The sequence below is a fragment of the Ambystoma mexicanum genome, chromosome 3p, assembly GCF_040938575.1.
Source record: "Ambystoma mexicanum isolate Mex_15411 chromosome 3p, UKY_AmexF1_1, whole genome shotgun sequence".
NCBI lineage: Eukaryota > Metazoa > Chordata > Amphibia > Caudata > Ambystomatidae > Ambystoma > Ambystoma mexicanum.
The window spans coordinates 795,623,451-796,776,883 of record NC_090925.1 but is presented as its reverse complement, the minus strand read 5'-3'; the positions used below and the strand labels follow the sequence as shown (position 1 = coordinate 796,776,883).

At 48.7% G+C, this 1,153,433-nt stretch overlaps 1 protein-coding gene and 1 pseudogene across 1 annotated transcript; both read left to right on the top strand.

Moving 5' to 3' along the window:
* Positions 1-10,873: 10,873 nt before the first annotated feature.
* LOC138579608 (poly(rC)-binding protein 2-like) lies at positions 10,874-12,383 on the top strand (annotated as a pseudogene).
* A 314,612-nt stretch (positions 12,384-326,995) lies between these two features.
* Positions 326,996-967,281, top strand: LOC138580896 (interferon-induced very large GTPase 1-like). The gene is made up of 6 exons (XM_069651803.1): positions 326,996-327,187; positions 327,743-327,814; positions 531,518-531,819; positions 722,896-722,958; positions 828,172-828,234; positions 960,051-967,281. Exons 3-6 carry the CDS (start codon positions 531,525-531,527, stop codon positions 964,787-964,789), a joined length of 5,160 nt encoding a protein of 1,719 aa, XP_069507904.1. The 5' UTR covers positions 326,996-327,187; positions 327,743-327,814; positions 531,518-531,524; the 3' UTR covers positions 964,790-967,281.
* The last annotated feature ends 186,152 nt before the right edge of the window (positions 967,282-1,153,433 follow it).

The following is a 1,153,433-nucleotide window of genomic DNA, read 5'->3' as shown; positions in this document are numbered from 1 at the left end:
GGAGGATGTCCGCAGATGGGGGATGGCAGAGTTAGAAATCTTACAGAAAATCGGGAACTACAAGCAGGAGGAAGGGGTTACGGTAGACTAGAGCCAGATGTTGAATGCATTTGCTCCTCAACAGATTTGAAGCCCCAATGAAGGGAGAGAACAGGGAGTGGGGGTAAATGGCACAGAGGCGGGGGGGGGAGGGTGGAAGTTTTGGGGTTGGGGGAAAAGACTGTGAGACCTTTGGAGCGGGGGAATGGATGGCAAAGAGTTGCCATGCTTTGTACTTGTTCCAATGCTATAATCACTTGTCACTTGTTATACATTCTGTTTTGGGGTCTGTACACCAGTGGGAACTCGAATGAGTGAATGTCTCACAAGAAAAACAAGGGGGAGGGGAGGAAAGAAAGGGGGGCAGCAGCGGGTGGGGGTTTGTTATTGTTTGGTACTCACACAAAATACCAATAGATATACTTAAAAAAAAGGAAAAGTCAGTACTGAAAGACCTATAACAACTGACCATTTAGAGACGTGACTTGTAGGAATATTTAAGCAGCATGAGCTAAGAGGGAGGCTAAGTATTTAATTAGTATGAAAGGCCAAGGTGTGTTCTTAACGTTAATGTTGTGTTCCATGTGGGGGGGGCGTGGCCTAAGAGCCATGGGATAGGACGTGTTCCGAAGAGTCTCTGCGGATCCTAAAACATCCTGAAACATGAAACTATCAACATTGAGGCATCCACGCCGGAGAATAAGGCTATTGACGTCTGAGCATGCGGGGAACAACATGAGCGCACTCTCGTAAAGATCAGAGCACCAGAAATGCCAATGCGCCCATCCGTGACTACGGAGTGCCCCGACTCGGACTGACATAAAATGGCGGATGCCCCGAGACAAAGGACCCTGCCGTGAGGCAGACGAAAAGGGGAAACGAAACAGAGCAGCGACCTGAGCCTGCTGTAAGCACCCCCCCGCCCCAAGAACGGAACAGACTGCAGGAAACACTATTTAGGGACAAAGGACCAGCACGCTGTGGATAATGCCAAGCCCCTGGCTCGGAGGGCAGAAAAGCAAAACGCAGGGACGGTGGCCCCAAGCCTCTGCAATGCGAAGCTGAACAGATCCCCATGAACAACTGAAGCATTGCAACCAAAGGAATAGATGGCCAAGAAGCACCCCAGCGTTGGAACCAGTATGCGGAGACGCTGAAGCTTGATGTTGGTAACAACAGAGTCCATCGCAGAGCAAGAGGAGAAAGTGATAAGGATGCGATATTGAACCCAGCGGGCAGGAAGCAGGAGAGCCGACAAGATTGACTGAGCTCCGCGAATTAAAGAAGATACAGTATCCGACACAGGAGAGCCGGCTGCAAGAGGGAAGAGCTCCAAGCTGATACGGCCACTTCACACACGAGGATGGTAAAGATACAAAGTATCCGTTGGCTAGAAGTGCGGAATGCACTACAGCGGGTGCACAGACAAGGAAGGCTAAACACCCCTGGGCGAAAGCCCAGACTAAGGAACGCAAAAAAGCGATGCAAAGGAGTGTGACACTGCTAAGGTCCCGCACTGTTCGGAAAGCCTCCACAAAAAGGGCAAGCACAACGAACATCAGGGAAGCTCCCCACCTACCATTGGTAATCCACGGCCAGATGGATCTAATGAGGATACTTACCCACGAATGAACATTACTGGAAAACTTGCATTAAAGAGAAGGAGGCCTCATGGCGTGCACGGCAAGCAATACCAATAGCATCACTGCAAAATCCAGGAATAAGGGCGCAGACAGGAGACAAGCACCAATAAAACACCAATAAAACACTGGGAAGAACAGGCGCAGGGATATACATAGGAAGTCTGCGTTATCACGAAACCCGCGGATGAGAAACTAACACTACCAGGAGTGGCCCATGAACAGGGGCGGCAGACGGACAGACAGCCCCAAAGACCGGATAAGGCCTTAATAGAAACAGCGCAATAGTAATTGGCGGGAATAGCACCACGGCAACTGATAGCAGTGGTAACACACAGGAGGAGCACCGGTGCAGAGGGTGGAGTAACACACAAACCTCGACCACACCAACTGTGGGCAGGAACGGGGCACTACAGCAGGGAAGCGAAGGCATGCTGTGACAAAAACAACAGCATTCGAAGTGTGGCGGTGCCGGAGGCACATGCACCCATAAAGCAGGTACCCGGACAACATCCAGGTGGAACAGACCGAGGACCACAGCACCAGCAACTGGTTAGAAACACACGTGCCCAGTGATGACATCCAAGGCGAGCAAACCAAAGGGGAAGCAACAGACGATGGAGGATTTTGCCAAGCCAACTCAAGCTGAGGAGGTGGTGTGACCTAAGAAGCAAGAGGGCCAAGGGCGGGAACCCCCGGGATGGAACGATCAACCCCTCTTGGATGCCATGGCAGAGCTAAAGTCCTCCTGGGAAAGCAAACTAGAGAGAGCTATGACGGAACTGAAAGCCTCACTGGAACTGAAAATTGACAAGGTGTGTGTGGACGTCAACCTACTGCATCAGGATATACGGAAGCTGGCAGAGCGAGCGGGGGAACTAGAAAAAGAAGCAAAATCGAACAAAGAGACGGCGAATGTCAAAGAACTCTCTGTACTGCAACAGAAGGTCCATAACTTGGAAAATAGGGCAGAGGAGGCAGAGGGGCGGGCACGCAGAAACAACATCTGCATAATCGGACTCCCGGAGGGCACAGAAGGATCGGATCCCACTAACTACGTAGAGAATATGCTACTACAAAACATAGAGAGCGGTGCATTGTCACAGGGATTTGCAGTGGAAAGAGCACACAGGGCCTTGACCAGAAGACCGCCGCCGGGGGCCTCACCACGCCCACTCATTGCCAAGGTACTAAATTACAAAGATAGGGAGAAAATACTCGAGCACTTCCGCAAGGGAGGGACCATCAGTAGAGGATCTGCTACAGTCACAGCAAACCAGGATTACACCTTCTTGGTACAGATGCAGCAGCTGAACTATGGGACCATCAAGAGGAGGATGCGAGAGGCGGGGCACAAATATATGCTGTTATACCCTGCAAAACTGAAAGTGATACACAACAACAAGGTGCATTTTTTTGAAACCTCGGAAGAAGCGACAGTATGGTTGGATGCGCGCAACTGCCCAGCAGGAACGGACGATCAGATGGAAGACAGGCAGGGCAAGTGAACTTGGCTCCTCAGAGAAGTACCCAGGGCAGCACGGGGGGAGGTGGGCCAGCACGGCAGGGACATTAACATTGGACTGGAATATAGCTAAATTGGGGCGGATATATGCATAACTTACACTGAATATAAGTGCAGTTACTGGAATAGGAATTCAGAAACACAGATGGAACTCACTATCATCCCCCATAGTTAGTTCGTAGACGGGATACCAATAGGGTGATCCCCCCTGCTGGGATCTGAGTACCAGTATAGCCGAGAAAGGACTAGATGCGGGGTTGCCTGAGATCCAGGGATGGAGCTGGGCAAAAGTTGGGGAAAGAGAGGTAGGGGAGTGGGGAGGGAGTTGGGGAGTTTGCGGGGTGCAACGGTTGGGGATAGGGAGGGGAGGGGAGGGAGGGGGCGGCGGGAGTTCAGGCGGGCAATTGTTAGTGAGCGAGCCTACACCCAAGTACCATGGTACATTAAGCGGAGGACAAGAGAAGATAGAGGAGGGACTGGATATGGATGAAAATGGGAGACCTCCGGATAGCAACCTGGAACATCAGGGGACTCAATAGCTATTTGAAGAGGAATAAGGTCATGACATACCTGAGGAGGCAAACAATAGATATAGGCTTGTTACAGGAAACTCACCTCACAAAAGCAAAACAAGAGGCAATAGGCAGAAGATAGAAGGGGACCACTATCGGAGCTACGTATTCGGCATATGCCAGGGGGGTGATCACCTGGGTGGCGCCACATGTACCCTTTCAATTATTGCAATCCAAAGTGGAGTCAGATGGGAGGACGGTAATGATACGGGGAATGCTGGAAAATACAGAATTATGCATCCTCAACACATACTCCCCAAATCACGACACAGTAGCCTACATCAAGACCCTGTACGGCAAAGTCAGCTCACACTTAGAAGGTGCTGTCATTTGGGGAGGGGATTTTAACTGCATACTGAACCCCAAACTGGATAGATCAGATACGAAATTAGATAAGCCCACCCCCTCAGCCAGAACCCTGAGGACACTGTTAGATGACTTCCCGCTGGAAGACATATGGAGGCAGCAACTCCCACAGGATAAACACTACTCCCATTACTCGGCTCCACAAAACCTGTACACACGGTTAGACTATATGTTCGTCAATCTGGAACTCACCAGGGAGATAGTACCCTCGCTTTATATTCTGAGCTTACCATCAGACCACTCACCCTTAGTCCTAACATGGCAACATCAGCCCCCCAGAGCTAAGATTCCTAAGGGAGGAAATCATAGAAAATTTTGAGAACAACAACGGCAGTGTAACATCAGAAGGTACTCTGTGGGAGGCATTTAAGGTGGTGGTGAGGTGCACTGCAATATCCAAATCCAAGGGATTCCAAGGGGGCATAATCCGAGAGCTGCAAGAAGCTGAAAAGAAACTAGAAGCTATCATGAGGAAAGGGGATACTTCACAGGAGGACGCTGAATCCATGCGCCAACTGCAACAAGACTGTGGCAGGTACTGGGAGAGAGTATGCAACTTAAATTATAAGAAATATATAGAGAGACAGCATGCAGGAGGAGATAAGCCGGGGAGGCTGCTGGCATGGCTATATAAAAACGAAATGCCCAGATCAGCGATAAGGGAGATAAGGGGAGAAGATAACCAAATATGGAACACCCAAGAGAGCGTGAACGGGGGATTTCTTAAATTTTATCAACGCCTATATAGAGACACCGGGGGGATAGAAATGCTGGAGATAAGGGAGACTGTAGAGGACATAGGGTTACCCAAACTGAGCACAGAAGAAAGAGAGAACTTAGACACCCCAATTACACTAGAGGAGCTAGAAGTAGTAGTCAAACATTTACCCTCTAACAAAGCCCCAGGCGTGACGGGCTCCCTAGCGAGTTTTACAAAGCTATAGGTTTGAGGTACTCCCCCGCTTTTGGCTATGCTAAATGAAGCCTTCGAAACAGGGAGATTACCAGAATCCCTAAGGGAAACGATAATCATCCCGCTCCTAAAATCGAATAAACCAAGCACAGATTGTGGGTCGTACAGACCGCTGTCCATGCTGAACCAGGATAGCAAAATACTCACGGCGGTGCTGGCAAATAGACTCAAATTAGTTATAGGCAAACTCATACACCCTGACCAGACCGGATATGTACCGAGCAGAAGTATATTCAACAACCATAGGAGGCTCCACCGCATCATAGAACAAGCAGAGGGTGACGCAGGTGAGATAGCTATTGTTTCATTAGACGCAGTGAAAGCCTTTGATTCTGTAAAATGGCCCTGGTTAATGGCGGCTCTGAAGGAATATGGGGTGGGGCCAGGGTACTTAAGATGGGTTAAACTATTGTATAGCTCACCACTGGTCAGAGTCAAAACGGGGGCGATCATTTTGGACAAATGGCAACTCAGCAGGGGAACCAGATAAGGCTGCTAGGTGAAGGGAATTGAAGGTTGGGGTAGAATGGGTTGATTCTCCTCCTGTTCATCCTCAATGATATAGTGAACATTAAACGAGGTGACTCCCTGTGCTTTGCCCTGGAACATGATCTGTGCAGCCAGGTCCCCATTTCCCTTCTGTACAGTCCCTCATAATAGACGTGCCTAGATTCTGGCTGCCCAATTCATTAAAAGAGTGGAGTCCCGGGGCCCTTTGTAGGCACTCAAAAGTCTTTATTCTACATTTTTAGAACTCTCCTGCTTGCTTTCTGCTGCCTCCTGCACTTCCAGCATCTCTACTCCATCATCAAACTTGTTGGGAGGTTCTCACTTTTGCTCCTTTTCCCAGTCAATGGTGTTATCCAGTGGCTTAGTGTGCAATACCTTCTTCAAGACGAAGCCCAGCATTTGTAGGGGTGCTGAGGTGTAGGCACTTAAAGACAGAAGACAAGAGAAGAGCGTCAAGTCAATGGTATTTTCCTGGTGATTGCGGGGTCCCATTTGTTAGTAAATGAGGATAAACATCTCTTTGGTGGCAGATAAAGGTTGGCTGGGAGGATGATAGTGTTACGAATCTAGGGAATTCATCCCCTGTTCCCAAAGAGGAGGGACACACTCCCTTTGGGACTCGGGAGGTGAGCCTGTGCAAAGATGAACACCCCCTAGAGGAAAGGGCGAGCGGGCTCCCGCTGGGGCTGCCTTCCCCCTCCCTCCTTTGAGGACAGGAGATTCCCCAGAAGGTATATCAGTAATCCTCCCTCTTCTCAAGATCCCAATATCTTTGTTGGCTATATGGGACTGCAAATGTGGGATGACTTAAAACATCCCATAACAATGACTGGTATGGTTTCTAACCCTCTGTTTGCACAGTATTTGCCTGGATTGAGGAAGTGGAGGCTTTTCTCGTTCTGGATACAGACTGTAACGTCTCAGTTGAGCTCACAGTGGACCTGGAGTTTACTAAACCGTGTATCACTATGGAGACGATAGAGGAGCTTGTCCCATTCCAACATGGCAGGCATTCGCGTTCCCAGAGCACTGACGTCATCACATTCACATTCACATCAGTACCGGATGAATACAGTTATGAGAATAAAGGCACTGCAAGACAGGTAGGCAGCGCGTTGCAACTGCCTTCCGTGTTGCGAAACGCTAGTTTGTGTGTTGTTCCTTGCACAGCGCTGCTGCGCCCTTCGTTCTATACTGCCTTTCTGTGTGTCTTGTTTCTCCTGCTGCGGCGCCGCTGGATATCCGTGGCTCCTGCCTTCTCCTTCGCTCCTGGGTTTCTCCGCTCCTCGTTTTCTTACACTCTGTGCTCCTGGGATTCCGGCGACTGGCATCTGCCGTGGTTTCCCCCTTTCTGTGTTTCCGGATTACTCTCCCATCTCACCTTATTCTGCCTCCTTGCCGCTTACAAGCTGCTACCCTTCAGCTCCTCTCGCATTGACCAGCTCTGCCTCGTACTGGAGGATTTCTTCAGCTGCAACAGCGACCTGGGAATCATACCGTATCCAGTCAGAATATTTGTTCTGGAGTTTTTTATCCTTGAAACCCAGCTCTCCGGGTGGCCTCTGTGCCCCCCAGATTATCATACTTGTGTAGCACAGTGGCGGCATGGAGTGAAAGGCCTTACCTCTCCACACCAAAGAACAGCAAGACAAAGAAGGTGAGGCCTGACACTGACACAGACCTTTAAAGTTCAGTTTGTGGTGTGAATACACAATGAGTGACTCTTTAAGCACAGTTCCAAGTACCAAAGGGGTGGGGGGGGTTTCTTCCCCTTGTTTCTTCCTCCATCTCAAAACTGACGTGCCATGTATGGTGCACTATCCTGCCAGACTTGACCAGAAAACTTCAAATTCTAGAAAATGTCTCTTCCTTTGGGCAATGGTTCCTCAAGCCCTTGTTTCAACTTCTTGCATCTTTCTTTCATTTTCACATGGGTCCCAGATCCCTCTGGGTTGTCTCGGGTTCTCCCCGACTTGCTTTGCAACTCTTTTCTCTTTTGTGTGGGTCCCAGACCCCGACTTGCTCTGGGCCTTAGCCTCTTGACTAGGGTTTTCTTCACTCTTGTATGGGTCCTTGACCCATGTGTTTTGCTTCTGTGGGCCTTGCCCCACTTCATATGGATCCCAGATCATGGTGTGTTGCTTCCGTGGGTTCCCTACCCCTGCTTCAGTCAATGTCCAAATGAACATACCTGGTATACTCTCCTGCCAGGTACTGTTCCACATAGGATATTTTATAAAGTTTGTTTCAACTTTTACAGTTTGTTATGCCTTTCTGCTTCTTCACATGTGTCTCAGACCCTGGTGTGTTGATTTTACAGACTCCCTATCTCTGCTTTATTCAATGCCCATCTGCACAGACTCTGCGTACTCTCCAATAGAATGTTTTATCAAGTTCGTTTCAGCTTTTGCAGTTCGCTCGTTAACCCTTTTTGCCTCTCAGGATATTGGTGTGTGTCTGTTTAACTTGTTTTGTGCCATCTGCTTCCCACCAGCCAGTTCAACCCTTTCCCTATCTCCGGTAAATGCTGTTGTGGTCTCCAGTCTGTCCTGGAAGTTACGCAGGGCTTCTGGATTGCTTCTTTGCTTGGAGTTCAATCACCAGTGATTTATCCTTCCTTTGGCTTCACCGGTCGGGTCCCTACTCACCCTGTCATCGGACAGGCTTTCATTCCATTGGGCCTCTAGAGGCACTTGTCCTTCCTTGACAGCATCTCGTTTCCTTCTCCTCGGGTCCCTTGTCACAGAACCGGCGTCTGCTTCCTTGCTCAACCAGGGTTGTTTTACCCTGTCTCTGCTCCTGGGTTAGCTCGACAAAGCACATAGTCCTTCCTCGTTTTTTTATCACCAGAGCTATCTTCAGCAGATGACACCATGTGTGTTTAGCGCCACAGTGGGCTTTTGCCTCCTTGCCTGATCTTCGTGTCATTAATCTTATTCACTCCAGCTAAGTAAGACTCTCTCGTCCTCGTCCCAGTATCCCTTTTCTACAGAAATACATTGAGGTGTGAGGGACCACAGGGCACTGAGTGGGATGAAAAGGAGGGGACAGAAATGAAGGAAGGGAATACCGCATTCTCCCAAGGTGATTGTTACTGGTCCCATGGAGTGCTTCACTCCCAGTGAGATCCACCTGCTGAGTACCCGCCCCAGGGGGACTAGCAGGTAGCGGGCTCACCTCCCTGGCCTTATGGGAAGGGGCTACCCCCATGGAAGCAGTGACAATACCCTAGGATTCGTCCCAGGAGGGTACCAGACTAGTCTTTATAGGGAGGATATATTCATCCTCTGGGTCAGACACTGCAGCCAGTTTAGTTCGGTCGGTCAGCAAATTCATTGCCATAGCTGATCTCGTCATCCATGGGCTGGTGTGCAGCACATTTGATAATGGCTATTTATTATGGCAACATAATGGCATTGAAAAGAACTTTCACATATTTGGCTGTTTTTGAGGGGGGATCCTGTCGATGTCACGAATTCTCTCTGCTTCCAGAGCTGACCAAAGTTGTGGGCTATCCCAAATGCATATCGAGAATCGGTATAGATATTGACCGATTGCTGAACAGAACAAACTGCACATTCTTGTCAATGCTACCACTTGATAATCAGAGGTCACCTGAGGCAGCCTACCACTCTCTGCCACTTTCCCTGGTTCATACACTGCATACCCGACAACTAATTTCCCATTATGGTCTCGGTAACAAGACCCATCCATGAAATACACCAGATCTGCCACAGGCAGGGGTTCTTCAATCAGGTCTGTGCAATGTGTCAGTAAACAGTCATTGATTGCTACAACGTCATGTGGTTCTGCATTGTGCAGGTCCCCATCCTTGCGTGTGGGGAGCAAAGGTGCTGGATTAATTACTGAGCATCTAGTCAGAGTAACATTGGAGGAGTTCAAGAGAAGGATTTCATATTTACTGGCACGGGATACAGACATATGCTGCGTCTTAGTTTTCAATATTAGCCAGAGAATTGAGTGAGGTACTGTGTACATCCATAGGTAAACCTAGTACAATGTTTTCACACTGCTCTACTACTAGTGCCACAGTCACAACTGATCTTAGGCAAGGTGGATTTCCAGCAGCAACATGATCTAGCTCTACTGTTATAAGCTATTGATTTATGATCTGTGTCATGCTTCTGTGTCAGGAAGGCTAGGGCAAAGCCGTTGCTCGCATGGCAATATAGAGTATATCCTTTCTTGTGAGTGGGAAGTCCTAATGCAGGTGCATTGGGCAAACTGTTATTGATCTTAACAGAGGCTTCCCTAGCCTCCGGAATCTAATGAAGGCTGTTCTTTTGTGTTCAATCAGGTGTAGAATCCACTCTCGGCAGTACCCAAACATACCCAAGAATACTCTCATCTGTGTAATATTCTGGGCTTGCGGAATCTTATGTACTGCCACTTTCTTGGATGGGGCTATCAGCTGGAGACCTTGTTAGGTCATATTCCAAATAGTGCACTAAATGTTATGAGGGGTCAGCAATGCAAGACACAAGACTTTGTTTAGCATTCTCAAGGTACAACATTTATTTTAAAGAAAAACACACACAAAAAACATACTAAACCTACTCTACCAGGGATTCCCTACCTAGTCTACGATATATGGGAAACCTACTAGGATTTGCAATACTAACCTTCACACTAAACAACATAATTAAATAAACATGAAAACAACATAAATGAAAAGTTACCAAATAACCAATCTCTTGGATAACTTCTACTTGTTCTGGCCAGATCTAGCTCCCCCTGAAATTTCCTAAAGTCAATTCTTCCAAGGAAAATAAAAGTCTTGAAAAGTTTCAAAGAAACAAAAGTTCACACAAATAAAAATACACTGGTAGCAGTTCTTCTTCGCTGGATGAAAAGATTCCTTTTTCCAAGTTCCAAAAGAATACAACAGTACCAATGGTGTTGAGACCAGTAGAGGCAGCAGCAGAAGCTGCAGAGCCCCTTGAGCCCCTCAGGCTGTCGCCATTCCTCCCTTTCCCGCTCGGTTCCCTCTCCCTTCCCTCCCCAGCTCGTCGTCTCCCTCTCCCCCCAGCCACATCCTACCCCCGAGGCCTAACGGCTCCGGCCCCTGTCGGTCTCTCCATTTCCCCAGGATCCCTCGTTCCCGTCCCCGGTCTCCTCTCTCCCCCCCAACTCCTTCCACCGCCATCTCCTCACGGCGGCTCCCTTCCGCCTCCTCCTCGCCACGCTCTCAGTCTTGTTCCAACGCCTTACTCTACAGAATCAATTGCACCATGGATACCAGCATGATTGAAGGTGGTTTGAATGTCACACTCACCATACAGCTACTCATTCATGGCAAGGAAGTTGGAAGCATAATTGGGAATAAGGGGTAGTCTGTGAAGAAAATGCGAGAGGAGAGTGGAGCTCATATAAATATCTCAGGAGAAACTGCCCAGAACGGATAATCACCCTGGCTGGACCCACCAATGCCATCTTTAAAGCTTTTACCATGATCATTGATAAACTGGAAGAGGACATCAGTAGCGCAATGACCAACAGCACTGCTTCCAGCAAACCCCCTGTTGCCCTGAGGCTTGTGGTCCCTGCCAGCCAGTGCGGTTCCTTAATTGGGAAAGGAAGCTACAAGATCGAAGAGATCAGAGAGACAACTGGTGCTCAGGTCCAAGTAGCAGGGGACATGCTGCCTAATGCAACTGAGAGGGCCATCACAATTGTTGGGATTCCTGCATCCATCATCGAATGTGTCAAGCAGATATGCATGGTTATGCTGGAGGCTCCACCAAAAGGTGTCACCATCCCATACTGACCCAAGCCATCCAGCGCTCCTGTTATCTTTGTTGTGGGCAGGTGTCACGGCAAGCCGGAGGACATGCATGTAAGACCGACCTGCAGGAGGGACGGAGGTCCCACACAGGCAGTGTCTCCCTAGATGCTGTGGATCTCCATGGGGCCTACACCATTCAAGGACAGTATGCCATTCCACAACCAGATCTCAAAAAACTACATCAGTTGGCCATGCAGCAGTCTCACTTTCCAATGTCTCATGGTGGGGGAAACACCGGATTTAGTGGTGGCATTGACACATCTGCTTCAACCATGTCTCATGAACTCACTATTCCAAATTATTTAATTGGCTGCATCATTGGTTTTCAAAGCTCCAAGATAAATGAGATTTGCCAGATGTCTGGGGCACAAATCAAGATTGCCAACCCATTGGAAGGTTCTACTGAGCGCCAGGTCAGCATCACTGGATCTGCTGCCAGCATCAGCCTGGCACAGTACCTAATCTGCTCCAACCACGTCTCATGAACTCACTATTCCAAATGATTTAATTGGCTGCATCATTGGTTGTCAAAGCTCCAAGATAATTGAGATTCGCCAGATGTCTGGGGCACAAATCAAGATTGCCAACCCAGCGTAAGGTTCTACTGAGCACCAGGTCAGCATCACCGTATCTGCTGCCGGCATCAGCCTGGCGCAGTACCTAATCTGCTCCAACCACGTCTCATGAACTCACTATTCCAAATGATTCAATTGGCTGCACCATTGGTTGTCAAAGCTCCAAAATAAATGAGATTCGCCAGATGTCTGGGGCACAAATCAAGATTGCCAACCCAGCGTAAGGTTCTACTGAGTGCCTGGTGCAGTACCTAATCAATGTCAGCCTTTCATCAGAGACTGGTGGAATGGGAAGCAGTTAGAACATCTAGGCCTTTCACAGAGCTGTGCTCCCTTCCTGCTGTTCATTTGCCCATGATCCATCTGTGTAGTTTCCATGCAGTCAAAAAACAGGATCAACAGGGCATACCAGGTCTATCTATGCACTATGATCTAACCTGGAATGAACCAATATATCTAATTAAACAAAAAATATCATAGCACATGTGTTTCTGTCGGTAAGCTCAGAACAAGGGAACACGTTGATACAGCCATTACCTCAGATATACATACCATGAGGTGTCATGAAGCCCCATGACATGGAGCTGTGATGTGAAACAATTCAATTCACTTCACTGCAAATATAGAAATATATAAACATTTTTATTGAATCATACAAAGATACATCATAATCTTATGACAAACTCATTCTAATAAGTTATCAAGAGTGCCCAACCGAATGCACTCCTAAAAAGGTTAGAAAAGACAGTTAACCTGTCTAATCACATACACAACTCTCATACTCTCCCTGAAAACTGAATCCAGACATACCTCATTCACACTCATACAATCAAGCAATCTAACATAGCTCATATCTCGTCCACTAATAACATCAACATCTAAAACTTGAGACAGTACTCTAAAATACAATCCATTGTCCCAACAATGTGGAACAGTAGATCTTCACAGAGAAGTAATATACAACTTTTAAATTGAATCAGATCAATGTAATTCACTGTGATACATAGTACAACCTACAACAACAATCAAATTCCCCAACCCGACATGTTTCGTTCTGTGCTATTTTCATTTGGCGGAAATTCTTCAGGGGTAGGTAGGTCCACTGTTTTCAAGGGAATACATGAGGAGGTACAGACGTGTGAACAACATCAGAGACTCACCTATATGTACAAAAACAGAAACAGAAACACACTCAATCGAACTGCGTAACAAATTGTGACGATTGAGACATAGCACCACCGCTAAATCAATAAGCAGAGTGAAGGAGGGGGCAACGAAGGCCCTCGGGCATTCTAATCCAATGAGGATGTTATGTGTGCGTACCGTGCACAGTGACACGGAGACCATCTCAATTGGTTCAATCCGTTGAGACACCACCACCATCAACCACCGTGTCAAGCACCTGGACATTCACAAATCAAAACATACACCCATGCTCACATCGTATCACATGGTCAATCAAAATGCTGCTGTGGCAACTTCCCAAGTATCACATGCAGTGTGGATGGAATTATCGGAAAGCATATCCCGCATATGTGAACAAGCAAAAACATCTGACCACCAGCGGCTGTGTGACACAGCAACAACGGTTCCCAAAACATCAGTGACCTCAAGACCCATTCGTGATCACCACTGGTGCCAAATTAGTAAAGTAACCAGCATTTTACTCACATCCCTCTGGTTCAATCGGTTCCTCTCGACACGTAGGATACCAGTGGGGGATCAGCGACATTAGATCATATCTTGAGACCTATAATGGTCAGAAGATGACACCTAAACAGTAACCAGCCCACTTTATCAGGCTGTGAAAAAAGGAAACAAGGGGAACACAAGAAACCGGAGACATTTACCAACCTCCTTATTAGCACAAATAACCAATGTATACCTTAATGGCAAACACCGGGTACATGTAATCTATATAAAGGGTGCCGCTATATCTAGGAACCAAATGCTGCTCACCTTCTATTCCTGGCCCTTTACACTGAACGCGACTCCATATAGCTTGTCCTTGCTCTCATGGGCGGCCAAACAGGGGTATCGGCTGCTGATATCCCGATACCATCCGCCGTAGTGTATCTGTGTTGTGAACAAAAAAACACAATGCACAACACTGTCCGATACCGCCCGGTTGCGCAAAGCGTAAAATGAGCGCGAGCCGTACTTATGATGGGTTACTGAAAATGTATCACCTAGCCATACTCAATCTAATACCGCTACCAAACGTGATGCAATATGCACATTCTCTGAAACCCTCGTATGAAATCAACCCGTACATGTGGCGGGCGCCCTTACCGCTGTAGTTTCGACTGTAGTTCAACGCCGTCAGAAGTCCTAGAGTAGCCGGCAAATGTGAGTTTGTTCTGTAGAAATACTCATCACATAATGATTACGTTGCATCACGTGATGCTCGCATAACATTTGATGAAGCACCAATCACATGATGCTCACAGCGTCATGCTATCACACGGAAGCCCACCGCTCCCCGTGTCTTGGGGCGCCACGAGTTACATGACTGGTTGCCGACTCTACACCACCAACACACCGTCGCCATCCGCGGCACACGCGCCACCCCAAGTGGGACACCGTGCACTCGGATCCACATGAATGCGCCCGTCATTGCCAACAATCACCAATGGCGATGCAACTATGACGTCCATAGGTAAACAAACTAAGTCCCGTGCCTAAGTACCCACACCTTTCAAAAAAATGCATATTAGGTATGTATCTGGATAATCTCATGGTAACGGCCATTCGTAGGTCTATTAATCAGGGAGGTCCGGAATTTATATATTCCAGACCATCTGTTCGTTCAGGCCCAGGAGATGGCTTTTACTTAGATATGTACGTCTCATCTCTTCTTGTGACAAGGTTTGTTTATCAGCTGGAATATTGTTAGTTGTAGGTATTTTTTTAAGAACAGTCCCCCTCAGGTCATTACAACTTTGATCCTGCATGATAAAGTGTCCCACCATAGGGGCTGTTAGAGTTCTATTCCTAATACAGCTCCTATGTTCATTTATACGGATCTTGATTTTACGTTCCGTCTTGCCGATGTACAATTTAGGGCACGGGCACCATATAGCGTACACCACATTCATCGAGTTACAATTCGAGAACATTTTCTGTTCCCATGGTCTAGGTAATCTGATGTCAACCTCGGTGGTCCTGCTCGTGAACTGACAACAAACACATGTCCCACAGGGTGCATATCCTCTCAGTTTGGCCAAACCCCATTGCTCAGTGTTGGTGATCTGAGCAGCCCGCTTGTCACTCACATCATTCCTACTCACCAGTTCTTTAATATTGTGTCTGCACTTAAAGGCACACCGGGGAGTATCAATTGGTATTTAAGCCTTAGCTAAAATATGCTATGGCTTCTTCACGATCCTGACTACCTGATTAGACAGGTGGTTGAAGGTACTGACAAAAACTAATGTGTCTGACCTTGCAAGTAAGGGTTTGGGCCTGTATTCTAGCAAAGCTTCCCGGTGGTTGTTGGATGCTCTTTTCAGTGACCGCTTCACAATTTGTTTGGGGTAACCGCGCTGGATAAGATTGTTACTCAATGCGGCTGCCTCACAAAAAAGACATCCCTACTGCTACTGTAATGCTTAAGCCTCAAAAATTGGCCAAACGGTAAACTGTCTCTCAGGGACTTAGGACGGAAAATGGCATACCTGAGAAGAGAATTACGATCAGTAGCCTTATGAAAAGGTTTGAGCTCGAGTTTCTAGTCGAGCAATTGGAGATGATAGTCAAATCTAAAAAATCCATCCGTTCTCTATGGTAATTCAACGTGAATTTAAGAAAAGGATTCATCCCGTTCAACCATTGAAAAAAGGCCAGTAAGGTAGTTTCATCTCTGTGCCACACCAGTAGCACATCATCGATGTATCTCTTCCACACAGTGATATGTTGCTTGAAACTGTTGTTATCACTGTAGATGCTCATGTGTTCGAAGAAATCGACATACAAATTGGCCAAAGAAGGGGCCACGGCCGACCCCATCGCCGTCCCGTGGACCTGTTGGTAAAACTGTCCATTGAACTGGAAGTAATTTTCAGAAAGGTTAAGCATGGTACACCACAAAATGAAAGAATTAGTGTCATACCTGAAACACGTTTAGTAAGTAGTAGTTCCTCTACAACATCCAAGGTAGCAGTTTGTGGGATCTTCGTCTAAAGAGAGACGATGTCTATGGTCACTAAAATGTCTTGACACTGATCAAAATGAAAGTTCTCAATCAAATTGATAACTGCCATAGAATCTTGTAAGTATGAGGGCATCTTACTCACAAAACCTTTAAAAAAAGAGTCGCCAAATTTATCTAGTGGTTCAAACAGAGAGTTTGTATCCGACACTATCGGTCTCCCGGGCGGGTTTGTTAGTGTTTTATGGACTTTGGGTAATATGTAGAACTGGGGAGTGCTCGGATCCTGTTTCACTAGATAATCGGCTTCCTTACGAGTTATCCAGCGTCTATCTTTAGCCTTCTCATCTTTGTTCGATATTAGCGCCCTCAACCATGCAGTGGGATCTTGTTCCACGGGTTTATAAAAAGTGGTGTCCGAAAGTTGTCTTAAACATTCATTAATGTAATCGGAGCGGTTCAAAAGAACAATCGCACTGCCTTTATCCGCACTACGGATCACTATAGATTTGTTGTTTCTAAGTGATTCAAAAGCCTTTTTCTGTGTGGCAGAGCAATTCAGGAATGCATTAGACGCATGATTTCTTTCTAGTTGTTCCAAATTGGACAACACCCTCCTTTCAAACACAATGGGTTTGGGGCTGTGGCTAATGGCTGGAGAACAGAAAGTAGATCGATTATGCAGACCGCTGTTAGTTTCTTCAGTCTCGAGCGGGTTATCTTTGAAAAACTGTTTAAGATGGATTTTCCTGAACAACCCTTCTATTTCTAACCTAGAGTTAAACCGGTCATAAGAAATGGTAGGGACGAATCCGAACCCTTTTTCCAGCACTGAAATTTCAATATCAGAAGGCCTGTAAGCAGATAGATTGATCAATAGGCTCTGTTGCTCCTGGTCATCCGAGGTTTATAGTCCCAATTCTGCAGGTCCTGATGTAAAAAACCAGCAGAGGGGCCTCTGCCTCGTTGAAATGGATGAGAATTTTGTGAACTGCCCCTATTCGGATTGCCACGACCACGGCCAAAGCCCTGTCTCTGTTGTCTAGCATTGGGATCGTTAGTTAGTTCCATGCAGTCAACGGTTCCAGGTTTTAACTAATTTGTAAATTTCAGTTTCTATGTATCCCATCCACTCCGGGATTTTTTTTTGTACATTTTAATTCCCTTTTCCAGCTGTTAAAATCGCTCATACATGTTTTAGGTTTACAAGGCTTTTCCCTTTGTTATGTTTTTGTTTATTAAGATATTTCTGTTATGAAATGTAAGTAAAGGGTGGAATTAATGCTTTTCATTTGGTTTAGTTCTTTAACATCAGGAATTTAAAAAAAAGAAAGAAATAAAAAGATGGACTGGCAAAGTCAAATGGTGTTCCTGGATAGCCTCTCTCCAGGAAAAGATGAACAAAGATGAAGACAAAAATACCACTTCTGCTTAACAACTCTTTGGTTTACAACTCCTGCAGTGTCAACTGCATACAGTTTTGTCAGGGTGCTTCTGCTTGGAAATTGCTCTCTCTCCAGCAAATCCCTTTTGATGCAACTGTGAGAGCAGGCTCCCTTACCCACAGTTGACTTTTGACTTCAGCTACGTTCAATTATTACAGTACTGGCAATTGTATTTGCAACCACAGTTCCGCTGCTCTGCTACTTCTGCAATTTCTAAGGTTAGGCAACTTCCACAATACTTCGGCAACCAAAACAGATTGGCAAGGCACTCTTCTTTCTTATGTGGTAAGAGAGGGCAGCCTCTTTGCCTTTCCTTCCATCTTGTAGCCACTAACCACAATTATAATGCTACTGCTACAACTTTAAACTATTCAGGCAACTTCAACAAGACTTCTTTGACCTCAACAGGTTGGCAAGACACTCTTCTCTCTTGCATCTGAAGAAAGGGCAGCCTCTTTGCCTTTCCTTCCCTCTTGTAGTTACCATCTTCAATTAGGTTGAACAAGTACCCAGCTCCCTTCCCCAGCTTCAATGGCACTTACACTGTGTCTTAAGGGGATATCTCAAGGCTATAGTGTCACTCTTCCCAGTCTTGGATAACCTGTGTTAGCCCTAGTATTAGAAGTCTCTGAGGTAACGCAGCTTCAACAACTCTTAAACAGTATTGTTTTGTTTTTAGATGAGCTGGATATGCTGCAATAGGGTTTGGGCTACTGGCTTTGGCTTTACTTGTTCTCTGCTCAGCTTCTACTGGTTTTAGAACTTCTACTTTACTGTTCGTTATGGTACAAGTTATCAGTTTTCCAACAAAAAGAAAATTAGGCACATGCGATTTCCTTTTACCTCTGAACTGCAACTTCAAAGTTATGCGTTCCCACCTTTCGGTCAGCTTCTTAGCCTCCAAGGTTTTCGGGTCACAATGTTTCACGTGCAACTTCTTAATATGTGAAAAACTAGTTTGTAACGCTTCGGGAGAGTCAATGAATTTACTGGCAGCGTTCTCAGTATTAACAAGAGACACACGACCACTTACATCGGGTTGCGCTTAACAATGGGAAAAGAAAAAAAGGCTTTTACAACACGCAGGTGCTTCAGCTTTGATGTTTCATTGTGTGCTACATTTCTCGTGTTACTAGGACTTCCCACTTTTACAAACAAGTTTATCTCACTTCAATCTGCACGCAAGTGTTAAGAAATCTGGCCTCTGTTACCAGCAAGGTATTTAAGTTGATTTTGGGTACGCCGATTCCCTTTCCGACTCTACAATCACTGTGACTGCAGGCTGCGTCTGCTTCCCGACTTGTTATCTTCAACTCCTGCAGGCACTCTTGAGACCCACACCCCTCTGCTGCACGGGTGTCTCCGATCCAGCCTCATCAAAGTAGAGACTTATTTCCTGTTTCCCTCAGCTCTTTCTCTTTAGCCCTCTTCTTCACAGTACCTGAGGGATTCTGGGACATGCAGTCCATTGTAAAAAGTTTAAGTTTACCTGCATCTTCAAAGGAATTAAGCAAAGGTTTCTCTCCCTTAATGTTGTTATCATGGGAGTAAATATGTTTAACCTTTTCGGAGATAGATAGGGCAGAAAAAGTCATGGGTCCGCCGCTCCTGTTGGCATACCTTTGACATTGTGAGGATATGGATTTTTAGGGGTATAAAAGATAGGTTCTTTAGGCTCAACACTCGGAGAAAGTACAAGATTTTACCTTTAAACCTTTAGTAGGAGGCAGAGATGTATTGAAATGGCAATAAATCAATTCCTCCTCCAAGTGTGGAATAAACTAATTCTTCCCCCATGAAAAAAACAGTGTCTCATCCTGTGGAATCCCCCATCTCCCTGGACCTTGTCTCCACGCAGGTGGATCCTCCAGTAGTACACCACCCCCAGGATTGGGATCAGGAAGCGTCTCCCCTCTCCTGGCCACCTGGGCAGGAGACAATTTAGTCTTGGATGCCTTATGTCCTTTCTCAGTGACCGCGGTCAGCAGGACTTGAGTGTCCTGCTTACAAGCCTCATTCGATGGGTAGGCAATCATGAAATTGTCCACATATTGGCTGATCCACCGGGGCATTTTATATTGTCTACATCTTTCTTTAGTTGTTGGGAGAAAAGGGTAGGGGACTTGCTATACCCCTGGGGCAAATGGGTCCCAAGTGTATTGCATTCCTCTGCGTGAAAATGCATACAAGCATAGGCTATCTTTGTGTATGGGAACTGAGAAAAATTCTGAGCATAAATCTACCACTGTGATGTGAGTAGAATCTGGCAGAATGCATGACAATATTGTTGCCGGATTTTGCACTACAGGAAATGTAGGGACGAAAGCTTTGTGGGCAGCTCTCAAAAATGGACAAAACAATAAGTAGCCTTTCTTGTCTTCTTAACTGGCAATATCATATAAATGAGTTACAGCGGATAATAGTAGGAATGATTATACCCTGGTTTAGGGGAGCTTCAAAGACAAGAGGCATTTCACTGTTATGCCTCTGTCTTTAGGGAGTACCTAGGAATTTGGGTGAGATTTCTTAAGGGATTGAGTTCAATTCTGACTGTTGTACTGTGTGGATGTATCCTACTTCGTTATCATGGTTCGACCACAAAGGGTCGGGTATCAAATCCTTTAAATCCTTTAAATCTTCTGATCATTCCCGCCAGGAATGGTAACCTGCCTCAGAATCTATCTGGACTGTTGCTATGATTGCCTCAGTGTTAGAATGAGAAATACCCTATATGGGGTAGAGTAGATGATGTACCTGAGCTTACATAGTAAATCACTGCCCAACAGATTAATTGGCACTGTTAGACTTAATAGAAAAACATGAGTATCAGTGATAGGACTCAGTGTGATGATGTGAGGTTCTTCTACTAGGTGTATAACTGGTATATTGAGGATGCATACTGATTTTACAGTTTCAGTCGATATTGGTCATTTGGGAAATTATCCATGCACAGGGCTGATTTGCTCTCCCCTGGACACTGATATTCCTCTACACTGTATTGTATATATGAGCCGTCTGGGTCAATAGTGAGTAACGGATCAATTGGGACTTCACCATCCTGATGTCAGTGTACATGAGTGTCCTTTTCCATCCCATCAAGCTTCTGGCACCTCTGGATTCTGACTCTGAGACAGGATCAAAGGAAGAAAGGACACCCAGGGGAAGGTTCACAGTCACCTTTAATACAGGTTCATAGACACACTGGAAGCACACACAGAGAATATTCTGCCTTCCCTCTTATATAGTTTTTTCAGAATGATGCAATACTTCATACAATTTCAGAATACATATCTGATTGGTTCCTTTAGCCAGAAAAAGGTCCTCCTTATTTTTGATTGGGTGGCTTATCTGTCACTCTTAAAGCCCACATGAGCTAATTCTTGGCAGGCACCCGCTGACTGACACATAAACTGATAAGCTTATTTTAAACCCAGCCGGACACAAATACACATCCTTCAACTCCTGCCAAAAACCAATTCTTATCTGCTTCTCGAGGTCCTGCCAAATTTAGTTGGCAGCTTATACTGTGGAAAACCCCATGAGCTCATTTATTTGCTGCCAAGTAATGCAGCTGATGTGTACTAATTGGTAATTTTCCTTGCCGTTATCTGATTTATATCAATCATGTCTACTTTCCCAGCCAAAAGTCTATATATATCCTTCCAGGCGCACTTATCTTTTAATGAGATGCTGCCAAAGAATATTCTCAATCAAAATGAGTCAAGACTTTCCACACCTGCTCCCAAGAAGCCATTTTGTAAACATTGCATCCATTTTATAATAAATCTCAGTTTGTTTGGCCTCACTACCAAACAGTGAGTCGTTATTTACTTTTGCACATATCTCATTTTCTAGTTTCCAGAATATATTTTTACATATTCATGATATGTGAGTAAAACTGGAGACACTCTCCACTTCCTGAGTCATTTTAATGCAAAAAATGTGCCCCCCCTACAGGCACTTTTTTAAATGTTAAATGTTAAAGGTATTTGTACCGCGCACCGTCACCAACGGAATTGGTCCCCAGGCGCTCTGGCAGATCTGTAAATGATAAGGTGTGATGGGTTAGTAACGTGAAGAGGGTGTAGGACATTGAGAGGAGTGGTGTTCTGTTGGCAGCTTCAGCTTGGTATACACCAGATACTGAGCTTTGGTGCGGTTATTGGATCGGTGTCAGTCCGCGTGTGCTGTTGCTCCGGCTTATGTGTTGTTGCAGTGTTGTGAAGTGCGTGCGGCTTGTTGTGCGAGAGATGGTTGTGTGAGTGTTTTGAGTGAAATAAGTATGGAGAGTTTGAGCATATATTGGTTAGTGGGTTACCTGACCTTTAGCATGCTAACATTCACAGTTCTATCCAATTCTGGACATGCTAGTAATCACGATTCTATCTAAGTGTGGACATGCTAATATTCACAATTCTATCTAAGTCTGGACATGCTAATATTCACAATTCCATCCAAGTCTGGACATGCTAGTATTCACAGATTCTATCCAAGTCTGGACATGCTAATATTCACAATTCTGTCTAAGTGTGGACATGCCAATATTCAAAGTCCTATCCAGATGCGACGCAGGCCAACATTCGCAATTCTATCCAAGTCTAGGCATGCTAGTATTCACAATTCTATCCAAGTCTAGGCATGCTAATATTCACAATTCTATCTAAGTGTGGACATGCTAATATTCACAATTCTATCAAAGTCTAGGCATGCTAGTATTCACAATTCTATCCAAGTCTGGACATGCTAATATTCACAGTTCTATCCAAGTCTGGACATGCTAGTATTCACAATTCTATCTAAGTCTGGACATGCCAGTGTTCACAATTCTATCTAAGTCTGGACATGCTAATATTCAAAGTCCTATCTAGATGTGACGCAGGCTAATATTCACAACTCTATCCAAGTGTGGACTTAGATGCTAATATTCACAGATTATATCCAAGTCTGGACATGCTAATATTCACAATTCTATCTAGTTGTCGACATGCTAACCTAAAAATAGAAGCGCATTAATTCTGAATTTTGCAATACTGAGACCATTGATCTGCCTATCATGTTATTTATACTCTGTTTGAGGGCGGATGGGTCTGGTACCCTTATACATCAGTATGGATCTTGGTCATTCTGGAGGATGAGAGGTTGCCTGTGGACAAATGCTGTTATGTTCAGATTCAGGAAAGAAGTTGGAGTCAAGCCCATTCGGCAGGTGAAGGGGGCAAGATTATCAGCAGGTACATTTGGAGCACTACATTGTCTCTGATGGCACTGAAAGCATGGTCTCTGGGGTCTGTAGGGACACTCATTCTTCCAATCCCCTGTTTGCATTAATAACAGACCAATGGATTGGTTTATGGTCCTCGGGCCCAAAGTTCCTTGTTGGCCCCATTTATTCCATGGTCCCTTTGATCCCTTCTGACCCTATTGTCCCGGACGTCCCTCCTGGCTGCACTCTGTTGGTTTTGCTGCCCTTTGAAGCCCCCACAGGTCCTCCTGGACACACTTGTCCAGAGAGTGAACCTCCTCCTCGCCGGTTTACCCGTCAAGCCCCCTTTAATCAGTGTTCTGTCCATTTTGCATCTGTGCCTGCACCTGTCCATGTAAACTTTGCATATGGAGGGTCAACAATTTACCCTTAAACATCTCCTTCTTTTGGTCTTGGTATATGTAATGGTGTTGAAGAAGGATGCTGACACAAGGGTGGCATTTTGGTAGGTAAAAACATGTATTTAAAATAAAAGATGAAACCCGCACTATCCCTATTTTCTAAGATGGGTATCCCTGCCTCAAACTAATACTAAATGATCTATCAGAATGTCAGTTGAAATCAAACTCCACTGTCCTGTGTCACAACCTACTTCTTTCCCTTACACTACAACTAAAGAATAAGCCAACAGAAAGTTCCTTCTTCAGGAGAATGACTCCCTCCTCCTAGTATTTGGGTGGTATTCCGAGAAATGTTCTTTGGCAAAAGGATGCTGGGAGGAATGATTCCCTTGCCCTGGCTTGTGGTTCCAAAAAACCTTTGCACCAGTCAACTTTTGGAACGAGGAAAATTACTGCTGGTATTGGTTCACATACTCCAATATAGTTCACACCAAAGCCAGACAGAATGACTCCCTTTTCCTGTGTCAGAACCACCTTGGATTATCAAACGGGTAGCTCTGCTCCGGCAGTTGAACTCGTTGTGTAGCCGAAGAGTTCTTTCTGCCAATGTACCTCTCAGTAGTACACAAGGACTTCATGAGAAGTCCATTGACCCAAAGATGGATTAACGGCACAGGATACCGCTGGCCTGCAAAGGAAACATACAGTTTAACCCACAAGGAGGAAATAAACAGTGCATAAAATGGCAACAATAATACAGTATGAATACCTTCACCAGCAGGTAATTCCATGTAGAAAACAAGGTTTCTGTTTCAGACCAGGGTGGACGTTATCCTGAGAGTAATGACAACACAACAGGTCAGGATAACGTGATAGTTTCCAAATCAACTATAACAAGGGTCTCCACAATACACAGTGTGGAAATAATAGAGAATCTTACCAAAGGTGTGGATGCATGATGAGTAACGTGAAAATGTTCAACTGCGAAGATGGAAACACGAGGACGCCTAAAGGAGATCCAAGGCAGTCTCTAGTCCAAGCGTGAGAGTTCGAGATAAGTCACCTGAGACCCGCCAGCACGAGGACGCCCAAGTGCTCCACACCGCAGTCTCTAGTCCAGAGCACAATTGCAATGCAAAATCCCCAAGCGTAGAAACAAGAAGACACAAGGTCCGTTGGGAGGTCCGATGCAGTAACGTACCAGCAAATGACAAAAATGGGTTCACAAAGCAAAAGCAGGTCGGGAGAGTTCCAGGTAAGTCCAGCAACATGCGGGCAAAAAACAAGACAGAATCACGAGGCAATGCAGTTCAGGAGAGTTCCAAATAATCCAGCAACGTGCGGGCAAAACCAAGACAGAGTCGCGAGGCAGTAGGCAGGTCGGCAGCGTTCCAAAGTCAGCAATGGGAAACTTCTTCTCAGTAAAACAAGGGCTAGACAAGAGGCAAAACGTGGAGCATAGCAAGGGTCAAGAAAACCCAGGAGACAAAAAAATCACAAGTAGCAATGCTGCAGAATTACAAATTCAGAAGCAGCGAAGTGACCACCAGCAGTGCTAGTGTAGCGAATGAAGACCCATGTAACCTACTAAACACGGTCCCAACGTGATCGCACATGTGATCTGCGAAACGTGGGAAGGCCAGCATTTCCATGGCAACCCCCAGCGCTCCCGGAAAGATCTGCAGCGCGTAGGAGAGGTGCTGTTTGTTTTGTAAACAAGCCGTTTCCATGTGCGTGGCACAGATGGAAAAGATGGCATTCTCTAGGTGTGCGGGAAAACACCTGCATTCCTTAAACGCTGTGGTTTCCTGACACCCTGGTATCTCTTGATCAATAGGCATTCACTTCAGCAACTTCCAGGACCAGTAGAATTAATGACTTCTCCTGGTATTGGTCTCTAACTTAATGTTTCGTTTGCCCCCTTCTCATGGAATTAGCAAAGTACCAAATCCTTCTCAGGTCCTCAGTGGACTTTTCCCTGCCAGTGTGATGAGGATGCTTTCCTTTGATATTTAGTACACTTTTATTGGGGGGTCCCATATCCTTCCCTGGTGGTCAGTGGGCCTATTACTGCCACTTCGATGAGGACGGTCCCCTCTGATACTTAGTTCACTTGTGTATGGGTCCCAGACCCTTCTCCAGTGGTCAGTGGGTTTATTGCTGCCGCTGCGATGAGGAAGTTCTCCTCGGATGCTCGGTAAACCCTTCCCAATAATTTGACTGTTACTACTGGGCCAGCGGAAAGCCGCACGATCCTGCCTCTCTTCCACCCCAGTGTCCCTTCTGGGTCTCTTGTACCTCCCGTTACCTGCTTTGGGACTTCGGTACACCACTGGGGCTTCCTGGGACTGGGGTGCGTCTCTCCGACTCTCCTGGCCTCTCTCCTCTGCTTCCACAGTATCGTAGCGGCTCAGCGCTCTACTGGACTGATGAGCTCTCTCTTCCTGCTTCTTGTTTGGGCCTGCTCCAGCTGGACCTACGGAGAACTACCTCAGCGATTTGCCAGCGTCCTCCCCTCTTCTGCATCCCCGGTCAGCCGACAGGATTTGAAACTCCCACTGTGGATGGATTTCACACCTGCTGACTCTCACGACTTGGCTTGACCAAATCTGCAGTCCTTCTTATCTTCTTATACATTGTTGCCAGTCCTGCCATGGCAGATTGTCAAAGTCCTTTGTTGTTCTTAATAGGTTGATCTTCATGCATCCTCGGGGCCACCTCGTACCAGTACTAGCACAGTCAGTAGTCTTCTGTGCTCTTCTTCATTCTGGTACTTTCTATTTTGGCTGTTTCTCCTACACAACAGAAATATATAGATCTACTCTCAAGGAAGTATTTTGGAATGGAGGGTGCTAGGGAAGGTTGGGGTGTGATGTTGGCCAATGTGCTGTACCCTAGGTGATCGTCCTTATCCCCAGAGAGGAGAGCCTCCCCATGAGGTCCTCCTGCATTAAACCCCCACTAGGGGAATATTGGGTAGCCACCCCACTTCCCTAGCCTCATGGGAAAGGGCTTCCCCTTGGGGAGTAGTGACGATACCTGGCGAATCGTCACATACCATTACCCTAACGCTGCTGGCTTCCCCATCTAAGAATGTTCAGCGGACATGATTCTGCTGATCCTGCTTAGGACCATCTCTCTTTTTTTATGGACCACGCCAGACACGGTCATCAGATTTAAATCCTTCTTCCTCCCAGGTATCAAAATGAGAATGTTTAACCAGTACCTTATTGATTTCCTCTATTATCTTACCAAACTGAGGAAAGTCGGTACCAATAATGGTCTCTTCAGGGAGTCTGGTTACTACGGCTGAGTTCATAATGGTTTCTTGACCTCTGATGTTAATATAGACATGGGTCCTAGTGTAGATTTATTAATCTCCATGGCACTTGTTACCCTGACTGGCTTTGCCATTAGTATTTCATCAGGATATACCAGGTCTGATCTTACTGCCGTTTGTCGGCTGCCGGAATCAACTGGCACTGGCACTGGCACTCCAGTGACTATGACCGTCTAATGGATTTTAAATGGGGTGGCAACATAGAGACAGTTGCTAAAGGTCTCAATGTCGGTTTTTCCTTGTGGTTCTAGATCTCCCCACTCCTCTCCAACCATCCAACCTATTTCCATGGGTTCAATCCGATTTCTAGGACATTGTCTGGCCAGATGTCCCTTCTCCCCATATGTGAAACATGCTATCATAGCCCCAGTAGGGGGGGTTTTCTTCCTCTGGTTTGAGCACTCCCCTCTCTTAAAACGGGACATTGTTTCTTTCATGCCGGATCTGTGGCTCAGTGGACTAATGTAAGCACTACAGGGGGCTGTATTTGACCTAATGGTCACAGGTTCGAATCCTGGCAGGTCCACTCAGCCCTTCATCTTCCGAGGTCGTTTAAATGAGTACCATTAAGTTGGGTAACAATAAACATCTGTTATTAGCGCCAATATGCCCATTTGGGGGTGAACGTGTTCTTTACAAATACGCTATTATGTTATGTTTTCATCCCTTTTTTCTATTTCCTTACTCCCTAATTTGATGATTTTATTAGATTTTTCAGGAGCTATTTCTTTGGAGTTTATTTTAAGTTCTGTAGGTGGTACATTTCTGTGGTTTATCTTTATGTCTTTTCGTCCTTCGTCCCCTTTATTTAACACCCTGAGTTGTTTTGCTGCCTCTCCATGGGCTTCGGCAGTTTCATTAGCGCTATTCAAGGTAGGTCTACTAAGCTGTAAGATCGCTCATTGCAAGGATGGGGGAAGACTATTAATCAGCTGTTCTAATGCCAATGCCTCCATTACTTCTGGTAGGGTCTTGTTGCCCAACCACTGCAATAGGTTATTCTGTATCCTGCCCCCTAATTACAGTGAAGTCTCAGTAGGGTTTTGTCTGATCTCCCGGAATGTATGACGGTACAAGCTTTCAGTTTGTCCTACTCTGTGTAGGAGTACTTGTTTGATTTCATCAAATGACATGGTTCCCGGAGGAGTAAGGGTCTGATAAGATGCCTGGAGTTCACCCCTTACTAGGGGAGCAAGGTAGCAGGTCTTAATCGAGTCACTCCAGTAAAAATGTTGCACCAGTCTCTCAAAATTTAAAAACAATTCCCCTGGTCTTCACTCTCTACATAAGGCTGAAGAATCCCATGTGGCAGGACTGGTCTTGGCTGGCTGACTGCTATTTTGTCCAGCCCCTCCTGGAATATTATGTCAGCCTGGATCTGGTGGGTGACCAGGTGGTCGAGTAATGCCTCGATCAGATTCATCATGGAAAGATTGAGAATTTGGATCGGGGAGTCTGGTAGTTTCTTTTTTCTGTGGCTAGTCTTTCTCTGCTTGTCTTTCAACCCCTTTTTCTTGCCTTTGAGTTTAGGGAGTTGTCTGAGGTCATCATGGCCTCCCAATCCCCTGAACTCTCTTTGTCTTCCTTTTCCCTTTCAAAGTCATCTGATGACTCAGAGAGATGATAAGGAAGGGACATCAGGAACTCATTCCCAGTTTTTCTGACTACTGGAAGGAGAGCTCGGGACCTCTACCTAGAGTGACTCTTCCTTGTTTTGCTCTGATTCTTTTGAGGATTCTGTCCTGTGGGAAGAGAGGGATTTCGAAGACTCACTAGGGGTTTCTGAACAATCAGAAGGAGGATCAGGGATTTCTACAGACAGTGGTCCCCCTTTTAATATCTTTGAGATCTCTTGGGTCGATTTCTCAGGGTCCCCTCTGCTATCTGAACTACCTGGTAGGGAGGAAGTAAAGGGAGTCTTTAAGGATGCAGTAGTGGTTGGTCGTTTTAAACTGGGTTTTATTCATAGGGTTCCCATGGGTGGTAAATCTCTTCCTGCTCTGGCCATATTCTTATCAGGGTTCCTCAATTTATATCAATTGAGTCAAAATTGCACTCCAGGCACCATATGTAAGGGTGTTGAAGAAGGCTGCTGACACAAGGGTGGTAATTTGGTTGCTAAAAACTTTTATTAATCAAAAAAGAAGAAATCCTCACTATCCCTATCTTCTAAGAGAGGTTTCCCTGCTAAAACTAACACTAAAGGATCTCGCAGAATGTCCGTCGAAATCAAACTCCCCCGTCCTGTGTCACAACCTACTTCTATACCTTGCACTACAACTAAAGAATAAGCCAACAGAAAGTTCCATCTCCAGGAGAATGACTCCCTCCTCCTGGTTTTTGGGTGGCATTCCCAGAAATGTTCTTTGGCAAAAGGATGCCAAGGGGAATGACTCCTTTCTCTGACTTGTGGTTCCAACAAATCTTTGCACCAGTCAACCTTCAGAAACCAGGAAAATGACACCCTTCTCCTGGTATTGGTTCACACACTCCAATATAGTTCACATCAAAGCCAGGGGCAATGATTCCCTTAACCTGGCATCTCTTGATCAATGGGCTTTCAGTTTCTTTTACTTCTAGGACCAGGAGAAAGACTCCCTTTTCCTACTATTGGTCTACACACTACAATATAGTTCACAAGAAAGCCAGGGGGAATGACTCCCTTCCTCTAGGGTCTCTTGAGTGTATCAAAAGGGCTTTCAGTTTCTCCACCAGAACAATGATACCCTTCTCTGGGTGTTTGAGAGTTCTTCTCTGTTTCTCTCAATGTGATGTTTCTTTCTCCCCCTTCTCATGGAATTAGCAAAGTCCCAAATCATTCTTGGGGCCTCAGTGGACTTTTCCCAGTCACTGCGATGATGATGCTTTACTTTGGCACTTAGTACCCTTTTGCCAGGGTCCCAGACCCTTCTCTGATGGTCAGTGGGCATATTGCTGCCACTGCGACCAGAGAGTTCTCCTTTTATGCTTAGTTCACTTGTGTTACTGTCCCAGGCCTTCCTCTGGTGGCCAGGGGGCATGTTGCTGCCAATGCGATGAGGAAGTTCTCCTCAAATGTTCCTGTGTTGGGTTGCCAGACCCTTCTCTGGTGGTCAGTGGGCATATTGCTGCCACTGCGACCAGAGAGTTCTCCTTTTATGCTTAGTTCACTTGTGTTACGGTCCCAGGCCTTCCTCTGGTGGCCAGGGGGCATGTTGCTGCCAATGCGATGAGGAAGTTCTCCTCAAATGTTCCTGTGTTGGGTTGCCAGACCCTTCTCTGGTGGTCAGTGGGCTTACTGCTGCCAATGTGATGAGGAAGCTCTCCTCAGATGTTCCTGTGTTGGGGTGCCAGACCCTTCTCTGGTGGTCAGTGAGCTTTTTTCTGCCACTGCGACAGGGAACTCCTCATCAGATGCTCGATGTGCTTGTGTTGGGGTCCCAGACCCTTCTCTGGCGGTCAGTGGGTTTACTGCTTCCAATGCGATGAGGAAGCTCCCCTCAGATGCTTGCTGCATCCTTCCCAATAGTTTGATTGTTACTATTGGGCCAGTGGAAAGCCGCTCAAGCCTGCCTCTCTTCCACCCCTATGCCCCCTGTATTATTGGGAACATGGGGCAATGAGAGGATTCCCAAGTACGCTAAGACATGCCTGGCAGTCGCCCTGGGATTAATAAAGAAAGTTATTGCTTCAATGTGGGGGTCCTCGGACCATCTGCAGATGGCTCAATGGGAGGCCAAAATGGACATATGTATGACGCTGGAAAGACGTGTATAATGCAAGGGGGTGCCCTGCAAAGTTCCTGAAGCTATGGGGTAAATGGGAGGAGGCGGTGGGGGTTAGGGGTCAGCTATGGGACCAACAATCATGCAGTGCGCGACGTTGTCGCCATGCTAACGTGAATGCCTAAGATTGTGTCTTTATGTCAAGAGTGTTGTGTTGCTATGTCAAGCAATGTGGGTTATGTTTATGGTGTTATTTTTATGTTATGTTTGGAGTAAAACAATAAAAATTGTCGCATTAAAAAAAGGAAGTGGTTTGGAATGGAGGGGGTGGGGTTAGGGAAGATTGTGGTGTGACGTTGGACAATGGGCTGTAACCTAGATGAACGCCCTTATCCCCATAGGGGGAGTCCCACCCCAGGAGGTCCTCATGCATTAAACCACCCCTAGGGGGACTATTGGGTAGCATCTGTACCTCCCTAGCCTCATGGGAAAGGGCTCCCCCATGGCAAATCATGTTGAACGCCTGGTCACTGGGCCGTGACTTGCTGGCCGTTTGGTAGCTGTAGCGCGCTGTCCGGTTACTCTTCTTGGAGGCACCGGGCCGCAGGACTTCCAGGGTGTCGTCCTGTGTAAATGTGGATAGGGAAAGCTGTCCCCTTCCGTCCCAGGGAGATGGACACTTGAGGGACTGGCTCCCCCACACCACAGGCTCCCCCGGGAGGTTTTTGTTTGATAATAGAATTGCTGTAAGTAGTAGAATAGCTTGCAGGAAGCCAAACCTAAACCAGACAGAAGGAACAAGCCCGGGTGGCAGGCAGGCAGACCAGGGAGGAAGACAGGTATGCAGAGAGAGCAAGGTGAGAGAGAAAAGATGCCAAGGGGTAGCAGCAACAGCAGCCAGGAAAACAGAACCCAAAGAGGGTTGGTTGTACAGCCACCTGCACCACCGCAGATCTAGCCATCAGGAACCTGTGGGCAAGCGACGGTGATGAGCGGAACTCTCGGGAACTGCAGGTGAGTGTCAGGGGAAAATGACACTTTGCCCCCCTTCCGGGGGCTGAGACACGGCAGGCTTCCAAGGGCTTCCAAGGGTACCAGTGATGGAGCAGACGGACCAGCGAGGCAGGTTCCCAGGTGCGATCAGAGGGAGCATAGTCATCCAAGTCGATCAAATAATACAAACATCCCTTGCGGACCCGTGAATTACAGATGGAGTGGACGACATACTCCAGGTGACCAGCGACATACATGGAAGCAGGACGAGAGGCAAAACATCCATAGGGATCAGGCATAAAGGGCTTTAATAGAGAGATGTGGAAAACAGGATGTATACACCTTGTGATGGGTAACTGCAGCTTATAGGCCACAGGGAATATCTGCCGGAGTACAAAAAAGGGGCCCAAAAACTTCAGAGAAGGCTTGGTCGGTAGGTTACGTAGAGGTAAGTTTTTAGATGACAACCACATCTGGGCACCGACCTGGTAGATGGGTTCCTGACGATGATGTCTGTCGGCTTGCTGTTTCATCATCTTCTTCCCCTCTTGCAACAATTCTTCTGTGAGTCGATGTACTTGTTGGACTTGTTGCACCATAGCGTCCGCATAGGGAACGGCACTGCTGGGAAGGGCTTCAATGGGCAATACCTTGGGATGTTGGCCGTAAGTAACAAAAAACTGTGACTGCTGAATGGAAAAATGCCAGGAATTATTGTCCAACTCAGAAGACCAGTTGTCCTGTGTGGCGTTGGCAAAGCACTGCAGGTATTGCTCCAGGGTCTGGTTGGTCCGTTTGGTCTGGTTGTTGGGCTGGGGGTGATATCCAGATCTGAGCCCACCCTTTATACTCAAATGTTTGCATAACTGGATCCAAAAACACCGCGATCGGATATCATCTTTACTGGTAGGCCAAGTAGCCGATAAATGTCATGAAGAAAGACTTTGACCACCTGCACCACTGTGGGGAGATCAGGCATTGATATGAAGTGGGCTAGTTTAGAAAAACAATCCACCGCTACAATGATGCAGGTGGTGCTATCGAATCTCGGTAGCTCCACAATCAAATCCACAGGGATCGTATTCAATGGTTTGGGTGGTGTTTCGATGGGTTGTAACAGTCCTACTGCTTTTCTTGATGTTTTGGTCTGAGCGCAGACAGGACAAGAATTAGCATAAGAGGCCACTTGTTTATGTACTCTGGGCCACCAAATGTCTCGGGCAATAAGGTCCAGTGTGGGTTTTATACCTCGATGTCCGGCTTGCGGGGAGTCGTGAAGACCAGACAAAATCAGGTTCCGTAACTGGAGGGAAGGTATATACAACCGATCCAAATAAAACAATGATCCAGATTTCACGTAGGCCTCTCGTTGAGGAAGCACATGCGCCGCTGTGGGATCAGAAGCAGTGGCAGCACAAACCTGATCTAGAAAGGACAGCACTACTCCGATTAAATGTTTCTCTTGAAGCAAGGTAGCAGGATAGAGGTCAAGTGTGGAATCCATTGTCAGGGAACGGGACAGGGCATCAGCATGTGTATTAGATGTACCTGGGATGTGGGTTATGTGGAAATCATATTGGGCAAATAAAAAGGCCCAACGGGCCTTTCGACTATTGTGACATGGCAATGATTGCAGATGTTGCAGATTGCGATGGTCGGTACGAACTACGACCATATGTCTGGCTCCCTGTATATGGTGTCTCCACAGTTCAAAGGCACCTTTGATTGCCAGAAGTTCCTTCTCGATGACTGCATAGTTCACCTCAGTGGGTGTGAGTTTCCGCAAAAAGTAAGCAACCGGATGTTCCATGGAAGTCAGGGGGTCGGACTGCAACAGAACCGCCCTGATGGCTCTGTCGGATCCATCAGCTTCGTTAAAAAAACAGTGCAGTATCATCTGGATGATGGAATCAATTCTTCTTTGATGGAAGACGCATTCCGTGGGCTTGGCATACAGATGGTTGGCGGCAAGACGATGCAGGGCTTGCTTGACATGTAGATGCTGTTCCTCAAGAGTAGTGGAGAAAATCAAGTCATCATTGAGATATACCCACATGATCAATCCAACGAGGTTCGCGAATATGGCATCCTGTCACGGCTCGCTCCCTTCGCTCCCGTTCCCGCCACTTGGGGGCATGTTTTGGGGTTTCTTCCCTACTCGACATTTCCTCCGAACCTTATGCTACAGTGTCCTGATGAATTGGGAGCGCTAAAACCTTATTTCCCAAATTACTTCCCTTCCGGATCCATTCCAGGTTTTTGGCAGCCAGCATGCTACTGCTACTTTAATCAAATGACTATGCTTCCCAGAATGCCTGGCTCACTGCCTCACCTCCTCCCTTGCAGGACAAGGCTGGGTGGAGGATAGGCAACACCTGTGGCTGCAGGTGCAGCAGGCGACACGCCTGAGGGGTGTGCTCGTTAAGCAGCTTTAAAAGCCTCAGTTTGCTTCAGTCCAGCGCTGGTCATTGTTGCAGCGTTCCTGTCGTGACTGGTCCCTTGTTCCTGATTCCTAGTTTTTGTGCCCAGTTTCTAGTTAGTGTTTCTTGTTCCTTGTCCTGGAATTCGTATTTGTATGCCTAATTGATTTCTGCCTTTTGGAAATCCCTTTCTCCCTTTCTCTGTCTGCAGGCAGCCTTTCTCTGAGCTTTCCTTTTGCTGTAGCCCAATTGCCTGTGTTCACTGTTTCCTAGAAATTGTCCTTTGCTACTGAAAGACTTGTTGCATTAATCTTTCCTTTACAGGTTTAGTTTCCTGCCTTCTCACCTTGGATGGGTGGGAAAGTTTCCCTTTTGATATTGTTTTCACTGCTCCTGATCCTTGCCTTCTATTGGGATCCATGCCATGTTTTCCTTTACACTTTTACATTTATTTCCTATTTTATTGTTAGGTGTGGGAAGCTGTTGTAACTAGCTCCTGTGTGATTATCTTTTGTTTTCCACACTGTACTATTCCTTCTTGCCTCTTGACTTGGGTTTAGGTATTTAGTCATCCTCACTCTTTGCCTTTACTGCCTTCTGGGTTCTTGTTTGATTTACAGGGTTGTGGGTTAGTACTGACTTTTGAGTGGTCTTTCCGGTCCTTGTGAATACGGACATCCAAGTGGTCTTTCCGGTCTTTGTGAGTACTGGCATTCATGTGGTCATTCCGGTCCTTGTGAGTACTGTTTCCAAATTCTTTATTCAGTACCGTCTAGAGTGTCAGCTTACAGATTCTGTCCCTGCTTGCCCTCTACGTGGGCTTAGCGCTGTCAGTATCTGTAATAGCATAGTGGGTAAGGAGTTGCCGACTTTCCTTTCAGTCATAAGGAGGTTCTAAGTGCTTACCCTACATTCCTTTTCATATAGTGGTATACACGAGTCTTGGGTATTGAATGCACGTTGTTATATTCAAGGTTGTTTACTGTGTATTTTGTGCACATTTCCCCTGCCATATCCATCGCCTTCTTCCTTTCCTAACAGAATGACCAGCCGTTGTTCCCGTTTGAACATGGCCAGATTACGAAGGAAAGGCAGCAAGGCCTCTAACAAGCTTATACAGAAAGCTTCCCTTACAATTACCCGTGAAAATCGAATCTCTGCTCCTGACTTAAATGAACTCCTTGACACGAATGGGTATTTACGTGCAAAGTATTTTACCCACTGGGTGGCCCATCCTACATTGCCTGATCCTAGCTCTGTCTTTAATTTTGATCCAGAGTCTATGTCCGCACAAGCCTTAGCAGTGTAAAACAACATACTGCTAGAATTTATACACACAAGTACCTCTGTTATTGAACCCCATGACTCCGGTTGTGCTTTACCTCAGATTGAACAGTTTCATGATTCAAGCATGAAGAATGGAGGGGTTCCTTGCATATCTTCTGTTTTCTGCCCTCAGTCTACAGCTTACTCCTCTGCACAGGTTCTTACTGTGGTCTCTAATGCCAAGGGGTCTGATGCCAATAGTCTGCTTAAAAGAAACACAGACCACGTCGGTAAGAGAGAGTATAGATCACAAGACCTGCAAGCAGTAGATGACAATATACAATCAGTGCACTTCCAGATGGCTAGGGCAGGATCCAGCCCTGATGCCACCATGCCTTCCCCTGTGCCTACTGATAGGGATGTACAGTTAATGCGGGACATGCTAAAAGCAGAATTTGAGGAGTTAAAACAAGAATACATTTCCTTAAAAGAGGAGAATAAGATGTTACAGTCTTTTCTGAATACACCTCCAACTTTATCCGTTGATGAAGTGAATACTGTTCAGTCCCTGAGTGCGGAGACTTTTGTAAATCATGATACTTGTCAATATGTAAGATCTATTGGGAGTGAAAGTCTTTTTTCAAGCACAGCGCTTATTCAGGGCACAGGTTCTGACAACTGTCCTACCGTTTGTCAGGAATTGCTGTTAGCTGAAGATTCACAAGCCACTCCTTTACCTGAGGCTTCCTGTGTAGCAGTTTGTCATAACTCTGAGCTTGAACACATACATGCTTCTGATTTCCAAACACAATCCACAATGGTGGCATACACAGAATCAGTCACAACTGTAGGCTTAGGTTCTGCCCTTGATCTAGCTGCTGAGACTGAAGTAGACATTCAAGCTGATGTGGAAAACGATGCTACCTCTGTGTTCGCTCTTCCCTCTGCCAATTTCGGTCACTACGAGCAGTCAAAGACAGTGCAGAATTCATGTTTTGATGGACTCATTCCACAGATTACTGAACCAAAAACCCGGCAGGCGATCCCTGAACTGTTGATTGTTAATCAGCCACTTTCAGAAGCTAAGACAGAGGAATGGTCAATTGATGAAATCCTGATTAACAGAGACTTTACTATGGTGATTCCTCTGGTTGATTTTGACTTCTACAAAGGAAGAGACTCTGTGTCATCCACTAAGGAGAGGGACGGCAGGGGTACAGCTCAGACTTTGGTTACTGGTGCCAAGGGGTCAACTGCCTTAAAGGGGCTTTCCATTCCTGAACCACAAGTGTGTCTGTCGACTTCTGGGACTTCAGACTGTCCTCCTACTACCATTGACTCTTCAATAATCCTGTCCACAGCTCTGCAGTCATCGTTGGCACACGTATCTTCGATCAATAAAAAAGTGCTATGTCTGCCAGTCACCCGAGAGCCTTCACCATGTACGCAGTCAGAGCCAAAGACCTTGACAAGTTTGTCTTCAGCTAACAAGACGGCTCCAGCTTGCATGCCCTCAGCCTCAGAATTTCCTCTGGCATGTCTGTCTTCGGCTACAGTGACTCATCCAGCAGATTATCCTTCAGCCATGGAGTCTCCGGTAGTACATTCTAAGTGCATGTCTTCGGTCCCAGAGCCTACTGCTAGTTTGGCTTCAGTTCATGAGAGACCTGTATCCTGCTCAGCCTCGCTGCCAATATCGGAGGTGTACCTGTCTACACTGTCAGATCCTGCTGCATATTCTTCTGCTCCAGAGATTCCTCCTGAATCCCAACCATTTACTGATGAACGTCCATCTTGCCCTTCTTATGCTTCAGGGGGATCACCAGAATGTCTGCCTTGTACACAAAACAATTCTCCCAACTACTTGACTGTAGCATCAGCGCCTCCCGAATATGCAACATTTGAGCCTGAGACTTCTGCCAGCTCTCTCTTCAAAAACATCAAGCCGGCTCACAACTCGGGAGGGCCTTACATGCGAGGCCGCTGGACTTGCCTGGAGTATTACGAGAGAGAAACGGATGCCATCCGCCACGGCCCAGTCACCGAACGAGTAGCCGACCAGGATAGCGGGCTGGACGGTCCGCGTTTGGAGTCCGGTTTGGATCAACCGCTTGACAACCCTTTTGTTGCCGGATCCCACATGAGCCTGCGGGAAGGGACGGGCACGGCCTTCCAGCTGCAGCGCCAGTTGGGTGCTAGTAGCCAAAGGAGGGGAATGTCTGCTGCAGTTCAAGATGTGCCTGTTTTTGCTCCCGCTGCTAGTATGCCTGATGTTCCGAGTACTGTGTCTAACACTCCTATCAGTATGCCAAACGTTCCTGCGGTTGTATCCCACGTGCAACAAGGTGGCTACTTGACTGGCTACATGACTGTCAACGGGAGTGCCAGCCTCGTACAACCCATTGGATCTCCAGACCTCCAAGGCATGGAACTTATGCAGGCGAATCTTTGTCACTTTCAACCACAAACCTTTACCCAGATGGATGACAGAGTATCCGAACCTCTACCTCAGCCGCCACCTTCCTCTTCCGAACATAAACATTTCCTGAAACCTGCTGTTTCCTCACCTCCTGTGTGTCCACTCTCGGCAGTGAGGCTAACAGAACTTCTACCGTTGTCTAAGGCATGTAGCACCAGCCTGCCTCTCTCCTCAAAGATGTATGCATATCCTCTTCCAGTGACTAAGCTTCCTGGACCTTCCAACTCTGCTTCGGGTCCTGCAAGTCCTTCATGCCTTTCTTCGACCCATGAGTCTCTTCCTCACCGAAAACCCGCCTATGGCTCTTATAGACTGCGGCCTGATTCTATTCATTCCAGTCCTTCTGCTTCTGCCCGTGGGTCATCGTTTCCGTCAGTGCCACTTCTGAAGTCAAAGCGCTCCTGTCATGGAAAGAAGATGTTTTGTGCGAGTAACGGCCGCCTGGAGTCGGCCGCGGGAGGGGGTATAGTGTCACGGCTCGCTCCCTTCGCTCCCGTTCCCGCCACTTGGGGGCATGTTTTGGGGTTTCTTCCCTACTCGACATTTCCTCCGAACCTTATGCTACAGTGTCCTGATGAATTGGGAGCGCTAAAACCTTATTTCCCAAATTACTTCCCTTCCGGATCCATTCCAGGTTTTTGGCAGCCAGCATGCTACTGCTACTTTAATCAAATGACTATGCTTCCCAGAATGCCTGGCTCACTGCCTCACCTCCTCCCTTGCAGGACAAGGCTGGGTGGAGGATAGGCAACACCTGTGGCTGCAGGTGCAGCAGGCGACACGCCTGAGGGGTGTGCTCGTTAAGCAGCTTTAAAAGCCTCAGTTTGCTTCAGTCCAGCGCTGGTCATTGTTGCAGCGTTCCTGTCGTGACTGGTCCCTTGTTCCTGATTCCTAGTTTTTGTGCCCAGTTTCTAGTTAGTGTTTCTTGTTCCTTGTCCTGGAATTCGTATTTGTATGCCTAATTGATTTCTGCCTTTCTTTTGGAAATCCCTTTCTCCCTTTCTCTGTCTGCAGGCAGCCTTTCTCTGAGCTTTCCTTTTGCTGTAGCCCAATTGCCTGTGTTCACTGTTTCCTAGAAATTGTCCTTTGCTACTGAAAGACTTGTTGCATTAATCTTTCCTTTACAGGTTTAGTTTCCTGCCTTCTCACCTTGGATGGGTGGGAAAGTTTCCCTTTTGATATCGTTTTCACTGCTCCTGATCCTTGCCTTCTATTGGGATCCATGCCATGTTTTCCTTTACACTTTTACATTTATTTCCTATTTTATTATTAGGTGTGGGAAGCTGTTGTAACTAGCTCCTGTGTGATTATCTTTTGTTTTCCACACTGTACTATTCCTTCTTACCTCTTGACTTGGGTTTAGGTATTTAGTCATCCTCACTCTTTGCCTTTACTGCCTTCTGGGTTCTTGTTTGATTTACAGGGTTGTGGGTTAGTACTGACTTTTGAGTGGTCTTTCCGGTCCTTGTGAATACGGACATCCAAGTGGTCTTTCCGGTCTTCGTGCGTACTGGCATTCATGTGGTCATTCCGGTCCTTGTGAGTACTGTTTCCAAATTCTTTATTGAGTACCGTCTAGAGTGTCAGCTTACAGATTCTGTCCCTGCTTGCCCTCTACGTGGGCTTAGCGCTGTCAGTATCTATAATAGCATAGTGGGTAAGGAGTTGCCGACTTTCCTTTCAGTCATAAGGAGGTTCTAAGTGCTTACCCTACATTCCTTTTCATATAGTGGTATACACGAGTCTTGGGTATTGAATGCACGTTGTTATATTCAAGGTTGTTTACTGTGTATTTTGTGCACATTTCCCCTGCCATATCCATCGCCTTCTTCCTTTCCTAACACATCCATGAACCGTTGTAAGATCGCGGGAGCATTACACAACCTGAGGGGCATAACCCTATACTCGAAGTGTCCCGGGGAGGTCTTAAAGGCTGTCTTCCACTCGTCGCCCTCTTTGATGCGAACCAGGTGGTACGCCCCGCGTAAGTCCAACTTGGTAAAAATATGGGCCCCCTTTAGAGATTCCACTATATCCTCCTCTTCCTCCTTCTTTCACACCCCTCGCGCTACTGGCCGTGGCGGAGGCGTTGGCCTCCTCTACCACCCTAAGTACATCTCCTCCTCCTCCTCACCATCTCTGCCTTCTTTCCCTTCGTTTGAATTCCTTTACAAATCTTTCTCCTCTCCCCACCCTATTTCCTTCCTGATCATCTATCGTCCCCCTGGTCCTCTCTCTTCCTTCTATGAAGACCTTGATCATCTCCTCTCGCTTATCTCTCCCTCCCCCTCTCCTCTATCAGTGCTTGGCGACTTTAATCTTCATCTTCCTTCTCCCCCTCAATCCTCTTCCCTCTTCTCCATCCTTGACTCCTACCTCCTTTCCCCCTTCCGTCCTCCCCCACTCACTCCTCTGACTCCACCTTTGACCTCATCTTCAATTCTTCCTACCCCTCTTCTCCAGTCTCTTCTCTTCCTGTCTATCTCTCCGATCACGCCTACTCTCTTTCTCCCTTTCTCCTCTGCTGCTAATCCCTCCCCTCCAATCTACTCACGGCGTGACTTTTGTAACTTCGACCCTACCCTCTTCATTGACACTTGCTCTTCTTCTCTTCCAACTCTCCAAGACTTCTCTTAATTATCTGCGAATGATGCTCTATCCTCCGTTTCATCCTCTATCTCCTCCGCCCTTGATCAACTTTACCCCCTTTCTCTTGTCATGATTCCTGCCCCTCATGCCCCCTGCCCTCCAAGATGTCAGGCTGGAGCCAGGCCACGATCACCTACATGGCCCTCAAGGGCCTCTCCATCCCTCCAAAGACCCACTTGGAGTCAGACTTGGTGCTTGTGGCACCAGACTCACTCACTCCCATGGGATAACATTGGGGATTGGACTTGTAGTGCATTGATGGGGACAAGATGGATGCCCCCACATATTTCGGTTCCCAGAACTGCATGTGCGGTCTAGTCTTTTGGGTGTGGTTCAGCCCAGAGACACCTGGGATATCCAGAGACTAAGCCACACCCAGGCTGAGAAACATGCTTTGCATTTTCTGCACCTGCAGCGTGACACTCACCGTGTTCGGATCGGTCTCCAGTAGGCCTGCATCTTTCTTCTGCGCTCAGCTCCTGCAAGAACAAGAACACTGTTAGGAACAGCCTTACCTTGCAGCGCTTCTGCCCATCATTCATCGCTCCTTCTGTTCTTGCGGGCATCCTCGGCGGTGTCATTCCCATCCCGGCACGCCGCTTCCTAAGGAAAAGGGAAAAGAACAGAAAAAAGGCATTAGTAAGCATTCTGCAAATCTTCGCTTATTTTTACATACTGTACGTGTGACAATAGAACTAAGGGAGGAGGATAATCCCCTCTCCCGAACGACAGAAGCCGAATGGATCGACCCTCCCACCGTGGTTGGCACGGGCGCCTGGATTTTTGAAGTACAGGTAGCCACGTGGCAGCCAATGGAGGCAAGAAGGAGTTAGGGAAAAGGGATGGACTAATAAAGGTAAGGAAGGGAAGACAACTAGACATAAACAGCAAAATCACATACAATTCCTGACTTGATACTGTAATACCCTGGAAACCTAACCTGACTCTCCCTTCATAAACTAGTAGGACATAACATAAGTTTCACAAAACACATGGAGCAGTATACATGACCTTTCGAATGTTAGTGACCATGACTTACAAAGTATGACTTAAAGCTACATCAAACATATAGTAAGCAATGACACTGAGACAACAACATGCCCCAGTTATGGGTTGACACAAACCCTTGTACATAGAACGATGCTTTCCCCTTGTGGAGAAAACAATGTGACTGAGGAATGCAGACTTAGCAGACTTTTGGTCGTTTCTGGTTAGCAATCATGTCCATGCCATAGTTCAGACCGTAGCATCCAAACATATGGTTCATAGTAGCAAGTAGCACAAAATATACTATTAAGAGGGCACACTTCAAGAAAGCACACTTAACTAATGGTCCGGACGTTTCCTCATAACGTCCGGACAACAACGAGTTGAAGCGTTGCTCAATACATGTCACCGCCGCGGCCCAGAAGGACACCGAACACACATAAACACTTAACTGAGTGTCCGGGCGCCTCCTGCGGAAGAGAGCGGATCACACATTAGCCAGCGTTCACTGCCGCGGCTCGGGAGATGCGAATGCCGCCACCCATGGTTAGCGATAGTCCTTCAGCTGCCTCGAATTGCCCGCCTCCGCCTCTCACTTCGCTGCTCCGCTGCTGCTGCTGCTGCCGCCGCCCGTGCTCTCCAACATCAATCATCAGCACCTGAGCATGGGCGGGCAGCCGTTAAGAGCACATTCTCCTAATACAAAGTGCCTGCAGCTGGTTACGGGCGCGCTTCAGAAAACTACACCCATTCCCCATGCCTACTGGGAATTGTAGTGTTTTCCCCTATCTAGGCAATACACGTCTTCTCCTGCACCACAACCCCTGATTCCTGACAGTACCTCCCCTTCCAGGGCTCTTCCCAGGACATGCTTTAATGCTTTTTCTGGATATTTTGCATGAAACATCCTTACCAGGCGAGGAGCATGAACTGCACTAGCAGGTTCCCAGGAACAATCTTCCAGTCCGTATCCAGCCCACTGGATCAGATATCATAAAACTTGCCTTCTCCTTTTCGAGTCCAAAATCTTCTTCACCTCATATTCCATCTGACCCTCTTTGTGGATGGCTGGAGGTCTCTGCACACATGTTCCAGGCACTGCGGGTTTAAGCAGACACACATGGAATACCGGGTGGATTTTTAAAGTTTTAGGCAAACGTAATTTTACAGCAACTTCTGACACATTTTTGACAGTTTCATAGGGTCCAATAAATTTTGGAGCAAATTTTTGAGATCCTATTAGAGGCAAATTACGTGTGGATAGCCACACCTTATCCCCAACCTTGTACTGAGGAGCCTCCCGTCTCTGTTTATCTGCATACATCTTATATTGAGTCTTTGCGTGTTCAAGATTGTCTCGAGCCTTCTGTCTGATGGTCAGAAGCAATTGTTTTCTGTCTTGGAGTATTGGAAGGATTTCTACATCTGGTAGCTGCTCCGGTAACATTTCCTGTACCTGCCCATACAGGCACTCATTGGGAGCCATTCCCAGAGAAGCATGTTCAGTATTATTATAGGTGAATTCAGCTAACCATAATGCTTGAACCCACGACTCCATTCCGTCATGTAAATAACAGCGCAAGTATTGTTCAAGCGTCTGATTCACTCTTTCCGTTTGTCCATCTGTCTGAGGATGATAACTAGTGAACAGGGCACAATTGATTCCTAGCATCTGACAGAAGGCGTGCCAGAACTTTGATGTAAACTGTGGCCCCCTATCTGAAACAATAGTACGTGGTAATCCATGAAGTCGAACCGCACGCTGCAGAAATTATTCTGCCAACTTCCCTGCTCCTGGAATGCCTCTACAAGGCACAAAGTGAGCCTGTTTAGATAAGTAATCCACTACCACCCATATTGTATCACACTGATCATCCGGTGGTAAGTCTGTGATAAAGTCCATTGATATGTGTGTCCATATTTTAGTTGGAATAGGCAATGGTTTAAGTAGACCTGACTTCTTGGTATGATCTGCTTTACTTCGTACACATGTTTCACATTCCTGCACGTACCTAGTTACCTCTCGTCTCATATTTGGCCACCAAAAGTATCTTTCTGCTAGAGTCTGTGTCTTTTTACTTCTCGAATGTCCGGCCAAGGGTGAGTTATGACACCAATGCATAGCCTTTCTTTGTAGTTCCAAATTAGGCAATTATAACTGCTCATCATAGTAAGGGAGGTTATTTTTAACTGTTTCCAAGGGAATATTCACTCCCCAACTCTGATTCTTTTGATTCCACATTGCCTGTTTCACCTGCTTCATGAACTTGGAGACAACTGCACCTACCACCTTCTCTGCCGGGATTATAGATTTTGTCTTCGGTACCACATTGTTCATATTTTGTTGATGAGATAATCCATCTGCCTTTCCATTTCTTTTCACCGGCCTGAAGGTCACCACAAAATCAAACTCGTTGAAAAATTGGGACCACCGTAATTGCCTAGAGCTCAATGTGTGAGCTGTCTTGAAATACTGTAGATTTTTATGATCCGTCACTACCATCACCTGCTGCTTGGCTCCCAGTAAATAATGCCTCCATTCCAAAAAGACTGCCCTAATAGCTAATAGTTCTTTATCTGTGATGGAATAGTTTTGTTCACATGGAGTGAGTTTTCGTGAATAGTAGGTCACTGGATGCCAAATCCCTTCTGGATCCTTCTGAGATAACACGGCACCTATTGCCACATTGGACGCATCAGTTTCCACTTGAAACATCCTATCAGGATCTGGATGTCGTAATATTGGGCTGAGTTGAATGCCATCTTTAGTTCCTGAAAAGCCTTTTCAGCCCCCACATCCCAACAAAAACTTGTTGCCTTTCTTAACAATCTTGTTATAGGTGCCACAGTCTGAAAAATTAGTAATAAATCATCTATAGACGTTAGCGAAACCCAAAAAAGATTGACTATCTTTAATACACTGGGGTGTGGGCCAATCCAGAACTGCTTGCACCTTGCTTTTGTCCATAATTATCCCTTCCGGGGTCAATATGAAACCCAAGAACTCCTCTCTTTTCACGTGGAAAGCACATTTTTCTAATTTCACCTATAACTGATGTTCTTGTAATTTTTTTTAACACTGCCCTTACATGGCTCATGCTGCTCTTGTGAATTGGAATAAATTAAAATGTCATCAATATAAACAATAACAAAAATGTCCAAAAACTCACATAATACCTCCTGCATAAAAAATGCTGCAGGAGCATTACATAAACCAAAAGGCATAACCAAATATTCAAATAATCCAAACTTAGTTCTAAATGCAGTCTTCCACTCATCCCCTTCCTTGACCCGAATGAAATGATATGCTCCACGTAAATCAAGTTTTGTGTACACCACTGCTGTCTTTACTTGATCCAGCAGTCCAGAAATTAAAGGTAGTGGATATCTGTTCTTTACTGTCACCTTGTTTAATGCACGATAATCAATACATGTCCTCAACGTACCCTCTTTTTTCGGAACAAAAAACAATGGGGATGAGACTGGTGATGTAGAATGTCGAATAAATCCTTTCTGTAACATATCATCCAAATACTCTTGCAGATGTTGATTTTCTGTTTCCGTTAATGCGTATATTCTGCTACATGGCAATTTATCCCCTGGTTCTAACTCTATGACACAGTCATATGGTCTATTGGGGGGCAATCTTTCTGCTCCTCCTTTGTCAAAAACATTCACAAACTCTTGATATTGAGCCAGAACCTGTAACCCCACAGCCCCCACCACTTGAACTACCGGTGGGTGATCTGCCAAAAACAATGCCAGACTCACCTCCTCCTCAATGTGACCTATACCTTCTGGATTCTCAAAAAGAACCTCCCTAGCCGCCCAGTCAATTCTTGGGTTATGCTGAGTCAACCAAGGAATTCCTAAAATAAGACCAAACTGGGGAGCTGCGATTAAATCCAGTACAATTTCCTCCACATGTCCTGACTGACACCTCATTTCTATGGGTTGAGTTTGCTGACAAATGGGTCCTGATATTAAAGGAGACCCATCCACCGACTGCACCCCTTCCACCTGAGTCTTTTCTCTTAATGGCAACCCCAACCTTTTGGCCAAGTCAATGTCAATAAAGTTTCCAGTTGCTCCCGAATCTACCATGGCTGACACCATTTGTTTGTACAGGCAAAAAATAAAGTTACTAGAGTATACAAATGGGAGTTACCCTTTTTCGTGTAGTATTTGCTACCCAAGTGGGGAACCTTTCTACCACTGAGCCTGAAACCTGAGTTCCCCCTAAGGCCGGCCCAAGCCTTTTCCCGACTCGCCTTTGCTCTTCTCTCCGCCACCTACCTTCTTGGGAGTGTTTGGACAAGTACGAATATAATGTCCAGGTTGACCACAGTATAAACACAAATTATTCGCTTTTCTCTGCTCCTTTTCCATAGCCGATAATGGCCCCCTCACCCCTCCAATCTGCATAGGTTCACCCTCACCATTCCTGTTCACCCTTCCTCTATCCAACCGTACAAAGGGTACCACCTCTGGTTTTTTCCTGTCTCTCTTTCGTTCATTCGTCCGACGATCCAACCTTAATGCCAAGTCAATCATAGCTGTACACGTGTTGGGCTGAGGCTCTACCTGTGCCATAGCGTCTTTTAATTCTTCTTTCAATCCTTGAAAAAACAAAACTGTCTGTTTATTTTCTGGCCAATCTGTTTCAATTACCAGTCTATTAAAGTGTGTCACATAAGAGACCAAATCTCTGGTACCCTGTTTTAGTGCCAAGAACTCCTTATCTTATGCCAATGACACTTCCCTTCGATCAAACAAATTCTGCCAAAAAATTATCCCAATGATGAAGTAACGGGTCATCTTTTTGTACCAATGGCATCGCCCAAGCTGCCGCATCTCCTGTTAAGTATGAAATTACAAAGGCAGTCCTCGCTTGAATAATCTCAAATGCAGAGGGTTTACAAAGAAAATGTAACCTACACTGGGTCAAAAACATCATGAATTATTTAGGGTCTCTGGAAAATCTTTTGGGCGCTGCCAAGGGCACACTACTAGGAGCTTGAACCACTACAGTGGACGCTCTAGCTACTGTTCTGCTGGTAGAGGACCCTGCTTCCTCCAACGGAGTCCCTTGTGCTATCAATCCTTGCACTTGAGCCTTCAAAGTACTAGATTCCTGTCTTATATGTACCAATTCCACCTGAATATCTGTCATGCCTGCTGGACATATCTCTGGACCAGGAACGATCTCTCCATACAAGATGAGTTACGCCCATAGAACCACTAGACCATTCTACTCAAAATGGAGGTTGTTCGATACATTGCCCGGAAAACGACATCTGCATTTTTCACGTCGCTAAATTTCACGTGACTTAGTTCCGTCACGTGTATCACGGCAGTGCGTACATAAGCAGCGTGTAAACTCAGATCGCTGCTTCTGATTAAGTCTATTTTGGCGTTTTGTAGCTGAACTCCGGACCTGCGTTCTCGCATTCCTTTCAGCAACTTCTTTGGCCTAATTTGAGGTTGTTTTCCTCCACACGCTAATTCCAGAGCTGCGTGAATCCTGTTCGCGTACCAAATCTCCACGCGGACACTGTCTGCAAGCGCGGCTGTCCTGAGCTGCGTGTATCCTGTTCGCGTACAAAATCTCCACGCGGACGCTGTCTGCAAGCGCGGCTGTCCTGAGCTGCGTGTATCCTGTTCGCGTACCAAATCTCCACGCGAACGCTGCCTGCAAGCGCGGCTGTCCTGAGCTGCGAGAATCCTGTTCGCGTGCCAAATCTCCACGCGGCGCTGTCTGCAAGCGCAGCTGTCCTGAGCTGCATGAATCCTGTTCGCGTACCAAATCTCCACGCGGACGCTGTCTGCAAGCGCGGCTGTCCTGAGCTGCGTGTATCCTGTTCGCGTACCAAATCTCCACACGGACGCTGTCTGCAAGCGCGGCTGTCCTGAGCTGCGTGAATCCTGTTCGCGTGCCAAATCTCCATGCGGACGCTGTCTGCAAGCGCGGCTGTCCTGAGCTGCGTGAATCCTGTTCGCGTGCCAATTCTCCACACGGACGCTGTCTGCAAGCGCGGCTGTCCTGAGCTGCGTGTTTCCAGTTCAAGTGCTAAATCTTCATGCGGAAACGCTGTCTCCAAGCGCGGCTGGCCTGGCTGCGTGTATGCTATCGCGTGTAATCCTGCACGTGGTTTTCTGAACTATTTTGAACCTTTGGTACCTGTGACAGTTAACAGGTGAAATTCTAATTTTTGTTCTTCATGGGAAAGGAAGTATTTCATGAACTATTGGAAGGTGATTGTGCACAGTACATTGGACGCTATCCTGTGGTGCACCAACCCGGTATCTAGCGAGAGCCTCGTGCCGTTCGGGATAAGTCTCCCTTACTAATCTTTCCTTCCCTTGTCGTTTGTTCTACTCCTGGTTTTCTTCAAGAAACTTTCATTGGATTACTTCAGTTTTGCCTTAAGGTCAGTGTCTAAATTAATACTAATTCTGTGTTATCTTAGTATTCGGTTGGGACAGTTTCTTATGATACTTTATCTATCCTAGGCATACTTCCTATACAATTCCCACGCCCTTTCCAGTGACCCATCTCTCTGCCTGTTTCATCCAGTCAGAGAGTTTTTTTTAAAAAAATATATTATTATTTTATTTTTTAAGGTCAAACAAACACACTACAACTGTTTCAAAACATAGAAAGCATCATATTCCAACACATTTTCAAACACCCCAACTCCCCCCTCCCCCTTGAAACTAGAGCCGGTTCCCACATATTGTTTGCGGGAACATCATTGGGTGGCACACTACCTAGACAGCCATCAATCGGGTCCTCTGTGTCGTTGTCACCCTGGTAAGGGTTTGCTAACGAGGCCACCAATTGCCGCCAGGCCAGCAAGGGCCCTGCTTCTTCTTCGCCCCCCTGGTGACCGCTTCAAACCAGACTACAGATTCAGCTTCCGCCCACCTCAAGAGGTCTGTCCACCATACCTCCACCCTAGGTCTGTGGGCCGCCTTCCAGCCCATGGCGATCCTACGTTTGGCCAAGACATAGGCCAGGTCCTTCATCTTGCTTATGTGTTTCAAATGCCGGGGTCTAGGGAATAGTCCAAGCATGCATGCCCAGGCCGATTCCACATCCAGCACCACCACCCCCCCCCGCCAGCCAGTCTCGTCTTGACCTCGTTCCAAAATCTATGCACCTCCGGACAAGCCCAAAACATGTGTAACAGTCCCGCGTTCACCTCCCCACACCTGGGGCATTGCTGCATAGCTGATCCCCCAAACTTTGCAATCTTCCCAGGGGTTAAATAAGCCCTGTGGGTAACATACAATTGAAGCTGTTGGAATCTCGCGTTACGGGACACCTTTTTATGGTACCTCTGGGCCCCTTCCCACTGCCCATCCGTCATGGGTCCTCCCACCTCCTCCTCCCAATCTTGTCTCAATTGGAGCAACTCCTTCCCTGCCCTTGCTCGCAGGAGCTCATATATCCTCGATATTTCGTGCCCTCCCTCCGATACATCATACATGGTTTCCAGGGAGGCTACTGGATCCTCCGCGAGCACTGTCTACGGCCATCTTTCTCTAGTCTTTTTCACCAGCCTAGTGTAGGTTATATATTGGCCACCATGTACTCCCGTCTCTTCCTGCAGCCGCTGAAAGTCCACTGCCTCCCCTTCCTGCCATATGTCCCCGAGGGTGGCTAGGCCTACCTGTTCCCAGTATCTGCGGACCGATTCAAGTAGTTGAGAGTCGCTCCCACACAGAGCCGCCAAAGGGGCCTGCTGGGAGTATGGTTCCGAGTCCCCCCCAATCTTCCATGTCCTGTGCCAGATCTCGCAGCCCAATCTCAGTAGCCGCCCCTTGCCTACCAGTTTATCTCTGCCCAACCACACCACTTCCATCAGAAAGTATGGGGCTGTATCTTCGCGCAGGAGCCTGGCTTCCGCCGAATCTTCAGTTGAGAGCCACCTGGCCACGTACTGCAGCTGCCCCACCAGGTAATAGAGTTCGAAGTTAGGCAGGACTATCCCCCACCCTGTCACACGGGTTCTGGAGTTTCCACAGAGCCACCCTATTCCTAGAGCTGCCCCACACAAAACCCCTACATACGCTGTGAAGTTTCGCGAATAGGCTCCTGGGTATTAGAAACGGGGCGTTTATAAAGAAGTGCAAGAGTCTAGGCAGGACCACCATCTTGAGCAAGGCCGCCCTCCCCATCATGGTCAGGGGCAATCTGGACCAGAATACCATACTGTTCTTAATCCCCTCTATCGCTTTTTCCGTGTTGTGCTTGTGTTCTATCTCGATCTTGTGATAAATGCTTATTCCCAAATACCTAAATGTTACGGGCTGCCATGGTATTGGCAGAACAGGCAGCCTCTGCACCGGGACATTCCTATATCTACCCAAAGGGAACAGGCTGGACTTTCCAGGGTTCACCGATATACCGGAGAGGATGGCGTACCGTTCTATCACCTCTAGGACGTACTGCAGGTTTTCTTCTGGGTAGCGCAAATAAAGGAGCATATCATCCGCATATAATGATATCAGATGCTCTCCACTGCCCGTGTTTATGCCCACCTCCCCATATTGTTGACGCAGGCATATTGCCAGCGGCTCCAATGCCAGTATATATAGCATAGGTGACCAGGGACATCCCTGTCTGGTCACCCTGCCCAGTTGCCAAGAATCTGAGACCGTAGACCCTGTCTTGACCCTCGCCATCGGGGTGCTGTAAAACAACTGTACCCATCTGAGGTATCCGGGTCCCACTCCGTACCCCTTCAGAACCGCTTTCAGCCAGGGCCATCGTACCGAACCGAAGGCCTTGACCGCGTCTAACGACACTATAGCCAGCTCGCCCGTGTCCTCCTCAGTTTGGTCTATGACATGGTGTAGCCTCCGGTGGTTATCGGTGATGTTCCTGCCCGGAACATATCCCGTCTGATCTGGGTGTATCAGTTTCTTAATCACCCTCTTCAGTCTATTAGCCAGCACCGCCGTGAGTATTTTGCTGTCCTGGTTGAGCATGGACAACGGTCTGTAAGACCCGCGCTCCACGGCCGGCTTGCCTGGTTTCAGGAGTGGGATGATTACAGCCTCACAGAGAGACAATGGGAGTTCTCCCTTCTCATAGGCCTCGTTGAAAGTGGCAAGCAGTGGCTGGAGCAACTCTTGCTGGTACGTTTTGTAGAACTCGCTGGGCAGCCCATCCGAACCCAGCGCCCTACAAGTGGGCAAGTTCCGAATCACTACCTCCAGCTCATCCGAGGTGACGGGTGCGTCCAACTCAGAACGTTCTACATCATGTAAGGTGGGCAGCTCAATGTCCCCCAATGTGTCTAGTATGTCTTGGCCCATATCCTCCCCCGTGTCCTCATACAAGTGTCTATAAAACTTAAGGAATTCCTCATTTACCTCTTTCTGGGTGTTGCATATGCTACCTCCTTCGCCCTGCATCTCACTAATCACCGAGCGGGGGGGGTCTCACTCTTGTACAGCCAAGCCAGCAATCAGCCCCCTGCGTGTTTCCTCTCCGTATATTTCCTGTAGCTGAGTCTACACAGTCTATCCCAGAGTGCACTGCAGGACGACTGTAGCTCCTCTACTTTGGTTCTGTTTTCATGAGCGGTGCTCACGCAACGCGTGAGCTCCTCTAGCTCCCCTTCTGCCTCCCGGAGCTCCCTTTCGACCCCCCCCTGTAGCCCCTTAACTTGGGAGATAGCTACCCCACGCACCACCACCTTAAACGCTTCCCACAATGTGCCCACAGAGCTTACACTTCCCGTGTTTGTATCAAAATATTCTTCAATGGCGTCCCTCAGGCCCTCCCGAAACCCCTCATCCTGCAGAGCCTCGGTCCTAAGTCTCCATGTAGGGATCTGCGGTCGTGGGGGCTGGTGTCTCCAGTCTACCACCAAGGGCGAGTGGTCCGACAGCACTCGGGCTTTGTATTCTGCTCCTTCTATTTCTCTCACTATCCCGGCTGTTACAAACATGTAGTCTAACCTTGTGTACAAATCATGTGGCGCTGTGTAGTGTGAGTACTGTCTATCCGTGGGATGCAGCCTTCTCCACGCATCCTCTAGGCCTAGGTCTTTCAGTAGGGTACTCAGCGCTTTAGCCGCCGGTGCCGGTTTTCCTGCCCTGTCCTTGGACCTATCCATACTGGGGTCTACGGTACAGTTAAAGCCCCCCCCGTACTACCGTAGCCCCCGCCAGGGGGCCAAGTTTACCGTAGAGAGTCCTAAAGTAGGCCGCTGTATCGTTATTGGGGGCGTACAAATTTATGATGTGTACTTCTCTGTTTTCCAAGAGACCCGTTACCACCACCATTCTACCCTCCGGGTCCACCGTAGAATCAAGCACTCGAAACGTGACGTGGGGCGCCACCCAAGTGACAACCCCTCTGGCATACGCTGAGTACGCCGCCCCCACAACGGTGCCCTTCCATTTCCTCCCGACCACCTCCAGCCTTTCCCTAGTGAGGTGGGTCTCTTGCAGCAGGGCTATGTCTACGCGCATCCTCTTTAAATACATCATCACTTTGTTACGTTTAAGATAGCTGTTGAGGCCCCGTACATTCCAGGTCACAATTCTGAGATTACCCGGTGCCATCTAGTCGGTCTATCTCCATCCCATCCCTCCCCATTATGGTCCCCATGTAGGGTCGCTTCCTGGCTCTTTCCCTTCTGTTAACGAACCGTGCCCCCCTCCGCCCTTCCCCAACCTCACACCACTGCACACAACTCTCCCCCCCCCTCCTCACCAACCCCCAAAAATAGCCCAGCTCCATCCCTGGATCTCAGGCCTACCCACGTCTGGACCCGTCTCGTGACCAAGAACAAGGACCCCGCGGGGTGTCACCAATCTAACAGTGACCTAACTAAGTGTACTACTATCGGGTGCAGAGGTTGCTCCCCAGGAGCTCCCAATCATCTGTTTAGGAGAAGTGAATTCAACGGGACCTGCCGGCAAATGCCGTGACTTCTCCCACACAAGCACAAAATCAAACTATATTCTAGTCCCAATGTCATAGCTATGGCCTCACGGGTGCCTCTGCAGCGTGCTACTTATCTCCATCCGCTTCTGTCTGGGCATCCGATTCCTGTGGTCGACCTCGCATATCCAGCCATTCCATTGCGTCGCTCGGCGTCTCAAAGAAGAGGGATCTGTTCTTATGAATCACCTTTAGCCTAGCGGGGTAAAGCAACATGTAGCGGTGGCCTGCCTCTCTGAGCCTCCTCTTCACCGTTCCAAAGTTCATTCGACTCCGTTGTACAAGCAGCGTGTAATCCGGATACGCTGTTATATTCGCTGACCCCCTTTCTATCGTGCCCTCTTTCCGGAAAAATTCGAGAATCTTCTCGCGGTCACGATAGTTCAAGATCTTTGCAATCAACGGCCGCGGGGGGCTCCTGGGGCCGGTCTCCTGGTCAGGGCCCTGTGCGCCCTTTCGACCGCGAACCCCTGTGTCAGCTCTCCACCTGTAATCTCCTGTAAAAGCATGGTTTCAACGAAATCCGTGGGGTTCGATCCTTCCATTGCCTCCGGTACCCCCACTATACGAATGTTATTGCGCCTGGCGCGCCCCTCCGCCTGCTCGGCTCTGTCCTCCAAATTGCCCACTCGTTGCACGAGGGCATGAAGTTCCTTGGCGTGTGTATTGCACGCCTCCACGGTCGGGGCCAACTCCTTCTCCAGCTCCCCAGTGCGCTCCGCGATCGTTCGCACATCCTTGCGCAACAGGTTCACTTCTTCTCGGACTGCTCCTATCTTGAGGTTTAGGCCCTCTTGCAACTCTTTCATGGCCAGGCCCAGCTTCGTCTCCCAGGCCACCTTCAAGTCGGCAATTGCTGCCAGCACCTCCTGGATAGTACCCGGTGGGTCCGTCGCTGCCGCAGGGGTTTCTTTACTCTTGCCCCCTTCCGCGCCCGAGGGCGACCTAGCATAGGTCTCCATCGTAGGCTGTTTGATCCGGGGTCGCGCCACCTTGGAAGATATCTTGTTGCGTCGATTGGGCCCACGCGCCCCACTGTATCCTCGCGGGGTTCGCTCGCCGGCCCCTTCACTGCGAACCCGGATTCACTCTGCTAGCTCGCCACGACCCATGGCCTCTGCAGTGGGGGCTCGCCCTTATGTTCTTGCCTTCAGCCCGAGGCGCATGCGACCCGTCTATCTGGTTGGGCTCGCCCACGTTCCGACCAACCTTGTCTTCCTCAGTTCATCAGACCTTTTATGGCCCTTTGTCCACAGGCTGCCATCTTGGGTGCTCCCCTTCCTTTGCACAATCGCCACCTTCTTCGGGGTCTGGTTCCGTGAATATGCAGTCTCGCCGTTGGGGAGGGCACGCACCGTGTGCCCCCCACTTTCATACTCCTTTAGATGCACCGTGGGCTCGAAAGTCCGCCGACAACCATCACTTTTTTCCCAGGATCAGGATCGGATCATCAGGAGCTCCTCCAAGTAACGTCCTCTCACGTAGCCATCAAGCCACGCCCCCCATCCAGTCAGAGAGTTGTATCATTTGGAAGGTCTATCTTGACCTGCCTACAATCAAGTCGTGTAAAAAAAGGATCCGGAAGATCCCTAACAAATTGTATCCTTTCTTGGTTACCGTATCCTTTTCAGTTGATACATTGGTGATTTATGACAGAATCAGAAGCCATGGAGGGTACGGATCCTTTAACTGTTTTGACTCAGTTAATCACTGACTTGAGAAATGAAATGATTAAGGCACAGGACATGCTACGGCATCGAATGGATGTTATGCAAGATGCCATGCATGCCACTCCTCAGGGAGCACGGGTTCCAGTAGCCACTGCATCTGGATCTGGGACTACGACACCATCATTATCACAGGAAACTCTTAAAGTGGTTATGCCCACACAGTTTCCCTTGGCTCCTCCGGAAAGGTTCACAGGTGATCCTAAAACCTATAGAACCTTTGTTAATCAGTGCCGACTTCATTTCCTTTGCCGGCCTAATTCATTTCCCGATCTAACACTAAAGCAGCATTCGTGCTTTCCCATTTGGGGGGTACAGCTGCTGCTTGGGCAAATCCTTTATTGGAATCAAATAGCCCCTTGTTGTACGATTGCGATGATCTTCTAGCTGCTATGAACAAAGTCTTTGATATGCGCTACGCTACTCAAGCCACAGATCTGGAGTTGCTGAATCTACAACAAGGCACTCAACCTCTGTTGGCTTACATTGCACGATTCAACCAATTAACAGCCGAAACTCAATGGCCGGAAGACAAGAAGACGGCTGTTTTCTACAAGGGTCTTTCAGAAGAACTCAAAGATGCCTTATCCACGGTCCCAGCGGTTCCTACAGGCTTTTCAGAATTTCTTGATTTAATTTTACAAATTGATGCCCGAAGAAATGCCCGCAAAGGAGAGAGAAAACCTTTCCTTCATGCACCAGTTCGTTCGGATACATCGGCAGCTTCTTCGAATGATCCAGAACCAATGCAAATTGGTGTGGTGAGAGGCCGGTTGTCTAGAGCAGAAAGAGAGAATCGAAGAAAAAATAACTTATGTATGTATTGCGGTTCATCTGAGCATTTACTGGCGGCATGTCCTAAAAAACCAAATAAGCCTTCGGGAAACGCCAAAACTCAACAGTAGCAGGAGTCCCTGTGTCGAGTGTTACATCGGACTCCATTACATTTCCAGCGCATGCACCGATAGCTGTTGAGATGACCTTACGTTTCGATGATCAAAGTTTGGTTTCCAAGGCTATGGTTGATTCTGGAGCCACTAATAATTACATCGATATCACATGCCAAGAAATGTTCTATACCCCTTATAGACAAGAACAAACCTGAAACTGTTAATACTGTGGATGGATCAGTCTTGATTTCCGGTATGGTAACTCAGGAGACTGTACCTATTCAGATGACTTTATGAAATGGTCATTCGGAGGAAATAGTCTTTGATGTCATTGTGACTCCTCAATACAAAATATTACTTGGACTTAATTGGTTGACTCTTCATAATCCCGCCATTGACTGGGTTACGGGATTGATCCAATATCCTTCCGTTTTTTGCAACGAACATTGCTTTACCAGTTAGGTGGTGTCAAATAAATCACATATTTTGGCCTCTATGGAGGGAATTTCCACTATTAGTGTGGTACATCAGAGTGGTACACATATACCAAGTGAATATGCAAATTTTGCTGATGTGTTTGACAAAGGTCAGGCAGAACAGCTGCCTCCACATAGGCAGTATGATTGTCCAATTGAACTAATTCCTGGAGCTAAAATTCCTACTGGTCGAGTTTATTCTTTAACTCCCAAAGAAGATGTTGTCTTGAAAGAATACATCGATAAAGCTCTTGATATGGGATTTATACGGCCATCTCAATCGCCGGCTGCCTCTCCTTTATTCTTTGTTCCAAAGAAGGAAGGAGATCTAAGGCCTTGCATTGATTACAGGGCCATTAACGACATCACCATAAAGAATCAGTACCCTTTACCACTGATTAATGTTCTGTTAGATCAATTAGGAACTTCCAAGTATTTCTCTAAATTGGACTTGCGCGGTGCTTATAATCTGGTTCGCATTCGCGAAGGAGACGAATGGAAGACCGCTTTTAAGACGCGGTACGGCCTTTATGAATATTTAGTGATGCCTTTTGGTCTTTGTAACGCTCCCGCCACATTTCAGTTCTTCATGAACGATATTTTCAGAGATATGATGGACCAATTCGTGGTGATTTACTTGGATGACATTTTGATTTATTCATCGTCTTTTCCAGAACATGTTAAACACGTGTTAGCTGTCTTACAAAGACTGAGAGAGAACAAACTTTTTGTTAAAGCCGAGAAATGTGTCTTTCATACACAAGAAGTTGAATTTCTGGGTTACGACATTACCAATCAAGGTGTTCGAATGAGTCATTCCAAAGTGAAGGCCATATTGAATTGGCCTGTTCCACACAATGTCAAGTCATTATAGTCATTCCTAGGTTTTGCGAATTTTTATCGCAGATTTATTCGTTCTTTTTCCAAAACAGTGGCCCCATTGACAGCTTTAACTAGTTCCAAAGTTCCATTCTGTTGGAACCAGAATGCCCAAGCTTCTTTTGAGATGTTAAAGGAAGCATTTACTACTGCACCTGTACTTCAACATCCTGATCCAGATTGTCAATTTATCGTTGAAGCAGACGCTTCCAGTGTCGCTACAGGAGCTGTACTCTCACAAGTTTGTGCAGAAACTAAGGAGGAGCATCCAGTTGCTTTCATCTCACGCAAACTTACCCCATATGAACAAAACTATACTGTCACTGAGCGTGAATTACTTGCAATCAAGGATGCTTTCCAAGAATGGCGACATCATCTTCTTGGGGCCAAACATCAGGTGCTGGTGTATTCGGATCATAGAAATCTTCAGGCATTCAAAACTATGAAATGTCTTACGGCTAGACAGGCCAGATGGCATGTCTTCTTTGCTCAATACGATTTTCGAATTACTTATCGCCCTGCCAGACAACATGTCAAGTCGGATGCTTTGTCTCGCATCGGTGAAGAGGTGAAAGAAGAACCATCGGTGCAAAACAAGTTGTTGGCAGACCACGTGATATGTAGTTGTTCTGCACAACCTTCCCTAAAAAACGAGTTACAGGAGTGGGTGAAACTAAATCCACAATTGATTCAGGAATTGAATATTGATATATACAATGGTTTGCCTTTTAAACAAGGAGTACTCTATCTACCAACTGGTACCACTCAGAACAAGGCCCTCAGTTGGGGTCATGATTCCTTGATTGCCACCCATCCTGGACAGAAGAAGACTCTAGAGTTGCTGAAAAGATGGTGCTGGTGGCCGTCTATAACACAAGATGTTATAAATTATGTTTCAACATGTTCTGTATGCAGTCAATGCAAGAACACTCCTGGCAAACCAGTGAGTTTACTCCAGTCCCTACCTGTTCCTAAAAAACCATGGGACATGATATCAATGGATTTTGTGGTAGAACTTCCAAGAAATAAAGGCTATGATACCATATGGCTGGTGGTGGACTACTTTACAAAATTGGCGCTTTTTATCCCCTGTATTGGTGTACCAACAGCTGCTGGTCTGGCTGATCTATTCATCCGGCATATATTCCGGTTTTTTGGTCTACCTTCAGTGATAATCACTGACAGGGGCTCACAATTTGCGTCACGTTTTTGGAGAGCACTAAATTCGGCATTACTAATTGATGACAGATTGTCTAGTGCTTATCACCCTCAAACGGATGGACAGACTGAGAGAGTCAATAGCACTATGGAACAATATTTGCGATGTTTGTGCCTGCAGTTTCAGTCAGATTTGCTCAATGTTCTGCCGGCAGCGGAGTTCGCCTATAACAATTCCTACCATAGTGCCATAGGTACTGCACAAAATAAAAAAAAATAAAAAAAAGGTACTTCACCTTTCTATGCTTTGTATGGGCAACACCCACGATCCATTCCTTTGGATTCCAGTTTGTCTCTGGATACTCCTGCAGCAGGACGTAATATTAGAGATCTTAAGAGTCTACAGAAGAAAGTTAAGCAGCAATTGGAGCAAGCTAAAAAACGAGATAAGACCTATGCCGATGCTCATAGAATCCCTGCATCTGTCTACAAAGCAGGTATGAAGGTTTGGCTGTCCACAAAAAACTTGAGGATACCCGGTAAAAAGAAATTGTTGCCTAAATACATCGGGCCATATGAAGTGCTCCACGTTATAAATCCGGCTGCTGTCCGTCTGGCATTGCCAAAACGGTGGCAAGTGCATCCTGTATTCCACGTGTCACTCATCAAACCGTGCTCGGATGCTACTAGATTGCCTATACGGCCTGTTGCTATTTCTGTGAAAGGGTCAGACGAATATGAAGTACAAGACATACTGGACATGAGGCTACGGTCTGGGAAACCGTATTATCTGGTGGATTGGAAAGGTTATGGCCCCGAAGATAGATCCTGGGAACCTCTGTCTAACATTCATGCTCCAGCTTTATTAAGGCGATTTCACTCAAAAAGGGGAGAGGCTGCTCCTTTCGGGGGTGGCACTGTCATGCCTGCTGGACATATCTCTGGACCAGGAACGATCTCTCCATACAAGATGAGTTACGCCCATAGAACCACTAGACCATTCTACTCAAAATGGAGGTTGTTTGATGCATTGCCCGGAAAACGGCGTCTGCATTTTTCACGTCGCTAAATTTCACGTGACTTAGTTCCGGCACGTGTATCACGGCATTGCGTACATAAGCAGCGTGGAAACTCAGATCGCTGCTTCTGATTAAGTCTATTTTGGCGGTTTGTAGCTGAACTCCGGACCTGCGTTCTCGCATTCCTTTCAGCAACTTACTTGGCCTAATTTGAGCATGTTTTCCTCCACACGCTAATTCCTGAGCTGCGTGAATCCTGTTCGCGTGCCAAATCTCCACGCGGACGCTGTCTGCAAGCGCGGCTGTCCTGAGCTGCGTGTATCCTGTTCGCGTGCCAAATCTCCACGCGGATGTGTGTCTGCAAGCGCGGCTGTCCTGAGCTGCGTGAATCCTGTTCGCGTGCCAAATCTCCACGGGGACGCTGTCTGCAAGCGCGGCTGTCCTGAGCTGCGTGAATCCTGTTCACGTGCCAAATCTCCACGCGGACGCTGTCTGCAAGCGCGGCTGTCCTGAGCTGCATGAATCCTGTTCGCGTGCCAAATCTCCACGCGGACGCTGTCTGCAAGCGCGGCTGTCCTGAGCTGCGTGAATCCTGTTTGCGTGCCAATTCTCCACGCGGACGCTGTCTGCAAGCGCGGCTGTCCTGAGCTGCGTGTTTCCAGTTCGCGTGCTAAATCTTCATGCAGAAACGCTGTCTCCAAGCGCGGCTGGCCTGGCTGCGTGTATGCTATCGCGTGTAATCCTGCACGTTGTTTTCTGAACTATTTTGAACCTTTGGTACCTGTGACAGTTAACAGGTGAAATTCTAATTTTTGTTCTTCATGGGAAAGGAAGTATTTCATGAACTATTGGAAGGTGATTGTGCACAGTACATTGGACGCTATCCTGTGGTGCACCAACCCGGTATCTAGCGAGTGCCTCGTGCCGTTCGGGATAAGTCTCCCTTACTAACCTTTCCTTCCCTTGTCGTTTGTTCTACTCCTGGTTTTCTTCAAGAAACTTTCATTGGATTACTTCAGTTTTGCCTTAAGGTCAGTGTCTAAATTAATACTAATTTTGTGTTATGTTAGTATTCGGTTGGGACAGTTTCTTATGATACTTTATCTATCCTAGGCATACTTCCTATACAATTCCCACGCCCTTTCCAGTGATCTATCTCTCTGCCTGTTTCATCCAGTCAGAGAGTTGTATCATTTGGAAGGTCTAACTTGACCTGCTTACAATCAAGTCGTGTGAAAAAAGGATCCGGAAGAGCCCTAACAAATTGTATCCTTTCTTGGTTACCGTATCCTTTTCAGTTGATACATTGGTGATTTATGACAATATCCTGTAGTGCCTTCAGCACTTCTGCTAAAGCGGGAGGGTTCTCCATTTGGCCTGGGTGGTTCAGTAATCCCGAAATCGGGGCTGATGATTCTGTCACAATAGAACTAAGGGAGGAGGATATCAATCCCCTCTCCCGAACCACAGAAGCCGAATGGATCGACCCTCCCACCGTGGTTGGCACGGGCACCTGGATTTTTGAAGTACATGTAGTGTCAAGCGGGGTCTCCTCCTCCGCAGACTCCTCCTCACCTGCTTGGTCAGGTTCTTCCTCCACCCTGACTGAGCTTCTCTTCTTTTTGTCATAAATAGGGCCGCGCTCCCTCGGCCGCCTCCGTGGTCTGAATGTAATGCAGAACCGGAGGTTACCAGAGGAGCACCCCCTAAACGGGGAAAAAGCCGTATAGGCAAAAAACCCTGATGGAATCAAGACCGTAGTGATGAGAAGATCCGAGGTCTTGCCGAAGACTTGCTGAATCGGGAACGTTGGTCTGCCAATATCAGCTATGGAACACTCCGGTATGGAATAAGGAGCAGGTTGCTGGACTCAGCGTGCGGGGATACCGCAGGTCTCTTCGGCTTCAATGGCCTCCGTGAATAAACCGGCATAGAGTGTAACAAGCCGAATATACGGAGCGGTTGAGGGAAGGAATAGAGGAAACACAGATAGGAAATAGATCAGAAAAAGGCACAGAATTACCCCAACCGAGATAGCGTTTGTACCCGGCGGGGCAGGACGAAACGCAAGAAAACACTGATAAGGAATACGCGTGTAATGAAGTAAACGCGTAGTGAAAGCTAAGACAGCTTGGATAGATTCCGATCACCTTACCTGAAGACCTGAAAACACCACAAGTGGAAAGGCACAGAAAAAAGGCTAGGAACTAAGCTGAATAGAGAAAGCGAGTCACTGAAAGGGATTGGCAGCGCTGGTAGCAATTCGATACAACGCGCCGAGCGCTAGTCTGATCCGCAGGTTATAGAAGTGGGCGGCCATGTTGGAATAGACTAGACCGTAAGGCTTGCTTCTGGCATCCATGTTAGTAATATCTCCAGCGATGGACAAGGTTCCAGGGCTGGTGCATGACAGGTAGCCACCTGGCAGTCAATGGGGGAAGAAGGAGTTAGGGAAAAGGGATGGACTAATAAAGGTAAGGAAGGGAAGACAACTAGACATAAACAGCCAAATCACATACAATTCCTGACTTGATACTGTAATACCCTGGAAACCTAACCTGACTCTCCCTTCATAAACTAGTAGGACATAACATAAGTTTCACAAAACACATGGAGCAGTATACATGACCTTTCGAATGTTAGTGACCATGACTTACAAAGTATGACTTAAATCTACATCAAACATATAGCAAGCAATGACATTGAGACAACAACATGCCCCAGTTATGGGTTGACACAAACCCCTGTACATAGAACGATGCTTTCCCCTTGTGGAGAAAACAATGTGACTGAGGAATGCAGACTTAGCAGACTTTTGGTAGTTTCTGGTTAGCAATCATGTCCATGCCGTAGTTCAGACCGTAGCATCCAAACATATGGTTCATAGTAGCAAGTAGCACAAAATATACTATTAAGAGGGCACACTTCAAGAAAGCACACTTAACTAATGGTCCGGACGTTTCCTCATAACGTCCGGACAACGAGTTGAAGCGTTGCTCAATACATGTCACCGCCGCGGCCCAGGAGGACATAGAACACACATAAACACTTAACTGAGTGTCCGGGCGCCTCCTGCGGCTGACCCGGACCTGACGGAAGAGAGTGGATCACACATTAGCCAGCGTTCACTGCTGCGGCTCGGGAGATACAATGCCGCTACCCATGGTCAGCGATAGTCCTTCAGCTGCCTCGAATTGCCCGCCTCCACCTCTCACTTCGCTGCTCCGCTGCTGCTGCTGCCGCCGCCCGTGCTCTCCAACATCAATCATCAGCACCTGAGCATGGGCGGGCGGCCGTTAAGAGCACATTCTCCTAATGCAAAGTGCCTGCAGCTGGTTACCTGCGCGCTTCAGAAAACTACACTCATTCCCCATGCCTGCTTGGAATTGTAGTGTTTTCCCCTATCTAGGCAATACACGTTTTCTCCTGCACCACAACCCCTGATTCCTGACAGTACGAGCTTCAAACGCTTACCTGAATCCCAGCCGCTCTGGCGGAACTCTGACTCCAGAACTTCTCATCCACCTGCAAGAGGGAAAAGACACTCCAGGTTAGCGTGGAAACATCTAGAGGTGCCGCATACCGCGCTTACCCACCGCATTTGTTCTTCATAACCGGCATCCACACTGAAAACGTCGCGGCACCTAAAAGACACAGAAAAATAACTCAGTTCAATGCAAATACAAAAGGGGTGCATCGCGCATCGCGCTCCCACTCACCTTCAGCACTACTCATCTCAGCAGCACGCTGCCATCCCCGGACGCCCGCCATCCTCTAAGGAAGGAAAGGAAAGAAGTTAGAGAACTGTTCAAAAGACTCATTATACTTACCTGTCGGACTCTTGCCAGTGAAGTAACTAGGCAGCAATGAGCCCGCATCAATTAACGCGCCCCTGTGCTGAAAGCAGGATGGAGAGCACACTATCCAAGTAAACAAGGTGAGCTGTGGATCAAAGGGAAGGGTTGGACCCCGGGGAAGAAGGGGTTCAAGCACACAGAGACAATAGGGAGTTAAACTCTACCAATCCTGTGTTTCAGGCCCAGTCTCCAGTCGAGTAGCCTCCAGGGAAGGGTTCGAGGTCGTAAGAGGTCAGAACAGGCTGAGTGACGTCCCCGTGGATACCAGGTAAGCGTTACATCTCTCTTCCGTCCATCCCGGGAAAACCCTCTCAACCTTGGCTTACTCCTTATCTCCTCTCTATGCGGGGCCTTCTCCGACGTCTGGAGAGACTGGGGCTCAAAACTCCCTCACTTTCTAACCACACCTCTTACTTCTCTTACCACACACTCTACAACTCTTGTCTTGCCTCGGCTAAATCCTCCTACTACTCTAACCTACTCCAATCTCAAGCCACCCACCCTCACCGTATGTTCCAAACTCTCTCTCGACTTCTCTCTCCTCCCACTCCTGATCCCTCCTCCAATTCCACACTCTCCTTCTGACTTCGCTAACTTCTTCTCCTCCAAAATTCTCACCCTTTGGCAAAAAATCAACACCCCCTCTGATTTCCCCTCTTCCCCTCCCCCCTCCTCTCTCTCATGTCCATCTTCTCACCCGTCTCCCCTTTCCGAAGTGTCCGCCCTTCTATCCAAAGCCCACCCCACGTCCGCCCCAACTGACCCTCTCCCTTCCCTTCTTATCCCTAAGATTTACCCTCTTCTTATCCCCTACCTTACCTCCTTCTTCAACATCTGCCTCTCCTCAGCAACCTTTCCCTCTGCTTTCAAGCATGCTACGATTAGTCCTATTCTGAAGAAATCTTCTGCTGATCCTCTTCTCACCTCTAACTTCAGACCTATCTCTCTTCTCCCATTCCTCTCTAAGCTTCTCGAGCGCCTTGCCTACTCTCCGCTATCCTCCTTTGTCACTACTTTCTCTCTCCTACCGCCCTTCCAATCTGGCTTCCATTCCAAACATTCCACTGAAACTGCGCTCACCTCTATCCTTAACTCCCTCCTCTCTTTTCGCCATGCCAAGCAATCCTCTACCCTTATTCTCCTCGATCTCTCCGCAGCCTTTGACACTGTCGATCATCCCCTCCTTCTCCACAATCTTTCCTCATTTGGGTTCAAAGGCTCTGTTCTCAACTGGTTATCCTCTTACCTCTCTTCCCGCTTCTTTACTGTATCCTGGGGCGGCCGGATCTCTCCTACCTATCCTCTTGATTACGGAGTACCCCAAGGTTCAGTGCTTGGTCCTTTCCTCTTCTCTCTTTACACCTCCCTTATTGCCCCTGTTATCTCTTCGTTTGGCATCTCCCACCATTTCTATGCCGACGACACTCAACTCTTTCTCTCTTTCTCGTTCTTCTTAACTGACCTTCACCAAAAACTCTCTTCCTGCCTTATGCCATTAAGAACTGGATGTCCTCCCGCTTTCTCTCTCTTAACACTGACAAGAGCTATTCTTTCCCTCCAACTCTCTTCCCCATCCCTCTCCTCTCCCATTCATTCACTTTCCTCCCTCTAATCTCCCTGTCTCTCTCCAAGCTCGTAATTTAGGCGTTCTCTTTGACTCCTCTCTCTCCTTCTCCCAACATATTTCCCTCACTTCTCGCACCTGTTGATACCACCTCTTCAATATTCGCAAAATCCATCCCTCCCTCACTTTCCACGCTACCAAACTCTTAATCTCCTCCCTCATCTTCTCCCGCCTCTTCTATTGCTCTTCCCTACTCTTTGGACTACCTACATCTCATCTGCCTTGTCTTCAAATCCCTCCATGGTCTCGCTCCCCCTTATCTCTCCTCCCTTCTCTCTTTCTACTCCCCCTCCCGTTCCCTTCGATCCGGTGACCATTTCCTTCTCACTGTACCTCCATCCCCCTGTGCCTCCTCCCATTTCCGCTCCTTCCAACTCCTAGCGCCTCTGCACTGGAACTCCCTTCCTCTCGCAATCTGCTCCACCCCGACCTTCTCCTCATTCCGCACTTCCCTTAAATCTCTCCTCCTCCTTGAAACCCCCTCCCCGATCTGCATCCCCTCCCTCCTTATTCTTTCCCCTTGACTATCTCTCTCCCCTCTCCCACCTCCCCTCTCTCTCCCTTCCCTTTCCCTCTTCCAACTCATCACCACCTCTCCCCTCCACCCAGTCCCACTCCCCTATTCCCCCTTTCCTCTTCAGTTAATTGCTGCTCTTTTCACTGTTTTATTGAATGATTCATATTGTAATTTTGCTTCCACTGTTATATTGTTTATGTTTTTATGTATTAAGTTGTTCCACTGTACAGCGCCTTGGTGTAAGGCGCTTTATAAATCAATAAATACAAATACAAATATCCCGGATAAGGGACAGGGGGCATCGATCCTTACAGGTTATACTTTTCAGATCGCGGTAATCCACACAAGGCCTTAACGTGCCCTCTTTCTTGGGCAAGAAGAACAATGGAGTTCCCGCCGGGGATTTGGATGGCAGAATTAACCTTTCTGTACACAATCCTTTAGATATGACTGTAGTTCCTCTTGTTCCCGTGGTGATAAGGAATAGATCTTACCATGCGGTATATCCTCGTCAGGCAAAAGCGGGATTGCGCAATCAAATGGTCGGTGCAGCGGAAGAGGTATTTCCTCGGGTTCTGAAAAGACCTTCCAATATTCCCGGTACTCTGCGGCCACCCTCTGAATGGCACAAAGTCAGGAAGGAACGTGACTGGGTTTGGCAAGCATCTAAAGGGTGCTGGATTCTCCCATTTTTTCTTTGCAACAGGTCGAGGTGCATATATTGGAGCTGGGTATCAGGATTGGAGTACCCCAATTGATATATGGGTTTTGGTGGATGAGCCAAGGGAGTCCTAACACCACCGGATAGGAGGGGGTCTGCAACCCATCAAAAGCGAGTTGCTCAGTGTGTTGATTAATGCGCAGGCCAACTGGTATAGAGTGATGGGTAACCGGACCAGATGATATGGATGTTCTGTCGATTACAGCCACTGCAGTGGGAACATCCTTTTGGACCAGGGACATAGCTTGTGTAAGGTCAAACTCTTGATCAATGTAGTTCACTGAGGCACCACAATCTAACAGAGCAATAGTGGAAATGATCTGTTGTGTTGCAGGATTGAAAAGATGAACATCCAAGACTAAAAGACGAGACGTAGGCATTAAGTGGTGACAGGACTTGGGAAGGACAAGTGAGCAGGGAGGACTTGATGTCTTCTTCCCTTCAGACAACAAGACCATTAGTTTTCTGACGACCTTGGTGGGCGAACCGGACAGGAACCTAGGAAATGCCCAGAAACTCTGCAATACAGGCATAATCGATTTGTTCTTCTCCGTTTCTTTGCTTCTTCTGTAAGCAGACCATGTATTGCCCCCAACTGCATAGGTTCCCCTTGTACATCTGTGACCTCGGCCAGACATATTGGGACTTGTCTGGGGGCTACGACATTCTGAACTGTCATTCTATTTCTCCCTTTCTTTCCATTAAGCGATGATCAATTCTGAGTACCAAGTCAATCAGGGCGTGGAGGTCTTGCGGTTCTCTGTGGTGTACTAACTCATCCTTTATTTCTTCTCTCAAGCCACGTCTGAACAGGGTCCATTGGGTAACTTCGGGCCACTGAGCATCGGTGGCCAATTGACAGAACCGGCTGATGTACAAAATCAGATCCTGTGACCCCGTTGGCGGATATCCACAAGTTGGTTTTGGGCACGAGATGTTAAATTATGGGATTAAAAAGCCCCTAAAAAGGATTTCTCAAATTCCTAAAAATCGTCTAGGATGGTACTGTTTGTGAAAACATAGGGTGCATCCCAGGCCAGGGCGTATCCCAGCAGGTTACTCAGTATGTACCCAATCTTGGCTTTGTCATGGGAAAAGTGGGTTGGACGAAAAAGAAACTCAATCTTGCAGTGATTCACAAACTCAATTAATCTCCTGGGATCCCGTCGTATTTCGTAGTAGTGGAGTGGGTAACATCGTGTGACAAGGCTGCTCTCAAGGTCACATTTTCCTGTTTGAGGCACGTGACCTTAAGATGTAGTGCCTGGAGTTCTTCACAACATTCCTGTAACACCTCCATGTCCGGTTTGGACTCTTGACATCATAATCTGTTAAGCGCCCGGTCACTGGGCTGTGATTTACTGGCTGTTTGGTAGCTGTAGCGTGCTGTCCAGTTACTCTTCTTGGAGCCACTGGCCCGGGGGACTTCCAAGGTGTCGTCCTGTGTAAATGTGGATAGGGAAAGTTGTCCCCTTCTGTCCCAGGGAGATGGACACTCGGGCATGGTTAGGGACCGGCTCCCCCACCCCTCAGGCTCCTCTCCTGGTATTGACAGATGTGGAGGCAGTGGAATCCACTGTACCGGGAGGTCTTTGTTTGGTAATAGAATGGCCGTAAGTGGTAGAATAGCTTGTAGGAAGCCAACCCTAGAGCAGACAGAAGGAACAAGGCCAGGTGGCAGGCAAGCAGACGAGGGAGGAAGACAGGCAGAGAGAGAAAGGTGAGAGAGAAAAGAGGCCAAGGGGCAGCAGCAACAGGATCCAGGAAAACGGAACCCAAAGACCAAGGCTACTGGAGACGCAAGGAACCAAAGTCCCGTCGCCTTTTATCTGCAAAATGATGGTGGTTCTGGCATCGGTTGTTGCCCAGGAAACCAGACGCCTTTGTGGCCAATCACAGGAGCCCCTGCTGCAGGGCAGCACCATGACGTGGGTTTGTCTTCTAGGTGAACCCAGATGTACCCCTAGCGAGCGCTGTACCCCGGCATCCCGCCTGTATGCCGTAGCGGGGGCTGGTTGTACGCCCACCTACACCACCGTGTGTGTCAAGGAGTTCCCCCCTTCTCACCTGGGTCCGGTGTTTGCCGGTGTCTTCCATCGCTGCCTTCTTGCGAACGCTCCTGGTCTTGGACAGCGCTGCTCGAGTCTCGTCTGGTTCCAGGTTGTGTTTAGTTCCGGGATCGCGGAGTCCAGGAATCCGGGAGACTGGAAAAGGCTAGAAATGCCCGGAACCAGGAAGGGGGAAAGGGACAGGAGTGGGTAATAGCACTGGGACAAAGGAAACAATACCACGAGCTACGAACACACGTCTGGGCTACTCTGCAATAGCATTGAGATGTGCGGAGCCGCGGAAGGCGTGGTCTATAAATAGATCACGCCGCGCTCAGCGAATGGAGCGTGCAAGGGCTACAGCTCTGAACGGCCATGTTGGAAGTAGTACGGAATGTAAGCCCTCTTGAGACAAGGACCAGGAGGTCCAAAAGGGGCGTGATCTGAAGTTCATGACAGCATGCCTCCTCCGAAGGCCTTTCCCTCCAGGTTTGCCCGGGTGTATTAGGTGAAATCTTCTGAGCAACAGAGGAGCCTTGATATTTGAAATAGGTTCCCAGGTCCTTTCGCTAGGAGGATATCCTTTCCACTCCACTAGGTATTGAAGATGGCCCCGCTTATACCTGGAGTCACAAATCCGGGACACCTCATATTCGATTTGGTTGTCAACCAGTAGAGGAGGTGGTCTACTGGATTTTTGAGAGGATTCGATGTGGGGTTTCAATAGGGATGTGTGAAAAACTGGATGAATTCTTTTCCAGGAGTCAGGTAGCTTGATTCGATATGAGACAGGATTGATAATCTCCTTGATGGGAAATGGACCATAGTAGCGGGGAGCCAGCTTGTTTGGTCGTAAGTGTCTAGGAAGTAGTTTTGATGACAACCACACTCGGTGACCGACCGCATAGGAAGGACCTGGTCTTCTCTTGGAATCCGCATACCTCTTGGTCGGTGATCTGGCTTTCTCTAAGTGTTCTTTAGCCTCCCGGGGAATGTTGATAAGAGTTTCGATCCAGGAGTCAACAGTAGGTACTGGTGTAGGGTAAGGAAGAACTGAGGGTAAGACCGATGGATGGAACCCCTGGCTACAATAAAAGGGGCTGGTCTGTAGCGCTGAGTGTTCGGAGTTGTTGTAAGCGAATTCTGCAACGGGTATCAGGATAGACCAGTCATCCTGGACCTTGGTGGGGAAACATCGGAGATATTGTTCCAGGGTCTGATTTGCATGTTCTGTTGCTCCGTTGGTTTGGGGGTGATATCCTGAAGAGAGGGCACGTTGGATTCCTAGTACCCGACAGAGGTGTTTCCAGAATTGTGTAATGTATTGGGGACCCCGGTCAGATATGATCTTGGAAGGAAGCCCATGTAGTCGGAATATGTGTTCCAGAAATATTCCAGCTAGCTCTGAAGAGGAGGGCAGTTTCATCAGTGGCGTAAAATGGGTCATGTGGGTAAACAAATCTATGGTGACCATGATGGAAGTATATCCTCGGGAAGGTGGTAACTCCACTATGAAGTCTTTAGCGATGATTTCCCATGGTTTAGAGGGTAGAGTGGGCTGCAGAAGAAGACTCGCCGGTCTTTTGTTATCATGTTTATTTTGGGCACAGGTTATACAAGCCTGGATGTATTGCTGTACGTCAGACTTCATTTTAGGCCACCAGTACTGTCTCTGTATAAGACAGAGGGTGTTGGTGATACCTAGGTGCCCGGAATGGAGTGTGTCATGACAAAGGTTTATTATTCTTTGCTGTACCTTCCGTGTAGGAATGAGTAGTGCATTGTCCTTGAATAAGTAGCCTTCCTTGGCTCTTCATTTCCAGAGATTTCGTTTTGAAATGTCCTTCCATAATTCCGAGGATTGAGTTTGCGATCAGACTTCTTCCAGGAGATCAACTGCTTGGGCTACGAAGATCGTGGGAGAGAACATTTTAGGAAATGCCTTATCTTCAGTGGTCACGTAGTCAGAACGGCGAGACAAGGCATCAGCGGTCAGGTTCTGTGATCCAGGGACATGGGTAATGTGGAACTGATACTGGGCAAAAAAGTAGGCCCAACGTGCCTGACGACGGTTCCTGCACTCCAGTGACTGTAGAATCTGAAGGTTTCGATGATCAGTACGGACTTGGACAGGATGTCTGGCTCCCAGAAGTAGGTGTCGCCATTCAGTGAAGGCTTGGCGAATGGCTAAGAGTTCCTTTTCTAGGACGGAGTAGTGCGTTTCACTAGGAGTTAAGATTCTTGACAGATAAGCAACGGGGTATTCCAAATCGTCCTCCATCTTCTGCTTCAACACTGCTCCTATACCGTAATTAGAGGCATCCGTTTCCACTAAAAAGGGTCGACTTGTATCGGGTTGAGCCAAAATGGGAGCTTGTGTGAACTCAGTCTTTAAACGCTGAAATGCAGTTTCTTGTAAGGTTGACCAGACAAATAGGGTGTCCTTCTTTAGCAGAGCCACAATGGGTTGTACAATCTCGGAAAAGGTGGCTATGAACTTCCGGTAGAAATTGGCTAGTCCTAGGAAGGATTGGATTTGTTTCACGGACTTGGGAGTAGGCCAGGCGAGAATGGCCTTTACTTTTGAAGGGTCCATGCCAATCCCCTCTGGACTAAGGATAAATCCCAGATAGTGCACAGAGGTAACGTGAAACAAACATTTTTCAGGCTTGGCTAAGAGGTGATGTTCCCGGAGTCTTTGTAGAACTGCCTTAACATGTCCTTCATGCTTCAGAGGGTCTTTGGAAAAAATCAATATGTCGTCCAGATAGACAATGACGAAGAGAAACAACATATCAGAGAACACCCTATCCATAAAACGTTGGAATACTGCTGGGGCATTGGCTAGTCCAAAGGGCATGACCAGGTACTTGTAGTGACCAAAGGGTGTTCTAAAGGCGGTCTTCCACTCGTCTCCTTCCCGGATACGGATAAAATGGTAGGCACCCCTGAGATCCAATTTGGTGAATATTACAGCTCCTCTCACAGCTTCCAGGATATCCGAGATCAGGGGCAGTGGGTACCGATCCTTGAGGGTGCATTGATTTAGGCCTCTATAGTCGAGGCAAGGTCTGAGTTCCTTGGTATCCTTCTTGGGAACGAAGAACAATGAAGCACCCGCTGGAGATTTCGAGGGTCTTATGGTGCCGTTTTCAAGATTAGTGTCTAGGTATTCCCGAAGGGCCTTTTCCTCGGGTTCGGAAAGAATGAACATTCTGCTGAAAGGAATTACAGCTGAGGGATCTGTATCTATGGCACAGTCTTCAGGCCTGTGAGGGGGTAAGGCCTGGACTATGGCAGTAGAAAATACATCAGCATATCCCTGATAGGCCTCTGGAACTTGTATGACATTGGAAACCATGAGTAGTGTTTCTTGGTCTCTTGGTAGTTCTTTAGGAGTTACCGAGGAGGGATCCAGGGATAGACAGTGGGACATACAGAACTCTGAGCCCAGGAATAATGATCCTGCTGTCCAATTGATATACGGATTGTGCTTTTGTAACAAGGGCATACCCAAAACCATGGGGTAATGGGCTGACTTAATGATGTCGAATGTAATCCGCTCTTGATGATATTTTATGGAAAGTTGGATCTCTTTAGTCTGCAGGCTTATGGGTCCTGAAGAGAGGTGTCTTCCGTCAATTGCTTCCACCGGCTGCATGGTGTTTCGTGTCTCGTACGGAATATGATGACTAACAACCCAGTCTTTATCAATGAAAATTCCCATAGCTCCGCAGTCCACCAAGGCCAGAATGCGATAGGTCTTGTCTTTGGAGGGCGACAGGAAGGCCTGTAGTATCACCAAACTGTTTTGTCCAGGAGAGTTCAAGGATGGAATTGATGTGGAGCAAACATCTCTCTCCCGAATCTCTGCTCCATTTAAGATCGGGAGCTGGCGTTTCCCGAACGCCGAGGAGGTGCCAGAGGACATTCCCTGACCAAATGTTTGTCTGAAGCACAATACATACACAAACCTGTATGGATCCTTCTCAATCTTTCTTGAGGTGATATGGGTCCACGAAAGGCTCCAATTTGCATGGGTTCAGGTTCTGGGACTGGACTTGGGTTTGCGTCGGTTCTGGCTGTGCTCTCAAAGGACGTCTTGGGTGGGTTTCCCTTGGATTTCTTCCTTTCAGCCTTCCTTTCCTGGATGCGAAAGTCTATTTGCAAGGCCAGGTCCATTAGTGCTTGGAATGAATTTGGTCTGGCCACCCTGGCCAGCTCATCCTTGATCTCATCGTTTAGGCCTCTCCTGAACAGGGTAAAACTAGCCTCAGAGGACCAGTCTGCTTCCTTAGCCAATTTTTTAAATCTGGTCACATAAGTGAGAATATCTTGGGAGCCCTGGTGAAAATCCAGCAAGCGTTCTTGGGAAGTATAGACCTGCTCTGGACGGTCAAACATGCCTTTAAGGGCCTGTATGAACCCATCGTAGTCGTCTAGGAGGGCATCACCGGAGTTAAGAAGGGGTGTTGCCCAAGTTAAGGCGTTGCCGGAAAGGTGGGATGTGATGAAACCCACCTTAGCCCAAGGAGTCGAGAAATAATAGGGCTTAAAGGTAAAGTGGACCGGGCATGAATCCAGGAATCCGCGAAGTGTTTTTGACGAACCATCATACTTGTCAACAATACCGCCCAACAGGGCACCCTCCTTTGTAGCAGAATCCCGGGACAAGACCAATTGTTTGAGCGCGGCGTTTTCCGCCTTAAGATTTTGAACCTTGGTTGATAATTCTTGCATGCGTCGCATTAAGTCCTGCACGGCGGCTTCCATCTCGTTTTTGGCGTCTCAAAATGTCAAAGAGTTCCCCCCTTATCACCTGGGTTTGGTGTTTGCCGGTGTCTTCGATCGCTGCCTTCCTGCGAACGCTCCTGGTCTTGAACAGCGCTGCTTGAGTCTCGTCTGGTTCCAGGTTGCATTTAGTTCCAGGATCGCGGAGTCCAGGAATCCGGGAGACTGGGAAAGGGTAGAAATGCCTGGAACCAGGAAGGGGAAAGGGACAGGAGTGGGTAATAGCACTGGGACAAAGGAAACAATACCTTTAGCTACCAGCACACGTCTGGGCTACTCTGCAATAGCATTGAGATGGCCAGAGCCGCGGAAGGCGTGGTCTATAAATAGATCACGCCGCGCTCAGCGCATGGAGCGAGCAAGGGCTACAGCTCTGAACGGCCAAGTTGGAAGTAGTACGGAATGTAAGCCCCGTTGAGACAAGGACCAGGAGGTCCAAAAGGGGCGTGATCTGAAGTTCATGACAGTGTGTACAGCGACCAGGAACCTTTTGGCAAGTGACGGTGATGAGCAGAACTCTTGGAAACTGCAGGTGAGTGTTGGCGGAACGTGACAAATCGTCACATGCGCCACGAAGTGATCCACAACCACCACCAGCTCCTCTGCAGATTTAGTCTGCCATCCTATGCACACGTTCTTTAGCTGTGCTTGTACTTTGGGTAATAGGTATGCTACAAAGGAGTTCTCTATAGCTTCTTGTGTGGTTTTGTTAGGCTTAGTAATACCAGAGTATTGAACAAACACCGCCTTCAGACGATCCAAATAGTACATTGGGGATTCGCCTTTATTTTGTTTGCAATTCCCTATTTTAGCCGAGTCAGTTTTGGGGGTGCAGATCTGAGGGATGGCAGTGGTTATTCTCTCTCTAGCCTGCACTAGAGCATCTCCATTACCAGGATCGGAATCAGGCCAGGTGGGCGTTCACTCTCTCAACTTGGGTGTTATTACTATCCTAATTAGCTGGTTCATATCAGCCCAAGAGGGATTGTAGCACTGTATAAAAGTGATTCGTTTTTCTATCAATCGTTGTGGTTCTTCCCTAATATTTGGGAACGCCTTAGCCAGGTTAAGCAGGTCCCCTGGAGTCGGAGGGACATATACAGTGACAAGATGAGGCCTATTCCACCCTCCTTTATCCACTTAATTTCCTACCAGCATTTCTCTAAAGGGTGCTTGGAGAACCTGCAAGTCTCTCCCATACACCATGCCTCCTCTATTTACAGACACAGTTAAAGAAGGAGGTGCAGCAGGCAATGGGGCTCTCGTTTGGGCTCCCATGTTGCTCAGTCCAAGCAGTATAGGTACGAAGGGTCCGGCGAGCTGAGCTGTATCGCCACAAGGGCTGGCCCGCTCCTGCTGCTTGTGCCTCCTCTCCCGCCTGTTGCTGGCTGCTCACACATTAGTGAAACAGCCAATTGCATCTTCAGCCGTTTCCCCATCCTGATCATCCTGTTCAGAGCATGTCCTTCCCTCAACTATCTGGGGGCAAAGGTACATGGATTTCTCAGACACTCCACTGTCCTCGCAGTCTGTCACTGACCTCCATTAGTCCTTTTACTTTGCCCTCATTGCGTCTAGCTGTCACCTCCTCTAACCAAGTTGCAAACGCGCCCACTGCTTCAGGCTTATTTTCACCTTCTGTTCCTCTCCGGCTCATCTGAACACACTGAATGTGTCCAAATTAAAAATTCCATCTATAGGGAACTTGGTATACTTAAGCCGTATCAGGAAGTGTCAAGAGATTAAGAAATCGCAAGTCGTACTATTAAAGTTTGTGAGCATATGATGCGCAGGGGTACCATTAGGAGGTGCTTCCGCCTGTTTAGAATGGACTTTGCCCATTATCTATCCCTAGTTATGTTCTCAATTGCCTCGTTTTTATTTTCTCCTGTACCATTCACTATTTGACTCCACTTCTTTGTGGTCCTGAGAGGGAAAGGGAATTTTACCAGAGACTCCACTGAGCAGTCCTGAAAAGTGCTAAAGGGAAAATCAACCTGCAAACATCTGTCTTTCCCTATTTACAGGTTTGGCTTTACTGTCCCACCATCCAAATCCGGTTTTTACCTATCCTGTTCTACTTCCCTACCTAAACCCTATAATACAAACAGAGATGCCTCTTAGGGCCATTTAGGGGTTGCAAGGGGTCGCAACTGCGGCCCCTGAGGTCTCCCTTGCTAACCCTAAGAACATTTTTCTTTTAAAATGTTTTTTTTTAATGCAAGGTCCTGGGCTGTGGCCAGTGCCATGTGGCTCTTTGCTTCTGGAGTGGCTGGCTTTCTTGTTCAAGTCTCTTTAAAAAAACAAAAAAAAGTACAGGGGTTCCACAAGTCTAACACTTTCAGCAGTGACCCCAAATAAGAAAGAATAGGAATACCAAATATTTTGTCTTTCTGGAATTCATTACAATAATTGCTAGACTCATTAAAGGTTTGTTTCAGGCACACTTCAGCGGGTGAGTCACTTATTTAGTCTGTTATTAAACACCTCAACTCAGCCTTTCATCCTTCTGAGGTCGATAAATGAGTACCAACACAGGTTGGTTGATAGTGTATGTATATTAATCACTGAAGCGTAAGTGCTATATAATAACACATCATTATCATTTGCCCATGGATGTCTGCTTGTAGTCACAGTAATTTGGTAATATGGGCCTATACACGCTGATCTTAACGATAAATATTGATTGATTGATTTATTTACTTATATAGCGCTATATACCAAGGCGCTGTACAGTGGAACAACAAAATACAATATAACAACAACATTTAACAATGAGAGCAAAATTTACATCATGAATCATTCAACAAAACAGTGCAAAGAACAATTAATGGAAGGGGAAAAGAGAGGAGTAGGAGAGGGGAGAGAGGAATCAGATGAGGGTAAGAAGAAGGGGTTTAGGGGGAAGTGAAGAGGGCAGAGAAGGAGTTTTCAAGGAGGAGAATGGAGGAGGATGGATTTAAGGGAAGAGCGAAATGAGGTGAAGGTTGTGGTACAGCGGATTGTAAGAGGGAGTGAGTTCCAATGTAGGGGTGCAAGGAGTTGGAATGAGCGGAAACGGGAGGAAGCACAAGGGGAAGGAGGAACAGTGAGAAGGAAATGGTCAGTGGAGCGAAGGGAGCGGGAGTGTGTCATCATGTATTTCTTGCGTGGTGCCAAAAATTAAAATTTCATTGCTGTAATTCAAGCAATTTGGGATATGCTTGATGACCTGATGAATTTCATTTTGGAATATTTCGGCCGCTGATGACACTCCAAAGCTGAGCCTTTTGTACCTGAAAAGTCCAAGGTGTGTGGAGAAAGTAGTGATATATCTCGAGGACGGATGCAGTTCGAGCTGGTGATAGCCCTGATTTAAATCCAATTTTGAAAATACTCTTGCACCATGGAGTAGGTGCATCATATCCGTCATTCTGGGTGCAAGATGACGTTCCCTTTCTATTGCCACATTGGGGGCCCTCATGTCTACGCAGATTCTGATGCTGGCATAGTTCTCCTTTTTGGGCACAGGCACAATGGGGGTTCAATTATATCTTGTTCTAACAGGGACCATATTTCATCTTCTACATGTGTCTGGATATTAGGGGAATGCCCCTGTAGGGTTGAGCGATATGTTATATTTGCGTATTAATGTGTAGTTTGATCTATTTGTCTTTGAGTTTACCCAGACCTTTAAAAAGCGTCGGGAACATCTTCTGTATCATGTCCTTCGGATTGGCAGTGTATGCAGACATGATCTGATACATTATATGTATGAGACCCATCTGAATGGCGGACCAGAAGCTTAGTATGCTTCCCCCTGGTACCTTAGTATGTATATTTTAACTTTCAAGCTTTTGTCCTTGTATTGACATATGACTATGAACATGCCTTGGCAGTTGAGGGGTTTGTTCGAGCCATATGCGTAGATTTGAGTGTCTCCTTTGCTTAATTCTTTCTTTCTGGCTAGAGATGTGTATGTGTCCTCGTTGATCACGTTTACAGTGACTCTGGTGTCGATTAGAAATTCACGACTCTGTCCGTTTATCTGCAGCAATAATGTCGGGCTGTATTCTGCAGCAATGCTGTTCCCAATGGCATGGACATATCCTCTCTTCCGGTCTATGCTGGATGAGGAGGAGCGCGAATCACGTCGACGTCATAGGGATTCTTCCAGGTATCTGATCTTCTGTCGCATGGGCCATCTTTGCGAGTCCTGCCTGCTCCTGTAGCGACTAGAGTGCTCACTTTTCTTCTTCACGCCATCTGTCTCTGCGTGATGACTCTTGTGAATCACTGTGGGAGCTGCACCTACTAGTGGTGGGGGATCGCCACGTGTTGGGTCTCGGCTTTCCCGGCTTGCTGTTACATATCGGCCCCGTCCTGCAGTACCTCCCATTTCTTGTGGCCACATACGGGGGCAAGTGCATTCCAAAACTTTGTTGTGGCTTCGGTATCGGTTGCCATGGCGTCTGGCCGTACAGCAGAGAACGTTGCATCAGCTGAGACGTCCTGTGCGTAGAGAACGCGTAAGGAGGCTCCGCCCCTCTGCAACATAAAAGCCGAAGGGACTCAGCGGCTTGTTGCTGCTAATTGTGGCGTTACGCTCCTATGGTTTCATCCCGTTCCAGTGCCTTAGTTCCTTTCCTCTTGTTATTTGACTTCCTGGTTATTCGACCCACCTTTGTCTACTTGGATTGTCCTTGACTGTTCCTTCAACCTGATTTTTTAACTCTGTTGCTGACTTCGGATTGTCCTTGGATTGCATTTGTTTTTTCCTCCATTTTGATCAGTGAACCAGTTGCCGAATTCGGACTGTCTTTGGATTTCCACTGTGCTTTTGCCTGTCTGGTGAGATTACTTTTCTTGCCGCTCTACGCAATTTAAACTATCTTCCCACGCGGACTACCACACTGCACATTACAAGACTGCCTCATCAACTTGGTCTGTGTTTGTGTAATTAAGGTAACCCATTCAATTCACCTGTATTGTCCATTACCTGAAATCACCAGTTTTTCTCATACGTGTGGATTCCTGGAACTACATACTCCTTTTCTACTTCAACCAAGTGCATAGTAGTGACGCTTTCCAGTGTATGCACCATCCCGTCACTAGTGCGATCCTTGTGCCGCCTGGGTATATTATTCCTTACTAACCTTCCCATTTGTTGTTTTGTACCTGCCTTTGTTTTTCCTTTCGACTGGTACCCAACTTACCTAGGAATCCCACTTATCAGGTCTGTTGGGGGTTGTATCAGTCATAGTTAGTTTGTGGTTATCATTTGTGCACACTCATAGTTTTGGGTTTTCTTGTAGGTTCATCTATTAAGGTCCAACACCACTTCAACCATTGTCTAGGTACTTAGAGAAAAATCTGATTGTCTAAACAACTCCATATTGCCTGATTGCTTCTAATCATACTGTGTTTTCTTTGCAGCATTGGTTATTGGCGGTGTGTGTTCTCCCGCTCTTTTAGGGGATATACTTCTCTGCTGGTTTTTACTCAAACGGCAGAGAGGTACATCGTAGAAAAGAGCCTCTCTTAGAGGAAGCCTGAATCACAGAATTCAGGGGAGCTTGAATCCTGGAGGCTGAACCCGAACCTGTTAAATCCTACCTCCCTCCGCAAGGTCGTCTTACCCAGTCTCCAATCAGCATACGGAGCGGTGAGTAACACTTGAGCGCCGGCCATCTTGTCTCCTGGAATCTCTACTGGTCTCCGCTAGTTGAAAGAATTGAATGTTCTTGCAGATGGATTGGAAGTGGCTCTCACCTCCGCATTTGTCACAATGATTACCTATAGCTGGGCACGGACCAACGTGTGGCAACTTGTATCCGCATCTGTAGCACTTTTTCTGCTCTGCGGTGTCACACGGCTTGTGAATGGGGCACACTGTTGCTGATGATGCAGATTGGGTTATCTTAATATTGCTGAGTGACTCTGTTTGCAAGGATAGGGCAGAACCTACTCTCGCTAGTTTTAAAATTTCATCTAGTGTTCTGCTTTTCTGGAGCAATTTCTTTCAAAACTCAGAAGACCCACAGCCTGCTATTGCCTGTGACTTCAGTGCTTCTTCTGTCGAGTGTCGGTCAAAATCACAGTATTTTGCGCGTTTTCTCAATATCAACAAAGTTATCCATGTTTTAGTCATTCTCTTGGGTGGTAGTGTGGAAAATATGTCTCCCATAGTCTACGTTTTGTAGCGGTGCAAAATAATTGTTGAGGGAGTCAATTACGCCTTGAAATGTGGCTGTATTGGTTTATGGCATCTCAAATACAATGGGCCTCATTACAAGTCCGGCGGTAGCCGCATGGGTAAAACCGGCAGGCTGCCACCGGTCTCATGATGATTTACTGCTGCCAGACTTGCCGGAATAACCAGGGCAATACAGCCCCGGCGGTCCCGTTAGTCAGGCAGCGGCATTCGTAACTCCCCATTCCCATTGAGTCCCATAGGACTCACTGGGAATGGGAAGGACGGAAGCACCAGCAATGTGCGCAACAGTGCCGGTGCTTCCGTCAAAGTCTGAGGGCGGGTGCCGTCCCGCCCACCAGATCTGACCTGGCGGGCAGGGCGGCACCCACCTGCAGAACTTGGAGTGTGCCGGTCTGGTAACAACGGTGCCGGTAGGCTTACCGGCACCGTTGTTACTGCACCGGCTCACTTGTAATGAGGCCCAATGTCTCTATCTACTGGGCCCAGTGAATGCATTACAATCCCTCTCAGAGGGCGTTCTTCCCAGACACCCGTCGTGTCAATGTAGATCTGTAGCTCTTTGAGCCATCTGGCCCATCTGGGTCCCAGGCTACTGGTGTCTGAGATGTCAAAATGTGGCAAAGCTTGTAACTGCAATGAATCATGACCTCCCTCTTCCCTAAGTGCAGGAGTGCGGGCGTGGAGCTGGATTGAGGGCTTTGCACCCTGCTGTCTGCCTCATTTCCTGACATGATGGCTGGGGCCTCTGTAGTTAGTGGAATCTCACCTTGGGCTTTGTAGTTGAAATGACTCCAAGGATTTTCTTGTGCAGGTTCCTGAATAATGCAATGCGACTGACTTGTGGCAGTGTGAGCAGTTTGTCTGTGCTCTTGCTGCTTGATAATCTGGGGTTAATGTCTTGCAGTGTGGGTGCTGGCCATCTGGGGTACCATGGAACATTGGGCTATTGTGTGCCCTGCTTGCCAGCGCTCGCGGGCCTCAGCACGTGTCATAGGGGCTGGGCACTTCAGTTCTGTTGTGCACTGGAATGTTGTAATGTAGCCAGCGCTTGCGGGCCTCAGCACGTATCATACGCACCCGGGCGCTTCTGTTCTGTTGCGTACTGGAATGTTGTAAATTTTCTTACCTGGCGGTGCAAATCACTTTTATTCATTTGGCAGCCTCACCTATTTGATGTGGGGCTGAAAGGCACAAGCGGTGTGGGCCGGATCAGCGTGCTCGGTTCCGCACGCCGCGGTTCAGGACAGCTGGAGGATTAGTCTGTGGCTGGTGGCTGCGGTCGAGCGACTCCACTCATTCGAACAGTTTACCTCATCGCCATTGTTAGAGCTGGAGTTGCACATTTAAGTATGTCAAAAACATGGATTGAAATAAGGCAGCATTCAATAAGTCACAGAGACAATGGCCCTCATTACGACCCTGGCGGAAATCGAAAAACGATGGCGGAAATGCAATACCGCCATCGAATAGCGCTCGGTGCGACTATGACCCGTCACCGCAAAGTACGAAGCCATTAGCGACACCGTAGTGAACGCCAACGCTAACTGCGCACCAAGCACGCGCGCACGCGCCATGCCAAACCGTAAACACCACCATGGCGCAAGGGTACGCCAATTCCGACCCTAGCGGACATGTACCTAACGCCATCAAGCATGGCGGAATGTACCATTCCGCCATGGTGAGAAGTACGGCATCGCGAATCAACCGTAAACGGCCCCACTGAGTGCCTGTACACCGCTCCCTGCCCACAAAGTACAACTCCCCGTAGGTGCAATGAAGTCACAATGCAACCAGTGAAATGTACAAGTCACCCATGCATGCCAACGAACAAATGAAACACAAGAGGGGCCAATGGGAGCTGCAGGGCACAGATGGCACGAATACAGAAGCCATCCCAATGGACATGACCACAGTCCCCCACTAAGAAACGCACGCAAACACAGGCACCTGTGACCAGCAATATTCCGAAAATCACATCATTCCACCAGTCCACCTGGCTGACCGGCATCTGTTACACAAAACCCAATCCCCCGCCCCTGAGCATGACAACATTGGCAGCCCCCATCCCTGACCTCACGGGCTTCGTAGGCAAACGCGCCCAGTACAGTACCACGCAACTAAACTCCGAAGCTGGAACCCAATGCAGATCTCCTCACAATACATCGCTCCCCAAATAGGAATACGCCACATCACTTGCAAAGAAGAACGCTACACGGGCCAAATCAGAATAGAAATTTAATGCACAACAAAATCACCAAGCCCATACAGCCATCAGGCCATGAACTCCAAAACACATTTCACCATTGTGGGCTGCATCCGCAAGAAATGACCAGCCACTACTTGTGTGACGCCCTGTTCCATCATGGTACACAGAGCCACATTCACGTACGAAAAGGCAACATGGAAGCGCACAGAACCGCAGGGCCGTCCCAATGGGGAGGCACTAGTCCAGCTGAAAGGCCGAAATGTTGCTCCGAGCCACCAGTACTGCGTAAGGGCATGTGGCCCATTGGCGATCGTCCCATAAGATCGTAATGCTGCTCCACTGATTAACACGAAGCAGCAGGTGTCGGGAGTAAAACCCATCTGCAGGAGTGGCATACAGTTGGCAGTGGCAAAAGGGGAGGAGATACCTGTCAACCAAAAGAAAAGAAAAAGAACAGAATGGCCATCAGAACTACATTCCAACAACTCACTTCAATGATCACACTAAATCCACAGCCATATGCATGCTAGCCCACTCCAAAGGTTCATCACCACCCAAAAACCACTTGCGACTCATAACTATCTATATCGAGGTGTAAACACCATCACAAACGAGTGTACCTGTGCATGCGTCTGTCAAAACAGAATCCATCAGATGGGATTGGTAACGTGCATGGACACAAGTGTCTGAGGGCGCGTCGAGACAGGGAGGGCTCAACAAGGCCAGATAGACGATGGTCCCACTATGGCAGCCCTGCATCACATAGCGTAGGGGAGGCGGATAGATCCCAAGAAGCCCTGTACATGGCAAACTCTGTATCAAATCACCTGCCCATGCATCCATTCATCATTCCCTCATCCCGGGATTAAAACGCCTGAATATTTACTCACATAACATTAGAAATATCCATTGAGTCTGTGCGTTATGCAGCCTGCAAAATCCACAGTGCCCCAGCCCGTAATTCCAGTGTTGTGAAGTAACATGTATTTGGGAACGTCCGGCCTCATCGCCCACGTCGCTATTGCGCATCCCAAACTATTCATATCAATCATTGCTTCCTCGCCATGGCCCCTGTCTCAAGGACATTGAACAATAGAACGTTATATTTGCAGTCAGACCTGTGGGCATTTCCTCGCCGCTAGCTGAAAACCGAAAGCGCCGCCCTTCGAATTCCTCATTTGCAACATCACGTCGAAGAGGCATCTGTGGCCGTTTGGAATCACTAATTAATCCATCGAGTGCAGCTGTGTGTGAAAATGGCAACTGCCTTCACCCACAAATGGGACGCCCCGCCCGTCGTTGCAACTCGGTACAGTGATGCATGAGGGCCCACCGTTACTCGAGTACTACGTTCCACTGACCCTTCACAAGTCTGTTCGCGACTGCACAGATAGTATGTGAAACAATGGGACCATAGCCGAATGTACATATCAACAAATGTTACACGGCCATCGGGTACAAATACATGATTGCAATAGCAAGATGCCATTCCTCGAATTGCAGCGTTGTGTGCGGGACGTGCTCGGCCAAAGGGGAGAGCAGTTTGCCCAGGTGGAATGAATCACCACAGGTGGAGGCCATACAGCCTGAAAACACATAAATTGCACACCCAGTCTCCTCCCACAACCACACCGAAATGCTACCGGCAGGACTCGCGATGTTGGCCCTGGGGGACCTGATAGCACTGCAAGTACTCCAACTCCAAGAAGAAGACGAACACCAACTACAACCGGCCGCACGGAGGAGACGCAGGAGGAGGAGGAGGGCAAGGCAGGGCCAGCAAGGGCCGCCAGCACAGCCACTACCACCACGCAGGCAGCCCGCAATCCCACGCCTCCGAGCACATCCGTTCAACCTCACTGATGAGCAGATCCACACCCTCTACCGTCTGGACCGGGACACCATAGCCGCCATTGTGGACATGACACAGGCTGACCTTGTCAGCATGATAGATAGCCCAACCGCCATCCCACCCCTACTGAAGGTGGTGTCTGTACTCCACTTCCTGGCCACAGGCACCTACCAGCACACAGTCGGACAGTTGCATGGCATTTCTCAGCCACTGTTCTCACGGACACTATTGCAAGTGCTCGATGCCCTCCTGCAGCACGCAGACGACTACATCTCCCTACCACGCTCGGAGCAGGAAATTACCAACACAAAAGTGGGATTCCATGCACTTGCCGGCATACCGGGTTGCATTGGTGCCATCGACTGCACCCATGTGGAATTGGTCGTCCCACATGCCATGGAGGCCCAGTACCGCAACCGAAAACAATTTCATTCTCTGAATGTACAAATGGTGTGTGACTCCAACAGGATCATTACACATTGTTGTGCCAGATTCCCTGGATCAACCCATGATTCTATGGTCTTGAGGAACTCTACAATACCACGCTACATGGAGCGACACGCAGGGAACAGATCCTGGCTACTCGGTGAGTCACATTACATGCATGATAATGTGGGGTATGTGATTCGGCAATGACCTGGCAGGAAGGGGGGGGGGGTGTGCGTACGTAGCAATGGCATTCCACATCATACGTTTATCGTCCACATACAGGTGATGCTGGATATCCACTGAAGAGATGGCTCCTCACACCAGTCCGGAACCCACGGGACCAGCATGAGGAGGACTACAACCATGCCCACTCACGTACCCGTGTAGTCATCGAACAGGCATTCGGCCTACTGAAGGGTCGTTTCCGCTGCCTCAGCAGGTCTGGCGGGGCACTCCTGTACCGCCATGAGAAGGTTGCAAAGATGGTGATGGCATGTGTCATGCTCCACAACATGTGCGTACGTAGAAATGTGCCCATGCCCCCTGACGCAGAACTGCAAGCACCTGATGATGGTCATGATGAGGGTGGGGATGTGGCAGCACCTCAAGGAGTCTGCGAGGCACCGGAGGGCCGTGACATTCGTCAGCATCTCATTGATGTATGCTTCTAGCACTCACGCCTGGTGGCTGATACATGGACACGGGACTCGTGGCACTGTGTGTGTCTGGGACATGCACAATATGGACTGTACGCCTATGATGGCCTAGTACACAAAGATCAATGTCCACACATCTCATTGGTTGATCGTGCACTGTTTATGGCATATGTGATATCATATTGAACACCCTATCGACCCGCAACCCAAGTGAGCCCAACACACCCCCTCCACCCTCCTACCTCCCCCCCGTACACCAGTGTCCAAAGATGCTCATTGTCAGTGGGCAGTCGCTATTGCAAGCCCCCTCTGCGGGTATCAGGGGCACCCCTGCCTGTGGAGCGCAGGTTCCTCCCAGATCTACGTTGGGGGCTGCCCTGGACGGAACTTGCAACGGATGATGTCTCTGCCTGCTCACGTCCATGCATGTCCCTAAGGGTTTGCGAGAGCTCAGTGAGCACACGGCGCACTGCGGCAAGTTCGGCACATACGTCTTTGGACGTCACATGCAGTTCCCCCCTCAGGCTCTCGGTGCTTCTCTCCATTTGTACTCTCAGGCTCTCGGTGCTACTCTCCATTTGTGCCCTTAGTGTCTCTGTACTTCTCTCCATTTCTGCCCTAAGTGTCTCAGTTGATGTTTCTATGTCTGCCTTAGTGCCCCCACATTCATCGGCATGGTCCTTGAGGAGCGTGGCCAGTTGCTGCTGTTGCACGATTAACTGGTCGAGGGACTGTTGCCTCTGCTGGGCCATGGCCATTTGCGGGGGTGTCACAGAGGGGCTGTTGTCCTCATGTTGCCTTGCCACAGGGCTTGTGGGGGATGGCCAGTCGTCGTCTTGTGGGTGCCCCTGCGTGGTATCCTCATGTTGTACGGGATGGGACAGACAGGGGGATTGGGACAGGTCATGGATGGATCTGACTTCGACATCCCCGTCTTCTGTGTCGGAGCATGCTGCCATCAATGGGGTGTCACCTATGGTGCTGCTGCCACCAGAGGCAGTGCCTTCTGTGGCATCCGTTGGGGGGACCTGTGGTGGTGGTGGTGTGGGCATGCTGGCTGCTGGGGTGCCTGTTGATGTTCCCTCCTCTGTGCTGCCACCTGATTTGTGCTGCTGCCGTGTCTTGATGCGTGCAGCTGAGGTGGAGGGTCTTTGGCCGTTGGTCTTGGCCCTCTTTGCAGGTGTGCTGGTAGGGGTGTCCTGATGCTCGTCGTTTGGATCGGACCCTGTGGTGGAGTAAAGGAGGGCGAGGGTTATTAATGGGTCTGTGGGTATTGGAATGGCATTGTATCACATGCATTGGGGTGGTACCTGAGGGTGATTTGAGTCGGGGCCTTGGAGGTGCTTTCATTTGTGTGTGGAGTGAGGGTGCAGTTGTTTGGCAGCCTGCAGTTAGGGTGTGCCTGCTGCACGTGTAGTGCGTTTTTTAGGGGGTTTTAATTATTTATGTATTTATTGTGGGTTTTAACGTGCGCTATCAGGCCGATGTGTGTGGACGTTCTCCTGGACATGTGTTTCTGTTGCACTATGTGGACACATGGTACTTCACATGGATGGACTTTGTGGATTTGGCATTGTTTTATTTGGCCCACCTACCTGAATCTTCGGATGTCTGCACTCCTTTCTCCATCCCTCCGACTCCCTCTATGCTCTCCATTCCGATGGTGGAGGCACAGATTTCTTCCCAGGGGGTCAACTTGATGGGTGAATCAGGGCCTCCCCCGGTGGCTGTGGCAATGTTGCGGTTGGCAGAGAGTATGCTGCGGACGCGTATCCGCAGGTCGTCCCATCGCTTTCGGCATTGCTGTGGGGTGCGGGGTGCGGTCCCCACAGCACTTACCCGCTGTGCCACCAGAGCCCATATGGCCTTCTTGTTTGCAAGTGCCGTCCTGGTCATTTGCGTGGAGAAGACGACGGCAGCATTCTCCTGGAGGGTCTCTGTTAGCACGGTGAGTTCCTCACGGGAGAAGTGGACCTGCCGCTTGCGGTCGCACGCTTTCTTCGCTACTTTTCCCATTTTTCTTGGTTTCGCTAGGGTGGATGACGGGTTGGGGTGTGTCTCTGGGTAGTGTTTTTAGTGGTTGTGTGGTTTTAGTGGTTTTATAGGTGTACGGCGGGATGTTTCCCGTTCCGGGCCCATGTTTTAACTTCCGTTTCCGTATATTTCCGGTCACCGTACTTTCCGGTAGGCGCACACTGCGGTGTCCGCTGTGATGGGTGGCGGTATTGCACCTAGGGCGCCGTACGGCGGCGGTGTGGGCCGTTTTGGGGTCATTTCCGCCATCGCGGACTTTGCACTTCCGCCATGCCGTGGTGCTCGTGCCCGATGGGTCGGAATGGCCCGCACTTTGCTCCATCGTGCAATGGCGGAAACGCTATTTACGCTGTGGCGGTCCGGTCAGTCACTTTCCGCCAGGGTCGTAATGAGGGCCAATCAAGTAACGGTCTACCTTCCATAATATCAAGCGCGAAACCGGCGCTCGGGCGGATGCCCGCCCATACCAAATACATGGGTTGCAGCCCACAAACATAACAGCAGAAAGGAGACATAACTCCTTTCAATGATAATAGAAATGGGACATTACAGTCTGCAAGACATATGGATAGCATCCTTGCATTAACCTGTCACAAACCCACCCTGCTATCCAGATGCAGTCGGTGTGGAATAGATCAGCGCAAACACTGGAACAAGAAAATATTGAATCACATTGGCAACAACAAAAGTCTGTGGTCAAAAAGAATGCAACCCCAGTAGTTGAAAGGCAGAAACGTTATGGGTTATGACTTGTGCTGATTGTGCAGCAAAAAAGAGAATGGGGGTCATTACGACCCAGGCGGTAAGTACGCCAACTTTACCACCATGGTGTAGTTTACACCATGGTGGGTGGCGGATTTACCGCCCCATTCCAAGGTGAGTGGGGCGGTAAATCCCCATTTCCCATTTTACCCTTCCCCATTCCCATTTTTACCCCATAGGCATAGGGCATAATGGGAGTGAGGAAGGCGCTAATTACGCCACTGTAAATTACGGTGGCGTAATTAGCACCAAGGTGGTTTAGCGCCACGGATTTTAACGGCTGCTAAAAGCAGCCGTTAAAATCGGAATCAGGCGTTAAGGGTTAACGACGGCGTTAACCCTTAACGCCTGAGTTGTAATGAGGCCCAATGTCTCTTCTTCTTCTTGGGATGGCTCCTTAAGGGCCGGAGCCGTCGATTTCCATTTGAAGAGATGATTTTTGCCGTAAGGCTCCTCCAACTTCCCAGTCTCCCTAACATTAATTTGGGATGGTTTTATGCTGTGGGGTCGTTGGTGAATGGAGGCCCTACATTCATGAACCTGGCAGACATCTTGAGTTGGGAAGTTACTGAAAGGTAGCAAGTGACTTTTATGGCTGGCTAGTAGCTTAGCTTGCAACTTGAATTCCCCCCCCCACCCTCACCCCCATCCCTGCACTACAATTTTCCTTGCTGCTGGTTCAAAGTACAGAAGGTTGTTATATATAACAAAAAGCTTTGGTCTTGGACTTGGAATCCTCTTTTTTTTACTAATCAGCAGCTTGCGTCACTTACTTCAATCACTATATAAGCCATGTTATTGTGTAAGTTTTATTTTGTTCAATCATTTTCTCTCACAAATCGGCTGCTTTACTGATACGCTTTTGTCTACCCCACGGATCCAGCCGGAGACGGAGCTCCCCAGCGTTCCACAGTGCCCGCTCTTAAACTTTCTGTAGAGGTGGCTGATCCAGTTTATAATAAAGCAGAGCCAGGGGGTCTGCCTGGCTTAACTTTAAGAGTTAAATTCGAGCCATCCAAAGAATGGGCATTTACATTTTGAATGAAAGTGTTTGGAAATTGCTGGAACTTCAGATTAAATACCCTGATCTGATCATTGTGGGTGATTTCAATCTTCCGGTAAATCCTACCACTACTGGGCAGGTGGCCAATTTTTTGGCCTTGATGCTGGACTTGGGGCTTCCGCAGTGGGTCGTGGAACGGACCCACCAACGGGGAAATATTCTGGACTTGGTTTTTGCCTGAGGGGCAGCTATTACCATTGCATCTTCCAGTCCCATAATATGGTACGATCTTTTTTTGTACCTTTTTCCATCCTCAAAAAGGTCCCTATTTCTCCTGTAACTAAACCGGCCATTCTTAAGCAGAGTTGGCACAGGGTATCTAGCTCTGAGCTAAGGTAAGGCTGCTGACTGCATCCTGGCTGCATTGGAGGCCTCATTCACAGATACTGCTCATTTGCTGCCCCATTTAGATTATGCAAGCAGAGAAGCAGGTCACCGGAGCCCTGGTTTTCGAATGAACTTAGAGCGGGCAAACTGCGCTGTAGACAGGCAGAGAGAAAGTGGCGGGCTAGCTACTGCTCTGAAGCCAAATCTAACTTTCGCTGCACTCTCACGGCCTATCACAAAGCAGTTATTAATGCGAAATAAGATGGTCTTGGTCATAAGATAGAAGGTGCCCTTAACCAACCGCAGGCCCTTTTTCGGACTTATTCAGTCTTTATCTACTCCTGATAAAGTGCGCGCCTAGGCACCACCATCAAAGGACCTGTGTGATTCTCTCTCCTCTTTCTTTCTGACTAAAATCTCAACCATCCGTCAAAATATCAATGGTGAGGTGCATCAACAGGTTGCTGAAATGGCCCCTGCTGAGCCTCTGCCTGAAAATGGGTTGTGGTCCATATTTCCTACTTTCTCGGAATCCGATGTGTTGGAGATCATTCAGCATCTGAAATCAGCTTCCCCTATGGATGCCATACCTCTGGCTATCCGGGAAAAAGCTTCGGGTGACCTGATTTCTCATATCACTGCAGCAGTTTGAGTGGGGTGATTCCGCCTGCAATTAAGCACGCCCTGGTGATTGATCCCTCTATTGAAGAAGCCCTTGTTAGATCCAGAGGTGCTGGCTAATTACCAACCCATTTTGCTTCTGCCCTTCCTAATGAAGATGCTAGAAGGGCTGGTCTCTTCTTTGTTGTCCACGTTCTTGGAATCTTCCGGATACTTTGATTCGTTTCAGTCTGGGTTTCAGCCGGGGAGAGGTACAGAGTCAGTCCTGAATTTGGTGCTGGACGACCTGGTTCGCTTGGTGGATCAGTCCTTTCAACTGCTTTCGACATGGTTGACCATTCCACCCTGGTCTCACATCTCTCTGCGGCCGGACGGCCCGGCTGAGTGCTCAACTGGTTCAGGGCCTTGCTGGCCGATCGTTCCCAATCGGTTTCTCGTCCCCTTTTTCGGTGCAGCCCTGTCTCACTCTCATGTGGTGTCCGGCAGGGATCGGCGCTATCTCCTATTTTGTTTAATGTTTATATCAGGCCCCTTCTGCTCCTCATCTTGTCCCATTATTCATACACGGTTATACACAAATTTTGGTCTGTTTGGAACTCACCCAGTCCGACACAGCACTCCGGCTCAGGAAGTGCCTCGAGGATCTGGGGGCGTGGATGAGGACAAATCGGTTAAAGCTTAATGGCCGTAAGACTGAGGTTTTAGTAATTGGTACTACTTCTCCCCTTCTGTTCTGGACAGCAGAGTTTTGGGCCACTTCTCTTGGCCCTCTCCCCCTGCCTGTTTTGTCTGTTAGGAATTTGGGGGTTAAAATGTCTGCCTCTCTGGCTATGGACGAGCAGGTAGCGGCGGTCTGTATGTCTGGCCATTTTAAGCATCGCATTCTCCAGAAGGTCATCCCTTTTATCCCCGTGAAGTGTCAAGCACCGGTTGTAGCGGCATTGGTTTTGGGCGTGTTGGATTATTGCAACTCACTTTATTTGGCTCAGCCCCGCTATCTGATCAATCGGCTCCAACTACTACAGAACGCTACCGCTAGATCCATCCTAGATCCATCCTTCACCCTCCGTTTGGAGCTCATATCTCCCCGTTGTTGAGACAGCTCTACTGGCTTCCCATCGAAAACCGTGTTCTTTTCAAATCGATGTGTATTGTACACTGTGCCTTCTATGGCTTGGGGGCAGAGTATTTGCAGGCTAAATTCCTGCACTATGTTCCTACTCGCTGTCTCCGTTCCCAGTCTGCTCTTCTTGTGGTGGTAACCCAGGTCTGGCTGCTGCGGACGGGGGGACGTGCCTTTTCAGTGGTCGCCACTAAAGCTTGGAACAATCTCCCACTTGCCATATGTGGGACTGTTGACCGCTTTACCTTTCGCCAGTTACTTAAAACTTTTTTTTTTTAAAGTCTGATCAAAACTACTACTTAAAACATCTACTCATGCTTAGTGCCATGATGCCTTTGGGCGTCAGTGCGCTTAATAAATCCTGTTAACATAACATAACAAATGAATGAAAAAAATGATTTAAGTTGTGAGAGGCTGATGGACAGGGTGAAGCCTGCCACCAAATCTTTGGGGGGCCTAGAAGACATTTTGAAAGGGCGTTTCAAATGAACACTCATTGTGTACTCTCATTTACTTTTGTCCTAACATGTTAGATACTCAAGGGCCAGAACCGGAATTCGAAAAGTGCTGCCTGGGAAAAAGCACTCAAGCACTCTAATTTGCCTATGAATTGACATGATCAGAAATGACATCACAGCAAATGAATTACAGGGAGTTTCATCAGTGTTTGATACACAAGGGCATCATGGAGAGTGACATGAAAAGACGTTGCCTTGAGTAAGACGAGACAAAAAAAGGTGGTGTGAAATATGTCAATGGCCACTATTATTATATATGCGCTCTGATGCCTGCGGGCTGCAGCGCTATACAAACAAATAAAAGAAAGAAAGAAAAAGAAATATGAAGCAATATTACAGTAAACTATGAGTTCGGTTTTTTTTATGGCATAAACTGGGAAGTGAACCACTTCTAGAGGCTCCCCATTTTGGTTCACAAGACAGAATAGGATTAAATCATTTGCCCAGGATCACACACCATGGTTAGGTGTCGAAACTGGGATTCAAGCCCATTATGCAATATAGTCACTTCAGCACATAACTTTCCGCCTTTAGTTCTTACAAATATTTGTTAAGGTTTGGCTTTCAACATCTACACTAATAGTTTTGTAGAAGTGCCTTGAAACACCAACCTGACAATATATAAATAGTTGCAGAAACATGTCAGTCAAAGACAGCTTGAATGCAGCTTTATTTTCCAGTTCCTGAGAGAAACATTACAGTAGAAGCATACAAAGTAATGTCATCGTAAAAAAATGTCCTTTGTGTTTTAAAACAATTGTGTTCAAGGCTCGAACAAACTGAAGAAAATACATGATAATGTCACCTGTTTGGGGTAATTACTTCGCACAGGCCTCTAGAGGATTGGAGTGTTCCCTGCAGAACTTGGGGTCAAGAGTGCTGGCAATTATTCACTCTAGAGTCAATTCTTCCTCTTTGGAGGAGAAATGGGATCCAAAAGGAGGGAGCCCTCTTCCACATCCGTTGCTAAGGTGGTCCAGCAAGCTACAGACTCTACATTATTAGACCTCAATAACACGTTGGCATAGCCTTTGATAGGCTTATTCATAGAATTGCTGACTTTCCAGGTTATATTACTGATGTCTCTATCCCTAATTCTCAACCCCAGTGAATACAGCCACCCCACCCTGCCCCCACTCACCGTACCGTTTGGTTCTGACCACATACTTTCGATTTTGCATTCCTGTCAGCCAACATCAAATGATTCGTATTCCCCTCCGAAGTAAAAGAAGGTCGGGCCCAGAGAATCTTCGGTTCCTTCTGTCTGGATCCTTTTCGGCCATTTAGGGTGGCCCCATTTTGACCCATTGATATACAGCACCCGAGATTAGCAGAGTAGCATCTCTCTGAGATGGTAGTGGCTAAGACACTAGAACAGGAAACCTTTGAAGAAGGAAGAATGGAACAAGCTACGTTCCATGTGCCCCAGGCGGTACTCCAAAATAAGGTAGCTCAAGCTCGAGGGCTGGACCAGTCCATGGTGCTGTTTCTGTCCAAGAAAGGCAAATACTCCAATAAGGAGCTGGATATGGCATTCATATCTTGCAGAGACCAGCTTTTGGATATGCTGGGTCCACTTACACAAATATTCAAATTGGTGGAGGATAGTGCAGTCCAGTACTCCGTTAGACTTCCATACGATGAGGGGGTTAGATGCAGAGTTGTGCTTGGCTGCTCGGCAATGCAAAGGTAGCCATCTCATTGAAGCAGAGGAAAGCTCTCCTTATGAGCTTATACTCAAAGTTGGTGGAGATGGCTTTGAATGAGGTACGGCCTCAAGCCTAAGGATGCCTGTTTTGGGGCTGGTTCATAAAGGCTCTTTCCACATATGTGCACATGTTCACAGCACGTGACAAGGCCCAATCCAACATGAAGTCTTTGCTCATGGTGTTTTTGGCAAGCCTGGATGAGGAAGCGAGCTCTTATGGCCAATGGTCCAAGGGTCCATCCTGCACATGCTCAATGTGCCCTCAGATGGGTCCATTCAAGTGCCTTTTCAGCAACAGACAGAAACCTAGCATTCTTATCAAAGAGGGGGATTTAATGGAGAGGAATATTTAACAGAGGATTGTGGCGCTCCCGACCCTCCTCGGGTGAGCAGATATGGTCTAAATGGTCTTCCTCTGGATGGTTTGGGTGGCAGAGTTGCTCACTTGTCCCGGAACTGGGAAATGATTGCTTAAGATCTGTGTGTCCTTCAGACAGTGGGCCTCATTACACGGATGGCGGTAGGGATTTAACGTTACCGGTAATGTATTGCCGGTAACGTTAAATCCTCATGTGGATCACAACCCGGCACACCGCTATTAGCGCCACCGCTAATTACGGTGCCACTAATAGCGGGCAGACCGCCTGTGCGCGACACTCCATCCCGTTAATTACGCCATGCCGCTATTAGCACAGCATCACAAGGCCAGTGCACATGCTAATAGCGGCATGATAAATCCCCCCAAACCCTTTACCGCCATAGTGCTAATACCAGCATCGCGGACCACCCGTTAAGGGAAATGAGCAGTGTTCCCACCTGCCACAGGTGGACCAAATCAGCACAGGTGGAGGCAATGGAGACTGTGGCAGCTAAAAAGGAGCACACCACACCCCTTCCCACACCCCTTCCCACACCAAGATGGTTCCAATACTGGCAGCATTACATGGCCTGGAGGACCTCATTGCAGCACAGCTGCTACAACAACAGGCAGCACAAAGGAGACGCAGGAGGAGGAGGAGGAGGAGGAGGAGGGCAAGACAGGCACAGCAAGCACCACAACGGCACCTAATCATACCACAGAGGCACCCACCAATACCCAGGATCAGAGCCAGTCCATTCAACCTGACCCCTGAGCAGATACACACCCTGTACCGTCTGGACAGGGCTACCATCACCAGCATCGTGGACATGATCCACGACGACATTGTGAGCCTCATAGACATCAGAACTGCCACCCCCCCACTACTGAAGGTGGTGAGTGTGCTCCACTTCCTGGCCACAGGCACCTATCAGCATACAGTGGGACAGATGCATGGCATCTCACAACCAGTATTCTCACGCACGTTGAACCAGGTACTCGATGCACTCCTGAAGCATGTACCTGAACACATATCCATGCCACAGACTGCCCAGGAGATTGCAAACACAAAAGTTGGCTTATATTCACTGGCAGGCATTCCAAGTTGCATCGGGGCCATCGACTGTACCCATGTGGAATTGGTGGTCCCACATCACAATGAAGTAGTGTACCGAAACAGGAAGCAATTCCACTCTATCAATGTCCAAATGGTATGTGACGCCAACAAGATAATCACACATTGCTGTACCAGATTCCCAGGATCAACACATGATTCCATGGTTCTGCGGAACTCAACTATCCCATGCTACATGGAGCGACACACCGGACGACGTTCGTGGCTACTTGGTGAGTAGCAGGGCAAGCACATGGCAGCGTGATTTGGGGGGGGGGATACATACTCCAACTGGGTGTGAATGGGGGGGGAGAGATACATACTCCAACTGGGTGTGAATGGGGGGGAGATACATACTCCAACTGGGTGTGAATGGGGGGGAGAGATACATACTCCAACTGGGTGTGAATGGGGGGGGAGAGATACATACTCCAACTGGGTGTGAATGGGGGGGGAAGATACATACTCCAACTGGGTGTGAATGGGGGGGGAGATACATACTCCAACTGGGTGTGAAGGGGGGGAGATACATACTCCAACTGGGTGTGAATGGGGGGGGAGATACATACTCCAACTGGGTGTGAATGGGGGGGATACATACTCCAACTGGGTGTGAATGGGGGGGGATACATACTCCAACTGGGTGTGAATGGGGGGGGGAGAGATACATACTCCAACTGGGTGTGAATGGGGGGGAGAGATACATACTCCAACTGGGTGTGAATGGGGGGTGGATACATACTCCAACTGGGTGTGAATGGGGGGGAGAGATACATACTCCAACTGGGTGTGAATGGGGGGGGAGATACATACTCCAACTGGGTGTTGACTGGCATCCGTAGGGAAAATGGACATACAGATGTACGCCAATGTCCTTCAGGGAAGGCCACGATGTACTTGAGAAGAACCCACATGCAATTCGAAGGTGCACAACATTGAGAACAATGCAGGTTGCAAAATATTACACATCCATCCACATTGCACATCATGCCACGGCACGTATTACACAAATCAGCAACATGGCGTCAACACAGTAATACAGAATCAGTGCAGCACAACATCAATCCAGCAACGCGCCCTTGAATGTATGCAAAGGGATCACCCCTAGACATAGCACTGAACCACACACCTATGGCACCACTGAAGTGATGCTTCACAGCATGGCAACATCGGTGTCAGGATGTCAGTACACTAGCAGTGTGGTACCAAATTTGGATGGGCCAGGGACACCTAAGACCTGGCCTCACCCAGGACATGTCAATTACTGTTGGAGGCATTAATGTGGCATTTCTACTTGCAGGGTCGACCTCCCCCTTGCACGTTGCTGTCACACAGACCATCTGCATGTATGCTGTCAATTCAGTACTTGAATCACAATGCAATGTCAATTTGTGTGATGTGAACAGGCCGATCTTGAGGTGAACAGTAACAGGACCCCGTTCATTCCCCTATACAGATGATGCGGGCTATCCCCTGAAGACCTGGCTCCTCACACCTGTACGGAACCCACAGAACAGGCACGAGGAGGAATACAATCGTGCACATACCCGTACCCCCATCGTGATCGAGCAGGCTTTTGGACTTTTGAAGTCACGTTTTAGGTGCATTAGCAGGTCTGGTGGTGCTCTCCTGTATGGACATGAGAAGGTGGGCAAGATCACCATGGCATGTGTCATGCTGCACAATATGTGTATCAGACGGAATGTGCCACTGCCCCCTGACGTTGAAATAGAAGCACCTGATGAGGATGATGATGGTGATGAGGACGGAGGTGAAGGGGATGCAGGTGTTGCAAGACGGGATGGCCAGGAGGGACGTGCTGTGAGACAGCATCTGATCAACCAAATATTCTGAGGAACATGTTTCCGTACTGTCACATGGATATGGGGGGTAATGCACTGGTGTATGTTTTGAAGCACGCAATCGACCCTGTCGCCAATAAAGTACACACAAACAATGAAGATGTCCAAGCCTGTGTTTTGATCAGAAACCAGTGTATTGCGTGACATAAAGGTGTAGAAGTGCAAGCCCCAAAACATCCCACCACCCTTCCCCCCCCCCACAACAGACCCATAACACCCTTCCCACCACCCCCCACAACAGACCCATAACACCCTTCCCACCCACCCCCACAACAGTCCCTTATGTGTCTGCCATTCCCTGGACAATGCATACAGAGGAATCTCCATCAACCCCCTATTTTCCATTGTCCTTGAAAGGATCTTGAGGGTTGCCAGACGTGCGCCTGGTGGTGCGCGATGAGCGCCGGAGGGGGCTTGTTTGTCTCGACCCGGAAGATGAGGACGGGGCAGACTGGCCTTGTTGGGAAAAGTGGCGGTCCATAGTGTCAGCCATGTGGACAAGGACCTCCCTGAGCCTCGCTATCTCATTGCATAGCCTGTCGGTGTTGGCGTCCATCCGCTCAGTGCAGTGCCTTGCCGCCTCAACAATGTTCTCTCTGAGATTGGCAGCCTCCTCAACATGCTGGCCGACCAGCACAGTCAGCTCGTTTTGGCGCTGCAGGATGGTGGTGAGTTGGGGGGCAGTGCTGGGTGACCGTGCACTGGATACTGTGCCCTCCGATGCATCCACTGCAGCAGGTGATGGTAACATGGGGGACATGATTGCAGGGTTGGTGTCCTCAACAGTCCCATCAGACCCAGGGGTCTGGAATGGCACAGGCGCTGGTGTTCCAGGGGGGCTTGGGGTGTGCATCTCCATGTGCTGACCTAGGGTGTCCTCCGGATCAGATAGGGGGGCAGTGGCGGCTGCCTCACCAGCGGAGCTAGCCGCAGCTGATGGTGGGCCCTCGGTGGCTGGCATTGGTGCCAGTGGGTTCACCTCCGGTGGTGGGGCCACAGTTGGTGGTGCAGCTACTACTGCCCTGGCAGTGGCACTAAGACGATTCTTCCTACACGTCAGGTGTGCCCTTCCCCCCTTGCCCCTGGATGTTGTTGGGGTATCCTCCGGCTCCTTTGCCCTTGGCCTCTTGCATGTAGCTGGTGCCTTTGATGCATCAGCGGCATCTTCCCCATCTGTATGTGAGCCTGTCAGGGACGAGAAGGGGGATATCATTCGTTGCGATTCAATTTACTTAATGAAGATTACATGAATGATGCAGTTGTGGCCATTGGGACTCAGTGGTTGTGGATGCAGGTGATGTGCCAGTTCAGTGCCTCATCCATGCATGGTTGTGTTTGGGACTTGTCTCTGGTGATGTGTGCATGTGTGTGTGTTTGGGTCTGACACTGACATGGTGAGGGATGGATGCATGTGTGGATGTGTGTCCATGCATGAGAGGAGTCTGTGCTCACATATGGGAGTAACAGTACATTCACACTGCATCCTGTCATGTGTACACTCACCTCCATCTGAAGTGGTAGCCACGCCGATCTCCATGCTGCCCACTCCCTCAATGGATTCAACGGCAATCATGTTTGCGCATGTCTCCTCCCATTCCTTCATCCGGATTGGTGAGCCATCTCCACCGGCACTGGCAATGCGATGGTTCTCAGCCAGGATGCCCCTCACCCGCAGCCTGAGGTCGTCCCACCTCTTCTTGCATTCGCACACGGTGCGCGTGCTGGTGTCCACAGCACTGACTTTGAGAGCTACCTCCTCCCAGATGGCTTTTTTATTCAGCAAGGTTGGCCGGCGCATGTCATTTGCAAAGACTACCTCCGCATGCTCTGCAAGGGTCTGTGTTAACATGACCAATTCCTCATTGGTATATTTTTCCTTGCGCTGCCTGTCACTGGTTTTCTTCAAAGCCTTGGGCATGATGCAGGTGTCCCAGATGAATTTGCACAGCTCCCAACTCAAAACAGGTCCAGGGTGCAGAGGATGGCAATGGATTGTGTTTTTAAAGATGGCCGCTGTGCTCTTTCCCGTTCCTGTGCGATGACGCTATTTCCGGTTCCGCAATTTAACAGTCACCACTAATAGCGGTGACCGCTAATGGCGCGAGGGCGGAGGTGCTATCTGCACTTTCGCGGAAGGCGGTAAATGACTTTTTGGGGACTTTAGCGGCATGGCGGTAGGGTCATTAACGGCATGGCGCTATGCTCGTGTCCGCGTACTCGTAATGGTACGCCATTAACGCCCTCTTGCGAGGGCGGACACGTTAATAGCGCCATGCCGCTAATTTGCGGTTTTTAGCGCACAACGTGTAATGAGGCCCAGTTTATTTGAATTTGAATGTTTGTTTGTTCATTGCTGTCCGGGGAAGGGGGGCTTTAGGGGTACTGCATTGAATTCTACTCCCTTTGCCCTTTTCAGCTGTTTCCGCCTCCTCGTTTGAGGTGCACCAAGTGCAAGGAAACATGTGCTGATGCAGAGGTAGGGGAACTGATTGCTAAAGGGGCTGTGGTACCAATGATGAACTTAGCATCCCGATTTTTCAGCACAGTTTTCTTAGTTACAAAAGTGGATGAGGGATTCCGCCCAGCGAACAACCTAAAGGCTCTCAATGGTTTTGTAGTGTAACATCACTTCCAATTGGAGGCTGATTCATCTTTTATGGGACACTCTTCTCCAGGGGGTTTGGATGGTCAAGAAGGACTTGAAGGAAGCATATTTAATGGCTGCAATCTACCCTCCTCATCAGGAGTTTGTACAGTTCATGTGAAGGGATCTCCAATGACAGTTCTCCTCCTTTCTCTTTGGGCTATCATCGCCCCTGGGGGCCAGTTTATGTTGGTCAAAGTGGGCCAGTGTGATGAGTTACTTCACTGTGCGGCTAGTAGTTTTGACCAGTGTTGCTGAATACATATTCTTTAAAATGCACAATTTGCATCACATTTTATCAATGAACTCCCCCTTGGGTACTATTCAGACAGTGTCATAAAAGGAATGAATAGCCATTTACAACTGTGGGCCACTTTTTCATTGGTGCCCAAGACAATTGTATAGCCCAGTCCGACCCTGGGAGCCTCCTCACCCCTGTGAGGCTAGGGAGGTGAGCATTCTCTGCAATACCCTCCCTAGGGGTTGAGGCACCTCATCAGAAGAGACTCCCCCTTGGGGTACAAGGACTCCTGTTCCTGTGACCAACTCCCCAAGCCAATTCAATTGATGTCATACATTAATTTAACATGTGTATGGGTGCAGAAGAGATCGGCACAAAGGTGGTATGGTGATTGCTACACACTTGTATTGCATCCAAAAGAAAAGGGAAACCCCTACCTATCCCTAATGCTGAGGGGGTTTCCCTGCCTCAAATGATATACTAAGGAACCTGTCAGAATGTCCAAAATATTAAGGGCCTCATCACGACTTTGGCAGTAACCCTTAAATCCGGCGGTCACGCTATTAACGCTGGATTTAAGGGTCTGCCAAATCAGGACTTCGGTGGATTTCACCCCAGCTCTTGGCTGGGGGGAAATCTGCCGAAAATTTGCGCTATTACCCCTGGCGGGAAATCTGCCGGCGGTAAGGGCGCACATTTTCCCCATTGAGCCCAATGGGGAATGGGGCATTCCCGAATGGGCTCAATGGGGAATGGGGAATTACCGCCGAACTCGTGATCCGGCGCTATCAGCGCCAGGGAGTTCGGCGGTAGGGCTAATACCACATAAACACAATTAAAGGTGAAAGTCTCTGCTGGGTCCAGAGGAATGATCTTCTGGGCAAAAAGGGTTTTAAAGTTCTTTTGAAACTGTCCAGGTGGAGTATTTCCCTTCCCCTGATTTCCTGGTTTCTCTCGCCCCAATAATACAGTATTCTACGATACCAGTGGGGATGAGTCCCTTCCCGTGGTTTCTTCTACTTCCTTAGTTGTGGATCCTCAACCCTGGTTGGTTGACCTGGCACTCTTCCTTGCCAGGTACTGTGGTGAAGAAGAGGTATTATGCTTCTCTTACTTCTCAGCTCTCTGTATGCAGTCCACCGGGTTTACTTCCCTACCAGGCACTATATCTATGACGAGCCACAAGAATATACTGGGTTGCTTTTATGGGTGCGGGTTCCAGACTCACACTTTCTATCTTCTTTACACAGTCCACTTGGTGTACTCTCCTGCCAGGTACTAAGACTATGAGGGGTGATGAGGATACTCATTCACTCTGAAAAAGGTATTTGGTTTCTATTAGGATCCCAGACCCCTACTCCTGGGCTACATTCTTACTTCCCGCCTCTACGCCACTGGCTTGAGGCCCCAATGCCTCCCATTCCGCCCGCGTACACTTTCTCACGTCCGTGGTCGTCCTGGGGTTTTTGGAACACCTGCGATCTGCCTTGGGGCTTCCCCGCTTCTCTGAGTCTTCCACTAATCTGCTGCAGCTCCGCTGTGGAAAGCCTTGTCTGGCTGACATGACTCCTGCTTCTCACGCTTGCCGATCTTCAGGGACATCTGGAGCTTCTTCTTCTCGGCCCTCCAGAGTGGTCTGTCCACACTGGAGCTGCTTTGTACAGGCTTGCTGCCATCTCAGCGTCCCAGTCTGCCTTCGTCGTCCTTCTCCTGTGTTCGGCTTTGCGGTTCCTCAGGGAGGACTTGATAGACTCGTAAGTCCTTCTTCGGTTTTTAAACATACGCAATGTCCACAATGACTAGTGTCTGATCGTCTTGATTCCGAGGGGTGCTCTTCAGCACACCGCGCCTATTCTTCATCTCAGTATCATCATGGTTACTCTCTACTGGGTTACAGATGTTCTTCCTTGTCCCATTTCTGCAGGAGACCTCACATGGGTGGTTCCTACTCTTCCTCGTCTCAGCAAAAGGTAGCGCGATGGAATGGTCTAATCTATATCGACATATTGAGGTGTGTGGGACTTTGCTACCCTTAACAGGATCACAGGGTGAGGGAGGTGGTAAAGGGCCAGATTGGTACTGCATTCTCCCTAAGATGTCCTCTCTTGTCTCATAAGGGGTTCCTCCTCCCATGTGATCCTCCCACGATGCACCACCCCAAGAGGAACTATTCTAGTGTGGCCTCACCGACCTGTTCCCATGGGAAGGGCCCCCCTACGGGAGAAGGGATGACATCTAGGGATTCGTCCCACACGTCAAATACTTCTGAGAACAAAGACTTAATTGAAGAAAGAGTTAAAATATACTGTCACCAGGAACAAAAAGAAGTTGTCCCTTTAAATGGAAATCTGCAATACACTGCGATGAGGATAAAAGAGGAGTATGCGTTACAAGAAGGAGGAAGGAGAAAGTAATACATACTGAGGTAGGGGAGGTCCTCTAGTAGCGTTACAGAAGGGGGCAGAGCCCACTAAATCCAAACTTGCTTGGTTCCAGCAAAGCAAATGCTGGAAATACGGCATGCGGAAGAAGCAGAAACCAGAGGTGACTGAAGTCAGAGATCCGGTGGTGGCATGACAACAAAATCGGCATGGTGGGCAGGCTGCATATTCAACTATGTCGGCACCACTTGGGGGAAGCCACAGCAAACAGCCCGGCTCACTGTCACGGTACTGAGAAGCCAGGAGAAGGAGCAAGAGACATCTGACAAGGATGGCAGCGAAAGTAAGCCGAACGCAAGATGAAGAACCAAAGCCAGGCCCCGGCACAGACGATTTCCGCCGAAGTTCCCTGCCAATACAGAAGGTAACGGGGAACCCGGGAGGAACAGGAAACCAAAAGGGAATCATTATATGCTCCTAAAAACTTGTCCCAGTGAAAGGGAGAAAAGGTGGGAAACAAAGTTAAGACATTTAAACTGCTTTAAGAATAGAAAGAGGATAATAAAAGTCCCTGAGAGGGAGATCGATATAATTGAAATACTGGGAGAAACTTGTCTCAGTAGAAATGAGAAAGGCTTGGAAGTAAAGTTAGGAAACTTGAACTGCCTTAAGGAAAGGAAGAGAATAATTGATATCCCTGAGTGGGAGATAAATAAGACAAGGACACAAGTATCCTGGGAAGAGGGGAAAGCTAACCCCAGATAAGAGTTAAAAGTGGAATACAAGAGAGAAAGAAAATGGTAAACATAAAGACTGAGCAACCTCTATGATAAGTAAACCACAAGACAAATCAGACCAAGAAGGGCTGAACTATAAGTCTCCAGGAAAACAGCATTATCCTGGAAATTATACTTAACCAGCTTATGCAAAACCCCTTACGATTGAACTAACAATTCGACAAGAATCGAGGAAAGCCATTTCCAAAGAGGAAAGTACTACTCAGAGACTAATGAGCGAGCTACACAGCCTTATAAAAAAGTCAATAAAGACCATTTGAAAATTATATATTGACCAGGAAACTGAAGATTAAGAAGACGGATGCATGAAGCACTTATCAGGAGAAGGGAGTGATTCTCTTGACATTAGTTGTTAAGTTAGTGGTAGGGTGAGATAGCATTAGTTTTTTAGACAACGGACATATTCTTTTTGGACATTCACAGACGACTGATGAGGACCTTAGTTATTAATATAGGTAGGAAACTCCTCATAGCAACAGGGATAGTTAGGCGTTCATACTATTATTTAATAAATACACCTTGCAAATGTCCTCTGAGAGTCTGCGTACTTCTTCTGATCCGCCACAAGAGCCTGATGGACACAGCGTGTGGTCGTGATCTCTAATCCTAACATTGTTACTGATGTCATGATTTTTCCTGTTCTTTAAACATTTGTAAAACATTGCTTCTTTGCTGCTGGCGTTATAATAAAGAAAAATAATGCATAACATGAGCTCTTTGTGGTGGCAATAGAGTGAGAAAACCTTTAATATTTTGATTCAGGGTGATACAGTGGCTAAACATGATTAAATTATTTACCACTTTCCTCATTATTCTTAGACCTGCTCTTCCTCGTCACTGTACTTACTTATGAATTATCAACCCTTTTTCTGTTTCTTTTCTTTAATGACCCTGACAAATCCTGGGTATTCGTCCCTTCTCCCCTAGGGGAGCCACCCTTTTTGAGACTTGGCAGGGGAACCCACTCAGCCAAACCCTCCCTAAGGATTTGGGCAAGTGGGACCTCACTGGGAGTGACTCCCTTCTCGGGGACAAGACCTCCTATTTTGATAATCAACTCCCTGTACAGAGCACGCTATCTACTTACATTGGACGCAAAAAGATGGTTGTTACTTCTGTTTTGAATACTCATATTTTGAAACCACCAAACAGTGACACTTCTGCCATCTCTTTGCTTTTAGATAATGCTGAACACAGCCTGAATGCCCTGGTCAATGAAGAGGGACACTGTTCTATTAATCCCTGTGATGTCTATAAAAAAACAACGGATTGTAAAGTAAAGAGAGACTCCTACAGAGGGAGGAGAGCTGCTACGCAGAGGCGAGCCTCTGCATCATTGACGTCCTGGAGGGGCAGAGCCACGCTGGGCTGCACAGCCAGTGGCAGCAAGGAGGGCGAGCAAGCAGTGAATTGAAAGCCTTCGAGTTGGTGCTCGACCTGACCGAGAAGCCTAGGTTGGAATAGGAACAAGGATAACGAGACACCCATCCGGTCTGGTGGCGCAACCATGAAGGAGCGGTGGTGGCCTAGAAGGCCAGCAATGGATGCTGAGACCAGACCATCTGAAGGAGCCCAGATCCTAGCTCTCTGCATGTCGGACCGTGTCTGTAGAGAAGACAAGCCCCAGGGAAAGCTGAGAAGGCTAAGGGTGCCTAAAGAACCTGATGGAAAATAGACTGATACAAGGTACGAACATTGTGTATAACGACTATGAAAGCTATCTTGGTTACGGGAGCCTGAGAAACCCAAGAGCACAAATACTCTCTGGAGACCGAAGAGGGAAGGGGTGCTTTGTGACTCGAGTAAATAATGAAAGAAAGTGAAACTGAGATTGCTAAAACGCCTTAAGCATTACAACCAAGGAAATGGTTGGTAAAGTGCACAGCAGAGTAAACCCACTCTAGCAGAAAATGTTATTCTTCCTCGTCCCAATCCTTTGGGTGAACACAGATAACACTTGGCAGGCGAGTAAAGCAAGGGTAGCTCCCTGATAAAGGAAACACAGACCTTCTGGGGCCTGGCTTGCCACAATGCGGATGAAGAGGGACTGACTGGAGCTCCTGAGTCGGATCCTGTTTGTGATCCTTGGCACCCATGTCTGGGGGCCGATTTCCAGTGAGAATGTGCCGGGAAGTCTGTGACACATTTCAGCTACGTCTTGTGCAGATTGGGGACCCTGATCTCCAGATATATGCGGTATCCCGCGAGTGAGGCAGGCGACCTCCAAGATGACGGCACACATGGACCTCCAGATTGCCTGAGACGGCAAGGCAGGGAGAGCGCAGGAGACCGCGCACTGGTGAATTTGTGGACCTGTACCCTGCTGGGACCACCACGCAAGGACTGATTCAGTTTGGGGCAGTGCCGGAGGATGGCCCAGACACTTAGTGCGCCTAGTGAACAGGGTTGCGCACCATGGAGCTGGCGTTGCTGGAGGAGCGGGGAGGTCACACTGACATACTGGCTGTCTGGGGTTGCTTTACCAGCAGCGAGTATCTGCCTGCAGTGAGCTGCTCGCCACGCTGCTGGTGTGGTGCAGCAGACCCGGAGGAGGAGAGTGACACATAGGAGCAGAGCAACTTCCCATGCAAAACGCTAGATGCATGTGGGGGAGCGCGCAGTGGGAACATCCTGATTTATGGATAGAGGAGCAGATGCGTCCCGGAGTTGATCAGAGAGCCATGGCTGAGAGGGAAAGACTTAGATGGTGCCCGCTCCTGCACACAGTAGAGCAGTGAGGTGGGAGATCTGTGTCTGCTGCTGGCGACCTGTGAGGCACAGAGAAGTGCAGAAGGTGGGAAGTCTATAGTGGGCTGTGGATGCTGCAGCGCAGCAGCTGCCCCAACTGCCCTGACTGGGCACATTCGTTTTGCCTGCAAGCCTCTCTGTTTTGGAGGAGAATTGGGGATATCTGCAGGTAGAATAGGCACAGTCCCTGTGGGAGAGGGTCTGCCAATTGACGTAACCTACTGATTGGGGTGAGATAGACCTGACAGGACCCTATACTGCTGGTGATCTGTAACAATTGGCTGACTTACAACATGCCGGAGAATAAGGCAAAGACACATCAGAAGAAAACCATCATGGACTCTTTTACGGCCTGATTGTCCCAGAAAGACCCCTTTCACAGCCTGAGGGAGGGCTGCATGTAGCTGGGGGCTTTTGCATACAGCATCAAGAAGATAAGGTGCTGGCGGTGATTGCGGCATTGCGCACTTCTGATGAGTATAAAATAGAAAAGATAGAATGGATGTGAATTTGCTACGGCAGGACGTGCGCTTGCTATCGGCCCATGTGGTGGACATTGAAGATCAGCTCGCAATCACTACGGCCAACACTGAAATGCTGAAAGTGGCAGTGGAAGACCTGGTACAAAATATTAAGATCCTTGAGCAATGGGCAGAAGACACTGAGAGCATATCCTGCCGCAATAATGTACGAAAAATAGGGCTCAGAGAAGGTGAGGAGGGCGCTGACCCTATGGTATGTATTGAGAACTTGCTGCTACAGGAAATTGGGCCGGGGAAGCTATCACAAGGATTTACTGTTGAAAGGGTGCACAGATCACTAGCTCGCCGCCCGCCTGCCCCTAGGTGACCGGGACTGGGAGACAATATCAGGTTTTCCAGAGATGGGGGTACAATCAAACGTGCATCATCAGTATTATCTGTGTACCTGGATTATACACCCCTGGTACAAAAGAGGAGCAACACGTTTGTCCCAACAAAAGAATGGCTCTGCAAGCTGGGGCTCAAATACATGCTGGTATACCCTGCCAGGCTGAAGGTGCTCTATAAGGGCAAATCTTTATTCTTTAATCACCCTGGTCAAGTGAATGCATGGATGGACGAGTGCGGACTGGCATCTGGACTGGAGAAGATGACAGAGGGCCCGGGGAATGGCTGAAAAGGGTGACTCCACATCGAGCGGGTGGGAATGCGACCCATCCTGATTGGAAACTTTGGACTGATTGCTGACCTTGTGGTGCGATACTATTGAAAAGGAGATTTGTTTGACAAGAGCCTGGAGTTGGACGTAAGACCTCCTGATTAAAACTCAGTGAACTGACATGATAGCGCCAAAGAGGGATAGCGGCGCAATGGGTCAGCTTGGACCCGTGGACCTATGGAGCCTATTTGCACTTAGGGGGCGGGAGGGCTTTAACAATGTTTCACTGTTGAGCCACTTGTTTATGTTGGTGGTAATAGTAATTCCTCTTCCTGTTTTACCTTTGTTAAAGTTGGGTTCAGCTATGGCGGGTATCGAAGATTTTGGGGGTATGAGATGCTTGTGTTCATTGGGCAGCTGGTGGGCGGGTGCAAGGTGGGTTGTGAACGGGGTGTACTGAGGGTGCTGGTTGGCGGTAAGGGGAACCCCCTCTGGTGTGGCATGGATGGGTGGTGGACAGGGACAGGGTCTTTGTTTCCTGTAGTATGACACCACTTAAGATCATGTCTGGAACGTCAGGAGCATGTCCTCAAATATGAGGAGACTTAAGATTGTTTTCTTTTTATGTAGGAAAAAGATTTCTATAGCCTTACTCTAAAAATCAACTGTTGGGGGAGGCGACCAAGCAGATAGTTGCAAAGTGGGGTGCTCTTGGGCATGGATCAACATATTTAGAGTATGCTAGGGGAATCCTGGTGTGGATAGCCAGGTTGGTACCGTTCCAGCTGACCAAAGTCGAAACAGACAAATAGGGTAAGCTAGTGATTGTCTACCGATTCATTGAAAATAGGGAGGTCTGCATACGCCCTGAACCATAATGCATCTGCCTTCTTTTGCTCTTTATAAATGAGGCTGACACACTTCCGTGGGCTTCTCTAGATTTGGGGAGGCGATTTTAATTGCTTATTGAATCCTGAGTTAGATAGGTCTGACCACAGATTTGTACAGCCCTCCCCAGGCAGCTAACACCTTGAGTGGCATGCTGCAGGATCTTTGCCTGGTGAACATTTGGCAGGCTCTCAATGGGGGTGGTAGATGATACTCTTATTACACTGCGCCACATGGTGTCCACACTAGAATTGAGTATCAATATACTGGGCAGGAGTATATGATATAGTTTGTGGAGGCTGTTTATGTGGGTTGATCCATTTCGGACCACTCCCTGTGGATTGTCACCTGTGTTATGAACAGCGCAACGCACCAATCCCGGCGTGGTGTATGCCTGTCAATGCCTTGTCTGATGACGTTTTCCATTGCCATCTGGAGGAGGTGATAAGAGTACTCAGAGTTTAATATTGGCAGTGAGGACAGTTAGAGTACCATTTTGGAGGCCCTGAAGGTGGTGGTACATGGCGAGAAGATTGCCAAGGCAGGAGGCATTAGACGTACCCTAGTGTCCGAGTTGGCTGACTTCGCATACAGGAACTGGAGGGGGTGGACTGTGGGGAGGGTCCCGATGAAGGGTCCTTGCTGTCCCTGCTCATAGCGTGCACTGAGACCTGGGAACGTCTTGGAAAATGTTATCATGGCACATATGTCTCCCGGATGCATGGGGAGATAGATAAATCTGGCCAGTTGCTGGCATGGTTATGCAAACAAATTAAAGGCCCAGGCATACCATAACAGATTTCAACGACGAACATGGTGCATCCTGGAAGTCTCAATCGATTATCAACAATGTCTTTAGTAGATACTGTAAGGAAGGCAATGTTATCAGAAGTACGACAGACACAAGGAGTACAATCCAAGGGTGTTTATTGAACAATTGAACAGTATTTGGGTGAGAAAAATGTCTCATCTAAACATAAATATAAGATGGGAGCAAGCTACGGCCATCAAAGTAAAGAAAACACTGTCCTGGTGGTGTCGTGTCAAAACAAAATGGCCTATACTAAAAAACCTATTGCCAAATCCTTGCTCTATATAACAAAAGGATGTGGGACAATGAAATGTATAACAAAAGAGTGTAATGCAAACTAAAATGTCCAAAGGGTTTCAGTAGTTCAGGACTGCTGAACTAATACACACCCTTCCCCACGTTGCATCACGGGACAAGGCGGAACAGTGGCCTGACTGTGAGCACCCCTTGAGTCTATAGGCATCAGAAAGCAGTTTCTTCAGAAAAGGCATGATCCCTCGAATCAATGTCTTTTGCTTGGCATCAAAAGACTTCTCCCAAGCTCTCACCGTGCAGGATTGCCCTCTTCCATGGCTTTCACGTGCTACCCCTTTGTTGGGCTCACCTTTTGTCTTTACACCACTGTTCAGTCAAAATGCAGAATTGACTTTCCCTTGCTTTCACTTGGCATCACTCCGTCAGGTTCACTGTAGCCTTCAAAAAACAGTTCAGTTAACTTTACCAGTTCTACTAGCTTATAGCATTCAGGAACTCTTAATGTCTTTTTTTAAACAAATATTTGGTTCACTTCCACTGGTTCACTCAGGTTCCCTCCCCCCGGGCTCAGACCTTCCTCTATAGGTAATTCTGGCTTCCCTCGATCAGATGCGAGTCTTCAAACCGCCAGCATCACACTTGTTACTTTGCAATCTTTCATGCTTTCACTTTTAAGTACTTGCCAGTTCGATACATAGACTTCCGATAGGCGAGCGCGTCTCGTTGGGCCACTCTGTTATATTGTAGCAAGTGCATTTACTTTTCACAATCAAGCTTCTCTTTCTCACGGCTGCCGTCCTACGCGCAACCCAGAATACTGGATACAGTTCAAAGGTTTATACCGGCCTCCTCTGCCGAGGCCTTCTGGTATCTGCAGTTCCTTTCACTTCTTGTCAAAAACTTTCGACTGTACGAGGGGGCTTCTACCTTTGACTTCATCCTCATATGAAAACTTTGTCTATGTCACGGATGGCACTCTGTCAAGAGTGGCACAGGGCACCCAGGTAGGTTTTGGGTGGTTGTGCTGATGTAAGGTGGACAGCTAAGTACACACACAGCGGGAAGTTAAAACAGAACAAAGAGTAGGCAAGTGTAGCAGGAAAATAAAAGGTAGAAACAAACTGGATTCCCTCTTAGGGTGTATGCAGAAATGGGGAAGAGTGCTCCACGGACCTTAGGAAAAACTCCAGCCTTCTGCACAGATTGCTATAACAGAGGCCCACGCTGTATGCTCATGGCTGGGAACAACAGCTGTGGGTGTCTGTAACACTGAAACGAGACAAGGGAAGGGGCAGAGGTTGACTGTCGGAAACCAACAGTCAAGCTCTGTACAAAGGGATCTACATACGATACAAGAGAAGACAAGAACAGAAAAATTCAGGGAAAAGGAAGTCGGTAAGCAAACTAGCAGAAGGAAATGAAGGAAAAAGCAGTATTACTGAAATGGACAGAGATCAAGAACAGAGGGTTGAAAACAAGGAAGAAAGCAAGGGAGCAGCAGCCAGGAAACAGGGAGGCTGCAATAACCGATGGTACAAAGCGCAGGTAAACTGTTGTGGACTGCAGAGGACTGTAAGCTGCAAGGTAGAGAGCTCGGAGGAGCAGGACAGCAAGGAGCGAGCCCAAAGGAGCAGAGCTGTAAGGAAGGGAGCCCAGAGGATAAGGGCTTTAGGCAGCAGAGTGAAGCAGGCTACAAGACAGAGAGTTCAGAGGACAAGGGCTGTTGGCAGCGGAGTGAAGCAGGCTGCAAGGCAAGGAGCCCAGAAGGGCCAGGGCTGTTGGCAGCAGAGAGAAGCAGGCTGCAAGGCAAGGAGCCCAGAAGGGCTGGGCAGCAAAGAGTGAGCCCAGAGGAGCAGGCCTCTGACTGTAGAAGGCTGCAGAGGACTGTTGTAGGCTGCAAGGCTGGAAGTCCAGGGGACAAGGGCTGTAGGTAGAAGGCAGCAGAGCGTGATCAGCTGTAAGGCAGGAGCCCAGAAGACAAGGGCGGTAGGCAGAAGGCAGCAGAGCGCTATCGGCTGCAAGGCAGGAAGCCCGCAAGGGCGATGGAGCAAAAGCAGGAGCTCGAAGCAAAAAGGGTGCTGGAAGGACTCTTAATGCAAGAGACTGAGCTCCTGCGGGCAGCAGCTTTTATACCGCCCTGCCCTGTACTGAGGCAGGCTAATTGACTGCACCTGGATCAGCACACCTGAATACAATATGCCTCCACCCTCTCTGGTCCTGAGATGGTGAAAGCAGCGCTGATCCCTAGGACTTCTGGGGATTGTGGTTCCGATGATGACGAATTGGAATGGCCAGGAATAGAGAGTTGTAGCAAAGTGCGTTGTGGTACGTGTAGTTAGTTGAGTAAAATAAAAAAGCACCAAAATCACACAAATGGGAAACAAGGTCCAAAATGTGAATAGGGGTTGTTCCAAGAGTATTCTGTAGGTAAATGAATAACAATTAATCCATGATGGATGCCAATGTGTGCGCCCATGGCGCAGGCATGACAGACTATTCGCCTCCTTTCTCAGTTATTTTCTTTCGCCGCTTCTCTCACAGGCACACTCTCAGCATTCTTCATTCTTGCTACAGTGTGCTTTAGCTCGCGGTTCTTCGACTACCCAACACACACTTCAAAGGTTAATGTCCTTTTCATTTATCAACACAAAAACGTCTCCCTTTTCACCAGAAGCTCTCGGCAGCTCACAAAGGAGAACCTTACTAAAAATCTCCTCGTACCTGCACTATCTCCGCCCTTCTCTAATGATCCATCAGTACTTGCTAAAGACTTCAAAAGGATCATCACCAAGGCCGTGCACACTGTAGCCCCTCTTACCCTCAAAAAAGCAAAAAAGGTCAAACATACCAATGCCTGGTTCACCCAGGAGCTCTCACAGCTACGTCAAAAAAAAAGAGCTGCACTCTCTGCCTGGAAGAATAACCCCAAAAACACCACTAAAGCAGCTTTTAAGGCCCTATCCACTGAATACAAAATCTCCATAATCAAGGCTAAGGCGTCTTCCTTCAACGCCAGGATTTCAGAAGCCAAATCAGGGACCAAAGAAATCTTCTCCATCTTTAGAGAGCTTGAGACCCCTGCGTCCCCCCCCTTCTACTCTCCTAAAAGATGAAGCCTGGTGCAACAAAATTCAATCCGCCATGCTGGATAAATTGGACACTCTACACGCCAAGATCCTTGCACACCAAAAAACCCTCAACAACCTTCTAGCCAAACACATTGGCTCCCCTTCCCCACTAGCTGACACCAGCCAAGCCCCTCTGTTTGAGTTCAAAGACATGACTGAAACCGAAGTCGCTGCCCTCCTTAGATCCATCAAGCCCTCCAATTGTAAAGGGGACGTCTGCCCAGCCCAGGTGATCAAGGACTGTGCCCCTGCCCTTGTCCCCCTCATCACTGCCTTCATTAATGCTTCATTCAAGTCTGGCCATGTTCCAGCTGAGCTCAAGGAAGCATGGGTTCGTCCGCTTATCAAAAAACCCTCCTTAGACCCTTCGGTCCCAGGGAATTATAGACCCATTACCACTGTCCCATTTTTACTAAAAATCTTAGACAAAGCAGCTTACCTGCAAGTTCAAAGATTCCTCGAAGAAAACCATCTTCTTGGTCTTCGGCAGTCAGGCTTCAGGCCAAGACATGGCACCGAAACGGCACTTCTTGACCTCAAAAACCAGATGGACGACCTCAGAGATGCAGGTAAACCTGCTCTACTCCTCCTTTTGGACCTATCAGCTGCATTCGATCTGGTGGATCACAAGACCCTATGCCACCATCTTGCCACCGCAGCCAACTTCTCCCCGACTGCCTGCAACTAGATAACCTCCTTCCTGCAGGACAGAGCAATGAAGGTCTTCTCCGACTCTTCCTGCGCTGACCCGAGCATCATCCAATGTGGCGTCCCACAGGGATCATGCATCGCCCCTACCCTCTACAACCTCTTCACGAGGCCGCTGTTCAAGATCCTTGACGCCCTGGGCATCTCTTACACGAACTATGCTGATGACACTCAGGTGCTTATCCCCCTCTCCGGGGACTACCTGTCTGACCTGAACACGCTCAACTCCATTTACACCACGATCCAATCCTGGGTGGCAGAAAACTGGTTATGCCTCAACAGCGAGAAAACCGAGCTTCTGCTGATTGGCTCCCCATCCACCCTGGGCAAGCTGGACAAGCAATACAACTCCTTCACCATAGATAACATTCCTATCCCTGTCTCCCAAACAGTCAAGACCTTGGGTGTCTACCTGGACCCGAACTTGAACATGAACAGGCAGGTCAATGCCATTGCATCCTCCTCAGCCTACTACTCCAAACTGCTCAACGCAATCAGACCGTACCTCTCCCAACAGAATTGCCTAACTATCGCCAGGGCAATCATTGGCTCAAGAGTGGACTATTGCAACGCCCTTCTAATAGGGACGTCAGGAAAACACCTAGCTAAACTCCAACTAGTCCAAAACAATGCCCTAAGGGCCGCCACTGGACTATCACGCAGGGACCACATCTCTGACCTCAGGCGTCAGGTCCATTGGCTCCCAGTCAAGGAAAGAATCCTGTTCAAAACCCTTGCCCTCACGCACAAATGTCTTCACGATCAGGCCCCTATATATCTCGTCCAGAGATTTTCTAAACCCTGTGCTTCCAGGCCCTCCAGAGCGGCCTATTCCAATTTACTAACTGTGCCAAAAACCCGCAGAGTGTGTGCTGGTGGCACAAGCTTTCCCACCATGGCATCCACCCTCTGGAACTCCCTTCCACCGCACATCAGACGACTCGACTCTCACACTGCCTTTCGCAAGGCCATCAAGACTAGTCTCTTCAAATAATGTGCCTGTTTTTTGTTTCGCTACCCTGGACCTATGTATCTGTAACTCTGTATGTATATTCTAAGAACTCCTCTGGGGTGGCTTTTTTGTAACCCTTAATCAAGCCTTCTTATGTACCACTTATCAGCGCCTCTATGCCTTAGGGCTGCAGTGCGCTTTACAAATGAAAAAAAATAAAATAAATAAAACTAACCGGCAGCGCCTGATATCGTTTATCAAGACTTTCCGTTCAGTCAAGGCTTTTGGCCCCGCGCGGCCAGCCTCCTTTTAAGTCCTCATGCCGCACATAAAGGAGGTGCCGCCATGACCTTCTGCAGTGACAGGGAGTTTCCCCTTTGGGATTCTGCAACGACTTTCAACTCACAGCTGGTAGGACCACGGGCTTTCATTCTCCTCCTGGTCCCGTCTGCTCTGCTTCCATAGTCCTGTCGCCTTCCCAGGATTTCCTGCCCTTCCGTTCTGCTGCTCTTGCTCACTTCAGTTGCCCTTCTCGCGTTGCTCTCTGGGTGCTCTCATGCTCTGCCTTTTATTCCAGTGGGGAAAGGTAACAGGATTCAGGTGCGAGTCATTAAGGCTAAGTGCCTGACTCTGTCTGACCCTGATGTTGGGACATGTCAAACTGACTGGTTGTGTGTGAGTCTGTCTTTCCCTGAAGCGCTTTGTCCATGCAGCAGAGTGTATGTAGGAAAGGGGGAGGGGAAAAAGTTCCTAGAAAGTACATAGAATGAGGGTGTTCTACAGGAAAATGGGCACAGGGATACTGCGTCTCTCTTCGTGTGCCCAACTCCCACTCTGCAGGGACCCCCCATCCAGGTGATCATCCTGCACTGGTCCACCCCCGGGGTCTGGATCCAATAGCGATGGTCATGCCCCGGCCACCTGGATGACAGATCACAAGGGACTAGTTGGTGAGACACCCTTCGGTTTCTCACAATACTATCAGCTTCTATATGGCACTAGTGACCCGGTGTGTATGGCTGAGGTCACCCACACACTAGCAGATATTGCGTTGCCCAAGGTCACGGCAGAACAGGCTTCTGCTGTAAGAATTCTCCCTCCTCCTGGTCTCTCTGGCAGTGCTGGCGGAGAAGACTTCCCTATGGCTCTCACACCTTCCCAAGATGGCAACGACTGGGTCCTCAGATACTGATCAAAAACAATCTCTCTAGTTGCTCCACAAGAGGGCAGGAGGAGCAGGCTGCTCAGTCACCAGTTTTTTCACTAGGCATATAAGCCGGTGTTGAAGAGAGACTGGTGCGTTGCTTCATTTTTACTTTTACAAAGCTATACGCTAGTCATCCTTGCTGGGTAAGCAATCTCTTCTCCAATTACTTCACCCTTGCCTTCTTGGCTCATTTACAGGGTTATTTCTGTTTACTGGGGTCTCCGGTCTGAAGACCTCCTCCTTCCTTACTGCCTCCCCCTTTCCTACCTGTCCTCGGCTCAACAGCACTCGAGCTCATTTTGGTTGCCGCGCATACCCCGTGACTGGGCTACACATTCCTCCCTCACTCCACTGCTTGCCACGTTCTAAACCGCGGCTGGGTTGCTCCTGTATCCCTCAATCCTCTGCTTGCCACGTTTCTACACTGCGGCCGGTCTGCATATTCCTCTCTCATTCCCCTGCTTGTCGTGTCCCATTCCGCAACTCGGCTGCAGTTACTGTCACTTTCTGTGCCTGCCGGAGTCCTTTCCACTGCTTGGCAGCTCTTCTTTGGCACACCTGCCTACTGCTGTCAAATCCGCGGCGCAGCTTGAGTCCAAATAGCAGCCAGTGATTGCCACGTACAGGTTCCTTACTTCTGCCATACTGGATACCACCTCTCCCTTTTCGGGTTTATTATACCAGAGAATACTGCACTTGGGGGCACCGCCTTTTCTTCTTGTTTACTCTCCCTGCTTTAACATCCGGATTCCATCTGAAGATTGTCGTGTCATTGGATTCTCCTAGTGTTTCTCTGGAACTACTAAGGCATTTTCTCAAGCTCAACTGCTCGGAGACACAAAAACCTTAACTGGGTTTTTCCTTTTTTGGGGTTTGTTCCCCAGGAGACTTGGGCTTGGCCCCAGGAGCTCAGGGAAGGCCTTAGCTCTATTCCCGTTAACGGAGCTCAGGGAAGGCTCTCTGGGCCTTGTTCCACATACACCATTGCACCAGATCTGGACTCCCAAGAAGAACAGCAAGTTCTCTTGTACTAGATTGCTGCATAAACTACATAGTTGCAACAACAAGGTCGAAGAGGTCTAACAACTGCCCTAGATGTGTCCATACCAGCAGAGGAGCTGTGGAGTGGCGTAGCGTTGCTCAAATCTGGCAACACCACAGGGGACGGGGGGACAGGCTGCAATTGGAGTTCTACAAAACGTATAGTGACTGGCGCCTGTGCTCCTCAAGGTGTTTGACGAGGACTATGAGACTGGTTGTCTCCCAGTCAGTATGCGCAAATCCACACCATAGTCCTAGTCCTCAAACCAGGGAAATCACAGTTCCTGTGCGACTCAGTAGAGGGGCTCCCACAATCCTTTTAACTTTTCTAAAACTTGGGGTTTCACCCTAAGCAACCAAGGGTAATCCAGATGTGGACGCCTTGCTCACTGAGCCTTAGAGAGGCTCAGGGTCACCTCACTGAGGAGGCCCAACAAGGCCAAAACAAGTTTCTGTGGTTGCTGAGGTTACTCTTGTACAGAGGAGAATTACCTAGCATTTCGGTGCTAGACTGCCCTTGTGGGTGGGACAAAGACTGAATTGCAAACGGATATTTCTCCGCTGTGATGGGTGCAGTGAGCTAAAATGTGGTTGTAGACCTTCCTAAGTGGAAGAAATTCCATAGAACAGGGTATTTGACCCATGTTTGTTCTCAGTAGATGGGCTCCAACACTCCTTTTGAATACTGACGGCAATGTTAGCGAGGCGACTGAAGTGAGTTATTAGCTCCTTGATTCATGGCGACCAGACCGGTTTTGTCCCAAATAAAAATACATCACTGAATTCATGCAGACTCCAGTATATCATAAATAGGCCCCGAACACTCGCTACCCCTTATGCGGTGGTGTTGCTGGATGCCATTAAAGCGTTTGACTCTGTGTACTGGAAATGGTTTTGTGCTGCCCTGAGCAGTTTTGGAATTGGGGAGGGGTTCTCTAGCTGGATTCAAATGATTAAATCTGAGCCTGTGGCTAGGGTGCATACAGGTAGATATAGCTCCACCTCTTGGAAGATACGCAGGGGCACCAGACAGGGCTGCCCCCTGTCACCAAAGTTATTCATATTGGTGTTGGAGTGGCTGGCAATGTGTTACATCCAGGTCAAAGACGAAGTCCGGCGTTTCCTATCCCGACGCTTCCCTCCTAGGGAGAACGCATTTACAAGCTCCGTTGTGGAGCTGATACAGGTTGCCATGGCGCCTGTGCACGCGTCGGAAGAAAGCATGTCAGCTGACCTGTTCCGTGCGCAAGGAACGCGTATTGAGATCATGTCCTCCTGCAGTTTAAAAGTGCCGTTCTCCCGCCGGCTCACTGCTGCTAATTGCGGTGCTACGCTCATACGCTACGTCCCGTACTCTTTTCCATTCCCTGTTTCTATTCGTTATTGAACTCCTGGTTACCGACCCTGGATTGCTTTCCTGGACTACTTTTGCCTCTACCTTTGGCGTGTTGTTTGTGTCCGTTACGGTGCCGACCTGGATTGCCCCTGGATTGCCTGCATTTACTGCGCGTGCACTTCCTACTTCTCCGGCTGTCACAGGACGCCTTTTGGAATTCTCCTGCACGCACCTGCTGCCTCCTTGCAGCTCCTCGCCTTACCTCATTCCCGACATTCAGCTACTAAGTCCGATACAAGAAAACAAGGTAACTCAATTCCTCCATTAGTTGGGAACTTCCTGTCTACACGCCCACCGTTTACTCCCTTGGGTAATGTTCTGTACTGCTGAACGCTGCTGGTTCATTGCTCTCCTTCCTGTGTGAATCTCCTGGTGTGTTACTTTGGGACTACTTCATACTTCCGGAAACATCATTAAGTGCAATATTGACGCTTACCTGTTTGCACCAACCCGTCACTAGTGTGACCCTCGTGCCTCCCGGGTAATTTTCCTGTACTAACATTCCCCTTTTGTTATTTTCTCCTCTCGTTGTGACCTCTCAAACTGGACCTCTTTGATCCTCAGGAGATTCTTCCTTCAGGTCTGCATTTCGAGTTACTATTCTTCTGTGAATGTCCATTAGGTTATATTATCCTTTATAGTAAAAGGGTTTTGTCTTTTCTTGTAGCTTCTTCACCATATTGAACCAAGCCATCCATTGCCTAGCTATACCTTTAGTAATTGTAACCTATTGAATTTCCGTCCTCAACTTTGCAGATCTAATCCTATTTGTATTCCTTTACAGCTTTGGTTTTGCAGTGTGTGTTCTCCCCGCTCTTTTAGGCGATTAGCACCTCTGAATGTTCGGGCTGAAACGGCAGAGAGGCACATCGTAGAAAAGAGCCCCTCTTTTGAGGAAGCCTGAATCATTGAATTCAGGGGAGCTGGAATTGAGGCCAAAACACGAGTCCTTACTTGACATCCGTCTCCAGGGTCCTTATCCAGATACAGTGACCTGTCCACGGAGCGGTGAGTAACACAATGTTTTTGAGGTCCGAATTTGCAGACGCTGGGATACTGGTGGACGTAACGCATCACTTGGTCTCATTATATGCAGATGACTTCCTTTTGAACATACACAACCCTGCACACAACCTTCCCCATGTGTTGGATGTGTTTGACAAATTCGCGAACCTCACTGTATCACTTTTAGTAGAGAGAAATCTTGTAATTTCATGCTAGCTGGACTCTGTAATTGTAGCTTGGACGATCTTCTGCAGTTGGGAGATGGGAAATGCAGACATTTTGATACCTAGGGGTCAATTTATGGCATCAATCGGAACACATGCACATGAATAACACTGTTGGTGCTCTGAAGGGTCAGTAGAATTTTGGAGTCGGCTGCTGCTTCCATTGATGGGAAGAATTGCATTGGTCAAAATGGTGATGTTAACTCGGTTACTATATATTTTCACCAATTTTCTGTTCCTTATCCCATGCACGTTCTTTAGATCATGGGACTTGATTATAAAAGAGTTTCCATGGGGCGGGAAGAGGCATAGAAATGCGCTCAATGCGTTGCGGTTGCAGTACGAGGAAGTAGGGGTCCAGTTGGCCTGGTTCGAGCTATACTATTTGGCAGCCCAGTTACAGCACTTAGCTAAATGGCTGGTGGACAAAGTGACACTGGACACCTTCTTGATGCTTGGTGCCATACGACCGATTACTCTTAAGGAGGCCCTGTGGGTTGCTGACAGCTGCCTGCCTGAGAAACCATACATTTTAGATCATGGGAGGAGAATATGGAGCAGAGCAAGAAGGGTCCTTGGCCTGGGGTATTTGTACCCTCCAAACATGCCCGTGTATGCGACCAGGCGCTGGGATAGATGTGACCTGTCATTATTACAGAGATGGGAAAAGGGCCTTGCCACTTGGGTGACATGGAGTGTCAAGGGATTTCTCATAGGTAACGGATGAATACGGTGCTAATGCAGGACAATTCCTGAGCTACATGAGGCTCCCCAAATTTGCTAAAGAAAAGGGGCCTGTATGTCTGGAAAAAACTAAAAGTGCTGTTTACTAAAAAGCCCTTGAACTATGCACGGTTTCGCCTTTTGCAACTGAATGTAACGCATCAAACGTATATGACCCCACATAGACTTGCACGCTTTAACAAGCATGCGTCCCCAGGCTGCCCGTGGTGTAAGGACGAGCCGGCAGATTTTTTCCATATGTTCTGGCTGTTCCCTAAGAAAGGGGGAGTAAGAAAGAAAGAAGGAAACTTTGAATGAAGGGTGAACAAGTAACAGAAAGTACAGAACTTAAATAAAATAGGGTGAACAGTCGCCCTAACTGAATACAAGAAAATAACATATATGAGGATAAGGGAACAGTAGAGAGAAACAAACACCTCGAAGGAGGAAGTGTTTTGTTGTTTCCCGAAGGAATGGAAATGTTATAACAAGAGATCGTTTTCTTTGATACTATAAGAAAGTGAATCCCCTAACTTTATACAAAGACTGAGAAGAGTATCCAAATTTGATTAAAAGTAACTTTTGAAACCAAATATAAATTGGGCCAAGCAGACACCCCGCTGAGGCTATTGAACAAAGCCTCCCATTTCCCTTTTTTAGTTAGCTGCTTTGCCTAAAGTGGTAGGGCCGGTTAGTCGGATAGGATTCGGACTAGAGAATGTTGCCTCTTAGAGGCCTTACGAAGGAGGACGCGCACACACGGAGATTGCACCTTGCTTCCTTTATTCTCCAAATACAAACTCTAACTGGCGCTCGAGGCGCCTTCTCCCATAATCCCCGTTTCCCTTTCCTCCTCCCGCCGTGTCAATAACTCCGCCCCCACAACGGTGGGGGCAGCACTCCTTAACCCATGAGTGCTTGGCAACAGAGAACTTTAATTTGAACTTTAAAGCCCACTTTAGCTTTTGTTTTGTTAGGTAAGGAACTTCCTTCATAGCAATAGCGCTAGTCTTCTGGTATGCCACATGACCCTCCCCTTTTCCTGGGAGTATAAGACTCTCAATCCCCCAGCATGCACTAGTTTCTTTATATCACCAACTAAAATGCAGAGACCCATTTCACCCTATCAGAGGTGGGGCATAGGTACTGTGCAGAGGAAGAACAGGACTAATCAAGCAAGTAATCAGGTCAGTAATTCTACTTACCTCTTCCCGATACTTACTTACGAAGCATAGCAAAGCCCCTGTGCAATCGGTTGAGAAATTAGACTCTGACCAAAAAGCATGCTGTGCCCAGACCCCAATAAGATTTTATACAAATCCCAGCCAAAGTCTGCACTTAACAAAATTCCTGCATGCAGAACTCTTCTGCCAAAGGAACTCGCCCTTCTGTGTATAAATTCAGGACATAATTTCTTGCACGTGTGTTAGGGTCTGCCAAAGTAGTAGACCTACAGATGGCCTGCATAGCCTGGGGCCTCCACCCATGACACAGATATTCTTCTTGGGGATTTCCTCTGGACTACCTATGGTAGAGAAACCCCTGAGGCCTCATATGCTAGCCTGATCACTTCATGTATCTATCGACTGAGGGTAGGGACTATAGCCTTCCTTCCAGGTTTAATTCCTCCAAAAGTCAGAAACATACTATCCTGCTTCTTGATAGGAGGTGTCTTACCAAGTACATGAGGTCACAAATGGCCTTTAATTCACGGAAACTGGGAGACAGATCAATGGTTTTTAATTTCCTTAAGCAAAACCAAAAGGTGATGGCTGCAAGGTTGTGAATGAATCATAACCACTGGCACAGCTCTGGGCAACTCTCCAGACCATATTTTATTTCAGCCTAAAAAGCCATTACAAAAGGGGAAAGAACATATAAAAATCAGGCTTGATCCCACCCCAAAAGGGGCAGTCCCGCCCGAACGAATAGGTCACATCCCTTCTGCATTAGACCACAAGCATCCCCAGACATGTTTCAGACTTGTTGGGCATCATCAGTGAGGAATAGCTTGGGTCTCTAGGCCCAGAAGGGTCGGGCCCCACGTTGGGCATACCCGTTCCACTCGGGGTGACATTAGCAAAACCAGAAGGTGATGACTGGAAGGTTTTGAGTCAGTCATAACCACTGGCACAGCTCTGGGCACCCTTCCAGACCATCATTTGTCAGCCTGCCAAGCCATTTCGAAAGTGGAAAGACCATATGCAAATCAGGCTTAGTCCCACCACAAAAGGGGCATTCCATGTCTGGTGTTTCCGTACAGTGTGGACCTGGCCTAGCAGTTCAGGCTGGGCTGCTCCCATTGGTGGCTGTAACTGACTGATTTGCATATGGCTGGACCGATTTTTTTGCAATGGTGTAGATCGGCTAGAAACTCGTGGTATTGAAGGTTACCCAGAGCAGTGCCAGTGGTTCAGATTTATTCAAAACTTTCCACCCATCACGTTTTTGGTTATAGTTTTAATTTCCTTAAACCAAGATATGGAGATGTTTAGTCTGAATATGAGCAGATTGTTCAACTTATGGATTGTGTGAGACGGGCATGGTATCAAGAGAGACACAGACTCCAAAGTGTTTGTTTTAAACCCTTTATTAATAGGTTTCCTGGGGTGGTGGAATGCCTGACTGGCCCTAGCTTTAAAAGGATGGTTTCTAATGGCCGTCGTCGTTTAATAGTCCAAAATAAAAAAAGTCAGTCTGTGTCTAAATCTATGCTAGCACTCTTGCTGTACAAAAAATGTGATAGGGAGTCTTTTGGAAAGAAATAAAATATGGTTAAACAAAAATAGCGAAACCAAAGTTGGTCTCAAGGGGTCTTCTAACGAGGTGCATTTTGGTTAATGTCTCAAAGATGGGTTCACTCACTAGAGCTGTTTGTATGACCTTCTCCACAGGGCCCTTACAGTGAACTCAAATACAGAAAATGTCCCTGAGATCCTCTTAGCTCTGAAGTCCCTTAACGGGTCCCTTCCATAACGCCTGGTAAAACCAGGCGTTAAGGAAGGGACCCGGTAAGGGACCTCGTAGTAGGGCGGTAAGGGATTACCGGTACCGATGCCCTTACCAGTGCCGGTAATCCCTTACCGCCTACCGTGTAATGAAGCCCAATGTCTTCATTAGGCCCATCAGGGTTCCCTCCCTCAAGTTCAGGCCTCTTCCAGCTTTCCAATACACAAAACACAAAGTCGGTTTCTTCAAAAGGCCTCTCAGGGTTCCCTTCCCCAAGCTCAGGTTTCTGCCAACGTCCAAAACACAAAACACAAAGCACAGTCAGTTTCCTCAAAAGGCCTCTGAGGGTTCCCTTCCCCAAGCTCAGGCCTCTGCCAACTTTCTAAAACACCAAGTCAGTTTCCTCAAAAGGCCTCTCAGGGTTCCCTTCCACAAACTCATCCTTCTTCCAAATTTCAAAACACACAATTAGCTGATCAGGATGTGCCTTTTCTCATGTACAATCTTTCCTACATAACATGGGGTAGAATCAGAGGCTTTCGAAAACGCTAGGCTCTTTACTTTTCCACAGCGCGACCACTCTGACCTTCTGTCCCTTTCTTGCTTCTGTGAAAAACGGGAATCCTGTACTCAGGTGGCCAGGGAAAGGCCATTGCTTTTTGATCCCGACCCTGGGGTTCGACAAGCGAGGGAGGAACACCTGAGTTGGGGGTCCTCGGGGAGTGGTGGAGAAGCAAACGGTGAGACATGGTATCCCCCTTTTTCGCCAACCCATCTAACACCTAGCACTGTTTATTTTATGGGAAACAACAACTCCCATAATTCCTCCCCATCTTGTCATGACAAAAATATTGCACCAAGGAAGATGAGGAATGAGGACAGAAGGATTACCTCCCTTGACTTGCATTGGCTCTGTCCCTGTAATAAGGCTAGGCAGAGTTGGGCACATAGCTCTAATAATGTACACCTGCCACTTATCTAGTCTACCTGTGAAAATAAAAGGTGGCACGCACAGAGACACTTTGATGGAGGCTGGGTACGAGAAGGAACAGCTCTTCTGAGGCTGAAGCGAACTTGCCAATGGGCTGATTAGCAACAGAGAGGGTCGAGAGAAAGCCAGGCAAGATTTCCAAGGTTCCGGGAAGTCATGAGTGTTGAAAAGGCAGAGCTGAGCGAGCAGAGGTAAGAAACCTTCAAGGTGTCAGGAAACGGCTTGCGACCCTCCCGGGTGAACGGCGGAATTGGGGAGGAGCAGAAAAGGCGTTGGTACTGGCCTTGAGCTGCAAAATAAAGATGAAAGACATTCATTTAACACAACTAGTGAGTTTTCGAGCACAACAAAAGTCTGGTTGATGTTAAAGGGACAGTGACTGTGATTTTAAAGGTGATGGTTGCACGTGTGCCAATGAAAACGTGAATGAAGATAGCAAATGTTAAGAGTAGAAGATACAGAATAGCACAGTGGTCCTGCGAGAAGAACTCACAAATTCAAAAGTCTTTGTGAAATGTTAGGAACTTTTGGAAGATATTACACGCAGAGATGAAAGGAAAGAAAGTTAAATAAGAGGAAAAGGAAATATGTGAAACGTGAAACACACCAAGAGGACGAAAGTAAAGTGTAAATAACTTTGGAAAAGGCCAAGAAGGCAAGTGAAAGAGAATAATAACCACAAGTACCAAGAGGCATTGATGCTGCATGAGAAGATGTGAATTGTGAAATATGCCAAAAGGGCAAAGAGTACAAATATAAGAACTACAAGTACCAAGAATCATTGGGGGAAAAGGAATACCAAGAGGTATTGGTGTTACACATGAACATTTGAAGAGGCCATGAGGGCAAACTAAAGAGAGCAAGAATTATGAGTACCAAGAAGTATTGGTGTCACAAGATGAGTATGGATTGTGAATTGAAGGGAAATTGAAAGAGAGGTCAAAGTGATAATTGTCAGGAATCCACTTAAGTTAGCTCCCAGGGCATCCCACACACAATCTACTAAGGTACCGCCCATATCCACATCTAGGGTCTCCTGTGCTTGAGGGATAACACACACCCATGTTATGAGTCATCCGAAACTTACTGGTGTACATTACAGTGCACGGAATTGACATTCACATTACAATCAGAGAGCACCTTTCCGTGCAGGTTGGGGGTTGCCCTGGAAACAATGGAAACCTTACCATACCATACGTCACAAGCTCCGATTGGGAAACCCCGGCTCTCCCAGTCACATGACGCAAAAGTCTTAAGGACCGCCTTTGCTTCTGTCCGGTGCTTCTGATCGCAGTAGTTTTCTGGGAACCTTCCTGTGTTTTTGTCTATCCTGTTTTTCGTTTATGACCAGTGCCTTGCTTTTTGACCTTGCCCCTGCTTGCTCCCTTGTCGGCTGATTGACGGTACTCGACTCTGCTATTCTACTAAGACTGCCTTACTTGACGTTTTGTCTAGCGCCGCCCGTGCAAAGCTGACCTCGGATTCGCCTTACGCATTGCTTGTTTGCTCCCTTGTACTTGGATTTGCTTGTCTGTTATCAGACCCTGTTTTGTCTCCTTGACTCCGACGCTGCTTCACGGCCAACTTCCCTGGAACACCTCGCCGCTCCAAAGGCTTTGTGCATGGACTAGAGACGATTCCGGACTGCGCTCCTACTGTATAACTCATGCGTCCTCGTGTCGTCGGGGTAGGTTTGAACAGGAGCCCCATATGGACTTCGGGGCAGAAAACAATAGAGAACATACATGAAAAATGACTATAGAACAAGGAAAGGGAGGCCCTGTCCCTACAATGCATTTCCAGCATCACAGTCGCCCCCCCCGACTGAGGTTACGACACGTCTAATATAGTACGAGATTGACGCTCTCATCCAGACAGTCAACATACCTTCTGGAAAGGCCATCTGCATTATCATGACTCTTCCCTAGTCTATGCTCAATGTTGAAGTCTAACCCTTGCAGGCTAATGGACCACCTGAGCAGTTTTGGGTTTTCACCCTTCATCTGCATAAGCCACTTCGGGAGCTTACGGTCTGTTTGGACCTGGAAGGTAGACCCCGTAAGGTAGGGCCTAAAACGCCTAAGGCTGCAAACTATACTGAAACATTCCTTTTCAACAGGAGCACACCTAAGTTCTCGACCCTTGTGTTGGCTACTGGTCAATATGATCGGATGTTCCCTCCCTTTGTCATCTAACTGGGACAGGACAGCTCCAATTCCGGTGTCGCGGCCACCCGTCTGGACGATAAAGGGTTTGCTGTTGTCAGGAGCACACAACACAGGTGCCCTACACAAACCTTTTTTCAAGCCAACAAAGGCCCTCTGACAGTCTTCTGTCAAATTAACCTTCCTTGGTTGTTTGTGGGCGAAGTCAGGGCTGTCAGAGGTGCAGCTATGGTTCCATAGTCTGCCATGAAATTGTGATAATACCCAGTGAGGCCCAAAAAGGCTCTCACCTGGGTTTGAGTAGTGGGAGTCTCCCAGTCATGTACATCCTGTACTTTACTGGGGAGTGGTTGGATTTGACCCTCTCCTACCTCATGACCAAGATACGTGACTTTCCCCTGAGCTATCTGGCACTTGGTGGCCTTGATAGTGAGGTTAGCCATTTTCAAGGCCTGCAACACTTTATCCAAGTAAGTCAAATGCTCCTCCCAAGTAGGCCACACAAAAGGCCTCCAGCCCGCTGAGTGCATGATTGACTAAACGTTAGAAAGTGGCAGGTGCATTTTTCAACCCAAAAGCCATGACTCTAAACTGGTACAGTCCTTCAGGTGTTGAGAATGCTAGCCTGAGATAAGGTCAAAGGTGCTCACAAATTTGGCAGCACCTATGGTGTCTACGAGCTCATCAGCCCTGGGCAATGGGTGCGTGTCAGTTTTGGTGACAGCATTGACCCCTCTGTAGTCCGCACAGAACCGCCAATCCTTGGTACCTGCATGGGAACTTGGCTTGGGGATAAAGACCACTGGACTGGACCAGGGACTGGTTGAGGGTTCAATAACACCCAGATCCAACATCTTGGCGACCTTGGCCAGCATGTGGTTCTTAACTGTATCTGACATACGGTAGCACCTGCTTTTGACAGGCACATTGTTACCAGTGTCAATTGCGTGCCTGCACCACGGTGTAAGGCCTGGTGTCAGTAAGAACAGAGAGGATTACTGCAGGAGCAAAGCCTTGCAGGTCCTCTGCTGCTGTCGTCAGATCTGGAGAGAGATGCATTCCCTCCACTGAGCCACCCTAAGGGTTGCTATGCAGCAAATCAGGAAGCGGCTTCCTCTCATCCTCTTCTTGCTCTGAAACCAGCAAGAGGCATGAGACTTTGGCTCGCCTATGGAAAGGCTTGCGCCTGTTAACATGGATTACCTGAGAGGCTACCCCAGGGATTCCCATGACAACCAGTTAGTTGACATTGCCCATCTTGGAGATTATCCTGAAGCGTCCAGTCTACTTATCTGCCAAAGCTCGAGGCTTGGTAGGCTCCATCACAACCATCTCCTGTCCTGGCGTCCAATCCACTTGCAAGGCTTTAAGGTAATGCCAATACTTGTTCAATTCCTGGCTTTCCTTAAGGTTTGCTGTAGCTTGACCCATAATTTGTGTCGTCCTCCATCTGAAGCCTAACACATAGTACCCCACTTGCTTGGCGGGACCTGGATGGGTGGCTTCCAAACCTTCTCTGATCAAGGCAAGGGGCCCCTCCCTGGATGGCCAAAGAGCAACTCAAAGGGTCTGAAACCTACAGCCTCTTGAGGTATCTCTCTGTAAGCGAACAGCAGGCATGGCAGGAGGAGATCCCATTTCCTCCTTAGGAGCTCTTCCAAAGCACCTGGCATGCCCTTGAGAGTTGTGTTAAATCTCTCAACCAGACCATTGGTCTGGGGATTGTAAGAGGTGGAGAACTTGTAGGTTAACCCTCACTCTTTCCACATGGATTTCATGTAACTCAACATGAAGTTGGATCCTCTGTCAGAGACAACCTCCTTAGTGAATCCAACATGGATGAAAATGCCCAGGAGAGCCCTGGCAACCACATTGGCAGTAATAGTCCAAAGGGGTATAGCCTCAGGGTACCTGGTGGCATGATCAACCAAGACCAGGATGAACCGATGTCCACCTTAAGTGGGAGGGTCAAGGGGACCAACTATGTCGATGCCCACCCTCTCAAATGGCGTGCCCACCACTGGCAACGGCTGCAGCGGGGCAATGACACTGCCTCCAGTCTTGCCAGACAACTGACAAGTTGGGCAGGTCCTGCAGTGGGACTCCACTTCTACTCCCATCCGGGACCAGTAGAAATGGGCAGAGAGCCTTTGCTTTGTCTTCTTGGTCCCAAGATGACCAGCTAAGGGCACCTCATGCGCCAACTGCAGCAGGAAGGGCCTGTAAACCTGTGGTACCACCAACCTCTGGAGGGCACCAGGTTCAGGCTTAGTGGGCTCACTAACAAGGAGCCCACCCTCCCAATATATCCAGCATGACCTAGGCACTTCTCCCTGTGCCTGGTACAGGGCATGTTTCCTCAGACCCTCGAATGAATGGCACTCTCTCTGACCCTTACAGAAGTCTGCCCGGGAGGGTCCCCTTTCAGCCAACAGTCATTTAAGGTCGGGGTGGTCCTCCGGGTTGAGCCCCTCTCCCACAGGAGGGTCTTCTGCCTCTTCTCCCTCAGGAGTTGAGTTTGGGTTTTCCACTTGACCCAGTTCGTCCAGAGCATGAATCCCAATGGGTGCGGCAGGAGCAGCAGGAGAAGAAGGAGCCCCCTTCACAGAGGTGGCCTTCTTTTTTTTTTTTTTTTTTTAATTTTTTTATTTTCATTTAGTTTATACAAACTTTTGAAAATCTTTTTATATCAAAACGTATACATTATAGAATATACAATGTCCATTTGCCTCCTCAGCTCTGTCCGAGGCTCAAATTTTTCCCTTAAAGTTCCTCTATCTATAATACCTCGTCCTCATTTCTCAATGTCTCGTTTATCAAACATTTGATCTACGCCGCAATCTCTTGGAGAATCCCTACTCGGGGTTCTTTCGTATGAGAATTATGTCTGTGTTTGTTCCTCCATTTTTCCCCACATGATTTCTATTTGCTTCAAGAACAATGTGAGTGCCACCGCCAGTTTTTTGTTGTTACTGCAGTGTAGCCTTCCCCACCATTCTTCCTCACTATATGTGGAGACTAATTTTCTTTCCGTTGCCAGGTATTTTGTTCTTAATTCCATAAGTTCGCTGCAATAAAGTATCAAATGTTTTAGTGATTCTGACTCTATTCGGCAGAGACGGCATGTTGTATCTTCGTTTTGCCATTTCCTGTTATAGATTTGGGCTTCTTTAGTTTCATATAGATTCAATCTAAATCGCAGATATGCCCTCCTTAAGACTTTACATGGAAACAATTCAAGGTATTGGGTTAGCTGCATTCTCCCTTTTGCTTCTCCAGGATGGTTCTTCATACATTTGTGTGAATTTCTTTTTTCTATTGTTTTAATCCAGTCCAGATCCATTAGTTTTTTTTTCACTCCATTTGGGTTGTTGACCAGCTGTTTCTCTTCTACTTCTATCTCTTTCAAAATCCTTTTACAGTTTGCTCTCCATTGCTGGAGGATCGAGTGGGGCTGTATACTGTTCCGTTCTACCAAGATTTCGAATTGGGGGACACAATTTTCAATTGTTTTCCTATACAGGTTTAGCATGTTCCATGTGATCTTCGCATCTAACGTTGCTACACCAACTTCGTAGATTACACAAGCGGTCGGGTAACTTTGGCGAATTTGCAGAATCTTTTTCCAAAAGTGCCCCTCACATCTTGCCCAGATCTCGCTGGAACATCCGAACAAACATTCCGCTCCGAATATTAATGCTGGGATTACCTTGCTTTTATAGAAATTGATCACTGGCTTGTATGAGAATTTTCCATATTTGTTATGGATTACCCGGGCTTGTGCTGTCAGCTGTTTACATTTACTCAGGATCTTAACTACCATTGGTTCATCTCGCAGGCTTGAGTTTATATACACCCCTAAGTATCTGCTGCATTTTACTTTTTTGAGTTTTCCATTTCCGAGTGACCATTGGAATTGACGTTTTCTTAACGTGGTACCCTTTAGATTTTCTAGGGTCAGGATCTCTGATTTCTCTGCATTGACCTCCAAACCCATTTTTATTGTATATTCTTTAAGTGCTGTTAATTTGCGTTGAAGGCCTATTGGTGTAAGATCTAAAATTACCATATCATCTGCATACAGGAGCCAACTAACTTTGTTTCCGTTTATCGTGGGAGGTGTGCTTCGCACTTCCTCAAACGCCCTACCCACTTCCGATATGTAGAAGTTAAATAGGGTAGCGCCCAGTGGACAGCCCTGTTTTATCCCTCTGGCCGTTGGTATTGATTTTGAGTGATTTCCCTGGTCGTCCAATCGAATTTTTACCGATGTTTGCGAATATAATTCTTTTATAGCCAGGATAAGGCTCAATGGGCAGCCACGATCTTTCAAATTTTGCCATAACGTTTCTCTGTCTACCCCATCGAACGCATGAGCCAGATCAATCAGAGCTAAATACACTTTCTGGCCCGATCTAATTGCTTCCATTTTTACTAGGTTCAATATTAGCAGATTTAGGTTACATCCCACGCCTTTTACAAAGCCAGCTTGTCGGACGTCAATTGACTTACTTTCTTTTAGCCATGTATTCAGATTCTGTAAGAGCATAGTTGCAAATATCTTCCCAAGTACGTCTAGCAGGGCAATTGGCCTGTAGTTTGTTGGTTTCAGGCGACATCCTTTCTTAAATATCGGCACTATGATGCCTTCTTTCCATGATGCAGGGATTCTACCCTCTTGTATGATGTTTTGAAATAGTCTTTCACAGAACGTGGACCATTCATCGATGTTTTGTTTCAGCATCAAATTTGATAGACCATCTGGCCCTGCTGCTCTTGAATCACTACATTTTTTAATACAGGTTGATATATCTATGCGTTTGAAGGTTAGTTCCCATGGTTGTATTTTCGGGAAGACCGGTGTTTCTGTTTTAAGTTGTTTCTCGAACAGGGATGTGTAGTGCTTCTCCCATTCACTTTCTGTCACCATGTTCTTCATTATTGCTTTCTGGGGATTTTCTACTTCATTTAGCAAAGACCAGAATCCTCTGGAATTTCGCTGCTTCAACGACTTCAGCATGGCTTCCGCGTCATTTTGTTCTAATTTGGCCCTATGCAACCTCACCTCTGACCTGTAGTTGTTTTTTAATAGACTTATCTTTTGCTTGTATTTCGTGTCATTTGTTTGCTTTAGCTTTCTACAGTTTTTCCTTAGGGTTCTTTTTTTTCAGCTATTTCTTTGTCATGTACATGCTTTTTATACTGTAGTTTCCCCTGACCTTTAACTTTCACCCTATAGATTTCCATAAATTCACTGTACTCTGTTGTTGGTGTCTTCAGATGGCATGAATCAGGGTTTATGGCCTCTACCAGTGATTCTATATCAGTAGCCGTCATTCTCAGCCTTGTTCTTCCGGGTTCCACTTCATATTGTTGATGCTTCTGTAGAATTTTCTTATGTGTGGGTTGGCTCCACATCAGTGAGACAAGGTTGTGGTCACTTTGTGTCGATTTTATCACTTTCATGGAGGACATTTCTGCAGCGATGTTTTCTGTCACGAAAAAATAATCTATTATTGATCTCTGGGTACCTCTCTCCCATGTCTCTACTGCCGGTACATCACCCAATGTATTCCCATTCATCATTATCATAGCACGATCTTCCATCTCTTCGAGCCACATTTTTTCTTTCCTCCTATCTTTTACTGATCGTTCTTTTTCCGATTTGGGTTTGTTAACAATTTCTATTAATTTCAAATTCAGGTCTCCACATATCACCATCTTGGCATCCCTCTCTATTGATTTCAGGTGATCAATGGCATCCAACAGGTCGTCCATTAAGTCCCCTTGTTTTGCCTCTTGATTGTTCCAATAGATGTTGAAAATATGTATTCTTATGTTTTTTTGTGGATCCTCTAACTCTTTGGCCTCGATCTTTGTATATTGTATGTAGTTTGACAAATTCATGGACTCCTTTATCACAAACCCGCTCTTGTGACTCACCAAGATTAATTGACCCGACATGGGTCTTCCCTTTTTTTTTGTTATGGCCGGATTCATTGCTACCTCAAAACCTTCTATACACGGGCAACTGGCTAGCCATGTCTCTTGGAGACATACGATATCGCAATTCCTCAGCATTTCATTGGAACTGTTGGCAAGATGTGCGAATCCTCTGGTATTCCAAGTTGCCCATGTTATGGTGTTTTTGTCCCTTTGGCATTAACTTCGTGATTGGTTATTTATGGCTTTAGCTATCCATGCCCATTCCTTTGCTTCTTTTTCCGGTTTCGGGCTATTTCCATTCGGAGCTTGCTGGTTTAGATCATCCGTGGCAGGTATGTTCTGCACTGTTATTTCAATTTTTAGGCCTTTTGGGTCGTCTATCTTCTCCCTCGTTTCTCTGCACTCTTCATCAGCTTCGTTGCCTTTATCCACACTCCCCTTTCCTTCGTGCTGATCGGCCTGCTGCTGTTGATTTTCCTTCAGTGAGCACTGATTTGGTGCTAATAGATTATCTACCTCATAGATTTGGTATCCTGCATCCATTATTTGCCTTTCACACATCATAATCAGTGCAGTGATCTTCCTTGAGTCGATGTGTACCAAGGTACTTGCGCGACCATATTCTTTTATCATTTCGACTCTGCTTAATTCGATGCTTCGGATAGCTCGCAATACCGGTATCGATTGGAACAGTTGTAGTATTGTATTCCTATTCGGCGACTTATCATTCTTATTTTGTTCAATCTTTTCAATCAGGACCCTGAATTTCGGTTGGCCCTCCTTTGGCTTATACTTCTCCTGATTATTTTGGATTCTCGAATCCTCTTTGAATCTCTCACTTGTTTCACTCTTTTCTTTCACTATTTTAGCGAGATTTGGCATTCTATCTGTTGATGGTTCCACTTCTGGTTGATTTGAGCCAGCTTTAACTTCTAAGTTACTCTGCTTCCTGTGGTTCTCCTGGGCTAATTTGTTTTTCAGTAAACTGATTTTTAATTTTTCTTCCATGGTATAAAATGGCTTTTTTGCCAAGGTATCATCCACACTTGTTTCAACCAGCGCGCCCTCCATCTTTTCCGATGGACAGATCAGTCGTATCACTCTCCTGTTCTTCGGTTCATCGTTTGTCCTCTCTGGCACCCTATCTCGCGTTGGATCCTTATGTCTGCCCCCATCCTTCTTTTTGTGGGACACCTCTATCACACTTCTCGACTCATCTTCTGTGTCATCATGGGTGCTATATACTGACACGTTCATCAGGTCTTCATCGTCCTCGACTTGACCAAGTTCTGTTAAGTCGGTACCGTTTTGCCGAGGCGTTTCTTGCTGCTTATTTTGATTTTGTCCAGTATTTGGATCACTAACCACTTGTTTTTTCGCATCCTCTTTAATCAACTCTGTTTTGTTTATTGTCACGTTTAGGGCCTTAATATTTCTAAAAAAGTTTGCTGTGTTTTTAGCGTTTTTGTTCTTAGGGGCTGACAGGTTTTTTGTTTTCCTTTTACATTTCCCTTGTTTATTATTGTCATTTATTATCCCATTCCCGCTATTCTTTGGATTAGGTGCTGGTTGTTTTTCAAATATCTCATACCAATCTTTATCTGAGCTCTTATTTTCAGGTGTTGTCTGTGTTGGTCGCATGTCTTTCATCCTATTGTCTTCGTGCTCATTATTGATGTTTTCAGTAGATAGTGGAGCCTCCTGGGCCACTACCTTCCTTATTCGTGTATCCTCAGTTTTGTCGGCCATTCTATCGCTCATATTACTGGTATTTTCGGAAGTTGAAGAGGCAACTATTTCCTCCAGCTCGCTTAATCGTGTCTCCTCACTTTTTTTATCTTTACCAGAGACTACATCAGATGACCCTCTGTTCTCCTCCTCTTTGGTTCCGGGTCGTGTGGTCTTCGGCTCTTGCACTCTGTCTTTTTGCTGGGGATCTTGTTCTTTCCCTTCTTGCTCTATGTTAATCACGTCGTGATTCCTTGGGATTGATTTTTTTTTTGCTCCAGCCTCGTTTCTGTCCTCCACTCTCAATGGCTTTATTGGGAGGGGCTCTTTCGGTGCGGCTAGCTGGAGTTGGGGCTCTTGTTCTACCAGTATCGTTTCATATTGATCCGGGCACTGATCGGATCTTTTTAATTTTGCGTGCATTTTCACCTGCTCTTTGTTCAAGGTTAGTATCGCATGTTTGGCTACCTCTGCAAATAACCGCTTATCCTCGGCGTTATTTTTCAGGGCATCTTTCAGTGTGTTTGTTGCGTATTCGTATCCACGAGATGACATTTTGTTTTGTAGGGTCATTTCCAAAATGTCCCCTTCTATTTTAATTATTTTCGTATTTAACAGCGCGATCAGTGTGTTCTGATCTTTGCACGTTTCGTTTAATTGCTCATAGAGCTTTATTAGCGGCGTTGTTGCTATTGTCGTTGCCGACATCATAGTTGGTCGTAATTCATTCACCACTTTTTCGATCATGGCTTTCGATGTTAGAGTCTTAGCCCTTGTTTTCCTTTGCGATAGTTTGGTCTTGTTATATTCAATCTGTTCAACTTCCTCTTTTTCTGTTTCGTTCTCAGTGTTTCTTGTAGATGTAATAGACGACCCCGACCCGGACCTTCTGATATTTCTTAATGTATATGCTAAGGCATTGACGTTGTAATTTTCTCTATCTCTTTCTCCCTTTTTATGTTTTTGCGATTGATGGAGATCGGGGTCCGAGCTATGTATATGGGAATAATGCCTTAGATGTACTTCAGGCCCTCGTTTCTCTGTCTGTCCTAGACGCCAATTTGAGTCCTCCATTCTTCCGGTATCCTTACCGCACTCTTCAAGAGCTGTTCGGTTAGAGGTGTTTCTTTGCTGTTGGATATTTTGTTGGCGGCTCACACTTGGGACCGCCATTTTAGCATTTAATCGGGTTAAATCTCTGATCAACTGGTCTGCTATGGCTATGGAGCTTCGTCGGGGCTGTTGTCTAGGGTCTTTCTCTTGATTGATCATGGCGGAGACTTCCACTGCTGGCTTCCAGATTTCTTCTTCGTGTGGGTTTCTCTCTTTGATTGAATCGCTCGGTCTCCGACTTATCATGCCTTCCTCGTCCTCCGACATTACGTCACTCATTTCGTCTGGTAACCATTGCTCTTGTTCATGTTGACTGGTCATCATTACGGCTTGCCACAGTTTGTCTCTCGTCTCCGGATTAGTGACCAATTTACTTTTAGCAGGTGGTGGTTCCTTTATGGGACTTTCTTTAGCAGTTTCCCATCGCTTTTGGAGCCTCATTGATGCCAGATTAGGAGGGCCTGACCAATTTAACACTGAGGTGCTTTTTACTTTCTCCATATCTTTTTTAATTATCTCCTCGACATTCTTCCATGCTAGTATTTTCAACGAGCAGATTTCTCTGCGCGGATTCGCTCGGTCAAGATTTGGGTTTGGCATGCTTTTCTCTTTAAATAGGGGGCCATTAGAGTGTGTGACCACTCTATTTAAGTTGTTAGCCCTCTCTGTCAGTGGTGAATTTCCCTTTTTCTCCATGTCACGGGCACTCACATTGTCTCGGTCGAGGTCACAGAGGCTATCGCTTGTGCTGCTTTGCACCTCCAGGACCTCGCTTGGGGTCTGATACTCAGACTGCTCCTCTCTTTCTATAATTGGGCGTATCTCCCACTCCCCCCCTATGGCCGCTTCTCTTTCTCGGAACTGCATGTCCTGTTGCACGTCCAGTTGCTCCAATATATCGCAGGGGCTAGGGCATGGAAGGCGCGGGGTTGTCTTTAGGCAGTCAATCACATACTCAGCTGTTTTTGGTGCTGGGTCTAAAGATCCTAATATGGTCGTAGTGTTTGTGATATTGACGCCATTAACTCTCTGCTCAATAGGTTTGGATGGTGACAAACTCAGACCCTTAAGTTCATGGCAAGGCTTTGCTGCGCTGTCAGCCAACACACTTACCGCTCTCCCGTGGGCTTGCGGCGGCTTTCTTCCGACCATCGTGATTTCATCTCGCTCGGCTTTCCTTAGTTGCGCTCGGGTCTGCGGAATTCCGGGTCTTCCTGGCATCATCTTCCGCCCTCTCTTAAGGCCCCCGGGGAACACGGGCGACACTCTCCTACCACCCTCCACAGAATCAGCCCTGAGTCCCAGCACACCAAACAGCCACAAAACAGTATGCGCCCTTTGCACCTGTCGGGTTTAGCGCCACAAGGGTGGTGGGTTCGCTGTTTTCTGCACTCGGCTGAGTCACGTGCAAGGTCACGTGACACTCCCGGCTCTGCCTCCTCCAGGAAGCGTGGGTGTGCCGAAACGAGCCCTCCACTAGCTCTTGCTGTCCAAGTTCGCCTGCTGCAGGACGCGCTGTCTCTGCAAGTCAATTTCTTGTTCCTCCTTCTTGCCTTAGGCCTCGACTTTGGCTCGGGTACGTGACTCACAGCCAGACCCTGTGTCTCCTGAGACCTAGTGACTGCAGCAGCAGTCATGGGGAGACCATCAGAGATCAACCCCAACTCTACTAGATCATTGCCTAACAAAATGTTAGCAGGAACATTGTCCTGAACCAGGACAGGAAGCTTTGCTGCCTTGTCTCCACTCATGAGTGTGGCTAAGGCTAAAGGAGATCATTTGGGAGGCCCACAAGCTAACCTTGTGGTTCTCCGAGGAGCACCTACATAGTCCTCTGGCTTGAGCAGGGTCCTGTCCACCACTGTCATGCTTCCCCCAGTGTCTCTCAACCCAGTAGAAGCAAGCCATTCAAGAGGACACTTCTCAAAAACCTACGTGTTCTGTGGGATTGTCGCCAGTACTTCTGCATACTGGTCACAGGCCCCAAAGGACACTAGGGAAATCTCAACAGGAGCACCGGATGTGATTCCTGTAGAGGAGGGGAGGACAGTGGCCTCCACCTCAGGCATGCAGTAAGGATAGGTCAGGCTGACGGCCTGGACTCCAAGTGCCTTACCTTTACACTTGGGGTCACCCTTCTTGTGATCCAGAGCCCCACAGTCCCAACAAGTGCCAGGAAGGCGAGGTACAGTACTGGAACCACTGGGACCCTGCTTTGCAGCAGGTGGACGACTATTCTTACTCCCACCCACATAGGACTTATCCCCACTAGATTTTTGGGTCTTGGGAGAGGAAGGTTTTGGTTTATTCGACTGTGATTGCTTCTGGGTCTCCTCAGCTTTCTGAAAGGTCCCCTTTTCTTTGTCCTTGTCCTTCCCACTGGAGTCCTTATTGGACCTCCGGTGGGAGATCCACTTTTCAGCCAGCCGGGCCAGCTTAAAGGGATCCAAAATGTTCTGGTCAGCAACATACTGACGCAGCTCTGGTGAACAGGCTTCCGAAAAAATGCTCAAAAAACAAAAAAATGTGTGACAATTCAACAAAAGTTTTCACCTTGTAACCATCAATCCATCCCATCATGTTCATATGTGCAGCACTCACCCAGTCAATCCAAGACACATTGGACCTCATTACGATTGTGGCGGTAAGGCAATACGATACCACCACATTACGAGTTCTGCTTACGGTGCTGCTCTACACGCCTGGTCAGACCGTAGCCGGTACCCTATGGGGGCTCAAATGGGAATGGGGATGTACCAACTACGGCTCCCGTGCAAGGGGAATTACCGGGCCTGCCGAGGTCGGAATGGCCCGGTAATTCCTCTTTCATGGAACCCGGAGCCGGACCTGAGTTTGGGGGTAGCCATGCCGGTAAAAACGGCATGGCTACCTCCAACCTCGTAATGAGGCCCATTGTCTCTTTTTTAAATTCCCTGAACCTTTTAAGGTATTGGGTAGATGTCTTGCCAAACTTGGCAATCAAAGCAGACTTCATGCACTCACACTGACCCCTTTCTTCCACATTCAGTTTCAGAATACAGTCATATCCAGTCTGAGGCACTCTGCTTAACAAACACTTAGTCCAATCTCTTTTATCTGCATCATGAATTGCACAAGCCATTTCAAACGCTTCAATCCATTGGAGGATATCAGAACTCTCCACATACACACCAACAAAATCTTTCATAAACTTGGTGGCTGTAGACCTGACACACTCTGCTGGTTTCGCTGAAGTCTCCACTCTAGCTTTCTCTAGCTGGATTTTCTGACATTCAGTGTGCTTGTTTTTAAGTTCAAGATCCTTATCTTTGAGTATCACTTGCTGTGCCAACTCCTCTTTCTTAACTTCAGCTTCAGTTTCCAACTTTCTATATTCACGGGCCAATTTCATCCTTAGTAATTCAAGTTCCAAGGAATTCCCTAAAGAAACACTGATGGAGGTCAGAACAGAGGCAGTATGAGTGCTGGCGTTCCCAGAATCAGATTCAATAACAACCCCAGGGGCAGAGTCCTCATTGGTTGCATTCCTCCCTTCAAGAGCTTCACAATCAGTCTGGCAGTCCACCAGGGCAGCAATCAGCTCAGCGCTAGACTTATCCTCAAAGTCTAACTCCCTGGCTTAACAAGCACTCTGGAGAGCCTCTAAGCTCATCTTAGTCAATTTACCATTTGCAATAGACTCCATTGCTTGTAATGTAGTTATTTTGTACACAACTGAACCTCAATTTAACAAAACCACAGGCTTTATATAATTAAGGTTCAAAGTTATATACACAATCACAATAACTCACTTTGTGCTCAGTTAATGTACAATGGCAAATACATACACAGTTCTACGTGGTATGACAATTACTATCAGAATTCATTAAAGTGCATCAACTGTACTTTGGTCAAATGTCACGCAAATCCAGTAATAAAGAAACCAACAATAGACATAGGAGGAAAAGCAGTTGGTTAGAACAATAGGCAGAATACTGACCCCTACTATACACACAGCTGTCTGTGGAGATCCCCCCCATCTGGGCAACCTGTAAATAACGATATAAAACAAGCCCACTCCATATATTGTTCACAAGAGTCTTATTTCCCTCTAAATAGTTCTACCACTCCAATGTACCTGGAATAGTAGATTTCGTAGTCGGGTCGTCGATGGATCCTTCTTGAGCATCTCCCTTTAAGGCAGGAGCCACAGATTGTCGAGATCCCTCAAAGAAATGATGAACAACGATGTCGAGGCTGCAGCTTCAGGCCTGGCGGTGCTTGTCGACGATCGGTCATGGACGTCCTCGAAAGACAAGGCGCGGGGGGCACCTCCATGATGATAGTTTGTTACCGCAAAGAGTCTATAAAAAACTTTGGCCCAGCAAGGGTGTTGAGTCGTCCGGCGTCTCTGCAGTCTTCGGGTGGCGGGAAACCCGCCACCGGATACTCCTCGGCGCGTCGGCGGCCTTGACGCTTTCTGGTGGGACAAAGCGGTCGGCGATGCAGCCAGGGCATCCTTGGATTCAAATGTCTTAATCAATGGAGCGTTGCGGCTCCGGTCATCAGCGGCTCGTCGTCAAGCGGTTCCTGCTTCTGGGCAACACAGCTTCGACAGGCCTCCAGCGGTTATAGCAATCCTGCAAACCCTGGTCGACAACGGTGGACGGAATGTCTGGTGCTTCTCTTCGTTCTCCTCGGCGGTCCCCGTCTCCGGTCGGCCACCTGTCAAGGGTCTGACTTCCAGGAAGCTTCGGCAAAGGTTAGCAGTGCACGATGGTCCCTGGTAGCTCAGGAAGAGGTCTCCTAGCCAGGTTCTCACTCGGATCAGTCTCGGCACCACGACAGCTCTCAGATTGTGGTGAAGGTAACAGCGGTTAACCTACTTCTTCAGGCTTGGTGGTCGAGAGCAAGCATCAGTTTGGACTTCAGCTTTTGAATGATTTCTAGCAGTGAGAGGCCCCCAGATATATTGTTCTGTCTCTGATTCATTCTGCTGGGTCATACTCAGGCAACCAATCACTCAGAAGGGCATTCAGGCAGTCAGGCAGCCAATCAGGCACACAGTGTATTCAGGCCATTCTCCTCCCTCTCAGACACTCACAACAAGGAATGTGTATTGGAACAAATATCCAGCCATTCAGCACTACACACTGCATTCATACCAGTTTCAGGCAGGGCTGTCTCAGTCATTGTGTCACATACCAGAAACTAGACACCCATGACAAGAAGTGCATATTGGTCATCCACTCCATTCACCCAGTTCCCACCCCAAGGGTGTACCCACAACATACAGTCACTGGGAAGGCTCCAGTCAGTCTGGCCTGGACTTACCCACAATACCATATATGGAACTTCTACCCAACAGTCAGTAGGGGGAAGGGACCGAGGCAGGGCTTCCCACGACTTTGGGAAAACAAGGTAACAGGCAATAGAAAGCAAGAGGCCACAGGGGCCATCTTGTTTCCTATCAGGAATCAACTGATTCCAATAGCAGGGCCTGGGTATCCCAAAATGGAGGATACTCAGAGCACCTGTCAAATTCAGCAAGGAGCTGCCACCAGCCCATACCCTGCTCTGTGGGCCACACAGAGGTGCCCAAAAACATACACTAGGGCACAGGGTTGTAGGCCCACCAATGGGTGCCATAAGGGTATCCCAGGGGTCTATACACCAAACCAAAAAGAGGAAGAGCTGCACTGCCTGGAGTCCCACATGGACTCCTGGGCAGAAAACGATACAGAACATACATGAAAAGGGACTACAGAATGAGGACAGGGAGGCCCTGTCCCTCCAATGCATTTCCAGCATCACAGTCTGCCCACTTTCCGTTGGCCCCCTCTGAAAGGTTCAACAGAGAACCAAAACACTTCAGAACCTTCACAAACCAATGCAGGCTCCATTTATTGTGCCGCACAACTTCCTTCCCCGATTCCACAACTAAGGCTGCATTTGTGTTGTCTTATTTGCATGGAACAGCTGCTGCATGGGCCAATCCACTGCTAGAAGAGGCAGTTACATGAAGTATGATTGCAATGCTCTGATCACCGCCATGGGTCGTGTCTATGACACATGGTATAAAATGCAGGCCATGATTTAGAACTGCTAGGATTGCAACGGGGGGAAACATCCCTATTGACTTACCGGGCGAAGTACAACCAACTAGTGGTGGAAACAGGAGGGTCCGACGAGAAGAAAGCTGCCATTTTTTACAAGGGCCTTTCCAACTTCTTGAAGGACACTCTGGCCACCGTACCCGTGGTTCCTATAGCCTTTCCCGAGTCACTAGACCTTGTTCTTCAAATTGATGCCAGAAAGGCCGAAAGAAAAGGCGAGAAGAGTAACCTTCCGCCTGTCCACACATGCATAGACACAGTATCGACCGAGAACGGCGAGCCCATGCAAATTGATGTGGTGCGTGGCCCATTGTCTCCTACAGAAAGAGAAAACTGGAGCAAAAACAACCTTTGTTTCTATTGCAGTTCTTCTGAACACTTTCTACGGTCATGTCCCAGGAGACCAGCTAAGAAACAGGGAAACGCCAGAGCTCGACAATAGACAGAGTCCCATTGTTGAGCTACCAACCTCAGGACGCCACCATGCTAACCCCTTTCACTATCACAGTTGAGTTAACGTCCCCCTCGGGCAAAACCAGGGATTCGTTGGCAGTCATTGATTCAGGAGCTACAGGCAATTATGTCAATGTACATTATTCTCAAGAGATGGGTATTCCTATCATCCCGAAGTCATGCACCGAAATCGTTCATGCGGTGGACGGGACTTCCTTGCTCTCTGACCTAGTGACTGAACAAACGATTGATATGGAGATGACAACCAGATGCGGTCACTCTGAATCTATCTTGTTTGACTTGATTGCAGCACCACAATTCAAACTCATCTTGGGTCTCTCTTGGTTTACCCGGCATAACCCGGTTTTTGACTAGCAGTCCTATGAGATCGAGTTCCTTTCAGTCTATTGTGAGTCACACTGAGCTCAGACACTAGACGGCTAGGTCCTTGTTGTCCGCTCTTGGATGCCGCTTCAGTCGTTGTGCCTGTTGCTGCAATGCCATTGCCCAAAAATATGAGGGGTTCAAAGACGTCTTCGACAAGTGCAATGCTGAACAATTACCTCCTCATAGACCTTATGACTGCCCTATCGATTTGGTTCCTGGAGCCAAGATACCTTCTGGACGTGTGTATTCCCTCACCCAGAAGGAGGATGTCATTCTGAAAGAATACATCGACAAGGCTTTGAGCACAGGGTTTATACAGCCTTCACGTCCCCCGCCGCCTCTCTGTTGTTCTTTGTAACAAAGAACGAAGGGAATCTATGGACCTGCATACACTACAGGGCCTTCAACTCTGTCACTATTCGAAACCTGTACCACTTGCCATTGATTTCAGTCCTATTGGATCAACTCGGATCCTCGGTCTTGTTCACAAAGTTGGATCTGCACCGGGGTGTACAATCTCATCAGGATCCATAAGGGAGATGAATGGAAGACTGTGTTTAAGACCTGCTATGGTCTGTTTGGATATTGCTTCATACCCTTTGGGCTCTGTAATGTCCCAGCAACGGTCCAGTTCTTTATGAACAATGTGTTCTGGGACATGCTCGATCAATATGTCTTAATCTATCTAGACGATATATTGGTGTAATCACCTTCTTAAGAATCGCATGTTAAACACGTCTCTTCTGTCTTGCAGCGCCTTCGGGAGAACCACTTGTACGCCGAGGCTGAAAAAAGCATTTTTCATGCCACAGAGGTGGAGTTTCTTGGCTTTGACCTAACCAGCAAAGGAGTAAAGATGTATCGGGCCAAAGTAAAGGTGCTTCTAGAATGGCCCATCCCTGCAAATCTGAAGGCATTACAGTCATTCCTCAGCTTTGCCAACTTTTACAGATGATTAATTCATTCATTCTCCGCTGTGGTTGCCCCTCTGACCGCACTCACCTGTAACAAAAGAAAGTTCATATGGACAGCCGAAGCTCAGCAGGCTTTTGAGGCACTCAAAGTTGCTTTTACAACTGCACCGGTATTGCAGCATCCTGATCCTGCCTTATTTCGTCGAGGCAGACACTTCCAGTGTAGCTGTAGGTGCCGTCCTGTCCCGACAATGTACTGACACTGGCATGCTTCATCCTGTTGTCTTTTATTCCCGAAGGTTAATGCAATATGAACAAAATTATACCATCACTGAACGCGAACTGCCAGCAGTGCACAATGCCTTCCTGGTATGGAGGCATCACCTCTTAGGGATGGCTCATCCTGTACAGGTGTACACTGATCATCGTAACCTACTGGCCTTACAGTCCGTCAAGTGGTCTACTGCTCGATACGCCCAATGGCATGAGTTCTTTTCCATGTTTTACTTTATCATCTCATATTGCCCTCGGCCTTTACACTCAAAGACGGATGCTCCTCCCATATGCATGGCGCCTCATCACAATGTGTAATGAATGGATCTCTTCTTCCCCCCAACCAGGTGGTTTGTGGTTGCATGCTCCAGCCTTCCCTTACGTCCTCAATTCAAGATTGAGTTTCGGGAAATCCTTCTGAAATCACAGAGTACAATATAGACGTGGTTCATTCATTGCCTTATGTACTAGGTCGGGTGTATGTCCTGATGCTGCCACATGTCATACAGCTTTGTAGTGGTGCCATGATTCGATGCTGGCAGCCAACCCTGGCAGGAGGAAAACCATCGACCTCCTTTGCCGATGATGTTGGTGGCCATCTATGCATACGAACGTTGCAGAATACATATTGTCCTGTGCTGTTTGTGGCCAATCAAAAGCACTGCATCCAAACCCATGGGTCTTCTGCAACCCCCACGTCCATGGTCCATGTTATCTATGGATTTTATAGTGGAACTACCATCTGTGTGGGGATATGACAGGATATGGGTAGTTGTTGACTACTTCAGAAAAATTGCTATTTTCGTCCCCTGTTGTGGATTACCAACTGCTCTGGTGCTCGCTGATTTATTTCTCAGAAACATTTTTCGGTTCTTTGGGCCCCTGCTATCATCATCTTGGATCGTGGATCACAGTTTACCTCTCATTTCTGGAGGGCTATCACTTCATCTTTTGACGAAAGGTACTCCAGTGGGTATCATCCCCAGACAGAGAGCCAAACCACCCTTGAGCAGTATCTACGCTGTCTCACTCTTCAACATCAAGAGTCCTGGCTATCTGTTCTGGTTGTGGCTGAATTTGCCTACAACAACTCCGTACATACCTCCACCAGTTCTTCACCTTTCTTTGCACTCTATGGCCACCATCCACGCACTTTCCCTTTGGACCCCGTCTTCCCCTTGAACAATCCTGCTGCTCTTGACTGCGTTAGGGGTCTAATGGACCTGCACCGTGGTATTAGGCAACACCTGGTGGATGCCCAGGAACGTTCCAAGGCCTTTGCAAACACACATCGAGCTCCTGCTCCTGTCTATCAAACCGGTATGAGGGTTTGGTTATCCACAAAGAACCTTCGAATACCAGGTCGCAAGGCACTGTTGTCTCCTTTTGCAGGCCGTTACAGGATCAGCGAAATCATCAACCTTTTGGCCATACAACGCCCATTACCGGTGTCCTGGAAAATACATTCAGTTTTTCATGTTTCCCTGGTCAAACCTTTCCATCCTGCCACTAGGCTCTCATCTCGACTTCCTCCTGTTTCTGTACAAGGTTCAGATGAGAACGAAGTACAGGTGATTCTTGACACTAAAGTCCGTAAAGGGGTACGCCTTTACCTTATTGACTGGAAGGGGTATGGTCCCGAACTCAGACAGGGGAACCCGAGGAAAACATTCATACTCCCCTCCTACTCTCTCAGTTCAGTTCCTCACGAAGGGTGGTGGCCTCTTTGGGGGAGGATGCTGTCATAAATCCACTTATGATAGCTCCCAGGGCATCCCACACACAAGCTACTAAGGTATTGCCCATATCCACGTCTAGGGTCTCCCGTGCTCGGGGGAAAATCTACACCCATGCTATGAGTCATCCGAAACTCACTGGTGTTCATTCAGTGCACGGAAAAGACATTCACACTATAGTCAGAGAGCACCGTTTTGTCAGCGTTGGGGGTTTCCCTGGAACCAATGGAAACCCTACCATACCACATGTCACACGCTCAGATTGGGAAACCATGGCTCTCCCAGTCACGTGACACGGAAGTCTTAAGGACTGCCTTCGCTTCTGTCTGGTGCTTCTGATTGCAGTAGTATTCTGGGAACCTTCCTGTGTTTTTGTCTATCCTGTTTCTCGTTTACGACCAGTGCCTTACTTTTTGACCTTGCCCCTGCTTGCTCCCTTGTCGGCTGATCCACGGTACTCAGCCCTGCTATTCTACTCGGACTGCCTTACCTCACGTATTGTCTACCGCCGCCTGTAAAAAGCTGACCTCAGATTCGCCTTACGGATTGCTTGTTTGCTCCCTTGTGTTACATCCCGGCGGATTCAACCACAGATACCCCGCCATCAGTTTCCTTGTGTACGGCATTCTGTTTGGCAACAATGGAAGTTGCCATGGAAACTATCTGTAAGAACGATCTTTCCACGTTCACATGATCGAGTCGCCTGTGTCATACGCAGCTGATTGCGTGTGACGTGTAAACCCTGCGACTCTAATGTTTAAATCCGGCGCAGGGCATTTACACAGCGCTTCCAATTGTGGCATCTACCTCATCACTGGTTGCTTGCTATTCATTTTCTAGCCTGACCCAGCGAATTAAGTCTGGATTTACTTCCTTTATGATCCCTGTGTTACGACGCTTTGATATCCTGACCACAGCGGTTCCACCCGCTGTTATCTGAAGTCATTTCCCGGAGCGCTTCCGGCCGTTGCTACCTCGATCTACCTGTTTCCTGGATTGGACCTTTTCTTCCTGCTACACTTCCAGCTGATTCTGCCTTTGCAAACCTCGTGGTCGTCGCAGACTTCTTTCCTGGTGGCTGGTTACCGCAAGGAGTTAGTTGTCACCACGGACTCCTTCCTGACGGTTGTGAACGCTCTGAGTAAGACATTTTTTTTTTTACTTCTTATCGGAACACAATTCATGTAACATCCTAATATCGCTTCTGATGTTGAGTCAACTGGACACTAGTAGTATTTCCTTCTCCCTTTAATATCGCACCTTTGGGAACTGCCCAACGTATCTGCCTCCAGGAACCTACTTTATATGGAAATCAATTAACTTCCTCAACACGTGCACATATAAACTTATGAACGCTATGCTGCCTAGTGCACCAACCCGTCACTGGCGCTTCCCTTGTGCCGCCCGGGTTAGTACACCCTAACTAACATTCATGTTTGTTATTTTTTCTTTATGTTGTTGTTTCTGGCTGAATTGGATTCCTCCTCATTTTCCCTTATTCCTTCCTCATCTAAATACCATAGGTAAGGCTGTCCTACCATTACAGAAATAGATCAGATTAGACTACAACCCAGGGTTCACTATTGGTATCTTTCTTTATAGGTTCCTTCTACTTCCTCTTAACACAGCAATTTCTACAGGTATTACTGTAGTAAGGTTAAGGAGAATATTGCCCATTTTTGTTTATATTGGTATTCATTTCTTTGTGGTTTCTTGTAGCATTGGTGTGGTGGGGCGCGTGTTCCCAGCTCTTTTATGCGATCAACTCCTCTGTCTGTTTTTGATGGAATAGTAGAGGGGTATATTGTGGAGAAGAGTTCCCTCAGGTTGAGGTGGTCAGAATTCTTGAATTTCTTGAATTCAGGCTGAATGGTGTTCTGAGAGGCATCTACTCCTTAGTCTACGCTTGGTTCTGCTTGGCTGAATTGGAAGAGGTTTAACCACCACCACAAGCCGTTGAGGACTGGTGAGTAACAGAATTAGAAGCCTAAGAACAGGTCAATGGAGCCCTTGGACCCTTTGGCACAAATAGTACAAATGGTTACCGACTTGCAGACAGACATGACCAATGCACAAGAGGCATTGCGTCAGTGCATGGATGGCATTCAGTCATTAGTAACCACACCTGCTCAACATGGTGTAGAAGCAGGGGCTACTGCCTCTGGTTCCGGCTTTCCTGTTCCTAGACAGGATCCCGCTCCGGTAGTATTGTCCACTCAATTTCCATTGGCTCCATCAGAGCGGTTTTTGGGTGATCCCAAACATTACCGGACATTTGTAAATCAATGCAAATTGCATTTCTTATATCGCCCTGCCTCTTTTCCCACATCCACCACTAAGGTAGCTTTTTGTGTTGTCCAATTTATGTGGTATCGCTGCGGCTTGGGTAAATCCATTATTTGAATCTAACAGTCATGCTCTATATGACTGTGACACCCTCCTCACCATGATGAGTAAGGTGTTTGACACGTGATGCACCACTCAGGCCAGTGATTTAGAACTTTGCAAACACAGACAAGGCAACTCCACACTCCTTGTTTATTTAGCCCATTTCAATCAGTTGGCTGCAGAGACCGATTGACCCGAGGAGAAGAAAGCCCCAGTTTTCTATCAAGGTCTCTCTGAAGAATTAAAGGACACTCTAGCTAATGTCCCTAGTGTCCCAACTGCTTTTGGTGAACTACTAAATTTGGTCCTACAGATCGATGAACGTAGAACCGATAGACGGGGAGAAAAAAGAGAAACATTTCCACCCGTTACCCCACTGACTACCGCTCCTCAACTCCCTGCACCCGAGCCTATGCATATTGGTGCGATTAGGGGTCCATTGACTCCGGCTCAGAGAGAGTATCGCAGATCCAACAAGCTGTGCATTTACTGTGGTGCCTCAGACCACCTGTTGCCTGAGTGTCCCAAAAAACCCAAAAGAAAGGCGGGAAACACCAATCCTGGCAGTAGATAGAATCCCTACGTCGGGAGGTCCTTTAACAGACTCACCTATGGATATTCAAACTCCTCTTTTCCATCTTCCTGTTACTTTCACTACATCTACAGGAGAGTTTTTTAAAGCATTACCCATCCTAGATTCAGGGGCTACGGGTAATTACATAGACAACCAGTTTGCCTCCTCATCCAAAGTACCGTTGGTACCTAAGAAACAACCCGAGATGGTTAATTCAGTGGACGGTTCCATCCTAGTCTCTGGTCTAGTTACACATAAAACCACATCTTTGGTTATGTGTACTAATGAAGGACATTCTGAGGAAATCACCTTAGATATCATCAAAGCTCTGGCTTATAAAGTCATTTTTGGAATTCCTTGGCTTCAATACCATAATCCAGCCATAGATTGGGCATTACGGATGATTCAATTCCTGTCTTCTTTGTGCAACACACAATGCATGTCTGTCCATGGCATTACAGGAGGAAATCCTAGAAGTACTTTAGTCACATCATCCTCTCACATTGGACTTGTATCTAAGACTCCTCATGTTCCTTCCGAATAGCAGGAGTTTCTGGATGTGTTCGACAAGGGGAGAGCGGAAACACTTCCTCCCCACCGGATATATGATTGTCCAATCGACCTGATTCCTGGTGCTAAAGTCCCTGCAGGTAGGGTGTATTCCCTTACCCTAAAGGAAGACGCTGTATTAAAGGAATATATAGACAAAGCATAAGCAATGGGTTTCATCCATTCCTCCGAATCACTGGTGGCCTCACCACTTTTTTTTGTTGCTAAAAAAGAAGGTGACCTTAGGCCATGTATCGACTATAGAGCCTTGAGTGCAGTAACGGTGAAGAACTGTTCTGACTTGAGTGTCGTGTAGACCGATGAGACCTCTGTCCCCAAGTGACGCACAGGGGAACTAAAATAGAAACCCGCTGTGCGACCTTTGAGGTCACAGGTGGGAGATGTCTTCCCAGATCCACGGAGCCTCTGGAACACCGATGCTGCTGTCAAGAGGGAACGAGGTTAAGTACCAGGCAATCACAATACAGTCAGGTAAACAAAAGGATCTAAAGTGTCTTACCTATCTGGTGTAAGGGTGACCCAGGTAACCTAGTAGAGAGGTTCGAGACTCAGATGATGCGGCGGTCCCTGGAATGGTAGAACCGCAGGTTAGCGTGGAAGAAGGGTTAGCCACCTGTAGGAGAGAGGGCTTGACTTGAATCCCAAGAAGGGAACGGGCGTAGAAGTTCAGCAAGGTACCAAGGGATGATCCAAAGACAAGTCGAGGTGAAGTCCAAAAATCCGGCAACAGGTCAACAGTTCCAAGCAAAGGTACAAAGGGGTGTCCGAGGGAGTCCGAGGTAGAGTTCCGTGATCAAGATAACAAGGAGCAAGTAGTAACGCCAAACAGGGTCTGAAGCCAGCTGAGAAGCAATGAGCGTTCTGTCTCTCCAACCTTTATACTGAGTGTCCCTGGGTCATGTGACTTCTCTGGGTCATGTGACGTCCACCAAGATCACGTGAGGAACGCCACAGTGTATCACATGACCGACGTGAAGACGAAACGCCGCCCCTTCTGCTATATGTTCTCCAAGGCAATTGCCAATTCAGAAAGGGTTGTAATCGAGCCCGTACACTAAAGCTGGTACGGAGTTTTCGGTTCTGTGGGTTCACCGATTCACTTGAGCCTCGAAGCTTGGGAGAAGATGCTGGGGGAATGTGAGCAGTGTTCTGATGTGTAGTGGCCTGGTGTGCAGAGGATCGCCTAACATAGCCCCCCCCAACGGCCCACGACCCCGTGGGCAGGACGGATGATCCTTATGGAAACGGGCTACTAACCGAGGGGCGTTCAGATCAGGGGCGGAAACCCACGAACGCTCCTCCGGGCCATAACCCTTCCAATCCACCAGATATTGGAGCCTACCCCTAAACCATCTAGAACCCAAAATGGCCGACACCTCAAAAACATCGGGAGAGGTCAAGGACACCGGCGCAACAGGGGTACGAAGACGGACAGAGTCAGGACAAGGTTTGAGGAGGGAGACATGAAACACAGGATGGATACGCCAAGAACTGGGCAGCACTAGACGAAAAGCCACCGGATTCACAACCTGAGAGATCACTTACGGGCCGACAAAGCGAGGTAATAACTTCCGGCAACCCACTAGGCGAAGATGGCGTGACGACAACCAGACCCTAGAACCCACCACCAGAGGGGGAGCAGCACTACGTTTGCCATCCACACGGGCCTTCATAGAAGCCTTTGCTTCGGTGAGATGAACCACGGTACTAGCATGTACAGCAGATAGATCCCTAAGACATGTCGTGGCCGCAGGGTTCGGAGAACCGGAAGCATCAGGGACCGGCAAGACCTTGGGATGTCGGCCGTAGAGGGCGTAAAAAGGAGAATAACCAGTAGCTGAATGAGCCGCATTATTGTACGTGAACTCCGCAAGCCGTAAAACGGCCAACCAAGAGGTCTGATGTTGCAATATAAGGCAGCGAAGGTACTGTTCCATCGATTGATTCGTCCTTTCGGTTTGCCCATCGGTCTCAGGATGATAGGCCGACGAATACCTGGTATCAATGCCCAATAATTTCGTCAACGATCTCCAGAACCGAGAGGTGAACTGTGAACCTCGATCGGATATAATGACCGAAGGGAGGCCGAATAGCATGAACACATGTTCAAAAAACAAATCCGCCAAGACAGGGGCTGAAGGAATGCCTTTACAAGGAACAAAACGAGCCATTTTTGTGAACGTGTCCACCACTACCCAGATGGCATCAAAGCCTTTCGACTTGGGGAGATCAGTAACGAAATCCATAGTCAACGTATGCCAGGGCCTAGGAGGTACCGGAAGCGGAAGTAACAACCCAACCGGTCGACTTCTTCGATGTTTAGCCTGAGCACATACTGCGCACGAATTGACATAACACTCTACATCGCGCTTCATAGAAGGCCACCAACACCAACGCTTGAGAAGATCTAAAGTGCGCTCTTGTCCGGGATGGGCATTAAAGGGAGCATCATGAGACCACTCAAGGGCCAGATTACGAGTGTCAGGTGTGGGAAGGAACAGGCGTTCATGTACGAAAGGTAATCCATCAGAATACACCGGATCCCATTCTCGCAACTGATCAGAATGATTGCTAGTCCAGGATCGGACCGAGTCTAAAAGTGACAATGAGGGTGTACAGAGACAAATCACATGGCTCTTCCCGAGAACGGTGTCAGGGAAAGCAGGCAACTGGACCCCCCCCCCGGGGAACGTGACAAGGCATCTGCTTTCCCATGTGAAGTGCCAGGACGATGCATAATATGAAAATCAAAAGCGGAAAAGAAAAGGTGCCATCGGACCTGTCTGCTATTAATGCACTTCAGAGAAGCCAGATCCTGTAAATTCCGATGATCTGAGTATACTGTGATGGAGTGTTTAGCCCCCAGAAGATGATGACGCCAAACACGGAAGGCATCCATGACCGCCAAGAGTTCTTTCTCCGTAACGGTGTAATGAGACTCAGTACTGGAAAACTTACGGGAATGGTATGCCACTGGATGTAATTTGCCTGTAGTAGGACACGTTTGAGACAGTACCGCACCGAGAGCAAAGGAAGAGGCATCCGCCTCAACTATGAATGGAAGATCAGGATTGGGGTGTTGGAGTACCGGTGCAGTAGTGAAGGCGGTTTTCAAAGCCTCAAAAGCCTCCTGATGTTCCCTGTGCCAATGATAGGGTACCTGAGGACTAGTCAGAGCCGTGAGCGGCGCAACAATTGTGGAAAAAGAAGAAATGAAACGTCTATAAAAGTTGGCGAATCCCAAAAAGGCCTGCAAGGACTTGAGTGTTTGAGGTACTGGCCAATCTAATACTGCTTTGACCTTGGATTCGTTCATGGATAACGCCCCAGGGGTGATGTGGAAACCAAGAAACTCAACAGAAGTTTTATGGAACTGACATTTCTCAGGTTTGGCAAATAAGGAATGTTCTCTCAAACGGGATAGTACTTCTCGAACATGCTTTACATGGTCATCAAGATCACGAGAAAAGATTAAGATGTCGTCCAAGTACACAACCATGTAAACATCCAGAATATCCCTGAAAATGTCATTCATGAATCGTTGGAATGTGGCCGGGGCATTACATAGGCCAAAAGGCATGACTAAATATTCGTACAAGCCGTAACGAGTACAGAAAGCCGTTTTCCACTCGTCTCCCTCGCGAACGCGTACTAAATTGTATGCGCCACGTAGGTCAAGCTTGGTGAAAATGGAAGCATGTGTTAAATGGTCTAGAAGTGGGGTGATTAACGGGATTGGATATCTATCCTTTTTTGTGATAGCGTTAAGACGCCGATAATCCACACAAGGACGTAAATCCCCCTCCTTCTTGGGTACAAAGAATATGGGACTTGCCGCTGGTGAAGTGGAGGGGCGGATGTGTCCTAAACGTAAGGCGTTCTGTACATACTCTTTCAATGCTTGTTTCTCCGAAGGGGACAAAGAATAGATCCTGCCCGAAGGGATAGTGGAATCAGGAAGTAATTCGATTGGGCAGTCATATGGTCTATGCGGAGGAAGTACCTCGGAAGAGCCCCGATCGAAAACTGATTCGAATACTTTGTACTCAGGCGGAATACCAGACACCAACCCCCCAACAGTATGTGAATGCACAATCTCTGGATCGTCAACAGTGAGTTGAGCTAAGGCTCCCAAGGCCCGAGAAGGTGTGTCAGGGGCTTGATGGACCGGGAGACAATAATTCTGACAGACTTCGGACTCGAAGAGTACAGTGCCTGACTGCCAATTGATCAGTGGATTATGTTCACGTAACCATGGAATTCCTAGTATAATACCGAATTGGGGTGTGGTAATCAAATCAAAACTTAAGGTTTCTGTGTGTGTTTCTTGTATGTTCAACAAGAGGGGTGCAGTTTGGTGTCTAACAGGACCAGAAACTAATGCAGAGCCGTCTACGGCTTGGACATGTTCCGGTCGTGTTTTTACCACTAAAGGTAGGTTGAGGGAATGGGCCAAATCAATATCTATGTAATTACCAGTGGCACCTGAATCAATGATGATATTGACTGCATGAAGAAGGCCTGTAGAGGGACATAGAGTAGCCTTTACAGAGATGGGTTGGACACGAGCAAAGGCAAGAGAGGTACCCGGAGAAGATGACGGGACACTCGACCTGTTCTCCGGATCTAAGGTCGAGCCATCCGAAAAACCTGGCTCTTCTTGGGACGTCGAGGACACTCTTTCACAAAATGTCCAGTGGTGCCACAATAAAAGCATGCATTATCCACCCTTCTACGTTCCCTCTCTGATGTTGTAATAGGACTACGTAAACCTCCCACTTGCATAGGTTCTTCTGTACTGGAAGCAGGAGAACTAGCAAGAGTAGGATGGGAAGAGACCCCCAATTCAGCTCTACGCTCCGATCGTCGTGCATTGACCTGCAAGACGAGATCAACCAATTCCTGGTACTGAGTAGGCATAGAAGGGATCACTGATAAAGCATCTTTCATGGTGTTACTCAACCCCCTATAAAAGACCACCGCCCGCTTGTTTTCTGGCCATGATGTTTCCGCAACTAGTTGATTGAACCGGGTGATGTATTCTATCAAAGTCCTTCTACCCTGAGTCAATTCTAACAACTCAAAATCCCTAGACTGTGCCTTGTGTCGGGTATCGAATACTCGAGACATTTCCAGAACCAACAAATCAAAGTCATAAAGGACTGGGCTATTATTCTCTAGCAGGGGATTAGCCCAAGCGGCAGCTGTTCCGGCTAAATGGGAGAGGGCGAAGGCGGCTTTAGTAGTGGAAGTTGGAAAAGCCAAAGGTCTGCATAAGAAATGTAACTTGCACTGATTAACAAAGGTTCTGAATTTCTTGGGGTCACCTTGATAGCGTTCAGGAGCAGCCAGGGGGGAAGGAGTTGGGAGGATCATTGGAGTTGGGACTGTAGAAGTGGCCAAGGGAGGGGGTGTAGTGGAGGAGCTGGCATCTCCAAACTCAGGGTCTGCAGGAAGGGAATGCTGAACACTCTGTATGGAATCCAACCTTTGGTGGATCACTGTGTTCGCGGCTGCCATATCTGCCCTTAATACTGTAATTGCCTGGACTAAAGCAGCTATGGGTTCTTCCGTGGATCCCTGCATTGTCAAACACGACTAAACGGCTTCTCAGTCTGTTCTGACTTGAGTGTCGTGTAGACCGATGAGACCTCTGTCCCCAAGTGACGCACAGGGGAATGGATACATCAACTCTTGGGTGCTCGACATTCGGTTACGGTATACACTGATCATCAGAGTTTATTAGCCTTTCAGTCAATGAAGTGTCTTACAGCTAGACAAACGCTTTGGCACCTGTTTTTCTGGCAGTACCATTTCTCTATAAATTATCGACCCGCAAAGTCTCAGGTCTCTGCCGATGCTCTTTCCTGTCTCCATGCGGAGGAGTTTCCAAAACAAACCCAACCCCTCATGTTACTCCCTAACAGAGTGGTGTATGGGTGTTCAGTGCAACCACCCATGTGGGTCATCATTGAGCAATGGGTATCATCAAGTCCTAAAGAGGTGACAGATCTAAATCTTGACATAGTACACGGCTTACCTTTCATTCAAGGTCATGTATTTATACCTCCCGACAAGCCCACACGATGGATCTACAGTGGACCCATGACTCAGTAGTGGCAGCTCATCCTGGTCATCAAAAAACCCTTGAATCTCTGCGTTGATGGTCGTGGTGGTCTACTATGGCTAGGGATGTTATGGAATACATTAACACCTGTGCTTTATGTGCGCAATGCAAAACTTCCAGAAATAAACCCATGGGTTTGTTGCATCCTTTACCCGTTCCGTATAAACCATGGCAAATGGTGTCCATGGATTTCATCGTGGAACTACCTGAGATCCATGGTTTCAACACAATCTGGATGTTTGTTGACTATTTCACAAAATATGCTGTTTTTTGACCCATATTCAGGTTTACTGTCTGCTCCCAAACTGGCTAAATTGTTCTTGGCTAATGTGTTCAGGTACTTTGGGCTACCGTCCATTATTGTATCAGATCGCGGTACTCCTATCCTATCACCCACAGACAGATGGGCAAAATGAAAGGGCTAACGCTACCCTGGGCAGTAGCTTCGATGCTTATGTCTTCAGTTCCAGCAGTCTTGGTATTCGGCTCTGTTCCAGGCTGAATTTGCATATAACAACTCTCTACATGCATCTACAGGGATGTCACTGTTTTTTGCACTTTACGGTTTTCATCTGCATACGTTACCTTTGAACCCTATACTACCTGTAGATAAACCAGCAGCTCTGGCTTGTGTACGAGATATGGACCAGTTGCATCGGGATGTTCGATCTCATTTGCTCCGCGCCCAGGAACGTGCCAAGACGTATGCCGATGCACACCGTACACCGGCTCCTGTTTATCAAGTCGGCATGTAGTTGTCGTCGCGTCACCTCAAAATTGCTGGGCAAAAGACTCCACTTCCAAAGTATGTGGGTCCATATGTCATTGCTTCCATAATGAATCCTGTGGCAGTCAGATTAACGCTACCTGTTACCTGGCGTGTCCACCCGGTGTTCCATGTGTGTCTCATCAAGCCCTGCCTCCCTTCTACCTGTTTGTCTACCCAGCCTGGTCCTGTGTTGGTGGATGGGGAGGATGAATACAAGGTTTCTCGTATTCTGGACTATAGGGCGTGTAGAGGCATTGGGCCTCATTACGAGTCCGGCAGTAACCGGGCCTGAAATTCTGGCAGGTTACCGCCGGACTTGTATTACCATTACGCCTCCGTGATTCCTGAAATTACCGGGGCATTACGACCCCAGTGACCCAGGAATTCCGGAGGCAGAATTCGGTAAATCCCCATTCCCATTATAGGACTCAATGGGAATGGGGAAGTGGAAAACACTGGAAAATGTTGTGATGGTGCCGGTGTTTCCACGTCTGCCTGCAGGCGGGTGGTGTTAAACCTGCCAGGTCAGACCTGGCGAGAATGACACCTCCGCCTGCAGGACTCGAGATCGCCTGGTATGGGAACAACGGTGGCGGCGGGTTTACCGCCACCGTTATTTCCATACCGGGTGACTCGCAATGAGGCCCATTGTCTTTTATTTGGTGGACTGGAAGGGGTATACCCCTGAGGACAGGACCTGGGAAACCCTGGTTAAACTGCACTGTACGGAGCCTCTAGGGGCCTTGCACACCTCCAAGGGGTTGCTAGAGTTTTTGGGGGCAGATGCTGTTACATCCCAGAGGATTCAACCACAGATACCCTGTCATCAGTTTTCTTGTGTACAGCATTCATTTTGGCAACAATGGAAGTTGCCATGGAAAGTATCTGTAAGAATGATCTTTCCACATTCACACGATCGAAGCGCCCGTGTCGTACGCAGCTGATTGCGCGTGACATGTAAGCCCTGCCTCTCTAATGTTTAAATCCGACGCAGGGCACTAACAGAGCGCTTCTAATTTTGGCGTTTACCTTACCACTGGTTGCTTGCTATGCATTTCCTAACCTGACCCAGCAAATTAATTCTGGATTTCCTTCATTTCTGATCCCTGTTTTATGACGCTTTGATATCCTGACCACAGCGGTTCCGTCTGCTCCGCTGTTACCTCAAGTCATTTCCCACAGCGCTTCTGCCCGCTGCTATCTCGATCTCCCTGTTTCCTGGATCGGACCTTTTCTTCCTGCTACGCTTCCAGCTGATTCTTCCTTTGGAAGCCTCATGGTCATCACAGACTTTTTTCCTGACGGCTGGTTACCGCAAGGAGTTAGTTGTCAACGCAGACTCCTTCCTGACGGTTGTGAACGATCTGAGTAAGATTTATTTTTGTTTACTTCTTACCGGAACGCAATTCATGTCACATCCTGAATATTGCTTCTGATGTTGACTCAACTGGACACTAGTAGTATTTCCTTCTCCCTTTAATATTGCACTTTTGGGAACTGTCCAACGTAGCTGCCCCCAGGAACCTACTTTATATGGAAATCAATTGACTTCCTCAACACGTGCACATATAAACTTATGAACGCTATGCTGCCTAGTGCACCAACCCGTCACTAGCGCGTCCCTCGTGCATCCGGGGTTAGTATACCCTTACTAACATTCCTGTTTGTTATTTTTCTCTACGTTGTTGTTTCTGACTGAATTGGATTCCTCCTCATTTTCCCTTATTCCTTCCTCATCTACATACCATAGGCAAGGCTGTCCTACCATTAGAGAAATATATCAGATTAGACTACAACCCAGGGTTCACTATTGGTATCTTTCTTTATAGGTTCCTTCTACTTCCTCTAACAAGGCAATTTCCACAGGTATTACTGTAGTAAGGTTAAGGGGAATATTGCACATTTTTGTTTATATTGGTACTACTTTCTTTGTGGTTTCTTGCAGCATTGGTCTGGAGGCGCGCGTGTTCCCCCTTCTTTTATGCGATAAACTCCTCTGTCTGTTTTTGCTGGAACAGTAGAGGGGTATATCATAGAGAAGAGTTCCCTCAGGTTGAGGTGGTCAGGATTCTTGAATTTCTTGAATTCAGGCTGAATGGTGTTCTGAGAGGCAATTACTCCTTAGTCTACACTTGGTTCCGCTTGGCTGAATTGGAGGACATTTAACCAACGCCCCCAGCCATTGAGGACTGGTTAGTGACACTTGTACTTGGATTTGCTCGCCCGTTATCAGACCCTGATTTGTCTCCTGGATTCCTATGCCGCTTCACAGCCAACTTCCCTGGAACACTTCACTGCTCCAATGGGTTTGAGCATGGACTAGAGACTATTCCAGACTGTGTTCCTACTAGATAACGCAGCCGTCCTTGTGTCGTCGGAATAGGTTTGCACAGTGCATGGACTAGAGACGTTTCCTGCCACTGCACTGACACATTGCTACAAGCGTCCTCGTGTCGCCGGGTTTGCATCAACTCTCCTTTTTTGATTTCAGTTTTGGTTCTATATTGCCTGCTATTTAAAACGTGGCATTACTGCTGATGGGACCTCATTAATTGACCCTTCAAGGTCTCTACTCTACAGTAATACCCACGAGCAGAGCACTGGAAGGACTGGACCTCCATTGAATATACAGCACCATTGCCTGACACGAGGGATCTCCCCACATACAGGTATTGAACTATGATAGGTAAATAATTAATATACCCTAGTTATTTTCTTATCTGTTACCTAATCAGGTCCAGAATATGACAGATTAGGATATTCTCTTACAGGCTGTGCATGCAGGAAGTGACCAAGTCAAAAGGTGTACCCGACAAGAGAATCAGATCGACTAGGAAGTGAATTTAGAGGTACCACCTACTTCCCTGTATGCCAGTTCCCATTTTTGTTACAGAAACTTTCCCATTTTTAGAAATCCCCTTTGTCCATTTTTGTAACCCCGCAGGGATGGGGACTCAAGCAGAAACACCTGTGGGTAACCCAAAGAATCTCTCTAACCCCCCAAGATGTGGACACACTTGAAGAAATCATGTTGCTACTAAGAATGCTAGATTCTCCGTCCTGAAGAAGGCGGCTAGTTATAAGTACCGCTGAAACCGGTTGACAACTAATACAGTTGAAGGGCTAATGACCACAACTCCGAGACCCTACATACGCTTGAGGAGAGGGCTCAATTAGATTTACACATCATTGTATCTTAACCTTATCTCACAGTACAAGTTGAACATACTGATTGATAAAAATCCTTTTAAAATGATTTTCTTACCATTTGGCCAGAAACATTTCTTAACTATAAAACACATATACTGGGGTCAGTTTTATTAAAAAAGAAATCCGACCTCCATGGAATGTGCACTTAATCTTTCTAGATTGAGTAAAGCAGTGAGAGAGTTGAGGGCAAGAATCTGTACACCTCTTGTAGGCGGCCCACCATCGCTAACTAGGGTTGGTTGTGCCACACTACTGGTGCATGTGATATTCACACATAGGGCCAGCGAGCTACCAATAGGGATTTAGATCCAGGCATACATTTTTCTTATTAAATAACTACTGTCTACTTTGTGTTATAATTGTTTGGGCAGAGATAGGTAGTAGAAGCCCATTGACTCCTACCGTCATTACCAACCAAGACCAGAGGCAAGCATTATGCTTTACTTTCTTTATTCCTGCAACTCCCATCACTTCAAAACTTTAACTTTATGCATTCACCATTCTTTTTTTTTAACAAAAGTAAATGGAAATAACAATCCAAAGACTACCAATTCCCAAGAGTCTCCAGCTTCTTGTAGTCGGAGGCTTTCCACCTCCACCTATCAGCAGTCAGAACCTCTTAACACCTCTGATCCTGTCATGTTCCCTTCCTCTTTCTTTTTGCTGCTCTCACACAGATAAGTAGGGAGGGAAACCTCTGTGTAATATTCATGTACTTGTATCTTGTTTTCACTTATTTTCATATGGCAAGTGTATGTAAATGTGCAACGAATTTGCCTTCATCAGCGCTGTCTCTTAATGCTGCTTAGCGCGCGCGTTTAATATTGAGGGACGCGCGATTCATTGCCTTCAGGTGGTCATTAAATGCGGAGCGGGACCAGAGCGATGAGCGAACGCGTCCACGCTTGGCCGCCGGTCCTGCTCTCGCGACAATGGCTATTCACCGATTCTTAATCATCTCATCGAAACTGAAGCATCGAAATGCCACACCATCAAAATCAAAGCAACGTTTACCAATGCATCGACAGGCTTTCTATTAAATGTAAAAGTGCTTTTCCATCTAAACCAGTCCATTGAAAATATAAATGGACTGGTTTCAATGGAAATGCACTTTTACATGTAAAAGATAGCATTTCAATGCATTTTTTGTAACGTTAAAACGTCACATGGAGCTGTCAAGTGCTGAAATGTAGGCACTGGCCAGCTCCTTCTAATGTTTTAATGTTTTTTGGTATATTGGGTGGTGGGGGTTCCGACCTCCTGCCCCCCAACCCCACTCCCACCCCCTCAACCCTAACCCTAATGTAACTCTTAATCTAACCCTGGCCCCAACCCTAACCCTAATGTAACCCTTAATCTAACCCTAGCGCTAACCCTAACTCTAGCCCCAACCCTAACCCTAATCCTAATGTAACCCTTAATCTAACCCTAGCCCCAACCCTAACCCTAGCCCCAACCCTAACCCTAATCTTAACCCTAATGTTACCCTTAAGCTAACCCTTAACCCAACCCTAACACTAATGTAACCCTTAATCTAACCCTAGCCCCAACCCTAACCCCAGTTTCGATTATACCATTGAATTATAGTCAATGGAAAGGCTTTTCGATGCTTATAATTCGATGGTATAGCATTCGATGGAATGGGTTTAGATTAATTGACTAGATACCCTATTCACCCACAGTCGGCCGGCGGGCATTAGGACCCTGAGGCCGCTGCAGCGTGTTAGACACGTGGCATGTCATTTCCACTTTTCCCGCTTTGCCTTTCAAAATAAAGCAGATCGTAAAGTACGGATGCGCTGCCTCTCTTCTGATATAAGACAGCAGGGTTTTCACTCGCAACGGAGAAGGTCAAAATGCCAGACATGGGTTGAAGAACCTACAGTGTGCCAACAAAAAAAAAAAGAAAAGAACAGAGCTGATGACCAGATAGCAGCTTGCTGAGTTCAAGCACAGAGAGTGGCACTGCACATAACAGTCCAGCACACTATACCTGACCTTCCTTATTGTTACAGTCACCCTCATGGCATCTAACAGAACCTCCCCTGAATGGAGTGAGGAGGAATGGGCCGAAGACATGCCAATGGAGGACAAAGACCTCTCCCTTAGTTTCAGGAAGTTCCTAGGGGACTCCATAGCGGTAGCAGTATCTCAGGGAGTCAAGCCCTTTACGCCGCGCCTAGAGGAACTGGAGGTCATGCTAGCCGATAAGGGTGCAAAGGAGGGAGCTAACAGGAAAAGAAGGGCAGATAGCCCACGAGAAGGTACATCACACAGACACCCCTACACCGGGTTGAACATGTGGGGAGTAAAAAGGCTCAAAAGAGGCCATCCTCTTTTACCCTTGCAAGCCAAATGCAAGGGGATAAAACTGTGCCCCATGAGGTGACCGACCCCTTCAATAAATTGAAGAATGCATTTATGCAGAAGTCTACCCTCGGCCTCAGTGGTGACTATCATAGGGGAAAATGAAGGCGAATATTCACCTGAGGAGGAAGAAGAAGGTGAAGACGAAGAGGTACTCTTTAAAGGCCCTGATAAGATCCCAGATAAGAGTCACTCAGTGCTTGAGGATGACAATACGGGTGACATGTTAGTCCCAGACCTATCAGATACCCCAAATCCACAGAATGGATGCCGTCACCCAGAGTAGCGCTGTACATGGCACAGCATATCACAAAACCTCTAGACGGAGACGTGCGCTTTGGCATGAGAGCGGAGTGCCCCAGACCAGAATTACCCAGCAAAGTCCAGGACACCCCAGATCTAGATCCCAAGATAGTGACTTTTGTCATTAAAACTTCCACAGACGTTTGGAAAGGGGTAGATAGGGTATGGAAAGGCTGCCAAGATAAAGTGTTGGATCTGGCAGTCTGGCTAAAATCATGGACCTAGCTGAAAGAGCTAAAGATACAGGAGAGTCCGTGGATGTGCAGGCTCTGGGAAGTTGGGCTCGATGCACGGTTTGCCTCCTGGGAAACGCCAACTGTGCCCTTTTCGCAAAAAGGCAAAGAGGCAATCCCCCTTGAATGTGTGATCTATTTTTGTCATACTATGTAATCTCAGCATCTAACAAATAAATGTGGCTCTGTTCCGATGTTGTTTATCAATGCAAATGCAAGGTCTGAACATGTTGTCCTCTGGAATCAATGAATGTAACCCTCTATGCGCCCCTCTATGTGTTGTCAAGCACAATAAAATATAGGTTTTAAAAAAAAAAGGCGAATAGGACTTTTGCTAAAAATAGATAGCAAACTCAGCGATCTAGCCACTTACGAGCTGGGGAAGGTGCAAACGGCATGATGTTTGGAGAAGTCTTCACTAAATAGATGTCCCAGTTCGTCGGAACGTATACCACACTGGAAAAGGCGCGGAGCTCCATAAGGATATTTCCAGGGTGAGTTTTTGCAGGGATCGATCAACACCGAGGCCGATCGCCCAGTCGCTTCAATATGCAGGGGCCGCGAGCCCAATACTGGGAAACAGACAACAAGACGCTTTCTTCCCTAAAAGGACCAGGCACCCCAGAGGGCGCAGAGAAAGAGGCACCTACAGGCAGCAGAGTGCCGCAGGTGGTAACTGCGAAGTGCGCAGATATCCAGATGATGGGAGCAGGACAGTATTGTTTTTGAACAAATGGCAAGAACTGTCAAGCGATGCCTGGGTCTTGCAAGCAGTAGCGGGGCTACACCTGGAGTTTACAGGCACGCCTGTCCCACAGTCGGAACCCCAGGAAATATTCAAGGTGAAAGAGGAGTTTGAGGTGTTACAAGTAGAATCGTGTCGTCTAGCTGACAAAGGAGTGTAGGGAACTTATGGTGGCAACAGTAAAGACAGACACAAGTGATCACAGTTCAAGGGTGTACATTAAACTGTATAGGTAGGTTGGAAAAACGCCTAATAAAAACCTAAATCTAAGATGGGAGCAAGCTTCAACCATCAAACAATAATAAGCCAGTCCTAGTGGTATCTTTGTCAAATAAAAGGGAATATACTTAAAAACCTATTGCCAATCCTTACGCTAAATACAAAAAAGAAGTGTGGGATAATGTTCATAAGAAAGAAGGAAGTGTTCACAAATAATAAGTCAGGATGCAGTAATTGGGGTCTCCCTTCCCCACGTTTTCAGCACGGGACAAGCTAGGATTTTGGAGCACAGGACACGCTTGAGCTTTCCCAGCACGAGCCAACAGTTCTGCTCTCAACAATTAGGGCCTTCGGTGGTTAAGTCTCTTTTCTAAAAAAAAGTATCTTGTCGCCATCTGCCTGATGTATTCAAAATAATAAGCACACGTTATTTTCTGCTTGCACGTTGGGTGATGCCTTTCTCCCTTGGATCCCGCTCTTACGGGCGCAGATCCCTAGAAAGTTCCTCAATGATACCAGGACCTCTGATAGCTTCCCTCAGCGCTGTTCACTACGGCTTCTCAAAACAATCTCTTTTGTGATATTCACGAATCTTGTTCTTTTTTTGTACAGTTCTCTGTGGACATCCCTCGGCCGGGTTATCTCTTGTCAACACACAGTATTTCGGGACTTTAGATTTCACCCCCTCTTTATCGGCATCCCTCTTTTGGGTTCACTCTTGCCAATCTTGGCCATCGTGCCTTTCTCATTCAACTGTTACGATGCAGGATTCACTTCCCTTAGCTTCACAATCCTCTGTCGGTCAATGTCTTTCGACAGTACAGATGATTTTATAAGACCCCTTGATGACCACTTTGACCCTCTTCTCTCCTTTCCCAAGGCCTTCTCGTAATGGTAGTTTCAACAATCGAATAATCGCCCAGAGTTTCTTGAGTGGGCACCCACATGGTGCCGGACTCCTCTGTTGCTGGTTCCCCCCTTTTTGATATCAACAGTACTTTGTAGCTTTCACAGTTCAATTAGCCATTTGCTACTTTTCATTCAACACAGTTCGTTTTTTTATCGACTCTCCCCTCGACTCACCAGCTGTGATGAACCGCTTGGCTTTCTATCTCTTTGGAGTCAAGGTTGGCACCACGGAGACAAGTGTCTCTCCCCAGCTTGGTTATCAGCGCAGGAGGGTCTCATGTACCGTTGACATCTGCTGCAACACACGCTGGCTATTGTTCATGGTCTTACAATTCCATCTGCAGAGGTTTCACGGGCCTTTGTCGGAAAGGGCAAGGCCGCTTCTCTCCTCGTCACCCTGTCGGGTTTCGTCATCTTTTTCCTTCTCTTGAACTGCTGTGCTGAGTTAGCTCTCTTGCGTGGTCTGCTTTGCTTGTATTGCGCTCTTGTGCTCCACCTTTTATCCCTGTGAGGAAGGGGAAGCGCCGTCAGGTGTGTGCGGTTCTGGTCAATTGCCTGACTTTGCCTGACCGTGGTGTTGGGACATGCCAGGTAAACGGCCTGAGTGTTAGTCCGTCATCCTTCGTGATATGTGAAAGTGTTCACGTCTGAAAAGGCGTGGGGGGTAGAGTGTTTGAGCATCGTGACTGGTAGATTGGGGAAAAGGTGTTATAAGAAGGGGGATACCACATCTCACCCATCGGTTTCCCACTTACACTCCCCAAAGACCCCCATCCAGGTGATCCTCCCTCACTGGTCCACCCCCAGGAGCTGGATCGCTGGAGCGATAGCCATGTCCTGGACACCTGGATGACAGCCCCCCAAGGACTAGTCAGGGAGACACCTTCAGGTTTCTCACAGGAGCGATACAGTGCAGTGCGCAGAGAGATTCAAGCTTCTTCAGCAATATTTTCCTTGTTCACAGGCAGACGAAAGTGAGACCGGTGATCAATCTGAAAAGACTGAAAGAATGGCTGACACAGACATTTCAAGATGGAGGGGATTCATCTCCTCCGAGATCTACTCTGGGGAAAAGACTGGCTAGCAAGGCTAAATCTCAAAGATGCCTATCACACCATTCCCATTGCGCCGGAGCACCAGAGATTTCTCTGCTTCCGGTGGGACACAGAGGTATGGCAATTCAGATGTCTCCCATTCGGATTAGCGTTGGCCCCCTGGGCCTTTACCAAGATTATGAGGCCAATGGCGGCAGCCATCAGAGAACGAGGTATCAGGATCGTCTAGCTGGACGATATCCTCATCCAAGCCCAGGACACTGCTGCACTGCAGGAACAAGTGTGCTGTGTCTGTGCACTGGTTACCTCCCTCAGGTGCCTAATAAACATAGAGAAGTCAGAACTGCACCCCAAGCAGAGAATGGAGTTCTTGGGGTTCGTAATAGACACCAAAAAGGCCACACTCGAGCTGCCCACACACAAGCGCAAGGACATCAAGAAAGAACCACAGTCCGTGATCACGGAGAAGAATATTTCACTTCACAGTCTAGCCAGAGTAGTAGGGCTTCTAGCAGCATCGATTCAGGTGATATTACCCGGGCCGCTACATTACAGAGCCCTGCAGAGGCTCAAGAACAGACACCTACGAGGAGGTGTGGGGTACCACCAAATAGTTACCCTAGACAAAGAGGTGCTAACTGAGCTAGAATGGTGGTTACAGAATATGGAAGCATGGAATGTTTGAGCTATTTTCGGCAACGTTACAACGCTAGTTACAGAGTCGGACACAAGAAGAGCAGGCTGGGGAGCAAGATGCGGAAGTCTAGAAATAGGCAGAAAGTGGTCCGAAGGAGAGTTGCAGTTACAATTGTCTGGAGTTGTTAGTGGGCTCATTCACAGTCCAGACGTTTGGCAAAGACAAAGCCAATTGTTGTATCATACTGAAGATAGACAACATATTGACAGTCAAGTACATAAGCACAATGGGCGGTGCGAAGTTCAAGATACTAGCCAAGCTGGTGAAAGACTTTTGGCACCTCTGCCTGCAGCGCAACATAGTGGTGACGGCAGAATATCTGCCAGGAGAGCAGAACGTGGCAGCGGATTGAAATTTGCGCTACCTCACGGACTCCAGCGACTGAAAAATTCATCCAGCGGTATTCGCACGGCTGCAGGAGGTCTGGGGTCCTTTCAACACCAATCTATTCACATCCAGGTTGAATGCAGACCCCCAAGTACTTCAGTTGGAGGATGGATCCAGAAGCAAGGGGAACGGATGCCTTATGCTGACGAGAGAGTTGGCGAAGGTCCGGAGAGACAATGCAGAAATGGTTCTAGTAGCCCTACTGTGGAAATCCCAGGTCTGGTTTCCAGTAGCGATGGAACTTTCCACGGATTTTGCAAGGATGATTCTGTGCAGGCAGGACCTGCTGCTCAGCCCGACAGATCAGACACACCCGCTCGTCAACAAGGTGAGCCTGCAGCTGATAGCTTTCAGTATTTCAGGAAAGGATGGGAGCTGCCAGGAATTTCACAGCTTGCTACTGACTTCATCAGGTATTCATGGGTTATATACACTCTTCGGAGCTATGGCGCCGCATGGAACATGTGCTAGACCTGGTGTAGAGAACAGGATGTTCATCCCATTTCAGCACCTGTAGGCCAGGTACTGAATTTACGGGCCGATCACTCTTGAGACGGGTGTGCATTTAGAACTCTATGAGTTTATAGGTCAGAAATATCTACCAGACACGACAGGGTAGGCAGTAAGGCAATTGGGGATCACCCCACAGTGGTACAATTGCTGAAAGGGGCAAGATTATGCAGGCCTCCCACCCCTAAATACTCAGTACAATGGGACATATAAAACGTTTTTCGCTTGTTTCTTAGCTGGCCTGACAATAGCCTACTCAGTATAGCTCGCTTATCCGGAAAGTGGACAATGTTACATTGCCTAGTAGTGTGTAGGAGGGTTTCCTATCTTAAGGCGCTAGAAATTGACAGGAAAATATTCACCCCGGAGGGTGTAGCATTTTGTATTGCCAAGCTTACCAAGTGTGATTCCAGAGTGATTTCTTCCCATATTTCCCTGAGAACCCTAAGCTATATGTAGCACAGTGTATCAAGGATTACGAATTGGCTACAGCAGAAATTAGGCCACGCGGAGTGTCCCAGCTGCTCATAGCGCGTAGGAAACCCAATCATGCAGTAGCAATGGTCAAAATAGCCAGATGGGTCAGGGAAGTAATGCATTGGGCTTGAATAGATTTAAGCAGGTTTGGAGCGCATTCAGCTAGAGGCGCTATGGCTTCCGAAGCGTTCACAGCAGGAGTGTCTTTTCAAGACCTTATGAGGTCAGCAGACTGGTCTTCAGAGTCCACCTTTAAGACATTTTACTTTAAGCCAGTGTCTGATATTGCCGCGACTATAGTACATAGTTTTGAACAAGCATAATGCGTGCCTCCGGTCTTCACATAGAATGAAGATTGCCCAGGCTTACAACACCAGGTAGGCTTGATTCTATTTAAGGGACAGAGGCGAGCATTATTCCCACCCAGAATACACACGAGGAATGTCGTGCTTGCTGTGATAACATGTTTTTGCCTATTACTTGTTAGGTGAGTGTATTCCCGCCTTCATTGTGCCACTTTCTTTTGCTTCATAGGAGATGAGCAGAAAGAGTCATGAAGCGGTCGACCAAGACTATTCGTGAGATCATACCATTGTGTCTGAGTTCAACTAGAGGCACAGTGGAGGTTGTCTTCAGGGCCGTGGCCCGAACAGACTTGGACTTTACTATAATTCTAAATGTTTGGATTACATTGTCAAGTTCAGGTGGATGTTCGCTGCCAAAGAAAGAGGAAGGGACCCTGACAGGATGTGAGGTGTTAAGGGGTTCTGACTGCTGATAGATGGAGGTGGAAAGCCTCAGGACTACAAGAAGCAGGAGACTCTTGGGACTTGGTTGTGATTGGATTGTTTTTTCCATTTACTTTTGTTTAAAAAAAAAAAAGAAATTGAATACATAAAGTTAACATTTTGAAGTGCTGCAAGTTGCCGGGATAAAGAAAGTAAAGCATAATGCCTGCCTCTGTGTCTTTAATAGAATCAAGACTACCCAGTGCTGTAAGCCTGTGCAATCTTCATTGCAAGTCTAAGATTGAACTGTTGAACTGTACCAGTAAGCGTGATAGAGCTGTGCCATCCACCTATCTTTTGTTTATTAAGAGACTCTCTAGACTGGGTAAGGGAGTTGGTGCGGAAGTCATTCTGACATGTCTTTTTGACACACTAGTTTCCTTTTTGTATTCCCTTAACACATTTGGTATTTTGAGAAGGAGGGCAAGGTGAGGTTTTCTTAGTATAGGCCTTTTTGATTTGACCAGACTGACTTGGACGTATTTGTTATTATTTAATGGTCGAGACGACTCCCATTTTAGAGTTAGGGCCAGTTATGAATCCGACCAACCCAACTGAAACTTTGAATAAGGGTTTTCAAAACTTGTATCCATTGTGTGTGTGTATACTACTTGATACCACCCTGTCAGGAGTGGATCTCACCTGTATCTCGGTGTCTGATTCACTGGAGGATAATTCCGATCCAGATAGTTCTGTTGTCTCTTCGGAAATTCCTTTTTTAGAGAAGAGATAGGGTCTGTTTCGGGAATGCGCCACAATGGTTGCTATTAGGAAACAGACTGCAATAATTTATGGCACTTCCCTCTACAGCCCAATATGGGGGAAAAAGCCAGTGGCATAAAAAACCCCAGTAGTATTCAACTCCGAGACCGAAGGAAGAGGAATGTCCGAAGTCTTGGTCTTGAGATTCCGCAAACAGTACTTAAACAAAGGTTGGGCCGGAGATTTCCAAGAATGTCCTTAAGCAGAGGCTCGGCAGGTGTCTCCCAAGTCTGCAGACTGTATTACCAGGGGCTGATGGCACTCGGAATCCAGATGGAAGTCAAGCCGGTGACACAGGAAGCTTAGGAGGGGGGCTTCAGGTAAGCAAACAGGCGAAACGAGTATAACAGAAGAAATTGCGTAAGCAGAAGAGAAAAGAAAGGAATAAGGAAAGAAAACGGACTAAGAGAAAGGATACCCCCAATCTCCAAGGAAAAAACTCACCGAGCCGTGATGAAACCGGAGCCTTTAGAGATAAGAGTGAAAACCGAATGTCGTGAAATACTTAAGCACAGGAGAGAGAGCAGGGGGAAGAATAGGAGGTGGTAAAGATGGCAGAAAGATGCCGGTAGAAAAGAAAAGCTATAGGGATAGACCAAACGCAAGCCTGGAAAAAAAAAACGGAAGGTAACACGGAAAAATACAGATGAACGAATGGAACTGAAAGTCTGGTAGGCAAAGTGGGAAAGAATCAGATGGGAAAGGAGACACAGGAGGGAAGGAGAATCCGAGGCTGGAAACGCTAGGAGCACTGAAGTAAACGGCTTCAGTGGAGCGAGGAAACGAAGATTGTTGCAACACACTGAGGGGGCGTGGCTAACCTCCTTATGAATGCCACAAAACGTAACTACTAGAACGGCGCAGGAGGCGCCGTAATGTGTATGTTAATGGTGCTTCCATCGGGAGCAAAGCTTCCAGCCTCCAGCCCTCATGACAACACCTTCCTCACAGTTTGTTACTTTCACTTCCTTTTGCACTTCTTATATTCAGGTGCTTCCTGCACCATTTCCTATGTTCCTTTGCTTTTTCCGTGCCCACTTGCACTGACCTTTATTCCTTATTTTGATTGTGCCTCTTGCACGCTTCTTTCATGCTTTTGTGCACACTTGTACTTGCTTCTTTCTTTACGGGTCACTCACACCCTTTTTATACTGTCCTTTCCATTTGTGCCTCTTCCACTTTTTGAATGCCTGACCCAGACTGACTCTATTAGTGGGACAACTGGAGTTCTTTCTATGGCACATTTGCCTTCGTTTCCGCATGTTATTCCTACGGGAATCTTTATTGATCCTAGCTGCCTCCTTCTCGTCTCAGTATTTGTTGTAAATGGGGAGAGGGAGATGAAATGTGGCTGTGGGTTGGATATGTTTATTGAAACAATGACAGGTGACTTACAGGGGATAGAGGAAAGAACTGGAGAAGGTAAAACTTTGAGAAATTTTGTTGAAGGAATTGTATTATGTCTGTGGAGAACTTTCATATACTTGAGGTAGGGGAGCTGAACGAAAGCTGTGAGCTGGAAGAAGCTCCAAACTTTACATTGAACACTGTTTCTTTTGACTTTTATTATCCCTACACATTTATTGGTTATAGTTGTGAGGGCAAGGATAGGTTTTGGACACCTACTGACTATTAAGTTGAACTCTTTGACACAGACTTTCCTTAGTTTTGCTCAGGTTGGGAAATCCCACCATAACCTTGGGCAAGTAAGGCTTTCAACCATACTGATATTTGAGTTAATAAACATCTTTTGTTTGAAATTTAAGTCTGTTGTCTGTGTCCTTCTTCATGATGGCTTCACACTGCCAACTGAGCCCCCAAGGTAGAAATTGCCAATCCCAACTCAAACTCCTCATTAAAAATGTGCATAATCACCAAAGTTGGATATTGTAGAGCCTATTACCTCTTCTTGCACCATTTAGTTAAATTTCCCCAGTACCGGTCATACACATCTCGACAATCACTTTTGTAATCAATGGGAGTAGAGGGAATGCATATAACAGCCCCTTTGGCCATTGCATTCTCATGGCACCTATACACCATACTCCCTGGCATGGAAATCTGAAACAAAATATTTGCACTTTTTCGCATTGGGGGGAGGGGAATGCAAACATGCCCAGAACCAGAGTGCAAAAGTGATGGCATATTAATTGGAACATTTCCTGTTGTAGTTCTGATGTGACTGATGAAAAAACAATGGTTGATCAGTCAGCTATCGTGTTCTCCTCCCCGTTGGTAGGCACTGCGTTCACTATCATGAGGTTTTCCTCTGCCCATGCCCCTAAGGAATTTGCTAATGTCTCCAGTTCCCTGGACCAAGTGACCCCATATCTGTCGATATATTTCATGGCAGAGGTATTGTCTGTCCTGATCACGAAGCGCCTTCTTCCAGACATGCAGAGCCCTGCCCGCTGTTGACTCTGCTCTCCAACTGAGGGAACATGCTGCCTCCTAAACCTCCCATCTCTCTTGATGAGTGCGATCTTCCACTGTTGACCGAATGCCAGCTTGCTGGCATCAGTGGTAACTATGATTGGTCAAGGTGGACTCAAAGGAAACCCGTTTATTAAAGTATCCATTTGCAATCACCATTGTAGCTTCTCATTTAACTCATCTGGGACCTGGAGTACTTTCTCAAAGTCCTGCCACTCCACTACCCAATAAATAGTAGAGGCCTCTGTAACCTGTCTGTCATCTTTTCTGGCAATAATACCATATCCTTGGCTGTCCAGAACCTGGCACCTATTTATGTTAAGTCCTGTGACAGCTACAAATGTTGACTCCTCCATGCTCAATCCTGCAGGTGATCTCTACATGCTACTTAAAATTCTCTTATGATGCATCCCTGAGGAGCAGAAGCGTGCAGACATGGAAATTCCTGGATTCCGTTTGTATGCAGGGATGCCACTGCTGGCCACAAGATTTTCGCGAATACTTTCAGAGCTGTCTTGAGACTAAATGGTAGTGCTTGGATAATTATTTTGTATTAATAAAGTTTGGTACAGTTTTTTTTAAACTTGATTTTTGGTCTTTGCAAACATTACAATTGTCTTACAAAAGGAAAAACGTACAAAAATAACAAAACTGCGCCTTGTGCGAGTGTCTTTTCCCATCTCAGTTTTGGGGCCGTTGGTTGGTGTGCGGTGGACAGTAGGTCTTTGCAGATTCTTGATACTAGCTTACCCTCCCCCTGTGCCTGTATCACCCAATGTAAAAGCTGCCATGCGGGTGGCTGAGTGGGGAATGAGGAGAACAGAGACCTGAGAGTGTGTCAAAGTCTGAAATAGACCTAGATGTCTAAGGGAGAATTGGTACCCCGTTCCCGCGCCTATTGAATTGTCAGGAAGTATCCCTCCACAAACCAGTCATTCAGTGTGGCTATCTTTAGTTTGTCCGCCCACTGGAGATATATTTTCTCAGTCGTAAGTGGTATCCCCAGTATAAATCTCGCTGGGAGAAGGGGGTAACATCACTTTTATGTGCGGTCTTCTTTCTCCATATCTCGATGTGGTCTGTACCACATTTAGGATTTTTGGTGATACCTGGAGTTCCCCTATGATGGCTGCACGTAGGAGCTTGGGGGTTATTAGAGCTGTTTCTATTTGGACATGTGGGTGGATGGATTGGGTGGCGTACCAGTAGCTCAGAAATTGTGCCTGAGCTGCCCAGTAGTAGCATTCAAAATCGGGGAGTGCCAGGCCGCTTTTTGCAATTGGTTGAACGAGAATTGCGTGGGCTACTCTTGCTGGTTTGCCCACCCAGATCAGTTCAAGAATTAGGCCGTGCAAGCGCTGGAAGAAACTCTGTGTCAGTAGCAGTGGTAAGTTTACAAACAAATATAGGAGTTTGGGCAATATGACCATTTTGACGATTGATACTCGCCCCCATATTTTAAGAGGGAGGCGTTTCCACATTGATATTTTATCGTTGAGTGTCCCCATCACTCTTCCATAGTTGTCACAGAATAGGTCATCGTAATTTCTGGACATCATTATTGCCAGGTATCTGACGCCCGGGGCCTCCCATTTGAACTCAAAGTTATCTCTAAATTCTATTGTATGGAGAGTTAATAGGAACACAACTGATTTATTGTGGTTGATTTTTAGTCCGGAAAAAGCTCTGAACTTGAGCACCTCTCTCATTACTGGGTTTAGGTTTGTCGCCGGGTCGCTGACCAAGAGGGCAACGTTGTCGGCGTAGAGGGACAGGATCAATTTGTGGGGCCCAATGGCAAGCCCTTTGTCCATGCGTTTGGCTCTAAGGCTTGCAGCCAGGGGTTCCATAGCTAGCACAAACAGTATGGTCGACAGGGGGGCAGCCCTGCCTGGTTCCCCTTTTCAATTCTGTGGGCTCCGATTTTGTTCTCCCTGTTTTGATGTTGGTTAAGGGGTGTTTGTAGAGGATTGAGATTAATCTTAGAAAGTACTTCCCCAGGCCGAGCCTTTGTAGCACTGCAAAGAGGTATGGCCATTCGACAGAGTCGAATGCTTTCTCTGCGTCGAGTGGGATCGCCACTGCTTGCATCGAGGGGTCTAGTGCTTTGATAATGAAGTTTGGTACAGTTATAATATTAACTTTTCACACTATTCACAGTCATATGATTAAAACACCAAATCCATTTTGCATGCAAAGGCCAATATTAAATATACAAAAGATCATAATTACAACTACAAATATCTCTGTTACTCAGGCATTCTAATAAATTCCAACCATTAGCCATAGATTTATCAAAGCTAAAGAGAATGAAAATTGCTTTCTCACCGGACATCATATCCAAAATTGCCTAGTTTAAAGTGTTTCCACATTATGTACAAATCTACCAAAATAGTATATCTGTGCAACTTCAATTTTTTTAACATTCTGCTAATGATATGATATGATATGATATGGCATTTGTAACGCGCCTATACACAGGTGTTTCAAGGCGCGACGAGGCGGGGAGGGGGGAACAAGGGGAAGACAGACAACGATCCTACTAGGCCAGGTGTCATTCAGATCGCGCAAGTGCAGGGGTAGGGGTAAGGGAAAAGTGCAAGGGGAAGGGGAGGGGGGAAGTGCAGAACAGGGTAATTAAAATAAAAAATACATAAATAGGGCCAGCTGGTGGCAAGTGCAAGGTAAGTGCAGATAAGTGCAGGGAGGGGAGGCTGTAGGGATACAGAGACAGTCCCGCAGTGCAGGGGTTGCCAGGGAGGCAGTGCAAGTGGAGAGTGGCTGGGCCAAGGACCGAGGTCGGTGAGAGTGACCCAGGTGCAGGTTCAGTGCAGTTTCAGTGAAGAATTTATCAGGGGAGAGAGAAAGCAGAAGCAAAGAGGAAGGTTTGAGGTGCTTCCGGAACCGGAGATGGTTCTCCTCAAGTTTCAGGGAGGCAGGAAGGCTGTTCCAGAGGGAGGCCCCTGCCGCAGAGAGAGATCGACCCCCAGCTTGTTGCTTCGAGAAGCGGCTGACCCTGAGGGAGTTGGAGACAGATGAGCGAAGGGCTCGGGAAGGAAGATATTTAGGAAGAGAGAGTTGAAGGTATTTAGGCCCCAGGCCCCAGAAGGCCTTGTGAACAATGCAGAGGGTTTTGAACTTAATCCTCGCAGCCACCGGGAGCCAGTGTAGAGATTTCAGTCCTGGAGAGATGCGGTCCCTGGGTTTGAGGCCAAGGACAAGTCTTGCAGTCCTGTTCTGGATGAGTTGCAGAGGGCGTGATCAAATATGTGATCAACATTCTCTATTATGTACGGAGATTGACAATTTCTCTCATAAATAGCAATATCCAACCCTGGTCCATATACAGCCCAAACCGTTAGCACATTAATTCTTAATAGCACAAAATATTTTCTAAACTTCAGAGGGAAACTGGCACTCGCTAGTCCCCAGGATTTAATATCCTTAGAACAAATAGCACCAACTCACAAGGAGGCAGAGTCACCCTAATAGCCAGAACATCATTGCAAATCAGAGAATGCCCATTAGAACAAATACAGGGCTATGAGCTACTTCTAGTAAAATACACACCCAACCCCAAAACCACTACCAACTTTTTGATAGTGTACATCACCAAACAAAAGCACTCACCCCGGAATGTGGACATCTCACTTCTTTTAACTCCCTTTATTAAGCCCATCACTAAATGCATTGTGCTCGGAGACATCAATCTAGGCTTTAGTGATCTCCTAGATCTCAACGCCTCAGCTTTCCACACAGCCATGCAAGACATGAATTTTGAACAGTTGATAAAGGAACCTACTCACTCCAAAGGAAGAACACTGGATTGGCTCCTCACTCTGAACTCTCAAGTCACCATAGACTCATTCCTCCCTGTAGACTGGTCCGATCACCTCATTATCAACTTCACATTATACAACAACAGCACAATCCACCCCACCGCCACCAAACCTGACACCTTTGAAACCAGAAATATCAAGAAGCTCACAGCAGACAATCTCACCCCCACCCTTAAGGCAGCACTAGCCAACACCCTTCCAGATACCAAGAATCCGAACTACCTAGCAGAACGCTACCAACAAAGCCTCACCCATACCATCGATATACTTGCTCCCATTACCACTAAAACTCATAAGCCAGAAAAACAATCATGCTTCTGGTTCAACGAAGAACTAGTCACACTGAGACGTTTATAAAGATCCCTCGAACACCTCCACAGGAAAAACAACACCACAGAATCAGCTAAATCCTTTGATCAAGCCAATAGAAAATAAAAATCAGTGATAATTGTCCAAAAAGCTAATGCCTTCAACCTTCGCATCACTAATGCCTCCTCAGATAGCAAAGAACTGTTCTCTATACTTAGAGAGCTAGAAAATCCTTGCCAAGTCACAGCACCCACAAACACCAGCAAAGCCTGGTGCACTACTATACAAGATGCAGTAGCAGCCAAAATACTACTACTGCAAAAGAAAATTGACAGCAAAAAATCCAGAGTCTTCATAGGCAAAGAATCAGCCGACCCCATACCAGTCACCATAGGTGTCCTGCAAGGCTCATGCCTATTCCCCACTCTTTACAATGCATATACCAAGCTACTCTTCGCTGCACTGGATTCTATGGGTGTCATCTACACCAACTTTGTAGATGACACCCAGATCCTCATCCCATTAACAGGCAACCATGAGCAAGACTCACTACTCATCAACCAAATCTACTCACTTATCCAAAACTGGATGGCTAACGATAGCCTTTGCCTCAATGATGACAAAACAGAGCTACTCATTCTAGGCTCAACTTCCAAAATTGACACTCTCCAGCCTGACTATAACTCATTCATCATTAATGGTACCACCATCCCAGTACTTAAACAAGTTAAGACGCTTGATGTCTACCTAGACGCCACCTTAACCATGTCTAAACAAGTAAGTACTTTAGCTTCTTCCATATCATACACATCCAAACTCATCTCCCTCAGTCGCAAAGTCCTCTCACCTGAAAACTGTGTAACATTAGCAAGAGCACTTATACTCTCTAAACTCAACTATTGTAACATTCTCTTCCCAGGTACCTCCAAAACTAACATAGCTAAACTTCAACTCATGCAGAACAAAGCTCTCCAAGCGGCCCTAGGCATAAAAAAATCAGAACACATCTCAAACATCAGGAGAGTTAACCACTGGCTCTCCATCCAAGCCAGGATACTATACAAAACCCTAAGTATTACGCATAAATGTATTGCTTACAAAGCTCCCAAATACCTCATCAATACAGTCTTGAAGAAACCCCAAACCAGACCCCTCAGATCTAACAATATCTCCAACCTTGAAGTACCACGTTACAAAAGAGAGAAAGCGGGGGGTAGTAGCTTCAAAGTCCTCGCCCCAGACACTGGAACTTCCTACCCACCAACATCAAAGAAGAAACCTCCTTTCCACAATTTAAAAAAACTCCTGAAAACCTGGCTATTCAACCAATACTAAACAGAGTGAAGACTACAGACGGCGCTAACCTCAACCTTCACTCGCTTAAACACTGCATGTAACATTTTCTCTATCTTTTGTACTTTTGTATTGTTAAAATATCATGTCATCTTAAAAATGTTGTATTTACCAATTGCCTGTAACTAAGCCAAACTGTACCTATGCTGTGATACCTCTGGGTCTGGGCGTATAACAAATGTAATAAATAAATAAAATAAAATAAATACAGGGTTGCGCGGACTACGCTTTGAGGATTGTGAGAAATCGCTGAATTCAGTCACTTTTCCCCATGGCCAGCCCTTCCCTGTGAGTCTATGGAGGCGAGACTGCTAAGTGATACCCTCCCTATGGGTAGAAGCAAGCTGGACCTGGAGAGACCCCCCACGCCTGGGGACATGGACTCCCGTTCCTGCCGGGAACTACCTACCCAATCCCCCTTTTAACCTGAAATAAAAACATCTGTTGAATGAGACTGTGGAGCATCAGTGAATTCAGTGAATATATGGTATTGTAATCTGGAAACGTTCAGAAAGCCTGAAGAAAATTACTCAGTTGGTACTGCGACAAAGAAAACCACTGGAGTAATAACGAACAGAAGACAGACAGGGAAGAAGGACTTCTACACTACGCCAGGGAAGTCCCAGCGCAGCATCATAAGTGTGGGAGGAGAGAGCGCAAGTCAGAGAGAGCCCTTCGAGTTTCAAATCAGATGCTGGCGTAATGCTGACCGACATGGGGGAACGCTACTTCCCAAGCTGGGAGGAAGCTGCAGTGGACAGATGCACGAGCCACCCCGTCCAAGAAACAGGCTAGAGAGAGCCTACAAACTGGAGTACAGTCCCAGGAGGGACTCGAGAGGAAGAAGTGGTGGCTGAACCGGGCTGAAGGAGAAGTCCCTTACCGATCACTTGTGTAGAGGCACGCTGGAACGTGCAGAGATAGAAAGGCAACCGCATAGAAGAGCCTCCCTGACAAGAAGGAACGAAAAGACAGAGGATAATGCCAACCTGGTGATGCAGCCCCATTATAACAAAGGCAAAGGGGAGAGCGGGAGACCCAGGGTGAGAGTTAATTATAACTATTGGTGTACTAATAATCGTCCAAGTGAGAGAGACGCATATAACGATTAGCGCAGTAATTATCTTCCCAGTGAGAAAATGAATATAACGATTGGCACACTCATACTCATGGCAGTGAGATAGACGAATTAACAATTGGTGTTCACCCTGCCGATTTCAGACCCATATCACTACTCCATGCTTACACTTTTGGCACACTTGGTAGCTTGGGCAAAGGAATCATCCGTAATTAGCCACTTCCAAGCAGGCTTCCAACCTGGTCCGAGCACAGTGGACCAGGCTTTCATGTTCTTTTTGATACATCAAAAATATGTAGCCCTGAGTACATTAACAGGCCGATTCATGGAATAAATGTGCGCCGAAAATTCCGGCGCAGAGGGGCCTATACGTGCGCTGCGCCGAAAAATAGCGAAAAGCGCAGGGAAACCAGCGCACGTCGATTCATGGAAGTCCGTGCGTAAGAAAAGCATAGGACGTGCGCTGAAAAAGTGCGCGGCGCACGCCGGCGCACAGGTCAACCAACGGCGTGCGCCACGGCCACTGCGCTATCACTCCGAGCGCAGCGCACAGCTCTAAAGTAGGCGGAACACAGGGCGGGACACTCGGAATGGGGAATAAAATGGGGCACAACACTCGGAATGGGGAAGAATGTGGGCGGCACGGGGAAGTACAGGAGGCAAGTGCGCGGAACGCCCACACGCTCTCCGGCAACACGTATTCATGGATTCGAACAGGGCAAAACAGCGCTCGATCAAACCAGCGCACAGGCCCAAAAACGTACGCCACAAGTAAGCAGGCGGTAGCGTCCCGACGCACTTAACGAAAGTGCGCCAAAACCTGCGCCAACAAATACCACCCACATACAGCAATGGGCCATACCGTGACCCCAAAGGACAAATGAGGTGCAAAGGTGTACGCCATTAACACGGACACCCACTGTTCAACAATTCGCGCGTGTGTGTACAACGGGTTGCGCGAGAAGTCACTCGCGCGATTGCCCTGGGTACGTGTATCCCGGGGTGCGGGGAAGTCCCACACGCGATTGCCCTGGCCACGTCGATATCAGGGGTGCGTGTGAAGTTCCACACGCGAAAAGCCAGGGTACGTCAATTACAGGGATGCGCGGGAAGTTTCACACGCGAAAAGCTAGGCTACGGGAATTCCAGGGGTGCGTGTGAAATCCTACACGCGAAAAACTAGGGTACGTCATTTACAGGGGTGCGCGGGAAGTTTCACACGCGAATAGGCTGGGCGCGTGTATTACAGGGGTGCGCGGGAAGTCCCACACGCGATTACAGCAGGGTACGTGTATTTCAGGGGTGCGCGGGAATTTCCACACGCGAATAGGCTGGGCGCGTGTATTTCAGGGGTGCGCGGGAAGTCCCACACGCGAAAAGCCAGGGTACGTCCATTACAGGGGTGCGCGGGAAGTTTCACACGCGAAAAGCTAGGCTACGGGAATTGCAGGGGTGTGCGGGAAGTCCCACACGCGAAAAGCCAGGGTAGGTCCATTACAGGGGTGCGCGGGAAGTTTCACACGCGAAAAGCTAGGCTACGGGAATTGCAGGGGTGCGCGGGAAGTCCCACACGCGAAAAGCCAGGGTACGTCCATTACAGGGGTGTGCGTGAAGTTTCACACGCGAAAAGCTTGGCTACGGGAATTGCAGGGGTGCGCTGGAATTTCCACACGCGAATAGCCTGGGCGCGTGTATTTCAGGGGTGCGCGGGAATTATCACACGCGATTTGGCTTGGTACGTGTATTACAGGGGTGCGTGCGAAGTTACACACGCGATTAGGCTGGGTGGGTCCTGTCACCCTCGACGGCCCCTGCAGGCAGCCCACAAAACAGGGGACTACCCTGCACACCTGCTCATGTCTCCCACCACCCCCACCCCCCCAGTCACCAGGGGTACCCTCCACCAGGCCCCCACTCATGTCTCCCACCACCCCCACCCCCCCAGTCACCAGGGGCACCCTCCACCAGGCCCCCAACCATGTCTCCCACCACCCCCACCCCCCAGCAGTGCAGGGGCAGCCTCCACCAGGCCCCCACCCATGTCCCCTATCACCCCCACCCCCCAGCAGTGCAGGGGCACCCTCCACCAGGCCCCACTCATGTCTCCCACCACCCCCACCCCCCTGCCACCAGGGGCACCCTCCACCAGGCCCCCACTCATGTCTCCCACCACCCCCACCCCCCCGCCACCAGGGGCAGCCTCCACCAGGCCCCCACCCATGTCCCCTATCACCCCCACCCCCCAGCAGTGCAGGGGCAGCCTCCACCAGGCCCCCACTCATGTCCCCTATCACCCCCACCCCCCCGCCACCAGGGGCACCCTCCACCAGGCCCCCACTCATGTCTCCCACCACCCCCACCCCCCCGCCACCAGGGGCAGCCTCCACCAGGCCCCCACCCATGTCTCCCACCACCCCCACCCCCCAGCAGTGCAGGGGCACCCTCCACCAGGCCCCCACTCATGTCTCCCACCACCCCCACCCCCCAGCAGTGCAGGGGCAGCCTCCACCAGGCCCCCACCCATGTCCCCTATCACCCCCACCCCCCAGCAGTGCAGGGGCACCCTCCACCAGGCCCCCACTCATGTCTCCCACCACCCCCACCCCCCAGCAGTGCAGGGGCAGCCTCCACCAGGCCCCCACCCATGTCCCCTATCACCCCCACCCCCCAGCAGTGCAGGGGCACCCTCCACCAGGCCCCCACTCATGTCTCCCACCACCCCCCCGCCACCAGGGGCACCCTCCACCAGGCCCCCACTCATGTCTCCCACCACCCCCACCCCCCCGCCACCAGGGGCAGCCTCCACCAGGCCCCCACCCATGTCCCCTATCACCCCCACCCCCCAGCAGTGCAGGGGCAGCCTCCACCAGGCCCCCACTCATGTCCCCTATCACCCCCACCCCCCCGCCACCAGGGGCACCCTCCACCAGGCCCCCACTCATGTCTCCCACCACCCCCACCCCCCCGCCACCAGGGGCAGCCTCCACCAGGCCCCCACCCATGTCTCCCACCACCCCCACCCCCCAGCAGTGCAGGGGCACCCTCCACCAGGCCCCCACTCATGTCTCCCACCACCCCCACCCCCCAGCAGTGCAGGGGCAGCCTCCACCAGGCCCCCACCCATGTCCCCTATCACCCCCACCCCCCAGCAGTGCAGGGGCACCCTCCACCAGGCCCCCACTCATGTCTCCCACCACCCCCACCCCCCAGCAGTGCAGGGGCAGCCTCCACCAGGCCCCCACCCATGTCCCCTATCACCCCCACCCCCCAGCAGTGCAGGGGCACCCTCCACCAGGCCCCCACTCATGTCTCCCACCACCCCCACCCCCCAGCAGTGCAGGGTCAACCTCCACCAGGCCCCCACTCATGTCCCCCTGCACCCCCACCCCCCAGCAGTGCAGGGGCACCCTCCACCAGGCCCCCACTCATGTCACCCACCACCCCCACCCCCCCAGTCACCATGTGCACCCTCCACCAGGCCCCCACTCATGTCTCCCACCACCCCCACCCCCCCGCCACCAGGGGCACCCTCCACCAGGCCCCCACTCATGTCACCCACCACCCCCACCCCCCCGCCACCAGGGGCACCCTCCACCAGGCCCCCACTCATGTCCCCCTGCACCCCCACCCCCCAGCAGTGCAGGGGCACCCTCCACCAGGCCCCCACTCATGTCTCCCACCACCCCCACCCACCTGCACCAGGGTCAGAACCCTCAATGGGGATGTCAGTGTTGGCAGCTAGGCCTTTGGTGGTTACGGATGCAGGGTCACACTCCGCGACATCTGATCCTGTTCCTGGGCCAGCAGATCAGAGGGGGAATGCAGTCCTGCAGCCTCAGGCAGTGCCGGCACAGCAAGGCGCAGTCCGCCTTGCCCCAGACAGGTGTGGTGCCCGCCGACATGGTGGCCGTACGCCACCTGGCAATACCGTATGGGAGCAATCCATTTACGGTATGGCTACCCAACAGGCAGCATCATCCGAGATGATGGCTCAGGCCATGGATAGGGTGGCCACTTCCATTGTCCCCCCTGAAAGGCTGATGGAGCGACTAGAGCAGGCAACCGACTCCATCTGCCAGTCACACAGGGAGGACATGTTGGCGTCCAACAGGGACAGGCGGGCGGCACTGGCGACTCTGCAGGAGGCCTTCTCCATAGAGTCCCAGGGCCACAGGGAAGCCCTGAGGCAGGAGCTACATCAACTCAGGACGACTCTTGTTGAGCTAGAGGCTTCAACACACCAAAGGACAGAACAGCAGCTGGAGCGTCTCACCCGTACGCTCTCAGCTGAGATGCAAGCAACGAGGGCGGAGGTCCGGGCATCCCGTGAGTTGTTGCATGGGGACCTCCGCACCCTCATCCTCCAGAACGAGACCTACCACACCCGCATGCTTGCAGCCATGGAGGAACAGAGTAGGGCCTTGCGTGGGCTGCCTCCCATAGTGCAACCACCTCCGGATGCAGCTGCACAGGGTGATAATAGCGACAGCAGTGATACTCCCACAATAGGGTAGCCGTGTGGGCCATGAGCCCATGGAGGTGTTTTTTTTTCCCAGGATCCACACAGGTGGTTTCTGGTGTGCACCCTGACCTCGGACCTCCTGGGTGGCCTCCCCAACCCCCCCGGGCCCTTTAATGGCCATTTTTGATTATCTTTTTATTTTTATATTTTTTAAATTTTCATTTTCATTTTTATTTTAATATTTTTCCCAATTTTTTGGGGACACATTGTTGGCTTCCGTGGTTCCTGTGGGCATACGCTGCATTGTGGCTGGGCACATGCAGGCTTGTCATGTATTAGGTTCAGATGCCTGGGTTTGAGTCACACACACCCCTCCAGCTTCCCGTTTCCATGGGCTTGCAAAGGGTGTGCCCAAGTGACATTGAAGTACATGGTGACATTGGACTCCCACTACATGTGTGGGTAGTCTAGTCAATACTGTGTATACATTCCTAGTGCATATTGCTGTTGTGTTGTACACTGCATGTTGCATTGATGTGTAACTCATCATCTGTGTCTGCCTCCCAATTTGCAGGTCCCTTCCTCATGTCTACACAAGGCCCTCTAGTCTGGAGATGGGGTCCTTGTTGGCAGCAGTGCACCTACAACTCTACATGGCACCAACACTGTTCAGTTGGAAGTGGTGGGAGTGCAGGCATATCCAGGTGGTGAGACAACTGATTGATTACATTACTGAAGTCATGTTTATGGTAGTACGTGCTCAAGTATGTTGTTTGTCCTGCATTACAGTGAGCATTTCAGGTGTAGGAAGTTTCAATTGGGGACACTGTACATCGCAACACATGTCACGTTGTGGGGATAACTTTGTTTACCTGCACATAGCATGACATGGCACGGTGTGTTGTGTGGCGGTGCTGGGGATGGGTTGGGTGACATGGCACTGTCCTCTTGTTGCATTTAGCAAGTGGGTATTAATTTTGGCTGCTTGAATGTGTTCCTTCACAAAACTGCATTGGTGTTGTGTGTGGGTAGGGATGCACACATTGTAACACTTCCAGGTGAACAATCTCAGGCTGATATGCTTTTCACGGTTGAATCTCCAGACATTCAGGATCAGTGTCAGGTTGAGTCATCATTGATTGTCAGATGGAATGTGCCAGGCCAGTGTGCACTCCACAGGGGAGTGAATACTATGTGAAGTAATTAGCCACTAGCTGTGTACGGGCTGCCTCCCCTCGTGCCCTTTCCCCTCCCATGCGCAGCGGCTGTGCATGTGGTTGGGGATGTGGGGCCACCACCATGTCCACGGGCAGGCCCCGGTGTGTTGCAACGTTGTGCAGGACACATGCTGCCACTATGATCCTGCACACTACTGGGGGAGCGTATAACAGCTGCCCGCCAGAACGGTCAAGGGAGCGAAAGCGTGACTTTAGCACTCCGAATGTGCGCTCCACTATGCCCCGGGTTGTAATGTGGGCTGTGTTATATCTTACCTCGGGTGGCGTGGTGGGGTTCCGAATTGGCGTCATCATGTGGGGGCTGAGAGGGTAGGCACTGTCCCCTGTGGAGGTGGTGATTGGTATCATTGGTGGGGTTGTGACCTTGCTCAGTATCCAACATGCATGCATGTGCAGTGGCATACATACTCACCGAGAAGCCATGTATCGCCATGCCGCCCAGCATCTATGTCCCGGCATAGGGTGGACATTCGGTAAATGAAGCTGTCGTGGGTGGACCCGGGATAGTTGGCATATACTGAGGTGATGATTCCCTTGGCATTACATACTACCTGCACGTTGATGGAATGCCAGTGCTTGCGGTTCCTATAGATGTGCTCTGATGCCCTGGGGGGACGTAGAGCCACATGGGTGCAGTCGATGGCACCTAGCACTTTGGGGAATTGTGCCACTCCGTAAAAATCCAGGGCGGCAGCATGCCTTTCAGCAGGTGTTCTGGGCAGGTATATGTGCCTGCGGACTGATGGGCGTGCAGTGATGATGTCCAAGACCTGGTGTAGGCAGCGTGACTGGGTGGCCTGTGACACCCCACCCACTATGGCACTTGTCCGCTGAAATGATCCAGTGGCTAAGAAGTGCAGTACATTGAGGACCTTCTCCAGGGGGCTGAGTGCTTGAGAGCACAGGGTGGGTGATGTGAGGTCATCCTCCCACTCACTCACCAGGTCCAGTATTATGTGTGGTGGAAACCTGTACCTTCCATACACCTGGTCATCAGGCATCCCGAAAAGGCTGGTTCTGGGTGTGAATATTCTGGCCCTGACTCTCCTCCTCCTCCTCCTTTGGTAGCCCACTGCCACTGCTGCTAGGAACGGTATGTTCATCCTGGCATCTGGCTTGTTATTTGAAAAGTGCGCAAATTAATGCTTTGCGCGTGTTCTAGGCGAGCGTGTGACCCGCGCACCCCTGGAATCTAGTTCCCACTCCAATAGCGTGTGGAAATTCCCACGCAGCAGCCATACAGGTGCGCTGACGTACTTGCGTGTGTAAGTGCCCGCGCACCCCTGAAATACACGTACATAGGCCAATCGCGTGTACGCGCACTTTTGTCCAATTACACGCAATGAAATACACGTACATAGGCCAATCACGCGATGACACTCTGACGTGCAGTATTTCCACGTGTGTTCCGTCATCACGTGCTGAGTGGGGAACGCCCGTGCGGGTCACGTCAGACGTGCTTACGCGCTGAGGGACTCTGGTCCAATAGAATCGCGTATGCGTGCTGACGCGCTTACGCGCTAAGGGCCTTTCCTCGGATTTCACGCTGACGTGCAGGATTTTCACGTGCCAAATCACTCCGTATCAAGCTGGCCACCCGAAAACACACGGAACACCACGCTCCTGCCCAGAAGGCCGAGTTACTGCCCCCCAGTGCCCCGAGCAGCCTCCCACGTGCTATCTGCTGCTGCCTGCCTGCCTGCCTGCTGCCACCGTGCCCTGCCATTTGGTGCCTGCACATCAGCCATCTGCAGGGGTCCAGTTGCTGTGTCCACCCCTGCTGGAACTGAAGACTCCCAACTGGGATTACATCGCTCCACAGCCCAGCCCCAGGACCCAGTTGCCCACCCACACCTGCCTCTGGGGTTGCCATGTCGGGCACTTCCACATCTGGCACCAGTGGCAACCCCAGGCCAGAGGGGCAGAGGGGCACCAGCTTCACTGCCACCGAAGTTGGTGTCCTGGTGGAGCATGTCCTGGGGCAGTATGATGCCCTCTTTGGATCGTCCCGCACCAGCAAGGAAGGACGGGAGAGGATCTGGGCCGACTGTGTGGTTCCCATCAACGCGGAGGGGGTGGCAACCCGCAACGTCCAGAAGATCAAGAAGCGCTGGGAGGACTTGAGGTCCAGGACCCTTGTGAAGGCCCGGCGCCTCGTGGAGGGGGGCCGGGGCCGCATGAGTTCCATCCAGAAGAGGGTCCTGGAACGCGTACGCCCAGCGCTCCACGCCCAGGTCCTTGAGAGGGAGGCCCGTCTGGAGTTGAGCGGTATGTGTCCAAGCATTACTGTGTGAGACAGGGCATGTTGCGGTGTGCTGGTTCTATGATACTTGCCTGTATGTGTGCCATGGGCCATGTATGCATGTATGTGTGCAGGGACATCATGGTAATGCATGTGCGACCAGTGATGTGTGACCCACATGGTTGTTGCATGTGTTGAAATGCGGCCTGGGGAGCCCTATGCAGATTTTGGACATGAGAGCATGCCAGTCTCTGTACCTGGACATGGATGGGGGTGAAGGATGGGTGCTGATGCCAGGTACATATATGGTAGCCATGTCTGTGTGCCTGACCTGCGTGTCTGTGACTTGTGCATGCCATGGATGCATGACACATGTGTGTGACAATGCACAGATTCAGTGACGCACCCAACTTACCCTTGTTTCGCCTGTGTTCGGTGTGTTTGGGGCCAGATGGATGTGACTGAGGTGAAGTGTGTGCATGTGATAGGCATGAGCCATGATGCATGTGAGTTACATATCATTGAATGTTTCTAGAGTCCATTGGACATGCATGGAAATGTCCATGGCATGCACCATGCCTGTTACTGTGTGTGTTTTGCCTGGACTGACCCATGTGTTGTGGAGGGACATGATGGAAGTGTACTTTGACAGTGGTGCTCATCTGCTATTGCTTCCTGTCTAGGGGACCATTGTACAGTAGCCTGATGCTTGTGTCCTTTGTCTCCCTCTACGCAGCGGCTAGTGAAGAAGAGGGCGGAGACGGCGCTGTGGAGCAAGGCGGCGGGGATGCCCCCACGGCTGCAGCGGAAGGGGTGGGTGAGCCCCCACAGGGGCCTGCTACGGCGGGCGACGGTGAGGAACCATCCAGGTTAGTGGTTTGCACAGAGGAGGAGGAGGCCGACACTGGTGCACACATGGGGCCTGGTGGGAGCATCCCTGCTGGTGCAAGTGGTGCAGTCCAGGGCCAGGGGCAGGAGGCAGCACAGGTCACCGTGGAGGGGCCTGTGCATGTCACTGTCCCTGACCCTGTGAGTGCACCACCATGCACCAGCAGGGATGCCCCGTCCCAGGCCCGTCCGCAGGTAGAGGGGATGTCCATGTCACCTGACTCCCCTCCACCTGCGGACGTGGTAACCCCTGGCCGCGTGGAGAAGGTCCTGATTGGGGTCGCGATGCGCACGCCTGTGATTCGTGATGACGTGCGTGCTTCCCGGGAGGAGCACGCACGTCATCACGAAGTGCACCGTGCCGACGTGGCCCAATTGGGATCGGCCATGTTCGGGGGTTTCCTGCATGTGTTGGACAATCTGACGGCCCTCTCCTCCTCTGTGCAGGCTATCCACCGGTCGTTCTCCTTGCCGTCTTCCGGCCCAGATGCCACCAGGGCCCCCTGTGGACCTGCCCCGACCAATGCAGCCAGCTCGGTGGGGATCCCATCCCTGCCACAGTTGGGAGTCGGAGGTCCAGCAGGGGTGGACAACACAGCAAGTGGACCCCAGCAGATGGAAGATGTGACGGCATCATCGGGCAGGGCACGTGCACGACGGCGTCGGTGGTTTCCATCAGCCTGGATGCCGTCGTGCTGGCAGAGGCAGTGGCGTCGGAGGCAGCAGCGGGCTCGACGTGGGAGGCATCATGGCTCGGGGCCATCAAGATCAGAGGGGCAGGCATCGGCCGGAGGGCAGGGCAACCCTGGGATGGTGGTGTGTTCCGTGTGGGAGGAGTTTGGCCAGCGGATAGGTGCGGAGCGGCAGCGGGCGGAAGAGGAGCGGCTCGCCATGGTCAGGGCGGAGTTCTCCATGCGTCGGGCATTGAGGCGGGCTGAGTGCCTCGAGGAAGCTCGCAGGGAGTTTGAGGTGGACATGGGGTTGTCCCTGCGAGACCTCGGGGCCAGGACAGAGTCCCGCCTCCAGGACATCGACATGGAGTTCGATGATGCACTGGCCAGCAACATCACCAAGTGAGCCGCAGGACTTGCCCGCTGCCTTTGTATATAGTTATTTAGTTAGTTAGTGCTAGGTTTCCTTTATTTATTTTTATTATTTTGGACCGCTCGGACAATGGGCACTTTTTTGTACATATATTTTTCATTAGTTAGTGGTAGGTTTCATTTTTGGTGTTGGGCTCATGGACCCTGGAACATTCCTGTATATAGTTTGTTTTTTTGGGAGATACATTTTTTTAATTTCTTATTGTTTTCACCATGACGTAATGGTTTTTCATTAATTTCCTATGACATGATATTGCTTTGGACAAAATCATTTTAATTTTTTATTCCTTTGTTTTTTTGTTTATCACTTTTGTTCTCGGACATGGGCCATTTATTTACTTAGCCACATCGTTGTATGTTTGAAAAGTTCACTTATTTTTGGTATTTAATACATTTTTTATATTTTCTTACACTTGTGTTATTTTCTCATTGGTTTGTTACATGTCATGATATGGGTTTTGACATTCACTTGCACCCATTGTGTATGTGTGTGTGACAGACATGTGTTCTTTTGCATACTTGGCATTGGGGTTGTGTCATGTGATTGCATTCACTATGTGGGTGGATGCAATCCTTGCCTGGGTGTTTGTGCTGGGTATGCTGGCCATTACTGCCATGATTGTGTATCGTCAGGACCTGGGGCCAGGGGGACATGTGTGGGGGCCTGCTGGCAGGTTCCCCACAGTGCTGGGGGGTGGGGGTGGTGGGAGACATGAGTGGGGGCCTGGTGGAGGGTGCCCCTGGTGACTGGGGGGGTGGGGGTGGTGGGTGACATGAGTGGGGGCCTGGTGGAGGCTGCCCCTGCACTGCTGGGGGGTGGGGGTGATAGGGGACATGGGTGGGGGCCTGGTGGAGGGTGCCCCTGGATGGTGGGGGGTGGGGGTGGTGGGAGACATGGTTGGGGGCCTGGTGGAGGGTGCCCCTGGTGACTGGGGGGGTGGGGGTGGTGGGTGACATGAGTGGGGGCCTGGTGGAGGGTGCCCCTGGTGACTGGGGGGGTGGGGGTGGTGGGTGACATGAGTGGGGGCCTGGTGGAGGCTGCCCCTGGATGGTGGGGGGTGGGGGTGGTGGGAGACATGAGTGGGGGCCTGGTGGAGGGTGCCCCTGGTGACTGGGGGGGTGGGGGTGGTGGGTGACATGAGTGGGGGCCTGGTGGAGGGTGCCCCTGGTGACTGGGGGGGTGGGGGTGGTGGGTGACATGAGTGGGGGCCTGGTGGAGGGTGCCCCTGGTGACTGGGGGGGTGGGGGTGGTGGGTGACATGAGTGGGGGCCTGGTGGAGGCTGCCCCTGCACTGCTGGGGGGTGGGGGTGGTGGGAGACATGGGTGGGGGCCTGGTGGAGGCTGCCCCTGGAAGGTGGGGGGTGGGGGTGGTGGGAGACATGAGTGGGGGCCTGGTGGAGGGTGCCCCTGGTGACTGGGGGGGTGGGGGTGGTGGGTGACATGAGTGGGGGCCTGGTGGAGGGTGCCCCTGGTGACTGGGGGGGTGGGGGTGGTGGGAGACATGGTTGGGGGCCTGGTGGAGGGTGCCCCTGGATGATGGGGGGTGGGGGTGGTGGGAGACATGGTTGGGGGCCTGGTGGAGGGTGCCCCTGGTGACTGGGGGGGTGGGGGTGGTGGGAGACATGAGTGGGGGCCTGGTGGAGGGTACCCCTGGTGACTGGGGGGGTGGGGGTGGTGGGAGACATGAGCAGGTGTGCAGGGTAGTCCCCTGTTTTGTGGGCTGCCTGCAGGGGCCGTCGAGGGTGACAGGACCCACCCAGCCTAATCGCGTGTGGAAATTCCCGCGCACCCCTGAAATACACGTACCCTGCTGTAATCGCGTGTGGGACTTCCCGCGCACCCCTGTAATACACGCGCCCAGCCTATTCGCGTGTGGAAATTCCCGCGCACCCCTGAAATACACGCGCCCAGGCTATTCGCGTGTGATAATTCCCGCGCACCCCTGAAATACACGCGCCCAGGCTATTCGCGTGTGGAAATTCCCGCGCACCCCTGAAATACACGCGCCCAGGCTATTCGCGTGTGGAAATTCCCGCGCACCCCTGAAATACACGTACCCTGCTGTAATCGCGTGTGGGACTTCCCGCGCACCCCTGTAATACACGCGCCCAGCCTATTCGCGTGTGGAAATTCCCGCGCACCCCTGAAATACACGCGCCCAGGCTATTCGCGTGTGATAATTCCCGCGCACCCCTGAAATACACGCGCCCAGGCTATTCACGTGTGGAAATTCCCGCGCACCCCTGAAATACACGCGCCCAGGCTATTCGCGTGTGGAAATTCCCGCGCACCCCTGAAATACACGTACCCTGCTGTAATCGCGTGTGGGACTTCCCGCGCACCCCTGTAATACACGCGCCCAGCCTATTCGCGTGTGGAAATTCCCGCGCACCCCTGAAATACACGCGCCCAGCCTATTCGCGTGTGATAATTCCCGCGCACCCCTGAAATACACGCGCCCAGGCTATTCGCGTGTGGAAATTCCCGCGCACCCCTGAAATACACGCGCCCAGGCTATTCGCGTGTGGAAATTCCCGCGCACCCCTGAAATACACGTACCCTGCTGTAATCGCGTGTGGGACTTCCCGCGCACCCCTGTAATACACGCGCCCAGCCTATTCGCGTGTGGAAATTCCCGCGCACCCCTGAAATACACGCGCCCAGGCTATTCGCGTGTGGAAATTCCCGCGCACCCCTGAAATACACGCGGCCAGGCTATTCACGTGTGGAACTTCCCGCGCACCCCTGAAATACACGTACCCTGCTGTAATCGCGTGTGGGACTTCCTGCGCACCCCTGAAATACACGCGGCCAGGCTATTCGCGTGTGGAACTTCCCGCGCACCCCTGAAATACACGTACCCTGCTGTAATCGCGTGTGGGACTTCCCGCGCACCCCTGAAATACACGCGGCCAGGCTATTCGCGTGTGGAAATTCCCGCGCACCCCTGAAATACACGTACCCTGGCTTTTCGCGTGTGGGACTTCCCGCGCACCCCTGGTATTCCCGTAGCCTAGCTTTTCGCGTGTGAAACTTCCCGCGCACCCCTGAAATGGACGTAGCCTGGGATTTGACGTGTGAAACTTCCCGCGCACCCTTGAAAATCGCATGGGCCGCTTGCCGTGATGGTCCAGGGTTAGCGCAGCCCCTTGCGCTGGTTTGTGATTTTTATGAGATTTCCCAGCGCAAGGGGCGTTCCTGGGGGCGTAACTGGCGCTGCAGCGAGTCGCTGCGCCACTGTGCGCCACGGCTGCCTGGGGAAGCTAAAATCCATGAATACGCTGTGCGCCGGATTCGGTTTTGGCGCACGCGGCTGGCGCAGACTATCGCACGCGCACGCTGTGCGCCAGCCGCGTGCGCTACTTGTGCGCTGAATTCTATGAATTACCCTGCAAATCTTTATACCATCTTCATTGACCTCAAGGCTGCATTTGATGGAGTTCCACGTCACAAACTTTGGAGGGTCCTAGCAGACAATGGTATTCTGGCAGGCCTTTTGCATTCCATTATAAGTCTGTATACGGGTAACACCAGGAAGGTAAGGTGGAATCTGGTGGGGAATCGCCCTATTGGCAACAACCTTAGTGTACGCCAGGGCTCTGTACTAGCGCCCACACTATTTTCCATCTACATTAATACATTGATTTTTGGTCTATCCCAGGTAGCAATGGGTGCACCGAGAATGGGATCTGACCTCTTACCCCTCTTGCTCTTCGCCGACAATGCCATTTTGATTTCCAAAACTCTGGCAGGTCTATAAAGGCATGTTTATACATTCCATGCAGGCTGCATCGACAGTGGCCTTACCATTAACATCTCAAAGACCAAAGCAATGGTATTCTGTGCTGCTAATAGCAAGAAGTGCCCCCAAGTTGAGGGTGACGATAGGGGGGGTTACCCATTGAGCAGGTAGACACTTTCGACTACCTGGGTATTAGATTTGCCAACAAAGGTTCATTGTCTGCACAGGTAGACAAGGCAGTGACCACACTGGACAGAACAAGCAACTCCCTGTTAAAACTATCCGGTTCGTTTGGCGGTGGTGGTCTCTCCCTTGAACTATTTAAGACACAGGCAAGGGCAGCTGCTCTTTATGCAGCCGATATTTGGGCTTACGCTAACTGCGCGCAACCGCAGACAACTGAAAAAGCCTTCTTAAAGAAATTATGTGCGCCAAAGAACACCTTGAATATATCTCTCCACATTGAACGAACACAGCCTTTGGTGGCCGACGTTTTGGCCAGCCTACCGACCTTATACTGGATACGACTCTGGGCCACCCCTGAATTATCTAAATAGCGAGAGGCTATCCGTGATGTACTCCTGCAACCAGGTGGTAGCCACATTGATTGGCGCACCCATGTGAGGAAAGAACTGAGCTCATTGGGCGTGCTACAATTTTGATGTAACCCATAATCAATAAACTTGCAGACAAAGGCCCAGGTCAAACTAAAATACTGGCTGAAGGCGCAAAGTAACATCGACAGTTACCTCACATCGACGGCCCATGGCAAGGGCTTACACAAGATGCAAATTAACTCTAGGCAAGGAAGAGTACCTGGACAGTTTCAATACTCCTATGATGAAATCATTGTATGCTAAGCACAGGCTGGGAATGCTAGCATTGAACATGCTACACTTTAGGTGGCGGGTAATTAATTCCGATATTTGCAAAGCATTTCTACTTGGCAGGGAAGAGAGTGTGCACTTTTTGTCATTATGCCCTTATTATTTGTGTCTCAGAGACCACCTATTGAAGCCTGTTTATCTGAAACATAATGCCAGGCATTAAAAGGAGACACTGCTAGTGTCCAGGTGAACAGCCGATAAACTGGTGATGTTTGCGACTTAGACATACCGTGCCTGGTTACTTAGAAACACGTTTCTCAAAACCATCCAGACGGAATAAGCATGGGCACACAAAGGATTGGACTATCAGTGTCTTTGAAGGACTGAAATCAGTCCCCCTAGGTCCGGCAAATTTTGTAATGCCACACTGACCCAAACAGGACAATGATTTTATGGAATTTCTTTTTATTGTTGGTTATCCAGTATGTATTTATGTATTCCTGTATTTATTCTGATTGTTGTTATGTTACACTTTTTGTGGCGATGCTGATGACAATTGGCGTATTTGTACTGGTCCCAGTGGGAGGAGAGTTGAGAAACAGAATGAGATAGATCAATGGAGAACTTATTCTCATCCCACTGAGAAAAAAGCTGAGAATAAGAGGTCAGATTAGTCATACTTGTACCAGTATAACACAGAGAGATACAAAAGGCCTCATCACGAATTGGGCAGCATCCCAGCGGTATCCTGGTGGTAACGCTATTAGCCCGGGAAGCCCGGGCTGATAGCGTTACCGCCAACAGGTCCGGGACTATTAGCGCCGTATTGAGGGTTTGGCAGAAATGGGTATTCCCCATTGGGTCCATTGGACCGAATGGGGCATTTTCGGAACAATTAGCGCGCACTAATAGCGTAGTGCTAAGTGTGCCCGAAAATGGGCATTTGTCCGGCTCATTTACCCCCAGCTTGGAGCTGGGGGTAAATGCTGCCAGACTCATGTTTGGGCGGAGCCTTAAATGTGGTGGTTATAGCGTTACTGTCGCATTTAATGGCTACCGCCCAACTCGTGATGAGGCCCAAAGAATAAGAACTATCGCTGGGGAACTCATATTCGTACCAGTGAGAGAGAAGCTGAGAAGGAGAACGAGATACACTACTGAATAAATCAAACTGGTCCCAGAATAATAAAGAGAGATATGAAGGACAATAACTATCGCTGGGGAAACGGATACTCGTTGCAGAGACAGAAAAACTGAGAAAAAGAGTGAAATACACTTCTGGGTAAATTATACTTGTCGCAGTACAATGAGGATTGTCACGAAGAGTGACCACTATCACTGGCGAACTCATACTCATCCCAGTGAGACACAAAGTAGTAAAAAAGAGTACAAATCCTTACTGGGGAGTCCTTACTCGTCCCAGTAATCAACAAGAGAGGAAGAAGAGTAAAAGCTATAAGCAAGTGCTGACAATAAACCGCAGCCACTCTCCACAGACTGCAACCCTCTCCTCTCCAGCACCGGTCCATCCTCAGAACATTGCGGACTCAGCCAGCTACCTACGGCCCTCCCACGGAACACTGCGGACTCAGCCCATGCTTCTTGACTGTCCTTGTTCGTCACCTTGTGTCCACATTTCCTTGGTTAATTTACTTTATTGTCTCAATTCCTCTACTGTCACCTTCCCGCCGCATCTGTAACCACCTGCCCCTGCCTCCCACGATTCTATGATCCCCTCCTCTCAGCAGAGAGAGCAACTGTGCAAGATTACCATTCCTGCCCATTTTCCTTAATTACCCCCATCCTTCCTCTGCGACCTCTACACTGCCCCCGATACCTCTGCCCAACACTCTGTTTACTGTCCCATCTTGTTACTTCTTCACTGTCTCTGCCCTCTCCATAACAAGTCTTGACAGCCACGCCCCCTCCTAACTCGTCCTACTTCTTAGCCCAGTTATGCAACCCTCCAAACCTCCTTTTCTCTGCCCTTTCTCCCCTCCCCCCTTTTTCCATTCCCACCTTCTCCTTTCCCTTCTTCTCTCCTTTTCCCTCCTAATGCCCAGTCCTCTTCCTTATCCCCCCCACCACTCCTCTTGCTGCATTCCTTCCCTCTCTCACCGCCCTAATCTTCTTTACCCCTCTACTGCCCATCACTCCAGTCACATGAACATGGCACTCTGGAACACCAGATCCATCTGCAACAAAACCGCAGCAGTTCTTGACCTATTCTTTCGCCTCAACCTCCACTTTCTATGCTTAACTGAAACCTGGATTCCCCCCACAACACTTCTGTCCCCGCCTCCTTAACCACCTCCTCCTCCTCCTTTTCTCATACCCCCCGCACTACTGGCCGTGGTGGAGGAGTTGGCCTCCTCTACCACCCGAAGTTCATCTCCTCTTCCTCCTCTCCATCTCTCCCTTCTTTCCCTTCCTTTGAATTCCTCTACAAATCTTTCTCCTCTCCTTACCCTATCTCTCTCCTGATTATCTACCGACCCCCTGGCCCTCTTTCCTCCTTCTACGAAGACCTGGATCACCTCCTCTCGCTCATCTCTCCTTCGCCCTCTCCTATGTCTGTGCTTGACGATTTCAATCTTCATCTTCCTTCTCCCCCTCAATCCTCTCCCCTCTTCTCTATCCTTGATTCCTACCTCCTTTCCCCTCTCCCCTCCTCCCCTACACACTCCTCTGGCTCCACCCTTGACCTCATCTTCAACTCTTCCTACTCCCCTTCCCCTGTCTCTACCCTTCCTGTCTATCTCTCTGATCATGCATTACTCTCCTTTTCCCTTTCTCCTCTCCTGCACTCCTCCCCTCCTAACCCCTCCCCTCCAATCTACTCATGGTGAGACTTCCGCAACTATGACCCCCTCGTCTTCACTGACACTTGCTCTTCTCTTCTCCCATCTCTCCATGACTTTTCCTCTTTATCGCCGAATGATGCTCTTTCCTCCCTTTCCTCTGCTATTTCATCCTCCCTTGATCAACTCTATCCCCTTACTTTCTTCCGCCCCAACCCGGAAACCCTCTCAACCTTGGCTCACTCCTCAACTCCTCTCTATGAGGCGCCTACTCAGACATCTCGAGAGACTATGGCTCAAAACTCCCTCGCTTTCTAACAAAACCTCCTACTTCTCTTACCACACCATCTACGACTCTTGTCTCACCTCAGCAAAATCCTCCTACTACTCTAATCTACTCCAATCTCAAGCCACTCATCCACGCCGTATCTTCCAAACTCTCTCTCTACTCCTCTCTTCCCCTACTCTTAATCCCTCCTCCAATTCCTCTCTCTCTCCCTCTGACTTCGCTAACTTCTTCTCTTCTAAGATTGTTTCCCTTTGAAAAAAAATACACACCCCTCCCTCTGATTTCCCTTCATCTCCTCTCCCCCTCCCCCTTCCTGCTTGACCATATTCTCTCCCGTCTCCCCATCTGAAGTTTCCACCCTCTTATCGAAAGCCCACCCCACGTCTGCTCCTACTGACCCTCTTCCTTCCCTTCTCATCCCTAGGATCTACCCTCTTCTTTCCCCTACCTCACCTCCTTCTTCAACATCTGTCTCTCTTCAGCTACCTTTCCCACTGCCTTTAAACATGCCACTATCATCCCCATTCTAAAGAAACCTTCTGCTGACCCACGTCTCACCTCCAATTTCAGACCTATCTCTCTTCTCCCATTCCTCTCCAAGCTTCTCGAACGCCTTGCCTACTCTCAACTTTCATCCTTTGTCACTAATTCCTCTCTTTTACCTCCCTTCCAATCAGGCTTTCTTCCTAAACACTCAACTGAAACCGCTCTCACCTCTATTCTTAACTCCCTTCTTACTGCTCGCCATGCCAAACAATCCTCTATCCTTATTCTCCTTGATCTCTCTGCAACCTTTGACACTGTCGATCACCCCCTTCTCCTTCATACTCTCTCATCCTTTGGCTTCAAAGGCTCCGTACTCAACTGGTTATCCTCCTACCTCTCTTCTCGCTCCTTCACAGTCTCCTGGGGTGGCCGGTCCTCTCCCAACTATCCTCTTGATTATAGCGTACCCCAAGGCTCAGTACTAGGCCCTTTCCTCTTCTCCCTCTACACCTCCCTCATTGCTCCTGTTATCTCCTCGTTTGGCATCTCCCACCACTTCTACGCTGACGACACTCAACTCTTCCTCTCTTTCTCCTCCTTATCTACTGATCTCCACCTACAACTATCTTCCTGCCTTACTGCCATTAAGAACTGGATGTTTTCCCGCTTTCTCTCTGTCAATACAGACAAGACAGAAGTGCTATTCTTTGTAACGCTCACCTGATTCTCGCAGAGGCGCCGGTCTTGACTGGGCGACTACCGTATCTTCAAAGGTGATGTGCAGCACCCGGTTGGCTCTTTGGGCTGGACCTCTGTGCCCTGTATGCCTGACGTGCAGAGTAAGATGTCTGCAGATAGAAAATACGGGGTTAATGAACTGGGGTTATTGGGGTGTCCCTATCTCTTTCCTCTTCTCCTCTCCTGTAGACCCCCACAGGTTAACGCTCTCACCTTAGGTAAGTGAATGCCGAGCTCTCCATCTGCCTCGGGGCAGGGTGCTGTAACCAGTTTCTTCACTGGATAGGTAGCGCAGGCCTCTTGACTTCAGAGGACTGCTGTCCGTCGTTTACTGCACGAACGGTAAGTTTCGAGTAACTCAAATGTCTTTAAAGTCTTTAATAATGATGTCTCTTGTTTTGCAGGGTTCCGGCGATGGCGGATGACGGGCTGAAGTGAGTTGAAGATGGAGCCCGTGTGATGAATAGAAGCGCCTGGAAGCACGTAAGTAAGCGCTTGTTGCCAGCTTCACGAAGCGCTCTAACTGTCTTTTTATTTTGCAGGTACAAGTTCGGAGCGGCTGCAGGGTGCCGGGATACCCACTGGGTTAGATGTGGAAAGGAGTAATGGCACGTGAGTATTAAAGTTCCCCAATGTCTTTAAACGCACCTTGTTTTGTCTTTCAGATGCGAGATGCAGCGCCGACGGCCTCCGGAGCATGCGAAGAGTTGGTAAGCTTTTGTCTTTCAGATGCCGGAATGCAGTGTGAAGACCTCCGGAGCGCACGAAGAGTAGGTAAGCCTTTGCCTTTCAGATGCCGGAATGCTAACCTGTTCTTTCTTGTCTTTATAGGTGTTGCTGAAGACTGGATTCAGGATGGTAAGCCTTTTTCCTTAGGCCCAGGACCGGATGCAGAAGACACGATGAGCGTTCTGCTGCAGAGGGTGCAGAATAACGCAAAGCAAGATTCATCCACCGGGTGTGGTTTAAATAGCCTCCTGTAGTGCTTAGGTGTCTCCTTCCACTGCCACGCCTAAGTAAGAAAAGAGTTCCTGGTAAAAAAAGAGTTCCTGCCTTCCAGAAGAGTTCCAGTGTTCTGAATCTAGGGAGTGGCTCCAGCCCCACCCAACAGGAAAAGTAGTTCCAAACAGAAGAGGATCAGAGGCTCAACTGGCAGGCAAGTAAGCAGCATGGTCTGCTGCAGGTAAGACCACCCAAACATTATGAGCCCGGCGCTTCCAGCGCTGGGACTGGGCATATTTATGAGCCTGGTGCCACTGGCGCCAGGACTGGGTCCAAAAGGTCCCAATTGGGACTGGTTGGCACTCGGAACCTGGGTTATGGATCTGCTTCCAAGGGAGTTGGGAAAACCCTGACCTTTTGGAAGCAGGGATCATGACAGTACCCCCCCTCAAGGCCCCTCCCAAACCGGGCTTCTCCGGGGGTTTTGGCTTGTCAGGAAATGTTCGGTGAAATCTTTTGATTAGGCGAGGAGTGTGGACATATTCAGCAGGTTCCCAGGATCTCTCTTGGGGGCCATAGCCTTTCCAGTCAATTAGGTAGAATAGTTTAGATTTGGAGATCTTGGAGTCCAGAATGCTTTTGACTTCAAACTCGAGTTCTCCATCAACTAGGATAGGTTTTGGAGATTTGGTTAGTCGGGTTTGAGGTTGCATGGGTTTTAATAGAGAGATGTGGAAGACCGGATGTATCTTCATGTGCGGGGGCAAGTCCAACTTGACCGCTACTGGGTTTACTATGGTAGTGATGGAATAGGGACCAAGGTATCTTGGGTTGAATGTGCGTGGCCCTTTTAGAGATAGATATTTGGTGGATAACCAGACTTGATCCCCTACTTGATAGTGAGGGGCTTCCTTCCGATGTTGATCTGCTCCTTTCTTGTATTGTTCTTTAGCCCTTTGAAGGTGAGAAACAGCTTCCTTAAAGGCTTGGGTGATTGTAGAATGCAGGTAGTCTACTGCTGGTGTTTCAAGATCTTGGAGGGGATCCAACTCCGAGGTTCGAGGGTGACTGCCGTACAAAAGAAAAAACGGGGTTTTCCCAGTTCCCGAATGGACAGAGTTATTGTAGGCATACTCGGCTATCCAAAGGATATCTTTCCAAGTTTTTTCAGTTTGTTGCAGCATGCAGCGTAAATACTGTTCCAGAGTTTGATTGGTCCTCTCGGTTTGTCCGTCGGTCTGAGGGTGGTGACTGGTCGATAGTCTCACATCAATTTGCGCCGACCGACAGCAACTTCGCCAAAAATGAGAAATAAATTGACTACCTCGATCCGAAATTAGAACCGAAGGAAAACCGTGCAGTCGGACGATGTTTTCGAGAAATTCTCGGGCCAGAGTTGCTGCTGTTGGCAAGCCTTTGAGCGGAATGAAATGCGCCATCTTGGAGAATAAGTCCACGATTACTAGAATCGTATTGTATCCGGAGCATGGAGGTAGATCGGTGATGAAGTCCATAGAAAGCGTATGCCAAGGGCGAGGTGGGATGTCAATAGGGCGTAAGAGGCCTGCTGGTCTTTCCTTTTGACTCTTGTTTTGGGCGCATACTCCACAGGACATTATAAAGTCTCTGATATCTTTTTTCCAAGACGGCCACCAGAAGTAGCGCTTGATCTTTTCTGAGGTCTTGGCTATACCGGGATGACCTTCCATTAAAGAGTCGTGATAACAAGAGATTACTTTTTTCTGTAAATCTGTGCTGGGTAGGTATAATCGTTCTTGGAAATACAATAAGTTGTCCTTTACTGCAAAGTCCTTTCCCTGCAGATGCCAATTCTGTATGTCTGCTGGAGTTACAAGTTGCCTGGCTTTATCCTTAACTTCCTCTATGGATTCTGTGGTGATTACACCCAGAATTCTTTGTTCGGGAATGATTGGTACAGGTTTAGGGTTGATCAAGTGTTCTTCCACTCCCATCCGAGAAAGGGCATCGGCTTTACCGTTCTTGGTACCAGGTGGATAGGTAATTATGAAGTCAAACTCGGCAAAGAATAATGCCCAACGGAGTTGTCTAGAGGATTGGGCTTTTGCGGTTTTCAAATATTGCAGGTTTCGGTGATCCGTAATCACAGTAACGGTGTGTCGGGCCCCCAGCAGATAATGCCGCCAAGCCTTAAAGGCAGACTTGATAGCCAGAAGTTCCTTGTCAGTAATCGTGTAATTGACTTCAGGAGGCGAGAATTTGCGGGACCAAAATGCCACGGGATGCAACTGATTGGTTACCGGGTCCTTTTGTGATAGAACTGCCCCCATGGCAAGGCTTGAAGCATCAGTTTCCACGATATAGGGGAGTTCGGGGCGAGGGTGTTTTAAGATTGGTGCAGAGATAAATTTAGTCTTCAAATCCTGGAAAGCTTGTTCCGCCTCGGTAGACCATTCAAAACGTTTGTTTTTCTTTAACAAGGCAGTGATGGGCTGGACTATTCGAGAGAACTCGGGGATAAACCTGCGGTAAAAGTTAGCGAAGCCTAACATGCTTTGCACACCTTTTACGGAGGATGGTGATGGCCATTTGAGAACTGCATCAACCTTCTTTGAATCCATACGCACTCCGCCAGGTGATAATATGAATCCCAAGAATTCAACTTCAGTCACGTTGAAAACACATTTTTCCAACTTAGCGAAAAGTTTGTGTTGACGCAATCTTTCGAGGACCATTTTCACGTGTTTCCGATGTTCAGATTCCGATGAAGAATAAACGAGAATGTCGTCGATGTAAACAACAACACACACATCTATGAGCTCTCTGAGGACATCGTTCATAAAATATTGAAAGGCGGCTGGGGCATTGCAAAGTCCGAAGGGCATGACCTGATATTCAAATAGCCCATACTTGGTGCGGAAGGCCGTCTTCCATTCATCGCCCTCTTTTACTCGTACCAAGTGGTAAGCTCCTCTAAGATCCAGCTTTGTATATATGCATGCTTTTCTGACTTGGTCCAGGAGTTCAGGGATCAAAGGTAACGGATATCTATTCTTAACGGTGATCTGGTTCAGGGAGCGATAATCGATACAAGTTCTAAGGTCTCCTTCCTTTTTTGGAACGAAGAACAAAGCTGAAGAGGCAGGGGACTTGGAGGGACGAATAAACCCATTTGCCAGGTATTGATCCAGGTATTGTCGAAGGTGAAGGTTCTCAGGCTCGGTGAGGGCATAAATTCTACTACAAGGAGGAGTAGATCCAGGTATCAGGTCTATCTGGCAGTCATAAGACCTATGAGGAGGTAGAGAGTTAGCCTGCTCCTTCCGGAAAACATCTTGGTATTCTAGGTATTCGGGAGGTAACTGGGGAGTCTCTGAAGAAATTGCTGCCAGTGCAACACCAGGTGGAGGGTGACACGTAGAGACACATTCTGGAAACTGGACCGTTCTTGCTCGCCAATCGATCAGAGGATTGTGTTTCTCTAACCAAGGTATTCCTAGAATAATCTGGAACTGAGGGGCCTTGATCACATCGAACACGATCTTCTCATGGTGTCCATCTTGACTTACTAGCGTCACCTCTTGAGTGGTATGCGTTACTGGCCCGGAGGCTATCTCCGTACCATCCACCGTAGTAATGACGTCCTTTACAGCCTTGGGACAAAGAGTTAGATTCATCCTCAAAACCATTTCATGATCCACATAATTGCCGATGGCACCGCTGTCGACGTAAGCTTCAATTGCATGTAATCGACCCGGATTATCAGGGCTAATGAGGACCATAGGTATCACGAAATGCGAGGTCACAGAACTGGTTTTCACGCTCGGCAAGAGGACCTCTATTCTTGTGGGGCGAGGTCGTTTCCCTGCTCAGAGTTTGTAACTGTGGTAACTGCAACTCCTACTGCCTTCTTGGCAGGTTTCACCGGACAGTCTCGAAGAAAGTGCCCTGAGTTTCCGCAATATAGGCATAATTGCAACTGTTTTCTCCTTTCCCGCTCCCTTTGTGTTAGAGGACCTTTCAGACCCCCTATTTGCATGGGTTCCCCGGAGTCTACTCCTTTGGAAGGAGTTGGCGGTTTGGAAAATACTCGAGCATCAAACTTGGAACGATCGGCCTTCCTGTTCTGCAGTCTGTGATCTATTTGAACGACCAAGTCTATATAATCCGAACAGTCTTGTGGGGGATTCACTACTTGGGCTAAAACGTCTTTGAGCTCTCCACGTAGACCTCTATAAAACAGCGTAATCCTTTTGTCCTCAGGCCATTGAGTTTCCACTATTAGTCTATTGAAAGATGCAATATAAGCCAAAAGGTCTTGATTACCCTGTCGCAACGAAAGAAGCTCATTGTCCAAGGCCTGCCCCTGTGCATGTCTTGCGAACAGTTTTTCCATACTAAGCTGAAAGGCTTGAAAATCATGGAGAACCGGATCATCTTGATTAACTAGAGGGATCGACCAGTCTGCCGCATTGCCACTAAGGTACGAAAGTACAAAAGCTACTTTAGCTTGATCAGTTGGAAAGGCTGCTGGCCGGCATAAGAAGTGCAACCGGCACTGATTGATAAATACCGCAAACCTCTTTGGGTCACCAGAAAATCGTTCGGGCGGAGCCAGAGGTACATTCCCAGGTAGGTTGATCTGCACTGGATTCATAGAGGATGTTGAAGGAAGATTTGCCCCTGATGCGGGTAGCGGGGTCTGTCCGGCTTGTGACTGTAGCAATTGTCTAGCAAGATCATCTGTTCTCTCCTTGGAAATAATTAGTTCCCTCCTTAGAGCGTTCGTTTCCTGACGAGCTGCCTGCACTTCTGCCCTTAGTTCCCCAAGTAACCGGGCTAGGTGGTCAGTATCCGAGGTTTCCATAGCGCCTGGGCGAGAGTTTTGCGGTAGGCTTTGCGTTCTGTAACGCTCACCTGATTCTCGCAGAGGCGCCGGTCTTGACTGGGCGACTACCGTATCTTCAAAGGTGATGTGCAGCACCCGGTTGGCTCTTTGGGCTGGACCTCTGTGCCCTGTATGCCTGACGTGCAGAGTAAGATGTCTGCAGATAGAAAATACGGGGTTAATGAACTGGGGTTATTGGGGTGTCCCTATCTCTTTCCTCTTCTCCTCTCCTGTAGACCCCCACAGGTTAACGCTCTCACCTTAGGTAAGTGAATGCCGAGCTCTCCATCTGCCTCGGGGCAGGGTGCTGTAACCAGTTTCTTCACTGGATAGGTAGCGCAGGCCTCTTGACTTCAGAGGACTGCTGTCCGTCGTTTACTGCACGAACGGTAAGTTTCGAGTAACTCAAATGTCTTTAAAGTCTTTAATAATGATGTCTCTTGTTTTGCAGGGTTCCGGCGATGGCGGATGACGGGCTGAAGTGAGTTGAAGATGGAGCCCGTGTGATGAATAGAAGCGCCTGGAAGCACGTAAGTAAGCGCTTGTTGCCAGCTTCACGAAGCGCTCTAACTGTCTTTTTATTTTGCAGGTACAAGTTCGGAGCGGCTGCAGGGTGCCGGGATACCCACTGGGTTAGATGTGGAAAGGAGTAATGGCACGTGAGTATTAAAGTTCCCCAATGTCTTTAAACGCACCTTGTTTTGTCTTTCAGATGCGAGATGCAGCGCCGACGGCCTCCGGAGCGTGCGAAGAGTTGGTAAGCTTTTGTCTTTCAGATGCCGGAATGCAGTGTGAAGACCTCCGGAGCGCACGAAGAGTAGGTAAGCCTTTGCCTTTCAGATGCCGGAATGCTAACCTGTTCTTTCTTGTCTTTATAGGTGTTGCTGAAGACTGGATTCAGGATGGTAAGCCTTTTTCCTTAGGCCCAGGACCGGATGCAGAAGACACGATGAGCGTTCTGCTGCAGAGGGTGCAGAATAACGCAAAGCAAGATTCATCCACCGGGTGTGGTTTAAATAGCCTCCTGTAGTGCTTAGGTGTCTCCTTCCACAGCCACGCCTAAGTAAGAAAAGAGTTCCTGGTAAAAAAAGAGTTCCTGCCTTCCAGAAGAGTTCCAGTGTTCTGAATCTAGGGAGTGGCTCCAGCCCCACCCAACAGGAAAAGTAGTTCCAAACAGAAGAGGATCAGAGGCTCAACTGGCAGGCAAGTAAGCAGCATGGTCTGCTGCAGGTAAGACCACCCAAACATTATGAGCCCGGCGCTTCCAGCGCTGGGACTGGGCATATTTATGAGCCTGGTGCCACTGGCACCAGGACTGGGTCCAAAAGGTCCCAATTGGGACTGGTTGGCACTCGGAACCTGGGTTAGGGATCTGCTTCCAAGGGAGTTGGGAAAACCCTGACCTTTTGGAAGCAGGGATCATGACATTCTTTCCCTCTAACTCTCTTCCCCCTCTTTCTCCTCCCCCTTTCATTCACTTCCCTCCCTCCAACCTTCCTATCTCCCTTCAAGCTCGTAACTTAGGCGTCCTCTTCGACTCCTCTCTCTCCTTCTCCCAGCACATCTCCCTCACTTCTCGCACCTGTTGCATCCACCTCTTCAACATTCGCAAAATCCATCCCTCTCTCACTTTCCACGCCACTAAACTCCTAATCTCCTCCCTCATCTTCTCCCGCCTCTTCTACTGCTCTTCCTTACTCTTCGGACTTCCTACCTCTCACCTTGCCCCTCTTAAATCCATCTACCACTCTGCTGTTTGCACCCTCTGTTTCCTCACCTCCCGTGACTCCATCTCTACCTCTCTCTCCTACCTTGGCTGGCTTCCCTTTCAATCCCAACTTAAATTCCAATTTCTCTGCCTTGTCTTCAAATCTCTCCATGGTCTTGCCCCCCCTTATCTCTCCTCCCTTCTCTCCTTCTACTCCCCCTCCCGTTCCCTTCATTCTGCTGACCATTTCCTCCTAACTTCACCCCCACACCCTTGTGCCTCCTCCCATTTTTGCTCCTTCCAACTTTTAGCAATTCTACACTGGAACTCCCTTCCTCTTGATATCCATTCTTCCTCCACCTTCACTTCATTCCGCACTTCCCTTAAATCTCTCCTTCTCCATTCTCCACCTTGAAACCCCTCCCCCCTTTTACTTTCACCCCTTCCTCACTCTTTTCCCCAACTTTCTCCCCTCCCTTCTTCTACCTTTCCTCCTCCACCCTCCCCATTCCTCCTCCTTCCCTCTTCCTCCACTCCCACCCCATCCTGTCCCTCTCCCTGTCCTCCCTATCCCTCTCAGTAATTGCTCTTCTCACTGTTTTATTGCTTGATCAATTCACACTGTAATTGCTTCACTGTTAAATCGTTCATGTTTTATGTATTGTTGTTCCATGTACAGCGCTTTGGCGTAAGGCGCTTTATAAATAAACAAATACAAATACAAAGTCTAAAGAGAATAAGAATTCTAATAAGAAGAATGTAATTGATAGTAATCAAGGAAAAACCTTGTACATTTGTACATCGAAAGACTAAATACTTTATTTATAATTCGGTAAGAAACCAAGAGCACAGAATCCACAAGTAATAAGAGGAGATCAAACCTATAACATATCAGGAGGACAACACACCCAAGAGAAGGAAAAGGGGAAAGTCCCATTGAAAAAACAGTAGCACTTGACCAGAGACATTACCAGGAATTTCTTAAGAATACAGTATTGAGGACAGTTGCTGAAAAAGAGCCCACAGGAGTCATTCTTCTGTGCCTTAGTTGGTTTTGTTCAGTAGTAGGACCAGATTAGCTTCGTTTTCAACGCAACTGCACTTCAACTTCTAGGCTCTCTGGGTCCTGGGTCCAGGGCCTCCAACCAGTAGATTGCAAGCTACTTATAGCTCGCCTGATGCTTCTGTGGTGGGTCAGAAGAAGGAAACAGATTAGTTGTTTCCATTTTTAAGGATTTTATTCAATGAAATTAAATTGTGTAACTCTTATCTATCCCTGATCTATGGGTTTTCCCTACCTAACATAACCTAACTGGGGTGCTAGTCAGTCATCTTTGAGTCTCCAAGGAATAACTGTCCTCTGTTCAAATCTAGTCTACTCTGCCCCTCTCACTATTCAAAATCACTACGGCACAGAACGAGCTCCTTCTCCTGTGTTCTGCTTCCTAGCAAAGTCAGTTCTTAGCAACTACTTTGATAAGTTCACACAGTTCAGAAATAGGATTCTTCAGCTTTTCTAATGTGTTCTTAACACCTTGCTTTTCCCTTCTGACGTTCCTTCTCTCTCTCTCTCTCTCTTGACTTAATATCCTTCTTGCTCTTTCTTGATACAATGGGGGTCATTCCGAGGTTGGAGGTAAGGTAAAAACAATGCCGGTAAAGGATTACCGGCATTGCTTACCGCTATGGGCTATTCTGACCAACCAGACCGCTATTTACGGCACCGTAAAGTATGATGCCGTAAATAGCAGTCAGGGCGGGCGCACACGACACACAATGCCGGCATTAGCGGCATGCCGTAAACCGGAGAAGATCAAAAGTGATGAGTACATGCAAATAACGGCCTCCTGAAGGCCGAAAAAGTGCATACCGTCATGGTGTAAATACAGGCATCGCCGACCAGGCATTAAGAACCCTGAGTAGTGTTTCCAAGAGCCAAAGATGCACACAATCGGCACAGGTGGAGGCAATGGAGTCAGGGCCAGTACAAAAGGAGCACACCCACACACCACACCAAGATGATACCAATAGTAGTAGCATTACTGGAGCTGGAGGCCCTGCTTGCAATGCCTCAACAACAACAACAACAGCCGCCACCACAGAGGGGACGCAGGAGGAGAAGGAGGGTGAGACAGGCCCAGCTTGCCCCACCAGTGCAGCCACCGTTACCACGCCGGCAGCCCCCAATCCCTCGCATCATTATTATTATTATTATTTATTAATGTGATACAGTTTTAAACAAATGTAAAAAACTTTACACATAATTTAACATCAAATATCTAAAAATACAAAGTACAACGCAGTAAGATACAATATGATTCCAAATCTTGATAAAATCCTTAATACAATTTCTGGGAAGTTAATTCATATGGATTTGGATCGAGATCTAAAAGAGATGAGAAAACATCCTATTCTGATTCATACTAAAAATATTTCATACTTGCACAACGAAACAAAATATCATTTACCTAACGGGGAGAGACCCCCTTAAGTTTAATTTCATGAGAGCAGCTGCCACTCTCCAAACCTGATAAGTGCTAAATGCAATTTAGGGTTATATGTGTTAACACATTGCTTCCAAAAGTCTGCTTGGCCCATATAGTCTGCATTGTGGACAAAATCGCCCAAATACTTATTGTATTCTATTCTCATCCTGCTGCAGCACGTCAACACGTGTTGAGCCGTCTCAGGTTCGGTAGGAAGATCACAGATCCTGCAGTATCTTTCTGCTAGGTTCAGCCCCAGTGCAGGGCCCTGAGTAGATAGAATCGGTAAGTAATTAAGGCACATTAATAAGATAAACCGCCTCAAATGTTCCGATGGGCACTGATTTAGATAAAGTTGCGCCTTTCCATAAGTGTATAGTCTAAATAAAATAAAACTATAGCTTTTCAGGCTATTAAGATGTTTAAAATTGTTCTGCCAATCCCACAGATTAAGGCGATTGCGCATGCTGGTAATCAGGACTTCATTATCCCGGCCCCATTCAGGTGCCCAGCTAATTTCTTCAGTCAGGGATCGAGTCTGATTTTCAAATTTGGCCTGTCTACCAGCCGCACAATCTTCCCTGATCGTCAGTAATAGTTTATTTGTAGGTTTATTATTGAGCTTAATATGGAATTCCATCCTCTTTCTTAATACCATGGATCTAAGGGAGAATATTCCCATCTCAAGCCTAATAATTGCCATGGGAATACACTGCGGAAGGCCGAGGATTTTCCTCCAAAACTTACCCTCTATCAGTTGTAACCATCCTAAGTTCATATTTATCAGTGGGTCTAAGCCATACGTCACCATAGGAGCCAGACATTGAATATATAGCTGACGTGCTGCCCAAATTGAAAATCCACATTGCTCTCGTGTGAATTTATAGACTAAAGCTGTAAGTTGAGCAGCTTTTGTTTTGCGCTCCTGGATGCAAGTGAAATAGTTTCCTTTGTTATCGAATTCTACCCCCAGATATCTATACATGTGCGTGTATTCAATTTCATTCACACCCATCATCATTCTTGGTCTAGCCACTCTACCGACAGTGTATAACAACAGCTTGGTCTTACTATTGTTAATGACTAATTCATTAATTTCTGCATAATGCCAAAGCTGTTTGGTTGATCTCAGGATACCACTAAAAGTGTGATCCAAGATCACCAAATCGTCTGCATAAGCTAGAAGCGGGCAGTGGTAGGATCCTATCTTAGGGGGACAATTATTAATCCCTTGGAGACATTTAGGTATATCTGAGATAAACAAGTTATACAATGTTGGAGCAGTAACGCATCCTTGCTTTACTCCTCGCTTCTGAGGAATGGGTTTGGTCACCGAACCCAAGTTATCCAGCCTAACTTGAACAGTATTATTTGAATGTAATAGCTCCAGATAATACAATAGAGGCTCTGGACAGCCTAGATTCCTCAATTTATTCCATAGAAGGGAGCGATTGACCGAGTCAAAGGCCGCCTTAAAATCTATATATAGTGCATATAGAGGGGGGTTAGAACGAGATAGCGCCTTATTTCTCAAAGAATCCATAATAAATATGTTGTTAGAGGTAGAAAAGCCTGCTCTAAAGCCACTTTGGAATTGATCAAAGATCCCAGCCTTCTCTACCCATACTAGTAATTCTTTCAGAATAAGTGCTGCAAACAGTTTCCCAGAGCAGTCCAGCATAGATAAGAGCCGATAGTTCGTAGGGTCGGCCCTGCTACCTTTCTTAAAGACAGGTATGATGATGGCTCCCTGCCAAGATGTCGGTATACTACCTTCATGTAATATTTTATCAAACAATATTTTCAGGAGGTTTGCCCAAAAGAGGGGGTTACTCCTCAGCACCATATTAGAGAGGCCATTCGGTCCCGGAGCACGTGAGGTGTTTAAAGCCTTAATTCTTATCTGTAAGTCCTCTATAGAAATAGAGAATGGGGGAGTCGGGGGTTTGCTAGCCCTGGGGGTATAGGTCTCAGAGGTGCTTCCCATATTTCTCGTTTCCAGAAAGGAGATCCATTTATCATCTCCTATAGGATTAACCATGCTGGGTAAAGTTTTCCCCTTCACCTTCCCCAATATGGACCAAATTTTGCGAGTGTTCTTACCACATAATGTTCTAACTGTATGTTGCCACCTTTCTAACTTCCTTGTATTTTTGTGCAGTTTTAACCATATTCGGTAAGTGGTCTTCAGCTTTCTTATTTTAAGAGCAATCACCTTCTTGGGGTCAGGGCCATTTCTTATATACCTCATATCTCCTCTAAGCTTGCGTTTCCTATCTCTGATCGCACGGTCAAATTCGTTAGAGGCCTTGCCCACCATCAGGCCCATTTTACGAGAACCGTGTAGCGCAGAGAAATTACTTATCCACCTTTCGATTTCCTCCGGTGACTTTTGCGTAAACATATTTAATTGTTTAATACCCCACTCTTCGGACGCCCTTGTGGCCTTTAGGATATTATTCGTTGACCAGGAAATGCGATTTAGGGAGTGGTTGATTACAAGATCTCCCAGATTTGCCAATGCAGCATCCGGGTGGCTGAGTCCCAGTGATAGTATCAGCGGGTCGTGATCACTCCATTTGTATTCGCTCACTATCATATCTTTGACAATTAATGCGATTTCTACACTAGTATAGATATAGTCCAAGGTGCTCATACTACTCCCATTCTTCCATGTAAATTTACCCGGGCTATCATTTCTGGTACGACCATTAATTATTTCAAGGTCCCAGCAGTCAAAGAAACCCCTCCAGCACATCCCTTCAATATCCGTAAAAGCCTGGTTCCATATACTGTTACTTGTTAGAAGCTGATTGTTACTTGTACCACCGCCGCTATTGATTCTACAGTTTAGGTCCCCAGCCAGAATAATAAAATCTCTACCATTGGTTACATTCCATTCACTTAAGAGATTATGCAGGGTGTCCTGTATACTTTCTCTGTGTTTTGCACCCGGGGGATTATATATATTAATTAATAATATTTCTTCCCATCTTGCTTTAATCCTAAGGGTCAGAGCAGCAGCACACAGATAGTCACTATACACTGGGATCATTCTACTTTTCAGCTTATTGGAAATCCCTATCGCTAGACCCCCATATGGTCGTCCCCGTATGCCTTTCTTCGCAAGGGTGTGATAAATAGAATACCCATCCAAGGCTGTCTGCTGGAGCAGCCAAGTTTCTTGTAATAGAAAGATGGGGAAATTACTTATCATTGATAGAGAGCCCTTGTTAGTAAGAAAATGCTGATGGCCATGTGTGTTCCAGCTTAGCAGGGTTTGATCTCATGATTGTTGTAGGACTAAAGGCAGCGAATCTGCCAGCCATTTCAAAGTGTTTTGGATGTCTGCCATCTGCACATTCTTTCCCATTTTTTGGGTGGGTATACCACTCTTATTTGGGGCTGCCGATGGCTCAACACTTGGGAGTAAAGGATCTTCCTTCTCTTTACAAGCATCTACTTCCACCCCCACCTGTAATAGACATTGTTTATGAGAGCGAATCAATTGAGCAGATGCCAAGACACAACAGTGGAGGGCTGTCACATTGGGATTGCATACAGTGAGCGGTTCTACAAAAGAGAAGTCCTCCGAGCGGATTACCCGCAATTGTGGGATCAGATGCAGTTTATTTAAAACCTCCGTTCTTGTCAGCCACTTATCCCTCTGCTTTTGATTTAAGTTTTTGATGATGCATATTTTACTTGTATTAGGGATATTGATTTCTATTGTTTCCAGTGGTTTAGGAGGTCCCTTGTTATCCACTTTATGCTGTTCGTCTTGGTGCGGGTATATAGTGTCCACATCAGCTGAGTTAGTAGAAAGGTCAGGGTTGGGGTCTTCTATAATCGTGCTGGTAATTTCTTGTGTTATATCTGGGATAATCCAACTTGTTAGGGTCCCCATCCCTTTCTTAGCATTTTTCTTGGATTTTCGCTTCTTACGTTTAGATTTTTTTGTACGTATTGTTGGAACGTTAGTGGCAGGTAAAGGGGAGGCTATTTCCGCCACCAAATTTCTCGAAGCTAGGCGTCTTTGTTGGCGTCGCTGTTTTTTTGTCAGAGGTATTTCCAAAGCATTCACTATAGATTTATCTAAATTGTCGGGTATCATCTGTGAATCCTGTTCCTCATCTCCCTTAGGGGGGTGCTGGTTGGGTATATCTTGCCCCATAGGAATGAGAGGATTGGGTAGCCCCAGCTGTATTAGTGAGTTTGCATGGATCCTCCCGCATAATTTTAGCAGGATTTTCATAGCAAATTGAAGAGAGGCCACTGAGGCTTGCAGATCTATAATGGCTGGATTGCTACTGACTTCAGAGTTTCCACTGTCTCCTTTGTCCATATGTTCCGGATCATCAGAGCTTATATAGAGATTTGGGGAAGTAGATAGCCGTTCCTCGGACAGAACCACTGAGGAGATAGAGGAGGGGCGCATGGGGAAAGAGCCCGATAAATTTGATGTTGAATTACCTGGTTGTCTTGGACTAATAGGTCTCCCAGGCTTTTGCTGCCCCCCCTGAGCTGTATTTAGAACCTGTACCTCAATCACAAGTGGGCAATCATTGGGCACTGTAGGAAGATTGTTTGATGGGGCCATTGATTTTTGTATTGATAGGCATAGATCTAAGAGAGAATTGTTATCAATGTCATTAAAGTTAGTATTGTCCAAAGAGCTACTATTGTTATGTAGGGCTGGTGGTTGAGAATTACTGGCTTCCATTCCTGATTTATCCCCAGCGATAGTTGGCTTGGTTTGAATTTTCCCGAACATAGCTGGAATAGTTCCTTTGATCGGTCTGCCCTCCACCTCTGTAGGATTACTATTCTTATTAGCTTTCTGAGAAGGAAGGTCCTTAGGTCCCTCTTGGCCCTTACGCAGGTTGTAGCGAGTTTTGTTCTGCCTGGATTTGGCCATGGGTTTTGATGGTTTTGGTCACCCTTCTCCTGATAAGAGGTATTGGCGGGGAAAATAGGTACAATCGTATAAATACTGTCACACTTCAGTTGTGTCAGGTTCCTCAATATGTATGAGCAAGAGTACACTGAGACACTGTTTTATGGGTTTAACAATAAGGATGGCTCACCTTCGCAAGTTCCAATCTGTAAGTAGCGCCACAGCGCCGAACAGTCGCAAAACAGTCAGCGCCCTTCACCCCTGTCGGGCTTAACGCCGCAAGGGTGGTAGCCTGGGTCTTTTGGCTGCTCCCGAAGTCACGTGATGGGTCACGTGCCGTGCGTGGCTCCGCCTCCTCCAGGAAGCGTATGGCACGGCAGACAGCGGCAAGAGTCGAGGAGCGACTCGCAGTGCCGGTCGATTAGACTGAGCTCCAGTTAGGTAGGTTCCAGGGTCTCCAGGTAAAGGCACAAATCACAGAGCGGGAGGCAGCCTGGGTCTTTTGGCTGCTCCCGAAGTCACGTGATGGGTCACGTGCCGTGCGTGGCTCCGCCTCCTCCAGGAAGCGTATGGCACGGCAGACAGCGGCAAGAGTCGAGGAGCGACTCGCAGTGCCGGTCGATTAGACTGAGCTCCAGTTAGGTAGGTTCCAGGGTCTCCAGGTAAAGGCACAATCCCTCGCATCAGAGCCACCCCCTTCAACCTAACACCTGAGCAGATCCAAACCCTGTACCGGCTTGACCGTGACACCATCACCACCATAGTGGACCTGATACACAACAACATAGTGAGCCTCATAGAAATACGCACCGCCATCCCCCCCTCTATTGAAGGTAGTGTCTATGCTCCACTTCCTTGCCACAGGCACCTACCAGCACACATTGGGGCACATGCATGGCATATCACAACCCTTATTTTCCTGGATACTGAACCAAGTTCTGGATGCCCTCCTCAAGCACACAAGGGACTGCACATCCCTACCACGGATTCCCCAGGAGATATTCGATACAAAAGTTGCCTTCCATGCACTGGTAGGCATGGCAAATTGTGTAGGTGCCCTCGACTGCACCCACGTGGAGTTGGTGGTCCCGCATGCCATGGAGGTGGTGTATCGCAACCGCAAGCAATACCACTCCATCAATGTGCAGATGGTATGCAATGCCAGCAAGATCATCACACATTGCTGTGCCCGATATCCAGGATCAACTCATGACTCTTTGGTACTGCGGAACTCCACACTACCACGCTACATGGAGCGACATGCTGGACGACGTGCCTGGCTGCTTGGTGAGTTGCCTGACTGGGCCATGGCAGTGCATCATGGTTGTGAGGTGGGTGGCTGCATACTCCAACCGTGTGTGAATGGGGGGGGTGCATACTCCACCTGGGTGGGAATGGGGGGGATGTATACTCCACCTGGGTGGGAATGTTGACATCAGTGCACGATGTGCACATCACCGAACACTGTGCCCCAAAGCAACTGTACATGACAACCAAATCCCATAGTGATGAAGGAAGGCCGACACCTATCACTACATGACTAGCAGGTAACCAGCCCACATCCCGCAACACAAGCACCACTCATCAGCGGCCCTCACACGCCGTAAGGTCATCCTGCACTATGCACTGCATATGCACTATGTTGCTGTCTCCAGCATATCACACCACAGGACAGTCATCCCTTGCCGTGCATTGAACTGGGCCGGTACGGGTGGAGGGCTTCGCCCCCACTCACGCGAAGTAACCCAACATCCCAGTTCCGCATTCCCTTAGCGGTGACCAATCAGACTCTGCCACGCGGCACGCTGCGATTGGCCAGCCCGCTCACACACCCTTCAGAATGCTGATCGCCGAGGCCTCAGCCAACCCGGCTCCGCCACGTAACATGCGCTTATTGGCTCACCAACCCACACACCCTCCACAGTGAGACGTGTCCTGGTTACAGCTGACGCTGACCATCAGACACTCACTTCAGAGCAGCGAACGCTCGCTACACGGACAGATTCTTCCACTCTGGAAGCACCACACAGACAGTGCCTCCTGAATCAAGTCACAGGTAACACGTTTTTTAGTACCCCCAGCGTTTCATAATGCACTCGCTCACTGTTTTGGAGCTGAGACCACTGGGAATTCACTTGCTCGTCTTTACAAACGTTTGCTCATTTCTCACATTAGGATGCACGTGATTCCTGCACTTTACTGCTAGAACCAGGCTCCGGCCATCCCGACCACGTGGCTCCAGTCCGGCACACCCAACGACCGGTACCCTTCACCCAGGAGCCCTCCACCCTCCGGCCCAGGTACCTTTAGGGATCCATTGTTACTAGAGATATATATATATATATATATATATATATATATATATTGCTTTCTCTATTCCGCGGCACAGTAGTAGGCCGTTGATATGTCACAAAGCTGCAGTCCCCACCCGAACCAGAAAACGAAACCCCCCCCTCCCGGGGGGGCCCAAACATTTTACGGTTGCCAGTCTAGGTCATTTTTAACTCAACTCTGGTGCTCTATACACACAGTGTCAGCTTACCCAGTCTTGACTGCCATTTGTTTGCCTCCATTTTTCAGAACATTCTTTGCCTCTGGCGACTCAAATCCAAAGACTGGCTCGAGCCCTCTCACAACATGCGACACAGCAGTGCTGCTTACCTGGTCCCACCTGTCCTGGGAGCCCGCCCCACAAGCGAGATTCATAACAAGGTTCCAGTGGTGAGTTAGCCAAACACAATTTCTTTTACCCGACCACCACCCAAAAAAACTTTATCAGTACGTGTTGTTTTTCCTTGTTACTGCATATTATGTGCCCCCTTATTTTAAGGTTTCAAATGGAACCAGACACACGGTTGTCTTTGATGAAATTTAGTCTTGGGTACTACCACTTCCAGTTATGTCCAGAAAGAACTGAGGTATTAATACACAAGAATATTCTATTTACTACTGTTTTCTTGTGTTCTGCTTTTTTATAACAGGGGCCTCCTATTTGCCCTGATGAAGGCGGCTCATTAAGAGTAACATTGATCCAGCTGACGTATTTGGAGTTCGACATTTCCTCCGCCGAACGTGCACCATATGCAAGGGGGTGATTTGCATTGCCAAAGATGTCTTGGGGTCTATGGACTATTTATTGACAGACCCACATTCAATACCAAGTAATCTGACCACGGTCCCCCAGCCACGTTGGCACCTGAAATATCATTTGAAAAACTAGATGCTTTACTAAACATCGCACCTACAATACCATCTGCAAAATTCGGATGTTTGCACTGCACTTTAGCATAGCCTTTATGATCTCACCAGTGATATATGCCATGTTACACGATCAAGGACTTTGTACTGATTGATGTACTGAAGCAAAACTGTGATTTCTATGTTTCCGTTTTTATTTATGTCTAAGAGTATTTGAATTCCCACACACAAAATATTTGTAAATGTTTTCTTGTTTATGTTTGAATGATCTTTGTCTCAATACAAACCACGTTTTATTCATTACCATGGCTGTATGTGATTCTCTCTATTTAAACCTTACCTTCTTTCTGGACATCCCTATGGAGTAGAATTTTAGAGTTTTTTTCCCAGTAGTACCACCAATGTCAGGATTCCCGTCCACTAGGATACAATTGTTTCATTCATTGATAACATATGGGAACATACCTGGTCAGTAGCAGTACTAATTTTTCTTGGTTTGTGCATTGAACTGAGTCAACCAGGGATACCACAGTGTATCACTGGTTCGGCACACCCACAGGAGTGCTGCATGTCACCATGGAACTGATCAGTGCAGAATGCCCAATATAGAACTGACTACAGCCAACGCTCCCTACTACCAAATTCCACAGAACACTACTCATCACTGATTTTACACCAACACTGCTGTATACATATACGATGCATGTGCAACAAGATGTCAGTGCACACCATGACCCATCTTGAAGATGCAACCCACACCATTAGTCCATTGCACAGGACACATAGCGGGCCAGAAATGGGGTCAATGCATCCAGGGACATGTGCGTGTGGGTACAAATTACCTGCTTCCATGTGAGACTAGTACAGTTGTCCTACATGAATGTGTGAACACTTACCTTCATTCCACTCTCATGCAGGTGATGGTGGCTATCCCTTGAAGCCGTGGCTCATGACCCCTGTCCGAAACCCACAGAACAGGCATGAGGAGGACTACAATCGTTCCCATACCCGTACACGTGTGGTGATAGCGCAGACCTTTGGCCTGTTGAAGGCACGATTTCGCGGCCTCAGCCGGTCGGGTGGGGCCCTCCTCTACAGCCATGAGAAGGTGGCCAAGATACCATGGCATGTGTAATGCTGCACAATATGTGCATCCTTCGGAACGTGCCCCTGCCCCCTGACATGGAACTGCTACCACCTGATGATGATGAAGGGGAGGAGGAAGATGTGGCAGGACATCATCACAGTGCCGATGCACAGGAGGGACGTGCCATGCCGCAGTCATTGCACAATATTTCTGACACACAAGTCACCAGAGGGTGACATAAGGTTAGGACATAGGGCACTGGGTGTGGGGATACATGTGCACTATCCACTGTGCAAGATTAAATGACACATGCGCAATGATGAATGTCCAATCTGGTTATTTTTTTGTAACACAACCGATGTATTAAAAGTGAAAATATCAACGTGAAAAACAAACCCTCCACCACCTTCCCTCCCTCCCCTCCCCCCACAACTCCCCCACACACCCTCACCCCCCTCTAACCCCCCACACATCCTCACCCCCCTCCCCCCACAACTCCCCCACAACTCCCCCACACACACTCACCCCCCTCCCCCTCCCACCACAACAACCCCACACTAGTCCCATAGGGTCCACGTAGCCCACATGTGGCTGCCAGTATAGTCACTCTGCGCTCCCAAGCCAGGGGGAGGCATGTCCCGTCGGCGCTGCACACGGAGCGACCGACGGAGCGGGCTGGTCTGGATGGAGTTGCTTGTGGACGGTGTGTCCTCATGCTGAGGCTGTTGGCCAGGATGAGCAGCCTCCAAAGCATCGGCTATGCGGCCGAGCACCTCGCAGAGGCGGTTAGTATTTTCCGTTATGGACTGTCCCAGTGCCTCCAAATCAGCACGCCACTCCTCCCTGGCCTGGCGATTGTCCTGCACGAATTCCGTTATCAGGGCAGAGAGCTAGTCAGCCCGCTGTGCACTGGCGGATGAAGTAGTGGCCCTGCTGGGGATCGGGCTGACATGTCCTGCCGGCGCTTCCTCAACGGGACTGTACACGGGACTGCCATGTCCCTATGTCTGTCCTTGGCCAGACTGCTCCAGTGTGTCGTTCTCACCAGAGTCACTGAAGGATACCTGGGGGTTTGAGAAATCTTCAGGGGCGTCCTCAGTTGTTCCCCAGATGTCATTGGGGCTGTCCTCAACTTCGAGGGGGGCCATGGCTGCCACCTCCCCAGCCACACTGGACTCCTCAGACCGTGGTCTTGGCCAGGTGTCTGCAGGCAGTGCAGGGAGGGGGTATGAGGGTGGGGGTGGTGCACCCCCCACGGACCTTGCTGGTGCTGGTGGTGTACGTTCCAGTGTTGTCTTTGTCGCTGGGACACAGCGGCCCCTGCCTTGGCCCCTGGATGTGCTGGGACGGTTGCTGTCCTGCTCCTCACTGTCATGCTCACTGCCTGTGGGGGTGGAAGAGAGGGACGGCATGAGTGATGTTTGGATAGCCAGCATTCATACATGGCTACGATAGCACATTCAGACAATTGTGGGTAATTGGCATTTGTGTAGGGAATGGCACGTCATTCCATACATGGGTGGTAAATGCATGCATATGTCGGTGTCACTCAGGGGAGTTGCTAGGTCTGGAAAAGACCCAGGGCTATGCTGATGTCAGAACTTTTGGGACTGGGGGCTAGCTAGTCTTTTGGCTGTAGCTCCTGAGATTCTATCCGGGGCTACAACCAAAAGATCAGGGGCTATAGCCCCCTTAGCCCCCCCCCTAGCAACGCCCCTGGTGTCACTCATGTTTGCCAGGTACTGTGCTGTCTAACATGCACACTGTTTACATCAACTACCCTGTGTGCCTCATGGAATTAGCAACTTTGTGTGGTATGTGTCATGTACGTTACGGCCTTGCACCTGGCACTGGTTTGGGTCTCACTTGCTTCAGCATGATTTACAGGGGGGGTGTGTGTGGCCGACCATGGCGTGACTCTTTGGCCAGATGTTAGCAGTGTCTTTCATCACATTTGCCTTAGCAGTATTTACTTTGGACACTCACCTCCATCAGCGGATGATGTGGAGCCACACTCCATTTCTCCGACCCCTTCAATGGATTCGGCCCCCATCATGCCTGCACATGTCTCCTCCCACGGCATGAGTTTTATTGGCAAACTTGGTCCTCCTCCAGTCTCCAAGGGCTGGTTTCTGTTCGCAGAAAGGATGCTCCACACCCTCAGCCACAGGTCATCCCACCTTTTGCAGCAATCCTTTACGGTGCGGGGGGTGTTGCCCACTGCGCTCACCTTCTGGCATACTAGTGTGCAGATTTCCTTTTTTTTCTGCACCGCCTCCCTCCACATGTTGCTGCTAAAAACAGTCCCAGCATGCTTGTGTCGGGTATCTACGAGCATTTGCAGCTCATGTGGGCTGAACCGCTCCTTTCGGAGACGGGCAGCTCCCTTCTTTGGTGCGTTGGGCATTCCTGGGTAGTTGTAGGAACTTTTCGGTCGGTCACCAGTGTGCCAGGAGTCCTGTGTGGTGAGGATGGCAATGGAGTGTGTTTTTAAAGATGGCCGCCGTGCTCCTTCCCGTTCCTGTGCGATGATGCTATTTCCAGTTCCGCAATTTAACGGTTACCCTAAATAACGGTGACCACTATTTACGGTCACCGCTAATGCCGTGTTGGTCTATGGCGGTAGTGTTGTCTATGGTGCGATTCATGCCGGTAGGGGGTTTTTCAGGCCCTTTTGTGGCATGGCACTAGGTCCCTTACTGGCATGGCGCAAAGCTTGTGCCCGCAAACTCGTAATAGTGCGCTTTTAGCAAGCTACTGCCAGCTCGGACATGCTATTTACGCCACGCCGGTAAGGGACTGTACTTACCTCCAAACTCGGAATGAGGGCCAGTGTCTACTCCCTTTCTTGGCTGGGCCAGTTAACAACACTTTCAAAAGGTTTCTCGCTTTCTTTACGCTCTTTTGTTTTACTGGGACGAGTATGGGGGTTCCTGTAATGACCCTCACTTGGTTCCCACTCTGTATTTGTACTGGGACGAAGGTGATCCTTCCAGTAATGATTATGGGCCTCATTACACGGAAGGCGGTGAGCCATGGCGCTATTAGCGCCATGGCTCATGCCGGTAAAATACCGGAACCGCCTTGGCGGAAAGGGGATTTACCGCCCCATTCCAAGGTTGGTGGGGCGGTAAATCCCCCTTCCGCCATTGCCCTTCCCCATTCCCATTTCTGCCCCATACGGCTCTATGGGAATGGGGAAGGCGCTAATTACGGCACCGCAAAATTAGCTCCGAGGTCCCTTAGCGGGTTGGTTTTTAACGCCTGCAAAAATCAGGCGTTAAAGCACCAACCCGCTAAGGGACCTCGTAGTAAGGCGGTAATGGTTGACGGTCACCGTTACCATTAACAGTGGCCGTTAACCATTACCACCTTCCGTGTAATGAGGCCCCATGACTCGATTGTCACTCGTCAATGTTACTGGGACGGGTCTGATGGTGCCAGTAACAATTCTCACTTGACTTCCACTCTTCACTGTCACTGGGATCAGTATGATTGTGCCAGTAACGATTCTCTAATAACTTCCACTTTTCATTATTACTTGGATGGGTAGGACTGTACCAGTAATAGTTCACACTTGAATTCTTCTCTTCACAATTACTGGGACGAGTATGAGTCATATACTCATTATGTTCGTTACCCCTCTCGGGTCTGCCGCTGTCCCAGTTACCTCCTTTTCCTTAGGGTTAGCGTTGCCGGGCCTGTCTGTAGGGTGGGAAACTCCTTTCTCTTTGTCAGGTGGGCTTCGGTCTTCTCTCCGGTTTGCTTTCTCCCTTTGTATCCGTTCTGCGATGTGGCGGTCTCTGCATTGTTGCTGGACTGGACAGTCCACCCTATCTCGGTCACACCACCGCTCATGGTTTGGTTTCTTCTTCGGGGTTCCCTTTGCCGAGTTTCTCCGGTCTCCAGGTTTTTTTTGCGTCTGCTTCATATGCCAGCTTCATATGCCAGCTCTCTGTCAGTTCCCTTTGCAATGCTAACTTGAAACTCCCAGGCTTCTTTTGAAGGATAGAGCTCTTCCTTCTCTTTTTATGATGTGCAGCTGGGCCTTCTCCAGCAGAGCTGTATAGTCCTTCGTCACTTTCCATTCAGTGTTCTGTATCGCTTGATCACTCTTCTTCTCAGTATTAGCAGTCTATGATGCTTTCGTGTTCTATATCACATGAGCACTCTTCCTCTTCTCAGTACTATCAGTCTCTGAGGTTAGAGTGTTCTGTATCACTCGAGTACCCTTCTTCCCAGTATTAAACCATATGTATCCTCACATTGAAACATTGATTTTGTGGCACAGCAGCAAAGTAGCATGTTCTTCTTGGTATTTTTGATTCTTAGTTGTTACTGGTGGGTTGTAAGTGAGAAACTCAGAGTTCCTTTGCGGAACAAGAGTCCTTGTCCCATAAGGGGGAGGTCTCTCCAGGTGAGGCCGTGCTTTTTCGGTACCCCTAATGAGGGCACTGTATAGTGACCTTAACTACCTTGCCTCACAGGGAAAGGCTCCCTCTTGGGGAGAAGTGACTGAATCCCGAGATTCATCACACATCCCAGTAGCCCCTCGCATCAGAAACCAAAATGAGTGTGTTTATTTTGGTTTCTGAAATCCGTAGGCCTCTTCCCCTGCCCTCTCCCTCTCTCCTTCCTACAAAGCAAACGGTCAAAGGCTATCTGCACAGTGAGAGAAAGGGCTGCATCTGGGCTTGAAGGGCTCAGAGCAGTGTCCCAATAAGGGGGTCAACTATAAATAACAAAAGCAAATGGGAAATGTGTGTGTAAAATGGCTTAGTGGGCTAAGCACTCGTTGCTGTGCTCTGCGTTTGATCTGCAGGTTCAAATCCTGACAATGTCAACTCAGCCCTTCATCCTTCCCGAAGCGTTAAAGTGAGTACCAATTTTGATTGTGTAATAATAAAAATAAGAATGTATGTCCTATGTAAAGCGCTTTGGATAAAAGTGCTATATAAATAATGATTTATTATTATTATGTGGGGCCATTGTCAACAAGAGGTGCAAATTAAGGCTGATTAAAAGGGGAAGGGCTTATAAATCTGCATGCCATGTGATACAAGGTACATCTAGTGTTACGTGTTGCTGTTTTTATATTTCAAGATACTTAGTTCTCTTTTTTAAAGGCATTACTATTAGGGATTAAAGGTTGACATAGAATTTGTCATGATATAGAGGAGCCTACCTCCATGCATGTCCCAATATAGGAATTCAAGCGCTAATGAAATTTTACATTTAAGTAAATGTGGATAAATACTAGCTGCACTGCATTATGGTGCTTGTACACTTACATTTCTAAAACTCAATATCCTTGCTCTTACCGAGACATTGTTCAATGCCAGTTCAGTCACTGCTTTTGACTCCCTTCTCCCTGATGGCTACAAAACCATTTCCAAGCCTCACCCTAACCGTGCAGGTGGTGGGGTTGCTCTCATCTTCCCTGAGTGGGTCCCTTCTTCCCTCATACCCACCCAGGCTTACTCTACCTTCGAGAGCCTGGTTTGTAAGTTGGTCATCTATCCCATCTCCTCTCTGACCATTGCTACCATCTACAGGCCACCTAGCTCTACCACCCTGTTCCTCTCTGAATGGGCTGATTTCTCCTCCTCTCTCCTCACAATCACCATTAAACTCCTTCTCATGGGCGATTTTAACATCCACCTTGACTCCTCAATCACGGCATCCACTCTCTTTCATGACCTCTCCACCACACTCTCATTCTCCATTCTCCCTTCTGGTCCTACCCACTTAGCTGGACACACTCTTGATGCCTTCATCCACACATATCTTTCACTCTCCTCCTCTCCTGGTTAGACCACTCTCTCCTCTCCTCTCACCTGGGTACTCTCAGTCGTCTGACTGCCCCCTCCATGCCAACCTCGTCCACGCACATCCGTCTGATGAAACCAGTGTCACTTGCTGTCTTTGGATCTACCTTCATCCCCCCTTCTCTCCCCACTCCAGACTCTATCTCTGACTCTGCTCTCAGCAGCCTTCATCTTGCCCTTACTAATACCCTTCACATTCTTGCCCCAGCCATGAGGATCCACCTGAAACATGCCTCTAAGCGCAACACCTGGTACGACTCCGAACTTGCAGCCCTCAAACGCAAGTGCAGAGCTGCGGAATAGAAGTGGCAGACCTCAAGCTCACCCTCTGACAGACTGGCCTGCCGACTGACCCAAAGGCAATACAGACTCTCCATCCCCACCAAGAAAAGGGCTCACATCCAGGTTCGCGCCTCTGGTGCATCCAGCAACACGGCTGAACTCTTTAAAATCTGCAGGGAACTAGCCAACCCCTCTGCAGTCTCCTCCTCACCTCTTCCCACCCAGGCCCTTTGCAATGCACTTGCCACACACTTCACTGCAAAACCTCAGGACATCCTAAGCACCTTTGCATCCCTCTCCCCTCTCCTTGCCCCACTTACTTGCATCCTATGGCCTCCCATCCTTCCTCTGTCTCTTTCCTCCTTCTCTCCTATCACACCTGATGAAGTCACCAGAGTTGTCAGCTCCATGAAGGTCTCCTCCAAACAGGTTCCCCCCTGCTCCTCCAGAACCATTAAGGACAACATTGTCTCTCTCGCCCCTGTACTCACTGATTTCCGCAACCACTCTTTTGCTACTGCATCTTTCCCCTCCTCCCTCAAAAGCACTCCTTTGTGCACCACTCCTGAAAAAAACCTTCTGCAGACCTGTTTTGTCCAGCCAACTACCGCCACATATCTATCACCCCCTTCCTTGGGAAACTCCTGGAGAAGCTGGTCTTCCCCCAACTGAGCCAGCACACTGAACTTGCTGTTTGACTGCATGACCATCAATCTGGATTCTGAGCATCCAGAGGCACAGAAACTTCTCTTCAAAACACCCGGGAAGAATTGCTCACATCTCTTGACTCCAACTCTCCAGCTTTTCTCATTCTACTTGATCCCTCCTCTGCATTTGATATGGTTAAACGTTCCATCCTCATTAAACGGCTCCACGATAGCCGTGGTATCTCGGAGCAGGCACTGGACTGGCTGACCTCCTTCCTCACTGACTGTCCGTCCCAGGTTACTCTGGGCTCTTTCTCCTCCCCCACCTCTATCTCCATCTACAGCAACCCTCAGGGCATCAACCTTTCTCCCTGGCTCTTTAACAACTACTTTACTCTGCTTGCACACCTCATTTCCGCCTTCTCCCCAAACTTCCAGTGTTATGCAGATGACACAAAACTCTTCTTCAAACTTCCTTCTGATTCTCTTCTTACTGCCTCCTTCATTCCAGACTGCCTATCTGCCATCCAGTCCTGGTGTACTTTCAATGATCTCTTGCTCAACGCCAGCAAGACTGAGGTCCTTCCGTTTGGGACTCCTGCTCCCTCTTTCTGTCCCTCACTCTGGCCATCTTCTATGGGCTCTCCCCCTTCTCTTTTTTCTGAAGCCAGAAACTTTGGAGTCATCTTCGACTCCTCTCTTTACTTCATCCCTCACATTCAGGACCTTGTCAAGAAGTCCCACTTTCTCCACCACCTCCTCAAAGGAATTCTCCCTTTCCTCACTTTCCCCCAGAAGGTCAAAGTGTCTAGAGCTCTGATACCCTCTAGGCTAAACTACCGCAATATCCTCTTCCTTAATCTACCCTCTTCTTTGCTACAACCCCTCCAGCTAATTCCAGAATAGGGCTGCAAGACTTATCCTTGTCCTCAAGCCCAGGTACCGCATCTCTTCAGCCCTAAAAACTCTCCATTGGCTCCCAGTTGCTGCAAGGATCAAATTCAAATTCCTCTGTATCATCTACAAGGCTGTCTGGGGCCAGGGACCACACTATCTACAACTTGCTCTCACTAAATACTCTCCCTCCAGATCTTTCCATTCCAATGGCCCCAATTTACTGTGTGTTAAGTGCTTCGCTAAACAGTGAGCTGGTGGCCGATCTCTTTCCTCAGCAGGCTCCCTCCTATGGAACAGCATCCCTCTTCATCTTGAGCCGGATCTCCTCAAATTCCGTAAACTCCTGAAGACTCTCCTTTTCACCTCCTCCTTCCCTTCTTCTGCTAAATCGTACAGTTGCTGAGATTGGTGACCAGGCCCTTATGTGTCCTCCCGGGTCCTTGGCCTCCCTCACCCAATCACCTACAGCCTCCACCCGTCCCAGCACTTTGCCTTGGCACCCACTGGCCTATGTCACCACAGGCCTGCACTTATTTATTGAAGGCTGACCACTCCACCTATGCACTTACAGGTGCTCACTCCCTAGCACTTCCCTCTTGATACATCTAGCACTTACCCCCCCCCTCCGTCTTCCCTCCTCCTCTCTGCACTTGCACGTTCCGAATGCTCACAAGGCCTGGTAGATCCACCTCTATCTTTTATTGTTATATTTCTTTCATTCCCATGTCCCCTCCCCGTTGCCCTGTGGGCACTTTGAAACACAATTTACTTGATGTATAAGCACCTTGCAAATGCACAATAAAATAAAATAAAAATAAAAACTGAACAGGAATGTAAAATGGCATGTGCTATCAATGCCAGGATTTAAAAAACATGATTTGAGAGTTCTGTTTCAGCCAGTGCTGTACGAAACAAGAGTATAAATGGAGTAATTCGGTGAGAAAAGTGAGCAGTGATTTGTATCTATATCTTTTGATATTTATAGGATAAATATAGCTTAAATTTAGTGTAAGGGTGCAGAAGGAGGAGACTGACACACAGCATGATGATTGCTAGACTTTTATTGGTTTAAGAAAATAAAGAGAAAATCAAACTTTCCCTATCTCTGAGAGGGGTTTCCCTGCCTCAACTAAAACACTAAGGGCCTGATCACGAGTTGTGCGGTAGTCCTTAAATGCGACGGTAAAGCTAATACCGCTGCATTTAAGGGCTGGCCTGATCGTGAGTTGGGCACTACATGGGCTGTGTTACCTCCAGCTTTTTGCTGGAGGTGAAAATCCCATTTAGCTCCCCGTTTTCGGCGCAATTACTGCCGGCGGTATTGGCGTGCAGTAATCGCACCGAAAATGCCCCATTGGGTGCAATGGACCCAATGGGGGAATGGGGATTTCCCATTATCGCCCAACCTGTGATCTGGTGCTAATAACGCCAGACCAGGTGGCGCCAGCGCAATTAATGTTGGGCAGTATCCCAGCGGTGTTACCGCTGGGATACCGCACAACTCGTGATCAGACCCTAAGGGTTCTGTCAGAATGTCTGTGTAAATCAACAGTCCACGTCCTGTGTCAAAAACCCTACTTCTGTCCTTTACACTTAAAACTAAACTAAAGAATGACTCTTTTCTTCTGGACTGGGGATAAAAGTTCACTTCTGATTTTCGGCTTCTTCTTAAGGGAATAGCTCTCTCCTCTGGGTCAAAATTGTCTTCCAAGATAAAAGGCAAAGTTCAAGCACTTTTTCTTGGCGGACATACTGCCTAGTATTTAAAACTTTGGATCTCAGAGTCTTTATAACTTTGGTTACCAGGAGAATGACTCCCTTCTCCTGGTATCCTGGCTTCAAAGTATGATCCAACCAGGAGAATTGACATGCGATTTGACCAAGTCTAACCCAAAAGAGGGATAATGGGTGCATGAGGTGCCATTCCTGGATTCCTTCCCCTCTTTTTGCGCCTAACCAGGCTTGAATGTTTCTAGTAAAAAACAATGGTGTCTAAATCCTTGACATAAATATTTGATTTATACACACCAAATGCCTAGTGATATAAATACCATAGTGCCTTGCATAGACAGGTAAACCCTGAAAGCGCTGTATATGGAATATTGGCTAGTTCTGGCATTAATGAGAGTGATGAAGAGAGATCAACTGTTGCAGAGAACCATCAGCAAGAAAATAAACCATCCCTGCAAAGTCGCGACGCAGCAAATACAAAAGAGGATTTAGATGTGTATTAGTCCCTGATTTAGCTGATGCATCCGTTATTGGTGATATGAATACGCCATCTTTTCTAGACATTGAAGAAGAACGCGATGATATCAGTCTGAATTTGATCTTTTAAGGAACAAGGGGAGAGAATTTCTTAGAATTAGGTAATGATGTAATTTCATTCGCCCTATGAGATGAGACAGAACAGGAAGTACATGCTCCTGATCAGTAACATAATGCACTGTCTGTACACCACAATGTGTAATGAATGTGAATTGGTGTATGCACACACAACACATTATGCAGTGGCTACATACAATTACTTTTTATTTTTTGGTATAGCTAAATACCTGAATTGATACAATTAGGTGTTGGTATAACTACACTCCCTAGGACATTATGATCAATGTGCTGACCTTTGGACCATACAAGTGGAGAAGAAACCTGATGAAGCAATGTTTTTCAATAAATATGGGTAGGTACACATGCTTCTGGTCACTCCCCCAGTAATGCCCACTCAAGGGGAGATGACATGTAATTTGACCCAGTCTAACCCAAAACAGGGGTAATGAGTGCATGAGGTGCCATTCCTGGATTTTTCCCCTTTATTTGCACCTAGCCAGGCTTGAATGTTTCTAATGAAAAACAATGGTGTCTACATCCTTGTCATAAATATGTCATTTATACACACCAAGTGCCTAGTGATATAAAGGTTCTACGTGATTTCATCGCCGCATTTTTCATCGCGGGGTTTTTTGCCGCGATTTTTTTTCTCCCAAAAAAGTTTAATTTATTTTTCTTTTTTTGGGGGGGGTAACCCGCCCAAACCCCCCGTTCTTTTTTTTCTTTTTTTATACATCCCGAACACCCAAACCCATTTTTTAAAAAATGTACCCCCCCCAAAAAAATCGATATTTTTTTAACGAAAAAAAAATCGCGGCAAAAAACCCTGCAATGAAAAGTGCGTCGATGAAATGACGGTATACCGATATAAATACCATAGCACTTTACAGAGACAGGTAAACCCTGAAGGCGCTATACTCTGAAAGAGTTCTTCTCACAATGTGAAATAACCTGGGCCTTTTGTGAAATGCTCTTCATTCTAAATGTCCATTTTGCACTGCAATATTAAATATTAAAACGTGCAATATGCAGCCCAGTTGTCAGCAATTAGAAAACATTCTTTTTTTCCTTGTAAAATGTAATTTCTACGGTAGCTCACAGGGGGGAACAATGTGACCTAACCTTGGGCCACAGTACAAGAAATAAGAGTGAGGAGGTGATGAGATGTACCATCCAAACTCACCCATAGACATCTCTTCAGGGACATGATACAGCACATTCCTTGGTGGCGTCTCTAGCTGAAAATGCAGACAGAGCTTGCGTCAGCTCATGTGACATCAGTAAGAGATTCATAAAACAAAACTATAAATTGAGTGGGCAATTATTGGGATTGGGGTGTGACAGCTTGGACAAGGCAGGGTGTAGAGCCTCTGCCACATAGGTTTGCATTAGGCTATGTGATGAATCCTGCGGAGTCCTCACAAAGACCCTATCTAAGGTCTCCTCCCAGGTGGCAAGGGAAAGGCAGACACATCCTGATCCTGATCGTGGGGGTGGTATTCTTCGGGAGGATCACTTGGGAGGAGAAGGGCCCCAGGTGTACAGGAGGATTCCGTTGGATGAGACGCTGTATTTGTCTTCCTCAGAGGAAGAAATATAAGGGATACCAGAATATGTAATGGCTTGTTGCCGGAGGGAGACTGTTTCCCAAAGCTAATTATCATGATGGTGGTAAAAACTGGCATGACCAGTCATTTATTTGGGGTAAGACCCACTCCCTAAAGTCACCCACAGGTATGGTGAAGAAGGCTCCTTTGAACCAGAGGAGAATGTTAAAGTTGAAGCTCATCCCATTAACATCTTAGATTCTGAAAACCATAACTCGTTTGTAAATCAGAACCATTCATTAAATCCTTATAAAACTTCTTTAGAGGTTTTGAAGAATAGAAATTAAAGTACGCCATTTAGAAACAACATTCAAAATAGAAAGGGTGATTTGATCATTAAGAACTTCAAGTCCCACAATGCTCAAAGTACTCGGACGAAGAAGAGGGATGCAGAGGCACTGGACTGCAAGTTGCAGTATAATTGTACTAATGACTGAGGGAGACTGGAAGTATAAAAGACACCCTCAGGAGTAGGCCATAGAGAGAAATAGTGGAGGGAGAAGTAGTGAGACAGTCTCTACCTTCAAAGACCCCGAATGCAGAGTTTGCACGACGGGAAGCGTTAAATGTAAAAGCTTTCCCCAATGGGAAGCAGGCTTTGGTGGCAGGCGAGCAATGGAGTGCCTCAGGAGCGAGGAACACTCCATTACCGTGCCCCAAGAGAGAGGAACGCTCCATTCCTGACCGTTGTGGTTCACGGGATGTAGAAAGAAGTAGTTTGCTGGGCGGAGTGCAGCAGAGAAGGCAGAGGACCCAGAGGCAGCGGAGCAAACGGATGCGTATGCGATACCCAGTGAGTTCACTAGTGGCGAATGGTCCCGGAACACACTGTGATCACTAGCTGGCCAAATATAGTGCTTTTGAGTACCTTACTGGTGTAAAAAACCTGAAGTGGTAGAATACTAATGCTGTAAAGAATCTGAAGTGGAAGATGTGAGGAATGTTCTTTCCCCCAACGTATCTTACTCCCAGGCGGACAGGGAGAGACTGTCGCTGTCTTTTGTAATGTGAACTGTTTGAACCATGGGGATGGGAACCCCCATTTTCCACCCAAGAGCTGGAAGAAGCTCTAAATTTTTATTTTTATTGTAGTTAAAGACCTTGAAGAAGAAGCAGTGGCAAGGCCACTAAAAGATGTTGTAAACTGTTGTGGAATCAGCCTGACAAATCATTACTTCTAATGAAACCATATTGGAAACTGTTGGGGAATTATCCTGAAAAAAAGCCTTCTTGTTTATACAGACGAACTGTGGAAATATACTTGTCTAAAAAGTTGTGTGTAACTTTTTGTCACCATTAGAGAGATACAGACTGATAGAATACTTTTAAACGTTTGGTTAAACTCTAAATGAGAGACTTTCTTGCAGCAAGAAGAACCTTATCATTTGAACTTTGTTACCAGGTGGAATTATCCTATTTTGAACTGTTAAATTTGAATCTGGGGAAGGGGATTTCACCCAGGTTACCGGGAGAAACAGTTAGCAGGTGTACATTGAACATAACTTATTTTTTTGTTATATTTGAACTGACATGCATTATCTGGTGTGAGAAACTGGAGGGTATTCTACCTCATACTCCCCCTGGATCCTCTTCTCAGGTGGCTGTTATATATAGTCTTGTACATTGTCACTGGCCTGGAGTGATTGCCAATAGAATGTGATGTATGATGCAGCCAGGAGAATGTTGAGTGCATCAGTGTATGAATGTTCTGAGTGAGCCAGTTGGGGGCCTGAGCTGGAGTGAGTGGATGGCCGGTGGGTCTTCTCCTTCATGTGTACTGTACTACCTATCCCTGTCCTTGTCCTGTCATCCAGACTACTGTAAATACCTGAGAGTAACTGGAACTGTACATATTGTACCAATAAAGCATACCTGGAACAACATCAGTCTCCACAGCTGGTCTGTGTGTCCCTTGTGACTAATTAGAGACTTTATTACATTGGCGACGAGAGTTAAAGAACCCAGGAATATGAACAAATACAACTTAAAAGGACAGAGTGCAACTGAGGAGCTGCAGCTACAAAAATGTACAGTAAGGAGAGCTGTGGGGGGGAAGCAGCCTAAGAGTGACCCACCGTTCCCCCATAGACTCAAAAATAAACATCCTGCCAGCTCCAGGGTTGAAAATGTATAATGTGCCACTGGACTCTGGGAGGGAGGTCCCCAGCAACCAAAAACATTTCCCCAGACGCCCTACTCCAAAAGTGCTTCAGACAGCAGGAGCTGTCCATCTATCAGGTCAGAGGAGGGGGGAGGACGAAGTGAAACTTACACTTTCCTTTCATTTGGCATTTTATGTGTAAAACGGACAAAATGAAACGTACGCTTTTCTTTTATTGGCATTTTTTTTTTGTGTAAAACCCTCACTGCTGCCCTGAGCAGAACCCTTCATCATTTTCAAAAGCTGCTAGCTGTTGCCCAGCAACACACACACAGCATTAGAAGTCTTCATTCTCTCAATGGCTACTCTGACTTTCCGGGACTAATCACTCACTATCTTGGTCCATTGTGACATCACAACTGAACATTCCATCAGGTCTTCCCTGAACTTTTTGAGCCCGTTCAAATTAATAAGTAAAAAGATAACTCTCAGCGTAGGAGCTGGGGGCAGTGTGTGTGTCAATGAAATGCAATAACTTCATGGGAGCATTTTACAGTTTCATTGACCACCCTGTACATTCTGCAAACCACCGGGTGGCGCCAGAGCTCCATGCACTCAGAATATTAACTGTGAAAATGAATACATAAAGGCAGTGTGCAACCCGTAATGAAAGACATTTTTGTTGTGCCAAGTTTTTTTTTGTGTATTAAACATTGTCTCCCATGTGGAATGAACATGGATAAAGTTTGGAGTTTGATTTTATCTAAGATCCTGCCTTAATTTCAAAAAATGCTCCGTGTAATACAGTTACATCAGAGGCCCAGCGAGGTCTGTTCTCCTCCAGCCCTTCATGTGTAAACATTCAGTGGGTGATGGTGATCCATGGAATGCGGAGCAGACAATGGAAGCATGTGATGCGTGGCAATTTCGTTCCTTCAACTTAATATGGGCTAATGGAGAAAAAAGATGCTGAGTTCGCCATCGTGACGTGCAAACATGTCCGGGAAATGAATAATTTCAATGATGCCTTAAACAAACTGGTGGTATTGGGTGCAGGAAGGAACACTTGCAAGACAAAATGTTATTTTATCAACAGAACTGAAATTACAACTTGGGGGAGATAAGTAAAAGAAGCTACAAGAAAATATATTTTCTGTTGGCTCCAAAATAGTGGAGTTAATGGTTTTTGGCAAATATGCAAACACTTGCTGCCGTGTGCGTACCTTAAGAAAGCTTTAGTTTGGGGCGCTGAAAGGAACATTTTGCACGACATTTTCTTTATCATTATATACATCAATGGAACTAAAGGCACAACGTGAGCAAGCAGCATACTTGTGAAATAAGCTACGAGAAACCCCTTCCCTTGGCATCATTATTTTGGATTGAATTATGTTTGGCAATAATGCAAACGTGACAATTTACATTTTTTTTCTTTATTTTGATTTTTTTTTCTTAATGAATGAGGAAAAGCCACCATGGACTTTTGCAACACTTACCAATATAAATGAAAAACAAATTTTTTTTTTTTTTAAGAACAAAGTAATAATAATTTTTTTTTTATTTTCTCAAATTTCCACCATCATCAAGAAATGTTTATATACTGAATAATGTATGTTATGGTTATGGTGTTAAGGGTCTGATTTACCCTTTGGAGAGTTGTTGAACAAAACATTAGTTACATTGGATACCCTGCAATTGACTTTGGGCCATTGTCTTGCTCAGTTTGTGTGATGTTGTGGCCCACTGTTATGTGTTTCATCCCGGCCATGACACACGTGTTGTAGTTCATGGTCGCGGTGCAGGGTAGTGCTGTTAATGTGTACTAATTAATGGGTATTCCTGTTAAGGTGTACTAATCAAATAGTGTTGGAGATATTTGAAGGCAGGTGAGAATTTTAAATTTCCACCAGAGCCACAAAGAAAAATGTGGCGGTATGTATACTCTTTTTTGAGGTATATGATATATGCGTACGTTCTAATCTGAGATGCTTAAGTGGCCAACCGACTGCATAAGGGTTGCGTCATGATAGAGTTTGGGCAACTGACTGAATAAGGGTTGCACCATAAAGAGTTTGGGCAGCTGACTGAATAAGGGTTGCACCATAAAGAGTTTGGCCAACTGACTGAACAAGGGTTGTGCCTAAAAAAAAAAAAAAGAAATTTTTTTTTATTGCCAGCAAATGTACATTCTGTATATATATAGTGCGCACTTTTGCATTAGTTACTGTTAAGGATTCACCATTGTTCCTTTAGTAATAGTTTTAAGCTTAAGAGCTCCGGTGCTGCCAGGAGCACCTCATCTGTTACATGTAGTTCATCTGTGTGAGATTGTGGTTGTGTTTAGATTTATGAGTGGGCGAGTGATGTGCATTTGGCTGACCTCCCTCCACCCCGAATGAAAGGATGATGTTTGTGTGTATGAACCTGATATGAAAGGGAGATGTCACGCGTGGGTACATCCGGTATGAAAGGGAGATGTTATGTTGTGGTTGAATCTGGTAAGAAAGGGAGATGTTATATATAGTCTTGTACATTGTCACTGGCCTGGAGTGATTGCCAATAGAATGTGATGTATGATGCAGCCAGGAGAATGTTGAGTGCATCAGTGTATGAATGTTCTGAGTGAGCCAGTTGGGGGCCTGAGCTGGAGTGAGTGGATGGCCGGTGGGTCTTCTCCTTCATGTTTACTGTACTACCTATCCCTGTCCTTGTCCTGTCATCCAGACTACTGTAAATACCTGAGAGTAACTGGAACCGTACATATTGTACCAATAAAGCATACCTGGAACAACATCAGTGTCCACAGCTGGTCTGTGTGTCCCTTGTGACTAATAAGAGACTTTATTACAGTGGCCAGGAAAAGGCCCTTGCTCCTGGATTCTGACCTGGGGGTGGAGAAGCGAGGGAGGATCACCTGGGTGGTCGGTTCTTGGGGATTGGGAGTGTGGTGCCCACAGGTGAGACATGGTATCCCCCTTTTCCTATTGAAGACCAACCTAACCCTCCTCAGACTTTCATAGGCTATTGTAAGACCTCTTCCCGCTTTTCCCTATCTTTTACCTTTGACCGTACTGGGATAAGGAAGAGACGACTAGGAGTGATGAACATTAACCCCTCATTTCTCCACTCTAGTACTGGGCTGAAGAAGGTGCCTGTGGAGTGTTTCATAGGTAAGACATGTCCTTTTAATTATGGTCAGGCAAGCCCAATTACAAACCTACACCTGCAACCTGTCAAAGGGTTAATCGTGTATAAAGGGAGACCAACATTGCAGCAGAGACAGCAACAGGGAGGCCTGTGTGGCAGAGGCCAGAAGGGGACCCATGTCGCAAGGAGGCAGCCGTGGTGGGACCTGAGAGACAGCCAGGATGCCGGCCGAGATCCAAGATGACCTGTGGAGCCCAAGACCAGCTGGGCTGGGAAGCTACCGCAGGCATGGGAGACTCTGTATGGGACAGAAAGCAGCTGGAGCTGTGAATGAGACAGGAGGAAGAAAGGACTCCATCTGCGTCCAAGCCGAAGCAGCAGGGCCGCTGGCGTGTGGAGGACGGCATCTGGAATGTGAGCAGGGCTCGCAGAAGCCGGTCCAGCGCTCTACAAGATGGAGGAGGAGAAGCAAAGCCATTGTAAAAGGAACGTCAGGACCGGTGAGTGTCAGGGAAGTCTCCCAGAACCGTGGCACTCCTAGCGGGCTGCACTTAAGCAGTTACGGGCCACACATGATTTTTGAATACCAAACTGAATGCAACTTTAAAAACAAAGCTGAAATACATTTATTGAACACTGTATTGAATGAAACTTTAAACACAGCTGATTCACACATATCGAATACTGAAATTAATGAGAACCTTGAAACTGACCTAAAGTTAGCGTATTACACACAGAACTGTATAACACTTTATGGGCAAAGTTAACAACGGATGACAACCAAAAGGGAAAATTCCCATTTCCAAGTAACCTAGTGAAAAGAGCACAGGTGTGAAAGAATAATACAGCTAAGGTGGGGCAGGAAAAAGACCACCAAAAAGTGAACGTTATAAATGGATACAATACGGCAAAGCCAGAAGCTGGCAAGAAGTGTATAACACTTTGTGACGAAGCCAAGAGGCTAACCAGGAGGAATCAGAAAAGCTTAAAACGGTATAGAGCCAAAAATGGTTCCTGGTTGTGCGACCTGTGATGGGTGGACTGTGTGGTCTGATAACTGCACCTAGACCAGTTAGCCCTAAGTGATGAAAGTTAAAAGACATAGTGAAATAAACAAGGAGCACTATGAGTGAACTGATGGAGCGAACCAGAAGGAGGGCCAAGGGGACCTATTTTGTGGTGAACATTGAAAGGTTGAAACCAGTGCAGATGTAGCCTCAAGACCCCCTTTCTTGCGTGAACTGTTACATTGGACGTGGGCAAGGGAAACCTGAGAAATGTGTAGAAATGTATTGTCTTCAACTGGGGAAAGGTAATCTTGAGACTTTTGTTGAACTTTCTTGAACTTGGGGAAGGGGAGCCGAAAGAGAAGCTAAGAGCTGGAAGAAGCTCAGAACGTTATGTTGATCACCATTCCTTTCATTGTTGACATACCTACACATTGTTTAGCTTTAGTCATGAGGGCAAGGATAGGTGTTGGACACAGACAGACTTCTGAGTGTAACTCTTTGACTCAGATGTTCCTTAGTTTCGTTCAGGTAGGGAAATCCCACCTTAGCATGGGGCAAGTTAGGTTTCAACCATCCTGATATTTAAGATAATAAAGTTATTTTGTTTGAACTTTGAATCTGTTTTCTATCTCTAGCTTCATGATGCCTTCACACTTGTTAAGTTGTTATGTATACAAGTGTGAGGGACAGATTCCTTTTGTTAGAGTGTTTCCTTTAGTTATTTTGATAGGCAGGGAAATCCTTGTTAGAATAGGGATAGTGAGGGGTTTGTCAAACCCACTCAAGTTAATAAAATGGCAACTCATGAAAAACTTCTACGAAGTTGTCCACCTCACTTTTCTGACCCCTCACAGATACCAGGAGCAGACAGATGTCGATCACAAGTCCGTCAAAAATACGGTTTGGGGGGACTTCTTTGAAGAAGGTATAAAGTTGGCCAGTAGTTCCATTCTGGAGGCTGACAGGCAAGCAGATTGGAGGAGGACTGTCCTGATCGGGAAAAGCAGTTCTAAGGGCTCTGTCAACAGGCAGAGTCCAAGGGGGGTGTTCTTGCTATAAGAGCAGGGAACACACATTAAGTGCTGCGTACAGAAGCTCTTGAATTGATCAGTGGCTCATACCATGTGTGAGAAACCTGAAGGCATTTTCATAACTACTCCCTGGGGATCTTGTGTTCAGGTGGCTAGGGAAGGGCCATTGCTTTTGGATCCCGACCCTCGGGGTGGACTAGCGAGGGAGGATCACCTGAGTGGAGGGTCCTTGGGGATTGGGGAGAGGGTACCAGAGAGTGAAGCACAGTATCCCCCTTTTACTTACATTGAATTACCTAACCCTCCCTCAGCCTTTGTAGGATATTGTTGTTCATATCCTAATTACCCCCTGAAATTACACAAAGTACTGAGAAGAGGAAGATGGTGCAAAGAGTAGTGCAGACTACCTATAGAAAACACCACTATAGTACTGGGATGAAGAAGAGGGATCCTGGAGTCTATAGCGCTGAAGGCCAGGTATGTCCCACCAATTGGTTTAACTATAGCAAGGCAAGTCCAATCCAAAACCCACACCTGAAACCCTTTGAGAGGGTTCAGGTGCCTAAGAGGTGGAGCACAAGACAGGAGGAGGGATCTGCCTTGGTAGAGAGGGTGAGAGCAGCAGGCAAGCCAAAGTGGACCATTGTGAGCTGGAGGAGAGGGAAATACGAGAACGCTGGAAATTTGCGTGGCAAGGGAGCCGTGTATCCAGGGAGCCGGTGAGGACAGAGGAAGGAAGTCATGTGGCGTGTCGGCCCTTCCCGTTTGGTTCTATAGATGCTCGTTCCCCTGGGCAGAGGGGCCAGCCCAGGAGTGCCTGAAGGGCAGGTGGCGAGACCCTGACCACATTCGATCAGTGATTTTCTGTGTGTGAATAATCCCGGTATGCGAAGGCAGGAAGAGAGGCTACATTGTGACAAGAGCAGGCGCGTGCCGCCAGTATGCTTATGAATGTCTTTGAGAGCAAGAATAATTGAATGCTCCGTTACCAATAAAATACATTGAAAGTTACTAAAACACTGTATCAGAGTGGTTGCGTGCAATCGGCACGTTCTCTAAAGTCTCCGATCAAAGTAGAAGTGCGAAATGAACCGAATGCAGGATTAAAAGCGGATTGTGTGGAAACAACATATCAGAGTGCTTACGTCTGAGGAAGCTGAATGTGTTCAAAAGTCTCTGATCAATTAAAGATACTGAGAAAGTAATACAAACAGTCAATACTATTGAAAGGAGAATGAAAGCTGTGAATTAGCACCCGAGAGGAGCCAGTGAAGGAACTAGCGAAATAAATTGAAATGAAGGTTATACATCTAAACCATCAAAGTGAAAGTTGGAAAAAAGAGCCAAAGAAGTACCAAGAAAGATAAATCAATAACCTATGAACTTTTAAGTCTTCAGAGTTGGTTGTGAACCACCAAAGCAATTTAAGTGAAGGTGAATAAGTGCTTGAAGCTGTCAAGGAGTTCCCCCCTTCTCACCTGGGTTCGATCTTTGCTGGATTTCTTGATCGATGCCTTCTTGCGTACTGCTCAAGTCTTGAATAAGGCTGCACGAGTCTCTTCTGACTCCAGCGTGCGTTCAAGTACCGGGATGCAGGCATCCAGGAATCCAGGAAATAACAGGGTGCGCAACTAGCACACGAGTCCAGGAATCAAGAAAGGAAGGAAAGGGACTAGAATTGGGTTAGAGTGGATGAAGCAAGGGAAACAATACCGCGAGCTACGGAGCGCACGTCTGGTCGCTACTTCGCAATAGCATTGAGACGCGTGGGGCCGCAGGGGCGTGTCATATTTATGGAACGTACTACGTCCGCATGAAGGCTGGTGCGAGGCGTGTCACGTGATACGCCCATGTTGGGAAAAACAATTAATGCAAGCCCCGCCGTGACAAGGACCAGGAAGTCCAGAAGGGGCGCGTTCTGTGGGTCATGACAGCATGCCTCCTCCGAAAACCTGTTCCACCAGGTTTGCCCGGGTTTATAAGGTGAAATCTTCTGAGTAGTCGAGGGGGTCTTGAGATTAGAAAGTGGTTCCCAGTTTCTTTCACTAGGAGAATATCCTTTCCATTCAACCAGGTATTGAAGCTGACCCCGTTTATACCTGGAGTCACATATTCGAGATACTTCATATTCCAATGGGTTGTCGACCAGTAGAGGAGGAGGTCGGTAGGATTTCCGGGAGGATTGGTGGTAGGGTTTTAACAAGGATGTGTGGAATACTGGGTGAATTTTCTTCCAAGAGTCTGGTACACTAATCCGGTATGAAACTGGGTTGATAATTTCCTTGATGGAAAATGGACCATAGTACCGAGGGGCCAACTTGTTTGGCCGTAGATGCCGGGGTAGTAATTTCGAGGACAACCAGACTTGATCACCGATTGCATAAGAAGGACCTGGTCTCCTTTTTAAATCTGCATACCTCTTAGTCTCTGTGTTCTGGCCTTCTCTAAATTTTCTTTGGCCTCTTGGTGTATGTTGATGAGGGTTTCAATCCAGGAGTCGACAGTAGGTACTGGTGTAGGATAAGGGAGAACAGAGGGTAGAACTGATGGATGGAAACCTTGGCTACAATAAAAGGGGCTGGTCTTAATTGCTGAATGGTCAGAATTGTTGTAGGCGAATTCAGCCACAGGTATTGTTATTGTTATTGTTATTTTGCATTTATATAGCGCCTTATATACCATTGGTATGGTCTGAAGGCGCTGGTAGGTTGAACGCCCTTGGGAACCGAAGTTCGGGTCAGTAGAGAGGGTGAAGGGAGTCAAAAGGTGCGTGTGCGCACAAGGTATGTGTGCAGCTGGTGCGGAGTTAATGTGGTAGCTGCTTCTTAGCGGTAGGTGTGGTGGTTGAGAGGTCAGGAGAATGTGTTTGCTCTGGCAGAATTTATCCAGCTCGAGTGTGGCTGCGTTAGGCCTGAGGAGAAACGCCTGGCTGGGGGTGTAAAACCAGCGGTGGTTACTTAGAGTGATGGGGAGTGAGCGGGAGATGTTGATATGAGAACAGTTATACCAAATGGTGTCATAGTATCCCTGTGTTCTATTTGAGTGGTGGTGTAAAGAGGAGAGTAGGCGTGGGGTGTGGTATGATATATGTTCTTTCAAATGTTCCCGCATACCAATGCATATTATGTACGTCACGCAATTTATGCGATCAGGTACACACTCGCGCATTCATAGTTCGTCTTGCGTGCTCTAGTCTATCCCTCATTTTCAGTGTGCTTCATGCATGCTCTCATGTGTTCCATATGCATGCACTCCCGTCCTCCCCGCGCATGCACTCCAGTCTGCCTATGCGCTCATCCGGTCTGCACGCTCATCCGGTCTGCTCTACAAAGGCATCGGCTCCACGCAGGCATCCGCTCTACACAGGCATCCGCTCTACACAGGCATCCGCACCACACAGCTATCCGCTCCACACCGGCATCCGCACCACATGTTCTCGTCCGCTCTACATACATTCGTCCGCTACATACAGTCGTCCGCTCCATACATTCGTTCGCATCCACACCCGTCCACACCCTCGTTCAATCCGCATGCTCATCGGATCCACACACTCATCTGGTCTATCCACTTATCGGCACAACATACTACTCGTCTGCTTGATATATTACTCGACCGCTCTACGTATTTGTCGGTTTCTTACATTCGTCCGCTCCCCTCATTCATCCGTTCTATGAATTCATCCGCTCTACGTACTGATCCGCTCCATGTATTCGTCCGCTCCACTTACTCGTCCGTTCCTCCCATTCGTCCGTTCCACCCATTTGTCCGTTTCACCCATTCGTCCGTTCCACACACAGACACATACACATCTGTTCTGCAAATTTATCCGTTCTACGTATTGACCCGCTCCACACACTTGTCGGCACCATATTCACTCACTCCAGATATTTATCGGCACCACAGACTCATCCATTCCATACACTCATTTGCTCCACCTTCTCATCTGTTCCACACATTTGTCCGCTCTACATACTCGTCCGTTCTATGTACACCGCTCTCCTCATCGTGCTCGTCCGATCCATTCATTCATCCGTTCTTCGTATTCGTCGGCTCTGTTCTACGTGTTCGTCTGTTCCACACACTTTTCTGCTCTACGTACTCGTACGCTCTGCTCCCCACACTCAGCCATTCCCCACACTCAGCCATTCCCCACACTCAGCCATTCCCCACACTCAGCCATTCCCCACACTCAGCCATTCCCACACTCAGCCATTCCCCACACTCAGCCATTCCCCACACTCAGCCATTCCCCACACTCAGCCATTTCCCACACTCAGCTATTCTCTTCTCCGCCCTCTCATCCTCCACATACTTCCGCCCTCTTCATTCATCAGCTCTCGACACTCATCCACTCTCGACACTCATCTGATCCACGTGCTCATGCGCTCTACAATCATTTGCTCTCCAGACTCATCCGCTCTCCAGACACATCCGCTCTCCAGAATCATCCGCTCTCCAGACTCATCCGCTCTCCAGACTCATCCGCTCTCCAGACTCATCCGCTCTCCAGACTCATCCACTCTCCATACCCATCCGCTCTCCAGACTCATCCGCTCTCTAGACTTGTCCGCTCTCCACAATCGTCCGCTCCCCACAATCGTCCGCTCTCCACACTCGTCCGCTCTCCACACTCGTCCGCTCCTCACACTCATACGCACCCCACACTCATATGCTACCCACACTCATACGCTCCCCACACTCATATGTTCCCTACACTCATACGCTTCCCACATTCAGTCGCTCCCCCCACTTGGTCGCTCCCCACATTTCTCCGCTCTATATGTGCCTCCGTTCTCAGCGCTCTTCCGCTCTGCACGATCTTGCACTCTGCACGTCCTTCTGCTCTCTACACATAACCGCTCTCCGTACTCAGCCGCTCTCTACACTCAGCTGCTCTCTACAATCATTCGATTCCACATCTATTTGCTCTTATTATTCATCCGCTCACCACACTCAACCATCCTCCAGGCTCATCTGCCAACAGCATTTATCCTCCACACTCATCCATACTCATCTATACTGATCCATACTCATTCGCTCTTTTCACTCATCCACTCGTGCCCTCCACGCTCATCCGCTCTCCTTGTTCATCCGCTCTCCACGCTCTCTACTTTCCTTTTATTCAGTGATTCTTTTTCTATTTAATCATTTCCCTGTTTAGATCTACCTTATTCGTTTTAGTTCTGTTTGTCACTGTAGGTTACAATCTGGTTAGTATAGCCGTTTTTTTAAAAAAAATTTTTGGTGGTTTGTTAGGTCCGTGTTATTGTGATGATGCTGGTTTGGGGCCGGTTGGTTTTAGGGAAAGAGCCAGGTTTTCAGTAGTTTGCGGAAGGCCGTTAAGTCCTGAGTTAGGCGGATGTGGGGTGGGAGCGAGTTCCACAGGGTTGGGGCCAGGGCTGAGAATGATGCTCCGCCTAACCTGACTGAGTTTGTTTTAGGAATTACTAGGAGGCCGGCTGAGCGGGTAGGGTGATAAGGTATTAGCTTTTTTTGAAGATAATGGGGTCCAGTTTTATGTAGAGCTCGATGGGTGAGGCATAGGGTTTTGAAAGCCACCCTACGGGCTACCGGAAGCCAGTGCAGTGTCTTGAGGGCTGGGGATACGTGGTCCCTTGGACCGAGCGCAAGAAGCACTTTGGCTGCTGCGTTTTGTGCTCTTTGTAGTTTATTCAGTTGGTAGGCATGAATTCCGAGGTAAAGGGGGTTACCATAGTCCAGTCGTGATATGACGATTGATTGGACCGCGGAGACTCTGTTGGGGAATGAGAGATATGGAAAGATGCGCCTAAGGTTTTTGAGGTGGTAGTGGCAGGACTTTGAGACATTGTTGACTTGGCGCGAGAGTGTTAGGTCGGAGTCTAGGGTGCACCCAAGATTTTTTACTGTGTTAGAGGGGGTCGGTGAGTTGCCCATGGCGGGTGGCCAGGGTAGTGGGTGCGGAAGAAAATCTGAGTTGCCGCAGACCATGATTTCTGTTTTGGAGGGGTTTAACAGGAGGTGGCTTTGGGTCATCCAGCGTTCGATGTTAAGGAGGCAAGAGGTCAGGTCAGGTTGGGAGTTGGGTTTCGCGTTCAGGAATTTTAGAATTAGTTGAGTGTCATCTGCGTAATTGTAACACAGGATGTTGTGAGCACGAATTATTGGTGGAAGGGTGATCAGGTAGAGATTGAACAGGAGGGCGGATAGACATGCTCCTTGTGGGACTCCTGTGTCAACTGGTCGGGCTTGTGATGTAAAGTTGGAGAGTGTCGTTATTTGGTGCCTGTCTTTGAGGAATGAGGCTATCCATTTAAGGGCGGTTTCACGGATTCCTAGGGAGTGGAGGCGGTCAAGGAGTATTGAGTGATTGATCGTGTCAAAGGCGGCTGATAGGTCGAGAAGGATTAGTGCGGCGCATCCTGCAGAGTCAGCAGTCATTTTAAGGTCATCCCAGATCGAGGTTAGGGTGGTTTCAGTTCCGTGGCAAGATCTGAATCCTGATTGGGCGGGGTCTAGGAGATTGTTGGCTTCAACAAAGGCATTTAGTTGGGAGTAGGCTGTTCGGTCAATGAGTTTGGCAAGGAACCTGGTGTTAGAGATGGGGCGGTAGTTTTTTGGCTCGAGATGGTCGAGTGAGGGTTTTTTAATCAGAGGTTTGACGTGCACCAATTTGAATGCATCTGGAAAGATACCGGAAGAAAGGTAGGCGTTTATGATAGATCTTGCGTGTTCTCCTGCGCAGGTGGAGGCAAAGATTTCTTTAAGGGTTGTGGCTGGGCAAAGGTCCAGTGGTGATCCAGATGGTTTGCGGTCGGATAGGAGTTTGAGAAATTGTTCTGGTGATATTGGACTGAAGGATTCGAACGTTGGTTGCGTAGGGGTCGCAGTTGGTGGGCTGGCCGGTACGGGCTGAGGATTGCCTGGTGGTTGTAAGAGAGCCAGTTTGGTGGTCAGAGTTTTTGTCCTTTCGATGGCCGTGGAGTAGAAGTGGAGGGAAAGTGAGTTACATAGTGATTGTGACGCGGTCGGGATGGTTGTGTTACATGCCGGTTTGGTGAATTCGGAGATAATTTTGTGAAGTTCTTTGCATGGGTTTTTGCAGTTTAGGATTCGTGAGTTGTAGTGGGCTTTTTTTGCTTTCCGGATTTCGGCTTTGTACCGATAGAGGTGTCGGGCCAAGGTGGTCCTGTTGTCATGGGTTTTCTCTTTATGCCATTTGCGTTCTAGGTATTTGTATTGTCGTTTAGTGTTCTTTAACTCAGGAGTGAACCATCTGGGGAAAAGGCCAAGTCGGGTTGATGGTTTGCACGAGGGGGTCAGGCGCATCAGGAATGAGTTGAGCCATGAATCAGTCATCCTGAACCTTGGTGGTGAAACATCGAAAATACTGTTCCAGGGTCTGATTAGCACATTCTGTGGCCCCGTTGGTCTGGGGATGATAACCAGATGAGAGGGCGCGTTGGATTCCCAAAATGTGACAGAGATGTTTCCAGAATTGAGAGACGTACTGAGGTCCTCGATCAGATATAATCTTGGAAGGGAGTCCATGTAAATGAAATATGTGTTCCAGGAAGTTTCCAGCAAGTTCGGACGAGGATGGTAACTTACACAGGGGTGTAAAATGAGCCATATAAGTGAACAAATCTATGGTAACCATGATGGTCGTGTACCCTCGGGAAGGTGGTAATTCCACAATGAAGTCTGTAGCAATGAATTCCCATGGCCTTGTTGGCAGCGATGATTGCATTAGAAGACCTGCCAGTCTCTTGTTATCATGTTTGTTTTGACTGCAGACAGCACAAGCATTGATGTACTGCTGTACGTCGGTCTTCATTCCAGGCCACCAAAACTGACTTTGTATAAGACGGAGGGTGTTGGTTATGCCACGATGTCCGGAGTGAAGGGTATCATGACAGAGGTTTATCATTCTTTGTTGTAATTTCTATGTAGGAATGACCACTGCATTGTCCTTGAATAAGTATCCTTCCTTAAGTCTTAGGTTCCATGGATTCTTCCTTGAAATATCCTTCCAGAGGTCAGAGGATTGGGTTTGCACTCAAATTTCTTCCAGGAGGTTGACTGCTTGAGCTACAAAGATCGTGTGGGGAAACATCTTAGGATAGGGTAGGCCTTGTCTTCAGTAGTTACATAGTCAGGACGTCGAGATAAGGCGCCAGCAATCATGTTTTGTGATCTGGGAACATGAGTGATTTGGAATTGGTATTGGGCAAAGAAGTAGGCCCAACGCGCCTGACGACTGTTCCTGCACTCCAATGATTGTAGAATTTGAAGATTCCGATGGTCCATGCGGACCTGAACTGGATATCTAGCACCCAGAAGTAGATGTCGCCATTCATTGAAGGCCTGGCGGATGGCTAACAGTTCCTTTTCCAGGACGGAATAGTGTGTCTCACTGGGAGTCAGGGTTCGTGAGAGGTAAGCAATGGGGTGTTCCAGTTTATCCTGAAGTTCCTGTTTCAAGACCGCTCCTATGGCGTAGTTAGAGGCATCCGTTTCCACTAGGAATGGGCGATTTATGTCTGCTTGGGCCAGGATGGGGGCTTGCGTGAACTCTCTCTTCAATCGTTGGAATGCTTTGTCTTGCGGTGTAGACCAGATAAAGGGAGTGTCTTTCTTCAAGAGAGCAACAATCAGCTGGACGATCTCGGAAAAGGTAGAAATGAACTTCCGGTAGAAGTTGGCAAGCCCCAGGAAGGATTGAACTTGTTTCACAGAGGTGGGAGCAGGCCATGCCAGTATGGCCTTTACCTTTGAAGGGTCCATACCAATTCCTTCTGGGCTAAGGATGAATCCCAGGTAGTGAACAGAAGTAACGTGAAACAAGCATTTTTCGGGTTTGGCTAAAAGCTTGTGTTCACGGAGTCGTTGCAGTACTGCCTTTAAATGCCCTACATGCTTTGGGGGATCCTTGGAAAAGATCAATATGTCATCCAAATAGACAATGACAAAAAGGAATAACATGTCAGAAAACACCCTGTCCATAAAACGTTGAAAAACCGCGGGAACATTAGCTAGTCCAAAGGGCCTGACTAGATATTCATAGTGACCAAAGGGTGTTCTAAAGGCTGTTTTCCATTCGTCTCCTTCGCGGACACGGATCAAATGATAGGCACCCCGGAGATCCAACTTCGTGAATACTACGGCACTTCTCACAGCTTCCAGGATATCCAAGATCAGGGGTAGTGGGTACCTATCTTTGAGGGTGCATTGATTTAAGTCACGATAGTCGAGGCAAGGTCTGAGTTCCTTGGTGTCCTTCTTGGGAACAAAGAACAATGAAGCACCCGCTGGAGATTTGAGGGTCTTATGGTGCCGTTTTCAAGGTTGGTATCCAGGTATTCTCTGAGGGCCTTTTTCTCAGGTTCGGAAAGAATGAACATTCTGCCAAAAGGAATCACAGCTGATGGATCTGTATCTATGGCACAGTCTTCAGGTCCGTGAGGGGGTAAGGCCTGGACTATGGCAGTTGAAAATACATCAGCATATCCCTGATAGGCCTCTGGGACTTGTATGATATTAGAAACCATGAGTGGTGTTTTCAGGTCTCTTGGTGGTTCTTTAAGGGGTGTCGAGAAGGGATCCAGGATTAGACAGTGGGACATACAAAACTCTGAGCCTAGGAATAGTGATCCTGCTGTCCAATTGATATACGGATTGTGCTTCTGTAACCAGGGCATACCCAATACCATGGGGTAATGGGCTGACTTAATGATGTTGAATGTAATCTGCTCTTGGTGATGGTTTATGGAGCATGGTGCTTCGTGTCTCGTACGGAATATGATGACTAACAACCCTGTCTCGATCAATGAAAATTCCCATAGCTCCACAGTCCACCAAGGCCTGAATAGGATAGGTCTTATTCTTGGCGGGCGACAGGAAGGCTTGTAGTATCACCAAATTGTTTTGTCCAGGAGAGTTCAAGGATGGAATTGATGTGGAGCAAACATCTCTCTCCCGAAGCTCTGCTCCATCTAGGATGGGGAGCTGGCGTTTCCCGAACACCGAGGAGGGGCCAGAGGACACTCCCTAACCAGGTGTTTGTCTGAGGCACAATACATGCACAACCCCGTATGAATCCTTCTCATTCTTTCTTGTGGGGATATAGGTCCACAGAAGGCTCCTATCTGCATGGGTTCTGGTTCAGAGATTGAGCCTGGGTTTGTGTCTGCCTTGGTGATACTCTCAAAGGACGGCTTCGGAGGATTAGTTTTGGATTTCTTCTTCTCTGCCTTTCTTTCCTGGATACGAAAATCTATTTGCATGGCAAGGTCCATTAGTGCCTGGAATGAGTTTGGGCGAGCCACTCTGGCCAACTCATCCTTAATCTCCTCATTCAGTCCTCTCCTGAAAAGGGTAAAACTCACCTCTGGGGACCAATCAGCTTCCTTGACTAACTGCTTGAATCGGGTAACATAGGTGAGCATATCCTGGGATCCTTGCTGAAAGTCTAACAGGCATTCCTGGGCACTATAGACCTGTTCTGGACGGTCAAACATGGTCTTAAGGGCTTGTATGAAGCCATCATAGTCATCTAGAAGAACGTTGCCGGAATTAACGAGGGGCGTGGCCCAGGTTAAGGCGTTTCCTGAAAGGTGGGCAATTATGAAGCCCACTTAAGCCCTGGGAGTTGAAAAGTAGTAGGGCTTAAAAGTAAAGTGAACCAAACATGAATCCAGGAATCCTCGAAGGGTTTTTGGTGAGCCATCATATTTGTCCACTATACCGCCCAGCAATACACTTTCTTTTGGGGCAGAATCGCGGGATAGAACTAGTTGTTTGAGAGCAGCTTTTTCCGCCTTTAGATTCTGCACCTCGGTTGATAGCTCTTACATGCCACGCATCAGGTCCTGGACGGCCGCTTCCATGTCCATATCGAGTTCAATCGGTTGGCGTCTCAAACTGTCAAGGAGTTCCTCCCTTCTCACCTGGGTTCGATCGTTGCTGGATTTCTTGATCGATGCCTTCTTGCGTACTGCTCGAGTCTTGAATAAGGCGACACAAGTCTCTTCCGACTCCAGCGTGCGTTCAAGTACCGGGATGCAGGGATCCAGGAATCCAGGAAATAACAGGGTGCGCAACTAGCACACGAGTCCAGGAATCAAGGAAAGGGACTAGAATTGGGTTAGAGTGGAAGAAGCAAGGGAAACAATACCGCGAGCTACGGAGCACACGTCTGGTCGCTACTTCGCAATAGCATTGAGACGCGTGGGGCCGCAGGGGCATGGCATATTTATGCAACGTATTACGTCCGCCGTGAAGGTTGGTGCGAGGTGTATCACGTGATATGGCCATGTTGGGAGAAACAATGAATGCAAGCCCCGCCGTGAGAAGGACCAGGAAGTCCAGAAGGGGCGCGTTCTGGGGGTCATGACAGAAGCTTGGGGAAGGGAACCCTGAGCTACTTTGGAACGTTGTTTTGTGAATCAGTGCTTGAAGCTTGGGGAAAGAGAAACCCAAGTCTTGAAGGAACATTTGAAGTCTATATTCGTTGGAACTGTATCCTGAACTTGGGAAAGGGAGCTAGAGATTGCTCCAGACTTTATTTTGAACACTAATGGAGTTAGAATAACCCTACACTACGTGTTTGTATTAGACGTGACGGCAAGCAGAGGTTTTGACACAGACATATACTTTACCTAGTTTCTTTAGTTAGGGAAATACCTACCATAGCTATAGGACACGTTAGGCATTACACCCATCCTGATATTTAATAAAGATTCTACTGTTGAATTCATGATCTGTTGTCTGTCATCTCTTGATACCATGCCGGTCTCACACATGTCTAATATTTGTATATTTCCTGGAAATACATTCTAGCATTTAAAGGTTGAACTAGATGCAATGATTTCCATTTGCATTATCTTGCATTAGATTTGTTTGGTTCCATGTAATAATGTCGCCACAAAAATATCGCCATACAAAAATATCGCCGAAAAATTGTCGTTTTTTGTGGCGACATTATTGCATGGAACATGCGGGGGACACCCCCGCAATCCCCACATTTTTTTTGTTGTTTTTTAAAAAACATTTTTTTTTTGCCCCTATCGGCACATATATGGTCACCCAAATAATATCGCCACAACATTTTCCCGCCGATATTATTTACGGCAACCATATATGTGGCGATATTAATACCTGATACCATTTGTTTTGCATTGTGAACCTACATTTCTGAATAGCACTTGTTTGAAATAGAGAGTGGTGCTTCTGGCTTCCATTTCTGAGGCTTTGGTTTTGTTTTAGTGAATGCATTTGCCTTACATAATGAATGCTTTTGCATTAACCTGCATTGTTTATTTGCTGAACACTTTTGAAATAGAAAGTGATGCAAAGTCCTGTTTTACATTGTTGATGCTTTGGGCTTTCATTAGGTTCACCAGTAAATGCAACTACCTTATGAGAGATGCTATTTGAAGATCACTTTCCTTGGCATTGTGTTTAACATTGTGAAAGAAACATGTCGTTTAGGATCACTCACCACATAGGATCGACTAGCGTCTTTCAAAACCATCCTGGTGTTTTGAATCTGATTTGATCTGTGGGTGATGTAAGGAAGACATGGTATCCAACAGTGAAGACAGAAACAAGTGATCACAGTTCAAGGGTGTTTATTGAACTTCAATGGGTTGGTTGAATGCCTATCTAATCTAAGGATGGGAGCAAGGTACGACCAAATAATAATAACGTAGTCCTAGTCGAGTCTCTGTCAAAATAAAAGGGCCTATACTAATAAACCTATTGCAAATCCTTACTTATAAATATAAAAGGGTGTGGGAGAATTGTGTATGCAAAAAGAAAAGTGTTCAAGAAATAATATGTCAGGACGGTTGAGCAGCTGGCTTCGCTTCCCCACGTTTTCAGCACAGTACAAGGCAGCATGTTCGAGCTTCGCACACACTCTGACTTCTCTGCCACGAGGATACAGTTCAAAGCGTAGGTATCAGGGCCTTCTGCCAAAGCCTATTTTCCAATAACAGTTTCTTACTGCAGAGGGCCTGTCATAATAAACAAATATCAAAGTTCCACTCTTATCAGCATCTTAACATGCACAGGTTCTCGCTTCCAGTGTTCATCATGGGTCTCCCTCCTTCAGGCTTGGACCCCCTTTTTACCACAATGTTTATACTTGTTCTCCCTCGTTTGGGCTTGCACCATGGATCTTCCCTCGTTTGGGCTGAGATCATGGATCTCCCTCGTTCGGGCTCGGATCTCTTTAGCACAACATTGACATTTGGTCTGCCTTGTTCGGGCTCGAACCATGAAACTCACTTTCTACGGTTTCCTGTTGATATCAGAATAAAAGACCTTCAAATGTGCGATAAGTTTTGCTTAAACTGTCACAGGACCATTTCGATTCACTTCACACAAAGTTCAAACTTCTACTTTCTTTTCTGCCACTTCTTGGCGGGATACAATACAGAGATCTTCAATTTAGCACATTCACAGAGCCGGACCACTCCGTCAACGGTATTGTATCTTTCCTTCCCAAATAAAAACATTCATTAGCAGTTGAGCTTTACTCGCTTCTTTCATCACATGTGTTTAACAATGTTTGTTCTAGCGCTTGTTATCCAATGTTGCTACTTGCAACCTTGACTTCAACACAGACCGGTCTTGAATCGGTCTCCCCAACTCACCGGCTGTGTTGATCTCTCTGGCGCTTCTTTGTTCTTGGAGGCAAAGACGATACCACGATAGCTGCTGCTCCTCCCCGCCTTGGTCGGTTATGCAAGAGGGCCTCTGGTGTCTCTGACACACAATGCAGGATTTTTCAACCTGGTTTCCTGTCCTGACACTTTTTTTTAACTTTTATTTAACATAGCACAGAGTTACAACATTTCATTCCATACTATTCGCTTGTGTGTTACATTGATGTACTGTGACATTTACATTCAAGCAATCCCAATTCAGACATCATGACATTTTGTCATGACTAGTTTCTTCTTCGCTTTTATCAAGCAGATATTGTCTAAATCCCCCCCATATGTCTTTCGGACGATTCGTTAAGGCTAGGGAGCTAGAGTAAACTTCTTCATTGTCGTTTGCCCAGGACACATCGTTCACCCATTCTTCCACCATGGGAGGTGTCTTACTTTTCCATCTCATCACTATGGCACGCTTAGCCAACAGCAGACCTAGATTGAGGAGCCTACGTTGGACAGGGTTCATTTTACAAACAAAGCCCAGTAGACATGACCCTTGGTCCCATGCTACCGGTTGGTCCATCATGCTTTCTAGCGCAGCACACACATTCGACCAATATTCAGTGAGTGCCCCATAGGACAATAGCATGTGAAGTATACCGGCCTCATCATTCCTGCATCTCAGGCATTTCCCCTCAACCGTAACATACAATCTCATCAGGCGTGCAGGTGTGAGGTGCACTCTGTTCAATATTTTGAACTGGATCAATATGTACCTGGAGTTGTAGGAGATTTGCTTTGTTAACATGCACAGTTGCATCCAGTGCGTTTCTGTAAAAGTGATCCCCAGATCTCTTTCCCATTCCCCTTTAATGTCTGGTGCTTGTGTCTTCCTGACTGATAGTGTCCGTTTATATAATGCTGAGGCCGTCTTCTTAACCATGCCGTGGTCAAGTACATATCTTAGACTCGCGTGTGAGAGTGGTTAGTTTGGAAATTCATCCGTGTATCACCAGTGCAGAGCGGAGCCTGAGATACTGTAATTTCTGTAGTGGAGTGTCCCCAATGATTGCCTTGATGTCTTCCCAGGTTACAAATGGACCATCATGGAACAGATCTTTAAAATGCAATATGCCTCTGTCTCGCCAGTGTGTGGCAAGGTCTATGTCCTGCGACGGTGGCAGGTATGGTGCACCCCATATAGGCTTGTCTGGGTTATACATTATGGAGCCCTTGAGGTGGCATACCAATCTAGCCCATGCTCCTTGTGTGACCAGGACAGGGTCTATCTGATTGTATTTCCTTACTTTCCCCTCGACTAGCCCATGCAGCAGGGAGGATGGGTCTCCCACCTGTGTTTACTATATCACATGCAATGTGCCGGGCCCTCCCACCGTCCAGTATATTGCGTAGTAGGCCTGTGCCGCTAGGAAATATAGTTCGAAATTGGGAGCCATCAGCCCTCCCTGCTCATAGGGCATTGTGAGGCACTTCCAGCTCGTATGCACCTGCCCCTTCCATACAAACGTCGAGCACATACCTTGTATTTTCGAGAGGAAGGACCTTCCTGGCCACAGTGGTACTGTGCTGAAGAGATAAAAGTGTTTGGGGAGTATGATCATTTTCAACAATGCTAGCCTGCCCATATGTGATATAGGGAGACAACCCCAGCTGTCAATCTTGGCACAAAGTGCATCAGCCAAGTCTTCGTAATTAAGGGAGCCTATCAGACGAGCCTTGCGTGCTATCTCGACTCCCAAATATTTCACCCGCTGGGGTGCCCATTTTAAACCATAGCGTTCGCTATGTTCACTGGTCTTATCTGTCAAAGGGAATATCTCTGATTTATTAGTATTCAGTCTGAGACCTGAATATTCTCAAAATTTCTGGACTGCTGCTTATACCTACTGCAGAGATCTCCCGGGTTCCCTTACATAGAGCATAATATAATCTGCATAAAGAGTTATCAATTAATCCTCCCTGCTATGGTGATCCCGGCACGTATATACAGTGCTCTCAGAAGGACAGCTAGTGATTCAATCTCCAATGCGAACAGTGGTGGGGAGAGGGGGTATCCCTGTCTGGTGCCTCCTGCTAATGTTAAAATGGAGGAGAGTGCCCCGTTCACGCACACCCGTGCATATGGTTGCGTATATATTATGCGCACCCATCGTATGAAGTTCGGGCCAAAGCCATAGTAGTGCAGCACTGTGTCAAATGCTTTTTGCATGTCTAATGCAATTGCAGCTCCTGTGGCATCTTGTGGTATATTGCTAGTATATTGAAAAACCTCCTTATGTTCGAGGCCGAAGATCTGCCCTGCACAAATCCCGCTTGATCCTTGTGCACCATATATGGCATCAGTGGGTTTAAGCGGGAGGCCAGTATCTTTGCGAATATTTTCACGTCAGTGTTAATAAGAGACAGCAGGCGGTATGACCCACAATCCACGGGTGGCTTCCAGGGCTTTAGCAACAGGGTGATGACCGCTTCTCACGTTGTGTCTGGAAGAGCGCCGGACTCCAGCGCCTCGGCCCACAATGCCAAGAGATGAGGAGCTAGCTCTTCTTCAAATTCCCTATAAAATTCAGCGCTCTGCCCGTCTGGAGCCTGGCGCTTTGCCACTCGGGAGACTCTTTATAGCCTGCTTTATCTCGCTTAGTGTTAGTGTTATCTGCGCCTCCAAAGCGTCACAGGCTTCTCCAGACAGCAGCGTGGTGGGTATGCCCGCCAAGTAGTCATCTATTTCTCGATCCGTGGCTACGCTCTGGGGAGAGTATAAGTTGGCGTATAGATCATAAAATACCCCACTCATTTCCTCAAGTTTAGTGACCACTACATCATCAGGTCTGGCGATGCACGGGATATTCGTGTTGCCCCTCTCACTGCGCACCATTTGCGCCAAGAGTTTACCTGGCCTATCTTGCTCTCTGTATCTGCGTGCAGCTGCTGGTCAATCGATATAGCGCAGTTCCCTGTCAGATGTTGCCCGATATTCATCCACTTGTGTTTTAATATCTATGGCAATCTGCGGCGTCGGGTCCTTAGCGTACTCTGCTTGCAGTGCGGCCATTGCCTCTTTCCTCTTGAGTTCTCTTCTTATGTCTCGAAGTACCCCAAGTTCTGTGAACATAGCTATTTCCCGAATGTAAACCTTGAACGCCTGCCATAAGACCGCTTGGTGGGTCACTGGCCGTTCATTGTTCTCAAAGAACTCAGTGACATGTTGTGATAGACTGGTTCTGAAGACAGGGTCGAGCAGGGCCGCCGCTTTGAACCGCCATGGCGCTCTCTGTGGGGACCCCTCAGGGATGTCCAGTAGAAGAGACACAGAGGAGTGGTCTGATAGGGTTCTAGGCAATATCTTGACCTCAGACACCTAGCCCAGTACCCTCTGAGAGGCTAACCACGGGTCTATCCTGGAGTGCATGCCGTGAACCGATGAATAAAAGGTGAAGGCCCTCTGGGTACCGTGCAACGTGCGCCAAGCATCCCTCAGACCTAGATCTTTAATGTGCGTGTGTATCGTATGCGCTGCATTTGTCAGTGATCTAGGAGAGGTTGATGTTCTATCTAAGTCTACGTTTAATATGGTACTAAAATTGCCTCCGCATATGACCTGTGCGGGAGGGTATTTGGCACATATACGGAAAACCTCTGCATAATACTCGGGTCATCCACATTGGGGGCGATACACATTGATCATGAGCGTTTCAACGCTACCTAATTTCCTGTGCACCACTACATATCTACCACAAGGGTCACTTTCTGTTGCATAATGAGTAAACAGGAGTGATCTGTGTACCAGTATCATGATTCCTCGGGCCTGCGTAGAGTAGGAGGTATGAAATCGGTGTTGCCCCCATCTGGGAGCGAACTTGTGGGCCTGATGCTCCAGTAAATGGGTTTCTTGCAGGAATAATATCTGAGCGCCTTGTCTGTTTACATACGCCATAACTTTCTTCATTTTCACTGGTGCACCCAGGCCCCTTACATTCCAGCTAAGCAGTTGTACCCCTTTTACTCCCTTGTCAGCCAACATCTCTCACAAATTCCTGTATAGCCGTCACAGTTCTATGTAGCCGTCTAGCATGGTAGTATATGTTGTGCTTGATCTGTGCATTTTTCTAACTTTTCCAACCCAACTTCCCCCGCAAACCCCCTCCCCCGCCCTCATAGTACCCCGAACTTTGACTATGCATTGCCCTCCAACCCTACCCCCCCTCCCATCCCTTCCTCAACTAAACTGTGCACTTGCATTGGGGGCGGCCGCTGCCTTGGCGGCCAGTGTCAGGTGCATTATATCAAGCCTTGTTTGTCCAAATCCCTGCTAAACTGCTAACTAACGTTACCAACACTCATTATGAATTGCTTAGTCCAAAGGGTACATATAGCTCCGTCAGGCACCCTCGTTTGCGTGCTGCTCCGCTCTCCGAGTGCCATATAAGTCTACAGGCCAGTCTCCATTTACTTGGGTGTCTGGTATGGTCACTGCTCATTAACCTCCATGTCCTGCTCACCCCTTTTGCCTGATGTGTCCCATGGGTCAATTTGGACCATTGTGAAGATCCTTGCAGCCCACATGCCTTGTGTCTACCCCTGTGCGCAGCCCAGCCCCCTGCCCTCATCACTTGTATGTACACATATTCAGAGTGCGACTTAGCTGTCGGGGATCAGTTTAGCGATTGCACCTGTTGTCGGGGTGTTGCAGTGGTGTGGGCAGCAGGTTCACTATCTTCTTAGATGATATGGGTTGTCTTTCTTTCAGTGTTCTTCCCATTCTGGTGATTGTCTGTCAGGTAGAGGGATGTTAGCTTCTACAAAAGTGTCTGGTTCCTTGGGAAACGTGAAGAAGTATGTTTTATTCTTAAATCACATGCGTAGCCTGGCCGGATACAGCATTGCATAAGGTATCTTGCGTTCCCTTAGTAATTCCTTCACTCTGGTGAATGTGTGTCTTTCCTGCTGGACTGCCAGTGTGTAGTACGGGAAGATTCGGATCACATTGAACCCCATTTTCAGGTCTTGCTTTTCCCTTGCGGCCCTTAAGACCAAGTCTCTGTCCCTGTAATTCATGAGTCTGGCTATTATTGGCCGGGGGAAGGCACCCGGTTTGGGTCTGGCTGCCAGGGATCTGTGTGCCCACTCAGCCACAAACATCAAAGACCAGCCAGTTCTCTTAGCAATTCCTCAATTGCTGATTCCATGGGTCCTTTCAGGGCGTCCTCAGGCACCCCTATGTGTATATTATTGTGGCGTGATCTCGCCTCCACGTCTTCGCATTTCAACTTGACAGTTCCGAGATCTTTTCCATACTTGTCACTGTATTCTGTAGCGCCTCTATTGCGTCTGCTGCCACTCTAGCCCGCGTCTCCGTTTCTGTGATTCGCTGCATGGCTTTTTCCAGCTGGGCTCTCATTCTTGTGATGTTGAGATTGATGCCATCCAGCTTATCATTTCTGGACGCAAATCCTTGCTGCATCGATGTGAAGATACTCTATAGATCTATGGGAGCTGAGGGAGGCGCTGATGTTGTCGGTTCTGCATTAGCTGTGCCCTCACTGCCAGTGGTGCTCGATTTAGCGGCTGGTTAAGTGAATTTGTCCATCATTCGCTTTTCTTAGAGGTCACTCCTTTAGGCATTATCCAGTGACGTTAAGTTGCAGTACTATTTGTGGCTTTCCTTGTCTCGTGATGTGGGTCAGTGCAAAGTGTGTTCCGTTGGTTCTGGCTCAGGGTGTGTTCTCTCTGATTATGGTCAGAAGATTGGCTCAGAGTCCGACTCACACCTATTGCCCTCTCCGTCCGGTTATTGCCGCAAAGGTCATGATCCTTCCTTGTGTGCGGGTCTTTGGATTCTCATGCCCGTGGACCTCTCTCAGTCTGTCTCCTCCTCTGCGCTGCTAGAGTGAGCGCAACCACCGTTCCTGGTCTTCTCCAGGTGATCTGCTCTCAAAATGTATCTAATGCGCTCCAGCGCAACAGCCTCAATGTGTTAGGCCTGCATTTGTTTGTCCGGGGTTAGGCATGTCGATTATACTACTTGCTGCAAGTCCTGCCTTATTTTGTGCAGATGGGAGGACCTCGCGTTGTTGAGAACTGTTGTGCTATGCGGTCTATCAGGGGGAGGGATGATAGTTCGCACACGCGGGACAAGTCCTAGAGAATTGCGTGTCCTGGAGGGGCTCATGAGAGTCAATGGTATGGTGGCCACCCCGTGGGTTGCTCCACTATAGCTAGGACCGCGTGGATCATGCAATGCTTCTCCGCAAAGTCTGTTACTCCCCCTTGCTGGTATAGAATGTGCACTCTCTGCTCAGGGGTCCCTCATTGTAGTCTGCACACAGAGTATAACCAATGCACTCCTGCTAGTTAGTTGCTGTGTACTAGGCCGTGGTCATATGATGAGCTTTAGTTGTGCCTGGTAGCTTTTCTGATGTGGGTTCCGTGTCATTACGATTAGGCACTGGCAACTCGTGTCACTGTTGACTGATGTAGTATGTAGTCTATCCAGAGGGGAGGGTTAGCGATCCACACTCTCAGGATGGGTCCCGGAGAGCTGCGTATGCCAGAGGGGGGGTTTATGGGGTCCAGTGACGGATGCCTGTCTGTTAAGGCGTTCGCCTATATTTCAAGCTGTGTGAGTTTTGCAATGCACCCTCGCGCTGCTTTGGCTTCGCCTCAAGTGTGTTCCCCGGCAGGCCAGTTGCTGGGTCTTCGTGGGGCCGTTAACTTCGGGGCGTGCCGGTCCGCGCTTGCAGAGTTAGCACTGTGGCGCCGTTATAACTTGAGGATACAGCTGGTTGCGTACTGGTGGACACCCTATATTGGGGGGGTTACTCTCTCTCCCCTCCTTCTTACCGTGCCAGGCGATAGTGTAACTGGGATGGAGATGTGTTGAGTGCTCCAGTATTGCTCAACTGCAGCTTCTCCTGCTAGGTTGCTGCCGCTGGCCACAGGGCTCCCGTGGTTCCCTCTGTGATTTTGACGTGTGCGTCATTGTGGAGGCTCCTTAGGGCCCTGAGTGGTCATCGCAGGGCGCGGGTCTTTTTGGCCAGTGCAATGGTCTCAGCACCCTTACGCATTGAGTGGGGTGGAGGGGGAGCATCCACAGCCCTGCCTCACGCCCCCGTTGCTGCAGCCAGCAGTGGCCTCACCAGGGATAAGATAGTGGGGACCCTTCGTAGTCTCCGCCTCAGGCCTCAGCCACCAGAGTTGTGGGTGCCTCTTGGAGCCCACGCTCCTCCGCTGCAGAGGGCGTTCTCGTCGGCTGTTCTATGTCTTCGCATCCAGCGCAAGCCCAGACACAAACCGGGTTATATCTGTGGATCCGTTGGGGCAATTCGTCCGGTTTTCGGGAGGATGTAGACAGTCACTGCGTACCTCTGTCCATTCAATTATGGCAAGAACGGCTACTATTGCCTCCGGAACCCTGGATCAGTGTCAAGTTAGTCCGATTCGTGATCAGGAGGCCTGGTAGAAAATTCAGTTGTTGTCCCTTTGGAGCCGGCGTGATTGAATCCGAGGTGTTGAATAAGGATTTTGTTGGAAGACCGGTGCGAACAGTAGAGGCAGAGCAGGTCAGATCACATTCCGGGATTCGGCAGTGTGCGGACAGAAATGCAGAACGGCAGGCAAGGCAGGTCAATAGCGTTCCGAGGTTTGGCAGCGTGCGGAAAGTAATGCAGAACAGAACGGCAGGCAAGGCAAGTCAATAGCGTTCCAGAGCCCGGCAACGTGAAAGCAATTCAGGAGGTAACAAACAGTAGACAAAGGCAGGTCGATTAGCGTTCCGGGGTTTGGCAACGTGTAAACAATCCAAGTGCAGGTAAACAAGGTAGCAAAAGAGTTCAAGAAACACAGACTGCGGTCAAAGGCCAGGAAAAGAACAGGTGCAGTCAAGGGTTCAAGACATGGGAACGAGAGCTTGCTGTGATTCAGACGAAAATCAGAAGCATCGAGTACAGGCTACCCGGAAGCATTATAACGGGTAGCCGCAACCTCTGGCTCCTCCTCCTCCGTACATCGCGGTAGTTTTGTTTGTGGGGAGGACGCCATAGTCGCCATGGCAACATGGCAGCACGGGTTTGGAAAGGGCATTTTGGCTCTTTAACAAAGGAACAGAGTTTCCTTAAAACGGGCAAGACCCGCTGTCGAACACTTTGGGCTGGATGTCTTGTGGCAATCTTGACAGTTCCCCGCCCCAAAGAAGGCCTCCCTTTCCCGGACCAGACATCCGCAACCAACCGGGGAGCATGTATATTCACAGCAGGCTCCCAGGTCCTGTCCTCCGGACCAAAACCCGTCCAATCCACTAAGTAAAGACAAACCCCTCTACGAACTTTGGTATCCAGGATGCGGCTTACTTCGTATTCATCACATCCTTGAATGTTGATCGGAGAGGGGCGCAAAGGCAACCTAGTGGAAGGAAGACAAGGTTTCAACAAGGAAACATGAAACACGGGATGGGTATGCCAACTATCCGGCAGATCCAGAAGTACTGCAACAGGATTAATGATAGCAGTAACCAGAAAATGACAACCTGGAATACGAAGATTCCTAGTTGCCAACCAGACCTTGGAACCCACCCTATATTTGGGCGCTGGGAGTCTGTGAGCGTCGGCTCGAGCCTTCTGTTGTAACTTAGCCTTCTGCAAATGTGAAGAAACCTCATCTCGAATTCTAGCCAAGTCCTTTACGCAGGCCCCGGCCGCAGGGCTAGAGGAGGACCGGTTTGGCTGCATGGGCAGGGTACGAGGATGACGTCCATACATAGCAAAAAAGGGTGATGTTGCAGTAGACGAGTGCACTGAATTATTGTATGTAAACTCTGCCATTTCCAACAAGGGCAACCAAGATTCCTGGTGTTGCAAGGTAAGACACCGAAGGTATTGTTCTAGAGTGGCATTCAACCTTTCGGTTTGCCCATCCGTCTGGGGATGGTATGCGGTAGAGAAACGATCTTCGATCCCCAAGGAGGCGGTTAGAGCTCACCAGAAACGAGACGTGAATTGTGATCCACGATCCGTTACAATCACACAAGGAAGACCAAACAACCTGAAAGCATGGTGCAAAAACAGTTTAGCCAAAGCAGGTGCCGTAGGAAGCCCTTTGCAGGGCACAAAAAGGGCCAACTTTGTGAAGTAGTCAATAATGACCCAAATAGTATCGTGGCCTCGATCACATGGCAATTCGACAATGAAGTCCATCGAGATCATGACCCATGGTTCTCCAGGAGTCGGCAATGATTGTAACAGGCCAATGGGTTTGGTTGGAATGCTCTTGCATTGAGCACAAACGGCACAAGTGGCTACATATTCCAGAATGTCCTTAGACATTGTTGACCACCAAGACCAGTGTCGTAGTAACTCCAATGTTTTACGACTGCCAGGATGAGCTGAGAACTTGGTCTCATGACACCAGTGCATAGCAGTGGTACGTGTTTCTGAGTCAGGGAGATACACCATTCCATCACGGTAAGGAATGCCATGAACCACAGTCAAATTCAATTCTTGGATGACTTGCGGATTAGAGTTAGCCCATCGCATCAGGGCTAATCGTAAAGGTTTTTGTATTTGTTCTGACTTGAGTGTCGTGTAGACCGTTGAGACCTCCGTCCCCAAGTGACGCACAGGGGAACCAAAAGAAACCCGCTGTGCGACCTTTGGGGCCACAGGTGGGAGATGTTACTTCCCGGATCCACGGAACCTCTGGAACACCGATGCTGCTGCAAAATGAACAATGTTAAGTACCAGGCAAATACAATATATATCACAAGAACCAAAGGATCTGAATAGTCTTACCTATCCGGTGTTTGGAAAACCCGGGAAACCTAGAAGGGAGGTTCGAGACTCAGATGAGAGGCGGTCCCCAGAACAAGAGGGAACGCAGACAAGCGTGGATACAGGATGAGCCACCTGTAGAGCTGAAGGCGTAACTTGAATTCCAGAAAGGGCAATGGCGTAGAAGTTCCAGCAAAGTACCAAGGGATGATCCGAAGGCAGGTGAGGGTCGTGTCGAGATTCAGCAATAGGTAAGCAGTTCCAAGCAAAGGTACAAAAGGATAATCTGAGGGAGTCCAAGTGAGAGTTCCAAGATCAAGGTAAACCAGTAGTGTTATCAAACGTAGCGCCAAACAGGGTCTGAAGACAGCTGAGAAGCGATGAGTGCTCCGTGCATCAGGCTTTATATACTGTGCGCTTTGGGGTCATGTGACGTCCACCAAGGTCACGTGGGAAACGCCGCTCTGAATCACGTGAGCAAATGAACGATCTACGCGGAGGTGTTCCGCCGCCCCTTCTGCTGTATGTTCTCCATGGCCACTGCCAATGCAGGAAGGGCTGCAACCGAGCCCGTAAATTGTACCTGGTACGGAACTTTCGGTCCTTTGGGTAAACCAAATCACATGAGTCTCGAACCCTGGAGGGGATTGTGTGGGAACCCGAGGAAGGTGTTGTGGGGATGTTAGCAGTGTTCTGGTGTGCAGAGGATCGTCTAACATAGCCCCCCCCCAACGGCCCACGACCTCGTGGGCAGGACGGGTGATCCCTATGGAACCTGGCTACCAACCGAGGAGCGTTAAGATCCAAGGCGGAAACCCAAGAACGCTCCTCCGGTCCATAACCCTTCCAATCCACCAAATACTGGAGCCTACCCCTAAACCAACGGGAACCCAAAATAGCTGACACTTCAAAAACATCAGGGGAGGCCAGGGACACAGGGGCTGCCGGGGCCTGAAGGCGGGAAGAATGAGGACATGGCTTGAGGAGAGAGACATGAAAAACAGGATGGATTTGCCAAGAACTCGGGAGAACCAGACGAAAAGCCACTGGATTCACAACCTGAGAGATCACATACAGGCCAACAAAGCGAGGCAGAAGTTTCCGACAACCCACCAGGCGAAGGTGACGGGAGGACAACCACACCCTGGAACCCACCGCAAGGGGAGGAGCAGCCAAGCGTTTGCTGTCAACACGGGACTTCATAGAGGCCTTTGCTTCAGTAAGATGGACCAAAGTACTAGCATGAACAGCAGACAGATCCCTAAGACAGGCCGTGGCCGCAGGATTCAAAGAGACAGAGGCGTCAGGGACAGGCAAGACCTTGGGGTGTTGGCCATAGAGAGCGTAGAAAGGAGAAAAACCTGTAGCAGAGTGAGCCGCGTTATTATATGCGAACTCGGCAAGCCGTAAAGCACTCAACCAGGAGGACTGCTGCTGCAGGATAAGACACATAAGATACTGCTCCATGGATTGATTTGTCCTTTCAGTCTGCCCATCAGTCTCAGGGTGATAGGCCGAAGAATACCTGGTATCGATGCCAAGTAGTTTAGTCAGGGATCTCCAAAAACGAGAGGTGAACTGCGACCCACGATCGGAAACAATGACAGAAGGAAGCCCAAACAACATGAACACAGATTCAAAAAACAACTCAGCCAGGACCGGTGCCGAAGGGATCCCCTTACAAGGAACAAAGCGAGCCATTTTTGTGAATGTGTCCACCACCACCCAGATGGTGTCAAAACCCCGTACCTTGGGGAGATCGGTCACAAAATCCATCGTCAGTGTATGCCAAGGTCTTGGGGGTACCGGAAGCGGAAGCAGCAGGCCAATTGGACGACCTCTTCGATGTTTGGCCTGAGCGCAAACAGAGCAAGAGTTGACATAGCATTCCACGTCGCGCTTCATAGAGGGCCACCAGCACCAGCGCTTTAGGAGATCCATAGTACGCTCCTGGCCGGGATGGGCATTAAAGGGGGCATCATGAGACCATTCAAGGGCCAGGTTATGGGTGTCAGGCATGGGAAGGAACAGGCGATCGTGCACGAAAGGCAAACCATCACAATATACGGGATCCCAATCCCACAGTTGGTCAGAATGATTGCTCCTCCATGCTCGCACAGAATCCAACAGTGACAGAGAGGGAGTGCAGAGACAAATCACATGACTCTTACCAAGAACAGTATCGGGGAAGGTTGGCAACTCAATTCCACCCGGAGAGCGTGACAAGGCGTCCGCTTTTCCATGAGTGATTCCAGGACGATGAGTAATGTGAAAATCAGAGGCGGAAAAGAAGAGATGCCACCGGACCTGTCTGCTATTGATGCACTTTAAGGAGGCCAGATCCTGTAGATTCCGATGATCGGAGTAGACAGTGATTGGATGCTTAGCCCCCAGGAGGTGATGGCGCCAGACACGAAAGGCGCCCATGACAGCCAGAAGTTCCTTCTCTGTTACAGTATAATGGGCCTCAGTATTGGAAAACTTGCGGGAGTGGTATGCCACCGGGTGCAACTTGCCTGTCATAGGACATGTCTGAGACAACACCGCACCGAGGGCAAAAGAAGAGGCATCCGCCTCGACTATGAATGGAAGATCAGGATTGGGGTGCTGGAGAATCGGTGCGGTGGTGAAAGCGGTTTTCAAAGCCTCAAAAGATTCCTGATGTTCCTTTTGCCACCGATAGGGTACTTGAGGGCTGGTCAGAGCCGTAAGTGGGGCCACAATTGTGGAAAAGGACGAGATAAAGCGCCTATAAAAATTGGTGAAGCCCAAAAAGGCCTGCAAGGCCTTGAGTGTCTGAGGAAATGGCCAATCTAGGACTGCCTTAACCTTGGATTCGTTCATGGATAGAGCCCCAGGGGTAATGTGAAAGCCCAGAAACTCAACAGACGTTTTATGGAATTGACATTTCTCGGGTTTTGCAAATAGGGAATGTTCCCTCAGAAGGGATAAGACCTCCCGAACATGCTTTACATGGTCATCAAGATTCCGTGAAAAGATCAAGATGTCGTCCAAATAAACAACCATGTATACGTCCAGAATGTCCCTGAATATGTCATTCATAAAACGCTGGAATGTTGCCGGGGCGTTGCATAGACCGAAGGGCATGACTAGATATTCATACAAGCCGTAACGGGTGCAAAAGGCAGTTTTCCACTCATCGCCCTCGCGAACGCGCACTAGATTGTATGCGCCGCGAAGATCTAGCTTGGTGAAAACGGAAGCATGGGATAAGTGGTCCAGAAGAGGGGTGATCAAAGGTATTGGATACCTATCCTTTTTCGTGATGGCGTTAAGACGCCGGTAATCCACACAGGGGCGTTAGTCCCCCTCTTTCTTAGGTACAAAGAATATGGGACTTGCAGCTGGTGAGGTAGAGGGGTGGATCAGTCCTAGTCGTAGGGCATTCTGTACATACTGTTTCAAAGCTTGTTCTTCCAAGGGAGACAGAGAATAAATCCTGCTCAAAGGAATGGTAGAATCCGGGATTAGTTCAATCGGGCAGTCATATGGTCTGTGTGGAGGAAGCACCTCGGAAGAACCGTGATCGAAAACTGACTCGAATGCTTTGTACTCAGAAGGAATCCCGGTAACTACCCCTCCGACGGTGTGGGAATTCACAACCTCTGATCCATCATCATTCAATGTGAGTTGAGCAAGAGCTCCCAAGGCCCGTGAAGGAGTATCTGTTTCTTGATGGGTTCGGAGACAATAGTTCTGACAGATATCCTACTCAAAGAGCACCGTGCCTGTTTGCCAATTAATCAGAGGATTGTGTTCACGCAACCATGGTATTCCTAATATGATAGCGAATTGAGGTGTGGTGATTAAGTCAAAACTTAACGTCTCCGTGTGAATGTCTTGTATGGTCAATAATAGAGGAGCAGTTTGGTGTCTAACGGGACCAGAGACTAGTGCGGTGCCATCTACGGCCTGAACCGGTTCAGGTCGGGTTTTTACCACTAAAGGTAGATTGAGAGAATGGGCTAAAGCAATGTCTATGAAGTTCCCGGTGGCACCAGAGTCAATGATGATCGTGACTGCGTGAGAGATACCCGTAAAGGGACAAAGAGTGGCCTGTACAAAGATGGGCAGGACACGAGCAAAAGCAAGAGTGGTACCTGGAGATGAGGACTGGAAACTCGACCTGGTCTCCGGATCTAAGGTCGAGCTGTCCGAAAAACCTGGGACTTCTTGGGACGTCGAGGGCATTCCTTAACATAATGTCCTGTGGTGCCACAATAAAAGCATGCATTATCCACCCTCCTACGTTCTCTCTCGGATGTCGTGATAGGGCTACGTAAACCTCCCACTTGCATAGGTTCCTCAATGCTGGCAGCAGGGGTACTGACCACTGTAGGATGAGAAAGACCCAACTCAGCTCTGCGCTCTGATCGACGTGCATCTACCTGCAGGGCAAGATCCACTAGTTCCTGGTACTGAGTGGGCACGGAAGGAATCACTGCTAAGGCATCTTTCATTGAGTTATTCAACCCCCTATAGAATATGACTGCCAGCTTGCTTTCTGGCCATGATGTCTCGGCGACCAATTGGTTGAAACGGGTGATGTAATCTATCAAGGTCCCTCTACCCTGGGTTAGCTCTAACAACTCCAGATCCCTAGACTGTGCCTTGTGTCGGGTGTCGAAGACTCGAGACATCTCTAAAACTAGCAAATCAAAATCATAGAGAACCGGGCTATTGTTCTCCAGTAAAGGATTAGCCCAAGCGGCAGCTGTTCCGGGCAGGTGGGAAAGGGCAAAGGCCGCTTTAGCAGTGGAATTAGGAAATGCCAGAGGTCTACACAGGAAGTGTAACTTGCACTGATTGATGAAGGTCCTGAACTTCTTGGGGTCGCCTTGATAACGTTCAGGAGCGGCCAAAGGAGAAGGTATTGGGAGGACCACTGGAGTTGGAGCTGGGGTACTAGCCAACGGAGGAGGTGTGGTTGAAGTGGCAGCATCCCTGAATTCAGAGTCTGCAGGAAGGGAATGCTGGACGCTCTGTATGGAATCTAGCCTTTGGTGAATCACTGTGTTAGCGGCGGCCATATCTGCCCTTAATACTTTAATTGCCTAAACTAAAGCAGCTATGGGTTCTTCTGTGGACCCCTGCATTATCTAACACGACTATATGGCTTCTCAGTCTGTTCTGACTTGAGTGTCGTGTAGACCGTTGAGACCTCCGTCCCCAAGTGACGCACAGGGGAACCAAAAGAAACCCGCTGTGTGACCATTGGGGCCACAGGTGGGAGATGTTACTTCCCGGATCCACAGAACCTCTGGAACACTGATGCTGCTGCAAAAAGAACGAGGTTAAGTACCAGGCAAATACAATATATATCACAAGAACCAAAGGATCTGAATAGTCTTACCTATCCGGTGTTTGGAAAACCCGGGAAACCTAGAAGGGAGGTTCGAGCCTCAGATGAGAGGCGGTCCCCAGAACAAGAGGGAACGCAGACAAGCGTGGATACAGGATGAGCCACCTGTAGAGCTGAAGGCATAACTTGAATTCCAGAAAGGGCAATGGCGTAGAAGTTCCAGCAAAGTACCAAGGGATGATCCGAAGGCAGGTGAGGGTCGTGTCGAGATTCAGCAATAGGTAAGCAGTTCCAAGCAAAGGTACAAAAGGATAATCCGAGGGAGTCAAAGTGAGAGTTCCAAGATCAAGGTAAACCAGTAGTGTTATCAAACGTAGCGCCAAACAGGGTCTGAAGACAGCTGAGAAGCGATGAGTGCTCCGTGCATCAGGCTTTATATACTGTGCGCTTCGGGGTCATGTGACATCCACCAAGGTCACGTGGGAAACGCTGCTCTGAATCACGTGAGCAAATGAACGATCTACGCGGAGGTGTTCCGCCGCCCCTTCTGCTGTATGTTCTCCATGGCAACTGCCAATGCAGGAAGGGCTGCAACCGAGCCCGTAAATTGTACCTGGTACGGAACTTTCGGTCCTTTGGGTAAACCAAATCACATGAGTCTCGAACCCTGGAGGGGATCGTGTGGGAACCCGAGGAAGGTGTTGTGGAGATGTTAGCAGTGTTCTGGTGTGCAGAGGATCGTCTAACAGTATTCCACAAGCACATGCTACCTGAGCAGGTCGAAGAACAGTTTGTTCGTCCCCTGACGAGTGTGAAACACCATGTAACCTGGAAAGAGCATCTGCTTTAGAGTGTCGGGAGCCGGGTCTGTAGGTGATATGGAAATTATACATGGAGAAAAACTCATGCCAACGGGCATGTCTAGCGGTAGTGCATTTTACCGACTGCAGAGCCAAGCCGTTGCGGTGATCTGTGTAACCTGAACTGGTAGAGCAGTCCCCAAGAGATGGTGATGCCATACGAGGAATGCATCCCTAATGGCCAATAGTTTTGTAATAGTATAGTTTGCCTCGTAAGAGGTGAGTTTCCTGGAATGAAAAGCTACTGGATGTAGCTGACCACTGTCTTTGCATTCCGGTGAAAGGATGGCCCCGACCGCAATGTCCGAGGCGTCAGCCTCTACCACGAATGGTAGGTCTGGATTAGGATGCATTAAAACAGGGGCGGAGGTGAACGAGGGCTTTAGATGGTCAAAAGCCGTCTGAGCTGCTGGGCTCCAATGGAAGGTTTATTTAGAACTGGTCAAGGAAGTAAGGGGAGCAGCGATACTAGAAAAGGATTTTATGAAACGCCGGTAGAAGTTTGAAAACCCTAAGAAGGATTGTAATTGCTTAAGGGTAGAAGGAACCGGCCATTCCAAAACCGCCTTGACCTTGGTGTCGTTCATTTGTACGCCCTTGTCAGTGATGTTATAACCTAAAAATTCAATTGAGGTAGCATGAAACACACATTTCTCTAACTTTGCATACAATTGGTTTTCTCTTAATCATTGGAGGACTGCAGACACATGTTCAATGTGGGTCTGGTACGATGGAGAATAAATGAGGATGTCGTCGAGGTATACCACCACATAAGTGTCCAACATGTCCCGAAGACATCATTGATGAAATGCTGAAAGGTAGCTGGGGCATTGCATAGCCCAAAGGGCATAACACAATACTCATAGAGACCGTATTTAGTCTTAAATGCAGTCTTCCATTCATCCCCTGAACGCATTCTCACAAGATTGTATGCACCTCTTAGATCCAATTTCGTGAATATCTTGGAACTGCCTAATTGGTCTAAGAGTACCGAAATCAATGGTATTGGGTATTGATTTCAGACCGTGACTGCATTTAATTCCCGGTAATCAATACAGGGGCAAAGATCCCCTTCTTTCTTTGGTACAAAGAACATAGGTGAGGCCGCAGGAGACCGAGACGGACGGATAAAGCCAGTACTGAGGGCCTTATCGATATATTCCTTTAGGATAACATCCTCTTTGGTGGTTAGGGAATATACCCTTCCATTAGGTATTTTAGTGCCAGGTATTAAATCAATTGGGCAGTCATAGGGCGGGTGGGGTGGTAGAACTTCGGCTCCTTTGGCATCGAAAACATCCTGATAAGCCGAATATTTGTGAGGTAAGGACGTCACAACAAGAGCACCCACCGCGGATGCAACGTCCATGAGAGCTCGAAAAGGACCTTCTTTAGTAATTTGGTGTTTTTTACAATGGCCCTCATTACGACCCTGGCGGAAAGTAACTGACCTGACCGCCATAGCGTAAATAGCGTTTCCGCCATTGCACGACGGAGTAAAGTGCGGCTAATTCTGACCCATCGGGCACGAGCACTACGCCATGGCGGAAGTGCAAAGTCCGCGATGGCGGAAATGTCCCCAAAACGCCCCTCACCGCCGTCGTACGGCGCCCTAGGTGCAATTCCGCCACCCATCATAGCGGTCACCGTAATGAGCGGTAATCGCAAAGTACGGTGACCGTAAATATACGGAAACGGAAGTAAAAACATGGTCCCGGAACGGGAAACAGCACGCCGTACACCTATAAAATCAGAATCCCAACACAAGCATCAAAAATCCTACCCTGAGACACATCCCAACCCGTTAGCCACCCTAGTGAAAACAATAAAAATGGGAAAAGTTGCGAAAAAAGCGTGCGACCGCAAGCGGCAGGTCCACTTCTCCCATGAGGAACTCACCGTGCTCACAGAGACCCTCCAGGAGAATGCTGCCGTCGTCTTCTCGACGCAAATGACCAGGACGGCACTTGCGAACAAGAAGGCCATATGGGCCCTGGTGGCGCAGCGGGTAAGTGAGGTGGGGACCGCACCCCGCAACCCACAGCAATGCAGAAAGCGATGCGACGACTTGCGAATACGCGTACGGAGCATACTATCAGCCAACCGTAACATTGCCACAGCTACCGGGGGAGGATCGGAATCACCCATCAAGTTGACCCCCTGGGAAGAAATCTGTGCCTCCACCATTGGAATGGAGAGTATAGAGGGAGTCGGAGGGATGGAGAAAGGAGTGCAGACATCCGAAGAATCAGGTAGGTGGGCCAAATAAAACAATGCTAAATCCACAATGTCCAATCATGTGAAGGACCATGTGTCCACATAGTGCAACAGAAACACATGTCCAGGAGAACGTCCACATACATTGGCCTGATAGCGCACTTTAAAACTCACATTAAATACATAAATAATTAAAAATCCTAAAAACACCCTCTACACGTGCAGCATGCACACCCTAACTGCAGGCTGCAAAACAACTGCATCCTCAATCCACACAAAAATGAAACCACCTCCAAGGCCCTGACCCAAATCACCCTCAGGTACCACCCCGATGCATGTGATACATTGCCATTCCAATTTCCACAGACCCATAAATAACGCTCGCCCTCCTTTACTCCACCACAGGGTCCGATTCAAACGACGAGCTTCAGGACACCCCTACCAGCACACCTGCAAAGAGGGCCAAGACCAACGGCCAAAGACCCTCCACCTCAGCTGCACGGATCAAGACACGGCAGCAGCACAAATCAAGTGGCAGCACACAGGAGGGGACTCCAACAGGCACCCCTGCAGCCAGCATGCCCACAACAGCAGCACAACAGGTCCCCCCAATGGATGCCACAGAAGGCACTGCTTCTGGTGGCAGCAGCACCATAGGTGACACTGCATTAATGGCAGCATGCTCCGACACAGAAAACGGTGCTGTCGATGTAGGATCCATCCATGACCTGTTTCAATCCCCCTGTTTGTTTCATCCCGTACACCATGAGGATACCACGCAGGGGCACCCACAAGACGACGACTGGCCATCCCCCACAAGCCCTGTGGCAAGGCAACATGAGGTGATCAGACCCTCTGTGACACCACCGCAAATGGCCATGGCCCAGCAGAGGCAACAGTCCCTCGACCAGGTGATCGTGCAACAGCAGCAACTGGCCACGCTCCTCAAGGAGCATGCTGATGAATGTGGGGGTACTAAGGCAGCCATAGAAACATCTACTGAGACACTTAGGGCAGAAATGGAGAGAAGCACAGAGACACTAAGGGCACAAATGGAGAGAAGCACAGAGACACTAAGGGCACAAATGGAGAGAAGCACCGAGAGCCTGAGGGTAGAAATGGAGAGAAGCACCGAGAGAGCCTGAGGGGGGAACTGCATGCGACGTCCAAAGACGTATGTGGTGAACTTGCCGCTGTGCGCCGTGTGCTCACTGAGCTCTCACAAACCCTTAGGGACATGCATGGACGTGAGCAGGCAGAGACATCATCCGTTGCAAGTTCCGTCCAGGGCAGCCCCCAACGTAGATCTGGGAGGAACCTGCGCTCCACAGGCAGGGGTGCCCCTGATACCCGGAGAGGGGGCTTGCAATAGCGTCTGCCCACTGACAATGAGCATCTTTGGACACTGGTGTTCGGGGGGGAGGTAGGAGGGTGGAGGGGGTGTGTTGGGCTTTCTTGGGTGGCGGGTCGATGGGGTGTGTAACATAATTTCACATATGCTATAAACATTTCACAATCATCCAATGAGATGTGTGGACATTGATCTTTGTGTACGAGGCCTTTATAGGCGTACAGTCCATATTGTGCATGTTCCAGACACACAGTGCCACAAGTCCCGTGTCCATGTATCAGCCACCAGGCGTGAGTGCTAGAAGCATGAATCTATGAGAATCTGACGAATTTCACGGCCCTCCTGTGCCTCGCGGACTCCTTGAGGTGCTGCCACATCCCCACCCTCATCATGACCATCTTCAGGTGCTTGCAGTCCTGCGTCAGGGGGCATGGGCACATTTCTACGTACGCACATGTTGTGTAGCATGACACATGCCATGACCATCTTTGCAACCTTCTCATGGCGGTACAGGAGTGCCCCGCCAGACCTGCTGAGGCAGCGGAAACGAGTCTTCAGTAGGCCGAATGCCTGTTCTATGACTACACGGGTACGTGAGTGGGCATGGTTGTAGTCCTCCTCATGCTGGTTCTGTGGGTTCCGGAGTGGTGTAAGGAGCCATCTCTTCAGTGGATACCCGGCATCACCTGTATGTGGACAATAAAGGATGTTTGTGGAATGACATAGCTACGTACGCATCCCCCCCCCTTCCTGCCAGGTCATTGGCGCATCACATACCCCACATTATCATGCATGAAATGACACTCACCGAGTAGCCAGGATCTGTTCCCTGCGTGTCGCTCCATGTAGCGTGGTATTGTAGAGTTCCTCAAGACCATAGAATCATGGGTTGATCCAGGAAATCGGCACAACAATGTGTAATGATCCTGTTGGAGTCACACACCATTTGTACATTAAGAGAATGATATTGTTTTCGGTTGCGGTACTGGGCCTCCATGGCATGTGGGACAACCAATTCCACATGGGTGCAGTCGATGGCACCAATGCAACCCGGTATGCCGGCAAGTGCATGGAATCCCACTTTTGTGTTCGTAATTTCCTGCTCCGAGCGTGGTAGAGAGATGTAGTCGTCTGCGTGCTTCAGGAGGGCATCGAGCACTTGCGATAGTGTCCGTGACAACAGTGGCTGTGAAATGCCATGCAACTGTCCGACTGTGTGCTGGTAGGTGCCTGTGGCCAGGAAGTGTAGTACAGACACCACCTTCAGTAGGGGTGGGATGGCGGTTGGGCTATCTATCATGCTGGCAAGGTCAGCGTGTGTCATGCCCACAATGGCGGTTATGGTGTCCCGGTCCAAACGGTAGAGGGTGTGGATCTGCTCATCAGTGAGGTTGAACGGATGAGCTCGGAGGCGTGGGATTGCGGGCTGCCTGCGTGGTGGTAGTGGCTGTGCTGGTGGGCCTTGCTGGGCCTGCCTTGCCCTCCTCCTCCTCCTCCGTCTCCTCTGTGCGGCCGGTTGTTGTAGTAGTTGGTGTTCGTCTTCTTCTTGAAGTTGGAGTACTTGCAGTGCTATCAGGTCCCCCAGGGCCAACATCGCTAGTCCTGCCGGTAGCATTTTGGAGTGGGTGTGGTTGTGGGAGGGGGTTGGGTGTGCAATTTATGTGTTTTCAGGCTGTATAGCCTCCACCTGTGGTGATTCATTCCACCTGTGCAAGCTGCAATCCCCTTTGGGCGAGCACATCCCGCACACAACGCTGCAATTCGACGCATGGCATCTTGCTATTACAATCATGTATTTAATCCCGATGGCAGTGGAATATTGGTTCATATGTTCATTCTGCTATGGTCCCATTGTTTCACATACTATCTTTGCAGTCGCGAACAAACTTGTGAAGGGTCAGTGGAATGTAGTACTCGATTAACGCTGGACCCTCATGCAGCACTGTACCGAGGTTCACCGACGGGCGGGGCGTCCCATTTGTGAGTGAAGCCAGTTGCCATTTTCACACACTGCCGCACTACATGGATGAATTTGTGATTTCAAGCGGTCAAAGATGCCTTTTCGACGTGATGTTGCAAATGTGGAATTCGAAGGACAGCGCTTTCGGTTTTCAGCTAGCGGCGAGGAGACGCCCACAGGTCTGACTGCAGATATTAAGTTCTATTGTTTAATGTCCTTGGGACAGGGGCCATGGCGAGAATGCAATGATTGATATGAATAGTATGGGATGCGCAATAGCGTAGTGGACGATAAGGCAGGACGTTCCCAAATACATGTTACTTCACAACACTAGAATTCCGGGCTGGAGCACAGTGGATTTTGCAGACTGCATTACGCACAGACTCAATGGAAATTTCACATGTTATGTGAGTAAATAATCAGGCGTTTTCATACCGGGATGAGGGTATGATGTATGGATGCATGGACAGATGATTTAATTGAGAGTTTACCATGTACATGGCTTTTTGGAATCTATCCACTTCCCCTGCGCTATGTGATGCAGAGCTGCCATAGTGGGACCATCGTCTATCTGCCCTTGTTGAACCCTCCCTGTCTCGACGCGCCTTCAAACACTTGTGTCTATGCACGTTACTAATCCCATCTAATGGATTCTGTTTTAACAGACGCATGCACACAAACACTCGTTTGTAATAGTGTATTCACCTCGATTTATATAGTTATGATTCGCAAGTGATTTTTGGGTGGGAATAATCCTTTTGAGTGGGCTAACATGCATATGGCTGTAGATTTAGTGTGATCATTGAAGTGAGTAATTCAAATTAAGTTCTGATGCCCATACCATTCTTTTTCATTTCATTTGGGTGACAGGTATCTCCTCCCCTTTTGCCGCTGCCATCTGTATGCCACTCCTGCAGATGGCTTTTACTCCCGACACCTGCTGCTTCGTGTTAATCAGTGGAGCACCATTACGATCTTATGGGACGATCGCCAATGGGCCACATGCCCTTACGCAGTACTAGTGGCTAGGAGCAACATATCGACCTTTCAGCTGGACTAGTGCCTACCTAATGGGACGGCCCTGCGGTTCTAGGCGCTTCCATGTTGCCTTTTTGAACGTGTATGTAGCCCCTGTGTACCATGAAGGAACAGGGCGTCACACAAGCAGAAGCTGGTCATTTATTGCGGATGCAGCCCACAATACTGAAATGTATTTTGGAGTTCATGACCTAATGGCTGTATGGGCTTGGTGATTTTGTAGTGCATTAAATTTCTATTATGATATTAACCGTGTAGCGTTATTCTTTGCAAGTAATGTAGCATATTCCTATTTGTGGAGCGATGTATTGTGAGTAGATGTGCATTGGGTTCCGGCTTCTGGTTATAGTTGCGTGGTACTGTACTGGGCGCGTTTGCCTACGAAGCCCAGTGAGGTCAGGGATAGGGGCTGCCATTATGACTGTTTTAATGATGTCATGCTCAGGGGCGGGGGATTAGCTTTTGTGTAACAGATGCCGGTCAGCCAGGTGGATTGGTGGAATGATGTGATTATCAGAAAATGGCTGGTCACAGGTGCCTGTGTTTGCGTGCGTTTCTTGGAGGGAGACTGAGGTCATGTCCATTGGAATAGCTTCTGTATTCGTGCCATCTGTGCCCTGCAGCTCCCATTGGCCCCTCTTGAGATGGGCCTGGCTGCTCAGTCACTCTGCCAACTTGTGTGGTACATGCTTATGCTGATGGTTGGTTTGTTTACTGGCAAGAGTACAGGGCTGGTGCAGTCTCCCTCAGGTTACTGCTTTGAATGTTGCCATACACTGGTGTCAAGCGATGGGGGCCTGTTGTTGTTTTGTCTCATATTTCAGTTCATATTGCTGTACTTGACCCTTCACGTGCCTGTGCTGCATCAGTACGGCAATGGTGACAGGGCAAATATGGATGGCCACTCACAAGGCACTTGGAGCCCCTACATTCATTTGTTCGTTGGCATGCATGGGTGACTTGTACATTTCACTGGTTGCATTGTGTGACTTCATTGCACCTACGAGGAGTTGTGCAATGTGGCCAGGGAGTGGTGTACAGGCACTCAGTAGGGCCATTTACGGTTGGTTCGCGTTGCCGTTCTTCTCACCATGGCGGAATGGTACTTTCCGCCATGCTTGATGGCGTTAGGTAAATGTCCGCTAGGGTCAGAATTCGCGTACCGTTGCGCCATGGTGGTAATTACGGTTTCGCATGGCGCGCGTGCGCGTACTTGGTGCAGTTAGCGTTGGCGTTCACTACGGTGTCGCTAATGGCATCGTACTTTACGGTGACGGGTCATAATCGCACCGAGCGCTATTCGATGGCGGTATTGCATTTCCGCCATCGTTTTTCGATTTCCGCCAGGGTCGTAATGAGGGCCAATGACTTTCACAGTACTTAGAGTCAAAGGAAACCGTCCCTTCGATCCAGTCAACAGTAGGGTTGTGTGTTCTGAGCCAAGGTACACCAAGGAAGATTCTGAACTGTTGTGCTGTGATAACATCAAAGGTGATAGTTTCAACATGACCTGTGAGTGTGGTCATAACCAAGGGCAATGTTTGTTCAGTGACTAAACCGGATAATAATGAGGTACCATCAACGGCATTCACAATCTCTGGGTGGGTTTTGGCCACAAAGGTCACGCTTTTCTCACGAGGGTAAGAGAGATCAATATAGTTTCCAGTGGCCCCCGAGTCCAGGATCGGATCACCAAACCAAGAAGAACCCGACATGGGTTGAAAACAGGCATTGAGCATGACTGGAGAGTACATCATGGAGTCATGGGACGCTGGACTCAGTAGGGCGACCCCATCCACTACCGAGTCAGTGCGTTTCCCGACTTCTTAGGTTTCTTTGGACAAGCCTTCAAAAGATGATTGGGAGACCCGCAATAGAAACAAAGATTGTTCAAACGTCTCCTTTCTCTTTCCATGGACGTTAAAGGACCCCACACAACACCAATTTGCATAGGCTCAGGTGCGTTAGGGGACGCAAGAGAAGGGGTGACCAACACAGGCATTGTGCCCCTTTTTTCGCCCTTCCTTTCTTCTCTCCGAGCATCTATCTGGAGGACGATGTCTAACAACTCATGGAAGGTCGTAGGCACCACTGAAACCGTAGCAAGGATGTCCTTGATATTATCCGATAAGCCCTTATAGAACAATGAGGCCTTCTTGTCCTCAGGCCAACCTGTTTCGGCTACCAGTTGGTTGAACTTAGCTATATATGATAACAAAGGCGAGTCCCCCTGTTGAATAGCCAGGAGTTCTAGTTCGGTGGCTTGGGTTCTGCAGCGAGTATCAAATTCCCGACCCATAGCCTCCAGCAAGGCATCACAATCAAAGAGCAGCGGGCTGCCGGCCTCCAATAGGGGGGTTAGCCCATGTGGCTGCGGTACCGGCTAAATGTGACAAGACAAAGGCTGCCTTTGTAGCCGAGTCAGGAAAGGCCGTGGGGCGACACAAGAAATGCAGGCGACATTGGTTTAAAAAGGTCCGGTAAACTTTAGGGTCGCCATGAAATCGCTCAGGAGGAGCTAATGGGAAATGTGTGGCCATGACCACCGAAGGTTGGCTGAGGATTCGGAGAGGCAGAACTGGAGGCCACTGCCGGTGAGGGCACTGGCGCCATAGAAGGGGCACGTGCTTGTAGTTTGTCAATCCTTGCTTGAGTGGCATTATGAGCGGACGTCATATCGGTCCTCAATTCAGCCATCAGTTGCATACGATTGACCAAAGTATCATTAACATCCATCTTTCTATTTATATGGCTTCTGATTATGTCAAGTTAGTCCGACTCGTGATCAGGAGGCCTGGTAGAAAATTCAGTTGTTGTCCCTTTGGAGCCGGCGTGATTGAATCCGAGGTGTTGAAGAAGGATTTTGTTGGAAGACCGGTGCGAACAGTAGAGGCAGAGCAGGTCAGATCACGTTCCGGGATTCAGCAGTGTGCGGACAGAAATGCAGAACAGAACGGCAGGCAAGGCAGGTCAATAGCGTTCCGAGGTTTGGCAGCGTGCGGACAGTAATGCAGAACAGAACGGCAGGCAAGGTAGGTCAATAGCGTTCTAGAGTCCAGCAACGTGAAAGCAATTCAGGAGGTAACAAACAGTAGACAAAGGCAGGTTGATTAGCGTTCCAGGGTTTGGCAACGTGTAAACAATCCAAGTGCAGATAAACAAGGAAGCAAAAGAGTTCAGGAAACACAGACTGCGGTCAAAGGCCAGGAAAAGAACAGGCACAGTCAAGGGGTCAAGACATGGGAACGAGAGCTTGCTGTGATTCAGACGAAAATCAGAAGCAGTGTGTACGGCTACCCGGAAGCGTTATAACGAGTAGCCGCGACCTCTGGCTCCTCCTCCTCCGTACAGCGCAGTAGTTTTGTTTGTGGAGAGGATGCCATAGTCGCCATGGCAACATGGCAGCACGGGTTCGGAAAGGGCATTTTGGCTCTTTAACAAAGGAACAGAGTTTCCTTAAAACGGGCAAGACCCGTTATCGAACACTTTGGGCTGGATGTCTTGTGGCAATCTTGACAATCAGCACCGGAGCTCACACGGGTGCGTGCATCCAGCTATGAGCACAACAGCGACCCCGGCCTTACACTTTCTGACTCAAAGGTTTCTTGAAAGTAACATTTTCTCACCGAAAAGGTCAAGGGTATTTCCCTCCTTGCAAACCCTTCTTGGTTTGCCGTCTTTCTTCTCTCATTCAGCTGCCAACTAGAAACTGCTGTTCCTTCGTGTGCTTTGCCTCGCTCAGAGTGTGCTCTCATGCCCCGCCTTTTATCTGCTTGGGGATGTTAAATGGAAGTCAAGTGTGAGTGATTGTCAGTAACTGTCTGACTTCGCCTGATCATAGTAGCGGGACATGTGTGGTACACAGCTCGGGTATGAGTCTGTTTTCTCACAGAGCGGGCTGTCTGTGTGGAAGTGTTTGTAAAGGGAAGGGGGGGGCTAAAGTTCCCATGTATCCTACCTTGTAGGATGGGGTATAGATGTTACAGGAAGGGGGATACTGCGCCTCGCCATTCGGTGTCCCACTCCCATTCCCCGAAGACCCCTAACCCAGGTGATCCTCCTACACTGGTCCACCCCCAGGAACTGGATCCAAAAGTGATGGCCATGTCCTAGCCACCTGGATGACAGAACCCCGGGGACTAGCGGGTGAGACACCTTCTGGTTTCTCACAGATAACAGCTATCATGTGCTAACAAAAGAGTATTACTTTAATATTTAGCACCTGCTCTAATGCTCTAAAATGATGAGAAAGCTATATGCTTAATAATTGTGTTTAGTACGCTGTGAACTGTTTTACTTGAATTAGATACATTCCTTTGACTTTGACTAGTGGTTTTTATTTTCTGAGAAGTGGCTTTTGTTTTATATAATAAAAATATAGTAAAATACAATTAAAACAGTCAGAGCATTTTATGGAGTTCACATGTATTTGCTGTTATGCTGCAATGACAAATTGAAATGCCATTTTATCCTGTTGATGTTGTTCTCATTTAATGCACTGCACTGTAACTGAAGTACCACATTGAGAAAGGCCTGTCATAACCTGACCGTGCCCATTCAGGGTTGAATGAAAGTGTTTATGGTGGGCTAGATATCCTGATGCTTGTGAGTAATATGGGATAAAATGCTGACTGGCCTCATGAACCCATAAAATCAATATACAATATACAAATTGTTATTGTAAGTATGAAAGTGATTATGGTCACAGACTAGCAGAGAGGTCCGGCTAGATCTGTGTTCTATAATCTATGCTGCCTGTCATTAGAGAGGTTGTCAGAATCCTTCTGTAACTGAGTTACAGGTGGGGGTATCCACCTGGGGTTTGGCATAATTCAGCTGTCTGCATTTCACTATGGAAAAACACAACAGAATGACTCCCTTTGCTTGGTCTGTATCCACTTGGTTGTACAGTTCAACACCACTGTGGTAAAGACTCCCTTTCCCTGGTGAACAAAGAGTTGGCCAAGAGAATTCCTCCCTTCCCCTGGTCGGGTATGTCACTTAGCCTGTGGGAATGACTCCCTTCCCCAGGCTTCTTGGCCCTGGTTCCAGGTTAGGGCCACCAGGAGGAATAACTCCCTTCCCGTGGTCTGCATATCACATAGCTTTAAACCCACCGTTCTCAAATGTTAGAAGGGTCTACGACACCGACTTCTACTCTTCTTTGATTGGACTCCTTTGGTATCCGTCTCTATCAAGTACTGCGATGAGGAAGATGACTCATGTTACTTTCTGATTTCGGGCCCCAGACCCTGCTGTCTCTCTCTCTTCGATTTGGCCCATTTGGTTCCCTCTCCTGTCAAGTATGACCATGAACATACCTTGCTTCTTGATTTGGGTGCCAGACCCTGGTTTCTCTCACTATTCAGTTCAACCCACTTGGTTTACTCTCTGGCCAAGTACTTATATGAGGAAGATGCGTCGGTTCTTGGTTTGGGTCCCAGAGTCCTCTCGGATATTCAATGGTTTTCCTTCTCCACTGACTCTCTCAGTCTTTACATTCAGGTCCCAGACGATTCTCTGGTGGTCAGTAGTTTCCGTTAGGCCACTGGGCTGAGGAAAGCATTCCTCGGATAAAAGACCCTCTCGTTGTCTGCCTCACATTCCTACCGGGCCACTTGAACTTCCCTGTACCTTTCACTGGGATCGGGTAGCACTGCAGTTCTTCCTGGGGTCGTGTGTCTTGATTGCAGCAACGGTGTTCCTCCTCCCTCGGTCTGTCAGCTGCTTGGGTCTGCGCACAGCTTCTCTGCTTCACAGTCTCGATGCTGTTACCAGACCATCCGGTCCACCTGGTCACGGTGACGCCACCGTACTGTTTGTCAGGACTGGCAGGGAGGTCACTTCTAGCTCGACCTCCTGTGGACTGTCACGGCTGCTCCCCTGCATCCGCCCCTCCGCCTGGTTCTACTGTGGACACAATTCAAACTACCGGGTTCATCACAGGCTGAAGACAAGTAGTTCTTCTTTTTCCCTTTTATGCCACCGCCTCCACCCTGGCTCAACGTCAACACCTGTAGTTGTAGTTGTCATGCCAGTCCTTATTCCTTCTACAGGCCACCTCGTCCCAGTACTTGGATCAGGCAAACCCTCAGGGTTTTTTTAAAATATTTTTTGCCTTTTGTAAACAACAAACAACTAATATCAACAAACTTCGTCATAGTATACAGCATTTCCATGTCATATGTGTTCATCAACTTCACCTAATTCTATATAACCCCCCAATTTAGCCTATATAGCCTATCCAGTCATACAATTGTTATCACTATGCACCAATCTCCATTAATGTCGAATCACCACCTCCTCCCCTCCTTTATTTGCAAACAGTGTTACTGTTAACGCTATCCATCTTTGTATATCCATTCCTACCTCTGTATTTTGTTCTCTGAGTGCTTTCTCCCATACCCCTGACTCCGCCACACACCATTTTTCCAGTTCCTTCCACCATCTGGTTATACTCGGTTCATTCATGTCTTTCCACCCCATGGCTATGCTGCGTTTAGTCATTATATACATCAAATCTTTGAGTTTGTTCAGCGGTTTATCTTTGGCATTCTTCTTATATCGGCCAAGCATGCAAGCCTCCGTTGTCTGGACATCCAATTCTATGCCTCCCTGGGCTACTTTATCTGACACCTTCTTCCCGAATCCCTGTACCATCGGGCACTCCCAAAACATATGTATAAGCCCAGCATTCTCCTTCTTGCATCTGGGACATTCTTGTCTAATGGCCCCTTTAAATGTTGAGATAACAGCAGGCGTGAGGTATGCTCTCTGTGTGACATACAGTTGTATTAACTGTAGTGTGGCGTTCCGGGAGACTTTCTTGTGATACAATATTACTTTTTTCCATTCTCTATCCTCAAGCGTCTTCCCCAATTCCAGTTCCCATTTCCCTTTGCATTTCAGCTCTGATCACGAGGTTTGGCTTGTCAAGATCTCATAGATTTTAGAAATGGCGTGTCCACCCTCCGCTACAGTGAGCAACATCTCAATGTCCTCATTCCCAATGTCCCCCTCCATGTTGTTTGGCCATCTTTCTTGCAATACACTCAAGACTGTGTTATACAGCAAAACCTGTCCTGCATGTATTACCGTAGCTTCCTGCAATTCCGCAAATGTCTTCCACCCACCCTCAGGTCCCCCACCGTAGCCACTCCACACATCTCCCACCTCGTTCCTATCACAGCCCTACTGCCCGGTTTTCCTTCCAGGACCGCTGCTATCGGTATCTGCGGCGAGAGTGGGTCCACTATCCCCATAACCCTGCATGCCCTATGCCAGACTCAGATACCCAGTTTCACTAAGTAGGGGTTCCCGTTTTGCTCCTTAGTGGAGATCCACAGGAGATCCCTCAAGTATCTCTGTCTAATAACTGGTTGTAGCAACGCTGTTTCCGCCGTGGGATCATCTGCCGTCCATTGCATCACGTATTGTAGCTGGCACGCTAGGAGGTACAGCTCAAAGTTTGTTATCTTTAACCCGCCCTGATAGTACGGCCTCTGCAGTGTACTTAGAGCCACTCTGTTCCTCCCCTCCTGCCACAGGAGCCCCCTACACATCCTTTCTAAGTCTCGAAAGTACCGCTTCGGTATATCGTATGAGACATTCCCGAAGCAATGCATAAGTCTTGGCAATGCCACCATTTTTAACAACACTGCTCTCCCCATCACTGACAAAGGTAATTTGCTTCAAAACCCCATGGATGCTACCAACCCAGCTTTTGCTCGCACTGTGTTGGTTTTGTGCTCTTACTTGGGGTCATGATAGATATTAATGCCCAAATATCTAAAGGAGTTCTTACTCCAGGACAGGGGAAGGTCTGGTAAATCCTCTTCTGCTCTCTTTGCAGTGGCTGCCAGTGGGAACAGGCATGACTTATTCTTTTTTATATTGATTCCTGTTAATGTACTAGACTTGTCCAGTACCTCTAGAATATATGGCAGATTTGTCTCGGGATCCCACACATATAGCAACATGTCATGCGCGTACATGGATACCACATGCCTTACCCCGCCTATGTCTATGCCCACATCTCCATACTTCTGCCTCAAATATGCCGCCATAGGTTCTGCCGCTATGATGTATAACATCGGGGACAATGGGCACCACTACCTCGTGCCTCTATACAGTTGCCACACCTCTGAATACATACTTCCCATCCTGACCCTGGCCATTGGTTTAGTATATATTAACCGTACCCATTTCACGAAATGCGGGCCAATCCCCATCTTCGTCATGGTGGCATACAACCAGTCCCAATGTACTGAGTCAAATGCCTTTGTCGCATCTAAGGAGGCCACTGCACATTCTGAGGCGCAATCAGCCGTATTATAAATCACGTGGTGGAGTCTCCTAAGGTTCTCCGAGATGTTTCTCCCTGGTACATACCCAGTCTGATCTGGATGAATCAGCATGTGTATTACCCTTCGGAGTCTATTAGCCAAGATAGCCGTGAGGATCTTACTATCTTGATTTAGCAGCGACAGTGGTCTGTAGGATGCACAGTCTGTGCTTATTTTATCTGGCTTGAGTAGCAGAAATATCCCCTCATACTCCCAGGTAGGCTATTGTCTACATACACCTCATTATACACTTTGGTCAACAATGGCGCCAGCGTATCAGCATAGGCTTTATAAAATTTGCTCGGGAGCGCATCCGTTCCTGGCGCTTTCCCTGTCAGCAGAGTTCTAATGGTGGCAACGACCTCCTCCGGGATTATGGGTGCCTCCAGTGGCTCAGCCTGGAGAACATCAAGCCTGGGCAGGGTTATCTATTAGAGAACTTCCTGTATATCCTCCTTCATGCCTCCCTGGCGGTCCGCATATAATGCCTTATAGTACTCAGAGAACACCTCATTTATGCCCGCTTGTGTATGCACCACCTCCGTATCTGTGTTCCGATTGGAGCATATCGGAGACCTGGTGTCATTACGCCTTCACAACCATTCCAACGTTCCCCCAGGCTTGTCCCCCTGTGCATGGCTTCTCTCCAGGTATTTTGCTAAATTAAACTTCTCCAACCTGTCCAACTGCACCAGGCCTCCCTGTTTCAATGCGATTATTTCATCAAGGTGCTCCTTGTTTACCAGGGCCTCCCCCTCCCGCATCTTGAATTTCTCTTCTATCTTCTCCAGTTACCTTACTATAACTTTTTGCACCCCTCCCGACTATGCTATTATTTCCCCTCTGATGATCACTTTGTACGCCTCCCAGACTGCACCCACCTTCTGCACACTCCCCTCATTCCCTGTAATGTATTTGATAGTGCTTTTCCTGACAAGCTCAGCAAATGCTGTATCCTGCAGCGATTCACTCCTCAACTTCCGTATGGGAATGGGCGGCCTCGGGGCGGACACTCTCACCTTGCTACGAGCGGTGAGTGATGTGACCGTACTCTAGCTAAGTATTCCAGCTCCGAAAATTAAGATTCGTGCTCCACCCCAGTGAACATGTAGTCTATTCTGGTATATACCTTTTGTGGTGCTGAGTAATGAGAGTATCCCCTGTCTTCACCGCACTTGGCCCTCTAAAAGTCCCGCAGTTGAAAGTGCTCTAATAACAAGTTCAATACCTTGGAGATGGCCGTCTGTGTTTGGCATCTGACCTATCTTTGGTGGGGTCTACCGTACAGTTGAAATCTCCTCCCCAAATCAAAGTCCCACTTCTATAGGGTCCTAGTCTCACATATAGTGACCTAAAAAACAAAGTAGCATCATGGTTTGGGACATAGGTATTGACAATACAAATCTCCCAATTTTCCAACAACCAGTGTAACATGGCCATCCTTCTTCCTTCATTATCAGTTTTCACTGTCAGCACTTTGAATGGTATATTGGGGGCTACCCAGATGAGGACTCCCCTTGCATATGTCGAGTATGTGGAGCCCACCATCACCCCTCCCCACGCCCTCTCCAGATTCTTTTGTTTTCGTGCATCTAAGTGCATTTCCTGCAACAGCGCTATCCCCTCTTTATTCCTCTGGATATAGATGCTCATTCTTCTGCGTTTCACGTAATTGTTAAGCCCCCTGACATTGCAGGTCATAATTCGAATAGTCCATAGAACTAGAGAAGGACTGGGTTTTTATTTTGGAGAGGTCTAGGACAGTGCCCAAAAAATACTCGTGTTGTCTAAAACAGGGTCCTTGCTCCTCTCATCACAACTCCCTTAGGGATCCAAATTCAACTATTTGAAAACCTTACTGCTTACCCTCCTTAGTTGCAACCAATTACACTTACAACTATAATTGGAAAAATATATATATATTGTTATGCTTTATTACAAAATGTTATATTATAAAACTCCATTTGATTTTCTTTCCTTAAAAACAGCATACTAACCACAATAATCCTGGTATATTTGAGCAGAAACAAACAATGACTGAATGCAGAGCTAGTAAAGAATAAGTGAAGACAAGAGAAGTCCTGAGATAGGACTCTATAGTTCCGTGTGAACGTGAAGAAACCACCGCCACCAAAAAAAAGGGGGGGACAACAAAAAAGCAGAAAAACAATTATTATTACGAATACTGCTCTTTGTGGTGGTTATTACACAACTAAAACGAAAACATCCACTTGCATGCTAAACAACACTTATAACATAAAAAATATATTAAAAAAACATTAGCATCCTAACTAGCCCACATTACGGATGTCTAATTTGGATCTCTTTAGTGAATGATAATTTCCTATTATTGGTTCTGGATCCAAAGCAGCTCTAAATGCCTTATTGTAACTGTGACATCTTTCTCACAGAAAAAAAACCCTACATAATTCGAATAGTACCAGACATTATAGACCTTGTCTAGGGTATCAGTGAGGCCACCAACGTATAGCCAGTCTCGTTAGATGCAGTCTGCAATTATATTTAGTAAGATACCCTTTTCTGTCCCTCCACCGGCCCCCTAACCCCACACATAGCAAACTTCAAACATAACTCGTCCCGCTATGGCATGCATGTTAGGACTACCCCGTTTCCGCTCCATTCAACCTCGTCGCTAGACTAGTCTCCTGGTGCCCTATGGGCAGGCCCTGTACAGTAGCCCTTAATCTACTGAGGGGGGTAGCGGGTCTGCGTTAGCGTTCCCTCTACCGGGTGTCCGTGATTCTCCCACTATTCCTATCCCATCATGCAGGGTCGGACTGGGACAAGAAATAGGCCCGGACAACAAAAAAAAGTGGCCCACCCCTCGCCTCGAAAAAGTGGCCCACCCCTCGCCTCAAAAAAGTGGCCCACACCTAGCCTCAAAAAAAGTGGTCCTCAACATCATCCGTGATTCGCGTCAATTCCTGACTTTTACAGAAAATGCTACATATTGAGGTCCACAGCTCTGAGGCGCAGGAGTGGCATGAACCAACCACCCCCACTGCGGTTTTGGGACCAGCTGAAAGTCAATGTGTATACAGGGCTCCGCAACCCCAGTAGGGAAAGAGGGTGGGGGTGACGATGGTTGGATAGGAGGGGAGGGGGGTAGGGAAACCGGAATGAGGTTTAGGGAGAGGTCAGAAAATGCTACGTATGGAGGGTTCATGTGTCTGTTACATTACAACACAACTCATAAAATAACATTACTTTGCATACAGTTCTGTGGGCTTGTATGAATTTGTTGGCCTGGTGTAATGGTTGTGCCACTGGTATTTGCCCTTGGCACCCTATTTTAATTGCGTGCCCCAACACTTCACATCCAATCACACTCTTCGAAGAACAACTACTGCATCTCACAGAGTAACATCAGACCCCTCCCTCCAGACAGCGCCTCTACAGCCAACTTACACATCACCGCCTGTCCCTGGCTCCTTTCGGGATACCAATGCCCCTATGCCCTCGACAAAGACACTGTGGGGTGCTTCCGAACTGCACACAGTCAGCAACAAAGGCTAGCTATGATCCGGGGTCAGACTGTGCCTTGCAATTGTCTCAGGCACCAAAGAAAAAGTGGCCCGCAGTTGCAAATGGCTTTTCATTCCTTTTGTGATACTGTTTGAATAGTACCCAGGCGGAGCTTTTTGATAAAGTGACATGCAAATTGTATATTTTAAAGAATATTTATTCAGCAACACTGGTCAAAACTACTAGTCGCAGTGTGAATTAACTCATCAAACTGGCCCACATGGGCCAATAAGGGTCCCATTTTGGCCAAAAAAACGGTCCCACACCAGCATTTTGTGTTTTTGGTTGGCCCTGGGCCTATTGTCCTACAGGCCAGTCCGAGGCTGCTCCCAGCTCAAGTAACTTTTCAGTACTGACACTTTCCCTCATCTTTTCCCCCAGTTGCAACCCCTCCCCACAGAAAAAAAGTCATGTTTTACCATGGGCAGGGCCACAATCCATCTCTATCAAGGAAGCCTAAATGCTTTGAGAGCAATGTAGCAGCATGCAATACTCTTCACCTAACTATTCATGCCAATGAACAGGTACAGCCAGCTTCCAAAACGGATACGGTTACATTTCGCTCATGCCCACATTGCCCAGTAACAAATACAACCAGCTCTGATGCCCAAGGGGCCTTACAGCATAACTGGTACAGCCTGCTCCCAGCTATGGTAAAGCCAGCTCAAACACAATCGGCTCCTGATCATTCTCTGTGAACGTTGCTGCACCCATTTAGTAACAGGTAGAGGAGCGAATTCCCACATATGTCAGGCAATAGATAGCGCAAGGTAACACCATTTCCAGTAACAGGGACAGCGAGCTACTGCTCACGTCCAGTAGCTTTTACAACCCAAACTCCTCGCACTCATCACCGGAACTGGTCCAGCTATAGCCTTCAACATGCCCAGCCCCACCTCACCCCCCTTAGCTCACAATGTCCATACTATAGGCTCCGTTTCGAAAGGCATGTAACACTGGAAACTGAATGCGGAAAGGTAGGGGGGACTAAGCATGAAAGCATGGCAGTAGGGCAATACATTGGCCCATGTCTGTGCCACCTAATTCTGACTGCTGCCCTCACCAAGAACAGCTGAGCTCAGTCTTGCAATAGACCAGTGAAAATATTATGACATACTTGTCGGATGGTGGAAAAATAAAGGTTGTAACTGGATCAGCCCCAGACAGGTCCTCAGAGGCATAGGCCCCTCTGGAGTGTTCCCAAGTTCCTTATGGGCCAGTCTGCCACTGTCGGCCTCACTATAAGTATGGTGGTAACAGGTGGCATTCCAGAGTAGTGCCTATCTTGCCGAAACACACGATAATGGCCTTTGCAGCCCATGCATATGCTGCCAGCTTGTTGCCTCATCTTCAATGGAAGTCTTGCCCCATGCAGTATTACCACATGTCCCCAATGCAGTTCAATTGGCTTCAAAAGCGGGCAATAACTTGTACTTGGCACCAACCCTAAATCAGTTGTAGTATTATCGTAGCCGCATGCCGTAAGAGGAATTCAGTTGAGCGGTATTACCATAGTTGATACCGCCAAACTTACAATGTGGCGCAGAATTACAGAAACAGCTTGTCACATGATGGAAACAGAGTGTGAACATAGCGGAGTCCATACTGGACACACACAAACATACATACTTGAGGAGGTCGGGAACTCCCAGCCGAGGACACGCTATCATAAGGCAACAAAATACACTCCTCCGGCGTAATCTTAGAGTGTCTGCCAAATTCTAGGGGCTTGAGGAGCAGCCGTTAGCCTTCAATTTCTCTCCCTCCAAGCAGCCCCCCATACCAGACACTGATTGGATCGATCCTCCACAGGAGTCATGGGCTTGCCAGGCTGGGGAAGCAAAACACCCCAGCCTTGCATAGCCCATTGGACCTGCAGGTGTACAAACAACGAGCCAGCCCAGGGGTGCTCCCTCAGCGGCTTGTTGAGGAATGCCCTCTAAACAAGCAAAATGTGGCAGCCCAATCTCACAAAACAGTGTAACATATGACACAGTAGCACAGCACCATACCAAAACAGTTCACTATATCATAAGGCTACCATTTCATAAAAGAGCGCTATAACTGCGCGAAATAACAATACCTCTCATCAGTGCACATTACAATTAGACCACAGTGCAATTTAACTTCACGCCAAAATACAGCACAGCAAAAGAATATAACAACACTTCTACGACAGCACAAACATTAATATAACACCATACTGCTACACACCATCATCTCATGCTAAAAGACTTCCTCTTAAAACAGCCACACAGCCACAAAGCCTTCTCTTAATAGGCGTGCAAAGGTACGGGTGAAGGCCAGTGACTCACCGGAAGCCTTTGGGGTGGCCCCTTGGCTGCCCTGGGGCCTCTCGCGGCAGGGGTAGTCCTCCTCCAGGGAGAGGACTGTGCTCAGGACCTCGTCCATCTGGGGGTCGGAAGCCATGAGGGAGGGGGCAAGTGAGCGCGGCTGTCCTGGTCTGGAGAGCAGGCAGCCAGGCTCGGGCCTTTATGGCCCCTGAGGCCGGACGGTGCAGTCTCCTCAGGTGTGGATTGGGGCCCTTTCATGGCCTCGTGGGTCGTTCTGCGCGACTGCGCCTCGCGCTTGATGAGGGCGAGCCTGGCGCAGAGGGCTTTCAAGTGCCACTGGCCTCTGGTAAAGAAAGAGGGGCTCTGACGATCACTGCACCTGTGATCCGCCGCGGGGCCCTCCTGGAAGACATGCGCCCGCCCGGGAGAGGGCGCAACTGAAGCACTCTTGGGAGAGCCATATTACCGCAATCCGGTAATGTGTATTTACCGACCGTAATTACGCCACTTGTTTATTCTCTGTTATTTGAACTCTGCTGGCTGGTGGTGGGAGGACGGCGCAATTCCATCATTTAACATTTAAGTCAGGAAACCAGTGGAAGGGGAGTATCGTGCCATAAAGATTCAGTGCTATACTGCTATTTAGTTTCTGTCAGGCGACCTTCAACCTTGTTACACGTGCGAGTGCGTGCCACTGCCCATGCATCTATCTGCCTCCTATCTCCACCGCCTATCCCCTTTGTCTCCTAGCTCAGTCAGCACGCATTGGTTCCATCCAGCCGTGTCTCCAGACCTAGCTCTCCATGGCCCAGTCTTTCTATGCCTCTGTCACACCGTCTTACCCCATGCTATGTACCTCCTATCTCGTCCTACTTGCCTGTGTTTTGTATACCCCTGATTTCACTCCTGCGGTATAACCCCGTGTAACACCAGCCCGCCTCCTCACTAGATGACAGACGTGTGTACTTCCCCTCACTATTGCTACTGCATCGCAAATACCTGCAAAATTGCCAGGGCTCTGTGCATGTACAAAACTCATCTGATGTGCTCACATTAATACAGACTTCACTTTGAGCCTGGGGAAGAGATGAGGCTACAACACATATTTGCGAGCGTGTGTGTATATAAAAACAAAAGTCCCATGCAGCCTGTAAATCGGCGGTTTTCAAATATGCTTAACCCCCCCCCCCCATCCCTCAGTGCCACATCTGCTTATATTTTCTATTGGACATCCTGCGGACTCCCCCTCTTCCCAGTTTGAATACCACTTCATAGACATAGAAGACTCAGGGATGTCCATTGCAGGCTAATTTTTTTTACATTTTAACAGATCACCAGCATCGCCATAAAACCCACTTTTACTCTAAAATCAGGCCAATGCTCACAATAACAAAAAAAGATTTAATCACCTAAAGAATACCCTAATTGGGATTGAGAATGAACTCCCCAGAAATAAATGTACGTTCATCTTCAAAAAATAGGGCGCAAAATACTCTCAAGTCATAATCCTATCTAGATCCCTGATCACAAATGGAAGGCGAAATTAAAGGCTTCGCTTACTGGTCACCTCCCTCTCCCAGACGTATTTATATTAAACAAGCCTCACAGACCGGGCACTCACTTTTTTCGGATTAAACACGGATTGGCCCAACTCCTTCAGGCCTCCCACGTGTGGGCTCCTGCATCTAAATAAGTAAGCAAATTCTTTTATTGAGATCCATTTCAAACCAAATACAGCGATAGGTGATATAATTACAGAAAATAACTACATATCTCAGAGATCTGATTGATAAACACTGCTTCACAAAAAATGCTGTCAGAAACATATGATTAGAATCCCATACGGAGGTGTCAAAGAGGGAGGGGGGATCAGAGCGTCTCTTGTCAGAAAAAAAGTATGTGCCATGTACTGCCTTCAATACAACAAGCTCTGCCAGGACCCCCGCCCGCCTGTACTCACTGGACTATATCCTCGCTGACTTCCAACCCGAAGCTTCTTCAGCTGGGACGGTCTCGAGGTCCACTGCTGCAGACGGTGTGTGCTTGTACTGGGTGGGGGCTCATATAGCAGCAGCCAGCAGCATATGGCGATTTGGCGGCAAATTGGGTGGGCAGGCCAGGCACTGGAGCCTGCCCAGCCGCATTTTGATTGGATCCAGTTATTCATTCGTCCATGGCGCCGGCAGCGGGCGGCCCCGGGGCCCAGCCTAGCCCCCAGGCACAAGTTGAAGACAGTTGCTTTCAACTTTGCAAAGAAGTGTTACTTACTTCCTGCAGCAAAGTTGAAAGCAAGTGTGAAATGTGTCACTGTTCTTACAGTGCCTGGCCCCAGCTCAGTGGAGCCCTCAGTCAGCCCTGCAGGCACCCCCAGGGTCAGGAGAGGACTCGGAGGGGAGGGAGGCAGGTGTTACAATTGCTTTGGTGTGCGTGTGTGTTTGCAATTGCTTCAGCCTGCCTCCCTCCAGATTAAACAAGTTGTTCTCTCTGGCCGCCGCAGCCGCAGGCCAGAGGCTCGTGAGGAGCACACACACGGCAGGCACACTGGCCCCCTGCAGTGGCACTGGCGGGCGGCGGCACGGCCGCTGCCCTGGTGGTGGCCCAGGCCCACCGACGCGACGCCGTGAATGAATTATGCACATGCATCTGCATCTGCATGCATCTTATCTTATGATGCATGCATGATGCAGATGCAATCATCAAAGCAAGGTAACATCTAGTGACTAGTGTTACCTTGCTATGATGATTGTGCAGACTCTAGTCTCTCACTCAGATAGTGCTGCCGCCGGTGCGCAGCGCCTGAGCGCCTCCCCCTCCTGGCTCCCGCCTCCATGCACTGCCTCACTGACTGGCTGGCTCGTCCAGCCCAGGCGGCTCACTCTCACCCCCCCTCATCCCCATCTGACTTGGCCACGCCGCGGCCCGCGAATACTCACGACGCGGCTCGGCGCACTGCAGCGCACGCACACACACTAGGTGAGCCCGGGGCTGCCGGCCCGGCCTGCCAATAAAAAAAAATACATTTTTTTTTTAAAAACGGCCCAGAGGTGGCTGCTAGAAAACCGGCCCAGGGGACCCCAAAGTCGTTCGGCCACGGGCCGAAAGACCGAAAGGGCCAGTCCGACCCTGCCATCATGTCGTCGCCATGTTATTAAATTGTTCTCATGTGTGACTTGGGCATATCTCACTCTATTTCCTAGCTATTCAGTTTCTATGTTATGGTATCAGCTCACGCAGAGTCGGCTAACATTGTCAATCTCTCTGTTTCTGCTCCGTTGCATCCGGTATCTGTGCACTGTCCATCCATTCCTGCATTTCCTCAGTTAATTCGAAGAATAGGGCTTTACCGTTATAGATCACCTTCAGTTTTGCTGGGTATATTAGCATATACTTTAGTCCGGCCTTCCGTAGTCTGGCTTTCGTGGTGATGAAGTGCGCTCTCTGCTTTTGGACCTGAGATGTATAGTCATGGTACACTGCAATCTTTGCAGATTCCCTTTGTATCATCCCCCTGACCGAGAGAAGGCCAGGATTTTTTCGCGGTCTTTATAATTTAGCACCTTGGCTATCATTGGTCTGGGTGGAGCGCCTGGGGGCAGCCTCCTGATGAGGGAACGATATGCCCTTTCTACTGTAAACCCTTGAGTGAGTTCACTCGCTCCGATTTCCTGTATCAATAGATTTTCCATGTAGGTCGTGGGGTCCGATCCTTCAATACCCTCAGGTAGGCCCACAATACGCATATTATTTCTGCGAGCTTGGCCTTCCGCTTCTTCCGCTCTGTCTTCCAATAATTTCACTATTTGCATGAAGACATCTATGTCTTTCGTCGCCTACACTCTGACAACTGTATTTTCCTTAACTTGTTCTTCCAGCTCGCTTGGGCGTTCCGCAATGGCTCGGACATCTTGACCTAGCAGTGCCACATCGATAGCCACAGCGTCTATCTTGCCCTCTAGCGTAGTCTGCAGTGTTGCGATAGCCTCCAGGATCTGTTGGTTCCCTGTCTCTGCCATGTTTCCAGGGGGTGATGGTTGTTGTTCTTTGTAGCATTTTTTTTTTATTTATTTGCCTTGCCGCCCTTGGTCGTCATCTTGTTTGATGGGGCTGTGGAACTCACAATGCCTAATTGTTCAAGAGGAGATTTTCTGCGCCAAGGATCTTCGGAATTTGGTTCTCTGGTGCCCTGCAGGGTGGGAATTACTGCTTTAGCGTGGTCCTCTACCTCATGTCAGTCTCCTCAGTGCTGTATCTTCTTCGGCGGGGTTCTTTCCTTGTATATGCTCAGCAGAGGACTGGCCTCTTGCGTGTTAAGGTGTATAATTTCGAGGGATCCTGCACCTCTGACAGCACGTCCTCTGCTCACACGTGGCTTCGAATAACGCTGTAGGTAGTGGAATCATGGGTCGTTTTTACTGTAATGGCTCGCGTAATCATGAGCGCGGCTCAATGTCCGGACCTCCTGGATTGGGTACCAGAGACCAATGTCAAGTCTGTTGGGAGGGACCTGGGCCCGTTAGCCGGACAGTCCGGCGGTATCATGTCAACCGCTTCTTCTGCCTGGCCCCCTAATGCGTCACCTTCTTGGGCAGCCACGTATTGCTCATGAGCCCTGACACCACCGCCAAGGTGGGTATATTCTGGCTTCTTCTTTCCACCCTGTAGCCACAGCGTTGCGTTGTCACGGTAGCCTCTCCCACGTTATCGCGTTAACCAATCTCTAGTTACCGCTGCGTCAGCTCTGTTTTGGCCGCGGCTTCCCAGGATCCTCAGCCGCTCGATCTGCACACTTTTCCAATGGCTCTCCACTTCTAAGGCTGCACTCCCCAAGTGCTGGTGGCACACCACACACCGCAGCTAGCACTAGTAGGGGAAAGCAAGAGTGCAGCGCTCTGGCTAGTACTGCCTCTTCAGAGGCTATGCCTTCAGTGTCCACACCGCACCAAGGTGTCACCAGCAGCCTGAGACGTTGATCCTGCACAATACGGGCTATTACCCCTCTTCCACCAGTCCATGTAATGTTCTTGGCCAAGGCCCACTTTTATGCAGGGGAGGGGGGATCAGTTCCCCTTTCAAACGGTGTTCTCCTCCCTGCTGCGCATCGTGTCTCCAGCGCATCCCATGCCCGGATTCTAAGAGTGGTGGGGGGGAGCCCACTTCCTGGCCAGGCAACTCAGTATAGTCTATTCAGGGCCACGCACCCCTCCCACCTCCTTAGCGTTAGCCTTGCCACAGCAAGGGGTGCCGCCAGCCTCCGTGCTTCAGTTCCGTCTGCTTTCTTGTTATGGCTTCCCAGCCACAGCGCCCAGGCACCCAATGAGAGCAGCTGCTCGCTCCTTCTCGTTTGCTGGTGGTGGATATCCCCAAGGCGCGATCCCTCGGCTGCTTGCCTACCCGGATCTGTGCCCTTTTGCTTGGTGCCGTGCCTCAGCTCTTATGGCCGCGGTACTGCGATGCCACAGGGACTCCACTCATCTGGTAGTTGATCTCCTTTGTCTTCTAGGTGGCATAACGTACCGGCTACCCTAGCCTCCAACAGCAACTACGCCGACACCTCCTCCGTCACAGCATTCGTTTTGCAGCAACTGCAGAGCCCGTGCACAGCAATGTCTTTTTTGCCCATATGCGGCTACCTCTGCTCGTAAGCGCTGTATATCTCCTTCAGTGCCACCGCAGTTCCGAATTTGCCGCTGCCATTTTTGGATCTTCACTGTGTCTCTACTCTCCACGGTATTTCACCGTAAATTCGGCCCTCGCAGACTTTGCCTCGCTGTACAGAGCTTCCCTGGTGTTCGGAGCTTCTGTTCCTTTATTACCTAGTCGTTCAATCAACTTTGAGCATACGTTTGTGGCATATCAATTTTCGGATCCTGTGAGCTCACAGAGCCCATGTCCTCGTCACATGGCCACTAGCCACGCCCCCTAAGCAAACCCTCAGGGTTCTCAAAGATCTTCCTTGTCCCAGTGTATTTAGTTATGTCAACCTTAAATATGTTACAGAAGTACATGGGCCTACTCTCAATATAAGAGTGTGTGATGGAATTGGGGCTTAAGGAATCAAGGGGTGTATAGGGCATGGGTGGAGGCTGGGTATACTGTGTTATCTCGAGATGTTCTCCTTTGTCACCAGAGGGGAGGTCTCTTCCCATGATATCCTCCCGCTGAGTACCACTCCCAGTCAGCCTCAACACCCTGACCTTATGGGAAGGTGCTCCCCCTGGGAAGAAGTGACGACATCTCAGGATTCGTCACACTAGTTACTAAGTAGGAGAGTACTGTACAAAGCAGGGTGAGAACATTGAGAGCCCTGGGATGGCTATGTACACAAACCGGGAGATCTGCAGAGATCTGTGGTGAGCCTGCATGCATATGTTCACATTCTGGTAGGGATTTTTCAGCCTTTCAATACTGGGTTGAAATGGTGCAATTTATGAGTCCTGTTTTTGCTAAAATAATTGGGCAAAACACCATACAATTTACAAGTAATTCTCGAACATATGGAAAATTACAATATATGCCTTGTCACCAACAGTACGAGGGATATGCCGGCACTGCCACTGTAAACCACATGTTGATGCCATTGCAAACAATGTGTCAATTGTCATTTTAAACCATTTTTGTGATGCTGGGGCTCTCACTATATATGTCAGAAAGCAAGGTATGGCCCATTGTGATTATCAGCTTGTGCCCTCTAGGATAGTACTGCGATTATTAGCTTGTGCCCTCTAGGATACTACTATGATTATTAGCTTGTGCCCTCTAGGATACTACAGTGATTATTAGCGTGTGCCCTCTAGGATAGTACTGTGATTATTAGCTTACACCCTCTAGGCTAGTACTGTGATTATCAGCTTGCGGCCTCTAGTATACTACTGTGATTATTGCTTCTTCCTTAAGATACTACTGTGATTATTGGCTTGTTACTTACGATTATACTGTGATTGTTAGACTGTGCCCTATCCCGAGAGATTAGCACATATTGACCTAATTCACATCTAGAAAGCACCACTACAGAATAGCACTGTGATTGTTAGCTTGCACCTACTAGGATAGAACTGTGATTATTAGCTTGCACCATCTAGGATAGTATTGTGATTATTAGCTTGTGCCGTCTAGGATAATACTGTGATTCTTTGCTTGCACCCTCTAGGATAATACAGTGATTATTGACTTATTCCTTAGGATAATACTGTGATTGTTAGGCTCTGGCCTACCCTTAGAGATTAGCACACATTGACCTGATTCACATCTAGAAAGCACCACTACAGGATAGCACTGTCATTATAGCTTGTGCCCTCTAGGATACTACTGTGACTACTAACTTTTGCCTCCTAGGATAATACTGTAATTACTAACCTGTGCCCTCCAGACTAGTACTGTGACTATTAGGTTGTGCCCTCTAGGACTGTACTGCGATTATTAGCTTCAGACCTCTAGACTAGTACTGTGACTATTAGCTTGTGCCCTCTAGGACTGTACTGTGATTATTAGCTTCAGACCTCTAGACTAGTACTGTGATTATTAGCTTGTGCCCTCTAGGACTGTACTGTGATTATTAGCTTCAAACCTCTAAAATAGTACTGTGATTATTAGGTTGCGCCTCCTAGGATAGTACCATGATTATTGGCTTGTTCCTTAGGATAATACTGTGATAGATTGTTAGACTGTGCCGTACCCTAGAGATTAGCACACATTGACCTGATTCACATCAAGAAAGCACCACTACAGAATAGCACTGTGATTATTAGCTTGTGCCCTCTAGGATAGTACTGTGATTATTGGCTTGCACCTTCTAGGACAATACTGTGAATATTAACTTGCCCCTCCTAGGATGGAACTGTGATTATTAGCCTGTGCCCTTTAGACTAGTATTGTGATTATTAGCTTGTGCCCTCGAGGACAGTACCGTGATTATTAGCTTCAGACCTCTAAAATAGTACTGTGATTATTAGCTTGTGCCTCCTAGGATAGTACCGTGATTTTTGGCGTGTTCCTTAGGATAATACTGCGACTGATTGTTAGAATGTGCCCTACCCTTAGAGATTAGCACACATTGACCTGATTCTCATCTAGAAGTTGTGTCCTTAGGATAACACTGTGATTGTCAGACTGCACTCTACCCTTAGAGAATAGCACTCACTGACCTGATTCACATCTAGAAAGCATCAGTATAGAATACCACTGTGATTATTAGCGCGTGCCCTCTAGGATAGTACTGTGATTATTGCCTTATTCCTCAGGATAATACTGTGATTGATTGTCAGACTTAGCACTACCCTTGGAGATAAGCACACATTGACCTAATTCACATCTAGAAAGCACCACTATAGCATAGTACTGTGATTAATAGCTCGTGCCCTCTAGGATAGCACCATGATTACCAGTTTGCGCCCTCTAGGATAATACTGTAGTTAAAAGCAGTACCCTGCTTCACACCACTGAAATTTCTTTACTGCAGTAAGTCACTTCCAGGGAGAACCACATTAAGGACAGCCACTGGACTACCCCAGCAATATCACCTGACTAGACCCCCCCAACAGACAGAGCCCAAGCTTGTAGCAGAGAAAGCCCTGACACCCAGTCCAACACCACAAGACAGCCGGACCAAAATCAAAAAGACCAACTCTGCAACTACAAATAGAAGGAAAAAACAACGAAAAACACTCAAGCCCAAAATGCAGTGCAAAGGAACTGGACCAAAGGAAAGGCAACCCATCTGAACACCCCCATAGACTCACAACTGCAGAACACACTCCCACAGACAGGAACAACAACAGAACCAGCTCCGAGAGAAGAGAGAAATCCCTTTACCTAACTGCATACCTCGCAAATAACCACTCACCAGAACGAACCAACCCAACAGACAAATCAAGAACGACCAACAACCAAACACAACCATGCAGAAGAAGAACGGACAAAGATAGAAATAACAAGAACATAATCGACGCCCTAAACCCTTACATTACAAAAACAAGAGGACCTTCCGCTCGACAGCCACAAAATTTAGAAGAGGAGCCTGATGAAAACAAAAACCCAAGACTGAACCTAGAAGAGCTCTACATTGACACAGACACAACTGTATCAACACCTCAACAAGAGATCGACCTAGAAGGAAACATTAACACCAGTCAGAAGAAAAAGCCGACAACAAAGCACAAATCAAACGACACCTTTAAACTCCACTGCAACCTAATAAACGCAAGATCTATGTCAAAACACTCAACAGAGATCTTTGACCTTCTCTGCGACAACGGCATTGACATCCTATTCATCATAGAAACATGGCTGGATGACAACTACAAAATCACACTCCAAAGCTGCCTCCCCACCAACTTCAAATGCCTTCAGGTAAACAGAAAAAATAAAAAAGGAGGAGGCCTCGCAATAGCGTTCAAAGAACACCTGAAAGTAAAAACAGACAAACCTCTTAACATAATCAGCTGAGAAAGCATGGTCATACACATATTGGCGAATCCAAAAACAAACATCAAATTCATACTGGTTTACAGACCAAGGACATACGATGCAACCTTCGTCAACAACTTCATAGAAGCCATCACCAACATAAACATCGAGCACAAACATCGAATAATCCTGGGGGACTTCAACATTTGGTTCGAAGAAAAACACGCCAATTCTCAAAACTCACTAATCGGGCAGCTAACAACCATGACATTACAATTGGTCAAAGGGGAAACACACTCGGCAGGACACACCCTTGACGCAATCTTTGCCAAGAAAACACGTATCACCACTGCACCACCGATACAAATACTTTGGAGCGATCATCTCATCATCCCATTCGTGATCACACTACCAACTCAAGTCAGCATCCGGCCCCTCAAGCTCACAACCACCACAAAATGAAACTGGAAAACCATCAAAGCAAGCAACCTAATGGAACTGGAGATGACCAAACCTTCAGCAGCAGATCTGGAGAAGGCAGACATAGACAGGAAAGTGGAGCTACTATACAAATGGATTGCTGATGCAATCGAAAACCTCTCCCTGGAAAAACCATTTACCCCCTCAAAAAAAGAGCAATGGCAAAATGGTTCACCCCACTATTAAGCACCATGAAAAAGAACAACAAGAAGCTGGAATTGGAAAGGAGGAAAGAATACACACAAGATAAGAAAATCCAGTTCCAGAAAAAAATCCGATCATAAAAGAAGGAAATTCAAAAGGCAAAGAGAAGGCATTATGATGACAGAATCACCAATGCCACCACTGAACAAAAAGAAATATTCAACATCATAAAAGAAATGTGAAACCCACCTTGTTGCGATAACACTCCAACCCCCTCAGAGAAAGCATGCAACGACTTGGCAGACCATTTCAAGAACAAAATCAACGACATATGACAAATTATACAAAACAGACCAACCAACCCTAACACTCAACTAACCAGACCTGACAAGGAGCCACAGCACAAACTCCAAAACTTCCCCGAAATATTAGCAGAGACATTCATCAAGCTGGTAAAACACAGCAATAAAGCGGAATCACCAATGGACCCCTAACCCCCTAACATTTACAAATCAATCCTCTCACAAAAAACACAATCAGAATACTACAGAAACCTCTTAAATATGTCACTCACAACAGGAACTGTACCACGACCCTTCAAATCAGCATATATTAAGCCGCTTTTGAAAAACACAAGTAGCGACGTGGAAGACCTCTCCAACTATACACCGATTTCAAATATCCCCTACCCGGCAAAACTCCCAGAAACTTACGTATACAAAAGAACCCAAGAACATGTAGAATAAAAAACACTTGCTAGACTAAGCACAAGTCGGTTTCAGACCCGCAAGAGGAACAGAATCGACATTACTATCCATCTGGGATTACCTAAAAACAAACGCAGACTCCAACACAACCTAGGTTCTGATTCTGCTCAACCTCTCTGCAGCCTTCGACACAGTAAGCCATGACACGCTAACCAAAAGATTAGAAGATATAGTTATAACGGACATGGCACTACTCTGGGTTAAATCATTCCTAGAAGACAGAACAGAAACTGTATGGATAAAACCCTTCAAATCTACTCCACGAGTTAACCAATGTGGAGTACCACAAGGATCCTCACTATCACCACCATACTTCAACATATACCAGACTCCAGTAATCAGGATCTTCAAAAAATACAAAATTACATACATGCTACAACTACGCAGACGACACTCAAATAATCTACAAAATTGAAGCTACTCAAGCCAATCACTCAACCCTAATAGAATGTCTAAAAGAAGTATTTGACTGGATGAATGCCAACAACCTGAAAATCAACCCAGGAAAGACAGAAGTCATGATTATATCCAAAAACCAAGAGAACAACGCCTACATTCCCTGGCCACGGAAATGGGAACTGCGCCCACACCATCTAGGGTAGTAAAAAATCTCGGAGTCCTAATGGACAACGCCCTAACCTTAGAACCTCAAGTAAACACAATCATCAAGAAATGCTTCTTCCTCTTTTATACAACAGGAAGAATCCGACCTTTCGTCTCCTTTACCCACAAAACATTGACAATCCTCGCCCTCATCATGTCAAGAATCGACTACGCAAACAGCCTCTACCTTGGGATGCCAGAATACCTCCTGAAGAAACTGCAACACATCCAAAATGCAGCAGCCAGACTCCTCCTCAAACTATCCAGAAGAGTCCACATCACTCCAGCACTAAAAATACTACATTGGCTCTCAATCACACATTGTATCACGTTCAAAACAATGTGCATAACATACAGGTCAATCAGCGGACAGGGAGCTGAATTCCTACAAAAGAACATAACAATCTACAAGCCAACAAGACTCCTCAGATCAAGTAATGAAATCCGCCTAGAACCTAAACCATACGTCAAGAAAACACTAGGGCGCTCCTCTTTCTCCCACCCGGCCGCAAAAACCTGGAACAACATCCCAAAAGAAATAAGAAACACCAAAGACCACCTAAAATTTAGAAAACTTCTAAAAACCTGGCTGTTCGACACCTTGGAACCAAACTGAAACTAAACAATCAAACAGGAAACAAAAAAACAAATTGACAGAATATATGATGGCACAGACAACACCCAAAACCGACTAAGGGAAACCCCTACAACAACAACAAGAGAGACGACGCTAGGTGGATTAGAACACAAGCGACAACCCAATGAGGACAGAAATTAACATATATGCCCAACTCTATCCAACAACCTTACCCACTCCATGAACATTAGCAAGTGCCATACTTAGATAGAATTGTGAATATTAGCAAGTACCACATTTAGATAGGATTGTGAACGTTAGCATGCGCCGGACCCAGACAGAATTGTGAATGATAGCAAGTACCACATTTAGTTAGAATCATGAACATTAGCCTGCACCGGACACAGACAAAATTGTGAATGATAGCAAGTACCACATTTAGTTAGAATTGAGAACATTAGCCTGCGTCTGTGGAATATTTTGACCCACTCAGATGTGCCTCACTGCATCACTTTACTGCAATGGTGAAAGAAACAGCCCAAAATGACCGAGCTGACTCCTGTGCGTGCCAAAATCTTTAAAACTGTGTTTGTGTCACAACCAAAAAAAGGCTGCACACCCTGCCACACACAGTTCAGGTGGGGTGAAAACAGAGTCCGCACTTCAGGAGCATGCCAGTGGGCTCTGCCACATTTTACATGGAGCAAAGTGAATGAAACAGCATAATTGTTCTGAAAACCCGAAAATGCCTTTTAAACGGACACTTTCCTAATCTTAGAAAGTGCTGCTTGGCGCTAAATGCAGCATATTCTCATAAACCACTGTGATCAAAAAGGCCTTGAAATGCTCAAGATCATCCATTGTAGCTCAGAGGAACAGGTCCTCATTCAATGATAGCTCCTGGCAACAGTATCATTTCAAAAGCAAACCAGGGACTGTGTTTTCACTTTCCACAGGAAACACGGCTAAAACTTTGCAACAAGTATCAGGAATCAGCTGTGCAGAGACAGACTCTAAACAAAGACATGATACATGTATCCAGGCTGCAAACAACTACAGCACTCAAGGAAAGGACTAGAGCTGCCCAAAGTGTGTATTTGCTGCAGAGGAAAACTGAATTTAAAAGAAATAAGTTAAATGTGCTTTTTCCTGAATGAAGAGCAAAATCACCTATTTTAAAAGTATATTATTGTGTAAAGGCTTGATTATTCAAGAATGTAAAAGTATCCACTACTGTTAGAAACACACATATAAACTGTTTAATTCTATATGTTTAAAAGTTAAGATTTAAAAGTATACATCAAAGCAAAAACCCAGGCTGAATGCCAAATTCTGTCAAAGAAAAAAAAACTGCCACCCCAGAGTGCTAACCCTGAGAAAGGGTGACACCTCATAAACCTCTGGGGCAGGAAATGCTAATTGCTAGCATGGGGGCTTTGAATCCCAGGACAATGGGGTGCTTCCCAGTGCATCAGACATTCGTCTTTGCCTAAGGCTGAGACAATAGCAGGCTATGACTCTCACCTGTCAAGTGTGAAAGACAGGAAACTTCAATCTAAGGAAAGAGGCCCCTCATCCTGTTTCAAGGGAATTTGACAGCTGCTGCCAGTTGAAAGAAAAGAAAAAAAAACTGCTAAGGACATTTGGTGTTTAAATGCCTATTTGTAACTGAACTTTAAATACATTTAACTTTGCCCAAAGAATGAGGAAAAATCTGAAAGTTGGTAGGTTTAAATCTAATTTTATGTTCTTTCTTTGGAGATGTGATTTAACCTAGAACTGCATAAGGAACAGAAATTGTGAAGAATAACCATTTGTGGGGAAAGTATTGAATTTGCGCACATGACATTTTGTACACATATCCCAAGGGTAAATGCACATCTATGTACAGAATTGGGAAATCTTTCATGGTTAAAATTGCCAAAAAGTCGCAGAAAGCCTAAACCAGGTCCCACAGACTGGGGATTTGGATTGAAATGTGACCCACGAAATATGTAACCTGTGCATCTGATTTTCTCAGAGGTCATAAATGTATAAATATGTATTTGTGGGAAAATTAGATTTTGGTTCTAGGAGCTAGGTGAGGTTCCTAGATATTGTAAAAGTAACACCATAAAACATGACAGCCTTTTCTGTTATCCAACCAGCAAAGAGCAAGGCGGAAACTATGCTCTTGCCAATCATAGCATTATGGGTGTGGATTGGAAGCCTGCCTCTGCCATATAATTTATTGATGTCATTTGGCATGATAAATAAGGGGAGCCTGACAACACACAAACACACTGATTCCTGACTTCTTCCTGATTTCTGTGTGGCGTCTTGTTCCTGATTTCTTCATCTTTATTCCTGATTCCTGATGTTCATTGCCAAGCCAAGGTCTAAGCATTGCTGAACTCCTTTTCAGCTAGGACTCAAAATTCTGAAACAAATCCCAAAACCCCCGGGAAGCATCTTGATCCAGTTTGGCTTGCTACTACTAAATGCAGGCCTACCGCAAACTCGCCATCCCACTGATCCCCAGTCTCCAGTGCAGTAACCAGAAGGGCCAATCCAGTCCAGTCCAGTGCAGACTTCAGAACTTTGATGGGAATGAAATTCCTGTCGAGGGGACTGCGGATTTGGAAATTAAAATTGGGCGACACAAGGTGAAACATGACATCCTGCGAAGGTTGTCTCCCCTAATAGACTGCGTGAACAAAGTCCTCCGGACTCAGACTAACCGGCCAATAAAATTAAAACATTGTGTCAACCATGTTAGTTTAAATGGCACAAGCCACATGCTTGAACAAAAACAGGATCATATTGAATTCCATTTTCAAAACAACCAAATCCCTGACGTGACAGTAATTTCTGTAGGACAACAAACTGGTGATGGGAATTCCTCCCTATTTCTGAAAATCAACCTTCCAGTTTCAAGTGGCATTCCACACTGGAAGGAAATACTCTGAAATTCTATACTAATTCACAATCAGAAAATCCCACTTCCATAGTCCAAAATGATGAGAAACCAGCTCAAAGTTTAGCTAACATTCAGAAAATTAGAGAACAGTTATTTATCCCTATTCAGTTAAATGAGGGGAAGGGCTCTGTTCTCGCCCGAGTGTGCGTGAACAACAGTAAGGGCTTCATCAGCGAAGCCATGTTCCGAAAACTCCCAAAAGATCCAGCCATTACCACATTTAAGTTGATAGAAAATAGACCTGGAAACTCCCAGTTCCAAACATCTCCTGCCTAGCAGGTCTATGCTCAAAATTTCTATAGGCAACAAAAGCATAGTACATAACTCTTGGGTCGTGTGAGGTGTCCCTGCTGCATTCCATTTAGGCCGTGACATTCTCAATCGCTTTGCCATTAATTTGGACCTGATAAACTACCAAGCCTGGTCCCGATTAGGGGGTAATCCCATGGACTTTGATGATTCAGAAAAAGCATTTCAGTCAGCCCAATTGCTGCTGTATGCAGTTGAAGTTCAAATTGGAGAGGAAGTCACCATCCCAGGACGGACACAACTATTCCCACTTAAAGTAAAAATTAAAAAAGGACAGAAACTGCAAAATCCTGACGCATATGTTCACCTCAACGCCCATCTCCAACAGCAAGGGTTGGGGTTAAACCCAACACCATTAGTCATTATTGAACACAACACTATTCCAATATTGGTGGATAACAGCGACCTTAGGAGTATCACTCTGGGCGCAGGCACCATTATTGGAATGGCGGTTGATGACCAACATTTTTCCATAGATTTAGGTAATGAACTGATAGGACCAATCTCTGATGACTGTTTTGACAGTGATAGCGACAATGACACAACACTAGACAGGATCTTCACCCGGCATGGGGGGAATTTCCTGGTGTACTCTTCCTGCCCTTATGGTAAGGAAGAGGTGACCTGTGACTTCAGGAGGGATGAGTTGATCTTCCAAGTCCACAAGGACTGCCTTCCCTGCCTGAAACCCTCTGTCCAAAAAACCGAACGGCCAGTGGAGACTCTGTGCTGACCTAATGGAGCTAAACAAACGGGTCCATATGTCCCGATGGCCCCTCCCCTCCCCTACATTGACCAGGGGCTGGCCCAGATCCAGGGGTCAAAGGTATACATTGCCATTGACCTGACCAATGGGTACTGGACCGTGCCTGTCAGTAGGGAGGACCAATACAAGGTGGCCTTTACCTTCGGGGCAGCAGTACACATGGACCCAGACTCCCTTCGGATACATCAACTCCGGCACACATTAATATCTTCTTAAACAAGGCCATGCCCGACTTGGGTGAAAGGGGTATCCTGGCCTATGTAGATGATGTTCTGATCAAAAGCTCAACTGTGGAGGAACACATAGCGGAAATCCGTTATGTTCTGACACAGTTGAGGGTTGCCGGAGCAAGACTATCTTTCCAAAAGGCACAGTGGTTTCTTGGGGCATGAGATAACTCCTGAGGGTCTCTGTCACCAGGAAAGGAAAGTGGAATCACTCCTGAAACTAAAAGACCACACAACTCTGCGTGAACTAAGGAGCCTCCTTGGACTGACTAAATATAGTAGGAAGTTCATTGAGGATTACACAGAGATCACAACACTCCTGATCCATCTGTTGAAAGGGGGGGTCAAGTGGGAGTGGGGTCCAGAACAAGCCGAGGCAGTAAAGCAACTCAAAAGAAGCCTCTCACAAGCGCCTTGTCTAGCTTACCCTGTCAAAAACAAGGAGTTCTTCTTGGAGACAGGGTTCTCAAATACAGGCTTGACTGCGGTATTATACCAAAAGTATGACAAGGTCAATAAAGTCATCTCCTATGCAAGTAAGACTTTATCCTCGGTGGAGGAAAAATTCAACGATTGTGAGAAGGTCATGAACCATAGAACTTGCCCTTTCTGGACTTCCTGGTCCTTATCCCGACGGGGCTTGTATTCTTTGTTACTCCCAACATGGCCGCGCCAAGCGACTTGCCTCGCACCAGCCTTCACGTCGCACACGGCACGTTCTATAAATTGGCCACGCCCCCGCGGCCCCGTGCGTCTCAACGCTATCATTAGGTAGTGACTTGATGTGTGTGTGCTGTTCAGCGAATCCACTATTCCTTGTTCCTGGTTCCTTCTTCCTTCCTTTCACCCCTTCCCTCTAATTTGCTCCCGGAAACCTGATTCCGAGCGACCGCTACCTTTTTCCTGGACATCCTGGAACAGCGGCCTTCCCGGAACTCTGAACGCGCTCTGCAGCCGGACGAGACTCGAGCGAGCCTATACAAGACCTGATCCGTCCACAAGAGGAATCCTCCCGCGGAACAGAGCAAGAAGCGATCTCAGGTGAGACAGGGGGAGATTTACGACAGTTTGAGACGCCAAACGACCGACACTGATACTGCTATGGAGAAAGCAGTCCAGGACCTTATGCGTGGCATGCATGAGCTCTCAACTGAAGTACAGAACTTAAAGGCTGAGAATGCTGTGTTAAGGCAGCTTGTTTTGTCTCGCAACCCCGCTAACAAGGACAGTGTGTTACTGGGTGGAGTGGTAGACAAATATGATGGCTCGGCAAAATCCTTACGTGGATTCCTGGATTCCTGCTTGGTGCATTTTACTTTTAAGCCCTATTATTTTTCAACTTCTAGGGCGAAGGTGGGCTTCATAATCTTGCACCTCACAGGGAACACGCTGACCTGGGCCACTCCCTTAGTGAACTCAGGGGACGCCCTCCTGGATGATTATGACGGATTAATTCAGGCACTCAAGACCATGTTCGACTTCCCAGAACAGGTTTTTAGTGCTCAGGAACGCTTCCTTGATTTCCGACAGGGTACTCAGGATATGCTAACGTACGTTACTAGATTTAAACAACTGGCCAAGGAAGCGGATTGGTCCTCAGAAGCAAGTTTCACTCTATTTTGCAGGGGTCTAAACAAGGACATTAAGGATGAATTAGCCAGGGTGGCTCGTCCTAGTTCATTTCAGGCTCTTATGGATCTAGCCATGCAAATAGACTTCCAAATCCAGGAAAGAAAGGCTGAAAGAAGAAAGAGCAAGACACTCTTTCAAAAGAATCCCCTTGAGACCTCTGTTAAATCCGATTCTGCCCCAACCCCTGACATAGTGTCACGCTCACCTGATTCCCATGGAGCCGCAGGTCTGGCTTCGAGTGCTGATGCTTCTTCTATGGTGAAGCGCAGGACTCTGAAGATGAACTCACTGGCTCGCAGGAATATTCCCCTGTGCGTGAAAAGGGAGTATTACCTACTGACGGAATAATGCTCAAGCCTCCCACTCCCTTCCAGCCCTCCTCGATACCCTTCCTCGATTCCCCGTGAAGTCTCACCTTAGGGTCTGGAAGGATGAGTTCTCCATCCTGCTTCTGATGCAGGGGCGCGCTGAAACCCAGTTACTTCACTGGATTGAGGTTTGATGGGAGTTCAAATAAGCTTGACTATTCAGGTAAGGCGCTGTAAGAGTTCTGAAGCAAGTTCAAAAGTTCAAGCTTAATAATAATGTTCATTGTCTTATTGCAGCAAGCGCTAACGCTTATGTCTTTTTCCCCTTAGGGGCCTGGGTTCGGAATGCCGGAGATATGGCGCCGACCCGAAGTGAAACGTGCAGTTCCAGTAAATGACAGGTAAGTTCTGGATGAGCGTTCGGGTAATTTCTTTGCATTCGCTCATTCAATGTCTTTGTCTTTTTTCCCCATAGGGGCTGGGGTCCGGAATGCCAGGAAGCGGCAGGACCCGAAATGAAATGGGAATGACCCAACAGGTAAGTCTTAGAAGGAAACTGAGCTTTTCCTATTCCCTTCCTTCTCTCACCTTGTGTTCTTGCCTTTTTCTCTCTAGGCTCTGGGAAGTGGCTGCGGATCCGGATGATCGCTGCTGAAGATGGAGGTGCCCAGGAAAGGTGAGTGAAATGCAGCGCTGCAGCGATCGAAGCGAAATGCTTTTAAAATGATGTCTTCCCTTTCAGGATCGTCGGTGTGAAGTCTCCGTGATGCAGCTTTAGCAGGTAAGGTCTTCTTTCTCTCCAATTCTCTCTTAGCAGGTGACCCAGTATGCTGACAGGCGTGACTGAAGTCCAGATGCAGGAGCTGACACGGTGAGCGTCCAGCTGCGAGGAGCAGAACAACGCGAAGCGTGAGTTGCTGATCGGGCGTGGTTTAAATAGCTTTGGAAGAAGTTTCAGGTATGTATCCTTCCACCGATCAGGTATGTATCCTTTCCCGACCACACCCAGGGGAAAGTAGGTCCACAGGTAAAATAGTTCCATTCAGGCCTCAAGAGGGCCTGGATGTAGCAGCATGGTCTGCATCAGGTAAGTGCCCCTTAAAACACTTGAACACATGCCTAGCTTTATGAGCCTGGCGCCTAAGGCGCCAGGACAGGGGTCCAACATGAGCCTGGCGCCTAAGGCGCCAGGACTGTGTCCAAAGGGCCCCAGCTTGGGCCCGCTGGCACTTCCCTGGGGGAAATGATGCCCGCCTCTGGGGTTGCTGGGTCGGACCTGGCTCCTTGGAGGTAGGCATCATGACACATAGATCCGGAACCCATGCAAATAGGGGCCTTTCGTGGGCCTATTTCCCCTCAAGAAAGGATGAGAAGGATCCCCACAGGCCTCTGCATGTATTGTGCCTCGGATAAACACCTTGTCAGAAAATGCCCTCTAGCCCCTCCACGGCATTCGGGAAACGCCAGCTCCCGATCCTAGATGGAGCAAGGTGTCGGGAGAGAGATGTTTGCTCCACATCAATTCCATCCTTGAACTCTCCTGGACAAAACAATTTGGTGATACTACAGGCCTTCCTGTCGCCCTCCAAAGACAAGACCTATCCCATTGTGGCCTTGGTGGACTGCGGAGCTATGGGAATTTTCATTGATCAAGACTGGGTTGTTAGTCATCATATTCCGTACAAGACACGAAACACCATGCAGCCGGTGGAAGCAATTGACGGAAGACCCCTCTCTTCAGGACCCATAAGCCTGCAGACTAAAGAGATCCAACTTTCCATAAACCATCATCAAGAGCGGATTACATTCGACATCATTAAGTCAGCCCATTACCCCATGGTTTTGGGTATGCCCTGGTTACAAAAACACAATCCGTATATCAATTGGACAGCAGGATCATTGTCCTGGGCTCAGAGTTCTGTATGTCCCACTGTCTATCCCTGGATCCTTCCTCGATAACTCCTAAAGAACCACCAAGAGACCAAGAAACACCACTCATGGTTTCCAATATCATACAAGTTCCAGAGGCCTATCAGGGATATGCTGATGTATTTTCTACTGCCATAGTCCAAGCCCTACCCCCTCACAGGCCCAAAGACTGTGCCATAGATACAGATCCCTCAGCTGTAATACCCTTCGGCAGAATGTTCATTCTTTCCGAACCTGAGAAAAAGGCCCTTCGGGAATACCTAGACACCAATCTTGAAAACGGCACCAGAAAACCCTTGAAATCTCCACCGGGTGCTTCGTTGTTTTTCATTCCCAAGAAGGATACCAAGGAACTCAGACCTTGCCTCGACTATCGAGGCTTAAATCAATGCACCCTCAAAGATCGGTACCCACTGCCCCTGATCTCAGATATCCTGGAAGCTGTGAGAGGTGCCGTAATATTCACAAAGTTGGATCTCCGGGGTGCCTACCACTAAATCTGTGTCCGGGAAGGAGACGAATGGAAAACAGCTTTTAGAACACCCTTTGGTCACTATGAATACCTAGTAATGCCCTTTGGACTAGCCGATGCTCCCGCAGTCTTTCAGCATTTTATGGATAGGGTGTCCTCTGCTATGTTGTTCCTCTTCGTCATTATCTATCTGGATGACATATTAATTTTTTCCAAGGATCCTCTACAACATGAAGAACATGTAAAGGCAGTACTACAACGACTTTGTGAACACAAACTGTTAGCCAAACCCGAAAAATGCTTGTTTCACGTTACTTCTGTTCGCTACCTAGGATTCATCCTTAGCCCAGAAGGAATTGGTATGGACCCTTCAAAAGTTAAAGGCCATACTGGCTTGGCCCGCTCCCACATCTGTGGAACAAGTTCAATCCTTCCTGGGGCTCGCCAACTTCTACCGGAAGTTTATTTCTACCTTTTCTGAGATCGTTCAGCTGATTGTTGCTCTATTGAAGAAAGACACCCCCCTTTATCTGGTCTATGCCGCAAGATAAAGCATTCCAACGATTGAAGACAGGGTTCACGCAAGCCCCCATCCTTACCCAGCCCGACATAAATCGCCCATTCCTAGTGGAAACGGATGCCTCTAACTACACCATATGGGCGGTCTTGAAACAGGAACTTGAGGATGGACTGGAGCACCCCATTGCTTACCTTTCACGAACCCTGACTCCCAGCGAGACACACTATTCCGTCCTGGAAAAGGAACTGTTGGCCATCTGCCAAGCCTTCACTGAATGGCGACACCTACTTCTGGGTGCTAGATATCTAGTTCAGGTCCGCACAGACCATCGGAATCTCCAAATTCTACAGTCGTTGGAGTGCATGAACAGTCGTCAGGTGCATTGGGCCTACTTCTTTGCCCAGTACAAAATTCCAAATCACTCATGTTCTCGGATCACAAAACATGATTGCTGACACCTTATCTCGACGTCCTGACTACGTAGCCACTGAGGACAAGGCGTATCCTAAGATGTTTCCCCACACTATCTTTGTAGCTCAAGCAATCAACCTCCTGGAAGAAATCCGAGTGCAAACCCAGTCCTCTGACCTCTGGAAGGATATTTCAAGGAAGAATCCATGGAATCTAAGAGTTAAGGAAGAATATCTATTCAAGGACGATGCACTGGTCATTCCTACGCAGAAATTACAACACAGGATAATAAACCTCTGCCATGATACCCTTCACTCCGGTCATCGTGGTATAACTAACACCCTCCGTCTTATACAAAGACAGTTTTGGTGGCCTCGAATGAAGACCGACGTACAACAGTACGTCAAGGTTTGTGCTATCTGCAGTCAAAACAAACATGATAACAAGAGACCGGCGGGTCTTCTACTGCAACCATAGCTGCCAACATGACCATGGGAGTTTATTGCTACAGACTTCATTGTGGAATTACCACCTTCCCGAGGATACACGACCATCATGGTAACCATAGACTTGTTCATTTTACACCTTTGTATAAACTACCATCCTCCTCAGAACTTGCTGGAATCTTCCTGGAACATATCTTCCGTCTTCATGGACTTCCTTCCAAGATCATATCGGACCGAGGACCTCAATACGTATCACAATTCTGGAAACATCTGTGTCGTATTCTAAGGATCCAACGCGCTCTCTCATCAGGTTATCACCCACAAACCAATGGAGCCACGGAACGTGTAAATCAAACTCTGGAGCAATATCTTCGTTGTTTTGCCACCGAGGTTCAGGATGACTGGTCTCTTCTCATACCCCTGGCCGAGTTTGCCTACAACAATTCCGATCACTCAGCACTCAAGGTCAGCCCTTTCTATTGCAGTCAAGGTTTTCACCCGTCCGTTTTACCTTCTGTTCTTCCACATCCCACTCCAGTGCCTACTCTCGACTCATGGATACAGACTCTCATCAACATACACAAGGAAGCCAGAGAAGAATTGAAAGAGGCTCAAACACGCACAAAGCTTTATGCGGATTCCAAAAGAAGGCTAGCGCCTTCTTATTCTGTTGGTGATCAAGTCTGGTTGTCCTTGAAACTATTACCGCAACATCTACGGCCAAACAAATTGTCCCCTTGGTACTGTGGACCATTTTCCACAAAGGAAATCATCAATCCTGTCTCATTCCGACTCAACTTACCTGATTCCTGGAAGAAAATACACCCAGTCTTCCACACTTCCCTATTGAAACCTTACATCCAATCCACCCGAAAATCCTGCAGATCCAGTCCTGTTGTTGCGGACGATCAGCTGGAATATGAAGTGCCCAGAATATGTGATTCCAGATATAAACGGGGTCGACTTCAATACCTGGTTGAATGGAAGGGATATCCTCCTAGCGAGAGAACCTGGGAATCAGTTTCTAACTTAAATACCCCTCGATTGCTTAGAAGATTCCATCTCATACACCCCGGCAACCTGGTTGAACTGGTCTTCAGAGGAGGCATGCTGTCATGAACCATAGAACTTGCCCTTTCTGGACTTCCTGGTCCTTATCCCGACGGGGCTTGTATTCTTTGTTACTCCCAACATGGCCGCGCCAAGCGACTTGCCTCGCACCAGCCTTCACGTCGCACACGGCATGTTCTATAAATTGGCCACGCCGGCGCAGCCCTGCGCGTCTCAACGCTATCATCAGGTAGTGACTTGACGTGTGTGTGCTGTTCGGCGAATCCACTATTCCTTGTTCCTGGTTCCTTCTTCCTTCCTTTCACCCCTTCCCTCTAATTTGCTCCCGGAATCCTGATTCCTAGCGAGCGCTACCTTTTTCCTGGACATCCTGGAACAGCGGCCTTCCCGGAACTCTGAACGCGCTCTGCAGCCGGACGAGACTCGAGCAAGCCTATACAAGACCCGATCCGTCCACAAGAGGAATCCTCCCGCGGAACAGAGCAAGAAGCGATCTCAGGTGAGACGGGGGGAGATTTACAACAGAGAAGGCACTCCTGGCAACGGTGTGGGCATTGAAGAATTACGGCCCGTTCATCCAAGGGGAACACATCATAGTGGAGACTCCACAGCAGCCTCTGCAATATCTTCAAAGTGACAGAATCTGGGCTGGAAATGTGAGTAATTCCAGAATTACTTCCTGGATTCTGTCAATGCAAGGCTTTCCTGTGGAGGTCAGATATGGCCAAAACAAGAAGAGTCCCCTTGTGTAAGGTCTGGCTGACTTGCATGATTGTGCCAGAGAAAACTGTCTCGAGGACGAAAGTCTTAAAACCCAGGACAACATGGAGGAGTACCTAAATTCCCCGTACAATGTCTATGAAGAAGACAAGTGCGAGGGGATGCCCACTGTCTATGTGGATGGGTGCTCCTACCATGTTGATAACAACGGGGAAAAGGAACTGGTGGCCGGCGTTGGGAATGCCTGGATGAATGATACCTCAGAACCCTCCGCTGGGTACAAAATCGGTACCCATAGTAGTCAGGTGGCAGAGCTGATGGCAGTTCATCAAGCCATCCTCACTACTGTCCAACACCAACTCCACGAACTGGTCATAATCACTGATTCAGATTATGACCGGAACGGGTTCCTGGGGCACCTGGTTAATTGTAAAACCAGAGGCATGCTATGTGCTAACAACAAACCACTCAAACATGGCAAGCTAATACAAAATATTGATGATCTGGTCTCCTCTAGTGGGATGACCATCTACTGGAAAAATATGAAGGATCATTCCAGAATAGAGGGACCAGACAAAACTGGAAATTATCTTGCTGATCAGCTGGCCAAAACTGGAGCCATCCAAGGGGATCTCCTTGAGATTGAGTCCCTGTTGGGGGGAAAACCAGGTCACTGCTATCACTAGGTCCCAGACAAATGCTCACAATGAACTCTCAACTGCCCAGTTGAGTAAGGAGACCCCAGATGCTGATTTAAACACAGCTCAAAAAGGGGATACAGTCATTGGTAAGTTTTATCAACACATTGAGGACCTGAGAACTTTCCCCTGATGGATACCGATTGCATTGGGAAAGAGGACCTTAGAGTGTTGATGAAATGTCTAAAAATGTTCCGAATCCAACACTGTTTGTTGGTGAGGAGATCCATGTCTGGCTGTGACCAGCGGGTGGTCCCTACCTCATTCCGAAGCCTGATGCTAAGTCACGCCCATGATGCGGCCAGAGCCGGTCATCAGGGGTTTCATACTACATTAGAAATCTTGCAAGAGGTTTCATACTGGCCACACATGGAGCAGGACCTCGACCAATACTTGAAGGGGTGTCTTGTGTGTGCACAATTTCAGCCTACATCACTCACACACCAAGCTCCCATCCAAAAGAGGGGGATGACACTACCTTGGTCAGATTTAAAAGTAGATTTCATCGGGCCCATGATTTGCTCCTCCAGGGGAATAAGTACATGTTAACCGTAACATGCTTGTTTACTAAATGGGTGGAATGTCTCCCGGCCCCAAATTGCAAGGCAGAAACAGCAGCTGCCCTGATGATCAATCACATCTTCTCGCGTTTTGGACTACCCCAAAGGATTGAGTCAGACCGAAGTAGTCACTTAACCAGCAAAGTGATGACAAAGATGTGGGAGATAATTGGGGTAAAAAGGAAACTACACATTTCATACCGCCGGTCCTCTAGTGGTGGAGTTGGAAGGTACAATAAAACCATTGTGAGCATACTAAAAAAAATTGTGGCAGATTCTGGGCCAAGTTGGAATATTCGATTACCCCTTGTCCTGATGGCCATCAGATGTACCCCTTCTTCTGCAACTAAAATGTCTCCATTTGAGCTGATGACTGGACGAAGGATGGTGCTACCCAAGCGTCTGCTCTATAGAACCCAAGACCAGACACTGATAAATGTCTCCACAACTCATGAGTATGTTCAGAATCTGAGAAAACACCTTCAACATGCTTTTGCGTATGCCCAGCGGAATATAGAAAGATCTGCAGACAGCATGAAGACCCACTATGATCTTAAGACAACCAAAAAGGAATATCAAATAGGAGACAGGGTCTACTTGTACAATTTCTAAAGTAACCAAGCCAAAGAGCGCAGGTTTATGCCTAGCTGGCGGGGACCTTTTGAAATTGTGGACAAAATCTCACCAGTCGCCTACAGAATCCACATCCCCAAGCGCGACTTGACAGAAGAAGAAAACTGGGTCCATATCAAGTCCATAGAAAACGCAGTGGGGGATACCTCTGAAGCATAAAATATGTCAATGTTTACTGAATGCATGTATATCCCACTGCTGAAATCCCAATTGGAGGACAGTAGGGGGAAAATTGTCATAACCAGGTTTGGTTCTATTTTATAGATTTGGACTAAGTGCACCGTCATTGCCAAAGAGGACCTCCTCAGAGACCCGGAAGGAGAAACCCAGGGAAATCTGGAGTGTCGCTCCACACCCGAAAAGAAAACCTGAGAGAAGACGGGGGTATCATTCTTTTTCCAAACAGAGGCGGCGTGGAGAGCGTGTTGCATCATTCGCTGATGGAAGAAGGATTTACATCTGATTAAACCTGCTTTTTCACGGAACATAAGAAGGATCCCACTTGCCTGACTTCCCCACGACTGGAAGTCAAGCTGAAGTCAAGGGGTGGGGGGAGTTCTGTGCGATATTTTGACCTACTCAGATGTGCCTCACTACATCACTTTACTGCAATGGTGAAAGAAACAGCCCAAAATGACCTTGCTGACTCCTGTGCGTGCCAAAACCTTTAAAACTGCGTTTGTGTCACAACCAGAAAAATGGTGCACACCCTGCCACACACAGTTCAGGTGGGGGTGAAAACAGAGTCCTCACTGCAGGAGCATGCCAGTGGGCTCTGCCACATTTTACATGGAGCAAAGTGAATGAAACAGCATCATTGTGCTGAAAACCCGAAAATGCCTTTTAAACGGACACTTTCCTAATCTTAAAAAGTGCTGCTTGGCGCTAAATGCAGCATATTCTCATAAACCATTATGATCAAAAAGGCCCTGAAATGCTCAAGTTCATCCATTGTGGCTCAGAGGAACCGGGCCTCGTTGAATGACAGCTCCTGGCAACAGTATCCTTTGAAAGCAAACCAGGGACTGTGTTACTGTGTTTTCTTTTTCCACGGAAAACGTGGCTAAAACTTTGCAACAAGTATCAGGAATCAGCTGTGCAAAGAGAGACTTTAAACAAAGGCATGATACATTTAACCAGGCTGCAAACAACTACAGCACTAGAGCTGCCCAAAGTGTGTATTTGCTGCAGAGGAAACCCGAATTGAAAAGAAATAAGTTAAATGTGCTTTTTCCTGAATGAAGAGCAAAATCACCTTTTTTTAAAGTATATTATTGTGTAAAGGCTTGATTATTCAAGAATGTAAAAGGATCCGCTACTGTTAGACACACACATATAAACTGTTTAATTCTATATGTTTAAAAGTTAAGATTTAAAAATATACATCAAATCAAAAACCCAGGCGGAATGGCAAACTCTGTGAAAGAAAAAAAACCTGCCATCCCAGAGTGCTAGCCCTGAGAAAGGGTGACACCTCATAAACCTCTGGTGCAGGAAATGCTCATTGCTAGCATGGGGGCTTTGAATCCCAGGACAATGGGGTGCTTCCCAGTGCATCAGACATTCGTCTTTGCCTAAGGCTAACACAATAGCATGCTAAGACTCTCACCTGTCAAGTGTGAAAGACAGGAAACTTCAATCAAAGGAAAGAGGCCCCTCACCCTGTTTCAAAGGAATTTGACAGCTGCTGCCAGTTGGAAGAAAAGAAAACAAACTTCTAAGGACATTTGGTGTTTAAATGGCTATTTGTAACTGAACTTTAAAGACATTTAACTTTGCCACAAGAATGAAGACAAATCTGAAAGTTGGTAGTTTTAAATCTAATTTTATGCTCTTTCTTTAGAGATGTGATTGAACCCAGTACTGCATAAGGAACAGAAGTTGTGAAGAATAACCGTTTGTGGGGAAAGTATTGAATTTGCGCACATGACATTTTGTACACATATCCCAGGGGTAAATGCACATCTATGTACAGAATTGGGAAATTTTAGGCCAAAGCTTTCATGGTTAAAATTGCCAAAATGTCACAGAAAGCCTAAACCAGGTCCCACAGACTAGGGATTTGGATTGAAATGTGACCCACGAAATATGTAACCTGTGCATCTGATTTTCTCCGAGGTCATAAATGTATAAATATGTGTTTGTGGGAAAATTAGATTTTGGTTCTAGGAGCTAGGGAAGGTTCCTAGACATTGCAAAAGTAACACCATAAAACATGACAGCCTTTTCTGTTATCCAACCAGCAAAGAGCAAGGCGGAAACTATGCTCTTGCCCAATCATAGCATCATGGGTGTGGGTTGGAAGCCTGCCCCTGCCATATAATTTAGTGATGTCATTTGGCATGATAAATAAGGGGAACCTGACAACACACAAACACATCGATTCCCGACTTCTTCCTGACTTCTGCGTGGCATCTTGTTCCTGATTTCTTCATCTTTGTTCCTGATTCCTGATGATTTTCATTGCCAAGCCAAGGTCTAAGCATTGCTGAACTCCTTTTCAGCTAGGCCTCAAAATTCTGAAACAAATCCCAAAACCCTAGGGAAGCATCTTGATCCAGTTTGGCTTGCTACTACTAAATGCATGCCTACCGCAAACTCGCCATCCCACTGATCCACTGCAGTAACCAGAAGGGCCAATCCTGTCCAGTCCCGTGCAGTCCAGGTGACCAGAACCACCCAGCTGACTCTATCCCGCCAGATGTGCCCTGCTGTCCTTGGTTAGACTGATCAGAAGGTCAGGTAGACGTGACCAGTTAATTATAGAAAAAATATACCCACAACGAGAATTGAACATAGCAGATGAAGTAATGGAAAACATATTGATCCATACAAAACAAGGCCCAAGATCAGAAGCGAGGCCAAACATGTCAGTAACTATTGCTCAAACCCCCGTAGCTCAAGCCCCTCCCACAGCTCAAGCCCTCCCACAGCCACAGACCGCGCACGTAACAATTTCAATTAGCCAACCAGGCCCACAGCAGACACTCCCCGGTCCCATTGTCCCATCTGCACCTCCCGCCTTAGATACAGACTCGGTACCGTCCGTCCCTCCAGGGGTTGAAGTTGAAACCGCGGGGGTGAGAGGCGGGACAGAACAAAGTGGATGCACGAGGGTAACGATGGGACGGCAGCATTGGCTTCGATGTATGACATCCGAAGAAGCAACGAAAGACAGGTAGTGTTGGAATGCATGGGTGAATATTTGGTGGAGAGATGGAAACAGTTAATTGGGAAATTACCACCACAGCGATTGTTAGACTTAAATGCATTAGCATGCTGTAGTCAAAGAGATGAAGAAGTGAGGGAACATGTGTATGGACTTTTTGAGCTTAAAAATGAATTGGATAATGAATATGCTGAAATGTTTACTGCACCTGGGTACAGGGGTAAGAATATTGGGAGAGATAGGAAGGAAGTGCTAGGGCCACACAATCGACGGCAACAGTTACCATCGCCGGGGCGAAAGACGATGATGGACGAATTATTGTTATTAAAACAGGTGGGGGAAGACTTTAAAGAATGCATTTTGAAAACAAGGGTGTTACTGCAGCAAGTAGCAGGACATAATAGAGGAAGAGGGAACGCACAAGGGAGGAGTAATTTGAATATGCATGGGGGGCCATTGGGACCAAATCAGTGTGCATACTGTAAGGAGGAAGGACACTGGCGAGCGCAATGTCCACATTTACAGAATAGAATGGATCCGGTCAGAGAAGACAGCACAGAGGGCACCAAGGAACGATTGGACCAAATAGGAATAGTATGCAGCAGCACCACAATAATGAAGGTAATCAAAACCAAGGCCAAAACCAAAGTGCTCCTAACCAGAGTCAGGGTCAGCAAAACCAACAGTATGGGAATTAGAGTGGGGGAAATAGAGGAAAGAGTGGGAACATTTTCAATACGCAGCCAAATACGTATTACAGTAATAGTAGTGACTACACATCGGACAATGTGTTATTTCCCCAATAGGACAGCCCAGGGCAGAGGTCGGAACCAGTGTCTATTCCCGGTAATCAGAGTGGACCCTACGTAGAAATGGGAGTCGGGAATAAAGAGCACTGCTTCCTTATAGATACAGGAGCGCAAAAGTGTTCAATAGACCATCACTTGGTTTCGGATATACCATTGTCAGGGCAAAAGAATGTTTCCGTAGGGTTCGCAGGTACACCAGTCATAAACCCAGTGTCCCAACCAGTCCCAGTTAGTATAGGACCATTCACTGAACATTGTCCTTTCCTTTTAACAAACAATTGTGGGGAGAACTTGTTGGGATTGAACTTATTGAAAAAGCTAGGTGCGATTATACATTGTACGTCAGACGGGGTGTTTCTAACGATTTGGCCACAAGATGCCCCTGTGTCGGAATTCATGTCAGAAACCTTGCCAGGAGAGTTAAGAGAAGTGCCAACCTGTATATGGGCGATGCATGACAACGATGTAGGATGCTTGAAGATAGAGCCAGTGAGGATCATTTTGAAAGAAGGAGATACACTGCCAAGAATTCCCCAGTATAAAATTTCGGCTAACGGAGAGAAAGGATTGAAAAGTATTGTTTCAGATTTGGTGAAATTAGGGGTAATTGAAGAAATTACAGGCAGTACATGTAACAGCCCGATTCTTCCAGTGTTTAAGAAAGGAGGCAATGAAGTACCATATCGTTTCATAATTGATTTGCGCGCGCTAAACAAAGTAGTAGATCCACAATTTCCTTTGGTCCCAGACGTCACTATAATATTGACAATGATACCTGCCTCAGCAGAATACTTTAGCGTAATTGATCTAAAAAATGCTTTCTTTAGCATTCCGGTGGACAAGGACAGTAGATATTTGTTCGCGTTCACATTAGGGGGACGATCATTTACATTCACATGCATTCCACAAGGATATACGGAAAGTCCGAGTATTTACAGTATAGCGTTAAAAGAGCAGCTAGACATGCTAGAATTACCAGTGGGGTGTGTACTATTGCAATATTTAGATGATCTGTTGATCGCTGCTGATACAGAAGAGATTTGTAAAAAGAGCACCGTATTACTACTGTCACACCTAGCGGCACATGACCATAGAGCTAGTTTGAAGAAGTTTCAATATAATCGAAAGGAGGTAGCTTATTTGGGCTACCTACTTTCGAAAGAGGGGAGAAGGCTAACACCAGAACGCATAGAAAGTATTTCTTGTATGCCTATTCCAAAGACACAGAAAGGAGTCAGAGCCATAATAGGCATGGCTTCTTATTGCCGGCAGTGGATCAGTAATTTTGCGTTAATTGTGAAGCCAATGGTGCTATTAACTAAGAAGGATGCGGTGATGCCTTTGCAATGGAATGAAGAATGTCAGAGAGCATTTGATCAATTGAAAACTGCATTATGTACTGCTACAGTTTTGGGCACGCCAAATTATGAAAAAGTTTTTCGATTATTTGTATGCGAGAATGAAGGATGTGCATTAGCTGTTTTGACACAGGAACAAGGTGGAAGAAATAGGCCGTGCGGCTATTTTTCTTCTGCGCTGGACCCTCTAGCGCGCTCACTACCACGATGTTTGCGATCTGTCGCGGCGGCTGCTGCATCGGTGAGACAAACGGAAGGGATGGTATTGGGGCATACTTTAATTCTGATGGTGCCACATGCCATAGATGTCCTATTAAATAGGACACAGACGCAACACCTCACCTCTGCTAGACTGACAAGGTACGAAATTGTCTTATTCGCGCCCCATATCCAAATTATGAGGTGTAGCGCTTTGAATCCTGCAGAATTAATGCCACTGCCCATGAAAGAAATTGGTGACAACGAATCACCGCCCCATGATTGCTTAATGGTCACTGAGGAAGAAACGAAGGGGAGAGTTGATTTAAGTGACATCCCACAAAAGGAGCCAGATCTAGAGTTATTTTGTGATGGCGCTTGTTTCAAACTACCTGATGGCACGACAACTGCCGCTTACACTATCACTACCCTAGAGAGCATTGTAGAAAGCAAAAGAATTCCCTACAACTCAGCGCAAGCCGCAGAAATAATAGCATTGACCAGAGCCTGTGAGATTTCTGAAAATTTGAACGTGAATATCTATACTGATAATCAGTATTCTTTTTGGGTGGTTCATAACTTTGTTCGACTCTGGGCTGAGAGAGGTTTCTTGACATCACATGGTGCCAGAATTCAACATGGCCCTTTGATTGTACGATTGCTGTCTGCACTCACGTTTCCAAGCGCCTAGCAATAGTGAAATGCGAGGCACATAAAAAGGTAACATGCGAAGTGGGAGAGGGAAACGCATTTGCAGACAGAATTGCGAAACAAACTCCCACTGATTTGAATAATAAAATGATGACAGTTCAGACTGAGGAAGTACCCTGTATGATAGAAGATGGAATTGCCACTGTGAAAGAGATGCAGGCTGAAGCCACGGCCGATGAGATACAAGGGTGGGCAGAGGGCTCTGCTGAGTTAGATTTAGAGGGTTGTTGGGTGGACAAGGAAACTAAAAACTGGATGCTGCCAAATTCTTATGTGACTGCAATGGTCACAATGGCTCACAGCCCTACTCACATATGTGCGAAAAAAATAATACAGCACCTATCTACAGTATGGCAGAATGTAAACATAAAGAAGAATGCAGAGAGGTTGGTGCAGAACTGTATCACGTGTTTACAACACAATGTAGGAAAGGAAACAGTGACTCCAATAGGCAGTTTTAGCCCGCCCTCTATGCCTTTTGAGGTAATCCATTTTGATTTCATAGAGATGGAGAGGTGCCAAAACTTGAAATATGTCTTAGTGGTGATCTGTGCATTCAGCAAGTGGGTGGAGGCATATCCCTTAAAAGACTGCACAGCAATGAGTACAGCAAAAGTAATGCTTAAAGAATACTTTTCCCGTTTTGGTTTTCCCCGTGTCATATGGTCAGATAATGGTCCACATTTTGTGGGTGCAGTGGTGTTACATTTGGTGGGTGCAGTGGTGTTACAGATATTTGCAGGTCTTCAGATTGATAAGAGATTTCATAGTTCGAGGCATACGAGTTCGGCCGGTCTTGTTGAGAGGCACAACGGAATCCTCAAGTCACAAATTAGCAAGATATGTGCAGGGAGCAAGGTGAGTTGGGTGGATGCATTACCGATAGCACTATTGTGCATGCGTATGTCTGTACAGGCTAGAACTGGGCTCTCCCCGTATGAGGTTGTGATGGGGAGGCCGGCGAATGTTTGGTGCGCACCTCAGCCAAAGCGACTGAGTGAAGTGGAACATCCTGTACTTAGCACTTATTGTGGCCTTTTAATGCAGAAATTGCGTTTGATTCATCAGCAGGTGCAGGAGGCTCTACCTGTAAGATATACTGGTCCAGGGCACGCGCTGGAGTCAGGCGACTGGGTGCTGCTAAAGAACTTTGAGAGAAAATCATCGTTAGCACCCAGGTGGCACGGCCCCTATCAAGTGCTTCTGGCAAAGCAGATGGCAATACGGGTGGATGGAAGGAAGTCGTGGATCCATGCCACCCATGCCAAAAAGATCCCATCTTCACTGAAAGATTTGCCCAATCCGGACGACCAGAAAGAGACAGCGGTCCCAGAAACGAAAGAAACTGCTGCCAGTCCACTGCCGCTAAATCTGTCTGAGCGGAAAGTGAAACTCGAAACAAAGCCTGAAAAGATTGCCAAAAAGGGGGAAGGGCAAAGAGTGCCCCAACGTTGCCCAGCAGAACCTACATCACTGCTGGCCGACACAAAATCTGCATTGCAAATAACGTCAGATACAAAACGTGTACCCTTCTGGTGCCCACCAGCACTTGCCATTGTGCCAGAGCGAAAGACCGAATCTGCATCACTGTCGCAGTGCACACCAGCATCTGTCATTGCGCCGCAGGCTGACGCTGAGCCTGGATTTGGAAGTGCATCGGCACTGTTCACGGATCACACAATACCAGGAGTGAGGCGATATGATTTGCGGCCTCGAAAGACAGAGTGATCCACAGTTCTTTGGTGTTTATGCTAACCTCTCGTTCCGCTCATGGACGAGAAGGAACTAGAGGTGTAGAGGAGAGAAGCGTGAGAATTGTGCAAATCGGACAATTCAAGACTTGCGGCTCCTCGGTGCGATCATAAAAAGTACATGTGTACTGAACCAGAGTGGATAAGCTGGGCGCACATGGTACTAAGGAAATAGAGAACTGTTCAGAAGTCCTCTGAACAGTATAAGAGAGAATAAGTGATCTTGCCTAGAATGAATAAGCAAACCAGGCTGCAAAGGGCTGGCAGACTAAACTGTTGACAATTCCTTTGAACTTATTGACATCCGGACAAGTGCGACGAAGAGAGATATCCATGACGAACGTTGTCACGAAGAAGAAGGACGGTGAGAAAAATGTCGGGACCGGTTTCAGCCTCCTCCTGCACCACGGCTGAGAATGAGTTAGTTATAAAGACTGTAAACTTAGGGAAAACGCATGGTAAAAAAATTGTATGCTGGCTTTGACGATAATAATGTGCTTCATGAGTGTGGTAGCACCAATGACGACAGCGTTGGTGTTATGGTATGTGGAATAAATACACCCATTGGGAATGTTTTTACCAATAATTAATATATCCACTACTGAAAGCCCGGTTCATGTGATTATTTATACCTTGTCCCCAATGGAAGAGAAACACAGAGAAGGGTATGGGAACAATACGCTATTACTCATCATGAATATGACGCATGCAATTCTAAAGAAAAATAATTGTTGGGTATGCACCCATTTACCGCAGCATGCGGGGAAAGGAATAGGGTGGTATGTACAACCATTGCCATTGAGTTCTGCATGCAGTGCATCTTTAAGTGCAATGTTTTATGGGAAGTGGAACAAGAGTATTACGGGTCAATTAGACAGAACAAACATGAATGAGTTTGAGGAAATAATTATGAGGCCTGTGGGTTGTTCCATATTCCACAAAGCACAAGTGATGATCCCAGAACCTACGAAGAAAAGTACGCGAAAAATAACACGACAAAATAGACAAGATAGATTGTCCCCACCAGTTAAATCATCTGTGATGACGTTTTGTGTAAGAACCGACGGGAATAAAGATGCAATTCCCCCTTCTTACACGGTAAACTACAACCCGAAAACTGTCCCTTCTTGTCTAAAAAAGAAAGGCTCCTATTTAGTAGGAACATTTACCGGATGCATGAATACAGCAGTGGGAAATATAACCAGTATATGTGGGAGATCCAGTCTATTTATATGTGGAGAGAAGGCATATCCTTGGTTGCCCAGAAACTTGCAAGGTACATGTTACCTAGGTCTACTTTTTTTTTTTTTTTATTAAAATGTTTTGTTTGAATTAACAAACTTTTCATTTGTCTGCATGTAATCAATAAAACAGAAAGGAACCTTCAACTTAATCAACTATATTTCCATTAGTAATGTCTGACCAAAATTTGATGACTGTAAATATCAATCGTTGATTGCTTCCTTCGAGGAGTTCCGCCCATCTTTCCTCTGTAGTTGCTTGTTTGCCAGAAATTTTGAAAAAGTCTTTATATAAGTCTCTTTTCTCCCTCAAGGCCGGACATACCATAATCACATGGAACAGGGTTTCTGGTCTGATTAACTTGCAAAAGCGACAGGCGTCCGATTTGTTGTTTGTTTTGCCTATCAGCGCTTGATATTCACAGGTCGGCAGAATATTCAATCGAAAATGCAAAAACAAGTCACGAATACTGCCACTGGGGAATTGTACTAAGTATTTAGGTAATTGGTTAAGTGCCCTCACCTCTGTTTCTGAGTGTAGGTGCCGTTTGAAAGTTTTCTGTGCTTCTATTGTTCTTAGCCAATCATTCATTTGTAATTTGCGTTTTGCGTATTGTGGTCTATTAAGTAACAATTCGTCTGTGATATCTTCCGCTGTCATTTTCACTTTTATTTCATTCGACCATTTCGATAGAGCTGCTATTTGGACAGCTTCCTTTTTTTCTTTTAGAATCTCTAAAGCTGGTATTTCTTCTTCAGACATGATTTTTCTTAGCAAGTCCATTTGCTTCCACAATACTATCGATTGAACTGATTGTAGTGCTAATTCAAATCTTAGTCTGGTCATTGGAAATGATTGCGGCAGGGCAAGGGTTTTCCTCCAAAACAGCGCTTCATAGTACGACCATCTCATTATGTTTTGATTGACAATTGTCTCACTTGCATATGTAAGGATCGGGATTACTTTCTGTCTATACAGCAAGATTGTGGCCTTCATAGAAAATGTCCCGTATTTTGCATGAAAGAAACGTCCTTGTTTCGCCAGCGCTCTCGCTTTTCCTTCAATGTGCTGTTGCCATTCTGCTTCATTTGATGATGGATTGATTATTGCACCTAGATATTCGATTGTTTTAGTTGTCAGGGGCACTTGATTTCCTATCTGAATCTTCATTTTAGGTTGTTTCTTTGTTTTTGGAGTAATCAGTGTCATTATTCTTGTCTTGTCAATATTAATTTGTAACTTATTAACCATCATGTAATCTTCTGCTTTGTTTACTGTATGTTGTAATCCTTTTAATGTTTTATCCAGAATAATAATGTCATCTGCGTAGATTAACGTTTGGATTGATTTATTATTAATTTTTGGTGTATTCGCAAAGTTATTTTGGATTTTTTCTTCAAAGTCATACGTGAAGAGATTATAAAGACATGCAGCCAATGGGCAGCCTTGCTTCAATCCATTTTCTGATGGGATAAATTCTGTTACTCTTCCGCCTTTCGTCAATCGAACACAAATCGACGTATTAGAGTATAATTCTATTACAGGATTCAGAATGTTTGGCGGACAACCCCATTGTCTTAGCTTAGCCCATAACAATTGTCTATTTACTGAATCAAAGGCAGTTTTTAAATCTACGAAGATGGCATATAGTTGTTGTGAATTAACGATTGCTTCATATTTCAACATGTTCAGCAATAGGAGATTGACATTGGTGCCTATTTGTTTTACAAATCCTGTTTGTCTTATAGCTTTTTTGTTGTTATGTCTTGCCCATTGAGTCAGCTTTGTTTGAAGGAAAGCAGCAAATAGTTTTCCCAAAGGGTCCAGTAAAGCTATCGGTCTGTAATTAGCAGGATCTTTTCTATCTCCAGTTTTGAAGATTGGTATCAAGACCGCTGTCGTCCAGGTGTGAGGTATCTTTTTCGTTTTAGCAATTAATCTTAATAAGTGGCTCATGAACTTGGCCCACTGGACTGGGGATTTTTTTAGATCGCTATTTGCTAATCCATCAGGTCCTGGAGTTCTAGAGGATTTGAGACAATTGATGGTATTAATAATGTCTTCATCCTCCCATTTAAGGTCCCAAGGCTCGTCATCAGATGTTAAACACTTCATACTTGTCTGTTCCGTACTATGATATAATGTTGAGTAGTGCTTCACCCATCTACTTGAATCAACTTCTTGGATCATTTTTTGATTAGCGGATGACATGTTTAACATTGACCATAAGTTTCACGTATTTTTTTCTTTAAGAGCTCTCAAGATTGCTTCTGCATCATTCTGTTTTAATGAAGCTTTGATCGCTTTTATTTCGTTAGGCTACTTGTTCTTTGTTTTTTTTATTTCGATTTCAAAATTAGGTCCCCTGCTTTTCTGCAGTTTTCGTAGGACTTTGTAGTGTTGTTTCTTTTTTGTTTGAATTTCAATATTGAAGTAGTGGGAGTGTATTTGTTTTTGGATCTTCTTTTCACCCTTCTGTTGATATTTTTCTAGTATCCAACCGTATTCCATTTTTATGTTATCTTGTATTGGTGCATCTTCAAAGGTTGCGATTATTTCCCCCATATGGGTCGGTTGTATTCTGAGTCTATTCATCCCATTTGTTAGCTCCAGGTCTGGGAGTATTAGGCATTGGTCAGTTCTTATTTGAGTGGTCCATTCTATCTGTATTAAATGGTGATTGCTATCCTGCTGAGACAAGTTGGTTGTTGAAAAAATTAATCTATTGATTCTTTCCGAAGTAAATATGAAATCAATGATTGAGTTGGAAGTTTCACTTACCCAAGTTGGTAAAGGTGTACCTTCAATATCTGTTGGTTGGGTACTTAAGAAGAGGTTCCTCTGGTTCGCTTCTCTCATCCATTTTGCTGCTCTAGTTGAGAGTACGGTGGACTCTAGCTTTCCTCCTTTTTTATCGAATAAATGAAAGTTAAGGTCTCCTGCTATAACGAAGTCCATTTCACTGTTAGTAATGGCCACATTGTCAATTTCATCAAATATCGAATCAATGAATCTCGTCTCCGACATTGCCTTTGGGTTCCAGTATATATTAAATATGGATATCGCATAGTTGTCCCTGACAGCAGGTGAAACGTCCTTGTTGTCTGACGAAATTTCAATAGTTACATATTGGGCCCACGGATTAATATTTTTGCTTGTTAAGATTGTCCATGTGGGAACTATTTTTGTTAGAATCAACATACCTGATGCTGGTCTACCCAAATGGGCTACAATCGCCGGATTGATTAAGGTACTAAATCCATCGCAAATTACCTCATCCTTTATCCATGTTTCTTGCAAACATATGATATCTAAATTCAGCAGGACTTTTGAGTGTTTTTCTAGGAGGTGTTTATTTCCTCTTGTATTCCACGATCCCAGTGCTATTGATTGCTTTTGGGCTACATTCCTATTTGATTGTTATAAATAGGTTTTGTTACCAGTTTGTTGGGACGTTGAATTTGGTTTCATGTGTGGGGACTCTTGATAGTCACGCCATATGGGGTGCTGCAACAAATCATCCTCCACGTGCCTCCTTGGTCTTGCATTATTATAATTTTGAGAAGCCTTTGTCCCTGTGGTCCGTTCCTCCTTGTCGGTTGTTTTATAGTATTTAAAGGGAGCCATGTTTTTTGCCTTTTTTTCTGCTGCCGCCCTTGTGACAAAGATTTCCTCTACGCCGAAACCAAGTTTCTCAAACTGATAGTGCGTAGCTAGAACTTTTTGGAATATATCCTGCTTGAAAAAATCAATTTGGACCTTTTCCATGTCTTGCTTATTTGGAAAAAGTACTAGGTCCAAATCATCCGATTTTATTTTCTCCAGTTGTGGAATAGCTTTAAACAGGCGTAAAATGTTTGCTCTATTCATTATTACCGGATCTTCTGTATTCTCTGTCATTGGATATAAAGCTATTCTATAGGCAGCCGTTGTGTTGTTTGGATTTTTTTAAGGATACTAGCTTCAGGAAGCATCTCACTTTCTAACCACGTTTCATCATTTGAAATTATTGAGTATTCCAAATCGAGGTCCACTGCCTCTTCTTCGTGAGATTCCATTAACATTTGTTCGGTTGCCGTGTCATGATATTCATCAACCAATATCAAGGTGTTATCTTGAGAGTTGATTGATATGAAATTATAATCGCTCATATCGTCAGCTGTTGATAGATCAATTATAGGAGAGAGATTTTCCATTTGGACAGGAGTATCTTTATTAATTATCTCCAGAAGTCCAATGGGTCGATTATTACATTGTCATCAACATTGGTATTCTCTGTGTGTGTTATCATCTTTTTAGCTTCTTTAGTTTTTTGTTGAATATCTTTTTGATTAAGCGTCGGCTGCTTGTTATTTTTCTTAGCGTCCTCTGGTAATACTTTGTGTATTAAATTTATTTTCCTCAGAAATGCACGGGATCCATTTTGATTTCTTTTAGTTGCGTTTTTGCCTTTAGCTCTAATTGTCGGCTCTTGTCCTACAATTCCACGTTTTGTAAGATCAAATATATCAAACGGGGTACACGACTCCCGCGAGGAGTCAAGGGCGCGCTGTTGTCGGCTGTTCGGCTGGAGGCTCAATCTGGTGACCTGCTGGTGCTTTTGTTACCTGTGAAATTGGTGCATCTGTGAAATCATCTCTAGATCCTTCGACCCGTTCCATTTGCGTAAGTCTAGCAGCATAACACCTGGAGCTGCTAGCAGTTTGACGCGAGCGGGCCCTGTGACTGCCTGACCACGTGACATCGGTCACGTGACTTTTGAGACACACCCCCAGGAAGTGACACACAAATACAGTGCAGCGCGACCCTTGCGGCGTGAAGCCCGCGAGGAGTCAAGGGCGCGCTGTTGTCGGCTGTTTGCGGCTGGTAGCGGTGGTAAGTACTCTCTGAAGAGTAAGAACTCTTCCACTTGATTCGATTCACATTGGGGCCTGATACCAACAATGGATAGCCAAAAACCAAGAACCAGGCTACAAGGGAAGTTAGAAGAATCCCCTGCATATATATCCAAAATCATTGTCCCTCAGACGGCATCTGAGGCACTTACTCTTAATGAGTGTAAGGACCAAAAAGAGTCTCACTTGCACCAGGTGGAAATGAACCATTCGATGCCACCAAACTATGACTCTGAGATTCTAGATCTTGATGTCCCGATAACAAATGGTAGCCAAAGAGTCTTACGAGTGGTGCAGAGCAATGTGAGAGCTCAACCAGATCAACCAGGAGATATAAAGAGGACGAAACAAGGTGAACAAGAACCCTTTGTTACACCGTTGCGGCAAGAACGAGCTAAAGCAGCGAAATTACATTGGCAATCTACTTACTCATCAGTACAAAACCATAAGAGTGATCAAACCAAGACAGCATCACGCAGAACTGCTCGACTTTCACTCGATTTCACTGAAATTGAGGCCATAATGGAGTCTCAAGAAAAACGAAAATGAACCTTTTGCTGGGGTAAATACCCGGAAGCATCTAAAAAACATCAAGACTTGAACACCAATTATGCGCCCAAGAACGAGCTCACTTGGTGACAAAAAGACATTTCACTTGACTAAAGTGATAGATAAGCCCAGGATGGAAGAACCGTATGCCTCCCCAGAAAAGGTTCAACCGGAACAGCAAGAACATGTATCCGAAACCCAACAAAGAATCCCAACAACAATGCTAGATTTGCAAAATACGTTGGTTGCAGTCCTGTCAACTGCAATGATACCGTTTTTGAAGATTCAATTATATATGGTTGACGCTACTAAGTCTACTGTTCCCGGGAGTGTTCCTCTTAGAAACAGCAGATATGGCCAGACAATCCAGATCTAGAACCAAAAGGAGTAGCAAAGGTGTTTTGATAGCGACGGACGTAGCAAAATCATTCGTTCCATTTTTGTCCCAGATAGTGAACTCCTACAACATAAGGCAGCTGTCCAGAATACTAAAGGATACCATAAACACAACGACAGATATACTATTTAACATGACGTTGGAAGAAAAAGGAATTAGGTTAATGACACTGCAAAATAGAATGGCTCTCGATGTAATCCTGGTTGATCGTGGGGGAATTTGCAAGATTGTGGGATCAGCGTGCTGTGTATTCGTAGATGACTATTCCCCTACGATTTTTGAAGCAATAAAGAAAATGCACGTCCTAAGCTCCGAACTCCCTACTGGAGAAGGGGGCTGGGGAATAGAGTCTTGGTTTTGGGGGATACTGCGTTCTTGGGGATGGAAGTTGATCTCGATATTAGTAGTGGTGTTTGGAATATTCATAACGTGCTGTTGTTGCATACACTGCCTACCGATAGTTTGCACTGAGGTAACTGAGGGATGTACTAAGGGATGTATGCAAATGATGACAAAAAGAAAACAAACTTATGGTCGGGATGACAGAGACACAAATGAAATGAAAACAGTGAAATAATTAATGGCTATAGATATTAATGAAGATGATGATGCTTATAGTAGCATGCAAAACTCAGACATAAGTGCTTCAGACTTCTCGTCATCAGAGGAGGATACAATAAATGAATGAGACGTTTGGCATACGGCCAAAGGAGGGTTTGTCAGTCTAGAAAAATGGATACCTCTCATGATTGACGGCAAACGTATTTTGGTGGCCGAAGGCCAACCGTCTCATGTAGAAAACGATAGAAATACAGGTTTCCGAGTTTACCAATGAACGGCCATTTTGATGTAACAAGGATCGCCATTTTGTTTTCTTTCAATTGCTCATTGCTTTCTGTTCACATTGCTTCGCAGAACATTTTCTGCTTACACTGCTCGACTGTTAACATTGTTGTCTGAACGTGAAAGGACAAGGCCGCAGGGCCGCGAGGCTAATAAGAGTTTGTTGAAACAAAACGTAGGCAGCTCTGGGGAGGAATGCCCGGCTCCCTCCCGAATGTAGCCTTGAAGCAGAGCTGCAGGGCATTTAATCATTTCACAGCTGCCAGCCAGTCTCATTATATGGTAGAATATTTTAGAATAAAGCAGCTAAAGGCTTGAATTATGCTCTTCTTACGGCCCCCCTTTTCCGAGCCCTGTAGAGTGTGTCGGCTCCCAGGACACGAATAGCACCTCATAGATAGCAAGGTCTGGAATGTGACTCTTCCCCCGTATGTAGCTTGCTTCCAAGAACAGAAGCACTGTGTTCTGTTCAACAAAGAAAAGATGTCTCTGCACTTGCAAAGTTACATATTATTACTAGAATAGACATTTGAAGGTGTCATATTCGTCGAAAGTGTCCATCATCAAACCGAGTTCAAAGAAAGAAACCCAATAAAGGGGGGTGTTAAACATGTCACAGCTGATTGTATGATATGCATTTTGTATATATGTAACTTATGTACGTAATTCGTTCTCTTGCGTCCCTCGAGGTCTAGAGATACACGTCGCGGGGCGTGAGACCGAGTTGGCCAACTGAGACTATTTGCTTTGCAATAAACCCTAGCTTTGGGAATACAACCTTGTGTCTGGCGTATCTATCGTGTGTGGTGACCTGCCTTGTTCCCATAGACGTGAGGGACCCCTAGGGGCCCCTTTCAATTCTGGCTCAGGCACAAACTTCTCTCCTCTCAGAGGGCACACCTTTGACATAAATCTTGGAATGCACGCCTTCTCTGGATCCCGACATTCCCTCAGTACCTTATCCTTTACCTCCTTTAAAAGAGGGAGGCCAGGATTTAGCGTATGTTTAAACTGTAGAGCAGAGGCCTCCCCTCCACTGCTGCATGCTCTAACTCCTGAAACCCCATATACTCTGAAACTTGCAACAGCACCATTGCCATTGCTTCTTTATCCAAATATTTCTCTTTGGGAACCTCCTCTCCCGGTTCTGTGTCCTCAGAGGAGGATGATGAGGAAATGTCTCTTTTAGCTCTTTTTCTTCCCACTTTTAGGGCCTCAGGGTGTTTTCTATTTCTTTTACAGTTGGCACTCATTCCTATTCTGATGATAGCAACTCCAGGAATGCATACATTTTCCACAATCCTGGTGTGTTTTAATAGTCTCTTACGTGGTGATGTCACTGGAAGAAGATCTAATTCTCCATGCCAAGGTGGCTTTCTGCTAGGGTTCCTAGGGAACTCTATCAGGGTAATTAAGGCCATTTCCAAACCCTCCTTACCCAGACCTGGCCTGATGAACTCTCCAGGCCACTGTGGTCAAGGGCAGCAGCCTGCCATATTCCTTTACCTTGTGCTCTGTGGCCAGCAGGCACCTTGGTGCCTTCTGGCAGCTGCCTACCATCCACTCAACCATATCTCTCAACTCACACGATTTTAGCGGGTGTCACCCACCTTGCAATCAGCTGACTCACCCGCCAAGCCTCCGTTACACCCATTCACTTCAATGGACTCTCACCCGCCAAAAAGCAAATCGGGGTATTCACCATCCTTGGTGACACAAAAGGTTGGACTGTTAGGCAAGATTGTATGCAGTACCCTTTGGGTGCACTACAACAACCTTGACCTCCTGGCAATAGGATCCAACCTTTGGTATAAGTCTGAACTACACAGGTAGGTAGTGTGGCTAAACAGCCAGGCTTATCTCAAGAGGGGTCAATGTGAGCAGTAGGGGAGTTACACAGAGATTCACAGTGACAAGTATACAAATAAACACTTATACTCAAGGTTTCTTAATAAAACAATTATTAATGTATTTAACAGTCAGTTTGAATAAGCCTTCTTCAGAGGGGTCAATATAACAGCAACACTCAAATACACTCCAAAATACACACTCTTAGTTTCTCTAAATCAGCAAGTACCCATTTGGGATGGCACACAGACACTTCCTACACCCTCAGGTGACTTAAATAGCTAGGACACTGTGGACATTAACATATTACTGTGGTATTAAGAGCAATACTGAAAAGCATGTCAAAGAAAAGGGTTATTGAATAAAACAAGAGATCACACAATTATTCTGAAGCTGGTAAGTACTTTTGAACCCCCAATGCAAAGTAAGTTAACCCCTTCCTGGAAGGAAAGGTAAAACACAATGTCAGAGGAAAGAAGAGTTATTCAGGGAGCCAGGTCAGCCAATGTCAATTGGGCAAATGTCTAGGTGAGCTGAAGCACTTCTTGTAGGTGAATAAAAGTCTTGCACAATGTTTTAGAAGTCTTGGTAGAAAAAGTAGAATCAATGTAGGGCCACACGCTGGCAGGCCTGTGAGAAGTAGAAGATGCAATCAACTCTACAGAAGTAAGCAAGACAAGTCTCAACTGAGATCAAGTACGGCTACACAAGGGGTAAATTCTCTTAGACTGTACAGTACCTTTGGTTAGAAGAAATTGTTCCAGCTGGCTTCTGTTCCTGCGTGGCTCTGCAGATCCGCGGACTCTCGGATACCACTCTCGACTTTCCTTGCATCTGGGGTCCAGGACTCTGTTGAGGTGGCTCAGGATTGGTAATTCATGCTTACTGGGAGCCCGGAGTATCTTCCACAACCTCCGGTCTGACTTAAAAGTGATGCACTCCAATCTGGTGTTGCTCTCCCTGGCCCTTCCGTTCCTGCAGCAGCAAGGAAGTACAGCCAGCTCCGAGAGGATGTCCAGATGAATTCACTTTGGAATTGATTGGTCCCACCAACTCAAGGGGAGAAGTCGTCCTTGCAGGGCTTCTCTAGTCGAAACGAATTTGGAGTTTCAGCACAGCAGCAGGGCTTCACCGGGAAAAATAATGGTCCAGGGGTTGCAGCAGGCGTCTCTTCCAAGTTCTTCTTCTGATTCTTTCGTCCAGTGGTCGACTCTGCCTTCCAAGCCAAAAAGCCTTGCCTTTTATGCAGTTTTCTTCCATTAATTCCAGCCTAGCTGTCAATCACACAGCAGGGCGGCTGTCCTTGCCGGACAGTCAGCCAGCCAATCACCTTTAGGTGCATTCCTGTAACCAAGGGGATTTTTGGACACCTTGCTTACTTCCTGCCCCTGCCAGACATACTCGAGCCAGAGGCGGGCTTCGCTCGTGACTCCGGCCAAAGACAAAACGAACAAAGGGACCAAACCTGGTTTGGCGCGCAGAGTAAATCTCAAGAAGGACCTTTCCAACAAGAAATGGCAAAAAAGAAGACCGGGCCATTTTGATAAAATGGGCACCCATGGGTGCTTTACCAAGGCTGCAATTCCAGCCCGCGGTAAAAACACACAATGGTAGTAAAAAGTAAACTGCCACCAGCCATTAATTGCAGAAAGGGTAACATAAAATTGGTACATGAGAAACTACACAAAGGGGATACTAAGTAACCCCTCCAGCACCCTATGCTAAAATAGTGTGGCATAGCTCTCAACCATTTGGGTCGTGAAGGCGGGTGAAAACACCCGATTTTAGTTTTGGCGGGTGAGACGCCCATTGAAATGAATGGGCGTGCTGGAGGCTTGGCGGGTGAGTCAGCTGTTTACAAGGTGGGTGACACCCGCCAAAAGCGTGAGAGTTGAGAGCTATGGTGTGGGCTGGGTCTAGAAAGTTACAAAATGTAAGTAAAGTCAATTTCACTTCACTACTCTTGGAAACAGTAGTTTATCCAACAGAAGGTATTTAAACCTTTGGGAAATCTAAGGGACTTCCCTGTGCCACTGCACTGAAGGTCCTTTGCGTCTCAATGTAAAGATGATGCTTATGGAGTTTGTCAGACTCCACAACCAAAAAAGAAACACAGAGTCCAAATCACATTAAAACACATGAGAGTGGGAAAAAGCATCTCACTCTCTCCAGGTTCAAAATTAAAAAGTCCTTGAGTCCAGCAAAAGTGTTGGGGGTCCCTAAGGTAGAGAGGATTTAGTACATGTCTGAGAATTCTCCCTAACAATGACTCAACTGCGATTCCTCCCCATACAGGGCTCTGGGAGGTGCCACTCTGAGCAGAGCAGTAACATGTTTGCATGGTAAACAGCACAGCTACCAACCACAGTGCTGACATCATGTGGTAGGATTTTTTTTAAAAACGAGTGTATCTCTAGTTTATCTTGCTGACTGTTTTGATTTGTCAATGGGGTTGGCTACCGATGGGGAGTCTTATACTCCCAGGAAAAGTAATGATGCATTTAAGAAAAGAAATAGAAAATGGAACTCTGCCAAGGGAGGTCTAATAAGTAAGAACTGGGACGAGTCGGAGGGACATGGGTGATGCCTCGAGAAACCAAGAGTTCCTAGATGTGATGAATGATTAGTTCTGGCTTGGTGGGGCGAGGTGAGGTGAAGTTTGTACGTCTCGAAGTCGTGAGCCTCCTTGTAGTGGGAGTGGCATAATTGGGCTTCGCTCTGCTCCTGCGCGGGCCTTCAATCCCTGTGAACGTTCCAGTTTATTCCACATTCTCATAGTCCCGAAGAAACACATTGTACTTTTTGTCAGAGTTGATCCTTGACGGATAGATTACGTGCATCGCTTTCCTTCCGAGGTCAGTTTTTACTCTGTAATCTTTATGAAGGGGTTGATTAGTGTATGGAACAACAAGGCCCAATTTACCGTGAACAGGAGGTAAATCGGCCTGCACGTGCGTTTGATCTCCGGTTTCTCTGCAGATTCCTTCCCCGAACCTCCACAAGTTCTCCGTACATAGACATTTTTGTTTATTTATTGGTTTTTGTAGGGAGCCTATGGGATCGGGTGATAAATACGTGATTTTGTTGGCTTTTTTAACTAATTAAACTATGCTTATAAGAAGGTTCTCTTGTTCATATCTGTTGAAGTTGCATTTCGCCATAGATCCACGCCGCAGTCCAATGGTCGCTACTGTATTGCGTTCTTTTTTTAAATCTAGAAATTTGGCTCTAGGATCCAACAATATGCAATCTTTTCGCACGTGCTGAAAATAAATTCCTACATCATTGTAGTGGGAGGTCCGATGTGGAGGCAGATTTGGTTTCGTCTGTATAGCACAACTGGACTCGATCAATATCACTCTCTCCTCGCCGAGTTATTTATGATTTATGTTGGTGTTGTTTTTGTGCAGGTTTGACTTCCGGAAGTCCTTACGTTGTGCAAATCTCGCAGTCGCACTGACCACAGACGACCGAAAAGGCAGGTACGCACCATTGCCGTCTATCGATTTTAAGTAATTTACGTTTTAGTTTTGTGGGAAACAATACCGAAGATTCGATAACTGTTTTTTAAAAAGGTGCTTAAATGTCCACCATGATTTATGATGGCACCAACAACACGTTAATTGCTTTTGTGACAGTTGTACAGTCTGTTGCAGGGTGGACCGAGGAGGCAATTGCCAGAGGGGTTTGTCGAGCCAGAACGTTCTGCGAAGTGTGGGCTCGTTTATTGGCGCGATCGCAGGCATTTCTGTGCAACTGAACCTCATAGCTCTCAACCATTTATGTCGCAAAGGCGGGTGAAAACACCCGATTTTATTTTTGGCGGGTGAGAGGCCCATTGAAACGAATGGGCGTGAAGTTGGCTTGGCGGGTGAGTCAGCTGTTTACAAGGCGGGTGACACCCGCCAAAAGCGTGTGAGTTGAGAGCTATGGAACCTATGAAGCTAGACGAGACAGCTAGCTGAGCGTTGGGAGCCACGTAACTTCGATGTTTGGGATCGTTTTTATTTGTTTCCGATATATGTTGCCCTGTGTGTTGCTATCCTACTGCAATGGAAACACGAAGAAGCAAACGTTCTTAATATTTACTATTCGCATGCTTCGAGGCACTGTTCTAGGAATCGCATAACTGAGATTACTTCTCAGTATTACGGACATGCTCCTTTCCTTTTCGTTTGATCGTAGACCAGGCCTGATTTCTTTCTTGCATTGTGGGACTTGTAGTCCTGATTTCCACCCAAAATTTCTTAGCTACAAGTCCCACAATGCACAGAAAACCCGACCTGGACTTCTACTCTTCCTCGTAAAGCTCACGCGAACAATCTTGACATTCTTCATTGAGAAGAAATAAACCTATTCCAAATTGATTTAGGAGGTGCACAGAGGGGGCCAAATACAAACGTTGGGGGGGAGGTTGCCTACGAAATGCAATGTGCGACGTCACAAGCCCTCCCGTAGAGCGGCTTTTGTACACGCCACTGCAACTCCCCTCCCATCAAAATTCAGGCACAAAACCATTCAGTAACGAATGGCCCATCATTAGCAGTTTCGTGGGCTATATTGGGCGGGGCTGCAAGCTGCTCCACACTGTGGAGGTCACTGTGCAGAAGCCGGGCAGGAACACCTGATAAGTGGCTGGTGTTCATACCAATGCCAGAATGCATCCCAAGATCACTGCTCGCTTGGAGACAAAAGGAGAGTATTTCCCCTGTGATAAGCAGACATTTGCTTTAGTGTCACAAATAACACCACGAAAGAAGAACACGGTCATTGCTCGCCTTTGGTGGGGGTGGCACAAGCAGGGGCACCCGGATTTCAGAGGGGGTGCACTGCCTCCCCAGAACCTTCCCTAGCGATGCTACTGGGTTTAACATTGATTGCCACAGAAGGCACTGCACAAGTATATGGTGGGAGCATGGGTTGGGCGGAGCCAGGCATTGGGAGGGCAGAAGCCCTCCCACTTTGATACAGCAGTCTTCAATATGCTGTGAGACCCACCCAGTGTTAGGCGGCAAAAAGCTGTCACAATTTTCCCCCGTCAGAGCAGTGTATAAACGTGCTTTGAAAGTAAGTAAATATACTGCTCTCCAAGGTGAGAAAATAGTCTTTTACTGTGACTGCGTCCTCTGCAAACATGCTCTGCGCAAAAGCCTGCCCAGGGGTTGATTTCAATAGACCCCCTGTGTGGACGCTAAAGGCTTAAAGGAATGGTTTGGTCAAACATTTTTATTGTTAGCATGTCCACACCTAGATAGAATAGTGAACATTAGCTTGCTTCGCATCTGGATGGGATTCTGAATGTTAGCATGTCCATGCTTAGATAGAATTGTGAATATTAGCATGTCCACACCTAGATAGAATAGTGAACAATGGCTTGCGTCGCATCTGGATGGGATTTTGAATGTTAGCATGTATGCTAGTCAGACCCAGATCAGGACAGAGCCGCAACAGGGGAGACTACGCAAGCCGAGCGCTTCAATTCAGGATAGAGATGCAAACTAACCAACCCTACTAACAATTTCCCTTTCTGCATACACCTCTCAAACTCCAAACCAAAACCTACAGCACAACAAACCGCACAAACTTCACTACATTGCAATAACAAAACAAAAACACACATAGCCTTGCACAACAGTACACGACGACTACCGGCCGCAAACACCCCAGGCCCAGCCAACGGACCCACCCGGCTGAGGCCGCCAACAGCACTTCACTGCTCTCTTGCACTTTTCCTGCTTGCTCCCACTAACTCGCCTCCCCTCCTCTTTTTCAGAGCCGCCAGAGTGCCAAGGGACCACTACGGTGGTGATATTGCGCAGTACAAATGTCCTTTAACATTAACATTGTCCCTACGGGTCGGCCATGTGTTTTTAAGCCTAAGTCGCTCGATTTTTAGACCTTACCCGAGTTTTTGTCCATTAAACGCACGTGAAAACAGGCACCAGGGCGCTGCCATTTTGTGATAATCCTATCACTTGCCCCATCGCCCAGGCTGACCTGCTTTTGCGGCACTAAATCATATCCCCCGCCTCTGAGCCTGACATTATCAAAACATTCATATTCCCCGCCTCTCTCCGTGACGTTACTGTGCTGCGTAGGCAAACGCGCCCAGTCGTCTTCTACGCGACTTCACACAGAACCCGGAAACCAACACAGATCAACTCGCAACACAGCGCGCCACCATTTGGAATATGAAACTCTACTTTAAAATCAAACGGCAATACATACATTTGGTAAAGTACATTTATTTGACATTAAATGTTTAGAGAATATTCAGCAATTAGCATATTAAATCGGAATGGAATTTTTTTTCTTTTGTCTCGATCCGCAAATCTGGAAAAGTTTATCGTGAGTCACGCGCTGTTCCTTTATGGTGCACAGGGTGTTGGTTTTCGTTAAAAGAAGCACTTTGGACGCACTGTGATCCGCAAGGCTGTTCCATCAACTAGGCACTAGGCCACCGTAAAGGTCGATATGTTGCTTCTAGCCGCTAGTACCACGTAAGGGCATGTGACCCCTTGGCGATCGTCCCATAAAATGGTCAACGTTGTGTAGTTGTTTACAAGAAGCTGCAGCTGGCGGGGGTCTGGAATAAGTGGCAGTGGCAGTACGGTAGGATGTACCTGTTTAGAAAACATAAAAATTGAAATTAGTCTCACCAGCCGATCTTTATTACTATTACTCATTTTATTTATTACGGGCGAGCTGAAACGATTTGCTTGCGAGGATAGTGCAATGGAGTATGTTCGGCTCTAAAAGCAAAGCAATGCGAAAACGAACAAAATAAATCGAGGGAAACACACAAACTAATGATTTTTTTTAACGTTGAACCACTGAGAAACGACTGTTTGTCTACATGCGTGTCGAATGGGCACATGCATGCCCATGTGCCCAGTAGAAAGACGATCCCACAAATGTTGTATTTGCTCTTCATTCATTCATTCATTCCGGTATAAAAGCGTCTATAGAGTTACTTACATTATATTTGCCATTGCCATTGTATCTCTGCGTAATGCAGTCCGTAAATCTCACTGTGTTAGTGCCAACGATTTTTCATATACTGAACTAACATGAAACTCGGTCTAGTTTCAGAATTTTCAGCCTTATCGTCTCTTACGTTATTGCCCCACCCTCCTTCAAATTAAGTCCTTTCGGCATGGTCCCTGTCTCTCAAGGTCAAAAAACAATAGAACCTTATACTGCCAGTGTGATTCGCGGGCCTCTTCAGCCCGCAAGCAAAAAATCAAAGCCGCTGACCTTCACTCTGCATGAGCGTACATTCTTACTTTGCAACACCCCATGTAAAGCCATCTGTGAGAACTTGAATTTTCGACTCCATCTTTGTACTAGGCCTCAATGCGCAAATGCGAACTGGCTTCTCTCCCATCTGCAACGCCTCGCTTGGTGTATTCTAAGGCCCCCAATTTTGTCCCTGTTGTCCGCGAGATTTGCAGCCCTAGAGAACCATAACTATGGAGACATTGACTTTTTGGGGAAGTCAGGGAAAGTATAAAGTACCCGAGGAGTTGATTTGAAAGTGAGATTTATAGTTTATTTGTAATACGCAAGCCTCCCCTCGGTTAACAGTGCGCAGCATTTACATGACATTGCGAAAATTAGTTACAGCAACAAAAATATATACATACACATATTCACAAGGTCAGCAATATGAGGTGAATAGAGAGAGAAGTCAAAGATGACACCCATGTTGTTCGCCACCCAGGACGGTGAATGGAGGGTTTAGGGTTAGCATACTTAGTATGCACACTGTAAAATAATATTTTCAAAAAGACAATCAGATTACAATGATTTATTTAAACCGGGATTTGAACTTCTCAACAAGCTCTGCTTTGGGTGGACATGGCACAGTGGCAATGTTTGGTGGCAATGCATCAGTGCTCTGCACAGAAACGCTCAAAATTCCATATATGTGCTTCTCTAGTACACTAACAATAAGGCCTTTAACAAAGTCGAACTCCATTTCCTCATATACTGGTTTCACCACCCATTTCTTACCAAAGGTCGTTGCGTAGCGAGGCATCCCTACATTTCCCGTAGTCCTAGACTGTTCACGGCCCACATTCTCGTTATGGGCAAAGTCCGCTAGTAGTCCTATGTTTCATGCCCTGTATGCCGAAATGCAATCGCTTTGGCCTGTACTTTAGGCACATATTGTGGAACACCTCCAATTCTCCTGTGTGACAGAATTCTGTCAGTCCCCTCAAATCTCTTGATAGTTTTATCGAAAACAATCTTCTCAATGGCTTTGTGTGTAGGTGAAGATGCAATCACCACTTCTTCTTCCGTGCCTCCTCTGGACAAAGGGCCATGTTCACATTGGTGGAAATGTTGTTTTTCTGTCCAGCGGTGAACGTTGGTACAGTGGTGCATCAGTGACTGCCATTTTTCAAGTAGGATTTCCACTGACCCTTCGCAAGTTTTGGAGCTCCACCAAAGATGGTTGCTGATAGACTGGGACCACTGTGAAATACTTTCAAAACCTTTTTTTTTCCCTGCAGCCGAGATTTTCTTATTGATTGATTTAGCAAGATGCCATACGTCAAATTGATGTTTAATATGTGGGAACTGCTCTCTCATTGTCTTGGCAATTGAAACGTGTCTGTCTGTGGCTATGAGGTCGATGTGCATTCCCCTTGATTGTAGACATTGCTATGATTTTATAAATCCTAGTTTCTCCATGGCCACTGAGGATTTACATTGGGACACCTGCACGACCACCAAACTCACAATTCTCTTACTATCCATGTCCTGAAAGTGGTAGGTGCAGTACTTGGCAGAAAATCCAGGGCTGTCGCACTGTCCATCTGCGGCTAGCCTGAATCGTTTCCCTTCGAATGTACTTGCTAGAGACAATTGTTCAATTTTCCAAGCATCACTTATGGCCAGAAACAGATAATCATGTTGGTATTTGTAATACTGCGTTTTAGAAATGAAATGGAGTCCCACGAACTGAAAGAAAGACTCTAACTTTCTAAAACTGGACCCACTAAAAAGTGAGGCAGCTGCACACAGTAGATTGCCTGCTGGCAGCTTCCCCAGCATCGGTTGTGCAGACCATGAGAACGCATGATTTAATCTACAGGCGGCATGTATTTTGACGTTACTACCTTGTTTTTGACGAGTCACATGAATCAATGGCTCCCCACATACTTCCCCTCCAACTGAATGCCCACATTTCAGCATACTTATAATATCCATCAAACAACTGTCGAATACTATGTATTTGCCCTCTTCCATTAGACTGTCATCCGGCGTGAAAGTTGTTTCGGACTGTGCCGTTGAGGACATAGCAACAAATTTGAAAGAAATATCGCTGATATCAAGTTCTGATGCGTCGTTGGGTGCTGCTGCTAGTTCATTCTCTGTCATTTCAACATCTGTTACTTCAGCATTGATGGGAGAACACAACAATGTGGACAGCTTTTTGGGTGGCATTTTTTTTGGCGGGTGTAGATTGTGTGAATTGATCTGCGACTACTTCAGAGCTATCTTCAATACATTCAGTATCATCTTCTTTTGGTGGTGCGGTCGAACTGTAGCAATGGTCCAATAAAACTTTACTGGATTCTCCGGACACATTCAATTCATGTTCTGGCCATTGGACATGAGCATCTCGAGTCTCAACACGCTGCGTCTGAATTAATAGTTCCTCCATAGTGTAAATGGTCTGGCAAGCAACATCTCTCATTTGCTTCACTGTCTATGTATGTATAGTTCGTACACCCACTGTAACTAGAGGATAGATTGGAAAAGGGATGTTCATTTTAAACACAATATAAAGTATAGTACAATTGACAGGAAAAAACATAATATAGTCCCCAACACAAAACAATTCCTAAAATTATGAACTGTTTGTAACTAACCTTATTTTTGTTTCTTTTCTTTGCAACTTTCTTGACTCAAACTTCAACATCTGCACGCTGTTGCTCCGATTTGTTTCCGCATGTCTTCCCTTCCTCTTGCGCTGCAACGACTATATTTTCTGGATCCGCATAGACGGCACGGAATGACGCTAATCGACTCCCTGAAACATAGTACTTTCATTACTATGTATCACAATATTGAAAACATAAAACACAGGTGAGGACGAACACACAGGTACATCCCAATAGCTAAACACGAATTAAACATTCTGTAGAACAATCAAATGACAAGTATTTGAGCTCTGATGATCTAGTTCGATGGAACTGTCAGTATCCATACCTCTGCCTCCGCATGGACTGCCATGAATGGTTGTATTGGAGAGGAGGCATCAGCAACTCCCTGAAACACAGTACTTGCATTAGTATGGTTTTCAATATTGGAAACATAACGCACACTTGGGGTCGACGGCACAGGTACATATAAAGAGATAACCACAAATGATGCATTGTCTAAAAGAATCAAGGAATATCTAAATATGATCAGATTTCGACTTATTTCTCCGATTTCTTTACATCTGCATCACCTACAAGGGATGTTGTAATTGTAGAGGAAGCTCCGTCGTCTCCCTGAAACACAGTACTTGCGTTAATAGGGAAGAAAGTATAGCAAATGGAATCACGTTATATGATGACGCTCGATGGAGCTGTCAGTATCCATACCTCGTGATGCCGAAGAACATCTAGGGATGTTGTCAATGTGGTGGACGCTTCAGCATCTCCCTGAAAGACAGTACTTGCATATGGATAACACTAATTAAAACTGAAAACAAACACCAGTGGACGATAACTAAGGTGTATATCAATTGGAAAGCACTAACCAAACATTTGGTAAAATAATTACACGATAAAATAAAAATATTACTTGACATGCATAAAACAAGTCAGTAGCAGAATAGCCAAGTAAGATTACCTGATACGCGCTAGAAGTGGTTGATAACTGCGAGCATGTCACGGATGTAGAATGTTCTTGCTTCAGATTCAAGGGATAGTCAAGCAGTTGTAAAGGTAAATTATTGATTGATAATGAAATGCCAATATAAAAAATTGCCATGTAAGGAGACAGAATACTTGAGAGTAATGCTATTGAAAATGCGCAATATAGCACAGTTCCCTGTGCCCATATATAGATTTCGTTTGTGGGTTATGAAATCGAAAAAGAATATATTGATAGATGTCATTATTCAAAAAGCTATACACTCATATCAATGTTGAAAGTATTACAAGGGACACAACACCTAAAATATCAATGAATCCATTTGGCTACCTACACACTACCGCAAGGCCTAAAGCCAAATCTGGACACTTGACTCACCAGTGGCGGAATGTGGACGAATAGAGTGGGAAAAGCGTTTGCGAGCAATTTTCGTGTCGTTCACCGTTTATTCTTCTTTGTTACCCAAGATGTTGTGTACATGTTCGAGGAAAAGTGCCGGCTGCAGATGCGGTATCGATCGCCCCTCTTGTCCTCTAAAGACTGGTTGGACTCTACTTTCCAGCTCATCCAGTGGATATCCGCAATGTCTGACCCATTCTCTTATTCGATCAACAGTTTTCGGGAATACATGCATTGTAGTGCCTTCAGATTTAATATGGGTCTTCGAAGGGCAACCGCTAATCGAACAGGCAGGCATTGTTGAAAATTCTGAAGAGTGAATATCGACATTATTATACAATCTTGATGAATAAAAAATGTGATACAAAAGTAAGTGAACCATACAATGTTCAATACAAGGTTTGTTTTGGTCACAGGAACTATACCAGTTCATCATGAGCGGCTTAGTAGTTGCATAAATTGCAGAAATTTATAAATGATGTGACTAAACTCTGAACATGTGACTCGTCCCTTGGATGTTCTTTCTTACATTATAGACTGGACCCCAATGGACCCCAATGGATGCAATTTGATGACAATTGACGCAGATGAAAATAGAATAACAATGGAAACTCAATATCAATGAGACCAATGAACATAGCACTATTGAGTACTCTACTCGCAAATAGATAGAAATTTGCATGGCCTTACCTTGACCAACAAACAGTTGGATTCAGCAAGCCGAGCAGTATGTTGCAGGAGAACAGGTAGATGGCCACAGGTAGCACACTGACGAGTTTGCTCGAAGCAGTCACAGAAGTTCACGGATAGCACGATGACGAGCAGATTAGCATAGATCTCAGTGGTTCTCAGGTAGCATGTACGGGAGTTGACTTGCAAAGCACAAAGATGTTCTCATGAGACATATCAAGTGGTTTATAAAGTATTACAAACGGGTGTGTTTGTGAATGAATGACGTGTGTATGCCGTGGTATTATGTGGTTTGCCGGGGTCCGGCCAGCGTGAGGGGGGGGATCCTGGCCGGACACACGGGGTCTGAGGAGGCCATGTGAGCGATGGCCCCTTGGCGTGGGATACCTTTTGAAGTGTACATGCTGTTTGGCACCTTGGCCGTTCGCGCCTCTGACAGCCCCCCCATGGCAGCGCGCATCCACTGGACTTGTTGTTATGGACTTTTGTTTTTGTTAAACTAACTACTTTTTATACTTTATATAGTTAAACTTCGCCTTTGATAGGGGAGGGGGTGGATGGATGGATGGGCCGGTGGGCGTGCAGACAAGGCACAGGAAAACTGCTGAATGGAGACACACTTGATTCATTTAAAAAATCGAAACAACCGTTGTTAAAATATGTGGTTTTATTTTGTTTCTTTTTTTGATGGTACAAAATACAAAACTTTACACATTGTACAGGTCAGGTTGCAGCACAGCGAGGAAAAATCCCCTGTACTGACCGCTATCACTCGTGAAAGTTTCTCTTATGGCACGAACGGCACAGGCGGGTATTACTCTTCGAACGCAGTGTCCAAGCCTCCCGTGAAGCCACCATGTAAAGGAACGATAGGCCACCAGTCGGTACAACCTGTGAAAAATAATGATACAAACTGTTTTTAAATGACCAAGGTAAGTTGATGAAACGTTTGTTGTCAATGACAATTCTTGTAACTAATGGCATTCTGCTCGGACAAATGCTATCTAGATACTGCACACTATTGAACGACTTTCATGCATTACAATGATATGTAGATGTAATTTTGGATATGGAGACGACCATGAAATAGTAGTGGCATCACAAGCAGATTATACTTACTCGTTACTCGGATTACGAGGACGAACAGATGCGCGAAGTTCGTGCATAAGCACCATCCTTATCCTCAACACGGACCGTGTGAGGCAGGCTGCCCTGAAGTCTGGCAGCTCGGTGATGCATTGTGGTCGTGGCTCACCTTCCGAAGTGTAGGCCACACATCCCGAGTTTTCACAGCAGCAGCAGTTCTCCTCGGTTGGCATTAGCTTGCACCGATTGCATGTGCACCAGGTGGAAACGCTGTCCATGCGACTAAGTCCAGTGTCTTCATCCGTTGATTCGTCCTGCCAACTGCCGTCCGCAGCCCCATCGTTTTCGCATGATTCCCTTTCCAGTAGTTCCTCCTGGGTATACTCAGACTCGTACATGTAGGGCATTATTGTAGCCATTGTGTGGTAAACAAACTAAAATAATTTAAAACGATGGTACAGGTGTTCACATGGGCTACAAGCGGCAAAGGTAGCAGATCAGAGCACAGAAACGAGTCACAGAATACTCAAAGTAACACAGAGAGAGGAATGGAATCGAAAAATCTGCTGCTGTGTGTTGTGAAACGGTCTGTTTATACTTATTGAGGAAAGGGGCGTCTTGCCATTTCCATGGCGACACGTCATTAGCTGAAGCGCAGCGATTGTTGACACGAGACGTGCTTTGGCGTTGTGAAATGGGCGGTACGCGTCTGCTGATGACAGGCTCAGAGGCGGGGGATATGATTTAGTGCCGCAAAAGCAGGTCAGCCAGGGCGATGGGGCAAGTGATGGGATTATCACAAAATGGCAGCGCCCTGGTGCCAGTTTTCGCGTCCGTTTTAATGGACGAAAACTCAGGTAAGGTCCATAGGAAATGTTTCTAAAATCAAGCGACTTAAAGAAATGGCCGACCCATAGGGACAATAAAAATTTTTGACCGAACCATTGCTTTAACAATTTTTAGTTGCCCAATGCCCCCAATGATTGGCGTTCCTTTATTTAAGTAGTCTGTGAGATGCAGATGTGAAGACAAGGAAGGTCCTGAGAGGGTCCAGAGAGAATCGAGTAAGAGAAACACATTTTAGTTTGTGTGGATTGTACGCATGTATGTGAAGGTTCGTGTATGTTTGTCAGGGGTATGTCCAAGTGCATGAGTATGAATAAATGCAGTGTGACGCTAGTATGCATGTGAATGAGAATGCAGTGTGAATGACAGAAGAGGTGTGTGTGTCAGGCTCGGACTGGGGTATAAAATTTGTCTCGGGCACCAATGAACAAGTGATCCACAGTTGCAAATGGCAATTCATTCCTTTTGTGACAGACTGTTTGAAAAGTACTCGCATGTTTTTTTTTGGGATAAAATGTGATGCATATTTATCCGCAACACTGGTCAAAACTACTAGCCGCATAGTGAAGTAACTCATCAAACTGGCCCACATTGGCCAAAAAGTGTCCCACGTACCTAAAAACTGGGCCACAGTACTAGCATTTTGTGTATTTTTTTTTTTTTCTTTTTTTTCGGGCAAAGCCTTCTAGGCCAGTCCGAGCCTGGCAAGGGAATTGGAGCGTGAACATTTTTTGCCAGGAGCATGGCATGTTTTACTGGCATTTCTGGGCAAAGCAAAGGCAACTTAGTATCATTATGTGAAGGGGTGGTTGCAGTAGGCGAAGGGTAATGCAATGGGGCTTGCTGGGTCCTACTTTGGCATAGAGTTTTGAACTTAAATTTAACGGGAAGTGCGTTCAAATGTTATTGTCCCGACCATTCAGGCCTGTATTTTAAGCACTGCAATCGATCCTAATTTTGTTTCGTATACATCTTACCTTAGTTTTCCTCACTCTTACACATGCGAAAACAATGGGTTGGGCCCGGCCAACTTGTGCTAATCTTATCAGTTGAGGCATCACTCTAAGCTCAAAGGCGCTCGTGGCAAAAATGTAGATGGAGATAGCCTGCCCCTGAAGCTGACATCACTAGTCCATCCGATGAACGCCACTTATTTCCGTGACGTTCACGGCCAGCGTAGCCAAACGTGCCCAGTCATCACCTACGCCATAACATTACTTAACGCAGAACCAGAAGATAAACGCACACATCTCTCACAGCGCGTAACTTTTCTTTCTTGTCCCCGATCTGATAGGAAAACATTATATTTCAAGAAAACATCAGTCTGCAATGTAACGAGTGCTTTTATTTATCAAAGAATGAACAATATTTTATTGCCATAGAAGTTATAGCTTGCTAACATTGCTTGATTCAAATGTTTTTTTTATAACTTCCTCATGATACGACGATTGCGATAAGGTTAATCCCAGTATTCCAATTCTTTTGTGTCCTTATGTTAAACCTGCCAAACCTTCTAATGACGCTCCTGGTGTGCACTTTTAAAGTCCATGTTTTCGCTTCAGCTCGATTCCACAGCGTGAACGCTGACGGGTTGCTCCTTGTTGCAGGTACCGCCAAAGGACAGATTGGTCCCAGTCGGTCATCCCACATGACCGTGATGCTATATGCACCTCTTATGATTATCCGCCAATGTTGATTGAAAAGTCCATCCAACGGTAGCGGGAAACTATGGCATGCGCAGAACAGTACAATATATCTGTAAATAACAATAAAAATATATTTCAGTTTCTGTTCTAGAATTGAAATATAACAAGTTAATGTACAGTTCAGAACGGAATAAAACCTAACAATAAACACAAACCGCACATAATGAACGCACACTTTACAAAATGGGTATTTCAGACCACGAAATGCATGAAATCTTAGCGCTTTGAAGTCGGTATAGCTCCCAATGTGATGGAGAACCAGAAGGTTAAAATAAGGGCATAGACAGTAATGTATGTTGAACCACAGACAGATGGCATTATAACAGAACTGGTAAGTGATCGGGAAGGGAACCAAGTGCCCATGTTAAATGTCCATCCCTTGCACATCAACCCAAACCATAAGCAAGCCGCCAGTTACGCAATCTGTTTTTTATAGTGCACATTATAAATAGAAATCAACATAACACAAAGTACTGTGTCCATTATTTTGGTGATATCGCAAATTCGCACGTCGATGGATTAGTTATGAATAGAGGACATTTGCCGTTTGTAATCGCAAAAATATTATGTAAAGTTGGACTTGCATAATTTCAGGATATTCCAATTTCTACTTGACACGCAGAGTAACCACTCTGAACAACAGATCGATGGAATAGAAACAAACTTTTCGCATTTCCACTTCAATGTTATCTCTTTTGTGGGTATTGGACACCTTGTGTCCTTCGCGCAGTTAGTAACTTTTGCTCAAGGCCAAATTACAATAGCGGCCTGTTTTCAGAGATCGAAGACAGAGACTGGTAGGTTTCGATTTTGCAAAAGAATGGCAAAGAAAAAAAAAGTTGAAGACGATTGGAGTGTGCAAGGGGGTTCAGAAAAAGGACAGTTACTAACAGCTGTGTAAAATGTTTTGCAACAGGAATGTAGGAACAATTATTATTGGTATGTGTTGCTGCTACCTCTGTGGATATATCATCTCTGGAAGAAAATTCAATAGAAACCAAACCTCTCCCTCGTCCTGCACTCTTTCTTGGCACAAAGTGCAGAATGTGTTGGTCAGTGTGACTATTTCTTCCACCCTTCACCCAGGCAACTTCTGACGAGCATTCCTGGTGCATTCCGTAGTGATGTTGTAATAGGCTTAGCGTATTATCGTACTTTTCAAAATGTAACTTGAGAGACCTGGACTTAACTTCATGGAGAGATGAGCCCAGCTGACCCACGTGGGAATCTACAGACTACCGAGAAACAAACCAATTGTGGCCTGGCATCCCCTATGGAGCAGTATCATGTATACTGTCTAACCAATCGATAGTGCAGGTTCAGACCCTATATTCACACCCTCAGGGTTTGTTGAAAAAAGGAAACTTTCTGGACAAGCCAGACCAATCGATGTTGCTTGGCATGCGGTCAAGGCTAAGTCAAAGGAGGGGTGATCGTGATCTGGATGCCACAACGAGCACACACATTACTCTTAAACAAGTGTATATGAAAGATAACTAAACATTGATTGCTGAGAGGACCAATAGATGAAAGTAAAGATTAGTTATGTGAAAACAGTTACCACAAACACAATACTCCACTGTACTTCGTATACAATACGTGGGAAGGCTGTGGCAAGTCGGGAATGGGGCCTGAGTCGATGAATTTGTTCCCACTATTCGAGTAGGATGTGACCTTGGCGGAGGATCAATTTTCAAAAGGTGAGAAGAGCTGGGGAGTGCAGACTAACCTACCCAACATTGAATTGAATACCTTTATGGGATATTCGTGCGTGACGGGTATCAGTTGTTCCTGGTTGGAAACCGTCTAGTGATGCAAGGGCTTGATCCATGTAGCCAATTGGAGCAATGGGATAGATTTTATGTCCACAATGAACACTTTTACCCCCGTTCAATTGCCATTTCTTCAAACTTCTTCTCGACGAGATGCACCTCCACTTCATACATATATATAAAATGTATGCCTTATTCTAACAACTTATTGGGTTTGCTACGGGGAGACTGTTCAGACAGTTTTTCCAAAGTATGAGCTTAGTGAAAGCATTCAACTAAAGCAGTCCAGTACTCCAATCTTAGTATAATGCAGTACCACTTGAGTTCAGGATTGCGTAGATAGATCAACCAGGTTTGTCTTATGTTTGGAGATGGGGGCTGTGGAATTAGTTCAAGTGACATTGTAATACAAACGTTCCAGAGAAACAAACACTATGTACTGAAAAAACAAATTGTTTATTTAAATACGAGTAGGTCCGGGCTCTCTCTCTCTCTAGGTTCCAACTCATTAGGCACCCCAGAGCAGTGCGCGGTGGCATTGCTGTTAATACCTCTCGCTCACCGTTACACTGCTGGTCACCGGGACCAGAACTGGTGGGTACTTCAGTCTCACATGGCCTGGATCACTGGCCACCCAGTCAGCGAGGTTCTGGGAAGAGGGCCTTCTCTGTATATGTTTCCACCTCATCAAGCACCCTAGACTGGTGCATGGCCCGGTGTTGCGGTTATTACCTCTGTCACTTCACACCGTTGGTCGCCTGCGCCACAACCGGTGTTTACCAGTTTCACATGGCTTGGATTACTGGCCGTCCAGGGAGTGGGGTTCTGGAAAGATTCGTGGTGCCCCCTATCACTTAGGCCATGATGACCATCTGAAGCATGGGTTCCCTGAGCAGCCTGTGCCGCTACCAGGGTCTCGAATCCAGGGAGAGAGGTCCTCCACTGGCCCAAACCAATGGTCGGGTGATTTTTCAGGGCAGCAGGGTTAGCCTCCCTGTCCCATTGACTCCAGTTATGGAGTCTGTCAGCTGATGGCGCCCAGTTTTAGCCCTTTTCTTACAGACATTTTGAGGGGGCTCTGTTCCTGGGAGAGGAGGCGTTCTCTGCCGTGCGCCCCCTTCATGCAAGTGCCTTGCCTGTGAATTCTTGGTAGGTTAAGAGAAGGGGCCAGCCCTCAAGAAGCCACAGCTCTCCAGCTGAACTTAGCCAAAAAGGCCAGGACCAAATAAGAATCCTCACAGGGGTCAAACCACATCGGTTGGCAGGATGTTCAGGCTGCTTAAATGCAGTGAGTGTAGGCTGCAACAGCGAGGATCGAAGCTAATTGCCCCAGGCAAAATTGATCAGGAAACACTGGGAATGGCAGGAACAAGGTTTGTCTTAGGATGGAGAGGGGGCTGTGGAATTAGATCAAGTGACATTGTAATGCAAACTTTCCAAAGAAATACTATGTATTGAAAAAATGGTTTATTCAAATAAGAGTAGGCCTAGCTAAATCTCAAGGGGCAAATAAGAACTATCACATTCTATGTAACCACTTTTATAAAAACAACACTAAGCTTGAAGGTGCACGTACCAAAGCAAATAACCTTATTGGAACACCTAACGGAGCTCTTTGTAAATCAAAACCAATAGTTACATTTACATTACTTTCAGTAATACCAGTGCAGTAGACCCTCTCAGCAAGAAATCACATACTCGAATCAACTGGACAATATATTTCTCTGATCTAGTGAAACTCAGATACTAGGCACATTATAAACCAATAACTGGGATTCAGGATAACACTGTTTTTCTCGTGGAGTGGGACCTTGGCAATGTTTATTTACAAAGCACCTACATACCGGCAAGTGTTTAAATTCGCTCAAGGAGGCTAGGGTAAAACAGCTGTCGCTCATAGCCCTTGAAATTCGGAGACGATAATAGTCAGCGCAGGCAGAATAAGTAACATATAAATATATTTATGATTTGAGACACAGCAAATGGGCCTAAACAGCGACTGCAGTTTTACCAAGTGCTTTTTGGGGTGAAGACAAGGGGGAACAGACAGACGATCTACAGGCGCAGTGTATTCGGATCTTGCAAGTGCACGGATGGTCACTGTGAGCGGGAAGCCCAAATGCACCCACTCGTTGCATACTGTGGTAACTGCCGAGAGCCAATACTGAGTGTCTTGAACTTGATCCTTGCAGCCACGAGCATCCAGTGAAGGGATCTCAGTGCAATAGAGATGCAGTACATGGGCTTGAGGCCAAGCATAAGTCTTGCGGTTCTGTTCTGGCTGAGTTGCAGAGGGTGCAGGGTAGAAGCTTGGAGGTTGAGGAAGAGGCTGTTGGAGTAGCCCAACCCAGAGAGAACCAGGGCTCTAGAGACAGTGAGCCGTTTGGGGGCAGGGGGCAATGTGGAAAGGTAGAGTACCTCTAAGACGGTGTAGCTGATAGATGTCCGAAATGTGAGAAAAAGAGAGTGGAGTCGAAGATGACCCCAAGGTTTTAAGACTCGTAGGTGGATGCAGGTGCAGGGGCAAGGGAGGCCAGCCAGAGTGAGTGGGAAAGCGGGAGCAGGTGTCCCAATGTCAATGATCAGAACCATGGGGTGTAATATTCAATTAGTTTATTTTCATTTCAAATGTCAGTGTGAGCAGTTTTTGAAGACTGCTACAAATCATTTAAATCTGGAGTCAACCTTTCAACAAGTTCAGATTTTGAAGGACAAGGCTTGTTTGCAATGTTTTGTGGTATGTATGTGTCCTGGGAACAAAATCGGGATCCATTCCATGAGTATGCATGGCCAACACAGTCAATGTCAGATCTTTTACAAATTCAAAATCCATTTCCTGGTACATTGGCTTGGTCGCCTATTGTTTGCCTCATTTTGTAAAGGCCATGAGGTAATGAAGCATCCCGAAATGTTCTGCAGTTTACGCGTGTTCCCTTCCGACGTTATCGTTATGCGCAAGTACAGCTAGTCTTGATCTGGTCTCCATACTATCTATGCCGAAATGCAAACTTTTGGGACTCTACTTCAGGCATATATTATGGAACACCTCCAAATCTACGGTATGACAGAATTCTGTGAGTCCTTTATGATCTTCTCAAGTGATTTGTGTGGAGGGGAACATGGCACCAACCACGTTCCTGCTCCTTCGATAAAGGTCTGTGTGCACATTCGTGGAAATGTTGGTTTCTGTCCATGAATGTACGTTGGAACAATGGTGCATCAATGAACGCGATTTTTCAAGTAGAATTTGGAAAGATCCTTTACAAGTTTTGGAGCTCCACCAAAGATGCTTGCTGATAGACGGTCACAACTTCAAAATATTTTCCGAACCCTTTGTTTAGTTTCCAGCAGCTGTAATTTTTTTGATTGATTTGGCAATGTGCCATACATCAAATTGATGCCTAATGTGTGGAAACTGCTCTCGCATGGCCTTGGCTATTGAAACGTGCTGGTCAGTGGCTATCTGGTCTATTTGCATTCCCCTGGATTCCAGATGTTAGTTGCATTTAATGAAACCGTGTTTCTCCATGGCCACAGACAATGTATATTCAGACAACTGCACTATCACCGACCTTTTTACTTTCCATGTCTAGAAAGTGGTATGTGCAGTACTTAGCGGAAAATCCTGAACTATCACACTGTCCGTCGCCAGCTAGCCTGAAATGTTGGCCAGCGAATGTACTTTCCATTCAATTTTCTAGGCATGACTAATATCAAAAGGGAATTTGTATTCCCTGCTATTTGTAGCAAGGAAGTCCAGTCCCACGAATTAACAATGTATATCTTACTGATCCACTGAAGAGTAAAGCTGCTGAGCAAAGTAGACTTCCAGCAGGCACTTTGCTGAGTATTGGTTGAGCAGACCATGTAAATAATTTTATGGAGGTGGACACAGCCAGCCTAGAATTTCAGGTTGATGCCTTGCAATACACTGTACACATTCTCCAATGGCTCCCTGCATATCTTCCCTCTTAATGTGTGATCACATTTCAGCATTTGTACATTCTAGCAGGCAGCTGTCGAATACATTGCTCCTTTATAGCCAATCGTCCGGCAGTACTGTGTTTTGTGAGTCGACGGTGGTGTACAATTCCCCAAACTAGGGAAACTAAAGTCGAAAATCTTGAGCAAATTCATCAATTGCGTTGAAGCTTCAGCCTCTGTTAGTTCAGGCTGTGATGATTCAGCATGAATTGGAGGAACAGGTAACATTGAATGTTTGGAATAGTTTTAGAGGGTGTCGATGGTGTCAAAGGGTCTGCAAGCAATTGCAATTATTAGTCATTGTCTTCAGTGTCATCTGGTCGAGGTCGCACAAAGTAGCAATGGTCCATAGTAACTTTATACAGTTTGCTGATGAGATTCCATTAATTTTCCGTCCCCTGGATATATGCATCACAAGTCTGAATATTGGCTGGACCACTTTGCGCCTCAAATAGTATTTGCTCCGTTGTGAAATCCGTTTGGCAAGCGACATCTTTGGTTTCAGTTATTGTCTGAGTCTTTGTACTCCTTCCTCTTCCTTCTGGGCCTCTACAGAAGATACGATTTTCCTACAAAAAACATAATGTGACTGAAACCTCTTCTTAAAAACTTCCCCAGAACAAACTGGTTCGTTCTTTACCCTTGTTTTCTTAATTTGCTTCGTAACTGTGGCCTTCTCTTTCCCGCCTGCGACATCAAGCTGAAAACGACAGCGTTTTTAGATGGTTAAAATGAAGCAAATTGCATTTCCACGCAAACGAGCATTTGCACATAGTTCCAACCAGAACCAACTTGACGGACTGGAAAACATTACAATATTATAAAAATGTATTCCTAATGTGATGACCGATTGTATTTCATATTAGGTTATATATACCTCTGGTCCATGTGCCGCTTCCAATTCCACATCCTGAATACGTTCCTCGAGTATAATAATCATTAAACAAGAAATCATACCGAAAATTACATTCTTTCATCGTACAGAGAACTTCCACACATACATTTAAATTGATTGTGAAGAATATACTATTACGTTTGTTATTGCAACACAAATATAGCATTCGTATGAACATGCTCTCACAAATATAGCATTGGTATGAACATGCCCTCAAACAGTGTCCGTGATTTGGTCATAATATACATTTCAGATTTCACCTGATAACTTCTGAGATGACACATGGACTTGATCTGAGATCACCCTGTAAAACATGGTGATTATAATGTTGCCTTCAAAAGTAGTTTGTATTAAAATGTTTCCTTTGTAATCGGTTCTGCATTATGGACGAATTGTAACGTGAGAACAAAAATCAGTAAAGTTTGGAACCGTGGAAGGTTCATGCATTTCAGTCTCAAGTATATTCTTAGTAGGATTTAATTTCATTCTAGCAAGTGAACTGTAAGTACGCATGCATCATACTCTGGACCTGTTGCAAAGGAGGAGGTGATTGTAGTCGAAGTTCCAGCATCCCCCCCATAACAGAGTACTTGTTTTAAGAGGGATGAAAAAGCAAAATGAAACCGAAAAATTGATATATGGACGATGCTACATACAGAGAGACACCATAACATGCCCCTTTATTTGTAATTAACAAATCCTATACATATTAATTTTCAACATGTTGAAATTCCAAGCATAACACATGCACGTATTTCAATCGCATATAAAGGACTAGTAGAATATAATTACTTGATAGGTGAGTGAGGTTGATGTTGACTCCGGAAAAGTAATTGATGCAGAATCTTGCTCCTTCATTTCAAGCACATTGTCAGAAAATAATACAGTGGAAAATGTAAATTGGTGTTGGAAATGTGGCCACATCCAACGCTCTAAAATATTAATTTGTGCAAGTCGTTAGTGCTCACCATTGGGATACTAGATGTGTCGGAGGTTCCGTCAGTGGTGAGGGTCTGTGCTCCCATCAATGTGCTCTATCTAAAGAAGGATATGTCGACCCATACATTTCCAGTACATTATGCGACTGTTGTAGATCAGTATGAAAGTTTTAACTCAGGGTCACATTTCACTGATTTATTTGAGGCTACTGAAAGCGGGGATAGATGTAGTCTAAAGTGAAACATTTTACAATTTTCTTGAATCTGGTGACTATGGAAACTTGAGTAATACAACTTTGATGTAAATAAACACTGAAAGCTCTAAACAGTCCTGAAGTTATCTTTTCAATACACTACTTTAAATAAATTGACAGATCATGGAGAATACTTATTTATGCAGACCGTCGTCCTGCATACCAACAAACATAACAAATTCATCGTCCACTAGTAACCTGTGCCAACGTGTGCTGAAATTGTGTTGGAATTGCATTTGGAAGCAATTTACGAAGAATTCTGGGTCAATGCTTTTTTGTGTACTTTGATTGTTTATACATATCGTCTGTAGTGCAGGCTGCAGAGGTGGAATTGTTTGAACCTCACATCGTCATTTACAGCCTGGGCTCTACTTTCAATCTCATCCACTGGGAAACCGCAATTTGTAATCCATCTTCTTATTCAATGTCCTTCAGGAATGTATGCAGGCCTGTGCTCTGAGTTTTGGCATGGCTCACAGAAAGGCAACCGATAACGATAAATGAAGGTATTCTTGAACAGTCTGTAAGAACTGTATACAAAAATATAATTAATTAAAACAAATACTGTATGAATGTGAAATAATGAATTCTAACATAGCTGTGTCTGAAAAAAATCTAGAAAGAAAACCTGTGTAACCTAGTCGAATGAACCTCTGTGATAACTTTCTTAATTGATATTCCACAAATCGTAACATGTTACTCGTCCCTTGAACTAACTTTCAAGCGTCAAAGGAAAACATGCTTGCGAACATGGACCACGAAACATTCCTTTCTATTACAATTCACAGTGACATTGTGCTATTTACCGAGATGATAAGAATACATCGTACATTCGATAATGGTGAAGTCTTTGAGATACTGGGTATGGGTATATTAGGTGGAATTTGATAGAAACTTTCAGAGCAGCGATCGATGAACATGGAGAAGTGAATAGGTGACCTACCCTTACTTGGACGAACAAATGAGCCGATTCAGCAAGCAGGAGAAGTTGTGGCTGTGAAACAGGTATCCGTGGAACAGGCAGCTTGATGACGATCTACCTTGTAGACCTCTGAAATGTTCTCCTGGCAAATGTAAAGGTGTTAAAAGTCTTAGAAAAATGGGTGTGTATGTAAATGTGTGACGTGTTCATTGACGCCCACTCAGCCTCGATGCAAATGTTTCACATTGACCATACCAACCCAGCCCCTTGGAAGCCCACGTCCATAGGTGTGAACTGCCATTGATACTGGAGGGGGGTGGAGGGCATGAGGCAAGTGCAAAAAGGCCCGGAACACTGCAGAAGGGACACAAACTTATGTTGATTGCTGGGGCGGGGTCTTGGAGAGGGCAGTCTGCAGACACCGGGTTTGGGGGAGGTTATGTGAACAATGGTCCCTGTGAGATCCCTTTGAAGTGTACCTGGTGTTGTGCCATTTCAGAGTTGCCACCCACCGAGTACTAGAGGGGGGATACGGGAGAGGGGATGGATGGAGACAAGGTGAACTCAAAAGGGCACCAACCATTCCATCATGACCCTCACAGACAATTGAGCGTGTTTTTGACTCGCTGATAAATTCAAACTACTATTCATATGTGCTCATTTCCATTTTATTTTAATTTGGTGAGGTTGATGGCACAAACAAACTACACATTGGGCCTCATTATAAGTTTGCCGGTCCGGGAACTACGGTACCAATAAGCTTGCCGGTACCGTAGTTCCGAACCGGCAAACTACGAGTTGTGCTTGCAGGTGCCTTTCTGCCCGTAGAGCCGTACCCACGAGCACAGCATGTTGGATGAACTGGCACTGTTATAAACGTTGCCGGTGCATCCGACCTCCCCATTCAGCCCTATGAGGCTGAATGGGAATGGGGAGCATCTTTTTTCCGGCGCCCGCAAATGGGCAATTACCGGGTCTGGCAGGGCCGTAATGACCCGGTAATTGCCCATTCGCGGGCGCCGGGAAAAAAAATGACACCGGCAGCAGCGGTGCCTGTAATACAGGCACGGCTACTGCCGATGTCATAATGACGCCCATTGTATACTGAGGTTGCAGCACATTTTCTGAAAATCCCCTGTACTGTCCGCTGTCGCTGGGGAATTTTACACGAATAGCTCCCTGACGACACAGGCGGGTATTATTCTTTGAACGTGGAATACAAGCCTCCCATTAAGCCACCATGTGAACTAACGGTAGGCCACCTGCCTTTACCGTCTGTGATGGCCATGCCTCCAGAGTTTTCTCAGCAGCAGCAGTTCTCCACCTCGGTTGGCATGACCTCGCAACGATTGCAGGTACTCCATGCAACTAGGCTCAGGCTCTTGCTCCGGTGATTGATCTTCCCAACTATCTGATTCGCCATTGTTTCTGCATCTCTCCCTGCGTTGCTCCTCAGAATACTCGGGCTTGTACTGGTAGGGCTGCATTGTTGCCATTATACAACAAATATTTAAATAAAACTAGTGTAGTCCATTCTGCTAGTGTGTACCGGTTTGCAGGGGCTTCATACTAGGAAGAAAGCTGAACAGAGCAGAAATGAGTCACGGGTGATCTAAATGAAATACAGTGAAATGATTGACAAAGCAACTCCAATGTTGTCTGATCAGAAAGGGTCTGTTTATACTTGTTGAGGAAAGAGGCGTCCTGGCATTTCCATGGAGACACGTCAATAGCTTGCGCACAGAGAACATTGATGCAAGACATGCATTTGCGTGAAAAGGGCTGTATGCGTCTAGTGATGTCTGCTTCAGGGGTGGGCGATCTGTATTCTTGCCGCAAGTTCCCTTGAACTTCGAGCGATGCCCCAACGGATAAGATTAGCACAAGAGGGCCGCGCCGAACCTGTTGTTTTCACATGTGTAAAAGTGAGGAAAACTAAGGTATGGTGCAGATCGATTACAGTATGCTTAAAAATGACCGAATGATCGGGACAATAACATTTTTGAGCGCATTTTCCCCTTAAGTGTAAAGCCAGCTAGGGGAGTGCTCTTACAAGGGGGAGTCTTTTTGGCATCTAATGGTCTTTTTTCATGTCTTACTCTACAAAACCGACTGTAAATTGAGAGACTTTTTACCTACTGTATCAAAAAGTCACAATTTAGACCCTTAATTTAAACATTTTTGTTTGGGAGAGAATTCCTCTGAATCCACCCGGGTTGGCTTGCTTTTGCTCCTACACATTCGGTCAGGGGCAGAACAAGCCCAGTCCCCTCTTCTGGCTCTTCTTGGGTGAGCCCCACTATGTTAGTTCAAGGCCCCACTTGTTACACAATCCTTGATACATCTCTGGTGAGTTGGGAGTGAAAGATGTATCTAATAGGCCAAAGGCAGATGGGGAGCAGGTGCAAGTGGATCTAGGTCACTTGGCCTAAGCCCCGCCCACCTGGTGCCTTCCTGACTGCCGCTCTTTTTCACCACTTAGCAAGCCCCGCCCAACTGGTGCCTTCCTGCTTCTCGCTCTTTCACCACTTGGCAAGCCACGCCCACCTGGTGCCTTCCTGCTTGCCACTGTTTCCCTACTTAAGTAGCCCTCCAGCTTCTTTTTCTATGCAGATGGGGAGCAGGTTCAAGTGGATCTAGGTAACCTGGCCTAAGCCCCGCCCACCTGGTACCTTCCTGCCTGCTGCTCTTTTTCACCACTTAGCAAGCCCCGCCTACCTGGTGCCTTCCATCACTGTCTTGTGGCCAATGCTGGATTTGACTTTTATGGACTTCATTCATTGACAGTGTGTCACTCTTTCTCAACTCTCATGCTGGACTTCCTTTGCATCGTGTACTCATGGTGGCCCTGAATCATGCTGTTCCCATCTTCATCTTGTATCCTGGCTTGCAACATTGTGTTACTACGGACTTCTGCAATTGTATTCGCTCTCCACTCTTGCTTCTCCACTCTTTTTGACTGCTTACTCTTTTCTCTCCTCCTGTCCCTTCTCCCTTTTCCTATCTCCTCCTCTTACTTTCTTGTATGCACTTACTCTATCAGAATTGTCCCTGGACCTAATATGATAGCAACCTCGTCTGTTTCCTCCACCCTCCCATTACTGCTTTTTTCCTCCCCACCACCCCTCCAGCACTATCGGAAATGTCGTCGGGCCTAGTATGATAGTCGCTTGTTTTGTTCCTCCCCTCCCTTTCTGCACCCTTCTCCCTCACCTTTTGTTTTTGTTTTTCTCCGGCTCTACCAGAAATGTTGTCCGGCCTAGTACGGTAGTCGCCTGTCTGTTTCCATTTCCTTCCCACTCTCCCCCTCCCTTCCTTATCTATGTTTTAGCTCTTGCACTATCTGAAATGTCGTCAGGCCGAGTACGATAGTTAATTTCACATCCTTATTGTTCATGACCTGTAAGAATGTGGTTGTATTATCCCTTGTTCCCTCCCTTGCCTTGAAGAGCTTTGGAACACATTGTGTATAGGCGCTATATAAATAAACGATCATATCAAAGGAAGGCGTAATATCTACTCAGCCCACTGGGCTCTAGGTGGGGGATCAACAGCGAAATAGGTTTAATGGACTCGCCCACTATCGGCTTTTAAAACTGCCATCCAGCCCCCCCCTCCCAATACCCCTCAAATGTTATGGCTGGCTCTGCCCCTGGGTGGGAGAAACAATTGTTAACCTGGCAGAAAATGAGAACTAGGTGGTTGGATTAGAAATTGGAGCAAAACAAGGGAGGGCTATCTCGACACAGAGTTAGGAAAATGGACAGGTGACGACAGGAGCACATTGCAAGGTTATGCAAAATTGCTGTAGAGACTTGTCTCAGAACTGGACTTTGCAGACTCTTGGACACAGAACTTGTGGCTCAAGAAAAATGACCTGTGCAATTAGGAGAATGATGAACATGGACCTAAAGGTTCCAAAACAATTAGTACATTTTTAAACAGGCTAAGAAAACTCCTTAGCTTACTTTTAAAGAATAAGGAACTCTGGCACATTGGTTTGAATTGATCAGTTATTGGAAGTCTGAACATGCTGTCAGATATGTTTCTGAATTGCAAATTGGGGTGTAAAGTGCTATTTTAAAATTTAGAAATATGTTAAATCATTTCAAACGTCTTCGGCCAAGTATGTGAAATGTCCTTCTGCTTGCAGTCCACGTGTAGTGAGAAGTCCTCTCCTCAGACACGCGTTAATGGCTACAATTTCCTTACTTTTGAAGAAAAACAAGATCCTGAATTCACTTGTTTTTTCTTTTCCGCAAACGTAATCAGATTTTCCGTTCTATAGTTAGGACAGTCATAATTTTATTAAAGACACAGAGGCAAAGTATTATTATGCTTTACTCTTCACCACTCGACCAGCAAAGTAAGTCTCAATCAACTGAAAATACCAAAGAACTACGATTTCCTTAGAAAAAGTCTCTTTGCTGATGAAACATGACTGCTCCTGACAAGTCTCCCACATGACTGTCGACCAATCAGGACACGGTTCACCACATAAATCTTGAAATCCTCCATATTCCTCCTCTTTCTTTTGCTGCTCTCGTAGAGCTGCTATAGTGACTGAATGCCCATCATGGCACAACAGGAAACTATATGAATAGGAGCGATCCAGTAGGTCGGGTAACCAAACTTGACTCTTCCAAGCTGGCAATACTAGAACCAGCTTCACTCTCTACCGCCTCACCAAGTACTGGCAATAATAGCGAAGGGCGAGAAGGCATGTATCTATGCCGGGCCCCCACTTCTCAAGGAATGCATCCGTGGCCGCAGCCTCCGGGTCCGGCCTCCAGCTGAAGAAACACAGTAACTGGTGATTTCAGTCTGGAAGCGAAAATCTGTCACACATGGTCCCTTCAGACACATCAGACTGAAAAATCACTCTGTTCAGCTGCCAGTTGCTCGAGTCCCTGAGGTAAAGCAAATTCCAATCCCCCACTTGACTGGCTAATCTGGGCAGATACTCTGCTGTGACACAGCCTTGGCTACCTTCCAGTAATTTGGACTTCGTTCCGCCCAGCCGATTTATATAGCGTATGGCTGAAACATTGTCCATCTTTAGATGGATGCAGCACAGACTCCTGATCACAAAGGCACCTGCCAGAATCTCCAGGCAGTTGATTTGCAACGGGCTTATCGATGCAGACTGCAACGACCCCTGGATGAGCTCATGCCGCAGTTTGCTCCCTAGCCCCTGCGACTGGCGTCTGACTCGATTACCCGGTCCAGGGGAGAGCCGAATATGGCTTTACCGTTCCAGGCTTCCATGTGTTTGGTGCAGCTCTGTCTTTGCTTCTTGCGACAGAGGTACTCTCTGTTCGTAAAATAGCAGCCCCTCCCTGAGGCGTTGTATTTTCAGTCGCTTTAGAGCTCGCTAGTGGAGGGGTCCCGGGAAGATCGCCTGAAGCAAGCCTCCCTACTATCCTCACTAGCTCCCTCTGGGACCTGGTCTTTCCCAGGATTTACCTGATCTCCTTTTTGATGTCGTCTTCTTGCAACGGTAGACTCAATGTCCCCTGTAATTCTATCATGAAACCTAGAAACTCCATGCTCTGGGTAGGATGGATCTCGAATTTCTCCCATTTCACTAAGAATACCAGATCCTCCAATAGCCCTGTCGTTTCCACCACTTGCACCCGCAGGAGGTGGGCGTCTTGTGCCATGAGACCTATGGTGTTCAAGTAAACTATAAGCCTTATGCCTCACTGGTGTGACTCTGTGACCAGTGGCTTTAGCACCTTGGTACCAAGGAGCTGACGGCAGCCCAAATGGTAGGCAGGTGAATTGCCACCTTTGTCCCCTGCCTACAAGAACTGGAGGAAGCGTTGGTGGGGTTTGTAAATGGGAATCGCTAGGTGGGTGTCTGGTTTATGCACACTAGTATCTCTTCAAAGGTGGATGCCCTCCATCTTGAAATGCAGATAAAAAAGAAATGCATTGAGGGCTCTGAGGTTGAGGACTGGCCTGACCAGGAAAAGGTTGCTCATGAACCCGCCTGATTCGCCTGTGACCTGACTGATCACCCCTTTGCAACCTCTTCTTCCATGAGGGACGGAAAAGGACTGCTGATCTGGGAGGCTTGATCTGGCTGGGTTCCTCTTAGAACTCTAGCTGAAACCCTGCACTGCTGTTAAGACCCAGGCGTCCCCTGTGATCTCTTGCCACTTCTAAGCACGTGGCTGAATTGCCGCCTATTGCAGGTATTGCATTGGTGTTCGGAGTGCTGTTGGCGCCTCTCCATCCTCGCCCTCTGCCCGCGTGGGGAAGAAGAGGTTGGGTTTCCTGGTGTTCGTGATTCTGCCAGGAGCCTCTGTAGGAAGGGCTTTTGACTGCCTGCTCAGCCGGCCGAGCGCCCACGGTCTTTGCCAGCCTGCCCAAAAATTCTCGGCCTGAAGACTTTCCTGAGGGATGCCTGTGCCTTTTCCAGGGCATCAAACGTTTGGACACATTTTGACCTGTCTTTGATGAACGTCTCCGAAGAGGTAATCCTTCGCTGTGGCAGCGGCTTACGAAGATGCCAACTCTCACAATTTAGGATCAATTTTCACAAGAATAGATCTCTGCTGTTCCACAGAGATGGCACAGTTGGCTTTCCTGATGAGACAAGCTGCCTATTTGGCCCAACATGTGAGCATGTTCGGATTAGTCTCTTTGACCTCTACTGCCATTTCCATAATTCTTCCTAGAGGCCAGGAGCTTATCTTTGCAGGCGGTCCAAGGTATATGGATATCCTTAGAATACTTTGTGAGCATTGTAGAATCGATGACTGGCCTATCAGCCACTTTGTCTGGTAGAAGGGGTCTGGGACACTTGGCCCTTGACTTGTTGCGTGCTTTCTTGCTCGGCAGCTTCTTCAATCCTTTAGATAGGCTACCGCTTTGGGGGCTCCTATTCCGAAGATTTATGGTGCACCAATAAATCTGTGTTGAACTCCCCTCCTGACTGTTCTGCAGGACTCTTGTCTCTCTTGCGCTTCCTACTGGCCTTTTCCTGCTTCTGCAAGCTAGCCGAGGAGCTGTCCGTCATCACTGATTTTTCATCGCCTGTGTAGCCGGGTGTGCCAATGGTTTCGGTGCCCTGTTGGACCTCATCTGGGCTAGTAGCTACATCCTCATGCAATGCACAGTCGCCCTTTTTCCGAGCATGAGCGTCTGCTTTGGTGTTGGGAAGGCTCTCCTCACCTTGCGGGTCTTGCGCTTGTTAGTGCTGTATTTCCCCCTCCCTCGAACTCCCACACCCTCCTTGTGAATGGCTCCTTTCTTTCTTGTAGGAAGGCGGGAACACCCTTGCGCCTTGCGAAAAAGGAGCCATTCCTTGTTGGCATCGGCCTTGGTAGAGATCGGCCCCAGCCCTGCCCAAACCGCCTTTTGCAGTAATTGCTATTCCTCGGAGTGTCAGCAGGAACTGAATGGGCCCGCTTGCTGGTAATTCGGAGTCTGATGACGACTCGCCCACAAAAGCCATCTTGGTGGTAGCTCCTTCAAATGAATATTACTGTGAGTAATAAAACATTCCCAATGGGGGGGATCAACCGCTGGTAGCTTGGCAGCCTGCTACCGGTAATAATAGCACCAGATAATAGTGTGCTACTGTTGCTTGGGCCTTGGGCCCGTCCTGTCGTCTAGAACACTGGTGGCTAGCAGGTGGCGTGTCCCGTGCCGCCATTCGACGCACTGATGCAGTGCGTGGATGACCCCGCTGGAGGAATCGCGTAGAAACCAAACCCAAAGCTAAAATCCTGTAGTTACCATATGCTGGCTGCGAGGGAACTGAGGCACGGAGTGGCCGGAACTTCGTGATACGGTTCGTGATACCGTTGCGGCACACTGCGGCCTCACTTGTGTCGGCCGGCTACGGAAGCAGCTATGTGCTGCCAAATGATAATACAGCAAGTCTTTTCAGTGCCGGGAACCCTGCCGCGTCGCGCTGCTGGCATATGCACACGCATGGAAGTCACTAACGTGTATAAGCCAAAAATAACAAATGCAATAGACAATCGAGGTACTTTGCTGCTGCTCAAGCAGCAAAGAAAGAGGAGGAATATGGAGGATTTTCAAGGTTTATGTGGTGAACCGCGTCCTGATTGCTCCTGACGTTTCTCCCACATGTCCACCAGTCAGTTTCATCAACAAAGGGACTTGATTTCGAAGGAAACATTCAACATTTATTGTCAATTCAACAAAGAATTAGGATTCAGTAGGAAAAAACGTGAATTTGAAAATATCATAACTCAACTATGTAGGAAATAAAAGGACAATACCTCAGTTCTAGAAATGTGGACCCATGTTTGCAAAATGGGTTCAGTCTGTTAAAAAAGCCATCATCTCAGAAACTAACACAACCCATGAGTGCTACCACCACCATACAAAAAGTGTCCAAAATAAAATCAAAGGTGAACCTTCCAGGAGAAAAAAGCAATTCGTCCTGAAACCCTGTGTGGGTCATACACGTAGAACTGCCTTTGTATGTCAGCCCTGCCTCACCTCAACCTCCTGGATGCTAAACCAATGTCTAATGGGGTAGATACTGCAGCAAAATCTTCCCCCATCCCCAGATGACACATTAGTTTTATTTTGCAGTCGCCTACTCCTTTTTCAGCTTGACAAGGGCCAAACAGTTCAAGGGCCAAGCGTTCTTCAGGGCGTATTGTGACCATTCACAAGGTGTCGTCGCTTCTCTTCAAGGGGGGGGGGCACTTTTCCATGAGGCTAGGGCGGCGCGGCTGCTACTCAATAGTCCCCTTGCAGGAGGATCTCATGGGGATGGACTCCACCTCTGGGGAAAAGGATGATCACCTGGGGTACAGCCAATTGAATGTTGGCACTCAACATTCCCTAGCCCTCCCTAATGTTCAGAACCACTACCCACTATATTGTTGTAACATAGGAGATGAAGTAAAAAGTACTACGACGAGGAAGAGAGGGCAGGAGACATGAAGGGCTAACACTGGTTCCAGGTGGCACCGAGGAGGCTTGCAGATTAAATTAAGAGACAAAGGACTCTGCATGGGAAGAACTGGATACAATTTATTAAAAGAAACAAAGGACTATCGAAGTCACGTCTGGCTGCGGAGTTCAGCTCAGCTGTGAGAGGAAGCAGGTCTAGCATATCATAGATGCAAATCCTGTTAGCGGACCAGCGGGAGGGAGATGCAGAGAAAAGCTGTGGAAGTTCTCCGCTGGACACGACTGAGAGAAGGAAGTAAGCTGAGCTGTGCGGGCCGATAACCGCGCTGCAGATCCCGACAAGAGAGCAAGCCGTAAGAGCTAACTGGGCCAGTCCCAGAAAACCCTGGTGACGTACCGAAGGTATGGGGAAGTACGGAAGACCCAGAGGAGACGCGCAAACAGCTTTCTCTCCCCTCAATTGAAGTGAACCAACTATTTGACCTAGACAGTATGTCGTGTCCTCCAGAATCGTCTTCCCTATATGAATAACTAAGTTCCTTGTCAGTCGTCTAAATGTCCAAAAAGAGTATGTTTGCCGTACAAAGAATGAATGCTAACTGACCCTACCACTAATTTAACTAAGGTCAAGAGAATCAATCCCTTCTCCTGATGGGTGCTTCACGTGCTCGTCGTCTTAATCTTCAGTTTCCTGGTCAATATGTAATTTTCAAATGTTCTTTTTGACTTTTCTAATAAGGCTGTGTAGCATGAGACTCTGAATAGTACTTTCCTACTTGATGGCTTTCCTTGATTGGGATCCAATATTATATTGAAATCTCATTCGCAAATCATTGTAGTACCTACATGTTGAGTAATCAAAGCTGCTACTCAGAGAGCCACCAGCTCTATAATTTGGGGCAAAAGGACAACCCATGTACCATTAGAAATCTGCTTGTGTCATCACTCTTAGGGCACAACCCCTAAAATGGGACTGCAGGGCAATGTTAAGTCTGCACACGCTGAACAGAAGAGGAGTAATGAGCTACATACAATTGCCCTCTCCAGCTCTCCTGTAGCTTAGTATGTTCCACTGTGATTAAATGGGTCTCTTGCAAAAGAGCAATCCTTATCTTCCTTCTTTGCAGTAAGGAACAAACCCTATGTCTTTTTGTGGCGCTTCCAACCCGCTCCCCTCCCTCCCCCAATGTTCAGGTAATTGCATTAATTTCATCACCAGAGTCACAGAAGCCCATGACTCCACACCTCTAATCCCCCCCCCCCAGACTGTGAGTCCTATATCGCCCTGTCCCCTCATTGCTGCACCATTTGCTGCCAAGTTCACACCCATAGCATCTTAAGAATCCCCCTCCTCCCTGCCCCCCCATACCTTCCCCCCGCCCCCACCCTGCAAGCCCTGCTCAACATGAGCGTTACGATACGATATTACTCATCAATACTCTCTACCAAAGCGCTCCTAGATTGAAGTAGCCACCGCTGAGATTATAACTCATGGAGCAGGCTGCAAACTAGCAATGGCGTGCTAAACTAGTGAACTAACCTGTTGACAAAAACGTACATTGAGGGAGTGTCCCTCCCACCCAACGCACATTATCACAGCAAACCCCTATATCTAAATTTAGATGCTGTCAGTTCAGCAAACTTCCTGTTCCGGACCCCCACACTGTTGTACTCAATAACCAACCAATGTAAAATATCCACATGCAAATCCATTTTTATTCACATTGTAAGCCAAAACATCATTTGGCATACCATACAATTGTTCTCCCAGTCTTCTCCTGCACTCTCAATCCTAGATATTCCCTTTGTCCTGTTAGCCATCTGTTCTCCCCGGCATCTTCCTCTAGCCCCCTCATTCACTCAATATAGTCTGATGACTCCAGCAGAAATGGAGTCTGAAATGTAAGGCTAAACGCCCCTCATTCCCAAGCTCTCCAACCATGTTGCGAACATCCAGCCTCTGGTAATTTCCAACTCCTCCTCTGTTGGACCTAGTCCAAGCCCAAGTTCCTCATTCCTTCCAGTGGTGGCTTTGGATCATGCTTGAACCTGTGTGGGCTCTGACCTTGTGGGTGACTCCGTTGGGCCCTTAAAGCTCTCACTCCGTTGGTCCCTTAAAGCTCTATCAAACAATCATATGCTTTCTCTGGGATTTCAAAGAAAAATGTTTTGCCATTGGCCATGATCTAACTTCGAGGAGAGGATGAGCAGGCATTTTACTCATGCAGTCCTCAATTTCTTTTTCACCACCTCAAAGGAAATTTGGCCTCTTGATCTGCCAGCCTGTAGTCTGAGAAAATATGAATTATATTGATTTGGTAGCATATTTTTAGTTCTGGCTTCTCACAGAATTAAATTGCGGCCCTAACAATTGAGCACTTTTGCCATAATAGCGCACTGAAAGCACGATTCGTCAGAGCCCTATGTGCCCTTTTGTCCACAGAATCCAGTGACAATTGTTCAGGACCCACCAGGCTCCATAACTAGTTCTCAAACATCTTTGTGTGCGGCTCTCCTAACTCTCTGGATAGCTGATCAGTTTTAGGTTGTTCCACGACAATGGCCCTCTGCATTCTTTGACCCTCAGACACTTTGTGCAGGTCCTGCCTCATCAACTGTGTGCCTCTGCTACCACTGATTCTATTCTGGACTCTGAAGGTTCCCCATAATCCTGTATTGCTCACACAAAAGGATTGTAGTGGCCTCTCCCTCCCCCTCCCCGCTCCCACTATGTCCTTTGCGATTGAAGCGGGCCTCCTACACTACTGCATGTTACTACTTGTCAAGCTTAGATTGTTGCAATCTTTCCTTCCCCGTGACTGCAGGGAACTCTTGGCAGGGTTGCACTGCCTCCACTAGAGAAAGGAATTTCAACCACCCCTTGCAAGAAGAAAGGATATTGAACCACCTCTTAACGTCATATAGGTGCCACTGCTCCTCTAGCATCCTATAACTCCTCAATGGCTCTTCCAGTGCTTTCAGACAGGCACTGCACGCGAAGAAAACTGTCCAGCCCCTCCATTCACCACGGTTGGGGACTCCAGGCAACACCCTTTATCCGCAGCATGTAATTCACTTACTGCTTCTTCTTTTGAGTCTGTCGAGTTGTGCCAGATCAGGCGCACACATCCCCCGAGGGAGCCCGCCAGAACGGTTCCACAGCACCTACTGCTGAGCAGTCTGCTGGGTGCATAACCGAAGTCACTTGCCTGATTTGCCCCAATAATCTAACAAGCTATGCTTTGAATCTTTGTCATATATTTATGCCCACGGCGGCAGCTCCCCTAGGGGCATGGGTCCCCAACAAACCACTGCACCATGGGAGGAGGGGGTGGCGGGTGCCAACCGCACTCTACCGGCTGATATTTGCATTGACTTCTCCCCCTGTGGCCCTCAATACCCCCTCACCTTATCATTTTGACGTCTGCCTTTGCCCACTTGCACCTTGGGTGAAGTTCACCAGATGAGTGCAGAGGATGTCTTCTCCAATTGACCATACCGGTCTGACTTCGACCATGTGTACCCCAGCACTCTATTGTGCTTATTCCACATGCTTCACGCCCGGAGCTCCGCCCTCACCCACCCCATAATGTACCATCGCCGGTCACTCCTCCCTTCTACTCCAAATCCCAGCTCAAGCTTGCCCCACAGAGCCACAGCGGCGGCCATTTTAGGGTCATAAATCAGTGCCTGGACTACCCTACATTTTCTGGGGAGAGCCCGTATATCACAGAACTTCACCAGGTTGCTGCCAAGATTAATTTACATTTGCACTATAAGGTTTCCTTCATTCAGAGCTTGCATTCAGACATCCCAGGGTTTTGGATAAGCAGCAGAATACAACGTGAGCTCTGCACCCACACATCTTCCCATTGAGCAGCTTGCCTTGCCCCTGGCCTTAAAACTTTTTAAGTTGGGAATTTGAATCTACTGAAAAGGCTAGGATAATCGTCCAAATATCCTGCTACTATGTCTATGCTTGGTTTACCTTTTGTGGTAGGTCAGACGGAGGAGGCAGACCCTGAGGCATAATTCAACACTGCTTTTATTAAGTAAAGAACAACCTGTTCTAATCCCTACTTCTACGATGCAATACCTATGCTGTGAAATAACACAAAGATGCTCCCCAGGAAGTCTTACAAACTAAATCAGTTCTTCGTCCCAAACCTATGCTAACCTAACACTATTCTATTGAAAAGAAGATAGAAAGAAGGATCCAAAGGTATGGCTTAGTTAAGGATTAGTCCACCCCGGGAAGTAGTGGTGACGGGTTTCTGACCTTCACCCCAGAGTTGGGAGAGATTCTAGAATGTTAGGAGAAAAATGTCTTTTAAAAGTTCCTGTTTTGTACAAAACTGTATCCTCATCCGACCATAGGATTTTATCCGGGGCTTCCTGGGCTCTCATGCCTGACGTCCTCAGGTAGACACTTTGCTTCCGTGATCTGGTGCACTTTTTCTTTAACCTCCAGCAGTGTGATGCATTTCTTAACACTGGGCGCTCTGGCCCAGTTGGTGGTTCTTTAGTTTATTCATTTCTAGGGTGTACTTGTGGCTGGCCCCTCACAGGCTACGGGATTCTCTGGCCCCTTAGTTTGTTTTTGTTCACCCTGTCCTGGGGTGTGCTTCCGGTTGGCCCCTTGTGGGTGACTTCTTGGGCCAGTTTGGTGGCACCGCTCCACGTGATCTTGTACTGCTTGGTGTGTTGGTGTCTGTGCTCTAGGATGCCAGTAACTGTTTCCTTAGGTGGTTGTGGTGCTTTCCACCTTAGCAGCCCCCATATGGCTCAAAGTTTTGTTTTTGTCAAAGGTACAGCATTCTCCACGCTGTCTCTGGATTCCATCCACCATGGCATCTGCTTTGTGCTTGACTCTTCCTCTGTGCGGCTCCTCGAGTCTGCCTTTTTAACTCTACGGTGGATGCTCTTTCCTTTACTGTTTGCTTGATGGTCTGAAGTTCCTCCCTGGAACGGAAGAAAAAACCTCATTGTGCGAAATGTCTGAGAATTGTCTTTATTTCCAGCCAATTTCAGAGACATTTCCCTCGGTCAACTCGCTGAAACACGTCACCAACAACAGATGTCATACCTTCCCGCGTTACAGGTGTCCCGACGAAAACAGTACCTCACATGTGTGGGTGCACCTACCGGGGGAGGGGGGCAAAAGGAAAAGGGTAACACACTGGTAATGCCAAATCCTTCGGCACAGCACATTTTGTTCGTGTGGGCAACCTACAGATTTGGGCCTAGGGTGTCGAAGGAAGCCAGCAAGGAAAAACGGGGAACCCCATGTATTTCTGAAAAGACGACACCCGTGGGAATCACTTACGCAAATCGGCACAGAATTTACTACCCAGAACCCCCGGCAAAGACCCACATGGGAGAAGGGTGCCCAAGGCCAGGGATATTACCGCCGACTTTGCTGGAGCTCTGGCTGCCCTGCTTTACAGCTTCTCCCCACCAGGGAGTCCCGGCAGTGTGCCAATACTTCCCCGAAGGGAAAAGCTGTAATGCAGCCCAGCCGCAACTCCAGGATGGTTGGAGGTGATGTCCCTGGTCTCGGACACCAATGTACCATGTGGGTGTACCGTCCCCTAAGCACAGCGGCAGCTCCAAGGAGCCCCGGCAGGATCCCCATTCCTCCCCGGAGGTGACCTCTGTAACGTAGCACAGCCAGAGGTTGAGACTGGGCTTCCAGACGGACAACCCACATAGAAGGGATCCGCTCCCAGGGAAACGCCAAAGTTCTGCTGGCATGGGGGGCAATTTGTGGCCTGCCCCTGCAATTGTGTCCCAGCCCACCAAAATATCTGCCCAGACGGCCCATTCCCACCCACACCACCAACAATCCAGCCCCAGTCTCACCCACCCCACTGACAGTGGGCCCCAACCATAGAATAATAAAAAAACAGTACTCACATAACTTTGCAGCTGCTTGCGTAGAAAAAGTTGTAAACAAAAAACATGTTGCCTACGGTCACACCAGCAAAAACAAATCAATACTTTTAAAGCAGGCATCCCTGGTGGTCTACTGAACCTCACCCCCCGCAGTGAAAACCCATTTGCCCCTTCCTACAGGCAGATATCTTCCCCCAGGGAGGGCTGCATGAGGTGCCCCCCCAAACTCTATTTGGGGTGGGGGGTGAAGCCCACCCCAAATGTCGGACAGGCCCCCAATGGATGGGGAAGTAGGGTTTGGGCACCCTGGGGGCAGATTGGCACACCAATGTGCCCATCTGCGCCAAGGGAAGTTTGGTAAACAAAGAAAAAAATGTGAAAATGGCAGGCTGCACTTTAGGGGGGCAGAGGGGCACCCTACACTGCCGCAGAATTTTTTAATGTGAGGGGGGGTGCACCTCTCCACCCCCACCCCAATTGGAGGGGCAACGTATCATGTATCCCTCCCTGGGGGCAGATATGGGGGGGGGGCTGTCCTGCACTCCTCCCTGGGGTCAGGTGTCCCTTCCTAGGAGCAGATATCTGCTCCCAGGGGTGGCTACATGACATGGCCCCCACTCCATTGTGGGTGGGGGGACGGGGGCCACCACCCTGTCCCATTAGAAAGTTCCACGTTGGTTTGGGGTACCCCACAGCCCACCCTAAAATGCGGTCCACCATTTTCACTTTTTTCCTTTGGTAACCCAACTCCCCTTGGCGCAGGGGGGCACATTGGTGTGCCAATTTGGCCCCAGGGTGCCCAAACCTTACTGCCCCATCCATTGGGGGGGCCTGTCATGCAATTCCTGTTGGCCCTCTCCCCCCTCACCCCAAATGGGTAGCGGGGGCCCCTCATGCAGGAATCCCTGGGCCTCCTACAAACAGCTGCGTGAGGTACACCCCCCCCCCCTCCCTTTGGGGTGCGGGGGAGAGGGCCACCAAAAATGTGTGGGACAGGTCCCCCAGTGGGTGGGTCAGTAAGGTTTGGGCACCCTGGGGCCAGATTGGCATACCAATGTGCCCCTCTGCGCCAAGGCAAGTTTGGTAAACAAAGAAAAAAATGGAAAATGGTATACTACACTTTAGGGCGGGCTGAGGAGCACCCTAAACCGCTAATGTAATGGGGGGTGACCAAATGCAGGGGTGGTATCTCATGCAGCGCCCCCTGGGGTCAGATGCCCCTTCCTCGGAGCAGATATCTGCCCCCAGGAGGGCTACAAGGGGTGCCCTCATTTCCACCTTGGGTGAGGGGGAGAGGCCACCTCCCTTTTCTGTAAAATAAATCCCTGGTGGCTAGTGGCCACCCCTACTCCCACCCAAAACTCCCTTTTTGTTTTTTCATTTTTTTTCATTTTGCCCCCTTCCCTGGGGGCAGATGATCAGCCATCTGCGCCCAGGGTTCTTCACATATGTGCCCCCATGCTTTGGGGGTCGGGGGGTGAGGAGGGCTGCTTACTGTAAGCAGCCCACACCCCGCCCCCATTCAAAGACATCCCTGGTGTCTAGTGGTCATTGCTGGGCGCGGATTGAGCACTCTGCGCCCTATCCGCGCTCAGCAATGCTTTTACAAAAGGTGTTGTTGGAAAGGGGAGAATTCCCCCCCTTTCCAGCGACACCTCCCTCGATCTCCGGCTTGAAATACAGCCGGAGATCGAGGGGGAGAATCGTGGAGACTCGCCTCATTTTCACTGAAGCAGCCCGAAATGGCTGCTGCAGTGAAAACTACTTTCACTTTCACGTTGGCGTGATTTACGCACGCTGACATGAAACTGAAGGTAATCCAGCCCCCTGGCAGTGAGGGGGGACCTCCCCCTCACATAGCCCGGGGGTTGGGTTACTGTTTTGAGCGATCCCTGCTTTGCCGGAAATCGCTCAAAACAGTGCCAAAAAGGACGAGATGCCTCGTCCTTGGCACTTAAGGGGTTAAAGGGAAGTGGGTTGGGAAAAGGCCTTTCTGACACTGTTTTTTTTCTTCTACTTTCTTTATTGGTTTCATATAGAAGTTAACGCATCCAGCGGAACAGTAACACCCCCACCCTCTTTACGACTTATTACAGCGCAGTATGTTTGACCATTACAAGTACAACTATTAAGCATGAGTTTTAATAGCAATCAGCTCGTCCCCCCATATATTCTTCTAATAGTTTGGCATATCACTCGTGAATCCTTAGCACACCAGGCCCGGCTGTTGTCTGTGTTTAGCTTCCCACTATACATAGTTCTGTGCATTCTCATGGAGAGTGGGCTCTCCCATCACCAGGGCTCCCTTCCGGAGTGGGAGAGTTCTGAATCCTGTCGGTCATGTAATATTTAAAAAGGGCCACAGTAGTCCATTGGTCTGCTGGCACTTGGCAGCATTGCAGCATATTATGATTCCTTTTTCTCACACATACATCGAGTTCAGCCATCTATGAAAACATGATGCTTTGCGCTTTCCCCAAGTCCTAACAATTAAAGATCTAGCAGTTACTGATGCCATCCCCAACAGTTTCATTTCTGCTCGAGATCCGCCCTTAATCGTTGCCAGCAACCACAACTCTGGGGAGTAGTGCCTTTGAGTCGTTAACATTTGAGTCATGGCATCCTTGACTTTTTCCCAGAATTGTCTTAATATGTGGACAGGTCCATGCCACGTGATGGGAATCGGCCACATCTGAACCACATCTTTTACAAAGAGGTGCTCTGTATAGAAAAAACTGCCACAGACTGGCACGTGAGTAATACACCTGGTATAGGAATTTAAAGTGGATTCATTGAATACAGTTATTCAGAGACAGATTCCGGGTCTGCATGCATATGACCTTCCATTGTTTCTGGGCTATCCATTTCCCCAGTGCCAGTTCCCACTAACTCTTTAGTTCTGTACCTTAATTTCCTCCTCTGCTCTGATCATCTTGTAGATAGTGGAGACCAGTTTCTTAGATAACATGAAGTATTGTGGAGGGCATAGGGGCTTTTGGAATATCTGGCCCTTTGGATTTGAGTACCTCCCTTGAACGGAAATACAACAGCATGGTCACCACCTTCCATGCTCCCCTAGCTTTCAAGGCGTCCCATGTAATGAACTCCCTGTTTAGCACAAGATCCCCCAGAGTTGGGACCCCCCAGTCTTATCAAAATGAGTCTGGAATATTTTTTATTTTTTCATGGGTAATAGACACCACAGACTTTAAATATGGGCAGATTCAGGGAAATAACAGCACCACCCGGCCCACCTGGCTCCAGGCTTTACAAGTGATTTCCACTGGTTGTATCTCTGATCATCCTGTTTTTTCCAGGTTTCCCCATAACAGTCCCTTCAAATAGTTTAGGTGGGGAACTCTCCTCCTTCTGTCTCCAGGCTGTCCTAGGGTTCTTTTTGATAGTCTTGCCTTCTGCTTGAAGAGATAGGGACGAGCTCCACCGGAGGCCACTTTGCCTATACAGCTAGTTGCCCGGCAGCAGGGACTCTGGCGAGCCCACCCAAACCAGGGAAAAGCTGTACTGAAAAACCCTGGTAGGTCTTGTTGAGGTAGGTTGTGGGTTGTAGAGATCGGTAGAGTAATCCAATTGTCTTGACTTTCGATACCAGTGAGCCATTGATACTGTAGTAGTAGAAATGAATAAGCCAAGTCTGTTGTATAGGCTTCAAGTACCAGCATGAACTGGTAAGTAGCTATAACAATGATCAATCCAGGTCCGTGGTACTAGACTTCAAGTACTAGCATGCACTGGTAAGTAGCTGTAGCAACTAGGAAGTACGGACCCGCGCTACGGCGTGAGCAAATTCTGACAATAGATCTGATGAAAAGAGCAGGAAGACGCTGCTGTCCAGGAGGTGTGTTGACACGACACGCGGTGAGGAAATCGCCCAACAGCAAGAGGAGGGTCCGTGAATGAAGCACACACGGCAGCAGCGAGGAGCGGCGAGATCTGTAAACAGCAAGCAGCTGTAACAAGCCGCCTGTCGCGGAAAGAAAGCACAGAGGAGACCGCTCGGGAGCGGCAAAAAGAATGGAACTGGAAAGAAAACAAGGGATAGAGTGAGGAAAACACAGGGCCAAGGAACACTGGAAGGAGCGTTTAAGCAGTACTCACTACGAAACACACAGCAAGAAAGTTGCAACGCACAGGTGCTTTCCATTAACTGGTATTTAAAGCTGCTTTAGATGAAACACTAGAACGCACCTCGCGTTGATCTTGAAGTATTAGTCCTTCTTCCATATCGCCCACTTTCTCAATAGCTTCCATGGGCGATATGACAATGGAGGGTGTTGCGTAGCAGACTCTCCTCCCTAGTCCCAAAGCTGGTGGCTCCCCCCTTGGGGAGAAGGAATTAATTCTTTGGATTTGCCACACCTTGGTCAACATATACATTTGGAAATTTCAAATTTGAAAAATGTATGAACCTGAAGTGTTTTACAAAAAGCATAGAACCCCTTTGTCACCATATAAAATGGGGATATGTGTACCTCACAATGTGGTTGCCACTCTACGAAATCATATGGAATATGGCTACAACGAAACATTACTTTGTATACTGGTGTGACTTCTCAATACGTGTGTGAGTGTAACCTTCTTTTGGTTTTTGGTATTAAAGACATTCGGCATGCTACAGGGTTTAATAAGTACTGTGAAGTGTGAGAAACCCAAGAGTATTTTCACTTCCACTACCTTGGGATCTTCTGCACAGGTGGCCTAGGGAAAGGCTGGATCCCGACCCTGGGGATGGACAAGTGATGGAGGATCACCTGGAGGTGGTGTGCATTTAGGCGAGACACCGTATTCACCACTTCCCTTCCAGGGAGAGACCTTTATTCCAGGGGCATTTATTATATCCGTGTCCCATTAACTGGAAACAGAATAGGAGATACTCTCAGTCCAGGTGTGCCAGGAAGAAAGCAAATCGGGTTAAATATAAGAGGGGTGGAGGGTCTTTGGGGACCAACCCAACCCTTCCCCCACCTTCATGGGTTCAGAGTTGACTCCCCTGACTTCCTCATAAATAACCAGTAACAGTACTTGGATGAAGAAAAGGCACCTGGGAGTAATGAAGATTAGGTGATTTTACCACTCTGGTACTGGGACAAGGAAGAGGCCTGCTGAGAGCTGTAGAGGTCAGGCATGTCCTCTTAATGATGGCCAGGCAGGACTAATTTCACATGCGCACCTGCAGCCTGTTACAGGGCTGCAGGTGTATAAAAAGCCCAATCAAATGATGCCAAAGGGAGAAGCAGTGGCGGTAATGGTAGAGCAGCAGAGAGGTCTAGACAAGCGGCTGGGAGCTGTACGTGTGCTGCACACTGCCGGTTCAAAATGTGCAGCTCGTGCTCAGCGGAACCGAAAGAACGCTGAGAGTGGAGCCGGGCTGGGGGGCTGCCCCTTTTTCTGGTGTTAGTGCTCTTTATCCTGGGGTCAGAAGCTGACCCAGAGTGCCCGAGGGGAAGGAGGTGGAGCCCTGAGGCAGAGAACAGACGACCGAGAGATCTGCGCTGCAGGAATGCAGAAATAAGCAACCAGTGAGTTTCTATGAGAGAGGAAACCCGGTATGCGGTTGTTTGAATTTATGCCGAGAACTACATTGTATCGGAGTGGTTGCGTGCGTGATAAAACACGTTTTCGAAGGTCTCCGATCGTAATCCTTATTAACCTTTGAACAATGGAGAGTACTTTGTAGCGGAGTGGTTGTGTGTACATGAATGCACGTTTTTGAGTGCGAGTGCTGGGCGCGTTAAACAATCTCCAAAGACAACGAAATGAACTGAATGACACCTTTTTAAATTACTGCGAAGTCTCAGAGGTATTCTATAAAGATATATAACAACAAGGGGATTTGCATGAAGGCCTTTAAATTCCAAACCGACTGAAAAGCATTTTCAGAGGCAACAACCTCCTGCAGAGATCTCCTGGGTTTCTCTACCCTTTTCTCTCGTCCCTCTCAGTAGGTTTGCCTTCGATCCGGAAGTTCTGCTCCTTCTCATATTCCACCTTGCTCAGACTGTCTCTATGTTCCACCGTTTATCTGTGTGGAGAGCTAATTAGTATCAGATGTATGTATTTAAAGTCAAGTGTCTGACCCGATTAGCGGGAAATGTACGATTAAATATGTAAGGGTTGGTCTCTTTACTCTTGTCGCCCTCAACGTCCCAGTGTTTGTGTGGAGGGGGGGGGGGAAGTTGGGACATTTGTAATTGGTTTTATATAACTTGTTTAATACCCATAGGTTTGTGTACGCGGACCTGGGATCGAACCTGTGTTGCTTTGCGTCGTCTTGCTTCCAGGGCGACCACGTTGCCCCTCGGCTATCCTCCTGAGACTGTTGGAGGATCCTATAAAATAGGATGGGTCATGGGTATCGGAAAGGGGGAAATAACACATCTCACCATCAGTTGCCTCACCCCCCCACTCTCCGAAGACCCCCTCACCCAGGTGATCCACCCGCACTGGTCCATCCCATGGAACTGGATTCAAAAGCAATGGCCGTGTCCTGGCCACCTGGATGTCCCTGAGGACTAGCGAGTGAGACACCCTTTAGTTTCTCACAGTAATCACTGGAGACTTGTTTGTCAGACACCTGGATTGTTCCCTTGGTTACAGGTTGGCTGGCACAACACATTTAATTTTATTGCAATCACCTTCAAGGGGTTGTGGAGAGTTGGATAAACTCCCCATACTTTCATATGAAGGGGATGAGCTAGAGGTGACTGTGGGTTGGTCCTTCCGCTACCCGATGTACCTCCCATCGGGAGGAAGGAGTGGATTTCCTGTGCTTACCCACCCCTAATAAACCTAATTTCTCCAGCATTGGATCTTTCATGGATTCACATGCTTAGAATATTTCCCGTTGTCAGACTGGGACCCCTCTGTACACATATATAGCCTTTTCCTATAGGAAAACTTCTGACACTTTTGTGTCCTATCTACGTCCTTTTAGGACCCGCCTACGCATGCTCTGTAGGCCTTCACGGTATAAGAGGCCCGCCCCCGCGGCTCCCCTTCAGATTTCAACCGTCTCCAAAGTAGTGGGATCTCCTCGCGTCGTCTTACTATTTTGTACAAGGTTGTGTACTTGGAGTTGGAGTTAGGTGAATTTTTCCCCCATGTCAGGAAAGGCGCTGTTCCGCCTGATTGTGACGTGCGGCCTGAAAAAAGTTTACGAGGGGGACGGACATATGGATTGTATATACTGTCTCCACCCTCATCATTCGGCTGATAACTGTGACATATGCAAAGGGTTTTCTCAAAAGACCCTCAAAGACCGAAATCGACGGTTGGTGGCATGGTTGAATGAGGGAGCGGCGGCATACCCTCCTTCGGAGGTAGGCTCCACACAATCTGCGAAAACATCACACCGCGCTGTGTCATCGGAACCACGGGCGAAGAAACCTCGACCGACGGAAAAAGAGTCATCTCGGAGTCATTCAGCTAGAGAATCCTCGTCGAGAAAATCGTCATCTTCGTCAAAAAAGCATGACAAGGAAAGGCCGAAATCCTCCTCGGGCGATCACCATAGATCGACCACGAGTCGAGTAAAAGCAGGCCAAGTGTGGAAAAGGAGGGACCGCCTAAACCACCTGCTAAGCCATCGTCGTCAACGGCGGTCCAGTCATCGGCCTCCACTCTACCACTGACGCATGTGGTATCCATCGTTCCACTGACGACTGCGACGGTGGCCTCGTCAACGGAGGTTCTACAGGAAGCCTGGAGGCCTGAAGTTTTTGATCCGATCCCTCCGGATACTTTACTGCAGGAACAAGCAGTGTCGCTGTCCTCGGGGGGGGGGGGGGGGGGGGAGGACGAGAGCGGGAGAATAGCTGGCCCGGCGGGCGTCGACGAGGGGATCTGGAATTCCGGTGTCTGCCCCTCTTCTCAATCCTCAATCTGTTTTGTCGTTGGAGATTCTGTCCATGCTTCAGTCTTTAGTACAGTCGTTGGACCAGAGACTACCTCAGGTAAACCTGCCACAGTCACCCGTCGGACGAGCCGGGCCCGTCCAGTCCACCGACTCACTTACGCACGCCAGTCTCAGCACCACAGGCACCCCAAGAGGAAGGTGAGCTGCCAGATTCGGAGTCTGACAGAGGAGCCATGTCGGATATCTCATCATCCCCCTCCAGGGATCCAACCTGGGAGTCAGAGGTGGAGTTAGAAATCCCAAGAAGCCCGGCTCACCCGTCCCCCCGGACGATATTGCATCATTCCATTCTATGATGGAGAAGGCGTGTAAGGAATTTGGTTTGTCCCAGGAAGAACAGAAAAAGGACTGTTTTTTGTTCGACCACATGGGTAAGAGAAGGTCAGTTTTCTCAATACCCATACTAGATCATGTGTGGAAGGAGGGTTTGCAGACAATGCGTCACTCCTTTTCGGAGCTGGCTGTAAAAGGACGCATTGAGAAAAAATGTAAGGCTCCAGAGTCTACCCCCAAGTGCTTATCCTCCCAACCAACGCCTGAATCGGTGGTGTCGGCGGCGGCGGCGAGGAAAGCGAAGGCCCAGCACAAGTGCACGACGACTCCTGAAAACTAGGCAAGACGTCAGGATGCCTTCGGCAAAAAAGTGCTATCTGTGGGAGCAACTACAGTAAAGGCCGCAAACTCTCTGGCTATTGTAGCCAGGTACGACAGAGAAATGTGGCACAGGCTGGCTCTGTTGCTGGATCATCTTCCGGAAGAGCATAGGAAGGCAGCGATGTTACTTGTCAGAGGGTGAGGAAGCCTCCAATCAGGCAATAAACATCGCGGTTGACCTTGCTGAATCGGGCTTCAAGCAGGTCAATAATGGGGTCATGTTATGACGACAGTCATGGTTTAAGTGTACCTACTTCATGCCAGAGGTACAATACAAAGTATTAGATATGCCCTTTGAGGGAGACCTTCTATTCGGAGAGAAAGTACATGAGGCCCTAAAGGGAATGAAAGAGGACTCGGACACGGCACGTTCATTGGGTGCCCCCCAGAGTGGCCGAAGCTACAAGTCTTTTCGTCCCTTTAGAGGGGCTTCAGGTAATTCCAGATTCTCTGCGTCAGGAGACAGATCCTTTGGTAGGTCGACTTACCCCTCCCAGGGATACAGGCGTGCTTCCCAAACTGCAAACCGACGCTGGAACTTCCAGACTTCCAGGAAGAGACCATCCTATCCGTCGTCGTCGAGAGAAAAGCAAAATAAAGATCAGCAATGACGAGCAACACGCCGTTCTGGGGGGAAGAGTATCGGCCTATGTCGACGAATGGGAACGAATAACGACAGATCAATGGGTGCTGGACCCAATAAGGAACGGGCATTCTCTACAATTCAAGCACAGCCCTCCGCACATTCCACCTGCGTTCACCGCTCATTCCCATCTGAGGGTACTGCAACAAGAGGTAACACTCATGTTAGCAAAGGGCGTGATAGAATTAGTTCCATCATCACAGAAAGGTCAAGGAGTTTACTCAAGATACTTCGTCGTAAAAAAGCCGAACGGAAAATGGCATCCCATTCTAGACTTACGCGATCTCAACAAGTCCTTGAAGAGCCTAAAATTCAAAATGCTCACGCTGCAAGAAGTGATCCGAGCCGTTCAAGAAGGGGATTTTCTAGCATCCCTGGATTTGCAGGACGCGTACTTCCATATTCCAATGTGTCAGAAACACAGGAAGTTCCTGAGGTTTGTGATGGGGCGGACTCACTACCAGTTCACGGTTCTTCCCTTTGGGCTCAAAACCTCCCCCAGAACATTCACAAAATGCCTGGCCCCAGTAGCGGCCTGGCTAAGGAGGCAAGGCCACCATGTATACCCATACCTCGACGACTGGCTGGTAAGGGGATCCTCCCCAGCGTCGACCAACACAAGTTTGCAAGCCACCATGCAACTTCTACAACAGCTGGGATTTGCCATAAACTTAGAAAAATCCTCTCTGCGGCCATCGAGAACGTTGGTGTTCCTGGGGGCACAGTTCGAGACCCAGTCGGGGCTAGTGAAGCCTTCCCTCGACAGAACCTCAAAACTCAATCAACTGGCGAGCCGACTACGGCGAAACACCAAGCTCTCAGTGAGGAAATACGTTTCGGTCCTAGGGGCCATGGCATCCAACTGTCGCCTATTCATGAGGCCAGTTCAGGAGTTCCTCGCGGACCAGTGGACACAGGCCCAAGGATCGTGGTCAGACAAGATAATCATCGACAACGACAAACTGCTTCGGACCCTTCAATGGTGGCAGAGTTTCCACAATCTGAACAACGGTGTACTCCTACAGGAACCGGAGTTCCAGCGAACCATAGTCACGGATGCGTCCCTAACTGGATGGGGAGCTCACATGGGCACTCTTCAGACGCAAGGTTGTTGGTCTCAAATGGAGTCACTCCTACACATCAACGTGTTAGAGCTCAGAGCAGTGCGATGGGCCTTGAAGGCGTTCCTACCACACATCAAGGGATCGAGAATACGAGTGCTGACGGACAATACGACGGCCATGTTTTATTTGAGAAAACAAGGAGGGACGCGATCCAGGACTCTTTCCATGGAGGCCCAGAAAGTATAGCATTGGGCATTAAAGCACGAGATTTCCATTGTGGCTCACCATCTCCCGGGAGTGAGGAATTCGCAAGCAGATTCCCTCAGCAGAAGGATGGCCGAATGGGAAATGGACATAGTTCAGCTGACGAAAGTTTTCGAGAAATGGGATCACCCCCCACTGGACGTTTTCGCAACAAAGGAAAACAAGAAATGCAAACAATTCGCAAGCAGATGGCCTCAGGAGGGTTCCATGGGGGAGGCGTTCTCCTTTCCATGGACGGACAAGTTCCTTTATGTTTTTCCTCTGTTTCCCCTCATACGGAGGACAGTGCAGTGGATACGCAGGTACAGTTGCCGGGTAATTCTAGTGGCACGGTACTGGCCGCGGCAACAGTGGTTTTCCGACCTGCTTCACCTGTCGCTGGAACATCCAATAGTGTTTCCGAGAGTCCCGAACCTACTGTCCCGGGACAAAGGTACGGTGTGGCATCACGACCCGGACAGTCTCAACCTCACAGCCTGGCTCGGTACCTTAGACGTTTCGGAGGATTGTCAGAAAATTCTGCAAGCGGCTCGGGCCCCTTCTACCAACAAATCTTACACCTATAAGTGACGAAGGTTCTGTGAATGGTGTCGAGGACAACAAGGTCTACATCCGTTGACGGTGACTCCGGAGCAAGTTCTACCTTACCTGCTTCACTTGGCAGAGGGGGGTTTATCTTTCACATCGATAAAGGTGCACCTGGCGGCCATCTCTAGGTTCACGAGGAAGAGACAGTCGTCTCCTCTATTCAGCGACAGACTTGTGAAACACTTCATGAGGGGCTTATTTCGAACTTTTCCCCCAGTAAAACGTTTCCCACCAACATGGAGTCTCAACATAGTGTTGGCAGGCTTAATGAAACCACCCTTTGAGCCTATGGCAACGTCGGACATGAAATTCATATCGTGGAAGTTGGCATTCTTAATTGCTATCACGTCAGCTAGGAGAATCTCGGAACTGCAAGCGTTGGTCGTAGACCCTCCATACCTAAGATTCTTTAAAGACAAGTTGGTTCTGGCAACTAATCCTGCGTTCGTCCCGAAAGTTCCTACAGTGTATCACAAACACTCGTCCATTGCTCTCCCTACTTTCTTCGCGACCCCATCATCGGCAGCAGAAAAAGCTCTTCATACCTTGGACGTTAAGAGGGCCCTAAAATTTTACCTATATCGTACACAAGAACTCAGGTCTACTCGACAACTGTTCATCGCGTACGGTCCCTCGACGAGAGGAAAGGCAATTTCTAAGCAAGGATTGGCTCGATGGGTCTCGTCGACGATTGCGTTTTGCCACTCCAAGGCCGGAAGGCCGCTGCAAAGGCATCCTAGAGCCCATTCTACAAGATCAACGTCGTCCTCAGCAGCATTATGGGCAGGAATTCCGCTAACGGACATATGCCAGGCTGCGGCATGGTCAGTGCCCCACACGTTTACCCGCCACTACTGCCTTGCCAGGCAGCATGCGGACGAGGTGCAGATGGGAAGAGCAGTCCTGCGCCATCTGTTTCAATAAGGTAAGCTCCACACTGTGGAGAGTTTTTCTACCTGTTGGTGACCGTATGCTTTATGGAGGTACAGTTATATGGGTAAACTTATTTCTGGTGTACCTATGTATTGTGTTTTGTGGTGAGGGTATATTACATTACATTCTCACCGCCGTCTTCAGGTTTACTGCTATACAATCTATTCTAAGCATGTGAATCCATGAAAGATCCAATGCTGGAGAAGGGAATAGTTTCTTACCTGTGACTCCATTTCTCCAGCATTGGTATCTTTCATGGATTCACATGCGCCCGCCAGCCTCCCCGGAATGCAATGTATATGCTTGATAGGTTTGACCCTTCCTACTTTGGAGGGGCCGAAATCTTAAGGGGAGCCGCGGGGGCGGGCCTCTTATACCGTGACGGCCTACGGAGCATGCGTAGGCGGGTCCTAAAAGGACGTAGATAGGACACAAGTGTCGGAAGTTTTCCTATAGGAAAAGGCTATATATGTGTACCGAGGGGTCCCAGTCTGACGACAGGGAATATTCTAAGCATGTGAATCCATGAAAGATACCAATGCTGGAGAAATGGAGTTACAGGTAAGAAACTATTCCCTTCCCTTTTGCAAAAGGTTTCATATATAGGATGTTCTGGGTCTACAGCGCCCAGCATGTCTTAGTTTAGTCTATATATAACAGTAGAAAAACTCCACCGTTCTTTGTAAAACATGATATAAAGTCAGCCTTAAAACCCCAGAATAGAGGGGGTGCTGCTGAGCAGCACTTAAGATGGCAGCTTGAGTCAGAGCTCCGGTCACACTAAAATCCTGAAACGCAATAGATCCTGTTGTACGCCGCCAATTCGAATGCCACAGATCTCGGCGCGTAGCTGTTGCACCAGATGTGGCCCGAAATATATACTGATTTGCTGTGTGGGGGCCGAGCTGGAAGCGGTCGAGCAACGCGGCAGAGCAGGGAGGAGCCGCGGCCGGCTGAAGCTGTCAAACAATATAATGTATTTATAAAGCTTTCTGTACCCTAATGTATTAATGTACAATGTGTAAATGCATTTCTCAACTGTACCTACCCTGCAACGAAGCTCCCCACAAGTAACAGCGCCTCGATGCCCAAGGGCTGCTTTGTGCACTATACAAATGTAATAAATAAAATAATACGGTCCGCTGGTCCGTGCGGGCCGCATACATGGGACACTTGACCGGCGCTATCCGGAACACCGCACAGTGAGCCGGGCAGGGGGCTGGGACACACATTTAATATTGGCACGCCATCATCATCGCACATGGCTGTGCGCATAAGAAAAAAACTTGTGTAACACCGGCGGCATACAACCACCCTCCCGAGGATTTGAGCCACGAACTGTACAAAGTCTACTACGTGCGGTGAAACGCATGTGAAAAACCACCCAACACTTGGTGCCCAATACAAGCCCATGTGCTCCAAACGTTCCGCAAGCACTTTCATCCCTGCGGGCACACTTTCTGAACCTGGCGAGCCCAACGGAAACAAGATCCAGGGCCTCGCTTCGAGAAGCGGCACTGAACGGGGCGCTACGTCCCAGTGCCATCAGTGGACGTGGGCTGGCCTGCTTTGTTTCCCCTGACACCCAGTGTGCCCTAGGTGTCCACTACAAGCGCTCTGGGGGAATTCCAGAACAGACGATAAACTCTACGAATCTCTAGCCGTTTTGACAACTCATGGCCTGACCAACAGGCTGGCTCATATGATACTTGCGATCCATTGAAGATACTTTCCTCGCGGTCACCCATCTCAGTGCAATATATCTGTTGCCCGGACTGTACGCTATTTGATCTGATTGGATGCTGGTGCTGCAATTTATGTAACGGGTTCACACTGGAAACTCCCTGACAATAAATGCATGTTTTGAACTTCCTTCAGAAGCCAGTAATTTTGCGTATAGCCACAGCAGTGCAGTAGACTCTGGTTGAAGCAGCACCTTGTCATGACTGGCCCTTTTGAATCCAACCGGTGTGGCACTGACCCTCAGCATTCCTCCTCGTGACTGCAGCCTGGGGCGGGTACGTGACCCCAGGGATGGGTCTCATCCGGCCCAGTCATTATATTTTTTCAAAACTTATTTTTATTAATTTATTATTTTGACAAAAGAACCAACAAGTAGTACAAAACAAAAGGGACATGTAGCTTTTCAAAAGGACACAGATATGAGATGATATTGAAGCTCCATATCAACAAAGTTGCCAAAACAATAGAACTGAGATCCGAAAAAGGAACCGTGGGAGGGGAGGGGAGAGAGGAGACACAGGGAGCGTATATTTACGCAAAGAGCTGCATTGGGAGACTATTTTGCTGCACAGTCTTGGGGCGGAAGGAGGGCCACCCCCTAGGTCCGGGTAGGCCCTGCTGCCCGGGAGGTAGGGGGATTGTCAGTGTTGGGCTCTGGCCCGGCCCGGGGAGTGGGTCTCCACTTCGCCTCCGATGGTTATTCTTAGTCGAGCTTCTCCATCCATTGCAGGGTCGGGGGCTGCCATGCCACGCCCGGGAATTGCTGCGTGTAATCTAGGAACGGGGCCCATGTTTGGAGAAATGTCCTTCTGTTATCGAAGCGCGCAGCAGTGATTTTCTCTGCTGCGACTATATCCCAGCATTTGGCCCACCACATTGGGATAGAGGGGCCCTCGGGGTGTTTCCAGAGCCTGGCGATCAATATTTTTGCTGTTTTTAGGAGGTGAGAACAGAGATCCACCAGGTGGCCTGTTAGCGGGAATTGTCCATCGCCTGTCGAGCCCAGCAGGACTATTCCGGGGTCCCACGGAATGGTGAGGCCTGTGATTGACTTGATTTGGTCGAGGACATTATTCCAGAATTGGGTCGCTTTCGGGCAGGCCCATAGTAGGTGGAATAGCGTGCCTGTTTCTGAGCATCCTCTCCAGCAGTGTGGAGGGATGAAGGGGGGTTACATTTGTTGAGAATTTCCGGGGTTCGATACCATCTGTAACACACCTTCTTTGTTGGTGACGCATTTGGAGCTTTTGTGCACCCGGGACCAGATGTGGTCCCATCCTGCTGGGTCGATCTCTCTGCCTATGCCCTTTCCCCATTTTAACATGTAGGGCTCCTTCTTATTGTGGTCTGATTTATCTAGTAGTTTGTACAGGGTGGCCACCTTCCCTTGGGGGGGCGGGGGGGGAGGGAGTGGAAGTGAGGGTTTTCTCTAGGGCAGATAATTCTCTGCTTCCGCCTTGCTTGATTCCTTCACTTGATAGCCAGTGCCTGAGCTGTGAGTATCTGAATCTTTCCGTCTCCGGGACTTGGAATTTGGCTTTGCAGGCTTCAAAGTTGAGGGGTTTGCCGTTATCGAAGAAGTCTGCCATGACGCGAAGGCCGCCCGCTTTCCACCTGCCGAAGCTGTTCGGGTTGACGCTTGGGGAGAAGTCTGGGTTATTCCAGATGGGAGTGAGGGGGCCTATCGTAGTTCTGCAGTTCCATTAGTGGGCAGCTTTCTTCCAGCTGGACACCGTGTTTTTTATCGCCGTCTGTGGCTCCGCACTGGTGGGGTGGTTCGGGCTACTCATGTGTGGTAGGTCTTCTATCGACAGCCGGCACCAATTGTCCTCCAGTGTTAACCAGCGTGGTCGGGGGTCCTGCAGTTTCCATGCAAAGGCGTGGGAGAGCTGTGCCGCAAGGCAATACCTGCCGACGCCTTGTACCCCAAGGCCGCCAGTTGCGGTGCTCCGGAGCATGATGCGTCGTGCTATTCGCGGTTTTTTCCCCTCCCAGATGTATTTCAGGAGGTCTGCCTGCAGCTTTTGAATGGCTTTCTTTTGGATTGTTACGGGGAGGGCCAGGCAGTGATATAGTAGTCTTGGAATTAAGTTCATTTTTATGGCGGTGATCCTTCCGAGCCACGAGATTTCCTGTTTTTGCCATCTGGTGAGATCCTTTCGGAGGTCAGCAAAAAGCGGGCGGAAGTTTGTTTTGTAAATTCTTTCCGTTTTGTTTGGCATTTGGACGCCCAGATAAGTAAAACATTGCTTTGTCCAGGGGATTGGGTGTTTGGCTGTCAGGGAGGCCATGCGTCTCTTCTGGACATTGACGCCTAGCATTGCCGACTTCTTAAGATTTACTTGAAACCCAGCTGCTTTTTTGAACCTATCTAATTCCTGCCAGATTGCTTGCTGTTAAGAGTATGTCATCTGCGTAGAGGGCTACTTTGTAGGTCTCTGCCGATCGTGAAGCCATGGATCGCCGGGTTCGCTCGTATTCTGTCTGTGAAGGGCTCCATAGAGAGCGCGAATATGAGGGGGGGGACCGAGGGCAGCCTTGCCTGGTGCCTCTCGTGATGGTGATTCTCTCCGACTTGCATCCGTTTACTTTGAGGTGCGTGGAGGCGTGTTGATAGTTGGATAGGATCCATTTGGTGAAGTTTGGGCCGAATTTGTAATGACTAAGCGTGTCCTTGATGTAGCCCCAGTCCAGCATATCAAAGGCTTTGTGCGCGTCGAGAGACATGATTACTAATTCCAACCCCGTTCTGTTGGCTGATTCAATTGTGTTGATTGTTCGCCTAATGTTGTTGTGTGTGTTGCGGCCCGGGATGAATCCGGTTTGGTCCGGGTGGATAATGTGCGGGAGGGCCGGCGCTAGTCTGTTCGCGCCAGGATCTTGGAAAACAGCTTGGCATTGTTGTTTAGCAAGGCGATCGGCCTGTAAGAGGTGCATTGGGTCTGGTTTTCCCCGGCTTTAGAATGAGGACCGTCACAGATTCTTCCATTGACTGGGTTGTGGAGCCCGTTTCAAGGAAAGAGTTAAATAGGGTTGCCAGCTGGGGGGGCTAAGATGTTGGTGTATTTTTTGTAAAACTGGGCTGTCTGGGGCCGTTCTTTTCAGGGTGCAGATAGTGGAGGTTTGGTCGCACTCCTTGGGTGGGCGCCAGGAAACTCAGCTGGGCCAGTTTGGATGTGGGAGGCCCTGACATGGTCTCTCTATGGTGGTGTGCCATGAGTTCGAGGATTTCCGGTTTTGTATAGCATAGGTTGCCTTCCGGGTCTGCCAGGCACCGAATATTCCGTGAGTGTACTTTTTTCAGCTTGTACACCAAGAGGCGGTTCGCTTTGTTGCTGTTTAGATAATAGAATTGTTTTGTGTAGGACAGAGCCTTGACTGAGCGTCGCCAGGTGCATTTCTAATTCGGATTTCGCTCTCTTGAGATCCTGGCCGGTGGCTTTAGTTTGGTGTTTTTTGAAGGCATCCTCAACCTCCTTGACCCTTTTCTCCAGTCTATCTTGCTGCAGTTGGTTGAGTCTCGACGTGCAGTCAATTGCCATCCCACGATCACTGATGTCATGGCGTCCCATGTGATTGCCTTTGAGGTGTCGTCGGTTGGGTTCTCCGCAAAGTAGTTAGTGCTTCCGCTATTTCTAGTCTGCAGGTGGCATCTGCTAGAGTTTGGTCTTGTAGCTTCCAGGTCCAGCTGCGCGCTTCTGGCATTCCCTGGGTCCTCAGGCGCATGATAACTGGGGCATGGTCGGAGATGGCTCTCAGGCTCATCTGGATGTGTTCGATGCAGGGGAAAAGTTCGCTGGAGGTTAGTAGCAGGTCGATTCGTGAGTGACCCCTGTGGTCGTGCGAGAAGGAGTAGTCTCTTTCCCACTTGTTGAGCAGTATCCAGGCGTCTATGGTTCCGGATCCCTTCGGAATTCCACCATGGCCAGGGCTTTGGTGTAGTCGTCCCTGGTTGGAGGGAGGGTTTTGTCCAGGTCAGGATCTGGTGGTAGGTTAAAGTCCCCGCCAATTAGGAGTTGGCCCCTGGAGAATGCCGCCATTGTCGGTAGGAGATTGTGGAGGAAGCGGTCCTGGGCACTGTTCGGGCAATAGATTGCAGCGAGGGTGATGGGGAGGTCTACGAGGAGACCTTTCAGCAGCAGGTAACGGCCTTCTGGGTCTCTTTTGATTGTGATCTGAGTCAGCGGCAGGTCCCGGCTGAGGAGGACGGCCACTCTTTTTTTTGGCCAGAGGAGGTGAAGAAGCGCCTAGGGTACCTGAGGAAGGATATCGATTGTTCATCGGCCGGAAGGAGGTGAGTTTCTTGTAGGCAGACTGTCTGTGGATAATTGGGAGAGTTTTCGTTGCATCGATTTCCTCTTGCCCGGGGCGTTTAGGCCTTGCACATTCCATGTCAACATGGTGATTTCCCTATCTGGTGTAGCCATCGGGGTCAAGTCTGGTTGCTGATGGGGGCGGCCCCTCCGCCGGTGTCCGTGTTACGTAGCTTGGTTTAGGTTGCTGAGGTTCCCGATTCCTTTGAGGTAGTCTCCCATATCCACGACTCAGTTCTCCCATTTTAAACAAAAACGTGGTCTTCCGGTCCAGCCTTAGACCAACGGGGTCTACAGCCAGGCCAACGCGACCAGCTAGGATGGAGGCGGTGCGCCTCTTGCGATTCCAGTGTAGTAAGTAGTTTGCCTTGAAGTGATGGTTTTAAGTTCTCTTGGGCTAAGGTTGCTGTTACTGCGGCTCTCTGGGGTCGATCCCGTGGGACTCTAGGAATGTCTGGCAGCTCCGCATTACCGATTGATCGTCTTCTTGTTCCCGGGGGCAGGACCATGTATTCTGCAGCGTCTCTCGACTCGGGACCACGAGTTCAGGGGCTCTCGCTCGGCGCCTCCGGGGTTGGGCTCCGCTCCGCCAGGTTCCTCGCCCCCTTCCCCGGGATTCATGAAGTTTTCTGCTTCTCTAGGGGAGGAGATCAGCTGCGGCCTATTTTCCCAGGTGAAGGCCAGGGCCGTGGGGACGCTCCATCGGTATACTATTTTCTTCTCGCTGAGCCATTCTGCCATAGGCATGAGGGCTTTCCTTTTCGCCAGAGTTATTGCCGCCAGGTCCTGGTACAGTGATATTGCTGTGTCTCTAAAGAGAATTCGGGCTGTGCTTCTGGCCTCCTGCATGATTTCCTCTTCAGAGTCAAAGAAGTGTACTCGAGCCAGGACGTCAGGGGGGGAGGAGTTGTTTTGCCTTGCCCGGGTTCTGTGCACCCTGTGGGCTCAAGGGGGTCTTGTCTGGCAGGGTTATGATGAAATGGAACAGGTCCTTTACATATTGGTACAGTTCGCTATCGGAGACCGAGCTGGGGATTCCCCTCAGGCGGATGTTGTTGTGCCTCAATCTATTTTCTGCGTCCTCTTGCTTGGCTTCGAGGTCATTGCATCTGGCCTCTAGGGCTGTGATCCTGTCCGTGCCTTCCCCGATTTCAAAGTTTTGCTCAAAGATAGTGGTTTCTATTTCCTCGGTTCCGGCCTCGATTTTCCCCCATTCTCTTATCCAGGGATGTAATTTTGCTTTTGAGTTCGTCCGTCCCCCTTTGGTATTCCTTAGTAATTGTTGTGAGGAGATCCTGCAGGTCGGCTTTAGTGACTCCTTGCATCGTCGGTTCCGGGGGCATCTCCGGGGCAGGCCTGGTTATGCGCGGCCCTTTTTTTTCTTTCTCAGCCGTTGGTGTGGTGAGTATGGCTGCGATGTCTGTTTGTATCGCAGGCTTAGGGTTCCTGGACATTGTGGTGCGCGGTGGGGGCTCCGGTCCGGCGGGACCCTAGTGGGCTTGTGTTAGCGACTCAGGACCTATTTGCGTCGCTTTATACGGTGCCGGCCGGGGAGCGGGTTAGATGGGGTTGCCTGAGAGCTGGGTGCGTCCCCCTGGAAATCAAGTTTGCTGTCACCTACTTGGATTGCAGGCCCCCTGGCTCTGCCTCTGGCGGCAGGTGTCTGCGGGTCAGTCGGGTGTGTGCCCCGTGGGCGGGTCCCTCATGCAGGGTTGGTTGGGCCCTCCGCTCGCTTGTGTGGGTAAGAGCACTTAACTTGTGGGGTATGCCTGGGCTGTTTCCGACCCGACCGGGATCCCCGCTTTCCCACAGGGGGAGTGGGAGTCCACAGCAAGTGCAAGGCAATTATGGACCCTCCATGGGTTCCTGCCAGGGCCTCTCCTGGGCTATCCTGCAGACCGTAATGTCCTGGCCAAGGCAATGGTCCCCCGCTGGTGGTTGGATTATGTGTCCGTCCCAGTGCGGCAGGTGCCATCTTACCTTCCGCCGGGGGTGTGGGCCCGTGCTCCTGCTGCTGCGTGGCTTATGAGGGGAGGGCAGCTGGCCACCGCTACCCCGGCACTTGGGCTAGCTGCTGAGGCCCGGGACAGGAGCTGTTTGGTGGGGGCTTGAGGGATGAGGGCTGAGCGGGAACTCCGGAAGACACGTTGTGCTGGGGTGAATTCTCTGTCCCTCTGGTGCGGCCGCTGCGCCCGGTGTTGTGGGGCTCCTCCGCACCTTCTGCCGACCCGTGGTCCTCGGCGGGGGCGGGGGGTGCTTAGATGGGGGGACTCTCAGCTGCTGTGTGCCTGGCTGTCGGGACTGAGGCAAGTGTCCGGGAAGAGGGCGGGTTGCCCGGAGCCCAACACCCCTGCCCCCACCCAGGGCTTATGTGAAAGGATCCCCGCCGGGCCGACAGGCGGATCACGGTGGCTGCTGGGGTCGGGCCGCTTCAGGAGTGCCAGCCGCCTAGCCCCTCCGCCGAGCCCAGGGAAGCAGACAATGCGGAGTGGGGGCGGTGCGAGGGGGACAGCCACCGCTGCTCGTCAGGCCCGCTTCGCCAGCTTGGAACTTCCTTAGCTGAGCGGGTGGGAGGATCACGCAGGAGGGCTCTCGGCTCGGCGGACGCTGGGGCCAGGCCCTCCGGCTGCTTTACTCTGTCGGCTCAAATGCAGGAGAGCATATCCTCGGGTCACAGGTAGCTTGTCAACGTTTCGGGATGAAGGGTCCCAGCAGCATCGAGGGATCTTGCGGTAGGCGGTCCGTAACTCAGGCTGCGCTCTGGTAAGACCGCCATATTGAGGAGAGGGGCCAGCGCTGTTTCCCGCTTCTCAGGGGGCCCTTTCGACATAGAGCCCCGGAGAGTGGCTGCTCTGCTCCTGCACACTTCCGCATCAGGGTGCGCTGCATTTTCTTGGGTAGGACGCGTTAACAATGGGGCATAGTTGCTGGATGCTGGAGCTCTCACTGAGCCAGTCCGTCCGCCATGGCTTCCAAGCCACGCCCCCCCGGCCCAGTCATTAACGGACCAAGTGGCTGCCCTACTTACAGACCCCCCAACAACAACACCACCACTCATTTACCCAAAACATCCCCAAGGCTCGGACACCCGAGCTGCTCGACCTATGAGACTCTGGGACATTGTCAGCACACGCAACTACAGTGGAAAATATGACGAAAGGGGCAGGAGAGAAAGAAGGGACCCATGGATTCATATACCAGCACTCCAGCTAAGGCCTCTGGCCCTACGAATACTGTGACCAGAGATGACCATGCTTCGACCTCCAGAGATGCTCATGAAGATCACCTGCTGGCGGCGATGCAAAACTACTTCATGGCAGTAAACATGAAGCTAGACTATGTAGTCTCCACCATAGGCTCATTAAAAGTTGGAGAAGGAAACCGGCTGCATTAATGAGGCATAGACCAAAATTGCGGAAACCGGGATAAAGTCAACAGACATGATTGCAACATAACAAATTTAAAACTGGAAATGAACAAAATTCACAATAAATGTGATGACCTTGAGTGCTCGATGTGAAATAACATCTGCATAATCGGAATACCTGCGGCGGCTTGCAAGGGCCCCTTGGAGATGTTTGTTGAGGATCTGCTGAGAACACTGTTCGACCCTCATGTTCTCTTCGCATTTCCTGGTGTACCGAGCTCACCGCGCACTGGCACTTGTCCCTAGACAGGGAGCGCCCCGACGCACCATCATTGCAAGATTACTCAATTACAGAGACACAGATCTTATTATTGATGTCCATGGAACAGGGTACGCTCTGTTATGAAGCTCATGATATCCACATCTACCCAGACTTTGCGGCGAATGTACAGGCTCTGCAGAAATCACACGATCCAGTTAAGAAACTGCTTCGAATGAAATGTCCCATATGCCCTTATGTTTCCGGTCAAGCTTAGGATCCAACATGGAGGTCGTGCACATTTTTTTTCGAAATCCCATCCAAGGCCACTGCATATATGGAAGCATCCATCTCTCTCCTGCAGCGAAGCCAGAACCGGAGTCCTCGGCCACACGACGGCGAGATGGATGCCGAAGTCGGGGACTGAACCATACTGACATTGGATCACTGCAAGAATATAAATTGGCGCGCAGCACTCTTATATATTGAGACCGGTCGCTCTCCCAGTGACCTGGTGAATGTTTGCAACAACTGTTCACAAAACTGCCTAGGAGGTTTCCACCGTTATGTTTCAGTCACCTCATCAAGTTGGGGGTGATGAAGGGGCAGGGGTTGTGATGTCTGTCAAGTTGGCGTCAGTGATGATGATGGCTTTGATCTATCATGGAAATTAAGTTGTACTACTTTAGCTCGAAAAAGTGCAGACATGTTGTTCGACAAACATGAAAATAGAATTCTGTGCAGCATACATGTGAGGCTTGTCGATTATGCGAGACAAATTGGAAGTCATGGGTGATGACGTTTCCTTCCTAACATGGAATGTTCGTGGGCTGAATAAGCCTATTAATGCAAGGAAAGTGCATGCATTGCTTGCATACTTAAACCACCATGGTGACAAGATAATGATGCTGCAGAAAACCCATGCCCAAGGGGCACTCGGCAAGGGATTTACATCCAACTTGGGGACTCGACGAGGTTACACAGATTACTCAACACAGGCAGGGGGTGGGGGAGTGATGACCCTGATACACTGTTCATTATGCTTCCAGGAGGTTAAACAACGCATAGATCCCCATGGAAGATATGTGATACTATGGGGGAAGATCTCTGCTATTGATGTACAACTAGTCAATATATATGGCCCCAACCTTGATGATCCTGATTTCTATGGGCAGATATCGGAGATCCTGCTGGGGGGCGGTGTTTATGGAGGGGGAGAGTGTGCTCCCTCCCCGATTATTTGGGGGGGCAACTTTAATACGATCCTGGACTGTGTGCTGGACCGAACGAGGGATACCCAACGCAAACTAATACAGGTCGCATGGTGAGACAAATTATGCTACAAATGGAGTTGGTAGATGTATGGAGAGATCGTAACCCCGGTGTGCGCGAGTACACACTACTCGTCGGTCCACTACACACACCTATTCGTTGGTCCACAATGCACAGTCCAGGATTGATTGGTTGATTTCTGCGGGATGGACGCCACGAGTTCGGGATTGTGTGATATACCCAAAACCCATTCCGAATCATTCACCAGGGTCGCTGCTAATGCAGTGTGAGTGCCCTGCAACTCCTTGTTCATCGTGGAGAATGCCACCTTCGTGCTTGCTCGATGCACATTTCCTGTAGCCACTACAGGGTAATATTGAGGATTTTTTCCAGAGAAAGGAAGGGTCCGTGCTGTTGTTCCACTGCCTGGGAGACCTTCAAGGTGTGGTTGAGGGTAGAAATGTCTTGATGACTGTCGGTAGTTTGAAAGGAAGAAGAGAGTTAGTAGAAACAGATTGAGTTGACTTGAAAATGAATATGGCATTACACTTGGCGGAGCATTGTGATACACCTGATGAGCCAGCTCACCAAAGCATGCCGATATGGGGGGGGGGGCGGGGGGTATGGACAGATCGGCCCGCTTCCTAGCAGGTGTAATCCGGGGGGGGGGGGGGGAGGACACAATACATCACTGGGATTAAGGGGCAGTCGGGCATTATGCTAACTACACATGATGAGATTAGTGGTGAATTCCATGGATACTATGAGACCCTATTTGCTAATGAGGATGAATGCACTGGCACTGACTTATCCCATTATTTGGATAGAGTTTCTCGCCCGTCCCTTTCTGCTGAGACACAAACAATACTTAATTAACCATTCACATTGGAAGAAACTATGGAAGCCATTATAAGGAACTCCGACAATTACTGGCACCTAAACTACTGAAAGTCTGGGAGGAGTCTTTACAGGCCGTCCAGTTGCCATCTGCACTTTCCGAGGATGTGATCACAGTTCCACTGAAGCCAAATAGACCAGCATGAGAGATGGCCTCGTACGACCACTATCACTGATTAACACTGACACCATAATATTTGCAAAAATGATGTCCACCTGCCTCCTATCGTATATGTCGACATTAGTGCACCCGGATCAATCCGGATTTATATTCCTGAACGAGCCACGCCACTTAATCTGTGTAGACTTTTCTGCATTATTTCCCAGAAAGACCCCATGGCTAAGGCAGTTGCAGCCTTGCTCGACGCAGAGAAGGCTTTGCAGTCCTGCGCCTGATGCGACTGGGGGATAATTTTATAGAGTATGTACAGCTACTATATGTTAAACCATCTGCTAAGGTCCGCACCAACGGCATACTGTCAACCACCTTTTATGTGGGATGCAGGACAAGGCAGGGCTGTCCACTGTTCCCGTTGCTCTTTGCACCAACGATAGAGTCCTTTGCACGAATGATATGTGATAGACATGGGCACAGGGGGGATCCACATAGCGGGGCCACCACAGGTTATATCCCTACACGCTGATGATATAGTTTTGTATATCCGGAACAAAATATAGCTCCAATGATGGATGAATCACGATTCACAATTCTTTCTGGGTATTGAATTAATGAGGCAAAATCGGAACTATTCCCATTGACTGATGGCACACGCTTCCCGGGAAACTTGTCAGGATTCAGATGGGTCCCACATAAATTCAAGTACTTGGGCGTATTGGTTTCCCGCTCACACCGCTCCCTACTTGTTGATGATCACAAAACCTACCTAGATGCATTGGCAATCAAATAAGCTTATGGGAAAAATTCCCATGTCGTTATATGGCAGACTTTCATTGCTTAAAATGGCGTTAGTTGCCAAATTACTATACTAATTTTGCAATCCCAGTATGGCCTGGGGTACCGTTTTTCGACGCTCGTTGGCAACTAAATATGTATGCGGAACAGGTGTGCCGTGATGGAGATGGGAAGGATTGTCCAAACCATTTGAACAGGACCGGCTAGCGGCACCCGATTTCGAGCTGTATTTCACAAGCCCAATATGCGGGCTACTGTTATTCCGTCAACAATAACCCAATACATCAGGCTCTGGAATCTTACAGTACTGCGCCAACAAATCTAAAGTAGATTATCCTGGCTGACCGACATGAAGATTCATGCTAGTTCGACCTGGTGTGCACGACTGTAAACTGCTGGCCAAGATTATTTAAGAGACTTCAATAAGGCCCCATACTTTATATCTGCCCCCCCCACCCCCTGTGGAATTGTCCAGGACACCCTCCAATGTACACCAAAGTCCTCAAGAATATGTAGATGTGGGAGAAACCATGCCTTTACAAGACCCATTTGTTACACTTGAAGAATTCGTAGCCAAGCTGGGTGATAACCCGATTAGAACGTTTCAGTGCTTAGGTATGAGGATGGCAGCCTGTCGTCGTGGCCCTCGTTTCCTCAGGAACCGAATAATTGTGAACCTATAAACATGATCGCTAGTGGCAAAGACCCCATGAGACTGTCTCTAGACTGAATAAAGCATGTCAAGCCAACCAGATACCTGTCAGTGGTGCCAAAGGGAAATGGGAGAAAGATCTAAGCATTGTAATACAGGACGAAAAATGGCTGCGCTGGTGTTGCCTGACCAGAAGCCTCCCTTAACGTAAAATTTAGATTAGTACAGTTTAAAATACTCAATCAACTACATTATACCCCTGCATGCATTTAAACATTTTCACCAAATACCAGTAATGAATGTACAAAATGTGGTATGGCTGCTGCAGACTCCCTTCATATATACTGGAACTGCCCACCGATTACTCAATTCTGGCAGGGGGTGACAGAGGTCCTATCGAATAACCACTACGCCCAACCTGCCCCCCCCCCCTTCCCTCCTAAATACCTACTGGGAGATATTGGGAAGGTTACTCTCAAAATGTGCAGGTTATTTAACCTGTGTTGCATGATTGGATGTGTTGCAACCGGAAGGATGGCTCAGGGGCAACGTGCTCGCCTTGGAAGCAAGACTGAGAGCAAGACTGGTTCGATGCCTGGGTCCGTGCTTAGAAAATTCTGGGTATTAAGCACATTGGTTTATAGGCAAAAGTTCGACAGTCATAGTGTCGAAATACAACCGTTTTGACTCAAAAGCTTTGGGAAAAAAATTTGAACGAATGCACGTTTTTTTTTTTTTTTGCCCCCCCACCCCAAAACACCCCTTTTTTGGGGAAAACCCATTATTTTTACTACACGAAACCCCAAAAAAAAATACATAAAAGAAATGCATTCAAACATTTTCTTTTTTCGATCCTTTTGTTTCGAAAGTATTGTATTTCGAAACTATGTATTCGAAACTTTGAATGGACACGAAGCACATTATAAATAACCAATCACAAATGCTTGACATCCAGAACAGCCCTTAGTGTTTCTGAATGGCTCAGAGAACGTACGTATGTTAATGAGGGGGACGAAGGACACATTGCATTGACACTGGCCAGATGTAGACCAAAGGACATTTGGGGTCCGTTTCGGGACTACCTATTGCAAATGAACGATGCAGACAGGTCGGCTGGAACGACACGTTGGCTTTTAAGAGTGTGTGACGATCTACAACAACTAATACTATATCATCTAACAAGCTAATAAACAATAATAATGTAATGTCTGCATTATGTTATGTTGCAATTTCTCCGTCCATATGGTTTGTCATTAAAGGAACGTGCCTGCTACTATGGTAAAGGTTTTAAAAAAAATAAATAAATAATGGGAACTATGGTGATGCATTTAAGCTCTTCGCTTAGACTTCAAGAAGCATATCAAATAATGGGGAGGCGAACCTCAGGAGTTTGCCATTCGTCTGAATGTTGAGGAAAGGGAAACAAGAGGAAGCAGCGTTAAATACTGTACCGTCAGTCACACCAAAAGCCATAAAGCTTTCAGTCGACTGGAGCCATAGGCTTTGTTCAGAACAAGGTCACCGAACACTGCAGCAGCTCGTCTCCACACACTTATTATTAATCCAAAATGATGGCGAAAGCCCTGTTCAGCTTCAAACACTTGGTGCCAACTGTTAGACAGCTTAATGCAATTAAGTCTGACCATTGCACAGAGAGTGGTAATACGTTCCCGGTTCGAATGAAGCCTAATCGAAAAATTAACCTAACGGGATACACAAAACTACTACTTGGGAGAAACCAATTTGTGCATGTTTAAAAAAACGAATCACCGGCCATCGCTTATAAAAGGACTGGCTTGGAGGAAGCAGATGGGCTTTCATGCTCTCCCGTATACTTGGGGAGACCACCATTTGTGAAGAGCTGGTTCCTCTTTCAGATGTGCAACAGATGATCTGACGAGGCTATTGTGAGGGGTCGGAAATGAGAGGCGGACAGCTTTGTGAAGGTTTTTTTAAACAAATGCCATTTTATGATCTCAAAAGGTTGAAAGCCTCACTATCCCTACCCCGACGAGGATTTCCTTGCCTAAAACAAACTAAAGGAAACCCTCTAACAAAAGGTTTATGTCCCTCACACTTATAAATATGCCAAATTGACAAGGAAATATATGGCAGTTTAACAGCAACAAATATAAGAATGTAAGTTACACTACAATAGCTGCTTTCGCTGATAACCTTGGCAAACTCCCACTCCCCAGATTCAAGCAGGCTTTTGTTTCACGGTTTCAAACCGATAAGGACATTTTGGGTCATAACAAAAAAGTTCCACTTCAGTGCTCTTTTCATCCAAATTGAAAACACAAAGTTCCAACCTGGAATCCAAGGGGTTTCCCAATTGTTTAAGAGCTTTCCTCTTTGCACTGATACCAAAGATTTTGAGATGACTCCTTATTGTCAACAAAATAGACTTTTCAGGAATGATTTTGAAATGGCTTCTTATCAACAAAGTATTTTTCAATGCTTCATTAGTTTCACAACATGGGTCTTTGTCAGGATATTTTGGCATCCCTTCTAGTTTCAATACTACTTCACCAAAACACTTCAGGGATTCAACTGCTTCTTCACAAGCATTACCCCACCACAGTATTTCATCACCTTCCACCTTTTTTATTCTCGTGACAGATCTACTACTATCACCACTCTCTGTTCCGGTACACACTCCTGCCGGAACAGAACCAATTGTTGCAAAAGTTCTTGGACCTGGTATACTCCCCTGCCAGCCAAGACCTACTTTTCTCAGTTTGGGTGTACTCTGTGAGAAACCTGAGGGTATTCGCACTCCTATTCCCCATGGATCCTCAGCTAAGTGGCCAGGAAAGGCTATCGCTCTTGGATCCTGACCCTGGGGGTGGGCAAGTGAGGGGGAGGGGTGAAATCACCTGGATGGAGGGTCTTTGGGGACTGGGAGTGGGGTGCCCTTGGGAGAGACATGGTTAGTCCCCCGCCCCCCAAACAACCAACCTACCTGGCCCTACCCCGACATTAATGGCACTATTGTAAGCCCGTTCCCCTCACTTTCCCTAATGTTGCATATGACCGTACTGGGAGGAGGAAGAGGAGACTAAGCGGAATGAAAACTACACCATTTTTCCACTTAGTTACTGGGGCGAGGAACCTGTCTTCCGAGCATTGGGAAGGTCGGATATGTCTTCCTAATTATGGTGAGGCAGATTCAATTAAACAGGCACACCTGCAGCCTGTTACAAAGGCACATACAATGAGAGACTGGGAACACCCCAGTGAGAAGCAGGGTGCCGACGTGGCAGAGACCAGCAGGGGACCCGTTCTATGGGGAGACAGCCGTGGTGGGACTGGAAGCTGAACCAGGACGCCAGCAGACAAGGATTACAGAGACCGCTGCCTGCTTCCAATGGAAAGCAGAAGGAGAACCGGAGGGAAGAAAGAAGCATCTGGCAGGCGAGCAGGTCTCACAACACAGGCGTTACCCGGATCCAGAAGTGGAGGGGAAACAACAGTAGCCACTAGGAGAAGGAGCAGACAGCTGGTGAGTGTCGAAGGGTCATGCAGACACTGGGGAGCTCGGAAGCGGACCGCAGGCAAGTGCCGAACTGCATTTTGAATACCGAACTGGGAGCAAACTTGTATTTAAACTACTTTTCGAATAACAAGTGGTTTTTCAGAATGAAAATTTAAACCTTAAGCAACACAGGTAGCCATTGAATTGAGAGCAACCCCCATTCAGAGCATATCTAAACTATTAAGCAATTTACATGTGAAGCTCGAAAAGAACATTAAAATATAACCCAAGAGGCTAATGTGAAGCAGCCAAAAAGAGTGGAACTTTACACAAGGCCAGGAGGCCAACCAAAAGATGTTAAGCAGAAATACCTTGGTGCACAGGAGCAAATGCCAAGGAACCAGCTGTAATGGGTGGACCATGTGGCCTGGCAACTGCGCCTAGACCAGTGAACCCTGAATACTGAAGACCCAGAATATTAGGGAAATGAACTGGTAAAACAAACTAAGAAGTACAAAAGGGTTGAAGTCTTGGGAATGGGAGCCCGGAAACTGACAAACCTGTCTTGAGAGGTGTTGTCTTGAAAGGGAGGTCTCAAGATCCCTTTTTGTTTGGAACTGTGTTGCCTAAGACTTGGGGAAGGGAACCCTGAGGATTATCTTGAACTATGTTGCCTGGAGCTCGAGAGAGAGAGGTAAATCTTGAAACTTTTGTGTGTCTTTCTTACACTTTGGGAAAGATAGCTGAGAGCTAGAAGAAGCGCTGAACATTGCTTCTTTGGTTATTAACATCCCTACCAAGGCATAGATTAGTTTTCAAAAATTGATTAGCAGAATGTGCTAATAAAATGTTTCCTGATTAGCAAACAAACGTATTTGATTAGCAATTTTGTACTCCTATTTTAAAGATATGTATACCCAAGACGTAACATTAGCAAGAATACAGAATTTCTATTTACCTCTGAAGCAATACATTAGTGTGAGGAGTGTCTGCAAAATGTAAAGGTTAGCTGCATCAATGGACAAAGAAAATCGATATGATAAAAAGGCACTAAAAACATTTTTGAGTGCAAGAATCTGTGCTGCACGGTGCAGTCAGTGTTGCACAGGGAAGTGTCCTTCACATTGTACACTTGACGCTTAATTTCCTGTGTAAGGAATAGTTCAGAAGTTTCATAAAACCAAAAAGTTCATAATGATAAAGGAAAATCATAACCTGAGACGTAGTATGGTTTTGCGGCAGGGAGGGGAACTGAAAACTTCAGGTGAACAAGATGGCCATTTCCTGTCATTGATATCAACTGTTTTAAACATAGTGTGAATTGCCACTTTCAGTGTGAGGGCAGGGCAGCTAGTGGTCACAAGCCAGAGTCGGGTATGCACAAGCAGAGCATTCCAGCCCTACGCCTCACTGAAAGTGATATTTATCCCTATTGGCACTAGGAGCAGTAGATCTGTAGCTGTACATAATGGATGGAACTATTGATTTCCTTTGCATAAACTCGTAATTAGCTTTGTGAATTCATTATGTAAGAGGAAATAAGTAAGCACCTAAGCAGAGTGGATGGTATAGCAGGCAGCGATCTGGGCAAACTGGGTGAATATTGTAGTTTTGCAGTCATCTCACTTTCAGGAGAGTTGGTATAAAGCAACAGCGTGAAGCGATAGGATGACAAGGATTTTGAGGTCAGTTCATGGATTGAGCACCAGTTGCACAGATTATGCAACCAGCAGGTCCCACAACAAGGTTTGCCATCAAAACCATTTGGCCATGTGATCGTGTACATTTTCAAAAAAGTGTTCACTTGTCAATATGATGCACTTTCCCACCAAAATGAAATCTAGTTGAGACTGAGATTTAGATACAGTTGCTTACATTTTAGTGAAAAACATGTAGACAATGCAGTATAGTAATATTTAACAACTTAATTTTTTAGGAAACTGCAGGACTGTCTTTTAAAAAATAAAAATCATACATACTGGTCTTTGCCACACAGAATATAGTTAGCTTAATAAAAGTATAATCCAGATATCTTCTGGTTTGCAATTATTTGAAAAAAAAGAGAATGTTTCTTGCCTTGGATTCCCACACAAGATTTTGGTAGTTAGTGCAGCACAAATCATCCCCACGATCTCCCATTAGCCTCTTTGTACTTGCAGTGAACAGGTAAGAGGGTGGAGAGAGCCACGAGGGCAAGAAAGGAATGCCGGGTGAGCTGTGCTTTCTTTGAACAAGTTAATTTAAAGAGCCAACTGTGCTGCACAAGTGTCAATTTAAATAGCAAACCTACAAAATTGCATAGCAAATTGCTATACGACACTGCTTATCTTATGCCTTGTCTACACATTGTTAGTTTAAATGGTGAGGGCAAGTATAAGTTGTGGACGCAGACAGACTTTCAAGTGGGATTATTGGTCTCAGACTTTCCTTAGTTTTATTCCAATGGGGAATTCCCACCTTAATGGTTGAAGGCCTATCTTGTCTTACGCTAAAGTGTTTTAGTTTGAAATATGTGTCTGTGTCTTGCTTCATGATGCCTTCACATCTCCTGCTCAAACAGAACTAATTGGCACACAGTCCTATGACCTGGTATACTCCCTTGCCAGGTCAAACTACTAACTCCAGTACTTCTGTGGTAAGGGTCAGCCTAATGTCTTCTACTTCACACAATTAGGTTTTCGAATTTCTTCAAGGAAAACAAGAATCACAATGGTGCTATTTAACACACCCAAGTGCTTCGTTCCTCTTGAACCTCTTATCGGGTCAGTCCTCCAGCATATCTTGATCCACCTGTATATTTTTAACCAAGTGCTGATGACTCTTTCTCTCCTTCACACTTTTGTCGATGTGGGTGTAAAGCATTCTCTACACCCGTGTAATAATCTTCACACACATGGTTATGCTCAGTTATCTTCTTTTGGCTTAGGCAACCCTGGTTGTTGGTAAATTGCGTTAATATGACTCTTTTGGCTTTGGCAATAGTGATTGGTGTTCCATTTTCGAGGTATTGGGCAATTGTGTGATTTCTTTTAGTGTAAACCTATATCTAACAGTTGCAGCCTTCAGGTTGGATCTTTAAGTTCTTATTATGTCAACAAGCCGATTTGAACCAAAGTAGTTATGCGTCACAATCAATAATTTGTTTTACATCCGTTTGGTATACAAAAAGATATCTGGATTCGGCAAGCAGTGAACTGGCCGGGTCTGACATGGGCATCTATTCGCCTTGCTGCCTCCGGCACCTCTGCTTCAGTTCTCCTACACGGTCCGCCAACCTCTCTTGCATGGTTTTCTGCAGCCTGCATCTGTCTCTTTCAGATCCTTTGTGGCTCCCCAAGCAATCCAGTGCTCGCCTGCCACCGCCGAACGCCTTACAATGAGAAAGTATTAAACAGGTGCACATTCCGCTGCGCAATCTCTGCAGATGAAATCTCGAGCACTTGTGACCCTCTCAGGACCGGCATCAGTTTCACTTGCCACTTTGGTCCAGGTGTCCTTGTTCTTCTGCAATTTGCTCCTGTTTCTTAGTGAAGGGTCTGGAACTCCTCCACACACTGCTACTACTGCCTTCCTCCTCCTCCTCTTCCCCGTGCTTATCGTCCTTCTTCCACCTTGGTCCAATGGCCAGCACCTGAGGGGGTCCTTTTATGCCTCTTAGTCACCCTCTCTGTGGGTCATCAACCTTAATGGGCTGCACGTTGCAACCTTGTGCTTCTTGTGAGAAACCTGAGGGTTTTCTCCCATGGGAATCCCGGGGATTCTTTATTCAGGTGGCCAGGGAAGGGCTAACCCTGAGGGCAGACAAGCGAGGGAGGATCACCTGGGTGAGGGATCCTTGGGAGATGGGGAGTAGAGAACCCTCAGGTGGGACATATGTTCCAAAATATGAGAACACATGGGATATATATCCAGAGGTTCTTATGAGATCTGCCGGTGTACCCATTTTTAATCCTAAGAAACGCCTAAAATATGCTCCTAGGGATGAGTAGAAACACTGACCGAGAGAATCCACAGAATCCACAAATCCCTATAACCAACAGCGCTAATCAAAACACTCCTCATTACCCCTTTTATTTTCCCTTAATTGTTATCCAGACCAAGAGGCTCATGTACTGATATCCTCTCCTCAGCCCAGTAAGGAGACTAATCAGATCAAGGGGTGGAAGACACCTGATTCTATAAGTTGTTCCCCACAAGTAAAGTATCCCTTTCTTCCAATTTCTCCCTACCTGACATTCCCTCCTATTACATGCTGCAGACTATCCCCCTTTCCCTTTGAAACAACCCTTTGAAACAACCTTCCCGCTCTGTTAAAACACGGCAAAAAACACTGCGAAATTCAACGAAGGCACTTCATTTCTGTCAATGTCCCATTAACAAGGACCAGCGAAGTCGGGCACTGAATACAGAGCGAGCACACTGAGAAAGTATTGCTGTGCTGTGCTGTTGGCACAACACAGGTGTATAAAAGGAGTGAGCCAGAGAAACAGAAGAAGCGAGCTGGAGCCCGACGAAGTCCATGAGTCGAGTACAAGAGCACCGAAGAACTGGGACGCCCAGAGAACCTGAGACCTGCTGGCGAAGAACAGAGAGCTGATACGCTCCTATGGTGCAAAAGGGCTAACGAAAGCGTGGCGAGGGATCTGTGTCTCCAAGGAGCCAGAAAAGGGTCAAGTGTAAAGCTGCTCTCCAGAGTGAAGTCTGTGGAAGGGTGTTGGTTATCCTGGGCCAGAGAAGCCGCCTAGGAGATTTGGAGGGGCTGGCGAGGAGCCCTTGGTCTTCAGTCGATTAGACTGCAACAGTGACATTAAAGAAATCGCAACTGGTGAGTTCAAGCAGTAAGATAATTACAAGGACAAGCGTAGGATAAGAAGCACGCTGAAGAGGAAAGCTTTGATTGTCCGTTGTGAAGTTGAAAGATGAGAGAAACAAAGTAGCGAACGTTCGCGTGTACGTTAACATGTGGTGAAAAGTGCTGTGGTGAACAGACATTGTGTACAGGAGTGAAGTTCACGGAGAGGGCGAATATGAAAGCAAGTAAAGGGGGGGATTTGAAGGGGGACTATGCTTGAGGGTAAAAGGCACGCCGAGACCCTGTGAAAACTTGGTGGTGAACTGAAAAAAGGTGACTGGGGCACGATAAGAAGAGAAAGCTGAAAGAGATCCCTAGGTATCTGTGGTCCCACACAGGGCCGATAAGTGTTCATTGGAAGTCTCAGATATGTTGAACTGATGAATAACTGTGAGGAGAGTCATGGTGTCTGAGTGGTCCCGCCTAGGGCTGAGGAATACTGGGCGTTGTCGAAAGGCTCTGGTACACCAATGCATCAATCTGTTGTGAACTGTGAATGTCATGTGAACTAATGATAAGTAGCAGACTTCCTGAGGAGAAGCGACACAGAGAAATTGTTACCTAAAAGAACTTTGTACTTGTGCAACCATACTGTTTGAACTTTGTAAAAAGAACTTAATGCAGTGCCTTTTGAAAGCCAAGGAATGCATGCTGAATCCCAAGTGGCTCAAGACATTGGGAAGGGGGCTGTGGACCAGCTCCAATACTACCTGATCTTTTTACTTTGAAGCACCCTTTTAATTTAGTCCAATCCCATGCACATTATTGTATTAGAGTATGAGGGCAAGCGTAGGTTTAACACACTTTTGTTTTGACTAACTTTCTTTTCCAAATACAGGTTTTCATAAACTGGAATCATGTCTGTTTCTCACATGATACCATGCCTGTCTCACACTCTGCAGCCCTCTTGTTTATCTCGGTACTTTGGGAATTCTGGGACTCGAAATCCTCAACACCAATAATTTTTTTTCCAATGTATCTTTATTGAAACCTCGATGAACAGTGCCATATTATTACAAGATGAGTTACAGAAACATCGAAATTCCATTTTACAGTTTGTAAATGACCCTCCAAAATAAGAAAAAATAACTGAAATCAAAGAAGGAACAGAAATAAAGTCACACAAGTACACCGATGTTGTCTTCTGGGTTCCCAAAACATTGGCACATCTAGGCATCATAGTAACCTTCCCCCTCCTTCTCCAGGCATCTTCCCTTCACCATCTACCTTCCAGGTGGTTTTCTGTAACATTAATTCTCAGAGATGTTTCAAGACCTGCGGCCTGAAAAACACATGTTCCTCCCTTGAACAAAATCCAAGAAGGGAGCCCATTTGCGGGAGAATCTTGCCATTCGGTCTGAGATGTGTGCAACTTTTCCATGGCTATGATCTCCCACACCGTTACCCCACCAATACGATATACAAGGGCCTTTTCCAGAGCCTTCCGGAAGCGTGCACGGTTTATCCTTGCCTCCATTAGTAAATGAGATACAAGCTCTACTCTTCCCCCAGTTGGTGGGAAAGAACCATCTTCGGGGACCCCCCCATCCCCCAGAACTGGAGTCAGTGGGCACATAGGAAGGAAGTTACCTGTAATGTCCTTTTATTCTTGAAACGTTTGCATAATTGGACAGGGCCACCACATGTGTACAAGATCACCCATTTGGCCGCACCCCTGCCAGCAGCGATCCTGGTAGTTGGGGCAAATCGCATGCAATCTTTGAGGGGTCATGTACCACCTGAAGCATAATTTAATAGCCCCCTCCTGGATTGTTTTGCAGCAGGGATTTGAGACCATATCTTTCCCCAAGACTCCTTCGAGATATACCAATCCCCAACATGCCATATATGGTAATCTCCACCAGAGGCATTTTCTAGGAGTCGGTAACTGGTGGAAGGATATGTTGCATACCTCCTGGACCTCTAGAACACTGAGCTCTATTCCCATAGGTGGTCTACCGCCTGCCTGTTTTCTGATTATTGGACAACCAGTGCCTGAGTTGACAGTACCTAAAACGTTCTGCTTTTGATAAATCAAACTTCTCCTTACATTTTAAATACGAATGGCGTTCTCTCCTTTATATAGGTCTCTCAGCTGTAATATCCTGAGTGACTCCCATTAGATGGCACAGGCCAGGTTTAAACCCCAGTTGCGAGCAAGCTTTGGCCCAATGTGGCGCTGGTGGATTCCAATAGGTTCTTCTGGATTCTCTGTGCTGATTTTGGGAGAACGGGGAGGTGAGCCAGAGGGTGAGCCGAGCCAACCTCTTAAAGTGTCTTCCGTTTTGGACACCTTGTCTAATGCCCAGTCTAGCATCGGCATATTCTGTGCCGCACCAAAAATGATGTTGATTAGATGGAACCGCCAGCCCTCGAGATCTAAGGAGCACTTTCCGAGAAATTCTCGTAGTTTTATCCCGCCAGATGAACAAACCTACCACCTTCTGTATTTCTAGCAAATCACACTCCGTAATAGTAATTGGCAGAGCCTGGAAGTTGTATAGGAGTCTCTGGAGTATCGTCATCTTTACTGCACTGATTCACCCCATCCACGAGATCTCCTGCATCTCCCAGCGTTGGAGCATCTCTTTGGTCTCCTTATATATTATGGGAATGTTGGCCCCTAATAGTGACCCATAGGTATTGGAGATACGTACCTCTAAATGAGCGATTTCCCGATCAGCCCAATTGAAAAGGAAGGAGATTTGCAAAGCTTGACAGACTTCAGGCAGCTCCTGAATCACCAACCCACCGATTTCTATTGGTTACGGAAGCCTGATATCGCGGCAAATGGCTCCAGCACCTCAAGGAGCACTGGACTAGAGATTTTGAAGAAAGCAGATATCATCAGCGTATAATGCCACTTTGTGTCCCCAGTAACACCAATTCTCTTCATTAGTAAGTTCTTTCCCCTCCTTATGCATATTTCATAAAGGAGTATGATGATGATTGAAGGATACATTTTAGTTTTTTTCATTTAAAATTTAGTTTTATTAAGTTTTTATGGTCATGTCATGAATAAAACAATAAAACATCCTGCAAAATAAACGAAAGATTAATGTTCACAACTTTTGCCCCCCCCCTCCCTAGACTCACACCCTCCTCCCTCTCCCACACCATGGTACATTAAATGATGATAATAGCAGGGTTCAACACATCATCTCACAAAGATTATCTCTCGAGCACAAGGTGGCCCCCCATAGGGGGGGGGGATGCCCAATCCGCGAGGGCCAAGCTATGGGAACTGCGACTCCCGTTTTAACAGGTCCCTCTCGGGCAAAACGGGAATGTCCAAGCGACAATGTTAGTAATGCTGGTTTTCAAGACTTAAATTTGTATCCTTTTAAAGACTTCTCTGCATGTTTCTCCTGAGACTCGTATGGTTTGCTATTTCTGGGAGTGTTATACATTTTTCCTCACTCACAATACATGACCGATTATGATTGTCCTCACTTGTGCTCTGACAATTAACTTTATGGAATAACTGCTCTTTTTTCACAACATGCCATTACATGTGCTGGCATTGATATTCCCTACCTTTACGAAGGCAAATACTGCGTCTCATCCCACAAAGGCCTCCTTTTGCTCTGGGGCCCTTCTCCTCCCAGGTGATCCTCCTGGCTAACTCTGTCCCCGGGGTCAGGCTCAGGAAGAGTCTGCCTTTCCCTGGCCACCTGAGAGGAGACTTTAGGTAGGGTTTTTGTGAAGTCTCCATAGGCTTCATCACACTATGCCAGAGGTGCAACCAGAAGATCTGCTGCTGTGTGATGTTGAGGGAGTACGTGAAAGTTCCACTCACAAATCTTGAGACTAGAAGGAACTCCTGCATATGTGGCACTTCATTGACGAATCTGGAGAAGAACCACTTTCTTTCAGGAAGTGGACAGTGTCATCTGACTGTAAAGGACACTGATAAGGGGAGGAGAAATTGCCCATTAGCCTCAGGAGTGTTGTGTTGAATGATGTGTGAGAAGTAAGGTTGAGGAGAGAGCTGAAAAGGTTGATTTATTAATGGAAGCAAATCTTCTAGTCTTTGTTATTCCAACGGATCGCCATGAGGTGCAGAAAGCAGCTGAAGGCTCTCACTTATCCTATTCTTGGACACCTGTAAGGATTTTCTCGCGCCGCCCCTACTATAGGCGTTTAACTTGGAACTGTATCTTGTAAAGCTTAACAAAGAAAGTTGTTAAACTTCAGTAATGAGTTGTCCGTGCTCGAAATACCTATAGTGTCAGGGCAGTGATGCTCAAGAATTGTAACTTATAGAGACTGCCCTATTGCAGATTTGCAGGGTGGTCATGTTTTCTAGTTAACGGCTCTCTTTATAATAGGGTGGTAGATTTAGGTAAAGCATATAGATGGAACTAGGTGGTTCCTTTAAAAGCTATTGCGCACCCAATAGGAGGGAGTAGTTGCTCCTAGAAAACCTAATGTAGGTTCTGCCCGAGCTATACTTTTTAACATGAAAAACAAGGCAGAAAAACCTAATGTTTGCCTGCAGAATTAGTTGTAATCAATACAATTACTGGCTTATCATATACTGTGAGAGTGGGAAGCAACAGTTTACAAATTACCGATACATAGGCCAGTTTTGCATCATAGTTCGGCAAATTGTTTGTGATGGTCCCAACTAGAGTACTTTTATGAAGCAGAAGACAGGAGAAAGAAGGGGACAGAGAATGTTTTCGAACTCCCCCCTAACTTCCCAAAGACCTAGCCCTAGAGTAATCCATTAGCCACAAAAGCTGGCCACATATTTCAGCAACTGCCGGTAACAGGTCCGCATTCTGGCTTAGTCAATGCAGCCTGTGTCACAGATGGCCACAGAACACACCAACTCACAAAATACGGTTCAAACAGCTTGTGTTAGTTTTTCTTTCATGGACTATGGGGATGTCCCTCTCTCGCCTAGAACACAGCAAACCCTCCCCAACCCAGACACCCTCCGCTCCCCAGGACAGCAAATACTGATTGCTGCCCTCAAATAGCTAGCTGGCTGAGGGTAATGGCCTAAAGGTAACTGCCTTGTTTATCTAGACTCCCTCCGGGACGTCCTAGGCTAGCCCTACACTGTCGTTGAGGTAACAGTGGGTCTAGGTTTGTACCTTTCAGACTTTTAACCCCAACCCCATCTTCTTCCTCTCATGCCTTGATGTTCCTCTCTTTCTTACTGCTACTCTCCTCTCTCCAACGGCACCCACCATCTCTCCTCCCCCTCCCTACTTGTCCCTCTGAGGTTTCTCTCCTTCAGCCACCTACCTCCACCCTCTGATGTTACTACTCCTTACCTTTCTTTTCCCCCTACTGCTTTCTGCCCTCTACTACACTCTCTCCTCTAAATACTACCACTCCACTCCACCTTCTCAGCACCGCTCCTTTCACTCTCAACATTTTCCACTCCCCTGCTACTCTTCCTGTAGCACTTTCATTCACCCACCTTGCACGCACACTAACTACACTAACTACACAGTACCACTTGCTCTCACCAACCATTCCCTCACCTTTTCTCAAACACCTCCACACTCCAGTTTGCCATCCTTCCTCCTGCTGGTCTATTGGCCTGCCACCTCCTTCTCTGACTTCAACCGAATAACCCACACCTTCCCTTTTCCCAGTCCTCCTCTTGTCCTTTCCCTTCTCCCTTCTTCCCTTCTCCCATTGGTTTTCGGAGCCTGACCTGGTTCTGTCTTTCCCGTCCGGAAAGGTGTTAGTGGTCAGGGTTTATTAAACTGGGGATCCACTTTTTTCCTGACCATGGCCACTGTGCTGTAACACTGGCAGTCCGCATTAATGTCCCAGTTAGTGTTCGAATGCTGCATTGCTGTGAATTCCCTGCTAGTAGTGAGCCGTATCTTCACCCTGCCCAACCCACATCTGATGGCGACATGCAACAACCAATGGGCAAATGGGACTTTAGCCTCCCCTATGCCCGCCGCCCGAAATTCTGGGTCATGTTGTCTTAACGTCACTCGCCTTCAGAGCCGTCGGCAGATAAAACAGGGCAAAGAACAGTTAATGCGTTGTTAACAAAGGCCTGGCGATTATGGGTGGGGCCTTTACAGAATCGGGTAATGCCAGGGCAGGGTTCGTAAGATCCGATAAGCGGGAGCTAAAACCAGCTCATGGGTGTCGGGCATCCCCCAGTAGGTAGGTGCTACCAATTGGGAACCAGGAGGAGTACTCGGCACACTGCAAATCTCACTTCAACATGAGATGCACATTTTAACTTTTTGCCTATTCTGTTTAATGGGGAAGTGCGCTCAAAAGTTGTATTGGCTCTCAAGATGGGCCATAATCAAAAATATATATAAACAATATTTTTAAACAAAGTTCCTATGTAAAGGTTTGAGCAAATGAGGCTCAAACTCAAATGTCGAGCACTAGGAGGCATCCATTTTGTTAAATGGATGAGCCTCCTGTGCTTGTGTTAAGCTGTGCCCTCGCAGCAATAAGGAAGCAAAAGCCAGCTGTAATAAACAAAAGCTACCAGTAGGTGGCTTTTGCTTCATTATTACCGGAGAGCACAGCATGCAGTCAGTATCCTGTCTGCTGCTGGTAAGTGCTTTGTTTTTTAAACATTTTTTATTTAGATTGGAAATCACGGCAAATATAATTACAACGTTGTGGTATTTATGATTGCAGTGGCTTTCGCGTTGTCTCCGGGGCTCCTCCAAGACGTGCTTGGGGGAGCCTGGGAGACTCAAAGCGAGTACTTGCATTTATAAATACGTTGTATTTATGATTTCCGTGGTTTTCTTTTTAAGTTTCCCAGGCTCCTCCGGGTCAGGGGAGCCAGGGAAACTTGAAAAGAAAACCACAGCAATCATAAATACAACAACGCCGTAGAGTCACCACAGCTAGTAGCACACGCGTAAGAATCCACGGGAACATGTGGTGCACCGGATCCTCCCGGCAGAGATCACAGTGCAGGGCAAGGTGCCTGGACGCTGGATACTATCGCCCGGATACATGCAGGGGCTCTACACCAACTGCGCACCAGCCAGGGAAAGCGCCCCATGCCCAGCAAGGGAGGCACATCCACCCCTGAGGCACCGCACGGGAGGGCCCACACAGCCCCAACATGAGGTACGCCACTCGAATGTGGAAACCGGGGATCCCCCCATGGGGAACACCTAAGGAGCCCACGAAACAGCGCAAAGTCTCTGCACCACAGAACAAGCCTGGGACGACACCCCGTTTCACACGCCAAGGGGGGGACTGTGTCTACGGGACCTTCGCCAAACGGTCCACACGCCCAGGCAACACCCTAGAGTTCGTGCAAGGGGAATACAGTGCTAGCCGACAAAGCTGCCGGGTCTATATGAAAAAGGTGGTCTGGGGGGGCCCTACTGGTCTTAGGAAGCCACGAGAGGGTGAACGGAGGAGGGCACGAGAGGGGGAACGGACGTCTGAAACAGCCCCTTGCCCAGGATACCCCACACCTCGATGGAACAAGAAAAGCCCCTGCAGCGAGAGCCCCCCCCACACCTCAGACTGCCGGCGGACTGTGTCTCGCCACTTTCATAGGGGCCCATAAACTTGGACAGGTTGGCTCATCCCAACCCGGCCAATGTACAGATTGTAAGCGGAAAGGACCCCCGATCTCAGGCGGTACCGTATCTCGAGGGACATAGAAAGATGCCATTGCACCGCGCCTGGACAGCACGCTGGAGAAGGCACACGGCCAGGCAATCAAGAGGAAGTGGACCCAGGCCGGGATTCTATCCTTGCAACGTTTCAGGAGGTCCTGGAAGTGCTCCAAGAAACACCCCCCCCGTCACGAAATGGCGTCAGGAGAAGACACCCTCACCCCAACTCCGGCTCTGACCATAGACGACCTCAAAGACCTATTCAAGGAGATCAGAGCCATCAGAACGGACATCGAAGCCTCCATTTGTGACCTTAAAGGCAGGGTCGATGCAATTGAGGACAAAATGGAAGGGCTCGAGCATACCCACCTGCAAATGGACGTCCTCGATATGAAGCAAGCTTGACCGATCTGGAGCACAGGGAAGAAGAGATGCTCTTGAAAGTCGATTTGGAAAACTGGGAGAGGCATAACAACCTGAGAATCCTCGGAGTAAGCGAATAAAAAGGCGAATCGGCAGCTGAAGTAGGGCGGAGGTGCAGTGCCTGATAAATTAACTGCCCGCACTTGAGGGGGGCAAAGAAGTGCAGCTGGAGAGCTCTCACAGAGGAGAAAGGGGAGGTGACGGGGGCCCGAGATCTATAGTGGTGCGTTTCCTCAGGTATGGAGGTCCTCGAGAAATCGAAGCGACTGGGGAGCTTTTTTTTAAAAAAAAAGTTTTATTGATTTTCCATAAAACAACAACTTGCAGTGCATGTCATAATGTTCCAACATTTTGCGTTTATCGTTCAGCGCCGACTGCCTATCCCTTGCCACCCCCCCCCCCAACTCGAGCCTACTCCACTTCGCGGACGTCATCTACTTCTTTGGAGGAATTTCTTCCCCTGTGTCCTCAACAGAGTCCTGGTCTGAACTGTCCTGGGTGGGCCCATACAGTGTAGCCACTAGTTGTCTCCAAGCCATCAGGGTTACTGCATCTTCCTGCGCTCTCTTATCACCTGCTTCCTGCCATACTGCTGTTTCTGTCCATTTCTGGAGGTCTTTCCACCAGACTTCTATTCTTGGTCTATTACATGCCTTCCATCCCATGGCAATTCTACGCTTGGCTAGTATGTATGCCAAGTCCTTCACCTTGCTTACATATTTCAGTTGGCGTGGTCTAGGGAACCCTCCTACATGCCTATACTAATTCTACATTTATCTTAATCCCTTTCTCATATAGTCGGTTAGCTATTTTCACCCAGAAATTCCCAATTTCCGGACATGCCCAAAACACATGTCATCCCGGCCTTTTCCTCCCCGCATTTGGGGCATGTTTGTCGTTCTTTGTTCTGGAATTAAGCTATTCTCTTGGGGGTCATATATGCCCTGTGGGTTAAATATAGTTGTATCTGCTGTAACCTCGCGTTTCTAGACACTTTCTTATGGTACCCCTGAGCCCTTTCCCACATTCCATCACTCATAGGGACCCGACTTCTTCTTCCCAGTCCTATCTCATGCCCCCCTTCTGCTATGTCATATAATGTTTCTATTGCCATGTCAGGCTGCTCTTCTAGCGTTATTTCGGACCATGTCTCTCTGATCCGCCGTACTATTCTGTTATATGTAATGTATTGCCCAGCGTGTAATCCTGTTTCCTCCACCAGCCTCCCATCTTCCCCCCTCCTGCCATATGTCTCCAACTGTTGCAACCCCCACCGGTTCCCAGTGCTTTCGAATTGTCTTCATTAATTGCCCATCTCCTCCCGTCAGTGCCACTAACAGCACTTGTGGAGAACATGGGGTTGGGTTCTCCATTTTTATTTTCAAATTTCTTTATTGGCATTTATATAAGAGACAGTTGCATCGTAACATTGTGCGATCACATTGGTATAAGTCAGGATTAAACAAAATAAGCCAAATAGAAATTAACAATTAAACAGAAACAACAAAACGTAAACAACATTAACAAGTCTCCGTATGGTCAGTGGCGTAAGCAACGTGGGGAGATCGGGCAACAAATAAGTTCAGGTTAGGGACTGCACAAATATTCCGTGTCAGATATCATGTATCAATAGGGGCAAGTTACTCAAGGGGGTTTATCGTCATTGGGGGGGTTAAGTAAGGCCCAGGTGAGAGTTTTCCAGGCAGAAAGTGCCAAGCTCGTGTCTTCGGGGGATGTGGTAACACCATCCTCCCAAGCAGAGGTTTCTGCCCCTATCCAGCGCTCCAGTTCGTTACGCCATACCTGGTATCGTGGGCCTCCAGGTCGCTTCCAGGCCATAGCAATGGTCCTTTTGACCAGAATGCATACTAGGTCCATGAGCTTAACTGAGTGTTTGAACTTGGCCAGTCTGGGATACGTTCCAAGAAGGCACTCCTTTGGGGTCCACTCATATCTGGTCATGCCTGCCTCGCTACAGAGGAGTTCCACTCTCGCCCAGAGTTGCCGGACCTGGACGCATCCCCAGAACATGTGTAAAAGATTTGCTTCATCTCTGCCGCACCAAGGGCAGCTATGTTGGGGTAGCTCATATATTTTGGCTATTCTAAGTGGTGTCAGGTACGAGCGATATAACATATTAAGCTGAATCAATTTAAATCTAGAGTTTCTAGATACCACGTTGGGAAACGCTAGTGCTCTGCCCCATTCTGCTTCAGACAATTCATGTCCCAAGTCTCCTTCCCATTTGAGTTTGAGATCCCGACTGCGGGGATTGGGCCTATCGATTAGGTGGCTGTATATACGGGACACAGGCCTCCATCCATCTCCCAAACTATATAGGAGTGTTATGAAGGGGTCAGTTTCAGGTTCTTCTGGCCACGCGTCCCATTTGGTCCGAGCAAATTTACGGATCTTTAAGTACCAAAGGAATTGGCCAGCTGGGACGCCATCGACTGATTGCAAGGAGGAAAAATCCCGGAAGGAGCCCTCGTTATATAGATCCCCCAAGTGTACACTCCCAGCCTTTCCCAGTATCTAATGGAAGCAAGGTCTACAGAGTTCTGACACAGGTCGGCAAGGAGCGGTGTGTCCGGAGTATATCTATGTTTCAAGTGGAGAAGAATTAGGGTTGGGTTCTCCATAACCTGGCAAGCTTTCCGCCATAATTGCCATCCCAGTTTCATCATCTCTGGGCGCCCCTCCAACTGTGATTTGGATAGCCATATCACTTCCTTCAGAAAGAATGGATCACACTATAGTATACCTTGATTCTGAGGTCGGGTCTTCTGATAACCATTTAAGCACACATTGTAGTTGACTGGCCAAGTAATATATCTCATAGTTGGGCAGTTTTATACCCCCTTTGTCATGCGTGTTCTGCAACTTCCAAAGGGCGATTCTATTCCTAGTCCCATTCCATAGGAATTCCCTGCATAAACTCTGTAGCTTGACGAAAAACCGCCTTGGTATCAGGTATGGTATATTCCCGAAAAAATTTAGTAATCTCGGCAGTACTACCATTTTTAGCAATGCCCCTCTTCCCATCATTGCTAAAGGTAGCTTAGCCCAGAACATCATACTGTTGTCAATATTCTTTATCGCCTTCTCAGTGTTGTGCTGGTGTTCTGCTTCCACCTTATGGTAAATGTCTATCCCTCGATATCTGAATGTATTTACCTCCCACGGTATTGGTAAAACTGGCAATTGATCTCTTGGGACCCCTATATATCTCCCCAGAGGGAATATACATGATTGTTTAGGATTCACTGCGATGCCAGATAGCGCAAAGCGCTCCATCACTTCCAGGATAAATTGGAGGTTTTCCTCAGGATATCATAGGTACAGCAGCATGTCATCTGCGTATAGCGAAACTAAGTGCTGTTCTTCCTTGATGCTGATCCCTATTACCCCATACTGCTGTCTGAAGTATATCACTAGAGGTTCTAGTGCCAAAATATACAGCATCAGGGACCACAGGCATCCTTGTCTGGTGCCTCTGCTTATTTGCCACCTTTCCGAGATGACAGCTCCCGTCTTACCTCTAGCCAGCAGTGCACTATACAGTAATTTAACCCATTTAAGGTATCCCAGTCCTATCCCATAGTTAGTCAGGGCTGCGCTCAGCTAAGCCCATTTGACGGAGTCGAAGGCTTTTATTGCATCAAGCGATACAACTGCGATTTCGCTCATGTCTCCTTTCACATGCTCTATGATTCGATGGAGGCGTCTGAGGTAATCGGATATGTTCCTGCACAGGACATATCCGGTCTGATCAGGGTGTATCAGTTTACTGATGACCCGTTTCATCCTATTTGCCAGCACCGCTGTGAGCATTTTGCTGTCTTGATTCAACCTCTATAGCAGCTTGTATGATCTGCAATCTTTGCCTGGCTTATTGGTTTTAGGGAGTGGTATGATTATGGCTTCTCTCAGAGATTCATGTAACCTCCCTTTTTCGAATGCCTCTTGTAACATAGCCATCAGCGGGGGGAGCACCTCATTTCTAAACATTTTATAAAACTCCCTGCGGAGTCCATCCGCCCCTCCGGTCGTACTAGTGGGTAGTTCTACTACCGCTTCTAGTTCTTCTAGCGTAATTGGGGCATCTAGTTCTTCTCTCTCCTCCACGCTGATTTGTGGCAAATATAGGTCTTCCAATGTGTCCATAATCTCCCTGCCATTTACTCCCCCTTTCGTCCCCATACAATTGTTCATATTCAAAGAACTCCCTGTTTACGCCCTCTTGGGTGTCTAATACATATAGATTATGAGATTGCATCGTGTTCAAATACGCGCCGGAATCATATGATTTGGGAAGTAGGAGTTCACAATGCAGATTTACATATTAGCAGGTACCCATTAGGATCAAGTAGTGGCCCTCCCTATCCTGGTCTAGTTCTAGTAGCTGAAAGGGTAGGCTTCCATCCAGCCATGTGAACACTCCTATCGCAAATCTAGAGAATGTGGCTCCATAGCCCGCCCCACCCCAGTGGTTTATGACCATGTCTTCTTCTGGCAATAGTGACTTGTAGGGCTATAGCTATTTTCTTCTGACACAGATGGGATTTCACCCTGTCCTGCGTATGTAGGACTCCATGCCCTGTACATTCCAAGTCAGTAATTTGAGGTGCATCATGGTCAGGATATAGACCAGCTCTGTCTCTGCAACACTCGTGCAGTTGCATAAAATGGCCGCTCAGTCGAATAGTGGCCCTCCGGCATCATGTGGTGTGCAGTCATCCACCTGCTACAAACATGTGTTTCGTAGTTAAGTAGGGCCAAGATCTGCAACTCCCATGTGTCCCCCACCTGCCAACCATGTTGCATTGCAAGCCAAGAAACATAAACTGTACAAAGAAAACATAACAAGAACAGACCACCGAATGGAGGGTGCAAACAGTGCCCAACGTAGGTGCACCTTTTGGGTGCACCCGTTCCCCATTGTATGCCATGGCCATGGGGTTGTGGGTGAATGGCCCATCGAAAAGGCTGGTCCGTATGGACCGGGGTTGTCTAGTCGTCACCCAGTGGGCAACAGTTGCTGCTTCCACCGACTTGCAGCATGATGTCAGCGGCAGGCAATCTGGTATGACAGTTATGCCCCACTGTATTGGAGAGTTCAGTACATTTGATTCGGGTGCTGTTTCGCTCAGCCGCACTTCGATGGCTCTGCCTGCACTCATTGTGGGGCACCGGTCTTGTGCGCGGGATATGCGCGCCTTCAAATTGTCATAGCTCAAAATGGTATAGTCCTCAGGTCGTCGTAAGCAGTGGCCCTAATCTATATTCTGTTGGTCAACCATGTCTGCCTTGGACCCTAGGTTGTTGTGTTCCATCCACTTGTGCGATGCTCCTGGGGTTTCGAAGAAGAGCCCTTCCATTATATAGTACCTTCAACAGCGCCGGGTATATAAACATGGATTTAAGCCATAGTTGACGGAGCCTTGCCTTAATGGGCACAAACGTGTTCCTTCTCTGTTACTCCCTGGCATGTAATCTGGGTAGATGGTGATCATTGAGCTTCCCTTCTGGATCTTCCTGCTGTCATTGGAAAACTGGAGGATCACTTCCTGTTCTCAGTAGTTAAAGATCCTAGCTATGACCAGACGCGGATGAGACCCCATCTGGGGGCTTTTTCTGAAAGGACCGGTGAGCTAGTTCCACAGCGAAGCACTGTGATGGGTTCCTGAGGCCTATTTCCTGAAGCAGTAGGTTTTCAACATAGGCCATAGGGTCCTGCCCTTCTGTTCGCTCTGGCAGCCCCAGCACCCATGTTATTTCTTCGAGATCTGCCTTCCGCTCTTCTTTCCAGTATGGCGTTTTTAGATTCTATTGTCTTCCGCGAGGCCAGGGTGGTAAATGTGTGCTTTGGAAGCAACTCTGTTGTGGTCATCCTCTCCACCAGCGACCGGACATATTGCCTGAGAAGATGTACGTCCACCTTCACCACCTCTATTTTGTTCTTCAAAAAGGATCGAAGTACTGGATTTGCAACCCGGACTCAGTCCTCCTGAGGGTCAGGTTGCACTGCTGAAGTGCCGGGCTGGGTTGGGTTTGTGGTATGGGCCAGGTCCCTGGATTTGTTGAGGCCAGCAAAGGAGTCTATTATCATACCTTTTTACCTTTTGGTTTTATAGGGTGACATGGCTGGGGTCGTTGCACAGGCCAGGTCCAGGACATGCAGTTGTAGTGGGCCCCATGTAGTGTGGTATCGGGCCGTGTAGATTACTGCAGCACAGCAGATGATCTTTGCACCTTTGCAGGGGGAGCAAGAGTGGAGAGTGGGGCAGGGGTGCGAGGTGCCTATGCATACATTACGGATAAGTGGGTCACAGGCCAGCTTGCAAGCAGCGGTCCTCAGATTGCTGCAGGTCTGCCAATGCGCCAGTGTGCGTAACTGCACAGGCCCCACTGGTTTGGTCCTCGTGCAAACCCCTGATGTCAATAAACATACTAGGTGCGCAGCCTTTGTGCAATGTCAGATGTAGGTCCACCATGCAGTTCCGGAAGGGCGCAGGCCATGGGTCGCTCCACCACCCCAGAACATTGGGAGGGAGAGCACTTCAGTTGCAAAGTGGCAGGAGCTATTGTTGCTGAAACTGTAGGCACAGATGCAGGCCAGCTCACCCTTCAGTGAACAGTGTAACTGGATCTGCGCCGTGCAACCGCACGCCGCGGTCAATCAGCGCATTGAGTTTGTTCTTGGATAAGGATGGTTAAACACACAAACGCCAATGTGCCACGGATGAGTCGAACAGGGTCTCCCCCTGGCGCGTTGACGTCGCCAGTAACAAGAATATTAAACTCACACCATGGTCACAGTGGAAGTCAACTAGCGATGCATCGGCAAGACAGGGCGCAAGGCTGTCGGGACACGGCCCTTAGGTTCGCTTGTAGTTGGGCACGCAGTCAGCTGCCGCCCGCCGCCACGAGCAAGTGTTGTCTCCCCTCGATACACAGTGTTAGGGAGAATTCTCTGTTAAGGCTAATTTCCCAAACGTAGTGAGTCCCCCAGCAGCTTTGCTGGATTTTTGGGGTTTATTTTTTTTCTCTTGCTTGTGGAATTGGATGAAATGAGGAGCCTGGGATTGTCATCTTTAGAAGAATCATAACACCCATTAGAAGAATAGGTACTATCTGTAGAGAACCATTGCCCATTATTAGACTCACTGTTAGAGAATCATTAGAATTACCATTGCCTACATTGTTACACTTTGCTATGGAATCATTCCATTATTGCATTCTGTTTAAGTTCTGATTAGTACATTGCTGAAGTAGACAATATCCAATATTAGACTGTCATCTTTGTATACATTTGCAATATGCTTTTAGAATGATACTGTATGCATATAGTGCTTGCCATTAGGAGAGAAACATGCTGCCACTTTGCACTTTGCAATTTGAAATAGAATGACACTTGCACATATTTGAAGTGCCATGTAATGTTTTAGAGACGCTGTATATTTGACATGTAAAGATGATGTTTTGTGATTTGCTATGCATCTGTTTGCATTAGATATAGCGCTTAGGCTGAGAGAGAAAATGCATTGCTTGCACCACACAAAGTGTCATATTGGAAATGCACGTAGAGCCATTTAGAGTACGCATTGTTATGCTTTGTAGAGACACATTTAGAGACTGTCTTGCATGCATGTATGTATGTATGTTGAGTCACTTAGAATGAGTCTGCATTATGTAGTGCTTGTATTGTGAGAGAAATCGTAAACGCTAGAAAGCATTAGGCTGGCATTTGAATCCATTTTCTGATGGGGAGAGAGACAGAAGACACTGGGCTCAGTGCAGAGAATTGTTTTGTAAACCTTGGCAGACATACACAGATAACATGAACCCTTGTCCGAGAGGGAAGCTTATCAGCTTGGCTGGTGTGCTTCGCGGAGAGACTGCAAAGGTGTGGGCTGCGCCAAGGGAGTGACGATGGAGAGATGGGAGGGAGTGCTTTTGCATGAGAGGGACGGGGCCTAAGAGTGCATTTTGTAATACAGAGTGAAGCCTACAGTGGAGAGAATGGGTATGAACAGTGAAACGGGGAATAGATGATGTATTTCGCAACATACTCGGAAGGCCGAGAGAGAGAGATAAGGTCACGCTGACAGCACACGAAGTGACAGGACATGCCGTGCAAGGAACACGCAAACACAGACAGACAGGCAGGCATTTTGCTAAACGCTGAGGGAGAGACATTCTTAAACATTCTGTGTGTCTTTGAAGACTATAACCAAGGAGGCTAGAATGGGCTGGAGGGAGACTGAAGAGTTGTGGGACTGCACGAGAGATCGAGAGTTGGCCAGAGAGATCGGGAGAGCCACAGAGAGAGAGTTGGCTGGAGATGGTGCTTGGTGCAGCAGACTGATGGGCCTTGATGAGATCAATGAGGCAGAGAGAGAGCTTGAGAGAGCTTGGCAGTTGGCAGTCTTGAGGCCTGCCACTGACTGATTGACAACAGAATGGGAAGTATGGTTTTGGCCTTGGCTAAACTGATGGAACAGATAGACGCACACAGACACTCGCATAAGGGATGAAGGGTAAAACCAGACAGGGGATTGTCTAGAGTGTGGATTGATGGTGTGGATTTGCCCATGAAGGTGATGGATTCATTCATTCAACAGCCTAGCTGTCACTCAAACATACTAGGTGGTGAGCCGGGCGGCTCACCACTGGGCCAATCACACAAGAGTGCGACTTGAGTTGCCAAGGCAACTCAGTCCAGGGTGCCTAATCCCCCTCCCACACATCCTGTAGACCCCAGACAGAGTGGCACCATTTGGAGGGCTTCTGTGCAGAAGCCCGCCAAAAAGTGGAACAAAGGGCTCGACTTGGGTTAGAGTTTCAGAGGCGAACAAAAACGCCATTTTAAAACCGAGTCCTGGCAAAAAGACCCAACCGGGGAATTAATATTAAATAAATACCACAGTGGTATCTTTAACATTGCACCACAAAGTGGTGCGTTTAAAATCAATGGGAAAATCCCATAAGAAATATTCTGGTGGAATATTTTGTGTGGTATCCACTGCCACCAGCCAGAAACTCGACAAGGGGGGACTGGACAATGCCCCCTTAGAAAACAGAACCAGGGGCAATCAAAACACTTGTGTATAGGCGCGTTATAAATGCCATATCATATCATTTGCAGCACAGGCTTACATTAGGAACCTGAAAGGCTTATAGATGCTGCATGGTAGCTTTGCACCAGAAGTACAAAAGGTGCAAATTAGACATAGCATTAGAACTGCCTGCATTGTTATGCATTATGCTTAGCTGTGTGTATATAAATAAACGTATCCCATTGTTATAAATTGAATCAATTCTTTGTGTTTTCTTTGTGTCTTAGTGTTATTTGTTATTGCCCACGGTAGTAAGATAGGTGTATGTTATTAGGCGTAATCTAGGCGTGCACATGGGGCCTGATACGAATGCAGCCAAAGGGGTTGTATAGTGATCCACACCCCCAATAGGAGATTGTCAAAGATTGTCTGAAGACCGGAGAGCGTGCTTGCCCAAAAAGAGGGGCGGGGGGCAACAGGACGGTTAGGGGTTTGGTTTTTTCAGACTGCCATGCTAAGAGTGAGACTCTTTTTCTCCCACTCTTAGGCATGATTTGAGAATGTCCTTTGACTGTGAATGTGTTTTATGGGCTATGGGGTCTTTTACTCCATAGGGTCTCATGTGTTTTTTTTATGTGGGTTACACAGCACCCTCTGTGCCGTAACCCAGGGGTGTCGTAGCGACCCCTCAACATAGACTCCATACCCTGGGACTGACTACTGCCTCCCGGGGCATGTAAAGTCACCATTGGCTTTACTAGTCTCAAATTGTGAACAGAACCAGTACAAACCATCATATTGTGGAAGTACTGGTAGGGGTAATTCGATTGCCCCTGGGTCTGTTTTCCAAGGGGGCACTGTCCAGTCCCCCCCCTTGTCGAGTTTCTGGCTGGTGGCAGTGGATACCACACGAAATATTCCACTGGAATATTTCTTATGGGATTTTCCCATTGATTTTAAACGCTCCGCTTTTTGGTGCAATGTTAAAGATACCGCCGGGTTATTTATTTAATATTAATTCCCCGGTTGGGTCTTTTTGCCAGGACTCGGTTTTAAAATGGCGTTTGTGTTCGCCTCTGAAACTCTAACCCAAGTCGAGCCCTTTGTTCCACTTTTCGGCGGGCTTCTGCACAGAAGCCCTCCAAATGGTACCACTTTGTCTGGGGTCTACAGGATGTGTGGGAGGGGGATTAGGCACCCTGGACTGAGTTGCCTTGGCAACTCAAGCCGCACTCTTGTGCGATTGCCCAGTGGTGAGCCGCCCGGCTCACCACCTAGTATGTTTGAGTGACAGCTAGGCTGTTCAACGGGGGTTTTTCTGCATAAAAGCAAGGCTTTGGGGACTGGAACTTCAGAAGTCGCCACAGGACCTAAAGAATCCAAAGAGGGGAGAAGCTGAGCCATCTACAACGACGACACCAACGGTGGAGCCCTGCTGTAAAGAACTCACCATTTCCCCAACGATAGAGGAGATCTTCTTCCAGGAGAGTCTTCTTCCCTTTGAGCTGGTGGGACCAACCAGTTCGCCTTTTTCGCTTTCCAGGACGTCTCGTGGTCGAATCGCTTGTGCCAAGCACCCCAGCGGCCAGATAGCCACACTTCACCACTGACCGCAAATAAAAGGGTCGTACCCTTTTAATCGGGAACTCCGCGGCTGGTTTCATCCCTGGCAGTGCAACGACTTCCAGCTTTCTTCCTCGTCGAGATCTCTTCCTCTGGTCGAAGCCACGGCTTGCACCCGCTGCCAGGAACAACTGCCCCCGCTGGAACGTTCTCACCATTTAAGGTACTGTGTTCTGCCTGGCCGCCCTTGCAATGGACTGTCCAAGGTGTCCCGTAAATCCTTGACTTTCCAACTGGGTTGGCCTCCAAACCTTCTAACTTTATCTTTCTGAACTGATCCAACCTCTTTTGACATTTTCTGCAAAGACTTTGAGTGCATTTCCACTGTGTGATCTTGGGCCTGGCCTATGAACTTTGGCTCTACAGTAGACCCTGCCTTCCCTGCCTTGCTGGGGGTTCTTAAAAGTGTTGGTACTGTTATGTCCATGCTCTGCCTTTTCAACGAATTATTGGAGTGCCATCTAAGGTTACGCGCTAACCTCTGTTTTTGTGAATAAGGGGTGTCTTAACCTAGATTTGTTGAATAATTAACTAGGGAGGTGTAAATACTTATAATGACTGTGTTTGAACTTGCTTGATATATTAGTGCCAGTGTATTTTCATAAGTGTGTTTTAAATAAATTATATACTTTTAATACCAAAGCTCTGTGTTTGCTTGTTCTACTGTATTTTTGGCCCTATTGTGTATGCTCTGTATACTGCCTAACTCTTCTTGAGGGAAGTCTGACTGCTCAGCCACAGCTACCAGGTAAATCTGGGTGGTGCAGACTGCTACCAATTGGGTTTACTGCTTACTCCTGTGGTCTTAAACTTTTTGCAGTGGTCCCTAAGGGAACTGCACAGGTTTCTGCCTAACACACGGATGGCCCGGTGTCCGTCCCCAGTGGTGGTATCTCGGTCTGTGTTCAAGCCGCCACCCGTAGTGGAGCTGCAGCGGGACAGCGCCAGTACCTGCAATATCCTCTGCCGTCCCCCCTTCTCACGGGCAGGTCCTCCCCTGCTGGCCTCCTGCGATCACCGTGGCTTAACATCCTTGGCTCAGCCCCACCAAGGTTCAGGATGGCCCAGGGCAGTTTTAACTGCAGATTTGCAGGTCCTAATTAGCTGCTCCATTGGGTTCCCGTTCCGAGTTCCACAGGCTCCGATTTTCATCGGACCTAAACCCACAATGCAGGCGTAGTGGTGGGGTTCAATGATATTGCAGGAAAAGATGATTATCTAGCGTTTAAACGCTGCATCAGGATCATGTAGTAGGATCACAGTGGGAGCCCAAACGGGTCATGTTGTCCCTGCATGAGGCTAGACCAACCCCCCCACCCCAGGAAAAAGCAATATAAATACTATATTGACTCTGCCTGTTGTGTTGATATGTGAAGCAATGTAAAGTAATAAGCGTTCAGCATATTTTGATGGTAGTCTTTACTTGACTGGAAATCTGAAAACTGTTAGGCAAGGGCTCCTTGTACTGAGCAGGAAGTGGGTACATCGATTAGTGACGTGCTGGATGGTGTATACGTTGACTTTTACAAGACGTTTGATCTTTGCTGGTACTTGCACTGAATGTTTGCAGGATTCCCTTCCTTGTTGAGACATCAGTTACAGTATTTTCTAAGGACAGCAAACATAATTTCAAAGCAAGTCATTCAGACCCCTTAATCGTTATATATTGTTTTTGAAAAATCAGGTGTTTTTGTCATTTTTCAAAGCATCAACAATGTCACCAACATGTACAACATATAGGGCCTCATTACGAGTCTGGCAGTAACCCTGCTGGTGATACCGGCAGGTTGCCGCCAGACTCGTAATATTTTACCGGCGCCTGACTTCCTGGTTCCACCGGGAGATTACAAGTGTGGCGGCCCGAGAAGTCAGGCGCTGGTAAAATGATATAATGCGCCTATACACAAGTGTTTCAAGGCGTGACGCAGCAAGGGAGGGGGAACAGAGGGAAGACGGACAGCGATCCTACAAGGTCGGGTGTCATTCAGATCATGCTAGTGAAGGGGAAGGGGACAGTGCAGTACATGAGGTAATAGAATAAATAACAATAAGTGAAGTAGCACCAGCTAGTGGCAAGTGCAGGAGTAAGTGCCGACATCTGGAGGTCTCAAGTGCTGGTGGGGCACTGTAGGGATACAGAAAACATTGCCAAGTGCGGGGGTTGCCAGGGAGGCGGTGCTGGTGTGTAACTGGCGCAGGAGACCTGGGCCCGAGATCAGAGGTTGGTCAGGTAACCAGTACAGTATCGGCCAGAAATTCAGCAGGGGAGAGGAGGAGAGAAAGCCGAGGCAAAAAGGAAGGTTTTGAGGTGCTTCCGGAACCGGAGATGGTTCTCCTCAAAGTTTCAGGGAGGCAGGGAGAGGGAGGCCCCAGCCGAGGTAAAGGATCTACCACCAACTCGTTGCTTGGAGAAGCGACTGACCCGGAGGGGGTTGGAGGCGGATGAGCGAAGAGCTCGAGAAGGAAGGTATTTAGGAAGAGAGAGTTGAAGGTATTGAGGCCCCAGGCCCCAGAAGGCCTTGTCGACAATGCAGACGGTTTTGAACTTAATCCTTGCAGCCACTGGGAGGCAGTACAGGGATTTCAGTCCTGGAGAGATACGATCCCTGGGCTTGAGGCCAAGGACAAGTCTCGCAATCCTGTTCTGGATGAGTTGCAGAGGGCGGAGAGTAGAAGTAGGCAGATTTAGGAGGCTGTTGTAGTAGTCCAGCCTAGTGAGAACCAGAGCTCTGCAGACGGTGAGCTTCTAGGAGAAGGAGCAGAAAGGAAGAATACCTCTAAGGAGGTGCAGCTGGTAGTGAGACTTCCTAGAGATTTATTTATTTATTTAAATTTATATAGCGCGCAAGCAGCCCAGGGGCATTGAGGCGCTGTTACTTGCAATAACTTAGTTACATGGTACATATGATAGCGATTGTTGACACATTATGAATAGTACAAGAAATCATACTATTGTTACAGATATTGCATTTGGTCGTATATTGCAAACATAAATGATAGGTATTCGTGCTGATGTGTCGGTCCTTATGTGAAGAGGGTAGTTTTCAGTGTTTTGCGGAAGGTGGTGAGGGAGTCCTCGCCACGGATGGTGGGAGGTAGGGCATTCCAGTGGGTGGGCGCGAGGTAGGGGAAGCTGGATCCACCCGCTTTTACTCTTTTTACTAGTGGCACAGAGAGCATGTTGGTGTACGGGGATCTGGTTGGCCTGGTGGTGGAGACAGGGTGGATCCTTTGAGAAAGGTAAGCAGGAGCAGTGAAGTGAATGCACTTGTGGGTCAGTGTCAGGGCTTTGAATATGATCCTTTCCTTTATTGGGAGCCAGTGGGCTAGTTTTCTGGCTTCAGAGATGTGTTCTCTTTTAGCAATGCCTTGGGCTGCCCGGAGAGCATTGTTCTGTATTACTTGTAGTCTCTCTAAGTTTTTGTTGGAGGTTCCTAGAAAGAGTACATTGCAGTAGTCTAGCCTGGAGCCGGTGATGGCTCTGGCTATGTTGGTGCAGTTATCTTTGGATAGAAAGGGCCTGATTGCGTTGATAAGTTTAGCATGATATGCAGCTGCGGATGCTATTCCGTTGACTTGTCTATCCATGGATAGGCTGGAGTCCAGGTAGACTCCCAGAGTTTTGACAGAATCGGAGACCGGGATTTTAATGGAGTCAATGGTGAAGTGGCTGAATTGGACATCTAGGTTTTTTAGCGTGTCAGGGGAACCTACCAGGAGGAGTTCTGTCTTGTCAGAGTTGAGGCATAGTCCGTTGTCAGCCATCCAGGCTTGGATGGTGTTGTAGAGGTTGTTGAGGGTCAGGGTGTCGGTGTCATAGTTACCTGTGAGAGTGAGGAGGATCTGGGTGTCGTCGGCGTAGTTGGTGTATGAGATGCCCATAGCGTCGAGGATGAGGAAGAGGGGTCGTGTGAAGATGTTGTACAGGGTGGGGGAGAGACAGGAGCCTTGGGGTACACCACAAAGTATAGTAGTTGGTGATGCGGCGGCTAGGTCAGAGAATACTTGCATGGTTCTGTCTTGTAAGAAGGAGGTGATCCAAGCTGTGGCCTCTGGGGAGAATTTGGCGGTGGAGGAAAGGTGGTGGCATAGGACGCCATGATCCACGAGGTCGAATGCCGCGGATAGGTCAAGGAGTAGGAGAAGTGCTGGTTTACCCATGTCTCTAGCATCGTCCATTTGGTTTTTCAAGTCAAGTAGGGTGGTTTCGGTCCCGTGTCTAGGGTGGAAGCCAGATTGGCGGAGTCCAAGGAGTTTGTTCTCTTCAATGAAGTGCTGGACCTGCAAGTAGGCTGCTTTGTCCAATATTTTGAGGAGGAATGGGACAGTGGTGATAGGTCTGTAGTTGTTGGGGGAGGTGGGATCGAGAGTTGGTTTTTTCAAGAGAGGGCAGACCCAAGCTTCCTTGAGGGAGGCTGGGACTTTCCCTGTGGTAAAGGAGGCATTAACAAAAGCTGTTAGGAAGGGCGCTAGCGCTTCTGTGCAGTCTTTGATAATGGAGGCTGGGCACGCATCACCTTTGCAGTTAGAGGGCTTGATGTTCCTCATAGTGTTGATGATGTCTTTTTCTTGGATGGGTTTGAAGGAGAAGGGTAGGGGGGATTCGGGGCGGGTGATGGGATAGGGATATGCCTACTGGGTAGGGCTTGTTTAGTGGCTAGTATTTTGCTTTTGAGGAGGCTTAATTTGGTTTGCATGGCCGTTTGTATTTTGTCACACCAGTCTTTGTCTTTGGTGAAATTCTGGGGGGCGGGAGTGGGTGTCTCGAGCTCTCTGAAAATGGCGAAGATTTCTTTTGTGCTAGATTGGGCTTCCGAGATTCTGGATTCAAAGGATTTGGCCTTTGCTTGGGTGATTGCCTTTTTATATTTGGTGGATAGGGCTTTAAAGATCATCTTGTCTTTTTCAGAGTGGGACGTTTGCCACTGTGTCAGTGCAGCTTTTTTCTCGTTGCGGAGTGTGAGGAGCTCCGTGGTGAACCAAGAGTTGGAATGGGTAGTGGGTTTGGATTTGCGTGGTTTGAGAGGGGCAATGGAGTTGATAGCTGCTTTGATGGCGGTATCATAGGTTGTTGCGAGTGTTTCTGGGTCTGATGAAAAAGGTGGTCTGAAGGCTGGGCCTTGGAGGAAGGGCAGTAGCCTTTCCTTAGTGAGCTGGCGGGAGCTTCTGGCGAGGCAAGGTGGGAGCGGTTGAGGCAAGGGGGCAGCAGGGGAGCTAGTGGTGAGGATGCTAAAGGTGATGATGTGGTGGTCAGACCACGGGGTGGGATTGTTACCTGTAATGATGAGTGGGCAGTTATGCTGTGCTATCCAGTCAAGCGTTCTGCCCTGAGTGTGAGTAGGGCTAAGGATGGTGTTCTTGTAGCCTAGAGCATTGAGGGCAGAGTCAAGGGATTTGGCTGCTACGTCCTTACTATCCCGGAGCCCTAGATTGACGTCCCCGAGGAAAATGGCTTTGGACTGTTTTTTGAGGTTGTCAGAGAGAAGGTGGATGAGAGAGGCTTGGAAGTCACCTGTTGGGCCTGGAGGGCGGTAAATGGTGTGTACAGTAATGGTGCAATGGGGAGAGAGGGTTATTTTAACTTGGAGGTAGTCGCTGTTGTTGTTGGTCAAGGATTTCTCTATCTTTCTGATAGAGAGCGAGTCTCTGGCAATAATTGCTACACCTCCACCTTTGGAGAGGCGGTCTTGTCTAGTTATGGAATAGCCAGGGGGTAGGGCGAGGGATAGAGCCGGGCCGGAGGCCTCATGTAGCCCTGTTTCTGAGATCATGAGTAGATCTAGGTTGTGGGAGGTTAGGAGGTCGTGTATGTCTAGGGCGTGGGCATTGATGGACCTAGCATTAATCATGGCGCATTTCATGTGGGGTTCAGTAGTGCCTGAGAGGGGGTTCATGATGAGGGAGGGTTTGGTGGAGGGGGGGTTGAGCTCTGGGTGTTAGGGGGGATGCACAATCCAGATTTTACATTGGGGGTCACATTTTCAGAGGTGGTGGACACATGTGGTATAGCATTTGGCACACTAGCATTCAAAATGGTGGTAGAATTGCAAATCACAGATTTTACATTGGGGGTCACATTTACAGCGGTGGTGGATACATTTGTAATCACATTGGTTATGGAGGCGGTATGATTATACGAAAAGTTAAGTACTTTATTGGTGGCTGTGTTGGTAGTACTTAAGGTGGATGCAGGCTTTGAGGTTTTGCGGGGGTGCCTGGCCTTATTAGCGAGTGAGGAGGGTTGTACAGTGCGTGAGCATAGTCGCGTATTACGACTACTCGTGGGAATGGGCTGTGAACTGAAGGCAGTTTTCAAAGTACGGGCGCGCAACCTGCAGCGCCTTGAGGTGGTGCAGGGGTTGGAGAGAAGCTTGCATGTGAGGAGAGAAGGAGAATCTAGAGTCGAAGATGACCCTGAGGTTTCTAGCCTCGCAGGTGGGAGCAGGAAGAGGGCCAAGAGGCCGGGCAGAGAGCTACAGGAAAGGAGGGACCGGGTGTGCTGATGAGGAGGATCTCAATCTTGCTAGCATTAAGGCAGAGATCATTGGCGGCACACCACTCCTGGATAGCAGACAGACAGTCGGAGATGATGGACTAAGAAGAGGTGGCCGAAGGTAGCCTGAAAATGAGCTGTTGTCCGCATAACACTGGAAGTTGGGGCAGAGACGGTAGGCAAGAGGTTAGACCCCTGGGGGGCACCACAGGTAGAGATAAATATAGAGGGTAGGAAGGACCCAATTTGGATCTGAGAGGGTCGATCCGAGAGGAAAGAATTCAGCCACGTCAGGGCCTGACCGGTGATACCCAGGTTATCACGGAGACGGTTGAGCAGGATGGCATGGTTGACCGCATCAGACCGAAGAGAGATCAAGCAAGATGAGGACACGGGGTGTTGGAATGGAGGTTTGAGAGCAGGTCCTCACATATGTTCAGGAGAGCAGTTTCCGTGCTTCTGGCAGCTCTGAAGCCAGACTGAAGTTCATGAAGACAACCAACAGATTCAGTGTGAAGATTAAGCTGGGAGATAGCCAAGTTTGCGAACTTTTCCATGAGTTTGCCCAAGAAGGGAGTGATGGAGATTGGGCGATAGTTAGCCGGGCAGGAAGGGTCCGCAGAGGGTTTAAGAGGGTGCACAATGGAGTGCTTCAGGGGGGATGGGAAGACTCCAGTGGCAAAGGAATGGTTGCAGAAGTCGTCCAGAGCAGGAGCCAGGGAATCATTGTGGTCCTTGATGGTTTTGGAGGAGGGATGAACCTGTTTTGATGAGACTTTCATAGATCGGACTTGTCTAGAAACCTCGTCTGGGGAGAATAGGGGAAAGGCCGAGAAGGAGGGAGGGAAGGTGGCCGAAGAGGGGCCAGAGGAAGAGCAGGAGGTAGATGGGAGAGGGGGAGAGGAAGAGAGAGAGGACAGGATGTTCTGAGTTTTAGAGATGAAATGAGAAGCCAGAGCCGTGCAGAGGGCCTGGGAAGAGACAGGAGAGGTAGAGACTACAGCAGGATTGGCCAGTTCCTTGCAGATTTGAGAGAGTTCGGCCGAGTTGTTACATGCCGCAGAGACGCGGGCTTGGATGTGAGCTCTCTTCTTGGTGCGTACAGAGAGCCGGTATTGCCTTTGAAGCAGGCAGCAGGCCAGTTAGTCCCCATTCTCATAGAATCCCATAGGACTCTATAGGAGTGGGGACTCTGGAGTTCTGGCGTTTCTGTGAACAGTCTGCCTACCGTGGCTGCTGCTCCCGGCAGGGTCCGACCTGTCTGGCACAGTGGCCACGGCAGGCAGACAGGTAGTTTGCCGTTCCGGGAACAAGGGTACAGATGAGCTTCCCGGCACCCTTTTTTCCGGACCGGAAAACTTCTAATGCAGCCCAGATTGCCTTCCCTCCCCCCTGTATGCAGTTCCAGAAATCCCCACTTCATTTCACTTTTCTCCAAGGGTAGGTTATCTTGCATATTTATTAAAGGACAGCCAAATCCCCTCTATCTGTCGCGTCTCATCCAAAAGGTACTCATGTCATATCAGAACCCCTTCCCCTCTCTGTGGGCACACTCCCCCTCTTCCAATGTTCTGCCACACAGCTCCTTGCCGCTGCCAGTAGTGTGGACCATGTGTCCCCCACCCCATTATTCTGCCTTCTCGTATACACCAAACAGCAGCAAGCTGGGCTCCCTGGGCCTATGTATCCCATCCAGATCGTTTAGCCATCCCAAGATGTCTTCCCAGTATGTCTAAATGAGTGTACCTTTCCACCACATGTGGTAATAGTCACCATTTACCCCTGTACAGCGTCAGCAGCGCGCATCTACCTCGGGGTACATTTTCGCTAATGTTGCGGGTGGGTAGTGCCAATCTTTGTAAGAGTTTGAATGCCTGTGTTCTGTGTTCCAGGGACAATGTGAACCTTTTCACCCCCCTCTACACATTAGTTTGATTCCTAGGTCCTCCGCCCACTTACCACGTGCTGGTAATCTATCAATTGGTTCAACATCCTCAGTTCCCTATATAGCCTGGATATTCGCCCCCTCGTGTTTTCCTGTAGCAGTACTTTCTCTAAGGGGGTGAGCTCATAAGTTATCTCCCCAATTAGGCTTCATCAGGACACCCTTCAACTGTAGGAAAGACTGAGAGCCCCTTCATCCCCAGACATTCCTCTAACCGAGACCATGGCATGAACTCTACACCCTCCCACAGATGTCCCGCCCTCGGGAGCCCTGCCTCATACCACGGTTGAAACCTCAGAGGGTCTATGATGTGGCACCAAGATGCAACTGGGGGGCGTGGGCCATGACGACAATCATCGGGTGGCGCTTCCCTCACGCCAGATCGACCAGTACACTTCTAGGATGGGGTGTGCCAGCACCCGTCTAGGGATCACCTTTTGCGGAACCCACATCCATTCACCCAACGTTACCAGCTGTAGAATAGCATTGTCTATATGGACCCATTGCTTTTTTGTTTCTGGGTCTAGGTGGCCCACCATAATCCGCAATTGGGTCGCCCTGTAATATGCTCCCATATCTGGGAATCCCACTCCACTCCCCTCCACCCCCCCTTCTCCTTTGAGAACACCATCTACCAGTAGCTACCCAGGGTTTGCTTCGGCCCATAGAAACCCTAAGAGGGCCTTCTGTACTGTGGCTAGCAAGTGGGTTGGCACTGTTGTGGGGAGCATTTGGAAGAGGAACATCAGCTTGGGAAGGATTGTCATCTTGATAAAGTTTAGCTGTGCCATCCAGGAGAGACCAATCTGTCCCCAGTGCTGCATGTCCTCCATTATCTTACTCCATAGTGGGTGGGGGGGGGGGTAGTTCTGCTCAAAAACATTCTGGCTTCCCTGGTGATTTCAATCCTGAGGTATTGAAAGCCCTCCTGCCTCGTCTTGAATCCCCATTTACCAATCCACTTGCTGTTGGCCTGGTCCCAGTTCACCGCTAGGAATGCCACTGACTTAGCGAGGTTGACCCATAGCCCTGATAGTTTCCCATAATCTTTCAGACCATTTAAAAGGGCTGGCACCACCAAAGTCTGTTGATTCGTGAGGTAGAGTAATGTGTTGTCTGCAAAAAGAATGCTTTATATTCTTGTCCGCCTATGTGCCCACCTGTTATATCCCTGCAGCCTCTCAGGCTTATTACCCATGGCCCCATAACCAGAGCGTACAACAGGGGTGATTGGGCATCCCTGTCTGGTCTCTCTATGGAGCCCTATTGTCTTGGACATGTTCCCATTGACCGTCCAGGACCACTTAACCCTGTTGCATGCCTTCTCTGCATCCAGGGAGAGGACCAGGGCCCCCTCCCTTTGTGTCCTTGGGTCGTACAGGACGTGTAGAGTTTTTCTTAAATTATCGGAGCCCTGCCTATTTTGAATGAATCCCGTCTGGTCTGGTCTGGGTGTATCGGGCGGGGGAGGTGTATCTCCAGACAAGACGCCAAGATTCTTGTTAAGATCTTTGCATCTACATTAAGCAAGGATATGGGCCTATACGAGCACAGTCCGTCTTGTCCTTACCCTGCTTGAGAATCTCTGTTATGAGTGCCCCCCAGAAAGTGGGGGGGGCATATCCTCCTTCTGTGTTAATGGGGTTAAAGACCTTCACCAGGGGCCCCGCTAGGACTTCTTGCAACTGCTTGTAGAAGCCTGCTGTATAGCCATCTCTCTCCCCCCCCCCCCCCCCCCTGTGCTGGCTTATCTCCCTCTTCACCTTCTCCCTTGTTATCTCTTGTCTCCAGCATAGATTTCCCCGATTCGTCAGGTGGGGAATGGGGAGTTTACCCAAGTATTCTTTGACTTCCTTCTCTTCAGGTTTTGTTGTCTGGGAGTACAGTGTTTCTTTATTTTTTTTGTTTTCTTTATTGGTTGCACTAAAAAAAGACAATTAAGTGAATTAACTATTTACATACAACCAAAACAAAATCCACAACCATCTTCCAATCATCAAAAACAGGATACCTGGAGCAACATAGCAAACAACAAAACGAGGAATGAATTACATTTTCAAATACATCTGAGACCCTGTCTTTTTCAGCTGGATTGATGCAGAATAGTCTTATCCATTAGAAAGAATTTCCAAAGGCCACTTTGCTGGGTTACGAATCATGTATTTAAATCGTTCAATGATCCCAAATTAGTCTCCCAAAATTACTATGAGTTTGAGATCAGTTAGTCCTTCCACCTCAGAGTCATTCAGTTACTTCAGATTACACCAGCAAGATCTCAAGGAACTTGAATACCGCGAAACAGAAGCACACTTTCTCTCCCATCAGGACCCAATGCCACCATTCTGAATCTAAAGGTGCCATTTGTTTGGAACAATGACCTTGTAAATATTGGGTGCGCTGATGATTAATGGCTAATAAAAAGTCACAAGATGTCACAAAGAGATTCACTTTGGGCTTGCGAAGCACAAAAACGACAATGTGATTGTTCAAGCCTTATTTGTTTCCTGGCTAGTTTTACTTCTCCCATGGCAAGAATATTTAAACGCACTCTCAGCAAGAGATCTCTGTAGTGGTGAGAGGGAAACCTTGGTAGGTATTGTGGTTTACTTAGGTCTTTTCGCTCAAGTTGAAGACATGGTCTTGTAATGTCTAGGTTTCTTTTCCTGGTGGTTTCAATCCAGTCCCTTTCTTGGAATTTGATTTTCCACTTCATTGGGTTGGAAATTAGCTCAATTTTATCCACCATGAGTTCATCCAAGATCTTTTCAATTTTTTCTACCCAACAATCGAATGTTTTTGTGCTGCATTTGTCTGATGAATAACTCAAAGGGAGTGCCCCTTTCAGCTAACTTACATTTTCTGTAGAATATGATCGACTTCCACAAAGCGAGGGATTCAAGGGACTGTAATCTGAGCTCATGTCGGATAGTTGAAACTGCCAGAGAATTAGGTAGCCTTAGGGTTTTTCGCTAAAAGTGGCCTTCTAGAAGGGCCCATACGTTCCATGAAAGGCTAAGCATCCCCTCTGAGCCATAGGTTAAAATTGGTACCGCCTTTTGACGATGAAAGGCTAACGGGGGTGCAAAGGAAAATGTACAATAATGGCGCAGAATATTCATGCCTTGGTGTGCTAATATAGTGGTTTTTGCTCGAACCGAGAAGTAATGGGCCTGGTCTTTAATGTTTTTATGAATTGCGACACCCAAGTACACTAATGTCTGCACAACTTCAATTTTTTCACCTCAGGCCCACCATGCTTGATCTTTTGCAGGTTTCTTTGGTGCAGACATCATATTGAGGACTTTTGACTTACTGGTGTTAATTTTCATATCGTTTAGCTTTAAATAATCCGTAAAGCATTTGATCTGACTTTGTAGACCTATTTGCGTAAAGTCCAGAAATATGTCATCAGCATAAATTATCCAGGGAATTTGTGCTCCATTGATGTTAGGTGGAAAGGCTCTCGCTTCACTCTGAGGTGTGCTTGATCTGAGATGTATAGATTAAACAAGAACGAGGCCAAAGCACACCCCTGCTTTAGGCCCTGCTAGGTTGTGATTTTCTCTCATAAGACACCAGTGGATGTAAGCCTTATCTGAATTGATGTTGCTGAATACAAGGCCTGAATGTCATCTAACAGATCAGTAGGGCACTGCCACTTTCTTAGCTTTACCCAAAGTTTAGATCTGTTGACGCAATCGAACGCTTGTTCGAAGTCCATTGATGCCATGTGAACACAATTGCCAGATGTTAAGGCTTCTTGTTTAAGAATTCCAAGGATGAAGAGATTCAGGCCAGTACCCACCCCCTTTACAAACCCTGTTTTCCGGAGATCTAATCTTCCCGAGTTAGTGGCCCATTTTGTTAAATCGCATAGTAAAATGGAGGCAAATAGTTTTCCCATAAAATCAAGAAGGGCAGTCGGCCGATAGTTCTTGGGATCAGCTCAATCGCGCCTTTTGTAAATGGGAACAATGATTGCCTCTTGCCAGGGGGGAAGAATTTGTTTCATTGTCAGGATTTTACTGAATATTAAGATTATTTGATGCCTCCAGTCCTCTGGATGTTTGTGAAGCTGGTTTGAGATGCCATCACGACCAGCAGCTCTAGATGCACTAAGCCCTCTTATTTTTACCTCCAGGTCTTCTCTATCTATCCAGATATCCCATGGGGAATAACTTCTCTTAACATCTGTAATCATTGGATCACCAGGATCTGCAAACAAATTAGAATGAGCTTGCCAGCTGGACTCTCTCCCCTGACTCAGCATGTGGTCTGATCTAAAATGTCCTCCATTATTCAGCAATTCTCACAGATCCCTGGTGTTTTTCTGGCATACTACTTTCAGCATGTGTTCTGCGTCTGATTGCAAATGTTGGCTTTTGGTTGCAATTAGCCAATTCTTGTATTTTTGCCTCTGTAGGCGACATTGTTCAAAGCTTTTAACAGTCTTTACGCTTTTAATTTTCCTCAAGTCAGTGTGAAGAAGTTGTTTCGCCTTCCTAACTATTAGATCATAAGCATGTTTTAAATGGGGCTTGTTAAGTTTAGCGTGCTTAGATTGGTGAGTAAATTGTTTTAAAATCCAGTTCTACTCAACCAAAGTAGGATCTTGTTCAACTGACTTTTCATATAGGCTACAGATTGGCAAGAGAACCTCCTTGCATACTCAATCTGTTTCAAGCCCAGGACACTTCTATTGGGTTGATTAGCCTCAGTGTAAGATTTTCCTGTTTAGCAATTCTTAGGGCTACTAAGTCATTTTCACTTTCAGGATGGCAGACAATTTTCAAATGGTCTACTCGAGCTTTGAAAGGGGAGGAAACAAAGTAATAATCAAGGCAGAATCTTTTTCTTCCACGACCCCAAGTTCAGGACCCAGGAATGTCCCCACAGGACTGCCCATTCAACATGTGTAGATCTCTTGCACTAGTTTCAAGGAACCATTCCAGTGCCCTGTCTTTTAATTCTAGCTTACATCTAGGTACACCATTTTCGTTCAGAAGATATTCAAGTACCCACACAACATCACCATGACATTTTCCCATTCCATCACTGTTTTATCTATGATGGCCATAACAGATTGCACACATTTGACTTCCCTGGATGTATATACTCTCCAGTACAGATTCAAGAGTAAGAGATGTTCTGACATTTCCTTGTCATGTCTTAATAATTTTAACACTTGGACATAGGGATTAGGGGCTTGATGGCAAATCACATCATATCCTGCATCTAGTTTTAGGAGTGTTTGTAAACCTGAAGAGGGCCGACACAACGTCCCTTTAATGGCTGGATTTACGAAACATTCATAACCATCACAAGAGGGAATTTCCCTAAGCCAGGTTTCTTGGAGACATATGATGTCATACTCCCCAAGAGATTCGAAACCATTCATAAACAGAGCACTAAAACCTCTTGTATTCCAAGAACAATGACGGAGAAGGTGGCTCTTCTCCTTTGTAATAACCCAATGCATACTGGCTCGAGGAAGGCACTCGCTAACCACTCCCAGTTATCAGATTTAACCTCTTGTCCAGATTTATTCACATTTCGGCTATTGTTGACAGTGAATTTAACTTTGACCAGCTCTTCTTTTACTGGACGCTGTACAGAGGAGTTAGCCAATGATGGTGGATCAAAATTATCTGAAGGTGGTAGCATTCTATGGTTCTTGTCAGCTTCGCAACCTTTGTCGCTCTTATGTGGATTTTCTTCGCTCTTGACTTCACGAGTGAGTTTTTCTAAATCTACATAAAACAGCCGTTTCATTCCCTGAAACTCCCTCATGTCATAGCCAAATGGTAATAGTTTCTCGCTCTGTCATAGGACTGCATTTTTGATGTTCCTTGAATGGAAATGTAGAATGACCCAATCCATCTTCTGTTCCGTGACAAACTCAACGACTTTGATGTCATTTGTGGAGACAAAATGGAGTTCTGGACATCTGAGAAGAGCTTCATGACATTGTATTATTTATTTATAGAGCGCACCAGGCCCTAAGGCCTCTGGGTGCTATAAAGGTTTCTTGGTTACAGGTTGCAGAAAATATTAACACTTAGATACATGAATGCAGAAACATTACATACTGAAAGATTTGTAGTAACAGAGAATATGTAGAGTAATATACACACATATTGTACATTATGCAATCATAAGTAGGGGATTAGAGCATCTAGAAGGCTAGGACGGAAATTGTCACAATTGTCAGCAGAGTGTAGCCATCTCTTAGAGTTAGTCTTGGAATAGGTGGAAGGAAGGTAATGCTCTTAAGTTATCAGAGATAGAATTCCAAGGTTGGGCTGCCCTGACATTGGTGCGATTAAGTAGGAGTGCGTTTGATTCACTGGCAACTCGCTCCAAATGGATTGTGAATGGGTCTACTTTAGAATCTTTAGAGCTGGACACAGGCCTGTTGACTTGAGTTTGTTTGGAGGGCATTTTATTTGGGAATTTAATGGAAGATAAACGGTCACGCTTTTGCTGTAGCGTTAAAAACGTTTTGTCCCACTCTGAGTTACTTATATTCTTAATAGGCAGTTCAACCTCTGGTCGTGTTGCCAGTTTTTCAATCTCAGCCCATTCGGTATTTGAGGGATTATTCCACTCTTCATCTTCCCTGTCTTGGTCTATGATCTCAACCAAGTCACTCAAGTAGGTGTCATTCTCTCTATCGTTGGACTCATCTCGAGCTATGCTCGTTCTTTCACGAGAATTGAGAGACTTTCATTTTTTCAGCTGTAGAGAAAGTTGATGGTAATTCTTTTCTTGGTCTTTTTGGGGACTGCCCAACGGTTAAGGGTGGCAGAGATCTCAGATTGCGGCGAAATGCCATTGAACCATTGGATCCGTTTTTTCTTGGAGGAATTTGATTTTTGGACTTTCTTTTGTTTGTTTGAGATTTGTCTTTAGCTTTCTTACTCCATTCACAATCCCTCGTAGCGAAAATGGAAAAGACATTAGGTTCCTTTGTAGGTAAGTTTTGGATGCCAAGCTTTTCGCGGTCTAAAACCGGAGGTTCTGTCGATGACAGTCTTGTTCAAGCTGAGCTTTTCCTGGGATCTGAGTCCCTTTCCATGCTGCTCGCACCCACTTAGTTTTCTATCGGAGCTTCCATTAAGATAGATTTATCGGACGTCTCTCTGCTTGCCAGGTCACAAAGGCGATTTTGCCAAACGGCCGATGTTTCGGCTTCTTTATTGAGGCGATCCTCCAATTTAAGTTTTTAAGAGCTTTTAATATAGGAAGTATAGTTGATATTAGAGCACCTTGATCTCAGAGGGTGTCTTTGAGTGTCTTGTACAGCTTAGTAAAAGGGGTTAATGTTATGGTGAGGAAGCCATGATCGGCCGCTGTAGCTCCATCATATCCACATTTAGACGTTTGTCATGACTCGTGGGATTTTGTTCTTCCCACACCGAGTCATCCTGACTTTCTTCAGATGAGTCTACCTTGGTAGAGCTAGATGGATTTTGACGGGTGGCACGCAAATGCTTACTCAGAGCGAGTTGGTTTGGAGGAAGCAAGGAGGGGGCACCAAGTCTCATCCACTTGACAGATATTTGCTAGTGCTAATCCGCTTGCAGTCACTTGAGGAAAATCATTCAGGTTATTTTGCAAAGGTGATGTGCTTAATCTTTTCTGTTTAGAAATGTTCTCTGTTAGGTCTGACAAGTCTTTGGCTGGTTGAGCTGCAATGTGTTTTTGGGGGTCGCCAACAAAGTGTGAAACAGAGTGGTTTTTGTGCTTGGGTTTGACCAAGGCACAGCATTTGATTTTTCTTCATTTCTACTCGGGACAGAGTCTGAATCCAGATCCCCTTCAATCGGCACTACCGCTTTCAATGGTATTTTCGTAGGGTTGCTCAAAGAAGGAAGCCAACCGGTAGCTTGTATTGCCATTTCACATTTGTGAAAAGGTATGGCAGTGTGGTTTGGCATGCTGACGGGCTGAGCAGGCATACCTTCTTTAGCCGCAATGGAGGCTTTGGCAATGCTCAATGAGCGAATGTACTCAACGTCGCCTTCAAATGCTTCCAGAAGACTTGCACATGTGTGATGGGAACAGCACGCCGGCAAATTGGGAACAGCTATGGCCTACAAGGCCAAATCCTCCACCATGTTAGAGGTTTTTAACTCCATTCTAGCCACATTGCAGGTCTTCATGATTTTGAAGTTTTGTTTAGCAAGGCAGTTACCACCACCTTCAAGCGATAAACGTGACTTGCTCACACTTTCAATGGCCTTATAGCCATCACGGAATTCTCCCCAAAGGATGGTTGCCTTCTTGTTTTAGTTGCACACAGTCACAGCAATGTGATTTGAGCCAGGAGACAAGTTTGACGAATGTCGCTGTTTGTTAATTGCAATTTCACCGATAGTGCACTTTATTCACAGGGCCCCTTCCGAGGGTATCAACTGCAGAGAGGGCGCAAGGCTAGTCGTTGAATGGATGTCCGCTTCACGAAGGCACATTACCAGGAGAGAATGGAGTTTGCAGATGCGTTGCATGTCACATTCATAATGTTAAGCCGACAGCCACTGGGCGCTCAGTGTTTATTTTTGTAACACACGGAATTATCAGTTGTTGAGACAAGATTCAAGTGTTAACTCGTTTCCGTGTGTGATAATTTATTCAGAGCTCCACGTGGGTGATGTAACTGACACAGAGGTGATTATTAGCAGATGCAATATAATTTAGGAAGCACGAACAAAAGCAATCAGACAGCACAAGTTTTCTTGCGCATTCGCTGAATTACTCACCCCTTGTCATAGAATGGTGTTCCTGGCCAGATCTGAGGTGTGAGGGTTTACGGCATCAGAACACGGAACACAGAACACTCCGGGCAAGCGTGTCACGTGAAGGTCAGAGTTTTTGAATGAAAAGCTCATTCTGATGGTTAAAGGGGACTTCACACTTGAATTAATGGAAAAGGAAAGTCCTTTTCCGCTGAATTCATGTTCTTTGCAGCAAGCTGTCAGTAACAATCCACTCTTGAATATCGCAGAGCACCCAGCACAGTCACTGTAGACAGAACACTCTGCCAAAACACTCTAAAAGTCTGCAAAGCGCTCCGAGGTTTTCCTCGGATCAGACCACCTCCTTGTCCTTAAGCTGGTGGACCCTCCTATCGCCCCTACATTTTCTGGCCCTATTTGCCAACACTGTCCCTACTCGATCACCCCTTTGTAAAACCTTTGTTTGGTAGATCTCATCTTCTTTGCCACTTCCCCGATCAGGAGCCAATGTAGTTCCGGTCTCTTGTCCTGCATTGTCTCCCATAAACCCTCTGTCAATTCCCTGTCTTGTTAACCTTGTCCTTGTGTCTCTTAATTGCTCCAGCACCTTCACCTCGATCAGTGCCCTTTCCTTCTTTTTGCAGGCCACTTCTGCTATAAGAAGGCCCCTCCCTGTTGCCTTGGCTGCCTTCCACACCGTTTTCAGACATCTCACCTGTGTCGTTAGTCGCAAAGTTTTGGGTGATTTCTGTCTGAAGGAAGTCCCGAAATACTGGGTCTCGGAGGAGGCCATCATTGCATCTCCAATGCGACCGTCCCTTCCTTCTTTTAACCACCAGTCTGTTGTGACCATCTCGTGGTCTGACCACGTTACTGCCTCCACCTTTGGTGATGACACCATGGACTCCTGCTCGCTTGGGAACAGTAGAAGGTCAATTCTAGTGTATGTGTGGTGTGGGGGCGAAAAGAAAGTGTGTCCTCCTGCCCGCGATAACTTGGACCTCCATTCATCAACCCAGAAGTGATCCTGCAGCAGTTGGGAGAATGCTTCATGTTCCCTTCCCTTTACTTTGATCTTGTCTCCCTTTGCGGACCACCAGTCCACTGCCGGGTCCGCAAGTCCTCTCCCACCATTAGCCTGCCTCCCACGCACTCTTCGAGCACTGAGAATGTCTTTCGGAGGAAGGCCAGCTGGTGCACATATGCGTATATGGAAGGTAGGGTGATCAACCTCCCATCCACCCTTCCCTCGACTGCCACCAACCTGCCGCAAAAACCTCTTCCCCTGCACCTCCCGTAGTTGTATAGCTCGTGACCGAACAATCCCCACACCCTCTTTTTTGCTAGTCTTATGCGAGGCCCAGTATGCCTGCCCAACCTCTGCTCCCTTCAGGGCACACTCCGTCCCATGTCTGTAGTGTGTTTGTTGTAGGAATACTACTGCTATTTTGGCTTTGCAGAGCATGTCTACTATGAGCTATCTTTTATTTGGAGAATGCAGTTCTTTCCCATTTAGTGTTGCCATCTTCCAGTAAGCCATTCTCCCTTGTTTGGATCCTCCCTCCACTCCTGTCCTTGGTCAAACCTTTCCCCCAATTTGGTTGTGATGTCACACTGCATTTAGCCCCCCTGTCCCCTAGAAGTCTGTCCCTCCTCCCCCGCGTCGATGGTTTCTCATCTCTGTTCACAAATTCTACTTTGCCACCTCGTCCGTTCACCTTCCCTCCCTCCGCACCCATTACCCTCCTTCCTCCCTCCTCCTACTTACCAATTGAGCCGTTTGGCCACCCGTTTCTCAACTTCTGGCCATACCTGCCGAACCACCAAGGGAATGGCCCCTGTCCAATCCACCATTACAACCCCTACTACTCCCCCATGTATGTAGCACTGTAGCATTGTTTGACCCTCTTTACCCAGTTTAGCCTGTTCTGGGCTTTCCCTCCATCCTCCCCCTTCTTTCTCACGCGGGCACCAGGCCTTGACCCCTTTAATTTCTCTTCCACTTCAAACTTGAACAGTAACATGGCAACAGCTGAAACTCTTTATTAACTGTCATAACTGCACCTCTTACGTGTTTCACCCCACATCTTCCCTCGGAAGTACAAATAGATTCATAACAACTGGGGTCCAAGCATGGGGCTTCTTGGACCCAATAAGATAAATGTCGCTAAGCGACCCGGATCCCTTGACGTAGCCCCTGGTCTAGGAGGTGGGGTGTTGAGCTTCTTAAATTTCCTGGCCCTTGAGTTTTGCACCTTCCATATCGTCTCTTGGATAGCTCTCCCTCTCCTCCTTCCCCCTGATAATCTTGTAGGGGCTTGTTAGCTACTTTGTGGCTTTTTCTTTTTCAACAGTGTTTATTTTTTAAATGGAGCAGAGCGATTACAGATCAAATAACATTATAGCATAGCATAAAGTTTCTTAAATCTTCCTGTCTCCCCCATTCCCCTCCGGCGCTCCTCCCTTAGATCGGGTCTCAGGAGCATGATGCTCCCATTCCGGGATTGGTTTCTTCTTCTGCCTGGGAGGTTTCCGACCCCTCCAGGATCTCTTGGTGTTCCGGGGTTTGTAGGTTAAGGCCGGGAATTTTCTATCATAGTCTAGAAATGGAGACCAGGCATCTTGGAAGCGATGTTGAAGTTCGGCTCTCGCCGCAGTTATCTTTTCTGCAATCAGAATGTCCCACATTTTACCCCACCACAGCGTCATCAGAGGTCCTTCAGCGGATTTCCATGTGCGGGCCACCACAATTCGCGCTGCCAGAAGACATTGGGTCAGAAGTGTGGCTTTTCTTCCCGATCTGGGGTGGCACCGGGGACCGGAGAACCCAGAAGAATGGGTTTGGGTTCTAGTGGGATCGCCACCCAAGTGATTTCTGCAATCTTGGTTAGGCGGTGTGTCCAGAACACTTGAACCTTCGGGCAGGACCACCACATGTGAAAGGAGTCCGGTTGTCCGCATAGTCTCCAGCAGGCGGGGCTCGAAGCTTGGTTCATATGATGGAAGCGCAGGGGAGGTAGTACCACCGAAGTAGGAGCTTGTACGCACATTCTCTATTTGTAATGCAGGAGGACAATGAGTGGGTTCGTGACCATACAACGAGTGGGTTCGTGACCATATGTCGACCCAGTTTTGGTCAGTTAATGAGTGTCCCAGGTCTGCCTCCAACTGATCCATAGCGCAGGTTTTGGAGGTAAGGAAGTCACCTAGGAAGCGTTTGTATATGGCCGAGATCCTTCCCCTGGCCGGAAGTTCTTGCAGTGTTAGTTCCAGAGGGGAGGGGGATGCGCGTTGCGGCTTGCAGCCTTTGGGGGTGGGTGCACCAGTGACGGAGCTGAATATAAGAGAATCTGTACGATTCCTGAAGCTGAAAATTTTCCTTGCATTGTTCAAACGTTCGGGGGGTGGCCTTCTGCAAAAAGTTGGCCTAGTGATTCCAGGCATCCCCTGACCCAATTCCTGAAGTTGTGGGGTTTAGTTCCGGGAGAGAGAGAGGGGTTCATGAAGACTGGCGAGAAGGGGCCCATGCCCCTCGGTATCTTCTTGCGTCGCCTTGCCTAGTCCCATGCGCTCAGTGTATTTATTAATTTTATTTATTTGCATTTATAAAGCGCACCTTTAGCCCTGAAAATGGAATGAATGGTAATCAATTTCTCATGTGGATGCACTTTTAAATTGCTTCCTGAAGGTGTTTTTAAGGTCTTATACCCAAACTTTTGTGATATGTTGGTTTTAATGGTGATTTGTTGTTGTAATTGAAATTGTAAACTGTAATTGTGTATCTCTTTTATGTAAAAATTATTTTTTTAATCATTGTTATTAGAATTGATTGATTAAAATTGTAATAATTCAAAAAGTTGATTTATTTCAACTATACTCAATAAAAAAAGCGCACCTGCAGCCCAGAGGCATTGTGGTGCTGTTGCAGGAAGGTGTAGCAACATTGTGCTACAAGATGTTTACATATGACCTGAGGTCTCTTAGTTGCAAGTACATGATTAATTGAAAACATACAAAGTATTTAAGCAGAGCAGAAAAGGAAGCAGAGGGTTAGCGTTCAAATGAAGAGTTTGGTCTTAATTGCTTTGCGGAAGGCTTGGTGAGATTCAATCATTCTTAAGTGAGGAGGAAGGGCATTCCATTGTGTGGCGGCTATCGTGGGGAAGCTAGAACCCCCTGCTCGGGCCTTGTTGGTCTTAGGCACAAGGATAAGGTTAGAGTACCTCTTTCTAAGAGGTCTTGTGGCGGTGTGCTTGACAATTCTTTGAACAAGATATGGGGGAGCAGTATCATGGAGGCATTTGTGTGCCAAGGAGAGGGTTTTGAAGATGATTCTCTGTTTGAAAGGGATCCAATGAACCTGCCTTCTGATTTTGGAGATGTGCTCTTTCCTAGAGGTCCCGGTGGCTGCCCGAAGGGCATTGTTTTGAGCCAGTTGTAGTTTGGCCAGGTTTTTGCAGGAGGTCCCGGATAGGAGGGCGTTGCAATAGTCGAGCCTGGAGCCAATAATGGCCCTGGCAATGGTGAGGCACTTGTGACGTGTTAGGAATGGTCTAGCTGCATTAATGATTTTGGCGTAGTAGGCTGATGAGGAGGCAATAGAATTCACTTGTCGGTCCATGGTGAGGTCCGAGTCTAGATAGACACCAAGTGTTTTAACATTGTTGGATATCTTAATGGGTGTGTTGTCAATAATGAAGGAGGCGTAGTCCTGACTGAGGTTACCCAGGATAGCGGGTGAGCCGACAAGTAGGATTTCTGTTTTTTCGCTATTAAGACACAGCCAGTTGTCCGCCATCCAGGATTGGATGGTCGAGTAGGTGGCAGTGAGATTAGACATGTCTGTTTTGTAGTCACCTGTGGGTGGGATTAGCACCTGTGTCTCATCTGCATAATTGGTGTATGAGATGCCCAAAGAGTCCAGGATGCTAAACGGAGGTCTAGAGACGAGGTTATATAGCGTTGGTGCTATGCAAGACCCTTGTGGGACTCCACATTTGATGAGGCTAAGGGGTGGCAGAGGCTGAGTCAGAGAAGACTTTCATGGGCCTGCCTTGGAGAAAGGAGGTAATCCATTCCCATGCTTTTGGGGAGAAGTTGGCGGCAGATGCGAGATGGTGGCAGAGGGTGTTGTGATCGACCAAATCAAACGCTGTAGATAAGTCGAGGAGCAGTAGTAGTGCCGGCTTGCCTATGTCTCTGAGGTCATCCATTTGGTTCTTTAGGTCAGTGTGTTTCGTGGACCATAGCAGCTTTCTCCAGCTCTGCTGGAGTTGAGGTGATAATGTGCGGGAGAAAGCGCAGTGGAAGGAGTAGCTGAGATTGTTCGATCTCTACCCATCTCGGGTGCCCCAAAGTCGTCAGCCAGGCATGAGTGTGGGCTAACTGGGCCGCTATTTGGTAGTTCTTTAGATCGGGACTCCCAATCCTCACAGCCGAGCGTTACCCATTATCGTTTTCAGGGGGATTCAAGCTTTTTTGCCTTTCCGGATAAATTGAAGCAGTTTCTTCTGGAGCCCCTGAAGGGTGGCCGGTGGAATTGTTACGGGTAGGGCGGAGCAGGCATACAAGAATCTGGGGGTTGAGATTCATTTTGCTCGCCGTGATGCGTCCCATCAAGGAGATTTCTTGCGATGCCCATATCTTCAAGTCTCTTTCCAGTTCGCGAAAAAGTGGGGGGAAAAAGTGCCTGGTATAAGGTTTGGGGTCTGCAGGGATGTGGACTCCCAGATAGGGAATCGACTCCTTCTTCCATTGGACGGGACATAGCAGAGCTAGGGCCTCTCGGTCACCAGGTGACAGGCCGACGCCCAAAGCCACTGATTTGTTCAAGTTAATGGAGAAGCCTGTGACCTTCCTGTAGTTGTCTATTTCTGCAAAGGTGTGACGTAGGGAGGAGGTGGTTTCCGAAAGGGTGAGCAGGACATCGTCTGCGTAGAGGGCTATTTTATGTTGGGTGGGGCCAGCGTGGGGACCTTTGATATTGGGATTGGCTCTGATTCTCTGGGCAAAAGGTTCCATATTTAACGCAAAAAGCAGTGGGGACACCGGGCACCCCTGCCTGATCCTGCAGGTTAGTGGAATCAGGTTGGAAAGAGCGCCATTGACTCTAAGAAGAGTTTTCGGAGATTGGTAGTTAGCCAAGATCATCTTCTGGAACATGGGCCCAATGCGAAAGGCTTCAAGAGTTTGACCCATAAAGGCCCAGTCTACCCTATCTAACGCCTTTGTGGCGTCCAGGGCCACCAGCACCAATTTTTTAGAGTTGCGAACAGTGAGGTGTTATAATGTATGTTTATGAGCATTGCTCATAACTGGGTATATAGAATGTTGAGGTGTCATGCTGTGGAATGTGAAGGCTTAGTGGTTCTAGGAGTGACGGTTGGTCTTGTGAGTGAGCAAAGGTGTTAGTGGTGTGTGGGGCTGTCCCTGTGTTTCTCCCAAATGAACAAAGGGGGTCCTGGGAGTCCCTCTGCCAGACATTAGTCCTGGTTACAAGAGACTTACCCAGAGTCTTTAGCTCACTATCTTTCACAGAGAAGAAATATCCCAAACATATCAGTCTTTGTCCTGCCCCAGTGTTTCTCCCTCCTATCTGTCTTCTGTGTCCCCCACAATCCTAACGTATGGTGAAGGTGCAGGACCTGGACATTAAAGATACTTATAAACTTACCTCGAGTCCCTGGAGACCTTCTTTCCTACATGAGGTCAACCAGATTTAGGGCTCTACGGACATTGTCTCCCGTAGATCTGTTGCTAATAAAGCCTGATTGGTCCAGATGGATTATGTTGGGTAGAATGGATGAGAGGCGGTTGGCCAGGATTTTGGAATAGATGTTGGCATCAATATTTAGTAGGTCAATGGGTCTATACAAAGCTGTGTCTTTGGGGTCTTTACTCGGTTTGGGTAACAGGATCGTGATAGATTCCGCCATGGAAGGTGGGGCAGTGCCCGAGTCCCTGAAAGAGTTGAAGAGGGCCAGTAATTGTGGGCGGAAAATTTTGTAAAATCTGGTGGAGAACCCACCAGGCCCCGGGGCTCGCGATTTGAGGGACTTAATGGCAGTTTCAATTTCTTACCTAGTGATAGGAGCGTCCAAGTTTTCTCGATCTGCGGCTTCTAGGTGGGGTAGAGCCACCTCCTGTAGGTATTTTCCTTGTTCACTTCGGTCTCTGGGGGGTGCGGTCATCACCAGGGCCAAATGATCCGCTGCCAGTTGTTGCTTCTCCCGCTCTGCATATAAACAGTGCTTTGGTGGTCCCGTAGCCGATGATTGTGGTGTTCTTCATTTTGGCTAGTTTGCTCACTAGTAGTTTGTTCGCTTTGTTATTACTATCGTAATAGTACTGTTTAGTTTTGGCCAGGAGATGAGCTGTGTGTTCAGCGTAGTGAGCCTCAATTTTATTACGGGCGATACGGATAGGCCGCTGAGTTTTCGGGGACCAGACTTTCAACTTGTGTGTTCTCTCGGCTTCTTGAAGCTCCTCTTCAAGGGATTGGCGGGTTTGTCGCCTGGATCTGTGGTTTGCTGCTCCTTGGGCAGTCAGTTCCTCCCGGTCCACCGCCTTCATGGCATACCAGGGGAAGTATCCTCATTCTGGTTTTCTTTAAAGAAGTTTCGGATAGTGGTGATGCTTGAATCTCTCAGGGGCATGTCGTTGAGGATCGGGTCAAAAAGGCATTGGGTCAAAAAGGCCCAGCCGCGAGGCAGGGGCGGGGAGGAGTGGGTTGGTGGACTCGGATTTCTAGGGTTACTGGGGCGTGGTCCGATAGGGTTCTCGTCCCAATCGAGATTTCCTTGACATATGACAGTAGTTGTGGCGATGTCAGGAGAAGGTTGATCCTTGAAAAGGTCCTATGGACATAGGAGTAGAAAGAAAAGTCCCTCTCTGTGGGGTGAAGCACCCTCCACGAGTCCACTACCTCTACAGTTCTGAAAACGCGCAGGAGGCCCAGAGCTGTGTTGAAATCTTTAGGAGAGGGGGGATGCGATTTGTGGTTCGTGGGATCCAGGGTTCCGTTAAAGTCGCCTCCAATCACCTTTAGGCCTTCTGAGAAAGAGCAAAGGGTCGTACCCAGGGAGTCATAGAAGGCTGTTTGGCCCACATTGGGAGCATATGCGGAAACAAGAGTGTATAGTTGGCCTAGTAAAAGGCATCTGATAGCAACATAACGGCCTTCAGAGCACAGTTTGGTGTTTAAAATTTGCGGGTTCAGGCCCCTCCTAAAAATAATTGCTGTCCCCCCTTTCTTAGTGCCGTCGGAAGCTAAAAACTGCAGCGGGAAGTCTCTAGACCTGAGGTGCCAAAAGTCTCTGGGAGTAGGTGGGTCTCTTGCAACAGAGCCACTCCGGTATCTTGATCCAGGAGTCGTTGAATAATCGATTTGCGTTTGGCAGGAGAGTTTAAACCCTTAACATTAAGGGAGATAAATTGTAAGGTTTGGCAATCAGGGGCGGCCTCCGCGTCAGTAGGGTTGGTCGGGTGGGGGGGCCGGGACGGGCCAGGATCAGCTGTCATTATAGAAGAGCCATAGCTGGATATCGCTCTCTCTGAATTTTTTTAACAAAAGCTCCAATGGGAGAACAGGAAATTGTTCAAAGGGAGGGGGGACTGGGGTTTCAGGAACAGCATTGACCCCCCCCCATGGCCAACATGGCCAGAGCCATGTTCCCTGCCAACCTGGCAACCGTAAAAAAAGGGTCATTCCAAGGACTCCTAGATGGTCTGTGCCTTGGAAACGGGTATGAGCCGTGGCTGGCCACCCAAAAGGTTTGTATCTAGAAAAAGAAGGGTCAGCATTTTGACGGGCGGGTTGAGGAGTTCAGGGGAAAAGGTGAGGCAAGGTTCCAAAGGTAGCACGTGGTCAGTTTATTTTCTCTTCCCATACCTTGGGACTCTAGACCAAGGCATTCCCTTGGGTTTTGGAGGGGAAGCCAGGGCTCCGCCTTCGTTGTCGGCTGTAGAGAGGATAGGGGAGCCTTTTGGGGAATCTGAGTGTAGGATCTTCTCAGCGTCTTCCAGATGGCTAATTCTTCTAAGGGAGCCATTGTAGGTGAATTGGAGGGCCGTTGGGAACAGCCATCTGTAGCGAATTTGGTGGTTCTGAAGGAAGAGAGTTAGAGAGCGGGCGGAGGGATTTCCTTTTTTGTAAAGTGAGAAGTGAGAGGTCCTGATAGATTTGGAGGGTAGCCCCTTAGAAGGATAGCTCGTCCCGGGAGCGGCTTATCGCCAAAATGCCTTCCTTCGTCGTGAAGAAGTGCACTCTCGTTATTACTTCTGTGGGGGGAGGGGGTCCAGTTCTACTCCTCGTCGAGGGTGCAGCCTGTGGGTTCGATCCACCAGCAGCTGGGGTTTGTCTAAATTGGGGAGAAGGGCCTGGAAAAAATTCCCCACATACTCTGAGAGATCTTTATCTGGGAAGGAGGATGGGATGCCCCGGATCCGGCGGTTGTTACGCCGAGTCTTCTTCTCGAGGTCCTCCTTTTTGAACTCTAGGATCTCACATCCATCTTGTAGGGTTTGGATCGACCGTTGGATCTCTCCCAAAGCCACAGTATGGTCCTGGGAGCGGTCTTTGACTTCCCCATGCGTTGTTCCACTTCCGATACCCTTTGGTTGGTGTGGTCAAACTTGGTGGTGAGTTTGGTCATACACGACATGAACTCCGATTTGATATCTGCCATAAAGGCTTGAATTTAATTTTTCGTTGCAAGGGATCTTTTGTCGTCTGGCGACTTCTGTTGGGTTGATTTAGGGCGGGGGCCTGTTTTTTGCCTTTGTCGGCCGCAAGTAGCATTGTGGTGATGTCTAAGTTCTTGTTAGCTTTCGACTGCTTGGCCATGGTGGACCCCAGTTAGTAGGGGGGGGGTGGAGTGGCCTGTCCCCAATTAGCAGGGTCAGTTGGGTGGGCACCCTTGGGGTTGCTTTCAGTCACACCCAGGGTTGTTAGGAGCTGGGTAATCCCACCTGGCGCTGTCTTGCAGTGTACGATTGCAGGTGGCCAGGGGTCAGGCAACACCCAGGTGGGAAGGAGGCACATGTCACCCCCCCCCCCCCGACTGGCGGGGCCACACCAGTGATTCACAGCAGTAATGGCAGGCAGGAAGAGAAAGGGAAATTAAGTGAGCCCGGCCGCCACAGGAAGTGGGAGAGAGCAAGCTCCCTTTCAGCAGAGTTGTACCAGCAGCCAGGCACGAGAGGTCCTGGTTCAGGGCATTGAGGTATCCAGCAGGCGAGGGTTGTCCTCCAAGTTTAAGAGCCAGGCATGGGGGGGGGGGACTGTCCCATTAGGAGTGGTCGTCGTCGCTGAAGTTATGGGCTTCTTTGGGAGGTGCTGGAAGCGAGCAGCTGAGTGGGCAGGGGTGCCCCAGGAATCAGTTGGGGAGGGGGGGGGTGCTCCAGGTAGCATTGGGGGTGAGGGAGCCATCAGGGCCAAGCTATGTGTGTGCAACCTGTACGTGCCCGGTATTAGCGCCTATGGCCGGAAGAGGGAAGCCCCCATGCAGTCTTTGCTGGCAGCACCCCCAAAAGCTGGGCAGGGGGGTGACGGAGGTTGTCGTTGAAGATAGAGTTCTCGGGGGGGGGGGGGGATGTTGGAAGAGAACGGCTGCGTGGGCAGGGGCTCCCCAGGAATTAGTGGGGGATCACCAGGTATCCTTAGGGAGGTGAGGGAAGCCTCTGTGTTGTGAGTCCCCACTAACGCTGAGCTGTGGGTCTGCCACCTGCATGTGCAAAATGTTGGCCCATATGGCTGGGAGAGGGGAGCCCTCCTGGCAGTCTGTTGGAAGCAGTTCCAGCAGCCGCGTGCAGACAGGGTTTAGAGCGGCCCCCCTCGGAGATCTGAGCAGCCACCTGACTTATGAACCCCAGCCCCTCCAGCACGCGGAAATAGTGGGGACTTCAAGCTTATTGGAGTGGAGGGTGGCCAAGGGCGCACTCACCATAACCGCGGCGTCTTCTGATGTTAGGATCCGCACACCTCAGCGCGGCTGCTGACCTTGTTCCTTTGGGGCCCTGGTGCTCGCCCTAGAACGAGTAGGAGGGAGCGGGGGATGGGGCCTCTGCTGGGATCGACTCCGGAGCTGCAGGGGCGTCAGAGGTCAGTGCAGAGGCACTATTGGCCGCCATCTTGGATCCTCTGGTCCCCGGGGGGGTGAGGTTTGCGGGGCAAAGTCTAGGGTCCTTGGGACCAAAATACCACCATCTTCGCGCAATGGGGTCTTGAACCCTTCATGTGTAGCCACGTGTAAAGAGGGTTCAAATGGTAATGCCAGGATCCTTGAATTTTAGCATGTTCGGCGGACCCAGCACGGAGGCTATCGGAGCAGCTGCCGTATTGACGGCGCTCCAAGCCACGCCCCCTACTCTGTGGCTTTTTAATGTCTTCCTCCAGCATCAAGTGGTATCTCTCGCCCTCCAGTTCGAATAGGAGTGCAAAAGTGTACCCATTTGTATCTCACCCCTTTCTCCTGGAGCCACCTCGTGAGAGGGCCGCACTTCTTTTGTTTTGAGAAGGTCTTTGCCGAGAGGTCCTGAAAATTAGCTACTTTAGAGTTCTCATAGTCCATGGCCCCTATACGCCTTGCTTTTTCCAGGATGTCGGCCTTGTCTCAGTAGTAGTGTAGCTTTGCCAATTCCCGAGCGCGGCCCCTTGGTGCCACCTCCCGCTCGGTGTTCCCGATCCAGGGCCACACGTTCACCTTCCTTAGTTCCTAGATCCATCCCTATTTCTTGGAACATTCCTTTCAAGGCTGGCCATCGATTCCCCTTCCTTTTTCTTTCAGTCCAAAAAACCAAAGGTTGTTGCGCTTCTCTGTTTTCGATATCGTCCACTTTGAGCTCTAGATCCACCTTTCTCCTCTCGATATCCTGGAGTCGGACCTCTATCTGTGATTACAGCACCCCCGAAGAGGCTTGGTTCGCTTCCACCCCTTCAACCATTCCTCCAGCGTAACCACCATCGCAGAGTGGTCTGCCACTTTCGCCCTAATCCGCGGATTTGCATTTGGATTTCACTTTTTATGGTGCCAATTTCCTTTGAAAATGAGTGGGATCCACCATCTGCCTTTAATGTCACCATGCCTCTCCTGTCTGGGTATTGGAACTGTGAGATTGTTGTTTTCCAACTCATTCTTCTGGCTAGGTTCTGGCATACTGGTGTTCCCTTTGCTACCTCCTCCCTTTGCCTCCCTTTCGTCTCCCTGCCACCTGGATACTTCACGATCCACGCTGGCCTATGGTGGGCCCCTGGCCCTTCTAACTTTGTGTCCTCTTCCTTGGGTGTGCTTCACTGTGTTTTCTGGCCCTCTGATTCTGTTCCCCGGGCCCTATGTGCTCCTCCTGTTCAGTTCTCCTTTGTGACTCCAGGGGCAGGGTGCATCTTTCCCCTGGTTATTCCCAGCTGCCCATTGCTTTCCCCTGGGTCCCCTTGCTGGGTTCTGTGTTCCAGTGGGGCAACTGGTTCTTTCACCACTCAGGGGGCCCCCCTCGAGGCAGGCCCCCTCCTCCACTGTATGCAGCTGTCGATGATTGTGCGGCTGCTCCAGGCAAGCCTCCCCCATTCTTGCTGGGGTCCTGCTGCACAGTGCCTCTCAATCCCCAGGCCCTGCCTCCTGGCCTCCGGGGGGAGAGGGCTATTTCACACTCAGCCCTTGCATCCTGTTCACGTGTTCAGAAGCGTAGGTGGCTGCTCGCCTCTGGCTCCTTCTCTCCACTGTCCCGCTGCTTTATGCTTCCCCCTTGCAGCCCAGCTCCTCAGCCGCGTGTCCCGCTGCCTGGCACGTCCCTCATGGGATTGCCAGCCCCTACCGCCTCCTCTGCTGCAGCTCCCTGCTTGGGATTCAACGGCACAGCCTCGGCCCACTCCCTGTTGCTTCTTGGTCGCGCGGCACACTTGCTGTCTGCTGGGCGGGCCTCACTTTTTGGTGCTCCGTTCTCGGTCACCACAGGCTGTGCTCACTGCTCCCTTGGCCAAACGATGCTGCTACTGTTGGGGTTCCCAGGTCTCTGACTCTGACTCTGTCACTAGTCCGCAGTTTTCTAGGACGGGCTGGAGCGTTAGTCAGGCGTCCCCTGGTGGCCTCCCCTTAATCTTGATAAATAAATCTGAATGTGTGTGTGTTTGTCCGGCTATATAAATCCACACCGTTCAACCCACTGCTACCAAATGTTGCAGGGATTCCTCATTTGTCTGGGGCAAGATTGTAGTCTATGTTTGGATGCAAAGAATTCACTCCGTAGACACTACAGTAGGTATTAGGAGGCACAATTTGGAAAAGTGTCTGAATCAAAATGTTTGATGTGTTGGTTATTTCTTTTGAAATGTATTACTACTGTGTATTTTTAAAGGGAATACTTTGTTATCACGTCTTCTTGGACATTTTCTCAAATGTGCTAAAGCCGTTGAGTGACTGAAACATACCGCAAAAAAACGAACATCACTTGGAAAAGCTCCATCTGATGCAAAGTGAAAATCAATATCGAGCTTCTGAAACACAACAAACCGCAGCACGACTTGCCGACCAGAGGACAAGAGCAGCTTTCTCCAGGGAAAATGGGAGGCCAGAGCAAACTGAAGCAAGACTTGCTGACCCGAGTACAAGAGCAACATCCTCCAGGGCACATGAGACGCCACTCGATCAAGACCCGGGCAACACCGGGTACCCCAGCTATTTAGATATAAAATATTGGCACACAGATTGGAATGCACATGCGCCATTCTGAACCATCTTGATTAGTATAAGTTTGTAAACCAGGTACACCACATGTGGTGGAGTGCTTGTCTAGTCACCCCTCTTACCATACTTGATGGGGTTAGCTAGATTTACTAGATTTGCTCTATTAGAATGTGCTAAATGTATGTGGATCTATTGGTGAGGACAGGAGGAGTGGATTGGTTAAGAGAATAATAGATCTGTGATCCGTCACTTGACCAAAATCACGTTCTGTACCATCACAGAATTTCCGCTGCACACCCAAGGATTCAAGCGACATTTCTTGGAGTAAAAGGCAATCGTGCCATCCAACTGATCTTTACTTTTTTAGACGCTGATATGGGCTTCCCTGCCCATGATAAAATATGGACTATCATTGGCCCATGGGTACATTTTAGATATTCAGTTTTCCCCAATTAAACTGTCTTCTATGTTGATAAAAAGGGTAAACCTGCAAATATGCAGTTTGATTCATGGTCCGATCCTGTGACTTCTATAAAGAAAACAAGTTGGCTGACCTGGCCAATCTGTCTTGTGTATTCCTTTGGTAGATGGGGTTCTCAACCAGTGCGGTTATAAAAAGTGTTGAGTACCTGTCCTGCTCTGCCCTCTCTATCGTGATGCACCCTGTGTGCGGCCATACGTGGCATGGCCCTATGTTTGCTTTAGTTATTGGGGATTTGGATCCTGCTTCACATGAGGTGAGCTTGAGTGGGTGGCCCTTTTGCCACTAAGTGCCAATTCCTTATATTTGTATTTATTTTTTTAATTCAAATTTGTATTGTGATTTTCACAACACCAAAGGAGAAAGAACAAACAAAACCATAGGGCCGGACCCCGCCTCTCAGGGAGACACCATCCCACAGTTTTGTCACCCCTTTTCCCACAGTAAAGGACCTTGAGGGCATAAACCTGCTACAAAACCCATTCCATCTCCACCTTCATGTCCGTGAATGGCTATGGTTATCCTTTCCATTACATAAATGTTCTTTGCCGTGTTCACTCACTCCATTCTCCCGGGCAACGAAATCCTCTTCCAATGCATGGCCAGGCAGGCTCTAGCTGCCAATAACAAAGTGTGTGCCAAATGAGATGAACCTTGGAGTACCCACTCAAGCTCCTCCAGGCCAAACACAAACAGCGGCATCCGTTCCCGGGAAACAACCATCCATCTTGTTTAATCATCCAAGGCCTTTCTCCCACTAGACATGAACCTTAGTTCATCCCCATCACATGTGGCAATAATCCGCCCCTAAACAATCATGCCAACAGAGGCACTCGCCCCAGCAAACATCTTGGAAAGACGCACGGATCGTACTGCCACTTAACTTAGTAGTGTGGAGCTTATATTGGCAAGCAATCAAAACCTTAAATGATCCTGTTCGCATAGAGACGCTGGAATGATTCGTAGGTCTGATGTCTACCTCTTATGTAACTGAATAAACCATTATGCCATTGCTAATGTTAAGGACATTGTTTAGGCCAGCAAGCGTGCTGTGAGGGGTCAGGAATGAAACCAAACCCAAGTTAGCTGTGTTTTTGGTTAAAGACTTGTATTGAAAATTAAAAGGGTTGGCAAAGAGCCTCTCTGACCCTGCTCCAAGAAGAATGTCCTTACCTAAACCAAAACTAAGGATCTGTCTGTGTCATGATGTCAAAATCAAACTGTACTTGTGTCCAAAAGTTCTATTCTGGCCCTAAAACTAAGTTATGAAGGTGAAAATGGAAATATCTTTAACCTTTTGAAGTTCTTGCAAACCTTTTCATAAAAGAAGAATGAATAGTTCCAACATAAGTTCTTTATGTCTGAAGAGTTCTTGATACAAAAATGGGGCTCCCTTCCCCAAGATTTCTCTTCAATGAATAAAACCGTTCCTTGACCCACAATATCACTGTCTCAATCAACGCTCCCTAGCTTTGTTATTCCTTCTGTTAAGACTTGGCTTTACCTCATATGCTTAACACACTCCTGATATTGCTCTACTTGGAAGTTCTTGTTCCGTATACACTGGTAATTGCCGGGTGTACTCTCCTGCCAGGGCTTCTTGTAGTTGTACACTTGTGATTGCCTGGTATGCTTTCCCGCCAGGACTTCTCCTATTCACAAACTTGTATTTGCTTAATTGTTTATTTTGATGTATTTAAATATACTTTTATCCTATGTAAACATTTGAACACATCAAAATCTATTCTGACGTTAGTTCATAACATCTTAAAACACCATTCAAAGATAAAAATAAAGTATTACAAACAGACACAACTGCCAAAATGTGGCAGCACTATTCATAAGAAAACCGTGATCAATATTCATCAGTTATATCAAATGGCTAAAAAACACCTCTTGACAGTTCTTCTAAAATCTCACTAGATTGCATATAAAATCTCACCATAAAATAAATAAAATTGTCGGAAGCGTCTGACGTTCAGTGCGGCTTGACGGTCTGAGAATTCAGCAAGGTCCTTTACTCAAACCTAGCTTTGGCGTGCTGCGAGACACGGCTTGAGATTCTGAGAGCTTTGGAACATACCCGAGTCCCTTGTCCCCTTTCACCCCGTCTGTGTAATTTTCGAGCCCTCCTCCTTCCTCCCCCTCTCCCATGGCAGGAGTTAGCCAATCGACCCTAGAGATCCCGCGGCAGCGAGAGGCGAGAGGCAGAGAGAAGCGAGGCGAGACAAGGGGTATAAGCAACCCGACACGAGCCGGTTGAGGTGAGACGCGATGCGGAGGGGGCCCAGGGAAACGGGGCGGGGGAAATGTGGCCATCCCCTCCAATCCTGTTGCTACCAAGACCATAGTACCGAGAACTAGTTCATGCTGCGTGATCCTTAAATGGGTAAGCCCTAATCCTCATCTCGTTTGGTGTGCAGAGAACAGTCCTTACATACTGCCCCTTGGTTTTGGAAGGAGGACCGCTCAAAACACTTCTCGGGCCACGGAGCTGCTGCTGAGATGCAGCCCAGCAATCTAGACTCTTCGTTCGGTGCGCAGAGAACAGTCTTTTTCATACTCCTTTGTTTTGAAAGGCAGATCTTTCAAAACCCTTTCCGGATTGAAGAGATGGCTGAAGTGTCGGATGAGGGCGGCAAACATCTGCGGGGTGGCCGCTACATAAGCAAAGACCGCCCGGATCATAACCAATATCAAAATCAACATTCCAAACCACCCACGGACACAATGGAACCTCACCCTACCATCCCTCTTCACCGGCATCGTTGATATACGGCCCAAGGAGAAAATTGCCACCCGACGATGACCCCGACCATTCATCAGAAAGTAGGAGAGAGCAAGTTGGCATTCAACTCCTCTCCCCAGTCCCCTGCTGTGGTCGCCTCATAAACCAGTCACCCCTGCAGGGCCCACCGAATGCTTGAAGCAGCCAGAGAATGATAACCTGCATGGAAAGGCATACGACCAACCGGCAGCGGCACAGCAGGCATGCTGGACCGCGGGAGAAGCCGCAGAGGATGGGTTGGGGGAGAGAAAGAAAGCGAGCGTCATATATGCGTCAGACAAGCCGAGTACGCAGAGCCATCTGCTGTGGATTGAGAAAGGTGACCATTTCGGAAATATGCCAAAAGGAAAGTCTGTTGGAGGGGAGAAAGAATTACCAATCCCAAAGCCCAGCCTCCCCTTCAACCCTGAGGACAATAACACTATCATCATCAAGTACAACAAAAACTCTGCGATTAAGCCCCAACTCTCTCCACTGACAGGGGAAGTGGAGAACGGTAAGATCGACCGGCAACAGATAGAGACTCACCGAATAGAGACACAAAGCGAAGTCCATCCATTCACAGCTAGGGGAAACCTGCCCAGCCCACAACTCGACCTGACAGATTCTAAAGATAATTACTTAACCAACACCACTGCTGGAGGTGCAATAGACGCTGACGTGGACGAGCTAAACCTGCAAAGAGAAAACAGGGGCTACGAAGTGTGAACTCCTTACCCAATGAGAACTTGGGAGATGAGTGCTTCTATAGAATACCTACAGACAAAAACAGTGTAATCCTCTCCTTTCAAAGGCCCACTGCTGGACCCATTAATACAACAACGAAGAACCAAAAAATAAGGGAGGAACAATCTCAGACTGCATAAAGAGACTAAAATCAATGCAACTCCATCACGAACAACTCAAATTCCCACAAAAAAAACAAATGATATAATCAAAAAGGAGACGCCCTCAGGGAAAATGGAGAAATCTACTTTACTTTGGAAAGCAACTTCTGTAAAACACTAACAATAACTCAATTGGGAAATTATTCAACAAATTGAGTAAAGCATCATTCAACCAACAATGTGAATTATCTGATGCTGAAATTCTGGAAGGGCTAGAACCCACTCATCTTGAGAAAATCATTAGGAAACCCAAAAATGGGGAACCAGTCTCGCATAGCTTAACCTTGACTCTAGTAAGATGGCATTATGGTCAGTGTAACACCCCGGACATCAGCAGCCTAGGTAAACCTCCATTAGGATTAGCAGCACCTCCAGGTAGCAAGAGGCTTATACGAGGGACCTCGTTCAATGGCGAGAACTTAAACCTTGCGTCCAATGAACACAGAGCCCTGACTGAAAGCCAGGAGGTGGCGAAACAAAAGCAAACCTCAAAAGCCCAACCCAACCTGGTGGAGGATTCAGGAGATGACAGATCGGCAGAAGACACACGAAACATCACCCAAGATATCAAAACTAAAAACTTGAAGAATTTCTTGGAGTAGATACCGGGACAGTTGGTGGTGAGGGTCGTGGAATTTTCGCTAACAGTTCCTCACTGGGCTTTTTTAATAGGGGTTTGAAATTCTTATAGATATATATCAATCTATATATATTTCTTTATTTCTGATGTTTGTTAATCTGCTTAGAATCACATGCTGTGCATAGGTCCGACATCCAGTGGTCACTGCGGAGTATTGCATTTTGTTTTTCGTAGTCGAAAAGGGGACATCGACAAGGCGTGTCTGTAACACTATCCCTATAGTTACGTGGGTTGTACCCACAATCCCTCACGCGTCGAGGTCCCTCAGATTGTTTTTTTCCGCCCAGCTACTGGTCGCCTTTATGCGGAGCTCCTCGAGAGACATTGCCAAATAGTTTCTTCGACCTTTGGTCGTTTGTTATTAATATCAATAACGTAGATCCCTCCCTCGACGCAGAGCTGTTTCTCTGCCGAGCAAGATCTTTGACGGAAGGACGAGCGGAGGGGATCCTTCGGCGCCGCCGAACACGTGGCCTGGCCTCGCTGGCCATACACAGTAGGGAGAGTGGGGTTGTGTGGTCTTTCTTTCTCTTTAAGAATGCCTTTTTCTTTCCCCTCCCTCTCTTTCGAGGTCGTAGTCGCACTTCTTGCCCTCAGCTATGGAGAGGACGCCATTCAGGTTTTGCCCGCTTTGCAAGGGTAAATATACCTGGAAGGATAAGCACAAACGGTGCAACCGTTGCTTACCCCTCGATCACCAGGAGGACGGCTGTGCGGCCTGTAAATTACTAAAGCCCAAAACTCTAAAAGACCGCAGGGTCAAAAGGTGGGCGGCCTATGCCATGTCTAGGCCTGATTCCTCGCCCGCTGCCGCCGCCGCCGAATGTGACGTGGACAGTAACTACCCAGCCCCCGTAACGGAGGTTGTAGACCTCTCAAAGGAGCGTTCACGCTCCTCGTCGTCGGTCCCTGGCCCCGGCAAGTCCGGCTCACGCCCAGCTTATGGGGATGAACACCCCGGCGACAAGGACGCACACGGAAAAACACCAAAGCACATACCCCCCGGCACGCATTAGTCGAAGACGAAGGCAGCCATAGCGCCAACGGGGGCACCGGGCCCACCGGCGTCTTCCGCCGACCTTAAGGGTCGTCAGCCCTCACCGCCACCGCGACGGGCGACTGGGCATTCTAAAAATAAGGGAGCTAACACCAAAACCTCCGGTGACGCGCATCGTAAGAGCGCTCACGTTGCCAGCAAGGACTCGACGAGCAAGGACTCGACGAGCAAAGACTCAACGTTACATAGCGCGATGGCGACCGATCCCTCGGAAGAGAGAATGATCGCCGAAAGCCTCGCGCGCATAGCATCTAAGGACGGCCAGAGACGTACGGCGAGTGAGACGCCGAAAACTGCGCACAAGGTCAAAGATACGCCGAAAGCGCCGGAAAACAGATCAGGCCAGTTCCCGACACCGACGGAAGGCCCTACCCAGCGAGAAGGCTACTCGAAAGGCGAAGGCTCACTTTCTTCGACGTTATGGGACAGAACCAGACAACTACAGGAGGAAGAAACTCCTTTTTCATTCCAAGACCGTCCTGGCCGACCTCAGTGGACCTTTGAAAGGTTCCAGACCTTTATGGATAAACTAGACAGGTTCATGTCCATCCCAGAAGACAGGGCACCCAAGAGACCAAAGAGGCACCCCTGGAGAGTCCAAGGGCTAAATACCAAAAGTTTTATAACCCCATACAGGAGGACATATACTCTTACAATCACAATCTCACTGAGGAAGATACCTTCTTCCAGGAGGAAGATGAGTTCACGTATGTTGAAGACCAACAAGAAGAGGAAGGTTTTCACGAGGACACTAACCTAGGTGAGGAGGGATTCCAGGAGGACACAGGCGAGGGCGACCCAAATCCCTGCCAGTCACCAGCTAGGTCTACAGACACAGGCAGTAGCAGTATAGTCATCAGGTCTACTGAAACTACACCAATTGGGAACCCTTCGCCTGTTGATGATCAACCCACCTTCAATACACTGCTGAAGAAGGAAGCAGCACATTTTGAAATTGAAACTGGGGAGGTCACCCCAGACACAGATTTTGTGGAGAGGATTATCAAGGAAAAAAAACCCACTAGCCAAATTATCCCCATCCTCGGCTCAGTTAAGAGACGTATTACCCTTTCTCTTTCCACTCCTGCACTGGTGAGAGGGGTCAATCCGAGGATTGAGAAACTGTTCTCTCCCTCTCAATCAGACCCATTATATATTAAGGGTCACTCAATCCCGGACTCCCTGGTCGTCACCAACACCAGGAAAAGGGCCGGAGTCCCACTATCTACCAGCGAGGCACCCCCAGATAAAGATGGGAAGAAGCTTTATGCCCTAGCCAAGGGAATCACCACCTCTGCAGCATTCTCTACCAGAATTGCCAATAATAACACACTATTGGCAAGCTACGCTGATGCTCAATGGGGAAAGCTTAAACAGGACATTGAAGAAGCTCCTGAACCCCTAAGAACTCGTTTGCTGGCTACAGTTAACGAGGGCTCTCTGGTCAACCAAAACATCGTCAAGAATACCCTCGATGCATCAGAGATGGCTGGCTGCACTTTGGTACAAGGAATTTTGCTGAAGCGTCACGTCTGGCTTCGCAATTCCGGGTTTAAGGCAGAAACACAAGCGTCCCTTATTAATAAGACCATAGAGGAGTCCAACCTCTTTGGGAAAGCAGTGGATGACGCGCTGGAGAACGCGAAGAAAGAATTTGACACAATAAAGACCTTAGACCAAATTTCTAAACCCCCTAACAGGCGGGGATTTGGGAATAAGCGCTTTTTTCGTGGCCAACGCCAACAACAAAACCAACAGTATTCTGCCAGCAACTACCAAGGAAATAGTGGCCAGTACAATCGGAGGGGTCAACGCCGTGGCAAAGGGAGAGGCCGGGGTTACAACCCCAGAGGCTCCCAAGCCACCAACACCACCAAGTGACGTGAAGATTCACGTCCCCTCCCATGCAACGCCGGTCGGGGGCCGGATAACATCCTTTCTTCCAGCATGGGAGGGAATAACATCAGACCGCTGGGTACTGTCCACCGTAACCCGTGGCTACTGTATAGAGTTCAACAGTTCCCCAACATACTGACCGCCGAGGGGACGCCGCATGACACCAGAACACATCGCCATCCTTCTCCAAGAAGTGGACCAACTGCTGGAAAAAGGAGCCGTAGAGGTCGTGCCTCTATCTCAGGTAACGGAAGGTATTTATTCAGTGTACTTCCTTGTACCCAAAAAGGATCTAACCATGCGCCCTGTATTAGATCTGCGCAGCGAACAAGTTTGTCAAACGCCAAAAGTTTGTATGGTGACCTTACAGGAAGTGATCCCACTGCTATCACAGGGAGATTACATGACAACACTGGACATGAAAGATGCATACTTTCATATTTTAATGTTGCAAGCGCACAGAAAATACCTCAGGTTCATGATAGAGGGCAAACACTACCAGTTCAGAGTGCTACCCTTCGGCATAGCATCTGCACCAAGGGTATTCACGAAAGTACTGGCAGTGGCAGCGGCCCATCTGCGCAGGTTATCCATCCCAGTATACCCTTACCTCGACGACTGGCTCATAACAGGGGATTCTTACTAGACATGCTTCTCAAACACCCAAAAGACTGTAGACCTTTTGTTCCAACTGGGCTTCTCCATCGAGAAGAAGTCCAGCTTAGACCCCAGCCAAGTCAAACAATTCCTAGGGGCTCTAATTGGAACAAAGGACGGCCTCGTCTTCCCCTCCAACGAGAGGGTCCAAAACATGCTGTTTCAGATCACCCAATATGTGGCAGGTCGAGAGGTGATGGTGCGCAAAGCGATGTGCTTGCTAGGAATGATGGCGTCGTGTATTTATTTGGTACCTCACGCGCGCCTGCGCATGCGCCCAATGCAAGAGTGGCTCAACAGCCAGTGGTGTCAGGCCAGCGGACACTGGGACGATCTAGTGGTGGTCTCGCAGGCCTTGGTTCTCTCGCTACGGTGGTGGACAAAGGAAAACCTGATAATAGGGAAACCCTTTGTCACACCCGCGGTGGAGGCCACTCTAACCACAGACGCATCCCTCACAGGATGGGGGGCTCACCTATCCAATCAGACTGCTCACGGAGTGTGGACTCCGAGCATAGCATCCAAGCACATAAACCTACTGGAGCTACTGGCGGTGTTCAAAGCACTAAAAGCCTTCCAAGAACACCTACAAGGGAAGACAGTGATGGTCCTTACAGACAGCACCACAGCCATGTACTACATCAACAAGCAGGGGGGCACACACTCTCCAGGACTGTCCAAGCTGTCCCAGAATATATGGAAGTGGGCTCTCAGGCACAACATGCTCCTACTGTCACAACACGTACCAGGGGAACTCAATCTGCTAGCAGACGAACTCAGCAGAGACTTCCCCCTGCCCGAAGAGTACGAATGGTGATTGCACGAAGACATCGTCTTAGACATCTTCACGCAATGGGGATTCCCCGAAATAGACCTGTTTGCAACTCTGGAGAACTCGCAATGCCAAAGTTACGCCTCCAGGTACCCCCAGAACCAGTCCAAGGGGAATGGTCTGTCGATTCAATGGTCAGGGAAATTTGTTTACGCTTTTCCCCGACTCCCTGTCAGGTTTCCTTCTCTTATTCAAGTTTCCTTTTTATTATTATCCTTTTCAGATTAGCTTTGTGTGGGTGGGAAGTTTTCCATTATAGTTGGTTAGGCCTTAACTTGTTGATTCAGAATCCTGGTTCTGACCCAAGGCAAGATGGAGCCTCACAGTGACAGCTCTGATTGGCTGGAAGACAATGCTGAACAACAATGAACATTCTAAACTGTCACTCTGTGCCTTTCATCATCAAAACCCCATCTGAGAGGACGTGTTCAGTGGCTGCTCCTGCTTTAGTATTAGGCCTGGTGGATTTTATCCTTCAGATCTCAGCAGTTGAGCGGCTACTTTCTTGGGGGTTCAGGAGAAGTCTTCAGCTGGCAGGAATTCGTTTTGAAGATAGGAAAAGCAGGAAATCTTTGTGAATTCGCTCAGGAGATAAGTGACTTTATTTCTACTGTAAATCTGTTCATCTTAATAACAGTCTCCTTGAAAATTCGTTAAAAGTAGTGTTTCTACTAAAACTATTGAACTATCGGAGTGCGCTTGTGTTTCCAGTGCGGTGTTCCTTAGCGCGAGATTTTGACTGTCGCGTGCGTATTCAAGTGAGCGCGTGCTTTCTAGCGTGTGTATTCCGAGCGCGAGTAGAGGTTGGTCTCGTGCCATTTTAAACGCGCGTGTGTTTTATTGCGCGGGTGATCCTTTGCGCGAAAAGCAATACGCTGTGTAAGAACTACAAAGCGTGTGTGAAATACAAAGCGCGTGTGATTTTTAGCGCGAGTGTACAAAGCGCGTGTGAAATACAAAGCGCGTGTGAAATACAAAGCGCGTGTGATTTTTAGCGCGGGTGTACAAAGCGCGTGTGAAATACAAAGCGCGTGTGATTTTTAGCGCGGGGGTACAAAGCGCGAGAATCTGTTCGTCGCGTGCCATGAGAGTGCGCGTGTGTTTTTTCCATCGCGAGTGATTTTGCGCGTGAGAATCACTTCGTTGCGTTTGAACTCAATAGCGCGGGTGTGCTTATTTCGCGTGTCTCGCAGGAGAACATTATTGCGCGTGTGGACTAGTGCGCGTGTGAATTATATCGCGTGTGGATTTTTTGCGCGTGTGGATTATTTTGATCGCGCGTCTTCATCCGTTTGCGCGTGTTCTTCAACCAGGAAGATTTCTATGTGAAGTTCATCGATAATTTTAATGGAAATAACCTGCGTGTGCAGTTAGCACGTGTTTCCTCTTTCTTCAAGGATTCAAAGACTCAAGATAATTATAAATAGTTTGAAAAGTTTTGAAATGACAAGAAAGAACATTTTAAAGACAATCTAATTGAACTACCAGTGCATGTTGGAAAAAAGACAAAGAACTAAGACTTCCAGTTTTGCCTAATGTAAGAAGTTGCTGGGAATTTCAAGTATCGCAAGTAAGAGAGATTTTCAGCTTCTTATCCGCTTCTCTAAGAAATTTCAAGAGAAGAACCAGGTTCAGCACTGATTAGCCTTGACGCAGTCTGCCTGGTGTTGTTTTGTTGTCCCATTCCCCCTTTCCCTTTGGGGTGTAGTTTACAGAGCTGTATAGAAAACTAGTTCTGGGAAATACATCTCAGGGGGATTGTCGGGGGTTCAGCAGCTTCCGCGGATACAGGACCTCTCAGCCTGACACTCCCCTTCTCAACAAAGTTGTGCACAAGATGCACCAGGAACAAGTTACCATGATACTAGTGGCTCCGATGTGGGCCCGGCAGCCATGGTTCGCTCACTTGATGGAGATGTCGCTATCTCCCCCAGTGAAACTTCCCTGCCCACACAACATGCTGTCACAGGACAAGGGCAGGACACTGCATCCATGCCCTCAGAACATGAATTTAGCTGCCTGGCTCCTGAGATCATAGAATTTGGACATCTACAACTCCCGCAGAGATGTATGGACATCCTTAGGGAAGCCAGAAAACCTAATACTCGCCACTGCTATTCTAGCAAGTGGAGACGATTTGTCATCTGGTGTAGAGGAAAGAGCATCAACCCGGTTGACTGCTCTCCCACACAAATTGTTCTGTACCTGACCCATTTATTGGATTCAGGTCTAGTGTTCAATTCCATTAATGTCCACCTAGCAGCACTTTCTGCATACACCACTTCCCAACTTAAAGTGTCGTGGTGGAAGATCCCAGTTATCAAGGCCTTCATGGAAGGGGTAAAGAGAATACACCCTCCGATAGCTAACCCAGCTCCCGGATGGGACTTAAATGCGGTACTTAACAGACTCATGGGCTCGCCATTTGAACCCATGCACAAGGCAACTCTTAAGGACCTCACTCTTAAGACTGCTTTTCTAATAGCTATCACCTCCATTAGGAGAGTAAGTGAACTACAGGCTCTTTCTGTTCTAGACCCCTTCGTAACAGTTCACACGGTTAAGGTGGTTCTACGCACACACCCAAGGTTTGCACCGAAATTCATCTCGAAATTCCATGTAAACCAGTCAATGGAACTACCAACGTTCTTTCAAAACCCTTCCAACTTGGGAGAAAAAAGTCTGCATACACTGGATGTACGCAGAGCTGTCATGTTCTACATGGAAAGAGCCAGGCCACTGAGAAAGACTAATCAGTTCTTTGTCTCGGTGGCAGCAGGAAGAGAAGGAGATGCAGTCTCAAAGTCCACTATATCTAGATGGATTGTTCAATGCATCACTCTCTGTTTCTCTCTTGCTAAGAGAGAACTACCCTTCAAGCCAAGCGCACATTCTACTCGAGGCACTGGGGCATCCATAGCATTCATTGCAAATGTTCCCCTTGAGTCCATCTGCAAAGTGGCTACCTGGAGTTCTGTGCACACCTTTACAAAACACTAATGTCTAGATGCACACTCTACATCTGACTCCCAGGTGGGACAGGCAGTATTAAGACATCTTTTCTCTACTGTTCCTTCTCATAACCCACCACCAACTCAGGGTACTGCTTGCTAGTCTATGCACAGCATGTGATTCTAAGCAGATTAACAAACATCAGAAGACATTGCATTACTTACTGTAAAAGCATTTCTGATGGTTGTATCTGCTTAGATTGACATGCGCCCACCCTTCCTCCCCGCTCGGATGGAAGGAACATAGACATCTTTCTACATCTCTCTGTCTTTTCTGTACTCGCTCACGTATAGAAGGCTCCCTCAGGGCAGAAAAAATCAAACAGAGGGACCTCGACGCGTGAGGGATTGTGTGTACAACGCACGTCACTATAGGGATAGTGTTAGACACACCTTATCGACGTCCCCTTTTCGACTAAGAAAAACAAAATGCAATACTCCGCAGTGACCACTGGATGTCGGACCTATGCGCAGCATGTGAATCTAAGCAGATACAACCATCAGAAATGCTTTTACGGTAAGTAATGCATTGTCATATCGATCTCTCTCTCTATATCTATATATAAATATATATTTCTGAGCCTTGTGGAATCTGCTTAGATCACATGCTGTGCATAGGCCGACATCTAGTGGAAGCTGCGGAGTATTACAGTTTGTTTTTCGAAACTCGAAAATGGGCGTCGACACAGGGCGTGCCAGTAATACTATCCCTAGTGTGACGTCCACTGTACCCAAGATCCCTCACGCGTCTAGGATCCTCAGATTGCTTTTTTCCGCCATACTGGTCGGAAGCATCTTGCGGAGTCCCCTGGCCTTAGCCATACTTTTGCTAAAATTTTAAAATATTAATCTATTGACATCCTTCCCCACCCCAACGTCGAACTTCGACACTCGACGCCGGCTGGAGAAGAAATCGACCGTCGGCTGCTGCACGACGGATTCGGGCCTCGGAAGGCCGCTGGCCTCGGCCCGGGCCTGGTAGGCCGCTGGCCTCAGCCCTGCAAGTAGGGAGAGTGGGGGGTGGTTCATACTCTACACTCTTGGTATATATGTACACCTTATACATTTCCTACACTTAACAGCCCGCTGCCTCAAGGTGAGTATGGAGGGTACCCATTTTCAATTCTGCCCCAAGTGCAACCGCAAATACCCTTGGGTCGACAGGCACGCCACGTGCAATCTCTGCTTGCCGAGGGACCACCCCGAAGCGAACTGCAGAGCGTGTAGTAGGTTTAAACCTAAGACACTTAAGGACCGTTCGACGAAGCGTTGTGCCCACCACGCCAGGCAGGCGGCCATGGCAGCGGAGGGCGCCCGACGCCGTACTTTCGGACGGCGAGGGCATTACGGCGTCGAAAGACAGCCGAGCGCAGGTCCCCGACCTCGGAAGGTCGTCCGGCAGGGCGGCTATGGGGAAGACCCCCGGCGACGCAAGCGCTTCACATACTACACACACTAAACACACTAAGTCCAACCAAGACTCGACGACGTCGAGTTCTCGGAAAGAGGCACAGACAGAACGGTCCGATTCAGTGTCCTCTGGGCGCTCTCGATCAAGATCGCCGCATGACTCCAGGCAATCATCCACTCTTGCCAAGAGTGCCTCGCTCCCTAGGCTAACAGAAGTTCGATCGTCGGAAGACGAAGACGACTTGCACCCCCAGGCCGCGCTCCAGGAGGCGGAGCCCGCAATTAAAGACGGCGAGGCCCCACGCTCGAAGGACAGGGACACCTCTCCCGATCCTCAACGCCAGGCGTCGAAAAACTCCGGAGCCACTAAGGGACAGGGAAAACATTTTTCTACGCACGGAGAGGGGGGAAAACAGCAGAAGAAACTACCTGTACATTCTTCTACACCTGTGAAACACTCCACCCCCCCTAAACAGACAGACAAGCCCAGGTCTGCTGATAGGTCCACAACCAGCAAAGCTACTCAAGATAAATCCCATAGACTTGCTGAGAGAGTTATTCCCAGTTCCAAAAAATGGTCCAGTGAAGACATAGATAGGGTCATGTCAAGAATGTCTTCTTTGGCTGATTTTTATGATAAAAATCCAGAACATTTCCTCTCGTATGATCCACAAGGGGCCACACCCTCAGGCTCTACTGATCCTATGCCCCTGAGTAAGAAAGCTCGGTTTGAAACCCCGATGAGGTCTGAACCCTTCGAGGTACAACCTTACGCAACACCATACTCACGGTATCAAGGAGAGGCTTCTTTTTGTGGAGACCAAGAATTTGGTATGATAGAAGAGCAAACCGGGACGGGCTACTATGGGGATGATGAGGACCAGGAAGAAGAGGATGACCCGGAAACATACAGAGTAGATTCCCCGGTAGAGAACGAAGCCCCGGTTACCGACTCCCCGGTCGATAACCAGCCCCTCCTAAATGAGGTTCTCGCTTGCGCAGCAGAACATTTCCACGTGGACACCCACGGTGTACAGGAGGAAAGGGACTTCGCAGAAGAGTTAGTGGGAGAAAGGAGGTCGGTTGCCCAGACCATCCCTATCCTTAAATCCATTCAGCGGAGAATAGATCCGTCCCTGGTGAACCCAAACCTCACCAGAGCAGTCAATCCCAGGGTTGAAAAACTTTTCAGGGCAGCTCAGTCTGACCCTCTCTATATAAGAGGACATCTGAAGCCAGACTCCCTAGTTGTTACCAACACTCGTAAGAGGGCTGGAACACCATTGTCTTCGTCAGAAGCTCCTCCCGACAAGGAGAGCAAAAAACTATACGGTTTCGGCAGGAAGGTAGCCTCAACGTCCGCCTATCAAGCAAGGATTGCTAACTCCACCACCCTGTTGGCCAGCTACAACTGCCATCAGTGGGAAGAAGTCGCGGCTCTCATAGCCTCTGCTCCTGAACCGTTAAAGGGCCAATTAGCTCGGATATCCGCAGAGGGTAGAGCCGTGTCTGGTTGCATTTTGAAAGCAACCTTCGACGCCGCGGATAACGCAGGCAGATTGATAGCAGAAGGTACTGTTATCAAGAGACGTGTGGTTACGGCAGTCTGGTTTTAAGGCAGAAACTCGGGCATCATTGTTAGACAAACCGGTGGAAGCCGATCTGTTGTTTGGTAAGGCGGTCGAAGACGCACTGAAAAATGCCAAGGACTAATACGAGACACTCAAATCCCTTGGGCAGTTAACCAATAAACCCCCTAACCAGAGAGGGAATTGTAATTTTCGTCGCCCACGCGGCCAAAATTCCCAGAGAGGATCTAACTATTCCCAGGGGCAGGGTACACAGTGGAACAACAACCAACAGTCTACCCAGGGTTACGGCAGAGGTAATAGGAGAGGTCGTGGTAAAGGCAGAGGCAGCCCCAGCAAGGGAGGCGGCACGCCTCCACCAAAGCAGTGACGCTCAGTTCAGGGTCCCTTCTCACGCAACCCCAGTAGGGGGACGCATTTCAAACTTCACCCAGGCTTGGGAAGGGATCACATCAGACAGATGGGTGCTGTCAACAGTATCCACGGGATATTGTATAGAGCTACTGCAGCGTCCCCGGAACCATCCTCCACGACAAAGAGTACACTCCTTAGAACATCAGAAGATTCTCCTCGAGGAGATCGCCATTCTTCTACAAAAGGACGCGATAGAACTCGTCCCGGGACACCAGGTAAACAAGGGTATTTATTCAACTTACTTCCTTGTGCCAAAGAAAGACTTGACAATGCGCCCAGTATTGGACTCACGGCCTGCCAACAAGTATGTCAAGCCCCAAAATTTCGTATGACCACGCTACAAGAGGTAATCCCCCCCCTCCTAAAAAAGGGATTAGATGGCAACCTTGGATATGAAAGATGCTTATTTTCATATTTCCATGTTCCCAGCGCACAGAATGTACTTGCGCTTCAAGGTGGACAGTCGCCACTACCAATTCAAGGTACTGCCCTTCGGGATAGCTTCAGCACCAAGGGTATTCACCAAGGTACTGGCGGTGGCGGCTGCACACCTACGCAGGGAGGCAATCCCAGTGTACCCTTATCTGGACGACTGGCTCATAACGGGGGAAACCCCAGGAATTTGCAGGACAAACATTCAAAGGACTATCGACCTCCTCCACGAGTTAGGCTTCTCAATCAACGAGAAGAAGTCAAGCTTGGTGCCAAGCACCTCAAAACAATTCCTAGGAGCAACCCTGGATACCCAGGAGGGGTTGACCTTTCCTTCAGAAGAAAGAATTCGGAATATACTACTGCAAATTCCGCATTATCAGTCCGGTCAACAAATAACGGTACGCAAAGCAATGCATTTACTGGGCATGATGGCGTCATGCATTTATCTGGTCCCCCACGCACGCCTGCGCATGCATCCCATGCAGGAATGGTTGGCGAAACAGTGGTCTCAGGCAAGTGGTCAGTGGGACGATCTAGTGGTCGTTTCGCCAACACTGGTACAAAGCCTTCACTGGTGGACAAGAGAAAATCTCGCACAGGGGAAACCCTTTTACGATCCCGAGGTACAGGCAGTAGTCACTACAGATGCATGTCTGACGGGGTGGGGAGCTCACCATCTCCACCACACAGCTCAGGGTCTCTGGTCTCACTCAGTGGCCAATAACCACATCAACCTGCTAGAGCTTCTGGCAGTATTCAGAGCGCTTCAGGCGTTCGAGCCCCACCTACTAAACCTGTCAGTGCAAATCCGGACGGACAGCACTACAGCCATGTTCTACCTGAACAAGCAAGGAGGGACTCGCTCGCCAAATCTGTCCAAGCTTGTCCAGAAAATCTGGATATGGGCACTCAGACGGAACATCTTCCTGTCATCACAACATGTTCCAGGGGAGCTCAATTCCCTAGTGGATGCTCTGAGCAGAGACTCCCTCCCAGAGGAACAGGAATGGGTTCTTCACAGAGAGGTCGTAGAAGATATCTTCTCTCAGTGGGGTTTCCCCACTATAGACTTATTCGCCACAAGCGAAAACAGACAATGCCCAGGATTTGCATCCAGGTTCCCCCAACCAGACTTCCAGGGGAACTCCCTGTGGATGAACTGGTCAGGGATGTTTGTGTACGCTTTTCCACCAACTCCTCATCAGGAAAGTGGTGAACAAGATGAACAGGGAATCGATGACGCTCGTCCTAGTTGCTCCCATGTGGGCAAGACAATCCTGGTTCCCACACCTACGCAGGATGGCGGTGTGCGAGCCCATCAAACTTCCAGCCTGGTACAACCTACTGTCCCAGCACCAAGGTCAAACAGTGCACCAGCAACCCAACTCAATGAACCTGGCAGCATGGCTCCTGAGGTCATAGAGTTTGGACACCTCAATTTGCCACAGAGGTGTATGGACATCCTAAAGGAATCTAGGAAACCAAACACAAGGCACTGTTACTTTGACAAGTGGAAGAGGTTCGTTATCTGGTGTCAGAGTAGACAAATCAACCCAGTTGATTGCACTCCTTCCACTATTGTTACATACATGCTCCACCTGCTAGATGCAGGATTGGTTTTTAACTCACTGAAAGTACACCTGGCAGCCCTCTCGGCTTACACCACTTCCCATAGCAAGGTGTCGTGGTGGAAAGTATCAGTAGTTAAAGCCTTCATGGAAGGAGTAAAGAGACTTCACCCTCCTATTTCAAACCCACCGCCAGGGTGGGACCTTAATGTGGTGCTAGCCAAGCTCATGGGCCCCCCTTTCGAACCCATGCATAAAAGCAGTCTCAAACACCTGACTTATAAAACGGCCTTCTTAGTAGCTATTACTTCTATAAGAAGGGTCAGTGAAATTCAGGCTCTGTCAGTGCAGGATCCCTTCTTTACTATCCATAAAGACAAACTGGTTTTACGCACACACCCTAGGTTCTCACCTAAATTTATATCAAAATTCCATGTAAACCAGTCCATCGAGCTTCCGGCTTTCTTCCAGAACCCGCAAAGCTCGGCTGAGGTGAAACTACACACCCTAGATGTGCATAGGGCGGTCCTCTACTATGTAAATAAAACAAGACCGCTAAGGAAAACAGATCAACTGTTTGTCTCTGTAGCTACAGGCAGAGAGGGGGATCGCGTCTCTAAAGGTGCCATCTCGAAGTGGATTATTAACTGTATCCAGCTGTTTGGGACCACTCTGGCTTTCATTGCAAATGTTCCCCTTGACACCATTTGCAAAGCAGCTACTTGGAGCTCTATTCAAACTTTTACTCAGCATTACTGCATTGACACCCATTCCAAGGCAGATACACAAGTGGGACAAGCAGTTCTAAGACACTTATTTGCTCATGACCCTTCTCACATCCCACCTCCTTCTTCTGGTACTGCTCGCTAATCTATGCACAGCATGTGATCTAAGCAGATTCCACAAGCCTCAGAAGGGATACATTACTCACCGTAATCTTATTTCTGATGCTTGTATCTGCTTAGATTCACATGCGACCCACCCTTCCTCCCCTCCGAGAGAAGGCGCATGATTGCTTGTAGTCTTACCTTTCTGTCTATCTGCTTGGATTATCTGTACTCACGCTACTCCTCATGCTACCTCATGTCAGAAAAAATACAATCTGAGGATCCTAGACGCGTGAGGGATCTTGGGTACAGTGGACGTCACACTAGGGATAGTATTACTGGCACGCCCTGTGTCGACGCCCATTTTCGAGTTTCGAAAAACAAACTGTAATACTCTGCAGCTTCCACTAGATGTCGGCCTATGCACAGCATGTGATCTAAGCAGATACAAGCATCAGAAATACGATTACGGTGAGTAATGTATCCCATACATATCTATCTCCTGAATGAGACGCTCAAGGATCACACATTTATGACAGTGTTCATGCATACAAAATTAACACACTTGGAGGGCTACATTATGGCTGCAGAAGCCTGGAAAGCTAACGCAAAAGATCAGGGAACAATGACACAACCTATCCAACGCCTTGATATATCATCAGGCCTACCAGTAAACAAGGTGTTCCAGTTTAAAGTAAGACCGATAACCACAGGAACCCAAACAATTTACTAAAGAAAACTTAGAAGAAACAAAAAAGAAACCTCGAGGCAGGAGATTGACCAATCGGAACCAGGGAACAGACAGGAGAAAGTCCACTATAGCCACCCAAAACCACCTCAAGAGAAAACAAGCAATTATATTACAAAATCAAATGGAAGGAGAGGAACTGAGGGGCCCCAGCTAATGCAGGACTATACTATACCAAGGTCCCCGACTAAGCGAACTGGAAATCCCCAGTCCTTATACACAAAAGAAATCAAAAAAGTGGAACATTCAAACCACTTACAAGATAGCAATGTGACACGACCCCGGGTGCTTAAGCAAGCCAAGATGACACACAGCAAACTTTTAAAATGGAAAAAAAGGATAAACTGCCTGAAAACCCCAAAAAATGGGCATCGATCTTCGACAAAAGGAACCCAGTTGCAGACTTGTTGCTTAATCCAAAGACAAACGCAGATATGATCAACGAGACAGCACGATTGACCTGCTAAATATTAGCGAGTACTCTATAGAAAATTCAGAATCTGAATTACTCCCACCTGTGGGTCGAAAAAGAAAAGTCTCCTTCACTGATGTTACGATCTCGCCACAGACACCAAGGAACCACCCAGCCGCGTAAACAAAAGCTCCACCAACTGCGATCACCGCGAAAAAAGTGAGAGTAAACAAACGCCCAGGAGCCAAAGGAAACCTCCCCGGAAGGAAAGAACCCAGAGACACCAAACTCTCGTCACAGAAGTAAAGAGATTTAAAGACTCCTCAATGCGTGAAAGAAAAGACCACTCGAACAATAATTACAGATACACGACAAAATCCCCAGGAACCCCAAGCAGATATTCCTTTAGAAACCCTAGAACAAACTTACATCCAACTCCAGTCCACACCAGAGCATTGGCTCTCTTTACACTCCAGAGCCGCTCAACAAATTTGAAGCTGAAAAGGCTCCTAAATAAAGAAGACGGGCTAATTTTAAAGCGAAGAACTACAATGAATCTGCTGACGCAAATCTTGAAGGACTACTTGATTCGCAGTGAAGATATAAACGTTACAGAATTCGCCCGAAGAAGAACAGCAGACAGCATCTTCTGCACATCACCATCAACAGAGAAAATGCTCGTAAACATTGCTGGAAAACTTCATAGAATGGGCTATAATCTACGCGAAACCACCACTGAAGAGAGCGGACTTGAGCTTCGACCTCGGGTGGGGGGTCGGGGGGGGAGGGAGGAGGGCCCGGAGAGGAGAGGAGAAGAACCACATCAAGACATCAAACACTTGAATACAGAGAACCACCTGAAGATACTAGAGGTGAAATGACCAAATCTCCTAAAAACATGACCCACGATAGAAATCCAGAGTTATCGACTTGGTATACATCTACGACTGTCTATCTAGAGGAAGACCGAGACTTCAACAGTAAACCGAAGGACCCGACAACAACATCTAACGGAAACAAGGGACTCAAGAGAAACGCAACTCAGCTACCGCAACCTCGCTGCAACAAAAGGACGCTGACAAAGATTCAAACAGATGGGCATGGATCCCAGCGGCCCTGAAGCGCTATACGTGCAAAAAGCAATCAGCGAAGACTCCTAACTGTTAAACCATAGAAGTCGGTGCTGAAAAAGAACCACAGCAAAAACTAACCATAGGGTCATGGAATACTAGAGGCCATGCCCACCTAACAAAGGCAGGAGACATAAACATTGGCCTATTTGACCTGCAAAGCCTCCAAGAAACCTGGCTACTATCGCCACCAAGCCTAGACGGCTGAGATTTCATTATCTCCAGCATTCAAGGGCCCCAAAGGCTGCCCTTCATCTGGCCTTTTAACTCTGGTGCGTTCAGGAGGGCCACTAACCTTAGAACGAAGTCTAGCCTCTTCCACGTTTATCCAAGCGGTACTCCTGGCATGGCACCAGAACAAGAGGACATCAACAGTGAACACGGTAGAAACCATTTTACTGATACTGGAACCTAACCACGCAATCGACAAAAAGCTTCTTAGGTACCGTCGATTCAATCATCACGGAGGCCGCAACTGCATACACCATAAACCACGCAATAATATGTGGGGACCTAAACGCCAGTTGTCCTGACATGGGAGGAAACTGGAACAACCAATTAAAAACAGAACCCATGATCAGAAACCAACATGAGGAACACTCAGAGGGGCTCCGCCTGGGCCGACCTCATGGAATCTCGAGATCTGCACAACATGCATCAACTCGAGAAAAATTCATCACCAGAGTCAACCTGGGAGCAAGACGAAAACAAGAGTACCATCGACCACATCATTGACCACATCTACGCCTCCAAAGAACTCTACGCGATTATCAACTCATTTTAAAGTGATTAAAACTGAGCACAGTGATCCTAGTAGCATCATGGCCGGCACGAAAAGAAAAACCTCAAATGATGAGCGCCCCGGTAGAAATTGTGTCTCTGGGTACACAACTGAAGCTAATATATATTTTGGACCAGACAGCAATTGGACTACAGCGTCAGTTAAACAGCCTTGTGTCCTACCTGGGGAAAAAACAACCTGGACATGAACACAAACAAAACTAAGGTCATGGTAATAGAGAAAACATCAAAAAAGGTGGAAAACTTATATTGGCACATTGAATCCCAGAGACTGGAAACAGTAACCAACTTCACCTACTTGGGAGTTAAAATCAACCAAAGCTGAGTTGAAATGGCAATTCAGGAGTCTCTTCACGCTAAAACCATCACACTAGCGGCACAAGTGTCGATTTTCGACAGAAAATTCAGCAAATTTTCCCTATTAACACTGATCAACTTTTACAAAGCCAAGGTTACACCGGCAATCACCTACGGCGTAGAAGCAATGCCTCAACTTCCACCCACACTTTAGGGCTTATTCTGGTGCAAGGTCTTAAAACTACAATCATCCACTCCTGTGGCTGTAATTAGAAGGGAACTTAGCCTGTCCTCATTGAAATCGGTGACGGACAGCAATAGTCTGATATTCCTTGGGAAAATTCAAAGAAAGCTCTGACCAAAAACATTGGAAATCATTCATAACGAAATAATGAGCGGAAGAAACCGGATGCTGACAGCCTGGCTTAATATAAACATGGACCTGTTCAAGACTATCGGGAGCTCACAAGTGGAACTAGAGCGCATTCCGGACAAAGTGAAAACAAAATTTAAAATCTGGGATTGGCTTGAGACCCTGGACATATCAAAAAATACAAATTAACCACTCACCTGCTCACGAATGGGCAAAAAGTGGACGAGATCCGAAAATACCTAAAGAAATTCCCTGCCAAAACTTGGCGCACAATATACTTAAGGGCACAACTGAACTTCCTGAAAACTAATGAGGTGCTAGCTATTAGAAGTCAATCCCCTAGTAACACGTGCCGCTACTGTAAGGATGAAAATCAAGTTGAGAATGTGCGACATCTCCTTGTTATGCTCAAGAACAGCCAACTTAAGAACCACTTACCTGAAACACCATTGGCAAGAGTCATAAATACTTGAGGAAGAGACCTGGTGGAACAGGATGATGTGTGGCGAGAACACATCCCTGACCATCGCAGCAGCAAAGGTCCTCCAGAGCCTTGACTTTGAGGGCAGAGCAAAAAGTCAACAGACAATAGACTATACAGAGGAAATCGATCATCCACTGCACAAATAAAAAGGACATTTTTAAAAAACGGACTGAGAGGAAAAGAACACATATGATTCATTCTCAACGCCATAGGAACAACAAGCTCATGAACCACAAACTTTGTAAAAATTGTCCGTTACAATTATATACAAATAAAAAACATTGGTGTCATACCTTCCATTAGTTTCAGCCACATATTAGTTTTAACATCAGACAAGTCATATTATTATAGGATTTTATCCCTTTACTTCTTAAATTATTTAGGCTCTCCCAATCTATCAATTTGCTCGCGGGACTTGATTGGGCACCTATTGAATTTTATCAATAGATATTGCCTGATTATCGAGCTGTTGGGATACTGTAATGTGCCTGTGCTCCTTCCTCCGACCCACTGCCCTCCTCCGCCTCCTCACCTGATTGGCTGGAATCAGAATTGTATACGTCTAGGCTTCGTCTGTAGTTGAAGTCCTTTTCCTTTTTTCGTGGCGTTGACCTACCTCGGTAGGTAGCCACAGTGGCCACCTGTGAGCTGTAGCCCTGTGGCCCCCTTCTCGAAGTAGGCAGAAATGGGGAAAAAGCCAAAGGCTGAAAAAAACCCAAAGAGGTCCACTGCCACTGATGAGTTGTTTGCAGGCTTCCCGTAGTGGTGTAAGGATGGTAAGTAACTTGATGGATCCAAAGAAGGAAGCCGGAGGAAGGCAACACTCTTCCGTGTTGTGCTGGATCCATAGAAGACTGCAGGTAACCCACGGTAACAATCGGGTAAGAGGAGGAAGTTCTGATGCACCAGGAAGGATGTGGCATTCCGCCCCAAGAGGAGAGGGCAGAGGGTAAAGATAATGGAGAGCGCAGGTAAGAAGATAAGGGAGAAAATCTCGCAGAGTGCGAGAAGAAAGATTAAAGGCAACCAACCGGAAGCACCGCAATACACGCCCGCCGATGCTGGTTGCAGAGCAGGCGGCTGGAAAGCAAGAGCAGCGAGTCGAAAGCGGGGCTGGCTGCAGGCGGTGAAAAGGCAGTGTCCCAGAAGCAATCTGGGGTCAAAAAGAGAAGGCGCAAGGAGAATAGAACACTTTGCATTTGAACCAGGTAGAAGGAAACCAAGCTTTGCAGTTGCAACGCGAAGGCTGCTGGGAGAGGGTTGAATAAGAACCTCCCAGCCAGCGCCATGTTAGAAAAGACTAGACCGCCACCACACCGTAAGCAGAAACGTGATGGAACTAGTAATGGCCGCCCAATCTCCAATGCCTCCAAAGCCTCCAGGCACCAGTACTCATGACAGTTACATAGCTTGGCATGGTGACACGCTGCATTCTGTAGGCAATATATTGCCAACTGTTCACATTGGTCGCTAATTTGACTAAATCAGACTTGTAACTATAATTCATCATGATCTGTTTTAGCCATCTTTTCCATGCCCAAAATGTTATCCTGCTACTGTCGCGACTAAATCCAGTAAGTCAGGTTGTGTGAATCTTCCTGATCTTTGCCATGGTACCCATGTGTTCGTAAGGTTCAATGCAAAGGCTTTCAAATAGTTCACAATAATAGTGACTTTATCTAAGGATAACACCTTTTCCTACCATAGTGTAACTCTCAAAATGAACATTGACATGGTTCCCTTGATGTTAAACTCCAACCGGAAGAATTCGACTGGGAGAATCTTTGGCATTCTGAATAATATACTGAGCATCTTTGCTTCGAAACAATTTAGCTCTTTAGCTAGATTATACCCCCACACTTCAAAGCCATACATCAATATGGGGATAATCTTAGCAGAATACCAAACATAGAATGGTTTCAATGGATATCCCACCTTGACATCCAATAAAAGAACTCCATGCATATATTATTCTCATGCATTTGTTTTTTGTCTCATTCCAGTGGTGCATCCATGTAAGAGTGTCTTCAACAATGGCTCCCAAGTATTTATATTGCTTGACACATTCAACCGGTATACCATCATACTTCCATATATAATTTAGACCTACTTTTCTCGATTTGCCCCTAACTTTAGATTTACTGATATTCACTTTTAGGCCATTATCTTTGGCGTGTCTTTGTAGACTCTCTAGTCGTTTTTGGAGAACCTTTTGGGTTTGATTTAACAGCAGCAAATCATCTGCATAACCCAACCAGTGAAGTTTCAGATTACCAATCTTAATAGGGTAATACTCCACATTACAAAATTCTGCTGGCAAATCGGCTAAATGGAGATTAAACAGGGCTGCTGCAAGTATGCAGTTCTGTTTAACTCCTCTTCCAGAAGAAAAGGATTCAGTTTTCCTTCGCCGTCAAGACATATTCAAATACTAGTGTATCGATATAGGAGCATAATCTGGGGATTTCCCACGCTGTCAACTTTAACCATAGCATATTGCGCATCACTAAAATCTATATAGGCTCCATAAAACACAGATTTTATTTTATCATATTAACCTATTAAACTGCTGATACTAGTATCAGCAGATTATGGGTAGTGTTGGAATTAAGTCTAAAGCCAATCTGGTTGGGTGGCAAGATGTTCTTGTTAATCCATTCAGAACGTTTGATTAATAGAACCGTGGCAAACATTTTAGCGGGAATGTCCAACATTGCCAACATTCTATAATGAACCGAATTAGCCAAACATCCTTTCGTGTAGACTGGCAAGATATGGCTCTCTTCCGCCAAGACATATGTAGAATGCCACTCGTACCAATCTTTGTAAAAATTATGTGCAAGGCCTGCGCCCTTGGAGATATGTTCATTAAACTATTACAGGTTTCATCTGGGCCTGTCGCTCTAGATGCATGTAGTTTGCTAATACCAGTCAAATTTTCAATGGATGTTTTACAGATCCATACATTAAAAGGTATTTCGTTCTCCTTGTCTGCTGGTGTCTGACTATTTAAGGTGGTAGCAATGTGATCTGACCATGCATTCTCAGCCACACTGTGATGGTGCCTGTTTTGCTGACCCTCTAATCACTGCCCAGACCCCGCTAGAATTTCCGATGCGAGTATGGTTAGCCAGCTGATTCCATATTTCTCTTTTGCATGTTATTGTGTGTGTTTTCAGCCATCTGTAGGTTCTTTTTGCTTTTTTAATGTTCACACTTTCCTCATATTTAGAGGTTTTTATGTTGGAGAGTTTATCTGTCTTCTCAGTCATTTTTTTGCAGTAGATATTTTAATGTCAAAACGCCAGCCTTTTTTTGTGGGCGCATTCCACCGTTCATGGATACTTTAGTAGGATCGCCGTACTTTCATGGCTCCTTTGATCTGGCACGTTTCTACGAAGTCGGCTAAGATGGTAGGCGGCATATAAAGCCCTTCATTCATATTCTGGTGATTACATTTTGCCTTTCTCCATATTTTTGGGATTTCACTGTATGCAATTGTTATTACTGCTGACGTGGATTTTGCCAATGATCATGTACCGGGCTCATCTATTTTCATTACAAGACAAAGTGGCATATTGTCACTTTCCTCATGTGTTACAATGGTCATATCTTCCACCAACACCATTTCCGCAGGATTAGAAAATATGTAGTTGATGGTGGAGGCATGTTTACCACTTACTCTTGTATACAATTTAGGTGGGTCACCTCTGCAGTAGCCATTTAATCTAATGTTGGGAATAAAATAGTGTTGCCCAGGCATGGCCATGGCGATCTAGTGCCGACGGATTGATATTGGACGAAGCGTGTGACTGCTCCATTTCCTCATCACTGCTACTTAACCTGGCGTTGAAATCACCCATAATCAAAAGGGGCACATTTGGATCACATGCATCGAGTACATTTTTCACCACTTTAACCTTCTGAGCGATAGCCACAGCACTGGGAGGATCATAGATATTCAGAATGTTCATCTTGCACATATTGTTAGGGGTTTTGACTGCCAAGACCATTGTGGAAGAGCCATGCATCCCTTGCAATACCCATGGATGGCGGGCAGTGATGATTAATCCGCCCTTAGGTCAGCCAATTGGGCCTTTTGTTGCAAGTTGACCATCAAACCTGCAAGCTTTCAGCATCCATGTTTCTTGTAGCGTCACTACACAGAATATGTGCATGTAGGCCCACAAACCATCCGCATTAAAATGGCTACCAGGGCTTCTTGCAGTTGCACACTTGTAAATGCCTGGTATGGCTTCCTGCCAGGACTTCTCCTATTCAAAAACTTGTAATTGCTTAATATATTCTCCAGCCAGGATTTCTTGCATTCACATTTGATTTCTATCCTTTTTCACAATTGTCTATTTACTTGGTTAGTTAATATATCCTCTTGATCTACATTTCGATTTGGTGTTCCCATGTATTTACATTCCATGCATTCGCATATGTACAATTTTAATTCTCTTCCCCTCCTTACAGTTAGTCTTTTCACGTTCTCTCTTTCTCTGGTGCTTATTACGGTTATTGGTATTTGGCATGATCGCCAATATGCCCTGTGTTCCCCACTGTCTTTGGGTTAACTTACCGGCTCTTGCTGTTGTTCTCGGGCTCCTTTGCAGTCATTCTGTGAAGGTATGCCGCCTGGCTTCCCTTTGTGGCCGTTTCCTGTTCGTTTTCACATCTCTTGCGGTGTCTTTTCTACTCTTCAGCTTTTCGTCAGGCTCCGGTAAGAAAGGTTTTGCTTGTGGCAGTCAGCGAACGCCCAGGAGTCGTTCCCTGGCTCCTGGCATGCTGGCAGCACGACCTGTTCTGTCAGCGTCTCCCTTCTTCCTTGCTGGTGAGCTGCCCAGCTCGACCACACCTGCTTATGCTTTTCGGTCCTGTGAGTCTCCCGGAGAGGAGAAACGTTGTCTCGTCAGAGCAGCAGCCTCTAGCATCTTATTTCCGTCCTTTAAATTTCTCCGGCACAGGTGTCTGCAGGGATTGGGGAGCGTTCGCTGGGCTTGTGGCTTCTCCCGCTATCGTCCTAGTGCTTGAGTTATTGTGGGACAAGAAGTCCATTATTTTTATTTTATTTATTACATTTGTTACTCGCCCAGATCCGCGGGTTATCACGGCGAAATTTCATATACATTGTGGCATTTTTATACAGTGTTACAGTTACAATCATAACATTTTTATCCTGAATTGCAATAAGTCATGGGATCAAATTTCTTATACTAAGATACAGTCGGTCACAGTAGTAGATCACACTTTGAACACTGGTTGCAGATCAAGAGGTGACCCCTGGAGGTACATGCCGGCCATGGGATTACATTTAGTGTTTTGGTTCAAAGAAATGCGGTAATCTGGAGCATTCTATTACTAAGGTGGAGTAGGACTGGTGAGGGTTAATATTTATTGAATAGCCAGGTTTTCAGTGCTTTTTTGAATCTTGGTAGGGAGTCCTCATTCTTGATGCTAAGGAGTAGTACGTTCCAGTGCGATGGGGCTAGGAAGCTACTTCCTCCTGCTCTACTGTATTTGTAGTGAGGAACTTCCAAGAGGGCCCGTTTATTAGATCTCAATGTCCTGCAGGAGTTTTTTTTTTCTTGAGTTGAGGTAGCTAGGCGCTTTATTGGTGATGCATTTGTAGACTGTGCTGAGTGTTTTGAAGATGAGTCTTGCTTCAATAGGCAGCCAGTGGTTTTCTCTTCTGATGCTAGATATATGGTCGGATTTCTTTATGCCTAGAGCCGCTCTAAGGGCTTTGTTTTGTAAAAGTTGGAGTTTATTCTCGTTGGTTTTGGAGGTTCCTAGGAAGAGGATGTTACAGTAGTCCAATTTCATTAAAATCGGTGCTCTGGCCAAGGTTATGCAATTTGTTGGGGTAAGAAATTGGTGGCCAAGTGCGATAGATTTAGCTGTGTAGGCTGTGGACGAGGAGAGAGTTGCTATTTGTTTCTGCATAGTGAGGTTGGCATCTATGTAAACACCAAGCGTTTTAACTTGTTTGAGTACTGGGATTTGTGTACCATCAATGTTGATGTGAGAGTAGTTAGAGTGGAGGGTGCTTATTCTTTTTTGGGAGCCCACGATGAGGACCTCCGTTTTCTCTTTTGAATTATAACATAAACTTTATTGATGGTGTCAGTGTCTTGGGTGTAGTCACCTGTAATGGGGATGAGGATCTGGGTGTCATCTGCAAAATTAGTGCTTGTTGGTGATATATTTCCAAAGCTTGAATAACCACTTTAAATAGTTTTTAAATGCCAAAGTATTTTTGGGTGATTGAAAAATGGACCTGGAGAAGACAGTCTTTTAATTTCTACAAGATAGATCAATGTTGGAGGTTTGGCCCATTTGATGTGGAGAAACGTTTTCCCTATTCAAAGGGGGAGGTGTAGATAAAAGGGGTCTTTGATTATGGGAGGATTATCTTCACGGGCAAATGGGGATACCCTGTCTCATCCAATGAAGCCATGCCATCTCCCCAGAGGTTGTCTCCTCCCATGTGATGTAGCCGCCCCCCAGTGTCAGGATCAGGTTTCAGCTGCCGTCCCCTGGCCATATCGCAGGAGGTTACAGTCGGGAGATCAGTGATGACTCCATTGGATTCATCACAGTGCTCTGTTTTGCATTTTGAAAGGCTTCTGCGTCTGACGAGATACTGAAAGAACTGTATGTTCGTAGTTATACATGTGTGAAAAACGTGGTAATTTCTCAGAGGCTGTCTAGTTTTTAACGTGCAGTACCCATACCTTTTGACGCCACTTAGGTGTGTGGTGACGTTGATTGTTGGCGTGATGTATCCTTCCTGCTGAATGGCCGTTTTTGCTGGGCACATATCGAGTCCTATATGAACCGATCTAGGCCGTTTGACTTGAGGGTGATGCCGCTCCGGGAGAGGCATCAGTTGGGCCCAGAGACCTTCTCAATGATTTCCGGCCTTCTCTTGCTTGACCAGTTCTTCTCTGACCTTTTGGTCTCATGTGATAGTGGATGCAACAATGCTCTAGGCAGGCCAGTTCCAATATGGAGCTTTTAGGTATTGTGATGGGTCAGAAAGAAGGATGCTTTCCATTTTGTGTACTTTATTAAACATAAATTTGTGACTCTCCCTAAAGCTATGGGTTTGCCCTACCTAACTCAAATCTAACTAGAGTGCTTGCGAGTCCAAAAAGGAAGATCAGTCCTCTGTCCCAAACTAATCTGTTCTGTCTGTGCCACTATCAAAAAAATAACTAAGGCACAGGAGAATGACTCCCTTCTCCTGTGGTCTGCTTATCAGCACAATTACTTTAATAGTTTATTTGTAGATAGTTCTTTGCAACATTTCAAAAATAGGGTTCTTCAGCTTCTCTTCGGTGTCCTCAACACCTTGTTTTCCCCTTCTCGGATTCTTCCTCTCTTGATTTAATAGGTTTGATACTTTCTCTTGACGCAAGTCCACTTTTTACTCTGGCTGGGCTAAATAGTGACACTCCTAATGATGCTCAATGTTGTTTATTTCTTTTTCATACTGGGATGAGTATGATGGTTCCAGTAAGGATTGTTTCGAGGGGATTGGGTCCTCCGACGTATTCCATATCTATGACATGTAATCACCACAGCTATGCTGCTTCGGAAACTTTTTCCTGCGTCGATGACGTTGATGCGCCGTCGTCGAGGACCTCGTCCGACGTCATCCGATGTGATAAGTAGGACGCACGACACCCGTAGCCTCAGTTCCGTTTTTTCCGCAAACGTGTTGCTTCGTGAATCTCGGTTAACGCCTCGACTCTTTGGAGTTCTGTTCTTCTCGGTTCTTCGAACCTGTTCGTTTTTGTGAAAATCCTTTGTGTGAAGATGTCTTCTACTTCGTCTTCGACCCCGCGTCCGGGCTTCAAGAAGTGCGGGGAGTGTGGGTCCAAGATGTCGGTGACGGACTCGCACAACGCCTGCCTCTGGTGCCTCGGGGAGGCCCACGACACGGATTACTGTATCGACTGCCAGTCGCTCACGTCCAAAGCCTTACGCGAACGTAAGAAGTTGTCGGTAGGCCGGGTGTCCAAAGCCCGGAAGTCGAAGTCTGCAGGGCTTTCGACGGATGATTCGAGAGGTGATTCTCCGCGTCATCGTCGGAAGTCTCGTGGGTCTCCTTCTAGGAGTCGGTCTCGCCACTCCTCAGCCTCTTCGAGGCATTCTCGGAAGCGCCGACGCCGGTCGTCTTCCAGGTCCTCTTCGGAGGACTCTGCCCGGCACGTCGCTTACCCCACCAGCCGTGCGACGCTGGAGGAATGGGCTTCCTTCGGGAAGAAAATGCTGGCGATTCTCGAGTCGCAGGGTATTAAGCCGTCCGCGCCCCCGAGTGGGGTCGGTCGTGAGAGGTCGAGAGACGCCGCTCGCAAGAGTGGTCGGCACGAGTCACGGGAGAGGTCCCGTTCGGACAAGGAGACTCGTTCTCGCCGTACCCGTTCCAGGTCCCGGTCCCTGTCCTCGACGCGTTTGAGACCGTGTGCACTTGTGAGGTCTTCGAGGAAGACGTCGACGTCTGAGGCGTCGAGGGCGTCGACAGGCTTTCTCGAGGCTCCGGCTTCGAGGAAGTCGTCGACGCTCAGGTCGACGAAGGACACGCTCGGGGCTCCGGCTTCGAGGGCTGTGTCGACGCCGCCGATGCTGGCGGCGCTGCATCTGACGTCGACGCCAATTTCCTAGACGCCGATCCTCTCGGCGCCGATGCCTGTTCTCTCAACGCCGGCGCCGATTCGCTCGACGCCTTTCGTGTCGGAGGTACCCCGTGGCACGGGGGAACCCCCTAGGAAGGCTCCGGTTAAGAGCAAGCACTCTCGGGTGCCTTCTTTTCGCCACCTGGAATATATTTCAGAGGCGGATGAGGATTCTGATGGCCTGGTTCCTAGTCAGGTTCCAGATGAAATTGTCTCGGGCCATAGTCAGTTTGACGATTTGAGGCAGTCACTGCATGATGCCAGTGGACTGGACACCTCTCCGGAGGTGGAGTTTTGTAGGCCTGAGCCTGGCTCTCATGCCAATTCCTCGTACCGGCGCCTTATGGCTAGGGTTTCTGAGTACTTGGGATGGTCTGCTCCCCCAGGGGAGTTTCTGCATGATGATCTAACGGACATCCTTGATGTTGGTCCCCCAACTGACCCGGTACTGCCGTTCCATATGGCTTTACAGAGAAGGGTGGCGGCGGCTTGGACTGCTCCGGAGAGTCTCCCGGCGGTGGGCAGATCCTTGTCGCGAAAATACCGTCCAGCCAGTAGCGACCCCTGCTACTTGACCAGGCACCCCACTCCGGAGAGTTTGGTGGTGCAGGCGGCCACGGCCCCGGCAAAGCAGGCGTCGTACCCTACCATCCCTCCTGATGGGGACGACAAACGTTTTGATGGCTGGGCGAAGAAAGTGTTTTCTTCTCCAGCATGGGGTCTGGCATGGATTCACATGCTCATGAATATTCCCCGTCGTCAGGCTGGGAATCCTCGGTAAAGAAAAAACCAGTATCAGTTTCGTTTCTGATCTGTCTTTCGTAGTAATAACCAATCACTGGTCTCTGCGTCATACTGACCACAGCCAATGACTGCCCTCTACCTAAGCACCGCCTCTGGCAGCCATCTTCAGATTTTTACCGCACGTTCATGTGTTGGGATCCTCGTGCTATTGCTCTCGAGCGTTAGTGCTATTTTTCGCGCTTTTTTCACAAAAACTTCGATTCTTTCGGTCAAAAGAGCCTCAAGCTCCACCGATCCTACATCCGATCAACGGGGACCCGTGTCGGATTCGTCTGCGCCCCTCAAGGGTGAAGATTTCGTCGAGCTACACTTCGGAGGACTCCAGAAGCTTCTCAGGCCCGGTCTCGGAGATGGCCCAGGAGAAGGGAAGCTCGACGCCCGGAAAGCTGTTCAGGGTCTGCCCTGGATGCCAGCTGCAGAACGTCTTTAAGGAGGACGAACACTCTTTCTGCCTTTACTGCCTTCATGAGGACAAGACGCACGTGGAGAAGGACTGTGCGTTTTGCGGCAACATGTCGGAACGGACCATGAAGGACCGCCATCAACGTCTCGCCAACTGGCTGGAGGGTAAGAGCCCGTCTGGCGAGAAGAAGAAGAAATCCGAGCGGTCTTCTAAGACCTTTGAGGGCGCCCCGGCGACGGGGGCCCAACATAAGGCTAAGCACCGCGAGTCCGCTGGCACCGGGAGCGCCGAACGGTCGGGCTCTACGGGCGCCAGGCAGGGCGCACCCTCCCCGGCACCATCAACCACGAGCCAACGCTCTGGGTCGGGTAAGAGGAAGGCCGAGCACCCGGCGAAACTCCTGGAGAGGCCCCGGTCGAGCTCTAAGACAGAGGAGGAGCGTGGCAGTGCCCCCTCCCTCAAGGATAAGGCGGTGAGCGCACCTAAGGTGGTGAAGGCCTTGATCCATCCGACCAAGCCCTCTATCGAAACGGTCGCGGCGGCCCTGGCTCAGCCTGTGGAGGCTGCGCCAGTGGTGGCGACCTCGGGGCCCAGAATCTCCCTGCCTCCTCGGAGGGAGTCTTCTTTTGTGCCCATCGATAGGACCCCCGTGAAACCCTCCGTGGGGAAGAAGAAGGGGGGGCAGGGCGTCGTCGTAGATTCGGCCTCAACCTCAGAAGAGGAGCTGATCGAGGTCTTAAGCCACGGCCTAGGCGTGGAAGAAGGCCAGCCCGTCGGAATGGACCCCGACGCAGGTGACGACGACGACATCGTCGAGGATACCGACGGGGCCCCTGCTCGCCCGTCGGATTCCCCTCTGCCAGCGCCGCAAGACAACTCGGTGGCCATTTTGTTGGCCATACAGTCCTTATGCTCCGAGATAAGGACGAGACTACCGTTACCGACGGAGGAACCTCTCCCGTCGGGGGATCCAGAACTGGGACCTTCTGGTGTTCCCCCTACCAAGAAAAGAAGGATCCATCCACCACCTCCTTTTCAACCGTCGCGCCCCGTCCAGCCCTCCTCCCCGTCCACCCGAGGGGATGATACGGGGACTGACACGGCAGCGACGGGTACGGACGACGAGGCATACGACGAGGATATTCCGTCGTCGCCTCCCGCCAGGGCTTCTCCGCCCGACGAGATCGGATCTTTCCACTCCATGATCTCCAGGGCTTCCGAGCTTTTCCAACTCTGCCCTGAGGAGAAGAAAAAGGAAGGCTTCCTTTATCAGCGGCGCAAGGCCAAGAGGAAGACGGTCCTCGCAGTGCCTCTGTTGGACGACATTTGGGATGAGGGCCTTTCCCTCCTCAAGAACCCTTCCACGACGCCAGCTAGAAGAGACCGGTACGAGAAAAAGTACCGGGTCCCGGACACGGCCCCCCTGTGCCTCTGGGCGCAGCCTACCCCGGATTCCGTCGTCTCCGCGGCAACCAGGAAGAAAGCGGGGGGGGTGCGGCCTCCACATCGACTTCCCCGCCGGACGGCGAGGGAAAGAAATTGGATGCTATGGGACGTAGAGTCATCTCGTCGGCAGCGACGACGATTAAAGCGGCCAACGCCTTGGCTATCGTGGCTCGCTACGACAGGGAGCTCTGGTACAAGATAGCTCCCCTGCTGGATTTTCTGCCGGACGACAAGAGGGCGGAGGCCCTGGAGATCCTGCAGGAAGGCGAGGTGGCCTCGGACCACGCCATCACCGTGGCGACGGACATCGCCGACACTGGGTTCCGCCAGCTGGGCAACGGCGTTTGCCTTCGACGTCGTGGATGGCTCAAAGCTACGGACTTCCGGCAGGACGTCCAGACCAGAGTCCTGGACATGCCCTTCGACGGGAACAACCTGTTTGGGAAGACAGTGGACGATTCCCTTCAGGCCATCAAGGCTGATACTGAGACGGCCCGGGCCCTCGGAGTTCTGCAGCAACGTCGGACGCCCTTTCGGAGCAGCGGAGGCAAGGGCGCCTCCAGAGGTTCCGGCGGCGGTTTCGCTTCCTACCGTCAAGCGGCCCGCTCATCGTCGCAAGAGGCCTACAGAGGACGAGGCAAGTCTAGCGGACCCCGCCGTCGTCGCCCAGGAGGTCAAGGCGGCAAGGCCGCGTCCAAGCAGGATTGAACCGGCTGTGGGGTCGGGCCCCCACCGGAGCACCCCGGTGGGAGGCCGGCTGGCGGGCTTCGTCAGCGTGTGGGAGTCCATCTCCACCGACCGTTGGGTGCTGGACGCCCTGGCCCGGGGCCACGCGCTCGAGTTTCAAAGAAGGTGCCCGCGCGTCCCCCCCGTGGCCAGGAAAGAACTTCACGTCCCTCAACTTCTCCTGGAGGTAAAGGCGATGCTCAGGAAGGGCGCCATCGAAATCGTCCCAAAGAGGCTTCGGGGCTCCGGAGTTTACTCGAGATACTTCCTCGTGAAGAAGAAGACGGGAGGATGGCGCCCCATCCTAGACCTGCGACGTCTGAACAAGTTCATCAAGGCGCAGAAGTTCCGGATGGTCACCCTCCAGCACGTCCTGGGCCAGCTGGAGGAAGGGGATTTCCTATCGTCGTTGGATTTGGAGGATGCCTACTTCCACATTCCCATCCTAAAGGGGCACCGAAAATTCCTCAGGTTCGTGGTCCAAGGGCGTCATTACCAGTTCAGAGCCCTCCCCTTCGGACTACGGTCGGCACCCAGGGTATTCACCAAGTGCCTCGCACCGGTGGCGGCGCAGCTGCGCCGCGAGGGGATCCACGTCTACCCCTACCTGGACGACTGGCTCATCCGCGCCAAGACGAGGGAGCTCGCCGTGGTTCACACGGCAAGGACCGTCCAACTCCTCACGGACCTGGGATTCTCCGTGAACTACGCCAAATCCCACCTGGTGCCCGCGCAAGTCGCACTGTTTCTGGGAGCGAGGCTCGACACAGTGTCCCTTCTGGCCTCCCCGTCGGAGGAGAGGACCAGGACCATCTTGGGCAAGGTGCAACGGATGTTGGTGGCCGACGCGGCCAAAGTGAGGTCCATCAAGTCCCTCCTCGGGATGATGTCTTCCTGCATCTACCTCATTCCCATGTGCAGGCTCCGGATGCGCCCGTTGCAAGAATTCCTGGATGCGCGCTGGATCCAGACGACGGGCAGCTTCGAGGAAAGGATCAAGCTCGACGAGAACTTCCGACGAGCGATACGGTGGTGGGGCACCCGCGCGCATCTGACGGCGGGCATGGACTTCCAGACCCCAGCCCACCAGGAGACTGTGACTACGGATGCCTCCCTGGAAGGGTGGGGAGCGCACACCGAAAATCTGCACGCAAAGGGACTCTGGCTCCCGACGGAGAAGTCCCTGCATATCAACGTCCTGGAGCTCCGTGCAGTGTTTTGGGCCCTCAGGTCCTTCCTTCCGTCCCTCAAGGGCAAGGTGGTGAGGATCTTCACCGACAACACCACCACCATGTTTTACATCAGGAAACAGGGCGGAACCAGGTCCCCAGCGCTGTCCAAGGAGGCGCAGGACCTGTGGCATTGGGCCGTCGCCCAAAGGATTTTTCTGGTGCCGTTTCATCTGGCAGGGATAAAAAACGCCATCGCCGACTCACTCAGCAGGGAGCTGCGCTCGTGCCACGAGTGGGAACTACGGCAGGATCTGGTGGATCGCCTCTTCCGACGGTGGGGCACACCCCAGATCGACCTGTTCGCGACGGCGACGAACACCAAGTGCCGGAGGTTCGCCAGCAGGTTTCCCCAGACGAGGAGCATGGGCGATGCTTTCTCGTTCCCCTGGGAGGGCCTGTTCCTCTACGCGTTCCCTCCCTTGCCTCTGCTAATCCGGCTAGTCAACCTGCTCAAGAGGTCACGGTGCAGGATGATCCTCGTCGCACCCTCGTGGCCGAGGCAGATATGGTTCCCGGACCTTCTGGACTTGTCAGCGTCCCCGCCGATCAAGCTGCCGGCGGACGCGGATCTACTCTCCAGGGAAGGAGGCGCCATCCTCCACCACGACCCGAAGTCGCTGAACTTGCAGGCCTGGCTCCTGCAGCGCTAGAGTTTGGAGGATACGACATACCGGCCGACTGCAGAGAGGTTCTTGCAAAGGCCAGGGCGTCCTCGACTCTTAAATGCTACGGACACAAATGGAAGAGGTTCTCTGTCTGGTGCCACGCACAGAAGATTAACCCTCTACGGACTACGGCTCCCCAAGTACTGCCGTACCTGCCGACGCTGGCCAAAGCTGGCCTGGCGCACGCGTCCATCAAGATTCATCTTGCTGCGATCTCCCGATACACCAGAACCACGGGGCGGACGTCCTTGTGGTCTCATCGCCTGGTGAAAGAGTTCATGAAGGGACTGTTCAGATCGTTCCCGCCGGTGAAGGCTCCGGCCCCGGCGTGGGAGCTCAACGTGGTGCTGACCAAGCTCGTGGGACCTCCGTTCGAGCCTCTGCACTCGGCTCCGTTGAAGTTTCTATCGTGGAAAACTGTTTTTCTTGTGGCCATCACCTCCGCACGACGAGTGGGGAGAGATCCAGGCCCTTTCCTGCAAGGCCCCGTACTTGACTTTCCACGACACGAGGGTAGTGCTCAGGACGCACCCCTCCTTCATGCCCAAGGTACCGTCGGACTTCCATCTCAACGAACCCTTGGTGTTGCCTGTATTCTTCCCGTCGCCTTCGTCGCCGGCTGAGAGGACTTTGCACTCGCTGGATGTAGCTAGAGCGCTGAAGTTCTACGTGGACCGCACGAAGTGTTTTCGGAAGACGTCACAACTCTTTGTGAACTTTGGACCGGTCAATCAGGGGAAGGCTCTCTCGAAGGCTTCCATTTCCAGATGGCTCTCCGGCTGTATCATGTACTGTCATCGGTTGGCAAACCGACCGCTGCCCGGCCGTCCGAGAGCCCATTCCACCAGAGCGATCGCAGCTACCACGGCGTTCCTTTCTGGTGTGCCCCTGCTGGACATATGCAGGGCTGCTACGTGGAGGTCGACGCACACCTTCACGAAGTTCTACTGCGTCGATCGGGATTCCAGGGAGGATTCCAGGGTCGGCCAAGCAGTGCTGCGCAACCTGTTCGCCTGAGGTGAGCCTGGTGAGGAGGTAAGATGCTTAATGTTGAGTTTGATGCTATGCTTAATGTTGAGCCTTTGCCACCTCCCGTGGTTGTGCATGTGTATACTGCTATGTATTCTTTATTCATGAGCATGTGAATCCATGCCAGACCCCATGCTGGAGAAGGAACAAGTTACTTACCTGTAACTGTTGTTCTCCAGCATGGCTCTGGCATGGATTCACATGCGAACCCTCCCGCCTACCCCTCTGCGGCTCTTCACTTGGTCATACTGCCACTTCACGTGCTTCCAAATCTGAAGATGGCTGCCAGAGGCGGTGCTTAGGTAGAGGGCAGTCATTGGCTGTGGTCAGTATGACGCAGAGACCAGTGATTGGTTATTACTACGAAAGACAGATCAGAAACGAAACTGATACTGGTTTTTTCTTTACCGAGGATTCCCAGCCTGACGACGGGGAATATTCATGAGCATGTGAATCCATGCCAGACCCATGCTGGAGAACAACAGTTACAGGTAAGTAACTTGTTCCTTCTGGTGGTATGGCGCTTCAGGCGGCCAACTCCATTTGTGCCTTGTCTCGTTTCACACACACTCTGTGGAACTGTGTTGCGTTAGCGGCTGAACATATTCCCGAAGGGGACGAACGCGATGGTTTCCTTGCTATGGTCCAGGATGGTAAGGATGCCATGTGTGAGTCCGTTCAGTCGGGTTTGGACTTAGCTGAATGCGTCAGTAGGACCATGGCGGCGAGCACCGTGATACGCAGGTTTGCGTGGTTGCGGAAGTCGGGGTTTGCTCCTTATGTGCAGTCCCGGCTCCTCAACATGCCCTTTTGACGGTGAACACCTTTTTGGCAGCAAGGCTGACGAGAGCCTTGAGAGGTTGCAGACCTCAAAAGCTGCAGCGAAGTCGTTGGGCGCTGCAGTTCGCCAACTTCCGCCTTTTCGTCCTAGGGGACAGCAGTGGAGGGGTGGATCCTTTCGCTATTACTCGTCCTTCAGTAAAGCGAGAGGAGCTGGCTGTCAAAGAGGCCAACGCAGGGGTACCAGAGGTGGATGACAGGGTACCCGTGGTGCCAAGGCCGCTCGGGCAGTTGCCTCTTTGCCCTCAGGTAACGCCGCAGCCGCTCCCACTCAGTCATGAGGCCATGTCCCATGGTTCGCCGGTTGGGGGAATGCTGGCGCAGCATCTTGTAGAGTGGCAAGCCATTACTTCAGATGTGTGGGTTCTGGAGATCATAACCCACGGCTACTGTCTTCCCTTTCGGCACAGGCCTCGTGACAATCCACCGGGGAACCTCTCTTTGCAGAGTCCGGATCCGCTCCTTGCGCAGGAAATTCAAGCCCTGCTGGAGAAAGGCGCCATAGAACTGGTGCCTGTAGCGGAGAGGAACAAGGGATGGTATTCCCCTTATTTTTTGATTTCGAAGAAAGACGGGGGATTGAGACCCATCATAGACTTGCGCGGTTTGAACAAACTCCTCAGGAAGGACAAGTTCAAGATGGTTACTCTCAAGTCCTCCAGGCCCTTCAGCTTTAGGACTGGTTGGTGTCACTCTACCTCAAGGATGCTTACTTCCATGTGCCGATCCATCCCAAGCACAAGAAGTACCTGAGGTTCGCGGTTGGCGACTCGCACTTTCAGTTTCGGGTCCTGCCGTTCGGATTGACCTCCGCGCCAAGGGTTTTCACCAAGCTCATGGTGGTGTTGGCAGCGCATCTCAGGCAAGGGGGGATTCACGTCTACCCCTACCTGGATGATTGGTTGATCAGGGGGAGCTCTCCCGAGCAAGTCCTGGATCATCTGTCCGTCACCTGCCACTCACTTCACAGGCTGGGCTTCTCCCTCAATTTAAAGAAGTCCCATTTGACGCCAACACAGCGGCTCCAGTACATCGGAGCAGTGCTCGACACTTCCCCGGGGCAGTGTTTTCCTCCCCAGGTGAGGGCTCTTCACATTCAGCAGATGGTGCACAAGTTTCAGCATGCCCAGACGCTCCCAGCGTTCGGGTTCTTGAGGTTGCTCGGCCTCATGGCATCCTGCATTCTTCTGGTGCCAGAGGCTCCCCTGCGCATGAGATCTTTGCAGTGGGCACTCAAGACGCAATGGTCGCTGTCCTCCGGCAGGATGTCGGACCCGGTTCAGGTGCCGCCCTCGGTCGCCCGGGACCTTCTGTGGTGGGCCGTCGAAGGCAACTTGATGAAGGGGGCTCCATTTTGGCTTCCCTGGCCGGAGGTGACGATCGTGACGGATGCATCCCTCACGGGATGGGGAGCTCATGCCAGCGAGTTGACAGTCAGCGGTCGTTGGTCTCCGTCGGAGTCCAGACTCCATATCAATCTGTTGGAGCTGAGGGCCGTCAGGCTAGCCCTGAAGGCTTTTCTGCCGACTTTGCGAGGAAAGAATGTCCTGATCCTGACGGACAACACAGTGGCCATGCACTACCTCAACAAAAAGGGGGGGGGCAGGGTCACTTCCTCTGTGCAGGGAGGCGATGCAGCTCGAGTTCTGGGCCATCCAGCAGGAAGTTTCGATCTCGGCAGTTCATCTGGCCGGAGACCAAAACGTGACGGCGGACGCTCTGAGCAGGCAGAGCGCGATCTCTCACGAGTGGGAGTTGGCTCGAGATTCTCCTGGAGATCTTCGCCCTTTGGGGGACCCCTCAAGTGGATCTCTTCGCCTCCAGTGTCAACCGGAAGTGCGAAAGGTTTTGCTTGTGGGAATTTCCTCCAAAAGGAGCCTTAGGAGACGCGTTCGTGGTGGAGTGGTCATTCCCGCTGCTGTACGCGTTTCCTCCAGTCCCCGTCATCCCGCAAGTGCTGCGGAGGTTACGGAAGTTCGGTTCCCGAATGATCCTCATTGCTCCGGCGTGGGCTCGGAGGACGTGCTACCCGGACCTTATCGACTTGTCCATCTGCCCTCCACGTCGTCTTCCCTACCGAGACGATCTGCTCTCACGGGAGGGGGGTCAGGTTCTCCATCCACAGGTCAGATCCCTCAACCTTCATGCTTGGCTTCTGAAAGGTTGAGGTATAAGGATTGGGACCTCCCTGAAGACGTGATGGAGGTGTTGCTTTCGGCCCGAAGGCCAGTAACAAAGTCTCTGTACCGTTGGCGTAAGTTCTGCGACTGGTGCAGAGTTCAGAATGTGGATCCTTTTGCATGTGACCTCCCCATGGTTCTGTCCTTTTTACTTTCTTTGGCCCACAGGGGCTTGCAAGTGGGTACCATTAAAGGTTACCTGGCGGCGCTGTCTATCTTTAAGCACTCGTCTGAAGAGTGTTCTTACTTTAAAATCCCTTTAATTTCGCAGTTTCTGGAAGGGCTCACTAATGTGTTCCCTCCGTCACCTTTCCTGGTGCCCGGTTGGGATTTAAACCTTGTTCTTAAATTTCTTATGGGTGCTCCGTTTGAGCCTTTACATTCTTGCCCTTTGAGGCTGTTAACTCTGAAAACTGTGTTTTTAGTTGCGGTTACTTCCGCTCGCAGAGTGAGTGAGTTACAGGTACTTTCAGTTAAGCCACCCTTCACTGTATTTCACAAGAGTTCGTCCTTCTTTTCTTCCGAAGGTAGTGTTGGAATTTCATTTGGTCCAGAAGGTTGTTCTTCCGGCATTCTATCCTCCTCTGCATCCTGGTAAGGAAGAGGAGAGGCTCCATAGGCTTGATCCTAGGAGAGCTTTAAGCTTTTATGTTTCACGCATGTCCCGGGTCAGAGTGGACGATCAACTCTTTATTGGTTACGCTGGAAAGCGTTTGGGGCAAGCTGTGACGAAACAGACTTTGTCTCGCTGGATTATTTTGGCCATCTCGGAGTGTTACTGCTTGGCGGGTAAGGACCCACCGGCTGGCTTGCGGGCCCATTCTACCAGGGGTATGGCTGCATCTACTGCCCTGCAGAGGGGTGTTCCTATTCGCAACATCTGTGATGCAGCCACCTGGGCTTCAGTACATACATTTGTATGTCACTATTCCCTCGATTCCATCCGAGGACAGGATCTGGCCTTTGGCAAGGCGGTCCTTTGCTCTGCTATTTGATTGGCAATTCTAAATTTTGATTCTAAATTCTTTCCCTCCTCCTTGCTCTGGTACTGCTTTGGGAGTCTGTCATAGATATGGAATACGTCGGAGGACCCAATGGCCACGAAGAACAAGTTACTTTCTTACCTGGTAATGTTCTTTCGATGGGATGGTCCGACGACGTATTCCATATCGCTCCCGCCCTGCCTTCCCCGCTGCAGAATTTCTTTTGCGATTGCAGCTTACGTTCCGCAAGGCTTTGTGTCTGACTGGCAGTTGACTAATGTCACACGTTCTGGGGGAAAAAACTACAACTGAGGCTACGGGCGTCGTGCGTCCTACTTATCACATCGGATGACGTCGGAGGAGGTCCTCGACGACGGCGCATCGACGTCATTGACGCAGGACGCAGACGCCGAAAAAAGTTTCCGAAGCAGCACAGCTGTGGTGATTACATGTCATAGATATGGAATACGTCGTCGGACCATCCCATCGAAAGAACGTTACCAGGTAAGAAAGTAACTTGTTCTTTTTTTTTTCCTACTCTTCACTCTTACAGGGACGACTGTGAGTGTTCCAGCAACAATTTTCACTTGCGGTCCAGTCTTCACCCTGATGGGGAACGAGTATGCTCTATTGTTTATTCTTACTGGGATGAGTATGAGTGCTCCAGTGATGATTCTTGCTGGTTTTCCACTCTACTCTTATTGGGATAGGAGTATGAAGATTCCAGTAATGATTATCACTTTTGAACGATTATGGTCAGCACATTGATCATAATGTCCTAGGAAGTGTAGTTCTACCAAAACCTAATTGTATCTCCGGAGTCCCGGAGAGTCCCGCTTTGCTGCTTCCCTCCCTGCTCCCTACACTGTACAGCTGAAGTTTGTGAAGAGCTTGTCTCTCCAATTTCCTTTGAAGCTTGACTACATCGCCCAGAAGGCTTAACACCGCCTCTGAGGGCGGCGCTATAAAATTGTGAATCTTCGCGCGCAGCGCGCGCACCCGTGGAGTCCCGGAGAGTCCCGCTTTGCTGCTTCCCTCCCTGCTCCCTGCACTGTACAGCTGAAGTTCGTGAAGAGCTCGTCTCTCCAATTTCCTTTGAAGCTTGACTACATCGCCCAGAAGGCTTAACACCGCCTCTGAGGGCGGCGCTGTAAAATTGTGAATCTGCGCGCACAGTGCGCGCGCACCCGTGGAGTCCCAGGAGAGCCCCGCTTTGCCGCTTCCCTCCCTGCTCCCTGCACTGTACAGCTGAAGTTCGTGAAGAGCTCGTCTCTCCAATTTCCTTTGAAGCTTGGCTACATCCCCAGAAGGTGAAGAAGACTAAATGAGTGGACTATAAAAGCACTTTTTAAAGTACTGTGTGTGCACTTACATCATACTTCTTATCTCCCCAGGCTTAACAACACCTCTGGGGGCGGCGCTATAAAATTGTGAATCTGCGCGCACCCGTGGAGTCCCGGAGAGTCCCGCTTTGCCGCTTCGTCGGGGCGGTGGGGCTCTCCGGCGGCTTCTGTTTAAATCATTGTGTCAGGAGGGTAAGGGGGGTACATTTAGCACAATGCGACTTACCCTAACATCAGGGATGCCACCTCGAAGTCCCCTTAGGAGGGTCAATGCGGGGGGAGTTCGAAAACTGGGCGAACAGTCCAAATCATGCTCCACACCCAGAAGGGGTGGTACAAAGGATACTGTATTGGGAAACGTTGATATTCGCCAATTCTGTGATGGGTCCCTGTCGGCATTCCGGGTGAAAATCGGAAAAACCCCTCAAAACCTTGTGGAAATGGGAGTACTAGAAAAGAATTCAGCAAACCCCCTAACAGGGGAGCGATCGCTGACCCGGCCACAGGATTGTTCCCTCTCGGATACTGTATTATTGGAGCCACTCCCTGTAACTGGGGTCCCAGCACAGGGTCTCCCTATATCTTATTGTTTGTGTGGAGGATAAAGTGGATATTGCTGTTATTGATCTGGATGCAAACGATTCAGTCTTCTCAGACAAGTGTCTTTCGGACAATCTTTCTGCCTCTCCGGTAATGTTCTCTGAGAGTTCCATAAGCCAATCCCACTCGTTTTATAAGGAGCGGGAAGTGGCAAATGTGTCGGAGAGGTCGCTAATTGTACCTTATCCGGTGAATGATGATCGGGAAGATGTGGAACTGTCAATTTGTAATCGAATCATGAATACATCTGTGGTCCTGCAGCAGACAGATAATGGTTGGGGGGGTCGCCTTGCAAGCCATGAGTTTAATGTTAACCACTATGTCTAGATCTCTCCAGGCATGTGAAGAGAAATTAAGCTTGCAGAGTGAAAGTATGGCCAAAATTATGGAAGGACAGGGTGCCAATGTAGATTCTCTGGCTAGAAGTTTTGATAAGTATGTCTTAAAGAGAGATAAAAAAAACAATATGTCCTCGGTGGCCATTCAAACAGAAGGGGATGTGGAATTTAATGATATACCTGGAGAGGTCTGTAATGAGAATTCAAAACTCAATCCTATTGAATCGGTTATACCGTGCTTTGATGATGTTATCTTGGAAAGTACAAAAGGCGGGGGTGGTTATATGATAACAGGGGAAGATAGTCTGAATGTTGTGTATGCAAGTTCGAATGATGTACCTGTATCACATGTAAAAGATAAGCCAGCTGAGGAAGTCAAACCATCCCGCAAACATAATAATAAAACGGGTACCTCAGTGGCCAAAACAGCAGCAAAAAAACTGGCGAAGAATCAACCGACCCCGAAAAATATAGGTACATCTTCAGTTAAACACTTTTTTAAGGTACTTGCAGTCCCAACACGTACCACCATGGCCACAGCTGAGGCCATTAAACAAAAATATGAAGCCTGAGCACTCGACCGCAGGAAAGGGACTCTGAACTTTTGCCCACTCCAAGCCCTGGATTATCCACCATTAGATAAGCTGGTAGATGAAATAGCGAAGGTTGATAATGGCTTGGATGAAATATCAACCCCTCAGGCAAAAACAGCAAAGGCTGTGTCAAAGGTAACTCTAGAGCTGGGGAGCACGGATTCTGCTCTGCTGGCTCATCGTGTACAGATCAAGAAAGCAGTAGAAGAATACATGGTGAAGGTAAATCCAACTAATCTGCCCCCTGATAGACCAAGTGGCCCGCACAACCCAGAGCTGGGACACAGGGATAAAGGTAGAATGGGTCTGGAAGGAGCAGTCGGACCTAATGTACCTCACCCGAGTGCCCATTCCATGGTTAAACATAGCCAGATAAGTGCAGAATGAACAGAGCCGACAAAGATTGCAGAAGAGACAGATACCCAAAGAGGTGCAATGAGCTTTCAACCTATAGCTGGTTGGTCCATAGAGGACTTATCGCAAATATCAGGACCAATAATCACTCTTATTGAGAGAGCCCTCATGAAAATGCAGGGGCAAACTGTCCAAGGTGACGAGGTGACCTCTAATGCTAGGGGAGTTCCCATCATGCCTACACCCTGTAGGCCCCCTCCGAGAAGCATCCTGGTAGCATTTCCTCTAGTGTTGTCTTGCAGGAGACCCCCCCCGCACCCAATACGATCTCAACAGGAGAGCAGTGATGGCTATCTTTTCAGATATTCCCCAATTGCAGGATGTGGTTTCTACAGATATGTCATTGGTGGAATTTACAGTAAAGGGCCAGCTAAACTCAGTAATATTGTGGTTCAAGTCCAGAGTAGTTCAAAATGTGATCTGGCAGGTTAAGGACGATTTGTTTGCCCTGGGATTTGTATTGGAGATTTTATCTGACAAAAGTATAAAGCAATCCGCACCGTGTGTGTATATGAGAAGTCCAAGAAAGGGTTTAGATGGTAATAACCAACACCAGTCCCGACATGGGGGCCCAACCTCAGGCAACAAACAGTGCGCCTACTCAGAAGTAGGGGGAAGTTTGGGGGAGGGAAGAGCGGATCTCCTTGGTAAATTGGAACACAAGGGGGTTTTCACACCTTATAAATAACGATCAAGAAGATATGAATCAATACGATATTGTTTGCTTTCAGGAGACATGGCTCACTGAGGTACCAATTTGGGACAATCATGAACTACTCCTAAACCCCGCCATTAAATTGGCCGTTGGCTGCCCGATGTCAGGCATGGTAATAGCAGTCAAAATGGGGAGAGGTGTGACTTCTGAGACTTGGGCGATGCCAAATAGATACATGATGTTGGCAAAACTAAGAATGGGCACTGAGGTTTACGCCCTATTAAACATCTACTGGAACCCAGATGCCATGTCGGATGATGTTTTCTTTAAGGATATCAACAATACTCTGGATTTGGTAGTTATGGAGCGCAATGTAAGAGGGATTGTAGTAGCGGGGGATCTAAATTTAAACTATTTGAGTGAGGTTGGATGTAAGAACAAATCGAGATGGAGAAGATGGCACTCACTTGTTAAAGCTAGAGGGCTAATAATGTTAAATGGAGCATTTGAATCAGATATCCCCCCTGCGCCGACATGACAAAAGGGCGACAGTAAGTCGGTAATTGACTACATTTATGTAAATGTGGATCTATGGCCGGCGGTACTGAATTTTTGTGTGGCAAATACAGAGGCCAGTGACCATAACAAGCTGGAAGTTCAATGGTTGTGCGACCCAATAATTGGTGGAAAAGAGTTAAAGCATATCGACTTAATTGAAGTGTTTGCGGGTGGAAAAAAGCTTTGATGGTCAGAGAGAGAGGTTCTGAATCGACTATTAGACAGAGGCCATTTAGATTATGCCGTCTTGTTAAGGAATGATAATAATGAAAAGCCAGATTTAATCCATTGTGGTCGTGTCCAATGTAGCAAGAGCAAGCTACCCTCACTTCATCTTCATGTTTTTAACAAGGAGGTGAAAGAAAGGAAAGCAAAACTGCGCGCAGATTTGAGAGCAGTACAAATGGAACCCTTGTTGAATAGGAAAATTCTTGCCTCTAAATTGAAAACTGTATATAGAAATTGGGTGAGAAGCCAACGTGCAACTCTATTCCAAAAGGATGGAGCAAGGATGGTGAAAAACCTGGCTGGGAAGAATATATCATAAGTGTGGGCGACCATAAATCATAGCACCTCAGGCTCGCAAATAAGCTTCCAAGTGAATACAGTGCAAACTCAGAAGTGGATTGCCCACTTCTTGCAGTTGTATGCCCGCCCGCCCATGACGGAACTCTGTGAAAACTTTAGACACCAGCTGCCTTTCCGTTTAAAATTTGATGTCGAAGATATCTTAATCTTGATTAGGTCTGCCTCCAATTCGAAGGCGAGAGGTCCTGATGGGCTCTCTAACTTCGAATTGAAAAAATTCCTGGAAGCTTGGGCGGCCGTTCTTTTTAAAATATTCTGCTCAATAAATGCAACGCAGTCATTACCTTGTTCTTGGACGCAAGCAATTACTGTCCCCATTTATAAAAAAGGGGACAGACAAGACCCAAACAGTTATAGACCTATTTCCTTGCTCGACGTCCCAGGAAAGTTATACTGTCGTCTGATATTGAGGGACCCACAAGCTTGGGTTAAGGCAAAACAATTGGTAGATCCTATGCAGGCAGGATTTGTAAAGGGCTTGGATACAATCCCCAATATAATGTTGCTAAATTTGATCAAGGCTCAGCAGGCGGAAAGATTACAACCCTTGTACATGGGTTTCATTGACTTCAAAGCAGCATTTAACTCTGTTGATCGGGATCTGCTGTTTCGAAAACGGAGGCCCATGAGTGCCCGTCTTCCCTACTGTCCTTGATCATTCTGCTACATACCAAAACATCGATGAGGGTAAGGATCTCCTTAGACGGGAAGTTGTCTCCGGAAATTGTAACCCAACGGGGACTAAAACAAGGCTGTGCAGCCTTTTTGTTCAATTTTTTCATCATGGATTTAGCCCATTAATTTATGGATTGTATGGGTGATCCTCCCAGAATAGGTGAACATCAGATACCTTACCTACTCTATGCGGATGACTTGGTCGTATTGTCCCAAACCCCACAGGGATTGCAGCAGATGTTATCAAGGGTAGGGGGTTATGCTGCTGAGAACCGCCTGATTATTAACGTAGGCAAATCGCAGGTAATATCATGCACCCCTTCTGTGGCAACTAGGAGAGGCGGCCCCGGCATTCATGGTCGATTCAGGGTATTAACTTGGAAAAGGTGGTACAGTATAAATATCTAGGGATTGAAATCACTAATGCACAGGGCATGTTGGATATGTGCTCAGGGAGACATTCCAAGTAGTTAGAATTGATATCTCAGTCTAGAATTCTAGTGAAGAGATTTGGTAAATTTTCCCTGAAACACATAGTGGAATTTTATAAAAGGAAAGTGACACCGATCTTACTGTATGGCACAGAAGGCGTGGTCTTGGACAAAATACATCCCTGGGAGGCCTTAGAATCAAAGTACTGGAAGGCGATCCTAAGCTTGCCCAATGCGGTGCCCATCGCACTAATACGGTATGAATTAGGGTTGTTGTCTCTTCAGGCTTGGATAAGTTGGAGACAATGCGCGCTCTTACGTAAGTGCATTTTAGGAGCAAACAGCGGCACAGTTTTAAATGTCTTACCCTTGGCTTTATTGAAATCGAGAAACAGATTCCCAAGAAAATGGTTGAAGTGTGTGTTGAACCCATATGGGAGATGCAAATGTAACACTAGAACTGTTGCTCCAGAACCCTGATAGTGCGAAAGGGAAGAGCTATTGCGCTGATTGGGCGAGGACTTTAGCCAAATGTACTCTTTATAAAGACTTCAATTGTTGGACCTTTGGTGTAAAACCTTATGGAGTGTTGGCCCCATACTTGGAGAAAGTCCCGTCACCTGCTATTCGTGCTGACTTTTTGAGGTTCAGGCTCAACTTATGGAGCACACGAGACATATTAGCCAGGCGTAAACTTATTACTCATGAAATGAACTACTGCAGATATTGTCTGGATGGGAGGAAAAAGGAAACCCTGCAACACTTGCTAATTGAATGTCCAGCATTAAAGTTGGTACGTGAAAGATGTCTGCAGAATGCACTTGTCTTCCACACTCAGTCCTCAGATGATCTGAAATGGCAAATTATGTTTTCATCACCAAGAGAAAGAGTGTGGATAGCAATAGTGCAGTATTTGAGATTGGTGCTACCAAGGGGCAAAGATGTATAGTAGGTGAAATAATTTTAAAACTCGAGGTTAAAACAGAGCTGTCACCGAAGTCATGAAGTGCGTCTCAAGGTCACAATAAAGGTGTCATTCAGTAATATTTTAGTATTGCGTTTGTGTTTTATACCCACTGATGGTTTGTGCCATTAAGTCATTATTAACGAGGTTCATCATGTTCCTAGGGGAGTAGCCCATTTTATAAATTATGGTTACTTTTGCCCTTTTTATGCATGTGCTTATACCTTGTGTTGTGTTGTATGTGCTTCTGTATAGTGTGGTAGCACTGTCTTTGTTGGGAAATCTGGTTTTTGTGTAATTGTATAAAATATTTGAAAAGTTGAATATCGGCTAAATAAAATAAAAAATAATTGTATCTATTCACCCTCCCAGGTCTCCGACTTTTCCCATTGCCTCTCTTCCTTGGCATCCGAGTCACCAGGCCTATTTTCAGGACAGAAAACTCTTCTTGCGTTATCAAGTTGGCATCAGATCCTCACTCCCTCTGTCTGCCTCTGCGCTGTGGTGCGAGCGAACTGGTGATCTTGACGTTGTTACTGTACTGAACAGTCCACTGACTCTCGGTCATGCCACCACCGATTCCTTGGCAACTTGGTAGGGACTTCCTTTCCCCAGCTTCACCTGCTTCCAGCTTTGCTCGAATCACCCTGACACCAGCATTCATCCAGGTCTGCACGGTGTGCGTCTCGGTCTCGCTCAGCTCCTGGGTCACATCTGATTTGAAACTCCTGGGCTTCTCGCTTCAATAGAACTCCTCCTTCTCTGACGTATTGCTGGGCCTTCCCCAGCAGAGTCTTGTAGTCCTTCTTTATTATTTGAGTCTTCTGTATCACCCTTGCACTCCTTGTTCTCATTACTACCATCACATCTTTCTTCACACTGAAACAATGATTTTAAATCATGATAACAAACAGTAGCTTATTCTTCTGGCCATCTGTGCATTGCAATTGTAAGAGGTGAATTGTGGGTGGGGGGGTGAGTGAATTAGGGAGTGCCTCTTCGAAATGGGAGTCCTTGCTCCCGGTGAGGTCCTGCTTGCCTAGGGAGGGTATCTTGTAACATGCTCACCTCCTTAGCCTCACAGGTAAAGGCACCCCCGCCCTTGGGGAGAAGTGACTGAATCCTGCCTTTCATCACAGTATCCAATACCAGAGAATAATAAGGATTTGAGTTCTAGGAGTAGGTACTCTTGGGTCTAGTCCTTCAGCTGCCCTGCAGCTAAGGAGCATTTACATACCGATTTCATCAATCCAGCCTCACGCAATTATTTTGTGCGATCCATTTGTATATGTCCAGCATAAAGGGAGTTTTGTTGCCATATGCAAAGTTGTTTTCTTTGCTTGATTGCGGGCAAGGATGTGGATGGATGAGGTGAAATTTGGAGACTGGCATTACTTTGACAGATGCAGCAGTGTGAATCACTGCTGACACTCTTAAATTGTTGATGTTCACTTCACTCCGTGCTGGCTTTTGTTGTTTTTCTATTTCTCAACTGTTCGTGTATTTCATACATGAAGGAAAGTTTGTCAACAGCCATCATGTTTTTCAGTCGATGTGTATTCACCTATGGATGGTTCCACTCTACTCACTGTGGTTTTCGTGGGATTTTGCCTTTGCCTTGTCAGCCGATTCTGCACAATTTTGATTTTATTAGTTACAGTTCTGGTATGTGTCTCCTCTTGTACTCTTGTAGGTCATGGAAGCTTCTGCATAGGTGCATGGGCATGGGCAAAGTGAGTTTTGTAGTTCTGCCCCCCTAACTTGGCAGTGCCTGCTGGTCATCTGGGTGGAAGCTCTTCACTGGGCGTGAGTGACCTGCCTTGGTGGGTGTCTTTTTCATGGCCGCCTATCTGTCCAGCACCAGGGCGTTTTTCTGTCTATACATGACTAGGTCTAACTGCCATTCCTGCGCCCCTGTTCACTTCCTTGGACGCACAGAGTTTGGACACGTGACCCACGCTCCTGAGCGGTTTCCATGACTACAATTCATTTCCTTCAATGTGCATGCGTCCATCAGAGCCACTTATTCTGCATGCATGCGCGGTAGACGCACGCACACACACAGCTCCATTCCTCTCCGCAGCACGGACCACAGGCAGACCCTGCCAGCACTCCACAGGATCTGCCGCATCATGAACAGGTTAGTGGCACCCCGGCCTCACTAAGAGCCACAACACCCCCCAGTCACCCCTTTAATTCCTTGCCAACGTTTGATGCGTGCACACTCTAACATGGACTCACTTTTGTACATCTGTTTCTCTTTCTTCCCTGCCTCCATCTGCAGAGCCGTGAACATAGGCAAGGACCTGTCCTGAGTGGGAATCCAGCACCCAGGACACAATCCTCGGGCCAGTAAGGCCACACAAGGTTGCCTCACCGGCTTCCTTTGAAGACATAAGCTGCTGCCAGATTCTGATTGCAACACTTGCTTACCATCATTTATTTAAGAACATTCTTAGAGCAACTCTTCCCTACAGCTCTATTTTAAGGTCAGTCCTCGGGCTTCAGGGCCTCAGGCCCGTCACTTGTCTCCACCCTAATTCAAGGTTTTTTTTAACCTCCCCTATTCCTATTCAGGTATACTCCATCCTTATACTTGATACTGAGTTCACATATATCTTTTTATCTTTAGGGAGACCTGCTTGCACTTGGCCCCAGAAGAAGGTTGTTACTCAATACAAGCCGAAGCGTCAGTGGTCAGCGTGGCTCATTCAGGGGGGGGTCACGATCAAGAACCACACGAATTATCTCCATTGACTTCCAGACGTCGACCAGTTTCCTTGGTCATCCCACAAACGCCAGGCGTCAGTAGACCCTATTTTCAGGTCTTATTTCCACACACAAGTGGACTAATATACCAGACTAGTGATATTTGGTACACGGCCACCAGACCAACATATCCAAAATCACTCTGCTTGATTTAAATGCCGGTAATGAGACACATATACAGAATATATCAGGGGTCTGAAGTTGTAACAGTATGCAACAGATACAGTTTCTACACACAATGTTTTACTAACTTTGTATAAAATGTTGCATTAAAAACATTAGTTGCAAATGTTATATTATACAAAGAGTACTCGACCAACTGGTAACTATTGTACATGATTAGACTAATATGAAGTAATATTTAGTCATTCTTTACCTGTTTGGGTACGTGATTAGGCATACAAAATTGATATGTATATGCCCCTACTTTTCCTGTTGATCGTATGTAGTATTCACAGATTGGTCTTCACATGTTGTCTCAACATTTCTCTGTTTGTAATGAACCTAACTTGTTTTCGTTTTGTTTTTTAGAAAAAACGAATGAAAGCTTCATGTCTAGCCAAATAAAAAAGGCAGCTGTAGACAAATCTCACTAGTTGGATGGTTCTTTTCCCAGTGAAACCTATTTGTTGTTTTTCTGGATGCTTTTGAAGGTTTAAATACCTATTGCAAGAAGGTATTGCGTGAACAAAGTTTTGAGGACAGGGCAAACCCTTTGTATACACTTTAGGCATGGGTTTGTTCCATTGACTGTTGAAAAATCTGTTGCCACCCCCTTTGGGACTCAGGAGGTGAGGCCACTTTGCTTAACACCCCCCTTGGGAACAGGGCCAGCGGGATCCCACTGGGGTGACTCCACCTTAGAAGACCAGGAATCCACAAGTAGGGTTTTTACTCATCCTCCCCCAAGCACAGACTCCCATTTGTTAATTGGCCATATGTTGGGCAATGCTGCGTGAGACTCTTTTGGCTGGTGTGGCTTCTGACCCTTCAAGGACCCGCAGCGCTACGTGAACCAGAAATTAAACGGGCTGTCCATTATCAGCTCGGCCTGAATTGTAAGGCCAGATAATCAACAACGAGAGAGAGAATCTCCCGCGGAGCCAGCCACAGAGGTAGGCAGTCCTGGGGACCCTGCTACATGTGAAGGACAGCCTGCAGAGTCCACTGTCAGAAGAGGGGGAGGGGGGGCTGCGGAGACCCAAGGCAGCCTGATGCAGGAGGCGTGCTACGCTGCCAATCCGCAAAGCTTGCGGAACGCGGCTCTCTGCGCCACGTTAGAGAGCAGGAGATGCACATCCATAGGAGAGAAGGGCTGACCATGCCAGGCGTGGCAAAACTGCCCTGACTAACAGTTGAAGATCGGCAGAAGCCATTGAACTGATGCAGAGAACCGAGCGGGAGTTCAGATCATGGTGCTGCACCAGCCGAGGATACTGCCAATCCCAAGGAATACAACTACAGCACACCAGGTGCGCGGTGGTCACAGTGAGGAGGGCGAGCAGACGCTATTATAATTTATTTAGTTTATTATAGAAGGTGCATTTCAAAGCTGGGATAACTTGTTCAACTGGTTAACCTTTATGTAACTGTAATGCACTTGTAACAACTTAATGTAATGTTTTTTCTGTACCTTTTCTGTCATGCAACTGTAACTGCAACTTTGTAATGCGCCCAGATACCTTAGCGTTAGGTGCGCTCTATAAATAAACAAAACCAAAACTAGTTTTGCGTATGGTGTATGTTACCCCCTTATTTTCCTGTTTCATACTGAAGGAAATAACATGTGTTAACATATTCAATAGTACTCAGTTTATCAACTTCAAAATGATTGAAGGCCAGAGTCCTGTCTCCTGCATTTTACATCTGTTTGGTTTCCAACCTTCAGTTCACAGGCCCAATATATCTGTCTAGCTTGGGTCTTCAGGTACTTTTACTCGTGCAACCAAGATCTCAAATATCATTTTTCATCTATTATGCACATACCCCCATCCCATAACATTCTAACCCTGACACCAGGCAACAGTTTTCTACCGTACCAATGAAGAATCTGTTTTATGTAATTATAGTATGGACAAGTGTCATTTGTGGATGTGAAAAGTGCAGGTTTAGGCATCGACAAAGAAGACTGAAGTGAGTATAAAAACAAAAGTAATGCCTTTCCTCGAAAAAGACCATCCGTTCTCCAGCATGAGGTCTGGCATGGATTCACATGCTCATGAATATTCCCCGTCGTCAGGCTGGGAATCCTCGGTAAAGAAAAATCAGTATCAGTTTAGTTTCTGATCTGTCTTTCGTAGTAGTAACCAATCACTGATCTCTGCGTCATACTGACCATAGCCAATGACTGCCCTCTACCTAAGCCCCGCCTCTGGAAGCCATCTTCAGATTTTTACCGCACAAGTGTTGGGATCCTCGTGCTATTGCTCTCGAGCGTTAGTGCTTTTTTCGTGCTTTTTCTTAGGAAAACGTTCTCTTTTTCAGTCAAAAGAGCCTCAAGCTCCACCATTTCTTTATCCGATCAACGGGGACCCCTGTCGGATTCTTCTGCGCCCCTCAAGGGTGAAGGTTTCGTCGAGCCACGCTTTTGGAGGACTCCAGAAGTTTCTCGGGCCCTTCTCGAGCATGGCCCAGGAGAAGGGAAGCTCGACGCCCGGAAAGCTGTTCAGGGTCTGCCCTGGATGCCAGCTTCAGAATGTCTTTAAGGAGGACTAACACTCCCTTTGCCTTTACTGCCTGCATGAAGACAAGACGCACGTGGAGAAGGACTGTGCGTTTTGCGGCAATATGTCGGAGCGGACCATGAAGGGCAGCCATCAGCGTCTCGCCAACTGGCTGGAAGGAAAGAGCCCGTCAGGCGAGAAGAAGAAGAAGTCCGAGCGGTCTTCTAAGACCTTTGAGGGTGCCCCGGCGACGGGGGTCCAACAGAAGGCCAAGCACCGCGAGTCCACTGGCACCGGGAGCGCCCAACGGTCGGGCTCTACGAGCGCCAGGCAGGGCGCATCCTCCCCGGCGCCATCAACCACGAGCCAACGCTCTGGCTCGGGTAAGAGGAAGGCCGAGCACCCGGCGAAGCTCCTGGAGAGACCCCGGTCGTGCTCGAAGGCCCCATCGGAGGGGGAGCGAGGTGGTGACCCTCCCCCCAAGGAGAAGGCGGTGAGCGCACCTAAGGTGGTGAAAGCCTTGATCCATCCGGCCAAGGCCTCTATCGGCGGCCCTGGCTCAGCCTGTGGAGGCTACACCAGTGGTGGCGACCTCGGGGCCCAGAATCTCCCTGCCACCGCGGAGGGAGTCCTCTTTCATGCCCATCGACAGGACCCCCGTGAAACCTCCGACGGAGAAGAAAAAGGGGGGGCAGGAGGTCGTCGTGGATTCGGCCTCAACCTCTGAGGAGGAGCTGATCGAAGTCTTAGGCCACGGCTCTGGCGTGGATGAAGACCATCCTGTCGGGAGGGATCCCGACTTGGGAGACGACCAACGTCGAGGGTGCCGACGGGGCTCCGGATCGCCCGTCGGAACCTCCTCAACCAGTGCCGCAAGACAACTCGGCGGCCATTTTATTGGCTATACAGTCCTTATGCTCGGAGATAAGGATGAGACTGCCGTTACCACACACGGAGGAACCGCTCCCGACGGGGGACCCGGAGTCAGGCCCTTCTGGCAGCCCTCCTCTTAAGAGAAGTAGGATTCATCCTCCACCTCCTTTTCAACCTTCGCGCCCTGCTCAGCCCTCCTCCCCGTCCACCACACGTGGGGATGATACAGGGACTGACACGGCCGCGACGGGTACTGACGACGAGGTTTACGACGAGGATCTCCCGTCGTCACCTCCCGTCGTCACCTCCCACCCGGGCTTCCCCGCCCGACGAGATTGGATCGTTTCACGCCATGATCGCCAGGGCATCCAAGCTTTTCCAGCTCTGCCTGGAAGAGAAGAAGAAGGAAGGTTTCCTTTATCAACGGCGCAAGACCAAGAGGAAGACGGTCCTCGCTGTACCTCTACTGGACGATATCTGGGATGAGGGTCTCGCCCTCCTCAAGAACCCATCCACAACGCCGGCTAGAAGGGATCGGTACGAGAAGAAGTACCGGGTCCCGGACGCGGCCCCCTTGTGCCTTCGGGCACAACCGACCCCGGACTCGGTCGTCTCCGCGGCGGCCAGGAAGAAAGCAGGGGGGGCGCGGCCTCTACGTCAACCTCCCCGCCGGACGGCGATGGAAAGAAATTGGACACAATGAGACGCAGTCATCTCATCGGCAGCGACGACGATTAAGGCTGCCAACGCCTTGGCTATCGTAGCCCGCTACGACAGGGAGTTGTGGTACAAACTCGCCCCCCTGCTGGACTTCCTACCAGACGACAAGAGGGCAGAGGCCCTAGAGATCTTGTAGGAAGGAGAAGTGGCGTCGGACCACGCCATTACGATAGCGACGGACATCGCGGACACTGGATTTCGCCAGTTGGGCAACGGCGTGTGCCTTAGGCGGCGTGGATGGCTCAAGGCTACTGACTTCCGTCAGGACGTGCAGACCAGAGTCTTGGACATGCCGTTCGGCGGGAGCAACCTGTTTGGGAAAACGGTGGACGATTCCCTACAAGCCATCAAGGCGGACACGGAGACGGCCCGGGCTCTTGGTGTTCTCCAGCAACGACGGCCGCCCTTTCGGAGCGGCGGAGGCAAACCGGGTGCCTCCAAAGGTTCCAGCGGCGGATTTTCCACCTATCGTCAAGCGGCCCGTTCGTCGTCACAGGAAGCCTACAGGGGACGAGGCAAGTCGGGCGGACCCCGCCGTCGTCGCCAAGGAGGACAAGGCGACAAAGCCTCGTCGAAGCAGGACTGAACCGGCCGTGGGGTCGGGCCCCCACCGAAGCACCCCGGTGGGAGGCCGGCTGGCGAGCTTCGTCAGCGTGTGGGAGTCCATCTCCACAGACCATTGGGTGCTGGACGCCCTGGCTCAGGGTCACGCGCTCGAGTTTCTAAAGAGGTGCCCGCGCGTTCCCCCTGTGGCCAGGAAGGAACATCACGTCCCTCAACTTCTCTTGGAGGTAAGGGCGATGCTCAGGAAGGGCGCCATCGAGCTCGTCCCAAAGAGGCTTCAGGGCTCCTGAGTTTACTCGAGATACTTCCTCGTGAAGAAGAAGACGGGAGGATGGCGTCCCATCCTGGACCTACGACGACTGAACAAATTCATCAAGGCACAGAAGTTCAGGATGGTCACCCTCCAACACGTCCTGGGTCAACTGGAGGAGGGCGATTTCCTGTCGTTGTTGGATTTGGAGGATGCCTACTTCCATATCCCCATCCTAAAGGAACACCGAAAATTTCTCAGATTCGTGGTCCAAGGGCGTCCCTACCAGTTCAGAGCCCTTCCCTTCGGATTGAGGTCGGCACCCAGGGTGTTCACCAAGTGCCTCGCACCGGTGGCGGCGCGGTTGCGCCTAAAGGGGATCCACGTCTACCCCTACCTGGACAACTGGCTCATCCGAGCGAAGACGAAGGAGCTCGCCGTGGAGCACACGGCAAGGACCGTCCAACTACTCACGGACCTGGGATTCTCCATAAACTACGCCAAGTCCCACCTGGTGCCCGTGCAAGACGCACTGTTTCTGGGAGCGAAGCTCGACAGTGTCGCTTCTGGCCTCTCCGTCGGAGGAAAGGACGAGGGCCATCTTGGGCAAGGTGCAGCGGATGCTGGTTGCAGACGCGGCCAGGGTGAAGTCCATCAAGTCCCTCCTCGGAATGATGTCTTCTTGCATTTATCTCATCCGCCTGTGCAGGCTCCGGATGCGCCCGTGGCAGGAGTTCCTGGACGCGCGCTGGATCCAGACGACGGGCAGCTTCGAGGAGAGGATCACACTCGACGAGAATTTCCGACGAGCAATCCGGTGGTGGGGCACCCGCGCGCATCTGACGGCGGGCATGGACTTCCAGACCCCCGGCCACCAGGAGACAGTGACCACGGATGCCTCCCTGGAAGGGTGGGGAGCGCACACCGAAAATCTGCACGCGAGAGGCCTTTGGCTTCCTACAGAGAAGTCCCTCCATATCAACGTCCTGGAGCTCCGTGCAGTGTTTTGGGCCCTCAGGTCCTTTCTTCCGTCCCTCAAGGGCAAGGTGGTGAGGATCTTCACCGACAACACCACCACCATGTTCTACATCAGGAAGCAGGGCGGTACCAGATCCCCAGCGCTGTCCAAGGAGGCGCAGGATCTGTGGCATTGGGCCGTCGCCCAAGGGATGTTTCTGGTGCCGTTTCATCTGGCAGGAATAAAAAACACCATCGCCGACTCGCTCAGCAGAGAGCTGCGCTCGTGCCACGAGTGGGAACTACGACATGATCTAGTGGACCGCCTCTTCCGACAGTGGGGCCCACCCCAGATCGATCTGTTCGCGACAGCGACGAACTCCAAGTGCCGGAGGTTCGCCAGCAGGTTTCCCCAGCCGAGGAGCATGGGCGATGCTTTCTCGTTCCCCTGGGAGGGCCTGTTTCTATACGCGTTCCCTCCATTGCCATTGATGATCCGGCTCATCAACCAGCTCAAGAGGTCAAGGTGCAGGATGATCCTCGTCGCACCTGCGTGGCCGAGGCAGATATGGTTCCCGGACCTTCTGGACTTGTCAGCGTCCCCGTCAATCAAGCTGCCAATGGACGCGGATCTTCTCTCCAGGGAAGGAGGCGCCATCCTCCATCACGACCCGAAGTCGCTGAACTTGCAGGCCTGGCTCCTGCAGCGTTAGAGTTTGGAGGATACGACATACCGGCCGAATGCAGAGAGGTTCTTGCAAAGGCCAGGGGGTCCTCAACTCTTAAATGCTATGGACACAAATGGAAGAGGTTCTCCGTCTGGTGCCACGCACAGAAGATTAACCCTCTACGGATTACGGCTCCCCAAGTACTGCCGTACCTACTGACGCTGGCCAAGGCTGGACTGGCGCACGCGTCCATCAAGATTCATCTTGCTGCGATCTCCCGATACACCAGAACCACGGGACGGAAGTCTTTGTGGTCTCATCGTGGGAGCTGAGCATGGTGCTGACCAAGCTCATGGGACCTCCGTTTGAGCCTCTGCACTCGGCTCCGTTGAAGTTCTTGTCGTGGAAAACAGCGTTTCTTGTGGCCATCACCTCCGCACGACGGGTGGGAGAGATCAAGCCCTTTCCTGCAAGCCCCCGTACTTGACTTTTCACGACACGAGGGTAGTGCTCAGGACGCACCCCTCCTTCATGCCCAAGGTGCCGTCGGACTTCCACCTCAACAAACCCTTGGTGTTGCCTGTTTTCTTCCAGCTGAAAGGACTTTGCACTCGCTGGATGTGGCTAGAGCGCTGAAGTTCTACGTGGACCGCACAAAGTGTTTTCGGAAGACGTCATCACAACTTTTTGTGAACTTTGGACCCGTCAATCAGGGGAAGGCTCTCTCGAAGGCCTCCATTTCCAGATGGCTCTCCGGCTGTATCATGTACTGTCATCGGTTGGCAAACCGACCGCTGCCTGGCCGTCCGAGAGCCCATTCCACCAGAGCGATCGCAGCTACCACGGCGTTCCTATCTGGTGTGCCCTTGCTGGACATCTGCAGGGCTGCTACGTGGAGGTCGACGCACACCTTCACGAAATTCTACTGCGTCGATCGGGATTCCAGGGAGGAGTCCAGGGTCGGCCAAGCAGTGCTGCGCAACCTGTTTGCCTAAGGTGAGCCTGGTGAGGAGGTAAGAATTGCTTAATGTTGAGTTTGATGTAATGCTTAATGTTGAGCCTTTGCCACCTCCCGTGGTTGTGCATGTGTGTACTGCTATGTATTCTTTTATTCATGAGCATGTGAATCCATGCCAGACCCCATGCTGGAGAAGGAACAAGTTACTTACCTGTAACTGTTGTTCTCCAGCATGGGTCTGGCATGGATTCACATGCGAACCCTCCCGCCTACCCCTCTGCGGCTCTTCACTTGGCCATACTGCCACTTCACGTGCTACCAAATCTGAAGATGGCTGCCAGAGGCGGGGCTTAGGGAGAGGGCAGTCATTGGCTGTGGTCAGTATGACGCAGAGATCAGTGATTGGTTACTACTACGAAAGACAGATCAGAAACGAAACTGATACTGATTTTTCGAGGGGATTGGGTCCTCCGACGTATTCCATATCTATGACATGTAATCACCACAGCTGTGCTGCTTCGGAAACTTTTCCGGCGTCCTGCGTCGATGACGTCGATGCGCCGACGTCGAGGACCTCCTCCGACGTCCGACGTCATCCGATGTGATAAGTAGGAGGCACGACGCCCGTAGCCTCAGTTCCGTTTTTTCCGCGAACGTGTTGCTTCGTGTTTCTCGGTTCTAAGCCTCGACTCTTTGGAGTTCTGTTCTTTCTGGTTCTTCGAACCTGTTCGTTTGTGAATTTCCTTCGGCGATGTCTTCCACTTCGTCTTCAACCCCGCATCCGGGCTTTAAGAAGTGCGGGGAGTGTGGGTCCAAGATGTCGGTGATTGACTTGCACGACGCCTGCCTCTGGTGCCTCGGGGAGGCCCACGACACGGATGACTGTATCGACTGCCAGTCGCTCACGTCCAAAGCCTTACGCGAACGTAAGAAGAAGTTGTCGGTAGGTCGGGTGTCCAAGCCCCGGAAGTCGAAGTCGGCGGGGCTTTCGACGGATGATTCGAGGGGTGACTCTCCGCGTCATCGTCGGAAGTCTTGTCGGTCTTCTTCTAGGAGTGGGTCTCGCCACTCCTCAGCTTCTTCGAGGCATTCTCGGAAGCGCCATCACCGGTCGCCTTCCAGGTCCTCTTCCGAGGATTCTGCACGGCACGTCGGTTACCCCACCAGCCGTGCGACGCCGGAGGAATGGGCTTCCTTCGGGAAGAAAATGTTGGCGATTCTTGAGTCGCAGGGCGCAGGGTACTCAGCCGTCCGCGCCCCCGAGTGGGGTCGGCCGTGAGAGGTCGAGAGACACCGCTCGCAAGAGTGGTCGGCACGAATCACGGGAGCGGTCCCGTTCGGACAAGGAGGCTCGTTCTCGCCGTACCCGTTCCAGGTCCCGTTCCTCGACGCGTTCGAGACCGTGTGCTCCTGTGAAGTCTTCGAGGAAGACATCGACATCGACGTCTGAGGCGTCGAGGGCGTCGACAGGCTTTCTCGAGGCTCCGGCTTCGAGGAAGTCGTCGACGCCGTCGACGATCAGGTCGTCGAGGGACAGGCTCGGGGCTCCGGCTTTGAGGGCTGTGTCGACGCCGCCGATACTGGAGGCGCTGCATCTGACGTCGACGCCGATTTCCTCGACGTCGACGCCGATCCTCTCGGCGCCGTTGCCGGTTTTCTCGACGTCGGCGCCGATTCGCTCGACGCCATCGACGCCTTTCGTGTCGGAGGTGCCCCGTGTCACGGGTGTACCCCCTAGGAAGGCTCTGGTTAAGAGCAAGCACTCTCGGGTGCCTTTTCGCCACCTGGAATATATTTCAGAGGCGGATGAGGATTCTGATGGCCTGGTTCCTAGTCAGGTGCCAGATGAAATTGTCTCGGGCCATAGTCAGTTTGACGATTTGAGGCAGTCACTGCATGATGCCAGTGGACTGGACACCTCTCCGGAGGTGGAATTTTGTAGGCCTGAGCCTGGCTCCCATGTCGATTCCTCGTACCGGCGCCTTATGGCTAGGGTGTCTGAGTATCTGGGATGGTCTGCTCCCCCAGGGGAGTTTGTGCAGGATGATCTGACGGACATCCTTGATGTTGGTCCCCCAACTGACCCGGTACTGCCGTTCCATATGGCTTTACAGAGAAGGGTGGCGGCGGCTTGGACTGCTCCGGAGAGTCTCCCGGCGGTGGGCAGATCCTTGTCGCGTAGATACCGTCCAGCCAGTAGCGACCCCTGCTACTTGACCAGGCACCCCACTCCGGAAAGTTTGGTGGTGCAGGCGGCCACGGCCCCGGCAAAGCAGGCGTCGTACCCTACCATCCCTCCTGATAAGGACGACAAACGTTTTGATGGCTGGGCGAAGAAAGTGTTTTCTTCTGGTGGTATGGCGCTTCAGGCGGCCAACTCCATTTGTGCCTTGTCACGTTTCACGCACACTCTGTGGAACTGTGTTGCGTTAGCGGCTGAACATATTCCCGAAGGGGATGAACGGGATGGTTTCCTTGCTATGGTCCAGGATGGTAAGGATGCCATGTGTGAGTCCGTTCAGTCGGGTCTGGACTTGGCTGAATGCGTCAGTAGGTCCATGGCGGCGAGCACCGTGATACGCAGGTTTGCGTGGTTGCGGAAGTCGGGGTTTGCTCCTGATGTGCAGTCCCGGCTCCTCAACATGCCCTTTGACGGTGAACACCTTTTTGGCAGCAAGGCTGACGAGAGCCTTGAGAGGTTGCAGACCTCAAAAGCTGCAGCGAAGTCATTGGGCGCTGCAGTTCGCCAACCTCCGCTTTTTCGTCCTAGGGGACAGCAGTGGAGGGGTGGTTCCTTTCGCTATTACTCGTCCTTCAGTAAAGCGAGGGGAGCTGGCAGTCAAAGAGGCCAACGCAGGGGTACCAGAGGTGGACGACAGGGTACCCGTGGTGCCAAGGCCGCTCGGGCAGTTGCCTCTTTGCCCTCAGGTAACGCCGCAGCCGCTCCTACTCAGTCATGAGGCCAGGTCCCATGGTTCGCCGGTTGGGGGAAGGCTGGCGCAGCATCTTGTAGAGTGGCAAGCCATTACTTCGGATGTGTGGGTTCTGGAGATCATAACCCACGGCTACTGTCTTCCCTTTCGGCACAGGCCTCGCGACAATCCACCGGGGAACCTCTCTTTGAAGTGTCCGGATCCGCTCCTTGCGCAGGAAATTCAGGCCCTGCTGGAGAAGGGCGCTATAGAACTGGTGCCTGTAGCGGAGAGGAACAAGGGATGGTATTCCCCTTATTTTTTGATTTCCAAGAAAGACGGGGGATTGAGATCCATCATGGACTTGCGCGGTTTGGACAAACTCCTCAGGAAGGACAAGTTCAAGATGGTTACTCTCTCTCAAGTCCTCCAGGCCCTTCAGCTTCAGGACTGGTTGGTGTCACTCGACCTCAAGGATGCTTACTTCCATGTGCCGATCCATCCCAAGCACAAAAAGTACCTGAGGTTCGCGGTTGGCGACTCGCACTTTCAGTTTCGGGTCCTGCCGTTCGGATTGACCTCCGCCCCGAGGGTTTTTCACCAAGCTCATGGTGGTGGTGGCAGCGCATCTCAGGCAAGGGGGGATTCACGTCTACCCCTACCTGGACGATTGGTTGATCAGGGGGAGCTCTCCCGAGCAAGTCCTGGATCATCTGTCCGTCACCTGCCACTCCCTTCACAGGCTGGGCTTCTCCCTCAATTTAAAGAAGTCCCATTTGACGCCAACACAGAGGCTCCAGTACATCGGAGCAGTGCTCGACACTTCCCTGGGGCAGTGTTTTCCTCCCCAGGTGAGGGCTCTTCACATTCAGCAGATGGTGCACAAGTTTCAGCAGGCCCAGACGCTCCCAGCGTTCGAGTTCTTGAGGTTGCTCGGCCTCATGGCATCCTGCATTCTTCTGGTGCCAGAGGCTCGCCTGCGAATGAGATCTTTGCAGTGGGCACTCAAGACGCAATGGTCGCAGTCCTCCGGCAGGATGTCGGACCCGGTTCAGGTGCCGCCCTCGGTCGCCCAGGACCTTCTGTGGTGGGCCGTCGAAGGCAACTTGATGAAGGGGGCTCCATTTTGGCTTCCCTGGCCGGAGGTGACAATCGTGACGGATGCATCCCTCACGGGATGGGGAGCTCATGCCAACGGGCTGACAGTCAGCGGTCGTTGGTCTCCGTCGGAGTCCAGACTCAATATCAATCTGTTGGAGCTGAGGGCCGTCAGGCTAGCCCTAAAGGCTTTTCTGCCGACTGTGAGAGGAAAGAATGTCCTGATCCTGACGGACAACACAGTGGCCATGCACTACCTCAACAAAAAGGGGGGGGGCAGGGTCACTTCCTCTGTGCAGGGAGGCGATGCAGCTCGGGTTCTTGGCCATCCAGCAGGAAGTTTCGATCTCGGCAGTTCATCTGGCCGGAGACGAAAACGTGACGGCGGACGCTCTGAGCAGGCAGAGCGCGATCTCTCACGAGTGGGAGTTGGCTCAGGAGATTCTCTTGGAGATCTTCGCCCTTTGGGGGACCCCTCAAGTGGATCTCTTCGCCTCCAGTGTCAACCGGAAGTGCGAAAGGTTTTGCTCGTGGGAATTTCCTCCGAAAGGAGCCTTGGGAGACGCGTTCGTGGTGGAGTGGTCATTCCCGCTGCTGTACGCGTTTCCTCCAGTCCCCGTCATCCCGCAAGTGCTGCGGAGGTTACGGAAGTTCGGTTCCCGGATGATCCTCATTGCTCCGGCGTGGGCTCGGAGGACGTGGTACCCGGACCTTCTCGACTTGTCCATCTGCCCTCCACGTCGTCTTCCCTACCGAGACGATCTGCTCTCACGGGAGGGGGGTCAGGTTCTCCATCCAGAGGTCGGATCCCTAAACCTTCACGCTTGGCTTCTGAAAGGTTGAGGTATATGGATTGGGACCTCCCTGAAGACGTGATGGAGGTGTTGCTTTCGGCCCGTAGGCCAGCAACGAAGTCTCTGTACCGTTGCCGTTGGCGTAAGTTCTGCGACTGGTGCAGAGTTCGGAATGTGGATCCTTTTGCATGTGACATCCCCATGGTTCTGTCCTTTTTGCTTTCTCTGGCCCACAGGGGCTTGCAAGTGGGTACCATTAAAGTTTACCTGGCGGCGCTGTCCATCTTTAAGCGCTCGTCTGAAGAGTGTTCTTACTTTAAAATCCCTTTAATTTCACAGTTTCTGAAAGGGCTCACTAATGTGTTTCCTCCGTCACCTTTCCTGGTGCCCGGTTGGGATTTAAACCTTGTTCTTAGGTTTCTTATGGGTGCTCCGTTTGAGCCTTTACATTCTTGCCCTTTGAGGCTGTTAACTCTGAAAACTGTGTTTTTAGTTGCGGTTACTTCCGCTCGCAGAGTGAGTGAGTTACAGGCACTTTCAGTTAAGCCACCCTTCATTGTTTTTCACAAGGACAGGGTTGTCCTTCGAGTTCGTCCTTCTTTTCTTCCGAAGGTAGTGACGGAATTTCATTTAGCCCAGAAGGTTGTTCTTCCGGCATTCTATCCTCCTCCGCATCCTGGTAAGGAAGAGGAGAGGCTCCATAGGCTTGATCCTAGGAGAGCTTTAAGCTTTTATGTTTCACGCATGTCCCGGGTCAGAGTGGACGATCAACTCTTTATTGGTTACGCTGGAAAGCGTTTGGGGCAAGCTGTGACGAAACAGACTTTGTCCCGCTGGATTATTTTGGCCATCTCGGAGTGTTACCGCTTGGCGGGTAAGGACCCACCGGCTGGCTTGCGGGCCCATTCTACCAGGGGTGTGGCTGCATCTACTGCCCTGCAGAGGGGTGTTCCTATTCGCAACATCTGTGATGCAGCCACCTGGGCTTCAGTACATACATTTGTACGGCATTATTCCCTCGATTCCATCAGAGGGCAGGATCTGGCCTTTGGCAAGGCGGTCCTTTGCTCGGCTATTTGATTGGCTATTCTAAAATTTTGCTTCTAAATTCTTTCCCTCCTCCTTGTTTTGGTACTGCTTTGGGAGTCTGTCATAGATATGGAATACGTCGGAGGACCCAATCCCCTCGAAGAACAAGTTACTTTCTTACCTGATAACGTTCTTTCGATGGGATGGTCCGACAACGTATTCCATATCGCTCCCGCCCTGCCTTCCCCGCTGCAGAATTTCTTTTGCGATTGCAGCTTACGTTCAGCAAGGCTTTGTGTCTGACTGGCAGTTGACTTATGTCACACGTTCTGGGGGGAAAAAACTACAACTGAGGCTACGGGCGTCGTGCGTCCTACTTATCACATCGGATGACGTCGGAGGAGATCCTCGACGTCGGCACATCGACGTCATCGACGCAGGACGCAGACGCCGGAAAAGTTTCCGAAGCAGCACAGCTGTGGTGATTACATGTCATAGATATGGAATACGTCGTCGGACCATCCCATCGAAAGAACGTTACCAGGTAAGAAAGTAACTTGTTCTTCTTTACCGAGGATTCCCAGCCTGACGACGGGGAATATTCATGAGCATGTGAATCCATGCCAGACCCATGCTGGAGAACAACAGTTACAGGTAAGTAACTTGTTCCTTATTGTATATCATTGGACCAAATACTAGATTTTGTAGTATTGGGACTTATCTGAACTCCGAATTGGCTCAACCTCATGTGGATTGCCAGACTGTCGGTGTTCAATTTGGTGTACTAGATTTGATCGATTCAACCAACCAAATACGAATACATATTTACATATGCATGTGTGCGTTTGTGGTAAGTGTGTAGGGAGGTGAGGTTTGGAGGGTGTGTTGGCTTCGGAGGGGAGCACTGCGTGGAGGGACCCTTTACAAAAACAGAAAAAGTCAAATTCACGTCGACCAAATGTCGACCAAATGAAGACTCGATAGTCTGTGAAACAACATAGAGCATTGTCCGACAGCGAGCGCAACCAAACAAAATCTATATCTAGAATGCTTACTTGGATTGGACCATTGCTTTCCACGATTGGGCATCCCTGATCTAACTTTAACATGGGCCCGTCCGTAATTGATGATCATATAATTAAGACTCACCATCAGCAGAGACACTCCCTAAATTCTGAATTTATTCAGTTAATGTGTGCTATACACGCACACTCCTCCAGGTAGTGTGCTGGTAACGGAACAACATGTTTGCTGTTTCTCTTTCTTTCCTGATTTGAAGCAGGCCCTTTCAGTAAGGTTATGCTCTGTACTACGGAGAAGACAATCTGCTGAGTTTTGAGGATTCCTATTCTCTAATATTCTAATTTACGCTATGCACCAGTTAGTCTCATTCTACTTAGTCATAGCACCTAATTATGAGTGTACTGGTGAGGTAATAATTGCCGGTATTACCGCATACTCGCACGTTACCGCACTGGTACACTCCAGGGTGGTGGATTTTATCTGCTTCTCTGAGCTGGAGGTACATCTGCCACCATACTGGCAAAAAACTGCCGGTGGCGGAAACAGTTTGCCAGTAACCCGCTGGTAATACCGGCAAATATGTAATGAGGCCCTTAGTCTTTCATCTCCACAATCCTAGTGTGTATGAGGTTCATTTGTTTCTGGGATATGGGGTAACTTTGCTATTCCTTTTTAATATAACACAATTCCAGTTGGGTACTGAGGATATAATGCACCTATATTTTCCCACAGTCATGTTAGCAATATTCTTGCAGTAACCACATTGGTAGGAGAGACTTGTCACAGAGAAGTTCCAGAACTCTGTTCAGCAATACGTTATGTCTATGAAATGCTCCTCTCAAGCAGTAGCCGGAGCATATCAAAAGATGTAACTTTATTATTACATATGTGCAATAATCCAGTTAATCGGGTTGTAGGTTGAGAGGAGAGTCACCCACTGGTCAACCATGAAGCATTTACAGCTCAGGCCAACTAACACTCTCAGAACCATACCTGCATCACATTCATCCAACATTCTCTGGGCTGTTATTCATCAACATTCTACTGTCCTGCAAGTAGGTCAGCTAGATTACCTCATCCGCACACAAGATGCACTCACACCTCTCAATACAAAATGCAACAGAATAGTAGTGTCTCTGTATATTAAAGGTTGCCTTTAATTAATATGTGTTATCTCTATTACTTCTACCCATCACTGTCCTACTAATATGAGGCTATACCAAGTAGCATCAAGTGTTTGACTGACACCCCTCTGCAACTGTGCACGCAGCATGTGCACTCTGACGCATTAGGAAGCACCATTCCAGGGCACATCCGGCAGGTATGTGAATAAATGACAACCATCTATAAAGATCCACAGAAGAAATGCTAACGTATGCCTACCTGATGCAGACAATCCGCCACAGGCGTAAATATGGCACACATGCTGCTTGTAAGCATATGGGATTTTCCATGAGGAAAGGCCCTAGATAATGTAGCCCAGACCTTGAAAGAAAAGCTGCAGGTTACAAAATGCCAAATAAAATCTGCAAGATGAAAAAAACGATTACACAAATATCTATATATCTCGGGAAAAGAAAAATCTCAAAAGGTTCATAGAAGTTCACATTTGAAAACGTTGTGAGCAATCCCAGGGTATTTGAGCCAAACAAATGAAACCAGAGAACTCCATTGCCAGATCCACCAAGTGATGTATCAATTGAAATCCCACACTGGAGCTGCGCTGAAAAAGTCGGCTGTAACAAAATACCCACCCTAAAGAGTGTAAATGTAAACTTACAGGGCCACAGAATCTAAGGACAGGTCCTTCTGATCACCTTCCGACACCCGGTCCAAAGGAGGCTTACAAAACCAGACGCTAGCATGCGCAACCGCAATGCATTAAGCTGCCCAAACCCTGTCATCAGAATAAGGTAGTCACAGACTGCTTTAAGGGCGAGTAAAGGATTGACTTGTCATATAAAATCAGAAGCAGGAATGACTAACATTCATGATGCCCAATTGACTGCTCTGCAAGGCTCTCGCACACCTGATGATCATCAATTAATATGCAGTACCTTCCTCTATGTTCCTGTAACAAATAGACTATAGTACAAGTAGTACAATAAGGCGAATGGCCAAGTTCCATTTAAAAAGGAAAAGAAAATAATTCACCTATCCTGCAAAGCTACGTGCATCAAGCACTTCCTTTCTTCTTCTTAACAATCCTTGTGATGTCATACATGAAATCACAGGTCTGTAAACCAAAGTTACTGCGCTTATACAATTTGATGCAAAAGCAGTCCTAAATTTAGCACATAAACTTGTCTTATCCAAGAGATCCTGAAACGTAGCAAACCGTATACCTAGGGGTTCTGAAGGCTAGTCGCGGCCAGTCACCATGTAAGGGTCGACCAGAGTCTCCATGCTTATCTTGGGTCTAGTTCCAGATGCACAAGTGCCACTACCGATGCGCCTTCAAAAAAGTACTTTGTAGAGCAACAAAAGAAAAGGGAATACATTATCCTTTGACGTTTAATGTGCATGTTACAGCAATGACTTTGTCACAGGGTTCACTTGTATTTCAGTGGTAAAGACAGATGCCTGACCCAATGCCTAGAGGGGACTCTGCAAGACAGAAAAGCTGCCTGATCAGGGCATTGGTGCTGTAACCATGGTGAGCTACTTTTGGGTTCCCGTTGCAGTCCTACCACCAGGCCTCCAGATGAGGTGCTACCAGGCCTTTTGACGCATGAAAATCTCATAAATACGACAGTTTTATTATTTTCTTGTGTACATTTACACAAGTTTAGAGCAGAGGGCAGTGCAAAGGTACTCGACACAAACCAGAACGCTTCTTTTGATATTTACCTACATGGATGTCATTGCAAGCCATGGATAAAAGACTCTGAAACAGAATGTATTTCTCTGAAGCCTTTCAAAAAAAGAAACTGCACACAGTGATTAAAGGAATTGTTTCTCCAGCATGGGGTCTGGCATGGATTCACATGCTCATGAATATTCCCCGTCAGGCTGGGAATCCTCGGTAAAGAAAAAACCAGTATCGGTTTCGTTTCTGATCTGTCTTTCGTAGTAATAAGCAATCACTGGTCTCTGCGTCATACTGACCACAGCCAATGACTGCCCTCTACCTAAGCACCGCCTCTGGCAGCCATCTTCAGATTTTTACCGCACGTTCATGTGTTGGGATCCTCGTGCTATTGCTCTCGAGCGTTAGTGCTATTTTTTTCACGTTTTTTCTCAAAAACTTCGTTTTTTCGGTCAGAAGAGCCTCAAGCTCCACCGATTCTCCATCCGATCAACGGGGACCCGTGTCGGATTCGCCTGCGCCCCTCAAGGGTGAAGATTTCGTCGAGCTACGCTTTTGGAGGACTCCAGAAGTTTCTCAGGCCCGGTCATGGCCCAGGAGAAGGGGAGCTTGACGCCCGGAAAGCTGTTCAGGGTCTGCCCTGGATGTCAGCTGCAGAACGTCTTCAAGGAGGACGAACACTCTTTTTGTCTTTACTGCCTACATGAGGACAAGACGCACGTGGAGAAGGACTGTGCGTGTTGCGGCAACATGTCGGAGCGGACCATGAAGGACCGCCATCAACGTCTCGCCAACTGGCTGGAAGGGAAGAGCCCGTCCGGCGAGAAGAAGAGGAAGAAAGCCGAGCGGTCTTCTAAGACCTTTGAGGACGCCCCGGCGACGGGGGTCCAACATAAGGCCAAGCACCGCGAGTCCGCTGGCACCGGGAGCGCCGAACGGTCGGGCTCTACGGGCGCCAGACAGGGCGCACCCTCCCCGGCACCATCAACCACGAGCCAACGCTCTGGGTCGGGTAAGAGGAAGGCCGAGCACCCGGCGAAGCTCCTGGAGAGGCCCCGGTCGAGCTCGAAGGCGGAGGGGGAGCGAGGCAGTGTCCCCCCCCTCAAGGATAAGGCGGTGAGCGCACCTAGGGTGGTGAAGGCCTTAATCCATCCGGCCAAGCCCTCTATCGAAACTGTCGCGGCGGCCCTGGCTCAGCCTGTGGAGGCTACACCAGTGGTGGCGACCTCGGGGCTCAGAGTCTCCCTGCCACCTCGGAGGGAGTCCTCTTTTGTGCCCATCGATAGGACCCCCGTGAAATCCCCCGTGGGGAAGAAAAAGGGGGGGCAGGGCATCGTCGTAGATTCGGCCTCAACCTCGGAGGAGGAGCTGGTCGAAGTCTTAAGCCACGGCCTCGGCGTGGAAGAAGACCGGCCCGTCGGGATGGATCCCGACGCAGGTGACGACGACATCGTCGAGGGTACTGACGGGGCCCCTGATCGCCCGTCGGATTCCCCTCTGCCAGCGCCGCGAGACAACTCGGCGGCCATTTTGTTGGCTATACAGTCCTTATGCTTAGAGATAAGGACGAGACTACCGTTGCCGACGGAACCTCTCCCGTCGGGGGACCCAGAACCGGGACCTTCTGGTGTTCCCCCTACCAAGAAAAGAAGGATCCACCCTCCGCCTCCTTTTCAGCCGTCGCGCCCCTTCCAGCCCTCCTCCCCGTCCACCCGAGGGGATGATACGGGGACTGACACGGCAGCGACGGGTAAGGACGACGAGGTATACGACGAGGATGTACCGTCGTCGCCTCCCACCAGGGCTTCTCCGCCCGACGAGATTGGATCGTTCCACTCCATGATCACCAGGGCATCCGAGCTTTTCCAACTCTGCCCTGAGGAGAAGAAGAAGGAAGGTTTCCTTTATCAGCGGCGCGAGGCCAAGAGGAAGACGGTCCTCTCAGTGCCTCTATTGGACGACATTTGGGATGAGGGCCTCACCCTCCTCAAGAACCCTTCCACGACGCCAGCTAGAAGAGACCGGTACGAGAAGAAGTACCGGGTCCCGGACACGGCCCCCCTGTGCCTCCGGGCGCAGCCTACCCCGGACTCTGTCGTCTCCGCGGCGGCCAGGAAAAAAAGCGGGGGGGGGGGGTGCGGCCTCCACATCGACTTCCCCACCGGACGGCGAGGGAAAGAAATTGGACGCTATGGGACGCAGAGTCATCTTGTCTGCGGCGACGACGATTAAAGCGGCCAATGCCTTGGCTATCGTGGCCCGCTTCGACAGGGAGCTCTGGTACAAACTGGCTCCCCTACTGGACTTCTTGCCGGACGACAAGAGGGCAGAGGCCCTGGAGATCCTGCATGCCGGTGAGGTGGCTTCGGACCACGCCATTACCGTTGCGACGGACGTTTGCCTTAGGCGGCGTGGATGGCTCAAGGCTATGGACTTCCGTCAAGACGTTCAGGCCAAAGTCCTGGACATGCCCTTCGATGGGAACAACCTGTTTGGGAAAACAGTGGACGATTCCCTTCAGGCCATTAAAGCGGACACCGAGACGGCCCGGGCCCTTGGAGTTCTGCAACAACGACGGACGCCCTTTCGGAGCAGCGGAGGCAAGGGCGCCTCCAAAAGTTCCGGCGGCGGTTTCTCCACCTACCGTCAAGCGGCCCGCTCGTCGGCTCAGGAGGCCTACAGAGGACGAGGCAAGTCTGGCGGACCCCGTTGTCGTCGCCAAGGAGGTCAAGGCGGCAAAGCCTCGTCGAAGCAGGATTGAACCGACCGTGGGGTCGGGCCCCCACCGAAGCACCCCGGTGGGAGGCCGGCTGGCGAGCTTCGTCAGCGTGTGGGAGTCCATCTCCACCGACCGTTGGGTGCTGGACGCCTTGGCCCGGGGCCACGCGCTCGAGTTTCAAAGAAGGTGTCCGCGCGTCCCCCCCGTGGCCAGGAAAGAACTTCACGTCCCTCAACTTCTCCTGGAGGTAAAGGCGATGCTCAGGAAGGGCGCCATCAAACTCGTCCCAAAGAGGCTTCGGGGCTCCGGAGTTTACTCGAGATACTTCCTCGTGAAGAAGAAGACGGGGGGATGACGCCCCATCCTGGACCTGCGACGTCTGAACAAGTTCATCAAGGCGCAAAAGTTCAGGATGGTCACCCTCCAGCACGTCCTGGGTCAGCTGGAGGAAGGAGACTTCCTGTCGTCGTTGGATTTGGAGGATGCCTACTTCCATATTCCCATCCTAAAGGGGCACCGAAAATTCCTCAGGTTTGTGGTCCAAGGGCGTCACTACCAGTTCAAAGCCCTCCCCTTCGGACTATGGTCGGCACCCAGGGTATTCACCAAGTGCCTTGCACAGGTGGCGGCGCAGCTGCGCCGCGAGGGGATCCACGTCTACCCCTACCTGGACGACTGGCTCATCCGAGCCAAGACGAGGGAGCTCGCCGTGGATCACACGGCAAGGACCGCCCGACTTCTCACGGACCTGGGATTCTCCGTGAACTACGCCAAGTCTCACCTGGTACCCGCGCAAAACGCACTGTTTCTGGGAGCGAAGCTCGACACAGTGTCTCTTCTGGCCTCCCCGTCGGAGGAAAGGACCAGGTCCATCCTGGGAAAGGTACAGCGGATGTTGGTTTCCGACGCGGCCAAGGTGAGGTCCATCAAGTCCCTCCTCGGAATGATGTCTTCCTGCATCTACCTCATTCCCATGTGCAGGCTCCGGATGCGCCCGTTGCAGGAGTTCCTGGACGCGCGCTGGATCCAAACGACGGGCAGCTTCGAGGAGAGGATCACACTCGACGAGAGTTTCCGCCGAGCGGTCCGGTGGTGGGGCAACGGCACACATCTGACGGCGGGCATGGACTTCCAGACCCCAGACCACCAGGAGACAGTGACCACCGATGCCTCCCTGGAAGGGTGGGGAGCGCACACCGAAAATCTGCACGCGAGAGGCCTTTGGCTCCCGACGGAGAAGTCCCTCCATATCAACGTCCTGGAGCTCCGTGCAGTGTTCTGGGCCCTCAGTTCCTTCCTTCCGTCCCTCAAGGGCAAGGTGGTGAGGATCTTCACCGACAACACCACCACCATGTTTTACATCAGGAAACGGCGGAACCAGGTCCCCAGCGCTGTCCAAGGAGGCGCAGGACCTGTGGCATTGGGCCGTCGCCCAAAGGATGTTTCTGGTGCCGTTTCATCTGGCAGGGATAAAAAACACCATCGCCAACTCACTCAGCAGGGAGCTGCGCTCGTGCCACGAGTGGGAACTACGGCAGGATCTAGTGGATCGCCTCTTCCGACGGTGGGGCACACCCCAGATCGACCTGTTCGCGACGGCGACTAACTCCAAGTGCCGGAGGTTCGCCAGCAGGTTTCCCCAGGCGAGGAGCATGGGCGATGCCTTCTCGTTCCCGTGGGAGGGCCTGTTCCTCTACGCGTTCCCTCCTTTGCCACTGCTAATCCGGCTCGTCAACCAGCTCAAGAGGTCACGGTGCAGGATGATCCTCGTCGCACCTGCGTGGCCGAGGCAGATATGGTTCCCGGACCTTCTGGACTTGTCAGCGTCCCCGCCAATCAAGCTGCCGGTGGACGCGGATCTACTCTCCAGGGAAGGAGGCGCCATCCTCCACCACGACCCGAAATCGCTGAACTTGCAGGCCTGGCTCCTGCAGCGCTAGAGTTTGGAGGATACGACATACCGGCCGACTGCAGAGAGGTTCTTGCAAAGGCCAGGGCGTCCTCGACTCTTAAATGCTACGGACACAAATGGAAGAGGTTCTCTGTCTGGTGCCACGCACAGAAGATTAACCCTCTACGGATTACGGCTCCCCAGGTACTGCCGTACCTGCTGACGCTGGCCAAAGCTGGACTGGCACACGCGTCCATCAAGATTCATCTTGCTGCGATCTCCCGATACACCAGAACCACGGGCCGGACGTCCTTGTGGTCTCATCGTCTGGTGAAAGAGTTCATGAAGGGACTGTTCAGATCGTTCCCGCCGGTGAAGTCTCCGGCCCCGGCGTGGGAGCTCAACGTGGTGCTGGCCAAGCTCATGGGACCTCCGTTCGAGCCTCTGCACTCGGCCCCGTTGAAGTTTCTGTCGTGGAAAACAGCGTTTCTTGTGGCCATCACCTCCGCATGACGGGTGGGAGAGATCCAGGCCCTTTCATGCAAGGCCCCGTACTTGACTTTTCACGACACGAGGGTAGTGCTCAGGACGCACCCCTCCTTCATGCCCAAGGTACCGTCGGACTTCCATCTCAACGAACCCTTGGTGTTGCCTGTGTTCTTCCCGTCGCCTTCGTCGCCGGCTGAGAGGACTTTGCACTCGCTGGATGTGGCTAGAGCGCTGAAGTTCTACGTGGACCGCACGAAGTGTTTTCGGAAGACGTCACAACTCTGTGAACTTTGGACCTGTCAATCAGGGGAAGGCTCTCTCGAAGGCTTCCATTTCCAGATGGCTCTCCGGCTGTATCATGTACTGTCATCGGTTGGCAAACCGACCGCTGCCTGGCCGTCCGAGAGCCCATTCCACCAGAGCGATCGCAGCTACCACGGCGTTCCTTTCTGGTGTGCCCCTGCTGGACATATGCAGGGCTGCTACGTGGAGGTCGACGCACACCTTCACGAAATTCTACTGCGTCGATCGGGATTCCAGGGAGGAGTCCAGGGTCGGCCAAGCAGTGCTGCGCAACCTGTTCGCCTGAGGTGAGCCTGGTGAGGAGGTAAGATGCTTAATGTTGAGCCGTTGCCACCTCCCGTGGTTGTGCATGTGTGTACTGCTATGTATTCTTTATTCATGAGCATGTGAATCCATGCCAGACCCCATGCTGGAGAAGGAACAAGTTACTTACCTGTAACTGTTGTTCTCCAGCATGGGTCTGGCATGGATTCACATGCGAACCCTCCCGCCTACCCCTCTGCGGCTCTTCACTTGGTCATACTGCCACTTCACGTGCTTCCAAATCTGAAGATGGCTGCCAGAGGCGGTGCTTAGGTAGAGGGCAGTCATTGGCTGTGGTCAGTATGACGCAGAGACCAGTGATTGGTTATTACTACGAAAGACAGATCAGAAACGAAACTGATACTGGTTTTTTCTTTACCGAGGATTCCCAGCCTGACGACGGGGAATATTCATGAGCATGTGAATCCATGCCAGACCCATGCTGGAGAACAACAGTTACAGGTAAGTAACTTGTTCCTTATTTCCAATCAACTTCTGCTGTGTTGATTCCCATGGAGCAAACAGAAGCACTCTGCATATTTTATTTTCCTAGCATTTTAGTATTGCATGATTAATAAGATTGAAAACTAAGTTGCAATTGAGAATTAACATCTTGTAACAAAATATGCTTTTCTTTCCAGTGAAAACAAACCAGTATTTCACAATTGTATGTGCTGTGTGCATAATCATACGAAGACAGATCATTTTTACACTTATAATTTAATGTACACAATTCTAAAAAAAAAAGTGTGTAAAATGATGACTATGCACGCTCTAGTTTACATCCATTAAACCTTGTAGTAAACTGGGTACTTTACTATAAATGGTCAGTGGCAGCAGAGTCTTTGCTCAAGGCTGAGTGATTGTCATTACACCAATCACAGGCCTTCTAGCCTCTCAAATCGTAAAAGACTGCAATTAAAACATCCAAAACCTGGCTCTCCAGGAAGTGCAAGCGCTGTACAAAAACAAACAATTGAAAGTTACATTTGTAATTGAAATAGAAACCTAAGCAAACCTGGCCCTGTGATCATCCAGATAGGTATTTTCACTTTATTTTGTGCTTCATACATGGTTAGTCCAACATCTAGGCATTGCGATTATGGCATTGTGATTATTTTACCTCTGTTGATACTCAGTTAATCGTCCTCTGACGGATGTTCGCCAATAAGATAGCTCAGCCGGTTGACTACTCATTGCTGCGGTCTGTGCGTGATCTGTAGGTAGCAGGTTCGAATCCCGGCAAGGCCAACTGTGCCTTTCGAGGTTGATAAAGGAGTACTGACTTCGGTTTGGTGATAATTGTGATAACTTTGTTCTATGTATAGCACTTTACCAAAAGCGCTATTAACCATGAGATTAGATATAGAATTTAGCATGGAGTCGCCTCTCTGCACTGTTGTATCATAACAATGGCATACCGTTGGGTAGTAATAGCTCCAGGAAATGAGGACTTTCATTAAACATCAAAAGACAATTCTGCTATCGAACCTCAAAACACACAATACAATTCGTGTTTGCTTTACTATGCAATTGGGTAGGTTTTTGTGTTTTCAACATTTAAATATATACAGGAAGATCAAATTGCCAGACCTTCGAGAAATAATGAAAGCTGTATTCTGTCGCAATGCAGAAAGATGACGCATAGTAATGATTCCATACAGTTTTTGCACACGTCGGGTGGATGTCGAATACATTTTACTTTCTTGCAAAGGAGAAAAGTCATTTTTACTGTTAGAATCACATTTACTCTCAAATTTTGAAAATGTGGAGTAAAATACTGCCACCTCAAAATCTTAGCACTGCCTACCACCTTGTGAGTATAGGAACATAGCATCAGAAGATATGGCCTTAAGCTAGACACACTGGTCCTGTGGGATGTAATCCTAAGCAAATAAATGATTGTTGATCATCAGTGCCCCAATTTGGGCAGGAAGAACTCACGTCAATCAAAACCTGGTTGTTGGGTGCCATCGGTCAGTGGGGGCACTTGTGGAATTGCGTCTAGATCAAGAGGGAACTCTAAACACCCTGGAGAGAACATACTAAAACCGTTGGTTCCTGGTTGCCAGGCGTGACCCTTGCAGAGAAAAGTAAAGCGGAGCTAGAGAGCTGGCGCAAAGGAATGTGTGAAAAGGAAACCGCTCTCTCCATGGGACCCTGCATGTCCACGCTCGGCAAAGTGTCCAGAGCGGCTGTAATGAAGAAGATGCTAAACTGGCTTGGGCTGGTAAGGCAGCCGACAAGACGTGAGCCAACACAGTGGGCCTTTCAGGAAACTCCAGTCTTGATCCAAAATGGCTACTGAAGTTTATGAACTCTCCGAGTGCTACAGATCTCCATCAGCTGGGCAAATGAAATTGTGGAAATGAAGGAAGTTGCACATAACGATGTGGAGAAAAGAAATCATTTTCACTGTTTTACTTAGAGGTAAAAAGGTTGGACTAGGTAAAAACCTACTTTATACTTGACTGCAAAGCATCTGAATAAAGCCCCTTAAAAATCGTTGTGGGTAGAGCTGTATCTACTGCTCTCATCTGGTGCTTTTTCTCAGTGTTCTCCCTTTCTGCTCTGCAAGAAGGGGTTGTGAAAGGGAACTGGGAGAATGGGAAAGGGGGAGCTGAAGACCACCTACCCATTACAGAATTGCTGAATCATCCTTCAAGATGCATGGCTAGGGTTGCAGGAAGGAAGAGAGCTGGTCCACCACCAGGCATTCAAAGTTTCATTTTGGATCAAAAGAGAAGAGGTGGTTTGTTTTTAGGTTCTTCACTGACTGGTTCCATAAAATAGATTGTTGTGCTCATGTTTTTCCTGTAAGAATTGAAATGCCTTTGTGAGCAATCTCCCTTATCCCGTTTTTACTTCAGTTTGTAGGTGATTGTTGCACATCTTAACTCTTGGTTATCAAATGTGTTTTGAGCGTCACTACGATCAAAAGAGACTGTTTTTGCCAGTGCTAATTTCAAAATGGTAAAAGTCCCAGCATCATTAACTTAGTTGTACATACATTGGGGGGAAATGTTTGTGCGTAGAAGTGTAGTTCTATTGGCTAATGTGTTCCAATTATTTTAGTTTTCTCCAAGCTTCATCCATCTTTCCATCTCACAAAGATGGATGAATAGAACACCTGGAGATCACACTGTTTTTCTTTACAAACAACTTTGTGACTAAAAAAAATAAATGATAATATACTTTGCATACAAACGTTTTACATTCATCCATTACATGTCTTCTAAAATCACAGAGATATCAAAGGTTCTTTTAAAAATAAACAAAATAGCAAAGAAAAGAATAGGAACATTCTGTGCTTTGTCCTTTTGCCGCAAACCCCTCAGTCGGTTTTCTAGTGTTGTTCTTAAGCTATTCATTCTTTCTATTGCTGCATATTTCATTGTATTGAATTCTTCCTGTTTTCTCCCATATTCTTCATTATTTCATTCCAAAATCAGTGCCTGTTATTTGTGTCCATCTTTAATTACGACCATATTGTGTTCTTTCAATGGATACAATATTTGCAAATTGTTCTCTTAATTCACTAAGTGCAGGGCATTCCATAAAGATATGATAACAAGATTCGACTTGATCTTTTTGTTGGCAGAATTGACATAAGCCTCATTTTCTGGTATTCGTTTTGTTTGGGCAAAATATTCTCGTGTAGGCATCCCATTAAGCCGGAGTCGGCAAAAGGTATCATCTTTTTACATGGGAAAGTATTCAAATATTGCGGTAATTCATTTATTGCTCTTATTTCTATTATGTTCATATAATGTGTTTTTTCGTTATTGGTCTTTACCCAATCATTATACTGGATTGATTTTTATTTTTTTTACCTGTAGTGGTCTGTTTATCAATGTTTCAATGCTTAATTCAGTATTCATTAGTATTTTCTGACAAGCTTCCTTCCAATGATTCAAGGCAACTCTATTGGCAGATTTTTCCTTCTTTCTCAAGATATTAATTGATGGGATATATTCTTCACTGATACCCTTTCATTAGAGGCACAAATACTTTCAAGATATTATAGATTTAATTGATTGGACAGTCAATTCAAATCGTATCCTCGATATTGGATATTTTCTTGATAGATTGAGGATCTTACGCCAGAAAATCCCTTCGATCTGATTCCATATAAGTCTTGGGATATTCAACATGGATTCCCCTCCATAACTTAATATTGCAATAACTTTCTGCCCATAGAAGTTAATAATCTGCTTCATGGAGTATTGACCAAATTGTTTGTGGATTATCAGTCCTTGGCGAGAAAGTGATCCGTGCCTTGTTCTTTTAGATTATCCGTCCACTGTTTTTCTTCTTCTGATTCATTTATACAGACTCCAAGGTATTTTATCGTTTTTACTGTTTCAATCTTTTTCACTTTTATATTGATTGATAAGGTTTTTGGTCTTATTCTTTGTTGAGGCGCCAGAGTCATGACTTGGTTTTTTAAAAATATTTATTACCATGTCATATACATCAACATATTCCTGCAATTTAACCAATCTTTTTTTGCAGCCCTACGGGTCTTAACTAATATAACTATATCATTTGCTTATAGGATGTATGGGACTGCTGCAGCATTCAGGCTCGGAGGGTTTGCAATTATTTCGGTTTGATTTTCAAAAATGTCTGACGGGTTTAAGTTAAAGTGTGGCCGCCAAAGGACAACCTTGTTTAAGCCCATTATTGGTTTTTACCGGAGCTGTTATTGATCCGTCTTTAGAGAGCCTTGCCCTTATGTTCGTATCTGTATATAGGGCTTTTATAGGTTCCAATATTTCAGTATGGCATTTCCACCTCTTATGTTTGTCCCACAGTTTCTGCCGATTAACGCTATCAAAAGCGAGTTGTAAATCAACAAAGGCCGCATGCGTTGATGATTTTGTTTTTAAGGCTTCCAGTTTTAGCATGTTGCAGTATGATTAAGTTGATGTTGTCATGATCTCTGCTTCCAAAAGGTCAGGGTTTTCCCAACTCCCTTGGAAGCAGATCCATAACCCAGGTTCCGAGTGCCAACCAGTCCCAATTGGGACCTTTTGGACCCAGTCCTGGCGCCAGTGGCACCAGGCTCATAAATATGCCCAGTCCCAGCGCTGGAAGCGCCGGGCTCATAATGCTTGGGTGGACTTACCTGCAGCAGACCATGCTGCTTACTTGCCTGCCAGTTGAGCCTCTGATCCTCTTCTGTTTGGAACTACTTTTCCTGTTGGGTGGGGCAGGAGCCACTCCCTAGATTCAGAACACTGGAACTCTTCTGGAAAGCAGGAACTCTTTTCTTACCTAGGCGTGGCTGTGGAAGGAGACACCTAAGCACTACAGGAGGCTATTTAAACCACACCCGATGGATGAATCTTGCTTTGCGTTATTCTGCATCCTCTGCAGCAGAACGCTCATCGTGCCTTCTGCATCTGATCCTGGGCCTAAGGAAAAAGGCTTACCATCCTGAATCCAGTCTTCAGCAACACCTATAAAGACAAGAAAGAACAGGTTAGCATTACGGTCTTCAGTGACAGCTCTTCACTTACCTGGTCCATCGGCTGTCACCAACGCCTCGCGCTGCATTCCGGCATCTGAAAGACAAAGGCTTACCTACTCTTCGTGCGCTCCGGAGGTCTTCACACTGCATTCCGGCATCTGAAAGACAAAAGCTTACCAACTCTTTGCACGCTCCGGAGGCCTTCGGCGCTGCATCCCGCATCTGAAAGACAAAACAAGGTGCGTTTAAAGACATTGGGGAACTTTAATACTCACGTGCCATTACTCCTTTCCACATCTAACCCAGTGGGTATTCCGGCACCCTGCAGCCGCTCCGAACTTGTACCTGCAAAATAAAAAGACAGTTAGAGCGCATCGTGAAGCAGGCAACAAGCGCTTACTTACGTGCTTCCAGGCGCTTCTATTCATCACACGGGCTCCATCTTCAACTCACTTCAGCCCGTCATCCGCCATCGCCGGAACCCTGCAAAACAAGAAACATCATTACTAAAGACTTTAAAGACATTAGAATTACTCAAAACTTACCGTTCGTGCAGTAAACGACGGACAGCAGTCCTCTGAAGTCAAGAGGCCTGCTCCCCTTATCCAGTGAAGAAACTGGTTACAGCACCCTGCCCCGAGGCAGATGGAGAGCACGGCGTTCACTTACCTAAGGTGAGAGCGTTAACCCTTGGGGTTCTACAGGAGAAGAGAAAGGGAAGAAGAGAGAGACATTCAATAACCCAGTTCCTTAATCCCATATTTTCTATCTGCAGACATCTTACCCTTCGAGTCAGACATACAGTGCACAGAGGTCCAGCCCAAAGAGCCAGCCGTGTGTTACACATCACCTTTGAAGATACGGTATATGCCCAGTCAAGACCGGCGCCTCTACGGGAATCAGGTGAGCGTTACAGATGTTTGGTCCCACATTCTTTGTAAATCCAGTTTGACGTGGATCTTGTCTTCCGCTAGAGTTAGCCCAAACGCGCACTCTTTAACAAAAAAGCTGCAAAGACTTTTCCAAAAGGGTCAAGCAAGGCTAAAGGCCTGTAGTTACTAGGCTGTTTCTTATCACCATGTTCGGAAATTGGTATCTGGGTAGCTGACATCCATGTTTCCGGAATATAATTCAATTCTGAAACAAGTGTAAAGATTTGCATACTTATGTTAGTCCAGACTTTGGGGAATTTCTTTAACATCTCATTGCTAAGTCCGTCGGGACCAGGGGCTCTCGAATTGTTCAGTCCTTGTATGTGCTTCAATACTTCATCATAATACCATTTAATGTGCCATATTTCTTTAGTTTGCTTTTTCTTCTGTTGCCTTATTTTTTATATATATATATATATATATCTGTCAAGTATATTATCCATTCCTTTTCTGGCAAATCCATAATCCTCTTCTGTTGAGCTTGAGTTCCAATTCAACATTTTCCATAATTCCCTTGTGCTATTATTTTAGTGCCACAAGCATAGACACGGCATCTTTCTGAGATAAATTAGCTTGTTTGTTTTTGAGCCAATTTCGATATTGTTGCTTTAATAATGTAATTGCTGTCGTTCTTTCGTCTGCTGCAAATTTTCTTGTTTCATTTATCTTCTTACGTAATTGTTTTTTCCTTTGCACCATTTGTGCATTGTGAGTGTGTCATTTTCTGAATTGATCTTAGATTCGTCTTTGTCATGAAAGGTACCAGCAACCATTCATAATTAACCATATCTTTGCCCTTTTTAGTGGAATTTGTGAATCTATTTTCGATGTTACAGATCTGGTGTTCTGAAATTCGTAATCTGTTCCCACCGTTGTTAATTTGTATATTAGGGAGACTTAGTTTTCCTAGGGTCTCATGGGTGGATGCCCACTTTATCACAAGCTTATTATGGTCACTTTGTGTTGGTATCACTAAAAATGATTTTATTTCCATTTTTAGCTTCTTCGATGTATAAATGTAATCCAAATTGGCTTTAAAAATGCCTCTTAACCTTGTTGGGTTTGATATTGTGTGTTCATTAGTCAGGTTTAAATTTGTTTCAAACCATAGAAAGCCTTCTGGGGAAAAAGGGGAGTAAACTAAAAGGTTTCCCTCCACCCCTTCCTAGGTTCCGACAGCCTTGTGGCCCAAATACCGCAAGCATCAGTATGACAAGGATGGGTTGGGAGAACCCCAGAGGGATGTAGAAGACTCCTGCAATAAAGATCAAAAGGACGTTGTGATGGGTGAAATAAAACGATGTATTCCTGAGTCCATAAGTGCCTGTTGTCCCGAGGCCAAAATCCAGGCCCTATTTCAGATAGCTGGGTCCCAAAGGCATTACTTTCAGGCCACAGTTCAACAGACACTCTGTCGCAGTTGAGGTATAATGACCCCATCAATGTTTGTTTTATGGTTGGGGTCTGGTCCTCTAGGACACTGCTTGCTTTTCAGTGCCTGTGTTTTAGCCACGTTGCATCCTGAGACTGTTGATGGCCTCTTGTGTTTGTTGCACCTTGTGTCATGAAGGGCCTAGAGTGTGCTTAGTTCTGCCCCTTCCCTAGGGTCTCTTGGTCTTGAGTACCGCCTAGGGCAACTACAGTTGATATTCCCATCCATAGCCTGCCTCGGTCAACATCAAAATTGTTTTCGATCTTTCCATGGGTACTCGCTCTCATGTCTTGGGGAAGTGCTGATACCCAGCTCCTTGCCATCATTGTCTGACCACCACCCCGTTTCTACTACTGCTAGCCCTGGGGGGGGGGGTATAGTGGCCCTTCAGACTCAGTGGCTCTGACTTGCTTTAGCACTCTTTCTGATACCCTTTGCCCAGGCCCTGCTGGCTGTTTTCCCTAGGGTTCAGCATGCCCTCCACTGTAGACTGATTTCGACACCTGGGCCCCAGATCACTATCGTTTTTTGGAGGTGTAACCACTCTGGTAACTATCATGGTCATTTCCTTTCACTTCTTGCCCTCTTCTGTTTCTCCTGCTCTTCCGTTACCGCCTGCCACTGCATCCTCTGTGTCGTCCTGCTCTCACTCCTGCTATTGCGCTTGCTCTGTCTTTCTCTCTCTGGCCACACCTTTCCATCTCCCAGGAACACTGTCCTCTCCACTAAAAAGCTAGTGCAGACTGACTGCTTTTTACACTGTGGGTAATGGGGTGATTGGGACAATATGTGCTCTGATTGGCTCCCCATTCCTTCCTTGCTATCACTGGCCCTGCTTGCCCTGGCCTCACGTACCCACCTGCTTTTTTTCTTTTTGGGCAGACCATTCCCCACCCTTAACACCAAAGTACAGGAGTTTTCCAATGGTTTACTTTGCTTTCTGTCCAGGTCGAGCATGGCTATGTCGCAGTGGAAAGTCATGGCGTCTTCCTGCTCTCCCTGCCAAGATCATGAGGGATTGGCTTTCCAAGTCCGACACTTTCTGGCATGTTCACTGGGAACTGGCTGTCCTTTCTCGGATTGTGCACCTTTAATGGAATGGTGCAGTTCACATTCGCTGTACAGCGCTATTCCTGTCTCAGCCAAATGTTTTGCTTTAGAGTCCGGTCTGTGATCCACATCGGACTCTCCTTGGGCGCGCAATACCTTGCTACTCCTGCCCTGCATATCGAAGTGCCGACCTAGCGCAAGCAAAGCAGTGTTTGTATTCCTCCTCCACTGTCTTTGTGTATGAGCTTTCTAATATGGCTATAGATTCTCAGATGACTAGCTATCTGTAGAAGGCGCATGGGCTCAATGTCTCTGTGGAGCCTCTGGGGGACCCCCCTGTTACCTCTATGGGTTGCATCAGAGAGCTGGTGGTCCCCTCTTTCCCCAGTGGTCCTGTTCTCCCTTGACTGGTGTGTCCACAGTCATTTAATTGTTACTAAATTAAGATATTGTTTTAGTCAAATCGATTTCTTCAAAGACTGATTTAGAAAGACTGCACAGAGACTGCTCTGAACGGTCTTTATAAATCAAACTGTCAAGAGCTGACTGGCACATCAGAGCCAGGAGAGGGACGTTGTTGGTGCCGAGGTGTTTAGTTTTTGTGAGTGCTGTGTGGCTATGTGCGAGTAATGTTTGGGGAGGGCGGCGGGGAGTGGTCTGCCTGTTTGAATGTTGTCAGTGTGTTTGTGGTGAGAAAGCCTGTTGGGGCGAAAAGCAGAGGATAGGGAGCTAAGGGGGGGGAGTTTGGGGGCTGAAACCCCTGCTTGACACAAATTTTGGCAGTTTGGGGGGGGGGGGGGAGTGTGGGGTGGCGGAGGGAATGGGTGTGGGTTGGCAATCGTGCTATGAGATATTTAGGCATATTGAGGGCCGCACAAAATCGACCGAAAAAACTTGTGTTCGGTCTTCAATATTCTGAAATATCACATAGAACCATTTAATCACAGTAGATGTCAATTTATTTATTGTTCGAAAGCCTTTGAATCTGTGCACAAGAAACAAGATTTACAGTTGAATCCGAAGTAAGATATTTCTGTTCTTTTTCATGTTTCTTTAACAATAGAATTGCGATGGCCTCTGTTGGCAAGCGCGCTGAGACTATTCGACGCTTACGCCGAAAACTCACAGAAATCTTGAAGAGTGATACTGATGCTGTCCTAGATGAACTGGACTGCCTGCTTCTTATTACACAGGAAGAGTATTTCAGGCTAAGCGAGATATCCGACCCTGAGAAAAGAGTGCGAGCAGTACTGAATACCGTACTTCAGAGAGGGGAAGCAGCTTGTCAGCAATTTCTGGAGAGTTTAAAAAACTTGCGCCAGTCTTTTCCAGACCTGGTTCATGTACTAGAAGATTCCATGGACGGTAAGTGATATACTGCAGAAATAACGTTACATGAAATAGAAATGCTTGACAGGTGATTACTTTTTCTTTTTTATTCTTTATTTTCTTTTTCTAAGCTGTGTTTAGTTTTTACTGTCACAGGATTGCAAGATCACAACAAGAGAACAATATTAACTTGTGACATATTTAACCCCCCCCCCATCCCCTCCCATACCGACAAGGAAAGAAAAAAAAAAGTGGGGGAGAATTGGTCTCTCACAGTTGCTCCTCAATATCTAATGAATAGTACACCTCCCATAGTCCATTCATCCTCTTAATGTATCATGGCCAAAAAACGCTTCCTTCTGTCCATCCTTGCCTCAACAGGCCCAGCCTCCCCAACAACCCAGTTCTCGCCCTGCCTCGTCCCCTCTGGTTCCTCACAGGAGACTTAGGCTCTGCATTCTATGAAAGGAGCCAAGGTTAGTTTTGTAAGGAAGGCATGGTATCAAGAATAGACAGACACGAGTGATCACAGTTCAAGGGTGTTTATTAAACTGTATAGGTAGGATGGAAAAACCCTTAATCTAAACCTACATCTAAGATGGGAGCAGGCTACGACCATCAAATCAACATATACTAAAAAGCCTTTCACCAATCCTTACAACTAAATACCAAAAGGAGTGTGGGATAGGATTCACAAGAAAGAAAGGTGTTCACAAATAATAAGTCAGGATGCCGTAGCTGGGGAGGAGCGGGGTGCTGGGGGGAGGGCGGTCTCCCTTCCCCCACGTTTTGAGCACGGGACAAGGTGGGACTTCTGAGCACAGCACAGACTTGAGCTTTCCCAGCATGAAGTGACAGTTCTGCTTCTGGTATCAGAGCCGTCGGTGGTCTCTTTTCTACAAAAAGTCTCTGGCCTCCGAGGATCTGATAGGCTCCAAAATAACAAACAAAAAGTTCCTTTCAATTGTATACATTGGGTGATTACGCTTACCCCTGGACCCCCTCTTCCGGGCTTGGATCCCAAAACGGCTCCTATTGATATCGGGACCTTCAGGGCTTAGTTTTTGTGCTTCTGAGGGCCTAATAGGTTCCAAAGATAATAACAAAACGTTTATTTTGGATTACACTTGAGGGGAGATGATTCTTCACCCCAGGGTCCCCCTGTTCTGGGCTCAGACCCCTCTCAAGTATCAGCCTCCCTCCTGTTTGGTTCACTCCAGCTTATATTGAAAAATAACTTCTCAAATTGCCTTTACATGTTGTTGGGGTGATGGCTTCTCACCTCTAGATCTCCCTCTTCTGGGCTCAGATCCTTTTTGAACGTTTGCCTCCCTCTTGTCGGGTTCACTGTGGCTTTTGCAAAGATTTTCTCCTTGGCATTCAACAATCATAATGTCTATTTAAACAGTGTCCCGTGGACCTCCCTGTGACGTGTTCACTTTTGGCAACACACTGTTTCTTGGGACTTCAGACTTTGCCCCTCTTTATTGGCATCCCTCCATCTGGTTCATTTTTGCCACTTGATATTTCCTTTTGCTTTCTATTGATGCAGGATTCACTTACCTTGCTTTCTCTTGATGCGAGATTCACTTCCCTTGCTTTCTCAACAGTTTGTCGGTCAAAGACTTTCGACTGTACAGGGATTTTGCTAGAACCCTGTATGACCACTTTCACCTTTCTAAGCGGCTCTCTTATGGCCTTCTGGTATCAGTAGTTTCACTCAACATGGGATTAAGCAGTCTATCGAGTGAGCACCCAGGTGGTGCTGATTCCCTCTGCAGCTGGTCTTCCCTTAACAATTTACGGTTCTTTGGACTTTTCTCAATGTGCCGCTTTGTGACTTTCTTTCAACAGAGTTCGGTTTCTTATCGGTACACCCCTCGACTCAGCGGCTGTGATGAACCGCTTGGCTTTCCTTGCATCTGGAGTCAAGGCCGGTACCATGGTAGCGGGCGTCTCCCTCGGTCCTGCTTATCAGCGTTGGTACGCTCCGTGTACCGTTGACATCTGCTGCAACACACCTGAGCTCTTGTCCGCGGCCTTACGATTCCTTCTGTGGAGGTCTTGCGGATCTGGGTTGGAAAGGGCAAGGTTGCTTCTCTACTCATCAGCCTTTAGATATTCGCCTTCTTTCTCCTTCTCTGGAACTGCCGTGCCTGGATAGCTGTCTTGTCATGCGGTCTGCCTTGTTCGTATTGTGCTCTTGGTGCTCCACCTTTTAATCCCTGTGGGGAAGGGAAAGGGCCATCAGGTGTGTGTGATCCTGGTCAATTGCCTGACTTTGGCAGACCCTGGTGTTGGGACATGTTGGTTAAACAGATTTGGTGTTTGTCGTCTTCCATGGTGTGCAAAGTGTGTTCGTGTCGGAGAAGGGGTGGGGGTAGAGTGTTTTGAGTATCCTACAGGGTAGGTCGGGGGGAAAAAGGTGTTACAAGAAGGGGATACTGCGTCTGACCCGTCTGTCCCACTTCCACTCCCCGAAGATACACCATCCAGGTGATCCTCCCTCACTTGTCCACCCCCAGGGACTGGATCCAATAACGATGGCCATGTCCTGGCCACCTGGATGCCAGACCCCGGAGGACTGGTCAGGGAGGCCCCTTCAGGTTTCTCACAGTATGCATTTGGGTGTCGTGTTGGATAAGACTGTTGTGATTCTCTCCATTGCTAAGATCTGCCAGACCTTGGTCCACAAGTAGGCAAAGACCCCCTCCCCCCAGCGTCTTCCAAAAGCAAGCCCTGTTACCTTGGTTGCGAGCAACAGTTGTGTGATTGGCTTCGCTCGCGGACCTGAAAGCAGGAGCGAACCCTCCGGGACGCCCCCCAGGAGAACGATCAAGGAGCTTAGCCCAACTTCAGTGCCAGTGATTTCCCTAATCTGCGCCAACACCTCCTTCCAATATATTTGTATCACCGGGCATGACCACTGCATATGTATCAGAATCACAACCGTAGTTTGAAATTTCAGGAGATATCTTGTGGAGCCTTACTGGTGTAAGATACCACCTGTCTTGATGGCCTCCTCTTTGATATGTGTACTTGAGTTTTTGTGTGTACGCTGCCAGATCCTATCCCAGGATTCTTAAGAAATATATTCCTGGCCGATGTTGCGCTCCATTTTAATCATGAATCGTGTAAGGGGGGGGGGGGGGGGGGAGTCCCCCCGCCCTCCTCTTCCGCCCGCCCCCCTTCCTGCTCCTCACAAGAGTCTGTATGAAAGGGAAACCCGCCCAAATCTCCTCCCCTCCTGCGCCACAATTTCCAACCCCCAGCGGGTGCAAACTGCCCCCCTTTTAATAGCTGGGTTTATGATGGTGTCTGATTTGCATGTATGGAAATCGCTCTGTTTCACCCAGGCCGAACTTTGTTTGAGTAAGGTTAAGGGTTCTCCCTCTTTAAATAGGTCCCCAAGTCTTAGTGCTGTGTATCTGTCCCATGCTGCAAACCCCCTCCTTAGCCATACCAGGATTGAACTCAGGATTATGTAGCTCTCATGCACGGCTGGATTGTCAGTAATCACCATACAAGTATCGTGAGCCCCCTCCTCACCTGAGGATTTAGTTGATTCTTCAGTTGTAAAGTCTTTCTTCTTCCTCCTTCTCGGAATGTCAGCTTCCTTCTTTCCTTTCCTCACTTTCTGGTAGAGATGGGGACGAGCTCCCGCGGAGGCCACTTTGCCTTTGAGGGCGGTTTGCCCGGCAGCGGGGACTCCAGGGAGCCCGCCCCCAATTCAGGGAAAAGCCGAGGCAAAAACCGTGGGGAGTTGTTGATGGTCATATGGAATCCAGATGACGTGACAATGTTTCGTATCCAAGTTGGTTGGTAAGTATAGTTGTGACAGCAAGTCCCAGCAAGCACCAGAGCTCAGTAGAAAGTAATAGGAGTGAAGACAAACGGGTATGAAAGATTCTGACCCAAGAGGAAGAGACCGGAGTGAGGTCTGTCTCAAGTCTCAAACACAGGAAGAAAGCAAAAGCCGGGGCTGCGGAGGGCGTGGCAAGAAGGGAGAGTGAGACCAGAATAGAGTCCGTCTCAGTGAGGGAAGGGAATCATAGATGCGTGGAGCGCGTGAGGTTGCTGAGGGAAAAGGCTAGGGGGTGAGAGTTAGCAGAAAGCACAAAAGGACAGGAGTGTAACCGGAGCATACACACCCAAGTGTAAACTAACCCGAACAGAAGGGTTGCAACGCAAAGCTCCGCGTCCTCAGCTGCGTGAAATTAGCTGCTGCCGGCGGCCATGTCGAAAATAACTAGACTGCTCGCCACGCTTTAGGAAAATACATGACGGCGAGTTCTGAGAGTGCTTCCTCGATCCCAGATCCTCCCGGGTCGGATCGTGACAGTAGCACCAGCGTGAGTTGGCCTGGCCCCTTTGTAATTCCCATCAGGTGGCACGCCCCATCCCCAGTGCCCCAGGGTGGTAGCTGTCGTGGGCAAGAGAAATGGGAGACCAGGTCGTCTAATGGGTTAACAATTCTTTGCTTTCAATGTCCTTCCAGTTCGGGTCTCTCATGGCCAATCTAACATAGAGGTGAGTTGCGCTGGCAGAAAATAATTTCACACTGATGGAACAATGAGCCCACCCAGACAGGGAGGTGACAACAGGACCTTCCTAGGGATTTGTGGGTGTCTCCCCGCCCAAACAAACTTAGTGATGGCTCTCTGGAGCTCTTCTTGGTCCTTAGCTGGCACACTCATGGGTAGCGCCTGGGAAGGATACAGGAGTATTGGTAGTGAGGTCATTTTTACTGGCCGGATTTTGCCCAGCCGGACATTTCTTGCTGGTCCCATCGTCCTAATTGCTCTTTCGAGCCTTTTAACAAACCCGCTATATTAGCTCCTGCCAATAGGTCATATGAGGCTTTGATTGTGACCCCTAAGTATGGGAGCTTGTCCGGTGACCAGTGATATGCCAACTGTTCCCAGAGAGACTATAGTCGCCTGGGTCTCAGTGATATTTAGGCCTCATTTTTTTTCTGGGTTAATACAGAACTAACACTTCCCCCAAATAAGTCTATGGTCTAAATCATTTCTGGCAACAATCCAAAGGGATTCGAGATAAGGCAAAGTACATCATCGCCATACAGCAGCAATTTCTGAGCAGTGTCCTGTCAGTTGACTCCCGAAATCCAGGGATTATTCCAGATGTGCTGGGCTAGGGGCTCCATTGCCAGGGCAAAAATAAGAGGTGAAAGCGGGCAGCCTTGCCTTCTCCCCTTTCTATTTGGCTTGGCTGGGACAGCTGTCTGACATTCATTTTGGCCATAAGAAATTGGGTACATTTTCGGGCCAAAATTTGAACACTGCAATAACATCTCTTTCTGATGTTTGTTAATCGGTTAGAATCACATGCTGTGCATATGGTCCGACATCGCAGAGTATTGCATCTCCCCTTTCGGGGACCGAAAGGGCACGTCGGCATAGGCGTGTCTGTCACACTATCCCCATCGTGATGTGTAGTGTACGCAAAATCCCTTGCTCGCCGAGGTCCCTTCGATTGTTTCCGCCCAGATAACTGGTGCTCATTGCGGAGCTCTTCATAAGAGACATTGTTTATCCTTGTTATACTGACTTTTGTCGGTTTATTTCCCTAAAGTTACTTTGGCGGTGCTTCAAGATACTACGACAAAGACTGCGGGAACTTTCGACGGCAGTGGACCCCGACGCCTAAGATCCGCTGGCAGCGTCATCCACGTGGCCGGGCCCTCTGGCCGGCCTACGCAATAGGGAGAGTGGGGTTGTCATATCTTTTGATCTTTTTTATTACCTTTCGCTATGGAAAGGACACCATTTAGGTTTTGCACCTTTTGCAGGGTCAGATACCCGTGGAAGGACGAGCACGATAAGTGCAATAATTGTCTACCCCTTGATCACGACGAAGCGCGGTGCGCGGCTTGTAGAATCCTTCAACCCAAAACTCTTAAGGAGCGCCACGTTAAGCGGTGGGCCGCCTCTGGCATGTCGCGGGCTGGATCTTCTCAATACCCCCCCCCCCACCGCCGCACCCGCCGAAAGTGACAGGGGGCACCAGTGATGACCAAGCAACCATACCGGATGCCATTGACCTTACGACAGACCCTCCTAGGTCTGTCATGCCCGTCCCCGACCCTTCCAGGCCTGTCGCAAGTCACGCTACAGGGATAACACCCAGCGACAGGGGCGTACATAAAACCCTCACCAAACGCACAACCCCTCCCACAATTTCGACAGGTTTGTCAAAGCTGGTGAAAGCGCCAACAGGACCACTGAAAATTTAGACGGTTTTCTCTGATCTTGCAGATCAACAGCCTTCCCCCGCATCCGCAGCAGCGTATTGCGACAGGGCCTTTGAAAATTAAGGGCGCTACTTCAAAATCACATTTGGCCGGCGAAGCGCGCTCATCCGACGCTCCGACGCCCCATAAGGCCCCAGTAGGACAAAAATCTACCATTGGGCCTTCTAGTCAAATCTGCCTCCTAGGCCTCCTCTCTACCGCTAGGCCTACGGCACGCCCCGATTCGCCGGACATCGCGGAGTATCGCAAGGATCACTTCGGCAGTGGGGTTGATGCCTAAGGAAGTGTCGAAACGCAAGAAAGTTCCGCAGACACATCTGAAGACGCGCCACAGCACCCAGATGCTCGTGAAGACTGAGGATAGTCAGGAGCCTTTATCTAGCGCTATTGCTAATAAATTTCGGCGCCAAAGGCAAGAAAATGAAGATTGTGCATGGGCCGCCTGGAAAGGATTGTCACTCTCAGAGCACCATACACCCAAGAGACCTCGTGAGGATCCTCTTTCTATGTCAATCATAAGATTTCCTGGAAATTTAGAATCTTCTCGGGACCATTTCATTTCTACCCACCCTGAGGGCGAAATACAAATGAACACATACCAAGATATCTATGATGAGGAAGAAGAGAATGCCTTCCTACAAGACTATACTGCAGATGACCAGACGAATGCCACTCACAACTGGGAGGACACTCATCTGGTTGATACGGAGCCATAGGCACACTCTGCTCACAATCAGGACACAGATGTCCTATGTGTGGACTCCCCTCCTTCCCCCCCGGCCCACCAAGCGTCACGAATAGACGATCAGATGGCCTTAAAAATGCAATCTTAAGGAAGGCAGCTGATCACTTGATGCCACCCAAGAATCCCTACCTGAACAAGATTTTGTTGAGGACATTCTTAAAGCCCCCCCCCCCCTGTTTTAAAGAACACTCTGGATACTGCGAAGACGGCAGGAAGATCCATGGCTCGGGGAACTCTGCTTAAACGGCTCGCTTGGCTCGAAAACTTGGGCTTCAAGCCGGAAACCCAAGCTGCTCTTATAAACAAACCTAACGAAGAATCTAATCTCTTTGGTAAAGGAGTCGACTATGCTTTGGAGACTGCCAAATAAGAGCATGCGACTCTTTTGTCCCTGCAACAGATCACACAAAAACTGTCCCCATTGAGGGGAAGCGGTTCCCGCCGGTCCTTTGGAGGCCAATCCCGTTACGCTCAAAACATCTACAACACGGGAGACCACTGGAACTCGAACCAAGCATCCAGCACCCCCGCCAACTATTCACCTAGGGGACAGCGACACGGTAAAGGCAGAGGCCCCAACTACAGGGGTACTGCAGCCTATGGTCAGAAATTACCTACGGATCCATGTCACCCCGGTCGGGGGGAGTGCTTAACATCTTTCCTTTCGGCATGGGAGGGGATTACTTCAGACCAGTGAGTTCTAAAGACGGTCGCTCACGGTTACTGCGTGGAATTCGCCCGACCTCCACAGTTCATACCGCCCAAAACAAAACGCCTGACGCCAGATCTGAAATTCCTAAAGCAAGAGGTGGAAGTACGTCTGGAAAAGAACGCCATAGAAGCCGTCCCTATTCTTCAGGTAAACAAAGGTATTTATTCAGTGTACTTCCTTGTACCCAAAAAGGACCTCACCATGCGCCCTGTACCAGATTTGCACCCAGCGAAGGAATTTGTCAAACCTCAAAAGTTTTGTATGGTAACTTTTCAGGAAGTAATTCCACTGTTGAAACAGGGGGATTACATGACAACATTGGATATGAAAGATGCATACTTTCATATTTCAATGTTGCCGGCGCACAGAAAATACTTAGTGCTTGTCCTCTATCATGAGCCTTATCAGTTCAAAGTACTCCCCTTCGGCATTACCTCGGCGCCAAGGGTGTTTACGAAAGTCTTGGCAGTGGCAGCAGCACACCTGCGCAGACTATCCGTCCCGTCTACCCTTACCTCAACGACTGTTTTACGAGACATGCCTAAGAAATATACAGAAGACAATAGACCTCCTTTTCAATCTAGAATTCTCCAACGAGAAGAAATCCAGCTTAGACCCCAGTCAAGCCAAAAGTCTTCCCCTCCAACGAGAGGGTTCAGAACATGTTTTCTCAGATCCCTCAATATGTAGCCAGTCGGGAAGTGACGGTACGCAAGGCAATGCGTTTGCTAGGTATGATGGCATCATGCATTTATTTAGTTCCCCACGCGCGGCTGCGCATGCGTTCCATGCAAGAGTGGCTCAACAGCCAGTGGTGTCAGGCCAGCGGACAATGGGAAGATCTGGTAGTTGTCTCGCCAGCCCTCATTCTCTCTGCAATGGTGGTCGAGGGAAGACCTTCACCACCCCTGCAGTGGAAGCCACTCTCACGACAGATGCATCTCTCACGGGGTGGAGGGGCTCACCTACTTCAGCTGACAGTGCATGGAGTGTGGTCCCCACAAGTAGCATCCAACCATATAAATCTGTTAGAGCTGTTAGCAGTATTCAAGGCACTAAGGCCTTTCAGACTCCACTATAAGGGAACACAGTTCTGGTCCTGTCCTGACAGACAGCACCACAGCCATGTATTACCTAAACAAACAAGGGGGCACACACTCTCCGGGGCTATCCAAGCTGTCCCAAAACATTTGGATGTGGGCTCTCAATCACAAGATGTTCCTGTTGTCCCAACACGTTCCAGGGGAACTCGATCTTCTGACGGACGTGCTCAGCAGAGATTTCCCACTGCCCTTAGAATACGAATGGCGTCTATACGAAGACCTCGTCTTCAATGTCTTCGCAGAATGGGGATTCCCAGAGATAGATCTGTTTGCTACTCAGGAGAACGCCCAATGCCAAGACTACACCTCCAGGTATCCCCAGAACCATTCCAAGGGGAACAGACTCTGGATAGCATGGTCAGGGAAATGTGCCTATGCTTTCCCCCTACCCCACCACCCCCACTCCTGACTCCCCTTCTCAACAAGATAGTGCACAAGATGCACCAGGAACCAGTTACCATGATTCTGGTGCCCCCTTGTGGGCCCGCCAACCCTGGTTCGCTCATCTAATGGAGATGTCCCTCCCCTCCACCCCCCACATAAATCGACCCTGCCCGTACAACATGTTCTCTCAGGACAGGGGAGGGTGGGAAGACCCCACACCCATGCCCACAAACTCTGAATTTAGCAGCCTGGCTCCTGAGGTCATAGTTTGGACACCTTCAGCTCCCTCAGAGATGCATGGACCTACTCGGGGAATCTAGGAAACCTAACATGCGCTATTGCTATTCCAGTAAATGGAAACGCTTTGTCATCTGGTGTAATACCAAGGGCTTCAATACCATTGATTGCTCACCCACACACATTGTGCTGTACCTAACCCATTTGTTAGACTCGGGACTGGTCTTCAATTCCCTAGTGGTTCATCTAGCTTCTCTCTCAGGCTACACTACGTCACAACAGAAAGTGTTGTGGTGGAAAATACCAGTTATTAAGGCTTTTATGGAAGGGGTTAAGAGAATCCATCCCCCCGTTTCTCACCCAGCTCCTGGATGGGATCTAAATGTGGTTTTAGCCAGACTCCTGGGATCTCCCTTTGAGCCAATGCATAAAGCAAGTCTAAAAGACCTTACTTACAAAACAGCCTTCCTAGTGGCTATCACTTCTATTAGAAGGGTTAACGAACTACAGGCCCTTTCTGTCCTAGACCCTTTTTGTTACAGTCCACAGGGATAAGGTGGTTCTGCGCACTCATCCCAGATTAGCGTCTAATTTAATTTCAAAGTTCCATGTGAACCAATCAATCGAAATACCCACTTTCTTCCAGAATCCCACTAGCATGACCGAAAGAAGCTTACACACACTAGATGTGCGCAGGGCAGTCATGTTCTTACCTGGAAAGAACAAATCCACTGAGGAAGACAACCCAGTTTTTCGTTTCAGTGGCAGCTGGCAGAGAAGTGGATCCTGTCTCTAAATCGGCTATCTCAAGGTGGATTGTCAAATGCATCACACTGTTATACTCTTGCTAAGAGAGAACTTCCCTTCAAGAGAACACGCTACTTTGGGCATGGGGGCTTCCATAGCATTCATTGCAAATGTTCCCCTCGAGTCCATTTGCAAAGCGGCAACCTGGAGTTCTGTACACACCTTTTCAAAACAATATTGCCTAGACACTCATTCTAGATCTGATTCTCAGGTGGGACAAGCAGTATTAAGACATCTTTTTCTCTACTGTTCCTTCTCATAACCCACCTCCAACTCCGGATACTGCTTGCTAGTCTATGCACAGCATGTGATTCTAAGCAGATTAACAAACATCAGAAGACATGCATTACTCACCGTAATAGCATTTCTGATGGTTGTATCTGCTTAGATTCACATGCGCCCTCCCTGCCTCCCCGCTGGCTTGGAAGGAACATATATGTCTTAATTTCTCTCTTCATGTACTCGCTCACAATAGCCTGGGGCTCCCACATGGCAGAAACAATACAATCGGAGGGACCTCGCGTGTGTGGGATTTTTGGTACACTACACGTCACGATAGGGATAGTGTAACAGACACGCCTATGGCGACGTCTTCTTTCGGTCCCCGAAAGACAAGATGCAATACTCTGCGGTTACCCCTGGATGCCGGACCATATGCACACCATGTGAATCTAGGCAGATAAAACCATCAGAAATGCCATTACGGTGAGTAATGCATGTTATATAGTTCCAGTCCATACTGCTGAACACCTTACGGTCGTCTAAAGACAAAAACACAAATTGCTCTGTGCTAGGACCTTCCCATAGATCTTTGCGTCCACATTTAGCAGTGCAATCAGGCCTGTATGCCGATTAGTTTGTTTTGGGCTTAAGAAAAAGTGTTTTGATGGATTTAGATATGGTGTGAGAAACTGCACCCGATACCAAGAAGCTGTTAAAGGATTGGTGAGCGGAGGAGCCACCAGCGGCACAAACATTTAGTAAAACTGCAAAGTAAAGCCATCAGGGCCCGGGATCTGGGAGGCCTTGAATAGCTTCCAATGCCTCTTACTCCGATATGTCCCTCTCCAGTGCCTACCTGTCTTCGGCGGAGAGCTTCAGGAGGCCTGACTTCTCTGTAAACCTCACCTTCAGACTCTGCACCCCAGGGACATTGGCTCCCCTCTTCCTAATATAGCCCCCAATTAGTGGTCATTTGGGGTCCTTTCAGGTGACCCTTCGCCCCTCGTCATCCCGCAGGACAGGGATATAATTGCGCTGAGAGCGCTTACAGAGCTTTGCCACCAGAAGCCTGTTAGCTTTATTGCTTTTCTCATACTAGAACTGCCGGGCTGAGAGCAGCACCTGGGCCACAGTATCCGTTAGATGGGACTTCAAATTCCTTTTGGGCTGCCCAAACCTCCCTCTGAGAACTGCTCATATTTGCTCACTTGTGGAGATCTCTCTCTCCCTCTCCCTCTCTCCCCCTTCCCTTTCTGGGCCCTCATAAATGCAACAGATTGACTGATAATGGTGCATCCTAGGACTGCTTTTGCAGAGTCCCAGGCTGTTCTGGGATCCATTCCCCCAATATCGTTCTTCTGAAACAGTTGTTGAGGGTGTCTGTGTTCTTTGCTCACCACATCTCTTAATATGAAATCATTCCGGCACCATGGCTTTAGTTGGCGATGCAGCACAACCCCCAAATCCAATGAGACCCATACTGCGGCCTGATCGGAAAGAACCCTTTAGAGGATCCCATATTAAGTAACCATCTGGATAAGGGAGCTGGAGACCAGGACCATGTCGAGCCTTCAAAACCCCCGGTGAACTGGGGAATAAAACGTATAGTCCCTCATCTTTGGGTATAAGAATCTCAAGGTCTCTATTAGTGCCTCAAAAAAAGCTTCCTGACCTGTGTTCGGGGCATATAAGGAAGCCAGGGACACCCTTTGGTCATGTAGTTTAGTGTTTAGGAATAGGAACCTACCTCCCGGATCTTTCAATGTTCCCAGGACCCTCAGTGGGGTCTTTCTTGATTAATATATTGACCTCCCTGTAAAGACTGGCGGGGGGGGGGGGTCTGTACTCCTGCTCTCTATATGGTAGAGCAGAGGCACAGAGTACCCCAGCCAAGATTCTCTATTGGTGGTAGCAATGGCTGAGAAATCGGGGCCTAGCTTCTCAGGAGGTGATGCAGGCTTGTTCTTAATTATAGTGTAGTCCACAAGCACCCACAAAGGAATGTCCGCACACTATTAGTTAAAACAGTCTTTATATAATTAATGTTCACGGTTATGTACAATATCACGATAACTCACTTTGTACTGTTATCTACAATGGCAAATCTATACAGTTCTATTTGGTACCACAATCACTATTCAATTTCTTTAAAATGCATCAACTGTACGCTTGAATGTCACAGAAATCAGTTTGTAAAGGAAACCAACAATAGATATACGAGGAAAGCAGTTGGTTAGAACAATTCGCAGAATACTGGCCCCTACCATTAGACACAGTTCTGTGTGGAGACGCTCCCCCCCTCCCCCCCTCCCCCCCAACCTGGGCAACCTGTAGAATAAAGATATAGCACATGCCCAGTCCATATATTGTTCACAAGAGCCTTTCCAATAGTTCAGCAACCCCAAAGTACCTGGTGTTGGAGAGTTCCACGTCGGGAAATCCACGGGTCGTCGAACGTCTGGCGATGAACAGGGTGAACTTCGGCGGTGAAGTGGCAGCTTCGTTCCTAGCGGTGCTCTCCGACGACTGACCGCAGACGTCCTGCAAGGAAGAGGCGTGAGGGGCACCTCGATGTCGATAGTTCAGGACCGCAAAGAGTTTAAAGAACTGTGGCCCAGCAAGGGCGTCGCATCGTTGGCGTCTCTGTGGTCTTTAGGAGGTGGGAAACCCCCCGGCGGAAGCTCCTCGGCGCGTCGACGGCCTCGACTTTCTCCGGCGGAACAAAGTGATCGACGATGCAAACGAGAGCTTCCTTGGATCAAATGTTCTTAGGCAACTGGAGCACTGTGGCTCTGGTCAGCGACGGTGGACAGTGCCGGAAAACAGTCTGGGCGCTTCTCCTTGGGATTCCGCGGCAGTCCCCGTCTTCGGTCGGCAGCCTTTCGTAGGTATATTTACCAGGGAGCTTTGGCAAAGATCAGCTGGTGCACGATGGTCCCTCGTAGCTCGGGGAGAGGTCTCCTTACCAGGTCCTCTCTTGGATCAGTTCTTGGAGACACAACCGCTTTCAGATTGGCAAAGTAGAGCAACAGCAATTATTCTCTTCCAGCAGGGCTTCAAGGTCAAGCTTCAGTTTCAACTCCAGTTTCTCTAAAGCTCCTGAACGATTTCTAGCAGTGAGAGGCCTCCAGATATACTGTTGATCTCCCATTCATTCTGCTGGGTCACACTCGGGCAACCAATCACTCAGAAGGGCATTCAGGCAGTCCGTCAGCCAATCAGGCGCACTGTGCATTCATGCCATTCTTCTCCTTCCAGACACTCGTAACACAGAATGTGGATTCGGACAAGTACCACGCCATTCAGCACTACACACTGCATTCATACCGGTTTCGGATAGGGCTGTCTCAGTCATTGTGTCAAACACCAGATACCAGACATCCACAACAAGAAGTGTATGTTCGGTACACACTCCATTCACCCAGGTGTACCCCCAACATAAGTTCGTTGGGAAGGCTCGAGCCAGTCTGGTCGGCACTTCCCCACACTACCATATGTGGAACTTCCACCCAACAGCCAGTCAGGGGGAAGGGACAGAGTCTGGGCTTCCCAGGACTTCGGGAAAATCAAGGTAACAGGCGATGGAAGGCAAGATGCCACAGGAGCCATCTTGTTTCCATCAGGAATCTACCGATTCCAATGACGGGGGCTGGGCATCCCAAAATGGAGGACGCTCAGGGTACCTGTCATTTCAGCACGGAGCTGCCACCAGCCCGTACCCTGCTCTGTGGGCCCCCCATAGGTGCCTAAAAACCTACACTAGGGGCACAGGGTTGCACCTCCACCCATGGGTGCCATAAGGGTATTCCATGGGTCTGTACACCAAACCAAAAGAGAGGGCTGCACTGCCAGGAGTCCCACATATACTCCTGCGCGGAAAACGCGACAGAACACACGATGCAGTGAAGGACAAGGATACGGAGGCCCTGTCCCTTCGGTGCATTTCCAGCATCACACTCCCCTATTCTTAAAGCAGCTTGATGCAAAGTAGTCCTATTTGAAAAGTTTTATGAACCATGCGTACCTCGTTGAGTTTCCTGGAGAGAGGCTCAATCAGTTAAGAGAGACTCCAGCCTCTGGAGAATGGCTTAACGTTTAATCTGGGAATTCAATCCCTGTTCATTTAAAGTTACACAGGAGGGATCAGTGGTGTCCCCATTTCTGTCACCATTCCGTATGGGCATCTATGCTGGGGTATGCTAATAGACAACATAGTAGGGTGTGTGGGAGCCAGGCCACTTAAGGCAGTTCGAATGGCCTGCTGATCTGTGCACATAACTCTGGAAGCATATAGCCCGTCTGAACACCAAAGGTGCATGGCTGTTAAGATGATTCCCCACAAATGAACCCCTGCGCCCTCCCCAACCCTCCAAATAACCAAAACAAAGAAAAAGAAAGGAAAAACCCATCAGCCCAAACCCCTCTTGTACAAACTCAACATTGGGCGTTGTGCAGAGACAGCCTCCCTGCGTGTTACCCCAACTATAACCAGATGCCCGCGAAAGCACGACCATGCTAAATGACTCGTAACTCGGAAAGGGAACTCGCTCAAAACTATAGCCCTATTAGCGCCCCTCCTTGGCTTCATTTGTCATTCCCCGAGGTTCCATTTCCCTCCCGAAAGTTCACCCAAGAAAAGTAAAATCAATAATCCCACTGCAGTTCCTTTCCCTTCAGCTGTATTCTGGTTGTTGCCAAGCTTTCTTTTCAGTGGACCCTTTCAGGTCCCGAGTACCTCTCAGCAGATTGTCAGGTCGGCCTAGTTCTCCATCAGTCCCCTCTGTAGCGGTAGTGGCCCCCTCGGGTGCAGGAACTCGCCTTTTACCTTCCGCCAGCTTGAGGAACCCCTCGGCCTCCTTTTCCGTGCATGACACAACCCTCCCTTGATGCTGTTAGGGCGAATTCTCTGTAAAGGCTAATTTCCCAAACCTAGTGAGTCCCCCAGCAGCTTTGCTGGATTTCTGGGGTTCATTTTTTCTCTCCTGCTAAGAGTGAGATTGTTTTGCTCCCACTCTTAGACATGATTTGAGGTGTTCCTTTATCTTTCCATGTGTTTTATGGGCCAGGGGGGTCTTTTACTCCATAGGGTCTCATGTGTTTTTTTATGTGGGTTACACAGCACCCTCTGTGCCGTAACCCAGGGGTGTCGTAGCGACCCCTCAACATAGACTCCATACCCTGGGACTGACTACTGTCTCCCAGGGCATGTAAAGTCACCATTGGCTTTGCTAGTCCCAAATTATGAACAGAAACCAGAACAAACCATCTTATTGTGGATGTACTGGTCGGGGCAATTCGATTGCCCCGGGGTCTGTTAGTCGAGGGGGCACGTCTCCGTCCCCCCTGATCGAGTTTTGGCTGGTGGCAGTGGAAACTACTTTTTATATTCGACCGCAAATATTTTCCTATGGGATTTTCCCATTGTTCGAGGCTACCAACTTTAATTATTTAATTCTCATAGCCTCGAACATACCGCCGGTTTATTTAATTAATATTCTCCGGTTGCTATTTTTTGCCAGAACTCAATTCTAAAATGGCGTTTGTGTTCTCTTCTGTGACTCCAACCCAAGTCGAGCCTTTTGTTCCACTTTTTGGCGGGCTTCTCCACAGAAGCCTCCAAAAGTGGTGCCACTCTGTCTGGGTACCACAGGGGGTGTAGGAGGGGGTTTAGACACCCTGGACTGAGTTACCTTGGTAACTCAAGTCGCACTCTTGTGTGACTGGCCCAAGTGGTGAGCCGGCCGGCTCACCACTTAGCATGTTTCATTGACAGCTAGGCTGAATGAATGGGGGTGTGCTGCATAAAAGCAGGGCTTTGGGGACTGGAACTTCAGACGTCGCCACTGGACCTAAAGAATCCGAGGAGGGAGAAGCTGAGCCGGCCTGCAACGACGACACCACCGGTGGAGCCCTGCTGAACCGTTTCACCACTTTTCCCAACGACAGAGGAGCTCTCCAGCCCGGAGAGTCTTCTTCTTTCGACTGGTGGGGATAACCAGTCTACCTTCTTTTCGCCTTCCTGGAGCATCTCGTGGCCGCCTTGCCTGTGCCAAGCACCCCAGCAACCGGGATACCACGTTTTCACCAATACTGCGAACCGAAAGAGTAGTACCTTTGTACCGGAGAACTACGCGGCTGGTTTCTTCCCTGGCAGTGCAATGACCTTCATCTTTCCTCCACGACAAGATCTTCTCTTCCTCTGGACGACGCTGCGTCTTGCACCTGCTGCCAGGAACAACTGCCCCCGCTGGAGGATCCTCTCCATTTTAGGTACCGTGTTCCGCCTGGCTTCCCTTGCAACCGATTGAATGGGGTGTATTAAATCCTCGTCTCTCGAACCTGGGTTAGCCTGGGACACCTTAGCTAACTTTTCTGAACTAAACCTTTTTCGAACTACCTCCACAAACTTAGAAGACTCTGTGTAACTGTCTGACCTTGGGCCTCTCCCGCCTGGCTCCCTTGAAAGTGGGCCTGGCACCTAAACTTCCTTGCTCACCAGTAGACTGTGCCTTCCTAACCTGCTGTGGTTCTTTAAAAAGTGTTTTGTGTGTGCGCTTCCATAATTCTGCTTTTCCCTCCCTTTTTATTTAACTTGTTGGAGTGCCATCGAACGTTAAGCGCTCACCTCTGTCTGGAAATAAGTGGTGTTAATTATTACTTGTCTAACAAGTAATCAGGGATGTATATATGATAATAGTTATTGTGTTTTGAACTTATCTTACCAATTTAGTGCTAGTGTGTTTTATAAGTGTGTGTTAAATAAATAATTATATACTTTTACACCCAAGCTCTGGTCAGTGTTTGCTTGTGCTACTGTATTTCTGTACCTATTTTGTATGCTCTGGATACTGCCTAACTCTTCTTGAGGGAAGTCTGACTGCTCAGCTTCAGGTACCAAGTGAATCTGTGTGGTACAGACTGCTACCAAGTGGGTTTACTGCCAAACACCTGTAGTCTTAAATCTTTTGCAGTGGTCCCTAAGGGAACTGCACAGGTTTCTGCCTAACAGATGCTCTAAGAGTAACTTGAAGGGGATTCCCCAGTTGTAGCTTGTCTCCTGTTCCTGTAACCATGCTGTGAGGGAGCCAAGTTTCCTTCTTTTGGCCAGGGTCCCTGGGGAAATGTCTTGGAACAGATGGATGTGGACCCGGCAAAAGTGAAGGTGGCCCTCGCTGCGGGCAGGATACGGTCTTTCTGCTTGAAAAAATGGTCCCTAGTCAGTACATCAGGGAGGAGATTGCACCAAATCTGGGTGGACAAGTACGCTCTGTGCATCCTGTCTAGTGTTGGTTCTTTGGATCGTTCTGAGGCCAGGAGCTTACGGAAGAGGGCTTTCACGTTGTTGCTGAGATCCTGATCTTTCACCTGACTGGCGACCCCCCTGGATCCAGACATTGTTACGGTTCTCCATATCTTCCAGTCTGCACCAGAGATGTTCCATCTGCTCCTCAACTGTGAGGAGGTTGTTGCTGGGGTTCTTGCACCTGCTTGCAATGTGCTGTTTCCAGGCATCTAGGTTCGCTAGGGCTCCAGAGTTCTAGATCTCTTGTTTAAGCTCTGCAAGAAGGAGTTTCAGGTCGCGCAATGGTGGAAAGCAATGCTTCTCTTTAGAAGCCTGTGTGGCCAGCATTGTTTTAATGTCCCCCTTGTTTAGGCTTCGCTGGGGTTTTCGCCATGGTTTTGACGCAGGGTGACTCTGCGCCTAGCCGAGTGAATGCTGCTGTGGTGCTGTAGTGTTGGACCTCTTGTGGGTTGCTGAGTCTGCTGTTGTAGCTGCCGCTGTGTTTGCGACTATGCTTGTGCTTTGGCTGTGACTATAGCCGCGGTGTTAGTTACTAAGGCTGTAGCTGCTGTGGCCCTAGAGCGTGGGGCCGCTCTATAGGCTCCTGGCGGCACCCATTCCTCCTACCTCACTGAAGGCCCAAGGGGGTGCTAAACCCCTTTGCCGCTGCACTACATCCGAGGCCCCAACTCGGGTCTCCAGAGGGTCCCAACGCTTGTTAAAATCAGCCGGGGGCGTTGGCGCCGATAGTTCCTGGGTCCTCCGTAGTTTTTACTCTGTTCTGTGCCCCCCCCCCCCCCGTGTAGGGAGTGGTAGCAAGGATTGCCACACCACCAGGATTCAGGGCCGTCCCACTCACACTGCCAACTCACCTGGCTCACCGTCACGGGAGGAGCAGCAATGCGGCTATCTTTTTCTCCACCGGGTCGTTCCGCTGGGACAATAGGGAGCCTCCAGCAGACGGAGAAGCAGCGCAGGCGACTGCTGCGCGACTTGATCTCTGAGAAGACGCGGCTGCCATTTTAATCCAGGTCGAGATTTTGCGGCCCTGCTCTTTTCTCAAAGTCTCTGCCGCAGTTCTTATTTACAACCCGACCCCTGGGTGCAGTCAAACTCTCTCGTTATTCAGCATCTATTGGATCCGCAGGGTTAGCTTCTCCTGGAGCTCACGTGGTACCCGTCTTGACGGTCCGGCGCTTGCCCATGCTCCCCATGTTCACATTTTCAATAGGACATGCAGCAAATCGGGTTCTGAAACCTTAGTTTAAAACACAGATACTACTGTTACTGCTTTTGTATATGGCTCATAGTCCATTGATATTGTCTCTCATGTTTCCCAGTTTCTGGAGGTCCATAGTCTGATATTGAATAAAACGTCAGTGAGAAGAAGGTGCACCGAACCGAAGGCATGTAATGATGTAACGCTTGAAAAGTTAGAAAGGTCTATTCAAAAGGCATATACTGCAGACACAGGCACAAACTGCTTTGGATCGCATATAAAGGTGCATTTTAAAAGACACGGACGATGAATGCAAAGGCATAAAAGGTGTATCAAATTTATAGATGGCATACAAAGTCCTAGACGGTGCCTTTAATAGGCATGGGAGGCATAACAGTGCATTCAAAGGCAGAACAACTATATATATAAGGTATGTGAGGGGTAAAATGGCAATGAGGTGCTTTCGAAGGCTTTGGAGGCATGAAGTGTCAGAAATGTGCGATGAGGCGCATAAACGGACATTACGATGCTTAAGAGGTACTTGGGCCTGGACAGCAGGAAAAGGCATAAAGGGTGCATCGAGAGTCCTAGAAGACATTGGGTACATTAAAGGGAATACAGGGCATAAAAGGTACATTAAAGGTGTCGAAGGCATAAAAGGCAATCATTTATTCTTACTTTTCATTGGTTTACAATAAAACCTTTCATATACAAATTATCAAATTCCAAATACACATCAATTGGCTCTTAATTATAAATTGGGTAAAAGCACAGTGAATCTGTTACAAAAGGAACTTAGATTTGTAATTGATGAACTTTGTGTCCTGCATTAGACAAGTCTTCTGATGGTATGTACAAAGAATTTGAAATAACATGCCCTACGCAGAAGAGTGTCTTCACACGTAATGCATACATGTTTTAAAGTTTTTACTGTATTTCTGTCGCCACGTAATCGACAAGTATAGTGGCAACTGAGTACTCCCGTTTTCTTCAGCATGGGGTCTGGCATGGATTCACATGCTCATGAATATTCCCCGTCGTTAGGCTGGGAATCCTCGGTAAAGAAAAAACCAGTATCAGTTTAGTTTCTGATCTGTCTTTCGTAGTAATAACCAATCACTGGTCTCTGCGTCATACTGACCACAGCCAATGACTGCCCTCTACCTAAGCACCGCCTCTGGCAGCCATCTTCAGATTTTTACCGCACGTTCATGTGTTGGGATCCTCGTGCTATTGCTCTCGAGCGTTAGTGCTATTTTTTCACGTTTTTTTTTTTTCGGTCAAAAGAGCCTCAAGCTCCACCGACTCTCCATCCGATCAACGGGGACCCGTGTCGGATTCGTCTGCGCCCCTCAAGGGTGAAGATTTCGTCGAGCTACGTTTTTGGAGGACTCCAGAAGCTTCTCAGGCCCGGACATGGCCCAGGAGAAGGGAAGCTCGACGCCCGGAAAGCTGTTCAGGGTCTGCCCTGGATGCCAGCTGCAGAACGTCTTTAAGGAGGACGAACACTCCTTTTGTCTCTACTGCTTACATGAGGACAAGACGCACGTGGAGAAGGACTGTGCGTTTTGCGGCAATATGTCGGAGCGGACCATGAAGGACCGCCATCAACGCCTCGCCAACTGGCTGGAAGGGAAGAGCCCGTCAGGCGAGAAAAAGAGGAAGAAATCCGAGCGGTCTTCTAAGACCTTTGAGGACGCCCCGGCGACGGGGGTCCAACACAAGGCCAAGCACCGCGAGTCCGCTGGCACCGGGAGCGCCGAACGGTCCGGCTCTACGGGCGCCAGGCAGGGCGCACCCTCCCCGGCACCTTCAGCCAACCGACAACACCACCACCATGTTTTACATCAGGAAACAGGGCGGAACCAGGTCCCCAGCACTGTCCAAGGAGGCGCAGGACCTGTGACATTGGGCCGTCGCCCAAAGGATGTTTCTGGTGCCGTTTCATCTGGCAGGGATAAAAAACACCATCGCCGACTCACTCAGCAGGGAGCTGCGCTCGTGCCACGAGTGGGAACTACGGCAGGATCTAGTGGATCGCCTCTTCCGACGATGGGGCACACCCCAGATCGACCTGTTCGCGACGGCGACGAACTCCAAGTGCAGGAGGTTCGCCAGCAGGTTTCCCCAGGCGAGGAGCATGGGCGATGCCTTCTCGTTCCCGTGGGAGGGCCTGTTCCTCTACGCGTTCCCTCCTTTGCCACTGCTAATCCGGCTCGTCAACCAGCTCAAGAGGTCACGGTGCAGGATGATCCTCGTCGCACCTGCGTGGCCGAGGCAGATATGGTTCCCGGACCTTCTGGACTTGTCAGCGTCCCCGCCAATCAAGCTGCCGGTGGACGCGGATCTACTCTCCAGGGAAGGAGGCGCCATCCTCCACCACGACCCGAAATCGCTGAACTTGCAGGCCTGGCTCCTGCAGCGCTAGAGTTTGGAGGATACGACATACCGGCCGACTGCAGAGAGGTTCTTGCAAAGGCCAGGGCGTCCTCGACTCTTAAATGCTACGGACACAAATGGAAGAGGTTCTCTGTCTGGTGCCACGCACAGAAGATTAACCCTCTACGGATTACGGCTCCCCAGGTACTGCCGTATCTGCTGACGCTGGCCAAAGCTGGACTGGCACACGCGTCCATCAAGATTCATCTTGCTGCGATCTCCCGATACACCAGAACCACGGGCCGGACGTCCTTGTGGTCTCATCGTCTGGTGAAAGAGTTCATGAAGGGACTGTTCAGATCGTTCCTGCCGGTGAAGGCTCCGGCCCCGGCGTGGGAGCTCAACGTGGTGCTGACCAAGCTCATGGGACCTCCGTTCGAGCCTCTGCACTCGGCCCCGTTGAAGTTTCTGTCGTGGAAAACAGCGTTTCTTGTGGCCATCACCTCCGCACGACGGGTGGGAGAGATCCAGGCCCTTTCCTGCAAGGCCCCGTACTTGACTTTTCACGACACAAGGGTAGTGCTCAGGACGCACCCCTCCTTCATGCCCAAGGTACCGTCGGACTTCCATCTCAACGAACCCTTGGTGTTGCCTGTGTTCTTCCCGTCGCCTTCGTCGCCGGCTGAGAGGACTTTGCACTCGCTGGATGTGGCTAGAGCGCTGAAGTTCTACGTGGACCGCACAAAGTGTTTTCGGAAGACGTCACAACTCTTTGTGAACTTTGGACCTGTCAATCAGGGGAAGGCTCTCTCGAAGGCTTCCATTTCCAGATGGCTCTCCGGCTGTATCATGTACTGACATCGGTTGGCGAACCGACCGCTGCCTGGCCGTCCGAGAGCCCATTCCACCAGAGCGATCGCAGCTACCACGGCGTTCCTTTCTGGTGTGCCCCTGCTGGACATATGCAGGGCTGCTACGTGGAGGTCGACGCACACCTTCACGAAAATCTACTGCGTCGATCGGGATTCCAGGGAGGAGTCCAGGGTCGGCCAAGCAGTGCTGCGCAACCTGTTCGCCTGAGGTGAGCCTGGTGAGGAGGTAAGATGCTTAATGTTGAGTTTGATGTAATGCTTAATGTTGAGCCTTTGCCACCTCCCGTGGTTGTGCATGTGTGTACTGCTATGTATTCTTTATTCATGAGCATGTGAATCCATGCCAGACCCCATGCTGGAGAAGGAACAAGTTACTTACCTGTAACTGTTGTTCTCCAGCATGGGTCTGGCATGGATTCACATGCGAACCCTCCCGCCTACCCCTCTGCGGCTCTTCACTTGGTCATACTGCCACTTCACGTGCTTCCAAATCTGAAGATGGCTGCCAGAGGCGGTGCTTAGGTAGAGCGCAGTCATTGGCTGTGGTTAGTATGACACAGAGACCAGTGATTGGTTATTACTACGAAAGACAGATCAGAAACGAAACTGATACTGGTTTTTTCTTTACCGAGGATTCCCAGCCTGACGACGGGGAATGTTCATGAGCATGTGAATCCATGCCAGACCCATGCTGGAGAACAACAGTTACAGGTAAGTAACTTGTTCCTTCACTCCAATCATTTCATGAGCACATGAGTAAAATCTAAATTTCATAAACAATCTGGATACCCTTTTACCAGAACATTTTCAAATATATCTTTTTGTGTATCCAAAAATGGGGAGCCTGGCAGAAACTGTCATACGGAGCTGGCTGTGAACTGGGATTTGGCACCAGTCTCTTACAAATAACTTTTTGTAATTTAGTAGACATGTCAAAGGATATAAAAAGACCTTTATTAATAGTTTGAGCATGTGGACAGCATTGCTGGTGTACTGTTCTTAAAATAGCACAAAAGGACTATTTTTAATTTTGTAATAGAATGTTCATACTTTGCTCTATATTCTGCTTTGACCGTCTAAATAAAAGTTTTTAATTTTCTGCCATATACTACCACACAGTCCAGTGGGCTAACACTTTTTCTTTATAGATTTTTTTTTTTATAACGAACAGATGTGTAGCCACTAAAATTCGTATCAATACACTTGATATTGGTCATTAAGGCTTGTACCTTGTTTTTAAGAACTACTTTAAGATGTTCAGATTTGAAGGTGTTTACATAAATAGGTGATCTCTACCTCTAAAAGACCACCATCGAAGGTCTAGTTAAATTTAGGATTTAACTTCTATGTAAAACACATTTTGTATTCATCTATGTTAATTTCTAATTGGTTAGACTTAACTTAGTTACAGATTGAATTTAGGTGACGCTGAAGACCACTTGGCGTGTGGTCGGTGACGACAGTCTGCTGCATGTGCAGTGTAGCGTAGTCTAAATTCTCCTTACTTAGCTGGGCCATTTTGAATCTCTCCTAACAATACTGGTAGGTCTGGCAAGTCTAAATTGAACTAGCAGGGATCCATAACGCGTGTGTGTGTGTGTGTGTATATATATGTATGTGTGTATATATATATATTTCTGAGGCTTGTGGAATCTGCTTAGATCACATGCTGTGCATAGGCCGACATCTAGTGGAAGCTGCGGAGTATTACAGTTTGTTTTTCGAAAGTCGAAAATGGGCGTCGACACAGGCGTGCCAGTAATACTATCCCTAGTGTGACGGCCACTGTACCCAAGATCCCTCACGCGTCTAGGATCCTCAGATTGTTTTTTTCCGCCATACTGGTCGGAAGCATCTTGCGGAGTTCCCTGGCCTTAGCCCTACTTTTGCTGTTATTATAATTATAATTCTCCAGCATGGGGTCTGGCATGGATTCACATGCTCATGAATATTCCCCGTCGTCAGGCTGGGAATCCTCGGTAAAGAAAAAACCAGTATCAGTTTCGTTTCTGATCTGTCTTTCGTAGTAATAACCAATCACTGGTCTCTGCGTCATACTGACCACAGCCAATGACTGCCCTCTACCTAAGCCCCGCCTTTGGCAGCCATCTTCAGATTTTTACCGCACGTTCATGTGTTGGGATCCTCGTGCTATTGCTCTCGAGCGTTAGTGCTTTTTTCGCGCTTTTTCACAAAAAAACTTCGATTCTTTCGGTCAAAAGAGCCTCAAGCTCCACCGATCCTACATCCGATCAACGGGGACCCGTGTCGGATTCATCTGTGCCCCTCAAGGGTGAAGATTTCGTCGAGCTACGCTTCGGAGGACTCCAGAAGCTTCTCAGGCCCGGTCTCGGAGATGGCCCAGGAGAAGGGAAGCTCGACGCCCGGAAAGCTGTTCAGGGTCTGCCCTGGATGCCAGCTGCAGAACGTCTTCAAGGAGGACGAACACTCTTTCTGCCTTTACTGCCTTCATGAGGACAAGACGCACGTGGAGAAGGACTGTGCGTTTTGCGGCAACATGTCGGAACGGACCATGAAGGACCGCCATCAACGTCTCGCCAACTGGCTGGAGGGTAAGAGCCCGTCTGGCGAGAAGAAGAAATCCGAGCGGTCTTCTAAGACCTTTGAGGGCGCCCCGGCGACGGGGGCCCAACATAAGGCCAAGCACCGCGAGTCCGCTGGCACCGGGAGCGCCGAACGGTCGGGCTCTACGGGCGCCAGGCAGGGCGCACCCTCCCCGGCACCATCAACCACGAGCCAACGCTCTGGGTCGGGTAAGAGGAAGGCCGAGCACCCGGCGAAGCTCCTGGAGAGGCCCCGGTCGAGCTCTAAGGCAGAGGAGGAGCGTGGCAGTGCCCCCTCCCTCAAGGATAAGGCGGTGAGCGCACCTAAGGTGGTGAAGGCCTTGATCCATCCGACCAAGCCCTCTATCGAAACGGTCGCGGCGGCCCTGGCTCAGCCTGTGGTGGCTACACCAGTGGTGGCGACCTCAGGGCCCAGAATCTCCCTGCCTCCGCGGAGGGAGTCTTCCTTTGTGCCCATCGATAGGACCCCCGTGAAACCCTCCGTGGGGAAGAAGGGGGGGCAGGGCGTCGTCGTAGATTCGGCCTCAACCTCAGAAGAGGAGCTGATCGAGGTCTTAAGCCACGGCCTAGGCGTGGAAGAAGGCCAGCCCGCCGGAATGGACCCCGACGCAGGTGACGACGACGACATCGTCGAGGATACCGACGGGGCCCCTGCTCGCCCGTCGGATTCCCCTCTGCCAGCGCCGCAAGACAACTCGGCGGCCATTTTGTTGGCCATACAGTCCTTATGCTCCGAGATAAGGACGAGGCTACCGTTACCGACGGAGGAACCTCTCCCGTCGGGGGATCCAGAACCGGGACCTTCTGGTGTTCCCCCTACCAAGAAAAGAAGGATCCATCCACCACCTCCTTTTCAACCGTCGCGCCCCGTCCAGCCCTCCTCCCCGTCCACCCGAGGGGATGATACGGGGACTGACACGGCAGCGACGGGTACGGACGACGAGGCATACGACGAGGATTTTCCGTCGTCGCCTCCCACCAGGGCTTCTCCGCCCGACGAGATCGGATCTTTCCACTCCATGATCTCCAGGGCTTCTGAGCTTTTCCAACTCTGCCCTGAGGATAAGAAAAAGGAAGGCTTCCTTTATCAGCGGCGCGAGGCCAAGAGGAAGACGGTCCTCGCAGTGCCTCTGTTGGACGACATTTGGGATGAGGGCCTTTCCCTCCTCAAGAACCCTTCCACGACGCCAGCTAGAAGAGACCGGTACGAGAAAAAGTACCGGGTCCCGGACACGGCCCCCCTATGCCTCCGGGCGCAGCCTACCCCGGACTCCGTCGTCTCCGCGGCAGCCAGGAAGAAAGCGGGGGGGGGGGGTGCGGCCTCCACATCAACTTCCCCGCCGGACGGCGAGGGAAAGAAATTGGATGCTATGGGACGTAGAGTCATCTCGTCGGCAGCGACGACGATTAAAGCGGCCAACGCCTTGGCTATCGTGGCCCGCTACGACAGGGAGCTCTGGTACAAGATAGCTCCCCTGCTGGATTTTCTGCCGGACGACAAGAGGGCGGAGGCCCTTGAGATCCTGCAGGAAGGTGAGGTGGCGTCGGACCACGCCATCACCGTGGCGACGGACATCGCCGACACTGGGTTCCGCCAGCTGGGCAACGGCGTTTGCCTTCGACGTCGTGGATGGCTCAAAGCTACAGACTTTCGGCAGGACGTCCAGACCAGAGTCCTGGACATGCCCTTCGACGGGAACAACCTGTTTGGGAAGACAGTGGACGATTCCCTTCAGGCCATCAAGGCGGATACTGAGACGGCCAGGGCCCTTGGAGTCCTGCAGCAACGACGAACGCCCTTTCGGAGCGGCGGAGGCAAGGGCGCCTCCAAAGGTTCCGGCGGCGGTTTCGCTTCCTACCGTCAAGCGGCCCGCTCGTCGTCGCAAGAGGCCTACAGAGGACGAGGCAAGTCTAGCGGACCCCGCCGTCGTCGCCAAGGAGGTCAAGGCGGCAAGGCCGCGTCCAAGCAGGATTGAACCGGCCGTGGGGTCGGGCCCCCACCGAAGCACCCCGGTGGGAGGCCGGCTGGCGGGCTTCGTCAGCGTGTGGGAGTCCATCTCCACCGACCGTTGGGTGCTGGACGCCCTGGCCCGGGGCCACGCGCTCGAGTTTCAAAGAAGGTGCCCGCGCGTCCCCCCCGTGGCCAGGAAAGAACTTCACGTCCCTCAACTTCTCCTGGAGGTAAAGGCGATGCTCAGAAAGGGCGCCATCGAACTCGTCCCAAAGAGGCTTCGGGGCTCCGGAGTCTACTCGCGATACTTCCTCGTGAAGAAGAAGACGGGAGGATGGCGCCCCATCCTAGACCTGCGACGTCTGAACAAGTTCATCAAGGCGCAGAAGTTCCGGATGGTCACCCTCCAGCACGTCCTGGGTCAGCTGGAGGAAGGAGACTTCCTATCGTCGTTGGATTTGGAGGATGCCTACTTCCACATTCTCATCCTAAAGGGGCACCGAAAATTCCTCAGATTCGTGGTCCAAGGGCGTCATTACCAGTTCAAAGCCCTTCCCTTCGGACTACGGTCGGCACCCAGGGTATTCACCAAGTGCCTCGCACCGGTGGCGGCGCAGCTGCGCCGCGAGGGGATTCACGTCTACCCCTACCTGGACGACTGGCTCATCCGCGCCAAGACGAGGGAGCTCGCCGTGGTCCACACGGCAAGGACCGTCCAACTCCTCACGGACCTGGGATTCTCCGTGAACTACGCCAAATCCCACCTGGTGCCCGCGCAAGTCGCACTGTTTCTGGGAGCGAGGCTCGACACAGTGTCCCTTCTGGCCTCCCCGTCGGAGGAGAGGACCAGGACCATCTTGGGCAAGGTGCAACGGATGTTGGTGGCCGACGCGGCCAAGGTGAGGTCCATCAAGTCCCTCCTCGGGATGATGTCTTCCTGCATCTACCTCATTCCCATGTGCAGGCTCCGGATGCGCCCGTTGCAAGAATTCCTGGATGCGCGCTGGATCCAGACGACGGGCAGCTTCGAGGAAAGGATCAAGCTCGACGAGAGTTTCCGACGAGCGATACGGTGGTGGGGCACCCGCGCGCATCTGACGGCGGGCATGGACTTCCAGACCCCAGCCCACCAGGAGACTGTGACCACGGATGCCTCCCTGGAAGGGTGGGGAGCGCACACCGAAAATCTGCACGCAAGGGGACTCTGGCTCCCGACGGAGAAGTCCCTGCATATCAACGTCCTGGAGCTCCGTGCAGTGTTTTGGGCCCTCAGGTCCTTCCTTCCGTCCCTCAAGGGCAAGGTGGTGAGGATCTTCACCGACAACACCACCACCATGTTTTACATCAGGAAACAGGGCGGAACCAGGTCCCCAGCGCTGTCCAAGGAGGCGCAGGACCTGTGGCATTGGGCCGTCGCCCAAGGGATTTTTCTGGTGCCGTTTCATCTGGCAGGGATAAAAAACACCATCGCCGACTCACTCAGCAGGGAGCTGCGCTCGTGCCACGAGTGGGAACTACGGCAGGATCTGGTGGATCGCCTCTTCCGACGGTGGGGCACACCCCAGATCGACCTGTTCGCGACGGCAACGAACACCAAGTGCCGGAGGTTCGCCAGCAGGTTTCCCCAGACGAGGAGCATGGGCGATGCTTTCTCGTTCCCCTGGGAGGGCCTGTTCCTCTACGCGTTCCCTCCCTTGCCTCTGCTAATCCGGCTCGTCAACCAGCTCAAGAGGTCACGGTGCAGGATGATCCTCGTCGCACCTGCGTGGCCGAGGCAGATTTGGTTCCCGGACCTTCTGGACTTGTCAGCGTCCCCGCCGATCAAGCTGCCGGCGGACGCGGATCTACTCTCCAGGGAAGGAGGCGCCATCCTCCACCACGACCCGAAGTCGCTGAACTTGCAGGCCTGGCTCCTGCAGCGCTAGAGTTTGGAGGATACGACATACCGGCCGATTGCAGAGAGGTTCTTGCAAAGGCCAGGGCGTCCTCGACTCTTAAATGCTACGGACACAAATGGAAGAGGTTCTCTGTCTGGTGCCACGCACAGAAGATTAACCCTCTACGGATTACGGCTCCCCAAGTACTGCCGTACCTGCTGACGCTGGCCAAAGCTGGTCTGGCACACGCGTCCATCAAGATTCATCTTGCTGCGATCTCCCGATACACCAGAACCACGGGGCGGACGTCCTTGTGGTCTCATCGTCTGGTGAAAGAGTTCATGAAGGGACTGTTCAGATCGTTCCCGCCGGTGAATGCCCCGGCCCCGGCGTGGGAGCTCAACGTGGTGCTGACCAAGCTCATGGGACCTCCGTTCGAGCCTCTGCACTCGGCCCCGTTGAAGTTTCTATCGTGGAAAACAGATTTTCTTGTGGCCATCACCTCCGCACGACGAGTGGGAGAGATCCAGGCCCTTTCCTGCAAGGCCCCGTACTTGACTTTCCACGACACGAGGGTAGTGCTCAGGACGCACCCCTCCTTCATGCCCAAGGTGCCGTCGGACTTCCATCTCAACGAACCCTTGGTGTTGCCTGTGTTCTTCCCGTCGCCTTCGTCGCCGGCTGAGAGGACTTTGCACTCGCTGGATGTGGCTAGAGCGCTGAAGTTCTACGTAGACCGCACGAAGTGTTTTCGGAAGACGTCACAACTCTTTGTGAACTTTGGACCTGTCAATCAGGGGAAGGCTCTCTCGAAGGCTTCCATTTCCAGATGGCTCTCCGGCTGTATCATGTACTGTCATCGGTTGGCAAACCGACCGCTGCCTGGCCGTCCGAGAGCCCATTCCACCAGAGCGATCGCAGCTACCACGGCGTTCCTATCTGGTGTGCCCCTGCTGGACATATGCAGGGCTGCTACGTGGAGGTCGACGCACACCTTCACGAAATTCTACTGCGTCGACCGGGATTCCAGGGAGGAGTCCAGGGTCGGCCAAGCAGTGCTGCGCAACCTGTTCGCCTGAGGTGAGCCTGGTGAGGAGGTAAGATGCTTAATGTTGAGTTTATGTGATGCTTAATGTTGAGCCTTTGCCACCTCCCGTGGTTGTGCATGTGTGTACTGCTATGTATTCTTTATTCATGAGCATGTGAATCCATGCCAGACCCCATGCTGGAGAAGGAACAAGTTACTTACCTGTAACTGTTGTTCTCCAGCATGGGTCTGGCATGGATTCACATGCGAACCCTCCCGCCTACCCCTCTGCGGCTCTTCACTTGGTCATACTGCCACTTCACGTGCTTCCAAATCTGAAGATGGCTGCCAGAGGCGGTGCTTAGGTAGAGGGCAGTCATTGGCTGTGGTCAGTATGACGCAGAGACCAGTGATTGGTTATTACTACGAAAGACCGATCAGAAACGAAACTGATACTGGTTTTTTCTTTACCGAGGATTCCCAGCCTGACGACGGGGAATATTCATGAGCATGTGAATCCATGCCAGACCCATGCTGGAGAACAACAGTTACAGGTAAGTAACTTGTTCCTTCTTATTCATTCCCTTCCCCACCCCAACGTCGACCCTCGACCTCGACGACGGCTGGAGAAGTCATCGACCGTCGACTGCTGCACGACGGATCTGGGCCTCGGAAGGCCGCTGGCCTCGGCCCGGGCCTAGTAGGCCGCTGGCCTCGGCCCTTACAAGTAGGGAGAGTGGGGGGTGGTACATACTCTTCACTCTTGATATATAGTCACATTTTATATATTCCTACACTTAGCAGCCCGCTGCCTTAAGGTGCGTATGGAGGGTACCCCTTTTCAATTCTGCCCCAAGTGCAATCGCAAATACCCTTGGGTCGACAGGCACGCCACGTGCAATCTCTGCTTGCCGAGGGATCACCCCGAAGCGAACTGCAGAGCGTGTAGTAGGTTTAAACCTAAGACACTTAAGGACCGTTCGACAAAGCGTTGGGCCCACCACGCCAGGCAGGAGGCCATGGCAGCGGAGGGCGCCTTCAGCGATGGCAGCGACGCCGTACTTTCGGACGGCGAGGGCATTATGGCGTCGAAAGACAGCCGGCGAGCGCAGGTCCCCGACCTCGGAAGGTCGTCCGGCAGGGCGGCTATGGGGAAGACCCCCGGCGACGCAAGCGCTACACACCTAACACACACTAAACACACTAAGACCAACCGGACCTCGACGACGTCGACTTCCCGGAAAGAGGCACAAAAAGAACGGTCCGACTCGGTGTCCTCTGGGCGCTCTCGATCGAGATCACCTCACGACGCAAGGCAATCATCCACTCTTGCCAAGAGTGCCTCGCTACACACATTAACGGAAGTTCGATCGTCGGGAGACGAAGACGACTTCCACCCCCAGGCCGCGCTCCAAGATACCGAGACCGCGGTTAGCCCCACGCCCAAAGCACACAGATATCTCTCCAGACCCTCGGCGCCAGGCGTCGAAAGTCTCTGGGGCCTCCAAGGGACAGGGAAAACATTTTTCCACGCACGGGGAGGGGGGGGAAACAGCGGAAAGCACAGCCTTCCACTCCTGTAAAGCCATCCTCTCACCCTAGGCAGACAAGCAAACACAAGTCTACCCTTGGAAAGTCCCATAAATCATCACCTACTAAAGTAATACCCTGTTCCAGGGAATGGTCCAGTGAAGACATAGACAGGGTTATGTCTAGGATGTCTTCCTTGGCTGATTTTTATGATAAGAACCCAGAACATTTTCTTTCATATAACCCTCAAGGGGCCACACCCTCAGGCTCCTCCGATCCTATCCCGCTAAGTAAAAAGCCCCGGTTCGAAAGACCTGAACCCTTCGAGGTTCAGCCTTACTCCACTCCATATTCTACTCCACTCCCCAGTTACCCTGAAGAGGACCAGGAGTTTGAAATTATGGAAGAACAAACCGGGACAGATTACTATGCAGAGGATGAGGACCTGGAGGAGGGAGAAAATGAGCAGGAAATTTACAGAGTAGATTCCCCAGTACAAAGCGAAGCCCCAGTTACCGACTCTCCAGTTGATAACCAGCCCCTCCTTAACGAGGTTCTCGCTCGAGCAGCGGAACATTTCCACATCGACACCCACGGTGTACAGGAGGAAAGGGACTTCGCGGAGGAGTTTGTAGGAGAGAGGAGACCGGTCGCTCAGACCATCCCTATCCTCAAATCCATCCAACGAAGAATAGATCCTTCCCTGGTGAATCCTAACCTCACCAGAGCCGTCAACCCCAGAATTGAAAAGATTTTCCGGGCAGCCCAGTCTGACCCTCTGTATATAAGGGGACATCTTAAACCAGATTCCCTAGTGGTTACCAACACTAGAAAAAGGGCTGGCACGCCCTTATCTTCATCAGAAGCTCCTCCCGACAAGGAGAGCAAAAAACTTTACGGGTTTGGCAGGAAGGTAGCCTCAACGTCCGGCTACCAAGCAAGGATTGCGAATTCCACCACCCTGTTGGCTAGTTACAATTGCCATCAATGGGAAGAAGTCGCGGCGCTCATTGCCTCTGCTCCAGAACCGTTAAAGGGCCAGCTGGCTCGGATCTCGGCAGAGGGGAGAGCCGTGTCTGGTTGCATTTTAAAAGCAACTTTCGACGCCGCTGACAACGCAGGGAGATTGATAGCAGAAGGTACTGTTATCAAGAGACATGCGTGGTTACGGCAGTCGGGATTCAAGACAGAAACCCAGGCTTCTTTAATAGACAAGCCAGTGGAACCCGACCTATTGTTTGGGAAAGCGGTCGAAGACGCACTTAAAAATGCCAAAGATGAATATGAGACTCTCAAATCCCTTGGCCAGCTTACCAACAAACCCCCTAACCAGAGGGGGAACAGTAATTTTCGTCGCCCACGCGGCCAAAATTCACAAAGAGGCAACTATGCCCAGGGACAGGGTACACAATGGAATAACAACCAGCAGTCTACCCAGAGTTACGGCAGGGGTAACAAGAGAGGTCGTGGAAGAGGCAGAGGCAGCCCCAACAAGGGAGGCGGCACGCCTCCACCAAAACAGTGACGCTCAGTTCAGGGTCCCTTGTCACGCAACCCCAGTAGGGGGACGCATTTCCACCTTCACCCAGGCTTGGGAAGGGATCACCTCAGACAGATGGGTGTTGTCAACAGTATCCGCAGGATATTGTATAGAACTACTGCAGCGTCCCCGGAACCATCCTCCACGACAAAGAGTGCACTCCCTAGAGCATCAAAGGATCCTTCTCGAGGAGATCGCCATTCTGCTAGAAAAGGACGCGATAGAACTCGTCCCAGGACACCAGGTAAACAAGGGTATCTATTCAACTTACTTCCTTGTGCCAAAGAAAGATTTGACAATGCGCCCAGTATTGGACTTACGGCCTGCCAACAAGTATGTCAAGCCCCAAAAATTCCGTATGACCACGCTACAAGAGGTAATCCCCCTCCTAAAAAAGGGGGATTACATGGCAACCTTGGATATGAAAGATGCTTATTTTCATATTTCCATGCTCCCAGCGCACAGAAAGTACTTGCGCTTCAAGGTGGACAGTCGCCACTACCAATTCAAGGTACTGCCCTTCGGGATAGCTTCAGCACCAAGGGTATTCACCAAGGTACTGGCGGTGGCAGCTGCACACCTACGCAGGGAGGCAATCCCGGTGTACCCTTATCTGGACGACTGGCTCATAACGGGGGAAACCCCAGGAATTTGCAGGTCAAACATTCAGAGGACTATCGACCTCCTCCACGAATTAGGCTTCTCTATCAACGAGAAAAAGTCAAGTCTGGTGCCAAGCACCTCAAAACAGTTTCTAGGAGCTATCCTAGATACTCAGAAAGGATTGACCTTCCCTTCGGAAGAGAGAATTCGGAATATACTTCTGCAAATTCTGCATTATCAGTCAGGTCAACAGATAACAGTACGCAAAGCTATGCGGTTACTGGGCATGATGGCGTCATGCATTTACCTGGTCCCCCACGCGCGTCTGCGCATGCGTCCCATGCAGGAATGGTTGGCGAAGCAGTGGTCTCAGGCAAGTGGTCAGTGGGACGATCTAGTGGTCGTTTCGCCAACACTCGTACAGAGCCTACACTGGTGGACAAGAGAGAATCTCGCAAAGGGGAAACCCTTTTACGATCCCGAAGTACAAGCCGTGGTGACTACAGATGCATGCCTGACTGGGTGGGGAGCTCACCATCTCCACCACACAGCTCAGGGTCTCTGGTCTCACTCAGTAGCCAAGAACCACATCAATCTGCTAGAGCTTCTGGCAGTATTCCGAGCGCTAAAGGCGTTCGAGCCCCATCTACTGAACTTGTCGGTGCAGATCAGGACGGACAGCACGACAGCCATGTTCTATCTGAACAAGCAAGGGGGGACTCGTTCGCCAAATCTGTCCAAGCTTGCCCAGAAAATATGGATATGGGCACTCAGACGGAACATCTTCCTGTCATCGCAACATGTTCCAGGGGAGCTCAATTCCCTAGCGGATGCTCTAAGCAGAGACTCCCTCCCAGAAGAACACAAATGGGTCCTTCACAGAAACGTAGTAGAAGATCTCTTCTCTCAGTGGGGTTTCCCCACTATAGACCTATTCGCCACAAGCGAAAACAAACAATGCCCAGGATTTGCATCCAGGTTCCCCCAGCCGGACTCCCAAGGGAATGCCCTGTGGATGAACTGGTCAGGGATGTTTGCGTACGCTTTTCCACCAACTCCTCTCATCAGGAAGGTGGTGTACAAGATGAACAAGGAATCGATGACGCTCATCCTAGTTGCTCCCATGTGGGCGAGACAACCATGGTTTCCACACCTACGCAGGATGGCGGTGTGCGAGCCCATCAGACTCCCAGCCTGGTACAACCTACTGTCCCAGCAACAGGGTCAAACAGTGCATCAGGAACCCAACTCTATGAACCTAGCAGCATGGCTCCTGAAGTCATAGAGTTTGGACATCTCAAATTACCACAGAGGTGTATGGACATTCTAAAGGAGTCCAGGAAACCAAATACAAGGCACTGTTACTTTGATAAGTGGAAAAGATTCGTTATCTGGTGCCAGAATAAACAAATCAACCCGGTTGATTGCACTCCTTCCAACGTTGTGACATACATGCTCCACCTGCTGGATGCAGGGTTGGTTTTTAACTCGCTGAAAGTACACCTGGCAGCCATCTCGGCTTACACCACATCCCATAACAAGGTCTCGTGGTGGAAAGTACCAGTGGTTAAAGCCTTCATGGAAGGAGTAAAGAGACTTCACCCTCCTATTTCGAACCCACCGCCAGGATGGGACCTCAACGTGGTGCTAGCTAAGCTCATGGGACCCCCATTCGAACCCATGCATAAAAGTAGTCTCAAACACCTGACTTATAAAACGGCCTTCTTAGTAGCCATTACCTCCATAAGAAGGGTCAGTGAAATTCAGGCTCTGTCAGTGCAGGATCCTTTCTTTACTATCCACAAGGACAAACTGGTTTTACGCACACACCCTAGGTTCTCACCTAAATTCATATCCAAGTTCCATGTAAACCAGTCCATCGAGCTTCCGGCTTTCTTCCAAAACCCGCAAAGCTCGGCTGAGGTGAAACTACACACCCTAGATGTGCGTAGGGCGGTCCTATACTATGTAAATAAAACCAGACCGCTAAGGAAAACAGATCAACTGTTTGTCTCCGTAGCTACAGGCAGAGAGGGGGATCGCGTCTCTAAGGGCGCTATCTCGAAGTGGATTATCAACTGTATACAGCTGTGTTACTCTCTTTCTGAAAAGACTCTGCCTTTTACGCCAAGGGCCCACTCTACTAGAGGCATTGGTGCCACTCTGGCTTTCATTGCAAATGTTCCCCTCGACACCATTTGCAAAGCAGCTACTTGGAGCTCTATTCACACTTTTACTCAGCATTACTGCATTGACACTCATTCCAAGACAGATACACAAGTGGGACAAGCGGTTCTAAGACACCTGTTTGCTCATGACCCTTCTCACATCCCACCTCCTTCTTCTGGTACTGCTCGCTAATCTATGCACAGCATGTGATCTAAGCAGATTCCACAAGCCTCAGAAGGGATACATTACTCACCGTAATCGTATTTCTGATGCTTGTATCTGCTTAGATTCACATGCGACCCACCCTTCCTCCCCTCCGAGAGAAGGCGCATGATTGCTTGTAGTCTTACCTTTCTGTCTATCTGCTTGGATTATCTGTACTCACGCTACTCCTCATGCTTCCTCATGTCAGAAAAAATACAATCTGAGGATCCTAGACGCGTGAGGGATCTTGGGTACAGTGGACGTCACACTAGGGATAGTATTACTGGCACGCCTGTGTCGACGCCCATTTTCGACTTTCGAAAAACAAACTGTAATACTCCGCAGCTTCCACTAGATGTCGGCCTATGCACAGCATGTGAATCTAAGCAGATACAAGCATCAGAAATACGATTACGGTGAGTAATGTATCCCATACATATATATATATATTTCTGATGTTTGTTAAACTGCTTAGAATCACATGCTGTGCATAGGTCCGACATCCAGTGGTCACTGCAGAGTATTGCATTTTGTTTTTCGTAGTCGAAAAGGGGACGTCGACAAGGCGTGTCTGTAACACTATCCCTATAGTGACGTGCGTTGTACCCACAATCCCTCACGCGTCGAGGTCCCTCAGATTGTTTTTTTCCGCCCAGCTTATGGTCGCCTTACGCGGAGCTTCGTATCAATACACTTGATATTGGTCATTAAGGCTTGTACCTTGTTTTTAAGAACTACTTTAAGATGTTCAGATTTGAAGGTGTTTACATAAATAGGTGATCTCTACCTCTAAAAGACCACCATCGAAGGTCTAGTTAAATTTAGGATTTAACTTATATGTAAAACACATTTTGTATTCATCTATGTTAATTTCTAATTAGTTAGACTTAACTTAGTTACAGATTGAATTTAGGTGACGCTGAAGACCACTTGGCGTGTGGTCGGTGACGACAGTCTGCTGCATGTGCAGTGTAGCGTAGTCTAAATTCTCCTTACTTAGCTGGGCCATTTTGAATCTCTCCTAACAATACTGGTAGGTCTGGCAAGTCTAAATTGAACTAGCAGGGATCCATAACGCATGTGTGTGTGTGTGTGTGTATATATATATGTATGTGTGTGTATATATATATATATATTTCTGAGGCTTGTGGAATCTGCTTAGATCACATGCTGTGCATAGGCCGACATCTAGTGGAAGCTGCGGAGTATTACAGTTTGTTTTTCGAAAGTCGAAAATGGGCGTCGACACAGGCGTGCCAGTAATACTATCCCTAGTGTGACGTCCACTGTACCCAAGATCCCTCACGCGTGTAGGATCCTCAGATTGTTTTTTTCCGCCATACTGGTCGGAAGCATCTTGCGGAGTTCCCTGGCCTTAGCCATACTTTTGCTGTTATTATAATTTTAATTCTTATTCATTCCCTTCCCCACCCCAACGTCGACCCTCAACCTCGACGACGGCTGGAGAAGTCATCGACCGTCGACTGCTGCACGACGGATCTGGGCCTCGGTAGGCCGCTGGCCTCGGCCCGGGCCTAGTAGGCCGCTGGCCTCGGCCCTTACAAGTAGGGAGAGTGGGGGGCGGTACATACTCTTCACTCTTGATATATAGTTACATTTATATATATTCCTACACTTAGCAGCCCGCTGCCTTAAGGTGCGTATGGAGGGTACCCCTTTTCAATTCTGCCCCAAGTGCAATCGCAAATACCCTTGGGTCGACAGGCACGCCACGTGCAATCTCTGCTTGCCGAGGGATCACCCCGAAGCGAACTGCAGAGCGTGTAGTAGGTTTAAACCTAAGACACTTAAGGACCGTTCGACAAAGCGTTGGGCCCACCACGCCAGGCAGGAGGCCATGGCAGCGGAGGGCGCCTTCAGCGATGGCAGCGACGCCGTACTTTCGGACGGCGAGGGCATTACGGCGTCGAAAGACAGCCGACGAGCGCAGGTCCCCGACCTCGGAAGGTCGTCCGGCAAGGCGGCTATGGGGAAGACCCCCGGCGACGCAAGCGCTACACACCTAACACACACTAAACACACTAAGACCAACCGGACCTCGACGACGTCGACTTCCCGGAAAGAGGCACAAAAAGAACGGTCCGACTCGGTGTCCTCTGGGCGCTCTCGATCGAGATCGCCTCACGACGCAAGGCAATCATCCACTCTTGCCAAGAGTGCCTCGCTACACACACTAACGGAAGTTCGATCGTCGGGAGACGAAGACGACTTCCACCCCCAGGCCGCGCTCCAAGATACCGAGACCGCGGTTAACATCAGTGAGGCCCCACGCCCGAAGCACACAGATACCTCTCCAGACCCTCGACGCCAGGCGTCGAAAGTCTCTGGGGCCCCCAAGGGACAGGGAAAACATTTTTCCACGCACGGAGAAGGGGGGAAACAGCGGAAAGCACAGCCTTCCACCCCTGTAAAGCCTAAGCAGACAAGCAAACACAAGTCTACCCTTGAAAATAAATCACCTGCTAAAGTAATACCCTGTTCCAGGGAATGGTCCAGTGAAGACATAGACAGGGTTATGTCTAGGATGTCTTCCTTGGCTGATTTTTATGATAAGAACCCAGAACACTTTCTTTCATATAACCCTCAAGGGGCCACACCCTCAGGCTCCTCCGATCCTATCCCGCTAAGTAAAGAGCCCCGGGTCGAAAGACCTGAACCCTTCAAGGTTCAGCCTTACTCCACTCCATATTCTACTCCACTCCCCAGTTATCAGGGACAAGTTTTCCCTGAAGAGGACCAGGAGTTTGCATTTATGGAAGAACAAACCGGGACAGATTACTATGCAGAGGATGAGGACCTGGAGGAGGGAGAAGATGAGCAGGAAATTTACAGAGTAGATTCCCCAGTACAAAGCGAAGCCCCAGTTACTGACTCTCCAGTTGATAACCAGCCCCTCCTTAACGAGGTTCTCGCTCGAGCAGCGGAACACTTCCACATCGACACCCACGGTGTACAGGAGGAAAGGGACTTCGCGGAGGAGTTTGTAGGAGAGAGAAGACCGGTCGCTCAGACCATCCCTATCCTCAAATCCATCCAACGAAGAATAGATCCTTCCCTGGTGAATCCTAACCTCACCAGAGCTGTCAACCCCAGAATTGAAAAGATTTTCCGGGCAGCCCAGTCTGACCCTCTGTATATAAAGGGACATCTTAAACCAGATTCCCTAGTGGTGACCAACACTAGAAAGAGGGCTGGCACGCCCTTATCTTCATCAGAAGCTCCTCCCGACAAGGAGAGCAAAAAACTTTACGGGTTTGGCAGAAAGGTAGCCTCAACGTCCGCCTACCAAGCAAGGATTGCGAATTCCACCACCCTGTTGGCTAGTTACAATTGCCATCAATGGGAAGAAGTCGCGGCGCTCATTGCCTCTGCTCCAGAACCGTTAAAGGGCCAGCTGGCTCGGATCTCGGCAGAGGGGAGAGCCGTGTCTGGTTGCATTTTAAAAGCAACTTTCGACGCCGCTGACAACGCAGGGAGATTGATAGCAGAAGGTACTGTTATCAAGAGACATGCGTGGTTACGGCAGTCGGGATTCAAGACAGAAACCCAGGCTTCTTTAATAGACAAGCCAGTGGAACCCGACCTATTGTTTGGGAAAGCGGTCGAAGACGCACTTAAAAATGCCAAAGATGAATATGAGACTCTCAAATCCCTTGGCCAGCTTACCAACAAACCCCCTAACCAGAGGGGGAACAATAATTTTCGTCGCCCACGCGGCCAAAATTCACAAATAGGCAACTATGCCCAGGGACAAGGTACACAATGGAATAACAACCAGCAGTCTACCCAGAGTTACGGCAGGGGTAACAAGAGAGGTCGTGGAAGAGGCAGAGGCAGCCCCAACAAGGGCGGGGGCACGCCTCCACCAAAACAGTGACGCTCAGTTCAGGGTCCCTTGCCACGCAACCCCAACTCGTCCCAGGACACCAGGTAAACAAGGGTATCTATTCAACTTACTTCCTTGTGCCAAAGAAAGATTTGACAATGCGCCCAGTATTGGACTTACGGCCTGCCAACAAATATGTCAAGCCCCAAAAATTCCGTATGACCACGCTACAAGAGGTAATCCCCCTCCTAAAAAAGGGGGATTACATGGCAACCTTGGATATGAAAGATGCTTATTTTCATATTTCCATGCTCCCAGCGCACAAAAAGTACTTGCGCTTCAAGGTGGACAGTCGCCACTACCAATTCAAGGTACTGCCCTTCGGGATAGCTTCAGCACCAAGGGTATTCACCAAGGTACTGGCGGTGGCGGCTGCACACCTACGCAGGGAAGCAATCCCGGTGTACCCTTATCTGGACGACTGGCTCATAACGGGGGAAACCCCAGGAATTTGCAGGTCAAACATTCAGAGGACTATCGACCTCCTCCACGAATTAGGCTTCTCCATCAACGAGAAAAAGTCAAGTCTGGTGCCAAGCACCTCAAAACAGTTTCTAGGAGCTATCCTAGATACTCAGAAAGGATTGACCTTCCCTTCGGAAGAGAGAATTCGGAATATACTTCTGCAAATTCCGCATTATCAGTCAGGTCAACAGATAACAGTACGCAAAGCTATGCGGTTACTGGGCATGATGGCGTCATGCATTTACCTGGTCCCCCACGCGCGTCTGCGCATGCGTCCCATGCAGGAATGGTTGGCGAAACAGTGGTCTCAGGCAAGTGGTCATTGGGACGATCTAGTGGTCGTTTCGCCAACACTCGTACAGAGCCTACACTGGTGGACAAGAGAGAATCTCGCAAAGGGGAAACCCTTTTACGATCCCGAAGTACAAGCCGTGGTGACTACAGATGCATGCCTGACTGGGTGGGGAGCTCACCATCTCCACCACACAGCTCAGGGTCTCTGGTCTCACTCAGTAGCCAAGAACCACATCAATCTGCTAGAGCTTCTGGCAGTATTCCGAGCGCTAAGGGCGTTCGAGCCCCATCTACTGAACTTGTCGGTGCAGATCAGGACGGACAGCACGACAGCCATGTTCTATCTGAACAAGCAAGGGGGGACTCGTTCGCCAAATCTGTCCAAGCTTGCCCAGAAAATATGGATATGGGCACTCAGACGGAACATCTTCCTGTCATCGCAACATGTTCCAGGGGAGCTCAATTCCCTAGCGGATGCTCTAAGCAGAAACTCCCTCCCAGAAGAACACGAATGGGTCCTTCACAGAGACGTAGTAGAAGATCTCTTCTCTCAGTGGGGTTTCCCCACTATAGACCTATTCGCCACAAGCGAAAACAAACAATGCCCAGGATTTGCATCCAGGTTCCCCCAGCCGGACTCCCAAGGGAATGCCCTGTGGATGAACTGGTCAGGGATGTTTGCGTACGCTTTTCCACCAACTCCTCTCATCAGGAAGGTGGTGTACAAGATGAACAAGGAATCTATGACGCTCATCCTAGTTGCTCCCATGTGGGCGAGACAACCATGGTTTCCACACCTACGCAGGATGGCGGTGTGCGAACCCATCAGACTCCCAGCCTGGTACAACCTACTGTCCCAGCAACAGGGTCAAACAGTGCATCAGGAACCCAACTCTATGAACCTAGCAGCATGGCTCCTGAAGTCATAGAGTTTGGACATCTCAAATTACCACAGAGGTGTATGGACATTCTAAAGGAGTCCAGGAAACCAAATACAAGGCACTGTTACTTTGATAAGTGGAAAAGATTCGTTATCTGGTGCCAGAATAAACAAATCAACCCGGTTGATTGCACTCCTTCCAACGTTGTGACTTACATGCTCCACCTGCTGGATGCAGGGTTGGTTTTTAACTCGCTGAAAGTACACCTGGCAGCCCTCTCGGCTTACACCACATCCCATAACAAGGTCTCGTGGTGGAAAGTACCAGTGGTTAAAGCCTTCATGGAAGGAGTAAAGAGACTTCACCCTCCTATTTCGAACCCACCGCCAGGATGGGACCTCAACGTGGTGCTAGCTAAGCTCATGGGACCCCCATTCGAACCCATGCATAAAAGTAGTCTCAAACACCTGACTTATAAAACGGCCTTCTTAGTAGCCATTACCTCCATAAGAAGGGTCAGTGAAATTCAGGCTCTGTCAGTGCAGGATCCTTTCTTTACTATCCACAAGGACAAACTGGTTTTACGCACACACCCTAGGTTCTCACCTAAATTCATATCCAAGTTCCATGTAAACCAGTCCATCGAGCTTCCGGCTTTCTTCCAGAACCCGCAAAGCTCGGCTGAGGTGAAACTACACACCCTAGATGTGCGTAGGGCGGTCCTATACTATGTAAATAAAACCAGACCGCTAAGGAAAACAGATCAACTGTTTGTCTCCGTAGCTACAGGCAGAGAGGGGGATCGCGTCTCTAAGGGCGCTATCTCGAAGTGGATTATCAACTGTATACAGCTGTGTTACTCTCTTTCTGACAAGACTCTGCCTTTTACGCCAAGGGCCCACTCTACTAGAGGCATTGGTGCCACTCTGGCTTTCATTGCAAATGTTCCCCTCGACACCATTTGCAAAGCGGCTACTTGGAGCTCTATTCACACTTTTACTCAGCATTACTGCATTGACACTCATTCCAAGACAGATACACAAGTGGGACAAGCGGTTCTAAGACACCTGTTTGCTCATGACCCTTCTCACATCCCACCTCCTTCTTCTGGTACTGCTCGCTAATCTATGCACAGCATGTGATCTAAGCAGATTCCACAAGCCTCAGAAGGGATACATTACTCACCGTAATCGTATTTCTGATGCTTGTATCTGCTTAGATTCACATGCGACCCACCCTTCCTCCCCTCCGAGAGAAGGCGCATGATTGCTTGTAGTCTTACCTTTTCTGTCTATCTGCTTGGATTATCTGTACTCACGCTACTCCTCATGCTTCCTCATGTCAGAAAAAATACAATCTGAGGATCCTACACGCGTGAGGGATCTTGGGTACAGTGGACGTCACACTAGGGATAGTATTACTGGCACGCCTGTGTCGACGCCCATTTTCGACTTTCGAAAAACAAACTGTAATACTCCGCAGCTTCCACTAGATGTCGGCCTATGCACAGCATGTGAATCTAAGCAGATACAAGCATCAGAAATACGATTACGGTGAGTAATGTATCCCATATATACATATATATATATATTTCTGATGTTTGTTAATCTGCTTAGAATCACATGCTGTGCATAGGTCCGACATCCAGTGGTCACTGCAGAGTATTGCATTTTGTTTTTCGTAGTCGAAAAGGGGACGTCGACAAGGCGTGTCTGTAACACTATCCCTATAGTGACGTGCGTTGTACCCACAATCCCTCACGCGTCGAGGTCCCTCAGATTGTTTTTTTCCGCCCAGCTTATGGTCGCCTTACGCGGAGCTCCTAGAGAGACATTGCTAAACAAGTACTACGGACCTCGGTCCTTAATATATACTTACTGTTAAAAGATCCCTCCCCTCGACGTTAGCTGTGAAGCTGTTTCTCCGCCGAGCAAGTTTTCGACGGAGAGGAAGAGACGGAGGAGATCCTTCGGCGCTGCCGAACACGTGGCCAGGCCTCGCCGGCCAACATACAGTAGGGAGAGCGGGGGTTCGAACTTTTCTCTTCTCGTCGAGAATGTCTTTCTTTCTCCCCTATCTTTCCCTTGGGGTTATCACCAGTTTTTATTGCCTCAGCTATGGAGAGGACACCTTTTAAGTTTTGCCCACGCTGTAGGGGCAAATACACTTGGAAGGACAAACACAAGCTCTGTAATCGTTGCTTGCCCCTCGATCATAAAGAGGACAGCTGCGCGGCCTGTAAGCTCTTAAAACCAAGAACCCTTAAAGAACGGAAAGTTAAGAGGTGGGCGGACTACGCTATGTCGAAGTCAGTTTCCTCACCCGCCGCCACTGTTACAGAAAGTGATGAGGAGGGTGATAACTCGACGTCCGTTACGGAAGTCATTAACCCCCAGAAGGAGCGCTCGCGCTCTTCGACGTCCGTCCCCGGCCCCGACGGGCTCGGCTCACGCCCTGCTTATGGGGATGAACACCCCGGCGACGAGGACGCACACAGACCCCATAGGCCTAAGCACACAACCCACGGCACTTCTTCGTCGAGGATGAAGGATCCACCAGCGCCGAAGGGGACGCAGGCACTCCGGCGTCGACCTTAGACCGTAAGGGTCTCAAGCCCCACCCGCAAACGCAGCCGCGACCAGCGATTGGGCTTTCATCTAACACGGGCGCTACCTCAAAGACACCCGACGTAACGCTCCATAGAGCGGCCGTCGAGAAACAGCGCGTAACGCAGAAAACGCCGACTCCAGAACCCTCTACCTACGAACTCGTCGTCGAGAGCCTGGCGAGAATTGTTTCCGAGGACAAACGCAAGCGGACGACGAAACAGACGCCGAATACCGCACCCAAGGAAATAGAAACGCCGAAAAGCACAAGAGTAGCCAGGAACTGCCCCATTCATCTAAAGGCACTTCTGAACTACCGGAGGGCTTTTCTGAGGGCGACGGAAACCTTTCGTCGACGTTGTGGGAGCGTTCGAAGCGTTTTGAAGGTGACAACACTGATTTCCCCCCTCTAGACTATTCAGGGGTTCCCCATGAGACCATGGAAAGACTCCATTCTTGTATGGAAAAGATGGAGAGGTTTTTGGGTAGCCAAAACCCACCCACACCCAAAAGACCAAGAGAATGGACCCAGGATGACCCTAGGGTCAAGATTCCTAGGCTGTTGCCCCCTTCTACAGATGCATATGACCTCACTGAAGAGGAGCAATACCTCCAGGAAGATGAGTGTTTAGGTGGAGAGGAAGAACATGAGGAGGAGAGGTTTGAGGAAGACCCTTACACTAGCACAGGAGCTTTTGAGGAAGATACAGCTACCTCACAGCCCTGGCACTCCCCATCAGTGCAGCCTTGGCAATCCCCATCAGTGCACTCAGACCCTGATGTCTTTCACCCTTCTCCTCCCAAGGACTCACCTATTGGCAACACCTCCCCCATAGATGACCAGCCCTCACTTAATGCACTATTGCGCAAGGCAGCAGCGCATTTTGAAATAGACACAGGGGAGACTCTTCCGGACATAGACTTTGTAGAAAAAGTTATTAAAGAAAAAGCCCCGGTCAGTCAGTCCATTCCGCTCCTGGCTTCTATAAAGAGAAGAATAACTCCTTCCCTTTCCAATCCGGCCTTAGTCAGAGGGGTCAACCCTCGGATAGAAAAGCTCTTCAGCCCTTCGTCTTCTGACCCTTTGTACATCAGGGGACATTCTATTCCGGACTCTCTGGTAGTTACTAACGCAAGGAAGAGAGCGGGGGTACCACTATCTACTAGTGAGGCACCACCTGACAAAGAGGGCAAGAAGCTCTATGCACTTGGGAAGAGAATCACAACCTCCGCCGCCTTCTCAACTAGGATTGCGAATAACAATTCCCTATTAGCTAGCTACGCAGATGCACAGTGGAGCAAGCTGCGCAGCGAAGCAGAGGACGCACCAGAACCCCTGCGTTCACGCCTGTTGGCTACTATATCAGAGGGAACTCTTGTAAACCAGGGCATCGTAAAGAACTCCCTGGATGCCGCAGAGACAGCTGGACGTTCCCTGGTTCAGGGAATACTTCTCAAACGCCATGTCTGGCTGCGCAATTCGGGATTTAAGCCAGAAACCCAGGCTTCCCTAATAAATAAGCCCATAGAGCAAACACATCTGTTTGGGAAAGCAGTTGATGAGGCCCTAGAACATGCGAAGAAGGAGTTTGATACCATCAAAACTCTTGACCAAATTTCTAGGCCACCTAACAGACGCAGCTATGGCAATAGACGCTCCTTTCGTGGCCAACGCCAGCAGCAAAGCCAACAACAATTTTACTCTGCTACCAACTGGCCCTCTAACCAAAGCACCCAGTTCAGTCAAAGAGGCCAACGTCGTGGCAAAGGAAGAGGGCGCGGCTCCAGTCCAAAAGGCCCCACGCCCAATACCAACAAATGACCCAAAGATTCGGGTCCCCTCCCATGCATCACCGGTCGGGGGCCGGCTAACATCGTTCCTTTCAGCATGGGAGGGAATAACGTCAGACCGCTGGGTATTATCCACCATAGCCCACGGATACTGCATCGAATTCAACGGTTCCCCAAAATACAGACCCCCACGGTACCGGCGCATGACACCGGAACACCTCACTATTCTTCTTCAAGAAGTAGAAGAGCTACTGAAAAAAGAAGCTATAGAGGCTGTCCCCCTATCGCAGGTAACAGAAGGTATTTATTCAGTGTACTTCCTTGTACCCAAAAAGGATTTAACCATGCGCCCTGTATTAGATCTGCGTCCAGCGAACAATTTTGTCAAACCCCAAAAGTTTCGTATGGTAACCTTGCAGGATGTAATCCCACTGTTATCACAGGGGGATTACATGACAACACTAGACATGAAAGATGCATACTTTCATATTTTAATGTTGCCAGCGCACAGAAAATACCTCAGGTTCAAGATAGGGAAAAAACACTACCAGTTCAGAGTACTACCCTTCGGGATAGCATCTGCACCAAGGGTATTTACGAAAGTACTGGCAGTGGCAGCGGCCCACCTGCTCAGATTATCCATCCCGGTTTACCCGTACCTCGACGACTGGCTCATAACAGGGGATTCTTACGAAACATGCTTCTCCAATACCCAAAAGACCGTAGACCTTTTGTCCCGACTGGGCTTCTCCATCAACGAAAAGAAGTCCAGCTTAGACCCCAGCCAAATCAAACAATTCCTAGGGGCTCTAATTCGAACAAAGGACGGCCTCGTCTTCCCCTCCAACGAGAGGGTCCAAAACATGCTGTTTCAGATCCCCCATTATGTGGCAGGTCGAGAGGTGACGGTACGCAAAGCAATGCGTTTGCTAGGGATGATGGCGTCATGTATTTATTTGGTACCTCACGCGCGCCTGCGCCCAATGCAAGAGTGGCTCTACAGCCAGTGGTGTCAGGCCAGCGGACAATGGGACGACCTAGTGGTGGTCTCGCAGGCCTTGGTTCTCTCGCTACGGTGGTGGACAAAGGAAAACCTGTTATTAGGGAAAACTTTTGCCACACCCGCAGTGGAAGCCACTCTAACCACAGACGCATCCCTTACAGGATGGGGGGCTCACCTATCCCATCAGACTGCTCACGGAGTGTGGACTCTGAGCTTAGCTTCCAAACATATAAACCTGCTGGAACTATTAGCAATGTTCAAAGCACTGAAAGCCTTTCAGGAACACTTACAAGGAAAGACAGTGATGGTCCTCACAGACAGCACCACAGCCATGTACTATCTCAACAAGCAAGGGGGCACTCACTCTCCAGGACTGTCCAAGCTGTCCCAGAATATATGGAAGTGGGCTCTCAAACACAACATGTTCCTACTATCACAACAAGTACCAGGGGAACTCAATCTGCTAGCAGACAAACTCAGCAGAGACTTCCCCCTACCCAAAGAGTATGAATGGCAATTGCAAGAAGACATCGTCTTAAACGTCTTCACGCAATGGGGTTTCCCGGAAATAGACCTGTTCGCAACCCTGGAGAACTCACAATGCCAAAGTTACGCCTCCAGGTACCCCCAGAACCAGTCCAAGGGGAACGGTCTGTTGATTCAATGGTCAGGGAAATTTGTTTACGCCTTTCCCCCGACTCCCCTCCTCAACAAGGTGGTGCACAAGATGCACCAAGAGCAGGTGACCATGATACTAGTGGCCCCAATGTGGGCCCGGCAGCCATGGTTCGCTCACTTGATGGAGATGTCCCTATCCCCCCCCAATTAAACTTCCTTGCCCGTACAACATGCTGTCACAAGACAAGGGCAGGACACTGCATCCATGCCCTCAGACCATGAATTTAGCAGCCTGGCTCCTGAGATCATAGAATTTGGACATTTACATCTCCCTCAGAGATGTATGGACATCCTCAGGGAAGCCAGAAAACCTAATACTCGCCACTGCTATTCTAGCAAGTGGAAAAGATTTGTCATCTGGTGTAGAAGTAAGAACATCAACCCGGTTGACTGCTCTGCCACTAACATTATTCTGTACTTGACCCATTTACTGGATTCAGGTCTAGTGTTTAATTCCATTAAAGTCCACCTAGTGGCACTTTCTGCATACACCACTTCCCAACTTAAAGTGTCGTGGTGGAAGATACCAGTTATAAAGGCCTTCATGGAAGGGGTAAAGAGAATACACCCCCCAATAGCTAGCCCAGCTCCCGGATGGGACTTAAACGTGGTACTTTCTAGACTCATGGGCACGCCTTTCGAACCCATGCACAAGGCAACTCTTAAATACCTCACTCTTAAGACTGCTTTCCTAATAGCTATCACCTCCATTAGGAGAGTAAGTGAACGACAGGCTCTTTCTGTATTAGACCCCTTCGTATCAGTTCACAAGGATAAGGTGGTTCTTCGCACACACCCAAGGTTTGCACCAAAATTCATCTCTAAATTTCATGTAAACCAATCTATAGAACTACCAACGTTCTTTCAAAACCCTTCCAACTTGGGAGAAAAAAGTCTGCATACACTAGATGTACGCAGAGCTGTCATGTTCTACATGGAAAGATCCAGATCACTGAGAAAGACTAATCAGTTCTTTGTCTCGGTGGCAGCAGGAAGAGAAGGAGATGCAGTCTCTAAGTCCACTATATCTAGATGGATTGTACAATGCATCACTCTCTGTTACACTCTTGCTAAGAGAGAACTACCCTTCAAGCCAAGAGCACATTCCACTCGAGGCACTGGGGCATCCATAGCATTCATTGCAAATGTTCCCCTGGAGTCCATCTGCAAAGCGGCTACCTGGAGTTCTGTGCACACCTTTACAAAACACTACTGTCTAGATGCACACTCAAGATCTGACTCCCAGGTGGGACAGGCAGTATTAAGACATCTTTTCTCTACTGTTCCTTCTCATAACCCACCGCCAGCTCCGGGTACTGCTCGCTAGTCTATGCACAGCATGTGATTCTAAGCAGATTAACAAACATCAGAAGACAATGCATTACTTACCGTAAAAGTATTTCTGATGGTTGTATCTGCTTAGATTCACATGCGCCCACCCTTCCTCCCCGCTCGGATGGAAGGAACATAGACTTCCTTTTATATCTCTCTTTTCTGTACTCACTCACGTCTAGAAGGCTCCCTCAGGGCAGAAAAATACAAACAGAGGGACCTCGACGCGTGAGGGATTGTGGGTACAACGCACGTCACTATAGGGATAGTGTTACAGACACGCCTTGTCGACGTCCCCTTTTCGACTACGAAAAACAAAATGCAATACTCCGCAGTGACCACTGGATGTCGGACCTATGCACAGCATGTGAATCTAAGCAGATACAACCATCAGAAATGCTTTTACGGTAAGTAATGCATTGTCATATATATATATATATTTTTTTTTTCTGAGGCTTGTGGAAGCTGCAGAGTATTACAGTTGTTGTTTTCGAAACTCAAAGGGACGTCGACAGGGCGTGCCAGTAATACTATCCCTAGTGTGAGGTCCACTGTACCCATGATCCCTCACGCGTCAAGGTCCCTCAGATTGTTTTTATCCGCCATGCTAGACGGACGCGTATAGCGGAGTTCCTTTTGTCATATTAGCCATTGACTTTGTTAAAATAATAGTTTATTTTTCTATCCTTTCTTCGACTTCATTACACTACACCGAAGAATCGGAAAGAAGACTACCGTCGAAAATCATCGCAACGGACCTAACGGCCTTGGAAGGCCACCCTCGGCCTTGGTGCCCAGACAGTAGGGAGAGAGGGGGGGGGGCATTTTTAGGCGGCCATTTGTAGAATGCATATTCTCCCCTTCCTACACTTCGTTCGCCCAGCTGCCATCACCCGTACCCAGTATTATGGAGAACACCCCATTTAAGTTTTACCCTAAGTGCAACCGTAAGTTCCCCTGGGTAGACAAACTTCTCGTGTGTAACTTGTGTCTCTCGAGAGATTACGTCGAGACGTCTTGTCGAGCCTGTAGGCTCTTCAAGCTTAAGACGTTGAAAGATGTTCAACTAAGCTCTGGGCTCACGACGCCAGGCAACTAAAGGCCATGGAAGTGGAGGGAACCTTCAGCGATGGCAGCGACGCTGCACTTTTGGACGGCGAGGGCACCGGAGTAGCGGACGCTACTCAAGCGCAAGCCCCCGACCCCGTAGGACAGGCCGGTGGCCATGTTGTGGGGACTACACCCGGCGGCGGTAGCGCTCCAATTACACACACCACAAAACACACAACCCCCAGCCAACACTCGAAAGATTCTTCGAGTACTCGACAACGCTCGGCACCCCGTGAACGGTCAACCGAATCCCTGTCCTCTGGGCCCTCTATTTGTGGGCCCGTTATTAGCCCCTTGCCCATTCCCATTAAGCCGCATGACAGAACTAAAGGGTCGAAAGACGGTAAAACGTCGAAAGATGGCAAGGGTGCCTCGCGAAAAACTACATCAGAGGCCCATTCGTCCGCAGACGAAACCTCGGCCCCCACACACGTAATTCGACATTCTTCAGCTAGTATGACATCTGGCCCCAAGAAGTAAGTCTCACTCTCCTCTGGGACCCAGGGTGGGGACAAACACCATAAAACTCATAAAACCTCCCATACAGAAAGCATACCCAAGGGGAAACCTAAAGACCCTAGGCCTAAGCTTATCCCACCCACTAATGAAGACATGGGCCTTCCCGATTCAGAGCCTGAATTTTGTCTTTCCAAGCTCGAAAGATTGGTCCGCAGAGGACATCGACAGGGCCTATGCGTAGGATGTCCTTCATTGGTAACTTCCCGAAAAGCACCATGAACAGCTTATAAGCCTTCAGTCCACCCCACCCGCAACAGCCCCTTCGAGCTCCTGACCCCTGTTTCAATCACCTGCTAAAAGGGTTTGTACTGACGTCCCAACTGGGGGCAGAGTGTTAGATCTGTATGACCCTGAAGTCCATCCAGAAGAAGAACCGGACGATGTTTCCTTTATGACCAATCTGATCCTCAACTTTTGGATGATGAAATAGACTATTTCTATGAGGGGGATGATGAGGACCCAGACCAGGAAGCCCACATTTACTCCTTGGATTCACCTATGAACCAGGATCCTCCAGTAGTAGATTCCCCTATAGATAACCAACCCCTGCTCAACTAAGTGCAGAACACTTCTGCATAGATACCTAGGAGGTGGTAGAAGACAGAGGGCCTCATTACGAGTTTGGAGGTAGCCATGGTGCTATTAGCGCCATGGCTGCCTCCAAACCCGTGTCCGGGGAGTCGGAATGGGGACTTACTGGGTCATTCCAACCTTGAAGGACCCGGTAAGTCCCCATTCTGAAAACCATTCCCATTCGACCCCCCATAGGGCTTAATGGGAATGGGCAAGGGGCTAATAACGGGCCCACAAATAGAGGGCCTGTTATTAGCTCCCTGGTACCTTAGCGGCTCCCCCTAAGGGACCTCGGAATGCGGCAGTGGGGGGTTAACGGCACCGCCGTCCTTACCGGTGCCGTTAACCCCTTACCGCCATACTCGTAATGAGGCCCAGAGACCTCGCTGAGCAATTGTTGGGAGATAAGAAAACAGTGGGCCAATTCATACCAATATTAAAATCTGTAAAACGCTGAATCCAACCTTCTTTGGAAGCACCCAACCTCACACGGGCCGTTAACCTGCTTGTTGTAAAAATGTTCAGGCCGGCACCTTCGCACCCTCTTTACATAAGAGGCCAGTTAAGACCGGACTCCCTTGTGGTTACCACCATACGGAAAAGAGCAGGCACTCCCCTTGCTTCGTCCGAGGCTCCTCCGGACAAGGAGAGCAAAAAAGATGTACGCAATGGGCAGTAAAGTAGCCTCTTCTGCAGCCTACCAAACTCGCATCGCAAATAATGCTACACTTCTGGCAAGCTACAGCTGCCACAAGTGGGATTGAGGTCTCAGTATTACTTTCATCTGCACCCGAGCCACTTAAGTCCCAATTTTCCCAGGTGGCAGCAGATGGTAGAGCGGTGTCGACTTGTGTTCTAAAGTCACATTTTGACGCAGCAGACAATGCGGGATGAATCCTCACTGAGGGCACTATCATCAAAAGACATGGCTTCGCCAATCAGGCTTTAGGCCGGAAACACAGGCCACCTTAATCAATTTGCCGGTGGAAAAAGATGTGCTCTTTGGCAAGGCGGTAGAAGACGCACTAATAACTGCTAAAGACGAATATGAAACACTCAAGTCTTAGGCCAACTCATTAACAAACCCACAGGTCACAAAGGGCAACTGCAATTTTCGCCGCTTTCGTGGACCGAATTCCCAGAGGGGATCTGGATACAACCAGGGCCAGGGTTCTTATAACACCAACCAGGGACAGTCATTTCAGGGCTACCCAAGAGGACAAAGAAGAGGTTTTGGTACTCGGGGCAGAGGCAAGGCTTGAGGTGGCATGCCACCTCAGAGCAAGTGACATCCCGCTCGAAGTACCCTCCCATGCATCTCCAGTAGGAGGACGAATTTCCAACTTCACCCACGCATGGGAGGGTATTTCCTCAGACAGATGGGTGCTGTCAACAGTAGCAGAGGGCTACTGTGTAGAACTTCTTCAAAAACCTCGCGATCATCCCCTGGGACAAAAGGTACACTCCGAAGAACATCAACTGATTCTTCTACAGGAAATTACAGAGCTTGTGACATCCCGCTCGAAGTACCCTCCCATGCATCTCCAGTAGGAGGACGAATTTCCAACTTCACCCACGCATGGGAGGGTATTTCCTCAGACAGATGGGTGCTGTCAACAGTAGCAGAGGGCTACTGTGTAGAACTTCTTCAAAAACCTCGCGATCATCCCCCGGGACAAAAGGTACACTCCGAAGAACATCAACTGATTCTTCTACAGGAAATTACAGAGCTTGTATTAAAGGATGCCATAGAAGTGGTCCCAGCCAACCAGGTAAACGGGGGTATTTATTCCGCTTACTTCCTTGTGCCCAAAAAAGATCTAACAATGCACCCTGTATTAGATTTAAGGCCTGCAAACAAGTATGTCGAGCCACAAAAGTTCTGCATGACCACGCTACAAGAAGTAATCCCGCTTCTAAAAAAAAAGGGGATTACATGGCAACACTGGATATGAAAGATGCCTATTTTCATATTCCAATGTTTCCAGCGCACACAAGATTCTTCCGTTTCAAGATAGCAAACCAGCACTACCAATTAAAGGTGCTGCCCTTTGGAATACCCTCGGCTCCAACGGTATTTACCAAGGTACTGGCGTTGGTGGCAGCGCACCTGTGCAGGGAGGCAATCCCAGTGTACCCTTACCTGGACAACAGGCTCATTACAGGGTAATCACCCCTGATTTGCAGACAAAACATTCAGAGAACAATCGACCTCCTTTTTCAATTGGGCTTCTCCATCAACGAGAAAAAGTCAAGCCTAGTGCCAAGCACTTCAAAAAAGTTCCTAGGAGCTGTTTTAAACACAGAAGAGGGATTGGTCTTTCCATAAGAGGAAAGAGTACAAAATATTATACTGCAAATACCACATTATCAGGCCGGCCGCCAGATAAGGGTGCGCAAAGCTATGCGTTTAATAGGCATGATGGCATCTTGCATTTACCTGGTTCCTCACGCACGCCTGCGACCCATGCAGTAGTGGTTGGCGAAACAGTGGTCTCGGGCAAGTGGTCAGTGGAATGATCTAGTGATCGTTTCGCCAACACTTGTACAAAATCTTCGCTGGTGGACAAGAGAAAATCTAACAAAAGGGAAAACCCTTCTACAATCCAGAGGTATAGGCCGTTGTCACAAAGGACGCCTCGCTGGCAGGGTGGGGGGCTCACTACCTTCACCACACAGTTAAGGGTCTGTGGTCTCGCACTGTAGCTCAGAACCACATCAATCTGCTGGAACTTGTGGCAGTATTCAAAGCCCTTCAGGCATTCGAACCCCATTTAACAAACCTATCTGTGCAGATCCTAACAGACAGCATGGCACTACAGCAATGTTTTATATCAACAAACGGTGGGTACACGTTCTCCAAATCTGTCCAGACTTGCACAGCAAATTTGGAAATGGGCACTCCAACGGAAAATGTTCCTGTCGTCACATGTTCCAGGGGAACTCAACTCTCTAGCAGACTCATTGAGCAGAGATCCCCTACCAGAGGAACACAAGTGGCGTCTACACGAAGAAGTCTTAGAACACCTCTTCTTTCGATGGGGTTTCCCAACTATAGACTTATTTGTCACAAGCGAAAACAGTCAATGCCCAGACTCCGCGTCCAGGTTCCCTCAGCCAGGCTCCAAGGGGAATGCCCTATGCATGAACTGGTCAGGGAAATGTGCTTACGCTCCCCCCCCCACACACCCCTCCATGAGGAAGGTGGTCAACAAGATACACAAGGAACCAATGACGCTTATCCTAGTTGCTCCTATGTGGGCAAGACCACCATGGTATCCACACTTGCGCAAACTGGTGATGTGCGATTCCCCTCATACTCCCGTGCCAGTTCAACCTACTCGGCCAGCACAAGGGACTAATGGTGCACCCGCAGCCGCACTCCATGAACTTGGCAGCATGGCTCCTGAAGTCCTAGAGTTCGGACATCTCAACCTGCCACAGAGATGCATGGAGACCTTGAAAGAATCAAGGAAACCAAACACTAGGCACTGTTACTTTGAGAAGATCTGTAATTTGGTGCCAGGCTAAACAAATCAACCCCGTAGAATGTACTCCATCCCACATTCTAACTTCTATGCTCTATTAGCTAGATGCAGGGTTAGTATTTGACTCCCCCAGAAGGTCCACCTGGCGGCTTTTTCAGCCTACACGACCTCTCATAATAAGGTCTCATGGTGGAAAGTACCGGTCATCAAAGCATTTATGGAAAGAGTAAAGAGACTCCACCCTCCAATTTCTAACCCGCCGCCAGAGTGGAACTTCGGTGTGGTACTCGCTAAGCTCATGGGACCCCCTTTTGAGCCTGTGCAGTCTAGTCTCAAACACCTGACTTATAAAACTGCCTTCTTAGTGGCTATCCCTTCCATAAGAAGGGTTAGTAAAATCCAAGCATTGTCAGTGAAGTGTTGTACACAAAGACCAGCTGGTTTTACGTTCTCGCCCTAGGTTCTCACCTAAATTCATCTCCAAATTTCATGTAAGCCAGTCAATTGAGCTAACCCAACAGCTCAGCTGAGGTAAAACTCCACACACTAGATGTGAGGAGAGCGGTCCTCTACTACGTATACAAGACTAGACCGCTAAGGAAAATAGATCAATTGTTTGCCTCCATAGCGCCAGGCAGAGAAGGTGACCGCATTTCTAAGAATGCCATCTCTAGGTGGATAGTCAGATGTATCTAACTGTGCTATTCCCTATCGGATATAACACTGCCTTTTATGCCTAGGGCTCACTCCACGAGAGGTACAGGAGCCACTCTGGCTTTCATTGCAAATGTTCCTTTAGACAGTATTTGCAAGGCAGCTACATGGAGCTCAATACATACCTTCACTCAGCACTACTGCATTTACATTCATTCCAAGACAGATACACAAGTGGGACAAGCTGTTCTAAGACATATATTGGCTCATGAACCTTCTCACATCCCACCACCTCCTCCTCCTCCTCCTTCCACTGCTCGCTAATCTATGCGCAGCATGTGGTCTAAGCATATTCCACAAGCCTCAGAAGGTATACATTACTCACCGTAATCGTATGTCTGATGCTTGTATCTGCTTACATTCACATGCGACCCACACTGCCTCCCTCGGAGAGAAGGCGCATGGATGCTTATGAGCTTGTCTGATACATATCTGCTTGGATACAACTGTACTCATGCTACACCTCATGTCAGAAAAATAACATTATTCAGCACGGGGTCTGGCATGGATTCACATGCTCATGAATATTCCCCGTCGTCGGGCTGGGAATCCTCGGTAAAGAAAAGTTTCAGTTTCACTTATGAACTGTCTTTCTCCTAACAACCAATCACTAGTCTCTGGGCCATACTGCCCCCAGCCAATGACTGCCCTCTACCTAAGTCCCTACTCTGGCAGCCATCTTCAGATTTTTACAGCACGTTCGAGTGGTGAGAGTCCTCGTGATTAGCTCTAAGGCTTTTTACTGCGCTTTGCGTTTTCTTTTCTACAGAGTTTTACTCTATTTTTCAGTCAATCAAGCCTCAAGCTCCATCGACCCATCATCCGATTAACAGGGACCCGTTTTCGGATTTTCCAGCGGCCTTCAAGGGCTGAATTTCATCAAGTTAGGATTCCAGAAGATTCTTTGGACATGGCTGAGGAGAAGGAAGACTCAACGCCTCTGTTCAGGGTTTGCCCAGGATGTGGCCTACGGAACATCTACTTGGACGATGGGCATTCCCTGTGCCTCTATTGCCTACATTCAGACCAAATGCACGTGTAGGAAGACTGTGTTTTGCAAGAAGATGGTCCCCCGCACCGTGAAGGATCGGCGTAGGCGTCTCACCGAGTGGCTCCAGGCCAAGGTCCCCAGCCACAAGAAAACACAGCAGTCTTTTAAGACCTTTGAAGGCGCTGCAGCGACTGGGGCCCAACATAAGGCTAAGCACCGCGAGTCCATGGGCACCGGTAGCGCCGTTGACAGTTGGAGAAGGCCAAGGGGGAGCGAGGCTCAGACCCCCCCCCCTCAAGGTGAAGGCCGCTATCTCGACCAAGGTCATGCAGGCCCAGATTCACCCGACAAAGCCTTCCATTGAAGGCGTTGTGGCGTCCCTAGCGAAGGCTGCGGATGCGGGTTCGCAGGGTGCAGTCCCCAAGGCGAGAGTTTCCCTGCCTGCCAGAAGGGAATAGTCTTTTCAACCCATAGAGAAGTCACAGGAGAAGGCGATGCCCATCATCTCCCCGAAACAGTCTCCCCTGGTCGCAGAGAAGTGGAGGGTGGGCATGGTAGTCCTGCAGGGCACGGATATCTCCTCTGAGGAGCAGCTTTCTACTCTACAGACCATTTTGGACAAGAAGTTTGCAGAGGCGAAGTCCTACGGGAAGGATCCCGCCGAGGGAGACGTTGTCACGACCCTTGCCCAAAACCCCCCTCTGGCAAACCCACTGGCCAGGAGGAGTCAGGACTCGGAGCCCCTAGAGCCTGGCACCCTCTTCAAAAGCCCTCCTGGGGGCAGTCCTGGCGCCTATGGTGCCAGGCTCATACAACATGAGAAACAATGTGCTTGGGAACTGCTTTATTGTATTGTCAGCTAACATGGAGGCATCCACATAGCTTGGTTCTTAGGAACCAAGCTATGCAGTCTAGTGTTTTGGGTGTGGTAGCCTAGGGACTACTTTACCTGGACTATTTTGTTGGGGCTATTTAAACCACACCCGAGCAAGACAACACGCTTCGCGTTACTTTGCAGTTTGCAATGTGACGCTCACCGTGTCCAGCTATTCCCCCCCCGAACCTCGGAGAAGCAGAACGTGCAGGGAGACAAAGGAACATCATAAGCAGCAGCATCTTACCTGCAGTCTTCATCTTTAGCCACTCGCAGGTCCTGAGAACAGCTTCCTCGAATCTGCACGCCTTCCGGACAGAACAACCTGAAAGAGGAAGATAGAGGCAACATTAAAGTAAGCAGTGGAGACATTTGCAAAGTACGAACTGCTCAAAAGGCTTACCTGGCTGGTCGCCTCTCAGCTGGCACCACTTCGGACATTCCACTTGCGCTGAAGAGCTCTGCGACCTACAAGGAAGGAAAGCACAGGTTAGCAAAGGCAAGACTTTGCAGCGCTGCGCATAGCGCTTACTTACCGCATCATAGCGCTCTTAATGTGCCATCATTTACCAGCGGGGCTCAACCAAGCCAGTTCGCCGCGCTGAAGCTCTGCATATCCAAGGGAGAAAAAGAGACATTTTAAAACCAAGAAAGGCATGCAGGATAGCAACAATACTAAAGAACAGCAATAAGACCTACCTGAACAATATCCAACGGGCTGGCGTCAGTGAAGTAACTGGACCGCACACGCCCACGAAGGACAACGCACCCCTGCAAGAAGACAAGACGGAGAGCACGCCTAACTCTACCACAAGGCAGAACGTTCCCCGCAGACTACATCTGGGCAAGCTGAGAAGTATACCAGCGAGTAACCCGGCTGGGTGGCGTCCCTGTGGATACCAGGTGAGCGTAACGGACGTTGAGAGTGGCGACAAGACCGACTAGGAGGAGCAGGCTGTGGAGGAGTTGGAGAACCCTACACCGCTGCCTCCGTCGCTCCCACTTCTGCCACCTCAGCAACCACCTCAACCCCCAGCGGACATTTCGGTGGACATTCTCCTAGCACTCCACACCTTGTGTTCGGAGATTTGGACGAGGATGCCCCTTCCGCCGCCGGAAGAACCTGCGGCACTGGAAGATCCTGCGGCACCGGGCCATCAGGCACACCCCCTACCAAGAAGAGGAGAGTTCACCCTCCACCCCTGGTCGCCTCGTCACCCCGCTCCCCTCTGCCGAAGGAGGATATGGACCCGGACACGGCGACGACGGGCAGGGGCACGGACGACTGGTTAGGAGATCTCCCGACTCCGCCGCCCAGAGCCTCACCGCCCAACGAGATAGGCTTGATCTATGCCATATCATCTAGGGCCTCGGACCTGTTTCAGCTGACCCCAGAGGAAAAGAAGAAATAGGGTTTCCTGTACCAACGCCGCGAGGCAAAAAGGAAGATCGTGCTGTCGATCCCTCTGTTGGACGACATTTGGGACGAGGGGCTGTCCCTTATGAAGAACCCGTCCTCGGCCCTGGCGAAGAGGGACCGGTACGAAAAGAAATACAGGGTGCTGGACTCTGCACCCAAGTGTTTGATGTCCCAGCCTTCCCCCGGATTCGGCGGCGAGGAAGAAATCTTCTGGCTCTTCCGCATCAACAACCCCCGCCCCCCTTGAAAACGAGGGGAACAAGTTGGACGCTATGGGACGACAAGTCATCACATCGGCTGTGACGACCATCAAGGCGGCCAACGCCCTCGCCATCGTGGCGTGCTGCGACGGGGAGCTCTGCTTTAAAATCACTCCCCTCTTGGACTTCCTTCCCGTTGACAAGAGAGCTGAAGCCTTGGAGATCAAGCAGGAGGGCGAAGTAGCATCGGACCATGCCATCACAGTGGCCATGGACATTGCTGACACAGGGTTACGCCAAATGGGCAACAGCGTTTGCCTTAGTCGGCAAGGTTGGTTAAGGGCTACTAACTATAGCAAAGATGTGCAGTCGAGGGTATTGGACATGCCCTTCGGGGACAATTTGTTTGGCAAAATCATGGACGAGTCTCTTCAGGCCATCAAGGCGGTCACCAAGCCCTGGGCACGCTTAGCAGTGATGGCCGTCCTTTCGGAATTCCGGGGGTAAACCCCAAGTTTCCTCCAAAGGCTTCGGTGGAAGTTCGTCGTCCAACCGTCGCGCTCTTCAGCCCAGGAGGCCTACAGCAAGACTGGAGGTTGTAGTCGACCAGGTCCCCAAGGAGGCACCTCCACGGCGAAGCAAGATTGAACTGTCTGTGACGTCGGGCCCCCACCTGCGCACCCCGGTGGGAGGCCGGCTGGCTAACTTCGTCAGCGTGCAGAAGTCCATCTCCAGCGACCATTGGGTGCTGGATGCTCTGGCCCACGGACACACCCTAGCATTCCACCAAGTGTGTCCTTGCATACCACCAGTGGACAGGCAGGAAAACTACGTCCTTCAGCTTCTGCTGGAGGTGCGGGCCATGTTGAAGGGCGCGATAGAGCTTGTTCCGAAGAGGCTCCTGGGCTCCGGAGTGTACTCTTGGTACTTCCTCATCAAGAAGAAGACAGGCGGTTGGAGGCCCATCCTAGACCTCTGCCGTCTGAACAAGTACATCAGATACCAGAAGTTTTGGATTGTCACCCTTTCATCACGTGCTAGGACCGCTGGAAGAAGGGGATTTCCTATAGTCGTTGGACTTGGCGGATGCCTACTTTCACATCCCCATTCACAAGGGACACCCCAAGTTTCTGCGCTTCGTGGTTCAAGGGCAACATTACCAGTTCAAAGCCCTTCCCTTCGGATTGAAGTCGGCACCCATGGTTTGCACCAAGTGCCTGGCGGCGTGGCTGCGTCTACGAGGAAGCAACGTTTACCCCTGTCTGGACAACTGGCTCATCTGAGCGAAATCGAGGGAGATTGCCGTCACATGGCGAAAACCGTCCAGCTGCCAACGGAGCTGGGGTTCTCGGTGAACTATGCGAAATCTTGGTTGGTCCCATCGCAAGACGCACTGTTTCTGGGGTCTCGGCTCAACAGTGTCATGCCTGGCATCTCCGTCGGAGGAGAGGAAAGCGGCCAAGGTACAACGGCTCTTGATCCTGAAGATCGCAAGCGTGAGGTCCATCAAGACCCCTTCTCGGCATGATGTCGTCATGCATATACCTCATTCGGCTGTGTAGGCTGCGGATGCAGCCACTGCAAGAGTTCCTCGACGCCCGTTGGATTCAGGTATCGGGAAGCTTCGAGGACAAGATCTCTCTCGACGAGAGTTTCCGTCGAGCGATGTGGTGGGGAGTCCACGTGCATTTGTCGGTGGGCGTAGCCTTCCAGACACCACCTCATCAGGAGACGGTCACGACGGATGCTTCTCTGGAAGGTTGGGGCGCGCACACCGGAAGACTCCACACAAGAGGCCTGTGGCTACCGGAGGAGAAGTCATTGCATATCAACGTACTGGAGCTGCGGGCAGTGTTTTGGGCCCTCAAGTCTTTCCTTCCGTCCCTCAAGGGCAAGGTGATACGGGTCTTCATGCACAACACCGCCACAATGTTTTACATCCGGAAGCAGGGGGGCACGAAAAACCCCACCGCTCTCCAGAGAGGCGCAGGACCTATGGCACTGGCCCATTGCCCAAGGGATGTTCCTCGTCCCGTTTCATTTGGCAGGAGTGAAGAACACCATCGCCGACTCCCTCAGCAGGGAGCTGTGCTCTTGCCACGAGTGGGAGCTTCAGCAGGACCAAGTGGATCTTCTGTTCAGTCGATGGGGCAATCCCCAGATCAATCGGTTTGAGACGGCGATGAACACCAAGTGCCGGAGGTTCACCAGCAGGTTTCCCCAGCCGGGGAGCATGGGGGACGCATTCTCATTCCCCTGGGACGGCCGGTTTCTGTATGCGTTTGCTCCGTTGCCATTGCTTCTTCGACTAGTCAATCAACTCAGACGGTCCCAGTACAGGATGATCGTCGCACTGGCGTGGCTGAGACAGATATGGTACCCGGACCTTCTGGACTTGTCAGCGTCCCCTCCAGTCAAGCTTCCAGCGGCGGCAGTTCTTGCCAGAGAAGGAGGCGCGATCCTGCATCACGACCCAGGGTCGCTGAACTTGCAGGCCTGGCTCCTGCAGTGCTAGAGTTTGGAGGATACGATATCCTGGCGGACTGCAAGGAGGTGCTTGCCAAGGCCAGGGCTCTGTCTACACTGAAATGCTACGGACGTAAGTGGAAGAGGTTCGCCGTCTGGTGCCGTGCACAGAAGATCGACCATCTACGGATTACGGCTCCGCAGGTGCTGCCGTATTTGCTGTCACTGGCCAAAGCAGGGCTGGCTCATGCCTCAATCAAGGTTCATCTGGTGGCTAGCTCCCGCTACACCAGAACTCCAAGACGGTCGTCATGGTCCCACCGCCTGGTCAAGTAGTTCATCAAAGGACTTTTATGTATGTTCCTGCCGGTGAAGGCTCCGGCCCCGGCATGGGAGCTCAATGTGGTGCTGACTAGGCTCATGGTTCCACCGTTTGAGCCTAAGCATTCTGCGCCACTGAACCTTTTGTCGTTTAAAACGGTGTTTCTTGTGGCCATCACCTCCGCACGACGAGTGGGAGAGATCCAGGCCCTCTCTTGTAAACCACCTTACTTGACATTCCACGGGACGAGGGTGGTTCTACGGATGCACCCTTCCTTCATGCCCAAGGTGCCGCCAGACTTTCATCTAAACGAGCCCTTGGTGTTACCTGTATTCTTGCTGGCGCCTTCGTTGCCGCCTGAGAGCACTTTGCACATGCTGGATGTGGCTACAGCGCTGATGTTCTACGTGGACCGCACCAAGTTTTTTCGGAAGACGTCGCAACTTTTTGTGAACTTTGGCACTGTGAACCATGGGAAGGCACTCTCCAAGGCTTCCATTTCCAGGTGGCTCTCCGGCTGTATCGCCCATTGTCATCGGTTGGCAAACCGACCATTGCCTGGCCGTCCTAGAGCCCATTCGACCAAAGCGATCGCTGCAACTACGATGTTCCTGTCTGATGTGCCCCTGCTGGACATCTGCAGGGCTGCTACGTGGAGGTCGACGCACACCTTCACAAAGTTATACTACGTCGACAGGGATTCAAGGGAGGAGTTCAGAGTCGGCCAAGCAGTGCTGCGCAATCTGTTCGCTTGAAGGTGAGCCTGGTGAGGAGGTAAGAGAAGTGCTTAATGTTGAGATGCTTAATGTTGAGCCTTGCCATCTCCCGTGGTTGTGCGTGTGTGTACTGCTATGTATTCTTTATTCATGAGCATGTGAATCCATGCCAGACCCCATGCTGGAGAAGGAACAAGTTACTTACCTGTAACTGTTGTTCTCCAGCATGGGTCTGGCATGGATACACATGCGAACCCTCCCGCCTACCCCTCTGCGGCTCTGCTCTTGGTCCTACTGCCCCTTTACGTGCTACCAAATCTGAAGATGGTTGCCAGAGGGGCTTAGGTAGAGGGCAGTCATTTGCTGGGGGCAGTATGACCCAGAGACCAGTGATTGGTTGTTGGGAGAAAGACAGTTCAGAAGTGAAACTGAAACTGATTTTTTCTTTACCAACGATTCCCAGCCTGACAGGGAACATTCATGAGCATGTGAATCCATGCCAGACCCATGCTGGAGAACAACAGTTACAGGTAAGTAACTTGTTCCATCTGAGGGACCCCGACGCATGAGGGATCATGGGTACAGTGGACGTCACACTAGGAATAGTATTATTGGTACGCCCTGTTGACGTCCCTTTTCGAGTTTCGAAAACTACTCCGCAGCTTCCACTAGATGTCAGCCTATGCACAGCATGTGAATCTAAGCAGATACAAGCATCAGAAATATGATTACGGTGAGTAATGTATCATATGTAATTTTTTTTAATTTGCATTTTTAAATATCACAACATAATACCCCACCCCAAGCTGGATACCCCCACTTTAAACCTTTACATGGTACCGAAAACATACATCATACATAATTGGCAAATATCGAGAATTCGAAGCCTTTTGAGGACAGTGCTGTAAATTGAAATCAGATTGTAAAAATTCAAGCACCCCCGCCCAGTCCTTGGAACATTTAGTTTGCTCTCCTTGAATCGCAGAAGTAGTCCATTCTTATGCCACAAAGGTCCATATCTGATACAACCATTCAACTACCTCCGGTGAGTCCTCTGACTTCCACTTCTGTGCAATCCCCAATAGTGCGGCCAGCTGCAACACCACAAAAGTTAGACATTTTTGCCTTGACTTACGCCTCATCATGGGGTCAAAAATCAGCAGTAGATTGTTGCATACAATTATCTATCCCCGCCCAATAGCCCGCCAAAACCGGACAGTGCCACCAAACATGTCCCCAATCTCCAATGGCCCCAGTGTCGCCAACATTGGTCTGAGATAGAGGATTTGATCCTATGTAGCCGAGCAGATGTATAATGCCACTGAGGGAGTAATTTATACCAAAACTCTCATAATTGTATAAAGCTAGTGTATCTAGGAATATCCTTTTGAAAGTGTTTCTCATTCCTTATCCGCAACTGGGGACCCCAATGTATATTGCCATCTAGTTTTGTAATGCCATAAGGGAGAATCTGGCAGGACTTTTAACATTTTAGAGATATTTGAAATGAAAGCCCTATTGCCTGGGTTAGTAGTGACAAACTTTTCAAAAGAAGTAAGCTCTCTAATAGCCGCCTGTCGAATAGGTGGAGCCAATATCCAATGGCGAACTTGGTAGTGTTGAAAGTGTTCCCCATCATCCAAGCCAAATTCCACATTACACTGTGCAAAGGTTTTAACCTCCCTGCCCACAAACAAATCTTGAACTTTCCTGCATCAGGCTTGCTTCCTTGGAAGAAAAGCCTGAGGATCTCGCCCCGGAGGGAAAGCAGGATTAAAGAAAATCGGAGTACATTTGGACCCTTCCCAGCTGTCCGGAGATGACTTGTGCCCTGGGTACTCTCCAGCAGCACTGCTTTTCCTTTTGCACCTCCAGATGGGAAAGTCGGGCAGATCGCCGAAAGGTTTTGGTGGAGGCCCCTCATCATACGGCCAGCCCTCCTGGTCCACGACCCCGGAGGCCTAGAGAGGCTGTTTTAAGGCTTTCAGTGGAGGGGGCCAGCGCTGTTCTTGCCCCCAAGGTGGAATGCAGGCGCCAAAGCAGGACGGAACCGGCAAGGACGTCGGGCCCCCACCCATGCACCCCGGTGGGAGGCCGGCCGGCGGGATTATTCAACAAGTGGGAAAAGAGCTCCACCGACAGATGGATGCTGGATGCTCTCGCCCACGGAAATGCCATGGAGTTTCAGCAAAAGTGTCTGCGGATCCCTCTGGTGACCCGGCAGGAGCAGCACATCCCTCAGCTCCTGCAAGAGGAATGGGCCATGCAAAAAAAGAAAGGGGGCAATAGAGCTAGTTCCAAGACTACTCTGGGGCTCCAGAGTCTACTCCAGATACTTCTTAGTCAAAAAAAGACTGGGGGCTGGAAGCCCATCCCAGACCTCAGTGTCTCTACAGGTACCTCAAGTCCCAAAAATTCAGGATGGTCACGTTGCAGCACGTGCTCGGCCAACTGGACGAGGGAGACTTCTTGACTACGCTGGATCTGGAGGAATGCTTACTTCCACGTTTCCATTCTCCGGAAGCACCAGAAGTTCCTACGCTTCGTGGTGCAGGGATGGCACTACCAGTTCTAGGCCCTCCCTTGCGGCCTAAAGTCAGCTCTCTGGGTGTTTACAAAGTGCCTGGCACCAGTGGCGGCCCATCTAAATCTACGAGGGATACACTTGTACCCATACCTCGACGACTGGCTCATCTGGGCCAGTTCAAGAGAGGTAGCCTTAGAACACATTGACGACCGTCTGGCTGCTGACAGATTTGGGGTTCTCTGTCAATTATCGGAAGTCTTGCTGGACCCTATCGCAGAAAGCACTGTTCCTAGGAGCCAGGTTCAACACGGTCTCCTGCCTAGCTTTACCCTCGGAGGAGAGGATAGCGGCCGTGCTGGGGAAGGTACAACGTCTGTTGTCACTGAAGCCTGCCACAGTGCGGGCCATCAGGCCGTTGATTGGCACGATGTTGTTGTGCCTCTACCTTGTACAGCTATGCAGGTTGCGGATGCTGCCTCTTCAGTAGTTCCTGAATGCCTGCTGGATACAGGTGTCTGGAAGCTTTGTGGACAAGATCCCATCGACGAAGAGTTCCGTCGGGCGGTGAGATGGTGAGGCGTGCACTCCAACATTGCCGGGGGCATGGGGTTTCAAAACCCTCCATGCCAGGAGATGGTCACCACCAACGCTTCTGTGGAGGGCTGCAGAGCAGACACAGAACGTCTGCACGCCAAAGGCCTGTGGCTGCTGGAGGAGAAGGATCTCAACATCAATATCCTGGTGCTGCGGGCAGGATTCTGGGCCCTCAGGTCTTTCCTTCGTCCCTGAAGGGCAAGGTGGTGAGGATCTTCACGGACAGCACCACCACAGTGTTCTACATCAGGAAGCACAGGGGCATCCGATCTCCAGCGCTCCACAAAGTGGCGCAGAACTTGTGTAAATGGGCTGTCGACAAGAGATGTTCCTCATCCCCTTTCAGCTGGCGGGAGTCAAGAACACCATTGCCGACTTCCTCAGCAGGGAGGTGTGCTCCTACCACGAGTGGGAACTTCGGCAGGACCAGGTGGACCGCATCTTCGTTAAGTGGATAGGCCCCAGATTGATCTGTTTGTGACGGCGGCAAACTCCAAATGCCAGAAATTTACCAGCAGGTTTCACCAGCCGAGGAGCTTGGGGGACGCGTTCTCCTTTTTGTCGGAAGGCCGGTTTCTGTACGTGTTTTCCCTCGTTGCTGCTCATGCTGCTATTCATCAGTAAACTCAAATAGTGCAGATGCGGGACAATGCTCATCGCCCTCAAGTGGCCGAGGCAGATTTAGTACCCGCACCTTCTCGGCCTGTCAGCGTCGCCTCCGATCAAGCTGCCAGAGGTCGCGGATCTACTCACCAGCAAAGGTTGTGCAATCGTGCATCATGACCCAGGATCGCCGAACCTGAGGGCTTGGCTCCTGTAGCTTCGAGTTTGGAAGATATGAGTTGCCGGCGGACTGCAAGGAGGTGCTTGCCAAGGCCAGAGCGTCATCGACTCTTAAATGCTGCGGTCACAAGTGGAAACATTTTGCTACATGGTGCCGTTCGGAGAAGAACACCCCTTGAGGGTCACGGCCCTGCAGATCCTTCCATACTTGCTTTCCTTGGCAAAGGCGGGGCTGGCGCACGCCTCTATCAAGGTGATCTACTTGGTCCCATCGTCTCGTCAAGGAGTACTGTTTCGATCTTATCCGCCGGTGAAGGCTCCTGCCCCGGCGTGGGAACTCAATGTGGTGCTGACTGCGTTTCTCTCTGGTGCCCCCCTGCTGGACATCTGCAGGGCTGCTACGTGGAGGTCTACGCACACCTTCACAAATTTCTACTGCGTCGACAGGGATTCCAGGGAGGAGCCAGGGTCGGCTAAGCACTGCTACGCAACCTGTTCGATTGCGGTGAGTCTGTTCCAGAAATAAGAGTTCATTGCTTCTGTTGAGCCTTTAGCAAAACAAAAAGGTGATGGCGCGGGAAGGTTTTGAATTAATCATAACCACGGGCATAGCTCTGGGAAACCCTCCAGACCATTGTTTTTCAGCCTGCCAAGCCATTACAGAAATGGAAAAACCATATGCAAATCAGGCTTGGTCTTACCCCAAAAGGGACAGTCCAGCCCGAACTGCTAGGTCATATCCCTTCTGCACGAGACCACAAGCATCCCCAGACAAGTTTCAACCTTGTGGTTCGAAATTGAGATTCGTTGAGCAGGAGCTAAAACCAGCGACTGGGTGTCTGGCATCTCCCTGTAGGCAGGAGCTACCGTAGGGGAACTAAGAGCTACCAGAGATTCTCCTTTTTAACATTTTGTATACACCATTGTGTTTAAAGTGTTCTAATTCTTCTTTATTAACATTCTCAAATACTCAGTTAAATTCACATTTATATGTCTGGAAGGCACCAGTTGGCCCGAGAACCAAAAGTAGCTCCTGGTAGCTTTTGGTGTCAAGCTAATCAGGCTCTACTATACTAGAAGCAGGAGCTAACTGGGTCCCCTCAATTTCGAACCCTGCCATAAGGGGCGGGCTGCCGATAAATCCCTTTTAGCTTTGAGAATCTGTTGAATTTGGTCTCTTGGTATTCCCGAGGCCATAGCCAGTTATTCACAAGCCCCATTTTGGGCAAGCAGCTGAAAGATAATTTTAATCGAGGCGATGTGGCTGCTAGAGTGTCCTTATCTAGATGGGTTTGATATTATGTGTGGAATAGCAAGGAAGCATGCGCTTGTTCTCATCCAGAAAGGAGCGCTAGCAGTAGTCTGTCAGCACCATTTGGCCACATGCATGTGACATTGTTGCTGTTAACATATACTGGCACAAGAGTGTGGCCCCTCTAATTTGGGAAAGTTGTCACTATTTATTTATTACGCACCACAGCCTGCAGGCATCAGGGTGCACATCAGGGCTTACTATATGTAAGCGAGTGGGTGCCAGTAAATTCTTCAGCTGGCTCCCTCTTATGCAACAACCTCCCCCATCCCTTTCAGTCTTCAGCAGGACTTCCTCAAATCCCAGAAGCGCCTCAAGACTTCCCGCTTCACCCCCCTCCTTCCCTTTGTCCCTCCTCTGCTAATCTCAGTTGCTGTGATTGGTGGCCAGGGCCCTTATGTATCCCTCAGGGATATGGCCTCCCATACCCAATCCTGTAGGCTTGCACGTTCTACCCAATGGGGCCCCAGGTTGCATAGCACTACCTTACTATGCACTTCATCTGCTGCTCGCCCACAAGCACAGGTATTCCAGCACTTGCCCTCACTCCCCACCTCCCCTCTTCTGGCTGCACTTGCACATTCTGAATACTCACAAGGCATAGTAGGTTTGTCTTTACCTTCCACTGTATTCATTTTTTTTTAAGGTTTTTATTAAATTTAATGAAACCACACAACAATACAACCAAGCACGCAGTGCAATTTACAACAATACAATTGTTAAATACTCAATCTTGATCACTGGTCCCATCCTCCCAACCCCCTTCATGAGCCTGTTTGTTCCTCGCGCTCTGTATCTGCCGCACATGGCGGGGTCTCGCTTCCCGTACATTCTTTCCGATCTTGTATTGCTCCAAACAATTCCGCTATTAATGATTTCCATGCCATCAGGGTACCTGGCTCTCTTCCCCCCCCCCCCCCACCCTCCCCTACAGTGCTTGCCTCTTGCCATACCATTGTTTCGAGGGGATTGGGTCCTCCGACGTATTCCATATCTATGACAGGTAATGTCCACAGCTGTGCTACTTCGGAAAATCTTTGGCGTCTGCGTCCTGCGTTGATGACGTCGATGCGCCGTCCCAGAGGACCTCCTCCGACGGCCGACGTCACCCGATGTGATAAGTATAGCCTCAGTTCTGTTTTTTCCACGAACGTGTTCGCTTCGTGAATCTCGGTACGCCTCGACTCGTTGGAGTTGCTGTTTTCTATTCTCGGTTCGTTGAACCTGTTCGATTGGTTGTGAAGACCTGTTTGTGGCGATGTCTTTCTCATCTTCGACCCTGCGTCCGGGCTTCAAGAACTGCGGGGACTGTGGGTCCAAGATGTCGGTCACGGACTCGCACGACGCCTGCCTCTGGTGCCTCGGGGAGGCCCACGATACGGACGACTGTGTCGACTGCCAGTCGCTCACTGCGAAGGCCTTGTGGGAACGCAAGAAGAAGCTGTCGGTAGGCCAGGTGTCTAAGCCCCGGAAGTCGAGGTCTGCAGGGCTTTTGACCGATGACTCGAGGGGTGACTCTCCTCGTCGTCGGAAGTCTGCTGGGTCTCCTTCCAGGAGTCGGTCGCGCCACTCCTCCGCCTCTTCTAGGCATCCAGGAAGTGCCGGCATAGGTCGCATTCCCCGTCATCTTCCGAGGATTCCGCCCGTCGGCGGGTCACTTATCCCTCCATGCAAGCGACACCGGAGGAATGGGCTTCCTTCGGGAAGCAGATGCTAGCGATTCTAGAATCGAAGGGCACCGGTCCGTCCGCGCCTCTGAGTGGGGTCGGTCGGCACCGGTCGAGAGACACCGCCCGTACGCCTTCGGGCTCGGGTGGTCGGCACGGCTTGCGGGAGAGGTCCCGCTCGGACAAGGGTAGCCGTTCTCGCCATGCCCGTTCCAGGTCCCGGTCCTCGATTCGGTCGAGACAGCGTGATCCTGTCCCGTCTTCGAAGACAACGTCGACGCCTGTGGTGCCGAGGTCGTCGACGATTTCTCTCGAGGTTCCGTCTTCGAGGGGGTCGTCGACGCCGTCGGCGCCCAGGTTGTCGAGACACGCTCGGAGCTCCGCCTTCGAGGACTGTGTCGACGCCGCAGATGCTGGAGGCGTTGCAGCTGACGTCGACGCCGATTCGCTCGATGTCGACGCCTTTTCTGTCGATGCCGACTCGTTCGGCGCCCTCTACTCCTTTCGAGGCGATGGTGTCGTTGTGGCCCCGTGGCATGGGGTTTGCTCCTAAAAAGGCTATGGCTAAGGTCCAGCACTGCTTTGGTCCGCAGAGGTCTTCCTCTCCTCGCCTGGAGTACATTTCAGAGGGTGATGAAGGCTCTGATGGCGGTCCGGTTCCGGTTACGGTTCCTGATGGTCCTTATCTCGGGCCATAGCCAGTTTGATGACCTGAGGCAGTCACTGCATGATGCCAGTGGACGGGACACCTCTCCGGAGGTGGAGTTTTGTCGGCCGGAGCCTGGCACTTCGTCATATCGGCGCCTTATGTCTCGGGTTACCGAGTACTTGGTTTGGTCAGCTCCCCCAGGGGACTTCGTTCATGATGATCTCACCTACATCCTTGATCTCGGTCCACCCACTGACCCGGTTTTGCCTTTTCATATGGCTCTGCAGAGAAGGGTGGCGGCTGCTTGGACTGCTCCGGAGAGTCTCCCGGCAGTGGGCAAGTCTTCGTCGCGAAAATACCATCCAGCCAGTGCGACCCCTGCTACTTGTCTAGGCACCCCACCCCGGAGAGTTTGGTGGTGCAGGCGGCTACGGCCCCGGCAAAGCAGGCGTCGTATCCTACCATCCCTCCGGATAGGGACGACAAACGTTTTGGCGGCTGGGCAAAGAAAGTGTTTTCTTCTGGGGGTATGGCGCTTCAGGCGACCAACTCCATATGTTCCATGTCTCGTTGCACACACACTCTGTGGAACTGTGTTGCATTAGCGGCTGATCATATTCCCAAAGGGGACGAACGGGATGGTTTCCTTGCTATGGTTCAGGATGGCAAGGATGCCATGTGTGAGGCCGTTCAATCGGGTTTGGACTTGGCGGATTGTGTCAGCCGGTCCATGGCGGCGAGCACCATAATGCGCAGGTTTGCGTGGTTGCAGAAGTCTGGGTTCGCTCCTGATGTGCAGTCCCGGCTCCTCAACATGCCCTTTGACGGTGAACACCTTTTTGGCAGCAAGGCTGACGAGAGCCTTGAGAGGTTGCAGACCTCCAAAGCTGCAGCGAAGTCGTTGGGCGCTGCAGTTCGCCAACCTCCGCCTTTTCGTCCTAGGGGACAGCAATGGAGGGGAGATTCCTTTCGCTATTACTCGTCCTTCAGTAAAGCGAGAGGAGCTAGCAGTCAAAGAGGCCATCGTAAGAGTGCCAGAGGTGGAAACAAAGGTACTCGAGGTGCCGAGGCTGCTCGGGCAGTTGCCTCTTTGCCCTCAGGCAAAGAGCAGCTGCTACCACTCAGTCATGAGGCCAGGTCCCATGGTTCGCCGGTTGGGGGAAGGCTGGCGCAGCATCTTGTAGAGTGGCAAGCCATTACTTCGGATGTGTGGGTTCTGGAGATCATAACCCACGGCTACTGTTTTCCTTTTCGGCAGAGGCCTCACGACAATCCACCAGGGAACCTCTCTTTGAAGTGTCTCGATCCGCTCCTTGCGCAGGAAATTCGAGCCCTCCTGGAGAAAGGCGCCATAGAACTGGTGCCTGTAGCGGAGAGGAACAAGGGATGGTATTCCCCTTATTTTTTGATTTCAAAGAAAGATGGGGGATTGAGACCCATCATGGACTTGCGCGGTTTGAACAAACTCCTCAGGAAGGACAAGTTCAAGATGGTGACTCTTTCTCAAGTCCTCCAGGCCCTTCAACTTCAGGACTGGTTGGTGTCTCTCGACCTCAAGGATGCTTATTTCCATGTGCCGATCCATCCCAAGCACAAGAAGTACCTGAGGTTCGCGGTTGGCGACTCGCACTTTCAGTTTCGGGTCCTGCCGTTCGGATTGACCTCCGCCCCGAGAGTTTTCACCAAGCTCATGGTGGTGGTGGCAGCGCATCTCAGGAAAGGGGGGATTCACGTCTACCCCTACCTGGATGATTGGTTGATCAGGGGGAGCTCTCCCGAGCAAGTCCTGGATCATCTGTCCGTCACCTGCCACTCCCTTCAGAGGCTGGGCTTCTTCCTCAATTTAAAGAAGTCCCATTTGACACCAACGCAGCGGCTCCAGTACATCGGAGCAGTGCTCGACACGTCCCTGGGGCAGTGAGGGCTCTTCACATTCAGCAGATGGTGCACAAGTTTCAGTTTGCCCAGAATCTCCCAGCATCCGAGTTCTTGAGACTGCTCGGCCTCATGGCATCCTGCATTCTTCTGGTGCCAGAGACTCGTCTGCGGATGAGATCTTTGCAGTGGGCGCTCAAGCTCCAGTGGTCTCAGTCCTCCGGCAGGCTGTCGGACCCTGTTCAGGTGCCGCCCTCGGTAGCCCGGGACCTTCTGTGGTGGGCCGTCGAGGGCAATCTGTGGAGGGGTCCACATTTTGGCTGCCCTGGCCTGAGGTGATGATCGTGACGGACGCATCCCGCACGGGATGGGGAGCTCATGCCAACGAGCTGACGTTCAGCAGTCGTTGGTCTCCGTCGGAGTCCAGACTACATATCATTCTGTTGGAGCTGAGGGCCGTCAGGCTAGCCCGGAAGGCTTTTCTGCCGACTGTGCGCGGGAAGAGTGTCCTGATTTTGACGGACAACACGGTGGCCATGCACTACCTCAACAGAAAGGGGGGGGTGCAGGGTCACTTCCGCTGTGCAGGGAGGCGATGCAGCTCGAGTTCTGGGCCATCCAGCAGGAAGTTTCGATCTCGGCAGTTCATCTGGCCGGAGACGACAACGAGGCGGTGGACGCTCTGAGCAGGCAGAGCACGATCTCTCACGAGTGGGAGCTGGCTCAGGAGATTCTCCTGGAGATCTTCGTCCTTTGGGGGACCCCTCAAGTGGATCTCTTCTCCTCCAGTTTCAACCGGAAGTGCGAAAGGTTTTGCTCGCGGGAATTTCCTCCAAAAGGAGCCTTAGGAGACGCGTTCGTGGTGGAGTGGTCATTCCCACTGCTGTACGCATTTCCTCCAGTCCCCGTCATCCCGCAAGTGCTGCGGAGGTTACAGAGGTTCGGGTCCCGGATGATCCTCATTGCTCCAGCGTGGGCCCGGAGGACGTGGTACCCGGACCGTCTCGACTTGTCCATCTGCCCTCCACGTCGTCTTCCCTACCGAGATGATCTGCTCTCACGGGAGGGGGGGGTCAGGTTCTCCATCCAGAGGTCAGATCCCTCAATCTTCACGCTTGGAATCTGAAAGGGTGAGGTATAAGGATTGGGACCTCCCTGAAGACGTGATGGAGGTGTTGCTCTCGGCCAGGCGGCCGGCAACTAAGTCTCTGTACTGTTGCCGTTGGAGAAAGTTCTGCGACTGGTGCAGAGTTCAGAATGTGGATCCTTTTGCATGTGACATTAACCTGGTTCTGTCTTTTTTGCTTTCTTTGGCCCAAAGGGGCTTGCAAGTGGGGACCATTAAAGGTTACCTGGCGGCGCTGTCCATATTTAAGCGCTCGTCTGAAGAGTGTTCCTATTGTAAAATTCCTTTAATTTCGCAGTTTTTGAAAGGGCTCACTAATGTGTTCCCTCCGTCACCTTTTCTGATGCCAGGTTGGGATTTGAACCTTGTTCTTAAGTTTCTTATGGGTGCTCCGTTTGAGCCTTTACATTCTTGCCCTTTTGAGGCTGTAAACTCTGAAAACGGTGTTTTTGGTTGTGGTTACTTCCGCTCGCAGAGTGAGTGAGTTACAGGCACTTTCAGTTAAGCCACCCTTCACTGTGTTTCACAAGGACAGGGTTGTCCTTAGAGTTCGTCCTTCTTTTCTTCCGAAGGTGGTTTCGGAATTTCATTTGAGCTAGAAGGTTGTTCTTCCGGCGTTCTATCCTCCTCCACATCCTGGTAAGGAAGAGGAGAGGCTCCATAGGCTTGATCCTAGGAGAGCGTTGAGCTTTTACATCTCGCGCATGTCCCGGGTCTGAGTGGACGATCAACTTTTCATTGGTTACGCTGGAAGGCGTTTGGGACAAGCTGTGACGAAACAGACTTTGTCTCATTGGATTATTTTAGCTATCTCCGAGTGTTACCGCTTGGCGGGTAAAGACCCTCCGGCTGGCTTGCGGGCCCATTCTACCAGAGTGGCGGCTGCATCTACTGCCCTGCAGAGGGGAGTTCCTATTCGTCACATCTGTGATGCAGCCACCTGGGCTTCAGTACATACTTTTGTACGTCACTATTCCCTCGATTCCATCAAAGGGCAAGATCTGGCCTTTGGCAAGGCAGTTCTCTATTCCGCAATTTGATTGGGCATGCTAAATTTGTATTCTAAATTCTTTCCCACCTCCTTGCTTGGTACTGCTTTGGGAGTCTGTCATAGATATGGAATACGTCGGAGGACCCAATCCCCTCGAAGAACAAGTTACTTTTTTTACCTGATAACGTTCTTTCGAAGGGATGGTCCGACGACGTATTCCATATCGCTCCCTCCCTGCCTTTCCCGCTGCAGAATTTCTTTTGCGATTGCAGCTTGCATTCCGCAAGGCCTTGTGTGCCTGACTGGCAGAAAACTGGTGGCACACGTTCTGGGAAAAAACTATAACTGAGGCTATGGGCGTTGTGCGTCCTACTTATCACATCGGGTGACGTCGGCTGTCGGAAGAGGTCCTCGGGGACGGCGCATTGACGTCATCGACGCAGGACGCAGACGCCAAAGATTTTCCAAAGCAGCACAGCTGTGGACATTACCTGTCATAGATATGGAATACGTTGTCGGACCATCCCATCGAAAGAACGTTACCAGGTAAGAAAGTAACTTGTTGTTCTGCCTCTGCCCATTTCTGTAACTCTTTCCACCACACCTCCACCCGTGGCCTGTGACAAGTCTTCCATCCCATGGCAATCCTTCGTTTAGCAAGCACATATGCTAAATCTTTCAATTTGCTAACATGTTTAAGTTTTGACGATCTGGGGAACCCTCCCAGCAAGCAGGCCCAAGCTGTATCTATAATTATCGTGAAGCCCTTTTCCGCCAGTTTTTGTGCCACTTCCCCCCAGAAACGCTCTATTACTGGGCATGACCAAAACATGTGTCATATCAGCTTTTTTCATCGTCACACTTGGGACACGCTTGTCTTCCAGCGTTTTCAAACCTGGATATCCTCATAGGTGTCATATATGCTCTGTGCATTATATATAGTTGTATCTGTTTTAGTCTAGCATTTCTCGACACCTTCTTGTGGTATCCCAGGGCACGTTCCCACATCCCATCCTCCATCGGGGTTCCTACTTCCGCTTCCCAATCTAGTCTCAGTTGTGTCAAGTCCTTCCCGACCTTAGACATCACCATCTCATACAGTCTAGAAATCCCATGCCCCCCATCCAATATATCATATATTGCCTCTATGATGGCATCTGGTCCTTCTTCCAACACTGTTTCGGGCCATGTTTTCCGGATTCTCTGTACCATTCTGTGATATGTGATGTACTGGCCCGTGTGCAATCCGTTTCCTCCCCAAGAGCTTCAAAACCCAAAATAGTCCCCTCTTGCCAGACGTCTCTTAACGTTATCAACCCCACGATTCCGAGTGAGTCCTGATTATCACCCGTAACTGCATATCTTCCCCTGCCAATGCGACCAGTGGTATCTGCGGGGAGCACGGAAATGGGTTCTCCATCATCCGGCATGACCGACGCCACATCTGCCACGCAAGCATCATCATCCTAGGGCGCTCTCATTTCGGCCTTGGGCAGCCAGATAATCTCTCTTAGGTGAAATGGGGCGCAATCATGTCCAAATAGCCTAAATTCAAGGGTCGCTTCATCTGAGAGCCACTTAGCCACATATTGCAGCTGGCTTGCTACATAATAAACCTCAAAATTGGGCAGTTTTATCCCCCCTTTTTCATAAAAGTTCTGCAGCTTCCATAGCGCCACTCTGTTTCGGGTACCATGCCACAAGAAATCCCTACACATACTGTTCAGCTTGGCAAAGAACTTCTTGGGTATCATATATGGAATATTACTAAAATAATGCAGGAGCCTAGGCAGGAACACAATTTTTAGCATTGCACCCCGTCCCATCATTGCTAGGGGCAATTTCACCCAAAATTGCATACACTTCTCAATTTTTACAATTGCCACCTCTGTGTTGTGCCTATGCTCCTCCACTGTGTGGTACACATCTATCCCGAGGTACCGGAAAGAACTCACCGCCCATGGTATTTGTAACACCAGTAGCCGTTTCTCAGGGATTCCTTTATAGCTGCCCAACGGAAACATATTAGATTTTTTTGGGGATTCACCGCTATCCCAGACAGTTCTGCATACCTCACCATCACCTCCAGTATGTACTGGAAAATTTCCTCTGGATACCTTAGGTATAGCAACAAATATGCATATAAGGAGATCAAGTGTCGTTCTTCCCCCACCTCAATACCTATCATATTGTTGTCTGAGGTATATTGCTAGGGGCTCCAATGCTAATATAGAAAGCATAGGGGACCAAGGGCACCCCTGCCTAGTGCCTCTACTAAGTTGCCACCTCTCAGATATCACTGATCCCGTTCTAACCCTGGCCAGTGGTTCACTATATAGCATCTTCGCCCACCTCCTGTAACCGGGTCCCATACCATACCTCTCCAATGCCGCCAGCTGCCACGGCCACTTGTCCGAGTCGGAAGCTTTGACCGCATCTAAGGACACTATCGCCATTTCGCCTTCAGTCTTACTACCCCATTCAACAACCCGGCGGAGTCGCATGTGATTATGAGTTATATTCCTATTTGGAACATAGCCCGTCTGGTCGGGGTGTATTAGTTTGCTAATTACTCTTCTCAATCTGTTTGCCAGGACAGCCGTCAATATCTTGCTGTCTTGGTTCAACATCGAGAGAGGTCTGTAAGAGCCACAGCTCAGCCCGGTTTATTAGGCTTGGGAAGCGGTATTATGATCGCTTCTCTGAGTGATTCTGGCAACCGTCCCACCTCAAACGCTTCATTGAGCATTTCTAACATTGGGGGGAGCACTTTGTCCCTGTATATTTTATAAACTTCACTTGGGAGCCCATCCGCCCCTGGGGTCTTGCAGGTAGGTAGCTGCCTCACACTTCTTCTAACTCCTCCAGTGTGATTGGTGCACCTAACTCCTCCCTTTCCTCCTCACTTATCATGGGTAGTCCTATGTCTTCTAGCGTTTCTATTATTTCCTCTTGGCTACCACCTTTCTCGTCTGTATATAGCACCTTGTAATATTATGCAAACTCCTTGTTGACCCCCTCTTGGGTGTCCGCTACACTGCCATCTTCTCTCATTATCGTTCAAATCGTGGGTCTGGGAGCCTCATTCTTGTATAACCATGCTAGAAGCTGTCCTGTTTTGTCCCCTCCCGCATGCTGTCTCTCAATGTACTTTTTTGTAGTTGAGGTTGCAGAGCCTTCCCCAGTGTTACGCACATTTCTGCTGCAGCCTCAGTACCTGCTCCATGTCTTCGCATCCACCCTCCAATGCTCCCTCTAGTTGCTCCTCTGTTCTTCGTAAGTTAGCCAGGACCCCGCCCTGCAGGCCTTTTAATTTTGCTATGGCAACCCCTCGCATTACTACTTTAAAGGCTTCCCATAATGTACTTGCCGAGTCAAAGGTACCCGTATTCTCCTCAAAGTAATTCACAATCTCCTCCCTTATATCTTCTCTAAAGACTGGGTCCTTGAGCTTCTTCTGCACGGATGCGCCATGTCGGAATTTGTGCCCTCGGGGGGGCGGAATTGCCACCCGAGAACCAATGGCGAGTGATCCGAGAGGACCCTCACCTTATATTCTACCTGAGTGATCTGTTATCACATCCGACATGGCAAAGACATAGTCCAGCATAGTATGCAGCTGCTGGGGGGCGGAATAGTGCGAATATTGCCTTTTTTGGGGGTGCACAGTTCTCCACACATCCGCCAGACGAAAGTCATTTAGCAGTGTCTGTAATGCTTTCACCGCTCGGGTAGGTCTATCAATCTTAACATTCACCTATCTACGTTGGGGTTCAGTACACAATTAAAATCTCCTCCCCAGATCACCGTGCTACCCACACATATGCTAAGGTTGGCACACAGAGTCCTGAAATATGCTGCCGTGTTCTGATTGGGGGCATACGTATTTACAATGCTTATCTCCTTATTCTCCACCAGCCCTCTCAGCATGACCATCCTCCCATCCGTCTCCGCTACCTCCTGTAATAGTTGAAACGGGACGTGCAGCGCCACCCAGATGAGTACCCTCTGGCATAGGCCGAGTATGTCGAGCCCACCACCACCCCTTTCCATTTCTTAACAACCAACAGATGCGTTTCCTGCAATAGTGCAATTTCTATCTTTTGCCTTCTTAGATACAGCATAACCTTATTTCTTTTCAAATAGCTGTTAAAGGGATAGTCCAGTTAAAAATTGTATTTAAAACATAGATAGGCAATATAAAAAAAATACTAGCACTATTTTTTTTTAAACTTCCTATGGAAAATTTTGAGCTATTCAAGCTCAAAATTCGCAAAAGCAAGCACATGGGCGCATCCATTTTGTGAAATGGATGCCTGCCTGTGCTGGCTTTTGCTTTTGCGGCACTAATGAAGGAAAAGCCAGCCAGCTGTAGTAAACAAAAGCTACCGCTGGGTGGCTTTTCCTTCATTGGTGCCGGAAATCGGAGGACGCGGACCGGAGACCAGAGCAGGAAAGCTGCAGCTGAATCTCGGTAAGTGCTATTTATTTAAAAAAAATAATAAGCACTAGCTGCGTTTTTTTAATACATTTTCTGTGCTGGAGGAGCACGGAAAACTTAGAAATAAAACCGCAAACATAAATACAACGTTGTGTTTGAAAACGCTGCGGTTTTTCTTTCCAAGTTTCTCAGGCTCCTCCGGCTCGGAGGAGCCTGAGAAACTCGGAAAGAGAAACCGCAGCGTTTTCAAACACAACACGGTTGTGTTTCTGCCTGATGTGGCTATCACTTTGAGTCTCCGGTGCTCCCCCAGGGGAGCACCGGAGACCCAAAGTGAAACCCAAGGCAGGCAGAAACACAACACAGTTGTGTTTACATGCCGCAGTGTTTCTCCCTACAGCCGATTTCCCATTTGGGGCTCTCGGGCTCCCCACGGGGGGCCCCCGAGAGCCCCAAATGGGAAATGCTAAATGCTGCAGTGTTTCTGCCTAAATCTGCCTTCCCATTTGGGGCACTCGGGGCTCCCCGTGGGGAGCCTGAGAGCCCCAAATGGGTAAGCAGATTTAGGCAGAAACACAACCGTGTTGTGTTTCTGCTTGCCTTGGCTTTCACTTTGGGTCTCCGGTGCTCCCCTGGGGGAGCACCGGAGACCCAAAGTGATAGCCACAGCAGGCATAAACACAACGCGGTTGTGTTTGAAAATGCTGCGGTTTTTCTTTCCGAGTTTCTCAGGCTCCTCCGAGCCGGAGGAGCCCGAGAAACTTGGAAAGAAAAAACGCAGCGTTTTCAAACACAACGTTGTATTTATGTTTGCGTTCGCTTCAAAAGCGACCGCAAACATAAATACAACGTTTTTAAAGCTGCAGTTTTATTTCTAAGTTTTCCGGGCTCATCCAGCCCGGAAAACGTAGAAAAAAAACCCCAGCTAGTGCTTATTTTTTTTAAACAAATAGCTCTTACCGAGATTCAGCTGCAGCTTTCCTGCTCTGGTCTCCGGTCCGCGTCCTCCGAGTCCCGGCACCAATAATGGAAAAGCCACCCAGCGGTAGCTTTTGTTTACTACAGCTGGCTGGCTTTTCCTTCATTAGTGCCGCAAAAGCAAAAGCCAGCACAGGCAGGCATCCATTTCACAAAATGGATGCGCCCATGTGCTTGCTTTTGCGAATTTTGAGCCTGAATAATGCTAGTATTATTATTTTTTATATTGCTTATCTATTTTTTAAATACATTTTTTTACTGGACTATCCCTTTAAGTCCCCTGACATTCCACGTGATTATTTTAAGATCCCCCATGGCTCATTACCGTCCCTCTTCTCCACCTCTGTCCGATCCCACCCTCCCGCGCGATACAGATTCAACCATCCAACTCTTCTATATAGGCTCATGTTTAGACTTAACCCAACTATCGTTCCCCCATTAAAACTCCCCTGAACTAAAAACACACTAATCTCCCTGTTCTCTCCCTGCCCCCCCAACCTCCCCTCCCACCTCCCGTCCCATCCCCAACCTTACTCCCCTTAACTGTTGCCCAGCTCCATCCCTGGATCTCGGGCGTCCCCGCATCTAGCTCTTTCAGGCTCTCGCCTGTACTTGAAGCTCCGCAGGGTAAGGCTGCCCTATTGGCTAACCTACTGCTATTACAACTATAATTCGGGGGGGGGTAGGGTGCTTCCGCCCTGTCGCTCCTGTTTTACTTCAATTCAACTAAATATTGCTACATAATTTGCGTATATGTCTATATTCCAGTTCCTCAAGTTCGTTACAGTCAATGGTATCCCAGCAAACTATCGACCTTACTCAGCCGCATCCCTTAGTCTCAATCTCTATCCTAGGCACTGCTGGGGTGCTCACTCTGCGCCATATCAATATGCATACAATGTACTAGTCACTTATCGTGTTCCTCTTGAGCCTGCTCCGTGTCTCGTTCCGGGCAGCCCTGCAGGTCCAGCCTGCTTCCTCCGGAGTATCAAAAAAATACATTTTGCTCCTGTGCACCACCTTCAATTTCGCGGGGTACAGAAGCATGTATTTTATCCCAGCCATGCGTAGGCTCCTTTTGATTGCCATATAGCTGTACCGTTGCCTCTGGACCAGTATTGTATAGTTAGGATACGCCGTGATGGTGCTTGAAGCCCTTTCAATCGTTCCTCCTTTACGAAAGTCTTCTCGCGATCTTTATAGTTCAGTATTTTTGCGATTATCGCATGGGGAGGGGCCCCATGCCTTGGCTTTCTCATGAGGGCCCTAAGTGCGCACTCCACTGTAAATCCTTGCGAGAGTTTTTCGGCCCCTATTTCTTGTAAGAGTAGGTTCTCAACGTAGTCCGTCGGGTCCTGTCCTTCCTCCCCCTCTGGCAAGCCTACCATGCGGATGTTGTTTCTCCTTGCTCTCCCTTCCGCTTCCTCCGCCCGATTCTCCAGGTTAGCTACCTGTTTCAGTACGTGGACCTCATTTGCGTTGTTTGTACTAGTGTCCAAGTTTCACCTCACTCTCCAGGCTGCTCGTCCTCTCCGCCAACCCCTTGACATCTTGCCTCAGCAGGGTGACTTCTATGCCTACTGCGTCTATTTTAGCCTCCAGGGAAGTGCGCAGGTCCGATATCGCTATCCCCCATGAGTCCTTCAGCTCGGTAATGGCAGCTAATATTTGAAGATTTTCAGTCGCTGCGGTGCCCTCCACTGGTGCTATCGAGCCTTTGGACGCTATGGCCGCAGGAGATTGTTGCGTTTTGGCGAATGCCTTCATTGTAGATTGCTTGTTCTTGCTCACAGCCCCTCGCCCGTCATCTCGCAACTTCAGTTATGCGCCTGGGGTTGCCTGGCCTCAGATGTGGCAGTCCTACTTTTCTGCGTTGACCCGGCACCTGTGTATCTATTAGGGTCTAGGGCAATTGTCCCAGAGGAGGCCCAACATGAGTTTGTATGTGCTGGGCTCTCATTCCGAGTGGGTTGTGTCCTCCCACGTTTCAAGATGTCTCGCCGCGCCCTAGAGACCTCGCTTTCATTTCCAGGCCCTTTATATTTTGCACATCACTGTCTGCATACACATCCGCTTGAACTCGCCCCACATGCCGTGCCTTTTTGTGGTGGCATCCACTGTTTACCTCCTTAACTTCTCGGGGGCCATCAGCATACCTTCAGCCCACCAGAGCGCCACTAGCTCCCAGTGTTATATTATCCTTTGCTGCCCAGAACACCAGAGCACCCACACCAGAGCCAGCTCGAAGTTCTTGCCCTGTGCCTTCAAGTGGTTGTTGCTTCCATGTGTCCTCTTCCACCTTTGTCAGCCACTATGTGCTTCACAAGCAGCAGGCGTTCGCTACCCACCGCCTTTCTCTGTGGGCGTCAGTTCATTAATCCGTGTCTGGGGACCTTATGGTACAAATGCAGCGCGGCCCTTCCATACCAGTGGCGCTGCGTGGGGTACGTTTCATTTACTTAATATGTGGGCGCGCACCTCACGCCACAGTCGTTTCACGGTGCTCGCAGCTTGCTTTATTGGCGAGATCGCCCACCCGCACCTTCGTCTGTGCGCCGCCCCAGCACACGCTGCGTGCGCTCGGGGACTGCACAACACTGTGTGCCAGTCTCACGCTCTGCGCCTCCACTATCTTGCCGCCGGGGCCGGCCCTCCTCTGCCTAAACCCACGTTGCAGGCCAGCATTTCTTCTTGTAGACTCTTAACTTGCAGCCGCAGGAGCTCCGGGTTGATTTCGTACGCCGGCGCCCGTCTCTGCACTCAGCTGCCTGCCTCATGAAGCCGCACCAATAACTTCCGGCATACTTTTTGTTGATGGCCATTTTGGAAACAATGTATCTTCTCCAGCATTGGATCTTTCATGGATTCACATGCTTAGAATATTCCCCGTCGTCAGACTGGGACCCCTCGGTACACATATATAGCCTTTTTCAAAGGAAAACTTTCGACACTTTTGTGTCCTATCTACGTCCTTCTAGGACCCGTCTACGCATGCTCCGCAGGCCGTGCTAGTATAAGAGGCCCGCCCCCGCGGCTCCCCTTCAGATTTCAACCGTCTCCAAAGTAGTGGGATCTCCTCGTGTTGTCCTACTGTTTTGTACTAGGTTGCGTCATTGGATTTCGAGTAATAATGTCCTCCGTGTTAGGTAAAGTGCTGTTCCGTCCATGCGCGACATGCGGCTTAAAGGTTTACGAGGGGAACGAACATATGGACCGCATATATTGCCTCCACCCTCACCATTCGGCGGATACCTGCGACATGCAAGGGGTTTTCTCAAAAAACCCTCAAAGACCGGAACCGACGCCTGGTGGCATGGCTGAATGATGGAGCGGGGGCATACTCCCCCCTCGGAGGTGGGCTCCACACAGTCGGCGAAAACATTGCGCCGAGCGGCCTCGTCGGAACCGCCGGCGAAGAAATCTAGACCGTCGGAAAAAGAGTCGTCTGGAAGTCACTCCTAGAGACTCCTCGGCAAAGAAATCATCCTCATCAAAAAAGCATGAGAAGGAAAGGAAATCCTCCTCTGGCGATCATCACAGATCGACCACGAGTCGAGAGTCGAGTAAAAGCGGGCACAGTGTGGAGAAGGCGGGACCGCCAAAACCACCTGCGAAGTCTTCGTCGCCGACGGCGGTCCAGTCATCCACCGCCTCCCTACCACTTGCACAGGGGGCACCCACCGTCCCGTCGACAATGGCGCCAACGAGGGCCTCGTCGACGGGGATCCTACAGGAGGCCTGGAGGCCTGAAGTCTTTGACCCGACCCCCCCGGAGCCTTTGCTACAGGAACAAGCTATGTTGCTGTTCTCGGAGGACGAGAACGAGAGAGTTGCTGGCCCAGCAGACCTAGGGCTACGAGCGGCTGACAAGTCGTCGACGAGGGCCTCCGTTACACCGGTATCTGCCCCTCTCCTCAATCCTCAATCGGTTTTGTGGTTGGATATTCTGTCCACGCTTCAGTCCTTGTTGCAGTGGTTGGACCAGCGACTACCCCAGGCAAGCCTGCCACAGTCACTCGTCGACGAGCCGGGCCCGTCCCGTCAACCGATGCACCCACGCACGCCAATCTCAACACTGGCACAGGAGGAAGGTGAGCTGCCAGATTCGGAGTCCGACAGGGGGGCCATGTCGGATATCTCATTATCCCCCTCCAGGGATCCTACCTGGGAGTCAGAGGCGGAGTTGGAAAACCCCAGAAGCCCAGCTCACCCGTCCCCTCCGGACGACATCGCGTCATTCCATTCTATGATGGAGAAGGCATGCAAAGAATTTGGTCTGTCCCAAGAAGAACAGAAAAAGGATTGTTTTTTGTTCGCCCACATGGGCAAGAGAAGGAGGTCGGTGTTCTCGATACCAATACTGGACCATGTATGGAAAGAGGGGTTGCAGACAATGAGACGCCCATTCTCAGAACCAGCAGTGAAAGGACGCCTAGAAAAAAAGTTTAAGGCTCCAGAGTCTACCCCCAAGTGTTTATCCTCCCAACCAACACCGGACTCGGTGGTGTCGGCGGCAGCAGCGAGGAAGGCAAAGGCACAGCACAAGTGCACGACTCCTCCTGAGAACGAGGCGAGACGCCAAGATGCCTTTGGCAAGAAAGTGCTCTCCGTGGGAGCGACCACAGTAAAGGCCGCAAACTCTCTGGCAATTGTGGCCAGATACGATAGGGAGATGTGGCACAGATCAGCTCTGCTGCTTGATCATCTTCCAGATGAACAGAGGAAGGCGGCGATGCTACTGGTCCGAGAGGGTGAGGAAGCCTCAAATCACGCAATAAACATCGCGGTGGATCTCGCTGAGTCAGGCTTCAAGCAAGTCAACAATGGGGTGGTATTGCGTCGACAGTCATGGCTTAAGTGTACCTACTTCAGGCCAGAGGTGCAATACAAGGTCTTAGATATGCCCTTTGAGGGAGACCTTCTTTTCGGCGAGAAGGTGGACGAGGCCCTAAAAGGGATGAAAGAAGATTCGGACACGGCACGTTCATTGGGTGCCCTGCAGAGTGGCAGAAGTTACAAGTCTTTTCGTCCCTTTAGAAGGGCTTCAGGTAATTCAAGATTCCCTTCTGGAGACAGATCCTTTGCCAGATCGGCTTACCCCTCCCAGGGATACCGACGTGCCTCACAATCGGCTAACCGTCGACGAAACTTCCAGTCTTCCAGAAAACGACCATCATACCCATCGTCGTCGAGAGACAAGCAAACTAAAGATCAGCAGTGACATACCACGCACCGTTCTGGGGGGAAGAGTCTCCGCATATGTCGACGAATGGGAAAGGATAACGACGGACCTATGGGTGTTAGACACCATAAGAAACGGACACTCTCTGCAATTCAAACACAACCCTCCGCAAATTCCACCTGCGTTCACCGCTCAGTCCAATATGAAGGTACTGCAACAAGAGGTCACACTCATGTTAGCGAAGGGCGTGATAGAATTAGTTCCAACATCGCAGAGAGGTCAAGGAGTCTACTCAAGATACTTCGTCGTAAAAAAGCCAAACGGCAAATGGCGTCCCATTCTAGACTTACGCGATCTCAACAAGTCCTTAAAGAGCCTAAAATTCAAGATGCTCACTCTGCAGGAAGTGATCCCCGCAGTTCAAAAGGGAGATTGCCTGGCGTCCCTGGATTTACAGGACGCGTATTTCCATATTCCAATGTGTCGGAAGCACAGGAAATTCCTACGTTTTGTAGTAGGGCGAACTCGCTACCAATTCACGGTTCTTCCTTTCGGGCTCAAGACCTCCCCCAGAACGTTCACAAAATGCCTGGCTCCAGTGGCTGCCTGGCTAAGGAAGCAAAGCCACCATGTATACCCATACCTCGACGACTGGCTGGTAAGGGGATCCTCCCCAGCGTCGACCAACACAAGTCTGCAAGCCACCAGGCAGCTTCTACAACGACTAGGATTCGCCATAAACTTCGAGAAATCCTCTCTGCGGCCATCGCGCTGGTATTCTTGGGGGCACAATTCGAGACTCGGTTAGGGCTGGTGAAACCTTCCCTCGACAGGACCTCAAGACTCATTCAACAAGCGGCCCGGCTACGGCGGAACACCAGGATCTCAGTGAGAAAGTATGTTTCGGTCCTGGGGGCCATGGCATCCTGCATCCATCTGGTAAGAAACTGTCGACTATTCATGAGGCCAGTCCAAGAATTCCTCGCGGACCGATGGACACAGGCTCAGGGATCGTGGTCGGACAGGATAACCGTCGACGACGACAAGCTACGTTGGACCCTCCAGTGGTGGCAGAGTTTCCACAATCTGAGCAACGGTGTGCCCCTACAGGAGCCGGAGTTTCAGAGCACCATAGTTACGGATGCGTCCCTAACCGGATGGGGAGCGCACATGGGTGCTCTCCAAACGCAAGGTCGCTGGTCTCCAACGGAGTCACTCCTACACATAAACGTACTGGAACTCAGAGCGGTACGATGGGCTTTGAAGGCGTTCCTACCACACATCAAGAGTTTGCGAGTGGGAATACTGACCGACAATACAACAGCCATGTTTTATCTGAGGAAACAGGGAGGGACACGATCGAGGACTCTTTCCATAGAAGCCCAGAAAACATGGCATTGGGCATCGAAACACAAAATTTCCCTCGTGGCTCATCACCTTCCAGGAGTGAGGAACGGCCAAGCCGACTCCCTCTGCAGAAGCATGGCCCAGATACACGAGTGGGAAGTGGACACGGGTCACTTGAGGAAAGTGTTCGAGAAATGGGGTCACCCCCCTCTAGACGCCTTCGCGACCAAAGACAACAAGAAATGCGAGCAATTTGCAAGCAGATGGCCCCAAGAGGGATCGGTGGGGGAGGCGTTCTCCTTCCCATGGACGGACATGTTCCTCTATGCTTTCCCCTCGTTTCCACTCATACGGAAAACAATACAGTGGATACGCAGATACAATTGCCGGGTGATTCTAGTGACACCATACTGGCCGAGGCAACCGTGGTTCTCGGACCTCCTCCATCTATCGCTGGAACATCCCATAGCGTTTCCGAAAGTCCCGTACATTCTATTCCGGGACAGAGGCACGGTGTGGCATCACGACCCGGACAGTCTCAACCTTACGTCCTGGCTCCTGACTTCTCGGAGTTCGGCGCCTTAGACATTTCAGAGGATTGCCAAAAAATTCTACAGGCGGCTAGAGCTCCTTCTACTAACAAATCTTACTCCTACAAGTGGCGGAGATTCTGTGAATGGTGTAGAGGACAACGGGGCCTACAACCATTGTTGGTGACGCCGGAACAAGTTCTACCTTACCTGCTCCTCTTGGCAGAAAGGGGTTTGTCCCCCTCGTCGATAAAGGTACACCTGGCAGCCATCTCGAGGTTCACAAGGAAGAGGCAGTCGTCTCCTCTATTCAGTGACAGACTGGTAAAACACTTCATGCGGGGTTTATTTCGAGCCTTTCCCCCGGTGAAACGTTTTCCCCCGACGTGGAGCCTCAACACAGTGTTGGCAGGCTTGATGAAACCGCCTTTCGAGCGTATGGCCACGTCCGACATAAAATTCATTTCTTGGAAGTTGGCGTTCCTGATAGCTATCACATCAGCCAGACGTATCTCGGAACTACAAGCGCTGGTCGTGGATCCGCCCTACCTAAGATTCTTTAAGGACAAGGTAGTCCTGGCAACTAACTCCATGTTCGTCCCGAAGGTTCTGACGGTATACCACAAACACTCATCCGTGGTTCTGCCTACTTTCTTCGCCACTCCATCATCGGCAGCAGAAAAAACTCTTCATACCCTGGACGTTAAGAGGGCCCTGAAATTCTACCTACATCGTACACAAGACATCAGGGCTACTCGGCAACTGTTCGTCGCATAAGGCCCGTCGACGAGAGGAAAAGCAATCTCTAAACAGGGTCTGGCTAGATGGGTCTCGTCGACGATTGCTTTTTGTCACTCTAAGGCCGGAAGGCCACTGCAAGGACATCCTAGAGCTCATTCTACAAGGTCGATGTCCTCCTCAACAGCGTTATGGGCTGGGATTCCGCTGACGGACATATGCCAAGCGGCGGCATGGTCAGTGCCCCACACGTTTACCCGCCACTACTGCCTTGCCAGGCAGCATGCAGACGAGGTGCAGATGGGAAGAGCTGTCCTGCGCCATTTGTTTCAGTAAGGTAAGCTCTTCCCTGTGGAGATTCGGTTATCTACCCTCTTAAGGGCGATCTACTTTATGTGGGCAATGTTATAGGACTTAACTTATCATGCATTGTGTAGTAGGGTGAGGATATATATTGTTACATTACATTCTCACCGCCGTCTCAAGCGTTACTGCTATACAATCTATTCTAAGCATGTGAATCCATGAAAGATCCAATGCTGGAGAAGGGAATAGTTTCTTACCTGTAACACCATTTCGAAGGGATTGTGTCCTCCGACGTATTCCTTATCTTAGATAGAAATCCTTCAGCTTTGCTGGCCTCGGAAAATTTTTTCGCCAGAGGGCGCTGCGCGTCGATGATCGCCGAGTCGATGACCCTCGACGGCCTCCGTGCCGACGTCGACGTCATCCTGCCTATAAAGGCCGCGCGCAGCGTCCGTTGCTCAGTTCCGTTTTTCCGCGCTTCGTTGTGCCTCGGAACACCGTTGCTCAGTTCTCGTCAAGATAACGTATATAATAACTACTATTTACCTCGATATCGATGGCATCCTCCTCCGACCCGACGACCCCTCGGTCCGGTTTCAAAAAGTGCCGAGACTGCGGGAAGAAAATGTCGTTGACGGACCCTCACAGGGTCTGTTTGTGGTGTCTGGGAATCACGCACCAGAGTTCGGAGTGTGAGGAATGCCTTTCCATGACGGCGAAAGCCTTGAAGGAGCGTAGGGGGAAGCTCGAGAGAGGTAGGTCAACTTTAACTTCCTCGAAAGCTTCTTCGGTAGAGTCGAGACGTTCGTCTCCTCACCATAAAAAACACTCTCGATCTAGATCACGAAGTGGCTCCCACCACTCGTCGACATCGAGACACTCGAAGAAGAGACGTAGGAGATCCCCTTCGTCATCTTCGTCGAGTTCTCCTGAGAGAGTTCATTGCCCCACAAAACGCAGCTCGCAAGCTGAGTGGGAGGAATTCAGGAAAAAGATGCTAAGCGTCTTCGAGAAAGCGGCCTCGTCCCCCTCGAAGACAGCTGAGGGTGATACCCCGGGTAAAAAACCCAAAAAATCTAAACGCCGCGAGTCGCAGTACCCGGCGGAAAAGTCAACCCGAAAGCGCCTCGAGCCATCGGGAGATAAAGCATCATCGACGCCATCGTCGAAAACTCCTTCGAAACAGAGGTCGGCGCCATCGACGCCGTTGTCGAAGGATTCATCGGCGCATCAGTCGATCGAGTCGACGCCGACGTCGACGCCGATATCGACGCCGGTGAAGGAAAGAACCACGGCTACTCCACAGCCAACGGTTAGACAAAAGACCTCCGACTCGACGCCGAGAACGTCGACGTCGTTCTCGAGCAGGACTCCGATCCTTTCGAGTTCTTCGAGGCCTAGTACACATTTCTCGACGCTTTTCACGGCGCCTTCGAGTACTTTCACGTCGGTGTCGACGACATCGACGTTTTCAAGGCCTGTGATGATGGCTCCTTCTGCATTGGAAATGGGGTTTATACCATTCCAAAAACCAATGTATCCCCCTTTAACCTCGATTTTTGAGGAAAGGGAGGATTCAGACCAAGATATTGATTTACAGAGGACCACATCACCAGAGCCAGAGACTTTCGCCTCTGAGGAAGGAAGATTAAAAAATCTTCAGGATGCACTTCAGGAAGCTAGTGGCTTGGACACTTCTCCTGAAGCAGAATTTATCAAACCAGACCCAGGAGAACATGCGGAGACTCCATATAGAGCTCTGATGTCTAGAATCATAGAATTTATGGGTTGGTCTGCACCTTCTCCTGCCTTTCAGCAGGATGACCTCACTGACATACTGGACAAGGGCCCACAGGAGGATCCTGTGGTTCCATTTCACTCTGCTCTACAGAGAAGGATTTTGACAAACTGGGAAACGCCAGAAATTATCCCGGCAGTAAATAAAAAACTGTCAACAAAATACAGGGTGGCTAGTTCTGACCCTGAATATTTGTCAAAACACCCTACTCCTGAGAGCTTGGTTGTACAGGCTGCAACCTCATCAGGCAGCACATCTGCATACCCCACTGCTCCGCAGGATAGGGATGACAAAAAGTATGATGCCATGGCTAAGAAGGTTTTTTCTGCCTGTAGCATGGCGTTAAAGTCTATTAACGCGACCTGTACGCTCGCTAGGTTCAGCCACACCCTTTGGGAGTGCGCTTCATCAGCGGCTGACTGCCTCCAAGAAGGAGAGGAAAGGGACGCATTTTTAAACATCATCAGGGATGGTAAAGATGCGATGTGCGAGACCCTACAAACTGGCCTAGATTCTGCTGACAGTATCAGCAGGGCCATGGCGGCAAGTACCACAATCCGCAGGCATGCGTGGTTGAGGAAGTCTGGTTTTGCCTCTGACGTGCAGACCAGGCTTTTGAATATGCCCTTTGACGGTTCTACCCTCTTTGGAAAGAAGGCGGATGACAGTTTGGAGAAACTGCAAACGTCCAAGGCAGCAGCCAAGTCATTGGGAGCTGCTATCCGTCAGAATACCTTTCGTCCTTCGGGATCATCGTGGAGAGGACGGTCCTTTCGTTACTATTCCCCATATGGAAGGGGCAGGGGACGACCGGCTCAAAGAGGCCAAGGAAGATTTACCCGTGGTGGACGGGGTAGGGGAAAGAAAGCCGCACCCGCAGGAGCAGGAGCCACTTTACCTTCGGCAACTGCATCAGCCGCTTCAAAACCACTCTGAGGTCTCCCCTCACAGAACACCAGTAGGGGGCAGGTTAACTCACCATCTGACGGAATGGCAGGCTATTACGTCAGATGCTTGGGCTCTGGAGACAGTGGCCCAAGGTTACTGCCTGCCCTTCCTACATATCCCTCAGAGTCATCCACCGGGGAACAACCCTTTGAAGCTTCCAGATCCGCTCCTCTTGCAGGAGGTTTTAGACCTGCTAGAGAAAGGTGCCATAGAACTGGTACCTGTAGCGGAAAGGAACAAGGGTTGGTACTCCCCCTACTTCATAATACCGAAGAAGGACGGAGGACTGAGACCCATCTTAGACTTACGGGAATTGAACAAATTCCTCCGAAAGGACAAGTTCAAGATGGTGACTCTCTCTCAGATCCTTCAGGCCCTCCAGCTTCAGGACTGGTTGGTATCTCTAGACCTCCAGGACGCTTATTTCCATGTGCCGATCCATCCCAGGCACAGGAGATACCTGAGGTTCGCAATTGGCAGCTCTCATTATCAATTTCGAGTTCTGCCATTTGGGCTAACCTCCGCCCCGAGGGTCTTTACCAAGCTAATGTCGGTTGTGGCTGCAAGTCTAAGGAGGGAAGGGATTCATGTCTACCCTTACCTAGACGATTGGTTGATCAGAGCTGTATCTTCGGAACAGGCTCAGAGACAACTAGATTATGTTTGCCACTTCCTTCACAAGCTGGGCTTCTCCCTCAATTTAAAGAAGTCACAGATGATACCATCACAGAGACTCCAATTCATTGGAGCAGTCCTGGACACTTCCCTGGGAAAAGCCTTGCCACCAGAGGTGAGGGCTCGAGATATTCTGCAGATGGTCATCAGATTTCAGAATGCCCAATATCTCCCAGCCTACGACTTTCTGAGGTTGCTAGGCCTCATGGCATCCTGCATATTCCTCGTGCCGGAGGCTCGCCTGAGAATGAGATCCCTCCAGTGGGCACTGAGAACTCAGTGGTCACAGTTCTCAGGAAGGATGACAGATCTCCTTCGGATCCCGGTCAAAGTAGCCCGAGACCTTCAGTGGTGGGCCTGTCGGGAGAACATCCTGAAAGGAGAAATGTTTTGGCAACCATGGCCGGAGATAACAGTAGTCACGGATGCCTCACTCACGGGGTGGGGAGCTCACGCCAACGACTTGACCATCAGCGGTCGTTGGTCTCCATCGGAGTCCAGACTACATATCAACCTGTTGGAGCTGAGAGCCATCAGACTAGCGCTGAAGGCTTTTCTGCCGTCTGTACGGGGAAGAAACGTCCTAATAATGACGGACAATACAGTGGCCATGCACTACCTCAACAAAAGAGGAGGCGTAGGCTCACTACCACTGTGCAGAGAGGCGATGCAGCTCTGGTTTTGGGCAATTCAGGAAGGAATCTCTCTATCGGCAATTCACCTAGCCGGAGAGAAGAACTTGACAGCGGACGCTCTGAGCAGGCAGAGCACAGTCTCTCACGAGTGGGAGATAGCTCAGGAAGTCCTTCAAGAGATCTTCGCCCTTTGGGGAACCCCTCAAGTGGATCTGTTCGCCACCAGTATCAACAGGAAGTGCGACAGATTTTGCTCAAGGGAATTTCCCCCGAGAGGAGCTCTAGGAGATGCGTTCGTAGTGGACTGGGAGTTCCCACTTCTGTACGCGTTCCCTCCGGTCCCTGTCATTCCTCAAATGATCAGGAGGTTGAGAAGGTTTCGGAAGACCATGATCCTAATTGCCCCGGATTGGGCCAGGAGAACGTGGTACCCGGACCTTCTAGACATGTCCATCTGCCCTCCAATTCGACTGCCATACAGAGAGGATCTTCTCTCGCAGAAGGAAGGTCAGGTTCTCCATCCAGCCATCAAGACCCTCAACCTTCACGCTTGGTGTCTGAAAGGTTGAGGTACAAGGATTGGGACCTTCCGGATGATGTTATGGAGGTGTTGCTTTCGGCCAGAAGGCCGGCAACTAAAACTCTATACCGCTGCCGTTGGAACAAATTTTGCAGCTGGTGCAGAGAAAAGAATATTGAACCCTTTTCTTGTGGTACACCTATGGTGTTGTCATTCTTACTTTACCTGGCTAATTCAGGCCTACAGGTTGGCACAATTAAGGGCTATCTCGCAGCGCTATCAATCTTTAAGCGCACTGCAGAGGAGCCTTCATACTTCAAAATTCCATTGGTAATACAATACCTAAAAGGATTAACTAATGTTTATCCCCCGAAACCTTTTCAAGTTCCCTTATGGGATTTAAACCTAATTTTAAACTTCCTAAAGGGTGCCCCTTTTGAACCACTACACTCTTGTTCATTGAAGCTTCTCACCCTCAAAACTGTTTTGCTAATAGCATTGACATCTGCTAGAAGGGTTAGCGAGTTGCAAGCCTTATCGTGTAAACCTCCACATACAATCTTTTACAAGGACAAAGTTGTTCTTCAGGTGAAGCCTAACTTCCTCCCGAAGGTAGTCTCGGAGTTTCACATCACTCAGAAGATTATATTACCTTCTTTCTACCCTCCTCCTCATCCGGGGAAGGAGGAAGAGAGACTGCACAGGCTGGACCCTAAGCGAGCCTTGAGCTTCTATATCAGCAGATTGGCTAAGATCAGACAAGCAGACCAACTCTTTGTAGGTTATGCAGGACATAAGTTGGGCCTTCCAATAACAAAACAAACCATCTCCAGATGGATTATTTTAGCCATTCTGGAGTGCTACAAATTGGCAGGAAAGGAGCCTCCTCAAAATCTAAGGGCTCATTCTACCAGGGGTATCGCAACATCCTCAGCCCTTCAAAGAGGGGTGCCAATTCGAGATATATGTGCGGCTGCCACATGGTCGTCCGCACATACATTTACCAAATTCTATAGCCTGGATTCCTCCTCTAGTCAAGAAACTAGATTCGGCAAGGCTGTGTTACACTCTGTCCATTCTGGAAGGGTAACATAACTTTTATTACTCCCGCCTCCAGTCACAATACCACTGCTATGGGAGTCTATCTAAGATAAGGAATACGTCGGAGGACACAATCCCTTCGAAGAACTAGTTACTCTTACCTTGTAACGTTCTTTCGATGGGATGTTCCTCCGACGTATTCCTTATCGACCCTCCCATCCATCCCCGCAGTATGACTTCCTGTGGGTTTGCAGCCTATGCTCCTTCAAGGTGATTAGTCTAATCCAAAAACATTACTGGGGACTACAAAACGGAACTGAGCAACGGACGCTGCGCGCGGCCTTTATAGGCAGGATGACGTCGACGTCGGCACGGAGGCCGTCGAGGGTCATCGACTCGGCGATCATCGACGCGCAGCGCCCTCTGGCGAAAAAATTTTCCGAGGCCAGCAAAGCTGAAGGATTTCTATCTAAGATAAGGAATACGTCGGAGGAACATCCCATCGAAAGAACGTTACAAGGTAAGAGTAACTAGTTCTTCTCCAGCATTGGTATCTTTCATGGATTCACATGCGCCCGCCAACCTCCCCGTATGTAATGTATGTGATAAATTTAACCCTTCCCACTTTGGAGGGGCCAAAATCTGAAGGGGAGCCGCGGGGGCGGGCCTCTTATACTAGCACGGCCTGCGGAGCATGCATAGACGGGTCCTAGAAGGACGTAGATAGGACACAAAAGTGTTGAAAGTTTTCCTTTGAAAAAGGCTATATATGTGTACCGAGGGGTCCCAGTCTGACGACGGGGAATATTCTAAGCATGTGAATCCATGAAAGATACCAATGCTGGAGAAATGGAGTTACAGGTAAGAAACTATTCCCTTCTCAGCCGCATTCTTAATCGAATGATACTTTCAGCATGATGTTTCGGATTCACCCCATCCTCGCACTGTGTGCAGAGCACACGTTCCGACGCCTGTACTGCTAATCTTGGAACCTTTAGAGCATTTTAAAAGTTGTTTCCACGGATCATTTGTCGGATCCTTTGGAGCCCTGCTGGAAAGCACGCCCTACTCCATGGCTGCCTAAGCCACGCCCCCCCTTTCCACTGTATTCATTGTTTTTCAATCCCATGTTCCCTCCCTGTTGCCCTGTGGGGACTTTGAAACAGAATTGACTTAGTGTAGAAGCGCTTAACACATGCACAATAATAAATATGAGGGGCGGCATATTAAGCATAACATAAGCGGTAACGCATTGCAATTCACTATGCAATAAGAATTGCGTTTCATTTTGTAAATCATGTGGCACTAACTGCGATGTGATTTTCGGAGAAGATGAACATGTTTATTGTTCTGTGCTCCAGAACAGCACAGGGCCTACACAAATGAAAGCAGAGAACTGGCTGCAAGCTGACACCAAAGCTTACTCTTAATGAGCACTTTGTCCGATGGAAACTGCAGATCAGATTGACTGCTGTGTGGGAACTTGTCTTGGTCTGCTGTATATATTGAGCAGGAGCTACTGTCAGGATGGTACTAAATAAGTTAACCCTTCCCTTATCTGTCATTCCTTCCTCTTTTCCCCAGCATTTTTCCATTTCATTACGTTTTTGCACTCTTTGATTTTCTACCCCTTTGTTCAATTTTCTCTCATCCACTAGACACTGAAAGTTTCTCTCATGCCCGTCCCCCTCATCTGTTCTCAGTTTCTCTTCTTTCATCTGTTCCTTTCTCACACCTCTTGCTTCCTTAATGAGTTGTCCTCTAATTCACTTCTCTTCTCTCCACACCTTTGCTGAGTTCCTCATTCTGCTGAGACCGCAACATCCTTGGATATGATAAGCGTTCATGTGTGCATGGAAAAGGCTATTGTGTGCACGCATATTAAAGCATGTGGGGTGCATGTGAAGGGCCAAGTTCTCCAGCATAGGGTCTGCCATGGATTCATAAGCTCATGAATATTTCCCGTCAGGGTGGGAATCCTCGATAAAAGAAAAACTGTTTCAGTTTTGGTCATACTGCCCCCCAGCCAATGAGTGCCCTCTACCCCAGCTACTCCCCTGGCAGCCATCTTCAGATTTTTACTGCATGTTCAAGTGTTGGGAGTCCTATTTGAGCTTTTGCTGCAGTTTTTTTTGTTTTAATATTTTTTTTTTATATAGAGTAAAACTCTATTTTACAGTCAAATGAGCCCTTGTGCTCCATCGATCATCCTTCCGACTAATGGGGACCAGTTTTTCTGATTTTTCAACGCCCATCAAGGGTTTTCTTCTTGGAGGCTTCCAGAAGATTCTTCAGGCCTACACCGTTTGGATCATGTTGGACGAGAAGGACGGTGCTTCCCTCTTCAAGCTTTGCTCCGACTGCGGTTTGCGGAATGTGTATATGGACGACAAGCATTCCCAGTGCCTGTACTGCCTACATTCTACACAAAAAAAGGAATATTGTGTGATTTGCCGTTGCTTCATGAGCCGCACGTTGAAGGTTCGGTGTCAGCGGATGGAGTCGTGGTTGCAGTCCAAGGCCTCTGTCCCGGGTGGCACCCAGGGGCATGTGTCTGGATCCAGCAAGTCTGAGCAGGCTTCTAAGTCCTTTGAGGGCGTCCCACCCGTGGAGCCCCAACACAAGGCCAAGCACCGCAAGTCCGCTTTCGTCTGGGTCGCTGATACCACGGTTCCCGCGACAGTAGAATCCAGAGAAGGCCAAGCAGGAGAAGGCGAGGCAGGGTGCGGGGAACGACCCTCCTGTGGCAGACAAGACCAAGGGTGACAAGGATCCGGCAAGGCCCTCAAAGGACAAGGCCAAGCCGGACAAGCGGTCCAGTCTTTCCATGAAGGCCCAGGTGCACCAGGCGAGATGGTCACCCTCCCTCGAGGTGGTTGCATTGCTTTCGCAGACTGTAGGGGTGGACCTGCAGGGTGCCCCGATGACGGCCAGGGTGTCTCTTCCTTCCATGAGGGAGGCTTCGAGCATACCTGTTGAGAAGACCCCGGAGAAGAGGATGCAGGATCCCAGACCGAGACCGACCTCTCTGGACCCGAAGAAAGGGGGGTGTGAAGGAATTGAAGGCCTGCAAGGAACAGACATTTCTTCGGCTGATTAAAGCATTCCCGCCCACACCGTCCACTGCCGATGACGACGAGGGAAAGGCCGGAGACTCGCCCTACGACGGGGGGCGGCAGCGAGGGCGAGGACTGGGTTACCGTCCATGGGAGCGACGACGAGGGGCCCCAGGACAACTAGGTCCCTGCACCTAGTGTTCCTACACCCCAGATGCTGCCTAGAGACCTTAATCTGGACATCCTCGCTACCCTCCACACGCTGGTGTCTGAGATACAGAGGAGGATTCTGGCGCATGCTGCTCCCGCGACGCCAGTGCTGGCCACCCTGTTGACACCGGGGGAACCGCCAGTCAAGAAGAGGAAGAGGCACCCTACGCCTCCATTCCACCCATCGCCCCACTCGGGACCCCCCCCGCCTCCCCAGCTCCCCCAGGGGAGACTGATATGGACACAGCTGGGATGGATGACGGCAGGATTAGGGACCTCCCGTCGCCTCAGCCCAGGGCCTCTGTGCCCGACGAGGTGGGCTCTTTTCATGAGAATGATTGCCCGGGCATCAAAGCTGTTTCCGCTCATGCCGGAAGTAAAGGAGGGCTTCTTGTACCAACGCCGGGAGGCGAAGAGAGACCATCATTTCGGTGCCGCTACTGGACGATGTGTGGGATGATGTGCTGGCCCTGATGAGGAACCCTGCTACAGCCCCAGTGAAGAGGAACTGACTGAAGAAAAAGTACAGGGTGCCGGACTCTGCACCCAAGTGCTTACCGTCTCAGCCATCGCCGGACTCTGTGGTCTCGGCGGCCGCCAGGAAGAAAACGTCAGGCTCAGCGTCTTCTTCTTCCTCCGGACAACGAGGGAAAGAAGTTGGATTTGATTGGAATAAAGGTCATTTACGCGGCGACGACGCTCAAGGCAACCAGCGCCCTTGTGATCGTGGCCAGATACGACCGAGACCTGTGGTTTAAGTTGGCTCATCTACTGGACTTCCTCTCCAATGACGAGCGGGTCGAGGCTTTGGAGATCCTTCAGGAAGGTGAGGTAGTTTCGGACCACGCCATCAAAGTGGCCCTGGACATTGCGGAAATAGGGTTCAGCCAGATGGGAAATAGTCTGTCTTCGGCTCAAGGCCACCAACTTTAGTCCCTTTGATGGGGCAACCTGTTCGGGAAGACTGTGGATGAGACCCTCCAGGCTGAAACAGATGGCACAAGCCCTTGGCACCCTGCAGCAACGTCAAACGTCCTTTCGTTCCTCAGGTGGGAAGTCTTTCAGATCATCGAAGGGCTTCGGCGGGGGCTCATCCTCTTCCACCAGCTCTCCCACTACTCGACCCAGGAAGACAACAGGGGTCCAATCAAGGTCTTCGGGGGCAGATGTTGTCGACTGCAGGGCGGCCCATCGACTGTAACGCTCACCTGATTCCCGCAGAGGCGCCGGTCTTGACTGGGTGAATGCCGTATCTTCAAAGGTGATGTGTAACACACGGTTGGCTCTTTGGGCTGGACCTCTGTGCACTGTATGTCTGACTCGAAGAGTAAGATGTCTGCAGATAGAAAATATGGGATTAATGAACTGGGGTTATTGGGTGCCTCTCTCCTCTTCCCTTTCTCTTCTCCTGTAGAACCCCAAAGGTTAACGCCCTCACCTTAGGTAAGTGAACGCCGAGCTCTCCATCTGCCTCGGGGCAGGGTGCCGTAACCAGTTTCTTCACTGGATAAGGGTGCAGGCCTCTTGACCTCAGAGGACTGCTGTCCGTCGTTAACTGCACGAACGGTAAGTTCTGGGCACTTCAAATGTCTTAAAAGTCTTTTGTAATGATATCTCTTGTTTTGCAGGGTTCCGGCGATGGCGGATGGCGGACTGATGAGAGTTGAGGATCGAACCCGCGTGAGGAATAGAAGCGCCTGGAAGCACGTAAGTAAGCGCTTGTAGCCTGCTTCACGATGCGCACTAACTGTCCCTTTTATCTTGCAGGTACAAGTTCGGAGCTTTAGAGAAGATGAAGGGTGCTGGAATACCCACTGGATTCGGCGTGGGAAGGAGTAATGGCACGTGAGTAATAAAGTTGCCCAATGTCTTTAAACGCACCTTCTTTTGTCTTTCTGATGCGGGATGCAGCGCCGAAGGCCTCCGGAGCGTGTGAAGACCTGGTAAGCTTTTGTCTTTCAGATGCCGGAATGCAGTGCGAAGACCTCCGGAGCATGCGAAGAGTAGGTAAGCCTTTGTCTTTCAGATGCCGGAATGCAGCGCGAGGCGTTGGTGACAGCCGATGGACCAGGTAAGAGATGCGCTGCCACTGACGACCGTAGTGCTAACCTGTTCTTTCTTTGTCTTTACAGGTGCTGCTGAAGACTGGATTCCAGGATGGTATGCCTTTGTTCCCTTAGGCCCAGGATCAGAAGCAGAAGACACGATGAGCGTTCTGCTGCAGAGAATGCAGAATAACGCAAAGCAAGATTCATCCATTGGGTGTGGTTTAAATAGCCTCCTGTAGTGCTTAGGTGTCTCCTTCCACAGCCTCGCCTAGGTAAGAAAAGAGTTCCTGCTTTCCAGAAGAGTTCCAGTGTTCTGAACCTAGGGAGTGGCTCCTGCCCCACCCAACAGGAAAAGTAGTCCCAAACAGAAGAGGATCAGGGGTTCAACTGGCAGGTAAGTAAGCAGCATGGTCTGCTGCAGGTAAGTCCACCCAAGCATTATGAGCCCGGCGCTTCCAGCGCTGGGACTGGGCATCTTTATGAGCCTGGTGCCACTGGCGCCAGGACAGGGTCCAAAAGGTCCCAATTGGGACTGGCTGGCACTCGGAACCGGGGTTATGGGTCTGCTTCCAAGGGAGTCGGGCAAGTCCTGATCTTTTGGAAGCAGAGATCATGACATCGACCTCCAAACAAGACTGAACCGGCCAGCATGTCGGGGCCCCACCTATGTACCCCAGTGGGAGGCCGGCTGGTGAACTTCGTCGGCGTGTGGGAGACCATCTCCACCGACAGATGGGTGCTGGATGCTCTCGCTCACGCACACACCCTGGAGTTTCATCAAAAGTGCCAGAGAATACCACCAGTGGCCCGACAAGAAGACCACATCCCTCAGCTGCTGCGAGAGGTTCGGGCCATGTGACACAAAGGGGCGATGGAGCTTGTTTCACAGCGACTCTGGGGTTCTGGAGTACACTCAAGGTACTTCCTCGTCAGAAAGACCAGGGGCTGGAGGCCCATCTTCGACCTACGACGACTAAACAAATACATAAAGTCCCAGAAGTTCAGGATGGTTACGCTCCAGCACGTGCTAGGCCAACTGGGGAAGGGGAACTTTCTGTCGTCAAATCTGGAGGACGCGTATGTCTACGTTCCATTCGCAAATGACACCACAAGTTTCTTCGCTTGGTCGTTCGGGGGGGGAAGCATGATCAGTTCAAAGCTCTTCCCTTCGGACTGAAGTCGGCACCCCGAGTCTTCACCAAGTGCTTGGCGCCAGTGGTGGCCCATCTGCGACTGCAAGGATCCACGTGTACTCTTACCTGGATGAATGGCTCATCTGGGCCAAGTCAAAGGAGATTGCCGTCGGCCACACAGCGAGGACCGACCGGCTGCTGACTGACCTGGGGCACTCGTTGAATTATGCAAAATCCTGCTAGACTCCATCGCAGGATACTCTGTTCCTGGGATCCAGGCTCAACGTGGTGTCATGCCTGGCGTCACCGTCGGAGGAAAGGATATCAGCCATCTTGGCCATTGTGCAACGGCTGTTGGCCCGGAAGATCGCCACGGTGAGGACTATCAAGTCGCTGCTCGGCATGATTTAGTCGTGCCTATACCTGTTTCGGCTCTGCAGGCTGCGAATGCGGCCCCTGCAGGAGTTCCTCGATGCCCGGTGGGTCCAAGTATCCGGAGGCTTCCAGGACAGGATCGCTCTCGACTAAGAGTTCCAAAGGGTGATCAGATGGTGGGGCGTATGCTCCAATATCGCTGGAGGCACAGATTTCCAGAACCCCCACTCCTGCACGAGGAGACTGTCACGATGGGTGCGTCTCTGGAAGGTTCGGGAGCCCACACCAGTAGTCTTCACGCCAGAGGTCTGTGGCTGCCGGAGAAGGCTCTTCACATAAACGTACTAGAACTACAGGCAGTTTTCTGGACCCTCAAGTCTTTTCTGCCGTCCCTCAAGGGCAAGGTGGTCAGGGTCTTCACTGCCAATACCACCACAATGTTTTACATCCGGAGGCAGGAGGGGTCACCAGATCCCCAGCCCTCTTCTGGTAGGCACAGGTTTTGTGGCACTGGGCCATCGCCCAGGAGATTTTCTTCATCCCGTTCCACCTAGCAGGAGTACAGAACAGTCGTCGATTTTTTTTCAGCAGGTAACTCCGCTCTTGCCACGAGTGAACTTCGGCAGGACCAAGTGGACAACCTGTTCGGCAGATAAGGCAATCCACAGATATATCTGTTTGCGATGGCAACGACCACCAAGTTCCAGAGGTTTGCCAGCAGGTTTCCCCAGCCAGGGAGCATGGGGGACGCATTCTCATTCCCCTGGGAAGGCCTGTTTCTGTATGCACCCCTCCACCCCTGTTGCTTCTTCAAGTCCTCCATTCACTCAGACGGTACCGGTGCAGGATGATCCTCGTCGCACTAGCGTTGCCGAGGGAGATCTGGTATCCGGACCTTCTCAGCATGTCTGCGTCCTCTCCAGTCAAGCTCCCAGTCGTTGCAGATCTTCTCGCCCGGGAAGGAGGTTCGGTTCTGCATCGAGAACGCTGAACCTGAAGGCCTGGCTCCTCCAGCATTAGAGTTTGGCGATTGCGATCTTCCAGCGGACAGCAATGTGGTACTCTCCAAGGCCAGGGCGTCATCTACTTTAAAATGCTACGGGCATAAATTGAAGAGATTCTCTATTTGGTGCCGTTCACAGAAGATCGACCCGCTGACGGTCACGGCCCCTCAAGTACTTCCATATTTACTGTTGTTGGCTAAGTCGGGACTGGCGCACACCTCCATCAAGGTGCATCTTGCAGCTATTTCTTGATGCATCAGAACCCCTGGACGATCCTCCTTGTGGTTGCACCAACTGGTCAAGGAATTCATCAAGGGACTGTTCCGCTCGTTCCCTCCGGTGAAGGCTCTGGCCCAGGTGTGGGAGCTCAATGTGGTGCTGACTAGGTTCATGGGGGGCCACATTAGAGCCCATGCATACAGCTCCACTTAAGTTTCTGTCATGGAAGACAGCTTTCCTCGTGGCCATCACCTCTGCACAACGAGTGGGTGAGATCCAGGCCTGTCCTGCAAGCCACCTTATTTGACTTTTCACGACACGGGTGGTGCTGCGGACGCGCCCGTCCTTCATGCCCAAGGTTCTGTCGGACTTCCATCTCAACGAACCCTTGGTGTTGCCTGTGTTTTTTCCCCGACACCTTCGTCCCCTGCTGAGAGGACTTTGCACTTGCTGGATGTGGCTCGAGCGCTCGAGTTCTATGTGGCCCGCGTGTAGAGTTCCTGGAAAACTTCTCAGCTTTTTGTGAACTTTGGTCCTGTGAACCATGGGAAGGCACCGTCCAAGGCTTCCATCTCCAGTTGGCTTTCCGGCTGCGTCATCCATTGTCACCGGTTGGCGAACCGACTGTTGCCTGGGTGTCCGAGAGCCTAGTCTACCAGAGCGATCACTGCCACGATGGCGTTCCTGTCTGGCGTGCCCCTGCTGGACATCTGCATGGCTGTGACGTGGAGGTTGATGCACACCTTAACTAAATTCTACTGCGTCGACATGGATTCCAGGGAGGAGTACAGAGTCGGCCAAGCAGTGCTGGGCAACCTTTTATCTTGAAGTTGAGCCTGGTGAGGAGGTAAGAGATTGCTTCTGCTGAGCCTTGCCACCTTCCATGATTGTGTATGTTGTACTGCTATGTATTCTTTATTCATGAGCATGTGAATTCATGCCAGACCGCATGCTGGAGAATTAACAAGTTACTTACCTGTAACTATTGTTCTCCAGCATGCGTCATTCATAGATTCACATGTGAACGCTCCCTCCTGCCCCTCAGCGGCTCTTCTTGGTCATACTGCCACTACGTGCTACAAAATATGAAGATGGCTGCCAGAGGGGTTTACGGAGAGGGCAGCCATTGGCTGGGGGCAGTATGACCCAAAGCTCAGTGATTGGTTAATAGGAGAAAGACAGTTGTAAGTGAAAGTGAAACTGTTTTTTCTTTTACTGAGTATTCCCGGCCTGACGACGGAATATTCATGAGCATGTGAAACTATGCCAGACCCCATGCTGCAGAACAATACTGACAGGTACGTAACTTATTCTTTTCTATACACATTCCCACCATGGCCTCTCATGCTACGAGTCATCAACGCACTCAAACGGTGCCAATGCAGGATGATACACGTCGACCCGGTGTGGCTGAGGCAGATTTGGTTTAGTTTATTTATAGAGCGCGCCAAGCCCTTGGACATCTGGGTGCTATGCTTACATGTTACATAGGAGTACAGACAAAAAAATATTAGAGTGAGCAGTTGCTATTATACCCAGACAATTTACGGCAGATAATTACACATATACATGCAAACTTACATTTGTAAGGTCAGAAGTAACAATTATATACAGTACAAGTAGATACAGGGCTATGTGCGGCAGGACACAGGCCCTGGTTATACTATGAGGCTAGGTTCATGCTCTAGTAGCCATGTCTTGACATTTTCCCTGAATAAGTCGAATGAGTGTTCCTCTCTAAGGGAGATAAAGAGGTCATTCCAGTTCTTAGCTGCAAGGACCGGGAAGCTGATTCCACCTGCTCTTTGTTGTTTTAAATTGTGGGATGATGACGCAATGAGTCAGGGCAATTCTCCAGCATTGGATCTTTCATGGATTCACATGCTTAGAATATTCCCCGTCGTCAGACTGGGACCCTCGGTACACTTCCGACACTTGTGTCCTATCTGCGTCCTTTTAGGACCCGCCGACGCATGCTCCGTAGGCCGTCCCAGTATAAGAGGCCCGCCCCCGCGGCTCCCCTTCAGATTTCAACCGTCTCCAAAGTAGTGGGATCTCCTCGCGTCGTCTTACTATTTTGTACAAGGTTGTGTACCTGGAGTTGGAGTTCGAGGACATTTTTCCTCCATGTCAGGAAAAGCGCTGTTCCGTCCATGCGCGACATGCGGCTTGAAAAAAGTTTACGAGGGGGACGGACATATGGATTGCATATACTACCTCCACCCTCATCTTTCGGCTGATAACTGCAACATATGCAAAGGGTTTTCTCAAAAGACCCTCAAAGACCGAAATCGACGGCTGGTGGCATGGCTGAATGATGGAGCGGGGGCATACCCCCCTTCGGAGGTAGGCTCCACACAATCGGCAAAAACATCACACCGCGCTGCCTCGTCGGAACCACTGGCGAAGAAATCTCAACCGACGGAAAAAGAGTCATCTCGGAGTCACTTAGCTAGAGTCCTCGTCGAAAAAAATCATCATCTTCATCAAGAAAGCAGGACAAGGAAAGGCCGAAATCCTCCTCGGGCGATCACCATAGATCGACTTCGAGTTGAGTAAAGGCAGGCCAAGTGTGGAAAAGGCGGGACCTCCTAAACCACCTGCTAAGTCACCGTCGTCGACGGCGGTCCAGTCATCGGCCTCCACCCTGCCACTGACTGATGTGGTATCCACCGTCCCACCGACAACGACTGCGATGGTGGCCTCGTCAACGGGGGTTCTACAGGAAGCCTGAAGTTTTTGATCCGATCCCCCCGGATACTTAACTGCAAGAACAGGCTGTGTCGCTGTCCTCGGGGGAGGACGAGAGCGGGAGAATAGCTGGCCCGGCAGACCTAGGGCTACGAGTGGTTGACAAGTCGTCGACGAGGGGATCCGGTATACCGGTATCTGCCCCTCTTCTCAATCCTCAATCTGTTTTGTCGTTGGAAATTCTGTCCACGCTTCAGTCTTTGGTACAGTCGTTGGACCAGAGACTACCTCAGGCAAACCTGCCACAGTCACCCGTCGACGAGCCGGGCCCGTCCCGTCCCGTCCACCGACGCACTTACGCACGCCAATCTCAGCACTGGCACCCCAAGAGGAAGGTGAGCTGCCAGATTCGGAGTCTGACAGGGGAGCCATGTCGGATATCTCATCATCCCCCTCCAGGGATCTAACCTGGGAGTCAGAGGTGGAGTTAGAAACCCCAAGAAGCCCAGCTCACCCGTCCCCTCCGGACGACATTGCATCATTTCATTCTATGATGGAGAAGGCGTGTAAGGAATTTGGTTTGTCCCAGGAAGAACAGAAAAAGGACTGTTTTTTGTTCGACCACATGGGTAAGAGAAGGAGGTCTGTGTTCTCAATACCAATACTAGACCACGTGTGGAAGAAGGGGTTGCAGACAATGCGTCACCCCTTTTCGGAGCCGGCAGTGAAAGGACGCCTCGAGAAAAAGTTTAAGGCTCCAGAGTCTACCCCCAAGTGTTTATCCTCCCAACCAACGCCAGAATCGGTAGTGTCGGCGGCAGCGGCGAGGAAGGCGAAGGCCCAGCACAAGTGCACGACTCCGCCTGAAAACGAAGCAAGACGCCAGGATGCCTTTGGCAAAAAAGTGCTATCCGTGGGAGCAACCACAGTAAACGCCGCAAACTCTCTGGCTATTGTAGCCAGATACGACAGAGAGATGTGGCACAGGCTAGCGCCGTTGCTGGATCATCTTCCGGAGGAGCATAGGAAGGCAGCGATGTTACTTGTCCGAGAGGGTGAGGAAGCCTCCAATCACGCAATAAACATTGCGGTGGACCTCGCTGAGTCAGGCTTCAAGCAAGTCAATAATGGGGTCGTATTACGAGGACAGTCATGGCTTAAGTGTACCTACTTCAGACCAGAGGTACAATACAAAGTATTAGATATGCCTTTTGAGGGAGTCCTTCTATTCGGAGAGAAGGTAGACGAGGCCCTAAAGGAATGAAAGAGGACTCGGACACGGCACGTTCATTGGGTGCCCTCCAGAGTGGCCGAAGCTACAAGTCTTTTCGTCCCTTTAGAGGGGCTTCAGGTAATTCCAGATTCTCTGCGTCTGGAGACAGATCCTTTGGCAGGTCGGCTTACCCCTCCCAGGGATACAGGCGTGCTTCCCAAATGGCAAACCGACGCCAAAACTTCCATACGTCCAGGAAGAGACCATCCTATCCGTCGTCGTCGAGAGACAAGCAAAATAAAGATCAGCAGTGACAGACAACATACCGTTCTGGGGGGAAGAGTGTCAGCATATGTCGACGAATGGGAACGAATAACGACGGATCAATGGGTGCTGGACACTATAAGGAATGGGCACTCTCTACAATTCAAGCACAGCCCTCCGCACATTCCACCTGCGTTCCCCGCTCATTCCCATCTGAGGATACTGCAACAAGAGGTAACACTCATGTTAGCAAAGGGCGTGATAGAATTAGTTCCAACATCACAGAGAGGTCAAGGAGTCTACTCAAGATACTTCGTCGTAAAAAAGCCGAACGGCAAATGGCGTCCCATTTTAGACTTACGCGATCTCCACAAGTCTTTAAAGAGCCTAAAATTCAAGATGCTCACGCTGCAGGAAGTGATCCGCGCCGTTCAAGAAGGGGATTTTCTAGCGTCCCTGGATTTACAGGACGCGTACTTCCATATTCCAATGTGTCGGAAACACAGGAAATTCCTGAGATTTGTAATAGGGCGGACTCACTACCAGTTCACGGTTCTTCCCTTGGGCTCAAGACCTCCCCCAGAACGTTCACAAAATGCCTGGCCCCAGTAGCGGCCTGGCTAAGGAAGCAAGGCCACCACGTATACCCATACCTCGACGACTGGCTGGTAAGGGGATCCTCCCCAGCGTCGACCAACACAAGTTTGCAAGCCACCATGCAGCTTTTACAACAGCTGGGATTTGCCATAAACTTCGAAAAATCCTCTCTGCGGCCATCGAGAACGTTGGTGTTCCTGGGGGCACAGTTCGAGACCCAGTTAGGGCTAGTGAAGCCTTCTCTCGACAGAACCTCAAAACTCAATCAGCTGGCGAGCCGACTACGACAAACCACCAGGCTCAGTGAGGAAATACGTTTCGGTCCTAGGGGCCATGGCATCCTGCATCCATCTGGTGGCAAACTGTCGCCTATTCATGAGGCCAGTCCAGGAATTCCTCGCGGACCGATGGACGCAGGCCCAAGGATCGTGGTCAGACAAGATAACCGTCGACGACGACAAGCTGCTTCGGATCCTTCAGTGGTGGCAGAGATTCCACAATCTGAACAACGGTGTACCCCTACAGGAACCAGAGTTTCAGCGAACCATAGTCACGGATGCGTCCCTAACCGGATGGGGAGCTCACATGGGTACTCTTCAAACGCAAGGTCGCTGGTCTCCAACGGAGTCATAAACGTGTTAGAGCTCAGAGCAGTACGATGGGCCTTGAAGGCATTCCTACCACACATCAAGGGATCGCGAGTACGAGTACTGAACGACAATACGACGGCCATGTTTTATTTGAGAAAACAAGGAGGGACGCGATCAAGAACTCTTTTCATAGAGGCCCAGAAAACATGGCATTGGGCATTAAAGCAGGAGATTTCCATCGTGGCTCACCATCTCCCGGGAGTGAGGAATTTGCAAGCAGATTCCCTCAGCAGAAGCCTGGCCCAGATACACGAATGGGAACAGGACACAGTTCAGCTGATGAAAGTGTTCGAGAAATGGGGTCACCCCCCTCTGGACGCTTTCGCAACCAAGGACAACAAAAAATGCGAGCAATTTGCAAGCAGATGGCCTCAGGAGGGTTCCATGGGGGAGGCATTCTCCTTCCCATGGACGGACATGTTCCTTTATGCTTTTCCTCCGTTCCCCCTCATACGGAGGACAGTACAGTGGATACGCAGATACAGTTGCCGGGTAATTCTAGTGGCACCGTACTGGCCGCGGCAACCGTGGTTCTTCGACCTGCTTCACCTGTCGCTGGAACATCCAATAGCGTTTCCGAGAGTCCCGAACCTACTATCCCGGGACAAAGGCACTGTAACGCTCACCTGATTCCCACGGAGGCGCGGGTCTTGGCAGGAAGCTGTCTGTGACTCGAAAATTGATGTGCAGGACTCGATTGGCTTCTGGGGTCGAACCTCTTCGCACTGTGTGTCGGACTCGAAGAGTGAGGTTTCTGCAGGTGAAAGAATATGGGGGTTAATGGTCTGGGTAGTTGAATGTCCCTCTCTCCCTCTCTCTTCCCAGCTTTTTCGTAGAGCCCCCAGGTCAACGTGCTCACCTTATATAGGTGAATGCTGGGCTCTCCATCTGCGTCTGGTGCAGGGTGCCGTTGCCAGTTCCTTCACTGGTGAAACATAGGCCTCTTGAATTCAGAGGATGGTTACCGTCGTTGTCTGCACGAGCGGTGAGTTTCTGGACACCTTTTGTCTTTATAGTCTTTAAATGCGTGGCACGTTTATATGCAGACTCTATATAATGCTTTTCCCTTATGTATTGCAGGGCTCTTGAGATGGAAGATGAAGTAAAGCGCCTGGAAGTTTGTAAGTATGTCAAGCGCTCTAATTGTCTCTTTCCTTGCAGCTTAGTTCGTGTTAAAGAGACGCCGGAGTATTTGCAGGCGTTTTATTGCGATGAGCGGGATGGACGTAAGTAAATACCTGCATAATGTCTTTTCTTTTGCCTTTCAGATGTTGGTTTGCAGCGCCGGAGTCCGCGGAATGCCAGTAAGTTGTTAACGATGCTTTGTCTTTACAGGCGGCGATGCAGAACGAAGAAATCCGGAATCCACAGCGTGCCGGTAAGTATGGCAATGCTTTTGCCTTTGCAGGTGGAGATGCGGCGTGACGAAGCGGCCGCAGCCGATGGATCAGGTGAGTAAGTACTGCGTGTAAAGTCCGCCTTGCTAACCTGTTGTTTCTGTTCTTTGCAGGTGCTGATGATGTCTGGATACTGAAATGGTAAGTAGGATTCTTGCAGGTCCAGGATCAGAAGAATAAAAGCCGGAGCAGACTCGGTGAGCGTTCTGCTGCAGATGCAGAAGAACGCGAAGCACGCTTCATCTATCGGGTGTGGTTTAAATAGCCTTGGAGTGATGAGGCGTCTTCTTCCACGGCCCCGCCTAGGTAAGAAAAGAGTTCCAGTTTCCAGAAGAGTTCCAGTGCTGTATCCAGGGAGTGGAGCTGCCCCACCCAGGTAAGAAAGTAGTTCCTGTTCTTAGATAGCTTCTAAGTGGCTGGTAAGTAAGCAGCATGGTCTGCTGCAGGTAAGTCCACCCAAGCATCCTCACACCTATTATGAGCCCGGCGCTTCCAGTGCCGGGACCAATGGTTTTGATGAGCCTGGTGCCACCGGCGCCAGGACAAGGTCCAAAAGGTCCCAGTGGGGACTGGCTGGTGCCTAGGATTAGGGGCCTGCTTCCAAGGACGTTGGGCTGGTCCTGGCTCCTTGGAAGCAGTGATCATGACAGGCACGGTGTGGCATCACGACCCGGACAGTCTCAACCTTGCAGCCTGGCTCCTGACTTTTCGGAGTTCGGTGCTTTAGACGTTTCGGAGGATTGTCAAAAAATTCTGCAGGCGGCTCGAGCCCCTTCTACCAACAAATCTTACACCTATAAGTGGCGGAGGTTCTGTGAATGGTGTCGAGGACAGCAAGGCCTACAACCGTTGACGGTGACGCCGGAACAAGTTCTACCTTACCTGCTTCTCTTGGCGGAGAGGGGTTTATCCTTCACATTGATAAAGGTGCACCTGGCGGCCATCTCGAGGTTCACGAGGAAGAGACAGTCGTCTCCTCTATTCAGCGACAGACTTGTGAAACACTTCATGAGGGGTTTATTTCGAACTTTTCCCCTGGTAAAACGTTTCCCTCCAACTTGGAGTCTCAACACAGTGTTGGCAGGCTTAATGAAACCGCCCTTTGAGCCTATGGCCACGTCGGACATGAAATTCATATCGTGAAAGTTGGCATTCTTAATTGCTATCACATCAGCTAGGAGAATCTCGGAACTGCAAGCGCTGGTCGTAGACCCGCCATACTTAAGATTCTTTAAGGACAAGGTGGTCCTGGCAACTAATCCTACGTTCGTCCCAAAAGTTCCGACAGTGTATCACAAACACTCGTCCATTGTCCTCCCTACTTTCTTCGCGACCCCATCACCGGCAGCAGAAAAAGCTCTTCATACCTTGGACGTTAAGAGGGTTCTGAAATTTTACCTACATCGTACACAGGAACTCTGGTCTACTCGACAACTGTTCATCGCATATGGTCCGTCGACAAGGGGAAAAGCAATCTCTAAACAAGGATTGGCTCGATGGGTCTCATCGACGATTGCGTTTTGCCACTCCAAGGCCGGAAGGCCGCTGCAAGGGCATCCTAGAGCCCATTCTACAAGATCAACGTCCTCCTCAGCAGCATTGTGGGCAGGAATTCCCCTAACAGACATATGCCAGGCTGAGGCATGGTCAGTGCCCCACACGTTTACCCGCCACTACTGCCTTGCCAGGCAGCATGCGGACGAGGTGCAGATGGGAAGAGCTGTCCTGCGCCATCTGTTTCAGTAAGGTAAGCTCCACGCTGTGGAGAGTTTTTCTACCTTTTGATGACAGTATACTTTATGTGGGTAAGGTTATATGAGTAAACGTATTCCTGCTGTACATATGCATTGTGTATTATGGTGAGGGTATATTACATTACATTCTCACCGCCGTTTCAGGTGTTACTGCTATACAATCTATTCTAAGCATGTGAATCCATGAAAGATCCAATGCTGGAGAAGGGAATAGTTTCTTACCTGTAACTCCATTTCTCCAGCATTGGTATCTTTCATGGATTCACATGCGCCCGCCAGCCTCCCCGGAATGCAATGGATGTGCTTGATAAGTTTAACCCTTCCTACTTTGGAGGGGCCGAAATCTGAAGGGGAGCCGCGGGGGCGGGCTTCTTATACTGGGACGGCCTACGGAGCGTGCGTAGGCGGGTCCTAAAAGGATGTAGATAGGACACAAAAGTGTCAGAAGTTTTCCTATAGGAAAAGGCTATATATGTGTACCGAGGGTTCCAGTCTGACGACGGGGAATATTCTAAGCATGTAAATCCATGAAAGATACCAATGCTGGAGAAACTGAGTTACAGGTAAGAAACTATTCCCTTCTAATTGGTCGGGATGAAGTGTGGCGAGTTATGCTATTGGAGAGGTAATTGGGACCCGGGTTGGCTAAGCAGTTATGGTTGAGGGACAGCGTTCTGAATGTGATTTTATTTAATTTTGTTTTTTAAATTTTCTTTTTGCCTGATACTTAACCAGATCAGGATGTGTCTAGTTTCAGAAATGTGGTGTTTCTTTGGGAGGTTCAGGGTTGTTCTGAGGGCGTTGTTTTGCATAATTTACATCTTCTCAATGTTGTGTTGTGTGGTGCCTAAGTAAAGTGCCTTACAATAGTCTAATTTATGGAGGACTAAGGCTCTTGCGTTTGTGATGCAATTAGTTGGTGTCACAGAAGGTCTACATGCGGTGATGAGTTTGCACATGTAAGCTGATGATGATGCCAAGGCATTTGTCTGTTTAGTTAAGGATAAGGTGGAATCAATATATATGCATAGGGTTTTTATCACCTTAGAAACTTTGATTATATTACCATCAATATTGAATGATGTGAAGTGTTCATCAAGTTTGTTCAGGTTAGTCTCCGAACCTAAAAGGAGCAGCTCTGTCTTCTCATCGTTGAGACAGAGCCCATGCTTGGCCATCCATACTTGTATGAGTTATGTCATTTAGAGTTTTACTCTCTGTAATGTAGTCACCAGTGATAGGAATGAGTATTTCGGTGTCATCCACGTAATTCGTGTAAATGACACCCAAATCCTCAAGTTCATCAAATAAAGGCTTGGTGAATACATTATAGAGGGTAGGGGACACACAGGATCCTTGGGCGACCCCACACGTGACCGGTGTAGGTTCTGCAGAGGGTGAGGGCGCAAAGACTGTCATGGATCTGTTGTTGAGGAAGGACTGGATCCAAGCATTTGCTTGATCTGAGAAATGAACTACCGATGTTAGATGTTGGTATAGGATTTTAGGATTCACTAAATCAAATGCAGCTGATAAGTCGTGAAGAAGCAATGCCAGTTTACCTTTGTCTTTAAGGATTTGGATTTGTGTCTGGAGGTCTATCAGCGCTGTTTCCGTGCCATGTCTGGGTCTGAAACCCGACAATCTGATACCGAGTACATTATTAGATTCGAGGTAGTGCTGTATCTGCACTTAGGCTGCTTGGCCCAGGATTTTCATAAGAAATGGCACTGTGATAAGAGGTCTATACTTTGATGGGTTATTGGGGTCTAGTGGTGTTCTTTTAACAGCGGAAGTACCCAGGCGTTTTTTATATTATTGGGTACTGTACTAGATTTGAAGGAGGTGATGAATGGGGCAAGTTCCTTCACAGCCTCCTTGACAGTAGGAGCAGGACATGCACCCCCCTGGCAGTTTGATGGTTATAGTTTCAAGATGATGGTTTCAATCTCCTTAGTGGAGAGGGGGGTGAAGTTAAATTGCGATTGTGTGAAGCTAGTATGTGTTGGGGTGTTAGATTAGAGTCAGCATTGCTGATGAGATGTTTTTTTGTTTCTATTTTGTTGTGGAGCATGGTAATTTTGTCTTGCAACGTGTTTTGGATGTTGGTACACCACCGGGTGTCTTTGTTGCAAGTATCTAGTGGAGGGACAGGCGATTCTAATTTTTTTAGGATGTTAGAGTTCCTTAGTACTCGACTTGGCTCTGGTTATGCGGTCATTATAACTGTCTTTTTTTAGCTTGGATGATAGCTTCTTTATAATTTATGGAAGCCCGGGAAAAATTGTCCTTGTTGGCTGGTGACTGGGTGCATTTCCACAGGGATTCTGCAATTCTTTTCAATTTCCGTAAGGCTTTGAGGTGAGGGGAATATACCATGTGTTAAGGTGAGCACAAGGTTTGGGTTTACGTAGTTTAAGCGGTGCTAATGTGTTCATGACCTTCACAATGGTGTGGTTGTAGAGGTAAACTAAGGCTGTGGGATCAGAAAGGGTCGTGGTGGGGTTGATGACTGGTTGTAATAAAGCTAATAATTTCTTGGTAGTTATGTTACGTTTATTTCTGGTCTTCGTAGCTGGAGCCTGTTTTTGCTGGTTAGGTGCAGAGGTTTCTTTAATGATAAACGAAATGAAGTGGTGGTCTGACCACGCACAAGGTATGTTGGAGTGGATATCTATATTGCAGTTGAGATTGGCTAACCAATCTAAGGTCCGGCCTTTATTGTGTGTTGTTTCAGTAATGCGGTGTGTCAATCCTAATTCTGTAATGGTATCCTTGAGGGCGCAAGCTTTAGTGTCTTTAAGGTCTTGGAAGCCCAGTTTGAAATCGCCAAGGATGATAACTTATGATTTTGTTTTGGTGTTGGATGCTAACAGAAGTGAGATGTCCTCTTCAAAAGTAGAGGTGGGACCTGGTGGTCGATAGATAAGTTGGATATTAATGGTGCGTCAGTGTGAGATCGGTAATATGATGATAGTTCTGCCGAAGGGAATGTTTGGGAAGAGGGAGTATCTTGTTTGCCGTTCACTTGTGTGGGGCTGTGCTTGGGTGCAGGGCTAGTAATGTCTGGCTTAACTAACAAAGTGGCTGCTGAAGTGGCGTCTTTGGAGGTGAAGCCAGTATGCCTCAGTGTGATTTTAGATCCTAGTCTAAGATGTCTTTGGGTAATGGGCCATGTCATGGTAGACAGTAGTATGGGTATAGTGCGGTGGATAGGTGAAGTGTGTGTACTAGGACTGTCCGCGCAATGTGGAGCAGTGATGCAATGGGGGTAGTACTGAGGATATCAACGGAACTTTAAGGTCAAGATGCATACCTGTGGGTAATGGCCTTGACGTCTAAAGTGTGGTGGAGTGGTGTATAGGCAAGGCAGTAGGAACCTTGAGGGTGGTATCAGGTCGGATGACGGGAGGCTGTGCCATAGACAAGCATTGGTACAGTGCTCTAGGATTGACGAGAGGGTCTGTGGTGGGTATCCGAGGAGCATTTAACGTAGTGAGGACTAATGCAGCCATTTAAAAGCTGATAATACTAGTTAGGATCAAGGAGGAGGTTAGGTGTGGTAAACGCATCGATATATCCTAAATCCAGTGGCTGTGGAGACGCCAATCTGAATATGAATTCACTATTGGTGTAGGCCGTTGGCAGCAGCCCTAAATCAAGTAATACTAAAGAGACGGCATGTGATGTCAAAGTAGATGCGGCGTACAGTTGTAGAAGGTACAATCAGTGAACTAGGTATATCGCAATACAGGTAATCATTTGGCATGTGAGGTCAGAATATGTGCTACATACAGTTCTATAAAGAGACCACCAGCGGTTGGGTGTATCACAGTACATATGTGTTACATGCTAATTTTAGAACATAAAAGCAATTCTGATAATGTGCAGAAGCGGAGGGTACTGGCAGAGGTTAATGGCGGTTGCTTGCAGGTTAAGAGGCAGAGGTTGTCCAACGATCTAATTTGCAGGAGTCTCTCTAATATTGAGGCAGAGTGCCCTTCTTAATACTAATACGAGGGGTAGAGCAAGGTAGTGTTACGGACCATACTCACGGAGCACTAAGCAGTAAGAAAGTACACGTTAGGTCAGCCATGTTTTGCTCAAGGCGAGCGCAATAGCATGTAGGGGCTGACTAAGCGGGAGAAAATGCTAGTGCGACAAATATATCGCCTGTGATAAGATGAGGCATAGTTGAATATGCTGCAAGCTGAGGTTGTGTGACCCGTTCGAGTGTGGTTACAGGGTTAGTGACACTGCTGCGAGGAGCAGTGTGTTAGTCTGGAACCAACAACATGCAGCGGTGAAGACATTAGTAGTGGTGGTGAAGTAACAGGATATGCGCAGGCATTTCAGTCTGAAACGGAATGCCTGAGGTTTATAAGTGGCACCTCCGGGGAGAATCTTTGGCAGGTGGCGGCCCAAAGAAATGGGGTTGGTAATAGGGTGCAAATTGCAGGAGCACAGACTCGTCTTAACCTACGGCTGAATGTTGTTTCGGCAGAGTGTTCTGTGGGTCATGGTGGACGTGGGAAAGATGAAGGTGGGTGTCCTACGGCCGCGGTTGGCCTGGACAGGCACAGACAGGCTTGTGCCTTTACTCAGAGTGCCGGCTTGCGCCTTCCGGCAGTGCAGGGCTGATAAAATGGAAGTGCTCCTCCAATGAGCTGCTAACTGGTTGCTAGACAACCCAAAAAGAAAGGGTGACGGTGGCCATTTTGCGGCTACCCACGTGGTTTCACACAGAGAAAATTGCGAAAAAATAATGCCTGATGGATGATCAGACCGCGTAGTTGGAGATGCTGGGATCCTTTTCAGTAGAGGGGAGCAGCAGTGTGCTCACCCTAGCATCGGATGACCTCAATGCCGCATAGACTCCCGCTTTAACTGGGGCATTGAAAATGCGTCTGCTCACGAGGATCAGCTGACGGACGGTGCAGAAAGTGCTCCTGCCTGGACCTTCTCAGCGTCGGCTCCAGTCAAACTGCCAGTAGTCATGGATCTTCTCACTGGAGAAGCAGGTGCAATCCTGCATCACGAACCAGGATCGCTGAACCCAAGGGCTTGGATCCTGCAGCCCTAAGAGTTTGGAGGATTCGAGTTGCCAGCGGACTGCAGGGAGGTCCTTTCCAAGACCAGAGCATCGTCGACTTTGAAGTGCTAGAGTCACAAGTGGAAGCATTTCGCTACGTTGTGCCGATTGCAGAAGATCACTCTGAGGGTCACGGCCAGCAGATTCTTCCTTGCATGTTATCCTTGGCCAAGGCCGGACAGGCACACTCCTCGATCAAGGTCCATCTGGTGGCAATCTCCCGCTACAACAGGTCTCCAGGAAGATCTTAATGTTGGTCTCGGTGTCTCATCAAGGAGTTCCTCAAAGGACTGTTTCAATCTTTCCCGCCGGTGAAGGCTCCTGCCCCGGCATGGGAACTCAACGTGGTGCTGACAAGGCTCATGGGGTGGCGGGGGCCCTTCGAACCTATGCATCAGGCCCCTCTCAAGTTTGCTCGTGGAAGACTACTTTTCTTGTGGCCATCACTTCTGCCAGGAGGATAGGTGAGATCCAGGCCCTTTCCCGCAAACAGAAATATCTGTCTTTCCACGAGTTGAGGGTGGTTGTAGACGCACCCCTCTTTCATGCCGAAGGTTCCATCGGAATTCCACCTCAACAAGCCTTTGGTGTTAAGTGTTTTTCCCAAAGCCTTCGTCACCGGCTGACAGGGCCTTGCACTCGCTGGACGTTGCACATGCCCTGAAGTTCTACGCGACATGCACGGAGAGTTTTTGGAAGAAGTTTCAACTGTTGGTGAACTTTGGTCCTGTGAACCATGGGAAGGCCTTGTCCAAGGCTTCCATCTGAAGGTGGCTCTCCGGCTGCATCTCACACTGTCATCGGTTGGAGTACCGACTGCTGCCTGGCTGTCTCAGAGCTCATTCCACCAGAGCGATTGCTGCGATGACTGTGTTCCTGTCTGGTGTGTCCCTGCTGGACATTTGCAGGGCTGCAACCTGGAGGTCCACGCACACCTTACGAAGTTCTTCTGCATTGTCCGGGATTCCAGAGTCGGCCAAGCAGTGCTACGCAACCTGTACGCTTGAGATGAGTCTGTTCCAGAGGTAAGAGTAATTGCATCTGTTGAGCTTCGCCACCTCCTGTGGTTGTGTAATGTTGTACTGCTATGTATTCGTTATTCATGAGCATGTGAATCCATGCCAGACCCCATGCTGGAGAAGGAACACGTTACTTACCTGTAACTATTGTTCTCGAGTATGTGTCTGGCATGGATTCACATGCGAACCCTCCCTCCTACTCCTCTTCGGCTCTTCTTAGTCATACTGCCACTTTACGTGCTTACCAAATCTGAAAATGGTGGCAAGAGGAGGGGTTTACGGAGAGGACTGTCATTGGCTGGGGCAGTATGACACAGAGGACATTGATTAGTTTAGAGGAGAAATACAGTTTGTAAGTGAAAGGGAAACTGTTTTTCTTTTACTAAGGATTCCCGGCCTGACCGGGAATATTCATGAGCATGTGAATCCATGCGAGACCTATAGTTACAGGTAAATGACTAGTTCCTTATACTCGGCTGCAGAGTGCCCTACAGTGCATCACAAAAAGGGAAGAAAGACCACAGTCTGAGTTAAGTGAAGCTGACTGAGAACAGGAGAACCTCTGCAGGGAGGAAGCAACCAGCTAGCGTGTGCGAGATGCACCAAGAGAGCTGAAGGCAGAGGAAAGCAGGGGAAGAATCGCCCCCCCCCCACCTACCACCCAAAGAGAAACAGCTAGTCTGCAGTGGTGGCATTACCTGGAGATGGACTGTGCAGTCTGGCAACAACATTGAGACCGCTATAATGCTGGCACTGCGGAGCTGTGCACAAGAAGCAGAGCGAGTTTGGAGGGAAAGCAGAAGCCATCCTGACTAAAGGAAGAGAAGTCTGTATCCTGCATGCAGGCTGGGTGACGCCAACCGTGGGGAAAAAAGGTAACTGGGGCGGTGGGAGGGAGCACAGGTAGAACGAGTCCCAGCATCCTACTCGTCCCATTGATATAAGAAAGAACAGAGTGAGAATAATTGCAGGACTCATCTTACTCGTCTCAGTAATACCAAAAAAGGGGCCAAGAAAGATGAGAATTATTATTGGGTCTATCATGTGATGAATCTCATGATGACATTGCTCCTTTCCCAGAGGTAGCCTCTCCTCATGTGGCCAGGGGACAGCAGCCGCTAACTGATCCTCGCTCTGGGGGCAGCTATTTGAGGGAGGATCACATGGGTGGGAGGTGACTCTGGGAGGGAAAGCCCGGCATCATCAGATGAGACATGGTATACCCCTTTCCCTTTCAGGGATACACCCTCCATTCCCCCTGCCTTAGTGTCCTACTGTGATCACCTCCTTCAACAACTCTTAAAGCCTACTAAAAGTATCCCTCCATGTTCTGTAACCAACAAAATAGTAAAGACTGAGATGAGGACGAGGGGCTGAGTAATACTGAATACTCGGCAGAACCAGAAGTCGCAAGCAGAACCAGAAGGTGCAGACTAGTGTTTGGACGGAGCCGATTGGCTCCTAGCAACTCCCTTCCTGGAAGTGGAAGCTTAAAGCTGGAACAGCTGAAGGTAGCAGAGTTGCAGCTGGCTAGTTACTGCTGGGTAAATCAGCCTGAGAAGCCCACAGACTAGCGGGGAGGCGGCGAGGGAAGGACTGCAGGAGCTGGTTCGCCCTGCTGGGATCACAGCAGGAAGAGAGGAGGGCCCAAGAAGCAGTGCCTGTGCTGTCCGAGCACAGAGAAGGGCTCGGGAGTGAGGCGGGAGCTGCGAAGGACATGGATGCCGCCAGATGAAACCGGTTAGCCTGTGGAGAGGAGGCGGGTCTCTGGGGTGCTTCCGTGTGTTTGCCGAGGGAGAACCGAAAGACGCCAGAGAAAGCCAGTGAGCCCTGGGAAAGGGCAGCTGGGTCACCGGGGCAATTCGGCAACTCCACCATATACTAGTAAGTGCAATTCGGCAACTCCACCATATACTAGTAAGTGCAAGGTCGGTGAGTCAGGTGACCCTGAGCAAGGAGGTTTGGTCACAGACACTTAATAAGGAAAGTGAATGGTAGATGGTTTGAGACCCAGTGTTTTGGCGAAAATAATACAGAATATTGGAACTTCTCTTGTATGAGAAATACAAGAATAAAGCCAGAACCTGGCAGGGAAGTATACCAGGTGTTCATGCATTTATTTATTAATTTTTACATTTGTAAAGCACACTAAACCTGTAGGCATCAATGCGCTGTTGCATACATGTTACTCGTAGTGCTTAAGGTTACAATACAGCAGATCAGGTAAGTGATGAAATATGAGGCTGCCAGGTCAAATCAGGTAAATTTCAATCCATCACAATAAGCAGGTGGGACAGCCCGAAGCTGCCAGGTCCAGTCAGTTAAGTGCAATGAATCAAAATAAACAAGTGGGACAGAGTAAGTTGCAGTATGTGGGATAAGGTGAATGGTACAACGCGAGGCTAAGTTGTAGAGGATACTGACTGACTGACTGGCTGTGGGAAGCGCAGGGATAGCATCCGATAGCAAGATAAAGGGCATAGTATGAGGGTGTGAGAGTGAAGGGTGGGGCCCAAAAACATTGGTAGGAGGTCAATAGGTCAAGTATGTATTTGTAGGCCATGGGTTTATGCAATGCTGGACTGCCAGGAAGGAGGCTGTTGAATTACAAGTGCTCGAGGGCGGAAAGCGCAGAGCACGGTAAAGTACAGGAAAGAATGTTCAGAATATAATTCAGAATATAAATGCATAAACAATACAACAATACACAGGATGAGATGAGGAAGTCCATGGTCAGCAACTCAGTAGAGGGAGTCCAAGAGTTTGTGATTTGATGTGCAGCAGAAAGGGGCTGCATAGGAGGATGGAGAAGTTCTGAGGCGCCGTATGTTCCCAGACAGGGGACCACAGCCTTATGCCTGCCTTCGAAGTTGGTCAGCACTGGCTTTGCCATCTGTCTTTTTCCGGGTTGTGAGGAAATGGTGCTTCCCAGCCAGTGGCAGGCTGGCGTAGCGAGTTTCCAGGCAAGGGGCGTTGAATGGAGGTGGCCATGTTGGTGTGGAGCGCCAGCTCCGCCACACCCGTGTATTGTAGAGCAGGCAGAGCAGCAAAGGTGAAGAGTGCCTACCTGCACGGCTCCAACTGACAGAAGAGTGAAATTAAAGGGTGGTTGAGACGCAATGTTTTGGTGAAAACATGCAGAATATTGGAACTATGTAAATGAAAGAAATACAGGAATAAAGAGAGCCTGGTAGGAGAGTATACCAGTATACCAGTTGTTTGGCGCGTCTGTGACCCGCGCCCACATTGTATTAAGTAATTACAAGAGACAGCCTGGCAGAAGATTATACAAGGTGTCTTGCGAGTCTGGAATCTGCACCTGAATTGTGTTATTTTGAAAAGAGAATCCCAAGAAAGAGTCATACCCTTGGAGTTTTAAGTTGGTGTTTGGAGAAAAGACTTTGGAAGGGAGTCGTTTCCCATGGAGTGGATTGTGAAACCAAGCGATGAGTCATCCGCTTGGGCCTTAAGGAACTTGGTTAGTCTTTGGAACTTAGTTTTTTAGCTGAGAGAAACCTGGGGAAGCGAGCCATTCCCAGGAACTGTGAACTTTTTCCATTTGGAACTTGTATTGGATTACATCTTTTTGTTGAACTTGAACATGTGGGCACTCTTCAAGCCAGAGACCATACCTTTCACACCTTAGGGTTCGTTCTACAATGCGAGGACTAGAATAGGATTTCGGACACAGGATATATTTGCTTTAGACATTCTTGACACAGGACAGACCCTTGGTTTTGTTTGAGGTAGGGAAAAGCCCTCCTAGATTGGGGCCAGCGAGGCCTTTTACAACCCCTTTATTGTTTAAAAGTCTTTAAATCAGTACCATGAGTCCTGTGTCTTCGTCTCAATCCTGGTTCCTTGCGTATACTTGCCCCAAAGAGAAAATCAGTAAACCATAAGAGAATCCTGATATCGGATATGTTACTCGTGAGGAGCTAAAGAACCATAGGAATAAAAGTGAAGATGGATTTTATTTCCCCAGAAATAACAGAGAACGAGAGACTTTCAGAGACACTTAAGAAAAGCATAACAATAATAATTCAAAGGCCAAGAACTCTGAGAAGTTTACAAAGACAAGAAAAGGGTGAACACAAGTTTTGGAAAGTCTGCTAAAGGAACTGAACAAGCTTAATGTAAGAGTTTCTATTTTAGGAATTATATATTAAGGCTGGGAAAGCCTGTCCAGGAGAAGTGAGTCATTCTCATGGTCTTTTGGACAGAGGACAACAGACTGTTTGCTTTTGACTTCACAACAGATGACGAGCAGCCTAGTTAGTTTTGTTAGGCAGGGAAATCCACAGATTAGGGATAGTGAGGCCTTTTTACTTATTGTTTTAATAAAACCTCTGCAAGAATGCCCAAAACTGGTCCGTCTCCACAGTGTTCTCTCTAAACGAAGAAAAGAAACTGGTCTCTGAACAATTGCATTAAAACTGGTACAAGGAAGAGAGAAATTATAGTCTTCAGGGTTTCTTTCTAATAGGAACACTGGTCAGCGTCTGGCCTAATTTAAGTACTGCTATAGAGCTATAGTGCCAATCCTTCTTGCCGGAGAGCCTTGCATGCTTATTGACATTCAAACAGTCTCAGGGATACTACTGCTAACCTGCTTCTTGATTCAATGATATGGCACCCAGCTTATTTGTAATCTATCCACGGGTAAAGTACCAGGCTCACTTCTTCTACTCTCTCAAACCCAGTTTTACTTCCGAAGGATTATAGGGCCCACACACTTCAAAAATGTGCTGGGCACTAAGTGCCTAATTCACAGAAGCGTTTATAATGGCAACTCCCCAATGAAAAGCGTTCTGTGAATAAGGCCCTAACTCTCTTCAGAAACGTTTTGGGTTCTGAGACAGATGCACTGGGGGATGCCTATGGTGGATCCCCCAGTTACCCCAGCCCATCCATGGCCTTCGCTGTACTCCTCCATAATATTTTCCAGCAAGATCCACAGCAGGTTACGAACAAGGCTGAAGATTAACTACTTTGCTCAAAACAGGAGAGGGGAATACCTGGTGGTCTGTGGAATTGTGGTTGTGTTATACAAGGCGTCACGAGAGCTAGAGTTAGCTTTCTTTCCTGGAGAGCGCTGAGTTGAGGCTGCCAGTATGTCGATGAATCATAGCAGAGGAATAAGCAACGCGGGGAACCGACCCAACCCCCTCCTGACGATAAACAGGATGGAACTGAACCAGCTCCCCACGCCACGAGGAGCTCTTCTCTGTATTAACGTGACGTCGGGACAGTGTAACCACTGACAGAGAAGGCTAAGCTGAGTCCAGTATGGTATTCCAGAAACGGGTCTTCGGTGCTCCCACGGGGTAATTGGCACAGGTACCGGCAGGGCACAACACAAGTAGGAGGAGGCGGGACAGATCCACAAGAAAAGAGAGTAAGAAGGAGTAGTAACCCACCCAGGGATGGACCTCTCCAAGTAGAAAGAGCAGGGCAAGAAGGTAGCTCAGGCTGGACAGCGGCTGGACAACGGAACTCAGCAACAAGATGAGGGGGCAGGCAAGGGCAAGAGGTCAGGAGGACTGGGACCCAAGGGGGAAAGCAGGGAGGCAGGACAAGGTCTGGCGAGCAGAAGCAGGAGGAAGACTGGAGGCAGAGACAAGCAGAACTCCAGCAACGCATACACGGGAAAACCACGTTGAGACGCGATGCTCCTGTGTATGCGGAGCCTCTTTATAGCGCGGGGCGAAAGCGAGGCCCGGAACGCATGTTCCTGCTACTGCGCATGCGCGAAACGTCGGATGCTGACGATCCGCGCATGCGCAGAACATTCAAGATGGCCGTGCCCACGGAGCCGGCCCGGACCGCGGGATGTCGCGAGGAAAGACGCCAGTGCGGATACAGTCTCCAAGAGGGAGATCTCCGTGGCCGAGGAACAGGGACCCCAGAACAGGTAAGTGGTGCGCGAGCGCGTGCGTGCAGCGTGACACCATACTCCCTCCTGGACAACCCAGGGGCACCAGGCTTCCAGGGATAGCGGAGATAGAAGTCCCGAACCAAGCGAGGGGCATGTACAGAGGAGCGAGGCTCCCAAGTGCGGTCACAAGCCGGATAGCCTTTCCAACTGACCAGAAATTGCAGCACCCCGCGCCTGATCCGGGAATCACAAATCTCCTGCACCTCAAACTCAGGAACACCCCTAACCAAGACCGGGGCAGGACGGGAACAGGGACGACCCAGAACATCGGGTACACAGGGCTTCAGAAGAGAGATATGAAAAACAGGATGGATCCACCAAGAAGGCGGCAGGGACAGACGAATGGCAACAGGAGAAATCCACCCAATGATGCGAAATGGGCAAAAAAAGCGGGGAGCCAGTTTCACGGGCAAATTGCGAACCGGCAAGTTCTTGGAGGAGAGCCATACTTTATCACCAACCCGAAGGTCGGGCTCAGGCCCCCGCCGTTTATCGGCCTGGTCCTTCATGCGTGCTTGTGCCACTGCTAGGGTACTGGCCGCCAGACGATGCTGGTCGTGGATAAGAGACACCATGGCATCAACTGCACTGGGAGGCGTAGGTCGAACAGGCAGCAACTTGGGGTGCAAGCCGACAGAACAAAAGAAAGGGCTGAGTCCGGTAGCAGAGTGGACAGCATTGTTGTAAGCCACTTCAGTGGTGTCCAACCAACCTGACCAGTTGTCTTGAGTGGCGTTGGCGTAACATCGTAGGTACTGCTCAAGGGTTTGATTGGTACGCTCGGTTTGCCCGTTGGTTTGGGAATGATGGCCAGAACTCAAAGCCCGCTGAATATCCAAATGATGACACAGTTGATCCCAGAAAGAAGAAATATACTGAGACCCACGATCCGACAATATCTTCTCAGGGAGGCCGTGAAGACGGTATATTTCATGGAGGAAACGTTGCGCCATCTGGGAGGCAGTGGACAGTTTAGGAAAAGGAACGAAATGAGCCAATTTGGAAAAAGTCTACCACCACCATGATGCAAGTATGCCCACCCGACAGAGGTAGTTCGACGATAAAGTCTGTGGCAATTGTATGCCATGGGTATGGTGGTGTAGGTGTTGGCTGCAGAAGGCCAAGAGGTTTCTTGCGAGGAATCTTGATTTGAGCACATATCGGGCAGGAATCCACGTATTGCTTAACCTGCTTGGCCCATCCGGGCCACCAGAATTGCCGTGCAACCAGTTCTTGAGTGGTTTTGACCCCACGATGACCACAAACAACAGAGTCATGACTATTTTGTAGGACGATCCTCTGAAGGTCCCATGTGGGGACGTACAGGCGATCCTTAAAGAACAACAAACCGTTTTGTTCGCTGACATCAGTACGTTGCAGTATTTGGGACTTGGAGGGATCCATCTGAGTGGCATCAATTAGTTGCTGAAGCCAAGGGGTCAACATCGACAAGAAATGCTTCGAGGCAATCAAGGGTTCTGGGCTCTTAGCTCTTTCGATGTCATTCTCCAAAGAACGAGACAGGGCGTCGGCCTTTATATTCTGTGAACAAGGTATGTATGTCACCACGAAATCAAACTGAGAGAAGAAAAAGGCCCAACGAGCATGCCGGGAGGTTCTGCATTGCAAGGAACATAAGAATTGGAGGTTACAGTGATCCGTGCGTACTTCCACCGGATACCTACCTCCCAGCAAGTGATGGCGCCATTCCTCGAAAGCTGCTTTTATAGCTAGAAGTTCCTTCTCGATCACAGCGTAATTTCTCTCGCTGGGTGTTAGCTTCCGTGAATAGTATGCCACAGGATGTTCTGTTTCCGTGTCCGGATCATGCTGTAATAAGACCGCACCAATTGCATAGTCTGAAGCATCGGTTTCGACTACAAACGGTCTTTCATCGTCTGGATGTTTCAGAATCGGAGCCGTAGTAAAGGATTTCTTTAAATCTTGAAAAGCTGCTTCAGCCAGAGAATCCCAGAAAAAAGGAACCTTATTGCTAGTCAGGCGAGTTAGCATAGTGGTAAGGTGAGAGAAATGAGGTATGAAGCGTCGATAGAAGTTGGCAAAACCCAGGAATCGTTGAAGTGACTTTATATCATGGGGCTGCTTCCATTCCTGTATGGCTTGTAGCTTCGTAGGGTCCATCCGTACTCCCGTGTTGTTGATTACATAGCCCAGAAACTCCACGCTTTCCTGATGAAACTGACACTTTTCAACCTTGGCATACAGATGGTTGGCGGCTAGTCTTCGAAGCACTTCCTGAACTTGCGTGACGTGAGCCATGCGATTAGAGGAAAAAACCAGTATATTGTCCAGATATACCCACACTAAAACACCGACAAGGTCCGAAAAGACAACATCCATGAATCGTTGGAAGACGGCCGGGGCATTGCAAAGACCAAAGGGCATTACCCTATACTCGTAGTGTCCAAAGGGAGTCTTGAAGGCCGTCTTCCACTCATCACCCTCTTTTATCTGCACCAAGTGGTAAGCCCCTCTTAAATCCAACTTGGTGAAGATCCGGGCAGACTTTAGAGATTCGATAATGTTCCAGATGAGTGGTAGGGGGTATCTGTCCTTGCGCGTGATCTCATTCAATTGCCGATAGTCGATACAAGGGCGCAAAGTACCCTCCTTCTTTTAGACAAAGAACAGTGGAAATCCCGCAGGGGACGGTGCAATGTAGCCCTTACCAAGACACTCCTGAATGTATTCACGTAGGACCCCCTTTTCTGTTTGTGTCAAGGAGTATATCTTGCCATGGGGAATTACTGCATCAGGTAGAATGTCAATGGAGCAGTCGAAATGCCTGTGAGGAGGTAGCAGAATGTCTTCTGGTTTAGAAAACACTTTAAGGAATCCAGCATATTCCAGTGGTACAGACTGAGTGACACATAGACGATCAAAAGTGGTCGTAAGGGTTGGTGACCCCAAAGTAGCTGGAAAGGGTTCATGAAGACGACACTCCCGAGGACAACGGGAAGAGGTGAAGACCAGAGTTCTGGAAGTCCAATTGACCTGTGGGTCGTGATAGAGCAGCCATGGTAGACCGAGTACCACCGGAAAAGAGGGAGACTTGATGACGTCCAATGAAATCCGTTCAAGATGCCCTTCCACTGATAGCCATAGTGGATCAGAATGTTGGCACACCGGGCCAGAAGACAAGAGGGTACCATCGATCACCTCTACCACCGCAGGCTGTTCCTTGCGGTGCAACTGGATCCCATTGGACGCTGCAAACGAGACATCGATGTAGTTACCCGATGCACCACAATCCAAAAGGGCCTGGGTTTTCATGCATTTCCCTTGCCAGGCGATACCTACTTCTAAGACCAATAGGGGCACCGAATGCATCGGAGGAAGGTCTGATTTGAAAGGACGGCCCGCCGCTGCCTTCTCACCATACAGCGAGCCCGCTAGTTTTCCTGTTTCTTCAAAGGACGTAGCGGACAGGTGCCTAAATAATGGCCAGAACCTCCACAGTACAAACACAGGTTTTGCTGGCGCCTTCTCTTCTTTTCTGCTTCAGACAATGGTCCACGAATGGCTCCCAGTTGCATAGGCTCGGGTCCCACGTCAGTAGCGACAGTCGATCCTGGAGGATGTACCGAGGGCCCCAGATGGTATCGATCAGTTCGGCGACGTTCGCTTAGTCTTTCGGCCAACCTGTGATCAATGCGGAGAACCTGTTCCAACAAAGCGGGTAATGTTTCTGGTTCAGGAATATGCAGCAATTCGTCCTTGTACTCATCTCGCAATCCACGGCGCGGAACAACGTTTTCTGAGTGATTTCAGGCCATTGGGAGTCAGTTGCTAGTTGCCGGAACCGACTAATGTAGTTTATGATGTCTCCACATCCCTGTTTAATTTCCATTAGCTGATTCTGGGCCACGGCTGCCAAATTTGGCGGTTTGAAGACATCCAGGAAGGCCTTCTCAAAGGCAGCAAAATCCCCCAACAAGGGACTGTCGGAGGAAACCAGGGGAGCGGCCCAGGCAAGAGCGTTGCCGGACAGATTTCCGAGAATGTAACCAATCTTTGCCTTGTCTAAGTTGAATGACTTGATCGAAACTGAAAATGGATCCTACAATGGGTACAGAACTCCGCTACTCGACGTGGATCACCATCGAACTTCATGGGGGTTGTGTAGGCCATGGAATTCTCGGGTTGTGGAGGAACATTTAAACCCCGCCCCATCGCCTGACGGAGGGTGTTGTTCTCCTGGCGAAGGGTAGTCATCTCAAGGCGCATGGCTCGCATTTCATCACGTACTTCCTGCATGTCATCCATGTCAAGACTGGTGGATAGGCGTCTCAATCTGTTATACGAGGCATCACGAGAGCTAGAGTTACCTTTCTTTCCTGGAGAGCGCTGAGTTGAGGCTGCCAGTATGTCGATGAATCATAGCAGAGGAATAAGCAACGCGGGGAACCGACCCAACCCCCTCCTGACGATAAACGACAGGATGGAACTGAACCAGCTCCCAACGCCACGAGGAGCTCTTCTCTGTATTAACGTGACGTCGGGACAGTGTAACCACTGACAGAGAAGACCAAGCTTAGTCCAGTATGGTATTCCAGAAACGGGTCTTCGGTGCTCCCACGGGGTAATAGGCACAGGTACCGGTAGGGCACAACACAAGCAGGAGGAGGCGGGACAGATCCACAAGAAAAGAGAGTAAGAAGGAGTAGTAACCCACCCAGGGATGGACCTCTCCAAGTAGAAAGAGCAGGGCAAGAAGGGGCAAGAAGGTAGCCCAGGCTGGACAGCGGAACTCAGCAACAAGATGAGGGGGCAGGCAAGGGCAAGAGGTCAGGAGGACTGGGACCCAAGGGGGAAAGCAGGGAGGCAGGACAAGGTCTGGCGAGCAGAAGCAGGAGGAAGACTGGAGGCAGAGACAAGCAGAACTCCAGCAGCGCATACACGGGAAAACCACATTGAGACGCGATGCTCCCGTGTATGCGGAGCCTCTTTATAGCCTGGGGCGAAAGCGAGGCCCGGAACGCATGTTCCTGCTACTGCGCATGCGCGAAACGTCGGATGCTGACGATCCGCGCATGCGCTGAACATTCAAGATGGCCGTGCCCACGGAGCCGGCCCAGACCGCGGGACGTCGCGAGGAAAGACGCCAGCGCGGATACAGTCTCCAAGAGGGAGACCTCCGTGGCCGAGGAACAGGGACCCCAGAACAGGTAAGTGGTGCGCGAGCGCGTGCGTACAGCGTGACAGGTTGCCTGTGAAGCAAGTTCTGCCTGCAAGAGATGTTGGTTGCTCAAAGACACAAACAGGCAAGCCTTGCTTGACGTACTATTCGTGAGCCCGACTCGACACAGTTTTCGGGGGGCATCGCAATAATCTGAAAGCTGAAATCTAGCACACAGAGGAAGAGCCCAGTCCATGCAGCTGGTGGCGTTGACCACAGTTTACAGTCTAGAATTAAGATGGCAGATGAGGCTACAATATACTTCAACCCATTGTTTCCAGTTGTAAATCCTATATTCCCAAAACTTGCTCCCCGATCCCGAGTTCATTTTCAGGTTTTCGATACCTGATGGCTCTTGCCCCATTAGCGACTCAGCGACCCTTGATGAGGGAGAATAAAAGTGGGCAGGCGCATAACCTAGTGAGGGACATGAATGTGTTAGCGATATGGTGAGGGGGAGTGATATGATATGGCATTTACAACGCGCCTATACACGTGTTTCAAGGCATGGCGAGGCAAGGGAGGGGAACAAAGGGAGGACAGACAACGATCCTACTAGGCCAGCTGTCATTCGAATTGCGCAAGTGCGTGGTAGGGGGACAGGGACAGTGCAGTACATGGGGGTGGGGGGGAAAGATAACAATAAGTATCGGCCAGCTTGTGGCAAGTGCATGGGTAAGTGCAGACATCAGGTGTCAAGGGCTGGTAGGGGGGGGACTGTAGGGATACAGAAACAGTCCCCAAGTGCGGAGGTTGCCAGGTGGGCAGTGCAGGTGTGTGACGCTGGCTACTAACACTGGTCGGAACTGGGCCCGAGATCAGAGGGTGTCCAGGCGGCCAGTGCAGTTCCGGTTACAGCCTGGAGGTTCAGCAGAGGAGAGGAGGAGAAAAAGCAGAAGCAAAGAGAGAGGTTTTGAGGTGCTCCCGGAGATGGTTCTCCTCAAGTTTAAGGGAGGCTGTTCCAGAGGGAGGCACCATCCGAAGAAAGAGCTCTACCACCAACTCGTTGCTTGGAGAAGCGACTGACCCTGAGGGAGTTGCAGGCGGATGAGCGGAGAGCTCGAGAAGGAAGATATTTAGGGAGAGATAGTTGAAGGTAATGAGGCCCCAGGCCCCAGAAGGCCTTGTGGACGATGCAGAGGGTTTTGAACTTAATCCTCGCAGCCACTGGGAGCCAGTGCAGAGATTTCAGTCCTGGAGAGATACGATCCCTGGGCTTGAGGCCAAGGACAAGTCTTGCAGTCCTGTTCTGGATAAGTTGCAGAGGCTGTTGTAATAGTCCAGCCTAGAGAGAACCAGAGCTCTGGAGACGGTGAGCTTCTTGGGGGAAGGAGTGGAAAGGAAGAATACCTCTGAGGAGGTGCATCTGGTAGTGTGACTTCTTAGTGACGTCAGAGAAGTGAGGGGAGGAGGAGAGTGTGGAGTCGAAGATGACACCAAGGGTTTTTGCCTTGCAGGAAGATGGCCAAGAGAGGCCGGTCAGAGAGCTACAGGAAAGGAGGGAGCGGGTGTGCCGATGAGGTGAATCTGTCTTACTGGCATTAAGGCAGAGGTCATTGGTGGGACACCATTCCTGGATAGCAGACGCAGTCGGAGCTAAGGGAAGGAGAGGAGGAGGCCGAGGGTAGCCTGAAAATGAGCTGGGTGTCATCCGCATAGCACTGAAAGTTGGGGCAGAGAGCGGCGATGCGATGGGCAAGGAGTGCCAGGTATTGGTTGAACAGCCAGGGAGAGATGTTAGACCCCTGGGGACACCACAGGTAGAGAAAAATATAGCCGAGATGAAGGACCCAAATTGGACCTGAGATGGTCGGTCAGAGATGAAAGAAGTCAGCCCATTCCAGAGCCTGACAGTGTCAAAGGCAGAAGGGAGATCAAGCAGGATGAGGACGCAGGGGGTATTAGACTGATGATCATGAAGACAAAACAACAGCTTCAGTGCGGAGATTAAGCTGGAAGATGGCCAGTTTCTCCAGGAGCTTGCCCAGGAAGGGAGTGATTGAGCTTGTGATAGTTAGCCGGGCAGGAGGGGTCGGCAGAGGGTTTCTTAAGAAGAGGGTGCACAAGGGAGTGCTTCAGGGGGGATGGGAAGACTCCAGGGGCGAAGGAGTGATTGCAGAAATCAGCCAGGACAGGAGCCAGGGAGTCGATGTGGTCCTTGATAGTTTTGGAGGAACAGGGGTGAACCTGTTTAGACAAGACATTCATAGATCGAACTTGTCTAGAAACCTCGTCTGCAGAGAACAGGGGCAAGGCAGAGGAGGGAGGAGAGGTGGCTGCAGAGGAGCTAGAGGAAGAGCTAGGATGGGATAGGAGGGGAGTGGAGGAGAGTGAGGACAAAATGTCCTGAGTTTTAGAGGTGAAGTGAGAAGCCAGTGCCGTGCAGAGGGCCTGGGAAGGGACAGGAGAGGTAGAGACTGCAGCAGAGTTGGTGGAGATGGGAGGTCCTAGCAGGAAGGCTAACAGAGCGAGAAACTCAGAAGAGCAGCAGAGATCTTGAGTGTGATAGAGGGCTGGAGGAGAATAAGGTAGAACAGAGCTGTTGAGGTGAAAGTAAGACTTGAAGAAAGGATGAGAGTGAATGTGCCAAAAAGGGCAGAGAAGAAACCAGGGGAGTGAACGTGGAAACAAGCAGGAATCCTACATATAAATTGCGTGGACAAAAGTACAAGTCCCTGAATTCCAAGGAAACAAAGGATTGGATGACTTTCTTGTGAATTGAATGGGGAAACTTGAGAGCGCTGGAAAAGGATTGGAGTGAGTGAGGAAGTGAAATAAAGGTGGAAGGAGATCGAAAGTTTGAAAGGAAGACACCTAGAAGGATGATTACACAGCACTTTATTCAGTTGGAAAATGTTATTGACCATCCGCTAAAGGCCTTTAAAAAACAACTGCGTCATGCCCGATACCAAACCTGTGGGGAGAATGACCACTCTCGGGGTTCACCGTTTGCTTAAGAGTTTGACACCCAACCGTGGTGCCACGTTAATGCATCAAACTCAGAAAAACAATGAGACATCCTGACCAGAATAAGCTAAGTTAAGAAAGACCGTACAGGAATGCCAAGAAAGAAGCGTGGGGCACTTAAACCCCAGAGACTGAGCATTGCTGTTTTCCACCAGGATAACCGATTTTCTGAAGAGGGAAAGAATGACACTCTCGTCCTGATAATTGGATTTTTCAACCCATTTTGTTAAAGCCCACTCTTTGACTTATGTGACCTATGTTAAACCTTATATCCTGATATTTTTGTTATTCCTTTTTAAACCCTTGTGACCCCACTTCTTGACTTGTGTTGTCTTTTGATCCGCGACTGACTGTTCCTGTATCACTTTAGAAGTTGGCTTGGTGCTCTATCCCTTAAATTGGTATCTGTTGCTCAACACGTTTCTAGGCTCCTCCCTAGATCATTGGGTAGCAATCTTAAGGTGATCTGACCCCTCTGCTCTTTGCACTCATGATCTCCATTCTCTTTGTCAGGCCGGGGGTTGGCCCACGGTTGCTTACAGACTCTTGCCTCACGTCTGAGTCACTGTGGTCGAGTGCCTGCCATCCAGTGGTGGTCTACTCCAAGGGACTGCTCCTTGATTACTAAGTTATTTGACCTTTCCTTGGCCTCACCTCGACCATGTCCTTTTTTTTGCCCCGATTGGTTAATTAGGTTTTGAAATGTTTTAGGCTTCCTGATTAGTGTTATCAGTTTCCCCATTTGCCTGTGAATCATTGGCCTGGGCCAAGGCTTCAAAAGTCTGGTTTGCCATCTTAGAATCAGGCTGAAGTCTTTCCTTTCTTGTTGGGCTTCATGGCAGCTTTCCGTTGCCCTACTCTATATTTTGCTTGATTTCTCAGACAGATTAAATAAGAGAACTCATAAGATAACTCCTTCTTTGGTGGAGAACCCTAGTCCCCAGATTTCCACACTGACTCTCCTGTACATTACCTAACTGATCCTTCATGGGATACATTTCAAGATGATCAATATGATCAAAGGGAAGAATTATATTCGGTCTCAGACCAGGAAGACAACTCTCATGATCCTTCCTCCCACCACCCAGAAACATGGCTTGATGTCTCGGATGACCAGGGGGCTTAGCTCACTACTCCTACTTTTGTAGCAGAACCTGACAACATCATTGTAGATGCCACGCCTGTGGTGAAGTCCAGAGACGCTTCTCCTATTGATGACCAGCTGCTCTTTAACAATATTCCTAAAAAGGCAGCGTACATTTCAAAATACTCACAAGAGGCGGTGCCTGACTCTGACTTTGTGGAGGCTGTCCTTAAAGAGAAAAAGCCGGTCAGTCAATGAATCCCCCTTTTTAATTCTATAAAGAAGCAGATCGCCCCTTCTTTACCCACGCACTCCGTGACGCAGCAGGCAGCTATCCCGTGCATTGAGAAGATGTTCAGGCCTGCTCCTTCTCACCCCCTTTATATTCAGGGACACTCCGTTCCTAATTCACTGGTGGTCATCACAACCAGAAAGCATGCTGGCGTTCCTTTGTCATCAGCGGAGGCTCCTCCCGACAAGGACTGTAAAAAAAAGTATGTGCCTTTGGCAAAAGGATTAAATCTTCTGCAGCCTATAGTAACTGCATTGCGAATAACACCACCTTGCTTGCCAGCTTTAGTGATGTCCAGTGCAGTCTTGTGCAGGACGGGCTAGATGGTGTTCCTGAACCTGCCAAGTCACAGCTGCTTGCTATTGTTCAGGAAGTATGGCAAGTCACCCAAAATATTATTTAAATACTTCTACTCTGCCGAGACCGCTGGCAGAGTGTTCGCTGAAGGGGCTCTTCTAAATTCGCCATGCTTGGTTAAATAAAACTCAGGTTTCAAACCCGAGACGCAGGCCTCCCTTATCAACAAGCCTATAGAGGAGACTGTTCTGTTTGGAAAAGCAGTGGACAACGTACTTGAAACGGCGAAGAAAGAACACGAGACTCTAAAGACTTTGAACCAAATTTCCAGCAAGCTGCACGTGCAGCATAGGGTATTTAACACCCATCATGCCTTTTGAGGGCTATCTTCATGGCACAGGAGGTTTACTCTGGTACTCCAATCAAGGATCATTGTGCGCCTATCGAGCTCAACAATGGGGGTTTTTGCGTGGCAAAGGAAGGGGTAGGAATGCAGCCGCCAGAGGCTCTCCTACCATGGCCAACTAATTGACTCTGGTCCGAGTCCCCTCCCGTGCACCTCCAGTAGGAGTTTGGATAACATACTTCACCCACGTATTGGAAGGGGATTACTTCAGAGAAGAGGGTGCTCAAGACAGTGGGCACGGAATACTGTATTGTTTCTCCAGACAGCTCAGTACCACCCACCAAATAGCTGTCTCCAGACATCTCCTTGTTCTTCAAGCAGATGTGGAGGCCCTGCTGCAAAAGGGACGACACAAGTCGTCCCAGATCATAAGGTAAACGTGGGTATCTATTCAGTATACTTCCTTGTACCCAAAAAGGATATAGCTACGCGTCCTGTATTAGATCTGCAAACAAGTATGTCGAACCTCAATGGTTTAGGATGACAAATCTGCAGAAGGTCATTTGTCTGCTGAAGCACAGGGAGTACATGCCCACCTTGGATATGAAAATGCATACTTTCATATTGCATTGTTGCCAGCGCACAGAAAATAACTAAGGTTCAAGATGGAGGACACTCGCTATTAATTCAAAGTACTCCCCATTAGCATTGCCTCGACCCCAAGTGTTTTTATCAAGGTTCTGACGGTGCCTGCAGCTCACTTACACAGATAGTCCATTCCGGTGTACACTTATGTAGACGACTGGCTCCTAACGAGTGACACACTTCAGGCATGTCTAGAGAACACCCGAAAGACTGTAGACCTTATTTCAATTGGGGTTCTGTATCAACGAAAAGAAGGCAAGCCTTGTCCCCAGCCAAATAAAACAATTTCTGGGAGCCTTAATTTGAACAGAAGACGTCTTGTCTTCCCCTCCAACGAGAGGGTCCAAAACATGTTGTTCCAATTCCATCAGCATGTAGCTGGTCGTCATATAACTTGACAGAGGGCCATGCGTACCAGACATACCAATCTCTAATATTGCCTCTAATATTGGAAAGTAAAGACTTGTATAAGCCAAAACGTGTGTGTGTGTGTGTGTGCGCTTGCGCGCGTGTGTGTATGTGTGTGTGTGTGTGTGTGTGTGTGCGCTTGCGCGTGCTTGCGCGTGCTTGCGCTTGCTTGCTTCAGCCTCTGATAATTAACATCTTAGTTCTCTCAACCCTGAAAATAGAATCATCATAGTAGGGTCTCTCTAGGGAACAAAGTTTCTTCCACTTCGCCCTTCCAGCAATCAGTTACATATTAGTTACAATGCCCCCAGCACCACTGTATACACATGCATCACCTAACCAACAGTGGTGTAGTCCGCCCCCAAACTCACTCGTTCCTCAACCTAAGTCACGGAGCTCAACAGAAGTCCTATTTTATGATTATCGTGCCCCATTCATCTCGGAACGATCCCAAATGTTGTAATTGGGCATTCGTATAGCGCAATTTTACATTTTGTGCTATACCTTTCTATGATCGCAAAGAGCTGTGGTTTGAACGCCCTCAGGGACTGCAGTCCAGGTTGGTGGAGATAGTAGGATAGTCGAAAGTGCTTTGGTAATGCTATGCGTGGTGTAGTGGTTAATTGTGCTGAAACCTTAGAAGTCATTTGTCCTAGGATGAGGCTCTTGAGACTGGAAACATACAGACTTGGGGTTTGGGGGGTTATTTGGAAACAATCAAGTATTTAATATTCTTTGAAAGCCTCAACAAACTTATGTAGGAATTATTAGCTTGCATACAATAACATGGGTTTGATTTGCAGTGGGAAGGAAGCTATATGGAAATGTTTTATGCAGGGATATGATTTACATTTATTTTATCATTTAACTAAATTATGGATTTTTATACATGAAATCTTAAGGGATTTGCACATAATTGTTGTTGGACATAGGGCTTTATTAAAGTAATCTTGGTTGTGATTCATTATATTTTTAGTTGGGTAGATTGAAAGGAATGCATTTGTATAAAGTGTCTTAATTTGCTGTATTATACAAATAAAAATGTGAAACAAATATTACTATCTGATCCTAGGAGAACATTGGTTTCTGATGTCGAGTCCAGGTTAATTAGCGACTGAGTGTCGTCGGCTGGCACTTGCTAGCCACGTCACATTCCTCACTCATCTGAGCCAAAGAATGCTTCTAGGTATTGAAGAGTAGAGGTGATAATACCAAGCATTAAGGGACTTCATAAGTAACCAGCACATTAGCTGAACGGTGGGGTCCCATTCTAACACTGTGAAAGCTATCAGAAATAATTCAATCCAGGCAAAAACTGAGCTATTCATTCACTCCAAATGGATTTATAAAACGGCTGACAAGACTATTGTACAATAGATTTACATTGCCGGCTTGTCTTTTATAGCCCTGCCTAAGCCACTTCTCATAAATGTCTAGGGAGGCCTGCTCTGTCCCTGTGATATGGTAGAAGTCTGGCAATCTGTCATGAAACAGATGGGAGAGTCTCAAACAGTTGTTTCATGAAACTGAATTGTGACAATTTTCTCTAAAATCTGGTCCTTCACAAGTAATTGTGAAGTCCTAGACAAAGAAGGGTATGCAGTAACCTTTTCAGTAAAAAAGGGATACTTACGCCTTGCTTACTGAGTCTGACTACCTAGCCTATGCCAAGAGATGGATTTATACCGGACAATAGGGGAGCGAGAAAGGAGGGTATGCTTGCCTTGAAAACGTTTGTTAGTCATGTATCAGGAAGGGAAATGTGACTATAAGGCACCTGGAGAGCTCTGGTGAACAGGAGCAAACTATGAACTTGTGGTTGCATGGTCCTGGTTAAGAGTTGCTATGATAGATGATGGGTGTGTGAACGACGTGGAGTACACTGATGGCAAGAAACCCCTGCGCCATCCCCCTGTCCCACTCGCATCGAAATGCTCAAACTACCCCACAGGGTGATGCAAACATTTCCTCTTGACAGGCTGGCTAAATGTTCCCACACCTTCTCCCTGAACTGCCCAGATGCCCTCTCTGCACTGGCCAAACATCCCCCACCCTATGCACACCTCCACTACGGCATACTATCCCGTGATCTGGCCAGTTCTCCTTGGGTGATTTATAAGATTCCCTCTAAGATACACCAACTAGTTACTTTCATTACTTCCACAGTAGGACATACAGGAGTCCCCTTGCCATAATGTACAGAGTCCCCTCAATGAGATACAAAGTCATTTTGTTCAGCTACAAGGTCTGTGTCAAAGTCTGATTATTCGATCTTTTCTCCAGCATGGGGTCTGGCATGGATTCACATGCTCATGAATATTCCCCGTCGTCAGGCCGGGAATCCTCGGTATAGAAAAAATCAGTTTCGTTTCTGATCTGTCTTTCTTAGTAGTAACCAATCACTGGTCTCTGGGTCATACTGCCCCCAGCCAATGACTGCCCTCTCCCTAAGCCCCGCCTCCGGCAGCCATCCTCAGATTTTTACTGCACGTTCAAGTTTTGGGAGTCCTCGTGCTGTAGCTCTCTAGCTTTTGCTGCATTTTCGCGCTTTTTCAGGAGATTTTTGTCATTTTTTGGTTAAATAGAGCCTCAAGCTCCACCGTTTCTACATCCGATCAACGGGGATCCATTTCGGAGTTTTCTACGCCCCTCAAGGGTGAAGATTTCGTTAAGTTACGCTTTTGGAGGATTCCAGAAGTTCCGAGGCCTACCCCGGACATGGCCCAGGAGAAGGGAATCTCGACGCCCGGGAAGCTGTTCAGGACCTGCCCTGGATGCCAGCTTCAGAATGTTTTCAATGAGGACGAGCATTCTTTATGCCTCTACTGTCTCCATGAGGACAAGACGCACAAGGAGAAGGACTTTACATTTTGTGGGAACATGTCAGAGCGGACCATGAAGGATCGCCACCTCTGTCTCGCCAACTGGCTGGAAGGGAAGAGCCCGTCAGGCGAGAAGAAGAAAAAGAAGTCTGAGCGGTCTTCTAAGTCCTGTGAGGGTGCCCCGGCGACGGGGGCCCAACAAAAGGCTAAGCACCGCGAGTCCGCGGGCACCGGGAGCGCCGAACGGTCGGGCTCCTTGGCAGGCAGACAGGGCGCATCCTCCCCGGCGCCATCAGCCACGAGCCAACGCTCTGGCTCGGGTAAGAGGAAGTCCGAGAACCCGGCGAAGCTTCTGGAGAGGCCCCGGTCGATCTCGAAGATTCCGGTAGAGGGGGACCGAGACTCGGACCCTCCCCCCAAGGTGAAGGCCTCAGGCGTCCAGAAGGTGACGATGGCCTTAATTCACCCTGCTAAGACCTCGATTGAGGATGTCGCAGCGGCCCTGGCTCAGCCTGTGGAGGCTACACCAGTGGAGGCGCCCTCAGGACCCAGAGTCTCCCTGCCGCCGCGGAGGGAGTAGTCTTTCAGGCCATTGAGAAGACCCCCACGAAGTCCTCGTTGGGAAAGGTGGGGGAGGGGCTGGTGGCCATCTTGGATACGGACAGGACCTCTGAAGAGCTCATCGAAGTCGTGGAAGAGGCCCAGCCCATCGGGAGGGATGGCGACGAGGGTGACGACGAGAGAGACTGTGTCGCCGACAAGGCTCCTCAAGAGCCCTTGCGCCCGTCGTTTCCGGCGCCCCAGGACACCTCGGTGGCCATTTTGTCAGCGATTCAGTCCTTATGCTCAGAGAGAAGGACAAGGCTGCCCCTTCCCCCGACGGAGGTACCTGAGCCAGACCCGACGGGGGAACCGGAGCCAGGACCTTCGGGGAGTCCACCGCATAAGAGGAGGAGGATGCATCCTACGCCACCTCTCCCACCTCTGCGGCCTGCTCTGCCTTCCCCCCGCTCTACTACCCACGAGGATGATACCGGCACGGACACGGCTACGACGGGTACAGATAACGACAGAGGCGACTACGGGATGTGTCCCCCGTCGCCCCCTGCTCGGGCGTCCCCGCACGACGAGATTGGATCCTTCATGCCATGATCTCCAGGGCATCCAAGCTTTTCCAGCTCTGCCCAGAAGAAAAGAAGAAAGAGGGGTTCCTATACCAGCGGCGCGAGGCTAAAAGGAAGACGGTCCTCGCTGTAACGCTTTTTGATGACATCTGGGATGAGGGGCTCGCCCTCCTCAAGAACCCTGCCACGGCGCCGGCAAAGAGGGACCGGTACGAGTAGTAGTACCGGGTCCCCGACGCTGCCCCCTTGTACCTTCGGGCACAACCTACCCCAGATTCGGTCGTCTCGTCGGCGGCAAAGAAGAAAGCCGGGGGGGCATCGGCCTCGACATCATCTTCCCCGCCGGACGGCGAGGGCAGGAAGTTGGACACGATGGGACGACGGGTCATCTCATCCGCAGCTACGACTATTAAGGCGGCTTACGCCCTGGCTATCGTAGCCCGCTACGACAGGGAGTTGTGGTTTAAAATCGCCCCTCTGTTAGACTTCCTTCCGGACGCCAAAAGGGCTGAGGCCCTTGAAATCCTACAGGAACGGGAGATTGCTTCGGACCACGCCATCATGGTGGCAACGGACATCGCCGACACCGGTTTCCGTCAGTTGGGCAACAGCGTTTGCTTGAGACGACGAGGATGGCTCAAGGCCACGGATTTCCGCCAGGACGTACAAACCAAGGTTTTGGACATGCCCTTCGACGGGAACAACCTGGTTGGGAAGGCGGTTGATGAGTCTCTTCAGGCCATCAAGACAGACACCGAGACTGCCCGGGCACTGGGAGTGCTCCAACAACGACGGCCGTCCTTTCGGAGCTTTGGAGGCAGACAAGGTGCCTCCAAGGGATCCAGCAGTGGCTCCTCCACTTACAGCCAAGCGGCAAGATCTTCATCCCAGGAAGCCTACAGGGGACGCGGCAAGTCAGTTGGTGCCCGTCGTTGTCGACAAGGTGGTCAAGGAGGCAAGGCGGCCTCCAAACAAGATTGAACCAACCGTGGGGTCGGGCCCCCGCCGAAGCACCCCGTGGGAGGCCGGCTGGCGAGGTTCGTCAGCGTGTGGGAGTCCATCTCCGCCGACCGTTGGGTGCTGGACGCCCTGGCCCAAGGGCACGCCCTCGAGTTTCAGAAGAAGTGCCCTCGCGTTCCACCCGTGGCCAGGAAGGAAAATCACGTCCCTCAACTACTGCGGGAAGTAAGGGCAATGCTCAAGAAGGGTGCCATCAAGCTCGTCCCAAAGAGGCTTCGGGGCTCCGGAGTTTACTCAAGGTACTTCCTCGTAAAAAAGAAGACAGGAGGATGGCGCCCCATCCTGGACCTACGACGACTGAACAAGTACATCAAGGCACAAAAGTTCTGTATGGTCACCCTCCAGCATGTGCTGGGACAGCTGGTGGAGGGCGATTTCCTGTCGTCGTTGGACTTGGAGGATGCGTACTTCCACATCCCCATTCTAAAAAGACACCGAAAGTTCCTCAGGTTCGTGGTCCAAGGGTGGCACTACCAGTTCAAGGCCCTCCCGTTCAGATTGAAGTCGGCACCCAGGGTGTTCACCAAGTGCCTCGCACCGGTGGCGGCGCAACTGCGCCTACAGGGGATCCACATCTACCCCTACCTGGACGACTGGCTCATCCGGGCAAGGACAAGGGAGCTCGCCGTGGAGCACACTGCGAAGACCGTCCAGCTGCTCACAGACCTGGGATTCTCCAACTTTCCAAAATCCCACCTGGTTCCGTCGCAAGTTGCCCTGTTTCTGGGAGCCAAGCTCGACACAGTGGCGCGGCTGGCCTCGCCGTCGGAGGAAACGACCAGGACCATTCTGGGCAAGGTGCAGCGGCTGCTGGCCACGGACATGGCCAGGGTAAGATCTATCAAGTCCCTCCTCGGGATGATGTCCTCCTGCATTTATCTGGTGCGCCTTTGCAGGCTTCGGATGAGACCCTTACAGGAGTTCCTCAACGCCCGCTGGATCCAGTCGACGGGCAGCTTCGAGGACAGGATCCCTCTCAACGAGACGTTCCGTCAGGCGATCCGGTGGTGGAGTACCCACGCCCATCTGTCGGCGGGCACAGACTTTCAGACCCCAGCTCACCAGGTGACGGTGACGACGGTCGCCTCCCTGGAAGGTTGGGGCACACACTCCGGAGATCTTCACGCGAGAGGCCTTTGGCTCCCGGAGGAGAAGTCTCTCCACATCAACATCTTGGAGCTCCACACGGTGTTCTGGGCCCACAGGTCTTTTCTTCCGTCCCTCAAGGGCAAGGTGGTGAGGATCTTCACCGACAACACCACCACAATGTTCTACATCCGGAAGCAGGGCGGAACCAGGTCCCTGGCCCTATCCAAGGAAGCCCAGGATCTGTGGCATTGGGCCGTCGCCCAAGGGATGTTTCTGGTGCCTCTTCATCTGGCAGGAATAAAAAACATGATTGCCGACTCACTCAGCAGGGAGCTGCACTCGTGCCACGAGTGGGAACTACGCCAGGATCAAGTGGATCGACTCTTCCGACGATGGGGCGAACCCCAAATCGATCTATTCGCGACGAATTCCAAGTGTCGGAGGTTCGCCAGCAGGTTCCCCCAGCCGAGGAGCATGGGCGATGCTTTCTCGTTCCCCTGGGACGGCCTATTTCTTAATGCGTTCCCTCCGCTGCCGTTGCTGCTCCGGCTCATCAACCAGCTCAAGAGGTCCCGGTGCAGGATGATCCTCGTCGCACCGGCGTGGCCGAGGCAGGTCTGGTTCCCGGACCTTCTGGACTTGTCAACGTCCCCACCAGTCAAGCTGCCGACGGACGCAGACATTCTCTCCACAGAAGGGGGCGCCATTCTTCACCACAACCCGGAGTCGCTGAACTTGCAGGCCTGGCTCCTGCAGCACTAGAGTTTGGAGGATACGACATCCCGGCCGACTGCAGAGAGGTTCTTGCAAAGGCCAGGGCGTCCTCAACTCTCAAGTGCTATGGACATAAATGGAAGAGGTTCTCTGTCTGGTGCCGTGCACAGAAGATTAATCCTCTGCGGATTACGGCCCCTCAAGTACTGCCATACCTACTGTCGCTGGCCAAAGCTGGACTGGCTCACGCCTCCATCAAAATACATCTGGCTGCAATCTCCCGATATACCAGGACGACGGGACGGGCGTCCTTGTGGTCTTCTCGCCTGGTGAAAGAATTCATGAAGGGGCTATTCCGATCATTCCCGCCGGTGAAGGCTCCTGCCCCGGCGTGGGAGCTTAATGTGGTGCTGACCAAGCTCATGGGGGGCCCCATTTGAGCCTATGCATTCGGCGCCTTTGAAGTTCCTGTTGTGGAAGACATCTTTCCTCGTGGCCATCACCTCGGCACGACGAGTGGGAGAGATCCAGGCCCTATCTTGCAAGCCTCCATACTTGACTTTTCATGACACGAGGGTGGTGCTGAGGACACACCCATCCTTTATGCCCAAGGTGCCGTCGGACTTGCACCTCAACGAGCCCTTGGTGTTGCCAGTTTTCTTCCCGTCGCCTTCGTCGCCGGCTGAGAGGACTTTGCACTCGCTGGATGTAGCTAGAGCGCTAAAGTTCTACGTGGACTGCACGAAGAGTTTTCGGAAGATGTCACAACTGTTTGTGAACTTTGAGACTGTGAATCAAGGGAAGGCTCCCTCGAAGACTTCCATTTCCAGATGGCTCTCCGGCTGCATCATGCACTGTCACCGGTTGGCAAACCGACAGCTGCCCGGCCGTCCAAGAGCCCATTCGACCAGAGCGATCGCTGCTACCACGGCGTTCCTGTCTGGTGTGCCCCTGCTGGACATCTGCAGGGCTGCGACGTGGAGGTCGACGCACACCTTCACAAGATTCTACTGCGTCGATCGGGACTCTAGGGAGGAGTCCAGGGTCGGCCAAGCAGTGCTGCGCAACCTGTTCGCCTAAGGTGAGCCTGGTGAGGAGGTAAGAGTTGCTTAATGTTGAGTTGTTGTATTGCTTAATGTTGAGCCTGTTGCCACCTCCCGTGGTTGTGCATGTGTGTACTGCTATGTATTCTCTTATTCATGAGCATGTGCAATTCATGCCAGACACCATGCTGGAGAAGGAACAAGTTACTTACCTGTAACTGTTGTTTTCCAGCATGGGTCTGGCATGGATTCACATGGGAACCCTCCTGCCTACCCCTCTGCAGCTCTTCACTTGGTCATACTGCCACTTTACGTGCTACCAAATCTGAGGATGGCTGCCGGAGGCGGGGCTTAGGGAGAGGGCAGCCATTGGCTGGGGGCAGTATGACCCAGAGACCAGCGATTGGTTACTACTAAGAAAGACAGATCAGAAACGAAACTGATACTGATTTTTTTCTATACCGAGGATTCCCGGCCTGACGACGGGGAATATTCATGAGCATGTGAATCCATGCCAGACCCATGCTGGAGAACAACAGTTAAAGGTAAGTAACTTGTTCCATATTGGGGTGAACACAGTGGATGGGGCTCTTGCCCAAGCTAGAGAATGATCCCTGGGTCACTCCCACTTTGCCCCCGCCCTGAGGCAAAGAACAGTCACAGGATACAGAGACACTACACTGGCCTTTAACAGCTACCGAAGGGTTTATGGTCATTGCATCGAATTCCTTGCATCGAATTTTTATCCATCTAAAGAATTTGCATCAAATTTTTTTTTTTTGGGGACCACTGACCATCCCCCCCCACACCCCTGTTTTATACCCTTTAAAATCCTCCTGAACACAAATTAACCCTTTATCCCCCCCATCCCTCCCAAAACTTGCATTCGATGCAAATTTTTTAGATGGAAAAATTAGATGGAATGGCATTAGATGGAATGGCATTAGATGCATTGACCAGATACCCTACCGAAGAATCAGGAAAGGGAACTTGTTGCTCTCAGTGTCTGTGGGCGAATTAAAATCACTGTGGTTAAACATACCAATCCCCATATGCAAAGGATCTGCAAATGTTAAAACACCATATGACCCACACAGCTTTGAGGACGTTATAAAAGTTAGCAAATTAACATTTCAGATGTGTAAAGGCATCATGAAGTAGACACAGATGATAGGCTCAAGGTTTGGTCCCCAAACTTTCATTATCTCGAAATGCAGCAGTGGAGTAAGGCTTAACTTGCCCTATGCTAAGGTGGGATTTCCCTACCGAAAGAAAACTTAAGTCCAAAGCAAATGCCTGTCTGTGTCCAAAACCTGTACTTGCCCTCACGCCTAACTGTATACAATGTGTAGGGATGTCGGCATCAAAATACGTAGTGTTCAAAATAACTTTCAAAGCTTCTTCCGGTTCTTGGCTTGTGATCAGCTTCCCCTTCCCAAAGCTGAAAAGAATTAAGGCGCAGCAGGGGTTCCCTTCCGCAAGAGTTCAACTCTTAACAACACAATTTCTTGGTATGCTTCCCAGCCCTTCTGTTATAATTACTTTTCACCAGTTCACATAAGTAGTTGTCTCTTGACTTCCAAGTCACATGAGTTGTTGTAGTTTGAACACAAGCTCCTTTATGGTTCCTTTCAGTGGCTTTTCAACACTGGCACTTGGTCTAGGCACAGTTGTTGGACCTCATGGTCCACCCATTACAGGTCACACACCTGATAGCCAATCTTTGCTGCTTTTTCATCACCAGTAGATCACTGCTTCAACTTGACGGGGATGCTGGGTTTTATTCACCTGTGTCGCACTTTGTATTTGTATTTTTATTCTTTAAATAGCGCCTTTATCCAAAGCGCTTTACATAGGAAATCAACGGTACATGAGAACAGTGGAGCAAAACATGGACCAGGTCAATATGGGTACTGAAGCAGGTGAGTTTTTAAGGAGGAACGGAATAAGGAGTAAGAAGTAATAGAGCGAAGGGACAGAGGGAGCCAGTTCCAGTGAAGAGGGGCGAGGACCTGAAAAGAACAAAAGCGGGATTTGAGCGCAGGGAGGACGGGGAACAGTGTTACGCTCACCTGGTCTCTGCGGAGACGTTGGGGCACGGTTGCAGCCCTCCCTCAACTTGAATCACCCCCTTCAGGCCTCTCCCTCAGTAGAAAAGCTGTGAACAGTGGCACGTGGTGATACTGCTCCTGCGTGGAAATAAGTGTGCGAGTGCGCCAATCTGTGATTGTTGTACCTCTCAAACCCTCACCCCAAAGTACAGTTTCTGTGAGCATACCCCACCCACAAAGCTCACCTGTGAATTATGGAAGATAAGCTCTCCGTCCTGCTTCATCTGGCAGGGGCGTGTCGAATGGGATCTAGTTCCTTCACTGATCCCTGATAAGGATTAGTCCAGTCCAGCTGCGACTATGCTTCTCCTTATGATTGGTAAGTCTTTCTTGAGCTCGTGTGATGCTGTTCGTTCTGTTTAATGTCTTTATATGTTGCTCCTATTTATGCCTGCAATGTCTCTCTTCTGTTTTCTTCCCTTAGATGGAAATGCAGCCTCAATGCAGCCTCAATGCAGCTGTGAGACGCGGCCGGATGGAAGATGGATGCTGCCGCAATTTTCGACAGCAGATAAGTGATGGTTTAAGGAAAAGCGCGAAGTATGGTGAAGCGCAACCTTAAACTGACTGTTTTTTCGATGTCTAACCTTGTCTTCTGTATTTCCTTGCAGGCGCTGCTGTCGACGATGGAGCGTGTCGTGCTGCGGTGCCAAGAGGAAGATTTCAGCATTCCGGAAAGTGTAAAGATGAATACTTGGTTTGCCGAAGAGATGTACAGGTAAGAACAGCTTAGCAAAAACAAAGAGGTGATGGCTGGAAGGTTTAGAATTAATCTTAACCACTGGCAACGCTCTGGGCAACCCTCCAGACCACCATTCTTCGCCTGCCAAGCCATTACAGAAGGGAAAGACCACATGCAAATCAGGCTTGGCCCCACCCCAAAAGGGGCAGTCCAGCCCGAACTGCTAGGCCACATCCCTTCTGCACGAGACCACAAGCATCCCCAAACATGTTTCACCCTTGTTGGGGCTCATCAGTGAGGAGTAGCTTGGGTCTCTAGGCCCAGCAGGCACGGGACCCACGTCTGGGCATACCCGTCCCACTCGGGGTGACATAGCAAAAACAAAGAGGTGATGGCTGGAAGGTTTAGAATTAATCTTAACCACTGGCAACGCTCTGGGCAACCCTCCAGACCACCATTCTTCGCCTGCCAAGCCATTACAGAAGGGAAAGACCACATGCAAATCAGGCTTGGCCCCACCCCAAAAGGGGCAGTCCAGCCCGAACTGCTAGGCCACATCCCTTCTGCACGAGACCACAAGCATCCCCAAACATGTTTCACCCTTGTTGGGGCTCATCAGTGAGGAGTAGCTTGGGTCTCTAGGCCCAGCAGGCACGGGACCCACGTCTGGGCATACCCGTCCCACTCGGGGTGACATAGCAAAAACAAAGAGGTGATGGCTGGAAGGTTTAGAATTAATCTTAACCACTGGCAACGCTCTGGGCAACCCTCCAGACCACCATTCTTCGCCTGCCAAGCCATTACAGAAGGGAAAGACCACATGCAAATCAGGCTTGGCCCCACCCCAAAAGGGGCAGTCCAGCCCGAACTGCTAGGCCACATCCCTTCTGCACGAGACCACAAGCATCCCCAAACATGTTTCACCCTTGTTGGGGCTCATCAGTGAGGAGTAGCTTGGGTCTCTAGGCCCAGCAGGCATGCCCGTGGTTATGATTAATTCAAAACCTTCCAGCCATCACCTTTCTGTTTTGCAGGTAAGAACAGCTTCCCACAGTTGGTAAGTATGCTGGCAGGAAGCAGGATGTCCAGGAAGCAGGATCTTCAAAGGTAAGTCTGACCTCCGGCGACGGTGAGCGTTACGCTACTTGCAAGTGCAGAATAACGCGAAGCGTCTGTCTTGAGGATCGGGGCAGCTTATATAGCTGAGATCGTGGGCACCCCCATTAGGGCCAGCTTACCAGCCACACCCTGCCACTCCTAGCAAGTGAGCATGTGCGAAGGCAATCCATTAGCAGCCACACCCAAGAATACACTTAGGGCTGCTTAATGGATGGAATGTTCAAGGTTAATGCATCTGAAGTGCATTTCCATAATAAAAGCTTTTTGGTGTTAAATGGATGTTCTTGTTTACTTTTCTTCATGAGCCTGGCGCCAATGGCGCCAGGACAGTGTCCACCCAGGTCTCCTGTGCATGCGACCCCCTGCATGCCTGTGCCCCTGACTTCATGACCATGATAAACGGTCAGTCTAAAGAGATCTGAGGAGCGGAGAGAACGAGAGGGAGAGTGGAATGAAGAGAGAGATGCAAGATAGTTGGGGGCCAGTCCGTAGAGAGATTTCAACACTAGGCAAAGACAATTGTATTTAAACTGAGAGTGGAAAGGCAACCAACCAGGTGAGGCAGGGGAAGATGAGATCGAGTCACGATAAGGGAGAACACAAAGTGAGTGAATGGCCAAATGATAGATTCAAGAGGAGAAAGACGCGAGGGAGGAAGACAAAAAAGGTACAGAACAATAGAAAAGTAGAGAAAAGATTAAGGAAGAGATCAGAAGTTTTTTGAGGTGTGGAAAGTAAGGAAGGGACAGACTCTGCAAATGTTGTATAGGTGAAATCAACAGGCGCGGGATGTGAGAGAGATATGGTGAGCAAAGGAAAGGTTAGAATCAAAGTAACCACCAAGATTACGGGCAGTAGGGGAAATGGATAGGCTGGAAGGAGGGATCTATGTGATCTGACCGTGGCTAATTTTACTGCGGCCGAAAAGTTTGCATGTGAAATGTACGAACCACAAAAGGTTTGTACATTTCCCATGCAAACACATGTTCAAAACCCCTACATACCTACACCCATGACACTCCCCCCACCCGTACCCTCAACACACCCCCAACATAAACACACCTTCTCCAGCATGGGGTCTGGCATGGATTCACATGCTCATGAATATTCCCCGTCGTCAGGCTGGGAATCCTCGGTAAAGAAAAAACCAGTATCCGTTTCGTTTCTGATCTGTCTTTCGTAGTAATATCCAATCACTGGTCTCTGCGTCATACTGACCACAGCCAATGACTGCCCTCTACCTAAGCACCGCCTCTGGCAGCCATCTTCAGATTTTTACCGCACGTTCATGTGTTGGGATCCTCGTGCTATTGCTCTCGAGCGTTAGTGCTATTTTTTCACGTTTTTTCTCAAAAACTTCGTTTTTTCGGTCAAAAGAGCCTCAAGCTCCACCGACTCTCCATCCGATCAACGGGGACCCGTGTCGGATTCGTCTGCGCCCCTCAAGGGTGAGGATTTCGTCGAGCTACGCTTTTGGAGGACTCCAGAAGTTTCTCAGGCCCGGACATGGCCCAGGAGAAGGGAAGCTCGACGCCCGGAAAGCTGTTCAGGGTCTGCCCTGGATGCCAGCTGCAGAACGTCTTTAAGGAGGACGAACACTCCTTTTGTCTCTACTGCTTACATGAGGACAAGACGCACGTGGAGAAGGACTGTGCGTTTTGCGGCAACATGTCGGAGCGGACCATGAAGGACCGCCATCAACGTCTCGCCAACTGGCTGGAAGGGAAGAGCCCGTCAGGCGAGAAGAAGAAGAAGAAGAAATCCGAGCGGTCTTCTAAGACCTTTGAGGACGCCCCGGCGACGGGGGTCCAACACAAGGCAAAGCACCGCGAGTCCGCTGGCACCGGGAGCGCCGAACGGTCGGGCTCTACGGGCGCCAGGCAGGGCGCACCCTCCCCGGCACCATCAACCACGAGCCAATGCTCTGGGTCGGGTAAGAGGAAGGCCGAGCACCCGGCGAAGCTCCTGGAGAGGCCCCGGTCGAGCTCGAAGGCCCCATCGGAGGGGGAGCGAGGCAGTGTCCCCCCCCTCAAGGATAAGGCGGTGAGCGCACCTAAGGTGGTGAAGGCCTTAATCCATCCGGCCAAGCCCTCTATCGAAACTGTCGCGGCGGCCCTGGCTCAGCCTGTGGAGGCTACACCAGTGGTGGCGAGCTCGGGGCTCAGAGTCTCCCTGCCACCTCGGAGGGAGTCCTCTTTTGTGCCCATCGATAGGGCCCCCGTGAAATCCCCCGTGGGGAAGAAAAAGGGGGGGCAGGGCGTCGTCGCAGATTCGGCCTCAACCTCGGAGGAGGAGCTGGTCGAAGTCTTAAGCCACGACCTCGGCGTGGAAGAAGACCGGCCCAATCGGGATGGATCCCGACGCAGGCGACGACGACATCATCGAGGGTACCGACGGGGCCCCTGATCGCCCGTCGGATTCCCCTCTGCCAGCGCCGCGAGACAGCTCGGCGGCCATTTTGTTGGCTATACAGTCCTTATGCTCAGAGATAAGGACGAGACTACCGTTGCCGATGGAACCTCTCCCGTCGGGGGACCCAGAACCGGGACCTTCTGGTGTTCCCCCTACCAAGAAAAGAAGGATCCACCCTCCGCCTCCTTTTCAGCCGTCGCGCCCCTTCCAGCCCTCCTCCCCGTCCACCCGAGGGGATGATACGGGGACTGACACGGCAGCAACGGGTACGGACGACGAGGTATACGACGAGGATGTACCGTCGTCGCCTCCCACCAGGGCTTCTCCGCCCGACGAGATTGGATCGTTCCACTCCATGATCACCAGGGCATCCGAGCTTTTCCAACTCTGCCCTGAGGAGAAGAAGAAGGAAGGTTTCCTTTATCAGCGGCGCGAGGCCAAGAGGAAGACGGTCCTCTCAGTGCCTCTATTGGACGACATTTGGGATGAGGGCCTCACCCTCCTCAAGAACCCTTCCACGACGCCAGCTAGAAGGGACCGGTACGAGAAGAAGTACCGGGTCCCGGACACGGCCCCCCCTGTGCCTCCGGGCGCAGCCTACCCCGGACTCCGTCGTCTCCGCGGCGGCCAGGAAAAAAGCGGGGGGGGGGGGTGCGGCCTCCACATCGACTTCCCCACCGGACGGCGAGGGAAAGAAATTGGACGCTATGGGACGCAGAGTCATCTCTTCTGCGGCGGCGACGATTAAAGCGGCCAACGCCTTGGCTATCGTGGCCCGCTACGACAGGGAGCTCTGGTACAAACTGGCTCCCCTACTGGACTTCTTGCCGGACGACAAGAGGGCAGAGGCCCTGGAGATCCTGCAGGAAGGTGAGGTGGCTTCGGACCACGCCATTACCGTTGCGACGGACATCGCCGACACCGGGTTCCGCCAGTTGGGCAACGGCGTTTGCCTTAGGCGGCGTGGATGGCTCAAGGCTACGGACTTCCGTCAAGACGTTCAGACCAGAGTCCTGGACATGCCCTTCGATGGGAACAACTTGTTTGGGAAAACAGTGGACGATTCCCTTCAGGCTATTAAAGCGGACACCGAGACGGCCCGGGCCCTTGGAGTTCTGCAACAACGACGGACGCCCTTTCGGAGCAGCGGAGGCAAGGGCGCCTCCAAAAGTTCAGGCGGCGGTTTCTCCACCTACCGTCAAGCGGCCCGCTCGTCGGCTCAGGAGGCCTACAGAGGACGTGGCAGTCTGGCGGACCCCGCCGTCGTCGCCAAGGAGGTCAAGGCGGCAAAGCCTCGTCGAAGCAGGATTGAACCGACCGTGGGGTCGGGCCCCCACCGAAGCACCCCGGTGGGAGGCCGGCTGGCGAGATTCGTCAGCGTGTGAGAGTCCATCTCCACCGACAGTTGGGTGCTGGACGCCTTGGCCCGGGGCCACGCGCTCGAATTTCAAAGAAGGTGTCCGCGCGTCCCCCCCGTGGCCAGGAAAGAACTTCACGTCCCTCAACTTCTCCTGGAGGTAAAGGCGATGCTGAGGAAGGGCGCCATCGAACTCGTCCCAAAGAGACTTCGGGGCTCCGGAGTTTACTCGAGATACTTCCTCGTGAAGAAGAAGACGGGGGGATGGCGCCCCATCCTGCACCTGCGACGTCTGAACAAGTTCATCAAGGCGCAAAAGTTCCGGATGGTCACCCTCCAGCACGTCCTGGGTCAGCTGGAGGAAGGAGACTTCCTGTCGTCGTTGGATTTGGAGGATGCCTACTTCCATATTCCCATCCAGGGTATTCACCAAGTGCCTTGCACCGGTGGCGGCGCAGCTGCGCCGCGAGGGGATCCACGTCTACCCCTACCTGGACGACTGGCTCATCCGAGCCAAGTCGAGGGAGCTCGCCCTGGATCACACGGCAAGGACCGTCCGACTTCTCACAGACCTGGCATTCTCCGTGAACTACGCCAAGTCTCACCTGGTACCCGCGCAAAACGCACTGTTTCTGGGAGCGAAGCTCGACAGTGTCTCTTCTGGCCTCCCCGTCGGAGGAAAGGACCAGGTCCATCCTGGGCAAGGTACAGCGGATGTTGGTTTCCGACGCGGCCAAGGTGAGGTCCATCAAGTCCCTCCTCGGAATGATGTCTTCCTGCATCTACCTCATTCCCATGTGCAGGCTCCGGATGCACCCGTTGCAGGAGTTCCTGGACGCGCGCTGGATCCAAACGACGGGCAGCTTCGAGGAGAGGATCACACTCGACGAGAGTTTCCGCCGAGCGGTCCGGTGGTGAGGCAACCGCACGCATCTGACGGCGGGCATGGACTTCCAGACCCCAGATCACCAGGAGACAGTGACCACCGATGCCTCCCTGGAATGGTGGGGAGCGCACACCGAAAATCTGCACGCGAGAGGCCTTTGGCTCCCGACGGAGAAGTCCCTCCATATCAACGTCCTGGAGCTCCGTGCAGTGTTCTGGGCCCTCAGGTCCTTCCTTCCGTCCCTCAAGGGCAAGGTGGTGAGGATCTTCACCGACAACACCACCACCATGTTTTACATCAGGAAACAGGGCGGAACCAGGTCCCCAGCGCTGTCCAAGGAGGCGCAGGACCTGTGGCATTGGGCCGTCGCCCAAAGGATGTTTCTGGTGCCGTTTCATCTGGCAGGGATAAAAAACACCATCGCCGACTCACTCAGCAGGGAGCTGCGCTCGTGCCACGAGTGGGAACTACGGCAGGATCTAGTGGATCGCCTCTTCCGACGGTGGGGCACACCCCAGATCGACCTGTTCGCGACGGCGACAAACTCCAAGTGCCGAAGGTTCGCCAGCAGGTTTCCCCAGGCGAGGAGCATGGGCGATGCCTTCTCGTTCCCCTGGGAGGGCCTGTTCCTCTACGCGTTCCCTCCTTTGCCACTGCTAATCCGGCTCGTCAACCAGCTCAAGAGGTCACGGTGCAGGATGATCCTCGTCGCACCTGCGTGGCCGAGGCAGATATGGTTCCCGGACCTTCTGGACTTGTCAGCGTCCCCGCCAATCAAGCTGCCGGGGGACGCGGATCTTCTCTCCAGGGAAGGAGGCGCCATCCTCCACCACGACCCGAAATCGCTGAACTTGCAGGCCTGGCTCCTGCAGCGCTAGAGTTTGGAGGATATGACATACCGGCCGACTGCAGAGAGGTTCTTGCAAAGGCCAGGGCGTCCTCGACTCTTAAATGCTACGGACACAAATGGAAGAGGTTCTCTGTCTGGTGCCACGCACAGAAGATTAACCCTCTACGGATTACGGCTCCCCAGGTACTGCCGTACCTGCTGACGCTGGCCAAAGCTGGACTGGCACACGCGTCCATCAAGATTCATCTTGCTGCGATCTCCCGATACACCAGAACCACGGGCCGGACATCCTTGTGGTCTCATCGTCTGGTGAAAGAGTTCATGAAGGGACTGTTCAGATCGTTCCCGCCGGTGAAGGCTCCGGCCCCGGCGTGGGAGCTCAACGTGGTGCTGACCAAGCTCATGGGACCTCCGTTCGAGCCTCTGCACTCGGCCCCGTTGAAGTTTCTGTCGTGGAAAGCAGCGTTTCTTGTGGCCATCACCTCCGCACGACGGGTGGGAGAGATCCAGGCCCTTTCATGCAAGGCCCCGTACTTGACTTTTCACGACACGAGGGTAGTGCTCAGGACGCACCCCTCCTTCATGCCCAAGGTACCGTCGGACTTCCATCTCAACGAACCCTTGGTGTTGCCTGTGTTCTTCCCGTCGCCTTTGTCGCCGGCTGAGAGGACTTTGCACTCGCTGGATGTGGCTAGAGCGCTGAAGTTCTACGTGGACCGCACGAAGTGTTTTCGGAAGACGTCACAACTCTTTGTGAACTTTGGACCTGTCAATCAGGGGAAGGCTCTCTCGAAGGCTTCCATTTCCAGATGGCTCTCCGGCTGTATCATGTACTGTCATCGGTTGGCAAACCGACCGCTGCCTGGCCGTCTGAGAGCCCATTCCACCAGAGCGATCGCAGCTACCACGGCGTTCCTTTCTGGTGTGCCCCTGCTGGACATATGCAGGGCTGCTACGTGGAGGTCGACGCACACCTTCACGAAATTCTACTGCGTCGATCGGGATTCCAGGGAGGAGTCCAGGGTCGGCCAAGCAGTGCTGCGCAACCTGTTCGCCTGAGGTGAGCCTGGTGAGGAGGTAAGATGCTTAATGTTGAGTTGGATGTACTGCTTAATGTTGAGCCTTTGCCACCTCCCGTGGTTGTGCATGTGTGTACTGCTATGTATTCTTTATTCATGAGCATGTGAATCCATGCCAGACCCCATGCTGGAGAAGGAACAAGTTACTTACCTGTAACTGTTGTTCTCCAGCATGGGTCTGGCATGGATTCACATGCGAACCCTCCCGCCTACCCCTCTGCGGCTCTTCACTTGGTCATACTGCCACTTCACGTGCTTCCAAATCTGAAGATGGCTGCCAGAGGCGGTGCTTAGGTAGAGGGCAGTCATTGGCTGTGGTCAGTATGACGCAGAGACCAGTGATTGGATATTACTACGAAAGACAGATCAGAAACGAAACTGATACTGGTTTTTTCTTTACCGAGGATTCCCAGCCTGACGACGGGGAATATTCATGAGCATGTGAATCCATGCCAGACCCATGCTGGAGAACAACAGTTACAGGTAAGTAACTTGTTCCCTACTTACCTTTTCTTCACGCTCTGTCCCTGCGGCGCCAGTTCCCTTTCACTTCCGTGATCGGGAACCGGCGCAGCGGGGGTCCCTTTTTATTTATTTGTATATTTTTGAAAGTATAGTGAGCGGGTGTTGCGTGGGACACCTGCGCAACCCTCGTTATTTTTCTTCACTCGGGTGTACTGCAGGGTTGTCCCCTGCAACACCCCGCTCACTATACCACGCAGTATAGTGAGTGGGGTGTTGTGGAGGAAACACCCTGCAGCCCCTTTTTTTTTTTTTTGTCGGGTGTGCCGCGGTGGTGTCCCCTCCAACCCTGGCTCACTATACTGTATAGTATGGTGAGCAGGGTGTTGCGCGGGACACCCCTGCAGCCCCCGCAGTTTTTTCTTTTTTTAACTTGCCTTCAATACATGCTACCACCAAAGGTTCGAACTTTTGGTGTTGAACCTTTGGTGGTAGCATTTTTCTGACTTTTTGTACGATCTGACCTTTTTTTTGGTCCGATCGTAAAATTCCGGAAGGAGGAAAGGAGATGAATGCGGGTGGAGACTGAGGTGGGAGAGTGTTTGCGGGAAAGAATAAGACTTCAGTCTTTACGGCATTCAAAGTGAGAAAGTGGGAGGTCATCCAGGATTTGATGCCAGAGAGGCAACCTGAGACAGTGGAGTGAATGTCAGGCGTGAAAGAGGAGAGCGAAAGAAAGAGCTGAGTGTAGTCAGCATAGAAGTGGTGAGATAGTCCAAAAGAAGAAATTATAGGGGTGAGGAAAGGTATATAAGGAGAATAGAAAGGGACCAAGTACTGAACCTTGATGAACCCCATGATTGAGGGTTAGAGGTAAAGAGGTGTGACACCCCAGGAGACAGCGAAAGTGCGGTTGGATAGGTAAGAGGAAAACCATGATGGAACAGAGCCATGAAAGCCAAACAAGGAGAGAGTTCAGAAGCAGAGTGATTGACGGTGTCAAAAGCAGCAGATAAGTCTAGAAGGACAGAGTAGTATTTAGAATAACTAGCTGTGAGAAGAGTTAATCATGCAGGTCAGGGCTGTTTCACTGGAGTTTCGGGGACGATAGCCAGACTGAGTGGGAGGAAGAAGAGAGAGACCAGAGATAAATATGGAGATTTGAGAATATACAAGACGCACAAGGAGTTTAGATAGAAAGGTTAAGAGATATAGGACAAAGGTTTGAGACAAGAAGGGGATTAGCTGAAAGTTTTTTTAAGATAGGAATGATGATGGCATGTTTGAAGACCGAGGGCAAGGCAGAAGTGGAGAGACAGATATTGAGAAAATAGGTAAGAAAGGGTACCACAGTGGGTAGATATTAGGAATGAGTGAGGAAGGAATGGAGTCAGTAGGGGCAGCGGTGGGGTGAGATTTAGCCAAGAGGAGAACCTCCTTGGAGTCAGAAACAGGGGTGAAGTTAGAGATAGTGTTGGAAGGGGTATGGAGTGGTGAAGGAGAGGGGTTATAAGAGGGTGACAGTAGAATGTCCTGGCGTAAAGAGTGAACTTTAGAAGAAAAGAAGTTTGTGAGGTCAGATGCTGATAGGGGGGAATTCATGGAAGGATCAGGTAAAGGAGGAGAAAGAAGCAGAGTTAGTGTTTGAAAGAGACATTGAAGGTGAGTAGATGGAGTATGGAGTAGGTCAGAGGAATAAGTGCGGTTGACAGAGTTGATAAAGCTGACATAGAGAGTATGGTCGGAAAAGTATGTGGCGTGATTGGAAGAACGGAATTTGAGCCAGCGCCTTTCGAAGCGACGAAGAAAGCGGCGCATAGCACAGAGATGGGGAGAAAGCCAGGGTTGGGCAGGTTTGCGAGTGGGTTGAAAAGGAGAACGAGGATAAAGTTGGTCAAGGCTGGAAGCAAGAGATATAGAAAGGTTGGACGCAGCTTAGTCGGCAGAGAGTAGAAAAGTTTGCGAGAGAAGGAAGGGAGTAAATACAGTTATCGTAGAAGAGGGAGGAATTGAAGTTGCGTAAGTCACGTCTAAAGAATGTATTGGAAGAGGAAAGACTAGAGATATTAGGAGAAGTGAGGGGGAGTAGTGAAGCAGAAAGTAAGGAGTGTTCGGTTAAGTGGACAGGTAGAGCAGAAGAAGAGGAAACCGTGAATGAGGAAAGACAAATCAAGTCGAGCGTGGAACCAGAAGTATGAGGAGGAAGTGGGGAGAGCAGGTGTGAGTCAAGTATGCTTAGAAAGGGAGAGGTGGAATGAGTAGAGGAGAGATGGAGGTTAAAGTCTCCAAGCAAGACAAGTGGAGTAGAGCTAGGTAGGATGTGATCAAGGAGGTGGTCGATGTCGTCCTAGAATGAGCCAACTGGGCGGTAAACAATAAGAAAGGAAATGGCATGAGGAACAGAGAAGATCTTGTACAAGAACTCAAATGAGGAATATTCTGGTAAGGGGATAGGTGAAGGGATAGACAGCGATGTAGAACACCAACGCCGCCACCCCTTACATTGGCACGAGGTACATGGGCAAAGGAGGAAAGCGAAGAAGTGAGAGAAGCAGCTACTGTAGAGTTATGGGGAAGAATCCACGTTTCGTTTATACATAGGAAGTGGAGATGTAAGCGTAGAAAAAGGTCCAGTACTGCAGCAGTCTTATTGCAGAGTGATCTAGCATTTCATAGGCCCAGTTTAATCGTAGTAGAGGTATCAACAATTTGTGGGTAAACACGGTTAGGATTTGAACGTGTAGCATTAGAGCAACAGGTTGCATGTGTCGGACCAGGTGGTAAACTGGTAGGTATTGTGACGGTCATTGAAAGGATAAACAGTACCTTGCTGGTGGTCCAGACTGCGGATAATGGGAGCCGGGGAGGTGCAGGAAGGGGCCAGCATGCGAGCAGGGTCATGACTATAGGGACATTGGCCGCAGACATGCCACGGACAGTTGCAGACAGCGACGTCTCACTTAGCCCTACTTCGCCGCAGCTTTGCCTGAAGGTGGGTTTTTCAAGCCACGGCGAGTGGGATGAGAGCAAGGCAGGTGGGTGTGGACTCGAACTGTCAGTGGTTGCCCGGCAATGGGGAGCGTGCTCCTGGGGGCGGCAAGTTGGTCCCAGATAGTGTGGCGGCTGAGATGTAGAGGCCCAGGGCAGTCCTGTGAGGAGCTGGAAACCCTCCCAGAGCTGCAACCAGATCGCAGGACACTTGTCCCACTTCGCTGCGGCTTTGCCTGAAGGCGGGTGTTTTGAGCCGCGGCGAGTAGGATGAGAGTGGGGCACTTTCATACTGTATCGTGGCTTGGTTAGCCACCATGCACATGTCACACTTTATTGTATTCTCCTGGCTCTTGCCAATGCAGTTTTTCTTATAACATACAGTTCCTTTGAATTCTCTTGGCTTTTGCAAATGTTAATTTCTCATGTAATACAGTTCCTTGGCTTTTGCCAATGCTCGTAGGCAGATTTGCAACCTTTCTTTCACTACGATCAATATTCAAAGTGCTCAAACTTTTTCTCTGTGATCGGTATTCAAAAGTACTTATTATTTCACTCAAATCGGTATTGTAAGGAAGGCATGATATCAAACAGTAAACAAGTGATCACAGTTCAATGGTGTTTATTGAACTTCAATCAGGTTTGAAAAGCACATATCTAATCCTAAATCTAAAGATGGAAGCAAGCTACGAACATCAAATAGTAACGCATCCTGGAAGTGCATTGGAAGTGCACATACTGTTGGACTGCCCGCTTGCTTCATCTGCCCTCATTGGACTTTTCCTGTTTGCCTCGTGGACTCAGGACTATTCATCTCCCCTGCGCTAGTCGGCAAGAGGAAGCCACGCGTGCGGGGAAACGCGTCTTGTGCTAAACTGGTGTTTAGCATTTTCTTTCACCACAGGTGATTGTTTGGGACTTGTGTTGGGCTGCGCACCACGCCGGTGCTGTTGTGTTGGGCTGCTGTTGTGTTGGACGAGGAGTGTGTATCAAGCTCCGATATTTGAATGAGGTTTTTTGTCTTCTTCTTTTCCCTATAGGCTCAGTGATTGGTTCGGTGCTGGCCACGCCCCCTGACGTGTCCAAACAGTCCTCTTAGGCCGGGTGCACGCGCATCCCGGAAGTGCATTGGAAGTGCACAGACTGTTGGACGGGACACGGGCTGGGCTGATATCAAGGTACTATTCATTGAGCCTGCATTTTATTGTTTATTAGATATTGCTTCCTTACTAAGGCTCATACACTGTTTCTAAATTCGTCATAAGTGTAGCCAGGATAACCTTTAAGGTATGGTGAATGGCCTGCGTAGTGGGTGGAAATCTTGTGATTCTCCTTTGGAACCTTGCAATAATCCAGTTAGGCTTGCACTTGACGGTAATGGAGGGGCTACATCATCTGTTAGTATGAGTAGGGGCTGACCTCGGCTGGGAGATCCTTATGTGAAGGGTTGCTCCGCTCACCTTGTGTTACAGCCCTTAATTGTACCATTCTGTCAGAGAGCGTCCCTATTGTCCATCCGTTGATTATGGCAGGGAGGCAGAGTTCTTTTGAGGTCCAGGAAAATATTCCTACATTTAAAATTGAAGACTTGAACAAAAGTGTGGGGGCTGTGGTGAGTGATCTCCCTGTTATCCCACAGTCACCCTACAATGAGGCAAGATTACCTGCTATCTCGGGATGTCCCGTGATAGGGCCCAAGTTTGCTGATGTATCTATGATAGCCCCTGGTATTGAGGCTGTCTTGGGGAAACACATGAGGTTTTCAATGGGCCCTTCCACGCCTGTTACCCAATCAAGATATGGTATGGAGAATGTCCATCTTTTTCACTCTACGGAGGGTAATTTGCCAATGGAGAGGGTAAGGTCCTCTATTCCACATAAAACTCTCTTCCCTGGGAAAGATTATGGCAATGTTAAATCCAGTTCTCCTACCGACAATAAAGCAAACCATGTCCAGACGGGGGTGTTATCTCTATCTGATCATGAAATTGCAATGTTTTCATCATCTCACAACCCGGGGGCTAGACATGCAGAAATGGGTATGCCCACTGATTTTCAGGTCACTGATGCTGAATCTATGGATGCTGATTTCCCGGTAATGACTAGACTATTAAACCTATTGGATAAGGGGCACGAACAGACCCACGATGGAATAGGTATTTTAAAAGGTGTTCTAGTCGATATCTTGTCTAAAATCAGTAAAATTGAAGGCTTCTTATTTGCCTGTGATGCTGTTGCTACTTTAACTTGCCAAAAAAGGAAATTGGATATTCATAATTTAGATCAAATGACCCAAACTCTCCCTAACGGAGAGTCTGTAGAGCCTCGGCCAATTGGTGTTCATCAGGCTACACAAACACTAGCTGACCCGAGAATGGCCGGTGCGGTTAAACCACTGTTTGCTGCCATTACTGCTGTACCCAAAAATGATATATCAAATCTTGACTCAATGATATATCAGCGGATGCATGCGATCTCAGAGAATGCTTTGGCTATTCAGCTGTTGACCAAGGGGCTGACAGCTGTTGAGGCTCCTGACCCCATACCTGATTGTATGGGATCTAGCAAATCGGATGGCAATGACTTGATTTCTAGCCCGTCCGACCTAACAAATCTAATTGACCTTGACAAAGAATCTAAAATTAATGGTCCTGCTTCGGCTAATCAGCCCCTTTCTATTGATCCCCAGATACCACCTAACGCCCCTATGACTAGAAAACAAAGAAAAATGGCTGCCAGAATGCAAAAAAGGAAATTCCACCAGGAAAAAAATCGATGTGCTGCCACAAAAAAAAATAAAAAGGATTTTCTGAAAGTGAATTCAACCTCCATTGACTCTGGGAATTTGCCTAATCCCATTACCATTGATGAAGAAGTTATTGATTTGGAGCAACTTAACCCTGAATCAAAGGAGTTATTGGACCTGTCGGCATCTAAGCCCACTCATGGTGCATTGTATTGCAACGGGAACCGTGACTCGGAGGGCGGTAAGAATGCCTGTAAGAAACTGGTCACCCCAGTTACTGCAAAAAACATTCCTCAAGAGGGCATACCAGAATTTGTGAATATGAAACAGCAGAATTTGCTGAATTATTACCCTACCATGTCAATCAAAAAAGCCTCGCACCATTAAGGGCGGGGATGGGGTTAGACCACCCACTTTACTCCCTAAGGGTAGCACGAAAGTGGCTGCACCAGAGAAGAAGAATGTACTTGAATCACAGGTGGGTGATCAGGTTCCTCAGCCTTCGAACCAATCTTCCGATTCATACCGTTCAAAAGAGGGGGTTGTTCAAGGAAAAAACCTAAATACCTATGACACCTCATTCACAGAGGATGAGGGTCCCCTGCTCTCGCACGAGATGCCTTCCATCATGGGCTGGGAATGCAATGATGTCTCTAATGGGAAGATGAGCCTTAATAGATCGGCCATTCTCAAGGCCTTTCAGGCAATTCCTGCATTGAGAACCATAAGATCTGATGATATTGATTGGGTTAGACTATCCCCCAATGATAATAATAGGATGATCTGTGGGTACCACTCTCACATTATCATGAAGATGATTTGGGCCCAACACACTGATTTTGAACTAATAGGCCTAACCCCATTTATATTCTTGAATGAGGAGCTAGCTAAAATATTTGTCGAAAAACCGCCGGCAAGACATATGGTACAAATGGGTGGGATTGAAGGTTACCTCCCTGCCCCTCTTAGTGATGAATTGTTTAGACAATGTATGACCTTTGCAACGGCGTTCTCTAGCTCCAAATTGAATCCCCAGGGTGTTCAACCTACTATCTCCCAGAACATGGGTAATAAATAGAGTAAGGGTAGGGGGCTGACTCTAATGTCTTGGAATGCCTGTGGCCTAAAGAATTTTAGGCTTTGGTTTTCGCATCTTGACATGGAGTTGCGCCCCGTGATTATTCTTATTCAAGAAACCATGTATCTGTCACATTTTGATGTGCCAGGTTATTTTACCTATGTACAGCCTGCTTTAAAAGGCTCGCAGGGCCGCCCTTCTGGTGGTCTTGCGGTCCTTATAGATAAATCAAGTAGGCTCTCTTCAAAACTGTTTTTTTCCGATTATTCAATCTTAGCAGTTAAAGTAAATCACATAGGTGATGCTGGTTGCACACTGTTGGTAATTTGCCTATACTGGAATAAAATTAACTGCACATTGTGCGAGTTATTTGACACATTGGCTGCAGTCCTGGTAGATGCCATATCCGAAGATCCAGGAATCTTTGTAATTGTGGGAGGCGACTTTAATGCGTTATGCATTGAATTCTCCACTTAGGGTACCATTTGTTCTGCTACCGCTTCAAGAAAGCTAGGGAAGCGGTGGGTCGATCATCTGCTTTCATGGGATATCCAAATGGAACCTCCCAACCTTGATTCATTCAATTATACCTGGTCTCGTGGTGCAGCGTCTTCGCTTATTGACTATTTCTTTGTTTCTAGTCTACTGTTAGCATATGTTGATAAATTGATCATATGTAACCCACTTTTAGGTGATCATTTGGCCTTAGTTCTCACTCTAAATTTTGGGATCAAGTATTTTGCACATGATCCGGCCTTAACCTTGGTTATTCCCGATCGCCCTCATATCAGTGTACGGTGGAATAAGAAATTATGCTTGAGAATGATGGCCTCTTTAAGTGACGATACTATGATCTACTTTCCTGACACTAGAGCTGGTCCGGATTGCCTTTTGGCTGATTGGATTAACACTTCTAGACTCCAGATACATGTTGGCAACTTTAGCCCCATTGCATTCTTCCCCACTGACTCATCGACATACTTATAATGCACGTGTGGCAGAGCTTCGCAAAGAAAAGCGTCGAACCATTTTTGATTTAGGACCACCTCATTTAGTTGGTGTTACTTACTCGATGCTTAAATCTAAAATTGCTCAAAGATATCGAAATAGGTTGAAGGCCATGAAACATGAAATTATGATTGCAGATAATCAGACCATGCTTCGCCATCTTTTGAATTATGACTCTCGTAATATATGGTCGGCACTGAGAGTCTTGACGGGTCTGGGTGGGACCTTGAATGAAGCTGCGGTCTCTGCTACAGCCTGGTCTACTTATATTCAAGCAAAATATGAACTTCCAAGGCGTTTTGCCTATATTGTAGATCCTAATTATCAGAGTTTGATCCCAAAATCCTCGCCCTGGGTATATGATGACATTATTCGGGCGATTGGTAAAATCAAGTGCTCTCGAGCGCCAGGCCCGGATGGTATCCCTCCATGCTTGATTAAGCTGAACCTGCCCTTTTGGGCCAGGATTTTAGAGAACAAATTTGACAGTATTTATCTTTCTGGTTCTATTCCCCCCAGCTGGTGTTCGGCAAACATCATCCCTATTTATAAGAAAGGGAGTTGGGATGACCCGAATAACTTCAGGCCTATTGCCCTGATGGATGTTTCAGCAAAGATTTTTTCTTACTTGCTATTAGAATCGATCCAGGAAAATATTGTCCAATTGGATGTGCTGTCTCGTTTCCAGGTGGGTTTTCGTAAGCAGTTAGGGGGTTCGCTTAATGCCTTCATTCTAGCACACCTTCATGCCCAAATTAAATCTGAACGGTCCGGTCCGATATATATGGCTGCCCTAGACTTAACCTCTGCTTTCGACTCAATTATTCGAGCTGTGCTTTGGAATAAGATGATCGCCTATGGGTTCCCGAGATATCTTGTTGCCATGATTGCGCTCCTACATCAGAATACGACATATCGTATTCAATTGTCTAAGGATGGAACAATGACAGATAAAATACCCACACAAATTGGCCTGAAACAGGGCTGCAACTTAGCAGCTGTCCTTTTTAACTTATATTTAGCTGACTTAGAATCTGCATGGGTGGACCTGGTGATATTTCCAGTAAAGCTGGGTAGTTTGGTTATCAATTGGCTTGCCTTTGCCGATGATCTTTTGCTTATGGATCGAACTCCGTTTGGTCTTCAGGCAAAACTTTCGGCATTTTTTTCCTATGCCCAAAGAAATAATCTCCAAGTGAACCCGTCTAAATCTTACATCATTGCAATTGCAGATGGAAAGAAAAGAACTGCTAGATTTACTTGGTGTCTCAATGAGACCATTATACCAAAAGTTAACGCTATCCATTATTTAGGTTATCAACTTTCAGCTGTATACTCTATAGGGATGTGGAAGGAATTGATTAATAACAAATTCAAATCTCTCACCTCACAGATGAGGATTGTATACCATAGGCATAGTAGATTTTCTTTATTGCCCACTATTCAGTTTTACTTATTAAAAGTTGAACCTATACTTTTATATGCACTTGACATCTGCACCTACGGGATAGAAGAGTTCCTTGATTGTGCACAGGGTAAGATGTGGAAACAGGTTCTAGGGCTGGCACTGTCCACTCCCAACATGCTGATATGCCATGAAATAGGCATTCTACCCCTGTCAGTCAAATGGCATTGGCGACAAATAAATAATTATGTTAAAATCTTAGCACCTCCAAAAAAGAGTTTATATGAAGACCTTGCAAAATTATTGAAAGAAGGTCACCCCCCGTCCATGGTTAAGTTTAAGGATGACATGGACAATCTCTTAACAGAAACCCTGATTGATAAGGGGGACTTAATATTGGGAATTCCTGCATGCAAAAAGACATTTCAACTATACTTTTGGTGTATTTTGGTCGACTCCATTAGTAAAAGTAAAATGTATTATGAATACGCGAAATTTATTAGGAAATTTGGTGACCGAGCGCGTTACTTGGAAATATTTCCGTGCAATATTGCAAGAAAGACCTATTTAAGGTTCAAATGAAACCAATTAATTACCAACGAAAGGTTGAAATTGTGGTCATATGATAGCTCTGATGGTTTGATCGGTAGCTGTCGTTTCTGCTATGGCAATGTATTGGAAACTTTAAAACACCTGACCTTATTTTGTTCATTCTTTGAAGTACAACGGAAACTGTCATTTGGAGCTTACTTGTATAATGATTCTGTAACTTGGAAAGAGTCCTTGTGGCAAAGGTTGATGTGGGGTTCAAGCCAAAGACTGATATTGTCCTTAATTACTTTTTTGGTTCCTCTTGAGTCTGCATTGTCCATAGTAACGCAGTCCTAGTGGTGTCTTGTCAAAATAAAAGGGCCTATACTAATAAACCTATTGCCACTATATAATTATAAATACAAATAGTGTGGCAAACAATGTTATGCAAAAGAAAAGTGTTCAAGAAATAACATGTCGGGATATTCAAGCAGTTGGCTTCCCTTCTCCCAGGTTTTCACCACGGGACAAAGTGGCACACTCGAACTTGGCACAGTCTCGGGCTTCTATAGCACGAGGATGCAGTTCAAATCGCAGTATGAAGTCTCTTGTCTTTCAAAGTCTCTTAGTTCAGAGGGCCTGATGCAACATTCAAAAGCTCCTTTCTCTTTGGGATTCTCATATACAACTTCTTGAGTGATTTCGATTCACCCCGTGTGCCCCTCCGCCAGGCTCAGACCCCCTTGAATACAAAGTTTTCAATTGATCTCCCTCCTCTGGGCTCGGACTAACTTGTTCTACTTCCAAACTTTCGTTACACCCGAAATTGAAGACTTTCGATTGTGTGCAGGATTTTGCTCAACCCGCCTCAGGACTACTTCGATTCACAATTATTCGCTCTTTTCTTGAGGTGCTCTCCTTCTTACTTTCACTTAGCCAATTCTCAGCTGGATACCTTACGAAGACTTTCGATTGAGAGTGATCCAGCACTGCATGTGTGCTCAAAGGTATTGTATCTAGGTTTCAAAGTTCAATCACTTATCAGCAGTTTAACATCACTTGTGTTTCTTAACGCACTCATTTTAACAATGTTCGTTCCAGCGCTCCCCATACAATGTTGGTGCTTGCAACCTTGGCTTCAGCACAGGCCGGTCTTGTATCGGGCTCCCCAACTCACAGGCTGTGTTGATTTGCTGCTTTGAACTTGGATCCAAGGACGGTACCACGGAGGCTTGTGATTCTCCCTGCCTTGATTACTGACGCGGGAGGGCCTCGAGTATCTCCGACACAATGCAGGATTCTTAGCCTGGTTTCCAGGTCTTATTTTCTATCTTCGAGGCCTCTGGAAAGCAACGGTTTCTTGAAAAGGTCAAGGGAATTTCCCTCCTTGCGATCCCCTTCGTTCTTGCCGTCTTTCCTCTCTTGTTAAACTGCCATCTTGGAACTGCTGTTTCCTCGTGTGTTCTGCCTCGCTCAGTGTGCTCTCGTGCTCTGCCTTTATCCGTGTGGGGAAGTGTAATGGAAGTCAGGTGTGTGTGTGTGTGATGATCAGTGATTGCCTGACCTTTGTATTGGGACACGTCAGGTATATGGCTTGGGTGTTAATCTGTTTTCTCTCATAGCGGGCTGTCCGTGAGAAAATGTTTGTGTTGTAAAAACAGGGGGAGCGGGGTGTTCAGGTTCCTACGTAGGATGAGGTAAAGATTTTACAGTGAAGGGGATACCACGTCTCACCATCTGGTATCCCACTCCCTTTCCCCAAAGTCCCCTTGCCCAGGTGATCCTCCCGCACTGGTCCACCCCTAGGAACTGGATCCAAAAGCGATGGCTATGTCCTTGCCACCTGGATGACAGATACCCAGGGACTAGCTGGCGAGAGGCCTTCTGGTTTCTCACAGTATTCATAGCAATGCGTGCTTCTGTTTAAATCAATGTTCATTACTTGTTTTGCATGGTCGCCTGCCAGCCCGGTGTTCCCACTTCTATTTACACTCCCTGGTAGGAGCTTACGGCTTCCTGCGAGGTCCTCTGCTGCCACGAGTTATTTTCTTCCCGTTCGGTACCAACCGATTTCTCCCAGCGGCTCTGTGGCTGCGCTCATCCAGCGATGCTCCTCCTGCAGCTCAGGACGCACATGACTGCTTTGCTCGGTCACGCTGGTCTCCCTCTTGCGGTTTATCGGCCTCCAGCATCCTTCAGCTTTGCTTCCCGCTGCACAGTGGTCTGCTTGCACCCAGCAGTAGCGGTCTCCATTTCCATCTGGATTTCCGGCTCATTATGATTGTTCTGAAAAGGACTAGACCACTCTCTGCTGAAACTTACTTACTCTTGCTGTCCTCCTCCTCGTCTCAGTACCCAGCTGAGGTCGGTATGTGCCGTCATTATTAAAATTAGAATGTGTTGCTCTAGTTCTCTTGCACATCCTAGTAGCACACTGGTGTTTCTTAGGGAATATTTTAGGGGACGAACAGGGAGAGGGCTGACAAAAGCCTATAAAGGCTTGAGGGATAGTTATGAAAAGGAAATGGGGGCTAGGGGGCTGGGGGGGAAGAAACCATGTCTCGCCTAAGGACATTCTCTCCCCACTCCACAAGTCTCGTCCACCCAGGTTATCCTCCCTCGCATATCTACCCCCATGCTCAGGATCCAAAAGCAATGGCCTTTCCCTGGCCACCCAAGAGGATGATAGTGGGAAAAGTAAGGACACCCTCAGATACCTCGCAGATGATAGACTAGCCATTTAAATGTCAGATCTGTCATCGGGCACTTTTAAAAAGCCTAAGTAAGGCCTATAGAGGCAGCCAATTACAGGCCTCTACTAATTCTCAAACACAGGTCGAGACCCTCGCCCAGAAGGAAGGAATCGTCCTACTATATAAACTACAAGCCCCCAGTCTGTGGGTGTTTGGAAACCGTTGGAGCATGCTGTTGGTGCAAGTTGGCAATATTGAGAGGTTTGTGACAAGTGTGCACAGGAAGTGGAAGGGGAGAATACGGAAGAGGTGGTGGAACATCTGAAATAGGTGGGTGAGTACAAGAAGGAGGTAGTACGAGAAGAGGAAGAGCACAATGGGCAACAGTGGGAGGAGCTGGTTGAGAACAACAACAAGGAGGAACACAGAGAAAAAAATCAGGGGAAATCTGTTAGAATACGAAGAAACAAGGATTTTAAGGAGTAGGAGACAGACATTTATTTAAAGAGCTTGGACCCATTTTTGGAAGATGAGCAAGCACCTGGCAGAACGTGGAGGAGAAGAATGCAAAGGACACAGAGGAGGTTAAGGTCAGACTTGCCTTCCTGGATCAGCATAGTGGTTAGTCGAGGGAGACTACTGTCCTGATGGTTATATGATATGATATGATAGTTTATTTATATCGCGCCTATACACGTTTCAAAGCGCTTCAAGGCAAGGAAGGGAACAAGGGAAAATACAACATTCTTACAGGCCATGAACAGTAAGGATGTGAAATTAACTATCGTACTCGGCCTGACGACATTTCAGATAGTGCAAGTACTAAGACATAGATAAGGAAGGCAGGGGGGAGTGGGAAGGAAATGGAAACAGACAGGCGACTACCGTACTAGGCTGACAACGTTTCTGGTAGAGCTGGAGGAAAAAAAGGTGAGGGAGAGGGGTGCAGAAAGGGAGGCAAGGAACAAAACAAGTGACTATCGTAATAGGCCTGACAACATTTCAGATAGTGCTGGAGGGAGGGGCGCAACAGTAAGGTGATTGGGGAGCGACAGAGGAGATTGCTATCATAGTAGGTCCAGGGACAATTCTGATAGAGTAAGTGCATAGAAGAAAGTAAGGGGAGGAGGGGAGGAGATGGGAAAAGGGAGAGGGGAGGGGAGGAAAGAACAGAGTGAGCAGTCAAAAGGAGTGGAGAAGCAAGAGAGGAGAGCGAATACAATTGCAGAAGTCCGTAGTAACACATAATGTTGCAAGCCAGGATACAAGATGAAGATGGAAATGCATGATTCAGGGCCACCATGAGTACAAGAGGCGAAGGAAGTCCAGCATGAGAGTTGAGAAAGGGTGACGCCGGTGAATCAATGAAGTCCATAAAAGTAAAATCCAGCATTGGCCACAAGACGGTGATGGTGAAACCAGAATGTATCAGGCCAGACTCCTGTGTGCAGGAAGGTGGGGGTGCACAAGGGAACAACACGGGGGGACCAGAGAGGGTGGGGATGGCCTGATGGGACAGAGGGTGTAAACACATGTTGGTGCATGCTTACCTGCTGTCTTAGCAGGGGGTCGGACCCTGGATCCTCCTGGTCCGAACAGGTCCAAACAGCAATAGCCCTTCACTTTGGACGCGTCTTCTAAGAGTTAAGAGCAGGAAGGAAGAGGCAGGGCTGAGAAGGTGGGCGGGGCTTAGGCCAGGTGACCTAGATCCACTTACACCTGCTCCCCAACTGCAAAGGAAAAGAGGCTGGAGGGCTCCTTAAGAAGGGAAAAGAGCACTTTAATGGTTCATTTAGTTGGCCATGGTAGATGCTGGATAGGTGAGAGAAGCCACTTGGAGGGTCACTGCATTTTATGCTCGCGCTTCTTGCATACTAGGGCCCAACCAATCAAGGGGCAGCATGTTTGCGGACCACAGCAATCTGGTTATCCTCTGAGTTACTAACTATATTAAGCCTTGATCCCTATATTTTGGTATGGAAAACCTCTGGGTAATGGTCCCAATCCTTCCGTGAAACTATTACTGGTCTCTGTTCAGTGCTCCTCAATGACTCAGACCTTGCAATGGCCTATCCCTAACCTGAGTTGCAAGGCTGAGCTCCCACACATTATAGATGCATGCCCCATTGCTGGAGAGGAGGACGGTGTGAAGCTTGGTAACCTGGAATCTCTGCATATGCCGCCACTCAAAGCTCAAAACAGCTGGGGCCCAGAACAGCCCTCTGCATGACATGGCCCACCAGATGGTCCCCTCACCACTCCCCAATTTGAAATCCCCATTTCTGCAGTTGAGTTCCCGCAGGCGTCCAATCAAAGGGGGCTGAAGACTGCTTTCTATCCATGGCACATGGGTCCATCTATGAAATCAATACACCCATTTCAAGATCTGTGTGACTGCCCTGGGAGGACCTCCACTGTGACAGAACCGGTCGATCGCCTTGGCTTCAAATCTCACTCCAAGTTCCCCACGCCTTGAATTCAGTACAGTAGTGTTTTTTTTTGTTTTTTTTACTCCTAGGGGAGTGTAGCCCAGCATAACGTGTCCTCCTTTGACCGATAGCCATGTCCTCCCATGAATTTGTTTTAACTTGCTTGGACAATATATTATGCCAGGTAGTCAACAGATAGGTGCTAATAGATACAAATATTGTTTCATAATCCCTGTTAAAATGGAATGAAGGGGTTGACTAATCATGCTTTTTGTTTTTGCACTGAGCACCACCCCCTTAACCCTCCCACACCCCTGTGTATTTTGTAGATAGTTTTGTAAACCTCCGATCCCTAACTGACTACAGTATAGAAAATGATGATCTAGGCCCACAAGCCTGGTTAGGTAAAAGTAGTGTTTTCACAGGGCTTCTGTCTCTGGTCCTCACAATGCTCTTAACAATCTCTTCACAATGGCGTGTTGACGGAAGGGTACTCACAAGTCTTCTTTGTTCTTGACTTCCAAGATAGATGAATAAGGGAACGTCCCCCCAGTAGTCTAGAGGCCAGAAAACTGGGCTCTGTGCAACCCAGGGGGCCGCCTCATGGGAAACCCTCTTGGGGAATAAAATCCAGATGGTATGGTAGGAGAGGGTGAAGAATGATCCAGTTCAGACGCAATCCAATTGACCAGGACGACGTGATGAAGCCAAGCGAATTCTAGTATTAGGAATCCAAAATAGGCGGAGTGACCCCAAGGTAACAGAAGGGTGGCAGAGGTACGATGCAAGCCCAGTCCAGTATTTTCAGTGGTTCAAGCGCGTGCAGCGGGAGCAAAGAAAAAGGTAAACGGCACAGAAGCACCGATCCAGACTGTGACAGAAAAATAGAGAAAAATATGCAGAAGGTAAGAAATGGCAGAATTGCTGTAGACAGGAGAAAAGGGAGCCACAGGAGAACGGCAAAGGCAGGAAGATTACGGTAAGTAGTACGCAGAAATGGTAAGTAATAATAGAAAGGAAGGACGGCTAAGGGAGGAGGAAGGAGCTGGCAGGAGTGCCGCGAATTACAAGGCGGGCCGCGGAGACGGCAAAGGGAGGAGGAGGCAAGCCGCGAAGGTACGGTGAAGGAAGTAAATCTGAATGGACGGTCTTAATAAAAAGATCGCAAAAAGCGAGCCAGAGGTAAGGAAGAGGCTAAGGGTGAAAGCAACAGAGCAGGCGTAAGGAAGAAAAAGTAAGGAAAGTCGGGAAGGTTCCGAATAAATACAACACAAAGAAGTAGGAGATTTCCAAGCGGACTGCAAACGCGAAGGAGAGCAGGAGCAATGCTAAGTCGAGTAAGACGGAATAGCAACTGAACTACCGGTCTTTCCCCACTGCCTATATAGAAGTGAAGGGAGTCGCGGGTCGAACTCCTCCATCTTGGATGGAAGACTAGACTGGTAACAGTAGTTGATGGTAATGGAACTGAGTAGCCGCCATCTTGGATTCCATTGAGCATAACGAGGATGGTGAATCTTCCATTTTCTCCAGAAGGATCTGGGGGTGCTTCTGACAAAAGCAGCTGTGTAGCTAAAGTGCGGACTCAGTCCCCCTCTCCGGTTGCTTCGGCCTTCGCATGTGGTGCACCCTCATGCCAAGCCCTGGTCGTGTCAGGGGCAGGAGGACAGAGACATGCCCACAAAGCTGAGGGGAGAAAAGTGCACAAGAGAGGAGTGTAAGGAATCCTGCAGACAAAGGATAGGCAAGTACTACAGACGGTCAACAAAGGAAGTGAACAGAAACTGTCAGGGAGTACAAGTAAGACTAACACTTTAGGTTCCCACTTGAAGTGTACCCATAATGGGGGAAGAGTTTCAGACCGGGTCAGGTGGTTACTGTGACAGGGCCCCACTCTGCTCATGGAAAGGAGCAGTCGGAATGGGTCTGTGTCTGGACCCCAAGTCACAAACAATGAAACAGTACTAACAAGACTGAAGACTGAACGGGTCCAGCAGGAACTGAACAATGGCTGCCTCCTGAAGCAGGAAACCGCACACTGTTCGCAATATGGCACAAGTTACAATACTGAAACGCGACAAAGGAAAGGGGCAGAGATTGCCTGCTGTGAAACCCAGCAGCCAAACTCTGAACCAATGAATTTCACAAGCACAAGTGCGGACAAGAACAGTAACAGAAATATCCAGGGAAGAATAAGAAGTCAAATTAGGCAAGGTTCAGGACAGAGAACAGGAATGAAAGAGGAAAAGCAAGAAGAAAAGCATCTAATTGCAAAGGTACATTTAACAGGAACTGGAGACTATAAACTAAGGAGCGGACTCTAAGAACAGTCGACTGAACTATGGACCAGGAAAACTTGGCACCCGCACTCTGGACTAGGATAGCAAGGACTGAAATGCAGACTGGTAACAAGGAACTGGAACTATGGACTGGAATAACAACGGCAGGACTGCAGACGGTTGATGAGAAAACTCAGGACTGGAATCTAGGAAGCTAAAGCCAGGTAACCTAGACTATGGGCACACAACAAGGAACTGCAGGCAGGGAACAAGATAATTGGTAAAATAATAGGTTGCTGGCAGGGAACAGAGGACTGCAAGCGGGGGAGTAGGTCTGTAGTGCAGGAAGCACAGAGGTGCATGAAGTAGGTAGGGGAGTGCAGGCAGAGTAGCAGGGCTGCAAGGCTGAGAGCACAGTGCACTGGAACAGGAGCAGTTTCTGGAAGGAACAGAGCACAGCAGAAATGCAAGGATCAAAGCACAAAGGGCTGGGAGTGAGCTCAATGCAAGAGGCGTGTGCTCCGGCAGGCAGCTGCCTAAATACTGACCTGCCCTGTGCTGAAACAGGCTCAATAGCAGCACCTGGAGCAGTACACCTGAAGATAATCTGCTTTCTTCCTCTCTGGTCCTTGGAAAGTGAAAGCAACACTGATCTCTAAGGCTAATGGGGATTGTATTTCTAGGACTGCTGCATAGGAATAGCCGGGGAATGGGAACTGCCACAAGGTGCATTATGGGATATGTAATTTGTAAAATTAAGCAATGAAGTACCAAAGTCTTGCAAACGGAAAGTAAAGACGAAAATATGAATAGGTATTGTCTGGGGAGGATTATGGTAATGAATGAGTTTCAAATAGTCCAAAATGGGTGCCAATTGGTGCTCCAGTGGCACATTCATGACAGGTGCCCTCTGTGACATCCTACGCTGTGCTCATTCATTGCAGGGGGAAAGGGGAATATGCGCCAGGCGCCAGACCTCTCCTCACTAAAGGGAAAGGAGGAACGTACTAATACAGTTTATAGTCACTGAGTGCTTTCTAGCTCATTTGAGACCACCTCTCTCCCTCTGGTTTCTTTGGAGTTGTTGAAGGCATGCTCCTGAACGCTCACACCATAGAGAATACAACCCGCTAGGGAAGAAAGTGTTAGGAAAGATTTCCGTTTCATGTGTAATTTTTCCCTCCAGTTGTGTACCCCCCAACTTTTTGCTTTGTTTAAACACCATAGTCTGACTTTACAAGAGGATCCCAGCCTTCTGCTGCACTCCCCTGGGCTTTTCACTCACTTCTTATGGGGAAACTGACATGCCCTTAAAGACGGTCAGTATTGGGAGACTTTGTTTCCCTTAGTCCTTGTCCATTTTGCAACTTTTTTGCAACATGTAACAAGTGTACAATGTACCTTACAGTACAGTGCACTTGGGTCTAGTCATTTCCAAAGGCCCTAGATAGGATTTTTTAGAAGTGCAGATGTGCCTTGGACAGGGCTGGTGGCAGCTCATTTCGCATATTTTTAACCCTTTCCTGCCAGGTAAACCGCAATTACCGCGCTCGATACGGTTAGGTGGGCTGGCTACAAAATGGCCACGCCACAAGGTTCTTTGTCCTGTCCTTTGGCCATCTTACCCCTTCACCTTCCCCAGGTCGAGCCGACCCGGGTCAGTCCTTACTTAGGCATTGATTTTCGAGGGGATTGGGTCCTCTGATGTATTCCATATCTGACAGGTAATCACCACAGCTGTGCTGCAGTGATTACCTGTCATAGATATGGAATACGTCGTCGGACCATCCCATCGAAAGAACGTTACCAGGTAAGAGAGTAACTTGTTCTTCCCGCAAATCGCCATGCTTACGCAGGCTTCTGCATGTCTTGTGTACGCACCCCCAGGATGTAGGCTGGAACGTCTGGTTCCAATACACATCCTGGGTGCCAGAGTCTGGAGTGCTGTGAATGCCTGGGACCACCGTGGTCCATGATTGGTCCACGTATAGTATGCCTGTATGTGAGCAGATCTCCCATTGGGTCCTCTTCGTTTTGGCGCGAAGGAGATTCTGGATAAGAGAAGACCCGAAACACCCATACCATGCTGACCTCTGGAGTTCTCACTGAACGAAGGATAGGATACAAGTATCCTGAAACTAAGAAGCTGAGTTGAGGAACCTATGGTGACCCGCTGGAAGGTTTGGCACCCTGAGCCCGCTGTCGTCCCGCTGGACCCCTCTGCATCTGGTCCTAGAAGGTCTGCGAAGACTCTTTGACCCATTAGAGTAGTGGGACCAACTATTCTCAGCACCTTCATCTTAACATGCAAGTAAGCCTTTTCGGAAGTGTGCCTGGGCCAACCAGTGTATTGACCAGCTTGCGCAGATGTTTTGCCCTGATGACGCTGCCGTTTCAAGGAGGTCCTTGAACCTCGGTAGATCGTAAGATGTGTGTTCACGGTACACTGACACCGAATTCCGTACACTTGGCGTTCCCAGGTCTGGAGTAAAGTGAGTGTGCCCGAACCGGAGTATACACGGTTACTGTGTCGCCCAGCCGTGGTGACAAACTTTTCAAGTTCATTGCAGCTGTGGTCCTCTGTGCCCTGAAGCCTGGTACAGCAGAACTGGCCTGATCCATCTACCAGGTACGGAGAAATCGCCACTGTCCTGTAGGGGAATCAACGCTGTATCTTCGTCGCTGAAAGCTACAGATTGCCGCATTTCAACCTGCAACCGAAGCGGACTTGACTGGTCTGGAGTGCGCCGGGGGTCGGTGAGTAATTGCATCCCTAACTGGTGGCCCTTAGCGCATCCATCCATTTGTACACATGAGTGGCCCCTGAGGGCCCCTCTCCTTTCCACTGCTAGTGCAAACTATTCCCAACTCTTGGAATCGACTCTGCCCTCAAGTTGGGGCCCTGAATAGTGGGAACTTATTCTGCATCACCTCACCTACCTCCCTGAGCTGCTACAGCCTCTACAAAAGTCTATGCTTTGCCCATTTGAACTACCACATGCGCCAGCTTCGCAAGTACATTTGAGCATTAGGCTCCCCTGATTTTAGGGATTGGACTGCCTTTCAGTTAGGATTGTGTTTGGTGCAGAAGGGCCTAAAGACTATTTGCACTGCCTGCTTCCTTCCCTGTTTAGGTTGTGGACCCATTAGATAGGATTGTGTTGGTTTAATAGTATTGCTGTGATTTTCTTACTGTGTTGAATTGCAAAGCCCTTTGAATAAATGTATTTGTATTTTTGATATATATACACCTGACTGGGAGTGATTCGTAAGTGTCCTTTACTATGTGCTCATTGAGGTCTTTCAGTCACCCTCACCCCTCCTGAGACCTAGTCTTGACCGCCACCATAGCTACCTTGATTGGTCTGGCTTGTCCAGAAGGTTACCATGTTCCAAGAAACTAGGCTGGCCTTCTGAACTTCTGCCGACCAGGCCATAGTTCAGAAATCCGTCTGAACAGAAAGGCCCAAATCGATCTTGTAAGGATAACCAGTTTTAATCTCACACAAAAATAAGAGCAACAGCAAAGAACTCTGCTGCCAAGAGCGTTCTGGCGAGAAAGGTTACAAGCAGAGGCTTAAGAGGAGACACATCGTCATCGTGCTGCAATACCATACAGTAAAACCCTGTGCGGCTGGTTGGTGTGCACCTATACAGGAGCCACCTGCTCCATAAGGGATGCCAGGCCATTAGTTCCAGCCCATTATGTACGTCTTCCATCATGTGGGTGCTGCAGGGATCATCTTCTCATCGACGAAGGTCAAAGAACAAATTAACTACACTCCTAACGCAATGCTTCTTTATCATTATACTGTGCATCTGGCAGGCTTTAGGATTGGCACAAAGGAGGTTCTGGGGCCTCTGACCTCTCTACACCTACACACCCCTACACACCCCTACACACCCCTACACACCCACCCCTACACACACCCCTACACACACCCCTACACACACCCCTACACACACCCCTACACACACACACTACACACACACACACACACACACACACACACACACACACACACACACACACACACACACACACACACACACACACACACACACACACACACACACACACACACACACACACACACACACCACCCCCCCCCCCCCCCCCCCCCCCCCCCCCCGTGCCATCTGGCTCTAAGGACTCCACCCCCGTTTTGAACTATAATTTATCCCTCCCAGCACCTTGCAATAGAAATCCCATGATTGTAGCTCACAGATGTGCAATGTCCATTCTCTTTGAGCATTCAAGACTTGTTACTTTAGGGGTGATGGTCACCTGGTGCCATGGAATTCAGGGTTCTTGGGGCTTAGTCAGTTATATGGGTTTTAACTCTTGGTCGCCTGGGGGTCAGACTTTGGCCAGTGCGAGAACATGCACACCAGGCGCTGGTCTATGATCCCGGCCTTATAGGGCACATTCCTTTTGGGTAGAAAAACATCTTTGCAACACTGTTAGAACAATGAATGAGCTTTATAGCAGTTGGGGTGTGGGTTTTCCTCATGGGAGCTTGGGCATGGCTGGAATTTTCCCTTGTCTCGCAATTAGGGCCTAGTGCATGTAATTTTGCATTTGCCACGTAGGCCTTGTTGCCCAACTATGATTACTAACCTCTACACAAAATGGAAGTCTTGTTCGTGTTGCGTGCCTCTACTATGTGGGTTGATTATATTGGGGTGGGGTCCTACCACCGCCCCCCATTCTCCCTGGCCCATCCTAGTGCTTTGAATGCAGCTCGACTTACTCTAAATTCGCTTAGGAGGGTGGGACATGGTCACCCCCTTCCAAACATTGTTCACTATCCCTTATTTCCAGTGACGTATGCTCAAGAGCTCTTTGAGTTTCCTGCTCTTGTGACCGTTTTTATTAATTGCAGCTCTTTGTCTTCTTGTGTGGACACTGTTTTTTACTCTTATTGGATTTTCCACTCCTGCTTTCCTTTTTGTTCCTCCCGTTTCATTTGCTTCCTTACTTTTGTATGTTGCTACTCTTTCCATATTCCTCCTCTTTACATCTTCAGTTGTTACGTGGTATATCCCAGTCTGCTCTACTTGCAAGTGCTTGCTTTATTTACACATGCTTTATTTGTTTTTGCTGTTTATTTTGGCTTATCATGTCTCTCTTGTTTAACATTGGAGCTGTCGTTCGTCTCCTCATGTTGCATCTTGCTTTCCTTTTATTTGTCGATCACTCTATAGCGAACCTCGTGATAGAGTGCAAGTGGTAGGATGTTGATCTCGTAGCCATTTTGGGAGTAACCTGTGCATCTTTATGCCGATCACGATTTCGAACGTAGCTACTCATGTGATTGAATTTGGTGTTTCAGTGTGTATGGCTACGGCCTCCAGTACTATGTTTCATCATCCATTCCTGAGGCCGCCAATAGCTGTCCACTTTCTTTGATCAGTGGGCACTCTGCACTTGTCCATTTTCTTGATGATAAACGGCTGTTCAACACAGTTTTTAATGTTGTTCCTTTGTGAGTATTTCTGCATTTTGTGTGACGTGAGTTGGATGCTATTGTCCGGATCTACTTCCAAGGAATAACCTTCCCTTCGAAATAGTTCTTCCAGTAACTGTTATGCATTTGGTTGGGATATCTGGCACAAACTTCAATTAGATCCACTTTGACACATAATCCACAGCAAATTTGCTATTTTTCATCCTTCTTTTATATGATCCAGTGCCCCTATGAAGTCCAAAAACAGCTTCTGCCATGCCTTTTCCATGAAGTTGATGCTCTGAGGTGGTGTTTGCTAAGTGTGCACTCTTATGTCACTCTTTGCACAGGCATGCACTTGCACACTGCATGATTGACATCAGCGTCCTTGACTGGCTATCATTACATGTTGTGTGTTATTTACTCTTGTGTCCCACCTCCTTTCCTCCCTACTGCTTGGGCGTCCCTTCCAAGGTACGGGAGACGGACCCCTTTTCACCAGAAACAAAACCTTCTTCCCCTTGAGGCGCGTGGGGGTGCGGCCCTGGGAGCATGCACTGCCCTGACGCTGCCACACCTCATTCCCCTTTTCCGCGTCGACTGGAACGGTCCGAATTCACCAGCGCTCCTGGGTTTGGTTTGGGCCATGTAATTTCACGAGCGGATACTTCTGTTTTTTTGGCTTTTATCATACAGGTACTCGGTCCTCAGGCGTCACTCTCCTCCCCGGCGCATGCCGACTTCCACAGGGTTCAGCGGGTGTCCATCCTGTGACGGGCTCTTTCCAACTTCAGACCCCCACTGCCTACGTTGCCTTGGCCCAGATCACAGTTGGCATGCTTGTACAGCGTGCAACGCCCTGTCATCAAGGTCTCTGAAGAACAGACTAGTCAGGTGGAGGGAGCTCTTCCAGAAGTCGCCTCCAGAGGACCTCAAGGACTTTGTAAAACATCGATCCAGGCCCAAGGTAGGGCCTCTATTTTCCATCGCACCCCGCAAGGGAGACTCCTTCCCAAGGACTTGCCCGTGCGGGAGGGACTGCTCAGGTTCTTGTAGCAGCACGTGCACCGAGGCTGCACCAGCTACCGGCCTACAGGCTGAGAGATCCTCAGATCCTCCTGGTGAGTGTTGAGGGACCGGAAGGTTCTTGTACTGGGTCTTCATCCGAGGTGCTCTGCCCTTGTACCGGCAATATGTCCTAGGGGGTGCCAAAACGCCGCTCTACCGGCCCCCGGGCTGAGGGTTTCACCCCTAACGGGTCTAGGCCCGAGGAGCAGGGTGTGTCTCGGGATCCACACTCAAGAGTCCTGGAGGAGGCTGGGCCCAGCGAGCCGAGCAACACGACGCAGGCACGTGGCAGACAGCTCGACAAAATGGCCGCCGTGCCAGACATCAGCACCCGTCCGATGCCATTCCACGAGTTCGGCGAGGAACGAGTGTCAAGGTGGGACTGGCCTCAACCAGGTACGTGGCCTACAGACGATCCTTTTGCGCAGGGCTGGTTCCCGCTGCGTCCGTATGGGCAGGGTGAGCAGCGATCCAGCAGCCTCCCGCTACCCCATCTATAGCCCCCTACCTCGACTCAGGTCTGTGAAGACAGGTTCTTTGAGAGGTTCCTCAGGCTCATGAAGTCTCCTCTGATGGGGTTATACTCAGGGAGGCTCAAAATGTGCACTTGGCAGAAGTAATTGGCTACTTATAATTGACCTCTTGGTGTGTAAGAAATGGTGTGGTGTGTTAAAAAAACAAAAAAAAAAAGCGTGCTGTGTGGATGTGCATAATTGAGGTGTCTAGTGACTTTTTTTTATGGCTGGCTAATTACTTGCATCTTGAAGGTTTTACACCTGCTAGAGCGAGCCATAACCACACTGACTTCACATCCTTTCCTCAACGTGCAATTATTCGTGTAGTGACCTATTATTTAGCAATTCCAAACCTTTCTTCTCTTGCTTGGTATTTGGGATCGTTAGCCAAGTGTAGCCTGTTGCTGCACCTGTAGCGTTTGTTGCATTCATTTTTCTTTGCAAACGTCATAGTTTGTGTTTCTTGATCTCTTCCTGAGTGTCCTTTTTCTCTCGTTACTGCTTTCACTTTGGCCTGGTCATTTTTCTCTAGAGGCCTGCGCCTCATTGGTCTCCCCAGCTGCTTGTGCAATTGCGAGTGCCTCATCACAGGTTTTTTTAATTGATGATAATTTTGTCCTACAATTCGCGATCATTGCAGTTTACTATGATCATGTCATTAATCCTACTTTCATTACGGCTGGAAGGATAGCTCGGGTGCAACGCATTTGCCTTGGAAGCAAGACCACGCAGAGCGACACCGGTTCAAATCACGGTCCCGCGTTTAGAGACTAGTCTCTGATAATATGGCGAGTTTTATGAAGGATTAATTAATTAGTGGCCCTAAATCCACAAGGAATGCCCAGTTCTTGGAGAATAACTGCAAAGTCACCTTTGTAGCATTACATTTTGCGCTTCTGCAAACCTCTTCTGCATGCACAGTTTCACTTCTGAAAAGGCTTCCACCACTTTTTCTGCCACAATGGGTGGCTGTATGGGTTGTCTAATGGCCAACAGTAAGGCTCGGACATGGAGCTGACATGGTTTTGGGTAAAGACTAAGAACGGCTCCTTACTTCAAAGAAAACTAATGAGAATGTCAGGATGTCAAAAGAAATGCTGGTTAACTGTCATACCCAATAACCCTATTTCCGACCCTAATACTAATAACTTAAACTAACATGTGAGGGTGTTGTTTTGTTCTAGTTGGTGGTGAAAAGTTCTTCACAAACATAAAGTTCCCAATGTCTTTGGTTGCTAATAAAGAAAACGAATGTGCTCTTCATGTGTCACAATGTTCCAGTCCCACGGGGATGGCTCCCTTCCCCTGGGGTTCCTCAGGCTTTTCAAGTGATGCCAAACCATGTTCTCCGTGCCAGGGGACATGCCTACCTTTCTCTGGCCTTCTCATGCTTTCATGAATGATGCAAAACAATGTTTATTACTTTCGTGTTTCCTGCTCTTCTGACTCACATAGAGGGTAGGTCTGGTTCACTTGCCTGCCAGACCTACCAATGGGATTGTGCACTTATGTATTTGAGGATCCTGTTCTTTTATTCTTCTGGGTCCCAGACTCTGGCTTCTCTTAAATTCTCTTTGTTCCACAGTTAACCTGGGTTCCTTCTCTACCCGGTACTGTGACTCTGTCAATTATGAAGTCGTTCCTAGTTCTCAGGCTTTCATATGGGTGCGGGCCCCAGACTCAAAGTCCTGTCCTCTGATTACTTGGTTTACTCGCCTGCCAAGCATGCGTTGTTTTGTTTCCTCTCTCCTCTCTTAGGGTCCCAGACCCTCTTCTCCCATTCTGTGGATCTGTTCCCTGGCTTTCCCGCACCTCCAGCATCTCTCGGGTGGCTCGCGTACCTCTTTGTGTGGTTCGCGTCAATGCTGGCGTCTCCTGAGCAGCTGTGTTCCTTCACGAGGCTCCGGTAGCATTTGGGTACTTCACTTCGGCTGTGGCGATGCTGCAGGTTGCCGTTTATTCCCGGGAGTGCGGTTTCCCTCTCTGACACTTACTGAGGCTTCGGAAGGCCTAGAGGTTCAGTTCAGTAGAAGCCCGTGTAGTCCCTTCATCTTGGACTACCCTCTGACTCTCTTCCTCCAATTGCTTTGCACATTTATACCCCTTTTTGTGCACCATTCCCTCAATCTATGCCCTGATGCCCCTGTGACACCTCTTAAACCTGTCCTTCGACTCAAATTGCTTTCCTCTACTTTCAAAAAGTTCTTGTCAGCCCTCTGCTGAAAAAGCAAGGTGCTAAGCCAAACTTGCCTACTATCTTTTGACTTGTCAGTTCTTCCTCACTATTCTAAGGTGTTGGAAAGAGTTTTATTCAATCACCTTACTAACTTTGTTGACCAACACAATCTTCATGACCCCCTCCAAGCTTGTTTCCGCTCCTGCCACTCCACTGAAACTGCTCTCATGAACGTCTCTAACTTTTATTGCCTTTGCTAAACATTTCAACCTATCCTCTATCCTAATCCTCCTCGACTTATCTGCTTTCCTTTGATACCGTAGATCACTCTGATCTCAATACTTTCTCTCTGCAGCTCGTCAATTTTATTTCCTGGGACAACTCGCAACTCATTCCTCTTAATCTTGGTCTTGGCCCCCCTCCTGTTCACACTTCTGCTCTCTGGGCACTTATCTCCTCCTTTGGGTTCTCGTACCAACTCTTCACAGAAGACACCCAAATCGTTTCTCCTTTCTTGAACTCTCCATTGACCTATCTTCCAAAATCTCTTACTGTTTGTTATTGAACACTGAATTACCTCACACTTTCTTATGTTGAACTCCTCCAAAATATAGTTCCTTTTCTCTCCTGACATATCCTCAAATTCCTACCTGACACACTTACCTACTCCTCTTCATCTAGAAACCTTGGTGTCATTGATGACCCTTCACACCCATTCCCTACCTTCATCTGTAAAACTGCAACGCGGCCCACCTCAACTTGCTAAATATCAGGAAAATCGGGCACCTTCTTCCCTTCGAAACTGCCAAACATCTCCTAACCACTCTTGACGTCTCTAAACTGCACTACTGTGCCAGTATCCGCCTTGGTCTTCCACACTATACTTTCTATCCCCTTTAAAAGAATATTAACTTTTGCTACTAGTACTCTTTGAACTCTCTTGATTCACCCCCTTTTTCTCCTACAGGCAGCAGGCTGGCTGGCTAAGCATCCAAAACCGGGTCAAATTCAAATTTCTCCTATTAGTGCATCTAGCCAACCACAGTAAGGCACTGCTATATGTATCCTCCTATATCAATCCCTACAAACCCTCTTACAGCCTTCTCTCTGCCTCCTCCACCACGCTTGTGGCACCTCGCCCACACTGTGCTTCCTCTTGTTTCCGCTCTTCCACTCTTCTTGCTCTGCTTACTTGGAATTCCCTCACCTCTGCAGTTTGAATCACGGTCCACATTGATGTAGTCAAAAGCAAATTGAAAGCCCATCTCCTCGCTTTGAGCTATCCTTTTGAATCACCTCTCCAACCGCACTACTTACATCTCCCCTTACCACTAATCATGCACTTCCATCTCTTTTCTCCACCACACTAGCACTTGATGGTTTGACGTCACTATTCGCGCCTAGGTGGCTAGACTGCCTACTTGCTGACTCTTGCCCTAAATGTGTCCACAGTATTGTTCCCGGTATCTGTCCAATATACCCATTCTCAAACCTGGTCATCCTGCCACTCCTACTCTGCCCATAAGAAGAGTCTCACTGCCCCCATTTATCTGCTGTATAATGTTTTGTACCATCCTTTGTGGCCAAAAGAGCTTGTTTCTCTGTATGTATGTAAATAATGTGCTGCCGTCATTAGTTCAGTGGAAAGGGACTGCGTGTCACAAAGGAAAGGAAGCAGGCTGGATTTATACCTAAAACCATGTTTTTCAGGAGGGCTGCATCAATGAAAATCCTGTGATCACAGACCACCAAATCCTGCATTTTGTTCCTTTCTGGACACTTTTTCAGTTAAGTGAACAAACAATATAGACATAGTGTCAATAAGTCATAAAGGGACGAGGTTATCAATCCCCTCTCACGAACCATAGAAGCCGAATAGATCGACCCTCCCACTGTGGTTGGCACGGGTACCTGAATGGTAACAAAATACAGGAGACCACGTGGCAGCCAATGGGGGTGAAGACTGAGTTAGGGAAAGGGGATGGAATGACAATGGAAAGGTAGGGTAAAGAAAACATGCACCTCAACAAAGCAAAAACTAATAATACCTTACACCTGAAAACCTCCTGCCTCACTATCATATAACTTATACTCGGCACACTAAACCTTTCATCCTAATGCCTGTCACACATATCACACCCAGAGGATTGCATATTCAGAAGACTCACAAAACACTAAACATACGAAGGTTAGAGGTCATAACTTGACTAACACAACACCAACAACCCGCTCCTACTACACAGAATGGCACAAACAAGGGAATTCCCTGTAATGACATAAACATAGACACATGGCCCTAATAGGCAAGCATAAGCCACGACACATGAAAATAATACAATACATGTAACATGAAGCTTTCTCAATAACCATCATGCATGATATATGGCAATTAATTGGCCTCTAGAGTTCCTTTTATGACTCAATGGTGAACCAGTCATTTCTTTGGTCCTAGCGCAGAATACCAGTTTGTACCGCCCTGTAGGTGTCACTCAACATGCCCTGATTATCCAACTATGAGTGTGATGCCTCAGGGCTTCCTTTTTGCACACACCCAAAACAACCAGCAATTCAGTGTATTACATATACCATGTTTGTTTTGTTAGGCAACACTTAACTGAATGCTTGGACGCCTGATGAGGCCGCCTGAGCCTGAAGACATGCAGCAAAGTTGTGCCTGGTCGCCTCTGATTACCGCCGCGACCCAGGCTGTCGAAGCTTAGTATATAACAGGCGCAGTTTCAGAGGGAGGGAGAAAGCAGCACTTAACTGAGTGCTCGGATGCCTCGCGAGGCAATCCGAGACTGAACTAATGTCGGGATGTACCTGGCCACCTCCTTTGTCACCGCCGTGACCCAGGCATTCTCCAGCACGACTCTCGTAAGGATCTCTGGAGCCCCAACAGCAACGTCATCATGTGCGATACGCCATCGTGCCCCTACCTCACCACCTAGTCTGCCTGTCGGTCTGCTGCCGCCCAGGCTCCATAACATCAACCAACTGCACCGGAGCGCTTGCGGTTGGCGGTTATAAGCCCGCCCCTAGATTGCCTGCAGCTGGTAAACGGCGCGCAGGCTGAACTACATAATATCCCATTGCCTACTGGAAAATGTAGTTTTTAGCCCCTCTCATCAACCTTACACGCCTTTTCCGACCCAAGCCCTTCATTCTGACATAGAGCAAGTACTGTTATAGACGCGAGTAGTAGTCCTTCATTTGTCCTAATCCCAATGTGGGATAAGACAGAAAGAAAATCAATTGGTATACGTTCCACTTCCAAAACTGGTATAGGATCACAATAGTCCAGTATGGGCCTAAAACATGATTAAAGTTCAGAAAGAAAACCATGATGTCCATTTGCATCATCCCACTGTTTGCGCACACTTCATGTTCTAACATTGAAAGACACAAGGGTTCTATCTCAACCTCTGGCGTCCCTCAGGGCTCTATCCTATTGCCATGGCTCTTCAACATCTACCTGGCCCACCTGATCTCCACCTACTCCCCTAATTTCCAGTGTTAAGCCGACACACAGCTCTCATTCTGGCTGCCTTCCCCTACCTCCTCCTCTTCCTCCCTCATACCTGACTGCTATTCTGGCATGGTGCTCTGCCAATGATCTCTGCCTCAATGCCCGCAAGACAGATCCCTTCTCATTGGGACGCCTGATCCTAGTTACCCCCTCACTCTGGCCAGACTGCTTGGGCCCCTTCCCCTCGCCCACTTGTGAGGCACAAAACCATGACAACATCTTTGACTCCCCTCTCTCTTTCTACACACATCATTGACCTTGCCAAGAAGTCTAATTTTCAGCTTCATCTCCTCAGGGGCATTCTACCTTTACTCACCTTCCCCCACCTTCCTCCAGAAGCTCAACGTCTCCAGAACCCTGCTTCTCTCTTGGCTTGACTTCTGCAATAGCCTCTTCCTCAACCTTCCTCTTTACTCCTTTGGCCCCCTCCAACTAATCCATAATTGGTCTGCAAGACTTATCCTTGGCCTCAAGCCCAGGGACCACATTGCTCCAGCCCTAAAATCTCTCCATTGGTTCCTGGTGACTGCAAGGATCAAATTCAAGAGCCTCTGCATCATCCACAAGGCTGTCTGGGGCCTGAGACCTCTGTACATCCAGCTCTATCTCCCAAAATACCTCTGAGCCAGAGTCCTTTGGTCTTCAGGTCAAACATTTCTCCAAGCAGAGAGTGGGAGATAGATCCCTCTCCTCGGCTGGCTCCTCCCTCTGGACCAGCCCCCACCCCCTCAGACTTGAACTGGATCTTCTTAAGTTCTGGAAACTTCTCAAGATCTTCCTTTTCTCCTCACCCTTCCCTTTCCCTCTCCCCCTCCCGTGCTAAACTCCCCATCTGCCTCTGGACTGGGGCTTGTCCCCTTTAGAGTCATGTAAGGGCAGACAAATCACCCACCAGTCCCGCCCCCTCACCCCCTTCTCCTAGCATCCTCTTTCCGGCACTTGCCCTTGGGCTCCCTTTCCCGGACTATGCCAACTTAGTCCTCCTGTCCACTGCTCCCCCCCCACCCCCTCTTTGCCCTGGCACTTGCCACCTCGGCCCAACCATCACTTGCCGCCTCGGCCCAACTAGCAGTTGCCCGCCCATGGGACACATGGACAAAAGGAAAACTGTATTTCGTTCTTGAAATTTGTAACAAAATGTGATCCACTCTTCAATAAAAATGGGCATGAGGGACACACTCAGCAGTGATTGCATAGTAAGCCCACCTGACCAACTAGGGTGGGGGCGTAGCTGGACTAATGAGGCTAGAATGAGGGAGAGGCAACCGGGAGTTGGTCACTACATGAGTGCTAATGACCTTGATACATTGAAAAATAATATAAAGGCATTAGTGGCCTTATAAAGATGTTATCCTTTCAGTTGTTTTGATTAACAGTTGGTTGTTCTGCTAATTTGACTCATGATGTAGGGTATAGAATACATACTCTGATGTAGTTCTGTTGCATTGCGATTACCAATGGTGATGTGCCGGGACACTGTTCTTCTTTGGTGTACTCCATTTCCACCCCAGATAGCTTTGGGCATGCGGTCAATATCAAAGAAGCTCATTAATGTTTGCATCACTGTTCTGAAATTTGGCAAAGGGCTGGTAGTTAGCTTGTGTTGAGCGTCCTTGAAGTATGTCTAATTTGAGTGATCAAATATTGGATCCAATATACAATAGTTTGCACGGACACATGACATAGACCACAAAATTGGTGGTACAATGATTTTCTCATCAAAGTAGTCATTTATACTGTTCTGGTCGTTAAATGAGCCTTTAAGAGCAGCACAATGTCAGGGTTTACACTTTCTGCATTTGGAGAACCCATCTATGGGTCGTGGTAGTGCCAGTCACTTGGTCTCCACATTTGCTGTTGGTACCAGGTAGAATAATCACAGAGAGAGAGCAAGTCTCGGAGGGATGGTGTTTGGAAAAAGCTACTTTCCCAGTGCGTGGTATATAGCCTTATCTTTCTTAAGAATGGGCCAGTGTTTTTTGATGGTGCATTTGACCTAGTGCGCCCCCGTACTAAGCAGGGGTAAATATTCTGCTAGGTTGATTTGTTGTGTTTGATGATATTGATGGTGTGTTTTTGGAGCGGACCTAGGTTAAAAGATCTTATTGGAAAAGCTTGAGTTTCAAAATATGGAAGCCGACTTGCTCCCGTTTTGTAACAAGCTTTTCTGAATGTGCTTTTTGTCCCCCGCTTTACATTTGATGTATGCGGGGGACACCCTGCAACCGCAGGAGCCACCCCCGCAACCCCTGCTCCACTTGTTCGGCATTATGGGCTGTTTTTTTTTTTTTTAAATCAAGCCGAATGCGCGCTAAAAGCGCATTCGGCTTTTTATTTACGAGCATTTGGTGCGATATCTTTTGGAGCTAGAAGACTGGCTCTTGGATGAGTAGCATTTGTGTTAAATGTGACCTGTGTGGTCCCTTATTGTACATTTCGGAGCTATTATTAATATGTTCTCTTTCAGAAAGTCACTGTTCATGGTGCTGTTCCACTCATCTCTTATCTTTCTCCAAGGGTCATGCTCCAGAGTTACTAGTGGTAGGTTTGGGGGGCAAGGGGGAAGCCTCCTCACGGCAGTAGGTAACTGTAAATTCAAGGTTATTTGGTTGATGTTAAGGATATTAAGAGGCTGTATAAGTAACTCCGTCACAATACAATGTTGTTGACTTGCTCATTCTCTGTATGCAAGGCCATGGACTCCTCCCAACATCTCATTAGCATATGCAGTTTTGAAGGAGCCCAAAGCAGTTGCCTGGCTTGCTGGCTGCAGAAACTGATCATACATAGTTAGTACATAGTTAGTAACCTCACTGAATGTTATCTACTCCTGCTACAGCAGCTAGGCCGGAGAAAAAATTAAAAACCCAGAGGATTCACCACTGCTTGTAAGGGCGCCCAAACCCCGATTCAATGATCACTGTGGCTGCCAGGAAAAAGCTGATGAACCCTGCTTCTCCACCAACGTCCCCATTGGACAAGGAAGACAGGAAACTTGAAGCAGTAGCAGGAAGTTATCCACTTCTGCATCATTGTCAATCAGAACAGCGAATGCCCTTGCTATGACAGCAAGATATGATGGGAAATTGTGGCACGAGATGTCAACGTTCATGGATCACCTACCAGCCCAATTTCAGGAGGAACTATGGGCTATCGTTCGGGGTGGAGATTCAACGTCTGACCACATGATACTCGACTCGTCAGTGGATGGAGTAGAGTCAGGGTTCACACAGATGGCGCATGGAGCTGTCCTTAGACGCCAGGCATGGGTGAAGGTGTAAAGACTGGAGGTGAATATCTGTAATCCTGCCCTCTATATGGCAGAGTAGAAGCTCAGAGCACCCCAGCCAAGATTCTCTATATGGTAGAATGGACAAGCAACCAAGGCTTAAGCTTTCAGGAGGTGATGCAGGCTGGTTAAGTACAGTGTAGTCCCCAAGCCCCCCACAAAGGAATGTCCACACACTGTTATGTGCTATGTCTTTATATAAAAATAAGTTCTAATATATATACACAATTAATCACACTTTGTACTTTGTATATATTTGCCATATTAGATTGACCAATGCCTATGTGGAACCACACTTAACGATTGACTCCTTTAAAATGCACCAACTGCTGACAGTTCTAATGGCATACAAATCAAACAGTAATCGGTATCAGCATAGGACATATGAAGGAAGACAAGTTAAGTTAAACACTAGCAGAATGTTAGTTTAGCTACTAAGACCGTTCTGTGTGAGGCTCCCCCTACCTGGGCAACCAGTAAATAAAGTGTATCAACAGGCCCAGTTTATATATGTTTAAAATAGTCTTGTTTCCTGCTCAAATCTTCTACTACCCCAATGTACCTGAGTTTAGCAGAGATTCTTCAACAGTTCGTCGACAGATCCTTCAAGGGTGGACTCCCTTTAAAGCAGGAGCCACAGGGCGTCGATTCCTCTAAGAAAATGGGAACATTGTTGTTGAGACAGCAGCTTCGGTCTTTGCGGTGCTCGTCATCGATCGTGGACGTCCTGCAAAGGCGAGGTGTGCGGTGCATCTCGATGACAAGAGTTTGTTGCCGCAAAACAGATTCGATGAAGAACGTAAGCCTGGCAGCAGGTGTCTGGTGTCGCACTGGCGTCAGCGATCGGGACTCGACCACGGCTGGCTTTCGGATCTTTGTTGGTCTGTGTGGACTTCAGGTGTCTGGGAAACCACCGGCAGATTCTCCTCTGCTCATCGACGACCTCGACTTTCTCCGGTGGGATGAAGCGGTCGACGGTGATGGTAAGGGAGTCCTTCGTTTAAATGTTCTTAGGTAATTGAGTGTTGCGGCCCCTCCGAACCCCGGTCGACGGTGATGGATGTCGACGGCCTCGACATCCTGGTGCTTTACTTCAATGCTTCTTGCCAGACCCCGTCTCCGATTGACAGCTGTTTGGACTGACTTCCAGGGTGCCTTGATGCTCAGCTTCTGCACAATGTTCCCTCGTAGTTCGGGGAGAGGTCTCCTAAAAAGGTCCTCTCTTGAATCAGTCCTTGACAGACATGGCGGCTGTCGGATTCCGTCGACTGTGAGCAGCAGCAAACCTTCTTATATATACTCTCATTCACACTGCTGAGCCAAACTCAAGCAGCCAATCATTCAGAAGGGCATTCATGCCGGCAGGCAGCCAATCAGGCTCACCGTGCATTCAGGCCATTCACTTCCACCCAGACACCCATAACAAGGAATGTGGATTGGGGCAAGCACCCAGCCTTTCAGCACACCACACTGCATTAATTTCAGTTTCGAGCAGGGCTGTCTCATTCTTTGCGTCACACATAGATACCAGACACCCATAACATGGAATGCATATTTGTGTCACACTCCATTCACCCAGGTCCCACCCCAAGGGTATACCCACAACATAGTCACTGGGAAGGCTCCAGCTAGTGTGGCCTGGACTTCCCCACAATACCATACATGGTTCTTCCACCCAACAGCCAGTCAGGGGAAGGGACAGAGTCGGGGCTTCCTAGGACCTTTGCAAAATAAGGTAACTGGAAATAGAAACCAAGAGGCCATTGGGGCCATCTTGACTCCTATCAGGAATCCACTGATTCCTATGGCAGGGCCTGGGTATCCCAAAATGGAGGATACTCGGAGCACCTGTCAAATTCAGCATGGAGCTGCCAACAGCCCATAACCTGCTCAGTGGGCCACATAGGTGCCCTGAAAACATACACTACGGGTTCAGGGTTGTAACCCCCCCCCCCCACCCAAGGGTGCCATAAGGGTATCCCAAGGTTCTGTTCACCAAAACCAATAAGAGGAAGAGCTGCACTGCCAGGAGTCCCACATGGGCTCCTGTGCAGAAGACAACACAGAACACACATGATAGGGGAGTACAGGACAAGGACATGGAGGCCCTGTCCCTCCAATGAATTTCCAGCATCACAGAAGGCTACCAACTTTAGGCTTGAGGTGCAAGCACAAATCCTTGACATGCGGTTCGATGGCCAAGTTTTGATTGTCAAAAAGGTTGACGATCACTTGAAGGGAGTCAAAACGGACACTGATACAGCCAGGGCCGTCGGCTCACTGACCGGCAAGGACAAGGCACGCAGTAGTTTTCGCTCCTTTCGTGATGGATCAGGGAATTTCCAATCTTGCAACAGACCCTATTCCACACAGAGAGCCTCCTCAGTGAATTAGTCGTCCAATAGATATCAACAGTCCTCCACAAGATAGACGACACAGAGAGGCAGGATTGGGACAGGCCGGACAAGGGCACAGTTGTCGAAGCAAAATTAACAGGAAGTACCCTCCGCCCCGGTGAGAGGCAGGATTGGCCAACACCTACATTAGTGGCAAAATATGACTGGGTGCTACAGATAGTAAGCAAAGGACACACCAAGTTTTTCGCATGCCCACCAGCTTTACCGCCACGATCACGCAATGCCCATCACATGGCCAGCTCAACCTGGAAGTGAATAAAATGCTGCAAAAAAGCCTCTGTAGAGGCCGAACCTTTCCGTCAGAGAGGGTAAGAATTCTGATCCCTTCTTTTTTCTGGTCAAAATGACCTCACTACAACTGGTCTCGCCATGGCTCCAAAAAGGCATATTTCTAGCGATAATCGACCTAGAAGAAGTGTATTTTCACATACCCATACATCTAGCGCACAGACGCTACCTGAGGGTCACCGTGGGAGAGGAGCATTACCAGTTCTGCGTGCTCCTCTTCGGTCTAGAGCCAGTCCCGGTGGTCTTCACCAAAGTCTTGCCCTGGTGGCAGCGCACCTAAGAGCTTGAGTGGAAGTCTTTCCATTCCTCGACTATTGGCTCATATAAGCAAAATCAAAGGGTTCCCTTCCTAGGAGCAGGACTGGATGCCTACATTCCGCAGGTGAGATCATCCGCTGAACAAGTAGCAGTAATCTCACAAATAGTCAACTGGTTTTTGAGGGCACGCACTACCATGGTGCAACACTTACAAATCCATACTGGGCATGAGGTCATCATGTATGTTACTAGTTCCAAATTGCAGGTTGAGAATGAGGCCGATCCAGGAAGAGTCGATAGGTGGCACAACCATCGGGTTCATGGGAAGACATCGTACACCTGTCACAATGCTTTCATCAATCGCTATACTGGTGGCGGGCCAAACAATACCTAGGTCAAGGCATGGCTTTCCAAGCCCCTACGTCCACGCTTCCTCTCAGGACAGATGCATCCCTCTTGAGGATGGGAAACCCATCTCGGAGACCTACAGGCAAAGGGCATGTGGTTCAAACAGGAATCCGACCTGCACACCAATGTACTGGAACTCGGAGCCATTCGATGTGCACTAAAATCCTTTCAATCGTTCTGGGTAGGCCAGGTGGTCACCAAACAAACAGACAACATAACCTCAATGCATTTCAATCAAGCAAAGGGGCATGAGTTCTGCGCTGTAATTTACAGAGGTGCAGAAACTCGAAGTGGGCTCTAGAGCAGAAAGTGTACATCGGAGCTGAACACCTCCTAGGGAAGGACAATGTTCTGGCAGATCAACTGAGCAGGGACTTCTCCACGTCCCACGAATAGTAGCTCGTTTGGACGGAGATTGAGCAGGTTTTCAGAATATGGGGTCACACTCATAGATCTCTGCAACCAATTACAACACAAAATCACCCTGCTTCGCATCCAGGTACCCGAAAAGAGATTCACTGGGGATGCTTTCTCTCTGACATAGCGAGTTCCTATACGCCATCCCACCGATAACCTTGCTAGCCAGGGTACTGAGACGGGTAAGAGAACAACCTTGCAGGGTGATTTTAATAGCACCGGCTTGGGCCAGGCAGTTCTGGTACCCGACTCTCCTACAGATGTCGCTGACCACACCCATACGTCTCAAAGCTCCTCAGGCATTAGTAACGCAACTGGCAAATCCTGCACCACGACTCAGATGCTCTTTCTCTGGGCTTTGTTGCTGACCAACAAAAGCACACTGACCTAACGCTGCCAGCTTAATACTGGTATATTGAGCATCCGGGTCATCTTCCACACGCAAGACATATGCAAAGAAATTGGAGAGCTTTGCAACCTGGTGTGCGATGCTATAACTCGACCTGTCGGTCACCGTAGGGCAACTGCTACCTTCTCTGCTCCGCTTACCTAAAGCGGGTTTCATGGCAGGCTTCTATCAAGGTTCACCTCTCAGCTATCGCATCGTACTCCAGGGGCCCTGGAGCTACATCCTTTTGTCTCAGATCCTGCAGTAAAAAACGAAATTAAAGGTTTAATTGGGCTCTTTCCTCTGGTGCCGTCAACTCCAAGCTGGAGTCTCAACACAGTATTAACAGCGTTAATGGTTTCGCCATGCGAACCCATCCACAAATGCGATCTAAACTTGCTCTCGTGGAAGGTCGCCTTCCTGGTGGCGATCACGTCGGTAAGACGGATCAGCGAACTACAAACTTTATCCATGGATCCTCAATTTAGTTTTCCTGAGCAATCCGTGGTCCTGAGACCGCACCCGTAGTGCTTCCAAAGGTGGTGTCTGAGATGACTGTCGGAGCGCATCGTGCTTCCAACTTTCAATCATACGTCCGGCGCTGAATGCGCACTACACTCGCTAGACGAATCACGAGTACTTAAATTCTATTTGCAGCACGCTAGCGTTTTATGCACGTCCTCGCAAGGGCAACAAGGCCTTGCCCGATGGGTGGTAAACTGCATTACCCACTGCCATAAGATCAAGGGCAACCCACTTACACGTCTATACTATGTGTGACCTGGTGCACACCTTATGTTCCTGATCGTTCTTATTTATAGTAGGTAGTGGGGTGCCAGGGAGAAACCAACCCTGACACAAGGTTGTACAGTCAACCGTATTCAATAATATCGCAATGTACACAATTTTGTATTAGATTTTTACTTATCATTAATCATAAATGATTGATTCACCAATCTTGGATTACATATCCTCAAGTTAATAAAATAAACAAAGTATAATTTTGGATTCAATCATCCACTTTTTCAAATATGTTCCAGGTCTTCAGAAATCTGTTATTTCCCAATAATTAAACAATGTGTGCATATGAATAGATAACAGTCTAAGTGTTGTAACAAGTCCTTCTGTATAGCTCTATGCATTTCGGGAAATTGTTTCCCTTCTTCAGGAGCGGTCTATTCAGTTCTTTGTGTTTTTATTTCTGTCTACAATAGATAATGAACAATCTTTTAGTATATCTTGTCTTATTATACCAATCAATTATACATCATTTGTAGTCTGTCATTTATCCCTTTTCATCATCACCTGGATGATTCCACTTTATATATATTCTCGAGGTTTCTTCCTCCCATCTGTAACATCATTTTAGTTTCTTTGTTCTTCCTACAAGATCAAAATCAATAATGCATCTATGTAAAAATAATATAACTCTTACCCTATTGACAAAAATGTTTGATCCATATCTAATTGGCAGTTGACAATTCATACCAGTAATCAGTTTAGAGTATCAGACACATGCTTATCCTTGTTTGTTAAGAGGATTACCTGTGGTTAAAAAATGGCCCGAGTATTATTTGGTTGTGGAGTTACCAAGGGTTCAAGGTCCTGTGTTCATACACCCTCTATTATAGCTATGGCTGTATCTGACATTTTTAAGACCTTTTTCAAAACTTGGAGCTTATCTCCATCTCGCAAACATTGATTAAAAAAAAATATGTTGGCTAAGAAGGTAGGCCAAATTGCAGCTGTTAAAAAATTATCTTACCCAAGTCAAATGTCCATGGAAGTACCAACGGGGGTGTTTGGGTATATTATGCTTTGGTGCTAGTTTGTCCTGGGGCTTTCAAGTCCAACAATGAACTTCTCCACCTGCAAACTAAAGCAGGTAGGTGTGTATCCAGTACCCTTGGGGAAAAAAAAACATTCGGGAGCATAGGGTGATGTTTAAAAGATGCAAGAAGTCAGGAACTTCCCATTTAGGTGAAACCATTCCAAGTGAGACACTTTTATCAGCCATTGGTACCATGCATGGTCACATGCTTGTATTTTGGTAAAGTTGTTTTGGATGGTATTTTATTAATCGCAAAGCTATATGACTATCCCTGTGAACTTACCCAGAGTCTTGTATATGCATATTTTATGCATCAACATTATTCTTCCAAGTGTTTTGATTTCATACACGCACACATGCTGCACATACTCCATAAAATTAAGAGTGTCCTTCCATTAATAATTCCATTCTCGAAGCCCCATTTCCATTGTGTATTTGGTTCCTTTATAGCTGGCGCTCTGTGTGATCTTCGTGGTTATGTTCTTAATGTAGATCTGTTCTTGATCTTACTTTTAAGGACTGATAACTGATGGGAAAGAGCAAGTGAGTGAAAAAGAAATCAAGGATGAAGAATTTGAAGGTATGTCTTTAGGTTTAATGTGCCCATGCCTGCAGCTCTTCCACCATTGTTGAAAAGCATTTTCTTTCATTCTGTTCATCTTCATGTTTATTTCATGTTCTCTTTTTCCTATTTCTTTGTTTTAATGTATTTCCTTCCTGTCTTATTTCTTTGATCACAAGTGGGGGGGGGTCATGCCTCAATATTTCATAGTTCTGTCATTTGAAAACATTTGGTGCAGTAGAAGAAAACAAGTCTTCTTACAATCCATAAGAAGCTATCCTCTCCTTTATCCAACTTCACTTCTATGCCATTAATGTTTTATGAAGTGATTTTGTTCTAGACTTTAAGCAGAAGATTAGGGCATGCAACTTTAGCTTGGCTTGGAATTGTTTCCCACACTAAAGGGAGTACATAAAAGTGTAAGTATAATTGAAGCTTTCTTGTCTAATGCTGACTACATGCCATGAGAATATAATGCTGCTTAGAATCTTTTCAGATTTGAGGCGCATACTCCTGTTTGTTGCAAATGTTTTATTTGGTACAGGCTATAAACTCATATTGCAAAAGGATTCTTCATAAAAATAGCATGCGCTGTAGGTTACTAAAAATCTAAGACTGACTTAAAATTCACATTTTTGATTTTCATACTATTCTTTCCAATCACAATTTGAGTGTTTTATGAAAAATAGTCGCAATTCCTTACCAATTTATAACAAATAATATTTGATTACCCATTTAATAACCAGACTGGAGCATTTTTATGCTTTACGCAGACTTTTCTTTAAAAGGGCGGAGAAAGAAATGCACACAATATTACACAATGCAGGACCTATCCTCAAAGTTCTGAGTTTAGCACATAAAACTTATCACCGACTGCACCATAAGGCTATTTGCAGAGCTTAACCAGAGGCAAAGCCCAAATAGGACATCATAAACCATCGCATCTTACCTGCAGATCACATTTACTACCTTCTCCAGCATGGGGTCTGGCATGGATTCACATGCTCATGAATATTCCCCGTCGTCAGGCCGTGAATTCTCGGTAAAAGAAAGTTTCACGTTCACTTACAAACTGTCTTTCTCCTCTAAACCAATCACTGTACTCTGGACCATACTGCACCCAGCCAATGACTGCCCTCACCCTAAGCCCCTCCTCTGGCAGCCATCTTCCGATTGTTACAGCACATTCAAGTGTTGGGAGTCCTCGCGTTTTGCTCAGTGAGCTTTTCTACATTTTTGCGCTTTTTTTCAATAAAGTTCTATTTTTGTCAAAAAGAGCCCAGGGTACCCCTGCCCCCGAGGCGGGAGGCCTCGGTCAAGCCGGTGCAGAAGACACCGGAGAAGAGTATGCCATCCCCAAGCCCGAAAACGACCCCTCAGGATGCAAAAAGGGGGGTGGAGGGGGTAGAGGTCTCAACCGTACTCCAGGGCACAGATATTTCTTCCTCGGACAAGGAGGACCAGGTGTCAGTTCACAAAGTCCAGGAGGACATGGGGAACAAAGACGGCGGAAACGTTGAGGGGGATGATGACAGATGGAAATGCCACAATGTCGCTGGGCCCAGCAGGCCTAACCCCCCCTCGGTCCCCCCCCAACACCTCAGAGGGATGTATCGTTGGACATACTTTTGACCCTACACACCCTAGTGTCGGAAATCCAGAAGTGAATGCTGGCGGCGCATCCAACCCCGGTGACACCGAGCCAGCCTGTGGCAAAACAGAGGAGACGGCACCCTACGCCGCTGCATCAACCTCCAGACGTGCCCTTAAGGGACACAGGGACGGATGTGGCAACTACGGACACTTCCACCGACATGACCACAGTGGGTGGTTCGCTGCAGCCAAGGGCTTCTCCCCTGGAAAAAGTGGCCTTTTTCCATGCCGTGGTCGCCAGAGCGTCCGAGCTCTTCCAACTGACGCTGGAAGAGACGAAGAAGGAAGGATTTATATACCAACGGCGCAAGGCCAAAAGGAATCCTCTCCTGGATGACATTTGGGACGAGGGCCTAGCATTGATGAGAAACCCAGCCTCAGCTCCAGCCAAGAGGGATAGGCTAGAGAACAAGTACCAGTTTCTGGAGTCCGCACCCAAGTTGTCACGATTCCTGCCCTCGGCATATCAGGCTGGAGCTAGGTCACGGCCACCTAGTCAGCCCCTAACGCCCTCTCCATCTCCCCAGACACCTACTTGGACTCAGACTTAGCGCCTTTGGCACCAAGGTCACACACAGTCCTGAGATACACTTAGTATTGGACTTGCAATGTATTATGGGGCAATGGATGCCCCCATGTAATTCAGTTCCTTGAACTGGATGAGCGGTCTAGTCTTTCAGGTGTGGCTCAGCCCAGGGATTTCTGGGATACCTACAGACTATTTAAACCACACCCGGCCTGAGAAACATGCTTTGCATTTCTCTGCAATTGTAGCGTGACACTCGCTGTGTTCGGATCTCCTGAAGAGGCCCACTTTCTTCAGCGCCAGCGCACCTGCAAAAATAAGAACTTTGTTGCCAATACTCACCTCGAAGAGCATCCAACTCTTCTCAGTCTTGCGGATTCCTACGGCAGAGTCATCTCCATCTCGGCACGCCGCACCCCACCAAAGGGGAGAAGAATAGAAGAAAAGACGTTAGTAAGCATTCTGCAATACTTAGCTCTCTCGAATTTGCAAATGGAGTTTAATCCTTACCTGAACTCCCGTCGATCGGACAACTTCTGCTCCGGAGCATCCCGCCGATCTGAAAAAGGGGAAAAGACACATCAGGTTAGCGCAAAACATTTAAGGGGCGCCGCACATCGCGCATTCTCACCACAGCTCATCTCCTCCGCTCGCTTCCATGCTGGGTTACTGCGGCACCTAAAAGGACACGGAAATGACGAACATTGGTTAGTGCTAAGGAAGCCAATAAGCAACACGCTCTGCATTCCTACTTACTTCAGCAGCGCGTCACCATCCTCATGACCTTCACCTAATGAAAGAAAGACACAGTATTAAAGGGACTAGAGCCATCAGAACATTTGTAAGACTCATTCCAATTACCGGTTGGGCTGAAGCCGCAGCAAGCCCCGTCCACCGGGCCCGTGCCAGTGAAGCAACTAGGCACCCTCCAGCCCGCATCACCCAACGCACCCCTGCATCGAAAGCAGGACGGAGAGCGCCCCACATCAAAGAAAAAGGTGAGGAGAGGTCCGGGGGAAGGTTGGGACCCATGGAAGAAAAGGGGGGCCAGACAAGCAAGACCAATGGGGAATTGACCTATGATAATACTGTGTTTCAGGCCCAGTGCTTGGTTGTGCAAGTCCAGGGAAGGGTTCGAAGTGGTCGGAAGTCCGGGCCGGCTGAGTGGCGTCCCCGTGGATATCAGGTGAGCGTTACACAAGTGCCTACGTTCGCAGCCTTCCCCAGACTCAGTGGTTTCGGCGGCAGCGAGTAAGAAGTCCTCTAACCCCTCGACTTCATCCTCCGTTGCGCTGGAAAAGGAGGGGAAGAAGTTGGATGTCATGGGAAGAAAGGTGATCTATTCGGCGGTATGAACAGTCAAGGCAGTTAACACACTTGCAATCCTGGCCAGATACGATGGGAGCTGTGGTATAAGATGCCCCAGCTGCTGGAGTTTCTACCCGACGACAAGCGGGTCAAGGCTCTTTCCATCCTCCAGGAAGGGGAGGTGGCATCGGACCATGACATCACTGTGGCCCTGGATGTTGCGGACACAGGGTTCCGGCAGATGGGGAGTGGTGTCTGTCTCCGATGACGTGGCTGGCTGGAGGACACCAACTTCCGTAAGGAGGTCAAGACGAGGGTGCGGGACATGCCCTTAGACAGGGAGAACCTCTTTGGGAAGGCCGTTGATGAATCATTTCAGGCCATTAAGACGGACACAGACGGCGAGTGCCCTGGGCACTCTTCAACAACACTGCCCTTCTTTCGTGCCTCCGGTGGGAAGTCCGGCAGACTGTCGAATCTTTTCGGCGGCGGGTCCTCTTTGTACTGCCAGCCCTCCAGTTCCACGACCCAGGAGGCCTACAGGTGCCGTTCCAAGCCTTTCGGTGGAGGTAGTTGTCGTCGCTCCCAAGGCGGCACGCAGGCCCCCAAAGCAAGATTGAAAGGGCCAGGACGTCGGGCCCCCACCCATGCATCCCAGTGCGAGGCCGGCTGGTGGGCTTCATCAGCGAGTGGATGAAGATCTCCACCGACTGTTGGGTGCTTTCGCCCGCGGACACTCTAGAGTTCCAGCAGAAGTGTCAATGGATACCTCCGGTGGCCCGGCAAGAGCAGCACATCCTTCAGCTCCTGCAGGAGGTACGGGCCATAATAAGAAAAGGGGCCATAGAGCTGGTTCCAAAGCGACTTTGGGGCTCTAGAGTTTACTCCAGATACTTGGTAAAGAAGACCGGGGGCTGTAGGCCAATTCTAGACCTGCGGCGCCTTAACAAATACCTCAAGTTACAGAAATTCAGGAGGGTCACGTTGCAGCACCTGCTCGGCCAACTGGAAGAAGGACTTTCTGACATCGCTGGATCTGGAGGATGCATACTTCCCCATTCACGAAAAGCATCAGAAATTCATGCACTTCATAGTACAGGGAAGGTGCTATGAATTCAAGGCCCTTCGTTTTGGACTGAAGTCGCGCCCAGGGTGTTTACGAAGTGCCTGGCACCAGCGGCAGACCATCTGCGTCTAAAAGGGATACATGTGTACCTGTACCTCGACTGGCTCATCCAGGCCAAGTCAAGGGAACTGGCCGTCGAACACATGGAGGGGTCCGTCCGGGTGCTGACGGATCTGGGTTCTTCGTCAACTATCCAAAGTTCTGCTTGATACCATAGCAGAACGCGCTGTTCCTGGGGGCCAGACTCAACACGGACTCCTGCCTGTTGGCTCCCTCCGAGGAGCGGATAGTGGCCCTGCTAGGCAAGGTGCAACGGCTGTTGGCACTGGAGTGCAACGCTGTGCAGACCATCATGTCTCTGCTTGGCATGATGTTGTCATGCATCTACCTGATCCGGCTCTGCAGGTTGCGGCTGCGACCCCTTCAGGAGTTCCTAGACGCTCGCTGGATTCAGATGCCCGGGAGCTTCACATTCAAGATTGCCTCGACGAAGAGTTTGGTCGAGTGGCAAGGTGGTGGGGCATTCGCCTAAACGTTGCCGGGGACACAGCCTTTGAGTCCCCCGTACCAGGAGACGGTCACCACGGATGCTTCCTTGGAAGGCTGGGGATCCCACACCAGACGTCTCCACGCCAGAGTCATGTGGCTGCCGGAGGAGAGAGATCTCCACATCAATATACTGGAGCTGCGGGCAGTGTTTTGGGGCCTCAAGTCGTTCCTTCTGTCCCTCAAGGGCAAAGTGGTGAGGGTCTTCACGGACAACAACACCATGATGTTCTACATCAGAAAACGGGGGGGCACAAGATCCCTGGCGCGCTCCAAAGAGGCGCAGGCATTGTGGCACTGGGCCGTCGACCAATGGATGTTCCTCATCCCTTTTTCACCCGACTCCCTCAGCAGGGAACTGCACTCCTGCCACGAGTGGAAACTTCGACAGGACCAGGTGGATCGCTTCTTCTGCAAGTGGGGCAGACCCCAGATCGATCTGTTTGCAACGGCGACAAACTCCAAATGCCAGAAGTTCGCCAGCAGGTTCCACCAGCTGAGGAGCATGTCACACGTTCTCATTCCCGTGGGAAGGTCTGTTCCTATACGTGTTCCCTCCGTTGGCTCTTCTGCTGCCAGTCATCAGTCAACTTGAACGCTGCCGATGCAGGATGATCCTCATCGCCCTGGTGTGGCCCAGGCAGATTTGGTACCCGGACCTTCTCAGCCTGTCAACGTCACCTCCAGTAAAGCTGCTAGTGGTCGCGGATCTGCTCACCAGAGAAGGAGGTGCAATCCTGCACCATGACCCAGGATCGCTGAACCTGAAGGCTTGGCGGCTCCTGCAGCCCTAGAGTTTGGAGGGTAGGAGTTGCTGGCGGACTGCAGGGAGGTCCTGGCAGAGGGTTGTCGACTCTTAGGTGCTACGGACACAAGTGGAAGTGTTTCACTACGTGGTGTCAGATGCAGAGCAATCCTTTGAGGGTCACAGCCCTGCAGATTCTTCCATACCAGCTGTCCTTGGCCAAGGCGGGGCTGGTGCACATCTCTATCAAGGTGCCTCTGGTGGCTATCTCCCGCTACACCAGGTCTCATGGACTGTCTTCTCTTTGGTCCCACCGTCTCATCAAGGAGTTCCTCAAAGGACTGTTCCGATCGTTCGCGCCGTTGAAGGTGCCTTCCTCGGCGTGGGAGTTCAACGTGGTACTGACCAGCCTCATGGGTTTCCCCTTCGATTCCTATCATGCAAGATGGCTTTCCTCGTGGCCATCACATCTGCCAGGAGGGTGGGTGAGATGCAGGCCCTGTCCTGCAAACAGCTGTATATAACCTTTCACGACTCGAGGGTGGTGCTGCGGACGCACCCATCCTTCATGCCAAAGGTTCAGTCGGAATTCCACCTTTGGGCTTTGGTGTTGCCTGTGTTCTTCCCGAAACCTTTGTCGCCGGCTGAAAGGACTTTGCACTCGCTGGATGTGGCTCATGCTCTGAAGTTGTACGTGGCACGCACAAAGAGCTCCCGGAAGGCGTCTCAACTATTCATGAACTTTGGTCCAGTGAACCATGGAAGGCCTTGTCCAAAGCTATCATCTCCAGGTGGCTCTCCAGCTGTATCACACACTGTCATCGGTTGGCAAACCGACCGCTGCCCGGCTGTCCGAGAGCACATTCCACCAGAGCGATCGCTTCGATGACTGCGTTCCTGTCTGGTGTGCCCTTGCTGGACTTCTGCAGGGCTGCTACGGGGAGGTCTATGCCTACCTTCACAAGATTCTACTGCGTCAACAGGAATTCCAGGGAGGAGTCCAGGGTCGGCCAACCAGCGCTACGCAACTTGTTCGCTTGAAGGTGAGCCTGTTCCAGAGATAAGAGTATTTGCTTCTGTTGAGCCTTGACACCTCCCGTGGTTGTGTAATGTTGTACAGCTATGTATTCTTTATTCATGTGAATCCATGCCAGAGTGGGTCTGGCATGGATTCACATACAAGCCCTCCCTCCTGTCCCTCTGCGGCTCTTCTTGGTCATACTGCCACTTTACATGCTACCATATCTGAAGATGGCTGCCTGAGGAGGGTCTTAGGGAGAGGGAAGTAATTGGTTGGGGGCAGTATGACCCAGAGTACAGTGATTGGTTTAGAGGAGAAAGACAGTTTGTAAGTGAAATTGAACAGTTTTTTTCTTTTACTGTGGATTCCCGGCCTGACGATGGGGAATATTCATGAGCATGTGAATCCATGCCAGACCCATGCTGGAGAACAATAGTAACTTGTTCCATAACAGATACCCAGTGATTTTACTGAAATGGATTGTTTAACCGAAACAAATACATCGAAAAAAACAAATTTTTCTTCTTTTAAAAAAAAAAGTCTGCTTCTGAACCTGCTTAGAATCACATAGCTAGGAAAAACAATGTACAATGAAAAGATATACACATTTAGATACAAAGCATCCAGACCAAAAAAAACCCAATTGGTACCAACGCTATGCTGCTAGACCCCCACCGAGCCGCGGAGTGACTCGGCACCTCTCGAGCGAGGAACACACTCGTCCAGCTCATCTTTGTGCGAACATCCACACAGATTACATCTTGAAATTGTAAACATCAGTAATCTCAGGTTTACAAGCCTCGACTACGGAGGACCACATTGAGATCCTCACTACGCCTAGCAGTCTCTAGAAAATAGTGCCAGTGGAAATAATTGCCAACAGGACGCAATACATAACGTACAGCATTTCGTCCTGATGAAGACCGTGTACAAGATTGGGCTAAATAGGCTCTCCTAAACGGCTGAAACACCCCGGTGTAGACGCACCCTTAACCACAGTGCATTGCCACTGCTTACCACCAAATAGAACGATTGCTTTCCACAACCTTTGTTTTGTTGTTACTATGTGAAAGTGTTTTTTGTTATATATTGTATTATGTGAATTGTTGTGACAAACAACAACTGTGATGAAGTTTGTCTTGCACACAAAAATTGACAGTTCTACCAGACAACATCTGGCTCTGTTTTGTAAATCCTTTAGACTGTAAGTTTTTTGTTGAGACTTTCTGTGATGTCATATTATTGAAAGAAATTTCCATTTTATACCAATTTATAAAAATTGAAAAAGATTAACAAACCATCTTTTCTCAGAAGTAGACTGAGTTTTTCTTTTCTGTATGCAGAGGGTAATAGGGTTTATGAGTGTTTCTTTTAGCACATCTTTATCTGGACCCATTCAATTGTAATTTTGTGCATATAGTCCGACATCTAGTGGTAATCGCAGAGCATTGCATCTTGCCTTTCGAGGATCGAAAGGGGACGTCGCATGGACGTGCCTGTAACACTGTCCCTAATGTGACGTGTAGTGTACCCAAAATCCCTTGCTCGTCGAGGTCCCTCAGATTGTTTTTTTTCCCGCCCATCTAGCTGGTCGCCTTATACAGAGTTCTTACAAATTGCAAATTATATCCAGTAGGTGGAGTGGGGTCTGGGGATCTTTCTTTTTAATAATGTATTTCCTTCTCCCTTCTCTTTGCCCCTTAGGTTTTGCTGTCGCTATAAACCTGAGCTATGGACAGGACACCTTTTTTAAATTTTGCCCTTCTTGTAAAGGCAAGTATCCTTGGAAGGACATGCACTGCAGGTGCAATAAGTCTTCCTCAAGATCACCACGAGGCGTCTTGTCGGTCCTGTCAGCTCTTGCGTACTAAGAGGATTAAAGAGCATAGAGTTAAACGGTGGGCGGCCTACGCCGTGATGCAGGCTGAGCGTAGCTCCCCCGCCACCACAGGCGCAGAGAGTGACTAACTGACCGACAGCCGTGGCTCTGACACGGATGCCATAGACCTATCTTCAGAGCGACCACACTCCGAGCCGTCCTGCCCCGGCAGGTAAATGACAGCTCTGGCGAATGTACATCCCAGCGACAGGGACATATCCACTACTCACAAAGGTAAACGCACAACCCCACCGTACTGCCTCGAAGGACTTGTCGGGACGGTCAGACCAGTTGGTACGCTGATTTCTTCGACGGAACCCGCCGATCCACAGGGTCGGCAGCCCTGCCCACAACTGCGTAAGCGGCACGCGTCCGGGCACTCCACTGACAAGGGGTCAGCACCAAAATTCATAAGGCTGTCGAGACACCTTAAAGCGTGCCGACACAGAAGGTTCTGGCAACGTCAAAAGCTACGGCGAAGCCACTAGAACAGCCAAACATCCGCAAGAGTCTCGCGAAGATTGTTTTGGTGGCTAATAAGCCCAAAGACATGTCAAAAGGCACGTCCACACCCCGAGAAAGGCAGGAAGACTATTCTGAGGGCCACTAGCTAAAACTCTCTCAGATAAATCTCGACTGTCTAGATGTAGATCACCCCCACCCCCCCAAGAGGAGCCCTCTCCCCCCACTGCCCACCTACACCCCTCAGGCTCCTCCTTATGGACCAGAGATCGGTTTGAGGGGTGTATGGATAGACTTTCAAAATTCATGGACTTTTCAGAAAGGTTTACCATGCCTAAAAGGCTTAGTGAGGAGGACCTTTACCCCAGTGCTTCTAAATTTCAGAGGACCTCCTGCCCACTTCATGAGGATGTGTTTGTCTTGACGGATCAGGAAGAGGTTCCTCAGGACCCTTTTTCACAGGAATATGATCCCTTTGAGGACTCCACTGACTAGGCCCCAGCATTGGGGGGGGGATGAGCCACCAGTGGATAACCCACCATGGATGTCATCCACCAATACCGCAGATCCAGACACAATATGCATGGATCCTTCTGCATCTCCAACTGTTAGACGGGCATCCCCCATAGATGACCAGATGGCATTTATTGCCATTCTGAAAAAAGCGGCTGAACATTTTCAGATTGCCACGCAAGAAGTAGTGCAAGACACTGACTTTGTGGAAGATATTCTGAAGGGGAAGCCACCTGCAAGTCAGGCTATACCTTTACTGAACTCCATTAAACAGCGTATCGTCCCTTCTTTGCTTACACCTTCACAAACAAGGGCTGTGAACCCATGGGTGGAGAAACTTTTTCGCCCCTCACCTACAGATCCTCTCTACATTTGGGGACATGCCACCCCAGATTCCCTTGTGGTGACTACAACTAGAAAGCGAGCGGGGGTACCCTTGTCCACTGGTGAGGCAACACATGGTCCTCGGGACAGGGATCAGCTGCCTCAAACCAGTATCCGCCTAGAGGACAGCGCTGTTACAAAGGAAGGGATCGCAATGCCACCCCTAGAGGCTCCCGGCCACCAATCAGAAATGACTTGGAGATCCAGGTCCCCTCCCATGCCTCCCCGGTCGGTGGATGGATAACATCATTCTTACACGCGTGGGAGGGAATTACCACAGACCAGTGGGTGCTCAAGGCAGTCACCCACTGTTATTGTATCTAGTTCAGCCGCCCACCTCAATATCAACCTCCAAAGTCCAGGCGGCAAGAGGTCGAGATCTTGCAGGAAAAAGGCACAGTCGAAGTCGTACCCGTTTTACAGGTAAACAAGGGTATTTATTCGGTGTACTTCCTTGTACCCAAAAAGGATCTCACCATGCGCCCTGTGCTAGACTTGCGCCCAGCGAACACATTTGTCAAACCACAATAGTTTCGAATGATAACGCTGCAAGAGGTAATCCTTCTACTAACACAGGGGTATTACATGGCAACATTGGACATGAAATATGCAAGTATGCATCTTTTTAATGTTGCCGGCACACAGAAAATACCTAAGGTTCATGATAGAAAACAAACACTATCAGTTCAAGGTCCTTCCCTTCGGCATTGCCTCAGCCCCAAGGGTATTTACAAAGGTGCTGGCAGTAGCGACAGCTCACCTGCGCAGGCAATTCATCCCAGATAATCCTTTCCTCAACGACTAGCTCATAACAGAGGACACATACGGAACATGCCTGTCAAACACCCAGAAGACGATACATCTACTCTTCAGTCTGGGATTCTCGATAAACGAGATGAAGTCCAGCCTAGACCCCCGCCAAGTCCAGCAATTTCTGCGGGCTCTAATTCAGACAGAAGACTGCCTTGTCTTCCCCTCCAACGAGAGGGTTAAAAACATGCTGTTTCAAATCCCTCAAATCATCCCTTGAATGTAGCCAGTCAAGAGTTGACGGTAGCCAAGGCCATGTGACTGTTAGGAATGATGGCATCCTGCATTTATTTAGTCCCTCAGACACGTTTGCGCATGCGCCCCATGCAAGAGTGCCTCAACAGCCAATGGTGTTGGGCCAACAGACAATGGGACGATCTAGTGGTTGTCTCTGCAGCCCTCGTTCTCTCACACTTTCTCCAGTGGTAGTCGAGGGAAAACCTCTTGAAGGGGAAGAACTTCACTACCCCTGCAGCAGAAGTCACTCACTACGGACGCATCTCTCACAGGATGGGGGCTCACCTCCTTCAGGAGACGGTGCACAGTGTTTGGTCCCCAGCAGTAGCATCCAACCACATAAACCTGTTGGAGCTGTTAGCGTTATTCAAGGCTCTGAAGGCTTTTCAGACAGTTACAGGGAAAGACAGTTCTGGTCCTCACAGACTGCACCACGGCCATGTTTTACCTGAACAAACAGGGGGGCACACTGTTGGGGAGGATTCTCATTCTATGGCTAATTACCTATAGAGTTCCCCAGCAGCTTTGCTGGATTTGAAGGGTTTGTTTCTTTTTTTCCTGCAAAGAATGACTCTTTTTTCCACGCTTAGGCATTTTTGCTATGTGTGTTCTAGGCTATTTTTGTGTTTATGGTCTATGGGATTTTCTCAACCCCATAGGAACTATCTTTATTCACATGTGTTACACAGCACCCTCCGTGCAGTGACACAGGGGTGTCGTAGCGACCTCCAAACATAGACTCCATACCCTTGGACTGACTACTGTCTCCCAGGGCATGTTAAGTCCCCATTGACTTTACTAGTCAATTTTTGTGAACTAAACCAGTACAACCCATCTTACTATGGAGGTAATGGGAAGGGTTAATAGTTTTTCCCTTATGTTCATTTTCGAGAGGGTACCGTACAGTCCCTCTCTCAAAAGTTTCTGGCTGGTGGCAGTGGTTACTACTGTAAATATTGGACCGCAAATATTTCCCTATGGGATTTTCCCATTGTTCGAGGCTACCACATTTTCTGATAGCCTCTAACAGACCGCCAGTGTCTTTTAAAATTAACTTTACTCCGGTAGGTTTTATTTGCCAGAACTTCAATATAACTTCTTTATCGTGTCTTTCTCTAAACTCCTAACCCAGGTCGGCGATCCATTGTTCGTCCTTTTGGCGGGCTTCTGCCAAGAAGCCCTCCTTTCGGCGCCACTGAGTCTGGGGTGGGTCTGTTGTGTAGGAGGGGGAGTAGGACCCCTGGACAGGGTTGCCTTCGCAACCCAGGTCGCACTCTATCCTGATAGGCTGGAGGGTCTCCCGCCAAGATGACCACTCCACTGTGTGAGTGACAGCTAGGCTGTATGAATGGGGCTCCTTTTGTATAAAAGCAGGGTCCTGAGGACTGGAAGAGCAAGACGTCGCCACTGGAACGAAGAAGCCAGAGAGGAGAGAAGCCAAAGACATCTGCAATGACTGAACCACCGGTGAAGCCCTGCTGCAGCGTCTCACCACTTTTCTCCACACCACGAGAGAAGATCTTCATCTGCAAGAGCCTTCTTCCCTTGAGCTGGTGGGGCCAACCAGTTTGACAATCGCCTTCCTGGACCTGCCTTGGTCGAATCGCCAGTACCCAGTACTCTGTACTCTGAGGCCGGATAGCCAGGCACCAGTCCACCCGGACCGCGATTTAAAGAAGCGTACCTTTTATTCGTCGGGCAGCACCGCGGCTGGTTTCCTCCCTGGGTAGTGCAGTAACTCGAACCTTCCCCCACGACGAGAGCCTCTTCCTCTGCTGGATCCCCCGAACTGCAGGAACTACCAGGAACAACCGCCACCGCAGGAGCCACTTCTTCATTTTAAAGGTACATTGTTCCGCCAGGCTGCTCTTTCTTCACGGTAGAACTAAATGTGTTTTAAATCCTTTACCTACCTGTTGGGTAGGCTGCCCCTCTCTCTTATCATTGTCTTTCACCTTCTGCATCCACCTTTTCAAAATCGTTAACCAAAGGCTTGACTGCAGCTACAAGAACATTTTGCTCCTGGGCCCTTGCCCCCCTGTACCACTGACTCTGGTACAGGCCTACTGACTCTGGCTACATTTGTTAGAACTGCCTTCTTTAGATTGCTTTTCAACTAGAACTGTGTTGGTGCACCTGCTTCGTATAACTACCTTTTTCTTCCCCTTTCTAAACCTTGTGAAATGCCATTTTGCTCAGTTTTCATTAAAGTATATTCTATACTGACGCACTGTCTTGCTTAATCTGGTTCACAAGCTTATGGGAAGTGTTGCTAGAGTGTGTAAGAAGCTATTTCTGTATAACTTGTGCTTTCCCTCTCTTGTGAGAAATTGCTAGAGGATCCCTTGTGTGTGGTTTCTACTGTGCCGTTTTTCTCAGTTTTCACTCTGGTTCACTTGGTATTCAATTTAAATAGGGAGTGTGTATATTTTTCGTTGACTTATTTTAATTTGCTTGATAACTGTGATTAATGTGTTTTACTAGAAGTGTATAAAATAAACATATATCTATTTCTTAATACAAAGCTTTGGTCAGTGTTTCCTTGTACCACAAGTACTGTAGACCTAATGTGTAAACCCTGAATACTGCTTATCTCCCTCTTAAGATAGGTCTGACTGCTCAGCCACAGCTACCAACTAAATCTTTGTGGTACAGACTGATACCAAAGGGGATTTATTGCTCTCACCTGTAGTTCTAATCTTCTGTATTGCTCCCTAAGTGAGCATGCACAGGATTCTGCCTAACACACACACACACACACTCTCAAGAGCTATCCAAACTGTCACAGAACATTTGGAAGTGGGCTCAACACGTTCCAGGGGAACTCGATCTTCTGGCAGATGTGCTCAGCAGAGACTTCCTCTACCCACAGAGTACGAATGGAGACTACACAGACATTGTCTCCAACATTTTTGCAGAATGGGGCTTCCCAGAGATCGACTTTTGCAACTCTGGAGAACTCACAATGCCCAGATTACGCCTCCAGGTACCCTCAGAACCGCTCCAAGGAGAACGGTCTCTGGATAACATGGTCAGGGAAATTTGTTTATGCTACCCCCTCCCCCCACATCCCTACTCAACAAGCTAGTGCACAAGATGCACCAGGAACCAGTTACCATGATACTGATGGGCCCGCCAACCCTGGTTCGCCCATTTGATGGAGATGTTGATCTAATCTCCAATGAAACTGCCTTGACCATACGACATGCTATTGCAGGACAAGGGGGAAACACTTCATCCATGCCCGCAAACTCTCAATTTAGCGGCCTGGCTCCTGAGGTCATAGAGCTCAGGCACCTCCAACCTCCGCAGAGCTGCATGGACATACTTAAAAGTAAGAAAGCCTAACACCAGACATTGCTACTCCAATAAGTGGCAACTTTTTGTCATCTGGTGTAATTCCAAGAGCATAGATCCCATAGACTGCTCTCCTACTCGTATTGTACTATACCTGACTCATCTTCTTGACTCTGGTCTGGTTTTGAATTCCCTAAAAGTCCACTTAGCTGCTCTTTCTGCTGGGACGTGGTATAGGCTGAATGTGTTGTGGTGGAAGATCCCAGCAATCAAAGCTTTCATGGAAAGGGTTAAAAGACTCCATCCCCCATTTTAAACCGAGCTCCCGGATGTGACTTAAATGTAGTACTAACTAGACATATGGGATCTCCCTTTGAACCGATGCATAAGGCTAGCCTTAAAGCACTCACTTAAAAGACCGCCTTCTGAGTGGCAATCATTTCAATAAGAAGAGTTGGTGAACTACAGGCCCTTTCAGTTCTAGACCCATTTGTCACTATCCACAAAGACAAGGTGGTTCTGCGCACTCACCCACGGTTTGTGCCCAAATTCATTTCAAAGTTCCATGTGAACCAATCAATAAAACTGCCCACCTTTTTCCAGAACCCCACTAGCGTGGCAGAAAGAAGCCTACATACACTGGATGTGTGTAGGGCTGTCATATCTGGAACAGACTAGACCACTAAGAAAGACCAACCAGTTTTTCGTACCACCTGTGGTGGCTGGTGAAGAAGGGGGACCCTGTCTCTAAATCGGCCATCTCCTAGTGGATTGTCAATTGCATCACATTCTGTTAGACTCTTGCCAAGAGAGATCTGACCTTCAAGCCTAGAGCACACTCTACTCTGGACACTGGGGCTTTGATAGCATTCATTGCAAATGTCCTTCTCAAGTCCATTTTGAAGGCGGCAACCTGGAGTTCTGTACACCCCTTTACAAAACACTACTGCCTGAATACTTACTCTAGGTCTGATTTTCAGGTGGGACAAGCGGTGCTAAGATAGCTCTTCACTACTGTTACTTCTCACCTCCCTCCTCCAACTATGGGTACATCTCGCTAATCTATGCAGAGCATGTGATTCTAAGCAGATTCACAAGCATCAGACGACATGCATTACTCTAGCATTTCTGATGATTGTATCTGCTTAGATTCACATGTGCCCACCCTTCCTCCCCACTCGTATGGAAGGAACATGGACATTTTACTATCTCTCTTTCTGTACTCCCTCACAATAGTCATAATGCTCCCTCACGGCAGAAAAAATACAATCGGAGGGACCTTGACGCGTGAGGGATTTTGGGTAAACTACACGTAACGTTAGGGATAGTGTTACAGGCACGTCCATGTCGACTTCCCCTTTCGCTCCGCGAAAGACAAGATGCAATACTCCGCGATTACCACTAGATGTCAGACTATATGCACAGCATGTGAATCTAAGCAGATACAATCAGAAATGCTATTACAGCGAGTAATGCATCTCATATATATGGTGGGGCGAGGTAAGTGGTTAAAACGGGTGGGGAGGGAATTAAAAACCTAGGGAAACAGGTCTTTAGGGGGGGTGAGCCCCCAAATAAAAAAAACATTCAGTATGTTTTCGATGCATTTGTTTCGTTACAAAATCCATCCAACATTTTCTTCAGTTAAATCATAGTAAACTTCATAACCCATGATCATTTAAACGTTGAGCGGTGTGATAATACTCGCCTCTAGTCTTTAACAGAATTAAGTTTTGTAATACTATAGAAAATGTACATTCTTTAGCAACACCGGAGGCTTCGTAATATGCTTGTTCAAAGCTTACTCCCAACTAATAAGGTCATTAATCTGAATGTTTAAAATAGAACTCTTTTAAAAGTAGTCAGCCACTCGCAAGATATTCTCTAACCTTGCACCAACATTGATGGCCCTTGACACCATTCTTGAAAGGTGGGCTTCAGACAACCTATCTGGCCAGCTCAGGAAGAAGGCCTGTTTTCATAGCCTTTGAGATGCCTCACAATGCACGATTGTTATGCCCTAAAATTCATGTAGGAGTTGGACCTAATCCCCACCTTTGTCCTCGAAGAAATCTGAAATGTTACTCCTTCGAGAAAAAAATTAATATTTGTCAACGTCTAGAGACGCAATATCTGATACCCTCTTATAGGATATGCCAGTGTCCCACAAAGATCCTTTAAATTCAACTGCATGTTATCTGGGCAGGTTTCGTAGATATCCCAAAGAGTAGTGTATTTAGCTACTCTGGGTTTACCTTTTTCTAATGCCTTTCAGAAACCCCAGACAAGGGTTTCTGATTTCCTCCCTCCTTCCCACTGGGTTTCTACCAGTTTATTTGTGGCTTGCCTACATACCTGACCTAAATGATTTTGCCATTACAACAGGACTCCCCTTCTACTGCTAATTGAGACTAAACTTTCAAAACATGCACTACATCTGCTGAATGGGAATGTAAACCCCTCCCCGCCCCCCCCTTCCAGGCACCGGGTATTTGAGATAACCAATGGCTGCCGCGTTGTTCTTGCTTGGTTCCAAAGAGTCTTTATTTCAGCCCCTCCCAAAAGGAGTCTCCATCTGTTCCAGAAATCTTGCAGGCCAGACTAGCCTGACGGTCCTCTTTTATTAGGATGAAAGGCCCATTGTAGGTTGGTCAAAAGATTAACTACCTGGGGTAGAAGTATTGGAAAAGCTATAGAATGTTTCAGCAGAGTTGGAAAAAAGTCTTAAACTGTCCAAAAAGGATTTCTGGGACCAGTTTTACCTCTTGTTACCATGTCTGGACTAGAACTCTGGAAATCATGGGAAATTGTGGCAACTCCTAATCAGAACCCACTGCAGTAGAAACGTGTCCCTCTCCATCCTCTCCAGATCTGGCCACCAACTGTAGAAATTCAGAATCTGTGTTTAATTAAGATTCAAAAGGATTTGACTCGTACACATCACTCTCCCTTCTCATTCCTTCAAACATGTGTCTCAGTCGCCAGACGTTGTGGTTGCAAAGGTACCTGGCGTTCCTGAATAGAACTATGTTAGATAGCCGAAGTAGATAATCTGCCTGCACTGAATCTGGTGAGCCATACTGTAATGGCAGAAATCCTTGTCTAATTCTGGTAGGATCTTGGATCACATGCCCCATTGACTCACCTCACTGCCGAGATGTAGTCCATCAGCCAGAGAATTTAAAAAGTTACCTTGTCGCCTGCCAAGCATTTGATCGAGAAAAATCCTGCTAGTAACATCGGGCAATGATATGCAAGTTAAACTCTTCCTCTGACCATTTTCCTCCTGTACAAATATTTCCATATCGAGCTACCCTGCCTGGTCTGCTGGCATAGAATTATATTAAATCATCTGGAGGAGACCCAAAAATCACCCTTCTGTTTAAAACTTCCATGCGATCCACCCGCTGACCTCCATCTCGGCTTCTTCTGTCAGGGGTACTGCCTAAGTATAAGATGGCCCTTTTTCAGATGCTGTGGTTTTTTTCTGTTTTTAGTTTTTTTTTAACAGCTTTATTTATATTTGCACACTGGTTATGCACATACATTTGTAACAGTCATTTAGTGGTCATACAACTTAAACCAGTTAGCTTTCTTCAGTGGTTGGGCATTCCCGTTCTGTTAACTCAGCCAAATATTGCTTATACCTCGCCCATATATTTCTGGGTTTGGAGGAGGGCAACACTGAGTCAATGTATAGTTCCTCGGTGTCGTTGGCCCAGATCATGTCTTTGTTCCAGTCTTCTTTGGTCGGTGGTTGAAAATTCTTCCACCTCATCAATATGGCCCTTTTGGCTACCAACAGACTCAAATTTAACAATCTGCGCCACGTTGGGTTCATTTTCCCCACCGCCCCTAGCATGCATATTCGCGGAGACCATTCCATCGGTTGATCTGCCATCATGTCCAGTGCTCCGCAGACCTCTGACCAATATTGTTTCAGTTCTCTACAGTCCCATAACATATGAAATATGTTGGCATTTTCACTGTTGCATCTTGTGCAGGTGCCGGGCATGGAGGGGTATATTCTCTTAAACTTTTCTGGGGATTAATGTGTCTTGTGTATTATCTTATAGTGTATCAGCTTAAATCTTGAATTGCATGATATCTGCTTGGTTAGTTAGCATATCTGCAACCATTCCTGATCTTCTATTAGTTGCCCCAGATCTTGCTCCCACCTGCCCTTGGCTGCGTGGATCTCCCTCGGTCGTGTCTGTATTATAATTTTATACAAAGCAGAGGTCGTTATTTTCTGAGTCCCCCCTGTGTATATAGCCTAATGCCATGTTGATTTCAGGTTCGTTTGGGTATGATGGAAACATATGGCGTGTAATGTCGGCCACTCGGTCATATATTGTTTATACCCATTCGTGTTTACCACTATGTCATTGATGTCTTCCCAGAGTATAAAGTGTTTTTCCGGGAATAGCTGCCCCCATTGTGTGACACCTTTAGCGCTCCAGTGCATTGCCACTTCACCCTCAATGGATACGGATGTATGTGGGTCGCCCCAGATTGCCATGCTTGGATGGTATAATTTACTAGTTTCAAATACGTCAGTGATTTTAGACCATGCCGTGATCGTGACCTTAGTTGGGTTTATCGTGTTGTATTGCTTGGGAGTAGGCCTAGTCAGCCTTTGTAATGCCAACACCGCTTCTCGCTCCCCTGTGGAGGGGGTGGGGGTCCTGGGTTGATGAAGGTTGTGGCCCAGCCCGCAGCAAAGTGCGCCTGCGCCGCAAGGTAGTATATTTCCATGTCAGGCGCCATCAGCCCACCCCTGGGATACGTATCAGACAGGACCCTCCAGCTTAATCTAAGATGTCCACCCCATACGAACGCTATGCAGGCACTATTGATTTTGGAAAACAGAGCTCGACGAGGCCAGACTGGAACTGTGCTGAAAAGGTAAGAGTTTCGGAAGTACAATCATTCTAATCAGCGCTATCCTCCCCATCAATGATATGGGTAGGGCGCTCCAACTCTTCATTTTGATGCATAGTGCTTCTGTCAGAGTATTGTAATTCAAAGTGCGGGACAATTGGGCTGTCCTAGCTATGCGAGCGTCCAGATATATGATGGGGACCGGGCTCCATATGAGGCCATGCAGGTTTCGGGGTTGAATTGTGTTGTCATTTAGCGGGAATATCTCAGTCTTGTTGGGGTTAAGGCGTAGGCCTGAGTATTCGCCGAACTTCTCCACCTCTGCTAGGACCTTGCTGAGTTTGTGATCAGGATTTTTTAAGTATAATAGGATGTCGTCAGCATACAGTGTTATGACGTGCAGTTAACCTTCGATCCGGATCCCAAATGTACTATAGCGTGACCTAAGAATGTCTGCAAGTGGTTCTATGACTAAACCAAAGAGGAGCGGGAATAGTGGACAGCCCTGTCTTGTACCTCCGAACAGTTCCAGTATGTCTGTGAGGGATCTGTTGATTCTAATCCTCGCCTGGGGTCGTGTGTATTGTATTTTAATCCATTTTATGAATTGTGGGCCGAAACCATAATTCCGCAGCACCCCAAAGAGAAAGGGCCAAGAAACTGTCGAATGCCTTCCGCATATCAAGGGAGACCGTTATCCCTTGGGTCTCAAGAGGTATTGTGGCAATGATCTGGTAGCATCGTCTAATATTAGTCGCTGTGAACCTTCCCGTTTTAAACCCTGGTTGATCCTCATGTACCATATATGTCATCAACGGTGTGAGCCTAATAGCTAGTATCTTCGCTAGGATCTTAGCATCTGTGTTTATTAAGGATAACGGTCGATAGGACCCGCAATCTTCGGGGGGTTTCTCTGACTTGAGCAGGAGTCTAATTATTGCCTCTCTTGTGGTTTCAGGGAGCTCCCCTTTTTGTATTGCCTCCCTCCACACGGCATGTAGTCTGGGTGCCAGTAAATGACAGAATTCTTTGTAGAACTCAGCTCCAAACCCATCCGTGCCAGGCAATTTCCCATTGGGGAGTGCTTTTATTGCTTCAATTTGTTCAGCTTCAGTGATGGGTTCCTCCAACGATTCTCTAGTGGCCTCTGCTATAAGGGTTGTGGGTATTCGGGAGTGATAATGTTCTATTTCGGGTTCTGTGACAGTGCTCTGTGGGGACTATAAGTCCTTGTAAAATGCATAAAATGTGTCTTTCAGTTTCATCTGGTCAGTGGTTACTGTACCATCTGCCGTAAGTATGCAGGGTATGGTCGTGGGGCCCCTTTCACCACGCACGGTTCTGGCCAATAGCCTCCCAGGTCGTTCCCCTTCGCCGTATCTACGCGCCGCAACAGGTCTATCAAAGTATCTGACCTCTTGGTCTGCTGCTTCCATGTGTTCATCTAGCTGTGTCTTGATTTCTGAGCTGAGTTGGGTAAGTGCATATTGGGATTGCAGGGCTGCTATTTGCGTCTCTAGTCGGGGTAGTCTACCCGTAATATCGTTCAGGATTCCTCCTTCTATGGATATCGACTGACTTCTGATGCATACTTTAAACGCCTGCCATAAAGTAGCCTGGGTTGAGACCGAGTTTTCGTTTATATCAAAATATTCTCGTATGTGTTGTTCCATTGAGTTTTTATAAACCTGGTCTTTTACTGCTGCCGACTTGAATCTCCATGGTGGACGGTCATTAGGTTTATCGGGGATTATCAGTGTTAATTGTATCGGGGAGTGGTCTGAGTATGTCCTAGGGTGAATGCGCGAGCCTGTGACCCATGCCATGCTACCCGTATCTATTAGCCATAGGTCTATTCTGGAGTGCATGTCGTGAACCGAGGAATAATGTGTATTCTCTCATGTCCGGGTGTAATGTTATCCAGGCATCCCTCAGATTCAGGTCCGATATATGTGAGAGTATTGACTGCGCTGCTTTGGTTAATGTTCTGGATTTAGTCGATGTGCGAACGAGTTGTACATTTAATATAGTATTAAAGTCCCCCCCGCAAATCACTTGAGCCGTTGGGAAACTCGCTAATTTCTCAAACCGAAGAGTAGAAATCTGGTTGATCAGTATTTGGGCCATATATATATATTCAGGAAGACTATTTCTTTATCATAGAGATTACCATGTAGCAGTACATATCTCCCATCCGGATCGCACTCAACTTTTATAAATTGGAACGGTAGCGTTTTATGCAACAATATTGCGACACCTCTAGCGCATCTGGAGTATGTTGTGAAATATTGATAAGCCCCCCAATTGGGTATCAATTGTTCGGCCTGTCTTGGTCCAATATGCGTCTCTTGTAGGAAGATAATCTTGGCTGTTTGCCTGTTGAGATATGCCATAATCTTCCTTTTCTTTATTTTAGAACCGAGGCCCCTTACATTCCAGCTTAACACATTGATGTAGTCACAACTACTTTTACCCATTGTCCATGAAGTGGTTGCTAATGTTCGTATACCAATAATCGTCTGTTGTATGCTTTAGTGCCTTCGTGCTTACCACCTGTGTGCTTTTCCTTTTACCAACCTCCTTTACATAACATACCCCCAGCATTCCCTGTGTCTTCCCTCCCACCCTCCCTCACAGTTCCCCAAACTTCAACTGTGCAGTTAAATGTCCATCCCTCCCCTCCCATCGATGTCTTAAGCACCTGCTACAAGGGGGGCTGCAGCGTTTCCAGTGCATGTGCTGATAACAAGTCAGTGTCTTTTCCGATTCAATCTCATTGCTCTCACTCATTGTGATGTGTAGGGTTGTTGGTGCCCTAGTGTTTGAAGATTGCGTTTCGTTGCTCCCAGACGTGGGATTCCATAGGGAGCTCATCCCGTTGCTCTTTATCTCACTTATTTAACGTGCTGGCAGTGATGTGGCCCACAACTTACTTTGACAGCCTTTATTTAGGATTGTCCATTGTTTGTGCGGATATGTGTTTCTACAAAGTTCGCTGCCTCCTCAGGGAACGTGAAGAAATATGACTTATTCTGGTGTTAGATTTTAAGTCTGGCGGGATAGAGCATTGCATACTGCACTTGCCGGTCTCGGAGCATCTTCTTGACCCCAGTAAAGAGCTTTCTTTTCTGTTGGAGCGCTAGTGTGAAGTCTGGGTAGATGCGTATGACATTAGCCTCCCATCTTAACTCCTGTTTCTCTCTGGAGGTTCTTAGGATCAGGTCCCTGTCTCTGTAGTTTAATATGCGTGCAATGATTGGCCTAGGGTATGCCCCTGGCTTTGGTTTCGGGGCGAGTGACCTGTGTGCCCTCTCCACTATGAACGTCTGGGACCAGCCTGGATCAACTAGTAGCGTGCGCAGAAGGTCTTCGACCGCCCTCTCCATCGATCCTTTCATTGCATCTTCCGGGACTCCGATAATGCGAATATTGTTCCTACGGGACCTCGCTTCCAAGTCCTCACATTTGGATTTCATGGTTCCCAGTTCAATGGCCATAGTAGAGACTGTGTTCTTCAGAGTTTCCAAGGCGTCTTCAGTGCCCGATATCCTTGTTTCAGCCTCAGACATACGGGAGGTGGTCTTGTCGGGTTGTGTTTTTTATGGAGGCTACGCTTGCTGTGATTCCATCTAGTTTATCTCTAAGTGCAGCGAAGCCCTGCTGCATGGCCATGAAGACGGCCTGGGGGTCCATCATTGATGCTGGAAGGGTTTGATTTTCCTGCACATATATTTCCTCTTCGACCTCATGAGCCATGTCTTTCTGCATTGTGGTCGTGAATTTGTCCATAGTGCTTCTGTTCTTTTTGGAGCCAAAGTTCTTGGGCATCGTCACTGTTCAATTGAGTTCTCTGCTGAAGTTCCTGCGATGGTGCCCCTCCCGACTGCCTTTTAAAGTGGATGTCGAGGCTGTCGTGGGATTGGGCACTTGTTACTTCGGCCTATCTGATGGTCCTGCACTGTCGTTGGGCTCAGTTGAGGATCCAAGCCCAGCACATGGTGGTGCGTTGTAGGGGTGGCTGGTGGTTATGGATACCACCTTATCGTCTTGGCGCGGTATACAGTTGTTATTGCAGCTGTTAAGGAGGTATTCCGCAGTCACTGGGATTGTATCCAGCCATTGCCCTGTCTGCTGATACTCGCCGTAGTTCCGTTGGGGGAGGGGGGGAGAGGCCCCTTCCTCCCTAGTCCGTTATCTCCCGTGTCGCCCCCACTCCTGGTCGTGGTTATGCTGCGCCCCAAGGCTGAGAAGAAGATGATCTAGCAGCCGCCTTGTTCGCCGCTGGATTTATGTAGTTGGGGGCCACTTATGTTCCTAGTGTCACACTAGGCCACTGCTTCAAGGCTTACGGTCGTTCCTGGTATTCATTGTCACCATGCCGCCCAGGGTTGGGGGAGGGGAGCTTGGGCCGTAGTTAGTACGCTCAGTGCGGCGGGCGTCTGTACATCCAGGAGCCCAGCCAGGTGGAGTGGAGTGGAGTATGCTGCTCTCTCCGCTCGGGAGCCGCGTGTAGGATGGGGGGGCGCCGTACCCCAGGCCTGTTGGGTTAAGTGTGCACTTCCGCGGTGCTCAGGAGTGGCGGTTTCGTTCTCTCCACGGCTCTTAGATGCTCCGTAGCTCGCCTGTTGCGCGGCGGGGGTGGGCGTGCGTGTCGGCGGGGAGGACAGGCCTGTCTTACATTCCACGCGCTGGATCGGAGCAGGGGTGGGAGTCCACACCTTTCCCGCTGCTGCGAGGATGTCTGCGGGAGGGTCTGCAGGTGCTCTACGATGTTCGGAGCGCCCGCGGCCCCCCTCCCTACGAATCCAGACCGGCTGTCCTTCCTTCCACGCCGGCCCAGCGCCAGGCTCCTCCTCGCGCTCCACGGCCGCCGCGCCCCTCCTAGCCGCCGAGTCTGGCTGGGCTCGTATCTCGGCGATCCCTCCACCGTCCAACTCCAAATTTCATGTGGGTCTTTTGTGGACACTATTGCACGTCCCACGCTAGTTTCGTAAGGAATCGGAGAGAATTCAAGCAGTTATCTCGGCATACAGCACTGGACACTGCCGGAGCTTACACAGGAGCCGCCATTTTCTCCTGTGTGCAACAGCGCCCCCCCCTGTTTTTAGTTTTAGTTGTGACAAGGCCTGCTAACAGGCTGTCAGGGAAGGCAGGGAGTCGACCCCAAACATTCCCTGGGGCTTGCTCGAGTGTGTGCAGAGCCCCCCCCTCACCTCACCTTACCTATGATGATGGCGAACACGGACGGACGGGGGGGGCAACTGCCGCGGGAGGCAGCAGAGGGAAGTCGCCACGCCGCAGCAGTTTGCACTGCTTCGCAGCACACAGCCTAATACCGGCCACACAAGAAAGCGGTGTAGCAGTCTCCAAACATCTTCACACCATTCAGGAAAAGAGGCCTTATAAATGAGGCTCCCACCAGCTCATCAGAGCTATTAAGATTAAAGGCCTTATAGAACAGGGACTCCAGTTCCTCACTCCTCAATTTTCCTTGCCAGAGATGCTTCCAGAAAAGGGGACGGTGCTTACAAGCCCTTTTTGAAGGCTCCATAAACACTCCACTTGCTACTCCCCCCTTGGCCCAGGTAAGTGATTGGACAGGGTGAATGGCCCATCCTGTGAGCAGGTGGGGTATTTAAGGTGTGTGAGAGTGTGTAGGTGTGGGTTAGTTGGTGAGGACAGGAGGTGGTGGAAGACATCCAAGAAATCAGAGGAGGCGAGAGCGTAAGGAGTGCTGAGGCTATTGTTGAGGAGGGGGTCTGTAAGTGTTTGTGTGAGAGGTGTTTGAGCAGTAGAGGTAGAGTATGATTAATGGAGTGGGTTAGTAGTAATGGCAGAGGTAGTAGTGATTGGGAGTAGGGGTAAGGTGCTAGAGAAAAGTAGTGGTAGTAGCAGCATTGAAATAGTATTCTTGGTAGTAGCAAGAGGAACAGTGAGTGGGGAATAGGAGTAGATATTGGTATAGACTAAAATTGGAGTTAGTCTTAGCGGAACAGTAGGAGGCGGAGAAGTAGAGTGAGGAAGGAGCCAGAAGAAGGAACAGAGGTAGAAGAGTAGTTGGAAATATAAGTGGTAGTAAGAATAGGAGTGGGAGTAGTAGGTAAGATCGAAATGTGGAGGTGGAATTGTAGAGTGAGAGATTAGAGGGACAGTGACGTGGTGGGAGGAGAACAATTTGAAGGTTCAGTATAGTAAAGGGTCAGGAGTGAGAGGCTGTGAAAGGTGTTGGCGTGACGCTGGGGGAAAGAAAGCACCATTCTCTATTTCTGGAGAGATTAACCAACGATGGGAGAGGGAAAGTTAGAAGTTCCCTAGGGAGACAGATAGCCAGCGTTTTAGGGAGAACACCTATAGTCCTAGTTGGAACAGATGGGTGTTACCGATTGGTAGTGACCAACAGCCCGGTAGGGACGTCTGTGGCTGGGAGGTGGGACCCAGGCCCTGGAAGTTGAGAGAGGAAAGGGCCGACCCTAAGGTCAAAGTTCCCAGCCCATTCGGCTCCGAGTAACCTGTAGAGGAAAAGACACCAGCCATTCTGATAAGTTTAATAAACACCCTAGAAACTTGACTTTAGCCGTCAGCGTGGTTATTTCTGGCAAGACGCCCCACCACATAGTTTAAACAATTTGTATTAAATGTAATATAGCTAACACATCATACAGTACAGGATTTTAGTCTTAAACACATCACAATTCATTTTAATTATATTTACGAAAAAGCTGATCGTTTCCTCTTGTGTTTGGTATGAGAACAGTCACAAAAAATGGCTATGGGTATACAAGTTCAGGTGTAAGAGTTCATAAATGATCATCAAAAAAGACTTATGTTTTGCTAAATATCATGTTAATTTCCCTGTTCTTTCACTCCCATGTCGAGACATCGAAGTTCGAAGATTGACGCCGGTCCGAAGAACAACCAACCATCGAGAGCTGCACGATGGACTTTGGGCCTCGGAAGGCCCCTGGCCTCGGCCCGGGCCTTGGAAGGCCTCTGGCCTCGGCCCTGCAAGTAGGGAGAGTGGGGGGTGGAAACATACTCTACACTCTTTATTATTCCTACACACACTAGCCCGCTGCCTCAGGGTGCATATGGAGGGTACCCCATTTAAATTTTGCCCCAAGTGCAACCGCAAGTACCCTTGGGTTGACAAACATGCCACCTGTAACCTCTGCTTGCTGAGGGATCACCCCGAAGCGAACTGCAGAGCATGTAGCCTGTTCAAGGTGAAAGGACCGCTCGACCAAACGGGCCCACCACGCTAGGCAACTCGAGGCCATAGAAGCAGAGGGCGCCTTCAGTGATGGCAGTGACGCCATACTTTCGGACGGCGAGGGCAAAGGGGTGTCAAAAGACGCCCAAGTGCACGCCCCCGATCTCGGAAGATTGTCCGGCAGGGCAGTTATGGGGAATGCCCCTGGCGACGCGAGCGCTACCCACACCACTTCTACACCTAAACACTCGGAAGTCCAACCGAGACTTGACACGCATGTCGAGTTTTCGGAAAGAGGCACGAAGAGAGCAGTCCACCGAATTGGTGTCCTCTGGGCGTTCCAGGTCAAGATCGCTGCACAACACCAGGCAACCGTCCACAGTTGCCAAGAGTGCCTCACTCACCAAAGTCACGGAGGTACGCTCGTCAGATGAATCTGACCTCCAGCCCCAGGCCGCACACCAGAAGTCTGCTCCGGCAGACCGTTCGGCGTCTGCTTCCGAGTCCCGACGTGTGCACTCGAAAGAAAGAGACACTACCCGTGAATCTTGACGCCAAGCGTCGAAGAGCTCAGAGAAGGTGAAAACATAAGGGAAACACTCTTCTACTCATGGGGAAAGGGGTAAACCGCAGAAGACTAAGTCTTCAGATAAGCATAAATCCAAGACCCCTGTCCAGACCCCTAGGTCCAAACAAGGAATAGAGGGGAACCCTCTCAGGAAATGGTCATTCGCAGCTCCAAAAAATGGAACATGGCAACATTGGACATGAAAGATGCCCATTTTCATATTTCCATGTTCCCAGTGCACAGAAGATTCTTGCGCTTCAAGGTGGACAGTCAGCACTACCAGTTCAAGGTGCTGCCCTTCAGTATAGCCTCGGCTCCAAGGGTATTCACCAAGGTACTGGCGGTGGCGGCACACCGATGCAGGGAGGCAATCCCGGTGTACCCTTACCTGGACGACTGGCTCATCACAGGGGAGACCCCAGTAATTTGCAGATCAAACATTCAAAGAACAATCGACCTCCTCTTCGAATTGGGTTTCTCCATAAACAAGGAAAAATCAAGCCTGGTGCCAAGCGCCTCCAAACAGTTCCTAGGAGCTGTCCTTAACACTCAAGAGGGGTTGGCCTTTCCATCAGAGAAAAGAATTCGGAATCTACTACTACAAATTCCTCAGCCCGGTCGCCAGATAAGGGTCCGCAGAGCGATGCGTTTACTAGGCATGATGGCGTCATGTATTTACCTGGTCCTCCACGCGTGCCTGCGACCCATGCAAGAATGGGTGGCGAAACAGTGGTCTCAGGCAAGTGGTCAGTGGGACGATCTAGTGGTCGTTTCGCCAACACTTGTACAAAGTCTTCACTGGTGGACAAGAGAGAACCTGTCAAAGGGGAAACCCTTTTACGATCCAGAGGTACAGGCTGTAGTCACAACAAACGCATCCCTGTCAGGGTGGGGAGCACACCTCCTTCACCACACAGCTCAGGGTCTCTGGTCTCACACAGTGGCCAAGCATCATATCAATCTGCTAGAGCTTCTGGCAATATTCAGAGCGCTTCAAGCGTTCAAGCCCCACCTGTTGAACTTGTCAGTGCAGATCCTGACAGACAGCACAATAGCGATGTTTTACCTAAACAAACGGAGGGGTCGTTCGCCAAATCTGTCCAAGCTTGCCCAGAAAATTTGGATATGGGCACTCAGACGGAACATTTACCTGTCATCTCAACATGTTCCAGGGGATCTCAATTTGCTAGCGGACGCTTTGAGCAGAGATCCCCTCCCAGAAGAACACGAATAGTGCCTACACAGAGAAGTCATAGAAGACATCTTCTCACAGTGGGGCTTCCCCACTACAGACCTATTCGCCGCAAGCGAAAACAGGCAATGCCCAGAATTCGCATCCAGGTTCCCTCAACCAGACTCCAAGGGGAACGCCCTGTGGATGAACTGGTCAGGTATGTTTGCCTACGCTTTTCCACCAACCCCTCTCATGAGGAAGGTGGTCAACAAGATGCACAGGGAATCTATGACGCTCATCCTAGTTGCTCCCATGTGGGCGAGTCAACCGTGGTTCCCACACCTACGCAGACTAGCAGTGTGCGAACCCATCAGACTCCTGTGCTGGTACAACCTACTGTCCCAGCACCAAGGTCAAACAGTGTATCCTCAACCCAGCTCAATGAACTTGGCAGCATGGCTCCTGAAGTCATAGAGTTTGAACATCTCAACTTACCACAGAGATGTATGGACATCCTAAAGGAATCTAGGAAACCTAACACGAGGCAATGTTACTTTGATAAATGGAAAAGATTTGTTATCTGGTGCCAGAATAAGCAATTCAACCCGGTTGATTGCACTCCTTCCAATATTGTCACATACATGCTCCACCTGCTGTATGCAGGGTTGGTATTTAACTCACTCAAGGTACACCTGGCAGCGCTGTCAGCCTACACCACCTCCCACAACAAGGCGTTGTGCTGGAAAGTACCAGTGGTGAAAGCCTTCATGGAAGGGGTAAAGAGACTCCACCCTCTAATTTCAAACCCACCACCAGGATGGGACCTTAATGTGGTGCTTGCTAAACTCATGGGGCCACCCTTTGAACCCATGCATAAAGCCAGTCTCAAACACCTGACTTATAAAACTGCCTTCTTAGTAGCCATTACATCCATAAGAAGGGTCAGTGAAATTCAGGCTCTCAGTGCAGGATCCTTTCTTTACTGTTCATATGGATAAACTGGTTCTACGAACACACCCTAGGTTCTCACCTAAATTCATTTCTAAATTCCACGTTAACCAGTCCATTGAGCTTCTGGCCTTCCAAGAACCCGAAATCTCTGCTGAGGTGAAACTACACACTCTAGGTGTGCAAACAGCGGTCCTCTACTATGTAGACAAGACCAGGCCGCTAAGAAAACAGACCAAATGTTTGGAGATTGCGTCTCTAAAGGTGCCATCTCGAAGTGGATAGTCAATTGTATCCAGCTATGTTACTCCCTTTCTGAAAGAACTCTGCCTTTTACTCCAAGAGCCCACTCCACTAGAGGCACTGGGGCCACCCTGGCTTTCATTGCAAATGTACTCCTTGACACCATTTGCAAGGCAGCTACTTGGAGCTCTAGTCACACTTTTACTCAGCACTACTGCAATGACACTCATTCCAAGACAGATACTCAAGTGGGACAAGAGGTTCAAAGACATTTGCTCATGACCCTTCTCACATCCCACTTCCTTCTTCTAACACTGCTTGCTAATCTATGCACAGCATGTGATCTAAGCAGATTCCACAAGCCTCAGAAGGGATACATTACTCAGAGTAAACGTATTTCTGATGCTTGTATCTGCTTAGATTCACATGCGCCCGCCCTTCCTCCCCTCTGAGAGAAGGCGCATGGATGCTTGTAGTCTTAACTTTCTATCTATCTGCTTGGATAATCTGTACTCGCGCTACTCCTCATGCTACCTCATGTCAGAAAAAATACAATCTGAGGGTCCTACACGTGTGAGCTATCATGGGTACAATGGACGTCACACTAGGGATAGTATTAATGCCACGCCCTGTGTCGACGCCCATTTTCGAGTTTCTAAAAACAAACTGTAATACTCTGCAGCTTCCACTAGATGTCGGCCTATGCACAGCATGTGAATCTAAGCAGATACAAGCATCAGAAATACGATTACGGTGAGTAATGGATCCCATATATTTCTGATGTTTGTTAATCTGCTTAGAATCACATGCTGTGCATATAGTCTGACATCCAGTGGTCACTGCAGAGTATTGCAGCTTGTCTTTTGAGAGTCGAAAGGGGACGTCAGCATAGGGGCGTCTGCAACACTATCCCTATAGTGACGTGTAGTGTACCCAAAATCCCTCACGCGTCGAGGTCCCTCAGATTGTTTTTTTCTGCCCAGAATAATGGTTGCCTTAAGCGGTGCTGGTAAAGAGACATTGCCTTTGTCCCCTCGACCTTTGATCAATTTGTTTAATTATTATGTAATATCACTTACCGCCCCTCTCTTCGACGGCCGTTCCGGATTTCCACCAAGACAAGACTTTTTACGGACGCTGATCCCATCGGCGCTGCTGACCACATGGCCCGGCCTTTGAGGCCTACACAGTAAGGAGAGTGGGGTCAGGGTGGACTTTGCTGTCTCATACTGAGAATGCCTTTACCCTTCTTCCCCCTTTCCTTTTTGGTCGTCGTCACTGGTAACGTCCTCAGCTACGGAGAGGACTCAATTTAGATTTTGCCTGGTTTGTAAAGGCAAGTTCCTGTGGAAGGATAAGCATAAGCGGTGTAACCGCTGCTTACCCCTCGAGCTCGACGAAGCTGGTTGTGCGGCCTGCAAGCTCCTCCGCCCTAAAACTCTGAAGGCGCGCAGGGTCAAAAGGTGGGCAGCCTATGCGATGTCGAAGGCTGATTCCTCACCTGCGGCCACTGAATGTGACGGGGGTGACAGTGACGACACGACCTCCGAATTGGATGTTGTAGACCTCTCGACGGAGCACTCTCGCTCTGCGGCGTCTGTCCCCGGCCCCGATAGGCACGGCTCTGGCCCTGCTTTGGGGGATGTACATGTGAAGATACTGGTGGGAGGTGCATGTACTTATGCTCTCTATATGGTAGAGGAGAGGCACAGAGGACCCCAGCCAAGATTCTCAAGCGGTAGCAATGGACGAGCAATCGAGGCCCAGCTTCTAAGGAAGTGATGCAGGCTGGTACTTAAGTACAGTGTAGTCCCCGAACCCCCACAAAGGAATGTCCACACACTGTATTACTGAAAACAGTCTTTATTTAATTAATATTCAAAGGTATGAACACGATCACAATAACGCACTTTGTACTCGGAAATCAACAAATCTCATTAAAGTGCATTAACTACGGTTAAAATGTCACACAGATCAATAACAAGGAAACCAGCAATAGAGATAGGAAGGAACGTAAGATGGTTGAAACAATAGGCAGAATGCTTGCCTATACCGATACACAGTTCTGTGTGGCGATCCCCCCACCTGGGCAACCTGTAAAATCAAGATATATAGCGCAAGCCCAGTCCCTATATTGTTCAATAGCCTTATTTCCTCCTATTACGGTTTTACCCCCCAATGTACCTGGTGGAGTAGAGTTCTTCGAAAATGCGTCGTAGGATCCTTCTTGAGTGACTTCCTTTAAAGCAGGAGCCACGGATCGTCGAGAGGCGTCGAAGATGGTGAACTTGTCGACGGCGTTGATGAGAAGTGCAAGGGTGCCGAGACCCTGATGTCGATCCCGGCGGTGCTCGTCAGCGACATCCTGCGAGGATGAGGTGCGTGGGGCACCTCGGCGATAGATTGTTCAGGACCGCAAAGCGTTTCAGAAGAGCTGTGGCCCAACGAGGGCGTCGAGTCGTCTAAGTCTTTGTGGCCTTCAGGTGGCGGGAAACCCACCGGCGGATTCTCCTCAGCGCGTTCGTCTGCCTCGACTTTCTCCGGCAGGACAAAGCGGTCGACGTTGCGGACAAGGGAGTCCTTGGATTCAAATGTTCTTAGGCAAAGGAGCGGGCGGCTCCGGTCGTCGGCGGCACGGCGTCAAGTGGTCCCCACGGCTGGGCAACACCACTTCCACGGGCCTCCAGCAGTTACACAAACCTGCGAACCCTGGTCGATGGCAATGGACTTCGACAGTGGCGAGGTCCGGGTGCTTTGCTTCGTTCTCCTCAGCGGTCCCGTTTCGGGTCGGCAGCCTTTCGAGGGTCTGACTTCCAGGGAGCTTCGGCGAAGGTTAGCGGTGCTCGATGGTCCCTCGGAGCACAGGAAGAGGGCACCTTACCAGGTCCTCTCTCGGATCAGTCCTTGACGAATTCGGCAGCTTTCAGATCAGGTCGAAGCAAATGCAACCGCAAGTCTTCGTCTTCCAGCTGGGCGTCGAGAATCAGCAGTTCCAGTTACTCTTAAAGTGTAGACACAGCTTCTGAACAATTTCCAGTGGTGAGAGGTCCCCAGATATACTATCTTGTCTCTCATCCACACTGCTGGGTCACTCTCAGCAGCCAATCATACAGAAGGGCATTCATGCAGTCAGTCAGCCAATCAGGCACACAGTTCATTCAGGCCATCCTCCGCCCTCTCAGACACTCACAACAAGGAATGCGGATTGGGACAAGTACTCAGCCATTCAACACTACACACTGCATTCAGGCCCGTTTCGGGCAGGGCTGTCTCAGTCTTTGTCTCCCATACTAGTAACCAGACAGCCACAACAAGAAGTGCATATTGGTCTCACACTCCATTCACCCAGGTCCCACCCACAGGGCGTACCCACAACATACAGTCACTGGGAAGGCTCCAGTCAGTCTGGACTGGACTTCACAACACCATATATGGAACTTCCATCCAACAGCCAGTCAGGGGGAAGGGACAGAGTCAGGGCTTCCCAGGACTTTGGGAAAACAAGGTGATAGGTAATAGAAAGCAAGAGGCCACAGGGACCATCTTGTTTTCCATCAGGAATCAACTGATTCCAATGGCAGGGTCTGGGGATCCCTAAAATGGAGGATACTCAGCGCACCTGGCAAAGTCAGCATGGAGCTGCCACCAGCCCATACCCTGCTCTGCGGGCCACCCACAGGTGCCCAAAAACATACACTAGGGGCACAGGGTTGTACCCCCACCCATGCGTGCCGTAAGGGTATTCCATGGGTCTGTTCACCAAACCAAAAGAGAACGAGCTGCACCTCCAGGAGTCCCACATGAACTCCTGCGCAGAAAATACGACAGACCACACGATAAAAAAGGCAGTAAAGGACAAGGATACGGAGGCCCTGTCTCTCCGATGCATTTCCAGCATCACAGTACACCCCGGCAACACTGACGGACAATTACACGTCACAAAACACACAACCCCCGGCCATTCCTCGACAAAGTCGAAGAAGGCCTCTGGGCCAATGGGGACGCCGGCACAGCTGGCGGTTCCCGCCGACCGTAAGAGTCGGCAGCCCTCTCTGCAGCCGCATTCGCGCCTAGCGACTGGGCCTATGAATACAAAGGGCGCTACCCCTAAAGTATCAGGCGCCGTCGAGACGCATCGCAAGAAGGTGTCAGTCGACGGCAAGGTTCTGGCTCTGCCGAAAACCACTCCACACGATCAGCTCCCGTCTGGAAGGATGGTTGCCGAGAGCATTGCGAGGATAGTCTCTGATGACACGCAGAAACGGCTGGCGAAGGAATCGCCGAAGCCTGCAGAGAAGGTCAAGGAGACACCGAAAGCTAGCGGAGGTGCGACAGGAGCCCTGGAACCCTCCCCAAGGGCGAAGGAGAAACCAGAAACACTCCTCCACCGTTGGGCCCACGAGAAGGCTTCTCGGAGAGCGACGGGGGATTTCCTCCACTTTGTGGGATAAATCTCGACGTTTAGAGGCAGAAGAACAGGTTTTTCCACCCCTAGACCATTCTGGGTCTTCCCATTGGACCAGGGGGAGATTTGAGACCTGTATGGAGAGGTTAGATAGGTTTGTTTCCTTTTCTGACCAAACCACACCTAAAAGGCCAAGGGATGAAAACCCTCATGGCCCTCAAGACAAGATTCCAAGACTTTTCGACCCCAGGAAGAGGAACTGTACACATGACCTCACTGAAGAGGACCCTTATGTTGACACCCAAGACGATGATCAATTAATGGATCCTGGGAACCTGCAAGATCCTGTTGAGGGCTGGGGGGGGGACACCAATATGTGACCCACAGCCATGGCAGTCACCTGTGTCACCTGACCCTGATACTGTGGATTTGGCTACTCCACAGACTACTCCTGTTAGGGAGCCTTTGCCTGTGGACGATCAGCCCACATTTAATGCCATGCTATGCAAGGCGGCCGCACACTTTGATATCGATACGGGGGAGACTATCCCTGAGGTTGATTTTGTGGAGAAAATCATCCAAGAAAAGCCACCGGCTAGCCAGGCCATTCCTCTCCTCGCCTCCAACAAAAGGCGCCTCCTGCCCTCTTTGTCTACACCAGCCTTGGTCAGGGGTGATAACCCACAGATTGAAAAACTCTTCAGCCCCTCCACCTCTGATCCTCTATATATTAGAGGCCACTCCATCCCAGACTCTCTGGTGGTGACAACCACGAGGAAGAGGGCGGGGGTTCCTCTATTGTAACGCTCACCTGATTCCCGCAGAGGCGCCGGTCTTGAATGGGTGAATGCCGTATCTTCAAAGGTGATGTGTAACACACGGTTGGCTCTTTGGGCTGGACCTCTGTGCACTGCATGTCTGACTCGAAGAGTAAGATGTCTGCAGATAGAAAATATGGGATTAATGAACTGGGGTTATTGGGTGCCTCTCTCCTCTCCTCTTCCCTTTCTCTTCTCCTGTAGAACCCCAAAGGTTAACGCCCTCACCTTAGGTAAGTGAACGCCGAGCTCTCCATCTGCCTCGGGGCAGGGTGCCGTAACCAGTTTCTTCACTGGATAAGGGTGCAGGCCTCTTGACCTCAGAGGACTGCTGTCCGTCGTTAACTGCACGAATGGTAAGTTCTGGGCACTTCAAATGTCTTAAGTCTTTTGTAATGATATCTCTTGTTTTGCAGGGTTCCGGCGATGGCGGATGGCGGGCTGATGAGAGTTGAGGATCGAACCCGCGTGAGGAATAGAAGCGCCTGGAAGCACGTAAGTAAGCGCTTGTAGCCTGCTTCACGATGCGCACTAACTGTCCCTTTTATCTTGCAGGTACAAGTTCAGAGCTTTAGAGAAGCTGAAGGGTGCTGGAATACCCACTGGATTCGGCGTGGGAAGGAGTAATGGCACGTGAGTAATAAAGTTGCCCAATGTCTTTAAACGCACCTTCTTTTGTCTTTCAGATGCGGGATGCAGTGCCGAAGGCCTCCGGAGCGTGCGAAGAGCTGGTAAGCTTTTGTCTTTCAGATGCCGGAATGCAGTGCGAAGACCTCCGGAGCATGCGAAGAGTAGGTAAGCCTTTGTCTTTCAGATGCCGGAATGCAGCGCGAGGCGTTGGTGACAGCCGATGGACCAGGTAAGAGATGCGCTGCCACTGAAGACCGTAGTGCTAACCTGTTCTTTCTTTGTCTTTACAGGTGCTGCTGAAGACTGGATTCCAGGATGGTAAGCCTTTGTTCCCTTAGGCCCAGGATCAGAAGCAGAAGACACGATGAGCGTTCTGCTGCAGAGAATGCAGAATAACACAAAGCAAGATTCATCCATCGGGTGTGGTTTAAATAGCCTCCTGTAGTGCTTAGGTGTCTCCTTCCACAGCCACGCCTAGGTAAGAAAAGAGTTCCTGCTTTCCAGAAGAGTTCCAGTGTTCTGAACCTAGGGAGTGGCTCCTGCCCCACCCAACAGGAAAAGTAGTCCCAAACAGAAGAGGATCAGGGGTTCAACTGGCAGGTAAGTAAGCAGCATGGTCTGCTGCAGGTAAGTCCACCCAAGCATTATGAGCCCGGCGCTTCCAGCGCTGGGACTGGGCATCTTTATGAGCCTGGTGCCACTGGCGCCAGGACAGGGTCCAAAAGGTCCCAATTGGGACTGGCTGGCACTCGGAACCGGGGTTATGGGTCTGCTTCCAAGGGAGTCGGGCAAGTCCTGATCTTTTAGAAGCAGAGATCATGACATCTATCCACCGGAGAAGCACCCCTTGATAAGGAAGGGAAGAGGCTCTATGCACTCGGGGAAGAGGGTTACGGCCTCAGCTGCTGGCGCTACGTGTATTGCCAACAATACAACCCTGTTGGCCAGTTGCGCTGATGCCCAGTGGGCCTTGTTGCGTGAAGGCCTACAAGAGGTTCCTGAACCACTTTGCACCCGTCTTTTGGCCACGGTTACCGAGGGCACCCAAGTGAACCATAGCATCATTAAAAATACTTCAGATGCAGCGGAAACGGCTGGGTGTTCCTTAGTCCAAGGCGTACTCCTCAAAAGGCATGCATAGCTTAGGAACTCTGGGTTCAAGACAGAGACTCGGGCGTCCCTCATTAACAAACCTCTGGAGGACTCCAGCTTGTTTGGAAAGACGGTTGATGACGCCCTGGAAACAGCGAAAAGAACCTGAAACCTTGAAGACACTGGACCAGATCACCAGACCCACCAATAGGCGCGGATATGGCAGTAGGCGCCTTTTTTGTGGCCAACGCCAGCCTCAGCAGCAGTATGCCTCAGGCAGCAACTGGTCCTCCCTTCAAGGAACCAGTGATTACAACACGCTGTATGCCCATAGAGGCCAACGTCGTGGCAAAGGAAGGGGTCAGGGACCTACTCCTAGAGGCTCCCCGGCCACTGGCACTAAATGACCCAAAGATTCACCTCCCATGCCTCCCCGGTCGGGTGCCGGTTAACATCCTTTCTCCAGGCATGGGAGGGGATTATCACAGACCGTTGGGTACTGTCAATAATAGCCCAGGGCTACTGTATCGAGTTCAGCCGGTCCCTGACATTCAGACCTCCGAAGAGAAGACGTCTCACATCAGAACACCTTCTCCTCCTTCAGGAAGTATAATCGCTGCTGGAAAAAGGAGCAATAGAGGTTGTACCTCTGTCACAGGTAAAGGAGGGTATTTATTCAGTGTACTTCCTTGTACCCAAAAAGGATCTAACCATGCACCCTGTATTAGATCTGCGCCCAGCGAACAAATTTGTAAAACCTAAAAAATTTTGTATGGTGACTCTGCAGGAAGTAATCCCCCTGCTCACACAGGAGGATTACATGGCAACACCGGACATGAAAGATGCATACTTTCATATTTCAATGTTGCCAGCGCGCAGAAAATACCTCAGGTTCATGATGGAAGGCAAACACTATCAGTACAAAGTGCTACCCTTTGGCATAGCCTCAGCGCCAAGGGTATTCACGAAAGTACTGGCAGTGGCAGCGGCTCATCTGCGCAGGTTGTCCATTCCGGTTTATCCTTACCTCGACGACTTGCTCGTAACAGGGGATTCTTACGAAACATGCTTCTCAAATACCCAAAAGACTATAGACCTCTTCTTCCACCTGGGCTTCTCCATCAACGAGAAGAAGTCCAGTCTAGATACCAGCCAGGTGAAGCAATTCCTAGGGGCTCTATTTTCGAACAAGGGACGGCCTTGTCTTCCCCTCTGTACGCAAAGCCATGCGATTGCTAGGAATGATGGCGTCCTGTATTTACTTGGTTCCTCACGCGCGCCTGCGCCCAATGGCAAGAGTGGCTCAACAGCCAGTGGTGTCAGGCCAGCGGCCAATGGGACGATCCATTGGTTGTTTCGCAAGCCCTGGTTCTCTCGCTGCGGTGGTGGTCGAGGGAGAACCTCGTGAAGGGGAACTCCTTCACCACCCCCGCAGTGGAAGCCACTCTACCCACGGACGCATCCCGCACAGGATGGGGGGGCTCACCTGTCCCATCAGACTGCGCACAGAGTTTGGACTTAAAGTGTGGCGTCTAACTATATAAATCTTCTGGAATTGTTGACGGTCTTCAAAGCACTGGAGGCTTTCCGAACACATCTACAAGGAAAGACAGTGCTGATCCTCGCGGACAGCACCACGGCCATGTATTACCTGAACAAGCAGGGGGGCACTCGCTCTCCAGGACTGTCCAAGCTGTCCCAGAACATCTGGAAGTGGGCTCTTAAACACATGTTCTGTTATCACAACATGTACCAGGGGAACTCAATCTTCTGGCAGATGGATTCAGCAGAGACTTCCCTCTACCCGCACAGTACGAATGGCGATTACACGGAGACATCGTCTCCAATGTTTTCGCAGAATGGGGCTTCCCAGAGATCGACTTGTTCGCAACTCTGGAGAACGCCCAATGCCAAGATTACGCCTCCAGGTACCCCCAGAACTGCTCTAAGGGAAACAGACTCTGGATAACCTGGTCAGGGAAATGTATCTACGCTTTACTCCCCTTCTCAACAAGATAGTGCACAAGATGCACCAGGAACCAGTTACGATGATACTGGTGGCCCCCATGAAGGCCCGCCAACCCTGGTTCGCTCATCTGATGGAGACGTCACTGTCTCCTCCAGTGAAACTAACATGCCCGCACAACATGTTGTCGCAGGACGGGAACCGGACGCTGCACCTATGCCCGCAGACCCTAAACTTGGCAGCCTGGCTCAGGAGGTCATAGAATTTGGACATTTGCAGCTCCCTCAGAGATGCATGGACATTCACAGGGAGGCAAGGAAACCGAACACTCGTTACTGCTACTCCAGTAAGTGGAAACGGTTCATCATCTGGTGTAACTCAAGGAGCATCAACCCCGTTGACTGCTCTCCCACACATATTGTTTTATACCTGACTCACTTACTGGACTCCGGTTTAGTCTTTAATTCCATTAAAGTTCACCTAGCTGCACTCTCCGCCTACACTACGTCACAACATAAGGTGTCATGGTGGAAGGTTCCAGTTATTAAAGCCTGCATGGAGGGAGTGAAAATAATTCACCCTCCTATATCTAACCCAGCTCCCGGATGGGACCTGAACGTTGTGTTAACCAGGCTAATGGGCTCCCTCTTCGAGCCCATGCATAGAGCAAGCCTTAAGGATCTCACTCTTAAGACTGCTTTCTTAATAGCTATCACCTCCACTAGGAGAGTGAGAGCGCTTGTAGTTCACTCAATCTTAGACCCCTTTTTAACAGTTCACAAAGATAAGGTGGTTCTACGCACACACCCTAGGTTTGCACCTAAATTCATTTCAAAGTTCCATGTTAACCAGTCCATAGAACTACCAACGTTCTTTCAGAACCCATCAAACTTGGGAGCGAAGAGCCTGCACACGCTTGATGTGCGCAGGGCGGTCCTGTTTTATATGGAAAGAACTCGGCCACTAAGAAAGACTAATCAGTTCTTTGTCTCCATGGCGGCAGGAAGTGAAGGAGATGCAGTTTCCAAATCCATTATATCTAGATGGATTGTCCAGTGCATCACTCTGTTTCTCTCTTGCTAAGAGAGAACTACCCTTCAAGCCTAGAGCACATTCTACTCGAGGAACTGGGGCATCCATAGCATTCATTGCAAATGTTCCCCTTGAGTCCATTTGCAAAGCGCCAAGCTGGAGTTCTGTACACACCTTTACAAAACACTATTGTCTAGATGCTCACTCTAGATCTGATTACCAGGTGGGACAAGCAGTACTAAGACATCTTTCTCTACTGTTCCTTCTCACAACCCACCTTCAACTCCGGGTACTGCTCACTAGTCTATGCACAGCATGTGATTTTGAGCAGATTAACAAACATCAGAAGACATGCATTACTTACCGTAATAGCATTTTTGATGATTGTATCTGCTTAAATTCACATGCGCCCTCCCTACCGCCCCGCTCGGGGTGGATGGAACATAGACGTCTTACTATTTTCTCTCTTCATGTACTCACTCACTATAGCCTTGGGCTCCCTCATGGCAGAAAAAATACAATCGGAGGGACCTCGGCGCGTGAGGGATTTTGGGTACACTACACGTCACGATAGGGATAGTGTTACAGACCACGCCTATGCCGACGTCCCCTTTCGGTCCCCGAAAGACAAGATGCAATACTCTGCGGTTACCCCTGGATGTTGGTCTATATGCGCAACATGTGAATCTAAGCAGATACAATCATCAGAAATGCTATTACGGTGAGTAATGCATGTCATGTATACAAACACACTCTATGGATACCGCATAACTTTAAAAGTATCTCTGGCTTTCTTTCATTCTCTCGAACACATTTCTGTTCTGTGTTGTCTTGCGCGCTGGACCGTTTTGTGCTCCACTTGCTTGCCATGTTCTAAATGTTATTTCGAGTGGATTGTGTCCTCCAACGTATTCCTCATCTTAGATGTATTCCATCCAGCTTTGCTGCTCTTCGGAAAAATCTTCGGCAGAGGGCGCCGTGCGTCGATGTCGAGTCGATGGTCCCTCAAAGGCCTCCGTCGAGGGTGACGTCATCGGGTTTATAAGTAGCACGCTCGGCGCCCGTTGGCTTCAGTTCCGTTTTTCTGCAGTTATGTTGCTTCGGACATTCGGCGCGCCTCGATTTCTGTGAAGAATATTTCTGAGGCTTGTGGAATCTGCTTAGACCACATGCTGTGCATAGGCCGACATCTAGTGGAAGTTGCAGAGTATTACAGTTTGTTTTTCGAAACTCAAAAATGGGCGTCGACACAGGGCGTGCCAGTAATACTAACCCTAGTGTGACGTCCACTGTACCCATGATCCCTCACGCGTGTAGGACCCTCAGATTGTTTTTTTCCGCCATACTGGTCGGAAGCATTCAGCCGAGTTCCCTGGCATTAGCCATTCTTTGTAAAAATATTGGTATATTTACCCCTTTTTTCTCCATCCTAACGTCGAGCCACCGAAATTCGACACTCGACGCCGAACCGGAGAAGAAGGCGACCGTCGAGAGCTTCACGACGGAGTGGGCCTAGGAAGGCCTCTGGCCTCAGCCCGGGCCTCGGAAGGCCTCTGGCCTCGGCCCTACAAGTAGGGAGAGTGGGGGGTGGACATACTCTACACTCTTAAATATTCTCTTATATATGTATTCCTACACTTACCAGCCCGCTGCCTCAAGGTGCGTATGGAGGATACCCCTTTCCAATTTTGCCCAAAGTGCAACAGCAAGTATCCTTGGGTTGACACACGCCACCTGCAATCTCTGCTTGCCAAGGGATCACCCCCAGGCAGAGCGTGTAGCAAGTTCAAGCCTAAGACACAAAGACCGTTCCACCAATCGTTGGGCCCACCACGCCAGGCGTCAAGAGCCCATGGCCGCGGAGGGTGCCTTCAGCGACGGCAGCGATGCCGTACTTTCGGACGGCGAGGGCAACACAGCGTCGAAAGACAGCCAGGCGCAGGTCCCCGACCTCGGAAGATCGTCCGGCATGGCGGCTATGGAGAAGACCCCCGGCGACGTAAGCGCAACCCACAGCACTTCCAAACACACACAGTCCCACCGAGACTCGACGCGCACGTCGACCTCTCGGAAAGAGGCACATAGGGAATGGTCCGAATCGGCGTCCTCTGGGCGTTCGCGATCTAGATCGCCGCATGATGCCAGGCAGTCATCCACTATTGCCAAAAGTGCCTCGCTCCCCAAGGTAACCGAGGTTTGATCGTCGGAAGACGAAACCGACCTCTACCCCCAGACCGCATTCCGGGAGTCAGCTTCAGTACAAGTAACGCCCATTCCCGAATCCCAACCTACACGGACGAAGGATAGTACCACCACTACCGAAGCTCGCCGCCAGGCGTCGAAAAGCTCTGAAGACTTAAAGAAGCAGGGCAAACACTCTTCCAGCAACGGGGAGGGGGGAAAACAACAGAGGAAGCAGTCTCAGCCTACTTCCACACCGCAGAAACAGTCAACTCCACTCAAACAGACAGATAGGTCGCACTCCTCTATTATAGATGAGTCAGGGAAACTTCCCCCAGGCAAGGTCATTCCCAGTTCAAGAGAGTGGTCCAGTGAGAACATAGAGAGTCATGTCAAGAATGTCATCATTGGCAGATTTCTATTCTAAAAATACCGAACATTTTCTCACTTATAACCCCGACGGGTCAGCACCCTCAGGCTCCAAGGATCCTATCCCCCCCCCCCCCCCAAGTAAAAAGTCCTGGTTCGAAACAACACGGTCTTCAGATCCCTTCCACATGCAACCTTATTCTCAGGAACAAGAAGATCCTTCCCTTTGTGAGGATACAGATTTGGGCATGTTGGAAGAACAGACTGGGACAGGCTACTATGGGGACGATGAGGAACAGGAGGAGGAAGAGGACGACCCAGAAATCTACAGGGTAGATTCCCCGGTAGATAAAGAACCACCGGTTACCGACTCCCCTGTCGACAACCAACCCCTCCTAAATGAGGTCTTATCTAGAGCAGCACACCACTTCCACATTGACACCCAGGGTGCTCAAGAGGAAAGAGATTTTGCCGAAGAGTTGGTGGGAGAAAGGAGACCTGTTGCGCAGACCATCCCTATCCTTAAGTCCATCCAAAGAAGAATAGACCCTTCATTGGTAAACCCCAGTCTCACCTGGGCAGTCAATCTCAGGATTGAGAAGCTATTCAGGGCAGCCCAATCAGACCCACTGTATATAAGAGGGCATCTGAAACCGGACCCCCTAGTCGTTACAAACACCTGCAAGAGGGCAGGAACACCCTTATCAGAAGCTCCTCCCAACAAGGAGAGCAAGAAAATCTATGGGTTCGGCAGAAAGGTTGCCTCCACTTCCGCCTACCAAACAAGAATCGCCAACTCCACCACCCTGCTGCCGAGTTATAACTGCCACCAGTGGGAGGAAGTCGCGGCACTCCTAGATTCCGCCCCAGAGCCCCTAAAGAGCCAATTGGCACGAGCGTCAGCGGAAGGGAGAGCCGTATCCGGTTGCATTTTAAAGGCAACCTTTGATGCCGCAGATAATGCCGGTAGATTGATAGCAGAGGGTACTGTTATCAAGAGACACGCTTGGTTACGGCAGTCTGGATTCAAGTCCGAAACACAAGCATCATTGTTAGACACACCGGTAGAGCCAGATCTATTGTTCGGTAAGGCGGTCGAGGACGCGCTGAAAAATGGCAAGAACTAGTGTGAGACACTCAAGTCCCTAGGTCAACTAACCACCAAACCCCCTAATCAAAGGGGTAATGGTAATTTTCGCCGCACACGCGGACAAAATTCCCAAAGAGGGTCTAACTATTCCCAGGGCCAGGGTACGCAGTGGAACAATAACCAACAGTCTACCCAAGGTTATAGTAGAGGGAATAAGAGAGGACGGGGTAAAGGTAGAGGCAGCCCCAGTAGAGGCGGTGGCACGCCTCCACCAAAACAGTGACGCTCCGTTCAGGGTCCCTTCTCACGCATCCCCAGTAGGAGGACGCATTTCCAACTTCACCCAAGCTTGGGAAGGGATCACATCAGACAGATGGGTTCTGTCAACAGTGTCCGCAGGATACTGCATAGAACTTTTAGAGCGTCCCCGGAACCACTCTCCACGACAAAGAACACATTCTCTAGACCACCAAAGAATCCTCCTCGAGGAGATTGTCAATCTGCTAGCAAAGGACGCAATCAAACTCGTCCTGGGACACCAGGTAAACAAGGGTATTTATTCAACTTACTTCCTGGTACCAAAGAAAGATTTAACAATGCGCCCAGTATTAGACTTACGGCCTGCAAACAAATATGTCAAGCCCCAAAAGTTTCGCATGACTACTCTCCAAGAGGTAATCCCCCACCTAAAAAAGGGAGTCTACATGGCAACATTGGACATGAAAGATGCCTATTTTCATATTTCCATGTTCCCAAGTTCTTGCGCTTCAAGGTGGACAGTCGGCACTACCAGTTCAAAGTACTGCCCTTCGGAATAGCCTCGGCTCCAAGGGTATTCACCAAGGTACTGGCGGTGGCGGCAGTACACTTACGCAGGGAGGCAATCCCGGTGTACCCTTACCTGGACGACTGGCTCATCACGGGGGAAACCCCAGCGATTTGCAGAACGAACATTCAAAGAACAAACAACCTCCTCTTCGAATTGGGTTTCTCAATAAACGAGAAAAAGTCAAGTCTGGTGCCAAGCACCTCCAAACAGTTCCTAGGAGCAATCCTAGACACACAAGAGGGGTTGACCTTTCCATCAGAGGAAATAATTCGGAATATACTACTGCAAATTCCACAATATCAGGCCGGTCGTCAGATAACGGTACGCAAAGCAATGCGTTTGCTAGGCATGATGGCGTCATGTATTTGCCTGGTCCCCCATGCGCGCCTGCGCATGCGTCCCATGCAGGAATGGTTGGCGAAACAGTGGTCTCAGGCAAGTGGTCAGTGGGACGATCTAGTGGTCGTTTCGCCAACACTGGTACAAAGCCTTCACTGGTGGACAAGAGAAAATCTGTCCAAGGGGAAACCCTTTTACGATCCGAGATACAGGCGGTAGTCACAACCGATGCATGCCTGACAGGGTAGGGAGCTCACCTCCTCCACCACACAGCTCAGGGGCTCTGGTCTCACTCAGTGGTCAAGAATCACATCATCCTGCTAGAGCTTCTGGCAGTATTCAGAGCGCTTCAGGCATTCGTACCCTACCTGCTAAATCTGTCAGTGCAGATCCGGACGGACATCACTACAGCCATGTTTTACATAAACAAGCAGGGAGGGACTCGTTCGCCAAATCTGTCCAAGCTTGGCCAGAAAATTTGGACTTGGGCACTCAAACATAACATCTTCCTGTCATCGCAACATGTTCCAGGGGATCTCAATTCTCTAGCAGATGCACTAAGCAGAGATCCCCTCCCAGAGGTGCACGAATGGTGTCTACACAGAGAAATCGTAGAAGATCTCTTCTCTCAGTGGGGTTCCCCCACCATAGACCTATTCGCCACAAGCGAAAACAGACCCTGCCCAACCACAACCAGGATCCCAGGGGAACGCCCTGTGGATGAACTGGTCAGGAATGTTTGCATACGCTTTTCCTCCAACTCCTCATCAGGAAGGTGGTGAACAAGATGAACAGGGAATCTATGACGCTCGTCCTAGTTGCTCCCATGTGGGCGAGACAACCCTGGTTCCCACACTTATGCAGACTAGCGACGTGCGACCCCATCAAGCTTCCGGGCTGGTACAACCTACTGTCCCAGCATCAAGGTCAAACAGTACATCCTCTACCCAGCTCAAGGAACCTAGCAGCATGGCTCCTGAGGTCATAGAGTTTGGACATCTAAAATTGCCTCAAAGATATATGGACATCCTAAAAGAATCTAGGAAGCCTAACACGAGGCACTGCTACTTTGACAAGTGGAAAAGATTCGTTATCTGGTGCCAGAATAAACAAATCAACCCAGTTGATTGCACTCCTTCAACTATTCTTGCATAGATGCTCCACCTGCTGGATGCAGGACTGGTTTTTAACTCACTGAAGGTACATCTGGCAGTTCTGTCAGCATATACCACCTCCCATAACAAGGTGTCGTGGTGGAAAGTTCCAGTGGTTAAAGCCTTCATGGAAGGAGTAAAGAGACTTCACCCTCCTATTTCAAACCCACCACCAGGGTGGGACCTTAATGTGGTGCTAGCTAAACTCATGGGCCCCCCATTCGAACCCATGCATAAAAGCAGTCTCAAACACCTGACTTATAAGACGGCCTTCTTAGTAGCTATTACATCCATAAGAAGGGTTAGTGAAATTCAGGCTCTGTCAGTGCAAGATCCTTTCTTTACAGTTCACAAGGATAAACTGGTTTTGCGTACACACCCTAGGTTCTCACCTAAGTTTATTTCCAAATTCCACGTGAACCAGTCCATCGAGCTTACGGCTTTCTTCCAAAACCCACAAAGCTCGGCTGAGGTGAAACTACACACCCTAGATGTGCGTAGGGCAGTCCTCTACTATGTAAACAAGACCAGACCGCTAAGGAAAACAGACCAACTGTTTGTCTCCGTCGCTACAGGCAGAGAGGGGGATCGCGTCTCTAAATGTGCCATCTCTAAGTGGATTATTAACTGTATCCAGCTGTGTTACTCCCTTTCTGAAAAAACTCTGCCTTTCACGCCAAGAGCACACTCTACAAGAGGCATTGGGGCCACTCTGGCTTTCATTGCAAATGTACCCCTCGATACCATTTGCAAAGCAGCTACTTGGAGCTCTATTCACACTTTTACTCAGCACTACTGCATTGACATACATTCCAAGACAGATACACAAGTGGGACAAGCTGTTCTAAGACATTTATTTGCTCATGACCCTTCTCACATCCCACCTCCTTCTTCAGGTACTGCTCGCTAATCTATGCACAGCATGTGATCTAAGCAGATTCCACAAGCCTCAGAAGGGATACTTTACTCACTGTAATCGTATTTCTGATGCTTGTATCCGCTTAGATTCACATGCGACCCGCCCTTCCTCCCCTCTGAGAGAAGGCGCATGGATGCTTGTAGTCTTACCTTTCTTTCTATCTGCTTGGATTATTTGTACTCGCGCTACTCCTTCTCCAGCATGGGGTCTGGCATGGATTCACATGCTCATGAATATTCCCCGTCGTCAGGCTGGGAATCCTCGGTAAAGAAAAAACCAGTATCAGTTTCGTTTCTGATCTGTCTTTCGTAGTAATATCCAATCACTGGTCTCTGCGTCATACTGACCACAGCCAATGACTGCCCTCTACCTAAGCACCGCCTCTGGCAGCCATCTTCAGATTTTTACCGCACGTTCATGTGTTGGGATCCTCGTGCTATTGCTCTCGAGCGTTAGTGCTATTTTTTCACGTTTTTTCTCAAAAAAAACTTAGTTTTTTCGGTCAAAAGAGCCTCAAGCTCCACCGACTCTCCATCCGATCAACGGGGACCCGTGACGGATTCGTCTGCGCCCCTCAAGGGTGAAGATTTCGTCGAGCTACGCTTTTGGAGGACTCCAGAAGTTTCTCAGGCCCGGACATGGCCCAGGAGAAGGGATGCTCGACGCCCGGAAAGCTGTTCAGGGTCTGCCCTGGATGCCAGCTGCAGAACGTCTTTAAGGAGGACGAACACTCCTTTTGTCTCTACTGCTTACATGAGGACAAGACGCACGTGGAGAAGGACTGTGCGTTTTGCGGCAACATGTCGGAGCGGACCATGAAGGACCGCCATCAACGTCTCGCCAACTGGCTGGAAGGTAAGAGCCCGTCAGGCGAGAAGAAGAAGAAATCCGAGCGGTCTTCTAAGACCTTTGAGGACGCCCCGGCGACGGGGGTCCAACACAAGGCAAAGCACCGCGAATCCGCTGGCACCGGGAGCGCCGAACGGTCGGGCTCTACGGGCGCCAGGCAGGGCGCACCCTCCCCGGCACCATCAACCACGAGCCAACGCTCTGGGTCGGGTAAGAGGAAGGCCGAGCACCCGGCGAAGCTCCTGGAGAGGCCCCGGTCGAGCTCGAAGGCCCCATCGGAGGGGGAGCGAGGCAGTGTCCCCCCCCCTCAAGGATAAGGCGGTGAGCGCACCTAAGGTGGTGAAGGCCTTAATCCATCCGGCCAAGCCCTCTATCGAAACTGTCGCGGCGGCCCTGGCTCAGCCTGTGGGGGCTACACCAGTGGTGGCGACCTTGGGGCTCAGAGTCTCCCTGCCACCTCGGAGGGAGTCCTCTTTTGTGCCCATCGATAGGGCCCCCGTGAAATCCCCCGTGGGGAAGAAAAAGGGGGGGCAGGGCGTCGTCGTAGATTCGGCCTCAACCTCGGAGGAGGAGCTGGTCGAAGTCTTAAGCCACGGCCTCGGCGTGGAAGAAGACCGGCCCGTCGGGATGGATCCCGACGCAGGCGACGACGACATCGAGGGTACCGACGGGGCCCCTGATCGCCCGTCGGATTCCCCTCTGCCAGCGCCGCGAGACAGCTCGGCGGCCATTTTGTTGGCTATACAGTCCTTATGCTCAGAGATAAGGACGAGACTACCGTTGCCGACGGAACCTCTCCCGTCGGGGGACCCAGAACCGGGACCTTCTGGTGTTCCCCCTACCAAGAAAAGAAGGATCCACCCTCCGCCTCCTTTTCAGCCGTCGCGCCCCTTCCAGCCCTCCTCCCCGTCCACCCGAGGGGATGATACGGGGACTGACACGGCAGCGACGGGTACGGACGACGAGGTATACGACGAGGATGTACCGTCGTCGCCTCCCACCAGGGCTTCTCCGCCCGACGAGATTGGATCGTTCCACTCCATGATCACCAGGGCATCCGAGCTTTTACAACTCTGCCCTGAGGAGAAGAAGAAGGAAGGTTTCCTTTATCAGCGGCGCGAGGCCAAGAGGAAGACGGTCCTCTCAGTGCCTCTAGTGGACGACATTTGGGATGAGGGCCTCACCCTCCTCAAGAACCCTTCCACGACGCCAGCTAGAAGGGATCGGTACGAGAAGAAGTACCGGGTCCCGGACACGGCCCCCCTGTGCCTCCGGGCGCAGCCTACCCCGGACTCCGTCGTCTCCGCGGCGGCCAGGAAAAAAGCGGGGGGGGGTGCGGCCTCCACATCGACTTCCCCACCGGACGGCGAGGGAAAGAAATTGGACGCTATGGGACGCAGAGTCATCTCGTCTGCGGCGACGACGATTAAAGCGGCCAACGCCTTGGCTATCGTGGCCCGCTACGACAGGGAGCTCTGGTACAAACTGGCTCCCCTACTGGACTTCTTGCCGGACGACAAGAGGGCAGAGGCCCTGGAGATCCTGCAGGAAGGTGAGGTGGCTTCGGACCACGCCATTACCGTTGCGACGGACATCGCCGACACCGGGTTCCGCCAGTTGGGCAACGGCGTTTGCCTTAGGCGGCGTGGATGGCTCAAGGCTACGGACTTCCGTCAAGACGTTCAGACCAGAGTCCTGGACATGCCCTTCGATGGGAACAACCTGTTTGGGAAAACAGTGGATGATTCCCTTCAGGCCATTAAAGCGGACACCGAGACGGCCCGGGCCCTTGGAGTTCTCCAACAACGACGGACGCCCTTTCGGAGCAGCGGAGGCAAGGGCGCCTCCAAAGGTTCAGGCGGCGGTTTCTCCACCTACCGTCAAGCGGCCCGCTCGTCGGCTCAGGAGGCCTACAGAGGACGAGGCAAGTCTGGCGGACCCCGCCGTCGTCGCCAAGGAGGTCAAGGCGGGAAAGCCTCGTCGAAGCAGGATTGAACCGACCGTGGGGTCCGGCCCCCACCGAAGCACCCCGGTGGGAGGCCGGCTGGTGAGATTCGTCAGCGTGTGGGAGTCCATCTCCACCGACCGTTGGGTGCTGGACGCCTTGGCCCGGGGCCACGCGCTCGAATTTCAAAGAAGGTGTCCGCGCGTCCCCCCCGTGGCCAGGAAAGAACTTCACGTCCCTCAACTTCTCCTGGAGGTAAAGGCGATGCTGAGGAAGGGCGCCATCGAACTCGTCCCAAAGAGACTTCGGGGCTCCGGAGTTTACTCGAGATACTTCCTCGTGAAGAAGAAGACGGGGGGATGGCGCCCCATCCTGGACCTGCGACGTCTGAACAAGTTCATCAAGGCGCAAAAGTTCCGGATGGTCTCCCTCCAGCACGTCCTGGGTCAGCTGGAGGAAGGAGACTTCCTGTCGTCGTTGGATTTGGAGGATGCCTACTTCCATATTCCCATCCTAAAGGGGCACCGAAAATTCCTCAGGTTTGTGGTCCAAGGGCGTCACTACCAGTTCAAAGCCCTCCCCTTCGGACTACGGTCGGCCCCCAGGGTATTCACCAAGTGCCTTGCACCGGTGGCGGCGCAGCTGCGCCGCGAGGGGATCCTCGTCTACCCCTACCTGGACGACTGGCTCATCCGAGCCAAGTCGAGGGAGCTCGCCCTGGATCACACGGCAAGGACCGTCCGACTTCTCACGGACTTGGGATTCTCCGTGAACTACGCCAAGTCTCACCTGGTATCCGCGCAAAACGCACTGTTTCTGGGAGCGAAGCTCGACACAGTGTCTCTTCTGGCCTCCCTGTCGGAGGAAAGGACCAGGTCCATCCTGGGCAAGGTACAGCGGATGTTGGTTTCCGACGTGGCCAAGGTGAGGTCCATCAAGTCCCTCCTCGGAATGATGTCTTCCTGCATCTACCTCATTCCCATGTGCAGGCTCCGGATGCGTCCGTTGCAGGAGTTCCTGGACGCGCTCTGGATCCAAACGACGGGCAGCTTCGAGGAGAGGATCACACTCGACGAGAGTTTCCGCCGAGCGGTCCGGTGGTGGGGCAACCGCACGCATCTGACGGCGGGCATGGACTTCCAGACCCCAGATCACCAGGAGACCGTGACCACGGATGCCTCCCTGGAAGGGTGGGGAGCGCACACCGAAAATCTGCACGCGAGAGGCCTTTGGCTCCCGACGGAGAAGTCCCTCCATATCAACGTCCTGGAGCTCCGTGCAGTGTTCTGGGCCCTCAGGTCCTTCCTTCCGTCCCTCAAGGGCAAGGTGTGAGGATCTTCACCGACAACACCACCACCATGTTTTACATCAGGAAACAGGGCGGAACCAGGTCCCCAGCGCTGTCCAAGGAGGCGCAGGACCTGTGGCATTGGGCCGTCGCCCAAAGGATGTTTCTGGTGCCGTTTCATCTGGCAGGGATAAAAAACACCATCGCCGACTCACTCAGCAGGGAGCTGCGCTCGTGCCACGAGTGGGAACTACGGCAGGATCTAGTGGATCGCCTCTTCCGACGGTGGGGCACACCCCAGATCGACCTGTTCGCGACGGCGACGAACTCCAAGTGCCGGAGGTTCGCCAGCAGGTTTCCCCAGGCGAGGAGCATGGGCGATGCCTTCTCGTTCCCGTGGGAGGGCCTGTTCCTCTACGCGTTCCCTCCTTTGCCACTGCTAATCCGGCTCGTCAACCAGCTCAAGAGGTCACGGTGCAGGATGATCCTCGTCGCACCTGCGTGGCCGAGGCAGATATGGTTCCCGGACCTTCTGGACTTGTCAGCGTCCCCGCCAATCAAGTTGCCGGGGGACGCGGATCTTCTCTCCAGGGAAGGAGGCGCCATCCTCCATCACGACCCGAAATCGCTGAACTTGCAGGCCTGGCTCCTGCAGCGCTAGAGTTTGGAGGATACGACATACCGGCCGATTGCAGAGAGGTTCTTGCAAAGGCCAGGGCGTCCTCGACTCTTAAATGCTACGGACACAAATGGAAGAGGTTCTCTGTCTGGTGCCACGCATAGAAGATTAACCCTCTACGGATTACGGCTCCCCAAGTACTGCCGTACCTGCTGACGCTGGCCAAAGCTGGACTGGCACACGCGTCCATCAAGATTCATCTTGCTGCGATCTCCCGATACACCAGAACCACGGGCCGGACGTCCTTGTGGTCTCATCGTCTGGTGAAGGAGTTCATGAAGGGACTGTTCAGATCGTTCCCGCCGGTGAAGGCTCCGGCCCCGGCGTGGGAGCTCAACGTGGTGCTGACCAAGCTCATGGGACCTCCGTTCGAGCCTCTGCACTCGGCCCCGTTGAAGTTTGTCGTGGAAAACAGCGTTTCTTGTGGCCATCACCTCCGCACGACGGGTGGGAGAGATCCAGGCCCTTTCATGCAAGGCCCCGTACTTGACTTTTCACGACACGAGGGTAGTGCTCAGGACGCACCCCTCCTTCATGCCCAAGGTACCGTCGGACTTCCATCTCAACGAACCCTTGGTGTTACCTGTGTTCTTCCCGTCGCCTTCGTCGCCGGCTGAGAGGACTTTGCACTCGCTGGATGTGGCTAGAGCGCTGAAGGTTCTACGTGGACCGCACGAAGTGTTTTCGGAAGACGTCACAACTCTTTGTGAACTTTGGACCTGTCAATCAGGGGAAGGCTCTCTCGAAGGCTTCCATTTCCAGATGGCTCTCCGGCTGTATCATGTACTGTCATCGGTTGGCAAACCGACCGCTGCCTGGCCGTCCGAGAGCCCATTCCACCAGAGCGATCGCAGCTACCACGGCGTTCCTTTCTGGTGTGCCCCTGCTGGACATATGCAGGGCTGCTACGTGGAGGTCGACGCACACCTTCACGAAATTCTACTGCGTCGATCGGGATTCCAGGGAGGAGTCCAGGGTCGGCCAAGCAGTGCTGCGCAACCTGTTCGCCTGAGGTGAGCCTGGTGAGGAGGTAAGATGCTTAATGTTGAGTTGGATGTACTGCTTAATGTTGAGCCTTTGCCACCTCCCGTGGTTGTGCATGTGTGTACTGCTATGTATTCTTTATTCATGAGCATGTGAATCCATGCCAGACCCCATGCTGGAGAAGGAACAAGTTACTTACCTGTAACTGTTGTTCTCCAGCATAGGTCTGGCATGGATTCACATGCGAACCCTCCCGCCTACCCCTCTGCGGCTCTTCACTTGGTCATACTGCCACTTCACGTGCTTCCAAATCTGAAGATGGCTGCCAGAGGCGGTGCTTAGGTAGAGGGCAGTCATTGGCTGTGGTCAGTATGACGCAGAGACCAGTGATTGGATATTACTACGAAAGACAGATCAGAAACGAAACTGATACTGGTTTTTTCTTTACCGAGGATTCCCAGCCTGACGACGGGGAATATTCATGAGCATGTGAATCCATGCCAGACCCATGCTGGAGAACAACAGTTACAGGTAAGTAACTTGTTCCTCATGCTACCTCATGTCAGAAAAAATACAATCTGAGGGGTCCTACACGTGTGAGGGATCATGGGTACAGTGGACGTCACACTAGGGATCGTATTACTGGCACGCCCTGTTTCGACACCCATTTTTGAGTTTCGAAAAGCAAACTGTAAAACTCCGCAACTTCCACTAGATGTCGGCCTATGCACAGCATGTGAATCTAAGCAGATACAAGCATTAGAAATACGATTACGGTGAGTAATGTATCCCATATATAAACGAGAAGAAATATGTCCTCGACACCGACCACGACCCCGAGATCGGGTTTCAAGAAATACAAGTCGTGCGGCTCAAAAATGTCGATCACGGACCCGCACCGCGAGTGTTTGTGGTGCCTCGGAGAAGGCCATGACATGGAGGCCTGTTCGAAGTGTCAGGCGATGACGGGGAAGGCCTTGCAAGAAAGGAGAGGAAAGCTACAGGTAGGTCGGAAGGATTGAAAAGCCTCTAGCGTCGAGTCGAGACCCCATTAGGAGAAATCTCCTCGCGAAAGGCATCGATCTAGATCCAGAAGCGATTCTCGTTGCTCGTCGTCTTTGTCAAAAAAATGAAGAAACAACGCCACAGGTCTCCCTCCACCTCGTCGTCAGACGAGTCTCCGAAAAGGATGAAATGCCCCACGAAACATTCGTCTTCCGAAGAGTGGGAAGCATTCAGGATCAAAATGATGGAGGTGTTTGAGAAGGCGAAGCCTCGGTCCATGCCTTCTTCGGAAGCTGGCCGGGAGCATCATCGCTCCGACACTCGCGCGCCCTCGGGCCCGGGTGATCGTAAAAGGAAGGATAGGGAACCTTCCAGGACGCCGAGCGATACAGTCGAGTTGACCGCTCGCGGTCACCGAGACCTGTCACACCTCGAAGGGAAAATCATCGAAGACTGCCTCGACGCCCTCGAAGCAGACCCTATCGACGACTACTATGTCACCAACGCCTTTATCGACGTCGACAACCCTCGGCGCCAAAGGCTCCAACCAAGCCAGGGCAGCCAGAAAAAGAGAACGAGAAAGTTACAAAACATGTAATTTCTTCAGAGCCTGGTACTACACCTCTTCCTCCTCCTCTCCCAGAGAAGGTTTTCAAGCCTCTCCCTAGGAAGGAGTTTTTCAAATCCTTGACCTAAATCTTTGAGGAACAGGAGAGATCCGAAGAGGAAAATGTACCTTTTGGATTGGAATATGGCACCCCAAATGTCCCAGAATGCTTGACCTCAGAGGAAAGCAGAATGAGAGATTTGGTGGAGTCTTTACATAATGCAAGTGGCATTGACACTTCTCCTGAGAATGACTCTGGTAGACCAGATCCAGGAGAGCATGCCAGTCCATTTTACCGTCAGTTAATGACCAAGGTGGTAGATTACTTGGGATGGGCTAGACCATCAATCCAGTTCGTCCAAGACGATTTAAGAAATATTGGACCATGGTTCCACTGAAGACCCAGTACTACCTTTTCATGTAGCCTTACAAAACAGGGTTGCCAAGAATTGGGAAACTCTGGATTCTATTCCTCTGGTAAATAAGTCCCTCGCATCAAAATACCGCCCAGCCAGTAGCGACCATGGCTATCTGTCAAAACATCCAACTCCCGAGAGTCTGGTCATACAGGCAGCCACAGCTTCCAACAAACTTGCGTACCCGTCTATCCCTCCGGACAGGGACGATAGGCGTGTGGCTGGTTGGGCGCGGAAGGTATTTTCAGGCGGGAGCATGGCTTTAAAATCTGACAACTCCACATGTGCCTTGGCAACATTTTCGTACACTCTGTGGGAGTGCATCGCAATGGCGGCGGAGCACATACCAGAAGGGGTAGAAAGGGAAGGGTTCCTAGCCATCGTTAGAGATGGAAAGGAAGCCATGCAGGAATCCCTTCAATCTGGATTGGACACTGCGGATAGTGTAAGCAGGTCCATGGGCACTAGCACGGTAATGCGCAGGTGTGCGTGGTTACGGAAGTCTGGTTTTGCACCGGATGTACAGAACCGCCTTCTGAACATGCCTTTTGACGGGTCTCACCTTTTTGGCAACAAGGCTGACGAGAGCCTTCAGAAGTTGCAGACCTCAAAAGCAGCGGCCAAATCTTTAGGAGCTGCTATTAGGCAACCTCAGCCTTTTCGTGCGCAAGGGCAATCATGGAGGGGACGATCCTATCGTTATTACACCTCATATCGGAAGACGAGAGGAATGGCCAGTCAAAGGGGCCAAAGAAAGGCCACTCGTGGTGGACGAGGAAAACGTGCGAAGCCAGCTCCAGCTGCAGCATCTTTGCCATCAGCGGCTGCAACATCGGCCACAAAACCACTTTGAGGACTTGCACCACAAAACACCGGTAGAAGGCAGGCTGTCGCAGCATCTGCAAGAATGGCGAGCCATTACTTCACATGTTTGGGCTCTAAAAATAATAGCCCAAGGCTACTGCCTTCCTTTTCTAAAGCAACCTCAAAGCAATCCACCAGAGAGACACCGGTTGAAGTCTTCAAACCCGCTCCTACAGCAGGAAGTTCTAACGCTGCTGGAGAAAGGTGCTATAGAACCAGTACCTGCAGCAGAAAGGAACAAGGGATGGTACTCCCCGTATTTTTTGATCCCCAAAAAGGACGGAGGACTCTTGGACTTAAACTTGAACAAGTTCCTCGGGAAAGACAAGTTCAAGATGGTTACCCTTTCTCAGATCCTTCAACTCCAGGACTGGTTGGTGTCATTGGACCTCCAGGATGCTTATTTTTATGTGCCGATTCATCTCAAACACAGAAAATACCTGAGGTTCGTAGTTGGCGACTCACACTATCAGTTTCGAGTCCTGCCATTCGGGTTGACCTCTGCCCCGAGGGTCGTCACCAAGTTAATGGTAGTGGTGGCAGCGCACCTCAGGAGAGGGGGGGATTCATGTCTACCCCTACCTGGACGATTGGTTGATCAGAGCGCGCTCTGCCGAGCAGGCACTGGATCATCTGAAAGTCACCTGCCACTTCCTCCACAAACTGGGCTTCTCCCTCAATTTCAAGAAGTCTCAAATGACACCTTCCCAACAGCTTCAGTACATAGCAGCTGTACTAGACGCATCCTTGGGAAAGAGCTCGCCTCCCAAGACGAGGGCTCAAGACATTCTTCAGATGGTTTCCAAATTCCAAAATGCCCAAAATCTCCAGGCTTACGACTTTTTAAGGTTGCTCGGCCTCATGGCATCCTGCATCTTTCTGATGCCAGAGGCATGCTTGAGGATGAGATCCCTTCAATGGGCCCTAAAGACTCGGTGGTCCCAGTTCTCGGGTCAAATGACAGATCTTCTTCAGATTCCGAACAAAGTCAAACAAGACCTTCTATGGTGGACCTGTACAGAGAACATCCTAAAAGGAGAACCTTTTTGGCAACTATGGCCGGATATCACAGTAGTGACGGACGCCTCACTCCTGGGGTGGGGAGCTCATGCCAACGATTTGACAATCAACGGTCATTGGTCTCCATCGGAGTCCAAACTACATATCAACCTTTTAGAGCTGAGGGCAATCAGACTAGCGCTGAAGGCCTTCCTGCCATCTGTCAGGGGAAAGAATGTCCTGATAATGACGGACAACACAGAGCCATGCACTACCTAAACAAAAGAGGAGGTTTGGCGGTCACTACCCCTGTGCAGAGAGGCAATGCAGCTCTGGTATTGGGCGATTCAGGAGGGAATCTCTTTAACGGCAATTCATCTAGCCGGGGAAGAGAATGACGGCAGATGCTCTGAGCAGGCAGAGCACAGTGTCCCACGAATGGGAACTGGCTCAGGAAGTCATTCAAGAGATCTTTGCCCTTTGGGGAACCCCTCCGGTAGACCTATTCGCAACCAGTACCAACCGAAAATGCGAAAGGTATTGCTCAAGGGAATTTCCCCCGAGAGGAGCCCTGGGGGACGCGTTCGTGGTGGATTGGAATTTCCCATTATTTTACGCATTCCCTCCGATTCCCGTCATTCCTCAGGTCATCAGGAGGCTGAGACGCTTCGGGAACCGCATGATCCTAATTGCCCCGTATTGGGCCAGGAGAACATGGTATCCGGACCTTCTAGATATGGCCATCTGTCCTCCAGTACGTCTTCCTCAGAGAGGGAACCTTCTCTCTCAAATGGTCAGGTTCTCCACCCAGAGGTCAGAACACTCAACCTTCATGCTTGGTATTTGAAAGGCTGAGATACAGGGATTGGAACCTTCCGGATGATGTTATGGAGGTGTTGCTTTCGGCAAGAAGGCCAGCAACAAAGTCTCTATACCGTTGCCGTTGGAAAAAGTTTTACAACTGGTGCAGGGAAATGAATGTCGATCCTTTTCTATGTTCTATTCCAGAAGTACTATCTTTCCTTCTGACCCTAGCACATAGAGATCTGAATATCGGAACAATAAAAGGATACCTTGCAGCGCTTTCCATTTTGAAGCGCTCATCGGAAGAATGCTCCTACTTCAAAATTCCTTTGATAACACAATTCTTAAAAGGTCTCACTAATGTGTTTCCTCCTCACCCATTTCAAGTACCGATTTGGGATCTAAATTTAGTCCTAAAATTCTTAATGTGTGCTCCTTTTGAGCCAATGCACACATGTCCATTAAGATTACTAACATGGAAAACAGCCTTTTTAGTTGCTCTAACATCGGCAAGAAGAGTGAGCGAATTGCAGGTACTGTCTTCTGGGCCACCCTATACTGTGTTCCATAAGGACAGGGTTGTATTGAGGGTTAAGCCATCATTTTTACCTTCAGTAATATCTGATTTTCATTTAAGTCAGAAAATAGTTTTACCCTCATTCTATCCTCCACCTCATCCTTCTACGGAGGAAGAAAGATTACACAGACTGGATCCAAAAAGAGTTTTAAGCTTTTACATCTCTAGACTTTCTAGGCTTAGAGTGGACAACCAGTTGTTTATAGGCTACACAGGAAGGAAGCTGGGTCAATCGGTAACAAAACAGACAATTTCACGCTGGATCGTACTTTGCATTTCAGAATGTTAGACTAGCACAAAAAGACCCACCAGAAGGGTTGAGGGCTCATTTCACCAGAGGCATCGCCTCTTCCACAGCCCTTCAAAGAGGTGTCCCAATGAGGTCCATTTGCGAAGCAGCAACATGGTCTTCACTTCACACCTTCTCAAAATTCTATAGCCTGGATGCTTCCCAGTCTAGGGAGCTGACTTTTGGAAAAGCAGTGCTTTATTTCGCCATCTAAAGGCATTGATAAAAAAATATATATATCTGACCCCTCGTCCAGAGAAAGTAACAAAATACTGCTTTGGGAGTCTATCTAAGATGAGGAATACGTTTGAGGACACAATCCACTCGAAGAATAAGTTACTTACCAACTGGTAACGTTCTTTCGATTGGATGTTCCTCCAACGTATTCCTCATCGCCCTCCCAACCTACCCCTCTGTAGATTTTTCCGTGTTACTGCCATCTCAAATCTCGCAAGGACGATACCTGTCTGCTGGCACAATCTACACAGTACAAGATCACAGGCAAAAAAAGGGGGAAAAAACAGAACTGAGGCCAACGGGCGCCGCGCGTGCTACTTATACACCCGATGACGTCACCCTCGACGGAGGCCTTCGAGGGACCATCGACTCGACATTGACGCACTGTGCCCTCTGCCAAAAAAATTTCCGAAGAGCAGCAAAGCTGGATGGAATACATCTAAGATGAGGAATACTTTTCGAAAGAACGTTACCAGTTGGTAAGTAACTTGTTCTTTGTTACTAATCTTACTTTTAAGAAATGTTGAGTGATGGGAAAGTTCAAGAAACTGAAATAGAAATAAAGAACGAAGAATTTGAAGGTACTTTTTTTTTGGTTAAATGTTCCAAGACTTTCATATCTTTGCATGTTTGGATAACATACATGTCTTACTTTTTGCCCATCTTCATATTTATTTGAGGTTCTCTGTTTTCCTCTGTTTGTTAGTTCTACTTTCTTTCCGTTTGGTCTCTTCTTCCTTGGATCATTTTTGTGGCATTATATATAATTTATACCATCCTCAAGCATCTATCATCCCCTTTATCCCAACCCACATCCTTGCTATTAATTCTTGAAGGGATTTTGTTCCTGACTTAAAACACAAGCAGACGATTAGGGCATGCAAATTGAACTTATGATTCACTCCATTCAATGGAAGACGTCCGTCAAAGCAACATACTGGCATAATTGAAGCTTCAAGTGTTTTTTTCTTGTGTAACGTCTAAGTGCTGACAACCTGCCATGGGTAAACAATATTTCTCAGAACAACTCAGATTACAAAATGAAGACTGTATGACGTGAACATTAATTTACTTGACATCAAAACTATTGTTTTTTCCTATTACAATTTGCTAATTCATAAACTATAGCGGTACATAACCAATACATAAAGAACAAGTTAATTGCCCTAGTAACTACTGTACTCCTTGTTGGTAGACCCCATCCTTCTATTGTTGTGGCAGACTGTCCTCTGAGGCTGCTACTGGAGCATGACAGTGAGTGTTATTAACTTGAAAACAAAATATGTAGCCAGATGCATACACACCAGCGGAAAACTCGGCACAGATCCTCCCTTTTGCATATGCTCTGCTCCACCTGCCAGGCTTTTTATCCTGCAGAAGAAGCCTTACAGGATGTTAAGGCCATTGGCTGGTGGTTCGTATGTAAGGGACTATGGATTAAAAGTACAGTAGTCAATACGCTGAGTAGCTTGTTCTTCCTCCTATGTCCCATTCCCTTTAATCCATACTTGTGGGAATTGTCTATGCAAGCTCAACTGGGTGGAAGGCAACAGAAAATGCAGCCCAATACTTGCAATCCAAAAAATGTTAAGCCCTGCCAGCCTAAACTGGGCATCCTAGAACTAGCACCTATCGAATAGCGCCTGAAGATGTAGGGTAGTCCACATAGGTGCATTACAAATTTCTTCCGAGTGGATATGCCAATAAACTGGCTGAGAGGACACACTAGCCCTTAGGTGTGCATGCAGACCTTTTGGAGAGGCAATTGTCTTCATGGTGTAAGAACATGGTTTGCAGTCTACTATCCAGCGGGTGCTAAAGGGCTTAGCCACTTTATACTCTAGTGTGGAGCCACCACAAGTGATGAACAGGTGGGGGAAATATTATAAATCGCTGCTCCTTTCCAGATATAATTTTCTTTATTTAAATTAGCATATTCAAGCGATCAATATCCTATAAAGTAAAGTCGGTATTTGCAGGTATGACCCACAGTACATCTTAGGAGCATGGGATATTGCAAAGCATTCATCTAGGCAACTTTGAGCCATAAGGAACGAAACCAGTAGAATGAAATTACGAAAAGCGAACATATTTACCTCATGGCAGCAGAGCCGTTGGTCTATCCATGCTGTAAATATTTGTGATATCTAGTCCATATATTGACAGGACGTGTCTTGCAGGGACCACTGGTAAATACTTTTAGAATGGATTGTGTCCTCCCAACGCATTCCACATCTTTGACATATAATGTCCACAGCTGTGCACTTCGGAAACTTTTTCAGCAGAGGGCGTCCTGCGTCTCTGACGTCGGGTTGATGTCCCTCGAAGGCCTCCATCGAGGGCGACGTCACTGGATATTATAAATGGGACGCACGGTGCCCACAGCCTCGGTTCCATTTTTTCCACAAACGTGTTGCTTCGTGAAAGTCTGCACGCCTCGTGTGTTCATCATTGAGAGGTCTTTTTTTTCGACCCCTCTGACTCTGCGGTCTGGCTTCAAGACTTGCCGGAACTGCAAGTCGAAAATGTCGATCACCTACCCACATCGCATTTATTTGTGGTGCTTGGGTGCGAGTCGCATGACACCGACGACTGTTCGAAATGCCAGTCCCTGAGTGCCAAGGCCTTGCAGTAATGGAAGAGGAAGCTCCAGGTTGGTAGGAGTTCTAAGCCCAGTAAGTCCTGAAAATCCAAGTCCAAAGGGGTGTCCACCGACTACTCGAGGGGCGACTCTCCGCGTCGGGTGGAAGCCCGGGGTTCTCTGTCCTGAAGTGGTTCCCGCCATTATTCTTCTTTGTTGCAGCATTTGCGGAAGTGCCGTCACCGGTCGCCTTCCCCGTCGTCCTCTGAGGAGGGAGCCGTGAGGAAAGTGGCATGCCCGACGAAGTCCTCGACTCCGGAGCAATGGACTGCCTTTGAGGAGCAAATGTTAGCGATATTTCAATTGCAGGGCACAGGTCCGGTCGCGCCTTCTAACGAAGCCAGCCAGGATCGGTCTCGTACCGTGGCTCGCACACCTTCGGGCTCTGGTCCGCGATGCGACTCGCATAGGAACCTTTGAGGTCCCATTCGGACAAGGCTTCGGCGAGTCGAAAGAGATGTGCTTCTAGGTCTCTGTCCTCGTCCCAAGCGAGACCGCTGCAACCTACTAAGAGCTCGATGTCGATTCGGTCGCGCCGTGTCCGTCCGACTCGGTCGTCGACGCTTTGACATCTTAACAGCCGTCGGCACCGTATCGATGCCGAAGCCTTCGGCGCTCACGACGTCGAGGTTGTCGACGCTCTCGGCATCAAAGCCTTCGGCGCTCTCGCGCCTTCAGGGATTTTTGTCTGAAATTTGCCATTGGAGTACCCCAATGTGGTGGATCCTCCTAGGAAGGCTACAGCGAAGTCTGTGATGCCAGTTTTGGACTCCAGGCCCTCTTCTGTCACCAGGCCCGGGTTTCAACTCCCTCTTGATGACCTATATGAAGAGGAAGGAAGGTCTGATTTTGAGTACCCTGGTGAACTTGATGTGGCTCCAATTCTTTCTGGAGACAGTCAGTTGGAGGAGTTGAGGCAGACCCTCCATGATGCCAGTGGGTTGGACACTTTTCTGGAAGTGGAATTTGGTAGGCCTGAGCCTGGGGCTCATGTGGAGTCTTCATACAGGAGGCTCATGGCTAGGGTCTCGGAGTATCTGGGCTGGTCCAGTCCTCCTGAAGACTTTGTGCAGGATGATCTAACGAACATCTTAGATCAAGGTCCGTCCTCTGACCCGGTATTACCATTTCATCTCACCTTACAGAAAAGGGCGTCAGCTGCTTGGCAGTCCCCAGAATCTCTTCTGGCTGTTAATAAATCTTTGACAAAGTAGTACCGCCCTTCCGTTAGTGACCCCAGCTATTTATCTACTCGCCCCACTCCCAAGAGTTTGGTGGTTCAGGTGGCTACGGGCCACCTCGGGGCAGACCGCGTACCCTACCATCCCCCCGGATAGGGACGACAAGACGGTTGGGCTCAGAAGGTATTTTCTGCTGGGAGCAGGACCTTGAAATCGGCCAACTCCACTTGTGCCTTGGCAAGGTTCTTACACACACTCTGTGGAACTGTTTCTTTAGCAGCTGAGCTTATTCTTGAAGGGGAAGAAAGGGATGGGTTCCTTGCTCTCGTGCAAGACGGCAAGGATGCCATGTGCGAATCCCTTCAGTCGGGTTTGGATACGGCCGACAGTGTTAGCCGATCCATGGCTGCGAGCACTGTTATACGCAGATTTGTGTGGTTACGGAAGTCGGTTTTTTCTCCGGATGTGCAGGCCAGTCTTCTGAACATGCCATTTGATGGCGCACATTTGTTTGGCAGCAAGGCTGACGAGAGCCTTGAAAAGTTGCAGACCTTGAAAGCTGCGGCTAAATCTTTAAGCGCTGCTGTGCGTCAACCTCCGCCTTTTCGACCTACAGCAATGGAGGGGAGGTTCTTTTCGTTACTACTACTCCTTTGGTAGAACGAGAGGGGCCGCCAGTCAAAGGGGACCACGAAAAAGTACCTGTGGTGGTACGGGAAATCGTGGTTTCAAAGCCGTTCAGGCAGCTGCCTCTTTGCCTTCAAGCACTGCCGCAGCCGCTTCCAAACAGTCATGGTTCGCTGGTTGGGGGCAGACTGTCTCAGCATCTTGAAGAGTGGCGAGCCATTACTTCAGCAGAGACGTCATTTAGGGGTCGCCAGAGGTCGCAACTGCGACCTCTGGGGTGTCCCTTGCGACCTCTTAAAAAAAACATTTTTTTTTCCACTTTTGATAATGCAAGCTCCTGGGTTGTGTCCAGCACCATGTGGCTCTTTACGTCTGGAGTGGCTGGCTTTCTTGTTAGGCCCCTTAAAAAAAAAAGAAAATAAGAACAGGAGTGGCACAGCACTGACCCTAAAGAAGAAAGAATAGGAATACCAAATAATGTCTTTCTGGAATTCTATACAATAATTGCTACAGTCATTAAAGGTTTATTTCAGGTACACTTCAGGGGGTGAGTCACTGATTTAGTCTGCTCTTAAACGCCTCAACTCAGCCTTTCATCCTTCTGAGGTTGATAAATTAGTACCAACACATGTTGGGTGATATTGGGTGTATATTTTTTCTATATAAAGCAATTAAGCGTAAGTGCTATATAATAACACATCATGCGTCATCACATCGGCAGCAACGACCATCAAGGTGGCCAACGCCCTCGCCATCGTGGCACGCTACGACAGCGAGCTCTGGTTGAAGATCGCTCCCCTCCTGGACTTTCTTCCCGATGACAAGAGAGCGGAAGCGTTGGACATCCTGCAGGAGGGCGAGGTGGCCGTCTGAACAAGTGCATGCCATCACAGTGGCCACGGACATTGCCAACATGGGGTTCCGCCAAATGGGCAACAGCGTTTGCCTTCGTCGGCCAGGTTGGTTAAGGGCTACTAACTTTCGCCAGGATGTGCAGTCAAGGGTATTGGACATGCCCTTCAGGGACAATTTGTTTGGAAAAACCGTGGACTAGTATCTTCAGGCCATCAAAGCGGACACCGAGACGGCTCGTGCCCTGGGCACGCTTCAGCAGCGACGGCTGTCCTTTTGGAATTCCGGGGTAAACCCCAGGGTTCCTCCAAAGGCTTCGGTGGAAGTTCATCGTCCTACCGTCAACCGTCCCGCTCTTTGACCCAGGAGGCCGGTTGCCGTCGACGACAAGGTCCCCGAGGCAGTGCCTCCATGGCGAAGCAAGACTGGACCGGCTGTGACGTTGGTCCCCCACCTGTGCACCCCAGTGGGAGGCCAGCTGACGAACTTCTTTGTCAGCGTGTGCAGGTCCATTTCCACCTACCGTTGAGTGCTGGACGCGCTGGCCCACGACACACCCTGGAGTTCCAACGAAAGTGTCGGCACATACCACCAGTGGCCAGGCAGGAAAACCACGTCCCTCAGCTTCCACTGGAGGTGCGGGCCATGCTGAAGAAGGGCGCGATAGAGCTCATTCCAAAGAGGCTCCGGGTCCCCGGATTGTACTCTCGATACTTCCTCGTCATGAAGACTGGTGGTTGGAGGCCCATCCTAGACCTCTGCTGTCTGAACAAGTACATCAGATCCCAGAAGTTTCAGATGGTCACCCTTCGGCACGTGCTGGGACAGCTGGAAGAAGGGGATTTTCTATCGTCGCTGGACATGGAGATGCCTACTTTCACATCCCCATTCACAAGGGACACTTAAAGTTTCTGCACTTCGTGGTTCAAGGGCAACATTACCAGTTCAAGGCCTTTTCCTTCAGATTGAAGTCAGCGCCAAGGGTGTTCACCAAGTGCCTGGCGCCAGTGGCTGCGCGGCTGGGTCTACGAGGGATCCACGTTTACCCCTATCTGGACGACTGGCTGATCCGAGTGAAATCGAAGGAGATCGCCGTCGTACACACGGCGAAGACTGTCCAGCTGCTGACGGAGCTGGGGTTCTCTGAACTATGCAAAATCTTGCTTGGTGCCATCGCAAGACGCACTGTTTCTGGGGTCTCGGCTCAACAGTGTCATCCTGGGCAAGGTGCAACGGCTGTTGACCCTGAAGATCGCAAGGGTGAGGTCCATCAAGTCCCTCCTCGGCATGATGTTGTCGTGCATATACCTCATTCGGCTGTGCAGGCTACGGATGCGCCCGCAGCAGGAGTTCCTTGACGCCTGTTGGATTCAGGTATCGGGAAGCTTCGAGGACCAGATCCCTCAACGAGAGTTTCAGTCGAGCGATACGGTGGTGGAGAGTTTGTCAGCGAGCGCTGCCTTCCAGACACCACCCCATCAGACGGTCACGACGGACGCCTCCCTGGAAGGTTGGGGCGCACCCTGGAAATCTCCACGCAAGAGGCTTGTTGCTACCGGGTGAAGTCATTGCATGTCAACGTACTGGAGCTGCGGGCAGTGTTTTGGGCCCTCAAGTCTTTCCTTCCATCCCTCAAGGGCAAGGTGATACGCGTCTTCACGGACAACACCACCACAATGTTCTACATCCAGAAGCAGGGGGGCACCAGATCCCCAGCACTCTCCAGAGAGGCGCAGGACCTATGGCACTGGGCCGTTGCCCAGGGGATGTTCCTTGGCCTATTTCATCTGTCAGGAGTGAAGAACACCATCACCGACTCCCTCAGCAGGGAACTTCGTTCTTGCTGCGAGTGGGAGCTTCGGCAGGACCAAGTGGATTTTCTGTTCCGTCAATGGGGCAATCCCCAGATCGATTTGTTTGCGATGGCGACGAACACCAAGTGCCAGAGGTTCGCCAGCAGGTTTCCCCAGCAGGGGAGCATGGGGGACGCAATATCATTCCCCTGGGACGACCCGTTCCTGTATGCGTTCCCTCCATTGCGGTTGCTTCTACGACTAGTTCATCAACTCGGACCGTCCTTGTGCAGGATGATCATCGTTGCACCCGCATGGCCGAGGCAGATATGGTACCCGGACCTTCTGGACTTGTCAGCGTCCCCTCCAGTCAAGCATCCGGCGCCCACAGGTGGTCTTGCCAGAGAAGGAGGCGCGATCCTGCACCCCAACCCAGGGTCGCTGAACCTGCAGGCCTGGCTCCTGCAGCACTAGAGTTTGGAGGATAAAATATACTGGCGGACTGCAAGGAGGTGCTTGGCAAGGGCAGGGCTTCGTCTACACTGAAATGCTACGGACTTAAGTGGAAGAGGTTCGCCGACTGGTGCCGTGCACAGAATAGCGACCCTCTACGGATTACGGCTCCGCAGGTGCTGCCGAATTTGCTGTAGATGGCCAAAGCAGGGCTGACTCATGCCTCCATCAAGGTTAATCTAACGGCTATCTCCCACTACACCAGAACTCCGGGACGGTCGTCGTTATGGTCACACCGCCTGGTGAAGGAGTTCATCAAAGGACTTTCCTGTTCGTTCCGGCCGGTGAAGGCTCCAGTGTGGGAGCTCAATGTGGTGCTGACTAGGCTCATGGGTCATCCATTCGAGCCTCTGCATTCTGCGCCACTGAAATTGTGTTGTGGAAAACAGCGTTTCTTGTGGCCATCACCTCTGCATGACGAGTGGGAGAGATCCAGGCCCTATCTTGTAAACCACCTTACTTGACATTCCACGAGACCAGGGTGGTGCTACGGACGCACCCCTCCATCATGACCAAGGTGCCGTTGGACTTTCATCTAAACGAGCCCTTGATGTTACCTGTGTTCTTCCGAACCCTTTGTCGCCGGCTGAGAGGATCTTGCACTCGGTGGATGTGGCTAGAGCGCTCAAGTTCTACATGGACCACACGAAGAGTTTTCGGAAGACGTTGCAACTTTTTGGCACTGTGAACCATGGGAAGGCCCTCTCCAATGCTTCCATTTCCAGGTGGCTCTCCGGCTGCATCACCCATTGTCACCGGTTGGCAAACCGACCATTGCCTGGCCGTCTGAGAGCCCACTCGACCAGAGCGATCGCTGAAACTACGGCCTTCCAGTCTGGTGTGCCCCTGCTGGACATCTGCAGGACTGCTACGTGGAGGTCGACGCACACCTTCATGAAGTTCTACTGCATTGACAGGGATTCCAGGGAGGAGTACGGAGTCGGCCAATCAATGCTACGCAACCTGTTCGATTGAAGGGGAGCCTGATGAGGAGGTAAGAGATACTTAATGTTGAGCCTTGCCACCTCCCGTGGTTGAATGTGTGTACTGATATGTATTCTTGATTCATCAGCATGTGAATCCATGCCAGACCAGGAACAAGTTACTTACCTGTAACTGTTGTTCTCCAGCATGGGTCTGGCATGGATTCACATGCGAACCCTCCCGCCTACCCCCCTTGTGGCTCTTCTCTTGGTCCTATTGCCACTTTTTACGTGCTACCAAATCTGAAGATGGCTGCCAGAGGAGGGGCTTAGGTAGAGGGCAGTCATTGGCTGGGGACAGTATGACACAGAGATCAGTGATTGGTTTATAGGAGAAAGACAGTTCAGAAACAAAACTGAAACTGATTTTTCTTTTACTGAGGATTCCCAGCCTGACAACGGGGAATATTCATGAGCATGTGAATTAATTCCAGACCCATGCTGGAGAACAAAAGTTACAAGTAAGTAACTTGTTCCGAATTATTGTTAATGGGCGTATGGAATATTTGGCTAGACAACTCTGCCAAACAAGACTCCAAAGAGCTATGGGAACTTATGGACATCCATGGTTTACATCCTTTGGGAACTCAATCCTCACACACAAAAGGGCACTGTTTGGATGTACTCATAACAAGGGGTTTCTATGCCTCCTTAAAGGAAACCATACCAGTTTTCTGGTCTGATCACTTTGGTCAATTTTTTTCACTGACCTTGCCCAGTGGAAACCGTGCCAGTGTTGGGGATGGACCAGTCTTTCACTCTCGTAAAAGTAAGTATTTAGACAAGATAGTTGGTGGAGAGATCGAAGTTCTTGCCTCCATCGATTCCCCTGCTCTCCAATAAAGAATGTTTTGAAATTGGAGCAAAACTCTTAGACGTTGTTTGCGCCAAGACCGCCCCTTTAAAACCTAAGAAGACAAAGATTTCTAAACCTTGGTTTACGCATAATCTATTTCCCCTGCATAGATTAGTGAGTAAGACTGGCCGAAAATGGTGAAGAAACAAACTCTTTAAACTATCAGGCCAAGAGTGCTTTATTTGATTACAAAGTGGCAATTTTCTAAGCAAAGAGTTTCTTTTGTTAAAAAAGTAAAGGCTGCAGATTATCTTCCTAAGAAACTCTACTCTATTGTTTCTAAATTCTGTAATCCCAGCTGCAAGATTACCTCACAATTGAACCATCACTTGTGCAGGCCAATCTTTTCAATTCTTTATTCATTGATAAAATTGAATGAATTAAGATGGATATTGTGGCTAAAACTCAAACTCTGGCTATAGCTCTACCAGAACCATTAATTGACTACATTCCAGGGGAACTAATTGATGTGCAGAGACAGAGCCTTTTGCCTAGTTTTGATTTCCAGCCGGTATCAGAATGTGATGTATGCCGATTGCTTGAGGCTCTTAAACCTACCAATGATTCCCTGTTTACCCTTCCTGCTTATGCAGCCAAACGTCTTGCTCAGGACCTGACACCTGACCACATTCATTGACAAATCTTTGATGCAGGGGATAGTACCTTCTAGTCTAAAACACTATAGTAACACCAATTTTGAAAAAATCTACTCTAGACTCAGATTCTTCAAAATTATTGACCAATTGCGGGGCTTCCTTGGCCTGCAAAAATTCTTTAAAAAGTGGTCACTGGCCAACTTCAAGAGTTTGTGGAACAGGAGTCATTGTTAGATAAGTTTCAGTCCGGTTTTAGACCTACATTTGGAACAGACTGCTCTTTTGTCTGTACAGAATGACTTGTTGGAGGCTGCGGATCAAGGCAACCTTTCCCTCTTGGTGATGCTGGCCCTGTCCGGGGCCTCCGACACAGTGAATCACTCTGTCCTTTTCGATCAACTGCAAATGGTGGGAAGGATCTCAGGGCACGCCATTGGCTGGTTTAGATAATTCCCGACAGACCGCCATCAACAGGTGAAATTGGGCGAGTTTCTGTCCGACTCTACTAAATTGAACTGTGGAGTACTGCAGGGATTGTCACTCTCACCCTTGCTATTTAATCTATACATACAGCTCTTGTTTGAGATACTGAGACGACACGGGATGAGTTTCCATTCCTATTCGGACGACGCCCTGATCTTCATCAGGATTGTAAACCTTGATGAAGAATTTTATAAGTTAGGACAGTGTTTGGAGGAAGTGGGTCACTGGATGTCCAATAATCGGCTCCAATTAAATTCAGCCAAAACTGAACTGATTTTGTTGATCCAAACCATTTGCTTATGGCTACTAAGAAGCTGCCTGTCCGGTCTCTTCTAGGAACAAAGTTACAATTTGTGGCAAAGCTTAAGAATTTGGGCTGCATTTGGCAGGATGACTTGGACAGTGAGTGCCAGGTCGGAGTCAAAGTCCAGGCTGTGCATTTTGTTCTGAGACTCCTACGACGGTTGCTCCCCTACATTCCGGAGGAGGATCATTCTTCTGTGGTGGGTGCCTTAATTAATGCACATTTGGACTACTGTAATAGTCAACTGACTGGTATTCCGCTTAAATAAACCCAAGGACTTCAAAAAAGCTCAAAATGCAGCAATAAGGATCCTCTTTAAGTTGGGCAAAACTACCCATGTCTCTCCATCTTGTCGGTCCTTGCATTGGTTAGCGGTTGAAAATCGTATCAGATTTAAGATTGCTTGCCTTGTTCTTAAGTGTCTTAATGGGCTTGTTCCGGCTTATCTGAGCGAGTTGATTGAACACTACCAGCCCATAAAATCTCTGTGCTCTAAAGATCGCCATCTCCTGTCTGTTCCTCAATCAGTGCATGTAACAAGAGGAGACAGAAGATTTGCGATTTTTGGTCCAAAACTTTGGAACTCGTTGCCAATCAGAATTGGGACTATTAAATCACTATATCAGTTCCGCAGGGCCCATAATTCTTTCCTGTTCAGGTAGATTTGAGTTCAGATTTCTCTTTTTGCCCTTTGCTCTTCTTCTGGGGAGTCTATTTCTGTTTTTGCATGAATGTGTTCATCCATCTTCACCGCTATACGGTTTGGTCCGTCATGTGCGCGTTATAAATACAAAAAAAAAATCAAAAAGCACTTTAGTGGTCATCAACCGCTCCCTCGCTCAAGGCACCTTCCCTTCGACTCTCAAGACCGGACAAATCCTCCTGCTTCTCATGAAACCAAAACTAGACACCGACTACTTCGCCAACTACCACCCCATCACCCATCTTCCCTTCCTAAGTAAGATCCTTCAAACAGCAATTGGCCCGCAACTCCTCCAACATATCGACACCAACAAACTTGTTCAGCACTACCAATCTGACTTGAGACCCAGATGCCGCCTGGAACATGCTACCATCAATGTGATTGATGCCATTAACATTCTCTACAATGGCCATTGTTGCCTCCTGGTTCTCCTTAACCCCTCATCCACATTTGACACAGTAGTCCACATTAAACGGACATTCTACATCCCTGGATGGGCATCAGCAAGGCCTGTCCGGGTAATCCGACTCCCCTTTGATTTTCATTGATGGTAAAACAAAGAAGATTTATTGGTTGCCTGTAAGAAAAGCAGCATCCCACCCGTTGCCCCCTAAATAACCAGACCCGCCCTCCATATCCGTACCCTTTAAAGGGGACACACCAACACCACCTGACCATAGAAGCATCGATAAGGTTTGGGATAGGCCTTCCGGCAGGCTATTCTCATTCCTCATTTCTATTGGTGGCAGACAATGACGTAGTATAGTAGTTCTTCTGGTTCATGATGGCGGCTTCTAGACACTTCCATTGAGGGGCGTAGGGCATCCGCCCCTGTTGCAACATCCAGGTTCTCTGAATGGCTCATTGTTCAACCTTTTGCCGGTGCGATCCATTGGCTGTTTACCAGCGACAATGTCCCAGTAACCCGTGACAGCTGGAAAGGTCCATAGTCGGCAGTTCTGGCACTCATGCAAGTCCAGTTCAGATAGGACAATTCTTGCTCACAGTAAATGATGTAAAGGGCTTTCACCTAACCAAAGTCTGCTGAAAGTAAAAAAGAAATAAAAAATGTTAGGGACAAGGCTGGGACTTAGATCATAGGAAATTGAGAGCTGTATTGTCATAGGATATATTTCTGAAACTGCAAACTCCCCAACCCTCCTCCAACTGCCCTGTGTTCACTCTTTGAATTTATTCAGTAGCATAGCCTGGGGACTACCCACTATCAGACTGTCCTCGGGTAGTTAAAATCTCGCTAACTGCCTCCTGAGTGCTCGAGGGGTTGCTTAGCTTCCCCCTAGTCAAAACACTCATGTAACAGTCAAATGTTACCCTTTCCTACTTTAAATGGCTGGTGGCAGTGGTTTAGATCAACTACTGTGAGTTTTCCCGACCGCTAACAACGGTAGCTAAAAATCGGGTCAGCCATGTTTTTCAATATGGCTCCAAGACCTATCTGTAAAAACAAACTGCAGTCATCTTTTTTGCCATTTATTTTAGGATAGGTCCTTCTTGTGTTTGTCTCTGCGCGCCAAACCAGGTTTGGTCCCCTTGTTCATTGTCCTTTGGCGGGCTTCAGTGCTGAAGCCCTCCTCTGGCGCCTGAGTGTCTGGGATGGACAGGATGTAAGGGAGGTGCCCGAAACTCCCTGTGCTTAGTCTCCTAGGAGACCTGAATGCACTTTGGCGTGATTGATCTCTGGGACATGGAGAACAGAGTCGACCACTGGAACGAAAGAACCGAAGACGAGCCGAAGGAAGAGACGGCTGCAACTCCTGGACGACCGGTGAAGCCCTGCTGCAGGTCCGAATTGCCAGAAACTCCAATCGACGGAGAAGCCTTTCAAGGTTAACTTCTTCCCTTGAGTTTGGTGGTAACAACCAACTCGTAAACCACATGGACACGGTCCCCAACTGGTCGAATTTTCATCAAAGTGCTGTTGAAAACCGGATAGCCAGTGGGAAGGAAACCAGCTCGTGGACTTTAAGGCACTCACAACTTAAACCGATGTCTTGCTACAGCTTTTGGCCTCATCCCTGGGCAGTGCAGGAACCTCCCGAGCGTCGTCCTTCTTGTCCCCATGACTTAAGCTCAGGAACAGCGAGATCTGCTTGAACTGCCAGGAACAACTGCCCCAGCTACAGCTCTTAGCTCTTCTTCATTGTCAAGATACTGTGCAAATGCAGTCCGGAAATCTTTTCGGCCATCGAGAAAGTGTGTGAAACTTTCCTCAACTACGAAGGCTTGTCCTTTCCTAAACATTTGTCAAACTTTTCGCCTAGTCAAATTCTTCTAAACTCTGTGGCAAAGACTTGACCGTTACCTACCAGAACTGTGCTATCCTATACAAAGACTCTGAACCATTGACTTTGGCCCAGGCCTATGAGAAACATTTCTGGTTGTATTTAACTGAAACCCTTTGCCCTGCCTATGAATGTACTTGGACTGTCTATTCTTACATCCTTATCTTTTTATCCCTTTAAGTATTTGAAGTGCCATTTTGCTCCCACTTCATAGGAGCTAAACTTGTTCATTTACTTACCGGTTGCATTTTATTTGGTGTATTAGTGTGTGATATTGAGCTGCTTATGCGAGTGTAATGTTTTCTAACTGACTGAGTAAATAAATGTATATTCTTTTACCAAGAAACCTTGAGTAAGTATTTACTTGAATCACTGTATTAGTTGGTCCTTTGTGTAACTTGTTGTACTGCTCACTTAAACTCTTGAGATAAGTCTGGCTGCTCAGCCATCGCTACCACTTTACTGTGTAGTACAGGCTTGTACCAAAGGTGAAATTGTGCTTACACTTGTAGTCCTAATTGCCTGTAGTGTTCCCAAAGGGTTCTGCAGGAGATGCTGCCTAACACCTCCAATTCACCCAAATGCATTCCTTCAGATAACAAACGTTTCCCCATCACCTGAGGAGTACCGCAAGGATCCATCCTCTCCCCCATGATCTTCAACCTTTACATGGAACTGCTCAGAACTCTTCTGGCACCAAACATCCAAATTCACCAGTATGCAGATGAGACACAGCTCTACTTTCAGATATCCTTTATCAAAGCCTGTCTCATATTGATCCAATCTTGATTGTCCAGTGCTCGCCTGAAGCTCAATACTTCGAAGAACGATTTCCCACTGCTGAGCAACTACACTGATCACCCTAACATCCAGACCCGGCTCTCCCATAGACATCCTTGAAGGCTTCACACCACAACTAAGCACCTATGCCAAGTCTCTTGGGTTCTACATTGACAGACACTTCTCCTTCAAGGAGCAGATAGCAAGGAAGACGCAAACAGCTTGGTACCAACTTTCCCTCCTGTGGAAAATAAAGCTTTTCATCCCAGCAAATAACTTTAGATCAGCTGTCCAAGCCTCAGTTCTCTACTACCTGGATGACGGCAGTGCCTTTGTGGAAGGCTTTCCATCAACCATTCTGGCATCCCAACGTTGTGTCCCACATGCTGCAAAAGGACTCTGAAATTTTGACCACATCATCCTGACCCTCCTTGAATTACAATGGCTCCCGCTGCAATCACGTATCCCCTTCAAATCCTCCTGCATCATCTACAAGGCCATCACCCTCCAGTCCCCAAGCTACTCGCTGATAAGATCAGCATCTCTAGAGGCCTACGATCCACCAGAAGCAAGGACATGTGCAGATTGAACTCTTCTGGTGCAGGAAGGAAAGAACCAGAAGACAGTCCTCTTCTCCAGCATGGGGTCTGGCATGGATTCACATGCTCGTGAATATTCCCCGTCATCCGGCTGGGAATCCTCGGTAAAGAAAAAATCAGTATCAGTTTTGTTTCTGATCTGTCTTTCTTAGTAGTAACCAATCACTGATCTCTGGGTCATACTGCCCCCAGCCAATGACTGCCCTCTCCCTAAGCCCCTCCCCTGGCAGCCATCCTCAGATTTTTACCGCACGTTCAAGTGTTGGGAGTCCTCGTCCTTTAGCTCTCGAGCTTTCACCTCGTTTTTGCACTTTTTCAGGAGAATTTTCTAATTTTTTAGGTTTTATCGAGCCTCAAGCTCCACCGTTTCTACTTCCGATGACAGGAACCCGTTTCGGAATTCTTCTACGCCCTTCAAGGGTGAAGTTTTCGTCGAGTTACGCTTCTTGGAGGATTCCAGAAGATCTGTGGCCTACCTCAACGGACATGGCCCAGGACAAGGGAAGCTCGACGCCCGGATCCAAGCTGTTCAGGAGCTGCCCAGGATTAGAATTGCAAAATGTTTTCAAGGAGGACGAGCATTCGAGACGTCTCTACTGCCTTCATGAGGACAAGATGCACGTGGAGAAGCACTGTGCGTTCTGCAAGAACCTGTCGGAACGGACCAAGCAAGATCGTCGTTCCCACCTCGTCGCCTGGCTGGAGAAGGGCACAGCAGGTGAGAAGGCGAAGAAAAAGTATGAGCGGTCTTCTAAGTCCTGTGAAGGCGCCCCGGCGACGGGGGTCTAACAGAAGGCCAAGCACCGCGAGTCCGCGGGCACCAGGAGCGCCGAAAGGTCGGGCTCCTCGGCTGCCAGGCAGGGCGCGACTTCCCCGGCACGATCCACCACGAGCCAGCGCTCTGGTTCGGGGAAGAGGAAGTCCGAGAACCCGGGTAAGCTTCTAGAGAGGCCCCGGTCGATCTCGAAGGGAGCCGAGGGGGAGCGGGGCGATGACCCTCCCTCCAAAGCGAAGGCCCAGGACTCACCTAAGGTGGTGAGGGCCTTGATCCAACCGGCAAAGGCCTCTATCGAAGGTTGTCGCAGCGGCCCTGGCAAAGCCGGCAGAGGCTACGCCAGTGGAGGCGGCCTCGGGCCCAGAGTTTCCCTGCCACCCCGGAGGGAATCCTCTTTCCAGAGCATCGTTAAGACCCCCGTGAAGACCCCAGTGGAAAGAGGGCGCGTGCCGGTGGCCATTACAGACTCAGATTTAGCCTCCGAGGAGGATCCGGTGGATACCGTGAAAGGCCTCAACGAGGGGTTCGTAGGCCTCAACGAGAGGTTCGATCCCAGGGGAAGGTTCCCGCTGATGTGATCGAAGATGGCGACGACGAGGGCCCAGTGGAGCAGCCATCCCGTCCGACGCAGCCATTACCCTAGCCCCAGGATAGCTCGGCGGCCATTTTGTTGGCGATCCAATCCTTATGTACTGAGATAAGGATGAGGTTACCACGGACCCCGATGGAGGGTCCAGAACCAGGACAGTTGGGAAGCCCTCCGAACAAGCGGAGGAGAGTCCACCCCGCGCCGCCCTTCGTACCCGCGAGGCCTGTGGACCCCTCATCCCCCTTGCCGAAACCCTTGGGAGGATACGGCGACAGATACAGCGATGGGGACGGACGACGACCGCGGCGATGATACAACAGACATCCCGTCATCACACCCCCCCCCCACCCCCCTCGGCCCTCTCTGCCCGACGAAATTGGCTCTTTTCATGCCATGATAGCCAGGGCATCTGAGCTCTTCCAGCTCTGCCCTGAGGAACAGAAAAAGGAAGATTTTTTTACCAACGACGAGAGGCCAAGAGAAAGACGGTCCTTGCGGTGCCGTTGCTCAACGACATCTGGGACGAGGGGCTGGCTATCCTGAAGAACCCTTCCACGACACCCGCCAAAAGGGACAGGTACGAGACAGGTACGAGAAGAAGTACCGGGTCCCCGATGCTGCCCCCTTGTGCCTCAGGGCCCAGCCCATGCCAGACTGTCGTCTCGGCAGCGGCCAAGAAAAAAGCAGCGGGTGCGGCAGATTCAACTTCCACTTCCCCGCCAGACAGCGAGGGTAAGAAGTTGGACTCCATGGGACGACGAGTCATCTCGTCGTTGGCGACAACGATTAAGGTGGCCAATGCCTTAACGATGGTGGCCCATTACGACAGGGAGCTTTGGTTCAAGATAGCTCCTCTGCTAGACTTCCTACCAGACTACAAGAGGGCGGAGGCCCTACAGATTCTGCTGGAAGGCGAGGTGGCAACGGACATTGCAATACTGGATTTCGCCAACTGGGCAACGGGGTTTGCCTCCGACGACGAGGATGGCTCAAGGCGACGGACTTTCGCCAGGACGTCCAGACCAGAGTGTTGGACATGCCGTTTGACGGCAACAAACTGTTTGGAAAGACGGTGGATGAGTCCCTCCAGGCCATCAAGACAGACACGGAAACAGCCCGAGCCCTAGGAGTCCTTCAGCAACGGCGGCCCTTCCGGAGCTCCGGAGGCAGACAGGGAGCCTCCCAGGGATCCAGCGGTGGCTCTTCTACTTACCGCCAGCCGGCCCGCTCCTCGTCCCAGGAGGCCTACAGAGGCCGCGGCAAGCAAGGAGGGTCCCGCCGCCATCGGCAAGGAGGCCAAGGTGGCAAGGCCTCTTTCAAGCAGGACTGAACCGGCCGTAGCGTCGGGCCCCCACCGAAGCACCCCGGTGGGAGGCCGGCTGACGAAGTTCGTCAGCGTGTGGGAGTCCATCTCCACCGACCGTTGGGTGCTGGACACCCTGGCCCGCGGACACTTGCTAGAATTTCAAAAGAAGTGTCCTCGCATTCTCTGGCATGGATTCACATGCTCATGAATATTCCCCGTCGTCAGGCTGGGAATCCTCGGTAAAGAAAAAACCAGTATCAGTTTCGTTTCTGATCTGTCTTTCGTAGTAGTAACCAATCACTGATCTCTGCGTCATACTGACCACAGCCAATGACTGCCCTCTACCTAAGCCCCGCCTCTGGCAGCCATCTTCAGATTTTTACCGCACGTTCAAGTGTTGGGATCTTCGTGCTATTGCTCTCGAGCGTTAGTGCTATTTTGTCACGTTTTATTTTTCTCAAAAACTTCGATTTTTCGGTCAAAAAGAGCCTCAAGCTCCACCATTTCTTCATCCGATCAACGGGGACCCGTGTCGGATTCGTCTACGCCCCTCAAGGGTGAAGATTTCGTCGAGCCACGCTTTTGGAGGACTCCAGAAGTTTCTCAGGCCCATCTCGGACATGGCCCAGGAGAAGGGAAGCTCGACGCCCGGAAAGCTGTTCAGGGTCTGCCCTGGATGCCAGCTTCAAAATATCTTTGAGGACGAACACTCCTTTTGCCTTTACTGCCTACATGAGGACAAGACGCACGTGGAGAAGGACTGTGCGTTTTGCGGCAATATGTCGGAGCGGACCATGAAGGACCGCCATCAACGTCTCGCCAACTGGCTGGAAGGGAAGAGCCCGTCAGGCGAGAAGAAGAAGAAGAAATCCGAGCGGTCTTCTAAGACCTTTGAGGACGCGACGGGGGTCCAACACAAGGCCAAGCACCGCGAGTCCGCTGGCACCGGGAGCGCCGAACGGTCGGGCTCTACGGGCACCAGGCAGGGCGCATCCTCCCCGGCACCATCAACCACGAGCCAACGCTCTGGTTCGGGTAAGAGGAAGGCCGAGCACCCGGCGAAGCTCCTGGAGAGGCCCCGGTCGAGCTCGAAGGCCCCATCGGAGGGAGAGCGAGGCAGTGCCCCTCCCCCCAAGGAGAAGGCGGTGAGCGCACCTAAGGTGGTGAAAGCCTTAATCCATCCGGCCAAGGCCTCTATCGAGACAGTCGCGGCGGCCCTGGCTCAGCCTGTGGAGGCTACACCAGTGGTGGCGACCTCGGGGCTCAGAGTCTCCCTGCCACCGCGGAGGGAGTCCTCTTTTTATGCCCATCGACAGGACCCCCGTGAAACCTCCGACGGAGAAGAAAAAGGGGGGGGCAGGAGGTCGTCGTGGATTCGGCCTCAACCTCTGAGGAAGAGCTGATCGAGGTCTTAAGCCACGGCGTTGGCGTGGTAGAAGACCTGCCCGTCGGGGGGGATCCCGACGTAGGAGACGACGATAACGTCGAGGGTGCCGACGGGGCCCCTGACCGCCCGTCGGACTCCCCTCAACCAGCGCCGCAAGACAACTCGGCGGCCATTTTGTTGGCTATACAGTCCTTATGCTCGGAGATAAGGACGAGACTGCCGTTACCACCAGCGGAGGAACCGCTCCCAACGGGGGACCCGGAGCCAGGCCCTTCTGGGAGCCCTCCCCCTAAGAGAAGAAGGATTCATCCTCCACCTCCTTTTCAGCCATCGTGCCCTGTTCAGCCCTCCTCCCCGTCCACGACTCGTGGGGATGATACGGGGACTGACACGGCCGCGACGGGTACGGACGACGAGGTTTACGACGAGGATCTGCCGTCATCACCTCCCACCCGGGCTTCCCCGCCCGACGAGATTGGATCGTTTCACTCCATGATCTCCAGGGCATCCGAGCTCTTCCAGCTCTGCCCGGAAGAGAAGAAGGAAGGTTTCCTTTATCAACAGCGCGAGGCCAAGAGGAAGACGGTCCTCTCCGTGCCTCTACTGGACGATATTTGGGATGAGGGCCTCGCCCTCCTCAAGAACCCATCCACGACACCGGCTAGAAGGAATCGGTACGAGAAGAAGTACCGGGTCCCGGACGCGGCCCCCTTGTGCCTCCGGGCACAGCCGACCCCGGACTCTGTCGTCTCTGCGGCGGCCAGGAAGAAAACGGGGGGGGGGGGGTGCGGCCTCTACGTCGACTTCCCCGCCGGACGGCGAGGGAAAGAAATTGGATACGATGGGACGCAGGGTCATCTCGTCTGCAGCGACGACGATTAAGGCGGCCAACGCCTTGGCTATCGTAGCCCGCTACGACAGGGAGCTGTGGTACAAACTGGCCCCCCTGCTGGACTTCCTACCGGACGACAAGAGGGCGGATGCCCTAGAGATCTTGCAGGAAGGAGAGGTGGCGTCGGACCACGCCATTACGATTGCGACGGACATCGCTGACACTGGATTTCGCCAGTTGGGCAACGGCGTGTGCCTTAGGCGGCGTGGATGGCTCAAGGCTACTGACTTCCGTCAAGACGTGCAGACCAGAGTCTTGGACATGCCGTTCGATGGAAACAACCTGTTTGGGAAAACAGTGGACGATTCCCTTCAAGCCATCAAAGCAGACACGGAGACGGCCCGGGCTCTTGGAGTTCTCCAGCAACGGCGGCCGCCCTTTCGGAGCGGCAGAGGCAAACAGGGTGCCTCCAAAGGTTCCGGCGGCGGATTTTCCACCTACCGTCAAGCAGCCCGTTCGTCGTCGCAGGAAGCTTACAGGGGACGAGGCAAGTCAGGCGGACCCCGCCGTCGTCGCCAAGGAGGTCAAGGCGGCAAAGCCTTGTCGAAGCAGGACTGAACCGGCCGTGGGGTCGGGCCCCCACCGAAGCACCCTGGTGGGAGGCCGGCTGGCGAGCTTCGTCAGCGTGTGGGAGTCCATCTCCACCGACCGTTGGGTGCTGGACGCCCTAGCCCAGGGTCACGCGCTCGAGTTTCAAAAAAGGTGCCTGCGCGTCTCCCCTGTGGCCAGGAAAGAACATCACGTCCCTCAACTTCTCTTGGAGGTAAAGGCGATGCTCAGGAAGGGCGCCATCGAGCTCCTCCCAAGGAGGCTTCGGGGCTCCGGAGTTTACTCAAGATACTTCCTCGTGAAGAAGAAGACGGGAGGATGGCGTCCCATCCTGGACCTACGACGACTGAACAAATTCATCAAGGCACAGAAGTTCCGGCTGGTCACCCTCCAACACGTCCTGGGTCAGCTGGAGGAGGGCGATTTCCTGTCGTCGTTGGATTTGGAGGATGCCTACTTCCATATTCCCAACCTAAAGGGACACCGAAATTTTCTCAGGTTCGTGGTCCAAGGGCGTCACAATCAGTTCAGAGCCCTTCCCTTCGGACTAAGGTCGGCACCCAGGGTGTTCACCAAGTGCCTCGCACCGGTGGCGGCGCAGCTGCGCCGAGAGGGGATCCACGTCTACCCCTACCTGGATGACTGGCTCATCCGAGCCAAGACGAGGGAGCTCGCCGTGGAGCACACGGCAAGGACCGTCCAACTTCTCACGGACCTGGGATTCTCCATAAACTATGCCAAGTCCCACCTGGTGCCCGCGCAAGACGCACTGTTTCTGGGAGCGAAGCTCGACACAGTGTCGCTTCTGGCCTCTCCATCGGAGGAAAGGACGAGGGCCATTCTGGGCAAGGTGCAGCGGATGCTGGTTGCGACGCGGCCAGAGTGAGGTCCATCAAGTCCCTCCTCGGAATGATGTCTTCTTGCATTTACCTCATCCCCCTGTGCAGGCTCCGGATGCACCCGTTGCAGGAGTTCCTGGACGCGCGCTGGATCCAGACGACAGGCAGCTTCGAGGAGAGGATCACACTCGACGAGAGTTTCCGACGAGCGATCCGGTGGTGGGGCACCCACGCACATCTGACGGCGGGCATGGACTTCCAGACCCCCGGCCACCAGGAGACAGTGACCACGGATGCCTCCCTGGAAGGGTGGGGAGCGCACACCGAAAATCTGCACGCGAGAGGCCTTTGGCCCCCGACGGAGAAGTCCCTCCATATCAACGTCCTGGAGCTCCGTGCAGTGTTTTGGGCCCTCAGGTCCTTCCTTCCGTCCCTCAAGGGCAAGATGGTGAGGATCTTCACCGACAACACCACCACCATGTTCTACATCAGGAAACAGGGCGGAACCAGGTCCCCAGCCCTGTCCAGGGAGGCGCAGGATCTGTGGCATTGGGCCGTCGCCCAAAGGATGTTTCTGGTGCCGTTTCATCTGGCAGGGATAAAAAACACCATCGCCGACTCACTCAGCAGGGAGCTGCGCTTGTGCCACGAGTGGGAACTACGACAGGATCTAGTGGACCGCCTCTTCCGACGGTGGGGCACACCCCAGATCGATCTGTTCGCGACAGCGACGAACTCCAAGTGCCGGAGGTTCGCCAGCAGGTTTCCCCAGCCGAGGAGCATGGGCGATGCTTTCTCGTTCCCCTGGGAGGGCCTGTTTCTATACGCGTTCCCTCCATTGCCATTGCTGATCCGGCTCATCAACCAGCTCAAGAGGTCACGGTGCAGGATGATCCTCGTCGCACCTGCGTGGCCGAGGCAGATATGGTTCCCGGACCTTCTGGACTTGTCAGCGTCCCCTTCAATCAAGCTGCAAGTGGACGCGGATCTGCTCTCCAGGGAAGGAGGCGCCATCCTCCATCACGACCCGAAGTCGCTGAACTTGCAGGCCTGGCTCATGCAGCCTTAGAGTTTGGAGGATACGACATACCGGCCGACTGCAGAGAGGTTCTTGCAAAGGCCAGGGCGTCCGCAACTCTTAAATGCTACGGGCACAAATGGAAGAGGTTCTCTGTCTGGTGCCACGCACAGAAGATTAACCCTCTGCGGATTACGGCTCCCCAAGTACTGCCGTACCTACTGACGCTGGCCAAAGCTGGACTGGCGCACGCGTCCATCAAGATTCATGCGATCTCCCGATACACCAGAACCATGGGGCGGACGTCTTTGTGGTCTCGTCTGGTGAAAGAGTTCATGAAGGGACTGTTCAGATCGTTCCCGCCGGTGAAGGCTCCGGCCCCGGCATGGGAGCTCAATGTGATGCTGACCAAGCTCATGGGACCTCCGTTCGAGCCTCTGCACTCGGCTCCGTTGAAGTTCTTGTCGTGGAAAACAGCGTTTCTTGTGGCCATCACCTCCGCACGACGGGTGGGAGAGATCCAGGCCCTTTCCTGCAAGGCCCCGTACTTGACTTTTCACGACACGAGGGTAGTGCTCAGGACGCACCCCTCCTTCATGCCCAAGGTGCCGTCGGACTTCCACCTCAACGAACCCTTGGTGTTGCCTGTTTTCTTCCCGTCGCCTTCGTCGCCGGCTGAAAGGACTTTGCACTCGCTGGATGTGGCTAGAGCGCTGAAGTTCTACGTGGACCGCACAAAGGGTTTTCGGAAGACGTCACAACTCTTTGTGAACTTTGGACCTGTCAATAAGGGGAAGGCTCTCTCGAAGGCTTCCATTTCCAGATGGCTCTCCGGCTGTATCATGTACTGTCATCGGTTGGCAAACCGACCCATGCCTGGCCGTCCGAGAGCCCATTCCACCAGAGCGATCGCAGCTACCACGGCGTTCCTATCTGGTGTGCCCTTGCTGGACATCTGCAGGGCTGCTACGTGGAGGTCGACGCACACCTTCACGAAATTCTACTGCGTCGATCGGGATTCCAGGGAGGAGTCCAGGGTCGGCCAAGCAGTGCTGCGCAACCTGTTCGCCTAAGGTGAGCCTGGTGAGGAGGTAAGATTTGCTTAATGTTGAGTTTGATGTGATGCTTAATGTTGAGCCTTTGCCACCTCCCGTGGTTGTGCATGTGTGTACTGCTATGTATTCTTTATTCATGAGCATGTGAATCCATGCCAGACCCCATGCTGGAGAAGGAACAAGTTACTTACCTGTAACTGTTGTTCTCCAGCATGGGTCTGGCATGGATTCACATGCGAACCCTCCCGCCTACCCCTCTGCGGCTCTTCACTTGGTCATACTGCCACTTCACGTGCTACCAAATCTGAAGATGGCTGCCAGAGGCGGGGCTTAGGGAGAGGGCAGTCATTGGCTGTGGTCAGTATGACGCAGAGATCAGTGATTGGTTACTACTACGAAAGACAGATCAGAAACAAAACTGATACTGGTTTTTTCTTTACCGAGGATTCCCAGCCTTACGACGGGGAATATTCATGAGCATGTGAATCCATGCCAGACCCATGCTGGAGAACAACAGTTACAGGTAAGTAACTTGTTCCTTCCTCCCATGGCCAGGAAGGAGAATCACGTCCCTCAACTGCTGTTGGAGGTAAGGGCGATGCTCAAGAAAGGTGCCATCGAGCTCGTCCCCAAGAGGGGCGCCCCATCCTGGACCTGCGTCGGTTGAACAAGTACATCAAGGCACAGAAATTCGGATGGTCGCCCTCCAACACGTGCTGGGACAGCTGGAGGAGGGCGACTTCCTATCGTCACTGGACCTGGAGGATGCTTACTTCCACATCCCCATTCTAAAAGGACACAAAGTTCCTCAGATTCGTAGTCCAAGGGCGTCCCTACCAATTCAGAGCACTGCCGTTCGGATTAAAGTCAGCACCCAGGGTGTTCACCAAGTGCCTCGCACCTATGGCGGCGCGATTGCGCCTGCAAGGGATCCACGTCTACCCCTACCTGGACGACTGGCTAATCTGTGCAAGGTCAAGAGAACTCGCCGTCGAACACACAGCGAGGACCGTCCGCCTGCTCACGGAGCTGGGATTCGCCATCCACTACCCCAAATCCCATCTGGTACCGTCGCAGGTGGCACTGTTTCTGGGAGCGAAGCTCGATACAGTGGAGCGATTGGCATCTCCGTCGGAAGAAAGGACGAAGGCCATTTTGGGCAAGGTGCAGCGCCTGTTAGCCACGGATGTGGCCAGACTGAGGTCCATCAAGTCCCTCCTCGGGATGATGTCCTCGTGCATCTACCTTGTGCCCCTTTGCAGACTTCGGATGCGTCTGCTACAAGAGTTCCTCGACGCCCACTGGATTCAAGCGGCGGGCAGCTTCGAAGACAGGATCCCGCTCGACGAGGAGTTCCGTCGGGCGATTCTATGGTGGGGTACCCGTGTGCACCTCACGGCAGGCATGGACTTTCAGACCCCGGCGTATCAGGAGACGGTAACGACGGACGGGGGGCCCACACCGGAGATCTCCACGCAAGAGGCCTCTGGCTCCCACATCAACATCGTGGAGCTACGAGCCGTGTTCTGGGCCCTCAAATCGTTCCTTCCGTCCCTCAAAGACAAAGTGGTGAGGAACTTCACCGACAACACCACCACGATGTTCTACATCCGGAAGCAGGGAGGCACCAGATCCCTAGCCCTATCCAAGGAGGCCCAGGATCTGTGGCACTGGGCCGTCGCCCGGGGGATGTTTCTGGTTCCCTTCCACCTGGCAGGAATAAAAAACACCATCGCCGACTCACTCAGCAGGGAGCTGCGCTCGGGCCACGAGTGGGAACTACGCCAGGGCCAGGTGGATCGGTGCTTTCAACGATGGGGCAAACCTCAGATCGACCTGTTCGCGACAGCGACGAACTCCAAGTGCCAGAGGTTCGCCAGCAGGTTCGCACAGCCGAGGAGCATGGGCGATGCTTTCTCGTTCCATTGGGACGGCCTGTTCCTGTACTCGTTCCCTCCGTTGCCGTTGCTGCTCCCTCTCATCAACCAGCTCAAGAGGTCCAGGTGCAGGATGATCCTCGTCGCACCGGCGTGGCCGAGACAGATCTGGTTCCCGGACCTTCTGGACTTGTCAGCGTCCCCACCTATCAAGCTGGCGACGGACGCGGATCTTCTCTCCAGAGAAGGAGGCGCCATTCTTCATCACGACCCGGAGTCGCTGAACTTGCAGGCTTGGCTCCTGCAGCACTAGAGTTTGGAGGATACGATATCCCGGCTGACTGCAGAGAGGTTCTTGCAAAAGCCAGGGCGTCCTCAACTCTCAAATGCTATGGACATAAGTGGAAGAGGTTCTCTGTCTGGTGCCGTGCACAGAAGATTAACCCTCTGCGTTTTACGGCCCCTCCAGTATTGCCGTAGCTACTGTCGCTGGCCAAAGCTGGACTGGCTCACGCCTCCATCAAGATACATCTGGCGGCCATCTCCCGATACACCAGAACTACAGGACGGGCGTCCTTGTGGTCTCATCGCCTGATGAAGGAATTTATGAAGGGACTATTCCGATCGTTCCCGCCGGTGAAGGCCCCTGCCCCGGCGTGGGAGCTCAACATGGTGCTGACCAGGCTCATGGGGGCCCCATTCAAGCCTATGCATTCGGCGCCGTTGAAGTTCCTGTCGTGGAAGACATTTCTCGTGCCCATCACCTCTGCACGACGAGTGGGAGAGATCCAGGCCCTACCTTGCAAGCCTCCATACTTGACTTTTCACGACATGAGGGTGGTGCTGAGGACGCACCCCTCCTTTATGCCCAAGGTGCCGTCGGACTTCCAACTCAACGAGCCCTTGGTGTTGCCAGTTTTCTTCCCGTCGCCTTCGTCTCAGGCCGAGAGGACTTTGCACTCGCTGGATGTGGCTAGAGCGCTGAAGTTCTACGTGGACCACACAAAGTTTTCGGAAGACATCACAGCTGTTTGTGAACTTTGGACCTGTGAATCAAGGGAAGGCTCTCTCGAAGGCTTCCATTTCCAGATGGCTCTCCGGCTGCATCATGCACTGTCACCGGTTGGCAAACCGACTGCTGCCTGGCCGTCCGAGAGCCCATTCGACCAGAGCGATCGCTGCTACCACGGCGTTCCTGTCTGGTGTGCCCCTGCTGGACATTTGCAGGGCTGTCATGATGCCTACCCCCAGGCAGCTGGACCAAGCCCATCTGCCCCGGAAGCAGGCATCCGGACATTTGTTTAAACCTCAGAAGCCCCAGCTAGGGGTTATCTGGGTTCAGTCCTGGCGCCTTAGGCGCCAGGCTCATAGTCATCACTTACCTCAGGCAGACCATGCTGCACATGCATCCAGGCCAACGTGAGACCTGGAAGGGACTATTTTTCCACAAGGACTACTTTTCATTCAGGTGTGGTTCTAGGGACTTCTTACCTGGGACTACTTTTGAAGCTATTTAAGCCACGCAAGATCTTCAACACACGCTTCGCGTTATTCTGCGTTTAGCAGCGTAACGCTCACCGTGTCTGCAAACCTGCATTCAGTCTTCTGCCACGCCCGCCTCGAACACGGAGCCCCTAGGAGAGAAAGGAAAATAGAAGAGGTTAGATTACAGACTTTAATGTGATTCCTCACCTGATTTCGGATTTTGCATCACTGGGAGCCTGAAGGGACATTCTTCCGGCACGCGTCGCATCCCAGCTGCAGCACCGCTCCATTTTCACCAGCCCACAGCATCTATGACTCTGCGCTGCCTCCGTCACTTTTTAGTGATTTTCAACATCTGGGGAAAAGACAAGAAATAGCAAGGTGAGCCTAAAGAGACTAAAAAGACAATCACTTATATTACAAGACTTACCTGATTATCACCGGAGGCTTTATCCTTCAATACGCCGCATCTAGGAAAAAAGGAAAAGACAGTGAGCTAATCTCACGCAACTTTACTGGACAATTTGGGTGATACAGACTCTCACCTGAAAGCTGCCAGCAACCCCGAGACAGAATTTGCCCCCGCAAATCAACAGGGAAGTGCAAGAGTGAACATTGGATATTTTGAACTCTTTAAACTTGGCAAACTCCGGACTCAATAATCGTCCAGAACTCCAGCACCTAAAACCAGTGAAGTAACTGGTATCTACGCGCCCCTGCATGACACGCAGGATGGAGAGCTCACCAATCAAAAACATAAGGTGAAGACACTGACTGGGAATATCGGAGGTGGCAAGTGGGGAGAACAGGAGCAGGGAGGAGGGTCTGCATTCACACTCCCGGGGCTAAATACCTTTCTCCATCTACAGGAGAATATTTCTACGAGTCAAGCTTACAAGACTAAGTGGGTCCGTCCAGACGGTCATCTTTGCCCTACGCTTCACGCTGGTGGAGGCCGCAGCTGTCCGGGTTCGATCTGCGCCGCTGTGGGAACCAGGTGAGCGTAACGGGCTGCTACGTGGAGGTCGACGCACACCTTCACAAGATTCTACTGCGTCGATCGGGACTCCAGGGAGGAGTCCAGAGTCGGCCAAGCAGTGCTGCGCAACCTGTTCGCTTAAGGTGAGCCTGGTGAGGAGGTAAGAGATGCTTAATGTTGAGTTGTTGTATATCTTAATGTTGAGCCTGTTGCCACCTCCCGTGGTTGTGCATGTGTATACTGCTATGTATTCTTATATTCTCCAGCATGGTGTCTGGCATGGATTCACATGCTCATGAATATTCCCTGTCGTCAGGCCGGGAATCCTCGGTATAGAAAAAAATCAGTATCAGTTTCGTTTCTGATCTGTCTTTCTCAGTAGTAACCAATCACTGGTCTCTGGGTCATACTGCCCCCAGCCAATGACTGCCCTCTCCCTAAACCCTGCCCCTGGCAGCCATCCTCAGATTTCTACCGCACGTTCAAGTGTTGGGAGTCCTCGTGCTGTAGCTCTCGAGCTTTTGCTGCGTTTTCGTGCTTTTTCAGGAGATTTTCTCATTTTTCGGTCAAATGGAGCCTCAAGCTCCACCGTTTCTACATCCGATCAACGGGGATCCGTTTCGGAGTTTCTACGCCCCTCAAGGGTGAAGATTTCGTCGAGTTACGCTTTTGGAGGATTCCAGAAGTTCCGAGGCCTACCTCGGACATGGCCCAGGAGAAAGGAAGCTGGACGCCCGGGAAGATGTTCAGGACCTGCCCTGTATGCCAGCTTCAGAACGTTTTCAAGGAGGACGAGCATTCGTTATGCCTCTACTGTCTCCATGAGGACAAGACGCACAAGGAGAAGGACTACGCGTTTTGTGGGAACATGTCGGAGCGGACCATGAAGGATCGCCACCTCCGTCTCGCCAACTGGCTGGAAGATAAGAGCCCGCCAGGCGAGAAGAAGAAAAAGAAGTCTGAGCGGTCTTCTAAGTCCTGTGAGGGTGCCCCGGCGACGGGGGCCCAACAAAATGCTAAGCACTGCGGCGCTCCCGGTGCCCGTGGACTCGAACGGTCGGGCTCCTTGGCTGCCATGCAGGGCGCATCCTCCCCGGCGCCATCAACCATGAGCCAACGCTCTCTGGCTCAGGTAAGAGGAAGTCCGAGAACCCGGCGAAGCTTCTGGAGAGGCCCCGGTCGATCTCGAAGATTCCGGCAGAGGGGGAGCGAGGCTCAGACCCTCCCCTCAAGGTGAAGGCCCCAGGCTTACAGAAGGTGGCGATGGCCTTAATTCACCCTGCTAAGACCTTGATTGAGGATGTCGCCGCGGCCCTGTCTCAGCCTGTGGAGGCTACACCAGTGGAGGCGCCCTCAGGACCCAGAGTCTCCCTGCCACTGCGGAGGGAGTCGTCTTTCAGGCCCATTGAGAAGACCCCCACGAAGTCCTCGATGGAAAAGGTGGGGGAGGGGCTGGTGGCCATCGTGGATACGGACACGACCTCTGAAGAGGAGCTCATCGAAGTCGTGGAAGAGGCACAGCCCATCGGGAGGGATCCCGACGACGAGAGCGACTGTGTCGCAGACAAGGCTCCTCAAGAGCCCTCGCTCCCGTCGTTTCCGGCGCCGCAGGACACCTCGGCAGCCATTTTGTCAGTGATTCAGTCCTTATGCTCGGAGATAAGGACTAGGTTGCCCCTTCCCCCGACGGAGGTACCTGAGCCAGACCCGACGGGGGAACCGGAGCCAGGACCTTCTTAGAGTCCACCGCTTAAGAGGAGGAGGACGCATGCGAGGCCACCTCTCCCGCCTCTGCGGCCTTCTCTGCCTTCCCCCCGGTCTACTACTCACGGGGATGATACAGGCATGGGCACGACTACGACAGGTACAGATGGCAACGGAGGCGACGACGGGACGTGTCCCCCATCGCCCCCTGCCCGGGCGTCCCCGCCCGACGAGATTGGATCATTCCATGCCATGATTTCCAGGGCATCCGAGCTCTTCCAGCTCTGCCCCGAAGAAAAGAAGGAAGGGTTCCTTTACCAACGGCGCAAGGCTAAAAGGAAGACTGTCCTTGCCGTACCGCTTCTTGATGACATCTGGAATGAGGGGCTCGCCCTCCTCAAGAACCCTTCCACGGCGCCTGCAAAGAGGGACCGGTACGAGAAGAAGTACCGGGTCCCCGACGCTGCCCCCTTGTGCCTTAGGGCGCAACCTACCCCGGATTTGGTCGTTTCAGCGGCGGCCAAGAAGAAAGCGGGGGGGCATCGGCCTCGACTTCAACCTCCCCGCCGGACGGCGAGGGCAGGAAGCTGGATGCGATGGGACGACGGGTCATCTCATCTGCAGCGACGACCATCAAGGCGGCCAACGCCCTGGCCATCGTAGCCCGCTGCGACAGGGAGTTGTGGTTCAAGATCGCCCCTCTGTTGGACTTCCTTCCGGACGCCAAGAGGGCTGAGGCCATGGAAATCTTACAGGAAGGTGAGATTGCCTCAGACCAGGCCATTACGGTGGCTACGGACATCGCAGACACCGGTTTCCGTCAGTTGGGCAACAGCGTTTGCCTGAGACGACGAGGATGGCTTAAGGCGACGGATTTCCGCCGGGACGTACAGACCAAGGTTTTGGACATGCCCTTCGATGGGAACAACCTGTTTGGCAAGGCGGTTGATGAGTCCCTTCGGGTGATCAAGACGGACACGGAGAGGGCCCGTGCACTGGGTGTGCTCCAACAGCGACGGCCGTCCTTTCGGAGCTCCGGAGGCAGACAGGGTGCCTCCAAGGGAGCCGGCAGTAGCTCCTCTACGTACCGTCAAGCGGCAAGATCTTCGTCGCAGGAGGCCTACAGGGGACGCGGCAAGTCAGGTGGATCCCCCCGTCGTCGCCAAGGTGGTCAAGGAGGCAAGGTGGCCTCCAAGCAAGATTGAACCGACCGTCGGGTCGGGCCCCCGCCGAAGCACCCCGGTGGGAGGCCGGCTGACGAGATTCATCGGCGTGTGGGAATCCATCTCCACCGACCGTTGGTTGCTGGACGCCCTGGCCCTGGGGCACACCCTCGAGTTCCAGAAGAAGTGCCCCCGCATTCCTCCCGTGGCCAGGAAGGAAAATCACGTCCCTCAACTGCTGTTGGAAGTAAGGGCGATGCTCAGAAAAGGTGCCTTCGAGCTCGTTCCAAAGAGGCTTCGGGGCTCCGGAGTTTACTCAAGGTACTTCCTCGTAAAGAAGAAGACAGGAGGATGGCGTCCCATCCTGGACCTGCGACGACTGAACAAATACATCAAGGCACAGAAGTTCCGGATGGTCACCCTACAGCACGTGCTGGGACAGCTGGAGGAGGGCGATTTCCTGTCGTTGTTGGACTTGGAGGATGTGTACTTCCACATCCCTATTCTAAAGAGACACCGAAAGTTCCTCAGGTTCGTGGTCCAAGGGCGGCACTACCAGTTCAAGGCCCTCCCGTTCGGATTAAAATCGGCGCCCAGGGTGTTCACCAAGTGCCTAGCACTGGTGGCGGCGTGGCTGCACCTACAGGGGATCCACGTCTACCCCTACCTGGACGACTGGCTCATACGGGCAAGGAAAAGGGAGCTCGCCGTAGAACATACTGCGAAGACCGTCCAGCTGCTCACGGACCTGGGGTTCTCCATCAACTTTCCAAAATCCCACCTGGTCCCGTCGCAAGTCGCCCTGTTTCTGGGAGCACAGCTCGACACAGTGGCGCGGCTGGCCACACCGTCGGAGGAAAGGATCAGGAACATCCTGTGAAAGGTGCAACGTCTGCTGGCCACGGACGTGGCCAGTGAGAGGTCTATCAAGTCCCTCCTCGGAATGATGTCCTCCTGCATTTATCTGTTGCGCCACTGCAGACTTCGGATGCGGCCCTTGCAAGAATTTCTCAACGCCCACTGGATCCAGTCGACGGGCAGCTTCGAGGACAGGATCCCGCTCGACAAAGCGTTCCGTCAGGCGATACGATGGTGGGATATCTGCTCTCATCTGACGGCGGGAACAGGTTTCCTAGCCCCGGCCCACCAGGTGACGACGGATGCCTCCTTGGAGGGTTGGGGAGCGCACACCGGGGATCTCCACGCGAGAGGCCTTTGGCTCCCGGAGGAGAAGACACTCCACATCAACATCTTGGAGCTCCGTGCAGTGTTCTGGGCCCTCGGGTCCTTCCTTCCGTCCCTCAAGGGCAAGGTGGTGAGGATCTTCACCGACAACACCACCACAATGTTTTACATTCGGAAGCAGGGCAGAACCAGATCCCCTGCCTTATCCAAGGAAGCCCAGGATCTGTGGCATTGGGCCGTCGCCCAAGGGATGTTTCTGGTACCCTTTCATCTGGCAGGGATAAAAAACACCATCGCCGACTCACTCAGCAGAGAGCTGCGCTCGTGCCACGAGTGGGAACTGCGCCAGGATCAAGTGGATCGACTCTTCCGACGATGGGGCAAACCCCAGATCGATCTCTTCGCGACGGCGGCGAACTCCAAGTGCCGGAGGTTCGCCAGCAGGTTTCCCCAACCGAGGAGCATGGGAGATGCTTACTCGTTCGCCTGGGACGGCCTGTTCCTTTATGCGTTCCCGCCGTTGCTACTCCGGCTCGCCAACCAGCTGAAGAGGTCCTGGTGCAGGATGATCCTCGTCGCACCGGCGTGGCCGAGACAGATCTGGTTCCCGGACCTTCTGGACTTGTCAGCGTCCACACCAGTCAAGCTGCCGATGGACGCGAATCTTCTCTCCAGAGGAGGAGGCGCCATTCTCCATCACGAACCAGGGTCGCTGAACTTGCAGGCCTGGCTCCTGCAGCACTAGAGTTTGGAGGATACGACATCCCAGCCGACTGCAGAGAGGTTCTTGCAAAGGCCAGGGCATCCTCAACTCTCAAGTGCTACGGACATAAATGGAAGAGGTTCTCTGTCTGGTGCCGTGCACAGAAGATTAACCCTCTGCGGATTACGGCCCCTCAAGTATTGCCGTACCTACTGTCTTTGGCCAAGGCTGGCCTATCTCACGCTTCCATCAAGATGCATCTGGCTGCCGTCTCACGTTACACCAGAACTACAGGAAGGGCGTCCTTGTGGTCTGATCGACTGGTGAAGGAATTTATGAAAGGACTGTTCCGATCGTTCCCGCCGGTGAAGGCCCCGGCGTGGGAGCTCAACGTGGTGCTGACTAGGCTCATGGGGGGCACATTCGAGCCTATGCAGTCAGTGCCGTTGAAGTTTCTGTCGTGGAAGACAGCATTCCTCGTGGCCATCACCTCTGCACGACGAGTGGGAGAGATCCAGGCCCTGTCTTGCAAGCCTCCATACTTGACTTTTCACGACACGAGGGAGGTGCTGAGGACGCACCCCTCCTTCATGCCCAAGGTGCTGTCAGACTTCCACCTCAACGAGCCCTTGGTGTTGCCAGTTTTCTTCCCGTCGCCTTCGTCGCCGGCTGAGAGGACTCTGCACTCGCTAGATGTAGCTAGAGGACAAGACGCATGTGGAGAAGGACTGTGCGTTTTGCGGCAATATGTCGGAGCGGACCATGAAGGACCGCCATCAACGTCTCGCCAACTGGCTGGAAGAAAAGAGCCCGTCAGGCGAGAAGAAGAAGAAGTCCGAGCGGTCTTCTAGACCTTTGACGGCGCCCCAGCGACGGGGGTTCAACAGAAGGCCAAGCACCGCGAGTCCGCTGGCACCGGGAGCGCCGAACGGTCTGGCTCTACGGGCGCCAGGCAGGGCGCATCCTCCCCGGCGCCATCAACCACGAGCCAACGCTCTGGCTCGGGTAAGAGGAAGGCCGAGCACCCGGCGAAACTCCTGGAGAGATCCCGGTCGTGCCCTAAGGCCCCATCGGAGGGGGAGTGAGGTGGTGACCCTCCCCACAAGGAGAAGGCGGTGAGCGCACCTAAGGTGGTGAAAGCCTTGATCCATCCGGCCAAGGCCTCTATCGAGACAGTCGCGGCGGCCCTGGCTCAGCCTGTGGAGGCTACACCAGTGGTGGCGAACCCGGGGCCCAGAATCTCCCTGCCACCGCGGAGGGAGTCCTCTTTCATGCCCATCGACAGGACCCCCGTGAAACCTCCGACGGAGAAGAAAAAGGGGGGGCAGGAGGTCGTCGTGGACTCGGCCTCAACCTCTGAGGAGGAGCTGATCGAAGTCTTAGGCCACGGCTCTGGCGTGGAAGAAGGCCATCCTGTCGGGAGGGACCCCGACGTGGAAGACAACAAGGGCGTCGAGGATGCCGACGGGGCTCCTGATCTCCCGTCGGATCTCCCTCAACCAGTGCCGCAAGACAACTCGGCGGCCATTTTGTTGGCTATACAGTCCTTATGCTCGGAGATAAGGACGAGACTGCCGTTACCACCAACGGAGGAACCGCTCCCGACGGGGGACCCGGAGCCAGGCCCTTCTGGGAGCCCTCCCCCTAAGAGAAGAAGGATTCATCCTCCACCTCCTTTTCAGCCATCGCGCCCTGTTCAGCCCTCCTCCCCGTCCACGACACGTGGGGATGATACGGGGACTGACACGGCCGCGACGGGTACAGACGAGATTTACGACGAGGATCTCCCGTCGTCACCTCCCACCCAGGCTTCCCCGCCCGACGAGATTGGAACGTTTCACTCCATGATCGCCAGGGCATCAGAGCTTTTCCAGCTCTGCCCGGAAGAGAAGAAGGAAGGTTTCCTTTATCAACGGCGCGAGACCAAGAGGAAGACGGTCCTCGCTGTACCTCTACTAGACGATATTTGGGATGAGGGCCTCGTCCTCCTCAAGAACCCATCCATGATGCCGGCTAGAAGGGATCGGTACGAGAAGAAGTGCCGGGTCCCGGACGCGGCCCCCTTGTGCCTTCGGGCACAGCCGACCCCGGACTCGGTCGTCTCCGCGACGACCAGGAAGAAAGCGGGGGAGGAGGGGGGGCGGCTTCTATGTCAACCTCCCCGCCGGACGGCGAGGGAAAGAAATTATACACGATGGGACGCAGAGTCATCTCGTCGGCAGCGACGACAATTAAGGCGGCTAACGCCTTGGCTATCGTAGCCCGCTACGACGGGGAGTTGTGGTACAAACTGGCCCCCCTGCTGGACTTCCTACCAGACGACAAGAGGGCGGAAGCCCTAAAGATCTTGCAGGAAGGAGAGGTGGCGTCGGACCACGCCATTACGATTGCGACGGACATCGATGACACTGGATTTTGCCAGTTGGGCAACGGCGTGTGCCCTAGGTGGCGTGGATGGCTCAAGGCTACTGACTTCCGTCAGGACGTGCAGACCAGCGTCTTGGACATGCCGTTCGACGGAAACAACCTGTTTGGGAAAACGGTGGACGATTCCCTTCAAGCAATCAAGGCGGACACGGAGACGGCCCGGGCTCTTGGGGTTCTCCAGCAACGGCGGCCGCCCTTTCGGAGCGGCGGAGGCAAACAGGGTGCCTCCAAAGGTTCCAGCGGCGGATTTTCCACCTACCGTCAAGGGGCCCGTTCGTCGTCACAGGAAGCTTACAGGGGACGAGGCAAGTCAGGCGGACCCCGCCGTCGTCGCCAAGGAGGACAAGGCGGCAAAGCTTCATCGAAGCAGGACTGAACCGGCCGTGGGGTCGGGCCCCCACCGAAGCACCCTGGTGGGAGGCCGGCTGGCAAGCTTCGTCAGCGTATGGGAGTCCATCTCCACCGACCGTTGGGTGCTGGACGCCCTAGCTCAGGGTCACGCGCTCGAGTTTCTAAAGAGGTGCCCGCGCGTCCCCCCTGCGGCCAGGAAAGAACATCACGTCCCTCAACTTCTCTTGGAGGTAAAGGCGATGCTCAAGCAGGGCGCCATCGAGCTCGTCCCAAAGAGGCTTCGGGGCTCCGGAGTTTACTCAAGATACTTCCTCGTGAAGAAGAAGACGGGAGAATGGCGTCCCATCCTGGACCTACGACGACTGAACAAATTCATCAAGGCACAGAAGTTCCGGATGGTCACCCTCCAACACGTCCAGGGTCAACTGGAGGAGGGCGATTTCCTGTCGTCGTTGGATTTGGAGGATGCCTACTTCCATATTCCCATCCTAAAGGGACACTGAAAGTTTCTCAGGTTCGTGGTCCAAGGGCGTCCCTACCAGTTCAGAGCCCTTCCCTTTGGATTGAGGTCGGCACCCAGGGTGTTCACCAAGTGCCTCGCACCGGTGGCAGCGCAGCTGCGCCGAGAGGGGATCCACGTCTACCCCTACCTGGAAGACTGGCTCATCCGAGCAAAGACGAAGGAGCTCGCCGTGGAGCACACGGCAAGGACCGTCCAACTACTCACGGACCTGGGATTCTCCATAAACTACGCCAAGTCCCACCAGGTGCCCGCGCAAGACGCACTGTTTCTGGGAGCGAAGCTTGTCAGTGTCGCTTCTGGCCTCTCCGTCGGAGGAAAGGACGAGGGCGATCTTGGGCAAGGTGCAGCGGATGTTGGTTGCGGACGCGGCCAGGGTGAGGTCCATCAAGTCCCTCCTCGGAATGATGTCTTCTTGCATTTATCTCATCCGCCTGTGCAGGCTCCAGATGCGCCTGTTGCAGGAGTTCCTGGATGCGCGCTGGATCCAGACGACGGGAAGCTTCGAGGAGAGGATCACACTCGAGAGTTTCCGACGAGCGATCCGGTGGTGGGGCACCCGCGCGCATCTGACGGCGGGCATGGACTTCCAGACCCCCGGCAACCAGGAGACAGTGACCACGGATGCCTCCCTGGAAGGGTGGGGAGCGCACACCAAAAATCTGCACGCGAGAGGCCTTTGGCTTCCGACGGAGAAGTCCCTCCATATCAACGTCCTGGAGCTCTGTGCAGTGTTTTGGGCCCTCAGGTCCTTTCTTCCGTCCCTCAAGGGCAAGGTGGTGAGGATCTTCGCCGACAACACCACCACCATGTTCTACATCAGGAAGCAGGGCGGTACCAGATCCCCAGCCCTGTCCAAGGAGGCGCAGGATCTGTGGCATTGGGCCGTCGCCCAAGGGATGTTTCTGGTGCCGTTTCATCTGGCAGGGATAAAAAACACCATCGCCGACTCGCTCAGCAGAGAGCTGCGCTCGTGCCACGAGTGGGAACTACGACAGGATCTAGTGGGCCGCCTCTTCCGACGGTGGGGCACACCCCAGATTGATCTGTTTGCGACGGCGACGAACTCCAAGTGCCAAAGGTTCGCCAGCAGGTTTCCCCAGCCGAGGAGCATGGGCGATGCTTTCTCGTTCCCCTGGGAGGGCCTGTTTCTATACGCGTTCCCTCCATTGCCATTGCTGATCCGGCTCATCAACCAGCTCAAGAGGTCACGGTGCAGGATGATCCTCGTCGCACCCGCGTGGCCGAGGCAGATATGGTTCCCGGACCTTCTGGACTTGTCAGCGTCCCCGTCAATCAAGCTGCCAGTGGACGCGGATCTTCTCTCCAGGGAAGGAGGCGCCATCCTCCATCACGACCCGAAGTCGCTGAACTTGCAGGCCTGGCTCCTGCAGCGTTAGAGTTTGGAGGATACGACATACCGGCCGACTGCAGAGAGGTTCTTGCAAAGCCCAGGGCGTCCTCAACTCTTAAATGCTATGGACACAAATGGAAGAGGTTCTCTGTCTGGTGCCACGCACAGAAGATTAACCCTCTACGGATTACGGCTCCCCAGGTACTGCCGTACCTTCTGACGCTGGCCAAGGCTGGACTGGCACACGCGTCCATCAAGATTCATATTGCTGCGATCTCCCGATACACCAGAACCACGGGGCGGACGTCTTTGTGGTCTCATCGTCTGGTGAAAGAATTCATGAAGGGACTGTTCAGATCGTTCCCGCCGGTGAAGGCTCTGGCCCTGGCGTGGGAGCTCAACGTGGTGCTGACCAAGCTCATGGGACCTCCGTTTGAGCCTCTGCACTTGGCTCCGTTGAAGTTCTTGTCGTGGAAAACAGCGTTTCTTGTGGCCATCACCTCCGCACGAAGAGTGGGAGAGATCCAGGCCCTTTCCTGCAAGCCCCCGTACTTGACTTTTCACGACAGGAGGGTAGTGCTCAGGACGCACCCCTCCTTCATGCCCAAGGTGCCGTCGGACTTCCACCTTAACGAACCCTTGGTGTTGCCTGTTTTCTTCCCGTCGCCTTCGTCGCCGGCCGAAAGGACTTTGCACTCGCTGGATGTGGCTAGAGTGCTGAAGTTTTACGTGGACCGCACAAAGTGTTTTCGGAAAACGTCACAACTTTTTGTGAACTTTGGACCTGTCAATCAGGGGAAGGCTCTCTCAAAGGCCTCCATTTCCAGATGGCTCTCCGGCTGTATCATGTACTGTCATCGGTTGGCAAACCGACCGCTGCCTGGCCGTCCGAGAGCCCATTCCACCAGAGCGATCGCAGCTACCACGGCGTTCCTATCTGGTGTGCCCTTGCTGGACATCTGCAGGGCTGCCACGTGGAGGTCGACGCACACCTTCACGAAATTCTACTGCGTCGATCGGGATTCCAGGGAGGAGTCCAGGGTCGGCCAAGCAGTGCTGCGCAATCTGTTCGCCTAAGGTGAGCCTGGTGAGGAGGTAAGAATTGCTTAATGTTGAGTTTGATGTAATGCTTAATGTTGAGTCTTCGCATCGAAGTGGGCTCCAAGTGGCTGTTGGGCTGCCCGGACTTGCTGCTCCACTCCAAACATCCCGTGGAACTGCTTTGCGACTGCCCTACACCTTGTTCTACACGAGCGCCGTGCGCAAGAGGAAGAACCACTGCAGGCGAAACGCCGTTGTATTGGACAGGCTAAGAATCACTCTCTGCCTGGCCCCGCCTATCTGCCCGCCCCTGCAGCTTGCAGTCTTCTATATAGCCCTCGCGCACGCGCATCGCGCGTGCGCATCGAAGTGGGCTCCAAGTGGCTGTTGGGCTGCCCGGACTTGCTGCTCCACTCCAAACATCCCGTGGAACTGCTTTGCGACTGCCCTACACCTTGTTCTACACGAGCGCCGTGCGCAAGAGGAAGAACCACTGCAGGCGAAACGCCGTTGTATTGGACAGGCTAAGAAGTAAATGACTATCTATTAACTTTTTCTGCAAAGGCGCTTGAGTTTCTTTTTGCATAGCGCCGCTGCGGCTTTGCCGCAGCTACTCCTTTACGTCTTGCCTATTATGCGCTCATTTTAGCCCACATCCTAACGATTTGTTTTGTCCCTCTTCTGTGTTTTGTTGCTGCAGTCACTCTCTGCCTGGCCCCGCCTATCTGCCCGCCCCTGCAGCTTGCAGTCTTCTATATAGCCCTCGCGCATCGCGCGTGCGCATCGAAGTGGGCTCCAAGTGGCTGTTGGGCTGTTAGGCAGTGAGGCTGGGAGCTTGGACAAAGTAGACCTAGGACTTTATTAAACGAAAATTCTTACCTTGTATGAGTGGGTTCAATGGTCTCAAGTCTCCGCAGTGGGCGTCCCTTGGAATCGTCTCCTTGTAAAAACTCTAAAAAAACTCAAAAAAACCAAAAAAATGTCCATGTTTAAAAATACTGCAAAAAATGCCGAAACGGTACTAGGTAAGAGTGCGGAAGCACCAGCACATTGGGCGTCAATAACTGATCATGACCTACTAAAACATGAGGTGGCCTTCTCCTACGCACGTGCCCAATCACTACCAATGGGCGCAATTAGCTCTTTGACACCTGAGCCTGAATCATCCTGTAGCGATCCAAATCCTAAAGCTCTCCGTAAAAGCTTTATGAGCATGCGGATGGATACTGGCCCTTTGCAAACAGAACTGACAGTTGATGACATGCCCTCATCCCCCTCGGACAACTCCATACTGGCGCCGGTGGTGCTTGCTGCCTTGGAAAAACGAGTCAGACTATCACTTGGGCCCTCGACACCAGTTACCCTCACAGGCTACAAAAGAGCTGATGTCCACATACACTGTAATGATGAGCTATGCATGGAGAATCTAAACATCTCCACAGCATCAGTAGCCAATGTACCTGAGGCCACCAACTCCCCGATAGCCAGTGCGTGGCCAATGTCCCCTACCCGGCTCTCATCTGACACTAACAAACCTGACATCAAAACTGGGCACCTCCACCCTAAAAAAGATGTAAATCATCCGCTGGGCTTTGACATGTTAGAACCTTCAGGGGACATGCAATCCCTTGAAGCATCTTACCCGGTGCTAACAAGGATACTTAACCTGTTGGATCGCGGACACGAATACACACATTATGAATTGAGGGACTGCAAATCAGCACTCACAGATATTTTAATGAAAATCAACAAATTAGAGGGCTTCATATTTGCAGATTCCCTTAGACAGGGGGTGGACTGTCAAGAAACGTCGCACCGAAAAATCTCTTTAACAACATCAGCGACTACTCAAACAGATGACTTAGATGCCCTAGACAAAGAACTTTACACTGTGAAACCCTCCATAGTCAATTATGCATTCCCGCAATCATTTGCACAAACGTTGACTGCCCCCAAACTCGACAACACATGCCAAATTCTGACTCATGCCCAATTATGCAGAGAGGTTGCACTACATGCGGAAAAGTTGGAACAGCTGCTATTCTTTTTCCAACCTAGCCAAGAAGTGGCAAATGCGGGGCCTTCTCCTCCCTCGATGGAGGGGGGGCAAGGGCTCTACCCGGATAGCCCCTCAGCATTAACCAAACTATTTGCGACCACCTCTCAGTCTGATCTGGCACTTGAGAATCCTCCATCTATGCCTGAGAATATGCCAACTGCGGATGAGGAATCCTCTCCGCTACAGGCTCAGCGCCCCTTTGCTTCAAGAAAGGAAAAAAGATTATTTTTCCGTGCACTAAAAAGGAAAGCAGATCGGCTAAAACTGTCTAAATCTTCCCACGAGGAATTGATCCCCCAAGTTAAAGCAAATGGAAAAAAGAAGGGAAAAAATGAAAATAAGAATGTGGAAAAGGTTATATCCAAATCCCCAATACTGATAAGTGCTGTAAACGATTTGATTCCTGATGAAACAATTCTTAACAAAAATATAAATAAACGCCCTTTGCAGCTGACACATTCGCCAAATGAGGGGTCAGGGCTGGCTTTGGCCCAGTCCCAACTACCCAATTTCTTCAAAGTCATAGAGAATAAAACCACACATAAATGTAGGGCTGCTGCTCCCCCACCCACCAATAATGCGACGGAATGTGATTCATACACTGCTACTGGTATAACTGAACCAACCATGGAACGGCAACAGTCCACGTATCCTGGCAATGACCGGGAGAGCCTGACCAAACCCTCCATCATCCAAGACACGAAGGGAGAAGGCCCGCAACAAAATCAGCAGGACTCATCTCTAGGCCAGCCTAGGGGCTCCGCTGGGCAAACGCACCCTGCACACGTCCGACATTGAATGGATAACATTGCCACCAATTCAAAATCATCGTATGGTATGCAAGGTACAAACAGCGATTATCACCAACCTACTACTGCAATACACAGAGGAGTTACGATCTATTGGACTAATGCTATACCCGTTTGACTCAATTGACGATGCTATCTCCTATAATGAAATGCCCCTCACGCCCCTACCTGTGCCACCGCCGAAGTTGGTCATCGGTGATTTGCCCAGAATGGAAGGCACAGATGTAATTGCGCAACTAGTAAATCTATCCAATACTAGTAAAGATTGGTCTTGGTTGACTACCCTTCAAAACATCCGAAACCCAGCTATGAATAACACACCTCATTGAGTAACTTGCTCCCTTATCTATTCTCTCTTGGAATTCATGTGGGTTTACTAACCTAAAGGCATGGTTTAGTAATCCTCGCTTGAAAATGGACTGTGATATTATGTTATGCCAGGAAACCATGTGTACCCATGAACTTATATTGCCTGGCTATACTGTTTTCCAATTAAAAGCCAAACGTGGCACAGGTGGGCGGCCGTATGGAGGTCTGGCTATATGTATAAACACCAATTTAGATGTCGTGGTCCTAGATGTATTCAATGCAAATGCAACAATGGCTGTATTAATCATGTTTAAAGGCTCTCGGCCAAACCCTCTCCTGTTGATAACTTTATATCATAATCCAGTATTGCTTAACCTAAGAGATGTATTTAATGAGTTTGATAAGTTATTTGATGACATCCTCACCCTACATCCTACATGCGATATTGTATTGGGAGGGGACTTCAACGCCTATTGCATGAAATTCAGCTCCAAATCTGCAGACCTCCAGGGTATGCATTCAGCATGGCAGAGAGGTAAATTATGGCAAGAATACCTAAAATCTTGGGAACTTGACATTCTCCCCTTCTGCACTCAGGGGGATAGCCACACCTGGAGAAGAGCTGATAGAGCAACTTGTATTGATTACTTTGCCATTTCCCGAGGGTTAAATTCCAACAACACTGCAATACATGATCCGGGGTATGGGGATCATTGCATTATCCACTTGAAGCTCCAAATGGACATAGTGCATTTACCTATTGACCATCAGCAAGGGTTTATAGAAGGGGATCGGCCTGGCCTGTCACTTAGATGGGCCACTAAACTTTGTGACAGGGTTAACGAAATGATCTCTGCACGTTTGATCCTTACTCTTACCCCTGGGGATAACTTGAAGCTGTCAAACCAAGGGGGGGCTGACTTATCTAAAATAACATCGGAGGTATTACAGTCCTTGCGGGCGTGTTCTCTTCGAGACAGATCAAGGTCTACCCCTAATCCTTCTAACTTCATTATGGAGGCTGGAAGAGCTAAGCGGGTGGCATTGCGACGGATCGCGAGAGCAGCCTCCACATGGACTGAGTACTTGATAGAAAAAAAACGTATAGTGAACGGTTATCGGAACAAGTGCAGAGATCATAAACGCTTTCTTCACAATCAGAACAATCAGAAAATGTTTAGTACACTATGCCATAGGGATAGACGATCCACTTGGGCCCTACTGAGGGTGGGAACCTCAGTACTTATGGCAGATCAAGCCTTATCGATTTCCGCACAGGTTTGGCGAGCCTACTTTGAAGAAAAGTTTGCTCTCCCCTTGCGTTTTGTAGAGATCGAATACAAATGGTCGTGTTTAGCACATCCATCCTTTTCACCATGGGGTGTCACCACCATTGCAGCTACGATAAGCTCTCTTAAATTCTCAAAAGCTGCAGGCCCTGACGGGATTCCATCTTGCGTCCTAAAACGTCATCCTGACATGTGGGCTGAAATACTTAAGACACTTTTTTATAACATGTTGACATCTCTAGAGACTCCCCCGTCTTGGCTAGCCTCCATTATTGTTCCTATATACAAAAAAGGAGCAAGGTCGCAGCCTTCCAACTTTCGACCGATAGCTCTAATTGACACTGCTGCTAAAGTGTTTGCGATATTGCTTTTGGGGGAACTCGAGGCGGTTATTAGTGAGCTTAAGATCCTGTCCAAGTACCAAACTGGATTTCGTTCAAGAATGGGTACCCCGTTAAATGCCACAATCATGGCCCATCTCTTAGCTAGGCACAAGAAGAAAGATTCCGGTCCATTATATATGGCATCTATAGATCTTACCTCTGCGTTTGACTCAGTCATTCGTTCACTCTTATGGAAAAAAATGGCTGCAATGAAAATACCTGAGTATATAATACAAATTATAGCCAAGCTCCACACGAATACTACCTATCTGGTAAGAGTGAACAGCGAAGGTGCAACCACCCATCCAATAAACATTGCTGTGGGTGTGAAGCAAGGCTGCAATTTAGCTGCTACACTATTCAATCTTTATATATGTGGCATAAATGACATTTGGAACACCATGATTTCGTACCCAGCAAGGCTTGGCCATCTCAAAATACAATGGCTAGCCTTTGCTGACGACATCGTACTATTTGATCGTACGCCCAAAGGGATGCAAATCAAATTAGATCTATTTGCATCTTATTGCCTGAACCACAATCTAAAATGTAATGTGGAAAAGTCAAATATAGTAGTGTTTAGAAACCACAAGAGAAGGAATCTTACACGCAATTGGAAGATCGAAAGCTTTCCTATAACCACAGTGCCGGAAATCCGATACCTTGGTTATACTATATCCGATTGCAATTCTGTGGCTATGTGGTGCGACGTATTACACAAGAAAGCGGCACCTCTTGCCACACAAATGCGGCTGGTATATCTTAAGTTTTGTAAATTCTCACTGCTACCTCTACTTCAATTTTATATCTTAAAAGTGGAATCTATTATCCTTTATGCTGTAGACATGTGCTTAGTGGATATTAACAACCATCTTGATCAAATACAAGGGTGTATGTGGAAAGGAGCCTTAAGATTGGCCAAATCGACTCCGAATAGTCTATTAAGGCAGGAACTTGGCATCACTGCCTTATCTGCACGCCGTAATTGGCGCTTATTGGCCAACTTCGCCAAAATGCTATATCCTCCTCCAAACTGCTTATATGAAGACTTGGGGCAGTTATTGATTGCGTCAGAACACTCGTCTTTCACAATCTACTATGCTCAAATGGTGCAGATTCTGGATGGAATTGCACTTTCACCAGCTGACTTAGAATTCCGTCAGGGGCATGTGAAGTATCGTATCATGGAGAATGACTGGTGTAGAACAGTAATGGAAATTGAATCATTTAAGAGTTACAAGGAAGCAGCTCGTTTCTGCTCTACCAGAAGACCGCATAAACCTTATTTAATTCAGTTTCCCTGTAATAAAGCCAGGGAAATATATCTTCGCTTTAAACTGAACCAATGTCTTACCTTAGAACGAATTTGTGGCTGGAGTCCGTATTGGAAGGCTATCGCAGATGTAGGATGCAGGTTTTGCAATGATCGCTCAGCCAAAGAAACATTAAAACATCTAGTCATATTGTGTCCTCATTTTGAAACAACGCGTGCACTAACAATCGCATCCAATGGTGTGCTAACTGAGGGTAACAGGGAATGGCTTTGGCTGGCCGCGATGTGGGGAACGAGAACGAGCTTTATATTAGCTCTATGCAGATTCCTAACGATCTTAAACAAAGACCTTGAGATGAGGTTTCGAATGAGCGAGCCTCAGGCGAGCAGGTAATGCAAGAAATATGCAATTACATTCCATTAATATTGTAAACTCTACCAACTCTGAATACTTAGGAAAGGAATGATAACTGTGGTTGAGCTAATCGACCTTTCCTACAAGAGACCTAGAAGTTCATACTGTAGAAAACGTGTTTGAAATATATAACTGAGAAAATGTTATGTACTGTGTATGGAATTTAGAACACGAGTGGAAACCCCTTTTACCATACTAGTAACATCTAATCAAGACGTTGTAAAAACTGTGCTGAGAGTACTAATAGATACCAACATATTTAACTTGTCTCGATATATATGAAAACTGTTTTCAAAAACTTTTTAACAAATTGTATATAAGAAAGTTTGTAGATTGAAATTGTTTAACTAACACAAGAATGACAAATCTCAAATGTAAAATGTAAAGAAATTATATTTAACAAATGTTGTAAAAGTTTGTTGATCGAACTAATAAAACAACGGTTTGAATAAAAAAACATTTTTTAAAAAAAAAAAAAATGTTGAGTCTTTGCCACCTCCCGTGGTTGTGCATGTGTGTACTGCTATGTATTCTTTATTCATGAGCATGTGAATCCATGCCAGACCCCATGCTGGAGAAGGAAGAAGTTACTTACCTGTAACTGTTGTTCTCCAGCATGGGTCTGGCATGGATTCACATGCGAACCCTCCCGCCTACCCCTCTGCGGCTCTTCACTTGGTCATACTGCCACTTCACGTGCTACCAAATCTGAAGATGGCTGCCAGAGGCGGGGCTTAGGTAGAGGGCAGTCATTGGCTGTGGTCAGTATGACACAGAGATCAGTGATTGGTTACTACTACGAAAGACAGATCAGAAACGAAACTGATACTGATTTTTTCTTTACCGAGGATTCCCAGCCTGACGACGGGGAATATTCATGAGCATGTGAATCCATGCCAGACCCATGCTGGAGAACAACAGTTACAGGTAAGTAACTTGTTCCTTACAGGTAAGTAACTTGTTCCTTGTCTACCCACCCCAGTCTCTGGAACCTCCTCCCCATTCATGCCAGGCTTGCCTCCTCACTCATGCATTTCATGAAGGAGCTCAAGACCCTCCGCTTCAAGGAAGAATGGCTCAACACCTAGGTCCACAGCCCTTCCACTTTCTAACTGATCTGAACCTGGCTTATCTGCTCCCTTGTTTGCTTGTAGATCCTTTGCTGCCAAATTGCCCATCCTCTTACATTGTTGGCTCCCGCACCTTTGTATTGATCCCTTGTTATATTCTTCTGTTGCTGTGTGCTTCTTTCTGTGACTTGTAAACTGCTCAGTTGCTTCCCGAAGCTAAGTCCGCACTCGGTCAATACCCTTATAATAATAAAAGCATATTACTCTTCTCTCTGACTTTGCCATAGTATCTGATTATTGTCCTATTAAGTCAGTATGCCTTTTCCTCTTTCCAGTTTTAACAGATGGCTGACCCACTACCGGGTTGGTGGATAATTGTATATCCCTGGCTTTGAGGTCATTCGGAGATCGACTGTGTGACATCTTTTGTGATCCATCATGATTATGCTGAAATAATGCCTCTCATTCCAATTCCGGCATCCCTACTTGTCCAAAATGTTGGGACTGTTGCCAAATATCATTCCCCACCTGCTTCAGCTTTTTTATCTGACAAATGTGGGAATACTTTGAAATAAAAGAAAATGCCACCAGTATGAAGTGCTCTATAAAAAAAAAATGAAAATATTTTAAATATAGGTGATGTAGTGAGGTTTCAAGATACTGACTTTGGAACCAGAAGACCTGGATCCTAATCTTGACTTCTCTTCTTGACCCAAAATGGTATGACTTTGGACAAGTCCTATTTTCTGCTTGTGCTTCCGTCCCCTTGTCTGACAAATGTTTTTCTCCCATGGGAAAATTGAAATCATTAGATGTTAATTGCAATAACCTCTAGATTAAATTTGTTTAGGTTAGGATATTGTAGCCGGGCTTTCCCATCTGTCATGCTCTAGAAGCATGGGCAGATACACGCTGACGCCAGCTTTTAATGGATGCAAACAAAGCTGCCTGTATCTTTGAGGATTGGTATGAAGTTTGTTTTTCTCAACCGGGGCCGTTTTAATGGAACATTGAAATCCTAGTGTATGTGTAAACTTCCCCACAAACTTTACTTCCTGTGTTCTAAACTCTGGCAATAAATCATAGAAAAGGATTAACAGTAACTGAAATTTTGTGCTGCACCAACAAAAGTAAAAAAACCTACCCTCAAAGTTTGCTGTCGAATTTCCAAAAAGGCATTAACAATTTAAACTGGAAATGGGGGCATAAGTATAATTTGTACTTTTCTTTTAACCTTTTAAAAAATATTTTGTTTCTATTTTAGAAATGCCAGTGTTAACGTGTTGCTGCTGTTTCTTGTGTTGTTCCAGCGTCCATGTTTCAGGAAAATGTGCTGAAGACTGTGGAAGAGCCTATGGAAGCAGAGCCTAGTCGTATGTATTTCAAAATGACAATCATTAATATTGTCATCCATTGCATCACTTTGGACACTTTTCTAGATGAGACTATAGATTTTCTTTCAATTTCCCTTTTGTCATCTCTCCACCATGTTTTACTCTTATTTGCAGCCTCTTTCTCTTTTACTTTTCTATTGCACATAATATTGGTTTAACTCGAGAGAAATTACTATTTTTTTTTTTAATTTCATTATTGGCATTTCATTTAGAAAACATGGCAGGTGGAACGATGTCTAGAATACTATATAAACAATTTTAGCCAGCATTGTCAATAGCGAGGGATCATGAGAGTTGTAGTACAAACTCTCTGGAATGCTCCAGAACTCCATACCGAAGCCAAAACTAGTTTTCCCAATGCTTGTTTTGTTGGATTGGTAACAGTGTAAATGGAAACTGAAGCAGTTGCACTCAGCGGCAACACGCATTATGTGCTGTGGTATTATATAACACGATTGTCACTTTGTAGCAGAGTGCATTGTGTCACAGGGATGGGTTTTACACTTCTGCAGACTTCATCTCTATGGCATTGGTCGAGAAAGAAACCACAGAATACAAATACTAGCCACAGCATTGCGTGGCCATTTATGAACAGTTGGAACAGGAGTTGCTATTTGTTAGTGTGATGAATCTGATGATGTCATCACTCCTTTCCCTGAGCCTCTCCACATGTGGCCTAGGGATGGGAGCCGCTACCTGATCGTGACGCTTGGGGTGCTATTTAAGGGATGACCACATGGGGCGAGGCGACCCTCTGGGTGGGGAGGTGCCATGACATCAAGGCAGACATGGTATCCCCCTTTCCCTTTTAGGGATGATCCTTCCATTACCCATGCCCTAATGGCATACTATCATTATTATAATTGTTCTTTTATAACGTGCTTAATACCGGGGACCTGTTTCAAACCGCGAGACTAGGATTCGAACCTGTGTTGCTATGCATTGTCTTGTTTCCAAGACAAACGCGTTGCCCCTGAGCAATCCTCCCGACCTATTCCCCTCGACATCTTGACAACCCTAATGATGGCACTCCTCAATGTCAGACAACAAGTAAATGCATCACAGGGACAAGGAGGCTGAAGGAAGCAATGAGGATCGCTGAAGCCGAGAAGTCCAGGTCAGGCTCTAGTGGTTGTGAGTGTGGGATAGGTGCTGGGACATTTAAAAACCCTGACCAGCATGGAAGAGGGAGACGCTGACTAGAAAAGCTTTGTCTTCTCGGTGCTGACAAAAGGACTGCTGAGAAACAGAGAAGACTGTGGAGCCTGGAGGTATACCATCAACATTTGTGCACTTTCAAGGCCGAAGACATTACCCGTAGCACCTAGGCATTTAAAGGGCAAAGACAGGACTTTGGACACATGACATTTTTACTTTGGGCATCTTGACGAAGGTAGGGAAGTACCTCTTAGTTTAGGGATAGTTGGTCATTTTCAACCCCTTATTATTTAAATAAAAGTTTATAACCAAAAACATGAGTCCTCTGTGTCTCCTTTCTGGTTCATCACAGTAGGCTGAAGGATTCTGTGCACTGGCGTGCTAGCTGTAGATAGTCTCTCCATGTATTGAGAAGTACACACATATTTCAAATAACCCCTCCTTTAATCAAATAACACAGGTTCGGGACTTTTTTCAAACCAACATTGTTGTAGGCATTTGGGTAAAATTATATCAATCGCAACTGTCTTTTTTTATCATGACATCCTTATTTAAATGTGGTTTAAAAAATAAAAAATCCTTACTGCTGTGGTAGGGGTGTTGAGAGAGGGGAGGCCAACTTGAGCACTAAAAGAAAAGTTAAAAAGCTGGCCCTAGCTGTTGCAATGCTCTTAAAGTTTCTGTTTGAATAGAGGGTAAAAAGCAGCATTGTTCCTGATTAAACAACTGCAAGGAGCAGATTTTACACGGACCAACAGTGCACTGTATTGCCTATGGCCCGATATATAATATGTACCTGATGTCATTCACCCATCTCTACTGTTTGTGTTCTAAGCTTTGATTTTACAAAAGCAAATAAAATTAAAAAGTAATCGTAGCTGGTTGGCACATTGGTTTCAAACGTGGTCATTAACATGGAGCAGCCATGATTATCCCTCGTTTCACTTTTCCTCCCTGCCATTCAAGTGCAAAATTAGAGGTCCATACTGCATTGACAATGATACCAGTCTGCTTATTTTAATTCTGAGTTCTCTAATGAATACAATTTAGTAAATAAAAGGGAAATTCCAATTCTGCTATGGCGTAGATAGTATTCTGTCCCAGCTCTCTTCGCTGGTACTTGTTCAGCAAGCCATGTTTATCCATTTGGCAATACAACACTGTGTGAGTAAAGCTTTAACTCATCCCCATATATTACCATGCACTTGAGTTGGGCAAAAACATGCATATAGGGCAGCATGGTTTCTCTTTTGCTGCACACTGTGGAAAGAGTACTTTCTCTTTATGCATGCCAGGGATAAGAAAATAAATAAATTAAGCAGAGGTCACTTGACATGACCGTTCTTACATCAGGCCAAAGAGTGCATTTTATGTGGTCAGTATTACAACTGTTGATGACGGGTACTGTATGGGAAGAAAACTATGTATGTTCTTTTGGCAAGGTGATGTAAAGGGTGTTACTACGTTTTCGCCTTTGGGTTGTTGCCGCTCTTAGAATCTCACATTGGTATCTTTTTTGCCCTCTGTGTTTCTTCCTAATAAACTTATTTTGCTAAAATAAAAAATGTGGCATGAATAATTGGAAAAAGAGAATTTGTAGATAGCTCTGAGAAATGGTTTATTCACAGTCGACATCCAGGGGCATATATGTTAATGTTTTTGTAGCGCGCACCATCACCATCCGAGTGGTTCCCAGGCGCTCTAATATATGCTTATAGTGCAGCAAGATGTTCGATAACCTTAGCAATATAACAGTTGAATACTTATTTCAGTTATTATATGATTGGTTGTTGCTGGCACTTGATAGAATCGCCTTATTACAGTGAAACTTGCATACATTTTCAATATGCTGTTTGTGGTAATTTCAGTGTTCACCCCTAGCTCTCAAATGTTTAAGCCATTGATCAACAGCTTACTCAGTCCACTGTTATAGTGTCCAGTGTGTAGGTAATGTAATATTTTAATAATCATGCGCAGGATTCTTTATTATTATACGCACACTTCGAATGGATTGTCCCCTTCCACGTATTCCTCATCTTTGATATTCGTATCTCGTCAGCATTGCTGCATTGGAAAAAAGAAATCCACACCAGAGGGTTCTGTGCTCGATGTCGTGGTGTCGATGTCCCTCGAGGGTTGCCGTCGGTGTCGACGTCATCAGCAGTTCAAATAGCTCAAACCGTGCCCGTTGGCTGCAGTTCAGTTTTTCTGACAGCTTTGCACCAAGTATTGAAAGGTGCGCTTCAGTTTTGTCAAGAAATGTCTTCTTCCATCCCTTCGACTCCCAAGGTCTGGTTTTAAAAAATGCCACAACTGCGGGGCGAAGATGGCTATCTCCCATCCCCACTGCGTCTGCCTGTGGTGCCTGGGTTCCAAACACTGAACCAATGACTGCAGGTCCTGTCAGGCCATGACAGGAAAAGCTCTCAGGGAGCACCAAGGTAAACTGGCGCCAGGGATGGGGGCTTTTAATTGGGATAAAAAGTCTGGGGAGTCTAGGGACCCGTCCTGACACAAAAAATCGAAGAAGTCTTGGTCGAGACAATCTTCGTCTTCGTCGAAGGAGGCAGAGAGACACCATAGGTCTCCCTCTTGTTCTTCGTCTGATTCCTCTACCAAGGTTATCGGGTGCCCAACCAAACACGATTCCCTCAGAAAATTGGATGCTTTCAAGAGTGAAGTGTTGCATATATTCGAGAATGCAGCCTCGACCCCCTCAAAGAAATCAAGCAAAAGCCATGCTCCGGTTGCTCCTTCTGGCGACTTAGGGAGGTCAAAGACTACATGGCAAAGCAGAGTGTCAAACCGGTGAGTCGCTCTCGGTTTGACGAGAAATCTTTGAGGGTATTGTCTAGAAAACGTAGTCCTTCGAATGAATTGTCCTCCAACGTATTACACATCTTTGACATGTAATGTCCACAGCTGTGCACTTCGGAAACTTTTTCGGCAGAGGGCGTCCTGCGTCGATGTCCCACGAAAGGCCTAAATCGAGGGCAACGTCACCAGATGTTATAAATAGGACGCACAGCGCCTTTAGTCTCAGTTCTGTTTTTTCCGCAAACGTGTTTGCTTCGAGAACTCGGCGCGCCTCGTGTGTTCATCATAGAGATGTCGTCTTCTTCGACCCCTCCGACTCCGCGGTCTGGCTTCAAGACTTGCCGGGACTGCAAGTCTAAAATGTCGATCAACGACCCGCATTGCGTTTGTGTTTGGGCGAGAGTCACAACACCGACGACTGTTCAAACTGCCAGTCGCTGACTGCCAAGGCCTTGAGGAAGGGGGAGCTTCAGGTGGGTAGGGGTTCTAAACCCAGTAAGTTCCGAAAATCTAAATCGTCCAAGGGGGTTTTGACCGACTCGAGAGGGGATTCTCTGCGTCGGGAAGAGACCCGGGGTTCTCGGTCCCGGAGTGGTTCCCGCCATTCTTCTTCCTCGTCCCGGCTTTCTAGGAAGCACCGTCATCGGTCGCCTTCCCCGTCCTCCTCGGAGAATGGTGCCGCGAGGAAAGTGGCATGCCCGACGAAGTCCTCGACTCCAAAGGAATGCGCTGCATGTAAAGAGCAGATGTTGGCGATTTTCCAATCGCAGGTCACGGTTCTGGACGCGCCTTCTGTTGAAGCCGGCACGGAACGGTCTTGTACTATGGCTCGCACGCCTTCGGGCTCGGGTCCTCGACGCGACTCGCATCGGGAACCTTCGAGATCCCGTCCGGACAAGGCTCAGGAAAGTCGCAAGAGATGTGCTTCTAGGTCTCGGTTTTTGTCCCCAGCGAGACCGCAGAAACCTACTAAGGGTTCGCGCCCTGTCTGTCGGATTCGGACATCGAGGTTTTGCCTTCTTATCCGCCCTCTGTGCCATCGGCACCATTGTCGACGTAGACACCAAAGCCTTCCGCGTTCTCGACGGCAAAGCAGTCGACACTCTCGGCGTCAAAGCCTTCGACACCCTCGACGCCTTCGGGGATATTTGCTCGAAATTTACCATTGCAGTTCACGGATATGGTGGATCCTCCAAGGAAGGCTACTGCTAAATCTGTGAGGGCAGTGGTGGACTCCAGGCCCTCTTCTGTCTCGAGGCAAGATTTCTACCTCCCTCTGAACGACATTTATGAGGAGGAAAGGTCTGACTTTGAGGACCCTGTTGAGCCTGATGTGGCTCCTGTCTTTTCTGGAGACAGTCAATTGGAGGAGTTGAGGCAAACCTTTCATGATGCCAGTGGGTTGGACACTTCGAATGGATTGTGTCCTCCCACGTATTCCTCATCTTGTGATAATTTGTTATCTCCAGCTTTGCTGCTTCGGAAAAAAATGTTCTCGGCAGAGGGCGCTGTGCTCGAGGTCGTGGCGTTGATTGTCCCTCGACGGACTCCGAACTCTGTCGACGTCACCAATGGTATAAATAGCTTGAGCCGCGCCCGTTGGTTCAGTTCCGTTTTTCCGATCGCTTCGCTATCGAGAACGGCGCGCTTCTATTTTCTGTGAAGAAAATGTCGTCATCTTCAACTCCTAAAACGGGGTTCAAGAAGTGTGTAGATTGTGGATCTAAAATGTCGATCACCGATCCCCACCGGATTTGTCTCTGGTGTCTCGGTTCCAGTCACCGAACCGACGACTGCGGGTCCTGTCAATCCATGACCGAGAAAGCTCTTCGTGAGAGGAGAGGTAAACTGTCGGTGGGGAGGGAAGCCTCTAAGAAGGCTATGTCAAAAAGACATAAAGCGACTGATTCGAAGGAATCGGATCGCCATAGGCACTCAAAGAGATCTCGATCTAGTAGTAGATCGAGACATTCTTCGTCATCTAAAAAAATGAAGAGGAGACATAGATCTCCCTCATCTTCTTCAGAGTCGACCGAAGAAATTCGATGTCCGACTAAATCGGATTCTCCCAGTAAGTGGGAAGAAATCCGCAAAAAGATGGAGGTTTTCGAGAACGCGGCCCGACCCCCTCGAAAGACCCTCGAAAAAGCCATACCCCTAAAGTCGCTCCATTGCACGACAAAGGGTAGTCCAAGACTACCATGGCAAAGACCGGTAGCGTCGAGGAATCTAAAAGAACTCGAGTTGACGTAAATCCATCGAACTTCTCCAGTGCCATGCAAAAAAGCCGTCGAAGACTTCGTTGATGCCCTCGGTGTCGATAATTTCGACTCCAAAACCACAAACATCCTCGACGCCAGTATCGAAGTCGTCTTCGAAGACCCCTTCAACAATTTCGAAGGATTTATCAATTCCTTCAACGGAGATAGTAGAGGAAGAAAGGAGATTCACTCCATTGCCCAGATCAGACTTTTTCAAGTCTATGTCAGCAATTTATGAAGAATCTGCTTCAGAAGAGGACGAAGTTACTCCTCTTGGAGTTTCTTATGGTACAAGACAAGTTCCCGAGGAACTTATTGATCAGGAATCTAGAATGAGAGACCTGAGTGATACTCTACTTTCTGCCAGTGGAATTGACACATCCCCAGAATTGGAGTTCGCCAGACCTGATCCTGCAGAGCATGCAGATGCTGGGTACAGGGGTCTTATGACCAGGGTAATTGAGTATATGGGTTGGGGTAATACTTCACCCATTTTTTGAACAAGATGACATGACGGATATAATCGTCAAGGGACCTCAGAAAGATCCTGTTCTCCCTTTCCACAAGGCCCTTCAAAGGACTGGAGAAAGACTGGGAGAAACCAGAGAGTATTGCTGCTGCAGATAGCACTTTTCCAAAAAAATATAGACCTGCTGGAACGGATCCTGAATATTTGAATAAACATCCGACTCCAGAGAGTTTAGTCATTCAGGCAGCATCCACTTCAAAACAAACTGCTTATCCAACTTTCCCTCCAGATAGAGAGGATAAAAAAGTTGATGCCTGGGCACGTAAAGTTTTCACGTCGGGCAGTATGGCACTTAAGTCGGCAAATGTTACCTGTACCCTAGCCAGGTTTACCCATACCCTGTGGGACTGTATTTTGGTGGCGACTGATCATATTCCGGAAGGCGAGGAAAGGGAAGGTTTCCTGAATATAGTTAAAGACTGGAAGGAGGCAATGGGGGAATGTCTCCAGTCTGGACTAGATACTGCTGATAGTATCAGCAGATCCATGGCTGCAAGCGTTGTGCTACGCAGATTTACGTGGTTGAGGAAGTCGGGTTTGCACCAGACGTGCAAGCTAGATTCCTCAACATGCCCTTTGATGGCTCAAGGCTCTTTGGCAGAAAGGCTGATGAAAGTCTAGAAAAACTTCAGTCCTCGAAAGCGGCAGCTAAATCACTTGGTGCCTCTTTGCGCCAGCCTCTAAAACCCTATTCTGGCTCATCTTCCTGGAGGGGTCTTTCTTTTTGATACTACTCTTTTGGTAGAGGAAGAGGACAGGCTTCTCAAAGGGGCACGTTCCCTCGTGGAGCAGGAGGAAGAGGTTCAAAATCAGCCTCAGGAGCGGCATCTGTACCCTCAGCCACTCCTGCAGCCGCCTCCAAATCCCTCTGAGACCTTGTTGCACAAAACACCAGTGGGAGGCAGGATCTCTCAGCATCTGAAGGAATGGCAGGGCATTACCTCAGATGCTTGGGCACTGGAAACAGTAGCCCAAGGTTACTGCCTCCCCTTCCAAAAAAAGGCCTCAGAATCATCCACCGGGAGCCAACTCCGCCATAATTCCGGATCCGCTCCTGTTGCAGGAAATTTTAACTCTGCTAGAGAAAGGTGCCATAGAACTGGTACCTGTAGCGGAGAGGAACAGGGGTTGGTACTCCACATATTTTCTCATCCCAAAAAAGGACTGAGACCCATCTTGGACTTGAGAAACTTGAACATGTTTCTCAGGAAGGACAAGTTCAAGATGGTGACTCTTTCTCAGATCCTTCAGGCTCTCCAACTCAAAGATTGGTTGGTATCATTGGACCTTCAGGATGGTTACTTTCATGTGCCAATTCATCCAAAGCACAGAAAGTACCGGAGGTTCGCGATTGGCAATTCTCATTATCAATTTCGAGTTCTGCCATTCGGGTTGACCTCCGCCCGAGGGTTTTCACCAAACTGTTGGCGGTTGTAGCAGCAAGTCTCAGGAGAGGGGGCATTCACATCTACCCCTACCTGGACGATTGGTTGATCAGAGCAAGTTCTCCAGAACAAGCTCAGGAACATCTTTCGATCACCTGCCACTTCCTCCATAAATTGGGCTTCTCCCTCAATTTCAAGAAGTCCCACATGATACCATCCCAGAAGCTCCAGTTTATCGGAGCAGTCTTGGACACTTCCTCGGGAAAAGCCTCGCCTCCCGAGGTGAGAGCTCTCCACATCCAGCAGATGGTAACAAAATTCCATTATGCCCAACGTCTACCGGCCTTCGATTTTCTCAGGTTGCTTGGCCTCATGGCATCCTGCATTTTCCTAGTACCAGAGGCCAGGTTGAGAATGAGATCCCTTCAATGGGCACTCTGAACTCAGCGGTCCCAGTTCTCAGGGAATATGTCTGTTCTTCTGCAAGTCCCGAGTGCAGTTGCTCACGATCTTCTATGGTGGGCTTGCAACAACAATATTCTCAAGGGAGAGTCTTTTTGGCAACCATGGCCGGAGATAACAGTAGTGACGGACGCCTCACACACGGGGTGGGGAGCACACACCAACGATATGACAATCAGCGGTCGTTGGTCTCCATCGGAGTCCAAACTACACATCAATCTTTTGGAGCTGAGGGCAATCAGACTGGCTCTGAAGGCCTTTCTGCCCTCTGTACAGGGAAAGAATGTCCTGATAATGACGGACAACACAGTGGTCATGTAGTACCTCAACAAAAGGAGGATTAGGGTCACTACCACTGTGCAGAGAGGCAATGCAGCTATGGTTCTGAGCAATACGAGAAGGAATCTCTCTATCGGCAATTCACCAAGCCTGAGAGAAGAACACAGCGGCAGATGCTCTGAGCAGGCAGAGCACGGTCTCTCATGAGTGGGAGATGGCTCAGGAAGTCCTTCTGGAGATCTTCGCCCTTTGGGGAACCACTCAAGTGGATCTGTTCACCACCGCGATCAACCGGAAGTGCGATCAGTACTGCTCAAGGGAATTTCCTCAAAGAGGGGCTCTGGGAGACGCATTCGTAGTGGAGTGGAAGTTTCCACTGCTGTACGCGTTTCCCCCCATCCCCGTGATTCCTCAAGTAATCAGGAGGTTGAGAAAGTTCAGGAAAACCATGATCCTAATTGCCCCGGATTGGGCCAGGAGGACGTGGTACCCGGACCTTCTGGACATGTCCACCTGCCCTCCAATACGTCTTCCGCAAAGAGAGGATCTTCTCTCGCAAGAGGAAGGTCTGGCTCTCCATCCAGAGGTCAAGACACTCAACCTTCACGCATGGTTTCTGAGAGGTTGAGATACAAGGATTGGGATCTTCCGGATTACGTAATGGCAATCTTGCTTTCGGCCAGAAGACCAGCAACAAAATCTTTGTACCAATGTCGCTGGAACAGGTTTAGTAACTGGTGCAAAGACAAGGATGTGAACCCTTTTCAGTGTGGCACCCCAATGGTGCTTTCTTTTCTATTCCATCTATCTAATCTGGGGCTCCAGATAGGAACAATCAAAGGATACCTTGCTGCGCTGTCCATTTTCAAGTGCTCCTCGGAAGAGGTTTCATATTTCAAAATACCGTCAATCATTCAATTGTTAAAAGGGCTTACTAATATATACCCTCCAGTACCTTTTCATGTACCAACTTGGGATTTAAATTTAGTACTAAAATTCTTGACTTGCATACCTTTTGAGCCTCTGCATTCATGTCCATTGAGGCTTTTAACTCTAAAAATGGTCCTTCTTGTGGCCCTATCATCAGCCCGCAGGGTTGGTGAACTTCAGGCTCTCTCCTGCAAAACACCATATACTATTTTTTATAAGGATAAGGTAGTCCTTAAAGTTAAACCTTCGTTCTTACCAAAAGTAGTCTCGGACTTCCATTTGTCACAAAAAATAGTACTACCAACTTTTTATCCTCCTCCTCATCTGGGCAAGGAAGAGGAGAGATTACACAGACTAGATCCCAAGAGGGCTCTTAGTTTTTACATCTCAAATTGAGACAAGATGACCAACTATTTATGGGTTATACTGGTCATAAATTAGGCTTATCTGTAACAAAACGGACTATTTCCGCTGGATCATAGTAGCCATAGTTAAATGCTACAGATTAGCGGGAAAAGAACCACCAGATGGGCTTTGTGCCCCTTCTACAAGGGGAATGGCTACTTCTGCGGCTCTAAAGAGGGGAGTCCCGGCAGCAGATATTTGTGCAGCTGCAACCTGGAAAACAATGCATACTTTTGTTAAACATTATTGTTTGGATACTGCCTCCTCTAATGAGGGTTTATTTGCCAAGGCAGTTCTGCATTCTGTCAATGAAAACTGAAATTAGTACTCCCGCCTCCAAAATTGCTACTGCTATGGGAGCCTATCACAAGATGAGGAATACGTGCGAGGACACAATCCATTCGAAGAACAAGTTACTTACCAACTGTAACGTTTTTTCGACTGGATGTTCCTCCCACGTATTGTCATGAAACACCCATGGAGCCTGTGGAAGAGATGGAAACAATGGAAGAAGGACTGAGCTCCTCCTTTACCTGGACGTTGCGTTCTAGCCTCGCTGGAACAGAGGCTATAATTAACTGTCAGGTGTGGCAACCGGTGCGTTGCAACTGATTTCTTTCCAAACGCTAGTTGACAGTGCTCCTGTCTCGTGCTACTCCTTGTTTTTCTTCCCATTTGCCTTTCCATTGTTTGTCTGCCTGCCTTTTATCAAACATTTTGCCACCACGCTTCCTGTGGGGAATATTTCTTCTTTAATATGGACCTTTCCCTGCCCGCATTTTCTTGTTAATCTCCCAGCGTGTGTGTTTGTTATTTTGCTGGAGTCAGCAGACAGCTGCGTTCGCTCTGGGGCTTTTTTTTTTACTCAGCGAGCGGGGACTTGCTATCTGCAGTTCTTTTCAACACACGCTTTCCCAAGTAGCTGTCACTTCCACTCGTGCCCCCCTGAGTTGTGTGCTTCCTCTGACCTGTGTAACCCCTCCTTCTGTTTATTTTACTTAACCTTGCTCACGGAGTTCTTGGAATCTTTTCCAAAGCTTAGACATTGCACCCAAGTGCATTCTGGTAAATGTAGTACTCTAAAGAAGTGGGATTGCAAGAAGGATTGAGAATTACCCATTCGCTGAGTAGTATTCCAAGAAGGATTGCGAATACTTATTTGAACAGACCAACGCACCTGAAACTTCCCAGGGTTTTTCTGCTGCGGCTTTTCCCTGGTTTGGGGTGGGCTCCCCGGAGTCCCCGCTGCCGGGCATATAGCCTTACTGGCAAAGTGGCCTCCGGGGGAGCTCGGCCCTATCTCTTCAAACAAAAGGGCAAGACGGTGAAAAAGAAGAACCCAAGAGCCTGGAGAGAGAAACCTGTGGAGACTTCTTCAGACGAGCCTTCGGAAGCAAACTCAGAAACCACAGGTGAGGAGTGGGAGAGGAATACGGGTACAATTGTAGACACTCAACAGCAGGAACCTGAGAGATTGCAACGCCCAGAAAACATGGCAAGCCTTGAGCAATACCAGGAATTGGTTAATGCTATTCAAGCCCTCACAGTGGAAGTACAATCACTAAGAGCCGATAATACAGCTCTGCGACAACAAGTACAACAGAGAGAAGATAACCGAGGAGATCTACCTCCCATTGCATTACCTTGTGGCAAGTTTGACGGCAATCCCCGAAGGATGAAGGAATTCTTGGATGCCTGTTTGGTACACTATACCTTTCGCCCGAAAATATATGAACTGGATAGGGCCAATGTGGGATTTTTGATTTCTAACTTAGTGGGGAATGCGTTGGCATGGGCTACTCCACGAGTTACCAACTCTGACCCAGCCCTTAATGATTATAGTAACTTTGTTCAATGCTTCCGAGATAGGTTTGAAAGACCCGAAGTTTTGTACTCTACTTTTGAGACTTTATTAGACATACGCCAAGGACCAGCTGATGTTCAAACCTATGTTACCAATTTCCAGAAGGTTGCTACAGAAGCAGGTTGGCCTGAGACGGCACAGCAAGCCATATTCCGTCGCGGTTTACATGACGATATCAAAGATGAATTAGCTCGTGTCGCCAGACCTTCTACTTTTCAGGAACTAGTCTCCTTAGTTCTGCAAATTGAGTTCCGCATGGCCGAAAGGAAGGCAGAAAGGAAGAGACCCAGACTTACTGTACCCATTCCTCACCACCCTCCCTTACCTGAAAAATGGTCTGCAGATGAGCCTATGCAGATTGGTATGGCCCGAGGCCCCCTCACCGCTAGCGAAAGAAAGAGGCGTAAGGATCTAGGCCTGTGTATGTACTGTGGATCCGATACACATTTATAACGAGATTGTCCTGGAGTTCCACCTAGGAGACAGGGAAACAACAAACCCCGACCTTGAACAGGGAAAAGGGAGGGGTTTCGACAGTGAATCCCTGTGAAACTATTCAGCCAGCTATGATCAATAATTGCAGCCTGATGATCATTAAGATCCACTTAGACTGGAAACAGGAAGGCCCGGTGGAATGTTTGGCAATGCTGGATTGCGGTGCCGCGGGCAATTTCATTGACGACAAATGGGCAACGGAACATAAAATCCCCAGGCGCCAAAAGATACGCCCAATACCCGTGGAAGGGGTTGACGGCACACCTCTAACTTCGGGTCCAATTGTTCATGAAACCCAGGAATTAAGAATCAGGATGGCGGCTCATCAAGAATACATGACTTTCGATTTAATACGTGCAGCTCATTTCCCGGTTATACTGGGAACCCCCTGGCTCAGACAGCACAACCCTTGTATTGATTGGAAACTGAACACAATAGGATTCCAGTCTCAATATTGCGAGCAGAATTGTTTAGTACCGGTGGAAACACCTCCTCTGATACACGCGTCCCTTCAAGATACTTCCTGCAGTGTCAACACAGTACCGATACAATATCAGGAATTCTCTGATGTGTTTGCAGACACTCAACCACGAAGCCTTCCGCCCCATCGGAAGGAGGAATGTAAGATTGACCTTGTGCCGGATGCAGTAGTGCCATTTGGTAGGATGTTCCCGCTTTCCTTATCTGAAAAAGAAGCACTTAAAGAATATTTGGCAACCAATTTACAAAATGGCCTCATCAGAGAGTCATCCTCTTCAGCCGGAGCTTCTCTTTTTTTTATTTCCAAGAAGGGAACTACAGAACTCAGACCCTGTATTGATTTCAGGGGCTTAAACAGCCTTACAGTACGTGATAGATATCCCATGCCCTTGATGAAAGACATCATAGAGGCTGTCCAAGGGGCTTGTGTATTCACAAAGCTTGATCTCCGAGGAGCCTATCATCTTCTAAGAGTTCGTGAAGGAGACGAATGGAAGACGCCATTTAGGACTCCTCTCGGCCACTATGAATACAGGGTCATGCCGTTTGGGCTGGTCAACGCTCCTGCACAGTTCCAGCGTTTTATGGATAAGATCTTTGCTGATATGCTGTATAATACAGTAGTGATTTATCTAGATGATATACTGGTTTATTCAACTTCCCTAACAGAACATTGTCATCATGTTAAGGAAGTTTTACGACGACTGCGACAACACAGTCTGCTAGCCAAGCCAGAGAAATGCGTTTTTGAGACAACCACAGTTCCTTACCTTGGGTTTATCCTTTCAGCTGACAAGGTGCAAATGGATCCCGCCAAGACTAAGGCCATCTCACATTGGCCTGTACCCACTTGTGTCAAGGACATGCAGAGATTTCTGGGACTCTCAAACTTTTATAGAAAATTCATCCCAAATTTCTCCGACATAGTGCTCCTGATCACAAACCTACTCAAGAAAGGGGTTAAGTTTGTATGGGATCTGAAGGCAGAGCAGGCTTTCAGACAACTTAAAGAAGCATTTGTTTCAGCCCCTATTCTTAGACAACCAGACCAATCCCAGCCTTTCATAGTCGAAACCGACGCTTCAGGTGGCGCAATAGGAGCAGCTCTGTTGCAGCAAAAAGAGGACGGGTTGGAACATCCCATCGCATATTTTTCTAGAACACTCAGTTCCAGCGAACGGAATTATTCTGTATTCGAAAAAGAGCTTTTGGCTATAAGACAAGCCTGTGAAGAATGGAGGCATCTGCTTCAAGGAGCTGTTTACCCGTTCCAAGTACGTACCGTTCTCCAGCATGGGGTCTGGCATGGATTCACATGCTCATGAATATTCCCCGTCGTCAGGCTGGGAATCCTCGGTAAAGAAAAAACCAGTATCAGTTTCGTTTCTGATCTGTCTTTCGTAGTAATATCCAATCACTGGTCTCTGCGTCATACTGACCACAGCCAATGACTGCCCTCTACCTAAGCACCGCCTCTGGCAGCCATCTTCAGATTTTTACCGCACGTTCATGTGTTGGGATCCTCGTGCTATTGCTCTCGAGCGTTAGTGCTATTTTTTCACGTTTTTTCTCAAAAACTTCATTTTTTCGGTCAAAAGAGCCTCAATCTCCACCGACTCTCCATCCGATCAACGGGGACCCGTGTCGGATTCGTCTGCGCCCCTCAAGGGTGAAGATTTCGTCGAGCTACGCTTTTGGAGGACTCCAGAAGTTTCTCAGGCCCGGACATGGCCCAGGAGAAGGGATGCTCGACGCCCGGAAAGCTGTTCAGGGTCTGCCCTGGATGCCAGCTGCAGAACGTCTTTAAGGAGGACGAACACTCCTTTTGTCTCTACTGCTTACATGAGGACAAGACGCACGTGGAGAAGGACTGTGCGTTTTGCGGCAACATGTCGGTGCGGACCATGAAGGACCGCCATCAATGTCTCGCCAACTGGCTGGAAGGGAAGAGCCCGTCAGGCGAGAAGAAGAAGAAGAAATCCGAGCGGTCTTCTAAGACCTTTGAGGACGCCCCAGCGACGGGGGTCCAACACAAGGCAAAGCACCGCGAGTCCGCTGGCACCGGGAGCGCCGAACGGTCGGGCTCTACGGGCGCCAGGCAGGGCGCACCCTCCCCGGCACCATCAACCACGAGCCAACTCTCTGGGTCGGGTAAGAGGAAGGCCGAGCACCCGGCGAAGCTCCTGGAGAGGCCCCGGTCGAGCTCGAAGGCCCCATCGGAGGGGGAGCGAGGCAGTGTCCCCCCCCTCAAGGATAAGGCGGTGAGCGCACCTAAGGTGGTGAAGGCCTTAATCCATCCGGCCAAGCCCTCTATCGAAACTGTCGCAGCGGCCCTGGCTCAGCCGGTGGGGGCTACACCAGTGGTGGCGACCTCGGGGCTCAGAGTCTCCCTGCCACCTCGGAGGGAGTCCTCTTTTGTGCCCATCGATAGGGCCCCCGTGAAATCCCCCGTGGGGAAGAAAAAGGGGGGGCAGGGCGTCGTCGTAGATTCGGCCTCAACCTCGGAGGAGGAGCTGGTCGAAGTCTTAAGCCACGGCCTCGGCGTGGAAGAAGACCGGCCCGTCGGGATGGATCCCGACGCAGGCGACGACGACATCATCGAGGGTACCGACGGGGCCCCTGATCGCCCGTCGGATTCCCCTCTGCCAGCGCCGCGAGACAGCTCTGCGGCCATTTTGTTGGCTATACAGTCCTTATGCTCAGAGATAAGGACGAGACTACCGTTGCCGACGGAACCTCTCCCGTCGGGGGACCCAGAACCGGGACCTTCTGGTGTTCCCCCTACCAAGAAAAGAAGGATCCACCCTCCGCCTCCTTTTCAGCCGTCGCGCCCCTTCCAGCCCTCCTCCCCGTCCACCCGAGGGGATGATACGGGGACTGACACGGCAGCGACGGGTACGGACGACGAGGTATACGACGAGGATGTACCGTCGTCGCCTCCCACCAGGGCTTCTCCGCCCGACGAGATTGGATCGTTCCACTCCATGATCACCAGGGCATCCGAGCTTTTCCAACTCTGCCCTGAGGAGAAGAAGGAAGGTTTCCTTTATCAGCGGCGCGAGGCCAAGAGGAAGACGGTCCTCTCAGTGCCTCTATTGGACGACATTTGGGATGAGGGCCTCACCCTCCTCAAGAACCCTTCCACGACGCCAGCTAGAAGGGACCGGTACGAGAAGAAGTACCGGGTCCCGGACACGGCCCCCCTGTGCCTCCGGGCGCAGCCTACCCCGGACTCCGTTGTCTCCGCGGCGGCCAGGAAAAAAGCGGGGGGGGGGGGGGTGCGGCCTCCACATCGACTTCCCCACCGGACGGCGAGGGAAAGAAATTGGACGCTATGGGACGCAGAGTCATCTCGTCTGCGGCGACGACGATTAAAGCGGCCAACGCCTTGGCTATCGTGGCCCGCTACGACAGGGAGCTCTGGTACAAACTGGCTCCCCTACTGGACTTCTTGCCGGACGACAAGAGGGCAGAGGCCCTGGAGATCCTGCAGGAAGGTGAGGTGGCTTCGGACCACGCCATTACCGTTGCGACGGACATCGCCGACACCGGGTTCCGCCAGTTGGGCAACGGCGTTTGCCTTAGGCGGCGTGGATGGCTCAAGGCTACGGACTTCCGTCAAGACGTTCAGACCAGAGTCCTGGACATGCCCTTCGATGGGAACAACCTGTTTGGGAAAACAGTGGATGATTCCCTTCAGGCCATTAAAGCGGACACCGAGACGGCCCGGGCCCTTGGAGTTCTGCAACAACGACGGACGCCCTTTCGGAGCAGCGGAGGCAAGGGCGCCTCCAAATGTTCAGGCGGCGGTTTCTCCACCTACCGTCAAGCGGCCCGCTCGTCGGCTCAGGAGGCCTACAGAGGACGAGGCAAGTCTGGCGGACCCCGCCGCCGTCGCCAAGGAGGTCAAGGCGGCAAAGCCTCGTCGAAGCAGGATTGAACCGACCGTGGGGTCGGGCCCCCACCGAAGCACCCCGGTGGGAGGCCGGCTGGCGAGATTCGTCAGCGTGTGGGAGTCCATCTCCACCGACCGTTGGGTGCTGGACGCCTTGGCCCGGGGCCACGCGCTCGAATTTCAAAGAAGGTGTCCGCGCGTCCCCCCCCGTGGCCAGGAAAGAACTTCACGTCCCTCAACTTCTCCTGGAGGTAAAGGCGATGCTGAGGAAGGGCGCCATCGAACTCGTCCCAAAGAGACTTCGGGGCTCCGGAGTTTACTCGAGATACTTCCTCGTGAAGAAGAAGACGGGGGGATGGCGCCCCATCCTGGACCTGCGACGTCTGAACAAGTTCATCAAGGCGCAAAAGTTCCGGATGGTCACCCTCCAGCACGTCCTGGGTCAGCTGGAGGAAGGAGACTTCCTGTCGTCGTTGGATTTGGAGGATGCCTACTTCCATATTCCCATCCTAAAGGGGCACCGAAAATTCCTCAGGTTTGTGGTCCAAGGGCGTCACTACCAGTTCAAAGCCCTCCCCTTCGGACTACGGTCGGCCCCCAGGGTATTCACCAAGTGCCTTGCACCGGTGGCGGCGCAGCTGCGCCGCGAGGGGATCCACGTCTACCCCTACCTGGACGACTGGCTCATCCGAGCCAAGTCGAGGGAGCTCCCCCTGGATCACACGGCAAGGACCGTCCGACTTCTCACGGACCTGGGATTCTCGGTGAACTACGCCAAGTCTCACCTGGTACCCGCGCAAAACGCACTGTTTCTGGGAGCGAAGCTCGACACAGTGTCTCTTCTGGCCTCCCCGTCGGAGGAAAGGACCAGGTCCATCCTGGGCAAGGTACAGCGGATGTTGGTTTCCGACGCGGCCAAGGTGAGGTCCATCAAGTCCCTCCTCGGAATGATGTCTTCCTGCATCTACCTCATTCCCATGTGCAGGCTCCGGATGCGCCCGTTGCAGGAGTTCCTGGACGCGCGCTGGATCCAAACGACGGGCAGCTTCGAGGAGAGGATCACACTCGACGAGAGTTTCCGCCGAGCGGTCCGGTGGTGGGGCAACCGCACGCATCTGACGGCGGGCATGGACTTCCAGACCCCAGATCACCAGGAGACAGTGACCACCGATGCCTCCCTGGAAGGGTGGGGAGCGCACACCGAAAATCTGCACGCGAGAGGCCTTTGGCTCCCGACGGAGAAGTCCCTCCATATCAACGTCCTGGAGCTCCGTGCAGTGTTCTGGGCCCTCAGGTCCTTCCTTCCGTCCCTCAAGGGCAAGGTGGTGAGGATCTTCACCGACAACACCACCACCATGTTTTACATCAGGAAACAGGGCGGAACCAGGTCCCCAGCGCTGTCCAAGGAGGCGCAGGACCTGTGGCATTGGGCCGTCGCCCAAAGGATGTTTCTGGTGCCGTTTCATCTGGCAGGGATAAAAAACACCATCGCCGACTCACTCAGCAGGGAGCTGCGCTCGTGCCACGAGTGGGAACTACGGCAGGATCTAGTGGATCGCCTCTTCCGACAGTGGGGCACACCCCAGATCGACCTGTTCGCGACGGCGACGAACTCCAAGTGCCGAAGGTTCGCCAGCAGGTTTCCCCAGGCGAGGAGCATGGGCGATGCCTTCTCGTTCCCCTGGGAGGGCCTGTTCCTCTACGCGTTCCCTCCTTTGCCACTGCTAATCCGGCTCGTCAACCAGCTCAAGAGGTCACGGTGCAGGATGATCCTCGTCGCACCTGCGTGGCCGAGGCAGATATGGTTCCCGGACCTTCTGGACTTGTCAGCGTCCCCGCCAATCAAGCTGCCGGTGGACGCGGATCTTCTCTCCAGGGAAGGAGGCGCCATCCTCCACCACGACCCGAAATCGCTGAACTTGCAGGCCTGGCTCCTGCAGCGCTAGAGTTTGGAGGATACGACATACCGGCCGACTGCAGAGAGGTTCTTGCAAAGGCCAGGGCGTCCTCGACTCTTAAATGCTACGGACACAAATGGAAGAGGTTCTCTGTCTGGTGCCACGCACAGAAGATTAACCCTCTACGGATTACGGCTCCCCAGGTACTGCCGTACCTGCTGACGCTGGCCAAAGCTGGACTGGCACACGCGTCCATCAAGATTCATCTTGCTGCGATCTCCCGATACACCAGAACCACGGGCCGGACGTCCTTGTGGTCTCATCGTCTGGTGAAAGAGTTCATGAAGGGACTGTTCAGATCGTTCCCGCCGGTGAAGGCTCCGGCCCCGTCGTGGGAGCTCAACGTGGTGCTGACCAAGCTCATGGGACCTCCGTTCGAGCCTCTGCACTCGGCCCCGTTGAAGTTTCTGTCGTGGAAAGCAGCGTTTCTTGTGGCCATCACCTCCGCACGACGGGTGGGAGAGATCCAGGCCCTTTCATGCAAGGCCCCGTACTTGACTTTTCACGACACGAGGGTAGTGCTCAGGACGCACCCCTCCTTCATGCCCAAGGTACCGTCGGACTTCCATCTCAACGAACCCTTGGTGTTGCCTGTGTTCTTCCCGTCGCCTTCGTCGCCGGCTGAGAGGACTTTGCACTCGCTGGATGTGGCTAGAGCGCTGAAGTTCTACGTGGACCGCACAAAGTGTTTTCGGAAGACGTCACAACTCTTTGTGAACTTTGGACCTGTCAATCAGGGGAAGGCTCTCTCGAAGGCTTCCATTTCCAGATGGCTCTCCGGCTGTATCATGTACTGTCATCGGTTGGCAAACCGACCGCTGCCTGGCAGTCCGAGAGCCCATTCCACCAGAGCGATGGCAGCTACCACGGCGTTCCTTTCTGGTGTGCCCCTGCTGGACATATGCAGGGCTGCTACGTGGAGGTCGACGCACACCTTCACGAAATTCTACTGCGTCGATCGGGATTCCAGGGAGAAGTCCAGGGTCGGCCAAGCAGTGCTGCGCAACCTGTTCGCCTGAGGTGAGCCTGGTGAGGAGGTAAGATGCTTAATGTTGAGTTGGATGTACTGCTTAATGTTGAGCCTTTGCCACCTCCCGTGGTTGTGCATGTGTGTACTGCTATGTATTCTTTATTCATGAGCATGTGAATCCATGCCAGACCCCATGCTGGAGAAGGAACAAGTTACTTACCTGTAACTGTTGTTCTCCAGCATGGGTCTGGCATGGATTCACATGCGAACCCTCCCGCCTACCCCTCTGCGGCTCTTCACTTGGTCATACTGCCACTTCACGTGCTTCCAAATCTGAAGATGGCTGCCAGAGGCGGTGCTTAGGTAGAGGGCAGTCATTGGCTGTGGTCAGTATGACGCAGAGACCAGTGATTGGATATTACTACGAAAGACAGATCAGAAACGAAACTGATACTGGTTTTTTCTTTACCGAGGATTCCCAGCCTGACGACGGGGAATATTCATGAGCATGTGAATCCATGCCAGACCCATGCGGGAGAACAACAGTTACAGGTAAGTAACTTGTTCCATCATCGGAACCTAAAGGTCCTTCAGCAGATGGAGTGTCGAAATTCTAGACATGCAAGATGGGCTTACTTCTTTTCCCAGTTCGATTTTGAAATCACTTATTTGCCAGGAAAGGACAATCAATTGGCGGATGCATTATCCCGAAGCATGGGAGAAGATACAGAGGGATTTCAAGGCCATGAAATCTTGCTTGCAGGAAAAAGATTCATTAACACAGTAAATTCCTTCCTCCAACAAGTACAAATAGCTCAAAGGGAGCAAAGACAGCATACCAATCTAAGATTACTATACAAGGGTGACTACCTCTTCAAAGACAAATCCTTATATCTACCAACTCAGGAGTTACGTGATCTTGCTATGTCATGGTGTCACGACCTTCCCGCCGCTGGACAGAAAGCTACCTTGGAACTGACTTCTCGTCATTTCTGGTGGCCTACAATCACCAAGGATGTTTAAAAGTATGTCACCACCTGCCCTACGTGTGCCCAAAACAAATATCCATACTGCAAGCCCTTGGGTCTGCTACAACAAGACCTTCCACCGGCAGGTCCCTGGCAACACATTTCAACTGACTTCATAGTAGATTTACCCATTTCTCAAGGATACTCTGCTATCATGGTTACGGTGGACTCCTTCAGTAAGCTGGCTCATTTTTCACCACTCAAGGGAACACCAACGGCTTCTACTACAGCCGAGGTATTTTTAAGAGATGTGGTTAGGTTACACGGACTTCCTAACACTATAGTCTCTGACAGAGGCACACAATTTACATCCAAATTCTGGGCAAGTCTGTGTAAATTGTTGGAGATAAGAAGATCCCTGTCCTCAGGATTCCACCCAGAGAGCAATGGACAGACCGAACGCCTAAATGCCACTTTGGAGCAATACATCAGATGCCTCTGTAATCAAGAACAGAATGACTGGTATCATCTTCTACCCCTGGCTGAATTTTCATATAATAACACAAGACATTCAACCATAGGTATGAGTCCATTCCATTGTATCTATGGATACAATCCAAAACACATACCACTGTTCGGACATGTCTCATCTAATGTTCCATCTGTGGAAACACTTCTGAACAATCTACGGAACCGACAAAAAGAAGCCCAGACCAATCTACAAAAGGCTCGTGAAGACTACAAGAGATGGGCTGACCAAAAGCGAAGACCTAACCCCAAATGGGAAATTGGTACGATGGTATGGCTGTCGACTAAGTTTCTACCAAGGTCGGTACATCATGGCAAGTTCTCACCTAGATTCATTGGACCTTTTAAGATAACGGCGAAGATAAACCCAGTCGCCTTTCGTTTAGCTCTACCACCCAAACTGGGGAGAATCCATCCAGTATTCCACACATCTTTACTGAAGGCATATATACCAGATCCTCATGCTAGAAAGATGAAGAAGGCGAATTACCAGCCCCTTGATGTGGATAAGGAATATGAAGTCTCTAGATTGCTCGATTCCAGATACAAGAAGGGTACATTACAGTACTTAGTGTTGTGGAAAGGATACCCCATGTCAGAAAGCTCCTGGGAACCGATTCGCAACATATCAGCACCCAGACTCATACAAAGATTCCATTGGATGTATCCGGGTAAACCTGGAGGAAGGCCTTTGAGAAGGGGTCATACTGTCATGAAACACCCATGGAGCCTGTGGAAGAGATGGAAACAATGGAAGAAGGACTGAGCTCCTCCTTTACCTGGACGTTGCGTTCTAGCCTCGCTGGAACAGAGGCTATAATTGTCAGGTGTGGCAACCGGTGCGTTGCAACTGATTTCTTTCCAAACGCTAGTTGACAGTGCTCCTGTCTCGTGCTACTCCTTGTTTTTCTTCCCATTTGCCTTTCCATTGTTTGTCTGCCTGCCTTTTAGCAAACATTTTGCCACCACGCTTTCTGTGGGGAATATTTCTTCTTTAATATGGACCTTTCCCTGCCCGCATTTTCTTGTTAATCTCCCAGCGTGTGTGTTTGTTATTTTGCTGGAGTCAGCAGACAGCTGCGTTCGCTCTGGGGCTTTTTTTTTACTCAGCGAGCGGGGACTTGCTATCTGCAGTTCTTTTCAACACACGCTTTCCCAAGCAGCTGTCACTTCCACTCGTGCCCCCCTGAGTTGTGTGCTTCCTCTGACCTGTGTAACCCCTCCTTCTGTTTATTTTACTTAACTTTGCTCACGGAGTTCTTGGAATCTTTTCCAAAGCTTAGACATTGCACCCAAGTGCATTCTGGTAAATGTAGTACTCTAAAGAAGTGGGATTCCAAGAAGGATTGAGAATTACCCATTCGCTGAGTAGTATTCCAAGAAGGATTGCGAATACTTATTTGAACAGACCAACGCACCTGAAACTTCCCAGGGTTTTTCTGCTGCGGCTTTTCCCTGGTTTGGGGTGGGCTCCCCGGAGTCCCCGCTGCCGGGCATATAGCCTTACTGGCAAAGTGGCCTCCGGGGGACCTCGGCCCTATCTCTTCAAACAAAAGGGCAAGACGGTGAAAAAGAAGAACCCAAGAGCCTGGAGAGAGAAACCTGTGGAGACTTCTTCAGACGAGCCTTCGGAAGCCAACTCAGAAACCACAGGTGAGGAGTGGGAGAGGAATACGGGTACAATTGTAGACACTGAACAGCAGGAACCTGAGACGTATTCCTCATCGACCCTCCCATCCTACCCCACAGTACAGTTTACGTTTTCTTACTTTCCTCTCACGAAGAATGTATCGGTCATGGGGCACGCCTGGGTGTTCCTCCTATGTTTCATCGAAAAAACAGAACTGAAGCAACGGGCGCGGCTCAAGCTATTTATACCATTGGTGACGTCGACAGAGTACGGAGTCCGTCGAGGGACAATCGACGCCACGACCTCTAGCACAGCGCCCTCTGCCGAGAATTTTTTTTTCCAAAGCAGCGAAGCTGGAGATAACGAATTATCACAAGATGAGGAATACGTGGGAGGAACATCCAGTCGAAAGAACGTTACAGTTGGTAAGTAACTTGTTCTTCTCCTGAAGTGGAATTTGGCAAGCCTGGGGCTCATGCTGAGTCGTCATACAGGAGGCTCATGGCTAGGGTCACGGAGGATCTGGGTTGGTCTAGTCCTCCTGAAGATTTTGTACAAGATGATCGAACAGACATTTTAGATCAAGGTCCGTCCTCCGACCCAGTGTTACCTTTTCATCTCACTTTACAGAAAACGGCAGTAGCTGCTTGGCAGTCACCGGAATCTCTTCCTGCTGTTAACAAATCATTGACAAAGCAATACCACCCTTCCGTTAGCAACCCCAGCTACTTATCCACTCACCCCACTCCCGAGAGTTTGGTGGTTCAGGCGGCTACGGCCACCTCGAGGCAGGCGGCGTACCCTACCATCCCTCCTGATAGGGACGTAAAATGCTGCAACGGTTGGGCTCGCAAGGTATTTTCTGCTGGGAGTATGGCGTTGAAATCAGCCAACTCCATTTGTGCCTTAGCAAGGTTTTCACACACTCTGTGGAACTGTTTCTCTAGCGGTTGAGCATATTCCCAAAGGGGAAGAAAGGGAGGGATTCCTTGCTCTTGTGCAAGATGGCAAGGATGCCATGTGTGAATCCCTTCAGTCGGGTTTGGATACGGCCGACCATGTTAGCCGGTCCATGGCTGCGAGCACCATTGTATGCAGATTTGCGTGGTTGCCGAAGTCTGGTTTTGCCCCGGATGTGCAGGCCCATCTTTTGAACATGCCCTTTAATGGTGCGTATATGTTTGGCAGCAAGGCTGATGAGAGCCTTGAGAGGTTGCAGAACTCAAGCTGCGGCAAAATCTTTAAGCGCAGCGGTGCATCAACCTCTGCCTTTTCGTCCTAGGGGACAGCAGTGGAAGGGAGGTTCTTTTCGTTACTACTCCTCTTTTGGTAGAACGAGAGGAGCCGCCAGTCTAAAGGGGTCAGCAAAAAAGTATCCGTGGTGGTCGGGGAAATAGAGGTGCCAAAGCCGCTCAGGCAGCTGCCTCTTTGCCTTCAGGTGCTGCCGCAGCCGCTCCAAAAACAGTCGTGAAGCCATGTACCAGGGTTCGCCGGTTGGGGGCAGACTGTCTCAGCATCTCGAAGAATGGCGAGCCATTACTCCAGATGCGTGGGTTCTGGATACTATCGCCGACAGCTACTGTCTTCCCTTCCTAAAGCAGCCTCACAACAATCTTGACCCTGTTAGAGAAAGGCGCTATAGAACTGGTGCCTGTGGTGGAGAGGAACAAGGTATTCCCCTTATTTTTTTGATCCCAAAGAAAGACTGGGGATTGAGACCCATCCTGGACTTGCGTTGGTTTCACCAAGCTAATGGTGGTGGTGGCAGCGTTATCTCAGGAGAGGGGGATTTGCGTCTACCCCTACCTGGACGACTGGCTGATCCGTGTGCGTCCTCCCGAGCAAGCATTGGATCACCTCGGTCTCGCCTGCCGCTCCCTCCACAGGCTGCGATTCTCTCTCAATTTCAAGAAGTCGCATCGGACACCTTCCCAACAGCTCCTGTACATCAGGGCTGTGTTGGACACGTCCATGTGGAAGTGCTCGCCTCCCAAGGTGAGGGCTCATCACATTGTGCAGACGGTGGACAAGTCGGCTGAGGATGAGATCCTTGCAATGGGTCCTCAAGATGCAGTGGTCGCAGTTCTCAGGCAAGATGATGGATCCCGTTCAGATTCCAATCTTGATCTCCCAGGATCTTCTGTGGTGGGCCAACGAAGGGAACCTGATGAAGGGGGAGCCGTTTTGGCAACCGTGGCTGGAGGTCCCTCACAGGATGGGGCGCTCATGCCAACGACTTGACCGCCAGCAGTCGGTCTCCGTCGGAGTCCAAACTCCACATCAATCTGTTAGAGCTGAGGGCCATCAGGCTAGCCCTGAAGGCTTTTCTGCCGTCTTTGCAGGGGAAGACTGTCCTGATCATGACAGACAACACAGTGACCATGCATCACCTCAACAAAAAAGGGGGAGGGGTAGGGTCACTCCCGTTGTGCAGAGAGGCAATACAGCTCAGGTTCTGGGCCATCCAGCAGGAAATTTCGATCTCGGCAGTTCATCTGGCCGGCGACGAAAATGCGGCGGACGCTCTGGGCAGGCAGAGCATGATCTCTCACAGGTGGGAGTTGGCTCAGGAAGTCCTTCAGGATATCTTTGCCCTTTGGGGAACCCCACAAGTGGATCTCTTTGCCACCAGTATCAACCGGAAGTGCGAGAGATTCTGCTCAAGGCAATTTCCTCTTAGAGGAACCTTAGGAGATTCATTCGTAGTGGATTGGTCATTCCCATTGCTGTACGCGATTCCTCTAGTCTCCGCCATTCCTCAAGTGTTACGGAGGTTCGGTTCCCACATGATCCTCATTGCTCCGGATTGGGCCAGGAGTGCGTGGTACCCGGACCTTCTAGAAATGTCCATCTGCCCTCCACGCCGTCTTCCCTACCGAGAGGATCTGCTCTCGTGAGAGGGGGGTCAGGTTCTCCATCCAGAGGTCAGAACTCTCAACCTTCATGCTTGGTATCTGAAAGGTTGAGAAATAAGGATTGGGACCTCCCGGATGTGGTGATGAAGGTGTTGCGTTCGGCCAGGAGGCCATCAACAAAATCCCTGTACCGTTGCTGTTGGCGTAAGTTTTGCGACTGGTGCAGAGGACAGAATGTTGATCCTTTTCAATGTTCCATTGCTGTGGTTTTGTTTTTCTTACTTTCTTTGGCCCACAGGGGCCTTTAAGTAGGTATTATAAAAGGTTACCTGGCGCCGCTGTCTATATTTAAGCGCTCGTCTGAGGAATGCTCTTACTTTAAGATTCCTTTTGATTTCTCAATTTCTTAAAGGACTGACTAAAGTGTTCCCGCCGTCCCCTTTCCAGGTGCAGGTTTGGGATTTGAATTTGGTTTTGAAATTTCTAATCGGTGCTCCATTTGAACCTTTGCACTCTTGTCCTTTGAGATTATTGTCCTTCAAGACAGTGTTCTTGGTTGCGGTTACTTCTACTCGCAGAGTGAGTGAATTGCAGGCACTTTCATCTTAACCGCCCTTTACTGTATTCCACAAGGACAGGGTTGTACCACGGCTACGTCCTTCCTTTCAACCTAAGGTAGTATCTGAATTTCATTTGAGCCAGAAGGTGGTTCTTCCGTCTTTCTACCCTCCTCCTTATCCTGGTAAGGAAGAGGAGCGACTCCATAGGTTGGATCCTAGGAGAGCTTTGAGCTTTTATATTTCTAGGATGTCCAGGGTCTGAGTGGACAATCCACTCTTTGTGGGATATGCAGGACACTGATTGGGCCAGGCTGTTACTAAACAGACCTTGTCCAGGTGGATTATCCTCCCCATTACTGAGTGTTACCGATTGGGGGGTAAGTACCCTTCTGAAAGGTTACAAGCTCATTCCACTAGGGGCGTGGCTACTTCCACCGCCCTCCAACGTTTGTGATGCAGCCACATGGGCTTCGATCCACACCGTTGTTAAACATTACTCCCTGGATACGATCCATGGTCAAGATATGGCTTTTGGTAAGGCGGTTCTTTATTCCGCCATCTGATTGGGTACTCTAAATTCTTTTCCCTCCATTTTCTGGTACTGCTTTGGGAGTCTGTCAACGATGTGGAATACTTTGGAGCACACAATCCATTTGAAGAACAAGTTACTTACCTACTGGCAACGTTCTTTCGACTGGATGTTCCTCCAAGATATTCCACATCGCCCTCCCAACCTTCCCCTGTGGAGAATTTCCTATGCGATTGCAGCTTACGTTTCCGCAAGGCTATGTGCAGTCGAGCAGGCATTGGGTTGGTGTCACACGTTCTGGGGGAGAAAACGTAAACGGAGGCTACGGGCTCTGTGCGTCCTATTTATATCATCCGGTGACGTCGCCCTCGACTTAGGCCTTCGAGGGACATCGACCCGACGTCATTGCCGCAGGACGCCCTCTGCCGAAAAAGTTTCCGAAATGCACAGCTGTGGACATTACATGTCTAAGATGTGGAATACGTTGGAGGAACTGATTTCTTGTGGTCGGGTATCGGTCTTTCCTTAGCTCTCTTCCTTTTCTTATTGTGCAAGTAGGGTCTGGCTTCCTCAGAGGCCACCCTAGCAGGGAATGGGACCTGCCGAAGGGGAATCCCAAGGAGCCAGACCCCAATAAACAGAGAAAAATCCTCTTGGGCAAAAAACCCCGGTAATTCCAACAGTATAGTGTTATCCTTCCCGGAATAGAAGGATGAAGGGTGGTAAATCACGGAGTCCAATCCTTAGACAGCTAGTAAGGTTCCAGAAGGTGGTTTTTGCAGTTCGATGGCAATGGTCTTTGGAAAGAAAGCTCTCTGGCAGGTATGGAGCTTCAAGACAAAAATATGGGCCGTATGCAGAAAAAGGGCTGCACAGACTGAAATGGAAGACTAAACCAAGGTGGACCGAGACCAGGAGAAAAAATAGGTAAGTCGTGCAAAGTGTAAGTAAAGAAAGCAGGAGAGCAGCCGCAGTAGTAGACAAAGGGACCCACGTACCTGAGAGTGGACCCCATGTAGGATGCAACCAGGTAAGTAAAGCGAGAAGAGTCGCGGAAGCGGTAATGTCAGACACAAAGTACCTAAACCTAGAACATCGAACAGAAAACCAGAAAGACGGCTCAAAACCACTAGCATGTAGAGAAAAACAGCGAGAGGATAGAGAGCCAGGTAAGAGGGTTAGGAGAAAAGGAAAAGCAGGATCGGGGGTATACCCAATCCCTGGCAAGAACCGGGAAGAAGAAATGGAAGGCAACGAGGGAGGAAAGCAAATACAGAAAAGAAAGTTAGACAAGAGCGGTTCCCACAGATGCAGGGAACCAAGAGGGAACCAGACAAAGCGGAATTGAAGGCGTTCCAAACGTAGAGAAAACTCTGCAGCACAGCAGCGTTGATAGTTCACGGAGGAAAAACAGATACAACGCGCTGGGCCGTGGCCAGGATATAAAGGGTAAGCAGCCATATTGAATGAGGACTAGACTGGTCTGTCAGTTCTTTGGAAGGGAATTAGAGTCGCCAGGCACTCCATAATTTCCAGGGGCGAATCCTGACGGGAACATCCAGTTGAAAGAATGTTACCAATTGGTAAGTGACTTGTTCTTCTCTGATACCGCCGAAAAAGAGCAAAACGTCGACGGAGTCAGGCCTGTCGACGCATAAATTGATGGCGACGCTGAGTAAAATGGTTCTATTGCCGAAACCTTCGTTGTCAAAGGCTTCATCAACGCCTTTGTCGAAGGCGCCATTGTCGTAGCCAGCGTCAACACCATTAACATTAAAATCAACGCAATTAGCGTCATCGACGCTAGTGTCTGCGCCTTCGAAGGCCACCTCAACCATTTTGAGGCCTCTGCCTTTTCCAGCAAAGGTTTATAAACCTACACCGAAGAAAGACTTTCAAGACTATGGCCTCAATTTATGAGGAAGACCAAGCCTCTGAAGCGGATTCTCCTCCCTTTTGGTTTGCGTTATGGCATGCAAAATGCTCCTGAGGAGCTTATTGATCAGGAATCCAGGATAACTGATCTTTGTTTGGCTCCAGTCGGCTAGTGGTATAGACACTTTGCCGGAGCTAGAATTTGACATGCCTGATCCAGCTGACCATGCATATTCTGCATACAGGATCCTCATGAATAGCGTCATTCAGTACATGGGCTGGAGCAGGACGATATGACGGATATTCTGAGTAAAGGCCCTCCGAATGACGCAGTATTACCTTTTCAGAATCTGGACCTGCTGTAAACTGGAATTTTACCAGAAAATTCAGGCCTTCTAGTATTGACCCAGACTATTTGACCAAGCACCTTACACCTGAAAGCTTGGTGGTTCAGAAAGCCACATCGACCAGGCAGTCTGCTTATCCCTCTATTTCCCCGGATAGAGACAAGAGGGTTGATGCCTGGGCTCGTAACATCTTCTCATCGGGCAGTATGGCCTTGAAGTCTGCTAATGTTACTTGTACCCTTTCAAGATTTACTTACACCCTGTGGGACTGTTAGCATGGCGGCTGACCACATTCCGGAAGGTGAGGAAAGAGACAGTTTCCTGGCTATAGTGAAGGATGGAAAGGAAGCCATGGGGGAGTGTCTCCAGTCAGGACTGGACACTGTTGACAGCATCAGCAGGTCCATGGCTTCTAGCACCGTACTACGCAGGTTTGCGTTGTTGAGAAAGTCGGGCTTTGCACAGGATGTGCAGGCGAGGCTACTCAATATGCCCTTTGAAGGCTTGAGGTTGTTCGGCAGCAAGGCAGATGAGTCTGGAGAAGCTGCAGACCTCCAAGGCAGTGGCTAAATCACTAAGCGCCTCCATACGTCAACCTCAGCAACAGCCCTATTCAGGCTTCTCTTCCTGGAGGGGTAGTCCTTTTCGTTCCCATTCCTCATTTGGAAAGGGGAGAGGACAGGTCAGACAAAGGGGACAGAAATTATTCCCTCGTTGTGGATGAGGAAGGTGTGCTAAATCAGCCCCAGCAGTGGCATCTTTGCCCTCAGCCGCTGCTGCAGCCACTTCTAAGCCACTCTGAGGCCTTGACCCACAAGACCCCAGTGGGAGGCAGATTCTCTCAGCACCTGAACAAATGGCGTGATATTACTTCAGATGCTTGGGCACTGGAAACAGTAGCCCAGGGTTACTGTCTTCTTTTCAAAGAAAGCCTCCAGATCATACACTGGGATACAACTCTTTTCAAAATTCCAGATCCGCTCCTTGTGCAGGAGATTTAACCCTGCTAGAGAAAGGTGCAATAGAACATGTACCTTTAGCAGAGAGCAACAAGGGTTGGTATTCCCCCTATTTTCTCATTCCCAAGAAGGACGGAGGATTGAGGCACATCTTGGACTTAAGAAACTTGAACAAGTTCCTCAGGAAGGACAAGTTCAAGATGGTAACCCTTTCTCAGATCCTTCAGGTTCTCCAACTCCAAGACTGTTGGTATCATTGGACCTTCAGGATGCTTACTTTCATGTGCCAATCCATCTCATACACAAAAGTACCTGAGGTTCGCGGTTGGAGGTTCTCATTATCAGTTTTGAGTTCTGCCAGTCGGGCTGACCTCCGTCCAAGGGTCTTCACCAAACTGATGGCGGTAGTGGGAGCGAGTCTCGGGAGAGGGCGGGATCCACGTCTACCACTACCTGGACGATTGGTTGATCAGGGCTCGTTCACCCAAATAGGCCCAGGAACATCTCAGAATCACCTGCCACTCCCTACACAGACTGGGCTTCTCCCTCAATTACAATAAGTCCCATATGATACCATTCCAAGGATTCCAATTCATCGGAGCAGTCCTGGATACTCCTCGGGGAACGCCTCGCCTCCCAAGATGAGAGCTCAACACATTCTGCAGATGGTAACAAAGTTCCAGAATGCCCAGCATCTGCCGGCCTTTGATTGTCTGAGGTTGCTTGGCCTCATGGCATCCTTCATTTTTCTGGTGCCAGAGGCCCGATTTAAGAATGAGATCCCTTCAATGGGCCCTCAGGACTCAGTGGTCCCAGTTCTCGGGGAATATGTCAGAGCAACTGCAAGTTCCGAGCAGAGTTCCTCAGGACCTTCTTTGGTGGGCTTGCAAAGAAAATATTTTCAAGGGAGAATCTCTTTGGCAACCATGGCTGAAGATAACGGTAGTGACGGATGCCTCACTCACGTGGTGGGGAGCCCACACCAACAAACTGACAATCAGTGGTCATTGGTCTCCATCGGAGTCCAAACTGCACATCAACCTTTTGGAGCTGAAGGCAATCAAACTAGTGCTGAAGGCCTTTCTACCCTCTTGACGGGGAAAACATGTCCTGATAATGACGGACAACACATTGACCATGTACTACCTCTAAACTAGAGGAGGTATAGTCACTACCACTATGCAGAGAGGCAATGCAGCTTTGGTTCTGGGCAATACAAGAAGGAATCTCTCTGTCAGCTGTTCACTTAGCGGAGAGCAGAACATGGCGGCGGATGCTCTGAGCAGGCACAGCACAGTCTCCGAGTGGGAACTAGCTCTGGAAGTCCTTCAAGAGATCTTCACCCTTTGGGGAACCCCTCAAGTGTATCTGTTTGCGACAGAAGTCAATCGGAAGTGTGGACCGTATTGCTCAAGGGAATTTCCTCCAAGATGAGTTCTAGGGGACACGTTCGTAGTGGACTGGGAATTTCCGCTTCTGTTCGCGTTTCCTCCAATCCCCGTCATTCCTCACATGAGCAGGTAGTTGAGAAAGTTCGGGAAATCCGTGATCCTAATTGCTCCGGATTGGGCCAGGAGGACATGGTACCCAGACCTTCCGGGCATGTCCATCTCCCCTCCAATATGACTTCCACAAAGAGAGGATCTTCTTTCGCAAGAGGAAGGTCGGGTTCTCCATCCAGAGGTCACGACACTCTACCTTTACGCATGATTTCTGAGAGGCTGACATACAAGGATTGGGACCTCCCGGACAATGTAATGGAGATTTTGCTTTCGGCCATAAGGCCAGCAACCAAATCCTTGTACCGGTGTTGTTGGAATAAACTCAGTAACTGGTGCAGGGACAAGAATGTGGATCCTTTTCATTGTGGCACGCCTATGGTGCTTTCTTTCCTGTTGAATTTAGCCAATCTGGGGCTCCTGAACTTTGCCAAATATCTGTGGGCTTTTGTGCACGGGTGTGATGCTGAAAATGCATTTTATCATGTGTTCTGTTGTGTTTTCCGCGCAGGAGTTCATGTGCGACTCCTGGTGGTGCAGCTCTCTTTTGGTTTGGTGTACAGACCCATGGGATACCCTTATGGCACCCATGAGTGGGGGTACAACCTTGTGCCCCTAGTGTATGTTTTTGGGCACGTGTGGCCCACAGAGCAGGGTAGGGGCTGGTGGCAGCTCTGTGCTGAATTGACTGGTGCCCTGAGCGTCCTCCATTTTGGGATGCCCAGGCGCTGTCATTGGAATCGGTAGATTCCTGATGGAGACAAGATGGCCCCCGTGGCCTCTTGCCTTCCATCGCCTGTTACCTTGATCTTCCCAAAGTCCCCGGAAGCCCTGACTCTGTCCCTTCCCCCTGACTGGCTGTTGGGTGGAAGTTCCATATATGGTAGTATGGGGGAAGTGCCGACCAGACTGTCTGGACCCTTACCAACGACCGTATGTTGTGGGTACACCTGTGGGTGGGACCTGGGTGAATGGAGTGTGTGACAAATCTACACTTCTTGTTGTGGATGTCTGGTATCTGGTGTCTTGACACAATGACTGGGACGGCCCTGCCCGAAACTGGTATGAATGCAGTGGGTAGTGTTGAATGGCGTGGTACTTGTCCGAATCCACATTCTGTGTTGCGAGTGTCTGGATGGAGAAGAATGGCCTGAATGCACTGTGCGCCTGATTGACTGCTGACTGCCCTTCATAGTGATTGGATGCCTGAGTGTGATTCAGCAGACTGAATGGGAGATCAACAGTATATCTGGGGACCTCTCACTGCTAGGAGTCGTGTTCAGAAGTGTTCAGCTGAAGTCCAAACTACGAAGAGTAACTGGAGTGAAACTGAAGCTTGACCTGAAAGCCCTGCTGGAAGAGAAGAATTGCTGTCGCTCTCCTTCACCGATCTGAAAGCTGCTGTTTCCAAGGACTGACCCAGGGAGGACCTGATAAGGCACCCTCTTCCCGAGCTACGAGGGACCATCGTGCACCAGCTGATCTTTGCCAAAGCTCCCAGGTAGACAGACCTACGAAAGGCTGCCGACCGGAGACTGGGACTGCCGCGGAATTCCAAAGAGAAGCGCCCGGACTGTTGTCTGCCACCGTCGATGACCGCCGTTGCCGACCGGAGCCGCTGTGCTCCTGTTGCCTAAGAACTTTCGATTCACGGAAATGCTTGTCCGCGCAGTCGCCCGCCGGAGAAGGCCAGGCCGTCCACGCGCCGAGGAGAATCTGCTGGTGGGTTTCCCGCCACCCAAAGACCAGACGTCAACGACTCTACGCCCTTGCTGGGCCACAGTTCTTCAAACTCTTTGCGGTCCAGAACTATCGACATCGAGGTGCCCCGTCGACGAGCACCGCTAAGAACGGCTAGGAAAGAAGCTGCCACTTCACCGCCGTATTTCACCTTGTTCTCCGTCGGTCGTTCGACCCGTGACTCCTGCCTTAAAGGGAGGGCACTCAAGAAGGGCCGTTGATGCCCCGACGATGAACGCTACAACGCCAGGTACTTTGGGGTTGCTGAACTATTGGGAAGACTCTTGCGAACAATATATGGACTGGGCTTGTGATATATCTTCTACAGGTTGCCCAGGTGGGGGGGGGGATCTCCACACAGAACTGTGTCTAGGTAACGGGGCCAGTGTTTTGCCAATTGCTCTCGCCAACTGCTTTCCTCTTATATGTATTGTTGGTTTCCTTTACGAACTGATTTGTGTGACATTTAACCGTACAGTTGATGCACTTTAAAGAGATCTAATAGTAATTGTGGTACCACGTAGAACTGTATATTTGCCATGATAGATAACCGAGTACAAAGGGAGTTATCGCGATATTGTACATGACCTTGAATATTAATTATATAAAGACTGTGTTTTAAATAATACAGTGTGCGGACATTCCTTTGTGGGTGCTTGGGGACTACACTGTACTTAAGTACCAGCCCGCTTCACCTGAGAAGCTAGGCCTTGATTGCTCGACCACGATACCAATAATAGAGAATCTTGGCTGGGGTCCTCTGTGCCTCTCCTCTGCCAAATAGAGAGCAGAAGTACAGAACCCCCTCCAGTCTTTACAACGGGTTACACTATATACAATGCAATACAGCTCCTCTCTTTATGTTTCCATTGCTAGATCTTGCAGCCCTCCTCCATAATGGGAGAGTCTTCTGCATTCATCTGAGGGGTATGTGTTAAGTCAGACATAGGAGACGGACAAGAGGACATATTTGAAAAATGCTCTTTATTAAAGAAATAAAAGCTCTACTTCTACAATTAACAAAACCTCTTCTAAGCCATACTTCTATGATGGATTCCCTATGCTAGAAAACAACAAAACCGGTGCTCGCCAATATGTCACAGAAAGAAATACAGTCCTCTGTCAGAACCTATGCTAACCTACCAACTAAAGAAAGAAAGACATTCTTAGCTTTAGCTTACGATAGGGTCACTTCCCCTTGGTTAACTTGGTGGTGGCTGGTTTTCTGACCCCCACCCAAAGAGTTCTTAGGGTTTCTTGAAGCTTCTGCCTTCATAGAACAGTTCCAAACAAAACAATGTCATTGTCAGATAGTCATTTATCCCTTCTCTTGGGATGTATTCTCCTTATGTATTGGTGTGTCCAACAAAAAGAAAGTTTGTTCTTTAACCCTCCTGGGGTATGCCCAGTACTTTCCTTGGTTAGGTTCCAGGCCTCTGCGGTCCTGTTTGCTTTGATTTGTCCCTTTGTTCTCCCCTTTGAGGGGTCATTGGTTTTCTCAGACCCCTGTTCAGCCTTCAGTGATTATCACTTTTCTTTCCCCCTCCCAAGGTCTTGCTTATTCAACCCACCATGGTTAAGGGCTTCCTCTGCTCTGCTGCTTCGTTGCTTCCCTCACCCCCTCTGGGTATTCAGCTCGATAGCCCTCTGTGAGCCTCACCGCCCTCCAACAGCTCCTTGGATACTGCTGTGTACAAGTCTGACTGCCATTCCTCGGTATCTCTTCCGTTCCTAGGCTTCAGGATGCTGCCGGCATGTCTTGTTTCAGTACATTCTGTTTCGTTATCCCACTGTTCCCTTATTTTCAGGAGTCTCTGCATCTCGGGAGCGCTGCATGGCTGTCCGCTCCCAGTGTATAAAAGCACCCCTCTGTTGTGCATCCACGCAAAACGATGCTTCCTGCTCTCCGGCGGATTTGCTCTTCATTGATTGACGTTCCGCTTTATTTGAGTCCTCCCTGAAATGGAAGTGAAGACTGCATTGGTCTTGATTGATAGAAAGAGGCGGAAACAAATACAGGTCAGGAACAAAGCCATCCTCTTTAAAGGGGCCCTGTATTCGATTGCCCTGTTAAACTCAAATATAACGTTTTGACGTGAGGGGAGGAGGGATGGAATTATTACTTGGGGCTTCCTTGTCCCCAAAGGGTGGCTCACCCCGAGTGGAATCCAGCTTGCCCTGTCCCCTGGGAGGGTATTGCATAGTGGGCTCATCTTCCAAGTCGAAAAGGTGGTGTCGTCCTCTCCCCCTGAGCCCCCACCTTGTGGAGAAGGGACACATTCCCTGGATTCATCACAGGAATCGGCCTTATGGCTAGTAATGTCAGATTGCAGAATCTTGCTTAATTGCCAAAAGTCTTCAGTCCTCCATATGGGTTATGCCACTGTTTAATAAATCTCCACCCTTTTTGTTTCATGTTGCAAGGTCTTGCACTCCCACCCCTGAGAGACCGAGAGGTCCGATACAGATGGACATTTCCATTCGCTTACTCTGACTGACAGGGGAAGCAGCATAGAATCACATCATGCGACCAAGGAGCCATCCTGCTGGACATCGAGGAGGAACGTCAGCTGCCAACCCATCTATCAGACTCTCCAAAATACTCCCAGACCCTGGGAATGGACCACAGTAAGACACAAAGCCCAAGAAGGGGGAACATCAACCAACCCTCAGAGCCCCGGCAGTAGGGAAAGATTGGGGCAAGAGCAACTCCCCCAACAACGTCCCCCAACTAAGCACGCACCGAAGTGAGGGCCTACATATCAACAGCTCGCCTGGGGAGGGCGCAAGTTAAGTTAATGTTTGGTTAAAATGCCTATTGAGGTCTCGTTGGGAAGGTAGGAGGGAGGGATTCTTGGAATGGGTTTGGGAGAACCTGCGTAGGCTAGGTCTGGGGTTAGTCAGGCATTCAACTCTCGAGATATGGATTTGAGGGGGGCTAAAAGCCAGTTGAATCCACCCAGACAAGGGAGGTGGGAGGGGGTCGGGGAGACGGTAGCTGCATGGAGGGGAAGGCAAAAGGAGGAGGAGGAGGAGGAAGAGGTCAAAGGATGGCCCAGACCCGGCCCGAAACCTAGACAATCAGAAGAGGAACACCTAGGCGATAATGGGAACCAGTAGTAACCTCAAGATCATATCTCTAAACATCAATGGCCTATATTCCCCAGTCTAAAGGAAAAAAGTTGAGGGTTACCCAAGAAGGGAACACCCATATATAATAACCTGCAAGAAACACATGTCCACACCTGGGATAGAAGTAGAATCAAGTTTTGGGGGTACACTAGACTCGACTCAGGTACACTAGACTCGACCCAATCTAATAAGAAAGGAGGGGTCCTTCTGGCCCTCAAAGATGGGCTGGACCTGGCCCAAAGGGAATAGATTCCGACGACCAGGGGAGATACCTAGCAGTAGCCGTGACGGGGAGAGGGGAACATTTACACTGTGGCGACACTATACGGCCCTAACTCAGGCCAGAATGCATTTGTTCAAAAAGCACTGACCAGATTAAAAAATTAGCAAAAACGCCAATTATCATAACAGGGGACTTTAACATAGCGTGGGACCCCTCTAAAGATAGAACTGAAATAGCACAGGGTAGCTTAGGGAGAAAATTCAAGACCTGGCCCTAGTAGACACGTGGAGGTTATTTGGAGGGAGACCAGGAGGGTTATACCTTCTACTCCCACGCTCACCATATGCACTGCAGGATAGATTACGTGTGGCTCTCCAGGAGTCTAGTGGGTAATATGACAGGGGTCTCGGTCGGGACTATCATACACTCAGATCACGCACCAATAACCCTGAATCTGAAAAGAAACAGATGACCTGTTGGCCTCTGGAGGTGACGATATCCGGCACCTCTCTTTAAAGATGAGAAATTAGTCCTAGAAGTCACAGAAGGGATGGAGGCATTTTTCGAAACAAACCAGGCCAACAATACGACCCCGCAGACCAGATGGGACACCTTTAAGGCGATAATAGGGGGCCAGATCATTGCCATCCAAGCAAGAAGAGACCGGGAATTGAGGTTGGAAGAGGCCCTAGAAGCCAAATTGAAGGAGATATCCAGAATGGGGGCAGCCATGAGTGCAGACATTAAAAGGGAGTACCGAGCCACCAGGGGGCAAGTAGACCTAATCCAAATGAGGGTTGCGGAACGGAACCTGTTGTCCTGAGACAAAAATACTATATAAAGGCAAACAAAGCGGACCACTTACTGGCCAGAATGCTGAGGAGGGAAGAGAAGGACAAAACTATTCTGAAAATTAGAGATGAAGGGGGTAAGACTAGTGCTAACAGTAAAGACATTGAGAGAGTTTGTCCAATTCTACTCAAAGCTCTATGGGTCTGACAGCCCCAGCCCAACGCTACAGGAACTCTACTTACGCAAGATTGATCTGGTGCAAATTACGGAGGGGGAGAGAGACGCTCTTGAGCAGGACATAACCAGTGAAGCATCCGGAGTGGCTATAAAAGCGCTACCCATTAACAAATCACCAGGACCAGACGGCTTCACCGCTGAGTTCTAGAAGACCCATAGCGGGATGCTAATACCCTACCTGACTGAATTGTTCAATGAGTTTGGTATAGACAGGGCTACCACAAAATCTATGGAGGAGGCGAAGGTGGTCCTTCTCCCCAAAAAAGGCAAGGACCACACAGAATCTGGATCCTATCGCCCAATTTCCTTGATCAACATAGACGCCAAAATCCACACTAAAATTCTGGCAACTAGGCTTGACCGAATTCTCCCCGGGGTGGTCCAGTAAGATCAGTCAGGCTTCATTAGGGGATGACAGACTGGGGACAATGTGCGACGGATAGTGCACTTGATGGAAAAAGTACATAGGAGGGGAATCCCCGCTCTCTTCGTGGCTTTAGATGCGGAGAAAGCCTTCGACCGAGTGGAGTGGGGATTCCTATTTGCAACCATGGACAAAAGGGGATTTGGCAATAGATTAATGAAAAGGGTTAAGGCAAACTACCGGAACCCACTTTTATGACTTTCCATAAACTGTTAAATCTCGGCTCCAGTGGCAGTCCAACGGGGCACCATGCAACAATGCCCACTGTCACCCATACTGTACGCAATCCACCCAGAACCCTTCTTAACAGCGATAAGAACTAACAAGGACCTAGTGGGAATCGCACGTTTGCGGGAACGCCACACAGTCGCAGCTTTCACGGATAATATGCTCCTAACAATTACGCAACCAGAGCGCTCTACTTCAATGGCCGCACGCAACACCAGCGGGCAGCGGCACAGACCGCGGTAACCAGGAGAAAGACATCCCGGCTGTCCTCCGGAGAAACCACTGGTGCAGGCCTACGCACCTGAACAACCCCCGAGTGGGAACCCGGAACCACCAACTCACATGCCCAAAGGTGGGTCACTGTTCCCCCGAAACACTGGAGTGACCTAGAGTCCGGGAAGTACAACCCCCGCCCTGGTCCCCAGTCCCAGGACACCTGCACCATCACCACGAGAAGGAGCAAGGCACATATTCAGGGAGCCCCCAGCGGAGAACGGCCTCCTGAAGCCTGCGGATCCCCGCCGGGGCTGTGAGCCACTAAAAGCGGTCCGGCCCAATTAGTCACAGCTCCCCTCGTCCTCTGCAACCCCAGCACACCGCACCCCAGCTTGAGACACGGACCTAAACTCATCAGGTCTAAAAAACTAAGCAGACATTGAAACTCGCAGATAGGCCCAGGAGGGGGGACCGCTTGGAACCAGGGTAAACAAATGCTGAGAACACGCACACAGTCACTCCGGGAGGCCCCGTCTCAGGGGGTCACGAAATCGGACCTCCAGGACCTCCTAGTGCCATTGAGTTCCAGAAGGGCACCGAGGAGGTAAAGAGCACTATCGCAGTGCTGGAGGCGAGAGTGGAGGAACTGGAGACAAGAACAACGGAGGCAGAAACCACCCTGTGCGAGCACAGCTATGAAATTGAGAAGGGGGCGGACAGGCTGAACGTGCTAGAAGCCTGGTGCGAAGCACTCGAACTTAAGTAGGAGGACTCGGAGAACTGCTCCCGCTGCAATAACATACACCTGAGAGGGATCCCCACATCCATTCCGGAGGCGGACCTCGAGCACTACGTGGGCGACCTTTTCCGCTTCATAATAACCCTGCCGGACTTCTCCCCCCCTGGTGCTTGACAGGTTCCACAGAACTAGAGTTAAATCCAACTCCTCGGCCCTGCCGGACGTCCTTGCAAGACTACACTATTTCAAAGTCAAGGAAGAAATCATGCGGGAGTCGAGAAGCTCCCGGCAAATATGTTCAGAGATGCCTCCATCTCCCTTTACCAAGATCTCGCTTCCATCACACTCCTGAAAAGGAAAGCACTGAAACCAGTCAAGGAATAGCTGAGGGAGAAGGGCGTATACTATCACTGGGGCTTCCCTACAGCCCTGATTTTCTCCTGGAACGGGAGTATCCGCCACATTTGCAAAGTACATGAGGCGGAAAGATTGTTGCACCTGGACGCAGGGGAAGGAACCAACAACGAGGGCGCACCCTCAGAACAAGAAGACCCGCAGGACTCTAACCAGTCCTGGTCGCGAGTTGAGCGGCGTCGTCAGAGAATCGGGGGACCCCCACTCAAAAGCAAACACCCGAGCAACGATGGCTAAGACGGGGCGATACCGGTGCTCCAGACCCCCAGATCCGATAAGCATCACCCAAAGAACCAGATGCCACCCATAACCGCTGGCCATGCATCGAACTCTTGAAGTAAGACAACACTCTAATTTTACACTGCGCTTTCATCGCCACGCAGCAGAGGCCTAAGGGTCTCGTCTACAGAGGATCGGGTTGGCCCAGCCGGAGCCCCCATTGGTCGAAGACTGGCCCAGATGATAAAGTTTTGTTTTAGTAGGGGGGTAAGAGTGGTGGACACAGTAAGGGGCGCAAACTACCAATACAGGGCGCAGGCCAACCGACAGCCGCCCACACAGGCTGGTGGAAAGTGGAGCACGACAGCACCCATCATCCGCAACCCGATCATCTCGAAATGTGGTCACCCATAAAGAATTTAACCATGATCACCTGGAACGTCCAGGGCCTAAACTCCCCTAGGAAACGGAAGTCCGTGGAACACCGCCTGGCCCTACGTAGGATTCTCCCAGTAATAACGTCTTTTGCCGAAGGCAAACTGCTGATCGGGGCGACTTCCTCACCCGGACCCAACCAACGACAAAACCCTACCACCCACCGGAACGAACTTCTCGAAGGCACTGGGGCTTGCGGAATTCCTTAGAGAGACAGAAACGATCGACACCTGGAGGCTGGCGAATGATGAAGCCCGTAACTACACCTTCTTCTCGCATGTCCACAGGGGTCTCTCCAGAATAGACCTCCTACTTGTCTCAAGTATGCTGTTCCCCCTGCATCGTGGACATCAACATAGGACTAAGAGTAATCTCCGACCATGCCCCAGTTATAGCACAGCTCCAGACGGAGGGCCTACCAACGCTGCGACAAAGGGCCTGGAAGCTGCAGGACTATCTTCTAACAGACATAGCAGACAGCCAGGAACTGTCGGAAGCTCTAATGAACTATTTCACAGAGAATGTGGGCAAGGGACCCACGGAGGCTATGGTGTGGGATGCCATGAAGCCAGTGATTCGAGGTGTCGCCATGAACTGCTCAGCAGCAAATAGGCGCAGACACCAGCTGAAGTCAGAGGAACTGGAAATAGAGGTGACGCAGAAAGAAATAAAACCACAAAAGACTCCAATCGACAAGGTCTTGGAATGAGCTATGCAAAGCTAAAGTAGTCCTGGAAATGCTTTGACATACACGAAGCAATTTTACTATCTGAACAGCAACAAAGCCAACCGTCTACTCGTGCACAAGCTCAAGAAAGAACACACCAGAAACAACATTGCAGTCCTACGGGATCGAGATGGGTTACCTCGCTGCTCGGACCCCGAAAAGCTGACCATCATGACCGAGCACCATAGGAACCTAATGTTAGGGAAGCCTACAGAAGCAGTAGCACACGCCACCTATCTGCGAAAGATCCCAAGGCTGCCCTGCCATCCGCAAATCGACACCCTGGAAGATTCTATATCTCCGGAGGAGGTGTCGGAAGTGATCCACTCATTGAGAAGAACACGGCACCTGGCCCCGACGGACTGCGCCGCACCATTCTACAAGAAATTAAACATATCCTGGCCCCTCACCTGGCCTCACTCCAACACTTTCCTGGAAACGGGCTCCACCACCTCCATGGAGGAATCGGTCACGGTCCTGATCCCGAAACCCGGAGCAAACCCAGAACTCTGCTCGTCATACCGCCCCATCGTGGACTCTAAAATCTTCTCGAAGCTATTAGCACGCAGGCTCGCTGGGCTCCTCCCGGATCTCATCCACCCGGACCAAACGGACTTCATCCCCAGACGCAACACCTTGGACAACATCTGACGCATCCTAAATATCATCGAGACAACCAATAGAACTGGAGGGCAACTAGTGGTGGCCTCGCTTGATGCACACAATGCGTTCGACATGCTGGACTGGGGGTATATGAGGGAGACACTGCAACACTACGGAGTAGGCCCGAAATTCCTGAAATGGACGATGGCAAACTATCAGCACCCCACCACGACCCTGAGAATCAACAGTGCCATGTCCCCCAGAATCGAGATCACCAGAGGCACTCGCCAAGGCTGCCCCCTGTCGCCTCTCATCTTTGCCCTGTCAATGGAACCGTTCGCCTCCAGGATCCGACCGAGCCCCGTAATCCAGGGACTTAAGCTCTAGAACGACACCTACAAAGCAGCCCTATATGCCGATGATGTGCTGCTGACACTATCGCATCCAAGCACAGCCCTAGCAGCGCTATGGGAAGAGCTGAACAGCTTCAAAGCAGCCTCCGGGTTCTCGATCAACCTCACGAAGTCCGCAGCACTGGGCATTAATATTCTGAAAGCAATGCTGGACTCCCTATCGGCCAGCCTCCCGATCCCATGTGCTAGATCCCACCTAGACTACCTAGGAGTCCGCCTACCCAAGCTAGCAGAACGCACCTACAAACTAAACTTCCCGCCCCTGCTGAAGGACCTACAGTCGGACATGTCCTACTGGCAAGATCAAGAGATATCCTGGTTGGGGAGGATCACGGCACTTAAAATGAACTTGGTTCCTAGACTGCTCTACCACTGCCAAGCCCGCCCAGTAGCAATTCCCCAAAAAGCCAAACAAACTACAAGCAAATATGCTAAAATTCGTATGGGGGGAGGGGGGGGCAAGAAACCCCGGGTGACCAGGAAAGTTTCACTCGGCAGCCCCGGGTCCGGAGGCCTGGGAGGCCCCGAGGTCGAAAGGTACTGCTTAGCCGCCCAGCTCTCGGCGGCATTTACGTGGCAACTGGGCACCAACAAACCCCGCTGGTTGAAGCTGGAGGAGGACTGGAGCCAATTTCCACTGGGATCCCTCCCACACATCACATGGCCTAAGCATCCCACAAACACCGGGCCCCTCTCGACTACCAGGAACACGGTAAGCAGCTGGAATCAGTTGTCCAGTAGGTGGAACTGCAGGAGCACGGTGGGATCCGCTCTCTCCGGTCTGGGAGAACCCAGACTTCACCCAGGTCAAGGACAAAACGCCTTCTCCAAATGGAAGGCGGGTGGCCTGAAGCACGTGGCGGACTTCTATGAAGGGGACACCCTACTCACCTTCGAGGACTGCAAAAGGAAATTCCAGGTGCCGGAGGGTGAGCGGTTTCGCTACGCCCAACTCCGACATTGGCTGTCACACGACTCGATGTGGACACATGGACACAGAACTTGCAGCACTGGAGCGCACACTAACGGCAACCCCGCCCAGGGGGAAGATCTCGGCCCTGTACAGGCTGTTGGACAGAGCAGACCCCGAATCCAAGGAGCCCTACATGAAACGGTGGGAGAGGGATCTAGGCCGAGAACTAGACCAGGCCAGCTGGGAGCGCATCTGGACGAGAACCCACAAGACTTCCAAATGTGTGACGAATAAAGATTGAGCCATCAAGGTTTGCTATAAGTGGTACATGACACCGGAAATCCTTCACAAATGTAATCCTGCCATTCCGGCGCATTGCTGGAGAGGCTGTGCGGACACAGGAACGCTGTTTCACCTCCTATGGTCGTGCCCGAAAGCGGAAAGGTTTTGGAGGGAGATCTTGGAGCAGATCTGACATATCGCAGGCCTATCGATCCTGTGGGACCCGGGGATTGTCCTACTGGGAGATACGGGAGGAGGACAGTTCCCGATGACTGGCAATCTGGCGGATCTCTGCACGCACCTACTGACTGCTACCAAGATCTCAATCGCCAAGCTATGGAAACTTCCAGAGGGCCCAGCGATCCCCATGTGGTGGATAAAGTGCTGTGATATTGCTGCAGCTGACAAAATCCCTGCCATCCGCCTGGGCAACAAAAACAAGTTCCACAGCACCTGGGACCCATTTCTGGACTCTTTGAAGAGATTCCCAGGAGTGGCCAGACAGCCACCATCCCTATGTTGGCTGGCGAAGATGGACTGATAGACTAGTGGCCCGCCGATCTGTGTGCGTGGCTGTCCAACCCATCGCAATCACTGAATTTGTGTCCTGTAACTCTGACCCGAGACACCGGACCACCCCGGAGTACCCCCCCTCCCCACCCCTCCCTATCTTTCTTTTCTTATTCCTTTTTCTTCCTGTTCTTGTTTACTTCAGTTGATGTCATGTTGATTTCTGTCATTTTACACTTTAACAGCATGCCATAAAGAATGATGAAGCTTTTGTTTACAAATGCAAATAAAAAGTCGCATTGAACAAAAATGCAAATAAAGTTATCTTAAAAAAAAAGAAACATGCAGTGATAATTTATCTTTGTGTAAACTGGAGCTGAACATTCAGAAATGAGGAGTATTATTAAATGTAAATGGTATAAAAATGCTCTGGTCATTTTGTGCACATTTGGCTTTGGATAAATGCATTGATCGTTATATGGGGTGAACTTGGACTGACCTACAAAAGCCTAATCTGCAAATTTTAAATCTTCCTGCAAGGAATAATAAATACTATTGACCCCGGAAGGTTCTCAGGTTTGCATGCCTAGAAAGCCCATGAGCGTACATTTAAAAATCATCTGGTCTTTTTGCGCAAAGATCCACAAATGATTATACATTTGAGCACACATTGTAATAGAAGTAAGCCGTTTATTAAAAATGAAGAAATTCATATGCAGATCTATGATGCCATGACTTAATCCCACATTTGAGGCAAACTCGAGGCCTTTTTTAAATGTATTTTAAAAGCTGTGGGATCATTCACCCTAGCAAGAGCTAATCCAGTATCGGATATGCGCTTGGAACATTATTTTAGATTTTTTCCAAAAGCCTATTTGGCAGAGATGAACATCCCAACCCCCATCCTACTCCAAGCCTACACAAAATTCCTTGCTGTACTTTCCTCTGCAATGAACACTGCCAAATCCTCAACTTTACACACCAAATCTGTTCCCTTGGCAATCACCCTTGCAACCTTTCAACTACACCCTACCCTTTGCTCACATCTTCCAAGCCAATATCTATTGCCTCCTACCTCTGTTAATGACTGCTCACTACTCTTTCTCTAAATTCTTTAACGTGTAACTCACAGCCCTCTCTCGCTCCCTCCCCTAGCCTCCTTCTGTCCAGCACCTCACTCCCCCTTCCACTTCTCATATTAGTACCCATCCTTCGTGGCACAAACCCATATTGCGATGCCATCAGCCCATTTGCTGCTTTTTCGGTCAATGACTTGGTCCGCAGTTACCTCCACACATCATCTGGGCTCTATAACCTCTTTTTTTCTGCTGGACTTGTTCAGCCTCTTTCAAATTTGCAACTGTCCTTACCCTTTTGAAGAAACACTTTGCTGACCCAAATGACCCTTTGAACTATGGCCTGATTTCATTCCTACCTCCTTATTCAAAGGTCCTTGAGTGGATGTTCTTCATACGTTGAATATAATGGCCTTGAAGATCCACTTAATCTGTTTTACAGATAAAATTGGCCGAGACTGCACTCATGCATGCATCCAACTTTCTTTCTGATGCTCACAATTTCAAGCTCTCATCTATAATCAGCCTTTTGGACGTTGGATTTTGCAAATATTCTCCAGCCTAGATCTCCTACGTGTAAGGCCACTCCTTTAAAATCTCCTAGTAGTCGCCAACATCTGAACCCACCGGTCCCCACCACCCCCACAAGGTCCAGTCCCTGGACTTCTGTGCTTCCCCTTCTGTCCTTAGGAAGACTTGTCTTGTCTTTTAGCTTTCACTATCCCCCCCTTACGGACCACACTCCAATCTTTTACGCCTTTCACTCCTTTAGGTCTACCATCTTGGAATGGATTGCCAACTGTCTCAATGCAATATGTCGCTGAATGGCTCTCCACTGCCTTTTGCTGAACTCTTCAAAAACGGAAATCCTATTTCTTCTGGTTTCTGCTATTCCTAGCCTCCCTTCTCCTATTCTCTTCCCACCTGAACATATTTTTTTAATACATTTTATTGATTTTAAACATGAAACAAGATTGAGTACTGCTCTCTAAGCAGTTTAGGCAAATGCAAACAGTAGTTTGAAGTTTATTTTATTTCTCCAGCATTGGATCTTTCATGGATTCACATGCTTAGAATATTCCCCGTCGTCAGACTGGGACCCCTCGGTACACATATATAGCCTTTTCCTATAGGAAAACTTCCGACACTTTTGTGTCCTATCCTCGTCCTTTTAGGACCCGCCTACGCATGCTCCGCAGGCCGTCCCGGTATAAGAGGCCCGCCCCCGCGGTTCCCCTTCAGATTTCAACCGTCTCCAAAGTAGTGGGATCTCCTCGTGTTGTCTTACTATTTTGTACTAGGTTGCCTTATTGGATTTCGAGTACGATATGTCCTCTGTATCAGGAAAAGCGCTGTTCCGTCCATGCGCGACGTGCGGCTTGAAAAAGGTTTACGAGGGGGACGGACATATGGATTGTATATATTGCCTCCACCCTCACCATTCGGCAGATGCCTGCGACATATGCAAGGGTTTTTCTCAAAAAACCCTCAAAGACCGGAACCGACGCCTGGTGGCATGGCTGAATGAGGGTGCGGGGGCGTACCCCCCCTCGGAGGTAGGCTCCACACAGTCGGTGAAAACATCACGCCGCGCGGCCTCGTCGGAACCACCGGCGAAGAAATCTAGACCGTCGGAAAAAGAGTCGTCTGGAACTCGCTCCACTACAGACTCCTTGTCAAAGAAATCATCCTCATCAAAAAAGCATGAGAAGGAAAGGAAATCCTCCTCTGGCGATCACCACAGATCGACCACGAGTCGAGAGTCGAGTAAAAGCGGGCACAGTGTGGAGAAGGCGGGACCGCCAAAACCACCTGCGAAGCCTGCGTCGTCGATGGCGATCCAGTCACCGGCCGCCTTCCCGCCACTAGCGCAAGGGGCATCCTCCGTCCCGTCGACAATGGCGTCGACGAGAGCCTCGTCGACGGGGGTCCTGCAGGAGGCCTGAAGTCTTCAACCCTACTCCCCCAGAGGCTTTGCTACAAGAGCAAGCTATGTTGCTGTCCTCGGAGGACGAGAGCGAGAGAGTGGCTGGCCCAGCAGACCTAGGACTACGAGCGGCTGCCAAGTCGTCGACGAGGGCATCCGTTACACCGGTATCTGCCCCTCTCCTCAATCCTCAATCGGTTTTGTCGCTGGATATTCTGTCCTCACTTCAGTCCTTGCTACGGTCGTTGGACCAGCGACTTCCCCAGGCCAGCCTGCCACAGTCACCCGTTGACGAGCCGGGCCCGTCCCGTCAACCGTCGCACCCACGCACGCCAATCCCAACACTGGCGCAGGAGGAAGGTGAGCTGCCAGATTCGGAGTCGGACAGGGGAGCCATGTCAGAGGTCTCTTTATCCCCCTCCAGGGATCCTACCTGGGAGTCAGAGGCGGAGTTAGAAAACCCCAGAAGCCCAGCTCACCCGTCCCCTCCGGACGACATTGCGTCATTCCATTCGATGATGGAGAAGGCATGCAAAGAATTTGGTCTGTCCCAGAAAGAACAGAAAAAGGACTGTTTTTTGTTCGACCACATGGGCAAGAGAAGGAGGTCGGTGTTCTCGATACCGATACTTGACCATGTATGGAAGGAGGGGTTGCAGACAATGAGACACCCATTCTCAGAACCAGCAGTGAAAGGACGCCTAGAAAAAAAGTTTAAGGCTCCAGAGTCTACACCAAAGTGTCTATCCTCTCAACCAACCCCAGACTCGGTGGTGTCGGTGTCGGCGGCGGCAGCGAGGAAGGCAAAGGCGCAGCACAAGTGCACGACTCCACCCGAGAATGAAGCGAGACGCCAAGATGCCTTTGGCAAGAAGGTGCTCTCTGTGGGAGCGACCACAGTAAAGGCAGCAAACTCTCTGGCAATTGTAGCCAGATACGATAGGGAGATGTGGCACAGGCTGGCTCTGCTGCTTGACCATCTTCCGGAACAACAGAGGAAGGCGGCGATGCTACTGGTCCGAGAGGGCGAGGAAGCCTCAAATCACGCAATAAACATCGCAGTGGATCTTGCTGAGTCTGGCTTCAAGCAAGTCAATAATGGGGTCGTATTACGTCGACAGTCATGGCTGAAGTGTACCTACTTCAGACCAGAAGTACAATACAAGGTCTTAGATATGACCTTTGAGGGAGACCTTCTTTTCGGTGAGAAGGTGGACGAGGCCCTAAAAGGGATGAAAGAAGATTCAGACACGGCACGTTCTTTGGGTGCCCTCCAGAGTGGCAGAAGCTACAAGTCTTTTTGCCCCTTTAGAGGGGCGTCAGGTAATTCAAGATTCTCTTCTGGAGACAGATCCTTCGCCAGATCGGCTTACCCCTCCCAGGGATACCGACGTGCCTCACAATCGGCTAACCGTCGACGAAACTTCCAGTCTTCCAGAAAACGACCATCATACCCATCGTCGACGAGAGACAAGCAAACTAAAGATCAGCAGTGACGTTCCACAACCCGTTCTGGGGGGAAGAGTTTCAGCGTATGTCGACGAATGGGAAAGGATAACGACGGACCAATGGGTGTTAGACACTATAAGACACGGACACACTCTTCAATACAAACACAACCCTCCGCAAATTCCATCTGCGTTCACCGCTCAGTCCCATATGAAGGCACTGCAACAAGAGGTTACACTCATGTTAGCGAAGGGAGTGATAGAATTAGTTCCAACATCACAGAGAGGCCAAGGAGTCTACTCAAGATACTTCGTCGTAAAAAAGTCGAACGGCAAATGACGTCCCATTCTGGACTTACGCGAGCTCAACAAGTACTTAAAGAGCCTGAAATTCAAGATGCTCACTCTGCAGGAAGTAATCCTCGCAGTTCAAAAGGGAGATATCCTGGCGTCCCTGGATTTACAGGACGCGTATTTCCATATTCCAATGTGTCGGAAACACAGGAAATTCCTACGTTTTGTAATGGGGCGAACCCACTCGCAATTCACGGTTCTTCCTTTTGGGCTCAAAACCTCCCCCAGAACGTTCACAAAATGCCTGGCTCCAGTGGCGGCCTGGCTAAGGAAGCAAAGCCACCATGCATACCCATACCTCGACGACTGGCTGGTAAGGGGATCCTCCCCAGCGTCGACCAACACAAGTCTACAAGCCACCATGCAGCTCCTACAACGGCTAGGATTCGCCATAAACTTCGAGAAATCCTCTCTGCGGCCATCGAGAACGCTGGTATTCTTGGGGGCACAGTTCGAGACTCGGCTTGAGCTGGTGAAACCTTCTCTCGACAGGACCTCGAGACTCATTCAACAGGCGGCCCGGCTACGGCGAAACACCAGGATCTCAGTGAGAAAGTATGTTTCGGTCCTAGGGGCCATGGCATCCTGCATCCATCTGGTGAGAAACTGTCGACTTTTCATGAGGCCAGTCCAAGAATTCCTCGCAGACCGATGGACACAGGCTCAGGGATCGTGGTCAGACAGAATAACCGTCGACGACGACAAGCTACTTCGGACCCTTCAGTGGTGGCAGAGCTCCCACAATCTGAACAAAGGTGTGCCCCTACAGGAGCCGGAGTTCCAGAGCACCATAGTTACGGATGCGTCCCTAACCGGATGGGGAGCGCACATGGGTGCTCTCCAAACGCAAGGTCGCTGGTCGCCAACGGAGTCACATGGCATTGGGCATCGAAGCACGATATCTCCCTCGTGGCTCATCACCTTCCAGGAGTGAGGAACTGCCAAGCCGACTCCCTCAGCAGAAACATGGCCCAGATACACGAGTGGGAAATGGACATGGTTCACTTGAAGAAAGTGTTCGAGAAATGGGGCCACCCCCCTCTGGACGCCTTCGCGACCAAAGAAAACAAGAAATGCGAGAAATTTGCAAGCAGGTGGCCCCAAGAGGGTTCGGTGAGGGAGGCGTTCTCCTTCCCATGGACGGACATGTTCCTCTATGCTTTTCCCCCCGTTTCCCCTCATACGGAAAACAATACAGTGGATACGCAGATACAATTGCCGGGTGATTCTAGTGACACCATACTGGCCGAGGCAACCGTGGTTCTCAGACCTCCTCCATCTATCGCTGGAACATCCCATAGCGTTTCCGAAAGTCCCGTACCTTCTATCCCGGGACAGAGGCACGGTGTGGCATCACGACCCGGACAGTCTCAACCTTACGTCCTGGCTCCTGACTTCTCGGAATTCGGGGCCTTAGACATTTCAGAGGAGTGCCAAGAAATTCTGCAGGTGGCTAGAGCCCCTTCCACTAACAAATCCTACTCCTATAAGTGGCGGAGATTCTGTGAATGGTGTAGAAAACAGCGGGACCTACAACCATTGTTGGTGACGCCGGAACAAGTTCTACCTTACCTGCTCCTCTTAGCAAAAAAGGGATTGTCCCCCTCATCGATAAAGGTACACCTGGCAGCCATCTCGAGGTTCACAAGGAAGAGGCAGTCGTCTCCTCTATTCAGTGACAGACTGCTGAAACACTTCATGCAGGGTTTATTTCGAGCCTTTCCCCCGGTGAAACGTTTTCCCCCGGCATGGAGCCTCAACACAGTGTTGGCAGGCTTGATGAAACCGCCTTTCGAGCCTATGGCCACGTCCGACATGAAATTTATTTCGTGGAAGTTGGCATTCCTGATAGCTATCACATCAGCCAGACGTATCTCGGAACTGCAAGCGCTGGTCGTGGACCCGCCCTACCTAAGATTCTTTAAGGACAAGGTAGTCCTGGCGACTAACCCTACGTTCGTCCCCAAGGTGCCGACGGTATATCACAAACACTCATCCGTGGTTCTGCCTACTTTCTTCGCCGCTCCATCGTCGGCAGCAGAAAAAACTCTTCATACCCTGGACGTTAAGAGGGCTCTGAAATTCTACCTACATCGCACACAAGACATCAGGGCTACTCGGCAACTGTTCATCGCATATGGTCCGTCGACGAGAGGTAAAGCCATCTCGAAACAGGGATTGGCCAGATGGGTCTCGTCGACAATTGTTTTTTGTCACTCTAAGGCCGGAAGGCCACTGCAAAGACATCCTGGAGCCCATTCTACAAGGTCGATGTCATCCTCAACAGCGTTATGGGCCGGAATTCCGCTGACGGACATATGCCAAGCTGCGGCATGGTCAGTGCCCCACACGTTTACCCGCCACTACTGCCTTGCCAGGCAGCATGCGGATGAGGTGCAGATGGGAAGAGCTGTCCTGCGACATCTGTTTCAGTAAAGGTAAGCTCCACGTTGTGGAGAGTGTGTTTTCTACCTTTGATGACAGTATACTCTCGGTGGGAAAGGTTATATGAGTAAACTTATTACCGCGGCGCATATGTGTTGAGTAGTACGGTGAGGGTACGTTACATTGCATTCTCACCACCTTCTCAAATGTTACTGCTATACAATCTATTCTAAGCATGTGAATCCATGAAAGATCCAATGCTGGAGAAGGGAATAGTTTCTTACCTGTAACTCCATTTCTCCAGCATTGGTATCTTTCATGGATTCACATGCGCCCGCCAAGCCTCCCCAGGACTGCAATGTATGTGATGTATAAGTTTAACCCTTCCTACTTTGGAGGGGCCGAAATCTGAAGGGGAACCGCGGGGGCGGGCCTCTTATACCGGGACGGCCTGCGGAGCATGCGTAGGCAGGTTCTAAAAGGATAGGACACAAAAGTGTCGGAAGTTTTCCTATAGGAAAAGGCTATATATGTGTACCGAGGGGTCCCAGTCTGACGGGGAATATTCTAAGCATGTGAATCCATGAAAGATACCAATGCTGGAGAAATGGAGTTACAGGTAAGAAACTATTCCCTTGTAAAGCGCAACCAGGCCCAGGGGCAACCGGGGGGCATATTCTTGGATACAAGGTTACGATCTATACAGTATGCACAAATTACCTTACACAGTAGATTATAGAAAAGAATATATACACAATTACAGTAGGTAAACAAATCGAATGTGACACCATAACATCCACTGCCAGAAGTTGTGTGTGGACTTTAAACTGGCATCTACCCATTTATTCAAAATGTACTGGAACTCAGCAGGGCAACCGTGTGCATTAATGAACTCTTCTCGAGTGACATACATATGTCTAGTCTAATACCCATTTGTTATTTTGAGTCCTTACATCATGGCAGTATTATGCTTTATTAGAATGATAGCGGTAGGCAGGAATAGTTTTTCAAAATGTTTATAAGATGTTTCACCCCATATCACCAACCACAGCAATTTTGGTTCGCATGGTATGCCTGCCCCAATAACCGTTGCCAGTCTTTCACGGGTCAGTTCCTGCAAATAACGTATCCGTGGGCATTACCATAAAATATGGGAAAAGGGTTTATCCAAGCTTTTACATCTGAGACACTGTGGGTGAGCGGCCCACCTACACCTGAAGAGCAACGTGTGCGGATAGTATATCCGATGTAGAATTTTAAATTTGATAAATTGGAGTCTAGACAATACGCAACCTCCCGTGCCAACATCAATACCGTCATCCATTCTTCGGGATCCACAGGGCCTACATCTATTTCCCATTTATAATTGATCGATATTGTAGTGTTGCAAAAGAAGTTATAAATTGGTACAATGTGGAGAGGATCCGCTCAGTTAGAATGTTAGTCTATAGAGGCGAACAGGGTGGCATCTCCCGAAAGTCCCTTATCTGTGTGTGTGTAGGCCATGAGAAAATTGGGCGTAGTGATATCGCTCATTTTTGGGCAGTCCATATGTGTGTTGCAGATCATAATTGTAAATGTGACTCCCCATCTTTATCACATCTTTCAGAGCAGGTATATTGCAGCTCTGTGGCCTAAGGTTCACAAACCTGGGGTCCTCTTTGATGTCGTCTACAACTGCAACAATTCATCACTGCCTCTGTTGCTTGTATTAACCGGAAAATGGGTCAATTTCTTACCCATCATTCTAAAAAAAACATAGTCCCCACCCCAGCAAACTTCACTACTGCTCATGCTCCATCCTCTCTCCCTGGCCCCACCACTCCCTCCAGTGCTGCATAATGTAATTTACTATATTTGTACAGTACTCCTCTTTAGTTTGTACCTCTTGCCCCCTAGGTTAATGTTACATTTGTAAGTCACATGGTTATTATTTTGTTTGTTTTGTCCAAGCTCTACTTCCCACTTTCTTCACACCCTGATAAACTGGATTACCACTTTTTCTCGTCTCAGTGCTATTGTATATACAGACACCATTCCAGGGAATGCCTGTCATCTGTAAATGTGTCGTAAGTCATTTCGGATCGCAATTAACATCCCTTTTCTTCAAAGAAATACAAGTAGAGTTTCTGCACTGACATCTGTACTGCTAATACTTACAGAACCTGATTTTCCACATACCAGCTATAATACATTCCAGCAATTGGATCAGTGTCCAGTTAGTACAATAACCATGTCTCACTGAGACATGGTTCACAGCCAGCTCTGTCACTAGCTTTGACACACTCCTACCTGATGGTTACATGATCCTCTCCGTTCCCAGGCCTAACCGTGCTGGGGGGGTGTTGCCCTTATCTTCCCTGAGTGGATTCCTGCCACTGTCATTCCTACGCAGACCTACTCCTCTTTTGAAAGTCTTGTCTGCCGACTCTCTCTCTCTCCCAGCCATTCCCTTACCGTGGCTACCATCTATCGGCCACCTGGTCAAATTTCCCCCTTCCTCTCTGAGTGGGCTGACCTCTCCTCCTCACTCCTGTCCGCTACCACTCAACTCCTCTTTCTTGGTGACTTCAACATCCACCTGGATGCCTCCTGTCCCCCCACTGGACTCTTTCGTGACCTCTGCGACTCTCTCTCACTCTCTAGTCTCCCGTCTGGGCCTATGCATTCTGCAGGGCACACTCTTGATGCTCTGATCTCTTCTGACCTTTCCCTCTCCGTCCCTCTCTCCATTCCTCTCTCCTGGAGTGATCACTTTCTCCTATCCTCCCACCTCACCCTCCCTACCCCTCAGGCAAAGCCACCCTCATCATCGCCACCCACCTTCTCGGTCATCCGACCCATGAAGCGCGTGTCAGTTGAGGCTTTCGCTGCCACCTTCTCGCCCCTCCCTCCCCCTTCGGCTGACTCCCACCCTGACACAGCCCTCTCCATGCTCCACTCTGCTATATCTGATATTCTTGATATCCTTGCCCCTGTAATGAGAATCCGCCTGAAGCCCAAAGCCAAATGTAACACCTGGTATGACTCGGATCTCGTCACCCTTAAACGCAAGTGCAGGGTGGCAGAGAGGAAATGGCGTGCTTCATGTTCATCCTCTGAGAAACTGGCCTGCCGCCTGCTCCAAAGGCAATACCGTCTCTCCGTTCTCATCAAGAAGAGAGCCCTTATCCAAGCCCGCATCTCTGCGGCATCTAACAACTCGGCTGAACTCTTTAAAATCTGCAAGGAGCTTGCCAACCCTGCTGCACTCTCTACCTCTCCTGTCCCCCCCCCCCCCAGGCCCTCTGCACTGCACTGGCCTCTCACTTCATCTCTAAAACTCAGGACATCCTGTCCTCACTCTCCTCCTATCACCTCCCTCCCTCTCTTCCCTGCTATTCCTCTGGCCCTTCCGCAGCCACCCCTCCTCCCTCCTTCTCTGCCTTTCCCCTTTTTTCTGCTGACGAGGTCTCCAGACAAGTCCGATCTATGAAAGTCTCGTCTAAACAGGTTCACCCCTGTTCCTCCAAAACTATCAAGGACCACATCGACTCCCTGGCTCCCGCCCTGGCTGACTTTTGCAACCACTCCTTCGCCTCTGGAGTCTTCCCATCCCCCCTCAAGCACTCCCTTGTGCACCCTCTTCTTAAGAAACCCTCTTCCGACCACTCCTGCCCGGCTAACTATCGCCCAATCTCCATCACTCCCTTCCTGGGCAAGCTCCTGGAAAAACTGGCCATCTCCCAGCTTAACCTTCATGCTGAATCTGTTGGTAGCCTTCATGACCATCAGTCTGGCTTCAGAGCTGCCAGAAGCACGGAAACTGCTCTCCTGAACATCCGTGAAGACTTACTCTCCAACCTTGATTCTAACACTCCTTGTGTTCTCATTTTGCTCGATCTCTCTTCTGCCTTTGATACTGTCAACCATGCCATCCTGCTCAACCGTCTCTGTGATAACCTGTGTATCACTGGTCAGGCTCTGGCGTGGCTGACTTCTTTCCTTTCCAATCGACCCTCCCAGGTCCAACTTGGGTCCTTCCTCTCTGACGTTTCTTCTACACCTGTGGTGTTCCCCAGGGATCTAATCTCTCTCCCTGGCTTTTCAACCAGTACCTGTCACTCCTTGCTCACTGCATCGCCGCCCTCTGCCCCAACTTTCAGTGCTATGCGGACGATACCCAGCTCATTTTCAGGCTACCCTCGGCCTCCTCCTCTCCTTCCCTCATCTCTGACTGTCTGTCTGCTATCCAGGTATGGTGTGCCGCCAATTACCTCTGCCTTAATGCCAGTAAGACTGAGATTCTACTCATTGGCACACCCACTCCCTCCTTCCCTGCAGCTCTCTGGCCGGCCTCTCTTGGCCCTCTTCCTGCTCCTACCTGCAAGGCTAAAAACCTCGGGGTCATCTTCGACTCTACACTCTCCTTCTCTCCTCCCATATCTGACGTCTCTAAGAAGTCACACTACCAGCTGCACCTCCTCAGAGGTATTCTTCCCTTCCTCTCCTTCCCCCAGAAGCTCACTGTCTCCTGAGCCCTGGTTCTCTCGAAGCTGGACTACTGTAACAGCCTCTATCTTAATCTGCCTGCCTCCACTCTCCGCCCTCTGCAACTCATCCAGAACAGAACTGCGAGACTTGTCCTTGGCCTCAAGCCCACGGACCGTATCTCTCCAGGACTGAAATCTCTACACTGGCTCCCAGTGGCTGCGAGGATTAAGTTCAAAACCCTCTGCATTATCCACAAGGCCTTCTGGGGCCTGGGGCCAAAATACCTTCAACTCTCTCTCTCCCTAAATATCTTCCTTCCCGAGCCCTTCGCTCATCCGTCTCCAACTCCCTCAGGGTCAGCCGCTTCTCAAAGCAACGAGCTGGGGGTAGATCTCTCTCCGCGGCAGGGGCCTTCCTCTGGAACAGCCTTGCTGCCTCCCTGAAACTTGAGGAGAACCATCTCCGGTTCCGGAAGCACCTCAAAACCTTCCTCTTTGCCTCTGCCTTCTCTGTCCCTCTCCCCTGCTAAATTCTACACTGAAATTGCACTGAATCTGCAACTGGGCCACTCTCACCGACCTCGGTCCTGGGCCCAGCCACTCTCCACTTGCACTGCCTCACTGGCATCGCATCCCCTGCACTGCGGGACTGTCTCTGTATCCCTACAGCCCCCCCTTCCCAGCACTTGCCTGCACTTACCTTGCACTTGCCACCAGCTGGCCCTATTTATTTATTTATTTTTATTTTACTTACTTGTACTGCACTTCCTCCTCCCCTTCCCCTTGCACTTTTCCCTTCCCCTACCCCTGCACTTGCGCGGTCTGAATGATACTGGCCTAGTAGGATCGCTGTCTGTCTTCCCCTTGTTCCCCACCCCTGCCTCGTCGCGCCTTGTAACACTTGTGTATAGGTGCGTTACAAATGCCATATCATATCATATATCATTACAAATGCCATATCATAAGGCCACTTAACATAGACAATCCATACAAACGGTGGCCTAAAACAAGAATTTATTTTTGACCCACTGCTTATTACTTTACATTTGACAGATTTACCCATCTTAGTTGGCCCACAAATCTATACAGGTACTCTTATAAGCAGAGACAATACTGTTGTGTTCAACCAAATTCCTATTGGGCTTCAACGTGTTAGCCTGGTGTTTGAGCAATATCGAACAATATGTGCCCAAATGCCCTCAATACTAAACTTTTTAATTGTACTGTCTCAAACTTCGAACCTGATCAAGGAACATCAATATATCATGTCACTGAATATCGATATTGTTCAAACTTCTCTAGTATGAGGTGGCCCTTAATAGATGAGTGGAGACCACGTGACATTTTTCACGTACATCGCGGCTTCGCCACATAATGAATAGTTGGCACTGTACAGCATGGCCACATAAGCGTGCTCTTTTCAGTTCGAAACATGTACATATAGTCGGACGTGAAAATTGATAGCTCGCTTGATGGTGTTCTTTATAAAGGATTTAAACCTATCCGAACAATCGGAACATAATAATTCAACCTTGGAATAAGTCATGTGGTCTCCACTCATCTGTTAAAGATTGCCTCTTTGAGAAGCTTGAATCATCTTGATATTAAAAAAATTAGAGGGGGCTAGTACTCTTGCGCTCACCACCATAGATTCAAACATGAAAGAACATCATTTATATATTAAACTAGAATCCGATTTTGTTTCACGAATAGGCAGCATTGGTTTTAGATTGTGACTCCCAATGTCACATAAGATAATTGCTTTGAACAGATGTATCTTCCCAATGCGCCAGACTCAAGATACATAGGAGTCCTCTCACAAAAAAATCAACCACAATTGGCTAATAAAAAATTATTTTAATTTTCAGCCGCTGCCAACACATGTTTTGACCTTGAACCACAGATCTTTGTCAGGGATATTCTCCAGCCTGGGGTCTGGCATGGATTCACATACTCGGGAATATTCTCCGTCGGGCTGGGGATCCTCGGTAAAGAAAACAATCAGTATCAGTTTTGTTTCTGATCTGTCTTTCTTAGAGACCAATCGCTGGTCTCTGGGTCATACTGCCCCCAGCCAATGACTGCCCTCTCCCTAAGCCCCGCCCCTGGCAGCCATCCTCAGATTTTTACTGCACGTTCAAGTGTTGGAAGTCCTCGTGCTATAGCTCTCGAGCTTTTTTTGTGCTTTTTCAAAGAGATTTATCTCATTTTCCGGTTAAATCGAGCTTCAAGCTCCACCGTTTCTACTTCCGATCAACGGCGACCCGTTTCAGAATTTTCTACGCCCCTCAAGGGTGAAGTTTTCGTCAAGTTACACTTCTTGGAGGATTCCAGAAGTTTCTGAGGCCTACCTCGTGGACATGGCCCAGGAAAAGGGAAGGGCGACACCCGGATACAAGCTGTTCAGGAACTGCCTTGGATGCAAGTTGCAGAATGTGTTCAAGGAGGACGAGCATTCGAGATGCCTCTACTGCCTCCACGAAGACAAAACGCACGTGGAGAAGGACTGTGCGTTTTGCATGAACATGTTGGACCGAACTATGAGGGATCGTCTGACCCGTCTCGCCAACTGGCTGGAAGGCAAGAGCCCGTCAGGTGAGAAGAAGTAGCATGAGCGGTCTTCTAAGTCCTGTGAGGGCGCCCCGGCGACGGGGGCCCAACAGAAGGCAAAGCACCGCCATCAACCACGAGCCAACGCTCTGGCTTGGGGAAGAGGAAATCCGAGAACCCGGCTAAGCTTCTGGAGAAGCCCTGGTCGAGTTTGAAGGAACCAGCCAAGGGGGAGCGAGCCGGTGACCCTCCGCCCAAGGTGAAAGCCGCAGGCACGCACACGGTGGTGAAGGCCTTGATTCACCCGGCTAAGGCCTCTAGCAAGGAAGTCGCTACGGCCCTGGCATAGCCTGTGGAGGCTACCCCAGTGGAGGCGACCTCGGGGCCCAGAGTTTCCCTGCCACCACGGAGGAAATCCTCTTTTCAGCCCATCGAGAAGACCCCCATGAAGACCCCGGTGGAAAAAGAGGGGGGGGGCGGTGGCCATTACGGACACAGCCTCCGAGGATGAGCTGGTTGAAGTCTTGGAGGGCCTTGATGGGAACGTTGAGGAGGCCCGGTCCCACGGGAAGGATCCCGACGAGAGCGAGGGTGGCGCTGACGAGGTTCCAGTGGAGGAACCATCGCACCTGTCGCAGCCTGAGCCGCAGGACAATAAGGACGATAAATACGAGATTGCCTCTACCCCCGAGGGATGACCCAGAGCCGGGCCCGTCGGGAAGCCCTCCAAACAAGAGGGGGATTCATCCAGCCCCGCCTTATTTTTTCCCTCACGGCCCTCTCAGCATTTGTCCCCGTCCCCTGTCCCTGGGGATGACACGGGAACAGATACGGCCATGAGGGGGACAGATGACGGTGGTGACGACGGGACGGATCTCCCATCACCGAATCCTCGGGCCTCCCCGCCTGACGAAATTGGCTCCTTCCACGCCATGAATGGCAGGGCATCCGAGCTTTTCCAGCTCTGCCCCTAAGAGCAGAAGGAAGGCTTCCTCTACCAACGGCGCGAGGCCAAGAGGAAGACGGTCCTCGCGGTGCCGCTGCTAGATGACATCTGGGACGAGGGACTTGCACGGCTCCTCAACATACCATCAGGTGGCCTGCTCCTCGTCGCAAGAAGCTTACAGGGGACGAGGCAAGTCAGGTGGATTTCGCCGTCGTCGCCAGGGAGGCCAAGGCGGCAAGGCCGCTTCCAAGCAAGACTGAACCGGCCGTTGCGTCGGGCCCCCACTGAAGTACCCCGGTGGGAGGCCGGCTGACAAAGTTAATCAGCGTGTGGGAGTCCATCTCCACCGACCGTTGGGTGCTGGATGTCCTGGCCCACGGGCACACTCTGGAATTTCTAAAGAAGTGCCCCCGAATTCCTCCCGTGGCCAGGAAGGAAAACCAAGTCCCTCAACTGCTGTTGGAGGTAAGGGTGATGCTCAAGAAAGGAGCCATCGAGCTCGTTCCAAAGAGGCTCTGGGGTATAATCGCAATACTTCCTCATCAGAAAGAAGACAGGAGGACGGCGTCCCATCCTGGACCTGCGTCGACTAAACAGATACATCAAGGCACAGAAGTTCCGGATGGTCACCCTCCAGCACGTGCTGGGCCAGCTGGAGGAAGGCGACTTCCTATCGTCGTTGGATTTGGAGGATGCATACTTTCACATCCCCATACTAAAAGGACACTGAAAGTTTCTCAGGTTCGTGGTCCAGGGGCGGCACTACCAGTTCAAGGCCCTCCCATTCGGATTGAAGTCGGCGCCCAGGGTATTCACCAAGTGCCTAGCACCAGTGGCGGCGTGGCTGCGCCTGCAGGGGATCCACGTCTACCCCTACCTGGACGATTGGCTCATCCGAGCAAGAACAAGGGAACTCGCCGTCGAACATACAGCGAAGACCGTCCGGCTGCTCATGGACCTGGGATTCTCCATCAATTTCCCCAAATCCCACCTGGCTCCGTCGCAGGTCGCACTGTTTCTGGGAGCCAGGCTCGATACAGTAGCGCCATTGGCCTCGCCGTCGGAGGAAAGGACGAAGGCCATCCTGGGCAAGGTGCAGCGTCTGCTGGCCACGGAGGTGGCCAGGGTGAGGTCCATCAAGTCCCTCCTCGGGATGAAGTCCTCATGCATCTACCTGGTGCGCCTGTGCAGGCTTCGGATGCGCCCTCTACAGGAGTTCAACGCCCCTTCGAAGACAAGATCTCGCTCAACGAGGTATTCCGCCAAGCAATTCGGTGGTGGGGCACCCGCGCGCATCTCGCCGCGGGCACAGACTTTCAGACCCCAGCACACCAGGTGACGGTGACAACGGATACCTCCCTGGAGGGGTGAGGAGCACACACCGGAGATCTTCACGCGAGAGGCCTATGGCTCCCGGAGGAGAGGACGCTCCACATCAACATACTGGAGCTCCGGGCGGTGTTCTGGGCTCTCAAGTCTTTTCTCCCGTCCCTCAAGGGCAAAGTGGTGAGGATCTTCACAGACAACACCACCACAATGTTCTACATCAGGAAGCAGGGAGGAACCAGATCCCCAGCCCTGTCCAAAGAAGCACAGGACCTGTGGCACTGGGCCGTTGCACAGGGGATGTTCCTGGTACCCTTTCATCTAGCAGGGATAAAAAACACCATTGCCGACTCACTCAGCAGGGAGCTGCGCTCGTGCCACGAGTGGGAACTACGCCAGGATCAAGTGGATCAACTCTTCCGGCGATGGGGCAAACCCCAAATAGACCTGTTCGCGACGGCAACGAACTCCAAGTGCCAGAGGTTCGCCAGCAAGTTCCCCCAGCCGAGGAGCATGGGCGATGCTTTCTCGTTCCCTTGGGACGGACTCTTCCTTTACGCGTTCCCTCCGTTGCCGCTCAGGCTCATCAACCAACTCAAGAGGTCCCGGTGCAGGAGGATCCTCGTCGCACTGAAGTGGCCGAGACAGATTTGGTTCCCAGACCTTCTGGACTTGTCAACGTCCCCACCAGTCAAACTGCCGACGGACGCAGAGGTGCCATTCTTCATCACGACCCGGAGTCGCTGAACTTGCAGGCCTGGCTCCTGCAGCACTAGAGTTTGGAGGATACGATATCCCGGCTGACTGCAGAGAGGTCCTTGCAAAGGCCAGGGCGTCCTCAACTCTCAAGTGCTACGGACACAAGTGGAAGAGGTTCTCTGTCTGGTGCCATGCACAGAAGATTAACCCTCTCAGGATTACAGCCCCTCAAGTGCTACCATACCTACTGTCGCTGGCCAAAGCTGGACTTTCTCATGCTTCAATCAAGATACATCTGGCAGCGATTTCCCAATACACCAGAACTACAGGGCGGTCATCCCTGTGGTCTCATCTCCTGGTGAAGGAATTTATGAAAGGACTGTTTCGATAATTCCCGCCGGTGAAGGCGCCAGCCCCGGCGTGGGAGCGCAACGTGGTGCTGACCAGGCTCATGGGTCCGCCATTCAAGCCATTGCATTCAGCCCCGTTGAAGTTTGTCGTGAAAGACAGCGTTCCTTGTGGCCATCACCTCCGCACGACGCGTGTGAGAGATTCAGGCCCTATCCTGCAAGCCTCCATACCTGACCTTCCACGATACGAGGGTAGTGCTGAGAACGCACCCCTCCTTCATGCCCAAGGTGGCGTCGGACTTCCATCTCAACGAGCCCTTGGTGTTACCTGTTTTCTTCCCGTCGCCTTCGTCGCCGGCCGAGAGGGCTTTGAACTTGCTGGATGTAGCTAGAGCGCTGAAGTTCTACGTGGACTGAACGAAGAGTTTTCGGAAGACATCACAGCTGTTTGTGAACTTTGGACCTGTGAACCAAGGGAAGGCTCTCTGGAAGGCTTCCATTTCCAGATGGCTCTCCGGCTGCATCATGCACTGTCATTGGTTGGCAAACCGACCGTTGCCCGGCCGTCCGAGAGCCCATTCGACCAGGGCGATCGCTGCTACCACGGCGTTCTTGTCTGGTGTGCCCCTGCTGGACATCTGCAGGGCTGCTACGTGGAGGTCGACGCACACCTTCACGAGATTCTACTGCGTCGACCGGGATTCCAGGGAGGAGTCCAGAGTCTACCAAGCAGTGCTGCGCAACCTGTTTGCTTAAGGTGAGCTTGGTGAGGAGGTAAGAAATGCTTAATGTTGATTTTTCATGTAATGCTTAATGTTGAGCCTTTGCCACCTCTCGTGGTTGTGCATGTGTGTACTGCTATGTATTCATATATTCATGAGCATGTGAATCCATGCCAGACCCCATGTTGGAGAAGTAACAAGTTACTTACCTGTAACTGTTCTCCAGCATGGGTCTGGCATGGATTCACATGCGAACCCTCCCTCCTATCCCTCTGCGGCTCTTCACTTGGTCATACTGCCACTTTATGTGCTACCAAATCTGAAAATGGCTGCCAGAGGCGGGGCTTAGGGAGAGGGCAGTCATTGGCTGGGGGCAGTATGACCCAGAGACCAGTGATTGGTTACTACTAAGAAAGACAGATCAGAACCAAAACTGATACTGATTTTTTCTTTACCGAGGATTCCCAGCCTGACGATGGGGAATGTTCATGAGCATGTGAATCCATGCCAGACCCATGCTGGACAACAACAGTTACAGTTAGTAACTTGTTCCTTATGCAACAGTTTTGAAAACCTATTTTCATACAACGTGGCATATGTGACGGATGTTTGGATGTCGTCTCTTCTCCTGTAGGGAGAGATCTTCCCCATGGGGTCAGTGCGGTGCATCCACAGTACAATAGTCCCCCTGGGGGGTAGTGCACAGGTGGAGGACTACATGGGAGAGGAAGGTGCTTATCGGATTAGAGCAGACTATTCCCAGAGAATGTGGTATTCATCCGCTTTATTAGATCCTCCCACCTTCCCTAAGCCAAACTCGCCTGCCCTGTTCCCAGACAGAGCCAATGTCTTCTATTGGGAGGTCAACCAACCTGGTATATTAGAGCGGACTAGCGGCCCTGACAATACCAACTGTTTTCCATATAACTCCAAGTACTGTGAAGAAAATGGCCAGGAGTATGGCAATCACTCCAGAGAACCAGAGTAAACGGTCTAGTCTCTCACCGCATTTGATTGGTCAAGGGTAATACACAACAGAAGAAGCAAGTCAAGATGCAGAGTGCCATATTCCGACGAGGAAGCCCGGGAGACGCCGACACAGCGAACAGGGGACTGCAGCAGGAGACGCTGTGCACGGAGGCCAACGGGAGCGCCAAGGTAGCCCAAGCAGAAGGAGCTACCTCGCATGCTTTCTTGAGCAAACCTCTAGGTGCTCCAAAATCTGGCAAGCTGCCGGAAAGCAAAGCCCCATCCCAAGAATGAGGAAGAGAATGACAGAGGGAACCCAGAATGCAGGTTGACAGGTGGGGATGCCGCTGACCGCACAGAACGCCTGAATGCTGCCGGAGACTCGGATGGAAGCACTGCTGCTTGAAAGATGCGAACCACAGAAACGGGTACATAAGCAGGCCGCGAGGTACTGGAGGTTTGGGGGGAGTTGGGAAACCTCTGCAGAACACAAGGTAAGAGGGTCTGGGACCCTGAGAGAAACAGACACCGTACAGAAGGAAGCATGTCCTTGTCAGCGGAGTAAACCAAGCTACTGCAACAGAGCATTGCGAGTCTGGGACCTGCACCCTTATTAGAACAAGTGACAAACAGGATCTTGGACCTTGAGAGAAGCAGAGACCGTACAGAAGGGAGCATATGCTTTGCAGGAGACTAAACCAAACTATTGCAATAGAGCATTGCACCCAAATGAGATCCAAAGAATAAGAGGGTCTAGGGCATTGAGAAAAACACAGTCCACAAGAAAGTATATGTTTGGCAGGAGAGTAAACCACACTATCGCGCCTTGAAACACTTGTGTGTAGGCCTGTTACAAATGCCATATCATATTTCAGCCACACATAGTCTGTGACCCACACAAGAATTTGAGACTAAGAGGTCTGGGACCCCGAAAGTAAGACGGATCATAAGAAAACCTATGCTTGGCAGGAGAGCCCACCAAGATGGTTTAATACAGAATTGCGAGTCTGGGACCTGCACCCATATGAAAATATAAAGGTACAGTGAAGTCCATCCAAGAAGATACAGGGTCTGGGAGCCAAGGAGATAAAGAAAAGTGGAACCAGAAGAATTCCCGGGGAAAGGAGCTAACCCCTAATCCTTGGAGTTATACATTGTGGAACATTTCTTTTCATCACTCGAGAGATTGGGAACTTTTCTGTTGGCAAGAACTGTCATTAACTACTTTACTTTGGAACAGAACACCCTTGCACATTGGATTTCGGTTATTAGTGTTCGGGTCAGTGTTATAGGAGTTTTTCTAAGGTCCTACTGGCAGTAAGACTTTAGTAAGCTATGCCAGTGGTTTGTAGATCCCCAACTCTTAGTATCAGTCTGTTCTAGCTCAGGATCTTGGTAGAGTGGCAGAGCAGTCAGGCTCATCTTTTTAAAAAAAATGTATAACTCTGTTTATTGTTTTAAAGAAATTAAATACAGGTCAACAAACCAACAAAAGGTTGCATTCTTATGGTACAATGTACAGTTTTCCAAAACAATTCTTTAGGGTGCGAAAATGTCACAAGCTAGCCCGGGGACTGCTCTGGCAGCCTAGGTCTTGAAAGTACATAGTGGGGCTCCCTTTACCATAAGAGCATTCTTCTGTACATGTTTACCTAGCTGTGATTCTGGAAATGCATCGGAGGGACAGGGCCTCCGTATCCTTGTCCTTTACTGCTTTTTATCGTGTGTTCTGTCGTGTTTTCCGCGCAGGAGTTCATGTGGGACTCCTGGCGGTGCAGCTCTTTCTTTTGGTTTGGTGAACGGACCCGTGGGATACCCTTATGGCACCCATGGGTGGGGGTACAACCCTGTGCCCCTAGTGTATGTTTTTGGGCACCTGTGGGTGGCCCGCAGAGCAGGGTATGGGCTGGTGGCAGCTCCATGCTGAAGTTGAAAGGTGCGCGGAGTATCCTCCATTTTGGGATACCCCGGCCCTGCCATTGGGATCAGTTGATTCCTGATGGAAAACAAGATGGCCCCTGTGGCCTCTTGCTTTCTATTACCCATTACCTTGTTTTCCCAAAGTCCTGGGAAGCCCTGACTCTGTCCCTTCCCCCTGACTGGCTGTTGGGTGGAAGTGCCATATATGGTGTTGTTGTGAAGGCCCGGCCAGACTAGCTGGAGCCTTCCCGGTGCTGTATGTTGTGGGAACCTCCTGTGGGTGGGACCTGGGTGAATGGAGTGAATGACGAATATGCATTCTGTGTTGTGGGTGTCTAGTATCTGGTGGTTGACACAATGACTGAGACAACCCTGCCCGAAACCGGTATGAATGCAGCTTGGAGTGTTGAATGGCTCGGTACTTGTCCCAATACACATAACTTGTTGTGAGTGTCTGGAGAGAAGTGAATGGCGTGAATACCTCGTGTGCCTGATTGGCTGCCTGCCTGCATGAATGCCCGTAGTCGTGATTGGATGCTTGAATGTGACCCAGCGGAATGAATGGGAGCTCAACAGTATATCTGGGGACCTCTCACTGCTAGGAATCGTGTTCAGAAGCTGAAGTCCACTACGACGAGTAACTGGAGTAACCGACGCTTGACCTGGAAGCCCTGCTGGACGAGAAGAAGTGCTTTGGCTCTTCTTCACAATCTGAAAGCTGCTGTGCCTCCAAGGACTGACCCAGAGAGGACCTGGTAAGGCGACCTCTTCCAGAGCTACGAGGGACCATCGTGCACAGCTGATCTTTACCAACGCTCTTCGACAGGCTGCCGACCCGATACGGGGACTGCTGCGGAACTCCAAGGAGAAGCACTCGGACTGTTGTCCGCCACTGTCGACGACCGCCGTCGCCGACCGGAGCAGCCGTGCTCCCGTTTGCCTAAGAACTTCCATTGATCATCGGACGCTCTCGCCTGCATCGTCATCCGCTTGTCTCCCGCTGGAGAAGGCCCGACCGTCGGCGCGCCGAGGAGTATCCACCGGTGGGTTTCCCGCCACCTAAAGACCACAGACGCCGACGACTTGTCGCCCTTGCTGGGCCACAGTTCTTCATCATCTCTTTGCGGTCCAGAACTATAGTCACGAGGCGCCCCGCACGCCTCTTCCTTGCAGGACGCCAACGCTCTGTCGTTGACGAGCACCGCTAGGAACGAAGCTGCCACCTCCCTGCCGTAGTTCACCCTGTTCACCGTCGGACGTTCGACGACCCGTGACTCCCGCCTTAAAGGGAGGGCACTCAAGAAGGGCTGTCGATTCCCCAACACCGAACGCCAAGTTCCTCGACACCTCTCGACGATCCGTGACTCCTGCCTGAAAGGGAGTCACTCAAGAAGGATCGGTCGACGCATCGTCTGAGAACTCTACTCCACCAGGTACATTGGGGGGGGGGGGTAAAACCTTAATAGGAAGAAGTGAGACTATTGAACATAAGGACTGGGCTTGTGCTATATATCTTTATTTACAGGTTGCCCAAATTGGGGGGGGGGGGGGGGTGGGGATCTCCACACAGAACTGTGCCTCGTGGTAGGGGTCAGTATTCTGCCTACTGTTTCAGCCATCTTGCGTTCCTTCCTATCACTATTGCTGGTTTCCTCGTTATTAATCTGTGTGACATTTTAACCGTACAGTTGATGCACTTCAATGAGATTTGATAACATTAGTGGCACCACTTAATACATTGGTGGTACCACTTTAGCATTGTATATATTTATCATTATTGACTTCCGAGTACAAAATGCATTATTGTGATCGTGTACATACCTTTGAATATTAATTATATAAAGACTGTGTTTTCAGTAATACAGTGTGTGGACATTCCTTTGTGGGGGTTCGGGGACTACACTGTACTTAAGAACCAGCCTGCATCACATCCTGAGAAGCTAGGCCTTGATTGCTCGTCCATTGCTACCTTATAGAGAATCTTGGCTGGGGTCTTCTGTGCCTCTCCTCTACCATATAGAGAGCAGAAGTACAGACACCCCCTACCAGTCTTTACACTAGCCTCTTCCCATTCCTCCCAAACCTTCTGGAATTTCCCAGGGCATCCCCTGGCGGCGTAGATTCGCCTTTCTGGCCACCTCGTTGGCCCAGCGGCCTAGGCCCAGTTTGTCAGCAGATCCCTATGTTGCGGCCGTTAGTCTCTTGCCCATTCCCAGTGTTACTGCTAAAAATGCTTTCTCATATTTGGTGCATTCCACCTCTCCCCATATACCCAGTAAGACCAGCCCCGGGTCGTGTGGAACTGAGGACCCCAACACATCCGATACCTTACGGATTTGTTTTCTCCAGAGGTTTTGGATTACCTCGCCGCTCCACACCATGTGGAAAAAGGTGCCCTCAATCCTTTTGCAACACAAGCATTCTCCCTTGTCTCCCACCCCCCCTCCTCCCCACATCCTCCACCCCCATCGTGCCATCAATGCGCAGGAATAATATGCCCGGTGAAGTATCTTGTATTGGATTAATCGGAGCCTAGCGTCTATTCCTATGTCCTGTGGGAACATTATTGCTTCTACCCATCCCTCTGATTCTAGTGAGCCCAAGTCTCTTTGCCATTTTTATTTTAGTCGAGACGGTTACTGGGGAACCGAAAGCTGTGAGAACCTGGTACAGTGTAGAAGTGACCTTAACTGGGATTCAGTCTGGGAGAATGTTGGTCTCTATGCGGGAGGATTTCGGGATCTCCTCTAGGACCGGGAATTGCGCTCTGAGAGCATGCATTAGCTGGAGTTGTCTATAATAATCACCATATGCTATGTGGGATCCCAAACCTCACCTGCAAAACCTCAAATTCCAGGGGCTGTCCCCCTTGTATTACATCCGTAAGAATATGTATCCCATGTTGTGAAGTGCCCCATTTTCAGGACCTCGGGGATGTGCCAGTTGTTGCAGAGGGGTTGATCTAGTGTTGGTCTCCCACCCCACCCAATGTATTTGTGGGCCTTTGTCCAGGCACAACGGATATGCAATGTCATGATTGGTATGTCTTCTATCCCTTCGTCCATATAGATTATCAGCCCCAATATGTGGGAGCCCAACTTTCCCATTAAGCCATTCGTTCATCACCCCTGTCTGTGTTGCCCAGTAGTAGGTACGGAGACCTGGCAGGCAAATACCTCCCTCCCCACAGCAACCGTCTGAGGTTGTTGTCTATGGATATGAAGATCGTGTTAGGGATGGGAAGAGGGGCGTTCTGGAGGATGTATAAGAATCTCGGGAGTGTCAGCATTTTCAATAGGACCGCTTTGCCCATTAACTTTAGAGGAGGGACTGCCAGTGGGCCCACATCTGCAGAGAATCTGTTTATTACTGGTTGCAGGTTGAGATGTAAGAAGGCTTCCTGATTTGGGCTGATCTGAATACCAAGATAATCAAAGCCCAAAACCGAAATCGAGACGGAGTATGGACGCTGTCTTGGAATCGTAGCGTCCACCCCCTCGCCTCCCTCCTTGAGCAGGAAGAAGACCGTCTTCTGTTTGGTCACCCTGAGTCCCCCAAAGTCTTGGTATTTCGTAAGGATACGAGACACCACCGGGCAGGAGATCAAGGGGTTGCTGAAATGAGGTTGCCTGCGTACAGTGAAACCAGTCCTCCCCACCCCATTTCCATGCAAATCCAGTCCCGTCTCCACTCGTCTTAGGTCTTACTGCTTGTGGCTCGATGGCTACGGTAAATAGTAGGGGGGGGAGAAGGGGCACCCTTGTCTGGTCCCACGTCCCAGTGTGAATGCCCTGGAAGACACCCCGTTCACCCGCACCACTGCCTCTGGAGAATCATAAAGCAGTTTAACCCAGGACATAAAACAGCTTCCGAATCCCTTCCGGCCCATTATGTCCCACAGAGCATCCCATTCAACTGAATCAAAGGCTTTTTTGAAATCCACAGCCAATAGCGCCAGTGGATCCAATATCGCCGGAGCCTGATCAATAGCAAACTGTATCCTGCATAGGTTCGTCCGAGTGGATCTTAGGGGCATGAACCCACATTGGTCTGGGTAGACCAGGGAGTCTATCACTCCCAGTAATATGCTGGTAAGGACTCGTGCCAGGACCTTAGATTCTCCATTGATGAGTGATATTGGCCTGTAAGAGGCAGAGTTCTGGAGGCTTTCCGGGTTTGGGGATGACTACAAGGTATGTCTTCCTAAGATCCATGGGGCTTTGTCGCCTCTTTTTGCTCTGTAATAACATACAATGCATATGTCCCGTCACCGTTTCCCCCAGTCGTTTCCAAGTTTCCACCAGAAAGCCGTTAGGTCCCAGGGTCTTACATGATTGTAACTGAGAGAGTGCTGCAGCAACCTCCTCTTCCGTAATCTCGGTCTCAAGCTCTTTCGCATGTTGTTCAGAGAGACCAGGGATTCCGATCGAGTCGAGGAAGCATGAGCCCCCCCATCTCGGTTGTCTTCACCTGGGGGTGGTGGGGAGTACAGTTTTTCATAGAAGGCATCGAATGCCTCTGCAATATCAGAGTCCTCCGTCCATGGTTTCCTCCCGTCCACTTGAACGGCCCGTACATGCCCCTTGTTTATGTCCCGCCTTTCCAACCAGGCCAGGGTCTTGCCAGCCTTATCCCGTCTCCTATATTTGGCTCCATACTGACCAGTGAGCGAACCTCGCATTGTCTTGCGCAAAGACCTCTTGTGCTGTGATTAGAGCCTCTTGTTAGGCCTGAGATCTCGATTAGAGGAACTGTTCCTCTTTTTTTTTTTGTAGCCGGCTCCTCTGCTTCTACAATTTCCCAGGAGTGTCAGCAGCAGTGAGCCGACACCAGAGAGATAGCCTCTCCTTGGTGCCTTATATGCCTCTCAAAGCACAGTTGGGTCCTCTACTGATCCCTAATTCAGTGTGAAATACACCTTGTTGTTTTTTTTGTGTGCGTAAGCCCTCTTATCTCAGGCATTCCCAGGTAATGTGTTCAGGCGCTGGGTTGTGCTGGGTTTTACTCACCCACTCTTCAGGGCTATCAGTAGGGAGGCAGTGGGTGGAGTGATCCAAAATGCCCCTAGCTAGAAACATCGCAGACACCGGCCTAGGAGCTGTGCCCTGAGGGACGAAAAAGTAGTCAATCCTGGAGAGGGATCTGTGTGCATTGGAATAGAATGAGAACCCAGATTCAGTCTCATGCAACGCCCTCCATGTGTCCACCAGCCCCAATGTTGTAGCAAAGGAGTGCAATTTTGTTGGATTGTGCGGGTTCCTATTGCTTCTATGTGATCTGTCTCTGCCCACCTCCATGACCTCGTTGAAGTCTCCCACCAGGACCCACAATTCTGCCTGTTCAGTGAGAATTATTGCTTGGAGCTTGTTTAGGAGTTCTAGCGTGAGTGGTGGGGGTGTGTACACTGCCATGATGCCCCAGCTGTCTCCCCATAGTTCTCCAGCATGGGGTCTGGCATGGATTCACATGCTCATGAATATTCCCCGTCGTCAGGCCGGGAATCCTCGGTATAGAAAAAATCAGTATCAGTTTCGTTTCTGATCTGTCTTTCTCAGTAGTAACCAATCACTGGTCTCTGGGTCATACTGCCCCCAGCCAATGACTGCCCTCTCCCTAAGCCCCGCCCCTGGCAGCCATCCTCATATTTTTACCGCACGTTCAAGTGTTAAGAGTCCTCGTGCTGTAGCTCCCGAGCTTTTGCTGCGTTTTCACACTTTTTTCAGGAGATTTTCTCATTTTTTCAGTTAAATAGAGCCTCAAGCTCCACCGTATCTACATCCGATCAACGGGGATCCGTTTCGGAGTTTCTACGCCCCTCAAGGGTGAAGATTTCGTCAAGTTACGCTTTTGGAGGATTCCAGAAGTTCCGAGGCCTACCCCAGTCATGGCCCAGGAGAAAGGGAGCTGGACGCCCGGGAAGCTGTTCAGGACCTGCCCTGGATGCCAGCTCCAGAACGTTTTCAAGGAGGACGAGCATTTGTTAGGCCTCTACTGTCTCCATGAGGACAAGACGCACAAGGAAAAGGTCTGTGCATTTTGTGGGAACATGTCGGAGCGGACCATGAAGGATCGCCACCTCCGTCTCGCCAACTGGCTGGAAGGGAAGAGCCCGTCAGGCGAGAAGAAGAAAAAGAAGTCTGAGCGGTCTTCTAAGTCCAGTGAGGGCGCCCCGGCAACGGGGGCCCAACACAAGGATAAGTACCGCGAGTCTGCGGGCACCGAGAGTGCTGAATGGTCGGGTTCCTTGGCTGCCAGGCAGGGCGCATCCTCCCCGGCGCCATCAACCACGAGCCAACGCTCTGGCTCGGGTAAGAGGAAGTCCGAGAACCCGGCGAAGCTTCTGGAGAGGCCCAGGTCGATCTCGAAGATTCCGGCAGAGGGGAAGCGAGGCTCGGACCCTCCCCCCAAGGTGAAGGCCCCAGGTGTACAGAAGGTGAGGTTGGCCTTAATTCACCCTGCTAAGACCTCGATTGAGGATGTCGCCGCGGCCCTGGCTCAGCCTGTGGAGGCTACACCAGTGGAGGCGCCCTCAGGTACCAGAGTCTCCCTGCCACCGCGGAGGGAGTCGTCTTTCAGGCCCATCGAGAAGACCCCCACGAAGTCCTTGTTGGAAAGGGTGGGGGAGGGGCTGGTGGCCATCGTGGATACGGACACGACCTCTGAAGAGGAGCTCATCCAAGTCATGTAAGAGGCCCAGCCCATCGGGAGGGATCCCGACGAGGGCGACGACGAGAGCGACGGTGTCGCAGACGAGGCTCCTCAAGAGCCCTCGCTCCCGTCGTTTCCGGCACCGCAGGACACCTCGGCGGCCATTTTGTCAGCCATCCAGTCCTTATGCTCGGAGATAAGGACTAGGTTGCCCCTTCCCCCGACGGAGGTACCTGAGCCAGACCCGACGGGGGAACCAGAGCCAGGACCTTCGGAGAGCCCACCACTTAAGAGGAGGAGGACGCATCCTAGGCCTCCCCTCCCGCCTCTGCGGCCTTCTCTGCATTCCCCCCGGTCCACTACCCACGGGGATGATACGGGCATGGACACGACTATGACGGGTACGGATGACGACGGAGGCGACGACTGGACGTGTCCCCCGTCGCCCCCTGCCCGGGCGTCCCCGCCTGACGAGATTGGATCCTTCCATGCTATGATTTCCAGGGCATCCAAGCTTTTCCAGCTCTGCCCTGAAGAAAAGGAAGGGTTCCTTTACCAATGGCGCGGGGCTAAAAGGAAGATGGTCCTCGCCGTACCGCTTCTTGATGACATCTGGGATGAGGGGCTCACCCTCCTCAAGAACCCTGCCACGGCTCCTGCGATGAGGGACCGGTACGAGAAGAAGTACCGGGTCCCCGACGCTGTCCCCTTGTGCCTTAGGGCGCAACCTACCCCGGATTCGGTCGTTTCGGCGGCGGCCAAGAAGAAAGCGGGGGGGGGGGCGCATCGGCCTCGACTTCAACCTCCCCGCCGGACGGCGAGGGTAGGAAGCTGGATGCGATGGGATGACGGGTCATCTCATCTGCAGCGACGACCATCAAGGCGGCCAACGCCCTGGCCATCGTAGCCCGCTACGACAGGGAGTTGTGGTTCAAGATCGTCCCTCTGTTGGACTTCCTTCCGGACGCCAAGAGGGCTGAGGCCCTGGAAATCTTACAGGAAGGTGAGATTGCCTCGGACCACGCCATTACGGTGGCTACGGACATCGCAGACACAGGTTTCCGTCAGTTGGGCAACAGCGTTTGCCTGAGACGACGAGGATGGCTCAAGGCGACGGATTTCCGCCAGTACGTACAGACCAAGGTTTTGGACATGCCCTTCGATGGGAACAACCTTTTTGGCAAGGTGGTTGATGAGTCCCTTCAGGCGATCAAGACGGACACGGAGACGGCCCGTGCACTGGGTCTGCTCCAACAGAGACGGCCGTCCTTTCGGAGCTCCGGAGGCAGACAGGGTGCCTCCAAGGGAGCCGGCAGCAGCTCCTCTACGTACCGTCAAGCGGCAAGATCTTCGTCGCAGGAGGCCTACAGGGGACGCGGCAAGTCAGGTGGATCCCGCCGTCGTGGCCAAGGAGGCAAAGCGGCCTCCAAGCAAAATGGAACCGACCGTCGGGTCGGGCCCCCACCGAAGCACCCCGGTGGGAGGCCGGCTGACGAAGTTCGTCGGCGTGTGGGAGTCCATCTCCACCGACCGTTGGGTGCTGGACGCCCTGGCCCTGGGGCACCCCCTCAAGTTCCAGAAAAAGTGCCCCCGCATTCCTCCCGTGGCCAGGAAGGAAAATCACGTCCCTCAACTGCTGTTGGAAGTAAGGGTGATGCTCAGGAAAGGTGCCATCGAGGTCCTTCCAAAGAGGCTTCGGGGCTCCGGAGTGTACTCAAGGTACTTCCTTGTGAAAAAGAAGACAGGAGGATGGCGACCCATCCTGGACCTGCGACGACTGAACAAGTACATCAAGGCACAGAAGTTCCGGATGGTCACCCTCCTGCACGGGCTGGGAAAGCTGGAGGAAGGCGATTTCCTGTCGTCGTTGGATTTGGAGGATGCATACTTTCACATCCCCATTTTAAAAGGACACTGAAAGTTCCTCAGGCTCGTGGTCCAAGGGCGGCACTACCAGTTCAAGGCCCTCCTGTTCGGACTGAAGTCGGCACCCAGGGTTTTTACCAAGTGCCTCGCTCCAGTGGCGGCGCGGCTGCGCCTACAGGGGATCCAAGTCTACCCCTACCTGGATGATTGTCTCATCCGCGCAAGGACAAGGGAGCTCGCCGTGGAACATACAGTGAAGACCATCCAGCTACTCACGGACCTGGGGTTCTCCATCAACTTCCCCAAGTACCACCTGGTCCCCTCGCAAGTCGCACTGTTTCTGGGAGCCAAGCTCGACACAGTGGCGCGTCTGGCCACACCGTCGGAGGAGAGGACAAAGGCCATCCTAGGCAAGGTGCAGCGTCTGCTGGCCACAGACGTGGCCAAGGTGAGGTCCATCAAGTCCCTCCTCAGGATGATGTCCTCTTGCATATATCTCGTGCGCCTGTGCAGGCTTCGGATGCGCCCTCTACAGGAGTTCCTCGACGCCCGCTGGATACAAGCAACGGGCAGCTTCGAAGACAGGATCCCTCTCAACGAGACCTTCCGTCGAGCGATCCGGTGGTGGGGCACCCGCGCTCATCTGGCGGCAGGAACAGACTTTCAGACCCCCACCCACCAGGTGACGTTGATGACGGATGCCTCCCTGGAGGGGTGGGGAGCGCACAGCGGAGATCTTCACGCGAGGGGTCTTTGGCTCTCGGAGGAGAAGCCGCTCCACATCAACATACTGGAGCTCCGGGCAGTGTTCTGGGCCCTCGGGTCCTTTCTCCCATCCCTCAAGGGCAAGGTAGTGAGGATCTTCACCGACAACACCACCACAGTGTTTTACATTCGGAAGCAGGGCGGAACCAGATCCCCTGCCCTATCCAAGGAAGCCCAGGATCTGTGGCATTGGGCCGTCGCCCAAGGGATGTTTCTGGTACCCTTTCATCTGGCAGGGATAAAAAACACCATCGCCGACTCACTCAGCAGAGAGATGCGCTCGTGCCACGAGTGGGTACTGCGCCAGGATCAAGTGGACCGACTCTTCCGACAATGGGGTGAGCCCCAGATCGATCTCTTCGCGACGGCGGCGAACTCCAAGTGCCGGAGGTTCGCCAGCAGGTTTCCCCAACCGAGGAGCATGGGAGATGCTTTCTCGTTCCCCTGGGACGGCCTGTTCCTTTATGCGTTCCCGCCGTTGCCGTTGCTACTCCGGCTCATCAACCAGCTCAAGAGGTACCGGTGCAGGATGATCCTCATCGCACCGGCGTGGCCAAGGCAGATCTGGTTCCCGGACCTTCTGGACTTGTCAGCGTCCACACCAGTCAAGCTGCCGACGGACGCAGATCTTCTCTCCAGAGAAGGAGGCGCCATTCTCCATCACGACCCACAGTCGCTGAACTTGCAGGCCTGGCTCCTGCAGCACTAGAGTTTGGAGGATATGACATCCCGGCCGACAGCAGAGAGGTTCTTGCGAAGGCCAGGGCATCCTCAACTCTCAAGTGCTACGGACACAAATGGAAGAGGTTCTCTGTCTGGTGCCGTGCACAGAAGATTAACCCTCTGCGGATTAGGGCCCCTCAAGTATTGCCGTACCTATTGTCTTTGGCCAAGGCTGGCCTATCTCACGCTTCCATCAAGGTACATCTGGCTGCCGTCTCACGTTACACCAGAACTACAGGACGGGCGTCCTTGTGGTCTCATCGACTGGTGAAGGAATTTATGAAAGGACTGTTCCGATCATTCCCGCCGGTGAAGGCCCCTGCCCTGGCGTGGGAGCTCAACGTGGTGCTGACTAGGCTCATGGGGGCCCCATTCGAGCCTATGCATTCAGTGCCGTTGATGTTTCTGTCGTGAAAGACAGCATTCCTCGTGGCCATCACCTCTGCACGACGCGTGGGAGAGATCCAGGCCCTGTCTTGCAAGCCTCCATACTTGACTTTTCACGACACGAGGGTGGTGCCGTTGGACTTCCACCTCAACAAGCCCTTGGTGTTGCCAGTTTTCTTCCCGTCTCCTTCGTCGCCGGCTGAGAGGACTCTGCACTCGCTGGATGTAGCTAGAGCGCTGAAGTTCTACGTGGACCGCACAGAGTTTTCGGAAGACATCATAGCTGTTTGTGAACTTTGGACCTGTGAATCAAGGGAAGGCTCTCTCGAAGACTTCCATTTCCAGATGGCTCTACTGCTGCATCATGCACTGTCACCAGTTGACAAACTGACCGTTGCCAGGCCGTCCGAGGGCCCATTCGACCAGAGCGATCACTGTTACTACAGCGTTCCTGTCTGGTGTGCCCCTGCTCGACATCTGCAGGGCTGCTACGTGGAGGTCGACGCACACCTTCACGAGATTCTACTGCGTCGACCGGGATTCCAGGGAGGAGTCCAGAGTCGGCCAGGCAGTGCTGCGCAACCTGTTCGCCTAAGGTGAGCCTGGTGAGGAGGTAAGAGTTGCTTAATGTTGAGTTGTTGTATTGCTTGATGTTGAGCCTTTTGCCACCTCCCGTGGTTGTGCATGTGTATACTGCTATGCATTCTTATATTCATGAGCATGTGAATCCATGGCAGACCCCATGCTGGAGAAGGAACAAGTTACTTGCCTGTAACTGTTGTTCTCCAGCATGGGTCTGGCATGGATTCACATGCGAACCCTCCCGCCTACCCCTCTGCGGCTCTTCACTTGGTCATACTGCCACTTCACGTGCTACCAAATCTGAGGATGGCTGCCAGGGGTGGGGCTTAGGGAGAGGGCAGTCATTGGCTGGGGGCAGTATGACCCAGAGACCAGTGATTGGTTACTACTGAGAAAGACAGATCAGAAACGAAACTGATACTGATTTTTTCTATACCGAGGATTCCCGGCCTGACGACGGGGAATATTCATGAGCATGTGAATCCATGCCAGACCCATGCTGGAGAACAACAGTTCCAGGTAAGTAACTTGTGCCTTCCCTGGTAAACACAACAAATCGTCTGCGTGGGTCGGCCTGCACTTCCCGCAGTTGAAACGGTACCCTATGTATAAGGAACAGCGTACCGCTTGCCCCTCTTCAGAATCCTGCATGATATGCTAGGGCATAGTTTGATCTCTTAAGGAATTTGCTCTGTTCCTACTAGGTGCGTTTCTGTCAGGAGAGCGATATCGGGTGAGTGTCGATTGACGAATTGGAGTACCAACCTCCTCTTAATGCTGGAGCCTAGTCCATTGACATTCCACATCAACAGCGATAGTTCCCCGTTACGTGTCATTAATACCCCTGAGGTTTGATGCAAGGCTTAGGGTCCGTCCCTCAATTCTCAATCTCTCCCTACCGCTGGGTGACAGCACGACCAGTATGACATTGTATTCCTCCCTATTACAGAGGCTCTGGGTCTCCCCGCCCCAGTCCACTATTTGAAGCATGATGTATCCCCACGCCTCTTGCCTCGCCTCCCGCTTAAGCAATGCGACCAACAGAACTAAACAGTAAGAAAAAACGACAGTCTCCCCATCCTGTATCCCCTTCTTGGTCTGCAGCTTATGTAAATTGACTGCGACTACCCCCCCCCCTCCCAGTAAATAACCAGAACACCCCCCTCCCCCCCACCTGTACTCCCCCACCCCCAACTAGAAGTACATGTCGCCCAAACTTATACAAATGAAACCTTTTGAAAACCATGTTTGGGGTGGCCCTAGAGGGCTATCTCTGCTCTTCTATATTTCCGGCCAGGAGCCCGCTGCCTGAATGATTCAGAAAAAGGTAGCCGGCTCGAATCCAGAAGACCAGTCTAGTGGTATCCCCAGGTCCATGTTGGAACCCTGCATTGTTCCAACGTTGGTCAGTCCACCTTCCCCTTTCCCGGGGATCCACCATCTCCCTCACTGCGTGATCTTAATGCCTCTGGTCTGGCCGGGATCGTTCCCATAGTGTCGCCCCGAACTATCCGGTCCTTTGGTGTTCCTGGGCGTGGGCCAGAGAGGACGTGCGTCTCCAACTAGTCCCAGACTTCCTTCGAGCTACTACAACAGTACATGGACTGTACTGTTGAAGTACAGCTTGAGTGTGGCAGGGAAGACGAGTGCATATTTAATGTTGAGGGATGCAAGCTTTTTCTTCACCGAGTCAAAGGACTGTCGTGATATCTGTACTTCCCTCGTGTAGTCCGGGAAGAGACCAATTAATATTGCCATTATAGGTGATCGGGCTAGTCTCCCCCCTCCATATGCAGGAGTGTGTCTCGGTCTCTATAATTCATGAGCCAGGCAATCTCTGCGTGGGGGGGCCCCAGGTATCGGTCTGCCTGTTGGAACTCTGTGTGCCCGCTCAATAGAGAAGAAGTTTGAGATTTTTTTTGGTGCCATGAGGTCCGAGAGCCATCGCTCCAAAAAAATAGTTGTGGAGGGTCCTTCTTTCTCCGGGAGACTGAGTATGCAAAGGTTATTACGGCGGGATCGGCCTTCTGTCTTCTGCTCGGTTCTCTAGAGTGGTTAGTTTTTGAGACATCTTCTCCAGTCGTTCTTCCAACTTTCGTATCGTGTCTTCGCTATCCAATATGCGCTGTTCAGATTCTCCCACACGCGAGGTCAAATTCTGCAGGTCTTGCCTCAGGAAGGAGACTTCAGAGGCCAAGCCATCACTTTTGGTTTCGACCGATGATCTGGAGTCCCCAATGGCGGCCATGATGTCGTGAGTGATATCGTCTGGCTCGTCTCTGCATTTTCCCCTTCTTCCACTGGCTTGTCCCGTGCCGAGGAGGCCGTTGCAGACACACTTGTGTATCGATCCATTTGTTCTGCCCAGAACCTTTGCGAGGCATGTCTTTCACCATTGTCGCCCCCCAGGTATGCAGTTGTTGACATGTCCTCTGCTGGGTTATTGACCACTGCCCCCACTGCCGACCACACAGGGGGGGAGGCGGGTGGGAGTTCAGAGCTAGAGTGTTAGGCCCTCCCTTGAGGCGGGGTATGGTAAGGAGGGTATGGTGCTAGGCCCACCAGGGTCCTTGCGGCCAACGAGATGCCACCAGAGGTGTCAAGAGGAGTCTCACCAGCCCCTGCCAATGTTTATGGATATTCTGATGCCACCAGCCTGTGTGGATTTCCCTCAGTCCACCCCACCGCCGACACTGGAGGCAGCCCTGCAGCCATGCGGCACGGTGATCCGGTTCTTATGCCGCATGGTAATGAGATGAGGCCAGGAAAGCTCTCCCCAGTAGGCCTCTGTCCACCCCTTCACTGCGTGCTTACCGTCTTTGGGCCAGGTTGCGTCACAATATCTGCAAGGCGTTCAGCCTCCATGGTACTGCTGTCTCCCAGGGGCGGCCCTGGGGCACCTAGTCCGTAGACCAGCATTGTCCTAAATTGCAGGGTTGGGGTGGAGGGGGCAGGCAGGGCCCCGAATTGCCCACCCGTTCCAGGATTATGCTCTCCCTTGCACGTGTAGTCTGGTGCCTCCTGCGGGGGTGGGGGGGACGGGGTGCTTCTTGGAGGGAATGGCGGATACAAATGTCTAGCTGCTCGTCGGCAACTGTCCCCCCCCCCCCCCACGGGCTTCTCAATGTGCTTTGACGGTGCCCGCTTCTCTTCCTCCCCACGCAGCTCTCGGCCTGTCTCCCCTTCAAGAGCAGGGGCCGGGCAGGGAAAGAGGTGCTAGCTGACCCACTCTTGTCATCTTTTGTCCCGCCTTCAGGCGTCTGGTGCTCCATCTCCCTCTGTTACCAGGCCGGGTACGCCCCTTTGTGTGGGCATCGGTTGTCCCCCGCACCCGGAGTGGCAGTGAGCAGGCTCTGCGTATGTTGCAGCAAGTGCTGTTTTACCGCCCTTCCCCGCCCCGATTTTCTCTGGATTTTTGCAGTGTGCTACCTGAAAACTTCCCTCACTCTGCCCACGGTAGTGTTACCGAGGGATTCGAGCCGCAACTAGGATTTTCTTAAGGATTTACAGCCGCCAGGGCGGAGCAGCAGAAACTCGCGTCTGCATTCCCCGGCTGCTCAACAGCGCCCCCAGTCAGGCTTATGTTAAGAGGAAGATGTGAGCTGTAGGTAAGTACACTGAATCTTAGCTAGACAGGCACAACAAAGAAGCACTTACACATATAGTTACAAAGTATAAATTTACACCAGAATCTCTTTAAATACTTCAGATGCTTATACTAGAACACTTAGAATCACTTGGTAATGCACTTCAAATGGCACTTTCACTTTTGTCTTTGTTTGTGGTTACATTTGTAGCAACGTTAGAAAGGGAAAAGATAATTTTATCGTATTATCGGATATTGTGCACTCATGCGATTTCCAACGGTTTATAAAGTAATACATTTACTCTGCCAACACATATAGTAAAGTCACTTAAAGGTAGGAAAATGGTTAGTTATTGTAACGTGAGATTAGTTCAAGGTTTTAGAGACAGTTTCTTCGCCTAGTAAGTCCTTTAAATCCAAAAACGCAACCCTAGGTAAAGGCAGTTCGGAGAGGACTTGGAAGTCTTGACAAGCAGCGAATTACAAATAGTTCCTGTGAATTCCTTCCCGTTTCTAGTGTTATTGAAGCAGTAAGTTAACAACTAACAAAGGAGACCTTTAATTGGCCTCGAAGGGGACATAAGCAGCAGCTAGGCTCTGAGGTACGGTGGGGTTGCCCTGGACATCTCATCATGCACTCCACTGCTCTGGAGTGACGACTTGGAATCTGGTAAGCAATACCTTTTTCCCCACCGTACCTTAGGTTAGAAGAACATTTTTGTGCTGGTTGCTCCGCGATGTTGCAGCTCTGGACCCAACCTCCAGATTCCTTGTTCTGGTGACTGAAGGCAGGACAATGGACAGGATCTCTCAGTAGCAGTCTCGAGGGAGGACCTGTGGCACGACTTTCAGCAACTTCTTGGTATACTTTGCGTTTTTGCACCGTTTCTGCAGCACCAGCAAAGAACATGGATTGCCCGGTCAATTTTCCTATCTGCCTGCAGTCCCACACTCTGGGGATGGTGTCTGGGCAAGTTGGATCGGATATCTGGAGTGTCCTTACGGGTTCAGCGAAGATTTGGACGGATTCAGCCTTTCCACAACTATGCACTCGAAATGGGCAGCAGGTCTCTGGGTATTGTGGTTCCGCAGCTGTGGAAGCTCCTAGGACTTCAGGAGATGGCTTGTTTCCAAGTTCTTCTTGGGACTGGTTGTTCCCACCAGCGGAAGAGGAGTTGTCTTCTGAGCTCCTGTCGCAGAGAAAACTGGGTCTGAACAGCAGTGGTTGCTTCACGGTGTTGCAAAGGATCTCCAGGCGTCACTGGTTGTCGTCTTCTTCGGTTACTTCTGTTTCCAGTGGTCGACTTGCTTTTCACTTCAGAAGCTTCACCTTTTATACAGTTCCAGCACACACTCCTCTGCAATCGGTCTTGGCATTTTACAGAAAGGGGTGTTTGGCTGTCCAATCAGGACAGCCAGACACTCTGTGGGAGCTGGTCCTATTCAGGCACTCTGGCAGACAAAGGACAGGGGGGTGGAAAACTCATTCCCTACTTCCTGCCTGTCCAGACACTCTGGAGCCTAGGCGGGGATACCTACTGGTTCCCGCCAACCTCCCGACCTCCCAGAATGGTAGAAGAAGGGCTAACAAAGAACAACCACGCTAGTAATGGCGAAAAAAGAAGGGAGGCCCCAAATTGGTACTTGGGTGCCCCTATTGTGCACTACCGAGGTTATGGACATAACCTGCGGTACAAAAAATACACAATAGCTGGTAGAACACGTCCACAGCCACCAGCCATAACTAGGTGATTGTCTATGTGACTAAAAAGTCGCAGGAGCAGAGAGAAGGGGGATACTAGGTATCCCATTGGCACCCAACTGAAGGTGAAGTGTGCCAATCTCTCGGACTATAGAGTTTTGGGAGAGATACTCCTTAGAACTGTAGTTACTTGAGGATACAGAAAAAAAAATCTTAAAGGAGGACTCTAAGGGTCCCCAGCAACACTGCCCATGAGTAGCTGTGTGCTGCGATTGTAAACACACATATGCATTTAAGAGCTATTGAGCAGACACTCCATATTACAGGTAGAATACAAAGAATAGAGTTCCAAAAGACTAGGCCCTCAAGAAGGAATCTGTGGAAAAAGGCTCGACTCATTCAGGATTGAAAGAAAAAGGTCCAGAAGTCCAGCAAAAAGTGCCGGGGGTCTCACTAGGAGAGGGGATGAAGCATAAAAATAATAAATCACCCTAACCGAAGTAGTTCTTTGGGACACAACCGTGATGGGCTCTTTATTTTGACATCCTGGCATTTTCTCTAGTTTTCTTTGAGGAAGGGAAATCTCTTGGCTTTAGGGAGAGAGGCCGTTTTCCCTACCCTTTTCATTAAATAAAAGTTTATAACCAAAACTATGCCACCTTTGTGTCCGAGCCTTACTTCTGCACCCTTACACATACGACCCACACAACTTGCATTGGGTCTTTAACAGTTGGTATCTGATACTTTTATGTGGTTTAAATTATGGAAACTTTATAAAGTGTTTTGATTTTTTAAAGGTTGAATTGGCACAGGCGTAAGATCCATGGGCTGCAATTCCACAACAAGGTTTCAACCGTAATTAATGATTAGTAGCAGCTCTTCAAATAATTTTGACGTTTTCTTTTTTTCAGTTTTGCAATCAAATGATGTCTTTCCATAATTTGGATTGGTGTGCTGTCTAAATTGAGACCTTTTGACAACTATAAAAAAGGATTGCTATTTAATAGTTTTGATGTATTCTCTTTGTGATTGGTGCACGTGTTTGAAAGCACATACACTATCTACCATAACACAAAAATAATTATGGCTTACTTGGTGAGCTCAGTAAATTGCACCAATTAGCAATCCATTGTGTTAATAATAAATCAGTAGAAATTAATTAATTGATTCTTTGATCTTCAGTTGGAAAGATAGGATTGGCAGTGATATTAACAACACTAAGGGCCATGGTTCCTTGATCTTGAGTCCATCTTCTTCAGTACTTAGCTTAGTACGTATAGGTGTAAAGACTTGTGAGGTACATTCTTGGCTGTGAATATCCCCAATTTGCTGCTCAGGAAGTCAATATAGAATAAGTTATGCATGGCAGCAAGTGTGACAAGATTCTCAATAAGTTACATGGCCTGTTATCACGTTTTGAGTTTTTACTAGAAGAAACCATACAAGAAAGAGACAGCTGGAGCTCTAAATGTGGGGGTGGACTCTGTATGTCCCCCTTTTCCCGTCCTTGAAGGGGTCTCCTACCAATGTTCGCTCGAAGCTGTGCGCTTGTCCAGCTTCCTTCTGGGTGCCGCTCAGAACAATTTCAGCTGCGCACACAGACAATTCCCACCTATTCAAAAAGATTTAATAAGGAACAATCCACAGTAGGTACCCAATATTTACTTTCTCTCAAAATGAAGCTAAATTATACTAACTTGTCTTCATATTCTGGTCTAGCCTATATACATTGCCTACTATGCAAGCTTGACCTTAAAAAGCTTAAAAGTCTAAAAATAGAATACACCCACAAGAGGTTAAAAACTAATATGACAAAGTGGCTCCATGAACAGAAGATAAAATGTAAGACATGCCTGCACATATTAACTAAATTATATTTTCACACCCTGGACACCTATACTTATATCTTTTGACTCGAACATCCATCCCAGGCCACATTCAAATATTACCAGACAACCTTGATTCTGTCCCTCCTAGCTCTGCAAAAAGCTACCAGACGTGTACCTATATCCACTTGTTTTAGTATTAAAATATGAATGGTGTTCAAGCACAAACATTTCTGTTACTCATTGTGCCTTGGCAAAAGCATCACCCAGACTATGTAACCCAACTGTCAGCTCAAATATCAGATGCTGACTGTAAGTAAGAAGGCTCTTGGATGTGTAACCTCATCCCATGCTTCCTATTCTTTTTACATGATATGATACGATATGTTATTTATAACGTACTTAATACCCAGAGGTTTGCGTTGCTCTGTGTCGTCTTGTTTCCAAGGCGAGCATGTTGCCCCTGAGCGTATCCTCCCTTTTCTGATGCTTGTTAATCTGCTTAGAATCACATGCTGTGCATATGGTCTGACATCCAGTGGTAACCGCAGAGTATTGCATCTTGTCTTTCGGGGGACTGAAAGGTGACGTCGGCATAGGCGTGTTTGAAACACTATCCCTATCGTGACGTGTGTAGTACCCAAAATCCCTCACGCGCCGAGGTCCCTCAGATTGTTTTTCTCCGCCCAGATAACTGGTCGCCCTATAGCGGAGCTCTTCATAAGACATTGTTTATCTTACCGAATTGTCGGTTTAATCCCCGTTAAGTCACTTCGTCTATCAAGAACATCTTCGACGAAGACTACGGGGGAACCGTCTACGGCTGTGGATTCCGGCACCTAAGATCCAGCGTTCGAACCTCCACGTGGTCGGGCCTTCTGGCCGGCCTACACATTAGGGAGAGTGGGCTCGGGGTTTGCCATACTGCTATGATGTCTTTCCTCTTTTCCACTTCTTTCCTTTTTGGTCTGGTCACCCTTCCCTTCTGCTATGGAAAGGACTCCATTTAGATTCTGCCCTCTGTGAAGGGTCAGATATCCGTGGAAAGACGAGCACACTTCGTGTACGCTTGTCTCCCCCTAGAGCACTAAAGCGGTGTTCGGCGTATAAACTCCTAAACCTAATCCCTTAAGGAGCGCTGGTTGAAGCGGTGGGCCGCATACGGTATGTCACGCATGGAGCCTCCCTCCCCTGCCGTGACACCAGCCGAGAGTGACAGGGGTACATCGGATGACCAAACGTCCAACACGGACGTTGTAGACCTTGAGGCGGATGATTCTAGAGTCGCCACGCCCGTCCCGACCCTTGCAGGCTCGACTCTTGCTACAGGGACCACACCCGGTGACAGGGGCGTACAATCGCACCACACAAAACACACAACCCATGCGCCCTCCTCGACGACGTCGAAGAAGGCGCAAGCGCCATTGGATCGATCTGATCCGAAGCCTTCCCCGCATCCGCAGCAGCGCATGACGACTGGGCTTAATAAACTTAACAAAGGTGCTACTCCCCAAACTACACACGCCAAAGTTTCTGAACAAGAAACTTCGACTTTCAAGGTTTCCAAGGCCCGTGCAGGCCCGAAAACTACGAGTAGGCCTCTAACTAGGCCTCTACCCGGGAAGCCATCATCGGAGGCGTTGTCCCCCGAAGATTCGGTAACTATCAGTAAGAGCATCAACAGGATTGCTACGGCGGTGGGCCTAGTACCGGTTTCGCCCACAGTTATGGGCCAATCCGCCGAAATGTTTTCCACGGTTTTGGAAGACGATCCTGAGGACTCTTACGGAGAGAGCCAGGTACCCCTCTCAAGCACCCTGAGGAGATCCTCTGGTACCCTTAGGGCGGAGGACCCGGTTCCTGCTCAGCTGGGTCCATTTGGGTCATCCAACTGGACGACGGAGCAATTTGAGGGGTATATGGATCGGCTGCAGCAGGTTTTCGGTGCTTCTGATCAACCTCCGCCGAAAAAAGCTTGGGTAGTCCCTAACCCTCATACACAAGTTACCCAACACCTAGATGTTCAACACTATGTTGATTATCAAGAAGATGTCCAGAAGGACACGTATAGAGACATCTATACAGAAGAAGAGGAGACTTCTTTTCTGGACAATTATGGGGAAGATCAAGGCGCAACGGACAACTGAGAGGACACCCAGCAGGACGATCACAATTCTGATATCGTTTGCCTCGACTCTCCCCCATCCACACTGGTTAGGCAGGCTCCCCCGGTGGATGATCAAATGGCTTTCAACAACACGTTGAAAAAAGCAGCGGAATTCTTGAAAATTGCCACGATTGAGGCATTGCCTGAACAGGATTTCGCGGAAAACATTATTAATGACAAGCCTCCGGCTAGCCAGTCTATCCCTCTTTTGAGCTCTGTAAAGAGACGGCTGGCCCCTTCTTTACTCACACCCGCTCAGACGAGGGCTGTGAACCCAAGGGTCGGAAAAACTCTTCCGGCCCTCCCCCACCGACCCGCTCTACATCAAAGGGCACGCAATCCCAGACTCGCTGGTGGTGACCAACACTCGCAAAAGAGCAGGGGTTCCCCTTGCCACGGGAGAGTCACCCCCGGACAAGGAGTCCAAAAGGTTGTATGCCTTAGGCAAAGGGGTCACGTCGGCGGCTGCTTATACCGTCCGGATTGCCAATAACACTACGTTACTGGCAAGGTACGTCGACGCCCAATTGAACCTACTCCAGGAAGGCCTCCAGAAGGTTCCGGAACCAACCAGAGCCAAGCTTCTCGCCATTGTCTCGGAGGATAAACTTGCCAATCAAAATGTTGTAAAGAATACCCTGGACTCCGCAGAGACAGCAGGCGGGTCTCTCGCACAGGGTACTCTCCTAAAGAGACACGCGTGGCTGCGCTCATCGGGTTTCAGGCCTGAGACCCAGGCATCCATCATCAATAAACCCATAGAAGAGGCCAACCTCTTCGAAAAGGCGGTAGACGATGCGTTGGAGACAGCCTAGAAGGAGCATAAGACTATTAAGTAGCTGCGCCAAATTTCCCAAAAACCCTCTTCACAGAGGGGCAGCAATTCTCGGCGGTCCTTTCGAGGACAAGCCCACGCCGCTCAAAATAATTTCGGCGCGGGCAACTTCAACGCAAGTCAACCGGCTGCAAGCCCCACTTACTACCCCCAGAGGGGTCAGAAGCGCGGAAAGAATAGAGGCAGAGGCTCCAATTCCAGAGGTGCGTCAACCTCGGGTCAGAACTTTTCACCAAGTTCAGGTCCACTCCCATGTCTCCCCGGTCGGGGGGTGATTAACATCTTTCCTCAAGGCATGGGAGGGGATAACTTCAGACCAGTGGGTATTAAAGACGGTCGCCCACGGTTATTGCGTGGAATTCGCCCGGCCCCCACAGTTCAGACCGCCGAAACATCGACGCCTTTCACCGGAACATCTGCAGATCCTGGTCCAAGAGGTGGAGGCGCTGCTGGGAAAGGACGCCATAGAAGCCGTCCCGATTCTTCAGGTAAACAAGGGTATTTATTCAATATACTTCCTTGTACCCAAAAAGGATATCACCATGCGTCCTGTTCTAGACCTGCGCCCAGCGAACAAGCTCATAAAGCCCCAGAAGTTTTGCATGGTAACACTTCAAGAGGTGATCCCATTGCTAAAACAAGGGGACTTCATGACAACATTGGATATGAAAGATGCATACTTTTATATTTCAATGCTGCCAGCGCACAGAAAATTCCTAAGGTTCGTGATTCAGGACAAACACTACCAGTTCAAGGTATTCCCCTTAGACATAGCCTCGGTGCCACGGGTGTTTACCAAGGTCCTGGCAGTGGCAGCATCACACCTGCGCAGACTTTTCGTTCCAGTTTACCCTTACCTTGACGATTGGCTCATCACGGGGGACTCGTTCGACGTTTGTTTTTCGAACACCCAAAAGACAGTAGACCTACTGTTCAGCCTCGGATTTTCTATCAACGAAAATAAATCCAGCTTAGTCCCCAGCCAAATAAAACAGTTCCTGGGGGCTCTAATTCGCACGGAAGACGGTCTAGTCTTCCCTTCCAGCGAGAGGGTTCAGAACATGCTCTCTCAAGTTCCTCAGTATGTAGCCAGTCGGAAAGGTGACGGTACGCAAAGCTATGCGTTTGCTAGGGATGATGGCGTCATGCATATACTTGGTCCCCCACGCGCGGCTGCGCATGCGTCCCATGCAGAAGTGGCTCAACAGCCAGTGGTGTCAGGCCAGTGGACAATGGGAAGATCTGTTGTCTCGCCAGCCCTCGCTCTCTCTCTGCAGTGGTGGTCGAGGGAGAACCTCTTGAAGGGGAAAACCTTCACCACCCCTGCAGTGGATTCCACTCTCACGACAGACGCATCTCTCACAGGGTGGGGGGCTCACCTGCTTCAACGGACAGCACACGGAGTGTGGTCCCTCCAGGTAGCGTCCAACCATATAAACCTACTGGAGCTACTAGCAGTGTTCAAAGCATTGAAGGCCTTTCAGGAGCAACTGCAAGGGAAGACAGGGCTGGTCCTAACCGACAGCACAACAGCAATGTATTATCTGAACAAGCAGGGGGGCACTCGCTCTCCAGGGCTATCCAAGCTGTCCCAAAACATCTGGATATGGGCTCTCAAACACAAGATGTTCCTGATATCCCAACATGTTCCAGGGGAACTCGATCTTCTGGCAGACGTACTCAGCAGAGATTTTCCTCTGCCAGAAGAATACGAATGGCGTCTGCACGAATACATTGTATCCAACGTCTTCGCAGAATGGGGGTTTCCAGAGATGAACCCCCCCCCCCCCTGACTCCCCTTCTGAACAAGATAGTGCACAAGATGCACCAGGAACCAGTCACCATGATTCTGGTGGCTCCCATGTGGGCCCACCAACCCTGGTTCGCGCACATGATGGAAATGTCCCTCTCCCCACCAGTCAAGCTGCCTTGCCCGTACAACATGTTGTCTCAGGACAGGGGGGAGACTCTGCACCCATGCCCACAAACTCTGAATTTAGCAGCCTGGCTCCTGAAGTCATAGAGTTTGGACATCTGCAACTGCCTCAAAGATGCATGGACATACTGAGGGAGGCAAGAAAGCCTAACACACGTTATTGCTATGCCAGCAAATGGAAACGTTTTGTCATTTGGTGCAGTTCCAAAGGCGTCAATCCCACCGACTGTTCGCCTTCACACATTGTGTTATATCTAACCAATCTGTTGGACTCTGGGTTAGTCTTCAATTCCCTAAAGGTTCACCTAGCGACGTTGTCAGCCTACACCACGTCACAGCAGAAGGTGTTGTGGTGGAAAATACCTGTGATTAAAGCCTTTATGGAAGGGGTTAAAAGAATTTATCCCCCCATCACTCACCCAGCCCCTGGGTGGGATCTAAATGTGGTTTTAACTAGGCTCATGGGACCCCCTTTTGAGCCTATGCATAAAGCTAGTCTGAAAGACCTGACTTACAAGACAGCCTTTCTAGTAGCTATCACTTCTATCAGAAGAGTTAGCGAACTACAGGCCCTCTCGGTCTTGGACCCCTTTGTTACAGTCCACAAAGATAAAGTAGTTCTGCGCACTCATCCCAGATTTGCGCTGAAATTTATTTTGACGTTCCATGTGAACCAGTCAATCAAACTACCCACGTTCTTCCAGAGACCTACTAACATGGCCGAAAGAAGCCTTCACACACTAGATGTGCGCAGGGCAGTCATGTTCTACATGGATAGAACTAAACCACTGAGGAAAACTAAACAATTCTTTGTTTCAGTGGCAGCTGGTAGAGAAGGGGACCCTGTCTCTAAATCAGCAATATCAAGGTGGATTGTCAAATGCATCACACTGTTTCTCTCTTGCAAAGAGAGAACTGCCCTTCAAGCCTAGAGCACATTCTACTCGAGGCACTGGGGCATCCATAGCATTCATTGCAAATGTTCCCCTAGAGTCCATTTGCAAAGCGGCAACCTGGAGTTCTGTACACACCTTTACAAAACACTATTGCCTAGACACTCATTCTAGAGCTGATTCTCAGGTGGGACAAGCGGTATTAAGACATCTTTTTTCAACTGTTCCTTCACACAACCCACCTCCAACTCCGGGTACTGCTCGCTAGTCTATGCACAGCATGTGATTCTAAGAAGATTAACAAGCATCAGAAGACAACATTACTTACCGTAAAAGCATTTCTGAGGATTGTATCTGCTTAGATTCACATGCGCCCTCATTGTCTCCCCGCTCGGGGTGGAAGGAACATAGACTTCTTACTACTTTCTCTCTTCATGTACTCACTCACTATAGCCTTGGGCTCTCTCATGGCAGAAAAAATACAATCGGAGGGACCTCGGCGCGTGAGGGATTTTGGGTTCTACACACGTCACGATAGGGATAGTGTTTCAGACACGCCTATGCCGACGTCCCCTTTCTGTCCCCCGAAAGACAAGATGCAATACTCTGCGGTTACCACTGGATGTCGGACCATATGCACAGCATGTGAATCTAAGAAGATACAATCATCAAATGCTTTTACGGTAAGTAATGCATGTCTTATGTCACACAAGCTCTTTGTTACAGCCCCTTGCAAGTTATTATGAAGCTCAGATATTAATTTGCCCACTGAGGATTTTAAGTAGGCACATGTCATGTTCAGCGCCTCCTACTTTAGCATTGGAAACATTACCTTATAAGTGGAGAGCAACACTGCAATATCATTTACTTGGCCTGCAAGGGATAACGGGTATGGACTATGCCTGGTATTGAACATGTACAGTATTAGGGCAATGGATATTCAGATGGCTGGAATGCTTTTTACACAATCTGTATCCTTTCCAAGTTTTCATAGTTCTATGAGGGATAGACCTTAACAGATGATGTGTTAACTCTCTTCTATACAAAATAGTTTCACTGAGTACTTGTATAATCCTACCCAACAATTTAAAGGTGGCATACGTTGCAGGCAATCTTGTATGCACTTCATAGTAATTGTGCACATGCAGATTCATTACATTTCCTTACACTGCCCATAATATGATGGTGCTTTAACTGTGTTTTGCTTGCAAAGTATTGTTGGCATGCAAATAACACAGTTGGTGTTCTACTGCTAAATTCCCTCACTTTTTCCAGAGACCATGAACTAGTATTGGAGCCTAGCACAGGAGTCATTGGGTTAAGGGTGGAAGGTGTGGCCTGGTGGAGTAAGGAGTCGGACAAAGGGGTGGCATGTTCCAACAACACTATTTTAGAAATAAAGAAAATAACCTATCTCTCCCTATTTCTAAAGGTTTATCCCTACCTAAACCAATATCCACTTGGGTGCTTGTTGACAGGATGTTTGTACAAATGAAAAGTGTTCGTCCTCTATCCAAAAACCTACTCTAACCCTGATTCAACAACAAGTGTCTGGTCAGGAAAATGACTCCCTTCTCCTGACCCACTTAGCCCAGCTTTGAGGGCTGTCTTGGTCTATTCCTTGTTAATAGTCCTCAAACATCACTTCATTGCTTTACAACGGCTTCTGAACACTTGCTTTACAATTCCAGCAATTCTTCCAGGTCTGATGACGTTAGGAAGATTACCTCCAGACAGCTCTTGTTGTCTAATACCCTCTTCAATCCTGCTTGGATGATCACTGTGATGAGGGAGATTCCTCCCGATGCACTCTTGATTCTTGGTTGTCTGGGTATCACTACTGTGATGAGGGAGATTACTACCGAGGCTTTCTTGACTTTTGAGCGGTCCCAAACCCCTACAGGGTCTCCGGCTGTTCCCGTTACCTGTAAAGTGTTGAGACTTTGTTGCCAGTTCTTCCGGGGGAGATGGGCTTACTTGCGTTGGTTCAGCACTTCCTGATTCCTTTACTCTCCCTACTTCGTCCTTGCGGCTCCACAGAGACTTGTGACACATGGCTCTGGCACAGTTGTGGGACCACAGGACCCACCCCGCGAAGTCACGCCACCAATAGCTTCTTTCCTTCCAATGGTCAGGGGGCTTGGTTTCCACTGCAGAGCTCCGCCGGCCGCCCTTCGATGTCCCCACCACCGAGGATCAGCGTTCGTGCAGTTTCATGTTTGCAGATTCGAATTTTCCGGGCTGAGCTCTTCACGCTGACTTCTGTCTGTCACGCAGCCCTTTCTTGCTCTTTTTTTTCGGTAGGTAGGTCCTCCCCGGTGTAAAGTCAAAGTCCTTCTTTACTGTTGTTGTGCCAATCTTTATGCCTCCTTGGGACCAACTCTTCTCAGTACCATGGTAAGGTAGCCTGGTATTACTCTGCACGTTTCATTACCCTAACGGAGAGTAGTGTTATCAGAGATTTCTAACAGGGACTTGGTCCCAAGGAAAAAGGGGTTGTGGAGTTCCTTCATGGAACTGCAGTCTCTATCCGCAGGAATGGAGTCCCCCCCCCCCCCCCACCTCCCCGAGGTCCTGTTTTCCGCCACTGCTAGGCAGACTACTGGGTACTGACCACCTCTCCCTAGCCTCAAAGCGAGACTTTATTCTGTGGTGCAGTTATTCTGATGCAATTACAGCCCTTAAACAAATTGAGACATGTTCCCCTGGGCCTTGAATTTCTTTATTAAAGTAGCACATGAAGTCCTATTGGTAGGTTTTCTGCCACATTCCGGTTAGTTGCCATTATTCCATTTGCTAAAATTGTATCCTATCTGAATGTATTGACAGCGACATTAGTGATGAGCAATATTTGTTTTTTGTAAGTGTTTTTCCCAATTGCATTGAACACTTTATACATGGTCTCTGAGGAGTGTTGAAAAATGATTAGTCACAATTAAACCTATTGTTTTTTGTGCATACATGTTTTTTCGCTGCACCGGAGTTCTTTTGCTAGGTACTATGGCTTATCTTGAAGTCTGGACTGGCTGATGAGCTCTCCTTATTACAACTCTTGGGTAGTTCATGCTCAGAAAGGGAGTTACCTCGTTATTCAGTTGTTGCGCACATTTAAAATAATGTGTGCACAAAAGCTGTCCATTTCCGCACTAGGGGGAAAACTATTTAGAGGGAACATTGCCTCCTACCTACTTAGCCGATGCTTCCCTACTCTCAAAGTCTTCATGAATGCTGCTTCACGACAGCCAGGGTACACATACTGTCTAAACTAGTCCCACCTTAGGTAGGCCAAAAGGCTGTATTCATATCTGTCTAACTCGGGGACTTTCTAAGTGACCTAATCATCGATAGTATGATTGACCTCTTGTATCTGGTTTCTAGTGACAGTCTTTCATGCTTTATCTTTCTTTGTCTCCCTCTTTCTTTCGCCTTCTCTCACTCACTCCACCTTCTCCTGAGTCATATCACTTCTCTCACTTCTGCCTCCGCCTCCCTCCTGGTTTTACTGCTCTCCTGTGTACTGCTCCCATTGTTCTCCAGCATGGGGTCTGGCATGGATTCACATGCTCATGAATATTCCCCGTCGTCAGGCTGGGAATCCTCGGTAAAGAAAAAAACCAGTATCAGTTTCGTTTCTGATCTGTCTTTCGTAGTAATAACCATTCTCCAGCATGGGGTCTGGCATGGATTCACATGCTCATGAATATTCCCCGTCGTCAGGCTGGGAATCCTCGGTAAAGAAAAAACCAGTATCAGTTTCGTTTCTGATCTGTCTTTCGTAGTAATAACCAATCACTGGTCTCTGCGTCATACTGACCACAGCCAATGACTGCCCTCTACCTAAGCACCGCCTCTGGCAGCCATCTTCAGATTTTTACCGCACGTTCATGTGTTGGGATCCTCGTGCTATTGCTCTCGAGCGTTAGTGCTATTTTTCGCGCTTTTTCACAAAAACTTCGATTCTTTCGGTCAAAAGAGCCTCAAGCTCCACCGATCCTACATCCGATCAACGGGGACCCGTGTCGGATTCATCTGTGCCCCTCAAGGGTGAAGATTTCGTCGAGCTACACTTCGGAGGACTCCAGAAGCTTCTCAGGCCCGGTCTCGGAGATGGCCCAGGAGAAGGGAAGCTCGACGCCCGGAAAGCTGTTCAGGGCCTGCCCTGGATGCCAGCTGCAGAACGTCTTCAAGGAGGACGAACACTCTTTCTGCCTTTACTGCCTTCATGGGGACAAGACGCACGTGGAGAAGGACTGTGCGTTTTGCGGCAACATGTCGGAACGGACCATGAAGGACCGCCATCAACGTCTCGCCAGCTGGCTGGAGGGTAAGAGCCCGTCTGGCGAGAAGAAGAAGAAATCTGAGCGGTCTTCTAAGACCTTTGAGGGCGCCCCGGCGACGGGGGCCCAACATAAGGCCAAGCACCGCGAGTCCGCTGGCACCGGGAGCGCCGAACGGTCGGGCTCTACGGGCGCCAGGCAGGGCGCACCCTCCCCGGCACCATCAACCACGAGCCAACGCTCTGGGTCGGGTAAGAGGAAGGCCGAGCACCCAGCGAAGCTCCTGGAGAGACCCCGGTCGAGCTCTAAGGCAGAGGAGGAGCGTGGCAGTGCCCCCTCCCTCAAGGATAAGGCGGTGAGCGCACCTAAGGTGGTGAAGGCCTTGATCCATTCGACCAAGCCCTCTATCGAAACGGTCGCGGCGGCCCTGGCCCAGCCTGTGGAGGCTGCACCAGTGGTGGCGGCCTCGGGGCCCAGAATCTCCCTGCCTCCTCGGAGGGAGTCTTCTTTCGTGCCCATCGATAGGACCCCCGTGAAACCCTCCGTGGGGAAGAAAGGGGGGCAGGGCGTCGTCGTAGATTCGGCCTCAACCTCAGAAGAGGAACTGATCGAGGTCTTAAGCCACGGCCTAAGCGTGGAACAAGACCAGCCCGTCGGAATGGGCCCCGACGCAGGTGACGACGACGACATCGTCGAGGATACCGACGGGGCCCCTGCTCGCCCGTCGGATTCCCCTCTGCCAGCGCCGCAGACAACTCAGCGGCCATTTTGTTGGCTATACAGTCCTTATGCTCCGAGATAAGGACGAGACTACCGTTACCGACGGAGGAACCTCTCCCGTCGGGGGATCCAGAACCGGGACCTTCTGGTGTTCCCCCTACCAAGAAAAGAAGGATCCATCCACCGCCTCCTTTTCAACCGTCGCGCCCCGTCCAGCCCTCCTCCCCGTCCACCCGAGGGGATGATACGGGGACTGACACGGCAGCGACGGGTACGGACGACGAGGCATACGACGAGGATTTTCCGTCGTCGCCTCCCACCAGGGCTTCTCCGCCCGACGAGATTGGATCGTTCCACTCAATGATCGCCAGGGCATCCGAGCTTTTCCAACTCTGCCCTGAGGAGAAGAAAAAGGAAGGCTTCCTTTACCAACGGCGCGAGACCAAGAGGAAGACGGTCCTCGCAGTGCCTCTGTTGGACGACATTTGGGATGAGGGCCTTTCCCTCCTCAAGAACCCTTCCACGACGCCAGCGAAAAGAGACCGGTACGAGAAAAAGTACCGGGTCCCGGACTCGGCCCCCCTATGCCTCCGGGCGCAGCCTACCCCGGACTCCGTCGTCTCCGCGGCAGCCAGGAAGAAAGCGGGGGGGGGTGCGGCCTCCACGTCGACTTCCCCGCCGGACGGCGAGGGAAAGAAATTGGATGCCATGGGACGCAGAGTCATCTCGTCGGCGGCGACGACGATTAAAGCGGCCAACGCCTTGGCTATCGTGGCCCGCTACGACAGGGAACTCTGGTACAAGATAGCTCCCCTGCTGGATTTTCTGCCGGACGACAAGAGGGCGGAGGCCCTTGAGATCCTGCAGGAAGGTGAGGTGGCCTCGGACCACGCCATCACCGTGGCGACGGACATCGCCGACACTGGGTTCCGCCAGATGGGCAACGGCGTTTGCCTTCGACGTCGCGGATGGCTCAAGGCTACGGACTTTCGGCAGGACGTCCAGACCAGGGTCCTGGACATGCCCTTCGACGGGAACAACCTGTTTGGGAAGACAGTGGACGATTCCCTTCAGGCCATCAAGGCGGATACTGAGACGGCCCGGGCCCTTGGAGTACTGCAGCAACGGCGGACGCCCTTTCGGAGCGGCGGAGGCAAGGGCGCCTCCAAAGGTTCCGGCGGCGGTTTCGCTTCCTACCGTCAAGCGGCCCGCTCGTCGTCGCAAGAGGCCTACAGAGGACGAGGCAAGTCTGGCGGCCCCCGCCGTCGTCGCCAAGGAGGCCAAGGCGGCAAGGCCGCGTCCAAGCAGGATTGAACCGGCCGTGGGGTCGGGCCCCCACCGAAGCACCCCGGTGGGAGGCCGGCTGGCGGGCTTCGTCAGCGTGTGGGAGTCCATCTCCACCGACCGTTGGGTGCTGGACGCCCTGGCCCGGGGCCACGCGCTCGAGTTTCAAAGAAGGTGCCCCCGCGTCCCCCCCGTGGCCAGGAAAGAACTTCACGTCCCTCAACTTCTCCTGGAGGTAAAGGCGATGCTCAGAAAGGGCGCCATCGAACTCGTCCCAAAGAGGCTTCGGGGCTCCGGAGTCTACTCGCGTTACTTCCTCGTGAAGAAGAAGACGGGAGGATGGCGCCCCATCCTGGACCTGCGACGCCTGAACAAGTTCATCAAGGCGCAGAAGTTCCGGATGGTCACCCTCCAGCACGTCCTGGGTCAGCTGGAGGAAGGAGACTTCCTATCGTCGTTGGATTTGGAGGATGCCTACTTCCACATTCCCATCCTAAAGGGGCACCGAAAATTCCTCAGATTCGTGGTCCAAGGGCGTCATTACCAGTTCAAAGCCCTTCCCTTCGGACTGCGGTCGGCACCCAGGGTTTTCACCAAGTGCCTCGCACCGGTGGCGGCGCAGCTGCGCCGCGAGGGGATTCACGTCTACCCCTACCTGGACGACTGGCTCATCCGCGCCAAGACGAGGGAGCTCGCCGTGGTCCACACGGCAAGGACCGTCCAACTCCTCACGGACCTGGGATTCTCCGTGAACTACGCCAAATCCCACCTGGTGCCCGCGCAAGTCGCACTGTTTCTGGGAGCGAGGCTCGACACAGTGTCCCTTCTGGCCTCCCCGTCGGAGGAGAGGACCAGGACCATCTTGGGCAAGGTGCAACGGATGTTGGTGGCCGACGCGGCCAAGGTGAGGTCCATCAAGTCCCTCCTCGGGATGATGTCTTCCTGCATCTACCTCATTCCCATGTGCAGGCTCCGGATGCGCCCGTTGCAAGAGTTCCTGGATGCGCGCTGGATCCAGACGACGGGCAGCTTCGAGGAAAGGATCAAGCTCGACGAGAGTTTCCGACGAGCGATACGGTGGTGGGGCACCCGCGCGCATCTGACGGCGGGCATGGACTTCCAGACCCCAGCCCACCAGGTGACTGTGACCACGGATGCCTCCCTAGAAGGGTGGGGAGCGCACACCGAAAATCTGCACGCAAGGGGACTCTGGCTCCCGACGGAGAAGTCCCTGCATATCAACGTCCTGGAGCTCCGTGCAGTGTTTTGGGCCCTCAGGTCCTTCCTTCCGTCCCTCAAGGGCAAGGTGGTGAGGATCTTCACCGACAACACCACCACCATGTTTTACATCAGGAAACAGGGCGGAACCAGGTCCCCAGCGCTGTCCAAGGAGGCGCAGGACCTGTGGCATTGGGCCGTCGCCCAAGGGATTCTTCTGGTGCCGTTTCATCTGGCAGGGATAAAAAACACCATCGCCGACTCACTCAGCAGGGAGCTGCGCTCGTGCCACGAGTGGGAACTACGGCAGGATCTGGTGGATCGCCTCTTCCGACGGTGGGGCACACCCCAGATCGACCTGTTCGCGACGGCGACGAACACCAAGTGCCGGAGGTTCGCCAGCAGGTTTCCCCAGACGAGGAGCATGGGCGATGCTTTCTCGTTCCCCTGGGAGGGCCTGTTCCTCTACGCGTTCCCTCCCTTGCCTCTGCTAATCCGGCTCGTCAACCAGCTCAAGAGGTCACGGTGCAGGATGATCCTCGTCGCACCTGCGTGGCCGAGGCAGATATGGTTCCCGGACCTTCTGGACTTGTCGGCGTCCCCGCCAATCAAGCTGCCGGCGGACGCGGATCTACTCTCCAGGGAAGGAGGCGCCATCCTCCACCACGACCCGAAGTCGCTGAACTTGCAGGCCTGGCTCCTGCAGCGCTAGAGTTTGGAGGATACGACATACCGGCCGATTGCAGAGAGGTTCTTGCAAAGGCCAGGGCGTCCTCGACTCTTAAATGCTACGGACACAAATGGAAGAGGTTCTCTGTCTGGTGCCACGCACAGAAGGTTAACCCTCTACGGATTACGGCTCCCCAAGTGCTGCCGTACCTGCTGACGCTGGCCAAAGCTGGTCTGGCACACGCGTCCATCAAGATTCATCTTGCTGCGATCTCCCGATACACCAGAACCACGGGCCGGACGTCCTTGTGGTCTCATCGTCTGGTGAAAGAGTTCATGAAGGGACTGTTCAGATCGTTCCCGCCGGTGAAGGCTCCGGCCCCGGCGTGGGAGCTCAACGTGGTGCTGACCAAACTCATGGGACCTCCGTTCGAGCCTCTGCACTCGGCCCCGTTGAAGTTTCTATCGTGGAAAACAGCTTTTCTCGTGGCCATCACCTCCGCACGACGAGTGGGAGAGATCCAGGCCCTTTCCTGCAAGGCCCCGTACTTGACTTTCCACGACACGAGGGTAGTGCTCAGGACGCACCCCTCCTTCATGCCCAAGGTACCGTCGGACTTTCATCTCAACGAACCCTTGGTGTTACCTGTGTTCTTCCCGTCGCCTTCGTCGCCGGCTGAGAGGACTTTGCACTCGCTGGATGTAGCTAGAGCGCTGAAGTTCTACGTGGACCGCACGAAAGGTTTTCGGAAGACGTCACAACTCTTTGTGAACTTTGGACCTGTCAATCAGGGGAAGGCTCTCTCGAAGGCTTCCATCTCCAGATGGCTCTCCGGCTGTATCATGTACTGTCACCGGTTGGCAAACCGACCGCTGCCTGGCCGTCCGAGAGCCCACTCCACCAGAGCGATCGCAGCTACCACGGCGTTCCTATCTGGTGTGCCCCTGCTGGACATATGCAGGGCTGCTACGTGGAGGTCGACGCACACCTTCACGAAATTCTACTGCGTCGACCGGGATTCCAGGGAGGAGTCCAGGGTCGGCCAAGCAGTGCTGCGCAACCTGTTCGCCTGAGGTGAGCCTGGTGAGGAGGTAAGATGCTTAATGTTGAGTTGATGTGATGCTTAATGTTGAGCCTTTGCCACCTCCCGTGGTTGTGCATGTGTGTACTGCTATGTATTCTTTATTCATGAGCATGTGAATCCATGCCAGACCCCATGCTGGAGAAGGAACAAGTTACTTACCTGTAACTGTTGTTCTCCAGCATGGGTCTGGCATGGATTCACATGCGAACCCTCCCGCCTACCCCTCTGCGGCTCTTCACTTGGTCATACTGCCACTTCACGTGCTTCCAAATCTGAAGATGGCTGCCAGAGGCGGTGCTTAGGTAGAGGGCAGTCATTGGCTGTGGTCAGTATGACGCAGAGACCAGTGATTGGTTATTACTACGAAAGACAGATCAGAAACGAAACTGATACTGGTTTTTTCTTTACCGAGGATTCCCAGCCTGACGACGGGGAATATTCATGAGCATGTGAATCCATGCCAGACCCATGCTGGAGAACAACAGTTACAGGTAAGTAACTTGTTCCATCACTGGTCTCTGCGTCATACTGACCACAGCCAATGACTGCCCTCTACCTAAGCACCGCCTCTGGCAGCCATCTTCAGATTTTTACCGCACGTTCATGTGTTGGGATCCTCGTGCTATTGCTCTCGAGCGTTAGTGCTAATTTTTCGCGCTTTTTCACAAAAACTTCGATTCTTTCGGTCAAAAGAGCCTCAAGCTCCACCGATCCTACATCCGATCAACGGGGACCCGTGTCGGATTCATCTGTGCCCCTCAAGGGTGAAGATTTCGTCGAGCTACACTTCGGAGGACTCCAGAAGCTTCTCGGGCCCGGTCTCGGAGATGGCCCAGGAGAAGGGAAGCTCGACGCCCGGAAAGCTGTTCAGGGCCTGCCCTGGATGCCAGCTGCAGAACGTCTTCAAGGAGGACGAACACTCTTTCTGCCTTTACTGCCTTCATGGGGACAAGACGCACGTGGAGAAGGACTGTGCGTTTTGCGGCAACATGTCGGAACGGACCATGAAGGACCGCCATCAACGTCTCGCCAGCTGGCTGGAGGGTAAGAGCCCGTCTGGCGAGAAGAAGAAGAAATCTGAGCGGTCTTCTAAGACCTTTGAGGGCGCCCCGGCGACGGGGGCCCAACATAAGGCCAAGCACCGCGAGTCCGCTGGCACCGGGAGCGCCGAACGGTCGGGCTCTACGGGCGCCAGGCAGGGCGCACCCTCCCCGGCACCATCAACCACGAGCCAACGCTCTGGGTCGGGTAAGAGGAAGGCCGAGCACCCGGCGAAGCTCCTGGAGAGACCCCGGTCGAGCTCTAAGGCAGAGGAGGAGCGTGGCAGTGCCCCCTCCCTCAAGGATAAGGCGGTGAGCGCACCTAAGGTGGTGAAGGCCTTGATCCATTCGACCAAGCCCTCTATCGAAACGGTCGCGGCGGCCCTGGCCCAGCCTGTGGAGGCTGCACCAGTGGTGGCGGCCTCGGGGCCCAGAATCTCCCTGCCTCCTCGGAGGGAGTCTTCTTTCGTGCCCATCGATAGGACCCCCGTGAAACCCTCCGTGGGGAAGAAGGGGGGGCAGGGCGTCGTCGTAGATTCGGCCTCAACCTCAGAAGAGGAACTGATCGAGGTCTTAAGCCACGGCCTAGGCGTGGAACAAGACCAGCCCGTCGGAATGGGCCCCGACGCAGGTGACGACGACGACATCGTCGAGGATACCGACGGGGCCCCTGCTCGCCCGTCGGATTCCCCTCTGCCAGCGCCGCAAGACAACTCAGCGGCCATTTTGTTGGCTATACAGTCCTTATGCTCCGAGATAAGGACGAGACTACCGTTACCGACGGAGGAACCTCTCCCGTCGGGGGATCCAGAACCGGGACCTTCTGGTGTTCCCCCTACCAAGAAAAGAAGGATCCATCCACCGCCTCCTTTTCAACCGTCGCGCCCCGTCCAGCCCTCCTCCCCGTCCACCCGAGGGGATGATACGGGGACTGACACGGCAGCGACGGGTACGGACGACGAGGCATACGACGAGGATTTTCCGTCGTCGCCTCCCACCAGGGCTTCTCCGCCCGACGAGATTGGATCGTTCCACTCAATGATCGCCAGGGCATCCGAGCTTTTCCAACTCTGCCCTGAGGAGAAGAAAAAGGAAGGCTTCCTTTACCAACGGCGCGAGACCAAGAGGAAGACGGTCCTCGCAGTGCCTCTGTTGGACGACATTTGGGATGAGGGCCTTTCCCTCCTCAAGAACCCTTCCACGACGCCAGCGAAAAGAGACCGGTACGAGAAAAAGTACCGGGTCCCGGACTCGGCCCCCCTATGCCTCCGGGCGCAGCCTACCCCGGACTCCGTCGTCTCCGCGGCAGCCAGGAAGAAAGCGGGGGGGGGTGCGGCCTCCACGTCGACTTCCCCGCCGGACGGCAAGGGAAAGAAATTGGATGCCATGGGACGCAGAGTCATCTCGTCGGCGGCGACGACGATTAAAGCGGCCAACGCCTTGGCTATCGTGGCCCGCTACGACAGGGAACTCTGGTACAAGATAGCTCCCCTGCTGGATTTTCTGCCGGACGACAAGAGGGCGGAGGCCCTTGAGATCCTGCAGGAAGGTGAGGTGGCCTCGGACCACGCCATCACCGTGGCGACGGACATCGCCGACACTGGGTTCCGCCAGATGGGCAACGGCGTTTGCCTTCGACGTCGCGGATGGCTCAAGGCTACGGACTTTCGGCAGGACGTCCAGACCAGGGTCCTGGACATGCCCTTCGACGGGAACAACCTGTTTGGGAAGACAGTGGACGATTCCCTTCAGGCCATCAAGGCGGATACTGAGACGGCCCGGGCCCTTGGAGTACTAGCAGCAACGGCGGACGCCCTTTCGGAGCGGCGGAGGCAAGGGCGCCTCCAAAGGTTCCGGCGGCGGTTTCGCTTCCTACCGTCAAGCGGCCCGCTCGTCGTCGCAAGAGGCCTACAGAGGACGAGGCAAGTCTGGCGGCCCCCGCCGTCGTCGCCAAGGAGGCCAAGGCGGCAAGGCCGCGTCCAAGCAGGATTGAACCGGCCGTGGGGTCGGGCCCCCACCGAAGCACCCCGGTGGGAGGCCGGCTGGCGGGCTTCGTCAGCGTGTGGGAGTCCATCTCCACCGACCGTTGGGTGCTGGACGCCCTGGCCCGGGGCCACGCGCTCGAGTTTCAAAGAAGGTGCCCGCGCGTCCCCCCCGTGGCCAGGAAAGAACTTCACGTCCCTCAACTTCTCCTGGAGGTAAAGGCGATGCTCAGAAAGGGCGCCATCGAACTCGTCCCAAAGAGGCTTCGGGGCTCCGGAGTCTACTCGCGTTACTTCCTCGTGAAGAAGAAGACGGGAGGATGGCGCCCCATCCTGGACCTGCGACGCCTGAACAAGTTCATCAAGGCGCAGAAGTTCCGGATGGTCACCCTCCAGCACGTCCTGGGTCAGCTGGAGGAAGGAGACTTCCTATCGTCGTTGGATTTGGAGGATGCCTACTTCCACATTCCCATCCTAAAGGGGCACCGAAAATTCCTCAGATTCGTGGTCCAAGGGCGTCATTACCAGTTCAAAGCCCTTCCCTTCGGACTGCGGTCGGCACCCAGGGTTTTCACCAAGTGCCTCGCACCGGTGGCGGCGCAGCTGCGCCGCGAGGGGATTCACGTCTACCCCTACCTGGACGACTGGCTCATCCGCGCCAAGACGAGGGAGCTCGCCGTGGTCCACACGGCAAGGACCGTCCAACTCCTCACGGACCTGGGATTCTCCGTGAACTACGCCAAATCCCACCTGGTGCCCGCGCAAGTCGCACTGTTTCTGGGAGCGAGGCTCGACACAGTGTCCCTTCTGGCCTCCCCGTCGGAGGAGAGGACCAGGACCATCTTGGGCAAGGTGCAACGGATGTTGGTGGCCGACGCGGCCAAGGTGAGGTCCATCAAGTCCCTCCTCGGGATGATGTCTTCCTGCATCTACCTCATTCCCATGTGCAGGCTCCGGATGCGCCCGTTGCAAGAGTTCCTGGATGCGCGCTGGATCCAGACGACGGGCAGCTTCGAGGAAAGGATCAAGCTCGACGAGAGTTTCCGACGAGCGATACGGTGGTGGGGCACCCGCGCGCATCTGACGGCGGGCATGGACTTCCAGACCCCAGCCCACCAGGTGACTGTGACCACGGATGCCTCCCTAGAAGGGTGGGGAGCGCACACCGAAAATCTGCACGCAAGGGGACTCTGGCTCCCGACGGAGAAGTCCCTGCATATCAACGTCCTGGAGCTCCGTGCAGTGTTTTGGGCCCTCAGGTCCTTCCTTCCGTCCCTCAAGGGCAAGGTGGTGAGGATCTTCACTGACAACACCACCACCATGTTTTACATCAGGAAACAGGGCGGAACCAGGTCCCCAGCGCTGTCCAAGGAGGCGCAGGACCTGTGGCATTGGGCCGTCGCCCAAGGGATTCTTCTGGTGCCGTTTCATCTGGCAGGGATAAAAAACACCATCGCCGACTCACTCAGCAGGGAGCTGCGCTCGTGCCACGAGTGGGAACTACGGCAGGATCTGGTGGATCGCCTCTTCCGACGGTGGGGCACACCCCAGATCGACCTGTTCGCGACGGCGACGAACACCAAGTGCCGGAGGTTCGCCAGCAGGTTTCCCCAGACGAGGAGCATGGGCGATGCTTTCTCGTTCCCCTGGGAGGGCCTGTTCCTCTACGCGTTCCCTCCCTTGCCTCTGCTAATCCGGCTCGTCAACCAGCTCAAGAGGTCACGGTGCAGGATGATCCTCGTCGCACCTGCGTGGCCGAGGCAGATATGGTTCCCGGACCTTCTGGACTTGTCGGCGTCCCCGCCAATCAAGCTGCCGGCGGACGCGGATCTACTCTCCAGGGAAGGAGGCGCCATCCTCCACCACGACCCGAAGTCGCTGAACTTGCAGGCCTGGCTCCTGCAGCGCTAGAGTTTGGAGGATACGACATACCGGCCGATTGCAGAGAGGTTCTTGCAAAGGCCAGGGCGTCCTCGACTCTTAAATGCTACGGACACAAATGGAAGAGGTTCTCTGTCTGGTGCCACGCACAGAAGATTAACCCTCTACGGATTACGGCTCCCCAAGTGCTGCCGTACCTGCTGACGCTGGCCAAAGCTGGTCTGGCACACGCGTCCATCAAGATTCATCTTGCTGCGATCTCCCGATACACCAGAACCACGGGCCGGACGTCCTTGTGGTCTCATCGTCTGGTGAAAGAGTTCATGAAGGGACTGTTCAGATCGTTCCCGCCGGTGAAGGCTCCGGCCCCGGCGTGGGAGCTCAACGTGGTACTGACCAAACTCATGGGACCTCCGTTCGAGCCTCTGCACTCGGCCCCGTTGAAGTTTCTATCGTGGAAAACAGCTTTTCTCGTGGCCATCACCTCCGCACGACGAGTGGGAGAGATCCAGGCCCTTTCCTGCAAGGCCCCGTACTTGACTTTCCACGACACGAGGGTAGTGCTCAGGACGCACCCCTCCTTCATGCCCAAGGTACCGTCGGACTTTCATCTCAACGAACCCTTGGTGTTACCTGTGTTCTTCCCGTCGCCTTCGTCGCCGGCTGAGAGGACTTTGCACTCGCTGGATGTAGCTAGAGCGCTGAAGTTCTACGTGGACCGCACGAAAGGTTTTCGGAAGACGTCACAACTCTTTGTGAACTTTGGACCTGTCAATCAGGGGAAGGCTCTCTCGAAGGCTTCCATCTCCAGATGGCTCTCCGGCTGTATCATGTACTGTCACCGGTTGGCAAACCGACCGCTGCCTGGCCGTCCGAGAGCCCATTCCACCAGAGCGATCGCAGCTACCACGGCGTTCCTATCTGGTGTGCCCCTGCTGGACATATGCAGGGCTGCTACGTGGAGGTCGACGCACACCTTCACGAAATTCTACTGCGTCGACCGGGATTCCAGGGAGGAGTCCAGGGTCGGCCAAGCAGTGCTGCGCAACCTGTTCGCCTGAGGTGAGCCTGGTGAGGAGGTAAGATGCTTAATGTTGAGTTGATGTGATGCTTAATGTTGAGCCTTTGCCACCTCCCGTGGTTGTGCATGTGTGTACTGCTATGTATTCTTTATTCATGAGCACGTGAATCCATGCCAGACCCCATGCTGGAGAAGGAACAAGTTACTTACCTGTAACTGTTGTTCTCCAGCATGGGTCTGGCATGGATTCACATGCGAACCCTCCCGCCTACCCCTCTGCGGCTCTTCACTTGGTCATACTGCCACTTCACGTGCTTCCAAATCTGAAGATGGCTGCCAGAGGCGGTGCTTAGGTAGAGGGCAGTCATTGGCTGTGGTCAGTATGACGCAGAGACCAGTGATTGGTTATTACTACGAAAGACAGATCAGAAACGAAACTGATACTGGTTTTTTTCTTTACCGAGGATTCCCAGCCTGACGACGGGGAATATTCATGAGCATGTGAATCCATGCCAGACCCATGCTGGAGAACAACAGTTACAGGTAAGTAACTTGTTCCTTCTCCACCATCTTTGAATCACCCACTGCCTTCCTTTCCTATTCTACCTCGTAACCCTCATTTCCACTCCTGTTTAACTTTCCTAATCTTCTTTCTCCATCTGCCTTTCTTTCAAAACCACTCAACTCCACACTTTGTCTCTCCTAATCTCCGTCCTTCAGTATCCTCAATCACTCTCACCCCAAGCATACAACCAACATTTGTACCACTCTATCATTCTCAGCACCTTAGCTTAACTTTCTCCAAACATGCCTAAAGGCTCCTCCTAAATCCTCCTTTACCAGCTGTACACTCATCTGGTCTCTTGCTCCTACTTCCCCCTCCTCTAACCTCAACATCTCTCATTGCGGACTTACTCAACTGGCTTTTTTTATAGCTCTCACTTTGCTGCCTAGAATGTTTTCTTTACTCCTAATGGGCACCAAGTCACCTACTTCTTTAGGCCAATCTCTAAGCTAAACCCAACTCCCTCTGAACCCTTCCTTTGTGGGCTGGAATTCCCCCAGGAAGTCTTTATGAAGGCCTTAAGCCCCACCCCCTTTCTAGTCTGCATTGCCAGCCAGCCATGCTGTCGCTGTGGCAGTTTGACTTCATTGGTACAGGAGAGAAACAGAAAACAATGTCCAAGACCGCTTTGGAGATGGTTCCTTGGTGTCCCCTAGGGTGTGTCATTCTCTGCTGCTCTTTGGTTCCCCTACAGCATGCCTGGGGAATCTGTAGTGGGTGAGCAATCTGTAGTGGCACCATTTGGCTTCGGAATGGGGAAGACTAATCAATGAGTTTCTCCTGTCTCAGGCTGGGGATTATCTGTTGAGTCCAGGGGCATTGTGATACTTGTAGTGTTTTATGGTGCCGCCTCCTGGGAACAACTATCCATCGCAGGGAGGGATGTGAGAAGTCTGGTGCGTGCCAGTAATTGTAGTCTTTCAGGATTCGCCTGAAAGAGAAGAGAGACCTGTCCAGGACGGTGGCTAAAACATCAGGTCAGAGAAAGAGGTATCGTTATATGCATGGACAGCTCCAAGCTGACTAAAACCTTACCACCCATTTCAATTATTTTATTGATGTAACCTACCTTTATACTTGGGACTATTAAGGTTTGATTTGTTGTGATATGGCGTGAGTGCTTATACTCAATGTTTCATGGTTGAATTGTTAGTTTTTGTACTTTAATGTTGTTATTCCCACTCTTTGTACACATTACTTTTTGTTAGATTAACCCTGATGTGTTAGTTACACTCTTTGTAGACTTTACGTTTTGTTAGTTTAACCTTAACTCTTGATTAACCTTAACTCTTGATTAAAGAAGAGTTTTTTTTGTGTGATATACGGGATATAGCGTGTGAATGTATGTAGTATAATTGAATGCAGTATGAGTGTTTGCCATATGACTATATTAGCATGTGAGTGTATAGTAGCATACATGTAAGAAATGTACATCTTCTAAATGTACTTATACACTTTGTATAGTAGGTGTACATTGATTGTGTGAGTTTGTCGTTTTAACCTTTGTTTTAAGAACATGTAACCTACGTGTGTGGCATAAGAGCATATTGGTGACAGCACATGGAGTGTTTGTGCTGTATGTGCGTGTTTCGGAGTGTGTGTAAGTGTGCATCGTAACTCTGTGTCTCATAGGAGCCTGTGCCACAAGGAGTATGTGCCCTAGGAGTAGATTTCATAAGGAGCATGTCAGTGTGTCTGTGTGACGTTAGACTGTGTGGTGTAAGGTGTATTGCGTGTTTGGTGTGTAAATATCTGACATTTGAGTGGGTGGTACACCATTTACATCTCCTGAAAACTGACGTCAGTCCTGTTTTGTGAGTTTTCAGACGTATATTAGTGTGTAGATATACCAAAATGTTAATCTCAGACGTATTTGTAGACTCTAGATAAAATGTACACTCATTCTGCTTATACATTGTATGTCGGTTATGTTTATGAAACTTCACATTAAAGAGAGCTCTAACTTTGTGACTTTTCAATATGTATGAGAGGCATGAGTTTTACCGTACTTGTGCGCAATTTACATCTCTTAAAACGAACATAACTTTGCCAATATTTATACGTATAGTAGCGTACATGTGCATAATATACATGCACATTTTGTATAAAAGCTGTACATTGATTTGAGCTTTTGTTGCAATAGCATAACGGCACGTTGTGTATTTGTGTCGTAAGTGTGTGGTGTAAGAGTGTGCATGATCAGTGTGTCGTAGGACGGTTCTGTGTAGGAGAGTGTATCGGAAGAATATGTTCCTTAGACTGTAGTGTAAGACTTATGAGTGCATTGAGTGTATGGCATGTAAGTAGTGGGATACATTCATAAAATGCAATGTGCATTCATTCTGCTCATACATTGTATGCCTCCTGTACGTAGGAAAGCTGGCATTAAAGTGAATGATGTATGTTTTCAATATGTACAAGAGGCATGAGTTTTACAGTTTGTACTTGTATGCAATTTACATCTGCTTAAAACTGACATCAGTTAGCCCTGACTTTGATGCAAGTTTTCAGGAGGTGTAAATTGCATAATGTAAAAACTGTGAAACCCATACGCCTCTTTGTACTGCTTATGCTTCAAATATATAGAAATCTTAAATGTTAATATCTCAAAATAGGCCACGTCAATTTCAAAATTATTTTTCAGTGCACAAATTCCCAATAAGATAAGTGCATGCCAAAAATGATGAAAATCTAAGCAACCTATTTTGAGATGTTTGGGCCCGGGGGGAAGAAAATGCCCAATGGGAAAAACCCATGTTCGCTGGTAAAAAAGCAATCAAAGTGTAAAAAAAAAAAAAGTTAAACTATGAAGTCGTCCACCAAAAATACTGAAATGTTCCATTCATAGACAGCTAACTCAAAATTCTACTGTGGAATTGTTGCTGAATTTTACATGGAAGAGATTAAGAGTTGAGAAAAATGATTTTATGTACATAAACTATAGTTAAAATGAAGCCTGAGTATATAGGGCCTCATAGATTTATTTCAATGGTAAATCCACTGAAATACTACCTAACAGATTTACTGTTACTGCCACTTGGTCCTGCAGATTCGAATTGCAGGTAATTCTGCAGATTTTGCTGTTTTTTGGAGGTAATGTGCAAGATTTAACTTTAACTCAAGAATTTTACTGGAGGAAAATTCTCCAACTTACCACCAAAGTTGTATTACGGCTCTGCGGTAATGCAGTGTTAACAGAGTTACCACTGCATTACCACATTTTTTTCCTGCACCGCCAGATTTGTAATAAGGCCCGTACACTTCACCAAAACTCTATTGCTAATACCTTTTGGAAATTTGGGGAAACATTTGTTAAGCTACAATGTTATTAAGAAAACAAAAAAACGCTGTTTTCAGCAGTCACATTTATTTTCCCATAAAGAAAAGTGCACTGATTGAACACCTGCAGAACAAAAACCACTGGATGGATTTGTAGCAAATAAGAAACAACTTGGACACAAAGCAATGCAGATAATTCTTTTGTTGGTTTGGGCTAAATCCATCCAGTAGTTTTTCAACTAATCAGAGAAGAGAAGAGGGTACCCACCTGCCCGCATAAAAGGTGCTACATCTCCCATAGTGCTTTGAAACGGAAAGGCTTTTCAGAAATGAAAAGCCACCTTTTTTTAATTCTTCTATTTTTGCACGATAGAAGCAATTCTTGCAATAACACCAGGAGAATCTAAAAATGAAAAGTGCTCAACATGCTATTTGGAGAAGGACAAATGTTGCAATCACATCGTGCTAGAGGAGATTAAGTAGAGACAGGACACCATGTGAAGTGGTGTTGGGTTGGGGAGCCAGTTGCGGGTAGAACATTTTCGGCTTATCTGACGTACTCCGGTAAAAGTGCATCGCACAAACCAAAGAGTGATGGAGGGTAATGGGATCGGGTCATGGAGGGGAAAAGCCATTTCGGAGAGTGGCGAGACCAAGAAAACGGGGGCGCACAAGGTGAGTGCATATGAGGATGGGGAAGACTTTTGAATTTTCACACGTTTTATTCCATTTTCCTGGGACTTTGCACACTGCTATGCTGCCGGCGGGAATCAGCCTAATAGTGTGGTTACTAAACCATGGTCAAAGGCCATGGCTATTGAGCCTTTAAGAAGATCTAGTGCAACAAAACCCTTGAAATGCAGTGAAAAACTTTAGTTAAAAAAGAGAGTGAAGGTGATCAGATTTACTCAGCAAACCCCTTGAAATTCAATGGATGTGGGAAGTGATGACTATCTTAACTTGGCATTCCCCGTTGCAAAGCCCATACCTATTATAACAGAAGGGATTCACAATGATGTACAAAATTACATCATGTAGGACATCTGCAGGGGGGTGCCGAGTTAAGATGTTTATCACTTCACTACCACTGACTTCCAAAGATGTGGTTGCATTAAATCTGATCACCTTAACTCTCTGAACTAAAGTTTCTTTACTGAATATAGAATATACATCTGTCCAATGGCCAGCAGTTTCAAGAACAGATCTGCATGGTTTCCTCCATTCCAGCTAATGTAGGGACCCAGATGAGACTGGGTCTCTTTGTTGTGTGCATATTTATACTAATTTCATGTAATTTATCTTATTTAGGTTTTTAACATGCACACCATGTAAGCTTGTTAGTATGATGCTTTGTTCACAGTACCTTTGGAGGGGACTGGCTGGGTGGAAGTGCTGACCTTCTCATATAGCTAGTTGACTGCCGACTCGTGTGCTAATTGATGAGAAGCTGACAGGAGTGCAAAGTGAGTGTGGCCACATCTATATAGGACCTCAATATGAGTTTGGTGGTGTGGTTTTAAAAAAAAAAGAGGCAGTAATTCCTTTACTGCCACTTTTTTGGTAGTAACGGAATAGCTGCTATTACTGAACTGCTAAATTCCGGGTTTGGAGGTAAATCCTCCACTTACCCAAAAATCAGCAGATTTACTACAAGGTATTACTGTTCGTGTTAAATCTGCCAAAAATCAACAATGAGTCCTATGTACTGCAAAAAAGGAATTTACTTTACCTTACTGCTGCTCGAAATCACGTGGTTACCCAGTGGGACAGTGTTGGTAATCCAGTTTCAAAACTTAGCTGAGCTGGGAGCTATTTGGCTCCTGCTTGTAGCCAAGAAGAGCCTAGTTAGCTAGACACCAACAACTAACTGGAGCTACTTTTGTCTCCCCAGGCCAACTGCTGCCGAACAAACCCATCTATTTTAATTTAACTGCATTTAGGGCAATCTATAAGTAAACATTAGGACACATCTATAAGACATTTATAACATAAGGGGTCATAAATAAATGGACAAAATGCTTGGTTTGTATCTTATGTGGAAGTTATAATTGCAAAATCCAATGTACTAACTCTTAGTTCCCCAGTGCTAGGTCCTGTTCAATGGTCAATGGTTAATGCTGGCTACCCAGAAGCTGCTTTTTGCTCCTGCTTATCCAACCTTAATTTCGATCCCTGGGTGTAATGTAAGGGTGTACAAGGAGGAGTCTGACACAAAGGTGGCATGCTTTTGGTTATAGACTTTTATTTCTTTGGTAGAAAACCTCACTGTCCCTATTTCTCCAAGGGGTTTCCCTGCCTCGAACTAAAACTAAAGGTATTGTCAAATCAAAGTTCCACCGTCCTGTTTCAAATCCTACTGTAACCATCACACTATAAAGAGTAAACTAACAAAGTTCTTCTTTAAGGAGAACAGTTTCTTTCTCCTGGTTCGTCAACAGCATCCACAAATTATTCTTTCTTAATAGAAAATACCAAGGTGAATGACTCCCTTTCCCTGGCTCGCTGGTTTCACCCAGTCTTTTATCCAATGCCCAGGAGAAATGACTCCCTTCTCCTGTGGTACACTTTTGTAATTTCCAATAGAACCATGGGGAATAACTCCCTTCCCCTGGCGTCCTTAACTCAAATTCTGGCCTTGTACCAGGAGAGTGACTCCCTTCTCCTGATGTTGCTTTGGTTCAGTTCCCAAATATGGCCACGGGGAATGGTTTCTTTCCCCGACTTCTCTCTAGGGTCCCGACCCTTCCCTGGTGGTCACTGGTCTACCCACTGAGATTCTCTTTAGGGTCTCTGACCCTTCTCTGGTAGTCGGTGATCTCTTCACTGAGACGAGGATGAGTTCCTTGTATGCCCTCCTGGCCTTCTTTAGGGTCCCAGACCCTTCTCTGGTGTTCAGAGGTTTCCCTTCTTCCACTGTAGTGAGGAGGATTTCCTCTTTAAGTTCACCTTGCTGAAATTCACAGGGTCCGAGACTCTTATATGCTTTCTAATTGATTCACTGTGCCAAGGAGGCCCTCCTGGATGCACTGTGCAGTTTTGCTGGGGTCCTCGACCCTTCCTGGGCTGTCAGTGGTTTTGGAGCTACCACTGACACAAGGAAGATTTCTTCGGGTGCAACGATCACACACTCTCGCTTTGGGGTCTTCGACCCTTCCCAATAGGTCACTTGTTTTTTGTATGCCACTGATGTGAGGAGATCCTCCTCTGATTCACTTGGGACGTATGACGGAGTCCCAGATCCTTCTTGGCCTTTCTAGGCCTCTCGGCCCTTTTGGCATTCTCCACCTAGAGCTACCTAAATGGAACAGCACACAGAATTGGGTACTTATAGAACCCACATCTCTGGCTGTGGCATCACTATTATGGACATGTGTTGGATCTCCGAAATTGTTGGGTTTAAAACTTAGAGCTTCCATATCTTGAAAGGGGGGGCCCCAACTACCAACCAACAAATACCCATTCTTACCCGAGGGGGAAGGAGGGGCTATGATTATAGAGAAACCTCCAGTATGATTAAGGAGGATATCCTGACTTCAAAGTCAGGACGCAACAATAAAATGGTTGTGTTGGAATACTTGTGGCTTTGAGAATTCCTGCTAAATCCTGTAGGTATAGCCTACATTAAAGCAAGTGGCGTATTCTTACTGCAAGAGACCTGGGCATGTGAATAATTTTCTATCGATGGTTATGACATATTGCATTCCCCTGCCATTCGTGGCAGCAGAGGACATCCTAGTGGGGGTCATGCAATTGGTGCTAAGGTTAAATACACTTACAATATGTGTATTGCTTAATAGTTTGTAATGGCAGCCAAACTCCTTGAATCCATAAATGGGATACTTATGGGGGGGGCTAGAGAGCCCAAAGCCAAGATGGCCGCGTTCTTGTGAGCTCCTGCGTAGCCTCGGATGAGAGGAGGCTGGAGGGAGACCCATTGGGGCTGAAAACTTCTTAAACAGGAGTAACAGCCCTTCTGAGAGCCTGGGGGTGTAAAGGGCCGAGTTGGGATGGACTTGGAACACCAGAACCTGCGCAGTGGTGTGTTGCGTTGTGGGCGGAGGAAGGCAGAGAGTGCGGCTCGGAGTACACTGTACCTGTGTGCGAATCGGTGGGCGGAACAGCTGTGCGCAGCTACAGCCACAGACACTTGCGACTGCTTGTGCAGGCAAGAGCGAGCAGAAGAGGCCCCAGAAAAGTTTGCCCAAATTAGGAGGAACAGGTCCTGGGCCCCGGAGTTCGGCAACCAGAGGTGGTCGATTGAGGGTCAGGCACAGCAAAGCGGAACGGCGCTGCCGAGGGGTGCAGGGTGGGAGAGATCCGGCACCCTCCTGGAGTAGGAGCGCACCGAAGCAGCTGGCCAAAACTGCAAGGAACTATCCGAAAAGCCAGGCTGCACGACCAGAGCTGGAAGGGGAGTAGACGAGCTGTTCCAGGCACGCAGCCGCGGTGAGCGGGAGAACGACGAACTGAGGGAGCGGGGTCGAGCCCGCTGATGTTACCATCCAGCAAGAGGGTCCGGAGGCACACACAAGTAAGTTGCTTGCCCCGGTGTTGGAGAGCCCAACAAGTGCTACAGCGGCCCCCTGGCAAGAGAGCACGGTGCCCAGCGCAGCCAGAGTGGGAGGAGGGCTCAGAGAGAGGGAATCGGGAGCGTAAATCAGAAGCTTGCAGCCACTAGAATAGCGGAAGCCCCAACAGTCAGCGGGCCCACCAGGGCTAGAAGACCCACGGCCATAATTAATGTTATGGAGCTGTGTCCCTGCGAAAAGAGGATGCAGTGAGGGATGCTAAATACTAGGACCCAGAGCTGCAATCAGTAGGGTGACCCCTACCAAACACAGGCCTGGGGCAAGGAGCGGAACACGCCAACCCGAAGCAACCCCCATCAAACCAACGCACTCATATGTCAACACCTGCATACAACATTTGAGGAGAACAGTGGCATGGTAGTGGGGCAAGTGCAACAAGGAGAGACACTGAGGAAGCCCCTGCTCATTGCAGGAGTTAAAGGGATTCCAGCAGAAAACGAGGGACAGCGAGTGGTTCAACCCGCCGGCAGGACATTCATGGAGATCCCAATGAATGACTGGTGCACAGGGGAGGGAATAAGTCAGATCTGGGGCTGGTTGCAAGGCGACTGCAGCTCCCCACGCTACACCTGACAGCCCAACAGAAAGCAGAATTGGATCAGTGTGAGCACCAAGGGCAACAGGGCCAAGGTCCAGTGAGGTCACAGAAGAGTCAAGCGAGAGAAGGCTGGGGCAGAGGTCTGCAAAGTATAAAGTGCAGACCTACCTATAAATACAGAAGTGAGCGAACCTGGGCCTGGGTGGGCAGAGGCAAGCTAAAACTTTATGGCGAAGTGCAACAAGAAGCAGACCAGCCTACCATTCATCCAGAAAGAAGGGCTACGAAAGAACGATAGACTGGGTGACCAAGCTCGAATCCCCTACAATGGCGACTGACTTGCCCCGCGCAGGAGCGACAGCAGGCTCGACTGGGGATGCCCCCGCTTCAAAACGGAGTCTGGTCCTCGCAGAGATGCGCTCTGGTTTCGCCGCCATTAACACCAAATTGGACGGCTTGACGTACAAAGTGGACAGAATGCAAGAATGGATAGATAAGGAGAGTGGCAGAACCTCCGAAGTGGAAACCAGAGTCAGCGCCCTGGAGGACACTAGCAATGAAACTACACAGGCAGTGCAAGAGCTGCAGAGTGAGCTGAGGGCAATAAAGGACAAGAACGAGGACCTCGAAGCGAGATAGAGTAGAAACATTAGGGTTGTGGGAATTCTGGAGATGATACCACAGCAGAACATGGGAATACTCATGGAAACTTTCATTAGAGATGTGCTACAGGGGCCGTCATTGTCTTCTCAATTCTTGGTCGAGAGAGCGCGCAGGATATCACAGCTTGTCCCGAGACCGGGCCAAAACCCACACCCAGTGTGAGCAAAGGTACTGAACTACCAGGACCGAGATGCCATACTGAGAAGGGCGTGAGAACTTGGAGACCTTGCGTTTGAGAACAGTAAAGTGTCCTATCCGGATTTCACCCCAGCTGTCCAGAAAGCTTGCATGTCCTTTGCAGCGGCCAAGAGGGCACTACGCGACAGAGAGCTACAATACTCCATGCAATACCCATCCAAACTAAGGGTCCAGCACAACGTAAGGGCGCACTTCTTCTTTACAAACCCGAAAGCCGTGCACAAGTTCATCGAATTGCTGCCGAAATGAGTCGCTAATGCATCAAAACAGAGGGAACTGATGCTTAGCCGTTAACGGGCAGCAGCTATGTGGCACCCTAACGGATGCTGAGGACAAAGGCCAGTACACGGTGCAGCTAAGAGTACGGACGTCCCGATGGGAACTAATAAACCAGCGCTATGAATGTATTGAATCAGCCCTGCGGCGATTGATATAAGTTACTAGCATTCAGTCCTCATCTCGAGGTTCAAGGAGCTGGAGGCCATTTGGGTGATGGTGTCCGGTGCCCCCGAGCTGTTGCTCAGGCAATTTATGGTGTTGGGGTGTTATGCGGGGAGTGTTGTATCAACTGCAGGTTGTGGGGGGAAGTGTGGGAGGGGGGCGGAGCTGGAGAAAGTTGGGGCAGGGAGGGGGGGAAAGGGGGCAAATCGCACAAGCGGTAAAGTTGGGGTATTACAAAAAGGTTCACATCTCCTTGGACAGACCAGGAGTCAGTCTACAGAACAACTGGGAGTAAGGAGCAGAATTGCCTTACTCTTTAGTCCTCACCCAAGCCATGGCACATAAGATAGTCTTCTGGAATGTGAGGGGGCTGAACGACCCACACAAAGCCCGTAAAGTGATGCAGTACTGTGAGAGGCATGGGGCAAAGATAGTAATGCTACAAGAAACCCATCTCAAAGGTAAAAGCAACAAAGGGGTAGCTAGAAGCTGGAATAGCTTCAAATACTTCACCACAAACTCAGCATGGGTAATGACGCTGGTACACAAGTCGCTGGGGTTCCGGGTTAGTGACACTGTAATTGACCCAGGAGGGAGGTTTGTCATTGTCTCGGGAAGTGTAGGTAACATGACGCTCACACTAGTTAACATATACGGGCCAAATGTGGACGATCCCGAATTCTTGCACACACTATTGGGGCACTGCCAACAATTCTTGCACACTTACATAATCATGGCGGGAGACCTTAATGTAATGCTGGACCCAAGCATAGATGGGACGGGGGAAAGGATGCGCTCAAGGGCAGCTGTAGCGCTGCTGAATGCTATGGAGGCGCTCGAGCTGAATGTCCTATGGCGACTACTACATCAGGGGGTGGAGGGATTTTCGCATCACACCACCGCACATAGCACCTCAACTAGACTAGATTACATCCTGATATGCCCCCACCTGTTGAGTTAATGTTATGTTAATTTGTTTTATAAAGCGCACACCCGCCTGAGCATCTTGGTGCTATTGAAGAAAACTGGAAGGAGGAACCATCAGCAGGAACGGGAGAAAGTAAGCTTAAAACAGGTAAGTTTTCAATTGTGGACAAAGTCAGATGGTTAGCAATAGATCTTAGTGGAGTGGGCAGGGAGTGCCACAATTGGGCCGCGGCCACCAAGAATGAACGGCCTCCAACTCGCTCAAACTGATAGCGAGGAACAGTCGGAAGACAGGAATCCTTCGAACGTAAGTCACGGGAAGGCACATAGGGACAGAACCTTTCCTGGAGATACTCCATGCCTAACCAATAAAATGCCCCGTGTACTATCACCAGTGATTTGAACTGCACATTCTGACATACTGGCAACCAATGTAGTGATCTGAGAACAGGAGAAATATGGGCACCATACGGAGATACCGTACAGACATGTGCTGCATAGTTTTGGAGGAGTTGTAACCGATGCAGCAAATACAAAGGTTGTGCCAGCAGTAGCGAGTTGCAGTAGTCTAGTCGACTTAATACTAATTAGGCCATAACTAAGGGCCTAAGTCGAGCTGGCAAAAGCAGCAACACCCTACGGAGAATGCGAATTTGGAAGAATCCTGCCAGATAGTCCCAACTTGAGCGCTCATCGACAGTGATGCAGAGAGAATTACTCCTAGGGCCTCATTACGAGTCACCCGGTATGGAAATGACGGTGGCGCTAAACCCACCGCCACCGTTGTTTCCATACCGGGTGATCTCGAGTCTTGGAGGTGGAGGTGTCATTCCCGCCAGGTCTGACCTGGCGGGTTTAACACCACCCGCCTGCAGGCGGATGTGGAAACACTGGCACCATCACGTGATGGTGCCGGTGTTTCCACTTCCCCATTCCCATTGAGTCCTATGGGACTCAATGGGAATGGGGATTTACTGAATTCCGCCTCCGGAATTCCCGTGTTACCGGGGTCGTAATGCCCCGGGAATGACGGAGGCGGATTGGTAATACGAGTCCGGCGGTAACGTGCCGGAATTTCAGGCATGGTTACTGCCGAACTCGTAATGAGGCCCCTAGATTTTTTAACTTCTAGAACCGGAAGAGGACACGTCCCCAGTTCGATGGGCCAAAAGGCCAGGGACCAAGATAGGACAGGCTCAATAACAGCCCGCCAAAGGCTGCCTGGGGGGGTGCACCACCAGGACCTCTGTCTTATCCCCGTTCAATTTCAGCCAATTGCTGCCTATCCACTCACTCATGGCCGCAAGGCAACGCCTAAGCTGAGACACGAGGTTCGGCTGGGAAGAATCCAGCCAGACGATGATCTGGGTATCCTTAGCATAGGTGTAGCACACTAGTGCTGCACTGTACAGAGGAATGTGTGCTACTTCCGAGGACGTTTTCGGATCATTCTCCAGTGTTGTGGTCCATGCAACTGTGAGGCAACATCGCCCCGACCCCGGTGAAGGTTCCAGGCAGCAGCGCTAATGGACATGGTGTTCAAAAGCGAAATTCATAGCTCGATCAAGCAATACTTTCCAGATAACGGAGTACAGTGGCGGGGAAAGGGACACTGGGAAGCATTCAAGGTGGTGCTAAGGGGAGGATGCATGTCCACTGAAATGGGGGTCTTAAAACTGATTTGTAGACAACTAAATGAAATGGAGATTGAAATAAAACACAGAGAGGGAGAAGCAGATAGGTTGAACATACCGAGCGCGCTCGCCCTATTTAAAGGAGAGTTTGGAATGCTTCCAAGAACTAGCAGAGCGGGAGGTGAAATAATTCGCCCAACCAGCAATGGCTCGTAAATATGGGGAAGAGGGGGAGACCAGGTAGGCACCTGGCGGCATTGGTGAGACATGAACGTGGCTATAAAGAAATAACTGCAGTGAGAACAATGGAAGGGGCGGTGGTGGTGAAACCTAGCGAGATTGCAGAAGTATTTCACGAGTATTATGAATCACTGTACACTACTAGAGGCACCCTCCCGGAAACCGAGCTTAGAGAATGTCGCGGCCGTGGTTCTTCCCAGATTCGGTGAGGAAGCAGCTGAGGCTCTGGCGTTCCCCTTCACGGTCAGGAACTATTGGGTGCGGTGCAGATTCTCCCGTCCTCCAAGGCACTGGGGACCGATGGTATGACGGCTGAATTTTATAAAGAGTGGGGCCCGGAGATAACTCAACATATGCTGGGGGTATGGGAAGAGGGACTGGTGGCGGGACAACTCCCACCCACAATGCGGGAGGCATTGATAACACTGATTCTTAAGCCAGGAAAGGACCCATTAGACTGCTCTTCCAATTGTCCGACATCCCTGCTGAATTTAGATCCAAAAATAGTCGCCATAGTATTAGCGGACAGTCTGCTTCCTCACATCACACAGGTAACACGCAGGGACCAATCAGGGTTTATCCCTGGGAGGTCGACCTCTCTGAATCTAAGATGCCTGTTTGCAATACTGGCTCAGATAGACCCCACCACACAAGCCATTGCAGCATTATTGGAAATGGAAAAAGCATTTGATTCTGTTGAATGGAACTACCTTTTTGAGGTGCTGTCCCTGGTGGGGGATCCCTGCGTACTTTCTCAAAGCGATGCAACTGCTATATGCTGGTTGCACTCAGATTAACATCAGTGGCACGTTGTTGGATCTGTTTAGTCTCGGGAGGGGAACCAGGCAGGGGTGCCCGCTCTCACACTTAATATTTGCTATTGCAATCGAGGTACTGGCAAGCAGGCTGCTGGGATTCGATGGGCACAGGAGTCTAGCCATGGGGGGCTTGGGGGGCAGTGAACTTATCTTGCTGTATGCAGATGATGCAATTATCTACATCAAAAACGGTAACCTGGCGCCAATAACGCAAGAAGTGGCTACATTTGGTTGTGCCTCCGGACTCAGATTGAACCGCTCAAAGTCCTCCCTATTCCCCATGCATAAGGCCACCATTCGTCCACTGAATACCGAAGGGTTTGGATGGGAACAGTCTTAAGTATTTGGGAGTCAAGGTCAGTAGGGAAGCCCAGTCTCTGCTAAGCGACAACCATAAGAGTTACTTGAATACACTAAAAAAGAATGTGGACAGGTGGTGTAGACTCCCACTCATGAGCAGGGTTGCCGTGGCTAAAATGATGGTGATCCCCAAATTCCTACATGTTCCAAAACATGCCAGTATGGCTGGGGGTTGGTTACCTCCGAGAAGTACGATCCCAGCTGATCAAACTGGCTGGGCACCCAAAAAACCCACACATAGGATGAGAAGCGCTGGCACTTTTTTCATTTATTTATTTTGGATTTGTATAGCGCACTACAACCCTTGAAGTCAGGGGCGCCAATTCCCCCTTCTTCCTACTTATGTAGGAAGAAAGGGGAATTGGCGCCCCTGACGTCGAAACATATTTCCTAGTGGCCCAATTATCATTTGCCCAGTTTTGGATGCCAGGAGCGCAGTCAACACCCCATGTACGTATAGAGCGGGGCTCAGTGAGTCCTCACTCCTTACAAGGAATTTTGATTTCGGGCAAGGTGGCGGACAAATGTAGAATAGACCCAGTGGCATGCACAATGCATGCTTGGAGAAGAGCCTTGAAAAGACTCTGGGTGGGGCACTCGTATGAGTCGGGAATTTCACTATGGCAAATAGCTTTGGCACTGACATGTGATGTGTCCGCGGCATAGGAATGGGAGGGGGCGGGTATCATGCGGCTGGAAGACTTCTATCCTAATGGAGTGTTTGTGTCTCAGGAAGAATTGGTCGATAAAATGGGCAGTGGGCTCCAACGCAGGCTGCAGTATTTTAGGATGAAGGCAGCCTTTAGAGAGTGGTTCCTGACATACCCTGTGGTCCCACATAGTGATCTATTACAATATATTAGAAATTCCCCTGGATGCAGAGGGGTGATCTCATCAATATATAAAATCATCCAGGCAGACTCTCAACGTGTCCCCCTCAGATGCAGGAGTAAGTGGGAGGAAGACTCTGGGGAGAAATTCAGCGAGACACAATGGAAGGTGCTGTGTGGCACCACACAAACGGGAGCTCTCGGCTCCAGGTTGCAACAAATTCAACTTAAAACCCTCCACAGGGCGTATATCTCACCAGCACGGGTACATAAGTATGACAATACTAAAACGGCTCAGTGCCCAAGATGCAATGTAGAATCAGCAGACACTGTACATATGCTGTGGTCATGTGCCAAGTTGATGGGGCAAGTAGTCCCATGTACAATGGTGTGTGGTATGTTTGGGTGGTCTCCAGGGGTACCTAAGAGATATCGTAAATTATGAATGACCTGTATGATAGCAGCCAGGAGGTGCATTTTGATGAAGTGGACTAATGCTTCCCCACCAGGAGAGACTAAATGGCTGAGAGACCTAATATGGCTGAGTGACACTGATGGGGACTATGCAGCACTTTGTGGGCAGCAGAGTAGACCTAAAAATATTTGGGATCCTTTCACAGCCTACCTGATGGCACGAGGCACGGCCTTAATCGGAAAAAAGGACTTGACTGTGAAGGGACAAAGAACGCTATGTCGAGGATTGTGTACCAGAGGGGGGAGGGAAATGCCTGGACTTAAAGGGCTGGTGAACATACCCCAGTCGATGTTGCAAACATTTTGTAACAACTGTCAATGAGTCTATGTAAAATGACATGTCAAAGTGGTTTTTGAAGATGTGATGATGTGAACCGTTTAAAAAAGACATGTTTAAAAAATAGGATACTTATTAACATCTACGACCCCCCTAGGTGCCATGGCTTCGGCGGCGTTTATTACAAATATTGAGAACAGTTTGAGCTGGCAGGGCGCCTGCCCTAAAGGTGGAGTGATTATTGTAGGTGATCTAAACGCACCTGGGCTCCTGCATAATTTGTTGCTTTCCTTGGTATGATTGATAAAATTGATGCAGAGGCAATATGAACTCTACCTCTGCTACAGATCATTGAGCGGAGGAACCTCTTTGAATTCCATGACCTTGTTTGTCTAAAAGTTAATTACAGTGACGTTCCAGTTTATAAACACACTTGGACTAATGGAACGAGTTCATCCTGTTTGGACTATATATTTGCTGACCGATTTTAAATTGGGACAATTGTGTAGATTTTACCATAACATTTAATACTATTAGTGACCATGCTATGAACGCTGGTCATTTAAATGGCCCACTGTTAGGCATCTGAAATGTATTGACTTCCCTATATCTGTTAGCACACCGGATCATCGTATTGTGTTGTGACAAGAATGTAATGCGAATTAGTAGTTTGGTACAACACATGATCTTGGAATGGTTGGCTGAGCATGATTGGATAGATCTAAAGTGATGATATTTTTTAACAAGCTGTTACATTTGAGTTACAATATTTTTACCCCGTTGGCTAGTCATTCTAGTAATTTTGATATCATTGTCCATCGTAACAAGAAAGCCCATCAAAGAAGGTATAATGCCATTAAGAAATCCGTAAACTACAGTTACCTAAAAAAGAAAGAACCTGTTGGCTCATTACTCTACTAAATATAAGAACTGGAGACGTAGCCACAAATATTCAATGATGAATGCAGATTGGAAATGTATGTTTCGCTAGCTAAGAAGCAACGCTGATCAAAAAAAAATCTGGTAAAAAAAATCAGAACTTTTATCAATGGCACTAGTAAATTGGAATTAAATCCCATTAGTGTTGAGATGGACAGAGGCAATACAAATCCTGTATCAGAACGGGATTTGACAAAGACGATAACGAGTTGATATATGTATTTTATTGTTTGCTTACCAGGCACTTAAACAATAAGAAAATACTGTTTCAGTGCGCCCACAGGGCAGAGAGGGAGCAGAGGAGGGAAATACATTGCCACACAATATTTAAGAACAGAGGGCGGAGGGACGAACCTACTATGCCTTGTGTGAGTATTCAGAACGTGCAAGTGCAGAAAGGAAGAGGGAAGAGGTGGTAAATGCTGGGGGGGAAAGTCCGAGCTCGAGGGAGAGCCATAGACGAAGTGCTATGATTATTAAATCATTAAATGGTTCTCGAGCACCAGTATGGCTAATGTGATGTTTAAGGCTGATGCAGATTTTTGGTCCCTTGCATTAGAAAAAAAATGTCACTTTTTAAAATCGGGCAACATACCATCGAGCTGGAGAAAATCCATGTTCGTCACGGTTTTTAAAAAGGGTGATCGTGCTAACCCACAAGACTATAGGCGATGTTGGATCTAAAATCTTTGCTACAATCCTTCAGAAAAAATGAACTAAATGGGCTTTAGGAAATCAACTCCCCATTCCAGAAAGGTTTTCGGAAAGCACATAGTTCATAACATAATCTCAGTGCATTACAGGCTTTGACTTCACATTGTCAGGATAGTACCTATGGTAACTTATATTTATATTTTGTGGATTTTAGTAAAGCTTTTGACAGTTTCCCGTAGCCTTCTGTGGACCAAATTAGCAAATTGGGTTATAGACGGTACATTTCTCTATTTTCTTGGATCACTTTACACAAATACGTCAGTATAAGTTGGTGTCCATCAAGAGGGCGATATCACTGAGGAAATTAGAACGAATATGGGGTTAAAGCAGGGCTGTGCTTTGGCCGCATTATTGTACAATTTAGATGTCTGGCATGGGCCGTGCCATAGAATATGCACACACTTTCCCTCCATTTTCATATCCTTTGCTTCTGCCTTCACTCCCCCGCTCCCCTGCTGATCTGCTCTCTTGGCACTGTGCATCTAGCCACCCTCTGGCCCCTGGGCCCAGCTACCTGCTCACCCTGCCACCTGGCCACCCCTTGCACTGGGGACTTGTAGCTGTACCCATACAGTCCCTCAGACCCCGATTTTTCTTATTTTCTGCACTTATCAAACTTACCTAGTCTGCTGCCATAATTGCCATTTGCTGGCTGCACTACCACCGTTTATTGCCTCTATTTATTTGTATTTATTATTATTTCTGTTCTCCGCTGCTCCACACTTTCCACTCCCCCTTCCATGCACTTTCCCCCTTTCCCTTTCCCATGCACCTGCGCCATCTCAATGTCACTGGGCCTAGTAAAATTGTTGTTGTGTTCTCCCCTGTTCCCCTCCCTTGTCGCGCTCTGAAACACTTGTGTACGAGCACGATACAAATAAAATATCATATCCACTAATCGATAATACCTTGGTACCTTGGATTGTCTATACAGACGATACAATTCTGCTACACAGAACTCCCACAGGCTTTCAGTGATCGCTTGACGTGCTTGTTGGATACGCCAAAAATAATCACCTTTGTGTTAATGGCGCCAAGACAAAAATATTGATAGCCAGCAAAAGAAAGTTGCGTTGAATTTCAGTTGGTGCATTAAGGGTTCACCATTAGAAGTGATCAACAAATATATTTATTTAGGAGTAGCTATCTGTAGTACTCGTGCTAAACATTTGGTGACTTTATACAAGGGAAAATATTGAAGAAATTGTTGATACTTAAGAGGTTCATACGCATTAAGGGTGACCAGAATATCGAAGGTCTAGTGGCGGTGTACCATAAGAGTATCATTCCTGGGATTATATATGGCTCGACAATCTTTCTGGAGCGGATAATGATGTGGGTGGATATTTCAAGGGAACATTTTAAGATCCATATTAGCAGTACCAGGAACCGTGCTGGTAGAGGCACTCCGATGCGAACTAGGTGTCCCATCTATTAGCTCTTTTTGGCTGTATCAGCATTGCAAGTTCCTTTCCATTTATTCTTCCTCCCCTTTGGCTAATAGTCTATTTAGCCTATTAGCTCTATTAAATGGCAAGGTTTTCACTAATGAATTTCTTGTACAATTACACGATACTGCAAGCAAACACTTCCAAAACATTGATATTGAGTTGGATCGTTTGATTGCGGAAGTATACAAAAACTAATAAGGTTTATAGTACGCAAGGATTTCATCGTGATCATCTTACTACGTACTTAACCATCTTTAAACATTCGCAGATTTATTGTTCGAGGGGATTGGGTCCTCCGACGTATTCCTATCTATGACAGTAATCACCACAGCTGTGCTGCTTCGGAAAATCTTTCGGCGTCTGTGTTGATGACGTCGATACACCGCCCTCGAGGACCTCCTCCGACGGCCGACGTCACTGGACGCACGTAGCCTCAGTTCCGTTTTTTTCCGCGAACGTGTTCGCTTCGGAGATCTCGGCGCGCCTCGACTCTTTGGAGTTTCTGTTCTTTTGGTTCTTCGAACCTGTTGGTTTGTGAAGTAATAGTCCTTACGAGATGTCTACCTCTTCCACCCCGCGTCTGCCGGGGCTTCAAGAAGTGCGGGGACTGCGGGTCGAAGATGTCAGTGACGGACTCGCCTGCCTCTGGTGCATCGGGGAGGCCCATGACACGGATGATTGTCACTTACATCCAAAGCCTTGCGGGAGCGCAAGAAGAAACTGTTGGTCGGTAAGGTGTCCAAGCCCTGGAAGTCGAGGTCCGTGGGGCTTTCGACAGACGATTCGAGGGGCGACTCTCCGCATCGTCGTCGGAAGTCCAGTGGGTCTCGGTCCCAGAGTGGGTCCCCCACTCCTCTGCCTCTTCGAGGCACTCCCAGAAGCGCAGTCATCGGTCGCCTTCCCCATCCTCATCCGAGCACTCAGCCCGTCGGTGGGTCGCTTATCCCACCAAGCATGCAACGCCGGAGGAATGGGCTTCCTTTCGGTAAGAAAATGCTAGCGATTCTCGAACCACAGGGCACTGGTCCGTCCGCGCCTCCGAGTGGGGTTGGTCGTGATCGGACTAGAGACACTGCTCGTACGCCTTAGGGTAATCGTTCTAGTCATGCCGGTTCCAGGTCCCGGTCCTCGACGCGCTCGAGACCGTGTGAGCCTGTGATGTCTTCGAGGAAGACGTCGACGCCTGTGGCGCTGAGGTCGTCGAGGGACTCTCTCGAGGCTCCGCCTCCGAGGAAGTCGTCGGCGCCCAGGTTGTCGAGGGACACGCTCGGGGCTCCGCCCTCGAGGCCTGTGTCAACGCAGTCGATGCTGTCTGCACCGTGTTCGGCATCAACACCGATTCACTCGATGCCTTTTGAGGCTGTTTCGACGGGGGTACCCCGGGGCACGGTGGAACCCCCTAGAAATGCTCTGGCCAAGGTCAAGAATGGCTTTGTGCCCCCTTCTGTGCCCACTTTCCGCCATCTTGAGTACATTTCGGAGGTGGATGAGGGCTCTGATGATAGCATGGTTCCTGATACGGTGCCAGATGAGATTCTCTCGGGCCATAGCCAGATTGAGGACCTGCGTCAGTCCCTGCACGACGCCAGTGGTCTGGACACCTCTCCGGAGGTGGAGTTTTGTAGGCCTGAGCCTGGCACCCATGCCGACTCCTTGTACCGGCGCCTTATGTCTAGGGTCACCGAGTACTTGGGGTGGGCTGCTCCCCCAGGAGATTTTCTTCAGGATGACCTCACGGATATCCTCGACCAAGATTCACCAACTGACCTGGTACTGCCGTTCCATATGGCTCTACAGAGGAGGGTGGTGGCGACTTGGACCGCTCCGGAGAGTCTCCCGGCAGTGGGCAAGTCTTTGCTGCGAAAATACCGCCCAGCCAGTAGCGACCCCTGCTACTTGACCAAGCACCCCACTCCGGAGAGTTTGGTGGTGCAGGCGGCTACGGCCCCAGCAAACCAGGCGTCGTATCCTACCATCCCTCCTGATGGGGACGTTTTGATGGTTGGGCGAAGAAAGTGTTTTCTTCAGGGGGTATGGCTCTTCAGGCGGCTAACTCCGTATGTGCCTTGTCACGTTTCACACACACTCTGTGGAACTGTGTTTCCTTAGCGGCTGAACATATTCCCGAAGGGGAGGAATGGGATGGTTTTCTTTCTATGGTCCAGGATGGCAAGGATGCCATGTGTGAGGCCGTTCAGTCGGGTTTGGACATGGCAGATTGCGTCAGCCGGTCCATGGTGGCGAGCACCGTAATACGCAGGTTTGTGTGGTTGCGGAAGTCTGGGTTTGCTCCTGATGTGCAGGCCCGGCTCCTCAACATGCCCTTTGACGGTGAACATCTTTTTGGCAGCAAGGCTGACGAGATCCTTGAGAGGTTGCAGACCTCCAAAGCTGCAGCAAAGTCGTTGGGCACTGCAGTTCGCCAACCTCTGACTTTTCGTCCTAGGGGACAGCAATGGAAGGGAGGTTCCTTTCGTTATTACTCATCCTTTGGTAAAGCGAGAGGAGCTGCCAGTTAAAGGGGCCACCGTAGGAGTGCCAGAGGTGGAAAGCAGGGTACGTACTCGAGGTGCCAAAGCCGCTCGGGCAGTTGCCCTCAAGCAACGCCACAGCTGCTTCAGCTCAGTCATGAGGCCATGTCCCATGGTTCGCCGGTTGGAGAAGGCTGGCGCAGCATCTTGTCGAATGGCGTGCCATTACTTCAGATGTGTGGGTTCTGGAGATCATAGCCCACGGCTACTGTCTTCCTTTTCGGCAGAGGCCTCACGACAATCCACCGGGGAATCTCTCGTTGCAGAGTCCGGATCCGCTCCTTGTGCAGGAGGTTCAAGCCCGTCTGGAGAAAGGCGCCATAGAACTGGTGCCTGTAGCGGAGAGGAACAAGGGATGGTATTCACCTTATTTTTTGATTTCCAAGAAAGACGGGGGATTGAGACCCATCATGGACTTGCGCGGTTTGAACAAACTCCTCAGGAAGGACAAGTTCACGATGGTTACTCTTTCTCAAGTCCTCCAGGCCCTTCAACTTCAGGACTGGTTGGTGTCTCTCGACCTCAAGGACGCTTATTTTCATGTGCCGATCCATCCAAAGCACAAGAAGTACCTGAGGTTCGCGGTTGGTGACTCGCACTTTCAGTTTCGGGTCCTGCCGTTCGGATTGACCTCCGCCCCGAGGGGCTTCACCAAGCTCATGCTAGTGGTGGCAGCGCATCTCAGGAAAGGGGGGATTCACGTCTACCCCTACCTGGACGATTGGTTGATTAGGGCGCGCTCTCCCGAGCAAGTCCTGGATCATCTGTCCGTCACCTGCCACTCCCTCCACAAGCTGGGCTTCTCCCTCAACTTAAAGAAGTCCCACTTGACGCCAACTCAAAGGCTCCAGTACATCGGAGCAGTGCTCGACACGTCCCTGGGGCAGTGTTTTCCTCCCCAGGTGAGGGCTCATCACATTCAGCAGATGGTGCACAAGTTTCAGCATGCCCAGAGTCTCCCAGCGTTCAAGTTCTTGAGATTGCTTCGGCCTCATGACATCCTGCATTCTTCTGGTGCCAGAGACCAGGTTGCGGATGAGATCTTTGCAATGGGCACTCAAGCTCCAGTGGTCTGTCCTCCGGCAGGATGTCGGACCCTGTTCAGGTGCTGTCCTCGGTCGCACAGGACCTTCTGTGGTGAGCCGTCGAAGGCAATCTGATGAAGGGGGCTCCATTTTGGCTACCCTGGCCGGAGGTAACGATCGTGACGGACGCATCCCTCGCGGGATGGGGAGCTCATGCCAACCAGTTGACAGTCTGTGGTCGTTGGTCTCCGTCGGAGTCCAGACTCCATATCAATCTGTTGGAGCTGAGGGCCGTCAGGCTTGCCCTGAAGGCTTTTCTGCTGACTGTGCAAGGAAAGAATGTCCTGATCCTGATGGACAACACAGTGGCCATGCACTACCTCAACAAAAAGGGGGGGGGCAGGGTCACTTCCTCTGTGCAGGGAGGTGATGCAGCTCTGGTTCTGGGCTATCCAGCATGAAGTTTCGATCTCAGCAGTTCATCTGGCCGGAGACGAAAACGAGACGCCGGACGCTCTGAGCAGGCAGAGCGCGATCTCGCACGAGTGGGAGTTGGCTCAGGAGATTCTCCTGGAGATCTTCCCCCCCCTTTGGGGGACCCCTCAAGTCGATCTCTTCACCTCCAGTGTCAACCGTAAGTGCGAAAGGTTCTGCTTGCGGGAATTTCCTCCAAGAGGAGCCTTGGGAGACGCGTTCGTGGTGGAGTGGTCATTCCCACTGCTGTACGCGTTTCCTCCAGTCCCCGTCATCCCGCAAGTGATGCGGAGGTTATGAAGGTTCGGTTCCCGGATGATTCTCATTGCTCCGGCATGGGCCCGGAGGACGTGGTACCTGGACCTTCTCGACTTGTTCATCTGCCCTCAACATCGTCTTCCATACCGAGACGATCTGCTCTCACGGGAGGGGGGGGGGTCAGGTTCTCCATCCAGAGGTCATATCCCTCAACCTTCACGCTTGGTTTCTGAAAGGTTGAGGTATAAGGATTGGGACCTCCCTGAAGACGTGAAGGAGGTGTTGCTTTCGGCCACAAAGCCCGCAACAAAGTCCCTGTACCGTTGCTGTTGGAGAAAGTTCTGCGACTGGTGCAGGGTTAAGAATGTGGATCTGTTTTCATGTGACATTCCTGTGGTTCTGTCTTTTTTGCTTTCTTTAGCCCACAGGGGCTTGCAAGTGGGTACCGTTAAAGGTTACCTGGCGGCGCTGTCCATATTTAAGCGCTCGTCTTTTAAAATCCCTTTAATGTCTCAGTTTCTAAAAGGGCTCACTAATGTGTTCCCTCCGTCACCTTTCCAGGTGCCCGGTTGGGGTTTGAACCTTGTCCTCAAGTTTCTGATGGGTGCTCCGTTTGAGCCTTTGCATTTGTGCCCTTTGAGATTGCTAACTCTTAAAACTGTATTTTTGGTTGCGGTCACTTCCTCTCGCAGAGTGAGTGAGTTACAGACACTTTCAGTTAAGCCACCCTTCACTGTATTTCATAAGGACAGGGTTACCCTTAGAGTTCGTCCTTCCTTTCTTCCGAATGTGGTGTCGGAATTTCATTTAGGCCAGAAGGTTATTCTTCCGGCATTTTATCCTCCTCTGCACCCTGGTAAGCAAGAGGAGAGGCTCCATAGGCTCGATCCTAGGAGAGCTTTAAGCTTTTATATTTCACGCATGTCCCGGGTCAGAGTGGACGATCAACTCTTCATTGTTTACGCTGGAAAGCATTTGGGACAAGCTGTAACTAAGCAGACTTTGTCTCGCTGGATTATTCTGGCAATTTCTGAATGTTGCCGCTTGGCAGGTAAGGACCCACCGGCCGGCTTGCGGGCCCATTCCACCAGGGGTATGGCTGCCTCTACTGCCCTACTACAGAGGGGTGTTCCTATTCGTAAAATCTGTGATGCAGCCACCTGGGCTTCGGTCCATACTTTTGTACGTCACTACTCCCTCGATTCCATCCGTGGGCAGGATCTGGCCTTTGGCAAGGCGGTCCTTTGCTCCGCGATTTGATTGGGCATTCTAAATTTCTGTATTCTAAATTATTTTCCCACCTCCTTGCATTGGTACTGCTTTGGGAGTCTGTCATAGATATGGAATAAGTCAGAGGACCCAATCTCCTCGAAGAACAAGTTACTCTCTTACCTCGTAACGTTATGTCGATGGGATGGTCCGACTACGTATTCCATATCGCTCCCTCCCTGCCTTCCTCGCTATAGTATTTCTTATGCGATTGCAGGTTACGTTTCCGCAAGGCTTTGTGTGGTCAAACTGGCAGAAGACTGGTGCCACACGATCTGGGAAAAAAACTACAACTGAGGCTACGGACGTCGTGCGTCCTACTTATAACATCCAGTGACGTCGGCCGTCGGAGGAGGTCCTGGAGGGCGGCGTATCGACGCAGGACGCAGACGCCGAAAGATTTTCCGAAGCAGCACAGCTGTGGTGATTATTGTCATAGATATGGAATACGTCGTCGGACCATCCCATCGAAAGAACGTTACCAGGTAAGAGAGTAACTTGTTCTTTACCTGCGTTTTAATATACTCCCCACCCGTCAACACACGGGTCAATGGATTAAATTGGCATGCCTAGAAAGAACTTGTCGGCTGTGCAATCTACAGCTTGAGTCCTCGTGCCATCTTCTCACTCAGTGCAAGAATTATTACATCAAAAGTTACTGCTGTTATGGAGCACAGAGCGTTGTCAAAACTGCAGCGGCTTTCCGTGTTTGGAAAGAAGCACTACTTCAAATAGAGTTGAAAAATAACAGTCAAAATACGCTTCTTAACTGATTGTAGTCTAACAAACTTTTATACATGCTATATTTATTACTACTTTTTACTAATGTATGTTTTAATGTGTCAACGGTGTGTATTTGATATGAGATCAATTGATATGACATTTTAAGTGATATAATTTTTGCTAAAGGTTTGTTGTATAACCATATAAAAAAATACATTTTTTTAAAGGGAATGTTTTGGAGACCCTCCAACACTCCCTATGTCCCTGCCAGCTCACTCTTACTTCCTGTTACCTTCAGAGATCGGATTGTACCGCGGTGGCTCTTCTCTGGACTGGAGTTGGTCTTCTGTCTGCTTCCCGCTTCTGTGTGTGTCCAAAGCTCGTGGATTGGCTCCTTGCAGTATAGGTACCGTTGTGGAACCGCATGATCCACCCTATTCTGGAGCTCGTACCACTGCCTCGCCTAAATGTAGCTGGACCCGCCGATGTTTGGTCCTGGAGAGCCGCCTTCCACTTCCCTCCGGTGTCTTCTGCTCTCCCGTCTTCGCTCCTTCGCCTGGAAGTTCTTCTTTAGTTTTTAAACTTTGCCAATGTCTATTCCCTCGGGAGAAGTGACAACACTCTTTGAATCGTCGCAGTAATGGTCAACGAGATTGATATTACCCAAACTGATATTTTCCAATTAATCGTATGGTAAATCTGGCTGAATTCAGCTGATCGTTTGGAAACAATCAGATTGGGTAATCCCTACGAAACATGGGGAGCGGGGGTCTGCCCCGCTCCCCATGTTTGGTAGCGATGACCTTTGGGGGTAGCAGGGATGTCTCCCGCTTCCGGAGTTTTGGAGGTGGGGGACGTGGAAAAAAGAAAATCAGACCCTGCAACATGGTATCCGACCCACGTAGAAGGAACGGATCCGATGCCGCAGGGTCAGAATATAAGCTTTATGGCAAAAAGGTAAGTAGGGGGTGGGTGGGGGAGTGTATGGGGAGTGGTTGGGGGGGTGTCTAAGTTTGGCCTGATTTGGCCACAGAAAAATTGTCTTTGCGGCTGAATTGACCACGGTCAATTTGGCCGAGAACAATTGTTCCACGGCCAAATCGTATACACCCATGAGCTTGGTAGTAAATCAGTGGATTTACTACCGAACTCTCAATGCTTACCCTCTTTGCTAAAACCAGCAGCATGTGCTTGTTTCTTCACTCACAGAAGCTTTCACATTATAAAAAGGAAAAAGCTGTACCTTTCGCCTTAGCGCCTTAGTCAATGTTCGCTTTTTTTTTTTTTTGCTTTCTTTTCTGTGGAAACGTACTTATGATTACATTTATATAATCTGTCGTAAAACGTGGGAGTTTTAATGTCGAAGGTCTCTTAGAAATATATTGTGCAAGTTTTGTTCCGAGTATATTGTACAGTATATCAGTACTTTCTGGCTGTTATTGTTGGGCTGGACAGCATTGACAGTAAAAAGCTGCAAACTGTTATAAATCTACCGGACTGTGTACTTGTTAAAGCCCTGAGATCAGAATATGGCCTCACAGCATTGTCAACTACCTGGAGTCTACAAAGAGTATTATATATAAAGCTTCTTCCAACAAATAACTACTCAATTTATTGAGGCTTATCGGTATGAAAGGTATAACAGGAGATCAGAACATCTTCATAGCAGAGCTACAACAAGATGCTCTCTTTTTCTTATCCATGTTGAGTGTAAAACCGGACGAGCTGCTAAGTAATCCGCATTATGAAACGATAATAAAAAGTAATTCTAAAAATAACAGGTTAAGTTAATCACAAAGATACAAAGAATACTTGTGGCTGAGTTTTCAAGTTAAAACTCCATGTAGATACTTAACTAAATATTGTTCGGTGGATTTGATGCGTTTCATACTATATCTGAGGCTAAATCTCTTCCCAACTAGAGCGTACACTGAAGCATGGACAAATATACCCTATGTAGAGCGAGTATGTCGACTGTGTCAGAAGAAAATTGAGACTAGTTGACATATACTTGCTACCTATAGAACCCTAGAGATACATTATGGGAGGGCATATGCTCACATTGTAGCGGAAATGGACCACATAGTTAAGGATCAATTTTGAAGTAGTTTATTTAGCGCAGGAATCGGTGGTCAAAACTGTGGCGGCTTATCACATTTGGAAGATAGCACTAAAGATATTTTAGATAAATGGGTTTTATGGATCCTTTTAATAGGCAAATAGGATGTTTGTTATTTGTGTGGATCTAAGACACTTTGCCATTTCTATGACATTAGGATTATCAAGTTCATATCATGTTTAGGATGATAGTTTTAATGATTGTATGAAATGTATAGTATGAAGGTTCACATTTAATAATAGTTTTAATTATATGTATCAAAAAATGCACAATTAAAAAAAGTTGTAAATGGATGTGCTGAACAAAAACTAAACTACAGAACTTTTATATTTTCTAGAGACAGCCAAGGAGTTTGCAGATGTTCTATCTTTGATGAAAATGGAAGCCTACAGAAAGATCAATCTCTCACTCAGGGATGTCCTTCAAATTGGCCAGGAGAGCTTTAAGGATAATCTTCAGAGTTTAGAAGATGTACCCTGGCATGTTCTCAGGAGCATAATGGCTTTGAATGTGACCGCAAGAAAGGCAAGCTTTGAAAAGCCAACAACCATTTATGATTCAGTTGATATTCAGAACAAAGAACAGAGTGTAAATGAAGAAATATTTAGCATAAACACAAATCGCACCCGACAGTCAATCAACCCCCTGGATGTCCTCTGTGTCCTCTTTTATTGTTCAGATGGCTTTTTGCAGCAAGAACTTATGTTGAAAATGTCCATGTGCCAGTTTGCGCTTCCACTTTTGCTGCCTCCCTGTGATGGCACCAAGTGCACATTTATGCTCTGGGCCATGAGGGATATTGTAAGAAAGTGGAGGCCCCACTCATTGAGAGGCAGCAAAGGGTTCAAGGAGGAGAGCCTTGTGCTCACACCTATGCCCACCCTTTCGTTTGTACGCCTAAAGTACTGTGGTCTTTCGAAATCGAAAATTCTGAATGAAATTCTTAGTCCCCCTCAGCAGCATCATGACTTCTTCATACACCGGGACATGGAATGTGGCAATGTTCCCAGGAGAATATCCAATGGTTTAGTGGAAATGTCCTGGTATTTTCCTGGTGGGAGGGAAAACTCTGATATTTTCCCAGAGCCTGTTGCAGTTGCAAATCTACGTGGAGATATTGAGTCTCACTGGCTGCAGTTTCGTTTTTTATCTGCAATATCATCAGCTGTGTTTATATTTCTTGAACACATAAGTGTCAGTGAATATGCATTATTATTGTCCCTCAATAAATCAAAAACAAAGTATTACTTCATCCTAAATTCCCAGACAGATGACTCCAGTGAAACCTTGGGATTACTCAATAAGCTAGCTCCAGGATTGAAGCTTGATAGGTCTCGTCTGCTGGTAAAAGATAAGGCCACCAATGATGCTGAATTTGTTAAGATACTACAGTCGACCATGCTAAGAACTGTCATGGATCTTCCGTGCAGTGTGACTATCGAGAGCATGGCAGCAACTGCTCGTGAACAGGGAATCTATATAGATGAAGACTGCGAGGAATGTCAAAGTGCACTTAAATGTGCCAAAGAAATCACATTGGGTATAAATGATGTTGTAGTGTACAAGAAGGAAATGATGAAACTACAGGGAGATCTCTGGAAGAGACTGTCAAATGTTGAGAAGGAACACTGCAGGATGAGAAGACAAGGGGACACCCCACCAGAGCTCTATAAATGTCAACTCACAAAAGAAATATCAGAACTGCGCATAGAGCAGAGTAAGTTTGACCTCACTGATGGCATGATTAAATTTATTGCTGGAATTGGCCAACCTTCAAAAGTAGAAAAACACTATTTCCTGAAGTGGATGAAATTCAATCTGGATCACATTGCGAGAAACAATCTTTCTAAGTTGAGAGGAGAGTACAAGGAGTTGTGTAGTACTTTAAAGGATAATCCAACCGACTTAGCAGAACTAGATCGAAAAATCTCTGAAAGCTCTCTAGGGCTGGAACACTTTATGCGTGAGTTGGGGCAGTTTTATGAGGCAAAATGTTACATGACTAGAAATGTAAAATCGACACGAAAAGGCAAGCAATGTGTTCATCTTCCAAGCATTGCTGCTGATCTCCTGTTGGAAGGGTTTCCACTGGAACTTATTGATGGTGATGCCTCAAATATTCCCCTGAAGTGGATAACAGATGTTCTGGCCGAGCTACAAACCAAACTAAAGGGACAGTGTCGAATAATTGTTATAACCGTGCTGGGAGTGCAGAGCACAGGTAAATCAACTCTTCTGAATGCAATGTTTGGGCTCCAGTTCTCAGTGAGCAGTGGGAGATGCACACGTGGAGCCTTCATGCTACTCATTAATGTGAAAGATAATTTAAAGGAGGAGTTGGGCTGCGATTTCATTCTGGTCATTGATACTGAAGGCTTAAAGGCCCCAGAGCTGGCAAAACTGGCAGATACTTATGAGCACGACAATGAGCTGGCGACATTGGTCGTTGGGCTAAGTGACATCACAATTGTTAACATTGCTATGGAAAATGCTACTGAAATGAAGGATGTCTTGCAAATTGTTGTCCATGCTTTTCTAAGGATGGAAGAAATAGGACAAAATCCAAATTGTCAATTTGTGCATCAGAACGTCAGTGACGTGTCTGCTTATGAGCAAAACATGAGAGACCGTAAACATCTGTTAGAACAGCTGAATGAAATGACTAAAACAGCAGCAAAGATGGAAAAGCAAATCAGGGAGATAACCTTCCCTGACATTATGGAATACGATCCTGAGAAACACAATTGGTACATTCCCGGTTTGTGGCATGGTGTTCCTCCCATGGCCCCTGTAAACCGGGGATACAGTGAGAATGTGCACGAGTTAAAGAGGTACTTGTTTGAGTTTATTAACAAACGTTCAGCAAGCAGAGACTCCAAAGACATTACAACGTTTATGGAATGGATCAAGAGCTTGTGGAATGCAGTTAAGCATGAAAACTTTATCTTCAGCTTCAGAAATAGCCTTGTCGCTGATGCCTATAATCGGCTGTCTATGAAGTACAGTGAGTGGGAGTGGGTGTTTCGCAAAGAGATGCATCTCTGGGTATCCAAGGTAGAAACGGTCATCTACAACCAAACATCAAGTGAACTTGATTATAATACCTACAACACATTGAAACAAGAGGCCCTTCAGTTATTGCAATGCGGAGAGCAAAAGATCATGACTTGCTTGCAGAAATATTTCAACAGTGGAATTCAAAATGTGCACCTTATAGAGAAATACAGAGAAGATTTTATCCAAAGCGCCAAATCTTTAAAAAGGGAGCTTGAAAATTACTTGTTTAGCAAATTTGACGAGGCCATTCACATACAAAAAAGCAAGTATAAAATTGAGACTCTGCAAGCTAAATATATGAAAGAGATTGAAGGCAAAGTTGTCAGTCTTTTGGAAAATTGTAGAGAGCGTAATTGTGATTTAAGTGATGAGGCGTTGGAACTGGAATTTGAAAATATGTGGAAAGAAACAATAACTGACCTGCAACTCAATCGATTGGAGCCACGGCAAATTTCACATGATATGCATTGCCACCTGATGAAGGACTTGAACAGCATTGGCAGTTTTGCTAATCAGGTATTGCAAAATGCACAAAGTTTGTTAAATTATGGGCAACTTAATTTTAATATAAAATCTGAGCATTTGGATTTACCATGGTTATCTGTTAAAACTGTAAAAGAAATGTTCACCCATGAATGCGCAAGTAAAGCTAATGACCTTTCAAAAGCTTTGATAACTAGATGCAACACTTATGTCGAAGGTAAAACAAGTTCTAAAGTGGACTATGATGGAACCTATTGTAGGGAGTTGTTGCATATTGTCAACGACTGTCTACACAATGATGATTTCAGAAGCATTCACACCACGCCTCAATTTCAGGTTGATCTGAAGCTTCATATTCTGGGAAGAGCGGCTCATGCATTTCAAAAAATGCATGACAATTTTGTTAGAGAGAATGATCCTCAATATTGTCTGGAGAAATTTAAGCCTCAGTATTGCTCTACCTTTAAAGATATTTATCTCAGAAAGGATGAATGTCAGAAGCGGGCAAAGGATTTTTGTGATCGGTGCCTTGAACCAGCTTTGGAGGGCTATATTGAGACTAGACTTGGTCTAGAAGTGGTGGAAGATATTCTTCTCCAAGAACAATCGATTAAATACAGCAGCCGGACATTCTTTCAGTTTGATGTACTTTTGAAGCTTTTGGGGGGAAATTCATTTAAAGGCTATAAGGAATACACCTGTAATTATGAAGATTTTGTTAAAAAACATATTTTTGAACACATAGTTGATCATTGCAGTCAGACCGGAGTTTTACAACGATTGGAAACTAATATCCTTGCTGTGATCATGAAAAAGGTTAGCGAAGTAATCCAATTTACAAGAGACAAGTGCTGTAAAACATTACCTCAGTTTTTCGAACTGTTTTGCAAAACATTGCAGAATGACCTACTGATCCCGAAGAGCAATTTGGAAGTGATTCTTTTTCAAAACACTGCAAACATTGATCAGTTTTCAAATGACATTCAGTTCTTCCTTGCAGAGCTGGAAAAGAATATCCTGACAGACTATATAGGATCCGACATTGATGCAAAACTTTCCTCACTGCCATACAAGCCCCAGGATGAACTGTTTAAGAAAGTCTTTGGTTGTTCCAAGCAGTGTCCATTTTGTAAGGCACCTTGTGAAGCAGGAGGAAAAGAGCACAAGGAGCACTTTGCCTCTGTCCACCGGCCACAGGGATTAGGTGGTTTCAGACATACTTCTACAAAGGAGCTTATTTACACCCTTTGTTCCACCGATGTGGTTTCAGACACTTTATTCATGAATTTTGCCACAGGGTATCAGTGGCACCCATACAAGGACTACCGCACATTTTTCCCAGATTGGCGCATTCAGCCAGATGCCAGCATTGAGGCCTCTGATTACTGGAAGTTTGTCTTTAAAAGGTTCAACAAAAAGTTTGCTGAATTTTACTCTGCTCTCCCAGCTAATCTTCCTGCTGGTTGGAATGAAATAACCCGTAAGCAAGCGCTAAAAAGCCTTAATGAAGTTTTCAGGGCAAAGCAAAATTACTAAACAATTGTCAGGGAAAATGCTGTTTTTATCAAAACAAAATCTGTAACAAGTACAGGGGTGAACAGGAATCTGTGCAACCATATATTTTGTATAGCACAAAATGTTTTTATTGATTCATCACCAAATCTTTGTGGCCTCTTTCTTTTGCCTGAACTCCTTAATGTATTTAAACATTTCACAGATCCAAGCAAGGAGGATCCCTTTTTTTCTGTTGGATTATATGGCCACAGTTTTTGCTGAGAATGGCCTCTGAATCCCCAGACTTTATTTGGTTATCCACTCTATGCCAAGTGATCGTTCTATTTGTTGGTCGGGCCCTCTCTGCTGAAAAGAATTATCTCAATACTTTAGGAAGATCCTGATCTATTTTGCAGAACATACAATGCAAAGTAATTTTCTTGATACAGTTCTTGGAATTTCAGCGAGGGATCTGCTAAAGATTTAAAAACTAATGATAGCATGCACTTGTTCACCCCTTATTTGTAATGAAAACTTCATATGTATCTGTTTCACAACTCTACAAACATGACAATGTTAATTTCACCTGCTATATTTACCAATTTTCTTTGACCTAGTTTCTGTTCAAAGTTTCCCAAATGATTACAAAGGCATCGCTTTGTGTTGATCGTGTGTGATTACTACAGTCGGCATAGTAGGTTTTTATTTCTTTCCTGCAATGCACTTCGTTTTTTAAGATATTTGGAAATGCAGATATTATGTGATGGTCATGGTCTACATCATCTTTTTAACTTCTGATGTTGTTGCCCCATGTTCTTCCGAACAGATATGCTTGATTGTTCAGTCTTTTCCAGGATTATCTTGGTAGACCCTTTTGAGTTAAATACATAAATGAAAGGTACTGAATACTTGTAATTACTACAGAAAGAAGCACTGTTGACCACTAACTTGATTTAATTAAGCAGTTAAGTTTGCATGCTTCTGCTAAAATTGTTATCAATATATTCCCAGAACTGATATCTACTATAGCTGAACCGAATAGTGCCGGGCTGGCCTATTGTGAATAATGTATTTGTGAGCATCTGCTTGCTTAGCCGGCCGCTGAGTTCACTTACTACAGAGGGTCACAAGCACAAATCCTGAAGATCAACCTCACATAATAATCCCCAAACAAACCTGAACTCACTTAAGTACATCATTTGCAAGTGGAAGCACCAAATAATACTGGTATCTCATTGGAGGAATTATTTTGGATGCTTTGGGGGAGTACAGTCACAACCCCCCTCTTTCAACTTTCCTCTAGTGCTGCCATCTCATTTAAAAGATATAGGACTGTCTCTTTTAATTGTGTTTTGCTTATGGGGTTTTAAAAGAAAATGTACTCTGAACGACTGTATTTCAATTGAGATCGGTATTTTTCCAGTTGGGTAGATCTGGCCCAAACTTCCCTCCTTTCAACTGTCTGATGCTTAGAGAGTGAGGATGCAAGACATGGGTTATTGCCACCAAGGAATGTACACAATGCCACCTTACAGTGCTTTAACATGACTCTTGAATTGTAGATATGAGGAAGTCCAGTATTGATTAGTAACAGTAGTGGGATTAGCATCAAGGGTACAATGCTAAATAAACCCCCATTCGAGCAAAGAGCCCTGGGATGGGGTGTTGGTGTAACCTATCTGAAAAGCTGGTTTGTTTAAAGAATATCCCAACTGATTCAATATCAGTAGTTTCCGGTCCAAGTGATTCCAAAAGGTACCAGTCCTTAGAGTGAAGAAAAAGAGGTAAGGGTCACTGACCATGATCAAGTAAAAATAAAACCGAAAAGTAGTTGATGATTTGTGTACTTTAATACTATAATTGTTTTTATTTGGAGGGCCTGTATCCTGTGATATTAAACAAATGTAGTTATCATTTTGGTTACTGATTGGGCGGCGATCAAGTTCAGCCAGTAACAAAGTAATTTTCAGATTTTCATCAGGGCAAAAATGAGCGCTACTTACTGAGCTTTGAGTCTAGGTAGAATAATAATGCGTACATGGAAGTTCTGCATCAGCACTGTAATGTATTGTGTGCTGCCCTCGAACAAATGAGCCCTGATGCATTTCCTTTGTGTTGATATAATGACCTCTGCAAGGCCTCTCATCCAAATATGCACACAACTCTTTTGTAGGCATGCGGTTAGTCATCAAGGAATCTGCAATGGTTGTTCAATTTTGTGATATGATGTTAACAATAGATATCTGGTATGCATCATGCTTCTGAATGAGCGAGATGTTTGAACAGTATTCTATGCAGACAAGGTTGTATATATAGTGTGTTCCTGTTTATAGTATGTCTAAGTTATTTCATTTTAATGCCTAAAAGTCACAGTTTATATTGTTTTAATTAGAAAGTAATTCTGGTGATATCCTTGAAGAGTGGAGGTTAAAGCACTTGTGGCAGAATAAGCAAGTATAGCTATTATTTGTTACTGTTCAGTGTGTAACGGTGATCTACTTTAACATTCTGGATATGCCGAATACAATAAACAGTTGGTGGATATTTAAATTGTTGCCTTTGTTTTTCTGTTGGCACTTTGCAGGTTGTGAACACAAATCTGATTTTAATTTTCGACCTCAATCTCCTCCCTCTGCGTGTTGTCCATCACCCTACCTTGCCCTCTAACCAATCCAGCTTTATAGGTGTCCAGAGTTTAATGCTTACCAAGTTTCTTTAGTTACTCAGTTGATTAAGTCCCTTTTAAAGAATGAGTGCCTAACTGTAAAGAGTACATTGTTTCCTTTCTGATTATTTCAAGAAAGGGCCATTTATCCATGAATTATGGCACTTCCTCGCTCTTCCAAAGCTGCACCCATGGCTGGCAGGGCTGCAGCAACCAGGGAATGTCTATTAATGTGCCCATATTTGTGTGATGTGGGGAGCATTATCCAGCGGGGCATCTTAAAAGAAAATATTTGTTATGTATTCAATGTTATCTAAGATATTGGCCAGGTCCTCTACACCCCTGTTGATGCACACCTGTAAATCCTGGAGCCATGTGGAAGTAGGAGACTATCTGCTTATTACACTTTATGCACTTTCCTTATTTTGGACTGTGACAGTCACCTGACCTTTCCATGGATGGTGGGATTGCCACGGGTTCTACAATAAATCGGGTGATGCTGGGCCCAGGGCAGGCATGGGGGTGAGCCACTGGCTAACCCCAACATGCCAAGTGTGGAATGCTGGGGCTTGTCACAGTGGCACTGTGTAAAGCGCTCCTTTCCCCTTTAAGGTAATTGATGAGCAGCATCATCCCCTTGCAAGGATACAGAAATCCCCATAGGAAGAGCCAATTCCAGGTTCCACATAAGAACTGTAAGCTATCAACAGTGACCAAGCCTGACAGTCCCTATTCTAGCTACCAACGGAGGTACACCTGAGGCTCTTTACTCTAGAGAGGCTGGAAGGTGGCGTCAATGCCCTACAAAAAGCAGGGCGGGTGCCAGAAGGCTGTGGGAATTAGGAGGAAGAGCTCATTCAGAGCTGGCTGGAGATGTGAACCGAAGGAGCATTAGAGCTTTTGGAGCAAGAGACAACACAGGGGTCGGGGACAGATGACTGGGGTAAGGAGACAGGAGGCTGCATGGGAGGTATAGTAGGCTGTGCAATGGAAGACATTGGGCTGTGAAGGACCTTGGTGGTTGTTAGGAGAAAGATGCAGAAGCATGGGAGTGCAAGAACGAGCAAGGTCTGGGAGGATCGATACAGAGAAGTCTGAGAGGAGAAAAACCCAGAGTGCTGGGAGAGTTCTGAGTGCAAGAGAGATGTGCAAGAAAAGAGGAGGTAGAGTAAAGAGAAGTAATTGGCAGAGGAGTTGATGAAAGATTTGGAGGAGGGGAGAAGGAGGAGTTGGTAGTTGGAGGAAGTGAAGAGAACTGTAGTAACGTCAAGATGATGGTATAGGTTAAGGTGATGCGGGAGGGGGTGTGAAATACCTGTGAGGATCACAGATTTACATCAGAGGCCACATGGATGATCAGAAGTGAGGTAGAGAAGGTGGTGGACCGTAAAATATCTCAGGGTACACATACAAGGGGCATAGGGATGAGTTTGTGGTGAGGAATTGAGGAGGGACAGGAGAAACTTGGATGGAAGGGCGAAAGAGACCACAGACTGGTGCAGACACTTTTAGGAACAAGACTGAAACAAAGCACTAAGACAAAAGAGGGACTCGAGCAGGTGTTGGAAGAATCAGGGCACTGCAAAAAAATTAGAAAGTGAGAGGCTTGGTGAGAACCCTATCAAGAATTTAGAGCAGCCTCCTCTTACCTCCACAGCATGCTGGACAACCAGCTCCACATGTGTACAGTCTATTTTGGTTGCATTCACCTCCTCCGCAGTCCGTGGTAAGCTAATGTGGTCGCTTACATGGGACGGGAGTGCATCTAACACCTGGGTGAACACACAGAAGAAACGGGGTTGGGAGATTCCATGCAGCTGCCCCACCGTGTGCTAAGTGCCTGTGGCAAGGAAGTGTAGCACACACCCACTACTTTCAGCGGGGGGAGCTGTCCGGATATGGATTAGGCTCACCAGGTCTTCATGTATGAGGTCCACTATAATGGTGATGGTGTCCCTGTCCAGCCGGTACAGGGTGTGGATCTAAGCATAAGTTAGATTGAATGGACAGGCCCTTTGGCGAGGGATTGGTGGCTGCCTGCGGGGTACAACTACCTGCAGATTGGGTATGTGCTGGCCCATTATCACCCTCCTGCGCCTCCGCTTCATCCTCTGTCTCACTGCCTCCTCAATGAGTAGCAGTGCAGGCATGTCCTCCAGCTCCAGTACTTATAGTGCTAATGGTAGCGTTGTGGATTTGGAACGGGTGTGGTGTGTGGGAGGGTTCCTGTTGTGCAGTTCCAAAGTCCATTACCGCCACCTGTGCTGATTGTGTGCACCTATGGCAGGTTTCAACACACCAGATTCCTATATACGCTTGGTCCGCCATGCTGGTGTATCTGGCATCATTGTGTCTGTTATTACTGGCATGTGCATGCCGGTATTTGCACGTCCGTACACCTCTTAATGTGGACTTACATTCGGCATGCCGGTGTCACTGGCACAGCTGCCAGGGGTCGCGATACTGGTAACGGTGTGGCCAGCCACGGCGGGTCCCTGCCGGTGACACTGGCATTGGTCGGACTACTCTTCTTGGTAAAGGATGCCAGTACGGTAATACCGGCATTGATTCTCCCGGACCGGCATGCTTGTAATGAGGCCCTCTGTTTAATTCCAAAAATGTGTCAAAATTGAAGCAGGTGTTGGCACTCCTACCAGACATGTAGTTAGCAGATTCATTGCGTTGTGCGCATTGGTTAAACAAAAATGTGCGATATTAAAAACCTCTTGGGCAAGATATCCCCACATGTTCGCCGGTTGGGTCTTCATCAGTGAATATCTTTGCTGTGCTGAAGACACTGTACCTATAGCTGGTGGCAATATTTCTTGAGCTTGTACTTGGCGTGTCCTCAACACTTTGCGAATTCTGTTCTTTGTGCCTGCTGGGGCTGGTATGTTGGTATCCGGTGACCTCCAAACATCATTTTTCAACGTCCTCAGACTCACTTTGTTTGGCTGCGCAAATCCGACATCTTGTGGTTGTTGCAGTGTGCTGTTTGACCCTTCCAAATGGAGTCCATTTAGTATTACAATTACACCTGCCGGGCACAGACTCCGAGTAGTTAACACTGTAGGGGGCCTCACCCTTTCTGATCATGGATAATTTAACAGATATGACAATTCATTTGCCTATCCTGTCTCCTACATGGATAGGAACATTTGGTCTCGGCTGTCCATTAAAATGACTTTCATTCCTCCTTGGTAATCTGCATCTATTACTCCTCCCAGTATTTGGATGCCCTTCCATGCTAATCCAGATCTAGGTGCAAGCAATCCCATGTGTTCTGGTGGAATCTGTACTTCAATCCCAGTTTCAATTACTATTATACCTATGGGTTCTAATCTGATTTCTTGGTGAGCATGCAAGTCTACTCCTGCAGATTCTGGAGTTGCGAGGTATGGAGCTAAAGCACCTGGCGTAACCTCCCAGTAAATCATGGCCTCTTCAGCTGAATTTGGTTGCATCTGCACTGCAGGTGTTAACAGGTGCGTCAAAGATGTCCAATTCTCAGCCAATGGCCTATCGTTCAAAACCTGCACAGCATCCAACACACAATCACGCCATTTTACCAGGCTGCCATTACCTGATTTGCGCAATTGTACTTTCAACAGACCAGCCATTCGATCAGTCAAAGCCACTGCTTGTGGATGATATGGTACATGGTGAAGCCACTCCATATTTTTCTCCTGATAGTACTCTTGAATCAACTTTCTTTCAAAATGGGCTCCACAGTCACTCTTAATTTGCAAGGCACACCGTAATGCAATATGATCTGATCTAACAGCTTAATAGTTTTCAATTGTGTGGCCCTCTTGCATGGCAGCACCATCATATATCCTGAAAAGGTATCCACAAAGGTACATGCATATTGACAATGTTTACTTATTGGCTTAGGACCAATATAATCGATTTGCCAGAGTTGACCCGGTAATTTACCTCTTCGCAAAGTGCCCTGAACAATGTGAGGGATGGGTCTGTGCTGCTGACACAAAGGACATTTCAAAATGATTGCTTTCACTATCTCTAAAGGGATACTAATCCCTCGAGCTTGTGCCCACCTGTAAGTAGCTTTCGAATGGATTGTGTCCTCCCACGTATTCCTTCTCTTATAAATCCACTTCCAGCTTGCTGTCCTCTGAAAATATTTTCACTGCAGAGGGCGCTTCGCGTCGACCTCCCTCGAATCAGTGTCCCTCGAAGGCCTCTGTACGGCGCAGATGTCACCATAGGCAGAAATAGTCTCGCGCAGCATCCGTTGCTCATTTCTGTTTTTCCATGCTTCGTGAGCCTCGGAGATGCAATGCTCGGTTTGACACTATTCGAAAAGTCTTTGAAATTACGCAAATCTAAAAAATCTACTATGGCATCTTCGTCCGAACCATCGACGCCACGATCCGGCTTCAAAGAATTTCGAGATTGTGGAAAGAAGATGTCACTAACAGATCCTCATTGGATCTGTTTGTGGTGCCTGGGATCAGAGCACCAGTGTTCGGAATGTGAGGACTGCATGTCTGACGGTGAAAGCCTTGAAGGAGCGTAAGGGGAAGTTAGAGGTAAGGCTGTTAAATCTTCTACCCCTTCAAAATTGGCCTCGGCTGAGTCGAGACATTCGTCTCCTCACCATCAAAAAAACATTCCCGATCAAGATCTCGAAGTGGTTCCCATCACTCTTCAAGATCGAGACACTCTAAGAAGAGGTGTCATAGATCTCCCTCTTCCTCAAATTCCCCGGAAAGGGTCACCTGCCCCACTAAACACAGATCTCCGACTAAGTGGGAAGAATTTCGTAAAAAGATGATTAGGGTCTTCAAGAAAGCAGAGATGCCTAGAGGTGATACCCTGGGTGAAATACCCGAAAAACAAAAATGCTGCGAGTCGTTGAACCCGGTGACCAAAAATCCTCGAGAGCGTCATGAACCCTCGAGTAAAGGTAAAACATCATTGGATAAGGCTGCGTCATGGACGCCATCGTCGAAGGTAACTTCGACGCACAAATCTGTGTCATCGACGACCCCGAGGAAGGATACGTCCTCGAGGCCTCAAACCTCAACTACGCCACGGGCACCAGAGGTGTCGAAGGTTCCCACCAAGGCGTCGAGAGTGGCATCGACAACTTCGACACCGAGTAGGATTCCGGTCCTCTCGAGTACATTGTGGCCCTTTTCAACACCTTTTACAGGTTTGTCGAGACCTACGTCGACAACCACAAGTTTTCACAAGCAGCAACCACCAATTTGGCTCCTTCTCTGGAAATGGGTTTTACCCCTTATCCAAGATCTGATTATTTCTGAGCTTTATCCTCTATATATGAGCAAGGGGAGAACTCTGACAATGAGGCCTGTTGGGTTGCAAAGAACAGTACCCATTCCAGAGGCACTCATTTCAGAAGAAAATAGATTGAAAGATATACAAGAGTCTTTACAAGATGCCAGCGGCATACATACCTCTCCAGAGGCAGAATTTGCTAGACCAGTACCTGGAGAACAGAAATACCTTAGAGCCCTTATGGCTAGAATTATGTAATGTATGGGGTGGACTACACCTGCACCCTCTTTCCACCAAGATGATCTTACTGTACGGCGCAGATGTCACCATAGGCAGAAATAGTCTTGCGCAGCATCCGTTGCTCATTTCTGTTTTTCCATGCTTCGTGAGCCTCGGAGATGCAAAGCTCGGTTTGACACTATTCGAAAAATCTTTGAAATTACTCAAATCTAAAAAATCTACTATGGCATCTTCGTCCGAACCATCGACGCCACGATCCGGCTTCAAAGAATTTCGAGATTGTGGAAAGAAGATGTCACTAACAGATCCTCATTGGATCTGTTTGTGGTGCCTGGGATCAGAGCACCAGTGTTCGGAATGTGAGGACTGCATGTCTGACGGCGAAAGCCTTGAAGGAGCGTAAGGGGAAGTTAGAGGTAAGGCTGTTAAATCTTCTACCCCTTCAAAATTGTCCTCGGCTGAGTCGAGACATTCGTCTCCTCACCATCAAAAAAACATTCCCGATCAAGATCTCGAAGTGGTTCCCATCACTCTTCAAGATCGAGACACTCTAAGAAGAGGTGTCATAGATCTCCCTCTTCCTCAAATTCCCCGGAAAGGGTCACCTGCCCCACTAAACACAGATCTCCGACTAAGTGGGAAGAATTTCGTAAAAAGATGATTAGGGTCATCAAGAAAGCAGAGATGCCTAGAGGTGATACCCTGGGTGAAATACCCGAAAAACAAAAATGCTGCTAGTCGTTGAACCCGGTGACCAAAAATCCTCGAGAGCGTCATGAACCCTCGAGTAAAACATCATTGGATAAGGCTGCGTCATGGACCCCAAGGTCGAAGGTAACTTCGCACAAATCTGTGTCATCGACGACCCAGAGGAAGGATACGTCCTCGAGGCCTCAAACCTCAACTACGCCACAGGCACCAGAGGTGTCAAAGGTTCCGACCAAGGTGTCGAGAGTGGCATCGACAACTTCGACACCGAGTAGGATTCCGGTCCTCTCGAGTACATTGTGGCCCTTTTCAACACCTTTTACAGGTTTGTCGAGGCCTACGTCGACAACCACAAGTTTTCACAAGCAGCAACCACCAATTTGGCTCCTTCTCTGGAAATGGGTTTTACCCCTTATCCAAGATCTGATTATTTCTGAGCTTTATCCTCTATATATGAGGAAGGGGAGAACTCTGACAATGAGGCCTGTTGGGTTGCAAAGAACAGTACCCATTCCAGAGGCACTCATTTCAGAAGAAAATAGATTGAAAGATATACAAGAGTCTTTACAAGATGCCAGCGGCATACATACCTCTCCAGAGGCAGAATTTGCTAGACCAGAACCTGGAGAACAGAAATACCTTACAGAGCCCTTATGGCTATAATTATGTAATTTATGGGGTGGACTACACCTGCACCCTCTCTCCACCAAGATGATCTTACTGATATCTTGGATAAAGGGCCCCAAGAGGACCCTAGCGTCCCTTTTCATGCTGCATTGCAGAGGAAAATATCCGCAAAATGGGAGACACCTGAAGTTATCCCTGCAGTAAATAAAAAGCTCTCTGTTAAATACAGTGTGTCCGCTTCAGACCCTGAATATCTAAGCAAGCACCCAACTCCAGAGAGTTTATTAGTGCAGGCAGCGACGCCGTCAAGTAGTAAGTCTGCATACCCCACTATACCACAAGACAGAGATGACAAATGATTTGATGCCATGTCAAAAAGTCTTTTCAGCATGCAGTATGGCGCTTAAGTCTATCAACGCCACTTGCATGCTAGCGAGATTCAGCCACACCCTGTGGGAGTGTGCTTCATCAGATGCTGACTGTCTCCCGGAAGGGGAGGAACGAGAAGCATTCTTGAACATCAAGGATAGGAAGGATGCGATGTGCGAGTCCCACCAAACGGGCATCGACTCTGCTAACAGCATCAGCAGAGCCATGGCGGCGAGTACCACAATCCGCAGATTTGCTTGGTTGCGGAAGTCTGGTTTTGCTCCTGATGTGCAAGCCAGACTTCTGAATATGCCCTTTGACGGCACTTCTCTATTTGGCAAAAAGGCTGTTGACAGCCTGCAGAAATTGCATACCTCTAAAGCAGCAGCGAAATCACTTGTGGCTGCGATCCGGCAAACTCCAAATCTCCCCACAGGTACATCCTGGAAGGAAGGAGGGGTGGAGAGTCCTTTCGTTTTGACTCCGCATTCGGAAAAGGGAGAGGACAGCCAGCTCAAAGGGGCCAGAGATGATTCACCCGTGGTGGACGGGTCAAAGGTACCAAACCCGCATCAGCAGGTGCTACTTTACCCTCAGCATCTGCGTCAGCCGCTTCTAAACCCCTCTGAGGTCTCCCCTCACAAGACACCAGTAGGAGGCAGGTTAACTCAACATCTGACAGAATGGCAGGCTATTACTTCAGATGCTTGGGCATTGGAGACAGTTACCCACGGTTACTGCCTGCCTTTCCTACAAACTCCTCAGAGTCCTCCACCAGGGAACAACTCTTTGAAGTTTCCAGACCCGCTCCTTATGCAGGAGATTTCAGACCTGCTAGAGAAAGGTGCCATAGAACCGGTATCTGTAGCGGAGAGGAACAAGGGTTGGTATTCCCCCTATTTTCTAATACCGAAGAAGGACGGAGGATTGAGACCCATCTTGGACTTGCGAGAATTGAATAAATTCCACAGGAAGGACAAGTTTAAGATGGTAACCTTTAGATCCTTCAGGCCCTCCAGCTTCAGGACTGGTTGGTATCTCTAGACCTTCAGGATGCTTACTTCCATGTGCCAATCCATCTCAAGCATAGGAAGTACCTGAGGGTCGCAATTGGCAATTTCAATTTCGAGTTCTGCCATTTGGGCTTTACCAAGCTAATGGCAGTCGTGGCTGCAAGTATAAGGAGGGAAGGGATTCACGTCTACCCCTACCTAGATGACTGGTTGATCAGAGCAGTGTCCCTGGAACAAGCTCAGATTCATCTAGATTATGTATGCCATTTCCTCCACAAGCTGGGCTTCCCCCTCAACTTAAAGAAGTCACAGATGATACCATCAAGGAGACTCCAGTTCATTGGAGCAGTCCTGGACAATCCCTGGGAAAAGCCTCGCCACCAGAGATGAGGGCTCAAGATATTCTACAGATGGTCACCAGGTTTCAAAATGCCCAACATCTACCAGCCTTCGACTTTTTGAGGTTGCTCAGTCTCATGGCATCCTTCATTTTCCTAGTGCCAGAGGCCCGCCTGAGGATGAGATCGCTCCAGTGGGCGTTAAGGACCCAGTGGTCACAATTCTGAGGAAAGATGTCGGATGTCCTACTAATCCCAGACAAAGTAGCTTGAGACCTTCAGTGGTGGGCCTGTCGGGAGAACATCTTGAAAGGAGAACAGTTTTTGGCAACCATGGCCAGAGATGACAATAGTCACGGATGCCTCACTCATGGGGTGGGGAGCCCATGCCAATGACTTGACCATAAGCAGTCGTTGGTCTCCATCGGAGTCCAGACTACACATCAACCTATTAGAGCTGAGAGCGATCAGACTAGCGCTGAAGGCTTTCCTGCCATCAGTACAGGGAAAGAATGTCCTGATAATGACTGACCACACAGTGGCCATGCACTACCTCAACAAAAGAGGGGGCATAGGGTCACTGCCACTGTGCAGAGAGGCAATGCAGCTCTGGTTATGGGCAATTCAAGAAGTAATCTCTCTATCAGCAGTTCACATAGCCAGAGAGAAGAACTTGACGGCGGATGCTCTGAGCAGGCAGAACATTCTCCCACGTATGGGAACTAGCTCTGGAAGTCCTTCACGAGATCTTCGCCCTTCCGGGAACCCCTTAAGTGGATCTGTTTGCCACCAGTATCAACCGGAAGTGCGATCAGTATTGCTCTAGGGGATGCATTCGTAGTGGATTGGGAGTTTCCACTTCTGTATGCGTTTCCTCCAGTCCCCGTCATTCCTCAAATGATCAGAAGGTTGAGAAGATTCTGCAAACCCATGATCCTAATTGCCCGGGATTGGGCCAGGAGAACATGGTACCCGGATCTTCTAGACATGTCCATCTGTCCTCAGATTCGTCTTCCGCAAAGAGAGGATCTCTCGCAGAAGGGAGGTCGGGTTCTCCATCCGGATATCAGGACCCTCAAACTTCACGCCTGGTTTCTGAAAGGCTGAGATCCAAGGATTGGGATCTCACGGATGATGTAATGGAGGTGTTGCTTTCGGCCAGAAGGCCAGCAACAAAATCTTTATACCGCTGCCGTTGGAACACATTTTGCAGCTGGTGTAGAGAATATTGAACCCTTTTCATGTAGTACACTGATGGTGTTATCTTTTTTGCTATATTTGGCAAATTCAGGTCTTCAAGTTGGCAGGAGCCTTCATACTTCAAATTGCCCATAGTGATTCAATTTCTGAAAGGGTTAACTAATGTCCACCCCCCACCCCCAAACTCTTCAAGTTCCAATGTGGGACCTAAACCTAGTCTTGAAATTTCGAATGGGTACTCCATTCGAACCCCTTCATTCCTGTTCATTAAAGTTTCTCACTCTTAAAACAGTCTTTCTAGTGGCTTTAACTTCGGCCAGAAGAGTGAGCGAATTACAAGCTTTAGCTTGCAAACCTCCACATACAATCTTTCATAAAGATAAGGTTGTGCTCCAAGTGAAGCTGAATTTTCTCCCAAAGGTGATCTCAGAATTCCACATCACACAAAAGATAACCTTACCCTCGTTTTATCCTCCTCCCCATCCAGGGAAAGAGGAAGAGAGATTGCACAGGCTGGATCCAAGGCGTGCCTTGAGTTTTTACTTTAGCAGACTTGCAAGGATTAGGCAAGCAGACCAATTGTTTGTGGGATATGCAGGGCACAAATTAGGTTTACATATTACAAAACAAACCATCTCAAGATGGATTGTATTAACCATTATAGAGTGCTGTAAATTGGCAGGAAAAGAGCCCCTCCCCCCCCAACATCTGAGGGCTCATTCAACCAGGGGTATCCCAGCCTCTTCAGCTCTCCAAAGAGGAGTTCCAATTAAGGACATATGTGCGGCTGCCACATGGGCGTCCGCTCACACTTTGACTAAATTCTACAGTCTTGATTCCTCCTCAAGCCAGGAGATGAAATTTGGAAAAGCTGTGTTGCAGTCTGTGCATCTTTAAAGGGGAACATTTCACTTTACTCCCGCCTCCTCTATATACTACTGATATCAAAGATAAGGAATATGTGGGAGGACACAATACATTTGAAGAACAAGTTACTTACCAACAGTAACGTTCTTTCGACTGGATGTTCCTCCCACGTATTCCTCATCGCCCCTCCCATCCTTCCCCGCAGTAAAACTTTCCTTGTAGTTGCAGCCTACACTCCTTCAAGGTTATTGAACATTTAATGCAAAGCAAAACAGCACCTCAAAACGGAACTGAGCAACGGACGCTGCTCAAGACTATTTACACCTATGGTGACGTTGGCGCCAATACAGAGGCCTTCGAGGGACAGCGACTCGAGGGACGACTACGCGCAGCGCCCTGTACTGTGAAAAAAAATTCCGTGGCCAGGAAGCTGGAAGTGGATTTATGAAAGATAAGGAATACGTGGGAGGAACATCCAGTCGAAAGAACGCTAAAGTTGGTAAGTAACTTGTTCTTCTCCCCCATGTGTCCACTTTTTGGGTGAGCCCACTTTGCCAAACCCTCAATTGCCCTCCTGAGCCTGAGCCCCTGTGTCCACAAGGGAAATCTTGGTGTGTTTGTCTGCAACAGAATTGAACCAAAGTTCTAGTGAGTCAATAGTACAGTACGCATCCACATGATACACTGTTACTTCACTTTGTGAAAGCATTTCCCAGATATCTTGCCACAGTTCCTTTCCCCACAACTCTTTTTAGAATTCATTTTCCACCCGTTCCTTTGCCATGTTGGCAGCCACACAGCTAGCCCATTGATCACTGACCAGGAATCTGTGTACAAATGGCATTAACAAGGGGTTTCTTGTTTCAAATCTTGATATACTGCATACAATTCTGCAAAATGACTGCTCCTACCTTTACCTGACGTTAGAATCTTTTTTGTTTTGGGATTATATGGCACTGCTTTCCAGTAGCTATAGTTCCTATGTAGCAAGCAGAGCCATCAGTAAACCTGGCATGTTCCGTCTGCTCCACTGTGAGATCTCCATGAGGTATTCCCCATTTCCATGGAGACACATGTGTTTCTGTCACTTCCTGCGGGATGTGCCCACACCTTATCCATGCCCAGATTGAAGCTGCAAAAAGCAGATGGGTCTAGTTTCCCAGTCCTTGCGGCCAAATTATGGAATACACTTCCCAACGCACTCAGAGCCGAACCTTCCTACCACTCATTCAAGAGTAAGGCTAAAATGTGGCTCTTTGCCCAGGATCATGCTCCTACATGCGCCTAATTAATATCACCTGGCAATCTACTGTACTATGAGTATCCTACAGTAAACTGGTGACCTACATGCACACCTATCCTCTACGCATGTTCATATTCCTAAAAAAATTCTCATCTATACCGAGCCTGTACTTTATGTAATTTCCTACATGTATTCTGTTTCCTGTATTTTTGTATTTCAGCTTGTTTTACAGTGCGTCACTCGCCACCCTGCACTATTCTGTACTGCCTGACTTTTGTGACCATGTATACCTCTGGAGAAATGCGCACAGATGCCTCTGGGCCAGGTGTGCAATACAAATAAAATAAATACAAATACAAATGTAAGCTGTGGGTGGTATGTTAGCCACTTGCTCATGTAGTTTTGCAACCCCACCCTTTCCTGATTTTGCTCTTTCTTGGATATATCATTTCCATTTGATTATACTGGCTTCCTCAGCGTGTCCTATCCTGTGTCATTTAGGAGAGCTCCACACCCACTCCATAATCGGGATTTCGGGCCTGATCAATACATCATGACCCACTATCAGTTCTGTATCAATAAGAGCCCAATAACACTCTAGCAATTGCTTCTCGAATAGAGTGTACTTTTCACCAGCCTTGGGAAATTTGCGATTCCAAAATCCCTAAGGAATCTGTTTATCTTGTTTTTCCATAGGCTCCAGTTAGCATAATTCTCTTGTACTGACACATTCAACTCCACTTCTGATAGAAAAGGGCACAAATCAAGCACATGCTGCACAGTGTCTTTGCCAAGTCAAATGCTCTTTGCTGCTTCTCGCCCTACTCAAATTCATATTTCGAAGGGATTGGTTCCGCCGACGTATTCCACATCTATGAAAGGTAATCACCACAGCTGTGCTGCTTCGGCTCCTGCGTCGATGACATCGATACACTGTCCTCGAGGGCCTCCGTCGAGCCGACGTCACCGGATGTTATAAGTAGGACGCACAACGCACGTAACCTCAGTTCTGTTTTTTCCACGAAAGTGTTAGCTTCGGAGATCTTGGCACGCCTCGGTTCTTCCGAGTCATAGTCTATCGGTTCTTTGATCTTGTTCGTTTGTGAAGATCTCATGTCTTCATTGTCTTCTACCCCGTGGCCGGGTTTGAAGAAGTGTCGGGACTGCAGTTCCAAGATGTCACTTACGGACCTGCACAACGCCTGCCTCTGGTGCCTCGGCGAGGCCACGGATGATTGGCAGTCGTTAACATCGAAGGCCTTGCGGGAGCGGAAGAAGAAGCTTTCTGTCGGTAAGGTTTCCAAGCCCCGAAAGTCGAAATCCGCTGGGCTTTCGACCGACGATTCGAGAGGCGACTCTCCGCGTCGTCGGCGCAAGTCCAGGGGGTCTCGGTCCCGGAGTCATTCCTGCCATTCCTCTGCCTCTTCCGTGACGGCGCTTCCGCGAGTGCCTCGGTCGCCGTCCTTGTCTGAGGACTCCGCCCGTCGGCAGGTTGCTTGTCCCAACAAGCACTCTTCTCCTTTGGAACGGGATGCATTTCGTATGGAGATGATGGCGATTTTACAGTCGCAGGGCTCTGTTCCATCCGCGCCTTCGAAAGAAGCCGGCAGGGAATGTGCTAGGGCCACCGCTCGCACGCCTTTGGGCTCGGGTGGTCGGCGCGATCATCAGCGCCTTCGAGGTCCCGATCGGACAAGTTGGATCGCTCTAGTCATGCCCGCTCCAGGTCTCGGTCCTCGACGCCCTCGAGGCCGTTGGAGCCTGTGAGATCTTCGAAGAAGACGTCGACGCCATCGGCGCCATGTCCGTCAAGGGACTCTCTCGAGGCTCCACCTCAGAGTAAGTCATTGACGCCATCGGCGCAGAGGCAGTCTAAGGACACGCTCGGGGCTCCGCCCTCAAAGCCTGTGTCGAAGCTATGGGCGCCACGCTCGACATCGATTCTGTCGACGCCTTTCGAGGATGCTTAATCAGAGGTACCCCGTGCATCAGTGGAAACCCTGAGGAAGGCCCCGAAGAAGTCGGTGAGACCTGTCTTTGAGCCTTTTTTCTGTGCCCTCCTCCAGGGATTTATTCCTGCCTCTGGATTATATTTCTGAGGTGGAGGAAGGGTCTGAGGAAGGTTTGGTTTCGGATGAGGTTCCTGATGAAATATTGTCTGGTCATAGCCAGATTGAAGACCTGCGTCAGTCTTTGCACGACACCAGTGGTCTTGATACCTCCCTGGAGGTTGAGTTTGGCAGGCCTGAGCCTGGTACGCATGCTGACTCTTCGTACAGGCGGCTAATGTCGAGGTTGACGGAGTACTTGGGATGGTCTGTGCCACCAGTAGATTTTCTGCACGATGACCTGACAGATATCTTGGACCAAGGTCCACCAACTGACCCGGTACTGCCATTCCATATGGCCTTGCAAAGAAGATTGGCGGCGGCTTGGACTGCTCCGGAGAGTCTCCCGGCAGTGGGTAAGTCATTGCCGAAAAAGTACCGCCCAGCCAGTGGCGACCTCGGCTACTTGTCCATACCACCAACTGCGGAAAGTTTGATGGTGCAGGCGGCTTTGGCCCCAGCAAAACAGGCGTGGTACCCTACCATCCCTCCTGATAGGGACAACAAACGTTTTGACGGTTGGCCGAAGAAAGTCTTTTCTTCAGGGGGTATGGCTTTGAAAGAAGCCAACTCCGTGTGTGCCTTAGCACGTTTCACTGACACTCTGTGGAGTTTTCATTGGCGGCTGAACATATTCCCGAACGGGATGGCTTTCTTGCCCTTGTACAGGATGGCAAGGATGCAATGTGTGAAGCCGTTCAGTCGGGTCTGGACGTGGCACACTGTGTCAGCTGGTCCATGGCAGCGAGCACCGTGATGCGCAGATTTGCGCGGTTGCGGAAGTCGGGGTTTGCTCCGGATGTACAAGCCCGGTTTCTCAACATGCCCTTTTATGGTGACCATCTTTTTGGCAGCAAGGCTGACGAGAGCGTTGAGAGGTTGCAGAACTCCAAAGCTGCAGCGAAGTCGTTGAGCGCTGCAGTTCACCAACCTCCGCCTTTTCGTCCTAGGGGACAGCAATGGAGGGGAGGTTCCTTTCGATACTACTCTACCTTTGGTAGATCGAGGGGAGCTGCAGGTCAAAGGGGCCAATTTAGGAGTACCAGAGGTGGAAAACAAGGTACTCGAGGTGCCAAGGCTGCTCGGGCAGTTGCCTCTTTGCCCTCAGGCACTGCCGCAGCCGCTACAGCTTAGTGATGAGGCCATGTCCCATGGTTTGCCGGTTTGGGGGAAGGCTGGGGCAGCATCTTGTAGAATGGTGTGCCATTACGTCAGATTTGTGGGTTCTGGAGATCATAGCCCACGGCTAGTTTCTTCCTTTCCAGCAGAGGCCTCACGACAATCCACCAGGGAATCTCTCTTTGAAGAGTCCGGATCCACTCCTTGAGCAGGAAATGAAATCCCTGCTGGAGAAAGGCGCCATAGAACTGGTGCCTTTAGCAGAGAGGAACAAGGGATGGTATTCCCCTTATTTTTTGATTTCGAAAAAAGACGGGGGATTGAGACCCATCATGAACTTGCGTGGTTTGAACAAGCTCCTCAGGAAGGACAAGTTCAAGATGGTTACTCTCTCTCAAGTTCTCCAGGCCCTTCAACTTCAGGACTGGTTGGTGTCTCTCGACCTCAAGGACGCTTACTTTCATGTGCCGATTCATCCCAAGCACAAGAAGTACCTGAGGTTTGCGGTTGGCGACTCGCACTTTCAGTTTCAGGCCCTGCCTTTCGGAGTGGCCTCCACCCCGAGGGTTTTCACCAAGCTCATGGTGGTGGTGGCAGCGTATCTCAGGAAAGGGGGGGATTCACGTCTACCCCTACCTGGACGATTGGTTGACCAGGGCGCGCTCTCCCGAGCAAGTCCTGGATCATCTGTCAGTCACCTGCCACTCCCTTCACAGGCTGGGCTTCTCCCTCAACTTAAAGAAGTCCCACTTGATGCCAACCCAGTGGCTCTAGTACATCGGAGCAGTGCTCGACACATCCCTGGGGCAGTGTTTCCCTCCCCAGGTGAGGGCTCATCACATTCTGCAGATGGTGCACAAGTTTCACCAGAGTCTCCCGGCGTTTGAGTTCTTGAGGTTGCTAGGCCTCATGGCATCCTGCATTCTCCTGGTGCCAGAGGCCAGGCTGCAGATTAGATCTCTGCAGTGGGCTCTCAAGATGCAGTGGTCGCAGTCCTCCGGCAGGATGTCGGATCCCGTTCAGGTGCCACCCTCGGTCGCCCAGGATCATCTGTGGTGGGCCGTCGAAGGCAATCTGATGAAGGGGGCTCCATTTTGGCTACCCTAGTCGGAGGTGATGATCGAGACGGATGCATCCCTCACAGGATGGGGAGCTCAGGCCAGCGAGTTGACAGTCAGCGGTCGTTGGTCTCCGTCGGAGTCCAGACTCCATATCAATCTGTTGGAGCTGAGGGCCATCAGGCTAGCTCTGAAGGCTTTTCTGCCGACTGTGCGAGGGAAGAATGTCCTGATTCTGACGGACAACACAGTGGCCATGCACTACCTCAACAAAAAGTGGGGGGGGGGCAGGGTCACTTCCTCTGTGCAGAGAGGCGATGCAGCTCTGGTTCTGGGCCATCCAGTGGGAAATTTCGATCTCGGCAGTACATCTGGCCGGAGACGAAAACGAGGCGGCGGACACTCTGAGCAGGCAGAGCACGGTCTCTCGCGAGCGGGAGCTGGCTCAGGAGATTCTCCTGGAGATCTTCGCCCTTTGGAGGACCCCTCAAGTGGATCTCTTCGCCACCAGTGTCAACCGGAAGTGCGAAAGATTCTGCTCGTGGGAATTTCCTCCAAGAGGAGCCTTATGGGACGCGTTGGTAGTAGAGTGGTTCTTCCCACTGCTGTACACGTTTCCTCCAGTCCACCTCATTCCGCAAGTGCTGAGGAGGTTACGGAGGTTCGGTTCCCGAATGATACTCAATGCTCCAGCATGGGCCCGGAGAATGTGGTATCGGACCCTCTCGACATGCCCATCTGCCCGCCACGCCGTCTTCCCTATTGAGACGATGTGCTCTCACGGGAGGGTGGGGTCAGGTTCTCCATCCAGAGGTCAAGTCCCTCAACCTTCATGCTTGACTTGTGAAAGTTTGAGGTATAAGGATTGGGACCTCCCTGAAGACGTGATGGAGGTGTTGCTTTCAGCCAGAGGGTCTGCAACAAAGTCCCTGTACTGTTGCCGTTGGAGACATTTCTGCGACTGGTGCAGGGTTAAGAATGTGGATCCTTTTTCATGTGCCATTCCTGTGGTTCTGTCTTTTTTGCTTTCGTTAGCCCACAAGGGCCTGCAAGTGGGTACCATTAAAGGTTACCTGGCGGCGCTGTCCATATTTAAGCGCTCGTCTGAGGAGTGTTCTTATTTTAAGATTGCTTTTGATTTCTCAGTTTCTGAAAGGGCTCACTAATGTGTTCCCACAGTCACCTTTCCAGGTGCCCGGTTGGGATTTGAACTTAGTTCTAAAATTCCTAATTGGAGCTCAGTTTGAGCCTTTACATTCTTGTCTTTTGAGACTGTTGACTTTGAAAACTGTATTTTTAGATGCGGTCACTTCCGAGTGAGTTGCGGGCTTTTTCCCGTTAAGCCACCCTTCACATTGTTCCATAAGGACAGGGTTGTCCTTAGGGTTTGTCCTTCTTTTCTTCCGAAAGAGGTGTCGGAATTTCATTTAAGCCAGAAAGTTATTCTTCCGGCATTCTGTCGTCCTCCGCATCCTGGTAAGGAAGAGGAGAGGCTCCATGGGTTGGATCCTAGGAGAGCTTTTAAGTTTCTACATCTCTCGCATGTCCCGGGTCAGAGTGGACGATCAGCTCTTTCTAGGATACGCTGGAAGGCATTTGGGTCAAGCTGTTGCTAAGCAGACTTTGTCTAGATGGATTATCTTGACAATTTCTGAATGTTATCGCTTGGCGGGTAAGGACCCTCCGGTAGGCTTACGGGCCCATTCTACCAGGGGTGTGGTTGCCTCTACTGCTCTGCAGAGGGGTGTTCCCATTCGTAACATTTGTGAAGCAGCCACATGGGCCTCTGTCCATACTTTTGTAAAACATTCCCTGGATTCTATGCATGGGTAAGATTTGGCCTTTGGGAAGGCGGTCCTTTATTCTGCAATTTAATCGGGCATTCTAAATTTCTACATTCTAAATTAGTTTCCCACCTCCATATGTTGGTACTGCTTTGTGAGTCTGTCATAGATGTGGAATACCTCTGAGGAACCAAACCCTTCTAAGAGCAAGTTACTTTCTTAACTGGTAACGTTCTTTCGATGGGATGTTCTGATGACGTTTTCCACATCGTTCCCTCCCAACCTGACCCGCTACAGAATTTCTTATGCAATTGCAGCTTACGTTTCCGCAAGGCTTTCTGTGGTTATTCTGGCAGAATATTAGTGCCACACGTTCTGGGAAAAAACTACAACTGAGGCTATGGGTGTCGTGCGTCCTACTTATAACATCCGGTGACGTCGGCTCGACGGAGGCCCTCGAGGACAGCGTATCGACATTGACGCAGGACGCAGACACCGAACATGTTCCGAAGCAGCACAGCTGTGGTGATTACCTGTCATAGATGTGGAATATGTCGTCGGAACCTCCCATCGAAAGAACGTTACCAGGTAAGAAAGTAACTTGTTCTTCTTTCGCGTCACTTTGTAAAGTGGTGCCAATATTTGATCTAAATGTGGCATATGCTGTCTTCAAAACTCAAACAGCCCTATGAACGTCTGAGCTTGTTTATTCTTCACGAGAGTGGTAAATTAAAGTATCTTTTGTCTAGCTTTTGGTACCATCTCTCAATGCCCAGTATGCTACTGAATTCCCCAAAATACTAAAGTACTTGAATTTTGTTAGGCTTAATTTCCCAACCTTCCTTTTTCAATCCCTCAATGGTTGCTTCCAACTGATTTAGCAACCTTTGCCCATCCTTGTCCTGGATCAGAATATCATCGATGTAATGTGAGATTTGTATGTCAGGTTTGCATGGTATCTTATCTAAATGTTCTGCCACCAGCTGGTGACAGAGGGTTGGGCTATGTAAGTACCCCATAGGCAATCTCGTGAAGGTGTTCCGACGCTCACCCCAAGAAAAAGAAAACTACTCCTGGCACTCTTTGGCAATTGGCACAGACAAAATGACATTAGCCAAATCTAACGAAGCGTACCAGGTTCTCTCAGATTTCTGTATGTTCTCAATCAAATTGACGGTGTCTGGAACTGCAGGAACTAAATGTGGAGTGTATTTGTTCAATTCTGTATAATCTACAGTCATCCTCCTGCTCCCATCCTTTTTTTCACAGGCCAGGCCAGATTGTTCCAAGCAGTAGAGACTGGGCATAATACTGCTGCCTCTACGTATTCTTTAATGGTGTCGGGAATGCAGTATTGCTTCAGAGACGCCCGCTTCATGGCCAAAGACACGTGCATGGGAGAGATTTTCAATTTGCCTACAATAACTGGTGTACAAGTTAATGCATTTACTCCAAACTGATGTTTTACCTCCCAGTCTTAGGTCTTCCTGTTAACCCTTCCAGAATGTCAAAACCGATTATATATTCAGGTATTTGAACAATCGATACTTAATATTGCTGTTTTTTCAAATTGCGTATCTTCGTTTCCACTCCTGTCTGTACTGCTGGTGTTTCCCTAGCCTGCACCTCTGTAATGGTGAAATGTCGACCTTTAAATCTTGTAGGATTTCCAAGTATCTATCAAAGCTCGGACCTCTTGAGTGTTACCAGCCTTCCAAAATATCTTAACATTAACATGAGGCTGTATGTGAACATTTATACTAGCTGAAATTGCCGGGACTTGGCCATAATCCTATTCAAATTTGGAATGAGGGAATCCAGACTCAGCTTCTAACATTGCACTCACTGTTTTTCTTAACTCAGCATATGTTGGCTGGTACTGTGAAGGGATTCCCCATAGACCCTTCTCCCGGCTTCTCCTCAGGAGGCGCGTAAGGTGAAGTGCCCCTGTCTGCTTGGTGGTCACCTGTCTCTTTACTTGTTTATAGCGCTCTTTCCCAGCAAGCACTCTTTTTTTTGTAGAACTCGTACATTTCCCTGGTTTCAACCCCAACAATCTCCTCCCATGGTACACCATCATTCAACAATGCCAAAAACACGTCCTTTCTTGACACTCTGGAGTCTCTACTGTCTTGTCTCCTGTTCTTCTCTCTCGCGGTCTGTCCTCACCTTTGTCCCATCCACCGAACTATGACAATTGCCGAATAGCATCCACTACTTCATCAGCTGGCTTCCCAGTCATGCCCACTAATGGTCATAATGGCGCTCTTGTATGCGGGTGGGTCACTTCTAGCCGTATTTCTGGTTGGCACTGACAATGGCACCAAAGCCATATGTACCAGTTATTCTACATGAACTGCCTTTCTTCATTGCATGTTCTCTGATTTTATTAATTGACTCCTTCAATGTATACCATCCGTGGTGATAGGATATTTGCGGTTACACCCTTGGGCTGCTAGGTACAACAGAGATACCTGCAAACCTTTGCTATTTGCATCTGGAGGGGGCCCAGCCCGCAATGCTTCCTGTATATTAGTGTCACTGGACAAAGGCAGAACGGGTGGGGAATCTGTGGAATCTACTAGCAGACCCCCAGCACGCTGTCATACATTTGCACCATCCAGGTGAGTAAAGGCTCCCCTGACTTCTGCCTCAGTCAAATAATAATCTCACCAACCTCCTGTTGTGTGTAATCTTCCAGTGGTGAAATCCCCAACACCCTCCCCATCCCTGGATTATGTGGATGGGGGGCCAGCCCTGCGCCTCGTTACTGGCTTAGCAGTTACAGCTTTTTCATCCTGTTTCAATTCAGATTCTGCTCTTACCTCTGGGCTAAACTCAGAATCAGTTGAATCCAAATATCACCCTCCCATTTATCAGGATCCCAATCTGCCCTTGCAGTGGCAATCATAGCAACCTTCCTTTTGTTGACACTTCATAGTCTTATTCTGTATTTATACCGGGCAACCCTGACAGCTGCTCTCTCAGCAACTTCTTGATATTTAGATGCGTGTCATGTCACATTTTTAACTCAATTGCTGCATTAGTAAAATGTGCTTCTCAGCAGTCAGTTCCTTTTCTAAGCACAACACATCCTTGCTTAATTCAACATTCCTCTGGTGCTTTTTTCTATATGCATACAGAAGAAACCAACCACGTCTCCCAAGAGCAGCAAATTCTTTCCCTTTTTCTGTCTGGACCTGTTGTAAACAAGACATTACCTCTGCGGGCTCCGCCATGGCCAAACTTCCTCCCATGGCTCGCCAAAGCACTGCATGACCATTTCTTTGCCAATTTTTCATACGGGCCCTAAGCCCAGCCTGGAATTACAATACTAAGGCAATCCCTGCCAGCAGAGATCCCCTTCTCTCGTTTTTAAGCAAGGTATTCATAATTACAATAATGTACAACAACCTATGTACAATAACTTATCCACCACACCGTCCGCACAGTCACTCTAAACGCGCACACACAAAACGCCAACAAAGCCAGGCTCTTTTCAAAGAAAGAAAAGAAAACTAGCACCATAAAGTCTTCCTTTCAACATAGCCCAGATTCCATGGTCCCTGGAACATTACATCACAAGGCAACCCTAAATTCTCACAGCGCCATATGTTTTGCTTCTCATTAGTGCACAGTAATCTTTTTCACTGCCCCGGCACATAATGACCAGAAAAAAGTGACGTGCTGAAAGGCAATAATTCACCTAAAATGCTTAGCTAAAATGTAAAATGGTCCTTTATGGCCGCTTATTCACAAATCAGCATACATAACAAAATAAATGAATGATTAAATACTTCTGCCTTTGACACCGTCAACAATGCCATCCTGCTTAATTGTCTCCGTGATAACCTCTGTATCACCGGTCAGGCCCTGGCGTGGCTGACTTCCTTCCTCTCTGACCCTCCCAGGTCCACCTTGGGTCCTTCTTCTCTGCTATCTTTTTCTCTATCTCTGGTGTCCCCCAGGGGTCTAACCTCTCTCCCTGGCTGTTAAACCAATACCTGGCACTCGTTGGCCACCGCATTGCCGCTCTCTGCCCCAACTTTCAGTGCTATGCGGATGACACTCAGCTCATTTTCAGGCTACCTTCGGCCACCTCTTCTCGGTCCCTCATTTCTGACTCTGCTATCCAGGAGTGGTGTGCCGCCAATGACCTCTGCCTTAATGCCAGTAAGACTGAGATTCCCCTCGTTGGCACACTCACTCCCTCCTTTCCTGTAGCTCTCTGGCCGGCCTCTCTTGGCCCTCTTCTGGCTCCCACATGCAAGGCTAAAAACCTCAGTGTCATCTTCAACTCCACACTCTTTCTCTCCTCACATCTGTCTCTAAGAAGTCACACTACCAGCTGCACCTCCTCTGAGGTATTCTCTGCTTCCTCTCCTTCCCCCAGAAGCTCACTGTCTCCAGAGCTCTGGTGCTCTCTAGGCTGGACTATTGCAACAGCCTCTTTCTAAATCTTCCTGATTCTACTCTCTGCCCTCTAGAACTCATCCAGAACAGGACTGTGAGACTTGTCCTTGGCCTCAAGCCCAGGGATCGTATCTCTCGAGGACTGCAAGGATTAAGTTCAAAACCCTCTGCATCGTCTACAAGGCCCTCTGGGGACTGGTGCCTCAATACCTTCAACTCTCTCTTCCTAAATATCTTCCCTCTCGAGCTCTTTGCTCATCCGCCTCCAACTCTCTCCGGGTCAGTCGCTTCTCCAAGCAAGGGGTTGATAGTACATCTCTCTTCGGCTGGGGGCTCCATCTGGAACAGCCTCCCTGAAACTTGAGGAGAATGATCTTTGGTTCCGGAAGCACCTTAAAACCTTCCTCTTTGCTTCTGCTTTCTCTCTCCTTCTCCCCTGCTGACGTCCTGGCTGATACTGCACTGGTTACCTGGCCACCCTTCTGTTCTCGGGCCCAAGCCCTGCCAGTTGCACGCCTGCACTGCCTCCCTGGCAACCCCTGCACCTGGGGACTGTTTTCTGTATCCCTAACAGTCCCCGCACCAGCACTTATGCCTGCACTCACCCTTGCACTTGCCACCAGATGGCCGCTCTTTTATTTTTATCTTATTATCCCATGTACTGCACTTTCCTTTTCCCCTTTCCCTTGCGCGATCTGAAAGACACCTGGCCTAGTAAGATCGTTGTCTGTTGTCTTCCCTCTGTTCCCCCTCGCCTTGAAACACTTGTGTATAGGCTTGTTACAAATGCCATATCATATCATACCGTTGAGGTCGCTACAGAACACCTCTTCATCTTAGCCAGCATAACCGATGAGCTCCGAAAACAGGTAGGCAGAACTGGCATGGAAAGCCGTGCATTCACGCTTTCCCCAAAGCTTTATCTGTCTTACTGATTGGGTGCTTGAAATTTTAAATATCAAGCAAAATGGCATTGCCCAGAATTTTCTGGCTTTTCAAGTCCACCTGCTGCCAGTACCCATGGATCCTCAAGAGGTAAACACTTCCCCTTTCTCATGGGAGCGTGAAAGACTGAATAACTTTCCTTGGGCTCCTGCAACGTTATCAGGCACCAGCCGGCACTTTTCTTCAAAACAATCCTTGACGCAATGCAGAATAATATAAGCAGTGAGCCTTGCTGAAAAACATGTTTGCCAGTGAAACAGTATTTAAACTTTACATTAAATGCAGATCTCACTGAGGAAGAAAATGTTCATTGCTGCTGTGGGCGCACCCAGAATGCATTTCACACAGACTCCATGTTTTAGTCAAAAACATTACAATTCAAAAGCATTACAGGAGGTGAGCCTGCTAAGCAAAACCTTCCCTAGGGGTTTGGGCAAGAGGATCTCACTGGGAGTGACTCCCCTTTAGGGGACAAGGACTCCCAATCACTTGAAATGTAAGATCTCCCTTAAACTCTTATTCAGCATATATTAGAATAGAGGATAATGTTGACCTAATGGGGTCTGTGCCTATGCCTGCTGATCCCTCATGGTAGGGAAACCCCAGGAGAAAATGGTACTTTTTCCTCCTTCAAGGACCGCACATATGAGCAATCATACCCTTACTGACACTGCCTCAAGGAGCTGATGCAGCCTGGAGGCAGTACCACAGCCAATACATTGTGGGCAGAGAACCTGTGCAACGCTGCTGAGCCACCCTACCGCTGACAAGGTGGAAGACCGGTGTGCTGGAGAAAAGGCACCCTCTGGTGGAAGTAACAAACCAGCGTCCCGAGGAGTCGTCCACCGCCAATGGAGTGACTGCTACTCTCGGGAGAGAATTGTGATGACTCCTGTGGAGTCATCACTGATCCCCAGCCTGAGATCTCTGATGTGGCCAGGTGATGGCGCCCGCTATCTGATTCTGACCCTGGCGTTAGTATTATGATGGAGGATAACATGGGAGGAGGTGACTGTCAGGGAGATTTGGTGACCCCCATCAGGAGAGATGCAGTATTATTCCCTTATAAATTAGGAAGCCCCTATACTCCTAATGGCATGTTGTCACTATATGAATCTTTTCAGTTCCAAAACACTAAAAACCTTTCCTAACAAACATTCTAGGCTGAATACCATTCAATCTGTCTTTGAATTTGTATTAAATAAAAATCTTCTTCGAAGTCCTATTAATCCCATGGACTCCAACTCCCATAAGTACAGAGACGAGGAACAGTAAAAAGAGTTGGTATGGATTGAAAGAAACCCTAAGCTTAACATGCAGACTAGATGTTGCAATGTAGATCAGCTGCGTGGGACATTTAAAGATGATTTACACTTTCAATCAGGAGGCGGAGAGAAGAGAAGCAGTTTGGACGAAGCGGGAAGCAGAACTGCAGGTGAAGGCAGACACATGGGAATGGACCGTGCTTAAGGATGTACCAGTTTTTAAGCTGCCCCTTGTCAGCATTTCTTCCCAGATTGGCAGGAGAGCAAGCGGAGTGTGGCAGGCTCTGGGGAAGAGCCACAAAGATACCACCAGCGAGACAGTCAAGGAAGTGGTCATGCCAAACAGCAGCAACTTTATCGGCAAGTGAAAGCACGGCTGGTGGGAGAGCTGAAAGAGGGTCTGCCAAGCGGGAGAAGCCATTCCTGAGTTAAAGAGGAAGTGTGCTCAAAAATGTTATTGTCCTGATCGTTCAGGGATGTTTCTTTAAGCATACTGTAATCGTTATTAAAAATGTTTCCTATGCATTTTACCTTAGTTTCCGCTGCTTTTACACGTGCGGGGCGTGGCCATCTTGCACTAATCTTATCCGTTGAGCCATCGCATTAACTTCAAGAGCGCTCGCGGCAAGAATACAAATCGCCCGCCCCTGAAGCTAACATCACTATTTCAAAGAATATGCTCCACCTATTTTCATGACTATCATGGCCAAACGCACAGTCATCACCCACGCCATAAAGTCAGTTAATGCAGAACCAGGAAGATAAACACAAACCTCCTCTCAAATTGTGTAGGAAAACAATATTTGTAAATTAAACATTACTCTTTAATGTAGCAGGTGTTTTTATTTATCAAACATCTCTCCCAAAACTGTTTTCGCCATACAAATAATTGCCTCTGAAGATTGCATGCTTTTTTTTTTAATATAACTTCCTCCTGTTAAACTGATTGCGATCAACAACCAATTAATCCCAGTAGTCCAATTGGAAGCAGTCTGTATGGCAGCGATATCACATCAGCATCTTGCAACATGGGAAACGATGACAGGTTGCTCCTTGGCGCTGGTACTGCCAAAGGGCATATTGGTCCTTGTATATCGTCCCACATTACGGTAACGCTGAAAGCACTGTGTATGCTTATCTGCGATTGCTGACTGAAGAAGCCATCTAACGGCAGCTGGAAACTATGGCATTCGCAGAATGGGACAATATATCTGTGTAGATAATAGAAAAAAAAATTCATTGGCAATTCTTTAATCGAATCTATCCTTTTACTATGTAATTCGGCACCACATTAAACCTAATCATACACACGAACCACCCATAATGAACACACTAATGACAAGATGGGGGAGTATTTGCAACCACGACGTGCATGAAAGGTTAGCCCTGTGAAGTAGGTATAGTTCCCAATGGTATGTAGAACAAGATGGATATGGAGAACAGTCCAATGGCATTAAAACGGAACTGCGAAGATTATTGATCATAAAGTGAACCAACCTGCCCATTCCCCCTTAACCCCCCCACTCTGCCAGGCCACAGTCCCACCAGTCCTCCACTCGCTTTCATGTAGATAAACCTGTGCCTTCTGACCCCCTTGTGCTAACCAGTCCAGAACCCTCACTGTGTGGCTAATCCTGTGCTGCAGTACATTTTCCCCTATAACTAACACATGTCTGTGTATATCACAAGCAATCGGGTACATCAAACACCACAAGGGAGACTCCTGGGAGTGGGGCCTTATGATCAAATGACCACCAGAGTAAAAAGGTTGGAATGCCACTATATTGTCTTGTGTCCACTAGCCGATGCTGCATTCACATAATGATTTTATGGTACTCCTGATTCATGTTGAAAGTACTAGACTTTCAAAAGAGCAGGCGAGTGAGGCACTCTGTTTGTTCTATCGTGCGGTATAAATATAATTCAACAAAACACCACATTGTGTCCCTTTTATTCTTTCAATCGCTTAATCGCACGTTGCTGAATTATTAAATATGCATACAGCAAACATGCTGTGTATAATCGTAAACAATATTATGTATAGATAAACTTACATAATGTTAGGAAGTATCATTCTCTGCGTTCAAGCCAAGAACATCTCTCCACCACAGCTCCCAAGAAATGAAACTATTTTCCAATGTCTTATTCTCTATATATTGTATGTTATCATTTTAACGTGTTTTCCACACATTCCTGTCTTCGAGGGCAGCGTTTGCTGACTGACCTTCAAGGTCAAATTACAAGGCATGCTTGTTTTCAATGATGGTATCCGCAAGCTGTCATAATAATCCAACATACTGGACAGGACGTGCAAGTGTGACTTGATTAATTGCTTGCATTCCCACAAGCATCAAGGCACTAGCTGACCTTCACTACACTGATAGATGAGCGAGCCGGGCCGCGTGGTATTCTAAATACGCCTGTTAAATACACAAATTGTAGGCTGGCACCCACTGATGGATCAACATCATGTATGCTGTGTTACCGATCACTAGTGCTGTTTCTTTACCCTATGTGTGATGTTATTGCTGATGCTGCTGGCTCTGAAAAGGCAAAAACATTAATCTATTGCACCCCAGGCAGCCCTCGCTACCTTTTTTGGGAGACATGCTCCGACTATGCCTTGGGCCAATCGGCCATGCAAGTCCATAGGGTAAGCAAGGCGTATCATTAGACAATTTGTTATATAACTTTATAGTGCGACCCTGAGAAGTGGGTAGCCTTGTGCTCAACGTTGCAGTGGTGCGTGAAAGTGCACATTTGCACAGTTGAAGCAAAAAGAGGTTCTTTTGGGGAAGACCGTAGAAAGTCAGGAAGTGCCCCGAGGCGATGAAGAATTGGTTGCCACTATTCCAGTAGGATGTGCCCTTGGCTGCAGATCAGTTTTCCAAAGTTAAAAATTGCTGGGTAGCGCAGGCGAACCGAGCCAACATCGAATACCTTTATGGAGCATCCGAGTGTCAAAGGTATTGGTTTTGCTGGTCATAAACCTTCAGGTGATTCACGGTCTTGAACCATGTAGCCAAATTATACCCATGGGTATAATTTTATTTCTGATAGAGCATGAATTTTTTAACTACTTACAATTGCCCTTTCATCACCCTTTATGTTGACTTGATGCACCTCCACCTCGTACATGTATAAAACATACCTTTTTGAACCACTTTATTGCGTCTGCTAAGGGTAAGCTGTTGGGACACTTTTTTTAATATCCTTTCTAGAGCACTTTACTCCTAGACCTGCAAATCCCTCAGAGTCAGTTGTTTCTCCAAGCAACGGGTGGATGTTTGATCTTTATCCGATTGAGGACTCCCTCTGGAACAGTATATGCGTAATTAGGCTCCTTTAACAGACTACTCTGTTAGGCGACACTTTTGGTAATTCAAGGTTTGTTTTTTTGAGAGTTTCTAGCATTGCAGGTCTATCGCACCCAGTCTGAGTTAGGTGGTAGGAAGTCTATAAAACCACCTTGGAAATAGTAGAGTATTTATACACACTCAGAGATCAAGAAATGCGCCAAGTTTTTGTTGTGCCATAAGTTTGAATTTTAATATTGTGCCCTTGGTTTCGGCTACTGAAAGCCTTTCCCAAATCAGGGCTAATTGTGCTAATAATCATCAATCCAAATATGCATGATGTGGTTTGCACAGAAAAATAGACATACATATATAAAGATTCACCGAGATTGGGGGTTGGAGTAGGGGAGGATTGTTAAAAAAAAAGAAATGGGCAACACATCCACTTGGTTTAGACACAGATTAGGTACATATAATTATGGAGAATTCATATGAAACACCACGCATTTTTATAAGTAGGCAATGTAATTAATTAATCAACCGAAATTAGCAGGAAGGCTTTCTATTTACTTTGGATTGGGTACATGTGAGCACTGTGAACCCAATTATTTATTCCAATCAAATGTAACATGATAATGTTTAGGTAAGGGTATAGTGCAATAGGCTAACATTAGTGGCGAGGTTTTCGCCATCCCAAAACATGGCGCCCGCAATAAGCAGGACGTCTTAGTAGGAACAAAGGAGGGACTTGAGCTTTGTCCGTTGCCGAGGCAACACACAAAAGCATTTCAAAATGGTGAATGCAAGAGAATACGCGAGCAGCAGCAGCGCGAATGGGAGAGACGCCGGATGGCTTGAACTCGAGGTAAGAGATCAATGTTTTCAGAATACTTGCTAAATACGCACAAAGCGGACTAAGCAATTGAAAGTTAGCGGGCAGACTTAAGCGAATGAGATGCACACTCCAAGTAGAATAAATGAATAAAATGGAAACGCACAATATTAAAATTCAAACTTATGGCACAAAAAACCTCTGGAACAGCTCCCATGCCTCAATCATATAATTTCAGTAAAACCATGGATAGTAGATTGTGTACATTGTACCGTGACGCTCCACAAGAAACGACATTGATAGTTTATTTGTGTAGCGCCTATACACGCGCTTCAAGGCAAGTGCGGGAGCAAGGGAAAATACAATGACTTTCTTAAAGGCCTTGAGACATTAAGAATGTGAAATTAACTATCGTACTAGGCCTGACAACATTTCTGGTAGTGCTGGATAGTGACTAAAGGTGAGGGAGGAACAAACAAGCGATGATCATACTAATTTTGACAATTGTGATAGGATAAGGGCATAGACCATAGTAACGGGAAGGGGTAGAGGAGAGAGGGAAAATACAGGGAGAAGACTGAGAAGCAGTGAGAGTGGTGTAATGAACCAGAATATACTTTTTTCAGATCAAGTGATAATTAAATACTAGGCACACTGTAAGCCTATAACTTTGAATAGCAGGATAGCAGTCATTTGAGGGGGCTTAGACCTTAAGGTGTAATATTCCATTACACTTGCTTTTGGTTTCCCACACTACAGGAAGCAATTATTGCAACTTAGTATAGGGGAACACAGTTACACTCCAGGTAAGTAAATCTGATACTTTAAGCAAATTCAATGCAGGTGTAACCTAGGACTCTTTCAGTGTCTGTCTAAAACTGAGTGGCACAACCAATTCAAATTTCAGCAAAATCACCCCAGATATAAATAGGACAACATTTCAAGGGTAACTAAACTAAGCCTGTATACACTTTTGCATAAAGGCAGGCGCATGATTTATTGTGAAGTGATAACAGGTGTCACGACTGCCACTGGCGCACCAATTGGCACCCAACATGGACTATCTTGGACTCATTCATCTCCGTAATGTTCTGTTGACAATACCGATTCATATTGCTCTTGCAATTACCACGCATCCAGCCCTTTGTTGCCTTGATGCTTAGATTTCTGTAGTCCTGTTATTTCCAGAACCTGCTCCTGTTCCAGAGCGCTGTGATCCGTGCCTTGCAGCCCTGCTACTCTGCCTTCACAACCTTGCCCTTTGTCATGCACCTATGTGCTTCCTATAATGCAGCCCTGCTCCCCTGCTTGCAGTACTATGTTGCATGTCTCAAGCCCCTTGCTCTCTAACAGTATTTGCCTTGTTCTCTACCTACAGTTACTTGTTCTGTGCCCATTTCCTGTGTTATCAATCTTCAGTCCTAGCCATGTTATCCCACTTTAGAGCTACTGTTCCCTGTTACCAGTCTGCAGTTTCCATTCTCCTTACCCCTGCACTTAGATGGTGGTTTTCTTGGGTTCATACTTTATTCCAGGTACAGTGTCCGGAACCTTGCTCACTTTGACTTCATTTTTTCAATGGATATACATGTTACACTTCTGGTCTTCACCTGTGCCTTGTGTATTTTGTTTGTTCAGAGTTTGACTGCTGTATTTCCAGCAGTCAATCTTTGCGCCATTACCTTTGTGGCATTTCAGTATTGTACCTTGTGCCATTGTAAGAAAAACTAATACATCAGTGAAGCAAAAAGTTCTTGAGGTAATGGTTTTGACCCGGGTCAGGCGATTTATCATTACTATGTACATCTGATCTAGCATAGGCTATCAACGCCTGTGCCATGCTGTGCATGTGTGGTTGTGTTTTGTGTCTAGCAAAGTGTTTGTCAGACACCAAGCCTTAGTATACCTTTGACCAATGGCAAATATCCATTTGCATAGAAGTCTACCAGGGGACTTCTACTCCGCAATTTGGTACCAATAGCAACCACAGACGTGTGTTTTCTTGATAGAGGACCAATAATGAAAATGAGTGGAAGGTTGAAGATATACATGAATGAATAGTACACCAGATCAAATGTGTATAGTTAAATACTTTTTAATAGTTTCTTTTTCATTTAAATTGCGAGTGTAATAGCATTATATTGTGTGTCCAGTGTACAAATAATTGTGTCAAATTAAACATTTAATTGTGAGCAGATTATGCAATGTTTTGTGGCATTGTATGAGTCGTAGGAACAAATTCTGGATTGATTCCATGAGTATGCATGGGCAACACAGTCAATGTGAGATCTTTCACAAATTCGAATTCCGTTTTCTGGCATATTGGCTTGGCCACCCATTGTTTGCCTTGTTTTGTAAAGGCCGTGAGGTAACGAAGCATCCCAAAGGTCCCTGCAGTTTTTGCATGTTCCCTCCCAACATTCTCTTTGTGCGCTAACACAGCGAGTCTTGTTTTGGCCTCCATACTGTCTATGCGGAAATGCAACCTTTTGGGCCTGTACTTCAGGCACATTTATGGAACACCTCCAAATCTCTGGAATGACAGAATTCAGTGAGTCCCTTCAGGTCTCTTGAAAGAATTTCCTCATACACAATCTTCTCGAGTGCTTTGTGTGGAGGGGAACATGGCAACAACCCCTTCTTCTTTTGTTCTTGCTACTTCGATAAAAGTCTGTGTGCACATTCATGAAAATGTGGGTTTTCTGTCCATGTGTGTACGTTGGAACAATGGTGCATCAATGAACGCCATTTTTCAAGTAGGATTTCTACAGATCCATCACAAGTTGTGGTGCGCCACCAAAGATGGTTGCAAATAGACTGACACCACATAAAATATTTTCCGAACCCTTTTTTTTACCAGCAGCTGTAATTTTTTTATTGGCTGATTTGGCAACGTGCCATACATCAAATTGATGACGAATGTGTGGAAACTGCTCTCGCATGGCCTTGGCTATTGAAACGTGCCTGTCAGTGGCTGTTGGGTCTATTTGCATTCCCCTGGATTGAAGATGTTCAACGGATTTGATGAAACCATGTTTCTCCATGGCCACAGAAGATGAGCATTCGGACACCTGCATGATCTCCGAACTCGCAATTATTTTACTTTCCATGTCTTGAAAGTGATATGTGCAGTACTTTGCTGAAAATCCAGGACTATCACATTGGCCATTGCCAGCTAGCCTGAAACGTTTGCCAGAGAATGTAATTTCGATTGACATCTGTTTGATTTTCCAGGCTTGACTAATAGCGGGGAATAAGAATTCCCTTTGCTATTTGTAGTACTGGGTTTTAGCAAGGAACTCACAGAAACTTGAAATCTGCCCAAAAGTTGACCCGCTGAAAAGTAAAGCTGCTGAACATAGTAGATTTCCAGCAGGCACTTTGCCCAGCATTGGTTGAGCAGATCATGAAAATGTAGTATGGAGGTGGACACAACTGGCTTAGATTTTCAGGTTAGTGCCTTGTAATACACGAGACAAATTAACCAATAGATCCCCACTGATGTTCGAACTGAATGGATGGACGCATTTCAGCATTTGAGCAATCTCTAGGAGGCAGCAATCAAATACAATGTATTGTTGCTCCTTTAATAGCCAATCATCCTGCATGAATGTGTTTTGAGTCTACTGTGGTGTACTAATCACCAAACTAGGCAATTTGAAGTGGAGATCATTAGCAAGTTCCTCAGTCAATTGCGTTGAAGCTTCAGTCTCTGTTAGTTCATGTTGTGGCATTTGCACATGAATTGGAGAAACGGGTAACATTGAATGTTTCTTGGGTGGAACTTTGTTGGCGGGTGTAGATTGTGTGAAGGGGTCGGCAAGGAATTGCAATGCATCATCATTGTATTGAATATTAAGTTATGTTCACCTGGTCCATGTGCCTCCTCTTCTAATTCCACACCTTGAATATAATATTCATTAAAATAAATGAAATGTCAATTGTAACAGAAATTATAATCTTTCATTGCACAGAGCTCTTACAAAGTAGCATGAAATGATTACAAAGCATATACTATAATATTTGTCGAGGCAATACAAATCAAACATTCCTATGAACATACCCTCAAACAGTGTACGTGATTTGGTCTAAGTATACATTTCAGATTTCACCTGATAACCTTCTGACATGACACATGTGCTTGATCTGAGATCAATGTGAAAAACATACAGATTAAAATGTTGACCGCAAACTTTTTTTTTTATTCTGTATTGGGGAGTGAGTGTAACATTGTAACCGAATCAGAAAAGTTTAAAATCGTGCACGGTTAAATGCATTAATGTCTCATAATATAATTTGTAGGATTTACTTTCTTTCTTGCAAGGGAACTGTAGGTACGCATACTAGATACTATGGACCATTTGCAAAGGAGGAAGTGATTGTAGTCGAGGATCCAACATCCACCTATAACACAGCACTTGTTTTAGTATGAATGAAAACAGTGAAATGGAACCGGGTCAATGAGATGCAGACAATGGTACATATAGAGAGACACCCATACATGCTACTTGGTGTAAATAACCAATAGCATACATAAACATTTAAGTTTTATTTGAAATTCAAAGTGCAACACATTCTGGTAAAAGACAAGTACAATAACATTATTTCATAGGCGAGTGAGCTTGATGTTGACTTCGGAAAGGTAATTGATGCCTTCATTTTCAGTACATTGTCATAAAGTAGTACAAGGGAAAATTAAAGTTGTATTAGATATGTGGGCAGATCCAATGCTTGAAAATATCACTTTGTGCATGTCGGTGGGACTCACCATTGGGATACTGGACGTTTCAGCGGTTTTGGCACTTGGTCAGTGCTTCCATCAGTGTGCTCTATGGAAAAAAAGGGGACACGTCAATCGATAGATTACGAAAACTTTATTCGAATTTAAAGGGCACCATGGCTTTGTTTACTAATGGTCATAATACCTGGATTTATTGGAGGCCCCAGAATGCAGGGATAGATGTAGTTTAGTAAAATGTAGTACAGTAACAATTCAATAAATCTGGTAACTATGGAAACTTTAGTAGGACAAATTTAAAGTAAATATACACTGAAAGCTCCAATCCATTCATAAAGTTACCTTTTCAATGCTACCCTATCCGAATTAAATCGAGAGATCATAGAGAATACTTATTTATGCAGACCATTGTCCTACATACCAACAAACATAGCCAATTCTTCGTCCAGGACTCACCCGAGGCAGCGTGTGCATGAATTGAGTTGGAATTGCATTTGTGATCAATTTACGAAGCTTTCTGGGTCGATGCTTCTTTGTGTACTTCGATTGTTCATACATATCTTCAGTAAAGTGCAGATGCAGAACCAATTGGCCCTCACGTCCTTCTAGACATCCTGTGCTCTACTTTCAATCTTGTCCACCTGATAACCACAATTTTGAATCCATCTTCTTATTTAATTAATATCCTTAAGGAATGTATGCACTGTGCCCGGACTTTTGACATGGCTTGCAGAATGGTAAACGGAAACCATACAACAAGGCATTCTTGAAAAGTCTGTAAGATCTGTATAAAAAAAAAATTAAAAGGAATAATACTGTATGCATGTGATTGATGGAATTGTATCACAGCTTTCTATGCAATATTTGTTTGAGTCAAAGAAAGAACACCTGTGTAACCTAGTAGAATGAAAACGGTAATAAAATTCTAACAGAATTGATTGGTATACTGCAAATCATAACATGTTACCCATCCATTGAATATACTTTCATGCATCCCAAGAAAACCTGCTTGCAAACAAAGACAATGAAAGATTCCATTCAAGTACAATGGACAGTGATGCAATCTGCTATTTAGCGAGATCAAAATACTTGAAACATTAGACAATGGTGAAGTCTCAGATAAATGAACATTACAATACTTTGTACATTAGATGGCAATATATAGAAACTTTTAGATCAGTGATCGAAGAATAGGTGACCTACCCTTACCTTGACGAAAAAAGAAGCTGCTTCTGCAAGCAGGGGAGCAAGTGGCCGGGGAAAAGGTAGCAAGATGACAAGATTCCTTGCAGAGCTCAGAGATGTTCTCCAGTGAAATGTCAAGGTGTGTATAAAGGATTAGAAAAGTGGTTGTGTATGTGAATGTGTGACGTGTTTGTTGACGGATCTTGAAGAGGGGTGTCTGGAGACACTGGGTCTGGAGAGACCATGTGAACAATGGTCCCTGTGCGGAAGCTAAGTTTGAAGTGTACGTGGGGTTTGGCACCTTTTCCGTTGCCATCCTCCCTGCCCCCTTGTGAGCGCATGGCCAGAGGTGCAAACTGCCATTAATAGTGGACCTGGGAAGGATGAGCCTGGGGCGATTGCAAAAGGCCCTGAAAACTGCTGGAGAGACACACACTTATGTGGATTGCAGCGGTTGAAAGGGGCCCCTAGGGGTCCCTCACGTCTATGGAAACGAGGCAAGTCACCACACACGATAGATACGCCAGACACGAGGTTGTATTCCCAAACCTAGGGTTTATTGCAAAGCAAATAGTCTCAGTTGGCCAACTCGGTCTCACGCCCCGCGACGTGTATCTCTAGACCCCGAGGGACGCAAGAGAGTGAATTCCGTACATCAGTTACATATATACAAAATGCATATCATACTATCAGCTGTGACATGTTTCACACCCCTCTTTATTGGGTTTCTTTGAACTCGGTGTGATGATGGACACTTTAGACAATTATGACACCTTCAAATATCTATTCTAGTAACAATATGCAATTTTGCAAGTGCGGAGGCATCTTTTAGTTGTTGAACAGAACACAGTGCTTCTGTTCTTGGAAACGAGCTACATATGGGGGAAGAGTCACATTCCAGACCTTGCTATCTATGAGGTGCTATTCGTGTCCTGGGAGCCGACACGCTCTACAGGGCCCGGTAAAGGGGGGGCCATAAGAAGAGCATAATTCAAGCCTTTAGCTGCTTTATTTTAACATATTCTACCATATAACGAGACTGGCTGGCAGCTGTGAAATGATTAAATGCCCTGCGGCTCTGCCTCAAGACTACATTCGGGAGGGAGCCAGGCATTCCTTCACGGCGCTGCCTACGTTTTGTTTCAACAAACTCTTATTAGCCTCGCGGCCTTGTCCTTTCACGTTCAGACAACAATATTAACAGTCGAGCAGTGTAAGCAGAAAATGTGCTGCGAAGCAATAAGAACAGAAAGCAATGAGCAATTGTTAGAAAACAAGATGGCGATCCATATTACATCAAAATGGCCGTTCATTGATAAACTCGGAAACCTGTATTTCTATCGTATCGTGCATGAGATGGTTGGCCCATGGCCACCAGAATACATTTGCTGTCAATCATGAGGTATCCATTTTTCTAGACTGACAAACCCTCCTTTGGCCGTATGCCAAACGTCTCATTCATTTATTGTATCCTCCTCTGTTGACGATAAGTCTAAAGCACTTATGTCTGAGTTTTGCATACTACTAAGCAACATCATCTTCATTAATATCTATAGCCATTAATTATTTCACTGTTTTCATTTCATTTGTGTCTCTGTCATCTCGGCCATAAATTGTTTTTTTTCTTGTCATCATATGCATACATCCCTTCGTACATCCCTCAGTGCAAACTAACGGTAGGCAGTGTATGCAACAACAGCACGTTATGAATATTCCAAACACCACTACTAATATTGAGATCAACTTCCATGCCCAAGAACGCAATATTCCCCAAAACCAGGACTCTATTCCCCAGCCCTCTTCTCCAGTATGGAGTTCGGAGCTTAGGACATGCATTTTCTTTATTGCTTCAAAAATCATAGGGGAATAGTCCTCTACAAATACACAGCATGCTGATCCCACAATCTTGCAAATTCCCCCACGATCAACCAGGATCACATCGAGAGCCATTCTATTTTGCAGTGTCATTAACCTAATTCCTTTTTCTTCCAACGTCATCTTAAATAGTATATCTGTCGTGTTTATGGTATCTTTTAGTATTCTGGACAGCTGCCTTATGTTATAGGAGTTCACTATCTGGGACAAGAATGGAATGAATGATCTTCTTACGTCAGTTGCTATCAAAACACCTTCGCTACTCCTTTTGGTTCTAGATCTGGATAGTCTGGCCATGTCTGCTGTTTCTAAGAGGAACACTCCTGGGAACAGTTATGGGCAACCAAGGATATGCCTCCTCTCCACATAAAAAATAAACTGGATCTCCCACATATACTGGTTCTATTTCCTATTTTAATACCACTGTATTCATGCATCCAGTAAATGTTCCGACTTAATAGGAGCATTTCTTTTTTAGACAAAAAGGGACAGGGTTATAATTCACCGTGTAAGAAGGGGGAACTGCATCTTTGTTCTCGTCTGTTCTTACACGAAACGTCATCACAGATGTTTTAACTGGTGGGGACAATCTATCTTGTCTATTTTGTTGTTATTTTTCGTGTACTTTTCCTCGTAGGTTCTGGGGTCAGCACTTGTGCTTTATGGAATATGTAACAACCCACAGGCCTCATAATTATTCTTCAAACTCATTCATGTTTGCTCTGTCTAATTGACCCGTACCACTCTTATTCCATTTCCCATAGAACATTGCACCTAAAGATGCACTACATGCAGAACTTAATGGTAATGGCTGTACATACCAACCTATTCCTTTCCCAGCATGCTGCGGTAAATGGGCACATACCCAGCAATTTGTTTTCTTTAGAATTGCATGTGTCATATTCATAATCAGTAACAGCATATTGTTACCATAGCCTTCCCTGTGTCTTTCTTCCATTGGGGACAAGGTATAAGTAATCACCTGAACCGGGCTTTCAGTAGTGATATATTAACTATTGGTAAAAACATTCCCAATGGGTGTATAGATTCCACATACCATAATACTAAGGCTGTCGTTATTGGTGCTATCACACTCATGACGCACATGATTGTCAGTGCCAGCATATCATTCTTTTTACCATGCGTTTTCCTTAAGCTTACAGTGTTTACAATCAACTTATTCTCAGCAGCGGTGCAGGATGAGGCTGAAACCGGTCCCGCCATGCTTCTCATCGTCCTTCTTCCTTTTTAGAGTTTGTCGTGGATATCTCTCTTTGTTGCACTTGTTCTGATGTAAATAAGTTCAACGGAATTGTCACAGTTCAGTTCTGCCAGTCCTTTATAGCCTGGATTTACTTATTTGTTTTTAGGCAAGATCACTTGTCCTTTCTCATACTGCTCAGAGGACTTTTGATCAGTTATCTATTGCCTTAGTACAATGTGCGCCCAGCTTGTCCACTCTGGTTCCAGACACATGTACTTTTTATGATCGCACCGAGGAGCTGCGAGTCTTGGATTGTCCGACCTGCACAATTCTCACGCTTCTCTCCTCTACACCTCTAGTTCCTTCTCCGTCCATGAGCGGAACCAGAGGTTAACATAGGCACCAAAGAACTGTGGATCACTTTGTCTTTCGAGGCTGGAAATCATATCGCCTCACTCCTGGTATTGTGTGATCCATGAACAGTGCCGGTGCACTTCCAGATCCAGGCTCAAAGTCAGCCTGTGGCGCCACTGTAGGGGCTGGTGTGCGCCGCGCCAGTGATGCAGATTCGGTCTTTGGCGTGCTGGCAAGTGCTGGTGGGCGCCAAAGGGGTACACGCTTAGTGTCTGCCGGTATTTGCAATGCAGATTTTGTGTCAGCCAACAGTGATCTAGATTATGTTGGGCAACGTTGGGGCACTCTTTGCCCTTCCCCCTTTTTGGCAATCGTTTCAGGCTTTGTTTCGAGTTTCACTTCTCGCTCGGGCAGATTTGGTGGCAGCTTACTGGCAACAGTTTTAGTTTCTGGGACCGCTGTCTCTTTCCGGTCGTCTGGGTCAGGCAAGTCTTTCAGCAAAGTTGGGATCTTTTTGGCATGGGTGGCATGGATCCACGACTTCCGTCCATCCACCCGTATCGCCGTCTGCCTTGCCAAGAGTACTTGATAGGGGCCGCGCCACCTGGGTGCTAACAATGATTTTCTTTCAAAAGTTTTTAGCAGCACCCAGTCGGCTGGCTCCAGCGCATGACCCGGACCGGTGTATCTCACTGGTAGAGCCTCCTGCACCTGCTGATGAATCAAACGCAATTTCTGCTTTAAAAGGCCACAATAAGTACTAAGCACAGGATGTTCTACCTCGCTAAGTCGTTTTGGCTGAGGTGGGCACCAAACATTTGCCGGCCTCCCCATTACGATTTTGTACGGGTAGAGCCCTGTTCTAGCCTGTACAGACATACGCATGCATAATAACACTATTAGTAATGCATCCACCCAACTCAACTTGCTTCCTGCACATATCTTGCTTATTTATGACTTGAGGATCCCGTTGTGCCTCTCCACAAGACCGGCCGAACTCAGATGCCTTGAACTATGAAATCTCATCAATCTGAAGACCCGCACATAACACCACTGTGCCCACAAAATGTGGACCATTATCTGACTATAGGACACGGGGCAAGCCAAAACGGGAAAAATATTCTTTAAGCATTAATATTGCTGTTCTTATTGCTGTGCAATCTTTTAAGATTGGGTGCCTCCACCCACTTGCTGAATGCACAGATCACCACTAAGACATATTTCAAGTTTTGGCATCTCTCCATCTCTATGAAATCAAAATTGATTACCTCAAAAGGCATAGAGGGCGGGCCAAAACTGCCTATTGGAGTCACTGTTCCCTTACCTACATTGTGTTGTACACACGTGATACAGTTCCGCACCAACCTCTCTGCATTCTTCTTTGTTTACATTCTGCCATACTGTAGATAGGTGCTGCATTATCTTTTTCGCACAGATGTGAGTAGGGCTGTGGGCCATTGTGACCATTGCAGTCACATAAAAATTTGGCAACATCCAGTTTCTAGTTCCCTTGTCCACCCAACAACCCTCCAGATCTAACTCAGCAGAGCCCTCTGCCCACCCTTGTATTTCATCAGCCGTGGCTTCGCCCTGCATTTCTTTGACAGTAGCAATTCCATTTTCTATCATACAGGGTACTTCCTCGGTCTGGACTGTCATCATCTTAGTATTTAAATCAGTGGCAGTTTGTTTCGCAATTCTGTCTGGAAACACGTTTCCCTCTCCTACTTTGCATGTTACCTTTTTATGTGCCTCGCATTTCATTATTGCTAGGCGCTTTGGAAACGTGAGTGCAGATAGTAATCGTACAATCAAAGGTCCATGTTGAATTCTGGCACCATGTGATGTCGAGAAACCTCTCTCAGCCCAAAGTCGACCAAAGTTGTGAACCACCCCAAAAGCATACTATCAGTATATATATTCACATTTTCAGAAATCTCGCAGGCTCTGGTCAATGCTATTATCTCTGCGGCTTGTGCCGAATTGCTTTCTACAACGCTCTCTAGGGTAGTGATAGCGTAGGCGGCAGTTGTCGTGCCATCAGGTAATTTAAAACGAGAGCTGTCACAAAATAACTCTCCATCTGGCTCTTTCTGTGGGGTGTCGCTTAAATCAGCTCTCCCCTTCGTTTCTTCCTCAGTGACCATTAAGCAATCATAGGGGTGTGATTCGTTGTCACCAATTTCTTTTATGGGTAGTGGCATTAATTCTGCAGGATTCAAAGCGCTACACCTCATAATTTGGATATGGGGCGCGACAAAATAATCTCATATATTGTCAATCTAGCAGAGGTGAGGTGTTGCATCTATGTCCTATTTAATAGAACGCCTATGGCATGTGGCACCATCAGAATTAAAGTATACCCCAATACCATCCCTTCTGTTTGTTTCACTGACGCAGCAGCCGCCGCAACAGATCGCAAACATCATGGTAGTGCGCGCGCTACAGGGTCCAGCGCGGAAGAGAAATAGCCGCACGGCCTATTTCTTCCACCTTGTTCCTGTGTCAAAACCGCCAATGCACATCCTTCACTTTCACACACAGTCTAAAAACCTTTTCATGATTTGGTTTGCCCAAAACTGGAGCAGAACATAATGCAGTTTTCAATTGATCAAACGCTCTCTGACATTCCTCATCCCACTGTAAGGGCATACCCGCATCCTTTCTAGTCAAATTCACCATCGGTTGCACAATTAATGCAAAATTACCGATCCATTATCGGCAATACGAAGCCATGCCTATTATGGCTCTGACTCCTTTCTGTGTCTTTGGAATAGGCATACAAGTAATACTTTCTATGCGTTCTGGCGTTAGCCTTCGCCCCTCTTTTGAAAGTAGGTAGCCCAAATAAGCTACCTCCTTTCGATTATATTGAAACTTCTTCAGACTAGCTTTATGGCCATGTGCCGCTAGGTGTGACAGTAGTAATACAGTGCTTTCTTTACAAATCTCTTCTGTGTCAGCAGCTAACAGATCATCTATGTATTGCAAGAGTACGCAGCCCACTGGTAATTCTAGCATGTCTAGCTGCTCTTTTAATGCTCTACTGTAAATACTCGGACTTTCCGTGTATCCGTGCGTAATCTGCGTAACTGTAAATGATCGTCGTCCTAATGTGAACGCGAACAAATATCTGCTGTCTTTGTCCACCGGAATGCTAAAGAACGCATTTTTCAGATCAACTACACTAAAGTATGCTGCTGAGACAGGTATCATTGTCAATATTGTAGTGACATCTGGGACTAAAGGAAATTGTGGATCTACTACTTTGTTTAGCGCGCGCAAATCAATTATGAAACAATATGGTACTTCATTGCCTCCTTTTTTATAAACTGGAAGAATCGGGCAGTTGCATGTACTGCCTGCAATTTCTTCAATCACACCTAATTTCACCAAATCTGTAACAATACTCTTCAATCCTTTCTCACCTTCAGCTGAAATTCTGTATTGGGGAATTCGCGATAGTGTAACACCCTCTTTCAAAAGGATTTTTACTGGCTCTATTTTCAAGCATCCTACATCGTTGTCATGCATTGCCCATATACAGGTTGGCACTTTACTTAGCTCTCCTGGTAAAGTTTCAGACATGAATTCTGACACAGGCATTTGGTGACCAAATCGTCAGGAACACCCAGTCTGCCGTGCAATGTATAACGGCACCTAACTTTTTCAACAAATTTAATCCCAACATGTTCTCCCCACAATTTTCTGTTAAAAGGAAAGGACAATTTTCAGTGAATGGTCCTATGGTAACTGGGACTGGTTGGCACATTGGGTTTATGACTGGTGTACCTGCGAACCCTACGGAAACATTCTTTTGCCCTGACAGTGGTATATCCGGAACCAAGTGATGGTCTATTGAACACTTTTGCGCTCCTGTATCTACAAGGAAGCGGTGCTCCTCATTCCCGACTCTCATTTCTACGTAGGGTCCTCTCTGATTCACGGGAATAGACACTGGTTCCGACCCCTGTCCTGGGCTGTCCCATTGGGGAAATAACACATCGTCCGATGTGTATTCATTACTGTAATACGTATTTGGCTGTGTATCGAAAACGTTCCCACTCTTCCCTCTATTTCCCCCACTCTGGTTTCCATACTGTTGGTTTTGTTGACCCTGACTCTGGTTAGGAGCACTTTGGTTTTGGGCTTGGTTTTGATTACCTCCATTATTGTGGTGCTGCTGCTGCATACTATTCCTATTTGGTCCATTCGCTCCTTGGTGCCCTCTGTGCTGTCTTCTCTGACCAGACCCATTTCTATTCTGCAGATGTGGACATTGTGCTCGCCAGTGTCCTTCCTCCTTACAGTATGCACACTGATTTGGTCCCAATGGCCCCCCATGCATATTCGAATTACTCCTTCCATGTGCATTCCCTGTCCCTCTATTATGTCCTGCTACTTGCTGCAGTAGCACCCGTGTCTTCAGTATGCATGCTCTCAAGTCTTCCCCCACCTGTTTTAACAACAGTAATTCGTCCACCATCGCCTTCTGCCCCGGCGATGGTAACTGCTGCCGTTCATTATGTGACCCCTGCATTCCCTTCCTATCTCTCCCAATATCCTTACCCCTGTACCCAGGTGCAGTAAACAGTTCAGCATAATCATTATCTAATTCATTTTTAAGTTCAAAAAGTCCATATACATGTTCTCTCACTTCTTCATCCCTCTCTCTACAGCGTGCTAATGCATTCAAATCTAACAATTGCTGCGGTGGTAATTTCCCAATTAACTGTTTCCATCTCTCCACCAAATATTCACCCATACATTCCAACACTACCTGTCTTTCGTTGCTTCTTCAGAAGTCATACATCGAAGCCAGTGCTGCCGTCCCATCATTCCCGTCTATATACATTTCTGCCTGTTGCTGTAATTCCACCTTCCTTTCTTTGCTGATCGCACTGCGAGTTACCCTCATGCATCTACTTTGTTCTGTCCTGCCTCTCGCCCCATGGTTTCTATTTCACCCCCGGGAGGGACGGACGGTACCGAGTCTGTATCTAAGGCGGGAGGTGCGGATGGGACAACAGAAGTGGGGAGTGTCTGCTGTGGGCCTGGTTGGCTAATAGGAAGTGTTACGTGCGCGGCCTGTGGCTGTGGGAGGGCTTGAGCTACGGGCGGGGTTTGGGCAATAGTTACTGACGTGTTTGGCCTCGCTTCTGATCTTGGGCCTTGTTTTGTATGGATCAATATGTTTTCTATCAATTCATCTGCTATGTGCAATTCTCGTTGTGGGTATATTTTTCCTATATTCAACTGGTCACGTCTACCTGACCTGCATAGACTCTCAGTCCACTCCTCCTCCTCTTTTTCCACTGCTACTTCACCTTTCAATTTATGCCTGCGCGCATGCTTCGCTCTACTTCTAAGTCGGAGCATTGCTTCCCTTCTCCAGTCCTTAACAATATCAAATGCTGCAGGACGCGCTTTCTTATCAACACCCTTTCCAGGTTATCTATTCTCTCTATCTCAAAACTACCATTAATCGGTCACTGATGGTCTTGTTGCTTTCTGGTTTGCCTATGCCAAGTCTCACAGAATATTATTGCACCCACTCCATACTTCACATACATCGCATATGCCGGCGTTCCCCCAGGTAGTGCAATTTTGCCATCTTCCAAAGATTGTCTACCACAGCGGAAAAACCCTGCTACAGTGGACAATACCCCAGGCATGTTTCAACCTTCCCCCTGGTTAATCAACCTTACATAGGGCGTTTGATTTTGCAACGTCAACTCTCAACCAATATCAGGATTACTTTGAATCGGGGAATGACTCACCTGATAAATCAATTTGTCCTTCAGGACACAAGTCGTCTGTATACTGATGCAACCAATGATGTTGTGTCTGCGTTTCTTGGCTTCCGCCTCGTTTCGGGACCCTTGCCTCCTTGTTCTCTAGCCGGGTACATCGATCAGGGATCAGATGTGTGCAGATCTGCAAAGGAAACCCTCATCTCTTCTACAGGGCGCCCCGAACACCTCTTGATCCCGGCTCGATCGTCCCGTCCTCGCCGTTCTCTGCCTTTACTCAATTACAACGTATATGATGGAACAAGTGGGGGAGGGTCCCTATTCAGGCGCCATCTTGAAAGGGGCCCCTAGGGGTCCCTTACATCTATGGAAACAAGGCAAGTCACCACACACGATAGATACGCCAGACACAAGGTGGTATTCCCAAAGCTAGGGTTTATTGCAAAGCAAATAGTCTCAGTTGGCCAACTCTGTCTCACGCCCCGCGACGTGTATCTCTAGACCTCGAGGAACGCAAGAGAGTGAATTACGTACATCAGTTACATATATACAAAATGCATATCATACAATCAGCTGTGACATGTTTAACACCCCCCCCCCCCCTTTATTGGGTTTCTTTGAACTCGGGTGATGATGGACACTTTCGACAATTATGACACCTTCAAATATTTATTCTAGTAACAATATGCAATTTTGCAAGTGCGGAGGCATCTTTTAGTTGTTGAACAGAACACAGTGCTTCTGTTCTTGGGAGCGAGCTACATACGGGGGAAGAGTCACAATCCAGACCTTGCTATCTATGAGGTGCTATTCGTGTCCTGGGAGCCGACACGCTCTACAGGGCTTGGTAAAGGGGGGGCCGTAAGAAGAGCATAATTCAAACCTTTAGCTGCTTTATTCTAACATATTCTACCATATAACGAGACTGGCTGCCAGCTGTGAAATGATTAAATGCCCTGCGGCTCTGCTTCAAGGCTACATTCGGGTGGGAGCCGGGCATTCCTTCCGGGCGCTGCCTATGTTGTGTTTCAATGAACTCTTATTAGCCTCACGGCCTTGTCCTTTCACGTTCAGACAACAATATTAACAGTTGAGTAGTGTAAGCAGAAAATGTGCTGCGAAGCAATAAGAACAGAAAGCAATGAGCAATTGTTAGAAAACAAGATGGTGATCCTTGTTACATCAAAATGGCTGTTCATTTGTAAACTCGGAAACCTGTATTTCTATCGTATCGTGCATTAGACGGCTGGCCCACGGCCACCAGAATACGTTTGCCGTCAATCATGAGAGGTATCCATTTTTCTAGACTGACAGGGTGCGGTCTTGAAGAGGGGAGTCGGGAGACACTGGGTCTGGGGAGGCCATGTGAACAATGGTCCCTGTGCGTAAGATAATTTTGAAGTGTACATGGGGTTTGACACCTTGTCCGTTCCCACCCACCCAGTACTGGAGTGGGTTATAATGGAGGGTATAAGGGCACCAACCATTCTTTCTTATCCCTCGTAGAGGTTGTTATGGAGTCACAGAAAAATTGAAACAACTATTTGTTTAAGCGCATTTGTATTTTATTTAGTTGGTAATGTTAATGTCAGATATAAACTACACACTGTATACTTGAGGTTGCAGTACATCGTGTGTAAATCCCCTGTACTGTCCGCTGTCACTGGGGAATTTGGTGCGAATAGTTACGACACAGGCGGGTATTACCCGTCGAACGCGGAATCCAAGCCTCCCATGAAGCCACTATGTAAACGAACTGTAGGCCACGAGCCTGTACCACCTGTGGAAGATAAAAATACATACTGCAAATGAATGCAACTGAGAAGTGCACCCCCTAACATTACAAATCACCCTAACTTATATGGCATACTGGCCTTTTAAAGAAAGTATTTATGGAGAAAATATTTCAGGCTTTGAAGTCTCGACACATGATAGTGAACACCATTTCAACCTATAACTGTTTGGACCACAGAGAAATATTGTTTTTCGGTTGAAAGTGAAAGACACGTAAGCGATGGACACTCTGATTTCCAAAAAGCAAAGAAATATATTCAGTTTGCGGATGCAATCGATTCATCAGTGATGGATAAATGTTACAACAATGTATTTGACAAACATGAAGTGTTGGTTGTCTCAGTGATCTAAATAACATCTAGAGTACACTTACTTGTTACTTGGATTTCAAGGGCGAACTGTTGCGTGAAGTTCAGCATGGACCTTGTGAGGCAGGCTGCCCCGAAATCGTGGAGCTCAGTGACATTTATTGATGGTGTGTTTTCTTTTGATACGTAGGCAAAGCATCCAGAGTTTTCTTGGCAGCAGCAGTGCTCCACCGCGGTTGGCATGACCTTGCAACGATTAGAAGTAAACCAGGTGAAAGCGTCTTCCATGCGACTTGGCTCAGGGCCATGATCCGGCGATTCATCATCCCAACTATCGTTCGATTCCCCCCCATTTCTGCATCTTTTTCTTTCAATCACTTCCTCCTCTGAATCCTCTGGCTCGTAGTGGTAGGGCTGTATTGTTGCCATTGATATGACAAACTTTTATATAGAATGCAATTAACGATTGAAGTCAGTTCTGATAGTGTAAGTATCTGTTTGCAGGGGCTTTGTACTGCTAATGTAGCCGAACAGAGGATAAACTAGTAACAGGTGATCAAAATAAAACACAGTAAAATGATTCAAAAAGCAACTCCGGTGTTGTCTGATGAGAAGGGGGCTGTTTATACTTATTGAGAAAAGAGGCGTCCTGCCATTTCCATGGAGACACGTTAATAGCTTTCGCACTGAGAATGTTTTACATGAGACGTGCATTGGCGTTGTGAAAAGGGATGTACGTGTCTAGTGATGTCAGCTTCAGGGGTGGACGGTCTGTATTCTTGCCGCCAGCGCATTCGAAGTTAATGCGATGCCTCAAAGGATAAGATTAGCACAAGATGGCCGTGCCCCGCACATTTTTGCATGTGTGAAAGTGGGGAAAACTAAGATAGGCTGCAGAGGAATTTTCTTTTTCTTTAAGAACGATTACAGTATGTTTAAATAAACATGCCCGAACGATTGGGACAATCAAGTTTTTGAGTGCACTTCCCCTTTAAGACTTGGCTGCAGCAACAGGCCACGGGTCAGAAGCGCTATAGGTCACCAGTGAGTTGGCACAGTGATAGTGGGAAGCCCAGGGCACACCAACAGGCAAGTGAACAGTTAAAAGTGCATTTTGAATACCAACCAAGTAAATTAGAAAGACAGAATTTGCACAATTCCTCATGCTGGAGATGGCAATATGGGGAAAGTTGAAGCAAATGTTATCACTAGCAAATGCATCTTAATGAAGAAGCTGAAAGAAATTTGCACAAGTATCCATATACGGGATATCCATATGGGGAAGGTTGGAGCAGGAATTTACATCAGAGGCAACATGAATGTTCAGGAGTGAGGTAGAAGAGGTGGTGGACCTTAAAATACCTCAGGGTAAACAATGGAGGGGCATAGGGATGAGTTTGTGGTGAGGAATTGAGGAGGGACAGGAGAAACGTAGGAAGGGCAAGAGAGACCACAGACTGGTGCAGAGTCTTTTAGGACCAAGACTGAAAACAAGGCAATAAGACAAAAGAGGGACTGGAGCAGGTGGTCGAAGAATCGGGACACTGCGGGAAAAAATGAGGAAGTGAGAGGCTCAGTGAGAACATGATCCAGAGTTTAGAACAGCCTCCTCTCTTCCTGTGGCTCCGATCCTTGTTGGGAGGTTCACCCTTCTTGACCCCCACATTTGACTCAAGACTAGAGCTTGTAGGTGGAGAATGACTCAAGAGGATACTCCTCCGTACGTAAGCTATAAGAAGGATGCAGGAATACCTTAAACTAGAGACTGAGAAAGCCTGTGAAATGTTTTCGATAGTTGGTGTGTTCCTAAGGCCAGCATTGAAAGAAAACAAAACACTAGATTACACCACCGAATGACTATTACTCCTATTGGTCTAGAAACACAGTAGTATTTTATAGCGAGACCCCCAACATCACTGTAGAAGTGTTCTGGGAGAACCCCTTCTACGTGACTAGAAGCATGAAGCATATGTGTACCTGTAGTAGTCTTGTCTACTATTCCTATTGTGAGGAACAGGAGGAGTTTGTGCTTAAAAGCACCTTCCTGCTGCGGAGCTGCTCACTGAGGTACTCTGTCTGTGGCAGTCCCCAACCGTCCGCTGCAGTGGCTCCCACATGTCTATCCGTGCCTGGGAAGAAGAGGGGCACTGGGTTCAAAGTCAGCGGACCCGCAGTGAAGATAGCGGGCTGGAACACAGAAGCTCCCTGAAAACCTCCTTGCGGCTTGAAAAAATATGAACATCATTCAAATTAGAAGGCTCTATTGGAGAGAGCCCTTGCTCCGGCGAGGCACACTGGAAAACAGCAAAGGAGCAAAGATGACATCACCCTGATTGACGACAGAAAGCCTGAAGATTCACCGCAGCCCATGCGGTCTTCCAATCTAAATGACCCAACGGGGGCTGCAGAAGAAGTGAAGGAAGCAGACACATTGGCAGGAATAGAGCTTCCCTCCATGGAGCTAAGCAATAACATCTTACCTGCACTGTGCGTCTCCCTTGCAGCGGCCGGGGCGGCTTCGGACATATCTTCCATTGGTGGCAGCCTCCTGGGTGCGGCGGACTTGCCAGAGGCGGCCCCGACGTCTCTGTACCATTCCGGACCTGCACCTGCAGCTTCGACCGTGGGGTGACCGCGGGACGCCTGGAGGCAGCTGGGCAATGCTCAAAGTTGGGGCTCCAGCCGCAAGTTAAATTACGCCGCTATCAAGATCTAGTGCAGGCTCAATTATTGAAATTATTACTGCAATTAACCAAAACGACAAAAGAAATGTCTTACACAAAGGCCCCATTTCTGAGGGGAACAGGAACAAAACATTGAATTGTCACACTGTTGACACTGAGGGCTCTGTCCCACCCTTGGCTTCGGATCACTTAACGCAGACAAAAGCTAGAGACTCGGTCACAGATACCATGGGTCTGAGCACTCAGCTGAACAAAAATCTTAAAATCGCGATTGAGATTCATCCAGTCACTGCGAGGGCCGACCTGGTGAGCCCAAATTCCATATGTGATACAGAGGAAACAGAATGGGCAAGAGGCTTCTCGTACTCCACAATTGAGGACTCCGACTCCGACACTTTATCAGAGACGGACAGGTCCATTCCGAAAAACCCACCACATTCAAAAAGATCATCGAAAACAGAGGCCATGAGTAGATCTTCGCCAAAGGACAAAAAGAAGATAACACAAGGGAGATGCACACAGAAAAAAGTGAAGCGCTTGACCAAACCCCACATGAATTAAAGAAAGAATGGGCAAAGATTGACCAGACCTCCACCACCAAACCTCAATCTAATGGAACATACAGGAGCGCATCCCTCACAAGACTCGTGGGCTCCAATAACAAACTCAGCCTCTAAGCTCATGATGGGGGCCCTGGATACATTTTTCCATAAATTAGTAATCCAACAACAACAATGAAATATCGGATGCAGAATTACTGGAGGGGACTTTGGAAGGGATTGAATGGCCGCACGCCACCTCAAACCACCACCATCCAAGCCCCAAACAAAAGATGGACCTCAATAAAGAGAACACCTGGTTAACATCCCCACCACCAAAAGGTTGTAATTTGGTAAAGCCCCCCCAAATGGAAGGTGGGGGTATGAAAAATGCCAGCGTACTCCACAACTGCAGGGACCTTTATCATGCCTTAACAATGCCTCAACAAAGAAGACAATCCTGAAATAAGGGACCAAACAGGGAAAACATTGGGTGCTACACTCGACCACAGAGAGGAAAGAACCATCTCACTTGAGCAGAGGCACGGAGAGTGTGTCAAATTTAATTTGACATCTCCGAAGCAAAATAAAGAGCCAAAAACCAGTATGGATGTCCCAACACCAGAACCAACCATCCCCCCTCACTTTTCCATTCCTAGATAACCTCTCAAAAGCTCCTCAAGAGAAAACGCTGCAAAACACGCAAATGTCGCTTCCGCTCCCTCTAATGACCCCACTGAGAAACAGAAGACTAAGTGAGATCCCAGGCGAAGTAGGGAGAGACGCACCTAACAAAAAGATGGACCTCTTCTCAATAATGTCCACGCTTACCATAGCCCTGGCGTCCTTCACTAAACTGTATGAAGCCCTAAACAACACATTGAAAGACCATCTAACTATGGTAGCCTTCTCACAGACAAAATTGACATTTTTAGAAGACTACATAACTTCTATGGAACAGAAAAGGGCTAATACAAAGGAGAAACACACCCAAACCCAGGATCGAGGCCACTCGCAACAGGAGTCTGTACACACACAGACAGAGGCAATTGAAGTCAAAACATTTCACTTCTAGGCTGCTAACAGCAGTGTGAACACAAGCTTGCTGGGTCAGAAGTCACAGAAAATACCACATCTCCTATTGGAAATGGACTCCCACGAAACCTGCCCCAAAAAGTAAACTAAAGACAAGCAATCCACTAAGTCATACCCAAAACTACACTGAAGAGCTTGGCTTCATCACAAGCTGCAAAAACCAAACCTACAAACAAGCTCAATCACAGAAAGACTAGGCTAAATGGCTGCATGGTCAATGGGAATATTGACTTATTTCAAATCACTCGACAACGACCCAAGGTGGACCAAGAGCAGCCACCAGCAAAGGAGAACGCTGAACCCGTCCTACTACAGACTGGTAACAAAACAGCCGTACTCAGACAGCTTCCATATTTCAAAAGAGAGGAATTCGAAAGGGCATCAGGAAACTACCGGCATTGGTAACGCGTCTTAATCCAGTCTTGCCCGCAACTCCCAAGACTATGCCCTCGCCAACAGAAAGCAAGCTCATGGAAGGCGTACTTGATCTTAAACACGCCATTGAGGACTCCGAAAGTGAAATTGGGAGGAAATACCAAGGCAAAAGAAAAGCTGGGTCGCCCTCGCAATACTCGACACAAGGGGTACCGGAAAAGATCATAATACCTGACCCGGAATCACTTGTATTCCTCATTTTAAAGGAAAAGAAAGACATGATTGTGGCTAAAGCGGAGGAAAAATGCAACTTACAGAAGACCAAGAACGACAAAAAGAAACCAACAGGTTGCTCCATTAATGAACGCCCAAAGGCTCTTGAAGCATCCATAGACAAGGCAGAAAAAGACAAACAGAGCAGAACCCAAAAGGATAGGGATCACTGTACGAAATGGAAATCAAAAGTACATATAAAACAAGTGTGGAACCGACCACTGATTGGTTCCAAAGATCAAAACAAACGATCATCGCTGGGCGCCCACATAAACAGAGAAGCCAAAAGAGCCTGCATATCAAGAGAAAACAGATCAATGAAGAAGCGCTCCTTCATTCTTACTGAACGAAGGGGGTAGCATTATTCTGAACTGAAACTCAATAATGACCCTATTTCATCACATCCCGACCTTGAGGTTACTTGGGTCCGACAACATAGACATCATAGAATTTGTTCAAAAAAACTCCACGGACAGTGTATCTGCACATCGTCTCTCCAATAGTTAAAAAAATGCTTAGGGAAGCTGAAAACAAACATCCCTAGGCTACAACCTAAGATAAATCACCAACTGTGACACCAACACAGAGAAAGGGAAAAGGAGAACCACCTCGATCAGGACAGTCCATCAGCGTCACCCGAGTACCTCCCAAAGAACCACACTGGTTTCTGAGAAAAGAGAATTTTTAGAATATTCGTTTGAGGTCGGCGGAGGTATCAATCTCCCATAAACTGGTGAATCGGGCCAACTCAACCAGCAAAAGGCAAGACAAGCCCTCAAGGAGAAGTAACACTCTAAACAAAGACACCCGTTCCAGGTTCAGTAATTCAAGAACCAGGAGGAACGAACAAACAAGAGAGACCAGGTACAAATCCTGTCCTCTTCAAAGAAAAGACAAAGGAACCAGATCGACTACCAACTACCCGTCCTCTAAATGAGGACTTTGAGACCTCCTTTGACTCAGAACGAGTCCAACATGGCCCCTTGCCGAACTGGACCATCACCATAGAACAAGACCTATCAAGGAGAAGCCAGCAGGAGGAAATCAATCCATCATGCCAAAGCCTAAAAGAAAAAGAACAAAGGAGATGGACATGGCTACTGGAAACCTTGACAGCGCACCAAAGATCATAGCCATCAAAATCCTTATCAAGGCAGAAAAATGAGCCAAGAAGAAAACCAAAGGGCGAAGCATCAAATCAGGTGACCATGGGTTCGTGGGAACACGCAAAGCTTCAGTCATTTAACGACTTTATCTGATGTCAATCTCAGATCCTTCGACCTGCTGTGTCTCCAGGAGACTTGGCTCCTAAAAAAATCTCTAATTGATGGTTTCAAAATCTCCTTCTCACCAGCACTACAAGGCCCACTGGGAATACCCTGTGCGGGTTTGCTCACCGCTATCCGTTCAGGCAGTGAACTTTACTTGGAAAAAATCGTATTGAACAACGCTTTCATATTGGTGTCTTTGATTTCGTGGAAACCAAGTCTCTCCTATAAGGACATAAGTAAATGCAAGCTTTACTTAATTATTAATGCATATTGGAACCCGAAAGTCCTAATGGACAAACTCTTCATGTCCAAGATTGATGTACTAATCGACAACATTACAGACGTAAATAGAATTGACCATATCATCATATGTGGGGACTTAAAGCCATTGTACCGAACTTAGAGCAGAAAAGGCTTGCCACCCAGGGTATTACCAACAACAAAATTGGCGGCACAAGACCGTCTGCTTCAAACCCTGAACGGAGAGGAAAACTGTGGGCGGCGTATATGGATGGAAAAGACCTACACAACCTGCATGTTCTAAAGCCCTCAAAAACACCCAATATTCCAACCTGGGAACAAGAAGGTTGCAAAGCCACCCTGGAGCACATATACGTATCTAGAGACCTACTGGCCAAGGTCACATCTTTCAAGGCGACCAGAACAACAAATAGCACCCACAATCTTTTGACGGCTGTTTGAGCACTCCCAGAAAACCAAGACCTCAGTAGAAGGAAACCCATGTCCTCTAAAATAGAAATCAACAAAGGAGGCACGCAACTGAGGCTCAATTCTGACTCTATAAGGGGAATTACAAAACAGTACTTAAAAGCAACCTCAGAGGACATGGTGAGCTTAAGAACAGCCATGACAGATTATTGCCCCTGGCTGATTCCCTATCAGCAATTGAGGCAAAATTCTACAACGCACAAGAATCATCGGCACACCTCAAATTGGTTCTTGATCGAGAAAAGGAAAGAAATGCGGAAGGAAATAAGGAGAGCCAAAAACTCGCCCTCACTGAACAACAAAGAAGCAGCCAGAAAATCTGTGGCGAAATATAAGAACTGGTTAAAATCATAGAAAATTAACCTCTACCAAGTGGATTCAGAAGAAATGCTGGCAACCCTCTGTGGGGAACAACCAAAAGCAGTCTGGTCATTAATAGCTTCGAATGGAAAGGCCACACAGGATGCCTTGTTAAATAGTGTAGGGGAGAAACAATGGGTGTCCTACTTCTCCAACTTGTTTGGACCATTTACAGATACAGCTCTGAGCTCCCCAACCAAGCCAGAACGCTGGGATGTGAGATAGGACAAAACTTCAATCTGCCAAGAAATCAGCAAGTTAAAAAACTCCAGAGCCCCGGTGCCAGATGGGATTTCAAATATGGACCTAAAGCCCAACGCTGAATCCTGGGCGAATTTGATTATAGAAATATTCAAGAACTGTGCTACCTCCTACACAATTCCCAAATCATGGAAGACGGCTAACGTGGTTCCCATTTACACAAAGGGGAGCCGAACAACTACTGCCCAATTGCCCTTTTGGACACATTTGGAAAACCTTTTCTTCTAGATAAATTCAAAATGTGGGCGGTGCTCCCAAAGGACATGATCCTTTTCAAACCGGATTCATTAACACAGAAACAGCAAACATAATGCTGTTGAGCATATTGAAAGCGAGATTGAGGGAAGTCCTAGTATATTTCTGGCCTTTATCGACCTCTCACAGGCGTTTGACATGGTCAATCGGGAGAAATTTTGGTCTAAACTAAAAAACTGGAAATGTCCATCTGCAATCCTTAACCCTATCAAGGAGCTATATTACGGAACATCTATGAGAGTGCACCTGAGTGGCGCGGGCCAGCTCTCTGAGGATATAGAAACATTTAGAGGAGTAAAACAAGGATGTCCTCTGGCTCCGGCCCTGTACAACGCATACATAGGAGACTACCAGCTCTCGGAAAAAACAATCGGAGCATTCCCGCCAAGTGTGGGGAAAGAAAAAAAAAAGTAGAATGTTGTACGCGGATGACATCATTTTGATCGACCAAACTGCAGTAGGCCTTCAACGAAAACTGGATGGTCTCCTCGCCTACTTACAATCGAACGACCTGAAGATCAACTCCTCCAAAACTAAAGTGATGACTCTTGAGAAAAACCCTGAGAAAAGAAAGAACTATATGGCACATAGCAGGTGAACATGTAGGAAAGTCAAGTCCTTCAGGAAATTGGGAGGGAGGGGTGGGGGGGGGGTAACAATCAGCGCAAGCTGACAAGAGCTCCCGATGCAAGAAACTCTATTTACTAAAATCAAAAGCTTGACAACACAGACGTGGACTCTAGGCAAAAAATGTGGCAATTTTTCGATAAAAGCAGCACTCAACTTCAACAAGGCCATGGTGGTACCAGTGATTGTTTATGGGGCCGAAGCGAAGCCAGCAATCCCGAAAGAAATATGGCCTAAACTTGAAGGTCGCTTTTGGAGTAAACTAATGCTGCCCTACTCTACATCTGTGGCCTGAATCTGAAGGGAACTTAGTCTGACGTCCCTAAACGGAACAGTGGATTTGAATTTATAGATGCTAATCCGAAAGATCACACTGTCAAAACAAAAAATACACAAGATAATTCTCGAAATAAATAGAGGGTCAAACATAAAATGGAGGAAAAAAGACACGGCAGTGTGGGCTGTTCAAGGAAGGAGAAGGACCCAAAGCCCAAGCAGAGAAAGGACAGTGCAGAGGAGCGTGGAGGAAGGATTTCTGAAAGTGTGTGCAAGGTTTTGGTTGGTGGGAGAAAGTGGTATTTGGGTGTGAGAGTGCATTGTAAGGAGACTGAGAGACTATAAGATGGCGAATAGGTTGTGAAGGGGACCATAGTAGAGCGGTGCGAAAGAGAATAGTGTCAGAGCGAAGGAGAGTAGGAGTAGAATGGAGAGCATAGGAGGAACAATCGGAGGGAGGGAGAGAGAATGTGAGCAAGTGGAAGAGAGAGAGTGTAGGAGGTAGGGAAAGAAAAGTATAGAACATCTGGATAAGAAGTGTAAGAGCATGCAAGAAAGGGACCAAGTGCGACCAGGGGTGAGTGTCACATACTTTTCCTGGATAATATTCTTATTGTGGGACCTAGGTTAGTATTCACCTAGACTGTTCCTAGATGGGGTGAGAAAGTGGAAGGGTGTTTATCATTAGGCCATCACGACCAGTGAGTCAACTAGACATTAGGAGTTACCGATCTGTAGGAACGATCTGGGGGCATAAGGCCCCCCCGTTCCCTCCAAAGCTAGGGTGGGAACCGCACATGACAGATGAGATAGGCATAGCCATTGGTGAGCCCTTTCTTTATTACCTTATTAAAGACCTGTTAAATGTTTGAGAATTGGTGTGTTCCTAAGGCCAGCATTCAAAGAAAACAAAACATTGGATTACACCACCGAATGACTATTACTCCTATTGGTCTAGAGAAACAGTAGTATTTTATAGAATGTTTTATGCTAACATGACAAAAGATTTCCGGCAAGAATCAGCTGTTAAACAAAACATGGATGGAGGGGTTGATTCTTGACAAGCATACAGACTTAGTATGAAGGTTTCCTCGTGTCATGTTTTTTTAAACTTTACCCATTTTCAGATTGTAATGCTTTTACCCAGACTGGGAAGCCCAAGGAGGGAAGGTATCCCGGGATGAAAAGAAAGTAAAGGAAGCTATGCTTAATGGTAGCTGCCACATAACATATGCTTCAGGTATGATGGCATTATGGGCAATACAGTCAAATGAGTTTTGCGGTAACTGTATAGATCCTTAGAGAGCCAGGGCCTCACATAACATCTCACAAAACAGTTGCAATTGGTGTTGGGGGGAAAGAAGTGCCAGCTTATTTATGTACAGGAGGAACAATGCTCTTTTGATCACAAAAGAACGTACAATGGATTAGAAATCAGGTTTGACAGGAAGCAGTGAGCTTCTTACAATCTGGTGTCTTTGAGAGACATTCTTACCAGGTTGTGGAGGGACGTAAATGGAACAGTCACTGGGGGCAATTCATAAGTGGATATACATGGATTAAGGACAACCAACATCCAACATGTTTAAGTGCAGGTAGGCTGGACGGCCAGCTATGCTCGGGGCGTGACCATGATGGGTGAAGTGCTCGAATGGAGGCAGAGGCAATGAGACAGAGGCAGGTTAGAGGCAAGGTAAAAATGTTAGCTTGCAGGCAGAGGAAAGGTAGGCTAAGCGGTATGTTCAGAGGGTAGTTCGGAGGCAAGGAAGTAGGCCTTTGGTATTAACAAGTCTGTGTGGACTGTTTCTTGGATATCCGGGGTTAGAGAATTCCATGCAAGTGGCGCAAGAAAGAGCAGAAGTGAGAGGAAGCACAGGAAGGGTGAGGAGCCGTAAGTGTAGTTGAGGCCGAGCAGAAAATACGAGAAGACGTATAGAGGAGGATGGATATAATGGTGCTTTACCGTGGATAGATCTGTGAACCAGGATAAGACATTTAAATCTTGCCCTATTTTGCATCATCAGCCATCCAGCCTGGTGACAGTACGAGGAGGTAGGTGTGAAGTGAGGGAATTCAAAGAGTCCAGTTAATTACCTTGTATAGAGGACAGAATGCATAATTGGAGAGACCAAAGAGATTCTGGCAGAGTAGTCCAGTTTAAAGAAGACAAGAATGGTTAAGAGATGCTTGGTGGGTTTGAAAGGCTGATTTTCCTAATATTTAGGAAGTTGAGGGGAGCTGCTGTTTCAGTTTTGGAGATGAAAGTAGAGAAGGTGTGAGAAGGGTCATAGATGACGCTGAGGTTTCCGGCAGAAGAAGAGTAGGGGAGTGTGTCAGGTCGGAACTGGATAGGCAGAGGAAGAGATGCAAGCTTTTGGCAGGGAAGAAGAGTACCTCTGTTTTGGTACGGTTTAACATCAGAGAGTGTGAAGCCATCCAGTATTTAATGGCAGAGAGACAGTTTGAAGTTTTGATAGAGATCAGAGGAGAGTTCAGGAAAACAGAAGAAGATTTGGGTATTGTCCGAGAATAGTTGGTATGAGAACCCAAAGGAGGAGATCAGTGCCACAAGAGCAGAAGTGTAGAGTGTAAAGAGGAGCAGACCCAAGACAGAGCATTGTGGAACACCAACAGTTAGAGGAGTAAGTTGAGGTGTTGCTCCAGGAGACAGAGAATTGGCCATGTGCAAGGTAGGATTCAATCCAGGCATGGGCATGATTGCAAATCCCAAGAAGGGTGTCCAGTTAAAGGATCGAATGTAAAAGGATCGAATGTAAAAGAATCGACGCAATAGGGCTGAAAACAAAAGGATTGAATTTTCTTTTGGTTTTCGTATAGTTAAAAAAGGGGTTTTTACCACAAAAACAGGGATTGTGGGGGGAACCCCCCCCAAAATTTTTTTTTAAAAATAAATGTTTTTGATCCTTTTGTTTTCGATCCTTTTACCATTCAATCCTTTTTGTTGATCCTTTGACCTACAACCCCCAAGAAGAAAGAGAATATCAACCCCTTAACTGCCAATGCCCCCTCCCCGTGCCCATGCCTTTTGTGGTGATTTCAGTATGTCGCCATTCAATCCCTTGTAACATTTTTGTTACATGAGATATCTCAGCCGAATTTGGCCCCTTTTCTTCCCACATGTAGGCAGTCAGAACCCCACCAAGGAATCCTAGTTTGCTGTAGGGGAGTGAGAGAAGATAACAAAAAATGGAGAACATTGTGGGTTTTTTCAGAAAATGCCAATAAAATGATATACAAAGAAGACTGTGGTTTTTTTCCTTGTAAGTGCTAGGAACTAATGGTTTGCTGTGCTGAATTAACATTTTCCAAGCTTTCAAGAACAGGTTCAGTGGAAACCAGAAAAACATATTTTGATATGGTTACCAGCCGTTTTGTGAGAGGTAGGCGATTTTTGGCCTTTTTTTCCAATAGGACATGCATGGACGGAATAGAAGAGACGGGTAGGAAAGCTGAATGGGAAGACAAAAAGGCATACATTTTGGAAAAGTAGACAAAATTTCAAGTTTAGGAAGGGGTGATTGGCGCAGATCAGGTAACAACTATGTATGGAAAAATTCCATAGTTTGGGGATAAATTGGGAAAATGACAGAAAAAAAGGTATGCGGTGGACTGTTACGCTCACCTGGCTCCCACAGGGGCGTCGATCTGAACTGGACAGCTGCGGTCTCCACCAATGTGATGCGTAGTGCCGAGATGACAGACTGGACTGACCCACCTAGCTTTGTTTGCTTGGCCCGTAGGAGTATTCTTCTGCAAATGGAGAAAGGGAATTAACCACCCGTGGAGTTCAAACCCCACCCCCGCTGTTCTCCCCACTGATCACCTTTAATGTCCCCTCTTATAGTCTCACCTGATGGTTTGGAAATATGAGCTCTCCATCCTGCATTGAGCGCAGGGGCGCGTAGATAACCAGTTGCTTCACAGGTTCGAAGGAATAGGTGAGTTCCAGAACAATATTGACTCTGAGATTTCCGGCAAGATGCCGTAGGTATATAGTTCGTAAGAGTTCAAATGTCTGACTTTCACTCTTGTCCGATTCCTTGCAGGTTGCAGCTTGACCCTAGCGAAGAGTTCCTCGTGGCAACCGGTAACATTCAGGTACGGATTTGTATTATCCAACACAGTTCGATAAAATAATGTCAGTATGTAACCTGTTGCTTTCTCCCTTATTCTGGTGCTGAGAGAAATTATGAAGTCTCTGGGAATAATGCCTCCGGCGGTAAAATTAGGTAAGTCTATTATGGTGAGGAGGACTCCCTGAGGAGGATTCCCCTTGTTTGTCCCTTTGTTTCACCTTGCTGTCCTTTTGTTTCCCCTTAGGGCCCGGGGTACGGCGAAGATGCGATGGAGGCTGTGCCGACCCGTGAAGAGGAATAGTACCCCCGGCGGTAAAATCAGGTAAGTCTCTTGGGGGTAACTAATATTGCCTCTGTTTATTCCCTTGGCTCACCTTGCTGTTCTTGTGTTCCCCTTAGGTGCCGGAGTGCGGTGGGAACATGCAGAAGGATGCGGTGAATAGTGAAGATGCTGCGAAGGCCGGTGAGTTCAGCGCGGCGCTGCAGCAGACGAGGCGACGCGCATAAAATAACTTCTTTCTTCCAGCTCAAAGGCGCGGTGGATCGGGAATTCAGGTAAGGATCAAAGGTATTGCTCTTGTTCTAACCTTTTCTCCTTCTTTCTCCCTTTTTCTAGGAGCTCCAGACTCGAGGCGAGTGTGGCAGAAGACTGGATGCAGACTTGCAGGCACGGTGAGTGTTACGCTGGTGGATGCAGAATAACGCGAAGCGTGTGCTGTTCTTCGGGCGTGGGTTAAATAGCCTCCAAAGTAGTCCCAGGTAACTATTCCTCCCCGACCCCACCCGAGTAAAAAATAGTCCCTAGGTAAAGTAGTCCCTTCCAAGCCTCTTTTGGCTTGGAGCTCTGCAGCATGGTCTGCATCAGGTAAGTTTGTAGCATGGTCTGCATTAGGTAAGTTTTAATCTATGAGCCTGGCACCTATGGCGCCAGGACTGACTCTCCATATGAGCCTGGCGCCATAGAAGCCAGGACTGCACCCAAATGGCCCCTAGCAGGGGTTGTTGGGCTTGCTTGGAATAACTTGATGCCTGCTTCTGGGGCTGCTGGACTTGATCTGGATCCCCGGGGGTAGGCATCATGAGATGGACATGGTTAGCCCAGTAAGTCAATGGCTTCTGTGAATTTTGAGAAAAGCAATGCTCCACTACATTCCCCCGACTCTTCCAGTTAGGAAATCAAATATTTTTCGTAATGTATCACAAAACAAGCAATACCACAAGCCAAAACAGAGGCATGGTGCACAGGATATTTATGCTTATGGCCTAAACGGACGTACTTGCCATGGTGCACAGGATATTTATGCTTATGGCCTAAACGTACGTACTTGCCATGTGTAAATAAGGAAAACAAATATGGTGAGGAAGGGCAAGTATACATTTTTTGAAAGGGCACAGGCAGACCTTTTGAAGGGTAGGTGACTTGTGCAGGTTACAAAAGTGTATAGTGCATAAAGCAGCGACGAAATGTAGGTCACATTTGGAAATGAAAGGGTTGTGTGAAGTGCAGCAGCAAATGTGTCGAAACATTATGAAAACCAAGCAAACACAGCAAATGTCCTACCTTCCCATTTCCCACAGGTGTTCTGACAAAAATGGTACTTCACATGTGTGGGTGCACCTACCTGGGCGCAAAGGGAAAAGGCTAAACCACTGGTAACCCAAAGTCTTTTCCGGCAGAGCAGATTTTTGCGGGATTTTGCTCATGTGGACAACCTACAGATTTGGGCCTAGGGTGTCGAAGCCACCAAGGAAAACGGGGAACTCCATCCATTTCTGAAAAGAAGAAACCGGTGGGAATCCAGAGGTCTGACTTGCGCGAATCGCCCTGAAATGCATTACCCACAATCCCGGCAAAGTCCAAAATTTAGCAAAATAACAGTTTTCTGACATTTCCCTCACCCACCGAAACACGCCGCCAACACCACATGTCCTACCTTCCCACTTCCCCACAGTTGTCCGGACAAAAATGGTACCTCACATGTGTGGATGCACCAGGAAAAGGCTAAGCCACTGGTAACCCCAAGTCTTTTGGCAGAGCAGATTTTGCGCTTGTGGACAACCTACAGATTTGGGCCTGGGGTGTTGCAGCCACCAAGGAAAACTGGGAATTGCATGCATTTCCGTAAAGACACCTGTGGGAATCCACAGAGGTCTGACTTGCGTGAATCGCCCCAGAATGTATTACCTACAATCCCTGGCAAAGTAAGAAACTCAGCGAAAAAAACTCAATTTTCAGACATTTCCCTTTGCCCGCCCACCGAAACATGCCGCAAACACATGTCCTGCGTTCCCACAGCTGTCCCAACGAAAACAGTACCTCACATGTGTGGGTGCACCTACCTGGGTGCAAAGGGAAAAGGCTAACGTACTGGTAACCTCAAGTCTTGAGTAATTTTGCTCTTGTGGACAACCTACAGATTTGGTCCTGGGGTGTCGCAGTCATCAAGGAAAACCGAAGACACCCGTGGGAATCCACAGTGGTCTGACTTGTGTGAATCGCCCCAGAATGTACTACCCACAATCCCCGGCAAAGTCCAAAATTTGGCAAAAACAGCACAATTTTCAGACATTTCCCTCCGCCCAACCACCGAAACACGCTGTCAACAACACATGTCCTATCTTCCTGCGTTCCCACATGTGTCCCACGAAAACAGTAACTCATGTGTGGGTGCAACTACCTGGGTGGAAAAGATAGTGTTGACCGTCCACAAGTCCAACGGCAGTCCAGAGGAACCCCAGCAAGGTACCCGACCATTCACAGAAGGAGAAGCTGTGACACAGGCCAGCCAGAGCTACAGGATAGTCAGGGTTAATGTCCCTGGCCTTGGTGGGCTGTCTCCCATGTGGGGCGACCATCCCCAAGTGCAGCGGCTGTCCCAGGGAGCCCCAGCAGTGTCCCCATCCCTTCCCCGAGGGAAATTCTGTAACACAGCTGAGCCAGAGCTCCAGTATTTGTCGGGGGTGATGTCCCTGGCCTTGGATGGCTGTCTCCCATTTGGGTCGACCGTCCCCACATCCAGTGGCAGTTCCAGCAGGGTCCCCATCCTATCCCACAGGGGGAAACCGTAACGCAACCCAGCCAGAGTGTCCTGCAGTGCCGCTTCCGTTGGTCTCTTTGGCACCGGTGGAAGCACATTACTTGTATTCATGTGCCTCCATCCAACATGGTGCCTGTTGGTGTCTGCAACGTTGCAGTCTTCCAAGAGCCATGTGACTCCCTGGCATCGCCTACCCTCTTGGAGAAGACTCTTCAGCCAGTGAATCCCAGAAGATGCTGCGTTGCTACTCCTCATAGCGAACGCTCCGCAAGTTCAATACTATCTCTACTAACGTTCTTATTGCTCTTAACCACCAGTTAATCTCTTTCTCTTCTATCCTCAGAACTCTGTTTCTACTTACACTTTCGGGCTCCGCCCTTGCCCGCTACACAACGCTTCCGGGTTCTCACTGCAAAGGTAGCTAGCATAGTAATTCCCCTCTCATACATCTCTGTTTCAGGCCGACGCCTTTATTCATTTCATTCTATTCGTAGATCTGATTCCACAGACCCTCCCAAGTCTTGTATGCGTACGGACTGCTTATCAGCAAACACGCTCCACCCTAATAGTTCTGAGCCGGCTGAAAAGGAAGGGTTCCTCCTGCATAAGACCTCTGCTATTGCCTCACAGGTTACCAGATTTAGGAAGATTGGGGTTTCTTTTCTTTACACGCTTATATCCACTCTTCCCTTGAATTTCTCTATACCTGTCTGTCCACTTAGGAGTGACACGCCTCCTGCCCTCCGGTCACAGGAATACTGCAGTCTCTGGGTAAACGCCCTATTACCGTATGCTCATCACAGGTGCCTATACTTACTAACCATCCTGATAATCTAGACTTATCTCCGTGCTCACATCTGCCTTCTTGCTTGTCACCACAGCAATCCCTAACCAGCCATAACACCGGAAAATTCCTCAGAGCGAAGGAAGAAGTGTTCTCTATTCCTGATTCCATCCGGAAGTCACATCAACTGATTGAAGACCAGGGTTTTCTTTCCCCAGAGGGTTTCCCTGGGGGGCCTGGGTGCCTGCAGCCGTTCTCTGGCGCAGGGGAACAGGGTCCACAGAGGGGGTTCTTGCTTTCCACACTGCTGTCTCTGATCCCGGTGTTCCAGAAGGTGGGTCTTTTATGCGTGGAATACATCAAGCTATACTATATGTAATAAAACAGAGCTCCAGGGTGGTAGGGGGGTCATATCCCTGGCCTTGGGTGGCTGACTCCCATGTGGTTTGAACGTCCCCAAGCCCAGTGGTGGTTGCTGGGAGGCCCGGGACATTCCCTGTCCTTTCCTGGAGTGGGAAGCTGAAACGCAGGCCAGCCAGAATACCAGGATGGTTGGGGATCATGTACCTGCCCTTGGGCACCCGTCTCCCATGTGGGTCGACCATCCTCAAGCTCAGCCTGGAGCTCTGGCTGGCCTGCATTGCAGCTTCTCCCTCTGGGAAAGGTCGGGGACCCTGCCGTTGCTCCCTGGGTCTGCAACTGGACTTGGGAACCGTCAACCCACATGGGAGATAGTCACCCAGGGACATCACCCCCGTCAAATTCTGGAGCGCTGGCTGTGCTGCGTTACAGCTTTTCCCTTCGGGGAGTTATTGGCACACTGCCGGGGCTCCTTGGTGGGGAAAAGCTGTAACACAGGCCAGCAAGAACTCCAGGACAGTTGGAGGGGATGTCCCTGGCCGTGGGAATCAGTTTCCCATGTGGATGTACCGTCCCCAAGCACAGTGGAAGAGGCAGGGAGCCCCTGGCAGGGTCCCCATCCCTCCCCAGGGGGAAATTCTGTAATGCAGCACCGCCAGCGCTACAGGATGAGGGGGTAATGTCCCTGGCATTGGGTGGCTGTCTCCCATGTGGTTTGACCATCCCCAAGTGCAGCAGCTGTGGACCAAGGAGCCCTGGCATGGTCCCCATTCGTTCCCCGAGGGACATTCTGTAACGCAGCCGAGCCAGAGCTCCAGGATATGTCGGGGGGGATGTCTCTGGCCTTGGGCCGCTGTCTCCAATATGGTTTGACTATCCCCAAGTGCCACAGCAGTCCCAGGGAGCCCCGGCAGGGTCCCCGACCTTTCCCGGGGGGAGGAGCAGTAACGCAGGCCACCCAGAGCTCCTGGATAGACAGGGGTAATGTCCCAGGCCTTGGGCGGCTGTGTCCTATATGGGGCGACCATCCCGAAGTACAGCGGCTGTCCCAGGGAGCCCCGGCAGTGCCCCCATCACTTCCCAGAGGGAAATTCTATAACACAGCCGAGCCAGCGCTCCAGGATTTGTCAGGGTGATGTCCCAGGCCTTGGGTGGCTGTCTCCCATGTGGGTCGACTGTCCCCAAGTCCAGTGGCCGGTCGGGTAGAGTCCCCATTCTTCCCCGGAGGATAAGGCTATAACGCAGCCCAGCCAGAGCTCCAGGCTGGGCTTGCATATGGTCGACCCACATGGGAGACGGGTGCCCAAGGCCAGGGACATCACCCCCGACCATCCTGGAGCGCTGGCTGGGCTGCGTTAAAGAATTTACCTCTGAGAAGGGATGGGGTCTCTGCCCGAGCCCCCTGGGACTGCCGCCGGGCTTGGGGATTGTAGACCGACATGGGAAAAAAATGCCCTAGGCTGGGCACACCACCCCTAAATGTCCTAGAGTTCTGGCTGGGCTATGTCTCAGCTCCCCCCTCCTCCCCGGGAAGGCATTGGCACACTGCAGGGCTACCTGGTTCGGGAAACGCTGTAACGCAGCCCAGCCAGTACCCTAGGATGGTTAGGGGTGATGTCCCTGGCCTTGGGCATTCGTTTCCCATGTGGGTGTACCGTCCCAAAGCCCAGCAGCAGTGCCAGGGAACCCTTGCAGGGTCTGCGTCCATTCCCAAAGGGGGAAGCTAGAATGCAGGCCAGCCACAGCTCCAGGGTGGTGGGGGGTGATGTCTCCCATGTGGGTCGCCTGTCCCCAAGTCCAGCGGCAGTTCTGGGGAGCCCCGGCAGGATCCCCATTCCTCCCCGGCGGTGACATTTGTAACATAGCACTGCCAGAGGTGCAGACTGGGCTTGCGGACGGTCAACCAACATGGGAGACAGCCGCTCCCAGGGAAACACCAATGTTACGCTGGCATGGGGGCCTATTTGTTGCCTGACCCTGCAATTGTGTCCGAGTCCACCAAAATAGCTCCCCAGATGGCCCACTCCCGTCCACACCACCAACAAAATCTGCCGCAAGGGAGGTCTGCATGAGGTGCCCCCATCCACTTCGGGCGGGGGGGGCGGGGCACCCCCCTTTCATTATAAGAAAAATCCTGGTGGTGTAGTGGTCCTCCCACCCAAAGCAGACCCCTCTCCCCCCACTTCACAAACAGATCCCTGGTGGTCTAGTGGCATTGTTGGGCGCGGATCGAGAGCTCTGCGGCCGATCCACGCTCAGTAATGCTTCAAAAAAGGTGTTGTTGGAAAGGGGAGAGCATCCCCTTTCCAACGACACCTCCCTCGATCTGAACGGCACAATAGTGCTGCAGATCGAGGGAGAGGAAGGTGGACACTCACGTTGTATTTTCACTGCGGCAGCCAAAAATGGCTGCTGCGGTGAAAACTACTTTCAGTTTCATGTCAGCATGCATTACACATGCTGACGTAAAACTGAAAGAAATCCAACCCCCGGGCCGTGAGGAGGAACCTCCTCCTCACATAGCCCAGAGGTTGGATTTCACTTTTGTGCGATCTCTGCTTTGCAGGGATCGCACAAAGAGAGTGCCAAAAAGGACGAGCTATCTCATCCTTGGCAACACAAACGTAATGTCAAGGATGAGATAGCTCGTCCTTGGCACTTAAGGGGTTAAGGAAATCAGACTAATCAACAGTGTCAAAGGCAGCAGACAGGTTCAAGGAGAATTAGGATAGAGAATAGGTTTGAGTTCTTAGCAGAGGCGATGAAGTGCACCACATTCATGAGAGCAGTTTCCGTGGAGTGACGTGAGCGGACACCTGATTGTAGGGGGTCTGGAAGGTTGTGCATGTCTAAGAAATTGGTAAGACATTGAACGCACCCCTTTCGAGGACTTGAAAGTAGTGTGGAAGGAGAGACACTGGGCAAAGATTTGCCTGTAGGTTCAGATCAGCCCCTTACTTTTTTAGGAGAGGGATGGCTGTGGCTATTTTGAAAACAGAGAAAACGAGCAGAGTCGAAGGACCGGTTGAAGGGTTCAACGAGGTAAGAGGCCACTATAGGGAAATAGGACAAACCATAGGGCATCTTGTTGGCATACTTAAAATGCTTTCCAAACACCAAATGCAGAAACAACTTCCTTAAGTTCTGTTTAAATCATATTCCAACCAGAGAAATACTAATCGTCAGATATTATGACCAATATGCCAATAATTTATGTAGACGCTGTGAAAATCTAAGTATTCAAACTCTTAAAACACATCATGATAAATTGTTGTGGGACTCGAAGTCCAAGAATTCTGAAATTTACAAACTTTGGGGATCATGATTGGTGGATTAAAACGGCTTCTATCTGGGAAAGAATGTGTTCAGGGCATGAAACATTGTTAACATGGGAGGTTTCGAGTCTGTTCAAGGAGTTGAAAAGTATTTAAGAAATGCATGAATCACAGCTTTTTGTTTGTAAGTCGCAAGATCGGCTAGAACACAACTAATAAAGAAAATAGGGGCAATAGGCTTGACCAGCTGAGGAGCACAGGAGGGGTTAGCCCTCATGAATAGAGATAGCCCTTCGACAGTATTAATGTGACTAAAGTGTAAGATGGAGGCAGAGGATGATGGTAGAGTAGGCGGAGTGTAAAATGGAAGCAGCGTGAGGAAGGCCAGGAGAGAGTGTCTAATTTTTTAAATGTTTGGAGAAATGTATTCAGCTAAACCACTAGCTCAGAGTGGTGTTGATAATCATAGACTTGTGAGGAGTGAGTTTAGGGTGCCCTGTTGCCGGTGAGGATGGCTGCAGTGTGAGTCAATGATGGTTAGGTAGAATTCACTTGAAGCTCTATCAAGTGGACTTGAGAGATTCAGGGCAAGGAGGTAGAGTTGCAGGTACTCCTGGGAGTGTGTGTGCATCCATTTGCGCAGCAGCCCACGCTTGTCTATGCGAAGAGAGCGCATGAATGTTGTGACCCATGGTTGATAATGCTGAGACTTCGAGGTGAAAGTAAGCAATGGGAAGTAAGAGGAGAATGAGTCATGAAGTAGGGATTGGAAGCTGGAGAAGGCAGTATTCGTAGAAATGGTATCGGGTGTGAAGGAGGAGAGTGTGAACTATAGGTTAGAGAGAAAATGGGGAATGGCAGAAGGTTTACATTTCCTTTTAGTAATAGGTGAAGCAAGTGGTCAGGAAAGGACAGGGGCGTAAAGGCGATGATGGTGGAAACAATTGAGTGATCAGATATGGATGGTGTGACAGTAGTATTAGTGCCCAAGAGAGAGGTGGAGATGAATAAGCTATCCAAAGAGTCACCCCTTGTGTGGGTAGGTAGGCTATGGATAGAGTGGAGAGTGTGGTGTAAGAACTCATGGTGGCAACAGTAAAGATAGACACAAGTGATCACAGTTCAAGAGTGTTTATTGAACATTAAATGCAGGGTGAAAAACGCCTAAACTAAATCTAAGATGGTAGCAAGCATTGATAAAATGAAAAATAAGGCAGTCCTAGTGGCGTTGTCAAAATAAAAGTACCTAAACTGAGGAAAACCTATTGCCCAATCCTTACAACTAATCACAGAAAGAGTGTTGGATAAGGTATCAAAATAAAGGATTGCCTTGGGATCACCATTCCCCATGTTTTTAGCACGGGACAAGGTGAGACTTTGGAGCACGATACACACAGTCGAGCTTTCTCAGCATGAACCGACAGCTCCGTATCAGCCATCGGGTTCTTTGTTGGTTAAGTCTCTTTTCAATAAAAGTGTATCGCCTTCCAGGCTTGATGCTCTCAACAAACACAAATGTTCTCTTCTAAGAACACTTTAGGTGATGCCTTCACCTATGGGTCCCCCTCTTCTGGGCCCAGACCCCTCAGAAATGATATTCAACAAATTCACAAGACAGTCCCTTCTCAGTGAACTTTGGTTGATAGCTTTCCACCCCTGGATCTCCCTCGATCGTGCTCGTATCCCAAATGACAATGGGGACACTTCTGCGTGTCTTTCAATACTTCTTACTTTCACAAATCTTGATTTCTTTTTAAACAGATTTTCGGGCCCTTACCCCTGGTTGTCGACTTCCCTCTGCTGGGTTCATCCCGCTGACTTTTGGTTGTCGGCTTCCCTCTGCCGGGTTCACTCTTGTCGACTTTACCAACAATTCCTCAAGGACAGTGCCACAGTAGCAGACTTCTTTCTCTGACCTGCCTTTCAGCATAGGCATGCTGCATGTACCATTGACATTTGCTGCAACACACGCTGGCTATTGTTCAAGGTCTTACGTTTCCTTCCACAGATGCTTCATGGGTCTGGTTTGGAAAGGGCAAGGTTGCTTCTCGCCTTGTCACCCTTTCGATTCTCGCCACCTTTCTCCTCCTCTTGAACTGCCGTGCTTGGATAAGTGTCTCATTGTGTGGTCTGCCTTGCTCGTAGTGTGCTCTTCTGGTCCACCTTTTATCCCTGTGGTGAAGGAAAAGGGCCGTCAGGTGTGTGTGATTCTGGTCAATTGCCTGACTTTGCCTGACCTTTGTGTTAGGACATGTCATGTAAACTGCTCTGGTGTTAGTCCGTTATCTTTCCCAATGGGTGAAAGTGTCGGAAAAGTGGGTGTGGTACAGTTTGAGTATTCTACGTGGTAGGCTGTGGAAAAAGTGTGAGAAGAAGGGGGATACTGCATCTCGCCCGTCAGTGTCCCGCTACCACTCCCCGAGGACCCCCTCCCCCATCCAGGTGATCCTCCCTCACTGGTCCACCCCCCCGGTCTGGGTCCAATAGTGGTGGCCATGTCCTGGCTATTCTGGTGGCATGTCCCCAGGTACTTATCAGGGAGACACCTTCAGGTTTCTCACACCACACACTGCCTGAACAGCTTAGTTTTGAGAGATTAGTAATTTGTTGATGTTGGTGTCAGTTGACCAGTGAATCACAGATTGATTCATATTGTAAAGATATGGGTGGATTTGTCTTAGTAGGGAGTTCAAATAGGCACAAGAGGTTCCTAAGTGTGCAGTGTGCATGTCCAAAGTGAGCTCGGAGTTGAGAAATACACCCAACGTTTTAACATGGGGGTATATACGAATTGAGCAACCAGCAATGCAACAACAGTTGTATGAGAGGTCAGACTTCAACAGCTTAGTATTGTTGTTATTAAGTGCCAGTGAGTTTATCATCCAGGATTGGATTGAGGCGAAGATTTCATTCACCATCTGAGTGTCCTTGATGTAATCACCCGAGAGTTCCATCAAGATCTGGGTGTCGTCCGCGTAGTTCGTTTAATGGACACCCATTCTGTCCGTTAGGTCTAAGAAGGGCCTGGTGTAAAGATTAAACAGGGTATGGGAGAGACATGCTCCTTGCAGTACACCACAGGTCTGATGGACTGTGAATGCTTGAAAGCCTTCTACTGTAACCCTCATCACACGGGTGTCCAAAAAGGACACCATCCAGGATGCAGCATTTTCAGAAAAATGTCTGAACTCAAACAGCCTTCTGATGAGCAGCGTGACGGGCCCACCATCAATTATACTTGTTATGTTGGTTTTAAGTCGCAAAGTGATGTCTATGTCCGGTATATGGCCTGAGAACCTGATTGACGGACACTCAGCAGATCATATGTTTCTAGCAACTCCTGCAGCTGCATATAGGCCATTTTGTACAAGATCTTAAGAAGAAAGGGGACATTAATGATTGGCCTATAATTGGTGGCAGCCGCATGGTCTCGTTCATCCATCTTTTAGAGTGGAGTGGTCCAGGCCTTCTTCAGTGTGGCCGGGACATGCGATTCTGCAAAGAAGGCATCAATTATCCTGGTAGTCCATGGCAAGGGAGTCAAACTCCTTGATCAGAGACTGGGCAGATGCCAACCAAGCAAGATGCTGTTTTCATGCCAGCTACAATAGACTGGACCTCCCTCTCTGAGACCTGTGAGAATAGAAGTGGCTGGTCACACAGAGATTGGTTAGGAAGTTTAGTTGGTAGTAGGGCATACAGGCACTCCACGTTTGATTGACATGCTTTTATGGCTTGATGATGACTTTATAACTTTTTGATCAATTCATCCTGTGTTGCCTAGCACCATGCATCACTTTTAACTATTATCGGTCTCTTGTCTTTTCCTTCTAACTCCCGTAACATGGAAAAGAGCTCCTTGAACTGGATTTAGCTTGGCAAATTCTGTTGTTATAACTAGTTGTATAGCTGTTAAAGGAATAGTGCTCTCAAAAATGGTATTGTCCCGAGCGTTCGGGCATGTGGTTTTAAGCAAACTGTGAAAGATTGTAAAAACATTTCCTATGCACCTTACCATAGTTTTCTGCACTTTTACACATGCTAAATCAGGCAGCGGGGCGCGGCTGTCTTGTGCTAATCTAATCAGTTGCCGCATCGCCCTAAGTTGAACTGCCATTGCGGCACTCATTCATATCCCCCGCCCCTGAAGCTGACATCACTAGATGCATACCGCCCATTTCACAACACAAATGCACGTCTCGTGTCAACGTTCTCTGTGCGCCAGCTAATTACGCGTCTCCATGGAAATGGCAGCACGCCTCTTTCCTCAATAAGTATAAACCGACCGCTTCTCATCAGACAACATCAAAGTTGCTTTTTCAATCGTTCCACTGTCTTTTTTTTGTATATCCTGTGACTAGTTTCTGCTCTATTCAGGGATCTTTGTTGCTCGTAGCTTGTGCGAACCGATACTAATACTAGCATTACTATTGATTTTAATTTTGTTGTATAATGGCAACAATATAGCCCTACCAGTATGAGCCAGAGTATTCCGAGGTGTAATTAGTTGTAAGAGAAAGATGCGGAAACGATGGGGCATCGGACGACAGTTGGGAGGACGAATCACTGGATCATGAGCCTGAGCCTAGTCGCATGGATGACGTTTCCACCTGGTGTACCTGCAATCGGTGCAAGGTTATGCCTACTGGGGAGGAGAACTGATTCTGCAGAGAAAACTCTGGATGCTTGGCCTATATATTGGAAGACGAGACACGAGAACAAGCCTGCAGAGCGGCTGGTTTAGTAAGGTTTGAATGGTAGCCGAAGGAATGCCTGCTCGGTGCTTATCCCAGGGTTAGCGAATACAAGCACGTGCTTAGATTCATGGACCTGGCATGCGTCTTAGCCAAAAGAACCATTGCCATGTCTTGGAAAAAGGCTGGGGGGGGGGGCACAATATGAAAAATGGCACAGGGAATTCGAGAGGTGGGCAGAGGCGCAAACCAAGATGTGGCTGGAAGGGGACAATAGATCGGAGCCGGACGGCAACGACAAATGGGCCGCATGGAAGGCACTGGTGTGGGACATGTTCCACCCATCTGACGATAAACCCCCCTGAGTGAGCTATGCACTGTGAACCACGCCTACCCCATGCCTGTGTAGCCGCCCACCCACACCCAACTGACAACGGCTGCTGGTGACACCAGGAAAGGAGGGGTAAGAACTATATCTCAGGCACCAGGATGCCTATCCCGTTGAACTATGCAACGCACCATAAAATCTGTGTAGGAAACTGTTTGGTTATTGTTTGAAAGTTATTATTAAATCTTGGCATAAATGTATGACTGGAATGAAAATGACACACTGAAATGCACTGTTGTACCTAATCAAATGCCAATAAAAACATTTAAAAATAAATTGGAAGACGAGACACAGCCGCTATGCGTTGCCCAGCTGCATGACTTCAGGGCAGCCTTCTTCACAAGGTCCATCTTGAGAATTATGATGGTGCTTATAAACGAACTTCACAACAGTTTGGCCTCGCAGTCCAAGTAATGAGTAAGTGTACTCTACATCTGATGCAACTTAGGAAACCTAACATTTTAGGTTTGTCTCCCATATTATCATAACTTTGATCCATCACTTCCAAATAAATGTAGTCTGGCAACTCAATAAATCTCTCGCAATTTGGGGAAATCATACTGGTCATCTTATGTGTCTTTCACGTACAACCATGAAACAATATTTCTCTGTCCCCCAAACGTTATGGATTGCATGGGTGTTCACTTTTTTAATGTGTCTACACTTTAAAGCCCACGTCGATTGATCCATGAAGTCACATTTGTACTGGCAACTATGCCATAGGATACAAGATGGCATTTTCAACTAAGGTTTGTACACTTATCATGTTCATTTAAATACAGTTTGTATGTTTCTCTTCCACGGGTAGTACAGGCTGGTGGCCTATTGTGTGTTTACATGGTGGCTTCATGGGAAGCTTGGATACAGCGTTCAACGAGTAATACCCGCCTGTGTCGTTGGTGCCATTCGAGCCAAATTCCCGAGTGACAGCGGTCAGCACAGAGGATTTTCCCACCCTCTGCTACAACCTGAAGTATACAATTTGTAGTACATTTGTGCCGTCAACAACAAAATAAAATAAAAATCATCTTTTATGTGTAGTTGTTTAACTTTTTCATTGAATCAAGGACACGCTCACTTGTCCTGGCAGGGTGGGAACGGCCAAGGTGCCAAACACCATGTACACTTCAAAGGTATCTTCCACACAGGGGCCATTGTACACATGGCCTCCCCAGACCCAGTGTCTCCGGGCAGGCTCCCCTGAAGCAGGCAACCCCCTGCAATCCACATAAGTGTGTCTCCCTTCCGCAGTGTTCCGGCCCTTTTCTGCATCACATACATACCCATTTTTCTAATTCTTTATAAACCCCTTGATAGTTATCCTGAGAACATCTGTGAGCACGGAAAGTCAACTCGAGATCATGCTGCCTGTTCTCCTGCTACTAACTACCGAGCTTGCTGAATCCAATTGTTTGTTAGTCAAGGTAAGGGCAGGTCACCTAATAAACTCTTTCTGATCTCAAAATGTCGATATATTTCGGAGGACTATACCTAGTAGTGTAATGTTCATTCATCTGAATGACTTTACCATTGTCTACTGTTTAAAGCGTTGTGATCTCGATATCTAGCAAATTTCGTCAGTGTCAATAGTGATAGAATAGCATCTTTCTCGAACCATGTCTATAGAAAAGTTTGATATAATCCCATCAATCTTGTATTCTGTAGATTTTTTTTGTAATTATGTGTACTTTTTAAATATAGATTTTCCAAAAATGCCTGCTTGTATGGTTTTCGGTTGCGGTTCTAGGAGCCATGTCAAAATTATGGGCACTATCATGCATAAATTCCCGACGAATAATGATTTAATAAGAGAATGGGTTCGACGTTGTGGATTTCCAGTGGACGAGCTTGAAAGTAGAGTCGAGGATGTCTTGGGAGGCTCGAGGGCCAATCGATTCCGCATCTGCAGCCTGAACTTTACCCCGGATATGTACAACCAAATCGCAGTACACAAAAAAGCATTGACTCAGAACATCTCGTAAATTGCTTCCCAATGCAATTCCAACACTATTCGTGCACACGCTGCCTCAGGTGAGTCCTGGATGATGAATTGCATATTTACCAAATTGTATTACTTTGTAACTATACCACATTTTACTACACATCTGTCCCTGATTTATGGAGCATTATAGAAAGTAATTATGACCATAGAAAACAATGTCATAGTGCCCTTCAAAAGAAGCCTAATCTTTTCATAAACTCATGTCACTTTTTTTAGGAGAGCATAGTGACTGGAGCACAGCCCCTCCAAGTGACGACCACACCGACACTTCCAGTATACCAATGGTGAGCCCTACAGATTTACAGGATATCATATTATCAAGAGTTGGATCTTGCCACATGTCTAATGCAAATCAAATGTTCCCTTTTGCGACTTTGTGACAATGCATTGAAAATGAAGGAGCAAGAAACTGCATCCATTTCTTTTCCTGAGTCAACAACAGCTTCTAGCGCATACCAGGTATTTTCTTTTTACTTTTCAATTACGTCAATGCATTATGCTTTGAATTTCAAATAATTTGAAATTGTTTGTATCCGGTCGGTTGTTTACACTATGTGTCATTGAAGTGTTTCTCTTTATATGTTCTATTGTCTGCATCTCATTGTCTCTATTCTATTTCACGGTTTTCATCCATACTGAAACAAGTACTGTATTACAGGGGGATGCTTGTACCTCGACTACAATCTCATCATCCTTTGGAGCTGGTCCAGAGTATGACATTTTGCGTACTGACAGTTCCCAAGAATGAAAGTAAATCCAACATAGAATACTATCAGACAGTGACATTCATATAAACCTGCATTCTTCCATACTTTTATCATGTCAGTCCCAACGTTACTAATTCTCCCTAATGCTGAATACATTGCAAAATGTTTGAGGGCAACATTAGAATCACTGTGTTTGGTACAGTAATCTACGATCGAGTACATTTGCCATCAATCAGGTGAAAATCGAAATGTATATTTTGACTAAATGGCATACATGGTTTACAATGTTATGTATCTAAGGGATGTGTGCGATGAAAGATTTCAATTTAAAAAATGTTTGGTTCTTATTTTTTTTAATCAATGTTCCGTTCGAGGAATGTGTACTAGATCGGTAATTAGAAAAGGAGGCACATAAATGTGGTGGACCAGCTTGCTGGTTCGGTCGTTACAGAGAGGACCACGGTTTCGCAGAAAATCAAGAAAACAAGGGTAAATAACAAACCTTTTTTTTCATTTTCTTGAACTGTTTTGGGCCAGTGTTTTCTCCATAACATGTTTTTTTATTTAAAGTGCTATCTACTGTATGTGTGATTCACATTGAACATGTTTTTACAACCCATCTCCTAAAGATGCAGCTTGCCAAACAGATTTCACCATGGAGCAACTACTATTTGAGGCGCAGTGAGGTCCAGTCAATAAGCAGACTCGAGATGCTTCTGTCCAAGGGCCAGAAAATGAATTGAATGTGACCGGCGAAGCCAGCAAAGTGCTGTTGGACCATTGCTACAATGTGAGAACTTTACAAGATGAAGATGAAACTGAATATAATAAAGAATCATTGCAATTCCTCGAGGACCACTTGACACAATCTACACCAACAAAAAAAGGTCCACCCTATAAACATTTGTTGTTGACGGTTTCTCCAATTTGTGTGCAAATAACGCTAGCTGAACTAACACAGACTGAAGCTTCAACGCAATTGTCCGAGGAACTTGCCAAAGATCTAGACTTCAGTTTGCCTAGTTTGGTCGAGATGTCCACCACAGTTGAGTCACAATCCATAATTATGCAGGATGATTTGTTAATAAAGGAGCATAAATACATTGTATTCGACAGCTGTCTGTTGGAGATTATACTAATGCTGAAATGTGTGCATGCAGCGAGGGGCAAAATATGCGGGGAGCCATTGGCGATTGTGACTCATGTAGTACAAGGCACTAACCTCCAAATCCAAGCCACCTGTGCCCACCTCGATCATACATTTTCATGGTCTGCTCAACCGATGCTTGACAAAGTGTTAGCTGGAAATCTACTGTGTTCATCAGCTCTACTTTTCAGTGGCTCTACTTTTAGTAAGTTGTCCAGTTTCTGTGAATTTGTAGGACTTCAGTTCCTTGCTAAAATGCAGTACAACAAATATCAAAGAGAATATTTATTTCCCGCTATTAGTGAAGCATGGAAAATTGAACAAATGTCAATCGAAAGGACATTCTCTGGGAATCGGTTCAGGCTAGCTGGCGATGGACAGTGTGGCAGCCCCGGATTTTCAGCAAAGTACTGCACATACCAATTTCAGGACATGGAAACTAAAAAAATTGTTAGTTCAGAGGTCATGCATGTGTCCGAATGTACATCCTCAGTGGCCATGGAGAAACATGGTTTCATAAAATCCGTCGAACATCTTCAATCGAGGGGAATGCAAATAGACCTCGTAGCCACTGACAGACCTGTTTCGATAGCCAAGGCCATGCGAGAGCAGTTTCCAAACATTCACCATCAATTTGATGTATGGCACGTTGCCAAATCAATTAATAAACAAATCACAGCTGCAGGTAAAAAAAAGGGTTCTGAAAATATTTTACAGTGGTCCCAGTCTTTAAGCAACCATCTTTGGTGGAGCTCCAAAACTTGTGATGGGTCTGTGGAAATTCTGCTAGAAAAATGGCGCTCATTGATGCACCACTGTTCCAACGTTCATTCGTGGACAGAAAACCAACATTTTCACCAATGTGCATGTGTCATTTATCAGAAGAACAGGCACGCAAGAAGAAGTGGTTGGTTCCATCTTCACCTCCACACAAAGCTCTTGAGAAGATTGTGTTTGATAACTCTTTCAAGAGACCTGAAGGGACTCACAGAATACTGTCTCACCAGAGATTTGGAGGTGTTCCACAATATGTGCCTGAAGTACAGGCCCAAGAGGTTGCATTTTGGCATAGACGGTATGCAATATCGAATATTACTAGCAGTATCAGCGCATAATGAGAACATAGGTAGACAACAATCGAGAACTGCAGGAAACTTTGGGATGCTTTTTTACACAATGGCCTTTGCAAAAAGAAGCAAAACATGGGTTGTCAAGCCGATATACCAGGAAATGGAATTCCATTGTGTGAAAGATCTCACTTTGACTGTGTTGGACATGCACACTCATGGAATCGATCATGATTTTGTTCCTAGGACTCATACATTGCCACAAAACATTGCAAATGTGCCCTGTCCACCAAAAGAGGACCTAGTTGAATAGTTGATTTCCCGTTTTAAATGATTACCAACTGTGTGTATCTTCCACAATGTTTGTACAATGTACATGATCACTTGAATTCTATTTCACTAGAATTTCAAAGCTAATAAAATGTCCAAATTGCCTTTTCAATTGAATCCTCTTTGTCAATTTATTTTTTGTTTTACAAGAAGTGCCTGTTGGGAGATGCCAAAAAGTGTAACCCTGTGTATTCCTGCTTCCCGCTTTCGGCCCGCTCTTGTGGGTCCTTCACTGATCAGGGCACAGGAGGGTCAGATGGATATCTACATGAAAAATTTGTAAAATAACAAACTTGGTATGCAAGAACTAATGACTGTAAGCAAAACACTGCATGAAAGGGTGCTATTGGTGTGAAATAGGTGCATTCCGACCGTTATTTTTATGGAGGCATATGTTAAGGGTTGTTGCTTTTGGATGCCTTATCAGAAGGGATAATCTTTGATTTGCGGCCTTTGGAGTCTTACATTTTCAAACACAGTGGGGACAGGTGTTAGTGTTACCAAGATATATGACCACTCTAGATTAGGTATATGGTAGGTGAATTTGAGGTGGTGCGGGGGTAGGGTCTGCTGACCAGATGCGTTCAAAGGAAATGGGGGACATGGGTTCAGGGGACCGCAGCCTCGCAGGGAGGGGTTGGAGATGGGATGAGTAAGTCAGCAGAGATGGATGGGGTACTAAGGTTGAAGCAGGCCTTGGTGTAACATTCTTGGATGAGCACAGTTTGTCAGGGCTCGATAATCGCGACTTACAAAAATTAATAGCTGCATTTCCATGTGAACAGGACACGCACTGAGCTGACAGAAGTGGTGAGGGCTGGCTGTGCACGGCGCTAGGAGAGTGAACAGTTCGCCAGAGGGGCAGCGGAAAAAGAAGACGGTAGGAAGGACACAAATGGAGTTCAAAGTATACATATTAGCACAGCGTTTATACACTTATATGAAACATGGGTGTTGCAAAAAGGTGTTTGAAGGGTGGAGATGTCTCCCACCTTAGCTTATACATCATTTGCCAGGTACGAGAATGGCGCAGGGGGGCGGGATATATCGCCTCTCCTCCAACATTTGTTAGTGCACGGAAAGTTCGGTGGAGATGAAAGGGCACTTGGATTTATGACTTGTCAGTGTCTCACGTTATCCTCAGAGCAAATTCCCCAGCGAAACCAGGGTGCACGCAGATGTGACAATGGGAAGGAAAATAACTGGAACTGTTGTCGGAAAAGAACTAAATCACTATCTATGTAGAGGAGTAAAATAGTATTCACGGTAGCGTGGCATTGGTGGATGTCAGCAAACTTATCGTTTCTTTAACGAAAATATTTCAAATTCCACGTTAGTCGACAGGCAGGGCTAATCGCTCCCATGGGAGTGAAGGTCACTGCGTTTGAATTAGCTTGTGGCCTATTCACACCAACGCATCATGTACAGTATGTTTTTTATTTGTGGCTTTCCTTCACCAAAAGGAAAGTTAGCATGCGTGCTCCTATGAAGGTTCAATTGTTGTTCGTCCTTGGAAGAAAGGGAGTATTCGCTTTGGAATGAATGACGTGAGGTTTGTAATACCCGCAACAATGATAACGTTCACCATTTCAAAACTGGAAAAAGTACCATGTAATTTCATTTTATGAAAACCGCTGATCTGAACGGACACCCTGCATTACGCCAAGAGTATGGAAATACCAAATATAATGTAAGTTTTACAGACAAACTAGTCAAGGTTTCATTTTCTGACTGTTATTGCTGGATTACATTGTAATGGGTTGTTGGTTGGGGCAGATTGTGACGAAATGCAAACACAACTTGTATGTATTTGTCTGGGATACATGGGCAGTCCAGCACCGAAATGCATGTAGCCCACATCTGGGTTCCCCCACGTTGCACCAACGCCAAGTTCATTGCTAATATTCTGTTAAAATGCTGTCTGTGTTGTTCTAATTCTTCCCTCACCTTCCGCATCCCCATCCCATTGTGAGCTAAATATACTCCACAGCACTAACCTCTCAAGCACATTGTGTACTCAAACTTTCCGCAATGTTTTCTCTGTGTTTCCATTGCTTCTGGTTTGTGTTCATCATTAGTTTTCACACGGTGCAGAATTAATGGTTCAATAAAGGATGGTTATTGAGACACATTTCTGTTATGTTTTTTACACAGATACATCCTACCATTCTGCAAATGTCATCATTTCTAGATACCAATTGATGGCTTCTTCAGCAGGCATGGCAGATACACCTAAATGGCTGGCTAACCATCACACTGTTGTGGGACTATCGCCCCGGGCCGATATGCCCTTTCGCGGTACCAGCGGCCAGGAGCAACCGGACATTGCTTACGGTGGTCTAGCAAGAACCTGATACCGAAGCCTTGCGATTCATGGTGCGTCCAATGCGCTTCTTCTACTGAAATGAACACTGTGTGCCTCATGATAAACAATTGACGTTTGAAAAAAAAATATTAAAATGTTGGTTGAATATGGAAATTGGCTGATGTTCTCGCAGCGTTTTTTGTGCAATAAAAGCACATTATAAATTGCAGAGTATTACCGTTACCTTTAAAAATAGTGTTTTCTTTTCCGATTTGGGACACGCTGGGCTGTGAGAGGATGTGTGTTGATATTTGTTTTGCGTCAACTAATGTTAAAACGTAGATGATGAGTGGGTGCGTTTGGCTACGCTGCCCACTAACGTCATGAAAATAGGTGGAGAATATTGCTAGGAATAGTGATGTCAGCTTCAGGGGCGGGGGATATGAATTAGTGCCGCAGGGGCAGTTCAACTTAGGACGATGCAGCAAGAGATAAGATTAGCACAAGATGGCTGCGCCTCGCTGCCTGATTTCGCATGTGTAAAAGTGCGGAAAACTATGGTAAGGTGCATAGGAAATGTTTTTACGATCGTTCAGTTGGCTTAAAACCACATGCCCGAATGCTCGGGACAATAACCTTTTTGAGCGCACTATTCCTTTTAAGATGGCTCGCCTATATAGGTGGACTGCTTCCTTATATATATATATGTTGAGTATTGGGGCAGGGATTTTTCCAAATAACTGTTTTCTGGGACGTTTATATTTTATGACTTCAATAATCTCTATATTAAACCAGATGTTTTTTTCTCATAGAGGGGCTAGGGTGTCTACTACCTTCCCAATTGCCTGCTGGAAAGTAGCTATCAGATGATCAACTACCCCTAGAGGTGAAACATTGGCAAGGTAGGGAATTGGCGGTGTCTGCCAAGATCTCAGGAGTAATATTCTTCAGATTTCTGGCTAGTTTAGCTCATAGTCTGATTAGATGAATGTGACATACTTACGAGTAATAGTAAATCAAAGGAGATTATATGATGATCCGACCAAGAACCAGTATCCTTCATCAGAGAAGATATCTTAATGTTAAAAGTCAAGATCCAGTCAGGAATATTGCTGCCCTGATGGGTGGCAGTCTTAACATGCTGGCTAAGGCCCAGCACTTGAAAAGGCGTGGGTAAGGGATGAAGTGTCGTAATCTTGGCCGTTTTCAGACCATAGTTCGAAGTCCAGAAAAGTGCCACTACCACCAAACCCCCTTTTAGCCCCAACCCAGCTCTAAGTAGATAATAGCCTTCTGGGGTAGCAAGGGTGGATACATGTGTGGCCGCCTGGTGGAGCCAGGTTTCACTTACTGCAAGAAGATCTAAATCCAGGTCAGTCCTACAATTGCAAAGCTGTACCATGTGTTCCACAAGGGAGCGGGCGTTTAATAAAGCAATCTTTAAGCTGGCTAGCTTTGGTTCCTTATGTGTAACATTGTGGGGGAGGTCAGACTTTGCGTGAGGGGATGAGGCTGAAGGGGAGAAGGGACTGGAATTGCCACTGGTACTGGCACGGAGGTTAAAGACATCAGCGGACAGTGGAGCCTCATCATTTCCTGCAATAGAACAATGTGTGAGACCTGGCCCTTTTATAAAGGACACATCGTTATGATGAGGCATGGAGTCCGCTTCTGTGAGAGGGAGGCACTCGTCGGTTTATGCAAAGGCAGTACATTACTATCAGCCTCTTGGTCTAGGGAAGTTGTCACAGTTGAATCCTCTATTCCTTCTCTGAAATTATGCAAAGGTGCATTAGCCAAATTAGGGTACAAAAATGTTCAAGGTGGTCTTGGGACTCGAACAAAAACCGAAATTCATGGCAAGATAACGTGCCAAAATCTCAACTCTTTTGGACTGAGTGACAGCTCCAACACACAGGCCCATTGCTCCTGCGGTCTAGAAGCTGATGTCAGACACCAAATTCTCAACCGCACTTGGTATTTGGGAAGTGAAAAGTGCTGGCAATATCAATGAGGTGCCAAAAATAGAGTATGGTGATTTAAACAATACATATATAGTGTAACAGACCTTAGTTATTAGAGGTAATTGTCAGCGATCTGGCTTGTAAGCGCCGGCACGGACGCGCCTGTATTTAGAATTATATACCCAGTCACTGCTGGTAAGTGTACTTTGGCACTATGAGCACTCCAGAATACAAAGGGCCTCATTACATGGTAGGCGGTAACCATGGCGCTATTAGCGCCATGGTTGCCGCCGGTATTTTACCGTGTCCGCCTTGGTGGATGGTGGAATTACCGCCCTACTCCAAGGTGAGCGGGGGAGGTAATTCCCCATTCACCAAGGCACTTCCCCATTCCCATTTTTGCCCCCATAGGGCATAATGGGAATGGGGAAGGAGCTAATTACGGTACCGCAAATTGCGGTAACGTCATTAGCACCAAGGTCCATTTGCGGCACCCTACTTTAACAGCTGGTAAAACCAGATGCAGAATAACGATACAAATTAGGAAAAGTCAATAATACAATAATACTGAGTGTTTTTAGAGCACGAGTGTGCATGCACTCATCAGATAGATCAAGTAGAATAAGCGTTGCAGTGGGGTATATAGCCTAATAGCAATACCGGCACAAACCGGTTTGAACGGGATGCTGTGGCACTTGTCATCCACCCATCTGAACTTTGAGGCAATTGTTGGTATTGCTAATGAGTGTCCTCTAAAGGTTTTCGAAGGAATCTGGGGATGACTTGCTGAGATGCATCTCAGATTCAACAAAACCAGCATATGTGTGGAAATCTTTGCTGTGATACTGAACTGCAGTAAACCAAGAATCCCAATCGGTACTACATGGTTCAGGTGCTATTCAGGATTGCATTCTATGGGTCTCAGTAAAGTGGTGTAAGAGTCTCTGCTTTCTGCTACCAGCCATATAGAAAATTCTGGAGAAGTACATTATGCATGCATTCAGCTCTACAAATGATTTTCGGAAAGACTCCAACCAGCTCAAGGATGTGTGCCAAGCATGTGATGTGGATTGAGTTTGGATACAGATTTTTTAGTACAGTGTTGTATGCTCTAAACATGTCTGTGGCATTATCCAAGTTGAAGCACCAAGAATTTGGAATGCAATGTCCTAATCGGTGAGGAACCTTCACAACTGCTTGTTGAACTGTGGCATGATTATACTGAGCAAGGAAGACTTGTTAGCAAGGCATGTGTGCACTCTGACTGCCATCCTTCATCTGAACTGCTCCAAATAATATATTGAGGACACAGTGTCCTTCCAGATCTGGTGTCTCATCAAATATGACACATATCTCTGGATTTTTCAGTTTTCTCCTTGAGGTCATTTTTGGCCTGCATGTATCTTTCAGGCGAATACCTCTCCTGAGGCTGATGGCTTCCTGGGATGGCGCCACCATTGTGGACGTTGTCATCCAGGAACCTGGGCAACATAGGGTGGTAACTCTTTCTCAGCAGGATATTCAGGGCTTTACAAACATTTACTGAGTCATTGATCATATCTTGATTGGCTGCCCTGGCAGCTTTACTTTTGCCAAAGCAGAAGGGAACTGTGCATATTTTGAGGGTTAATGGGGCTTAGCATCATCTGCACAGCGCTTTGTGTGCTTTTGTGACCACACAAGTATATCAACAATGTATTCTCGAATGTGGTCCACAGCTACATTACATATGGAGCAAAACATGACTCAACCATCTGCAAACATTTTCTTGCTGTACTTGTTTGCCCTGTCTGCCACAGCTATCTTGGTGGACAATGTGAGAAACCAACGGGTGTGTCATTGTTGGATCCTCCTGGGGGCAATGGAAGCGGTGGTGCCTTCGGCGCAATTAGAGCGCCTCCACGTTTATCCACAAACGTAATGGCAGGTCTAGTCTCTCCCGACTAGTCTGTCTTCTCTTCATATACCAGCATCTAGTGCACCGCTGACGAGTAGCAACCTGCTTCATTCTCCATTAGGGGTAACACGTTAGTCCTAGTGCCTCTCATTACTACTTTTTCTGTGTTCTCCTTCCTTCTCCCCACTGCCTGCGCCTTGCTACTGCACCCTTTTTCCTGTTCCCACAGGGCAAGCTGCTATCCCTCTCTTCAGCTTTGCAGCTATATCCCTCACATACAGACAGCAGCGCCAGGATGTTTTCTCTCACGTTCCGTCTTAATGGAACTAGTCAACACTAGACTCCCTTTCTCAGACCTGCGCTCTGCACTTTCAGAAAGCCACTAGTTGCTTTCCTGTTCTCTGGACTAGTACCTTTGGACCACTGTGTGGGGGGGGGGGGGATCACCTGGGTGAGGGATCTTCAGGGAGTGAGGGTGAGGCAACCGATGGTGAGACACAGTATTTTCCCCCCTTTCCCGTGCCCATAACCCATTCTATTTCATAGGATTCTCCAACGCTGCAACTCCCCCCTCCTTCTACACAAACACTGGGCAGAGAAAGAGGAGGACTGAGAGTAAAGATGCTAACACTTGGACATGTCCCGTTAATAAGGTCAGGCAAAGTCAGGCACTTGACCTTAATTACATGCATCTGATACACATTAGCTCCCCCTATACAGATTAAAGGCGGAACATTGAGACACACCCTGAGCAAGGTGAGACACGAGAAGGAGCAGATCTTCTGGGGCGAAGGCGAACCCACTGGTTTGACTGATCGAGGGACCAGAGTGAGGGCTAGGGAAACTGTGAAGACGGGACCAGAGTGAGGGCTAGGGAAACCGTGAAGACCCCTGCAGGAGGTCGTTGTCTCTGGGAAACCGTGAAGGATACCCAGAGAAAGCCAAATCCCAGACAAGATGAAGCCTGAGTTGTGTTTTAAGGACACCAGCGACCCTTCCGGGTGAACGGCAGAGTTGGGGAGGCAAGGCCAAGCCTGTGGTATCAACCTTGATTTGTGAATCAAAGCTGCAGAGAAAAGAAAGGAATGTTCACAACCGGTGAGTTAGCGAAAGACATGAAAGGCCAGTTTGTGTCAAGGAAAGATTGAAGCCGCAACAGTGTATCTCACAATTAAAGGTTGCATGCGTGCTGATCAGATGCGAAAGAAAGCAAATCAGTAGTGAACTTTAAACTTGCCAATAACTGTGAAGCCAGTGATACCGAGTAGCGGAGTGGTCCGGCGAAAGGAAATAGCCCACTCAAAAGTCTCTGTGAAATGTTTGATGTCTTGTTATAAAACAACAAAGTAAACATATTCTAAAATGCGCAATGGTCAAGATTAATCCTGTCGAAAGGGGAAGTTAAAAGGTAAATGCTTTAAGAGAAAGATTTCTTTGAACTTTTCTGATTGTGTTATGGAACTACCGAGACCAAGAGACACTGGGGCAAATAACATAAGGGAGAGCGGCAGTGAAGTCAGTGGTCCTGCGGAGGGCTATGTAAAAACCATGCACACTCGAAAGTCTTCGAGAACAGTGAAAGGTCCGAACCTGACTGAGGGAGAATTGGAATGTGAAATAATTTAGGCGAAGGGAACCCCTAACAAATGTGAATGATACTTGGGGAAGGGAACCCCTGCAAGTGATGTGATTGCAAAGGCCGAGCCTGACAGAGGGAGACCTATGCAAACCTTTGTTGAACTGTGAAATAACTTTTGGTGAACTGAAAATAAGTGACTTTAACGTGGAAGGCCAAGCGGGCCTCGACCCGTATTTTGAACTGCCTTTTTTTTTTTTATAACCTGAGCCAGAGTGTTTCATCCAGTCTACAGGGGTGCCTTACTCTGTGCTGTCCAATCTGGGGAGAAGAGCTAATTCAGCCACCATGACCCTTTGTTATATAGGGCAGGCATTTTTTTGTATAGGCCATTTTGATTTGACATAGACGGACTAGGACTGTGTTTTCTTTATTATTTGATGGTAGAGACTACTCCCATCATAGCTATAAGTCAAAGTATGAGTTTTCCAACCCCCAAGAATTTAATAAAAGTTTTTGAACTTGTAGCTCTTGTGTCTGTGTCATACGTGTGATACCATGCCTCGCTTACATATGGTGTTAGACGTGGGATGCGACTCAATTCATAAAAGTCGAAACCCATGCTGATTATCGTGATACCACCAGAAGGGGAGAAAGAATTGTTGAAATTAAGAGTTCTGACTGGATTTACAGCATTAAAGAGGCTCTGTACATCAGTGAAAGGTCTGACCCCGACTGAGGGAGACCGGGAATGTGAAATAAGTTAGGGCAAGGGAACCCCTAACTAATGTGAATGAAGCTTGGGGAAGTGAACCCATGGAAATGTTGTGGTTGTGAGGTCCGAGCCCGACAGAGAGAGACCTAAGTGAACTTTTGTTGAACTGTGAAAGAACTTTTGGTGGACTGAAAATAAGGGACTTTAACGTGGAAGGCCAAGTGGGCCTCGGCCAATGTTTTGATTGAGCCAAAGTGTGTCATCCTGTCTACGGGTGCCGCCTTACTCCGTGCTGTCCAACGTGGGGTGGAGAGCTGACTCTCCACCTTGATCCTTTATGCTCTAACACTGACTTTCCTTTGCATACACACTCCCCTTTACACACTTTTTGTAAAAGAAGCATTCAGTATTTTAATATGGGCCATTCTGATTTGACATAGAATTACTAGGACTGTGTTTTCTTTATTATTTGATGGTAGCGACTACTCCCATCGTAGCTATAGGGCAAAGTAGGGGTTTTCCAAACCCCAAGAATTTAATAAAGGTTTTGAAACTTGTAGCTCTTGTGTCAGTGTCATACTTGTGATACCATGACTCCTTACAACAAATAAGAGTGTTTCTTCCCAGGATTCAATGGTTGCAAACATTTCTTCATCGTCTACACTGAGTGGGCTAGAAGTCACCGGCTGCAGTGTGGTGCTATCCTTCCCGCTTGTCCAAACTGTAAAATGTCTGCTGCAATGTCAGCTAATGAGTCTTTTGTGATGTACAGATCCTATTCCCTAGCTCAGGAAGAACAAAATATTTTCCTGGCTGAATATGGGGAAAAGGGGCATCCTAGTTAGGCTGCACATCACATCATTTTGCAACCAGAAAACAAATTATTGATCTGTTCCCTTGCTGCTCCAACATCACGGTGTTTGTTGGCAGTGCAAATTCACTTTGCACCAATGAAAAGTCACTTTGCACCATGCAAAAAATGCCATGAATCAGGTTTTTAGTGTCTTAGCTCCCCACTGGAACCCTGTCCTGTGATAATCTGCATTGATTAACGTGGCTTGCTGCATTATTTTCTAATCATCATTATTTAATTAAGCAGCCCATTGGTGCCTAACTATTTTCGCTGAACTTTAGGCAAGGCGGCCACCAAACATATTAAAATGGGCCCAACATGCCTTGACACATTTTCCGCCGGTCCTGCCCCAACCACCAACTCTCTGATTTTCCTTGACTTTGTTAGCCGAAAACAAGATAATCTTAACTTTCCAGCAGCAGTTGAAAAAGAAATGGGCAGACTGTCTGTCAATCTGTTCGTTATTTGGTTTTGGCGCTTTGTGGTGGCATAAGCCACAAAATAGCGCCACAACAATTGCTACAAGACTAAAGGGATTCCAAGAAGTATTATTTGTGGTTGGCATGACAACTGGAAACGGTGTGGCATACAGTTGCCAGCGCACAAAATGTTAATTCCTTTTGTACTACGTGGATGTAAGCCAATAGTGGCTTGTTTAACGTATTTTCTTCCAATCAGGAGTACTGTCATGTGTCTGTGTGACTTTCGCCACGGAGTGACCTTGTGAGGCGGACCCACAGCACGCACCGGAACAGCCAGGAAAAGAAAGACTGGTTGCACCCAGCTGCATCGGAAACCTCGCAGCGATCAGCAGCGTCCTCCTCATCAGAAGCGCTGCCGCTGAAGGGGCATGTATCTCAGCTGAAGGTGGCAAGTCCCTTGTGTGCAGGACACATAGCTTGTTTGGAAAAACTCAGAATCACTCACTTTTCCTTGGATATTATCGACTTCACCTACACCCCTGGTCGCTGCTGGGGGAAGGATGTGTGTGAAGGCTAAACTCACGCGGATACTGTATGAGGCCCCATTGTCGCGGGTCTGCGTGCTCTGTGCGGCGCTGCATGACCACCGTCGCCTTGTACTTGGTGAGGTATGGTTTGAAGGCAGGCTACCACTGAGATGGACAGTGGCCAGGTCACAGTTATTCTTGTCTAGGTGCAGGGGGTTCCTCCTAGTCAGGTGGTTCAGTAAGAGGCTTTGTGGTCAGTGGCGTCGCTAAGGGGAGGTCTAGGGGGGGCGCCCCCCCTGTGAAACCCTGTGCCCCCCCTTGTGCCCCCCTACCTAAGACGAGCAGTGACCATGTTCTCTACCTACGTTTGTCTGCGCCCCCCCCCCCCTACTTTGTTCTTTGGCCCCCTCTGTGCCCCTCCTAAATTTGATTCTTGGGGACGCCACTGTTTGCGGTCAATGTGAATCCATATAGCTGTGCTTTCAGACGCCGTCTCCATGGCAATAGCCGGGCACAAAGTAGTGTGAGCTGCACCATCTCATCAGACCTAACCCGTGATGGGGTGAAAAATGAAGGGTCCATGTTGAAAGAGGCACAATGAGTAGGCGCGCCGGTGAACGCTACTGCAGGCTTCAGAACTACTGCAGTTAATGTCCCAACGTGGCTGTGCGACTACAACTCCCATGATGCATAGCAGCAGCCATATGTTAAACCTCGGGTCTTGCTGACCCGTCAGTACTGTTCGGCGACACAAGGACCAGGTATGCTCTTTCCAAATTGTCACTTTTCCAATCATACGCCTATTCCACTTTAGGAGGCATGTTTTCCCCAATTTGATTAAACAGAAAATGTCTTTGTAGAGTCACGCACATCCGGCATCTTGGTGCTACAGACCGATGGAAGGTGTATAATGTTACCCACATCGGTGGTAGTCTATCAAATCTGTGCAGCTCTCTTGTTCCTTGCTTTATGCCACCAAATATCGCGAAAAAGTTATTTACTCTTTGCCCGTCCCTCACCCTGTCGTTTCCCTCAAACACGGTTCTACACCAAGTTTTTGGTAACCAGGTTTGCTTATTTCTCTCTCCAAATATGAAAATAAGGCAGTAGCGCACGTGCCCAGATATAACAACTGCAGGTTGCGAGGATTCACTGTTTTGTTCTCATTGTTGTAACTTTTAATCCATACTGTGTCATCAAATTTACCACCAGCACATCACTGCTCTCTTGCACTTTCCCAGTTTACTCCCATTAACCCACCCCCTCTCCTCCCAGTGCTTAATTTGTAAAGTGCCAGTGCCCCAAAAATATTGACCCCATAATGCTAGGCACGGCGCCGCCCGCAGTGCGGGCGCGGCACCGCCCTCAGCGCAGGCGCGCTGGCCGTGCCAGTTCAGTGCTAGACCTACCTAAATTGGCCCACCACCAGCCCATCACACTGCTGCTGCTCCATGTCACAGGTTTGGCACTGCAGCAACTGCTGGCACAGGCTAGTAGTGGGATGGATGGGGAAGGGCACACATGGGTTGAGAAAGTATAATGCTTTAAAGTTGGAAAACACTTGTTATGGTAGGTGTATTGGTTCCAGCATTCTGGCAAACCCAGAGGCAAAATAGTGCATTTGAACACACTTCTAAGTTCTAGACCACACTTGTTAGACGTCTGGACCATACTTGCTGTCCTCAAAGTGATAACGCATTTGATAATATTGTTGCAAACCTGTGGATGTTATCTTATTTGTCAATTTTGTAGAATGATCCCCCACCGCCCGGCCCACCCCCTTCCACCGCCCTGTTTCCCAAATGGCTCTGAGTGGAGCTGCGTTGCAATCATTGTCCCGGGGGTCAGGATAGCTCAGCAGCAATGTGCTCGATAGGAAGCAAGACGACACGAAGCAACACAGGTTCGATCCCCGACTCCTCGCTTAGAAACCTCCGGTTATTAAGCGCGTTATAAGACATGCTCCTCCTGTAACTGCGCCTCGATGCCCCTGGGCTGTGTGAGTGCTTTAAAAATGCAAATAAATAAAAAAGCATTCTGTTCAGTCACTGTTGCACTGTATTTGTCTCTACCCCTTCTGCCCCATCTGACAGTCTGTTAAAGTACACCAAGTATTGTTAATCGGTTACCTCAGGAAGAACACCCTGCCCTCAGCCCGTTCCTCAGTCACCTCATCCAGGTGTTTTGTGTAATCATTTTACTCTCAAGCCCTTATCAGTCATCACATCTCATAAATGCATCCCCCTTCACCCTTCCTTCAAGCATGAGCATGGTGTTGTATAACTTGGAAAAAGTCATTTCTGCAAGACATTGTGAAATCAACGGCCTGTGCTACTTCTGCTTTAGGGCCTCTTTCCAGCGAGCCAGAGGAGAATGCATATTCGGATATCTCCTTCCCACTGACATGTTCTTGACATACTTCACTAAACTGCGGGGTGTAACAGACACCCACCTCTATCTGAGGATTCCTATCTGAGGATTGCATGTGCTCTAATTCGGAGCACATGCTCTGAGCGTATTGCACCCCGGTTAAGGGGCCACACCTGGTGTATAAACCACACATCAGGATAGAAAACATGCGCTGGAATTATGTAAAAAAAATGACAGCAAAAGACGGTTGAGAATTATAAACGAATACTCAACTAGTGCTTTTATTTATGACGACAGATTAGTGGGCATGTGCACCATGTTTATCCCCTTCTAGTTTCCATGTGTGTATCTTTGCCTGAAATGGTATTTCAGAAGTTTGTCTTTGCATGGGCTTTTTTCGCAAAGTGCAGCCGTTCGGTTTCTGCCCAATACTTACACCGTTCCGGACGGGGTCCCCTCGCTGAAGCTTGTTTGTGAACTAATGAGGCCGATAACATTAAAAGGAAGAACTGAAACACCCAGGCAAAAATTCACAGTCTTGTTTCGCTTAGATGAATGCTATCCAGGGTCAGACTGGGGCATACAATTGTCTCAAGTCGGGCTCGGCACCAATGAAAAAGTGGCCACAGTTGCAAACGACATTTCATTCCTTTTGTGACAGACTAGTGGGACCACACTGCCGACCGTGCCCCGCCCTGTCCTGGGCCTTGGCCTGCCTTGCCTCAATCACGTAGGCTACCTTCCGTGGGTCCGCTGCCGCCACGGCCATGCTGAGCCTGATGATGACAAAAATAGCTGCGCAGCGCAGCGGCCCCACGGAAGGTAAGATTTTAAAAGAAAAAACGTATATTTGGGCGGCCGGGGCCCATCACTTTCGAAGTGATGGGCCACAGCCGCCACTCAAAATAAGATATTTCTTTTAAAACCTACCTTCTGTGAGGCGGGGCCCCAGCCACCTGCCCCACAGAAGGCCAGATTTTCAAACAAGAAAGTTAAAACGTACTTTTGGGTACAATACACGGGCCTGGCCGTCCGCGGCAGAGTCATCCAACTCGGTCTGCGGCATAAAGCAACTAGGCCACACCACGCAGGGCAGGCTCTCCCTCTCTCACAAGTCAGGACCGACGACGTCACGCCTCGACACCTTCACTTCACAGTAACTTGTGAAATGAAGGTGGCGCCGCACTGCCTCCTGTGGCAACAACACGTCACCATGTAATTTCACTGGCTCAGAAGAACAGCCAATGAAAACTGCACATTCTTTGTTACTATACAGAATGTTTCAAATACTGCATAGTAACAACAGAATGGTAGTTTTCATTGGCTGTTGTTTGTAACTGTTTGTTGTTCATTGCTATTGCTGGCCCCTCCCAAGCCCAGCCAGCCATGGCCTGCAACCTGCAAGCACGAGAGCGATCAAGATCAGAATGACAAATCCCAATGATTTATAATCGAAGCAAAGCGAAGCGGAAGAACAAACAAAGCAATTGCACGTGCGCTGGCCCAGCATGAGTTCCGGTGCCCAAAAAAGAGTGCCGGTGTTGGCCACTGGCAACCACCCCCACAAATTAAGCACTGCTCTTTTTGTAAAGGTGGAGTGAGAGCTTTTTGAATCAGGCACAGTGCCAGGCTGTTCCTGAATCTGTATCTCCCCAGCTGGAAGGGGGAGTTGTTTTTGTTAATAACCTCTGTTGCCTGCGGCAATTCCCACACCTCTGTTGAATTGTTTTTATATTTATCGGGAGTATGTCTGCAAATGCCCCCCCCCCCCACTTACAGCCTGCTTTTTCACTTGAGCAGACCAGCTGCCATCCTTGCTTGCAAATCTCATGCCTACATAGTCAAATGTGTCGACTTGCTCGATTAGTTGGCCCTCGATAGTTATGTATAGTTCTAGTTGTTTTTTGCACAGGGCGTAATACGCAGTGGTCGAAGTGCGCAGGAGCGGTTGGGAGCCGTGCTCCTCTCCTTTTTTTTATTAAGCTTCACTGTTGGAACGGTTACATTTTAAAATAAAAGTATGACGAGAAATTAAAACTTGCACTTCAGTACACTGCATCGGGGGTAGGAAGGAGGAGTGGCCTTAATGTTTAGCATGCCCCTTCAGAGGTGCGACTGGTTGGTGTTTACAAACGCCAGGGTGCGTAAGCTGCATGCTGTGGTGGACAACGAATACATTTAATGGGGGTCATTTAAAATGCATTTAGCATTTTCTTTCGCTGTGCTTCTTAGTTTCCGCCTTTAAACAGTGGTGGGGGTAGAATGGAGGAAAGGTGGGGTCCAGGTATAGGGTTTGTATTGGGTGTGGGAGGGGGCGTGAAGATGGGGGTAAGTGGGGGGCAGGCCAGCAGGGAACGTAATTCCACTACTTCTTTTCGTACACTTGGACCACTGCTGCTGCAAGTGGAGCCATGTGCAAAGGAGTACATGGCATAAGCAGACGGCTGGTGCCTCTGCTGCGGCACTGACGTCGTGGATGTGGTAAGAGGGCAGAGGACAGGGCGGCAAATTCCTTCCAGTGGAGCACAGGGACGCTCATTATCTAGCTGCAGAAGTGAGAATCACACCCCCATGTTGGGTGGGAGTTGCTGTCAGGGACCCCCGAAGTGACTCTTTGGCTGATAGAACCTGTTTATTCAGGCAATTTTGGCAGTGGGCTGGGGGTAGGGCCCGCAGTGCTGGAAATGTAAAAAATGTACCGGGGCAACGGTTACCTCTTTGGAGGGGTAAGGGCCATGGCCCTCCCTCCCCTTGCCAGGTTGCGCAACACAGAATCTCTTCATAGACCCAATCCTGGCAGTTGGATAAAAGCAAAGAGCGTTATGTGAACATCATAATGTCCACAATTTTAAATGTTAAACATGTCTGAAACCCTTTTAAGCGAATAATGGACTCTTCTGTTTTGATTGGTCACAATTGTCATCCTAATAAAGAGATGTCTGTAAATTGCAGGACATATATATCAGTTTGGACAGCTGCAACTCTGTATTTCTGTATGCAGTGGCGAGTCTTCTGAACGCTCGTTAAAGAGAAATAAGTGCCCGACAAGACGTTTTTTTTGCCACTGGCCATGTTCCAGCTCGTCCCGGCGCTGTTTTTGCAGATGCCATGCACATAAAAAGTTTGCAAACGTTTACTTTGCTAGGCTACCTGAAAACCCCCGAGACAAATTGTTGTATTTCCATGGTAAATGCTGGAGAAGGATGAAGTAATGCAGGTGGACATTGATGCACTGGTGAATATAAGTGTCTAGCCGTTGCATTAAAGCATTAATAAAGGCCAGTCTATTTTGCCTGGTTTCCATGTGACCATAATTAATGCAACAGGCCATGAGGGGAACTTTAATGAAGTGCGCAGTCGCATATAGTGTAGAAGGGGAGAATATGTTCATATTTTGTTTTGCAGCCATTATGTTTAAAATGCCCCCACAGTATGAAAACAGGCATTGGCAATGCCAACTGTTTGGGCTACTGTGTAGGGATAGGAAAGGTATTTGCCAGGCACTGCCTTAGTGATATTAACTGGCCATCGATGGTAGCAGGTGCATGATGGCGCGAGTACCTGGGCATCTAATAGCAGTGTCTGCCTAAGACTTATACACCAAAACTGTAGGCTTTGCCCATGCTTGTTTTGAACAGGACACACGTAGGGGCTCATTACAGGGTTGCCGGTAAAACCCGGCGATAGATGGCTGGTTTTTGGCAACCCCCGTAACACAGTTACCGCCGCTGATATCCCAGTGCCACCGGGATATCACAAGTGGCAGTAGTATCTGTAAATGCCCATTTCCATGGAATCCCAGAGGACTCCATGCGAATGGGGTCACCCAAGCACCGGCACTGTTGCTAACGGTGCCGGTGCTTCAGTGACAACCAAGTCCGGCCTGCCATTGGAGCCGTGGCCCCTCACCGGCATTGTTGTAATATGGCGGTCCGGACCACCATACTTTGAATGAGGCCCATAGTGCTTAACCTGGGTATTACTTTTTTATTACAGCAGTAGCGAGTTTACAGCTCCAATTAAGTCATTAACTCTCAGAAGACTGCTTTGAAAAAACACTGGCAGGCACTTCAGTACAACGTTTGATGCTAAGGATTGATAAAGAGAACTCGGAGATCCCAGGAGGATGTGTTTTGGGCAGGGAGGGCAGGGACTGGATTAACATGGCCAAGTGCACTCACTGAGTGGGTAAAGGATCAAACAATACCTACAAGCTTGGTGTCCCTCCTCATATGCCATTTCCCCTTAGCTGTACTCTAATGCAATAATGTTGGCGTATAGGTGGTGGTGCTAGCCACAACTAAAAACAGGACTGGACTCGACTTGCATCTTCTGCAAGGAATCTGGCCATTTTGGCATGCAACTTTCTCACAATGGAGCAGTAGTTCACTGTCCACTGGACTGAGAGGCGCGTCACCCTGGCTGAAAATAAAATGTGTCTTGTCTAATGCCGTTTCTGATTATTTTTCTTCAGAAACGATATTAAAATCTAAGGTGCCGTTAGAACAAGAAATCTTCCAATAAAGACATGTCATAACATCATAGCGCTTCGTGACATATGCCTCACGTTTCTAAGCGCTTTAAAGAAAAGGTGCAGTTATTACCCCGTATATTGCTACTGTCAAAACTGACCTCAAAAGGATCTATGGCGGAGAGAACTGCTCCAAGATTAGAACTTGTATACGGGGCCTATGTGTGAGGTGGACACTTAACCCTCTGAGCTATCCCCCCAGTCACTCAGTTGTGCTTCACATAGCTCTACCTGCTCCACAATACACTGGTGTGTGGGAGCTGGAGCTGCACACCAACATGGCCACATCCATTCAACCCCCCTTACCTGGAAATTCGCTTCCCCAGCCTGCTGCTGTCGAGCATTGCCATTGGCTGGGAAGCGCTATATCCTCACAACCCGGAACAAGCCGGATGGTGAAGCGGGTGCTGACCGATATCGAAAGCTGACATAAAAGGCCATGGTCCCCTGTCTGGGCCTGTCCGGGCGCTTCAGATCTTTGGCCCCTTTCTGCTGCACATACGATCACAAACTCTTGGACTCACTCTACGGAGTTGCTGACCATGGACTTCCTTATCCCATCCAGCCTGAACATGAAGGTAAACCTATTTCTTTTCCTGTACTTTACCGTGCTCTGTACTCCCCACCCTCGAGCACCTGTAATCCAACTGCCTCCTTACTGGCAGTCCAACATTGCATAAACCATGGCCCAGAGTCTTATAAAATACTTGACCTATTTGCCAGCTGCTGCTGTTTTTGTGCCCCACCCTTTACTCTCATACCCTCATACTATGCCCTTTACCTTGCAATCCCCGTGCTTTGCACGGCCAATCAGTATCCTCTGCAACTTATCAGCCTCGCGTTGTACCAATCGCCCTATCCCACATACGGCAACTTACCCGATTTGACCTGGCAGCCTCACGCTGTCCCACTTGATTATTTGATGCATTGCAAGTTACCTGATTTGGCCTGGCAGCCTTGCGCTGTCCCTCATACCTATTTTGATGCACTGTAACTTACCTGATTTGACCTGGTAGCCTTGCACTGTACCACTTGCTTATTTGATGCACTGCAACTTGGCTGATTTGACCTGGCAGCCTCGTGATGTCCCACTTGCTTATTTGATGCACTGCAACTTGGCTGATTTGACCTGGCAGCCTCGTGATGTCCCACTTGCTTATTTGATGCACTGCAACTCACCTGACTTGACCTGGCAGCCACGTGATGTCCCACTTGCTTATTTGATGCACTGCAACTTGGCTGATTTGACCTGGCAGCCTCGTGATGTCCCACTTGCTTATTTGATGCACTGCAACTCACCTGACTTGACCTGGCAGCCTCGTGATGTCCCACTTGCTTATTTGATGCACTGCAACTTGGCTGATTTGACCTGGCAGCCTCGTGATGTCCCACTTGCTTATTTGATGCACTGCAACTTGGCTGATTTGACCTGGCAGCCTCGTGATGTCCCACTTGCTTATTTGATGCACTGCAACTCACCTGACTTGACCTGGCAGCCACGTGATGTCCCACTTGCTCGTTTGATGCACTGCAACTTACCTGATTTGATCTGGCAGCCTCGCGCTGTCCCACTTGCCTATTTGATGCACTGCAACTTACCCGATTTGTCTTGGCAGCCTTGCGCTGCATCACTTAGCTAATCTGATGAACTTTAACCTTAAGGACAACGAGTAACATGCATGCAACAGCGCCTTGATGCCTATGGGTTTAGCACGCTTTACAAATGTAAAAAAATAATTAAATATTACTGAAATGAAGAGTTGTAGCGTTTTCTTTTACTTTTGTAAAATGTTTAATATATGCAGGCCTTAAATTGAAAGCAAACTTGAATAACATTGAAAGAATGAGACCCTCTGGTGCGGCCTACTGCTGTCCTCTGGGGTGGGGGTGGTAGGCAGCAGAGCACCCATCCCGGTGGTCAACAGCAGAGCTGTTGCTGCCAGAAGGAAAAATACATTGATTGGAATCTCGCTTTTTCGAGGGCACCTGCAGTGGACAATTGCACATGCAAAACAAGTAGGGAGGCAATGACTCCAGACAATCCGTAATAATATCACCTGTTATTACAGCGCTTAGAAGCAGGAGAAATCCAGAACCAGGCTCTACATAAAAATGTGATATGATTACTAACATTGTTATTGCAACTTTTCCGTTACAGCTGTTTTATTCAAAAATATAATCCATTCCCATGTGAAGGTCAACTACAATTGAAAAGAAGCACTGACAGTAGAAGTTGGTTGTAAAGGCCCCTACAGGTCTGGTTTTAAAAGCCTTATAGGCACAGTTATGTTGTGTGTAGTTCTAAAGCCTGATGTGCTACTGCTATGGCCTCATAGCACTGGAAGGTCATCAAAGGGTGCTGCCCGGCTTTCAGGTGAGATATGTCCAGGGAACGCGGAAGGAGCCAGGTGTGATCCATGTCACGGCAGCACTTGAAATGGAAGAATGCATGTCACAGACCATAGGCCCTCCATACTGCACACCCACCGCTGGGCCTGGTGCCATTGCACTTGCATGTGAAAAAGAATCCATGGAGACCTCTTTGTATCGCGGAAGTCTCCAGTCGCTGGAAACAGCTGATGACTGTCCTATGATGATGGCTCGGACATCTGCTCTTGGGGTTCGTTGTCCAGGGAGGGAATTTTGGCTGGATTCTGCATCCCCAAAATTCCTGCAAATTCTTGAAACAAGTCACAGGTTATCAACTGTCAGGTTATCAACAAGTCCCAGTCTGTCATGATCCTGGATCTTATGCAGGCATACTTGTAGACCGAACAGGATACGTGTGTCAAGCTTTACACTTAAAGTTGATATATTAAGGAGTTGCATATGCTTAAATGCCCCTCATCTACATAGATGCCAAGAAGCCCCCCCCCCACCACCGTTAGGGGTATCTAACTCAGTTTTCGATTTTTAGCCAATGTCTACATTTAGCCAATGAAAAGCTTTGCTTTTCCCTTTAAATGTAGGAGGCTGTAAGCAACAGCCTATGAACAACTGTATCCTCACCATAACGACCCCTGTCGCCTCACAGCATCTGCTTCATCAAAGTCGACGTGTTGCATGTGCCAGGGGATTCATTCCATCCAGGGTCGGACTGGGACAAGAACACCCAAAATAAAGTGGCCCACTGCTCGCCTCAAAAAAGTGGCCCACCCCTTGCCCTTTGGCCTCTGATGACATCACCAGAAGTGATGTCATTTGACCCCACCCCAAAGTGACAGCCCGGGAAGCGATGAAACACGATCTTTCACCCCTTGACAAAACATTAAGTGGCATCAAATAGCATTGTTCCTAAGAACACTATGAAGAATATGGTTATGATTTCACTAGTGTGATATACATTTCATACAAGAATGGATCATCAAATGTATCACTAATATCTCCATATTGTCAAATTACTGTGAATGCAAGCAGACGTCCAAGGCCAAATGATAATGTTATTGTATAGCACTTACGCTTAAGCTCTTTTTTATAGAACAAATATGCATACAATATCACCCAACTTGTGTTGGTACTCATTTATTGACCTAAGAAGGACAAAAGGCTGAGATGGCCTTGCTGGGATTCTAACATGCAGATCACACACACAGCGCAGCAGCAAGTGCTCAACCCATTGAGCTATCATATCGGCTACAGTAAAATGAGCAATTATTCTGTAGTGGATACCATTAAACTGGTAACTGAGATTTAACATCAGACCAGTTAAATTCATCTGCAGGTCTGGTGCCAAGTTGGCCGCATGTCAAGCCTGCATGCATCTACTGTCAAGCGTTCAGAGGTTGGCAAAATAGGGAAAGCAGCGCACTCACAGGACATCCCATACTCCAGCATGCCAGGGAGATGGGATAGATAGACACATTACAACAAAGCATTCATTGTGGCACAGTGAAATCAATGGGCGCTTGATGTGCTATGGTCAAATATTTCTACACTGTATAGAAGCTTTTAGGCACAAGGCTTTTGTCAAGTGACCGAGGACACCTAGATGGAATGTCTTGTGATGATCGTAACAGAGACAAAGGCAGAAAAAACATGCTATTACTGCAACTTACAAAAGGCAAAATACATAGTCTGAAATGGATGCTTATTCTACTCTAAAATGGGTTGTTTATCACTAATATCACTAGTACATATTTATCACTAATACAACAGCACAGCCACTCCAAGGCAGCTGCCGGCCCGGCGGCGGCCCCGGCCTCTCAACTTTGCATGCAGCAGCAGCATGTGAATGATGCATGCATCGTAATTTATGATGCACGCATCATGCACGCAAATAAATCAAAGCAAGGTGACGTGTTACCTTGCTTTGATGAATTATGCCGTTGCAGGTGTTCTTTTTTTTCCAAAATGTTTTGCTTTTCAACATTGTTTTTCTCCAAAGCGGCCCAGGAGTGGGCAGAAACCGGCCCCCACTTCCCAGGGACGATTTCAGCCCGGCCACAGGCCGAGAGGCCAATCCGCCCCTGATTCCATCAGAAACGTGATACACGTGCTCAATAGCTGGCCGCTGAGCAATGACAATGATGCGTCACGTTTTCTATTATCACCCAATTGAAGTTGGTACTCCGTTATCAACCTCAAAACAATGAAGAACTGAGTTGACCTTGCAGGATTCAAACATGTGATCGCAGATCACAGCGAGTACCTGGGCATCTAATAGCAGTGCCTGGCGAATGATTAATAATACATATGCACAAACCAAAACGGCGGGCTTTGCTAATGCGTGTTTTTAACTGGACTTCAGTGACGAACACTCATTTAGCCGTGATAACGTTGCCTACTATAAGGTTATTAGCGCATGGAATTGAGCAAATAAAAAGGAAAACGCGTTTACAGAGGTGAACACACAGCAGATACAAGTAACGAAAACGTACTTCAACGTGGAGCGTTCTAAGGCACATTTCAAAATAAACGCTCTTCAGGCTTTCAGCATTTCCAATGAGACTGCTGTAAAGTCAATTCAGAGGTAACCACAAATACACCCTGAAAGCGCACTCCTGGAAGAAGACATCCAACGCGTGTTAAAACGTGAAATGAATGTGTGCATTGTTATTATAGTGGCCGTCACTTTCATGAGGGTAAACCGGACTGCAGTTGCTCCTGTTATTTGACAGTTAAAGGGGAAAACAGTGGTTTCCTTTCATCATAGGCACTATGGCAGTGGGCGCTATAGAAATGCAAGACAACATAACATTTACTTAACTATTCTGGTAGAACTATGCGACTGTATAGTTTAATTCACCTAAATGGGCTAGGTTTTGTGCCTTGATACTTTCAAGCACATGTGTTCAAGGTTTCACAGAGTAAAAAGTGCTTGGGCCTCATTATAAGTATGCTGGTCCGGGAACTACGGTACCGGTAAGCTTGCTGGTACTGTAGTTCCCAGCCCGGCAAACTATGAGTTCTGCTCGCGAGTGCCATTACGGCTTCCAGGTACCTGGCTGCCGTACCGGCACCCGCGAGCAGAGCATGTCTGGCAGCATTCTGAATGGTGCCGGTGCATCCGACCTCCAACCTCCCCTATGGGGCTCAAATGGGAATGGGGAGCATTCCATTCCTGTGCCCGCGAATGGGCAATTACTGGGTCCGGCAGGGCCGTAATGACCCGGTAATTGCCTATACGCGGGGGCTGGAAATTTTTCGCAAGTTTGGCGGCAGCCTGCCGGTTTTACTGGCAAGGCTACCGCCAAACTTATAATGAGGCCCCTTTGCCTTAATGTTCCAGCAACACTTGTCACTTCCGGTTAGCAGAGTAGTGGACATTCGCCTCTGATTATAACTGTCAAACAGTAATTCTTCGGGGCCACTGAATCTCGTTGACGAGGAGTCTCAACTGTCCCTAAGGGACTCAGTGCCAGTCATCCGAATTTGGCTACAGTCCATCCATCTCAAAACGGGCCACGGCCGAAACCGCAGCATCAACTCCTCCCCGGCTAGGACTTCCCCGAAACTCCGCCTGTGACAGAAAAAAGGAAAATTAACAGTTGGTACAAAAACATTAACAAAACAACCGAGAGACTTACATCCTCGAAATCCGCTGAAAAGCAAAGAAATCCATAACCGTACTCCCTGATGGTTAGCTAAACTTGATTAAGATCAAACAGAACCCTTGAATTGACAATCGAAATCTCACACACCTCAAAATCCGCTGAAAGCAAAGAGATACACAACCTAACCAAAAGGGGAGGGCACTAACTTAATATTAATTTAACAGAAACAATATTGATTCAACAGAAACCTTACTTACCAATCACTTACCGCCTAACCCTACCACACAATGGAATGACTCTATGTTTTCTGCTATCCTACTGTACTGAAGGTCAGGTGGGACTTCAGGCGGGGGGGGGCGGAGGAAAGAGACTGGGCTCTGCGTTCCCCCCACCTTATATCTGCTCCCTGGAGCGCAGCAGCCGGATGTGGCTGGGACCAGGGAGGCCCCTTCCTCCTATGGAGGAGGCAAGGTAAGGGGTGGGCAGAAGGGTGTTCCGCTATGCAGGCTGTCCCTCTAGCGCTTCTTCTGGGGGCTGGACATCCCCTAAGAGGTGCCCTCCACCATTACCCATCCCCTTTTTCAGTGGGTGTCTTTTTACCCCACTAGCTGTACCTACTAAGAATAATACAAGTTTTTATATTTGGAAACACAAGATCACATTTATTGGAGCATGCAACAATACGGGGGGCAGTCCCAGCCCTAAGTAAATTCACATTTCAATTCCTTAGTCTTCTAAGGTAGCCCATATGTCGGGCAAAGTCATTGTCTTAATGTTCCCGGGGACACTTGTTACTTCCAGTTAGCAGAGTAGCAGACATACGCCGCTGATTATAACTGTCAAGCAGTAATTCTTTGGGATCACTGAATCTCGTTGATGAGGAGTCTCAACTGTCCCTAAGGGACACAGTGCCTGTTGTCCGAATTTGGCTCGAGTGCGGCCATCGGGAAACCGTCCACGGCCAAAACCGCAGCATAAACTCCCCCCACCCCGACTAGGACTGCCCCGAAACTCTGCCACGCTTTGGGGTGGCTCCCCCGCTGCCCGCAATGCCCCCACACAAAACTCCTACTTACCAAAAAGTCCCTACTTACCACATAGTCTAGCTGCAGCCTGCTTTTATCAATGCCCCCAGTATAGCTGTGAGGAAGAGATCATTCTCTTTGTCAGATAAATGCACCCCATCAGCAACAAAGTGGGAAAGGAACAAGTTCAGGCAATTGTGTCTAACAAATCCCAGGCCCTCTGCCTTTGCAAATTTCTCGATCCATCTGTTCAATCTCCACCTGGAATTTTCCATCCCTACATGAGACGCAGCCCCCGCCAGTGTAGTCTGGGCACTACCTCTGACCAGATTATGTCAGTGCCAGGCAATTATTGCTCCAATGTGTGCAGAGCTACTTGTATTTGTGCCCATAGGCGGCCCCCTCCCCATGACAGCGAGGTTGTTACCCCCTAAATGTACCACTAATACTCGGGGTGCCGGCATCCACTGCAGCTGCCTGTGCACTGCTGGCAATAAAGAATGCCACTTCATACCCGGTGCCCCGAGCCAAACCACCCTGTTCCTTTGTAATCCTAAATTTGGGGTCAGCATCCAGCAACAGGCCACGTTCTATGCCCGAGTAATAAAATAATGTTCCATAATTCATATCGCATCATCTGTTGATACAAAAGCAAAGTTGAAAAACATTTTTGGAAGGGCATAATTAGTCATAATCAACCGAGTCATGCCGAGATCTCCCTCAAATCAGGGCCCAAATTTGACTCCGGCTCGCCATGTAGCCTAACATAAAGCTAGAAGCGGTTTGACTCCCATCTGCCTATCTTCTGAATTGCTGGAACTGGCATGCCCTGCAGGAAGGCAGTCGTGGCGGCACCTATCCGGAAACTGTGGGAGGACCATCCTTTGCCATGTATTCCCACTGCACCCAGTGTAGTTGACAGAATTCTTCTAACTTGATAGTTGGTCAGTGGAGCAGTGGAGTTCCACTAGCATGGATGAGAAGGGGCCCTTGCTGCCGGGGCCTCTTAGCCAAGAAGGCCCTCAAAAGCTCAACTGGACAACTGTCGCTGCGGGTGTCTTTGTACAGAACAACCAGTTTCCCCTTGCCCCCTTGGTCAGTCTTGCACTGTCACAACCTGATGTTCAACACCTCCCTGTCAGCCCTTGACACAAACTGCACATCATTCCATGCGAAAGCCTTCCCGGATTGATCCTCCTTAGCTGCTGCTACTAATTCACGGACCTGAAAACCCCAAAGAATGCCAGTGAAAATGCTGCCCTGAAAAGTGCCACCTCAAAATCATCAGAGCATACCCTCTATGACGGAGCCGGTGTTTCCATTTCCGCTTGCAGGCGGGTGGCATTACTCCCGCCAGGTCAGACCTGGCCAGAGTGACACCTCCCGCCTGCAGAACTCTGAATCAGCCGGTCCGGAAACAACGGTGGCGGCAGATTTACCGCCACTGTTGTTTCCGGACCGGCAGGGTCATAATGAGGCCCCATGTCTCTCCAAAGACAGATAAGCTAATCCATAATAAGACGTGCCAATTGTCTTATAATAATGAATAATGTGAGTTTCGGGGGTGGAGGCTGGTTGTTGCTGGAAGTTTACATGGGAACATGCTGCCATTTTGTTTTATTGCATTGCAAACTGTTTCCTTGCTACTCTCCAAAAACCTATCCATGGACAAAGATCCTTGACTGGAGGATGCCAGCAAGGAATTAATTTTCTGGCAAGAATGATCTGGAGCAAAGTCTGACTAAAAAGAGCACCTGGAGAAAGTGTCCAGTGAGTCACACAAAATAACTTGCACTGGAGTGTGGGCTTGATTTAGAAGTGTCTGCAAGCGGTGCGGCTGGCGTAATTCACTCTCTGACTACAGGGGGAGTGAAATCAGTGGGGCATAGAGAGCATAATAGTGCAGGTGCTGTGCAGGATGATGTGATGCTGGAAATGCATTGGAGGGACAGCCCCCCGTCTTTGTCCTGTACACCCTTATCATGTGTGTTCTGTGTTACGTTCTGGGCAGGAGCCCAGTTGGGACCCCTGGCAGTGCAGCTCTTCCTCTTTTTGGTTGTGGTGAACCAAGACCCTTAGGATACTCTTATGCCACCTATGGGTGGGGGTACAACCCTATACCCCTAGTGTATGTTTTTGGGCACCTGTGTGTTGCCCACAGAGTAGGGTATGGGCTGGTGGCAGCTTCATGCTTATGTGACAGGAGCTCTGAGTATCCTCCATTTTGGGATACCCAGGAACTGCCATAGAAATCAGTGGATTCCTGATAGAAGGCAATATGGCCTCTGGGGCCTCTTGGTTTCTATTGCCTGTTGCCTTGTTTTCCCGAAGTCCTGGGAAGCCCTGACGCTGTCCCCTCCCCTGACTGGCTGTTGGGTGGAAGAACATATAAGGTGCTGTGGAGAAGTCCAGGCCAGATTGGCTGTAGCCTTCCCAGTGACTGTATGTTGTGGGTACCCCCTTGGGGTGGCACCTGTGTGAATGGAGTGTGTGAACAATATGCATTCCATGTTATGGGTGACTGGTTTCTGTGTGTGTGTGACCCAGTGAATGAGACAGCCCTTCCTGAAACTGACATGAATGCAGTGTAGTTTGCTGAAAGGCCGGGTGCTTGCCCCAATCCACATTCCTTGCTATGGGTGCCTGGGTGAAGTGAATGGCCTGAATGCCTGTAAGCCTGATTGGCTGCCTGTCTGCATGAATGCCCGTCTGTGTGATTGGCTGACTGAGCCTGGCTCAGCCATAGTGAATGGGGGACAGATGTGTATACCTGGGGACCTCTCACTTACCAATTTGTTCAAAAGCTGAAGTTGAAACTTGAAGCTGATCCTTGAAACCCAGCTGGATGAGAATTTTGCTGCTGCATTTCCTTCAATGTAATCCAAAAGCTGTTGAGTAGGTAGGACTGATCCAAGAGAGGACCTGGCTAGGAGACCTCTCCCTGAGCTACGAGGGACCACCATTTAAAAACTGCTGCTCTTCATCAAAGCACTCTGGGAGCCAGTTCTGTGAGTCTGACGTACAGAGAAGGAGTCTGCGGCGAATCCTGAAGAGAGCGCCTGACATTGAGGGTCAAGGCAGTCCATTGGCGTCGACCGGGGGCGGAAGATTTCTGTGACCACTGGAAGCCAAGTCGAATCATGTCGCCCAGAAGCGGGGACACCTTGACGCCATGCTGCTCAATGCCCGGAGCCTAGAAAACTCCACCTTGCTAAGAACATTTGAAAGAGGGCTCCCTTGCCATCACTGTCGACCACTTTGTCCCTCTGGAGAAAGTCGAGGTCACCGGCTACAGAGGAAAGTCCTCCGATGGGTTTCCCACCACCAGGAGCTGACAAAGACGTCTCAAGGACACTGATGGAGTGAAGATCTGAGGTCCAGCCTGTGGTCGAGTCCCGATCGCCAAAGCTATCCCGAGGTACGTGCTGTGGCTGCAGCACCGACCAGCCAGAGGACTGCTGACCGCATATCCCGACATCCGACGTCCACTGCTGGGCCTGCATCTATCACCGTCAAAGTTCTTTCAAGTTCACAGAGCTTATTTCCGGGACCGAACCTTTTGCATTGAAGGCCTACCGCACGCCTCACCTTCCCAGGACTTCCACCATCGAGGAAACAATCTATCATCGAACAGCACAGCAAAGGTCAAAGCTGCTGTATCACTGCAAGTGTTCTACATTTCCTCGAGGTTCTCGATGCCCAGTGGCTCCTGCTTTAAAGGGTGTTCACCCTCGAAGGATATCATCGAAGAACCGCTGAAGAAACACATTGGTGTGGTTGAAAGTTTTAATCAAGAAGCAAGGCTTATTGAGTATTTATGGACTGAGCTTGTTAATTCTTTTATTACAGGTTGCCGAGGTGGGGGGATCCTCACTCAGAATCGTGCCTCTATCTCCAAAGAAAGCATTCTGCCATTGCTTAATGTTAACCTGCCTTTATTCCCTATTTCTAGGCTGATACACTTTACTGAATCATTTGTATGCTCTGATATAACTGCCAGCAGTTGATGTATTTTAAATGAATCTAAAGTCTAAGCGTGGTACCACATAGAATTGTACAGATTTGTCATTATAGTATTACCAGAGTACAAAGTGTGTTGTTTAAATGTGTATATGTATCTGAACCGTTTTTTTGTTTTTATATAAAGAGCTGTGGTAGTACATAACGTAGTGTGTGGACATTCCTTTGTGTGGGTTTGGGGACTCACTGCACTTAAGAGCCAGCCTGCATCACCTCCTAAGAGCTTAAGCCTTGGTTGCTCATCCATAGCTACCATATAGAGAAACTTGGCTGGGGTGCTCTGTGTCTCTACCCTACCATATAGGGGGCAGAAATACAGATACCCCCTCCAGTCTTTACATATGACCAGAGGCCTCTGGAGATCCTTCAAGATCAGATTAACCCAGCCACTGCTGCCACTCAATCAGAAGACCTGCTGCTGCTGGGATAACTGGTGAGATACATTGCTAGTCTGTCACCGAGAGCCACCAGCATGATGAAGCTGTGGTCCAGAGTTTTGCTCTCTGTATTCAGGCCTCTAGACCAACATCATTTTGGGAGGGAGGGTGCACCAAACTGCCGGGCACCCAGACCTCCCTCATAGAGGACATAGAGGACATACACAACATGTGCTTCTGAAGGTTTCTGTATGGAGCCTGTAGCCACGGTAGGAGAGGATAGGCAGTGTCATCTTTAACAATGTGGATGTAACATTGGTCCATACATACATGCTTTTTGGATGACTAGACAGATATAGGGGTGTTGTATATGCATGACTAGGTCAAGGGGGCATGGTTGTGGGATTTGGGACATAATCTGGTAGTACATTTGTGGCTGTGTGCTGTGCATGGTTGTTGTTTCCCTCTGACAACATCCCTACCCTTTAAACTGGCAACCAAAAACCATGTTGTGCTTACGCAGGAGCTGTGTTCTTTGACCCCTGTGCGTGGCCATGTATGTCAGGTTTATGCCTGTGAAAGAATCATGAAGCAAGACACAGACAACAGATTCACTTTTCTTAACAAAAGGATTTATTTTTCTTAATTGTCAGGATGGAGTAAGGCCTAACTTGCCCTAAGCTAAGGTGCGATCTCCCTACCTAAAGAAACAAACTGGGTCATTAAGTTCAACTCAAAGGTTTGTCTGTGTCCAAAACCTATTCTGCCCTTACAACCAACGATATACAATGTGTAGGGATGTCAGCCCTAAAAGAAACTGTGTTCAAAATAAAGTTCTGAGCTTCTTTCAGCTCTGGCTTGTTTCAGCTTACCATTCCCCAAGTTCAAAATAGATCCAACAAGCCTCTGAGTTCCGTTCCCCAAGTACAACACAGTTCCAAGATGCCTCAGGGTTCCCTTCTCAAGTTCAACACAGTTCAAAGAGTCTCTGATTCCCTTCTCCAAGAAGGCAGCTCCTCCAACAGAACTACAAACAGTTCAAGTGTCTTGACTTTCAATAATAGTTCCAGGTTAACTTTGTAATCATTTAGACTCTTTAGTAGTTCAAACAGATGATTTCTTTCACTTCAGCACTTGCCGTACAACACAGCCTTTGTATCTTGGCTTTCCTTGGTTCTCCTGGCTTGGGGCTACTCGGTCTAGGCGCAGTTGTCTAGGCGCAGTTGTCGAACCACACGGTCCACCCATCACAGGTCACACAACTGATAACTCATGGCACTTTGTGATGCTTTTGGTTTTCCTTGGCCAACACAGGTTTTCTAACTGGACCTGTGTCAGTGATCAACATTTGGTGTTGTTTTTCTCCTTGGCAGTCTTTTGGCTATGCCACAAGTTGTATTCAACTCACTGTGGTGTTCATCCTTTTCCACCACCTTATTTTCACATTGTCCATTAAAGTTCATCAACTTGCCTTTCACACTTGCTTTCACTCAATTCATAAATATTCATTACGGGCTTTCACTTTGCTCATAAATGCTTCTTAACCGTTTTCGCTGCGTTCATAACTGCAGATCATTCACTTGCCACCCGTGCTGTATTTTTAACATAATTTCCATATCTTCTCATTAGTTCAGTATTCAAAAATGTTGTTGCATTTCAAAAAGTACTTTGCAGTTGGTTCGATATTCAATATTCTTCCATTCGGGTTCCAAACCCCTTACTTAAAAGTTTTAATTCGATCGGTAATTGTAAATGTCCAATTCCTGCCCCTGCGAGTGTTTCCCCTCTCATACTCACGGGTGTTCGGTTGCTCCTCCGGACATCCTCATAGTTTTTTTACGGCTTCCACTTGCTTCCCGGGTACACGTCAGGAGCTCCAGCGAGCAGCGCTCACCACCTGTGATCCTCGCTGCAGCAGCTCACGGCAATTCAGAGTCTTCTGTATTCCCCAGCTCCAGCTGGGAACGCGCAACACAGGGGCTGCATGACCTCCGACCCTTTCATGACCCATTCGGGTAGCAGCACCTCTCTCACCCCTCTGCAGTACATGGCGTCCACTCCACCGGCCCCTCTCCAGCCTGCGCCACGAAAATGCATCCTTCTCACTAAGCAGGTTCCCCCTTCCTATTTGCCGGTCTCCCATTTTATGCACCTGTAGCCTCTCAATTGGTTGCAGGTGCAAGTCCTTTGCCTAACCACAGTTGCACCTTTTAATGGGACATACCTGACCCTCGCAATGGTTTTCTCTTCCTCGTCTCAGAACCAAAGTGGTGAAAATAACTAGAAGTGTGCCCTCACTCCTAGTTGCCTCTTCCTCGTCCCAGTGTTAAAGGCATATAATTGTGGGCAGTTGGTGTATATGGAAGGGATAACAACTGACAATATCCTACGAAGGCAGAGGGAGGGTTCATTCTCATAAGGGAAAGGGGGATACCATGTCTCACCTGCAGACATCCTCTTCCCAGTCCCCAAGGTCCCTCCACCAAGGTGATCCTTCCTCGCATATCCACCCCAAGGGGCAGGATCCAAGAGTGATGGCCTTTCCCTGGCCACCTGAGAGGAAGATCCAATGGGAGAATATGGGAGGATGCCCTCAGCGGTCCTCACATACCCTTCCCCTAAGTGGGAGAAGAAGTCGACATTGCCCTGATCTCAACCCTTTCTGTGTTCCACTGTGAAACAATAGGGCTGAAGGTCCAGGAACCACTGCATAACTCTTGGATTAGACTCCTTCCTTTGACTGTTCCACACTAAAGGAGAGTGGTCTGTGATCAGTCTGCACTTACGGCCTAGTGAATAGAATTTAAGATGGAGTACAGCCCTGCCTCAAGCTCGATGATCGAGTAATTCTTTTCCTTAGGAAATAGCTTCCAACTGATATACAAAAAGGGGGGTTCTAGTACGTCATGGTTTTGAGAAAGTACGGCCCCTAGACCCCTTAAGGAAGCATCAGTTTGTAAAATAAATTCTTTGGAAAAGTCTGCTACTTTGAAAATGGGGCTCTGATATTGTTACGTTCACCTGGTCTTTGCTGGGACGTTGGGGCACGGTTGCAGCCCTCTCAGGAAGTAGGACCCCCGATCTGCTTCCTCCCACTGCTGCTGCGATGAATTGGGACCCTGCTCCTGCGTAAATATGAGAAGATGTAAGTTTACTGGCCTGCGAGTGAATTCCCTCTCAAAGCCTTCCTCCCATAGTCTGGTGAGCATGTATCGTCCCATTAAGGCTCACCTGTAGATTATTAAGGGCAAACTCTCCATCCTCCTACTTCTGGCAGGGGCGCATGTAGAATGAGGACCAAGTTCCTTCACTGGTCCTTTATACGTGGTGTCCAGTCCAGCTGCGACAATTCCACGCCTTTCTGGTAAGTGTCTTCCTGTTTTCTGTTTGTCTTGAAGTATTGTTATTGTTTTGTTCTCAGCTTATTGTCAGCTCGGTAACAATGTCTATTTTTCTCCCAACTTAGGTGTGATTGCGGTCCAGCAGAGCAACAGAGCCCAAAGTGACCCCTGATGAGGAGCACAGGATTCTGCAACAGTCTGGCAGCAGGTAAGTGTGCTTTTAAGGACAAGCACGAAGAATTTTGCAAGTGCAATCTTAAACTGCAGGTTTGTATGTCTAACCTTGTCTTTTGTCCTTTTACAGGGTCCGCCTTTGTGGAAGAAGGAGATGTTGTGCTGCAGAGTCCAGAGCTGAAGTTCTGCGTGCCGGAGATGAAGAAGATATTGTGTTGCAGTGCCTGATGATGGAGTTCTGCATGCCGGAGGTGAAGAAGATGTCGTGCTGCAGTGCCGGGTGCTGGAGTTCTGCGTGCCGTGGGTGAAGATGTCGTGCCCAGAGCTGAAGTCCTGCATTCCGGAAGATGAAGAATGGATGCCAGGCTCAGCGATGATGGATGCAGGTGTAAGCTGACTCCAAGAGGTAAGCGTAGGAACAGGAGACCGGATTCCCAAGGTAAGTGCTAGTTAACCCAGGCGGCGGTGAGCGTTACGCTGCATAACGCAAAGCATCTGCCTTGGGGTTGGGCTGGCTTTTATAGCTGAGCTCTTAAGGCCATGCCCACTAGCTCAATCCTGCTTGCCACACCCTGCCACTCCTTGAAGTTGCACATGCAGCTGAAGAAAGCTAGAAGGCCACACCCGGACTGGTTACACACAAGTGGAAAGTTCTTGAAAGCACTCCTGCCCATAAATAAAGAGTCTTGCTCCTGTTTCAAAGCACTCCTGCCCATAATAAAGAGAGTCTTGCTTTTGTCTTTCCATGAGCCTGGTGCCAAAGGCGCCAGGACTGAGTCCAACCGGGCCCCCAATGTATAAACATCCCAAAGGGACGTGTGTGAACCAAGGTGTCCTGTGGTGCGGCTCCTGTGATCCTGGGCAAGTGACCATGACAGATATAGGGTCTGCTTTAAAGTGCTGTAATGTAACAGATCTCATGTTCTTCATCGCACCTGATCTTTTGGGGCTATGCATTTTTCAGTTTGTCAGTGAGTCGTGAGGTCTTGCTAGAAAAGTTTGGGATAAACTGGCAGTAGTAGCCGAAGAAACTCCAAAAAGGCTCCCAGATCTTTCTTTGTTTTCTGTGTGGGGGCAACCAAGAAAGCTGTAATCTTTTGATGCTGGGGTTGAACAGTGCCATTACCCACAAAGAACCCTAGGTATTTGTGTGCCGATTGAGCCAGTTTGCATTTCTAGGGATTGTGGTTAGGCCTGCTTTTCCAAGTACCCGCATGACAGCGTAAAGGTGGTACAAATGATCTTCCCAAGTTTTACTGTGCATCACAATATCGTCTATATAGGCTCAGAAAAAGTTAGAATAAGCTTGTATAATTCGGTCCATTCATCTTTGAAATGTTGCAGGAGACCCATTTAGACCAAAGGGCAATACTTTAAATTGAAACAGGCCTATCGGAGTAGCAAAACCAGTTTTCTCTTTTTTTAGGTCCATGTAATGGAATCTGCCAATAGCATTTTGTAAGGTTGATGGTGGAAAGATAGGCAGCATTACCTTGCTGATTGATACAATTGTCAATACATTGCATTGGGTAAACATAGAAGGCAGAAATGGCATTTACCTTTCTAAAGTCCATGCAAAACCTCCATCAGGCTTTGCCACCAACACAATAGGGGAGGGCCAGGGGCTAGTAGACAGTTAGGTAATGTTAGCGTCCAGCATCTGCGTTACTTGCTAAATAATAGTTTCTTTTCAGGATTCAGGGAGCCTATAGGGTTTTAAATGTACCACTTTGTCATCTGGAGTGCGGATATGATGATAAATTCATTCACCTGTCCGGGCTCTTCTCTAAATACATCAGTAAATTGTCTTATGAGATCATATAGATCTTGGTTTTGGTTGTTATTGAGTTTGGGTGGAATGAGGGTTGCATTATCCGAATCCTCCGGTAACAAACAGGAAAAAATGGTGGCATTAGACTCTGAAGGATTTTCCTTCCACTCCTTTGGAAGATTTATGCGGTAGACTTGTGTTTTTAGTCGGCAATCAGGTTGGGAGATCTTATAATTACAAGGTCCCATTTGTTGTAGCACTTCATATTGGGAGGAAGGATAGCTCAGGGGCAAAAGGTTTGTCTTGGGAGCAAGACAACGCAGGGCAATAGAGGTTTGAATCCAGATCCCACGCTTAGAAACCACTCATTGGTATTAAGCGCGGTATAAAAGAACAATTATTATTATTTGGTCTATGCTTGTACGATGAAGTGGGTAACAAGACTAATACCTTTTGGCCTATGGAAAACAATATTAAATACATTTTTTAATCATAGGAGGCTTTCTGCTGTTCTTGTGCCTTGGGCATATTGTTTTTTACCAAAGATCTAACTGCCGTCATGTGTTCTTTGAGCCTAGTGGCAGTTTGGGAGAGTGGTATTGGGACGTCTTCTCTTTCCTGCCAGGTTTTCCTCGGCATATCTAGGACGTCTTGTGGTTCTGGTTCATAAAGTAATTCGAAAGGGGAGAATCCCGTCAAGGCATGAGGTGTCTTGCTATGTGCAAATAAAGCCCATGGAATCATCTGATCCCAATGTCTGCCATCTTCTTCCACTAACTTCCGCTATATGGTTTTCAAGGTCTTATTAAATCTTTCTGCAAGGCCATCTGTCTGTGGGTGGTATACTGTGGTCCTCAATGTGGTAATATGCAATAACTGTTTCACTTCCTCCATGAGTTTTCCCATAAATGTAGATCCTTGATCTGTCAATATTTCCTGTGGAAACCCTACTCAGGAGAAGAAAGGGAGCAGGTGATTCAAAATTAGCTGGGTGGTATTTGCTCTCATGGGAAAGTCCTCTGGTTATCGTGTTGCTTAATCCACCATTACCAAAATGTACTTGTTGCCCAATTTCAATGTTTCTAAGGGACTCACAATGTCCATACCAGTTCTTGAGAATGGAATTTCAATGACTGGCAACAAACTTAAGGGAACAGGTGATGGCATAGGAGTACCAGTCTTTTGGCAAATCTCACAAGTAGAACTTATTAGTGATTTGGGCTTGTGTTTTTGTTGGTCCTAAATGGCCTGTCAGATGTGAGTGAGCTAATTCTAGGACCAATTGCTTATAACACTTTGGGGTAACCAATTGGGTTCTTACTACACCATCTGACGTGGTGTATCCCTGATACATAAGCCCAATTTGCAGAAAGAAACAAATGTCTCTTTTCTCACGGCCCTCTTACTCAGATGTAACCTGTAAAAAGAATTCGGCCAACAATGGGTTGCTTCTTTGGGCAAAGGCTAGGTCGGGAAGGGTTTCATTTTTTTCCTCTCTGACTTTTCAAGGCTCAGGTTATGGAGGGGCGTCAGGTGTTTCATCTGTCTCTCTGAAACCTCAAGTACCTATATCGGTTCTCTCCTTCCCTGCTTCCTCCTTGATCCTAGGGAACATTGCCCTCTCAGGCACCCCTTAAACAATCTTAACCCCTTGATGGATGTGGAAGGGATCTTTTCCGTGATTCTGTAACAATACTTTAACATTACCTCTAAAGTCTAGGTTTAGAAACCCAGCTAGCACATCAATTCCGAACCTCCATGGGCAGTCTAATAGAAGCTTCAGGGGGTGGAATTAGAATAAAATCAGTGGGTATCAGTCTTCTTTCACCTGGGGGAATAATCGTGTCCCTACTACTACAAATAGCAAACCCAATAGTGCCAGAGGAGTCTAATGCTCTGGTGCTTAACTTTTCAAATCTGAGGGTTCCCCAATGTATCAGTTGAGCAGCACCCCACTCCCGACACCATTTGTGAAGGCATCATGAAGCAAGACACAGACAACCGATTCACTTTTCTTAACAAAAGGATTTATTTGTCTTAATTGTCAGGATGTGGTAACACATAGGTAATTCTCTCTTTTCTGTTGAAGGGGGATCGATTTCTTAGCGGGAAGGGCATATGTATAAACAGAAATAAATAAGATTGATTACCACACTCTTTCTCCAGTTAATATTGGTTAGTGCACCAGATTGTTTCTATCATCAAATAGGTTGATAAATATCACATGTTTTCTCCACATAGGGATAACTTCTCATTCACTTTCTAAGGCCGTAACATATGTAGATATCCGAAAGGGTTTAAAAACACAGAAAAACCTGCGGACCAGAGACCAGAGTTAAGGTGTCAAGGCATAAGAACTTTGAAGATCAAAATATAAACTAGAGTATTGTCACATTTTCTCTTGTGACTTTGTCAAAGAGTGCAAAAGACAGAACGTGATGGACTAATGTCACTTACTAACCCCATGGCTGACTAACCTTTACTAACTTGCTGAATTATAATAGTTGAAAAGTGATTTTGTAAGTTCAGCCTTTATACAAAAATGTTTTTGAACAAGACACTTGAAAATCTTAATTGTTTTTATGTTTGTTGAATTGTGTAACTATGAATACAATATGTTTTAACGATAATTGTGTGGAGAAAACATGATATTTATCAACCTATTTGGTGATGGAGACAATCTGGTGCACTAACCGATATTAACAGGAGAAACAGTGGGGTAATCAATCTTATTTATCTTTGTTTATACGTTAATTGTCAGGATGACATAAGGCCTAACGTGCCCTAAGATAAGTTGGGATCTCCCTATCTAAAGAAACTTACAACAGTATGTGTCATTAAGTTCAACTCAAAAGTCTGTCTGTGTCCAGAACCTATACTTGCCCTCACAACTGAAGATATACAATGTGTAGGGATGTCAGCCCTAAAATAAACAGTGTTCAAAATAAGGTTCTGATCTTCTTCCAGCTCTGGCTTGTTTCAGCTTCCCCTTCCCCAAGTTGAAAATAGTTCCAAAAAGCCTCAGGGTTACCTTCACCCAAGTTCAATACATTTCTAAGATGCCTTTTGGGTTCCCTTCCCCAAGTACAACACAGTTCAAAGATATCTCAGGGGTCACTCCCCCAAGTTCACCACACTTCAAAAAGTCGTGGGGTTCCCTTCCCCAAGAAGGCAGCTCCTCCAACAGAACCACAAACAGTTAAAGTATCTTGATTTTCAATAATACTACTTCCACTTTCAATTTCACTTAAATTTCACTTGAGCACTTATTATACAATACAGCCTTTGCATCTTGGCTTTCCTTGGTTCTCTTGGCTTTCCTTGGTTCTTTCCCAAACAGGGGCTACTCGGTCTAGGCACAGTTGTTGGACCACACTGTCCACCCATTACAGGTCATGCAACCGATAAACCTTGGCACTTTGTGATGTCCTTGGTTTTCCCTGGACAACACAGGTTTTCTCCCTGGACCTGTGTCAGTAATCCACATTTGCTGTAGTTTTTCTCCTTTGCAGTCTTTTGGCTTTGCGACAACTTGTATTCAACTCACTCTGTGGGGTTCATCCTTTTCCACCAATTTTTTTTCACATTATCCTTTAAAGTTCATCAACTTGCCTTTCACACTTGCATTTCCTTCAGTTCATAAATGCTCAATACAGGCTTTCACTTTGTTCATAAATGCTTCTTAACAGTTTTCACTGCGTTCATAACTGTACATCATTCGCTTTCTACTCGTGCTGTATTTACACCTAATTGCCATGTCTTCTCTTTGGTTCGGTATTCAATAAATGGTGTGGCATTTCAAAAAGTACTTAGCAGTTTGTTCGATATTCAATATTCTTCCATTCGGGTTCCAAACCCTATTCTTAGAAGTTTCAGTTCGATCAGTAATTGTAAATGTCCAATTCCCGCCCCTGGAGCACACCGGTATGAGTGTTTCCTGTCTCACACTCACCACTGTTCGTCTGGTCCTCCAGGTGTCCTTGTGGTTTTCTCCGGCTTCCAATTGCTTCCCTGGTACGTGTCGGGAGCTCCAGCGAGCAGCCACCTGTCAACCTCGCTGGACCCACAGCAATTCAGAGTCTTCTGTGTTACCCAGCTACAGCTGGGAACATGTGGCAAAGGGGATTGCAGGGGCTATGTTCCTTTCATGACTCGTTCAGGTTCACAGCGCCTTTCTCCCTCCTCTGCAGTAAACAGCGTCCTCTTCACCGGCCCCTCTCCAGCCTGCTCCTCGCCTCGCAGCGGTGTCCTTCTCACCAGGCAGGTTCCCCCTTCCTCTCTGCCGGTCTCTCAATGTATGCACCTGTGGCCACTCGATCGGTTTCAGGTACAATTCCTTTGTCTACCCACAGTTGCACCTATTAATGAGACATGCCTGACCCTCGCAATGGTTTTCCTCCATAGTCCTCTTCTTGGTCTCAGTATTGAAGTGGTGAAAATGACTACAAGTGTGCATCACTCCTAGTTCCCGCTTCCTCGTCCCAGTCTTAAAAACATATGATTGTGGGGCAGTTTGTGTGTATGGAAGGAATAAAGACTGACACCCAAGGAAGGCAGGGGGAGGGTAGAGTTTGTTCTCATAAGGGAAAGGGGGATACCATGTCTCACCTGCAGACTTCCTCTTTCTACTCCCAAGTTCCCCCCACCCAGGATATCCTCCCCCACATATCGACACCCAGGGTCAGGATCCAAGAGCGATGGTCTTTCTCTGGCCACCTGAGAGGAAGATCCAAGGGGAGTAGATGAGAGGATGCCAGCTGGTTCCTCAGACGTCTTACCTTATCTCTCTTGGAGGATCTGTCAGGGTAGAGATGAGGTCTGTCCCTTCAGGCAGCCACCATGCTCTCTGGTATAACAGAGCAGCAAGGTGGCAGCCTCGAAGAGCAAGCTCCAAAGCAAGGGAAAACTCAATGAGAAAAACCCGCAAAGCAGCAATGCAGTGGGTGGAAGTTCAAAATGGCAAGAGTCTGAGATAAAGATGCCGGAAGCAACATCCAAAGACCAGACTTCATGAAGTAGTGATTCATGAATCAGGAGCAAGAAGATGAGCTGAGAGAATGGCAGCAGAACAGGGACAGAAGAATGCAAGCCGAAGAATATTGGAGGCAGGGAAGAACAGGGACAAAAACAGAGTGTCAACGCAACACAGGGAAAAAAGGCAGTTGCAACACCAGGCTTACCCTTTAGCCGGTGTCTTTATGGAAAATGCTGTGTGAGCAGCATTTCCAAGTTTGGGACATCATGACGCATCCCTCAAATGCGGGAGCCATTTTGGATGGGGCAATGGTGGATGCAGAAAGGCGCCATCTTGAAAGGGGACTGCAACGCCTCCAACGTGCTAATAATAATGAGCGATGTCGCATCGTAACATCATGCCCCCTCCCAAGCTCAGTGGGTCCAGGTTTACATGGATTCCACAAACGAAAGTGGCACACTAAAAGAGTAGCATGCACATCTTTGGCATCTTCCCAAGTTCTATCGTAGGGAGCATATCCCTTCCAGTCCACAAGGTACTGCAGACATCTTCTGTAGATGCAGCAGTCGCTTATTTGCTCCACTTCATACTCCAGTTGATCATGAATAAGCACCAGAGGTTGTTGTGGCCGGCATTCACTCGAAGAGCCACCAGGTTTGTATGGTTTGAGAAGGGAGGTGTGAAAGACCGGATGTATGTGTTTCCAAGAAGCAGGCAGACGTAGTCGATAGGAAACAGGATTAACAACCCCAGTGATTTGGAACGGACCAAAGTAGCCAGGTGAAAACTTCATAGGTCGTAAACGGGCTGGTAGGTATTTGGAAGCTAGCCTAACCCTTTCTCCAACACTATACAGAGGAGAGGAAATGTGTTTGGTTTCCGCATAACATTTGGCAGCTTTCTGGGAGTCAGGTTTCGTTCTGCTTGTGGATGAGTGTCCTGGATCTTGAGCAGTAATTCATCCACAGTAGGAACAGAGCAATCAGTGAAATCACAGACAAGTAGCCGTTTGGGATGCTGTCCATAGGTACAGTAGCATGGGCTTGTTCCAATGGAGGAGTGCAGTGTGTTATTGTAGGAAAATCCCAGTATAGTGTACTGTAGGCTTGCATTGCATCATGTAATGTTAGCTGGGTGGCACCCAGTGTTCCTTCAGGGTTCCAGAAACGACAGTTAGGGACTTCAGGGTGGGAGTGCTACCAGAAGGATGCCTATACATTAGCTCTCCCATTACCTCTGGCCTATACCCTGTAACCATTAAATCTAGGGTTTCGCGCATGACATCTGCTCCTTGTCTCCCTCTTATAAAGCCTACCTGGTCCAGGTGGATCAAGCGTGGCATAACATCCTCCATCTGTGTGGCCAGAGTTCTTGGGTAGATCTTTGTAACAGTGTTTAGTAGTGGTATGGGGCAGTATGAATTACAGTTAGTTGGATCCTTTCCAGTTTTGGGGATGACTACTGTATGGGCTTTTGAAAAGGAGGGGGGGCTAGGCTGGATTTCTGTATGTGATTAAACAACTTAGTCATGTGGGGGACCAGGGTGTTTGCAAATTGCTTATAAAACCCCATGTTATAGCCGTCTTCTCCTGGTGGAAGCCTATGTATCGCTGCCTTTACCTCCTCGGGTGTGAAGGGAGATTCAAGAGCGGCCCGCTCTGCCTGGGTTAACCATGTTAGCCCTGCCTCGCTATGTGTTCTTCCATCTCTCTTTTCCCCCTGGGGCTTTCCGTTTTATAAAGTTCCTTGTAATAGTTTGAGAAGTGGTCGGCTATGTCTTCCGAGGCTGTTGCCCATCTCCTATTTCCCCCCTCAATTCTTTTGACCCACCTTTCAGCCCTCTGAGCTCTCAATCTAGTCACCGGGAGCTTGTCCGCTTTGTCTCCCTTTTCATAAAATGTTTGCTTTAAAAACTTCATCTTACGTATTATGTCCCCTACTCCCAGAGCCTTCAGATCCGCCCTTTTTTGCTTCAATGTTATCAAGTTTTCTTCACGATAAGCCCCTTGAGTGTGTAGGCAATCTTCTAGTTTTGTAATCTCTCTTCCCAGCTTCTCCTCTTGTAGTCTCCATTCCTTTTTCCTCCTGGCTCCCTCCCTCATCAGGATCCCTCTCCATGTGGCTTTCCCTGCCCCCATATCGGTGTCTCACCCACCTCTCCATTGTCATTAATTAGGAAGTGAAGAAAAGAGTTTGTGGAAGTAAAGCCCTAATCAGGAATGCGCACAACTGGAATTATATGAAAGGAAGTTGAGTAGTGGTTGAGCTGCTGTCGTGTAGGTGGTAAGGTGATCTACCACTATCACCTTAAAGTAAGTCAAATTGTTGTGGATTACCATCTACACAGGCTGCGCTTGGTAACCATCTGAAAACCACTGAGTGTGGTGAGTTTAAACAGAATGGATGGGGAAGTAGTCACAAATATGTTCAGCTGGTTTGTTAGTTTAAAGAACAAGATTGTACATTCACAGGTAAAGTATCTCACATTCAATGTGTTTATTAAATCAAAACTTAAATAAAGTAAACGTCTGTGTGTACACCGTTGTGTTTATACAATTGTAAAAGAAAGTGTTTATACTTAAGACACAGTATATTTCCATGTAATGTCAAAACACATTATTTGAAGCAGGCTATCTGCCAGGTAGCAATAATCAACTTGTGTACAATTGCGAAAAATGCTTTGTACTAAAGAAGTGCCATAATCGCATGTAAGTCCTGCCATGTAATGCCAGATGATGCCAAGTGTTTTATACTAAAGAAATGCCAACACGTGTTTCAACCAAAAAGGCCGTCCTCAGGGCATACAAATACATTTGCCGTTTGAACTGATATATAGTTGTTGAACCTTGGCTTGATTGTGATTATGATTTACTAATTCTTGATTGTGCTTTTGATAGTTGGGGAATTTGTAATTCCTACATGCTTGGCTGGCCAGGTCTGTAAGAATCAAGTCGTAGTTGTTGCTCGACTGGTGTGCCGCTAATGCAGTACAAATGAAGTATAACGCACGTATTTAGCGTGCTTTCCCTTTAATACCGGCCGTGATCGGCGTTTGCTCCAAATGTTAGTGTGCACAATGGCGGGTTGTTTCTCCAATGCTGAAGGCCTTCTTCATTAATTAGGAAGTATTCTTCCATGGCGTCTTTGAGCTCCCCTGCAAATAGTTTATCTCACCAGAGATATTCATTGCAGCGCCACCTAGATTCCCGCCCATATATGCCCTCCATCTCCATTGTCATGGTCACCATATCATGGTCTGACCATCCCACTGCGCGGATCTCGCTTTCTTTTACTTGTGAGTAATTCCCTCTAGTGATCAGCAGGTAATTTATTCTGGTGAAGGGCACATGGGCACTCGACAGGAATGTGTATCTCTTTCTTTTAGGGTGTTGCGCCCTCCAAAAGTTCATCAAGCCCCTGTCTTCAAGTCACTTTTTAAACCTTCTACCTCCCTCCAGTGAGGCCCCCTTTTCCTCTGTTTTCGTTGTTTGCCTATCCATTCTTGGGTCCGCCCAAGTATTAGTCATCCCCTATTATGGTGAGCCTTCTGTTTTTGCCCCTGATGGTGACAAGGGCCTCCTCGTTGAAAGCAGTCTGTCCCTGGTTGGGGGCATATATTCCCGCTAAGGTGACCCAGGTTCCTTCCCAGCTACCCTATACTATAAGACGCCTAAACTCCATCAATGAGAATATCCTGGGTTTTGCCAGCCATACCCGTTTGTGTAATATTAGCCCCACCCCTCCTTTCTTCTGCATGGAGGAGGCCCACCACGTTTGGCCTATCCCCTTCCTCTCACTGGTTTCTCTTCCCCTGCCTTTTGCGTCTTAGGGGCTGGAATTCTGTCTGCATTGTCCGTGTGGAGTGGTTCACTTGCGGGCCTATTGGACCCCTTGTTTCTGTGGTCTCTGTTAGGTGTTGCAGGGGATGCTTAGCTACTTCCGGTGTGGTAATTCGATACTCTTCCCCCTTGACCTTGAACGTCAAAGCAAAGGGGTACCCCCATCTATATCGTATTATTTGCTCTGTGAGCCATGTGGTTAGTGGCCTGCATTCCCTCCTGCGTCGCCAGGGTGAAGCCTGACAGGTCTTGGAACATCTTGACTTTGGAGCCTCTGTATTCTATGTCTTGTACCTGCTTGGCCCTAAAAAGTATTTCTGTTTTTTCTTTGTAGTGCAGGAATTTCACCACTACGGAGCGTGGACCCCCACTGAATGTTCTTCCTCTGTGAGCCCTTTCAATCTGTATTTCTTTACCTCCCTCCACCTGGAAGAGGTGGTTTACAATGTTCTGTACTTTCTTTTCCATCTAGGCCGGGGTCTCTCCGTCCATCTCTTCCAGTCCAATTATCCTTATGTTTGACCTCCGTTCTCTGTTCTCCAGGTCGTCTACTTTCAGAGTGAGTTCCTCTTCTCTTAGCTCAATGTCCGTCATTATGGCATTCAGTTTAATTTCCAGGAGTCTACATTAACCTGTTTGTGCTTGAGGTTTTCCACTTTACCTTCTATTTTCTCAAGCTTTCCACGTAATTCCCAGATGGATGTTTGAATGTCAGTTCGCAGAGCTCTTATTTCTGCCATTAGCCCCGCTATGTCTTCTTTGGTAGAAGCGTCATTACCGTGGGGTCTATGTTGGGGGGGGGCTCTTTGCTGAGTTGAGTTCTGGCCTTCTAAACTGTTTTAGCAGATCCAGTACTCACTGGGGAGTGGGGGCTTTCGCTGGCCACCTCTCCCCCTCTTGCGATCCAATAGTGGTGTTTGGATGGGTTGTCTCTCGTGGCACTTACTTTCGTGGCAAATCCTTGACCTTGAACTCCACCTCCTCCTGCCTCAGCACTGCACTTCGGAATGTGGGGGGCTCATTAATTTGCCCTTGGGGAGTCCCGTTGAACCTCCTTCTCTGTACGGCAGAGCCTGATTGCTGGAGTATCTCGGTTCTGATCCCTCCAGTGATTGCCTTTGCCACCTATGTCTTTCCAGATTCCTTTTGTATTGTCTGTGGGCACAGGCTCTCTTTGATTTGACAGCCCTTCTGAGTTTTAACAAGGTACTGGGCCTCATTACGAGCATGGTGGTAGCCGTGCCTGTACAGCAGGCACAGCTACCGCCATGCTCGCTACCAGCCTGCCACCCGCGATTGGGCAATAACTGGCCCATTACGAGTTGAATAGGTGGTAATTGCCCATTCGCAGGTGGTGGCATTGTCGGGCTCCCCAACCCCATTCTGCCCCATTGGGCAGAGTGGGGATGAGGAGCATGGATGCACCGGCACCGTTGATAACCGTGCCAGTGCAATCATGAGTTCTGCTCGCGGGTGCCACACAGCCCGCCAGGTAAGATCTGGCAGAACTCGTAATGCGGCGGGATGGTATAAACGGTGCCAGTGCCTTACCGGCACCGTTCATACTGTCACCGCCAGGGTCGTAATGAGGCCCACTGTTTTTTTTTCCCTTTCTTTTGATCGATGCTGGATTGACCTTTACATTATAAGGATTCCATTTAAATCATGTCTACTTGTGCCATGCGCGTGGCCGGGCACATTAAATGGTTCATCCAACATTACTTGAAGATCTGTTACCTAAATGTTTTCTTCAGCGCCTTTAATGTTATTTCGCTTCAGCTCATTGAAGCATGTTGTGTTTTATTGCACTTTTACAGCTCTGCATTCCTCAGCAGTGTGGATGGCCTCCATGTTGTGTGTGATTTTATTAATGTGATTGAAAGTGATGGGTAATGCATGTTTATTGCAGGCGGACATTTATTGTAAAATCCATAATGTGTGATACATGTAGAAAGTGAAAAGCACATGTGTATATATTTATTTAAAATGTGGAAATGTTTATTCATAAGGTGGGACATTTAAATGAAATTATCTTTGTGGAATAAGGCACAACACGTGTGTTATGTTTCATATTGCGAGAGGTGGTTTGAACCATAATTGAAATTTGAGTTAAATGGGGTGAGCTAATGTAAAGACATCCTTCCGGTAGCACCTCCCATCTTGAAGTACCTATCTGTAGTTCCTGGAACCCTTAGGGAACACAGGGTTCCAACCCAGCTAACATTCCATGGCTTGCATTGCATTCTGCAATCCAAGCCTACACTACCCCTTCCTTATAAAGAAAGGGGTCACAACAGAGACTCACACCATACCGGACGGAATCCTTCATAACTAACACACACACACACACACACACACACACACACACACACACACACACACACACACACACACACACACACACACACACACACACACACACACACACACACACACACACACACACACACACACACACACACACACACACACACACACACACACACACACACACACACACACACACACACACACACACACACACACACACACACACACACACACACACACACACACACACACACACACACACACACACACACACACACACACACACACACACACACACACACACACACACACACACACACACACACACACACACACACACACACACACACACACACACACACACACACACACACACACACACACACACACACACACACACACACACACACACACACACACACACACACACACACACACACACACACACACACACACACACACACACACACACACACACACACACACACACACACACACACACACACACACACACACACACACACACACCCCCCCCCCCCCCCCCCCCCCCCCCCCCCCCCCCCTCCGAGTGACAACCCACATTCACAACCTTCAAATCGTATATACTAAATTCAATTAACTAACATTCTGGACCCATACGTAAGCATACCACCATTTATGCAGGACTGCCACTCCCAGATCGCAAAGCTGCCACTCTCGAGCACAATCCACACCATACCACAAACAAAACCCTCATGGCGTATTCTCCTCTTACCCCGCCTGCCATGCGGGGTCTCAGGTCTGCCACACCCAAACGCATTCGCGAGACAACTAGCATTACCCACAAAATCACATTCCATAATAACAAACTGAAACAGTGCAACCTTATAAAGCCAAACCATACAGACCAACCTGAACACCCAAGCGCGATCCTGTCACCAACCAGATGGAAATAGGAAACGCCAAACACGCCAGACACACACCACCACACTGCTTCCCCAAAGAGCACACAGAACAGGAAAGAAAGGATAGAAAAGCGACAGACAAACAGAGCTCATAGAAACAGATGACCTTGTTGGAGAAACAGGCCATCAAGAAAGTACCCAGACACAGATTAATTACTCCTGTGGAGTGTACGTAAGATGGAATAAAACATTTGCATGCAATTAACCGGTAAACATTTTTTTGTTCTAGTGCACAAATATAGCGCTCACACATACGCATTTATTTCTCCCATGGCCTTTCAATATATATAGCATACCATCATACTCATCACCAATGAGTCAAAACTTAAAAGCATATTAATAAAGTAATTACCTCACCATCTCATATGGTGGCTTAAATATAATACCCACTTCTTATCAGGTCACTCCTGCCGATACAAGTAGTGATATAATATTAATGTAAAGCGAATTCACAGGATGCCTATACAATAGCTCTCCCCATTACTTCTGGCCTATACCTGTGACCATTAATAAAGCACCTACTTTTGTACCTGCCGGCTCCTGCGTCTTAACTGCGCCCGGTCCACCTTATTGAACTCAGACACTACAGATTTTGGCGACGAGGATGGGATGCCAAAGTGAAGAGAAGTGGACATCAGGTTGGGATATGCTACCAGAAGGAAGCCTATACATTAGCTTTCCCCTTTACTTATGGCCTTTACCATGTAACCATTAATAAAGAACCTACTTTTGTATCTGCCGTCTCCTGCGTCTTCACTGCGCCCTGTGAACCTTATTGAACTCAGACACTACATATAGGAACGAGTTGTGTCCAGTCATCCTGTGTAGCAGGCACAAAGCATCGTAGATACCGTTCAAGTGTCTGGTTCATTATTTCAGTCTGTGCGTTAGTTTTTAGATGATAACCAGAAGACAACAGTTTTCAGATTCCCAAAGATGTACATAACTTGGTCCAGAACTTGGCTATGTACTGCGGACCTCTGTCAGAAGTAATGGTGTCGGACAGACCGTGTAGGCGGAATAAATCTCGTAGAAATATCTGACTCATTTGTACAGCTGATGGGAGTTTTTTGACGGTAGACAAATGTGCCATTTTTCAGAAAGAATTGATTCAACAGTCACAGTAAGCCCACTACAATGGTGAGCCCACAATAAAGTTGGTAGAAATCTTTTGCCAGGGTCTTTGGGCAACCCGGGTTGTAGCAGGCAACCTGAAAGTGTAGTTCCGATCATTTTATGCTGAGCACAAGTGGATACATACTCAATTACTTCTTGTCTGAGATGGGTCCACCAGCACTGATGGCTCAGTAATTACATAGTTGCATGTAGTCCACGATGTCCTTCAACCACTGAGTTGTGGCGCTATGTATTTGTATTTGTATTTGTTTTATTTGTAACGCGCACCATCAGGCCCGGAGGCATCAGGGCGCAATTTAGACATGGTTACATAAGCATACAAGTAAAGGGGGCGTGGCTATCCAGCCATGGTGTAGGACTTGCCTGGCTAGGTAGCTCCTGCTGATCCGAAGTTTATTAATAATGACCCCCGAGCTCCAGAAATGCAGGCAAGGGCGTTGGAAGAAGTGCGCCACAATCACTGAAGGAGGCGAGAGCAGCGCGAAAAGAATCTCCAAGTAAATGAGCTTTGAAGAATCAGACGCTCATGGAGATCTGAAACAAGATGGTGGACAACAAAGGAACGGATAGATACAGTTGGTGACACGAACAACTGGGTCTGTGCAACAGGAACCCGGGAAGGGATCAGCACTATGGAATATGGACTCGGGACTCGGATGGCAGCAATAGCGGCGGCATCAGCGGTTCGCTGCATGTGACTGCAGCAGAGGCACCCACAAACGAAGGGGCACAGCGCTGCAAAGCGTTAGAGGAACCAGTGGCATCACAGGAGACCGGCACGTAAGGATAAGGAACCTATGGCCCCGCAAGAACCAGCGAAATAACAACATGGCAAGATGAAAACAGAATAAAGAGCCGCGCTGGGGACAGAGCACTGCAGGGGCACAGGATCTCAGCAATCCGCAGCCCCGAGAACACACAGGGCTGTGCTTCTAATTCCATGTTAATTCTGGAGCTACATCAAAGTGTCCTCCTTGGGAAAAGCTTCAGATGCAGTGAACTGTGAAGATCGATCTACATCAACTGGCAGTGAAACTGACAATGTATTCGCACGAGCGGACCCGAACTGTAGGGATACGTGCCAAAAACACAACAGCGGACAGCAAACGAAAAATGACACTGGAAGTCATGCGGTGAGAGACACTGGGTAGTAAGCCTGCAAATGGGCACTCTCAGACTCGACAAAATAGTTAGTGCATGGGGGGGGGGGCACCCAGGCACAGTGCGGGCACCCACAGAGCAACTGCTAGAGAGATAGCATCGACTGGGGCAGGGTCTTCCTGCCTTGTTGCCCAGCTCTGACTGTGGTGCGTGGCGCGCCAGCCAAACCAGGGGATTGTGACCCCAAGAGAGGGGTGCTAGCGAAAGGAGCCCAACTAAAGAAGCCCGGGCCCCCAAATAGCCACGGGCAAAATAAGACCCCCCCCAAAATAAAGGATCAGCACAGAAGCAGTGGTGGAAACGGGGAGAGTCATATCCTGCAGAAGGTGCGTGAGACCCAGCCCACGATTCGAGACTCCTGAGTATGGTGGTAGGCGCAGGTCCCTAGGACACTACACGCCCCACCGCGAGTGAGGATAGACCGCTACTGAGCTTTCACCAGGGAAGAGCCTCACTGCAGGGAAGCAGCGCCACACTGCCTTTTGGACTCTAGCTGATGCAGAAGTAAATAAGACTACAGAGGATACAGGCAGCTGTGCACAGCGTGCGCAGAGCCCCAAAAGCCAGGTGAACTAGACAGACAGAAAGAGTGCTTCCCATGATGCAATAAAACAGGCTGAAACGTCGGAGGACACAACCCACTCGAGAACTAACCCAGCGAGCACAAGCTTAAATAGAGGCTTTCCTGAACGATTGACCCAGACCTGTAATGCTACACTGAAGCCGCATCAAATCAGAGGAGCAGGATCGTCACATCTGAGGCCAAGCAACCTCGGACACAAATTGAGGCCGCAAGATGACTGGGCGAGGGGCCATAAGCAAGAACAAGAACAAACAATCCACAAAGGAGGCATTCACCAAGACGCAACTATCTCCAGCGACCACAGCGCATAAGGGCGCGACAGCACCGGCGGAGAGCACCGTAGCGACGGAAAACCATCAGATTTTAGCTGCTATCACGGAGCTGAGAGACTCATGGGGGACAGCGATGGCAGACCTGCGCACTTCACTGGAAGCCAAGATAGACGCAGTAGGCATTGACGTCGCCTTGCTACGACAGGATGTTAGGGCATTGGCAGAGAGAACGAGCAGCCTGGAAAGCGCGGTGAAAACCAACTAGCGCCAACAATGCAAAGGAGGTTCACTTATTAAAGCAGCAGGTAGCTAACCTGGAGAATCGTGCGGAAGAAGCGGAAGGAAGAGCAAGGAGGAACAACATCCGCGTGGTCGGCCTGCCGGAGGGGGAGGAAGGCCAAGACCCTACAGACTACGTTGAGAACCTACTCTTACAAGAAATAGGGGCTGAAAAACCTTCGCAAGGATTTGCAGTGGAGCGTGCACATAGAGCCCTTGTGAGGAAGCCGAAGCCGGGGGCCCCTCCGGGCAATATTCGCTAAAATACTGAACTACAAAGATCGTGAGAGGATATTGGAGTACTTTCGCAAAGGTGGAACGATCAAATAGGCTTAATGCACCATCACAGCATTTCTGGATTATACAATGTTGGTCCAGAGGCAGCGGTACAGTTATGTGGCGATCAAAAGCAGGTTACGCATGGCGGGAATAAAATGCATGCTTCTGTACCCCGCGAGATTGAAAGTGCTGCACAAAAGCAAGATTTTTTTTTTACAACCCCGAGGAAGCAACGACATGGCTAGACCTTCAGGGTTGTCCGGAGCGAGATGCGGAGCAAGCTCGAGAGGAACACGATAAGTGATGGGGACATTGCATGTATATTGATGTGACGCAAAGCGGGTACCCCAATAGAAATAATGATGGTGATTATGAGTAAGGGGTGAAACTGAGCAAAGTCGATATTTAGCGGGGATACCTTGACCTTGGCGAATTTAAAAGACTTGAATATAGTAGCGCGTATACAGGCGCAAAATGTACAGCAAAGCGTGTTTGAACTATAGCAAATAGGAGCGGCAGGACGCAAGCACCCTACCTCCACCGAGTATTAGTAGTAGTTGTAGCAGGTTAGCCACTAGGGCGGCCTCACCCTGCGGAGCTTCGAGTACAGGCGGGAGCCAGAAAGAGCTAGATGCGGGGGTGCCTGAGATCCAGGAATGGCGCTGGGCAACAGTTGGGGGGGGGGGGCATGTTGGGGATGAGAGGGATAGTGGGGGGGGGAATGGAGAGTTGGGTGAGTTGGGGAAGGGAAGGGTGCCGGGAGGGAGGGAGGGGTGTTTGAGGTGTTTGTAGATAGGGGAAGTTTGAAGCGGGGAACGAGTCTATATAGACAGGAACAGAAACGGGAACTGGACTGCACTGTTGGGGAGGGGATGGGAACTATAACAAGCCATGGGGGACCTTAAGATAATCACATGGAATGTCAGGGGCCTCAACAGCTATTTAAAAAGAAATAAGGTTAGGTTATACCTGCGCAGACAAAAGATAGATATTGCGCTGCTACAAGAGACTCATCTGACACGGGAAAAGCTGGGAACGGTTATGAAAAAATGGAAAGGGGTGTGACGGGCTCGACATATTCTGCCTATGCCAGAGGAGTGCTCATCTGGGTGGCACCGCATGTCCCCTTTCACTTGTTGCAGGAAACTGCGGAAGCAGATGGGAGAATGGTCATACTGAGGGGATTGGTGGAGAATAGGGAGATAAGTATAGTCAATACATACGCACCCAACCAGACTACGGCAACATATTACAGAACCTTGAGTACTAACCTTAGCATGTGTATGGGAAGTGCGGTGATCTTGGGTGGAGATTTTAACTGCGTATTAAACCCCAGGGTGGACAGATCAGATCGGAAATTGGATAGACCTGCCCTGGCGGCAAGAGCGCGGCAAACACTGCTAGACGACTTTGGTCTGGCGGATGTGTGGAGAACAAAGAACCCCCATGAAAGACAGTACTCACACTATTCTGCCCCACAACAGTTGTATACGAGGCTGGACTATGTCTTTGCCACGTCGGAAATAATGATGGAAACGGTGCAGGCAGAATATAAAGCGAGGGTCTTGTCAGACCACTCGCCTCTAGTTGTTGGCTGGCAATACCGCCCCCCAAGGGCGAGGATCTCAGCATGGCGGCTCCGGGCAGAGGCGCTTAAACATCCCCTTTTTAGGGAAGGTATAAGGGAGGAGATCATAAACTACTTCGAGGTGAACACGGGTAGCGTGGACTCAGCGAGCACGCTATGGGAAGCTTTTAAGGTGGTGTTGCCGGGCGTAGCCATAGCAAAATCTAAAAGCCTGCCAGGAGGAATCCTGACCGATCTACATGAAGCTGAAAGGGAGCTGGAAAAAGCACAGAGGTTGGAATGATGATACTGGAAGAGATACGGAGCGTATACTTAAATTGCAACAGATATGTGTGGAGCATTGGGATAGGCTGTGTAACTTAAATTATAAGAAATATATAGAGAGACAGCATGCGGGAGGAGATAAAACGGGAAGGCTTCTGGCATGGTTATACAAGAGCGAAACCCCCAGACCCACCATTAGGACAATAACAAGAGAAGATGGCAGTGTAGCTGACACCCAGGAGGGAGTTAATCAGGAGTTTGCAAATTACTACAGGGAACTATATGGGGATGCGGAGAGGAGCAGTTATGAGGAAATAAAAGAAACACTAGAAGACATAGGTCTGCCCACAATAAGTGCCGAAGAAAGAGAGGAGCTGGATGCACCGATTACCTTAGAGGAGTTAGAAGAAGTGGTGAGACAGCTACCTACTAGTAAGACCCCAGGGGCGGACGGGTTTCCAAGTGAGTTTTATAAAGTGTATAAAGCAGAAGTGCTTCCCCCGATGTTAGATATGCTAAATGAAGCGTTTGAGACAGGACGGCTGCCAGAGTCGCTTAGAGAAGCGGTTGTAATACCGCTTCCTAAGCCCAACAAGCCTGGATATAGCTGATCTGTGGCTCCTACAGACCACTATCAATGCTGAATCAGGACAGCAAGATACTGATAGCTGTCTTGGCAAGCAGACTGCGAAGAGTTATGGGCAAACTAATACACCCCGATCAGACAGGCTATGTTCCGAATAGGAACATCACCCATAATCACAGGCGACTCCATCGGGTTGTCGAGTGGGCGAGCAAGAACGAGGGTGAAATGGCAATAGTGTCTCTAAATGCGGTAAAGGCCTTCGATTCTGTCAAATGGCCTTGGCTGTTGGCAGCCTTGGCGGGCTATGGGATGGGGCCTGGATACATAAAATGAGCAAACATGCTATATAGTGAACCGTTGGCCAGAGTCAAAACAGGAGCCGTGATTTCTGAGAGATGGCGACTAGGTAGAGGTACTAGACAAGGGTGCCCATGGTCCCCTATGTTACACATACTAGCCTTAGAGCCCTTGGCGATATACCTCAGACAACAGTACGATACTATAGGCATCGAGGTGGGAGGGGAGCAACACTTGATCTCCTTGTATGCGGATGATTTGCTGCTGTACCTGAAGTACCCGGAGGAAAATCTCCAATACATCCTGGAGATTATGGATAGGTATGCGGGGCTGTCTGGCATAGCGGTGAACCCTCAGAAGTCTGTCATCTTCCCGCTAGGCAGCTATAAGGGGATCCCTATCGGGCAGCTACCGGTGCTGCAGCTCCTTGGGCTGTTGGTACTTTTCGGTACCTGGGGATAGATGTGTACCATACGGTTGAAAAAGAACATAGGAACAACACTGAGGTAGCTATAGCGAAGATTGAAAAGAGTATGACATTTTGGGCGAAGCTGCCACTAGCGATGATGGGGCGAAGTGCAATGCTCAAGATGGTGGTCTTACCCAGGCTTCTGCATTATTTTGGGAACATGCCATACCTCATACCTAGGAAGTTTTTCACCAGGCTGAACGGCATGTGCAGGGATTTCCTGTGGCAGGGCACCAGGAATAGGATGGCATTATGGAAGTTGCAGAACTTTTACGAAAAAGGAGGGATAAGGCTCCCCAACTAAGAGGTCTACTATGTAGCGAGCCAACTGCAATACATCGCTAAATGGCTCTCGGACCAAGCGACACCTGAATCCAGGTTGTTTAGGGCAGATTGTGCCCCATTTTATTTAAAAGAAATGATTTGGTTGCCCAAGACAGATATGAAAGCGCGCCCTGAGATGATGATGCTTGGGTGGAGGATCTGGCGCCGAGCATGCCGGATGATGGAAAACCCAGTCCCGTGCTCCCTGCAGATACCGCTGGTTGCGCTGGCTGGAGGAGATGTGCAGCTACGAATGACAATTAGGAACCACTGGGAATCGGTGGGGTTGGTAACTATAGGAGATGTCTGGCGGGAGGGGACCATCATAAATTTTGAAGAGTTGGGTGAGGAAGTAGGGCTACACGTGAGTCAGTATATTACATACCATAGATTGGTGCGGGAAATCAAGAAAACCTGGCCTGAACCGGCACTCGAAGAAGAGCCAGATGCTACCGTAGACATGATATATGATATAACGGAGGTAGGACATGAGATTTCTAGATTGTAGGAAACTATGATGTCCAAGGTTGGGAAAGAACTAACGCAACTAAGATTAGACTGGGAAGCTGAGGTGGGAGCCCCGATAGAGGATGGGATGTGGGAACGTGCCCTGTGGTACCATAAAAAGGTGTCAAGGAATGCTAGGTTGAAACAAATACAATTATATATTACGCACAGGGCTTACATGACACCCCTGAAGATATCAAGGTTTGAAAATGCCGGTAGACAAGCATGTCCCAAATGTGATGAAGAACAGGCTGATATGGTACATATGTTCTGGTCCCTCCAGTGATTGAGCGCTTCTGGAGCGAAGTAGCGGGGAAACTAGCGGAAAAAGGGGTCACTATTGTTATAGAATCAGCCTGGGCCTGCTTACATGGGTTCCCCAGGTCGCAGAAACTGAAGCATGTCAACAAACTGAAGGATTTAGCATATGTGCTCGCAAAAAGGAGGATTGCCATGGGTTGGAAGGCTTGTCATAGGCCACGGGTGGAGATGTGGTGGAATGAGTTGCAGAAGTGGGCAGAGGCAGAGACTATGGTGTGGCAGGAGGCAAGTAACATAGGGGGACAAGAAGAGGTGGGAACCCTGATGGCATGGAAATTGTTGGTAGCGGAACTGTTTGGAACGACACCAGATCTGACGGAATCCACTGAAAATCAAACCCCACCACGCGGTGCAGATACAGAGTGAATAGGATTAATAGGCTCGTAAGGCGGGTGGGACAATGGGAGCAGTGATCAAACAGTAATGAATAATGAGAAAATTGTGCTATTGATATTTGCACTGCGTAGTTGGTTTGTATTGGTTTTGTTTGTTGAAAATGCAATAAAATTGTTTAAAAAAAAAGCATACAATTAAATATATTCAAAACATTAAACAGTACATAATATACAAGGCATACAGCAATATACATATTTACAGAGGGTAGATTAGAGCAGGCGTTTCCCAGGGCTGGTCCGGACATCATGGCTGGTTGGAGAGCCAGGATTTGGTTTTAGATTTGAAGGCACTAAAGCGTTCTTCGGATCAGATGGTGAGAGGGAGGGCTTTCCAGAGCTTAGAGGCTAGGACGGGGAAGCTAGATCCACCCGCCTTTTGTAGTTTGAACCTAGGGATGGTTAGGCTGTGGGTCTGAGCCGTTCTTTGCGGGCGGGTGGGCGCGTGTCGGGATAGCCGGCTACAGAGGTATGGTGGGGCTTGGTTAGCTAGGCATTTGTGGGTGAGGCCTAAGACTTTCAGTGAAATTCTCTGTTTGACCGGTAGCCAGTGTAGGTTAGATCTAGATTCCGAGATGTGGTGGTTTCGTGGGATGTTTAGGGCTGCTCTGATAGTGTTATTCTGGGTAATTTGCAGTTTGTTCAGATTCTCTTGGCTCGTTCCAAGGTAGAGGGCGCTCGCTCCCATAGTCAATTTTGCCCATGATAAGAGTTCTGGCCAGAGTGACCGTGTTGGGGGTGGTCAGGAATGGCCTGCAAGCTGCAATGAGTTTGCAGGTGTATGCTGAAGAGGATCTGACTATATTTGTTTGTCTGGATAGGGATAGGGTGGCGTCAAGATAGACACCTAGGGTTTTGGTGTCTTTTGAGACTTGGATGGTGTTGCCAACGATGACAAATGATTGGTAGGAAGGCTCAAGTTTACTAAGGCGTTGCGTAGTGCCCAAGATGAGGAGCTCAGTCTTGTCATCGTTGCGGCATAACTGGTGTTGTGGCATCCAAGCTTGTAGACCTCGTTCAGGGCCTTAGTGTCAGCCAGGTAGTCACCAGTGATGGGAATGAGTATCTGGGTGTCGTCACCGTAGTTCGTATAGGAGACACCCAGATAGTCAAGTACGTCAAAAAGTGGTTTTGTAAAAACGTTATAGAGCGTTGGCGACACACAAGAGCCCTGGGTGACGCCGCAATGAATCGGGGAAGGATATGCAGCTGCAGATTGAGAGAAGACCCGCATAGATCTATTACTCAAGAATGATTTGTTCCAGGCCGTGGCTGATGGTGAGAAATGGGCGGCCGAGTGAAGATGTTTGCATAGGATTTGGTGACTGACCAAATCGAAGGCCACAGAGAGGTCGAGTAGGAGTAATAAGGCAAGTTTGCCGATGTCCTTTAACACTTCGATTTGGGTTTTTAAGTCTAGTAGGGCTGTCTCTGTTCCGTGTCTGGGTCGGAAACCAGATTGTCTAAGGCCTAGAAGATTGTTGGCTTCCATGTGCTCTTGGATTTGCAGGTATGCTGCACAGTCTAGGATTTTTAGCAGGAACGGGACAGTGGTGATGGGTCAGTAGTTGGTGGGTATGCTAGGGTCGAGGGAAGGTTTTTTGAGCAAGGGGATCACCCAAGCATCCGGGGACAGTTCCTGTTTTGAAGGATGCGTTGATGAAGGATGTGATAAATGGGGCCAGGTCGTGGGCGGATTCCTTAATAATTGGGGAAGGGCAGGGGTCGCCCTAGCAGTTGGACGGTTTGATCCTCAGGATAATGTTTTCTACCTCCGCAATGGTGAGCGGTGAGAAGGCAAATCGTTTGCAATTGGGGACGTCAGGAGGGAGAGCCCCTGCTGGGATGGGAGGGCGATTGTCCAGTTTCAGGCTATCATGTTTGGCTGTGATTTTAGATTGAAGCATGGTGATTTTATTCAGGTACGCTGCCTGAATGTTGGCACACCATTTGCTGTCTTTAATGCAGGTGTCAGGGGAAGTAACGGGGGTTTCAAGCGCTTTTAAAATCTTAAATAGTTCCTTGGATTTGGAATCGGCATGCAGAATGCGATTATTAAGGGATTCTTTTTTTGCCTCTATAATGGCTGCTTTGTAAGTGAGCGAGGCCAGGAGGAAGCCGTCTTTATGCACGTCAGAAGGGTGGCTTTTCCATCGGTTTTCGGTGCAGCGTTTGGTTTTACGGAGTATTCTTAGCTGTGGGGTGAACCAAGAGTTCAGGTGAGCACGTGGTTTGGCCTTCCTCAGTTTGATGGGGGCCAAAGAATCTATAGCTGTCAGCATGCTACAGTTATAGATGTCAGCTAAAGCAGTCGGGTCGCTACAGGAATCAGTAGCTGCTTTAAGTGAGGGGAGTAGTAGAGGGAGGAGTTTCTCTTTGGTTATGTCCTTTTTGTTTCTGGTCGGGAGAGCAGGTGCTATCGCGGTCGGGATGCAGCGGGCGGCTTCAATATTAAAGGTGATAATGTGGTGGTCTGACCAGAGGCAGGGGGTAATGGCCAGGACATTGATATTACAATTAGAGCTAGCTAGCCAGTCAAGGGTCCTGCCTTTAGAATGTGTAGGCTCTTGGATGTGTGAGGTGAAGCCGGAGTTGGAGATGGAATTTTCCAAACCAGGTGCAATAAGATCTTTAGGGTGACCTAGTCCCAAGTTGAGGTCGCCCAGGATGATGATTTGTGAATTGGTTTTAGCGTTGTCAAGGAGGAGGGTGGATATGTCGCCGACAAAGGAGGGTGCAGGGCCTGGGGGCCGGTAAATTAGGTGGAGGGTGGCTGTTTGGTTGGGTGTTAACGTGAGTTTGACTGATAATAGCTCAGCTGACTCAAGTTTGGTATTGGTCATTACTCTTAGGTCCAAAGTGATTTTATGGATGATGGCAAGGCCCCCACCTCTAGAGTGGGAGGCAGAGGTACGGTCACATCTCAATATGCTAAAGCCAGGTGGTATAGCAAGGGACAGTGAAGGACCGGAGGCAGCATGTAGCCAGGTTTCAGCTATGGCAATTAAATCAAGATCTGACAATATTATAAGGTCTGCTATGTCTAAAGCGTGAGCTGGGAGGGATCTAGCGTTGATAAGGGCGCCTTTGATGACAGGCAGTTTCGCCTCTGTAGAGGGGGGTTTGCTGTTGTTGAGGGCTGAGGGTGGGCCCGGGAGTGTGTGTCGTGTTTGTTTGGAGAGGTTGCAGCGGGTAGGGCGTATGCGGAATCTGGTGCCTAATCATTTATTTATAAGAGATGAAGGGCACGGTTGGTTCGGAGTAGGTTTGCTAGCAAAGTGTTCCAACGAAAGGGCTGGGTCATTGAGGTAGGGATTGAAGTCGGTAGTGAGGTGTTGGAGGCCTAAGGTAGGTGTCATAGAGGAGGTCGCCATGCGCAGGGTCTGTGGGCCAAGACTGAGGCGAGACATAGTGTCAGGTGGCTGAGGGTGAGTCGGCCGTGTCGGGTACGTGCGAGGCTGAGTGCGGATTGTTGTTTCGGATGGCAGAGAGTGAAGCAGTAAAAGGAGGAGCGCCCTAAGGAGCATGGTAGATGAGCACCAAGGGGTTAGGCTTCGTAGCTATGGGCAAGTGCAATTACCACTAGGGCGATGCAAAATCAACAATAGGCAGGATCGATATTAGCTAGGGCAATGCAAAATCAACAATAGGCAGGTTCGATATTAGCTAGGGCAATGCAAAATCAACAATAGGCAGGCTCGATTTTAGCTAGGGCAATGCAAAATCAACAATAGGCAGGTTCCGTTTTAGCTAGGGCAATGCAAAATCAACAATAGGCAGGTTCGATTTTAGCTAGGGCAATGTAAAATCAACAATACTAAATTTGACAGTCCCAGCAGCGACTAAAAGTGTGCATAGCAAGAGCACCTAGATTTGACAATCCCAGCAGCGACTAAGATGCATACAGCAGAGTGCACCTAAATTTGGCAGTTCCCGCACTCTAAGTGCAGTAGTAAAAACAGTTGAGCAGAATCAAGAATACTTTGAGTGTGGATCACTACTATGCCCAAAATCCAGACAGTTTCAAATCATCTAGATATAGTTACTAGGAAGGCATTCTATGGGCAATTTTAAAACAGTCCAACAGTGAGCAAAGTATATGGACTATGCCGTTTTCTGATGTTACACAGGCAGCTGAGGGAGTGGCAATATACTCATATAGATGCGGTTGGCAGAGAAGCACCTATAGTGGGGCACATGCAAATGAGGCTAAATGGGCTGCAGTGTACATACACATGCATTATGGCAAGGATCGTGCTAATAGCATGTTAATGGGCACGAGCTGACTGAGTAAGGCTGTAGGCAAATGGGAAGTACGCATATGGTTTACAAGCACAGTTTTGATATTGTACACATGCTAGACAAAGGCTATGGGTAGTGCTTAGAACGGGGGCTGGCACTGTGTTAATAGTCGGAGAGAGCAAAAGTTCATGGTGCTGGAGATCTTACCCGGTAGCAGCTGTGGAGCAAGGCTGAGGAATGGGCCCTCGTGGGCTGAAATCCGGCATGGAGCTTGGCCCTAGGCTCTGTACAGCTCGTGACAGGCTTGGGACAGGAGGCTGCCTTGTTGGGTAGCCTTTGTGGGTGGGCCGGCATTCGCCTGCTGGCGGAAAGTGATTGGGTAAAAGGATTTTGTTGGCCAATCACGGCAACACCAGCCTGCAGAGGCTGTGATTCTTGGGTGAAAATTCACGGGCGGCCATGTTTGAGTGCTCTCTGCCTCGTGGAGCCTAATGGAGGCAGAGAGGTAAATGCTATTTTCTTTAGCATTTGTGTCAAATTCGAAATAACGCTGCCTCAATGAAGCTTGCAGGGAATTATCAGGGCCAAAGCAGGTTTCAAATCTGCTTGTGGCAGAAGACATCCATCAAGGTGCGGCAGCCTGGAAAAAACGGCATACTGATCCTGGCCTCACCTGGAGTGGAAGTGGCACTGCTGCAGCAATGTCAGGGGGACCTGCACCTCCGATGTGCAGTCGTATTGTATTGTATGTGGTTATTTATATAGCGCTCTTCCCCCATTTGTATGGTCTCAATGCGCTTTGTGGTTGGAACGCCTTCGGTGACCATAGTCAATGTGCTGGAGGTTCTAGGAGTTTTAGATTAGGAGATGCATGTGTGCATTTTTGCTAGGCTAGGATTTAGGTGGCTGGCTAGGCTCGACTAAGTAGCCCAAAAAGGTCAGGCGCGTGGGTTGGCGCTGTTGGTGGCATGCGATAGAGTGATATTATTGAAAAGTGTCAATGTATGGCCAGATATACCAAATTTCTTTTCGTAGGTAGTCGCTGTATGCCAGTGACAGAGGTGTTGAGGTATGTCAGGTGTTTCAGTGTGGACGGCTATATGTGCTGCTAGACCGGATGAGCATAGCCATAGCTGCATTCTACGGTGCATGGATGCTTGGCCGTGCCTGCGGCCTGTGTCCACAGACGTGGTGTAAGGTATAAGTACTGTAGGCTTCGATGTTGTTCGGTTGCAACGATTTTTTGTCCCGTGCGGACAGCATGGTCTCATTATTCGTGGTCTTTCTGGTGCGAGAGTCTGAGCGGTGAGAGCAAGTGAGTTTAAGTGATAAGTTCCTTTTGCAGGGTGACTTGAGGTATGATACAACCACCTTGGAAGTACAGACCATCACAATGGTTCAAAATCCATTTCTGGAGAAAAACTAGAGGTGTTGTTTGAAATGCAGTATTTATCCTGTGTAGGAATGTCTCTATGACTATTACAAAAGACGTGTGTGGCAACAGCTTTTCACAAGATGTTTTGTCAAAGGAGTTCATGCCTCATCTGGAAAGCATATCGGCAAGTAGATTCTTTGATCCAGGTATGTATGTCATGAAGAAATTATATTGTGAAAAAAGTGAGCCCACATAGCTTGTCTGCTATTTTTGCAGTTGAAAGATTGTAACAATTGCTGATTGTGATGGTCAGTTCTGATCTCAGTTGCCTGAGCCGCCCTTAACAATAGATGACGCCATACAGTTCATGCCAGCTTAATGGCTAAAGGTTATTTTTCTAGCACAGTACAGTTCTTTTCGGGGGCAGATAGGGTCTTTGAAAAGAACGAGACGGGATTCTCCACTTGGTCTGCTTGTAATTGCTTTAGAACGGCTCCCACAGCATTGTCAGAAGCGTCTGATTCAAGGATGAACAGTTCGGTGGTATCAGGTTGAGCCAGGACGGTGCCCAGGTAAAAGCTTCTTTCAAAGACTCCAAGGCTTTTTGTGTGTTTGTTTGTTTTGTTTGTTTATTCATTTGTAACGCGCTCCAGACCCGAGGGCATCAGGGCGCGAAAGTTACAGGAATGTTCTCGGCTTGGTTACACAGATAAATATATTAGCAATACAGGTACATACATGCACAGAGTATAACATTAGCAATACAGGTACATACATGCACAGATTATAAAATTAGCAATACAGGTACATACATGCACAGAATGGTCACAAAATAACACCAGACATTGACGTTATACATTAAGTTACTGTCCACTTGAAGGTGTTTACAGCTAGTGGCCACCCAGTACTTGAAGGTGTTTTACAGCTAGTGGACACCTGGTAAGGGTTAGATATCGTAAGATTTGAGCCAGATGGTGCATTTAGATCTGAAGTTCTGATATGGCTGATCTTCTCGGATTGCAGGAGGCATGGAGTTCCAGAGCTGGGCTGCTTTAGTGGGGATGCAATTTTCAGTTTAATTTTGTCATTTGTGGAGACCCTATTGTTTTGCCGCCTAATCTCAGACATATGGTCCCTCCTAGCCACTCCAAGGGCCGCTCTGAGGGCGTTGTTTTGGAGTGTTTGGATTTTCCTGACGGTTGCTTTGTTTGAGCCTATGTAGAGGGCGTTGCAATAGTCGAGCCTGGATAGAATGAGGGCTCTGGCCAGGATGAAGCAGCTGGTGTTTGAAAGGAAGGGATTATCAGTTCTGATGAGTTTACATGTGTAACCGGTAGTGGAGGCCAACATGTTAACTTGTTTGTTGAAGGAAAGGATTGAGTCGAGATAGAAGCCAAGGGTTTTCACCTCATTGGCCACTTTAATAAGGTTGCCGTCAATTAGAAGGCGGCATATTTGGTCAAACGTTTTTTGAGGTTGGTGGAGGTGCCTAGAATGATGAGCTCCGTTTTATCATCATTCAGGCATAGACCATGATTATCCATCCATGCCTGGATGATGAGATACACCCTATTCACCAAGGCCAAATCCTTTGCATAATCCCCTGAAAGTGGGAGCAGAATCTGTGTATCATCCGCCTAATTAGTGTAGGTGATACCTAGATTGTCCAGATCATCGAAAAGGGGCTTAGTGAAAATGTTGTATAGCGTAGGAGAGACACAGGATCTCTGGGGGACGCCACATGTGATAGGGATAGGGTCAGCGGCTGCTAAGGGTGAGAATACCCGCATGGTCCTTTCACTTAGGAAAGACTGCATCCAGGCTATGGCCTCCCTGGAGAAGTGAGCAGCTGAGTCTAGATGGCTGCATAAGACCTTGTGGTCAACCAGGTCGAATGAAGCCGAGAGGTCAGGGAGGAGGAGGAGGGCAGATTTCCCTTTATCTCTTAATTCATCGATTTGTGTTTTTAAGTCTATGAGGGCTGTCTCTGTGCTGTGTTGTGGGCGAAAACCAGATTGACGTGCTCCCAGGAGATGGTGTAGTTCCAGGTATTTCTGGATTTGTGTGTAGGCGACCTTGTAGAGGATTTTTAATAGAAAGGGTACGGTCGTGATAGGCTGGTAATTAGTGGGTATTGACAGGTCAAGTGTTTTTTTATTTAGTAGGGGAAGCACACATGATTCTTTAAGGTTAACGGGGATGATGCTGGATGCAAATGAAGCATTAATGAGCTTGGAAACAAAGGCGGCTAGGTCTCTTGGGGCGTCCTTGATAAACGGGGCTGGGCAGGGGTCCCCCTGGCAGTTGGAGGGTTTGAGTGAAAGTATGATTCTTTCGACTTTAAGGATAGATATTTTAGAACATTTGAAGCAAGTGGGTGGTGAGCTGGGAGAGGTAGGTGTCTTAGAGTTAGACTGTGTGACAGTGGTAGGAGGAATGTGGGGTGGCGGTGGTTGATGGGCACGTTCAAGGAGGCTTTTTTGGGCTATTTTAATTTGGAGAGTAGTTATTTTATTGGAGAGCGCATGTTGGATACCGGAGCACCAGGTTTTGTCTTTGGTGCATATATGTGGCATGGAGATAGGGGTTTCTATCTCTTTGAGGATGGCGAATAGCTCCTTCATGCTGGAGTTAGCTTGGGAGATCCGGGTGTTATAGGATTCTTTTTTGGCCAGGCAGATTTCCTTTTTGTAGAGGGTGGAGATCTTGATGAGTTTGGTTTTGTTGACTTCTGATGGGAGTAGTCGCCAGGCGGCCTTGCAGGTTCTTTTTTTTGTCTTGGGTCTTTAAGGTGTGGGGTGAACCATTTGTTCAATTGGGTTTGCTAGGTCTAAGTTTGAGTGGGGCAATTATATCTAGCGATGTTGCCATGATTTTGTTGTACTCGTCGACCAGTGTACCTGGATCAGTGCTGTCTGGAAGGGAGTTGAGAGAGGGAAGGATGGCTGGGATGAGCCTCTCGGCTGTGATGTTCTTTTTGTTTCTGATTAGGGTTGGGGGGGCGGTGGGGATTGTGATTGGGAGAGGTCTGGTGGTGGAGAGGGAAAAGGACACGACGGAGTGGTCTGACCAGGTCAAAGGGGAGATGGAGGTGATGTTAGCATAACAATTGTAGTCAGTTACCAGTCAGCTACCCAATCTAGTATTCCTCCTTTATTGTGAGTGGGTTGGAGACTTTTTAGTGTAGGCTCAGTTCAGTCAGGATGGTGGTGATGTTCAGGGCCGGTTTGTCAAGGGAACCATTGAGACCCAGGTTGAAGTCGCCAAGGAGTAGAACTTGTGATGAGTTTTTGAGGTTATTGGAGAGTATGGAAGAGACATCCTCCTCGAATGAACCAATGGGTCCAGGTGGACGATAGATCAGGTGTAGGGTTAAAGTTTTTGAGTTGGCCAGTTGTAATTTGGCTGTGAGCGTTTCGCAGGATTGGACATTTTGAGAAGGGGCAAGTCTCATGGCAAAGCTAGATTTGAAGATGATGGCGATACCTCATCCTCAGGACTCCTGTCTATCTTGTCTGAGAATATTGTAACTATCAGGCACAGCTAGCATGAGTATGGGCCCTGCTGCAGCATGTAGCCATGCCTCAGTTAAGGCGAGAAAGTCGAGGTTATCGGCTAAGATCAGATCTGCAATTTCCGTGGCATGCACTACCAATGACCTGGTGTTTAGAAGAGCCCCCTTGAGCGGTGGTACTGGGTGAGAATCTGGCTGGGGGTTCAAATAGTTTATCCAGTCTTGATCTAAGTCTGGAATTCCTGATAATTCTGTTGCAGGTGTAGGAGGTGGCTTGGGTCTGTATAGAGAGGCTGGACCTCTGTATGGTCACAGATGCAGTCATTATGTTGGTCAGAGGGGCGCAAGTCTGTGGACTGGTGAGGCACAGTGAGGTAATGATCATGGCTCGTGTACCTAGAGCGGCAAAATAGACTAAGGAAGGCATACTAAGATAATGTTCTGGGTAGCAGAGGAAGTGCAGGCCAGAATAAGCTGATTTGATTTGTCGTAGGCTAGATAGTGCTGTAGGATAGGCTATTTCAAAATATCATAGGGCTGGTTAACACAGTGGAATAGGCTAGTTCAGAATAACACAGGGCTAGGTAGCATATTTGAATAGGCTAGTACAAGGCATCACAGGGCTAGGTAATACAGTGGGATAGGCTTGGTCAAAATAACACTGGGCTAGGTAATACAGTGGTATAGGCCAGTATAAGGCATCACAGGGCTAGGTAATACAGTGGGATAGGCTAGTTCAAATATCACAGGGTTAGGTAATACAGTGGGATAGGCTAGTTCAAATATCAAAGGGCTAGGTAGCACAGAAGCTATAGCCTATAAACATCTGGTTCATTTAACACAAGGCTAGAAGTTGAGTAGGATAGGTTGAAACCATTTATCACTTAGCACATATTTGCAAAATACAGTAGAGTAGGCTGGTTTCGCTGATCTTAGGGGTGGGTGGAACAGAGGGACAGGCTAGTTCGTGGATCAGGCACGTTAGAGTCTTGATTTATCAGTCGCGGGATGAACGTAGAATCAAAGTAATGAGCAACCAGCAGTATTCGCAAGACTGCGGATTGGCACGCCAATAATACTGGGTTACCCCTGGAGTATGTAGGGTTATTGAGCCTGCAGGCTTAGTTCGGCATTAGTATGTAGGCATGTTAAGTAAACAGCGCCTGTGTGCCAGTGGTGCCGCGGCTTCGAAGGAATCAGGGTGTGTTCAATGTACTTGCAGTTAGTTGGTACGGCAGGCGAACGGGCCGGTGTTTGAAGGGGAAGCTGGATGGCTGTTGCTGGCGCTTATCGGGGAACAGGGGCAAACAGGGCCTTAGATGGCCTTTGATAAGGCCGGCTCTTCCGCCTGCCGGCGGATGCGTGGTCAACTTAACGTGTTCTCAATCCATTTGAATTTCTGATCCTTTTTTAGTAGATTAGTTAAGTGTAGAACCTGTCTAGAGATTCCAGAGATGAACTTGCGATAAGAATTTGCCCATCCTAAAAAAACATTGAACTTCCATGACTGAAGATGGTGCTCTCTATTTGAGAATAGCAGTGACTTTCCGGGGGTCCATAGCAACAACTTGATCGGAGAGTGTGTACCCGAGATAAGAGCCTGAGGTAACATCAAATGTACACTTCTCTGGCTTGGCTCTTAGATCATATTTCTGTAACCGTTGCAAGACTTCAGCTACATGCAGTGTGTGTTCTTGAGGTGAGGTGTAAAACTCCAAGATATCATTCAAGTAGGCTATCACTGAGTACATGAAGAGGTAGGAAAAAAGATGATCAATTGACCTTTGGAAGACCGTTGTGGTGTTAGCAAGGCCAAACGGCATTATGTGGTAATCGTAATGGCAGAAGGGTGTTCGAAAGGCGGTCCTCCACTCATCTCCTTTTATTGTTCGGATCAGAGGATAAGCGCCTCTCAGATCCAATTTCGTAAAGAATTTAGTGCCTTGGTTGGCCTCCAGGATGTCTGGAATCAAGGGCAATGGGTACTTATCCTTGATCATAATCCTGTTCAAGCCCCTGTACTCTGTACACAGTCTTAATTCAGACGTGTCCTCTTTAGAAACAAAAAACAAAGAAGCTCCTTCAGATGATGGGGATTCGTGAATCAGACCGATTTCTAAATTTCCTATGATATAGTCTTTGAAAACAGCTTTTTCAGAGTGAGACAGGAGACTAAGACAGGATAACATCCGGCTGAAAGCAACTGTAGTATCTGGCAAAAGATCAATGGTACAATCATCAGGCCCGTGTGGGGATGAAGACTTGGCTGTTTCTTTCAGAAAGACATCCCTGCATGCTGTGTATTTCTGAGGAATGGTAGACATAGACGGTATGTTTCTTGTCTCTGTATGTCGTACACTTCGAACCAGAGGAGGTGGCGAAGAAGGTTGACAAAAGGAACAGCAGTACTCAGAATCAAGGGAGAGAGTATGAGACGTCCAATACATATATGGATTGTGTCTTGACAACCACGGTATGCCCAGGATAAGAGGAAAATTAGCGGCTCTTATGATGTTGAATGTTACATTTTCCTTATTTTGGCACAATTTGTATTTTAAGATCTGCTGTGTTGAGAGTGATTGGGCCACCATCCAAAGGCATCCCATCTACTCCGTCCACAGACAAAGCAATAGGTTTCTTTTTGCGAGAGATACCCGTCTCTTTGGCCCAAATATGATCCATAAATATCCCAGCTGCACCTAAATCCACTAGAGCTGGTACCTCCAAAGCAACCGTGTCGTTAAACCAGAGTACAACTTTCAAAACCTGGAGCCGATGGTCTTTAGCTTGTGTGTTAAGGATGAGCATGGCATCCGTGGGACTCATAGACTTGTTCTCCCAAATCGTCCTCCCTCCTAGGTTCGGGAGCTGGGATTCGCCTGCCTATGATGGAGAGGCACCATATAAACACAAACTCTTGGTGCGTCTTCTGGTCTTTTCTTCTTCAGAATCAGGTCAACATGCTGCCCCAATTTGCATAGGTTCAGATAGGTCAGTGGCAGCAGCAGTAGATTTGTCTGTAGATTTAGTGAGGGGTGGGTCAGATACCGTAGTCCTATGTCTCCTTCTTTCTGTAACTCGTTCCTGGATTCGAAAACTCATCTGTAACACCAGTTAGATGAATTGTTTGAAGGAGGGAGGCCTGGGAACCCTTTCTAGGTCGTCTTTTAGCTCTTCAGATAACCCTTGATGAAACAGATTATAAAAGGGCCTTCTCAGACCAGGCTGTTTTATGGGCCATTTGTTGGAAGCATTCTTTACAGGTTAACAGATCCAACGAACTCTGTTGAAAATCCAAGAGGGACTCCTGTGTAGTATAGTTTCAAATCCAGTCTGTCAAAATATGCTTTTAGGGCAGTTCAGAATCCAGGATAATTACTCAAAAGAGGGGCATCAGCCATAACCAAGGGTATTGACCATGCTAGAGCACTACACCTATGTTTGTTATCAAGAAACAGACTTTAGAATTGTCGGTTTGAAAGGAAGTCTGTTTGAAAGACGACAGTACATGCGTCTAGAAACTCTTTACTTTTTTTGGGGATCCCCAGTGAACCTCTCAACTTTGGAACCTCCTGAAGGGGAACCCAAAGGTAAGGTGTCCCTGGCAAGCAGGGCCTGACACAGATATGCATTTTCAATATTGAGATTCTGAACTGTAGCAATTAAGTCCTGTAACTGAGCCATTTTCTCAGTGTCTGGGCTTCGCAAACTGTCAGGTTTACGCCTTACCTTATCTCTCTTGGAGGATCTGTCAGGCTACAGATAAGGTCTGTCCCTTCAGGCAGATGAGCTAGATGGCAGCCTCCAAGGGCAAGCGAGAGAAGACTCAATGAGAAAAACCCTGGAAGCAGCAATGCAGTGGATGGAAGCCCAAAAGGGCAGGAGTCCAAGATAAAGATGCAGGAAGCAACAGCCACAGACCAGACTCCACGAGGGAACAGAAATCAGGAGCAAGGAGATGAGCTGAGAGAATGACAGCAGAACGGGGACAAAAGGAAGCAAGCAGCAGAATGTAGGACGCAGGGAAGAACAGGGACAGAAAATGGAGAATCAATGCAACACTGGGAAAAATGGCAGTTGTGCCGCAAGGCTTACCCTTTAGCCGGTTCTTTAAGGAAACTGCTGTGTGAGCAGCAGCTTCGGGACGTCATGACGTGTCCGCCAAACGCAGGCACTATTTTGGATGGGGCAATGGTGGATGCAGAAAGGCACCATCTTGGAAGGGGTCCCGCGCACCTCCAACGTGCTAGCAATGACCAGCGATGCCACATCGTAAGAATGTGCACATGAAGTGTACTGTTGCACAGTACCATTGAGTCCTGTGCAGATCCAGGGAACCTTGCACAGCAGCACGTGATGGTCATGTGAGTCACACAAGTTACGTCCACATTCAGGGTGCTTCCTCTTTCTATACACTTGCACTGTTGCATGGGGCCACTAAGGGCACATGTGTGCAGTGCAGGGCACCAGTTATATTTGGGAATGGCTGACATTGTAGAAACATCTTTTAATGGAATTTATGGCCTCTAGGGTTATTAGAAGGTTGATGCTTCAGAGATTTGTGTGAGGAGCCTGCCCCATAACAGTGAGAAAAGAGCCATCCACATTGGACAGTACCATGGGGGGCAGATGGCCATGTGCAGAAGCTCTGGCTACCATCTCTTCAGAATCCAATCCTGGACACTCAGAATCATGGTGGAACCCTACCCTCTGTAGCTTCCTGAGGACCAAAGGAATTAATCAGTAATGCATACAAGAGCTTGAAGTTCCACTCCACCATCAGTATGTATCTAATGCCGCACTTGGTGGAAAATCCATGAAACAGATCACTTCATGCTTCCTGTTGACACTGGAGGTGAAGAGGTACACTTGTTGGGAGGGAGTGGTCTCCCAGAGATCAAATGACTTATTCAGGACACTCTGGCAAAGTGCTCATTCATGGGAGCCTGAATACTTCTGGCTCAAGGCATCCCCCACCATGGTCTCTGTCCTGGCAAGATGGGCTGGCAACAGACACCGTTTTATAGGGCCCAGAACCAGAGCTGCATTGGAGGATCTGGGCAAAGGTAAACATTCTGTCCTTGCATTGGAACAGATTCTAAACCTACATATCCAGGGTTGGATGCAAGTGCCTATCTTTCTTTTGCACCAGAAAAGAAAGAATACCAACCCCTGTGCCTCTTCTTGGCGGGCACAGGTTCTACGGCTGCCTTTGCAAGAGTTGACACACTTCTTCCAAGAGAAGAGGACTCAGGGGAGATGGTTGAGAGGTGGGTGGTCTGAAGGAAGATGCAGGAAAGAAAGGCAGTAACCCTGCAACACAGTCTGTAAGGCCCAGGCGTCAGAAGGTATGTGCTGCTGCTCCTTGACATACAGGGACAACCTTCCTCCCACTGGCGAGGAATGTCAAAAGTGCAGCTGAAGGAATGGTGGCAGTAGCAATCTGGCAACAATGCCCCCTATACCATTGCTTTAGTGGGGGAAGCATTTCTGGGGTGTGTTAGTAGCTGTTGCTTGACCACTGCCTTGGTGGACATAGATGTAGCAGCAAAATGAGCATCCTGTATACGACACAAGCAGAGTTGATGGTGCGGGCTGCTGAATAGCCAGTTAGAAATGTGGTTGTGGCCTTTGACTCCTTGAACTTTTCTAGAGAATTATCAGCCATAGAGCCAAAAAGACTTTTCTAATCGAAGGGCATATCAAGCAGCTTTCCCCTCAATGTCAGGGGCAAACCCTGAAATTCTCAGCCACAAGTGTCTATGGAGCGGTCCCTGACCCCATGGATCTCACATTGAAACCTGCTATGTCTAGTGTTGTAATTGCAGAACTTGGTAAAATCACCATTGACCACCACCATACGTTCCACCCCAACATTGCGCTGATTGAGTTTGAGGCTATAAACACTTTGGCAGAGGATCAGTCGATTGTGATTAAGGATGCCGACAAGGGTGGAGGGATTGTAGTTATATATGCCAATTCATAGGACCAAGAGACTTATAGATTATTGGACATACCAGGCCATTACCAGAAGATAGCCAGTGATCCATCGGCGGATATAAAGAGATACATTTGAAATGTAAGTGAGAAAGGCTTTTTGTCACAAAAGAATGTGATTTTATCAATCTGTCAGAAGAACGTACTCCCCTCTTCAATTCTTAAAATTCACAAGGATATCCGCCACTCACCTGGTAGCCCCATTGTATCCAGTTGCAGGTCTATCCTTGAGCCTTTGTCACAATGTATACACTTTTTTTTATGAAACCCTTAGCTATGACAACTCTCACCTTTCTATTGGACTCAAGAGATGCCATTACTAGAATTGACGGTTGTGCTTTTGACTCATCTACCCAAATCCTGGTCACACTAGATATTGAGGCTTTGTATACCAACACTCCACAAGACAAAGCAATTCAAAGTCTTGAGATCATGCTTAATAGGCTCCCTATACCACATACAGTTCCTACCACATTCTTGACTGCCTGACCTGCATTGGTCTTCACCAGCAGATTTTTTAAGTTTAAGGACTCATACTTTCTGCAAGGCAAGGGTACAGTTATGGGGTGTTCTTTTGCCCCAAAACTGGCTATCATTTATATGGCCTTGTTTGAAGAACAACATGCCATGAATAACGGTAACCCATTTTTTTAGTCCATTATATTTTATCGTCGATACATAGACGATATTCTCCTGATTTGGCTTTTGTGGGTTGGTTTAACTTGGTGGATCCTAATTCGTGCTTTACTTATGAACACTCCGACACAAGAACTTCATTTTTGGATTTATCTATTTTTGACAATGTAGGCAATCTTAAGGTAGAGCTGTTCAGAAAAAGAAACGAAAGAAACACAACTTTACATTATAAAAGTCAACATCCCCAAAGTCTCCTTGAAGATCTACTGCAAAAAACTGTACATTGGGAAGACCTTGATGGAGGTGCACCTGAGGATAAATCACACATTGAATGCGCCATTGGTTCTACATTATTTGTAAATAGAACACTCCCTTGAAGACCTCACTTGGTTTTGTATGGACACAATTAATGACACCAACTGCACTCAGGAAGCCAATAAACTATCCTACAAAGAGCAACTATGGCTCTTTAATCTAAAAATCCTTGAGAGGACTCAATTCCATGGAACAATGGGATTTCAAATCATGAGGGACCCCGTGTATAGTAATCACCTGGTGCAGTCTTGCAATGTTGGTGGATTCCTGAAAAACATCTTATCTATTTGCCTAATAACCTGAGCCACCAGTTCAAGATGGAAGATTTACATTTCCAACTGCCCACTTGGTTCCATTTTGGTATACAAAACATATTTGTGTATACATTTTTGATATACAGCTTTGTATACCTTGCATTGTGCCCCTTGAATTGTGTTTACCCACATCAGTGATAGAACTACCAGCGCACTAAAATATGCTTGAGGGTGCCACCACGATTATCTGCTTTTCTGCGATTGGGTCCTGTTTGGACCATGCCCAGGCGGTTTGCTGGTGGGCTTATTAATAAGTACCCTGAATCCGTAGAACATTTTGGGGGCAGGGTCCCAGGCAAGGCATGTATGCCAAATGAATTCAATTTATTATACTTCAGAGCATTTTATTCATAAGTGATAACCAGATGTGTGTTCAATTGTGGACTTGTATTCCACGCAACGTGTACGTGCCAAAAAAATCTAGTTTAACACTCCTCTGAACAGGGCACATGTGACAACTAGATCCGGGCCCAGCGGAGGGCTTGCTTTTCCATGGCAACGGAAATGTTTACTTAGCGGGTGAAGAGCAGTGCACGCCAACAATACTTTGACATGCTCCCTGGGTGTCCCATGACTTTGACCCCATCTATTTTCATATGTCATCAAGCACATGATCTCTGCAAATAACCCTTATAACCGGGGCCGCTTTACTTCCGGGTCAGGACTTCCGCCTGATGCTGCCGCGGCTTATTCATAACTGCCTGATTGATTCAAGGTAATTTATTTATTCGCCCGACACGTCTATCTCGTCTGTTTCATTCTGCTACTTAAGACTGCAGACACTCCGGTTTGTTTTGTGAACCATGAGCCAAAGGTTACAATGTGTTCCTGTAGCGCTCAAACAGGGCAGGGGTACCCAGTTCCTCAGTTTTCTCTATTTGTTGGATGTAAATCGCTTCCCTCATTTTGCGACGTGTGACATTATGACATGGTCTGGCCACTCGATAATTAGCGTGCTTCAACTGCACCACTTACTTTCCCATTGTCAGAAGTACCATGCTTTCTCAACTTGTGAGGACTTGGTCGCCTGATAACTAGTGTGTTTTATCTCTACCACATTTTGGTGGGTTTTTTAGGAGTATTCACTCCTGTTCACTCCATCTGCCCTGTGCGTGTCTTAAAGAAGGATGGTGACAGCCATGTCTGCCATACCAACTAATGAATGAAAGTAAGTCATGTGACATGCAGTTGCAATTGTTAGTAGTTTGTTGTTGCCCTATTTTACATGTGCTCATGCACGGATAGTCCAATTAAATCACTGCATTTTTCTAGGACTAGCTCGGCCTCCTTGCGCAAAGTTTTAACATGCAGTGAGCTGTGACCCCCTGAAGTGTAACAGCTGTATAGCAGCCCTCACATAAGACTTTTGCAGGCATACATTTCTCATGATTTGTTTGTTTGTTTATTTTATTTATAAGGCGCACCGGACCTGGGAGTAAAAGGGCGCTTAGGACAGGTTACAAGGCACAGTACATGGTAATTAGCAGTTGTACATTATCAAAGGTTATATACAGTATATACAGACAATGGTAGTAAATGCATACAGTAAAGACATAGGTAGGGCATGTACAATATATACAAATTATAGCTAGGCCTAGCTTATAGTTGGCTTTTTGTCAGTAGCCACCCAATGGCAAGGTTCCTGAAGGACTGGAAGGATTTGGAGGATTTGATTTCTGGATTGATTCAGAGGCAGACACTGCCAACTAACACGGGAGTCCTCTCTCATTTCCCCTGGGCACCAAATGTCACTGTGGGCTCACCTGGCATTCATGGAGGTGCATCTAAGCATGGGGCACTTCAGTATGTTATTATTTGTCACCCATGTATGTGAATGTAGAGTACTGCCATTAGGCTACCTCAGGTAGCACTAATTGTCCAATCCCATTTTCACTTATGTGGCCATACATATTTTTGTTGTTGTAGAATGTCTTTTTAACCCCCTGATGAAGACGTGGTGAAACAACACCTTCTTGTCGAAACCGGTCGGTCCTGTCTGAGTCTAGGAAATGTTACAGTATTGGACAACAATTTAGATTTATTCCAAGACAGAACAAAAGCAAAAAAAGAAATACATATTAATTGTGGATCATTGCTTTTATTAGATTCAATGTTTTGTATATGTATTTTGAATTGGTATATTGTGTTATTTTGATTGTTGAATCGTATATGGATGAGTGTATTAGCATAGATTGTGTGTTGGATGGGTGTGAATGAGCTGTCGCCAGTTTCCCTTTTCCTTTTTTCCTCTCTTTTCTTTGGTCACAGTTGTGATTTTACCTGTATTAAATTGTCCCTTCCCAGATTAATTGATGATTGTTTCAAATCTTATGACTTTGTACCAATTTAAATACATATTTTGATATCTTTATAAAATGATGTCCTCTGGTTCTCCTTTCGGGAAAACCACATGTCTAGTGTTGTAGCCTGCATGTAGAAACATGGAGAGTGGCATTAACATCCAGTACCAAAAAACACGACCCAAGCAAAGAGATGCAGAGAGTTCCAGCCACATCCAGTTCCGGAAGATGCCACGTGCAATGAGGCTAATGCTCCTACTCACTGCATTGAATGCACCTAGGTACCACTTTGCTGCACAAATCGAGTTATTAAAAGACCGACACCATCAAACTTCTCTCCTGAGATGGTCGACCACACAGACTGCAGTCTCACGCGGTGCTACTGGGATTATAGGCACTCCGGTGTTCAAGCGGCCTTACTGCTCCAGCAGCAGAAACCGCAGAGACAAAGTCTGAAGTCGCACTTTCTGCAACACTTGGAGCTGTGAAGCAAATTCACTGCACATTTCCCAGCTAATCAGGACAGATGGCTCCAGACTCCATGGTAGAAAGGTACATTGCTTTATTTACATTAGTGTTAGCAGGGGCACAACCAGCAGCCATCCTCGGGTATCTCAGCTCAGGTCTCAACTGACACTTGTAATAACACTAACACGTCATGATTCATCAAACATCCCTTGAGCTGTCACTCACCCACACTCAGAGCATTCCATCAACAATAGGAATGACCAGCAGGAGATCTGCAAAGAGACATATAATGCATTTTCACAAAGACAGGACACACTACACCTTCTTCCCTTTATATACAAAACACAGCACACCTCCTTCAATGTATACATGAGACGTTAATACTGATAATACAAAATAACCTGACACATACACATACCACAAGGACTAACCATAACACATCACAACACTATGTGGTTTACCCAAAAATCCTAGGAAAAAGGCTGAATGCACATTTACTGTGCATTCGGCCTGGTACAAAATATTTAAGCCCATAATACTGAACAAGGGGCGCAGGGGTTAGGGGGGTGTCCCCTGCTCCCCTAGATTGGTATTATGGGCTGCAGGGGTGTCCTGGGGGGGGCAAACAAGAAAAATCCCAAAAGCTTGAATTACAAAATGCAATGAAGTGGGCTTTGCAATTTTGTAATTCAAGCTTTTGGGATTCCATTTCATAACATAGATGTGCTAGGTACACCATCAGCACAACCTGGTTTATCTACTTAATAGAATGCTTAAATGTGCTTAAAATAATTGTACTATTGTAACATTTGCCTAAAAGCCACTAAACTCCCCCAATGAAGACCAGCTCCATTGCCCACACTCCCTACCTGGATGAATACACACAATAACAGACCCATCTACAGATATACGTGTACTCTTTCACTCCTCCACTTCACAGAATACATACCACTGCATTATGTGCCATAAATGCTGGCACGCCTCCACTCCCTAGTAATACACCCCATTTAAATCTGTGACATGATATGCTGCTACTACTCCACTCCCTGTGTGGTTTGATTAACAACCAGCAAGCAAAGATGCCTTTATCCACTCAATACTTGTTAAAAGAACTCCCTCCTTGGAATAATAAACAACCAGCAAACAATAATGCCTTTATCCAATGTATATTTATTGACAGGACTCTCTCCTTGGAGTGATCAACAACCCAGCAAGGAAGATGCCTTTATACACTGGATACTCATTAACAGAACTCCCTCCGTGGAATAATAAACATGCAACATTGCCTTTATCCAGTGTATATTTATTGACAGAACTCCCTCCTTGGAATAGTCATAAACCAGCACGCAAAGATGACTTCAACCACTGGATACTGTGAGGGGGGTCAGTAATGCGAGGAGGACAACTGCTTGTAGTTTTCTCAGTATTTGACATTTTATTTTAAACAGAAAATGCAAAGAAAAGCTAACTAAGCCTACTCTACCAACAAATTCCCTACCTAGTCTAGGATCTAAGGGAACATCTCCTTGCATACACAAAACTGGCCTTCACACTAAACAACAAAACAGTCAAAACAAAGCATAAACAACATAAATAAAAGATTACCAAATAACCAGTGTCTTGGATGACTTCTACTTGTCCTGGGTAGATCTCGTTCCCCAGGAATGTCCAAAGTCAATTTCTCCCAAAGAAAGATAAAGTATTAAATCAGTTCTTGAAACGTTCCAAAGAAACAAAAGTTCACTCAAACAAAAATCCACTTGTAACAGTTTCTTCTTAGTTTGTTGAAAAGTTACCTTTCCAAGTTCCACAAAGAAAACAGCACCAAGGGTAATCCTGGATAACCTCCTTCTAGGACAGAATGGATAAAGTTGAAAACAAAAGTACCACTTCCGCTTTAACATCAATTCTTCTTTTGTAACCTCGGCAGCGTCTTTAATATAACTTGTTAGGATGCTTCTTCTAAGTTGGTTGCTTTCTACCTGGCAACTCCCTTCTGCAAATGATACTGTGAAAGCAGGCTCCTTTGTTTCACAGTCTACTACTGCTTAAACTACATTCAATACAAAGTGTTCTGACAGAATTATAGACAACCACAGTTCTACTGATTCTGCTGCAACTTGATACTTGGAAAATGTATTGGGCAACTTAGACAAGACTCTTCGACCTCTACAGGTAGACAAGGCACTCTTCTTTCCTATGCCATAAATAAGAAAGGACAGCCTCTTTGTCTTTTCGGTCTCTCTTACGGCTACCACAAAAATCAGTATTGGCTTCTAGACTGCCTCTCTCTCTCAGTTTCAACAGTCTCAGCTTCTCAGATTGTTGATCAGTTCTTTTAACAAGCACCCAACTCCCTTCCCCAGCTTTATGTACACCTTCTTGTTTCCAGTAGTTACCCCAAAGCTGTATCGGCACTCTTCCAGCCTTGGATAATCTTATCACCCTTGTATCAGAGGACTCTGTGTTTTTAACAGCTTCAACAACTTCAGAACATCAGTGTTTAGATCTTAATTGGGCTGGTTTCACCTTAGAAAGGATATGGCTAATGGCTTGGGTAATGCTTGTTCTTCTCATGACTTCAGCAACCTCTTCACCTACTAAACATTTGTTCTGAATGTTACAAGAGCCAGGTTTCACCATAGAAAGGGATTTATGTACACACAATCTCTCTTTGATGAACTTCCACTTAAAAGACTTGCGTTCCCTTTTGTTTGTGCAGCCTTCTGCTTTAACATGGATCGGGAAACAGTTTCTTACACGCAACCTTTCTTTGATGTTAAAACAGTCTTTTAACACTTCAAGAAAGTCAGCTGCTACTTCATTCCGGCAATGTTATTCCTCTTAATAGGAGACACTTCATTCCGGCAACGTTCTTCCTCTTAATAGGAGACACGCAACCACTTCAGTAATAGTTCAAATGCAACAATGGGAAAATAAAGGTTTTCTTTCTATGCAAGCACTTTAACTTGCACTGAATAAGCATGTGATACATTTCCCTTTTGTTGTGATGACTTCCCCTGACCACAAACTTTATGCGCCCCTACTTATACATGAGCATAAATTCAGTTGGTTACAGTTACTGGCAAGGAGTTTCTTGTGATTTGGAGTACGGAACTTCACTCACCGGCTCCAAAATCACAACAGTTGTGGGCTGCTTCCACTTCCCGACTTTCTTTCTTCTGCTACTACTGCTACAGGCCCTCTTAGAAGCCACACCTCTCTGCAGTACAGGTGTCTCAGATCCGGCCTTGACAAGGGAGATTCTTCTTTTCTCCAGCTTCCTTTGGCTTGTTCTGCACACGGACCTCGGGTAGATGCACAACTTCAGCTCTGAATTCATAGCCATTAGGCGCACCCGGAACAACTGCTAGTTTTTCCCAGTCTCGTCCAATGCAGCCACAGCCTAACAGGATTTGCGATCACAGGACCAACTCAGAACATGCAGGAGAAATATTCTCTTCTCTCATCCCGGTGTCCCTTGTGTGGTCACATGTCCTAGTGAACTGCCAGCCTTGTGCTCTGCTTCTTCTTCTGCTACTGACCATCCAGCTCCTGCTCCAGCTTCTTTCTACTGCTCCTTCCTGCTGCATCCTTTTATACCTCTATGGTGGGACAATTGGCTTCAGGTGCAGGTACTCTGTGTTAATTGCCTGACCCTGCTGTTAGGCCTGCCTGTCTGTCCTTTACCCCTACATGCTTCTTCAGCTCTCTTCTTAATGACAGTCCCTGAGGGATTCTGGGACATGTAGGACATGTAGTGCATTTTAGAGAAATTCGGGTTTCCTACTTCTTTAGGTTGGCAAAAGTCCATCAGAAGGGCAGGGTTACGGGAAAGTTTAAAAGGGGTTTGGTCCTCCCCCCCATGTGATCCTCCTTCAGTACTCCATCCCTACAGTCGGGATCAGAGGGCACCTGTCTTCCCATAGGCACATGGGCGTGTCCCATGCCAGGTACTGGGGGGAATCTAATCGGATTCTCCATAATACTCATTGTCAAAAACTCCCTCTTTGGAGTAACAGAAACAAGAGATGCGGTTAAACTCTGGCAGCCCTACAGCATAACCTCAACCAAAGAGTGTAGTACTACAACACCCTTCATAAGTCCCAAATTCTACCTGAGATGTTCCATGTTCCTAACCAATTGTTTTGAGATATATAACCTCCCAAAACAACCTTGCTCTGCCCTCTGGTCACGCACTCAGATGTGAGATATTTATTCCTCTGATACTATATTGCGCAGCACTCTTTTAAATACGTGGTAAACAACATCCATTGCTCTCAGGCCACAACGTGAACACACTTCCACAAGATAATGTCCCATGACAGTATTTAACACACAGCCTAAACATTATGTGCACTTGGATCTTCCTGCATCTGATGCACAAACTCTAAGAATTTCACTACATTGTTATTCATACATCCCCCAGCTACATACTGCCTTCATTATGTGCACCTGTGAACACCAGCTTTTGATGAAGTAAAGTCTAAGAAATGCATTTCATGAATATATAAATACATCAAAGTCTCCTCCAACCACAATTCCTCAAAATTCACAGTGCAGAAAAGTATGGCTTGCATGCTGTAATACACCAAGAAAAAAACGATAAAATCAGTTCTAAGTTTTCTTTCATTCCATTGACAAGTCCTTGTATGCTGCACTAAAATGTCCATGTAGGAACTTTGGTCCCATTAATCTGGCAAAAGTCAGATTCATTCAACAGTGTTTCCTTGCTTTTAAAAACAGGTCGTCACCACTAACAACACTTTACTGCAGTGTTGTCGACCTCCCAGGTTAACTCATATTTGTTGTCACTGTAAACCAGATGCACCATTGGACACCCCAGCCTCTGTGCTGTGACATCTTTCCACATCACATGCTCTTACACCGAATTTCCCCAATGCAAGTTTCAGTTCCATTTCACCAATAGTTTTGATATAAAAACACAGAAGCCACTTTCAACTTGTGGCGTTTACAACATCGCTGGAGTTGCTGTGGCTTGAACACTCTTGTATGTGGCCCATTGAAAGTACTATATTCATGTTACTCCAAGTAGGGAGTTTTGACAAGGAGTATCCAGTGGATAAAGGCATCTTTGCTTGCTGGTTTATGACTATTTCAAGGAGGGAATTCTGTCAATAAGCATCCAGTGGATAAAGGCAATGTTGCTTGCTTAATGTTTATTATTCCAAGGAGGGAGTTCTGTTAATGAGTATCCAGTGGATAAAAGGCAACTGCTTGCTGGGTTGTTGATCAATAAAAGGAAGGAGTTATGTCAATAAGTATGGTAAGGGTGCAGAAGAGGAGGCTTACGCAAAGGAGGCGTGTTTGTGGCCAAAGACCTTTATTGTATTCAAAAGAGAAAGAACACTTATCTGTGCCTATAGCTAGGAGGGGATTTCCTGCCTGAATTAAAGAGATATGGTGACTGTCAGGATATCCGTCAACTCAAAATTTTCACCGTCTTCTGTCAAGAAAACAGTAATTAGAAATGAAAGAATAAGGCAGTACTGTTCTGGCCCCAGAAGAATACCTTGCTTCTCCTGGGATATAGTTCTTGGTTTGTTGAAACAGTTCCCAAATCTTAGAACAGTTTCATCACACAATGTCAGGGGAAAACTACTCCCATCCCCTAATGGTAAAGTTCCAAACAATACTTATTCACAGGCTACCACAGGGAATGGCTCCCTTCCCCTGATGGCAACGTTCCAAACAATATTTTCTCACAGGTTATAAGGGGGAATGTCTCCCTTCTACTGATGTAATACAAACAAGGGGAGGTGTCCTGTCTATGGGAGTCAAAGGTTTTTGCAGTATGTTTAAATGCAAATGTAATCTGTGGTGTATCCAATCCCCTACTTTAGCTTTATGTGTGCATATCAAAAGGGTAGGCGTTCATACAAACGAGTAAAAATACACATGCGCTAGCTTATGTGAGACTGGGAGTAGTTTTTATTTACTAACCTAAGTCGCTTTATCACTTTTTTAGGAAAATCAGGAATTGCATTATGCAATAATTCAATTGTTCCGCACATTCAGAAAACCATGATGCATGAGGAATTGTGCGGAGGGCATAAAACAGAACCGAAATAAATTCATACATAGATATGCCATGTGATGACACTCTTTCAGAAAGACACATATACAAACAGATTTCTTCTCGTATTTAGTACATTTTGTTCTTCTCATAATTCACCGTATATAAACATCAGGTAAGGAACACATTTACCTCACTAAAATAGAACAAACATAACCTGTTGTTGCTCTAAACACAGGACCTTGGATAGGTCTGACAAAAGCCAGGCTAAAGGGTGACCAAAATGGATCGACGTCACTGACATAAATCAAAACAAAGATTTTAGAAGGGGACCTAACAACCCCGGAAGGTGAAAGAGTCCCAGGACGTTTCGGCTTTACAGTGGGTCACAGCCTTCTTCATGGAACCAAGGTACGGTATCCCATGTGAAAGATGGAGGGGAAATATGGTTACAACACCATATGTAATGTCAGGGCGCAGTGTATAAAAGCCATAGATTGAAATTTTAAGATACTGAAGACAAAAGGACAAACAAATTAAAACTCTGGTTCACTCTTATTGTTGGTCAAGTACTGACCTTACACAGGACTGGGTCCTGGGTGGTAGCCAGGCAGCTAACTATGGTAGAGTTCCGATGGACTTCTCAAATGGAAAAATGGTGGTTGCTTTTCACAGCGTGGAGGTGGATGGAGAGGGAAGGTAGAGTGAGGCTTTTGTGGCTATTATACCCCTGTGAGTAAGCATCAACAAGCCAATAGAAACAAGATATGGTTCAAGGAGGTGCAGAAGGATTACCTTGAATTTTGCGCTGCACACACAGATTGTGGATGACTGAAAAAATCCTAGTAACGAAGGACCAGGAAAGCGGGCTGAAGGAGCCTCTTAGTCAGTGGTGGAACGGAGCTGCACAAATCTGTGGGATTAAAGACAAGTACCCAGGGGGTGGTAAGGGTATGTCTATGAACAGGGCATGGGACGGGGGCCTGCTACTGTAATGGGAAGAGCTAATGTTACCTGCCATAAACGAGCCGCTGGAACGAGGTGTGTCCGGGAGCTGGGAGAGGCACAGAATGAAGCTGTGTACTCTGAGCGACAGTGCGCAGGGGCAGAAGTGGAAACGCTGCACCCCGGCGCATGCGCGAAGGAAGCAGCGTCATGACAATTCGCCGCTTGTTGCTAAGGGGGCGGTATGGAGCTGCTGAGAGCAATCCTGAGAGAGGAGGGAGGGAAGGCTAGCTCTAACTACCACTGTGTAGGAGGGGCAAATCGAGAGCGGCACACAGAGTGGCAAACTGTGGTGAACGGAGAGAGGCCAGGGCGTGGCTGGGATCGTGCATGGGTGCCCAGTGAGCTACCTACAAGCCATATGGGCACACCGGTGTGGAGCTGGAGGCTATAGGAGTCAGGAAACACGAGGCAAAAAGGCTGGTCTAGACTGGCGAGAGGGAGAGGCATTATAAGTGGTAATGAGGTTCTATTTCATTAAGCCCCAAGGATGTAGATTGAAGTTTATACATCCACCATCTCTCTTTGAAATTGAGGGAATTGGTAATGTTACTGGTGTTGTGTACTTTATCTGCAACCCACCAAGTGAAGCTGTCAGGACCATGTTGAAGTTCGAGGAAATGTGATCCCATTGTGGCCGTAAGGGTTTTACAACAGATTCTAGACTGATGCTCCCCAATTCTTTTATGAACTGGTCTCGATTTTTGACCCACATAGCGTAGCTTACATGGGTATTCTATGATGTAAATCACATTGCAAGATTTACAATTGGAGAAATGCTTAAGTTTCCACTCCTTGTCACCAATCATGAAAGAATTCATTTTTTTGGTCTGTTTGCATGCTGTACAGTTCCCGCAGGGATGATGGACATTAATCTCTCTAAAGTTCCACAGGGTTGATCTGGTACTTGTTTTGGTCATTCTGGCATGGGTGAGCATATCCCTCAAATTCTTAGATCTTTTAAGTGCCATTCTTGGCATCGGCTCCTGGGGCAAGCTAAGCTGTATAAGTGGCCAGAATTTTCTTATAGCTCCTCTGAGTTTAGTGGTGCTGGGGCCAAATGTGGTGACACATGCCATGATGTTTTCTTGCTGAGTGTCCTGAATTTTGGGTGTAAGGAGTGCTTCTCTAGGTGTAAATCTAGCTCTCTTCTGGGTGTCTCTAAGGAGTTTTTTGGGGTAGCCTCTGGCTTTCAATTTGGTTTCAAGGGCTGACACATTCTTTTTGAACTCTTCAGTGTCTGTACAGTTTCTGCGTACTCTCAAAAACTGGCCATATGGAAGGTTATTTCTTAGATTCCGCGGATGGTTGCTTTTGTAGTGGAGCACCGTATTACGGTCTGTCTCTTTTTTGAACATGGTACATTCCAATATGTTGTTCTTAGGTCTAATAGTGAGATCCAGAAAGTTGATACTGGTATTGCTGCTGTTGATGGTGAATTTGATCTCTTCCATGCGATTATTGATCCATCCGAAAAAGTCTGTGAGGATACTATTCTCTCCTTTCCAGATAAAGATAATATCATCAATGTACCTGTGCCAGAGCACAATGCTGTCGAGGAATGGATTGCATATGTTAAGGACATGATTGTATTCATATTCTGCCATGAATATGACGGCCATGCTCGGGGCAAATGCTGCCCCCATGGGTGTACCACGAATTTGTAGATAGAAGGTCTCTTCCAATTGGAAAAAGTTGTTGGTGAGAGCCAGTTCCAGCAGTTCAACTATAATGTTGATTGGGACTCTGGTTTGTGTCATGTGGTGGGTAAGATGGTGCCTGATGCATTCGACCCCTGACTCTTGGGGGATGCTTGTGTAAAGGCTATTAATGTCCATGGTGACTAGTATATCTTCAGAAGGATTGAATGGTTGGTGTTCAAATTGGTTTATAGTAGCCATGGTGTCCCGCAGATATGTCAGTGTTTTCTGACTCAAAGGTTTTAAGAAGAAATCAATGAATTTGCCGATGGGTTCAAGTACTGAACCACACTCAGACACTATCGGTCTTCCTGGAGGTGTGGTCTGATTCTTATGGAGTTTGGGTAGAGCGTAGAACGCTGAGATGCGTCCCTCTGAATTATTCAGAAAGATTTCCTCTTTGTCCGAAATCCAGTTTTTGACCATGGCGAAATCGGTTGTCTCTTTGATCTTCCTTTTGATTTCTGCTGTTGGATCTTTGCCCTCCACCGTGGGTAATTATATGGAGGCATGGGCTGAAACTGTGGAGGGCCCCAGTAGCCTCCCCTGGGTCCCCCTTGAGCTAGATTTACACCTGGAGAAGCACTCCTTACACCCATAATTCAGGACACTCAGCAAGAAAACATCATGGCATGCGTCACCACATTTGGCCCCAGCACCACTAAACTCAGAGGAGCTATAAGAAAATTCTGGCCACTTATACAGCTTAGCTTGCCCCAGGAGCCGATGCCAAGTATGGCACTTAAAAAATCTAAGAATTTGAGGGGTATGCTCACCCATGCCAGAATGACCAAAACAAGTACCAGATCAACCCTGTGGAACCTTAGAGAGATTAATGGCCATCATCCCTGCGGGAACTATACTGCATGCAAACAGACCAAAAAAATGAATTCTTTCATGATTGGTGACAAGGAGTAGAAACTTAAGCATTTCTCCAATTGTAAATCTTGCAATGTGATTTACATCATAGAATGCCCATGTAAGCTACGCTATGTGGGTCAAACATCGAGACCAGGTCATAAAAGAATTGGGGAGCATCGGTCTAGAATCCGTTGTAAAACCCTTACGGCCCCAATGGTATCACATTTCCTCGAACTTCAACATGGTCCCGACAGCTTCACTTGGTGGGTTGCAGATAAAGTATACAACACCAGTAACATTACCAATTCCCTCAATTTCAAAGAGAGATGGTGGATGTATAAACTTCAATCTACATCCTTGGGGCTTAATGAAATAGAACCTCATTACCACTCATAATGCCTCTCCCTCTCGTCAGTCTAGACCAGCCTTTTTGCCTCGTGTTTCCTGACTCCTATAGCCTCCAGCTCCACACCGGTGTGCCCGTATGGCTTGTAGGTAGCTCACTGGGCACCCATGCACGAACCCAGCCACGCCCTGGCCTCTCTCCATTCACCACAGTTTGCCACTCTGTGTGCCGCTCTCGATTTGCCCCTCCTACACAGTGGTAGTTAGAGCTAGCCTTCCCTCCCTTCTCTCTCAGGATCGCTCTCAGCAGCTCCATACCGCCCCCTTAGCAACAAGCGGCGCATTGTCATGACGCTGCTTCCTTCGCACATGCGCCGGGGTGCAGCGTTTCCACTTCTGCCCCTGCGCACTCGCGCTCAGAGTACACAGCTTCATTCTGTGCCTCTCCCAGCTCCCGGACACACCTTGTTCCAGCGGCTCGTTTATGGCAGGTAACATTAGCTCTTCCCATTACAGTAGCAGGCTCCCGCCCCATGCCCTGTTCATAGACATACCCTTACAACCCCATGGGTACTTGTCTTTAATCCCACAGATTCATGCAGCTCCATTCCACCGCTGGATAAGAGGCTCCTTCAGCCCGCTTTCCTGGTCCTTCGTTACTAGGATTTTTCAGTCATCCATAAGCTGTGTGTGCAGCGCAAAATTCAAGGTAATCCTTCTGCACCTCCTTGAACCATATCTTGTTTCTATTGGCTTGTTGATGCTTACTCACAGGGGTATAATAGCCACAAAAGCCTCACTCTACCTTCCCTCTCCATCCAGCTCCACGCTGTGAGAAGCAACCACCATTTTTCCATTTGAGAAGTCCATCGGAACTCTAACATAGTTAGCCGCCTGGCTACCACCCAGGACCCAGTCCTGTGTAAGGTCAGTACTTGACCAACAATAAGAGTGAACCAGAGTTTTAATTTGTTTGTCCTTTTGTCTTCAGTATCTTAAAAGTTCAATCTATCGCTTTTATACACTGCGCCCTGACATTACATATAGTGTTGTAACCATAGTTCCCCTCCATCTTTCACAGGGGACACCGTACCTTGGTTCCATGAAGAAGGCTGTGACCCACTGTAAAGCCGAAACGTCCTGGGACTCTTTCACCTTCCAGGGTTGTTAGGTCCCCTTCTAAAATCTTTGTTTTGATATATGTCAGTGACGTCGATCCATTTTGGTCACCCTTTAGCCTGGCTTTTGTCAGACCTATCCAAGGTCCTGTGTTTAGAGCAACAACAGGTTATGTTTATTCTATTTTAGTGAGGTAAATGTGTTCCTTACCTGATGTTTATATACGGTGAATTATGAGAAGAACAAAATGTACTAAATACGAGAAGAAATCTGTTTGTATATGTGTCTTTCTCAAAGAGTGTCATCACACAGCATATCTATGTATGAATTTATTTCGGTTCTGTTTTATGCCCTCCGCACAATTCCTCATGCATCATGGTTTTCTGAATGTGCGGAACAATTGAATTATTGTATAATGCAATTCCTGATTTTCCTAAAAAAGTGATAAAGTGACTGAGGTTAGTAAATAAAAACTACTCCCAGTCTCACATAAGCTAGCGCACGTGTATTTTTACTCGTTTGTATGAACGCCTACCCTTTTGATATGCACACATAAAGCTACAGTAGGGGATTGGATACACCACAGATTAAATTTGCATTTAAACATATTGCAAAAAAGCTTTGACTCCCATAGACAGGACACCTCCCCTTGTTTGTATTACATACATAGATAGCCCTTTGTCCTGGTCTATTTTTGGGCTTTCCCTCCCGTTTACTCTGCTTGAGATATAGCTGCTTGCTATAATAGGGACCTTTCCACATTATCCCTTGCTATACTTATTTAGCCCTTGTCCATTAGGACTTTCTCTGGTTTTCTCTCCCACTATTGTTGGCCATCACTATTGGCTTGTCACTTCCACTGGATTCCGCCTCCAATCATGGATCAGACCCTCAGCATCACAGAAGAGCAGATCTTAGAGATCATCCAAGGCCCTACACTTTTTAACATTGATGGTGCTCAACAAATTCTAGCATCCACAGCGTCAGGAGAGGACTTACTCAACCTGAAAAAACGCTGCTTCAGAACCGAAGTACACAGTCACTTCTTAAGGGAATACCTTAGAGCTAACCTGGTACCAATTGGATTACTAGTACGTAACGAACGAGCCCTATTCCTAGAGGACAAAGACTATATGCTTGGTTTTAGCAAAATTGCAACTAAATGCAGTAGGGATCTTATGGTTCTCACGATTACCACTGCCAGGAGGATACTCCTAGACATCTCCAAAGAACTTAAAGAACAAGAGGACAAATTCCTTAATGATGAAAGCCTGGAAAACGCTCGAGACAAACTGAAATAAATAAATAAAACGATGGACACATTTATGAGCAGCACGTTAGAAAAAAAGCATAAGAAACTAGCAAAAGATATTAAAAATTTCCAACTGGAACTCGTATATCCTTATCTATCAGTTGACTATAAGGACAAAAAGGAAAAAGAAAGACTACATAACCAAGCAGGCTCGTCAAGGAATAGACGCAAAACGGTATCTTTCTGGAACATATCGAGTTCGGGGTCATCGGACGATGACCTAGCTAATACCAACGGAAGACCAAGTAACCGTGGAAACCAGCAGCAGCCACAGATGATGCCTTTTTTAGGCCAAGGGGGACACAGGGGAGGCTACTGGGGCCCTCCACAGTTTCAGCCCATGCCTCCATATAATTACCCACGGTGGAGGGCACCGAACCCCAACAGGAGACGGAGGAGATATTAGAGAACATACCGATCTTCAACCTCTCAGGATGTGCGCTCACCAAAGAGGAGAAATCCCTATTATCCAAAGGATTGTCATTCGTCCCTACTAATCATACAGATTGGTTCAGACTTGACCAGGAACTTTCTTATTTTTACAGGACCATTAGAAGAAAAATCTTCTTCCAAGATACAGAAAGGCCTTTAGAACTTGAAGACTCAGGGTTAAGGAAAAAATCTGACTTCTTTCCAAGTGACAATGAAATGCCAGCATCTGTTCTCTCTTTTGAAAAATGCATTATGCAAGAAATGAAAAAAGCACAGCTTACCACCTCGCATAAAAGAAACAATCTCTCTCAGGGGGAACAGCAAGCTCTGAAATCACTGACAGAAAACACTTCCATCGTTATTAAAGCGGCAGACAAAGGAGGAGGAGTAGTTGTCCAGAGCAAAGACCAATATAAGGAAATGGTGTTGTTACTCCTCAATGAAGAGGGCAACTATAAAAAACTGCGCAAAGCTCCAACAGCAGAAATCAAAAGACAGATCAAAGAGACAACCGATTTCGTCATGGTCAAAAACTGGATTTCGGACAAAGGAAATCCTTCTGAATAATTCAAAGGGACGCATCCCAGCGTTCTACGCTCTACCCAAACTCCATAAGAATCAGACTACACCTCCAGGAAGACCGATAGTGTCTGGGTGTGGTTCAGTACTTGAACCCATCGGCAAATTCATTGATTTCTTCTTAAAACCTTTGAGTCAGAAAACACTGACATATCTGCGGGACACCATGGCTACTATAAACAAATTTGAACACCAACCATTCAATCCTTCTGAAGATATACTAGTCACCATGGACATTAATAGCCTTTACACAAGCATCCCCCAGGATTCAGTGGTCAAATGCATCAGGCACCATCTTACCCACCACATGACACAAACCAGAGTCCCGATCAACTTTATAGTTGAACTGCTGGAACTGGCTCTCACCAACAACTTTTTCCAATTTGAAGAGACCTTCTATCTACAAATTCGTGGTACAGCCATGACGGCAGCATTTGCCCCAAGCATGGCCGTCATATTCATGGCAGAATATGAATACAATCATGTCCTTAACATATGCAATCCATTCCTCGACAGCATTGTGCTCTGGCACAGGTACATTGATGATATTATCTTTATCTGGAAAGGAGAGAATAGTATCCTCACAGACTTTTTCGGATGGATCAATAATCGCACGGAAGAGATCAAATTCACCATCAACAGCAGCAATACCAGTATCAACTTTCTGGATCTCACTATTAGACCTAAGAACAACATATTGGAATGCACAATGTTCAAAAAAGAGACAGACCCTAATACGGTGCTCCACTACAAAAGCAACCATCCGCGGAATCTGAGAAATAACCTTCCATATGGCCAGTTTTTGAGAGTACGCAGAAACTGTACAGACACTGAAGAGTTCAAAAAGAATGCGTCAGCCCTTGAAACCAAATTGAAAGCCAGAGGCTACCCCAAAAAACTCCTTAGAGACACCTAGAAGAGAGCCAGATTTACACCTAGAGAAGCACTCCTTACACCCAAAATTCAGGACACTCAGCAAGAAAACATCATGGCATGTGTCACCACATTTGGCCCCAGCACCACTAAACTCAGAGGAGCTATAAGAAAATTCTGGCCACTTATACAGCTTAGCTTGCCCCAGGAGCCGATGCCAAGAATGGCACTTAAAAGATCTAAGAATTTGAGGGATATGCTCACCCACGCCAGAATGACCAAAACAAGTACCAGATCAACCCCTTTTGGACCTTAGAGAGATTAATGGCCATCATCCCTGTGGGAACTGTACAGCATGCAAACAGACCAAAAAATTAATTATTTCATGATTGGTGACAAGGAGTGGAAACTTAAGCATTTCTCCAATTGTAAATCTTGCAATGTGATTTACATCATAGAATGCCCATGTAAGCTACGCTATGTGGGTCAAACATCGAGACCAGTTCATAAAAGAATTGGGGAGCATTGGTCTAGAATCCGTTGTAAAACCCTTACGGCCCCAATGGTATCACATTTCCTCGAACTTCAACATGGTCCTGACAGCTTCACTTGGTGGGTTGCAGATAAAGTATACAACACCAGTAACATTACCAATTCCCTCAATTTCAAAGAGAGATGGTGGATGTATAAACTTCAATCTACATCCTTGGGGCTTAATGAAATAGAACCTCATTACCACTTATAATGCCTCTCCCTCTTGCCAGTCTAGACCAGCCTTTTTGCCTCGTGTTTCCTGACTCCTATAGCCTCCAGCTCCACACCGGTGTGCCCGTATGGCTTGTAGGTAGCTCACTGGGCACCCATGCACGATCCCAGCCACGCCCTGGCCTCTCTCCATTCACCACAGTTTGCCACTCTGTGTGCCGCTCTCGATTTGCCCTTCCTACACAGTGGTAGTTAGAGCTAGCCTTCCCTCCCTTCTCTCTCAGGATCGCTCTCAGCAGTTCCATACCGCCCGCTTAGCAACAAGCGGCAAATTGTCATGACGCTGCTTCCTTCGCGCATGTGCCGGGGTGCAGCGTTTCCACTTCTGCCCCTGCGCACTCGCGCTCAGAGTACACAGCTTCATTCTGTGCCTCTCCCAGCTCCCGGATACACCTCGTTCCAGCGGCTCGTTTATGGCAGGTAACATTAGCTCTTCCCATTACAGTAGCAAGCTCCCGCCCCATGCCCTGTTCATAGACATACCCTTACCACCCCCTGGGTACTTGTCTTTAATCCCACAGATTCGTGCAGCTCCGTTCCACCTCTGACTAAGGGGCTCCTTCAGCCCGCTTTCCTGGTCCTTCGTTACTAGGATTTGTTCAGTCATCCACAAGCTGTGTGTGCAGCCAAAATTCAAGGTAATCCTTCTGCACCTCCTTGAACCATATCTTGTTTCTAATGGCTTGTTGATGCTTACTCACAGGGGTATAATAGCCACAAAAGCCTCACTCTACCTTCCCTCTCCATCCAGCTCCACGCTGTGAGAAGCAACCACCATTTTTCCATTTGAGAAGTCCATCGGAACTCTAACATAGTTAGCCGCCTGGCTACCACCCAGGAGCCAGTCCTGTGTAAGGTCAGTACTTGACCAACAATAAGAGTGAACCAGAGTTTTAATTTGTTTGTCCTTTTGTCTTCAGTATCTTAAAAGTTCAATCTATTTTTTTTTTTTTCTTTTCTTAGTTTAATAATAAACTTTTTGAAATACACTATTTCTTAATCATTTCCCCATTCTGTTAAGGAAGCTCAAGGATTACAGATCTCATGTCCGGCGTACAATCTCATACATCGAGCATGTCGATAAAGTTTATCACCGAACAAGTTAGAAATACGGAGCTCCCACTCAGTATTTTAAACCACCAGTCCTCCATGTTTCCATTTGTCGGTGCATATTTGCTCAGATGTATCGATCTTATTGAATTCAGTTTAGTGCAGCCAATTACCAAATGTTTTATGGTTTCGGTTTCCTTTAGACAAAATCTGCACCAGTTGTCACAGATCATTGGGACTTTCCGTCTTAGTAAAACTTCTTTTGTTCGTAACGCATTCATTCGCAAATGAAGAAAACGGTCACGGTGATGTCTTGAAGGGAACTGAGTAAGATATCTCGGCATCTTATTTATTTTGTTGATGGTTGGTCCCAATTTAGGCGCCGATACCATTTTCTCCAGGCGCTCGATGTTTTGTACCCAAGCCCATTCTTTTAGTTTTTTCTTTGCGAGTTGAGGCCATTTTACTAGCATTTCGTTGCTTATATTGGCTGCTCGCATAATGTCATGAATTCTTGTGGCCCAGATGTTTAGGATCGTCTTTGAAGGGCGCACGTCATTGGTTGCTAAGATTTCGTAGGCGGGTTCTTTCTCTGTTATTGTCATCTTTCTCAGTAGTGCTATTGATTTCCAGATAACTGTTGTGTGTAGAGCATCCAAGGCAAGTTCATGCCTTATTATTGATGTTGAAAAGCATTTCGGTAGCTTTAAGACACGTCGCCAGAAATAGCCTTCCAGTTTTGCCCAGAGATTGTAATCAAGATTCCAACCGGCTTCTGTTCCATAGGTGACACATGGAATTACTTTTTGCAAGTAGAATAGCCGAATCGGGGTCAGGGAAAATTTGCCGAAAAGGTTATGAATTCTGGTTCCTTGGATGGCCAAGGTATTCATACGACATTGTAGATGTCTTGACCAGCTCTTCTCACATATCGAGGATGATATCATTATACCTAGGTATCTGAATTTGTTTACCTCTTCAAGACTCGTATTTCCAATTTGCCACTTGAAACATTTTTTCTTTGTTCCTTTCTGCGTTCCAATTTTCATAATTTTTGTTTTTGACGTATTTATCTTCAGATGGTTTATATTCATGTATTGGTATAGTTTATGTAATAGACGTTGTAGGCCAATCGGCGTGGTGTCTATTAAGATTATGTTGTCTGCATATATTAAGCAGTTTAGGTGGAATCCATTCAGTTTCGGTGGAAAGCAACGCACCTCTTTCAATGCTGATGGAATATCCGCGATGAATAGTTTAAACAAGCATGCTGCAATAGGGCATCCCTGTTTTACACCTCTCTGGGTCTTCATTTTGTCCGATAAAGTCCCGGCTTCATTTAGCCTTATCTGAATGGTCGTGGCTGTATGCAATGCAATGATGGGGAACAAAATCTCCTCTGGACAATTCCAGTTGATTAGTTTAGCCCACAAGGTTTCCCGATCAATGCAGTCGAAAGCTTGATGGAGATCAATGAATGCTATAAATAACTGTTTTTTTTTCCATAGCATTCAACTTGAGTAAGTTTAACAGGGTCAGATTGTTTTCAGTTCCAACGCCTTTCGTAAAGCCTGTTTGTCTGGGATCAGTGATTCCTCTCGTGTTAGCCCACTTCGTTAGTTTTTTTTTGCAGGAAGTTCGCAAACACTTTGCCGATGGTGTCCAGTAAGGCGATAGGGCGATAGTTTGCCGGAACAGCTCGATCGCCTTTCTTAAATATAGGGACTATGATTGCAGATGTCCACGATGCCGGTATCTCTCTAAGCTTTTTAATGTTGGCAAATAGAATTTCGATCAGTTTTGCCCATTCCGATTTGTGTTGTTTGAGCATAACGTTAGAAATGCCGTCTGGCCCAGCGGCTCGCGAGTTGTTCAGTTTTCCAATGGCAGATAGGATGTCATCCCTGGTTTCGGTACAGTCCCAGTTTACAGACCTCAGATTTCTTTGTTTGATATCTGTTTCATTAACTCCTGAGAAGACCTTAAGAAAATGTTTATTCCACTCCGCCTCAGTGACCACGTTTGCCATTTTGGTCGCTTGGTCGGCTGTACAGTTGTTTAAAGTGTGCCAGATGTCTCTGCATTTGTGTGATTTTATCATGGTCAGCATGAGTTCGCCTCTTTCTTGGTCGCGTTGGAATTTAAATGCCTTGGTCCAATTACGGTATGTTTGGGACCTTTTTTTTATTAGGTTGGCGCTGTTAATACCACCTTGCGCTTTCAGCTTGCGTATATCACTCTTTAGACGCTTTTTTTCTTCGTTGACTCTTGTGCTCCATTCATGAATATGTTTTTTCTCGGAATTTTTCTTCCACAAGGTCGGTAAACTTTTCAACGGTAACAGTGATACATAATCCACGTTACACAGAGACAGACGGTCTGCTGCATCCAGTTTCGCCATTAGACCGGTTATCTGAGCAGTAGATAATCGTAGCCTGTTTTTTCCGTTGTTTACTTCCAGAGCTTGAGTCGCTGTTGACTTATTTGTTCCTGATTGTATCCTCAGATGTAATACTAACGGGTCATGGTCACTGATTTTTGTAGGGGTTACATGCAATTCATGAAGTAAGTTCCAGGCATGTTTTGAGACCCATATATAGTCCAAAACCTTTGCAGTGCCCATGTTCTGCCACATATTTTTAGGGGGCCTGTCTCCATCAATTTGACCGTTGACCATGTCACAATCATACGCCTCCATGATATTATCCCAGATGATCCTTCTCTCCTGATTTGAGGGGCTAATGGCACAGTCATTGGATATTCGCGCACCCTTCTCAGAAAACCAGGACAAGTTCATGTCACCACATATTAGTAGTATGGTATTGTTCTTCTTGTGCATGTACTTATCCAGCAGATTTATTACCGTGCCTATGAATCGTTTGGTGGTGATCATCGCCGGATTCCAGTATACATTTAATACGAGGAGTTGTTGTGGATTGTTCCCATCGCGACTTTTTTGTTGCATCAGCGTACATTGCACAAACAGATTTGGGTTTTCACTTTTAAGCACCTTCCAATCACATCCGATTTTCATTATGGTTATCAGGCCGGAAAAAGGGCGTCCATGAAAATTTTTTCCTGCAGAATTCAGCATTGTGGCATAGCCTTCTTTCCCAGGAGGACATCTTAGCCATGTTTCCTGTAGACAAATTATGAGATTATCATTCAGCTCAATCGGAAAGCTTTCATAGAGATGACGGAAGCCTCTCGTGTTCCAGGAGATCAAGGAAGTCAATTTCATCTCTTTGTTGGAGACTAGCTATTTAGAGCCTGCCCCGTATTTGTTGATTTTCCCAGAGTGGAGCATGGGCGGTTCAGGTCTTAGTTGTTTTCTTAGTTCACTCCTCCGTTGGTCTTGAGAGGACACTTTATGTCCGAAGCTGTTTAACGGATTCTTTATATTGGCTGGTCTATGACTTGCCAAGTCAGACGATACTTCCCTTGTCTCAAAGCCAAACTGCAGAATTTCATCCTTTGCTGCCAAAATTGTATTGCGTACTGCTTTGGAAGATATGTGAAGATATACTTTGTCAGCGTATTTCTCAGACACATATTCGATAATAGCAATGTCATTTGACGTCACAGTTCTCAGAGCCGGTACCGAGTGTAAGAGGCGCATTACATTCCTTCTGTTCAAATTCACATCAGGATCGTCTTTGTGGATGTTCGTGATTGCAATTCGTGGGTTTCTATCGACCGTTGATTCGTGGATTCTAGGCCTGGTCTTCACCGCCTGATGTAATCTTTGTCTGGCTGTACATTTGGGATTTAGACTTCTCATGTTAATAGGGCTGCCACCTAAGCATTGTGTTAAAGAGCCCACGTCTGACAAATCGCCTCTGGGCATTTTTTGATTTTTACAGTCCGATTTGGCCAGATGCACGGAGGCCTTCGAGCGAGATTTGGATTTTAGTATCCAAGGGTTTACCACCCTTTTTGCCTTGGATGTATAGAATTCATTTTGGTCAGGATTGGGGGACTCATTTGTTTCCAAGCTGCTCGTCGAAATAATTGAGGCGTTTGGGTTGTTTGTCTCGCAATCATCTTCTATTGAATACGTTGATAGATTGCAAAGATCGATAGACGAGGTTTGGGCTGGGCTTTCAGCTTCTTCCGTTTCCACTCTCTGGCGTTTTTTGGGGTTTCCCTTTTCAGCTGTAGCTTCTCCGACATCTTTACTCATACTTGCGGTCTCTTTAGACGGCATTGGTGCATTATTTTTTTGAGGTCTTGAAAAGAAATTCGGTTTGGCCGGAGACGTCAGATTGCGTATAAATTTTCTAGAATTGTTAGTTTGATTGCGAGGTTCACAATGTTTTTGCTTTTCTTTCCGTTTCTTCGGGGAGTTATCAGTGGCCAGCAGCTTTTTAGGTTTCTCAACGTTTTCTTTCTCCAAGGTTGGATTTTTTCCTATTCCTTTAAAATTTTTTGCTGCTCCAAAGAAAATCCCGAAAGATGAGCTTGGTCGGGTTTGAGTGGCACATTTAATGGTGTCTTGGGACTTGGGTTCGCACTCATCTGGTCCTGGCTTAAGGTTAGAAGACATAGAAGGTGGCTCCACTGTACCTACTATTATTGCCACGTCGTTAGACACGACTGGCTCTTTCGGCATCAATTCCATTGGGTCGGAATGAGGTGTTCCAGTGGTTTCTTTTGCTTTAGGAGTCGGTGTTATAGGCTCCATTGAACGCATTGATCTCATTAATGTGATTGATTGCTTTAGGCAGGCAGCAATTGATGTTATCAAGTCATTCTTTTCCTGATTTCCTTTTGCCATACCTTCATTTACTTGCTTTTGGATCTCTGACAGCGCTGTTTTTTCAGATTCAAGGTTGTCTTGCAACTGTGCAATTTGTTGTTCTTGTTTGGCTAATTTTTCTACGATGTGGGACAGTAGCCCTCCATTTGATTGCAGCGCCTCATGTAAGTTTTCGTATAATTTGGTGAAGGGTAATAAAGCAACCGATGATGCGGCTAACACATTATTATGAATTTGAAGAGCGGCGGCAGCCGACAGATTTGATTTATAGGCTGCGGCCGCATCACCATCTGTGTTGCCATCAAACGGGATCAGTGGGTCCTTTTGCTTCTTAGGCCCCATTACTCCAGGTCCGGTCCTTTTGTTACTCGTAGGTTTGAAGTTAAGCGGGGTTCTCGGAGTCGAACAGGTAGATACAATTTTCGTCAATGAGTTCTGGTAGTTACTGGAGACGCAGTCCCCCCCTAGGTTCTCTAGTCGTGAGAGTCTGTTTCTCTGATGGCTTGAGACTTCATCAGCATTTCTCTGCACCTCTCTTGATGCGTGCTGGAACATTTGAGGAGGGGAGACCATTGCGACATTATAGGGGCCGACAGGGCGAGGCTTTCTAATATAGATGTCAAGGGGCTCCATTTCAGTTCTTCAGGGGCCTATAGACAAGCGTTCTTTCATTGTTTCAAAGTCAGCTTTCAGGCGTTCCGCGAGTCTAGCTTCACGTCCTGCTAGATCTAACACCTGAGTTGAGTTTAAGCTGCATGCAGGGGAGTATGCAAGTGAGTTTTGCAACTCAGCAGTAGCACATCTCTCTTTCCGAATTGCTTTGGCTTTAATCAAGTTAATCGCAATTTCAGCGCTTGATCTTGGTAATGTTTTCGGATTTTTGTTCGAAGGGGGACCTAATCTCGCTTCCATATCGTCAGAGGGTTCGAGGCTCAATTCTACCTCAGGTGTTTGATGGTTACAAGTATTTGCAAGGTTCGTTAGTTCGAATATTTCAGCATCAGTGGAGACCAGCACCATTTCTTTCTCGTGCTCAATGAGTTTGTGGTCCGTCACATCGCACTCATGCAGTGGTCTTCCCCTTATTCCTTCGTTCGCATGGTGAGAGGCGTTCATGACAGGGACAGAGGCGTTTCTCTTCAATTTGGTATAATCGTTGGTTATAATGGTTGCACAGACTTCGTCAATCGAAATTTCCTCCTGGCCGACCACAGGGACAGAAGGTGCTGCCACGGACAAATCCGTCGCTGACTGTGTATGTGACACAATCAACTGAGGGGTTTCACCCACTTCCAGATCTAATGGTGGCACTGTGGGATCGCTCGGTAATTCAGGCGCTAGGTCAGGAGTTAAAGACTGACGCCGTGAAGTAGAGGCACAAGGATTACAGGAGGGACTATGGATGCAGCCAGGCATCATAGGTTCAAATGACGAGTGTGGGCTTGATGAACTTATGGAGTGGGCAAAGCCTGAACCTGGGCTAAGGAGTGCTTTGCCCACCATACGAGGCCCACTCGACCTCTGCTGCTCCCAGTCATGACTCCCCATGGAGTCATCTGACAAACCCTCCTTAGGCACACAGTCTCTCTGGAGGGAAGACACAGTCAATGGCTTCAAATCCCGAGACACCGCCACATCCATTGGCTCGGGCTCAGCTGGATAGGCGGACAGTGAGCCCTCCACTCTAAGGGCGTCCAACTTGCCATTGGATTGTAATGTTTGTCTGGACATGGCACGAGTCAGGGGCCCCAACTCAGCCATGGTGGCAGGTTTCTTACCTTCTCTCCGGCGGGGATCCGGCTTCACCACAGCGGTGTACGGCGGCGTACGGCCGCGGACTGCCGCAGACTGAACTCAGCCCGAACTCCGCGCGCGCTCCGCGCTCCGGGCGAGTTTTTAAAGGGAGTTGGGCTTCTTTTTCTTAAAGAAGAAGTGATCCAAAGCACAGGATCTCCAAAACGCTGGTTGTAGCAGCAGCTCCTCACAGCAACCAACAGGACCAGCGACTGCCGCAGACTGAACTCAGCCCGAACTCTGCGCGCGCTCCGGGCGAGTTTTTAAAGGGTTGGGCTTCTTTTTCTTAAAGAAGAAGTGATCCAAAGCACAGGATCTCCAAAACGCTGGGTGTAGCAGCAGCTCCTCACAGCAACCAACAGGACCAGCGACTGCCGCAGACTGAACTCAGCCCGAACTCCGCGCTCCGGGCGAGTTTTTAAAGGGAGTTGGGCTTCTTTTTCTTAAAGAAGAAGTGATCCAAAGCACAGGATCTCCAAAACGCTGGGTGTAGCAGCAGCTCCTCACAGCAACCAACAGGACTAGCGACTGCCGCAGACTGAACTCAGCCCGAGCTCCGCGCGCGCTCCGCGCTCCGGGCGAGTTTTTAAAGGGAGTTGGGCTTCTTTTTCTTAAAGAAGAAGTGATCCAAAGCACAGGATCTCCAAAACGCTGGGTGTAGCAGCAGCTCCTCACAGCAACCAACAGGACCAGCGACTGCCGCAGACTGAACTCAGCCCGAACTCCGAAGTTCAATCTATGGATTTTATACACTGCGCCCTGACATTACATATGGTGTTGTAACCATAGTTCCCTCCATCTTTGACAGGGGATACCGTACCTTGGTTCCATGAAGAAGGCTGTGACCCACTGTAAAGCCGAAACGTCCTGGGACTCTTTCACCTTCCGGGGTTGTTAGGTCCCCTTCTAAAATCTTTGTTTTGATTTATGTCAGTGACGTCGATCCATTTTGGTCACCCTTTAGCCTGGCTTTTGTCAGACCTATCCAAGGTCCTGTGTTTAGAGCAACAACAGGTTATGTTTGTTCTATTTTAGTAAGGTAAATGTGTTCCTTACCTGATGTTTATATACGGTGAATTATGAGAAGAACAAAATGTACTAAATACGAGAAGAAATCTGTTTGTATATGTGTCTTTCTGAAAGAGTGTCATCACACGGCATATCTATGTATGAATTTATTTCGTTTTTCTGTTTTATGCCCTCCGCACAATTCCTCATGCATCATGGTTTTCTGAATGTGCGGAAAAATTGAATTATTGTATAATGCAATTCCTGATTTTCCAAAAAAAGTGATAAAGTGACTGAGGTTAGTAAATAAAAACTACTCCCAGTCTCACATAAGCTAGCGCACATGTATTTTTACTCGTTTGTATGAACGCCTACCCTTTTGATATGCACACATAAAACTACAGTAGGGGATTGGATACACCACAGATTAAATTTGCATTTAAACATATTGCAAAAAGCTTTGACTCCCATAGACAGGACACCTCCCCTTGTTTGTATTACATACATAGATAGCCCTTTGTCCTGGTCTATTTTTGGGCTTTCCCTCCCGTTTACTTTTCCCTTCTACTGATGGCAAAGTTCCAAACAATACTTTCTTGGTGGGCCAGGAGAATGTCTCCCTTCTCCTGATGTCCGACTTCAGCTACCCTGTGGTAATAGCTCCCTTCCACAGGCCTTTTTGCATCTTACTACTGGCCTAGATTACCAGAATGACTCCCTTCTCCTGGTATCTTGTTTTCAGTTCCCCACAGCCGGGTGAATGCCTCCTTTCCCATGGCCTTCTGTCCATTAGGCTTCACACCTACAGCACCCAATTCTAAGCGTTAGGAGGGTCCACAACCATGGCTTCTCTTCTTTAATCTGGCCCACTTGGTTCACTTCCTTGTCAAGTAGTGCCATGAGGAGGATGACTTATATTACTTTCCTGCTTTGGGTCACAGACCCTGGTTTCTTCTCTTCTTTGAACTGGCCCACTTGGTTCACTGCCCTGCCAAGTACTGCCACGAGGAAGATGACTCCTATTTTGTTTATGGTCCCTGACCCTGCTTTGACTTTCAGTGGGCTTATCTCTGCCACTGTCGTGAGGGAGTCTCCAATTCACATTCTCTTTACCGTACTTGCAGTCCTCGACCCTTGACTAGTGGTCAATGGGCTTTGTTCCGCCACCATGATGGGGAGAAGGTTTGTAGGCTTCCTGCCCCTGCCATGCCACCAAAGCGTTATGACTGCAAAGGGGCCTAAGGACTACTGCATGTGCCCTCTTGGTGAGCCGTCCCGCATCCCCTTCTGGGTCTCACGTGCCACTCTTCCTCTTGTTTGGGTTTTCGGCACATTGCTGAGGCTTTCAGGGATGGCATGCATTTGGTTCGACTTCTCTGGTGTCTTTCTTCCTCGGCGGCTGTGCAACAGCATACCAAGCTGCCTTTTGCGTTCCTACCTCCTCTCGACACTGCTGGGCACCAGTCTGCTCCTGCAGACTTCCCAGTCATCAGACGCAGTGGACTGCCAGCGTCCTTGGAGCCCTCTCCATCTGGCTCAGCGACACAGATTTGAATCTCCTGTGTTTTGTGCAGCACACCTACAGTCTTCCGCAGCTGCCCTAGACCAAGTGATTAGTCCATTGTCGATATTTATATAATGTTGCCAGCAGTCTCTGGGCCCGTTGTATAAATCCTTCATCTCTTTCCCAAGTTTCATCTTCAATGCTCTGCCGAGCCAGATTGCCTCAGTACTTGGATTACCTAGGTTCCTATCGTTCTTCATCTCAGTACTTTCAAGAACCTTGAGGCACTCTGCCTTATAACAGTACATAGGTCTACTGTCTTCAAAGAGGTTAGCAGAGGAAGGAGAGGTTAGAGCACGTTGGGTGTGATGCTCTCATAAGGGCGGTACCCTAGGTGGTCATCCTTATCTGCAGAGGAGGAGATCCTTCTGCATTATACCACCCCCAGGGGAACTATCAGGTAGCAACCTCACATCCATGGCGTCATGGGAAAAGGCTCTCCCTTGGGGAGAAGTGACGGTATCTAGTGAATCATCACATACCCTTCCCCTAATGCTGCTGGCTTCCCCACCTGAGTTGTTATAAGGCAGCTTGAACACTTCCTCCTCCCAGGTGTCAAAAAGGGAATATCTATTTGGGGCCTGGTTAAGTTTGATTATTACATTTCTAAATGTGGGGAAATCTGTGCCAATAATAGTTTCCTTCGGCAGTCCGGGTACTACTGCAGAGTTCACTATAGTATCCATACCCTAGGTGTTAAGTATGACTGGGGTTCTGCGGTATATCTCTTGGCTCCTGTCGACACAAGTGATCTTTACTGGTTTTCCCAGGTTTACTTTGTCAGCATAGAACAGATCAGCTCTTACCGCAGTTTGTTTGCTGTCTGCATCTCTTAAGGCAGACATGGGGATTCTATTAACACTAATGGGTTCTGTGAAGGCATCATGAATGAGACAGAGACAACCCACTGAGAGTTTGGGCTACAAACTTGTATTTAAAATAAAGAAGGTTGAAAAAGGCCCAACTTGCCCTATGCTAGGGTGCGAGTTCCCTACCTAAATAAAATAAAAGATAGTCTGTGTCAGAAAGTCCAAAGCAAATGTCTATCTGTGTCCAAAACCTCTACTTGCTCTCACATCTATTTGTATACAGTGTGTGGGTATGTCAGTGTCAGATTGTGCAATCACAGATCCAGGGCTTACCGGAGGAGACTTGGATGAGGTCTTCTTCTTACATGGTGTCTTTGTCTTTTTCTTCACAGTGCGGGGCTGGTGTACAAAGGGGCGAGCTTCCTCTGACGCCACCCTGCCTGTTCTAAAGACCAGGCAGGCCGACACCAGGGACACTGCCCAAACAGGAAAAAAAAACAACAGGGGAAATACCTGTAGTGGAGAGCTGCTGACAACGTAGGTGGATGAGTTGAGTAGGTGCTGCAGGCGGCGTGGAAAGCAGCAAACAATGTGGATGGCAGGCTGTACGTTGTAAGTTGAAGTTCCTTCCTGATGGTTTGGAAGCAGCAGATATTGTGAACAGCCGTGGGCTGAATGAACGTTGGCAGCGGCGAGAAGCGGCCGCAATGCAGCAAGCAGGGCAGGAACAAGCAAAGGAAGGCGGAAAGATGACCGCAGTCTGAAGAACGTTGCAGGCGGCGAATGGCAGGGGTAGGAAGGAGGCAGAAGGAAACAGAGAGGCAGCAAGGGACGAGGAAGGGAACCAGGATGGAAGGAAGAACAAGGATAATACAAGAAGGAATCCCAGAACCAAATTGGGACAGTAGCGCTGAGCAAGGAAGCACGAGCAAACAAGGCTAGGCAACCAAGCGTTGAGACGAAAGGTTGCTAAGCCGACCGGTGCATTTAATGTGACAATCGGAGGGGGCAAGAGCAGCTAGACCGCAGCTTGCCGTACTGCAGAAGCAGATGCCGGCCATCTTGGGGGAAGAAATGGTGGGCGCGACTATGCGACGGTCCTTCCAAGCAACCCAGAAGGGTCGCATAAAGCGTGGCATGACAGCCTCAAAACAGTAAGTGTTCAAATAAAGGTTCAGAGCTTTGTTCAGCTCTTGGTCAAAAGGTTTCCCTTCCCCACGGTTCAAATAGTTCACAGTACAAAAAGGGGGTCCCTTCCCCAAGCTTTCAATTCTTTCAACAGTTCCAACAAAACACAATTCCTTGGGATCCTTCCCAGCTCTTCTGTCTTGGTTATCTTTCACCAATTTCATAAAGTTCAGTTCCTTACTTTCAAATCACGCAGTTTCCTTTTAGAATCAATCACACGCTTCTTTGATGTGCTTTTCAGTGGCTTTTCCATAAAGGGGTGCACTTGGTCTACGCACAGTTGTTGGACCACACTGTCCACCAATTACAGGTGATGCAACCAAAACACCTTACTTGCTCTTTATTCATAGGTACGTTCCCACTGTCTCCTCTCTACAGTGGTGTTTGGCTTACTCTCTTTCCATATCCTTATAATGCATTACCACTGCTTATTTTGTGACCATTAGCTTCTTGCACTTTCATATACTCTCATGGCTATTCCCAATGTTTATTCTCTTAATCTGCACAGTTCACAATTATATCCTTGTGGCTCTTGCCAATGCTTACACAGTTCCTTTAACTCGTATGATTCCACAAAACAACTTTCATTCATAACAGTATTCAACCGTACCTGCTTTCATTCAAATCGGTATTCAAAGTTTCAAAATTCTTGTTTTCATCAAAGTGCTTGCTTTCACTTAAATCAGTATTTAAGATGCTTATTTTCATAAAATTGCTTACTTTCATTTAAATCAGTTTTCAAGATACTGCCTTATAAGCCTTACATGCCTACCTGCCATCCTGGCGTCCCCTTTTCTAGACGGACTCATTGCTCAGTGCTTGCAGCAATGCAGCGAGGCTGCCGGCTGGCACAAGCTCTCTCTCGTGCAGCTCCTTACTTCGTCTCCACTGCGGCACTCCGTGTCTTTGCTCCCACCAACAGTGCACCTCGCACAGCTCGCCCTCACTCAGCAGCTTCTCCTGCTCACGCAGGTTCCTTTTCTGTACTCTGCCACCGGCCTACAGCTTCCTTTAGCCATGCTTCCTACTGCATACACTATGCATCTTCTCTGGTTCCTCGAGCACTCCGTCTGCCATGCCGCCTTCCTGCAGAGGTCTGCTCTCATCCCGCAGACCTGCTTCCACAGCTGACTCCATGTTCTTCAATCTTCCTGCTTTTAAACCTCCCGCCAGGCTGATTGGTCAAAAAAAGACCAGACTGCTCATTGCTGGTTTATGTGGTACTCTTGGTTGCCTCCTCCTCGTCCCAGTACATAACTGGTGTATATATGTGTGTGTATTTTCTATCTCTTCCCATTCCACCTTTCTTATCCAGCCTATCCCCATGAGTTCTTCTTTCTGATTTTTAGAGCACTTAGACATATGCCCTCTAGCGCCACAGGAGAAACAGATGGGGGATAGGGTCATAGAGCTTTTTCCCTCCTCAGGCTTTGTAAAGCCCTTTCCTTTAAAGGGTGGATGTTTCTTTTCTTCTCCAGTTCTCGTAGCCCTACTTTTAAAGTGTTTGCGGTCTTCTCTGAACAGTAGACTGTAAATACATAAGAGGTATCATTTTAGAATCAACTTTATGATCTCTCTGCATGTCTTCACCTCCATGCATAAACCTTAGTAATTTGGTGGCCTCTGCATGGGCTTGGGCAGTCTCGATTGCGCTACTTAACATAGGTTTAGTTAATTGTAAAACCACACATTACAAAGCGGGAGGTTAACTATTAATCATTTGCCTCGAAGCAAGAGCTTCCATGACTGCGACCAAGGTCTTCTTACACAGCCATTGTGACAAATTATTTTGTATTCGGGCCCCCAGTTCTAAAGGTGTTTCAGTGGGGCCCAGTTTAATCTCTCGGAATTTCTCCCGATAAAAACGATCAGCTTGCGAGCGCAATATAACTATGTAACAGTCTTCTTTTGATCTTGTCAAAAGAGTTTGTCCCTAATGGGTTGAGGGTCTGGTAGGAGGCTTGTAATTCCTCACATAACAAAGGTGCGAGATAGCACATGTCAATTTTCTTGCTCCAGTGGAACTTCTGAGCCAATCTTTCAAAGTTTTAAAACGAAATCCTGAGATCTCTCTTTCTCAGTAAGGCTGCAAAACACCATGTTGAAGAAGGGGCCTTTGTTGACTAGCCGTACATTTTGTGAGACCTTCCTGATATCAAAGGTCTGTCTCTATCTGATGGTTCATGAGGAATTTTAATAAAGTCTCTACAGGATTCCTCTTGAGGTTATGAGGTAGTTGGTCGGGTGAATCAGGAATTCCCTGGTCTCTTCCCGACTTCAATTCTTAGGAAGGCTCAGAGGTTATTTCTTCCCAGTCCTCGGAATTCGTTCTTCCTCTTGGTCTGGTTCAGAAATGTCTGAGGATTTGCTAGATGTTCCAGGACAACGACAGGGCTGCTCTGATTTCCCCCCTGTAATAATTCCTCCTCAGACTTCTCAGTGGGGAAATGGGTTGGTTCTCTCTTCTATGGGTTTTCCAGGCCTTTCCTGGGTAGGTTTCTCTGCCGCTTCCCTGCTTTCTGAGTCTTCTGGCAAGGAAGAGGTAAAAGGTGTTCTCATAGTATATAAATGGGGTGGTCTTTTCAGGCTAGGTTTCATTCCCAGTAATCCTATGGGTGGTAATTATTTTCCTGCCTGTGCCATGCATGTTTTGGGGTCCCTCCACTACTAATTAGGTGGATTAGGATTCCACTCTTTACACCATATGTAAGGGTGCAAAGGAAGGAGGCTGACACAAAGGTGCTTGTTTGGGGCTAAAGACTTGTACTGTATTAAAAAGAGAAGAAAACATATCTGTCCCTATTCCTAGGAAGGATTTCCCTGCCTCAACTAAAGAGATAAGGATGTCAGGATGTCTGTCATCTCAAAAATGTCCACCGCCCTACATCAAGAAAACCTTACTTCTGTCCTTTACACTAGACATGAAAGAATACGGCATTACTGTTTTGGTTCCAGGACAATGACTCCCTTCTCCTGGGTTATAGTCCTTGGTTTGTTGAAACAGTTCCCAAATCTTAGAACAGTCTTGTATCTCACATGTTGTCAGGGGGAATGACTCCTTTCCAAACAATATATTCTCAGAGGTTTTCCCTTACCCTGATGGCAAAGTTCCAAACAATGCTTTCCTGGTGGGCCAGGAGAATGTCTCCTTTCTCCTGATGTCCGACTTCAGGTAGATTAGGGGAATGACTCATCTCTCCAGGCCTTTTTGGACCTTACTACTGGTCGGGGTTACCAAAATGACTACTTCTCCTGGTATTGCGTTATCAGTTCCGTACAACCGGGGGGAATAACTCCCTTCCCCTGGTCTTCTTTTTATTAGGCTTCACACCTACTACACCCAATTCTAAGTGTTAGGTGGCTCCTCAACCCTGGTTTCTCCTCTTCTTTAATCTGGCCCACTTGGTTCACTTCTCTGCCAAGCACTGCCACGAGGAAGATGACTCTTATTACGTTCTTGCTTTGGGTCAAAGACCCTGGTTTCCTCTCCTTTGAAACGGCCCACTTGGTTCACTTTCCTGTCAAGCACTTCCACGAGGAAGATGACTAGTAATTCTTTCTTGCTTTGGGTCCCAGACCCTGGTTACTCCTCTTCTTTGTACTGGCCCACTTAGTGCCAAGTACTGCCATGAAGAAGATGACTTGTATGTTGGTTAGGGTCCCTGATATGCCTTTGGGTGTCAGTGGGCTTATCTTTGCCATTGTCGTGAGGGACTCACTCTCTCAAGTTCTCTTTATCATACTTGGGGTCCTCGACCCTTCCCCGGTGTTAACAGGCTTCGTTCCACCACCGCAAAGAGAGGAGAAGGTTTGTTGGCTTCCTGCCCTTGCTGTGCCACCCAAGCATTAGGACTGGAAAGGGGCCTAGGGACTACGGCATGCAACCGCTTGGTAAGCCGCCCGCATCCCTTTCGGGTCTCCCGCGCCACCTTTTACTTTGTTGGGATTTTCAGCATGTCACCGGAGCTTCCTGGGATGGCAGAAGTTTGGTTTGACTTCTCCAGTGTCTTGCTTCCCCCTGCGACTGTGTGACGCGTTACCAGCTTCCTTCTGTGTTCCTTCCTCCTCTCGACAATGCTGCAATCCCGGTCAGCTCCTGGAGACCTTCTGATCATCAGACGCGGTGGACTGCCAGTTTCTTGGAGCTCTCTCCCTCCAGATCAGCAACGCAGTTTTGAATCTCCCACATTCGGTGCGCCGCACACCTGCAGTCTTCCACACCTGACAGAGACCAAATGTTTAGTTTATTGCTGATTTTATACAATGCTGCTAGCAGTGTCTGGGCCCATTGAATAAGTCCTTCATATCTTTCACCGGTTTCATCTTCATTGCTCTGCAGGGCTAACTCTCCCAGTACTTGAATTACCTAGGTTCCTGTCGTTCTTTTTTTGTCTCAGTACTTTCAAGAACCTTGAGGCACTCTGCCTTATAACAGTACATATGTTTACTATCTTCAGAGGTTAGCAGAGGAAAAAGAGATTAGAGTATGTGGGGTGATGTTCTCATAAGGGCTGTACCCTAGATGGTCGTCTTTATCTCCAGTGGGGGAGTCGCTCTCCACGAGATCCTCCCGTATTATATCACCACCAGGGGGACTATCAGGTGGCAGCCTCACCTCCTTGGCCTCATGGGAAATGTGACGACACCAGTGAATCGTTACAGTACCCAGTGGATAAAGGCATTGTTGCTTGCTGGTTGGTTATTATTCCAAAGAGGGAGTTGTGTCATTGAGTATCCAGTGGAGAAAAGCATTGATGCTTGCTGGTTGTTGATCACTCCAAGCACGGACTGGAGGAGTGGCGGCATATCAAGTCACAGATTAAAGTGGGGTGTGTTACTCCCTAGTAGGGAGTGGAGGAGTACCAGCATTTATGGCACACAATGCAGTGGAGGAGTGAAATAGTGCATGTATATCTGTAGATGGGTCTATTGTTGTGTGTATTCATCCAAGTAGGGAGTGCATGCAATGGAGTTGGTCTTCATTGGGGGAGTTTAGTGGCTTGGAAATTCTTTTAAGCACATGCCTAGATAAACTAGTTGTGCTCTTGGTGTACATAGTGTTGTGGTGTATGGTGTATTACCAGCTCATATATAAATTGAAGGTGGTGTGTTTTGTTTTGTATATAAAGGGAAGGAGGTGTATTTTGTCTTGTCTTTGTGACAATGCAATCTATGTGTCTTTGCAGATCTCCTGCTGGCCATTCATATTTTTTGAAGGAATTCTCAAAGTGTGGGGGAGAAACAGCTCAAGGAATGTTAGATTAATAACAAGTAAATGTTCTTACAAGTGTTAGTTGAGACCTGAGTTGAGATACGTGAGGATGGCTGGTGAGTGTGCCCCTGCTACCAATTTACAAGAGTAACTGGAACCTGTGACTAATGTAACTACATCAATGTACCTTTACACCATGGAGTCTGGAGCCACCTGTCCTGATGTGCCTTTACTGGAGAAGTTCACTTTACAACATCTAAGCATGCCTGTAACGATTGTCCACAACCTCCTTCCAATCCTGAACCTTCCCTAATCTCACCTTCAGGCAAAGTAAGGTGTGTGTATATTTTGCAAAGGCAGAGAAAGCATGTACTGTCTGCAGGGGCAGACTACCAGATTGAAATATTTTGCAGCCCATAGCTTTGAGCTTTTGCTTCCTGTCTGGAGAAAGCAAGAGTAAGGTTGAATAATTTAACCTCACTGCAGTGGTGTGTGCTATTAAATACTCTCTGGAGAGGGGTTAGTAGAAAGGAAGCCAGAATTGGAAGGAGCAGGACAACATTTCTTCACCAAGTTCATATCCAGCGACTGAATGAAATTGGGCTTCTGGCAGAGTTCTATGATCGGAATCACAATAGCTAGAGCAAAGGAGAGCACAGTCTCCTTAGGAGGCCCCTGGGCTAAGGTGTCCATCATGTCATAATGGGTTACTGACATAGAAGGGTCGAATAACGAAAGGACTCTACCACTTTGGCCATGGACATGCCAAAGGTAGCATTAGTGTGGCAAGTTGTCACTGCCTGCATTTAGTCCAGTTTGGGGGAATTATCCAGCACTGTGGAGGCTTTTTGCAGTAAACTTCCTCTGGGAAAGCCATCCCCTCCTCCAAGCTTGGCTCCAGACAAAAGGGCAAAGGGGTTCTCACTCTTGTCACAAAATCTGACTCATTATATTAAAGACTTGAGTACTGGAGGGTACTCGCAAACGATGCTGTTGTCTTTTTGCGCTATACTGGAGCCAAAGGTATTAGGCTCATTCTCCCAGCTTCCATGCCTGAATGCGGAGTCAAAACCCAAAAGTTGAAATTTGGTTCCACATGTCTGTTGCCAATGGTCAAAGTAGCATGCTGCTGAGTGGTCTATTTTGCTGTCTCTGCAGGGACCAAGCCAGTGGGTGTGCGGTTGCTGCCCTCTGAGGTGCCTCTACCAGCCTCTGAAGATGGGTGGAGGAACAAGCGGGGAATAGTACCTATGTTCGTTGAGTTGAGGTTCTTCCAAGGAGCCATCATCAATGTTGCCCTGATGGGACTGTCACAGTTTTTTCCTGTAGGACAAAGAAGAGTAGTGAGATTCACTACGAGTGCAGGATCTCTTCAATTGCTTCCTTTTTTTCTTGCCCTTTTTTGACGACAACTCCTTGGCAACATGAGGTTCCTCAACCACCACCAACTTCTAATTTTCTGATTCATAGGGTCGCTTTGAATGGGCATGGCGACTTGAAGGTGGTCTGGGGCCAACCCTTGTCATTGGCAGGGAACTCCCAAAGGGCCTTAGGGTGCATTGACTGAAGGGAGCCGCAATCATCTATGTTACCATTGGTCCCAAAGCACCAGAGGCACACTCTTTGGGGGGTCTAACACCAACATTTTCCTTCTGCAATCTCTGCAGGACTCAAAGCCAGAGGCCTTCGGAGTACCGGGCACGATGCAGTTAGAAAAATCTCAACAAGATTGTGTTCTAAAAACAGTGCGCAGAAATAAGAATAAGAAGTCATGGGGCATCGCTGGATCCACGTATACTATCGATGACATGTTCGGACTCATGAAAGTCAACGACGCAGAGTGGAGCTGCATTGCACACCTTTGTGGCACTGAAAAAGTTTACAAAAATCGGCGGGCTCTATAAATATATCAAAGACGAGGAATCTGTGGGAGTAAAGAATCCTACAGAAAGACATATTATGACTACTCATGTATTTGGAGTTGTAATCTCATAAATTAATGTATATTTAATGTAGGAACAGTATTGTCCATTTAGTAAGACTAACAGGCCCAGATTATTTGTATTTATTTTATTGGATTTTTATAATGTGCCTATACACAAGCGTTTCAAGGTGCAACAAGACAAGGAAGGGAAGAGATGACAAAACAAAAACGGTCCTTCTAGGTCTTGTGACATTCGGATCGTGCAAGTGCAGTAAAAGAAGTAGAGTGGAAGAGGGTGCCAGAGGGTTAAGCGACTGTCAAGGGAGGCCAGGTGGACAGATCCCCAGGAGAAGAGAGTGCAGGGGCAGAAGATCCACGTGTTAAGTGCAAGGAAAGGGGTAGGAAGGGCTCAGGGGGTGCAGGCCCAGCCATGCTAGTGTAGGGGAAGAGAGCCCAGAAGGGCAAGTGCAGGTTGGGGGATTGGGAGGTCTGGGGGGGGGCAAGGGACTCAGAGGTGACCAAGTGCAGGGGTAGACTGGTCGGGGATGGCCCAGTACAGTGTGAGAATCTGAAGGAACAAGGGAGACAGTCGAGAGGCAGAGGGGGAAACATTAGCAGAGGAGGGAGAGAGGGAAGGAGGAAGAGAAAAGGAAGGTCTTGAGAAGCTTCCGGAACTTAAGGAGATCTGGCTTAAGTTTGAGAGGGGCAGGGAGGCCATTCCAGACTACATATAAAATAGATATAGATCTACTATTTACTGAGTAACGAGTCACACATTGTATCTATTGGACTCCCTTGAAGATGACGCATTGTGATCTCTTAGATGATGATATACGCTGGAATTGTAAGTCAGATATTGGCACTGGCCTACATATGTTTTGGTCTTGTCAAAAAATGTGTGATTTCTGTTAGGCTATATTGCAGCGCATGGATCTTGTGTTAGATCTCCCGCTTCGATGGACTCCATTGTTGTGTGTGTTGGGTCTGTTTACTGTTGATCTTGATTTGTCCGTAGACTCTCTCTTTTAGGAGTATAGGGCATTGATGGTGGCAAAGAAACAGATATTTAAATGTTGGAAAATGTAACCAAGCCTATTGTTGGTGATTGTAGTGAGTTTGTTACTTATCAGAGATTGGAAAGAATTGACAAATACTCTGCATTTTGGAAGTTGTTTCATTAGTTATATACTTAATGATTCTTTTCCCCAGCCCTTTTATTCTCATCTTTCTTTCTTTCTCTCTTTCTCTTCGCGGCTGGCCTGAGTAAGAACAAAGATAGAATTATAGAGATTAAGTAAGACAACATATGGACATTGTAAAGACCAGAAGGGGGTATCTGTACTCCTGCTCTCTATATGGCAGAGTCGAAGCACAGACCACCCCAGCCAAGATTCTCTATAGGGTAGCTATGGACGAGCAATCAAGGCTTAAGCTCTCAGGAGGTGATGCGGGGTGGTTCTTAAGTACAGTGAAGTCCCCAAGTGCCTACAAAGGAATGTCCACACACTGCGTTAGTGAAAACACAGTCTTTATATAAATAATGTTTACGTTACATACACAATAACACAATTTGTACTCTGGCAATACTATAATGGCAGATA

Excerpts from the sequence above, each read along its gene's own strand:
- LOC138580896 (XM_069651803.1), top strand. The coding sequence starts at position 531,525 with ATGGCCTCTGTTGGCAAGCGCGCTGAGACTATTCGACGCTTACGCCGA. Across the intron at positions 722,959-828,171 it reads CAAGGATGAAGAATTTGAAG|CGTCCATGTTTCAGGAAAAT; the intron begins GTATGTCTTTAG and ends GTGTTGTTCCAG. Across the intron at positions 828,235-960,050 it reads TATGGAAGCAGAGCCTAGTC|AGACAGCCAAGGAGTTTGCA; the intron begins GTATGTATTTCA and ends TATATTTTCTAG.